This window comes from Bos grunniens, chromosome 9 (assembly GCF_055505025.1).
Source record: "Bos grunniens cultivar Pamir isolate PY7600 chromosome 9, Bosgru_T2T1.0, whole genome shotgun sequence".
NCBI lineage: Eukaryota > Metazoa > Chordata > Mammalia > Artiodactyla > Bovidae > Bos > Bos grunniens.
In genome coordinates this window covers 66,743,442-67,896,874 of record NC_141173.1, presented here as the reverse complement: position 1 = coordinate 67,896,874, position 1,153,433 = coordinate 66,743,442, and the positions used below count along the sequence as shown (strand labels likewise).

The 1,153,433-nt window shown below is 37.2% G+C and overlaps 3 protein-coding genes, 2 non-coding genes and 1 pseudogene across 18 annotated transcripts; 4 read left to right on the top strand and 2 right to left on the bottom strand.

Moving 5' to 3' along the window:
- Positions 1 to 14,092: 14,092 nt before the first annotated feature.
- On the bottom strand, positions 14,093 to 14,198 carry LOC147366085 (U6 spliceosomal RNA). Its single transcript, XR_015133524.1, has one exon. It is a non-coding gene; the product is annotated as a U6 spliceosomal RNA (small nuclear RNA).
- Positions 14,199 to 162,061: 147,863 nt separating this feature from the next.
- LOC147366083 (uncharacterized) lies at positions 162,062 to 194,265 on the top strand. 4 transcript variants are annotated; one of them, XM_086317881.1, is made up of 3 exons: positions 162,062 to 162,984; positions 169,655 to 169,801; positions 192,561 to 194,265. In XM_086317881.1, exon 1 carries the CDS (start codon positions 162,148 to 162,150, stop codon positions 162,625 to 162,627), a length of 480 nt encoding a protein of 159 aa, XP_086174007.1. In that variant the 5' UTR covers positions 162,062 to 162,147; the 3' UTR covers positions 162,628 to 162,984; positions 169,655 to 169,801; positions 192,561 to 194,265. The 4 variants fall into 4 exon arrangements, 1 of the variants encoding a protein (XP_086174007.1); XR_015133192.1 differs by having other exon boundaries at positions 162,389 to 162,901; XR_015133190.1 differs by lacking the exon at positions 192,561 to 194,265 and adding an exon at positions 182,613 to 182,747 and having other exon boundaries at positions 162,399 to 162,901.
- LOC147366084 (small nucleolar RNA U3) lies at positions 166,842 to 166,934 on the top strand (annotated as a pseudogene).
- A 57,733-nt stretch (positions 194,266 to 251,998) lies between the features above and the next one.
- On the top strand, positions 251,999 to 871,178 carry PTPRK (protein tyrosine phosphatase receptor type K). Of its 10 annotated transcripts, none has more exons than XM_086317869.1 (32): positions 251,999 to 252,317; positions 395,403 to 395,525; positions 485,161 to 485,432; positions 571,346 to 571,427; positions 573,906 to 574,021; positions 595,626 to 595,800; positions 628,726 to 629,019; positions 740,086 to 740,388; positions 748,313 to 748,422; positions 749,642 to 749,843; positions 752,562 to 752,667; positions 760,197 to 760,470; positions 763,188 to 763,224; positions 825,027 to 825,162; positions 828,215 to 828,244; positions 833,887 to 834,047; positions 835,792 to 835,827; positions 840,237 to 840,421; positions 842,119 to 842,206; positions 843,320 to 843,396; positions 846,102 to 846,138; positions 848,136 to 848,233; positions 848,666 to 848,782; positions 855,597 to 855,751; positions 857,823 to 857,958; positions 858,174 to 858,323; positions 859,204 to 859,377; positions 862,572 to 862,703; positions 862,846 to 862,971; positions 865,704 to 865,867; positions 866,388 to 866,523; positions 869,666 to 871,178. In XM_086317869.1, exons 1-32 carry the CDS (start codon positions 252,221 to 252,223, stop codon positions 869,717 to 869,719), a joined length of 4,383 nt encoding a protein of 1,460 aa, XP_086173995.1. In that variant the 5' UTR covers positions 251,999 to 252,220; the 3' UTR covers positions 869,720 to 871,178. The 10 variants fall into 10 exon arrangements, with proteins under 10 accessions (XP_086173995.1, XP_086173994.1, XP_086173997.1 ...); XM_086317868.1 differs by having other exon boundaries at positions 825,024 to 825,162; XM_086317871.1 differs by lacking the exon at positions 828,215 to 828,244.
- Positions 542,923 to 543,030, bottom strand: LOC147366082 (U6 spliceosomal RNA). The gene has a single exon (XR_015133531.1). It is a non-coding gene; the product is annotated as a U6 spliceosomal RNA (small nuclear RNA).
- An 83,057-nt stretch (positions 871,179 to 954,235) lies between the features above and the next one.
- THEMIS (thymocyte selection associated) lies at positions 954,236 to 1,152,308 on the top strand. 2 transcript variants are annotated; one of them, XM_086316435.1, is made up of 6 exons: positions 954,236 to 954,462; positions 992,537 to 992,695; positions 1,016,569 to 1,017,027; positions 1,041,358 to 1,042,406; positions 1,138,298 to 1,138,433; positions 1,150,330 to 1,152,308. In XM_086316435.1, exons 1-6 carry the CDS (start codon positions 954,372 to 954,374, stop codon positions 1,150,359 to 1,150,361), a joined length of 1,926 nt encoding a protein of 641 aa, XP_086172561.1. In that variant the 5' UTR covers positions 954,236 to 954,371; the 3' UTR covers positions 1,150,362 to 1,152,308. The 2 variants fall into 2 exon arrangements, with proteins under 2 accessions (XP_086172561.1, XP_086172560.1); XM_086316434.1 differs by lacking the exon at positions 1,150,330 to 1,152,308 and having other exon boundaries at positions 954,251 to 954,462; positions 1,138,298 to 1,139,774.
- The last annotated feature ends 1,125 nt before the right edge of the window (positions 1,152,309 to 1,153,433 follow it).

The window sequence follows — 1,153,433 nt, the reverse complement described above, 5'->3', positions numbered from 1 at the left end:
AGAAAGCAGGAATAGAAGGAACATACCTCAACATAATAAAAGCCATATATGATAAACCTGCAGCAAACATTATCTTCAATGGTGAAAAATTGAAAGCATTTCCCCTAAAGTCAGGAACAAGACAAGGGTGCTCACTCTCAACACTACTATTCAACATAGTTTTAGAAGTTTTAGTGACAGCAATCAGAGAAGAAAAAGAAATAAAAGGAATCCAGATTGCAAAAGAAGTAAAACTCTCAGTTTGCAGATGACATGATCCTCTACATAGAAAACCCTAAAGACTCTACCAGAAAATTACTAGAGCTAATCAATGAATATAGTAAAGTTGCAGGATATAAAATTAACACAGAGAAATCCCTTGCATTCCTACATACTAACAATGAAAAAACAGAAAGAAAAATTACGGAAACAATTCCATTCACCACTGCAATGAAAAGAATAAAATACTTAGGAATATATCTACCTCAAGAAACAAAAGACCTATACATAGAAAACTATAAAACATTGATGAAAGAAATAAAAAAATCACACAAAAACATGGAGAAATATACCGTGTTCATGGATCAGAAGAATCAATATAGTGAAAATGAGTATACCACCCAGAGCAATCTATAGATTCAATGCAATCCCTATCAAGCTACCAATGGTATTTTCCAGAAAACTAAAACAAATAATTTCACAACTTGTATGGAAATACAAAAAACCTCGAATAGCCAAAGCAATCTTGAGAAAGAAGAATGGAACTGAGGGAATCAACCTGCCTGACTTCAGACTATATTGCAAAGCTACAGTCATCAAGAAAGTATGGTACTGGAACAAACAGAAATATAGATCAATAGAACAAAATAGAAAGCCCAGAGATAAATCCATGAACATATGGACACCTTATTTTGACAAAGGAGGCAAGAATATACAATGGAGAAAAGACAATCTCTTTAACAAGTGGTGCAGGGAAAACTGGTCAACCAGGTGGTCATTCATTAATAAAAGAATGAAACTAGATCACTTTCTAGCACCATACACAAAAATAAACTCAAAATGGATTAAAGATCTAAATGTAAGACCAGAAACTATAAAACTCGTAGAGGAAAACATAGGCAAAACACACTCTGACATAAATCACAGCAGGTTCCTCTACGACCCACCTCCAAGAGTAGTGGAAACAAAAGCACAAATAAACAAATGGGATCTAATTAAACTTAAAAGCTTTGTACAACAAAGGAAACTATCAGATCAGATCAGATCAGTCGCTCAGTAATGTCTGACTCTTTGCAACCCCATGAATCGCAGCACGCCAGGCCTCCCAGTCCATCACCAACTCCCAGAGTTCACTCAGACTCATGTCCATCGAGTCAGTGATGCCATTCAGCCATCTCACCCTCTGTTGTCCCCTTCTCCTCCTGCCCCCAATCCCTCCCAGCATCAGAGTCTTTTCCAATGAGTCAACTCTTTGCATCAGGTGGCCAAAGTACTGGAGTTTCAGCTAGAGCATCATTCCTTCCAAAGAAATCCCAGGGCTGATCTCCTTCAGAATGGACTGGTTGGATCTCCTTGCAGTCCAAGGGACTCTCAAGAGTCTTCTCCAACACCACAGTTCAAAAGTATCAATTCTTTGGTGCTCAGCCTTCTTCACAGTCCAACTCTCACATCCATACATGACCACAGGAAAAACCATAGCCTTGACTAGACGAACCTTTGTTGGCAAAGTAATGTCTCTGCTTTTGAATATGCTATCTAGGTTGGTCATAACTTTCCTTCCAAGGAGTAAGCGTCTTTTAATTTCATGGCTGCAGTCACCATCTGTAGTGATTTTGGAGCCTAGAAAAATAAAGTCTGACACTGTTTCCACTGTTTCCCCATCTATTTCCCATGAAGTGCTGGGACCAGATGCCATGATCTTCATTTTCTGAATGTTGAGCTTTAAGCCAACTTTTTCACTCTCCACTTTCACTTTCATCAAGAGCCTTTTGAGTTCCTCTTCACTTTCTGCCATAAGGGTGGTGTCATCTCCATATCTGAGGTTATTGATATTTCTCCTGGCAATCTTGATTCCAGCTTGTGTTTCTTCCAGTCCAGCGTTTCTCATGATGTACTCTGCATTTGAGTTAAATAAACAGGGTGACAATATACAGCCTTGACATACTCCTTTTCCTATTTGGAACCAGTCTGTTGTTCCATGTCCAGTTCTAACTGTTGCTTCCTGACCTGCATACAAATTTCTCAAGAGGCAGGTCAGGTGGTCTGGTATTCCCATCTCCTTGAGAATTTTCCACAGTTTATTGTGATCCACACAGTCAAAGGCTTTGGCATAGTCAATAAGGCAGAAATAGATGTTTTTCTGGAACTCTCTTGCTTTTTCCATGAAACAGCAGATGTTGGCAATTTGATCTCTGGTTCCTCTGCCTTTTCTAAAACCAGCTTGAACATCAGGAAGTTCACGGTTTACATATTGCTGAAGCCTGGCTTGGAGAATTTTGAGCATTACTTTACTAGCGTGTGAGATGAGTGCAATTGTGCAGTATAAGCAAGGTGAAAAGACAGCCTTTAGAATGGGAGAAAATAATAGCAAATGAAGCAACAAAGAATTAATCTCAAAAATATACAAGCAACTCCTGCAGCTCAATTCCAGAAAAATAAACAACCCAATCAAAAAATGGGCCAAAGAACTAAACAGACATTTCTCCAAAGAAGACATACAGATGGCTAACAAACACATGAAAAGACATTCAACATCACTCATTATCATAGAAATACAAATCAAAACCACAATGAGGTATCATTTCATGCCAGTCAGAATGGCTGCTACCAAAAAATATACAAACAATAAATGCTGAAGAGGGTACAGAGAAAAAGAAACCTTCTTACACTGTTGGTGGGAATGCAAACTAGTACAGCCACTATGGAGAACAGTGTGGAGATTCCTTAAAACACTGGAAATAGAACTGCCATATGACCCAACAATCCCACTGCTGGTGGGCATACACACCAAGGAAACCAGAATTGAAAGAGACATGTGTACCCCAATGTTCATTGCAGCACTGTTTACAATAGCAAGAACATGTAAGCAACCTAGAGGCCATTGGCAGATGAATGGATAAGAAAGCTGTGGTACATATACACAATGGAATATTACTCAGCCATTAAAAAGAATGCATTTGAATCAGTTCTAATGAGGTGGATGAAACTGGAGCCTATTATACAGAGTGAAGTAAGTCAGAAAGAGGAACACCAGTACAGTATATTAATGCATATATATGGAATTTAGAAAGATGGTAATGACCCTATATGCAAGACAGCAAAAGAAACACAGATGTACAGAACAGTCTTTTGGACTCTGTGGGAGAAGGTGACGGTGGGATGATTTGAGAGGATAGCATTGAAACATGTATATTATCATATGTGAAACAGATCACTGGAAAGGTTCAATGCATGAAACATGGTGCTCAGGGCTGGTGCACTGGGATGACCCTGGGAGATGGGATGGGGTGGGAGGGGGGGGAGGGGGGTTCTGGATAGGGAACACATGTTCACCCGTGGCTGATTCATGTTGATGATGGCAAAAACCACTACAATATTTTAAAGCAATTAGCCTTCAATTAAAATAAATAAATAATTTTAAAAAAAGGAGGGGGGGGGATTCATTGGTTTGATCTCCTTGCAGTCCAGTGGACTCTCAAGACTATTCTCCAAAATCATAGTTCAAAAGCATGAATTCTTTTATGGTCCAATTATCACATCCATACATCACTACACAAGCTTTGACTAGATGGACCTTTGTCAGCAAAGTAATGTCTCTGCTTTTTAATATGCTCTCTAGGCTGTTCATAGTTTTTCTTCCAAAGAGCAAGTGTCTTTTAATTTCATGGCTTCAGTCACTGTCCACAGTGACTTTGGCCCAAGATTATAAAGTCTCTCACTGTTTCCATTGTTTCCCCATCTATTTGCATGAAGTGATGGGACTGGATGCCATGACCTTTGTTTTCTGAATGTTGAGATTTAAGCTAGCTTTTTCACTTTCCTCTTTCACTTTCATTAAGAGGCTCTTTAGTTCCTCTATGCTTTCTGCCATAATATTGTGTCATCTGCATATCTGAGGTTATTGATATTGCTATCAGCAATCTTGGTTCCAGCTTGCCCAGCAATCTTGATTCCAGCTTGTGCTTCATCCAGCCTGGCAATTTGCACGACATACTCTGCATATAAGTTAAATAAACAGGATGACAATATAGAGCCTGGACGTACCCCTTTCCCTATTTGGACCTAGTCCATTGTTCCATGTTCAGTTCTAACTGCTGCTTCTTGACCTGCATACAGATTTCTCAGGAGGCAGGTTTATGTGGTCTGGCATTCTCATCTCTTTCAGAATTTTCCATGGTTTGCTGTGATCCACAGAGTCAAAGGCTTTAGCATAGTCAATAAAGCAGAAATAGATGTTTTTCTGGAACTCTCTTGCTTTTTCAATGATCAATGGATGTCAGCAATTTGACTTCTGGTTCTGCCTTTTCTAAATCCCGGCTTGAACATCTGGAAGTTCTTGGTTCACATACTGTTGAAGCCTGGCTTGGAGAATTTTGAACATTACTTTGCTATCATGTGAAATGAGTGCAATTTTGCAGTAGTTTGAGCATTCTTTGGCATTGCCTTTCTTTGGGATTGGAATGAAAACTGACCTTTTCCAGTCCTGTGGCCACTGCTGAGTTTTCCAAATTTGCTGGCAGATTGAGTGCAGCACTTTCACAGTATCATTTTTCAGGATTTGAAATAGCTCAACTGGAATTCCATCACCTCCACTAGCTTTCTTCATAGTGATGCTTCCTAAGGCCACTTAACTTCGCATTCCAGGATGTCTGGCTCTAGGTGAGTGATCACACCATTGTGATTATCTGTGTTGTGAAGATCTTTTTTGTATGGTTCTTCCGTGTATTCTTGCCACCTCTTAATATCTTCTGCTTCCGTTAGGTCCATACCATTTCTGTCCTTTATTGAGCCCATCTTTGCATGAAATGTTCCCTTGGTGTCTCTAACTTTCTTGAAGAGATCTCTAGTCTTTCCCATTCTATTGTTTTCCTCTATTTCTTTGCATTGATCACTGAGGAAGGCTTTCTTATCTCTTGTTGCTATTTGGATCTTTGCATTCAGATGGGTGTGTCTTTCCTTTTTTCCTTTGTTTTTTCACTTGTCTTCTTTTCTCAGTTATTTGTAAGTCCTCCTCAGAGAAGTATTTTGCCTTTTTGCATCTCTTTTTCTAGGAGATGGTCTTGATCACTGCCTCCTTTACAATGTTACATACCTCTATCCATAGTTCTTCAGGTACTCTGCCTATCAGATCTAATCCCTTGAATTTATGTCACTTCTACTGTATAATTGTAAGGGATTTGATTTAGGTCATACCTGAATGGTCTAGTGGTTTTCCCTTCTTTCTTCAATTTAAGTCTGAATTTGGCAATAAGGAGTTCATGATCTGAGCCACAGTCAGCTCCCAATCTTGTTTTTTGCTGACTACATAGAGCTTCTTTATCTTTGGCTGCAAAGAATATAATCAATCTGATTTTGGTACTGACCATCTGATGATATCCATGTGTAGAGTTGTCTCTTATATTGTTGGAAGAGGGTGTTTGCTATGACCAGTGCATTCTCTTGGCAAAATTCTGTTAGCCTTTGCCCTGCTTCACTTTGTACTCCAAGGCCAAACTTGCCTGTTACTCGATGTATCTCTTGATTTCCTACTTTTGCACTCCAGTCCCCTATGATGAAAAGGACATCTTTTTTTTTTGGTGCTAGTTCTAGAAGGCCTTATAAGTCCCCATAGAAAGTTCAACTTCGTCTTCTTTGGCATTAGTGATTGGCGCATAGACTTAGATTACTGTGATATTGAATGGTTTGCTTGGAAATGAACAAAGATCATTCTGACATTTTTGAGATTGCACCCAAGTACTGCATTTCAGGCTTGTCTGTTGACTATGAGGGCTACTCCATTTCTTCTAAGGAGTTCTTGCCCACAGTAGTAGATATAATGGTCATTTGAATTAAATTCACCCTTTCTGGTCGATTTTAGTTCACTGATTCCTAAAATGTTGATGGTCTCTCTTGCCATCTCCTGTTTGACCACTTCTTATTTACCTTGATTCATGGACCTAACATTCCAGGTTCCTAGGCAATATTATTCTTTACAGCATTGGACTTTACTTCCATCACCAGTCACATCCACAACTGGGCAAGTTTTTTGCTTTGGCTCCATCTCTTCATTCTTCCTCAAGTTATTTCTCAACTCTTCTTCAGTAGCATAATGGGCATCTACTGACCTGGGGAGTTCATCTTTCAGTGTCATATCATTTTGTCTTTTCATACTGTTCATGGGGTTCTCATGGCAAGAAAACTGAAGTGGTTTGCCATTCCCTTCTCCAGTGCATCATATTCTATCAAGTAGAAAAACATCTACTTCTCTTTTATTCACTACACCAAAGCCTTTGTGTGAATCACAACAAACTGTGGAAAATTCTTCAAGACCACCTTACCTGCCTCCTAAGAAATCTGCATTCAGGTCAAGAAGCAACAGTTAGAAACAGACTTGGAACAATGGACTAGTTCCAAATTGGGAAATGAATACGTCAAGGCTGTATATTGTCATCCTGTTTATTTAACTTATATGCAGAGTACATCATGTGAAATGCCAGGCTGGATGAAGCATAAGCTGGAATCAAGATTGCTGGAAGAAATATCAATAACCACGGATATGCAGATGACACCACCCCTATGGCAGAAAGTAAAGAGAAACGAAAGAGTCTCTTGATGAAAATGAAAAAGGAGAGTGAAAAAGCTGGCTTAAAACTCAACATTCAGAAAACTAAGATCATGTCATCTAGTCCCATTACTTCATGGCAAATAGATAGGGAAACAATGGAAACAGTGACAGACTATTTTTTTGGGCTCCCAAATCACTGAAGATGGTGACTGCAGCCATGAAACTAAAAGACACTTGCTCCTTGGAAGAAAAGCTATGACCAACCTAGACAGCATATTAAAAAGCAGAGACATTACTTTGCCAACAACAGACTGTCTAGTCAAAGCTATGGTTTTTCCAGTAGTCATGTATGGATGTGAGAGTTGGACTATAAAGAAAGCTGAGTGCCAAAGAATTGATGCTTTTGAACTGTGGTTTTGGACAAGACTTTTGAGAGTCCCTTGGACTGCAAGGAGATCAAATCAGTCCTGAATATTCATTGGAAAGACTGATGCTGAAGCTGAAGCTCCAATACTTTGACCACCTGATGTGAAGAACTGACTCTTGGGAAAGACCCTAATGCTAGGAAAGATTGAAGGTGGGCGGGGTAGGGGATGACAGAGGATAACATCGTTGGATAGCATCACCAACTCGATGGACATGAGTTTGAGCAAGCTCCAGGAGTTGGTGATGGACAGGGAAGCCTGGAATGCTGCTGTCCATGGGGTAGCATAGAGTCAGACTAAACTTAACTGAATTGAAAATTCTTATTTTGAAACATGATTCTGAATGAGATGCTATTTGCAGATGGGGAATTTGGGAAATGATTGGTCATGAAAGTAAAGTCTTCATGAGTTAGATTTGTGCCCTTATTAAAGAGACCCAGGAGAGTTCACTTTTTCTCTTTCTGTTACATTCAGCAAGAACACAGTCACCTGTGAACCAGGAAGCAGGCTCTAACCAGACACTAAATCTTCCAGCATTTCGATCTTGGACTTCCTATCCTCTGGAGCTAGGAGAAGTACATGTTTGTTGTTTACTCATCTATAGTATTTTTGTTACAGTAGCTTGAACTAAGGCACACTATGCTCCCATTATTGTGGCTAAAATAAAAAGACTAGCAATACAAAGTGCTGTAAAAATGGGGAGCCCCTGGAACCCTGATACATTACTGGTAGGAATGTAAAATAATTTCACCACTTTGCAAAGCTTTGTGGCAACTTTTTTGTAAAGGTGTACACATTCAGTTCAGTTCAGTCACTCAGTTGTGTCCAACTCTTTGCAACCCCATGGACTGCAGCACACCAGGCCTCCCTATACACATTACATTCAACTTATTAATTCCATTCATAGCTATTTACCCAGTTGAAACTGAAATATCATATGTTCACATAAAAACTTGTATGTGAAGATTCTTAGCAACTTCATTCAAAATAGTTAAAAACAGGAAGAATACAAAAAGTCCACCAGTAGATAAACATGTAAACACATTTTGGTATATCCATATAATGCAAATACATCTCAACAAAACAATGAACCACTGACAGATACTAAAAAATATTTAGCTAGATAATTTCATACTAACAAAAGATTCAGACACAAAGAGTACCTTGTATATGATTCTATGCAGGACAAATCTTATTTATAATGACAGAAAGTATCAGTGATTGCCTCTGGCCAAGGGAGAAGAGAATTTGTGTTTAAAGGGAGGGATTGATAAGAAAAAAAACCCAAAACTTGGAAACAGGCAAATATATGATTGTCTGTCCTTTCAATGTCCTGGTAGATCCTTTTGTAACAGGTTTGTCTAATAAGGATTATCTAACCCCTAGGGGCATGTACATTTGATTATAGTATTTTGCAATTCTGTAAGGGTAGGTGTTGGTGAGTATAAAACTGACAGACAGTGAAGCAGATGATTCTGTTTCTATAGCAATGCAGATAAATTTTATCCTGTAGAGAGGCAAATTATTTTCATGCCATAGAAAACCTTACATGTCCTATAGGACACTGAAATTTTTATATGTAATTTATAAATCTTAATCTAGCATTTTTTTCCCATGGCTATAAATAATTCTATATACCTTATAGGTTTTTTTTTTTAAACCAGCTTTACCATTTTGTTGATTCCATTAATAATGAGTTAAACACATTTTCCATATATATCATTCTTTAAAAACAGCCTTCTCCAAAGATTCCTATTGGTTAAAACATTCAAATTACCACCTCATTCCTGCTGCCCATTACTGTAAATGTACTTACACCATCTCTGAACGTCTTTAAGCACTGACACTTAGCTCCTGCCATTCTGGATCCCATCACCCCTAATATATCTCACTGGCAGATCTCCTGTGGTCATCAGTAATGAGTGACTAGAAGACAGTCACTACTAGGCTTTCTAAGGACACTGGTGGTTGATGCCTTATTTAAGTCAGGATCTTTTGGGTCTCTTTAGAATATATGATGAGGTAGTGCACAGATCATACATGATAAATATTTCAACACTTATACTTCCTCAGACTTTTAGATTCCTTCCTTTACATTATGCCAGGGAAGTTCCAGATACCAACCTCTTTCAGTCTAAGTTTCAATCAACAACAAAACAAATTATTAAAGCTACTTCTAGTTGTTCAAGTTAATATATAAAATCTAGAATATCTAATAAATTTACTTATTTCAAAAATTGATTCAGTCGATAGTTGGATGGCATCACCGACTCAATGGACATGAGTTTGGGTAAACTCCAGGAGTTGGTAATGGATAGGGAGACCTGATATGCTGCAATTCATGGGGTCACAGAGTTGGACACGACTGAGAGACTGAACTGAACTGAACTGAGTGCTACATTCAGTCCTCCTTGGTCTAATACTCTTAAAAAACACTCCCATATCTGTTCCTCGGGCATCTGCAACACATATGGGGAAATTTTTGCAACTTTTTGGTAAATGAGCCACCTCTTTCCTGCTCAGACTTTGCAACTGGCACTCTGAAGGATGCTGAGTAATAACCAGTTATGAGTCCACTGGCAATAAGGGTACTTGAGGGGTGGGGTAGGCAGGTCCCACCAGTGATTATAATCCCCAGAACCTATGCATATGATACCTAAGATGGCAAAAGATTTTTCAAATATGATTAAGTTAAGGATATTGAGATGATTACCCTGAATTATTCCAGTGAGTCCAATGTAATCCCAAGGTTCCTTAAAAATGGAAGAGAGAAAGGGAAAGAGAGGTCAGCATGATGGGATATGAGAAGGACTCAGCCGTCATTGTTAGTTTTGAAGATGGAAGATGGGGTTCATGAATTCCAAGTAGGTAGAAAAGGCCAAGAAATGGAATGTCACCTAAACTCTCCAGAAGAGACTATAGCCCTGGAGAACTAAGATCCCTCAAGCCACATGATACAGCCAAAAAAGTAAATAAAAAATAAAATAAAGATTAAAAAAAACTGGAAACATTCCCACTTTTTGTAGCTTGGCAAGTTTTGTTTTTGTTCTTACTTTCTTATAGAATCCCAGAATGCAGTATATTAAAAATAATATACAAAATATGTGTCATTATCAGAGAATGTTTGCATTCTGATGCATATTTTTATTGTACTTTTAAATTGTCACCTTTTTCTTAAAAATAGTTTCCTCTAGCAATAAGTTATACTGGATTTTATGAAATGTAGACATAAATATCAAAAAGCATATATCAAGAAAAAATCGGTCCGTTATACAAATTTGAAGGATTATTTTTATATACTGCTTAAAAATGTTCTACTAAGTATCTTTTTTCTAATCATACTTTCAAAGTATCAATATACTAAATAGTCCTAGAGTTCTCCTTTCTACTCTCATGATCAAAAAAAAAGACAAATCTATTCCTGCTAATTATGAAGGAGAATGAAATCTATTTCATTTTTATCATTTAAACATTTAGTACTGATTTAAAATCCAACCATGGCAGGGAGACTCCTCTATTTCTTTCATTCTAGCAAAGAGATGGTGAAGTCAGGGACTCTATGCTAAGACTGACATTTCTTGACACTAGTGGATTTTGTAGGCCACTCCCAGTGCCTGAAGCCACTTAAGTAGTCATTGTTCCTGCCTGTCAAGCAAGATAGTTGTTAGCCTCTGTGAATATTTCCCTAATAGCTCCACCAATCATTTTTATCTCTGCTGCCAACCTGAGATTTCATTAGCAAGTGTGAAAAATGCTCACAAAGTAACATGAAGAGGTACTGGACCAAGTCAGTCTTTCTGAGGAATTTTTACTTATATCTTGTGAGAACTGTTACAGTCCTAGGAAAGACTTTGGAAATCACTATATATCTAATATTATTCTTCCCTCTCAATAAAAATAGTAATGTCTATTTTCCCCAAATCATGGAGTCATCTTAGCTTTTCTTCTTCTCACATACCACACCCAAACATCAGCAAAGTGTGATGGTTCTGCTTTTGAAATGAAGTGAGAATCTCATCCCTCTACAGATCCCGCATCTGTCCAAACGTCACCATTTCTCACCTGTTTTATTCTAATAGCTCCCACTGTATCTGCCTGTTTCTACATTAGTCCCACTACAGTCTATTTTTACACCACACACAGGCATGGTTTTAAACAAACACACACCAGATTATCCCCTTCCTCAACTCAAACCCTCTAGTGTATGTCCATTTTATAGAGAAAAAATTCCAAAGTCCTTATTAAGGCCCACGAAGCCCTTCATGACCTGTCTCCTGACAGTGTTAGAGCTGCATCATTCTATGCAATTCCACAAACATGCAAAGCAAGCTCCTCCCTTAATTGTTCTTTCCTCAGATATTGCCCTGTCTCACCCTTCCACTTAATCTGTGTCTGTAACTGAAGTGTTACTACATCAGAGGTGCATTTTCTGACTAGCTAAAACAGCACCCCTGTGAATTTCTCTGTCCCTTTCTTTATTTCTCATATTAGCATGCATCACCAAACACACATACATGCATACATATATACACATGCATATGTATGTAGACGTGTATAAGTATGTATGTAGAGACATGTACATATATATATACAAAATTTAACCAAGCAAACTATAAAACTGTAAGATCCAAGATTATAAATTCCATGAGAGCAAAGACTTTATTTTATTGATTACTCTGTGCCCATAATAAGGCACTGATCAGACCTAAAATAAGGTCTGAAACATAGTAGGCACTTAATGAACTTTTTAAATAAATGAATGAACTTTACTAAAAGAATATAATCCAGATAAGAGTTTATACACCTACGTATTTAAGAGAAAAAGAAAGCCCAAGATGCAACAGAAAATAAGAGTATCTTTCAAAGCTCAAACATTAAGTTGAAGGACATGAATGAATTTATACAGTGAGTATGTGAATAAAACACAATGAATTATTTTGATCTGACTGGTCTGTTTCTGAATTTATGCTCCTGAAGAGTCACCCAAGAAGCAGGTAACTTAAGCAGGGGCTGACAGATCCCAGCTGTGTAACGATGCCTCTTTTCATCCACTTCTCCCTAGCACCAGAAAAGGAATATTCACCATCACTGTCTGCTGTCCTCTAATTTTATTCTCCTAGTTGTAGTACTGTCGGAACTTACGAAATTAGTGAAACTACAGTATGGAAATGCAAACCAGATTGGTTTGGATGAGTTAATCAAAATTAGTCACTAGGGCAAGAGCTCTGACATTTTTTATCCTAGATTAAAGATTCTAACAGTATGTTCTAAAGCCTAAAATAATAAGACAAAATCTGCTTAAATACTGGTAAAATTGTGTTGATAGCTTTTAGTTCATCAGGAAGCATCAAATTAAGACTAACTCGAGCAATTCATATATGAATATTTCTCTGACAAAACCTCTGCTTTACAATATTTAAGGGAAATCAGTTAAAAAAAATTGTGTCAAAGAATCCATGTGCATTTGTGAATTAAATTGATAAATCATTACTGACACTAAAATGAGATTAAGAGGAATGTAGTAAAACACAAAGTATTAAAAAGAATGGGAGATATGGGTTCCAAGTCCTCACATACTCTTTCGGATGGTGTTGGACAAAACTGACTCTCAGTTGCCATGTTAAATAATGTACTAGATACAAGTTTTTAAAGGAATGGAAAGGATATCAAAATTATTTGTGGGATTTTATCAAACTATCCATGTCCTTCTGTAGCTTCTCAGTTACTCATCACGATGCTGAACTTCCACCCTTTCCAGTTGTTATGTGTAGGAGCTGGCTGTTTCCATCATGTGTCTTGAGTAGGGAGAAAAATGGTTGAGGACCACAGGGAAATAATTCTTTTCAACTCTAAAATCTCATTTGTTATACAGAAATAAACCACAGGTAAGTCTTTAGAATGTACAAAATTATCAAGATACTTATCCTAGAGGGATGATTATAAGGGTTCCTTTAAAAATTATCCAAAGTTGGTAGCTATCTTCCTGGTTTACACACTCCAAGTACAAGTATTTCCTTATATTCCATGTAACCATTGTTCTGCTATAATTTACAATCTCTATTATTCCATAGTGGAGAAGGCAATGGCACCCCACTCCAGTACTCTTGCCTGGAAAATCCCATGGACGGAGGAGCCTGGTAGGCTGCAGTCCATGGGGTCGCCAAGAGTCGGACACGACTGAGCGACTTCACTTTCACTTTTCACTTTCATGCATTGGAGAAGGCAATGGCAACCCACTCCAGTGTTCTTGTCTGGAGAATCCCAGGGACGGAGGAGCCCGGTAGGCTGCCGTCCATGGGGTCGCACAGAGTCCGACACGACTGGGGTGACTTAGCAGCAGCAGCAGCATTATTCCACAGAAACAAAATACGTACTTAAAATACTAAAAAAATTCCTCTTATTTTATTTGAAATTATTTCATAGTTCTGTTTTCCATCTTCTCTTCTAATAATAATATTCTCTGGAAGAATCAATCTTAAATCTAAATTTATAAATTTAAATAAATAAATTTAAAAGTTTCCATTAGTTCTAAATGTAAAAATTTTTCTGATTAAATGAATACCTTAGGTAGCAATTAACTCCTTTTTCATTCCAATTACATTGTATTTTATTTCCTGATTTTCTGCTTAATTTAATAATGGGAAAGTTGTGATATTCAATAGGTATATATGATCTGGAGAGGAAAAAAACTGGTGATGTGTGTAATTTTGTGCATTTAATTTTTTTTTTCCAGATTTAAGACTTTTATTTTTTCACACCCAGGCAAGCCTGGGAGGTTGGCCCTTCCTGCCCTCAAGACCCCTACCCTTCACAAGGAGAAGAAATGATTACTTTGACTCCAGGGCTCAGCGAGTGCCTAAGCTTTGGCAGTGGCCTTGTAATGGGTCAGAGTGCAGGCAGAAGGGTCTGTGGCACTGGTCCACCTAAAAATATGGAACACTTCACAAATTTGCATGTCATCCTTGCACAGGAGCCAGCTAATCTTCTCTGTATCGTTCCAATTTTAGTATATGTGATGCCGAAGCGAGCACTAATATCTGTTTTTTATATTTTTATGATGTTTCACCAATTTTTTTAGAAACCAAGTCTGTAAGTGATCATTTAAAATTTTTCAAATTCAAAAATCGTTCTTTAAAGTATTTTTAAGTTGTTGTTGTTGTTCAGTCACTAGGTTGTGTCTGACTCTGAAATCTCATGGCCTGCAGCATGCAAGGTTTCTCACTATCTCCCTGAGTTTGCTTAACTCACATCCATTGAGTCGGTGACGCCAACAACCATCTCATCCTCTGTCACCTCCTTCTCCCCTTGCCCCCAATCTTTCCCAGCATCAGGGTCTTTTCCAATGAGTCAGCTCTTCGCATTAGGCAGCAAAGTATAGGAGCTTCAGCATCACTCCTTTCAATGAATATTCAGGGTTGATCTCCTTTAGGATTGATTGGCTTGATCTCCTTGCTCTCCCAGGGACTCTCAAGAGTCTTTTCCAGCACTACAATTCAAAAGCATCAATTCTTTGGTGCTCAGCCTTCTTTATGGTCCAAGTCTCACATCCATACAAGACTACTGGAAAAACCATAGCTTTGACTATATGGACTTTTGTCAGCAAAGTGGTATCTCTGCTTCTTAACACACTGTCTAGGTCTACCATAGCTATTCTTCCAAGAGGCAAGTGTCTTTTAATTTCATGGCTGCAGTCACTGTCCGCAGTGATTTTGGAGCCCAAGAAAATAAAATCTGTCACTGTTGCCACTTTTTCCCCATCTATTTGCCATGAAGTGATGGGACTAGATGCCATGATTTTTGTTTTTTGAATGTTGAATTTAAGCCAGAGTTTTCACTCTCCTCTTTCACCCTCATCAACAGGCTCTTTAAGTAGCAACACTAAAAAAAGATTTTCAGTCATAGTTAAGACTACCAAGTATAGTTAAATAATCATGAAATCTATAAGCTGATGATCCTAACAATCTGGAAGTGTTCCTTGTAACACAGGTGGCATCAGTAGCCAAATTAATGGGCTGTTTTGAAGACAACAAACTCCTTTCTTGCTTCTTAGAAATATGTTTGTTTCTGGTTTGAAATTTCCATTAATAGAATCAGTTATCTTGGATAACTGACACTCATGTCAAAAGACCACTACTACCTTGGGCACGTTATGTGAATTGAAAACTGGAGAATTAACCCATTATTATTCACACACAACACAGCTAAGTTTTGTCAATTTGCTAACTGTCATCTTGAAAAACAGGAAGAAGAGTGCTGAGGAAATTATCCTCATGAGAGAAGTGAAATTCAGAGAGAAAGTCTTGGGTATAGGATATAGTGCAATGAAGCTGAACTTGGAAAATCTTCAACAGTGGGGATCCGGGCATTCATCCTAGTTGTAATGTGAATAGGGTTACCAGATACAATACAAAACCTCTAGGTAAATTTGAGCAAATATTACAATTTGGAATATACTTTTGCTTTAAAATAATTCCTTGTTTATTTAAAATTGAAATGTAACTGGATGATGATTATTATTATCACCATCATTATTGTCATTGCTGCTATTGTTTGGTAAGTTGGAACCCACAGTATGAAGGCGACATAACTTTGGCTAAGTAGTTTGAGTAAAGGATCACTGTCCATTGTCCTCTCACCATTGGATTTATTCTTATTTGCAGCTACAAATAAAGGGGGGAAATCTGCAAAATTTAGGTTGCTCACAGAAATGTTTTTGCTTTTGCTTTTTCAAAATTCATCCACATTATTACACTCTTCAAACATCAACTCCTCCATTGAATGTATAGATTGTACAATGAATTGCACCAAGCATGACCATGATATAAAGAATGTAAAAAAATTTCTTTCTTTAGTGAACTTATACTCTTGTAGTACAGCAAGAACAAGCACGCAAATTAGTAACAGCAGAGAACATGTTATAGATATATAAACAGAGAACTGAAAAGTACTGGAAGATTTCAGGGGAAGAAAAACGTATTTCCAGATTGTTTGAGGCCTAGGAGTGGCTTATGTTTCCTGTCATATGACACCTTAGTTATTGTCCAACCACAAGCACCTAGAAACGCTAGGTAAAATATAGAAAACAAGCTTTTATAAGCATATTTTATCTCATCTGAGGACGAGGAAATTCCCAATTGTTGCTGAAAGCATGAATGAAAGAAGAAAGAAAAGAGAAAGCAATGACAACTTGCATAGTATGCTAAAACTTCAGGATGATTCTTCATGAAACATTTATTGATTTTCATAAACTAAAGGCTTGTATTTTAAGGTCCAGATAGAAGTAAGAGACAAGATCTTGGACAGAACTATACTTTGTACCCATGCAGATAAAAAGTTTCAGATCAGATCAGATCAGTCACTCAGTCGTGTCTGACTCTTTGCGACCCCATGAATCGCAGCACGCCAGGCCTCCCTGTCCATCACCAACTCCCGGAGTTCACTCAGACTCACGTCCATCAAGTCAGTGATGCCATCCAGCCATCTCATCCTCTGTCGTCCCCTTCTCCTCCTGCCCCCAATCCCTCCCAGCATCAGAGTCTTTTCCAATGAGTCAACTCTTCGTGTGAGGTGGCCAAAGTACTGGAGTTTCAGCTTTAGCATCATTCCTTCCAAAGAAATCCCAGGGCTGATCTCCTTCAGAATGGACTGGTTGGATCTCCTTGCAGTCTAAGGGACTCTCAAGAGTCTTCTCCAACACCACAGTTCAAAAGCATCAATTCTTCGGTTCAGTAAGGGAAAAAACTGGCCTGACAGCAAACACAGACAATAGGGATAATTCTGTATATCTAAGAACAGAAGGAACAATATAAGACAGTGGAAAGAGCTTCTGCTTCTGAGTAGAATGTGGAAAAATGCAAAAATAAATATTTCTCATGGTAGCCACAAGAAACAATGACAAATAACAAATTCTATGGAAATTTTATGGGGATATCAAAGGTTGATGGATTCATGGAAACTTTAGAAGCTAAATCCAGCAAGAAATAAACCATGCACAGAAAAGTAGTGAGTCAAGACAGCCTCCATGCCTGGGGCACTTGTCTTTTCTGGGTACAAGTGGGCAGTAAATGGGCTTGGCATGCAAAGGGTTTGCAGAAATGAGGAGAAACCAGCCTAGCTTTTTAAACTTTCACACTGGCAGAGAGGATTAAATTCTGGAAGAGCCCCAGATATAAAAAACAAATCAATGTGCCTGACAATTTCTCCCCAAACTCCCTGAATTTTGGTGAACAGTGGCAACAGAACAAGAAAATGAAACAGAGTGCAATGTTATGCCTTCTGAGGGGCAAGGTTTCCAGAGTCCCTCTGGAAATAAATCCTCAGAGTCATACCTGACAAAGGCATTAAAAGAAAAAAGTTACAGAACAATATCTATCATGAATATAAGTAAACCTAATCCAAGAATATATAAAAACAATATATCTTGACTGAATGGAGTTTAACACAGAAATGCAAAGTTGGTTTAATATCAGAACATCTGTCATGCTAATCCACCATATTAACAAAATAAATTACATAATCATTTCAGAAGATACGGAAAAAAATATTTGACAAAACTTAACACTCATGATAGAAATCCATACCTACTAGAAATAGAAGATCATCAGTCAAATTAAGGATACATACAATAAATCTATAAGTACTTAAGTAAAACATCAAATGCTTTCACTTCATATATATATATAAAAAAAAAAAAAAAAGATGCCCACTGTCAACACTTTTACCCAAAATTTCACTGCAGTCTTCAGAGGGATGATAAGGGAAGAAAAAGACATTAATTTTGAAAAAAATAATAACAATATGAAAGCTAGAGGTAAAGCTGTGTTTATTCACAGATTGTATCATTGTATGTAGACTTAAATAATCTATAAAAACAAATGACTAGAATGAATAAATGAGTTTAGCAAGGTCATAGAATACAAAGTCAGTATTTTTTTAAAAATTAGCTTTCTCTGTATTAGCAAGAAACTGTGAAAGGAATCTTAAAAAAAATACCTTTTAAACTGCTATGTTTAACATGAGTAACCAACAAGGGCCTATAGTATAGCACATGGAACTTTCTTTAATGTTATGTGGCAGCCTAGAGCAGAGAGGTGTTTGGGGGAGAATGCATACACGTGTATGTATGACTGAGTCCCTCCCGCTGTTCACCTGAAACCGTCACTACATTGTTAATGGACTACACTTCAAAGTTAAAAGTTCAAAAGAAAAAAAGAAAAGAAAAATACAGTTTAAGTATTAAAAGAACACAAAATATTTGGAAAGAAATTTACAGTATAAGATATACCTGTCCCATACACTGAAAACTACAAAAGTCATTTGAGAGAACTTAAAACAAACAGAGGGATATTCTCTGTTCATGGAGGAGACTGATTCTGTGAGAGGCTGCCTGCCACAAGGCCTTTCTCGTTCATCTCTCCAGTCCTGGTGAGGAAAGGGATTCTGTTTCCCTCTCCCTGCTCCCTCCCTCACTTCCTTCAGTAGAGCTGCAGGCTATAAAACTACTTAGCTACATCTCTAAAATATAGTTGTTAGCAACCTAGATGTCCATCAGCAGATGAATGGATAAGAAAGCTGTGGTACATATACACAATGGAGTATTACTCAGCCATTAAAAAGAATACATTTGAATCAGTTCTAATGAGGTGGATGAAACTGGAGACTATTATACAGAGTGAAGTAAGCCAGAAGGAAAGACATAAATACAGTATACTAACGCATGTATATGGAATTTAGAAAGATGGTAACGATAACCCTGTGTACGAGACAGCAAAGGAGACACTGATGTATAGAACAGTCTTATGGACTCTGTGGGAGAGGGTGGGAAGATTTGGGAGAATGTCATTGAAACATGTGAAATGTCATGTATGAAACGAGATGCCAGTCCAGGTTCAGTGCATGATGCTGGATGCTTGGGGCTGGTGCGCTGGGAAGGCCCAGGGGGATGGTATGGGGAGGTTGGGAGGGAGGAGGGTTCAGGATGGGGAGCATGTGATTTTTTTAAAATTAATAAAAAAAAGAAAAAAAATAAAATTAAAAAAAAATAAATAAATAAAATATAGTTGTTGCCCTCAAGTAATTTACAATATTCACAGAAGACCAAAATTTCCCTGATTTTTAGCAATAAAACATACATATTAATTTTTCCAATATTGGCCCCAAAGGCAAAATAAATTCCCTACAGGTAGGTCTTTATCTATTTTGCCTATTTAAAAAGCTCCATTGTGGACCTAGAGATGATCATATTAAGTAAAGTAAGTCAGAAAGAAAAAAACAAATACCATATGTTGTCACTTACACAATTAACTTATATTTGAAACATAAACAGACTCACAGACAAAGAAAACAAACTTACACTTACTGAACAGGAAAAGGCGGGTGGGCAAAAGGTAAATTACAAGTTTGGGATCAGCAGATAGAAACTACTGTATATAAAACAGATAAACAACAAGGTCCTACTACGTAGCTCAAGGGATTATATTCAACATCTTAAATACACCATAATGGAAAAGAATATGAAAAAGAATATATATTACAACATTGTAAATCAAATATACTTCAATAAAAAATAAAAACTGTAAAAAAAAAAAAAAAAAAAAAAAACCCAGTGTGAAACAACAAAAAACTATATCATACAAGAAAAAAAATCAACAAGTTGGTTGCAGTCAATGATTATCATAAAGTTGAAATCAATTCATTTGCTACCAAATGAATGCTACAAACTTTAAAAAAAATGCAACTACCTTACTCAATAATAAATCAAGGGCAAAATGAACCACAATAAAAATTTAATATGTATTTGATCAGATCTAATTAGCATTTAATATGATGTCTAAAACTTTTTAATAGTGTCTTTATTGTGTCATACTGGAAGGTGCCTTTTGAACAGGAACTCAACTACAGTGAAAGAACTCAGTGCTTTATAAACACAATATTTCAGGACTAATTTATAGAGGATATTGAAAGTGAATAACCAGTGAGAGGTTTTCATTAAACCTAAATGGGTTATGAGAACTAACAGGAGGTATAAGCTCAGTATATAAGACAGAGACAGAGCAGTTTCTAAATAGCTATCTCATTTGATTCAGAGATGCAAATAAATATATCCATGGATGAAAGTAATTGTTTTAAATGTTGTTATTTGTAAACTGAAATCTAAAAAGTAGTGCTTCCATATTAAATGATTGGTAAATAAAGAGCAGAAATTTAATTTAGATTTAATATTATAAGACATATTTTTACGTACTATGTTGTTACTGAATCTCACAAAATATGTTCTTCAATTCATTGTACTTAATACTGCAGTGTGTATCAAATATATGCAAACAGCCTGTGAGTTTTAATTTATACTGTCAAAGTAAGTCATCTCTCTTCTCTGGAGGTATGGGCTGAGGTCACAAATGAGAAGACCTTAACTATCATTTATTTTTTCCACTATTAAAGTATGAGTAATTTTGATAAATCAAGCACATCAGCACAATGTCTTTAATTATGCACATTTCTATTTGTTTTATACTCTCTCATGTTTAAGAGGAGCTAGTTTTAAAAGGCTAATCTAAATCTTGAAAGCTTGTATGACTTTAGGACATTACAGCTATTGCAGGAAGAATTAAATGAAGATTTATATAAGACACACATATAAAATACTCTCATCAACACCTTCTTTTTATTTTTAGTGTCTTTAATGTAACTAAAGTTACTGTAAACAGGTTACAATTAACAAATATTACTCTCAAGTAAAATGTATTTTTTCAACATAAGTATCATATAATAGAGTGCTTGTATGATTGTTTTCAACTTTTGCATATCACTTAATGATACATACTCCTAGATAAGTGATTAATTGAAAGTTTTTACACAATGGATACCTCATCAAGTCTATTTAAATTTGAATGTGGGTATAAAGTTATTCTCCCGGTAATCTTGATTTCAACTTGTGCTTCCTCCAGCCCAGCATTTCTCATGATGAAATCTGCATATAAGTTAAATAAGCAGGGTGACAATATACAGCCTTGACGTACTCCTTTTCCTATTTGGAACCAGTCTGTTGTTCCATGTCCAGTTCTAACTGTTGCTTCCTGACCTGCATACAGGTTTCTCAAGAGGCAGGTCAGGTGGTCTGGTATTCCCATCTCTTTCAGAATTTTCCACAGTTTATTGTGATCCACACAGTCAAAGGCTTTGGCCTAGTCAATAAAGCAGTAGACATTTTTTGAAACTCTCTTGCTTTTTCCATGATCCAGCGGATGTTGGCAATTTGATCTCTGGTTCCTCTGCCTTTTCTAAAACCAGCTTGAACATCTGGAAGTTCACAGTTCACGTATTGCTGAAGCCTGGCTTGGAGAATTTTGAATATTACTTTACTAGTGTGTGAGATGAGTGGAATTGTGCATTCTTTGGCATTGCCTTTCTTTGGGATTGGAATGAAAACTGACTTCTTCCAGTCCTGTGGCCACTGCTGAGTTTTCCAAATGTGCTGGCATATTGAGTGCAGCACTTTCACAGCATCATCTTCCAGGATTTGAAATAGTTCAACTGGAATTCCATCACCTCCACTAGCTTTGCTCGCAGTGATGCTTCCTAAGGCCCACTTGACTTCACAGTCCAGGATGTCTGGCTCTAGGTGAGTGTGAGTGATCACACCATTGTGATTATATGGGTCATGAAGATCTTTTTTGTACAGCTCTTCTGTGTATTCTTGCCACCTCTTCTTAATGTCTTCTGCCTCTCTTAGGTCCATACCATTTCTGTCCTTTATCGAGCCTATCTTTCCATGAAATGTTCCCTTGGTATCTCTAATTTTCTTGAAGAGATCTCTAGACTTTTTCATTCTATTGTTTTCCTCAATTTCTTTGCATTGATCGCTGGGGAAGGCTTTCTTATTTCTCCTTGCTATTCTTTGGAACTCTACTTTCAAATGGTTATATCTTTCCTTTTTTCCTTTGCTTTTCATTTCTCTTCTTTTCACAGCTATTTGTAAAGCCTCCTCAGACAGCCATTTTGCTTTTTGCATTTCTTTTTCTTGGGAAGCACATGCTGGAATCAAGATTGCCAGGAGAAATATCAATAACCTCAGATATGCAGATAACACCACCCTTATGGCAGAAAGTGAAGAAGAACTAAGGAGCCTCTTGATGAAAGTGAAAGGGGAGAGTGAAAAAGTTGGCTTAAAGCTCAACATTCAGAAAACTAAGATCATGGCATCCAGTCCCATCACTTCATGGCAAATAGATGGGGAAACAGTGGAAACAGTAGCTGACTTTATTTCTGGGGGCTCCAAAATCACTGCTGATGGTGATTGGAGCCATGAAATTAAAAGACGCTTACTCCTTGGAAGGAAAGCTATGATCAACCTAGACAGCAGATTAAAAAGCAGAGATATTACTTTGTCAACAAAGGTCTGTCTAGTCAAGGCTATGGTTTTTCCAGTAGTCATGTATCAATGTGAGAGATGGACTATAAAGAAAGCTTAGCGCCGAAGAATTGATGCTTTTGAATTGTGGTGTTGGAGAAGACTCTTGAGAGTCCCTTGGACTGCAAGGAGATGCAACCAGTCCATCCTAAAGGAAATCAGCTCTGAACATTCTTTGGAAGGACTGATGTTGAAGCTGAAACTCCAATGCTTTGGCTACGTGATGCGAAGAGCTGACTCATTTGAAAAGACCATGATGCTGGGAAAGATTGAGGGTAGGAGGAGAAGGAGACAACAGAGGATGAGATGGTTGGATGGCATCACTGACTCAATGGCCATGGGTTTGGGTAGACTCCAGCAGTTGGTGATGGACAGTGAGGCCTAGCATGCTGCGTGTTCATGGGGTCACAAAGTGTCAAGAACAACTGAGAGACTGAACTGAACTGATAAAGTTATTCTGGTGAGACGTAAGTTTTATTTACGCATTTAAAACCATTCAGTTTATTTATGAAACTAAATTTCATTAATTAAGTTAAATAAATTAATTCACCTATTCATGAAATTTAAAGATGCTTGTTCCTTGGAAGAAAAGCTATGACAAACCTAGACAGCATATTAAAAAGCAGAGACATTACTTTGCCAACAAAGATCCATCTAGTCAAAGCTATGGCTTTTCCAGTAGTCATGTATTGATGTGAGAGTTGAACTATAAAGAAAGCTGAGTGCTGAAGAATTGATGCTTTTGAACTGTGGTTTTGGAGGAGACAAGATATTTGAGAGTCCCTTGGACTGCAAGGAGACCCAATCAATCCATCCTAAACAAAATCAGTCCTGAATATTCATTGGAAGGACTGAAACTCCAATACTTTGACCATACTTTGACTGATGCAAAGAACTGACTTCTTGGAAAAGACCTTGATGCTGGGAAAGATTGAAGGCAGGAGTAGAAGGGGACAACAGAGGATGAGATGGCTGGGTGGCATCACCCACTCAATGAACATGAGTTTGAGCAAGCTCTGGGAGTTGGTGATGGACAGGGAAGCCTGGTGTGCTGTAGTCCACGGGGTTGCAAAGAGTCAGACATAACTGAGTGAGTGAACTGAACTGAACTGAGTTTATTCATTCAGAAGGCTTCTGTGACAGTACTGATTAACAGTAGCAAAAAAAAAAAAAAAAAAATCTGACCTCTCTTCACTGATATGAGAGTTTCTATGGGAAGCCTACCTATCCAACCTCTAACTGCCACCATTAGGCAGCAACATCAATGTAATGTGAGTCAAAGTGATGTCACCTCAGACTGAGAAACAGCCCCGCTTTGTTTACACTCTCTTTTTTTTTTTTTTATTTACCAACTAAATGCAGAGGACTGTGGGGTCCTAAGGATGGTGGAAGAAGAAGACAGAAGGAATCCAAGGTCCTGAACTACTTAAAATGAGGCAAATTATCAAAAAATAATTGTATTGGGTGTTACTTGGCAAAATACAATCTTCAGTCACCTAAACCAAAATTTTGTTTTGTGCTGTTCATTAATTTTATAGCATTTGGTATTATTTTAATTAATAAAGACATAAGTAATTTGACATGGGACACTACCTTTATGAAATATCTTGCAATGTAGCATCAGCTTAGTGATTAGGCAATAGACAGTAAGGAAACTGATATTAGGAATGGAAAACACGGATAACTATACTATACATGGTAAAACATCTATAAACATCAACAGGTTGAAATTGACCCAGCTTTTAGCTCTAGGAAAAAAAGTTTAGAAAAGTCAGAATGTTAATAATTGATTATTATTGTTGTTATTCAGTCACCCAGTCATGTCTGACTCTTTGCAACCCCATGGACTGCAGCGTGTTGGCCTCCCTGGCCCTTATCATCTCCCAGAGTTTGCCCAAGTTCATGTTCATTGCATCAGTGATGCCATTCAACCATCTCATCCTCTGATGCCCTCTTCTTCTTCTGCCCTCAGCATCAGGGACTTTTCCAATGAGTCATCTGTTGGCATCAGATGACCAAAATACTGGAGCTTCAACTTCAGCATCAGTCCTTCAGTGAATATTCAGGGTTGATCTCCCTTAAGATTGGTTATCAGCCCTTAAAATTAGTTATTTCCCCCTCATATTTTGTATTTTCATGTACTTTAAATCTTCACATATCTTAAAGCACCATAAATCATTACTTATTAGTGTTGTTTTTATGAACAATCTAAGTTTGGACTTATTCACATATTCATTTGACCTCCTGAATTTCCATATTTCTATATGAAATTACTACACTTCTGCCTGAAAAAAAAGAAAGTGAAGTCATTCAGTCATGTCTGACTCTTTGCGACCCTATGCACTGTAGCCTACCAGGCTCCTCTGTCCATGGGATTTTCCAGGCATGCCATTCCCTTCTCGAGGGGATCTTCCCAACCCAGGGATCAAACCTGGATCTCCTGCTTTGTAGGCAGATGCTTTTACTGTCTGACCCACCAGGGAAGTCATCCTGCCTGAAGAATACCCTAAATATTTCTGTTCATTGAGATCTGCTGGTGCTGACTACTCACTTTTTTTGTCTGAAAATATAACTATTTTGTCATTTTTGGAGGATATTTTGTTTGGTATAAAAGTAATGTAGGCATATTTTTCCTCTAATATCTTTTAAGATATCATTCTATTGATTTCTGACTTCTATCTTTCCACTGAGTAATTAGCTGTCAGGTAATGAAGATGAAGTGTCTTTTTTTACTTTTGTTAAAGTTTTCTATTTGACTTTAGTTCTCAAAGTTTTGCTATGATAAACCCAGGTATGATTTTTTTGTATATATTCTGCTAGAAGTTTTCCAGCACAGTAGCACACACACTTCTAGTTATTCTACTGCATCTTTCATCAATTTTAGTAATTTTTGGCCATTATTTATTCAAATATTGCCTATGCCACATTTTCTTTCTCCTTCTAGAACTCTGGATAATATTCATGTTTCCATGTATCTCTGATGTTCTTTCGCTTTCACAGATTCAAATTAGATATTTTCCATTGAATCCAGTCTTCTGTTGTTTCTAATCTTTCAAAGAATTCCTACTTTTGGCCTAAAATATTTTTTTTTTTTCAATTTCTGGTTCTTTAGTAACATTCTCTAACTTTTCATCTTTTTACATATTTTCCTTGAACATATTAATTACAGTTATGTTAATATTCCTATCTGCTAACTCTGGTAACTAGATTGCCTGTGAATCTGCTTCTTTTTTTTAATTTTTTCTCTTTACTTCTGATCTTATGATTTTATCTCATAATGTGCCCAGTGTTAATGAAATGGCAAAAATTTTGTGTTAAAAAAATTTTTAATTCCAGATAATATTGACGTCCTCTAAAGAGTTTTGTTTTTTTAATTCTCTCAGCCTAGAAAATAGAGTTGAATGGAGTAGCTATCATCTTAATCAAATCAGCAACTAAGACGAGTAGAGTCTGATTACAGTTTTATTAAGACTCCTCTGATTTTTATTCATTCCTAAGGTGAGTCCCTCAATGCTTTCAACTAAGATACAGGTGTATTTACTAGTGTCTCCTTCCCTGGTGGATCTTGAACACTATTCTTGTGTAAGAGAGCTAACAGTAGGCCATATCATGTAGGAACTTACATGTCATTGTATGAACTTTGGGTTTTCCATTCATTAAAATGGGGAATCAGTGCAGCTTTTCAGCAAAGAAGTGACATGAAAATTGTGTTTTAATGGATCATGCAGTTCCTATAATGGGAATAAATTTTAAAGAAACAAGACAAGAGGTAGGAAGAAGCGTAGTGAAATTGTCTCCCTGTGGTGACAAACAGAGTAGCAGTCAGATGCTATGTATACTTTGAATTTACTGCAGACAAGATTTCTGGATGATAGAACATGGGATAGGGAAAAAAGAGAGTAGTCAAGAATGAATTCAAATTTGGGGGCCAGAACAATTGAAACAATTCGGTGATACCAATCAAGATGCAGATGTCTTTTATGAAATTTGGAAAGAACAAGGTAGTGGAGAGGGAGCCCGTTTGGAATTCAGTTTGGGATTCATTAATTTTATTTTATTTTAAGCATGTAGATATAGAGTCTGATATTCAAGGGAATGATCTGGTTGGAGAGAGAAATTTGTGAGTGGTATTTTACCACTGAAATTGATATAAATAAAACATGCTGCTGCTGCTAAGTCGCTTCAGTCGTGTCCAACTCTGTGCAACCCCATAAGAACCCCTAAATGCATGGAATCAAATTGAAAATGTAGAATATTTTTGTGATTTTTTTCATTTTCATTATTTTAAGGCCATGTTGTCCATAGAGCTGAGACAACTGCCTCAATTCCAATAAAAATAATGGTTTTGCCAGAAGAAATGACTTTATCAATACTCATAGGGAAGAAAATTTGAAACTTTCAACACGTATTTTTCAACCATCAGTAAGGCCCAGGCTCAAGCTAATGTAAAAGATGTTCAGAACATTCAAATTTCTATCCAGGAAGATGACTGGATTTTACCGCCACGGTGCATTCACCCTCTATTCTGTATTCATTTTAATCATTTCCGTCTGTCTTTTTCATTACATATCACTTCTTACAATCTAAAAATTTTCAATGTATCTTCATGTCAGTAGAAGGCAATAAACTACTTATGACATAGTTTTAAATTGTTTGGAAAGAAAATAAGCTGTTGTAATAGAGATTAGGGTAAAAGACTGAAAAAGAAAATACTAGATACCTTCTTATAATTGGGAGTCAAAGATGTAGAGAGCAGCTATATGTGAAGTTGAATGATTTTGACAACAATGTTAAATAGGTTGGTGATACTTGATTTGTTTTTCAATTTCTGACCAGAACTGGCATTTAGAGAAAAGGAATAAAATGTGAGATACATCTGCAAACATTTCAGACTGTCAGTCTCTTCATTTCAAATAAGTTGGCTATAAAAGAAAATAAAGTAATTATCAGTTGAAGAAGGCCAATTTAAAAAGACAATATATATGTGTGATGTAACATTTTTCTAAATTATGGTGCCTATTTGAAAATAAATTTTAAATTTAAAATTTAGAATAAATTGCAGTATTTCTATAATTAGTAGGTATATTTATGTTCAGGGCACTGAGAAATGACACAACATAGGCAAGCTCACTTTAAAAACTAATTGATGTACCATCTGTGAAATATATCTGCAATCATCTATCACTCCCACTAAAAACATGATGGTTTTGTGTGTGAGTACAAGAAGAAAAGCTTTCAAAATTTTTTCACGGTAAAGAAAAATAATAAAATATGTCTACAAATGTTAAAAAGCAATAATAGAATCTTTCCAATATGTATTTCCAGCCCATGAAAATAGAGTACTTTTTAAAAAAACACAGTGTGTTTAAAGCTCTGTCTTCAAAATATATCCAGAATCCTACCATGCAAATTCTAGAGTCTGGATCACCATTATTTCTTGTCTGTTTTAACAGTCTCCTAACTAGTTTCTCCACTTTGTCCTTTGGTCAAATATACTTTACTCTCAGCACAGCAACAAGAGTGAGCCTTGAGATCATGTGACTCTACGGCTCTCACTTCTCTTTCTAGTATTTACTTCAGTCATTCAGCCACTCCTGTCTCCTTCCCTTCCCCCACCCCGTCTCCACGCTCCCCCCCACCCCTCCCCACTGTCTCCATCACCACAGGCACAGTCTTTTCAGAGATTCTTGTAGTTCCTCTCTTCACCATATCAACAAAACTGACTCTCTTTCTCTTTCAGGTTTTTGGCAAGAGCACCTTCCCAATGGGGCTTACCCTGACTCCATGCATTTAACACTCCCAATCTGCCTACCCTCCTCTGCTTCCTTTTCCAGCGGGCGTTGTTCTTCCTTGCTAGAGTGTGAGCTCTGAAAGGGTAGTAACCTTGGCTGTTTTATTCACTGATACGTTTCAAATGCTTAGAATCATTCTTGCCACTTAGTGTTTATAGTAAACACATTTCATTAATGAATGAATAAAACTTTCAGCTTCAACTGGGGAACATTATCAAAACTAATTTCCAAAAAAGAAGAAAATTTAAAACAGTTCTATATTATCTATCATCCCCCACCCAAAAAATCAAAAGACATCACACAGGAGATGGATAGTTGTTTCTTTTGGATTCCAAACTTATTTCACCGCTTAATTCCCATATATACAAGTGATTCTGCTTTGTGTAGAACTGTTACATGAGAAATCACAATAGCAACAAAAAGAGAATTACAATTGAGTTTGTTTTGGAAAAGAAATAAGAAGGAGGCAAAGTTGAAAAATATAGTGTTTTGTTTATTAACACAGTTCAGTTCAGTTTAGTCACTCAGTCGTGTCCGACTCTTTGTGACCCCATGAATCACAGCACGCCAGGCATCCCTGTCCATCACCAACTCCTGGAGTTCACTCAAACTCATGTACATCCAGTCAATGATGCCATCCAGCCATCTCATCCTCTGTTGTCCCCTTCTCCTCCTGCCCTCAATCCCTCCCAGCATCAGGGTCTTTACCAATGAGTCAACTCTTTGCATCAGGTGGCCAAAGTACTGGAGTTTGAGCTTTAGCATCAGTCCTTCCAATGAACACCCAGGACTGATCTCCTTTAGAATGGACTGATTGAATCTCCTTGCAGTCCAAGGGGCTCTCAAGAGTCTTCTCCAACACCACAGTTCAAAAGCATCAATTTTTCGGTGCTCAGCTTTGTTCAGAGTCCAACTCTCACATCCATACATGACCACTGGAAAAACCATAGCCTTGACTAGACGGACCTTGGTTAGCAAAATAATGTCTCTGCTTTTGAATATGCTATCTAGATTGGTCATAACTTTCCTTCCAAGGAGTAAGAATTTTTTAATTTCATGGCTGCAATCACCATCTGCAGTGGAGCCCCCTAAAATAAAGTCAGCCACTGTTTCCACTGTTTCCCCATCTAATTCCCATGAAGTGATGGGACCAGATGCCATGATCTTAGTTTTCTGAATGTTGAGCTTTAAGCCAACATTTTTCACTCTCCTCTTTCATTTTTTTTTTTTTTTTTAGTTCCTCTTCACTTTCTGCCCTGGAGAAGGAAATGGCAACCCACTCCAGTGTTCTTGCCTGGAGAATCCCATGGACGGAGGAGCCTGGTGCGCTACAGTCCACGGGGTCGCAGAGTCGGACACAACTGACCGACTTCACTTTCACTTTCACTTCACTTTCTGCCATAAAGGTGGTGTCACCTGCCTACCTGAGGTTATTGATATTTCTCCCGGCAATCCTGATTCCAGCTTGGGCTTCTTCCAGCCCAGCGTTTCTCATGATGTACTCTGCATATAAGTTAAATAAGCAGGGTGACAATATACAGCCTTGACGTACTCCTTTTCCTATTTGGAACCAGTCTGTTGTACCATGTCCAGTTCTAACTGTTGCTTCCTGACCTGCATACAAGTTTCTCAAGAGGCAGGTCACGTGGTCTGGTATTCCCATCTCTTGAAGAATTTTCCACAGTTTATTGTGATCCACACAGTCAAAGGCTTTGGTATAGTCAATAAAGCAGAAATAGATGTTTTTCTGGAACTCTCTTGCTTTTTCCATGATCCAGCAGATGTTGCCAATTTGATCTCTGGTTCCTCTGCCTTTTCTAAAACCAGCTTGAACATCTGGAAGTTCACGGTTCATGTATTGCTGAAGCCTGGCTTGGAGAATTTTGAGCATTACTTTACTAGCGTGGGAGATAAGTGCAATTGTGTGGTAGTTTGAGCATTCTTTGGCATTGCCTTTCTTAGGGATTGGAATGAAAACTGACCTTTTCCAGTCCTGTGGCCACTGCTGAGTTTTCCAAATTTGCTGGCATATTGAGTGCAGCACTTTCACAGCATCATCTTCCAGGATTTGAAATAGCTCAATCTATGACCTATGACCAACCTAGACAGCATATTAAAAAGCAGACACATTACTTTGCCAACAAAGGTCCATCTAATCAAAGTGATAGTTTTTCCAGTAGTCATGTATGGATGTGAGAGTTGAACTATAAAGAAAGCTGAGTGCTCAAGAATTGATGCTTTTGAACTGTGATGGTGGAGAACTCTAGAGAGTCCCTTGGACTGCAAGGAGATCCAACCAGTCCATCCTAAAGGAAATCAGTCCTGAACATTCATTGGAAGGACTCATGCTGAAGCTGAAACTCCAATACTTTGGCCACCTGATATGAAGAACTAACTCATTGGAAAAGACCCTGATGCTGGGAAAGATTGAAGGCAGGAGTAAAAGGGGATGAGAGAGGATGAGATGGTTGGATGGCATTACCAACTCAATGGACGTGAGTTTGAGCAAGCTCCAGGAGTTGGTGATGCACAGGGAAGCCTGGTGCCTGGGGTGCTGTCGTCCATGGGTCCCAAAGAGTCAGACACGACTCTGAACTGACATATCAAAATACAATAATAACAGGAGCATTTGTATTTTCCAGAAGAAAACATTTTTAGCATGCTAATCAGGAAAAAAAATAATAACATATCTAACTGTATTGTTATGGTCCCAAATCATGATGTAATATATATGAATATATGTGAATATTCAGTCTACTTGACTGACTCAACAAAGAAAGCTCCACTTCTACTCTAAAGATACTGCATCCTGAATGCTGCTAACTATTATCCAAGTGCCCTTACACTTCAGCTCAAAGAGCTCATGCTAGAGAAAATCTTCAGCCAGAATGCATACCTTGCTCCATGGTGGGTGGATGAAAAGGCTGGGTGGGTGAAAATGCTGGTCACATAGATAGTAAGATCACATATCTTTTCCAACCTCTGAGAATTAACGCTAGTGAAAAATCCTCTGAATGCACTGAATGTGGGAAGGTCTGCAGTATTAGCTTCTAACTTGAATGTCAGGGACAGAGAGAGGAATGTGCTGTGAATGTGGGGAAGAGTTCAGGGAGAGAACATCCCTGATCTGTAGAGAAGCTATAGTTATTTAGTAATAAGTATTCATTTACTTATTTTCTCATCTACCTTTTTACACTGGCAGGAATTCTCATCTGTTTCATTCACTCTCACACCACCAGAACAAAGCACAGAGCCTGGTACACTAAAATACTGACGGAGTTCATACCAGCTTAACACACTGATTATTTTCAGCTGAAAGCACTTGGGAAGCAGCAGATACAAGGAAGGGGTCCCTAACCTCCACCTTTCTACAAAAGCAGGTCATAAAATTACCCATGAGGAAGATGTGTTTCCTGCACTAGGGAGAGAAGAACATTCTTATCACATCAGAGACTAGGAATCAACAGCAAAATCGATCTACACAAACAAATCTGCTAACATAACCTTTTCTTCCATTTTAATCACTGCACCACTATCCTACTTGCCCCTAGCCCTAAACCCTTTCTCTTGTCCTTTCCCCACAATTTATTCTTTATTTTAAAAGATTTTAAAAGATACATTTTTAGACCTAATGGCTTGTTTGAATCCTCATTTTTCTTTTAAAAAGTCTCATGTACATGTATGAAATGAAATATATGGTGGTTTTTTTTTCTTTCCTGCTAATCTATGTCTGTTTAATTCTCAGGCCCAGCTACAGAACTTAAGAGGATAAAAACAAGTTTTCCTCTCCGAGTCTGAATATTTTTTTAAGTGGATATGCTTCCACTAGTAGAATTGTATGCTTACCAAGATTCAGTTGAATTCCCTAACTGTTTATGCCAGTTGAACTTGTTACTACAATTATGTAATTAAATTAAATTTTATGCAAAGTGATGAAATGTGTCTGATGATGGGCTTGCTATGTAAACTAAGTTAAATGCTGTGAAAGATTTCATAATTGTGAGTCACTAACATATTCTCTGTTGTATGAAGTATAGATGAGAAAACTGTTAAAAATTGACAGGAGACAAATCTAGAAGGAATTTGCACTCAGTTTTTTTTGCAAGGGCATGGGTTCTCATTCTAAGTTTAAGGAAACCAAAATCAGAAATTAGAGTGCATTACAGATCTGTTCATATAAGAAGGAAAAAGTAAAACTTTTCTCAGCCAATCCATCAAAGTAAAAATTTTGGATCTCCATCAGCAGGTTGGCAAATAAATACAAACTGGCTTTTACAATTAAAGTGGAATGTTGAAATACATATCTATATATTTTTTCTAATTATATTCAACTTAAAACAACTATTTCAGTCAGCTTTCTACTATGAGCCTTGAATTGAAGGACACTGTTATACAACATATAGAACATGTAACCCGATACATTCTTTGAAAAGTTTTTTTTTTTAATTTTTTCATGTTGTTGATGAAAGTAATCAATTTTTGACAACCATCATGAAAGAGCATAAAAATATTGTAGTTTTAATTCATGCTTTATCTGGGAAAAACTATTAATATTCCTCTTCCTTTGGAAACATTATCTTTGATGAAAACATTGTTTATGTAAAAAACTGTTCCAGACAGGCCAAGTTTCCAAGGAAACATGCTTCAAATTCTTCAACAGAATATGCAAAAGAAAACCTCTGAGTGAGGGACATTGCCTGAAACAATAAGCCAATTCAAAATAAAAAGAAACAACTGGCAAAGTGACTCCAGTGACTTTGTTCAAAAGCCATGAAAATCATTCTCTTTTGCTTTACAGATTTTAGTACCCAGTACCAAGATTTGCCTATTGTCAACAGGGGAGAGATTAAAAATAAATTGGGTTTGAATGCTCCTGAATTTGTGTGGTGGTGTCTTTGCCCCTGAATGATATCCATTCAGCTAGCTGGTTGTTGAGATTAAATTGCCTTGTAAGGCAGTATGTGGCAGTTTTTAGCATTCTTTCTATAGCTGAAGTCAATATGACTTCCCTGATGAAGAATGGAAACAACAGAGACTATAAAAAAATAGAGGAAACAAGAAAGATCCTGCTACGTGTAACATTATAAGTTAGTTGTGCATCCAGAATACAATTACAAAGATTTATCATTTGACCCATTAAGTAATTATCTTGCTGTTTAGTCGCTAAGCTGTGTCTGACTCTTTTGAGTCCCCATGGATTGTAGCCTGCCAGGCTCCACTGTCCATGGGATTTCCCAGGCAAGAATACTGGAGTGGGTTGCCATTTCCTTCTCCAGGGGATCTTCCCAAATTAGGGATCAAATTTGCCTCTCCTACACTGCAGGTGGATTCTTTACCATCTGAGCCATCAGGGAAGTCCTTTTATCACTACACAGAAAGAGGAGGAGCAAGAGAAGCAGCAGTGCTGTAAGACACAACTACCTCTGATCTCTATAACCCAAGAGCTGAAAGTGAAAGTCACTCAGTCGTGTCCAGCTCTTTGCAATCCCATGGACTATACAGTCCATGGAATTCTCCAAGCCAGAATACTGGAGTGGGTAGCTTTTCCCTTCTCCAGGGGATATTCCCAATCCAGGGATCGAACCCAGGTCTCCCACATTGCAGGTGGATTCTTCACCAGCTGAGCCACAAGAGAATATATAATCCAAGGTCTCAACCATACTATCTACTCTTTTAAATATGTAAGTCAAGCAAATAGGTCTACAACTGAGATCAATTTGTTACTTTTTACTTTTTTAAGTTTCCAGTAAAAGTTCACATTAAATTTTATAAAACAAACTCTGGAATAAATTAGAAATTTAATAAGTGAAATTTCTAGAAATAATTATATCAGTGCCAGTTAGTAGCCTAAATGTGCATTAAAAAACCAGTAAGCAAGTTTTAATACATGGCTTCAATACAAGGACTAACCCTGCTTGAATTCAGTAAGCTTGAAGTTCACAAGCCAGGACCAGATTTCCCTGTTCTCGATGTTTAAAAGTTGCAAGATCAGAAATCATGAGTGAAAACAAATTTAAATCGAGCTTGCTATATTTTCACACTTTCAATAATGCTTATGTTTTATATTCTAGCCCTACAAGCATAACAATAGCAAAAGACCATTTAATAATTATTATTAATAATTCATACACTAAAAATTTGGTTATTATAATTACCATAACAAAATGTTCAGAATTAGTCATTTATTTCATTAAAATTAGGTGTTTTGACCTGTGGTTTACTAGATTAGTAATTATATAGGAGTATGTGGTTAACATTTTAATAAATCCACTTAACTTTGCACATTTGTACTACTGCAATGTCTGACTTGCCCAATCAATAGCTTTCACTTATGAAGAGGAGTTGCAAAAAATAAATGTAAAAAAAATCATCCTTCAAACTAAAATATTGAATCTCAATTCACTTATCCAAAAAGACAAAAAGAAAACCCAATGTCTTTAAAGATCTTTTTTATATTCCATTAAGTTCTATGAAGTAAAATATTATAAAGGAGTTGCTAGGAATCATACCACGGCATTCATTTAGAAATATTGCAATGTTGAAATAATGAAAAATTATTAACAGTTAAAGTTCAACCTTTCTCTGAATTTCCTTAGTATCAGTGTGGGTATGAAAAACTTTTATTGTGAATGTGAGCTATCTATGTCTTTTGAATTTGTTCATCTCTTCCTTAATATTAATAATAGCGAATCATCTGTTCACCATTGCTATTCACTGTGTGCCTTTGAGTACCATGTAGAGCCATCCAGAATTGCTTACTACTTTGTTTATTCAGTTGATAAATTTGAGCAAAGTTCGATAGGTCAAGAAGTAAGCTTATAAAAGAATAAAAACAACAGACCTTAGAATTTTTGCCAAATAATAGCATTATCCTTTGACTCTTGATTAAAATGAAGTCTTATGAAGAGCCAAATAGAATTCAATAGCATCATATCCATATACATTTTGGTAACAGATTTTATCTGATTGTTGAAGATTTAAGAGTTTTTCCTCAGAAAGATGGTAAATAATAACAATTGAATAGTGGACATGTTATTCATGGGTATCTAACCAACCACATGGAGGTATGCTAATTACATAAATAAAACTCTCTGCATATGCAACCAGTGCTCAATGCTGAAATCAAGGGAAGAGACAGTATATAGAACACATATTATAATATCATGCAGAATATAAAATATCATGTCTGTTATATTATTGTTTATTGCTGAAGAAGATGATAGGTAACAGAGTATTTACTATGAACCAGGTATTTTCCATGAATCAATTTCATTTATTTCTCAAAGAGTCAATGGGATAATTAGTGACAGTAGCTCTATTTACAGAGGAAGATATTTCCCAAACTACACCATATCAGCTTCCTTAGTTAAAAAAATGAGTTTTTAAATTCCTTGTGACTAAATTATGAGAACAATCTTTTTTGGAAATAATGTAAATCAGATCATTTTACTCATTTTTCTTAACCTTCTGGCCCCTTCATCTAGAGCAAAAAAAAAAAAAAAAAAGAAAGAGAAAGAAAGCCATCCAATTCAAGTGTCACCCACTTAATCCAATACCAGTCATTTTAAGAGGACAATTTTAAAGACACATATTAAGCTATCTAAAATTGCTGACTCTTAGAATTAACCCAATAAAACATTATTATGAGAACAGTGGCATAAAAGAAAGAATTTGGTACCTACAATTCAAGAGGAAATACATTCTTGAATTAAAGCAACTAGAAAAGGAAGAAATGAAGAATCCCAGGGTTAGTAGAAGGAAAGAAATCTTAAAAATTAGAGCAGAAATAAATGCAAAAGAAACAAAAGAGACCATAGCAAAAATCAACAAAACCAAAAGCTGGTTCTTTGAAAGGATAAATAAAATTGACAAATCATTAGCCAGACTCATCAAGAAACAAAGGGAGAAAAATCAAATCAATAAAATTAGAAATGAAAATGGAGAGATCACAACAGACAACACAGAAATACAAAGGATCATAAGAGACTACTATCAACAATTATATGCCAATAAAATGGACAACTTGGAAGAAATGGACAAATTCTTAGAAAAGTACAACTTCCCAAAACTGGACCAGGAAGAAATAGAAAATCTTAACAGACCCATCACAAGCACGGAAATTGAAACTGTAATCAAGAATCTTCCAGCAAACAAAAGCCCAGGTCCAGATGGCTTCACAGCTGAATTCTACCAAAAATTTAGAGAACAGCTAACACCTATCCTGCTCAAACTCTTCCAAAAAATTGCAGAGGAAGGTAAACTTCCAAACTCATTCTATGAGGCCACCATCACCCTAATACCAAAACCTGACAAAGATGCCACAAAAAAAGAAAACTACAGGCCAATATAACTGATGAACATAGATGCAAAAATCCTTAACAAAATTCTAGCAATCAGAATCCAACAACACATTAAAAAGATCATACACCATGACCAAGTGGGCTTTATCCCAAGGATGCAAGGATTCTTCAATATCCGCAAATCAATCAATGTAATACACCACATTAACAAAATGAAAAATAAAAACCATATGATTATCTCAATAGATTCAGAGAAAGCCTTTGACAAAATTCAACATCCCTTTATGATAAAAACTCTCCAGAAAGCAGGACTAGAAGGAACATACTTCAACATAATAAAAGCTATATATGACAAACCCACAGCAAACATTATCCTCAATGGGGAAAAATTGAAAGCATTTCCTCTAAAGTCAGGAACAAGACAAGGGTGCCCACTTTCACCATTACTATTCAACATAGTGTTGGAAGTTTTGGCCACAGCAATCAGAGCAGAAAAAGAAATAAAAGGAATCCAAATTGGAAAAGAAGAAGTAAAACTCTCACTATTTGCAGATGACATGATCCTCTACATAGAAAACCCTAAAGACTCCACCAGAAAATTACTAGAAATAATCAATGACTATAGTAAAGTTGCAGGATAAAAAAAAAAAAAAAGCAATAAATGCATTTCTCTTGCTCTAAAAAAAAAAAAGAAAGAAAACCTACCAAGCTCCCAACCCCAGAATATTCTCTGAGCTTCCTTTTCGTAGTGTAACACTGCATAATTAAACGAAAAAAAAAAAATTTAAAAAAAAAAAATTGCTGACTCTTAGAATTAACCCAATAAAACATTATTATGAGAACAGTGGCATAAAAGAAAGAATTTAGTACCTACAATTCAAGAGGAAATACATTCTTGAATTAAATATTTTATAGTTATAAAAATAATATTATTTTTAAATTGGAAATGTACAAAAGTATAAAAAAGAAAATATCAATCATAAAAAAATTCCACCTATCCAGGATTAACAACTGCTAATATTTTGGTATATATATCCTTTCAATCACATGAATATATACATGCTTTTTAGGTTTTTAGAAAATTGAATATGTGTTGTTTTGCACTTTTAACTTAATGAAGATATTACATTATTTACCTTGACAGGAAGTATTCTTCAAAACAATTCTTAAGGCTATTCATTGTCCAATCATATGACAAACATAATTCAGGAATCCCTTATTATTGAACAGAGATTATTTCTACTATTTGTAGTAACCACTCTTGGACATAAAATCTGTGGAGAGCCATGTAATTTTCGTTAGGATAAATCACTAGAAGTGAATTTTTTTTTTTTATTTTTAAACTTTACATAATTGTATTAGTTTTGCCAAATATCAAAATGAATCCATCACAGGTATACATGTGCTCCCCATCCTGTACCGTCCTCTCTCCTCCCTCCCCATACCATCCCTCTGGGTCGTCCCAGTGCACTAGCCCCATGCATCAAGTATCGTGTATCAAACCTGGACTGGCATCTCGTTTCATACATGATATTTTACATGTTTCAATGTCATTCTCCCAAATCTTCCCACCCTCTTCCTCTCCCACAGAGTCCATAAGACTGTTCTATACATCAGTGTCTCTTTTGCTGTCTCGTACACAGGGTTATTGTTATCATCTTTCTAAATTCCATATATATGCGTTAGTATACTGTATTGGTGTTTTTCCTTCTGGCTTACTTCACTCTGTATAATAGGCTCCAGTTTCATCTACCTCATTAGAACTGATTCAAATGAATTCTTTTTAATGGCTGAGTAATACTCCATTGTGTATATGTACCACCGCTTTCTTATCCATTCATCTGCTGATGGACATCTAGGTTGCTTCCATGTCCTGGCTATTATAAACAGTGCTGCGATGAACATTGGGGTACACGTGTTTCTTTCCCTTCTGGTTTCCTCAGTGTGTATGCCCAGCAGTGGGATTGCTGGATCATAAAGCAGTTCTATTTCCAGTTTTTTAAGGAATCTCCACACTGTTCTCCATAGTGGCTGTACTATTTTGCATTCCCACCAACAGTGTAAGAGGGTTCCCTTTTCTCCACACCCTCTCCAGCATTTATTATTTGTAGACTTTTGGATCGCAGCCATTCTGACTGTTGTGAAATGGTACCTCATAGTGGTTTTGATTTGCATTTCTCTGATAATGAGTGATGTTGAGCATCTTTTCATGTGTTTGTTAGCCATCTGTATGTCTTCTTTGGAGAAATGTCTATTTAGTTCTTTGGCCCATTTTTTGATTGGGTCATTTATTTTTCTGGAGTTGAGCTGTAGGAGTTGCTTGTATATTTTTGAGATTAGTTGTTTGTCAGTTGCTTCATTTGCTATTATTTTCTCCCATTCTGAAGGCTGTCTTTTCACCTTGCTGATAGTTTCCTTTGATGTGCAGAAGCTTTTAAGGTTAATTAGGTCCCATTTGTTTATTTTTGCTTTTATTTCCGATATTCTGGGAGGTGGGTCATAGAGGATCCTGCTGTGATGTATGTCAGAGAGTGTTTTGCCTATGTTCTCCTCTGGGAGTTTTATAGTTTCTGGTCTTACGTTTAGATCTTTAATCCATTTTGAGTTTATTTTTGTGTATAGTGTTAGAAAGTGTTCTAGTTTCATTCTTTTACAAGTGGTTGACCAGTTTCCCCAGCACCACTTGTTAAAGAGATTGTCTTTAATCCATTGTATATTCTTGCCTCCTTTGTCAAAGATAAGGTGTCCATATGTGCGTGGATTTATCTCTGGGCTTTCTTAGAAGTGAAATTTTTAGCTGAACAGATACACATTTTGGTCCTTGATACCTGGATCTTTTTTACTGGCTCCCTAAAAGTAAATACAAATATGGCTATTGCAGTGTAATAAAACAAATTATAGGCTTCCCTTGTAGATCAGTCAGTAAAGAATCTGCCTGCAGTGCAGGAGACCCGGGTTCGCTCCCTAGTTGGGAAGATCCCCTGGAGAAGGAAATGGCAACCCACTCCAGTATCCTTGCCTGGAAAATCTCACGGACAGAGGAGCCTAGTGGGCTGCAGTCCATGGGGTCGCAAAGAGTTGGACATGACTGAGCAACTAACACTTACTTACTTAAAACAAATTATGAGGGCATTTGGTGTTTTTCCACTTTACCCTCAAAATTATGCCTCCTTTAATTGATGGGGTAGAGGAGTTAGAGGGAGGTATCACAGCTCTGTAGTGCCCCTGGCTATTGTTGTTCAGTCATGTCTGACTCTTTGTAACCCCAAGGACTGCAGCATGTCAGGCTTCCTTGTCCTTCACCATCTTCTGGAGCTTGCTCAAACTCATATCCATTGAGTCAGTGATGCCATTCAACCATCTTATCTTCTGTCGCTCCATTCTTTTGCTTTCAATGTTACCCAGCATGAGTCTTTTCCAATGAGTCAGCTCTTTGCATCAGGTGGCCAAAATATTGGAGCTTCAGCTTCAGCATCAGTCCTTCCAATGAATATTCAGGACTGATTTCCTTTAGGATGGACTGATTTGATCTCCTTGCTGTCCAAGGGACTCTCGAGAGTCTTCTCCAGCACCACAGTTCAAAAGCATCAGTTTGTCAGCACTCAGCCTTCTTTATGGTCCAACTCTCATAATGGAAAAACCATAGCTTTGACCATAGAGACCTTTATCAACAAAGTGATGTCTCTGGTTTTTAATATACTGTCTAGGTTGTCATAGCTTTGCTTCCAAAAAGCAAGTGTATTTTAATTTCGTGACTGCAGTCACTATCCATAATGATTTTGGAACCCAAGAAAATAAAATCTATCACTGTTTTTACTTTTTTCCCATCTATTATCCATGAAATGATGGGACCAGATGCCATGATCTTAGTTTTTTGAATGCTGAGTTTTAAGCCAGCTTTTGCACTTTCCTCTTTCACCCTGATTAAGAGGCTCTTTAGTTCCTCTTCACTTTCTGCCCTTAGAGTGGCTATCATCTACATATCTGAGGTTGTTGATATTTCTCCTGGCAATCTTGATTCTAGCTTGTGATTCATACAGCCCAGTATTTCGTATGATGTACTCTTCATCGAAATTAAACAAGCAGGGTGACAATATACAGCCCTGTCATACTCCTTTCCCAATTTTAAACCAGTCCATTGTTCTATGCCTAGTTCTAACTGTTGCTTCTTGACTCTCAGGAGACAGGCAAGGTGATCTGGTATTTCCATCTCTTTAAGAATTTTCCACAGTTTGTTGTGATCCACACAGTCAAGTCACCCCTGGTGGTTGCCTTCTAATTCTGCAGTCTTCTTGCTCTTTTCCATAGCCAGGGTTCCGTGGTCCTTCATTTTTCTGGATTTCAGAATTCTGATGCTTCTTTTACTTATCAGCCAACAAAAAAGCTCTCCCCTATTCAAGACCTTGCTCTTTCATAAGCAATGGGACCCTGATGACACAGTTCTTTCCTTTCACATCCCTGGCCATTTTCCCAGATAACAACAGCAGGATTGGGTATGGATATCTTTCTGCTTTAGTGGATAGTCAAGCAGGCCCCATGCATGGACCCTAGTCATAGACCTGCAGCTGAGCTTCTACTTCTCAGTTCCATGGAGGCAGGAAAATTTGTAGGACCGAATAATGACAATCTCAAGGGGACAGTATTGCTTAAAATCACAAGGTTGCCTGCCTATCACAGCTGACCCGGACAAAATACTGCCCTCTGGAAAAAGTGGTGTTGCTAGAATATTTGCATATTACAGTGTCTATTTCTCCATAAGTTTGCCAACATTGTCATTTTCTTTTTTTCTTAAACTAATTTGAAAGGCAACAATGGTATCATGTTCATTTAATTAGGACTTCTTTGATTACAAGTAAGGTTTCACCTAGAGCCAGACATCTTGGAATGTGAAGTCAAGTGGGCCTTAGGAAGCATCACTATGAAGAAAGCTAGTGGAGGTGATAGAATTCCAGTTGAGCTATTTCAAATCCTAAAAGATGATGCTGTGAAAGTGCTGCACTCTATATGCCAGCAAATTTGGAAAACTTAGCAGTGGCCACAGGACTGGAAAAGGTCAGTTTTCATTCTAATCCCAAAGAAAGGCAATGCTAAAGAATGTTCAAACTACCGCACAATTGCACTCATCTCACATGCTAGTAAAGTAATGCTCAAAATTCTCCAAGCCAGGCTTCAGCAATATGTGAACTGTGAACTTCCAGATGTTCAAGCTGGTTTTCGAAAAGGCAGAGGAACCAGAGATCAAATTGCCAACATCCGTTGGATCATCAAAAAAATAAGAGAGTTCCAGAAAAACATCTACTTCAGGCTTATTGACTATACCAAACCCTTTGAATGCATGGATCACAAGAAACCGTGGAAAATTCTTCAAGAGATGGGAATACCAGACCACCTTACCTGCCTTTTGAGAAATCTGTATGCAGGTCAAGAAGCAACAGTTAGAACTGGACATGGAACAACAGAATGGTTCCAAATCGGGAAAATAAATACGTCAAGGCTGTATGTTGTCACCTTGCTTATTTAACTTATATACAGAGTACATCACAAGAAATGCCAGGCTGGAGAAAGCACAAGGTGGAATCAGATTGCTGGGAGAAATATCAATAACCTTAGATATGCAGATGATACCACCCTAAGGCAGAAAGTTAAGAACTAAAGAGCCTCTTGATGAAAGTGAAAGAGAAGAGTAAAAAAGGTGGCTTAAAACTCAACATTCAGAAAACTAAGATCATGGCATCTGGTCCTACCACTTCATGGCAAATAGATGTGGAAACAATGGAAACTGAGAGACTTTAACTTTCAGGCTCCAAACTCACTGCAGATGGTGACAGCAGCCATGAAATTAAAAGACACTTGCTCCTTGGAAGAAAAGCTATGACTAACCTAGATAGCATATTAAAAGCATAGACATTACTTTGCCAACAAAGGTCCATCTAGTCAAAGCTATGATTTTTCCAGTGGTCATGTATGGATGTGAGAGTCAGAATATAAAGAAACTGAGCACAGAAGAATTGATGCTTTTGAACTGTGGTGTCGGAGAAGACTCTTGAGAATCTCTTGGACTGAAAGGAGATCCAACCAGTCCATCCTAAAGGAAATCAGTCCTGAATATTCATTGGAAGGACTGATGCTGAAGCTGAAATTCCCAATACTTTGGCCACCTGATGCGAAGAACTGACTCACTGGAGAAGACCCTGATGCTGGGAAAGATTGAAAGTGGGAAGAGAAGGGGACGACAAAGGATGAGATGGTTGGATGGCATCACTGACTCGATGGACATGAGTTTGAGTAAGCTCTGGGAGTTGGCAATGGACAGGGAAGCCTGGCGTGCTGTGGTCCATGGGGTCACAAAGAGTTGGACATGACTGACCTACTGAACTGAACTGAAATGAAGATTACATATTTTTAAAGTTTTGATTTTTACAAACAAATGCAGCTTTAGAATGCACATTCACACTTTAAAATTCACTAAGAAAGTACAGTCTGTCACAATTTCACCTCCAGAGAAAATGAATTCTAATATATATGCTACAAGAATTTCTGCTATGTAACTAATATGTATGTGTGCATGCTCAGTCGCATACATGGTCTTTGCAACCGCATGGACTGTAGCTCGCCAGGCTCCTCTGTCCATGGGATTTTCCAGGCAAGAATACTGGAGTGGATTGCCATGCCCTCCTCCAGAGGATCTTCCCGACTCAGGGATTGAACTCCTGTCTCTCATGTCTCCTTCATTGGCAGGCAGGTTCTTTACTACTAGTGCCACCTGGGAAGTCCAAAGCCCTTAGACCACATATCAAGGTCAGGCACAAGGTCACCAATGAGATTTGCAGAAAATGGTGAGAGGAACAGTTTTGTGGGTCTTCACCTCCCACTCGCATTGAGTACATAAAAGGGCTGGGGAAATTTGGTAGAGAATTTTTGGACTGTTGGTGTGCTTAGCTTCTCCCCAAGGAAAAGGAATCAGGGGTTTATTTGTCTTCATGTCAGAACCAAAGAGAAGACCTTTGAAGAAACCATTTAGAGAGAGTGATGCATGTCTAAATATGAAGGTGAAATAGGAAACTCTTCCTCAAGGAAACTACTGGCGTGAGACTCTCTGCAGTGTGAGATGAAAGGAGAGGAGTCTGTGAGGAAACTACAGAAAAGCCTGAAGAGAAACAAGTAGTTTTAAACAACATCAAGTCCCACAGAGCTCAATGCGCTCATGAAAACATCAGTCAGAAAGAACTTTCCTGCCCATTTCGCCTTTTCTCTCCACTGGCTAGCTCCAAGACCACAGGAGAGAAGAAGGATTTACTCAGAGAAAACAGGAAAGAGGAAGTCTAAGGATACACAGAAGTCAACATAATGGTGGGCATGTGAATGTTCCCTATGGTCTCATCAGTCTTCAGGTTAGTTCAGTTCAGTCGCTCAGTCGTGTTCAACTCCTTGCGACCCCATGAATCACAGCACACCAGGCTTCCCTGTCCATCACCAACTCCCGGAGTTTACCCAAACTCATGTCCATAGAGTTGGTGATGCCATCCAACCATCTTATCCTCTGTCATCCCCTTCTCCTCCTGCCCCCAATCCCTCCCAGCATCAGGGTCTTTTCCAATGAGTCAACTCTTCGTATGAGGTGGCCAAAGTACTGGAGTTTCAGCTTTAGCATCAGTCCTTCCAATGAACACCCAGGACTGAACTCCTTTAGGATGGACTGGTTGGATCTCCTTGCAGTCCAAGGGACTCTTGAGAGTCTTCTCCAACACCACAGTTCAAAAGTATCAATTCTTCGGTGCTCTGCTTTCTTCAGAGTCCAACTCTCACATCCATACATGACCACAGGAAAAACCATAGCCTTGACTAGACGGACCTTTGTTGGCAAAGTAATGTCTCTGCTTTTGAATATGCTATCTAGGTTGGTCAAAACTTTCCTTCCAAGGAGTAAGCGTCTTTTAATTTCATGGCTGCAATCACCATCTGCAGTGATTTTGGAGCCCCCCAAAATAAAGTCTGACACTGTTTCCACTGTTTCCCCATCTATTTCCTATGAAGTGATGGGACCAGATACCATGATCTTAGTTTTCTGAATGTTGAGCTTTAAGCCAACTTTTTCACTCTCCTCTTTCACTTTCATCAAGACACTTTTCAGTTCCTCTTCACTTTCTGCCATAAGGGTGGTCATCTGCATATCTGAGGTTGTTTATATTTCTCCCGGCAATCTCGATTCCAGCTTGTGCTTCCTCCAGCCCAGCGTTTCTCATGATGTACTCTGCACAGAAGTTAAATAAGCAGGGTGACAATATACAGCCTTGACATACTCCTTTTCCTATTTGGAACCAGTCTGTTGTTCCATGTCCAGTTCTAACTATTTCTTCTTGACCTGCATATAGGTTTCTCAATAGGCAGGTCAGGTGCTCTGGTATTCCCATCTCTTTCAGAATTTTCCACAGTTTATTGTGATCTACACAGTCAAAGGCTTTGGCCTAGTCAATAAAACAGAAATAGTTGTTTTTCTGGACTAGAGTTTCTATTTTCAAAAAATACTGAGTGCGAGTGGAAATGCTGTAGCAAACATGGGAGACTGGCAGATTTCATGACCTGACTGGCATAGAGCAAATGTTAACAGCATGTGGGGATGCAGTGACAGAGATGCCTCAGTGGGCTTCTAGACTGCAAGAGAAAGTTTGCTTAGCTCCCCAAATTGAGTTTTTAGTCAACTCTGAGAATAAAGTAAGGAAAATTTAATTTCCTATATCAAACTCAATTTTGCAAAAGATTATTTTAACCTTTCAAGTATACTATACGGACTGCCATCTAGAAATTGACTCAGAACAGCTACCTTGGTCTGGCTATGGAACAAGCCTCACACTTTCCTTCCTTTTCTGGAAATACAATTTGGTCTTGTGTTCTCTCTCCCTTTCTCCCCTCTAATCACCTATATTTTTGTATAGGTGTATACCTGTGTCAGTCTAGTGAAGCATCCTCATACAGCCCAGGCCCAACCTCTATCTATCTTATATTGAGCAATATAATAGCCTCATTTTGAAAAATATGACAGAATCCTTTCAAAATTGAGAGTTCATTTCTTCACAACCTTTGTGTTTTTTTAGTTTCTAATATGGCTGACAACGTGCTACATGTTGGGCATGCTACAAAGAATAAGACACTGTCTCGGCTTCTGTGAATTTGTAGATTAGGTGTAGAAAGAGGAAACTAAAGACATAATTATGAGGAAATGAGAAAATTGTAGTAAAATATATATACAAATTGCTGTGGAGCACAGAGAAAGGAGAAATTTGTTCTTCCTCTGGACTTAGGAATACCTACGTGCAGGAAAAAGTAGCTAAAGAACAAATTAAGTGTAATTGAATAGCCATTTAACCATTCCCTGTCATCCTGTTCAGCACACAGGAACATCACTATGAACAAACAACAGGAGTACATCTCCTAGTTATTGCCATGGAAACTGCTGGCCCTGCTAATCACCTGAATGAGACTCTTCCTTCCAAGTTAAGATGGCTCCCTTTGAATGGAAAATTTAGGGTCTTGTGTGATCCTCAAATAGCTGCCCTATTAATCCCACTATCGTCCAAAATTACCACTATTAGAACCGCTCCTTTGAAACTGCAACACTCTCTTCAGATGGCTACAGATAATCATACATTTGTTACCTAATGTATAAATGTCTCTTTGGGTGTTTCTCCATGTATACTGTGTAACTGGTACATAATTGTGTAGTCAGCTGGTAAACTCAGCATAGCCTAGAGCTTAGGAGCAGGATTTCTATAGCCAGGCAGCCTCTGTTCAGAGCAGGCCTCTGGTACTCTGTATAAACCACTATGCCTCGGTTTCTTCATCTACAAAATGAGGATGTTATGAAGACTTAATGTCTCACACATAATAAGCATTTTTAACTAAAATGCGTATCCTTTATTATCTAGAAAACCATTCAAAACAAAGAAAAATGAAGAAGAGGACAAAAGTAAGAGTTTCTAAAGGCAACGAAAAAAAAAAAAAAGACTGTTGAACAGAATTTTTGGAAGAAGAGCACTCTTTGGCATTATAAGTATCTCTTTTAGTGCCATATCATCTTTGAAATATTCCAGAGAGAAACATGCTTCCTAATAAATCTGTAAACCCTATCTTCAAAGTTGAACTGTGGAATAAATCTTGAGTTAATGATTGCTACTCTGCAACTTCTTTGCATTAGGATAAACAGAAATATTATTTCAAACAGATACACACACAGACACACACTAGAGAGTGAAAAACACGGTACAGTTCAGCATACCTGTTATCTACAATTCCGTTCTTAGATAATTTTTATAAACCCATGGTTATGATATTCATAGTCATTAATTACCTAACCCCTCTCATTTCATTTTAGGAAGATATTTGTACTATTTTATTAAGCAACATTATTAGCATATCTATAAGTAAATTATTAAGTGAAAACCTCCTTTTAAAATTTAATGGTTTTAAGTAATACCCTATATATTATACCCTAAAATGCTTATTATCTTAAAAGCCCTTCTTCTAACCACCTGAGTTGATTTTTATTCTCAAAATGGTTTTTGCACAAAAAAGCTCAACAACATTCCCTCATTCATAAAACTGTTACAAATTTGATCTTTACAACAGGGTAAGGACGAGAAACGAAATTACTAGCACTTTGTGCCAAAAGTCTTTTGCTTTTCTTTACAAAATTGCTTACTTCCTTCTGAGATTAATGTTCAGTCAGTGGGATCTGGGCAATGACTAAAACTTTAAAATAAGGAAGGGCGACCCCTAGTGTTGGCCTTCAGAAACCAAACTCATGTAAAACTACATAGTTCCAAAAACACGGGAAGAATCGGTAGCATGCGTTATAAAAATAGTCAAAATACCCAATTTACTTGCCTTTTTTGGCTGTTGACACAAAAATCATTATTATTTAAGATATTACTAAAACGCTTAAAGAAAATCTTTCGAACCATAACACAATGTCTCCTACATAAACTTCCTTTCATTCACAGCAAATGTACAAATTAAAAAAGAATAAAATAAAAAGGCACAAAATTTGCCTGAATAAGCAAAGAGAAAATTAGCCAAGGAAAAAAATAAACCCTAAACATTAACTTCACATTGGACTGTAGATGACAAATTATATATAAGCCACAACATTAGACTTGTGTGACGTACTTAGTAAGAAAGTCTTGAGAGAATTACTTTCTCACTAATTTTTGCATAGAAAGACTCACCTTCAACAAACTCAAAGTTACCAGTTCTTCAGGAAAGGAAAACAGTTCAGCTTAAACACCTGTCACTTGTGATGAAATGAGAGGACAAAAGTGACTTACTGTGTCCTTTGAACTCAATGTCACTTCAACAAGAGAGGCTCTGGGAAAATGCAGACATGCTGGGACAGGAAAACTTTACATATAGAGGGGAGTTCTTCCTGAAGAAAAAAATACAGTATGTAGGAAACCCCTGCAGTTCTTTCCTATTAAGTTTTATTGCCATTATTTACAAAGATTCTTGACTGAAGCTAGCTTGACACCAGCACAGAGCTAAACAAAAATTAGACATTTAATGCATTTTTTTTTTTTTTTTTAGTTTCAGGTGCCAAAAAGACTTAAGAGTTGACTAGGCAAAGTTTGTGCTGAGAACAGCACTGCTACCTCCTTTCACTCGTATGAACTCCACAAGGAACAGTACAGAATGATGTGGGAAATGAGGAATAAGAAGGAAACAAAGTGGTGATGAAGTAACTGATTTAATATGGTAGGTAGAACTTAAAAGGATAGTAGAACTTCTGCTCTTAACAATGTGCTGACCCATCACCCATAACTTTTGTAATACATTTGGTTCTTAGATATGGACTCACTTTCTTGCTTGCTCTGAAGAGTCCCCTAAAAGAAAATCTTTGGCTTGGGGACAGCCTCACAGCTGGGACCTTGAGCTTTCCAAACGCAAGGTCCATCAGCAGTTTCTACTAGTCATTTAAAATCCAAATTCTCCTGGAGTCCCCAAATTTTGTTCAAAGTAGATTTTCCTTTTTATTTTTCTCCTGTATCCTCTGATTTTACTTGGAGATCCCCTTCACCTTTATCAAGAAAAAAATACCTTTATGTTTCACATAAATGGTTCCTAATAAACATTTATTATCTAACTTGTAACTATAAATTATTTAAATAACATGTGCTAAATTAAAAGAATGCTTTGAAAGAATATATTTGTATTAATAAAAAAAACAAGATTTTACTCCCTAAGATGATTCAGTACTAAAAGATTTGTTTTATTCCTTTAATGTTTCTGACTTCAAACATTTGGAAGAAAGTAAAATAAATTTTTTTAAATCTTCATTTTCCATATTTTGTAAAAAGAATTCAGGCAAACAGGTGGTCTCAAGTTTATGTTGTTATTCAGTTGCTAAGTAGTGTCCAACTCTTTGTGACCCTATGGACTGCAGCATGCCAGGCTTCCCTGTCCTTCATTATCTCCCGGAGTTTGCTCCAACTGATGTGAATGCCAGTTTAAAGGGAAGAGTAACAGAAAGCAAACAAGGGGCCCGTATGAAATTATGCTTACAGCACATAAAGAAAAAAAAAATTAGGAGGTGGGGCAGGGGAGATGGAAAGAGATGCAAGAGCTTTTCACCTGGCTTTTCAGAGCAGAATCTACCCTCAATAAACAACATTGAAAACTGTGCCAGAAAATAGTCTTGAGCTCTCCATTGCTGTTGTTCACTCGCTAAGTCATGCCTCTTTATGATCCGATGGACTGCAGCATGGCAGGCTTTCCTGACCTTCACTATCTCCCAGAGTTTGTCAAACTCATGTCCACTGAGACGGTGATGCCATCAAACCGTCTTGTCCTCTGTGGCCCTCTTCTCCTCCAGCCTTCAATCTTTCCCAGCATCAGGGTCTTTTCCAATGAGTCAGCTTTGGCCACCATTTCTCCTGGTGGCCAAAGTATCTTCAGCTTCAGCATCAGTCCTTCCAATTGAATATTCAGGGTTGACGTCCTTTAGGATTGACTTTTTTGATTTCCTTGCAGGACAAAGGACTCTCGAGAGTCTTCTCCAGTACCACAATTTAAAAGCATTAATTCTTTGGCACTCAGCATTCTTTATGGTACAATGTTGTCATTATATTCCCACAACCAAGGGCTTTCAGTTATAAGCAATATTTCTCACAAAAATTTCTCATTTACTTAGTAAGAGGGTAACCCTTAATAAGTGCATACATAATTTCATTTTGTATGACTGATTTACCTGCCTACTGATGCTCATTCTTGTAGAGCCTCAGCACTGTCTGGGAACTTTCATTTCTTGTAAAAGCTGCATCAATTTCTTTCAGTGACTAATTTAATAAGACACTGAAATGGTTTCTGTGAAATTCAGCTTTCAAAAATTCACAGAATCTCAGAAAAGAGCTTATGCACACATTTTGCTTTCTTTTATATATAAATCCTACCAGAAGCATAGCAGGTCCAAAGAAAGGTTGAGAAGACAATCTTTTCTTGCCAAATAAAAGTACAAAATAATGTCTTATTCAAGCACACATACACACTTCCAAACCCAAATGCATATGAAAGCTAAGTAGTAATGTTGAATTTTAAGCCTGGTTTTTCACTCTCCTCTTTCTCCTTCATCAAGAGGCTCTTTAGTTCCTCTTCACTTACATCATTAGAGTGCTATCATCTCTGAGGTTGTTGATATTTCTCCTGGAAACTTTGATTCCAGCTTGTGATTCATTCAGCTGGCATTTCTCATGCTGTACTCTGCATGTAAGTTAAATAAGCAGAGCAACAAACAGCCTTGTCACATTCCTTTCCCAGTTTGGAACCAGATAGTTGTTCCATGTCCAGTTCTAACTGTTTCTTCTTGACCTGCATACAAGTTTTTAAGGAGACAGGTAAAATACATATTCATACATTTAAATATATTTGAGTTTTCCTCTATATATTCAAATATATTTAAATGTATAAATATGGATTTTTAGTGAAATGAAATCATATTAAACATAGTTTGACAACTTTCTTTCTTCCCTTACTAACATCTTCATCAATCAATATCCACCTCATTGCTAGATCAAAAAATATGCACATTCCTCATCTAGATATGTAATGTCAGATAAGCCCCCAAAATATTGTAACAACACTCCCACCAAGCATATATGCTGCTGCTGGTGCTAAGTCGCTTCAGTCGTGTTCGACTCTGTGTGACCCCATAAGACAGCAGCCCACCAGGCTTCCCTGTCCCTGGGATTCTCCAGGCAAGAATACTGGAGTGGGTTGCCATTTCCTTCTCCAATGCATGAAAGTGAAAAGTTGCCATTGCTGTCTCCAAAGCATATATGAATATGCCCATTTCTTTTCATACACTGATTAATTTAATTCAGATAAAATTTAGAATCATGATTTTATTGAAATTTTCATTTGAATTACACTCTATTTATAGGTTAATTCAAGGACAATTGGTATTATTCCATGCTGAGTTTTCCTATCTAAGAACATCCTATAGGTTGGTTGGTATTTCTCAGGTCAGCAATTCTCAGTATAAGTATGTGGCATATTTATATATACTAACAGTATAATGCTACTATAAACATTGGGATTTTCACTTTGTCCTATTATTGGAAGCGGTATTAAACTACCAAAAAATCTTTCATAAGTTAGAAAAATTTGTCAATAAAATCATCTAATCCTACTACCTTTTTAGGTGCCAGATTTTTCTATTAACTGTTGCTCTGTTCAGGTTTCCTACTTTACATGATTCAGTTCAGTTCAGTTCAGTTCAGTCGCTCAGTCATGTCCAACTCTTTGTGACCCCATGAACCGCAGCACGCCAGGCCTCCCTGTCCATCACCAACTCCCAGAGTCCACCCAAACCCATGTGCATTGTGTCGGTGATGCCATCCAACCATCACATCCTCTGTTGTCTCCTTCTTCTCCTGCTCTCAATCTTTCCCAGCAATCAGGGTCTTTTCAAATGAGTCAGCTCTCCGCATCAGGTGGCCAAAGTATTGGAGTTTCAGCTTCAACATCAGTCCCTCCAATGAACACCCAGGACTAATTTCCTTTAGGATATACTGGTTGGATCTCCTTGCAGTCCAAGGGACTCTCAAGAGTCTTCTTCAATACCACAGCTCAAAAGCGTCAATTCTTCGGCACTCAGCTTTTTTATAATTCAACTCTCACATCCATATATAACTACTGGAATAGTTATATATAACCATCTAGTTAAATATAACCATCTAGCCTTGACTAGATGGACCTTTGTTGACAAAGTAATGTCTCTGCTTTTGAATATGCTGTCTAGGTTGGTCATAACTTTCCTTCCAAGGAGTAAGCATCTTTTAATTTCATGGCTGCAATCACCATCTGCAGTGATTTTGGAGCCCAGAAAAATAAAGTCAGCTACTGTTTCAACTGTTTCCCCATCTATTTGCCATGAAGTGATTGTATGCCATGCCGTGTGGGGCCACCCAAGATGGACAGATCATGGTGGAGAGGTCTGACAGAATGTGGTCCACTGGAGAAGGGAATGGCAAACCACTTCAGTATCTTTGCCTCGAGAACCCCATGAACTTTACATGATTAGAATTCAGCAATTTATATTTTCTTAGAGATAAATTAATCCAGTTTTTCACAGTTATTTTGTCAAATATTTGTTTAAAATATTCTCATATTCCCTCCTATATCTTTAATCAGAACCCACATCTTCATTATATCAATAATAACTAATATTCTGATTCTTAATAAATACCAATCACTGTATTAACATAATTCTTACAACTCTTGAGATAGGTACTATGTTTTTTCCTCACTTCTCAGATGAAGTAATTGAAGAATAAGTCAATGTTACTTCTCCAACATCATACAGAGAACAAGTGGCCAATCAAGGATTCAAACTCAAAACCTATGTTCTTAATGTGTATACCATAAAAATCCGGCAATTGTTAGGTTCTTTCAGTTGCAAATTGAACTTAGGTTTGTGAAATGAAGAAATTCTCACCAGATCCCTGCAGCACAAGTTTCGGGAGTGGGTCTTCTCTTTAAAACAAGTCATAAAACATTTTGCTTATGTATCTCCATAAAAATCATTTTTGTATTATAAAATTAAATTTTATATTCAACATTTATAATACAAAAATTAAAATTCTATATTATAAATTTAAGTACATACAAAAAGATAACTTTCTGTATGTTATAAATATATGACTAAAAATTAAACATTTTAATATATTCATTTAAACTCATTAAAATATATTCAGTGGACTCTAAATACCATAATGATTTGACACTCACCACAAAGTATTTTCAAACAACTTTAATAAGTAAAAATTTTCCATCATTCCTTGTTTCCTTTTTATGTTTCACTTGATCCCATAACATTTTATACCAAGGTGATACATACTTTTATCCTGAGCATCTTCTATTTATTATCTTTTAAGATTTTTCTTCAAGAAAACTATGCGTGTAAATTTAATGTTTAATTTTCTTTGATTATAAGTTTCTGAGTGTTATTTTTTTTCCTTTTGGATCAAACTATTATTATAATTACTAGTTGTCCTCTGTTGATTTAGCAAGTTCACAAATTTTAACAGTTATTAATCATAAAGTGTAAACTTTAAAAATGCATTTCATAGTGAAATGAATGGAACTAAAGATTTCCTGGTTTTACTTTTTCTTATTAATTCATATATTTACTGGCAAATGTTAATACTGTTTAAATGAGAGAAAGCTCAAAATTCATATTATTCCTGTTTTCATTTTCATAGATATAAGCACTAAGGAAATTTGTCCATCTAGATTAATAATTGGTTCTAAAAGGAGTTTTGATATAGCAATGTTTTAGATTCTTTTAACACATTATCAGTCACAGGACAAAAATTACTTAGTGGTATTTCTTTTAAAATTGTTTTTAATGATTAATCAGTGAAAATCCTTTTAAGTTCTTAAATTTATTCAGTTCTATGATAAGAAATCTCCTGACTTGTAAGAGGATTTGTTACCTTTCATTATGCCTTCACTTCTTCAATAGTGACATCAGTATTTCCAAATGTTCCTTCTTTGACATCCTGGGGTTTTTTATATACTGGTTCAATTTACCATTGCAATATTCAAGAAGTCTAAGTGAGATGTATGCCTTTTTGTTGTAAAGGAGAAAATTAAAATGAGAAAAGCAGATATATTCCTAAGTATTTTATTCTTTTCATTGCAATGGTGAATGGAATTGTTTCCTTAATTTCTCTTTCTGTTTTCTCATTATTAGTGTATAGGAATGCAAGGGATTTCTGTGTGTTGATTTTATATCCTGCAACTTTACTATAGTCATTGATTAGTTCTAGTAATTTTCTGGTGGAGTCTTTAGGGTTTTCTATGTAGAGGATCATGTCATCTGCAAATAGTGAGAGTTTTACTTCTTCTTTTCCAATTTGGATTCCTTTTATTTCTTTTTCTGCTCTGATTGCTGTGGCCAAAACTTCCAAAACTATGTTGAATAGTAATGGTGAAAGTGGGCACCCTTGTCTTGTTCCTGACTTTAGAGGAAATGCTTTCAATTTTTCACCATTGAGGATAATGTTTGCTGTGGGTTTGTCATATATAGCTTTTATTATGTTGAGGTATGTTCCTTCTATTCCTGCTTTCTGGAGAGTTTTTATCATAAATGGGTGTTGAATTTTGTCAAAGGCTTTCTCTGCATCTATTGAGATAATCATATGGTTTTTGTTTTTCAATTTGTTAATGTGGTGTATTACATTGATTGATTTGCGGATATTGAAGAATCCTTGCATCCCTGGGATAAAGCCCACTTGGTCATGGTGTATGATCTTTTTAATGTGTTGTTGGATTCTGATTGCTAGAATTTTGTTAAGGATTTTTGCATCTATGTTCATCAATGATATTGGCCTGTAGTTTTCTTTTTTTGTGGCATCTTTGTCAGGTTTTGGTATTAGGGTGATGGTGGCCTCATAGAATGAGTTTGGAAGTTTACCTTCCTCTGCAATTTTCTGGAAGAGTTTGAGCAGGATAGGTGTTAGCTCTTCTCTAAATTTTTGGTAGAATTCAGCTGTGAAGCCGTCTGGACCTGGGCTTTTGTTTGCTGGAAGATTTTTGATTACAGTTTCAATATATATAGAAAACTATAAAACACTGGTGAAAGAAATCAAAGAGGACACTAATAGATGGAGAAATATACCATGTTCATGGATTGGAAGAATCAATATAGTGAAAATGAGTATACTACCCAAAGCAATTTATAGATTCAATGCAATCCCTATCAAGTTACCAACAGTATTCTTCACAGAGCTAGAACAAATAATTTCACAATTTGTATGGAAACACAAAAAACCTCGAATAGCCAAAGCGATCTTGAGAAAGAAAAATGGAACTGGAGGAATCAACCTACCTGACTTCAGGCTCTACTACAAAGCCACAGTTATCAAGACAGTATGGTACTGGCACAAAGACAGAAATATAGATCAATGGAACAAAATAGAAAGCCCAGAGATAAATCCACGCACATATGGACAGCTTATCTTTGACAAAGGAGGCAAGAATATACAGTGGATTAAAGACAATCTCTTTAACAAGTGGTGCTGGGAAATCTGGTCAACCACCTGTAAAAGAATGAAACTAGAACACTTTCTAACACCATATACAAAAATAAACTCAAAATGGATTAAAGATCTCAACGTAAGACCAGAAACTATAAAACTCCTAGAGGAGAACATAGGCAAAACACTCTCTGACATACATCACAGCAGGATCCTCTATGACCCACCTCCCAGAATATTGGAAATAAAAGCAAAAATAAACAAATGGGACCTAATTAAACTTAAAAGCTTCTGCACATCAAAGGAAACTATTAGCAAGGTGAAAAGACAGCCTTCAGAATGGGAGAAAATAATAGCAAATGAAGCAACCGACAAACAACTAATCTCAAAAATATACAAGCAACTCCTACAGCTCAACTCCAGAAAAATAAATGACCCAATCAAAAAATGGGCCAAAGATCTAAGTAGACATTTCTCCAAAGAAGACATACAGATGGCTAACAAACACATGAAAAGATGCTCAACATCACTCCTTATCAGAGAAATGCAAATCCAAACCACTATGAGGTACCATTTCAAGCCAGTCAGAATGGCTGCGATCCAAAAGTCTACAAATAATAAATGCTGGAGAGGGTGTGGAGAAAAGGGAACCCTCTTACACTGTTGGTGGGAATGCAAACTAGTACAGCCACTATGGAGAACAGTGTGGAGATTCCTTAAAAAACTGGAAATAGAACTGCCTTATGATCCAGCAATCCCACTGCTTGGCATACACACTGAGGAAACCAGAAGGGAAAGAGACACGTGTACCCCAATGTTCATCGCAGCACTGTTTATAATAGCCAGGACATGGAAGCTACCTAGATGTCCATCAGCAGATGAATGGATAAGAAAGCTGTGGTACATATACACAATGGAGTATTACTCAGCCATTAAAAAGAATACATTTGAATCAGTTCTAATGAGATGGATGAAACTGGAGCCTATTATACAGAGTGAAGTAAGCCAGAAGGAAAAACATAAATACAGTATACTAACGCATATATATGGAATTTAGAAAGATGGTAATGATAACCCTGTATATGAGACAGCAAAAGAGACACTGATGTATGGAGCAGTCTTATGGACTCTGTGGGAGAGGGAGAGGGTGGGAAGATTTGGGAGAATGGCATTGAAACACGTGAAATGTCATGTATGAAACAAGATGCCAGTCCAGGTTCAGTGCATGATGCTGGATGCTTGGGGCTGGTGCGCTGGGACGGCCCAGGGGGATGGTATGGGGAGGGGGGAGGGAGGAGGGTTCAGGATGGGGAGCACGAGTATACCTGAAATTTTTTTAATTTAAAAAAAAAAAACTGGAAAATAAACAATTTTAAAATTAAAAAAAAAAAAAAAGTCACACCAAAAAAAAAAAAAATGAGAAAAGCATAATTAGAGTCTATATCAGAGAAGGCAATGGCACCCCACTCCAGTACTCTTGCCTGGAAAATCCCATGGACGGAGGAGCCTGGTGGGCTGCAGTCCATGGGGTCACTAAGAGTTGGACACGACTGAGTGACTTCACTTTCACTTTCCACTTTTATGCATTGGAGAAGGAAATGGCAACCCATTCCAGTGTTCTTGCCTGGAGAATCTCAGAGACGGGGGAGCCTGGTGGGCTGCTGTCTATAGGGTCGCACAGAGTCGGACACAACTGAAGCCACTTAGCAGCAGCAGCAGCAGCAGCAGCAGCAGCATAGTCTGTATGGATGATAAAGTTGTGGAAATTGCTTCCTTTCATCTATCCATGAGTCCAGGTAACTTTTGGAGAGTCTGCACATATGTGCAGAAAAACAGAGGACCTCAGATGCAGACCACTTTTCTATGCTCTAACTACTCTGGGGCTCAGTTTCTCACAATTTTTAAAGTCAAAATTTTAGGGAGAAAATCATAATTGGTCCATCTTGGGTGAATTCTTCAACTTAATGAATGATGGCTACTGGAAGGGGATCACATACTATAGATAGAGCCACTAAGAATTGATCACTGTGCCATACAGTAGGTCCTTACTGATTTCTACTCAATATTAAGTAAATTCCCACTTACAGTTTTCTTCATCCTTAAATTATTTTATATTACTTTCTTAATTCTACTTTTGTTTAGCTAAATTTTTAGTTTGTTTACTTTCAACAATTTAAATAGATTCTTTTACTGTTATGAATTTCTCCCCAGTTTTGTTCTACCTATATCCTTTAGGTATTAATATGTAGTAATGTCATTAATTTGTAAGTAATCTATAATTTCAGTTGATTTGCAATGTCAAGACACATTTAAGAAAGTGTTTCTATAGCTTCCATTTTTCTTGAGACCTCCGCATAATAATATCTTCCCTGCTGTTCTGTACTTGCCTATTGTCAGATTTCAATGTAATATCTATGATGCTCGTCTTTAAATATAAACAGTTTATGGCATGCTCTGCTCAAAATCCTATAATAGATGCCCATCAAGTTTTAAATAAATTCCAAACTTCTTACTGTGTTTAGATCACTTTATTTGGCCCTATCCTACACCACCCTCACCTGCTGTGATCGCATCCTCACTCTCCTAATATGTCTACACTGGCCAGTTTGCTTTTCCTGGAGCACAACAAGCTTGTTGCCACATGCTTCACGTGACCTTTCAATCCATGTTTACTTTGTCTGGAATTTTCTTTCCCTGGATCTTCACTAGTTATGCTCACTTCATTAAAGCTTCCTCTCGAACATGACCTCCTCAGGAACAGCTTCATCACTCCCTTCATTATTTGTAGTAAAAGGCAGGGGTAATGGATGATGGGAGGATATATACATATGTATATATTCACATATACATATATATATATATGTTTATATATGGAACGTCTGTGGGAGGAGGAAAATGGGAAGTTGCTAAGGGACAAAGACTCTGTATGCCCCATGTACCTTCTGAATCTTATACTATGTGACTCAATCATCTATTTCAAAAGACTATGTGATGACATTAAGAGAGGGGAGGATTAATGAAAATAAAAGGAAAAACTGATAGGGGAATAAAAAACATTTGTTAGGTCATAGAATTTCTGTAGATTTATGTAAGGAGATGGGAGACAAGAAGGCATTCCAGAAGACTTAAACAGCATGTGTAAAAGCATAGAAAGTGAGAAGAAAATAAGGAACATGCTACTGAATATTTTATGCAAATTTGTATCTTCAGGGCCTAGTTTACTAGAGACAAAAAATATACCTGTCTTGGTAAAGCAGTGGAAGCTTGTTAAGGAATAATGGAAAATAATATTGCCTAGGAAGAGTAGGAACAGATGGAGAATTTTAAAATTCAAGGGAGAAGGTTAGCTTTGTTGTGCTAGGAAAAAGCTAGCCATAGAATGTTCTTGAAAAAGGGAATGGTATGGTCATATGAGTGTTCAAACAGGATTATTGTACATCATTGTAATGAAAGCACTAAAACCTGGAGGCAGGGTGTCCAAGAAGATAACCCTTATAGTTAGTCACAAAGGAGACTGTGACCTAATTAGGAGAATGGCTTTGACTTACAGAAGAAATATCAAAGTAAATTCAATCCACACCACAGGCTTTTCATATATAAGAAACTGTTATTCATGTTTGTTCATATAATTCATGCTTGTTCATGCAAAGATGCACAGAATATGACTCCTTTGTTCAAGTGCTTGATTTTAATCATTATTTACATTTGATCCCAAATCTTAATAGTTTTATGAACATCTTCACAGAAAAATTTCCCATCAAATACTTATTTGAATTATAATCCATCCCATTGTACAGGGAAGATAATAAAAGTACTATGAGTTTAAATGTTATGACTAGGAAACAGCACTGCCAAGCCAAAGGGACACAAAACTGGGAACCAAATTTTTCAAATCCCAGGTTCTGCATATTTTCACAATATTATGCTTTAGGAGGTGAGTAAACCAGTAATCTTTTGAGTGTTTTTTATGTTCCAGCTATGTGCATTATTATCTCATTTCATCTTTTTAAGTATCCCACAAACCAGGCATTATTAACAGTGTTTACCACTATGGAAAAATGAAGCTTCAGAAATGTTAAGTAGCTTACAACAAGTTGTAAGTTGTAATAGGGAAGAAGCTTTTGTGTTCTATTACAAATTAATAACTAAACGGATGCTCCCTATAAGCTTAAATTATACATAACGGCCCATCTCTGGGAATCCTGCTCCCCAAGTAATGAGTATTAAGTTAAAACACCTTTGTTTAGCTCACAGGAAACATCCTGACTAGGTCCACCTATGAATGACTGCAGGGAGAAAGAAATTCACACACCCCCTTGGGAGGCTGATGGGAACCACAGAGAATTTGACTTCACTTTCTCTACTTCTAGTAAAAAACGAGTCTGAATTCTAACTCAGACAAGATGGTTCTTTGGGGCATGAGCCCATCATCTTCTTGGTTAGCTGGCTTTCGAAGTGTACTCATTATTCCTTGCCCTTAACAACTCATCTCTCAATAACTGGCCTGCTGTGAAGCAAGTAGTATGAGCTCAGCCTAGGTAACAAAGTGACAGCATGAGGATCCAAGTACAGGCTTGTCTAGCCCAAGACTCTGAGCTCTGAAAAGCACAGTATCCATCAGTATCAGGATGGCAATGAAAGAGTGCCACAGGAACAAAGAGTTGTGAGAAGGTTCCCAAGAACTTTGGAATCAAGTGAGAGGGCGTTTCTGTGGACTTTTGAAGAATGACTTGACATGTTGAAGAAGTAATGAAGTAATGACAAGTAATTAAGAAGACAACTGTGATATCATGGTACAATAAGAAACATAAATTTGGTCTTCATCCCCAATTCCTGGCACAGAGTTGCAAAAATCCTGAAACTTCCTCAGTGATAGGGATGAAGAGTGTCCTTTATTATTCAAAGGAAGTCCCTTTAGACCATATCTGAGTTTCGGTTGAGAAAGCAATTCTTTATAGGCCCTTAGATAGCTTTAGGATTGGTGGTGGTTGCCAGAGGAATAAACCATCTGATTAGAGGGTTGGGACTTTCAATCTCACACCCAGATCTCCCACTAAGGAGGGTTGGGGGACTGGAGGTCAAGATAATAACCACCAGTGGTCAATGATTTATAAATCACTCCTACAAACATAATGGAATCTTCATGAAAACCTTAAAGGAAAGTATTTGGAGAGCTTCCAGGTTGGTGAATGCATCCTTGTGTTGGAAGGGTGGGACTCACCAAACTCCACGGAGACAGATGTTCCTATGCTCAGTACCCTTCCAGACCTTTCTGCATATGCCTCATCTGTCTGTTCATTTGTATCCTTTATATTAATATTCTTTATAACAAATTGGTAATAGTAAGTGAAATGTTACCCTGAGTTCTGTGGGTCACTGTAGCAACATAAGCAGGAGGTCATGGTAACCTTGGATTTGCAGCCAAATTGGACAAGAGCACAGATAACTTGGGGGTCCTCTACATGTGACTGGTATCTGAAATGTGTGCAGTGGGTTGAGTCCTTTACCTATGGCTCCAGGTACTTTGTGTCAGAATTGAACTAAATTGTAGGCAAGCCAGTTGGTGTCCACAGAGAACTGAAGAATTTCTTAGTGTGCAAAACCCACATATTTGATATCAGAAGTGCTGTGTGAAGACATAGATCATTGTAGCTACCAAGAGATGATAATTCAGGTTAATCTGGCTAAAAGTCTCTATTGTTTAAAATTGAACTTAACTGAAGATTTTGAACTAAATGACTTGGCTGCTGCTGCTGCTAAGTCACTTCAGTTGTGTCCAACTCTGTGCGACCCCAGAGATGGCAGCCCACGAGGCTCCCTTGTCCCTGGGATTTTCCAGGCAAGAACACTGGAGTGGGTTGCCATTTCCTTCTCCAATGCATGAAAGTGAAAAGTGAAAGTGAAGTCGCTCAGTCTTGTTCGACTCTTAGCGACCCCATGGACTGCGGCCCACCAGGCTCCTTCGTCCATGGGATTTTCCAGGCAAGAGTGCTGGCGTGGGGTGCCATTGCCTTCTCCGAGTGACTTGGCTAGTAGTTGTATTAAAACCCCAATAGGAAATTTGGGAGAAGACACTGGATGGTATAGGAAAAAAGATTACAAACTTAATCCTAAATATGTTACTGTACTATACTGAATGCCTAAGTACAATGCACGTCCAGTTGACTTTTTTAAAGTGCCAGATAGTTGGAAACTGAAAAATATTAATTCAGGAGTCTATTAAATGAGTATAATAATATCTACCTCACAAATTCATATTGAAAATTAAATATAACCATACAAACAAAAAGCCTTTAAAAATGGGAAGCCATTGATTTTTTAAAATAATTTTTCAGAGAAGAGAGAGTTGTAGTCCTGGGGGAAATGAGATTTTTGAGGTGTACTGTTTAACAGAGAACACAAAAGAGAGCACAAATATTAATATAACAATATTAATGTTATTATCACAATATAGAGGAGTGAAAAGAAATATTTTTAAAAGATTGAGCATTTATGGGATAAGAAGAGAAGAACTTGAGAATTGCAGAGCAATGTAATGCACTTTCCCAGAAGTCAAGGAAGCACAGTTTTAAAGAGTGAAATGCGTTAAAGATTTAAGTAGATTGAGAGTGAATAAATGGCTATTAAAGTTGACAATGAGTCGATCTTGAGATGGTGATCCCAACAGAATGAGAGAGAAGAAAAAAACAATTACATGAATTTAAGTCATGTGAATAGACCTGAAAGGCACACTGAAGACGTTCCTGTAAGATATTCAGCAGTAAAGGAAAAGAAGGAAAGAGGACTGTAGCCAGAGAGGGATGTGGGAACAGCTATGAACGTTAGAAAGGCTGTGTGATTCTAGTCTGGAAAAGAGTATCTGTAAGAATAATACTGCTTATGAAATTGAAAGAACTGGGTCAAGGACAAAGAGATGGTTTAGTTTTATAGTATAAAACCTCTCTTTCTCTTAAATTGAAAGGAATCACAAACTGACAAACAGAGAAAGAGGGAAAGCGCCCTGAATCTTTCCAAATAAATAGGAAGAACAATAATTTGATGAAGACTAAGAATGGAACTTGAGGAAGAAGAGACTGTGAAATTGGAAAGATAAAGGGAAAGAACAAAAAACCCACAGCAGTTATTCTTTTGAATATTTTGTTAGAGAACCATTAACAGGTAAATTAAAAAAAAAAAAAAGGCAGTGGTATGGACGCAGTTAAAATTGGCATGCAATTGCAGTAAGCAAGAGCTGAAAAATTCCTTGTGTTTTTCTCTCCTATAGAGTTGTGCAATTAGGGATAAGAATCAGATTACACAGGGAAAGCAAAACCCTGGTAAATAAAAAAATCAAGAGTGCTTCAACCCATTTTTTTCCCCTGCAAACAAAACAACACATTGAAGTTGTACTATAGATTTCTACACTTCAGCTTCATTATGAGATAAATAAACCAAGTTTGGAGATTGTTCTTGGACCAAATCCTACTCCTTTAATGTTGCTGTGGTGGGAAAATTACCTCCAAAATTTGTAAACCATGATATTATACATGAAAAATTTTTAAATCTCATTCATTAGTCATTGATTGCCTGTGCTAAAGAAGTTAATTTTTGACATAGACTGTTGAATAAGCAGTTGAAGAAACTAGTCATAATGTTTTCATACTTGCAGTTCCATAGCTGGAACACTGAGGAAAGAACCATAGGAAGATCTACTTGTAGCTATATTTCAAATTAAAATAAGTGAATATTGACATTTCTAGTAAGTAAGAAATTTTAAGGAAAGACTATGCCACAGAAATTCTGAACAGTTTAGTTTATTTCTGAAACTATGTAGAATTTGTATAAAATGTTAGGCAAAAGACAATATATTCAAATTTCTGTTTTAAATTTCCTTACAATAAAAACTTCTAAAACACAGAGACACACCACACACACCTTGCACTTGTAAAACTAAATGTAAGGACACTGGCATTCTAAAGATCTGCTCAGAGTACAAACGTTTCTTGTTAGTGTAAAAAAAAAAAAAAATTGGTGGGTAAAAGGAGAGAAAAGACATAAGGTAATGATAAAGGAGAGGAGAAAAGAATAAAAGAGAAAGAAAATGAATAAAGGGAAACCAAAGATAAAAAATTATAGTTTAAAACATGTGTAACACTTGTCAAACACACACTAAGTTCAGTTTTGGCCATAATATTTATTTCATTTTTATTTTTTCCTCAAGTTTAGTTTGTTTCTAAGTAGTTCACTAACATTCCCACATTTTCCTGCCCCATACTTATTTTCCCAGGAAAGGTTGGGGGTAGGAGGGGAGGTTGGGGGGATACTTGATCACTAACATTCCCACATTTTCCTGCCCCATACTTATTTTCCCAGTAAAGGTTGGGGTAGGAGGGGAGGTTGGGGGGATACTTGAGTATAACTAGTTAGTCTATGGATATAGGCTTTTGAAAATTTAGCACATGTACTAGTATAAACCAGCAAGCTTATGCAGTACAAATATTAAGTATAAAGTTCTTTAAACCAGGCATAGTTCTAAAGTTTGAAGGTTTTTTAAAACATAAGCTCAGAACATTTTCTTAATTCAATTCTTATAATACTTATGTAACATACAACAAATAGAGAAACATTTCCTAAAGTGAAAAGAAGGAAAGAAGGGAAGGAGGCACGGGAAGAGAAGGATGGAGAGAGGGAGGAAAGAATGAAGGCAAAAGAAGGAGAAAGAAAAAACATACCCGAACCTTGGATTTTTAAAGGTTGCAGAATATAATGGAAGCCTTATGTACAAAATATTAACTATGAGTCCAATACTTCCTTTTAATCTCAGAAAAATCAAATATTTTAATTTAATAGCTTCCAGATAACTAGCTTATTAGCAAATGACATAAAAGTAAAAAGCTTCAGGCATACCCCCAAGCCTTCTCAAATGATACTTTCCTTTCAGATGGCTATTAACTCTGACCCAGATGTAGTTCTCAATTCAAATAAAGGAATCACTCTCACCATTTTCAGCTTTTTGGAAAATGATAATAAATTAATCTGGCATCCAGAAATGACAATGAAGCTTGTTTTTATTATAACAAGCTTACTCCTAGATTATGAAGTCTGATTGCCTTTAAGCTGTTGATATATGTTTTTAATCATATCAGCATTAAATTTTAAACAGGAAATTTTCTTTATTGCTTTATTTTATTTTACATCTCTTCATGCATATGTTTTAGGGGATGGATTGTTGGTAATTTAACAGCTTTAAACTCATAGTTAAGCAGCTATGATTTACCAAGACCACAAAATAAAGCACTTACTTGCAAAAACTAGCACTAAAGGAAAGCATATCTGTAAACACAAAATTCTCGCCCTTAAAGTTTTATTTCTCTTAGTGTTTCTTTCACTTTTACTTTCTTTTTCTTTTGTATGGACAATTTCTGCCTCTCCTGGATGAAAACAATCTCTTCTCTACAATCACATATTGGACTGTCCACTTATTATCCTGTCACAGGGCTTGGCTGTTAAATGGAAAAATTCCAGTGGCACATCTATGAGCTAAAATAAAGGCTAGACATAAGAACGAGAATCTCAGAAGATGATGTTGCTTACACCTGATATGAGGAGCAATTACTCAAATGAGATAGCAGTCTTATCACTGTGCCCAGGTCTTGAATTGTGACTTACATTCTGCACATTCTTGCTAGTAGTAATAAGTTGATATTTAAACTTTCATCTATTTGAGAGAACTATATGTGCTTTAAAACTTTTATATATATTTATAAATTTATATATATGTAAGCTTATATCTTAAAGTTATACCATCATTCATACACTGCTTTATTTCAAAGATCACTTAAAATAAGCATTATATTTGAAGAGCTGAACTCCCTGTACATATTTAAACATTCAAATTTATAACGAAGTTTAGTCTGTTCAGTTTTCTAGTCCATTCACTTTTATTTTATGGTGAAGGCTTACTGTCTGACCAAAATGTATTAAAGTGAAAGTGAAAGTGTTAGTCGCTCAGCCATGTCTGATCTTTGTGACCCCATGGACTGGGGCCCACCAGGCTCCTCTGTCCATGGAATTTTCCAGGCAAGAATATTGGTGCGGGTTGCCATTTCCTTCTCCAAAAGACATTCCTGACCCAGGGATTGAACCCAGGTCTCCCACATTGCAGGCAGATCCTTTAACCATTGAGCCACCAAGGAAGCTCAAGTTTCTTGAGCTTTAAGGAACTTTAAGAAAAATTCATATTGCCCAATGAGTTTGCAAACTGGAAAGATAATTTTCAGTTATATTCTCATCATTTCTGTCATTAAAAAGAAGTCATGTATGTGTTGAGCTACACATTTTTTCTATGCAGTGTACATAAGGAGACTTTCATAATACATCCCTGACCCAAAGAAAAAGACCTAAAGGAAGGATCATTAACACCTTCTTTCAAATGACAGTGAACCTGGGCCTCATCCTGAACACTCTGCTGTCTTCTCCATTTCCTTCAATTACATATACAGAAATACTTAATACTTTGACATTTTAGTACCAGCTGTTCTCCTCTTAAACCTTGATTGTTCTTAAATGTTCTTTCATGTAACCTAGGCTTATATCTCTAACCCACTATACTTGGAAAATGGGCCAGACCACCAACATCAAGGGACCAAAAATGAGGTTTTTTTTCCCCGCATTTGTTCAATTGAAGATAAGGAAGTGGGAAGTGGAGATGATTGCTTTTACTGAAATATAAAAACATTTATGTTCTTTAAGGTTTAATTTAAAATCTAAAAGTAATAATATGTATGAAGGAAGGATTATGAAAAAACCTGAAACAAGGAAAAATGACTGTTCAAATTCCAGACTTTTAAACACTTAAAAAAATAAATGCATTATAATGAAAATATTGGTTATAATGAAAAATTTTTTCTTCATATTACATCTTTCTAATAAGAGGACTCTTACTGAAATCCCACAATAAATAATTTCTCTAAACTTAACTTCCAATCAATATATCCTATTAAATTATATGATTAAATATATCCTATTAAATATATCCTGAGTGATTTCTTAACATCCACAGTTTGGTAGTCAAATGACTTCAGAAAAATTAAAAGAAAAATTAAATCAAATTAATTGCCGTATGTTCAGTCAGTTCAGTTCAGTCACTCAGTCGTGTCCGACTCTTTGTGACCTCATGAACTGCAGCACGCCAGGCCTCCCTGTATATCACCAACTCCCAGACTCTACCCAAACCCATGTCCACTGAGTTGGTGATGCCATCCAACCATCTCATCCTCTGTCGTTCCCTTCTCCTCCTGCACTCAGTCTTTCCCAGCATCAGGGTCTTTTCAAATGGTCTTTGTATCAGGTGGGCAAAGTATTAGACTTCCTGCTTCAACATCAGTCCTTCCAATGAACACCCAGAACTGATCTCCTTTAGGATGGACTGGTTGGATCTCCTTGCAGTCCAAGGGACTCTCAAGAGTCTTCTCCAACACCACAGTTCAAAAGCAACAATTTTTCGGCACTCAGCTTTCTTCACAGTCCAACTCTCACATCCATACATGACCACTGGAAAAACCATAGCCTTGACTAGACGGACCTTTGAGGACAAAGTAATGTCTCTGCTTTTCAATATGCTATTTAGGTTGGTCATAACTTTCCTCCCAAGGAGTAAGCGTCTTTTATTTTCATGGCTGCAGTCACCATCTGCAGTGATTTTGGAGCCCAGAAAAATAAAGTCTGTCACTGTCTCCACTATTTCCCCATCTATTTCCCATAGAGTGATGGGACCAGATGCCATGATCTTCGTTTTCTGAATGTTGAGCTTTAAGCCAACTTTTTCCCTCTCCTCTTTCACTTTCATCAAGAGACTCTTTAGTTCTTCTACCCTTTCTGCCATAAGGATGGTGTCATCTGCATATCTGAGGTTATTGATATTTCTCCTGGCAATCTTGATTCCAGCTTGTGCTCCCTCCAGCCCAGCGTTTCTCATGATGTACTCTGCACAGAAGTTAGATAAGCAGGGTGACAATATACAGCCTTGACGTACTCCTTTTCCTATTTGGAACCAGTCTGTTGTTCCATGTCCAGTTCTAACTGTTGCTTCCTGACCTGCATACAGGTTTCTCAAGAGGCAGGTCAGATGTTCTGGTATTCCCATCTCCTTTAGAATTTTCCACAGTTTATTGTGACCACACAGTCAAAGCATAGTCAATAAAGCAGAAACAGATGTTTTTCTGGAACTCTCTTGCTTTTTCCATGATCCAGCAGATGTTGGCAATTTGATCTCTGGTTCCTCTGCCTTTTCTAAAACCAACTTGAACATCTGGAAGTTCATGGTTCACGTATTGCTGAAGCCTGACTTAGAGAATTTTAAGCATTACTTTACTAGCATGTGAGATGAGTACACCCACTCCAGTACTCTTGCCTGGAAAATCCCACAGACAGAGGAGCCTGGTAGGCTGCAGTCCATGGGGTCGCTAAGAGTTGGACACGACTGAGTGACTTCCCTTTCACTTTTCACTTCATGCATTGGAGAAGGAAATGGCAACCCATTCCAGTGTTTTTGCCTGGAGAATCCCAGGGACAGTGGAACCTGGTGGGCTGCTGTCTATGGGGTCGCACAGAGTCGGACACGACTGAAGTGACTTAGCAGCAGTAGCAGCAGCAGAGATGAGTGCAATTGTGCAGTAGTTTGAGCATTCATTGGAATTTCCTTTCTTTGGTATTGAAATGAAAACTGACCTTTTCCAGTCCTGTGGCCACTGCTGAGTTTTCCAAATTTGCTGGCATATTGAGTGCAGCACTTTCACAGCATCATCTTTCAGGATTTGAAATAGCTCAACTGGAATTCTGTCACCTCCACTAGCTTTGTTCGTAGTGATGCTTCCTAAGGCCCACTTGACTTCACATTCCAGGATGTCTGGCTCTAGGTGAGTGATCACACCATCGTGATGATCTGGGTTGTGAAGATCTTTTTTGTACAGATTTGTGTATTCTTGCCACCTCTTCTTAATATCTTCTGCTTCTGTTATGTCCCTAACATTTCTGTTCGTCATTGAGCCTATCTTTGCATGAAATGTTTCCTTGATATCTCTAATTTTCTTGAAGAGATCTCTAGTCTTTCCCATTCTATTGTTTTCCTCTATTTCTTTGCATTGTTCCCTGAGGAAGGCTTTCTTATCTCTCCTTGGTATTCTTTGGAACTCTGCATTCAAATGGGTATATCTTTCCTTTTCTCCTTTGCTTTTCTATCCTCTTCTTTTCACAGCTATTTGTAAGGCCTACTCAGACAGCCATTTTGCTTTTTTGCATTTCTTTTTCTTGGGGATGGTCTTGATTCCTGTCCCCTGTACAATGTCACGAACCTCTGTCCGTAGTTCATCAGGCATTCTGTCTGTCAGATCTAGTTCCTTAAATCTATTTCTCACTTCCACTGTATAGTCATAAGGGACTTGATTTAGGTCATACCTGAATGGTCTAGTGGTTTTCTCCACTTTCTTCAATTTAAGTCTGAATTTGCCAATTTAAGGAGTTCATGATCTGAGCCACAGTCAGCTCCTGGTCTTGTTTTTGTTGACTGTCTAGAGCTCATCCATCTTTGGCTGCAAAGAATATAATCAATCTGATCTTGGTGTCAACCATCTGGTGATGTCCATGTGTAGAGTCTTCTCTTGTGTTGTTGGAAGAGGGTGTTTGCTATGACCAGTGTGTTCTCTTGGCAGAACTCTATTAGCCTTTGCCCTGCTTCATTCTGTACTCCAAGGCCAAATTTGCCTGTTACTCCAGGTGTTTCTTGACTTCCTTCTTTTGCATTCCAGTCCCCTATAATGAAAAGGACATCTTTTTTGGGTGTTAGTTCTAGAAGGTCTTGTAGGTCTTCATAGAACTGCTCAGCTTCTTCAGCGTTACTGGTTGGGGCATAGACTTGGATTACTGTGATATTGAATGGTTTGCCTTGGAAACGAACAGAGAACATTCTGTAGTTTTTGAGACTGCATCCAAGTACTGCATTTCGGACTCTTCTGTTGACCATGATGGCTACTCTATTTCTTCTAAGGGTTTCCTGCACACAGTAGTAGATATAATGGTCATCTGAGTTAAATTCACCCCTTCCAGTCCATCTTAGTTCTCTGATTCCTAGAATGTCGATATTCATTCTTGTCATCTCCTGTTTGACCACTTCCAATTTGCCTTGACTCATGGACCTAACATTCCAGGTTCCTATGCAATATTGCTGTTTATACCATCGAATCTTGCTTCTATCACCAGTCCCATCCCTATGTTAGATTGACCAAAAATTGTATTTGAATGATTTCATGTTTTGTTAATATCCAAATTTATTATACACACATACATTAAGGTTTTCATCTTTAGTAAACCACATAAAACAAAATTAATAATATATAAACAATTCATAATAGTAATAAAAGACAAATAACAATTGTTAAAATGAACAAGAATCTGAATACACATTTTTCTAGAAGATATACAAATGGCCAACAAGTCCCTGAAAAGACATTCAAAATTGTCAGGAAAATGTAAATCAAAATCATAATGAGATATCACTTTATTCTCAGTAGGATGACTATAATAAAAAAGACAAATAAGACAGATGCTGGCAAGGATGTATACAAATCAGAACTTCATATGCCATTGGTAGGAATGTAAAATGGCACAACATAGCAATTCCTCAAATGACTATCCATAGAATCACAATATGATCCAACAATTCCACTGCTAAGCATATACACAAGAGAAATGGAATATATACCCACTTCAAAGTTTTTACAGGAATGTTCATAGCAACATTGTAATAGCCAAAGAATAGAAACAACCCAAGTGAACTTCAGTCAATGAATAGATAAATAAAATGAGCTGCTAAGCTGCTAAGTTGCTTCAGTCGTGTCCGACTCTGTACAACCCCATAGACGGCAGCCCACCAGGCTCCCCCATCCCTGGGATTCTCTAGGCAAGAATACTGAAGTGAGTTGCCATTTCCTTCTCCAATGCATGAAAGTGAAAAGTGAAAGTGAAGTCGCTCAATCGTGTCCGACTCTTTGCAACCCCATGGGATCGCCTACCAGGCTCCTCCGTCCATGGGATTTTCCAGGCAAGAGTACTGGAGTGGGGTGCCATTGCCTTCTCAATAGAGTATTATTTGGCCTTAAAATGCTATGACATACTGATACATGCTACACACCATGGATAAACCTTGAAAACATTATGCTGAGTCAAAGACACTAGTCATGAAAAAAGACATATTTGATAATTCCAATTACATGAAATGTCCAGAAAAGGCTAATCTATATAAAGACAGAAGTTAAATTAGCTGTTGCTGAGGGTTAGAGGGGCTTTCCTGGTGGCTCATCGGTAAAGAATTTGACTGCCAACTCAGAGGCCGTGGTTCAAGCCCTGGCTCAAGAAGATCCCCTGGAGAAGGAAATGGCAACCCACTACAGTATTATTGCCTGGGAAATTCCATGTACAGAGGAGACTGGCAGGCTGCTACAGTCCATGGGGTCACAAAGAGTTGGATGTGACTTGGTGACCAAGCAACAACAACTAGGTTTAGGGTGGCAGAATGACGGTTGGGAGGAAGTGCAGAGTGATTGCAAACAGCTATGGGGTTTGTGATTGTAATTGTAAACAGCTATGGGAGGAAACGCAGTGACTGCAAACAGCTATGGGGTTTCTTTGGGGGATCATGAAAGTGTACTAAAGTTAATTCTGCTGATGGTTGCATAACTCTGTGACTAGATTAAAAGCCACTGAATTGTATACAAGTGGGTGAATTATAAGGTATGTGAATTATATATCAGTAAGACTGGAACAAAAAAATTATTAGAACGATAGTGGTTGAGAATAACACATCACTTAATATTCACAGAAAGGGATCTGGCTAGGTACAACACACTAAATAACAGTGTCATCCAGCACTCTTATTATTACCAATTTGGTGAACAATCCCTCTACTTCCAATAAGAAAACCAAAAGATAATGTTTAGAGCAACTTAAATTGAGTCCTGAAGTTGTTTACTTGCTCAGCTAGATAAACAAGAATTTTTTTTAACAAAAGCTTTAACTAGGCATCTCTTGTTTCAATAAAGTCCAACAGACAATTTAGTCTTTAACTTAGAGATTATTTGTAGTAGTAGAAATAAAATTTCTGCCCTGCATTGGTAAGTGTGACTTCAAACCAACACTCTCCAGTGTTATCTCTGATAAAGTAATTTGGGACATGGAACAAGATCAGAAACAAACATTTATTTAATAAACACATATTAAAAGGATATAAAATTTTATAATTGTTATAAAATTCCTCTAGCCTACTTTTCAGAATTCATGTGTGCACGATTAGTTTACTCCTATTACGATTAGTTCTTTATTTTAAATATTCAATATATCATTCACTTTTCTTACTAAATAGAGTGATGCTGTTTGGATTTCCTTCATCCAGCAAAAATCACAGTTTTACAATTTATGATGAAGTAAAGGAAACTTCGGAGAAGGCAATGGCACCCCACTCCAGTACTCTTGCCTGGAAAATCCCATGGATGGAGGAGCCTGGTGGGCTGCAGTCCATGGGGTCGCTAAGAGTCGGACCCTACTGAGTGACTTCCCTTTCACTTTTCACTTTCATGCATTGGAGAAGGAAATGGCAACTCACTCCAGTGTTCTTGCCTGGAGAATCCCAGGGACGGGGGAGCCTGGTGGGCTGCCGCCTATGGGGTCGCACAGAGTCGGACACGACTGAAGCGACTTAGCAGCAGCAGCAGGAAAGGAAACTTAATAAACAAAAACACAATGGACTTTTATTCTCTTTTTTCTTAAGAAATACTAACTAAGGAGACTAATGTCACAAATTTTTTTCACACTGTACGCAATTATTTTGATAGGAAGCAATTCATAGAAGACTATTAAATACATATCAATGTTTTATATTAAAACTGTGAGTTAATTTAAGTGACTAAAGTAATTTGCAAGAAAAAGTTAAAATTTTCACTCTGAGTAGTGTCAACTCTTATTAAGTTATATTAAAAATCACTTATCAACATTATCTTGGACATATCTGCCCTTTAATAACATACAGTTTATCTACCAGTAATATTTTATGCAAACTAGGCTTTGAAACAGTCTGAGAAATATTTGGCAAAAAAAAAAATCTAATTTTTAATTATTGTGATATAAGCAACTGAAACTGACTTGAAGTTATATTGTTGAGCTGTGAACTAGCAGAGATCTGTAGAGTTAAGTATAATGTGACAACTGAAAGAATATGAAAATTAAATTTTTGTAAAAAGTCACAAGGATCTATAGAAATTTTAAGTACACATTAACAAGGAACTGTAGTTTTCAGATGTCTGTGAATTTATTTAAATAACAACCTTTTCCCTTAAGAAATAATATAGCCTTTTTATTTTTATGCATTATGTACAATATAAGAAAGAAGTACTGTGCAGTGATGTGGTTGAAAGGTTATTATTACTCCAATGACAGAAACAAAAGTATATTATCACTTGGATGATGTCAATGAAAGGGTATCATTACTATTTCTGAGGAGAACATTTTGGTAAGTAAACACACAAGTACAGTATTTATTACATTTTAGTCTACATGTGTCTCCAAGGAAATAAAAAAGAAAAGCAATTAGTTTGTGTTGCTGGGGAAAAAATCTTTGGTTTCATTTGTTCAAGAAAAATCTCGGAATCAATTATACTTTTATCAACTTTTCCTTCCCATTCTAGCATTCTATTTTGCCATCCACTCTACAATTCTCACACATATCTATCTCAAAGTTAACTTATAAGGAAGAGTGAAAACAAAAATCCCAATTCTAAAAGAAAGCGTTTAAAGTTTTCAACGTTAAGTCTATTCACAGTTATGTATATTAAACAGAATCATATCTATTGCATCCTTATAAGCCTCTGAAAGTGAGGATATTTAAGATACGCAAATAAATTTTTCCAAAATTTAATTACTGTAAACTAAGATTAAGTTAATCTGTTATTTAAATGACTACTTATTAGCTCCTTAGAAATCAGTGCTCATTGTTCTTTGCATTTGTCCAAGTAAACGGTCAGGTGTAGAAACTTTTGAATACTATTAATGACATACAGATACAACAGATCACACCTAAAGCAATATATTTCAAAAGCAGAATTATCTTTGCAGAAAAAAAGATTGCAGCTGGAGTGTAACATATGCTAACACTACTGTTTCTCTCATCAAACTTTTCTCTTCAAATATAAATAATATTAACAAAGGAAAAAAACAGAAAGAAATTAGATACTCCAAAATCCACGGCCTGTTTTACCTCTATTGTCAGTCAGGTATATGGGATAAAATATGTAGTCTCTACATAAACAAAGCTTCCACCATGAAAGTAAAGGAAGATCCAGCTGGGGATGCTGGCTACGTGGCATTTTCTTGGCAAAATCACTTTATTGGCAATGATTTATATATGTTATATTACATAGCAGAGAACAAAAATTGTCAGATCATCCCATTTTACCAAATACTGAGACTGTCTACTTGGTTGGAGTGGTAACTGACAGATCTTTTCATACTAAAGGTATATTTTCCCTTTTGCAACTAGCAAGCAACCTGTGAAGTGATGACTTGTGTGTGCACACTCACTTCAGTTGTGTCCAACTCTGCGACGCCATAGACTGTAGTCCACCAGGCTCCTTTGTCCATGGAATTTCCCATGCGAGAATACTGGAGTAGGTTGTCACACCCTCCTCCACATATCTTCCTGAACCAGGGATTAAACTCGCATCTCTTGCATCCTCCTGCATTGGCAGGCAGATTCTTTAGCACTGTGCTACCTGGGAAGCCTTATCCTTTTCCACAGTGATGACTTACCACTGTGGAAAAAAATGTATGAAAGTTTAAATGGGAGTTAATAGATGAACAAGTCCAAACAACTATAATTATAGTATGTATACCAAGTATGTATACTAAGTATGTATACTCAGTTGCTCAGTCGTGTCTGACTCTTTGCAACCCCATGGACTGTAGCTTGCCAGGCTCCTTTGTCCATGGAATTCTCTAGGCAGGAATACTGGAGAGGGTTGCCATTGCCTTCTCCAGGGGTTTTTCCCAACTCAGGGACTGAACCTGTATCTCCTGCACTGCAGATAGTCTTCCACATTGCAGGTGGATTCTTTACTGCTAACCCACCAGGGAAGCCCCAGGGAAAATGCCAAAATTTGTTAGTCATCATAGAAATACACATGCTCAATTACCTTCCTCACTGGCACACATGTTTAAAGGGATATCTCTCTGACTCTTATGGATATGGAAGAAGAGATGCTCGGATCTTTGTTAGAAAAGTAAATTATCACATCTATTTCAGGAAGCAATCCAGCAACAATTATCAAAGTAAAACATAAACAAAGCCTTTGAGCCACAAATCATATTACTGTGCTTCAAGCTATAGATATAAAGGCACCATGGACTTCCTGGGTGGTACAGTGGATAAGAATCTGCCTGCCAATGCAGAGGACATAGGTTTGATCCCTGCACAGAAGATTCCACATGCCATGGAGCAACAATGCCACCACTGAGCCTGTGTACTCCAACTACTGAAGCCCGCGTGCCTAGAGTCTGTGCTCCGCAACAAAAGAAACCACCACAATAAGCCCATATTCTACAACAAAGAGCAGCCCGTGCTGGCCACAGCCAGAGACAGCCCACGTGCAGCAAAGAAAACACAGTGCAACCAAATATAAAAGAAATCAATTAATTTTAAAAAAGAAAGAGAGGCACCAGTACTTAGAATACATAGTTATGGGCATGGGTGTGGTTGTTGTTTTACTGGCTGTTATGAAGGGAAAAAAATAAACCTAGAAACAAACTGAACACTCATCAATGGGGAAATAAATGCCAAGGAATCGTAAGCAGTCATTAAAAGTAATGAATTAGAGCGAATGGAAGAAATTCCATGAGGTAACGTTGAGTGAGAAAATCAAAGTACTAAAAGTTATGCAGAGTTAGATTTATTTAATAAAACCAAAAGACCAAATAAAATCTCTACATATGCACATGTGTATGGATACATATGGTTATATATCCGTGGCTTTAGGAAAACAAAAAGACAAGAAACAGGCTGAGAGAAAACATATGCAAGTTATACCTGATAAAAGTACTGTGTCCAGAATATAAAAAGAACTCTTACAATCCAATAATGAGTCTTTATATAAAAGGATATGCAAATATCTAATTAACCTCCCCAAAAAAGATCTTCAATGTAAGTAGCCATTAGTAAAACAGATACTTAACCACAATGTGATACCACTATATATCTACTACAGTGGCTATAATTAAAACAGCTGACAATCTCAGGTATTGGTAAAATGCAGTGAAACTGACATCTTGCATTTCTGGTCATCTTGTTGTTCAGTCGTGTCCGACTCTTTGTGACCCCATGGACGGTAGCCTACCAGGCTCCTCCATCCATGGGATTTTCCAGGCAAGAGTACTGTAGTGGGTTGTCATTGCTTTCTCCAGGGGACCTTCCTGACCCAGGGATCAAACCCGTGTCTCCCTCATTGCAGGCAGACGCTTTACCCTCTAAGCCACATATAATGATACAGCTACTTTGGAAAACTGGTAGTTTTTAAGTTTGTTAAAAAGTAAAATGTATACTTACCATATAACCCAGAAATATGTATCTTATGTATCTACCCAAGAGAAATGAAAACATATTTACACAGATACTTGTAGGCAGATAAATACTATTTATATTCCTTTGCTTAGAATAATTCACAATAGCTAAAAACTAGAAACAATCCATACGTCCATAAACTGGTGAATGGAAAAATAAAATATGATATACTCAAACATGAAATATTGCTCAGCAATTAAAGGAACAAAGGTCAACATTATAGAGATAGAAAAAATATCAATGATTTTTCAGGGACTAGAGTAGGAGCAGAGGTTAACTGCAAAGAAGTACAAGGAAATTTTTTTAGTGATTAAATCTTATAAAACCAGACTGTGGTGATGACTTGCATAATTATATAAATTTACTAAGCTTCATTGAACTGTATACTTTAAATGAGTGAATTTTTATATGTAAATTATCCTTCAATGTTGCTGCTACTGCTAAGTCGCTTAAGTCTTGTCCGACTCTGTGCGACCCCATAGATGGCAGCCCACCAGGCTCCCCTGTCCCTGGGATTCTCCAGGCAAGAACACTGGAGTGGGTTGCCATTTCCTTCTCCAACGCATGAAAGTGAAAAGTGAAAGTGAAGTTGCTCAGTAGGGTCCGACTCTTAGCAACCCCATGGACTGCAGCTCGCCTGGCTCCTCCATCCATGGGATTCTCCAGGCAAGAGTACTGGAGTGGGGTGCCATTGCCTTCTCCCATCCTTCAATAAAGCCATTAAAATATTAGATACGTAAGTTACTGGGGAAAGGGAATGTGTTTGGTTATGTTATTGAATTGACGGAAAGAACGGTTGGGACAGCAATTGAAAAAGAAAAAGCTTGATGATAAAATTCATATCTTCAAAAAAGATGTTATATGATATCAATTTTTCAAATACTTATCTGAGTGCATCAGATATTAGGCAATATGAGAATTTTCTAATACTTTAAATTTTCAAAATAAAACAAAGTGAATAACAGACATTTCAAGAATCAGAAATGTATATTTTGGGCTAAAAATGTTATTTTTTTTTCAATTCTGTAACTTAAATAGACACTAGCCTGACCATAACTTTGTTATACAACCCATTATAATCCCTCAGAGGGACAATCTCAACATTAATTTAAAGGAAATGCGATTGGAAGAAATAATAAACGCCTTCCTAGTTTGGCCCATAGAAGAGAGTATCTCCTGATGGAAGGGAATCACTGGATCACTTTAACCATATTTTGTTCTGAGATTCACACTGGTTTTTTGTTTTGCTTATAGATTGTTGCTGTAATCACCATGCTAGCCAAGGAGGATCTTTTTTTTTTATATCAGGTTGGATAAATGAACATTTCTTGGTTCCCCACAGCACAGTTCAGACATAGTTAGAAAGTTCACAGAAGATTATTTTAAAAATCCTTGAAGAAAAGGGCCATATCTTATCATTTGTATATTTTTAGAACTGCTGGCAAGTATGCTGCCCAGTAAGTACAAATTAACTAAACAAAAAAAGAAAATATAAAGAGTATCATTATACAAGTTAAACTGGTTTGCATCAGATACATTTCCCCCCTCCTCTGGAGTGTAGACCTGTTTCATCCAAGTAGGACCTAGGACAAAGCTGAGATTTTACCAAAGTCTCCTTGTAGTCTCTGGTTTCTCTCCATGCGGTACACAAAATCCATCACAGATCCTTCTTAATGTAGAGATACTTTAAAGATCAAATGAAGGAGATAGACTCCCTGCTTCATTCTATTCAGGGTCTGACTTTGAAGTTCAAATTCCCTGTAAAAAGAATCACTTTTTCTCCAGTTAACTGACACAAGCAGTTACTTTTCCAATTAAACTGTCTCTGTTTATCGTCATCTCAAAAAAACTCTAATCTCAATATTCATGAGATAGACATGAGAGCTATAAAGGAATTGGGGTGTGGAGTTTTGTTTCTTTGCATCACGTTCTACATTTTCATTATCGTCTTTCTCTGAATATCTCACATTGGCCTTCTACACTATCATATCCAATAAGCTTCCAAGCATTATCATTTATACTAGCAAAATACCTTTTTCATTCTTGCATTCCCTGTCAATGCTAACTCTGAGCTATTATTTTGACCTCTTAAAGTACATCTTCATTTCTTGAGAATTAGAAAATAAAGAAAAACTTGAGGTTGTTGTTGTCGTTTACTCAGTGGTGTCCAGCTCTTTGTGAGGCCATGGACTGCAACACGCCAGGCTTCCCTGTCCTTCATCATCTCCCAGAGTTTGCTCAAACTCATGTCCATTGAGTTAGTGATGCCAACCAACCATCTCGTCCTCTGTTGTCCCTTCTCCTCCTGTCCCAGCATCAGGGTCTTTTCTAATTAGTCAGCTCTTTGCATCAGGTGACCAAAGTATTGGAGCTTCAGCTTCAGCATCAATCCTTCTAATGAATATTCAGCAATTAATTCCTTTAATATTGACTAGTTTGATCTCCTTGTAGTCCAAGGAACTCTCAAGAGTCCTCTCCTATACCACGGTTCAAAAGCATCAATTATTTGGCACTCAGTCTTCTTTATGGTCCAACTCTCATATCTGTACATGACTGCTGGAAATGCTATAGCTTTGACTATACAGACCTCTGTTGGCAAAGTAATGTCTCAGCTTTTTAGTACACTGTCTATCTAGATTGGTCATAGCTTTCCTTCTAAGGAGCAAGCATGTTTTAATTCCACGGCTGCGCTCACCATCCAGGGTCATTTTGGAGCCCAAGAAAATAAAATCTGTCACTGCTTCCACGTTTTCCCCTTCTATTTGCCATGAGATGATAGGACCAGATATCATGATCTTAGTTTTTTTATTGTTGAGCTTCAATCAGCTTTTTCACTCTCCTCTTTCACTCTCATCAAAAGGCTCTTTAGTTCACATAAAGAATATCAAAATGGTTCTGTGAAACAACTGAACCTTTGAGATATGACACACTTAAACAAACTAGTAAATAAGTTAATATGTACATTCTTCAATAGACTCTTTTGGACTCAAAAGTTTGGACTCCCAAACTTTTCTGGACTCTTTCCTTTGCAGAAGTCTTTTTGTCAGCAGCTACCAAATGACCATTACCCAAGTCATGTGTTTCATAAATAAAAATGAGGTCCTAGATGGGTAATATGAGCAAAGCTTAAAAAGGACTTTTATTAAGTGTAGATAGGCTCATAAAGAGAGACAGTGCAGAATCAAAAGGCTTGCAACAGGCTCAGGTCTGAAGGGGTTATGAAAGGGAGCAGTTATAGGAACTCAGAGAAAGTAGCTTTATGAGAAAGCCCATCTGAAAGGAGTTGGGGGCTTCAGTTGAGGGAGCAGCTAATCTGTGGTGACCGGGTTACCTCGAAAAGGAATAAACATCCTAAATACTTTCTCCTCTCACTCTCACCTTCTGAAAGTACATGTGTCCCAGATGGGCTAAATGTAACTGAAAGCAAACACAGGGGCTCTCAAGCATGGTACCCATAAACATGAGCATCCTGGACCTATGGAGCAGTGTGAGGAAGAGTGGAGAGTGAATCTGGAAGGGTCAACAAGGCATGTTTCCAACATATCACAGGTTGCTAATAATTATACAAAAGCAAAGAAAAGGTATGTTGGCAAAATAACTGCTTGCTAAAATTAAGTCAGATCCTAAGCATGGGAAGAATATAGTGTGTACTCTTTTCAAAACTTTAACTGAACAAATTTTAAAGACAATAGAATTGGTGTCTCACAGAAATCAAAATCAAAGATTCAGTAGAATCTTCATACAATCATTCATACAATGATTAGTATACCTGACTCTCTCCAGCTATCCTGTAAACTTGAGAGCAGAAACTTAATTATTTTTCTGTCCCCATTGCCTGAGATATATTTATTGAATGTATAAATGAATGAAAAGAATGAATCAACTCTATAGTCTAAACTAATACTCAAGGCTTGCCTAGTAACACTTTCCTTTTAAATTTATTTAACTCAAGTACAGTTGATATACAATATTATGTTAGTTTCAGGTATACAACATATTAATTTGATAATCAAATACATTATGAAATGATCATCACAATAAGTCTACTAACCATCACCATACAAATGATTATTGTATTAATAACTATTTAAATATTGAGACTAAAATGAAAGTTAATCGCTCAGTCGTGTCCAGCTCTTTGTGATCCCAGGGACTGTATCCTGCCCGACTCCTCTGTCTATGGAATTCTCCAAGCAAGAGTACTGGAGTGGGTTGCCATTTCCTTCTCCAGGGCATCTTCCCTACCCAGGGATTGAACCCAGGTCTCCAGCATTGCTGGCAGATTCTTTACCAACTGAGCCACTGGAGAAGCCCAATAATTTCATTATTACCTACCTCTATTTCTCTACTCTTGTCAAACTAATTCCAAGTATCCTATTTTTTTTTCCATCTGATAACTTTGATAGCCTTGTGTTCTCTTCAAGAACAGAATTTCTCAAACCTGATTCTTGACAATAAGATCTGATTGTTATTATTATTTTGGAGGGGACTGTCCTGTACATTATAGGATGTTTAGCAGCATCCCACTAGGTGTCAGTAGCACTTCCCAAGTTGTGACAACCAAAAATCAAAAATGCCTCCAGATATTACTAAATGTAACCCTGGGGTGGGAGGAGGAGGTAGGAAAGTGGGATTGTCCCTCATTGAACCACTGTTTTACAATACCATTTCTCCCTTTTTTTTCCCCAATAAAGCCACTTCTAAGATGCCACCTTTACAGAAATTTTATATTTCCTGAAACTATGTATCTCCCTTTCCTCAGCCATTATAATAATGACTTTTAATCTTATCCAGAGACCCTATCACTTTCCACCTTGAATTGGTTTGCCTGAATTCTTCTATTAAATGTAATTGCTATGAGAATGAGAACATTTCTATATTTTTCAATACAATTTATCTTTTGTAGTATAAATTCAATAAATATTTTTAAATGAATGGTTTTGTTTTTTCTATATGCAGAGTTACCATCAGATAGTCAGTTTCTCTTTGCAATTAAGTAAAGGGCTTTAGAGAAAGGTAAATCTTTGAGGCTCTAACATGGAAAATTTCTTTTCATAATAAGGAGTTAGGAGCAGTATTTACTCACTTCCTAGGGTATGAAAGAGGCTTATGACCATGAGAAAAACAAAATTTAGAAAAACTAACTATCCATGATTTCAAACATCAAAATTCAGTGCAGGATTTCAGATGCTTTTTATAAACGTTGTTTCTTTTTTAAGATTCCTAATTAACATAGGGGTCCAAATTAAGCATTTAAAAAGAAATTAAGTAGACCAAATGTGTGGTTTTCATTGGCTGATATTTACCATAAAAATTTACCTTTAATAATGAGGCCTATAAAGTTGTTTTCATCTTCAAAGTGCTTTAAGACATTAATTACTGTAAGACTCCTATGCAATGAATAATTAAGTATTATTATCTCTCTCTTTATTGATGGGAAAATGAAACAAAATTGTTTAAGAACTTTCTCCAACTTATTTAGGTCAGGTACAGTGTTAAATATGTAACTCTTTTCAGCACATCTTTTTTTACTTTAAAAATATGATTTAAGAATGATCTTTACAAAATATATTTTACAAAGTTTGGTAACAGAAAATCTCAAATAAGTTTTAATATCAGAGATATAAATAATAAACTCTCCTCTTCCACTAAATATTAAATCAAACTTCAATTTTCAGTGTTCCAGTTTGAACTATAAAACTTTAAAAAGTGGTAAGTGATTTCCAGAAATAATATTTCCATTCCTTCAGCATCACTATTAGTAATTGGATGAACATTTTCTTCAAGAAAATATGTAGTCTTTTAAAAATTCTAGCTCAAACAGATAATACAGTTCAAAACATAGTCCGATCATATTCCGGGATTTACAAACCTAGCACGTCCCTTGGGAGATAAATGACATGATATTTACTATGTTGTCGTATTTTATAATGTACTTGGAAATAAACTGTTGGAAAGTTTTGCATATTTCTGTCAATTTTGTGTTTGTGAATTTGCAGTTTCACATGAATTATAGGATATGTTCACAGATTTAGAGAAACAAACTGCTTGTCCTCTTCATTCCATAGAGTATGGATGTGTCTTTGTATGTGCACCACTTACTTATAATACAGGTATTCAAAATGACATCTATATCTGCCCAATATAAATTTATATTTCCTTGACACTGTTGACCATTTCTGTGCTTCTTTTCCAAAGTGGTCACTTAAGTAGCAACTTCTCAACAAAACACCCACTTTCTACAATCATACCTTGTTTTCTGCTGAGCAGTATTAATTTCTACACAAGAGGTCAACCTATAACTTCACTTCTTAAGAAAATACAAACATTTACCAGTTTTACAGTTGTATCCATTAGCTGCTTAATAGTTTAGGATTGCAATGCAGGAAGCATTTAAGAAAGGAAGGAAGCCAAGAGAGCTGATGGTGAGAGGAAATGTGTCAGTGTTTAACATTTCAAATAAAGGTTGTCTACTCAGTGTAAAGGAAGTGAAGGAGAAGAAGGAACATGATAGAGAAGTATTAGGAGTTTCTATAACAGCAGAAAGGAGAGATTCTAGGAGCAATCACTGTCAGTGCCATTATGCTGTCACTTTTAGCTGCCATCTCTGGGGTCGCACAGAGTTGGACACGACTGAAGCGACTTAGCAGCAGCAGCAGCAGCAGCAGAATGACTCAACTCATATCATGGAAGTCTGGAACTCCAGCAGGACAGAAATATGGTTAACCCCTGAAAAAACAGCCATTGAAAATGTTGCCCTGAAACAGCATTTTTCTTACTGTGTATACATTTTTTGGTATCTACATGCTTGTCACCATGACATTAATCAGAATGTGTGGGTGAGAGAAATCAAAAGAATAAGAAAATGCCTCTGAGAGGAAACAGAAAGCAGTCAATGCTAACATTTCTCCTAAATTCAAATGGAATATGCGAGTATAAAAATACAGTCAGACAGTGAAAGAGACACAGATGTAAAGAACAGACTTTTGGACTCTGTGGGAGAAGGCGAGGGTGGGATGATTTGAGAGAATAGCATTGAAACATGTATATTATCATATATGAAATAGATCGCCAGTCCAGGTTCAGTGCATGAGACAGGGTGCTGAGGGCTGGTGCACTGGGATGCCCCTGAGGGATGGGATGGGGAGGGAGGTGGGAGGGAGGGTCAGGATGGGGAACACATGCACACCCAGGACTGATTCATGTGCATGTATGGCAAAAACCACCACAATACTGTAAAGTAATTAGCCTCCAATTAAAATAAATAAATTCTAAAAATTACAGTCATGAATATTTCATTTGCTCCTTTGTTTTCTTGCAGAAGTTATTTGAGTCTCCAGTGATTGAATAAAAATTTGGCAAAATATGACTTAAGAGGTATATTAAGGTTAAACCTTAGATTAGGTTATGGTTGTCTTTATTAAAGTACAAACATTATTTTGAAGAGATGAAGGCAAAAAGGGAGCCATGGAAGGATGGATGAACATAAGAAAAAGGACATAAAAAATGTCTTCACTGACTACATACTACTCTGTAAGATGCACCTGTTAATCATTTTTACATGCATCATATTTAATTCTCACAGTATACCTATAACATGTGGATTTATATACTAATTTTTATAAATAAAAAAATCTATTGTTTCTATCCATTTTCTTTATCCATTCCTTTATCTCAAGGAATGGATAGAAAAGACTGGTATACATACACAATGAAATAATATTCAGCCATTAAAAATAATTAAATAATGTCATTTGCAGCAACATGGATGGGCCTAGAGAGTGTCATGCGAAGTAATTAAGTCAGACAGAGAAGAAGGAAAATATCATATTATACCCCTTATATGTGGAATCTAAAAAGAAATGATACAAATGAACTTACTTACAAAATAGAAATAAACTCACAGACTTAGAAAATAAACTTATGGTTGACAGAGGGAAAGCATAGTTAGGGATTTGGGAAGGTCATGTCACACTGCTATACTGCTATATTTAAAGTGGATAAACAACAAAGACCTCTGGTATAGCACATGGAACTCTGCTCAATTTTATGTGCCAGCCTGGATGGGAAGGGGGTTTGTGGGAGAATGGATACATGCATATGTATGGCTGAGTCCCTTCATGGCTCACCTGAAACTACCACAACATTGCTAATCTGCTACACTCCAATACAAAATATTTTTGGTTTTAAAAAATTAAAATTAAAAAAAAAAATCTTCCAACAACAAGAGCCCAGGGGCAGATAGTTTCAGAGGTGAATTCCACCAAAAGTTTAAAGAGCTAACACCTACCCTGTTTAAACTCTTCCAGAAAATTGCAGAGGAAGGAAAATTCCCAAACCCATTCTATGTGGCCAGGATCACCCTGATACTAAAGCCAGATTAAAATGCCACACACACACAAAAAAAGAAAATTATAGGCCAATATCACTGATGAATATAAATGCAAAAATCCTCAACAAAATTCTAGCAAACAGAATCCAACAACATATTAAAAAGGTTATATATTATGATCATGCCAGTTTTATCCCAGCGATGCAAGGATTCTTCAATATACACAAATCAATCGATGTGATACAGCATATTAACAAATTGAAAGATAAAAACCGTATGATCATTTTAATAGATGCAAAGAAAGCCTTTGACAAAATTCAACATTCATTTACAATAAAAACTTTCCAGAAAGTAGGCACAGAAGGAACATACTTCAGCATAATAAAGGCCATGTATAACAAAGCCACAGAAAACATTATCCTCAATGGTGAAAAACTGAAAGCATTTCCTCTGAAATCAGGAACAAGAAAGGGTGCCCACTCTCACCACTATTATGCAACATAGTTTTGGAAGTCCTGGCCACACCAATCAGAGAAGATATAGAAATCAAATGAATCCAAATTGGAAAAGAAAAAAATGCTCACTGTTTGCAGATGACATGATTCTCTACATAGAAAACCCTAAAGATGTCACCAGACAATTACTAAAGCTAATCAATGAATACAATAAAGTGGTAGGATATAAAACTGATACACAGAAATACCTTTCATTACTATATATGCCAATAATGAAAAATAAGAGAGAGAAATTAAGGAATCAATCCCATTCACCATTGCAACAAAATAAATAAAATACTTAAGAATAAATTTACCTAAAGAGACAAAAGACTTGTATGCAGAAAACTAAGATACTGATGAAAGAAATCAAAGAAAACACAAACAGATGGAGAGATATAGCATGTTCTTGGATTGGAAGAATCAATGTGGTGAAAATGGTTATACTACCTAAATCAATCTACAGATTCAATGCAATCCCTATTAACAACCAATGGTATTTTTCACAGAACTAAAACAAATAATTTTACAATGTTTGTGGAAACTCAAAAGACCCCAAAGAGCCAAAGCAATCTTGAGAAAGAAATATGGAATTGGAAGAACCATCTTTCCTGACTTCAGACTATATTACAAAGCTACAGTCATCAAGACAGTATGGCACTGGTACAAAAACAGAAATATAAACAAATGGAACAAGACAGAAAGCCCAGAGAAAAATCCACGCGACTATGGACACTTTATCTTTGACAAAGAAGACAAACATGTACAATGGAGAAAAGACAGTCTCTTCAATAAGTGGTATTGGTTGGGAAAACTGGTCAACCACATGTAAAAGAATGAAATTAGAACATTTCTTAACACTATCCACAAAAATAAACTCAAAATGGATTAAAGATCTAAACGTAGGTCTTTAAAGAAACTATGTAGGTCAGAAACTATAAAACTTAGAAAAAAACATAGGCAGAACACTTTCTGACATAAATCACAGCAAGATCTTCTATGATCCACCTCTTAGAGTAGTGCAAATAAAAACAAAAATAAACAAATGGGAACTATTTAAACTTAAAAGTTTTAGCAAAATGAAGGAAACTATAAGCAAAATGAAAAGACAACCTTCAGAATGGGGGAAAATAATAGCAAATGAAACAACTGACAAAGAATTAATCTACAAAATATACAAGCAACTTATGCAGCTCAATATCAGAAAAACAAACAACCCAATTAAAAAATGGGAAAAGACCTAAACAGACATTTATCCCAAGAATACATACAGATAGCTAATAAGTACATGAAAAGATGATCACCATGGCTCATTATTAGAACAACACAAATCAAAAGTACAATGAAGTATCACCTCATATCACACAGGTCAAAATGACCATCATTATAAAGTCTACAAACAATAAATGCTGAGAGGGTGTGGAAAAAAGAGAACCCTCTTACATTGTTGGTAGAAATGCAAACTGATACAACCACTGTAGAGAACAGTATGGAGATTCCTTAGAAAACTAGGAATAAAACTACCATACAACCCAGCAATTGCACCACTGGGCATGTACTCTGAGGAAACCAGAATTGAAAAAGATACATGTATCCCAATGTTCATTGCAGCACTATTTACAATAACTAGGACATGGAAGAAACCTAGATGTCCATCAGCAGATGAATGGATAAGGAAGTTGTGGTACATATACACAATGGAATATTACTCAACTATAAAAAGGAACACATTTGAGTCCATTAAGTGAGGTGATGAACCTAAAGCCTTTTATACAGAGTGAAGTAAGTCAGAAAGAGAAAGACAAGTATCATATATTAATGCATATACATGGAATCTAGAAAGATAATACCAACAATCCTACATGCAGGGCAGCAAAGAAGACGTAGACATAAAGAACAGACTTCTGGACACATTGGGAGAAGGAGAGGCTGAGATGATGTGAGAGAATAGCACTGAAACATATACATGACTGTATATAAAATAGACAGCCAGTGGGAGCCTGATGTATGATACAGTGAACCCAAAGCTGGTGCTCTTAGACAACCTGGAGCGATGGGGTGGGGAGAAGGGTGGGAGGGGGGTTCAGGAGGGAGGGAACACATGTATGTCTATGGCCAATTCATGTTTATATACACCAGAGGCCATCACAATATTGTAAAGTAATTATCCTCCAGTGAGAATAAATAAATAACATTTTTAAAATTCTTAGGGAGTACAACAGTCTAACATATAACATATATTTATTTATTCACTGGTTAGAATACTATATAATATGATCCTTTCAGAAGACTAATAAAAATATAGTGAGAAAGATTTGACATAGACAGAAAAGACAGAGAAAGAGAAGAAAGAAAAGGAGAACATCATAGCACAGACTTATTTCTGGATAGCTCTGCCAAAATTTAATGCAATGCCATTAATCTTACCATGTATTTATCATCAGACAGTTTTCAATTCATTCAATGCCACTCATATCTCAGCCATAATGACACAGTGCCAATTAAAATTAATTTTTCATATATTTCTTCAGATACTTTTAATGGTTTATTAAATTCCAGAAGCTACATATTACATCTACTGTCTTCTATTCTCAAAGTTTGTAATTCGACAGGAAGCTATCATTCTTAACATAATTTATCCTTTGTAAAACCATGTTACTTATTGTTCACTGATTCCAGTGCCCTCTAAAATTCCCAGATGCTATATATATATCAGTTTATAGGAAAAACTGGTTTATCAAAATCAATTAAAATTTCTTTATGATTACATACTCTTTCTACTTCACCTTCCACAGTATCTATATATTTCATATAAAGATCTAAAAGTGGAGTACTTTCTGTTTCTTTGCATGGTTATTTTCTAAAATATTGTTTCCTTAAACATTTAGAAAGTCAAAGAGGTTACTTGCTTTGCAGAAAGGAAAATAACCAAGAGCTCTAGCCTTTTTTTCTTGCTAAAATAGATTATAATTTTGAGTAGTTTGAGAATGACAAAAAGTCAGAGGTTACAAATTTTATTGATTTTTTTTTTTTTGATGCTTTTGCTATCATGAAACTCTGATGTCTATCTGGAAAGAATGAGAAATATAAAGTATCAAATCTAGATTCATTGGGCTCTGGAGTTATTTGTGCTCAATGTGGGTATCCCTTCATATACAATTTAGGATTTGAACAGCTGCATAAGACAGAAAACAAAAATTACTAATGTCTTGAACAAAACCATAGTATAATTCTCTCTCGTGTAAAATAATTTTGGGGTAAGGCAGTCAAGAGATTTCAGAGACTTGTGCTTCCCATTCTAAAGGTCAATTATGGTTTGAAAAAAAAGGAGAGGAAGACAAAGAGCATATTTCCTCTTTTTAAAGAAGACTGCATAAATCCCACAAAAATGTCCACTTATATGAATGAAAAGAAGTCAGTCACATGATCAAACCCAACAATAAGATAGGAAACACTCTTTTAGCTGGTGAGAAAATCAGAATTCTGTCATAAAAGAAGCAAATGGACATTAGGAGGCAATTAAAAATCCATGACACAGCAGTGTTCCCTCTTTGTCCCTCATTTTTAAAAGCATTCTTTAAATACTTTTAAAATCATCAGCTATATTCTTTTCTTTGAGTAACGGCTTTCATTATCTAGTACCTAACTTATCAACTCTATGTAGTTGTCATTGTTTTCAAAGTTCTATTTATTATTCAGTTCTGTCTCTAAAGTTCTTAATTTCCAAATGACTACTGTCTTTTCTGGGGGACTTCCCTGGTGGCTCAGTAGCAAAGGATCCATCTGAGAATGCAGGAGACACGGGTTTGATTCCTGGGTTGGGAAGATACCCTGGAGGAGGAAATGGCAACCCACTCCAGTATTCTTGCCTGGGAAACCACATGGACAGAGGAGCCTAGCAGGCTAATTCATGGGGTTGCAAAAGAGTTGGACACAACTTAGCGACTAAACAATAACTGTCGTTTCTACTCGACTTTTCTACAGTGTGACAGACACACTGCTTTGCACTCATCTCACCAAACCCCTATTCTATTTGTTTGCAGGGGGATGCAAGGGGTGTACAGAAGACTATATTTACCAGTCTCCTTTACTATAAATTAAAACCATATGACTAAATTAAGGCCAATGGAATACTGAAAGAAGGGATATATTCTTAAAAGATCCCCTCTGATAGTTCACTCTTTCTCCTATATCTGAGACATGTGTGATGGAATCCAAGATGGCAGAGCTAAAGGTCTGAAGACGTCTACAGGTGTAAACCATATTTTAGAGATAAACAATCCAGGAAAAATTACTACACAAACCCCTATCAGACTTCCTGTTAAAATTATGAGATTTGCCATTATTTATTCCATAAAGCATTAATTATACTGATTAACACAAACAGGTATCAATAATTTTAAGGGTTTATTATATTTTCTAGTGAATCAAATACAGTTCATACCAGATTAGCTCTGTTATGTGGACGAATTGTGTTTAAAATGGTAGGTTTTCTTGATATCAACCAGACAGATTAAAATCCAAGGTTAATCAAATTATGAAAGAGGAATTATATATAATAGCATGAAGGAGAAAAATCACAATCAATTAGGGAAAATTCTGGAAACTCTTCAAATAAGTCTAATGATTTTGACTAGCATTCTTTCAATGCTATGTATACCCATTGTCTCTATGATCACAGCTGTTGTTTAATCTCTGTTTTAGCACAAACACAGAGCATCTTACTTTGTACAGAATAAGTGTTCCATTATAATGATGATAATGTTAATGATTAAAGTCACATGGAAGATGTATGATGAGAGGAATGAAGAGAAACTTTTACAAATACAATAGGACCCCTTCTAAAGTTTTTAGAAAACTTCAGTATATTGGGCTTCCATGATAGCTCAGTTGGTAAAGAATCCACCTGCAATGCAGGAGACTCTGGTTTGATTCCTGAGTGGGGGAAGATCTGCTGGAGAAGGGATATGCTACCCACTCCAGTATTCTTGGGCTTCCCTTGCAGCTTAGCTGGTAAAGAATCCGCCTGCAATGTGGGAGACCTGGGTTGGATCCCTAGGTTGGGAAGATCCCCTAGAGAAGGGAAAGGCTACCCACTCCAGTAGTCTGGTCTGGAGAATTCCATGGACTGGAGAGTCCATGGGGTGCAAAGAGTCTGAGCGATTTTTCACTATCACCAATGTTAATGAAGCTGATAGTAATAATGACAGTATTGATAAAGTTGAAGTAAAAACTGTACATTGGTGTCATTTTATTAAGACTAGCAATATATATAATACTTACTAGCATAGAAATACTTTCAAGTAGTGAGCTTGGAGATGGAGTAGTTAAAGTGATTCTCTCTTCATTTAATATTTCCCATTCCCAGTGCAGAGTTTCCAATAGTGCTAAATTCAGCTCTCTTTATTTTTTCCCTTTAATATCTGGTTGCCTTACATCTTGTAATAGGCGCCAAGATTTATCACATGGTCACTTTCACAGAAGTTTTCATTTTTGAGCTTTCTTCTACATATGTATTTGTGAAAATGAATCAACACATTTAAATCCTAATTGGCACCCTCACTTTTCACTAAAAATAAACTGTCCTCCTCTGAAATCCAAAAGTCAACACTCATTTTGTTCTCTGATGACACGTGAATATTTAGCCTTCCAATGCCTCCACACCTGAAAGAAGTCACAAGAAAGATTCTCTACCCAAATAAGACAGAATTTGAGTAAATAAGCAACAAGGCTGAGGTAAGGCTCCATCTACAGTTACTGAACACTTAAAACATGAATTGCAATATATGTAAATGTTTTTAGATGACAAAGTACAAGGACAGAGTCTTTCTCATGCTGTGTAGTCTGTGCAGAAATAATGATGATATTAATTCTAGTTGTTTGAGCAGAGGTCACATTAAAGTCATATGGAAGATGTATGATGAGAGGAATGAAGAGAGACTTTTATAAATATAATAGGACCCCTTCGAAAGTAGTTTTAGAAAAACTTCAGTAAAACTGGTACTGTTAATGATGACAAGACAAAAGAGAAGAAAGGGGGGGAAGGTATTCAAAAGAAAAAGAAAATTATGGACTACAGTTTTTTTTTTAAGTAGTGCAGAAAAGAGAAAGAAAAAAATTATGAGATGCAACAAAGAGCACAAAATAACACAGGTTTATCCTACGCTACTTTCTTTCAATTTTCTCTGAAAAGAAAAAAATGGTCCTGACAACAGAAAAGAGACAGGGTTATCTCAGATGGGAAACCATCAGGAAACCATGTGGAGTACAATGACATCAACTATGGAAGAAGATTGTTGCAAGTACAAAGGAGAAAATAATCTGACTTATTTGATAACAGAAAACTTGCCCTCACCTCCCAAAAAGATTGAAAAATTTTTTTTCATACTTAAATAGAAATAGATTCAGATTACAAAGAATTGAAAAGGACTCAAAGTGCTTTTTTTGTGAATGTTTACATTTGTATTCATTTTCATGTCCTCATCCCCAGTCCCCAGCCTGAGCTCCCACCTTACAAAGAGTGTCTGGCACAGAATGAACTGTCATTAAATGTCTGATGAAATGTTCATGAATTCAAAGTGCTGTTCTACAGAAGGGTACAAAAGTGTTCTTTATGTCCAATGATGTTTTATATGTTAGAAACTGCACAGAACTTAATGTTACATTTATGTACTTAATTTTCACACCTTTGATGGAAACCCTTCTCTATCTTGGAAGGTATCTTTAAACTATCCAAGACTGCAGTTTGGTATTCTTATACAAAAGGAGCAGCAGAGGAGAAAGCAGATAACTAGAAAACAAATTAATTCACCAGATCTTCCTTAGTGATAAATGGACTGACAGATGTCAATGCCAAATTACCCTTATATCCATAGACTCTTAAGTGTTGCTTCTCAGGAGATGTGCTACTGCTAACAAAAAATATATACAAATATTAAGGAACCTATTTAGATGTTTATAATACAATGACTTTTGACCTGAAGTGAGTGATCTGTAGGTAGGGAATAAATACCATGGTTGGCAATTGCAGCAAAAGAACCTACCAATTCTAATATAATATGTTTCTTAAAAACCTAGAATATCAGAACACTTACTGATCAGACATGGAGGAAGATAATAGGGAGCTGTAAAAAATTTTTTTCTTCCTGAAATAGATGATAATTTTGAGAGGCTTGAGAAATGATAAAAAGTCATGAGCTACCTCTTCTCTTGATTTGTTATGCTTCTGCTGTCAGGTACCTCTTTTGACTACTTGGAAAAACTCGGAAATATGCAATATCCAGTCGTGTTTTAGTGTGCCACAGAGCTAGGTTAAAGGAAATGTGTTTGTGTGTTTGTTCAGTCATGTCCAACTCTTTGCAACCCCATGGACTGTAACCCACCAAGATCCCTTGTCCATGGGATTCTCCAGGCAAGAATACTGGAGTGGGTTGCCATTTCCTTCTCCAGAGGATCTTCTTGACCTCAGGATTGAACCTGTGTCTCTTGCATCTCCTGCATTGCAGGCAGATTCTTTACCACTGCACCATCTGGGTTTATACAAAGGAAATGTAAGAGCTATAGAATTTAATCTTTAAATTTAGAAGAACAATGCATGCAGAATATAAACAGGAAAATGTGAGGAAAAGCATGAAGGAGTAGATAACAATATAGAATCACCTATTTTAAAAAGTAAGAAGGAACAAAATCTAAATCAACAAAGATCCCAGACATAGGCCTTAGGGGCTCTTCAACCTATCTGACTTTTAGAGAAGTCATCATTACCCACTGGAGAGATGATCTTGCTGTCCAAAAGAGCAGGGGAAACCTGAGGAAGGGAGATAGGCGAAATAATTTCTCTGAAAAAACAGATTAGAACTTAAAAAGGGGATTATTTCCACTGACTTGTGCTTCTATGAAAGGAGCTGAATCAGGACTTCCACTTCTGGTCCTATGTTGTGTCTTCTTGCCTATGACTTCTTAGGAAATTCTGCAGTCTGTTTCTATATCTACTATTCTACCGACCTGTACTAAAAATAAAAAAATATCTACTATAAAATGCTTTTGTGACATACTTGCAATAATAACCAAAGTATTGACCTTATCATAATAAAATCTGTATAACAATTTTGTTCTGCAAAGGATGTTCCTGGACCTAGTACTTTTAACTATTATCCTATAACACTGTGCAACTTAAATCTATATAATGTTTTTTTATTTTTCAAGGCTCTTCCATTTATATTGATTTCTTCTGTTCAGTTCAGTCACTCAGTCGTGTCCAACTCTTTGCAACCCCATGGACTGCAGCACGCCAGGCTTCCTTGTCTATCACCAACTCTTGGAGCTTGAATCAAACTCATGTCCATCGAGTTGGTGATGCATTCCAACCATCTTATCCTCTGTTGTCCCCTTATCCGCCCACCTTCAATCTTTCCCAGCAGGAGGGTCTTTCCAATGAGTCAGTTCTTTGTATCAGGTGGCCAAAATATTGGAGCTTCAGCTTCAGCATCAGTCCTTCCAATGAACACCCAGGACTGATCTCCTTTAGGATGGACTGGTTGGATCTCCTTGCAGTCCAAGGGACTCTCAAGAGTCTTCTCCAATACCACAGTTCAAAAGCATCAATTCTTCAGTGCTCAGCTTTCTTTATAGTCCAACTCTCACATCTATACATGACTACTGGAAAAACCATAGCTTTGACTAGACAGACCTTTGTTGGCAAAGTGGGGATCTGTTCTGTGAGATAAGACATAACTTCTGGCTTTGAAGATGAAGAAAACAAAGTATCAAAAGGTCACACAGCTAAATCTAAGTGCAAAACATACTTCACAAGTCCCAGCTTATTGAGAAAAGAAGTTAAATTCTCTGTCCTATATTTACCCTACCCCATATTGAGGTGTACACATATTTCAACACCTATTTAACCTAGTTTTTCATTAAATATTAGTGAGATATTTTAATTAATATCTTATTCCAAGAATAAGCTCCATAAGTCTCTTTTTGTTCATCATAACTCACACAAATCATGGTCCCCGGCACATTTGAGATATTCAATAGATTCTTATTGCAGGAATGGATGGATGATTTTCTTTTCATTAAATGGTACCTAATCTTTGTGCCTTCATTTAATTGTACTTCAACTATATCACTTGCAGCTCTCTGTTACACTTGGTTATCTCTGCATTTCCTTCTGCTAGATTGCAGATTCTTAATTATCTATGACCATCAAGACCTAGGAGAGATCTCTGTCCTGCTGTGGTAGCCAATAAGTGGTTGAGAAAATTTAATTTTTCTCCATGCAGTCTAGGAAGTTTGCTAGTATGATTTTTTAAGTGCCATGGTCATTTATTAGAGACAAGCCACCCATGCAGTAAGCCCTTGATGAATTTCAGGACTTACAACATTTTCCAAGTGAGTAAATAATTCTTTCTTGGTCCAGAGCCATGACACATATTATAGGAACCATGAATGGCTGCCTGACAATCCATGTAATATCACCTTTTTCTTTTAAAAGACAACCTTCTTAAGCCAGTATCAGAGAACAGGTAAAAACTGAACACTCAGACTAGCCATTTGAATTCTGACATTTCTTGCTAATATGTTAATATTGCCAGTAATTGCTCTCAGTTGGGGACCAAATTCCCTAAAACAGGTGGTAATTTTTTGTGGGTTCTGTTTCTTGTTTTTACATGAGCATCAAACCCTTACCCTTGAATGTGAGGAATGCCAATGGTTAAAAAAATAATAATAATACTGACCTAACATTCTGTACAATTAGAAGCTGCACTTTGCCAAACTAGAAAACTAAACATTTCTAAAAGATTTCCTGCACATCTCACACCTAAAGGGAGAAGTGACATTTTCAGTTCTTGTGTCTCAATCAGGAATAAAGTTCTCCCAATTCAAGAAAGGAAACCAGCCATAATTCAGAGACATTTTAAAGGTCAGTAATATATGACATAGAGCTGAAGTCTGTGAAAAAAGTCACTACTTTTAAACGATGAAACTATCCACTCAACCTTCAAAAACACTAATTAAAATGATATCTTCATAAAGAAAAAATGCTAAGTCAGATATTTCACAAAATAAGAGCCCAGTTTCAATGAAATTCAACTTCATACAACCAAGAGGTTCTTATTAATAAATGTCATTCAGATCCCTACCCAAATGATATCCACAGTGACACAGAGACAATTTATTGATCATAATAATTCAAATCTCTGAATCTCCTTACTCATAACCTTTATTTAAGGATTAATTTTTGTTTCACTTATATGCCTTTGTAAGGGACAGCTAAAGGTCATCCCAGGTGGCACAGTAGTAAAGAATCAGCCTGCCAATGCAGGAGATGCAGGGGACACGGGTGTGGATGATCCCTAGGTCAGAAAGATCCCCTGGAGTAGGAAATGGCAACCTACTCCAGTATTCTTGCCTGGAAAATTCCATGGACAGAAGGAGCCTGGCAGGCTACTACCTATGGGGGTTGCAAAGAGTCAGACGTGTGTGAGCACAAGAGAGAATGGGAGAGAGGTCAACCGTTTCCTTAAGTTTCCTACAGAATTGCATTTATTTTCATACCTGAAAAATAGCTATCTGCCTGATCTATTTCTAGTTCTTAATCACTTGCTTTTGGTCTTTCTGTTTTTGCTCTTAGTTATCCCCAAAATAAGAAAAGTGTCTTAATTGTAAACTATGAAAGCCTGAGTTGAAAACCTGCCTGCAGAATTTTTGTAAATCATTTTAATTTTGTTTATTTCTCAACACATTTATTATCTCCAGTTTTGCCTTAATGATGCTTAAGATTTGGTTTTAATATAACATAAAAATTATAATTTATAAATACATCTAACATAAAAACAAACCCTTTCCAATCTGCTTTAGCCTCTAGAGAACACATCAGCTTGAACAAAAGACTCTGGGAACATAAGAATGGATGTCTGAGTTAGCTCTGGCCACTACAACAAGAGACCATAAGTTAAGTGTCTTATAAACAACAAAACTTTATTTCTTACAGTTATGGAGATGGGAAGTCCAAGATGAGGGTGCCAGCATGACTGAGTTCTGCAGAGAGGCCCCTCCTGGGTTGCACACTGTCAACTTCTTGTATCATCACACAGCAGAGAACAGAGAGAGAAAGCAAGCTCTCCTTTGACTCTTATAAGGGAACTAATCCCACTCATGATAGCTCTACCCTCATGACCTCATCAGCTCCTAAATATCTCCCAAAATCCCTACCTCCTAAAACATCATTTAGCGGGTAGGGTTTCAACACATGAATGTTGGGGGAACACAACATTCAGTCATAACATGAAATATTGCTATATCATGTAGAATGTCAAAGGGGAATAGAATATGCCACTTCAACATATGTCATTTGGCATAAGAACTATTTTGAGCTGAAGGCAATAGAGAAGCAGCAGATATAAGTAGAACTCTCTGCACTTCCCCCTTTTTCCTAAAACAAAGCATAAATTTCCATCTGTAAATGTGTTCCCCTCTCCACAAAGAGGAAAACAATTATTTGCAGAACAAACCACACTCAATAACCCTTATCTACTATACATTTTCTAGTCATCTTCCCATAATTTACTACCCCCCGTAGTCCAAACTCCCTTTTCCTTTGTTAAAATGGTATATATGCCCTGAACCTAACTTTCTCTTTATGCTTTCTTTTTTTTATCTATGTGGGCTGCATACACATAAAATATTAATATCAATAAAGAAATATATTTCTTTCTCCCATTGATTTGTTTTTTGTCAATTTAATTTGCAGACTCTCAAACTTTGATTCTAAGAGGGAAGAGAAGTTTTTCTGTCCCAGCAATGCTTTTGGCTGCAAGAAAGAGAAAAGTCACTAAAACAAAACTGGCTTCAATAAAGACATTTGTTATGTCATATAGAGAGTTAATAGATATAGCAGGGTAGGAATGGTTAGTTTGTTAATCTTGTCAGTCCATTATATCATGAACAATTCAGGTTCTTTCCATCTCTTCCCTACTGCCATCATCTGAATGTAGACATATGTCCTTAAGCTTGTCTTCTCCTGATAATGAGATGGTTGCAGTAGCTTCAAACATTGCATCCTTACACAACAATATTCCAAAGCCAGAATGAACAGAGGACATATTTTCTTCTTCACATCTCTAAATAGGAATGGCTAAAAGTGTCCCTAAAGCTGTCCAACTGATTTCCCTTTACATATCACTTGCCAAAATTCTGTCACATGCCCTGGCCAGAATGAATCACTTGGCAGGGTATGGAATTACCATAATTGGCTTGGACTAATCAAGCTTCACCCTTGGAGTTGGGGAGGAAGCCAAATTCTCTTGATACTCAACACCCCTGGGCAAAACATGAACAAAATCAGTGAATGTTTGCATGTAGGCCCCCACCTGACACTATCTGTCATGGTTTCTAACGCTATCTCTTTGTTCTGCTCATTCACTTCTTTTTCTTTTACTTTTACTGTATGCTTAAGATGCCTTACTTGTTTTATTTTTCACAACCCCAAGTTTGTAGCACCAATTTAAAGAGATTCCACTAGACAACTTTGTGGCATGTCTTATAAGTAGGCTAACATTCAGTTCACTTACAGACACATTAAGAAATGCAATTGTCCATTAACCTTCCGAATCTTTGAAGATCACCAATATAATTCACTAAAGATACCTAGGCGGCAGGAAGTAACAACATCATTCAGCAGGTTCTATTACTTTAGTTCCTCGGACTCAAAGATCATGATGTTTGTGGAAACACAAACTCCTCAAGACCAAGACTGTCATATCCCACAGTGTTATATTATGGGCAGTTAATATTTATTAGCTAAATTAATAAGTTAGAATTATTCTTTTTGTGACTCTCTTCTAAAGTCTGACTAGATGAAGATTGCCTTTTAGAAGTTCATTAAACTTACCCTATCTATTTATGGTCTGATTCTCCTTCACCCCAGAGAATTTAGGTTCACCCTGCAAAAATGACCACTTGCTATACATTAGACTACACCATCCTACTTCACTTCACATATTTGTGTTATTACTTGACATAAATGTATATTTAGGGATTATAATGACAGCATGATTTCTTCTCACATTATAGGGTTCAGAGGACTCAACAGAATGCTCGAATATGTGCTGGTGGGCAAGGCCTTTCAGCGGCTAGCCTTTGGCACAGTCCGGGGTCATGTCACGCCTTCTGACAACTCCGCCAATATTCTACCATTCAGTTTTCCATTTCTTGAGCATGCTCATCTTTATACCTCTTTAGTGCAATTGCCTGTAAAGTTTCCTATGACAGAAAAATATCCTTTCTCAATTGGTCAACCTTTGAGACATCTTGAGATTCACTCTTCGGGCATAGCTTGACAGATAACCTCAAGTAGAATTAGACATCCTTTTACTAAGCTCCTTTAATCATGTTTTGCTATAATTTTGTTATGGTTTGTTTGAACTTTTAACATGCTTGTTTCCCTATTTAGGTGGCAAATTTATTGAAGACAAATTCTCTATTTTATTCATTTTTTAAAACTCCATTACCTTTTGCAGTACCTTGAACATAGAAAGTACTTATTAAATACTCGTTAAATTAAAATTTTGAATTTCACATAAATCTAAAACAACCAAAGAAATTTTCTGCTATCATTATAATGCCGAGGTCCTGTGTGAATTGTATAACTTACTGTCAGTCTTTTCTTAGACTATAAGTAGTCAGCCTCACTGACAGAAATACTCTCGAAGGAAATACATTCTCAGGCTTAAATCTCACTATTACAAACAGGAATGTAAACTGCCATATGTTGAAGATTTTTTGTTTTATACTATGTTTAATACCCAGTCAATTCAATGCTTCTCTCCAGCTATCCAAAGTACTTCAGATTTTTCCAATTCTTTTTCCTTCTTTCTTTTTTTTTCTTTTCTTTTTCCATTTCTGTCAGCTCATTGTAGAACTTTCAGCTAAAGTATAAGATGGTTCTGAAATGTTTAATTTAAATATTCTTCAGTTACCTTATTCCTTAGTTCAAATAGAATAGTAATGACATGTAATATTGTCTCTTTCAAATTCCAAGGAGCAAATTTCTTGTGTACTATTTTAGCACAAAAACTTAGAAATACTTCCACTGATTCGTAACGTTTCCCCTTTCACAACTAGCACTTTTTGGTGCCATAACTGTCCCATTCACTTAGGATTTCTGTATCATCCCCTAAAATGTAAACATCTCAGCAGTGGTAACGATGCTTTTTTCACTGATGTGTTTCAAATTTCTGGAACAGTGCTGGTTCATACCACAGGCACTCAGTCATTTCTGCGGGGGTGAATGAATGTATTTATAGCTCCTATATCCATGCACATACGGCTTAAAAGACCTTTCCAGGTCTGTTTTTATTTTCTCTCATCCTAATTTCTTCTTGTTCTTATTCCTATTAAATTTTACATAAACTAATATATGCAAGAAAACTAAAACCAACTTCATCTGTTTTCACTTCCCAGTCTGTTTTATACACCACAATCACCTTTAACTTACAAAAGTATTTGAAGATCCCATTCTACCAATAATATCTTAGTTGGAATCAAAAGACTTCTATAATTTGGCTTAACTTAATTCAGCTCTAATTCAATGTGGCTGCTTACTCATCATTTCTGAATAAATTTACTTTACATTTTCCTGCCTTGTGTCATCTCTTGTACTGTTGATCTCTCATAGAATGCTCTCCTTTTATACATATGTGTCTCCACCCACAGACATCTTACACAACTGTTAGGTGCTAAGTTTATCTTACTTCCTCCAAAACATCACCCCTGATTATTCCAACAAGTCCCCAACAATGAAAGTAATTATGGTTTCAGAAGTTTGAGGAGAAACTAATAGAATGTACAAATACTTTCTTCAGAGAACTATGAATATATACTTCCACACATGTATATGAATATTTACATCCTCTCCTAAGGAATCAAAAATGCTTTTGGTGGTCCTGTGCCACTCACAAGCTAGCTTATATCTTTAGGTATCAATATTTTTCTCTCCAACCAAGTTATAAAACCCTGAAGAGAATGTGTGTGTGTGTGTGTGTGTTCAGTCACTCAGTCATGTCCAACTCTCCGTGACCCAATGCACTACAAACCAATAGGCTCTTCTGTTCATGGAATTTTATAGGCAAAAATTACTGGAGCCTGTTGCCATTTATTTTACTCTAGGGGATCTTCCCAACCCAGGGATCAAACCCATATCTCCAGTGTATCCTGAATTGGCAGGCAGATTCTTTACCACTGAGCTACATGGGAAGTTCCTTGAAAACTATAAACAATGTTATAAATGTGTATTTGCTGTTGTTGTTCAATCAATAAGTCGTGTGATCTCTGTGATCTCATGCACTACAGTAAGCCAGGGTACCCTGTCCTTCACTATCTCCAAGAGTTTGCTCAGATTCATGGCCATTGAGTTGGTAATGCTATCTAACCATCTCATCCTCTACCACTCCTTCTCCTTTTACCTTCAGTCATCCCAGCATCAGGATCTTTTCAGATGAGTCAGACCTTCATATCAAGTAGACAAAGTATTGGAGCATCAACTTCAGCATCAGTCCTTCCAATGAATATTCAGGATTGGATTCCTTTAGGGTTGACAGGTTTGATCTCCTTGTTGTCCAAGGGACTCTCAAGAGTCTACTCCAATACCACAATTCAAAACATCAATTTTTTGGTGCTGAGTCTTCTTTATGGTCCAACTCTCACATCCATACATGATGACTAGAAAAACCATAGCTTTGACTGAATGGACCTTTGTCAGCTAACTAATGTCTCTGCTTTTTAATCCCCTGTCTAGGTTCACCACAGCTTTCCCTCCAAGGAGCAAGCGTCTTTTAATTTCCTGACTGCAGTCACCATCCATAGTGATTTTGGAGCCCAAGAAAAGAAAATATGCCACTGCTTCCATTTTTCTCCTTCTATTTGCCATGAAATGATGGGACCGGATGTGGTGATCTTAGCTTTTTGAATGTTGAGTTTAAGCCAGCTTTTTCACTCTCTTTCTCCCTCATCAAGAGACTCTAGTTTCTCTTTAGTTTCTGTCACCAGAGTGCTGTCATCTGCACATCTGAGGTTACTGATATTTCTCCTGGAAATCTTAATTCCAACTGGTAATTCACGAAGCCTGGCATTTTGCATGATTTACTCTGCAGAAGATAAATAAGTAGAGTGACATATACAGCCTGGACGTGCTCCTTTCTCAATTCTGAACCAGTCCATTGTTACATATTCGGTTCTAACTGTTGCTTCTCAACCCACACACAGGTTTCTCAGGAGCCAGGTGAGATGGTATGGCATTCCCATCCCTTTAAAAATTTTCCACAGTTTGCTGTAATCCACACAGTCAAAGGCTTTAGCATAGTCAATGAAACAGTAGATGTTTTTCTGGAATCCCCTTGCTTTCTCTGTGATCCATGAATGTTGGCAATTTGATCTCTGCCTTTTCAAAACCCAGCTTGTACATCTACAAGTTCTCAGTTCATGTACTGTTGAAGCCTAGCTTGAAGGATTTTGAGCATAATCTTGCTAGGATGTGAAATGAGCACATTTGTATACTAGTTTGAACATTCTTCAGCATAGCCCTACTTTGGGACTGGAATAAAAACTGACCTTTTCCAGTCCTGTGGCCACTGCTGAGTTTTCCAAATTTGCTAACATATTGAGTGTAGCACTTTAACCACATCATCTTTCAGAATTTGAAATAGCTCAGCTGGAATTCCATCACCTCCACTAGCTTAGTTTGTAGTAATGCTTCCTAAGGCCCACTTGACTTCACACTCCAAGATGTCTGGCTCTAGATGAGTGATCACACCATCCTGGTTATTCGGGTCATTGAGACCATTTTTGTACAGTTCTTCTGTGTATTCTTGCCACTTAATCTAAATCTCTTCTGCTTCTGTTAGGTCCTTATCGGTTTTGTCCTTTATCATGCCCATCTTTGCATGAAACGTTCTCTTCATATCTCCAATTTTCTTGTAGAGATCTCTAGTCTTCCCCATTCTATTTTTTTCCTCTGTTTCATCACACCATTCATTAAAGAAAGCCTTCTTATCTCTCCTTGCTCTTCTCTGTAACTCTGCTTTCAGTTGGGTATGTCTTTCCCTTTCTCCTTTGCCTTTTGCTTAACTATTTGTAAAGCCTCCTCAGACAACCACTTTGCCTTCTTGCATTTCTTTTTCTTTGGGATGGTTCTGGTCACTGCCTCCTATACAATGTTATAAATCTTCATCCATTGTTCTTTAGGCACTCTATCTGCCAGATGTAATCTCCTGAATCTATTTATCACCACCACTGTATAATCATAAGGGATTTGATTTAGGTCATACCTGAATGGTCTAGTGGTTTTCCCTAGTTTCTTCAATTTAAGCCTGAATTTTGCACTAAGGGGTTCATGATTTGAGCCACAGTCAGCTCTAGGTCTTGTTTTTGCTTACTGTATAGAGCTTCTCCATATTTGGCTACAAAGAATATAATCCATCTGATTTCAGTAATGACCATCTGGTCATGTCCATGTGTAGAATCGTCTCTTGTATTGCTGGAAGAAGGTATTTGCTATGACCAATGTGTTCTCCTGACAGAACTCTGTTAGCCTTTGCCCTGCTTTGTTTTGTACTCCAAGGCTAAATTTGCCTTTTACTCTAGGTATCTCTTGACATCCTACTTTTACATTCCAATCCCTTGTGATGAAAAGGACATTTTTTTTTTTTTTTTTTTTGGTGTTAGTTCTAGGAAGTCTTATAGGTCCTCACAGAAACGGTTAACTTCAGCCTCTTCAGCATCCATGGTTGGGGCACAGACTTGGATTACTGAGATACTGAATGGTTTGCCTTGGAAACAAACCAAAATCATTCTGTCATTTTTGAGACTGCACTCAAGTACTGCATTTCAGACTCTTGTTGACTATAAGGGCTACTCCAACTCTTTTAAGGGATTTTTGATCACAGTAGTAGATATAACGGTCATCTGAATTAAATTCTCCCATTCCTGTCCACTTTAGTCCACTGATTTCTAAGATGTCGATGTTCACTCTTGCCATCTCCTGCTTGAATATGTAGTGTTTACCTTGATTCACAGATATAACACTCCAATTTCCTATACAATACTTTTACCACTTTCAAAAGACTAAGATCATGGCATCTGATCCCATCATGTCATGGCAAATAGATCGGGGAAAAATGGAAACAGTGACAGACTATTTGCTTGGGCTACAAAATCATGGCTGTGACTGTAGACATGAAATTAAAAGACGATTGCTTCTTGGAAGGAAAGCTATGACAAACCTAGACAGCATATTAAAAAGCAGAGACATCACTTTGCCAACAAAAGTCCAACTAGTCAAAGTTATGGGCTTTTCCAGTAATCATGTATAGATGTGAAAACTGTACCATAAAGAAGGCTGAGAGCTGAAAAATTGATGCTTTTGAACTGTTGTACTGGAGAAGACTCTTGAAACTCCCTTGGAGAGCAAGGAGATAAAACCAGTCAATTCTAAAGGAAATCAACCCTGAATATTCATTGGAAGGACTGATGCTGAAACTGAAGCTCCAGTACTTTGGCTCCCTGATGTGAAGAGCCAACTCACTGGAAAAGACCTTGATGCTGGGAAAGATTGAGGGCAGAAGGAGAAGGGGGCAAGATGGTTGGACAGTATCACCAACTCAACAGACATGTGTTTGAGTGAACTCTGGGAGATAGTGAAGGACCAGGAAGCATACCAGCATACCAAGAATGGTATACTGCCATTCATGGGGTTGCAAAGAGTCAGACATGACTGAATGTCTGAACAACAATGCAATATTGTTTTCTATAGCATCTGACTTTACTTTCATCACCAGACGTATCTACAACTAAGCATCATTTCCACTTTGGCCCAGTGGCTTCATTCTTTCTGGAGCTACTGAATAACTGCCCTCTGTCCCTCCCCAGTAGCATCTGGACACCTTCTGACCTGTGGGCTCATCTTCCCAGTGTCATATCTTTTTGCCTTTTCATACTGTTCATGGGGTTCTTGAGGCAAGAATACTGGATTGGTTTGCCATTCCCTCCTCCAGCAGACCATATTTTTGTCAGAACTCTTCACTATGACCCGTCTGTCTTAAGTGGCCCTGCATGGCATGGCTCATAGCTTCATTGAGTTATGTGAGCCCCTTCACCATGACAAGACTGTGGTCCATGAACGGGTAAATGCATATATATTCTTATATAAGTTCCACAGTGTCTTGCTGCTGCTGCTGCTAAGCGGCTTCAGTCATGTCTGACTCTGTGCGACCCCAGAGACGACAGCCCACCAGGCTCCCCCTTCCCTGGGATTCTCCAGGCAAGAACACTGGAGTGGTTTGCCATTTCCCTCTCCAATGCATGAAAGTGGAAAGTGAAAGTGAAGCCACTCAGCCACGCCCCACCCTCAGCGACCCCATGGACCACAGCCTTCCAGGCTCCTCTGTCCATGGGATTTTCCAGGCAAGAGTACTGGAGTGGGGTGCCATTGCCTTCTCCGTCCACAGTGTCTTAATTAGAGCTAAAATTTTTTTTAATTTAAAAATCTCTGTTTTATTGAAGTCCATTTTATAAACAATTGTAATAAAAATTAATGACAACTAAGATTGTATAAATTTTCTACTCATGTTGCCTATTGCAAAATTGTTTATGCATGTACTCATAACTAGAGTTTAAAAAAAAAATCTCCAAAATTATTTAATAACATTCCAATTTGAGAAATTCCAAAAACCTAAATATAATTTTCATCACACTTTGATAATGTAAGAAGAAAAAAAAAGCAATTTTCCAGAGAATTTTGTGCCTTTGTTGCCCCATACATTCACTTTGCCCTACACTTTCTACTCCAAAATCAACCATCATATATATATTTCATAATGTATTTTATAACTATAATATACTGTGAAAACAATTGGATACCTCCCTTAAGTCAAAATTGTATTCAAATGTTTAAGTGCCAAAGTGCAAAAATGTGATAGAGGCCAGAGAAGAGACTCAGATGGAGAGAAAGTATCTCCAGGAAGGAGAAAAATAATTACATGCCTTTAAAAGTTTCATAGAAACATGCAGAGAAAATATATTTTCAAATCTCTAAATGGAGTTATTTTATGTTATGAAATACTCTTCTCTAGAAGAAACTAAAATCCCTTCTCTATTATAACTTGTTTCTACAATCTTATCTCTATTAAAAACATGAAATACTGTAGCTTTTTAATATACAGCATTCAATTTACAGAGAATTTTTACAATCAAAGATAAAGCCAATTTCAAAGGAATAGGTAACCATGTTAGGATTCTTCTGCAAGAATGTACTTGTTTCACTCAGTTCTCCAGAGGAAATAAACACATTTCGAATATACAAAGTACCATTCATCATTTTGTTAAAAGTATAAATAATCCACCAGGGGGAAATGTGGAGGGAAAACACCCAAGAGCAATATATGACTCTGGAATGCAAAATTAGCTTGGACAAATTATTAGAAAACATACTGTAAAGAATAATCCTTTGCTCTCCACAGGCTGAACAAAGTGACACAGAGAGAAATTCACATTTTTTTTTTATCCAATAAAACACTCCCTCTAGAATAAGTGAAAATATGAGTCAACCTTTCAATAGTACAGGTAATCATGCCTAATTCTCATTGTTCTCCAGCTTCTGCAAATATCTTCACATTTTTAGGACTCTCTAAATGGGTATCACATGCATTCAAAGATGGAACAAGACTTTCAAATGTCAGAAAGTCCCAGGTGCTACCCAGAAAAACAAAAACAAAAAACATGCAAATCACAAAAACCAGCTATTCATTAATGCACAAGACTGGTATAATAAACAGCCTCTTAACCAGCTCTAAAATCCTTTCAGCCTTTGTGTTTGGCCTGTTTGTTCAGTCTGCAGACCCATGTAGACTGTGTGGTATGATATTTTTATCAGAAGCCCTGAAGTTTCTAAACCTGAAGACAAAATTAAGTCCCACGGAAAGAGAATTTTGATCCAAATTTTGCTAACTCAGGAGTGGATTTGGGAGTCTCAACAGCTCTTGTCTCTTCAAGTAAGAATTTGAAATCTTAGATTGTCTTTAATACTTACATGATTAAGCTCACAATACATCCAGGCTAACTTGGCATGTCTGGGCAAGAAATGGATTGTTCTTGTAAATAATCCAAAACAAGATTGTTCCATCTTTTAAACAATCCAAATGGATTGTTCTTGTAAACAGATAGATCACACTTCTAGTTCGAACCCTAATTACTTCGTATTTGCCTTTTTTCCCCTATAATGGTAGTACTTATAACTTGTTATGAGCTACTCATGCACACAGCCTTTATTAGATTTAATACATTTCTTTTAATTTCATAAAATAACATAATAAAATGTATTTTGACAACTACTTACTTTGGCCAGTTATTATCTTAATACAAGTATCATTTCAATTAATCCTCATTACAGTTCTATGAGGTGTGTACTACTGTTTTCATCATTTTAAAGATAAAGTACAAAGAAGTTAAATAATTTGCCCAAAGCCACATAATTTGTAAGTAATGAAGCTAAAATTTGAATCCAGGCAGCCTGACTTCAAAGTGCATGTTCTTAATCACTATGGTCTCTGAAATATTCTCCTTATACAAACATTTTTATTCTACACTTGCCATATTCCTTCCTTGAGAAAAAAGGAGAAAAAAAAAAAAAAAACAGCTAGCCAATCAGTTTAAATGAATACTCTTGACAAGGGCCCACTCTTTTCAGCCATCTCCACCATGGTACAATGCTAACCAATGAAAACAAGGGATTTGCTTTCTCTTATAGTGAATGTTTTCCTTGACAGCACAAGCCACTTACTTGTGCCATCTTCCTCCTTCAGTCCTTGCTTTTTCTGCACCATGCACCTTTCCCTCATCAGGTTCTGCTAAAAGACCATGTGAAGCTGTAATTTGTTTGCAGTTACCTTACCTGATTCTTCATCTAACAGAACCTCCCCCTGCTAGGCAGAACATGACCTCATGGCTACTAGAGGACAGTGGCTATAGGTTTCTTCTACATAACTGGACTTTGGACTTGATCCTAAAGAGCCAATTTTTCCCTGATATAGTCACTGCTCACTCATGATATCATCCCTTCAAAAAGTATGGCTCTTTTCTCCTTCAAATATTGCTTGAGACTAATCATAACAGTATTTTTAACCTAGACAGCATATTAAAAATCAGAGATATTAAATACTTTGCCAACAAAGGTCCATTTAGTCAAAGCTATGGGTTTTCCAGTAGTCATGTATGGATGTGAGAATTGGACTATAAAGAAAGCTAAGCACTGAAGACTTGATGCTTTTGAACTGTGGTGTTGGAGAAGACTCTTGAGAGTCCCTTGGACAATGAGGAGATCCAACCCGTCCATCCTAAAGGAAATCAGTCCTCAATATTCACTGGAAGGACTGATGCTGAAGCTGAAACTCTAATACTTTGACCACGTGATGCGAAGAACTGACTCATTTGAAAAGACCTTGATGCTGGGAAAGATTGAAGGTGGGAGGAGAGGGGACCACAGAGGATGAGATGGTTGGATGGCATCACCAACTCAATGGACATGAATTTGAGTAAACTCCAGGAGTTGGCAATGGACAGGAAGGCCTGGTGTGCTGCAGTCCATGGGGTCGCAAATAGTTGGACACAACTGAGCAACTGAACTGAATTGAACTTTTAATCTAAGAAATATCTGCATTTGTTTTTATGGCAACATTTTTGTCATTACACTAACACATTCTATACTCACTCAGTGAGCTCTCCATATACATTTGTGGAAGCAAAAGAAGTTAGGAGGAAGAAGTAACAATGGAAGTGGAAGTAGGCTGAGGGCAAGAAATGGCGAATAACATGAATTACTTATTTAAGGTATTGTTTCACTAAGTTGCTTCAGTAGTGTCTGACTCTCTGAAACCACATGGACTGTAGCCTACCAAGCTCCTCTGTCCGGGGGAATCTTCAGACAAGAATACTGGAGTGGGCTGCCATGCCCTCCTCTAGAGGATATTCCAAACCCAGGGCCTGAACCCACATCTCTCATGTCTCCTTCATTGGCAGGTGGGCTCTTTAACCACTAGCACCACCTGGGAAGCCCTAGGGTGGTTATTCAGTCACTCAGTCGTGTCCAGCTCTTTGCGACCCCATGGCCTGCAGCACATCAGGCTTCCCTGTCCAACACCATCTCCCAGAGCTTGCTCAAACTCATGTCCATTGAGTCGGTGATGCCATGCAAACATCTTATCCTCTGTGGTCCCCTTCTCCTCCCGCCTTCAATCTTTCCCAGCATCAGGGTCTTTTCTAGTGAATCAGCCAGCTCTTCACATCAGATAGCCAAAGTATTGGAGCTTCAGCTTCAGCATCAGTCCTTCCAATAAATATTCAGGATTGATTTCCTTCAGGATTGACTGGTCTGATCTTGCAGTCCAAAGGATTCTCAATAGTCTTCTTCAACACCACAATTCAAAAGCATCATTTCTTCGGTACTCAGCCTTATTTATGGTCCAGCTCTCATAATTTTAAAGCAAATTTCTTGTGCCTTTACATTTTGTAATCTAAACTTTAGCTTCCAAAAGACAATTATAACAATTAACTATTTAATTATATCTAGGGCATAGCAGACCAAAATAATATAAACTAGGATAATATATATACCAGCAGCCCCACCCATAAGACTTTATCTAATAACCTTGGATTTCATTTTTAAAGCCCAATCTTTTAAGTAAGGATTTATTTTTTATCATTCCTAAAAATGTTATTCCAGGGGGAAAATGAGATGCAAAAAGATAAATGTTAGCAATTAAAGTAGAATCTTCTATCTTATGCTAGATGGTACATTTATAAAGCCACAAAGAAAAATATGAATCATCTTTATGACAATTGTTAGAAGAATCATTAGTACTAGTCTTGCACTAAGTAAGGAAATAAATTGCTTTGCTCAAAATTTAATCTATTTCTTTACATATTTGCTAAAGTGAACAACACTTTATATGCTAGAAGGGCAGCTAAGGACACTAAACTTCAAGCAAACAATTAGTATGCTTTACTATTATAAAACATCTAATTGTTGATAGTATAATTAGACTAGATAAAATATAGAGGCTTGTTTTGATTGACCTGACTTGTGAAATGAAGTCAAAGCCATGAAATAATACTTGATATGGACAAATAATCACAGGCACATGAATCCCATTTCATAACCCATTACAGTAGGGATTTTGAACAGCATAAAAAAGAGAGTAGAATTTTAATATATATAGCAATAACAATAATCATTTTCACAGCAAGAGTTCCTACTTTTTAAAACCCATGACATCTTATCAACTATCAACTATACAAGAATTATATTCTGTTATGTTCCTTATTCACATACTTTCTACTTCTCTCATTAGCCAGAACCCTATTAGACATTTACCTAACAATTTACATTATATCTGCGTTTGAAGGAGAGTCAAGTAAAGGAGACAAAAGACAGATCAGTACCTTGTACTCTTGGATAACTGCAAAATATTGATAAAGGAAACAGATACTATTGTTTAAAAAAATAGTTTTGAGGGCTACCATGGAGTTAATTTGTCAGCCTGATGGACCTCTCCAGCAACATGTATCACTATCATTTCTGCATAATTGGCTCCACTGCATCTGTTCCTGTTTGGTATAATACTACCTCCACAAGTGTCACTTTTTAATTTTTTTTTTTTTTTACCAAAACCTACCCATTAATGTCAATCCTGTGCTTTAAAATGGTGCTCTCCATGCTTATAGAATAATTCTTTATCAATCCAACAATATTCTTAATAATTTGACCTTAGAGAGGTTCTAGTCCTTTATCCTTCTTCTCCATCTTGTTCTGTTACCCAACTCGATGAGCCTCAATCACTCAGCCTTCTCTTAATTCACTATAGTCTTTCATACCATTTTCATATCTCACAAAGTCTTATGCATTTGTCAGTGCCCACTATAAATGTTATCCCCTCTGTGAAATCATTACCTACTATTGAAGGAAGAGGAGGTTGCTTTCTCCTCTATTTTCCAAACAGATATTTATTCATAATTATTATATCACGTATGAAGTTAGGCCATGAATATTTGCTTACATGAGAGGTATTATGGTATACCGACAACAGTTTGGCATCTAGAGTCAGCCTGTTATCTCACTGGGTTTTTATATTAGACTACGTAGTTAAGTATTCAGTCCTTCACATGTGTTTTGTTAAATGAACAAGTAATAAAAAACTTTCACTTCTCTTTATATGAAGTGATAACCTATGGATATCCTTCAAATATATAAAATAATTTATTTTTAAATGAAGTGAAAAAAAGCACAAGAGTAATTATATGCCTTGGTTTTTTTACATGTTCAATGTTAATATCTATAAAGAAGGGCTTTCAAATTCCATATATTGACAGTAATGTCACAGAATTTAAAAGTATAACATGTCATCTCTAATGACTTTTTAAAAGTTTAAGGGTTAATAATGAGTCTTTCATTGACAATCTGAAGTCTCTTTTTAAATATACTTTTGCTTAGATTTTACATTTTGAATTTTGAATTCAGTCTTTTTTCAAAATCTATGATTTTGAATAAAAGGCAAGAAAAGCTATAAAACTAATAAAAAATGTGATTAGTATAAGAAATACTTGTTATTCCAGGGAAAAATTCCACAAGTGGCACTTTAAATTGAGTAATAAAAGGAGTACTAAGATAAGAAAAGACTAGGGTAAGCAGATGCAAAATACGCCATGTCCCTGAAAAAAGTGGACTGAAGTGTTCCAGAAAAACTACTACTAATTTAAATATTCAATATTTTTGGTTTCACAGATCCAGACGGAAATATAATCTTTACACAAATTCTTTTAATATGTATTTCCTGAACAATTTAGAAGTTTCTACTGTAGAGAACTGGGGGTGGGCAAATCTAACTTGTACGTGCAGGATAAATACATACTTTTCCCATAAATTATATTTGGATGGGGTTACATAATTAAAGCAACATCACTTGAAATAAATAGCAGAAAGCAGATTCTGTGTTTTGCAATAATTTTACAGTGACTGAAAAGCTATGAAGATTGGATCATAATCACTGAGACCTTGGGTAGAGCAGATGGATCATTATCTAAGCACACAGGCTGGAACAGTAGAGCTCAAGCATCTTTCGGTCCATGGAGCTTTACAGGCCTTGTTAAGTAGGCAAATTTTCTATATTATTCACAATAAAATGTCCTCACAAACAGCATTATAGAAAAGGACAAAATAGATGTGCACTTATATGTATATATTCTCTACATACAACATTGCAAATTTATTCCTTGCAAATCATTTAGAGAAAAACTATATTATAATTCCAGATGGCTGCTTAATTTTATCATGAAATTTATTTCAAAATATTCAAACATTTTACCACTGATATACTATATTGGCAAAGATATATGTGATTGATTAAAATTGATGTTTATAACAGGTGGTCAAATTACACAAATCTGCTTTGCTGTGAAGCTGTATTAAAAACACCACTCATAAAACTAATCTGCCATTTTAAGGAAACAGTTCAAGCCAATCCAGTAGCTGTTGCTTTTTAAAAAAAAAAAAAAAATTGACCATGCACTACCAATATGCTAATACCCATCTGGGACATAATCCATTAAAATAATCCAAAGATGCCAAATGAAATGATGACTAGACTCTCTCATGTGATGACTGAAAATAAGCTGAAAATATTCTGAAAGCTCTATTTTTCTCACTTATTTTATGTTGTTTTATATTATGTTGGAAATTTGTGAGCAAAATGTCATGCTGGGACACAGAAATATCTAAATTCTCTTGTATTAGGTTCTTGAGTAAGACAGGTGAATGTTTCCCAATACAGCATCTGCCTACTCTGTAGAACCCTACAGTATTTACAAAGATGATACCTAGGGGATAACTAAATCATGCAGATGATAATGACTGGAAAACAAATCACTCACGTTGACCATCTCATGTTTGGTAACAGTGTTGATGAGAAAAATGTAGTGGCAGGACTGGATAAGCAAGGTATGTCATCTACAGGTGGTTAGTAATATGCTGACATCAGCTGTGCCACGAGCACAACCAAGTGGATCATTTTGTTAGAAGTCATTACTAAAGATAAAATAAAAATAAATCAAAAGAAACTAAATAAAATAAATTGGTTTATATTTTAAGAATCACAGATCTGACTTCAAGGAATACTTAAAAAATCTGGATTCCTATCAGAAACTCGGATTGTTGGGGATAGAAGAAATGGGTGACCTATTTTTGAAATTAATTTTAGTTTAAATAAATTGAATTTTTAAAAAAGAAAAAAACTCTAATGACATAATTTTTAAGTTTTCAAAATTTCATCTCATGGGATTTTTAAAAATCTAGTTAATACATGTGTATGCATAGCATTTATATATATAGCTATATATATTATTTTGGTGTATACATTTGCATGTATATTCTTAGATGGAATTTTGGGTTTAATCACTCTAGCAAAAGTTAATATTGTCACAACATTTGCTGGTATAATTTGAAGTCTTTAATGTTACAGAAAAATAAAATTGCTATTAGGCTTTGGGAAAGATGGATTGGTTACAGTTCATAGGATACCGAACTACCAAGTTTATTTCCAAATACAAGATGTTTTGAAATTTCTTTATCATTTATTTGACTAACTCCTTCCACTGCCTGGGCTTCCCTGATAGCTCAGTTGGTAAAGAATCCACCTGCAATGCAGGAGACCCCTATTCAATTCCTGGGTCGAGAAGATCTGCTGGAGAAGGGATAGGCTACCCACTCCAGTATTCTTGGGCTTCCCTTGTGGCTCAGCTGGTAAAGAATCTGCCTACAGTGTGGGAGACCTGGGTTGGATCCCTGGGTTGGAAAGATCCCCTGGAGAACGGAAAGGCTACCCATTCCAATATTCTGGCCTGGAGAAGTCCATGGAGTATATAGTCCATGGGGTTGCAAAGAGTTTCACATGACTGAGCAACTTTCACTTTCACTTTTCCACTGCCTGTGGGCAACTTCACATAAACTTAAATATGTACAATATTGAGTAGGATTTTCTCTTTAAGGCTAAAAAGTTGTTTTAGTTCTCATCCAAGAACTTGCAACTTTGCTATATCAAAAGAACTCTACCATTTCTGATCACAGAGTGGGAAACAATTTACACTCATGATATCTTCTTGGGACCTACAGCATGAAGATTCAAATCTTCTATTAGGTATTCAAGATTCTTTTTCATTCAGTCATTCAACATTCATTGCACAAAACTGTGTCTGTTACTATGCAAGACTATCTACAATATATCCAATTTTAATGACTCCTACTTTATTTTACACCAGATTCATAAACACACACAAACACAGCACTCAACTGGACTGTCTTGTCTACTCCCTCAAATACACTCTGCTCCTTCCCATTGTTTGTTGTTTTCCACACAGCATTTCAGGTAAGGATGACACTAAGCTAAAACACTCAGAATTCCTATCTTCAAGAAAACCACAAGTTTCTAAGGGTAGAGACTTTCTTTGTTAAACTCTTAAAATCACTCTCTCCATAGTTCTCATTATTTCTCAATTACTACTTATTGGAAGAAGAAATACTTACAATATATAAGATGATAAGAAGCTAATTTAATATGATGCATGGATATATTTAAATGAGCTCTTCTACATTATAGACCATGGTACTACTACATAAAAATATTTTGAGGGTTTATATAGCATAATACCCCTTTTGTTAAACTGATAAGAAAAGATACTATACTTAATTTTAGCCAAAAGACCAAAAAGCAATAAATAACGCCTAAATAGCAGTTGAAGTAACTGTTCTGAAAATTGCAAAATCCATAGGTTTTCACTGTCCGTGTTCATGAGATTATTTTTCATTGAAAAGAGTAAAATAGTCTTCAATGCACATTTTAAAAATTCTAAATTTGCTTAATGCCATGAGTAACTGTATAATCCAGCATCTCTAGTTTTAGGCCAAATCATTTCTCTGTGCTTCTAAAAGTCAAATCTCTCTGCTATCCCAGCATGATGAGTAACATCTATTAGTTTGGAAAGGGCAAAACTGCATATATAATAGTAGGCTCTGTTAAACATTCAGTATTCCCTTTGGCAAATAACCAACAGATCGGTTTATCTGGCTCGGAATATCAGATTCTGAAACACAGCAGTACATTGGAATGGCCATTACTTTTCCAAAGCAAGTCACTTCTCTTCTCTTAGCCCATCTGTACAGAGCACCCACAGGCCAGTACTCCTGAACCATATCTTAATCTGCTTACTGGTGCCCATTTTTGAGCCTCAGAAGGCAAGGAGAGAGTGTCAACAGAGATCTATATCCCTTAAAGTCAAAATTAGAAGAGATTAAGCAGAGTTTAAGAATAAAACCCTTTAAAAGACATATTTCTTTACCCTTTTTCTTTTGTTAAAAGAGGAATCCATGTAAGTTATGAATGAGGCAAGAGGGAAGAGGAAAGGAAAAGGATGCCTTCACCCTAGCTGTTTCTCTCAATGGCTGCTGCAAGTGCTTACTTAACCCAGACTCCCCAATGGCAACCTTATACAATGTTGTATAGCTTTCATGACAAAGTGTCTTACACCATCCAACTGCAAGACTGAAAATTTAATATAAAAATGCTCCAGAGGGAACGCAGAGTAGGGATGGGTGAGTTCCTGTGTGGGTGACAGGAAAAACAGGTACTGTTATAAAAAAAATATATCCGTGCAGTTTTAGGTTTAAATCCATCTATGGAACTTCTCTCACATTTCAGTAGGCCATTCTGTTGTTTTAAATCTCTGCCAGCAACTAATCTATAATCAGGATGTGTAAAAGTCAGGATGGCAGTTAGCTTTGGTGAGAAAGAAGGTACATAGTGACTGAACAGAGGAGTATGGGGTACCAGGCATGTTGTGTTTCTTGATTTGGGTGGTTGTTACACCAGTATGTTCACTTCGTAGGAATTCATCAAGCTTTTTGCTTGTGATTTGTGCAGTTTATGTGATATATATTTTTTAAGCTTTCTAAAAATAAAAAAATTAAATCTGCTACCAAGTTAAAACTCAACAATTTCCCTATTGTCAAATGACTTACAGCCTTCTCACCTTGACATTTTATTTGCCAGTACAGAAAAGGCCTTCACGCTAAATCCTGAGAAGAGAAACATGATGCAACAACTTGAAAATTAATAAGGAAAATAAGATACTGTCTGTCCTAGTGTTACAAATAGTATGTATCATCTAATATAATTAATGTCTAGAGTTATGAATTTATTTCTTTAAACTACCAGAATAGTATTATAATATCCCAGGATCTCATAAAAAGATTCCCCTCCAGGGAGAGGACTCAACTTTGGATATCACAGACCATGACTTTTCAGTGGGGCTATCTTTCTCTTATTCACTTCTTAGTTTAGCAAGAACAAGTGATTAGCATCCATTAGCCCTGCAACATTAGCCCTGCTACATGGAAAGAAGAAGGTAAAAAGGCAGCAATTTCTACACTAGCATTCCAATTGGGCAGCCTAGAAAGTAGAAGTGTCATTTTGTTCCTTTCTTTTTGCAACCTTCTGGGCTCTACTAAAGGATGTTGTTAGTGATCTCTCTTAAAAAGTATCAGTTTTTCACTGCTATTCACCATAGAAGAAATTCTAGTTTAAGTCCACCTTGTTCCCTAACAAAGGAGGGAAATATTTATTATTATGCTATCAGAAAATGAGAAATGACCCATGGTAGCCATTTGTGCAGCATGCCAGGCTGACTGGCTGGCCACTCATGCCTGCCTTCACTGCCCATTCTCAGGTGGTAAAGGCAAAAGGAAGTGGATTCTGGGTAGGATACTCACCATTTGAAATACAGAAGCACCCAAGCTCCTCTACTGGTATGGAAGTAAAACACATTACCTAGGACTGTTTTAGTTATGAGTAACGGAGAAAGGCAAGTCCTGGTGGCTTGTGGGAAAGAAAGGGGGTAAGTAATCTATAGGCTTAAGAAACTGAACACTCAATAGGTGCTAGATCCAGAGGCTCAAACTATATCAATAAGTAGCTGCTCTGTTCTCTCTGGTCTGGTTTTCTTGGCATGGACTTCATTTAATCAAGCTCATCCCAGGGAGTAACAAAACAGCTTCTAGCAGCTCCAGGCTACACGTTCTACTTTCAGAAACCACAGTGGAAAGAGCTCCTTCTTTACAGTAGTTCAACTCTAGGATTGCTCTGCCAAGTATGGTTCTCACCTCACCCCTCAGAGTTTAAGCTCCATAGGCACAGGAACTAAAGTCATTGTTTAGGCCTGGATCACAGCCATGTAAGGATCTAGGTAGGTGCTTATCTCTTTCAAAATATAAGCCCTAAAACAGGAAGCAGGATAGTTGTCCAAAGGGTGAAAAAAAAAAAAAGGAGAGAGAAAGGTAATGGGTTCTAGGTAAGCAAGAGAAATAGATATTCAGTAGTAGGTACATTCAGTAATAGTATTTTAAAATAAAATGTCAATATCCTAAGGACAGTAGAAAACACATGTATACCTGTGGCAGATTCATTTTGATATATGGCAAAACCAATACAATATTGTAAAGTTAAATAAAATAAAATTTAAAAATAAATAAATAAAATAATTACAGCTTTGTTCAGTGTCTTATGCCTGTCTGAACTAGGGTTCCCAGTTCACACTGTCTTTAATGAAGACACTAGTCTGCCTCTGTAAGAAGCCTCCTCTGAAGACAAAGTTCCATTTTTCTCTTATTAAACTCCCACTTAAACCCTTTCTCACTCAGCCCACAGTTTTCATCCAACCTTTATTCTACTATCATTCAAAATATTCTCCTTCATTATTTCTTCTAAGCTTTGTCTAAAGCCAAAAGGAGTGCTATGTAGAATATATAGATCTGGGTATACAAGCGTATACTTTAGATAAAATTAAGAAAGAAAATATACACAACACTTCAAAAGAATAAACACGTTCTCTTCTTCCCAAGGTCTATTAGTTAAAATTCTAGAATGACATGATAATAACATGGGCTGTTGACATCCTATGCTAGCAATATATTAAGAGAGACTTAGAAAAAGCATAATCTTTGAAAATGTATCTAAAAATAGCCTGCCAATCAGATGCTTTCTACAGAGCTTACAAAGGAAAGGTTATCGCCTCTCCTTGACAGAAGATTTTTAAGAACCAAAAGAGAAATGTTTTAGGTTAGTTTGAATGCTATTGGGCCTGGAGTCAGGAAAACAGACTCTCTATATGGCTTCCCAGGCTATAATTCACTGACAGTCAAACTACTCAATGATGGGAACACCTACAAACCAACTGTTATATAAAACATTCAGGAACAGGCTAAGTAAAAAACTTAAAGACAAATTACAGGGTAAAATCCTGGACTGCTAGAAGATGGAGTGTTTTATCCAATTTTACCTGTTGTTCTTGCTATTTTACTAGTTGTTATACGGTAGACTCTCTTTGAGGAAAAAAAATAATGTTCACTATAAAGTATTGCAAAAATAAAATGCTCCATAAAATCTGTATGGTGGTATCCTTATTTCTTTAGGGATCTAGACATTATAAGCTTTTAAACTTTTGTATGGTTTTCTAACATAAATGGCTTTCTAACCCTTTAAAACTGTGTCATTAAGATCTAGACTTCCTTTTTCCCCTATAATCTTTATATTCATCTTTTTGCCAAATTTCTGTTAATTTTAACTTTTACTTATCAATATTAAAAAATAATTTTTAGCCTCATTCTTGACTAATTTTCTATTTCTCAGATTGCTGTTGGATTTTGATTTTCCTAGAAAACAAACCGAGATTAAGGGTTTTTCCTCTCCTTTTATTCAAAAGAACTTGGTAAAAAATTCCCAGCCCAGCAACTGTCATCAAATGATTTAAATTATTTATTTTATTTACTATTAGCTAACATTTTAATTTCCTACTCCATCTGCTTGAGCCACTTTGTAAGCTTTGTTCAAATTATATTGCCCCTTAATTTTATAATATAAAAGCTACTATATGCATCAGTGCTCCATAAGACCGTATTACTTCCTGTACATTATTTCTAATGAGCAATACTGTGATTACTATTCATTTGACTTCCCAACTGTTACATAAATACTTTGAGGGTAGACACCGTGTCCAACTTGTTCACTGTGGAATACTGAGCTTTGGACATAGTTCCCAACATATTTAGTAGTATATATGCTCAATGAATATAATTTTCCTTAAACAAATTAATAAATAAATGAATGCATTAATATATGATTTCAGTGTTTGTCATAGTGTAGTATCTCAATCATTTGTTTAGCAAATGAAAGTGTTTTCTATATATGGAAAACAATTCAATTACCAGTATGTAATATAAATATCGTGGATGATATATGGGCAAATTATGGGCCCATATGTGGGCAATGATATAGTGAGGTATCTCAGCAAGATATTAAAAATAAGAGGAAAAATGCCACCTGAGAATAACTATAAGCCAATTCATAACTGATTCAACTGACAAAGGAAACTAAAAGGAGAGTAACTCCAAAGTTGGCCAGTTTTGATAGGCATCTTGTTGAAAGTACCAATCCCCTGGTAACTCAGATGGTAAAGAATCCTCCTGCAATACAAGAGACATAAGAGACTCAGGTTTGACACCTGGGTTGAAAAGGTCCCCTGTATATTCTTGCCTCCTTTGTCAAAGATAAGGTGTCCATATGTGCGTGGATTTATCTCTGGGCTTTCTATTTTGTTCCATTGATCAATATTTCTGTCTTTGTGCCAGTACCATACTGTCTTGATAACTGGCTTTGTAATAGTAAATAGATTGTTAAAGACAATCTCTTTAACAAGTGGTGCTGGGAAAACTGGTCAACCACTTGTAAAAGAATGAAACTAGAACACTTTCTAACACCTTACACAAAAATAAACTCAAAATGGATTAAAGATCTAAACGTAAGACCAGAAACTATAAAACTCCTAGAGGAGAACATAGGTAAAACACTCTCTGACATACATCACAGCAGGATCCTCTATGACCCACCTCCCAGAATATTGGAAATAAAAGCAAAAATAAACAAATGGGACCTAATTAAACTCAAAAGCTTCTGCACAACAAAGGAAACTATTAGCAAGATGAAAAGGCAGCCTTCAGAATGGGAGAAAATAATAGCAAATGAAGCAATGGACAAACAACTAATCTCAAAAATATACAAGCAACTCCTACAGCTCAACTCCAGAAAAATAAATGACCCAATCAAAAAATGGGCCAAAGAACTAAATAGACATTTCTCCAAAGAAGACATACAGATGGCTAACAAACACATGAAAAGATGCTCAACATCACTCATTATCAGAGAAATGCAAATCAAAACCACTATGAGTTACCATTTCACGCCAGTCAGAATGGCTGCGATCCAAAAGTCTACAAGCAATAAATGCTGGAGAGGGTATGGAGAAAAGGGAACCCTCTTACACTGTTGGTGGGAATGCAAACTAGTACAGCCACTATGGAGAACAGTGTGGCGATTCCTTAAAAAACTGGAAATAGAACTGCCTTATGATCCAGCAATCCCACTGCTGGGCATACACACTGAGGAAACCAGAAGGGAAAGAGACACGTGTACCCCAATGTTCATCGCAGCACTGTTTATAATAGCCAGGACATGGAAGCAACCTAGATGCCCATCAGCAGATGAATGGATAAGAAAGCGGTGGTACATATACACAATGGAGTATTACTCAGCCATTAAAAAGAATACATTTGAATCAGTTCTAATGAGATGGATGAAACTGGAACCTATTATACAGAGTGAAGTAAGCCAGAAAGAAAAACACCAATACAGTATACTAACACATATATATGGAAATTAGAAAGATGGTAACAATAACCCTGTGTACGAGACAGCAAAAGAAAAAAAAAAAAAGAAGAAGAAGAAAAGGTCCCCTGGAGAAGGAAATGGCAACCCACTCCAGTATTCTGGCCTGGAGAATCCCATGGACAGAGGAGCCTGGCTGGCTACAGTACATGGGGTCTCAAAGCATTGGACATGACTGAACTACTAACTCTTCTTCTTCTCTTACTGAAAGTATTAATATATCAAAAGATGGGCCATCATAAGTGAGGATAATTAGGAATGTAACCCTAGAAAATGAAGTGTCTCGGAGACAAATACTGGCAGTGTTCATCTAGGTATTGTTCAGGAAGAAAATGATGGCTCAAAGATGTGACCTGCCCAATTCAAGTAGAAATATCCCTATTGTACAGATGGGTGCATCAGATTCTCCTTGTCAGATGCCGTTAAATATCATACTACATAACTCACTCTCTTGTCCAAGTCAAGTAAGTTCTTAAATTTCCCATACCACACTGGGATATGGTATCCAGAGAGTCCAAGATAGATATGGGGATTGAGCTGCAGTTTTTGAAAATAAAATAAGTCAGTTGAGAGGAAAAACTTCAGGGAAAAGGTAAAAAGAATGTCAAGTCAGACACCTGAGTAAACTGTCAATTAAAGGGGTTAAAGAAATGGGTTTGATCCCTGGATCAGGAAGATCCACTGGAGAAGGGCAAGGCAACCCACTCCAGTATTCTTGACTAGAGAATTCCCATGGACAGAGAGGCCTGATGGGCTACAGTCCGTGGGGTCACAAAGAGTTGGACACGACTGAAGTGACTTAGCACAAGCAAAAAGGAAGAATTAGAAAAGGGGCATAAAAGCAGTCTTGAGAAAGAAGAATGGAGCTGGAAGAATCAACCTTCCTGACTTCACACAATACTACAAAGCTACAGTCATCAAGACAGTATGGTACTGGCATAAAAACATAAATATAGACCTATGGAACAAAATAGAAACCCCAGAAATAAACCCACACACCTATGGGTACCTTATTTTTTGACAAAGAAGGCAAGAATATACAATAGGGCAAAGATAGCCTCTTCAGTCAGTGGTGCTGGGAAAACTGGACAGCTATGTGCAAAAGAAAGAAATTAGGGCACTTCCTAACACCATTCACAAAGATAAACTCAAAATGGATTAAAGACCTAAATGTAAGACCAGAAACTATAAAACTCTTAAAGGAAAACATAGGCAGAATACTCGATGAGTACACTTGATGAGAACAATTGTCCTGTGTACTTGAGGATGTGTGTTTGATGTGTGTTTCAGTATGGGCTCACTGCTTGACATTGATCTGTTCTTGATGTGTAATGAATCAGACATCCTTGCCTGAAATGAACAGACCTGCTGTGGTAATGACTGTATGATACAGTGCTGCCCTCTGGGTCAATAGCCAGAATATCCTTCTCTGACAGCAAGTCTCTGTGTCATCTCCTTTTTACCATAAAGGAAAATGGAGTCTAACTTTTGAAACTTTTTCACTGAACACTGATGATGCAATTAACTTTCTCCCTATTCTTTCTGAATCTTCCAACTTAAAATTTCTCAGTGACACAAAATTCACCCCAATACCTCCATGGCCTTCTCTGATGTAATGATATTAGGTGAAGGCAATCATCAGGAGAGGCTGCATGGAGAAGCATTATTAAAGGGAGTTTCTTTTAAAAGATCTAAACCCTGATTGACTTCCCTGGTGGCTTAGACGGTAAAGCGTCTGCCTACAATGCGGGAGACCCAGGTTCAGTCCCTCGGTTGGGAAGATCTCCTGGAGAAGGAAATGGCAACCCACTCCAGTGTTCTTGCCTGGAAAATCCCATGGACAGAGGAGCCTGGTAGGCTATAGTCCATGGGGTCGCAAAGAGTCGGACACGACTGAGCGACTTCACTTTCACTTTCTTTCAAACCCTGATTACATAAGAGGACTACCACAGGAGCTGGTAAATCCATTCTCTTCCAAGATGGTAACCTGCAAGACTGAACCATGGTCCAGAAGGAGCCTAACACTACAGCTATTTAATTTATCTAGACACCCAACCAGGAGAGTAATTCTGGGAGAGGGTGAGCACAGAGAAGTAGGCTCTCAGTAGGCACTCTTTTTCCTTTCTTTTTATAATTGTGGAAGGAATGCTTAATTTGGTTGAAGTTTGTAGTTGAGCTATGAAAATTTACAAATTAGTTAATGGTCAAAGAAGTCATTCTGCAAGAAAAAGTCATTTGTCACTATATTCCAGTAACCCATTCACCTCAACTTAGCAAAAGCAATGGAGAAAAATGTCAGAATGTTATTCCCTGCACTTGATATATTTATAAGAACTTTCTGATGGAAAGAAAAAACAAAAGCCCAAATCAATATACAATATTCTGTATGTAAACTCCTTGCTTTAGAATCTTGAACACTTTAACAAAATATGGTAAAAAGAAAAATAACAAAACAATGTTTCCAGTAATGAACTAGTGAAAAATAATTAGAAAATTCTTATTTGTACAGTGATACATAAAAAGAAGGCATAAAGCTAAAACATAACAGGCAGTTTATCTTTCCTCCAAAATATACCTTTCTTTATTCCCTTCTTCGGAGAAGGCGATGGCACCCCACTCCAGCACTCTTGCCTGGAAAATCCCGTGGATGGAGGAGCCTGGTAGGCTGCAGTCCATGGGGTCTCGAAGAGTCGGACATGATTGAGTGACTTCACTTTCACTTTTCACTTTCATGCATTGGAGAAGGAAATGGCAACCCACTCCAGTGTTCTTGCCTGGAGAATCCCAGGGACGGGGGAGCCTGGTGGGCTGCCATCTATGGGGTCGCACAGAGTCGGACACGACTGAAGCAACTTAGCAGCAGCAGCAGTAGCATTCCTGTCTTCTCATAAGAAAGAAGTTTTAGGGGAAACATTGTGTTCATCTAGATGAATATTGTTTAAATGTTGTTCATGCAGTACAGGTCTTTATGTAAACGTTTTTTGGAAATGTGATAAATTTTTCTTACAAGAAATTTAACTTAGTTCCAGTTCTAAATATACCACTTGAAAGTGGAATACAATCTCAAAATTCAAGAGAATAAATTGTTACTAGTTTGATACAGGAAGGAAAAAAAACCCCTCAATTTCAGTTTCAGCTCAGATAATAATATAAATGAATCTCACACTACAATCTTTTGAGATCATTTCTGCAACACAACTGCTTTAAAAAAAAATCCTATCTTTGCCATCAATCTCCTTAGCTTCTTATTTCTTCTGTCCTATTAATGCCTATTAATGGAGATAAACGTAATCAGCCCTGGGGACGTTTATCAAAACTTTTAAAATAATGGAAAGAAGTTAAAGCATATGTGCTTTTTACTTGATTATTTAAACCCATTTTATTTGTGGCTAATCTTTTCTGTTACATTTACTTTTTCATTTCAATCAGATTCAATACAAATACGGATACAGTACTGTGTTATTCACTGACTCAATGGACATGAGTCTGAGCAAACTTCAGGAGATAGTAAAGCACAGGGAAGCCTGGTGTGCTGCAGCTCATGCGGTCACAAAGAGTTGGACACAACTTAGCAACTGAACAATAACAAATTGGGTTATTTATATTATGCAAAAAATATAAAAGCTACACAAGTACTTTACTAGTTTCTTTACTAGTGGAAAAGCCATCCAATGACTGTGTGCATTAATATTTATTACCTCCATTATACAAATGACATAATGGAGACTAATAAAGAAATTATTTTGCCCAATATATATCCAAGCCTCTATGATTTCAAAGTCTTGTTACTGTGTTTGAGATTCTAAAGCAAAACAATAAAAAGTTTGAATGCTTTTAAAGTGTGAGAGGCTATTCTAATAATATTGTTAACATAACTGTTAAAATTTCACTTGTCTCAAAAACTGCATCCCCTTTTAAGCATCATCTCAGCTGCTATATTTCTTCCTTAACACTCCTCCCTTTCTTTTCATAATGATTTATACTTTGCTTCACTTTCTGTAATGCTATATTTTCAAAAACGTATCTTTATCCATTCTAATCTGTCCTTTCTACTTGAACATCCTTCATCCCCAGAAGCCGAATTTCTACCCACTATAATTTATATACCTTACCACTTGGTTAGGCTTGACCCTGTTTGTCACAATTTTTAAGAGGCCACAGATAATATTCATGTTGTGGTGCTCTGTAGCCAAGATAAAAATAGTTCAGAACTTCTTTAAGTCTGCTATGTGCAGTTTATGATGGTGTAGTACTGTATACACATAACCAAAAATCAATAGAAAGTTAATGGAAAGCAAATACCATAGGAAGAATCAGGCACTATACTTAATGTACTTACAGAGCAAGAAAGAAAACATTTCGAGCAAATGGATAAAAGCAAGTGTGGAAAGTTGAAGAAAAAACGGATCACTTGTTTTATATGATGCTTACCTTTCTTTAGGGGATCTATAACTTGGCCTTAGATTCAGTATGCTTTTACTTTCTCATCCTATAAAAAAATGTCTGTTTGGAACACCTTGAGGGAAACACCAGATTAAGATGATTCACCAGGGTATGCAAAGAGGTTCATATATCTTCTCATTTTTATAAGTCTAAGAAATGAACTCTCAAAGGCTTGAGTAGCTCTCAAAAGACAGATGTAATAAACAGCTAAAATATAAAAAGCCAAGCTCTAAGTTGCTCCAGCCACTGATACCTCTATTTAGGGAGGTAGAATAACTCCAGCCTCCTGAATATTTCTAATGACCAAAATGCTGCCCTTTAGAAAATTAAGAATTGGGTTCTAATAGAAAATGCAATTTATAATTTTAATATGAATTGTTCATAAGCATTTCCTGAGCACTTCATTTATGTTCCATGTGTACCTAGCTTAGTGTTGCATATCTCAATTATTCATTCAATGATTAATAAAAGAGGAGACTATAGTACAGTGGTTATGACTATAGGCTCTGGAGTAAGATAGAGCTTGATTCAAAACTGCCCTTGGCCTTCTGCTATAAAAGTCTAATTCATAGGTCGTGTGAGAACTAAAAAAAAAAAAAAAAATGAATATAGAGTATTTAACCAACTAGTTTGTGCACAGTATGTGAAAAATAATGTAACCCAATGTTATTATTTCTACCTGATAGTGTATATTAAGTTTACTGTTAACAATCACTGCAACAAATTACCATAAATTTAGTGACTTAAGTCATGCTGATTTATTATCTTAGAGTTCTGGAGGTCAGGAGTTTGAAATGGATCTCAGTAGCCTGAAATCTAGGTGTCAGCAAGGCTGCATTACATCTGAGGCTCTAGGGGAGAATCTGTTTTCTAGCTTTGCCAGCTTCTGGAGGCTGCCTGCATTCCTTGGCCCATGGCCCTCTTTCACGTTCAGAGCCAGGAATAGTCTGGCGAGTTTCTCACATCAAATCACTCTGACTCTAATCCTTCTGCTTACCTCTTCCATATTTAAGGGTCTTTATGGTTACTTTGTACCTATCCTGAAAATACAGGATAATTTCCTTATTCTAAACTCAGCTGATTTGCAGCCTTGATTCTATTTGCAACCTCTTTCCCCCTGGCCATGAAATAATTATGCCAACAATTTATTCATAGATTTGAGGATCAGCAGGTGACTGTCATGTGGGGGGAGGTAATTTTTCTGCTTACCGCATACTGAGTGGTATTTAAATATTATTTACTAACCATAGCATTTTTTAAACTTAGGCTTAATAGGAAAAGACTGATATTTACAAGATCTCTTTTCAAAATAACACAGTGACATTAGATAACAACAAAGTCAGTACACTGTAAATGTATTGTTCATTAAGCTAAACATATTTTATGATTCTTTTTATAAATTAAAAATTTCTGTAAGCAATAATCATATCCACTCTTAAACTATAGAAATGTAGAAGTATGTGATGATAAATGAAATCTCACTGGGAAATTTAATTTTTTATAATTTAAAGAGGCAACAATATATGTTATTCATGAACAAATTTTTTAACTAAACTTTAAGATTAAACCCTTGAGCTTGAAATGAAAAGGAGATACAAGAGGCATAAAAGAACTATGCCAGGACTTCTCTGGTGGTCCAGTAAATATGCTTGCAATGCAGGGGACGTAGGTTTGATTCCTGGTCAGGGAAGTAAGATCACACATGCCACAGGGCAACTAATGAGGCCACGGTCCAAAACAAGAGAAGCCCACATGCTGCAACTAGAGAAGCCTGGGCACCGCCATGAAGAGCTGCGTGCTGGGATGAAGACCCAGCAAAAAAAAAAAAAGAATAATGCATCCTGGAATTGTCTATCTGATCTGTAAGATAAGCCATCATTTCTCAAACCAGTAAGTAGCTTGTGAATCAGTTTATATTTAAGTACGTTAAGTTTCAAAACTACTTCCGGAGTGAGATCAATGTGGACTAGGTGTCAGGGACTAAGCAGGATTTTTGATCAGCTACTTAACAATTCTGACTCATTGTTTTCCCTTAAAGCTGGTAAATATTACAGACTCACTTCTCTTGCCCAACCCTGACTCTGAAATACAATTCTAAGCTTTCGTTGACCCTGTGAAGCCTATATACAAACACCAAATGTGTCCATAGGCTTGGTAAAAAAAGGTCTGTTCTATTAGAGAATTAGATATGATTAGACTGATCAGCAAAAAAATAGGTTTTCAAGGGCAAAGGAAACAGCCAGAAATGGCCAAGCACCTCCACAATCTGGCACAAAATTCATGCTAAATCTGGTAAATTTTCCTACCTTCTTTCTCCTCCCAGTGACTGAAGGTTTGGAGAAAGGTCTGAGCAATGTCAGTTGGGTGGAAGAAAGAAAATAAGTCTCACTGACACAGAATAAGGAAATATATATAACCAATGTAAAGTTGATTTGATAGTTAAAGCCTCACTTACAGTAGTAGATTTCTTAGGATAATTCTTTGCATTCACTGCATCCCGCTGACAAAGCCAGACAATGTGTATTATGCTCTGCATTTTAAGTCACAAGACTAACACTTATTTCAGGAAGAAAATTAATGTCAAAGGCATAAAAAAAACGCACTCGGAAATTTAAACCCATGCACTTTTACATGTATCCACTTTTTTATTACAAGTAATTATAAACTGATTTTTCTTCATTCCATGGGCCTATTGGAACAAGTCTGCCAGTTTAATATCTGGCTCATAAAATATATGCAGAAACAGTTTATTTCAGCTCCTTAAAGAATCAGTTCATGTATCCAGACTTGGTCAAGTCCCTTCTCTTAATGGTTCTCCTGAATAGCACTCATAGTAACAATGAAGTAAATGTGTAATTACGTAATGTTTTTTTCTTCCCTCCCCAAAGAATATAAGTTCCATATGGAAAGGGTGGTGTCTGCCTTGGTTTCTGCTAGGTGTCCAGTACCTTCCACTGCCATAGCTGTCCTGTGAAAAAATTAATGAATAGCTCCTTTTCCTTGAGATTCATCTTAGATTAATTCTGCATGGATTACCTCACTGTCGTAACGTTTCTGCCAGCCTTCTTCTATCACCTGCTATCCTGCATGTGTCCCATCTCCATCTCTGGATACTGGTACTTAAACTTCCCCCAAAGAATTTTTTAAATCTAGATGAAGTCTAATCTTCTTAGAAATGGAATTTGATATAAATCTGCATTACCAGCCTCTGACTTGACCTTGGCATCTTTCTTCTGCAAACTACCTTTCATCTGCTGCCCAGAAGATGGTATACAGTTTATTCAGTTTAGGGTAGATGTTGGATAACATATCTGATAGTTTGTACCAAAACATTACAAAAAAAAAAAAGTTAAATATTTTATAAGTTGAAACTGTAGCCTTACATGCATTATAAACTAAATTTAGCCTGATTAAACAAGAAAAAGAAGGAATTTATTATAAGAATATAGATATATTTCATTAGTGCCTAAGGACAGGAATGTAGGCTGATTTTAGAGAAACTCTGGGACAAGAAAAGTGGAAGACATCAAAAACCTGGAACCTTTCTCCTCCCCACTGCTTCCTGCTGAGTACTAACTTCATCTGTTCATCTCTCTCTGAAGGTTACAGAGATACAGTGAAGCAAGATGTCCATTCTACAGCATCCTGATTGCATCTTATCTATTCAAGTGGCTCCCCTACTTTTCAATTTTAACTTTGGGCCAAATCTAAAATCCCATGAATATCCATCTTGATCCAGGTGATGGGTAAACAAATTGGTTATGGGTAAACAAATTCAAAATAGATGGGGAAACAGTGGAAACAGTGTCAGACTTTATTTTGGGGGGCTCCAAAATCACTGCAGATGGTGATTGCAGCCATGAAATTAAAAGACGCTTACTCCTTGGAAGGAAAGTTATGACCAACCTAGATAGCATATTCAAAAGCAGAGAGATTACTTTGCCAACAAAGGTCTGTCTAGTCAAGGCTATGGTTTTTCCAGTGGTCATGTATGGATGTGAGAGTTGGACTGTGAAGAAAGCTGAGCACCAAAGAATTGATGCTTTTGAACTGGTGCTGGAGAAGACTCTTGAGAGTCCCTTGAACTGCAAGGAGATCCAACTAGTCCATCCTAAAGGAGACCAGTCCTGGGTATTTATTGGAAGGACTGATGCTGAGGCTGAAACTCCAATACTTTGGCCACCTCATGCGAAGAGTTGACTCACTGGAAAAGACTCTGATACTGGGAGGGATTGGGGGCAGGAGGAGAAGGGGATGACAAAGGATGAGATGGCTGGATGGCATCACCAACTCGATGTACATGAGTTTGGGTGAACTCCGGGAGTTGGTGATGGACAGGGAGGCCTGGCATGCTGCAATTCATGGGGTCGCAAAGAGTCAGACACAACTGAGCAACTGAACTGAACTGAAACAAATTCTGGTATAGTCACACAATGAATACTGTGAAACAGAATGAACCATTGAAACATGCAGCAACATTAACAGATCTCAGAAAAAATTAGAGAGTGATATATATAAATGTCAGATCACTGTGTTTTATACCTGAAACTAATATAATATTTCATGTCAACTGTATTTCAATTAAAAAAAGAAAAAATATATTAGATGGTTAAATGAAAAAGTTATATAAAAATGAAATATAAATATATATAAATATACATATAATGTATACATATATTTATATAAATATATATTATAAATAAATATAAATATAAAAGTTAAACGAAAAGTTATATAAAAGTCTATATACTGCTTGATTCTACTTATATGAAATTCTAGAAGAGCCCAAACTAATCCAAATTACAGTGTTTGTTTGGAAGGGAGGTTAAGTGGAAGTTTTGACTGCAAAGAGTCACAAGAATACTTTTGGGGTGAAGGAAATATTCTATATTTGTGGTTTTATAGAGGTTACAGTATACATAGTTTCCAAAATTCATCAAATTATGCATCAAATTATCCAGAAATGAATACATTTGTGTAAGTAAGTTAATGTATTCAATTGTTCACTTCTTCTTCAAAGAAATGGTTGGCTTAAACCATGAAAAATAAATAACAGGTTACCTGCTGCTAGGATTTTGAAAAAAATAAAGCATTTATTGTAAGACCTGAATAAGAACTGATAAGGGAATGAGTAAGAGTTTTAAATTATTTGTGCCCAAATAAATGTTCACAAACAGGCATCAACTGCAAAGAATGTCCCCAGTAATAAAGTGGAGAAAAGAACACTTTCTGTGGATATGAGCCACCCTCTCTCCCCAGCCACTCCCCGCTGGACCAATGGGCTCATGAACAAAGTACTCAAGGCATCAGTGATAGAGGCTATGCATGGGTTAAAAACCATAGTCTTCCCTTCAACAAGAATAATTCTGACTGTTATTATTGCTAAATACCTAGCATGCCATCAGCTGAATCTGATGTTAATCCTCTTTTGTGGCACTGTACCCAAGGAGATTAGCTAGCCAGGATGACCACCCCGTCATAGAGGAGGAAGCAACATGTCATGAGAATAAACACAGTAGATATGGCTGCACGTTCCCTGTCTGCACTATTTGGTAAGCACCAGGACTCACAGGTTAATGAAATTCCTGACTTTCAACCATGATAGCCACAAAACTGCTTTTAGTCAAAGAAAACATTTGCCAGCACAAAATGAGGAAAAGCTTCACACCCATGGAATTTATTGGTTTTATGATATGCCACATCACATCTCCTTGCCTGATACAAGTGGAATACCCTAGTAAGGACAAGTAATAATACCCTGTTCAGCTAGATGCTATCCTACAATATTTTGTGTGTTTTTAATCAGCAAACAACACTGTACTAGAACCAGAAGACACTGATCAAGGAACTAAAAATTGGGCGTCGGAGTGTTTCCTCTCACTGTTATTCTTAGGGACCCAATCATGAACGCTTGTCTTCCCATGTCCCATCTTTTAGCTTTATAGGTTTAGAGGACTTAATTCCTGAAGAATAAATGTTGCCCTAGTAGACCTAACCATGATTCCACTGAGCTTAAAGTTTAAACCTGAACTCTTCATGTCACAAAGCCAACAGGCAAAGAAGGGTTTACTACACTCACCAGAGTAATGGATCCTGATAGTTACTGCTACATAATTAAGGTAGAGAAGATTCAGGGGATTTTCCGGATTGTATCTTAGTTAGCACACATATGTACACATAAAAATGAAGTGTTACATCACCCCATCAGGTAAAGAACCATAACCAGCTAAGGTGCTAACTGAAGGCAAATGGAATGGATAGTAAGTGAAGGAAATTATAAACACTGACTATGCCCTCTTATTTACTTGTTAAAATGAGGCAGGTAGAATAAGCTAAGCCCATTTCCTTTTCTGATTTATGGTATACATATTTGCATATATCAGTCAGTTTGTTTACCAACCTTCCTTTTCTTCTGTTTAATATAAAGTGTATTAGTAGAGATTAACCTTACAGCTTAGTCTATAAGTTATAAGCTATCAAAAGAGAAATAAATTCAATTAGAAAAGGAATGTTTATCACCTACAGATAGATAGCGATTCATGGAATTATGTCCCCCAAAAGGAATTACCTTTTTGAGGAAAGGGTGAGCTATATAAGGCCAGATGTATATGTGGCTATATAAAGCAGAGTTCATGCTTCATGTAGAAGCATGAAGTTGAATGGTTGTTGTTTTTGAAATTAAAATATGAGTAGAAAGGCGTATGTAGACTTTGCGTTGACAAAGTGCAAACTATGCCAGACTGTGTTCAACTTGGCACCACTCCGGTTCTCACTTGCTCTGGACTGAGTACGTGCACCTGAAATTTGTGTGTTGAAGCTCTAATCAATGATGTGATGGTATTTGGATGGGTCCTTTGGGAAATAATCACAGTCGGATTAGGTCATGAGGGCCCTGCCCTGATAGGACTAAAGTCCTTATAAAAAAAAAAAGAGACATGAGATCTCTCTCATTGCCATGTGGGGACAGCATATGCAGAGGGCCATATGAAAACCAGGAAGAGCTCCCTCACCAGACACTGGATCTGCCAGCACCTTAATCCTGGACTTCCCAGCCTCCAAAACTGTGAGAAATAAATATTTTAAGTCACCAAGTCTAAGATATTTTTGCGATAGCACCCCAACTAAGACATCATTTTAACTTTTAACTGCTTAAAGGAGAAGAACTTGAAACTCCATTTCCCAGACCTCCTTTAGCTAGATGGTTCCAAGTTAGTCTGCAAAGGGCAAACAAGCATTACATGCAGAAGATAGTAAAGAAAAAAAGCGTTATTTCCTGGCAGCCCTTATAGAAATATGCATAGGTAGGCCCGGGATTCTATGATGAGAGCTTCAAAATCATCCACTTGGGGTGCCTCAAGCAACAGGAACATTAGTAGCCACTGCTTACAGGTTCTTAAGATTCACAGTGGTCAGATGAACTCTTGAAAATCCTCTCTAGGTCTACTGGCCACAGACTTGGCTTCACTACCCTCACTTACCAGCCATAACTATGGTTCTGTCCGTAACTGTTGTGTCAAACCCCTTCCTATTGAATAATCAGAGAGGTTTCTGCTTTTTAAACCTTTGAATCCAGGAAAATACCACAAGTTTGAGATGGTCAAAAAGTAATTGAGAAGTATTTTTTTAATTATGATATCAGTTCTGATGAAGTCATAGATCAGAAGATTTTGCTACACAATAGTCTAGCTTAAGGGCTACTTGTATGGGAACTAGCAGGGCTATTGTTATCTTCATTTACTACAAGAAATTTTTTATAGTAAATTTTTTTGCAGTTATGCATTTTTTGATAGGAAAAGGAGGAAACGTAGTTCACTGCATAACTGTGAACACAAAGCTTTAGTCAAAAGAATGAACCACCTTTTTGACTCTTACTCTCTAGGCAGGATAATCCTTCAAGGCAAATCTCTCACCCAGATTTAAGTTAATCTCAGTAAATTTATTAGAGGTGAGGTCATATTACTATACATATACAATATATCACATTTAACGTAACAATAGAATTGAAATATTTTGTAAATTACACAACTTTTTAGATCATTGAAAATATGGCATTTAGTACCAGAGGGCATCAAATGATGAATGAGTAAGTGCTCAAGGAAAACAAATTCCAGTTTCCTGCTCCAAGAAACATTTCATGTCAGTGACTAAAACTGGGGGTTTTGTTTCAAAATTAATCATAAAACTAATGATGATTCAGAGGAGATTCTTTTGCATGCAGCAGTTAATCTGAACAAAGGCTCACTTCTAAGTATTAAAAGTTCAAATTGAAAGCTCTCTTTGTTTGTGATTGTTACATTTAGCTTAAAAAAGATTACTCTCACTTAATAGAAAATACTTATGGTTGTCAAAAGAAACATAATGGTCGATTAATGCTGCTGGTAAAGAGCATTTAAATATTTCATTGTTACAGAGAACTCATCATTCAAATCACTGCATATTTATTCCTTTTTCATGTGTTAAAAACAAGGCTAAATTAAAGAAGTTATTCATTAAATATCTATTTAGCCTATAAGAACTAAATAAAACTTTTCCAACTAAAAATAATCCTTGCCTCTTGCTACAGTTTTAGCATGCTAGCAAATGACATACTGACATTCAAAGAGCTAGACAGCTACAGTGAACACAATGAGCTTTTGGCACAAAGTCAAACAACATTCTATCAAGCAACACTACTGTCTACTATATAATGTGACACCTAAATCTATCAGTAATATCATATCATATTACCTAGATACGTTTCACTGTTGACATGTTCCTCTTAGCATTCAGTGACAAGAGAAAGTGTCCAGTAAAAAGTTCTGAACTTCAGGCACTCTGGAAGCATGACAACCAAATCTACAGTCAACTAAGCAAAATGCTTACCAAAATGGTAAACTGATAAAAATGTAACAAGTGACAATCAATTGAGAAAGAAGTTGATTCTAAGGCAATTGCTCACAGGGCAGGATACCTGAAATGGTTCTAGAACATGTTACAATCCAATCTGAAACAATGCGTCAACAGGACAAGAGCCAGAAAGTGATAACAGCAGAGCAGCTACAGCTGTCAGAGATGGAGCAGCGGAGAAAATGTAAATTTAGGAAAGACTGAATAAAGCTACAATCTATAAATGATCTCCAAATAAGCAGCATTTTCTAAAGGACAGAAATTGGTACAGAAAAGACAAGAGTTAATTATTTTTAGGCAATACTGTTTAATCCTCTGACAATATAATGTTATTTATGAGAAAATGAAAATAGTTGCCATTTGTTGATACTTACTAGATGCCAGGCATTGTACCAGGCCCTATATTTCTTTATCTTATTTAATCCTGGTGATAACACTTTAAGATAGTCAGTATTATCTTCCTTTTATATATATAAGGAAAGCAAGGTTCAGAAGTTAAGCAACTTGCCCAAGATCACACAGCCAGCAACTAAAAAAGCCAAAATTTGATACCAAATTTATGGGGCTCAAAATCCAAGCTCTTTTCCTATTCAAAAAATTGTGAATCCTATATTTATCAATGCGATATACATATATAAACACATGTAGAGAATTTGAATATACATATTCTTGTATGATGATATACATATTATCAAGAATTCTTATACAAGAATATACATATTCTTGTATACACGTACATCATACATGTATCTTAGGACACTTTGATAAATGTACTAGGTGCGAAAAGGGAGGAAAAAAAACGTATGCTGACCATTTCTCTGTTCATCCTACTCACTATCTGAAAGACTAAAATAGCATAAAATCATGGGGGGAAATGGAGACCTTTAAAGAAGAAATGGTAGTTAGCACTGGTTAAGAATACATTAAATTATTTTGGTCAATTTACTGGGATTTTTTGAAAAGAAACTTCTTAAAGAAGGTTAAATATTAAATATGTTTTTTATAAGATACAGAAATAAAGAGGCTTTCATAATGATTCTTTTAGAGGCAAAACCTTAGCATTCAGTGAAATTTCAGATATCTCAGAGAAAATTCAAAAATTCTTTTATATTATTTGCCATAAAATAAGCAGATTTAGGGTGCTACAAAGGATAGATTAGGAGGATGTAGAAATTGGCTAAAATGATTCAGAAACTGGAGGTTGATTTCGTAGAGAAAGAGCTAAAAATATATACTCCTGTATTAAACAAAGTTCCAGAGATTATAAATACTATATTGTAATCATGTTTTTTCCTCAAGTTTAAAAACTAGAATGCAGCCCTCTTCAATTAATTGAGACTGATAATTTAGTCATATGCTACCTTCTCCATATAATTTCCTCTCTCTCACTGTCTTCAGCTATTTTTAAATTTCCTTCCTTACTTTGTTTGAATCAACCTAATAGCAAACTAAGAAGATCTAGGATGTGTTTCCCTAGTGGTTTAACAGAAAATTCAGATTAATAAAATCATCTATAGGTGATGTAAGAGCAAACCAAGACCTTTTTCTAATTATTAACAGCTGTGCAAACGTCAACTCAATAGCTTTGTTTGTGCCTCATTTCCCTCCACCCTAAAGTAAGGCAACTGAACTGAACGACATCTAACAAATTTATCAGATCTATATTCTACATTTTTGTACAAGTTAACTCTTAACTGTGGCTGAGGAAAGGACATCCATGGGAATGTCTGCCTTTATGACAACTCTTGTTTGCTTTCCTTCTTAAATAATATGTAGTACTTTTGTAAACAAACATTACTACAGATTTTTTAATCCAATATTTTGTGATAATTGACATAACAGAATTAGCTCTATTATCTTTGGCAAATATCCACTAAGTGTCTTCTAGAAATAATCCTCTGTACACACATTTTAAATACGTAGCAGAGTATCCTCCACCCTTCCTCCTTTTACACTCAGGGGAGACTGATTTCATTGGTCCTCCCAGTAACTAAATACCCATTCTTTTCAATTTTTTCCTTTCTTTCCCAACTTTATTTTACATACTCTAACAAGTGACTTGACTGGGCCTCTCACACTATCTGACCAAACTCAGTATGACCTGAACTCTGAAAAGAAAACCTTTGCATTTCCCTTTTGATCGTTTTAAGGGTATGTCAATCTCTGACTATCACTCTCTTGTTCTAGCAAGAATAAGTCTGGCTGCCACTGCCAGGTCGTTATCAAATTTCTCTTGTTTTTGTGATAAGCGTTTGGGATTTCAACTAACTGAAGGAAGGTTCCCTGAGACTGGGGCTACAGCTGGATTCCCTGAATTATCTTCATCTGTCCCACATCTCTGTGCATCAGTGGAGCTAAAGCTTGACAGCTAGATTATAATGTTGCCTTTGTGTGACATGAAAAACCTTTGTCTGTCAAATGTAAATTTACTAGGTCTGGCATCCACAAGGTCATTCTGAGGAAAGAATGCTTTGGATTGGATCTATTTGAGTTTTGAAGCAGCAGTTGTTTTTGCTTTTTTTTTTTTTTTTTGACCAGTAATTTAAGCCATTTATTCAAAAGGAACTGTTCTTCAGGTCCAGAAAAAATGACTCAGGCAATTTTCCTTCTATTGCTTTCCTTACTGAAAAACTATAGCAAAGATCCTAGTTACATCATGCAATTTTTGAAGGATAATCCAGGACTTGGATTTTTTTAAACGCAGAGTATCTGTCACCATCCAGTACTGGATGAGAATACTCATCCAGTATTGTAACTAAAACAACTTCATCCCATCTAAGTGGTTAGATTTAATACTTCTTGCACTCAGAAAAGAGACCTTTTCCCTCTTATTCTCCCCTTGTTTCACACTCCAATTCTCTTACAACAAATGTGATTGCTGCCACTGTACTGCTAGACACCTCCCACACTGTCCACCTGCTTTTCAAATTTTACCTTTCACCATATTAAAAGCACATTTAGAATCTCATTTCTTCCCAACCAATTGCAAAGAGGATGTCCTCCAAGGTATGAGTTATTTTAGTTAATGTATTCATTTCTTGGGCTTCCCTGATGGCTCAGTGGTAAAGAATCCACCTGCAACGCAGAAGACAGAGTTCAATCCCTGAGTTGAGAAGATCTCCTGGAGATGGAAATGGCAACTCACTCCAGTATTTTCTTGCCAGGAAAATCCCATGGACAGAGGAGCCTGGTGGGCTACAGTCCATGGGCTTGCAAGAGTTGGACATGACTTAGTGACTAAACCTACACCACCATTCATTTGTTGGGTTGCAGCAGTGAAATGAAGTGGAGTGAAGTGAAAGTTGCTCAGTCGTGTCTGACCCTTTGCAATCTATGGACTGTATAGCCCATGGGAATTCTCTAGGCCACAATACTGGAGTGGGTAGCCTTTCCTTTCTCCAGGGGATCTTCCCAACCCAGGGATTGAACCCAGGTCTCCCACATTGCAGGCAGATTCTTTACCAACTGAGCCACAAGGGAATCCCTTGTGCTATTAGAAATTACCACAAATTTAGTGGACTAAAACAATAGGAATTTACTCTCATCCAGGTCTGAAGGCCAGAAGTTCAAACTCAAAGTGTCAGCAGAACTTTGTTCCCTTGGAAAGTTCTAGGAGAGTATCTTTCCTTGCTTTTTCCACCTACTGTGGCTCCAAGCATTTTCTTGGCTTGTGTACACATCACTCCAATCTTTGCCTCCACAGTTACCTTACCTTCTCTTTCACTTCAAGTCGAGGTAGAGTCTCCCTCTGTCTCTGTCTTATAAGAACACTTGTGATAGTATTTAGAGCCTGGAGGACAAGCCACAGTAATCTCCTTCTCTCACTATCCTTAATTTAGTCACATCTGCAAAGACTTTTCTTTCCAAAGTAACATTTATAAGTCTGAGAGATTAGGATTTCATACATTTCAATGATATCTGCCAGAGGGCCTGGGCCATAAGTAATTTTACTTCTTTGGATCCTAGGAAGAAATGTTCATAATTTATCTTGTTGAAGAGTTAATATCAAGTATCTCAATCTTCATTTATATAATATCAACCTATATTATTCTTTTAATTTTCCTTATCAACCTTTAATATTTGTTCCAAGATGGGGCACATGTCCCTAAACTATATCAGAATGATTTCTTTACCTCCTTCAAATGTCTTCTCTATCTTTAGTCTCTGAAAAATAACGTTTATTATTTTGATTAATAAAATAGTTATTATATTAAAGGTTACCTTTAACTCTCTCTGTATTCCTTTTTGTCACTTATTTCTTTATTCCCCATCATGTTCCAAGGTCTATGACAGCCACTGACTTTTAATCCCAAAGTTCCTTAGTTTTACCCAGGAATCACAAAGACTTACCAGTAATCTTCAAACTAGGCAGGCAGGTGTGTAGAAAAGGATGGCCAAGTCTCTGAGGACTGTAAAATACTCCCCACTAACATACCAAAATTTCAAGTACTTTTTGAGACATTCGATATATGCCCTAGAAGTTCTAACAGAGTACCTTCAATAAGGCATGAAGCCTGCCAGCATGTCAGTGAACAACTAAAGGTAGAATGGTATAATTTAACATTTCAAGCTGGAGATCCTTTAAGGGAGGTGCCATAATCAACAGCCTGCTATGGGGAGTGGTTTCTTAAAACAGAGAAAAGCTAAGCACTCAAAGGTCAGAAGAAAATACCTAGAGATCCAAAAGTTAGTCCAAGGAACTGTAATCTGAGTAGGAGATCCCACTGACAAGGTAGCTGGGGAGGGAATGAGATGAAAGGAATCTTCCTGTAGAGAAACCAGGAATTATATTGTCAGAAACTTTTCTAAGCTTGTTTTTCTAATTATAAACTTAATGTAAGCACGTGGAAAATTTGAAAAGTGCAGATATGCATTTTAAAAGACATAAAAATTATTCATAATTCCCATCACCCAGATAAAACCATAATTAATTTTTTTAAATACAGCAGACTTTATTTAGATTGATGAATTAGAAAATTCATAGGGAGACAATAAACAACTAATATTGCCATTGTTTATACATTTGTAGAGCTATTTTTCTTCTTTTTAACTTTTATTTATTTTAAATTTAAATTTATTTATTTTAATTGGAGGCTAATTACTTTACAATATTGTATTGGTTTTGCCATACATCAACATGAATCCACCACGGGTGTACACATGTTCCCCATCCTGAACCCCCCTCCCACCTCCCTCCCCATACCATCCCTCTGGGTCATCCCAGTGCACCAGCCCTAAGCATCCTATATCCTGCATCAAACGTGGACTGGCGATTCGTTTCTTATATGATATCATACATGTTTCAATGCCATTCTCCCAAATCATTCCCCGCTCTCCCTCTCCCATAGAGTCCAAAAGACTGTTCTATACATCAGTGTCTCTTTTGCTGTCTCACACACAGGGTTATCGTTACCATCTTTCTAAATTCCATATATTTGCTGTAATCCCTTTTTATAAAAATACATATTTATTGTAATATTAAAGTTATTATATATATATTATTTTGCCTCTTATTTTGGTTTTTTCCTTAATATAGCATGTAGATCATTTTCCAATTTTATGCGTATTCTTTGCAAACATTATTCCAATGAGTGCATAATACCCCATCACGTAACTTCACCTAAGTATTCCTCATTGTTGGTCATTTGGTTTAGCTTCTATGCTATCATTTAAAAAATGCTTCAGAAAACATCTTACTGCATAATTCTTTACACAGATCATTGATTATTACTATTGTATAAGAACCTAGATGTAGAAATACCAGATCAAGAAAATTAACACTTTTAAGACTCCTGACACACAGTAAATAAAACCATATATATCAATGACTTAGTATAGTCCCTGACATAAAGTACTAATTAATGCTAATTTTTAATAACTTGCCATTCAAAAAATATTATATTTTATTTATATTCTTATTGTCATCCCCCTTTAACTAGAATTTTGTTAGAAAAATATCCTTACAAGAAACTCTACTCAATGTTATATGCCAGCCTGGATGGGAGAGGGGTTGAGGGGAGAATGGATCCATGCATAAGTCTGGCTGAGGCCCTTCACCATTCACCTGAAACTATCATAATGTTGTTAATCAGCCACACTCCAATATGAAATAGAAAGTTTAAAGGTTGAAAAAAATATCTCTGAATCTCCTTTGACACTTGAGGGTAGATCCCAAGTTCTGATTACCCAACACCACCAACTACGAACCTACCCAGGTTCTGTATTAGTTTCAGGTGGGGCACGTGTGATTTCTCATCTCTCTGCACTGAACATTCAGAAATGTTCCAAAGTTCAGGCAACCCCTCTCTAAACCACAGCCTTTAGTGCCATGCTGTGTGTGAAAGTGAAAGTCTTAGTCGCTCCGTCATGTCCAACTCTTCGGGATCCCGTGGACCATATAGCCCGCCAGGCTCCTCTGCCCATGGGATTCTCCAGGCAAGAATACCAGAGTGGGTTGCTGTTCCCATCTCCAGGAGATTGTCCCAATTCAGGGATAGAACAGGGGTTTCCCACACTGCAGGCAGATATTTTACCGTCTGAGCCACTGGGAAGCCCATGGCACACAGAGTGCCATGCTGCATGTAGTTTACATTTTCTGAATTTGGGGATAAGGTAAACTGACCTGATACCCAGAACTGAACAGATGGCACATATATTCACAACCAAATGAGAAACGTTCTACGTGGTTGGTATCCTTCAATGAATAAATTTCTACTTTATCCAAACCTTGCCAATAAGAAATTACCAATGTTATTTTTCTATTCCATAAGGCACTCAACATACTGTTACTGTGAGTATTTGCTTCTTTCTCCCCTATTTTGAAAGGCATTTTTGGTTTAATGCATAGAGTTGTATTATAGTTGCCTTGCACTTGAACATAGGGATGATTTATAAAGGTTTCTTACAAGTGTGTGCTATGCAATCTGAAAGGGCTGACCTTTTGTCACTCTTAAAATTGGGAAGGAATTAGCTCATTAAAAGGCAGTATCATATCCCTTATTCAGCTGTCATGAAGTTCAACTTGAAATACAATATATTTCAAGCCTAAGCATATATTCTCTCAAAGTATGAGTATAGTATCATACTTCATACTATTATAATAGTTCAATATGCTTTGTGTAATTCTATAAAATTCCACCCTAATGTTTCTTAATAATAGCAACGATTCAGCTGTACTACAAGAAAAATCATGTCCTCTCCCTTAAAGGTTCACCATGAATTCCTCTTGCTTTATTACTAAGTCTATATATGGCTATTATCCAAGTCCCTTAGCACCACTATTCCAAGCGAATTTTACTGTATAACATCATGAGCTACACACATAACATCGATTAGAATAGTCAATTCACTTCTGAGGTCAAGAGTGGGGTTTCTTCCCATTAGGACATAATTCTATACAGCTTGAGCCGTGTGTTCAGCGTCAGATTCATATTTTAGTTTGTGACAACTGAAATACTGCAAATGGTGAGTACTCAAGATAGAGTTGCTGTTGTTGTTGTTCAGTTGCTAGGTTGTGTCCAACTCTTTGAGATACCATGGATTGTATCACGCCAGGCTCCATGGGGTTCTCCAGGCAAGAGTCCTGGAGTGGGTTGTCATTTCCTTCTCCAGGGGATCTTCCCAGGCCAGGGATCAAACCCATGTCTCCTGCATTGGCAGGTGGATTCTCTACCACTGAGCCACCAGGGAAGCCCCAAGATAAATTAAGTAAAGACAAATATTAACCTATGATCCCAACACATATGGTCTGAGAACTTTCTTCAGGCAAAAAAAAAAAAAAAAACATCCTATTCATCACTATAAGTGCTTATCACAGGACACATAGTAGAGATGATTTTTGTAAAAGAAAAGGAAAGAGAGAAGAAGTTAAGGAAAAAGGAGGGAAGGAAGGGATGGAGGGAAGAAGGAAAGGGGATTGAAGTAATATACCACATGCAACAACTTGTACTTAAGTCCCCTACTCACATGTTTCTGGCCAATCGGCCCTCAAACTTTGGTGCCATCATTTATGCTGCTTATGACCACTATCATACTTGACCTTGGCGTAGTCACCTGGATTTGTTTCCTTTTATTGCTGATTTTGACTTTGTGATACAACCTTACTAGTTGTTTGTTGGACTGTGAACTCCAGGCACAATCACTACGCTAGTCTGCTGTTCAAATGGATTGCTTTATTTTGTTGTTCCAGGATCTTCTCTGGGTGTCGATGGTTTGGTTTGGAATTTTCTAAACTGGACCTTGGTTAAACCTGCTATTTAAGCAAGAAGAGCCAAATTTTCCTGTTCTTAATACTAATCTCACAAAAATTCTGACTGGTCCAGCTATCACAAGAGAATATACTCAGAACTCCATTTTCAGCAGTCCTGAAAGTAATTAGAAATATCTTTATAACTATATGGCAAGCAAACAATAGAACTCAAAAAGTATTCTTATGTACAATTTAAGAAGAACTTTAGATATGCACAAAGAATAATTAGCATGAAGATAATCTAACAGGAAGGACAACCAAATGCACAAACTCAAACTTTCTGGTTTCTCTCTTTCTGTCTCCCTATTACATATTTAACAGTTTTTAACTATCTAGTTTACCCTCTAATTTATTTTGAAATTTTTTCATTCATATTTTTTATTTCCAAAGAGCTATGACACAAATCCCAAGTTTCTCCATATCTTTAAGAGCACATAAAACCAGGGAATTTGAGGGTCAAAATACTTCAAAGGAATTCCAGAAAAACATCTACTTCTGCTTCACTGACTATGCTAAAGACTTTGACTGTGTGGATTACAACAAATCGTGAAAAATTCTTAAAGAGATGAGAATGCCAGGCCACCTTACCTATCTCCTGAGAAACCTGTAAACAAGTTAAGAAACAACAGTTAGAAGTGGACTTGGAACAATCAACTAGTTCCAAATTGGGAAAGGAGTACATCAGGCTGTATATTGTCACTCTGCTTATTTAACATCATGAGAAATGTCAGACTGGATGTATCACAAGCTGGAATTGAGATTGCCAGAAGAAATATCAACAATCTCAGATATGCAGATGATACTACTCTAATGGCAGAAAGTGAAGAGGAATAAAGAGCTTCTTCATCAGGGTGAAAGAGGAGAGTGAAAACGCTGGCTTAAAACTCAACATTCAAGAAACTAAGATGATGGCATCCAGTCCCATCACTTCATGGCAAATAGATGGGAAAAAAGTGAAAACAGAGACATTTTATTTTCTTGGGCTCCAAAATCACTTCGGATGGTGACCGCAGGCACTGCATAAATAAAGACGCTTCCTTCTTGGGAGGAAAGCTAAGATAAGCCTAGACAGCGTATTAAAAAGCAGAGGTATCATTTTGCCGACAAAGGTCAGTATAGTTAAAGCTGTGGCTTTTCCAGTAGTCATGTACAGATGTGAGAGGTGGGCCATAATAAAGAAGGCTGAGTACGGAAGAACTGATGCTTTTGAATTGTTGTGCTGGAGAAGGCTCTTGAGACTTCTTTGGACAACAAGGAGATCAAATCAGTCAATCCTAGAGGAAACCAACCCTAAATATTCATTGGAAGGACTGATGCTGAAGCTGAAGCTCTGATACTTTGGCCACATGATGCAAAGAGCCGACTCACTGAAAAAGACCCTGAGGCTGGGAAAGATTGAAGGCAAGAGGAGAAGAGGGTGGCAGAGGATGAAATGGTTAGACAGCATCACTGGCTTAATGGACATTAATTTGAGCCAACTCCAGGAGATAGTGAAGGACAGAGGAGCCTGGAGTGCTGTAGTCCAAGGGGTCAGAGTCTGACACAACTTAGTAACTGAACAACAACAACAATATGCGATTCCACCTTCAATATATTTGATTTCAGAGCAAATTTAAGATTTTGGAAAAGTGACATGGCTCAAAAAAAGGGAGCTTTATTGTGGCAGATAGATTACAAAAGAGCGAAGGAAGCAATGAGGCAAGGAGACCAACTGAGATGTGTAGTCAATTGTGTGCATGCTAAATTGCTTCAGTGGTGTCTGACTCTGTGCAGCCCTATAAACTTGTGCTGCCCACCAGGTTCCTCTGTCCATGGGATTCTCCAGGCAAGAATACTGGAGTGGGTTGCCATGCCCTTCTCCAGGGTATCTTCCCAACCCAGGGATCCAACCCACATCTCTTATGTCTCCTGCATTGGCAGGAGGGTTCTTTACCACTAGTGCCATCTGGGAAGCCTCGAGTAGGAGTAGCAGTTTAGTCCCTAAGTTGGGTCCGACTCTTTGAGACACCGTGGATGGTAGCCTGCCAGGCTCCTCTGTCCAGGATTTTCCAGGCAGGAATACTGGAGTGGGCTGCCATTTCCTTTTCCAGAGGATCTTCCCCACCCAGGGATCGAACCTGGGTCTCCTGCATTGCAGGCGGATCCTTCACCAGGAAAGTCACAAGACCAATTTATATTTTATTCTTCAAGCTTTTCTTTATTTTCTAATTCTTAAGAAATGAAGACATATTTTAAAAAGTCAAAATAATGACTCAGAGTTAGCACTGATAGAGAATGCAAGAATGAAAAAGGAATCACACTACGATGAGGACCTCTTCTCACAAACTGGATTAGAGGACATCGCAGCTCTGTGGATGTTCTGAAGGCCAAGAGTTCCAACTAGCTCTGCTAAATTCATTAAGAGAATAGAAATTCTCTTGATCAGTCTTGTCTTTGTCCCTTTCTGTGAACAACTGTGGAAGTAAGAACACAACTATATATTCACTAAGGGGACCTTGACTTAGGAAGTATTACATTTTATGGAACTTTTCTTTTAATTGCAGAGATTTTCTATTTATTGAAAAACATTTGCATTGACTTTGAATGAAATAAATAATCAATTTAATGTCTCTGAAATTCTTAACTACCTATATTGCAGGTCCTGTATATCTAGGAAAACACAATTCACACACTCCTGTTTCAGGAAGTGAATAGTCTTTTGGAAATATCCCAGCCTTGGTGGCACCGCTTTGTCCTGTGAGTGTCCACGCATGTCACCAAGTATAAAATGCATGTGGACTGCAGTGTGACCATCTCCTGAGCAGGCCTGAGGCTCTTTCCCCAACACCTGGGTACCTGAAGTTTAACTAGCCTCCTGAAAAATATTTCTTATCAGTTATCTACCTGGAAAAATTATTAACCATGTTCTTTAATATTTACTGAGATTTGTATTATAAACTGTATACCAATGTTCTTTTTGACATTGATTTCAAATGTCATGAGAGATATTTAAATGAAACATAATTAGAAGAGGCAAAATGAGGAAAAAAAAAAATTTCCAGCCTTCCCTAGGCCCAAAATGTTATTCCTACTGCCATTTTTCACCAGTTCTTTCTCATAACATTTCATCTTTGGTATCCAGTTCAGTACTTTCTCTGCTCTCCTGTACTGCTTAAGGAAGGCTATATTGAGCTTTTATCACTCTCTTTGAAATAGAAATTGACCTGCTGTTTACAACAGTACTGTTAAGTAATACAATTAAGTATTTGTATTCTCTCCTCTCTCCAGTCTTCATTGTCACCAAATAAAACTTCATACACAGTGTTTCCCATATTTAAGGGTTAAACTGGAAAACCTGAATCAGCTAGAAAGCAATCCAGCTCAGGGCATAAATTTTCCTTGGTACTTTTAGTTTATTTATTAACCTGGGAAAGTCTCTCTCTTGAGAGATTCTATGGATTAAAAAATAAAAATTAAATACTGTCTTAAATTCTTCCAATGTCAAGGTTAAATTTTACACTATATATATACAATGATCTGTTAGAACGGCTACTATTAAAAAGATAGAAGATAAATACTGGTGAGGACATAGAGAAAAGGAAATCCTTGTCCCCTTTGATGGGAATGTAAATTGGTATAGCCACTGTGGAAAATGGTATAGAGTTGCCTCAAAAAATTAAAAATAGAACTTCCATATGATCCAGCAATTTCACTTCTGGGTATATCCAAACACAATTAAATAACTATCTCCAAGAGATATATGCGTTCCTATGTTCACTGAAGCATTGTTTACAATAGTCAAGGAAACAACCTAAGTAACTATGGATGGATGAGTGGATAAAGAAAATGCAGTAATTACAGCTGACCCTTGAACAACATAGGTTTCAACTGTGCAGGTCCACGTATATGCAAATTTTTTCAATAAATACATACTACAGTACTACACAGTCTACAACTGGTTGAATTCAAAGATGCAGCACTAGGGACACGCAGTGCCAAGTGCCTGGAGAATCAGCATCCTTAACCCCTAGCTTGTTCAAGGCTCAATTTTATGTAAAATGAATATTAATCAGCCAAAGAAAAAAATCCCACCATTTGCAACAACATAGATGGAACCTATGAGCATTATGCTTCGTTCTAGAAGTCAGAGAAAGATAAATATTGTATGAGCTCACTTACATGTGGAATCTTAAAAAAAAAAAAAAATTGATGGCTGCAAGAGTTGAAATGAAGGTGAAAGTGAAGGTAGAAAAAGGAAAAAAATTTCCAGTTATCAGTGAATAAATTCTGGTGACCTAATGTACGGCATGGTGACTATAGTTAATAATGCCATATTATACACTTGAAAGTTACTCAGAGTATCTTAAAACTTCTCATCACACCCACAATAAAAGGTAACTGTGAGATGAATTATCATGCTGTACACCTTAAACTTACACAGTGTTATACGTCAATTATTTCTCAGTACAGCTAGAAAAAATGTCACATTATACCTACCTTATGAATTAGAACCATTAATGCTAGTCTAGAAAATAACACTCAGAATTACTATTTAAATTAATAAAAGAAATACAAACTAATACCATGAAAAGAAACAGAATCTGAGAGGCCAATTTTGTCATTTTTATTATATGGATTTACTAAAATCAACAATTCTCTGAACTATTAAGGATGTCGAAGCAGCAAATACAACTCACCTCCTTTTTTTCTTAAACAAAATGACCAAAGAGTCTGTAACATTTAGAAAACTAAGTAATTACTTTCATGGTATTAGAGTGGGTTTTGATTGATTTGATTTGTTTTTATCCTTCCAAGAGAAATTCTTTTGCTTAACAAAAATCCTTAAAATGTCACCTGAATTTTCACAAACAAGACAACAGCCACCTCTGACTTTTCAACTTTTAAACTAAATGAACATTTGTAGGTCTTACTTGACCTCTCAGCCACTTTTGACATGGTGACTATTTCCTCTACCTTGAAATTATTTCCTCCATCATCTTCCAAGATTCTTCTATCTTCGATTTATTCTTCTATGGTACTCTTTCCTAGCTTCCCTTAAGCTTTATCGTCCTCCTCTTCCCTGTAAATACAGTTTTTACCAAATTTCCTTCATTTATACACTTCTGATTCCTATTAACCCTTTGTCATGAAACATCTTAACCAATCTTGTGATTTCAACTACCATCTGTTCAGCAATGAGTTTCAAATCTATATTTGCCTCTCAGATCTCTATCCTAAGCTCCAACCCATATATCCATATGTTTATTATACATCGTTCATCTCTAAAGCAATAGATCCCCAACTGAACTTACCATTTTTCCCTTATATACCCATTCTGTCAAAACCCTCTAATGTGGATCATTACCTAACTATTAGGATGAGCCAGAAACTGAGCAATCAACTTTAACCATTCTATCATTTCCATCCAGTATTTAATTTTTCATCCTGTCCTAATGATCTAACCTCCTTAATAGATCTTTCACCAACCCCATTCTCTCAGTTCCTACCACTGCTACTTTAGCTCAGACACTCATCACCTCTTCCTTGCAATCAATCCCCAACAGCCTCTTAACAAGTCTCCCAAGTTTATTCTGAAACTTTTCTATCCCCATTTCATACTGATCCAAAGTTGTTATTCTTAACTGAGCAACTAAAAGCTTATATAAATGTTAGGGAAGGAGTAGGGTGAAAGAAGAGACTCTTCTTTAATTAAACAAATCATATTACTGATAAAGTAATTTGGAAATTTTACTGGAGAGTAATAAATTTTATGTTGAACTTAAGATCTTTTAAAGAAAACCACATTTCTATGTATATTGAAAAAGGGCGTGTATTTTAAAAAGAAAGAAGGGAAAAAACTATATTGCATAAGATTCTTTAGTGGGTCCATATTATCTTTAGAATAAAAAGCCATTTGTTTAGCATGTTTTATAAGGCTCTCGATGATCTGGCTCCTGTTGATCTCCCCCAGCTTCTCATCAGTGATCACTAAACATACTACTGCACAGAGCTACAGGTGATAAAAGGCTATTTTATGTCTTCATATCTTTGCACATGATATTTTCTCTATTTAAAATACTCATCCTATAGGCATGCACACACATACACACATATTTCCTTCTGGCTAGTATCTTCTTTTCTTCAAGAAACCCATCAAGTAAAACTGCCTTTAGAACATCTTTGACAACAAAATAAATTATTTCCAGTATTAAAAAAAAATGCCTCTCTCTGCTCTTATCTTTAAATATTGTGTGAATTCCTCTGTTATATTACTCATCACACTAGAATAAAATGCTTGCTTTTTTAATCTATATTGCCTTCTACACAGTGAGCTTCTTGAGAACAAAGATTACATTTTTCATCCCTATATCCCCAATAGCTAACCTACTATTTAATAAGTGTTTTCTGAAACCACTGAGACTTTTTTAATGTTCTGGTAAACAAAAAACAGTAAACAAATACCTTAACAGATTTTTTTTGAATAATTCATATTTGCAATCCTTTAGCTTATAATGTAATACTTAATATTAAGAGAATAATCACTATATGACTAATTGCATTCTACATATTATGTAACAGAGAAACTGAAGTCTAAAGTACTCAATGAAAGTCATTAAAGATAAAATAAGACATAAAATTCCATATTTTTTAATTCTGAAAAAGTAAAAGCTAGCCAGTTAGTCAAATAAATTAGGTTTAGTTCATTTGGTGATTTTCTCTTTAATTGGCTTTAAAACTCAAATTTATAAGCCTATTAACAAAAGAAGACAAATTGCTTCTAGTAGACAGAACATAAGGAAATTCGGTGACTGCAAACTAGCCTGAATAAATTGTATTGCAAATCATTTTTGGAGAAAAGTAGCCCAATTAAGGAAGATAAACTTGCTATTATTAGCTAAAATGATCCATTAATGTTTTTATTATTATGTGTATTAATTATTATGCAACCAACTAGTTAGGTCAGCTCTGATTTGTTCCAATTGAACATACAATTAACAGTTGAACATAAATTGAACAGAAAATTAACAGTTAAATTTGAGGAATCACAATAATGATGTATTCCTGACCACTGTGAAAATATGTTTAAAACATCTGACTGCCTGCCAAAGTTGTTTATCATCTTAAGCTAAAGAATTGCACAGGGAGTTGAAGAAATGAAAACAGCATTTGTTTACAGCTCACCTGGCCTGTTACACAATTACTGTATACACAGTGTGTGATCAGAATCCAGGTTAAGACAACAGCTTTACTGCCACCAACACAGTCAGAGAAAAGAGTCATCTCCAAGGTCTCACAATGCTCCCTGGCCATGGCCAACACCTGGACATTCAGGCCACTGGTACCCAATATGCTATAAATCAGGGGACAGAGCGTGGCACCTTTACTATCATTCCAGATCAACTCTGCTAACCTTCTGTGGTATCCCGGCCTTATTTCCTTCATTGTCTAACCCTCTAGTTATCCACTTGAATTATTCATTCTTCCATTCACTTATTCTTTCACAAAAAAATATATTAAGTTCTCACCTTGCACAGGCTCTGTGTATCACGCACAGTACACGGAGGATTCAAGATGAGGTTCCTGCCTTTATGTAAGATTTTATATTCCATCTGAGGAAATAAGCATTACTCACTTAAATACATATAATTCTTAACAAGCATCATAAGGAAAAAATATATAGGATAATGAAGATATGAAAAAGTGACAGAAGGATCTCTTTTAATTCCTCTTAGTCTTTCTTACTTCTCTGCTCAGTAATTGTCTAGTAGCTGTCCACTGACCAAAGCTTTCACACCTGAAACACGAAGATGTTTGAGAAATATTTTCAAGTGGCAGGGATATTCCTCAGATGTATCTAAATTTTTTTAATATTTTAAGTACATGCCTTTAAATTTCATATATATTTTCAGGTTGTGCAATTTCTTGGAGTAATATTTATCATAAGCTTATTATCTATTTTGTAAATGTAAGAAAGAGATCTTTTGGTCAGTGACTGGCCTTATAGGAGCTTTTGGGCCTAGTCCAAATGTCAAAGTTTTGATGGAGTTATCCAGAAATTAAGGTAAATGTGAAAAGTTAGCTAAGACTCCTTTTCATTAGAGTTGACAGGAGAGAAAAGAAAAAATAGTTTTTAAAAAATCTCATGGCTATCCTGTAGGATAATAATAAAGTTATCTTGTGAGAGACAGTTCATTACTATGCATTAAAAATGGCCCAACACTCACACTATCACACTTCGATGCCAAGGTAAGATTCAGCCATACCAGGACGGTATTTAAAGCATCAGAAACTGTAAATCAATATCCATGTTTAAAAACCTGAGCCTGACTGGTTTTGCATATGCAACGAATTCTGTAAAAACTATTAATTTGACAATTTTCAGTTCCACCTATTCAGAGTTAGTGTTACATAAACTGTCAACCATAGTCAGGTTGAAGAGAGGATGGATATACTCAGGGGAACCTATCTTATCAGTCTGCCCCGCATCAGCTGTTTTAAAGAAAGGAGCTGACAAAGTCAAGGACAAAGTAAGGAAAGCTGCAGAGTTTACGAATCTCTCAGGTTAGGATTTTACTGCTTAAGTACAGATGCATCCTTGGCTTTAAGATCCCCCTTTCACTAACACAAACTCCACTCCACCTTTCCTAGCACCAAGGAATGATTTTACCACTGAGGGCAAAGATCAATAACATGTTCTAATTTGGGACACAAAGAATTTTCCTGGGGGACCAAAGATTATGATATTACTTTCAGGTAACAGGACTTTTTCCAGTTTTTTGAAAAATTCAGACATGAGAATACTGCTTCATAGGAAAGTAGGAAAGGCAAAGAAAACCAGAGCAGCCCTTAGTCAAAAAGATCTTAGAGGTCAGGCATCCCCTCTCAAGTGGCACAAGTTTTTGGAGCTTTTGTCATGCCTGCCTCTGCCCAACGCTGTCTGACCTACTTGACTTTGAGCCAGTTCAAGTCTTTCAGATCGAACCACCTGCTTAGTGCCTCCCCAGGACCTTGACTAGGCTGACTGCAGCTTCCCAGTAGCCTGCAACAGGCCTGACCAGCTCGTTAGCCAGAACTGGGACGCTGCGGGCTGATCCAATGCTCCCTCCTAACTCGTGCGGCTTCTCACCTACCAGAAGATGTCACAGCCATGGGCACAAGCTACTTCTAGCTTTGAAAACCGCAAACACATACACAGTCCCTGATTTTTGCAGAGCCTTACCCTGGGCATTCATACTTTATACTCTTTTGGATCAGCTCAAAACTTCTCCTGAAAGAGCTCCCAGTTTGTGTTTTGTACTTATTCTTCTTTCTGCCAAGGATACTTTTCTGCTGCGTCTCACCACATTACATCATTTTTATTGATTTATATTTCCCAACTCGGGGTGACGGTTTTCTACCTATTTAGATATCCTAAAAATTATTAATTACCTATGTACATCCTGTTTAACACAATGGTAGGTACCACAATAGCATCACTTGTTCGCTCAAAGAGTTTTGAGACTGTTACTTTGATCACCATATGAGAGTTAATACTGTGGTTTGGAGATGACAATGATAAAAATGCTATATATTTAGCAGATACAGCTTACTAAACCACATTCAAAATTGGAGAGTACCATACTAACCAGTGTAAAGTGTTACTTCCCTGCATGAGTGGCTATTTGCAAATATAGCTGATATACAATGTGGCAAACAAGAAAATGGGATGACATACGACAGTAGAGATGCTGCAAGAATTGCCATGCAGGCACTATACTGCTGTTCTCAAGTACTACCTACCATAAATTCTCACAAGATTAAACTGTCTACCAGAGGAAGCAATGGACCATTTTCTTTATGCTTCTTCCATTCTGCCAGAACTCTAAAATTAAAATAGGGGAAGTGAAAAAGAGCCTCTACTTTGAAATCAGAGTGGAGAGCACCAAAGAGCACATCTGTGACTGGTTCAAACTTTGGATGGACTTACGTGACCTTGGACAGGCCTTCTCAGGTGGCGCGAGTGGAAAAGAAACCCCCTGCCAATGCAGGAGATGCAAGAGATGCAGGTTCAATCTCTGGGTCAGGAAGATCCCCTGGAGGAGGGCATGGCAATTCGCTCCAGTACTCTTGCTTTGAGAATCCCATGGACAGAGGAACCTGGTAGGTTACAGTACATAGGGTCGCAAAGAGTCTGACATAGCTGAAGCAACTTACCATGCATGCACACATGTGACCTTGGACAAGACTGAATCTCAAAATTCTCAGTTGCTTTCTGCTTTTATTTTTATTTTTTAAGGAATTATTATCTTATAATTATTATTATTATTAATATCTCTATTAATGTGAGGATATTATAAAACTTTCATGTGTCACTAAAAATGAAATATGTATGTGATAAAACTACATAATTTGACATGTGATATATAAAAAATTCGTTTGAAATGTCATAAAAGAAATACTGTGGATGCATATATATGGTTACTAGATACGCACAGCACAAGTGTGCCACCACTCCATTTCCTGATATTATGAGCTTCCTAATTATGCCTAAGAGAAGTTTCTTCAGTATTTACTATAAAACTGCCTTGGTGGTGCCAAATTCTCTTAGCGCTTACTTGTCTATAAAGCTTTTGATTTCTCTATCAAATCTGAATGAGAGCCTTGCTGAGTAGAGTATTCTTGGTTGTAAGCTTTTTGCTTTCGTCACCTTAATCATGCCACTCCCTTACAGCCTGCAGAGTCTCTACTGAATAATCAGCTGATAACTTAAAGGGTATTCCCTTGTATGTTATTTGTTGCTTTTAATATTCTTCTTTGTATTTAAATTTTTGTAAATTTTAAACCTCCAGTTCTTATATTCTAATTAACATGTAAGGAATGAAATAAAAATTCATATAAATTTTTAAGATATAAGAAGAAACTTCAAGAGAATTATCTTTCCAAACACTCCCCAAGTACATGCCTATGCATTCAACTTTCAAAGAGCACATAATTTAACTCTCCTCTGACTTTATTGAAACTGTAATCAAAAGTTTTGGGAACAGAACTTTGCAGTGTATATCTTAGCTTTGCAACTAAGTGGGTCTTTTTTTACCTTGAACAAATTATTTAAACTTTTTGAATCTCCATACCTCCATCTGTAAGATGGAGCTAATAATACCTCCTTGACAGATTTGCGAGCTTCCAACAGTAAAATGTTAACTCTTGTCTAAAAGAGAAGGTACTCAATAAAATTTCCCAGTTTCTCGCCTAGCATCCATGCTTCCCACTTTGTTAAAACCAAGCAAGAGAAAGGAAAACAAAAAAGTGTACTATATACATTTTTCCTTTTCACCCAAAACTACCTCATGAAAATTCTGCAAAGTATCTTGATATAGCTATAATACATTTTTATAACTGCATTATATGCAGCTAGCATAGTTCAACCATTATAATGGATATTCATTTTCCTCCCAATTTTTCTTTGCTTAATTAAACATCCTTATATATGCATACTTTAACTCTCTGGTTTAAATAACCAGAATGGGATTGATAGATCAAAGGGTATAAGGTATTTTCCTTTTTTATTATAATAACTGTCCTAACCCCCAAAAATAAGTAATTCATATATCTACTAGCAATTTTTGAAAATACAGTTTTCTTTATATCCCTGTAAGCAGTAGGAAGATTTCAGTCTCTTTTATTTTGGCTGATATAATAACGCTATAATGACATCTTATTGTTAATTTAGTTTGCATTGCCCTGACTTTTAGTGAGTCTCATCATTTCATTTTTCTTTGTTGACCTTTAAGATTTGCTGTCCTATGAATTGCCTATTCATGTCCTTTGTCCAGTTTTTCAATTAGAAACATACCCTCAATGATTTTTTTTAGAGATACTTAGTATTTCATTATTTAGAAAAGAAATAGAGTCCATCTGTGTTTTTGGTAAATGAACTTTTAAAGCTTAATGTAGTCTTTTCTGGCTTGTTTAAAAAGTTTTGTTAGAAATCCATAAATTTACTCCCTTTAAGTTTGTTTTATAATAAATCATGTATTAAATTCTGGTGGCAGATTTCCTGATATTGAATCATCATTCATTCCTAAAATAAAATCTTTATCATAGTGTATTAATTATTTGATCAATTGTAAGATTCTTTTTCTAATATTGAATCCATTTTTCAACATATATGTTAAAATTTCAAATTGATCTAGAATATTTTCTCTACCTAAGGGATACAAAAATGTAACACTTATGATCATTTACATGTATATTTGTGTGTATATGTACATATACATAGTTTTTTTCAAAACAACTTTTCCCCTATCAAATCTATTCGAAATTGAAAATGGCATACTCAAGTTTCATTGTTAATGTAAATTCTAATAGATTTTATTTTCTAATAGATTTTAGCTTATATATTGAGTTGTATGTTTGGTACACAAAAGTTTATAATCAGCATATCTCCTTCATACTAGAAATTTTGTTATTATATACTCACTCTTCATCCCGATTAGTCATTATCTTTTAATTTCAACTTCTCTAATATAATTAATGTTATTCCTGCTATATTTTATTTAGATTTACCTTGCTTCTCTCTGCTCATATATTTGCTATAATGTGTTTCCTATAATGTTAGTACATGGCTGTGCTTTTTTTACTTCAATTTGATGATCTCTTTTTTTGTAAAGGGAGATTTCAATTAACATTTAATGTAATGACAGATATAACATTTCATTCCTTATGTTACATCAGTTCTGTGACAGTACTTATTTTAAAATAGGAATTTGTTCCAACATGACTGATATATTAGGGAAAAATGTGGACATAAAATAGATTTTATGCTACTAAGCAACCTAGATAGCATATTGAAAAGCAGAGACATTACTTTGCCAACAAAGGTCCATCTAGTCAAGGCTATGGCTTTTCCAGTCATCACGTATCGATGTGAGAGTTGGACTGTGAAGAAAGCTGAGTGTCGAAGAATTGATACTTTTGAACTGTGGTGTTGGAGAAGACTCTTGAGAGTCCCTTGGACTGCAAGGAGATCCAACCAGTCCATTCTAAAGGAGATCAGCCCTAGGATTTCTTTGGAAAGAATGATGCTAAAGCTGAAACTCCAGTACTTTGGCCACCTCATGCGAAGAGTTGACTCATTGGAAAAGACTCTGATGCTGGGAGGGATTGGAGGCAGGAGGAGAAGGGGACGACAGAGGATGAGATGAATGGATGGCATCACTGACTCGATGGATGTGAGTCTGAGTGAACTCCAGGAGTTGGTGATGGACAGGGAGGCCTGGCGTGCTGCTCTTCATGGGGTTGCAAAGAGTCAGACACGACTGAGCAACTGAACTGAACTGAAGCCCTCATGTCGCAGTTACTGAGCCTGTATGCTCTAGAGCCCACACACGGCAAATAAAGAAGCCCACGTGCCGCAATGAAGAGCCCACGTGCCACAACGAACCCTGGAAGCAGCTAAATAAATAAATAAATTTTGTCTGCTTATGAATTATTCATAAATATTTTCAAAAACCCTAAGTATAGGCAGACTACTGTACTGGCTGAACGAGCCATATAACTAACACATAAACACACCATGCTAACAACTGGGACATATGTTGGCTACCTCAGTCCACAGTATGTGTTATCCTACATGGTTCTGACTTCCTATTCTTTTGAATTAAGAACTTCTCCACATTAAAAAATACTCTTTTAACATTCCAAAGATGGCTAAGCATCCACGTTCAAAAACCTGTAAGTAGAGCCTATAAAAGAAAAGGTTTAAATATTGTAGAAAATCTCAAAATCAAGTGTTCTGAAGGAAATAAGGGAAAACATGTGTCTCCCAAGCAAGAAGCATAAGGGAATCCACATTGTGGATCATCAGAGACAATTTAGCAAAAATAAAGTCTATGCTGGGAATGGCTTCAAATGCTGTGAAAATAAAATATAAACAAAGTCTAAAGAAATAGAAAAAACTGAAAGATTGTTGAGTATATGAATTAGAGACCAAATAGCATAACAATTGAGAACAACCTTTCTCACAAACAGAAAGTACAATTTATATACTAAGACTTCATTCACTAAACACTGCAGCTCGTGATGGTTTGTACCTATTGTGGTGGGGCGGTGGGGGTGGGGGGTGGTAAATTAAAGGAAGTAAAATTAAGGACTTCCCTTGTGGTACAGTGGATAAGAATCTGCCTGCCAATGCAAGGGACACAGGTTCGATCCCTGGTCTGGGAAGATCCTACATGCTGCAGGGCAGCTAAGCCCATGTGCCACAACTCCTGAAGCCTGTGCTCCTCGAGCCTGTGCTCCACAAGAAAAGCCACTGCAACGAGAAGCACACACAGTGAAACTAGAGAGTAGCCCCAACTCTCCACAACTCGAGAAAAGCCCAAGCAGCAATGAAGACCCACTGTAACCAAAAATAAATAAATAATTTTTTTAAAGAATGGAAGCACAGATGAGAAAGGAAGATTGAATAAGAGCATCTCTGTCAAGAGAAGGCTTGCCATTTAATTTTTAACAGTAGAGAGGTAAGAAAGATACGTATCTGATTAAGAGCCTCATTAACATAACTATTAAAAGTGGGAAAATACAGAATATACCAATTAATGTAAATAAATAATGAAATGAATCATAAGCCTCTAGCCAGTTGAAATAAGGAAAATGTAAAATGCAGTCAATTCTTTAACTCAACATATTAATTTCTAAAAATGACTGTCTTTTGCAAAATCATGCAATTGAAAGGCTTGTAGAAAAACTGGAGTTGGACGTATGACACTGAAAAATTTTGTCAGTGACACATTAATAAAAAGATTGTAACCTAATAAAAATGGGAGGGCAATTTTCTCTCTTTTATATGCCCCCAGATAAAACTATTTAAATGCTTTTACTTTTCTTCCTCTTATCCACTATAAACTCTCAGGTTTTGCTCAAACAGTGTACTTTAGGTTGTAGGCTAATATTCAGTCTTCATATATCCTTTTATTTTCAAGACTCCATAATTAACACTACATTAACAGTCCAAGCAGTAGGATATTATCATCCACATAGATTTAGCTCCAAATCCTTTTCTCCTCTCTGTGTCAGGGTGTCTCTTCTATTTTACTTGTGGTTTGAATATGTTGCTTTCTCAGTTCTTTTCTTCTAATGCAGCATATACTCCACCATTTGCATAATCATAAATATCTTTCCTACATTCTGAAATATGAGTATCTTTTGTGAGCACGTTAAGATTGCTGGCTTGAAGACTTTCTCCTTTCAAGACGATACTCCACTCTCTTCTATATTACCTTTTATAGATGAGAAATCCATTGACAAATTTCTCTTTCCTTTGTAAGAATATTTTTTGGATAAAAGTTTATGAGGATCTTTTAAAAAACATCCTACTATGAAATCCTTAGGTGTATGTATTTTCTCCTCAATTCTACTTGAACATCATTAAATTCTCTTAAGTCTCTCTTCATCTCTAGGAAGTTTTTTATTGTTGGTTTAATCATCTATCTGCTCTTTTTTCTCCTTCCAGAACTCCATTTCTTCACATATTAGTCATCTTCCAAAGTCCTAAAACTTCCATAAATCTATTTTTATAATGTATGCATTGAGATCTTTCTTTCCTTTGATCTTTCAAGCCACTAATTTTCAGGTCAACGTATTCATTAAGGTTATACTTAAGGCATAAGTATAAACTCAGTTGCTCAACACAATTGCAGTGTATTTCTTTTTTATTTTATTTATTTATTTATTTATCGCTATGCTGGCTCTTCGTTGCTGCGCTGGCTTTTCTCTAGTTGCAGCAAGCTGGAGCCACTCCCTAGTGGTGGTGTTCGGGCTTCTCATCGCACTGGCTTCTCTTGTGAGGCACAGGCTCTAGGGTGCTTGGGCTTCAGTAACTGCAGCTCCCAGGTTCCAGAGCACAGGTTCAGTAGTTGTGGCATTCAGGCTTAGCTGCTCCGCGGCATATGGGATCTTTCCAGATCAGGGATCGAACCTGTGTCTCCTGCATTGGCAGGCAGATTCTTTACCACTGAGCCGTGACAGAAGCACTGTAGTGTATTTCTTGATCCCATAAAGTGTAAGTGGTAAAAGTTAGGGGGAGTCTGCTGTGCTCAATCAAGCTTGTTTGGCAGAAACTTGTTATCTTCAACATAAGGTTTCCCAAATCACCTTAGATGTCTCCATTCAGCCAGCAAATGGGGAGAGATTAGACATCACCACTAGAAGTCTGTCAGTTCTGAGGCTGGTGCGCACATCACTTCTAGTCACACTCCATTAGCAAGAGCTCTAGTGAGGGTATTCATTAGGGTGAAAAGGGCTGGGGAATGTAATCCACCTACGTGGCCAGGACAAAGAAGGGCCAAGTTGTGTGGAACACATCACAGTCTCCGTTACCTTCAATTCTTCTGGTAAATTCTTCAATTAGAAAATCTTTTTTCTTTTTTAAAGGGAAACAATAGATTTTATTTTTGTTTGTTTCTTTGTTTTAGCTTCAAAAGACTTCTTGAAAAGTATCTGAATCTCCTTAGAACCCTAGATTTCAGTTCAAATTATTATCTATCTCATCCAGAAGTTCAATTCTGCCTGACTTGTGTCTTGTTTGTTCCGACCCATCTTCCTCTCTAGTTGCTGGACTCCTATACATGTTTTTGGCTTTGTTTCATTTTTCCTGCTCAGTGGCACTTAAAGCATACTACCAAAGTGGTGAAAGTGATACATATATTGGAGGCCCAACAGTATAGGAAGTCTTGCACCTGTCATTCTCTCCCAGACTTGGGTACATGAAAGACAATCTGAGGATGGTCCAATTCTCTTTTGCTTTATTATTTCTCTCTGGAAAATGTTATTTCCCCTTTGGAAACTAATGGAAACAACGCCTACAAATATGGTGATCTTCCACTAGGTTTCCACTAATTCTAAAGGGCCAAGATCTCTACAGATTACGGTGATTAACAATCTAGCCCAAGGCTCCTTTTAGTGGTGCTGGGCCACTTAGCCCATCAGAGTGGGAGAAATGAAGGCTTCATTTCCACCCAGCCATTCCATGGGTTCTAGCAGCCATTTGAGTCAGGAAAGACAGTTTGGATGGAGTAGGTAGGTAGTGAAAAGGAAGAATACCCAGTTTAGTTTACCATCTTCCTAGAATCTCATGTTTTTAATCTTTGCACATTAACTTAGAGAGACATTTTTTTACCCAACAGCAAAAATGCAGTGTCAATCTTTTAAACTCTACCTGCTTATTCCTGTGTTATTTAATGAAGAAATATATGAACAAAATGCAAAACACAAAGATTCTATGATATGTTACAAGAAATATAGTTGCATCCACCCCAAAGATATATAGTAACATAAACTCAATTACTGATGAATCAAGATCTTATTATATGCACCTTGGTAAACAGCCATGATTCCAATGTAATTATCATTAACTCTATAAACAGAATTAGGCCTTTTTTTCCTTTTTTTTAAGTAACAAAATCTTCTAAACTTTCATTTTTTACCATCAATATTTTAAAATAGACAAAGTTTAAAATAAAATGCTTAATTTATCACAAATTTTAAAAGTTTGTCAATTCAAATTAATAAGATTTTATTCTGAAGACAAAATATAAAATAAGGTTCTATATAACAATAATATTCATGTGTCCTTATATTGGAATTTAGTAATCAGTACTTCCTAGATCTATTTGTACTTATTATTTTCTAGAATAATCATGAATAATAAAGGCATTTTCTATTCTCTATGATTTTAACAATCACTCATTATAATTAAAATGGCTTGAAAATATCTTATTTGCCCTGGAATGAAGAAAAAAACTTAGAACTAAAAGAGCTATTATTTTGACTTGAACAACAATTACCCTTTTGCTCCCATCACAACTCTTTCTTACTTTCAATCTGGGGTTTGGTAATTTGAAAAAAAAGAAAAGACAGGTAATGAAAAGAATTATATGAAACTACCTCTTCTTACCACCATTTCAAAACTTCAGTTTTAGAGGCCTAGTGACTGCAGTATTTATTATTCAATAAACTTGTAATTTCCAACAATGAAGCCAAATTTTATAACAATCAGGCCATTTGTTTTTCCCAGGAAACTTGCCATAATAGAATTACCTTTCAAATTGCATACTGTTATTATGGAGTAGTATTAAAACACTCCTACTGTGAGCATTAATTTGCACAAACCACCACTGTACTTGCTACTCATGGGAATACAAATAACAAATTACACTTTTGAAAACTACATCTGAATTTGAAAATATGACCAATATCACTTGTTATCCCAAACAAAAGGAATTGGCTGTGGTAACTGGGTAAAAATATGACTGCTAACATCCAATATGTTTTCCAATTAGAGGATTTCATGTGCAAAAAAAAAAAACAACAACCTAGTTAGTTATAATTATGAGGGTGTTTTTTTGAGCCACTCTCCACATTTCTCCTTTGCGTTCGTGGGTGCTCAGTCACGTCTAACTCTCTGTGACCCCATGCATTGTAGCTTGCCAGGCTCCTCTGTCCATGGTATTTTCCAGGCAAGAATACTGGAGTGGGTTGCCATACCCTTCTCCAGGGGATCTTCTCAACCCAGGGATGGAACCTGCATCTCCTGTATCTCCTACATTGGCAGGCATATTCTTTACTACTGAGCCACCTAGGAAGCCAAGATATCTTTGAGGCGTTCTTTAAACCAGCCCCATCTGAAAATGGAAAACAGTGTGGAGGATGTCAACTGGGAGGAATTTAGAATGAAGCTTAAGAGTACACACTGTTTCCATTCTCTTTCCATAGTGAATTCAGTTTCCATTTCAAACAAGTGAGGCTGAGCAGTTTCCTCACATGTCAGAAAGAAAAAGAAATGTGGTTGTTATTCTCCAGCAAAGTCTGCACACAAGCAGGGGAGTAAAAGGAAATTTCACAGGGATGTTAATTCTGCCACTAACTGTTCTGCTATCCACTTTCCAGGTAAACAATGAATTGCTAAGAACATGTGAGGCAGAAGGTAACAGCTTACGTAAAGGCAAAGAAACATGGAATCATCTGGATAATTGATGGAAGAGTAGGCTGTACCGAGTGGGTGCCATGTAGGAGGAAAAGGTACCAGGACATGAAACTGGAAAATCAGGGGCCAAATTACTTAGTTCATCTCCACAAAACATCCTGCATATTTAACTTCATATGCTTTTAGGATGTGAAATAAGGAAAAGCCTCATGCACACACACAAAAAATGGCTTCCAGTTCAATTACTTCATATGCTTTTAGGATTTGAAATAATGAAAAGCATAGAGGAAAAGCCTCATGCACATAAAAAAAATGGCTTCCAGTTCAATGGAGATAACAAGAAACTTGATTAAGAAAAAAGACAGACTCAAGACATATTTACGGGAAGAATCAAAAGGACTTTGTGTCTGATGAAAGGGACGTGGCAGGAAAGATAAAAGGAATAGGCTAGGATAAAAAGAGAAGTATAAAATGATTTTCAGTCTTCTCATTTGGAGACTGGGTAACTAGGAGGAGGAATGCAAGAACAGAAATGTATTTGAGAATGGGTAGGATGAATTAAAGAAATTAATTTTAAACTCTTTGAGCTCTTGGATATAGGACATTCACCTCAACACTAGCAAGTCTTATAATTCACATTCTGGGGACCTCCCTGGTGGTCCAGTGGTTAAGACTGCCTTCCAATGCAGCGGATGCGGGTTTGATTCCTGGTCAGGAAGCTAAGATCCCACACGCATTGCTGCCAAAAAACCAAAACATAAAACAGATGAAAATACTGTAACAAATTCAATAAAGACTTTAAAAACGGTCTACATTAAACAAAATTTTTGTAATAAAATAAAAATTAAAAAAAATTCACATTCTGGGTGATTACAATTTGCTCAGTCATGGTGAAATACACCATGGAGGAGCAGGGATAGAACATCATTGAAAGTGGCCAGTGAGTTGCACTTGGAGATCTGCTTAAAGGACCAACAGGAGAGCCCTACTTGCCTTCCTATCAAAAAATCCCACTCAAAATGCAGATTGGTTCAATCACTACGAAATTCCTCAAAAAGTAAAGTTCCTCAAAAAAACTAAAAACAGAGTTGACATGTGATCCCACAGTCCCACTCCTGGGATATATCCAGACAAAACTATAAAACAAAAAGATACGATACATGCACCCCTATGTTCACAGCAGCGCTATTTATAATAGCCAAGACCGGGAAACAAGGTAAGTGTCTGTTGACAGATGAATGGATAAAGACGATGTGGTACATATACACAATGGAATATTACTCAACCATAAAAAGAATAATATAATGCCATTTGCAGCAACACGGATGGACGTAGAGATTATCATACTAAGTGAAATAAATCAGAAAGAGAAATACAAACGTCATATGCTATCACTTACATGTGGAATCTCAAACATAATACAAATGAACTTATCTAGCAAATAGAAACAGGCTCAGAACAGACTTGTGGTTTTCAAGGGGGAGGGGGCCTAGGGAAATGGAAGGATTGGGAGTTTGGGATTAGCAGCTGCAAACTATTATACACGAATGGATAAACAACAAGGCCCTACTATATAGCACAGGGAAGTATATGCAATATACTGTGATAAACCGTAATGAAAAAGAATATATATGTATAACTGAAACATTTTGCTGAACAACAGAAATTAACAAGATAGTTAGTATCAATTATGCAGTGTGCTTCAAGTCACTTCAGTTCTGTCCAACTCTTTGCAATTCCATGGACTGTAGCCTGCCAGGCTCCTCTCTCCATGAGATTCTCCAGGCAAGAACCCTGGAGTGGTATGGTCCCCTCCAGGGGATCTTCCCAACCCAGGGATGGAACCTGCATGTCTTAGGTCTCCCGCAATGGCAGGCAGGGTTCTCTACCACTAGCGCCACCTGGGAAGCCAGTACCAACAAAAATCCCACCAGTCAGCTAGTACCCAGGATACCATCAGTGGAGTCCCCAAACAAGCAGAACAGTCTGTACAGGAAGGCACGGTCCTTCCTTAAATACTCGGTTGAGGACACTGACAAGGGCGAGGTGTCCGCTCGCCAAGAGCTCAAGTACTGAGGCTCTAAACCCAGCTAAGAAACATGAATGGGACCTGACCAAGGCTGGAAGGATGCAGGGTTTGGGCCCACCACCACCCGCCCCGTCACCCTCCCCAACATCATCAAGGACGCGCAGTACCTCAAGGGGAACAGAGCAGCATGGCGGTTGGCCTCCAGGAGCCGCCGAGCAGAACCACTAGACAAGGAGCACATGCAGGGCTTTGCGCCTCGACCCAGGGGGTGGGGCACTGCGCGGATCCAGCCGGAGCGTCCGCACGCCCCACGCTGTCTCTACGCACGCTGGCCTCCTGCCCCGCCTGTGGAGCCCAGCTCCTTGTGGAAGTCCGTGTCTGCCCCAACCGCCACGTGGCACCTGAAGGGTCCTAAACAGGAAGCAGGGCCACGTAGTAGAAGAGGCGCGGTGGCCAGCACGCCCGTTTGTCGTGAAGGCCCCGTGGGTGAGTCCTTCTACTTCACCACCGCCCTGAGGTCCACACCTGTGGCCGGGCCGCGCGTGGGTGTCTGACCCAGAGCGACGCTGCAGGCAGATAGCTGCCCCAGGCAAGTCTCGGCGGAAACACGCAAGCACAAAGACCTGAAGGAAGGCGTCCCAGCTTCAGATAATTTCCAAAATTGGTTATAAGCAGCCTTCCAGTTCCTCTTCCCTGGCGCCCTAGTCCAGCGAGCAACCGACCGCAGCCAGGAGCTCTCGCGTCTTCCTCGCCACGCCTCGCCAGACTGTCCAGACCCATGTTGTCCCACCTGACAGATTTCAGGGCCCACTCCTGCCATCGCTCCATGTGAGTGATGCCTTTTCACTCGATGCCTTTTCTTTCCATATCTGTTTCAAGATTTCAGAGCAACACAAATGCCCTCGCAGCAGGTACTTATTTATCTGTCTGGTGGAAATGGCTTTAGCAGTGAGACCCAACACTTTTTCATTTTTTTCAGAGGGAAACTCAAATGCCCCAAATATTTTAAATTACTGCATTAAGAGGTTTACTGAGTACATTTTTTTTTATTCTCAATTTTAGCGGGCTAGAATCAGGCTCCATCCATTGTTTCTGTCCATTCTGTTTGTGGTATCTCCTACTCAAACTTCTTTCAAGTTAGTCAATAACACTTGACTTGATAATAGAAAAGCAGCCCTCCTAGAAAATACATCATCTAGCTATCACTGTCAGACAAAAGACTTAAAAAAAAAAAAGAAAACAAAGGAAAAGGCATTCCTCACTTTCTCTGTCCACTGTAGATTCCCATGCAATCTACAAGAGTGAAACTGCTTTCTTTAACGTATGCCTTGAGTGATATTCTAGTTGAGAAAACTGGTAGCTTCTTTATACCCAGCCTACCAGGAATATTTAAGAATGTGGCTTTTTCTGACTACATCCCTCCAATTAACACTATCTGCCACTTTGTGTGGCACTCTCTTGCCTTGTAAATACTAACCTCTGCTGCTATTCCAACATATGCAAAATTGTGATGATTGAAGCTGAGGTTCAGAATGTTTTGAAAAGTTTAGATAAGAAATCAGTTATAATAAACTCTCCTTTCACAATGGTTCTATGAAATCATGACCCTTTGACCAAGGCAGGCCGTTTACTCTCTGTCTGTGGAAACTTTAATACTTGTGATATGTGCAGCACCACTCTCTCCTGCAAGTCATGAAAACTCTCCTTTCCTCCTGTGGCTTGCCTGTCTCCCATTCTAGAGTTAGTGGTTGGGTACTATAGGACTAGAAATATGTTTTAGTTTGCTATGGTGGCCAAGACAAAGTACCAAAGACTAGATGGCTTAAACAGTAGAAATTTATTTTATCACAGTTTCAAAGGCTAGAAGTCCAGGATCAAAGTGTCAATAAGGTTGATTTCTTCTGAGGTCTTATTCTCTGGCTTGTAGGTGGCCATCTTCTCCCTATACCTTTATATGGTCTTCCTCTCTGTACACATCTACATCTAAATTTCCTCTTATAAAGAAACATGGCCATTTTGGATTAAGGCCCACCCTAATGACCTCATTTTAATTTTGTTGTTGTTCAGTAACTAAGTCATGTCTGAACTCTTTGTGACCCCATGGACTGCATGCAGCATGCCAGTCTCCTCTGTCCTTCACTATGTCCTGGAGTTTGTTCAGATTTATATCCATTGAGTCAGTGATGCTATCTAACCATCGGATCCTTCTCCTTTTGCCTTCAGTGTTTTCCAGCATCAGGGTCTTTTCCAATGAATTAGCTCTTTGCATCAGATGGCAAAAGAACTGGAGCTTCAATTTCAGTATCAGTCCTTCCTGTGAACATTCAGGGTTGGTTTCCTTTAGGGTTGATTGGTTTGATCTCCTTGCAGTCCAAGGAATTCTCCAGAGTCTTCTCCAGCACTGCAATTCAAAAGCATCAGTCCTTTGGTGCTTAGCCTTCTTTATGATCCAACTCTCACATGCATACATGACTACTGGAAAAACCATAGCTTTAAATATATGCACCTTTGTTGGCAAAGTGGCGTCTCTGCTTTTTAATACACTGTCTAGGTTTGTCATAGCTTTCTTTCCAAGGAGCAAGAGTCTTTTAATTCCATGACTACAGTCACGATTTGCAGTGATTTAAATACATCCTTGAAGAACAATTCCAAGAATACAGTAACATTCTGAGTTACTGGGGGTTAGCACTTCAGTATATGAGTCTGGGGAAAACACAACTTGGCCCATAACTGGATGAACCAAAGTTGGCCAATCAGTATATCACATATGCCTAAATAGAGAGGTTGGCCCCATTTGAAGATCTTTTCAAGCAAGATTAAGCAGTGTCTTTTTGAAGATTGGTAAGAATGTGGAAAAAAGATCATATTCTACTTTCTCAGATCCAGAGTTCCAAGAATGATACAGATTTGGAGTTTACCTTTAAGGTTATAAAGATTCTTTTTTTTTTTTTTTTTTTTGCTAGGTAGAGAAAACTGTTAAGCATCAACATGAGGAAAACAGACATGAGAGAGAGATGGGGAGAAAGAGAACTATCCCTTTCTGATATTATAATATGCACATACATCCAGCATGTCTAAACTAGGGAGCTTCTGTAATATTTATAAGGCCATATGTTTTTCTTTTACTACTTAGCTTGGATCTGACACTTTCAATTGAAGTGTCATTTTCACTTCATTTTCAATTGAAAAGCCTAACTAACTAACCATGGAGAAATAGATACATTTGGTAACATAGGTTAGGTAGACCAATGGTTTATACTGCTGCAAATATGAATCAATCATAGATTACCAAGCACTGTTAACAGTCACTGTGTGTACATGCGTGCTAAGTCACCTCGGTTGTTTCCAACTTTTTGCAACCCTATGGGCTGTAGCCCTCCAGGCTCCTCTGTCCATGGTATTCTCCAGGCAAGAATCTTCCTGACCCAGGGATCAAACCCCATCTCTTGTGTCTCCTAGCATTGGGAGGTGAGATCTTTACCACTAGCGCCACCTGGGAAGCCCTAACAGTGAGTGCTCCTCCACAATTACTCCTGAGTCCTGGAGAAGCATCTCACTCAGACACCTGCATGGGTTTCAAGTTTCTTCAGCAGTTGTGGCCTGAGATTTTTTTATTACTGAAATGCTTGTGGTCTCACATTCATGTCGATCAGTTCAGAAAGTTAGATGATCACACAAGATAATCAAAACATGCACCTTTTAACCATTTAATTTGTTTCATAAATTAGTCTCTTTATTTTATGTAGGTCTCTCACCATGTGTAGGCTTTTGGTGACTAATTTCCTTTTCATATTCTTGACCTCTCAGCTTCTCGCCCGTGCCTCCCTCCTCAAGTCCAGCCATTTGTTTCATTTGTTTTTCAAACTATACTCTTTATATCTCTGGGGTAACTACATGAAGTCAGTGAGTTCTTTATGTTCCAAAGGTACCTTCATCACCCTAGAGTGGATAATATCACAAAACAATAACAAACCCTGGCCTGAATTTAATCTTCTGCCTGGCTTATATTTAACATGGTTCAATTTGTCTATCTCTCCTTCAAGTCTCCATCTACTCATTTTTTAAACATGTTCTCTAAGAACATAGGACTCTTCATACTGGCTATCCACCAGTAATAGCTTTGGCATCTCTAAACCCATCTCGGAGAAGGCAATGGCACCCCACTCCAGTACTCTTGCCTAGAAAATCCCATGGATGGAGGAGCCTGGTAGGCTGCAGTCCATGGGGTCGCTGAGGGTCGGACACGACTGAGCGACTTCACTTTCACTTTTCACTTTTATGCATTGGAGAAGGAAATGGCAACCCACTCCAGTGTTCTTGCCTGGAGAATCCCAGAGACGGCAGAACCTGGTGGGCTGCCGTCTATGGTGTCGCACAGAGTTGGACACGACTGAAGTGACAGCAGCAAACCCATCTAGCAATTCTTTGAAGAGTTTACACTGCTCCTCCTTTCTCACATCTGCTCAGATTTTCTGTAACTGTTTGATATCCCTCTCATAAGTATGATTGGAGTGAAAGTAAATGGATTCCAAAACCGTTCTTGCCTAGAAGCTGGGAATTAAGATGAATGATGTTAGTCATGCAGCCCAGTCCCAAATCTGCTTAAACTTCATCCAGCATCTAATCCAAATTAGAATGGGATCTTCAATCACATATCAAAAGAAGTTAAAAGTTTCAAAATTTACAATTTGAGCCTTGAGGCATTTCATTAGATTAACAGATGGTATGCTACATATTGGGCAATACAGGAGCTAAAAATGGGATTGGCAAGACTACACTCACAGGGATCATTTCTACAGTTTGTTACTAAAGAACTTTTCTTGCACATGTAGAGCAGTGATAATCACTGATAAACCAGTGATCTAGTAAGTTAGAAAAAATGGTGAAGGGACTGGCTATTGTGGATGTTTTGTGTTTTGTTTTAGAGGAACTCTTTGTCTACAAGATCAAGAACCTTTAAAATAACATAAAAAATTCCGGAATTTACTAGAATAGTTTAAAATTTTTTCAAGTGTAAACAGTACAGTAAGCTTGCTGATTGATTGAAATCAGGTGGTAGGTATGTTGCTGCCTTTTACGACCCTATGAACTCTTTGTGACCCCATGGACTGTGGCCCCCCAGGCTTCTCTGTCCATGGGATTCTCCAGACAAGAATACTGAAGTGGGTTGCCATGCCCTCCTCCAGAGAATCCTCCTGACCCAGGGTTGGAACCCACATCGCTTATGTCTCCTATATTGGTGGGGAGTTCTTTACCACTAGCACTGCCTAGGAAGCCAAACAGTTGAGTAAACTTACTAACTGATTGCAATCAGGTGGTAGGTGTGTTATATTAGTATCTATGTTTTTTGAATGTCTGAAATACTTCATGATGAACTATAGTAAAGAACTTTTAAACATGCCAACCTTGGACCCAACCAAGTACCAAGGTGTTTCATTTTGAAAAACTCTGGTTCCCCTTTCCCTCCCTAATTTGGAAACTGAGAAATAGATACAGAAATCAGATAATAATTATAACATCATCTTTATCATTTGTGAAGCCGCTTGGGTAATGTTGCTTTAGGTCTCGAGTCAAGTGCCTTGCTGACCCTGACCTCCAAACTGAGGCACTCACCCAAGCCCTGGCATGGTGGACACCTGCAGAAGCAGAGCCCTCCCTCGTGACAGCACTGGATGGAAGTGTGTCTTCTCCGCAGGCAGGAAGATGTGAAAATATAGGAACAAGTGGCTAAAATGAGTAGAAGGAGCCTGAGAGAGCGTCTTTGAGTACTTGAAATGTTCTATTTCTTGATCTGTACTGATTTTATAAATATTTAAAAATGAGAACATCTATCAAGCTATCAAATCTATTAAGATTTAAGGAGTTCTCCATATATGTTAGTCTATTAGGACTGACACCTCAGAATACCACAGACTGGGTGGCTTCAACAACTGAATCTATTTTTTTTTTTTTTCAGTTTTGGAAGGCCAGAAGTCCAAAATCAAGGTGCCAGCAATGTTCTCCTAAGGCCTCTCTTTTTAGCTTGCAGATGGCCATCTTCCTCCTGTTTCCTTATATGTTTTCATTTTTTCTATGCATACCCATGCTGGTATCTCTTTATCTTCTTATATAAAGAAGGCAGTCATACTGGAAAAGGACGCCACCCTTAGGACTTCATTTAACTTTAATTGCCTTTTTTAAAAGCACTGTCTCCAAATACAGTCACATTGGGGATTAAGGTATGATTGTGAGGGTTGAGGGGTACCATTCAAGCCATAGCACCCTATATCTGGTATACTTCAATAAGAAAGTTAAAAAGAAAAGCTGAAGCAAATTCCATAAAAAGGGAACACTTCAATGTAAACAAAGAGGCAGAATTCACTGTATGAATTTAAGACATCTCAAACTTTTTAGGAAAAATTTTTATAATGGAAGCAGGTGTGAAGGGAGAGATGGGAGGCAGATGGGGGTGGGTAACAGGAAGGAGGTAAGAGATAAACAGATGTGGAAAGGGAAGAGAAGGGGAGAGAAAGGGAACGATGGAAAGGGGGAAGAAAGAGAAAGGAGAGGAAAAGGAGAGAGAGAGAGAGGAAAAGAAAGAATAAATATGACTCTATAAGAGTCAAATATATGGCTTGATGATTAAATAAATGAACTCTAGAAGCTGACTGCCTGGGCTTATGTCTCAATACAGTCACTGAAGAACTATGTGACCATGGGGAAATCACTACTTCGTTGCATGAAGTAAAGAATATACCTACCTCATGTGATAATGGAGAAGGCAATGGCACCCCACTCCAGTACTCTTGTCTGGAAAATCCCATGGATGGAGGAGCCTGGTAGGCTGCAGTCCATGGGGTCACTAAGAGTCGGACATGACTGGGCGACTTCACTTTCACTTTTCACTTTCATGCATTGGAGAAGGAAATGGCAACCCACTCCAGTATTCTTGCCTGGAGAATCCCAGGGATGGGGGAGCCTGGTGGGCTGCCGTTTATGGGGTTGCACAGAGTCGGACACGACTAAAGTGACTTAGCAGCAGCATGTGATAATATACAGAATTAAAAGAAGTGATCCATGTGCAGCTTGGCATATGTTTAAGCAAGTACTGTATAAACATCTACTATTATCAGTCAAGTTTAAGACTTCCATCTGGGATCCAATGTATAAACAATAAATGAGGACCTACCTCCCTCTATGAAGACCCAAGGATGGTACACAGCTTGGGAAATAGACCATTCCCTTTTTCACTCCCATGCTCGCTCCTTCTGCTTGGGCCTAGGTTTGAATAATCACAGCCAGCTCTGAACATAGAACTAGACAGATTGTTCCACTGAACTGTGCTGAGGTGGCTGGAATGTACGCTATAGTTCTCGTGTGATTTTATTTACGTCTGATCTTTCCCAGCATAAATCTGATTTCCCATCTAGGAAGTGCTGATATCCTACCTTTCTATGATAAAGCTAAATGAGAAATCTGCAGTTCTCAAATGTAATTTTTTCGACATGGGTTATCTTGCTAAGTTTTTTTTTTTTTTCTTTTTTACATTGAAGCAACCAAACAAAACAACACCTCAGCAAAGGCCTTTTTATTCCCCTCTAGTTCACTGTGATACAGGTTGACAGAGCACACCAGCCCAGAGGAGAATCCTTGCTGAAAGATGAAAATGCTAGCATTTTGTTCATTTCCTACCCTGGCACTTCCGGAGGCTACAACAGCATGCTCTAACTGGGAGCTGGAAAACTGCAGGTAATGTTTACTGTGTCTGTTTATTAAAAGGTGTTAACAAGTAATTGCATGGCATCACCCACTTAGACACATCTGCAATGGTATTTTTACCCTAAGTCTGAGGAATGTTTCCTTGGCATAGATTTTTAAGAGCTTTTAGAAAGAATATGATTCTATAGTAGATGCCAAATGTGTGGCTTCATCCAGTGCAATTCAGATGGCAGACAGGATGTGGTTGAGCAGTTATGGGGGTTGCAGTGAGTCAGCTATGGAGACAAATGTTTCCATGGTGACCTTCCCCATTCATTCAGTATGAGGCCTCCTCACACCCATGAGAATTAATGACATGGCATTAACACTGATAATCATAATGAAGAGAGCTGTCTGACAGTGGGGCAACCCAACCCTGACGTTAGTGAGGAAATAAGATAGAGGAATTTAGCCAGTGTGTAGAGGAATAAAATATTGAACTGCAGCGAAAGGAAATCCATTTCTTTTTCTTTTATAGAACAGTTTTCCTGCCAGAATGGACCCTGCTGCTGACAGGCTTCTATAGTCTCCCCTCTGAGAATTATTTTAGTACTACAACCAAGTGGGGGTGGAAATAAATAACCCAAAGAAGTGATTCACTGGAGGTCAAAAGAAACAGGATGAGAGAATATAGAAGGGGCACAGACTTAAACTCCACTCAGTCGTCCCAGTTTGTTTGTTTGTTTGCTTGTTTAAATACTTTAAAATGTTCCTTAGGAGGTCCTTTTAGGAAAAAAATCTTTCTCCTGAAAAACTTACCTTTTTCTATAGCTTTGCAAAACTTTTGTTCCTTTCAGGGAAAAAGTGCTTTTCACCTTGTGCTAATAGCAGCACTTTACTTCTGTGTGCAGAGATGTGGGGCATTGTACAAACAAAGAATGTGAAACACTGGGAGTCTACCCTCTACCTCAGATGCCAGCCTGAGTAGAATTACAGACACAAGTTTTTCAGAGCAGGATGTAGATTTTTCACAGGCTCCTAGAGGACCGGGCCTGGTGATTGACTCCGTCAGTTGCATGGTTATCTCCTTTATGAAATTTTAAAATTCCATAGAGCAAAAACTTCATCTTACTCATCTTTGGCATCATAAGCCCCACTCCCAATGCACATGCACACATGCAAATACTTGTGCACACACAAACATTAATCTAGCATCCTTCTTTATGCACCACACACCACATTACTACATATCTATTCATGAGTGGATTTGATTAGCCCATAAAACCTCCGGTGAGGCAGTTAAGCAGTTTGTATATGAAGTTTTAGAAATCCATAGAGCTAAATTATGACAGTTTTTTAAACTGTGTAGCACTGTTTTGCTTTTTGAAATGTTTAGACAAGCAGATTTGACACAAATACAGTAAAGCCTGAGAGGTAGTAAATGAAAAACATGTGTGAAAAAAATCAAGACACTCTCAAGGCAGCTGGACTATTCAGATTGTTTAAATAACGTCTACAGAATGCTGATGCTGGACCTACCGTGACATTTATTAATCCATCAAATATTTATTGAGATCCTACTTTAATAGCTGTTTGCTCTGTGCCAAGCACCATTTTAAGTCCTTTATCCTTAGTAACGTATTTAATCTTCTCTAAGACGTAAACATTATTATTAAAACCTATCTTTCAAGCAAGTAAACTAAAATACAAGTAATTTAAGTAACTCATCAAAATTGACACAGATAGTAGAGGTGGAGTCATAAATTGAGCCAAGCAGCCAGGCTCCAGATCATAAGCTCTTCACCCCTCTGTGATACTGCTAATTCTTGGGCTGGGAAGTCAGAATAAAGCCATAATCAGGAGGTACGTCCTTTTTCGTTGTTTTCATAAAGCTTAGAGTTTTGAAAGAGAGACATGCTGAAAACAACCAATTACAGTCACAAGCAGCAAGTGCTATATGAGAGCCAAGGAAGAACTATAGGGACAGAGCAACATAAATCATCCTAACCTACGGACTATGAGGCTTCTCACAAAGAGGAAAAGATCCAGAGAGTAAATGAGGTGCCATTTCCATACCAACTTTGTTTCCTGATTGTTGTTGGTGATGAGGTATGAATGGCTGAGCCAGAGGGGTTGAGTCATGTTCAGGAGGGAATCTTTCCAAGTAATTCCTAAGGTCAACTGATGAGAGACACACCTCTGGTAAGTGTGTCACAGGACAGAAAGCATCTGACTAGACAGGGACCAGCATACCAGGCGAAACGTGTCAGCCTGGTTGACTCTTGGGAGGGAGTTGGGAGAGAGACTGTTGGGAGGGAAAATGTTTCCACAAAGCTAGAAGCATAGATGTGGACATTCTAGAAAACAGGGCAGTAATAATACTGAAAAGCTCTGCTAAGGTAAGAGAGAATGCCGTAGATGTGACAGATTTTGGGGAGCCAGGCACCTGCTAGAGAAAGTCCCTCTAAAAGTCAATCTAAATCCTGGTGATCATTACACATTTATATCCATCACCGTAATAGTACATACTGAGCAGTTTCTGTTTACCAGACTTTATGCTAAGACTAAGGGGAAACAATTATTATTACTATTGTTGTTGTTGTCATCATCATTGTTGTTGTTATCCTGATCAAAGTTATGACACAGGAGAGCTGAGGGCCTGACCCATGATCATCGCTCAACCCCAGAAGTTATTTGTCATTTATGGCTGCTGATTGCCACCTTTTTGACTCTGAAAGTTGATAGTCAAATCTAAGGGAATATATTGAAAAAAAAAATGACAGTTTTTTTGCTCACTTCAAAGTCTTTATGAATTTCAAGTATTGGTTGATTAGCTTCTTTCAGGCAACACTAATTACAGCAGATTATGTAGGACAGGGCACAGTGGAGGTCAGAAGAAACCCTAAAACTGGGGAAAAGTATATTTTAAAACATTAGGGAAACAAATAAAATAAAAAGAGTCAAGAGGACAAACATAAGTATTAGCACTCAGAACAAGCCAGGAGTTTTAGAGGCCCCAACAAACAGCTTCCAGATGATCAGCAGAAAAAGAAGGGGTAAAAGTAAAATGTGTGACCAAAGAGGCAGGCTATCTGAAAATTGCCAGGCAAGCCAGAGCAATGTAGAGACAAAGCCAGACTCATAGGACATGAAGCCAGGACCCCTGAGCCCAGGCTGCCTGCTTTCTTGCCCCTGCTTGTCGGGTTCCCTCCCATCCTGCTGAGAATGAATGAGCTTGCATGGAGACCCACATATGGGGAGAGCAGAAGCAATAACCATAAGGGAATCTGTAAGTGGGGGCAGGAGCTGCTACATCAGAGTTAGTTTAAATGGTTAATGGTCTTCCAGTGTTTCCTAGGTATACCTCAAGTGACTGAAGTGTTTAGACTAAAATATTCATTTTTAAGAAGTAAATGACTGAAAAATCATTCTTAAAACCTTATGAGATACGAGGGGCCTTATTTGGGAGCCACAGAATTTTAATGCTTTCCAGTACTTTCCTTCTGCAACTTTGCAATTGCCCTGTACTTTCCTTCTGCATCCTCTTCCTACCATCATCACTTCTAGGCTCTTCAAACAGACCAAAATGTGGCAAATGTGGAACATCATTTGAAGAGTGTATTGCTCCTGACACCCATGTTTAAAGGCATGTCTTTCATGCCCTTAATTGTACCTTTACATTTAATTATAATTATGGGGTTAGCCATGGAGAAGGCAATGGCACCCCACTCCAGCACTCTTGCCTGGAAAATCCCATGGACAGAGGAGCCTGGTAGGCTGCAGTCCATGTGGTTGCTAAGAGTCGGATACAACTGAGCGGCTTCACTTTCACTTTTCACTTTCACTTTTCACTTTCATGCATTGGAGAAGGAAATGGCAACCCACTCCAGCGTTCTTGCCTGGAGAGTCCCAGGGATGGGGGAGCCTGGTGGGCTGCCGTCTATGGGGTCTCACAGAGTCGGACACAACTGAAGTGACTTAGCAGTAGCATGGGCTTAACCAAAATGTTCATTAAGGTTTATCATAATCTTAGGAAAATCCCAATGAACTTTTTGGTCAACTCAATACTTTACAGGATATTTGTTCATCTTTCATGCATCATATCTAGGACTGCTAAATATTGGGAAAAGTGATTTGAACATATCCTTTATAAAATGCCAATGCTTAGATAAATGTATTTTCACTATCTAGGCACATAGTACTTAACTCTGTTATTCCTTTTTTAAAATACAGGTTCTACATAAGGTTATTGAATTCAAATAATAAATTCTTTGAAAATCTATACCTGAATGAGTTTCAAGGAGAGTCCTCAAAACCTAACCAGTTCACTAACATTGTGAACCAGGCAGTGACTTCCTTATTTCAACAATAGGAAGTATTTTTATGACCTATAGTACCTTGGGTGGTACTTTAGGGATATATGAAGCAAGAAGTTCCTTCCCTATTTGCAAACCTCTAGCTACAAATTATGCCCTTGGCTGACTGGCTTATTAAGGATTTGATGTATTGTCTTTTGTCCTTTGGCTCCTGTCACTGTCTTCACTTTCCTGTCCTTTTCGAGGTATCTACTCGATTCTGGAATCTCTTTTTGGTTGCCTTTTCTCCCTTGTACAAAATGTTGTCTTGTCTTCTCAGCATTTCAAAAGGTTTCCCCAGTGACTTGAATTTGAAGAAAGCTGCAGGGTCGTAGTTCAGTGGCAAGCTTAGAATGACAGTGAAATCCCTAAACAGGGACTACTCTTTCTGAATAAAGAAATCTAAAAATAAAAGCTGTCTGCAGCTGGGACTGTGTGCCAAGACAACTATCACTGAAACGCAGAAGAAATTGAAAGCATAAATAAAAAAACAACCTTGCTAGAAAGGACTAAGTTGTTAAATTGGTGCCAAGATAGAAAACTAGAAAAGGCCAATTTCATAGTAGGTGGTTTATCACTCACAGATAGTTTAATGTAGTGGAAGTTTGATTCATCCAAGAAACGTCAGCCCCGAGATCGAAAGGACACAGCAAAGAGACTCTAAGTCAGCCTGACTTCCTGAAAACAACTGGAGAAACTTCACGTTCCCAGGGCACCACTTGCTGCTTTTCTTCCTTCTACACAATGAACCCTGGTTATTTTATTGATTTCTTTTCCACCAAAGAGCTTCCTTGGGATGGCAAATTTTTAAAATCATCAGAACAAATCCCAAGTCTCCCTCTCACTAAACCCATTCATGCCTGGCATATGATTTCACAACATCCTAGTTTGGGGCTCCTATAAGCTCACTCTGACTGCTATTTCAGTGCACTTGACCTCCAGTTTTTCAATCCCTCCCTCTTAATTCTGCCTATCATCCCCATATAGTTTCACTTCCTTTTCTCCTGGAAAAGTTTAGACCACCCTCTTGGTTATCATTTGGTATCCATTAGTGAAGTCTCAAATCCCTATACCCACAACTGTGATAACACTTGAGGAAAAAGAAGTATACAATTATGCAGCTAGTGCTATTGGAAATGCGTGTTTGTCTTTTCAACTGGACCATCCATTGCTGCTCAGCAATCCGATGTGTTACTCTTTAAGCTCCTTCAACTATGAGCCACAAATATGACTTCAGATCTAAACCAAGCTTCGAAATCCTCTTTATTCTATATGTCCCATTTTTTCTAAAGAGATGATCTGTAATGGGGAAAAGTGGGGCTCTCTATGGCACACAAGACTACAAATTATTTCTATCTACATGGCATATCACATACTCTGTACCAGCATAATTGAAAAAGCACTTCTTCTAGAACTTTTTATTTGATCACCCACTTTTCTGGTTTTCCTTCAGATTATAAAATCGTGCTTATTTCTCTTAATTTAGAAGGAAAAAAAATGTCTCAAACCTGTGTTCCTTCTCTAGCTGTTTCCTGCATTCTCCATCCTTTTATTGTGAAGGGTAGCCTCTACCTACTGTCTTTACTCATTCACTCACTTTCTCACATTTCACTTATTTTAATGAATATCATTCTTTTACATCATCATTAAAATAATGCATGTACCCATTTTTAAGTGAAGAATAGTAATTTCCATACCTCCTACTGTCTACCTGCTGCTTTGACTATTCTTGGCCCCCTCTTTTAACACGTTAGGCTACCTAAATGCTACCATTTTAATACATCTCTTCACCAATGGATGTATTTTTTTTTCTTCCCTTATTTAATAGAGTAGGTTCTTCAGTTCTGACAGAGCTTTCTAAGTTCTTGTGTATCTGAAAATGTTGCTCTTCTACCCTCATGCTTGATTAATAGGTGGTTTGGGTGTTGAATTCTTTGTTGAAAAACAATTTCCCTCATAATTTTGAAGCCACTACCCTTCTATCTCTAGCATCAATTGAGAACTTCAATGTTATTGCAATTATTGTTCATTTTTTATAGTCAATTTTAAACTTCAAAAAAATTCTCAAACATAAGGAGAAGTGAATAAGTAGCACAAAGGATTTCTTTCCTGTTCCATGTGAAAATATATTGCCAATCTGAAGGCTCAATGCCCTGAATACTTAATCATATATCTCCTACAAAGACATTCAACATGCTCCTACATTTAAAAAAAAAAAAAACAATACAGTCATCAAGATCAGAAAGTAAACATTGATGCAAAATTATCAGCTAACTGGTTTAACACTTTAGGCCACCACTTTGGACCCTATTCAAGTTTGCCAATTGTCCCAATAATGTTTATTAATATTTAAAGAATCCAGTTCAGAATCACCTCTCACAGGGATCTTTACTCTCCCTTCAGTTCAGTTCAGTTCAGTTCAGTCGCTCAGTCGTGTCCGACTCTTTGCAGCCCCATGAAGAGCAGCACGCCAGGCCTCCCTGTCCATCACCACTCCCGGAGTTCACTCAAACTCATGTCCATAGAGTTGGTGATGCCATCCATTCATCTCATCCTCTGTCGTCCCCTTCTCCTCCTGCCCCCAATCCCTCCAACCATCAGAGTCTTTTCCAATGAGTCAACTCTTCGCTTGAGGTGGCCAAAGTATTGGAGTTTCAGCTTTAGCATGAGTCCTTCCAATGAACACCCAGGACTGATCTCCTTTAGGATGGACTGGTTGGATCTCCTTGCAGTCCAAGGGACTCTCAAGAGTCCTCTCCAACACTACAGTTTAAAAGAATCAATTCTTCAGTGCTCAGCTTTCTTCACAGTCCAACTCTCACATCCATACATGACCACTGGAAAAACCATAGCCTTGACTAGACGAACCTTTGTTTGCAAAGTAATGTCTCTGCTTTTCAATATGCTATCTAGGTTGGTCATAACTTTCCTTCCAAGGAGTAAGCATTTTTTAATTTTATGGCTGCAATCACCATCTGCATGATTTTGGAGCCCCCAAAAATAAAGTCTGACACTGTTTCCACTGTTTCCCCATCTATCTGCCATGAAGTGATGGGACCAGATGCCATGATCTTCGTTTTCTGAATGTTGAGCTTTAAGCCAATTTTTTCAGTCTCCTCTTTCACTTTCATCAAGAGGCTTTTTAGTTCCTCTTCGCTTTCTGCCATTAGGGTAGTGTCATCTGCATATCTGAGGTTATTGATATTTCTCCCGGCAATCTTGATTCCATCTTGTTGCTTCTTCCAGCCCAGTGTTACTCTCTCTTAGTCTGGGCCAATTCTTCAGTTTTTGCTAGGCTTTTATAACTTTGACACTTTTGAAGAGGATGGGTCACCTATTTTGTGGGACAAATAAATGACCCTCTGATTGGGTTTGTCTTGTGATTAAATTCAGGGGATGCATTCTTGGCAAGACTATAACATAAGTGATGCTATATCTCTCTCAGTGAATCATAACAGCTTTATAATACATGGCTTCCCTGGTGGCTCAGAGGTTAAAGCGTCTGCCTGCAATGTGGGAGACCTGGGTTCGATCCCTGGGTCGGGAAGATCCCCTGGAGAAGGAAATGGCAACCCACTCCAGTATTCTTGCCTGGAGAATCCCATGGACAGAGGAGCCTGGTGAGCTACAGTCCACGGGGTCACAAAGAGTCGGACATGACTGAGCAACCTTTCTTTATAATGCATGATACATCTCTATCCATTCTTTAACTTTTAAACCTTTAAGCCTGTGTTATTATATTAAATATATATATCATGTAGACATGTAATTGAGGACTTCTTTATCTGTTCTGACAGTCTTTGCCTCTTAATTGGTACATTTAAATCATTTGAATTGATTTTGATAATCGATTTTGATAATTGATTTTGAATGAATTGATAATTATTGATACTGCTACTGCTAAGTCACTTCAGTTGTGTCTGACTCTGTGCGACCCCATAGACAGCAGCCCACCAGCCTCCCCCATCCCTGGGATTCTCCAGGCAAAAACACTGGAGTGGGTCGCCATTTCCTTCTCCAGTGCATGAAAGTGAAAAGTGAAAGTGAAATCGCTCAGTCCTATCCGACTCTTAGCGACCCCATGGACTGCAGCCTACCAGGCTCCTCCATCCATGGGATTTTCCAGGCAAGAGTACTGGAGTGGGGTGCCATTGCCTTCTCCAATAATAATTGATAGAGTTGCATTTAAGCCTACAAACTTACTATTGGTTTCTGTTTGTCCCATTTCTTTCTTGACTTTTTCCCTCTTTTGCTTCTTTTGGATCATATAATTGTCTTGTAGCATTCAATTTTTTTTCTCCACTGTTGGTTTATTAGCAATATCTATTTGTTATATATATATATATATATATAATTACTATTTATTTATTTATTTTTGGCCGCACTGGGCCTTCGTTGCTGCTTGAGGGCTTTCTCTAGTTGTGGGGAGGTGAGACTACTCTCTAGTTGAGGTATTCAGGTTTCTCATTGCCGTGGCTCTCCTGTTGAGGAGCACAGGCTTCTAGGCACGTGGGCTTCAGTAGTTGCAGTACTTGGCCTCAGTAGTTGTGGCTCACAGGCTCCAAAGTGCTGGCTGCGTGGTTGTGGCGCAGAGGCTTACTTGCTCCACGGCCATGGCATATGGGATCTTCCTGGACCAGGGATCAAATCCATACCCCCTGCATTGGCATGTGGATTCTTAACCACTGGACCACCAGAAAAGCCCCTGTTTTATATTTGTAGTGACTTCTCTACAAGTTACAATATGCCTGTCAACTTTTCACAATTTGCTTTTAAAATTATTAAATTATTTAAGCTATTTATTCTTGATATACCTCTTTATGTATAATGTGAGGACATTACAGTATAAACTTATATCTCTTGCACTTTGTACTCTTATCATATACTTTACTTCTATATATGTCATCAGTCACAAAATACTTTGTCATTATTTTTGCTTTAAATAGTGTAATATCATTTAAACATGTAAAAAATAAACAAAACAAAACAAAAAGAATTTTATGGAAGTTGAAAAAGTTCTGGAGATGGATGGCAATCATGTGAATGTACTTAGTATGAGTACATAGTGTGAATGTACTTAATACTACTGATCTGTACACTTAAATATTAAAATGGTAAATTTTATGTTATGTATATTTTATTATTTAAAAAGAATAAAATATTTTATATTTACTACTAATTTACCACTTCTGGCACTTTTGAGTCCTTTTTATACATATAGTTTTCCCTCAGGGAACATATACCTTCAACCTAAGAACTTTAATATTTTTTGTAGTTAATATCTGCTCACGATTCTTCCAGCTTTTGTTTCTCTAAAGAAGTCTTGCAACAAAAGCAAAAGTAAACAAGTAGGACTACAACTAACTAAAAAGCCTCTGCCACAAAACGAAAGGCAGCCTACTGAATAGGAGAAAATAATTACAGATCATACATCTGATAAGGAGGTAATAGCCAAAATATATGAAGAACTCATTCAAATCAGTATCAAAATACCATTAATTAGATTAAAAATGGGCAGACTATCGGAACATACATTTTTTCCCAAAGAACATGTACAGATAGCAAACAGGTGCATGAAAAAAAAATGCTTAAAATCACTAATCATCAGGGAAGTGAAAATCAAAACCACAGTGAGATATCTTCTCATGGCTGTTAGAATTTAAAAAATAAATAAATAAATAACAAGTGTTGCCAAGGTTGTGGAGAAAAGGGAAGCCTTGTACACTACTGGTAGAAATATAAATTGGTGCAGTCAGTATGGAAAACAGTATGGGTGTTCCTCAAAAATGTAAAAAAAGAACTACCATATCATCCAGCAATTTCATACTTGGGTATTTATCCAAAGAAAACAAAAATCTGAAAAAAAAATGTGCACTTCTATATTAATTGCAGCCAAGACATGGAAGCAAATCTAATTGTCCGTCAATGGAGGAACAGAAAAAGAAAATGTGACATATACATACCATGAAATATTATTCAGCCTTAAAAAAGAATGAAGTCTTGCCATCTGCAACAGCATGTGTGGACCTTAAGGGCATTAGGCCAAGTGAAATGTCAGACAGAGGAAGGAAAATGCTATATGGTCTCACTTATATGTGGAATTAAAAAATAAAAGACAAAACAGAGGTCATAAATACAGAGAACCGACTGGTAGATGCCAGAAACTGGAAGTGGGCAAGTAGGGAGGTGGGTAAAATGGATGAAGAGGATCAAAAGTTACAGACTTTCAGTTATAAAATAAATGAGTCCTGCGGCCATAATGTACAGCATGGTGACTATAATTAATAATACTATATTGCATATTTGAAAGTTACTAAGAGAGTAAACCAGTCAATCCTAAAGGAAATTAGTCCTGAATATTCATTGGAGAAGGAAATGGCAACCCACTCCAGTATTCTTGCCTGGAGAATCCCATGGACGGAGGAGCCTGGTGGGTCACAGTCCACGGGGTCGCAAAAAGTCGGACACAACTGAGCAATTTCACTCACTATTCATTGGAAGGACTGCTGCTGAAGCTGACTCCAAAATTTCGGCCACCTAATGCGAAGAACTGACTCATTAGAAAAGACCCTGATGCTGGGAAAGATTGAAGGCAGAAGGAGAAGGGGATGACAGAGGGTGAGATGGTTGGATGGCATCACTGACTTGATGGACATGAGTCTGAGCAAGCTCCAGGAGTTGGTGATGGACAGGGAAGCCTGGCTTGCTGCATGCAGTCCAGGGGGTCACAAAGAGTGGGACATGACTGAGCAACTGAATTGAGAGTAGATCTCAGAAGTTCTCATCACAACAAAAAAATTATAACTATGTATGGTGACAGATGTTAACTAGACTTATTGTCCTTATCATTCTGTAATATATGCAAATATTGAATCATATTGCACACAAGAAACTAATATACTGTTATATGCCAATTATATCTCAAAAATCTTTAAATTTAAAGCCTTTATTTGCCTGCTTTTTTGGAAAATATTTTGTTGGATATAAAAATTCTTTTAGCATTTTAAGAATACTGTTTCATTACTTTCTGACTTGCATGTTTCTGAAAAGCAGTCATCTTATTATGTGCTTATTTTGCCTGTGGCAGGTAGGACTTAACTCATTTGTTAAGGAACTACAGTGCTCTGCTATCTGTTGGCCAGTGTCTGAAAATAATTGTTTCATGTATTTGGTCCAGTTTTCTAATTGTTTGGAAGGTCATGTCCTATACCAGTTTCTCCCTCATGGATAAAACAGAATTTGCCATCTCAACTCACAAATTACGTTATTATGTAAATACATGTTTTCTTCCTATTAAAAGACAGATATTCTTCACCTGGATTTTAAAAAAAAATTTTTTTTAACCAAAATGAAACTATAACTTTCTATTTGTTTTCTATTTCTCTTATCTACATATTTGTTCCTGTCTTCTTTCTTGCTTTCCTTTTTCGAAATTAACCTGACTTCTTTCTTTTGAATGTGTCTGTTGGCTTTTCAAATGTACATTTTTACATTATTTTTAATGAATGTTTATGGGATTACAACATGCATTATTAATTTACCATGATCCACTTAGAGTTAATTATATAGCATTTTAAATGAAATCTAAGAAATATGCAAAATGAATTCCTTTTATCTACTTCTGTCCTTTTAGTTATTGCTGTTGTATATATTATTTCTACAAATATAGAGTTTGTAGTTTCAATCATATAATTTTTTTCTCAATCATAGGTTTATAGTTTTGCTTTTGTCATATGACTTTTATAGAAACTAACAGAATATAATTGTATATTTAGTTGTGTATTTACTGAACACTGGTGAAAGAGATGGAGTTAAGAATATACTTGGGTCCTCATATTCTGAGAATTCTGTAGTCTAGGCTTCTTGTCATTCCATAAAGGAAGGCCACTTCTCTCCATCTCTTCCATACTTCTGTTTTTATTTCACTGTAGTAAAGATTTTGTTAACCAGAAGCAAAAGCCAGACTCTGAAATGTTTCATCTCTATTTCTTCCAGTATCTGGTGTGTTCGCTGTAAAAGGAAAAAAAAAAAAAGTGTCAGTTTCTTTTGTCTTTTTCTTGCTACTTTGCTGACTCTTCCCCTGACCTTCTTTTGCTGTTTGAAGACCATATTCTGTCTTGGTATTATCCATTAAATGGGGTTTGACTTATGCCTTATGTCTCATTCTGCTTTAGCCAGGCTGAGCTCCTTGTTTCCTGAATTCACCCTGCTGTTTTCCCAGCCTGTTTTGTCTGTGGTTCTCCTTTGGAGGGACAGTACCTTCATCCATTGACCATCTGGAAAAACACCTTTGAACATTCAGGTCATGCATCTTCTGCACCCACAAGGCTTCTGTTTCATCTCCTCTCTCCCAGATGGTAAAAACCATACCTTCTTTTGGGCCTCCAGGGTGCCCTGCATATCCTCCTGCCTTTGTTCTCTTAACATTTAAATGTACTTGTTTGTTTATCTGGCCTTTACCAGTAGTTTTAGATCCTAGAACACACCTCTTTCCCTTTTGTTTCTAGCACTGTGTCAGCACTGGGAGTAGCTGAATGAAAAAATAACTAATTAACTGAACATATGAAGGAAGAAAATGGCAACCCACTCCAGTATTCTTGCCTGGAGAATCCTGTGGACAGCGGAGTCCGATGGGCTGCTGCCATGGAGTTGAACACGACTGAAGCGACTTAGCATCCATGCATGCATTGGAGAAGGAAATGGCAACCCACTCCAGTATTCCTGCCTGGAGAATCCCAGGGACAGAGGAGCCTGGTGGGCTGCCATGTATGGGGTCGCACAGAGTCGGACACAACTGAAGTGACTTAGCAGCAGCAGCAGCAGCAGCATGAAGGAAGGAATATAAGTTTGAATGTATTATGTTGTAATGGGTAATTTTAAGGTAATAAATATTTAAACAATAAAGCAGTATCATAAACTGAAGTTAAATTGAGAAGAAAATATAAAGATAATGTCACAAAGAAACAGTTAAGAATTGACCAAATCCTAGTTGAGATCTCTAAATATAACTTGGATCCCTGTGTACAAGTTTTTCCATTTTTTTCCTTGTGAAATGTAGATTGGCATGGAATCTATAGCTGATTGGCACAAGATGCTCACAGCATCTGACCAAGCATAAGAAGCCAGCATAAGAGAGTTCAAGAAAAAGAATGCCTTCCCTGGAAAGACAAAATACAAATGTGCTCAATCATTTTAGGAACTGGTAGAGGAATGGATTTAAAATTCTAAAAAAGTTAAGTCCAAGACAGAAAAAAAAAAAATTGTCTCTTAAAAATCAGTGTTTCAATGATGAACAATTTTGGCCAATTAAAGTTTAGAGTAATTGCTATGGTGATTTTGGAAAAGAATGAAGCTAATGAGTTTCTGAATGTCAACTGCAATTTTTGAGTACTTTTAATTTGCAATCTCTTTATTTAATGGAGAAAGCATTGAAGATTCAGTCTGGATGTATTCAAACTGCATTTTAGTCTTTACAGCTGTACTTTACCATAGGAATTAGGTTCTACTCTAAAATCCATTCAGTTTTTGGAAGTCAAGTCTTAGATATCCCCATTAAGAGTGTCAAATCATATACTGTGTCAGATTCCAAAAATAACTTTGCTCAGTGTTATACAGGATAAGAATCTGGCCTGATATACTAATCCTCTGATCTAGAGGAAAATAGTTGACAGATTGCTTGACCTAGCAAATCATTCAGATAACTCTGCTAGGAGCAATGGCCCTACCATTTTTTTTTAATATAAAATTTTGATTCCTATCAATTTCACTGAAGGAAACTTTAAGAAAAGGGTCCAAAGATTTTTTTTTAATTCACTGTACTTTAAATGTCTATTTCAAGTAGATAGAAAGCAATCCCCTGTCTTTCCTAGTTTTGCAGAGGCAATTGGAGGAAATAATAAGAGTGACAATTTGTCTTTTCCTTCCTTTTTTAGATATTAATTATGATAAATGTAAAAATACAGCCCAGACACCTACACATTTAAATCTACTTCAGCCTAGACATTTACCTGAAGATCAATAGCTTGAAAAGCCTCGTAAACCATGTGCATACATATAATTGGTCCTTTTCCTCTCACTTTAGAACTTTGCTTTTTATTTCCTAGTATTGATGTCTACAGAGAAAGGAATGAAATGACACTACAAAGTCTAATGTACCAATCACATGAGCCCCGTCATACAAAGAGGAGAAGTAATGAGCTGACTTTTCTCATTTTTCTACTTGCATTTTCCCCTCTTGATTTTTAGCACCAAGCTAATATTTGATATCAGAAAAAAAGCAACGAAATGAAAACACGAAAAGCCCAAAAAAGTTATCAGACCAAGGATGACTTTCTGTGCTTTTCAGATTCACACTGCCAATTATTTCAGGGATAAGAAACTCAAGAGACACAAAGATTACCTACTCCTACAAATACATTATTTTCCCCTTAGTTGTCAGGATGGCAGGCAACACAAAAACAAACATGAAAAATATCTGTTTTCAATGTTTTTATGTTCAGTTAGTGGTTTTCTAGTCCAACATTCACTAAAGCAAACTACTGTAGAAAAATGCCTGCCCTGTGGTTTCACTCTCTCTCCCTCTTGCAATTGAAGGTCTAATGAGAGATCCCCCTAGTTCTGAGGTTTTAGTTAACATGTGTAAGACTGATTTATGAGCTTTGACCTTTCCCTGATTAACTCAGGGCCATTGATCTTTGCTTTCCTTTTTTTTAAATTTCATTTTTTATTTTTTGTTAATATCATCCATTCTTTATTTTTTTAATTGAAATATAGTTGATGCTATGGTAATTTCTGCTGTATAGCAGTGATTCAGTTATAACATATATATTCTTTTTTAATGTTCATTTCCATTATTACTTATCCTGAATATTAAGTATAGTTCCCTGTGCTATATAGTAGGACCTTGCTGTTGATCCATTCTATTTATGCCTGCATTTAATAACCCCAAACTCCCTGATCTTTGAAGTAAGCTTTGATCAAGATAAACACACATACACAAATGAGGAGTTCAGTACAATTACTTAAGCCCTAGAGGACATTAAATTTTAACAAGTAATATGTAGGTAATGGTCCATGTTATCTACAGATCTATTAAGACATTATATCTAATTGTCTGTACTTTTGCAATAGACATTCTTATGCTCTTTTCTCCATCAGTATTTGATAAATTGTAAGCAAGAACTTGTACCCCTCTCCAGTAGTGGTCAATTGTCACAGCAATATTACATTTAAGTGATTTTTTTAGACTCTCTCAACATACTACTTTAGTGGGCCTTCAAAATATTTTTCTGTAAACAAATAACTTTTCAAAATCATACCATGGTATCTAAATAATTTAATAATATTTTAGAACTCTAAAGGCTTTAAAGGTTTTACAAAAAAAAAAAGATTTCACAGACAAGCATCTTCCTTTGACATAAGAGATACAAAGCCCTGAGAGAGGAAATAATCTGATCAAGGTCAAACTTTGAGTTAGTGAACAAGTCAGAACTAGGAAACAAAGACTTGTCAAGTGTGAGATATCACTGAATAATGATAAGATGTCAGAACATTTCCATTATCTTTCTTTTTTCAGCTGTTTATATGTTTAAAAGCTGTTTTTAATGGGTTATTTCCTTACCAAGCCCCTAAAATATAACCTTTTATTTTCAAACTTTAGGGTTTTTTAAATTTAAAAATGTACTTTCTATTGAAGACTTAAGGATTTTGAAAGAATAACTTGGAATTTGAAAATGGACTTTAGACCTTTAGAAATGCTTGTCGCTTTATATGTCCCCTGAAAATCTATTTGGTATTCAAGATGTTTATTCACCAAGAATTTAGGGGGGTACTTCATTATTCACATGCATGATTGATAGCTATTTCTGATTTTTTCACATTTCTTACTTTAAACCCAGCTGGTATTTGGTGGCAAATAGAAGACTGAAAACTAAGTTAAGAAAAAAATTTTATAAATAGACAAGTTGAATAACTTTCATATTTCTTCAGGGAGATTTATAGGCTGTTTAAAGGAGTCACAAATTTGTATTTCTGGAAACTGACCCATTGAACTAATCATATTCTTTTTTTCTAATGTGAACATCTTTGCAAATCCTTTACCTTTTTTTTTTTTAAGTTGCTATAAACAACTTTTATTTTTTATTTTTTAAATTTTTAAATTTTTTATTATTTTTTTTTTTTTACTTTACAATATTGTATTGGTTTTGCCATACATCAACATGCATCCGCCACGGGTGTACACGTGTTCCCCATCCTGAACCCCCCTCCCACTTCCCTCCCCATACCATCCCTCTGGGTCATCCCAGTGCATCAGCCCCAAGTTTCCCGTATCCTGCATCGAACCTGGACTGGCGATTCGTTTCTTATATGATATTATGCATGTTTTAATGCCATTCTCCCAAATCATCCCCCTCCTCCCTCTCCCACAGAGTCCATAAGACTGTTCTATACATCTGTGTCTCTTTTGCTGTCTCACATACAGGGTTGTCGTTACCATCTTTCTAAATTCCATATATATGTGTTAGTATACTGTATTGGTGTTTTTCTTTCTGGCTTACTTCACTCTGTATAATAGGCTCCAGTTTCATCCACCTCATTAGAACTGATTCAAATGTATTGTTTTTAATGGCTGAGTAATACTCCATTGTGTATATGTACCACAGCTTTCTTATCCATTCATCTGCTGATGGACATCTAGGTTGCTTCCATGTCCTGGCTACCTTTTTTTTTTAAACCCTTTAATTTTGGAGAAGAGTATATTGCTCATTTTGTAGGACCTTGTATCTAATGAAGTAGCAGACATTAAGCAAATGTTACTGAAATTTATTTGAGACTATGGCCTGGGACTTTTTCGTTGTACAAAGTATAGTCTGATATTTTAAAATTATATTTATACATGTTAGTGCCTTACCACTTACTTAGTCACTAGTGAAAGAAATAGACTACAGATTTAAGAAGTCAAACCATAGGAGATCAACAAAGCCTTTAAAGGCTCCCAGTTAACAAATTTATTAATTAGTATTTTTATAACTGCTGTGTGTATGTGTATATATACTTTTATAAATGATTTAATTTCTATTCTCTTTGTTATAGATTAAGAAGTGATTTGACACTGCCCTGATGGTACAGTAGATAAGAATCTGCCTGCCGATGCAGGGGACATGGGTTCGATCCCTGGGCTAGGAGTATTCCACATGCCATGAGGTGACTAAGCTCCTGCACCACAACTACTGAGCCCTTGCTCTAATACACACACACACACACACACACACACACACACACGCCTGGTGCTCCTTGTCAAAAGATGTGCATGAGTTCTAAAGTGAGTAATTGTCTGTCCTGCCCTTATACAGTTTGTACCCAGCTGTTGCTCTGTGACAGAAGTTACTCTCTACGGGATATAGCTTTATATGTAGATCTCTAGTCTAACAGTTAAAATGATGCTTTTTATCATAACCACAAAGCACTTAATTGCACAGAGTAATTTAGGAAAGCAACTCTGGGTCAAGACAGATCGTAATCTAAGGCAGATAACACTGATGTAGAAAACGTTCAGGGTAGGCAGACAGCAAAATAATAAGCTATGAGTAATTACAAAGATAAAAATTAGCAGCTTCACTGTACTTTTGTTCAGGATAAATGCACTTCGGACAACTCACCTTTCATTGCTAAATTCTTTAAAGGGATTTCAGCAGCTATTATTTTCTCACTGAGCTGTCACTACTCCAGAAATCAAACTTTCAGAGCACTTTATCACTGGATAAAGGGATAAGGGATGGGATGAAGAATATGGCAAAAAATAATTAAGTTCAAAGAGTCATTTCTGTGCAACATCATTTGAGCCAATTGTTTTCACCCCATATACCATGTACATAGCTAATTACTAAAGATCATCGTCCTTCATACAAGGGATGACTATAATTATCAAGCACTTTTTTGTATTCCTTGATTAAAAACAATTTTTAAATTGATTAAAAACACAAGAAGAAAATTTATCTGGGGCTCAATTGCCTGGTATACTCAAATCTCAAATTGCAATTAAATGAAAGGAAATGATCCTATCAAGTACACAGGAAAACCAGAGGATAGTGTCAGTTGAAGGAATTGTTACACCAGGTCTCAGTTCAGTTCAGGTTAGTCGCTCAGTCATGTCCAACTCTTTGCGACCCCATGGACTGCAGCATGCCAACCCTCCCTCTCCATCACCAACTCCAGGAGATTACTCAAACTCATGTTCATTGAGTCGGTGATGCCATCCAACCATCTCATCCTCTGTCGTCCCCTTCTCCTCCCGCCTTCAGTCTTTCTCAGCATCGGGGTCTTTTCAAGTGAGTCAGTTCTTTGCATCAGGTGGCCAAAGTATTGGAGCTTCAGCTTTAGCATCAGTCCTTCCAATGAACACCCAGGACTGATTTCCTTTAGGATGGACTGGTTGGAACTCCTTGCAGTCCAAGGGACTCTCAAGAGTCTTCTCCAACACCAACAGTTCAAAAGCATCAATTCTTCAGTGCTCAGCTTTCTTCACAATCCAACTCTCACATCCATACATGACCACTGGAAAAACCATAGCCTTGACTAGACAAACCTTTGTTGGCAAAGTAATGTCTCTGCTTTTGAATATGCTATCTAGGTTGGTCATAACTTTCCTTCCAAGGAGTAAGCGTCTTTTAATTTCACAGCTGCAATCACCATCTGCAGTGATTTTGGAGCCCCAAAAAATAAAGTCTGACACTGTTTCCACTGTTTCCCCATCTATTTGCCATGAAGTGATGGGACCAAATGCCATGATCTTAGTTTTCTGAATGTTGAGCTTTAAGCCAACTTTTTCACTCTTCACTTTCACTTTCATCAAGAAGCTTTTTAGTTCCTCTTCACTTTTTGCCATAAGGGTGGTGTCATCTGCATATCTGAGGTTATTGATATTTCTCCCAGCAATCTTGATTCCAGCTTGGGCTTCTTCCAGCCCAGCGTTTCTCATGATGTACTCTGCATATAAGTTAAATAAGCAGGGTGACAATATACAGCCTTGACGTACTCCTTTTCCTATTTGGAACCAGTCTGTTGTTCCATGTCCAGTTCTAACTGTTGCTTCCTGACCTGTATACAGATTTCTCAAGAGGTGGTCTGCTATTCCCATCTCTTGAAGAATTTTCCACAGTTTGTGGTGATCCACACAGTCAAAGGCTTTGGCATAGTCAATAAAGCAGAAATATAATTTTTTTCTGTAAGTGTCTTGCTTTTTTCATAATCCAACAGATGGCAATTTGATCTCTGGTTCAGCCTGGCTTGGAGAATTTTGAGCATTACTTTACTAGCGTGTGAGATGAGTGCAATTGTGTGGTAGTTTGAGCATTCTTTGGCATTGCCTTTCTTTGGGATTGGAATAAAAACTGACCTTTTCCAGTCCTGTGGCCACTGCTGAGTTTTCCAAATTTGCTGGCATATTGAGTGCAACATTTTCACAGCATCATCTTTCAGGATTTGAAATAGGTCAACTGGAATTCCATCACCTCCACTAGCTTTATTCGTAGTGATGCTTCCTAAGGCTCACTTGACTCGCATTCCAAGATGTCTGGCTCTAGGTGAGTGATCATACCATCATGATAATCTGGGTCATGAACATCTTTTTTATATAGTTCTGTGTATTCTTGCCACCTCTTCTGCTTCTGTTAGGTCCATACCATTTCTGTCCTTTATCGTGCCCATCTTTGCATGAAATGTTGCCTTGGTATCTCTAATTTTCTTGAAGAGATCTCTAGTCTTTCCCATTCTATTGTTTTCCTCTATTTCTTTGCACTTATCACTAAGGAAGGCTTTCTTATCTCTCGGTGCTATTCTTTGAAACTCTGCATTCAGATGCTTATATCTTTCCTTTTCTCCTTTGCTTTCACTTCTCTTCTTTTCACAGCTATTCGTAAGGCCTCCTCAGACAACCATTTTGCTTTTTTGCATTTCTTTTTCTTGGGGATTGTCTTGATCCCTGTCTCCTGTATAATGTCATGAACCTCCATCCATAGTTTGTCACGTACTCTGTCTATCAGATCTAATCCCTTGAATCTATTTCTCACTTCCACTGTAAAATCATAAGGGATTTGATTAGGTCATACCTGAATGGTCTAGTGGTTTTCCCTGCTTTCTTCAATTTAAGTCTGAATTTGGCAATAAGGAGTTCACAATCTGAGCAGTCAGCTCCCGGTCTTATTTTTGCTGACTGTATAGAGTTTTCCATCTTTGGCTGCAAAGAATATAATCAATCTGATTTTGGTACTGGCCATCTGGTGATGTCCATGTGTAGTGTCTTCTCTTGTATTGTTGGACAAGAGTGTTTGCTATGACCAGTGCATTCTCTTGACCAAACTCTGTTTTGCCTTTGCCCTGCTTCATTCTGTACTCCGTGGCCAAATGTGCCTGTTATTCCAGGTGTTTCTTGACTTCCCACTTTTGAATTCCAGTCCCCTATAATGAAAAGGACATCTTTTTTGGGTGTTAGTTCTAGAAGGTCTAGACCAGGACAGTGGTTCTCAAACTCTAAAATAATCTGAATCAACTGTGTTTTCTATTTTATGCAAGCACAGGAATGCTAAACTGCTTCAGTAGTGTCCGACTCTTTGCAACCTTATGGACTGTAGCCTGCCAGGCTCTTCTGTCCATGGGATTTTCCAGGCAAGAATAGTGAAGTGGGCTGCCATTTCCTCCTCCAGGTAATCTTCCCACCCAGGGATCAAACCCACGTCTCTTATGTCTGTCTCCTGCATAGACAGGTGGGTTCTTTACCAGTGGTGACACCTGGGAATCAACTACAGTGTTTGCTAAAACTCAGATTTGCCCACCCCCAGAGGTTTTGTTCCAGTATTTGCATTTCTAAAAAGTCCCAGGAGATGCTGATGCTACTGGCCTCCTCTAGGCCATGCTTTGGAAACACTTGATTAAAGCATCCTATCACTGAAAATGGTTGACAATATTGTGTCTCAGTATTTACCTAAAGGAGAAAAATCTCTTTACATCGTGGTTACCATTAAAAATGTGACTTTCTCATCAATAAGATCCCAATAACCTTCCTCTAACTTTCCTTGGCTTCCCACATAGATCAGTGGTAAAGAATCCACCTGCCAAGCAGAAGACACAGGTTCGATCCCTGGGTCAGGAAGGTCCCCTAGAGAAGGAAATCACAACCCACTCCAGTATTCTTGCCTGGGAAATCACATGGACAGGGGAACGTGGTGGGTTACAATCCATGGTGTCCCAAAGAGTCAGACACAGCTTAGCGACTAGAGAACAACAACTTTCCTTGTTCCACCATTCATGGAAAAATACAAACAAAAAGAAGAATAAAGATAAATGTAATGTTTAAGTTCATATGTTATGATGAGCATTTTGATTACAACCTACAAGTATTTGTCATTCTCCATTGTATAGAATCCATGCAGCTGGCCCCCTCCACCAATGAGCCTCGCTTAGAATAAGTCATTTAGGTTAAACTCATTCCTCCTGGGCATCCACGATTGACTCAGAGAAAAATTTAGAACTTCAATTCAGCAGTTTGGGAAGCAACGTTTGCTTTTCTCCAAATCTGAATTAAGAAACAGGTCACTCCAGAAGCTACTGGCAGCCACTTTATAACCATAAGGCAGGACAGACTGAGGGTGAAGCTGAAACTGTGGGGGCCCAGAGCCAGGAGAATTACAGAAAAATAGGGCTAGACTCCTCACTGAACAAAACCTGAAGCCCAGACTACTGCTAAAACGCTCATAATAAACTCTTCGTTTTCATAATAAAGTGAAGTAACTACTTTTAATCTTTAAGCCAGTTTAGGTTAGGTGTACTGTACTTTAACCAAAAATAACACAAATCAAAAGAAAAAAAAAAAAAGACTCCTACCTAAAGAGGTACAGACAATAGTAAGAAAAGACCAGAGTTACTGAGTAAACCAAGCAGTTAGCATATTGGAAGGATGCAAATTCTCCATAAAAATGTACTGATAAACATTCTACTTCAAGTGAACTTTGGCTATTCATACATTCAAGGATCAAGATCTTATTAGTAAGAATTCTGAGGGAAAAAAATTTCAATTGCAGGTAGTAGAGCCTGGAGAATTCCCGAAAAGGATCAAAGGAAAGAAAGCATCATCTTAGAAGAGTTAAATGTATAAGCTATTTCCATGGCCACCCTAGCTAAACTTAGATTATCTATCTAGAAAAGGAATGTAGTTTCCATTCATGAGTGCAGTTAGTCATTCTTAATAATTATTTTTGTCAACTTTACAAAGTCTGAAGTAGAGACTACTGACAATATACCAAGCTATTGTCACATATAGATATCTGGACTGAGTAGACTACCGATTATAGTGTTTTGAGCAGAGTGAGCCAATTCAAACTGTCTTACTTTCACTCAACTTACAAAATTTCACCTTAACCCAAATTTACTTCTGCCTAAATATGTTCCATTTTTACCAACAGAAAACAAAAACAGAGCCACGAAGAGTGAGCGATCCAAGGAGTCAAGAAAAATAATCTTAATTTGACAGTTTGCCAATCAGACGAGAGACCACTTTCACTTGGCCTAAGGACAGATTAAGCCCAGTAAACCCAATAGTAATTAGAAAGAAACTTTAGGGGTGAGAACATCTGTTGAAATCCTACCTCTGCTATTCAACTTTGGACAAGCTATTTAACGTTCTTGAATACTAGATTTATCATCTGTAAAATAGGGATAACATGTAATTCATAGAGGAACTTTTCTGGTGTGAAAAGTCAAATAGGACAGCATGTGAAAAGCATCTCACAGTGCCTGATAGATGTGTGTGCATGTGTGCTCAGTCACTCAGTCATGTCCGATTCTTTGCGACCCCATGAACTGTAGCCCACCAGGCTCCTCTGTCCATGAGATTTTCCAGGCAAGAATACTGGAGCGGGTTGCCATTTCCTCCTCCAGAGGATCTTCCCAACCCAAGGATCAAACTTGAGTCTCTTGCATCTCAGGCATCTTCTGCATTGGCAGGCAGATTCTTTACCACTGTGCCACCTGGGAAGCCCAAATGCCTTCTGGATATTAGGTGCCTAACATATGATGGTTTCCTATTTTTCCCTTACCCTAAATAGCTCAATAGCCTCTTAAAACAAAATATAAAACCATTATATTTCACCAAATTCTTTAAACTCTTCATAGAGGAGGGCAATCTGAGCTCTGTTGACCATAGGTGCCCTGAGGGCATGGCTATACTGGAGGAGTTTTCATTTTGAGAGTCCTCTAAACAGTATTGGGCAAGGGGTGCCTACTGGCAAAGGAAATCATAATAATATCCAGGACAATGTTCAGGCATATACAAAAAAGATAACAATTAGTTCCATAGAAACCATAGAAATACAAAGTTTCCTACTAGCAAAAAGGCAGAAGTTCTTTATGTTCCACTTGACCAGCAACGTTAGCATTTGACATGACTGAGTACACACACACACAGTGTGACATGAGACCTAAGGACTGAGTTTGTCCATGGAAAGTAAGTCATCAGACAATGAAGCTGCAGGAAGATTGTGTAGCCTTTTAGGATTCATTTATAAACACAGCCTCCTGGAACACCTCTACAAAGCTGGTGAAATTGTGGTCCATTTTACTCCTGCTCACCAAACAGTAATAATCTCAAACTGCTGAGTTTAAGAAGAAAAAGGATACCTTACCAGCTTTTACATGTACCAATCCTGCTGATTTTTATGTACTAAAACCTGCACTATTGGAAATTCTATCCATCAGATGTAATGTACATTTCTAGGTCTATATTTACAAGGTATGTATTAATGGATGGGTGGCCAGAGTTTTGCTTTGTTTTTTTCTGGTTGTTTTAACATTATTTTTGTCACCTGCAATGTACTTTTTTAAAAACCTTGTCTGAATGATAGATTCACCTGAGAAAATTGTACAATATACTCTGAAAAACAGAATGTTTAGTATAATAGTTTTGTGATTTTGCTGCCTGCCACAGTCACCTCATTATTGAAAAGGTATACCTGAGTGTTATTCAGAAGATGTAGTGTTATAAGAAAATTTAATTTCATGGGATATTAATTTATAAAGCATTCAAAAATTTCTATCATATTTATGATGAATTTGTAGGACGCTGTTTGCCTAAAAGAATATAGAGAGATTAAAGAAAATATTTGTCTGGTGTCTAGCATACAGAGATGATTTTCTTCAATGAACATGGTTGGATTCCCAGTTCTGCCATTACCAGCTAGATGACCTTGAACAGATAACCTGACAATTCCACACACTCAGGAACTAAAATTAGAGAAGGATCAGTAAGTACCACAAAGATCACTGTGAAGAACAAATTAAATAATAAATATAAAAATATTTTCTAAATTTTAGAGTACTAAAGCAGTTTTGGAATACTAATTGTCTGTATTCAAGCACCTCAGCTACTTATACCTGTGTGACCTTGAGAAGTAATTTATTCTGCCTAAGAGCCTAAGTTTTGCATCTATACATTGCAGAAAAACAGTAACAACACCTATCTTCCCATCATATCTGCAGAATTCAAATGAAATTGTACTCTCTAAAAGAGCATTGTCAACTGTAAAATATTATAAAATTTTAAATGGATAGGTATTCTTGTCCCAGTTACATTAATGTGATTTCTTAAAACAGACAGTTTAGTTTAAAATATTAGATTATAAACTCCATGAAGTTAGTGATTCTGTTTTGTTCCTTGATGTATCTTGAACTCCTAAAACACTGCCTGATAAACAGGTGCTCAGTAAATACTTATTCAATAAATATTAACATAAATATATAGAAAAATATATGGTGAAGTTTCTATGTTAATAGGGACAGGTTGAAAAAAGGAGATTATGATTATTGTGCTACTAAGAAATGAAGTGCAAGCTTCCCTGATGACTCAGCATTAAAGAATCCACATGACAAAGCAGGAAATTTGGGTTCTATTCCTGGGTTGGGGAGATCCACTAGAGAAGGAAACGGCAACCCACTTCAGTATTCTTGCCTGTAAAATCTGATGGATAGAAAGGCCTGGCAGTCTATAGTCCTTGGGATCTCAAAACGTTGGACACAAATTGCAATTAAACCACCACCACAACACAAGACACCAACTAACAATGAGAAAGAAGAATTTTTTCTGGAGGGTAAGGAAATTATTTAAGAGAGGACCATGTACTTTTATTCCATGATTTACATTGGGAAAGAATAGTCATATTACAATCTCCTGGGGGCCAATAAATATATTGGTTTTCTTCCACATTTGTGAGGAAGAAAACAGATCAATGAAAATAAACTAAAAGCAAGCATTTGGCAATCTAGACATCTTTTCAAGAAAGAAAATGTGATGTACCTCTTCAAATTGATGTCCTTTTCTCCCTACACCCTAAGCTAAATTAAGTAATTACTGCTCATAACAGTGACTCTGAATTCTCAATGGAGTGATATCACATTTAGCGTTGTCCTTTCCAGTACAGGGAAATGTATGTTTCATAAATGTATCCCACAATAACAAAGAATCACTACTTTTTAAAGTTATGGTATTTACTTTTTTCCCTCCAAACATTTTAATTAAGCATCTACTATGTGTTGTGAATTGTAGATAGTTCAAAGAAAGAATAAATATGACCCATATTATAATGAACTTTGTAGCTCAGTGAAAGAAAAGAAAAATTTAACCTCTTTTTTATTTAAATTACTTTATTCATTCAACCTATTTTCCTAGACAATTGATAAATATATATCAGGCTTATTTTCTGTAAAATTTAAAACAACTAATTCATATTAATATACACCTGGGTTGATATTCTGCATTTTCCTTTCCAGATAGCTTTGCTATTTACTATTAGTTTTTTGTTTGCTTTTGTGTATTTTTATGTGTGTGTAAGTGTACTAGTCAAGGTACAATATTGTTTTCCTGCATTACTTTCTGGCCGCTTCCAATGTATATTTCTATCCAAATATTCATCTGCAGTGTATTATAATTATTAGTTTACTTGTCTGTCTCACCAACAGCTATTGTTATTATTGTTTAGTCACTAAGTCGAGTATGACTCTTCTGTGACCCCATGGACTGTAGCCTGCCAGGCTCCTCTGTCCTTGGGATTTCCCAAAAAGAATACTGGAGTGGGTTGCCACTTCCTTTTCCGGGGGATCTTCCCCACCCAAGGATCTAACCATCATCTCCTGGGCGGCAGGCAGATTCTTTACCACTGCACCATCCAGGAAGCCCACATAGCACAGTACCCAGGATATTATATACACGGATTAAATACAGAAGGATGGGACTTCCCTGGTGGTACAGTGGATAAGAACCCATCTGCTGATGCAGGAGACATGGTGTGATCCCCGATCCAGGAAGATTCTACATGCTGTGGACCAACTAAAGTCCATGTACCACACCACTGAGCCCAGCTCTAGAGACCGTGGCCACAACTGAAGCCTGTGTGCCTAGAACAGTGTTCCACAACAAGAGAAGCACCACCATGAGAAGCCTCTGCAGCACAAGAAAGAGTAGCCCCACTCACTGCAACTAGACAAAACCTGCGCACAGCAAAGGAAGACTGAGCACAACCCCCAAGAAAAGTAAAAAAAAAAAAAGTAATTTTTTTTAAATGTAGAAAGATGAAAGAAAAAAAGAAGGGAAGGAGGAAGAAGATAAACATAAATACATGTCGTGATTTATTCTAAGTGATCACATGATTTAAATAAACATGGAGAAGGTTTAACAAGTGAATATATTGATGCCAAATTACGCTAGAGATTTAAGAGCACACAAAAGCAAAAGAAACCAAGTCATAGGTGGTAAGTTTAGAATCAGGAATTAGAACATGTCTGTCTACATGTCCTAGTTAACCTTATACATTCTTTGTTGTCGTTCAGTTGCTAAGTCATTTCCAAATCTTTGAGACCTCATGAAGTGCAGCACTCCAGGCTTCCCTGTTCTTCACTATCTCCCACAGTTTGTTTAAACCCAGGGATCAAGGCCAGGTCCCCTTCATTGAAGGCAGATTCTTTACTGTCTGAGCCACCAGGGAAGCCCTATGTATTCTTTATGCTGCACAAAGAGAAGTCACAGCCTCCTCAGCTGGATGGGGTCTACTCTTGCAACACAAGTCACCTTGAGCCACCAGAGGTTCAGGTTTCAGTAGCCAGACTAAAGCAGAGCATTGCGGTTGTTACCTCAGTGACACAGCAGGAAGTAGAGGAAGCACTTAATCATCTCTTTATTTTTACCTTTTTGTCTAAACTACCTCGATAATTGGCTTACATGGAGGGCTGCCAGAGGAAATTTGCCCAGTCTTAACCCTTGGTACCAATTTCTTCATTATTACCCACCCCCACACTCTAAGTAAACAATGAGACAACTAGAAACTCACTGAGAAAAGTTCTGCCAAAATTACATGCCTGCTGCTTCCAGACTTGAGAAGCAAACTCAAAAGTGATTTGCAGGGAAACAAAAGCACAGATAAAAATCCAGTCTGGTGCAGTCCTACAAAGCAGGTTTTACTGGTAGAGTGGCAATCTCAGGACTACACAATGGGAATGCTCCGTGCTTCCACCCTAAGGGCATGCCCCAGGAATCTGGGATGGCTTCCCACCACCATCCTGTCCTCAAAGGACATTTCTCACTGGTATCTGTTAGGACACCTGGAAAGATAGTATTTTACCAAAATAAACTTTTTTTTTTTTATTAAAAGTTATGATTGCACCTGCAATACAGCCCAGCATGTGGCATGTCAGCTCTGTTGTACATTATTTTCTTGTTACTATTCCAGGAAAGATCTCTATCGGTGACTGCCCGTGGAGTAGGGAAAAAATCCGAAATGGAGTGTTATAACTTATAGCCTAGAGGATATACAGAGAAAAAAAGACCAACAACAACCTGAGATTCCATATCCTCCTTTCCCTTACAAAAGGGAAAGATTTACCTGATTTTGTATAGCTTAGTTCATACACGCTAGGATATTTTTTTTATAAGGCTATGAGAAAAGAAAGTGCTACATTCAAGCAAATTAAAAATGTTTTAAAAATGTGGACAGATATTGCCAAATTACACACCAAAAAATGCTTTACTTGTATGACCTTTCCAATCTTACCCAAACCCCAAGCAGTTCATCCTTCATGTTGGCTTGTGTGCAGGCTTGGGAGGCTGTATTTTTCTCCCTGTCCCATCCTTTGTCTTTCTAAAGATTTAGTTTAACTGGTCCCTACTCAGAGACGCTTTTCTTCCTACTGGCTTCCTTACGGGCTTTCTCTGTCAGAATTCTTACAAATTATTAATATTTAATCTATTTTCTTATTTATATCTATTTCCTTCAGGGGAATTTATGTTCCCAAATGACAAGTACTTTCTCTGTCTTATAGATCATTGCATTATCAAAACCTAGCTCTCTGCTTGGCAGATATTAAATACTCAGATACTTTGCTGAATGAATTAATGAATTGTACAACCCGGTGTTAACCATATTTAGTTTATTGTCCTTGATATTTATTTAATGCATAATCTTAAGAGTTAATTTGTTGTTGTTGTTTAGTCACTAAGTCATGTCCGACTGTTTGCGATCCCATGGACTGTAGCCCTCCAGACTCCTCTATCGATGGGATTTCCCTGGCAAGAATACTGGAGTGGGTTGTCATTTCCTTCTCTAGGTGGGGGATCTTCCCAACCCAGGGATCAAACCGACATCTCATGCATTTTCTGCATTGGCAGGTAGATTCTTTACCACTGAGCCACCAGGAAAAAAACCCTAGGAGTTAATCAGATCAGATCAGTCACTCAGTCGTGTCCAACTCTTTGCCACCCCATGAATCGCAGCACGCCAGGCCTCCCTGTCCATCACCAACTCCCAGAGTTCACTCAGACTCATGTCCATTGAGTCAGTGATGCCATCCAGCCATCTCATCCTCTGTTGTCCCCTTCTCCTCTTGCCCCCAATCCCTCCCAGCATCAGAGTCTTTTCCAATGTGTCGACTCTTCGCATGAGGTGGCCAAAGTACTGGAGTTTCAGCTTTAGCATCATTCCTTCCAAAGAAATCCCAGGGCTGATCTCCTTCAGAATGGACTGGTTGGATCTCCTTGCAGTCCAAGGGACTCTCAAGAGTCTTCTCCAACACCACAGTTCAAAAGCATCAATTCTTCAGCGCTCAGCCTTCTTCACAGTCCAACTCTCACATCCATACATGACAACTGGAAAAACCACAGCCTTGACTAGACGAACCTTTGTTGGCAAAGTAATGTCTCTGCTTTTGAATATGCTATCTAGGTTGGTCATAACTTTCCTTTCAAGGAGTAGGCGTCTTTTAATTTCATGGCTGCAATCACCATCTGCAGTGATTTTGGAGCCCAGAAAAATAAAGTCTGCCACTGTTTCCACTGTTTCCCCGTCTATTTTCCATGAAGTGATGGGACCGGATGCCATGATCTTCATTTTCTGAATGTTGAGCTTTAAGCCAACCCTTTTACTCTCCACTTTCACCTTCATCAAGAGGTTTTTTAGTTCCTCTTTACTTTCTGCCATAAGGGTGGTGTCATCTGCATATCTGAGGTTATTGATATTTCTCCCGGCAGTCTTGATTCCAGCTTGTGTTTCTTCCAGTCCAGCATTTCTCATGATGTACTCTGCATATAAGTTAAATAAGCAGGGTGACAATATACAGCCTTGACGTACTCCTTTTCCTATTTGGAACCAGTCTGTTGTTCCATGTCCAGTTCTAACTGTTGCTTCCTGACCTGCATACAAATTTCTCAAGAGGCAGATCAGGTGGTCTGGTATTCCCATCTCTTGAAGAATTTTCCACAGTTTGTGGTGATCCACACAGTCAAAGGCTTTGGCATAGTCAATAAAGCAGAAATAGATGCTTTTCTGGAACTCTCTTGCTTTTTCCATGATCCAGCGGATGTTGGCAATTTGACCCCTGGTTCCTCTGCCTTTTCTAAAACCAGCTTGAACATCAGAAAGTTCACAGTTCACATATTGCTGAAGCCTGGCTTGGAGAATTTTAAGCATTACTTTACTAGCGTGTGAGATGAGTGCAATTCCTCCCCTGAATATCTTTCTTTTTCCTTATTTTTTAGTTATAACCACATGGATTTGTGAGCATTAAATGAAATATTATGACTAAATAGTACCATATCTAACAAAAAAGAATTCAGAAGAGTAATCTGTTGTTATTGCCTAAATTAGAAAAGGGGCAAGCAGATAGGTGAATGGGTGTACCCAATCAGGCACTTATCGGGAATTATATATTCACTCATGACAAGTGGAGGCAATTTTGAGTTGTTGATTGGCAGTTTCATGAAGGCATAAGACCACTATCTACTGACCACAGTTTGGTTAGGAGGTGCACACATGCCTCTAGGAGGAAATCATTAAGGATACTTCTCCCTTAAGACAGTCAAGGGATAGGATTTCCACAACTTATTTTATTCAACTTCTTCTGGATACAGTGATGTCTTCTTTCTCTAGCTCAGCCCTGGAAGGAATCAACTGTGAAACGGCTGTGAGATGGATAAGGTTATCTCTGCCCATCACTACACAGCTAGAGAAAAGGAAAGGTCAGGAGAAAAAAATCTAAAGCAGAATACTGAGTCATTCTACTGTCTTTGTGAAGGAAGACAAACAAATTTGCTGGAGGCTCATGTTTGACTTGAAACATCAAAGATGAGATTTATTCAATTGAAAAATATGGTCAATTTTTTTAAAAACCTAAAATGTTCTACTTTGGTATATATTTGTGTACAAACTTTCTTACTTTCCCCATAGAAGTAAGGAATCTTCTGGTAATGAATTATAAATTCATTTATAAATCATAAAAGTGATTTCTACTTTATAAATCATATAAGCTAAGCTAAGTCACTTTAGTCATGTCCGACTCTGTGTGACCCCATAGACGGCAGCCCACCAGGCTCCCCTGTCCCTGGGATTCTCCAGGCAAGAACACTGGAGTGGCTTGCCGTTTCCTTCTCCAATGCAGGAAAGTGAAAAGTGAAAGTGAAGTAGCTCAATCGTGTCTGACTCTTAGCGACCCCATGGACTGCAGCCCACCAGGCTCCTCCACCCATGGGATTCTCCAGACAAGAGTACTGGAGTGGGGTGCCATTGCCTTCTGAATTAAAAATGTCACAAAGAACAATACAATATTTATTCTAACTTTGAAAACGTGTGCACATTTACATTTGGTAGCCAACATAAAATCTATACATTTTAATTTTTACCTAAAATTTTTTTAAACTAGACCTTTTTTGGTTTGAATTATTTAATTTTTTAATCTTCTATTGCTTTGTAAAACCTTTAGCAAAGTGTATTATACAAACTCTATTTCATACTCTAGTCACAGGTCTACAAGAAGCTCTTTATATAACTAAAATAGATGACATACCAAGGTCAATATTTCCATTGACAGTGGGTCTAGATCTGCCTAAATATCCAAAGTATTTGAAGGTATGTGTTGGGAGTGGGTGGTGTTAGTATGGTTTTTTTGGATAGAGCACGTCCAAAAAAAGGTTTCAGTTTATTGTTCAAGGAGTCAACTTCCTACTTTTAACACAGTGACTCTCACTCTTGTGATATACAGCCTTCCCTTTTTATTATAATTATTTTGTTATAATCTTTTTATGATCCTGAAATAAAGTTATAGATTTTGTAACCTACTAACACACATAATTCAAAAAGGAAAGAAAGAATACTTGAACACTAAATTATAAACTCATCTAAAGAAAAGGATTTGTATTTCAAGAATTCTTTGGAAGTCCAGTGGCTAACTAAGCTTTCACTACCAAGAGCTGACTTTGACCCCTGGTCAGGGAACTAAACTCCAACAAACTTCATGGCGCAGCAAAAAAAGAAAGAAAAAAAGACTGTATTTCAACAGGTAGGGACTTAGGAACTAGCACACCAAAAGACATATTGAAATTGTTAGATGCTTGCACCTATGAAATGGCAACCCACTCCAGTGTTCTTGCCTGGAGAATCCCAGGGACGGCAGAGCCTGGTGGGCTGCCATCTATGGGATCGCAAAGAGTTGGACACGACTGAAGCGACTTAGCAACAGTAGCAGCATGTGAAATGAATTAGATATAATTTTGATAAGCAGAGTGAGATGAACTCATTTTGTGTAACTATAAGAAAATGAAAGAGGACAAATATACATAGATGTTAGAAAAAAACAAAACTGATTTTACAAAAAAAGTATGTTAAGTGGAATAATGCTCCATCCTACCCCAAGATTCCACGTCTTCCCTGAAACATGTAAATATATATATATATATATATATATATTAAGGCATATGGCAAAGAGAAACGAAGGTGGACTACAGATTTCTAATAGGCAGATTATCCTGGATTGTTTGGGTAACATGAGGGCCCTTAAAAATAGAACAGAGTCAAAGTCAGAAGAGATGTGGAGACAAAATCAAGGTCAGAGTGATATGAGACGGACAAGGCTCACCTTCACTAGCTGTGAAGACGGAGGAGTAAAGGAGTGCTGGCAACCTTCAAAAGCTGGAAAAAGCAAGGAAATGATTCACCACCGCAGCCTCCAGAAAACACCACCGTCCTGTCAAAAACCTGAATTTAGCCCAGAGAGAACTGTGTCAGATGTCTAACTTATAGAACCACAAGATAAGCAATCTTTTCTTGTTTCAAGCCACCAAGTTTGTGGTAATCTGTTACAACAGCAATAGAAAATTATATAATACAACAAGTAAACATTCCAATCTTATATAAGAAAGGGGGACATAACCTTAATTGAAATAAAGATGATAAATAATGACAAATTACAAACTTTTATAAGGGAGAAGGAAAAGGAGGATATATCATACTCTCACAAAGAAACTATGCTTTATAGCGTCAAAATATTTTTTTATTTTATAGCATGGGATGACACACAGATATCAGAAAGTACACCTCACTTCCTGGTAGCCTACTACCTGTCAAGGCATATATTAGGCTCTGGTACTTAAAATTTGAAGTATATCCCTCTAATGGTTTGGGGAAATAAAGGATGAATTGGGAAGAAGTAAACAAGAAAACTTTATAAAGCAGTCTATAGAGAAGCTGTCCATCTGTCCTCCAGGGACAGTATCGAAGTCTGAATAACAACCCAAAATTATATAAATAATTTTCTTGTGCTTTTCTACAATAAATGTCTTACTATTAGATGATAGAATAATTTAAAATATGCAGATTGTAAATGTTATGGGCTAAACTGTGTTCCGTCAAACACAATTTTTTTGACCTGTATGGTTATAATTTTCTTCAAATTTGGAAAAAAATTTAGCCATTATTTCTTTAAATATTTTTTCTGCCTCTCCCACTCTGGAGACTTCAAATATGTGTACATTAGGCCACTTGAAATTGTCCCAGAGCTAGATGATGCTCCATTTGTTTTCTTTTTAAGTCTTTTTGCTCCTTTTTTCATTTTTGATATTATATTCTTGTATCTATAGATTCAATAATCTTTTCCTCTGTAGTGCTTCAGTTCAGTTCAGTTCAGTCGCTCAGTCATGTCCTACTCTTTGCAACCCCATTAATCACAGCACGACAGGCCTCCCTGTCCATCACCAACTTCCGGAGTTCACTCAGACTCACATCCATCGAGTCAGTGATGCCATCCAGCCATCTCATCCTCTGTCGTCTCCTTCTCCTCCTGCCCCCAATCCCTCCCAGCAGCAGAGTCTTTTCCAATGAGTCAACTCTTCGCATGAGGTGGCCAAAGTACTGGAGCTTCAGCTTTAGCATCATTCCTTCCAAAGAAATCCCAGGGCTGATGTCCTCCAGAATGGACTGGTTGGATCTCCTTGCAGTCCAAGGGACTCTCAAGAGTCTTCTCCAACACCACAGTTCAAAAGCATCAATTCTTCGGCGCTTAGCCTTCTTCACAGTCCAACTCTCACATCCATAGTCTCCTATTAATACCATTTAGTAAATATATATTTTTAAATCTCTGACTTTGTAGTTTTCATTCTTAGAAATTCTATTTGGTTCTCTGTTATATCTTCCAATGTTCTTACTATTACCTTCTATTTTGGGCTTCCCAGGTGGCTCAGTGGTAAAGAATCTGCCCACAAACACAGGAGACACAAAAGACGCAGGTTCAATCCTTGGGTCAGGAAGACTCCCTGGAGTAGAAAATGGCAACCAGCTACAGTATTCTTGCCTGAAAAATTCCATGGACAGAGGAGCCTGGTGTGCTACAGTTTCCATGGGGTCACAAAGAGTTGGACATGACTGAGCCACTGAGCACACACACACATGTTCAATCTTTCTCCTAGCTACTTTAACATATAGAGTTACAAGTATTTATATAGAGTTATATTAAAGGATTTAAATATCCTTGTTTGCTATTTATCTTTTCTCACTGGCTCATTTTGATTGGCTGATTTTTCCCCTTATGATAAGTTGTGTTTCTTCCACTCTTTTTGTGTCTATAAAAATTTTATTAGACATCAGGCAATAAATATTTTACCTTGTACAGTGCTGGATATTTTGTATTATAAAAATATTTTGAGCTTTTTCTGAGATAATGTAGTCTGATCCTTTCGAGTCTAGCTTTTAAGATTCGTTTATGCAAGACTATAGTCGTGTGTATTTTAGTTAAATATTCCCAGTGCCATGACTACACCCTACTACCCAGGGCCCTGTGAATTGTGTAGTTTTCTAGCTTGGCTGATATGTACATTCATTATTTCCCATTCTAAGTGTTCTCTTTTATTATTTTGGGTATTCTTTTCCCTCAGTTACTCTTAAGGTTATTTTCTCAAACGCATGTGCTGATCAGTATTTTGCTGACTGTAAGTGGGTGATTCTCAGTAGTTGTCCAGAATTTTATTTTCATGTAGCTATCTCTTTTTTGGTACTCTACCTGCCATGTGAACTTAAATTACTTTCTTGTCAGAATGTTGGGGCTTCCCTGAGAGCCCAGTTGGTAAGGAATCCGCCTACAATGCTGGAGACCTGGGTTCTATCCCTGGGTTGGGAAGATCCCCTGAAGAAGGGAAAGGTTACCCACTCCAGTATTCTGGCCTGGAGAATTCCATGGGGTCGCAAATAGTCAGACATGACTGAGTGACTTTCACTTTCTTTTCTCGGATCCTTAGCTCACTTTCCTCAAATTAGGAAGTCCACTGATCTCCACCTAAGTTTACCCTCCATATAGTCTGGACATTCTCTCAAGGTTGGCACAATCAGAGGGCTCACCTCATTACTTTCCTGTCTGCCAGAGATCACTGTTCTTTGTATTTGAGGGTAATGTCTTGAAAACTGTCCTTTCCTAATGTGTCCAGAGTTTTAGTTGTTTCAGATTGAAGGGTAGATTTTATTTTTCTTTTTCTAACTTGGCCACAAGTAAAGTCAGTGTGTCTTTTAAACTACATCTATATCTATCTATATGGATTTTTCACATATTCAGTTTTAAAATTGGAGTTTAAATTCACAGGTCTAATCTATTTACATTCATCATTATTGCTCATATGTATGAATGTTTCACCAATCTTTATTTTTGGTTAGTTTCTTTTTAATGCTTTCTCTCTTTAACAAAAAGTTTTCCTAAAGAAGATAAGAAATTAACAAATTCTTAGAATTCTTTAATTCTCCTTCACAGCAATTCAGTTCAGTTTGGTTGCTCAGTCATGTCCAACTCTTTGTGACCTCCTGGACAGCAGCATGCCAGGACTCCCTGTCCATCACCAATTCCTGGAACTTACTCAAACTCATGTCCATTGAGTCGGTGATGCCATCCAACCATCTCATCCTCTGTTGTCCCCTTCTCCTCCTGCCTTCAATCTTTCCCAGCATCAGAGTCTTTTCAAATGAGTCAATTCTTCACATCAGGTGGCCAAAGTATTGGAGTTTCAGCTTCAGCATCAGTCCTTCCAATGAATGTTCAGGACTGATTTCCTTTAGGATGACTGGTTTGATCTCCTCCAAGGGACTCTCAAGAGTCTTCAACACCACAGTTCAAAAGCATCAATTCTTCAGCACTCAGCTTTCTTTATAGTCCAACTATCACATCCACACTGGAAAAACCATAGCTTTGACTAGACAGACTTTTGTTGACAAAGTAATGTCTCTGCTTTTTAATATGCTATGTTGGTCATAACTTTCCTTCCAAGGAGTAAGTGTCTTTTAATTTCATGGCTGCAATCACCATCTGCAGTGATTTTGGAGCCCAAAAAAATAAAGTCTGACACTGTTTCCACTGTTTCCCCATCTATTTGCCATGAAGTGATGGGACCAGATGCCATGATCTTCGTTTTCTGAATGTTGCGCTTTAAGCCAACTTTTTCCACTCTCCTATTTCACTTTCATCAAGAGGCTTTTTAGTTCCTCTTCACTTTCTGCCATAAGGGTGGTGTCATCTGCATATCTGAGGTTATTGATATTTCTCCCAGCAATCTTGATTCCAGCTTGGGCTTCATGCAGCCTGGCATTTCACATGATGTACTCTGCATATAAGTTAAATAAGCAAGGTGACGATATGTAGCCTTGATGTACTCCTTTCCTCACAACAGTTCACATCATATAATTTTTTTCAAGATTTTTTTATTCTGGATTATTGTGGATGTATTTCTTCTTTTTATTTGGTCTTAAATGGCTACAATAAGAGCCAACTTCACCAAGTCAGTCACCTTTAATTCATGTATCTTCTGCAGCAACTGTTGGATTTTTCTCTAATTTTATTTTATTTAAAACTGTAGTCTCTGTGAGTCATTGCATAGCAATTCTCTTGAGGCTTTCTGTGTCTTTGAATTTTTTTATTATTATGCTGGCATATTTGAAAACTCTTTAAATTATTTTTCTTTAGTACTTTTAAAATATCCATTTATTATCTTCTTATATATGTTTATTGACCAATCTGATATCAATCTAGTTTTAGAGTCTTTGTTAGTGTTCTGCCCTGGAAATCTTTATATACATATGTGTGTGAATTTGGCTAGCCACACTCTTGTCTACCTAATTTGGCTTTTTTTTTTTTTTAATATAGCTTCCATAATTTTAAATTCACAATCTGTTTCTACGGCTATCTGTAATCCAGAAATTCCTTTTATAATGGCTGTGCTCCTCAAGTGTCCTGCTATATAGTTCTGTGAGCTCTTTTTCACCAGAGCTAGTTCCTAAGGTTTGCTGCCCATTAAAATCACCTGTCAAGGTCCAACCTAGATAGCATATTAAAAGCAGAGACATTATTTCGCCAACAAAGGTTCGTCTAGTCAAGGCTATGGTTTTTCCAGTGGTCATGTATGGATGTGAGAGTTGGACTGTGAAGAAGGCTGAGCGCCAAAGAATTGACGCTTTTGAACTGTGGTGTTGGAGAAGAGTCTTGAGAGTCCCTTGGACTGCAAGGAGATCCAACCAGTCCATTCTAAAGGAAATCAGTCCTGGGTATTCATTGGAAGGACTGATGCTAAAGCTGAAACTCCAATACTTTGGCCACCTCATGCGAAGAGTTGACTCATTGGAAAAGACTCTGATGCTGGGAGGGATTGGGGGCAGGAGGAGAAGGGGACGACAGAGGATGAGATGGCTGGATGGCATCACTGACTCGATGGACATGAGTCTGAGTGAACTCTGGGAGTTGGTGATGGACAGGGAGGCCTGGCGTGCTGCGATTCATGGGGTCGCAGAGTTGGACACGACTGAGTGACTGAACTGAACTGAACTGACTGAAGATCACCTGTGGATTTTTAGAACTCCCAAAGTCGAGTCCCACTTCATAGCAATTAGATCAGCATTCTAGGAAAGGGAACCACATGTTAGTATTATTTAACATTTCCAGGTGATTTCAACACGCAACAAATTTGGGAAACAGTGTTCTAGAAGTATCATCCATGCTATCGAGTAGTGTTTGCCCAATGTGCCGGCTCAGTGAGTCAGGTAGTGCATGTGAGGTGGGGTTGGTGACTCCTAAGCTGAAGAGCTCCAAATACCAGAAAAGTCTCTCCTATTCCAAAAAATCTCAGATCCATGCTTCACCTTTCACCACCCTTGGCAGTATCAGCATTAGAAGGAGATATTCCTTGTATTATAATTCTTTAGTACTGAACTGTATAGAGAACCACTTAATCAACGGGCCACACCCTACACCAATAAAATCTGAAGCTGTTGGGGGTGGGACCTAGGCATTAGTATCTCTTAAAGTTCCATAGATAATTCCATTGTGCAGATAAAAACTGAGTACCACTCTCCCAAGAACTTGGAGAATGGAGTGGAGACACAATTGCCTGAAGACAGATTGTCTCCACCTATTTTTCTTAGATTCTTACAAAGAATTAGCTGTTTTGTTTTATAGCTCAAATTTGACCCTTTAGATATTCGGACAAGAGTTCTGAGCAGGGATTTGGAGCAGGTGTTAATTGCAGCAAGATAATGGGGGACAGAGAAGCAAAAATAAAACTATGCTATCCCAACAGGAATATGCATACATACCAATTGCTGAAAGAACAACAGAGAGGTGATAACCCAGATTTCTCTCACAGTGCTCTTCATTTTCCTGTTCTGGTTGCTGAAGGTTGAAAGTAAAAGAGGATTCTAGCAGTTCGGCTAATTTAGTATCTTGGCTGAAATTAGCATCAAAATCAGTATATATTAAAACCACTTCAAAAAATTAAATAAAATAAATGCTTTGTACATAATGAAAAAACAGACTCTGGGTTCAGATGACATTTTGAACATCTTGTGGGCATATGAACATCATGCCAGATTTCTTGTTATATAATTCCTTGTTATGTAGACCTGCCCTGCACATTGCAGGACATCAGTCATCTCTGGCTCCTGTTTTTCCCTCCAAATAATAATCGTATGTTGTTTTTCAGTCCCTACATTTGTGTTTGACTCTTTGCAAACCCATGGACTATAGCACAACAGGCTCCTCTGTCCTTCAGCGTCTCCTAGAGTTTGCTCAAATTCATGTCCACCAAGTCAGGGATGCTATCTAACCATCTCACCCTCTGCCACCCCCTTCTTCTTTTGCCTTCAATCTTTCCTAGCAACAAGATCTTTTCCAGTGAGTCAGCTGTTTGCACCAGGACTGGCACTTCAGCTTCAGCATCAGTCCTTCCAAAGAATATTGAGGGTTGATTTCCTTTAGGACTGACTGGTTTGATCTTGCAGTCCAAGGGACTCTAAAGAGTCTTCTCCACCACCACATTTCGAAAGCATCAATTCTTTAGCAGTCAGACTTCTTTATGCTCCAACTCTCTCATCCGTGCATGACTACTGGAAAAACCATATCTTTGACTATTATGGATCTTTGTCAGCAAACTGATGTCTCTGCTTTTTAATACACTGTCTAGGTTTGTCATAATAATATATTGTGCCAAAATGTGAAGAGTCCTACAAGCCCTGAAAAATCTGAACCTTATCCTAAAAGTCACTGGAATATGTTAAGGTTTTTTTTGTTTGTTTAAAATACAAAGTTTAACTGAACAGTAATGAAGTAGACCAGGCTATCAGTTCCTTAAAGGAAGCATCACTTTGTGCCTTGACTACACCAGGGTTTAGTCAAGAGTATGGACAGTAGATAATAAATAGATAGGTAGACAGATGGATTTAGACAGATGGATGTTTGGAAATAAAGAGAAATAGACAGGGACAGAGACAGAGAGAAGAACAAAAGAAGCAGGAAGACCAGTTAGAGGGGGCTAATATAGTTATTTATTAAAGTAGCAAATTAAAGTAATAATGAGGGAATAATAGCCAAATAGATGAGAAAATTTTGAAGAAATAGTCAATAGTTCCTGTGGAATAGTGTGATATAGTCAGAACAAGAATTCTGTAGCCCAGACATAACCACTGATTTAGGTAATAATTCCTTTTTTTAATTATTATTTTTTCTCTATGTGGTTCATTCATGTTTTGTTTTTCTGGCCATGCTGTGCGACTTTCAGGATCTCAGTTCCCTGATCAGGAATTGAACCCCAGGCTACGGCAGTGAAAGCCCAAATCCTGACCCTTCAGCCACCAGGAAACTCCCAGTAATTTTTTTAAGCACAGAGAAAGCACAGTAATATGAGAGGCCCAAAGACAGAGCTACTAAATTGTTCATTTCTGTAGAATATGCATAGTTTCTCAAACTCATCTATATTTTTTCATATCATGTCACAGCATACTCAGGTATATTGTAAAACTTCAATAAATACTTGCTGAATTTATATAAATAAGCAAGACTGTCTTATTCATGTAATCAAGCTGCTCAAATTTCCGTCACTTGCAGCTTCAACAATGGGTCTCTCTGATGTTAGCTGTGATCAAATGAGCAGGGTTTGGTGCACATGTACAACCATTTTTTAATTGTTCGTCTAATTTTATACTTTATAGTTGTGGATTTATGCCAGTTCTTTTTGGAGTGATCATATTTTAAAAATACCTACTCACATAGCATTAATTATCAAAACCAGTAATATGCATATTTAAAGGAAAGATTAGGGTGTGGCAGAGGAATTTGAAGGGTGTTGCTTCCCTGGTGGCTCAGAAGATAAACCGTCTGCCTTCAATGCAGGAGACTTGGGTTCGATCCCTGGGTTGGGAAGATCCCCTGGAGAAGGAAATGGCAACCCACTCCAGTATTCTTGCTGGAAAATTCCATGGATGGAGGAGCCTGATGGGCTATAGTCCATGGGGTTGCAAAGAGTTGGACACAACTGAGCAACTTCACTGGTTCACTGGTTCACGTGTAAGAGATATACCTCACTAATGTAGAAGTGAAGTTAACAAATGTGGCAGTTTATGAGAGAATAAAATCAATGGGAATGTGGGAGATAAATTAGGAAAAAAAAGCAAAAGGCAAGAAAATTTAGAGAGAGGAGGTCATGGATGTCAGTGCAAAGAAGAGGAAGCGTCTGACAAATAGAGTGCAAAGGGTTAACACTAAGTGCAGGATAGAGAAAAGCAGAGTAGAGTAGATTGTAGAGAGCTTAAAAAAGAGAGAAGAACATGAATGAGGAATGGCTTGGTCGTTGATTGATTGAGATAACTTGGAACACCTTACAGAAAGATATAAAGAAGAGGGGGTTAGTGAGGAGAACAAAAAAAATTAAACACAAAAAAATTTTGCAGCATTACTTACAAGGTATTATCGTAAGATATGGAAACAACCTGTGTCAATCAACAGATGAATGGATAAAGAAGTAGCAAATACATACAATGAAATATTATTCAGCCATGAGAAAGAAGGAATGCTACCATTTGATCTTGAAGGCATTATGCTAAATAAGCCAGAGAAAATATTGTATGATCAGTTACATGTAATGTGTGATCTAAAGAAGCTGAACTCATAAAAATAGATAATTTAATGGTGGTTATCAGGGATTGGGTTGGAGTAGGACAGGACTGGAGAGATGTTGGTGAAAGAGCAGGAAAAAAAAAGCTACAAAATACAGTAAGAAGAAAACAAGTAACCAAAGGCACTTTAGTAAAATTAAAGTCACCGTGTTAAAGTTATTAAGTGAAACAACAGAACTGAGGTCGTGCTGCAGAGATAATAACTGAACTCAGAAGGCTGCTGCTGCTGCTAAGTCGCTTCAGTGGTGTCCAACTCTGTGCGACCCCATAGACGGCAGCCCACCAGGCTCCCCCGTCCCTGGGATTCTCCAGGCAAGAACACTGGAGTGGGTTGCCATTTCCTTCTCCAAGGCATGAAAGTGAAAAGTGAAAGTGAAGTCACTCAGTCCTGTCTGACTCGGCGACCCCACGGTTCTGCTCTGCTGCTGCTGCTAAGTCGCTTCAGTCGTGTCTGACTCTGTGCGGCCCCATAGATGGCAGCCCACCAGGCTCTGCCGTCCCTGGGATTCTCCAGGCAAGAACACTGGAGTGGGTTGCCATTTCCTTCTCCAATGCATGAAAGTGAAAAGTGAAAGTGAAGTCGCTCAGTCGTGTCCGACTCTTTGTGACCCCATGGACTGCAGCCTACCAGGCTCTTCCGTCCATGAGATTTTCCAGGCAAGAGTACTGGAGTGGGGTGCCATCTTTTAGATAAGAGAAGTCAAACTGCAATAAAACACAAAAGGAAAACACAAGTGTTTATAAGTGTTTCATATCATGTTTCCAATTAGCAAATTTGTTTATTATATCTGACTGCAGAACAAAAAATAAGCTTTCAAGGGTGTCAGAGAAAAAGTATACCTGGGAGGATATTGAAGAGGGCAACCTACCTGTGCTCTCAAATCTAACATAGAGAAACTAAATTACAAAAACAGATGAGAACTAACTGTTGAATATTCAATAATTATGGCAAAGTCTTGGACACAGAGACAATCAGAGCACCTGTGGTTAGCAAGACCATCAAAATGACAAGGTGGTTTGTTCCCAGTTCCTCATGTGTTAATCTTCCTTTTCAGTCCATCTAATTAACCTCCCATGTTCTTTGCCTTCTGAAGGCCTTATCTCTCTTCCCCAGGGTCTGCCATTGGATAAGCATGGATAATTGCCATTAAAATGTTAGTTGATAATAGATTAAGGTGTTTTGCATTTAAACAGAAAACACTTGTACAAATCCTTTCAGACAAGTAGAAGAAGACAGGTAGCACTGTTTGTTTAAAAAATGACTGAGAGAAGTCCGAGATGTCAAGACTGCGGGTCTCCCCTAGGCCCTTAGATACACATTTTTTGGGCATGTCTATAAAGAAATATACATTTGCCATGCCGTCCCAAAGAAATATTTTATATCCCCAAAATCTAAATGAAATTAAAGAAATTTGAATTAAACTTAATATTCATCATCCTTCATGCCCATATTTGCCTTGATGGAATTATAAGTAGTGGGGAAAATTTTAACAAAATGGGCAGGATTTTACGCAACAGAAGGAAAAAATGACTTAAAAAGAGAAATGTGGTAGTACAGATTAATGTGGGTGGTGAAAATCTACATTTTCAAAGTTAATAGTGCTTTAAACGATGTTGAAGGCTAAGATAGCAGTCAGAGTGGGTAAAATGGAATATAATTGGAATAAAGGAGAAAAAAGCATAGGTAGCGGAAAGGCACATAGGATAGTATAACCTTACAATGATATATATTTCTTAATAACTTACGGCAAATCTTGATAAATTGTAAACTATTTCTCCCACTCCATTGTCTTTTTACATACTTTGTGACTCTTACCTATTCACAGCAGCAGATGAACTTCTTCTCATCATAAGAGTAACTGAATGTGAATACAGTCTGAACAGAGTAGTCTTTCTGAAGAAAGCTGTTGTATTCTTTATTGGCAGATACTGTCTCACACACACAGTGCATACACAGATCTCTGATAATATTTTACACCCCATTTTGTGAAAATAAAGTATTTTATAAACACTAATTAAATATCATAGAAGCTCCTATTAACAACATCTAAAAGAATACAGTGAACCTACCAGTTCCACAGAATGAAAACCACAATTACAGAAATTTAATCAAACTGATTACATGGATCACAGCTTTGTCTAGCTCAATGCGACTATGAGCCATGCCATGTCGGGCCACCCAAGACAGATGGGTCATGGTGGAGAGTTCTGACAAAACATGGTCCACTGGAGGAGGAATGGCAAACCACTTCAGTATTCTTGCCTTGAACACTATGGCAACAGAGAACAGAGAACCCCATGAACAGTACAAAAAAGCAAAAAGATAAGATACTGAAAGATGAACTCCCCAGGTCGCTAGGTGCCCACTATGCTACTGTAGAACAGTATAGAAATAGCCCCAGAAAGAATAAAGAGGCTGAGCCAAAGCAAAAACAATGCCCAGTTATGGATGTGACTGGTGATGAAACTCTGATGCTGTAAGAACAATATTGCATAGGAACCTGGAATGTTAGGTCCATGAATCAGGGTAAATTAAAAATGCTCAAAAAGGAGATGACAAGAGTGAACATCGACGTTTTAGGAATCAGTGAGCTAAAATGGACCAGAATGGGGGAATTTAATTCACATGACCCTTATATCAACTACTGTGGGCAAGAATCCCTTAGAAGAAATGGAGTAGCCATCATGGTCAACAAGAGTCTGAAATGCAGTACTTGGATGTGATCTCCAAAATGACAGCAGGAGGAGAAGGGGACACCAAAGGATGAGGTGGTTGCACGGCATCACCAACTCAATGTACATGAGTTTCAGCAGGCTCCGAGAGTTGGTGATGGACAGGGAGGCCTGGCGTCCTACAGTCCATGGGGTAGCAAAGAGTCAGACAGGACTGAGCAACTGAACTGAACTGAACTGAACCAGTCCTGCAATTATTGGACAAGCATGCAGAACACAAATTCAAGAAGAGTGTTGTGACCTCCAGATATCTATTCTCTTCATGGTTCTGGGAAATCTATTACAAACCTCTCTTATCATATATCCGATCAAAAATAAGCTGTATTTACATGATTATTTAGTAGTTGTTTTGAATCAAACTATCATATTGTAAAGATATTTGTCAAGTTCAGTTCAGTTGTGTTGTTCAGTCATATCCGACTCTTTGCGACCCCATGAACTGCAGCACGCCAGGCCTCCATGTCCATCACCAGCTCCCGGAGTTTACCCAAACTCATGTCAATTGAGTTAGTGATGCCATCTAACCATCTCATCCTCTGTTGTCCCCTTCTTCTCCAGCCTTCAATCTTTCCCAAATTCATGGTCTTTTCAAATGAGTCAGCTCTTCGCATCTGGTGGCCAAAATATTGGAGTTTCAGCTTCAACATCAGTCCTTCCAATGAACACCCAGGACTGATTTCCTTTAGGATGGACTGGTTGGATCTCCTTGCAGTCCAAGGGACTCACAAGAGTCTTCTCCAACACCACAGTTCAAAAGCATCAATTCTTTGGCTCTCAGATTTCTTTATGGTCCAACTCTCACATCCATGCATGACTACTGGAAAAACCACAGCCTTGACTAGATGGACTTTTGAAGGCAAAGTAATGTCTCTGTTTTTTAATATGCTGTCTAGGTTGGTCATGGTATCTGGTCCCATCACTTCATGGCAAGTAGATGGGGAAACAGTGGAAACAGTGTCAGACTTTATTTTTGGGGGGCTCTAAAATCACTGCAGATGGTGATTGCAGCCATGAAATTAAAAGACGCTTACTCCTTGGAAGGAAACTTATGACCAACCTAGATAGCATATTCAAAAGCAGAGACATTACTTTGTCAACAAAGGTCTGTCTAGTCAAGGCTATGGTTTTTCCAGTAGTCATGTATGGATGTGAGAGTTGGACTGTGAAGAAAGCTGAGCGCTGAAGAATTGATACTTTCGAATTGTGGTGTTGGAGAAGACTCTTGAGAGTCCCTTGGACTGCAAGGAGATCCAACCAGTCCATCCTAAAGGAGATCAGTCCTGGGTGTTCATTGGAAGGACTGATGCTAAAGCTGAAACTCGAATACTTTGGCCGCCTCATGCGAAGAGTAGACTCATTGGAAAAGACTCTGATGCTGGGAGGGATTGGGGGCAGAAGGAGAAGGGGATGACAGAGGATGAGATGGCTGGATGGCATCACTGACTCGATGGATGTGTCTGAGTGAACTCTGGGAGTTGGTGATGGACGGGGAGGCCTGGCGTGCTGCAATTCATGGGGTCGCAAAGAGTCAGACACGACTGAGTGACTGAACTGAACTGAGGTTGGTCATAACTTTCCTTCCAAGGAGTAAGGGTCTTTTAGTTTCATGGCTGCAATCACCATCTGCAGTGATTTTGGAGCCCAGAAAAATAAAGTCTGACACTGTTTCTACTGTTTCCCCATCTATTTGCCCTAAAGTGATGGGACTGGATGCCATGATCTTCGTTTTCTGAATGTTGAGCTTTAAGCCAACTTTTTCACTCTCCTCTTTCATTTTCATCAAGAGGCTCTTTAGTTGTTCTTTACTTTCTGCCTTAAGGGTGGTGTCATCTGCATATCTGAGGTTATTGATATTTCTCCCAGCAATCTTGATTCTAGCTTGTGCTTCATCCAGCCCAGTGTTTCTCATGATGTACTCTGCGTATAAGTTAAATAAGCAGGGTGACAATATACAGCCTTGATGTACTCCTTTTCCTATTTGGAACCAGTCTGTTGTTCCATGTACAGTTCTAACTGTTGCTTCCTGACCTGCATGTAGGTTTCTCAAGAGGCAGGTCAGGTGGTCTGGTATTCCCATCTCTTTGAGAATTTTCCACAGTTTATTGTGATCCACACAGTCAAAGGCTTTGGCATAGTCAATAAAGCAGAAATAGATGTTTTTCTGGAACTCTCTTGCTTTTTCAATGATCCAGCGAATGTTGGCAATTTGATCTCTGGTTATTTATGAAGAGGTAATCTTATATACTATTCTAAAATGTTGCCCTCAAATGCAGTTTAGGTTATTTTTTTTCTATCTCTAATATTGTTTCAAGCTTTTTTGTTTTTACAGTGCACTGTTTCTGATTCTTCCTTTCTCCTACTTCCTTTTCAGTATTTATTTCCTCTCAATATAATGTGCCATCTTTTAGTGATTTTGTGTTCAGTCCATCTGTTAAAGTTCTGTTTCTGTATTTTTCTTCCATTCTCTCAATCTAGTAATTATCTTCTCTGGATCATCTGTTTTCTCAGTATTAGGGGATTCCTCGTATTTGCAAGTCGGAGAAGGCAATAGCACCCTACTCCAGTACTCTTGCCTGGAAAATCCCATGGATGGAGGAGCCTGGTGGGCTGCAGTTCATGGGGTCGCTATGAGTTGGACATGACTGAGTGACTTCACTTTCACTTTTCCCTTTCATGCATTGGAGAAGGAAATGGCAACCCACTCCAGTGTTCTTGCCTGGAGAATCCCAGGGACGGGGGAGCCTTGTGGGCTGCTGTCTATGGGGTCGCACAAAGTCGGACATGACTGAAGTGACTTAGCAGCAGCAATATTTGCAAGTAATATTGAAAGTTGATAGTAGATCATAATAAGCCAGGCCCAAAATACAGAAAGAAAAGGACTAGAGAAAGAGGCCAACAGAAGAGTAAGTAGACTGGGTCAGTGCGAAGACTTCCAGTTTTAAAATTATTTGAAATTTTCACTTATTGGTCTGTTTTTATTTGAAAATTTTTCTCTGTGATAGTCACTCAAAAAATATGTTTAAAAGAGAAAATAAACTATGTTAAGTAGTTGATAAAGTGATGGTGCACACACTATTTTTTCCTTTTTGGAATGTCAGTATCTGAAGAACATCCGAATGTGTTCTATTAGTATAGTATAGCTTGTTGACTTCATCAGTTAGATGTAGGTATCTTCCTCTTGTAATTGTTTACAAAAGCAGTTTATGATTTGTCATCTTTCCTGCAAACTGTCCTTTGGCAATGCCTGCACTTCCAGCCAAATCATGTGGTATGATTAAGGTTTGAAGGGCCCTAATAAATAGTAGAATCTCCTTGATTAGGAGTTATCTCACTTATCTGGAGGATATTGTGTTAGTTTCCCAGGACTGCTGTAAGAAAGTGTCATAAACTCTGTGACTCAAGACAGTAAAAATGTGTTATCTCACAGTTCTGAAGCCATAATTCTGAAATCAAGATGTCAGCAAAGCCGTACTCTCTCTGAATGCTTTAGCAGAGGATCCTTCCTTGCCTGGCGGTAGCTGGCAGTCCTTGGGTTCCTTGGCTTGTGGCAGAATAGCTCTAATCTCTGCCTGTGTTCACATGGCGTTCTTTCTGTGTGTGCGTCTGTGTCTCTTTTTCTCTTCTTGTAAGGAACCCAGGCATTGGATTATGGTCCACTTAAATCCAGTATCACCTTGTCTTAGCTTGATTATTTATGCAAAGATCCTATTTCCAAGTAAGGGTTAAGACTTCCACACATGTTCTTTGTTGACACAATGCACTGCATACCAGATGCCTTTCCTTATGTTTCCCCATGTGAAATCACATTGATGAATTATCTAATATGATACTATATATAATGGAGATGTTTAATTCACTTGATTTGATTTTAATTTCTACACATAAAATGCTGTTTACCATTAGTTAAATTGGTGGTATGGGTCTTAAGAAAATTGCCAATGAAAAGGATTTTCTGTTCTCATCTGTGAAAACAGGTTGAAATGAAAGTTTGGTAATGACATGTTATTGGATATTTTATATATTGGTCAAGTAATATTTTTGCTTTCATTTTTAATACATTCTTTAGAAACACAAAATCCTTTTAAAAATAAATCAAACTGTGCTAAAATATCCAGGAGTAAACACAGAGTTTATTATTACAAAATAAACTGCTGCTGCTGCTGCTAAGTCCCTTCAGTCCTGTCCAACTCTATGCGACCCCATAGATGGCAGCCCACCAGGCTCCCCTGTCCCTGGGATTCTCCAGGCAAGAACACTGGAATGGGTTGCCATTTCCTTCTCCAATGCATGAAAGTGAAAAGTGAAAGGGAAGTCGCTCAGTTGTGTCCAACTCTTCGTGACCCCATGGGCTGCAGCCTACCAGGCTGCCCTGTCCATGGGATTTTCCAGGCAAGAGTACTGGAGTGGGATGCCATTGCCTTCTCCAAAAAAATAAACTAGGACTACTTTAAAACAAAGTAAGGTGACTCAGGCTTCACTTGAATGGAGAGCAGATGTAAGATCTGAATATTCAATAACTACTGAGCAGAAAGAGTGAACCTCTATTTTTTGTTTGTTACAGTTAATTATACTAATTAAAATTAGAACTTCCACCATTAAAATTACCCACAGCTGTATGGTTCTTGCTGCTATTGTTGGTGCACACTGAAAATATTCCAACAGAGGGCACCAGGAATTGTCTGTGATTAACATACCCACACATTCTTGTCACTTTGGAAAGATTGCAGACAGCATAACTAATAAAGTTATTGTGTTCTTGTGAAAGAATAATAGCATGTTTGAAGAGACTGTATTAACCCTGTTGTAAAGTATTGCCTGCACTCTGTATTAAAGGAAATGAAATAACAAAGATAAAGTGTTTTTAATTCTTACACTGTTTGCTCTTGCTTGTTTTATTCCATTTCAATTTACACCTATATTCAAGAACACACAAAAAATGTATCACCCACCTCAAAGGCAGTTTTATTTTTCCTACACACTTTTGTAACAATTTGATGCTTTAAAGAACAAATGTATAATTTAGCTTAAAAAGTGATGAATAAGAAACATTGTCCAATCTCAAAAACTGTGAACTCAATTTGCTATGTTTACTATTATAAAAGAAAAAAAAAAGAGGAGGGAAGATGGAAGGGAGGGGGAGGAAAGACAGGAATAAGAGAGAGAAGAGTTTTGTTATTTTGTTTTCCTTTGTTGACCTTCTGAAATTTCTATTTACTGGATAGTATTGATAACAGGTTATATCATGGCTGTAAACTCCTAGAGAATATAATAATAAGCAAACAATCAGTATTTCTAAAATCCCAAGCTCGAAATTAGAAAATTTTAATATCAGACTGATCATTATTAAGGCCATTAATGCCAACAGTATGTTCACAAACATGAATAGTCATCCAGACCAACAACCTCTATATATAATGAAGAAATTCTTTGAAAGGAGGATAGTGTGAGATACAGAAATTATGGAAATTATTTGAATATTTCGCTATTTTGTGATAGCTTAAAACAGGAAAGGGAATTACTGAAATTTTAGACTACAGAATTTATATTTACAACATTGCTGCTACTCCTTTGTCATATTACTTACCTACGATAAAGTTATGCCTGAAAATAAGTAATATTTACATATTGATTGCTTCTCTATTCATTGTGGTGTAACAAATCTTCAGAGTGTAGCTCATGAGTATTGATGTATGAAAATAAATTGGATTCCAAACAAATTTTTTAAATGTTCAAAGTTAAAAATTTGAAATTTTTTTTAATGAAAAAAAAATCAGAACAAGATGAAGCTCCAAGGTCCTGAGTGGCAGCTGATGGCCAGTTCAGGCATTATTTATTAGATATGATCCAATACTTAAAAATCAGATCAAATTCTCTTTTATTCTTAATGGATATCATTTGAAATCATCCTTGTGTGGTGATCTAGTAAATATAAAATCAGTTACCTTTTTGAACAACTTCTTTTAAGAGCAGAGTTCTATTGCATTCCCATCTCTCTCTCTTTCTTTCTAAGATGTATCTGTAAAGACATTGGCTTCTCATCAGCAAAAACAGCAGCTGGAGAAAGGCCTTCCTACGTATTCTGTCAGGGGAACTGCAAGGTTAGGTGAGGTTGTAATAGACATAAAGGATTTACTGACATAACATAGATTGCATGCTTTCATTCTCTCTGTTATTTGCGCCTTTCTCTTTTAATGGAAATGAAAACAATTATAGAGCAGAAAAGATAAAGCTCTCCTCTGAGAGTACTGTATTATGGTCCATAAAGAGGTATAAACTGACAAATACACGTATAAGGTAGGTATTTACACATCAGATGACACTAAACTTAATTGCTATTTTCAAATTTTGTAGGAAACAGCTGTGAAAATCAACCCAAGCCAACAAATCAATAATAGTCTATATAAGTTAAGGAAGGTTTTATTACTACTCTTTATTTCAATTCACATGCTTTCTGAAACTGCTATCAATTATCTGGCATTCTGATATTTCAAACGTTGTTAGTAAATTGTTTCTTTCATAAATTTACCACAATTTGGACTTTCAAAATGATATTGGGCTTCCCTGGTGGCACAGTGCATAAGAATCCACCCGCCAGTGCAGGGGACACTGGTTCGATCCGTGGTCAGGGAAGATTCCATGTGCAACTCAACAGACAACTAAAGCCCATTAGCCACAACTACTGAAGTCTGTGTGCCTAGAACCTGTGCTCCGCAACAAACAGAAGCCACCCCAATGAGAAGCCTGTGAACTGCAACTAGGGAGAAGCTCCTGCTCCCCGAAACTAGAGAAAGCCCACACACAGAAACAAAGACCTAGCACAACCAATAAATAAATAATAAAAATAAAATTAAAAAAAATTCTCATTAGACAAAATTCCCTGAATCTAGCCTTGAAGATTTCCTTTACAGTGTGCTGACAGTTCAGTATGTAAACCCCATCCTATGTCCTGTGGTACTATATCAATCAAAAATTGTTCAGCAAATTGAGTCTCAAATCTCAATCTAAAAATGAAAATAGAACTGTAAAAATATACTTGATAGGGCTGTGTTTAATATATGGGATGCAAACATTATGAAACTGACTCTGTTTGATTCATACTTAATGAAAGAATCATATAGAAGTATGGAAGTGGCCTCATCTGTCAAATTCAACATTCATTTTAAAGTAACATTTTTAACTTAAAAATTGAATCATATTTCTTGCAGTAATTTTAGGAAACAGACTTCATTAAAGCACCATAGATTGAACTCTTGTGTTTATTTCCACTCCCTCTAGAAATGAAAGAAATGGAAGTCATGGAATTGTAATGATAATAAATGAATTAACCCTCGAGGACAAAGAGAATTAGAAAGAGGACAATAGCAAGTCAAAGATGGGGACACATTTTTGAAAATAAAAAGCAGGAGAGAATAATCAAAATGGCAGAGCTAAATGAAGATGAAATCTAGGCCTGCAAAGGAGAATTTTGAAGATTAGCTAGCAGACTCACTCCCTCAGAATCCCAGAAAATCTAGGACAGAAGCTCTCAGGACTGGTTCAGGCAGAGGCGTGCCCTGGATCCATGGACCCTCAGATCAGCTTCCGACTCCAGCAGAGGGCCTGAGGTTTAATCAGGGATACTGAGGCATTGTACTCACAAAAGAAATACATTAAATGAAAGACTAAATGCTGAATATAGGCATAGCTCATTTTATTGCACTCTGCATTATTGTGCTTCATAGATAGTGAGGTGTTTTTTTCTTTTTTCTTTTTTAACAAATTGCATGTTTGTGGCAATCCAGTGTCAAAGCAAGTTCATAGGCATCATTTTCCCAACACTCATTTACTCACTTCTCGGTACACAATTCTCACAATATTTCAAATTTTTTCATTATTATTATATTTGTTATGGTAACGGGGGTCTTTGATGTTATTACTGTAATTGTTTCTGGGGTACCACCAACTGCACCCGTGTGTGCTTGTGCTAAGTCACCTTAGTCATGTCCAACTCTTAGCAACCCCATGGACTGCAGCCCGCCAGGCTCCTCTGTCCATGGGATTTTCCAGGCAAGAATACTGGAATGTGTTGCCATTTCCTTCTCCAGGGGATCTTTTCAACCCAGGGATTGAACCCATGTCTCATATGTTTCCTGCCTTAACAAGAGGGTTCTTTGCCACTAGTGAACAGCAAACAACTGATAAATGTGTCTGTCCTGACTGCTTCCAGAACCAGCTGTCCCCTCATCACTCTCTCTCTCCTTGGGTCTCCCTATTGCCTAAGACAACCAGATCAGATCAGATCAGATCAATCGCTCAGTCGTGTCCGACTCTTTGCGACCCCTTGAATCGTAGCACGCCAGGCCTCCCTGTCCATCACCAACTCCCAGAGTTCACTCAGACTCACGTCCATCGAGTCAATGATGCCATCTAGCCATCTCATCCTCTGTTGTCCCCTTCTCCTCTTGCCCCCAATCCCTCCCAGCATCAGAGTCTTTTCCAATGAGTCAACTCTTCACGTGAGGTGGCCAAAGTACTGGACTTTCAGCTTTAGCATCATTCCTTCCAAAGAAATCCCAGGGCTGATCTCCTTCAGAATGGACTGGTTGGATCTCCTTGCAGTCCAAGGGACTCTCAAGAGTCTTCTCCAACACCACAGTTCAAAAGCATCAATTCTTCGGTGCTCAGCCTTCTTCACAGTCCAACTCTCACATCGATACACGACCACAGAAAAACCATAGCCTCGACTAGACGAACCTTTGTTGGCAAAGTAATGTCTCTGCTTTTGAATATGCTATCTAGGTTGGTCATAACTTTCCTTCCAAGGAGTAAGTGTCTTTTAATTTCATGGCTGCAGTCACCATCTGCAGTGATTTTGGAGCCCAGAAAAATAAAGTCTGCCACTGTTTCCACTGTTTCCCCATCTATTTCCCATGAAGGGATGGGACCGGATGCCATGATCTTCGTTTTCTGAATGTTGAGCTTTAAGACAACAATAGTGAAATTAAATCTTTCATGACCCTAAAATGGCCTCTTAAATGTTCAAGTAAAAGGAAGAGTCATATGTCTCTCATTTTAAACCTTAAGCTAAAAATGATTAAGCTTAGTGAGGAAGGCATGTTAAAGCCAAGGTAGGCTGAACAAGGTAGGCATTTTGTGCCAAGCAATTAGCCGAGTTGTGAACGCAAAGAAAAAGGTCTTGACGTAAATGAGAAGTGCTATTCCAGTGAACACACAAATGATCAGAAAGTGAAACAGCCTTATCTCACCAGCCACAACATTACCTTAAACCAAAACGTCATCCAGAGCAAGTTCCTGACTCTTTTCAATGCTGTGAAGACTAGGTGAGGGAGGAAGCTGTGGACGAAAAGTTTGAAACTAGCATAGGTTGATTCATGAGGTTTAAGGAAAGGAGACATCTCCATAAAAGTGCCAGGTCAAGCAGCAGGTACTAATGCAGAAACCACAGCAAGTTATTCAGAGAATGTACCTAAGATAATAAAGGTGGCTATACTAAAGAACAGATTTTCAGTGTATATTAAGTAGCCTTCTATTGGAAAAAAAGATGCCAGCTAGGACTTCCATAGCTAGAGAAGAGAAGTCAGTGTCTGGCTTCAAAGCTTCAAGAGACAGGTTGATTCTCTTGTTGAAGGATTGATGTAGTTGTTAACTTTGAAGTTGAATCCAATGCTCATTTACAGTTTCAAAAATCTCGGACCCCTTAAGGATTATGTTCAATCTAATCTGCCTGTGCTTTATAAATGGAAGAGCAAAGCCTAGATGACAGTACTTCTGTTGATAACATGATTTACTGAATATCTTAAGCTCACTGTTGAAACCTACTGCTCAGAAATAAAGATTTCTTTCAAAATATTACTGCTCATTGACATTGCAGCTGGTCACCCAAGATCTCTGATGGAGTATACAAGGAGATTCATGTTGTAGTCATGCTTGCTAACACATCTATTCTGCAGCCCAGGAATCAAGGAGTAATTTCAACTTCCAAGCCTTATTATTTAAGAAATACATTTCTCAAGGTTATAACTGTCATAGATAGTGATTCCTCTGATGGATTTGGGCAAAATAAATTGAAAATTATCTGGAAAGGATTCACCATTCTAGATAGCTCTGTATTTCAAGAGAAGGGCTTTGTGCTGCATCAGATTTCTTAAAGATAATATTCATTTGGGGGAAGAAAGGGCAAATAAGAGGGAAGCAGGGAAGAAAAGGAGGAAAGGAATAAGGGACAGAGAGAAGGAAAGAAGGAAGAAAGGAAGAGAAAGACCAAACATAGGCAAAAATACCTATCTTTTGCATTAATAACTTGAGTTCAGAATTCCCATATATAGAAAACATAAAATGTTTTCTTTCATCATCAAAAAAGGAAATATAAATATTCTGGGTATATATGAGATATAGTACTAAGTGAAAGTGAAATGGACCAGTACAGTAAACAGTTACATGATTCACAGAGCAAGGTGGCAGAGCACCAAGGGCCATCTATCAAAAACTTTGAAAATAGTTGGATTATAGCAGATAATCATGGGACTCTTAACAGTTAGTATACAGTGGCAGGCATCACTTTTTGAGATGTGTTGATAAAATGAAATTTCTACATTTAAATAATTTTACCTAGAATTTAGCATTCTATCTCCCATCATGATAAGGAATCATATCTTTTTGTTTGTTGGTTTTCAAATGGATACCCCGATAACATCTAGTGTTCTCCCCTGTTTTCTAATAGGAATCATTTCAATTCCACTTTTAATAGCTCACAAAAGAGGCTCTGATTTATTAACCCCTGATCAATTTTTAAATGCAGCTGACCTTTAGTTTAATCCAAGTTTATTGAATTTTTACAAAATAAAAATAAAGGAGAAAAGTTGAGAGTCAATATAACAAGAGCAATTCTAAAGGAAATTCACATCTACAATGTCTTTCCTGAAATTCATGGAGCAAGCTATGTATCAAAGTTAAGAAGTTTCAGAATTTTAAAACAGTGAAGTCATACACACACCCTATATCACATTCTTCTATAGGTCATATGTAGAAGAACTGTAATCAAATGCTATTGTTGCAGGGAAATGTGTTAACATTGATAAGTGTGTAAAATAGAGATCATAAATTACCTCGTGTTCAGCTAGGTTCTGCCATCATGTGAGTTTCAGAGCATCTTTTGGTATTCAGATTATTTTGGATTTCAGATGTGCAGGAAAAGCATGATGGACCTGTAATTCCAATATGTTGAGAAGAAGAAAAGAAAATGGTGGCATTAAACAGGAGAAGAAAGCCTTCAATATGAAAAAAAAGCATATGCACACATTTTAACAGATTCCCATTAAACTTCAAAGCACTGATAAAATAGATATATGGTTGGTAGATTTCAATTACTGTATTTCAATTCATTTTTCTGGAATTTTAATAAAATAGCTGTGCATTTTCTGTGAAATGTAGCTATGGATCATGTAGTCAATGTTGTTTTTAGAGGAAAAAACTCAAGGATTATGAATGATGGTATGGTAGGCAGAACCATAGAAATTACAATATACATATTTAAGATAGCATACTTAAGATATATTCATATATACTTATATTAAAGATAGCAATTTATGTTCCTATTACATTGGAACATCATTATGATACTATCATTAAGTCTGTGTAGAACAACCTTATAGATAAGACTATCACAGTGACGTCTTTCACATATAAAATGTAGTACATTGAGACTGAGAGCAAACTGACTTCTGCTTTCTTTTAAATGAGAGAAAACAAGAAAGCAGGAAAGGAATAAGAGAAAAAAGGAAGAAAGGGAGGGAGGGAGAAGGTATATTTCATTCTGGTGAATAATGTATTAGATATTTCATGTATGATGGTAGAAATTGTTAGCTCAAGTTTCCTGCTTAAATTAAAATATGCAGTTAATTTCAGCATGGTTTTTGTATGCAGTTTTGCTTTTTAGAAACTTGATTTTTATTCAAATTAAATTGGACTTTGATAAGTTGAAAAGAAATTGGGTGCACAAAGTAGCCTGAGTACTTATGAAGTTGATACTATTAAATGCCATGTGCCCATTCCTGCTGCTGCTGCTAAGTTGCTTCAGTCGTGTCCGACTCTGTGCGACCCCATAGACGGCAGCCCACCAGGCTCCCCCATCCCTGGGATTCTCCAGGCAAGAACACTGGAGTGGGTTGCCATTTCCTTCTCCAATGCAGGAAAGTGAAAAGTGAAAGTGAAGTCGCTCAGTCGTGTCCGACTCTTAGCATCCCCATGGACTGCAGCCTACCAGGCTCCTCCGTCCATGGGATTTTCCAGGCAAGAGTACTGCAGTGGGGTGCCATTTCCTTCTCCAGTGCATAAAAGTGAAAAGTGAAAGTGAAGTCGCTCAGTCGTGTCCGACTCTTAGCACCCCCATGGACTGCAGCCCACCAGGCTCCTCCATCCATGGGATTTTCCAGGCAAGAGTACTGGAGTGGGGTGCCATTGCCTTCTCTGGTGCCCATTCCTACTCCTAAGCAAATATAAACTCTACTGTTACTCTGTAAATCATCTAATGAGTAAGTCTTTTCATTTCTTTAACACTGTCTCCCTTAAATTCCAGAATGTTAAGCCATATAAAAAATTATTGTAATTAATTTCAAAATATAGTAGAAATAGCTTTGTATTAGGCATGGTCATTTAAGCCTAGTTGAGACTAGATGAAAGAAGAAAAGGATAACTATTTAAACAACAAAAAACCATTCTGCTGCAGGCCCCATGAGAAGTCATGTCACAAATGTTAGTATTATTTAACCTTCATCATAACACCCTCATATGTATACTATTGTATATTTTATAGATAAAGAGATTTATCCAAGTCACAAGTGTTACCGGTTTTTCTGTCTCTGGATTGGTAGCCTTTTCTTAATATCAGACTAGCACTTCTTTTTGTCCTCAGTCTGAAAAAGGTTTAATCTACAGAGCCATGTAAATATTTTCCTGATGCTAGGAGCTTAGTAGAATTCTCAATTAAATTCTCCCACTAAAACATCAAACCATACAGGTTCTCCCCCAAAGTTTCTGGCAACAAGCCTATCGAATCACTTCGGAGCTACACAGAGTGTAAGAAATTGAATCAGGAGCTCAAGTGCTTAATTTGTGCTATTATCCCCACACATCCAGGCTACTACTTGTTTTTAGCTTCACATATTCCCTAATCTGCACTCTGGGGCTCTCAATGCCTGTCATCCTTGTATCTCTCTATTAGACTGGGGCATTTTAGATTGAAGGAAATTAGACATGCTTCAAAAACAGCATCTCTGAAATATTATTATGGCCTCTTGCAACCTACATTTCTGTCTCTTTGTCCAGAATGTTCAGGAAACTTCAAGTAGTGCCCAGATGTTTTGAGACATTTGATTAGCAGGAGTTATTTCTCTGAAAGTGTGAGGGATTTATTTTGAGATGTGTGCTGTTACTCTGACTGCTGCTATAAAGCAGTGGGTTGTTCTTTCCTTTTTGCCATAGGAGTACTTTATAATTTCAGTAAGATTCTCTCTGCATGAAATAATGTGCTTTAATGTGGATTTCCTGCAGCAATCCACAAATACTTCTCTGTGGGACTTTATGTTTCAACCAATTCAATGTACTCATATCACTTTTAAATTCATTTTTACTTACATTTTTATAATGTTCACCTTGACTAGTAATTTTAGCTTTATCATAGATATTTTTGGTCATATTCTCTCTAAATCTTAAAGCCCTAGAACTCTGAACCACGAGGCAAAAAGGTTTTGTTTTTTTTTTTTTCCTCTTGGAACTCCTTTCTCATATGGAATGACAAGTTTTAGGTCATAAAATATTAAATAAAAATGAAAAATTTCCTCAATGTTAACATGATTAGATTGGATTAAAAAAAATAAAAGAGTCTGGCTTTTGATAACTTGCATTACAGTTTGGCCAAGTTAAAACAACATTCTTATTTGGGTATATTGTACATATATATATTTTTCCAACCTCTGGACTGGTTCTTTTGGTTTAAGCTTTATAATTCCATTTCCAATTTCAATAAACTTTATTGGCATGGCAAGGAATGCAAGCATGGTTAGAATCCATAAATTATGTTTGTGACTTTAGGGCAGCAGGTTTCACAGAGGAAATGGGATTTTTTCCTTGCATCTTCATTTTCCATTAAGTAAGGGAAATGGAAGAGAATATTTCAGTCCTAGTAAGACAGAGCAGGAGAAGGAAAAAAATGAACTTCTCAGAAGGACTGCTTTTTGCAATGAGCCATGAACCAGAAGCAAACATTGTCTTTAAAGGAATAAAAGAAATACCAATTTAATATTTTATATCAAAATAAAATGTATATACAGTAAAATATGCAGATTCTGTGAGACCTGAAATTTAATACAATTTTGTGGACCCTACTTAAGAAAAAAAATTACAAGCAAAATTTAATTAGATTTAAGATGATAAAAAAAGCACAATAACAGTGTATTTTTAAAAAACTGACAAAGATCACAAAATTCAAGAATTATTAATGTTGCTAATTAATGATAATAATTAACTGCTCATCATACCTGTATAATATTTTTTTCTTTATGTGATAATTTCTAGGAGAGAAAAATATATGGTGTATTTACAATTGTATATGCTGTGTTATTTAGTATGTTTCCTCCAGAAGAGGATTTCTGTTTTTTGCAGGCAGCCTCCCATTACTTTCAAGTGTTTTATATTTGGAAAAATTCTCACTAGCTTCTGGGTTCACACATTTCAGAACTTCCTTCTCCTCCACAACCTACCTATATACTTTAGTGTCGATTACTGTCGAGCAGGTCATATACAATTTTTACTCTTCCATCTTCATGTCATGATACTGGGGAGTCAGCACAGTACATCCATGGAGGCCATTTCTACACCTGGACAACCAGGAATAACTTACCATGAATGTGATTGCAAACCACAAAAATGTATTTCACTAAACCAGGATTTCTCAGCCTGGCGCTACTGACATTTTGGGCCCAATAAATCTTTGTTGGTGGGAGGGAGGGGCATTCTTTGAATTCCAGTGTTTGGCAGCCTCCCTGGCTTCTCTATGCCAGTAACATTTCCACCTTCCAACCCAGTTGTGATGCCCAAAAATGTTTCCAGACATTGCTGAATATCTCTTGATGGGCAAAATTATCCCCAGCTGATAATCAATGCATTAGATAATCCATTGTGTTTCCAATGCATCTACTTAACTGAATACCAAAAACTTAACCACTACCTAGTATTTCTCAGTAGAACCAAACATGGAACAGGAAAAGATGAAGAGGAAAGACACAAAATCATAACCAATTGCATATATAATATCTTTTTTCCCACAAATTTTACAAAAAGCTTATGCTTATAGGAATACTTTATTAGGGGCCTCGCATGGTATTGGAAGGGTGGTCAACGCAAGGGGCATTATAAATCAGGGGTCATTCACTTTACTAAATCAGTTTCTGTTTGTACTTGAGACTGGAAAGAAAATAACTTTTGATACTTTTATATTTTATTATTCAACGTTTCCCTGAACTTAGATAAAATGTTCCTAAGAGGCAGTGGTTGTTTAAATTGTACTGAATAGGGAAAAGGCTGGGTTTCCTCATTCATTATTACTTGCCTGGGTCTCTAGGGTGATGTGGCTGAAGGTCTGTTAGTGAAAAACATGTGTAGTGTTCAAATAATAAGGAACTGAGCATTAAGTTAAATAAGTTTCTTGCCTGCAGTGTGATGTTTTTCAAGCATAGTTGGCAACAAAGCCTGTTTTCATGGAACACTCATTATCTCACCAGACACTCGTTATCATTTGGAAAAGAGTTTGATAAATGATGGTGTTGTGGTAAGAAGGGTTAGAAGATGGCATTTGGCACGAGAGAGTTTGGGGTTCAAATCTTGGCACAGCTTTTTACTGCAATATGATCATTACAAAGACAATTAACCTCCCCAAGTCTCTGAAATCTTATCGGCAAAACTGGAATCAAAAGACCTGCCCTACTGCATTTTGTGAGATTTAAAGATAGCCTATAGAAAGTACATTATACACTGCCGGACACATGGTACATGTCCCATAAATTACACCTCCTATTAATGTTTGAATGTGCTCCTTCAAAGCACTTTAAGGAAGCATTAATCTGAAATCATAGGGAAGACATTTGTATGGAGTTGTAATTCTATTAGTTTTTACTGAACGTAGATTGATTCACTTTCTAGGGAGAATGAAATCTGCGTGGATTTGTTGAACCCCATGAAATGTTCAATAGTTATTTGTGTAAAACTCTCAGCTCTAGATGAACCAAACAGCTTTTTCTAGTAGAGAATGATTCATTGTTAATTTAATACAGGCTTACATGAAATAATAGTATTCTTAGTAAGGTTATACGCCAAGTATCAAGCATGGTTGTGTCTAAGTGGGTAGGGATTGTAATGTTTAACAGTTTTCTTCTTTCTAATTTTTCTGTAATCAACGTGTATTATTTTTATAATGAGGAGATAAGTTATTTTTAAAACTTAAAATAGTAACCCCCTGAGTTTTTTGGTGCTAATATTCTGGTAATGCTTATGATCCTAGTAGGAAGAGGATATATCTATTTAGGTAGTGCTAACAGCAACAACAGATAGAAAATACAGTTCTTCCAAGACCTAAAAATAATCATAGCCTTTAAAACTAAAATTGATCTTTAGGATCATCTTTCCCTGTACTTTCCTGTGAAATATGAAAAAATGGATTCCTGGAAGCTTAGAGTACTTGCAAGCAGTTAGTTAATGACAGAACCTGGACTCGTGTGCTTTTCAACACATTTCTGTGTAAGAAAATAATGCAGATCCAAGGTGACAGGAAGAAGTGTTGATTAAAAGGAATGTTGATGATTCATGGCTGTCAGTTCCATAATTCATGTTTTAATTCAAATTGCCCTACTAGTAGAATCCCAACTGCCTTGTTTCTTTGCCTCTTAAAACGAACTCTTAACAGCAAAAGTCTAAAATAGTCACAGACTGTCTTATGATCTACCCCAATCCCCATCTCCCTTTTAGCAGTTTCTCCCTGGTTGTGAATCTACTTCTTCTCCCCTCTCCACTGTCTTACATTATTCCTGGTTGCTAGAAGTCTCTATCCTGGCCTTCACTCAAAATCTCCCCATTTCAAAATATTTAAAAGGATCCCAGTTTTTTCCCACCTTCCCTACCTCCGGTTACTTGTTAACTCCAACTTAAGCTTCAAGATTTACCTCAAATCTGTGTTCCTGTCTCTCAAGCCTACACCCAGTTCCTAAAGAAGCATTGTGTTTTTCCGTACAGTTTTCATTTATTAAAATTGTGGTGCATTTCTTTCCCCAACTGGCATATGAGTCAGACAAGTCTTCTCCATTTTTGTAACAAGTTAACCTGAAATAGGTTGCTAAATAAATAGTGCCTGAATAAGTGGATTAGTCTCGCTGAGGTAGTGTGTGACTGCTACATGTTTAGGGGACAAGGATATTATAAAAATAATTCAAAATGAAGTGTGAATGACTGATAGATCTTCCACTCTACCCTCACAGAAACATCTGAATGCTTGATAAGATACCATAAAATGATGGCATTTTAGACAAAGTGACTCTGGAGAGGTCCTGTAAATTCGTAACATATCAGCAACCAGGTTGCCTGTTTCATAGATTGTACTTGATGTACACAGTGACTAGAATAGTCTGGTACAAGAATCTACTGGAGCAAAACACTGGGAAATCCTAGCAAGGCATTGGAAAGTTGGAAGGAGAGGAAGAAATGAGAACACACTGCTCAAACAACTGGTATTGCAGGTCTTAGAGCAGAAATGGACCACAGAAACCTATGTTCCTCATAGAGGTTTGGTCACCAAACTGCTCTTTCACTATATTAAATTAAATACACCCTCTTCTATGTTGACATCGGAATAAATTTCCTCCTCCAGTTAAACATTTTAGTAGCAGAACCTGACAACCCAGATCCCAAATTGTCCCCATTAAAAGTGAGAGAACCATATGGGAGGGAAATAAGCTGAGAGAAGATATTTTGTCTGGAAAATGACAGAAATTAATTGCTTCTCTATGTTTTCACAGGGGGCTTTTTTTAAACCTCAATTGTGCCTCTCATTTTTGCCTTTACTCCTCGTTCTTTCTCACATATCATCCTTCACATGCCCACACTTATCATTAGATGATAACAAGTTCTTGGAGGTATGGGACCCTGTGCATTATCTCCTTACCCCTCAATGTCCAGTATAGAGCATTAGATATAGGAAGAAAGGGAGAGGGAAGGAGGGAGGGAAAGCTGCAGAGAGGAATTGCCCTGTTAGTAAAGTACTGATTGTGGGTATATGGGGTGAACGGGTCGCTGTTGGGGAGTGGAGGTAACTGGATGAGCTGCAGTTGGCAAAATGGAGGTTGAAGATCAAAAGGAAGAAAAAAGGAGATGGAGTTGATGGACCAATTGCAAAATTAGTTTCAAATTCAATTGTATTTTCTGTGATTACTACTAAGAGTTTTGCAGCCTGGTGTCTCAATTTGTATTGAAATGCATGTGTGCATGCTAAGTCACTCCAGTTGTGTCCGACTCTTTGCAACCCCATGGACTGTAGCCTGCCAAGCTCCTCTGTCCATGAGATTCTCCAGGCAAGAATACTGGAGTGGATTGCCATGCCCTCCTCCAGGGGATCTTCCTGATCCAGGGATCAAACCCATGTCTCTTAGCATCTCCTCCATTGTTAGGTGGGTTCTTTAACACTAGTGCCATCTGAGAAGCCCCTGTACTGAAATAGTTAAGGCCAAATTTTCAATTTATTCTACTGCTAAATAACTAATCTTCCCCTGGGCTCCTTAGTAAACTCATCAGCAGCCATATTACTACTGGACAAAATAGCTCTGTGATAGCTCTCAGTTCAGTTCAGTTCAGTTCTTTCACTCAGTTGTGTTCGACTCTTTGCAACCCCATGAATCGCAGCACACCAGGCCTCCCTGTCCATGACCAACTCCCGGAGTTCACTCAAACTCATGTCCATCGAGTCGGTGATGCCATCCAGCCATCTCATCCTCTGTCATCCCCTTCTTCTCCTGCCCCTAATCCCTCCCAGCATCAGTCTTTTCCAATGAGTCAACTCTTCGCATGAGGTGGCCAAAGTACTAGAGTTTCAGCTTTAGCATCACTCCTTCTGAAGAACACCCAGGACTGATCTCCTTTAGAATGGACTGGTTGGATCTCCATGCAGTCCAAGGGACTCTCAAGAATCTTCTCCAAGACAAAAGCATCAATTCTTTGGCGCTCAGCTTTCTTCACAGTCCAACTCTCACATCCATACATGACTACTGGAAAAACCATAGTCTTGACTAGATGGACCTTTGTTGTCAAAGAAATGTCTCTGCTTTTGAATATGCTATCTAGGTTGGTCATAAGTTTCCTTCCAAGGAGTAAGTGTCTTTTAATTTCATGGCTGCAATCACCATCTGCAGTGATTTTGGAGCCCCCAAAAATAAAGTCTGACACTGTTTCCACTGTTTCCCCATCTATTTCACTTGCCAACTCAGGTGTAATTTTTCTTCACTGAGAAATCATACCTTTTGTATCTGAATCATGCACTTTCTAAGGCAGAATAGGCTGAAATTAAAGGCATTTATAATGTCTTACCTTGTCTCCTCAAACATGTCTATTTTCTAAGATTTATAGATTCTGTACCAAGATTTATTTTCTTGATTGTTCTATCAAAAATTTGGAAGACCTGGTTGGGTCATCCTTATCGCTTTCTCTCACCATTATCCAAGGATAACTGGCAGAATGTCACGTAGAGGAGATAGAAACTTAAAAGCTACTAGAATTCTGTGATTTAGAGATGAATAAACTTAGACCAACTCTTTGCGAAGTTGCTCAGTCGTGTCCAACTCTTTGCGACCCCATGGACTGTAGCCTACCAGGCTCCGCGGTCCATGGGATTTTCCAGGCAAGAATACTGGAGTGGGCTGCCATTTTCTTATCCAGGGGATCTTCCCAACCCAGGGATCGAACCCGGGTCTTCTGTATTGCAGACAGATGCTTTACCGTCTGAGCTACTGCTGCTGCTGCTACTGCTGCTAAGTCGCTTCAGTCGTGTCCGATTCTGTGCGACCCCATAGACGGCAGCCCACGATGCTCCCCCGTCCCTGGGATACTCCAGGCAAGAACACTGGAGTGGGTTGCCATTTCCTTCTCCAATGCATGAAAGTGAAAGTGAAGTCGCAGAGTCTCGTCTGAATCTTAGCGACCCCATGGACTTCGGCCCACCAGGCTCCTCTAGGAGAAGGCAATGGCAACCCACTCCAGTACTCTTGCCTGGAAAATCCCATGGATGGAGGAGCCTGGTAGGCTGCAGTCCATGGGGTCGCTAAGGGTCGGACACGACTGAGCGACTTCACTTTCACTTTCAAACTTAGACCAGATTTTAACCAATAGCTTTTATGGTAATGCATGGTACTTTTCCGGAGAAGACAATGGCAACCCACTTCAATACTCTTGCCTGGAAAGTCCCATGGACAGACGAGCCTGGTAGGCTGCAGTCCATGGGGGCGCAAAGAGTCAGACAGGACTGAGTGACTTCACTTTCACTTTTCACTCTCATCCATTGGAGAAGGAAATGGCAATCCACTCCAGTGGTCTTGCCTGGAGAATCCTAGGGACGGCGAAGCCTGATGGGCTGCCGTCTATGGGGTTGCACAGAGTCGGACACGACTGAAACGACTTAGCAGCAGCAGCAGAAGCAGCAGCAGCAGAAGCAGCAGCAGCAGCAGCCTGGTACTTTTCAATGGTAATCCCTGGAAACACTCACCCAGACAAGTGGTTAATTAGCACATGCTTGAGTATGTACTATTAAATCTTAAGGCATTTTAGCTTTCTGCAACTTTGCATTTTTCATCTAAAAAGTTTTAAGAAGCAGGGAATGGAACCTCTTAACCTATTTTACGAATCTACAAAGCTTGAGTACCCATTCTCCTGGGACAGTTTTGTTCATTTATTGGGAGACTTAACTCTTGGTTTACAAAAATGAAACCAATACATTAAAATATAAATAAGTAAATGAATCAAGGAAAAAGGAAAACCAGGGTAGAGTAATACAATGATACCACTGGAAATTGAGTATATAACTATGAAGACCAGTAAAATGTACATAACTGTTAAATAAAGACCACAAATTTAGCAGAGTTCCCCAGCATCCAAAATAAAAAGGGAAACCCAGAGAGTTACACAATTATTTATAAAATATAAGTAGACAAGTTTCAAAGAAAACATTTTTTATCTATCAGACAATCTTTTCTTATACTGAGTCAAAATTTTAATTTCGGTAACACTATCCCCAAAATGAATTGAACACAATCTTGGTTTCAAATGCAAAATACAATAAAATTATTTATTTTGTTATATTTTTGAGAGATTACAATATAAACTATAATGATGGCAGTTATCTCTTGGCCATCTATATGTTTTGCTTGTTTATCATCCATCTCCCTCTGCTAGAATATAAACACAGAGATTTTTGCCTACTTTGCCCCATTTGCTTAAGGAGAATTGTGCCCAGCACCATGACGCACACAGTGAATATTTATTAAATAAATGAAGAAAATAATCAAGTTGTGTGGGACAGACTTGCAGGAGAGGTGTCTGAGTCACACCACCCTATTTAAGGGTGTAAGCCAGTAACTAGGTCCTATGCTGTCAACCTGACTGCAATTTATTTACTGAGGTATTTTACAATGGAAAGACAACATTCTGAATATGAGGTTATCAACTTAGCTTTCCCTTCTTGATGCTATCTAGAAAGGGAGGAAATCCTCAAACACTCAGGTCTAAGATGAAGTAACCAGCTCTAAGCTTCCCATGTGGCATTAGTGGTAAAGAATCCGCCTGACAATGCAGGAGACATAAGAGACACGAGTTCAATCCCTCAGTGGGGAAGATCCTCTGGAGGAGGGCATAGCAACCCACTCCAGTATTCTTGCCTGGAGAATTCCATGGATAGAGGAGCCTGGTGGGCTACAGTCCATAGGGTCACACAGAGTCAGACATGACTTAGTGCAACCAACTATTTTAGAGGGCAATCTCACTTTACCCAGGACACCTTGGATTTAGAATAACAGCTCTCATTGCTGCAATAGTAACTGAGCTTTGAGTATCATATGATGAGTTGTAAACCTAAAACTTCAATATCTCTGGGTGTAAGTAAGTGAGATTGATACCTATTTATTATGCACAGAAGAAAATATTTCATTAGTAGGAAGACCATAAAAAGAAGTAAACTAATTAAGTCTGCATTCTTGATCAGTATTGTAATTATAAAAAATGTATTAGAAATGAAATAAAGGCAAAAAATGGGCTTCAATATCTTGCATCAGAATAATACTTTTAAACCCCAATGTCTGTACAAGTCAAGATTTTCTTACTCTGTTTTGTTGTTCTTAAACCTTCTCTCCAGGGGTTTGTTCTCTCATTATCTCAGAATTCTACATCTTTTCCTGCCAGACTATAAAGCTATTTGACCTTGAAAGGTCTTTTCATTCATCCATTCATTCATTCCTCAACTCCATCCATCCATTCATTTTTTCCTCAACTATCATTAATTGAACAACTATGAGATTAATTATTTCATGGGTGGAGATAAAATGATAAACAACACACAGTCATTGTTGATGTGTGTATTGTTTGACTTCTGTAATATTAGAGTGACAGCCTATGCACCAATGAAGCAAAAATTTGGTTTCTAAGAAGGCAATGATCCCCAGAGTTAATGACCAACTGATTCACATAAAAAAGATTCAGATAAGTGGGTATGATGTCATTGTCTGTGGGCCTTCTGGAAAATAGAAGAAATATATTCTCAGCCATTTCAATAGTTTATAATCCATAGAAGACAGGACAGTGAAAGTTACCACAGGAAATATACCAAATGGAAATGACGGTTAATCTTCAAGATAGCTATGATAAAGGCTGTTTCCTAGTTTATGTGTTCCTCTGACTGAAGAATATAGTTATACCAAAAAAGAATGTGATTGCTAGCATTTACAGTAAATGATTTGTAACAGGTTAACAAGTGTATTCATTGTAAATACAGAAAATTACAAGTATATTTTAAAAATTTTATAAAATTTCTATCACAAGTGAATCTTTGTATGGTAATTCAATATATTTTTGTCATTCCAAATCAGAAGGTTTTTTTAATTTGGAGGAAGTTTATTTTATTTTTTCCAGTTTTATTGAATATAATTGACATATAGCACTGTATAAATTTAAGGTCCATAGTATAATGATTTGAGTTATATATGTCATAGGATTACCATAATAAATTTGGTGAACATCCATGGTGTTGGAGAAGACTCCTGAGAGTCCCTTGGACTGCAAGGAGATCCAACCAGTCCATCCTAAAGGAGATCAGTCCTGGGTGTTCATTGGAAGGACTGATGTTGAAGCTGAAACTCCAACACTTTGGCCACCTGATGGGAAGAGCTGACTCATTTGAAAAGACCCTGATGCTGGGAAAGATTGAGGGCAGGAGGAGAAGGGGACGACAGAGGATGAGATGGTTGGATGGCATCATCAACTCAATGGACATGGGTTTGGTGGACTCTGGGAGTTGGTGATGGACAGAGAGGCCTGGCGTGCTGCAGTTCACGGGGTTGCACAGAGTCAGACATGACTGAGCGACTGAACTGAATATCATCTTATATAGATACAAATAAAAAAAAGAAAAATATTTTTTCCTTGTGATGAGAACTGAGGAGTTACTCTCTCAGTTACTTTCATATGTAACTTACAGCAGTGCTCATTACATTAATCATGTTGCTTATTACATCTCTAGTATTTATTTATCTTATATCTAAAAGTTTGTACCTTTTGACCACCTTCATCCAACTCCCTGTGATCCTCCTCTTGTAATCACAAGTATGATCTCTTTTTCTATGAGTTGGTTTGTTTTAAAGTGTAATTGATCTACAACACTATGTTAGTTCCTAGTGTACAATGGAGCGTGATTTAATGTTTCTATACATTTCAAAATGATCACCGTGACGATTCTAGTTACCATCTGTCACCAAATAAAGATATTACATTATTGTTGACTATATTCCCCATGCTATACATTTCATCCCATGATTCATTTATTTTGTAACTAGAAGTTTGTACCTCTTAATTTCTCTCATTTATGTCTCTCATCCTACACTCCTGCCTCTTCTGGCAACTACCTGTTTGTTCTTTATAGCTATGAGATTGCTTCTGTTTTGTTGTTTGTTCATTTCTTTTTTTAGACTCTACACATAAAAGTCAAAGCATATAGTATTTGTCTTTCTTTGTCTGACTTAGCTCACTTAGCATAACATCATCTATGTCTGTCCATGTCATCACAGAAGGCAGGATTTCATTCTTTTTATGACTGAGTAATATTCCATTGTATTTAATATTCCACTGTGTGTGTGTGTATATATATATATTGCATCTTCTTTTTTGAATTCAACTGTTGATGCCCACTGAGGTGCTTCCATATCTTGGTTACTGTAAATAATGCTACAATGAGCATGGAGTGCAATATCTTTTTGAATTAAAGTTTTTGATTTCTTCAGAAAAATATCCAGGAGCAGATTTGCTGGATTGTATGGTAGTTCTATTTCTGATTTTTTGGAGGAACTGCCATTATTCTCTATAGTGGCTGCACCATTTACATTCCCACAAACAGTATATGAGGGTTCCCTTTTCTTAACATCCTCACTGACATTTGTTATTTCCTGTCATTTTTTACATTTGCTTTTTATTATTTATTCATTTTTGGCTGTACTGGGCCTTCGCTGCTGCTTGGACTTTTCTCTAGTTGCTCCTCTCTAGTTGCGGTGCGCAGGCTTCTCGTTGCAGTGCTTTCTCTTTGTTGTGGAACACAAGCTCTAGGGTTCACAAGATTCCGTGGTTGTGGTGCATGGGCTTAGTGGCTCTGTGGCATGTGGATTTTCCCAGACTGGCGATTGAAGCTATATTTGCTCCATTGGCAGGCGGACTTTTTACCACTGAGCCACAAGGGAAGCCCTATTTCATGTCTTTTTGATAAAAGGCATTCTGACAGGTGTGATGAGAACTCACTGTGGTCAAAACAAATGCTTTGAAATGGCGTATTTCTTTAACTCTGGAGACTGGGGCCAGAGTGCCTGGATTTGTGCTTTAACTCACCACTTACTTAAACAAATTGCTTGATATACTTGAGCATCAGTTTTCTTATTTTTTATTTGAGTTTGTACCATGGGCATAATAACTTAAAAGATCAATTGGGATAACCCATGTGTATTAAGGTTTCCATCTATGCTGAGAAATCTGTATGCAGATCAAGAAGTAATAGTTAGAACCGGATATGGAACAACAGATTGGTTTCAAATTGGGAAAAGGGTACGTCAAGGCTGTATATTGTCACCTTGCTTATTTAACTGATATGCAGGGTACATCATGTGAAAAGCTGGGCTGGATGAAGCACAAGCCGGAATCAAGATTGTCGAGAGAAATAACCTCAGATATGCAGATGATACCACCCTTATGGCAGAAAGTGAAGAGGAACTAAAAAGCTTCTTGATGAAAATGAAAGAGGAGAGTGAAGAAACTGGCTTAAAACTCAATATTCAAAAAATGAATATCATAGCATCTGGTCCCATCACTTCACAACAACTAGATGGGAAATAATGGAAATAGTGAGAGATTTTATTTTCTTGGGCTCCAAAATCACTGCAGATGATGACTGCAGCCATGAAATTAAAAGGCGCTTGCTCCTTGGAAGAAAAGCTATGAGAAACCTAGACAGCATATTAAAAAGCAAGAGACATTACTGACAAAGGTCTATCTAATCAAAGCAACAGTTTCTCCAGTGGTCATGTATGGATGTGAAAGTTGGACCATAAAGAAAGCTGAATGCCAAAGAATTGATGCTTTTGAACTGTGGTTTTGGAGAAGACTCTTGAGAGTCCCTTGGACTGCAAGGAGATCCAACCAGTCAATCCTAAAGGAAATCAGTCCTGAGTGTTCATTGGAAGGACTGATGCTGAAGCTGAAACTCCAATACTTTGGCCACCTGATGTGAAAAACTGGCTCATTGGAAAAGACCCTGATGTTGGGAAAGATTGAGGGCAGGAGGAGAAGGGGACAACAGAGGATGAGATGGTTGGATGGCATCACCGACTCGATGGACATGAGTTTGAGTAAACTCTGGGAGTTGGTTGGTGATGGACAGGAAGGCCTGGTGTGCTGCAGTCCATGGAGTCGCAAGGAGTCAGACACGACAGAGCTATTGAATTGAACTGAACTGAACCATGCTATAACAAATTATTACAAACTTAGTAGCTAAAAATTATACAAATTTGTTATCTTACAGTTCTGGAGGTCAGAGAAGTGGACTTGAGTAGACGAAAATGAAGGTATCAGTAGGGCTGCATCCCATGTGGAGGCTCTAGAGGAGAATCCATTCATTTGACTTTCCCAGCTTCTGGAAACTACTTTCATTCCTTGGTTCCTGGTCTCCTTCTCTGTCTTCAAATATAGTAGTGTAGCATTTTCTCTCCTCTCTCATTTCTGCTTCCATTTCTCCATCTTTTCTCTCTTACTTTACTGCTTCTGTTTTATAAGGATCCTGTGAATTACTTTGAGCCTATCCAGATATTCTGGGCTTCTCTGGTGGCTCAGAATCTACCCGCAATGCAGGAGACCCTGGTTCAATCCCTGGATAGAGAAGATCCCTTGGAGTAGGAATGGAAACCCACTCCAGTAGGAATAGAGAACCCCTTGAACAGAGGAGCCTGGCAGGCTACAGTCCATAGGATCACAAAGAGGTTGGCATGACTGAATGACTAACACACACAAAAAAATGTTCCAGAATAATATTGCCATCTCAAGACCCTTAACTTAATCACATCTATAACATCTCTTTGGCTATGTAGGACTTCCTAGTGGCTCAGACAGTAAAGTGTCTGCCTACAATGCACGAGACCTGGGTTCAATCCCTGGGTCAGGAAGATTCCCTGGAGAAGGAAATGGCAACCCACTCCAGTACTCTTGCCTGGAAAATCTCATGGATGGAGGAGCCTGGTAGACTACAGTCCATGGGGCTGCAAAGAGTCGGACACGACTGAGCGACTTCACTTTTGGTTATGTAAGGGAATGTCTTCATGTATTCACAGGGTCCAGGGATTTTTTGGGAGGGGAGTGAGCTTGTCATTATTCCACTTATGAACTCACACAAAGTGTTTCTTCAGTTAGCTAATATTATTATTTCTGGGGGCTTCCCTAGTAGCTCAGTTAGTAAAGAATCCACCTGCAATGCAGGAGACCTGGGTTCCATCTCTGGGTTGGGAAGATACCCTGGAGAAGGAATGGCTACCCACTCCAGTATTCTGGCCTGAAGAATTCCATGGACTGTGTAGTCCATGGAGTTACAAAGAGTCACTCACGACTGAGTGATTTTCACTTTCACTTTAATTATTTCTGGGGCTTCTCTGGCAGCTCAGATGGTAAAGAATCTGCCTGCAATGCAGGAGACTCGGGTTTCATTTTATGCACATTTCCACTGGCAACCAGCTTTCTCTAAAGTTTGTAGAAATTAGTTAAGTGACAATTTTCCATTATGCAGAAACTGAAATAAAACTAGGCTTTGATCAACTCAGCCTCTGATTCTTTTCCCAAACAATTGTAGTTTGTCATCTTTTGACTTTCTGCTGAGATGAGTGGACCATTGCTTTTTACAAACAGTATTTGTCAACAAGTAAAGAGCTAATTGACTATTTTATCATGGGCCCAAAGAAATTACATGTGATTTTAATACTCCACTGTGTTTGCATGCCTATTTTGTAATGAACTCTTCTTTACATTTATTTAATTTAGGCAGTTGTGAAGATTTAGAAGCATATAAATATTACAACATAAAGTTATTTTATATGTCCTCCAACAAGTCTTCTCAGGTGATTTGAAAACATTCAACAATGAAATGAGAACTTATTTCCATGATAAAACAGGTATTGCAGTTATTGAGAGGAACATCTTAGCAAACTACTTCACAGAAAGCCTGTTCAAGGAAGTTCAAGCACAAAATAGTAGTTTATATCTCATGCCTTTTTTCCCCATGCCAGTCACAACTATCATTTTCTTCAAATATAGGTTAAAACTAGTCATCCCTGAAAGCTTTTCTCTCCAACTGCAGTTCACCAGGACCTAATACTTTGCTTTCTGTTTCTTCACATTTTGAATATATTATGTATTACACACACACATCCACACGCATATGGCTTTTTCCCCACCTCTCTCTTTCTCTATTTTTTTGGTTTGTTAATCTCAAATGTAAATGGCTAATTCCTCTGTATCCCTGTAGAGTAACTAGCACTGTGTTGTACACTTAATCAGTTCAATTCAGTCTCTCAGTTGTGTCTGGCTCTTTGTGACCCCATGACTGCAGCACGCCAGGCTTCCCTGTCCATCGTCAGCTCACAGAGCTAGCTCAAACTCATGTCCATCGAGTCGGTGATGCCATCAAACCATCTCATCCCCTGTTGTCTCCTTCTCTTGCCTTCAGTCTGTCCCAGCATCAGGGTCTTTTCCAATGAGTCAGTTCTTCACATCAGGTGGCCAAAGTATTGGAGTTTTAGGTTCAGCATCAGTCTTTCCAATGAACACTCAGAACTGACTTCCTTTAGGATTGACTGGTTGGATCTCCTTGCAGTTCAAGGGACTCTCAAGAGTCTTCTCCAACACCACAGTTCAAAAGCATCAATTCTTCAGCATCAGCTTTCCTTATAGTCCAACTCTCACATCCATACATGACTCCTGGAAAAACCATAGCTTTGACTAGACGGACTTTTCTTGGGAAAACAATGTCTCTGCTTTTTAATATGCTGTCTAGGTTAGTCATAACTTTTCTTCCAAGGAGCAAGCATCTTTTAATTTCATGGCTGCAGTCACCATCTGCAGTGATTTTGGAGCCCCAAAACATAAAGTCTCTCACTGTTTCCATCATTTCCCCATCTATTTGCCATGAAGTGATGGGACTGGATGCCATGATCTTAGTTTTCTGAATGTTGAGTTTTAAGCCAGCTTTTGCACTCCCCTCTTTCACTTTCATCAAGAGGCTCTTTAGTTATTCTTCATTTTCTGCCATAAGGGTGGTGTCATCTGCATATCTGAGGTTATTGATATTTCTCCCAGCAATCTTGATTCTAGCTTGTGCTTCATCCAGCCCAGTGTTTCTCATGATGTACTCTGCATATAAGTTAAATAAGCAGGGTGACAATATACAGCCTTGATGTACTCCTTTCCTGATTTGGAACCAGTCTGTTGTTCCATGTCCAGTTCTAACTGTTGTTTCTTGACCTGGATACAGATTTCTCAGGAGGCAGGTCAGGTGGTCTGGTATTCCCATCTCTTTCGGAATTTCCTACAGTTTGTTGTGATCCACACAGTCAAAGGCTTTGTAGTCAATAAGGCAAAAGTAGACATTTTTCTGGAACTTTCATGCATTTTCAATGATCCAGCGGATGTTGGAAATTTGATCTCTGGTTCCTCTGCCTTTTCTAAATCCAGCTTGTACATCTGGATGTTCATGGTTCATGTTCTGTTGAAGCCTTGCTCGGAGGATTTTGACACTTTACTAGCATGTGAGATGAGTGCAATTGTGCAGTAGTTTGAACATTCTTTGGCATTGCCTTTCATTGGGATTGGAATGAAAACTGACCTTTTCCAGTCCTGTGGCCATTGCTGAGTTTTCCAAATTTGCTGGCATATTGAGTGTAGCACTTTCTCAGCATCATCTTTCAGGATTTGAAATAGCTCAACTGGAATTCCATCACCTCCACTAGCTTTGTTCCTAGTGATGCTTCCTAAGGCCCACTTGACTTCACATTCTAGGATGTCTGGCTCTAGGTGAGTGATCACACCATCATGGTTATCTGGGTCAAGATCTTTTTTGTATAGTTCTTCTGTGTATTCTTGCCACCTCTTCTTAATATCTTCTGCTTCTGTTAGGTCTATACCATTTCCATCCTTTATTGAGCCCATCTTTGCATGAAATGTTCCCTTGATATCTCTAATTTTCTTGAAGAGATCTCTAGTCTTTTCCATTCTATTGTTTTCCTCTATTTCTTTGCATTTCACACTTAATAAATGCTTGCAAATGACAAAATGAATTCTTTGCTTTGGTTAAAGAGGACTTCGGCACTAAAATGAGCCCCTATGTTTGTGTGTAGGTTTCAGTGGTTCATTTTCTTGTCAGGCTTCCCCTGGTTATGAATTTAGTGGCAGTGCCAACAGCGTAAAGGGAGGATTTTATTGGAGAACATTTGGAGGATTAGAAAAATCTCCAGAGCTTTGGAAGCACCACATTTTGTGTTCAGATTTCTATTGCATTCTGTCTCAAGACCAGAATAAGCAGAGACGAAAGATGGCAAGATCCACAGGGTTCCATATGTGAAGCCAGCCCCTCCAAAGTGAGTGGGAGGAAGGAAAGAACATGATCATTAGAGAATTTCTCATTCATCTGTATTAATTCTCCCCAGGCTGCAACTTTGCAAATAAGCTTTTAACCCTGCAAAATGTGTTATGGAATACAGGATATATTTGATTAGTTTGAAGAGTTATCATCTTTCCTGGATTTTACTAAAATAAAAAACAAGCAAACAAACAAATACCCCAGGATAATTTGTCCATTCACACCATAATCATTCAAACAGGATTCAAAGAGATTCTATACAGCTAGTGCCCTGTATGTCTTTTTTTTAATTTTTTTATAGTGAGCCATGGGGAAAATAAATACTTTTTTTGGCATGGAAATTACTTACTAGATAAAGGGTGAATAAGACACCATATAGTATCCCAGAAAAGGTAATTTATCAAACACATAGGGTATCAAGAAGACCAAACATTTTTTCCCCTCAGAGTTCCATCTTTTATTAATATCGTTTAGTTGTCTGCTGCTGCTGCTGTTGCTAAGTCGCTTCAGTCGTGTCCGACTCTGTGAGACCCCATAGGCGGCAGCCCACCAGGCTCTCCCATCCCTGGGATTCTCCAGGCAAGAACACTGGAGTGGGTTGCCATTTCCTTCTCCAATGCATGAAAGTGAAGTTGCTCAGTCGTGTCCAACTCTTCATGACCCCATGGACTGCAGCCTACCAGGCTCCTCCGCCCATGGGATTTTCCAGGCAAGAGTATTAGAGTGGGTTGCCATTGCCTTCTCTGTCATTTAGTCTAGGCTTTTTGAAAATGGGAAGAGACACTGAAGTCAGAATACACCAGCTCTGGAAGTGACTGTCACCGTACCATCCCTCTACGTGCATGCCAAGTTGCTCAGTTGTGTCTGATTTTTTTTTTTTTGCAACCCCATGGACTGTTCCCAACCTGGCTTCTCTGACCACAAGTTTCTCCAGGCAAGCATACCGGAGTGGGTTGCTGTGCCCTTCTCCAGGGATCTTCCCGACCCAGGGATGGAACTGGGAAATAGCCCCCATCCCTCCACCTCAATCCAATTCACACTTGTATGATTGGCTTCCTTTTTGACCCATGCTTGTTAATTATATCCAGCTGTAGGCAAATTGTTCTTCCAAATTGGCAACACTGAGCTCTCTGCTGCTACTGCTGCTACGTTGCTTCGTGTCTGATTCTGTGTGACCCCATAGACCGCAGCCCACCAGGCTCCCCCGTCCCTGGGATTCTCCAGGCAAGAACACTGGAATGGGTTGCCATTGCCTTCTCCAATGCAGGAAAGTGAAAAGTGAAAGTGAAGTCACCCAGTCATGTCTAACTCTTCGAGACCTCATGGACTGCAGCCTACCAGGCTCCTCCATCCATGGGATTTTCCAGGCAAGAGTACTGGAGTGGGGTGCCATTGCCTTCTCCGGAAACCTTTGGAACATGCACTATTTTGACTAGTGTTTCCTGAACTAATCCTCAGTTATGGATATTTCAAAAGGTTCAAGGGACTTTCAAAATAACTCTGGGTTTGAGTACAGTGCATTTCTTTCCATTTGATCCCAAATTACCTAAGAACATACAGAGAGGAGAATTTCCCTAGAGACAGGCACATAGCAATCACAATTCCATTTGTTTCTGGATCCTCTGGTGTCAAGATCTCAGTAGTAACTGGCTAGGTCCCAGCACTAATCCTGGGATCACAGGGCTTTGCTCTATAGTCTCCAACACTCACCCAGAACAATATCTTTCAAAGGCATAACAGACACTTTTTTTTTTTTCCTGGAAGTGTCTGTTCTCTTGAAGGGCTTTATTGTCAGAAATTCCCTTCCCCTCCCTTCCTGGAGGACTCTACTGATAGCATACATACCCATGCAAGGCTGTGACTGTAAGGAAGTGTTTCTAGTACCCACCCATCCCCCCCACCACCATTCAAAGAGGAAATAGAAGCGTATTTTCATCCAGCAGCTAAGAAGCTCTATCTGATGAGTTGGTATTGAGAATTTTGGCACCTGATTCAAATGAACATTTTTAGAGATGAGAATTAGGTACATAGCCATGGAGGAGGGTGGAGGGAAAATAAGATTCAGAATTAGAATACGCAGGTCAGTGTGACAGCTCTGCTACTGACCAGCGTCAAACTGGCCAAGTATTTTAATCCCTCTAAACTTTGGTTTTCCTTATTAGTTAAGTGAAATTAATGCTACCTGCTCTACCTGCTTCACAGGGTTGGAGTGAGGATAGGTTGAGATCATGTGAATAGGCATTACAAACAGAAAGAATCATATAAGCAATCAATTGTTATTAACAAACAGAATATTATCTAGTTGCTTATCAATGCATGCTGTGAGTATACTTGTGATCTGTCATTGGGTAAATAAAACCTTGCTTCTTCTGGGTATAGGTTTGTCCATAATCCTTAAGTGAAACAAGAGAAAGAGAAGAACATTTACTCAGCATTTAATATCATCTGGGCCCTTCATATCCATTCCTATAAATAATTTTATACCTAAACAGTTTATATATATTAAAATATACTATATTTCATTCAGTCCTCTGAAAAATCTGATTGATTAGCTGCTGCTGCTGCTGCTAAGTCGCTTCAGTCGTGTCCGACTCTGTGCGACCCCATAGACGGCAGCCTACCAGGCTCCCTGGTCCCTGGGATTCTCCAGGCAAGAACACTGGAGTGGGTTGCCATTGCCTTCTCCAATGCAGGAAAGTGAAAAGTGAAAGTGAAGTCACTCAGTCGTGTCCGACTCTTCGAGACCCCGTGGACTGCAGCCTACCAGGCTCCTCTGCCCATGGGAGTTTCCAGGCAAGAGTACTAGAGTGGGGTGCCATAGCCTCAGCCCTTAAAAGGTACTTAAAGCAGTGCTTCCCAAATTTTGTTCCTTGGAAGCGTAGTCCTGAGAAACACTTCTCTTTTAGAGTTATATAGTCCAAAACTTTGAGAAACAATGTATTCTCTTCCTCCCTCTAGCAGATGCATTTTGTCCAATAGCATCCTGGTAACTATGGAAAAGTTCTACAAGAGAAAATCTAGCTCTAGTAAAGGAATCTGTTTAACTTTGCTCAATCCAGAGTTCTCCAAGCTTATTTGATCTGGAGACCCTTATTTTCCAATTATACTTGCTAAATTTTGATAGAACTGAGATTCTACAGAAAACACTTTGGCAAGCATAGATCTAAATTCATGATTACCGTTCAGTTCTGTTCGGTTCAGTCGTTCAGTCGTGTCCGACTCTTTGCGACCCCATGAATCGCAGCACGCCAGGCCTCCCTGTCCACCACCAACTCCCGGAGTTCACTCAGACTCACGTCCATCGAGTCAGTGATGCCATCCAGCCATCTCATCCTCTGTCGTCCCCTTCTCCTCCTGCCCCCAATCCCTCCCAGCATCAGAGTCTTTTCCAATGAGTCAACTTTTTGCATGAGGTGGCCAAAGTACTGGAGTTTCAGCTTCAGCATACTATTACTCTGTGGCAAATCTGCAATCAGAATGCAAACCTGTCTTCTTTAAAAGGACACACTAAAACTATATATCAAAAAGGGTTGGAAAATAGGGAAGGACAGTCATAAAATTTCATTAGCCTACATTTACTTCTAATTATATCAGCATTATAGTTTTTGGGTTTTTTTCAGCCTCCCCCCTCCCCTTAGTTGTAATCTGTATATGTTGACTTTGTCTTCTGATTATTTACATACAGTAAAACACGTACAACATAAAAATGATCACTTTAGCCATTGTTAAGTGCACAGTTCCATGGCATTCTGTACTTTTTACACTGTTGTGCACCGATTGCCACCGTTCATCTCCAGAACATTTTCATCTCCCCAAACGGAAGATATATCTGTATTGTCTTCTGATCTTTTTTACTTAATATTTTATCAGAAACATTTTTCCACTTTGCAACTTACTCTTTTTTTTTGCAACTTACTCTTTAAAAAAAAAAAAGAAAAAAAATTTCATTTCTAAAGGCCGTGAAATATTCAATCCAGATAATACTTATCTGCCTATGGTTGGGGAAAGTGAAGGTGAAAGTCGCTCAGTTGTGGCTGACTCTTTGAGACCCATGGACGGAATTCTCCAGGCCAGAATACTGGAGTGGGTAGCCTTTCCCTTCTCTAGGGAATGTTTCCAACCCAGGGATCAAACCCAGGTCTTCTGCGTTGCAGGCGGATTCTTTACTAGCTGAGTCACAGGGAAGCTCAAGAATACTGGAGTGGGTAGCCCATCCCTTCGCCAGCAGATCTTCCCAACCCAGAAATCAAAGTGCGGTCTCCTGCATTCAGGCAGATTCTTTATTTTTATTTTTAGGGCAGATTCTTTACTAACTGAGCTATGACGGAAGCCCACCACTTTTGTATTATTTCTAGTTTTCTCTCTTGTAAATGATAAATAACTGTGTCTATAACATTTACCATATTTTGGATTATTTAGAATAGCTAGTAGATTAAAGAATATGAACATTTTCGTTTTTGGACATGTTGACCATCTTTTTTTTTCCTGTTATACCAAGTTTACACTTTTATTGTTTGATGGCCATATTCACCCATTCTTTCAAATGAACAAAGACCTAGTAAATTCCTAATATTTGCTGAGTAATGTGTGAAAGGTACACATATCTTTTACTCAAATCATTTCAATATACTGTAGACAGCATTAGGTATTGTGGCCAGCATTAGTGACAACTAAGGGCAAAAGTACTGATGATTTGCCCACAAGTCTTACTGCATTTCTTTGATTTTTAGTGAGAGGCATCCTTGTTAGTTTGCTGATTCTATTTGAGGATTTCCTTCTCTGTCTTTGTTTTCCCTTGCCCACTTCTTACTCATGTATGTACTGTTGGACAAATTACTTAATCTCTAACTTTGTTTCCTCATTTCAGTGGTGCTGCTGCTGCTGCTAAGTCGTTTCAGTTGTGTCCGACTCTGTGCGACCCCATAGACAGCAGCCCACCAGGCTCCCCCATCCCTGGGATTCTCCAGGCAAAAATCCTAGAGTGGGTTGCCATTTCCTTCTCCAATGCATGAAAGTGAAAAGTGAAAGTGAAGTAGCTCTAGTGGTAAATAATTCACCTGCCAACGCAGGAGACACAGAAGACACGGGTTCAAGACTTGGGTTGAGAAGATCCCCTGGAGTGGGAAACGGCAACCTACTCCAGTATTCTTGCTTGAAAAATTCCATGGGCAGAGGAGCCTGGCAGGATACAGTCCATGGGGCCAAAAGAGTTGGACATGAATGAGCACTGAGCATGCACGCATGCATAGGATTATTGTCTGAACTCAAGTAGACTTTGTATATCTTAATGTCTCAATGAGATATTGTATGTCTTAAACCAGTGCCTAGTACATTACAAGCACTCTGTAAACATGATCTGTTACTGTTATTACTTCTAAGATGGAGAAAGTGAGATGAATGCTCTATTAGTTGACTCAAGGAGTGGGCAAGTGCACTTTGCCCTGGCACTGTATGTCAATTTTTAAACAAGCTTTCTCTGTGTTTAAACAAACCTACTGAGTCATGAACTTCCTTCATCTTTCTTTCAGGAATAGAAGAAGAGATTAATTAGTATATGGATGGTGGTGGTGCTGGGACATTTGTTTTTCCTGAGACACATTGCTGCTAAGTTTTACAAAGTTCTGCTAAGTCCTTTAAAAGAAAAATATATGTCCTTCAGTTTTTTGTTATCTAATATTCAGGAATATTCTTCAATCAAAGTAATAGGAACATTGATGTGCTAGGAGTTATAGGTTGATGACTTAAAAGATTATACGTTGCACCCTAAAGAAGAATGAACTTAATGCTGAATTGAATTGACAAGGGTCAACGTGCCAAGAAGCTAGCTATACAATGCCCAATTATGTTTAATCAAGCATCTATCCATATCAAATTTTTAAAGAAGCTATTTTTCTTGCTGATATATTTTCCTTGCTTTATATGTATATAAAATGAGCTCTATCATAAGTTTGGTCTTTAATAGAAGAGAAGAGAGAAGCGGGCATGCTCAGTCATGTCTGACTCTGCAATCCCTGTAGCCCGCCAGGCTTCTTTGTCCATGGAATTTTCCAGGTAAGAATACTGGAACAGGTTGCCATTTCCTCCTTCCGGGACTCTTTCCAACACAGGGTTGGAAGCTGTGTCTCTTGAGTCTCTCACATTGGAAGGAGGATTCTTTACCACTGCACCACCTGGGAAGAATGGGGTCTTTAACTGCATATACTTAATCTGAATAAAGGAATATGTGTCCTGGCAAATTGTGTGAATGTTATATTAAACTGAACATCACACTGTCTTGATTTACAAAAGCTAAAGATGTCTAAGTAACTGACAGATGTCAATCAACAGATTCCATTGTTCTAGGAATGGTATATATGACATCAAAATTCTGAATAAAAATTGTTTCTTCAATTGTGACCAGATCTATTTTATTTGCTATTTTACAAAAATGAATACAGTATACTCTATACAGTCTTTTCATAGAAGTAAGTAAGTGTGGCATATGGTGAAACCACTTCAAGCTGCTGAAGAAGCAGCAAACTGTAAAATACTTTACTGTCATAATATAGCATTATTTTTCTGCGTACGAAATCTTTCGTTGCTGTTTTCATTGTCCCCATTAAGTTCTTTCGCGAAATAATTAACGTCTTAAATAGTTCTTAGATATTAAAAACAAAACAGAAACCATTTCCCACTCCAGCAGACCCTGTGAAAGGCAAGGATAATAAGCCTTGCAGTTCTTAGGTTCTTCCAGAGGGAAGAAGTGGAAAGAGGCCGAAGGTTTCAGAAGTACAAGCAAAGTCAGTGAAGCAGAGAGTAAATTATTCGGCAAATGATAAACCAGAAAAAAAGACACGCCAGCTGTTCACACTGGAAAGTTACTGAACGTTTATTTTGGTTCAAGTTTTATTTTTATATGAGGAAGGAACAATAAGTTTTCTACGGGGGTGGGGTGTCTTATTCCTTATGACATCAATAGGGAACAGGGTTTGCGATGCAGGTGGGTGTTTCCTCTGGGCGCTTTCCTCTACGAGTGTAGACTCGTCCTTCTTGCCGGCCACCGCTCCGCTGGGACCTCTGTCTTGGGGACAGAACCCCGAGACGCCTCTGCGTGGGCGACGGGGTGTCTCTGCGATCGCCCCCTGGGGCTCGGCCACGCTGCTTTCCCAACTCCCGCTTTTCAAACTGCAATTTCTGTAACAGGGCAGCCAACGGCGCGGGTCCCCTTTCCCGCCAGCTACCCGCGAGCGGCGGCGGGCGGCCGGGCTCGGGCGGCGAACAAAGGCGGCGCGGAGCGCGGGCGCGCGGCCGGGGTTGGCGCGTGTCTCTCCGGCAGGAGGCGGCGGCGGCGCCGCGCCCGAGCCTGCATTCCTCAGAAGCGCCCGGAGCCCGCGGGGCGACGTCACCCCCGGCTCCGCCCCCGTCCCTCCCCGAGCAAAGTAACTCTTGACTAACAGGAGCAGCCTCTGTCGAGCATGGAGAGCAGCCGCCGCGACCGGCCGGCGACGCGGGCGACGCTGGCGCCCCAGAGGTAGTTTGGCTCCCGCCGAGCAGGAAAAAGTGCGGGCGCGCGGCTATCCACTCCCGGCGCTTACCCCGCCAGGCCCGGCTGGCCCCTCAGCGGTGGGTTTCGCTGCGAGCCTCCCGGCAGCTCTTTGCAAAGCGGCTTGAAACTTCTCCCAAAGTCGACATGGATACGGCGGCGGCGGCGCTGCCCGCTTTTGTGGCGCTCTTGCTTCTCTCCCCCTGGCCGCTCCTGGGGTCGGCCCAAGGCCAGTTCTCCGCAGGTGAGTGGCCGAGGGGGCGTCCGGAGCCCCGATGAGTGCCCCCGACCTGAGGCTTGCCCGGGGAGGGATCGGATTCCTCTCCAGGACCGGTGGGCAGAGGTTTGGGGGGCGGGGGGAACGGGCAGACGGAGAGAGGTCCCCCGACTTTGTGCCAGGTGGGACTCGGGGTGCCCGACTGGGCGCCGTGGCGCAGGTAACTTTCCTCGTTGCGCCCCATTGTTCCCGGCGGAGGCTCGCCCCGGGCGCAGGCGGGCCGGGCGGTGCGGGAGTGCGGGCGGCAGTGCTTTTCTTGGGAAACGCGGAGCCTCGGCGTGTCGCGCTGACTGCACCGCGCCGGGGAAGAGAGAAAGAAAAAGTAGTAAACGACTCTGGGGACGGCTACTCTGTTGCTCGTGGTGCGGGCTTGTAGCTCTCCGCCGTTAGAACATTAAAAAAAAATTTTTTTTCCCCTCGGGAAGCCATTGTCAGAAAGGTGGAGACTCGAAGGGACCGACCTCGGCGCGCTTTGCCAGGTGCTTTTTGTCCTGGGAATAACCTCCCCTGACTATTGTCTAACTACTTCCCCGTCCCTCCCCCAGTCCTTTTCTCGTTCTCTAGCGCGGGGCTGCTCGTTGGGCTCGCCCCGTGGGTTAGGGCACCGCGCGCAGCAGGTTCCGTGTGTGTGTTGGCAGAGCCTGTAGGATGTTTTGAAACATGATTCTGAGGAGCCACACCGAGCGGTTCTGGGCAGCGAGGTTTGGGCGCCGGGTCGGGGAAGCCTGACCCGCGCGAGGTGGGAGCCCGTTCCTCCCGCAGAGCCACCGCGAAGCTGGCGTAGCTCCTCCCGGAGCCGGCCTGCCTGCTGGGGGTTGTGAACGACTGCCGCCCGCCGCCAAGAGAACCCCAAAGGAGGCGTGCAGTGAGGTCTCGCCAGTTAGCCCTTTTGGGTTCTAGTGGGTTCTGGTAAAACCACTTCGACAAGTCCGTGAAACCCCATTTCGCCCAGTCTCGTCCTCCGTTCCCTGCCAGTTTTGTCATCCTTCCTGTCGGTGGTTTCTTTCGTTCTCTCCTCTGGGGGCTCTGAAGTTTCACCAGGTGGACGCTGAGGAGCAGGCTCCCGGGCGATCGTCTGCCTCCCGCCGGTCTAGACAACTTTTCTGGCCTGTCCACCCTGCTCAGCTTGGCTGGCGAGCGCGTCTGCTGCCTTGGTTCTCAGTGCAGATGGAGACGCAGAGGTGGCCGAGGGAAGCTGCAGAAGACGCGGGAAGCGGCAGCCGCGCTCCTGGCTGAGGCCATGGGACGCGGAGAACGGACGAACTTTGCACTGTCGGTTTCTCTCCTTGTTGTGGCTGCCTGGTTTCCTGGAAATAAACTCAGATTGTTGGTTTCCGGAGTAATGTTTATTTCTCTTGCGTTCTCTTTCGGCCTTCCCGCCCCCTTTTAGAACTCTATAAAAGGAGTTGGACAACAGATTCAGATGGCAGCATGTGATGTGTACTCAGGCAGATTATGAAATGCAGGGAGTACAGGGAAAGTTATGTATACAGGTGATGTTTGCAGAGGACTACAGCTCTGTGCAATGAGTGAACCGATAGCTTAATTTTAATTCTTTCTGGAGTAAGCATTAGTGCAAGCGTCTCTGACAGGTAGTGCTGGTTAGTATTGGAAGCGTGCTTGATGTAAGACTTTGTATGTAGGCAAGTTGGAAGTGGGTATTGATTTCTGCACAGTGTTTGTCAGTGCACGCAGAGCTTACCCTTGAAAAGGCATGTAGTTTGTTAATTGAAAGTTGGAATTCTACCAGTTGCATGATGAAACTTACATGTATTCCAAATTTGCAACTATTAATGTTTGAATAGCTGATGGATATGTTTTTATCAGTGAAGAAACTTTCCCTTTTTCTCCTTTCATATGTTATTTACTCTTTACTGACCAAATAAATATTAGATTTCCTCCAGCAGAATGTATAGATGAGCTTTTCTGATCCTTGGAGTTCAGGTATCTCTAATGAACAGTTGTGTTCTTAGACGTCCAGTTTTAAGTAATTTAAATAAGCCTGGCTTTTCTTTATTGACAAAGCAAAACACTTGACTTTATATTTAAGTAAAAGAATGTGCAAGCCTAGTAAATGCAATTCTGGCAGGACTATATCTCAAAATTTTACTCTTCAGGATTTGTCTATATGCCCAGAAAAGAATGCCTTTTATTCCCAGAGTTCAGATTGTGGATCTGCCTTTCTCCATAAATTAAAAATTTGTTTTTTTTAAAAATTTCTATTTTCTGCCTCTCCTAAGTCATTTGTTATTCCACTGTCATCAGATTTTATGGCAATCAGATTTGTTGCAAAAACATAGAGTCAGAGATTGCAAGTGTATTCTTTGTTGCATTTTTTTCTTACTTTCTACTTTAAATGATGAACTTTTATTTCATTCCAGAAATTTAAATAAAAATGCTTTGAAAGTGTAAAACAAATACATGTTCAGAATTGTAAACTCTCCTGTTAAATATATTTTAAAAATCACACTATTTAGGCCAGTTTTCACTTTTAGATATTATCATGTGGTTCCTAATGTAGTGATAAGCTTCAAAAGCAAAATTTGAAAGACTACAGACCCTTAGATCTTTGATATATCATGTGCTCAATCTGGTCTGCTTTGTTTAGGCCACAGTTTTAGGAATGTTTTCATCATTTGTGACTTTTCCCTTAGCTGTTGGAGTTAAGGTGTAGAAATGCTACGTGGTGACCCTCTTGAAAATCTAAACTTCTAGAGCTTCCTGTAAATCTCAACTTGTGTTCTTTCAATTTGATCACTCACTTAAAACAGCACCTAAAAACGTGTCATATCTGTGTTATATCTGGGGAAATTGAGGCATGGAAGCACAAAAATGTACTGAAGTTTTTTCATTGGGTGTATAGGTGTTATCTCTTGATATCACAATGTAAGAACGTTTTCTGTATTAGGACTCAGATGGCTGACAAAACCAGTCACAGATGAGGTAACTGGAGACTCAGCTTTTTCATCTGCAAAATGGGGATAATGATACCTGTTCTGACCTTTCCACATGGTTTTTACGAGGATGGGGTGAAATAATTTATGTGAGCTGGCCCTGTACATTGTCAAGCTTCATGTAGCTATCTGGGATGTAATCATCATATATTAAGGTAGCTAACTGCCTTGACTTCAATCTTTTCTTGCTCCCACATTCTCCCCCGTAAGTTCAGGATGGTGTGTGTGTGTGTGTGTGTGTGTGTGTGTGTGTGTGTATTTGTGTGTTTCACTCGGCCAGTCATTCATTTTAATTGTTGTTGAACATAAACATCCCAGATTGGCCAGACCATAATTTTATCAGCACAGTGAGAGAAATTATCTTTTATTTATTTATTTTGAACTTACCTCCTGTAAATCCTTACTTGAGTTGAACCTGTAGAAGAGTCACTATTAACATTCGTAGTATTCCAACTATAGAAGAAATTTATTTTTAGTCAGTTTCTTTAACTGTCTGTTTACCTATTGGCTATTCAGCCTGTTCATCTCAGTGGGAGAAAAATGCAGCTTTTTAGATGCAGTCTTATCTGTGACCTAGAGAGGGACTGTTGTCTCTCTAGTGTGATGTGAGCCTGGAAATGCAACTCCAGAGCCTGCCTTGGATATAGTTCCTGGCATGTCACACTGTAAGTGTTTACTCACTTGATCCCTTAGAACCTTGCAACTCATCTAAGCAGAGCCACTTTCTCAGTGTCTCATTCCTTACTGTTCCATATGTGAGTTAAATTTCTCTTATACTTAATATCTGTACTGGCAAGATCCATTAGAGACAGCTTTTTAAAGGGTTGCCTGTCAGTTTTCTGGTTTTGATTGGCCAGAATCTCGATCCCTCAATTATTAAAACTGCAAGTTCTAAACTATTATTAATACGTAACCATACATTTCTGGGACTGGTTTTTCTTTCACTAGTCTCCATATATCTGATTCTGTTGATTTTGCCTAGATTGCAAGATGTTGTTTTGTGTCTGGCCAATCCAGACGGGAAGAGGCAGGTCTGGCTGCTGTTTGGGCTTTGGCATATGTGCTCCTGACAGCTCTTCTCTTTATATTCATAAATATGAATTTGAAAAATAAATCAACCCCTCTGCCACTCTACCCCTCTCCCACGCTTCTTCCCCCTCCCCTCTAGCAACAACAAAGCCCACATGCACATCTACAAAATCACAGCCTTTTTGTTTTCACCACATATCTTTTGGTGCTGATCGTGTTCTTAAAAACTGGAACTATGACTCAACCATTACCCGGAGCAAACACCAGTCCTCCTACCTGATCTTATATTTCAGGCAGTCATGGTTTACTACATGTTTTTATGGCCTTTAACAAACATTTGATTTATGTGGTATGGCCCTATATAGAGAAACTAGGTTGTTTCCTTCTAATGCTTCTGAAGTGCTGTGTTCTAGGTCTGCTCAAGGTGGTGATACAGACAGCGTAAGTCATGCTAAATGTGGATCTGCTTCTCTGAGGCATGGAAAATGCTGTCCTTCTCTGCCTGCGCGCTTCTTATTTCCCTTCCTTGTTCTTCACTGAGGGCAGGAAGAGGAATACTGGAAGACTGAGAGCAGGAAATCATCGAGGGAGTTTGCAGATTGTTCTTAAAGACAAAGCAAAGAACACTGGGATCTTGTGTGCGCGTGTTAATCTTTCATTTAATTTTCTAAAGGGAAAAAAAGCCCTATTTTTTAATTTGTTTATTGGAATCAGCCTTTGCCTTTGTCCAAACACATTCATTTCTTATTCTGTGGATATGAAAACTTCCCCCTGTGTATTCCTCTCAGACTTTACCCTTTGATCATGTGTCTGTTTTGTGTCCCTTTATCAAATGGTATTTCTTTTTGCCTAAAAAGGTTGTAATTGCTTGTGAATGTGTTTTCTTTTTTTTCCATCAAAACTCATGTTGTTTGTCATAGTTCTGAATAATAGTATTTTATCAATTCATGATATCTTGAGTATTTGATATCAAAGTAAGTACATCAATCAGGCTAATTTTTATTTCAGTTGAAGGTAGAAATAAGCTTGTAAATCCATGAAATAATCTTTTAATGTTGCAGAGTATTTGTGCTTGTATGTCTGTAGAAGTAAGAGAGACTTTGAGTTCCTTTTTGTAAATGGGGATAGAAAACATTTGAGTACCATACTGCCCATTATTTTGAGATAAGTGACATATATCTAGGCTTTGGAAAACTTTAAAAGTTATGTTTGGATGTGTGATATCAATGAGAACTGTAGAGGTAGATAGTTTACAAGGTTCAAATTTCATCTTAGTGGAAATGTGTTTTTATGAAAAATGCTCTTAAACAAACATAGTTTCACATGAAAAGTTTTATTAGTTCCATGAAGTTCTGTTGGGAGGGATATGTTTATTTTTCTGTAAATATTCTTATGGAGATTCTTTTGATTTGTTGTTAGTATTTTAGTAATAAAAACTTGACCTTACATAATTAAAAAAGTTTCGTGAGGTTTTGCAGATTGTTGAGCTTCTGGGAAACACTGGGCTTGGGGTGTAAGAATCACATTGATCCTATTGTGGAACATTGCCATTTCCCCACTTAACTCTAGTTGAATTTTCTGGCATTCTCTTCTGTATGTTGCTAATCCATCAAAATTACACGTGGCTTATCATGTCACTTGCAGTTGTTTAGGAGCAAATTAAGTGGTCTTGAATGAAATAATCCATGTTTCTACTTTATATGATCATAGACAGAGCTCTGTTAATAAAAATGATGAACAGAGCAGTGCTGACTAAATCCTTTTACAGGTGTCATTCTAGGAGTTATTTTCAAAAGAACCCAGATAGAAATAAATCCAAATAAAATAGTGTTTAGAATTACCGTGTGCATTTATTTTGTTGAGAAAGTTGAAAGATGTAAATATGTTCTTATGTATATATGTTCATACATACACACACATATCTTAACAATGATAGAACATCATTGTCCAAAGGTTCAAGTGAGAAGGAAACCAAGGGTATCTACAGATGGAATCAAGTTCCTATACTTATATTCTAGATAGAGTATTTTTAAAAAGAGTGATTTGTTTTTATTTATTTCATTTATGGCTCACTGGGTCTTTGTTGCTGTGCAAGGGCTTTCTCTAGTTGTGGAGAATGGAGGCTCCTCTCTAGTTGGGGTTCATGGGCTTCTCATTGCAGTGGCTTTTCTTTTTGTGGAGCACAGGAGCCCTGACTCACAAGTGGCACGTGGGCTCAGTAGTTGCTCAATAGTTGTGGTGCCCGGGCTTAGTTGCTTGTGAGATCTTTTTGGAAAGTGAAGTGAAAGTGAAAGTTGCTCAGTCGTGTCAGACTCTTTGCGACCTCATGGACTATAGAGTCCATGAAATTCTCTAGGCCAGAATACTGGAGTGGGTAGCCTTTCCCTTCTCCAGGGGATGTTCCCAACCCAGAGATTGAACCCAGGTCTCCCACATCACAGGCGGAGTCTTCACCCGCTGAACCACAAGGGAAGGCTAAGAATACTGGAGTGGGTAGCCTATCCCTTCCAGCGGATCCTCCTGACCCAGGAATCAAACCAGGGTCTCCCTGAATTGCAGGTGGATTCTTTACCAGCTAAGTTATGAGGGAAGCCCGGGTTCTTTCTGGACCAGAGATCAATCAATGTCTCCTGCATTGGTAGGTGGATTCTTTACCACTGAACCACCTGGGGAGCCCTAGATTATTGAGTGTAGAGAACTATTTTGTCTATTGCGTAGATGAAGAAACTGAAATGGAAAATATAGGAACTATGTAATATAGAATAGACTGCCCTATGCTGCTGCTGCTGCTAAGTCGCTTCAGTCGTGTCCGACTCTGTGCGACCCCATAGACGGCAGCCCACGAGGCTCCCCCGTCCCTGGGATTCTCCAGGCAAGAACACTAGAGTGGGTTGCCATTTCCTTCTCCAATGCATGAAAGTGAAAAGGGAAAGTGAAGTCGCTCAGTCGTGTCCGACTCCTAGCAACCCCATGGATTGCAGCCTACCAGGCTTCTCTGTCCATGGGATTTGCCAGGCAGGAGTACTGGAGTGGGTTGCCATTGCCTTCTCCAAGACTGCCCTATTCCATACTTTAAAGGAGAAACTAAGAAACCTAACTCCAGATTGGTGTCTATTTATATAAACTCTTGCCTATGCAGCCTGCTTCTTAACCAGATGCTTGCAGGCTGATTCTCCAAACCCAGTCCAGGGCAGCAGCTGATGAGCTGCAAAAATTCCCCTAATCCTTGTCGGGTGGTAGGGTGACATGGCAGCTGCTTAAGTGGACGGCTGGCCACAGCTTCTTGATATGACTCGACTTAGGTCATTTGACAAATTCAAGAGTAGAGAGAGGAAGACTTTCTAATGTCCTCACTGCCCATTTAAGGAATGATGGCTGATTGCTTCATGGTCATTGGATTTGTCAGTGGCAAGATGCCCTAGAATATAGCTACCTGAATTATGGTCCATGAACTGGCAGCATCAGCATCACCTGGGAACTTGCAATGATTTTGTGATCACATAACAGAGCCCACGGCAGACCTACCAATTGAGAATCTGCATTTTAACAAAATCCCCAGGTGATTTGCTTGAACAGTTAATTTTTGAGAAACCCTGCTCTAAGACAAAGAAAGCTCAGCTTGAAAAGATGTACCACATGCACCTCACTGTAGAATTGTAAGAGTACTGTGAAAGGATTAATTACAACATGAAATAAATTTCCCTGGAATTATATTTCTGATCAGTATTACTTAATTATAATTTATCACCCAGACACATCAAAACAACAAAACTATTCAGGTTTTAAGAAAGCTGTGGTACATATACACAATGGAGTATTACTCAGCCATTAAAAAGAATACATTTGAATCAGTTCTAATGAGGTGGATGAAACTGGAGCCTATTATACAGAGTGAAGTAAGCCAGAAGGAAAAACATAAATACAGTATACTAACGCATATATATGGAATTTAGAAAGATGGTAACGATAACCCTGTATACGAGACAGCAAAAGAGACACTGATGTATAGAACAGTTTTATGGACTCTGTGGGAGAGGGAGAGGGTGGGAAGATTTGGGAGAATGGCATTGAAACATGTGAAATGTCATGTATGAAACGAGATGCCAGTCCAGGTTCAGTGCATGATGCTGGATGCTTGGGGCTGGTGCGCTGGGACGGCCCAGGGGGATGGTATGGGGAGGGGGGAGGGAGGAGGGTTCAGGATGGGGAGCATGAAAAAAAAAAAAGAAAAAAAAAAAAAAAAGAATACTCAGACAATTTTGAAAGAAATATTCCATAAGAGAATAAAAATAAGACTAAATAGGTTTGATTATGAATGTATTATATAATATTCGAGGGTAAACATATTATCTGAGGAACCAAGCATGATAAATGCCAATCATTTTTACATTGCACATTGACATATTGATATAGAAGACAGTATTCCCTCTTTTTTTTTTTTTTTTTTAACCAGTGGCTGCAGTTTCTTGTTTTATATTTCTCTTTTTCTTCTAAGTGTAGTTTAAGGATCTTTGTAATAAGGAGCTCATTTATAGGATAGTCAAATTTAATGAATAGGAGTTAGGTAGAATGCATTAACTATCACTGATATTCTTTTTACTATCTTTTGTGCTCATATTTAAGAACAGAGATTCTTGTCAGTTTTCTCCAGAGAAAAATTATGATGTAATAGACAGTGTACGCTATTCATGTCAAAACACATTTTTACTTGCATTTTATAGCTTGCTTTAGCATTCTTTGAGAAAATGAATTTTCCCAGAAGACCTAATTGCCTTCTTATTAATAAGCCTGTAAGTGTGTTTTATTATCCAGTTACTATTCTAAATGTGTCTACTTTTGCTGGCTGTTTGAACAGTGAAGTCTCTGATTAAATCACAACTGCTCTATTTGTTTTTGCCATTCACAAGTGACTCAGAAAATACTGGCATAATGACCTGGTTATGGCAGAAACTAATGGAAAACAAGAGATATAAATTAATGTTAACCCATGATAGTTGGTTGTATTGTGATATCAGGAGGTGGGGTTTGGCTCAGTATACAGCAGAATTCTCTACATGTTTGATACTGTAAGTGAAAGTTTGCTTAACCTTTATTGTTTTAAATACACAAATATAGTTGCTAGATTAATGTATAAACTACAAATCAGTGATTGCCACATTTATTCGACTTAGACACTAGTGTTCTATGGAAAAGGTTTAATTCTGGACGGATCAGGGTTAGGGGAGAGCTTGATGATGGAGAGAAACTCTGACAAGTACTCGCATGCATCTTGAAGAATTTTAGTCTGAAGTCTCTGATTTGTTACCTTTTCTAGTTGTACACCAAAGTCTAGAGCTTGCTGTTCATACTCGTTCTACTTTTATTCTTGTCAGCAAAAATTAGGTCCATTTATTCCCTCATTCACTGGAGAGGAGAGAACAAAAGCAGTTGCCAAAACAAAAATAGAAAAAAAAACAACAATAGGAACTTCCATCTACTGAGTGCCTGCAGCCTGGTAGGCCTTATGGTCAGTATTTTACATAATTTAAAATCCTCACTGTAATCCTTTAAGATTGGAGTCATCTCTGTTTTGCAAACTTCAGCCTAGAGAGATTAAGTATTAACTTGCCTTGGGTAACAGTGTGAGGACTAGGAGAGCCAAGATTCATTATTGAATATATACACAGATGTAATAGTCAGTGGTAGAAAATGCAACCTAGACTGCTTGCAACAAAAGGGGAATTTATTGTCTCTCCTGACAGTTCAGGTGGAGCTTTACTTAGGAGTTCATATAATTGTTTTGGGATATGATCCTTCTCTGTCTACTCAATGTAGTTTTGGGGTGTTCTAGAACTTTGGTCTTAGGCTCCCTGTAGAGGTGAGGTGGTGGCTTTGGCAGCTCCCAGATTCTGGTCCGTTAGGATTGTGTGAACTATGTGCTGGGTCTCTGAAGGGGCTCTGAGGGTCACTGGAATGGGCTTCAGTCAATCCTGTGTCCAGCTCCTAAGGGGAAGTATGTAGATTGGCTTAGTTTACTAGGATTCTGGACTCAGCCCTAGATCCCCCAACCAGGTCATGGGAGACTGTGGATCGAACCATGAGTTGTCAACAAATCGAGGAATAGGTTCTGGAAAAGCAGCCAAACTGCAATGTGGTTGCTTGAGATAGAATTAAGTAAGCTGTGAGCAGTGAAAGTTGAGAGGGGTGCGCCTGTCCTGTGTGTGTATTTGTAGTCCTTCTGAGCGGGGTGAAAGGAGGTGCTGGAGAAAAGACAGTTGGAGCTCCCTGATCTGGACTCCTAGGTGGTAACATCAGGGAGCCATGGTGGCCTAAGCCTTAGCCTCTAAGGGGAAGGGAATAGGTCAGGAAGAGAAGATTAGAGGCAGTCTGCTTCTAGCAGATTTGTGTGTTGCAAATCAGCTAGCTGTTCATCATTTAGGGAGTGTTTCTTTGGGGTCCTTAAGCCCTACTTTAAAGCATGCATATTATTATTTTCACGATTGTATTCTCTTTGCCTTAGTATTGAATAGGTCCAATATTAAAATTTGACAGAATTTTGAGTTAAGTTTTGAGTCAAGTAAAGCTGGCCCTGAGTGAGGATCAGGGGCCCAAATGTGACTGTGCCGGTTTAGAGCAGTGTGCCCTCTCTTCTCTGGCCAGGGCAGCTGGCCTGGCACTTAGGGGTGAAGGCGGTGCTTGTGGAGGAAGTGTACTGACTGCTGTGTGTTCAGCATGCTTCCTTTTGTCACTGGAGGTCTACCTTCACACTCCTTTGTCTTATCTTAAAGAACTTAATGAATTGTTATTTTCTTCCCTGTCCATTGGCTGCTTGCTTCATGACTCGTTTTTACCCCTGAGTATATCTTCATCAGATGTGATAACTGTGACTCTTGTATGGTGAAGTAACACTTTGCCTGACAGCCTGGTTGTTTGAAGCAGATTGCTGTATAGTCTTGACCCATTTTTGCCCCTTTATCTAAACTGACATTTAAGTACTTAGGAGGTATAGGAGGTGAAAGATTTAGCAGTGATCTATTCAGAAAGAACAGGATGCTTTGGGTTCTTTGGAGGTTTCTGTACAGAAAATTTTAGTACACAGAGAACTGATTTCTGTAAGACTGTATTCCACTCTGAGCTCTGTCACTTTCTGGCTTTGAGGTTTGGAGTAATTCCTTTCAGTTTGACCTTAACTTCCTTATCACTAAAATTGGATTATTACAATAAAGTGATTTTATTAACTTCTCTGGTTACTCAATAGGACACTTTTAAAGGTAAAATGAATAATATATGTGAAAGTACTTTTCTGATTAGAAAGTACCATAAATTTTTTTGGGGGGGGAATATAAACTTGGGTAATGAAGATATTATTGTTGTTGAAGGCATAGAATACATGGTGAAAATGGAAATGAAAACAATAATGAGATGAAAACTTTGTATATTTGTATATCTAAGTTATGGGTTGCCATCTAAGTTGTTTGCATATCTAAGTTTTATCTTGGAGAAAGTGGTATGGAAAAGGAGTCTGTAAGGTTCTTGTGAACAAGAAATTTTGTTATGTATCATGAAACTTAGCCACCAAATTTATTTTCACATATATGTATTTCATATATATGTATACAAATTACTCTCTAATGCTCCAAAAGACATTTTTTCCCACTAGATATGTTAATAAAGATTGTGTGTATGTGTGCGCTCAGTCACTCAGCTGCATACTACTCTTTGTGACCCCATGGGCTGTAGTCTGCCAGGCTGCTCTGTCCATGGAATTTTCCAGGCAAGAATACTGGAGTGGGTTGCCATTTCCTCCTCCAAGGAATCTTCCCAGCCCATGGATGGAACCTGCGTGTCTTGCGTCTCCTGGGTCTCCTGCATTGCAGGCAGATTCTTCACCCTGCACTATCATCACCCTAATACAGATTGTGTGATTATAAAATATTTTTACTGGTAATTTTTGAGCGTACGTTTTAAGGACTGTTCTCTTATATGGCAAGTTTTGTGTATAGTTTTTCTTTTTGAACATTTTTTATGAAGAGAGAAAAAATATTCTTGCTCTCTGAGCTGGCCTAATTGGTGAGAGCATGATTTTAAGGTTTGCATTGATGTATTTACTTAACCACTCCACAGTTCTTTGAGCATATCTACTATGTGTTCGTGCCATGGCAGAGGCTGGGTACACTGGTGGGCACAGATATGACTATTATGACAATTAAGGAGCAGCAGTCTTTGCATAGCTCCACATTTAGCAACTTAGGGGTGAAGCCATGTCTGTTTTGTGACTGACCTTACCCCTGTGGCTTGGCAAGTCTCAAAGCCGAAGCCTGCCTCTTACAGTTTGTGGGTCCACAATGCAGTGTGTCAGCAGTCTTTCCATATCCTTGAGTGTACACACAAAAGACTAGAAAGAAGCCTACCAAAGAAGAACTATGCAGAGATATTCCACAATGATAGTAATATCCCACCAAGTGGAAATTCCCAGAAGTTGAGTAATTGGAAGTGTAAACAAGTTGGGTAGAGGAGGGAGCATGTTTATTTTTTGGAAGCTCACTTTTTTTCTTTTGGAAGCAGAGGGTTGGGAGATGTCCTCATAGAGGACAGTGTATGGAAATATGCCCACACAACCTCAGCATCGTGTGCAGAGGCTCTGGTTTTTGGCCACAGATTTGTATTGGCCGCAACCTACAGCTGCTTATCAACGGCTCTTGGTGCCGAGTCTAATCTGCCTCCTCTCTGCTGCTTCAGTGGAGCTCTTTGTCCTGAGTAGTGGGCAGCCACTAGGTAGGGGATCTGGAGAGGGAGCCAGGAATCGGGGTGGACCTTGACCATCACCCAAACTGCCCCACACCTGCATCCTGGAAGCAGAGCAAATTCTATTCCTGGCTCTTGGGTCAATCATTTTGAAGGGGAGCAACAGTTTTGTCGTTTCAATATACCTATTGCCCTACTAGAAAATGGAGATTCCAAAAATATCTGTTAAACAGGGTACACAGCACTTGTAGTGAGAGAATTAAGCAGAAAAGTAATTTTAGAGGTGTGTAAACTTTTTTGAAGCAAAGTCAAAATTGCCAAGTTACAAAGACCCAAGCTTCAAAAATAGAAATTTAGGAAACTGTTTAAGTCAAGTCACTAACATTTTATGCCCATTTCATATTTAAGCAAAGGATATTCATTGACTATATAGCATAATATTTAAGATTACCCACTTTGGAAACTGATTGCCTGAGTGTCAATACTAGTTCTAACACTTTCTTGATGGCCCAACCACATTCCTTCAGTTTCCCCATCTGGTGGGATGATTCAAATAGTGTCTGGCATACTAAAAAAAAAAAAAAAATTCACCTTAGCTTTTATTATTGTCATCATCATCATCAGTTTTTTTTTTTGGAGCAGAGAAATATTATTGCAGGGCCAAGCAAGAGGAACGGGTGGCTTATACCCCAAAACCCCAAACTCCCCGATGCTTTTTAGGGAGAAGTTTTTGTAGGTGTAATTTGGGTGTGTGACTGTCCTTTGATTGGCTTGTGATGAGGTCAGAGGGCAGTGTTCCAGGAATCTTGTGCTCAGCCTTAAGTTACCATCCTCCATCTTGGTTTGGGCCTTAGTTTCAGCTCTCAGGACTTAATGAAGCACAAGTTCTTGATGTCTTGTCACAGAATTCAGTCAGAGACAAAGTGATAGGTAAGAAGTGGTCTTATTTAGAGAGATACACACTCCATAGACAGAATATGGCCTGTCTCAGAAGGCAAAGGACCTGGGGAGGGAAGCACACTCCACAGAGAGAGTGTGTGGGCCAACTCAGAAGGCCAGAAGCCATCATCAGCATTATTACTGAACTGAATTAAACAATGTTTGCAGAATATCCTGACCCGTGCTGTTATCTTTTAAAATTTCTAACTGCATTATCTTTTACTTCAAAATAAAACAAGCAGAGAGTACATAATAGAATGCCTAAAATAGATCAGCATGTCTGCTGATTAACAAAGACCACGGCAAGCACTATAAAGAATATAATTCAGTGTTTATGAAAACAAGAGAAAAGATACATTGATTCCTAAGAATCAGAATCTTAGGATGAATGACAAAAACAAAAACCAAAACACTATGAAAGTGAGGGGGGAGGTGGGAGCTAGAGTGAATGTGTGAAAAGGATTCAGTTTTTAGTATAAAATACCTAAAACAATCTGTGGAAAATGCATTTAACATTTTTTAGGGATCTTGGAAGCAAACTGTGGAATAGTTCCTAAAGAGATGGGAATACCAGATCACCTTACCTGCCTCCTGAGAAATCTGTATGCAGGTCAAGAAGCAACAGTTAGAACTGGACTTTGAACAACAGATTGGTTCCAAATTGGGAAAGGAGTACATCAAGGCTGTATATTATCACCTTGTTTATTTAACTTATGTGCAAAGTACATCATGCAAAATGCTGAGCTGGATGAAGCACAAGCTGGAATCAAGATTGCCAGGAGAAATATCAATAACTTCAATATGCAGATGATACCACCCTTATGGCAGAAAGTGAAGAGGAACTAAAAAGCCTCTTGATGAAAGTGAAAGAGGAGAGTGAAAAGGCTGGCTTAAAACTCAACATTCAAAAAATGAAGAATATGGCATCTGGTCTCATTACTTCATGGCAAATAGATGGTGAAACAATGGAAACAGTAACAGACTTTGTTTTCCTGGGCTCTAAAATCACTGCAGATGGTGACTGCATCCATGAAATTAAAAGGCGCTTGCTCCTTGGAAGAAAAGCTATGACCAACCTAGATAGCATATTAAAAAGCAGAGACTTTATTTTGCCTTCAAAGGTCCGTCTAGTCAAAGCTATGGTTTTTCCAGTAGTCACGTATGGATGAGAGAGTTGGACTATAAAAAAAGCTGAGCGCTGAAGAATTGATGGTTTTGAACTGTGGTATTGGAGAAGACTCTTGAGAGTCCCTTGGACTGCAAGGAGATCCAACCAGTCCATCCTAAAGGAATTCAGTCCTGTATATTCATTGGAAGGACTGATGCTGAAGCTGAAGTATCTGTTCTTTGGCCACCTGATGCAAAGAACTGACTTACTGGAAAAGACCCTGATGCTGGGGAAGATTGAAGCAGGAGGAGAAGGGGACGACAGAGGACAAGATGGTTGGATGGCATCATGGACTGAATGGACATGAATTTGAGCAAGCTCCAGGAGTTGGTGATGGACAGGGAATCCTGGCATGCTGTAGTCCATGGGGTCGCAATGAGTCAGACCTGACTGAGCAACTGAACTGACTAAGGGAACTTGGAGGAGTTGGGGAATTTGGGGGCATTGGTGAAACAGCTTAACTCCTAGAGAGATTTAATCTCAATTAAAATATGAAAACTCTAATTTGAGAATGAGATTAAAGTGAGAATTGACCAGAAAGTTGGAGAATGTGATCTATACCCTCAATAAGTGTCCAATCCAGTGAGACTTGGTAATGTCTTGTCTTGGAGTAGCAGTCAGATATGGAAATGAGATCATTAGAACTAAAGACTCCTAAAGAATGTTTTCTGCCTAAAGGATATAGAAAAGGAAATCTGTACTGCTTCATCTGCATTTGATGCATGTTAAGTAAATGCATTGCTGCCACTTAGAATAGTGATTTACCTATGAATTTTAGATAACATTTTTTGTTTTCTTTTTGTTGATGTTTAGTTCTCCTCTGCCTAGGTAGTTTCAAATCTGTTTAAACCCCTAGGCTTTTTCAAGCCCTTGTCAACAGGGTTAAGGCCTTTTAGAGTCCTGTTGTACAGAGCATGGGGCTCCTTGAAATGTTCTCAACTGTTAGCTCACTTGCAGAATTGCCCTTTGGCTAGTCAGTGCAAAGGAAAGCCTTCTAAACTTGAGCAGGGATTTCACGTCCAGTTTAAGGTTTGGATCTCGTTCTCTTTCACCTTATTCTAGCTTTAATTGAAATAAACTTCCCTTTTCCATGGGTTATACCTGTGAAAATATTTGTTCTACAGATATAATTAAACATTCTTCTCAACTCTCAGAGAAGCTGTTTGTACTGCAGGGTTGAAGCTTGCAGAAATAAGTGTTCATATAACTATAATAATAATGAAGTTATTTTGTCCTGACTGGATGCTTCTACTGACATGGGTCTTTGTGATTCTAATGGCAGCAAGTGTCTTCATAAGCTCCTCTCCATTTACAAAATAAGTTTTTTGAGATGTTGTCATTTTGCTGCACTGTTTGACCAGCTTCATGTCTTAATAAAAGGGAACTTTAGAAAACAAGCTTTTATAGCACGTGCAATCTTAAATACAGATCCATTCAAAAAAGGGGATGTGTACCTTGACTGCCCTCTGCTCCAAAATCATGACCAGGTTATTTGGAAAGCAGATTGACCCTTATATATTTCACAACAAACATATAAGGGATATTCAATCAGAAAAAGATTATTAATTAAGAATGGCAGAACTATGTATAATAGACCATATACTTAAATGTATACAGGAACTATAAGTTTTAGCTAGTGTGGTTGCAACTGTGGCTTCCAGTCTTCTTGCCTGAGGGAATTGGACAAACCCATAACCAGGTGCAGATATTTCTTGAAGAACCAGGTGCTCTGACTCCTTGCTCTTAAGGCAAAGTCTCTTGGATTCTGAGTGTAGATTGTGTCCTTTCCTAGTCAATTCTTATCAGGAATGCAGATCCTAGGGTAGGCCTGCTTTTAAATATGCTGTCTAGGTTGGTCATAGCTTTTCTTCCAAGGAGCAAACGTCTTGTAATTTCATGGCTGCAGTCACCATCTGCAGTGACTTTGGAGCCCCCAAAAATAAAGTCTCTCATTGTTTCACCATTTATTTGCCATGAAGTGATGGGACCGGATGACATGATCTTAGTTTTCTGAATGTTGAGTTTTAAGCCAATTTTTCACTCTCCTCTTTCACTTTCATCAAGAAGCTTTTTAGTTCCTCTTCACTTTTTGCCATAAGGGTGGTGTCATCTGCATATCTGAGGTTATTGATATTTCTCCTAGCAGTCTTGATTCTAGCTGGTGCTTCATTCAGCCCAGCATTTCTCATGATGTACTCTGCATATAAGTTAAATAAGCAGGGTGACAATATACAGCCTTGACGTACTCCTTTCCCGATTTGGAACCAGTCTGTTTGCCGACCAAGGTCTGTCTAGTCAAAGCTTTGGTTTTTCCAGTAATCATGTATCATGTGAGAGTTGGCCTTTAAAGAAAGCTGAGTGCTGAAGAATTGATGGTGAGAGTTGGACTATAAAGAAAGCTGATGCTGAAGAATTGACACTTTTGAACTGTGGTGTTGGAGAAGACTCTTGAGAGTCCCTTTGACTGCAAGGAGATCCAACCAGTCAATCCTAAAGGAATTCAGTTCTTAATATTCATTGGAAGGACTGATGCTAAAGCTGAAACTCCAATACTTTGGCCACCTGATGCGAAGAACTCACTCACTGGAAAAGACCCTAATACTGGGAAAGATTGAAGTCAGGAGGAGAAGGGGATGACCGAGGATGAGATGGTTGGGATGGCATCACTGACTTGATGGACATGAGTTTGAGGAAGCTCTGGGAGTTGATGATGGACAGGGAAGTCTGGCGTGCTGCAGTCCACGGGGTCGCAAAATGTTGGACAGGACTGAACGACTGAACTGAACTGAGCGGAGGCCTGGGAATTGCTTGGAGGGCTGTTGTTCACTTCTTAGTGAAGAAAAGTACATAGGGCGGTGCTTTGGATTTCCCACAAGTACATGCTGTTCACTGAAGTATCTATTTAAGATCTTCCCTCTTCTCTGGGCAGTTTACTCTCAGCTTGGAGTCTGGACAGTAGTAGATAGAAGCACTCTATCCAACCCCATCACTCATTCATAATTACACCACAAGCTTCTGTGGTTGCTAGCACGTTTTAGAAAAACACGTAATTTTATTGAGTGTCTCATGTTACTTTCAAATATAGTCAAGTAAAGAGGAGGAGAGAAGCGAGTGGCAGGATGTCATATCAGTGTTTATTTTTTCAGGTGCTAATTCCTTGAAAGCAGTGAGAAGTTTCCTTTGAGGTGGAGACTTATAGTTGTTGACATCCTCATCTATTGTTGGGATTACAGGCCTACCAAGCGTTGTCTTTTATGTGAGCAGTGTCAAAAAGGATATATCTATTCTGTACATTATGGCAAGAGACTTAAACTTTAATGACAGCATGTCAAAGATAATATCCTTTTGAGGTTGTTAAAATAGGAGATACCAGTCTAAATTATTAGCCCTTTACTTTCAGCAGTACCTTGCTGGGGCAGGCAGCATTTCTGTGTGCATTCATATGCTTGATTAAGATCCCTTTTAGAGCCGGTGAGCAAGGGGCCTCTTCATTCACCAAGATGTCTATGGGCAGAACTTGTATCAGTTCTTTCCTGTTAATTTGGTTAAGTTCACCAAGCATTTAGTACCTGTCCGTTTTGTGTCAGTCAGTGTTTTTAACCCAGAAAGCAAAAAGATGAAAACGTTGACTACACAAGGATCTAGAGAAGTGAAAGTGAAAGTTACTCAGTCGTGTCCGACTCTTTTCAACCCGATGGACTATATACAGTCCATGGAATTCTCCAGGTCAGAATACTGGAGTGAGAGCCTTTCCCTTCTCCAGGAGATCTTCCCAACCCAGGGACTGAACCCAGGTCTCCCACATTGCAGGTGGATTCTTTACCAGTTGAGCCACCAGGGAAACCCAAGAATACTGGAGTGGGCAGCCTGTCCCTTCTCCAAAGGATCTTCCTGATCCAGGAATTGAACTAGGGTCTCCTGCATTGCAGGTGGATTCTTTACCAGATGAGTTACCAGGGAAGCCCTTAAGATATGATTCAGAGTAGGGGATACAGTGAGAGATGGACAAGGGGAAAGGACAGTCACTTACTCTTGGGGTAATTAGTTAGATCTTTCCGGATCAGAATGATAACCATGGCAAAATTCCCTAAAATGAGCACACAGTGCTCATGGAAAAATGAGGAAGTAGTGGTGTTGATTGTAAATGTTTAACCATGAACTCCCCCCACTCCCAAAAAGAAAAGAACCCACCAAAGTTACAATTCTAGCATTTGCCGGTTTCCACCTTGTATATAGTCCCCACTATGGCTGATTTCAAATACTAATATGATATTACAGACACAGAGTTGGGAAGAGGTGCATGGGAGCATAGCACTGAATAGTATTTGCACCATATAGATACAGGAGAAAGAAATACCCTTGAAAGATAAATATGGTATTAATAGTAAAGTATAGTAAAATAATTAGGAGGTGAAAAGTTTTAATACTTCTGTTTTAAATATAATTTATTCAAATGTAAGTTTTTATGATTTCATTTTAAATGGCTGTAAGGAACAATTGGCTTGCAAACTTGCTGAAAAATTTAACTGTTAAGTACTGGTATGGGCTTGCTCCAGCATACTACTCAGTGTGTTATAATCTTGGATATGGGTGTGAGGGACACAGTGAGTGACTCTTCTTTAATTATGGAGCCTTTATAGAACACTCTTTCCAAACAACATAATTCAATTTTTCATTTTATTTAAAAAAATTTAATTGGTGGATAATTTCTTAATGATGTTGAGTTGGTTTCTGTTGTACAATGTCATGAATCAGCCATGTGAAAGTGTTAGACACTCAGTCATGTGTGACTCTGTGACCCAACGGGCTGTAACCAGCCAGGCTCCCCTGTCCATGGAATTTTCCAGGCAAGAATACATGTATCCCCTCCTTCTTGAGCCTCCCTCCCACCCCCGATCCCACCCCTCTAGGTCATCACAGAGCACCGGGCTGAGTTCCCTGTGTTACATAGCGGCTTCCCACTAGCTGGCTGTTTAACACATGGTAATGTATATATGTCTGTGCTACTGTCCCAGTTCATCTCACACCATTCTTCCCCTGCTGTGCCCACAAGTCCGTTCTCTACCTGCATCTCTATTTCTGCCCTGCACACAGGTTCATCAGTATCATTTGTCTATATTCCATATATATGCGTTAATATGTGATATTTGTTTTTCTCTTTCCCAAACTAGAATTTAGTGTGAGAAAGACTAGTCCATCTTGAAACCCTTTTAGTGAGGATTTGGTTATCAACAAGGTTTAGGTTCCTCAATGTAAAATGCTGATGTCAGAGGCTTTGGAATGTCTACTGTGGAGCCTAATTTCAGGAAGAGTCCTGAGAAGACTGTGTTTCTGCTTAACTCAAGTTTCCTTACTGTCCAGGGTACACATCTTTAGTGGTAGGTGTTGGTGTCAGTTCAGACTCTCCTTAAGAGACTGTTGCTACTGCTGCTGCTAAGTTGCTTCAGTCATGTCCGACTCTGTGTGACCCCATAGACGGCAGCCCACCAGGCTCCCCCATCCCTGGGATTCTCCAGGCAAGAACACTGGAGTGGGTTGCCATTTCCTTCTCCAATGCATGAAGGTGAAAAGTGAAAGTGAAGAGACAGTTAGAGTCCTGCTAATCTACTTAAAGAGTGAGCTTTTCAATGCCTTTGAATTATGTACATTTTCATGCTAAGCATAATCTTTTCCAGAATATTACACAGTAGGTAGTGGGTTTCCAGCCACTATGGCTTGAAAATTATTATATAATCCTGGTAATAACACACTGCTTGTGGCCTCTCCAGCAATTGTGTTACTCAGAAATATTTGGAGAATAAATACCAGGGACAGTGAATGGATTTGTATCACATTCTGCTGTACATTGTTGTACAGTAAATTGGTAAATTTTTTTTTAATGTATATGAAATTAACATCTACAAAATCTATCTTTTTATATAAAATATATATCTGTTAATTTATTTGAGGTCTCGGTTTAATGATCTTTTGTTATTATTATTTCTTATTGAATTATATAGTTTAGCTTAAGTTACTTTTCTGGTTCTTTGGTTTAAACATTTTTTCATTAAATTAATTTCTACCAGTGTCACACAAATGAAATGTTTTAACATATGCTCTTTTATATTTATTTCTATAAGCAAGAATATTCCATGTTCTAAAAAATGTCCCATAGGTTAATCCTGCTAAATGAAAATTCCTGCGCATTCCTGTCTGCTTTTGTTAGGCTCTGCCCACAATGAATTTAGTGTTTAAAAGTAAGATATGCATACTTTAGAGTACATTGCAAGATATTTTTTATGACATTGGCAGATCGTGAATATATTGTGTATATATATATATATTTTTTTTTTTCTTTTGGTGGGACACTGTGTATGTTTGTATGTGTGTGAGTTTTGATTGAGTTTTGTAATATATAGCAAAGTACCAACAGTGCCCAAGTGACTTATTTTGGCAAAATTGATTTCTCTCTGTACATCTTATCTAAAATCTTTCATCTCATATCTGGGGAAAATCTATCTTCCCTCCTACAGGACAATTTCAAGAACTTGGAAGCATTCCAAACTTAACAATTTGAAACTAATAACAAAATTCTTCCAGTTTGTTCAGAAGAAAATACAAATTTTAATTCTTCTCAATTAGTAGTCTCTCATTCTTGAATAAACAAAGTGAGAAAAAAGAGACAAATATTATTCAGTATTATAAATGTGTACAGGTATACCTCAGATACTATCCATTTGCTTCCAAACCTCTGCAATAAACTGAACAGTGAAATAGAGAATCACATGAATTTTTTTGTTGCTCAATGCATATGAAAGTTATGTTTATACTATACTGGAGTCTATTAAGTGTGCAGTAGCAGCATGTCTAAAAAAACAGTGTACATACCTTAATTAACAAATATTTGATTGCTAAAAAATTCTGATCATCTTCTGAACCTTCAGTGAGCTTCAGTGATGTAGTAGTAACATCGAAGATCACTGATCCCAGATCATCATACGTATAATAATAATGAAAAAAAATTGGAAATATTATGAGAATTACCAAAATGTGACATAATGGCATGAAGTAAGTAAATACTGTTGGAAAATGGCGCTGAAAGATTTGCTCAATACAGCATTGTCAGAAACCTTTAGGTTGTAAAAAAAAATCTCAATATCTGACAAGTACAGTAAAGTGCAGTAAAATAAGTTATGCCTATAGTACATAATTGAAACTTTGCTTTTTGCACTTACAGGGTCATAGAAAAGAGGCATATGTTAATATAAACTCTCAGGGATTTACTTTATAAAATCAATTTATGCTATATGACCTGGGATCAGTAGACTTTAAACTCAATCTCTTATCTTTATGCCTAGAATACTCTAGCAATTAATTGTTATTCACAAAGATGACTGACTTAGCTGTACAATCAAAGATTTAATTATGCTAGATATATTGCAATTCAGAAGGTTGGAAAGCTTACCACTAGTGGTCACGGTGATTCATGGTGATTAAAATTAAAGACTCCCTCCCCTCCTAATTCTGAGTTAACCACATGATTGTATAACTTGGGACAACTCATTTCACAGCATCTGTTTTTGAGAGACAACTTCCACTTTGTTATTTTATATCTCAACAATGTTTATGCAGCAGGACCTGATAAAGATCTGTAATTCATTTCTCCCTGTATTTAGCCACTTTTTCAATGAAGCCTCATAACGTGACACAACAATTTTTATCTGAGCATCAGGAATTTACCTGATTCTGTGTCAGTAACTGAAGGCTTTGCTGTGTATTTCTCTGGGCTGTTTATGTGTCCAGTCTAGATTTTGATTTCGAGGGCAAAAAAAGAGCCGTTTTAATGTTTTAGGTCCATTATCCTAGGATGACATTTATAGGAAGTATTATTTTCAATAACTAATATTTTAGTGTTTACTGGGTCTAGCTCTGAGCTAAGAACTTTATTATAAGCCTCAGCTTAGTAGTTTCAAAATGCACGTAACCGCTCATTTTGTGAGTACCAAATTCAATGTAGTTGGTAGCAACCAGTGTTTTACAAAATAAAGTAGAAGCGAATATAACAACTATAGTAAAAATAAGCATGCATCTCATAGAGGAAGTATTGTTTCATGAAACTTTGGTTTTAATTAAATAGATTTATTTATCTTTATGTTTCTGTGTATAATACGAGAGACCAAAAAAATTGGGAAAGCCTCTACATTTTTTTCATATAATGCTCACTACAATCCTATGAAGTAATGCAAAGTCTGTGATGCGTCCCAGGTCAAGGGTTTATAAACTCCAGGGTCATTCTTTAGCTGTTATGTTCCGGCACTTCTAGTTGATTGCAAGAGCACAGGTTTTGCTTAATTTGGTAAATTACTGATTTAACTTACCTGGGCCTCTTCCCTTGTCCTCCCTTTGGGAATAATGCCACCACTTCCACCGTAATTCTTTACGGGTTGAAAGTGTCAAATAAGGTAATTTATATAAATATGCTTTTTTAACCTTAAAGGAGCTACAAAATAAGGTATTATTATTACTTCGGTAACTTGCTCTCTGGCTCTTCAAATGCTTATTTGACTGCCAGGTTTGACTAGAGATGATTGGATTTGAGTGCCTCTTAAAGTAGTCTACAATTCATTGTTTCGAGTTGAGATCATTCCTGTTGAGTACTTTTTATAGTTTTTTGACAAGATGTTGTGAATAAAGTAGCTATGATGTTTATTTACCGTTTCTTTTCCTATTTTGGCATTACTCTATATAAAACAACAGAAGGCAAATAAACTTTGGACATACCTATACAAGCTCATTATCCACATTTGTCTTCAAATAAGCCTGCATCTTGGTTTTAAAGGAAAAATAACACTGTGCAAATAAAACTTGATTTTCAACAAAAGTTTTAAATACCAATGGGTGATAGTCAATGGAAGATCTAAAAAGTTCTAAAAGAAAGATGTCTACGACCTATAGAAATACAACAGCAATGGAACAGAAAGCAAATGTAAAACCTCTAATTGATAGTAAAACTTTTGAGTGGAGGTGATTTAATAAATAAAAGTAGCCAGTAAAGTAGCTAGTTGTCTCCTGCCTGTCTCCCCTCCTTCTGTCTCCATCTCTTTCTTTTTCACTCTTTTTCTTTCTCTCACTCTCTCCTCCAAGTCTTCTGTCTTTCTATCTATGTGGCCCTCTGATCAAACTTCTTATTAAGATGTATGTTTTTGTTGTTTAGTTGCTAAGTCGCATCTGACTCTTGTGACCCCAACGACTGTAGCCCGCCAGGCTCCTCTGTCCATGGGATTCTCCAGGCAAGGATATTGGAGTGGGTTGCCATTTCCTTCTCTAGGGGACCTTCCCCTCCCAGGGATTGACCTGAGTCACCTGCATTAGCAGGAAGGTTCTTTTTCACTCTGTATTTACCTTGTGGCCTAATTTTAGAATATAATGATAAAAACTTACATATTTTACATTTTACACATCAGTATGGAATAACCTCATAACAGTATACATTCGGAGCCTTAGAGTTATGAACGTTATCGTCCTTAAACAGATTTCTCAGCATTTGGAGGAACCGGCAGATATCTGGACAGAGGAGCATTCATGCTTCTCTTCTCTGCAGTCCCTTAGTCTAGTATTAACTAAAAGAATAGGAGGATATTGGGATGCAAATTAGCCAGAGGATGGCTCTTTGCCAAGTGTTGTTTATTGAGCTGAGTAAACATCTCCCGAGTGGGTTGGAGGGAGGTGTTAGTTTAAGTGCGCAGGAGGAGCCCCCATACTCCAAGTGCTGAGCTTTCTCAAAGAAATACCCTAAATGTACATTCCTGGGCTCCTGAAGGGAGGGGCAAGCCTTCTGGAACTGTCCTTAAATTGGAAGTCGGGATCCTTCGAATGTAAGTGTGGCTATGATTTATCTTTTTACAAATTGAGAAAAAGAAAATTTTAAGGAAATAGGATAACTGCAGTTGCAGGGGATTTATTTACAGTTCCTAAGAGAACTAATTGTTTTACTTTCTCACACTTCAGCTATAAACGGTATGCTAATAGCAAAGTACCCATACCTATTCATGAGAAAAATCCTCTAGAGAACTTAGGCTAGTCAACATGTTAAAAAACACTTATAAAAAATACTTCAAAGTCTAAAGAAAAGTTTCTTTTTTCTCTTTTGGCCGTGCCATAGGTCATGTGGGATCTTAGTTCCCCAACCAGGAATTGAACCCACACCCCCTGCATTGACAGTGCAGAGCTTAACCACTGGAATGCCAGAGAAGTCACCAAATTTTTTTCTGAAGTATTCAGCAATTCATATTTTAAAATGATTATTCACAAAGTCCCCTCATACCACATCCAGTTGCTGAGATTTTACTCTTGAGTTAGTTAGATCTGAAAGAAGCTGAAGCTCCAATACTTTGGCCACCTGATACTAAGAACTGACTCACTGGAAAAGACCCTGATGCTGGGAAAGATAGAAGGCAGGAGGAGACGGGGACGACAGAGGATGAGATGATTGGATGGCATCTCTGACTCGATGAATATGAGTTTGAGCAAGCTCCGGGAGTTGGTGATAGACAGGGAAGCCTGGCATGCTGCATGCAGTCCGTGGGGCTGCAAAAAGTCGGGTGCGTCTGAACTGAACTGAACTGATAGAAAGGGAGGATTGAGTTAGTTAGATCTGATAGAAAGGGAGGGGAAAAAAGTCTTATGATAAGTGACCATCACTTAAACTTTGGGTCTAAACTAATAGAAGAGGGCTCATCAAAATATGCATGAATTCATCCTGTGAGAGAATGTGTAATAAGAGTGATGGGATAATGAGAAAGGACAGGAAATGGAAGAATTCAGTTAAAACAAGAAAGCCATAGGATTTAAGCCTATGACTCTCATTTTTTATGTTACTTGGTTAAGTGTGAAATTTTACATTTACTTGTTTCAAAGCAAGATAAAAATCTTAAGTATTTAGAGCAATTTTATTTCCGTCTACTTTATGGTAAAAGTTTTATTTTTTCAATGTATAGCCAGGGATTATTAAGTTAAAAAATATTTTAAAAAGGCATTCACTTTAACTCCTTTCCTGGCAGCTTAAAGCTATTAAGATTAATGTTCTATTATTGATTAGCACTTACATGTTTATTTGGTACCTCTGAGGTGAAAATTTACTTTACTGCTGATAGCTAGAATAGTCATCTCCAATTTTGACAATTTCTATAAGGCAATTTTATAAGTGATTAGTCCCATGCTGTTGTGTGTGTGGGAGGGATATAGCATAGAGTTATTTTGTTACCCTTTTGGGATATTATCCTTTTTAGTTTATAAGTAATCTAATATTTGTTACCTTTAATGTTTTACTGATTCAAGAGTCATGCTGGCCTTCTTTAGTTTACTGTGATGCCAAGCATTATAAACATATTCTGAGTAAAAATTTCTGAGAGGAACTATATTCTCCATTTATAAAGAATTTTTTTTTAATAATATGAGAGCAATTCCACAAGTCACAGCTGAAAATACCGTGTTACATTCATTATCATTAGCTCATTATCCTACCTTGCGTAACATTTATTTAAAAACAGAGTTAGTTTATACAGTGTTTATTTGTTTAGAAGATTTTGAATTTCATAGGATAATAATAATTTTAAAGGCTGTGTAAGTGTTACTAGTGGTCAAGCTAAAGAAAATGACATTATTTCAAATATTGCTGCTTTAGGATCTTCTGGAGAAGGCAATGGCACCCCACTCCAGTACTCTTGCCTGGAAAATCCCATGGACAGAGGAGCCTGGTAGGCTGCAGTCCATGGGGTCGCTAAGAGTCAGACACGACTGAGCGACTTCACTTTCACTTTTCACTTTCATGTATTGGAGAAGGAAATGGCAACCCAATCCAGTGTTCTTGCCTGGAGAATCCCAGGGATGGGGGAGCCTGGTGGGCTGCCGTCTATGGGGTCGCACAGAGTCGGACACGACTGAAGTGACTTAGTAGTAGCAGCAGCAGCAGCAGCAGGATCTTCTAGGACAAGGCTATGTAAGGATTAAATCTGGACTTGGTCTCAAAACCCCAAATATATTTCATTTGGCTTTGATATTTTATATTAAGAATAGTAATTTATTAAGTACTAATTATGTGTATAGCATTTAGTTAGAAACTGTCAAGCAAAGTATATGATAAATTCCTTACTAGATGAAGTATATAACAATCATAGGAAGACTTACATATTCTTTGTTTTCTACTTCACTACTGGATAGGATTTTATGACTTAGCTTCCTCTCTGTCTGACCTACTTTTCATCCTGAGGACTTAAGGAAATGTTTTTTTTTTTTTTTTTCCAGCCATCAACATTACTGGAATCTAAGATGAGACTTCCTTATTAGGCCTATTTCTCCCAAGGTTTTGGAGGACTCTCCATGAATCTTTAAATAGACATTGAACATTTTCACTGTGGCATGTTTTAGGGACTGAGGACATGGTCCTTTACATCATGGACCTTTCATCATGGTCCTTACAATCTAGGGTAGACTGATGTTAAACAGACTTATAAATCATTAAGTAACCATAAGGTTGTTAAATTCTATAAAGCAGGGGTTTCCAGCTTCCTGGATCTAATGCCTGATGATCTGAGGTGGAGCTGATGTAATAGTAACAGAAATAAAGTGAACAATAAGTTTAATGTACTTGAATCATCCTGAGACCATCTCAACCATCCCTCTTCTCCTCCCACCCCCCACCCCGCCACACCACGCCCCTCAGTCTGTGGAAAAATAAGTCCTCCATGAAACTGGTCCCTGGTACCAAAAAAACATTTGGGACCACTGCTGTAAAGAATTGTAGGGAGAAATATAAGGAGAAGTTCTGTCAGGAATACTGCCCTTGCCTTGGAGTCATTGAGAACCCAAGAGTGAACAGGAATTTTTGACTTGAAGAAAGCTGGATGAAAGATACCAAGTACAGAGCACAGTCTGCATGAAGTCATGGAGACTGGAGAGAAGATGGCATTTTGCAGCAGCTGACAGAAGCCCACTATGGTTGGAGGGGAGACTGTAAAGAGGAGCTTGGCTCTAAGAAGTTGTGATGATTTTCTTGAAAGGAAAAAGGGAAACCAAAGTGGGAGAAAGGCATGATCAGATTTTCATTTTATAAGGATCATTGTGAGCACAGGTGTGAAAAATGGTTTGGATAGGACAAATGGATTTGGGGGAGACAAGTTAGGAGGAAATTCTAGTAATCTCAGGAATGATAGTGGTCTAGTTGTAGGTAGGATGGGAGAATAGATAGGTAGGAACAGTTAACATTTACTGATAGCTTTGTGGGGACTTAGAGGGAAGGATAGAGAAGGCAATGGTACCCCACTCTAGTACTCTTGCCTGGAAAATCCCATGGACGGAGGGGCCTGGTAGGCTCTAGTCCATGGGGTCGCTAAGAGTCGGGCACCACTGAGTGACTTCACTTTCACTTTTCACTTTCATGCATTGGAGAAGGAAATGGCAACCCACTCCAGTGTTCTTGCCTGGAGAATCCCAGGGACAGAGAAGCCTAGTGAGCTGCCGTCTATGGGGTCGCACAGAGTCGGACACGACTGAAGCGACTTAGCAGCAGCAGCAGTAGAGGGAAGGATGAGAGATGGTGCCCAAGCACTTGATTTGAACTGTGACATTTACCAAGACAGGAAACTTTAAAGTTGGATATTTTGGATCTTTGCCTCCCAGAAAATTTAAAAACAAATTTGCATGTTACTTTCCCCCTGCATAATTCTGTTTTATGCATCATGACTGCATATTCTTTTCAATATTGTTTCCCTTTCTACTATGGTATGTGTGTTAGTATATGTGCATGTGTGTATGTTGAAAACTTAGTCATTAAAAATTACCCCTTTCAGTTCCAAACAGCTGGTTCCTTACCCCTGCATGGGGAGATGTTGATTCTTTCTCCTTTATACTTTAGCTTCCTTGAGAGATAACCTTGACTCTTTCTGAAGTTCTTCCTTTGTTACCTTTGTCTTTTTTAGAGCATATGCAAACACATATAGATGTCTGTGTATGCCCCAACCCATCCACACATACACAGTTTCTTTTAGATTGCATGGAGTTGATATATAATAAGATACAGAAAAGGAAGAAAACTTAAAAAAAAAAATTGTTTCCTCTAATGAGTTGTCTTAGAAAATGCACACATACTAGAAGGCTGAGAACTGAGAATTGTTTTTTTTTTTTTTGAGGGGAGGCAATAGCAAAGATTTTGTTATATAAATAAATATATAGTACCATTTGGCTGCTTACTAAAGTCAGAAAAATAGGAGTTCAACTCTTATTTTTCCCCACATACTTTCAGGGCATTATAACAGTTTTAATGTGAATTGTAAAATGTAGGAGGTAGACTCTAATTCCCTTTCACACACATAAATCAAGTTTCAGGTTCTTTCGGAAATGTTTACTAGAAAACATCATGGGCAGACTTTAAAATGCTTTTGGATTGCATGACGGCATGGTGCTGCTTCGATTGAAGGCTTGTAATATTTTATTTTCTTTCCCAAAGAGTCAAGATAAATCCTGTAAACGTTTTTTCTTGTTTTGTTGTTTCTGTGTACCATTGTATTTGGCCCTAACCTTTTACCCCCCAGGAAACAAAAGTGTTTTCTTACTCTGGGTGCCTGCTGAGTCCTCCAGCTGTTGGGCAGTGGTTTCAAAGCTGTTCCTTATTTACACACTGTAATTTTGGCTTGTCAGAAAACTTCCCGAGTCTTGTCTGCTGTTCCCAAGTCTTGTCTGCAGAGTAATACTATGAACAGTAAGGGATGTGTTTTGAAGGGGAAATCTCTGTCAAAACTTACTAGAATGCAGCTTGTTTTATTATTTAACACAAAATCTCATATAATTAAATTATTTTATTGTTGTTGTTTAGTCGCTAAGTTGTGTCCAACTCTTTGTGACCCCATGGACTATAGCTTGCCAGACTCCTTTGTCCATGGGATTTCCCAGACAAGAATACTGGAGTGGGTTTCCCTTTCTTTCTCTAGGGAATCTCCTGACCCAGAACCCGGGTCTCCTGCATTGGTAGGCAGATTCTTTACCCCAGAGACACCAGGGAAGGCACATAATTAGATTATTGTATGCTTTTAAAAAACTGGTCATGATGAAATTCAACATAAAACCTAGTCTACAAAAACTCAAGCAAATTAATGAATAGCCTGTTCCAGTATCTACTCCTTATCCCTTCACCATTAACAGGAAACATGTTAAGCCATGAGTATATGCTAGGCACTGTTTTGGGGTCTATTTAGACTCTGTCCTCCAGGAACTTCAGTCTGTTGAAGGAAATAGACATGTAGAGAAATATTCTAACCCTTTTAGGAATGAAATGCTGAGAGAGGACAGATTGGAGAGAAACTGGCTTTCCCTGGAAAAGTTGAGAAATGTGTCACAGATGAGGGAACAGTTGTGTTAAGTCTTACTCTTGGAATTTCCAGATGAAGAGCAGGGGAGTGGCTTAAATATTTACAGTATTTACCAGTTTGATAAATTTGATTATCGTGTTGGGTCTTGGCATTGTGAGAACATACTGAAGAGACAAATTACTCTATTGAGGAGTGGATGGATGGATGGAGTTTACCTAGTAAGTGATAGCAGTTTTGAGATCTAAAGATGTGCAGGAATTAGAAGGATAAGAGAGAGCCAAGTAGGATTTTCTAGGCACAGGGAGTAGCCTGTGAAGAGGCCAGAGATAAAGCAGTAAGAACTGCATCTGGTGTTTTGAAGACAGAGATGAATGTGGCAGTTTGTGGGGGCTAGAGTGAGTCAGAAAACTCTTGGGTCTTGTTCCAAGGGGTGTTGGAGACAACCTCATACATTGAAGGATTTTAGGCAGGGGAGCGATAGGATCAGACTCCTGTAATAAAAGGACCATGTTAAATTCATTTAAAAAATTGGGAACATTGTGAATCAATTCACAGGGGACGCTTTATCACCTAGAACTCTTCCTGTCTTGATGCTCAATACTTAGGCTCTTAGTCAGTTATGCTTAGGCTTTGGTTAGCTTTTGTCATCCTTTGTGTGTGATAATTTGGCTACCCTTGTCCTTTCTGCTATCAGCCATTCTCTTCCATATTCATCATGTTTGTGGTAGACAGAGCCCTGGCCAGGATGAAGGGCAATTGAGAAGATAATAAGATAACAAATTATATATTAATATAAGCCTAATGTATAAGTTGGTGGTACGTTTCGGTGTTCACATGAGTACTTGAGTCTGTCTAAATTAATCTGATGTTCTCATCCCTGTTTTCCAGCTCAAGAATCAAATGCAGGTAAAATAATTGGAAATTATTGGTATAATCCAAACTACATTACAGTTGTCAAGTGTGGTTACATGGGAGCCAGGCTGCTTTTGTGTGCTTCCTCATAAACATTCTTTCCGTATTCTTTATCAGCACATAATCCTGAGACACAAAAATCTATTGTGTCCCACTGGGAATATGAGAAAATCAAACCTATATGTTGGCTTTGCTCTCATTTTGCTCCTGGTTAGGAACTACTAACATTTCTATATTAATCACCCTGGTTTTGAACTGAGATAAATGTTTTCAGCAAGATGTGTCCTACATTTTCCTCAAATATATCACTGTACCCATACAAGATTATTTTAAATACAGATTACAAATAGATGTCTGTTTTCATGCGCCTGATGCTATGCTTTGTGGGTACTTGTTAGAAATGTTAATTTGATAGATATTAGCCTAATATTTCAGAGAAGGCAATGGCAACCCACTCTAGTACCCTTGCCTGGAAAATCCCATGGACGGAGGGGCCGGTGGGCTGCAGTCCATGGGGTCGCTAGGAGTCAGACACGACTGAGCGACTTCACTTTCACTTTTCACTTTCATGCATTGGAGAAGGAAATGGCAACCCACTCCAGTGTTCTTGCCTGGAGAATCCCAGGGACGGGGGAGCCTGGTGGGCTGCCGTCTATGGGGTTGTACAGAGTCGGACATGACTGAAGTGACTTAGCGGCAGCAGCAGCCTAATATTTAAGTATGTACATACCACTTCCCCATTTGCCAGATATTTTATATAAGTTAACACATTTTATCTTCACTGCATCATATGCTGCTAAATCACTTCAGTCGTGTCCAACTCTGTGCGACCCCACAGACGGCAGCCCACCAGACTCCCCCGTCCCTGGGATTCTCCAGGCAAGAACACTGGAGTGGGTTGCCATTTCCTTCTCCAATGCATGAAAGTGAAAAGTGAAAGCAAAGTCACTCAGTCGTATCCGACTCTTCACGACCCCATGGACTGTAGCCTACCAGGCTCCTCTGTCCATGGGATTTTCCAGGCAAGAGTACTGGAGTGGGGTGCCATTTCCTTCTCCACATCATATGAGAAAGGTATTATTGTTATACACTCTTAAGAAGTGAATCCTGGTCCCCCTCCCCCATTCATGTTGAAGTCCTAACCCTTAATTTGACCATATTTGAAGGTAGAACCTTTAATGAGCTGATTAAAGATAAAAGAGATCGTAAGGATGGGGCCCTAATCCAATAGGACTGCTGTCCTTACAAGAAGAGAAAGACACCAGGGATGCAGGTGCACACAGAAAAAGCCACTTGAGGACACAGGAGAAGGCAGCCGTCCGCCAACCAAGGGGTGATGCCTCAGGAGAACCTTGCGATCACTCTGATCTTGGACTTCCAGCTTCCAGAACTTCAAGAAAATAAATATGTTGTTTAGGTCATCTAGTATGTGGTGTATTGTAATGGTGGCCCTTACATGTTAACACACAGATTTTTGCATATGAAGAAATAGAGGCACAGAGAAATTAAACAACTGACTCAAGGTCATACAGCTAGAAAATTACCTAGTCAGGGTTCATGGAAAGTGTGATTATTTAATCAGTGTAGTTAACCACTCTGCTGTACTGGTTCTCAAGCAGACAGAGCCTCCCACTGCCTGGGCCTGGCTTGTGTGACTCCATCCTGCCTCTGGCATTTTCCCTTCCCTCCTTTCCTCTGCCCAGCTCTTTGCTTTCTGGTGCACAGTATCCATGGCATGTTTGCTTTGGGCCGTACTGTACAGGAATGATAGATCTGCAGAATCCCTTACTTTTATCATGGTTAGTAATTTGTGTGGCTCAAGCAATTTCATGGTTCAGAATGAGCAGGGTCAGCAACACTGTTGACATTTTTCTTGTCATGCATTAACTTTTCAAATGATAGCAAAGCTCACCTTCATTTTCTCCCCCAGCATTAGTCTCATTGTTTCTATTACAGGATGCCTTCATACTATATCCTTGCCATCTTTTGAAAGGAATTTCTTTCCAAGGACAAGAGGGAAAGGGAGAAATTAGAGGAGAATTTGTTTGAATTAAAGTGTCCATGTTAATACCCAAGACTGGTCTAACTGATGAATTGAGCACTTTTTAATTATTTTAAAGTATGTTTAAAATAAAAATATTTTGAAGTATTTAAAGTACTTTTGTTTAAAGTAAACAAAAGTAAACATATGTTAACATGTTGCATGTTTTAAAATGGTCTTTAAAATACGATAGTGTTTTTGGTAGATGCTAATGTCTCATTAAACATAAATAAATAGTGCCGTTATAAAAATGCAGTGACCACTGAGGGTATGTTGTGGGATCTTGTCTGAAAATACATATAGAATGAACCATATACAAAGCTACCTTGGGATTGGTCTGGGAAATAATCAGTTTATTTCTGAGATTATTAACTATTTCCTATGAATTTGCAAATGTGTAGGTTGTATAGGAAAGCAAAATTAATAAATGAATACTTGAATTCTTGTCCTGATTCTCCTTTTAAGATGTAATTAAAGGAAGACTACTTTGTGTACTTTGTCAAGGGCCTTTCATATCCATATAATTTAGACATAGATGAGAAAAATAAAATTACACCATAGTGATTAATGTTTAGATTTTATATTTTACTTACTTTTATATGATTGACTATTACATGATAAACAGAGTTTAATTTCTGAAACTATCTTCATATCACTTCACTTTTTGTTATGATAGATTAGAAGAAACAAGAAGAGGTATTGTGCTTTACTCTAAGTGTGAAATTTTAAACATAAATTGCCTTAGAATGATTTATGATGTATTTTTTTCTATCATAGAATCACTTTGTTATCTCTGTATTTCTATTTATAATTTCAATAGAAAATATATTTTATTTTTAAAATAAGACATTTGACTTTATTATACAGTTACTTTATTTAATACCTGAATGTGCCCTCAGTTTTATGTCACTGAAATTGGTTGCTGTGGAAATATTTTCAAAACACTATGCTTATGATTTGTGGAAAGTATATTAGAGAATTGTTCTTTTTTTTTAAAGTGCAGTCTTTTCTCAAGCCTACTCACAATAAAAATAAAAGGATATAATTTATGAGAAAAAGAAACAGGAGAGTTTTTTTCCTTCCCATTAGAGGTCAATGATTTTATGTCTTAGTGTAAATTTTGTTTATGTCTGTAAACTTGGGGATTTTATTTGCTAGTGACAGATAAAAGAAAGTAATTACTGCATTTTTTCATTGTAGATGAAACTCACTTTTAAGAATTTTAATCAGATTTTAAAGAATTAATTGACATTTAAGTTTATTTATTGAAAAACTTCAATACCACTATAATAATATAAATATAATGATTTTCTTCATGAACCATATTCCCACAATACTCACTCTCAGAAATGCTAAATCTGGGCTACCTACTGGCAAAACTAACTCTGTAAATAGGATATTTTTTTTCTCTGCATTCAAGCAGTTTTAACATGGACTTATCTAACATGACTCTGATATTAACACCAATTCCAATGCACATTTTTTTTTCCAACACCACCAAGGAGTTTATTCAGTTCTTACACTGTTTACCTGGGAGATGACATCAGACTCTGGCTCAGTGTGTAAAGAATCCACCTGCAATGCGGGAGACACAGAAGACAAAGGTTTGACCCCTGGGTTGGGAAGATCCCCAGGAGAAGGAAATGGCAACCCACTCCAGTATTCTTGCTTGAAAAATCCCATAGACAGAAAAGTCTGGTGGGCTGCAGTCCAGTGGGTCACAAAGTGTTGGACACAATTGAGCAACTAAGCGCCACAGTTTAAAGGCTCAGTGCTGTAAGGCTGTTCCTCTTCCTTCAGATGCCAATTGCAAGTCCAGGGTGTCACCTCTGTTTCTGATAGACTGTAGATTGCTGGTTTCTACATCCTCCTTGGTTTCAGTTAATATGCTAGAGTGGCTCACAGAACTCAGAGAAACATTTTACGTAGTAAATCACTGGTTTATTATAAAAGGATATAATTCAGAAATAGCCAAGTGGAATAGATGAACATGGGAAGGTATAGGGAAAGGGCTCAGGGCTTCCATGCCATTTCCAGGCACCCCACTCTCTCCCAATCTTCATGTGTTCACCAAACCAGAAGATCTGTGAAACCCATTCTTACTGAGTTTTATGAAAGCTTCATTAAAGGAGCGTGCATGCTCAATCGTGTCTGACTCTTTGCGACCACATGGACTGTAGCCTACCAGGCTCCTCTGTTCATGGGATTGTTCTGGTTAGAATACTGGAGTGGGTTTCCATTTCCTCCTCCAGGGGATCTTCCTACCCTGGGATCGAACCTGCATTTCCTGCATTGGCAGTCAGATTCTTTACCACTGAACTACATCACCACAGGGATAAGATTGATTAAATCATTGGCTCTTGGCAATCAAGTCAACCTCCAGCCTCTCTTCTCTCCCCAGAGGTGTGTGTGTTTTGAGGGGTAGGACTGAAAGTTCCAACCCGCTTGTCATGTGATTGGTTCCCATGGCAACCAGCCCCTCCTTCTGTGTCCCTCTCCTGCTTTTCAAAGGTCATCTTCTTTGCATAAACTCAGGTATGGTTGAAAGGTATTTGTTATGAATATCAAGACCTTTATTGCTCTGTTCACTTAGAAAATGCCAAGGGTTTTAGGAGCTTGTACTAGAAAGAAGGATGAAGACCAATATATATTTCATGTTATAAATGACAATATCACAGTGCTCAGTTTGCAAGGTGAGATGAAACCCTTGTTTCAAGGATAATTATCTGCTATTGTTTAGGTTCCAAAATGTTCTTTTGAATCCTAGAGTAGGCAACTGGTTTGTGAATGTCCTGCATCTATCTATTCCCCATTCTCACTACCAAGTATAATATTAAGCAGGCCTGACCCTGCTTAGCTTCTGAAATCAGACGCGATTAGGCATGTTCAGGATGGTATAGATGTAGACCATTCCCCGTTCTGACAGCAGCATCCAGACTTTGGATTGTGAAAGTATACCTCCATATTATGTTAATATGTAGTCTTGGAGGAACTTTTAGTTAAGGTGTCCTTTATTCAAAGATGGGTAACTAAGACACCCTAGGGAAATAAGAGTCCTACCCTAGAATTTCTTGAAGTGAGACAATAAAGCTAACAGCTGCTGAAATTTGTAAGATTTAAAGAGTGAGAACCCATGGTACCCATCTTACCTGCCTTGTGGAGAAAACAGAACTGAACTGAACAGAGAGAGCAACTGAACATTTCCCACCATGTTGAAAATCCCTGGTTCCAATTATTAAAACTAAGGCCCAACAAGCCCAGAATGGAGTTGCTTATTCTAAGCCTCAGGTCACCAAACCAAGATTTAATTACAGTTTTATCTCCCCAAAGTAGAATTAAACTAGTCTATCAGGAATCACCTGATCAGCTGTAATTAGGTAGTCTGTCTGATAGAGCCTAAGGAAAATAACAGTGCAATAACCATTCTTTCTTTTTGGCCTAGTGTTCCTTGTTTCTGCTAGGAACTATAAATGTCTTTCATTTTGTACAGTTCCTTAGAACTGTTATCTGTCTGCTAGATTGGGTACTGCTTGATTGGTGAACTATTGAATAAAGTCGATAAGATCTCCAAAATTTATTCAGTTGAATTTTGTTTTTTTAACTCAACTGTTTATGAGAACTAGCTCTTCCCTTGCATATCCTATGATATATCATTCAACATTTCCTTTGCTTCCACAAGTCAATACATTTCTCCTTTTGCTTAAGCTAATTTGGGTTCAGTTTCTATCACAACCAAACTGATAATCAAATAGTTTTCTTCTGTGTTCATATTTTATCTCTTTAATTCATAGATTATTTTCAGTAGTTATAAGCATAGCACACATAGTTTTGATTCAAGCTTTTTTCCAATTAATATGTGTAATAACACATTTTTCTTAAATATTTTCTTTGTTTTTGTCAGAAAAACATGTATGCTATATTAATTCATACTATACCTTGTCATTTAACCCAGGTTAAATATTTATTTTTTTCACACCTTAAATATTTTTTTCTTTGCAATTAAAGATTACAAGGAACTTTGTGCATTTTTACTAGTGTTCTCTGGGTTAACTTCTAAAAGCTTGATTCTTGAAAAAAAGATGAAACTATTTAAATGCTTAACTTCATTTTGGATTCCTGAATGAATATTCTACATTTGTATTGACAGCAGTAGATGTTTACATTATTTACCTACAACTGTACCAGCTTTCGGAGAAGGCAGTGGCACCCCTCTCCAGTACTCTTGCCTGGAAAATCCCATGGACAGAGGAGCCTGGTAGGTGGCAGTCCATGGGGTCGCACAGAGTCGGACACGACTGAGCAACTTCACTTTCACTTTTCCCTTTCATGCATTGGAGAAGGAAATGGCAACCCACTCCAGTGTTCTGGCCTGGAGAATCCTAGGGATGGGGAAGCCTGGTGGGCTGCTGTCTATGGGGTCGCACATAGTCAGACACAACTGAAGTGACTTAGCAGCAGCAGTACCAGCTTTATTATAATTTTAAAAAATTAACACATTTTAATAATATATTCTGTATTTAATTGCTTATTGAATCCTAAGTAGTTTTTGTTTAGACTCTATGATCTCTCTCATAATTTTTAATACTTTCACCCTATTTCAGTCCTTTATTAATTTACTCATCATTATGGGAATACATTCCTAGCTGACATTTAGTGTATTCAGTCCTCCCATTGCCACTCATATTTCATCTCCTTCACTTATTAAGTGAATCACCTTGAGCAAATATTAAATTATCAATTCATTAATCTAGATGGGGCTAACATTGTTACCTATCTTGGAATGCATAATACATGTGGAGTACTTAGCATGGTTTCTGGCACTTAGGATGTAAGATAATTATAAAAAATTTATGCTTCCCTTGAAATCAGTAGAATTTGCCTACTCTAGGGTATTTGTCTTTGTGGGCTTATAACTGGTTTCATTATTCCTGGGAGTATCTTTTCTCTTTATGAGCTATCCTTACATAGCTTCTTTCCCTTTTTTGGGTATACCTGGTTCACAGTTACTTGGAGGATAAAGATTATTGACAAAGAGAATATAGATTATGAGGCAAGTATTAAATTTTTAGATTGCTTAAAATTCTAATAGTCTGACAGAGTCCAGTTACTCACATTAGGTGTGCGTTGTCCCCAAAGAAATGTTGACTTTAGAGAGAAAAATCAAATGTGTGGTATAGCAGTGTCAGAGTTGGGATGCAGGCACTTAATGATATATATTTTTTAACCACACTGTACCATATGTGGAACTTCCGAACCACGGACTAAACCAGTGCCCCTGCACTGGAAGCACAGTCTCCACCTGGAAAGTCTGGTACTTGCTTTTTTTTTTCCTCACAGAAATCAGAATAATGAAAGAGCATGGAATTTGATGGTGGTGGTCTAGTTGCTAAGTCGTGTCCAACTCTTGGGACCGCATGGACTGTAGCCTGCCAGGCTCCTCTGTCCATTGGATTTTCCAGGCAAGAATACTGGAGTGGGTTGCCATTTCCTTCTCCAGGATATCTTCCCAACTCAGGAATCGAACCCAGGTCATCTCCTGCACTGCAGGCTGATTCTTTCCCAACTGAGCTACAAGGGAACCTTTTTGGTGCTCAAATAAAACTGAATACAGATCCTCTGCCAGTTGCTAGTTACTTTAGTCCAACCATTGTTTGACTTCTTCTTGGTTCAATATGAAGATTAAACATACCTGTTTATGCCTCTGTTATAAAGAGTAAATGAAAAACTGTTACCTAGATTTTCTTTAAAGTATATTCAACCCTTGAGGAAAACTGGTGTTAGTCTTCATTCTTAGAAAGTGTTTTCCATGACTGCTTTTCTGATTATTGTTAACTTATTCTTTAATAATATGTTTCCAGCAGGAGCACCATTCTGTTTCTTCTTGGATCCTGTCAACTTTCCTCTTCTGCTTCTACATCCTCTCTGTGGTGATTGCTTCTAACTTTGGTCCTGGTGGAAGATTGCTCCCCAACTGCTACCTGGGATCTCCCTTTGTTCACTAGCATCCCTCACTGTGAAAGCAATTGTAGCTCAAATGATTCTCTTTCCTTTTCTTGCCTTTTGCGTCTTTGTTTCACTTCTTTTTTATTATGGCCACACAAGTTATCTCTGTGTCTCTTCTCCACGAACGGGACTTTGTATTTAAGGTATACAACATGATTTGATAAGCGTATACATAGTGAAACGATCACTACAGTTCAACTAATTTTAACATGTCATTTCCTCAATAATTACATTTGTGTGTGTGTGTGTCATGAGTGCACCTGAGATCTACTTCCTTAGCGTATTTCCAGTGTTCAAGACAGTATTGTTAAGTATCTGTGTCATTTTCAATGAATAATTTGTTAGATAAAGCATTTTAATGATACAGATCTTATACGATTATGTTAGTATTGGCTGTTAAGCAAGCTTTCCCCTCTCTATTTTTCCCCCCCAATAAAGGGAATTGTTAGAAATTTGATGGCAGCCTAACTGAGTGAAGATTTAATAGCACAAGCACTAGTTACTTGCATAGAACCTGACAACAAATAGTAGTATGTGGCATTATAAACAGTTGTTCTGTATTTATTTATTTATTTATTTTTCTGTATTTAGAATGTTACTACTTAAGTTGTTTTTTAAAATGTGATCATGGGTTGATTGCAACAAAGCAATAAAAAAAAATACTAGGTACTTCTGATAATTTTCTTAATGATATAGTTGAGCTGTAATTATACAGCTTGTATATATTTGTGGATAGCATTAAAACTTCACATGATTGAGATTGTTATGTGTAGATCATTATTGTATGTAGACCATTTTATTGTAGGTTCAGAGACTTCACTCTAATGCTTTGAATCCTATGAGCATCCTGTTGAGATTGCCTGCTAGATAAAATGGAAATTTAATTTTTATAGGGTTTGTATGTGTTTTGATATTATGGCAGTTAAGGTTGTGAATTTGATTTACATCTTCTGAAAGAAAGGAACAATTGACTTTTAAAATGTGATTTTATTTGAAGAAACTCTACTTAATAAATTTATTTTTGAGGACAGTATTCAAAGACAAAATATAGATGGGGATAATTTCCTATTGCCCCTCTACATTTCTGAAGTATAACAATATTTTCTTAACATTTTGATTTTTCAATAGAGCTTTAACAAAAAAGTCATTAACAAATGCCTTATTTGCATTTTAAAACTTTACAAAGCATTACTCAGGAAACGTTTTCTTCCCTAGTTTACTTTTGACTCTGGGAACAAATAGTATTAGTATTATCATTTGATAGCTGGCTCCACAACAATGAAAATAGCATCACAGATTCAGTTTTACTCAAATTTGTTGAAGCTGGTATTAGATAGTTTAACTTGTTAAAACTTGGAGACAGATGTTGATTGATGGTTAATAATTCACTTGAAGATATAGTTAACAATATACACAGAATTTAAGATAACCTGTAAAACATTACTTTTTGAGAAGATTTAGATTTCATTTTTACTCTTAGGAGTGTCAAAATGTTTCTAAGCCTTTACTCTTAGGGCTTCTTAGGTGGCTCAGTGGGTGAAGAATCTACCTGCAATGCAGGACATGTAGGAGACGAGGGTTCAATCCCTGGGTGGGGAAGATCCCCTGGAGGAGGGCATGGCAACCCACTCCAGTGTTCCTGCCTGGAGAATCTCATGGACAGAGTAGCCTGGTGGGCTATATTCCATGGGGGTTGCAAGGAATCGGACATGACTGAAGAAGCATTTACTATTAAGGCTTCTATAAAAAGTTGTAGAAAGAAGAATTAGTGGAACTGAAACCCACTATTCTTGGGAAAATTTAGCTTTGATAAAAGATTACTGCTTATTTAACCTGTTTTATACTGTCTTGGAAATAATTTAAGACCAAGAGTTATGGATAAGCCCATGAATGCCACATAAAAAAAAAAAAAAAACGCTTTTTCTTTTTTGTATTTGTTTGATAAACATGATCATTGTAACATGTGTATCATTAATTCCAATATTTGAAGAACACTTTGGTCAGTAGTCAGGGGATGTTTCTGAGGAATCAAGGGACATTGGGGCTATATAACAAAACCATGAAGAGGAGAAAATACATTGAAAAGGAAATGACTGACTCTGGAAATTACCAGGACATCCTGCCCAGGATGTCATTACCAAAACTGTTCCATTATTTTCATAAAAAGATAAAATCTATACACACCAGAGGACAATAGCAAACTGAGACATAATTGGCCTGCGATAATCAAGGACATTTCATATTGCATTAGACTAGTACTTTTAATTAGAGTTTCAGTTTAATTAGAGTATAATTCTCAACTATTTGTAGGCACTATCTGATGATAAGAGTATAGAAGTTTTATTTAAGACTTCATAGCATGGCAACCCACTCCAGTATTCTTGCCTGGAGAATCCCATGGACAGAGGAGCCTGGCAGGCTGCAGTCCATTGGGTCGCACAGATTTGGACACGACTGAAGTGACTTAGCACACACACATCAAGTGATAGCCACAATTGCATGCAGAGTAACATTGAATGCACAGCATTGTACAATAGGGAAATGTGTGGTTTCCTTTTCCACATTAGATTTACATTTCTGTGCTGTTTTTTCTCCCCTTGTTCATCTTTATAAGTAAATAGTTACTCAAAAAGAGAGCCAGGCTCGATATTACTATACTTAAACTATTCTTATTCATAATATATGAGGAAAAGAAGATGAGAAGAAAAGGAAATAAAAAATCAGAATTGTTATTTTTGAATTATATTTCTTTCATGAAAGGCTTTTTTTTTTTTCTTTTAAACAGTCAGAGTAGCAGAAAATAGATGTAAATGAGTCAATAGGATAAAATGTGTTGGCAGAAAAAAATCCCTCTCTTCGAGGCCTTGATATTGTAATGTATTATTCAAGCATTTAAAAATGAATAAATAGAAAAATTACTGGGCCTAATGTTGGTGGTATTACTGCACTTCTCAGAGCCCATGTCTAAATACTAAATAATTAGATATTCAGATTCATAAAGTTTTATTTTATCAAGAATCCTGCATCTAAGGAAGTTCGTCCTAACTTGGCTCAGTTAGGAAAACTGGGTAGTGTCGGCGCATCAAGGGCTTTTATGAGCAGGATACCACCTGGTTCCTCCTTGCTCTGACTTCATTTGTTGTTGTCTGGGATAATGAGAACTGTTCATTGGCTTAATGCCCTAACTTGTAAGAGACAGATGCTATCAGATCCCTTCTGTCAGAAGGATTCCCAGAATAAGCCATTCAACCAAGAACAATCGGTGTCTTGTTGATTGCAAACAGTAGGGAATTCTCTGTATTTTCTTGTACCTTGCTTTTTCTATTTGTGTTTGTCCATTGGAAGCAGAAACTGTTCACTGACTGACTAAATGAAGGGGCACATCAGTGGCTTTTTCCTGACTTGGCTGTTCTTTATCACCATAATGTAACCACTCAGTATCTGAAAATGTCCACATTGCCAGTACATGTTTAGGGTTTCTGTGGAGCTTATCTTCTGGTGTGTGTTTCTATTTGTCTCTTCTGCTATATACATCTTGTTTTAAACAGATCTCTATTTATAGTCCTTTTTCTTTTTCCACCTCCTCCTGTTTCTTACTGTATGATCATGCGTCATTCACAGTCAAGATTTTCTTTTGTTCTGTTCCCATTAGAGTAGTTTAAGCCATACATTGAGGCTGAAAACAAACCCAGTGAAGTATAATGTAAATGAGGAGAGGAGATAGATAGAGCCAGACCACAAAGAATGTTTTTGACTTCACATTTTGGTGAGGATAGGCTTTATAGCTCTAGCTATTTCACTTGGTACTTCACCTCTTTGGAGGGATGGAGAATATTGTTCAGCATTGTCTAGGTCTTATTTGGACTCTTCAGTCACTCTTTCTTTCTTGAATACAGCAAGAACATGCTTACTGTCACTAGGAGTGAGGGTTAAAAACAAGCAAACAACAGCACAAAAAGAAACCCTGTAAACTGCTAATTTGTATTAAATGCGTGGGATCCGTGCAGCAGGATTTATATATTCGTTCATTTATTTATATATTTTATGTTTTGATTAGATTAGAATAAAATTATATTCTGAGAAGAAAATGCACAGCAGCCAGATGGTCCATTTTAGAACCACTCTTGAGTTAGTTAACAAGCCTTTAATGAGCATTTGTGTTCTGGGAAATAGTATGCTGTATAGTTCTGGAAGAGGTAAAAGACCTATAAGACCTTTTAGTTTTGTAAATCTTGTTGGAGACTCTTGAAATTATATTCAAAAAATTCTTGGTAGAAACTGAAGACAAGCTCACATGAAGTTAACAACGTTAGCAGTTTAAAACAAATGAGTGGAAGGGATGTAATGTGATCAAAATATGAGGAAACTGAGGAATGATATGTGAATCTGATCAAGAAAAAAGGAAATAGATTTAGAACTGGAAGAGAAAAAGGTATGAAAGTGTTTCTTAATAAAGGGAGCCTTGATACCACAATTTTTGCAGTACAATGTTGCAGATGTTGCATGGGGAAATAGGAAAATAACTCAAAAAGTGAATCACCATTCGCACACTCTCTCAAGATCTAGATTAGTTAGTCTTTTGGCAGAAAAGACTTAACATTGTTGTAGCTTCTAAGTATGTTGTTGTTCAGTCGCCTAGTCATGTCTGACTTTTGTGACCCCATGGACTGCAGCACGCCTGGCCTCCCTTCCTTCACCATCTCCCAAAGTTTGCTCAAGTTCATGTCCATTGCATTGGTGATGCAATCCAACTATCTCATCCTCTGATGCCTTCTTCTCCTTCTGTCCTCAAGCTTTCCCAGCATCAGCTTGTAAGGATTCAATACTATAAAGTGAAGTCGCTCAGTTGTGTCTGACTCTTTGCAACCCCATGGGCTGTAGCCTACAAGGCTCCTCCATCCATGGAATTTTCCAGGCAAGAGTCCTGGAGTGGGTTGCCATATCCTCCTCCAGGGGATCTTCACTACCCAGGGATTGAACCCAGATCTCCCGCATTGGAAGCAGACGCTTTTACCATCTGAGCCACCAGGGAAGCTCCAACACTATAAAGCAGTATAAATACAAAGTATTTGGTATGCAAAATTGCAAAACATTAAAAAGATAAAGGATCTCATGTTCTAAATCTTGACAAAATCATTAGTGTATGAGATGAGGTGAGTGACCAGTTAATTGAATTTTAGTAATTGGTTATATATTTAGTTTTTATGGTAGAACAAAGTTGAATACATTATATATGAGGTGATGAAAATGCATATTCAAAATTACTTCAAAAGATAAAGTGTAATTAGGAGTTTTAAATAATTTTGCTCTTTGAAATTGGAATTGGAAATGCAAGCCTGTTTGAGTCCCATGTCTATATTCAAACTGTTGTGAGGACTCAACAATGAGTAAAAAATAGAGGATTGTCTTTCCAGTGTATTGTATGTACTGACCCAGCAATGGGGGTTACACATTTCATTGATGAACATGACTAAAAGAGTGACTTAGAGAAGAGGGATATAATGGTGAGTAATGAGAAGTGAGTTTGGAGAAGTAGTGGAAATATTATTAAGGGCTAACATCAACCCCTGTAAGGTTTTAGGCCTTGTATAGTGTGATGCATTAAGACTCAGAGTTGGCCTTGGTGATTGATGTGATTTGGGGAAGCGTCCTGGTACAGAGGGTAGAACATTGGACTAGAAGTTGTGAACCCTGTGTTCTGTAGCTTCTGCTCCATCTCCCAACTAGATATGTAAACATAGGAAGTTACTTCACCAATTTGAGCCTTTGTTTTTCATCAGGAAAACATAGATCATGATACAGATCATAGATATGATCATAGATCACCTGACATAGGTCAGGTGTCCTTGGTACTTGGTAAAGGTCATTCTAACAATTCAGTTATAAGAAGAAACTGAAGGTGTATGGAGGAACTAGAGACATAATCATTAATTCACGTGTGAGGAGTAGGGGCTTGGGCTAGAATGACATTTCAGGATGAAGAAAGGAGAGATCAGGGAGATATGGTCGTGGTAGAAATGACAGAGTTTGCAGACAGCTTGAAGTTTGAGGATGAAGAAGAGGGAAAGAGACAAAAATAACTACATTTTGGAGCTAGGGGATTGGGAGGACTATGAACACTGAATGAACCCTGCTGACAGTTAAGGGAAATTTGCGAACACTTGCTTATTGTTGGGGGAAGAAGACGAGCTCAGGTTTTCACACGTCAAATTGTAGTTGACATCTGAGTGAGATGCCCTGGAGGCATTTGGAAGTATCTCAGTGAAGGAGGAATGGGAGCAGTCAGGTGTGGTGGTGGCTCCTGGGTGTCAGCCACAGACTCTTCAGAACTAAAAGTGAACGAGCTCATTGAGGAAGGAACGGGAAGGAAAAAAGAGTAGGGACCTAAGGTTGGAGGGAGAGTGATGGAAAATTCTTTGTGTAATTTACAGCCAGTGTGTGAAAGTTAAGGCGGGTAACAAATTAGAGAAATGGGGGCCAAGGAGACCCAAGAGATCGAGAAAGCCTGTGATAATAGGTGACCTGAAGTAGTCTCCTTGTACTATTTCCAGGCTATGGGGGTGGCAGAGGATGACATGGTTAGATAGCATCACTAACTCAATGAACACGAAATCTGAGCAAACGCTGGGAGATAGTGGAGGACAAGGGAGCTGGGCATGCTGCAGTCCATGGGGTCGCAGAGTTGGACATGACTTAGCAACTGAACAACAACAGCAAAGTATAAGAAAGAATTTTTTGGAAGAAGTAGAAATTACAATTATCCCCTATTTTAACCACAGGACAGAATATAGAAATTCTAAGCAGGAAAATAAACAGTATGAAGTAAAATTCAAGACACTCAATTTAGTGTGCCAAGAGAGAAGAAAAATATCCTCCCTCACCCTGAAGTCTGTCTTCAGTGAGCAATTAACAATCCCTTCTAATGCTTTTTTCAAATCTTACCTAAGCTGCACTACCCTTTACCCAAACAAAGCATATCCCTTGCAGCAAGATAGAAAACCTCTGTGTCACATCCTCACTTCCTTAACTACTGCGATTAAAAATATACCCCTTCCCAATCTGTTCACTACAAAGAGGCCGTGGACTAGCATTGTTTGATCACGCCTCATCTGTAAACACTGTGTGTAAGTTCAAATGGATTTTGTTACAGTGGAATTTGGACAGTGGGATTGAGTCAGTACAGGACTTTATGATGCTGTTTAGTTTGTAAATAAGAACTTGAAGTAGAACTTTCGGTAACATCTACCCGAGGATGGCAAAGATTACTCTCTTACTCCCGCTCCCCAGCTAATTTCCATTGTTGTGATCATATCAGAAATCAAGAGCAGATTTTTTTTTTTTTTTTTTTTAATCTGAGACATCTAGTCAGTTTCAGTAACTTGGCACTGGAACTGTATATTTTATTGAGGCTGGGGAGGTAAAGCACTGGTGAACATCTGGACTATTGAGTACACCACTAAAATTGCCGCAGGACCAGAGGTTCTCTGGATCTCAGATGGGCTAGTCCCTGAGCAGTATTTTTTTTTTTCAGCTAGAACAATACCACGTCCAGTCTGGTATAGTCAGTGTTTGCTTAGGAGTCTGTACCCCTGCCTCAGTCCCTTCCCTTCTACCCATTGAGAACTCGTGGCTTTCTCTGTAGCTCTTTTGAAAGGAATGGGAATCCTTCTATCTTGGGCGAGGAAGATAAAGCTGGCAGGATGCTGAAAATGGGGGTGACGGAGAGCTGAATACTCAACTCGCTTAGTCCAGGGAGAGGAATGTCTGCTGACTTTTGTATACTAGGAATTTTATTCTGAACAGTATATCTCATTCTACAACTGAATGCACTTCTTAATTTGCTTGCAAATTAGCAAAACTTTTGCAATATTTTTTTACTACTTTTTTTCCCTAGCTATACTTCTTTTCTTTGATGTGGCAGAACTATGAAAATGTTCTGCTAAGTAACATAAACCCAAGGCATGCTTATCTTTCCTTTGGTTGAAAAACAAAGCAGTGCCCCACATGTATTTGAGGTCATGTCTCTTCTAGAAGCGGCAAAAGCATCATAAAAACACAAAATGGCCTATATCCACATTCTTATTTTGCAGTATTATTCTGTTTGCCTTTGTCAGGATAAAGGTCATGTTAGGTTTCCCTGAAAACGTGTATTCCACTTTCCAGAGGAGATAGGTGACCAACGGCATGTGAGAGCTGTTCCAGTATTAGTAAGTAAAAGTACCAAGCAGTACTTCAGGTAGGGGGCAGTTCACAGGGAGGGAGAATAAACCACTGCAAGCATCTGCCTCTGACATGTGGATGCATCCCATTGCAGCCACCAAGGCTCAGACATAATAATGGTTCTGGACTGGATCCAGCGAGGAGGGAAAAAGTGAGGTTCTTATGTGTACGCTGATTTCACTATCAGAGAATAAAGTGTGGGGAGGAGAGATGTGGGGAAGGTGGGAAGGAATCCATGAACCACAGCAGAATTGTGCCAGTTCTTAAATTCTTTGGTCTTTGTTTTGTTCTTTTTTTCATTGAAGATTAATATCAAAACAGTCTCTCCAGAGATTTCCTATGTTCATTAATTCAAGTCGAGAAGAATGCCTTGCCTCTTCTTTCAATTACTTTATTTAAATAGCATCAACACATCCCTCTACATGTAGTGCCTCATTCTTTCTCTGATTTAACGGTAGTGACAATGGCATATGGAGAATGACGCCAGGGCGTGAAGCTGTTAATGCCTCAGAGTTGAGCTCCGCCTCTTCTCAGACCTGTGAAATGAAGGTGGTTTTTGAATAGGAACTTTATTATCATCAACTTTGCTCTATTCTTCATGGAAAAAAATGCCACTGTTAAACTGGTACATTTGAATATGTTCTGTATGTGCCAAGTTTACATCACAAATATTAGCTGCTTTTTTACACAAAAGAATTGTTCTTTTCTGGGTGTTTTAGAAAGCACTAGGTAAGTGTGTTCTTTTCTTTAGTGCTTTTAAATAAGATTAGTTGATTTATGGTAGTTACTTCTCTTGAAGTTTAGCTTTTAGACTTTAATGTATAAGTTACAAAAAAGAGATGGCAGTTTATGGTAAATGTTGACTATAACGGTGAAAGTAATGGTGCTACCTTTTTTCCCTCTCTGGTACAATATATCTGCAAGAGATTCCTAAATGTAACTGTGTGTATTTTTTTTTTTTTTAACAGAATTTTTTAGCTTCCTGAATTAAACTTGGCTTGCTTTATTTGGCAATAAGTATGTGATCTTTTCAAATATTTAATTCAAGGTAATTTCACATCAAAGTGGTTAAATATTTTTATTCTGTGTGGCATTCTTAACTGTTCTGCTTCTTAAAATCACGTTTTAACTTTTTATTGCCTCTTTATTAAATATTTGGAAAATCAAACATATGTAGGCATTCCTTTTTATGTAAGAGTGGTAACTAACAACTTATTGATAGTAAAATTTGATTGTTTTTAAAATTTCAAGGTTGATTTTTTTTGAAAAGCAGTTTAGAAATAACCTATATTTATTTACATTTATCATTATCTAGACCTTAATATCACATGGTCTAAATTCCTCAGTAATTAATTGCAGATTTCTAGGACTTAAATAAGAAATAAAATATAAACCTCAAAAATACTCAGGAATTTGTTGAATCGAATCAAAATGAAGTTATGTTTTTTTAGCCACGAGTGAAAACAATTATTTTCAGAGGTCTACCAAGTCATAGTAAAGATAGTGTTGAAATAAAATTGAATCTACATATTTTATACACTTGTGAAATGAAACCTGCTTTATTAAAATAGCTTTATGATTTTCTAGTGTGTTATTTATCTAAAGATTAACACCTACATGACAATGCTGCTTACATAGTTTGAATGAGTTGACCTCAGACAGAAAGGATGCTCTCCAATGCACAGGATGTACTGGACATATTCATAGTCAGGTACTATGTGAGATGTTTTTGAGGGTCTGTTTACATGACCCCGATACAAACAAAATTTCTTCTTACTATGAGAGGAAATGGTGCTGGTGAACACAAGGATTGTTATGGAAAGAAGTAGATCATGGGCAGCAGAATTAGGTCTGCCAATTGCCCTCTTTGGGGAACTGCAGAATAAGATAATGAATAAAATGTAACAGAAAAACCTATGTTGGGAAAACATCCTTTCTAATCTTTTGATCTGTCTGTCACAACCAGTGCTAATTTTGAATAATTGATGCAATGTTGATGAAATGGCATTAGTGTAAGTATGAAACACCTTACAGAGAAACTGAACATGGTACTAGCATGTGGCTGTAAACCCTCTCTTTTATTTGGAAGTGCCATCTGTTTCCTCCAAAAGAAATTTAAGCTGTTTTTCCCGTCAGTGAAATATGGTTGACCGTTTACTCAAAATGGTGTTCCAGCTCAGTCCTTACCTCTGTGCTTTAGATCTATTTAAGGCAGTAACCACAGGGGTGCCCAGGAGTGTATCTTAATCTCAACATTTTTATAAGCAGCTGTGTCATTTGCTCACACATGCTTCATACCAGTCCTTCAGAGTTCCAGTTACCCAGATGATTCTCTTTCCTTCCTGACACCCAAATCTCTACTGTCTCTTTAAAATTTCCCATACCTGTACCTCCTGGCTATTCCAGTTGCTTTAGCTAAAGCCCTCAGAATATCTTTTTTGGACTATTGCAATAGGCTCCTTATCTGCTCTCCTGCCTTGGCTGTATAAATGACCTGCTCTAACCAATCCATCTTTCACTGCACTCTGAAAGTGATTTGTCTGACACAAAAATCTGATCATGTGGGTTCTTTCTTAAATGTTCACTGCTTCCCTGTGGCCAAAGGAATATAGCTTTACATCTTAAATGATTTCAATGTATGAGACAAGCTTTAAATAAATTATCTTGTATAATCCTCACAGCAAGTAAATGAGGTACTTTGCTAACCCTTATTATCTCCATTTTACAAATAAGGAAACAGACACACAGAGTTAAAGTGTCTGGCCCAAGGTCACGTAGCTGATAATGACAGGGCCTGAATCTGGCCCAGGGAGCCTGTCTGTAAAACTATGCTATGATGCTTCTAACTTCTTAACTTTTCATAAAGGCAAGGTTTGAAACCCAGAGTGGATGGAGAGAGGTCGTACTCATTTTATATCTTCTATACTGTGTGTGTGTGGCCTGCCTTGCCACTCACTTCCTAAAAAAGCGATTGTTTACAATTTTTACCATATAAAATTAATGTGGAAGGGTAATAGTTCTTGGTCTGAGAACTGGTGTATCATAAATCTTAATAGTTCTTAAGATATCATGTTCATTGTATGGCTTAAATTTTAGTTGAGCTCATAGACATTTTTAAGTGTACTTACAATACTCATACATGCTCTTTATTTTTTGGGGGGGTAGTGTCTCTTTCTGTCTTTGTGTAGTTGACAGTTTGGGGTATACATTTTGCTCCAGAGAGAAATATAATGACACTGAGCCTTGGTATAAAGATTCTTCACTTCTTGCTCCAGCCTGAGGCAATCATGAGTTTTCAGTTGTTGCAGAAGTTCAGAAAACTTAAATTTTGATAGACAGAGCCATTGAAAACTTTTTGTCTTAAAGTTTGATTTGAGAAAAGGAATATACAAATACAAATAGCCTCATTTTACCAACTCCTTCTCATTCTTTCAATTTGCAGTTTATTCTAAGCATTTATTCAGTCTTCTGAGGTCATTGATTTTTCCTTCTAGTGTCAGATAAGTTAGAAAGACTATTTTTTCCATTGAAAAATGTATTATTTCTTGGTCATAGTTTAAACTTCTGTGAATGACTCCAAACAGGTCAATGTCTAGTCTATCTTCCATATGCGAATCCTTCATCTATTTGATGAGGGCCAGCCTTTCTCCCTGTGTCACCTCTCCTTTAAATAATTATTCAGCTTCCTCCCACAATACGACTTTCAGGTTTGTTTGTTTGGTTTTTTTTGCCATCATGGTCCCACTTTGAATTTGAAGACCCAAGTATATTATAAATAGATATGGTTTAGTGTCATCTAGCCCGGAGAAGGCAATGGCACCCCACTCCAGTACTCCTGCCTGGAAAATCCCAGGGATAGAGGAGCCTGGTGGGCTGCAGTCCATGGGGTCGCTAGGAGTTGGACACGACTGAGCGACTTCACTTTCACTTTTCACTTTCATGCATTGGAGAAGGAAATGGCAACCCACTCCAGTGTTCTTGCCTGGAGAATCCCAGGGATGGGGGAGCCTGGTGGGCTGCCGTCTATGGGGTCGCACAGAGTCGGACATGACTGAAGTGACTCAGCAGCAGCAGTGTCATCTAGAATATCAGATATCTTAAATAGAACCTCATTGTTGGTCCCTGTTATGGCTGAATTGTGTCCCCTCAAAATTCATGTGTTGAAGTCCTAACTCTTAGTATCTCAGAACATGACTGTATTTGGAGATACTGCCTTTAAAGAGACACTAATGTAAAATGAGATTATGAATGGGCCCTAATCCAGTGCACCTGGTGTCCTCATAAGAAGAGGTTAGGAAAGGAAAAAGAAAATGAAGAAATTAGGGCACAGTCAAGTATAGAGGGAAGTCCATGCAAGGACACGGTGAGAATCTGCCCATGTGTAAGCCAGAGAGAGAGGCCTTTTAAGAAACCAGATCTGCCAACACCTGGATCTTGGACTTCTAACCCCAGAATTGTAAGAAAAAAAAAAAAAATATATATATATATATATTTCCAGTCACCTAGTCTGTGGTATTTTGTTAGGGCAGGGTTCATAAACTAGTATAGTCCCTAAACTTTGTACCCTAATTCCTCAAGCCCAAGATGATTATTGAATCATGTGGCCCTGGTAGGTTAAGTGAAAAGGAATGATTTATGCACAAACTCACAAATGAGATTGTACAAAATGTGAGGCTTTGTTTTTGTGTTATTTTGTCTTGAATGTCTGTTTTCTACTTTGAACTGCATAGTGAGAGACAGCAGAGAATCTGCCTGCTGAGCAAGAGACGTGGGTTTGATCCCTGGGTCAGGAAGATCCCCTGGAGAAGGGAATGGCAACCCACTCCAGTATTCTTGCCTGGAGAATCCCATGGACAGAGGAGCTTGGTGAGCTACAGTCCACGGGGTCTCGAAGACTCAGACACAACTGAGTGAATAACACACACACACACTGTAAAAATAAGTGTTCATTTTTGAGTGAAAACAGTGGAAGTTAAAAAATATGGCTTTTAAACGTAACTGGTAACTTCACAGGATAGGTTTTGTATAACGTAAATGGGAGCTTCACGAGATAGCTTTTGTGTGCTGATGAGCAAGGTATTCTAATTATTTGAACCTTGAGAACATTTGCTTGAGTTGGTGTTCTGGAGCTTGAGAGATTTTAGGACCATCAAAGATTAAGAGTTTTAGAAGTTCTAAAATTCTCCAAGAGCTCCTTGAAAAATAACTAGCAACAGATGAGTCATTTAATATTTCTGAACACCTTGATTTCTGATCATAAACTGGTACCATCATGGATTCTGTGATATATAAACAGATTATGAAATTACCATTTGTATCCATCATAGTAAACATTGACTTGGGAAAGAATCATTAGTGGATGTTACATTGGGGGCCGAACCATTTTGATGGAGAGTAGAATATTTGCCTGGTCTTAAAGCATCACTCTACAGATTTTTACTAACTGTAAGGGCAAAAAAGAGTACTTGTATAGTGGAGAACAGACTTAAACATCATTAAGGTGGGGCACAAAGATACCATGTGCATCTGGGTATAATATGATAAGAGAAACAAAATTATTTTTGTTATGTTCTGATTATGAGTAAGTTACCTGAATCTGATCATGAGGAAACATCAGATAAACCCAAATAGAGGAATATTCTTAAAAAAAAGAAAAACACCTGGCTTGACTTCTTCAAAATGAAAATGTCATGAAATACAAAAAAAACTGAGAAATTGTTTTGGATTAAAGAAGTCTGAGAGATGTGAAAATTAAATGCATGATCCTGGGTTGACTCCAAGACTGGGAAATATAGGTGAAAAAATGTTATTGAGACAACTTACAATGGAACATGAACCATGAATTATATCAGGGATCAGAAAAACCTTTTATCCTGTAGTTCAGTTCAGTTCAGTTCAGTCCCTCAGTCGTGTCCGAGTCTTTGCAACCCCATGAATCGCAGCACACTGGGCCTCCCTGTCTATCACCAACTCCCGGAGTTCACTCAGACTCACGTCCATCGAGTCAGTGATGCCATCCAGCCATCTCATCCTCTGTCGTCCCCTTCTCCTCCTGCCCCCAATCCCTCCCAGCATCAGAGTCTTTTCCAGTGAGTCAACTCTTTGCATGAGGTGGCCAAAGTACTGGAGTTTCAGCTTTCGCATCATTCCTTCCAAAGAAATCCCAGGGCTGATCTCCTTCAGAATGGACTGGCTGGATCTCCTTGCAGTCCAAAGGACTCTCAAGAGTCTTCTCCAACACCACAGTTCAAAAGCATCAATTCTTCGGTGCTCAGGCTTCTTCCCAGTCCAACTCACACATCCATACATGACCACTGGAAAAACTATAACCTTGACTAGATGGACCTTTGTTGGCAAAGTAATGTCTCTGCTTTTGAATATGCTATCCAGGTTGGTCATAACTTTTCTTCCAAGGAGTAAGCGTCTTTTAATTTCATGGCTGCAGTCACCATCTGTAGTGATTTTGGAGCCCAAAAAAATAAAGTCTGACACTGTTTCCACTGTTTCCCCATCTATTTCCCATGAAGTGATGGGACTGGATGCCATGATCTTCGTTTTCTGAATGTTGAACTTTAAGCCAACTTTTTCACTCTCCACTTTCACTTAAGGGACCAAATAGTAAAATTTTTAGGCTTTGCGGGCCATAGTATCTCTTTTGAAACAACTACCTAACCCTGCCCTTGTTCGCTTTGTTGCCATGGACAAAACAGAAAATGGGCATGGCTCAGTTCCAGTAAAATTTTATTTACAAAATCACTTGTGGGTCACGTTCAGCCCAAGAATTTGCTGAACTCTGTGTTATGTAATCATATTGTATCAATTTTAAAGTTTCTGAATGTGGTAATAGTATTGTGGTTATAAGAGTATTCTTGTGGTTTGGAAACACACACCATGGAAATACTGATGGGTAAAGTGCGTGCTATGTGCAACCAACTGCTATTGTTTAGGAAATATAACTAAATTGTATAGAGTTACATAGAATAAATATTGTGGAAAGGGAAAAAAACAAATGTGACAAAAAACGTTGAAAATTCCTGTATTTGATTAATAGAGGATGTGCAGGAGTTCTTTGTATTATATTTGCAACATTTATGTAAGTTTGAAATTACTTCAAAATAAAAATATAAAAGCAAATTAACAAAGCTCCAGATACTGAAAGGAGGTAAAGAAACAAAAAACAAAAGTAACAGTCAACACACACGTGCACGTACACCCACTTCCAGTGTGTTTGGGTGTGTTGCACCATCTGTGACATGCAGAGCCATGTGAATAAACAGAAGCTACAAAACCAGGCTTCTAGGGGACTATTCAAATCAAAGGCAGAATTCATGAAGGGGGTGGGGGCGGGAAAGAATGGAATTAAGAACAAAGGCTCAGCAGAACCTCCTGATTTCACAGGGCTTTTATGTTCTCTTGAGGGACCAAGCCTTGTGGAGAAAGCAAGGGTAGCTTCTGCTTTTGTCTGCTTTCCTTCTCCTCCTCCCAGTTTCTGTGTCTCTTTCCTGTTCTCTGTACATCCCTCTTCAGCCCTTGTGTTTCAGTTATTGGTCTGTTTTTTAGTCGTATTCTTCTACTTTTCACCTCCCCTCTCATAATTTGCTTCTGATATGTTCTTATACATTAACTCTGTTACAAAAACTCTTATAAGAGAAACATCATCAATACAACTGTGTTCAGAGCCTTTGAAACCCAGCCCCCAAACTGCAGTGAAAATATCCAATATTAACCTCACATGCATTCGCAGATATCCACTGGACCTCTAGCTTGTGAATAAAAATAGGAAGGAATGCGGCTCATCTGTGAGTCCATTAGCTTGGTCCATTTCACAGTCAGGCCACTGTCTCTTTATTGATTGGCCTGCTTTTGGTGTGTGTGTTTGTATTTTGGAGGTTGTTTTATATCTATTATGTGCATTTCTGATTTCCATTTTTCACTTGTGATTGTTTCCCTTTGAAAGTGAAGTCGCTCAGTGGTGTCCGACTCTTTACAATCCCATGGATGGTAGCCCTCCAGGCTCCTCCCATGGGCTTTTCCAGGCAAGAATACTGGAGTGGGTTGCCATTTCTTTCTCCAGGGGATCTTCCCCACCCAGGAATTGAACCCAGGTCTCCTGCATGGCAGGCAGACTCTACCATGTGAGCCACCAGGGAATCCTTTAATCCTTTTGTTTCCCTTTAAGACCTCTCTTTTCCCCACTGATTTACTCTCCCTATCTAATGAAGCGACTTGCAGCAGCAGCAGCAGCAGCAGCATACTCCCTATCATGTCTCTATTGTCCCATTTGCACCTTGCCCCAAACTCTTCTTGATAGCTGTTTTTCCTTTTTTGTTGCATATAAAAAAGTATTTTATATGTTAAAGATATGTATGTGATGACTTAATATATGTACACATTGTGAAATGAGAACCATAATCAACTAATATATTCACCATCTCACATAAGTTACCATGTTTAGTGTGTGTGTGGTGATAACACTTAAGATCTTCTCCCTTGGCAAATTTCAAGTGTACAATTCAGTATTGTACAGCAACTCTACATCATCACCGTGTTGTACATTAAATCCATAAAATGTATTCATCTTATAACTGAAAGTATGTACACTTTGACCAGCACCTCCCCATTTCCACCCTCCCCACCACCCCCACCAGTTCCTGGAGACCACTCCTATTCTCTGGTTCCATGAGTTTGACTCCCCCCGCCCCACCCCAATCATATTGTTTTTCTTCTGGAACAAGATTGTTCCATCCTTTTCTACTTTTATTTCATAATATCTAAACTTCTCTGCCCAACTCATTTTCATCTATTCATTTCCTGCTCCAGTTTTTGCTTCTAAATGTATTGAAAATCAAACACTTTAATTTGTTCAGTAAAATTTTACACACACATAAAATCACATAGTTAACTAGAAAACTGAATATTCTGCAGATGCTTTTTAGGCATATTTATGATAGTGGTTGGGCTTCCCAGGTGGCTCTTGTCTTCCAAGCAGGAGACCGCAGGTTTGATCCCTGTGTTGGGAGGATCCCCTGGAGACGGAAATGGCAACCCACTCCAGTATTCTTGCCTAGAGAATCCCATGGAAAGAGGAGCCTGGTGGGCTATAGTCCATGGGGTCGCAAAAGAGTCAAACATGACTGAGTGGCTAAACAGCAGTAACAGCAGCAGTGTGATAGTGTTTGGGAAAATGTTGCATATATGTGCTCTGAATGTTTTTATCTACTGGTTTCAATTGTCAGTTACTCTCAGGCATACTAAACTCATTCAAGCTGAGAGAACACTGTTGAATAAAATTTATTTTTAAATGTGCTTCAGTGGTATTTGTTGAAGGCACTATCATGTATTCTAACAATAGGATATTTTGACTTTCCAATTAAAAGAGACATAGTGTTAGTCGCTCAGTCTTGTTTGACTCTTTGCGACCCCTTAGACAGTAGCCCACCAGGTTCCACTGTCCATGAGATTTCCCAGGCAAGACTACTGGAGTGGGTTGCCATTTCCTTCTCCAGGAGACCTTTCTGACCCAGGGATTGAACCTGTTACCTCCTACACTGGCAGGTGGAGTTTTTACCATTGAGCCACAAGGGAAGCCCTAAAAAGAAGCTCATTATAGATTAACAAAATGATTTCATAGAAAAGAAAGCAAAGCTCAAACAGCAATTCGTAATTAGCATTCATGAAACAGAGAAACAGCTTTAGAGCTCAGAGGAATCTTAGTCATTTAGTTGGGTCCTACTCTTTGCAACCCCATGGACTGCAGCCCGACAGGCTCCTTTGTCCATGGAATTATCCAGGCAAGAATACTGGAGTGGGTTGCCTTTCCTTCTCCAGGGGATCTTCCTGACCCAGGGATCAAACCCATGTCTCTTGCTTTGCAGGCAGGTTCTTTGCCATCTGAACCACCAATGAAGCCCCAAAGGAATCTTAGAACAGTTCAATGAACTCCATTATACAAAAATAAGGAAACTGAGGCCCAAGGAGAAGTAACTTAACTGTTTTAGTGAGGTCTGAAGGAGATCACTGAAGTAGATTGCCGGGAGAAATATCAATAACCTCAGATATGCAGATGACACCACCCTTATGACAGAAAGTGAAGAGGAACTAAAAAGCCTCCTGATGAAGGTGAAAGAGGAGAGTGAAAAAGTTGGCTTAAAACTCAACATTCAGAAAACGAAGATCATGGCATCTGGTCCCATCACTTCATGGGAAATAGATGGGGAAACAGTGGAAACAGTGTCAGACTTTATTTTTTTGGGCTCCAAAATCACTGCAGATGGTGATTGCAGCCATGAAATTAAAAGACGCTTACTCCTTGGAAGAAAAGTTATGATCAACCTAGATAGCATATTCAAAAGCAGAGACATTACTTTGCCAACAAAGGTCCATCTAGTCAAGGCTATGGTTTTTCCAGTCGTCATGTATAGATGTGAGAGTTGGACTGTGAAGAAAGCTGAGCACCGAAGAATTGATGCTTTTGAACTATGGTGTTGGAGAAGACTCTTGAGAGTCCCTTGGACTGCAAGGAGATCCAACCAGTCCATTCTGAAGGAGATCAGCCCTGGGATTTCTTTGGAAGGAATGATGCTAAAGCTGAAACTCCAGTACTTTGGCCACCTCATGCAAAGACTCTGATGCTCATTGGAAAAGACTCTGATGCTGGGAGGGATTGGGGGCAGGAGGAGAAGGGGACGACAGAGGATGAGATGGCTGGATGGCATCACTGACTCGATGGACATGAGTCTGAGTGAAGTCTGGGAGTTGGTGATGGACAGGGAGGCCTGGAGTGCTGCGATTCATGGGGTTGCAAAGAGTCGGACACGACTGAGTGACTGAACTGAACTGAACTGAACTGAAGTAGATCATGAGTTTTGCTTTTTTTCTTAACTGCATGGGATTGTTAGTTTACCCTTATGCTTAGGAATGAGATTTTATAAAATATTTTGTTAGTTGCAAAGTTTTTATTGTATTAGTTTTTTATGGCTGTTGCAACAAATTGCAACAAAGTCAGTGGCTTAAAGATGACAAAATTTATTAATTTGTATTTTTAGAAGTTAGAGGGATCTCACTGGGCTAAAATCAAGGCAGGTCCTGATTTCTTCTGGAAGCTTTAGAGTGGACCCATTTCCTTACCTTTTCCTGCTTCTGGAGGGCACCTATCTTCTGTGGCTCCTGGTTCCCTTTGTCTGTTTTTAAAGTCAGCATGGTCAGGCCACACCCTTGTCACAGTGCTCTCTCTCAGGTTCTCTTCTGCTTCCTCTTCCATGTTTAAAGATACTCATGATTACATTGGGTTTACCAGGTAATTCAGGATAATCTCCTCCACTCAAAGCCAGTTGATAACAGCCTTAATTCCATCTGCAACCTTAAGCCCACTTTGTCACATAATCTAACATATTCACAGTTTCCAGAGATTATATTGTCTGGCTGCTATATTAGGATATAGACACTTCTGGGCTGGGTTGCGATTATTCCATCACAAGTGCTAGTCTAAGTATTTGTGTTAAAATAAAAATGAGAATAGAAACACATTTGTTTGGAGGCACAGATATAGACTTATTTGATTGTTTAATGTTCCGATTTCTTCCATATGGAAGAAATATCCTTAACCCTTATGTTAGGGCATTTCCTTAAAGGTACTATAGGATGTTAATAAATAACAACAGTATAAGAAATGGCCAGTGTTTTGTTTCATTGGATTTGAAGTGGCTTTCTGGGTGAGGATATAAATTATTTTGGAGGTATTTTCAAGTTATTGGAAGTTGAGCAACTCAGGCATGCTCTCCTTGTGCACATTCTTAGCTTAATAATTTATAACAACAACTTCCCTTAGCATATATATCCAGCTAACCACAAAGATAACCTTTTGTTTCTTGATAGATGGCTTAATATATGCTTTCTAGCTAGATAAAATAAATGGAGGAAAGCACTCATTTATAGTGGTCAGTTCTATTTTGTTCAAGGTTAGATACTGGTCTGGTTTTGTTAATCTTGCCATGGATATTGTGATCTTATTTTTCTACAACTCTGAAAAGTACATTTATTATTGCTATCAACAAACTACCTTGTTTCGAGTTTGTGAGATTTATTTATCATAGGGAGCTTCCATGAGAAAGGAACTTGTGTTGATGAAATCAGATACATTACTCTTTTTGGGGGGGAAAAGTTGTATATGTTGAATTTCTCTAGCTTGAGGCAGTGTTTCTGTTTGGTACAGAGGTTTCAGAAAATTATTTCTGATTGAGATAGAATTGCAAATCTGTGATTAAAGGAAAGTGAAAAAACACTAATTAGGTGGGAGATAGGAGAAAATAGTACTAGTAACAGTCTGTGTCTTTGTGGGGAGTAGGAGTGGACATAAATATAAATGGATGGCCAAGGCAGAGGTTTAGATGCTGTCCATGGAAATTATGGAATTCCTGGTGGGTTTGTTAGGAAATCCTTTTCTTTAAATCTATCTCCATGATAATTTTGTAATCATAAAATTTTATGGTCAGAGATATAGATTCAACAGTATTATAAACTTGAGCACTGAAAAGAATGTCAGTCTAAATAGAGACAAAGTACATTATCTGAAAATAAACTTTATATAATAAGAAATATCCAGTGGTGCTATTGACAGGCAGTTAAATGAGGGTCCTAATAAACTCCTGCTGAAGAGTGTAGTTAACTAAAAGCTTGGAATTCAAGATATGTGTGATGTTGCCAGAATGAAATTTGTTCAAGATTGTGTGTGCTTTATGTATATATTTGTAAACAGAGAAATATCAGCTTCTTAATATTTGGAGAAACAGTGAATTCCAAATTAGTTAGTCCTGATGACTCAATCACCAATAAAAAAGACTTGTCTTCTTTGTTGTCAGGTAAGATTTCTCAGATTAGAATGGTCTTTGTTTGATGAGAACTTGAATGTCTACTAATTGCCTGGTATGCTAGATGGCATCACTGATTCAATGGAAATGAGTTTGAACATGCTCTGGGAGATGGTGGAGGACAGGGAAGCCTGGCACATTGCAATCCATGGGGTCACAAAGAGTCGGACATGACTGAGCAACTGAACAACAGCAATTCGAGGTGGTGGCATTCCCTGATGGCTCAGCAGTAAAGAATCCACCTGCGATGCAGGAGACTTGGATTTGATTCCTGGGTCAGGAAGATCCCATGGAGGAGGGCATGGCAATCCACTCCAGTATTCTTGCCTGGAGAATCCCATGGACAGAGGAGCCTGACAGACTGCAGTCCAAAGAGTCACAAAGAGTTGGACACGACTGAAGCGACTGAGCATGCACACATAGCATGCTAGGTGGTCAACAGAGGATACTGAATATAAGCAAATTTAGCCCTTGACCTCGTGGACATTATAGTCTCGTGAGGAAGATAAATATTAAGTAATTTACACGCTGCTATGAGTATATTGGAAAGCTTCTCCCAAAAAAGTAAATTTTGATTTGAGGGACAAATAACAAATAATCAAGCAATGAACTAGAGGAGGGCACAGAGTTCAATCTGAGGGAACTACATTTGCCAAGCCACCAGGGCTTCCTTGGTGGCTTAGACAATAAAGAATTCACCTGCAATGTGCGAGACCGGGATTCAATCCCTCGGTTGGGAAGATCTCCTGGAGAAGGGAATGGCCACCCACTCTGATATTCTGGCCTGGAGAATTCAATGGACAGAGGAGCCTGGTGGGCTATCATCCATGGAGTCACAAAGAGTTGGACACAACTGAGCGACTTTCATTCTCCGCTCTACAAGGACTGTGTGACTAAAGGTGCTGGAAACCATAAGAGTACAGAGTGGAAGAGTGTGTTGAGTGAGATGAAGATGGAGAGGAACGTGATGCTGAGGTTAGGGATAGACAACAGGAAGTCATTCAAGGGATGTAAGAAGGGGTAGTAATGGTGGTGATAAAATTGCATTTCTGTTTCAGAAGATCATTTTGTCTGCAGTGTAGAAACTAGAATGGAAACAAGTAGGAATGGCATCATAAAAGGAGTTGAGACCTTTGTAGTTAGACAGGTGAGAGAAGTTGATAACTTGGTTTTCTTAGAATATGGAAAGAAGTGGATGGATTTGAAAGAAAGTTAAGAAGGTAGAAATCTCAAGATTTGATGATGGATTTGATGGGAGATGAGAGAGAAGGTGGAGTTATGATTGTATCCTTTTTTTTTTTTTCTTGGTAAATCTAAATGATAGGAATATTATTTGCTGAGAGAGGGAGCCCTGGAAGTGGACCACATTTGATGGTGAGGGGGGATGTAGATCATAAGCTTAGATACAGATATGTTACAAATGCCTTTGTGACAAACAAGTTGAGAGATCAATTAGGCCGTTGGATATATAGGTCTAGAGTGCAAAGGGAATGTTTGGGTTAGAGAACTTTATGAGACATCTGCTTAGCTTGTAATTGAAGCTTTTACTGCTAAGAGATTCCAACATTTAATAGCCAATGAGAGGACAGTGAATCTGCAAAGGAAACTTAGGAGTGGCCAGAAAAGTTGGAAGAAATATTAGCTACACATCATGGAAAGCAAAAATGTGAAGAGAATGGAGAGGTCATCAGTATTAAATTCTGCTGAAACATCAAGAAGAGTGAAGGCTGAAAAATGTGCATTGCATGGGTGATGTGAAAGTTACCTGTGACTTTTAGTCAAAGTGTAATCAGTGGTATGAACTGGCAAGGTTTCTTATGGTGGGTCATAATTCTTCTTGGAATGGATACTTAAACTTTCCAGAAGTGGTCATTTGCTGTTTTATAGAGTTCTCATCTGTATGCAGGGCTTTCTTTCTTCTTCTTTCTCTCCCTTCTTCATTTACTTTACCCTCTCAGAACCAGAATAGGATTTGCCATTGTCAACAATACACTGTTTGCCCTGCTATGAACACAGCTTTTCTTTGTTCCTCTTATCTAAAATCCAAAATAAAATAGTAAAAGCTTCTTTTGTTATTTTTAGTACCTCTCAGGAATCTTAATTCATTCTCAACTTTAGTCTGCCAACATTGAGAGCATGTTTCGTTTGTGTAATTTTATTCTCTTAGTCTTACTTAAATTTTTTGTATATTAAATACTTTGGCTCAAAGAAAGTACTGTTTGTATTGCTTTAAGTATACCCTACCTTTTCTATCTCATATTCAATTGTTTGTTTGTTAGAATGATCCATATTTCCTTTACTCTGTACTTGCAAAATCATTAATAGTGTTTTCCTATCCCCAGTGAAAAACAATTTATTTTTAAAATGTCTATATACATGACTATGTAACTATTGTTCCCCTTCCTGGTTATTAGGAAGGAACCTAATTCTTTCCCATGTTTTTAGTCACTTTGCATTTCAAAGATTTTCAAAAATTTAAAAATTTCTAGTCATTTTATGCATTTCAAAGGCTTGAAATGGAGCTACTGCCAGTTGTTACCCTAGGGCCAATAGGAGTCTTGTACATTATGCATAGGAAACTTTTCAACTGTATTTGTTTTATTCTTTAGATTAAAAAAAAACCTGTTGGTATACTTGCCACTCTTGCTCATACTATTGTCTTCTTTAATGTCAAGACTAACTTGCACTGCAATTTGTATGAATTGTCTGACACATGAATTAATAGGTACGATATTGAATATCCAGTGTATTTTTCTTCTTGTGAGGTTTCTCCTGTTTGTAATTGTAGCATTGATAAAGACTTGGAAGTAGTTATTATGAGACAGATTGAATCAAGTAAAGTGGCAGTAACCTACCACAAAGACAAGCTCAGTAATTTTTTCACTTACTCTGAATCACAATTGTCAGGGCTTACTGCATGGGCAGGCAAGTTGTACAGTCACATGGAGCCTCAAATTCAGAAGGGAATACACGCTTGGGGTTTAATGGCCTGTGATTGCTGTCTTGAAATTTGTATTAATTTTATCTTTGAGTTTTGTAAATGGAACCCCATGGAAAAATGGAGCAGGAAATTAAGACTTGGGCCCTCAACTCACATGTGGTCCACCTCCCGTTGCCTCTTGCCGCTTTGAGATGGGTTCTTGGCCACCTGTTCCACTGCCACCCAGTCCAGTGGGCTTCACCCTCTGTCCCTGGAAGGGAGCTTGGGTGCTGGTGTGGGGAGAGTTAAATCTCAGTGTGTGCTTCCTGCTTATTGAGTTGCAGTAAAGGGGCCCAGACACTTTTGAGAGGTTGTAATCACCCCTTGAGTATTTATATGTCCAAGAGAGCTTAACATTAAATAGCAAATAAAATATATTATGATGAATTGAACACTGTGAAAGAAAGGTATTGACTATCTGGTGATGTCCATGTGTAGAGTCTTCTCTTGTATTGTTGGAAGAGGGTGTTTTCTATGATCAGTGCATTCTCTTGGCAGAACTCTATTAGCCTTTGCCCTGCTTCATTCTGTACTCCAAAGCCGAATTTGCCTGTTACTCCAAGTGTTTCTTGCTTTCCTACTTTTGCATTCCAGTCCCCTATAATGAAAAGGACATCTTTTTTGGGTGTTAGTTCTAGAAGGTCTTCATAGGACTTCATAGGACTGTTCAACTTCAGCTTCTTCAGCATTACTGGTTGGGGCATAGACTTGGATTACTGTGATATGGCATGGTTTGCCTTGGAAACGAACAGAGATCATTTTGTCAAATGATCAAAGATGAGCCAAAGATGGAGAAGCTCTATACAGTCAGCAAAAACAAGACTGGGAGCTGACGGTGGTTCAGATCTGCTGCTGCTAAGTCGCTCCAGTCGTGTCTGACTCTGTGCGACCCCATAGATGGCAACCCACCAGGCTTCCCCGTCCCTGGGATTCTCCAGGCAAGAACACTGGAGTGGGTTGCCATTTCCTTCTCCAATGCATGAAAGTAAAAAGTGAAAATGAAGTCGCTCAGTCATGTCCGACTCTTAGTGACTCTTAGCGACCCCATGGACTGCAGCCTATCAGGCTCCTCTGTCCATGGATTTTCCAGGCAAGAGTACTGCAGTGGGTTGCCATTGCCTTCTCTGTGGTTCAGATCATGAACTCCTTATTGCAAAATTCAGACTGAAATTTAAGAAAGTGAAGAAAACCACTAACCATTCAGATATGACCTAAATCAAATCCCTTATGATTATACAGTGGAAGTGAGAAATAGATTTAAGGGACTAGATCTGATAGACAGAGTACCTGATGAACTATGGACGGAGGTTCGTGAGGAGATAGGTTCGTACAGGAGATAGGAGTCAAGACCATCTTCAAGAAAAAGAAATGCAAAAAAGCAAAATGGCTGTCTGAGGAGGCCTTACAAATAGCTGTGAAAAGAAGAGAAGCGAAAAGCAAAGGAGTAAAGGAAAGATATACCCATTTGAATGCAGAGTTCCAAAGAATAGCAAAGAGAGATAAGAAAGCCTTCCTCAATGATCAATGCAAAGAAATAGAGGAAAACAATAGAATGGGAAAGACTAGAGATCTTTTCAAGATAATTAGAGATACCAAGCGAACATTTCATGCAAAGATGGGCTCAATAAAGGACAGAAATGGTAGGGACCTAACAGAAGCAGAAGACATTAAGAAGACGTGGCAAGAATACACAGAAGAACTGTACAAATAAGATCTTCATGACCCAGATAATGACGATGGTGATCACTCACCTTGAGCCAGACATCCTTGTATGTGAAGTCAAGTGGGCCTTAGGGAGCATCACTATGAACAAAACTAGTGGAGGTGATGGAATTCCAGTTGAGCTCTTTCAAATCCTGAAAGATGATGCTGTGAAAGTGCTGCACTCAATATGTCAGCAAATCTGGAAAACTCAGCAGTGGCCACAGGACTGGAAAAGGTCAGCTTTCATTCCAATCCCAAAGGCAATGCCAAAGAATGCTTGAACTAACGCACAATTGCACTCATCTCACATGCTAGTAAAGTAATGCTCAAGATTCTCCAAGCCAGGCTTCAGCAATACATGAACCGTGAACTTCCAGATATTCAAGGTGGTTTTAGAAAAGGCAAAGGAACCAGAGATCAAATTACCAACGTCTGCTGGATCATGGAAAAAGAAGAGAGTTCCAGAAAAACATCTATTTCTGCTTTATTGACTATGCCAAAGCCTTTAACTGTGTGGATCACAATAAACTGTGAAAATTCTGAGAGAGATGGGAATACCAGACCACCTGACCTGCCTCTTGAGAAACCTGTATGCAGGTCAGGAAGCAACAGTTAGAACTGGACATGAAACAACAGACTGGTTCCCAATAGGAAAAGGAGTACGTCAAGGCTGTATATTGTCACCCTGCTTATTCAACTTATATGCAGAGTACATCATGAGAAATGCTGGGCTGGAAGAAGCACAAGCTGGAATCAAGATTGCCGGGAGAAATATCAATAACCTCAGATATGCAGATGACACCACCCTTATGGCAGAAAGTGAAGAGGAACTAAAAAGCCTCTTGGTGAAAGTGAAAGAGGAGAGTGAAAAAGTTGGCTTAAAACTCAACATTCAGGAAACGAAGATCATGGCATCTAGTCCCATCACTTCATGGCAAATAGATGGGGAAACAGTGTCAGACTTTATTTTGGAGGGCTCCAAAATCACTGCAGATGGTGATTGCAGCCATGAAATTAAAAGACGCTTACTCTTTGGAAGGAAAGTTATGGCCAACGTAGACAGCATATTTAAAAGCAGAGACATTACTTTGCCAATAAAGGTCCGTGTAGTCAAGGCTATGGTTTTTCCAGTGGTCATATATGGATGTGAGAGTTGGACTGTGAAGAAAGCTGAGCGCTGAAGAATTGATGGTTTTGAACTGTGGTGTTGGAGAAGACTCTTGAGAGTCCCTTGGACTGCAAGGAGATCCAACCAGTTCACCCTAAAGGAGATCAGTCCTGGGTGTTCATTGGTAGGACTGATTTTGAAGCTGAAACTCCAACACTTTGGCCATCTGATGTGAAGAGCTGACTCACTTGAAAAGACCCTGATGCTGGGAAAGATTGAGGGCAGGAGGAGAAGGGGTTGACAGAGGATGAGATGGTTGGATGGCATCACTGACTCAATGGACATGGGTTTGGGTGGACTCCGGGAGTTGGTGATGGACAGGGAGGCCTGGCGTGCTTTGGTTCTTGGGGTTGCAAAGAGTCGGACATGACTGAGCAACTGAACTGAACTGAAAGAAAGGTAAAAGCAATGTTTCCTGAGTTTTGAACAAGGATCCTGCATTTTCATTTTGCTTTGATCAAATTATATAGTTGGCCCTGATAACTGTTAATAGTGAACTAAAGCCCAGAAACAAACTTCACCTTTGCAATTTACTGATAGTGTTACAAGATTAGAGATGAGATGAAACATTTTCAAAATGTTTAGTTTTTTTTGAAACATGGTATAGGAATGATTTCATTGTTCTTAGAGCCCAATTGTTTTATGATAGTAGTTGTCTTTCCACAGGGCATGCTACTAGTCTTTCAATTTATGTTTCATTTAAAAAATACTTGAAATTGAGCTATCTGTACTCTCACAATAGTAACAAAAGGAATTTGAATTTAAAATATGGATTTTCAAAATTAATTTCAAATATTGTACAATTATATTTATTCTTTTTTGAAAAATAAGCTGCTTGTTAGTAATTGTTTAATAATAAGTCTTCTTCAAGATCTTTTTTAAAATCATGATTGCATTTCATGACAGTGTTGGGTGACTTATTTTTAAGTTGAGCACAATCATTCATTACCTTTCTCTGGCTCCCACTGTGCATTTCAACCATTCTTTTATCCTCAGTTCACTTAAGTTACCATACTGCTTTTGTTGGACAATATAAGTTTTATTTGTTTTACTGATGGTCATGTTTGCTTTGGACAAGGCCTTTTGATACATAAGAGTAGTGAAGGGCTGCCCATGGCAAATTCTCAAACCTCTTTTCAACATTAAAATGAAACCCAAGAGAAAGAATAAATTTGATTTAATTTTTCCATCTATAACATGTGTGACCTCTGTTATTCCCACTCCTGTAGAACAGCAATGTGTTTGTTGTTTTATTTTTATCTTAAAAAAAACACAAAAAACCTCAGTGACTTTATTTCTAAATTAAAAAAATTGATGTTTATTGTAAATTTTCGGTATAGCTTTTACTTTTTTTGCTTTCAGAGATATGCTTTGTTGATTTTATACAAATCAACTTTTAGCTTTCTTTAATGTCTGCTAAGGCAGAGCACACAAACGGACATTTTGGGCTATTAATGCGCGCCTGTCTTAAAAGCTGGGCATGGCAACCCACTACGGTATTCTTGCCTGGAGAATGCCATGGACAAAGGAGCCTGATGGGCTATGGTCCATAGGTTCTCAAAAAGTCGAACATGAGTGAAGTGACTTAGCAGACACGCTATGCCAATATTTATCTATTTTATGACTTAGCATTTTCTTATCTAAGTGAAGTCACTCAGTTGTGCCCGACTCTTTGCGACCCCATGGATAGTAGCCTGCACCAAGCTCCTTGGTCCATGGGATTTTCAAGGCAAGAGTACTGGAGTTGCCATTTCCTCTCTAGAGGTTAAATTTACCCTTTGACTTAATATGTGATTTTTCAAATGATTTCACCATTGAAACAATTGTTTATCTAAATAAAGATGCAAAAAGCTTTTGTGTTGATTGTAATTTGGCTTTTTGCCTAAAATATTATGCAAATAGGTGCTTGCATACTAGCCAGCTATGTAGTTTTTCCTCTAAGTTTGTCATGGAATTTAAAGGTGAAATCTTTGATTTAAAAGTAAAGTTTCACTTTATTATAGAGAAGACTGAATTATCTTATGGGAATTATAATAAAATTTGAGTTAAAATGCTTCAAATTTTGCTTTTATTAGCTACCTTAATTTTATGTTGTAGTTATCTAAAAAGGGACATTATTTAACATTAATGTAAAAATTTGTTTTATATAAAACTAATTAAAAAGTGTGTGTTAGTTGCTCAGTTGTGTCCGACTCTTTGTGACCCCCTGGACTGTAGCCCGCCAGACTCCTCTGTTCATGGAATTCTCCAGGCAAGAATACTAGAGTGGATTGTCATTTCCTTCTCCAGGGAATCTTCCCAACCTAGGGATCCAACCCAGGTCTCCTGCGCTGCAGGTGGATTCTTTACCATCTGAGACACCAGGGAAGCCCAGTGATGTAGAACTATATACCAATAAGAATTCTTAGAGTGGCTGGTGGATGTTGTCTAGGTATGATGTGAAGGTATAGTTTGCAGGTAAATTGAGGCTTTCATGATTTGAAGAAGTGAATGTATATCACGGACACGAAACGTATGTAAGTAAGCAGAGCTCCAAATCTTAAACTGGTTATTAACCCTCAGAAACACAGGTTACTGGGTGGCGAGTACACTATTCGTTTTGACTGTTTTGATACCGTCAATTCAAGTGTGAAAGAGCACAGGGTGAGGCCTGGGCAAACGTGGAAGAGCACTGCTGGGGTCTCCCGGTTGTGAATCAGTTCCGTCACCTCTAAACCGTTTCCCAGGGCTTCCCTGGTGGTGCTTGTGACAAAGAACCCGCCTGCCAATGCAGGAGACATTACGAGATGGGATTCGATCCTTGGGTTGGGAAGATCCTCTGGAGAAGGAAATGACAGCCCACTCTAGTATTCTTGCCTGGAGAATCACGGACAGAGGAGCCTGGCGGACTACAGTCCATAGGGTCACAAAAAGTCGAACACGACTGAAGTGACTTGTTAGCAACATTTCCAATTACTCTATTTGCCGCATAGGGGCATCACTGTTTAGAGTTTTAAAAATGTTTCTCCCTCTTTTGTGGTGATATTTTATTGAGGACAGGTGTGTACTGTACTTTCTCCCCAGTAAGCCAGTTACTCAGTTACTCCTCCCACGTGGCATACACGGTGGTACGTGCCATAGGTGTGGGACTCAAAAAATGTTTCGTTTAGAATTAAAATATGCTGTGTTTTCCTTTGATAGTCTTCCATTCTTCCCCTGTTTTCATTTTGCATTCTTCATTTCTCATTCTAACTATTCTCTTTTGTTTCTAATGTCCCTCTCCTGTTACTCTCTAAATCTGTCCTGTCCAAATGGTAGCCAACTAGCTAAATGTTACGTTTAGCCCTTAAAATGTGGCTAGTCTAAATTGAGATCTGAGATAAATGTAAGTTGCATAATGGATATGTTATGAAGAAAAGAATGAAAAATATGCGCATTTTTATGTTGGTCACATATTGAAGTGATAATATTTTGGATATATTGCATTAAATATTATCAAAATTAATGTCATCTGATTTTTACTTTATTAAATGCAGCTAACTAGGAAATTTAGAGTTATGTTTATGGGTATAATTATATTTCTTTTGGAATGTGCTTCTCTGGATCCTTTTATTGATTTTTTTACTTGTCCTCCTTGAACAACTTCCTTCCTGTTTTATCCTCATTGCCCCTTCCCAAAATTTTTAGAGGTCAGAAATTAGAAAAAATGTTTACTCTCCTGAAACTGTCTTTAAAAATAAACATTAGATTACATATTTAGCAACAACAAGCCATGGAGTATTAACACATGCTACCACATGGATGGACCTCAAAAATATTATGCTAAAAAAAAAATATTATGCTAAGTGAAAGAAGCCAGTCACAATAGAACATGCACTAAATGAGTTCCCTTATATGCAGTGTGTAAAAGCTCTCTAGAGACAAAATACATCAGTGTTTACCTAAGGTAGGGGGGAAGGGGTTGTGAGGAATGACTACTGGTAGGTAGTAGGTTTTTAAGAGAGAAGAGCTGTAAAATAATGGTGATATTCGAGCAACAATGAATATACCAAAAACCACTTTAACAGAGTGAATTTTGTGGTATGTGAATTATATATCAGTAAAGCTGTTAAGGGCTTCCCTGGTGGCTCAGAAGATAAAGAATCTGCTTGCAGTGCAGGAAACCTGGATTCAATACCTGGGTTGGGACGATCCTCTGGAGAAGGAAATAGCAACCCACTCCAGTATTCTTGCCTGGAAAATCCCACGGACAGAGGAGTCTGGTGGGCTACCATTCATGGGATTGCAAAGAATTGGACACGACTGAGCAACTAACACTTTCATTTCAAAGCTGTTAAAATAATACTAGATCATGCTCATCACATCCAAGTGTCATTCAGTTAGTCTTTTTGGTGCTCTGCTTTCCTTTTTGTGCCTCTTAGGGCAAGTTTGCCTTATTCTTTACAAATCAGTTTAGCCTTCTTAGAAATTAAGTGTCTTTGTTAATGTTAGTAGTAGTGGTTAGGTACTTTTGTTTTAACAAAGGAAAACAGAGGTCAATATGTGTTGGAACTTTTGTAAGCATTTACAATCCCTTTTTCAGATTGATGTGTGTTCAGAACATATTTTAATGCCATTTCCCCTAAGGGGACTTGTGAGGCAAATGTATTTAAGTGTCATTTTAATGCCTTTTTATAGCTTTTATTTATTCCTTTACACCTCCATGATGTTCCAACATCTGATGAATTGTGGCTTTTCATTAGGACTTCTGGATTTCTTATGTATAAAAACAGAATAATAAAAGAGAAAAAAAATCTTTTCTTCCAAGATGGTTATACATATCTATTTATATTACAAGTGGATAAATATGTATTTTTTCTAAAAATTCTGGACAATACATGCATCTGTGTAGTGAAGAGAAACATTTCGATTAAATCAGTCCATTATTAAAAAAAAAGAAAAAGGATTAGTGTCAAAATTATTTTTAAACAATTTCTTTCAAGCTTCATTTTATTTTTTTCCAGCTTAATTTTTCTTTCACCATTTTCATTTAAAGATGGCTGCAAATTATAAAAGCTTATGAAAATATTATTTTTATATTTATATCTATAAATGTTCACTATTTTAATGTGTCCTCCATTTTGAGGTGCTTGCTTTTCTAACCTTCAAAGTAAGTACCTAAGTATGTGTGTGTGCTCAGCCATGTCCAACTCTTTGTGACCCCATGGACCGTAACCTGCCAGGCTCCTCTGTCCATGGAATTCTCCAGGCAAGAATACTGGAGGGGGCTCCCATTTCCTACTCTGGATATATGTAAATAAACATTTATAAAACTAATATAAATTTTGACAGATGCTACTTTGAGTCTCTGTGTTGATTTTGGTAATTTTTACAATATTTCTAAGTTTTTCATTGTGATTGTATCTGTTATGTGCTCCATGATCATTAATCTCTGATATTATTATGCATGCTGGAGACTTAGATATTGGTTGGGATTTTTTTAGCAGAAAAGTATTTTAAATTAAGAGATATATATATATATATGTATATATTTTAGACATATTGCATTCTTAATAATTGACTACAGTTTGGTGTAACATAACATTTATATGTACTGGGAAACCAAAAAAATTGTGACTTGCTTTATTGCAGTGTTTACTTTATCGCAGTGTTCTGGGACCGAACTTGTGGTATCTCTTGGAGGTATGCCTGTGCTAGCAGCTTCTTTTAGTCCATAGAGGGTGGACTTTGCTTTGGGGGCCATTGCTTCCTCACTGGTTCAGATGACTTTGTTGTTCCTGTGAGTTTCAGGTAGTCTTTTAATAGCAGCTCTGGGTACAAAGGTTTCAAAGTCATTTGACTTTTCAGAGAACTCACATGGGGAATGGCTTATATCATTTGGCTCCAAGGGGGAACATGGTGAGGTGGAAGGAGATGCCCTGAGGGTTGTGAGCTTCTTTTCCTTTGTTCTTTTTTCCCATTGTAACAATGGATGGTAAACTTTGACACATCATGAAAAGTGAAAGTGAAAGTCGTTCAGTCGTGTCTGACTCTTTACGACCCTATGGACTATAGTCTATGGAATTCTCCAGGCCAGAATACTGGAGTGGGTAGCCTATCCCTTCTCCAGTGGATCTTCCTAACCCAGGAATCAAACCGGGGTCTCCTGCATTGCAGGTGGATTCTTTACCCACTGAGCTATAAGGGACACTCTGCCACATCTTGGTACCTGACTTGTAGAAACTGTGAATATTACTTAGTGTGAGAATCTACTGACAAGGAGGTTTTGATTTATTGGAAATTAAAACTCTGAGGAACATATAATTAATGATTTTCCAGATGAGAAGTCTACCAAAGATCCCACCACACCTAGTATCCCCTTTCTTCCTTTCTAATATACGCTAGGTAAATTTAATGCATAGTACCCATCTTTAAAGGGGCTTCTCTGGTAGCTCAGTCAGTAAAGAATCTGCCTGCAGTGCAGGAGACCTGGGTTCAATCCCTGGGTCAGGAAGATTCCCTGGAGAAGGAAATGGCAAACCACTCTAGTATCCTTGCCTGGAAAATCCCATGGACAGAGGAGCCTGGTGGGCTGCAGTTCTTGGGGTTACACGATTGAGTGACTAACACTTTCATCCATCTTTAAAATCCTAAAAATTCCCATTCAAAACCCTAAAAGATGATGCCATCAAAGTGTTACACTCAATATGTCAGCAAATCTGGAAGACCCAGCAGTGGCCACAGGATTGGAAAAGATCAGTCTTCATTCCAGTTCCCAAGAAGGGCAGTACTAAACCATCAAACAGTTGCACTGATCTTCCATGCTAGTAAGGTCATGCTTAAAATATTGCGTGCTAGGCTTCAATTACGCAAACCAAGAACTTCCAGACATCCAAGCTGGGTTTAGAAAAGGCAGAGGAACCAGAGATCAAATTGCCAGCATTTGCTGGATCATAGAGAGAATTCCCTTGGAATTTGCAAGGGAATTCCAGAAAAACATCCACTTCTGTTTTATCCAATGTGCTAAAGCCTTTGACTGTGTGGATCATAACAAACTTTAGAAAGCTCTTAAAGAGATGGAAATATCAGACCATCTTACCTTTCTCCCGAGAAACCTGTGTGTGAGGCAACAAGCAACAGTTAGAACCCTGTATGGAACAACAGATTGGTTCTCAGGATTGAGAAAGTAGTATGACAGGGCTGTGTGTGGTCACCTTATTTATTTAACTAATACACTGAGCACGTCATGAGAAATGCTGGGTTGGATGAGTTAGAAGCTGGAATCAAGATAGGCGGGACAAACATCAACAACCTCAGGGATGCAGATGATACTATTATAATGGCAGAAAGTGAAGAGGATCTAAAGAACCTCTTGATGAGAGCAAAGGAGAGTGAAAAAGCTGGCTTAAAACTCAACATTCAGAAAAGTAAGATCATGGCCCCCAGGCCTATTACTTCATTGAAAACATAAGGGGGAAAGGTGGAAGCAGTGACAGATTTCCTCTTCTTGGGCTCTCAAATCACTGTGGATGGTTACTGGAGCCATGAAATGAGAAGACGATTACTTCTTGGCAGGAAGGCTATGACAAACCTAGACATCATGTTGAAAAGTAGAGACATCACTCACTGCTGACAAACGTCTGCATGTTGAAGGTTATGGTCTTCCCAGTGGTCACAGATGATTGTGAGAGCTGGACCGTAAAGAAGGCAGAGCACCAAAGAATTGATGCCTTTGAACTGTGGTGCTGGAGAAGACTTTTGAGAGTCCCTTGGACCGTGAGGAGATCAAACCAGTTAATTTTAAAGGAAATTGACCTTGAATACTCACTGGAAGGACTGATGCCTAAGCTGAAGCTCTGGTATTTTGGTCATCTGATGTGAACAGCTGACTCATTGGAAAAGTCCCTGATGCTGGAAAGATTGAGGGCAGAAGGAGAAGAAGGCGCCAGAGGATGAGATGGCTGGGTGGCATCACCGAGGCAATGGACATGAATTTGGGCAAACTCCGAGAGATGGTGAGGGACGGGGAGGTCTGGTGTTGCTGCAGTCCATGGGTTTGCAGAGTTGGATGATTCTGTGACTGAAGAGCAACACCCATCTTTAAGGGCTTCCCTGGGGCTCAGACTTCCCTGCAGGCTTCCCTGCAGGCTGCAGACAGACTGCAATTTGGCAGACCTGGGTTTGATCTCTGAGTTGGGAAGATTCTTTGGAGAAGGAAATGGCTACCCACTCCAGTATTCTTGCCTGGAAAATTCCATGGATAGAGAAGCCTTACAGGCTTCAGTCCATGGGGTGGCAAAAAGTTGGACACGACTGAGTGATAAACACAGACACACAGACACACACACACACACACACCCATCTTTAAATGTTCCAGTTTTCAAACTATGAGGATGAATTTTTTATCTGCATATAATTTTAAGACAAACACATGTATTTTCAAAATTCAGTTGGTTTTAGTAATCAAAGGATTTTTTTTATTATTTAATGACCATGAGAATAGTTATTGATCAATTTGTGTTTGCCTTTTTATTGGTAATAAAGATGGGTGTAGGGAACAGGAAGAAGAAGAAGAATATAATGGATTTTTTTCATATGTTTAACAAAGAATTACATTTAAAAATGGTCTTGTTCTTTCAAGTGGTATTTTTTTTTTATTGTGAACAGTTTAAATGAGATAACCATTTATTTCTAGTCACCCTTGAGATATCTAGTGTATGATCTTTTCTGAGGTATTTTACATTTCTTAGTATAGAGTTTATCTATCTTGCACGTGTTTTGCTATGTATCCTTAATCTGTGAGAAGATTTATAGCTTTTTATTAACTTTATTTTGTCTTTGTTTTATAATGAAAATGAAACACTGGTTGGCTTAATTTCAAGGATAAGCCCTGCCTGTCAGATGAGTTACTCTTCATCTCCCTTTCCTGGCTTTGTTTCCATCTGTTCCCCAAAACATTTACATCTTTTCCAATTTTTAGTTTTAGTGAGGGAAAGGGACTGATTTTGTTGTTGTCGTGTACCTTTACAACTCACACCATCAGATTCAGGTAAGATAGCTGGAAATCTGCCCGTATGGAAAGTATAGTGTTACCCCAGTAGAGAAAGTTGAGAATAGGAATCAGGTTTTTTGGCCTTATCGACTGCTTGTACATTTGACAGTACAAGGTATTTGAGGGCAGTGCATGTGGAAATGTTAAGGAGTTAACATTAATAGTCCTGTGGCTAAACAGATGGTGTAATTAGCCCACAATGGGAAGAGCAGCATTTTCATGTTTGGATAAAAAGGGCTCACTGTGGGTGGTAGAGTTAAGAGGTTCCAAATGACAATATCTTATAAAGATAAGGACAGTGACGCTTTCATACTTCATGGTTTAGGCGTTCATGTACATATATATAAACTCTCAGCCTGTTTTATTTAAGTATACTAACTCTTGTTACATTTAGGAATAATTCTCTGTAAGTGAATTCAGCTTAGTCCAGGAGATATGGCCAAGTACTGTGGAGGATTCAGAAAAGAATTTGGTCTTTGTACTCAAATAGCCAATTTTCTGGAACGTGTTCATAGGTTAGTGGCAAATAGAGGACCTGACAGATATTTTTATAGCAAAAGTATATTGTAAATGATTAGTTCTATGAGTTACTTATCCAAGTTCAATATTCCTCAGAAGGAAAATATTTTCAATAAGATAGTGGAAAGTAGTTCAAGGACTGTGTGTCTCTTCATCATCTAATAGCGTCATTGCTTTTCTATGTGAAATAGTTTGCTTTTGTCAAATGTCATCTATTCCAAACTATATATATTTTTATGTGATACAAAAATGATACAATAAGCAAGAAAATACACTCAAATGGATAAAAGGGCCATGGCAAGCCCTTCTGTCTGTATAATGTGAACATGTTTTCCTCAATAAAAATTTAGAAGTTGACACTGGTTGTATTTCGTTCCAATTGATTTTACTCAAATTTTTTAATAATGTAAATTTAAGATAATATCAGGTACTTTGGTTAATTATTAGAGAGATATTTGGAAAGACTTTTTTTTTTCCCTTGTCAGCCCATCTGCTCCTTTGGTACAATCATAATGCAGAAACATTGACATCTCAATTATTTCCATGGCAACAAATTGATGTCAGGATCTCACATTTGACTTCACTGCAGGACCAAATATAATTTGGATTACAGGGATGGATTGGGAGTTCTTATTGAAGCACAGGTCTTTAAGAAAGAAGATTAAATATCTTTGGGAAATAATTTTAAGCCTTTAAAAAATGTAAGTGTACTTTTAAAGAGAAAAGTATGAGTATACCCAAAGTATATGAATACTCTTCTATCTTTCTGTGTATACAAAGCCATGAGGAAAGGCATTTACTGTCTGACATTTGCAAGTAAGAGTTTGCATCTGATTTATTGTTTACTCAAAAACTTAGAAAAATAGAAACTTAGGCAGTTGTCTGTAGCACCCAGAATAGTAAAGGTCCAGAACCATCTTGCTTTTAGTGAAGTAGTATATATAAACTATCAGTATATGGTAGCTCTGCCTTAAATGATATACCCTGTTTTTGATTGAGGATATCATAACGATAGATGATCCTGCACACTGTATGGATGGCATAGCTTTGGAAGATTGTGTGGTACTTTGCCTTCCTTCTTGTCTCGTTTTGTGCTCCAGTGAAGAATATTTAGTATTTTACTATTTATTCCAGTTATGAGTTCTGTCCATTCTTTATTGCTAATGCTCAGGGGAAACAGTTAGATTTGATTCCTATGAAGAAACTTCTGTATTGAATCTAAGTTATTTCTGACCCTGTTCCATAGCCCTTGGTGTATAATTTTTAAGTTCGTATTCAAGCTCATGAGGGCTTCTGCCCTCTCTGACTATATATTGAAGGCAGACACCATGTCTTTATACTCTCAGTGTCTGGCACATAGTGGGTACTTTGTTGAAAAATACATGTGATCTCATGGATTGTCAGGGTATTACAAATTCTCTGAACCTTGGCAGTGTCACTCCATGCCACATATTGTGTTTTGCAGGTTTAAAATTTTGGTTTAATCTGTTTTTAGGAGACTGATTCATTATAAGTAAACTGAAAAGAAACTGACTCATAATGTATGCTTGGAGATAATTTCCTGATTCTATCTATTAATTTCTTTTAATAAAAGTCAGTGAAAGAGATAACATTATAGATTAGATGGTTTCTAGGTGAACCCACCCTACTCCAGTACTTTTGCCTAGAAAATCCCATGGACGGAGGAGCCTGGTAGGCTGCAGTCATTGGTGACGCTAGAGTCGGACACGACGGAGTGACTTCACTTTCACTTTTCACTTTCATGCATTGGAGAAGGAAATGGCAACCCACTCCAGTGTTCTTGCCTGGAGAATCCCAGGGACGGGAAGCCTGGTGGGCTGCCGTCTATGGGGTCACACAGAGTTGGACACGACTGAAGCGACGCAGCAGCAGCAGCAGCAGGTGAACCAGTCCTGCAACTTGATGACAGCTGAGGGAGCCAGGTGCCCAGGACCCAGCTGGCCCTCAGGCCCTTCATTTAACCTAGAGAGAATAATTGTATAGGATCAATAGGAAAGCATGTTCTCACAAGTACCAACCAGGTGAATTCCCAGCTCACAATAATTATCCCTCTTTGAGAACAGCCCAACCACAGAGGTGGACCTGAAAAAATGATATGCAGTGTCCTTGGCACTTATCCCTGACCTCTGGCCACCTCTTAGGGGTAGACGACTAATCTAAACTGTACAGGTTTTGAGATGGGAATGGGGAGGCTGAAGCTGGCTGAAACTCTTACCTTAATGGCAGTGTCCATATATTCCAGTTGCTGAAGTCTCTGTGGATGGTGACCCATGGAGACTGCTGCTGCTGGTAGATCTCCGAGGTGGGGATGGGGAGAAGTTCAGTGCTGTTTTGAGGCCTGGACCCACAGTGGGCAGCCATGACGAGGGCTCTGGTGCTCTGGGAACACACTTGTCCCTGGGCCCCCAGGTCACCTGCCGGCCCCAGGCTAGAGGGCTTAGAGGGCCTTGGGGAGAAGCTGAGATCTGCCTCTCATCGCTCTCTAGGCCTCGAGGACCACCTCAAGGCTCACTGTTGGTGGAGCAGGGCTTCTAACTCGCGCTGCGTCAACGGTCGCGCTATGCCAACTGAGCCAACGGTTGCGTGCTCAGTAGTTACAACCTTGGCCTCCTGATTCTCAGGCCTTTAAACTCAAACTGAATTGTACCACTGGCTTTCCTGCTTTTCCAGCTTGCAGACAGCACATCATGGGACTTCTCGGCCTCCATAATCTTGTGAGCCAATTCCTGTAATAAGTATGTATGTATATGTATATACACACACACATATATATATATGTTATTAGTTACACGTATATAATATATAAATTACAATATGTATCCCTCTTGGTTCTGTTTCTGTGGAGAAGCCTGAGTCATACGACAACCAGCAATTATGTTCTTCTCTTCCCCTAAAATGACTTGCACATTTTCGCCCTTTCTCTAATTATTGCTTCAGACAATAGAGTATGAGTAAACTTGCAATGCTTCACTTGTGTATCATGTTCTCATTTCCCGGAGAATACACTCTGGGGCTCTGTGATGATGACGGCCCTTGTATGTCAAAGGTTTACTTTGTACCTGTTGTTGTGCTGAGTTCTTTATTACACTATCACGTTCAAATTATTTTAATAACCTGGGCGATAACTACTCTTGCTTTCCTATGTGACAGAGTGGGGAAAAGAGGTAGAGAAATGTGCAGTAACTTGCCTCAAACTACATCCTGGAATAAGTGGACAAGCTGGGAGTTGAATCTGATTCTGGAATCAGGACACTTGCAATTGGGCTCATATCCAGATGGATAGATTTTTTTAAAAATGTGGATATGGGGATTTCCAGGTCACTCAAGTGGTAAAGAATCTGTCTGCTAATGCAGGAGCCACAAGAGTTGCAGGTTCAGTTCCTGGGTCGGGAAGATCCCCTGGAGCAGGAAATGGCAGTCCACTCCACAGAGGAGCCTGGCGGGCTGCAGTCCACGGGGTCAGAAAGAATAAGACACGACCGAGCACGCAAGCAAAGCACAGTGCTGCCTTCTAATTTTTATTATTTTCAGTATTGGAAGGTGAGCTTGTTTCCAAATCCTGAGAAAGTCTCACTATAGTCACAGCCTGAGTGGGAATGGTAGTTTCCTGTCTGCAGTATCCCTGCTTTCAAGGTCGCAGAAGCAGAGAATTGGCATGAGGCTGAAAAGAAAATGAGTGTACTTAATGATAAGAATTTTAATGAGATTTCAAATGAGCAAATATACCCATTTTGGGATCATTTAATTTTTTTTTTCCACGCAGCTTAATAGCATTGCAATAAAAACTTACTAATTTAAGAATTGTGGGCAACACCTGTCTGAATTAACAAAGTCTAAATTGTAAAATAATTTTGTAGAAATTAAGTTTTATTATTTTTCTGATACCTATAATTAGCTTGTCAATTAGGAGCTGAGAAAACTAAGCTTCTGAGTTACTAGTTCATTTTACATTAGTACTCTTATCTTCAATCTTCTTTATGCTATTAATTGCCTTTTAAATTACACTAATATTTTCTACAGAGAGATCAGTTCTTTGTAAAAGGCTTTCATATGTAGCATTATGTTTAATACTCACAAGAACCCCTACTTTTTAGACTAGTCAGTTTGATGTGAAAGGAGAACAGAGATGGTTTCTTCAGGACAACATGGCTGGTTAGCCAGTGCCTGGTTGGAACCTGTGTCATTTGAGGCATTTTATTAATATTACCAACACACAAATATTTACTGTTTAGACAATCATTTTTGAATTATCATCAAAGTTTGTTTAACAGCATCTGAATTTGTGTTTTTCCCTCCTCTTTCCTTACCTGCCCTTCCTTTTTTCCTTGCTTTTCTCCCCTTTCCATCTATCCGTCAATCCTGATTTATGTCTACGAAATATGCAAAGAATGTGTTTGTGTTAAGCAGATTTTTCAGCTTTTCGATTTTTTTGGTGGTCATTTAAAATTTTCACTAAATTCTTATTACAATTCAAATTTATTCTCATTGGATCAGATCATTTTAGAATGTGGTTAAGTTATTGATTGAATTTGTTTTCTAGTGTTTTGTTATTTGGAATATCTATCTAGAACTAATTTGAAATAGTCTCTGTAATTGACTATTGTAGTGTTTTAGGATAAGAATAAAGTAGATCCGTCTTCTGTCCTCTATAGTCTACTTGTATTCAGAGCTCTGAAGATTTTAAGTAATAGAATTGGCACTGTTTATTTTGAACAAAGAAACCAAAATCATTGTAAGGACAGTGCTGTGCCTAGTTGGTATGGGACAAAATCATGTCCCTTAGTAATCAACTAGAGTCAGAAGCTTATATCTGTCTTCATTCCAATGAAGATAGACATAAAATGGAGACTTCCTTACTATATTGTTCCTTTTCAATGTATAATCTAGAATTATTTTCTATAGAAAAAATGTTTTTAACCTGCTAGGGCTGTTTGGTTTTCTTGAAATACAGTTCATAATGGGAAGGTGGCACAGTTCTCTTCCTTATGCATCAGTTAGCAGCATACTAAGTTGGATTCTCAGTGTGCATTGTATTTTAAAAAAATTTCTCCCGATGATTCTTATGTGCAACCAGGGTTGAGAAGCACTAATCTAGAGCTTGGACATAGCTCAAATACCAAAGTTTTATTGCTTATTATAAAAGCAAAATTACAAGGTAACTATTGTTTTTACTACTGATATATTCTTTTGCCAAACTTTATTGCAGCATATGGATTTCATTCAAAGCAATTTATTTAGGCGTGTTCTGGGAGGTACTTGTTTATCTTTGTTAAATTAAAAACTAAAGTAAATGTATCATACAGGAAGCACTCTAAAGGCAACCTAAAAATAATACACTAACATTTCTTCAAGGCTTATTCTATGCTCAGTTTTGTGCTTAGCCCTATTATAGTCTTTAGTCCATTTAAATCCTCCTAACACCTTATAGAAAATCTAATACTTCATGCAATGGAAGAGGAACCAGAAGCTGAAATTTTATCTGCTTGTCTAAAGTCATGGAATAAGTAAAGGGTGGGGCAGGGGCTGATGGGTGCAAACAGTTGGGAGACCCAGAGACTGTGCAGTAAATCCCAGTTCTCTGCTTCTCTCAGAGTGAGACGTGTTTAATCCCATCCCATCCTTTGTGTGAAATGTTTTTCTACTTTTATTGTGCAGCAAAGAAGTGGAATGACTCTGGGTTTTTAATCTTCAGATTCTGCCATAGAATCTTTAAATAAAATGGTCAAATCTATTATTTGTGATGGTTAGAATTTTTATTAGACCATTATATAGTGACTAGCATTTTTTGAATGGTTAAAATGTGGTTACTTAACTTTATGATATCATTCAATCATGAAGTCTACAGGTTAGTTGTTTTTAGCTATTCTGTATGCTTGAGGAAATAGGCTTAAGGACCTTAAGTGTCACAGTGAACTTTGAACCAAGGCTCCTCGCAGTGTTTATTCTTAACCACCTTTTGCCTATGAGGTAGCGGAAATGTTAATAGAAATTAAAGAGTGCCTTGGAGAATAGCATATAACCTTCTCCAGAAGCTTTTTAAAGTTGTATCTCAGTCAATACAAGAGACTTAGCTAGCAACGAACACCATGAATTAACTTTCTCAATATCAGAACTTGGTCATATCTCTTTAATCTGTTTTCATTTTTTTACTTACTTCCTAGTGTTAAACAGTGAAGGAATAAGATGTTCACTAATCATGACCAGTTCACAATTTTGCTGTGGTTTTTCAGTATGTTTTGCTCATTATTTGGAAAGTGAAAGTTGCTCAGTCATGTCCGACTCTGCGACCCCATAGACTATATAGTCCATGGAATTCTACAGGCCAGAATACTGGAGTGGGTGGTCTTTCCCTTCTTCAGGGGATCTTTCCAACCCAGGGATCAAACCCAGGATTGGAAATGGGCCCTCAAAAGAAATCTTGTTGTATTTTATCCTTTTGTGGCTTGCTTCATTATAGATGTAGAATTTAAACTTAAGAAAATATGCTCGTATTATTATATTCTCCAGTGATTAAAGCTTAGGTTTTAGAAGAGGTACATAATTTTACCTTATCTAAAATTTTTAAAATATGGAAGCTCATAAAGAGAATACAGTGAATCCCTACAATACTTTGGTAGTAAAGACACAATGAATAACCAGCAACACATTAACTCGGGGGAAAATGTGATTTTAAGGTTATATCAAACATACTTGAATATACTTAAAGTGAAAAATTGGAAAACTTATATGGATGGCCTTTCTTATTTAAAAGGCAGAGGGGCTTTTATGTGAGAGTTAGAAAATCCAGAAAAAGTGATGGGAGACCCAAACAGACAAACACAGGAAATATGATAAGCCCAGACTTGATAGTGGCAGCGTGAACTGGTGACGAGCATTCTGAACTGACCGAACACTGATGCTGACTTTGAGAGTGGGTTCACGCTGCCACGCGTCCTGTCCTCAAATAGTCCTGGGATCACTAGGACATCTCCTTGTGAGACTGTAAGCAACTTGAGAACAAGAACTAAGCACTTTCTTCTTGTATCCTGAGGAATTAACATAGTGCTTGGCATTTGTAGGCTCTGTTAAGTGTGCATCAGTTCAGTCAGTTCAGTTGCTCAGTTGTGTCTGACTCTTTGCGACTCCATGAATAGCAGCATGCCAGGCCTCCCTGTCCATCACCAACTCCCGGAGTTCACTCAAACTCATGTCCATCGAGTCAGTGATGCTATCCAGCCATCTCATCCTCTGTCATCCCCTTCTCCTCCTGCCCCTGATCCCTCCCAGCATCAGGGTCTTTTCCAATGAGTCAACTCTTCGCATGAGGTGGCCAAAGTATTGGAGTTTCAGCTTTAGCATCAGTCCTTCCAGTGAACACCCAGGACTGATCTCCTTTAGAATGGACTGGTTGGATCTCCTTGCAGTCCAAGGGACTCTCAAGAGTCTTCTCCAACACCACAGTTCAAAAGCATCAAATCTTTGGCACTCAGCTTTCTTCACAGTCCAACTCTCATATCCATACATGACCACTGGAAAAACCGTAGCCTTGACTAGATGGACCTTTGTTGGCAAAGTAATGTCTCTGCTTTTTAATATGCTATCTAGGTTGGTCATAACTTTCCTTCCAAGGATTAAGCGTCTTTTAATTTCATGGCTGCAATTAGGACACATAATTAAGAATATATCTTAATTTTATTAAGAGTTTAATAAAAATCCTATTGAGAATCATGTTACAGTAGATAATGAGCCTTTAATTCAGGTCAGTGGTTCTTAAACTTTTTGGATCCATAAGGATCCCTTTATGATTTTTAAAATTATTGAGAACACAAAAGAACTTTATGTGGGTTCTATTTACTGATATATCCCATCTACCATGTAAGAAAACTGAGAAGTTTAAAAAATAATAATTAAAAAGTTCATTACTTGTTAACATAAAACATACTTTTGTGGGAAAAAAACCCTGCATTTGCAGAACAAAAAATTTAATGAGAAGACTGGCATTTATGTACATCTTTTATGATTCGCTTTGATTTTCTAGTTCATTAGAAGACAGTTAGGTTTTTATATCTGCTTCTTCATTGTCTTTTGTAATATGTTCTTTTGGTGTAATATATGAGATAAAAGGGAGGTGTATTTTAATAGAGGATGTTCTTTGATACTGCACTAATATGCTACAGATTGTAATTTCTTAAAAGTTAGTTTCATTGAAGAATTGAAACATCTACATTGAACATTTTGTACCTTGTTACAGTAAAATATGTTTTGCTGTTTGTATAGATTTTTACCTATGCATGATTTTATAGCATCATGTATTGATCAATTGGGAAATATCAGTTCTCTAAGTTAAGCAGATCTGGATGTGGACATATTTTATTAAGTGACTAGTCAAGCAATAACATTTCTTAATGTCAGAAGATGTTTTAAGTGTTGGAAAGCTCTCAGGCTCAGGCTGGTGGATTAAATTTTCAAGATACTGCTACTGCTACTGCTAAGTCATGTCAGTCATGTCCGATTCTGTGTGACCCCATAGACGGCAGCCCACCAGGCTCCTGCGTCCCTGGGATTCTCCAGGCAAGAACACTGGAGTGGGTTGCCGTTTCCTTCTCCAAAGCAGGAAATTGAAAGTGAAAGTGAAGTCACTCAGTCGTGTCCGACTCTTAGCAATCCCATGGAATGTAGCCTAGCAGGCTCCTCCGTCCATGGAAGTTTCCAGGCAAGAGTCCTGGAGTGGGTCGCCAGTGCCTTCTCCATTTCAAGATACTAATTTTCACTTAAAATTTCAATTTTTATCAATTTTTATCATTGGCAACAGACACTGTCAGTTATTTTCCTTGAAGTGACAGGTTCACTTGCTCTTTCCTCCCCAAAATGTCAGTCATACCCAATTCTGAATAGGTTGTCTTCAGTCATTCATTCAAGTAAAACACAGTGTTTTGTGGAAAGAGTGGCTAGTTCACCGCATATCTCAGTCTCATAAGTGCTTTTTGTTTGAGACGGTTATCCCATTGTATTTTGATATGCAGTGGAAATGCTTTATCCATTTTTCCTTCCTTTACTGTATAGGATATTAAAATGGCATGTACTCAAGGATTGTGATTTTAAAAATTAATTAATTTTACTGGTTTATTAAAGACCTTCTTAAGTGAAACTGCACTTTATTTATTGCGATTGCATGTCTCTGAATGTCTGCTAGTAAAATTTGGTGTCTCTGTTTTGATTTATGCTAATGACATTCACAGCTTGACTCAACATTGCTTTTGCACCATCAGTGAGAAAGATAATAGTGTCTTAGTATCATTATGAAAACAGTTTTGACGTCATGATTCCTAGAAGGGTCCTAGGGAACTCATACTTTGTGTAGCATTGGTTTAGGGGAGTGGTTGTCATGTAGATGTAAAGTAATTGTTCTTTATGTAAAAAAAAAATTATCTTGATACTATCACAAGTAGAATTTCTTCCATGTATTAGAATAAATGGTTTTGTTTAATTGGTTCAATAACAGCTTGAAAAAATTAAATTGCTATTACTGAGAAGAGGATAATTTGTTTTTAATTTTCAAGTAAATCAAGTACAATAATGCCTCACAGTGCATTTCTTAATAGTGATCTCGCTTATCATTACAACTATATATGTATCCTGAGAACCAAATGCTGTTTGAACGTGTGACATACTTCTTTACTGTCAACGTATTAATTGTTTCTCTGCTTATAGAGTTTTTGATTTGAGTTTTATTCTCCTACAGATAGATTTCACACAGTAAGTATATGGACAAAAATAAGTTAAGGGTAAATGTGTTTTTTTCTTCAGTTATTGCATTCACATAATCTACACAAAAGTATTAAATATTTATTCCTAATTTTGGTTAACAGTCAATTTAAAAAATTGTACCATGAGGGAAAAACCTATATATTTTAACCTGGGATCAGAGACCAGAGTATATAAATCTTTCTAGTATTTTCTGGTTTTTTTTTTTCCCCCCTCCTTTTCTTTCATGTTTCCCCTGTGGGGAATAAAAGCAACACTAAAGTATGAGCTCAAACAATGAGAGAAGTGTCCTTCTAACAGTGATAATGCTTAAAATGTATTTTCTTTTCAAGTTTTATGAAAACTTAAAACAGTTTCCATAGATTGATAATCAAACACCAGGAATGACCAAAATAGTAAATTCTAATGAAATAATGAAATATAGGTATAAGTCTGTGTTTTCATAATACAAAGTTATGTAGATAAAGGAATCATTTAATAAGTGTTGTATAGGAACCTGTTTTCAACTGTGTGCTGTATGAGATTTTGTGAACCCTCTCTTGATTCATGTGCATGGTTATTTTTAAAAGTTACTCAGTACATTTAAACACAATTTTTAAACCTGGAAGGCTGTCAGAAAGGAATGCACGAGAAGTTGATGTGATCTTTGCCACTTAACACATGGCTAAATATTTTGTTAGGGGCCCACTTTTGAATGTTGTCTTGGTTAATATTTTTGTGGGCTAGGTTAATGATTACAGTTTGGATTGTAAATGATATTTGTAATTTCTTGCCCCTACCCCACTCCAAACATACAGAGTGAAACACCTTTGATTCCTGATGGCAAAGAGCTAGGACCTTAAAGAGCTGCACACATAAATACTTTATTTCCAATCATTATTTAGTGCCTCAAATATGCCATGCTCTGCGCTGGGGCTAAAGATAAAAGAGTAACAGGATAAGGTCTTTATAGTCTAACAGAGGGAGACAGTAGGGAATGTAAGTAAGAAAAGTGTTATGAACTCTAGAATAGGAATAGATACAGGGGGTTCAGTAAAAGCTTAGTTTTATGGAGAAGTTCTTGTTGTTTATCACTCCATTGTGCCTAACTCTGTCCCCATGGACTGTAGCCCACCAGGCTCCTCTGTCCATGGAATTCTCCCGGCAAGAATACTGGAATGGATTGCCATTTCTTTTTCCAGGGGATTGTGTCAACCCAGGGGTCGAAGCTGGGGCTTCTGCATTGGCTGGTGGATTCTTTACCGCTGAGCTACCAGGAAAGCCTTATGGAGAAGACAGTATGTGAAATGAAAAGACCAGAAAAGTCTGTGTAGAACAAGTGACCAACTGCAATTATATGTACCCAAATGATGTAATCCTTATAAATAGCAATCATATATTGATTCTTTAGGTCTCTGGAACCAAAGTTGTTAAAAAATGAATAGTTCTTAGTTTAGTCCACAAAAATTTATGAAGCATCTATTTGGGTTTTGGTGAGCATTTAATGAAATAACCTGTATACAGTGCTTAGCATGGTGCCTGGCATATGGTAGATGCTTGTTTTATGTCAGCCATTGTTATTTTGTCTTAAACTGCTTTAACAAATCTCATGGGAGTTAAACCTCAAAATAACTCAAAAAATAAACTTTCTTATTTCCCAGTTAGGTGGAAATCTTGGCTTTCTTGCCTAGCCCTGTGCTCCTAACCAGGAGAAGCTTGCCTACTCAAGCTAGTGTTGATACTGATTTCGTAGAAAGTAATGCTGTCCAACTCTTTTCCTTTAAAGTGGGATAATAAATATTTTCTAATCCCACACTGTGTACACAGTGCTGTGCTGTGTTTTAGAGGTAAGAAACTCGAAACTGAAATTATATTTGTCCTTAAGGAGCTTACATTTTATCATCATAAGAAAGATAAATATTTAAATAACTAGGCATAGAACACACAGTTTAAAAAAAAAAGAGGATTGATTATTACTTAGCTTTGTCTCATTTAAGCTTTAGATTTTCTGAGGGGTAAAAAACCATAAGATTGTAGTTGTTAGAAAAGACCTTTGTTAAAAAGATGTTTTGAGCATTTCCCCCTACTGTTTTCCTTAGTTTTATTTGCAAGCCAGAGCAGGTATTAAAGATGAAGTGTTCTGGTGGGAGCGGTAGCCCGGAGCGCTTGAAGCATTGCTAATTTCAAACCTTGTAATTTAGTTAAATTGAAACATAACTGCATTTAGATGAATGGGCCGCTAGTTTTCCTTCCCAAAGCAAACATGCCAACCTTTCATTACTTCTTGTCTGCGCTATGGCTTCTGTGTAATTCCGATCTGCTCATTTACACATAATTGACATGTTATGGTGGTGCAAATTTTTTTATTTTGAAAAAAAAAAAAAGCTTCAAAAAAATTAGGGATGCTTTCTATAGCATACTGCATCAATCATTTTACATTTTGAAGTGAAAATGAGGGAGTGATTCCAGGTAACTTAGTGTTCCTGTGGAAGGTGGTTTGGCTCAAGCGTTTTTAAACCGGGAAATGAATAAGTGACACAGTAGGTCTGATTACAAACACAGTTTATCTTCATTTGGAATCCATGACTTCTATTAAATTTAATTACTTCCCCCGTGGCTTCTATTAAATTTAATTAATTTCCCCTGCAGCTGGCATGGTGGAGGTGCTGCTGCTAAATGAAGGTGATTGCTAATTGAGGGAGTTTTCTGTAAGAGGTTTTTTACCCATTTTCTCTTGTTTATTTGAAAATCTCTTATCCAGCCAGATAACTCAGGACATTATTCAGAAGTTACAGGTTGCAAAGTCATACATGAGTTCATCAGCATTACTTAGATCTGTGGGGCTTTTTTGTTTTGTTTTCTGTTCTGATCCTTCAGTTAACATGTCTTTTTGGTGAGAGGCCAGCCTAGGATTCTAAGTAAGGGAAATGTGCCCAGTCTTAACCTAGACAAGATGGGATCTGTTAGGCCAATCTTCACGTGGAGGTTTCTGGCAGCTATTCCAAGGTCAACTGCTGTTCAATTTCGAAACACGGAGGAAGAGAGGCAAAGCATTCTGCATTTGTGGACAGTGTATTACCTAACAATTATTATTTGGGGAACTCTCTCAAATTAGACAATCTTATTATTAATATGATTTTCTCACTAGGGAGTTGCATGATAATATAAACATCAGTATATATTCCTAAGGCAAAGCCAAAAATTTCAAAACATTTTTTAAAATCAGGATATTAAATGTTATATACCTGTTGTGTTTGGTTTCTACAAGTTGGCCACATGTTAGGGGAAAAAAATGTATAATGTAAATAGATCAATATTCATTTCATGCATTTTTATTCTTAGCCTTTCAGTTTTTATTAGAAAAGAGCTTTTATTTTTGAGCATCAGTGTGTGCCAGAAATTATATATACATTGTATATACATATATATATATACACACACATAAGTCATATATATGTATATATGTATGTGGTGGTGATGGTTTAGTCACTGTCATGTCCAACTCTTGTGTGTATACATATTTTATATATATAATATATACACATTTACACACACATGTGTATATATGGGCTTGCCTGATGGCTCAGCGGTAAAGAATCTGTCTGCAAAGCAGGAGATGCGGGTTCCATTGCTGTGTCAGGAAAATCTCCCAGAGGAGGGCATGGCCGCCCACTCTAGTATCCTTGTCTGGAGAATCCCACGGACAGGGGAGCCTGGTGGTCTACAGTCCATAGGCTTGCAAAGAGTCAGACATGATTGAAGTGACTAAGCACACACACATACACACATATATATATATATATAAATTAGCAGTCCAGCAGAATATTCTTTACACATGTAAAATTGAAGTTCAAGTTCTTGTTTTTTCTGTCAATAATTAAATGCCCATTTAAGTGGTATGTGAAAGTCCTGGCTTTGGAGGAAATTCTGTTCTTTGAGTAGACAGTACTTGGGTAATACTCCTTTATCAACAAGCTCTTTTGAAAGCTATTTTCTGAGTTTTTCATTATCTCATTCTCTTTTTATTCTCCTGCTTTCCTGGCCACATCTGCTTAACTCAAACTGGGAAGGCCATTATCTCTTCAAATTTAAATTTTAGTTTAATGTCCTTGGGCATTCATACTGTCCATGTTTAACTCAACTGTGGTGTTTATCCATGACTTAGACTGAGCTTATTAAAATACAAAGTACAAAATATAAATTATCTGTTGTTTTTTTTTTAGAATGACCAAAATGTTTTGCTCTGCCACCATTTTAAAGAAATTAATTTATTTGCTTCTTTTAAAACTGTTTACTTATTTTGCTGCACAGGTGTTGGTTGTGGCACTCAGGTTCTTTAGTTATAGTGTGCAAACTCTTAGTTGTGGCACTAATTACCTGATCAGGGATCGAGTCTTAGCCACTGGATCACCAGAGAAGTCCCTCGATTTGTTTCTTATATTTTTCCTTTGTGAGATGTAGCTTTTCTTGCTATGTTATGATGTAATTATAATTCGATTTGCCATCTTTATTTTAAAATTGTAACCGACTTCTGAAGTTTCAAGCTTTAGAATTCTGCTAAAAATATACATTTGTGTACTATTTACCAATACTATCAGAATTTGAATTGCTTTTCCAATAAATCTTGAGTTTTCTTCTCAATTAGTCATTAAGCGCCTGATCGTTACTTCTTAGACACTGTGTTAATGTACTGGCTTTACTAATTAGAGCCATGAAAATGCAAAAGTCAATCAATGAATAAATTAGTGCTCTTTGGTAACCCTTTATGTGCCTGTGACTATCTTCGGTTATTCTGTTCTGTACATAGTAAGAGATGGCCCTACCATTTTGGCACAGTTTTTGTTCAAATGCATTTTTTTGCTATGTATGAAGACACACTTTTATTGCTTGAAATCTCATCATTGCATAGGAGAAATGATATAGGTGGTTGGTAGGGTGCAAGTACCTGGGGTTAGAAACAGCTAGGTGTGTTTAATGGGCACCGTTGGCCCTGTTTCTACAAGGAAGAGACTTACGGGTGGCCATGTGGTTGTGGGCGGGAGGCCAAAGGGCTTGTTACGAAGCTGCGTTTGATAACAAGCACGTGTTTATTTACTTGAAATGTTGTTTAATTGAGGTGATTTGGGAGGCCTTAGAAAAGGAGGGAGGCAGGTTGTTAAACTTTATATTCCTTGCACACTGTGGTCTCACCAATGTTGAAGGAACGAGAGATAAACAACCGAGATAAAATAATGGAAGAGAGAGTTACAAAAGTCATATAGTACAAGAAGGGGTAGACAGTATTCAGAAAGTGAGGTGACTGTGGCAGTAAGGGTAGAAGGATTTTATCCGGCAGGAAAGAGGATTTAGTGAGGGAAATCCACCTGCTTAGCCTTTTACAAATCTGCATCTCTATTCAGAATTGTAAATAGCATGTTAGTCGCTCAGTTGTGTCGGACTATTTGTGACTCCATGGACTGTAGTTTGCCAGGCTTCTCCGTCTGTGGGATTCTCCAGGCAAGAATACTGGAGTGGTTTGCCATTTCCTTCTCCAAGGGATCTTCCTGACCCAGGGATTGAACCCAAGTCTCCTGCACTGCAGGAGGATTCTTCACCATCTGAGCTACCAGGGAAGCTTGTAAATAGCATAGTAGTATCGTCAAGTATTTTGAGGACATGTCTATTAGTATTCATCTTTGTCTTTTTTGCTATTTGTTCAAATAACTTTTTAGGACCTGAGATTTGACTTTTGATTATTCTTTGGTTGATCTGGATATGGAAATCTGAGGAATGAAGGGTTAGTTATGCTTGTTATTTGGATGTGAGTAGCTACTGAGTGTTAGTGGTGGCTGTAGTATCTTTTGAACTGAGTTACTAGATATTCTTTTCTGCTGGTTTCTCTTTAGGATGCTGATGCAGATCATTTGTGCTTTCTTAACCTGTTCTTATTACTGTGATAGTGAATAAAACTAGCTGCCTAGCTTTCATGTGTAACCACCCTATACATGTCTACTTAAATTGCTAATCTGTGGTTACCTTTTAGGAGGTCAATATTAGTGAATCTATCTTGTTAACCTTTTCTAGGGAGAAACTGATTATATTATACATTAATTATTTTGTCTTTTTTCATGGAACATAGTTCCGATTCCTAAGCTAACATAGATTAATGCTTTTCTGGGTTGTCTAGAGGAGATAGGTAAGGTCTTAACGTAGGGAGGCCAACAATGGTCTTTGGAAGGACCCTTGAGTGTGAACGCCATTCCTTCCTGGCATGAAAACAAGTTCAGTTCAGTTCACTTCAATCACTCAGTCGTGTCCAACTCTTTGTGACTCCATGAACCCCAGCATGCCAGGCTTCTCTGTCCATCACCAACTCCCGGAGTTTACCCAAACGCATGTCCATTGAGTCAGTGATGTCATCCAACCATCTCATCCTCTGTCTCCCCTTCTCCTCCTGCCCTCAATCTTTCCCAGCATCAGAATCTTTTCAAATGAGTCAGCTCTTCGCATCAGGTGGCCAAAGTATTGGCGTTTCAGCTTCTGCATCAGTCCTTCCAGTGAACACCTGGGACTGATCTCCTTTAGGATGGACTGGTTGGATGTTCTTGCAGTTCAAGGGACTCTCAAGAGTCTTCTCCAACACCACAGTTCAAAAGCATCAATTCTTCAGTGCTCAGCTTTCTTTATAGTCCAGCTCTCACATCCATACATGACCACTGGAAAAACCATACCTTGACTAGACGGACCTTTGTTGGCAAAGTAATGTCTCTGCTTTTTAATATGCTGTCTAGGTTGGTCATAACTTTCCTTCTAAGGAGTAAGCGTCTTTTAATTTCATGGCTGCAATCACCATCTGCAGTGATTTTGGAGCCCCAAAAAATAAAGTCAGCCACTGTTTCCCCATTTATTTCCCATGAAGTGATGGGACCAGATGCCATGATCTTAGTTTTCTGAATGTTGAGCTTTAAGCCAACTTTTTCACTCTCCTCTTTTACTTTCATCAAGAGGCTTTTTAGTTCCTCTTCACTTTCTGCCTTAAGGGTGGTGTCATCTGCATATCTGAGGATGCTGATATTTCTCCCGGCAATCTTGATTCCAGCTTGTGCTTCTTCCTTCCAGTCCAGCATTTCTCATGATGTACTCTGCATATAAGTTAAATAAGCAGGCTGACAATATACAGCCTTGACGAACTCTTTTTCCTATTTGAAACCAGTCTGTTGTTTCACATAGAGTTCTGTTGCTTCCTGACCTTCATACAGGTTTCTTAAGAGGCAGGTTAGGTGGTCTGGTATTCCCATCTCTTTCAGAATTTTCCACAGTTTATTGTGATCCACACAGTCAAAGGCTTTGACAAGGTCAATAAAGCAGAAATAGATGTTTTTCTGGAACTCTCTTGCTTTTTCCATGATCCAGCGAATGTTGGCAATTTGATCTCTGGTTCCTCTGCCTTTTCTAAAACCAGCTTGAACATCTGAAAGTTCATAGTTCACGTATTGCTGAAGCCTGGCTTGGAGAATTTTGTGCATTACTTTGCTAGCATGTTGGAGAAGGCAATGGCACCCCACTCCAGTATTCTTGCCTGGAAAATTCCATGGATGGAGGAGCCTGGTGGGCTGCAGTCCATGGGGTCACTAAGAGTCGGACACGACTGAGCGACTTCACTTTCACTTTTCACTTTCCTGCATTGGAGAAGGAAATGGCAACCCACTCCAGTGTTTTTGCCTGGAGAATCCCAGGGACAGCGGAGCCTGGTGGGCTGCTGTCTATGGGGTCGCACAGAGTCGGACACGACTGAAGTGGCTTAGCAGTTGCTAGCATGTGAGATGAGTGCAATTGTGTGGAAGTTTGAGCATTCTTTGGCATTGTCTTTCTTTGGGATTGGAATGAAAACTGACCTTTTCCAGTCTTGTTGCCACTGCTGAGTTTTCCAGATTTGCTGGCATATTGAGTGCAGCACTTTCACAGCATCATCTTTCAGGATTTGAAATAGCTCAACTGGAATTCCATCACCTCCACTAGCTTTGTTCGTAGTGATGCTCCCTAAGGCCCACTTGACTTCACATTCCAGGATGTCTGGCTCTAGGTGAGTGATCACACTGTTGTAATAATCTGGGTCATGAAGATCTTTTATGTACAGTTCTTTTGTGTATTCTTGCCATCTCTTCTTAATGTCTTCTGCTTCTGTTAGGTCCATACCATTTCTGTCCTTTATTGAGCCCATCTCTGCATGAAATGTTCCCTTGGTACCTCTAATTTTCTTGAAGAGATCTCTAGTCTTTCCCATTCTGTTGTTTTCCTCTATTTCTTTGCATTGATGCTAAGGAAGGCTTTCTTATCTCTCCTTGCTATTCTTTGCAACTCTGCATTCAAATAAGTATATCTTTCCTTTTCTCCTTTGTTTTTCGCTTCTCTTCTTTTCACAGCTATTTGCAAAGCTTCCTCAGATAGCCTTTTGCTTTTTTGCATTTCTTTACCATGGGGATGGTTTTGGTCCTTGTCTCTTGTACTACATCACAAACCTCATTCCATAGTTCATCAGGCACTCTGTCTATCAGATCTAGTCCCTTAAATCTATTTCTCACTTCCACTGTATAGTCATAAGGGATTTGATTTAGGTCATACCTGAATGGTATAGTGGTTTTCTCCACTTTCTTCAATTTCAGTCTGAATTGGGCAATAAGGAGTTCATGATCTGAGCCACAGTCAGCTCCCGGTCTTGTTTTTGCTGACTGTGTAGAGCTTCTCCATCTTTGGATGCAATGAATATAATCAGTCTGATTTCGGTGTTGACCATCTGGTGATATCCATATGTAGAGTCTTCTTCTCTTGTGTTGTTGGAAGAGGGTGTTTGTGATGACCAGTGCATTCTCTTGGAAAATCTCTATCAGCCTTTGCCCTGCTTCATTCTGTACTCCAAGGCCAAATTTGCCTGTTACTCCAGGTGTTTCTTGGTTTTCTACTTTTGCATTCCAGTCCCGTATAATGAAAAGGACATCTTTTTTTGGTGTTGGTTCTAAAAGGTCTTGTAGTTTTTCATAGAACCATTAGCTTCTTCAGCGTTACTGGTCGGGGCATAGACTTGGATGAACAGTATGGAACAGTATGAACAGTATGAAAATAAGTACTTTTTATCAGTTGAGTTAATTTTCTAATCTTTGGTTTTCTTATTCATGAAAGAGCACTTCAGAACATCGAGGACAGCCTGACTTAGCTCTTTGTTGATACTTCTGCCCAGTGACATGTTCTCCCTGCACTGCTGAAGTTTATTTCATTCTTTCATGTTTTCTGAAATGCACCACTTAAGGACTAATGTGGGTGATTCTCTCCTTTAAAAAACATCAAATGCTTTCAGGGATTTAAGTGGCTACCCAAAATTCCTATTGTAAGTAGGATGTGAATAAACTCTTTATTGAAAAAGAAATACAAATTTTAAATAAATGAAAAGATGCCCAGTTACCCTTATAATAAAGAAATGCAAATTAAAAGTATAGAGAGATGCTACTTTTTTCACCCATCAGATTGGCAGATGTCCTTTGCTTTGTTAGCAAAAGTTTTGGAAGCAGACGTTTCCTTACATGTGGTTGTTTGGTTTGCGAGTTGGAACATATACCATGGAGGATAATTTCACTATGCCCATCAAATACAGATGTGTCGTGTGTGTGCTTTCAGTCGCCCAGGCCTGTCCAACTCTTTGTGACCCTGTGGACTATAGCCTGCCGGGCTCCTCTGTCTATGGAATTTTCCAGGCAAAAATATTGAAGTGAGTTGCCGTTTCCTACTCATGAGGATCTTCCTGACCCAGAGACTGAACCTGAGTCTCTTGTGTCTCTTGCATTGGCGGGTGGATTCTTTACCACTGTGCCATCTGGGAAGCCCCTGATACAGATGGGTATATCCAACAACAGCTCCCCTGAGAATTTATTAAAATTATGTATGTACAAGGTGTTCATTGCAGTATGTTTTAATAATGAAAGACTGAAAAGCAGCTAAATGTCTAACAATAGTGAGCTGCTTGATTCAATTATAGTCCGTTCATACAGTGGGAATATTTCCCAATTGTTAAAAAAATGAAATAATGAGGCAGTCCATTATATACTAATATGGAAAGGTGTTCAAGACGTTTTATTAAAGATAATTTTTTTTAAAAGGTGCCTCACACCATGTATAGTTTGTTGGCTTTTCTATTAGACAGAAAACAAAGTGTATTCCCATTTGCTTTCATACACACATACATACATATAAAAATTGTTTTTTTAGGAAGAATCCATAAGTAAATGATTGCAGTTACCTGTGAAAGAGGAAATTTTCACTATATTCAAAATTTAAAGATAATTTTGGAACATGCATATGTATCCTCTATTTTATTGTTTTTTGTTCAGTTGCTAAGTCATATCCAACTGTTTGCAACCCCATGGACTGCAGAATGCCAGGCTTCCCTGACTTCCATTGTCTTCTGGAGTTTGTTCAAGTTCATGTCCATTGAGTGGGTGATGCTGTCTAACCATCTCATCCTCTGCTGCCCTTTTCTCCTTTTTGCCTGCAATCTTTCCCAGCATCAGCATCTTTTCCAGTGAGGCGGATCTTCACATCAGGTGGCCGAAGTATTGGTAGTGTCCTCTGTTTTAAGTGAATATCTTAAGAGTCCCTTGGACTGCAAGGAGATCAAACCAATCCTAAAGGATATCAACCCTGAATATTCATTGGAAGGACTGATGCTGAAGCTCCAATACTTTGGGATGAGTTAATTCTATTACAGTGTTTCCTTCTTAACACTTAGGTGAAATGAGTTGCCCTAAGGTGAGGGAGAAGTTTTGCATCAGAAGGAAGAAGGAATATGGCAGTTGCCTACCATTCAGTCCTCAGAGAAGCAGGACATTACCCATTCCCTACAGAGGGGATGTCTTGGAGCCCTTGGGATATCTGAAAATTAGGTAGTAGGAGCTTTGCAAGGAAATGGAGGTAAAAGGATGCCAAAGGCTAGTTTAAATTACTTTGAAAATTTGCCTACAGCCTAGTAACTCCAAGCAAAGCAAAAGATAGAATGGGGACATTTTTCTTATTCTTTCTTCTGCTTCTCATGTGAATCAGAATTTAAATCAGATTCAGAACCACAGTTTAAAGCAAAGCTTTGAATTAGCACATGGTTGAGGTATATTACAGGCCAAATATATTTAATTATCTACTCTGGGAACCTTAATGTTTAGAGTCTGGTTGCAATGGGTTTTTACTTTCAACAGACTAATACTCAAACATTTGTAAGACTAATTAGGAACAGCATGTAATCATTTGCACGCTCCTAGACCCTGTCATTCAGTGTGTACTTTACTCTTTGCTGTTTGGCTTTTTTTTTTTAATACTTTCTCTTTACCCTAAAGCATAGATTTTTTAAAAATCCTGAAATCATACTAGAAATCAAAAGATGTTAAAGGAGAATCTATTACTGTAAACCTATTATAATTCTTTCAAGGTTGAATTAGCCCTACGTACTAAGGCTGATGGTTTTAAATTATATCACTGTGAACAGTTTTTCATTTTTCTTAATTTTTTATTAAAAAATATGCTACTTGCCATGGGTAGAATTTATCATGGCTCTGGGAATTCACTGGTTAATCAGAGTTTTGGTGCTGTTTAATTTGTAGTTTTATAGAAAAAGATGTTTATCTACTTTGTTCCTTCATAACCGCCTCCCCATGCCCTTTGGCAATTTAATTGTAAAATATTGTGAAGTAGGAGGATAGTGGAAAGATACATAATTGCTCAACTGTTGTTTCTCTCTTAGTCAATTTATGTTTAGTAAAGAACTTTACCACCATTTATTGGAGTCTTGATCTCTTAGGAAATATTTCTTATTTTTAAAATAAGAATTAAAATTAAAAATAATTCCTTGATTGATGCTAAGAATTTTGTAAGCAAATCTCAGCGTGCCCCATGTAGTATAAACATGTCATTGTGATGCTGAAAGCTCAGCTTCTCTGTACACTGGTGCTGAATCAAAACTTGGAAACAGGGTTTTGGATGAGGTAGGAAAGGATATTTTTATTGCTTTGTCAGGCAAAGGGGGACACAGTGGGCTGATGCCCTTGAAACCAGGTGTCTCAACTTGGGGAAGATAGTGACAAGTTTTATAGTAAAAGAGGGCATGATCAGCTCACGGACATTCTTCTGATGGGTTGGTGGTGAGGTAAGTAGGAGTCAGCACTATCAACCTTCAGGTTTAACTAGTCTGGGATCTGCTAGCTTGTGGGCAGTATACCATAACTTCTTCCACCTGGAGGGGCTTACAGTATCTGCAGAACAAATCAAAGATACTGTTGTGTTCATCCATTGATGCCCCAAGGCTGCTGTTGACTCTTTCTTCCTGGTCTCACATCCTATCCCTTTCGTAATTAACACTTGCTTGAATCTGCCCATTGGAATTTAGGGAAGGTCATTGAGGTGAATGAACGCAGTTACTTATAAGTAAAGAAATGCAGGGCACAGGAAGGCCATGTGCACAGGAGCCCCACAGGGCTCTGCATGGCATCAGTTGTATACTGGAAAGAACTTAAGATTTGGAGATCTGATTGGAATACTGACCCATAGCTTCCTAATTATACAGCCATATTTAAGTTATTTTTCTTTTGAGGTGTTTATTGTATACCCAGCATAAAGTAGAAGCTCTGTAAATGCTAGCCATTATTTAATTATTAATTCAAAAGCAGCTGGTTGATCACTAAGAGCTTGAGATGGTACTTGTATTTGGTAATTTGCTCACATTTCAGTTTCAGAGCCGTAAGTTGCAGGAAAGAGAGCAGGGTGGGAGAGGATATTCATATCCCACGTATCAGGTAAGTCTCTGGGATGGCCACCAAGAGTGGGTTCTTGGTTTTTTGTGGGAAAAAATTCAAGAGCAAGCCACAGTAAAGTGAAAGTTTTATTCAGAGAGATACACACTCCGTAGACAGAGTGTGGGCCATCTTGGAAGGCAAGAGGCAGCAGGATATGGGGTTGTCAGTAAATTTTATAAGGGTGACTAATTTCAACAATACATAGAAGAACTATACAAGAAAGATCTTCATGACCCAGATAACCATGATGCTGTAATCACTCACCTAGAGCCAGACATCCTGGAATACGAAGTCAAGTGGGCCTTAGGAAGCATCACTACGAACAAAGCTAATGGAGGTGATGAAATTCCAGTTGAGCTATTTCAAATCCTAAAAGATGATACTGTTAAAGTGCTGCACTCAATATGCCAGCACATTTAGACTCAGCAGTGGTCACAGGACTGGAAAAGGTCAGTTTCATTCCAATCCCAAAGAAAGGCAATGCCAAAGAATACTCGAACTACCGCACAATTGCACTCATCTCACACACAAGCAAAATAATGCTCAAAATTCTCCAAGCCAGCCTTCAACAGTACATGAACCATGAACTTCCAGATGTTCAAGCTGGATTTAGAAAAGGCAGAGGAACCAGTGATCAAATTGCCAACATCTAGTGGTTCATGGAAAAAGCAAGAGAGTTCCAGAAAAACATCTATTTCTGCTTTATTGACTATGCCAAAGACACTGACAATGTGGATCACCACAAGCTGTGAAAAATTCTTCAAGAGATGGGAATGCCAGACCACCTGACCTGCCTCTTGAGAAATCTATATGCAGGTCAGGAAGCAACAGTTAGAACTGGACATGGAACAACAGACTGGTTCCAAATTGGGAAAGCAGTACATCAAGGCTGTATATTGTCACCCTGCTTGTTCAACTTATATGCAGAGTACATCATGAGAAATATTGGGCTGGATGAAACACAAGCTGGAATCAAGATTGCCGGGAGAAATATCAATAACCTCAGATATGCGATGACACCACCCTTATGGCAGAAAGGGAAGAACTAAAGAGCTTCTTGATGAAAGTGAAAGAGGAGAGTGAAAAAATTGGCTTAAAGCTCAACATTCAGAAAACGAAGATCATGGCACCTGGTCCCATCACTTCATGGCAAATAGATGGGGAAACAACGGAAGCAATGAGAGACTTTATTTTTTGGGGCTTCCAAATCACTGCAGATGGTGACTGCAGCCATGAAATTAAAAGATGCTTGCTCCTTGGAAAAAAAGTTATGACCAACCTAGACAGCATATTAAAAATCAGAGACATTACTTGGCCAACAAAGGTCCGTCTAGTCAAAGCTATGGTTTTTCAAGTAGTCATTTGTGGATACGAGAGATGGACTAAAGAAAGCTGAGTGCTGAGGAATTGATGCTTTTGAACTGTGGTGTTGGAGAAGACTCTTGAGAGTCTCTTGGACTGCAGTGAGATAGAACCAGTCCATCCTGAAGGAAATCAGTCATGAATATTCATTGGAAGGACTGATGCAGAAGCTGAAACTCCAATACTTTGGCCACCTGATTGGAAGAACTAACTTATTTGAAAAGACCCTGTTGCTGGGAAAGATTGAAGGCAGGAAGGGAAGGGGACAACAGAGGATGAGATGTTTGGATGGCATCACCAACTTGATGGACATGAGTTTGAGAAAGCTCCAGAGTTGGTGATGGATAGGGAAGCCTGGCATTCTGCAGTCCATGGGGTTGCAAAGAGTGGGACATTACTGAGAGACTGAACTTAAGTGAATTTCCTAGGGTAATGAGTGGGAAGGGTATTCCAGCTATTTTGGGGAAGGGGTTGACATTTTCAGGAATTTGGCCACTGTCCACTTTTTGACCTTTATGGTCGGCTTTGGAGATGTAACGGGGCCTGGAGGGGTGTCATTTAGCTCTCTGATGTGTAGCAGTGAGCTTTTACTTGGTCTCAAGGTCTAGTGGAAGTCCCCTCCTCTGCTATTTTGAACCTGTTTGGTTTAATCAGTTTATGTCATGTCTTCGGGCTATGTCATTCTTTTAAAGGTTTTGCCCTGCTCCCTTCCTGTTTCAATATGTCCTTTTTCTTCAGACTTTTCTCAGGCTAATTTGGTACCTGGGGCAGCCTTCATTCACTGTTTATATATCTTTGTAAATTGATAATGCATTGCATCTGAGGTGGGGCAACAGCTCTCTGACTTGATCCCCAAATCAAAGGAGGTAAGATAAAAGGCAGATGGAGAGAGCTAGTAGTAGTTAGCTGGATAGAGGCAGAGAGACAAATGCTGACTGGTTCTGTGTTCTCTGTTCCTGCCCGTGGCAGGCAGCCAGCTGTTTCCTTAATTCCAACTTCTCTGTGCCCTGGCAGTGATACAGCACATTCTTCTTAGAGAAATCCCTTCTGGCAATGGCATTTCAAAGAAGAAACTTAAGAGGAGAAGAATCATTTTGATTTAGACTGTTAATGTGTGTGTAAGAGTAGGTAGTGAAGAGCCAGGGATTGGCAGCCAGTTAAAAATGGCATGCTAAATCTTCGTTTATTCTTTCACTCCTATGCAGAGGTTGGAGTGTCAGTGGGGGTCACCCAGAGACAAGCCTGTCTTTCAAGTCCCGTGAGGTGACATGGTTTATACAGTAAATCAGCCCCAACATATTATTAATACATTCCTTTGAACCCCGCACTTCTAGGAATAGCGACACCTCCTGGCCAATGGTGGGATTTTTTTTTTTTTTTTACGTTCCACTCATTGGCTCTCCTTAGGGCGCTTGTTCTACAAGGATGCAGCACCACCCAATTGGGAAGAGCACTGCCTGTACTGTTGCTTTGGGTGGACCTTCGTTATTTCCCCACCTGCCTCTCATTTAATTTTACCTCATTCAGTTTCTTTCTAGCAAGGGTTTCTCTATCTCCATTCTTTTCTCACAACTTTTTGGCCAACTAAATTTTAGGAAAATCATTCACAAAAGCAACATAGCGTACCAGTTAAGGCTGTGGAGTGCCATGCCTGGATTTTTGATTCCTGTTCCTATCTGGTGGTCTTGGACAAGTTAGCTGGTACTCTGTGCCCTTGCTTTCTATAAAATGGGGAAAAATAATACCTATCTTACAGGCTTGTTTTGAGGCTAAGAAAAAAAATGATGTATGTGAAGTTCTCAGCATATCCTTTTATGCAAAAACATTATTGATTGTTTGCTTTTATTATTTAGCTGCCACTGTGCCCTTTCATTTATGTACCTTTCATTTATGTATAATTTCAGTTGATACAATTAGTGTCAGTATATTGTCTTTTTTTTTTTTTTCTGGCAAGCCAATTAGTTGGCTTATCTTCTTAAACTACATTCAGTCCTAATGCCAAAATATTTTATTTCTGGTTCGGCTTATGTGAGAGCTCAATCGGATGACTGGAAACGCAGGTTGTTTTCCCTAGTTTCTCAGTACTGACTCTTCTGGCAATACTTGGTCCAGCTTCACAAAATGGCCAAGCAATATTCCAATACGAAAGGGGTTTACTACTTCTTCTCAAAAAATCATGATTGCTGTCCTGCCCTTGGTCCATCAGCTCTTTGTGATTTGTACCTTGAGAATAATCTCTAATGATTGTTTGGGTCAGCATCTCTCTTTCAAGTAACAGACAAGGAAGTGCTTTAAAATCACCTACTAGCAAGAGAGAAAACTATCATTTTCCTTTACTTTCATCAGCTGACCCAGGCTGTTCTGTATGATTCTTGGTCTTTGCCCAGCTTCTTCCTGGGTGCTGTAATAAAATCAGACCTAAACCGCTGGCTAGTTATATTGAGATCATTCCCACACCAGGAAAATTGTTAATTATCATTATTGATGATAGATGTACATTCTACATTCAGTTGGTTTTTAGTCCCGTTGATTTTTAAGAGAAGCTATTTAAACATTTTGTGGGACTCAAAATATTAGACCCCTGTCATGATGGCTATTGCATGCTCAATTTTTGGAAGGTTTAAACTTTGGAATTGTTTTAAACAACTGAGGAACCTATTTGACAGAATTTCAGCCATAGGCATTTAAAAAATTATAAAAAAGACACATGAGGTTTACACATGAGGAATATTTAAATTCCTTTCTTGAAGTGAAGTAATTCTGTTTATTCAAGTTTTTTTTTTTTGGAATGAGCTTGCATAAGAGGGGGCTTTCGTGGTGGCTCAGATGGTGAAGAATCTGCCTGGAATATGGGAGCCCTGGGTTCGATCCCTGAGTTGGGACGATCTCTTGGAGGAGGACATGGCAACCACTCCAGTATTCTTGCCTGGACCATCTCCTTGGACAGAGGAGCCTGGCAGGCTATAGTCTATGGGTCGCAGAGTCACACGACTGAGTGCCTATGCCCGGAATGGCACAGCATAAGAGGAATTCTGGTACGTTGATTTTTTAAAAAAATAAACTAGATAACATTTCCTGAGTTTTTGAAGTGTCAATCATACTGCATGTGCACAATCTCACTTAACACAATGCTTTCATATATATATATACACACACACATATGTATATGTGTGTATATATATACCTGTTAAGTTCTATACCTGATTCATATAGCAAGTAAATAAATTGAGATTTCAGCAAGTGAAGCGGTTTGCTCAGGGTCACATAGCTATTAGTGGTAAATCTACCCTACTCTTGCTTACAAATTTGTTCTACTATATTATACGTCTGTCCAGGTTCAGAAGTATCTCCTTACACACTAGTATGAGTAGTTTTGAACTAAGTAAAACACCCTTCTTAACCTGTATGCTTTCTTGTCTATCCTGGCTGCTTTACTCAGGAGAAAAAGCCACATCTTGTAATTGTGCTCAGAGACTGGGTTTTAGTACATCTACCTGCCTTCTCAGAGATGTTGTGAACTGTCCCAGAGACAAAACAGTATTGTTGCTTCAATTCATCTGGGTTGTTTTGTAGGCTAGTTTGTCATCCTCCTGAAGGAGTGATTTTACTTGTGTGATTCCTAGACTGTTGTTTAACTGGATTAAAAAGTACACATGTCAGGTACTACTGGCTAATGATGGTTGGGATCACATTCTCCAGGACCGTCTGGGAGATCTCTTCCTTGGGACCTGGGTGGCTCTGTACAGAACTCAAAAGAAAGCTGTCCTTCTGTCTTCTCTGTTATGACTTTCTGAATTGTGTTCCTGTGACATTATCTGCTCTGCTCTAGTGCGTTCCTCCTATCTGTTCAAAAGAGGGTGGAAGTTTCTTTACAAATGTCTTAAAAAAAAAAAAAAAAGGAAAGGTTAGAAAATGCTATAGAAATTAAATAATTAAAGAATGAAAGATAAAATAGTTAAAATAGTAAACTCAGAATAAATAAAACTATAAAATCAGTTAAATGAATACATTTATTAAGGAAAGAAAATTTAAAGTAACAAGACAAATGCTAAGTAAAAATATAAAAGTTAAGGTGAGTAAAGCACATTGCTTTAAATATGTGTGTGTGTGTGTGTGTGTGTGTGTGTGTATTTTTGGACACAACATACCTGTATGCTAGAATTAACATCGGTTGAGACTAATCTCATGTTTCATGCTTTTGGTTACATGACTTAACCAAGCCCTTTGAGAGAATATTAGACTTTGGAAATCTTGATGACCACCTAAAATAGCTTCATCTTGGGAGGGAAATAGGGACGTAAGAATGTTTTTGTATGGTTCAGATGAGAGCTAATAATCTTGTGGTTTGTAATGGATCTAAATGGTTCTACAGTTTTTCTCTAGTCACTATTTTAAAAAAAATTTATTTATTTTTTAACTGAAGGATAATTGCTCTACAAAATTTTGTTGTTTTCTGTCAAACATCAACATGAATCAGCTGTAGGTTCCCTCCCTCAAAATGGTCCTACAGTTTTATATAGACCATGTTAAATTATGGCTTTTTGCTATATAACTATAGTTCTACAATAATAATAACTAGCATTAGTTTAGCCCTTTGTCTCTGAGAACTGCTCTCAATTACCTTATTGTATTTGCAAATGTATTTTGATTTTACATATTGCGGTTGTTCAGTTGCTCAGGCATGTCTGACTCTTTGCGACTCCATGGACTGCAGCACTCCAGTCTTCCCTGTCCTTCACCATCTCCTGGTTGTTACAGTAGTAATATCCTGTATATCCCGGATATTACAGTAGTAATTCCTAAAAGGTTGAGTTTATGTCAGCAGCCTTTTTTTCCCTGTAAGACTGAATCCTATTTAAGATATACCAGGGTATGCATACAATAATATTATCACAATTTACCTGCTTTGTAAATGAGGAAGCAGTGTTTCTCGTCCTTCCTTGTATCGAAGGTAAGAAAATGCATAGTACATTTTCCTACTATTTCTACAAAGATTGGTGGTATAAAACAGTAATTTTTTTCTTGAAAATGCCAGGCTACCATGGGTACCCTGTTCTTGCTTGTGCTCAGTTGCTTCAGTCGTGTCTGACTCTTTGCAACCCCAAGGACAGTAACCCAACAGGCTCCTCTAACCCAGGCAAGAATACTGGAGTGGGTTGCCCTGCCCTCCTCTAGGGATTGAACCTGTGTCTCCTGTGGCTCCTGCATTGCAGGTGGATTCTTTAGTGTTGAGCCTCCTTGGAAGCCCCTACCCTGTCCTTAGGCCAAGTCTTATTCATTTGAGTATGTCCCTTGGCTTTACAAGGAAGCAGTTTTACTGTTGAGTATCTGTGATTTAAAAGGAGAGCTCATGTTAAGTTTTACTGTGCACTTAAATGAGGTTTTATAAGAGATACTAGCTTCATTAAAAAAGAAAGAAAGAAAAACAAGCAATTACGTCCAGTAGGATGCTAGACTATTAGATGGTTTAACAAGAGCATGTCTTGAACTTTTCCAGTTCAAAGTGAGGATTGCGTTTTAGTTGATATGTTCTTGATGTTATTTGTAGCATCTGATAAATTTGAAAGCATATTTAAAAAATGATTTTATTCTGATATCATCAGACCTGACCACTAGTTGAGCAGAGAGATTAGGATCTTAGTTATTTATTAAATGAAACATTTTTCAGACTGCTTATAAGACTGCTCATAAGATACCGATAGTTTGTATTTTTTTCAAAATGTGTTTAAGATATAATAGACATTTGTGTTTTAAGACAACACAAACATATTTAAATAAACATACTTATTTAACACAACACATTTATTTAAAATTTATAAAGAACCTCTCTAAAGAGCATCTCTAACATAATACAAAATTTGAATATTTGCATAATAGTGAATAATATTTTTTAAAATTACCATGTTGATTAATATTTATTTTTGTCTGGGAGTGTGTGATAGACATTGCAGAGGGAGTGCCCAGTATGTACTTGCTCTTTCTGGAAGATGCCATGTATGTTCGTATATCCAGACCTCTGCTTAAGCATCCTTGGTGCCAGTCCAGGGCCTGGTACACTCTAGGCTGTTTAATCAATATTTACTGAATTAATATCTGCTTTTTCCCACTGTGGCCTTTCTTGTCTTTTTCCCATGGCAAATTTCTGCGTATATTTCAAGGTCAAATCTAAAAGTCGCCTCTTTGTGGTTTCCCATCCTTTTTTCAACAGAATTAATTCTGTGCCTGTTTTGTTACACTCTCATAATAGTATCTAATATGCTACATTGGCTATTGTGTTCTTTCTGTCTTTTTTACTATCATTAAAAGCGTGTAACATGTTTTAGTTAGCATTACATCACAAGGTTTTAAAATACTCCTTGATAAAATAGGCACTCAATACATGCTTGTTGATTATAATAAAATATAACAGGGTTTGAAGGAGGGTGATTTGGGAAGGAACTCACATGCATTGATTGCCTAGTGTATGGTAAGCTCTTCATTAGTTACTTGAAAATTCAATGCCCTGTAATAGTTCAGATAATCTTGGAAGAGAGGAGGTGCTGTCTTTATTTTCCATCTTTTACCTTCAGTGAGGGAACTGCATGGCTGACAAGTACGGAACTAGACTTTCTCTTCTTTCATCTCATATCAAAGCTGTATTAAACTGTCTCCTGAGATTTTTTTTTTTACAGGGTTTTTTTTTCCCTTCTTAAGTCATTGCTAAGCTTGAATGGTAGAGTCTACTATTTTCAAATCTAAGTTTCTTCACTTAAGTTGCTCATATTATAAAAACATACCCAATTTCATGCTCATTTTTCATGGAGACTCCATTCTTCCGACAAGTAACATTTTCATCATTACAATCAGATGCAAAATCTCTTACAAACTACTGTGATTTGAATTCGGATCCTTTATGACTAAAATTGGAGAAGGCAATGGCACCCCACTCCAGTACTCTTGCCTGGAAAATCCCATGGATGGAGGAGCCTAGTAGGCTGCAGTCCATGGGGTCGCTAAGAGTCGGGACACGACTGAGCAACTTCACTTTCACTTTTCACTTTCATGCATTGGAGAAGGAAATGGCAACCCACTCCAGTGTTCTTGCCTGGAGAAGCCCAGGGACCGCAGAGCCTGGTGGGCTGCCATCTCTGGGGTTGCACAGAGTCAGACACGACTGAAGTGACTTAGCAGCAGTAGCATGACTAAAATACCTTGGGAGTGAATTAAAAAATGAAAACAACACCCATAATTTAAAATGAAATGTATATAGCATTGAAAGTTATGTAGACATATCTCATGATAGTGGATATTCTCACTTGTATTCGATCTCTATTACTTTAAGTCTTTCAAAATAATTCATTCATAATAATACACAATGCATTGTGTAGAGTAAATTTATGTTCTCAATCACTAAGGCAAACCTCTGGAAGAGCCTATGCTATATATAAACATTTACATATATGCACTTATATTGACTTATTTACAGTGATGCCTATTTCTTTAAAACACTCTTCTGCCCCTGTTTCTCACCACTAGATTGCATTGAAATGCATTGTAAGGAGTATATTCTATAGCTGAATTGGATGGAGATTTGCTTTTAGTTACCAAGCATTAGTTTGATATCACTTTGGAAGTGGTACGGTTACCTTTCTTTCATTATAGTCTAACCTTTGCTGTTAAAAAGGGAAGTTTAATGCCCTATTTCCGTATTACTACTTTTTAATTAATAGGACATTATCAGGGAATATGAATATTTTTATCAGGAACCCTAGGAAGTTTTGAAGAAAGTGAAAGTCGCTCAATCGTGTACAACTCTTTGCTACCCCATGGACTGTAGCCTGCCAGGCTCCTCTGTCCATGAAGTTCTCCAGGCCAGAATACTCGAGTGGGTAGCTGTTCCCTTCTCCAAGGGATCTTCCCAACCCCAGTATTGAACCCAGGTCTCCCACATTGCAGGTGGATTCTTTACCATCTGAGCCACCAGGTAAGCCCAAGAATACTGGAGTGGGTAGCCTATCCCTTCTCCAGGGGATCTGCCCGATCTAGGAATCAAACTGGCGTCTCCGGCATTACAGGTGGATTCTTTACTAGGTGAACTACATTGGTAATTGGCTCAGGTTCTTGGAATAAAATAGTAGTTTATTTGAAGCCATAGGTTTGATACCTCGTGGACCACGTGGTGGTTCCCAAAAGGTTGCTTCTACCTCAGGCATTTTGAACTTGATATTTGCATTTGCTCTACCTGGAATGACTCTTTGCTGCAGGTCTTCACACTGGAATCCTTCATCCGGTCATTCCAGTTCCTCTGATGGGAGCATGCATACCCACTGTTCTGCCTTACATTCTCAAATTTATCTGCCATTGCTTGTAGAGTGTAGATTCTGAATATTTCATTGTGTTGTTGCATTCCAAATGCTCAAAACAGTGCCTGGCATTTAATAAATATTTACAGAACAAACTGGAAGTTTGTATAGATAATTGGGCCCACGATCTTTCTAGTAGTCTACTAATGATCTGCATCTTTTGAGTGCTAGAATGGCTTCCCCTTAGCTTAGGGGTATGATGCTCAGTGATAGGGTAGTCCTGCTGTAGAATTCCGAGCAGCTTCAGTGGATGAATAGACTCAGTATGAGCCCTGAGCAAGGGAATCCTTAGAAAGAAGATTCATCAGTTCACATTGTCTACAGATTCTTACATGATTTCTTATATCACTGTATATGGATAGGACAGTGCTAAGTGATTGTCTCTTGTCTTGCTAGCTGATAGTGGTGGTTGGTACTGGAAGTGGGGAGGTTGGTGAAGGGAGAGGTTAAGGAGAAAGGACTAATTCTGGTGTGACAGTCATCTAGGATGGAGAAGACAATGGCACCCCACTCCAGTATTCTTGCCTGGAAAATCTCATGGGCGGAGGAGCCTGGTGGGCTGCAGTCCATGGGATCACTAAAAGTCGGACACAACTGAGCGAATTCCCTTTCACTTTTCACTTTCATGCATTGGAGAAGGAAATGGCAACCCACTCCAGTGTTCTTGCCTGGAGAATCCCAGGGACAGGGGAACCTGTTGGGCTGCCGTCTATGGGGTCGCACAGAGTTGGACACGACTGAAGTGATTTAGCAGCAGCAGCAGTCATCTAGGAACTGACAGAAGTTTTAAAATTTTACTTTGAGGAACACAGAGGTAATTAATAAATTGATTAAATCAATTTAAGTAATCTCTAAGTAAATTAATTACATCATGAAAGTTTTGAAAAGCGTCTTAGTATTTTTACACTGTCTTCTTCCTGGCGAACACATTTCACTTGTCTAGGGTTGAGTACAGCGATTATTTTCCAGGATATTGATGTACCTTCCCACTGTCAGTAATGGCAGGAAGTGTGCTGGCTGAGAGGAGTGGCTCTGCGACCATGAATGTAATTGCAGAGCATTTCTTGTGTGCTTTATAGAAAGCAGTTGGGAGAGGATGGTGGCTAAGAGTTTGGGTTCTAGAGTCAGATTACCTGGATTCAAGTCCTGGAACTGTCCTTAGTATCCAAGCTGTTTAAACTTGATTGAATTATGTAAAACCTTCCTAGATTTTGTTATTTGTGAAGATAATGATAATGCTTTCTTCATAGAGCTGTGACAAGGATTAAATGAGACAATGCATGTGAAACACATAAGCATTCTCTGGCACATTGTGAGTGGCAGTAACTGTTATTATTAATACAATCAGTGCTAGTTCTATATCTTTAACGTGTGCCTGTTCAGTACTGATGCACATTACAACACATTATCAGTTCAGTGCAGTTGCTCAGTTGTGTCCAACTCTTTGTGACCCCATGGACCATAGCATGCCAGGCTTCCCTGTCCATCATCAACTCCCAGAGCTTGCTCAAACTCATGTGCATTGAGTTGGTGATGCCATCCAACCATCTCATCCTCTGTCATCCCCTTCTTCTCCTGCCTTCAATCTTTCCCAGCATCAGGGTCTTTTCCAATGAGTCAGTTCTTCGCATCAGGCAGCCAAAGGATTGGAGCTTCAGTTTCAGCATAGTCCTTCCAAGGGCCTCCCTGGTAGCTCAGTCTGTAAAGAATCTACCTGCAGTGCAGGAGACCCAGGTTCGATTCCTGGGTTGGGAAGATCCCGGAGAAGGAAATGGCAGCCCACTCCAGTATTCTTGCCTGGAGAATCCCATGGACAGAAGATCCTGGCAGGCTATAGTCCATGGGGTCACAAGAGTTGGACACAACTTAATGACTAAATCACTACCAGTGAATATTCAGGACTGATTTCCTTTAGGATTGAATACATCATGGGTAAATGCAGTAGAGGATGGTCATAGTCCTTCAATTTATTTATGTTTTATGTTTTGAAAGGAGAACTTGTGCTTCAACAGTTACAATGCTCGCTAAGTGGAAGACACCCTATGGAAGGTTGAAATTAATGAATACCTAAAAATCTCAAAGCTCTGAAGTCTTCAGAGTGTTTTCAGTTTATTAAAAAAAAGAAAAAAATTTCCTTGACAGTTCTAATTTGAAATAGGAACACTGTGTATTTAATTTCAGGTAAATCAAGAAAAAATGGCTTTAGAAGGTTATCTTATGCAGGAACAAAAGTTTTCCTTTGTTTTCACCTCCTTCCCCCGTGGGGGAAGGCCTTTTTAGTTACAGATGACAAGATGTAGTGACAAAATGTTCAGTAAAACTTTAAAACTATAGCTCTTTCTTTTGAAAGTGTTAGATTTCATTCCTATATAATTTTAAAGAAAAAGTGAGTATTGAACGTGCTGACTCTATTCATTTTCTCAAAGCAGAAAGCACTTGTAGGAGCATGGTGTGTGATAGGGGTCATAGGGAGTTATAAGAAGTTATAAGGATTAGGCTACATTTGAATTTTTCACTTAAGAAATAATTAAAACCCACTGTTGGGTGCTGAAAAGAATAAGAAGGTGAATAAGGCCCAGATGCTGCTTTCAAAGGGATTATAATGATTGAATAAAATACTAGAAAAATGGCTTTAATAGAAAGTATAAGGTGGTATAATGAAAGAAGAGTAGAATCAGCGTTTTGGGATGTATTTCTTCCAGGTAGAGACCTCAAGAAGAGCTTTAAAATAAGCTGGTGTTTGAACTGGATTTGGAACTGATAAATACCGGTATACATTGGAAGCCATGAAGGGGAAAAGCATCCTTGATAAAGGGCCTGGAATGTGCAAGGACTAGACTGAAATCAGAGGATTATATATGGGAAGTAGTGCGTTATGGTTTATTTCTCCAAGAATACTAGTCAGAAGAGATAACATGCACAAAGAGGTTTCTATGGTGAAATTGTTATTGAACTGATTTCATGTACCCAATGCACAGTGAAACCAAATAAAGCAAAATGTCAGAGTGTGGAGCACAGAAAAGTTTATTGTGGGGCCAAGCAAGGAGAACAAGTGACTCATGTTCAAAAGTTCTGAACTTCCTGAATTTTTCCCAAACTTTTTTTTTCTGAGAAGAAAAATTTTTATAGGCAAAATTTGAGGTGAAGGCTGTAGGGTGTGTGGCTTTCTTCTGGTTGGTTGGTGGTGAGGTAGCAGGGGATGCTCCTGGATCTTGCCCTCAACCTGAAGTTGCCATCATCTGAAGACCCTGATGCTGGGAAAGACTGAGGGCAAGAAGGGAAGGGGGCAACAGAGGATGAGATGATTAGATGCCGTTATCAACTCAGTAGACATATGTGTGTCAGTCGCTCAGTCACGTCCGACCCTTTGAGACCTCATGGACTGTAGCCCTCCAGGCTCCTCTGTCCATGGAATTCCCTGGCAAGAAAACCAGAGTGGGTTGCCATTTCCTTCTTCAGGGGACCTTCCTGACCCAAGAATCGAAGCCTGGTCTCCCGCATTGCAGATTCTTTACCATTTGAGCCACAGTGGACATGAGTTTGAGGAAACTCTGGGAGATAGTGAAGGACAGGGAAGCCTGGTGTGCTGTAATTCATGGGGTCAGATACAAGTTAGCAACTGAACTACAATGAACAACCTGGGTGGGAGCTTTTAGTTCTGCAGAAGAGCTAAAAAATATTGCATTTATATTACTTCAGGGTGAATCAGGACCCTGCCCCAAGGCTGCACTAGTGTTTCTTAGTTCAGTCAGTTCGGTTCAATCACTCAGTCCTGTCTGACTCTTTGCGACCCCATAGACTGCAGCATGCCAGGTGTCCTGTCCATCACTAACTCCTGGAGCTTGCTCAAACCCATGTCCATCAAGTTGGTGATGCCATCCAACCATCTCATCCTCTGTCATCCCCTTCTTCTCCTGCCTTCAGTCTTTCCCAGCATCACGGTCTTTTCCAATTAGCCAGTTCTTTGCATCAGGTAGCCAAAGAATTGGAGCTTCAGCTTCAGCATCAGTTCTTCCAATGCATATTCAGGACTGATTTCTTTTAGGATTGACTGGTTTGATCTCCTTACTGTCCAAGGGACTCTCAAGAGTCTTCTCCAACACCACAGTCAAAAGCATCAATTCTTTGGTGCTCAGCTTTCTTTATAGTCTAACTCTTACATCCATACTTGACTACTGGAAAAACCATAGCTTTTACTAGATAGGTCTTTGTTGGCAAAACAATGTCTCTGCTTTTTAATATGCTGTCTAGGTTGGTCATGGCTCAGACAGTAAAGCGTCTGCCTACAATGTGGGAGACCTGGGTTTGATCCCTGGGTCCGGAAGATCCTCTGGAGAAGGAAATGACAACCCATTCTAGTACTCTTGCCTGGAAAATCCCATGGACGGAGGAGCCTGGTAGGCTATAGTCCACGGGGTCGCAAAGAGTCGGACACGACTGAGCGACTAAACTTTCAACTTTACTTTCTAGGTTGGTCATAGCTTTTCTTCCAAGGAGCAAGTGTCTTTTAATTTTCATGGCTTCAGTCACTATCTGCAATGATATTAGAGCCCCCCAAAATAAAGTCTCTCCCTGTTTCCATTGTTTCCCCATCTATTTGCCATGAAGTGATGGGACCAGATGCCATAATCTTGATTTTTTGAATGTTGAGTTTTAAGCGAACTTTTTCACTCTCCTCTTTCACTTTCATTAAAGGGTTCTTTAGTTCCTTTTTGCTTTCTGCCATAAGGGTGGTGACAGCTGCATATCTGAGGTTGTTGATATTTCCCCTGGCAATCTTGATTCCAGCTTGTGCTTCATTCTGCCTGGCATTAAGCATGATGTACTCTGCATATAAGTTACATAAGCAAGGTGACAATATACAGCCTATCGTACTCCTTTCCCAATTTGAAACTAGTCCATTTTTCATGTCTAGTTCTAACTGATACTTCTTGACCTGCATGCAGATTTCTCAGGAGGCAGGTCAGGTGATCTGGTATTCCCGTCTCTTTAAGAATTTTCCACAGTTTGTTATGATCCACACAGTCAAAGGCTTTGGCGTAGTCAATAAAGCAGAAATAGATGTTTTTCTGGAACGCTCTTGCTTTTTCGATGATCTAGTGGATGTTGGCAATTTGATCTCTGGTTCCTCTGCCTTTTCTAAACCCAGCTTGAACATCTGGGAATTCATGGTTCATGTACTGTTGAAGGCTGGCTTGGAGAATTTTGAACATTACTTTGCTAGCATGTAGAAGTAAAGTATTTTAGAGATGAGTGCAATAGTGTGGTAGTTTGAACATTCTTTGGTATTGTCTTTCTTTGGGATTGGAATGAAAACTGACATTTTCCAGTCCCATGGCCACTGCTGAGTTTTCCAAATTTGCTGGCATATTGAGTACAGCACTTTCACAGCATCATCTTATAGGATTTGAAATATCTCAACTGGAATTCCATCACCTCCACTAGCTTTGTTCGTAGTGGAGGCCCACTTGACTTTGCGTTTCAAGATGTCTGGCTCTAGTTGTGTGATCACACCATCGTGGTTATCTGGGTCATGAAGATCTTTTTTGTATATTTCTTCTGTATATTCTTGCCACCTCTTCTTTTGTATCTTCTGCTTTTATTAGGTCCATACCATTTCTCTCCTTTATTGTGCCCGTGTTTGCATGAAATGTTCCCTTGGTATCTCTCATTTTCTTGAAGAGATCTCTAGTCTTTCCCATTCTGTTGTTTTCCTTTATTTCTTTGCATTGATCACTGAGGAAGGTTTCATCTCTCCTTGCTGTTCTTTGAAACTCTACATTCAGATGGGTATATCTTTCATTTTCTCCTTTGCTTTTAGTTTCTCTTCTTTTCTCAGCTATTTGTAAGGCCTCCTCAGACAACCATTTTGCCTTTTTGCATTTCTTTTTCTTGGGGATGGTCTTGATCACTGCCTTCTGTATAATGTCATGAATCTCTGTCCATAGTTCTTTAGGCACTCTGTCTATCAGATCTAATTCCTATTTTTCATTTCCACTGTATAATCATAAGGGATTGATTTAGGTCATAGCTGAATAGTCTGGTGGTTTTCCCTACTTTGTTCAATTTAAGCCTGAATTTGACAATAAGTAGTTCATGATCTGACCCACAGTCAGCTCCTGGTCTTGTTTTTGCTGACTCTATATGGCATCTCCATCTTTGGCTGGAAAGAATATAATCAGTCTGATTTCAGTGTTGACCATCCGGTGATGTCCATGTGTAGCATAGTCTCTTGTGTTGTTGGAAGAGGGTGTCTGCTATGAACAGCGCATTCTCTTGGCAAAACTGTGTTAGCCTTTTCTCTGGTGCAAACTTGCCTTGATTTACTCCTCCCTTGTTTCTGGATTACTCCTCCCTTGTTTCTGGATTACTCCTCCCTTGTTTCTGGATTACTCCTCCCTTGTTTTTGTTTTCCCTGCTTTCCCTCATTAGTAGCTGTTTGAATCTGCCCTTTGGAACTCAGGGAAGGTCTGGTAGGCTAAATGAAGCCTATGTCCTACAGACAAGAAATAGGGAATACAGAAAGGATTTGTATTTAGGAACCCCACAGGGTCCTGCTCAGTTTCAATGTTCTCTATTCCTTTTTGGAAGAGAGAGGACACCAGAAGAGTACTCCAGTGGTTTAGGCCTAAAGAAATGCAGATTTGATTGAGAGAGAAGAAGTGGCTGGGCATCAACCAGGATTCTTTCAGGACTTGTAAAAGAAGGAATCCTTCTGAACTGCCACAGGTATCCGTTACTTATTTACTTTCTAAGCCCTATCAACCCCGAATATTCATTGGAAGGACAACACTGAAGCCGAATCTCCAACACTTTGGCCACCTGATATGAACAGCTGACTCACTGGAAAAGACCCATGTGCTGGAAAAGATTGAGGACAGGGGGAGAAGAGGAGGAAAGAGGATGAGATGGTTGGATGGCATCAGCAACTCAATGGACTTAAGTTTGAGCAAACTCCAGGAGATTGTGAAGGGCAGGGAAGCCACGTGTGCTGCAGTCCTTTGATTCACAAAGAGTTGGAGAAGACTTAGCAACTGAACAGAGAAGGCAATGGCACCCCACTCCAGTACTCTTGCCTGGAAAATCCCATGGACGGAGGAGCCTGGTAGGCTGCAGTCCATGGGGTCGCTAGGAGTTGGACACGACTGAGCGACTTCACTTTCACTTTTCACTTTCATGTATTGGAGGAGGAAATGGCAACCCACTCCAGTGTTCTTGCCTGGAGAATCCCAGGGACGGGGAAGCCTGGTGGGCTGCCGTCTGTGGGGTCGCACAGAGTCGGACACGACTGAAGTGACTTAGAAGTAGTAGTAGTAGCAACTGAACAACAACAAGCCCTATTTTATTCAGGCATTGTGAGAAGTGTACCTTGAGGTCAAATGCTGCATTTTTGAGAGCCATAGACCTTATCTTAATTCTTATGGATATTAACTTGACAAGATAAGCAGGCTTAAACTTCCTGTCTCAAAATGATTTTTCAGTAGTCATTCTTTCCCTTCTGAAGATCTTTACTTTCTTGCTATAAAAATGAAAATTTTATCCACATTTTATTTCTGTAGTTCTCTGAAGAGTAATTTAGTGTCTTATTTTTCCTTAAGATTTAAATAAATTAAAATCTATGTTCACTGCTCTACATTCTAGTCTGAAGAACTCAAGAAATGTTTATTGAAAACACTGACCATCCCATCTCAAATAGAAATATTGATCCAGTAAATTATTATGAAAAGACATAAGGTTTGTTCAATATATAATATTTAAATTGCTCTGAAATATATCATTTGACTCTATATACTGGCATAAATGTTATGAAACTCATGGTTATATTTTTTCTTTCTCCTTCTCTGCTGTCTCTGACATCTCAATGAAACTACAACAGAAACTATTAAAGTTCCAGAAGTTGTCCATAATGATTCGTTTAGTCACTTTATAAAATGTTAAACTTTTCTTTTGCCTTTTATAATTTTTAGGTTGATGGTATTCCTAGGTCATGAGAAGAACTGAAAATAGTTTTTATTTATTGTTAGCCACACAGCTGTTATTACTAACCAGTGATCACATCCTCATTTACAAAAAAACAAAAAAGAGAAAAAACTCAGTTTTCTTTTTATAAATCAGAAGAGCTGGACTTCCCAAAGTTTTTCAGCCAGACATTTTAATTTGATCTTAGGTGCTCAGAAAAGAATACACCCAGCTTTACACATCAAAGGGTTTTTAACTGCCAGAGAAAGCTGAACTTGTTTTAAGATGACTGTTGTGAGTTTGGCCACATAGATTAGGGAACACACAAGAGTAATTTTGAGAACTTTTATTTTAGCACAGTATTTTATTTTACCACACAGTATTTATTTTACCACTGATTTCCCAGGTTATTATGTTAGTCACTTTAAGCTTTTAGCCTCTGTTTTCTAACATTTCTACAGATCAGAAATGCTCAAGTTTATTTTTTCTAAAAACATCTGTGATATGTTATAAACTATTTTGAGATCTTTGGGAAAAAAGCATTCACCCATGCTATAATGAATGGGACCAATAATTTGTTAGTTAAGAATCTTTCGCTTTTAGGCAAAGGTCTGACTGAGGAGGAAAGGAATGTGTTAGAAACTTACATGGGAATTTAATGATGTCCAAGGATAAATTGAATAATAAACAAGTCATGGGGTGGTCAAGAATGCAGTCTGACCTCTGGAACAAGTAGAACAGGGACACAGAAACCCTTAGGGTGCTATCTTCATTTCACTTCTCTATGTCACTGTGCTTTGGCTTCATTTTTCTTTCTTTGAGGAACACTTCTTTTTTCCCCCTACACAATAGTACGACTACTGAGAATTCTCAAATTTTATATCCTAATTTCCATCTGTGGAGTGAGTCTTGGTGGTGGTTTAAGTCACTAAGTCGTGTATGACTCTAGTGACTCCCTGGACTGCAGCCTGCCAGGCTCCCCTGTCCGTGGAATTCTCTAGGCAAGAATACTGGAGCGGGTTGCCATTTCCTTCTCCAAGGGATCTTCCTGATCCAGGGATCGAACCTATATTCTCATGCATTGCAGTCTCCTGCCTTGCAGATGAATTCTTTACTGACTGACCCACCAGGGAACCAGGTCCAAAATTCTAGGCAGAAAATTCTGATGTGTTGTGTTTGGTTCCACCGTGGTGCCAATTCACTATGGTAAGGGAATGGTTAGAGGAACGGACATTGCAGTTTCCTGAATAACCGTGTTGATTAGGAGTAAGGCTGCTGTAAAACCTTCAGATAGATGCTGTGCAAAAATCCTATGTGTGGCAATGCCAAAAATAATGATATGCATGTGTTACTTGATTTGAAGTTTCCTTAAAAAATTACCAGTAATTGTATCTGTATGAATTATCCTAGTGGCACATGTTTTATTTTTCAGAGTGTAAGACAGTTTTGTGGTACTTCAGATCTAGAAAGTGGAGAGGAATAAATTTTTATTTCAGAATGATTATAAGGTATTGACATCAATTTATACACACACACATGCATGGACACACACAAGAACTACAGCATTAAAGTCATACCTTAAATAGCATTAAAAATGTATGAATGGGGAAAAAGAATGCATCATGAAAAATTAAACTTTATCTTTTATCAATACACTTAGAAAGACTACAACATGAAAAAGGGGTTGCAGGCAGAGGGTTCTTGGAATAGAGTTACAAAGCAGCTCTGTTGGCTCCTAGTTTCTGGCTTGGGCTCTAAAGTGGGTGAGACTTTGTATGTTGCTTAGCAATGTGTGTTTTTTCTTTAAATGGATCTCGCCTCATGAATCATGAATTGTTAGTTTACAACAGTAAGGTGTTCTTGCAAGCCTGCCAAAACAGTAACCAAACCCAGGCCCATTTTTGTATCAGAAGGATTTTAAGAACAGAATTTTAGCTTCTCAGTTTTATTGTGGAACTTGAAATATTATCTACTGATCATTCTGTTATTATAATTATCCTCTCACTGTGCCTTTTTTTTTTTTTAACGGAGATCTTTGTGATTCCAGTTGAAAGCAAACAACAGTGCTGATTAATTCCACTATTTAGCAACTCATTTGGGGTTTATTGTGTGAAGTGGGAAGCAAAGAGGTGCTCCCTGGTTTAGTTACGGAGTCCTTCCTTCCTGAAATGGATTGTAAATCTGGAAGTGTGAGTATTCGAGAAGATAGTCTTGAGTGCTTTGTAAAAAATCTCATTCATCCTATTCAACAAGTTTTGAATCTCTCAGAAGAGTGTTCTGTTTGATTGAAAAAAAAAAGATGAAAAAACTCAATCAAACAATAAACACTCCCCCCCCCCCACTCTATTTCCACTAAAAAAGAGAGAATCTTTTTTTTTTTTAAATCCTTTCATCCAGATAGGATAAAACACTAATATCTTCTACCATAAACACCAGCGTTCTTTTTCAATACTAATGGGATGGTTTCTGACAACCAGCCCCCCTCTTTTGTTTCTATACCCTCATTTGTTCCCACCTTTACAAACTAATAAACTCAAAAATTGTATTTTCCAATTTTATTTTATGTGGTGAGATCCCCTCCAAAGGACACTTTCTTGCTTTTATCATTTTCAATACAAAGTATTTTAATAGTTTTCTTTACCAGTTAATGTACTAAACGTACAGTAAATTTTCTTTGTTTAACGATGACAAGTGGGGAAAAATAAACTTACTGGATTGCCTGAATATTGGTTTAAAATGCTCTGAGAGTGAATGCATGTGTGTATATGAGCAACTGGAAGCTGATGTCTGAGAGGCAGATGGGCCATTGATGCAGGAAGGTAGGTTTTCTCACCTGGGCACAGACAGTCTCTTTCAAATACCAACACTAGATTTTATCAGTTTCGCTAGAGTTGAACATGATTTATACTAAGAACAGCCATCTCATCTCTGTCTTCATCTGGTTCAGATACGCACACACTGTGGCTTTCTGTCCTATGCTGTTCACAGTCTGAATGTGCTACTTCAGTGCTAGTTGGCTGATCTTTTCATGGCTTAGTCTTGGTGCTGCTATTTCCGTAAAATCCTGACTGTAAGTGGCAAATATGAAAGTGTCTCTGCTTTCTTCTGAGCACTACATAATTCTGCTTGTACTTTCTGTTGTAATTACCACAGATCACTCTGTGTTGTTTTATGTTCTTGACCAGCCTTCTCCATGCAACTCTCTCTGTAGGTATGTACAAGGTCTCATTCACCAAAATAAGACTTACACAGTGTAGGGTCTTCTGTTTGCGTGTTTGCTTAGTCCCTCAGTTGTGTCCGACTGTTTTTTGTGACCCTATGGACTGTAGCCCTCCAGGTTCCTCTGTTCATGGGATTCTCCAGGTAAGAATGTGGAGTGGGTTGCCATTTCCTCCTCCAGTGGATCTTCTCAACCCAGGGATTGAAACTGAGTCTCCAGCTTCTCTTGCATTGGAAGGCAGATTCTTTACCACTGAGCCACCTGGGAAGCCCCAGGGTTTTGGATTTCTTAGGTGGTAATTAAACAGTTATTGATTTAAAACAACAATTGATTCACAGATCAAAGAAGGAAAAAAAAATAATACATTTTAGCTTTTTACTAGGAAGACTTTCAGGCAAATTTGTGCAGATTTAAGTTTTGTATTTATGTTAATGATTACTTTCACTCTGTGTAGGAAAAAAGACCATCCTCAGAATTCCAGCCTCATTGATTGAGACAGTTTATATTTTTATCTTTCAATCTGATTTCATCATTTAGGATGACTATTTTTCTCTGTAGTCTTTATAGCTAAATAAAGCCCTTTCCTTTTTCAGGGAGAATGAACAGTGATATTTTAAATAATAGGCAAAGTAGACTGAGTATGCATGAACAGTATTTGGAAATGTATTGGCATAAACTCATGACAAAATAGATCTTATACATACATGTTCAGTGTATGATCATTCCTTTGCTGTATTCATTGGGCTTCTTTACTAAGCATCTACTGAAGCCAACCTCCTGGGTTATCACAAGAGGAAGGGGGCCATTCTCTGGTGGGCTAGTGGTTAGGCTTCTGGGCTCTCAGTGCTGTTCAGTTGCTTGTGGGGGAATTGAGATCCAGCAAGCCGTGTGGTGTAGCCAAAAGCAAAAGAATTTGGAAAAGAATATATACATATATGTATATGCATAACTGAATCACTGCTGTATACCAGAAACTAACACAGCATTGTAAATCAACTATACTTGAGTTAAAAAAAATAAGGATATGAAAAGTGAATAGTGTAGGCAAAAGGGTGGTCGGATGAAAAGGTCACAGACGCTGTGCAACATTTGAAATTTGGCACAAGCTGTGATGCGTCAGGTTAGTTACCTGCTGCTGGTCTTTGGTAGGGTTCTGGTAACGAGGAGGAGACAGACTGGTTCCGAAGTGACAGGTTTGCAAGGCATGGGAGCTGCAGACCCGTGCTTGTAGTGATCCTTTAGGACTTGCAGAAAACGTCTAATAGGGACTGTGGTCTTTGGTTCAAGCCACATTTGTTCCGAATGGAAAAAACTTTGTTTGGAATGTTTGGAATTTTGAGGAGGGAGAGTTTGAAGGAACTATGTTAAGAAAGTGGCACCTAATCAGTTTTAAATGGTCGTTACTTTATAATAAATAGAATTCATTAAATGTAGTATTGGTAAAATGCATTTTAATTATTTTTTTTCTGACAAGATACAGTGTCTTCTGGAATGTTAGCATCTATCTTGTGTGTGTGTTTTTCAATAAAAACCTTAATTAAAAAGCACACTCACTTGCACCTGATCTCCTTTTACTTCCGTTTTCGTCCCCTGGATATGGGTAGAAAGTAATGCAGTACATTATCTCAGACTGAGAAGAATTGCTCAGCATGTCTCTGGGAATTAGAGATGAAAAGGCCATGTTCTTCTTGGCTTTTTCACACCTCAGATCAATGAGATTTACTGTGGAATGCAGTTTGTTCCTCAGGGAGGAAAGGTGAACTCTGACTTCATGACACTATTATTAGGAATGAGAAAATTAAGGAAGAGGGACTGGGTGACAAAAATACTACTGTGATAAAAGAAATATGCAGTGTTGTTGCCTAATTATTAAATATTTGTTTGTTAAGTGAAGAAATGAAGTTGGAGTGATTTATAATAGTGATAAGTCCAGAAACAACATCTAATGGTGCACCCACAGATTAGTTGCTTGTATTACAGTGATCTGTGCCTGTTAGCATTAGTAAATGACTCCCATGTTTTCCATTATAATATTATTGTTTTTTGAGTTTGCATTATTCACCATTATGTGTTTTCTATGTATAAACAGTGTATAAACTTCTCTTTGGAGGTGCTTTGGATATTTAATAGCCTGTCCTTGTGTGAGGTTCAGGGAGAACTGTTATCCCTAGAGCAATTTAGAAATTAGAGTTAACTCTTTATTATCCTCCTATATAAGACCTTCGAAATGGCTCATATTATCTTAAAATGTTAACTCCTAGGCTCTCTTCAGAGAAGGCAATGGCACCCCACTCCAGTACTCTTGCCTGGAAAATCCCATGGACGGAGGAGCCTGGTAGGCTGCAGTCCATGGGGTCACTAAGAGTCGGACATGACTGAGCGACTTCACTTTCACTTTTCACTTTAATGCATTGGAGAAGGAAATGGCAACCCACAGTGTTCTTGCCTCGAGAATCCCAGGGATGGAGGAGCCTGGTGGGCTGCTGTCTGTGGGGTCGCACAGAGTCGGACACCACTGAAGTGATTTCGCAGCAGCAGCAGCAGGCTCTCTTACCTCTCACAACTGCCACATCTTTAATCTTGGACCACTTCTTAAACCTAACTAGTTTGTTTTCTGGAAATATAAACATTAACCCAAGGGGGGAAAATAGAATTACTTTTCCATTGCATAATCAGAGTATATACAAAAATAAGAGGAAAATATAAAATTTAAATAAAGTTTTCTGCTTCACAGGATTTATATCCATATATGACATAAGTAAATATGTGATTTGTCCTTAGTAAATATCTGTTGAATGATGACAACATTCTCATTTGTTTTAAATTTTTTAAAATTAGCTTAGAGAGTGAAAAGAATAAATATATAAAATCTTTAAGACATAGGAGTTCATACTAAGGAATTTAAAAAATAGAAAGCTTGTAACCCCACTAGTCTGAAAGAAATATTACAATTTTGGGGGAACCTATCCTTTCCATCTTTTTTTACATGCATGTCTTTATGCATGCATAGTAGGTATGTTTTTTGTGTATCCATGCATCCTCCTTGCTTTTTCATCCTAGAGGAAAGCCAAGCTATATTGAATCTGTAAACTTGTTAATTGAAAAATCAGTTCAGTTCAGTTCAGTCGCTCAGTCGTGTCCGACTCTTTGCAACCCCATGAATCGCAGCACGCCAGGCCTCCCTGTCCATCACCAACTCCTGGAGTTTACTCAGACTCACGTCCATCGAGTCAGTGATGCCATCCAGCCATCTCATCCTCTGTCCTCCCCTTCTCCTCCCGCCCCCAAGCCCTCCCAGCATCAGAGTCTTTTCCAATGAGTCAACTCTTCGCATGAGGTGGCCAGAATTTCAGCTTTAGCATCATTCCTTCCAAAGAAATCCCAGGGCTGATCGCCTTCAGAATGGACTGGTTGGATCTCCTTGCAGTCCAAGGGACTCTCAAGAGTCTTCTCCAACCCCACAGTTCAAAAGCATCAATTCTTCGGCGCTCAGCCTTCTTCATAGTCCAACTCTCACATCCATACATGACCACAGGAAAAATCATAGCCTTGACTAGACGGACCATTTATAGTTTTATTTTCCCCAGTCACTTGGAAAAAAGAAACATCTGTATACCACTGTAGTAACAGTAGATCTGGTTTTAAACCTCGTTTGGTTCAGACCTTCACCACTGTCACCCAGGCTATTGCAATCACTTCCTCACATACTGTCTTTCTCCTTTGTGGGTGGCCCTCTACAATCTGTCCATTGCAGTTCTGCTAACCTGGTCTTTCTAAAACAAATTTCATTGGTATCCCTCACCTGTAAGGTAGGTCTTGGGATACTTGGCATGGCATACAATGCCAGTCGTTACTGAGCACTGTTGACCTCTCCAGCTATTCTCTTAGGACCCTTCTTTAAACCCGATACTCCCCGAAAACAAAGTTAATCCAATTTTAGTCATTCTTGTTTGTGTACCTGCTGTTTTCTTTGTGTGATGGTCTTCATTCTATCTTCAAAACTTAGTTCATATGTCAGATTTTCTGGGAAGTCTTTGTTAACTACCTTCCAGAGTATAGTGTTTTTTAATCACTTGTCTACTTGCTATACACAAACTGTGGTTTTCTCATACTGTAATTGCTTACTTATTTCTCCAGCTCCCTTTATGGCAGCCACTTTTTTGTTTCTGTATGTCCATTATCTAGTGCAGTACTGGTACTACTGGTACTGAAATCAGTGTTTATTGATTTTAATTATTTACTGGTGACTGGATTCATTGAGCTCTGATATCACCTAAGACATTATCAGCTCCAAATATTTAATTCCAGTCATCACAGACTTAACATAGCCAAGCTTTTTAAAAATCATACATATAATAATAAAGTTTTTCATTTTATATTTTAAATTATTTTCAATGGTTTTCATTAAAGCCTTCCTATGTTTCTTATACCTAGCTATATTCACACAGTCTACTGTGATTGAGGGAATAAAGTCGAGTTTCTTATAGGTGGAGATTTAATGTTATTGTAATTGTAACAGTTGTTGGATTTTGCTTCATTTTTGTATGATGTTATTTTCTACAAGGCTCTCTTGCTGCCTCTTGGGCTCAGGTGCAACTCCTCAGCTCAAGTCTGTTCTCTCAGAAGAGAAGGGGACTTGACAACTGGAAATTATCCTCAAGAGTCATCGCTGCCAAAGTGGTTTGTGAGAGTGATTTGTGAAAAGAATGTGTTTTTTTTTTTCCCTCCCTTCACTACTGTACATATCAAATGGAGCCTTTTTTTTTTTTTTACTACTGAAATACGAATGCAGTGTTTTGTGTTTATTAAAATAGTAAACCATTATTTATTAAAAGGAAAAACTTTTTTAAATTGTGGTAATTGTCTTATGCCCTTGGGCATTAAGCACAATTTTTTTATAGGATGCCTCATCCAGGTTTTTCTCAAGATTGAAAAGAAAAATTCTTAGAGAAAAATCTCCTTTCCTTTTATTTTTCACATAGCAGCCTTGGCATTGGAGAATTCTAAGGTTGTTGAGGAGATTTGGAAGATGACATGCAGAGAATAGCTCTTCCAGGTTATGCTGACCCTTGAATCATGTGAGCAAGTGAGCAGAAGTTAAAGAAATGTTATCAAAGAAAAAGCAAGATTACCTGCTTTAATAACACCTAAGCCCAACTGTGTGCTTATGAACAGTTCTTGCGGTTTCCTCATTCTGCTGTATGTCGTCAGGACTCCAGTTGCTTTTGTTTTTCACATGGATTGAAGGATATACAAGCTTTTGAATGAAAGAGAAACAGGTTTTAATTTACCAATTATTAGTTATATGACCTTGGCCAAATTGAATTGTTCTGTATCTAAGTTTTCTGAACTAAGAAAACTGAAAGGAAAAAAAAAAAAAGAGGGAACAAAAATGGCTAAAAGTTAATAGGCCCCTAAAGGAAGCAGAAACCACAGTAACTGAGATTCTAATGCCCTTGGGTCACTACTTGGGAAAAAAAAGAAACTGGTTCCATTCAGTTTTCTCTTCTAAAAAAGAGAGCATTTTCATTGACTCTATTTTTAAATATGAAATGACATTAAATATTCATATTAAATGAAAAAATTGGAAGTTAATGTTTGTAAATATTAAATTAAATAATATAAAATTAAAAACCTGTACATTTTAGAGTAGTGCTACTTATAGGATTTGACACATGTGAATTTACAAAAAATACTTAGGTTTCTTTCTTTTTGCAAAATGTGATCCTTTTTAGAGCAGTTTTGTTTTTCATTTTCTAAGCCACGTTTAGAAATGCTTGCAGATGACTTTATTACATTAGGTCAGCTGGACAGAGCAATGAAGAACTATTCTCTAGAAGAGGAAGTTTTGAAAATAAGTTGTAGGAAAGCAAAGCAATCCAACTTCTTTTTTGATTCATTTTTTTAAAATTAGGTGAATGATATACAATGTTGCTATCTAAAAAATCTTTTATTCTGAGGAAATTTCATTTGTGCACACTAGCTAAGAAAAAAAAATTAGAAAGTTAAATTGACTGATGAAGGCAAGCTGAATAATAAACATTGCAGGAGGATGGTATGTAATAGAGAAAAAAGAACTGCTTCACAAGGAGAAAGGGGACCTAGGATAGAGATTCTCTTTCATCATTTACTGAGTCTGGGAAAGTCAATTAACCTTAGAGAGTCCCCAGTGTAAAAGGAAGCTGAGTGACCTTTCCTACCTAGAGATAGGGGTCCGATTCAATTAAAATATTGATACTCCTTTTCTTTCTTGTATTTATATACTTGGAGAAAATGGAGTGTTTTTCTGTGAGCTTTCGTTTCATATAATATTACAAATATATTTAGTACAGATAGGCTTGTTCCTTAGAATTTGGGAAATATCAAATAGAATGTTTTTCTCCACGTGCAGTTTCTTTTAAAGGCTGAATGGATCTAGTTTCTTTTTTTTCCCAATTAACGCCCACGGGTCACCAGAATCTCAGTACTCTCTGCTTCCTTTAAGGACCTATTGACTTTTATTAGTCTTTTTATTTTTTTTTTGGATCAGGGTTTTAAGGTCAATTCAATAGGATAGAAAGAGAAAAATTAGGAAATAAACATCAGTTTGAATATGAAAAAGTCAACAGAAATGAAGCTTTGTTTTGGCAAGTTGGTTCAGTAGGGCAGTCCTCATACAGTGATCATTCAAGGCTCAGCTTCACTTGTATCCACATATAGATGTCCTACCCTCACTAAATTGTAGTCTAGGTTAAACAAAAAGTAACCTATGCTTAAATGATCCTTAAAGTCTTTTCCAATTCTGAAGTCTAACGGTTCTGTTACACACAATAGGGTGTAGTCTTTGGGAAGATGAAATTCCTCAAATGTGTCATATCATTCCATCTGAATTGTCAAGTGAGTTCAAAGCCATCTTAACGCAATACTGTTGATACCACAGAGGTCCTGTCTTGAGATGAAGGGTGTGAAAATATCCAAGCATATGCTGAGGCCAACTGTCCTGAGACTCTAGAGGACATTCCTGTACTGGGTGGAGAATTGTGCTCAATGGGCTTGAGGGTCTATTGCAACTCCATAGATGCTCAAATTTTTTCATTTTAAATAAATGAACATTTAAAGTGGATCCCTGCATTTTCCTAGAAAACTAGGGAGGACTTCATTGAGCTAAGGGGCGAATTAATGTTTTTTTTAATACACTGGTCTGAGCAGCACTCCATGCTGATAGGTACTTGGCAGGTAACTCTGATATTTAGTTTGTCTGTCTTTATGGGATTGCTTTGAGCTCTATTAGGAGTCAGGTTAGAATGTCCATGCCTTGTCCTGCTTCAGTGGTATGTAGGCGGGCTTAAATACAGTCACCATCCTCAAATAGTTGGTTCTAGTAAATTAAAAGCCCTCTACTACTGAGGAAATACATGGGTTGTAGATGCCGAAATAAACTGGGTTAAAAATAATTGTTACACAAAAGAGATGCTAACTGAAAGAGGCACGTATCCTTGCTCTCCCAGCAATTTCTCACTTGTAAATGGCATCTCTGAAGGGACTTCCAAATTCCTGGTGCGGGCATGGAAAGTAGACAGCTGAGTCACAGCTGCTAAAATCAGACGATGCCTCTGTCCCCATCTCCAAGGGAGGAAATCAAGAAAGAGATGAAAGAGAACTTGCGCCAATATCTTACTTAAAATTCAAGGGTTTCAGAAGTCTATGTGATTCTTAGGCTGAGAGGAAGCCATTACTTGAATAAATGGGAGTGTTGGAACATGAAATCTGCTTTTCCTAAGGGACCTCTTGTAATTGGTCATAGTTTGTGCAAAAATGTATCCCATTTCTCCAGAGATCTTTCCTGTGCTTGTAGGAATGCCTGTGGTAGCTGGCTCATGGCTTAGGGCTGCTTGTTTAGTTTGCATTTTCACTTGGTAATACCTTGCTTGCTTGTTGGCTTTTCTCAAGTTGAATGCCACTCTTTCCTTTGAAAAGCTTATTCCCATCCCTTTGAGGAAAGCTCAGAAGTGCCAACTTTGCTTGGATTTGGATCCTGGATTGGTGCCTTACTAGCAATGTGACCTTGAACAAATTGCTTAAGCTCAGATAAACTAAGCTTATGTTAATTTCTTCATCTTTAAAATGGAAGTAATTTTTTTTTTTTTAGTTGCTCAGTTGTGTCCAACTCTTTGCAACCCCATGGTCTGTCCAGGGAACTCTCTAGGCAAGAATAAAATGGAAGTGATGTTAGTATCCACTTTTCTTAGGTTACTAGGAGGATTAAATGATTTACTTCATGTAAAGCATTGAGAACAGTACCTCACCCACAGTAACCACTCAGCCATTGTTAGCTGCAATTACTGTATTGCTGTTGCTGCAGTTTCTTTTCTACTATAGTCACATCTCTTTCTTTTACTACTCCGGACACTTTTATACTTCTGCTGCTGCTACTTTTACCCTGTACCTAAAGAATATCCCCTTATGAAAATAGCATTGAAGATGAGTACAGGGAGATGCTAATCTACCAAAAAAGTTAACACTCTAGCTAGAGGAAGAGCAGTAACAAATCAACATTTGTTCAGCATCGCCATTATAAATATTGTTTTAGAAATTCCTGTGAGTTTAATAATTATACATACACTTACACACAAAGGAGAACAAATGTAGCATTATATAGACATTATGAATGTAGGCTTTGGCTTCCTTGGTGGATCAGTTGGTATAGAATCTGCCTGTAATGCAAGAGACCCTGATTCGATCCCTGGGTCAGTAAGATCCCCTGGAAAAGGAAATGGCAACCCACTCCAGTATTCTTGTCTGGGAAATCCCACAGACAGAGGAGCCTGGAGGGCTACAGACCATAGTCCATGGGATGAAAGACTTGGATGCAACTTAGATAGCATCACCAACACAGTGGACATGAATTTGAGTAAACTCTGAGAGATAGTGAAGAACAGGGAAGCCTGGTGTGTTGCAGTCCATGGAGTCAAAAAGAGTCAGACACAACTGAGCGACTGCTCAACAACGATACTTTGAAGCCCTGGTACCATGAATCGTAACTTTATTTTATTTACAGCATTAGCAAAATGGCTGGGTACTATAAATTTTAGGAAACTAGTAGCTATCCTAAATCTTCAGTTCAGTTCAGTCTCTCAGTCATGTCCAACTCTTTGCGACCCCATGAATTGCAGCACGCCAGGCCTCCCTGTCCATCGCCAACTCCCGGAGATCACTCAAACTCATGTCCATCGAGTCGGTGATGCCATCCAGCCATCTCATCCTCTGTCGTCCCCTTCTCCTCCTGTCCCAATCTCTCCCAGCGTCAGAGTCTTTTCCAATGAGTCAACTCTTCACAGGAGGTGGCCAAAGTACTGGAGTTTCAGCTTTAGCATCATTCCTTCCAAAGAACACCCAGTACTGATCTCCTTTAGAATGGACTGGTTGGATCTCCTTGCAGTCCAAGGGACTCTCAAGAGTCTTCTCTGACACCACAGTTCAAAAGCATCAATTCTTCAGCGCTCAGCTTTCTTCACAGTTCAACTCTCTCATCCATACGTAACCACTGGAAAAACCATAGCCTTGACTAAACGAACCTTTGTTGGCAAAGTAATGTCTCTGCTTTTGAATATGCTAATTAGATTGGTCATAACTTTCTTTCCAAGGAGTAAGAGTCTTTTAATTTCATGGCTGCAATCACCATCTGCAGTGATTTTGGAGCCCCAAATCTTAGCAATATGTAATAAGAAAATATAATGTGGGAAAGCCTAGAAAGAAATATACACCAAAATGTTTGCACTGATTCTTTCTGGTTGGTAGGAATATGTGTGAATTTTTAATTAAAAAAAAAAAAAAAACAAAAGACAAAAATCTGATGTGTATTAGTGCTTACTCTGTGTTGTGAAGGCTTCCCTGGTGGCTCAGCGGCAAAGAATCTACCTGCAATGCAGGAGACACAGGTTCTATCCCTGGTTGGGAAGAACCCCTCGAGGAGGGCATGGCAACCCACTCCAGTATTCTTGCCTGGAGAGTCCCATGGACAAAGGAGCCTGGTGGGCTACAGTCCCCTGGGTCACAAAGAGTCAGACATAACTGTAGTGACTTAACATGCCTGCACGCATGTGCTGTGAACTGTGTTAAATATTTTATTTCATGTTAACAATAACTGTTGGCTTTACACTTTGTATTCTTACCAAATATTTTCATTCATCCCTTCTGAGATCCATAAAGCCTTTCTGAGTTTGTGAATTCTAATGCATCTAAAGATTGCAATTGCAAAAATGCATATCAAATTGTGCATATAGTAATTTCCTGTTACTGATATCTGCTTGAAGCTATCAATATGTAGAGAATAGTTTTGATCATAGGACTGAAATAAAGCTGCTCTCAATTTTGGAGTGGAAACTTGAACAGTCTCCTCCTTTCTCTGTAAGAAAATACATGTTTATATATTCTGGTGTATAATGTATACAATCATGTTGACTGGTTTAGGTCTGACTTTTCTCCATGGTAACATTGAGCTTTGAGGGGAAAAAAGATATGCCTGACATCCTGGGTCCTTAGAGAGATTTACTTTGTGTCTTAAATGTTTGAGAAGAGGAGTGTGTTCATTGGTTTTCTTTGGAGGCTGTGGTTGTTATTGTGATTATAAATTTAAGTCTGGGAAGAAAGTTTTACCACTGAAGTCTCAGCCAAGTTAGTGATTGGGCAGGAAGTCAGCTCTCCTGCCTTCAATTACTTACTCTGCAGTTCCCTTCCCCTGCGACTTCTACATCAGTGTTTTATAGTACTATAAAATTTTATTCTTTGACTCACACAATTCTCACTTCACCCTTGGAGGTGTAATTAATGCCATTGGGTCAGATTCAATAGTCTTTCACTCATTGAGCTTTTGTGGTCTTTAAAGAAATCAAAGATATCCAGTTCAAGACTGCATTTTGTAGACATTGCTGCAGACTGAGGCAAGGCCACATGCCAAGTCACTAGCTTTTAATGACTTTTAATGTTTTGGTAGAAATAATTTTTCTTGAAAACATGGCTGTGTTATAGCCAATATTTCCACAGCAAAAACAAGTGTTTTGTTCTGTGTTTACAAGATGCTTCAAATACATGAAAAGCACATTGCAGTATGCAACCTAGGCAATCCCTTTTATGGACTACTGAAGGGAGGGTAAGGATGGGATGCAGAATCTTATACATGGATTATGCTCATCATGTGGGGGGATTCTTGGTTATAGATATAATCACAGCAAGGAGAAGCTTCCCTAGTCTCATACATTTCCCTTTAGATGTGGCAGTTAACAGGTTAGAGGTTAAAACTTGTTGATAAAGAATCTGAATGCTTCTTACTTGTGTTAAAACCTCCTGTGTATATATCTGGGCAATTCTTACAGTGATACAACCTCATATGATACATGGTATCATGAATGGTTGGCCACTTGATATGACTGCCACTTAAATTGAGTAGGGTACAGATTCCACTATTATATCCATGCAGGCCTCACCTTAGTGGTCTCTGCCACTGCATCCCTCAGCTCTTCCTTTGGACTTTCAAGCTCTTAGTCTTTAGTACAGCTCCCCCACTTCCACTGCTCCCCCAAGTTGCTTCTGTTTCTTCCCCAAGAGATGCTTTCATTCCTCTGAGTCTCTGTCACACGGTGTTTGCAGCCCAACAGCCCTTCTCCCTGTTATAACTCACTCTATGGAGCATTTCCTGAAAGAATTGTAGTCAAATACACCTACTTGGAGTATCAGCTGATTGCTTGCTCTAAACCATGATTGTCATGCCTCAGTTCCTCCAGCTCTACTTCCTCCATGCATCATCTTGGTTTAACTAGAATACATGTTAACATCTAACTTGTAGACTAAAATTAAACACAAAATTGAGAGATAAGATCAGGGGTTTGAAAGGTACTTGAAGTTGGAAGATATTTTCCTATTTCTTCTAATAAGGTTATCATGTGATTTCACTAGTTGATTGAATTATATTCCACTAGTTAAAAATGCTGTTTCTTGAAATAGATTTTATTTGACTAATATCAGATTATTAGAAGAATATAATATTAAAAGTAGTAGCCAGATAGTTATAATCATAATCCGAGCATTTCATATGGAAATACTTATATGTCTGCATTCTCTGACAAAGTTATCAACCCATCCTTTGAAGATAAAGTAGCATCAAAAATGCTTTTGACATGTTTAGCTCTCTATTACGTTGTAATCTGTTTTGCAAACTGGTTGTATCTTCAGGTGAGGCCTGAACTTACTAAAGTGGTAAGTGGAAAGGATCTATGTTTTATTATTAGATGTCAGGAGAATACTAGAAAGTTATACTCAAAGCTATTCTTTTAGATAATTTTATTTTGGACTGATTTACAATGCTATTGCTGCAATCAATCTTATCCTGAATGGTTTATCATAAACTGTTTCTTCTTATAAGCAGTTTTTCTTTGTTTTCCCAATCTGGATAAATAGCCAGTTGAAAGAACTGGTGGTTATGGCAGGATACTTTTATATCCTTCATTGCCTGTGACCCCAGTTCTTCTTCCCATTTGTCCACTGATTCAACATTTTTTTTTTACCTCTATCTTTGAATCTTTTTATTGTCTTAACATTTGCCAAATAATTGCTAGATTATGTATTGCCTCTTAAAATATACTCTGTCTTTATCTTCATAAGTTGATAGTATTGAACATTTATGATTTTCATGTGAATTAAGTAATAAAATACCTTACTTGTGCTCATTAGTGAAAAGTTTCTGGTTTTAGTTGTGAATAATTTTTCTGTAAATGCCCTCCAAATTTGAAGGTAATCTTTATTGTCTTTGGATGTTATTGAAAAGACCCATACATAATTTGTTTCACTCTTTTGGAAGTTGGTTGCCCTAGCTTGTTTTGATATTATAGAACTCAGGAGGACTGCACATATGTGAACATTTTTGTAGGGTAGATTTCAAGAAGTGTTATTGCTGAATTGAAAGGCAAGTGATTAAAAACCAAATTGCACCCCCCTTCCCCCACCAAAACAGTGCCATTTGCCCTCCTATTTTTAACCCATGCAATGTCAACAACAGAAGAGCCTGGTGGGGCTACAATCCATGGGGTAGCAAGAGTTGGACATGACTTAGCAACTAAACCACCACCACCAAGTATTATTAATCCTTGAAGATTTTGCAAATGATATGGAGAAAAAATTCTCAGTTTTGTTGCAATTTGCCTTTACTCAAATAGTGAGGATGGCAAACTTTTCTTAAGTTTACTGAGACATTGATTAGGGGCAATTTGTTTTTATGAATTATTTGCTAGGATAACCATGTCCTTGTTAGCTTTACATTGTAATAATGTCTTTTATTTTATCTATTTTTAGAGCTTTGACAGTTTCAAAATACAAGCTACGGCTTGAGGTGAGAAGTGAGGCAGTAAAGCTGTCCTCCTGCACAGCAGATACCAGACTTCAGATGCTATCTCCATACTGTCACTGCTTTTAATCTATTATTCAGATCTGTATGCCAGCTCTTCACCCCCTCATATTTGAAAATAAAAATTTTCCAGATTTTTTATGGTTCATTGTGAAGAAGTGTGTTTGCCTTTTATCTGTAAACTGTATAGTTCAATGGTCATTTACAGTTTAAAGTTGGTCATTACATTATAGAGCAAAAACTGGAAGGAAAATTAAATATGTTAAGTAAATGAGATATAATGCTTCAGTCAATCATGTGAATTTGATGAGACAAGGATATTTCAGGTCTGTAGGTATTTTTATACCTACTATTCTTGGAAGCCAAGAGCCCCTAATACCAATGGAGTCTGCAACAAAAGTTAACTTCCCTGTATGAAATTATTCTTCCCGGTCCTTTCTGTACTGAAGCATTTTTTTTATATTTTTGAATTTCATCTGAAATTCTAATATAGGCAGAGTCAACATCTTTAAAATATTTTTATTATATAAGAATAGTTGAATTGTGGTTGTTTACATTTTAGAAGTTCTACTAGGGAGTAGAATCAGTGGTGGTATGAATTTTTGACATATAATGGAATTTTTTTTTTTATCATATAAGCTGCTTTATCTTTTTCACAAAGGCCGAGGAATGATAGGATATTGTTGTAAGCTTGTCTGTTTTCTAATCCTTCAAATTTTGGTCATGTTACTTTAAAAGTATCCTGTAAATATAAAACAATAACAGGAATCTCAGATGTTTTCCTTACTGAAACCCTAACTTAATGATGCCTTAAATGTGTATAGCATGTGGATTTACTATTCACAGGATATTGTGGAGAGATTTTCAGAATTAATTGGCACAGTATTCCTATGTAGTAGGTGGAAGTAGAAGCCAAACTGGCTTTTTTTTTTTTTTTTTAATTGAAATGAGAGAATAAGGATATAGGCAGGCCTGAATCTCACTTGGTAAAGCCCTATGTAAAAACCTTATTCATCGTTCTCCCAATTATGACTCTCTTCATTAGGTTAGAATGACAATTGACTTACACGTCGCTTAGATGTCTGTGTTGAGCATTGGTTTTTGCTGGTTGAGAGATCTTTACTTTATGTGGTGATTTCCTCTAAATGGTTGCCGTATGCACTGTCCTGATAAAGAAAATTTGAGCAGAGAAATTCATTGTAATACAGGCCTCAACACTGACTTGGTCAGAAGTTGATATATTTAAAGGCTAGTGAAAGTCTCAGCACAACATTGGTTAAAGCCCAGATAGCTTCCTTTATGGGAAAGGGGCAGAGATCTCTGACAAGGTCTCTTAACATCACTCAGTATTAATATAAAGATTGCTTGTGTTTGGGTGAGTGGCTTGTTTGCTGGGAACCTGGTAAAAGGCCAGACTGACTGTTTATATGATGCTTAGAATGAGAGAACTGGTTAATACATTGGAAATCAGTAATTAACATACTGACTGAAATGATGATATCCAGCTTTTTAAAATTCTAAATAAAGGAAATGGCAGAAAGAACCATAAGTCTTTGCTCCTTAGAATGTTTTAAGAATGGTGGAAAATCCAACATTCACTTGTACAACTTCTCTAGTACACCAAGTCTAGAAAGATTTCAGTAGTTAAAGGGCTTCGTATTAATGAAAAAGAGAAAGTTTTCTTTTTACTTTCAGGATGCATTTTAATTACTAAATTTGTTGGTTATCTTTTCTTCAAAGTTTATTTCTGCCTTACACAACTGAATTGTTAAACTTCTTCAACTGAGAATATTTAAGATTCCTTTGCCAATATGATAAAAAAATTTAATTCAAGGCCATAAGGCAGATCTTTGCTCTTCCTCTAGAAGGTTGGGTTATGGAGTTCCGTTTTACATGGCTTCAGCATTTTGCAGAACTCCCTTCATAAATGAAAAATGATCCATCACCCATCATGCTTGAGCTGAGTCAGGAGCCACTGCTGAAATAAGCCAGAATGTGTCTGATATGGGTGAAGTGTAGCCTACCAGGAATCCCTCCCTGAGAAACAAAACAAAGAAATGTTTAAATGTGAGCTTGGATGGTTTCCAATTTTACCAAAGTGTAACTGTGGCTTCAGTTGTGAATTGTATTTTTCAGTACATTTACTCTCTATTACTTTGTTCACTGAGTTTGTCTAGATTGTGTATCTAACACTAAACAAAAAAGATGAGATTTTACTAGGAGAGAAAAATTTTTACTGGATAAAAAATAGGAGAAGAAACTTGGGTAAATACATTAATATGTTTTGCAAAAACACCTGGTTTCTTACCCTAGAATTCCTGTAAGGGCTACTGCAAAAATTGCCAGAACAAATTGCTTTTGATTTATTTTAATGTTTTTAAAGAAGAAAAGTCACTTGTTTATACATGTTTTACGGAAGATGAGGTGAAAGTGAAGGTTGCCAAGCGAGAGTGATAGGATAGTATCATATACTTTCTCAGGCGTCAGTCGCTGTATTGAAATAAAATTCTTTGCTGAAGTTACTAGTTAATCAGACTTCTCTGATAGCTCAGTTGGTAAACAATCTGCCTGCAGTGCAGGAGACCTCGGTTCAATTCCTGGGTCAGAAAGATCCACTGGGGAAGGCATAGGCTACTCACTCCTGTATTGTTGGGCTTCTCTTGTGACTCAGCTGGTAACGAATCCACCTGCAATGTGGGAGACCTGGGTTCAATCCCTGGGCTGGGAAGATCCCCTGGAGAAGGGAAAGGCTACCCACTCTACTATTCTTGCCTGGAGAATTCCATGGACAGAGGACACCACTGAGCAACTAACACTAGTAAGGAGTCTTTCCTATTGCTAGCATCAAGCCTAAGGGACTTTGATATGTAATGTGGTTCTAAGTTTACTACATTTTATCCATAAAGGTTGTAGCACCGCCACACCATTACATGGGTAGGAAGGGTAGGTGCTGCTCTCTTTGTTGAGTAATGGCTTGAGGTTGTGCTGAAAATATCTAACAACTCTTCATTTTGAGAAGCCATTTATTTTCATGGTTGAGAGTAAAGAACCTGTATTCAAACCTGGGTTCAAATCCTGACTCTGATATTTACTTGCTTTGTAACCCTGGGCAATTTTATTTTTCTCTAGTAAGAGGTACTTTTCATTAATATGTTCCTTTTACATTTTAATAAAGCTCTTTTCATCTGTGAAATCATTTCTATGGCTGTTTGGCATGTAATCATCCATTAGCTCCATAATGAGGTTGGACGAAGTCACATATGTACTGTCAGGGCTGCCCAGGTCTCCAAGGCTTATTTTTGGAACTTCAACTTGTACCTGAGACCTGAAAATTAGGAATGAAGACTTGGATTATGCAAGTCTGACTTCTGGGTACCCTTCCACAATGGACATGTGCTTGGGTATGTTTGAGACAGAGGATTGGAATCCTGTTTTCTTTTATCTACTTCCTTGATTCACACAATTACTTTTAATTTTATTTCATTTATAGAAAAAGCACCAGACCAGTGATCCATAAGAGGAGATAACAAATGATTGAGTGAATAAATGTATTTGGGTTCACACACATTATGTGTTTAAATATTTGCATGCAGGTATGCATGAATATGATGGGTCATAATGTAAAATATATTTCCTTTTGTCATCTTAAAACCTTGAAGCCCAGAAAGGACCTTGAAAGTGTTTTCAGCTCTTGAATATTCTCACTTTCTGATTTAAACCACTGTCCAGCCAGACAGTCTGATTTGCTTTTAGACATAGTACTGTCATTCAGACCCCATTTCCAGCTTCAGTTTCTTGGCTGCTGCCTACTTGGTATAAGGGAAAGAAAATCAGGTCATATGGAAGTGAGCAGGTCTTTGGAGGAGAAATCAAAGATCTTTGGTTGAAAGCTTTAAACCAGACTGTGTACTACCTGTAATTTTCAAGAATATTTAAGATCAGAGTGATCTAATCCAGGTGTTGATGAACTATGGCCTGCAGGCCAAATACAGCATGCCAACTGTTTTTATACCTTTTTTTCTTAATTGAGAAAAAAATTTTTTTTTGGCTACTTCTTGTGGCATGTATATTCTTAGTTCCCCTGCCGTGGGTTGAACCTGTGCCCCCTGCAGTGGAAGCACAGAGTCTTTACTGGACCATCAGGGAAGTCCTGCTGTCTGTTTTTGTAATAACAGTTTTGTTTGAATACAGCTGTACCTATTTGTTAGGTAGTCTCTGTGGCTACTTTTTGCTGCAGTGACAACAGTTATGTAGTTGTCACAGAAATGATATGGCCTGCATAACCTAAAATATTTATTAATTGGCTTTTGATAGACGAAGTTTGCTGTCTTAATCTAAAGGAAGGTTATTTCCTTACTGAAAACATATCTGATGAATATTCAGAGAAAACTGGTTATGGTAATATAATATTTTCTTTATGGGGACTCTCTTTAGTCTTTCTGGGTAAACTGTGTAGAAACCATAAGTTTCTTTCTTCTGCTGTTTAATATGTGCAGGATTTTGCCTCTGTATAGTGTATATACAGAATACATTGTTAAGAATGGAACATAAAAAAATAAGGGCGCTGTTAAAAAACTTGTTGAATGTTAGGGGGTTTATGTGTATTATCACTAATCCTCATACAACTGTACTGTAACTATTATTATCTTGATTTTATTGGGAAGGAAATTGAAACTCAAAAAAATCAGATAGCAAAGCTGTGTATGTGCTCAGCCGTCTCAGTATGCTTCATCTAGAAATGCTGTCTCTTCTTCTACCGCATCATGACAGTATATGCCAATTTGTTAAATTCCTCGTGTGTGCGCGCGCGCGTGTGTGTGTGTTCAGTCACTCAGTCATGTCCAGCTTTTTGCGACATCATATAGAGTGTAGACTGCCAGGGTCTTCCGACCTTGGGACTTTTTCAGGCAAGACTATTGCAGTGGGTCGCCGTTTCCTTCTCCAGGGGATCTTCCTGACCCAGGAGTGGAACCTGTGTCTCTTGTGTCTCCTGCCTTGGCAGGTAGATTCTTTACCACTGTGCCACCTGGGAAGCCTTGAAGTTGAGGAGATTTTAATATTGCTTCTCTGCAAAGATGGAGGGAAGTAAAATTGGACTTATTTTTCTATTCTGGTTAATTTAGTCTTATTAAAGGAAGATTATTTGGCTAGTAGTATAGCATTTGCTTCAAAACAGACAATTTGAATAAAAGTCTTACTAGCTAAATAATCTTGGATTATATATATTATGCATGTATTCTTGGCTTGAAGTGGTATTAGATAATTTATGGGTGTGTTTGAAATGAGCTCTTGAATCATCATTGAGTCATTTATATCTATCAATAAATGATGGGTTTGAATTTCCATAAATGTATTTCAAGTTCCTTTTCCTTTATGGAAGAGCTAGGCTGAAATAATATTTTCTTATACTAATTAACTACTAGCAGGGCAAAATACATGTTTTTCTGGATCTGAAGTTATTACCTTTAACCTTTTTTCATAAATTGTCTTTAGATCCTCTTTGTTATTGAACCAGAGCAATGTGTTAAGTATAAGTGACTCATACTTATGAGCTCGAAGATATTCATCCTTTTCATCTATTTGGATTTTTTTTCCTATTTGAATTTCTGTACATAAATTGAGAACAAGCATTGCTTACCCTTAGGTTGGAGATAAACTTCCTAAACACTGATTATGATGTGTTGATTCTTATTTTGTACCTTCAATATTCCAAAAAGTTGAACGGGAAAAACAATCTATTAAGATATCCCAGTAGGTTTCAGAGGAAATATGAACTTTATTTAAAAGCATCAATTTTTATACTTTTCCAATAATCTGTTTTTCTGGAAATAGACAATGTTGCCTCAGATTATAAGTGGAATTACATTTAAGATATTCAGTAACAAGTTACTTTTCTGTTCTTCTGAATTTTTTTTTTCTGTGAAACATATTGGCTTCTTTGTAATGCATTTTGGGGCTATACCAGTAAAAATATATTATGGTTTTGATTAGCATAGATACAGATCATCTATTCAAAGCTAGTTTGATTTAGTATTGCATGTGACCTAATGTGACACATATTACCCTTTTTTGGAGGATAGATTGTTTCTTAATGGAGGAAAGATTATTTCTTAATGGAGGGTTGATTATTTCAAAGTTGGTGGTCACTTACATGAGCAAATTTGTGTATCACAGTTTAATTCACAATTGGAAAATATTAATTTGTCCATTTTTGAGGGTCATAAACAACAGTATTTATAATATTGCATTTTGCCAACATATTTTATCTAGAACTTTTTCTCTTTTCAGAACCCTGTGTATTCCAACTTAAGAAAATAAAAATTAAAATGGCCTCTATCTTTAGCTAAATGAGGCTTTTTCTTTACAAATAGTAAAGAACCATGAAATATAATTCTATATGTTTCTTGCTATTTACTTCAGTCAGAAAATTAAGACTTCATAGATGCTTTGAAGGGGTGGATGTGGAAGGTCATAGTATAATGGCTTTTGAAAAAATGTCCTCCATAAAATGTTCAGAGTTGTCTGGGGGACTACTGACTTTTTATTTTTCTCCAACTCAACTTGGTTCTAAATTAACCTGACCCTGAGTTTTATGGAAAGTTTTGATATCAGAAAGTATTTGACTTTAATATTCCTACTCTCACGCTTCCCCGGTGGCACTAGTGGTAAATAACCTGCCCGCCAATGCAGGAAACGTAGGAGATGCGGTTCAGTCCTGGAGTCAGGAAGATCCCCTGGCGGAGGACATGGCAACCCACTCCAGTGTTCTTGCTTGGAGAATCCCATGGACAGAGAAGCTTGGCAGGCTACAGTCCATAGGGTCACACAGAGTTGGACACGACTGAAGTGACTTAGCACACACACTTTGATTCTTATACGATTTCACAGAAAGGGTCTCTGTTTCCATACTGCCTCATAGAGCCATCACCATCTGTTTAAATAAACACTCAAGAATCTCTCTAAATTCTAGATGTTTAGGCAATATAATTTTCCAGAGAGGAATATTTTAATTTTTTATATTTTTGTATTTAATGTTAGTACACATCCTTTCAGTGGGAATGGAAAGAAATTTAGGCAAGTCTAGATTAGCTTGATTTTTATTTTCAGAGGAACAGCTTGCAATGCCCCACAAATGGGTTGTGCCAGTGGAAGCAGGCCATTGTGTGACACATCTGTACACTAGCTGGCTGACTGGCATAGAGGAATTAGCAATCTGTGAAATGGCTCTTCAGAAGTAATTTTCCTCCGAGGGTTGAGGAACTTGCGGTTGTCATTTCACTGAAATGGTTTTGCTTCTACTCGCAGTCCTGTCACCAGCAGCAAACACAAAAACCGAGAATGTAAGGTGTTTCCTTGTTCATTTTTCATCCTCTCTGCCTAAGTAAATTTCTTTTTTTTTTTTTTTTCTAAGTAAATTTCTTGAACATCATTTCAGTGTTGCCTCCTTTTGTCTAGCTCAGTGGAGCTTTGAGTTTGTACGTTAGGTTTTATTTATGAATTAGAGCCTTGCTAAGATCTCTCTTTTAAATAGGTCATAATACTATATATAAAAATGTCTTAAACAGAGGGACATGTGTGTAGAAGACGATGTATTAAAGAAGACTTTGTTTTTAGTCTAGTGAGCCTTAAAGGTAAACTAAGGTTATGCAAAGTTAGCTCTAGTTACATTAAGTGCTGTCTGTTGTAAGGTTAAACCAAGTTATCTACAGACATTTTCCCCCATTACTCTTTAAACTTCACATAGCTTCTGGAGTGTTATTTTTGTTATCATTATTATTAATGTGCCTTGAACTGGATCATACTCCTGGATGAAACCCTTTAATGACTTCATACAATGATAGACTAAACCCTAAATATTTTACGGTGTCTGAAAATCTCATATTTAGTTTTTTGTCCCTGAATGCTTTTCATTCTCATTACACAGAATTGAGATTCTTCAGCATCTCCTGTTCCTTTAGATTTGTTATGCCCTTGCTTTTGCTTTTTCTCTAATTGCATTCTGGCCTGGCACATCCTTACTCATTTTTATAGGCATGAAGCCTTCCGAAACCAACTCAGGTATAGGCAGCCAATTCATTTGTCATTTGTGTTCTTTGTGGCTTTGGTCATACTGTTATGATCCCTTGTTGTTGTTCTTTAGTTGCTGTCATGGCCAACTCTTTTGCGACCCCATGGACTTTAGCCTGCTAGTCTCCTCTGTCCATGGGAATTCCCAGTCAAGAATTCTGGAGTGGGTTGCCATTGTGTTCTCCAGGGGATCTTCCCCACCCAGGAATTGAACCTGCATCTCCTGTATTGACAGATGGATTCTTTACCACCGGGCCACCAGGGAAACCCATGATCCCTTGTAACATACTGTATTTTATATATATACACTTTCCCACTCATGTCCATCCATTCCATTCATCAGGCCAGGAATAGTGTTTTTGGTATTTCTTGTTATCTAGTCCAGTATACTGTATTAGTTCTTAACCTTGAACTTCAAAATTCTTTACAAAAAGATTGATAAACATCTTTTGCTGCTGCTAAGTTGCTGCTAAGTAGCTTCAGTTGTGTCCAACTCTGTGCAACCCCAGAGACGGCAGCCCACCAGGCTCCCCCGTCCCTAGGATTCTCCAGGCAAGAACACTGGAGTGGGTTGCCATTTCCTTCTCCAATAAACATCTTTTACCAAAGATTAATTCCTATGCTACCTATGTAATGCATAGATATATTGTACTTCTTAGATTAGAACTTATTGTAAATTACAAAATAAAAAATTATCTTAAAGACAATTCTTTTATCACCCAAGTCAGATGGACCAGGAACTTTTCCTAAGATTCTTGACTTATATGGCAGTGATGTGCAACAAATAACAAGGGTTGACCCACTTATTTTGTATAGCTACACTTAGTTGTTATTGCTAATAAGAATCCTGGAGGCTAAAATTAACAATGGCCATGAAGGACAGCAATTAAGGCCATTTGTCTTCTAAATGTGCCAATGTAGGTTCCACTGGTAGTTTAAATTTATATATGGAAGTCACTCATACTATTATAATGGGCAGTGAAGGCCCTGAAGGTATGTGTTGCAAAGCAGTAAGTCATTTTAGGGTCATGATAGCAAATTATATTTGAGACAAACTTTCCCATTGCTATGGAAAGATTCATTTCCTAACAACCTCTTTTCACTGATTAATTTTAAATTAAAAAGTACATCATTTTTCATGACAGCATTTATATAAAGGCTATTTTAGGCGTATTTAAATGACAGTATTAAGACTTCAACCTGCTGAAATTTTGTTATTGTAAAGGATTGATGTGGCCATAAGAGTGATTTGGGGATACCCAAGTCATATTCCACTTTTGATAAAGATTGCTCAGGCCATAGTGTGATCTGAACATTTCTGACTGCGTTTTTTGCCTATAACACTGGCTTGTCTCTGTCATTGGTGAGAAATATAACTTTTATTCTCAAATTGATAAACTTTTGATGAGGGAAATGAATTCTTCATTTACTGAGAATTTATAGGCCTAAAGTTTAACGGCCCCCCTAGCCTGCTTTTAGTCAGAGAATTCAGAGTTTCTTCACAAGGATCCCCATGGAAACTAAACAAAAAAGCTACTTGAAAGGAGACAGGTTATTGGTTTTTCTCATTAAATCCACTGCTGGATTTTCATTAGTTCTAATCCATTTTCATTCAAGATTAGATATATAGGCCAGTTCTGATTTTCATGAATTGAATAAGTGAAATATGTTGAGTTGTGTCTGCCTGTATATGCAGTCTGAGATGCAAAAGTAATTATTCTTCTGCCATGAAATTACCCCAGAAAATAAAGCCAGGAAAAATGACTGATGTAAAGGGGAAAGGCCACCTCCATTTTTTAAAAAAGAGGTTATTAAATAAAGTGAAGGTGCTGAGAGGGATGGTAGGCTAATCTGATCCGGTTTATGCTTCATTCAGTTTTTCCCCACTTTTGTGTCATAATTGTGTATGAAAGTAATCTAAATAAAGTATGGAAGCGTGTTTCACTGACCACAAGCACTTTAGACCTTATAAAAGTTTAAGTATTTCGTTTGCTATTATGACTAGATTTCAAAGTGTTCTTTTAAAGCAAGAAATTTGGTAAAACTTAGATATTGTGGGACTTCCCAGGTAGCTCAGGTGATAAAGAATCTGCCTGCCAGTGCAGGAGCCACAGGAGACCCGGGTTCGATCCCTGGGTGGAGAAGATCCCCTGAAGAAGAAAATGTATACTGGAGGCAACTCACTCCAGTATTCTTGCCTCAAAAATTCCATAGACAGAGGAGTCTGTCAGGCTACAGTCCCTGGGGAACTTGCCTTATAAAGACAATTTTCACTCTTTTCCTTCCTTCCCTTCCCCTTGATAAAGCTGTTAAAAATTATTTAGATTCCTGGTGGTTTATATAGTTAAATGTATCTTCTATTATTCATATTTAAAAATCTGTGCCTCAGCCTTACTTCTGAGGCTCAAATCAATCTCTTATTCAAACAAGATACTGATAGAAGTTTCAATGTATGTGAACATTTAATGAAAGTAGTAATAGATAGAAATACTGTTTACTATTAAATTTATGAGTACCACAATGTACATTGCAATCTAAGGTGTTTTCTAGCACATCTACTGTTTAGAATATAACAGTAATTCTTCTTTTCTCCTTTAAGGTGGCTGTACTTTTGATGATGGTCCTGGAGCTTGTGATTACCACCAGGATTTATATGATGACTTTGAATGGGTACATGTTAGTGCTCAAGAACCTCATTATCTGCCACCAGAGATGCCTCAAGGTAAGAGTCATTCTGCTTACTGAGGTTGGAAAAGCCCTTTGGAATATGTAGCATTTTCTTATATTAGGTTATAATATAATAATTTGTTATAACAAACTACTGTGGTCAAACTACTTGACCCCATCAAAGACCCTCAATGGATTCTTTGCCTTTTCTTGAATAACTTTATCTAATCCTTTGCACCTCAAGAAAATTCACTGTAATCTTCGTTATCTCTGACCCTGAAAAAAGGTAAGTATTAGTGCTTATTTTCCTGTTTAATAAAAAAGCAAAATGGAAATACAACCAAACATAAAAAAATAAAAAGAACATCCAAAATCCTTTCAAAACTGTCTACATTGTGAGATCAGCTCACTTACTACCTCTTCTATTAAATCATGAGATTTGATGTAATCAGACCACTTTAATGGCAGAAAGCAAAGAAGAACTAAAGAACCTCTTGATGAGGGTGAAGGAGGAGAGTGGAAAAGCTGGCTTAAAAACTAAATGTTGAACAACTAAGATCATGGCATCCGGCCCCATTACTTCATGGCAAATAGAAGGGGAAAAGGTGGAAGTAGTGACAAATTTCCTCTTCCTGGGGTCTAAAATCACTGCAGATGGTGACCAGAGCCATGAAATCAGAAGACAGCTGCTTCTTGGCAGGAACCTAGATAAACGTAGACAGCGTGTTGAGAAGCAGAGACATCGCTCTACCAACAAAGGTCCATATAGTCAAGGCTTTCCCAGTGGTTGGTTGTGAGAGCTGGACCATAGAGTAGGCAGAGTACCAAAGAATTGTTGCCTTTGAACTGTGATGCTGGAGAAGACTCCTGAGAGTCCCTTGGACACCAAGGAGGTCCAACCGGTCCATCCTAAAGGAAATCAGTCCTAAATATTCATTGGAAAGACTGATGCTGAAGCTGAAACTCCAATGTTTTGGTCACCTGATGAGAACAGCTAACTCATTGGAAAAGTCCCTGATGCTGGGAAGGATTGAGAGCAGAAGGAGAAGAGGGTGTCAGAGGATGAGGTGGCTGGATGGCATCACCGAGGCAATGGCTGTTGAATGTGGGCAAACTCCGAGAGATGGTGAGGGACAGAGAGGCCTGATGTGCTGCAGTCATGGGGTCACAAAGAGTTGGACGCAACTTGGCGACTAAACAACAGCAACAACCAGACTGGAGAAACTTTCTTGTTTCATGGTAGGGAGAGAGCTTATCTCATGCCATTGGCTCTCAGGAGAGACAGGCTAGACAGAGAGAGAGATGGAGAGGACTTTTGTGAGTTGACTGTAGAAAAATAAGGCTGAATCCTGCTTTCTTTACCTTGATCCTGTTACATCCTTTGCATTTTGGTTTTGTGAAATAGTACATCTTCTTATTGTTTAAGCCAGTTCAAATTGTGTTTTCCCTTAATTATTAATAACATAGGATCTTAACATATACATACCATTTTGTACACTGCTGCTGCTGCTAAGTCACTTCAGTCGTGTCCAGCTCTGTGCGACCCCATAGACGGCAGCCCACCAGGCTCCCCCGTCCCTGGGATTCTCCAGGCAAGAACACCGGAGTGGGTTGCCATTTCCTTCTCCAATGCATGAAAGTGAAAAGTGAAAGGGAAGTCGCTCAGTCGTGTCCGACTCTTAGTGACCCCATGGGCTGCAGCCTACCAGGCTCCTCCGTCCATGGGATTTTCCAGGCAAGAGTACTGGAGTGGGGTGCCATCGCCTTCTCTGATTTTATATACCAGCAGGCTAATATTTGTGTCTTCATTTCCAGACTAGTTTGGAATTAATGTCAACCTCTGTGTGTATATTATTAAATTGAAAAATTGAAACTGCAAATAGAAATTTTAAAATACTTTACTAAAGAGAGTAAATTACTTTCCTATTACTTAGAAATAAAATATGGAATATAATTATGTATAATCACATATATAATATACAATATACTGATATTTAATAATGTAATATATTAATATACTATGCAATAATACATCATCATTGTATTATAGTATATTATATGTGTTTGATGAGATATTTGCCTCTTAGTAGTAATTTAAATTTTAAAATATAGTTTCAGTGTTTTAATCATAATATTATACACTTCAATTTTTCTTACTGTTTCACCCCATGGTGTACTCTTTGAGAGTAGTGTGAATTAAATCTGCTTTCTACTCTAAATTGTCACTTTTCATGGGTGGGTAGACAAATGGATACTTCTGTAGCTGAGCTGAGCCATAATTTCCAGAGGAATAAATTGGTACTAGGCAACTAGTACTCTTTTCTTCTCATATTTGACCCTTATGTTGTCAGCAGACTTATTTATTTATTTTTGCATTCTTTATGATTTCCTTTATTTAAATATTAAAACAAAACAGGTAAAACAATAAAATAGAAGCCATGATAATGTTTTATTTGGTGTAGTTAATGACTATAAGGAGGTTTCAAAGAGTCTTCTTAGCTTGCTGCTAATATTCTATGTATGACCTGGGTAGCATGTTCACTTCATGAAAATCCATCCAAGCTATGCTTAAAATTTACTTTTTATTTTTTTTTAATTTTAATTTTACATTGAAATATAGTTGATACACAATATTGAGTTAATTTCAGGTGTACAACAAAGTGATTTAGTTGTACATACACAAATATCTATTCTTATTTAGATTCTTTTTCCATATAAGTTATAACAGAATACTGAGTAGAGTTCCCTGTATTGAAGAGTAGGTCTTTGTTAATTATCTATTTTATATTTAGTAATATATATATGTTAATCCCAAGCTCCTAATTTACTGCCCCCCCCACCCCCACACACACTTTACCCTTTGGTAACAGCAAGTTTGTTTTCTGAGGCTGTGAGTCTGTTTTTGTTTTGTAAATAAGTTCATTTGCAACATTGTTCTTTATATTCCACATATAAGTGACATCATATGTTATTTGTCTTTCTCTGTCTTACTTCACTTAGTATGATAACCTCTAGGTCCATTTATGTTGTTGCAAATGGCATTATTTCATTTTTGTGGTTGAGTACTATTCCATTGTACATATATACCACATCTTCTTTACCTATTCATTTCTTGATGAAAATTTAGCTTGGCTATTGTAAATAATGCTGCAGTGAACATTGGGGTTGCGTGTGTCTTTTCGAATTATGGTTTTACCTGGATGTATTTCCAGGAGTGGGATTGCTGGATCAAATGGTGGTTCTGTTTTTAGTTTTTTAAAGAACCTCTGTACTGTTCTCCATAGTGGCTGTACCAGTTTGCATTAGTGTATGAGGGTTCCCTTTTCTCTAAACTCTCTCTAGTATTTGTTGTTTGTGGACTTTTTGATGATAGCCATTCTGACTGGTGTGAGGTGATACCTCACAGTAGTTTTGATTGCATTTCTATAATTAGCGATGCTGAGCATTTTTTCAGGTGCTTTTTGACAGTTTGTCTTCGTTGGGGAAATGTCTATTTAGATCTTCTGCCCATTTTTTGATTGGGTTATTTGTTCTAGACTCATTTAGTTGTGTATTGTAGGTTTGTATTTTCCCTCAAAGGTACATAACCTTATTTTCCTGGTACATTTTAGTTAAAGAAACTTCTGTAATATTTTATCTGTGCTTTCTCTGAGATATATTTAGACTGAATTTTTATATAAAAGTAGAAGGGGTGGGCTGGGATGCACATATTTTGACTGTTTATCATCAGAGAACAATCAGAAAGATGTTGATTTATGGAAATGTTACCATTGTTAATTACCATTGAAGATGGGTAATGAATAGCTGAAGAGTTACTGCTCAGATGACCTTGTTGGTTCACCTTTGATGAGCAGCTTAATCGGTGGTTACAGTACAGGATGATGTGCACAGAAAATGAAAGTGTTTGAAATTCAGCCACATCTTTCAATTAATAGGACATTAAGTAATTAATCATGCAGAGGAGGGAAAAAGGTCATGGCCATTTTATTTTTGCAAATGCAATTTGTATTTGGTTTTTGTAGATGTTGAAGGAAAGTATCTATGTATCGGTTCTTCTTTTTCTGTTCTCTTTTTATCATCTACACCACTTTTTTTTTCATTTTCCGTCTGATATTCCTTTAAAATACTCACTGAACATTATTCATAATTTGGAAAAAAGGAGATACTTAGATTTAGCCTATTAAAATTTTATAAATGATCCATTTATTTTAAAATAGACATGTTTATTTTTCTCACTTATTAAAAATGAGAAAACTCAAACATATAGCAGCCCAAAAGTAAGGCTGAGTCTCTGATGCAAACATTTTTTTTCCCCATGGAACTATTTAAAACATTAAAAAAAAAATAGAGTACAGTTGATTTCCAATGTTGAGTTAGTTTCAGGTATATAGCTAAGTGAATCAGTTATACATATTCTGGATTGGCCAAAAAATTAGTTTTTGGGTGTTTCTGTAAGATGCCTAGTTAGCGCAGTGGTGAAGAATCCACTTGCCAATGCAGGAGACATCCCTGGGTTGGCAAGATCCCCTGGAGGAGGAAATGGCAACCCACTCCAGTATTCTTGCTTGGAAAATTCCATGGAGAGGGGAGTCTGGAGGGCTGCAAAGAGTCAGACATGTCTTAGCAACTGAGTGTGCGTGCTACAGAAAAATCCAAATGAACTTTTTGTCCAACTCAGTGTATATACATTTCCATTCACATATACATATACATGTACATATGGCTTCCCAGGTGGTGCTAGTGGTAAAGAACCTGCCTGTCATTGCAGAAGATGTAAAAAGAGATGTGGGTTCGATTCCCAGGTCAAAAAGATCCCCTGGAGGAGGGCATGGTAACCCACTCCAGTATTGTCTGGAGAATCCCATGGACAGAGGAGCCTGGTGGACTACAGTCAGTAGGGCCCCAAAGAGTTGTATACCACTGAAACAATGGTATTTAGCATGCATGCACGCATACATGTACATATATTCAGTCTTTTTTAGATTCTTTTCCCACATAGACCATTACAGAGTATTGATAAAAGTTCCCTGCGCTATACAACTATTTTATAAATATAATGTGTGTATATCAACCCCAGTCTCCCAATTTATCCTTCCCTCTCTTACGCACTTTGTTTTCTACACCTGTAACTCTTTTTCTGTTTTGATACATGTTTATTTGTACCCTTTTTTAGGTTTCAGATATGAACAATATTATATTTGTCTTTGTCTGAATTCTTCACTCTGTATGATAATCCCTATCTAGGTCCATCCATTGTGCTGCAGATGACACTATTTTGTTTTTATTCACTGAAAAATATTCCACTGAATATGTGCCACATCTTCTTTATCCATTCCTCTGTTGACTGATGGGCATTTAGGTTATTTCCATGTCCTGGCTATTGTAAGTAGCACTGCAGTGAGCATTGTGGTGCGTGTATCTTTCTAAATTATTATTTTCTCAAGGTATATGCTAAAGAGTGGGATTGCTGGATCATATAGTAGCTTTATTTTCTGTTTTTTTTAAGGAACTTCCATATCGTTCTCCATAGTGACTATACCAATTTACATTCCCACCAACAGTGTAGGAGGGTTCCCTTCTTTTCACACCCTCTCCATCATTTATTGCGTGTAGATTTATTGACGATGGCCATTCTGACTGGTGTGAGGTAAATCCTTTTTGCAGTTTTGATTTTAATTTCTCCACTAATTATTGATGTTGAGAATCTTTTCATGTGCTTTTTAGTTATCTGTATGTCTTCTTTGGACAAACGTCTATTTAGAACTTCTGGCCATTTTTTTTTTTTTTATTGGATCATTTGTTTTTTAAATATTGAGCTGCATGAGTTGTTTGCATATTTTGGAAATTAATCCCTTGTCAACAATCTTGTTATTGGACTCTCTTTACAATACTTGGACATTGTTAATTGGCATCTGTTTGTTGATCTTTTTGTCATAAAAAGGTAGCAGGGAAGAGATAAGAGAGAATAAATAGATTAGATACTAAAAGAATGAAGATGAGTAGAAAAGAAAATTAGTTCTTTTTGTTTGAAGACATAATGCTGTTAATGATTGCTTAAAGTGTTCTTCAGCAAAGCTGCCTTTGTCAGCTGATAATGATGGTGATTGAAAGGCCAGTGTAGGACATTTAAAATAGCATGCAAAAAAATGAGTATATCCTAATGGCCAAAAATCATATGAAAATGAGAGTACCTGCTCAACTCTTACATCAAAGGAATACAAATTAAAGCCACAACACGAAGAAGCTACAACACATGGAGCAAGAGGATGAAAATTAAAATTTCAAGTGTTGGTGAGAGTATGGAGCAAGTGAAAGTCTTCATGTACTGAACTTTGGTCAAGTATCAATCTGTATAACCATTTTGTACAGCCTAATTTCCCGGAAGACCCATTATGGAGTATCAGCCCAGCAGGACTCAGTACACATGTTTTCTAAATAACGTGTACAAGAGCACTTACAGCATTAGTATCCAAAATAGTCCGAAACTGAAAACAATTCAAATGTCTGTCAACAGTGCAATGAATAAAATCCTGATAAATCCACATAATGTTGCAATGTAAATGAACAAACTGTTGCTATATATGATATGAATGAATTTTACACACATAATCTTGAGGGAAAGAAACTAAACACAAAAGGGTATGTACTTTTATTTATGTAAATTTCAAAAACAGGCAAAACAAATTGATGATATTAGAAGTCAGGATATTATTTACCTAACAGAAGGACCTGGAGGGGTGGGGAGTGGTTAGTGCTTGGAAGGTGACAGGAAGGGGATTTCTGGATACTGGTAACACAATCTTTCTTGATCTAGATGGTTTATTCACAGATAAGCTGAAATTGAAAAATCATTGAAGTGTATAATTATGAGTTGTGTTCTTTTCTCTATATGTCTTATATGTTAATAGAAAATGCCAAGAAGTAGAATAAATAAAATCACAGCTCACAAGGATACTTTGGGGAAACTAGACAAAGAATTAAAAGATGTTACAGATTAGAATGAAAATATATAATAGGATACCTCAAATGGGTTCAAACTCCTTTTTTTTTTCCCTCACCAACCTTTATCCCTTCTCCCACATTCAAAGATAATATGCTCTTTGACATCTCTGAGCCTTTGTATTAATATGTTTCCTTTCCTCTGTTTAGGCAATTATCTGTTTATCCATTTATCAGACTCCTACCCATTCTTACTATGTCTGCTCAAGTTCTATCTGCTTTGGGAAGATTCTCCTGGCTGGCATAGAGTTTTTATATATTTCTTCTGTCCTCACTTTTCAGATATGCTGTCCACTGTACCTGGTACATGCTTCAATTGCAGGCTGTTATAATACTTTAAAATATCTCCTTTTCTCCACCAAACTATAATGTCCTCATGAACATAAATCATATTTTTCATCTTTGGTTTTCCAAGACACTATTTCATTTTACTTAGGGAAAATGTCAACTTATATAATGTGGTTTAAAATATTTTGGTCAAGCATTAAACAAAAAACGTCTCCCTCTTGCTTTAAAATTAATTGAATTAAAAATACCTTACTTCTCAATCATTACATTCAGTTCAGATTTTAATGTAATTAGAAGATCTTCATATACTTAATAATATTTAGCTTTTGCTTTCATAAATGATTTCATCTATTTATTTTGGTTTTAATTTTAAATATTATTAATACTACCAAGAAGGAGCTCGTTTTAAGGATCTCTCTCTTTTTCTTTTGTCTTTTACTAGTCAAATTAATTCCAATCTCCTACTCCTTAAAAATCTAGGCTATAAAAATCTAATCCATAAAGAATGAGAGGTGTTGCAGGGAAGTAGAAATTGTTCTTCGATCTCAAATACATCTGTATTCTTGACCTTGTCAGATGTTCCTGTCTACTTATGACATCATGAAATGAATTCACTGGACCATTTTGCTACATGTTCTGACCTAGATCCGAGCATAGACATTGTGATTGACATCTCAATAAATTTATCTTCATCTGTAATTATGACTCCTTTTTCCTTTTAACAGGTTTTGTAAAATGACTAATTAAATTTTAGTTTAGAGTCTCTAGAGTACTCATCTGACAGTTTAAAATTATGCTATGCTGTATTCTACCTTCAGTCTAGTACTTTTCCCCGATGATAATGTAAATCACTATGCAGAGTCCCTTCTGTAAAATGCACACATTCTGTCTATCTAAGTATCTGTTTATGTCTGTCTATCACAAAAATAAAAGCCCTTTGTTAATAAATTAATCTGAAGGTTGAAGAAAGAAACCATTCCTCCTAGGTTATAAAGCTTAGTGAGGTTGTGATTCAATAGTTTAAAAGCCCAACTAAGTATCAATTCTGCCCCCTTGTCAAATCCTCAGACTGAAATTTAGAGAGCAAATGGCATTACACAGAGAAGAATGAATACTGAACAATACTAATAAATGTGCCTGTAAATTCATTTATTATTTTTGGAACAGTGTATCTTTTTTTTTATTTCTTTTATCCAAGAGTTTATAAATACAAATAATTAGCCAGGTTGTTAAAATAAGTTTTGTCTTCTTCACATATTTATTTGAAGAGACTAAATGTTTTTTGTATTCAATAGTGAGCATGCATAGGTCTCATGATTTTGTGCCTGGTTTTCTTCTGACATTGTATCATATAGGGAAAAACAAATGAAATATTATATTTAAATAATAATATTTGCTAAGTAACACAATTTCAGCTAGATTTTTCTATATAGCAATAGTCCTTTAGTTTTCTAGGTAAAGACTTACTCACAACTTACTAAATAATACTAGTTATTCAGTATATCACATTTTAATATATCTAAGAAATTTCAAGGGAGTTTTTGTGTTGTCTTACTGTTTGTAGTCGATAGTCTGTCTCATTGGGAACCTTAATCACTCATTAAAATGAGTGGGTAGCCTTGCAATCACCCTCTTATGACAGTTGATAATAAGGCATGTGTTTCTACAAGATCATAATTGCTAAATTCTCACATATCTGAGTTAACAGAATTATTTGATATCAAATCTGTCAGAGTCAAAATATGGCAGAAAGTGGTAGAATAAAGTTATGTGCATGTAATGTTGGTTAAGTGTTACAGCTAGTTTTGTTTATGTTAGAGGATAAAGCAAATCAGGCCAAAATGTTGGTTTATTCTGTTTGCCGTCTAGTTATTATTGTCTGTTAATACTAGCAAAGATACTGTGTTGTGGACCTTGCAGTTGTCTTAAGCACCACTTGAGAGATGGTTTATAGTGGAGAGAAGAAGGGTAGGGTGGCAAGGAGAGAGAAGGAAAGGATAAGAGAATAACTTAACATTAGTTCATTAAAACAGATGGAAATACTGTAAGTATTGAATACAGGCAATAGAGTCTAAGAAGGGGACAGAGCCTAAAACCCTCAGTTTAAAACTAGAAGGCTATGCATCAAAATCATTTGATTTTTAGATTTAAAAAAAAAATAGTAGAGTTCTCTTTTTGAAAGCAGTACTTCTCAGCACTCAAATATGTAAAATTGATAACTAAGAGCCACTGGTCCCAGAACTTGCTTGCTTTGTACTCCCTAACATCCCTACCCTACCCCTTTCTCCACCACCCAGTTCCATCAAAATGGCTTCTCCAAGAAATACTTACGGAAGTAACATTCCAAAGGACAGCTTTAAATAGTTAAATGCACATTCAGCACTTCAGATAAGCCTGCTCCCATTGGCTATGACTTATTGGTAGTTTACTGGGTTCCTACTATACCAGGGATATGATATATATTTTTAATCCTCATGTGGACCCTGCAAAATTAGTGACAGTTTAGAGATAAGTGGAGTGAATAACTTGCTTAAAGCTGCTTAGGGATCAAATTTGAAGTTGGGTCTATCTGTCTAATATCACAATTATTCTTGCTACAGTGCTATCCTTCTTGATAAATTGTGGTGTAGCTGATGTATTTTCTTCACTTGGTCTTGCATCTTTAAATCCCCTATAAAAGGAGCTATGTATTAGGTTTATTCCACAATGTTTTCCTACAACTTCGTCTAGGTCCTGTTTTTTCCCAAAATTTAAAAGCTTGAAATGACTGTCTCTTAATCTTCACATGAAGTGGAGTCTGAGACTTGCTGTTTGGAATTGCAGTTGAGCTTTGGGATTTCCTCATGGTATTCTCACCCACTAGTAAGAGGAGCTGACCTTTCTTTGACTTACCTGTATGTTATTTTTAGTTATTTGATGAACACTTGCTGCATGGCTGTCTAAGCAAAACCTTGGAAACATATATATTATCTGCTGTCTCATTAGAGCATTTATGGTAGAAGGAAAAATTTTGGACTAAAGAACTCAGACTAAAAATTAGGGTTTGAAAATAGTTTTAAGACATTGTTTGCAATAGGATATTTTCGGACCTGAATTATGGGCTTATTTCAACATGCTCTTCCAAACCATATTATCATGTGTCTGTTGGTGCTTTTGCCCTCAGCACAGAGAAGATAGTTTACCACATTTGAGTTGCTTATTAAAAACAGTAGGAATCGGAGGCAGTGCAGGGTCAGAGAGTGAAAGGCTGTAATGGACCCTGTGAAGGGTGAGCTACTTCATGAGGGCAGGTTTTTAATGTAAGTACTGTTACCCTTGTGCACATAAATGCAGCGTGAAGAATGTCTAAATTACAGTGGACAGAAGTGGCATGCTGAGACAGGAATATTTTCCTGTTATTTCAGGTACGTAATGTATCTGAGTTAGATATGTCTCTGTATATCTCAGGGGGAGAAAACAGGTCAGTATTTAAAAAAAAGAAAAGAAATTAATATTGGTGTCAGTGTTAGAGAACTTCCAATCTCCTAAATGAATTAGGGGTACGAATACAGAGTAATTTCAAAGACTATCCAGTCATCTTTAACATGTGCCTTAAAATCAATACATGGTCTAAGGAAACAAAATTACTTTTCCTTGGAGGGGAGAAAGACTGAAAGTACAGTTATGACCTTATCCGTCCCTCTCCAAAAATAAACTTGTCTCATGATGGCTAAAGAACTCTTTTAGACATTCTCAGCTTCAAAGCTTTGTCTTCAAACATTAGAATGCCAGGGGAAACAAATTACACACAAAAAAGCAATGAAATCTAAGTGATTAAATTAGAGGTTATTTAAAGATATGTGATGTTAATTTTCTCCTATAGTTAATGTTGTAAAAAATACAGAGCTATGTGTATATATTTATCATTACATTAAAAAGATGCTTTGAATATCTTCGAAGATTGTCAGTTTTCAACCTTGTAAATGTCGAGAGTATGTTGACAGACCTTTCCCCCTCCTTGAAAGAGGAAATTATTGATTATTTAGTTATTATAATAATTAAATTATTATTCCCTTGTTATAATAGAAGTGAGATGTTTTATACATTAAGAGCACGTGACAACTTATAAATGCCAGCAGCATCATGAAATCTTCACCTGGGGATGTAGATGAAAAAGATACACTGACTTGCTTCTTGTAGTTTATGGACTAAGGTAGGACAATTCTACAAATTTTATCAAGTAAATTATATATTTCTGTTCCTCTCTTCCTCCCCTAGTTCTGAAATAGTTGGTGGATTAAATAGAAAAGTGGAATGGCAAATATGGCTATTAAAAAAAAATTATATTTTGAGTGCATGGTTTTTATCCAAGCTAGGGTAGACTTAATGGATAATTTTAAAAAAATGCTCTTCTGACCACTTAGGCATTTTTACATGTCATTTCACTTAAATTCCATAAAAGCCTTTCTAGGTATGTATTAACACATCTTTTAGATGAGGGAACTGAGGTTCAGCGAGGCCAAGTAAATTTTCAGAGGTTTCATGTCTTGGGAAACTCAAGACTGGGAATTCAAGTATAAACAGATATAGCATAAAGATCTCACTTTTGACCTCTCTGTAAACAAACTGGAGTACAGATCCTTCCTTTAGAGACTACAGAAGAAAAAAAGCTTCAGGGCTGACTTGAAAGTATGGCAAAGCTTCTCTCTCATGTTTTCTCCAGCTCCAGATGGTAGACAGCCCAAGTCAAAATGTCTTTGAATCATAAATAAAGAAAGGTGCTTTCACACAAGAGGAAGACCAGGATTGCTAATTAAGTGATGTCCTTGAGGTTCCAGGTTCTTTTGTCTCTCAGTTCCTCTACTCTTAAGGTTATCTTTTAACCTCAGGCTTGCTCCCCTCATGGGTATAAGATCTGTAGCTATTCTAGGTATTAATTTCAGACACTGAAAAAAGAGGTTGTCTCTTCATTATGTCTGTTTTTTTGTTTTTTAATCAGCATAAAGAACTTTTCTGAGATGCCCATCAACAGATTTATCTTCTTGTCTAATTGGCCAAAATCATGTCCCATACGTATGTCTAAACCAACCAGTGGTGAGCAGAGTAAAACATGATTGAGTGATACTTTCAAGCCTGTACTCCTCTCCAAGATGGAGCAGAGGTTGAAATTAGTGCCAGCTTCTTCTGATCTTGTTGCTGCTGCTGCTGCTGCTAAGTCGCTCAGTTGTGTCCGACTCTGTGCAACCCCAGAGACGGCAGCCCACCAGGCTCCCCCGTCCCTGGGATTCTCAAGGCAAGAACACTGGAGTGGGTTGCCATTTCCTTCTCCAATGCAGGAAAGTGAAAAGTGAAAGGGAAGTCGCTCAGTCGTGTCCGACTCTTAGTGACCCCATGGACTGCAGCCCACCAGACTTCTCCATCCATGGGATTTTCCAGGCAAGAGTACTTGGAGTGGGGTGTCATTGCCTTCTCTGGATCTTGTTGCTAGACAGGTTGTAATGGAATAAAGATGGGGAGGATACTGGGTAGGTAACAACAATGCCATTACAGAACTATTTGATGCAGATATAGTAGGAAAGGAATATAGGTAGTAGAATTCAGAAGCTGTGAGATTTAGAAGAGTGGACAAATAAAGCAATTATCATAGCAACATGATATTCTCTAATGCATTGAGAGCCTAGTGTCAGTTTTTCCTTGATTTCAAAGCATTTACTGTATCTGTAACTTGAGAAGTGGAAAATCTTCCTGCCCTATTTCAGTTATCTGGGCTTTACTTGTGGCTCAGCTGGTAAAGAATTCGCCTGCAATGCGGGAGACCTGGGTTGGATCCCTGGGTTGGGAAGATCCCCTGGAGAAAGGAAAGGCTACCCACTCCAGTAGTCTGGCGTGAAGAATTCCATGGACTAGTTCATGGGGTCGCAAAGAGTCGGACTGCAATATTCTCTCTTGTTTTCTTATGACATAGAAGAAATAAATTAATATACTTTATAAAAACTCAAAAGTTATAATGTAGATGAACATATGCTAAAGATATATTTAATTGATTAATGTAGAAGCCAGGAGGATGGTAAGGCTTGTTCAAAAGATTTTAGGAACAAGGGAAGCATTTATAGGCATGAAAAGAGTGCTGTAGTAAGATTCCTAATTTTATACTAAATAAGTTAATGTCTAACAGGGTAATACATCTGAAACCTTTGAGGTTATCTTTACTACCAAACAGAAATCATATGCTACTCTACTAGACAAAATTTATTTGCTCTTTTAAATCTCATTTGTATTGCCATGAGCTTTCTGCAAGTTAACATCTTCTCTCACAGATTTATAAAATGTCTTAATCAATAATGAATAGTGAATCGGACAAAAGTACATACAGTTAAAAAATTAGCTGCTCCTTGAGTGAAGGATATGTAGTCATTCTTTTGCCTAGTTTTTTTAACTTTTTTTTTTTTTTAAACCAATTCCCCGTTATGAACATACTCTCCAAAGGTAATTCTTGTTAAAAAGAACAATAGAAAAAATAGCTAAAATGTATGGAGCATGCCAAACAATTATTTTTAGTTTCTATGGTCTCACAAATTAAGGGAACAAATCTTTGTGTTTGTGCAAAGTCCTTTTGGCAGCAGCAGTAAAGAGCCTGCCTACCAACGTGGGAGACTTCGGAGATGCAGGTTCGATCCCTGGGTTGGGAAGATCCCCTGGAAGAGGGCACGGCAACCCACTCCAGTAGCCTTGCCAGCAGAATCCCTGGGACAGAGAAGCCTGGTGGGCTATGGTTCATAGAATTGCAAAGAGTTGGACACAGCTGAAGCCATTTGGCATAGCACAAAGCCCTTTAGGAAACTTCACAGTTTATGAGCAAAGGTTTTTTGAAATTTTTATTTTTCTGAATTCAGAGTCTTAGCATGCAGGCAGAATCTAAAGAATTAATGCAGATTAGTCACTTAACTAGGGCTTCCCTAGTGGCTCAGAAGGTAAAGAATCTGCCTGCAATGCAGGAGACCTGGGTTTGATCCTTGGGTAGGGACGATCCCCTGGAGGAGGGCATGGCAACCCACTCCAGTATTCTTACCTGGAGAATCTGCATGGACAGAGGCTACAGTCCATGGGATTGCAAAGAGTTGGACACGACTGACTGACTGAGCACAGCACTTGACTAAGATAGCAGCATAGGTGACTGAGGACAAGGGATAATATCAATATTTTAATATTACATATATTAATATTTATTACCATAATATTTATATTGATTTCTATTAATATTTAGTATTTAAAAATAAAAATAGATTCTATGAAGTTGTGTTTGTTTTTAATATCAAAACCATAATAAAATCAGTTTAATGCACCAAAGAAATTACCTGAAGAGATACAAAATCTCTGCTAAATTACACAGAAAGTTAGGAATAATTTTACAACCTGTTGTTAAGAGGAGATTGAAACTGCTAAGATCAATGTGTTTTTTAATATAAGGAAAACGTACTTCCAGTCTGTCATTCATGTGATATTTGGCAGTAAAAGCGAAGGAAAAAATCACAAAAAAGCCTATCAAAATTGAGTCAAAGTTTTCAACACAGTTTATTGCTTCTTTTTGGGACTCATTATTTGCAGGTATTTAGTTCAGTTCAGTTCAGTCACTCAGTCATGTCTGACTCTTTGTGACCCCATGAATCGCAGCACGCCAGGCCTCCCTGTCCATCACCAACTCCTGGAGTTTACCCAAACTCATGTGCATCGAGTCGGTGATGTCATCCAGCCATCTCATCCTCCTTCATCTCCTTTTCCTCCTGCCCACAATCCCTCCCAGCATCAGGGTCTTTTGCAATGAGTCAACTTTTCACATGAGGGGGACAAAGTATTGGAGTTTCAGCTTCAAAATCAGTCCTTCCAAAGAACACCCAGGACTGATCTCCTTTAGGATGGACTGGTTGGATCTCCTTGCAGTCCAAGGGACTCTCAGGAGTCTTCTCCAACACCACAGTTCAAAAGCATCAATTCTTTGGCACTCAGCTTTCTTCACAGTCCAACTCTCATATCCATACATGACCACTGGAAAAACCATAGCCTTGACTAGATGGACCTTTGTTGGCAAAGTAATGTCCCTGCTTTTCAATATGCTATCTAGGTTGGTCATAACTTTCCTTCCAAGGAGTAAGCGTCTTTTAATTTCATGGCTGCAATCACCATCTGCAGTGATTTTGGAGCCCCCAAAAATGACAGTTTCCACTGTTTCCCCATCTATTTCCCATGAAGTGATGGAACCAGATGCCATGATCTTAGTTTTCTAAATGTTGAGCTTTAAGCCAACTTTTCCACTCTCCTCTTCCACTCTCATCAGGAGGCTTTTTAGTTCCTCTTCACTTCCTGCCATAAGGGTGGTGTCATCTGCATATCTGAGGTTATTGATATTTCTCCTGGCAGTCTTGATTCTAGCTTGTTCTTGTTCCAGCCCAGCGTTTCTCATGATGTACTCTGCATATAAGTTAAATAAGCAGGGTGACAATATACAGCCTTGACATACTCCTTTGCAGGTATTATACTTTAAAAATATCCAAAATAAATTTTTCTCTGCAAGCTTGTTACAGTTTCTTATGTCCACTGAAGTTTTACCTGGACTACTTTGTTTCAAAGTTCTGAAATAATCATACTTATTTTTTCCTTGAAGACAAAATTACTGTCTTTTCCCTGGTACATAATTGGTCATCCCTTGGTTCATGGGCAACTCCACTTAATGTCAAAAGTCTGTTTCAGAAAAGCAGATATTCTATGTGAGATTGCTATATAACAAGAAGTCAATTTCCTATTATTTTAAATGAGAAAAATTTTAATGTGTCACATTGCTAACCAAAATGCCTGATCTGTTAATTAAAACATAATGAAAAGACAGCAAATGTAATAAGTTATCAAAGTAGGTGGTATAATGCTTGTTGGAGATGTTTGGATGGCATTACTGACTCGACGGACTTGAGTTTGAGCAAGCTTCGGGAGTTGGTGATGGACAGGGAGGCCTGGCATGCTGCAGTCTGGGGTCGCGAAGAGTCAGACATGACCGATCGACTGAACTGAACAACTGACAATGCTTGAATTTTTTTTCCTCATCCAAACAATTAATATGATTCAAATAATTAAATATATTAGAGTTTCTTTGTATGGAATAGATTGCTTTGTATTCATTATATCTGCACACATACCACCTGTAGTCACACTGAACTTTTCAAAATAGTCACACAATTCTGATGTTTCAGTCAGTTCAGTTCAGTTCAGCCTCTCAGTTGTGTCCGACCCTTTGCGGCCCCATGGACTGCAGCATGCCAGGACTCCCTGTCCATTACCAACGTTGGTGATGCCATGATGCCATCCAACCACCTCATACTCTGTCGTCCCCTTCTCCTCCTGCCTTCAATCTTCCCCAGCATCACAGGCTTTTCCAATGCGTTGGTTCTTCGCATTAGGTGGCCAAAGTATTGGAACTTCAGCTTCAGCATCAGTCCTTCTAGTGAATATTCAGGACTGATTTCCTTTAGGATTGACTGGTTTGATCTCCTTACAGTCCAAGGGACTCTCAAGAGTCTTCTCCAACACCACAGTTCAAAAGCATCAGTTCTTTAGTGCTCTGCTTTCTTTATAGTCCAACTCTCACATTCATACCTGACTACTGGAAAAACCATAGCTTTGACTAGATGGACCTTTTTTAGCAAAGTAATGTCTCTGCTTTTTTCTTAGTTTTATTTACATGCTATATTGATTTTTTGTGTGTGTGTGTGACATAAGTAAAAATATTTTTTAAGGAAAAAATAATGGCAAAAACCTTTGTTTTGAGAGATATCTTTATTAAGTTGGATATTAAAACAAAAATTATGCTACTGAAAAAAATGTTAACAAGGGAAACCTTTTGTGGGAACACCTGTGGATGGAATGCGTCAGAAGTTCACCTGAAGCTAGTTGTCAGGACAAAGGATTTTTTTTTAATTTATTTTTTATTGAGATAAAATTAATTGATAACATTATATGTTTCGTGTTTTTATTTTTCTACTTTATATTTCTACTTCTATTTACACTAGCGTGTGCTCACCACCAAACATTTATTTTCTATCCATCTCTGTACAGTTGATCCCCTTTGTCCATTTCGTGACCCCTGACCCCCAGGCTCTTCCCATCTGGTGACCACTGTCCTGTTCTCTGTATCTGCTTCTTTGTTAAGACAAAGGTATAATTTTTTAAAAAGAAAAAATGTTAATTTGAAATTCTTGATTCAGTTGTTGGTAAAGAGTAAGCTTGTTAGGGTATGAGTATACTTTCTAAATTAGTAGCTGCTTCAACAAATATATGATTCTTCTCTGAAATGTTTAAGAAATAAATTCAGTATTAACTACATATTACATTTGGTATCCAATTTGTCTCCTGGTTCTAGTGTTTTACTCTGTTCCATACAGGGCTAAGAAGTAACAGAATTTTTAGAAAGTAAAAACCTGTTTAAACTGTAAAAGACTTGTGAATGTAACCCTATTGCTGATTTTGATTTTCAGTTTTGTAGCTTAAAACACTGATATCTAAAATGATGCTAAAGGATATGGCAGTGTTCATAAAGTGATATAGTTCTTGAAAATAAAGAGACTGATGCTTAAAGTTAAGAATAAAGTGAAAAAAATACTACCATTAACTTTCATGCACCGTGTTTGGTACATAGACCTGCAATAAGTAATTGTTGAATGAATGACTCAATATGAATGAACTTTTCTCGACTTTTTTTCTTGAAAGTGTATTATTATCTCGAAATTAAAATTATTTTTTCCTGAATAAAATGAAAGGTGATAATACTGATAAAAAAGAGAAAAGGGGGTGCTTTAATATATTCTACTGCTCAACTGGCCTCTTAAAATATTTCTATGTAGATGAATGGAGTGGGTCTGGGTCTGAGTGGTTTTCCAACCCTGTTGTGTTTCCTCCTTTTTCTATATGGAGAAATGATCTTTGGTACTTATCTAGTCATTTTTGTACCATTTTCTCATGGTTAACACTATAATAATATTTTATTGTGTTATGTGTATGCTATGTGAAAGTTTTGGAGTTTTCGATCTTTGCAGCAGTTTTGAAAGATGGTATTTCATATTGTTTTATTATTTAACTTGGCTCAGTTTAGTTCAGTTGCTCAGTCATGTTTTACTCCTTGTGACCCTATGGACTACAGTATGCCAAGCTTCCCTGTCCTTCACCATATCCTGGAGCTTGCTCAAACTCATGTGTATTGAGTTGGTGATGCCATCCAACCATCTCATCCTCTGTTTTCCCCTTCTTCTCCTGCCTTCAATCTTTCCCAGCATCAGTGTCTTTTCCAGTGATTTGGTACTTCTGTTCAGGTTGTCAAAGTATTGGAGCTTCATCTTCAGCCTCAGTCCATGTAATGAATATTCAGGGTTAATGATTTCCTTTAGGATTGACTGGTTTGATCTCCTTGCAGTCCAAGGGACTCAGTTTTAGAAGATGATGTTTCATATTATGTTTTATTGTTTAATTTGGCTACTGAGAGTATAATTGTGACAACAAAACCTTGCTTGATGTCATAGGCACTGCTTTTTAATTTTTTTTGTTTGAATTACTCAGGTAGATTCATTGCCAGTGAAATTGAGACAGGGACTCCTTAGCTTGGTAGAGGTGACTATTTCTTCTGTTCTCTTTTACTCAAAACTAAAATCAATGAAGACAATAAGCCAGTGGGAAGAGAGGACTATTGCTCTTGTATGTCACATTCCTCATCATAAAGTCCAGGTTTCTCTCTAGTCACAGTGTTTTATAGAAACCATTTGTACTGAAATCCGTTTAAAAAAATAGGACAGCTTTCATGTTTCACTCTTGTTGCAGGCTGAGCAATTTTTTTTACTGAACCAATGGCAGTGATCTAGATGTTGTTTGGAATTTCAAATGCTCGATATCTGAGTTTAGAAAGTGGATACCTACAGGCCCCAAGAAATTGTTTGAGTGGAAAAATAAAGAGAAATGAGTTGTCAACAAAATGATTTATAATTTTTATATGCTGCTTTTAAATATTCACTACCCTTTTTTTGTACACTTGACTATATGTGCTTCTACTATAATACTATACTGTAATAATATAATAATGCTAGTATACCATAAAAGGCATTTTCCCTTTGTGCTCAATTTTTCTTGTATTTTGACACTTGAAACCCCTAGATTCAGTTATTGTAAAAACTGTTTGGGTAGTAGCACCAGGCTAGTACCCTTAGTTCATCAAAACGAGTTTCCATTTAATCCAAAAGAGACTTCATAGATTATCTCTAGACCAACTTTTTATTTTACAAATAGAATACTGTAGGAATAGGTGAACTGACACAGAAATTAGAGTCACGTGAATTCAGATACAGCTTTTATTGCTTGCTATTTTGTCATGATACAGAACCTTTTTGAGCTTCCATTTTCTCATTTGGAATAATAAAACTCTCTCTCTCTCCATCCCTACTTCCCTCCCTCAGTTTTTCTGTTCCAATGAAAGGAAATGTTTCTGCAGCATTTGGTAGTATCTAGCATGTAGTTGATACTTACTAAATATTATCTCTCCTCTTCCCTCTGGCCCAAGGTGACATGGCTGGTTAGTAATCTCATTAATCTGTAAGAAATTGATTTGAATTTCTTTCACTTACCTTTTTTTTAGGAAGGAATAAATTGCCTTTCCCCATTATACTTTTTCAGCAGCTCATTAGGAATTATTTTATGTCCAGTTCAGAAAATTACCTTTCCTACATAACTGTTCACTGAATGTAGGTGCTTTGCACTATGACACATAATGATATCTGAAAATGATTTCCATAGAACAGTATTGTGGGTGAACTTGAACATCTCAAATATTATTCTTAACTAGGATAGGTTATTTAAGATATGAAAGAATTTGGGGAAAGGTTTATTTTTTCTCAGTTTATTAAGACTTTCTACATAATTATTTTTCTATTTGGCTTACTGAAGTGCTCTGTGATTATTCTTAACACTTTAAAAATGAAATACATCATGTAACTTTGAATTTTATTTAGTGTTGAAAGCAGCTGCAGCCTCTGACATCATAAAGACATAGAAAGAAGATGTATAACAGCATTTGAAATATTGAGAAACTGGAAACATTTTTTTTTAAATGCCTTATTCTACCAAAGCTGTGTCTGTTAGTATACAGATATCATCAAGCAAACACTCGTAAATATCTAGAATTGAAAAATTGCCTCTGAAACTGTCTGATATGGTTTATTGTTATTATTTTTGAAATCTGAATTTTCTATCATGCAAACTGATTTTTGGTTTTATAGCTTAAAGTAAATCTTGTGTATATACTTATGTAGCATCTACATATTTAGGACAAATTTTAATTTTTTATCAGAGACCAGAGATATGCCCAGGTTGTTAGTTGTAAGTTCTTGTTCTAATGAGTAAATAGATTTTGTTGGCTCTTTTGATATCTTGATTTCCTTTTTTGAAAAATGAGAGAAAGGTAAGTTCAACTCCTCTGCTGTTTATATATCACATCTACATATTGTGTTAATAATGAATTTTCATGGGAGATATGAACCTTTCGAAATGTCATATTGTATATGTGGTGTTTGTGTCTGTGTGTAGGTATGAATGTAAAGTTTCCAGGGAAATATTAGATGCTGAATATCAGACAAAGTCACACAGAAGAGCACAGAATTCGTTAGAGTCCAAAATTCGACGGTTCTGTAAGAGGAAATTTGAGTTTTTAATGGGGAACAGAACTCGCACTTTGCTCATCTCCTGGTCTGTTATTTTGTACTTACTCAATCAAAGATGATGTCTTTCTACAAAGTCTCCCCTATGTCCTTTTAATTTTATCTCAACAGCTTCAAAGGGAGTCATATCTAGAGTTTAAAGGATTTAAAAATTTTTTATTTTCAAAGGATTTTTCTGTGAAACTTTCTTACTGTTAAGAATGTAATGTTAATTTTGTTGCTAGATGAACCCATTTTTTGATGTTCTTCTTGCCACACAGTATTGAGACTGAAGCCGTATTTTCAGGACTTTACAACCGGATGAACATGAGTTAGAAAGTCTCTTCCTTACTTTGTCTTCCAAGTACGTGTTCATGGGACAGCTTAGATAAATTGCTTCAGTGTGTTCTCTACTTTTTGCAACTCACTGTTGATTGTTTCATTTAAAACTATAAGTAAAAGCAAGCAGAATAAATAAGAACAAAACATTATTAAACAGAAAAATAAAGACTGAGGGGATTTACTCTCCACTTTATGAAGTGAACACCGTGGATTCACTTACCTTAGACTCAAAACTTTTTCTCCTTGAGTTAGCTAACTAATGTTCAGTTCAGTTCAGTTCAGTCGCTCAGTCATGTCCAACTCTTTGCGACCCCACGAATCGCAGCATGCCAGGCCTCCCTGTTCATCACCAACTCCTGGAGTTCACCCAAACTCATGTGCATCGGAGTCAGTGATGACATCCAGCCATCTCATCCTCTGTCATCCCCTTCTCCTCCTGTTCCCAATCCCTCCCAGCATCAGGGTCTTTTCCAATAAGTCAACTCATCACATGAGGTGGCCAAAGTATTGGCGCTTCAGCCTCAGCATAGTCCTTCCAATGAACACCCAGGACTGATCTCCTTTAGGATGGACTCTTTGGATCTCCTTGCAGTCCAAGGGACTCTCAAGAGTCTTCTCCAATACCACAATTCAAAAGCATCAATTCTTCGGTGCTCAGCTTTCTTCATAGTCCAACTCTCACATCCATATATGACCACTGGAAAAACCATAGCCTTGACTAAATGGACCTTTGTTGGCAAAGTAATATCTCTGCTTTTGAATATGCTATCTAGGTTGGACATAACTTTCCTTCCAAGGAGTAAGCGTCTTTTAATTTCATGGCTGCAATCACCATCTGCAGTGATTTTGGAGCCCCCCAAAATAAAGTCTGACACTGTTTCTACTATTTCCCTATCTATTTCCCATGAAGTGACGGGACCAGAATGCCATGATCTTCGTTTTCTGAATGTTGAGCTTTAAGCCAACTTTTTCACTCTCCTCTTTCACTTTCATCAAGAGGCTTTTTAGTTCCTCTTCACTTTCTGCCATAAGGGTGGTGTCATCTGCATATCTGAGGTTATTGATATTTCTCCCGGCAATCTTGATTCCACCTTGTGCTTCTTCCAGTCCAGTGTTTCTCATGATGTACTCTGCGTACGAATTAAATCAGCAGGGTGACAATATACAGCCTTGACGGACTCCTTTTCCTATTTGGAACCAGTCTGTTGTTCCATGTCCAGTTCTAACTGTTGCTTCCTGACCTGCATATAGGTTTCTCAAAAGGTAGATCAGGTGGTCTGGAATTCCCATCTCTTTCAGAATTTTCCACAGGTTATTGTGATCCACACAGTCAAAGGCTTTGGCATAGTCAGTAAAGCAGAAACAGATGTTTAGAGAGAACCAAATGACCTTCAGTTCAGTTCAGTTCAGTCACTCAGTCGTGTTCAACTCTTTGCGACCCCATGAATTGCAGCACGCCAGGCCTCCCTGTCTATCACCAACTCCCGGAGTTCACTCAGACTCATGTCCATCGAGTCAGTGATGCCATCCAGCCATCTCATCCTCTGTCGTCCCCTTCTCCTCCTGCCCCCAATCCCTCCCAGCATCAGAATCTTTTCCAATGAGTCAGCTCTTCGCATCAGGTGGCCAAAGTACTGGAGTTTCAGCTTTAGCATCATTCCTTCCAAAGAACACCCGGGACTGATCTCCTTTAGAATGGACTGGTTGGATCTCCTTGCAGTCCAAGGGACTCTCAAGAGTCTTCTCCAACACCACATTTCAAAAGCATCAATTCTTCAGCGTTCAGTTTTCTCACAGTCCAACTCTCACATCCATACATGACCACTGGAAAAACCATAGCCTTGACTAGATGGACCTTTAGGAATCTGCAAATATCTTCAAACTGTAAAAGATTTAATGGTATGAGGAAATATAGCCAATGCCTTATGAGAGAAAGGAAATGATCAAAGCATTTCTTTACTATGAGCTTGTTGTTTTGGAAGATGGAGGCTCTAGGTTCTAACACTTATGACTTGGAAATAAATCCACTTGATTTGGACAAAAGGTCCTATCTTTAAATATAAAATCAGGACATTAATAGTTGCCCTTTATTTCCCAAATGCTAATGTAAGGAACAATATAATACATGGTTGTGAACATACTTTGGAAACAGTGAATGTAGATTTTAATAATCCCAACAAGTACCTCGGGTATCATGTTGGTAATGACATGGATTGGCCTTGTGTCTCTAGTTATTCCATGTCATTTCAGTAGCCAGTACTTCAAAAGAGAGAATTATATGTATGGTTCATAGAAGTGCATCACACATCATGTAATTGATTCATGGCATTTTATCCTATGACTGTAAGTAGCAATGGCAGAGTATAAAGAGAGAGTGGGAAGCAAGAACCTGGTACCCTGGAGTGTGTGGAAATAAACTGGCTGAAATAAGAGTTGACTGAGTTCCGAGAAGAACAGGGTAGAGCTTTAGTCAGAAACTATAGAATCTACAAGAAGAATTTCATGGAACTGAGGCAAGTGGCCAATAATTAGGTACTATATTTTACTTTCTTTTCCTAATAGTGCCTACAGTTGTACTTTACTGTGATAAATATTCAGTAATTAAAATAGATTCTTGCAGTTTAGTTTCTGAGGTCATTTTAGTTATAACAAATGGCTCATTGTTTTATTTTGTTATTTTCAATCTTATTTGAACTTTACATAATGTAACAACAGTACTGGAATGGAGGTAAAGATAGAAGATAGTTATATGTAGGTAGCTGCTGCTGCTTCTGCTGCTGCTGCTAAGTTACTTCAGTCGTGTCTGACTCTGTGCGACCCCATAGACGGCAGCCCACCAGGCTCCGCCGTCCCTGGGATTCTCCAGGCAAGAACACTGGAGTGGGTTGCCATTTCCTTCTCCAATGCATGAATGTGAAAAGTGAAAGTGAAGTCACTCAGTTGTGTCCGACTCTTCTCGACCCCATGGACTGCAGCCTACCAGGCTCCTCCATCCATGGGATTTTCTAGGCAAAAGTACCGGAGTGGGGTGCCATTGCCTTCTCCATATAGGTAGGACTAGCATTTAAAAAAAGAAAATGGAACATACCAGGAAGTGACAGTATTCTGCCCTGTAAAATTTCCCCCAGAGTGAAATACATATAATTTTTTTGTTGTATAGCACATTTCATGAGATTATTTGGACTTCTTTAAAAAAGAGAGAGATTCTATGTATGTATTAAAAGTAATTATTTTAATTAATAAGCCAACAATTGTTAATTATTTTAATAATAAAAAATTAATTACTTTAATTATTTAATTAGTGGTTGAGACTTCACTTTCCTGAGGGGGCATGGGTTCCATTTCTGGTTGGGGAACTAAGGTTACACATGCTGTGGTATGTGGACAAAGAATGAAAATAAAAATAAACTAGTAATTATTTTGGAGAATATTCTTCGTTTTCAGTTTCCTGAAAGGTGTTTTTCTCAACATTTCTTCTTTATATTTTCAGTGGAGATTTGTCATGCTTATTTTTGTTCTTCGATTTTATAACTAATATATGCATAGCGTACAAAAAGGTAAATAACACAGAAGATGGTTTAAAATCACAAATAAGTCTCATAAACAAAAGAAAATCACTATCAATATTTGATGTTATTTTTATTTTGCTCCCAGTGAGAATTTATATGTACATTATATTAGTATTGGAGAAGGAAATGGCAGCCCACTACAGTATTCTTGCCTCGGCAATCCCATGGAGAGAGGAGCGTGGAAGGCTATAGTCTGTGCTAAGTCACTTCAGTCATATCTGTCTCTTTGTGACCTCATGGACTGGTGCCTGCCAGGCTCCCCTCACCATGGGATTCTCCAGGCAAGAATACTGGAGTGAGTTGCCATTTCCTTCTCCAGGGAATCTTCCTGACCTAGGAATCTAATCCTTGTATCTTAGATCTCCTGTCCTCCATTGGCAGGCAGGTTCTTTACCACTAGCACCTGGATGGGGTTGCAAAAAATTGGACATGACTTAGTGGCTAAACAACGCTGTGTTAGTATAGTCTTTATGTGTTCATCTCTGTGTATGTATATGTATGTTTACATGATGATGTAATGACTACATAGGATAAAAGATTCTTTTTTTTTGGTTAAGTGTTAGTCACTCAGTTGTGCCTGACTCTTTGTGACCCCACGGACTACAGGCTCCTCCGTCCTCAGTCCATGGGATTTTCCAGGCAAGGATACCGGAGCGGGTTGCCATTTCCTTCTCCAGGGGATCTTCCCAACCCACGGATCAGAACCCCTGGGTTTCCTGCACTGCAGGCAGATTCTTTACTGACTGAGCTATAAGGGAAGCCCTTTTTTTTTGGTTACCTAATATATTATCTGTATGTCCTCATGTTGCAAGATATTTTGGGGATGGGTAACGTACAAAGATTCTTAATCATGTGAAAGTGATATACATTTTAAAATATTTCCACAATACTAGGCATATATATTTTTCCTTCTTTTTTATTATACTTAATGCTGCAATAAATACCCCAAATTTTATAGTTTATAATTGTTATCTCTGAGCAGGGTGGTTCAGTGGGAATTACTCAGTCTTGTCCAGAAGTGCAGCACAGCTTGTGCTTTGTTTACCTTACTTTACTATATGTATTCCCTACTATGTAAATGCAATAATTTCTATATATATAAATAAATGTAACTTATAGTTCATACTTATTGAAAATTTAACTTTCACTTCAATATGTGTAGTTAATTTGTTGTATTTCTGTAAATATTTGTGAAGCCCCAGATCCTCAAAACATATTATATCCACAGATTAAATCTAAAACATATTTCTTGACTGCATTGGAGTTAAACAGAGCAAAGAACAAGTCTTCTTTTTCACATTAAGAAAGGAAAAGTTTTAATGTATTTAAAATGCAACTTGATTTATATGCTTATAACGGTTCTGAAGTTGATTAAAGTCGGTGGAGTGAATGAAAATTTCGTGTAGTTCTCATTTTACTTGACCTTCCATGTTAATTAGGACATTTTTCCCATTTATTTTGGAGCTAAGTATATTTTCTTTGTCTAGTAAATCGCTTTGATTCTACTTTTTTGGCTTCCTCTTGCTTTATGAAGTTGATCACTTTCAGATCCCCTTTGACTTTCCTCAAGGTTTTAGGTAACACTAAAGTACCATGATGAAGATAATGCAGCCAGTTCTAGTGACCGTCTACTACTTACCAGCTTGTTCATTCATTCACTTTACAAATAGTCATTTAATGTGTGCCAGATATTCTTCCTGGCACTTGGGTTAAATTCATGAACAAAATAGATGAAGTTTCTTTACCATCAAGGAGCTTATGTTTTGATGAGATGAACGATAATAAAAAGTTAGAAGTAAAATATACAGTGCTCTTGAGTGCTATGGAGAGGACTTAAAAGACTGTGACAGAGAAAGCCATGCAGATATCCAGGGAAAAAAGCATTCCAGGCAGAGGGATCAGCCAGTGGGAAGTCTGAAGGAGGAGGGTGTCCACATATGGTCTTAAGAAAAGTGAGCGTGAAGGAGTGTAGCAGAAGATGAAGTTGCAGCAGAAATGGTGATTGTATAAGCCATTAAGAGGACTTTGCAAGGTTTTAAGTGGAATGATGTGATTTAACTTGTGTCTTGATGGAGTCAAACTGACTAAATGATGTGAAGAGTGGACACTGGGATGGAGCAAGAGTAGAAACAGAGAGACCAGTTAGGAGCCTGTTGTGATAATCTAAGTGAGAGAAGATTGTGTCTTCGGACTAGGGTATGGTCAAAGGAGGTATTTAAACATTAGGGTTAGTGGAACTGGGTGACAGATTGGATTTGTGGTGTCAAGTGTGAATAAAAAGTGTTTTGGCCTGAGTACTTTGAAGGATGAACTGAGATGATGATGAATGTGGGCAGGGCAGATACTTGGAGAAGTACACAAGTTAGGTCTAAGAGATGTTGAATTTGAAATACCTACTTGTTTTCCAACTCTGTTATTTAGGGGAGAAGAGTACATACTTCTAGAGTCTTCAGAATGTAGATGATAACTTGAAACCATGAAAAGAAGATGAGCTCACAATAGTAGGTATGATTAGGGAACAGAAGGGCTCCAAGGACTGCACCAAGGATTACTCCAGTGAGTACGCATCAAAGATGAGGAGAAATATGCAAAGGGAACTGAGCAGTAGTAGCCTGTGCCATCAGAGGAATATGCCCCTTATTGACAAATACAGCAACAATTACTGAGAATGATGCAAGTGAATTTGGAGTGGAAGAGAATTATAAAAATATGTCTGCTGTTCTATCTTTATCAATAAAAGAAGGAAAATGATATGAAGCAAGGTTTGAAATTAATATTAAAATGTACACTGGAGAGGTCTGGGAAAATTGGAAGATAGGGACATTTTTGTTTCTGTGGCTGTTTCTGTCTTTTTTATGTAGCAGGTAAAATAATGAAATACAATTAATTGAAATATGATAAAAGATAATCATACATGCAGTAGAAATATTTTTGCTACTGAAGAGATAGTTTTTGTACTGAGACCAAGGGATACCCATAAGTCTGCACAAGCATTGTCTCATAAATGAACTTGGAGTGACCACTAACACAGGAAGAACTGAATGGTGAAAACCCCACATTCTTGATCATTGTTCTTCAACATGCATTTATTATATAATTGCTTTAATAATTTGTACTGTGCTCAGTTGCTTAGTCATGTCCAACTCTTTACAACCCTGTGGACTGTAGTCTTCCATGCTCCTCTGTCCATGGGATTTCCCAGGCAAGAATACTAAAATGGGTTGCCATTTCCTCCTCCAGGGGATTTTCCCAACCCAAGGAACAACAGTGTCTCCTCTGTTGGCAAACACTTTACCACTTTACCACTCTTTGCCACTTTACCTCTTTACCACTCAGTGGCTCTTTACCACTGAGCCACCTGGGAAGCCCCAGTGCTGTATTATTATTAGCATAATGGAATAATAGGGTAGTAGATCTAGAAGAGAAGATAATTTCAAGTAACATTTAGGGAAGGCTTTAAAACAATTATTGAATTCATGTTTTTAAAACTGTCTGCATTTTAGAATAAATGGGGATTCTTTATAAAGGACCATTGCCACATCCTCAGAAGCTCTTGTTATAACTGGTTTGAGTTCAGGCCAGGGCATAGATACTTATTTCAAGTCTCCCAGGAGGTTCCAATGTATAACATCAAACAGTAAACTTTAAGTAATGAAAGAAAAGAACATGTTTACCTGTGTATGTTTTGTGTAAACCATTTCCAGCATTTTGTGTTACAGTGCTTTATCCTGTTTTGTTTATAGATGTATTAAATATGGAATCAATGCCTGACTGATATATATGTTCAGTTCAGTTCAGTTCAGTTGCTCAGTCGTGTCTGACTCTTTGCGACCCCATGAATCACAGCACGCCAGGCCTCCCTGTCCATCACCAACTCCCGGAGTTCACCCAGACCCACGTCCGTCGAGTCAGTGATGCCATCCAGCCATCTCATCCTCTGTCGTCTCCTTCTCCTGCCCGGATTCCCTCCCAGCATCAGAGTCTTTTTCAATGAGTCAACTCTTCACGTGAGGTGGCCAAAGTACTGGAGTTTCAGCTTTAGCATCATTCCTTCCAAAGAAATCCCAGGGCTGATCTCCTTCAGAATGGACTGATTGGATCTCCTTGCAGTCCAAGGGACTCTCAAGACTCTTCTCCAGAACCACAGTTCAAAAGCATCAATTCTTCGGTGCTCAGCCTTCTTCACAGTCCAACTCTCACATCCATACATGACCACAGGAAAAACCATAGCCTTGACTAGATGAACCTTTGTTGGCAAAGTAATGTTTCTGCTTTTCAATATGCTGTCTAGGTTGGTCATAACTTTCCTTCCAAGGAGTAAGCGTCTTTTAATTTCATGGCTGCAATCACCATCTGCAGTGATTTTGGAGCCCAAAAAAATAAAGTCTGACACTGTTTCTACTGTTTCCCCATCTATTTCCCATAAAGTGATGGGACCAGAATGCCATGATCTTCGTTTTCTGAATGTTGAGCTTTAAGCCAACTTTTTCACTCTCCACCGTCACTTTCATCAAGAGGCTTTTTAGTTCCTCTTCACTTTCTGCCATAAGGGTGGTGTCATCTGCATATCTGAGGTTATTGATATTTCTCCCGGCAGTCTTGATTCCAGCTTGTGTTTCTTCCAGTCCAGCGTTTCTCATGATGCATTCTGCATATAAGTTAAATAATCAGGGTGACAATATACAGCCTTGACGTACTCCTTTTCCTATTTGGAACCAGTCTGTTGTTCCATGTCCAGTTCTAACTGTTGCTTCCTGACCTGCATATAGATTTCTCAAAAGGCAGGTCAGGTGGTCTGGAATTGCCATCTCTTTCAGAATTTTCCACAGTTTATTGTGATCCACACAGTCAAAGGCTTTGGCATAGTCAATAAAGCAGAAATAGATGTTTTTCTGGAACTCTCTTGCTTTTTCCATGATCCAGCAGATGTTGGCAATTTGATCTCTGGTTCCTCTGCCTTTTCTAAATCCAGCTTGAACATCTGGATGTTCACGGTTCACATATTGCTGAAGCCTGGCTTGGAGAATTTTGAGCATTACTTTACTAGCGTGTGAGATGAGTGCAATTGTGCGGTAGTTCAAGCATTCTTTGGCATTGCCTTTCTTTGGGATTGGAATGAAAACTGACCTTTTCCAGTCCTGTGGCCACTGCTGAGTTTTCCAAATTTGCTGGCATATTGAGTGCAGCACTTTCACAGCATCATCTTTCAGGATTTGAAAGAGCTCAACTGGAATTCCATCACCTCCACTAGCTTTGTTCGTAGTGATGCTTTCTAAGGCCCACTTGACTTCACACCAGGATGTCTGGCTCTAGGTCAGTGATCACACCATTGTGATTATCTGGGTTGTGAAGATCTTTTTTGTACAGTTCTTCTGTGTATTCTTGCCATCTCTTCTTAATATCTTCTGCTTCTGTTAGGTCCATACCATTTCTGTCCTTTATCGAGCCCATCTTTGCATGAAATGTTCCCTTAGTATCTCTGATTTTCTTGAAGAGATCTCTAGTCTTTCCCATTCTGTTGTTTTCCTCTATTTCTTTGCATTGATCACTGAAGAAGGCTTTCTTATCTCTTCTTGCTATTCTTTGGAACTCTGCATTCAGATGTTTATATCTTTTCTTTTCTCCTTTGCTTTTTGCTTCTCTTCTTTTCACAGCTATTTGTAAGGCCTCCCCAGACAGCCATTTTGCTTTTTTGCATTTCTTTTCCACGGAGATGGTCTTGATCCCTGTCTCCTGTACAATGTAATGAACCTCATTCCATAGTTCATCAGGCACTCTATCTAGGCCCTTAAATCTATTTCTCACTTCCACTGTATAATCATAAGGGATTTGATTTAGGTCATACCCGTATGGTCTAGTGATTTTCCCTACTTTCTTCAATTTAAGTCTGAATTTCACAATAAGGAGTTCATGATCTGAGCCACAGTCAGCTCCTGGTCTTGTTTTTGCTGACTGTATAGAGCTCATCCATCTTTGGCTGCAAAGAATATAATCAATCTGATTTCGGTGTTGACCATGTAAATTGATGTAGACGTGTATGGCATAAAGTCAGGGAATGAAGTTTAAGGCCTAAGCCTTGAAATTGTATTTAAGTGTAACGTCATTGGATGAAATATTCTGAAAATAACATGTGAACACTAGGAACAAGTTGAGTTGGTTGACTAGCAGTTCAGTGGTAAAGAATCTGCCTGCCAATGCAGGAGACATGGGTTTGACCCATTCTAGGAAGATTCCAGGGGCCACGGAGCAACTAAACCCGTGCGCCACAGCTATTGAGCCTGTACTCTGGGGTCAGGGAGCCTCAGCTGCTGAGCCCACGCACCTCAGCTGTGAGACCTGTGTGCCCTAAGAGCCTGTGCTCCCCAACAAGAGAAGCCATGGCAATGAGAAGCCTGTGCACTGCCACTAGAGGTAGCCTCCATTCTCCACAACTAGAGCAAGGCTGTGCAGGAACAAAGACCCAGCAGAGACAAAAATAAATTAATATGTAAATTTTAGAAAAATTACAAAACAATAACAATGAAAAAACAGTTAAAAATATAGATATTGGGATATTTCCAATCTTAGATTACCATTTCCTGTCTTGAAATTGCTTGTTTTACTTTCCAATGTTTACCGTGTGTGGTGCATTCACATGGGACCATGCTACATACCCAAAGTCATATATACATATGTACCGGTCTTTTCTTTTCATTTTCCCATTCCATATTCTATTCAGAATTTTGCAAGGGGGCAATTGGAACAATTTATGACATTGACTTATTAGAAGTGTCTTTGTGAAATACCAAGAAGTTAGATACACTCCTTTGAGAGCAGGGTAAGGATGTATCTATGTCCCATGGAGTAGTTATTTGTATCCATCATGTGTGAGCACTTAAAATACAGCCTAACTAAAATGGTCTGTCCTAATTATCATTATCTATCTTCAGTAACTTAAAGTCAACTAAAAAGGACCCACTCCAGATAGCCTTTATTTGTCTTTAGGTCTCTGACTTACTCTTTAACTCTTTGGAAATTCGAGGATTAAATGAACAATGTATGCAGTGTGCTTACTGTACCTCTGTCATTTTTCTCTTGGCTTTCCTGGATATATTTAATGTGGGAATGGATTGAAACCTAATATTGCTTACTTCTCTTGTTTTTGCATGATGCTGTGGATGTGTGCATGAACCACATCCAAAGCAAAAATCTTCTTTATAGACTCTTCCTCTGTTTTACTTCTTTATTTCTAATTTGTGTTTATCACCATTCATTACCTAGTATTCTTGTACCTTGCCTCTGAAGTCCATTCCTTTATTATGATGTAAGCGCCTGGTAGCAGGGATATTCCTAGAAAACCTTATTTGGCAGTTTAAAAGTTCTGTGGTCATAGCTTGTGTATAGAATAAGAGAAATGGGGCTTAAGACTATGTAGACCAGTTAATTTGTCCTAGAGAAAGGCGTGCTAATTGGATAGTCCCAAAATAAAAGGGATAAACCTAAGATACTAGGACAGTGTTCATTCTATACAGTTGTGTGTAATCTGTAAGCATCTTTCCTCACAATAAAATTCCATTAACTCATAGCTTAAACAGTTTTATCAAAGAACTGAGAATTTGGGATGAAGAGTGAAATCTAAAATGGCCTGTCTTCTTGAGATTAAATACACATTTACTTGTTATTCAGGGAAGCAAGAATTTGATTTAGTGGTTACAGTGTTCCAGGTATCCCATTTTGACCTTTTGGATAGGAGGAGGCTGACTAAGCAAAGAGATGAGCTGGGATGGAGGTATGCTGATGGGATGTGAGAAGGACAGTGGCAGATTGTGGAGGATTTGGAAATGTTACAAGTTGTTACAGTAACTACCATTCAGATCTATAAGAGTAATAACAAAATTATAACAGTAGTAAAAATGTAAATAGATTGCATTAAAATATTTTTATGAGACTGTATAAAATTAACATGTGTTAAGAAGCTATGCAATGTGGTTTAGAAATGCTTTGCAATGAGTGCTATTTCATGTGATTGATATAGAAGTAGCCATTTATTTTACCAACTCCACATTACAGTACAGAGAGAGTCCAAACTGATTAAACAGAGGTGACTAATAGAATGAATTGGCAGGATAATAATGGAGAGGGGGAAAAATCAAAGAGAAATCAAGTGTTTCTTAAGTCTGTTGTTGGTGGGGGCAGTGGGAGCGGCAGAGTGTGGAAGAACATGGTATAATTCATAGACAAATCCCAGTATTTATGTTTATTCAGTTTCAATTCACTGAGTTGTTTGATTATAATTGAGTTGTTCATATTGTGCTCTTGAAATGTTTTGAGGCAAATGAAATCTTCTAAGAATTCAATTATATTGAAACAATAGCCATGAGACATTATAAAGTTATTGCCCATGCTAACAAAGGGCAGAATGGGAAAATATCATGTGTATTTAGTAGTGTTGCTGTGATGGCCTTGAACCAGATACTTAAAATTGTTTTCAAGGTATACAGACTTTAATAGTGATGTTTTGGTAGTAAATCATGAAGATAATCTTTTTATCCTTAAAGTAGTAAGGTAAAAGTTCACTTTAATGATGTCAGTGGATTCTTTTATTTTTTAAATATAGTAAGACACGTCTGAAACTGGTTTACACAATGATGATTTTCCGGGTGGTACTTTTTTAATAGAAATTTGAAATGTTTAGGTGAAATTTTATTTTTTTACCAGATTTTTTTAATACAGATCATTGTTTATGCTTTGGAAATGTGATAGGCAAATTAATAAACCATCTAATTGCATTTTTTATTTATTTTTCTACTGCATACTGAGTTGCTTCAGTCCTCTCTGATTCTTTGCAGCCCTGTAGACTATAGCCTGCTAGACACCCTTGTCCGTGGGAGTCTTCAGGCAAGAATATTGGGGTGGGTTGATGTGCTGTCCTCCAGGGGATCTTCCTGACCCAGGGATGGAACCCATACCTCTTATGTCTCCTGCATTGACAGGCAGATTCTTTACTACTAGCACCGCCTGGGAAGGCAGCCAACCTTTTTTCTATTGTCAATTTATTTTTATTTTTAAAATAGAGATAACACTGAGTTGTAAGATTATGTAAGCTTTGTGTGTACACAGTATTTCTACTTCTGTGAACCCAACACTGTGCTCACTACCAAAAATTTAGTTTTCGTTTGTCACCAATCAGTTGATCCCCTTTGCTGACATCACACCACCTTCTTCTCCACACCTTCCCCTCTGGTAACCACTACTCTATTCTTTGTATCTATGTGTTTGGTTTGTTCATTTATTTTGTTGTTTATTAGGTTTTTTTTTTTATATATATATTACATGAGTGAAATTGTACCGCATTTGTATTTTTTTCACCTGACTTATTTTCAGGTGATAATCTTGAATTTAAAACTTGAGTTTTCTTGAGTGGGAAATTTTCATCAGAAAAAAAAATAATGTCCATTTAAATAGGTTTTAAAGTACAAAAATGCAAACTTGATATGATTAATTATCTTAATGTTAAAAAGGCACTGCTTCATGAATAATATTACTATGAAAAAACTAAATAAGACCCCTAAGACCTATAAAAGAGAAATATTTTATTTAGAAAATGAAAAAAAAAAATATCTGGAGCAATAGCTTAGGGAACTGTGAATTCCATTCCCTACTTAACTGTTAATTCTGTAGCTGTGAGCAACTAATTTAACTTTCCAAAACCGTTTCCTCATTTGGGTAAAGGATGAATAATACTTTCCAGCCACATCAATAACAGGGATGCCCTGTTGGATGATGATGTTTATTTAGTACATTAAGCTCTGTAAGTGGGAGGGCAAGTACTGCAATATGAGCTCAAACTGTTACTATTGATGCTTGTTTTCTTTTTTTTTTTATGTTTATATAGGAAGATATTTATTTTGCATCTGCTACGTGCAAGAGGCTAAACTACATGTCCTTCCTGATAGATTCTAAGCCCCTGATGTTGTTTCCATTTTTTTACTTATTATTATAGCTTGTCTAAGATCTCGTTTCGAATCTTCTACGTGGAAGTAGTCAGCAAATATTTATTTAGGCCATAAATATGAATGATATAATTTTATAAACATACCTTAAGACATAAAGTGTGTGTATGTGTGTGTGTAGGGGGGAGACAAACTGAATTAGGAGGGATTTTTTTTTATTTGAACAAGAGCTCTAAACTTTATTTGCCTTCACTGTTAATTTCCTTCATGATTAAAGTGTGCTTTGTCTTCAGTTTTTCAGTCTCTTATGTGCTTTTGTTTTACTCTCGGTCTTTGTTGTTTCTGATTTTGAATGGTTTGTCTGTTTACCAAATTGTTGGCTTTAAAGGAAAGGGACTCATGTTCCCTACTTTTTGGTTAGTATTTATCTTCCTTCAGTGGAACAAAGTGCACAATTCTGGAGCAGATTTCAGAAACATGACACCCATATCTCTATGGCATAGGCCACACTAGGTGTGCACTGAAATGCAAGACAAGAGCTATAACTTAAAAACATTTTTAAGAATTTCTAAAGCTTTTTAAAAAATTGAATAAATTTTCACAATCTGTACAGTTCTCAAAAAATATATGTTGAGCTTGGAAGAAGGTAATTTCTATTAAATTTAATCTACTAAATGTAATTATTTGGACATGCAGTACAACTAAATTTCTTTTAAATATCTACCTCTATGTCAAGAATTTAAGGATAAAGAATAGTTTTCACCTATAGCATTTTATTTTACAAGGTGAAAGGCAAAATTAAATCTAGACTTATCAGATCAGGGCCTGATGTATTTTGAATATCTTACAGATGTTTATCCATAGTGTGCTTTCTACTGAGGTTTTACTTAGAATGTTCAATCTTTGAACCTTATTTACATACAGAACCTTTCATTTTCTCTTCAGAGCTCTTTGAAGTTAAACTGTACTTTGGAAAGATCCTACTTTATAAAATCATTATTATTGCACTTCTGAAAACTGCATCTCTTCAGGGATATATAAGTAGGAAATGATTCAGTGAAACTTCAGTTAAGAGTGGTGGGACAGTGATGAGGCAAAAATCAGTATATAAATGTAGTTTCACGACAACTTTTTTTTCCCTTGGTGAAATGCCTGCTATATCTTAAAGGCTGAAAGCTTGACTTGTGAAGTGGTGGTGGAATTTAAATTGCATGCAATGTCAAGGCTCTTTTAAAGAAAGTGAATTAAGCCAACTATGCAGTTTAGCTCTTTGGTGATTTTTGTTCTTTTGGAAAGAAGTGAAGAGTTTTATTTTTATATATTCTCTGAATAATGGAAAGATTTTCTGGTATCTGAATTTTAAATAGCATTATTGTAGTCTGTAATCTTATATAGTACTTTGGACTAGGGAGTGCTTTAGAAACCTAGCTCAACTTCCTTCCTTTACAGATATGATAATTTTAGTCCCAGAGAATTTGCCATACTTGCTTGGTGAAGAGCGTAGAGCTACTTAAAGTTAGGTTATAATAGGGATGGCTGGTACCTCACTTTGTTCCTGTGACTCTAAAGAGTTAAAGAAAAGGACTTCTGACTCAGTGCTCCTCATTCCAGTTACTAGGAATCTTGGGTCAGTAGCACGCACTTTGTGTTAAAAATAAATTGGAAGTAACTTGAAAATAAAGATAAAGCTTCATGGGGGAAAATTAGGAATACTCAAAGGAAGCTACAACTAGTCAGAGGAAGCAACTGGTACAGACAGGATCTTGCTCACTGGCCTTGTCACAGATTTGCCTGTGTTTTTGTTTTAATTTTTTTTAGCAGGAGTTAATTATTAAGGTCCCTCTCTCCCTCTATTGGAATTGCTCTAACACTAATTGATTTTGTTTTGTTTGTTTAATTAGAGTAAGTGTGGATCATGGCCCTGCCTTTTTCTTTTCATTCCAGATCCCACTTCAATGTATTTTCTTTGCTGTCACTCTAAATTCAGTAATTCTCTCCTTCAGTCTCTGCTTCCTATTTCCCTGCTTATCCCCAACACCCTTCCTTTTCCATGTCTGAATTTCAGTGAAATTGATTTTATAATTTCCTGACATTTGTAGATTTAATACCAATGACTTATAAAATAAACTCAACAATTCTAGAATGAGATGACATCTGTGCATTTTGCATTATTTTTGATTGTGGAAGTGGGGAAGGCTATAGATGTGCATTAGAGAGTAAAATCTTAAAAATTAGTTGCTGGATTCACTTTATTTTAATTGCTTTATAAAATTGAACTCACATTGTAACTCATTAAGAATCTTTTTTTCTCAAAGGTTCTCTCCAACTCTCAAGTAGGGCATTACCTTGTATTTTTTATAGTAGTTAATGGTTTCCATTTTAGTGCTGTTATTATGTTCTAAGAGACCTGTATTTGATGTAGAGCTCTAGTATTAATGAGGCCCAAGTTACGGATCTGATTTATATGTGAAACAAACTTGAAGGAGAGACACTTTTTATTGCCATACTTACTATTATCATTTGTTTTAATATGGGCCTCTGTCAATATGACTCAGAGATTCAGCAAAGGGCAGTGGTAATCAAACTTGCCTACTTAGACTCTGAGGAAGCTTAGAAAAATACCTGTGCTTGTTCCACCTGAGAAGAATTAAATTTAACTTCAGGGATATGGCAAGAGTGTTGGTTTTTTTAGAAGCATTGCAATATATCTCAGGGTGGAGAGTGTTGGATACACTAAGAGGATCTCTGAATTCACCAGGATTTGGCTTTGAGAAGTTAACTGTTTTTGGCCCAAGTGGGTATTCTCATGAGTGTGTTACAGAGCTCTAAAATTTCTAGAATCCTGTGATATCTTGGTAATCTTTCTTTAAGTTAATGTTGTCAAACTGGATAAAATCAATGATAGAAGGGCCCTGGATAATTCGGTACTGCTTATTGGCAATGCTGGAAAAACAGCAAGACTACCACCCACAGTAGAATTGCATTTAATTTAACCATACATCATATCAACAAATATTTATTTAGGGCCTGCTGTGTATCAGACATGGGATTAGAGAAGTGGACAAGAAAGCAAACTATTTTGCTCCTATGGAGTTTAGATCCTGAGGAAGATGCCACATAACAACGACCAAAGTACTCTCTCTTTTTTTGGCCACACCAGGATATGTAGGATCTTAAAGTGTGGAGTCTTCCACACTTGTTCCACAGCTGGACATCCAGAGAAGTCCTGGAAATCCCATTTAGTAGGTACCACACAGCTCCTGTCCTCCATGCATCCATACCCAGCGTGACTAGTGTCGAACAGTTGAGCATCAGATGAATAGTTGCCTTGGAGTTAGAAGTCTGCTTCTGTGAAGACAGGTATCATCTGACAGTGGAGTCATGCTCTGCATCTAAAGAAGCTGATACTGTGAGCTGGAGGAAAGAAACGACAAGATGAAGGGAGTAGCAAGTCCATGTTTATTATCTCTCATGCATGTTCACTGAGTCTAAAAGCAGGCAAACTGCTTTTAGATTATGGTGATTCTAATTCACTCTCTTATGCTTGCTTCGGCAGCACATATACTAATTCACTCTCTTTTCTGGTTCTTGAAATTGATTTGATATAATTTAAGCATGCACATGAGCTGCCTCCATATTGTCATGGTATATTATTATTGCTGTAAAGGTGCAAGGCACTGTGGACACAAAAGCTCTGGGGTTGGAAAGACTTGCTTGATTTTTCAACTTTATCTCCTATTGTTATTAAGTTACCCTATATTTCTTTTGGCCTTTATTCAGTCATCAGGTTGATAAAATAATGTCCACTTTGTAGGGACATTGTCCAGGTTTGATATATGCAAACCCCTTAGTCTGGTACTTGGTGTATATATACAGATGCTTGTTGTTGTTTTAGTTGCTAAGTCATGTCTGACTCTTTTTCGACCCACCGGGCTCCTCTGTCAATGGAATTCTCCAGGCAAGAATATGGGAATGGGTTGCCATTTCCTTCTGCAGGGGCTCTTCCTGATGCAGGGATCGAACTCATGTCTCCTGCATTGGCAGGTGGATTCTTTACCACCGAGCCATCAGGGAAGCCCATATAGATGCTTAGTGAGCAGAAATATTTGCATTATTATGGAAAGGAGCAGCAGTTTTTATTTAATACTTGAAATCAAGAAATAGAGCCATTATAAGAACTTCAATATACCACAGCAGAAGAGGTGTGTGACATAATTTGTGTAAATCCTTTGGTTTAAGGTTGGAGTGTTTTAACTAAATCTGTTGGATTTCTTAGAACTGCTTTGGATAGCTACAGTGTTTTTGCCCAAGTGATTCAAGCTTTCTTTTTTACAGACTTTTCCAAAAAAGTGCCCCAGCATCTGTAATTTACCAGCTAGAGAGGTGGTGTTAGTGGTAAATAACCTGCCTGCCAATGCAGGAAATGTAAGAGACACATGTTCAGTTGCTGGGTGGGGAAGATATCCTGAAGAGGGGCATGGAAACCCACTCCAGTATTCATGCCTAGAGAATCCCATGGAGAGAGGAGCCTGGTGGGCTATGGTCCATGGGGTCACAAAGAGTCAGACATGACTGAAGCAACTTCAGTCACACGCACAAAGAACTGGTCAGAGTCGTAAACTACACAGAAGCATCTAGGATTCATTTCCTTTCTGCGCTTATCTTAGGCTTCTTTGTTTGACCTCTTTGTGTGTTAGTTGCTCAGTCATGTCCAACTCTTTGTTATCCCATGGACTGCAGCCCGCCAGGCTCCTCTGTCCATGGGATTTTCCAGACAAGAAAACTGGAGTGGGTTGCCATTTCCTTCTCCAGGGGTTCTCCCTGACCCAGGGATCGAACCTGGGTCTCCTGCATTGCAGGCAGACTCTTTCCATCTGAGCCAGCAGGGAAGTGGGTCTTTGACCTCTATACTGACAAGTTTTTCTAATGGTAAAGGGCCAGTTCATCAGGTGTACTCTGTGGAAGGGCTTATCTGTCTACTACTCAAATAACTCCAATCTTCTGACTGATTCGATCATAGAGGAAATCTCCTGGCTTAGTTCTTCCCATAATGTTTGGCAAAAAGATTCAGAAACTTGGAAAGCACTACTTTCTGTGGCTTGAGATATGGTGACAGGTATCACAGCTGTAAAACTACTGATAGTTTCTTTTAGAGTACTTATGGATAGCTTGGAATTTGGATACCAAATCCTGATTAGGGTTTAAACCAATCTTATCAGGTTTTCCTTGTTCTTGATTTAACTTAAACATACAGAACTATTGTCTTGGAGAATACCCAACCTTGGAGCTAGGAAAGGGGCCTGTTCTCTTTGTTCTAAAAGACTGATATTGACAGGTTATGTAACAAACACATAATCACAGTCCCAGAGTGCCAAAACGCTCTTAGTAGGTGAAGTAGGCCCACCACAGTAGTGGTTATGTACCATTGAAGAGCTCGTACACATGAACGTCAATAGTCACTGACCAGAATAAAAGCCATTTCCACTTCAGGTCAGTTTAAGACTTTGGAAGAACTTTCATCATCTAAATTTTAATCCTCTGAAAATATTTTCATTTTGCCAATAAATTTGTTCTTAGATAAATAATACCTAAATTTTCCTTTCACCTCTACTTCTATTCAAGTGAAATAAAGCCTCAAATAACACATTAGACCTTTAAACTTTTAACTCAGAAATGACTTTTAAACTGAGTATCTTTGATTGTTTCAGGCTCTGGATACAATTGTTAGAAAAAATAAAATTGAGCTTGTGGATTATACCCAAATTAGAGCTTGAATTATGCCTATGATGCCTACAAGATTTTGTTCATGTCTGTGTGTACTTCCTGTAGCCTGTTTTGCTAGGTTCTACAAGACTTCCAGGACATTGGAAATTGGTTTGAATCACATTATTTATTAGACATTGTTTGTCATTTTTGAAATATATTTAATGCAGATATATGCAGATACAGTGTGTTTATAATAACCTGTTCTCAAATTGGCCACTAGCAATACAGAAATGTAGTTCATTATAATCACACGATGACTAGGAAAAGATGAAGTCATTGATTCCATCACAGCAGTACCGTTTAATAAACTCGGACTTGGATACATGAGACAACAGGAAAATGAAAGTTTTTTTAAAAAATGGATTCAGAATATTAAAGACATTAAAAAGCCTATGGGTCACCCTAAAAGGAAAGCCAGTATGTGGTAGAAATGATGTGACTATTTATTATGCATTTAAATGAAAATGTAGATGTGTAAACTGTACTTACATAGGTGAATTGAATAAGTGAGATAACTAATTCTTATCCATATACTTTACAGTAAATGATCTAGGCATTGTTGCTCAGGAAGTGTTGTTTGTTTAATTTGTTTTGAAGAAGTCAGTGATCATTATTGACTATTGAACAGCCTAATAATGCTTCCACTTTTCTTTTTCGAATGTTTTCAATAGCTTATCAAGATTTGTGAGATGTTTGTGAGAATAAATTGAACCTGTTTTCATGCAGGTGACAATCTGTTATGTGTTTCTAATGATATGTTTTTATAGTCATTCAGTATTTTACTGCACAATATTTGTTGAATCCAGTAAAAGTAACGCAGACTTCTGTAACTGTCTGGCAAGTTTATGTATGGATCATTTTTCCCCCATAATAGGACAAGAAGTAAAATGTAATTGTTTGAATGCCATTGCTTCTAAGAAATATATAAAAATATGAAACTTAGCATTGAGAATGTTTAAGAAAATTAAGCCTTGAACTCCATATCACAATCTGTTAGACTTTAATTATATAACAGTACAAAATAAGTTTCCACGTTTGAGTTACTATAACTATATAATAATGCAATGATAAAATTTGAATATGATCTGTTTATTGCATAAATTGCTAGATATCTAATTTGGAGATTACAGAAACACCAAAATGTTTACATTTTTGTTCCGTTAATTACTTGCTCAGGGCTTTGGTTTCCTTATTTTTGTAATGGAAGGGGGAATGAGTAAATAATTTCCTTCTATTTCTGAAATGCTGCAAATTTGATAAGGTAATGAACCATGAGTGTGAGTATGGGGGTATCGTTGGTAGGGTGTTGGTTTTTGAAAAGTAGCATTTACAGACTTAAATTCTGGGCCTAAAGGAAACACATAGGAAATTCTCCAGATTTACCAAAGGGGAACATCCTCCTTGATAAGTTTTCTGGAACTGTTTGAATTATATCCCCTGGAGAAGGGAAAGGCTGCCCACTCCAGTATTCTGGCCAGGAGAATTCCATGGGCTGTATAGTTCATGGGGTTGCGAAGATTCAGACACAACTGAGTGACTTTCACTTTCACTTTGAATTGTATTGTGAATATTTTTATTTCACCATGATTGACCAAGCATCAGTGGTAAAAGTAATAGAAATGAGTGGTCAGGAAACTGATCCCCATATAAAGAAGATGCAATGTTTATGCCTATTTCTAGTGAGACTGGAAGTTATGAACCCCAGTATAGGGAGGGACCTGATGGAGGCCTCCAAATGTTCAGATAGGAATGGACGCAGTTACTTATTATACCAAGCAGTTTAGAACAGTCCATTGTTGGGACTATCTTTTTGATTTTGGAGGATCTTTTTGTTGAGCTAGACTAGATTATGTTATAGTTTATTTCTTACAAATTACATGTCTATAACAGTTCGTTGGGAACTTTGTATTGATACCCAAGAGATCCATTCTGACTGAGGCTCTGCATTTTTTGTAGTTAGACCATTTGGATCACTGAACTTTCTGTATCTCAGTGATAAGAGAAGACAGTGACTAGAAAAATATCCTTTCAGCTGCTTTTTTCATTGATCAGAAAAGTCACATTACATCTTCTAGCTGCAAGTAGGGTAGGAAAATGTGGACAGCAGATGGAATGCTTGATGCTCATCACTGCTGTGACACAAAGATGCCACAGAAGCAGGTTGCCTGCGTCTTTTTAAGTCAATATAGTTGTATTAACTAAAACAAATTTGACTTTTAATAGTGGATTTGCAATGATTCTTCTCCTTTTTATCTTGGCTTCTCTTTTTGGTACCAGTTCTCTTTGATTTATGATGCCTATTTCATGATAGTTCATTTTCCAATTTACACTGTCATCTCTGTTTGAGGGGAAAGTATATGTACATTTACTGTGTACATTAAAATTATAGTCTTTACCTCTGGTATTCTTTGAATAAAAATTTGCACACATATATATGTTTATGTATATTTATACACACATATATATGTTTATATATTTATACTCTGTAATTTTTCTCTTTGCAATTCTGGCATTAAGTATGGTTTCTACCTCTATTTATAAATGTAATTTTGTTTGATACTGGCTGTTTTAAATTTTTAATTCAACATTTAAAATTCATTTCAGTAAGCTTGGTAATTCAGGGGTTCTTAATCTGTCTTTTATATATAGAAACCAAGACTGCCATTATTCTTTAGCAAAAATTGCACATTCTTTTCCTTAATTCTTCTCAGAGGTTAATGAGGAATTGGAGTTGTGTTTAATAAGTGACTGAGTATAATTTCAATGGTGTTTATAAATTCTTTTCAGAATAGTATATACTTAAAAGGACCTGATTATATCTATATTCTCAAGTTTACAAATTATGTGCACATAAGATTCTGTTCTGTGCTCTAAAATATGAGAGATGGATTTATTTTAATAAAATCTGGTTTATATCTTACTGTGTTAAAATGTCGAGATAATGTATGAGTGGGTGGGAATGAGCTGAAAACTATAAAATTTGTTATTTGCAGGGCATTTATTTGGCAAAATTTTCTTTATTTAGATGAATTAAACAATTTAATGTTATTTAAATATGAAAAATGTTCCATATTTATTGAAAATTATACTTAAAGTATAATTCACTGTGCTTAGTGGCTCTTGTAGAATAAACTCTGTGTTATGAAAAATTAAAACAAAATAGTGGATAGTAGCTAGATCCTGTTTTTGTTGTTGTTGTTGTTATTTATTTTGTTTTTAAATGGAAATAGAAGTTTAGTTTCATGGAGGAAGACTGATAACCATTCCTAGGCACAAAATGGGAGAACAGACTTTCTCATAGGTAAATATTTTTCTCTCTTGAGATAGTAATTTTATGTGTATGTTTTGTCCACAACTACCCATATGTAGAATTAAAAATTGTATTGTTGAAATAAATTCTGGAATCCTAATAAACTGTGTTAGTTATAAAACATTCTAAGTAACTGGAGAGCTAGTCCTTATAGATTTATATACTTGACATTTGGCTATGTTCATTTCAAGTAGTTAATGGTACCGAATATGCTCTGAATTCTTAAGTGTAGGAAAGAAATAATAGGGGTAGTGTATGTTCTAGTCCCATTTTCAATATTTCTAAAAAAGTTTAAAGGCTGTTATATATTTATCTTGCAAATTTGTTCATTCTAGCAAAATATTGAAAGCCTTGGATATTTATTAAAATTGTATAATTTAGAATTGTGAAATAAATTATTTCATGTTACTCAGAGCTCTCAGTAGACAACATGTTATTCAGAACTTTGAATTGTCCGTATTTATGTATCTGAAAGAGTTCCAGAAAAACATCTATTTCTGCTTTATTGACTATGCCAAAACCTTTGACTGTGTGGATCACAATAAACTGTGAAAAATTCTGAAAGAGATGGGAATGCCAGACCACCTGACCTGCCTCTTGAGAAACCTATATGCAGGTCAGGAAGCAACAGTTAGAACTGGACATGGAACAACAGACTGGTTCCAAATAGGAAAAGGAGTACGTCAAGGCTGTATATTGTCACCCTGCTTATTTAACTTCTATGCAGAGTACATCATGAGAAACGCTGGGCTGGAAGAAACACAAGGTGGAATCAAGATTGCCGGGAGAAATATCAATAACCTCAGATATGCAGATGACACCACCCTTATGGCAGAAAGTGAAGAGGAACTAAAAAGCCTCTTGATGAAAGTGAAAGAGGAGAGTGAAAAAGTTGGTTTAAAACTCAACATTCAGAAAACGAAGATCATGGCATCTGGTCCCGTCACTTCATGGGAAATAGGGAAATAGTGGAAACAGTGTCAGACTTTATTTTTCTGGGCTCCAAAATCACTGCAGATGGTGATTGCAGCCATGAAATTAAAAGACGCTTACTCCTTGGAAGAAAAGTTATGACCAACCTAGATAGCATATTGAAAAGCAGAGACATTACTTTGCCAACAAAGGTCCGTCTAGTCAAGGCTATGGTTTTTCCAGTGGTCATGTATGGATGTGAGAGTTGGACTGTGAAGAAAGCTGAGTGCCTAAGAATTGATGCTTTTGAACTGCGATGTTGGAGAATACTCTTGAGAGTCCCTTGGACTGCAAGGAGATCCAACCAGTCCATTCTGAAGGAGATCAGCCCTGGGATTTCTTTGGAAGGAATGATGCTGAAGCTGAAACTCTAGTACTTTGGCTACCTCATTTGAAGAGTTGACTCATTGGAAAAGACTGATGCTGGGAGGGATTAAGGGCAGGAGGAGAAGGGGACGACAGAGGATGAGATGGCTGGATGGCATCACTGACTCGATGGACGTGAGTCTCAGTGAACTCTGGGAGTTGGTGATGGACAGGGAGGCCTGGAGTGTTGCGATTCATGGGGTCACAAAGAGTCAGACACGACTGAGCAACTGAACTGAACTGATATATCTGAGACTAAAAAATACTGAGTACAGAAATGTTATATTAACAACAAGCTCAGGCTAATTTTGGTCATACATTGCTATCCAACCCAGCTTGGTTTCTAAGATGTTAGTTTCATCAATGTTTGTCTAAAAGCATAGACAAGCACACTGAAGTTTTATTGATGCTTAGGTCAACATTAAGAGAATCACATGGGATCCAAGAGATTATGAACATTTTGGAGAAGTAGTCTAGGATTTCTGCCAAGGAAAATAGAAGATAGAATAAATTCGGAGGTGAGTAACTGGCTTCATACTTAACATCCATATTAGGTTAATACTCGATGTGTTTCTCAAATGCTAATTAGTGATTCACATTGACATTATGTAATAGGAGCTGTCATCATGTCTTAATGTTCTCTGATTGATGAAATTTCAAGAAGATGGTGTTGAATAGGTCAAAATTTTGGAGTCTTGTCTATACCGCTTACTGGCTCTTGATTTTAAGGCATTGCTTCCTCATCTTGAATACAAAGATTAAGTGAGGGTTAAATGAAATAATATATGGCAGGGCTATGCAGATGACACTACCCTTATGGCAGAAAGTGAAGAAGAACTAAAGAGCCTCCTGATGAAAGTGAAAGAGGAGAGTGAAAAATATTGGCTTAAAGCTCAACATTCAGAAAACTAAGATTACGTCATCCAGTCGCATCACTTCATGGCAAATAGATGGGGAAACAGTGGAAACAGTGTCTGACTTTATTTTTTCGGGCTCCAAAATCACTGCACATGGTGATTGCAGCCATGAAATTAGAAGACCTTACTCCTTGGCAGGAAAGTTATGACCAGCCTAGACAGCATATTAAGAAGCAGAGACATTACTTAGTCAATAAAGTTCCGTCTGGTCAAGGCTATGGTTTTTCCAGTGGTCATGTATGGATGTGAGAGTTGGACTATAAAGAAAGCTGAACACCTAAGAATTGATGCTTTTGAACTGTGGTGTTGGAGAAGACTCTTGAGAGTTCCTTGGACAGTAAGGAGATCCAACCAGTTCATCCTAAAAGAGACCAGTCCTGAGTGTTCATTGGTAGGACTGATGTTGAAGCTGAAACTCCAATACTTTGGCCATCTGATGTGAAGAGCTGACTCATTGGAAAAGACCCTGATGCTGGGAAAGATTGAAGGCAGGAGAAGAAGGGGATGGCCGAGGATGAGATGGTTGGATGGCATCCCCTACTCAATGGACATGAGTTTGAGTAGACTCCGGGAGTTGGTGATAGACAGGGAGGCCTGGCATGCTGCAGTCCATGGGGTTGCAAAGAGTCAGACACGACTGAGTGACTGAACTGAACTGAACGGAACTGGGCTTCACAGTCTGGTCTTATACATATTAGGAGATCAATTACTGTTGCTTGTTTTTCTGATAGTAAAATGAACAAGACCTGGGAAATAAGAGGAGTTTATTTTTTTAAAACTTCATTAGATTAATGTTAAAATCATTGGAATTTTAAGAGATGTTCTTTTAAACATTTTTATTCTTAAAAGATCATGCATATCTCAAACAACTTTTCTATTATAAAAACTTTGTAGGATCTAACTTTGAGCAACAAGGTGATAAGCATGGTTATAAGCAGGAATATATGCATGACTATAAACATGCTTATATTTGAAGGGAAATAAGCCATTTCTGTTTATTTTGGATAAATGTATGTTAATGAAGAAGGCTTTCCCTTACTTTGAAGCACTCAGGAAGCAGTGGATTTAACCACAATAGAAAATGTCTGTGAAAGACACCAGCCTTCTCTTGAGTCTAGACTAAATGATAATTCTAGTTGAGCAATTTACTGAAGTATTACTGTGTAGCCTATGGCTAATGCCTCACTCATGAGTTGGGTAGTAAGCAGACAGTCACAGATCTGTTTCAGATATTTTTGTTGACTTCCAAACACACACGTTTTTGCTTTTGGATGGATAATAAATGTTATAAAAATTGTATTCTTTAGGGAAAATTGCATTACACCATTATATAGAGAATAATATTAAATTTACTCAGATAGAAAATATGCTTTTTAAATCAAATAAAATGAAAACATTAACAAATTTATAGAGTATAAGTACTATTACAAATTTAAAACAAGAATTTTTGCAGTCTATTGAAATGCATGATTCTTAAATATTTTATCTTGTGCACAAAATACAGTATAGTAATCCATGAGGCACAAAATGTAAGCATAAAATAAATGAAATAATATCATGTGGCAATCAAACTGGAAAATGGAAACAATTTCTTAAAATTAACTGTTTCCTACTTGATAAAGCACTCAGGTTCAGCAAGGCAGTGATTTTTCTAGTGTTATATAAAGCTTCCCTTAAATTATTCACCATTTGTTTTCTTGGACTGCCAGGGATGGAGCAGGTATAGAGTACTGGGAAATCATGTTGTTCTTTTTCAAAGTGTGACCCAAGGGTCCCCTACATCAGAATTTTTTTGGGTGCTTATTTTAAAAGGGAGACTTCTGGGCCCAAACTTCAGAAATTGTGCTTATTGCTGAGCACAACCATTGTGTTGGGTGGTTGCCCTCCAATTAGAATCCTAAGCCACACTTGAGTGCCGATACCATGGGAAGTCTGTACGTTAGTGAGGCAAAGGTAGATAGTGTGTGGTGTGCATCACACATCCTTCCTAACTAGCATGATTCCCACATGATGAAAATCATGGTGACTCAGATGGTAAAGAATCTGCCTGCAATGCAGGAGATCTGGGTTCGCTCCCTGGGTCAGGAAGATTGCCTGGAAAAGGAAATGGCTACCCACTCCAGTATTCTTGCCTAGAGAATTCAATGGACTGAGATTCCTGGTGGAAATCTGGTAGCCCTGGTGGGCTACAATCCATGGGGTTTGCAAAGAGTCAGACATGACTGAGCGACTAACACACAAAGACTTTTATCCATGCGTGTATCACTCTTCCCACTTTTCTCCTGCCTTCAGATCTGAGCAGTCGATTATATTTTCAGGAACTGCTCTTCCCATCAGAGATTTGTTACTGCTTTCTAGCTTCTACCTGCAGCAACTTAAAAATTGAAACAAGCAATTCACTTCGTATTATCTTTCTGCCTACCCATGTGCTGAGATGATGTGCTGGATATTTTTGTCATTCAAATGAACAAGAGTTCTATTTGCATGACTTATCAAGATTATTGTTTGCTTTGAAACAGCAGACTGAATGTCACTTCCAGATAATCTGCTACTAAGGACAGTTTAGTGCCTTTGAGTTAGTCCACTGTCCGGTGACAATCTCTGGTAGAGTAAACTTCCCAGTCTTTGGAAAATGTGCCAGAGCTGTGCTCGAGGTTACTTCTTTCATCTTTTTCTTATTCTTCTGCTGTGGCTGAAACTTAGGGATGTACAACCCCTTCTACTAATATTTCTTTGTGGTTGGAGCAGTGTTTTCATTCAACTGCTCACACCTGGGTTATTCTGAAGAGATCGCAGGTATTGAACTCTTCAGGTGCCACAGAAGCCTCGAGGTATGGTGCAGGAAGAGGAAGGAACAAGTTGCATAGAGATGTATGAGAGAAACCCTCTCCATTGATGGTGTCTGAATAGGATTGTAGGTTCTGGCCTGAATCTGCCCTTTCAGGGCTAAGGACCATTACAGTAAACCGAGATTATCATGGATCAAGTGAAATTCAGTCTCTGCTTTGTTACAGCTGCTTAGATTATCACTGGCTGCTCTTACCACTCAACTTCTGAATAAGTAAACCTCTTTTGATGTATTTGAATATTTAAGGTTATAAAAACACACTGAATTTAACTTTCAGAAAAGTTTACAATTCTGAAATAGATTCTTAATTGATGCAGGCTCTTTGAGTGGGCCGGTTCTCTATGAGTGGCTTCCAGGTGGCGCAAGTGGTAAAGAATACATCTGCCAGTGCAAGAGACTCAGGGTTTGATCCCTGGGTCGGGAAGGTCCCTGGAGAAGGAAATGGCAACCCACTCCAGTATCCTTGCCTGGAAAATTCCATGGACAGAGGAGCCTGGCAGGAGTCCATGGGCTTGTAAAGAGTTGGATGCGACCAAAAACACACACATAAGTGACATTTCCTATTATCATTCATGTATTTCACAGAAATTTCATGAGTGTAGGCATGGCAAAGAAAGATGATTGTATGGCTATATAACATCACTACTAGTTATTATTAAAACTTATAAGTACTTTCAGTTCAGTTCAGTTCAGTCGCTCAGTCGTGTCCGATTCTTTGTGACCCCATGAATCACAGCACGCCAGGCCTCCCTGTCCATCACCAACTCCTGGAGTTCACTCAAACTCATGTCCATCGAGTCAGTGATGCCATCCAGCCATCTCATCCTCTGTCGTCCCCTTCTCTTCCTGCCCCCAATCCCTCCCAGGATCAGGGTCTTTTCCAATGAGTTAACTCTTCTCATGAGGGGGACAAAGTATTGGAGTTTCAGCTTCAGCATAAGTACTTTATATATTCCTAAATGTGATGCTGCATCTTAAATTTCTAAAAAAAAATGCACTGATAATAGAGGTTTATAATCAAGTTAGGCAGACAGACATAAAGTATAATTTCAGTATAAGATGTATTACCAGTATAATATGATCAATAATAAGTTAATTATAGTAAAGTACTTGAATGGAAATATTGTATCATTTTTCTCTCATTTTGAAAAATAAAGACAGTTGCTCTTGAATATTTATAATTTGTAATTATAATTATGAATGATAATTATGAATATTTATAATTATCTAAGGATGCATATTTATCATCATTTGGGTTGTGCTGCTCTCTTTTTCTGGTTACAGAAAGCTATTCTGTAAATACAAGTAGGCTCAGGCTGGGAACAGTGTGTACTGTGACAGTGTCCAGAGATGCTGAATTCTTATCACACGTGGCGGGACTAGGTGTCTGCCTGCTGAGGCTCCCCACATAGGCTGTAAGAGATTTCCGTCTCTCCTTGCTCCTTTCCTACTCCTGCCTTCCTTGCCTTCTAGGGGAAGTGACTCCTTAGATCATGTTATACTCTTCGTAAAGGGCAGTTAGAGATCAGAGGTCCGTGATCTCTATTTTGCCTTTTTTCTACTGCTTAATATTGTGATATCAAATGAGAATATTAAAATATGAACTCTGATCCATGGCTGGTTAAATAGTTTCTAAGTAACAACTACAGAATGAACACATTTAGAGTCCAGATTTAATAGCATGAGAGATGCTGCCTTGCATTGTTTTATTCTATAATTGCAGATAAAGGAAAAGAAAATATGGAAGATGAAAAATGTCTCAGTTCTTAGTTTATGAGGGATGGATCCTTGTACCCTACCTTTCTCTCAACACTTCTGGGCTCCATCTCATTTGTAAATTGTGTCTAGAAATTTTCCAAGTCCCAGCTTCACCATAAAGTACTACTCTTATGGGAAGTACTGAAATTCACATTTCTTTTATTCTTTCTTTGAAGTTTAGCATTTCTTCCCTTTTAGATTCAGAAAAACTATGTACCATGTTAGAAAATGCATGAGGCTAAAGTGGAGTCAGGAGTCATAGTTTATAATTTCAACTCTGATCTTGGTTATTATCTTTGTGACACGGAACCAACTGAAGTATTTCTAGACTTACATTGTGCATATGACTTTGTAAAGCGATCTGAAGTAGAAATATGGATTCAGGTATCATCAGCACAAATTGATGGCTGAAGCCATGTTTGTGTGGAAGATTGACCATGAAACATTGCAATTTCTATTGTGAATAAAAGACACTCAGATGAAAATCTTTAATTGAGGGATCAGCAGAGAAAGGAGCGGCCTTAAGGAAATTGAGGAGGATCATCAGAGAGGTAACAGGAAAAATAGCAATAGTTGTGTCAGAAGTACAAGAATTTCAATAACAGAAGAAGGTAAATTCCTCCTGTTTCTATGGAAAGATGTACAAAAATGAGAAACACCCTATATGCATGCTAAATTGCTTCAGTCATGTCTGTCTCTGTGCAGTCCTATAGACTGCAGCCCGCCAGGCTCCTCTGTCCATGGGATTCTCTTGGCAAGAATACTGCAGTGGGTTGCTTTGCTCTCCTCCAGATCTTCCCCACCCAGGGATTGAACCCTCATCTCTTATGTCTCCTGCATTGGCGAGCTGGTTCTTTACCAAGAGCACCACCTGGGGAGCTCCAATAGATTCATTATTAAGGACTCAGTGATCATGGTGGCACTAGTTTCACCCAGAGAAGTGGACAAAGAAGCAAGGTTGCGGTGAAGTGTGCTCACTGTGCAAGTGAACGTGTGCCTTCAAGAAGCTTAGGTGCAAACTGGGAGAAAAACAGGAGATAGACAGGAATCTGGACTGAAATGAGGGGCTGTTGTGGAAATGGAGGAGGTTGTATGCAGGGGCTAATCGGTGGAGAAGGATAGACTAAAGATAGAAGAGAGAATGGGTAGAACTGTTGGAGGAGAGAATGGGGAAGGAAGTGAGGTCCTGCATCTGGAGAGAAGGCTTAGCCTTGAGCAGTATGAGTAACACCTGTGGGTTAGGTGTTTCTCCCTTTGGCTCAGTTAAACACATTGTATGGACTGATTCTCCTGTATTGACTTTGCCCAAGCTATGTGCCTTTTAGTTGACTCACCGATTTTTATCATCTTGAGAGCAGATGGTTTGAGAGTGACTAGGGAAAAAATAAGCAATAGTCTCACCCACAATATGAGATTACAGCAGAAAAAAATGTTTATGTCTAGAAAAATTTGGAACTTAAGTGAAAATATGTTTTTAAAATTTCCTTACATTCTTTTTCTTTCTTTTCCAGTTGTTATAATTTTACAATATGATACGTACACATACACACTCACACCTTATTACTGGTGGAGAGAGGCTGCTCTGCACACACTCAGTTCAGTTTAGTCAGTTCAGTCACTCAGTCGTGTCCGACTCTTTGTGACCCCATGAACAGCAGCACGTCAGGCCTCCCTGTCCATCACCAACTCCCGGAGTTCACTCAAACTGATGTCCATCGAGTCGGTGATGCCATCCAGCCAGCTCATCCTCTGTTGTCCCCTTCTCCTCCTGCCCCCTAGGCCCTCTATAAATATGTGTGGATTGTGCCTTATGAAAGGCATTAGAAAATCTTTCTTGGATAAAATTGGAATGAGAAAATACAAGACTGACAGTGTCCCATTTTAAGTATTTCAATTCTGCTATTTTAAATTTTAAATAATTTGGACATCATGGATATAAATGTACTTTTCTGTAGTCTTTGGTAAAATGGTTTGCTTAGCAGCTTCAGCCTATACTGTTTCACTTTTCTATACAACATAATTTACTGAACTCAATTGTTCTGAGTGTAGGTGTAGGAAAACTCTTTCATTTCACAACATAACATTTCCAGGGTAAACGCTGCTAAAGAGAGAATGTTTAAGCAGTGTACAATAATGAAGTCAATATACCTTTAAGAATTTCAGAGTTAGCTGTTACTATAAGGAAAAAGTATTTTTTTGTTCCCTCCAGTAAAGTGTTAAACTCATTAAAATGTCTGCTATGCTTAATTTCTATTAAATATTTGCCAGTGAAATAGCTATACTTGTTTTAAAACATGCTATAATTTGGACTTAATTAATTCAGACTGACCTTGACTGGGTAAGGGCTCACCATTAGAGACTGAAAGCATGTAATTAAAGGGCAGTTCAGATGAAAATAGTTTGGGCTTGAATCTGAGCTCCATCGTATACATCAGCTATGTAGTCTTTTGTTAGTTTAACTGTCTAGGATTCATGTTTCATATGAAACAGGAATTTTTACCTGCACATGGAATGAGTTAAAATTTATGAAGCGCTTAGCACATTGCCTTACTCTTTCTAATGATGGTAGTCATTCTGGTTGCTGTTTATATTGATTCCTGTGTTAGATAGTAAAAGAAAACTGAATAAAAACCATAACACATCCAAAATATATTATGTAAAGAAGTGCACTCTATAAGAATGAGTATCTTAGGAATCTCATTTTGTTCAGAGGAAAACCATTTCTATACGTAGAAAAAACAAATATGTTAAAATGTAAGTAAACAGTGATTATCTCTGGGTGGTATGGTTATAAGTGCTTTTAATTTTAAATTTTTTTGCATTTTTTCATATTTTCTGCAAGTAATGTGTATTACTTTTGTAAGATGTATGCAGCAAATTGTTATAATACAGATCATTCTAAATATGAAATATTTAGAGATTAAATGCAAAGTTTACAAGAGTATAAGATGAATCTTTTTATATTTGGGATGCAATTCCCTTCAAAAAAATGAAGTACTTTCTGGATTTAATCAATGAACATGGTAATTAACTGGGCATTTTTAGCAGATTTTACATTCTGGGATAAGATTCTTTTGCCACCCTGCAGCACACTTTTGAGATGGCTCATTGTTAGTCAGTGAGTGTTTATTCAAGTGTTTATTCATGTCTTGAAAACCAGCATTTTAGCATGGAAATTGCTGGGTAAAGAAGGGTAAAATTAAAATAAGACAAAAACCAAACCAGACTTCACCAAATCATGTACAAATTATTTCTGGAAGGTTTTTTGTCTCTTACTTTATTAACAGTAGATCATCATGAGATGATTTCAAACTCCAGCATGTGGGTAGTGTTCTTTCACTAGAGTTCAGTATAAACATGGTTATTAATATCATTATGACTGTGTTTTGTGGTTCCTTTTCATGCTTATGTTTTTTTTATCTTGAGAATTCACATTTATTGGGAACATGTGTCACAGTCTATCTCAATAACTAGTTAAGGAGGGAAAAAGGATGAAGAATTTTTTGGCAAGAATGCCTAAAGTAGAGGATCACATACTAGCTGGAATAAGTTCAGGCAGTCTTTTCTTGTACAACTGTTCAGCAGTCCACTGGCCACATGGTCAAATTTGTTACTCCGGTTTATTAATTGTAATTGCATAAAACACAAAGTTTACTTAGGTGGTCAGCCCACAAATCACTATGTAAGTAACATATGTGTATCATGATCAGTGACAATCTTTTCCCTTCTTTCAAAATCTGTTGGTGAGCCATTGCTGCTCATTTGTTTTGGTTCAAGTACACGGCAAGTAGGTAAGTTAGGTTGTCTCCTTGTCTCCCTCTGGCCAACCTACATGACATTTTATATAAGTGGGTTATTTAAGAGTAAATTGTCTGGCAAAGATGAAAGCGCAGTGAAGAAATAGAAAGTGATAGTGCTGAAAGTAAAGTTTGAATCGAAACTAAATGGAGTTAATAGAAAAAATTGCTGACCATGGAAATGTTGACCTTCCGGCTCTTTAGGAGACCAGATATGTGGCTGAAGGAGAATATTTTGTCATAAATGAGAAAAGAGATTGTGACAATAGAGGAAAAGATGTCCCAGATGTGATACCAGCAAAATACTCAGATTAAAGGAATTCTTGCAGTTATTTCACTGACATCGCAGGTAGATTCTTCACCAGCTGAGCTACCAGTTTCTGACACCAACAAATTATGATGATATCAATCATACATTGTGAAAACAAACAAAAAATGAAAAGTTATTAATATACAAATATAATCATTTTAGGGCTTCTCTTGGTAGCTCAGCTGGTAAAGAATCTGCCTGCAATGCAGGAGACCCCGGTTCGATTCCTGGGTTGGAAAGCTCTGCTGAAGAAGGGACAGGCTACCCACTCCAGTATTCTTGGGCTTCTCTAGTAGCTCAGACGATAAAGCATCTGCCTGCAGTGAAGGAGACCTGGGCTCTATCCCTGGGTCAGGAAGATCGCCTGGAAAAGGAAATGGTAACCCACTCCAGTGTTCTTGCCTGGAGAATTCCATGGACAGAGGACCCTGGTGGGCTGCAGTCCATGGGGTTGCAAAGAGTCGGGCACAACTGAGCGACTACCACACAACACATGACGCTTTATGGAGGCATAAATACTTGTTAGCTCCATCTGTTGGAGAAGGCAATGGCACCCCAATCCAGTATTCTTGCCTGGAAAATCCCATGGATATAGAGCCTGGTGGGTTACAGTCCGTGAGGTTGCTAAGAGTCGGACACGACTGAGCGACTTCACTTTCACTTTTCACTCTTATGCATTGGAGAAGGAAATGGCAACTCCAGTGTTCTTGCCTTGAGAATCCCAGGGACGGGGGAGCCTGGTGGGCTGCTGTCTATGGGGTCACACAGAGTCCGACACGACTGAAGCGACCTAGCAGCAGCAGCAGCAGCAGCAGCAGCTCCATCTGTAAGATTTATGAAGAAAACAAGCACTGTTTAAACTACTTTTAATAGTTTTACAGTTCAGTTTTAATTTTGAGATAATTGTAGATTCTCGGGAAATTTCAAGAAATAATAAAGCTCTTTTGTGTTTTTCATTCATTTCATCTTGATGATACCCTCTTACATTGTTTGTATCTATGGTATAGTAGCACAACCTGAAAAATTACATTGACACAATCTGACCTTATTCAGATTTCACCAGTGTGAAATGAACTTACATGAACTTATATATATGTGTGTGTGTGTATATGTTCATGTGTGTGTCTGTATGAACTGTGTAATTTTATCACATGTGTATATTCGTATAACCATCACCATGGTCAAGAGATATTGAACAGTTTTGTCATAACAAGGATCCTACAGGCCAACCTTTTATAGTCATATCTACTTCTCCCTGACCCTTCATCAATACCCACTGGAAACTGCTAATCATTTGGCTTCACTAATTTTGTCATTTCTAGAATGTTATTGCGTATGTATGCATGTAGTTATCGTGTGTGTGTGTGTACTCTGTATTTTTGAGGTAAACTTTATTTCACTTTGCATAATTTCCTTGAGATCCATGCATATGACTGAGTGTGTCTGTAGTTTCTTTTTATTGCTGAGTAGAATTCCATAGTATTTCTGTGCCAGTGTTTCATTAACCATTCTCTCACTGCAAGACATTGTTGTTGTTTGCTATTTGGTGTTATGAATAAAGCCACTAAAAACACTTCTCTACATGATTTTGTATAAGTGTAAATTTCTGTTTTTTTTTTTTAATATAAATACTTGAGTGCAGTTGCTGGATAGCAGGGTGGATGCATGTTTAGTTTTGTAAAAAATGGTCGATCCATTTTACAAAGTATCTGAGAAATTTTGTATTCCCACCAGTAGTACACAAGAGTTGATATTTCGTAGCATCCTCTCCAGCACTGGGTGTTAGCACTATTTTTTAATTTTAGTCATTCTGATTGTTATTTACTGATCTCATTGTGGTTTAAATTTGCATTTCTCTGATGGTTGAAAATACTATTTTTCATGTGTTTATTTGCTGTCTCTAAAATGTCTTCAGTGGGGTGTCTCTTTCCCCTTTTTAAATTGGATTCTTTTTTAAGTGTTGAGTTTTTCATGTCCTTTACAAATTTTCTCAACAAAATTTAGCATTTTATATTTGAGTGTAGTAAGTAATTATTAGTTTTACTTTTTAAATTTGGCTGTAAATTTATGACTGAAAATAAGAACAGAGTTTTGACAAAAGTTTTTAAGAACCTCTGAACAAACATAAATTTCCTTGTTGATGATAAGGATCTATTTGGACATATTTAGGTTCAGTTCACTTCAGTTCATTTGCTCAGTCATGTCTGACTCTTTCAACCCATGAACTGCAGCATGTCAGTCCTCCCTGTCCATCACCAACTCCCGGAGTCCACTCAAACCCAAGTCCATTGAGTAGGGAATGCCTTCCAACCATCTCATCCTCTGTCGTCCCCTTCTCCTCCTGCCCTGAATCTTTCCCAGCATCAGGGTCTTTTCCAGTGAGTCAGCTCTTCCCATCAGGTGGCCAAAGTATTGGAGTTTCAGCTTCAACATCAGTCCTACCAATGAACACCCAGGACTAATCTCCTTTAGAATCGACTGGTTGGATCTCCTTGCAGTCCAAGGGACTCTCAAGAGTCTTCTCCAACACCATAGTTCAAAGCATCAAATCTTCAGCACTCAGCTTTCTTTATAGTCCAACTCTCACATCCATACATGACCACTGGAAAAACCATAGCCTTGACTAGACGGACCTTTGTTGGCAAAGTAATATCTCTGCTTTTTAATATGTTATCTAGGTTGGTCATAACATTCCTTCCAAGGAGTATTTTTTAATTTCATGGCTGCAGTCACCATCTGCAGTGATTTTGGAGCCCAGTAAAATAAAGTCAGCCACTGTTTCCACTGTTTCCCCATCTATTTGCCATGAAGTGATGGGACCAGAGGCCATGATCTTAGTTTTGTGAATGTTGAGCTTTAAGCCAACTTTTCCCCTCTCCTCTTTCACTTTCATCAAATGGCTCTTAGTTCTTCTTCACTTTCTGCCATAAGGGTGGTGTCATCTACATATCTGAGGTTATTGATATTTCTCCCAGCAATCTTGATTCCAGCTTGTGCTTCCTCCAGCCCAGCGTTTCTCATGATGTACTCTGCATATAAGTTAAATAAGCAGGGTGACAATATACAGCCTTGATGTACTCCTTTTCCTATTTGGAACCAGTCTGTTGTTCCATGTCCAGTTGTACCTGTTGCTTCCTGACCTGCATACATATTTCTCAGGAGGCAGGTCAGGTGGTCTAGTGTTCCCATCTCTCTCAGAATTTTCCACAGTTTATTGTGATCCACACAGTCAAAGGTTTTGGCATAGTCAATAAAGCAGAAATAGATGTTTTTCTGGAACTCTCTTGCTTTTTGATGATCCAGTGGATGTTGGCAATTTGATCTCTGGTTCCTCTGCCTTTTCTAAAACCAGCTTGAACATCTGGAAGTTCATGTTTCATGTATTGCTGAAGCCTGGCTTGGAGAATTTTGAGCATTACTTTACTAGCGTGTGAGATGAGTGCAGTTGCGTGGTAGTTCGAGCATTCTTTGGTATTGCCTTTCTTAGGGATTGGAATGAACACTGACCTTTTCCAGTCCTGTGGCCACTGCTGAGTTTTCCAAATTTGTTGGCATATTGAATGCAGCACTTTCACAGCATCGTCTTCCAGGATTTGAAATAGCTCAACTGGAATTCCATCACTTCCACTAGCTTTGTTTGTAGTGATGCTTTCTAAGGCCCACTTGACTTTGCATTCCAGGATGTCTGGCTCTAGGTGAGTGATCACACCATCGTGATTATCTGGGTCGTGAAGAATTTTTTGTACAGTTCTTCCTTGTATTCTTGCCACCTCTTCTTAATATCTTCTGCTTCTGTTAGGTCCATACCATTTCTGTCCTTTATTGAGCCCATCTTTGCATAAAATGTTCCCTTGGTACCTCTAATTTTCTTGAAGAGATCTCTAGTCTTTCCCATTCTATTGTTTTCCCCTATTTCTTTTCACTGATCGCTGAGGAAGGCTTTCTTTTCTCTCCTTGCCATACATTGGAACTCTGCATTCAAATGGGTATATCTTTCTTTTCCCCTTTGCTTTTCGCTTCCCTTCTTTTCACAGCTATTTGTAAGACCTCCTCAGACAGCCGTTTTGCTTTAAGCATTTCTTTTTCTTGGGGACGGACTTGATTCCTGTCTTCTTTACAATGTCATGAACCTCCGTCCATAGTTCATCAGGCACTCTGTCTCTCAGATCTAGTCCCTTAAATCTATTTCTCACTTCCACTGCATAGTCATAAGGGATTTGATTTAGGTCATACCTGAATGGTCTAGTGGTTTTCTCTACTTTCTTCAATTTCAGTCTGAATTTGGCAATAAAGATTTCATGATCTGAGCCACAGTCAGCTCCCGGCCTTATTTTTGCTGACTGTATAGAGCTTCTCCATCTTTGGCTGCAATGAATATATTCAGTCTGATTTAGGTGTCGACCATCTGATGATGTTCATGTGTAGAGTTCTCTCTTGTGTTGTTGGAAGAGGGTGTTTGCAATGACCAGTGCGTTCTCTTGGCAGAACTCTATTAGCCTTTGCCCTGCTTCATTCTGTATTCCAAGGCCAAATTTGCCTGTTACTCCAGGTGTTTCTTGACTTCCTACTTTTGCATTCCCATCCCCTATAATGAAAAGGATATCTATTTTGGGTGTTAGTTCTAGAAGGTCTTATAGATCTTCATAGGACTGTTCAACTTCAGCTTCTTCAGTGTTACTGGTCAGGGCATAGACTTGGATTACTGTGATATTGAATGGTTTGCCTTGGAAATGAACAGAGATCATTCTGTCTTTTTTGAGATTGCATCCAAGTCCTGCATTTTGGACTCTTTTGTTGATTATCATGTCTACTCCATTTCTTCTAAGGGATTCCTGTCCACAGTAGTAGACATAATGGTCATCTCAGTTAAATTTACCCATTCCAGTCCATCTTAGCTCGCTGATTCCTAGAATGTCAGTGTTCATTCTTGTCAGCTCCTGTTTGACCGCTTCCAATTTGCCTTGATTCGTGGACTTAACATTCCAGGTTCCTATGCAGTATTGCTCTTTACAGCATTGAACCTTGCTTCTATCACTAGTCACATCCACAGCTGGGTATTGTTTTTGATTTGGCTCCATCCCTTCATTCTTTCTGGAGTTATTTCTCCACTGATCTCCAGTAGCATATTGCGTACCTACCAACCTGAGGAGTTCGTCTTTCTGCGTCGTGTCTTTTTGCATGCTCAGTTTTATAGCCCCACACTGCTAAGCAAAGTGAGGACTATCTTTAGCATTATGACTGATACATACTTTGTTAGGAGGGATATGCAGGATGCTGTAGAAGCTCACAGCCGTTGAGAATGTGTTGGCTCATTCAGTATCTGTATATGAATAGAAGGTAGCCAGGCAGAGATAGGTGGAAAGGCTACCTTTCAGGCAGAGAGAACTTTATATGCAAACAGTTAGAGTTATGAGACATGGCAGTTTAGAGGAAATAAAAAGTTCAGTATGGATGAAACATGATGCAAGGAGGGATGGAGAGAAGCTGCAAAGAAAGGAGGAGACAGGGCCAGAAAAATATCGTAATATGTGTTAAAACACATGGTCTTTGTACTGTGGTCATGGGAGAGACCTAGTTAAAACAGATTCACAGAGATCCCTTTGACCACAGTATGGAAAATGAATTGTAGGACAATACAGCTAGAATATTTAATACTTTAAAGAAATGTTTTACATTCAAATGTAAATGTTTTGATATGTGTGTGTTTAGTGGATGATTTTTATTTGCAGACTAATTTAAATAATTATGTACTAACTTAAAGCCCCAATATCAAAATGTATAAGTGCACATAAGTTGAGCTACTCTGTTTAAAATTGAGATGGATGGTCCAGACTCTAGAGCATCATCTGATTCTCCTTTCCTATCTCATCATATCTTGACTGCATTTTTTAAATCTCAAGTAGTGTCCCTTGTAGGCTAGAGTGCATGGCAGAGAGGCCCCTTATCATTTCAATCATGACATTTTAGCTTTTACTTGTTTTGTGTAAGTTTCACTGCATGATTTCATTTTTATAAAAAATCTCCCTGAGAACATATTCAAAAATCCTTACTCTAAGGGCTCTGGAAATTTAAATTGGTAAATTCTGATTTAGAGAAGGAAAAGTTTAAACCCTGGGATATATTTTTAGTAAGAACTAGATGAGAAAGCAAAATTTGAGAAATTTTATTTATTCAATTTGACTTGTGAAAATTATGTGAAAAGCTGATGATCTGTCCTCAGAGATATTTTTTATTTTTGAGGTTTATTTCCAACATACTTAACAGTTATCTTTCAAATTTTTCAGATCTTTAAGGGATTATACTGAGTTTTCTGTATCCTGTCTGTCTGAACATGTTGTGTTTAAATTTGCATTTCATTTTCTGTGGTATAAAACTCACCAATCCCCTCACATAAAATAGGAATACTGTTGTGTTTGGATTTGCAGATGTTTTCGTTTTATATCAAGTCACCACTCATTTTGACATAGTGGTGTTATCTTTTACTTCCTTCATGTTCTGAGATCCTTACTCTTGATCAGATTCCTCATTCTTCAGGCCACTGGACTTCTTCTAGTAGGATGTGGTAGAAGTTACTATTTTGAAATTGAATATGTCATTTTTCGAACATTTTTAGAATCCTTGCTGATTTTAGGATTTGCCTCAGTGGTGTAATTCAATACCTAGCAAAACATCACACATTCTTGTGTTTACATCAGTTCAGTTCAGTTCATTCGCTCAGTCGTGTCCAACTGTTTGCGACCCCGTGAATCGCAGCATGCCAGGCCTCCCTGTCCATCACCAACTCCCGGAGTTCACTCAGACTCATGTCCATCGAGTCAGTGATGCCATCCAGCCATCTCATCCTCTGTCGTCCCCTTCTCCTCCTGCCCCCAATCCGTCCCAGCATCAGAGTCTTTTCCAATGAGTCAACTCTTCGCATGAGGTGGCCAAAGTACTGGAGTTTCAGCTTTAGCATCATTCCTTCCAAAGAAATCCCAGGGCTGATGTCCTTCAGAATGGACTGGTTGGATCTCCTTGCAGTCCAAGGGACTCTCAAGAGTCTTCTCCAACACCACAGTTCAAAAGCATCAATTCTTCGGCGCTCAGCTTTCTTCACAGTCCAACTGTCACATCCATACATGACCACTGGAAAAACCATAGCCTTGACTAGATGGACCTTTGTTGGCAAAGTAATGTCTCTGCGCTTGAATATGCTATCTAGGTTGGTCAAAACTTTCCTCCCAAGGAGTAAGCGTCTTTTAATTTCATGGCTGCAGTCACCATCTGCAGCGATTTTGGAGCCCCCCAAAATAAAGTCTGACAGTGTTTCCACTGTTTCCCCATCTATTTCCCATGAAGTGATGGGACAAGATGCCATTATCTTCGTTTTCTGAATGTTGAGTTTTAAGGCAAGTTTTTCACTCTCCTTTTTCACCTTCGTCAAGAGGCTTTTGGTCTCTTAAAATTGAAAAAATAGAGGTGAAGCTATCTTTCTTTCTTTTTTAAAAATTTTAGGTTAGAAAATAGGAGCAAAAGAATACTGCATTAACTGGAGATAAAAACTATCTTTCTGGCTCCTAAGGAGTTAGTGTGGTTTGGAAATTCAAAGATCTATTAGGCCAATAGGTAATAAGAGTTTAGTGATAATTTTTTTTTCTATTTTAAGTTTAAATATTAAAGAAAATTTTGATCCCACAGGATTTTTTTTTTTTTTTTGCCATGCTGAAATATAGGTACAATGTTTGTATTTCTTTCAGTTATTCCAGAGAAGGTAGAAATCTCAATTTTTATATTAGCTTCTTCTTTTAAAAAAGTTGACTTAAATGTTCATAAAATACTCTACTGACTGCAGAAAACAGTTCTCTGGATACTGTGTATCCTTTGAAAACTTTGATCCAGAATATGCATTTCTGGATTTTATCAATGTTAGTTTAATGGATGAATACTTCTGGGTACTCATCCTTACCGTGTGTCGTCTTTTTATTTTAGAGCATTTTGATACTGTGGATAAATCTACCTGTCCTTAAGTTTTATCTAAGTTCTTATCCTGCCCACTGTCCCCCTTTGCAGTCCCAACACCTGTAATATCTGCTGACTCTTTTTTTTACAACAGGCTGAAGCTTTTGAAGTTTAAGAACATTTTTATATCTGACCCCTATTGGTACCTTCAGTACCTTCTTACTTGACTGTGAGCTAGCACCTTAGAATCCAGTAAAGATTTAGTGTCTTTGATCATCTAGCTGTTCATTCTGGCCTGTTATTTTTGGCTCTTCTTCTGCTGCCTGGAGTTCTTAGTTCTTACTTTCTGACATCGCTATCAATTGCATGCATGTAAGTCACTTACATGGACTTGGTACATGGTTTTCTCTCAGTACTGGCCACAAAGAAAATTCTGCTTTTTGTTCTGGAACTGGTGAGTAGATTTCCCATTTGTCCTGATTTTCCTGGGATGGTCCTGGTTTGTACTAGTTACCTGGGCACAATTATTTATAGTACACGTTTCACCCTGTGTTTTCATTTGGAGGAAGACTTAAATGGTCACCTCGGGTCTGTCGTTACTGGAGTTTTCATTGTTGGAAACCTAGCCCAAACCTCAAGTAGGTTTCAAATGTATAAAATTTTATTATTGCTCAAATAAAACAAAGCAGGCTATAACACCTATGTCTTTTCATCAAAATTCTGCATGTATTTTACAACTAAAGCCTATGATGTGCACTGACTTTTGTTGAGTAGTGTGAAACTATAGTTGTGTTACCTTTCCCTCTTAGCAGAATCAGCTTCTGAAGATATGCTTATTTGTTGTTTACTAAGGCAGTAAAACAGCAGAAGCTCTTTACCTAAATTGTCTCAGTGGGCCTCTCACCGCGTTTCATTTATTCATTTATTTATATTTGATACAATAAAACAAAGATAAGAAGGCAGAGATCATGAAAGGATAAAGCTAGAATGAATTTCTGTTTTTTCCTGTTGATAAAATCTCTCATTCGTCTTCAATCGTTCATTCAATTATAAACCACTATCCCAGGGATTTAATTCTTGGGAAACAATTCCACTGGGGAATACTCACGAGCAAATTTATTTCTAATTTTGTTTCCTGCTTACATTTGACTAAGTGAAAGAGCCTAAGAGGTATGAAGAATAGCGACATCACATGTTTTAAGTTTTGCTGGAGTACTTCCCATTGCCCTTGGTTGACTGTGAAATGTTTTTTGTTTTTTTTTTTTTTTTTGTCGTTTCTCTGGATTTTGCTCTTGAGTTCTTTGGGACTCTCACAAGAATTTTCTATTATACCATATTCATATTTCTTTTCATGATTTCTCATTTACCGTCATTTCTTTTTTTACCTGTAATTGCCTTCTTGTGTAGTATAAGGGAGGGTGGGTATGGTATGGAAATCTCTGTTTGCAAAAGCCCACAGCAATTACTAGCATTCTTAGATAGTTGGGTTTTCATTTACTTTTTTATTTAATAAGGACACAGTCATTCCTATGCTGTGGTGCCACATATTTTTATTCATTGGTAGCCAAATTAGTGATTATTTTTCTTATCAGTGCTCAACAGGATGTTTGATTTGCTCCACCTCCAATTTAGAAGTTAAACAAATTACAGACCTTCCAAGTTTTCATACATGACTTATTAAAGGCATAGCTAAAAATACTTAATAACTAACTGAAAACTAATTCTCTTCAATTTGACTGCTAGGATTATATTTTTGTAAAACTTCTCATATAATGCAAGAAGGAAAAAAATAAGAAGTGATTGTATATTTTTAAAAAATAGATTGAAGTATTTCAATTGAAAAATAGATATTTGGGTTGTAATTCTGATAGAAAATTTTTGTAAATTGTTATGGCTGGAATACTTACTATGAATAAAATACAATAAACATAAGTCTTAACTGCAAACATATGTAAAGATTTAAGGGAGGGGTTTTGGTATGTTCTTCCTCCTGGAGGAGGCAACACAGCCCACTCCATTATCCTTTTGATATGTTCTTTCTCCTGGAGAAGGAAATGACAACCCATTCCATTATTCTTACCTGGGAAATCCCATGGACAGAGGAGCCTGGCGGTCTACAGTCCATGGGGATTGCAGAGTCAGACACAACTGAGTGAATAACACTTTGATATGTTAAGAAGCATTTCAATATATTGAACAACCATTTTATTTGGAAGTGTATGGTTTTTTTTACTGGCGTACAGATGGTAGGTTTGGAATTAAAAACTCTAGAAGTCTTCATCAGTATTTGACTAAATAACTCATTTTTGGCATAGTTTATACTTAGGGTTTTCTTTAATCAGATGTATTAGTTAGTAGTGCATTCTATTTTATATGGGCTTCCCTTGTGGCTCAGCTAGTAAAGAATCCGCCTGCAGTGCGGGAGACCTGGGTTCTATCCCTGGGTTGGGAAGATCCCCTGGAGAAGGGAAAGGCTACCCACTCCAGTATTCTGGCCTGGAGAATTCCATGGACTATACAGTCCATGGGTTCGCAAAATGAGTTAATTGGATATATATTTAGAAATAATGTAGCTTAATTTGATATTTTTATCCTAATACTGCTATAGTGACTTTTGATTATTACTGTTCATCACAGCCTTTTTTTTTTTAACCAAAGCATTTATGTTCGTGTGAAATCTGTAATAGATGGCCTCTGCTGAGAGCCTTGTCTTAATGTGTGTGTGTGTGTGAGTTGCTTAGTCATGTCCAACTCTTTGCAACCCCATGGACTGTAGCCTGCTAGGCTCCTCTGCCCATGGAATTCTCCGGGCAAGAATACTGGAGTGGGTTGTCATTCTCTTTTCCAGGGGTTCTTACTCAGGGATTGAACCTGGGTCTCCCACACTGTAGGCAGATTCTTTACCATCTGAGCCACCTGGAAAGCCCATGTCTATGGGTAGGGCAAAAAGTTCATTTGGATTTTTTCATACTATCTATGGAAAAATCCGAATAAACTTTTTTGGTCAGCCTAATATTTTTTGTCATGTTTGGGTTATTGACATAATCAAATTTCTATGGGTACTGTATTTCTGACAAAGGAAGATTTCACGAATTTTGAATAAACTTTTTGAGCAAAAATGATAACAGCTATTTCATGTTTCTAAAAAGTAAAATGAAGTTGCTCAGTCATGAGCCTTGTCTTAATGTGTGTGTGTGTGTGTGTGTGTGTGTGTATGAGTTGCTCAGTCATGTCCAACTCTTTGCAACCCCATGGACTGTAGCCTATCAGGCACCTCTGTCCATGGGATTTTCCAGGCAAGAGTACTGGAGCGGGTTGCCATTTCCTTCTCCAGGGGATCTTCCCAATCCAGGGATCGAACCCAGGCCTCCCGCATTGCAGGCAGATGCTTTACCCTCTGAGCCACCAGGAAAACCACCATGTTCCTAAGTCATAGAATATTATGTTTCAATGCTCGGCTGCACTTTTAAATTTCAATGAAAATGTAGAAATTGAAGTATTGTTAATACATAAATGTAGGAAACTTTTAAATTTCTTAAAGTGTTTGTTTTCAGAAAATGGAATTTACTATCTGAATTTGTCCTGGCTAAATATAGTGTACATATACTTACATATTTTGTGCAAGAACAATAATCGAAACATGTATGAGGTGTGAGATTGCTTTACCTTTATATGCATCTGCCGCCCCTTCCATCTCACATGCTTATTCATATAGAGACTTACGGATTTAATGAAAAACCTAAAGTTCTGTGATATAGGGTGGACTTCTTGGACTTTCCAGATGACACCAGTGGTAAAGAATCCATCTGCAAATGCAGGAGATGTAAGAGACACTGCTTTAATCCCTAGGTTGGGAAGATCCCCTGGAGGAGAAATTGGCAACCCACTCCAGTATTCTTGCCTGGAAAATCCCATGTAAAGAGGAGCCTCGTGGGCTACAGTCTTTGAGGTCACAAAGAGTCCAACACTATGGAGCATGCACACACTGTATGCTTGTGCTTCTTAAAAACATATAAGCAGACAAATGAAAAATAATCTCAATGTTTTACATTGACTTTTCTTGACTATAGATTTAATTCCAGTTCTATAAATTTAGAGATACCTCAGAATGGTAGATATTGGCTTTGCAGTGAATTAGTCCATCTTTCAGTTGCCTGAATTAGCAACATTTTTAAGGTACCATTTTGACAAGGCAGAAGGTATAAACAATGTATTGATGATATTCTCATTAGCTCAAGGAGAAAATGTCAGAATTCCCCTGAGTCACCAAAGAAAGCCACTGTGATAATAAATGATCCGTCTTCTCACCTCTCCTCCCCATTATTCTCGCCGTCCCACCAAGCTTGCTGATAAGTGTGACTAAGACTTTTTTTCACAGTGACAGATCAGAGATTAAAAGAGTAATTTATATTATTGTTTCTAGTGAGATTGTAATAGTGACATTGTAATTGTCATTTGTTAGGAAGCCTCATTTACTGTTTAATGTGCTTGAGAGTCAAAGTATTATCACTTAAGGTTAGACTTTTGATGCATGCAAATTCATATTTTTTTCATTCCTTTACTATTATTAATAGGGTAGCAAGTATGTGGTTCTCATTTGTCATAGATCTGCTGTGTGCCAAGCCTCATACCGAGTGCTTTGTTGATACTTCCCCATATTCTGCATGCCAGACCTGTGAGGCTGGGTATGTTATCCCTATTGGATAGGTAAAGGACCTGTGTTTTAGAAAAGAGAAAATAATGTACTGAAGATCACATACTGACATGTATTGAAGTGAGTTGGACTGACCCCGTCCGAATTGTTGGGAATCACTTTAAGCTTTATAAGTGTTTTATCTTTCCCTAAGGTCTGTCTGCTTATTGAAAACTAGAATCTGCCCTATATTAATTTGTCAGGCAGCTAAAAAGAAAAAATTCTATTTATGTAATTTATGAAATGTTTTAGATTGGGACTTTACAGCAGACTATCTATTAATAAGATCATTATACTCAGGAAATTAATTGACGTTTTTATTATACTATAGGATGTATCAGAAAATTGGCTAAAACCTCCAATGTTTTTTTTAATAACAGGATTACTCGCTGTCAGGCAAAAAAAAAAAGACTGCTCCTCAGTGTTCATCTTTTTGTTTTCCTTTGCTTCCTTGATTATTTAAAATATTTGTCATTTAGGTACATCTTTCAAATTCAGTGTTTTTCAAACTTTTAATGTATAAAACACATGGCGAAATGAAATGATCTCTAAAGTTTTTAAAACCTCAGAACTTTGTGAGGCTGTAGCCACTCAGCAGCCTGACAGGGCAATATCAGCACTATAATACCCTTGTCTCTCCCTTTTCTTTTCTGCTTCTGGTTGTTATTCATTGGGATATTTTTGAGACAGCAGGTGTATACTAAGGTGAAAGTACGTTTTTACTGCTATTCACTAGAAAGACAAAGGTAGATAAATAAAACATTTATTGCCTGATTTATATATCCTTTTAAAGTGTAACTTTAAAAAAATAGGTAAAGTAAGATTAAAAAAAGAACACCAACCACTTTCCTTTGTAGTTAAAATTGAGTGCTTCTATTTTGAGGATTTGATATATATAATTCTAATGGAAATAAAGCTTATACATTGAGATTCATTATCTCGGAGCATTTGGTATAGCAGACAAGGTTGTATTAAACACCTTCATGGTAATAAGATGTATCAGTGAGAAGGGATACAAATGCAGATAGTGTATTCTTCCCCTGCGTGGTGATTAGCACATATATTATCTCTCCAGTCTGAGTTATGTACTGAAGAGAAATCCTAGATAGTGTTGGAGGAGAAATAAATTGGAAAACATTCTTGTTTCTCCTGAAGCTGAGCTTCACATCATAACTTAATTATTTGTGTCTCAGATGTTGGGATTTTCTCAAATGTCAGTGATTCAATTAGCCGATACTTATTGATTCCTGACCCCTTCTTTAGTACAATGCTGGATGCTGTGGTTTGAAGCAGTATAGAATATTGTCATCAGCAAGATGGCTTGTCTTCTTGAGGAGATGGCAGACACACACAGAATAATTAAAGAATAGACAACAGGATGAAAGCAGCTACCATTCACTCGATATTTCCTTTGTGCTTGTCTCAAAGTTCAGTGTTTCATGTATATAATGGGAACTAAAATGCATCTTCTTGTCCATACCTGAAGGCTCAATTCCCTTTGGTTTCACATCAAAGAGAAGCATATATTCAATATCAAAAAACATTTAAAATAGTATGCATGCATTCACTGAAGACTCCCGCAGATTTATGTGTGAGTGTATGTGTGTGTGTATGTTTCAATGTTTGTGTGTATGATGTATATCATGATAAGTGGAAAAATTGCTTTTAAAACTATCTCTTTATATGGCTCCTCAAAGGTCCCCGTCACTAATTTTGGCTCTAATTTTATCTCTGAAAAATATATTATTTATATTGGCTTTATATTTAGAAACCTACCTTTTAACCCCCATTCTTCTACATTCAGGGTCATTGTTTTCTGTTGCCCAGATAACTTTCTGTCCTTTATTAAAATAAAAAATATAGTTTCTCTGCTGCTGCTGCTGAGTCACTTCAGTCGTGTCAGACTCTGAGCGACTCCATAGACGGCAGCCCACCAGGCTCCCCCGTCCCTGGGATTCTCCAGGCAAGAACACTGGAGTGGGTTGCCATTTCCTTCTCCAACGCATGAAAGGGAAAAGTGAAATTGAAGTCACTCAGTTGTGTCTGACCCTCCGCGACCCCATGGATTGCAGCCTACCAGGCTCCTCTGTCCATGGGATTTTCCAGGCAAGAGTACTGGAGTGGGGTGCCATTGCCTTCTCCGATAGTTTCTCTAGATTAATTTAAAAAATTTCCCCTCTATTCTCCTTGTCCACAGGGGTATGACAAAAACTGAGGAATATAAACAAAAGTCCTCCTTAGAAATGAAGGATGGTTGAAGAGAGTGGAAGAAAGACTGACAATAATAGTTTTATTTTTCTGAGGCTGACTGCATATCTTCTGCACTGTGGGGTATCACCTTGTGTTTTACAATATTTTGGAAAACACAAATCTCCCGTTGGTAGAAAATTCAGGATAAGGAACCTGATGTAGGTTGAGTTTAATTTTGAGAGACGTGTGTGATTTCTTAGGCTGAGTGGTGATGTGAGGGTTTCTGAGAGAGGGAGCAGCATCAGTGGATGCAAGAAGGGTGATGACATAAGAGAAATATTCCCCCTGGTACTGTTGATCAGATATAATTGTTGACTTGTTTACAACAAAGAATCAGTGTGAGGGATTTGAGCTTTGTGGGGAGGAGTGGTAAGAAGAATGATGAAGTATTTTTGATATAAGAGGCCAAAGCATAGAAATTTGTTGGTTTTTCAGATATTTCTATGCAATCTCTGAAACATTTAAAGGGATAAATCTGTTCCATTGTATGAGTCCCCAAATTGCTATAATTCAGGTGGTGTTATCCCTGTTTTGCAGATAATAAGCCCAGTTCTCTATAAGGGGAAGCGAGTTGTGAAAATCACTTAAATTTCAAGCCATAGAGCCAGGATTTGAGCCAAGTTTGATCTCACTTCAGAATTCATTCTTTTAACTGTATGCGTAAAAATATAGACAACATTGCAGATGTTGCTTAATCTGTCCTGTTTATTTCAACTAAACTTGGGAGAAATAATAACTTTGTCCTTATGTATTTTGTTAAGCAGCTAAAAATGCAAACAACTCTTTCACATAATTTATGAAATGTTTTTGGATAAAGAAGGTAACAGCTGAATTTCTATTTAAAATTTTTATTTCAAAGGATTTGTTAATAGAAGTTTTATCATACTATAGAAGTAGCCTATATGAAATACCTTTTTGTGTAAATTAGGTCATCTTCTATTTCTTTATTGTATTGTATTATTTAAATGTTAGAAAACCTTGTATTCTTTTCATTAATGATAATATCTATTGATTTAAAAAAATGTTTTATCTAGACATACGTCATCTGTCTTACTGTATTGTTCAGATATCCAAAACAATGTTCTTTAGAAAGATAGGGGACATTTTCCTGCATTTCTGAGTTTAAAAAGAGTATTTTTGAATTTTTACCAATCAAAAAATGATGATTGATGTATGTTTTGTTAGCTGTGCTTTTGAAGATAGGAAAGATTTCTTCTAATTAAGAGACTTCTTGTTTGAAAATTTGCTAGAATGAACTTGTTAAAAAGATGATTTTTTTAAAGTTTTCTTTGAAATTATAACAACTTTTTCCTGTGGTTTTCCCATTTAAATTTTGTTCTCAATTTGAATTTTCTGCTTTAAGTGGGAATAAATTTATAGTTTATAATACATTTTAATACAATTGATAATACCCTCTTCTACAGTCAGCACGTTGCTACTCAAGGGTGCAGAGATGATGTTGGGGAAGAGATATAACTACACGATGGCTTTTTTTTTTCTTGATGTAACTGCACTAAATTTTAATATTGAGATAAGTGGCCAGTCAGTGGTTATACTTCTTAGATTAGTTTTGTAGGCAATCAGAATTGACTATCTTCTCCATTCACAATTTTATATAGATTTGGTTTTGGGGCTTCTGGCAAAGTGCTATAGGCATGAATGGAAAACTTTACCTTAGTAACAAGTCAGAACTATCTTCATTTACTCATCATTCATTATTTAATTTATACTTTCATATAACTTTCACTGTTACGTAGATAATTAGACTTACGTCTAAGATCCCTGGCTTGGAAAGATCCCCTGGAGATGAAAATGGGTACCCACTCCAGTATTCTTGCCTGGAGAATTTCATGGACAGAGGGGCCTGGTGGGCTACAGTCTAGGACATCGCCATGAGTTGGACAGGACTGAGAAACTAACACTTTTACCTTTTTCACCTCTAAGATACTCAATTGGTGAAGATAACTAAGGAGAAAAGACTCCTGCTGCCTAGGAATGCAAATATGATTATAAAATCAAGTTCACAACCAATAAACCTAGATTTCCTAGTCACTGAGGCCTATATTACCATTCTAGTTGAACTTCAAATTATATGCAAGCTTCCTGGCACCAACTTGAAAAGGAAATACATAATTAGTTGTTTAGTTTTAACTACTTCCGCAGAAAGAAAAGCCCTCCCTAGTATTAGATTCTAAGGCTGAAGGCAAAGAGGAAGCCATATAACATAAAGTGATGGTTCTCATTTTACGGACATGACTCTGAGTAAAATGTTTTTCTTTAGAAAAAGAAAGTATTTTCCTCCAAGAAAATGAATTTACGTTTGTACACAATTTTGCTCCAGTGTGCTTCTACTTGTTTTCTCACTGTGTAGCTGTCTGTATTATAAATGATAAGTCTTCTTTGAGGGTGAGTATTATTAAATGAGCTAGGCATTGCTTCTCAACCTATAGTCTATAGGTACTTTCTCTGAGTCCTATGAAAGTTTAAAATTTTCTATGTTTTTTGAGTCTAAAATTAATACTATACACATTTAAGATAATATGGGTGGTTAAGAAATAATTCAAAGGCATTATTTGCATTTGTGTTCATGTTGTAGCTTTGTTAAAGGAAAGTACAAATTGCATCTTGGTTTAGGGCACAAATGAAGGTTTTAACAGCAGTTCACATAGGGAAAAGTGATGGAAACCTTTAGCTACTGTGTGGCAGAAAATAAATGTATAAGATTGAGAAATTATAGTAAATTAGACATTTTATTAGCTTGAAAAAAGTCATTAACAGTAAATATAGTAAATAATCAGAAAAGTAATGTTTATAAACAACTTTAAGTTTTTCCTATTATTGTATTTTGGGACACACTATTAAATTATTGGTCCAACAAAAGCATGAATCAGTGGCTAAAAATCACTATCAAAGAAAAATAACAATGATGTATTAATAGTGACTCAAATGATGTTTCATTTTGATCAAAATCAAAAGAAGAATCAAATCCAAAGTGAAATATACAATACAGTATATATGTTTTCACATAGTGTTCACTATATAATATTTGCAGTGTTGATTCTACAAAACATAATTTATGACATTAAATTAGTATTAATTTAAGTTTTACTGATTTTTACATTTGTGTGGATAAGAGTATGATAAACTCTTGTTATAATAAGTTAATACTCAGAGATTATCTGTGCATAATGTAAATTAACACTGAGGTCCATGAGAAAGTTTTCCTTTTTAAAGATTAGTATTTTCTCGGGTTTAAGAAACACTGAATCAGGTTATTTCTAAACTGTTTGCTGCCCATAGGGACTTAAACCATGCTTTCTTGCACATTTAAGTTGATTAAAGTAAAAGTCATAATGCTTACTCATTGCTGGGTCTGCTAGAATGAGGGGATTCCTTTCCTTGTGTGACTGACATACTGAGACTGGTGCTTGAAACAAATGTTTATCAACAGAGTAAGTCTTGAAACCCTATCTGGTTGCCATGTTTACGTTATGAGCCATATGGGTTTACTCTGACAGTTCAGACCAATGAACTCTTAGCTATTTTTACTGGTTTGATAGAGAACCAAGAAATAGTTTATGCTTAGTTGAAATGCCATATTTTAGGAGGAAATTCTAGCCACTGGAGACTTTTTACCCTTCTTGTAGGTCATCCAAATGAATCTATTTAGTTGGTCTGAGAATTAGATTCCTCAGGCATCTGCATCTCTCCTTTGCTCACCTCCTGAACAGTCGGCATCTCTCACCATCACCCTTTTTATCTCATTTTCTATTGGATGGCAAAATTTTGGATTTTGTATTGTTGGGGTAGTAATTTTGATTTTTGGATTTCATCCTACATATGATGCTGGGCAACTGGAAAGGTAGGTGGAACCACTCTTTCCATTACTACCTTAAAGAACTTGATCATGAAGTCATTTCTATCTGTAAAAGGAGAATCAGAGACCCTGTGGTCAGACTTAGTGCCCCCTGTAGAGGGAAGTCTTGAACCTCCCCGCCAACCCAACCCAAGGCCAAGATTGATATCAGAGTGAATTTCTTCATTCAGCAAATGTCAGTGCAGCTAGTTTATCCATGAAGTTGTTTGTTTCATTTATTTATTTATTTTCATGTTTTCAGGTATACAAGGACACTTATGTGCTTTTCTGGGTTCCAGGAAGCAATTTTAGGCCAAAACTACTGTGGAGACAATAGTCACACTAGTGTTTCAATCACCATTAGTTCCAATTTTTCCTCTCTGATACATTTGTCTGTTTTCAGTATCTTCTCAGTTTTTTCTTCCCCAGAACACATTGTCTTTTAAATTGAATGCTGCTCAGGATAAATATACAGCACACTCAACCGGGAATTTTGGTTTTGTATTTGAAAAAAATAAATCAGGAGACAACTGTTCGGATTCGGAGATGTGCTTAGTGAAGATCAAGAGGTGAATATACTCGAGATACCCAAACTAGTCATGTGTGCTTGTGAGTGCAAGATTAAGTAGCTTTCATCCAGCTGTAGACAGAGTCTGTTGTGAGGTCTTGGAAATCACCCAAATTATTAATTGCTATTGAAATAATACTTCAGTAAAAGATAGTAAAAACATTTGGAGTTATCAGAGATAGCCATGTAAGTTAAAAGTTTAGAGTGAATTTCTTTGGAAGTATTTCTGTCAGTATTAGGGATAAATGGTTTGCAGTTAGATTGTTGTGTTCCATGTCCCATAATAATATATGGAGTGACATTAACTTGATTAAATCTAATCTGTAGTACCATATTTATAAAATATTTGAGATTTTGTTGAAAAGTTTATGAAAAGCAAAAAACACAGTAAGGTTGTGGAATTTGCTTCAGTTCAGTTCAGTTGCTCAGTCGTGTCTGACTCTTTGCGACCCCATGAATCGCAGCACGCCAGGCCTCCCTGTCCATCACCAACTCCTGGAGTTTACCCAGACTCATGTGCATCGAGTCAGTGATGCCATGCAGCCATCTCATCCTCTGTCGTCCCCTTCTCCTCCTGCCCCCAGTCCCTCCCAGCATCAGAGTCTTTTCCAATGAGTCAACTCTTCGCATGAGGTGGCCAAAGTACTGGAGTTTCAGCTTTAGCATCATTCCTTCCAAAGAAATCCCAGGGCTGATGTCCTTCAGAATGGACTGGTTGGATCTCCTTGCAGTCCAAGGGACTCTCAAGAGTCTTCTCCAACACCACAGTTCAAAAGCATCAATTCTTCTGCGCTCAGCCTTCTTCACAGTCCAACTCTCACATCCATACATGACCACTGGAAAAACCATAGCCTTGACTAGATGGACCTTTGTTGGCAAAGTAATGTCTCTGCTTTTCAATATTCTATCTAGGTTGGTCAAAACTTTCCTCCCAAGGAGTAAGCGTCTTTTAATTTCATGGCTGCAATCACCATCTGTAAAATGTATGTGGAGATGATTCACAAATGTGTTTATAATAAGCTAAGCTCTTTTCTCTAAGATACAGAATCATACATCCAATAGCCTACTTGACATGTTCTGTGGTATGTTTCAATAAAATTAATGCCCCTTCTTCCTTAGGTGATATTTATTATTCTTTTTGGCAGTCTTTCCTATATTTGGTGAATTTCTTACCTTACAAGTTCTCATGACTTCAGAAAGAAGTCCAACACCTTTAAGCCATCCCTGTAGCCAGGATATTAATGGGTGACCAAATCTCCACCTCAGACCACTTAAATGAAGTTTGATTAGGAAGCCATTGTCTGCAGAAAAAAGACATCATGAGGATTTCCTTCTGCAAAGAGCTGAAGCATAGACATCCACGGTCAGCAAAATATAGGACTCAGCCTGGGTTCTAGGAGGAGTGTTTGTACTCAGTGATGGGTCTCCACTAATATTTTGGTTATTGTTTGGGCTTTTTAGTTTTCTTTTTAAGTATGTTTCTTTTTTGTTGAAAATGATGTAGTAGCTTCTGTTGTTTACAATAAAAAACTTGAACTGAACTTTCCTCCCAAACTGATCTCTGTCCAGTATGCCAAGACTCAGGAAATTGTACCACTGTCTATTTGGGTATATGAGCAAGAAACATAGTGGTACATTCTGGACCCCTGTCTATTCTTCACTTCTGTTTCTCATTCACATCAGTTCTCGTTGATTTTTTTACCTCTTGTGTAGGTTTTAGATGATTGCTTCATATTATCTTTGTCATCTGCTATCATAATTAAATACAGAATTCTCTATGAGAATGCTGTTACTATTTCCTAACTGGTCTACACACGGCAGGCAAAGTGATTTTCCAAAATTTAAATCTGATTTAGGACAGCAGTTTCTGCTTCCCCCAGCTTAATGCTTTTCTGTGTCTTTCTATAAACGGTGAAGATGAAAGCAAAGGTCCTTATTTTGTTTACAAGGCCATCTTGGTCTGTTCACGTCCTTCATCTCTGCTTCATCTCCCCCATTTTCTCCAAGCAATTAAAAAATTTAAGTTATGTGTTACCTTTGTAAACTGAATTTTTTATCCACTTTGATGGCAGTATAATATACAGACTAAAGAAGATGGATTTAGTATTAGATTTGGATTGACTTCTAAGCAAGCTACTTTTTTTAAACCCCACATTCTTCCGTATCATATTAAACACTTACATATTTGATATCTTTCTCACTAGAATGTTGGATGAATTAAATAAGATATTTTAACTGTTTTACACTGTTCCGTTAGTAACTTTCCACTTAGCCTTCACCATCAGTTCCATTAAATGTGACATCTGCTCTGTGTAGATCACTATGCCTAATCTTGGCAGTAGCCCCTAAGACCTTTCCTTTTTTGAGCTTGGAAGATTCTATGCCTTATAGACTCGAAGGTAGGAAATGTAAAATTTGTAACTCACCTAAAAAGGTTCATCGGAATTTCCTAGAGAAGGTAGAAATTAGGCTTTCAGGGGAGAAAAGGAGACCACAAGTCTTTCAAGCAAAAAGGAGGGGTAAAACAAGGCAAAAAATACATGTCTATCATTATGAATTGTGAACTATGAGTTCATGCTGATGATTCATTGCAAATAACACATTGCAATGTTCATATGAACTATACTCGTGAGGATTCTGGGTACCAGGTAAAATGCATGGTATTATCTGTGTCTGTGCATACACTTGGTTGCATTTAGTGGATGTGTATGTATCACCATGATTAGAGTACTTGTAGAGTTTAGTCACTACTTGTAGGACTATTTAAAAAGCAATCCCTTTTTTAAAAAAGTTAGGTAAACAGTTCTTAAGGAGATATTTGATAATATTATAGTTAGAAGGAAAAAAAAAATGTTGGAGACATAACCCTGCTTCTGGTTATTCCCAAGGGAGAAAAACTTGATCCTATAATGGATGCTTAAGGTGTTTACACTTACGAATGTTACTGAAATCCTAAAGTACATCTCAATAGTAGAGAGAGTCAAAAATTTGAAGTTACTCAAAGTTCCCTCTTCCCTTCTCCATATTCTCCCTTTTGTGGGGAGGGGGTTGTGGGTTGGGAAACCCCTGTACTTGATTGTTGGTCAGAGTTCCCACTGCTACTTGTTTTTTGGCTGAAACTATTTTCTATTTTAGCTTGTACAGTACATCCCAGAGGGAAGCTTTACAAAGTTAGTGTGGGAACAGAAATGCAACAGTTTCTCAATGTTTGTGTTCACGCATTGAGCCTTAAGTTAGCATTCATGAAAACAAAGTTTAATCCTTAGCTGCTCTCTGGACAGCAAGAGCCCTGTTGGAATGGAGGCCATTTGCACACTTGCAGCATGCAGTTTTTGTGGATATATTTAAAAGGAATGTTTTCTTGGAGGAATAGCCTTGGGTGATTGTATTTGCTAAGAGGAAGTTGAATAAATTGTCCACAGTCAGAGGAGTATTTGCACACTCTTTCTTTCCTCACCAGTGGTCGATATGGTACTTCACAATTGACCAGGTATGTTTTAGGGGTGTCTTTTCTTTCTGCTTCTTCCTTTTTTGTTTTGTTTTTTTTCCTTCTGTTTTTGTGTTTGATTGTTTTTAAATAATAGCTGGATTGGCAGCATTGGAGAGATGGATTAGCTTATCTTAGAAAACATTATTATGCTTTATTCTAGTATTGGGAACCACTAATTCCACTACAGCTATCAAAATTAATGTAGGCTCAGAAGACTTCTAAGGGGTCTTGGATTTTTTTTTTTAAATTGTATTATGTCCTTGAATTATAGAAGATTAATCATCTTGTGGCCAAAAGCAACAATCTTAACATTTGAAGTGAAAATATCATTCTCTTTTGCTTTTATGTTTCCTAGGACTTTGGTTTCTTTTGTCATATTTGGATGGTTTATGAAGATACCTGGGGAGACAGAAAATAAACATAAATCCGATTTTATTTTCCACTATGTGTTTCCCTCTTTTCTTTTGTCTTTCCAAATTTTGCATTTAAAGTGGAGGCACTTCATTCCTCTCTTTTTTTCATCTTGCTTGGACCCTCTATTTCTCCATACTCAATTTCTCATTTTTCTCTCATGTTTTGTGTTCTCATTCTCTTTGCCCCACCCTCTCCCCTCATCAGTTTGTATTATCAGGCAGGCACTGTTTTCAAAAACAAGCAGATAGATTTTTGGTTTAAATAATATTTTGTAAGTAAAAAAGTTAAAATACATTTTTACTTAGTTCCCATTTCTGTAATCCCTATAACAATCCTCTCAAATAGTAATTTATTATATCTATGACATTTACTTTTTCTGGGACTAACTTTCATTAGTTAAGTGGTAGAGGAGAGGTGGATGGTTTGAAGTGGGTGGTATCAGCACCAGGCTGCAGAATCAGGTCTTTGACTTCAGAGTATGACTTTTTTTCTTTTTTGGCCATTTCATAGATAGGAACATGATTTCCTTGGGATGAGAGTAGAATAAATCTTATTCCTTTTTTTCAAATCTTTTATAAACTGTCTCCTATTGTGATTTCACTTTGAAAGTGAAAGTCGCTCAGTCATGTCCGACTCTTTGTGACCCTATGACTATTCAGGCCATGGAATTCTCCAGGCCGGAATACTGGAGTGGGTAGCTAGTCCCTTCGCCAGGGGATCTTCCCAACCCAGGGATCGAACCCAGGTCTCCCACACTGCAGGCAGATTCTTTACCACCTGAGCCACCATGGAAGCCCAAGAACACCGGAGTGGGTAGCCTATCCCTTCTCCAGCAGATCTTCCTAACCTAGAATCGAACTCGGAATCCTGCATTGCAGGTGGATTCTTTACCAACTGAGCTACCAGGGAAATTTAGAACTTTAGAATTTAATAAAAGAAGCAACTTGGAACTCTTGTAGACTGATTATCCTTGAACCTGAGAACTCAGCTGAGAAATCTCACTCAACCTGAGTTCTTCTCTAATTGATCATCTTTTGCCATTTGCTTATTCAGGAGTAGTTGTTGACTCATTACTAATTTTGAGTCAAAATAAAGCCTTGTTCTCCTGATATATGGCGTATTAAAATTTTTAAATAGATTTTTGGTACCCTTTAGGCACACAGTGACTACTGAGGGAAGTACTTTGTCTTTGGGAATATCCATTTATATGGAAATAAATAAATACTGCACACTCATTCTGGACTGACCTTAAGTTCTGGTCTTTTATTATTAATAGAATTAAGGTATATCCAGACAACAGGCTGAACTTGATAATATGATACTTAGGCAGTTTCCAGAGACTTCTACCTTCTCATACCTTTCAGTGTTCTTTCTAGTCTCAATTCCTTTGAGAAGGAAAGTGATGATGACAAAATTGGCTCTAGAATAAAAACTCTCTTGCCTTTTGGGGTAAATGCAACTCTGTTCATTCTCTCTGAAGTTGCTTTTCATTTTAGCAGCTACTTCTCAAAACATTTCAGTACTACATAATACAGAAGCTCCACAGCTTGGAGAGCCATGGCAGGAGTGCCAGAATTTCAGAAATTGGAGAAATCTTCCAACATGTGTGGGTGTGTGCTCAGTTGTGTTCAGCTGTTTGCAACCCCAGGAACTGCAGCCTGCCAGGCTCCTCTGTCCTTGGAATTCTCCAGGCAAGAATATTGGAGTGGGTTGCCATTCCCTTCTCCAGGGGAATCTTCCTGACCTAGTATTTGAACCTGTCTCCTGAGTCTCCTGCATTGGTGGGCAGATTCTCTACCATTGTGCTACCTGGGAAGCCCAATTTTAGTACAAGAAATCTTAAACTTATTTATCCTTTTATAACTGTTGCTAAGGTTAGGTGTGTATATGTGTTTCCAGTGTGTATTTACCAGATTTTAAAGATAATAAGAGTGAAAGGGGAGGATTAGAAAGAAATAGAAAGGTGAGAGCTGGGAAGGAGGGTTGATTCACAGGGGATAAAAAGGGTTAGGTGGAGTTGTGATGGGAAGGGTGGAGAAAGGTTTGGCTGTCTCTGTATTGGAAGTTTTTAAGTTTACTACTCGTTAGCATTATCTCATTTTTAACCTTTGAAAATGTTCTTTCATACATTTTCCAGTATGATTCTCTGAACTATTTAACAGAGAAAGGAATGAATATGACTGAAGGAACACCTATTAAGGATCTGCCTAATCAGTGTGGTTTAGTACATCATAGACACAGTCTCATTTGGTCCTGACAGCGTACCCTAAAGGCTTTAGGCATTTCAAGACAAAGAAACCGAGACAGAGAAAGGTTTAATTATTTGCCCAAGCTAGAGAGTTGAAGAGATGGGTTATGTGGGTAGGGGAAACTGGCATCCTAAAAAATCCTGATGAGAAAAGTACAGCAGGTTGTAAAATTTGCCTGCCTTTAAGGGGGGCAGGGGGGCGGGTAGGTAGTAATTAATTCACACTTTTAATAGTAGATTGCACAGATTTTCTGTATAATAGAGGTGAAAATTAAAATTCAGGTGGTCAAAGGGCTAGTTGGGTTCATGCTTTTGCTTTCTAAGATGTAGTAGGGGAAGGAGATAAAACTGTAGTACAGTGTTTGGCCCAGTTTCTAGATCTTAATGTGTAGCAGGTAAACTTCCTGAGGTGACTAGTCTCCCAAGAAGGAAATGTTGTGCTCATTTCATCTGAAATCTTCGTACAATTCTGTGTTTTATGAACATGTTAGATGCTGTTCTTGAAGATAAAATACATTTTATTTTCAAATGTAAGATAGCTACCTAGAACAAACACAAAGCCCTTACTCAGGAATTAAGAGAAATTTTATTCCTGCATAATGTGGATAAAAAAGTTCAGACAATGAAATAGACAGAGCTTCCCTGGTGGCTCAGACAGTAAAGAATCCGCCTGCAATATGGGAGACCTGGGTTTGATCACTGGGCTGGGAGGATCCCCTACAGGAGGGCATGGCAGCCCACGCCAGTATTCTTGCCTGGAGAATCCCCATGGACAGAGGAGCCTGTTGGGCACAGTCCATTGGTTTCACAAAGAGTTGGACATGACAGAGCGACTGAGCACACACACACACAAAGTTGTTGGACTAGAATCCTGTGAAGTTGCAAGTTTAGTTCTTTTGTGTTGGAGCTTGGGAGACAAATGTAATTTTTAAAAATGTGTGCCTCATTCTGTCTTTTAGAAACAAACTTAGTGGAAGGCATTATCTTAAGTAATAGAATGGGGGGAAGGAATAGTTAGGGATATTGGGATCGACATGTACACTGTACTGTATTTAAAATGGATAACCAGCAAGGTTCTACTACTGTACAGCTCATGGAACTCTGCTCAATGTTATATGGCACCATGAAAGGAAGGGGATTTTGGGGAGAATGGATACATGTATATGTATGGCTGAGTCTCTTGACTGTTCACCTGAAACTATCACAACATTGTTAATTGACTATGTATCAATACAAAGTAAAAAGTTTAAAAAAATGAAATAATAGAAGTTAGATGTTTGAAGAAAATAATAACAGACTGCAACAAAAGTGAGGGCACATCCTTCAACCTTACCAAAATCATGGGACCTCTGGAGGGAAATGTCAGTATTGAAAACATTGTTTTGTTTTTAAGAACATTGTTTAAAGTTATTTCAGATTTACTGTTTTTCTCCCTTCTTGTCTTTGGAAAAACAGTACTGCTATAACTTTTGAAATTCTTCATCTTTTTGCTTGCTTTTTTCCCCCTTCTTCTTCTTTTTTTTTTTGCTTTAGTTGAGTTCACTTAGACTTTACCTGTGCAGAATTCCTCTGTTAAGTGCTAGGAGGAAAAAGAGGTTTCTGATCTTGAAAAGACTGCATGAGAGCTGGGGGGGTGCTCTGATCGATACGGTACATTTGTTACGTATGAGAGCATTATGGAAGTGCTGCAGACATGTGAGCAGAAGGCACAAATAGGCGGTTGCAAGATGTCATAAATTTTCCGCTCTGTGCTGAAGGCTCCTGACATTATTCTAGAGTTTTGAATGAACAAGATAAAGTATGATTTTAATGTGTGTGTGTGGAGTTTTTCAATCAGATAAACAAAGTGGATTCAGTAAATGGCAAGGGCTATGAAGGCAATAACAAAGAATAGCATGTTAGAAGGAATCTTGGAAGGAACTACTTTGTTAACAGACCAGGGAATGCTTCACTGATAGGTGGTATTTGAGCTGAGACCTGAACGATAAAAATAAGCCAGCTGAGGAGAGATTATTCCAGGCAGAGGAAAACCCAGTGTAAAAACACTGATAAGAGATGTAAACTTGGATTTTTAAAAAGCAGAAGTCCACTGTAGCTGGAGCAGGCTGAGGAAGAGAAGGTAGGAGATAATGTGAGAGAGGAAGGCAGGGGCCAGGTTGTACCAAAGCTGATAGGTTAGAGTGAAGAGTTTGGGTTTAATTCTCACTACATTGTGGAGATGAGAAAAGATGAATTGTTTTGGGAAAATCTGGCTGCCTGTAGAAAACTGTTGTAGGACTGCTAATATAGAATTCATGAAGCCTGTTAGGAGTCTATTCTAGTTGTGTTCCTGAGAAATGATGGGAGCTGGGTGAACCAGCTAAGGCGAAGAAATGTTGGGTGGATTGAGGAGACACTTTGGAGGCAATACAGATTGTTAGTGACATACAAGAGGAGAGTGAGGGAAAGATCGACCTGCTTTCTAGGTTCTTAGTTTTAGTAACTTGCTATATTATGTTGCCACCTAATCAGATGAAGCAAAATGGGATGAGGAGAAGAAGCTTGATGAAAGGAAATGAGAAGCTGAAAAATATTGTGAAAAGCAAGACATTGCCTTCAGTTTAGTAATGGCAACATAAATGCTTAGGGATATTAATCTTAAACAACAAAGAAAAAAAAAAAGTCATCCCTGATGGATTGGGAGCCAAATTGTGATTTCGGTTGTCACTGTTCTCTTTCTTGTGGTCCTGATTATGGCTTCTGAAGCTGGCTGGGCACGAAACTGTATTAGTGTTCAGCGTCTTTAGTTTTTTCCCATCAACAGTTTCTGGCATGTTTTTTGTTTCTACTGAGAAAACCTCACTCACTGCCAAGAACTAACTGTTTTGCACAGTGTGTTGGTGCTTTGGTAGCTTTTGATAACTCTTCAAAATGATCTTCAGAACACACAAACATGCTTTTCTTATTAAGATAGAACATTACTTAGATTTTGGACTTGGGCTAGAACTATACAGTTGGCTCTTCCTGGGTCTGTTCTTCTCAGCCTCTGTAATCACATGAGCCAGTTCTTTCCAATAAACCTTTTTGTGTGTGTGCGTGTGTGTGTATCTATTTCTTTCTCTCATGAACCTTGATTAATACACCCTTTATACTGGTGTAAAAATATTCAACTTTTTCAATTTTTATTCTCCAGACATCCAACATCTCAGTAAAGACTTTTGTTTCGTAAAGAACGTCTATATACCATGCAGCAACTGAATGAGTAGATTCAGTATAAATATGTACACTGATAAGGTTCTCATTATAGGATGGAGTTGAAAAGAATTATGCATGTTAAAATATAGTGATTCTTCACATGTACTCCAGGGACTGCTGTGGGTCCCCAAGACCATGTCAGAGCATCTGTGAGGTCAAAACTACTGTCATAATGACACTGTTTTTCTTCTCATTTCTCATGAGTGTATGGTATAATTTCTCAGAGGCCACATGATATTTGATACTACAACAGATTGAATGAAGAAGATATCTTCTGTTAAGTCATAAATTAAAGAGATTTGCAAAAATATGCCTCCTTTTATACCATTTTTTGGGCAAAATGTAATTTTTCATAAAAATATTTTATTTGGGTTAATATATAATGGATTTATTATTGTTAATATTAACTGAATTGACAATTTTTTTTGAAATTTCTTAGTTTGAATTTCTACTATGGTCAATATTGATAGAATTCACAGGAACAAAGGCTCTTTGATATTCTCAATATTTTTAAGACTGGAAAAGTGATCCTAAGACTAACATGTTTGAGAACCATTGCTCTAATAGAAGGTTTTATATATATAGTCAAGAGTGACTCTGATCAAAATGTTAAGTGTGTACTTCCAAATATTATATACTCTTTTCATCAAATGATTCTGTTTGGAAGCAATATAAATCAGTTCCAGTTGTTTGCTTTATTTTTGTTGTTGTTCTGAGGTTTTCTGATAATTTATCTCACATATAAGTAGAGTTGGCACACTCTCAACAGTTATATTTTAAGAGCTAGTCTCTTTGTCTCCTCATTCATCCAGTCATTCAACTAACCAACCAACTAGTATTCACTGAATTTCTATATGCTAGGTCCTTGCCAGATGTTGTGTCAGTTCATTGCTGAGCAGTGCTAAACTATCCTTTATTATCTGCTCTGTAAGAGTGCAGCTTGACTCTTTAAGCATTTCTCCTTTGAAACTAGCACAGTGTTAGCTTTGTCAGTAGAGGGCCCCAAGGGGGCATTTCAGTGGAAAGGAGCTTTTAACTCTTGATTGAGCTGTATTTCTATTTTAGTTTCTTCTTGATGGTCCCACAGGGCTAAAAGTTTCCCAGTGCTTGCAGTGTCTCAGAGATCTTACAGCCCTGGTGCTGGCCTGGTGACCACCTTTCTGTGGCTCTCCCCAGCATTCACACAGCTCACCCCAAACCTGCAAGTGTTTCCTGCTTGGCGGCAGGTGTGGAACAGCTCTAGCCTGAGTGACTTAGCCAAGTCTTCACCACCCAGGGGGCTGCAACCACATCTAAGCGAGTCTGATTTTCAGCAGTCTCTCTCCCTGTTCCACATTTTTGTTCCTTGGGTATTGCGGTTATCCTTTAGGGTTCTCTTTATACCTTTAAAATCCCTATACTCTTGGATGAAATGATTGGATGGCATTGTCGACTCAATGGACATGAGTTTGAGCAAACTCCAGAAGATAGTAAAGGACAAGGACCTGGTATACTGCAATTCATGGGGTCGCAAAGAGTCGGATATGACTGAGCAACTGATCAACAACATCACCCTCTTATAGTTAATAATTCTTTATATTGTACTTTTGCTGTTTCATTTTTTTGCATGGCTTTTCTCTTTTGATTGGACTCTTGAATGAATCATGTACTTTCTAAGAGAATATTATTACTCTTTTGCAGGATATACATATTCCTATGTAAATTATTTAAGATTTGTGTAAAGGCAGTGTATAATTAAGGGATAGAACAAGAAAGGCTGAAACTGTATAGCAAAGGCAGGGAAAGGTCAAGGTGGGCTGGGGCTGAAGAAGAATAGTGTAATAATTGACTAGGGGCTAAGATGAGGGGAGGCTTTCTTATAAGAGATTGAACCCATTCTGGAGAAGGAAACTGGCGTGATATGTGGGGAGAACAGTGAGTGCTCTGTCAGGTTGGTGAAGCTGGTTTGTGAAGAGAAGTAGTGAAAGGTAAGGTAGATGTAGTACTTTGGGTAAGATCATGGAACGTGGTTAGTACTAAGCAGAGAAGTGGAAATTTCTCTCTGCTTACTTTACAGGGAAAATACAATGGATTTTGAATAAGAGCTGACAATGAAAATATTGTTAGTGTTCAGAAAGTTATATATATATATATATATATATAAATGAAGGAAGTTTAGGATGAAGTGTAGAAACCTATTTATCATTCATTATTTTCTTAGCAGTTAATCCTATTTTCTCTGTTACTATGTTTTTTTCCTAGAAGTATAGCATAAAGATAAAGTTTTCATTAATACAGAAAATTCATAGGACATTGTTTGTTTATCTAGATTTTGGACTGTGGTGTTTATTAATATGGAATTTGTTTTCTTTGGCTTTCTAAGTAAAAGCTGCTAAGTACTTGCAGCCTCTCTTTTTAATGAATTGAAGTAAATAAGAAGGTCCTAGTTTTTGTATTTTTTTTTTGAAAGCCAAGAAGCTGTTAATCTGTGGGATACAAATAGGATTAATTTTTAAAAGGCAAAAAAACAAAACAAAACAAATTCCGTGTTTATTTCCTAAGTATTTATCATTATCCTTTTGATGGTCCTCATGTAAGATGGCATTCATGTAGTCTTTCTTTCTTTAAAGTACAAATCGATTGCACACCTACTATAGAACATTCAGTGAATATGTGTGAACGAAAATAAAACAGAAGACAAAGTACAGCACCCCTCTGCCCTGATAATACAGTTGACATTTTGTATGCATTTTTGTTTCTTTCAATTGTATCTACGTGTTTATGTGTTCATATATGAATACACCCACTCACTTATACCAATGCTTTTATTTAATATAAATATATATTTTCATAAGTGAGTATAATATTTTATAACCTGTTTATTTTACCTAACATATTGTATTTTCCATTAAATGTTTTTAATAATATAATTTTTAATGACTGCATAAGTGTTCCTCAAACTTTTATCATAATTTTACAAATTGTCTATTATTGGAATTTTAAATACTTTTTTTTCTCTTATTTTAATGAGGAAAATGAGAATTTTTTTTTGCCTTTATCTTTGTACATACACGTGATTATCTAGTGTACCTTCCTAGATTTGGAATTGCCAGAGCAGAAGGCATATAACTTTTGAAAGATTTTTGATTCTCATTGGCAACTTGCTTTCCAGAAAGCTTATACTTTTTAAAAGTTTTAATTATAAGCATTTATGTTTTCTTCCTCTGTCTTAAATGATATATTTGAGAACTCTGTTGCTCAAGAGACTGTAAGGAATATTTGTAAGGCCACACTAAAGAAGTCACGTTTATTAAAATTAGTACATTATATCTACGTGCACACAGATGTTTCATTATTAAGCCTTGAGATAGCTAAATTACAGCTGAATAGAACTAAACTCATTAGAAATCTGAGGGATTAGTTAGCTGATAACTAAACAATAGTAAATATGCTTAAATTACAACGTGAAGAATGAGGAAGTGCAGACTGTAGACTTTGTTGATTCTATGTCTTGGTAGCCAGTTATTCTGGGAGACTGTGGAAGTAATTTTTAGAAGTTGATAAGAATAACATAGTGTTCTCTGTGTTTGGGATGATGGAAGGGAATCTTGGGTCGAACAGGTAGCTACCTCCATGGTGCCTACAGGGCAAATTGCCACTAATAGGAAGTCAGATGGCAGAAGGATTTAGATGGCTTTTTGATGCTACTGCTTGTTTCCTCCTTTTTGGAACTGTGAAATAAATGCATGATACTCCATAGCACTCTGAAAATGTAGCAATAGTCAGGCTACATTGAAAGAAGTTCATTTAGCAGAAACATTTTATAAAAATGAAATATCAACACTTGTAAAACTTTATTTAGCCTGCATTGAATGTCCTTGAAATGCTGAAACAATTTGGCAAGGTTTTATTTTGTGACTTCTAATGATCAAATTGGTATTCCTACAAATTAATATACTTTGCTTATCCCATTTTCTTAATAAGAAAATTATTGTAGCTTAAAAGTGCAACTGGCTGAAAATGGCTAAATGGTCTTAATGGTAAATATCATAGTATATAAATAAAATGTGAGACAAAATATTTTATTTCAAAGTTTATTTCATAATGGAAGAAAATAATTATTTGAAAGCCTATAAGTCATTTAGAGAGCACTATTTGAAAATTGACAGAAGTCATAATTGATGCAGAGTTGTAAAAATAATTTAAATCTACTAATGCCATAATGTGTCATTGAAAAAATACTGATAGCCATGGAGAAATAGGTCACAACGTTTGTGAAGAAGCTGAGGCCCAATAACACTAAGTCGCTTATCTAAGATCTCAGATCTGGTCCTTCTTAAAAGCCATAATTGATCTGTTCTGCTGCGGTGAATCTGAAAGACATCTTTGTAGTTCAGCCATGGACTGTAGAATGTGAGTATAACCAAGAACAGAAGCATCCTGCTTCTATAAATTGGTTTGGGATCCAGAATATCTTATTTGAAAGAAAAGGACAAAATTTCTTCAAAACATACAAGGATAGTTTATTCTATGAATGTGCAATCTGTGAAAATCGGGAGCGGGGGGTTACAAGAAAAGAGAACTGAGAAAAATTAAGGGAAAGTAATGTCAATGATGATCACTATAGTAAGCTTATTCTGTCCTTGGCTTAAATAACTAACAGTGTTATCACTTGAAATCTTCACAAAAGTTCTGAACCATATAATACCCATTGACCAGGAATTGGTCAGACTTGAAATCTTGAAATTCTGGTTTCGTAAATAGTTGAAGCCCTCCTATGTGCTATGATTTGAACTTGTAAATTGAGGGTTAATTGAACTGGGTTGACGGGTAGTCAATGAGTGGTTAGTGTGCCATGGAAACAGTTACTATGTTTTAAGGAGGAGACACAGAGGGTTGATTAATTCCTCAGGTTTGTCAAGAAGAGAAGTCAAAGTGTAACCCTTGTGGGTTCTGTAACACTACATGTAATACATTTTGGCGGGGAGTGTTAAAATTACACCCTAGGGAAAAATATTTTACAATAAAATTTGTGTTCTACCTTAAGTGTGATAAATGGGTATCATTACTTGAAATGTAAATATTTACATTTTTGTAATATATGACTTTGTTAACATCCACAGGGACATGAGAAAAACTGGTTGTTGTTTTTTTTTAAAGCTCCTTGGACTAATATCAGCAGTTAATGTTCAAATCCCATTTTTACACTTAGCTCTGTATGACTTTGCTTGCCACACAAAGAGTGTGTGTTTGAGGGTGGAAGTATGAGGAACTGGGAGGCTGAGATTCTTTATGTTCTTTTCCTCCTCCTGTTAGATTTCCAAATGAATATTCATTAAGCCAAAGGTAGTGGAGTAGATTAGTGATTTCAAACCAGGTATCTGGAAGCTCTATAAGACCATAGAGACTATTGCAGATTCAAGGACAATATAAGTGGTGATTAGCTGTCAACTTAGTGGCAGAGGCTCCAAGTAGGTGAATCTGCTTTGTGTCAGATTCTCAGTTCTAGAAATTTTGGCATTTTTACACTTCAGTCCTCACACTTACACTGCAAAGTATCCTTATTCCTTGAGCAAGTCCAGAATTCTTAGTACATTGCAAAAGGTCACACAACTTGCTTACATGATGATCCTGGAATCTGAGATCAGAAATTGATTCTGATCTGTACTAGTAGCCCCTCTCTGAGTTAAAATTATGAATGGGGAAAGAATAATACACTCCCTCTGTAAATCAGGCCAATAATACATTTCTTTGATTGTTTGCTAAAAGACCTTTGTTTAGCAAGAGTAGAGATAATTTAGGGTGGGAATTTGGATTGAACCCGGCTCTGCATGATCTGTTTGACTTTAAGTTACTAATTGTGCCTCAGTTTCCTAATCTGTAAAATAAGAATAACTGATTATTGTGGAGAGTAAATTAATTTGTACATGTTATGTACTTTAAACAATGTCTGTTACCCCCTATGAATTCAGTTCATCTATTCACTTGTTTGATATCTTTCTATATCTCTGTTCTGGAAGACATAGTCTTTTTAAATTAAATTTAATACTCAGAATACATTGGTATCATTTTTAGCTTTATTTCTGTTATTATATTTTCCCTTTTGCTTATATATCTATTTGGTCTTATTTTATGTGATGTCATTTCAGGTTCCTATATGATAGTGGACTCTTCAGATCATGACCCTGGAGAAAAAGCCAGACTCCAGCTGCCTACAATGAAGGAGAACGACACTCATTGTATTGACTTCAGTTACCTGTTATACAGCCAGAAAGGGCTGAATCCTGGCACTTTGAACATATTGGTTAGGGTGAATAAAGGACCTCTTGCCAATCCAATTTGGAATGTGACTGGATTCACGGGTAGAGATTGGCTTCGGGCTGAGCTAGCAGTGAGCACCTTTTGGCCCAATGAATATCAGGTAATCATCTGTTCTTTTCTAGTTCATGATTTGATGTCCTTGGATCTCACTGTGTATATAATATTTAGAGGTAAATACTAGCTTCATAGGGATGAGAGATGATTTCTTTAGTCCTCCTCCACCACTGTTCTGGAGAATATGTTTAAATACATTGGCACAAAATCTTCAAAGTACAGAAGATATTTCAACATATGGCAAAAGGTAGTTTAGGTACAAAATTTGTTGGTTGTTTGGTGAAGAGCTGCTTACTGATAGATGTATTTCTGTATCTCTGTTCTGGAAGAAATAGTCTTATTGAGTTGAGCATAATATTCAGACCAGATTGGTTCAATAACTTCCTGAAAATAATATTCAAAAAATAAACATGAAATAGGGCTTCATGAAATGTGTTATCTAAGGAGAGGCATCTTCAATAATTTTAAAGTATTTTGTCAGTTACATAAAGTTAAAAGCAAACAAAACCTCACCAAGAATTTGAGTTCTGGCTTCAAGGTAAAACTAAAGGATTTCGTTAAGAGTTTAGAGTCTTCATTCTAGTGACTAAGTGACTGCTTCATTCTATCCCATTGCCACTTGACTGTCTAATTACTCATTATGACTCGAAAGTCTCTCTGTACATGACCTATCAGGGCTTTTCCAGCCCAACCATTAAAAAAAAACAATCAACAAAAAACGTGGTCCATATGTTGGACCAACCAAACGTGGCCTTTGGATTCCACTCCCCACAAATGCTTGATGTAATTATGAGTAAACTGGACAATGAATAGTGTCAGCACCTACATTGTGAGTTGTGTGACTGTTTATATGGTTTAACCAAAAAAGTCCATTTACCAGTTTGGAAAGTTGTTAAGTAATCTTCATGTGAGGTTCAGTACCTGGTAACAGAAAGTTACCTCTCCTGAAAATTCACTTCTGTGCTAGATCTTGGAATTTAAACTTTTAAAAGGTTTGCCTATTTGTATCTTATTATAGAGCTTAACAGAGATGGGTTATGTAAAAGTGTATTTTTATTAACATCAGTGAATAATTTATAAGGTAATAACAGTTTTATTTCTGCTTTTAAAAAAAGCATATTAAGCTTTTCTTTATTCCTGGGAAGAGGCGTGAGGGAATCAATCCATTGTTTTAATCGCTTTGTTTTTGAATTGATTTTTTGTTTGTTTGTTTTATTAAAAGTCTCTTACTTCATAGTTATAGTTCTAAAGGTAAGGTTCTCCATTTAGGGTTATGTGTCTATGAAGATTTCAGTGGATTCTTATTAGGTGCTAGTTGATTCCATTATTCCTGAGCAGAAGGATGTTTCTCAGCAATCCTGGAGAGCCATTTGCTTCTTCAGGGCGCACAGCTCTGGGAGGGCTGCGTATGTGGTAGGTGAGTAGATGGAGCTGTGTAAAACTAATGCTAAGAGCACTGAAGCAAGATTAATGGGCTCATCTCTGACAACAGTGGGCTGATGGCTGTCATTGCTGGGTCAACCTCACAGCACATTGTTTTTATACTAATTTCTTTATAATCTGTTACTAGAGCTTAACACAACATTGAAAAGAAAAAGCTCTGATTCAGCAAAATATAGCTGCCAATGAATTCAGCCTCCTTAAAATAAGTTAAAGCTCAGATAACAAATCTAGCAGAAATATTAAAAATTTGGATTCTAGAGTCCAGTTGCTTATATTCAACCCTGATTTTTGTTTGCTACCTGCATAGACAGTTCAAAAGAATGAAACTGTTAGTTATATCTTTGGAAATAAAAACCCATAGAGGTAGATTTTGGTAAATTCAACAAATAATGTATCTGTGGTATCATACTGCTGATCTTTTGTAACTCAGAAATAGAATACATTATGCTTTCTCCTATTTTTTGGTAAGATCTATCTTTGAATCATTGATATAACATTTTCTTTCTCTCTCTCTCTCTCTTTTTTTTTTTTTTTACCAACTTGTAATTTCTATTTTATTTTGTTATTTTTAATTGAAATATAGTTGATTTACAATGTTATGTTAATTTCTGCTGTACAGCAAAATGATTCAGTTATACATATATATTTATCTTTTTAATATTCATTTCCATCATGGTTTGTCACACTTTACTGAACATAGTTCCACAGTAGGACCTTGTTGTTTATCCATTCTATTTGTAATAGTTTGCATTTGCTAATTCCAAACTCCCAGTCCATCCCTCCTTCCCCCAGCCCCTCCCCCCATAACATTTCCTTATGGTGCAGATTTCTGTAATGTTACTTTTAATGTTGAGTTATAATACCAAGAACTGGATAAATGTTTCTTTGTTCAGTCTCATTTTTCATGACAGAGCTGCCTAGGTTACTTCTACCTGCGGTACTTTCAATAAAACTGTGCAAAAGGAACCTGTGCAAGTTTCAACCCGGCCAGTGAGATCTTTTTGCGGATCTCTTTGAGAAAATGATTGCTAAATACATAGAACCTGTGGGTAAATGTCTCTTTGTTGCAGACTAAAATTTGAGCAATTTCTTACGTGATTACTTCCACATCCTTTTCCTTAACCTGCAAAGCTTAACAATCAATGAGAGAAAATAACAGAGTAGAATATTTTTTATTCATGTGTTTAGTGCTCAGTAAATTACTTGATTGATGTTTTCATCAATTTTTGTCATTCAGATACTAGTAGTATCTGTATATCAGTTATTAGAAACAACTATATTTATGTAGGATTTTTGCTATTAGGAAATAACATGAAAAACTTTTGACTATTGTTTAATGCAGAAACTTTATGTATTTTTAAAATTAAAATATAGCCATTGCAATGTGCCATTTTACAAATCTACTCTTTATTCTTAAAAAAATACCATTTATTTTTAATTTTTCCAGACTCTAGGTTAAGTAGAATTGTGATATTCTTAGAAATTGATCTCCTTGGTTCCACAATTTTCTCAACTTCTCTTCTCCGGAGATCTTACACTCTCTGGACTTCTTTAACCTTTTTTGTTTGTTTGTTTTAACTTTCTCATTTTTCTAACTGCCTTTTCTTTTGTTTGTCTGGTGAAGACGCCTATCTTTCTTTGCTTGAACCATTCTGTATCTGACCACCCATCTTGTACAACCCCTTTTCACCCAACTTTAATAATAACAACAGAAGCAATCAAAAATAGGCTGAGAATACTACTACTTTTAATTATTAATAGTATGGGATAACCTTTGTATAAAAATCACAATCCTGGAAGTGAAAACAAATGGTCCTTACAAGCCAGTCCTTCTCTTTTCCATTTTTCTGTTGAACTAAATATCTGAAAAAGATACAATATATCTTGGTATGGTTTTCCCTTCCCACAGATTCCATCTTATCAGATGCCTAAAGAGAAGATTGATGTGGTAATTTGATTACTAGTTTTCAACCTCAAGAAACCTCAGATTTGAAAAAAAGTACATGAAATTGTGAAATAAAGGCAAAAGTGATTCTTTGAATAATGAATTTTGGTTATCTGGAAGATTAGGATAAGGGCCCATGGACTCTGGGGCCAGCACTTCCTAGGCGAATCTTGACTCTACTATTTAGCAGATGTACAGCCTTGGGGCTGTTCTTTAATCTCTTTTACTGTAGTTTCCTCATCTGAAACATGAGGATCACAACAGTACCTGTCTCACTGGGTTTTCTAAGTATTAAATGAGTTAATACATACAGAGTGTTTAGAACACTCTATCGTAGGTGTTTATACTAGTAAACTACTCTTACAGTGAGTGTTTATCATAAATTAGGTTAACATTATGTTGAATAAGTAAAAAATAACTCTATTGGATTTAATAACTGCTCAGCATTTTTCTTTAATTGTGAAACATACTGTATATTTTTTAAATAGCAGATTTAGGTTCATAGTCAATTTGAGAGGAAGGTATAGAGACATCCTTATGTATCCCTGGTTCCCACACATGCATAGCCTCCCCCATTATCAACTCCTACAAGAGAGGTGTGATTGATGAACCTGTGTTGGTTATGATAGATGAACCTGTATTGACACATCATAGTCACTCAAGGGCCTTCCCCAGTGACGCTAGAAGGAAAGAACCTGCCTGCCAATGCAGGAAACATAAAAGACTCAGGTTCAATCCCTGGGTTCGGAAGATCTCCTGGAGGAGGGCACGGCAATCTATTCCAGTATTCTTGCCTGGAGAATCCCATGGACAGAGGAGCTACAGTCCATAGGGTCTCAAAGGGTCAGACATGACTGAAGCGACATAGCACAGCACAGCACAATCACTCGAAGTCTATAGTTAATGTTAGAATTCACTCTTGGTGTTATATATTCTAAGACTTTAGACAAATATATAATGACATGTATTCATCATTATAGAATCAGAGTATTTTCACTGCCTGAAAAGTCCTTTGTGTTACACCTCCTCTCTCCACCCCACTCTCTTTTTTTCTGGTTTTTAATTTATTAAAATGTCTAATATTTTTACACATTATTAACACATCATGCTAACTTCTGGAGATACACGGGTAAAATCCCTCTTTTCCTGAGGCTTACAGTCTAGCTTGGCCCTTTAAAAATGTAAAGATAAATAAATGTAAAGATAAAAATGTTAATCAGAGGTGGGGTCTGCCTTTAAGGAGCCTCGTCCAGATGGGCATGTGAGATATGCGTAGATAAAACTTTGAAACAATATATATTTAATAGCAATTATTAAATGACTTAAGAGGGATAGATATAAAATGAGGTGGGAAAAATGAAAACAAAAGAATTGTTTCCAAAGTAATTTGAGACAGAAATGGAACTAGAATTCTTGCCTCTTGATTTCTCTGTTCCTTGATTAGTTTGCTTTCTAGCGTATCTGTTTTGGTTAACCAGCACTGTCTATAGTGAAACAGGACGAGCAAATGTGAATTAATTTCTGACATAAGTGTTGCAGTGATACAATAATGCATAAGGAATTATTTCTCACCTGTGTCTTCAGAACAATAGATGTCTTTTTAGCTTAGTGTACTAATTACAGAAAGTAGCATATTACATGCATTTTTTTTGCCATGGTTACAAGTTGCTATTTCCTCCTATTTTTATCGACCTTAAGTAAGTACTGTAAATTTTTAAATTGCTCGCTAAACAGAAGCAAAAATAAAGAAAACAAAAAACAACCCAAATATCATGAGGTATTATCTTAGTGTTGAATCTGAACTGAAGAATAGCACACCTCTAAGAATATAATTTTCTCCACTCTGGAAATCTGACCTGTCTTGAATGTGTAAAACTAAATTCTGCTTTGGGATTAAACCCATTAGTTTCTTACTGAACAGTGAGGTTGTTACCAAATGAGGCAGACAGACATAACTTCCAAACCTATTAGTGGAAACCTAATCTGCTGTTTTCCATTAACTGGGTGCACATCATTAATCACAAAAATGATGCGTGATGAAAACTACAGGGGTTTGGCCTGAAATTGGAAAGTGATAATATAGCAGAATGTGCCTTTTTTTTCTCACCCCCGAATTCACTGAGAAATAAACACTAAACTTTTGCAAGCCATTTTCTTCTTAACATTTTCCACTGGTTTAAAAAAAAAAAAAAAAAAAAAACTGTAAGCACTGGACAAGCATGGGGTCTTTTATTTTTGTTTCCATTTTAAAGGTTTATGTTAACATGTACTGCACTGATATTTTGGCAGTGGAATGTTTGTTGCACTCCAGAGATACTGCTGCTTTGGATCCAAGAAGATTGGGACTTAAACCAAATGACTGTTTACATAAATAAAAAGTCTCTAAAAGATTACTCTTGAAGGAGAGGGGCTGAAATAAGAGCATGCTCATGAACCATCCATGCAAAGCATGAGGAAAAGAGGATAGCACTCCTGTGCCATAGCTCTTGGGATGCTTCCAATGTTTATTGGTCTTTAGCCAACCTTGTAGAGCACCACGGAAGAAAGGAGGTTAGCAGTATTTTTCTTTCCTAGATGGATTTTCTTTCCTAGTCTGCTTGAGGCACCATAACAAAATACTACAGACCAAGTGACTTAAACAACAGAAATTTATTTCTCTTACGGTGTGAAGGCCAAAGATCAAAGTGCTGGTGTATTTGTTTCCTGGGGAGAGCTCTCTTCTTGGTTTGCAGATGCCTACCTTCTCCCTGTGACCTCACATAATAAAGAGAGAGTGCTCTGGTGTCTTGTCCTCTTCTCCTACAGGCACCAGGCCAATCGGATTAGGGTCCCACTCTTTTGAGCTCGTGCTAAGTCATTTCAGTCATGTCCTACTCTTGCGACCCTATGGACTATAGCCTTCCAGGCTCCTCTGTCCATGGGATTCTCCAGGCAAGAATAGTAGAGTGGGTTGCCACGCCCTTCTCAAGGGGATCTTCCCCACCCAAGGATCGAACCTCAGATGCCTCCTGCATTGGAGGCAGGTTCTCTACCACTAGCACTACCTGGGTTCTTAATTACCCCCTAAAGGCACAGTCTCCAAATACAATCACATTGGCAGTTAGGATTTCAGCATATGAATTTGGTGAGGTGTTGTAGGGGACACAATTCAGTCCATAACACTAGGTATATCTTATAGGTGTAATGTCGTCATTTACAGCCATTATAAGTGACTCTGGCTCATTATTTTATATGACAGTATTGCAGATATTATGAATTTTTCTGTTCAGTAGTCATTCTACTCACTTTCCCCAACTTACTTTGCAGATAGGAGTGGCACAGCACGAGCCAATGAGTTATGATGGAAAGTCAGCTGGGAGACTTCTGGGAAAGATGTTATTCTCTGATTAAAAAGAGATCCATGTTGTTGCATGAAAACATGACGCTTGGCCCAACTGTAATTATTTTGTAACTCAGAGAAAGAAGATAACAAATTGAGGGTAGCAGAAGAAAGTATGGAAGGATCCAGGGTCCTACTCTCAGACAACAACAAGAGCAATAAAAATAGTATTATAGCAATTTTTAGTTGAGTATTCTCCCATGCAGTTTAAGACATCCTATTATATCATGTCATATCTTTCTTGAACTTTCAGACACTCCCACCTCTCAACACATTGTTTGTAGATAGCACAAGTCAGATATATGGCAAAATTAAAAGTATTTGTATCTATCTATGAATGAAGCAGTTAATATTTTTCAGTCCAGTTGCAGAGAGAAGACAAAGCTATATACCTGAAAATGTAAATAGGACTATGATAGAATGAATCAATGATTGAAAGGAATAGAAAGAAAGGAAGGAAGGATAATTTGTTGAGATTCTACTATGTATAAAACACTGAACTGGATACTTCCATATATGTCACCTTTACCTTATTTTAATACTTGATCAAGTGTTAAGTGAATGTTTATTATCTTCATGAGCATGGACTCAGTTGCTGATTATGAAGTGGTCAAAATTATTCCCCTTTTCTTCTTTACTAGTTCAGTTTTGTTTTAAAAAATTTAGACTTCAGCCATATCAGTGACATCTGAAGTTAATCATAACTAGGCTTGTTTAAGTTCTGGTAACAGTATTTGCCTAACATGGGCATTCTGGCTCATTTTTACAGTAGCACCATACCTTCTGTTTGATGGGCTGTTAACAAAACAGCTTTCTGCTGCTCATTTTTACTCTTAGTGACTCCCTGTTTGTTTCACTGAAAGTACTCCCAATAGATTTGACAAAACTTCCACATTATTATTGTCATTGTTTTTCTTTAAAATTATCATCCTGCCAGGGTGACTTCTCTCTGGTTGTGTCAGTGATTTGCCTTTATTATAAAACACCTGCTTTACTTTCCCTTTGGACTCTGTTTGCTTTGATTCATTGATGAAAGTTACAGTGTGTAAACAAATTAAGAAAAGAGTCCTAGTAACACAATTACTATTGCAAGTATATGACAGAAGTCTCTTGTTATTCTACTATATTATACTTGTTTTCATTTAGTATAACAGGAACTGCCAAGTATCTCTTCACTAATTTTTTGAGAAATATCTCCATGAATTAATGCACTTCCCATTTAACAGATTGGAAAAATAATGAGCAGTAAGCAGAATTAGGCAGTATTGTTCAGTTGATGACTTTTCTTAGGAGTTTATTTCATCCAAGGGGACTGAGGAAGACAGATGTTCCAAAGAGTGGAATAGATGCCCATATTTCTCTTGCTCACTCACTTGTGTTCAGCTCAGCTTGTTGATTCCAGATTAATGCAGTTCTGATTCCTTGTTTTCCATGCCTCTTTATCCATCCACTCCAATATTCTTGCCTGGAGAATCCCATGGACAGAGGAGCCTGGTGGGCTGCTGTTGATAGGGTCACAAAGAGTTGGCAACTGAGCACCCACAAATGGGCTGATCTTCATTTACCAAGATGAACAAAGTATATATCCTACTGGGGGAAATTGATTATATTCTTTGCAGCCAAAGATGGAGAAGCTCTACACAGTCAGCAAAAACAAGACCTGGAGCTGACTATGGCTCAGATCATGAACTCCTTATTGCCAAATTCAGACTTAAATTGAAGAAAGTAGGGAAAAACACTAGATCATTCAGGTATGACGTAAGTCAAATCTTTTACGATTATACAGTGGAAGTGAGAAATTGATTCAAGGGATTAGATCTGATAGAATGCCTGAAGAACTAAGGACGGAGATTCGTGACATTGTTTAGGAAGCAGTGATCAAGATCATCCCCAAGAAAAAGAAATGCAGAAAGGCAAAATGGTTGTCTGAGGAGGCCTTACAAATAGTTGAGAAAAGAAGGGAAGTGAAAGGCAAAGGAGAAAAGGAAAGATACACCCATTTGAATCCAGAGTTCCAAAGAATGGCAAGGAGAGATAAGAAAGCCTTCCTCACTGATCAATGCAAAGAAATAGAGGAAAACAGTAGAATGGGAAAGACAGAGATCTCTTCAAGAAAATTAGAGATACCAAGGGAACATTTCATGCAAAGATGGGCACAGTAAAGGACAGAAGTGGTATGGACCCAACAGAAGCAGAAGATACTAAGAAGAGGTGGCAAGAATATACAAAAGAACTGTACAAAAAAGACCTTCATGACCCAGATCACCACGATGGTGTAATCAGTCACCTATAGCCAGACATCCTGGAATGTGAAGTCAAGTGGTCTTAGGAAGCATCACTACGAACAAAGCTAGTGGAGGTGATGGAATTCCAGTTGAGCTATTTCAAATCCTAAAAGATGATGCTGTGAAAGTGCTGCACTCAATATGCCAGCAAATTTGGAAAGCTCAGCAGTGGCCACAGGACTGGAAAAGGTCAGTTTTCATTCCAGTCCCAAAGAAAGGCAATGCCAAAGAATGCCCAAACTACTGCACAATTGCACTCATCTCACAGGCAGCAGGAGCTGCATGGGCTGGTAAAGTAGTGCTCAAAATTCTCCAAGCCAGGCTTCAGCAATACGTGAACCGTGAACTTCCAGATGTTCAAGCTGGTTTTAGAAAAGGCAGAGAAGCCAGAGATCAAATTTCCAACATCCACTGGATCATCAAGAAAACAAGAGAGTTCCAGAAAAACATCTATTTCTGCTTTATTGACTATACCAAAGCCTTTGACTCTGTGGATCACATCAAACTGTGGAAAATTTTTGAAGAGATGGGAATACCAGACCACCTGACCTGCCTCTTGAGAAATCTGTATGCAGGTCAGGAAGCAACAGTTAGAGCTGGATATGGAACAACAGACTCGTTCTAAATAGGAAAAGGAGAAAGTCAAGGCTGTATATTGTCACCCTGCTTATTTAACTTATATGCAGTGTTCTCAGTATCATGAGAAACACTGGGCTGGATGAAGCACAAGCTAGAATGAAAGTTGCCAGGAGAAATATCAATAACCTCAGATATGCAGATGACACCGCCCTTATGGCAGAAAGCGAAGAAGAACTAAAGAGCCTCTTGATGAAAGTGAAAGAGGGGAGTGAAAAGAGTAGGCTTAAAACTTGACATTCAGAAAACTAAGAGCATGATATCTGGTTCCATCACTTTCTGGCAAACAGATGGGGAAACAGTGACACATTTTATTTTTGGGGGCTCCAAGATCACTGCAGATGGTGAATGCAGCCATGAAATTAAAAGATGCTTGCTCCTTGGAAGAAAAGTTATGACCAATCCAAACAGCATATTAAAAAGGAGAGATGTTACTTTGCCAACAAAGGTCTGTCTAGTCAAAGCTATGGTTTTTCCAGTAGTCATGTATGGATGTGAGAGTTGGACTATGAAGAAAACTGAGCACTCAAGATTTGATGCTTTTGAACTGTGGTGTTGGAGAAGACTCTTGAGAGTCCCTTGGACTGCAGGGAGATCCAACCAGTCCATCCTAAAGGAGATCAGTCCTGAGTATTCATTGGAAGGACTGATGCTGAAGCTGAAACTCCAGTACTTTGGCCACCTGATGCAAAGAACTGACTCATTAGAAAAGACCCTGATGCTGAGGATGATTGAAGGTGTGAGGAGAATTGGACTCCAGAGGATGAGATGGTTGGATGGCATCACCAACTCAATGGACATGAGTTTGAGTAAACTCCGGGAATTGGTGATGGACAGGGAGGCCCAGCGTGCTGCAGTGCGTGGGATGCAAAAGAGTCGGACACAACTGAGCAACTGAACTGAACTGGGACAGAATCCCTAGGCAAACACAAAAATACAAGATACAAGAATCATTTCCTTCTAATCCATTTAATCTGACAATGCTATACCATTTATAATTACAATATCATATCAGTAAGAAAATTATAGATAACAGGTTAAAATCAGTTCCTCCTCAGGTATATTGTCTGCTTACTTTGATGGTTAATTAGAATTGGTGGTTGTTTCCATAGGCTTTCGAGTTTCTGTACAACTTTAATTTCTGTGCTTCCTCTGTCCATTTTCTTGTCAAAGACTGATTTTTCTTTATTTTAGACTGCATGTGGTATGTAACAAAATATTGCCTCATCAAGGGAAAAACAAAACTAAATTGGGTGACAGTATGTTTTTATCTAAAATTTCATTTTTTTACTGTGGTGATTTCAGTTTCCATTCTTAGCACATAATGGAAAAAGGAAGGGTTGTAATTATGTCTTTTAGTATAAGCTTTTCAACTGAATGAATGTAGTTGGTAGAAAATACAAAGGAAATGTCAGACATATTTGTAGTTTCTATCTATTTTACCATTCCTTTTGATAATGTATAGAATAATTATTCTGTTGTTAGTAATACAAGTGGGAAATTAAAGGAAAATAAACTTTGGACTTTGTAAATTAAAACATCCACTTATGTAATCTCGTAGACAATTTGTGGTTTATTTTAGCTGTCTTGATTTTCAAAAGGAATTTTTAAAGCTGTCATTATAAAACTAGCTACTACATGTTATTTCTGCATTTAGTTATATAAATAACCATTGCACACACCACTGGAATTCCCTGATGAGATTTAGATTCCTAATATTCTTTGAATGATTTTTTAAAAAATCATTCTTCTCAGGTTTCTCAAAGCAGTAAATCAATTCTCATTTTATGTTTAAAAATAAGATGTATAGTCATAAATTTATACCAGGTAATGATTCAATAAAGTAATAAAGAGTTGAAAATTCTATCAAAGAGTTGAAAATTCAATCAAAGATTGGTTCAAACTTAAACATCTTTAGATCCTGGAGTTTTGCAACAACAGCACAAATATAATACTTGGAAATAGATATAGCTATTCTCTGGGTTAATATTTATTAAGACACTTTTGGTTTGGCTGTGAACTTTGACTAGTTAAACATATGAAGAGGTGAAGCCAGTTTAGGTCCATAAGTATTGGAGTGAATTTCTACCCTGTTTTGTTTTGGTTGCTGTTCATTTTATTTTATGTTTTTCTCTCTTGTTATCTACCGCCTTGTTTTGGGGAGGGGACAGGTTGTAAGCAAAACATTAAACACTTAAACAAGTAACTATTTTTTGAGTATGTCTATAATGTTAAATATTGTGACATGATGCATGAGAATTAGAAGGAGATGGGGTCTCTCTCTCTCTCTCTCTCTCTCTCTTTTTTTTTAATCTCAGTAGAGAATAAAGGTGAAGGCATTTTATATATTGGGTAAAGTTTTAAACTAGAAGTTTTTCAGTCTTTGTTCAATCCCAGGTCAATTGATCATTAGGTTCTTGTTCACTGAGTGACTACTTTGTGTGATCTTTTGAATTTTAGTTGCTAAGATATGGGGCAATAGCTAGTCTACTAATTATGCATCTGTTTTATGAGGTAATGAAAGCCTCAAAGTATTCTGTTTAAAGCTCTTATTTACAAATGAAAGACACCAACTAAAACCAGCAGAGACAAAGATGGAATTGGAAAGATTTGGGATTCTCTTACAGCATGTTAGGGAAGTGGAATATCTAACCCTGAGGAAGGTAAGTGTCTCAGAATAGCAACAACAACATTGTCTTTCTCTCTGTAGGTCACTGTGAATGACTCATTAATTTATCTCTTCCACAAGTATTTATCAAGCAATCTAGTCTCTGCCAAGCACTGTTCTGGCTGCTGGGAATATATAGTTCTGAATAAGTGTCAAGGTTCCTGTTCGCCCAGGAATTCTACTCTAGTGGTGGGAGGGAGGAAAAGAGATGAATAAGTAAATGAGCAAAATGTCAAATGGAGTAAGTGCCGAGAAGATAATATGAGAGCTGGAGTTCTAGAAAACATCTTGGAGTAGGTAGTTCAGGAAGAACCATTGGAGAAAGTGAGTTTCACCTGGAGATTTGAATGGCAGAAGGGACCCAGGCTTGCAAAGACCAGGGAAATGGTGCAAAAACAGAGCAAGCAGCAAATAAAGGCCCTAAATTTGGGGAGATTGGCATCGTCGTTGAACAGAGGACAGGTGGTTGTTACTGCACAGTCACTAAGTTGTATCCAACTCTTTGCGACCCCATGGACTGCAGCAGGCTAGGCTTCCCTGACCTTCGCTGTCTCCCAGAATTTGCTCAAGTTCATGTCCATTGAGTTGATAATGCCATCTAACTGCCTCAACTTCTGTGCAGAGGGTGACATGGATGAGGGGACAGTCGGAGCAGTGGTCAAAGGAGACCTCTTCTAGAATGAGATGCATCTAATTTTAGTTCTGTGGAGCTCTGCCATCCAAGAAACAGTTTGAACACTTTTAGAAGATTTTTGTCAAGGGATTCTGTTTACTCATTTTTGGTCTTATCTTGTACATCTACCAGATTTATATTCTTCTTTAGTCTTTTTCACTGCTTGCTCTCTAGTCACAGCCCTGCTTGCATATCATCTTGATAATGGTTCCCTGACTGTTTTCCCTTGCCTTAAATTCTGTTATAAATCAGTTACATTTGGACAGATGCTATTTCGGTGATATTGACCTCAGATTTTGTCAGTGTTTCCTTTAAAGTCAAAATGTTTAGCCTTCATTTGAGGGGCTTCATAATTTAGCCTCAGGCAATTACTTCAATCTCTCTACTAATTATTTTTTACACACACCTTCTGCTTTAGTCTGAAACGTGCTTTAGTTGTTCTTTGGTCAATTTGGGCACTTTGTGTGAATTTAAACATTATATATATATATACACACACATATATATATAATGCTTATCTATATCTTAATATGTATAATAAATACCTATATAGAATATGTCTACCTTACATATAATATTACATATATGCCTATTTATAATTATATGTTATATATATAAATATATGTGTTATATATTATCATGCTAAATAGCTTCAGTCATGTCCAACTTTCTGCAATCCTATGGACTATAGCCCTCCAGGCTCTTCTGTCCATGGGATTCTCCAGGCAAGAATACTGGAGTGGGTTGACATTTTCTTCTCTAGGGGATCTTCCCAACTCAGGGATCAAACCTGCTCTTCCTAGCGCAGGGGTCAAACTGGCGTCTCTATGTCTCCTGAATTGGCAGCCGGGTTCTTTACCACTAGTGCCGCCTGGGATGACATTGTATATTATACGTGAAAGTGAAAGTCACTCAGTTGTGTCTGACTGTTTGTGACTCCATAGACTGTACAGCCCATGGAATTCTCCAGGCCAGAATACTGGAGTGGATAGCTGTCTCCAGGCCAGAATACTGGAGTGGGTAGCCATTTCCTTCGCCAGGAGATCTTCCCAGGGATTGAACCCAGGTCTCCCACATTTCAGGCGGATTCTTTAGCAGCTGAGCTACTAGGGAAGCCCAAAATATATATCTTCTAAAATGCCTTTGATTTTTCCTTTCTCTTGTCTAAGTTCTGTTTTTGCTTTTAGACCCAACTTTATGCTCACTTCCACCATGAGGGCTGTGCTTTGCCACTTCATTTCTCCTCGTTATCTGTATTGCTTCCATTGCTATTTAGATATATAGCTTATAATGTTTCAGAGAGTCTTGTATTTTGTGCCCCTTGTGAATTATAGAACCTCTTTGAAAAGGGACTGGGTTTGCCATAAAGACAGTTTAATATTTACATCGTGCTTTGTATTTTGAAGGCAGTTTGACGACTTAAAAAAGTTATCTGCTCAGTAGCATTGAAAGGTCATTAAAAGTAGGACTACTTTTATTTTAGAGATGAAGACTGAGAAAGGATAATTGCCTATTTAAGGTCATGTTGCTAGCTAGGATTGCGTTGGATTTCCTAGAGGTAAATTCTAGTTCCTTTCTAGTGTGCCAGGGTGTGTCTTTGTTGATAATGATTTTTCAGCCTTGGTCTCAAAGGACAATTTGATTTTCTGATTGTATATTAAGTGATGGTATAAGAGTAAGGTTATAATTATTTCACTTCCATATACCACTTCAGGAAGTTTTTTCTTATTATTATTTGCTAATATTTCTTTAGAAACATTGAATGATTTTATGGTTTGTCTATTAAGAATTGATTGGCTGAAGTAAGCTGAACACTTAAGGGCCGGTCTAGAACTTTGGTGGACTGGATTTCATTTCTACAAGCAAGTGTTTATTTTGTTGTTATTGCATGCTTTGCTCTAATCTAGGCTCTGAAATCGGAGAAGGCAATGGCACCCACTCCAGTACTCTTGCCTGGAAAATCCCATGGACGGAGGAGCCTGGTAGGCTGCAGTCCATGGCGTCGCTAAGAGTTGGACACGACTGAGCGACTTCACTTTCACTTTTCACTTTCATGCGTTGGAGAAGGAAATGACAACCCACTCCAATGTTCTTGCCTGGAGAATCCCAGGGACGGGGGAGCCTGGTGAGCTGCCGTCTATGGGGTCGCACAGAGTCGGACACAACTGAAGCAACTTAGCAGCAGCAGCAGGCTCTGAAATAAAACAAGTATGGAAATAATTTCATACCTTTTTTTAGGGAATATAAAGTCCACTCAGGAAACTGGTTATGTGCTGACAAGTTTTGGTGGTAGGTGATGCTTAAATGGGGTTCTGTTGTACATTTATCTCATGATTAAATGGGGTTCTGTTATACATTTTTCTCTGATTTTGCATATATTTGCAAATGCCATAATACTGGAGTGGGTAGCAATTCCCTTCTCCAGAGGATCTTCCTGACCTAGGGATCGAACCTAGATCTCCTGCACTGCAGTCAGTTTCTTCACCATCTGAGCCACCAGGGAAGCCCAATAAAACAACAGGAAGAAACAAAAGTCTTCTGAGGGAGATAAACATCAGTATTGGCTCTCGTATGAGCTCCAATAGGGGAGCAATACACAGGCTCTGTGGTCAGAAAAAATGGAGTGGCATCTGGGTATGCATAGCAGGAGTGAAAAGGAGTTTGTTTCCCCATGATGAGGCATAGACAGTGCCCCCAGCAGTCCGAAATGGGAATGATCATATTGTGTGAGGGGACAGACACTGCTAAGTCGCTTCAGTCGTGTCCGACTCTGTGTGACCCCATAGACGGCGGCCCCCCAGGCTCCCCCGTCCCTGGGATTCTCCAGGCAAGAACACTGGAGTGGGTTGCCATTTCCTTCTCCAATGCATGAAAGGGAAAAGTGAAAGTGAAGTCGCTCAGTCGTGTCCGACTCTTCTCCACCCCATGGTCTGCAGCCTACCAGGCTCCTCCATCCATGGGATTTTCCAGGCAAGAGTACTGGAGTGGGGTGCCATTGCCTTCTCCAGGGGACAGCCACATTCATCTGCTGAAGTGGAGGGTTTTGACATGAAGAGGAATGAAAGATGACATTGAGTTGGTTAGACTTTGTTATTTAGAAGTTTCCAAATTCAGGTCATGAGATTTGTTAATCTGATTCCTAAATGTTTGTGAACCACTCAGAAGAGTTAATCAGTGGAGCAGTGTGGTAACAGTGATGATTTTTGAAAGTCATTCTTTTGAAGGCTGAACTCAGCGGATCAAAGGTAGACCTCAACTCAGCGTTTGCTGGTAATCCCCATACTGCTATTCTTCAAGCTCCATCTGTTCAAACGAGACTCTTGAAGTTGTGACATTCAACGTTTTTGGATGAAAACCTGTGGGGGGCAAGGGATATTTTTGTTATTTAGTTCCCTTTCTGCTAGGTAGAGATTTATTTATTATGAAAGGTAATCAGGTTTTGCAGACAAATTCACATTTTTTTTAAAAAAAGTCTATTCAGGGATTCTGCCTTTGTCAACAGAATTACTAAATTTTGTTCATTTAAGCTTATTCTTTCCACTGAGATCATCGGGGAACTTTCTTTTATTATAAAGGATGAAGGCTGTCCAGGTGATGCTCTTCTCCTCCATCTGCCCATTAAATCCTTAATCTCCTACACCTGGGTGGCTTCTAATCCTTTATTTGCTTTATGTACCAGTGGTTTCAAGTTGGACAAGTTCTGTGTCAAATATGCCAACAGAGTTAAGTTTCCTTGTGCCATAAAAGGGTATGCTATGCCCCAAGATCTCCTGGAAAGTAAAGTAGATTGTTGTTCACAAATGGATCTGCTGGTTTTAATGCAGCCCAGTTAGTAAATGGCATTCACTCACTATACAACCAGGAGTGCCGTATTGATTGGCAACAGGAAGCTCCTTGTTCATGTTGAGAGTTCCTTTTGCTGGGTTGCTTGCCTCTGAGAATTGTCAATGTGCTGCCTTTGTAATGCAGTAAAAGGTCCTTTCTGCCTTTTTTCTTTTTTTGCTATTTGCTTCTCTGTTTGGAGCCCACTGATGGACTTGAGTTATAAAGCCCAGAAGTTTTACATGAGTTTGTTTTTGGATGTTGTTTGGTCAGGGTTCTGTTTGGAAGAAAGTCAGGAAAATAATACAGGAGGCAAAGTTATCCACTGCTTCTTAGTTATCACTGTACTACCTTAAATTCAGTGGGCTACCTTGTCAAGAGTTCATGCCCTGAATTGAATTTCAGGCTTGAACCCCACTCTAGTTCAGAGACAGCTCACATTGCAGAAACAGTCTGCTCAGTTCAGTTACATAAACCTTCCTCACAAATCATCTCTATACCAGTGAGAGTTTGTATCCATCAGCTCACCTTGTGGGATAACTGGGAATCAGGACAGGCACAACCCATTTCCTCTGTTCTTCAAGTAAAACCCTATAAAGAATATAACTAACTTGATAAAAGACAGTGCTTCTTAAGCCAAGACAGGGTATATCTCACTTAACTTTAAAAAAAAAAAAAAAAAGGGAAGGAAAAAAAGCATTTTTCCTCGTCCAGTACTTTTGGGTCTCTGTTTAGCTGTCATATAAATGTATGGCATTGGTTTGTAGAAGCAGAGGCTGCAACATTTTATTTTTTCATTTCCATTGCTAAAAAGACAGAAGATAGGGAGATTATTTAAACCATAATTTGTGCTGGCATTGCCTGGAGGAGGTGAACTGGTATCAGCCTATTTGAAAATGGAAAAATTTTCCATAAAAATGGTGTTAGTTAACTTTGAGAAGTTTTTTAAAATTATGAATGTTTTAATTTGGAGGGAATCACATGCATTAAGAGTGACACTTGGACTTTTTAATTACAACCTGACCACATAAAATTGCTTTAATTCTTAACTGTTATCAAGGTTCTCTCCTTCAGCAATACAAAGTGGTTAGGACCCTGAGAAGTTAATTATAGCTTCTGGCAGCACTTGCAGTGCGAGAAGTTTCAAGCTGTTTTTCTGAGCAGCCCCCGCATCCTGGTTTCTTGTTGCTTTGGATAGGGTTTGAGATCCTCGCTAATGGACCTGTGCTTCCACATCTGGTCTCTGACATTTCCCTACTGTTTGGATCTTTCCCAAAGACACCTGACTCTTCCTGGACTCCGGATTTTCCCACCCTTCTCTGCCTTCAGTTTTGCTTCTAAGGCCTCTTTATGGAGACTGAAAAAAACTGGAGATCTCAGAAAAACATAGAATCTGTCATTTTCTTAAGAAATGATGCAAAAATTTTTTAAATCCAACTCCCCAAATCAAATTTTAAAAACTCACCCAACCTTAAAAAACTGGAAATAGAACTGCCATATGACCCAGCAATCCCACTGCTGGGCATACACACCGAGGAAAGCAAAACTGAAAGAGACACGTGTACCCCAGTGTTCATCACAGCACTGTTTATAATAGCCAGAACATGGAAGCAACCTAGATGTCCATCAGCAGATGAATGGATAAGAAACCTGTGGTACATATACACAATGGAGTATTACCCAGCTATTAAAAAGAATACATTTGAATCAGTTCTAATGAGGTGGATGAAACTGGAGCCTATAATACAGAGTAAAGTAAGCCAGAAAGAAAAACACCAACACAGTATCAGTTCAGTTCAGTTGAGTTGCTCAGTCGTGTCCGACTCTTCGTGACCACATGAATTGCAGCACGCCAGGCCTCCCTGTCCATCACCAACTCCCGGAGTTCACTCAGACTCACGTCCATCGAGTCAGTGATGCCATCCAGCCATCTCATCCTCTGTCATCCCCTTCTCCTCCTGCCCCCAATCCCTCCCAGCATCAGAGTCTTTTCCAATGAGTCAATTCTTCACATTAGGTGGTGAAAGTACTGGAATTTCAGCTTCAGCATCATTCCCTCCAAAGAAATCCCAGGGCTGATTTCCTTCAGAATGGACTGGTTGGATCTCCTTGCAGTCTAAGGGACTCTCAAGAGTCTTCTCCAACACCACAATTCAAAAGCATCAGTTGTTCGGCGCTCAGCCTTCTTCACAGTCCAACTCTCACATCCATACATGACCACAGGAAAAACCATAGCCTTGACTAGACGGACCTTTGTTGGCAAAGTAATGTCTCTGCTTTTGAATATGTTATCTAGGTTGGTTATAACTTTCCTTCCAAAGAGTAAGCGTCTTTTAATTTCATGGCTGTAGTCACCATCTGCAGTGATTTTGGAGCCCCCCAAAATAAAGTCTGACACTGTTTCCACTGTTTCCCCATCTATTTCCCATGAAGTGATGGGACCGGGTGCCATGATCTTTGTTTTCTGAATGTTGAGCTTTAAGCCTACTTTTTCACTCTCCTCTTTTACTTTTATCAAGAGGCTCTTTACTTGAATTATCCAGGCCACAATTATGGAGTGGGTAGCTGTTGCCTTCTCCAGGGGATCTTCCCAACCCAAGGATCGAACCCAGGTCTCTTGCATTGCAGGTAGATTCGTTACCAGCTGAGCTACCAGGGATGCGTTAAAAACAGTCTTAAGTACTAGTGAACAGGGAAGCCCTATAAACAGTCTACCTACTAGTGAAAAATGCCTAAACTAACTATTAAAGACAGATAGAGGAGAAAAGGAAACTTTAAATCCTCTAAATTACTAATAATGTAGACTAATAGTGCATCTAGTATTTTGGGTGATTCATGCAAGATAGGAAAAAAGAAAAAGGGAAGTCTGTTCAAGTCTCTCCATTAGTCAGTTTTATTTCAGCTGTTAATTGTTCTGCACCAAAATGACAGTGATAAATCAATGAAACAGTGGATCTGGGGTTCTTAAAAATGTACTGAAAGGCATATTAACCTTTCTTTTTTCAAACTTGCAAACAGTTAACTCTCCTCTAAAGCAATCAGGAAGAAAATGCTTAGAAGTCAAGGTAGAATAAAGAATTATTTTTATGTTCAGGAACATTTTCATTTAAGAGAAGAAATACAGAAATAGCAAGATAGACACAATGCTGTGATATTAAACTGCTATGAATAGAATGTTTCATTTCTTGTAAGTTTTGTTTTATAAAGCGTGTTTCTTACCTTTTTCCTTTTTAGATTGTCAACCTGTTACTATCATCTTAGAAGGACCTGGGAACACATACTGATTGTGTGTTGAAATGAATTCTCTGGGAATTTAATGTTCTTCTCAATTCTCTTGAGCAAATGAATCTTGAAATGGTTTTTTAAAATGCACTGTCACAAATAGACATAAAGATGGCTTTTAAACTTAGTAATTGGTAGATTTACACATGTTTTCAGCTGAAAGGCTTTAATGATTATTTTATCCAAGCCCCTGATTTTGGAAACTCATTGAGGCTACATGATCTCTGTGCCATAAAGAGAAAAGTGTCTGGGTGGGCCAGGACTTCCTTTCTGTTCAGTTTCAAGATAACTAATCATTTAAAGTATTTTACAATCACATACCTTCTTCCCTTTAAAATGAAAGATTGTTTTGTGTATTTTTATCATTTGTATCCCTTGAAATTACTGGTTCTATACAATATATCCAGAGAAGGCAATGGCACCCCACTCCAGTACTCTTGCCTGGAAAATCCCATGGACGGAGGAGACTGGTAGGCTGTAGTCCATGGGGTCGCTGAGGGTCGGACTCGACTGAGCGACTTCAATTTCACTTTTCACTTTCATGCATTGGAGAAGGAAATAGCAACCCACTCCAGTGTTTTTGCCTGGAGAATCCCAGGGACGGGGGAGCCTGGTGGGCTGCCGTCTATGGGGTTGCACAAGAGTCAGACACGACTGAAGCGACTTAGCAGCAGCAGCAGCAGCATACAATATATCACAGATAGTTAAACAAGTTAAAATATCTGTAATGTTTTGTTTCCCTGGTGTTGAATGGTGCTACCTTCAGCATTGACATAAATTAAAGAAAATATTACTCTGAGTGTTATCCTAATTTTTTTTTTCATGAAGAAGCGTGGTCCTTGTTCTTAGTATTATACTTTGGTTGTGCTTGGCATGATTATGTGGAAAGAGCTCTTACCTCACCCCATTTACTACTGAAGAGCAAAAAGCACCAGTGGGGCTCTCTTACTGTTTTTTAAGTAAACTACCGGCAAAATATGGAACATGCTTCACAGTAGTTTTTATGCTCTAGAATTGCATGAGTCATGGGCTGTGATAGGATCTTCCAGGATCTATTTTATTCTGACCACAGTGCAGCTTTTGTTTTTTGACTGTAAACGCCTCTATTATTTCAACAGGTATTAAGACTTCAAATAATTGTTAAGTGAGTGTTGTAATTGAGATAATCAACTCTTGGAACTGTAATAACAGTAGAAATCTTTTGCTCTTTAAATTCTGTGTAAAAGTAGTCCAAGCATTTTAAAGAAAAACTCTCTGTTTTAGAAAGAGAAATTTGGTTCAACAATTTATTTTAATGGAATAAAATTAAATAATAAGTCTTCATGCCACAACTTTAACTTAAGTCTTCCAGCTTAAAAAGAAAATCATTTTATAGGAGGGATTATGTTAACCTGTTGAAGTAGTACAGAGTCACTTTTACTTAAAGACTACATGATTTATAATAGAATAATATGAGTGAACATTGAATGGTATTCCACCCATATTTAAACACCCGGACAGTGGCATGGAAGAGAATTAATGAAAAATATAATAGGGCAATTACACTTATGGATATGATCTCCAAGTATTTATTCCTATCTCCCTCTTCAGCCATAGGCACACCTTCATCCCTATCCCCCTCCACCAACCAAGGACATCTTCCTATAGACTGACAGCTGTTTTAACTCCTTAAAGGAAGAGCAGTAATGGGGTTCATAATGAAATAATCTCATGTACACAGAGTTCAGTGGATAAAAACGGGGACTAACTTTGAAAGATCTGGTTGGAGCAGAACTGATGGGGTATTGGAATTAGCTTACTAACTTAGAAGACTCTTTCAGTAGTTTAGGTCAGAGATAGAAATGGAAATAGGATGAGACTGATAGTGCAGACTTGAGTGAAATTAATTAATTTTCCAGAAATGGTTCGGAGACGGAATTGTTTGGAGTTAAAGTTTGATTTTGCATGTTAGAGAAAGAAGGCAGAGGTGATACCATGATTTCTAATTGTGCAAGCATAGTGGAGTGTGATGCAATTTATTTTGATATTGGTTATTTAAGAGGAAGCACATCAGTGTATTTGTGTATGTGTGTGTGTGTGTCCTGTGGGTTGTGGATCTGGATGATGCTCATTTAGTTGGCTATGAGTCATCTGTGTGAGGCTGACTCATAGTTTATCCTGGGCTTCCTGGTGGCTCAGACCATAAAGAATCTGCCTGCAATGCAGGAGACCTGGATTCGTTCCCTGGGTTGGGAAAATCCTCTGGAGAAGGGAATGACTCCAGTATTCTTGCCTGGAGAATCCCCATGGACAGAGGAGCCTATTGGGCTACAGTTCAGGGGGTTGCAAAGAGTCAAACAGGACTGAGTGACTAACACTTTCACCTTTTTTAGGGATATTTTTAAAAAGTCAGGAGAAAGATTTTAACTAGAAAACAGATTTGGAAGTCATCAGCATGAAGATGCAGATAAAAATCAGAGGAAGCTAGTATTACCCAGGATGAATAAATTGAGTGTGAACAGAGTTTCATAGACATTATTAATCTGTAGAAGAGTCCAGCAAGTCAAGTCTGAAAAGGAGAAAGAAGGGAAATACAAAGAAGAGAAAACCATGAAACTGAGTGACAGGAAATTGGAGGGTAGAGAACATTCAAGGAGGGTAAAGATAATATCAAATTATGCACAAATCTCAAAGAAGATAAAAGGGGTTTATTGACTTTAATATGAAAGACTTTACTTTTCATTTCTTAATACAGGTTTTGAGTAAATAGAGTGAATAAAGCAAAAGGAGGGTAAACAGGTCTGGGGCAGAGAATATTCCTCCCCACCCCCACTCCCAGCATCTTATAAAAATGTTTTTTTTTTTTTCCTCCTTTGGTTTATTTAGTTTGCTTTTTATTTTTGCTTGTTCACAATTGTTAATTTACTGGTAGGAATTTAAATGAATGAAACGCTCCCTAAGATCTGCTGTTCTTAGTAGATGTTTCTGAATGTGTTACAAAGTAACCTACCCTATGTAAGCAAGACAATAAATGTAAATGATTTTACATTTTGTATATCTATTTTAGGTTAGCTAGATCATTGAGATCATATCCTTATCCTAAAAGAATAAAATAATAATAGTTTTCCAGCAGTAAAAACAAAGCATTCCAATTATCAAAGAATATAGCAGCAGTGATGCTTCTTTTTAAAGACTATGTATATTAAGACAGAATTCTATAAACTGTATTTATTATAGTTCGATGTGAATTGTAGAATAAAAGTTTCTTCTAAAATGAAGAAAACATAATTTTTGCCTTTACATCGCCCCCAGAGGCTCTGATTTCATCAGTATAGAGTGGGGCCTGAGACTCTGAATTCCACTCTCTAATGAACTAGATCAAGCCAGGACACAAAATGAGAACCTTTTGCAGCACTGCCCTGAAGTGGTTCTTCTTGAATTTAATGCCTATCTTACCTAAACTTCTCCTGTCCTACAACCTTTAACCAGTTTTGGTGGAAGAAGTTGGAAGGGGTTTTCTTTGGTGAGCCTTAAAGCAGCCTGTTTCTTTAAGCAGCAGACCTAATCCAAACTTACTGAATCTTAGAAATTTGTGCACACTGTGTACTGTACTCTTAGCGTTTATCTGTGTGTTTTAGTGTAGCAACACGTATCTGTGTACTTTAATATAGCTTCCATTCCTTCTTTCCTCCTCTGTCCTTCCCACATAAAATCTTCTGTATCCTCTTCATTTACCCTGACACATGAAAGGAGGTTTACAGAAACCTCCTAATTGTCTTATATAAATGAGTGTGCTAAACTGAATGGTTAATTACATTAATGGTGTTTTACATTTTATTTTTCTGAATTATCTCATATTTCTTGGATGGTCAAGGCCTCTTTTATCTTTTAATTAGTGAAAACAAATCAGTGCCATAAGTCTCTATTAAATTATTTTAAATTTGAAGGATAGTAGTTTAGAATATTCATATGGTGACACATAGTTTATTGTATATTCTATTTCTCAACTGCAAGCTAATCATGATGTGGTTAATTTGTGAAGGAAAATTCAATATTCATAACCTAAGGATTTCCATATAGTATAATAAAATCGCATATTCAGTTATATACCTGCTTATGTAGGATATTATATACTTCCTGTTCCATACTATAATTTGCCCAAATGTATTTTTTTGCATTACATTACATTAATGCTCTGGCTGTATTCTCAGAGGTATATGATTTCTTTTTGAGTTGGTCAGCCCTCTGTCATATTTTCACATTTGCAGGATTATAATAATTTCTATAGCCATGAGTTATTTAATAAAAATTAAATCTAAGATAAAGCAGAGGCAGGATATATATCATACAAATACATTTAGCATATCTTAAGCCATCACAGTGGATAAGCAAAAATTAAGCTCCTAGGCTGTGTGATTTTTAGCTAAAAGTTTTGTTGGTTACTGCAAGTTTACCTCAAGTTCAAATATACTGTCTGTTTACCAAAATGACAGAGATGAAATGTACTTAGCATTATCTCTTGTCCTAAAACTTTAATAAATTGACTTAATAGCACTCAGTGTGTCAAATGCAAGCAGAGAACTGAGTCTGTCTTCTGTTATGTCCTTTTTGCACTTAAGTTCTCTGTGCTACTCAGTCACAAAAGGATTGCTGAAATGAATCAAATTCTATAATCAGTCACTCCTCTTTCCTCAGATGGTTTAATTATTATTGTTATTTAATTTTAGCTGACCAAACAACCTGTAATTCAGATAATTTCTGGAGAAATATTATGATCTATTGTATTGCTGTGGAAGAGGTCTGAGTTTTACTTTCCCTAAATTTTATTGGCTACTTTAATTCTGTCATACACAGGCTGGTAAATGATGTTTGCTACTTCTGGTAAGGTTTTAGAAATCTCAGCCAGGTGAAACAAAGAATAGCTTAAGACAGTCTGGAAGACAGAATTATTTTTGTAACCACAAGCTACCTCTAGTTGCTTTATACTGCTGTCTTTACTTGCGTCATCTATTTTGACATTCGCAACTGGATGAAGTGAAATATCATGTCCAATTTATAAAGGAAGAAACTAAAAACTTGGTGAATTTTATTTAACCAGGGTCACAATGGTAGAAAATTTCACTTGTGTATTAAACCCCAAACTGTCTCACTCCAATTGCTATTCTTTAACCACCAAGACATTTTTTTTTTTTCTTTAATAAAGGTTTCTGGAATTCCTTCTGACAGCTAGGCATTCTTTTAGATGTTGAAATAAAAATATGAATAACTCAGTACTGTTACTTTAGTTTCCTGTCTTTTGGGGATACTGGAAACAAATGTCATATTAAAGGATTTATGTTTGAAACATATGGCATAATTCTTATGAGAAATGTATGGATTACAATCATGAAGTCAACACACAATTATATAAAAACTTATTTATATATGTGTTACTAGTATTTGTTTTATTTTTATTGTGAATATTTATTTTACTTATAAGAAAAATGAAATAAATCCTATAGTGTATATTAATGTATATCTTTATATATACTCAACTACTTCTATATATATATACTTTATTCTATATATATATACTTTATATATACTCAACTACTTCTACTTCTTGTAGATTTATAAAATATATAGTACTTATTCTTATGGGCACCAGACCAACTTTTTAATTCAGAATTTTGTAGTATCTTGTTAGTAGTCAATGCTAGCCTCTACTAAGAATGCCACATAGTTGTTTTCCTCACTAACAATGGTGTATTTTATTTCTCTCTCATGCTACATTGCAGTGGCATGAACTTCTAAAATCATAGATTTTACCTAAGTAGTGAAAGGAATTAAAAGTTCTGGTGAGAGGACCTTGCTCTTTATCTATAACAACAGAAGTAAAAACAAATGACTATCAGGGCCAAGTTGTGTGAACTGGACCAGTTGCAAGAAAATTGAAAGAACCAGAGAAACGAGGGAGAATATTCTTTTAATAAAACACTGTGTCAGTCAGTCACAACACATATGCAAGTTGATTTCAGGGAAAGGACCCCTGATGGGTGATCCCGACTGGGAAAGAGTATAGTACTCCTGAAGAGATTGATAATTGTAACCAGAGCAGCATTAGAAGTATCTGTATGATGTAGGAGCTATTGTTAATAAATGCTAGCTATCAACAGATATTGATGGTAAAATAACATGACTGTATGGAGCGTCTCTGAGTTCAAATTCCGTAGCTCAGCCTCTTCCAAGTGACGTGGCTTTGAATATGTTGTTTACTGTTTTAGTTTTCTCTTGCTGCCATAATAGATCAGCCACAAATTTAGTGACTTAAAACTCCCAAGTGCATAATCTTAGAGTTCTGTGGGTCAGAAGTCCGATGTGGTCTCAGTGGGCTAAAATCAAGATATGTGTAGCAGCGTGTTTCTTTCCAGAGTTTCTTGGAGGGAGTATTTCCTTGGCTTTTCTAGCTTCAAGAGGCTACCCACATGCATTAGCCCTTTGTCATTTACCTCTTCAGAAACTATAGCAGCAGGTTGAACCCTTCAACATGGCATCACTCAGATTTCTTCTGAAGTTACATGCCTCTCACTTTCATCTCCCTCTTCCACTTTTGAGAACTCCTTATGATTATATTGGGCCTACTTGAGTAATCCAGGGTACTTTCCCCATCTTAAGGCCAGCTGATTAGAAACCCCTTAAGTCCCTTTGCAAGCTTAATTATATCTGCAACTTTAATTCCCCTTCGCCATACAACATCATAAGCACAGTTTTTGGGGATTAGCATGTGGATATTTTCTGGGACCATTATTCTGTCTACAATACTCATCTTTTATTTTTAGTTCCTTCACTTGTAAATGAGACTGTTGTGAAGATTAACAGTGAAAACAGTAAATTGTACTAAGTGCCTTTGCTGCTGCTGCTGCTGCTGCTGCTAAGTCACTTCAGTCATGTCCGACTGAAGTGTGTGACCCCGTAGACGGCAGCCCATCAGGCTCCCCCATCCCTAGGATTCTCCAGGCAAGAATACTGGAGTGGGTTGCCATTTCCTTCTCCAATGCATGAAAGTGAAAAGTGAAAGGGAAGTCGCTCAGTCGTGTCCGACTCTTAGCAACCCCATGGACTGCAGCCCACCAGGCTCCTCCATCCATGGGATTTTCCAGGCAAGAGTACTGGAGTGGGGTGCCATTGCCTTCTCCGAAGAGCCTTATCCAATGACTGGTATATAGTGGTTAGCATTCAATAAGTGGTATCTGCTGTTACTTCTTGCTTTCTGCATTGCCTTTCCTATTATGCTCCCACTTCTTATTCTGTATTTCAGAAATCAATCTTTATAGGTTTTCTCTGGTGATCAGAAGTTTCAGATGTGTTGCCTTCATACCGATAAGCATATGAAAGTGAAAGTCTTAGTCGCTCAGTCGTGCCCAGCTCGTTGTGACCCCATGGACTGTAGCCTGCCAGGCTCCTCTGTCCTTGGGATTCTCTAGGCGAGAATATTGGAGTGGGGTGCCATTCCCTTCTCCATGGGATCTTCCCAACGGGGACTGAACTGGGGTTCCCCACACTGGGGCCAGATTCTTTACCATCTGAGCCACCAAGGAAGTCCAACTACTAAGCCTACTGAGAGGCTTAAATAAGTTAGAAATTTTGAGAGCTTAAAAAAATTAAATTGCTTATATGTAGAATCCTTTAAAGCACCCTCTAATTCTCTATCCTATATCCTAATTCTTCCATTCCATGAAACTACATCAATGTTTTCAAACTTGAGCAGGTGTCAGAATACCTGAAAGGTTTGGTAAACTTAGATTTTTGGGCCCAATCCACAGAGCAGGCTCTTTAGGACTAGAGAGATTAAATTTCCAGTGTCCCAGGGGGTATTGAATGCTGTTGGTGTGGAACCACTGTCCTTTGAGAACCACTGTTCTAGAAATAACCGTGAAGACAGTGTGGTTTATTTGGCTTTCTTCCTGTGTTCAATTAAGTGTATCTCTTTGTTTTCTCTTTTGCTTTGGTTGTTAGCTCTTTAAATACTGATAAGACTTGGGTAGTGGTAGAAAGTGTTAATTTTTAATGGAAATGTATAAGCATTTTTTAAAAATCCCAGAATGCAAATATTGTCTCTAAAACATTGTATTTGAAGTGAAGCAAATTATAACCACTGAGTAGATATAAAAAATTGGAGCTTAGATATAAAAAAATAGCCAAGGAAGTCTATCTTTCATGTGGATTTTTTTCCTTATTTCCCATCTTTTTTTCAGTCAGTTAAGCAGGCAGTTTTTCAATTGTGAAAATCATAAAACTGAATGGTTCTCCATCTAATTGTGTTACTGCTTCACAAATCAAGTGCCTTTTTAATAATACTGTCTTGAAGTTAATAAACATAGTGCTATTATTTTGCAACATGACATTTATGCATGAAAAATAAAATGTTAAATTAATAATGTTGTTTGACACATCCTTGAAATTGTCCTTGAGTTATAGTACTATAAAATACCTAACAATTTGTGGCATGTTTAATCTTAGATTTACTTTGCTGTAGAACCCTACAATAAGTTTCTGAAACTTATTTCATCTCCATAAAGTATATTGTGATGGCACAGGTCAAATTTTCTGTGTTTATCTGTGTGGTAGAGACTGATATCTTAAAGGGAGGAAAAAGACGTCAGAAACATTTCCTTAAAAACTTCAAAGTTGTTAAAAAAGTTCAGCTGTATAGAATCAAGTGTTCTTTTTAAATTAATATTCTTTTAAAGAAATTTAGGGTCATTTCATTGATTAGACAATAACAGAGAATCAAATATACTGTTGAAATACTTTGAACTTTTGAGTGACTTAAACTCCTCAAGTCAAACATTATCAATACTTTTTTAATAAACTTAAAATGGAGTTGGATTTTATAAATTCAATTTGTGGCTCGTTTCCTAGAAGACTATCCCTTAAAATAGACATTAATTCATTGCTAATGAGTTATATTTGTTGTAAAATTAATGTTGATTGATAGATCTTAGTGAGACACAGCTCCCAGAAGTCTGATATCCACAAGAATCTCTAGAATTTAGGGTCTACACTGGTAGTTTGTAAATGTTCAAGGGCCTAAGAATGATTTGATTTGCTTCTTAAAAATCCAGGCCCAAAGGATCCCACTGTGCAGAGAGTATGACTCACTAGATCTTCAGTAGAGTCTAGAAATTCTCATTTATAGCATTTATTTTGGGTGGTTCAAAACAAATTATTCAGGGATCCCACTCTGGGAAGCACTGGTGTAGGTTATAGCAATGGTGGGCATAGATTTGATGGGAGAAAGAGTGGATCATTTAAGATGGAAAATGGACAAAGGGCAATATATTGATGAAAAGGAAGAAGAAAAGTGAAGAACCTGACCTAGAAAGTGTGTGTGTGTGTGCATGTATATATACATATATATACATAGTGAAAGGTGTTAGGGAAGGCCAAGAAATGAGTCTCGAGTAACACTGATGATTATGAAATAAATAAAATGAGCCCCCAAATTAGAATGGCCAGTGAGTATACAGTGAACTCGAAACTTTCACTGAACTAGTAGAGCCAAGGCAGTTTACTGTCAAGAAGCAAGCCAGGCACCTAAAGAATGACTTTTGTGTCTAATAATTAGCCTGTTTCAATGAAAAAGGCTCTGATAGAGTTTTGAGTGAAGAAGCCATATCTCAGTGGGTTTGTAAGTTACTTAGATATTATAAAATACAGGAAGTAAGTAGACAGTAGAAATTTGGATGAGAAGAGTAGATTTGGACAGTAGCCATGGGATAATCATGATCCAGTGAAGGGTTCTTAAAAATGAGAGGAACTACTTGAGTATATTTATAAAAGGCTAAGAAATGAGCAGAAGACACAGAAGAAATTGATGACAGATGAAATGAGATTCCAGGAAGGCAAGCAGTAAAAGCAGTGAGTTGGCCATGAAAAGGTGAGGTGAACTCCTCGTTCAAGAATGATGGAAAGCAGTAGCAATATTGGTATGCACAGAAATTTATAGCTTGGCAATAAGTTAAAGGAAGTGGTGTCCGATTTCATTTTTTTATTTATTGATAAAGTTTGAGGCTTTGATAAAGTGAAGAGGTTTACTGTATATGTGAGTCTGAAGAATAGACAGTGCAAAGGAATCAAAGTTACAAGTAAGAGAGGAACTTAGATTATCCACTGTGATAAAGTGTTAGCTCAATGGAGCATTCTCTAAGGTGCAAAAGCAGAAGAGGAGAAGGAATTTGAAATTATCATCCTTGGGAGAAATTCTGCTTTTGTCCATGAAAGATTAACTGTTGTAGGAGTTGTTCTCCTGGGCAAGTTTTTAGGTGTTGGACATCAGGCAATACAGTATTGTAATCTCCGAGAGATGAGAAACAAGTGAGATGACCTTCTGATTGTCCCAGTTTATAACCTGGAAGTAGTATCCAAGCCTGGCACAGGGAGGGGACCTAACCAGAATCCAGCACTTTCACTGAGATCTTTATTCTCTTAGGAAACTGAGATCAGAGTTGAGGGGCTGAAGTGGTGAGAATTGGTAGGGCAGGGAAGTGTAGAGAAAGATGCACAAATAGAGAGCTCCAAAGATTTGCAGAAAGATCCTTGCATATACACCAGTGAAACTGCAAGAGGCAGGATAAAGAATCCCTGGAAAGCAGCAGGACAAACAATTCTCAGAATTCACCCAGAGTTGAGGCTGATTTGCATTTCCACCAGTCAGGGTGGACAGCCTTCATTATACATAGAGTATTACCTAATGCTCCACCTAGAGTTCTCAGAATGACATTGTCTTACTGAACGAGTAAACTGGCCTTATTTTAAAGGCCAAGGCTTAAAAACAACGCTTCAGAGGGTTATATTGAATCATATATAATGGTGTGCGACACCTGCCTCCTCCCCACCGCCACAAAAGCTCAAGACTCTTTAAAGAGATACAACAAAATCCAGCACCAAACAACATAAAACCTACAATGCTTCAGTTCAGTTCAGTCGCGCAGTCCTGTCTGACTCTTTGCAACCCCATGAATTGCAGCACGCTAGGCCTCCCTGTCCATCACCAACTCCTGGAGTTTACTCAAACTCATTTCCATTGAGTTGGTGATGCCATCCAGCCATCTCATCCTCTGCCGTCCCTTTCTCCTCCTGCCCCCAATCCCTCCCAGCATCAGGGTCTTTTCCAATGAATCATCTCTTCACATTAGGTGGCCAAAGTATTGGAGTTTCAGCCTCAGCATCAGTCCTTCCAATGAACATCCAGGACTGATCTCCTTTAGAATGGACTGGTTGGATCTCCTTGCAGTCCAAGGGACTCACAAGAGTCTTCTCCAACACCACAGTTCAAAAGCATCAATTCTTCAGAGCTCAGCTTTCTTTATAGTCCAACTCTCACATCCATACAGGACCACTGGAAAAACCATAGCCTTGACTAGACGGACCTTTGTTGGCAAAGTAATGTCTCTGCTTTTGAATATGCTATCTAGGTTGGTCATAACAATGTTTAGCATTCAATAAAAAAATTATCTTGCATGCAAAGAGGCAGGAAATGATGAACTATAAGTAGTAGTTGGAAAAAATAATCAAAGAAACATACCCTGGAAAGACACAGATGATGAAATTTGCAAACAAAGTTGTTAAACAACTATTATATCCTTATGTGCCATATGCTGAAGAGACAAAAGAAAATTGTGAGCATGAGAAGGAAAGAAATGGAAGATACAAAATTGATCCAAATGGAGCTTCTAGGGATATTCCTATTGCTATGAAGTCATAGCCATAGAAAGTATCAAAACTGAAACAAAAAGAGAAAAAAATGTGAAAAAAGAAGAACAGAATCTCAGTGAGCTGTGGGTCAGTATCAAAGAGTCTAATGTGTAATTGGGGTCCCACAGTACAAGAGAAGGAAACCGAAAAATATTTATAAAAATAATGGTTCAATATTTTCTAAATTTGTTGAAAACCATAAACCCACAGATCCAAGAGGACAATGAATTCCAAACAGAATGAATGGAAATTAAACCACACCAAGGTACAATCATAATGAAGTAACTGAATACCAGTGATAAAGAGAAAAACTTAAAAGCAGTAGAGGAAAAAGGCATAGCCCCACACTCTTCTGTGGAAGAGAATGTTCATAATAGAGGCTGACTAGACTCTAGTTTCACCTTGGGGTGGGTAGAGACAGCCAGCAGCATTCAGAGCTTGTTGATTGGGTCCCACTCAAAGGGGAATTTTGCAATGGCAGAGGTCTTCCAGAGGGCAGATGGAAGAGCATTTGGGGGAATTAGGGAGAGGGAAGGGAGTCATCGAGTAGAACTCTGAAACTAAGAGGGACCCTCTGGTTTCTGAGGATTACCAGGATTGTAAGGAACAGCATTAGTGTTCTTGCCTTGATTTATGACATTCTGATGTTAGAAGTAGCTGAGAATCTCAGATAGTAACCAGTGTGGCTTCAGGACAACCATATGCTTCACTGCAACATTTGCACAGGGCTGGCAGAAATCACTTTTTAGCTGTTCTTGTAAAATTTTGGTAGAAAAAAGAATTGTCTTCCTCTTCATATTGTGTATGAGTACAGAATATTGGTATGTAAACCTAGTAAAACATAAGAATATTCAACTTTATGTATTCATGGCAAAGCACAGTGCCTGGCCCATAACTTGGGATTTAATAAGATATTTAATGGACTTGTCCATGCTCTCTTAATTGGTGGCATCTATTTAACCAGAAACAAACTGAGATTTTAAAAAATCCACAACAAACTCCACATTTTACTTAACAGCCAAGCAGAATCACAGTGGCCTGAAGTTACACAATTGTATGGCAGAGCCTTATGGAAATATTAGTTGCAGTCTCTGTTCCTGAACTTTGAAGGGAAGATGATGCTTCTGACCTACTTTGTATGTTATTATGAATAATAATTATAAAACTTCATGTACTTTATAAAATGTTCTGTAAATGCATCTCTTCTATAAATATCACGCTGACTTTTAAATGTAGGGCATTCAGTTTTGGTCCTCCCAAAGTCGAATAAAATTGAGAAAAATCTTCAAGAGTCTTGTTGAAAAGTAGAAATGTCCATTGTAACATTCTATACCATTCATTGAGTGCACATTTTAAGCAGGGGCCATATGAGGCCCAGAGTTGTAGAGGATAGAGTTTCTGTCCTTTCAGAACAAATATGGGTCAGTATTGATGGTCAGTATTGATGGTCACATCAGTATATGAAAAGTAGCATGTGATTAGCATGTGTTATGTACTGTGGCTGTGAACTGAGGAGGCTGAGTATGGAGGTGGGCATCTAATCAACATGATGTAGAAAAGATTTCCCTGGTGGTTCAGTGGTAAAGAATCCACCTCCCAATGTAGGAGATGTGGGTTTGATCCCTGGGTTTGGAAGATGCTCTAGAGGAAGGAATGGCAACCCATGAGAAATCCCATGGACAGAAATGCCTGGTGGGCTACAGTGCATGGGGTTGCCAAAGAGTTAGACAGGACTTAGTGACTAAACAACGACAAGAAGAACAAATACTAAAGATTTTAAGGATTTTAAGGAGGGATTTGAATGGTTAGGATTTACTCCTGGAAACAGGGAATGGCATTTAAAACTGTTAGGGAGTTGAGAAATGGGCTTTTTCAATGAATTGGAGAAGTCCAAACCAATAGAATTTAGGATTGGTTTTGGAACAGAGAGCAAGAATGGCTTCACAATGGAACCAGACTGTGAAGACCTGTGAATGCCAGACTAACTAGTTTGAGCTGCATCCAGGAAAAAAACAGAAAACTACTCTGAAGTGATGAATTTACCTGTGATGAGTAGCTTCAGAGCCTTGCTTTAGGACAGTTTAAGTTTTTGCCATTTCAGGAAGATCCCCTGGAGAAGGAAATGGCGACCCAATCCAGTATCCTTGCCTGGAAAATCTCATGGACAGAGGAGCCTGGTGGGCTGCAGTCCACAGGGTTGCGAAGAGTCGGGCACGACTGAGCGACTAACACGCAATGCGTGTCACTGGCAGCTTTACAGAGTCAGTTATCCTTGTTAGTGGGCTATTGTAGTAGTCCAGGTATAGAGGGCTAATGGCCTACAGAGTGGAATGCAGTGTGAAAGAGAAACGAAGGGGGGATATGAGAAATATTGCTAGGAAGTGTTTATACTGTACAACACAATGAGTGAATCCTTAGATTAATGAGTTGCTGCTTTGTTGTTTCCTTCAAGAGCAGTTTAATTATTTCTATAGCTAGTTACTTTCCTAATAAATGTTATTAATTTTAATTTTAGTGTAAATGTGCATATTGTTTCCATTTCTATTGTTTTTCTGTCTATATTACTGTATCAGAAAATGATCATTTAGGAATGATAAATTTATGGAGTAGAACACTGAAAATTATTTCACCTACTCGGCAATGTTTATGAATTTATAATAATAATGATTTGCATATAAAACTTTTACATGGTTACACAGTTGTGAAACTCATCTCATAAATCAAGCAGGTACTCATTGTATTTTTCTTTCCTGAGCAAGTTTTACTTCTAGGTTACTGTTTCGGACTCCTGTTTGCTGACTAGACTGGGCTCTACTGCAGGGCTTCTCCGTTTTGGTTCCTTGTCATCCTTGTCATTTTCTAAATTGATGGGGGCTCCCCGGGAGGAAATGGTCTTTGAAGGACATCTGTGCACTCAGGACTCTGTAGCAAGGGCAGGTCAGGAGGGAGCCTAGGGGTGAATGCAAAGCTGGGTTCTGGCTGTACTTGCCTTCCGCAAAGAATGGGGCGCTTTGTCCAGGGTAAGTGTGGCTTGTTTTAACTAAGCGCTTATGGTGGGCTTGCTTACTGAAATGCCCATGTAATAAGTACCAGCCTTTGGTGTACTTACTTGTAGGACTAGTATACTCATATTTATTATGTTAATTTTGCCTCTAATCTCTTTCAGCAGTTATCTCATTCATTTTGATCCCAACTGCCATTTCTTTTTATTCTCATAGCTGTATTATTGTCTCGTTTTTCTTTTCTGGTATAGTGAATATGGCTTCCCTGGTGGCTCATTGGTAAAAAAATCCACTTGCCAATGTAAAAGACATAGGTTTGATCCCTGGATCAGGAAGATCCCCTGGAGAAGATGGCAACCCACTCCAGTATTCTTGCTTGGGAAATCCCATGAATAGAAGAACTTGGCCAGCTAGAGTCCATGGGGTTGCAAGAGTCGGACACAACTCAGCAACTAAACAACAGCAACAGTATAGTGAATACATAACGTTGTAAGATACTTTTGGAAAAGAACTCATAGTATTTTCTGGAGGTCTCTACTAATTAAACTTTACAGAATACCTGTGAGGTAGATAGGACTGGATAAGGATATTCAGCATACGATTCACTGGAACACGTTGTCTCTCTGTTATGACAGAAGATTATTATTATGTTAAAATGTTTATACACTGAGTACATAAATTTGTTGAGATTGATGTAAATCCAATCCCTTAAAAAATATGAACAATATGAAAAATGGACAATAATTAAAGAATTATTTCAGATCCACACACTGATCATCTTTTGGATAGGTTTGTTTCCTTTATCTTGCTTCTTAGGGAGCCATGTAGGGTGAGAGCAGTGAGCTACAGAACTGGGATTCCAACAACTGAAAAGCTCTGGTTCTTGATAGCATGATTCAAAAATTATAGCAAGCTCCTCGACCATGTGTGTGACTCATATGCATGTATGTAATAGCTTAATTGACTTATATAATTAGTATTTATCTGTTGATATCCTGACAATGTTTGTTGAAACTAAGGCAGGAATTTATGCTTTGGTAGAGCTTGATGTGGCTCATCTGGATTACTTTTTTTTTTTTTGAAATGTAATTATGCTAAAGAATTTCTGACTTAAGTGAAGAAGCTTCACTATGTTTCTTAGTTGAAAGCAAGATCTAGTCCTAATGTGCCTTAATATTTCCCCCACTTTATCATATGGATTCTCTGGGAGATAGTGAGTAAGTGACATAGAAAGGGAAAACTGGCAAGGGAGGTTTTCCTGTCTCTTTCTCTTTTTGCTCAATTTATGCATGCTACCTTTCTCTTCCCACTCCTCCTACTTCCTGCAACTGTTGAACAAGTAAGAAAGTTCCAGTCTTAGATTCCCATTCTATCTATACACATAACGATAGAAGATTAATTCTGGTGGAGATTCTTGAGTGTATCAGAGAAGCTTAGGAGTTGAAAGAACATTTAGTCTGTGTCAGCACATGGTGGCTACTCTGAACCTCTCTGTGTTCTATCAGGATTACAATAAAGAGGGATGTATGGTGGGCTTGGAATCCAAAGAATGACAAGTGCAGATAAAGGTTGTTTTAATGTGTAGACATATGGACTCTGGGCTTCCCAGGTGGCGCTAGTGGTAAAGAACCCACCTGCCAATACAGGAGACATAAGAGACACAGGTTCGATCCCTGGGTTGGGGAGATCCCCTGGAGGAAGGAAAGGCAAACCATTCCAGTATTCTTGCCTGGAGAATCCCATGGATAGAGGAGCCTGGTGGGCTATAATCCATAGCGTAACAAAGAGTTGGATATGACTGAAGCAGCTTAGCACACAACGTGCATGCATGCATATGGGCTCTGGGTTGATGGGAGGTGTTCTCTTATTGCTGCTATTTAAGGCAAGTACTCCTTCCTGGGAAGGACTTATGGGAAATAGAATTCTAACAATAATATTATATAAAGTCCTGATTCTGGACCTCAAGTGCCAAGCATAAGGGACTTCTTAGCGGCTGGTAAGATGGAGAGTGAGGTAGTAAAAGTGAAATTAAAGGAAAACTAACATGTCAACCATTTAGCCTCAGAGAGCCTTCCTTTGGGGCTCCAGAAATCTGATTCACATGCATTTAGAGGGAATGGTTAGGGGGTGGGTAATGGAGGTTATCTTCTTTGTATGCTTAACATACAGATTATTTCTGAACAGACAGAAGACTAAAGATTGTTTTCTTTGCCATTAGACCCAAAAGCTCAATCCTGACCTCCTGTCTTTGCCTTGTTTGGAGAACCTTAGCCTGGACAGGCCTGTTCTCAGGTCATTCCCCCAACTCCCTATGTGGCCCCAACCTCCGCGGCCGCCTTGGCTTTGGATGGCCATTTGATCCCTGACCAGCTCTGCAGGGTTCTGCAGAGTGGATCCAGTTAGTGGGGTCAGACGATGTCAAACTGTCTTTTTGTGTTGATGTAGAGAAATAATTGCTGTGTTGTGCCGTAAAATTTGGCTGAATATTTGCAAGTGTAGATTTCTCTTGCCAACTCTAATTGTGTTAAAGTTTCAAAGTATGAAATCACTATTATAAATTTTTTCTTGAAAGTTTGATTTGCTTAAGTAGCAGAGTATTTTTTTTTTGAAAAGAAGCATTCAAGTAATTTGCTATAAAAAGTATGAAAAATAGATTTTGAAATTACTGTAAAGTCCTAAACATCTAACATGACTATGATGACTATATTAGCATTTTCTAGATTTTTCTAAGTATGTTTTATAGTTGTAATCATAGTATAAATAAGCTTTCATTTCCAGTTTAAAAGTCTAGATATTTTACTATAATAAAGTTTTCCCATTTCATTTTGACTTTTTGTGTGTGTGTGATTATAATTTAAGACTAGAAATTATATTTGAGAAAATGTTATAGTTAACTTAGTAATTCAGTTGATTTTGTATTTTTTTCCTCTTAAGGTTTGTGTAAGTGAAGTGAAGTGTTAATCACTCAGTTGTGTCCGACTTTTTGTGACCTCATGGTCTGTAGCCTGTCAGGTTCCTCTGTCCATGGGATTCTCCAGGCAAGAATGGTGGAGCAGGTAGCCATTCCCTTCTCCAGAGAATCTTTCTGACCCAGAGATCAAACCCAGGTCTCCTACATTGCAGGCAGATTCTTTACCAACTGAGTCACCCAGGAAGCCCTAAATTTTGCATATATAGTTTTAATTTTATCATATTTTATTTTATGTCCTTACACCTTAATTCCCTCAAGATGACATTTGACCTCAAAAAAGATGACTCATGAGCTGCATTACTGTTAAACTGCTTTCTAAAAATATTGTCACCAAAAGTTATTTTTTAAACTTCTGTTTTATTAGGTAGTATTATTTTATTTTCTTTGGTAACATTTCCTGGTAGTCCATGCATAAAGAGGAGAAGGGTAGTGATGACCACTAAGGTTAGATATAAAAGTGCTTTAAAATGTGCTCACTGACACTGAGAAGCTGCTATTTTCTATCGCTGTGGTAGCTGCCAGACCTCTGGGGATGGATCTGCAGAGTCTTGCCCCCAGTCCTCTAAACCCAGAGGAACACTGGCCAGAGGAGACTGATTTAAGAAGTGCAGATGTGGGTGATTTTTTTTTAAACCTTGATATTTTCATAAATCCATGATTTTTAAAATGTTACTCCTGCTAATAAAGGTAAACAACAAAAGCTTTTCTTTCTTTCTGTGTCTGTTTCTCTGTTTCTGACTCTGTCTCTCTGTCTCTATGTCTCCTTGTCTGTATGTCTCTGACTCTCTCTCTGAGTCTCTTCTAGCAAGTCAGTAATTAACAGACACTTTACTGCCTCATCACTTCTTTTTCTAGTCTGCAGGTAACTATTATTTACAAGTATATTGATAGTGAGATGCTTAGAGATGACTGGTGATGGAATTTGAGAACTGGTTAATAATAAAAGCATTAGCGTTTACCATGAATTTTTTCCTCCAACCACTGAGTAAAATTTGGGAGGGAAATGTGTAGTAGAAATCATATATAACTATTCTTAAAATACAATAAATAACATTTTAGTAGTCATTTTGGTGATGCAGTTTTGCATTCCTTTTCACGCCTATCTGAAATGTTTCAGAAGAAACTTGATGAGAGTACTTTCTTCCATTGTTTTCAATTAAAGAAAGGGAAAAAACCCAAATAGCTTTCTGGTTTACTGCTAAAGTATATCTACTTGGCTTCCAACTGCATTGATCCCTATTGAAGTGGCTGTTGCTATAACAGATTTACCTGATAAGCAATTCTGTAGTCTACTAAGGAAAACCATTCTTTGGGGAATGAGTCCATTTACTTTGTGTTTTTAATTAAAGTTGTCTAGTGCTGGAGTGCCTGTTGCTTTTATATTTTTCAAACATCACAAGTCAATTCTCTTTTTTTAAAATTTTTCTTAATGTAGGGTCTGATTTACATTATTTTTTTTTGTCATTGTTAATTGGAATCAGGCTGTAACACATTCAAAGAACAGACTTAAGCACTAAGCCGTTTTTCCAGGCAGCTTTTATAAATCTGTCCTCAGTAGAAATTTGGGAGAATTGTTCCTCCAGGGACTGGTGTGATTTCCAGCTCTGAGTTCTGTTATATTCAACATATAATGGCTCACAGTGTGAGCTACTTCTAGTCTAAATAAGTGCTTAAGACATATCTCAGGGTGATTAATGACTTTGTGGGAAAGGTAAACACAGCATTTTGTAGATTGAAGACCAGGACAAACCAGTCTGATTCTGTTCCCTTCCCTGGCCTTCTGGCCCTGGTCCCCTTCCTGGATTATTCTTGTTGCTGATTAGAAGTCTCCATGCTTTTTTCTGTAGAGTATGTTGGGGTGTAACAGCAGCACTGACCTGAAATCAGGAGGTTTGTATTGGAACCAAGGATAGTACATTGTCTCTAATACGTTTTGATGTATTATTAGATGTTATTATTATTATGTTAGATGTATCTCATTATCACAGCCTGTAAAGAATTTTTTCCCCCATGTTTTTCTCAGCCAGTGTATTAGATACTGTCTGCAATCTTTTGTATGTTTGGTAAGTATTAGACAGTGATGTTCTCTTTCAGGTGTTTGATAATAATAAAGAATAGACTAAAGCTCAAGACCGAGCTCTGTGGCTTTGTGCAGGATGGCTTCTTTCTGCTTGATAGCAATGCATTTATCACCTCTTTTTCCAGTATAGAGGTTAGACTAGTCAGAAAGTGACATCATTATGTTATTTTCTATCCCTCAATTCTACACATTGCCCATAAAGGTAGTACAATAGATTTTACAAAAAATGCTTTAATGAATTATGGGCAAATTATGAACTGCATCATTTCCTTTATCTATTATTCTTGTACTTCTAGCTTTTCTTTGGAATTACTCAGAAAATATTCGTTTAAATATTAATAGAATTTCACTGAGGACTTAGAAGCATTGATTTGGAGGGCTTTTTAACTCAATTTGTTAAGTTTGTCAAGTAATGGGACTGTGTTTGTCCTTGTGTTCGTGTATTACGCTCATTTTTATTATTCTCAGTGTCAGCAAATAGCACATGGGATCATTCAGCTGTTCATTCAACAAATAGTTTTAAGTACTAGAATGGAAATCATATACTTCTCCAAGTTTTCTCCATAACTTAAGGGTATAATTTATTTGGACTAGGGGGCTGGAATTAATTCAAGATTGCTATTAATTTAAGCCTAAGCTATTGACTGAGGTCATTTCATAAATCATGGTACAGTGTTATTCTAACCACACAGAAACTAATGTCTGTTCTTTCCTCAACCTTCACTCCTTTGGCCAGGAGTCTGTTATGAGCTAGCTGCCAAAGCTCAACATCAACTTTCCACCCTAGTTATTGATCTCATTTCAGAATCAGTCTCTGTATTACTATTGCTAGTCAGGGTCAGCAGGAATATTGTTTTGAGAGAGCTGGTCACACATTTCATTAGGTAAAATACGATTGTTCTGACCACTTTTCTTTTTAAATTGATTCGCAGTGTTTTGCCAGAGCTCTTGCAAGCCTGTTCTCTAATAGAGGACAAAAGATAACCATTTTCTTAGATAGTTTTTCATCATTTTGTTATCTCAATCTGAAAGTGGCATGCATTGACAGCTGCTCCTACTGTTAATGTGTTATTTTCTTTTGTCAATGTACTGAGACTGACTTTTATTTGAAGGGCTCATGCAAGTGACCTTGGATTAGACTTCACAGGTTGTATTTCTTAAACTTAGCTCCAAGGTAAACTTCCTATGTTTCCTTTACTGAGTTACTTATTTTCCCCCTCAATCAACTGAAGCAGACGGCTGTTTTCACCTTAGTGAAACTCTTCTTTCAGGTTCACACTCTTGTGCCATACTGTAAGAAATAGACTTTCCAGGCAGCAGATTATGCACTGTCTTTCAGTTAGAGAAGATTAAAAAAAAACTTTTCTAAAGAAATCTCTATTCCTGTGGTATTATTGCCCTCTGCAACGAAGGGGTACCCAAGTGGACATGGTCAGATCTTTTTAAGGCAATAGTCCTTAATTCTTATTAAAGTATATAGGCTCCTTATACACAATTTCTTAAAATTTAGAGTTGTTGAAACATGTGTGTGTGTGCATTTAAATGGCATTGTTGAATAGTTTTATGCCATAGTCCTTTTCAGGAAGGGAACAGTCTTGAACTCATTGGAGCCCATGATTTGGAGAAATAATATTTGAGGAAGATTGCTTAAAAGGTAACTGATCCTTTTTATCTCTAGGTTCCCATATTATCTAAAATCTATCTCCAAATCAAACCAGATCTTCAGAGACTAGCACAGGAACACATCAGTTTTTCTCCCAAAGAAATTGTTTTATTGAATTAAATTACACTGGGAACTGCATGTTGCATTTATTGCTAGAAAGCTGAGAACCAATTTATGGCTCTCTAATATGAAGTATATAAATTTTATGGTAAAAATATATGAGCTTTATTTCTGGCTCTAACTGATATCTTTATTCTCATTTTTCTCTTTCCCTCTGATTTTACACTTGTGGAGTTTTCTTGTGGCTAATGTATCCTTTCAGCTACTTTTAGTCTTTTCTAGAAAAGAAAGGAGACAGATCTAAATAAATACATATAAAACATCTGTAAGTGGAAAAGAATAGTTATGAAAGAAATAAATTTGTTTTCTTTTTGAACTTCTCTTGAACTTCTGTGTTTAAATACAGTATTTTTGCTGCCTTAAATAAGATGTACTGGTAAATGCTGTTAGTAGACATAAGTAAATTTGTGTTTAAATTACTCACAGATATCATAAAACTTTACATATGTTGCCTTGAGCAGAATCTTATGCACTTGTGTATTCAATAATTTAGTACATTGGCATTTGTAATTAAGATGTAGTATCTCATAATAACAAATTATTTTAATATTTATTTAATATTTAATTGATGCTAATTGAATATTTAATATAGTTTTAAAGGTTTACGTGTATTATTACACTGGTTAAATTCTACAAAGGAGACATTGCTTATATATAATATCCCCATTTTGGAAGCTTGATTGGTTTTGGTTTGTCTGAAAGAACAAAGAAAAATATATCGTGTGCAAAGAAAAATACAATACTTAATCTGGAAAGAACCTGGAGCATTGCTTATAATATGTCAGATATAGCAAGTTGTCGTTTTAGCCCAATGAAAAATTAATACTTAAGGGTACCTTAGAAAGCATTTTGTCCAGCCAGCTTTCTCCTTTTATAGATGAAAACAATTTGGGGCCTAAATTTGCCACATTTGTGATATTGTACAATGAATTAGTAACAGTGGGATTTAAAGTCCTAACTTTCAATAATAAGTGCCCTTTGTATTGTGTCATGTCTCCCATTGTTGTGGTTTATTTTCATTCCAGAACATTCGGATATTAAGTCCCCATGTAAAGTCTACTCATTGAACCATGCTTACCTCCTGCCATAGAGTTGAGTAATCTAATCCTATTCCCTGTGATTACCATCAGAAATGTCAACTCCTGGTTTAGTATTTTTCTCCTTTCAGTCCCTCACTATTGTAACCATTCCTAAAATTAATGCACTGCCCTCACTTACAAATTTATTAGTTCTTTTCTCTTTACAAACAAATACAGATGGGGGCTATAGGTACTTGAACCCTTCTTTACCCTTTTTAGGTAACATTATGGAACTTAACCGTTGGTTATAAACAAAGACACAAAAATTCCACAGATAAATAAAAATATACAGTAAACCATCTTAGGGCTATGAACATTCTGCTTCACATTAAAAAAAGTAAACAGAAATATATATAGAAACAATTCTTGCAGTGTTGCATGCAAAGTAAGAGCACAGGCTTCAGAACCATTTGAGTTCATTTACTGAGCTCTATGATATTAGTCCTGAGTTTGATCTCTGGGTTGGGAAGATCCCCTGTGGGAGGGCACGGCAACCCACTCTAGTATTCTTGCCTAGAGAATCCCCATGGACAGAGGAGCCTGGCGGGCTACAGTCTGTGGGGTCACAAAGAGTTAGAGACGACTGAGTGACGAAGCATAGCACAGCACAGCATGTGAAATTAGTCAACATTTGTGAAGCTTAGTATCTTAACCTCCAAAATAGATTTAATACCTGCATCTTAAGTGTGTTGTTAGAAAATAAAATGAAGCAGTGTCACGTACTGCACACGCTATTGAAACACATAGTAATGTAGATGGTAAGTGTTCACACTAGAGTCTGATGTATTGCAGTCACACAGATTTACTTATTCTTCATTGGGGAAACAGGAGCATAAGAGAGCTTATGGTGTAAATGAATTGATAGTATTCCAACGTGCTTTCAAATGTGATTCTGTTGAATAATTTTAGTTTTCAGACCTCAGCATCAACAAAAGGGCCAAGTTCACTCATACTGCTTTTGTTGGTTAGCTTAAACCAGAAATTTGCCTTTTAACTTTTTTCATGATAATTGAAAATGATAAAGACAGATATTTACTTTATCTAAGTGAAATCAGGCTATTTCACTTACTACTCTTTCCATGAGCTGGCCTACAAATTTAATGGTGAGACAAGCTACTTGTGACTTTTAGAAGGTATTTCTGAATCATCTGTTTGGACCCAGAATAAAATGCTTTCAAATCTATTTCTGTGGTGACCAGTGGAACAACCTGGGCTTTTTATTTGAGTGTGAATGCCAGTGATTTCCTCTGCAGACCTATCTGCCAATGGGACAGACATAATTTTAAATTTATTTAGGGGAATTGTAAGCCCCAGTAAGAGTTCACTATGGCTGGATAGTAAATTTGAAAATGATCAAGAATTTTCAAGTTATGTTTTTAGTAATTACTGAGATGTCTTTATAGGGTCATAGTAATAATTTACTTAACGAAGTATTTGATTATAGTTGTAGTTTTCTGATTTTTGTAAAATGACAGTTTCTTTAGGCGATGAAAAATGTTTCATTTATCAGAGACAAAGTCTAGGCAGGGAGAATATACCCTCTGGTATCCTAGGAATGCACTTCTTTTAGGAAAATAAAACAGTAACAATTTGGTAATGCAATTTAAAACATCTTATTTATTTGAGATTGTAGGTCATTATTATTTGAAATAGTGGGTCTATTCTATTGGCCAACATTTTAAAAATTATAATTGTATTGTAAAGTAAAGTAAAGTGAAGTCGCTTAGTTGTGTCCTACTCTTAGCGACCCCATGGACTGTAGCCTACCAGGCTCTGAGGAGCCTCTCAGTCCATGGAATTTTCCAGGCAAGAGTACCGGAGTGGGTTGCCATTTCTTTCTCCAGGGGATCTTCCCAACCCAGGGATCGAACCTGGGTATCCCGCACTGCAGGCAGATGCTTTACCGTCTGAGCCACCAGGGAAGCCTATAATTGTATTGTAAAAGTAGAATTTAAACATCAAGCAGAGTACATCATGTGAAATTTAAACGTCATGGAGAATGCATTATGTGAAATGCTGGGATGGATGAAGTACAAGCTAGAATAAAGATTGCTGGGAGAAATATCAATAACCTCAGATATGCAGATGATACCACCCTATGGCAGTAAGTGAAGAACTAAAGAGCTTCTTGATGAAAGTAAAAGAGGAAAGTGAAAAAGCTGGCTTAAAACTCAACATTTAAAAGACTAAGATCATGGCATCCAGTCTCATCCCTTTATGGCAAATAGATTGGAAAACAGTGGAAAGTGACAGACTATTTTCTTGGGCTCCGAAATCACTGCAGATGATAACTGCAGCCATAAAATTAAAATACACTCGCTTCTTGGAAGAAAAGCTATGACCAACCTGGACAGCATATTAAAAAGCATAGACGTTACTTTGCTGACAAAGGTCCATCTAGTCAAAACTATGGTTTTTCCAGTAGTCATGTGTGGATGTGAGAGTTGGACTGTAAAGAAAGCTGAACACCGAAGAATTGATGATTTTGAATTGTGGTGTTGGAAAAGACTCTTGAGAGTCCCTTGGACTGTGAGGAGATCCAACCAGTCAATCCTAAAGGAAATCAGTCATGAATATTCATTGGAAAGACTGATGCTGATGCTGAAACTCCCAGTATTTTGGCCACCTGATGCAAAGAACTGACTGGAAAAGACCCTGATGCTGAGAAAGACTGAAGGCAGGAAGAGAAGGGGATGACAGAGGATGAGATGGTTAGATGACATCACCGACTCGATGGACATGAGTTTGAGTAAGCTCTGGGAGTTGGTGATGGACAGGGAAATCTGGCATGCTGCAGTCCATGGCTTTGCAAAGAGTCGGACACAACTGAGCGAATGACATGAGACGTTAAACATTTGCCTTTTACAAAATAGGAGCTTGATTTTTAGTGGTTTATGTTGTTTTTATTCTTACTGTAATATATTCAATAAACTATGTTCACTAATAATTTAAAAAGGAACCGTGGCTTATCTGTATATATAAGTTTATAATAATAGTTTTAAATTTTATTCACTGCATTATTGTTATTCATTTTGACAGTGAGAAGAAAGCTTGTAAAGTTCATACTATTGTGGGGCTCTTGAGACATTACAGTAGTAAATTGCTTCTTTTGCATTGATTAATATTTCATGTATCCTTACTAGAATTCTTCTTAACTGGGTATTCCATGAGTGTATTCAAGGGAGATGATTCTAGATAGTCTTGTATCCGAAATGCATGACTGTTTTTCCATTTCACACAGACATCCTTTGGTCTAGAGTTCAATATTAAAAGTGATTATAGCCGAAGACAGTGCATGTTAGATTGTAAATTTGAAGGAGTTGTGAAGACTCAGGTTTAAAATCTGGGTTCTTTGTATAACTAAGTTGTCCAATTTTGATCTTCTGCTGCTTGTAAATTTAATTTTACATACTTCATTAAGGTAGAGAATGTATGATTTTGAAACAGTGAGATTTGGGACTTCACAAAGATGAAATACTACTGCTTCCTGAAATACTTGAGATATTCTTTAATGTCATACTAAAATTCCATTGTTTATTATTTTTAACTTATATTTTCATGATTAATCCATGTGTGGTTAAATCCCTTATAATCAACATATGCAAAACTTTATGATTGATTTTAGAGTTCTTGTTTTAAAAGACTGAATTGTTAATATAATTAAGGGTGCTGTTAATATTCCAATACTTATTTCCCTAATAAACTTGCAATTAAACCTCTCAGTTTGATATTAAGTTTAAGTGCATTTGTTCCATCTTTCCATCAAATAGAATGAATAAACATGTGAAGTTTGCTAAAAGCACACAGCATTGGCCAGAGATTATATAATAATAGTCTTGGAAGAGAACCAGAGATATTATAATCACAGTTCACTGACTATGAGTAATGATTTCTTCAAAGTTGAGAACATGGTGTGCTAGTGTTTTTTGAATCCTTAGACTTTGATCGAGGAGGGGGGCTTCAGAGCTTAGGCCAAGGTGCCAATAGAGATTTGCACCTGATCAGACCTTTCTTTCTTTTTTTGTTTTGAGTAGATAATAGGTGCTTCTGCCAGAAAACCAGATGAAAGCCTAGCAGGGGAGATTACTACATTAGTTTTATCAGCTACCTTTCAGCTATGGCTATTATAAAGCTGATAACAGGGTGGGGGTGAATGAAATCATCTGTTTTCAACCTCCCTGTGGTGCTTTCATCATGATTTGTTTAAGTACCAGGAGGACCATGTCTACAGTTAGGACACCTGGTCGGGCCCCCTCTCCATTGCTGTCAAAGTTTAAAGCGCTTAACTAGTAATCACTGCTCTGAGTCTAAGGCAATAGGGTACCATGTTTCGTTTGGTTTTAACTTGGCAGCTGCTGTGGCTTCTTTGGCACCTGGTCCTCTGCCAGCCATCTCAGTTACCTTGGATTAACCTCAGATGAGTTTTTTTTTTTTTTTTTTGAAATTTGTCTTTCTCCCACTGTTATCAAGGCAAAAGGTTGCAGTTTCTGTTCTCTTCCTCCATAGACTGTAACACTAAGGCAGCCTTGTGTGTGTGTATGTGTTTTCTTTATAATTTCTTTCAAGGCTGTCCTTGATGATAAGGATTTGAATGAAGGATGTCTTCCTTGCCACAAGTTGACAAGGGCCACCTGATGCAAAGAACCAGCTTATTGGAAAAGATCCTAATGCTGGGAAAGATTGAGAACAGGAGAAGAGGGTGACAGAAAATGAAATGGCTGGATAGCATCACTGACTCAATGGACATAAGTCTGGGAGATAATGAAAGACAGGAAAGGCTGGTGTGCTGCAGTCCATGGGGTCGCAAAGAGTTGGACATGACTTAGCGCCTGAACAACAATAAAAAACAAAGCAAGAGCTGGTTTCTTTGTTGCCTGACTGGTTCAGTGATTCCTGTATGACAAGATTTGTTTTGTATGACAAATTTGTTTTATATGACAAAGCCATTTGTATAACAATGGCTACATTTAAACAGAATGCTTCCTGGGATGGTTTTACTTCTATTTTTTGAGTGCAGAAATAAATTAAAAATTTCCTTAGTAGCATTTTAAATAAATGTGTACTGTTTAAATACTCTTTAACTACTCTTCAAAAGCGCATTCTAAAAGTTAAGACTCCTGGGTGTTCATATTATACATTCCATAGAGACATGTGTATATATGATGTTTTTGAGTTTTCTGGCATCTGTACCATATGTGGAAATGCACAGAATGCCTCTCTGATGTGAAGTGCGTTTAGTTTGTAGCATGTTGGCTCTTCTATTAGTGTTTACTAATTACTTATGCTCATTGCATATAGTTTTGTAAAGTAGGGGAATGAATGTTAAGTATATTGATCTTTGAGCCAGTTGAACTCAAAGTTGTAATACTGAAATCTTTTGAATCCAGTTTAACCTATATGCTTCTCTTTATTTTTTATCTGAGAAAAATATGATGTTGCAATTTAGACATTTTCTAAGGTTTCCTCAGTACTGAAATTTTAGATGACTTGAAATATAATTTTACTATTTAAAAGGATTATGCTGTGTGCTGTGCTTAGTCGCTCAGTCATGTCTGACTCTTTGCGACTCCATGGACTGTAAGCCACCAGACTTCTCTGTCCATGGGGATTCTCCAGGCAAGACTACTAGAGTGGGTTGCCATGCCCTGTTCTAGGGCATTTTCCCAGCCCAGAGATCGAACCTAGGTCTCCTGCATTGGATTCTTTACTGTCTGATTCTCCAGGGAAGCCCAAGAATACTGGGGTGGGTAGCCTGTCCCTTCTCCAGGGGAACTTCCTAACCCAGGAATCTAACCAGGGTCTCCTGCATTGCAGGCAGATTATTTACCACTGAGCTACCCAGGTAGTCCTAAAATGATTATATTATACAGTAATAAGTTTGCATTTTTTTTCATAATGTATGATTGACATCATCATGATTTGTTGGTGTCAGAAACTACCCAACTTACAGCATCATTCCTATGGGAAAGCCTAATGCTCTTTACAGCTATCTGTAAGATGTGGTTTCTGGGAAACCCATCATGGGCCAAAAGTAAAGGCTGCCTGCTATGGGTTAAAGATAATTGACTAGAAAGTAGATTCAGTGGAAGGGAAAGTTAATTCATTTAAAGACTTTTCTTGTTGCCACCGAGAATGCTAAATTGATTTTGCCTTATTGCATAGAAAAACTGCATCACATTCATTATACCGGAGGAGTTACTTTTGGAGAATATATTGCCTTTTAGTTGCTACATCAATGATTTTAAGATACTTAAAAAACAATGATCCCAAATTTAACATCTGCCCATTCTTTTTTTTTTTTCATCTGCCCATTCTAATCCCTAGGACTTATGCAGGTGGTAAAAGAAATGTAAATAAAGAAAGATTTTGCATAACTGTAGCTGGCTACTTTATACTTTCAGTTATCAATAGTTTAGGTCTTAACTGTTTATATTTACTCTATACTCCAACTGTGTCCAATTTTTGTGTTTATATCAGTACCACATCATTCTCATAATTTCTCTAGTTGGAAATGTTGCAGTTGAAACTGACTCAACTTTATCATAACCCAAACTACTCTTCATTTTTTCATGATAGAATCAGTTTTTGAATTGCATTGTCTTTGTCATGTTTCATGTCTGGGTTACATTCTTTATTGCCACCATTACCTAGATTTCTATATGTCATTCTCTTGATTAACTGGCCTATCCGGCATCAATATCCACATTAGGGTATCCTGCAAACTGGCTTTGAAGCATCAAAACTGTATGCCTGTTTTTCTGGCCCCTCTAGTCATACCCTTTGCTTTTGAACTGTGGTGTTGGAGAAGACTCTTGAGAGTCCCTTGGACTGCAAGGAGATCCAACGAGTCCATTCTGAAGGAGATCAGCCCTGGGATTTCTTTGGAAGGAATGATGCTAAAGCTGAAACTCCAGTACTTTGGCCACCTCATGTGAAGAGTTGACTCATTGGAAAAGACTCTGATGCTGGGAGGGATGGGGGCAGGAGGAAAAGGGGACGACAGAGGATGAGATGGCTGGATGGCATCACTGACTCAATGGACGTGAGTCTGAGTGAACTCTGGGAGTTGGTGATGGACAGGGAGGCCTGGCGTGCTGTGATTCATGGAGTCACAAAGAGTTGGACACGACTGAGCGACTGAACTGAACTGAACTGAATCATACCCTTTAATTGTCACCTTCTTTTGAGCCATTCCAGCCTCACCTCTGTGTTTCAACATATCTGTGTAGCTACATCTACATAACCCACATAATGTCTTTTTGTACCTTCTCCCTGTACCTTCTTTTTGTACCTTCTCTTTGTACCTTCTTCTCTTTTTGTGTTTCACCCTGTCTCTGGCTTCTTGATTGTTGAGTGAATGAGTGATAGTGGCTCCGTAGTGTCTGTTTGCGACCCCATGCGCTGTAGCCCGCCAGGCTCCTCTGTCCATGTAATTCTCCAGGCAAGAATACTTGAGTGGTTTGTCATTTCCTTTATTGGTGGGATTGTCTGTATTTTAGGTTTGTAGCCAAATGTCCTGCTGTATTGCCTGATTTATAGATAGGTACTTTTCAAATTTATTTTTTCTTCTGTTGAGCACAGGATTCATGTTTTCTACTGTAACCTGTCTTCCCCCTATTGTCTTGCTCATTGCTGGGCACAGAATTAGTTGCTAAAATTAGGAATTGCTGCTTAAACCCTTAACTCAGTTTAAGTACTTATATATTTTTTATTTATGCTATCTAATGATATTTGTTTCACAGATATTTACCTATTCAGAACATTCTTAGTTTTAGTAGTTAAAATATCACATAATACTTTTTATACATGTAATTTAGAAATTTAGTTTTCATGTATTTTCAGTGACAGGTTTACAGCATTTACTTGTAGCTGTTGGCTTACAATTAGTCAATTTCATTCTTATTCTAATAATGAAGAAATTAATGAATTTAATGAATGGACTAGTTACAAATTTTTGCAGGACAGCAATATTCCAATTTTATTTTTTTTTGAAATAAAATTGACAGACTCCGGGATTTTAGAGTTGAATATTAGAGGGCATTTTACTAAACTTCCTTTGTTTTATCAAAAGGAATAAATCCCTGCCCTCTGGAACTTTTCTGGAACTAATTAACCCTGAGCTTGTGAGCTTAAGACACTTACCACGTTACTCCTGTCTGGTTCTAACTTGACAATGAAATTACTGATTGATGTGGTCTCTTTTTTTCTGTCTGTAACATCAGAGAGATAGCTTGTACATATGATTTTCATGAGTGTAGAAGTACAAAAAATGACTGAAGAAGATCAAAGATAAATGTCACAAGTCATCTTCAGTGACTTCATATTTATATTTTATTGGTGGAAAGAAAATGAAAATACTAATGACTGTTTCCCTCAGGAATGGTAACATACAGTTCTCTCTTTCCTGTCAAGGTAAGGAAAGAAATCTGAAAAGTATCTCTCAAGGCAGTACATTAAATCTTTTACTTTTGTTTTTCAAGTCATTAATAAACATTTGAATTATCTTATTTTGTCTTTAGAAAATACATAGGTAGCAAAAAAATGAAATAGTAAGAATAGATTGAATATACTGAAAATATTTTGCTTTAGATGACATTTATATTTAAAGAGGACTTAGGACTCCAGATAAAGGACTGATTTAGGGGTAGATGATCATATTATTGTACTACAGTAATTTAACTAGAGCCATTATGTTTTGGAGATTGTAAAACAAATGAATTGTTAAAAATAATTTTACTGTTCACTGGGGCACAGTGATTATTACAGAATAACGATAGTTTCTATCCGTAATGCAATTGGCAAACACAGTCAATTGCTTTATCCTTTGCATGTCTCTGATGCTTTGCCTTTCTGTATATGGACCCTGATTCCCAGGAAGACTGAAATCAAGTATTTCTAACAGTTCTCTGTCTTATATAAACTTTAATTAATGATTCTCTCACTTTCTTTGTGTTTTTTGCTTCCTCTTATGTAAGAAATATGTCTTTTTGTGTTCAATAATGGATGACCCTTGAAATTTAGTGACAAATGTGGGTTAATTTAAGTCATCATCATCAATTTAACGGGCACCTCTAGCAATACGTTTTTCATTTTTAAAAAATTGTAGCATGAAGCAAAACATGTTTCTCTGGGGAACAGCAATGATTATTAGATAATCACACACCTCTGGGCACAAGACTGGAAAGGTATAAACAAATGTATCCATTCCTTTGACACAGTGATTATTTCATAGCAACTGAGTACTTCATTCCAGTCTTCCCTGCCACTACTATCTCATTTTCCTGTTACTCTATTAGACTGAAAGAGGAAGAATAGAAATTTTCTAAGGTGCTAAAACATGATGCTGATAGTTTTATGATGGTTCAGTGTATATTTCAGCCGAACTGTACATTTCCTTATAATCACAAGAAAATCAGAATGGTCCATTAACCCAAGTAGTCTGAAAATAGATCTATTTAAGCTCTTTTATTTTATTTATTTATTTAAGCTCGTTTCTAGTTAGACTTACCAGATCTATTTTCATAAATCTCAATTTTTAACTTATATACTATTGCTATTGACAGCTTTGATGTGCACTCTTGCGTGTGTATATTTGCACCATCCTTAGGATATTTAAGCAAGAAATGAATATTTTACTTAATGTTTCAGAGTCTGTACATAGACATGGTTCCAAGACCACAGACAAGGGAGTTTTATATGTTTTTTCTACTAACTGTGGAGTCTTGTGGGTTGTTTGGTCAACTGTTCAGTACAAACTTTTCAGGGGAAGATGTTTTGTGACTTGTAGGTAGTAGCTATATGTTGGAGGAAGAGTTATACACTTTTAATGAGCATGGACTTTGGGATTAAATCCAGTTAGAGTAAAATCCCAGCTGAATCACTTGCTTTCTCTTTGCTTATACAACTTATTTATTGTGTCTAGACCTCAAATTTGTTCAAAAGTGCCTAAGGTACTGTCTGGCAAATAAGTGTTCAGTGAGTAGTAGTTCTTTGTTTTTCTGTCTTGTGTTTGCCATCATGTTCGTAACTTTGGTTGGACTATGTGTTTTGGATGGTTAGGTGGGTCTGATGTAGTGGTTAACAGCTTTGTATAGAGACAAAAATAAAGACACCCAGGCATTGTTCTATCCCTGTGGATAACATGAATCGATCAAGAGATTCCTGAAATCCTGAAAGGTCATTGTAAATGTTTCTTGTCAACATATTGGAGGTCTTTCCTGAGAGCTGTAGGAAGCCTCACTGAAGCTATGACCTTTCTTAACTGGACTCTAATCAGAAGTAAAGAATGTAATGAATGCCTATTCCATGTTAGAATAGTTCACATGTTATCATGAAATCCTCTTCAAATCAGCTCTGTGTTTGAGAGAATGAAGAAGGCGTATGAGAGGTTCATGAATTCTCACATAGTAAAATCATGACCCAGGACTCCAGCTTAGGTGGGTCAAGGCTGAATTATAAACCTATTCATGGCTTTCTTGGATTTGTGTGTTTTACATATATGTGGCCACATGTTTTTATTTTCTGTTTGTATTATGGATGTGAAAAACAAATATAAATAAAAGAGAGAGATCTTTGCTCCTTTGAAAGGCATAAGTTTTAAATAATACAGCAGTTAATAGGTTTTGGTGCAGTAATCAATTATAGAAGAATAAGGGAGAGAGAGAACATAAAATATTTCATACTTTATTGACTGACCTAAGTAACTTCCATTCTTATAAATTGGTTTTAGAAATGCATCACAGTTTTGCCTGTTCAAAGATGCATTTATGGCATGTAGATGAATCAGAGACTTTCTTCCTTTTACCATTTACTTTGTAAAGACTCATCACTGATATTGATTTGTTATTTTCTGGGTATGCATTAATCTGTGGATATTTTTTTTCTGCTTGTTCCTGAAAACCTGTATATCAAAAGTATCATTTAATTAGCTGTACTGTTATAATATTATTAACATAATAGCCAATCTTATAATAAATTATAAAATGTTTAATTTTGCTATTTGATAATCTCTAGAACAGAGTGAGATCTAATTTTCAGGTGAACTGCTTAGCAATTCTGCCCCCAACCTCAATTACAGTCTTCTGTATACCTTCATATGCTACTTTAATTTCATGTTTTCACTTAAATCCACAGGCAAGCCCTGTTGGTTAAACAAACTTGGAAGTTCTTGGAAGAATTGTTTGAAGGAAGCATATAAAAGCTTCTGTGTTGAGACCTGGTTTAGTACAAGATTATTTTATTTCTTGCACTCTGTATGCCTTGCCTGAATTCTTCCCTTTAGTATCATTTTGTTCTTAGTTGTGTAATCACTACCCTGGTCTTCCAGACATGTTGCCTTCCCTCCTGGTGAAACAGAATCATAATTCTAGAGAGATGTTACAGATATTACAGTTCAATGATTTAATTTTATAGGAGAAAACATTATGACCCAGAAAGAGTGACCCAATATCACCTGTCAGTGGCATAATCAGGATTAGATCCTGGCTCTGATTTCTGAAACCAGTGTTCTTTAGCTCATATATAACTGTATAGACCTTTTGAGTGTATTTAAGTTTTGACTGTTAGGCGAGCACATTATTTAATTTTTCTCAGCTTCAAGATATGACTATTAATAACTGTGCTACCTACCTTGCAGCTCTTTGTGTGGAACAAATAAAAGAAAGTGCATTGAGGTACTCTACGTTATGGTTCTTAGCAATGATGACTTGCAAATTTAGTGCACTTTATAGCCCTTCAAGTTTGCTGTTAATCTGTGGTAGAGAAAAGATGCCCTTATGGAAAGAGCAGGACAGCGTATATCACCATTTATATGATATCATTGTTTAAAATACCAGGTTGTTTTTCTATAAAGGAAAGATTATTTCTTTAATCTTGGTTTTTTAAAATTAATTTTATTTATTGTAATTGGAGGCTAATTACTTTACAATATTGTGGTAGTTTTTGCCATACATCAACATGAATCAGCCATGGGTGCGCATGTGTCTTCCCGTCCTGAAACCCCCCAGTCACGTCCACAACTGGGTGTTGCTTTGGCTCCATCTCTTCATTCTTTCTGGAGTTATTTCTCCACTGATGTCCAGTAGCATATTGGGCACCTACTGACCTGGGGAGTTCATCTTTCAGTGTCCTATCTTTTTGCCTTTTCATACTGTTCATGGGGTTCTCAACACAAGAATACTGAAGTGGTTTGCCATTCACTTCTCCAGTGGACCACATTTTGTCAGAACTCTCCACCATGATCTGAGCCACAGGGGCTGACTGTGGCTCAGATCATGAACTCCTTATTGCCAAATTCAGACTTAAATTGAAGAAACTAGGGAAAACCACTAGACCATTCAGGTATGACCTAAATCAAATCCCTTGATTATACAGTGGAAGTGAGAAATGGATTTAAGGGCCTAGATCTGATAGATAGAGTGCCTGATGAACTATGGAATGAGGTTTGTGACATTGTACAGGAGACAGGGATCAAGACCATTCCCATGGAAAAGAAATGCAAAAAAGCATAATGGCTGTCTGGGGAGGCTTTACAAATAGCTGTGAAAAGAAGAGAAGTGAAAAGCAAAGGAGAAAAGGAAAAATATAATCATCTGAAAGCAGAGTTCCAAAGAATAGCAAGAAGAGATAACAAAGCCTTCCTCAGCGATCAATGCAAAGAAATAGAGGAAATCAACAGCATTGGGAAAGACTAGAGATCTCTTTAAGAAAATTAGAGATACCAAGGGAACATTTCATGCAAAGATGGGCTCGATAAAGGACAGAAATGGTATGGACCTAACAGAAGCAGAAGATATTAAGAAGAGGTGGCAAGAATACACAGAAGAACTGTACAAGAAAGATCTTCATGACCCAGATAATCACGATAGTGTGATCACTGACCTAGAGCCAGACATCCTGGAATGTGAAGTCAAGTGGGCCTTAGAAAGCAGCACTACGAACAAAGCTAGGGGAGGTGATGGAATTCCAGTTGAGCTATTTCAAATCCTGAAAGATGATGCTGTGAAAGTGCTGCACTCAATATGTCAGCAAATTTGGAAAACTCAGCAGTGGCAACAAGACTGGAAAAAGTCAGTTTTCATTCCAATCCCAAAGAAAGACAGTGCCAAAGAATGCTCAAACTACCGCACAATTGCACTCATCTCACATGCTAGTAAAGTAATGCTCAAAATTCTCCAAGCCAGGCTTCAGCAATACGTGAACCGTGAGCTTCCAGCTATTCAACCTGGCTTTAGAAAAGGCAGAGGAACCAGAGATCAAATTGCCAACATCCGCTGGATCATCAAAAAAGCAAGAGAGTTCCAGAAAAACATCTATTTCTGCTTTATTGACTATGCCAAAGCCTTTGACTGTGTGGATCACAATAAACTGTGGAAAATTCTGAAAGAGATGCCTCTTGAGAAATCTGTATGCAGGTCAGGAAGCAACAGTTAGAACTGGACATGGAACAACAGACTGGTTCCAAATAGGAAAAGGAGTTCATCAAGGCTGTATATTATCACCCTGCTTATTTAATGTATATGCAGAGTACATCATGAGAAATGCTGTGCTGGAAGAAGCACAAGCTGAAATCAAGATTGCTGGGAGAAATATCAATAACCTCAAATATGCAGATGACATCACCTTTATGGCACAAAGCGAAGAAGAACTAAAGAGCCTCTTGATGAAAGTGAAAGAGGAGAGTGAAAAAGTTGGCTTAAAGCTCAACATTTAGAAAACAAAGATCAAGGCATCCGGTCCCATCACTTCATGGCAAATAGATGGGGAAACAGTGGACACAGTGGCAGACTTCATTTTTTTAGGCTCCAAAATCACTGCAAATGGTTACTACAGCCATGAAATTAAAAGACTCTTGCTTCTTGGAAGGATGGTTATGACCAACCTAGACAACATATTAAAAAGTGGAGACATTACTTTGCCAATAAAGGTCCCTCGGGTCAAGGCTTGGTTTTTCCAGTGGTCATGTATGGGTGTGAGAGTTGGACTATATAAACAGCTGAGCACTGAAGAATTGATGCTTTTGAACTGTGGTGTTGGAAAAGACTCTTGAGCGTCCCTTGGACGGCAAGGATAATCCAGCAAGTCCATCCTAAAAGAGATCAGTCCTGAATATTCATTGGAAGGACTGATGTTGAACCTGAAACTCCAATACTTTGGCCACATGATGCAAAGAACTGACTTATTGGAAACGACCCCGATGCTGGGAAGGATTGAAGGCAGGAGGAGAAGGGGATGACAGAGAATGAGATGGTTGGATAGCATCACCGACTCAATGGACATCAGTTTGAGTAAACTCCAGGAGCTGGTTATGAACAGGGAGGCCTGGCATGCTGCTGTCCATGGGGTTGCAGAGTCGGACATGCCTGAGCGATGGAACTGAACTGGACATCTAAGTTGCTTCCATGTCCTAGCTATTGTGAACAGTGCTGAAATGAACATTGAGGTACATAGGTCTCTTTCAGTTTTGGCTTCCTCAATGTGGACAGCAATGGGATTGCTGGGTTGTATGGCAGTTCTATTTCCAGTTTTTTAAGATATCTCCCCCTGTTCTCCAGTGACTGTACTAGTTTGCATTCCCACCAATGGTATTAGAGGTTTCTCTTTTCTTTACACTGTCTCCAGTGTTTATTGTTGTAGACTTCTTGATGGCAGTCATTCTGATCAATGAGAGATGGTACCTCATTGTGGCTTTGATTTGCATTTCTCTAATAAAGAGTGATGTTGAGCATTTTTCATGTGTTTGTTAGTCATCTGTATGTCTTTGGAGAAATGTCTGAAAAATATGGAATGCTTCATGAATTTGCATGGCAGTCATCCTTGTGCAGGGGCCATGCTAGCTTCTGTATTGTTCCAGTTTTAGTTTATGTGCTGCCCCAGTGAGCACTAAATCTTGGTTTTCTTGTTAGCAGTGGATAACTAGCTTGGTATTCCAATATTGCCACCGTAAGCATGTTTGTCCAGTTGGAAGAGAAGTTTCAGGAAACCACCAACCATTATTTTCATTTATACTTTAACTCACTCTTCCCTGATTCTTCACAACATGTTGGACAGATTTCATAATTTGTGATCATTTTCAGTTATTAAAATCCCGGTCAGTCCACTTTAAGTGTGCGTGCTCAAATTTTGCCTCCCTCCCCTCCACTCATTCTCACCTAGACTTGCAGTTGAGCTTTCAAAGGAGAGAAGTCAGTACACAGTTAACTGTTTCTTTTGTCTTCTTGCCAGTACATGGTTGGAAGTGGACACAAAGGAGGCAGAGATCTTTTTCCTTAGTTGGACCTATGTTAGCTGTCAGGAGCAACCCTTGATTTTACTCTGAGTTTGTTTCTTTTATAGCTGTGCAAAAACTGCCTTGTACTGGCTCACACAGGCTGATTGTTAAATATTCAGAAATTTTGTGATCTTGCTGTTAAAGTAACCATTACTAATTGTGTTATATAAGTGAATTATGTTAAAAAAGAAAATTATAAATACTTAAAACTGATCACTTCCTAATTAACTTGCTTCATTTTATTGTCTATACTCTTGATGTTTATCTTTTTATGGTACAAAATACCATATAGATGGTAATATGCTACTGCATGTCTCTTCCCACTCTGCATTCAGTAACTTAGCATTTGTAGCTTGAGATTGGCCATGGTGTGAGTATTTTCACCACTGAAATAATACGTGTCACAAACCAGAATCTGTCGTCTTTCCTGCTTTCCCAGTAAATTGTGGAAAATTTACCAACATACTACTGGGGTCACCAAATTATGGTTCTTTCTGGTCCCTTCTGTTACCACCACAGCGAGTGTCTCTCCACTAACAGTCTCCTCTTCATTCTTAGGTGATTTTTTCCAAATTCTTCTGACAGCTTCTTCATAAAGCATTAACCTCCCCCCAGCCGCCCTTGGAGCCATTTGCCTTCTAACAGGTACTCCCAGTACTGATGAGTGATTCCTCTAGAACCTTCTTTCTATTTGGCCTTGGAAAAGTTCCCATGGAGTAAGCCCCTGCTTCTCCTGCCTCACAGAGGTAGGAGTGCCCATTATGGACTATAGTACATTACTCTCCCTTGTGAGATCAGCTGGGGGTCAAGGTAGTAGGCCCTATAAAGCTGGACCTACCACTGCTCAGCAAACCCTGAAGGAAGATAGGCTGTAATTGTTTATGAATTATCTAGAATGCTGTGTACTTTAGGACATTTTTTGCCTTTGGCTTAGGACAGTTACAACTTCATGCAAAACAAAGAAGTACCAGTTAATCTCCTATTGTATAAAGACTAAATGAGCCAAAGTATTTTGTATTTTTTTGTTATTTCACAAAATAGACTGTTGATGTTGATGTTTCATATTGACATGCAAACTAAATGAAGTAAAACGTGGATATTCCTATCATAGGCCCTGCTCTTAAACTGATTATCTAAAGCAACTGGCAGTTTAGATGATTTGGGGTAAAGTATCTGTTTCTGTTTTCTTCTCTGGCATGCCACCCTCATAGCCAATAAGTAGGAATAGTTTTATCTTTTTTAAAGGAAAACTCAAACACTATCATTTCTTTTCCTTGGGAAGTTAGTATTCTCTTTGTACATGGATATTTAATGTTTCTCAAAGTATTCACTGCTATAAAAAAGGGTTCAAAAATTTAGGATTGTTAAGACATTGATATTGATGATTGACATCTGTATTTTAGCTTAAGACTTAGACTCTAAATCGGATTCCCTTAAGATAGAATCCCCTTTAAAGGGGATATAATTTATAATACATTTTTACTGCATGAACTTACTTGGTTTCAAAAATTTAATCTTGAGTTTGTCTCACATGAACCTGGGGGAAAGCATGGAAACTGGACATAAAATTGGTGTATCAACAATTTTGCATTGTAGTGTAACTTTCACCCTTGCTCCTTAGTTTGTCATCATAAACTTGGGATAATATCTGAACCTGGAAAGTAATATTCGACTCTGATAGCAAACCACATGGTATGGCATGATCCAGATAAAGCACCTTGACTGGCTTTGTCATTTGTACACATAGAGAGGCTTTTCTCAGGCTGAGTAACTACTGGTGTGGGAGCCTAGGTTTAATCATGTTACTCTTGATTGTTAGTGCCATGAAATAATTAGTCCACCATGTAAGGGCCCAACTCAATGCTTTCCTTAAGAGTAGAGCCTACATTCTTGATTCTTATGGAATTTGTATTGCTTTTATATGAAAATTTACTCTGACCATCCATTGGTATCTTTTTTACTTTTGATTTCACTATCATTAATATGCCTCCTAAATGCTAGTCTCCAGATTTGTTGAAATGCATATTTCAGAGCTCTGCTGTCCAATGAGATAGTGACTAGGTAGATGTTATTATTTAAATTTAATCCAAGCTAAATGGCAGCCTAAGTGCCCATTGATGGATGAATGGATAAAGAAACTATGGATAAATGGATAAAGAAACTAGATAGACAATGAACTATTACTTAGCCATAAAAAAGAAAGATAGCTTACCATTTGTGACAGCGTGGGTGGACCTAAAGAGTATTATGTTAAGTGTAATAAGTTATACATAGACAAATGCCATGTTCACTTACATATGGACTCTGAAAAGCAAAATAAATGAGCAAATACAATCAAGATATATACAGTCATAGATACAGAGAACATAAAAGTAGCTGTCAGAAGGGGTCGGAGGGATGAGAGAAATAGGAGAGGAAGACTAAGGGGTACAAATTTACAAAATAAATGAGTCGTGGGGATGAAATATACAGAGTAGGAAATATAGTTAATGAGAATGTAATATTTTTGTATGGTGACAGATGGTGACTAGATTTACCTTGGTGATGACTCTGTAATGTATAGGACTATTGAATCACTTTGTTATGCTTTGGGAACTAACTTAGTGCTGTGGGTCAATTGTACTTCAAAAAAATAAACAATCTCGTAGAAAAAGGGATCATATTTGTGATTACCAGAGGTGGGGGTGGGGTGGGGAAGGGAAATTGAATGAAGGCGGTCCAAAGGTACAGACTTCTAGTAAATAACGTAAATAAGGTACATAAGGACGAGGGATGCAATGTAAACTGTGATAAATGAGTTATCACTGTTGTAAGTAATATATAAAAGCTATTAAGAGAGTAAATCCTGAGAGTTGTCATCACAAGGAAAAATATTTTTTTTCTTTATCTATAAGGAATGATGGATGTTCAGCAGACTTACTGTGGTAATCATTTCATGATTTATTTGAGTCATGCCTTACACCTTAAACTTATACAGTACTGTATATCACTTATATCTCAGTACAACTGGAAGGTAAAAATTAAAACAAATACTTCTTTGTTTAAAAAAGAAAAATACATTTTCTCAGTCACACATTTCAAGTGCTGAATGCCCACATGTTGCTGGGCCACTATGTAGGATGAATAGATACAAGTTTCCATGTGGAACAGAGCTCTGTCGGATGGTATTGCTCTAGACTCTGAATCTCCCTTTATAGTACCCATCCTTTAATAGCTGTAGACATGTGGCTAGATCATATTGTAAACATTTTGCTAATTCAAAAATCAAGATAAAGTGTACCTTATAAAGAATCTATAATGATAAGCCTATGATAAAGGCAGGAGGAGAAGGGGGTGACAGAAGATGAGATGGTTGGATGGCATCACTGACTCAGTGAACATGAATTTTAGCAAAGCCCAGGAGATCTGAAGGACAGGGAAGCCTGGTATGCTGTAGTTCATGGGGTTGCAAAGAGTCTGACATGACTTGGCAACTCAACAACAATAACAAAAGATTGCATGGTGTTTTACCTATATAATGGAGTAAAATAATTTAAGGGCTAGCTTGTAAAATTGACTGTTACTTATTTGTAACAATACTTTTCTCCTTTAGAAACATTATCTTCAAATTTCAAATCCATACAACCCATTGAAAAGTCTTTGTGAATATTGATTTCTCTTTTTATATCTTTGATCATGTGAGCAACAGGATATAAAACAGTGCATCATCTAATATGTTGGAACAGAAATTGAGGTTTTGTTTTCAATTTCTAATTTTAAGCATTGGGTTTGATATAGAGTGAAAAGTAAAGATAAGGTAGGACTTATATTTATACAAGTGAAATAGAAAATGAAGTTCAGAGCTGGATCGAGTGACAGATCAAGTCAGGTAAAAAAGAAATTATGGCTAAACAGGTTCCGGATGAAAACTGATTAGATCCCTCAGACTGTAGCTAAAGAGAGAAGTGGAAAAGCTAAGAGAATGCAAATCAGTTTTGTAATTTCTTTGGTTAAATTTTTCCCCAGATTTTAAAGAGGAACTACACAATTAAATGTTAAGCTGTTAAAGGAATGTTTCTTAAGGGTCTTTAAAGAACTTGTTACTACATTTGATTTTTTTTTTTTTTTTGTAATATCATCTAATTTACTTGAAATTTCTGTGACAGCATACTTTATTTTTTTCAACTTTTTTATATTTGAGTATAATTGACTAACAATGTTGTGTTAGTTTCAGGTGTACAATAAAGAGATTCAGTTATACGTGTATCTATTCTTTTTCAAATTCTTTTCCCAGTTATGCTGTTACAGAGTACTGAGTTGAGTTCCTAGTGCTATATAGTAGGTTCTTGCTGGTTATCCATTTTAAATACAGCAGTGTGTACAAGCGACAGAATACTTTAATAGTGGAGTTGAAATGAGAAAGAGTTTTGTTCAGAGTATATTTTTAAAATTCAGATCAGTCATTCATTCGTGTCTGACTGTGGAACTCCACGGACTGCAGCACGCCAGGCTTCCCTGTCCATCACCAACTTCCAGAGCTTGCTCAAACTCATGTTCATCGAGTTGGTGATTTTTAAAATTGTGATTATATAAATCTTTAATTGCTTAGGATATTACTAAACTGCTTTCAGAAATGGATGTTACACAAGTATTTACAAGGAAAATATTCCTATCTCTCTAATTCAAATTAGAGAAGTGATACATTACAGCCCTATGACTGGCCGGCCTCCCTAACTCTCATTTCTATTTTTCTTACCTGAAAATCTGTGTATGGAAGGCACACTTCATGCCACTTGCTGTGCTAGGGACATTGAAGGTGCAAAGATAAGGGCCATTTTTTCCATTTCCTCAGCCATCCCCATAGTTAATACCATCGTCACCCTTTCCTTGAGTAACTGCAGTGATCCCCTTAATAATGCTTCTGCTTCTGGCTCTTTCTCTCTCACAAACCACTTCTCCTCACATTTGTCACCACCAGTTTCTTTAGATCATAATTCAGATTATGTCTTTCCTCTGCTAAGCCTGTTCTACTACATTTAGAATAAAATCCAATCTCTGTTTTAAAAAATGGATTTTAAAATATATTTTTGAGGAAGCCAATGTCATGAAAAATATAGTTCAGAGAATAATAATATAATCTTTGGCCTAAGAAAGAGTTTCTAAGTTACATCAGTAAAACCAATCCTAAAAGTTCAAATACCAAAAGTTGAAAAAGTTTTTACTTTTTTTTTTAAAAAGTTTCACTTTTTAGTGAAACTCTCCACCCAACCCCTCCCTCAAGGTAACTACCGCTGGTTGGGTCTATATACTTTAAGACTTTTTTCTATGAAGTTACAGTCCTGATTTTACCTTCTCAGAGACTTCCCCTGATCCTGTGTCTTACTCTTTTTCTTTTATTATGTGCCTCCTTAGCACGTTGTCACCATACTATATATTCATTTATTGTCTTTCTTCTGTATTAGTATTTTTTTAATGAAAGCACCAGCTTTTTTTATGTTGTTCACCTTTTGTACACTTTATGCGTTCAGTAGATAGTTACATAATGTTCAAATGTATATGCTATGCTAAAAAGGGCATAAACATGGAAATCAGTATTTTAACTCCATAGTTATCTCCTTTACTTCCTTTTTCCCATTTCCTTGGATTTCTCTGAGCAGTTAGCTCTTGTATTAGCATGGGTACTTCAAGAAGAGGTGAAAGAAAATATGAAATCAAGACCTCATTAATCTATTAACCAATTAAACCATGCATGATTAACTCTGTGGTATCATTGCATGTGTAAAATATTTTGATCTTTTAAACAGAATCATATGAAAGCTTTAATTATTACCTTGCTTAATTTAACTTTATGTAGTGGTCTTATTGTAGACATTTTAAGAGGTTTCCTTTATCTTTTTAAAGAAGAAAGTAGGTACAAATAGTATAGATATAAGTAAACTCATTTTTTAAATGAATGTATCTATAGTGTAAGTAAAAAGCAAATGATTTTATTTCCTATAAATTCCCCCCAACATATCTCTTCAAAATATCGTACTTAAGTAGTTGTTAGTGGTCCTAATTGATTTTTCAATTAAAAAAATACAGTCTGACATTTTTTCTTTCTATCAGACTTATCACAAGTAAATTTTAGGCCTATTTAAAAATCAGAGACCTCTCTGATTTTTGAGTCTGAAGTTCAAATTAGTTTAGTAAGCTGTTCGTTTTTTGATGACATATAGTATAGGAAAAATTAAAGATGAATTTTCACCCATCTCCTGTCTATGAAAACTGAATTTAATATAGATTGAAATAAATAAAAATTTTCAATTTATTACAGCAATGCAATAAATGTACTTACTATTACTAATGCAATAAATTGTACTTACAATAAATTCACTTCCAATTTTATAAGTCTCAGAGTAAAGACAGTGTTATGACATTATTTTCAGTCTCATATTAAATTTAAGTAAATTCTCTTCTCTATGATAATTTACCTTAAACACTGATGCTTTGGTAGTAAAATTTTGGATTAACCAAAAAACGGACAAACCTCCCCCCCCCACACACACACATTTTCCTGAAGATATAATAATATATACTTGCTCTCTTCATAAATATGTATATGAATGTAGGGATAAAATTTTCTCACATCATTTTACATGTGTACAATAGGTATTTCTTGATTTGCTGAGTAATATCCAAACATGTTTAAGTGTAATTTTAGATATTTTGTTCTTTCTGGTAAGATTCCAAGCCTTCATTCTGGTGGTTGTTACCAGTGTCCTTTTTTAGGTACAGATCAATCACATCATCTCATTTGTAAAACTCTTCAAAGGCATGATACTGTTAGGCTAAAGGGCAGACTCCCGCTTCTGGCATGTCTCTGCAAGGTAAGGTCATGGCCTCCTATTTCCCAGCTTCATCTCCTTGTTCTCATCTTCCTGGGTGTGTGCTCAGTCATGTCTGACTCTTTGCGACACCATGGACTGTAGCCCTCCAGGCTCCTCTGTTCATGGGATTCTCCTCTCCAGGAAATCTTCCCAACCCAGGGATTGAACTCGTGTCTCCTGCACAGGCAGGTGGATTCTTTACTTCTGAGCCACCTGGGAAACCCTTCTCTTCTTCCTGTGTGCTGTGCTGCACTTAGTCACTCAGTAATATCTGACTCTTTTTGACCCCTTGGACTGTAGCCTGCCAGGCTCCTCTGTCCATGGGAATTCTCCAGGCAAGAATACTGGAGTGTGTTGCTATGCCCTCCTGCAGGGGATCTTCCCAACTTAAGGATTGAACCCAGGTCTCCCGCATTGTAGGTAGATACTTTACCCTCTGAGCCACCAGGGAAGCCCAAGAATACTGGAGTGGGTTGCCTATCCCTTCTCCAGGGGATCTTGCCAACCCAGGGGTCGCCTGCATTCCAGGTGAATTCTACCAGCTGAGCCACTTGGGAAGCCCTTTTCTTCCTGCTGCTGCTACTGCTGCTAAGTCGCTTCAGTCGTGTCCAACTCTGTGCGACCCCATAGAATACCCTATCCCTGGGATTCTCCAGGAAAGAACACTGGAGTGGGTTGCCATTTCCTTCTCCAGTGCATGGAAGTGAAAAGTGAAAGTGAAGTCGCTTAGTCGTGTCCGACTCTTCACGACCCCATGGACTGCAGCCTACCAGGCTCCTCAGCCCACGGGATTTTCCGGGCAAGAGTACTGAAGTGGGGTGCCATTGCCTTCTCCGCCTCTGCTTAAGTATCCCTAAAAGTTCTATAGATTGCTTAGGCCAGTACATCAGGAAGTTCCTATTTTTGCAAGTGATCTTTGTTTACTCTGATACTTTGTTTGTTCTTCATTTTATGTTTTAAAACTACCCTGAAATCATTTCCTGTTTGAATCATTGCTTTCCCATATAGAAAATAATTCATCAATCTTTCTCTTGTTGTATGTCATTGCTCTGCATAAGTCATAGATCTTTTCTTCCTAGAGGTTGTGGCTCTGTCTTTTATCCATCTTTACAGCCCCAGGGGCTGGCATGCTTAGTGTGTGCTCACTAAGAGCTCAGGGATACAGATGATCCCTCTGACCAGAGAATCTCTCAGAGAGATTTTCTGAAGTCTCTTGCTCTTCCTCCAGGTGGAGGAATTCTCTCCTTCCTCTGAACTCTTAGATCTCTAACTCTGCTGTTCTTTTTGACAATGCCACATTTCTTTTTAAAATTTTTATTATTTATTTTGAGCTGTGCTGAGTTTTCGTTGCTGTGCAGGCTTTTCTCTAGTTGTGGTGAGCGGGGGCTGCTCACTCTCTAGTCGTGGTGCTCAGGGTTCTCACTGCAGTGGATTCTCTTGTCGCAGAGCACGGGCTGTAGGGCGCACAGGTTTCAGTACTTGTGGCACATGGGCTCTAGAGCACAGGCTCAATAGTTGTGGCACATGGGTTTAAGTTGCTCCGTGGCATGTGGGATCTTCCTGAATCAGGGATCTAACCCATGTCTCCTATGTTGGCAGTCAGATTCTTTACCATGTAGCCACCAGGGAAGCCCTTACATTTAGTTCTTAACATGTCCATCTCTTTCTGCCACGTTGTGACTCTTTTGAAGTCAGCGTTTAAAAATTAGGTACTTCTTTCTTTCTAGCGACTATCAAATATTATGCACTACATTTTTGGATGCATAAATGAGTAGCCAGTGGTTTAAACTTTACAAACTTAGTATTTTTCTTAATATATATATATTATTGAAGTACAGTTGACTTACAGTGTTTCAGGGGCACAGCAAGGTGATTCAGTTCACAGAGCATTCATATATTTTAAGTGTAGTGGGTTGTCTGAAAAAAAGAAAATCTATAACTCTAACCATGAATTGATTTTCCATGCAAAGAGAACGATGCTGAAGCAAGGAGACTAGTTTTTAGAATGAGCTCTTCCATTAGTAATTGTAGGACCAAGACAAAGACTTCTAGCTGTTTCTTTATCTCTAAACCAAGGTAGATCAGTTTAGATGAGTGGTTCTCAGATTTTATCCTGCATGAGTATCACCTGAAGAAACTTTGTGCCTGAGAGTTTAGCACTTCTATCAGATCTGCAGATGCTTCTGGTGCCAGAACCACATGTCAATTTTTGACTTGGTCTTTCTAAGGTATTTTTCAATCTTCAATATGATTTACTGATATATTAATGTCATTATGCACAACCAGTGCAAAGTTTCAGTAGGTTAAGTATTTTCGGATGTCTCTGGAAAAGGCCTTTGCTTTTCAGCAATTTCTAATCTACTTTAGATTCATTTGAGTGACTCAAATTTAGGTGATTCAAGTCATCTAAATCACTCTAGTTGTTTCCTATTGTTTATGCTGTTCATTAAACAGCATACTTTGCCATTATAGTGTCTGTCACATTCCCTTACCTATAACCAAATCCTTCCAATAAACTAAGCCTTTTCCTCCTTTTTCATTCTCCATTCTCAGTAAAGATAGAGCTTATCGCTCACTGTCTATCTTTGAAGACCAATTTTATTCCATTCTGTCTGCTGTAGGTAACAAAAATGGTTTATGAATCAATCACATTTTTATATAGTTTTAGGCTTTTGTAATTGTACATAGAGTTCCAAGGATTTCTTTCTCATCAGTATTGTAATTTCTAAAATTCTGTGCCTCAGATAACCCATTTTTTATTGATAGCCAGACACCCAGAGCAGTTATGAATGTTCTTCAAAAATAATATTGATTTTATTATATAGAAAAGGATGTCCATTTTCCTTCTTTTTTGACTGAGATTTCAGACTTCAGTTCTTGTTAACTTCAGACCTCTGAATAGTCTAGGTAACAGCTTTTTGTCTTACAGTTTTATCAAGAAAGATTCTTAAGCTATGACTGTGTCCTTCCCTGATGTATGACACGATTTTTATTAACTATGTCACTGAATATTTTAGTTGATATTCTGAAAATAACTAATTGAATGTGTGTGCACGCTTGTGTGTGTGCACCCATTTTTCAGGAATGCTGAGATATCTAGTGTTATTGTGGTGCTAGGATTTCTTCTAAAGTTTTCCACTAATATCTTAAATTATATAATAGGTATATCTGTACTCTTTCATCTTTGCAGTCAAAGATATCACTGTTCTTGCAAATTTAAATGTAAAATAAAATGGGAAAAAATTCATGGAGTTATTTATCCTTGCATTCAACTAAGTGCACAGATTGGTTACACTAATTGTATAAAAATCTCTCTCTACCCTGATCTGAAGCTATTTTTTCAAGAGGAAATGGTAACATATAGTACCTTTGAAATTGCTTAATTCTTAAGCCAATATGATGAAAATAAAGAGTTCTCTTTTTACATGTGGTCTTAACAAAATAATTACTTATTAATATGTTTGCATCTGTGATGTGAGGGCTCAAATTTAGCATCCAGATGAACTTTGCTTTGATGGTGACTAATCTGTTATACTACCTGTGGAATGGCATTTAATTACCTGGTTCACTTAAAGCTTGCTTTTCTCTTTGATATAAGTGCATGACATTGACAGATTTTGTATGTTAATTTTGTATATAATTTTTAATGTGATAGTGCACATACATTCTCTGCTCATTTTAATTTTCTTAATTGAGTTCCATGAGTATAGATTAGAGTTCTTGAGAGTCAGATAAGTTTGGTGAGAAACAGACTTACTGTGTTAGTTTGAGAGCACTTTATTTTCAGATATAGTTGTGCAAGTGAAGTGATCTGCTATGTGTGAGATTGGACTGTTGGTGCTAAAATTTAAAAGGTTCTGCCTGTGGATTGTAAGAAGACAAATGGCACATCTTTAGAAGCAAGGAAAAATAGTACTGTAATTCAGTGTCATGTTGATAGAAATAGCAACCTTAACCAGTCATCTTTTATTTTTGGCTCCGACAACTAACCATAAAATATAACCCAGATGGTGGAGCTATGATAGTAAAGATACAGAGATGACATTTTGCTGATGAATTTGCTACCCTTTGCTTCTCCACTTTCAGTTTTATACTAAATCTTTATGATGTAAGTTGCTTGCTTATGTATTTAAGGACAGACCCATAGGATTAAAAATGTGATGAATGGCATTTTTAGATCTTGGATTATTTCCGTTAACTTTGTTTAATTTCCCTCTTCTCATAATTTTTTTGACTTTTTCTCTCTTTTGCCAAATTCTTACTCTAACATAAATTAGGCTGTGCCATGAACAAGTGGGTCCTATTTCAATTTATTTCTGAATACATATTTAAAGACATATTATAGTATTATGCCTAGTCTGTCTGCTTATTTTAGAACTGGGGATTCTAAGGAATGAAGGGAGTTGGACACATTATACTGTGGTTTCTATTCTCAGTCAGCTTTAGCATAGAAGACCCCAAATTGAGATGAAAAGGGTTAGGTAAGGGTACCTTAGTGATGTTGGTGTAGTATTGTTCAAAACTTTTTTTTTTTTTTTTCGCGTTAGAGATTAGGAATGGGTAAGGTAGTGGGTGTGTTGCTGTGGCACTAAAGACTTTAGAGTTACCTCACGGCCGGCAGCATCCATGCCACTGAGGTTTACCTTGTCGCCTGGTTTCTCAAAGGCTGGGGTCTTAAAACAGTGCCTGTATTGAATCAGTCCCTGGAGCACGACAGGAAAGGGAGTAAAGGGTGAATATTTATGGAGAATCTTCTAAACACATATAATCTCTTTTTTAAAATATAAATTTATTTATTTTAATTGGAGGCTAATTACTTTACAATATGGTATTGGTTTCGCAGCGGAAGCATGTTGGGCCCATATAATCTCTTTGAATCCTCACAGTGACCCCTTGAGGTCAGCACAGGATTTGAGTTGAGGTCTGTGACTGTTGAGTTTGGGCTCTGCCTGACACTGCTGCTGCTGCTGCTAAGTTGCTTCAGTCGTGTCTGACTCTGCGACCCCGACCGGTAGATGGCAGCCCACCAGGCTCCCCCATCCCTGGGATCCTCCGGGCAAGAATACTGGAGTGAGCTGCCATTTCCTTCTCCAATGCATGAAAGGGAAAAGGGAAAGTGAAGTTGCTCACTAGTGTGCCCTTATCTCTGTGGTGTGAATGTTTTCATTATCATAAGAGACATATCAAAACCTTATTGAGAAAGCAATATGTGCCTTCCTCCTCCCCAAATGCATCTTAATAATATAGAGAATATGCAGATAACACAAAAATTCCCCTTGCATTTATTTTGTAAATATTATTTATTCTTGATTCAAGTTTTAAGTTTATCTATTTTCAGAGATGGAATTTTTCTGGGTGTCTCTTAACTATATTATGGAGTCATGTGTTGTTCTATGCATATGAATCTATTCTATATTATTCTGTATTCTATGCATATGAATCTATAATAGAATCAATATCTATTCTAATTAAAAAGACCAGTGACAGTTTCTTACAAGTATATGTTTAAGGAATGATAATTAATTGAAGTAACTAATGGAACTAATGGACTATTATTATGAGCTTAAACATTCTGGCTTCAGCTCTAAAAATTATTCTTATTAGGTCCTTTACTTAGATCTTTGAGATACTTTTGGTGATTATGTTAGAGATAAGCCAACTCCTTGGGCTAGTTTGAAACATAGGAATGTACTTTGCTTGCATATTCGTTTTAGTGTGGAGACTTCTCAGACAGCCTTCTTTGGCCTTTTATTTTGTAGAGTCTTCTGTGGAGTGAAATCTTTTCGGTTTTATTTTCTCTTTTTGATCTGTGGTCCTGGAGTTTTACTATTGCTTGGACACTGGCATGTGCTTTGATTGATGTCCTGTTGTTTATCAGGCAAATACAATACCACCCTGGCAAGGGTTGCATTTGGATGGATGTTGTAGTTTTTTTGATGCAAGTGCAGTCTTATTGTACCTACTGTTGTCTTCCATGTTAGATGATGTAGCAGTTCCTCTCATCACTTAGGCAATTTAAATCCCAGGGTTTTCTGGTAACATTGAGTTTTATTCAAGAATACTTGGCTACACTATACACAGAATTTGCATTCAAAAATCTACTTAAGTCACATATTATTAAAATTGTGTGTGGATAGATAGGGTTTTGCGCATGCACCTTTATGTGTGTGAGTGTGTGTGTGTGTGTCTGTGTGTGTTTCTGTTGCATGATTGACATTGTAACTATACAAAAACCCTGCATGTATTCAGGTAATAGTGTAGGTTTTAGGATCTCTGGAACTCTCATTACTCTTTTTAGAAAACGAATTCCTGTATCATGCATCGAACCTGGACTGGCGATTCGTTTCACATATGATATTATACATGTTTCAATGCCATTTTCCCAAATCATCCCACCCTCTCCCTCTCCCACAGAGTCCAAAAGACTGTTCTATACATCTGTGTCTCTTTTGCTGTCTCGCTTGATGGTACAGGTAGGGAGGGGGGTTCAGGATGGGGAACACGTGTATACCTGTGGCGGATTCATGTTGATGTGTGGCAAAACCAATACAATATTGTAAAGTAATTAACCTCCAATTAAAATAAATAAATTCATATATATATATATATATATATATATATATATAAAGAAAATGAATTCCTAATGTTCAGTCTTGACAAGACTGGTCCTCCAGAGAAACAGGCCATATTTAATCTCAGGATATCTTAAGGAAAATAACTGACTGATTTTGAGTTTTTGCATACCTTTAAGTCGTGAAGGTGCTAAGGATAGCTAAAATATGAAATGTGAAATGGTTTTAGATGAAGAATCAATTGCAAAAGAATTGAACATGACTTAGCGACTAAACAACAACGTATGTCTTAAGTGCCTTCCATATTTAGTAGGCATTATATTAGAATCCTCTAATTGCTCTCTCAAGCAGCTTTACAACCAAAGAATATACCAGTATATCTTTTGCTTAAATAGTTTATCTAGGTACCTTTTGCAATTGTAGGTATTTTTCAGGAGTTAAACAAACAAGTAAGCAACCAATGTCAAGGACTGTTAAGAATGCATTCGTTTCAGAAAGCCTCCAGGCCTTTACTAAAGACATTTTCACATGTTAGACTCTTAGAAACCAACTATTACATGACTCAATAGGCAAGCCAGCCTGGCCTGCAGGGGTCTAACAGGGTGAAGCTCCTAATTCTATACTTTCAGTGAAACTTTATTGAGAGAGCAGAACCCCAGACTGACAATAGCTCTATGAAAAGAGCTATTGTGGGTGACTGCTTTTTCACACTGGACTTCTGTTATCACCTGCCAGTTACATGCATATTAATTTTTAACTATGAACAGAAATACAATATTTTTACACTTGAAAACAAACTGGATTCTATATTTTAAAGTTGCCACATAGTTATTTGGTTTATTCAGTATAAGATCTTCTGGGGCCTGTAAGCAGAAATTTATTCCTCACAGCATTATTTAACTATTCAAGGGAAGTAATTATGTTTTCATGGTTTCTAAATTAGCTTGGGAAAATTATCTGGAACTTTCTCAAGGGAGAATCATTTTATTATGTCAACAAAATTTTGAGTTAGGTAAAACTGAATTAAATACCTTACCCCCATAATTCCCCTGAAGGCAAAACTTATTAACTAGAATAATCTAATACATGGTTGTTTTCTGTAACATGTTGGAACTCTTTCCAAGTCCCAATTGTCAACAGGATTCTTGTGTTTCACTGATGCTGTGGGGAATAACCAAGTCACTGCCCTCAATGAGCTTATATTTTAGTAGGGAAGATAAACCTTGAAAATTTATTTAGATAATTAATTATGTTATAATAATCATGGTCTGTTGTAGCTCCGCACTTAGGATGTGTGTGTGCTCAGTAGCTTCAGTCGTGTCCGTCTCTTTGGGACCCCATGGACTGTAGCCCACCAGATTCATCTGTCCATGGGATTCTCTAGGCAAGAATACTGGAGTGGGTTGCCATGCCCTCCTCCAGGGGATCTCCCAGACCCAGGGATCGAACTCACGTCTTGTGCGTCTCCCACACTGCAGATGTGTTCTTTACCCACTGAGCCACCTTGGAAGCCCACACTGCGGATATGTTTTCCCAAACAGCCTCTAAAAGGGCAGATATTAACACCCTGCAGCTTAGAATCAGGTTAGTGGGTAGGAATCACCGTTGTCCCTTTGAATTCTTTCCTTTCAACCATGACATCATCCTTCTGAGTGAAGTCACTTTCTTCTATCCATCCTGAACTTTAATACTGGTGTCAGGCTTGCTTTCTTCACTTCCAGGGCCCACCATTGTCCTGATGGCTTCAGGATCATTGAGGGAAGCCCCTTGGTAGTTCCTTCATCTCTTCATCTATAAAAATCACCTTCCATATTTTACCCATCTGTGAAAATCATTTACCTTGTTTTAATCCGCTGCTTATTAAACACATCTTGTAATATCTCACAGTGTTCTGACTTTACATGTAAGCATCTCACTTTCTGACCATAACATAAATTCATTTCTTTCTACTTGATTAATTTTACCGAAGTCATCCATCAGCCTCATGGGGAGCACTTGTCCATCAAACCATCTGTCTTTTGCTAATTCATCAACTTGCTTATTATATCAAAACTTTATTTTTTAGTAATCTTTTTGTCACATTTTCTATTTCCATAAACTCCTGGATTCCTTTTTTTTTGCTTTCTGTCTACTTTTTATGGGCTTAAGATCAAGCAAATTCTACTTTCAATAGAACCATGCTCCATGGTAGATCAGGATCAGTAGAAATTCTCAGTCACCAGCTTCAAATGGGCCCACAATACTCCTGGATATCCTATCACATTTTTCTTTTCAATTCCCTTTCTCCTCTCCTCTCCATTCTGCTCCATTTGATTCTCTCAAAACTCCAGCCATTCCTCCTACCCTCCTACTCTCCTACCCATCCCTTGTAGCTGAGAAAACCGAGACCATGCAACAGAAACTCCCCTATCTACCAATTCTACAGATTTACTTGTATTGTTTTTCCTTCTTTCCTCATGTTATAAATAGAGTGCCTCCACTGACCTGGAATTTGGATCCTGTGCTTTCCTATCTCATACTAACAGTTATCATTTCTCTCATGTATGCTCAGACTTACCCTATCAAGTTGAATTATCCTCATCAACTTCTAAATCGCTAAGTGTTTTCTGTCCTAAAAATGATAATAAAAAGTTGAACACTTCCCTTGACCCTACGTCTTCTTCCATTCTTGGTTAGATTTCTCCAGAAATTCAGGGAAACTACCTGTAAGAGAATTATAGACATCTCCACTCCCCTGCTCTGTTCATCATTGTCCAATAGGTTTCCATTGTCCCATTTCTGTTACTTCATACAGATGGTTCTTCCTTTGATCACTCTTAATCTCAACATTACCTGTAAGAAGTGATTTTGTTCCAGGTTTATTGAGATATAATTGACATGTAACATTATGTAAGTTTAAGATATATAGTGTTTTGATTTGATACAAGGATGCATTGCAGAGTGATTACCACTACAGTATTAGCTAACACCAGCATGTCACATAATTTCCATTTCTTTTTTGTGGTGGGAACGTTTAAGATATACTGTCTTAGCAACTTTCAAATATGTGGTACAGCAGCATTAAGTATAGTCACCATGCTATACCTAACCTGCTTCCTGTATGCAGGTCAAGAAGCAACAATTAGAACCAGGCATGGAACAATGGACTGGTTCAAAATTGGGAAAGGAGTACGTCAAGGCTGTACATTGTCACCCTGCTTATTTAACTTATATGAAGAGTACATCATGCGAAATGACAGGCTGGATGAAGCACAAGCTAGAATCAAGACTGCTGAGGGAAATATCAATAACCTCAGATATGCAGATGACACCACCCTTATGGCAGAAAGCAAAGAGGAACTAAAGATCCTCTTGATGAAAGTGAAAGAAGAGAGTGAAAGTTCAGTTCAGTTCAGTTCATTCGCTCAGTCGTGTCCCACTCTTTGCGACCCCATGAATCGCAGCATGCCAGGCCTCCCTGTCCATCACCAACTCCCGGAGTTCACCCAGACTCACGTCCATCGAGTCAGTGATGCCATCCAGCCATCTCATCCTCTGTCGACCCCTTCTCCTCCTGCCCCCAATCCCTCCAAGTATCAGAGTCTTTTCCAATGAGTCAACGCTTCGCATGAGGTGGCCAAAGTACTGGAGTTTCAGCTTTAGCATCATTCTTTCCAAAGAAACCCCAGGGCTGATCTCCTTCAGAATGGACTGGTTGGATCTCCTTGCAGTCCAAGGGACTCTCAAGAGTCTTCTCCAACACCACAGTTCAAAAGCATCAATTCTTCGGCGTTCAGCCTTCTTCACAGTCCAACTCTCACATCCATACATGACCACAGGAAAAACCATAGCCTTGACTAGACGGACCTTTGTTGGCAAAGTAATGTCTCTGCTTTTCAGTATGCTATCTAGGTTGGTCATAACTTTCCTTCCAAGGAGTAAGCGTCTTTTAATTTCATGGCTGCAGTCACCATCTGCAGTGATTTTTTGAGCCCCCAAAAATAAAGTCTGACACTGTTTCCACTGTTTCCCCATCTATTTCCCATGAGGTGATGGGAGCAGATGCTATGATCTTCGTTTTCTGAATGTTGAGCTTTAAGCCAACTTTTTCACTCTCCTCTTTCACTTTCATCAGGAGGCTTTTTAGTTCCTCTTCACTTTCTGCCATAAGGGTGGTGTCATCTGCATATCTGAGGTTATTGATATTTCTCCTGGCAATCTTGATTCCAGCTTGTGCTTCTTCCAGCCCAGCGTTTCTCATGATGTACTCTGCATATAAGTTAAATAAGCAGGGCAACAATATACAGCCTTGACGTACTCCTTTCCCTATTTGGAACCAGTCTGTGGTTCCATGTCCAGTTCTAACTGTTGCTTCCTGACCTGAATATAGGTTTCTCAAGAGGCAGGTCAGGTGGTCTGGTATTCCCATCTCTTTCATAATTTTCCACAGTTTATTGTGATCCACACAGTCAAAGGCTTTGGCATAGTCAATAAAGCAGAAATAGATGTTTTTCTGGAACTCTCTTGCTTTTTTGATGATCCAGCGGATGTTGGCAATTTGATCTCTGGTTCCTCTGCCTTTTCTAAAACCAGCTTGAATATCAGGAAGTTCACGGTTCACGTATTGCTGAAGCCTGGCTTGGAGAATTTTGAGCATTACTTTACTAGCATGTGAGATGAGTGCAATTGTGTGGTAGTTTGAACATTCTTTGGCATTGCCCTTCTTTGGGATTGGAATGAAAACTGACCTTTTCCAGTCCTGTGGCCACTGCTGAGTTTTCCAAATTTGCTGGCATATTGAGTGCAACACTTTCACAGCATCATCTTTCAGGATTTGAAATGAGAATGAGAAAGGAGAGTGAAAACCTGGCTTAAAACTCAACATTCAGAAAACTAAGATCATGGCATCCGGTCCTATCACTACATGGCAAATAGAATGGGAAACAGTGGCTGACTTTATTTTCTTGGGCTCCAAAATCACTGCAGATGGTGACTGCAACCATGAAATTAAAAGTTGCTTGTTCCTTGGAAGAAAAACTATGACCAACTTAAACAGCATATTAATAAGCAGTGACATTACTTTGCCAACAAATGTGCATATAGTCAAGGCTATGGTTTTTCCAGTAGTCATGTATGGATGTGAGAGTTGGACCATAAAGAAGACTGAGTGCCAAAGAATTGATGTTTTTGAACTGTGGTGTTGGAGAAGACTCTTGAGAGTCCCTTGGACTGCAAGGAGATCAAGCCAGTCAGTCCTGAATGAAATCAACCTTAAATATTCATTGGAAGGATTAATGCTTAAGCTGAAACTCCAATACTTTGGCCACCTGATGTGAAGAGCCGACTCACTAGAAAAGACCCTGATGCTGGGAACCATTGAAGGCAGTAGAAGAAGGGGATGACAGAGGATGAGATGGTCGTATGGTATGATCGACTCCATGGACAATGGTTTGAACAGGCTCTGGGAGATAGTGAAGGACAGGGAAGCCTGGTGTGCTGCAGTCCATGGGGTTGCAAAGAGTCAGACATGACTCAGCGACTGAACAACAACCATTCTACACATTAGATCCACGGAGTTTATTCATCTTGTAAGTGGATATTTGTGTTCTCTGGTAAGACATCATTTATATGTGGAATCTTGAAAAAAGAAAGAAACAGAGACTCGAATGGTGGACATCAGAGTCCTGTGTTTGGTTGAAATGGGAACATGTTCATCATAGTGTTCAAGCTTCTTGTTATAAAATATGCATGAAGGTATTTTTAATCTCTGTCTTAGTGCTTGATCAGCATTTGGTCCTGCAATCTCCCCTTCAAATATTGTCTTATTGGCTTTTGTGATACCATTTCTCTTTTATATTTTTATGCATTTTATTTTTTCCTCAATTTCCTCTTTAATTTTTATAGGCTTATCTTCCTTTGTCCTATCAGGGTGAACTGTAAGGCAAAAATGGAGAAGGTAGCCTGGAATGGATCCTTGAGAATCCAATGCTTAGGCTTCACATGAGAAAAAAAGAGAAGTCAATTATATTTAATGATGTTAACATACTTTTGTTCATGTATTTCATACATTGTGTGTACGTATATGCTGTGTTTATTGCTTAGTTGTGTCTGACTCTTTGCAACCCCAGGGACTGTAGTCTGCCAGGCCCCTCTGTCCATGGAATTCTCCTGGCAAGAGTACCGAAGTGGGTTGCCATGCCCTTCTCCAGGGGATCTTCCCAACCCAGGGATCCAACCCAGGTCTCTAGCATTGCAGGCAGATTCTTTACTGTGTGAGCCACTGTCTATATATAATTTGTTACTGTTGTTATTCAGCTAGCATTTGTGAATGTCGCTTATGTGCCAGATACTGTGAATAAGCTCTGTGGACATAAAGTTGAGTCAAGCACAGCTTCTGACTTTGAGGCCTCACATATACGTATACATATCATATACATATCACATGTACATATCAGAGATGTAGATGTATATGGTTTACTAGCACTGATACAGATAGACCTGAAGCCTTGGTCATCTTGACTAAAATGACTATTTTATTCATTATCCAAATTTGGGCAGGGATATATAGAAATCAACCTATTTTCTATTTCTTTAAGTTTTGTTTCTGGTACATTTATTCTTTGAAGGTGAGTGGGTAATTTACTTTAAACTTTAACTATAATCAATGTTTAAAAATTCAAATCACAGAAAACATATTTGAGAAGGTTTATGGGCGTGCTGCAATTCATGGGGTCGCAAAGAGTCGGACACGACTGAGCGACTGAACTGAACTGAACTGATGGGAATACAATACTAGTTTATCCTAAGGGTTTTTTTTTTTCTCCCAAATACATGACAGGGAGTTAAGTTTTTTGAAAAAAGAGGAGATAATGAGAATAAATTTCATTTTAGTACCTGTGTTCTTTACAGATGTTTTTTCCCGTCATGGCAATGGTGCTCCTTAACCTAGAACACTGACCCTGTGCCAGGAGCTGTTGTTAAATGGTTCAGGTGTGTTAGCTCATTTAATCCTCCTTTAACCCTGAGGTGGATAGTCACAGTTTTGTTTTGAAAGAAAAGAAACATGGCTTTAGATTGTATATCAGTTGAAGTTACACAGTAACTTTACATATGTTTTTCTATAAGGCAAAGTTAATACTTAAAGAATATGAACGAAATGTATCTAACTTTGGAGCCCACACTTGAAAAAAACATTGGCATATAACTGCTTTTCAGTGTTGTGTTGGTTTCTGCTGTGAAATGAACTGAATCAGCTATATGTACACATATATCCTCTCCCTCTTTCCTCCCGCACCCCAGCCTTCTAGTTCATCGCAGAGCACCACGTTGAGTGCCCTGTGCTATATAGCAGGTTTCCTCTAGCAGTCTGTTTTATACATGATAGTGTATTATGTCAAACCCAAACTCCCAGTTCATCACACCATCTCCTTGCCCCTGTGTCCACATATCTGTTCTCTACATCTGCGTTTCTATCCCTGTCACATGGAAACACCCTAAATGTCCATCAACAGATCAATGGATAAAGAAGATGTGCTTCATGTATATAACAGAATATTACTCAGCCATAAAAATAAATGAAATTGGGTCATTTATAGGGATGTGGATGTACCTGGAGTCTATCAAACAGGGTGAAGTAAGTCAGAAAGAAAATGAAAGTGTTAATCACTCAGTTGTGTCCAACTCTTGCGATCCTATGGACTGTAGCCCACCAGGCTCCTCTGACTATAGGATTTCAGAGGCAAGAATACTGGAGTGGGTTGCCATTCCCTTCTCCAGGAGATCTTCCCAACCCAGGGATCAAGCCTGGATCTCCCGCATCACAGGCAGATACTTTACCATCTGAGTCACCTGGGAAGCCCAAGTCAGAAAGAGAAGAGCAAAGATTAATGCATTAATGCATACATGTGGAATCTAGAAAAATGGTACAGTGTAACACTGTGAAATATTGAAAGAAAATTAAGTTCAATTTAGGGTTAGATTTCTCGAATCCATAATACCTTGTCTTACATGGCATTTCGTATATCATTTAATCATTATATATATATCATTTAATCATTTCACATAAACCATTCAATATTCATAAGAAACTTCAATATGGACAAGGCCAGTGTTGTCGATCTGAGGCTGTGAAGACACAGTTAAATAAATCGCATGGGTTCCATGTGATAGCAGACCAACAGCTAGAGCCCAGTCTCCTTACTTGGAGTTGAGCTTCCCCTTATATGCGGCATTTCTTCTGCATTAATTGTTTGCCAAAGGATAATGTCAGTCTTGTTCTTTCATTTTCTCCCCTCCTTCAGTTCGACTTTACTTCATTTATTTAGTTAATAATCCAAGAGTGTTGCTAGAGTAGCAAAATTTTGATTAGAATCATCCCCTTCAGTATTTCAGGTAATGGAATGGAGTGGAAATAGCACGAAAAGCGGAGCCCTTCCATTCTGTTCTCAGGTTGGCCTCTTGGGTGGGTTCAGGTTGACATAGGGTATGGCTTCCCTTGCTCTCTTCCCCTGGGAAGCCCTCGTTGACTATTTGACACCAAGCATTAGCTCTGACCTGAACATTAGCCCGAGCAAGTTTTGCGTAATTAAGCTATTGAGATTGGTTTTCCTTGAGTGGACAGGAGAGCCTTACAAGGTAAGGGCTCTGCTGAAGTGATAAAGCTGATTAGATCTTTAGCAATAAAGGAATCTGCTCTTAGAAATTTTCTCTTGGTCACGTTAATGAGGCAGAGACAACACTTAGCAGGGGAAATGAGGTCACTGAAAAGAGAAACATTTTTTTTTCTTTTTCTTTACTAAAGAACCAATTCTTTCACTCCATTTTAAATCAAGGCCTAAATTTATTGTCCAGAATAAAGGCCAATTTAAATGAACAGATAAGAAACTTTTCTTCAGGGATGTAGTAAACATGTTTAAACTTATCACCTACATGAAGCAAAGGAAGTAAAACAATTCAAGAAAGTAAAACTAAGATAAGCCTAGAATTGAAATAATTTAATTAATGCTAATTGTAACAAAACTGAAATAATGAACTGATTATTCAGCTGCATAGTCTATTCATAACAATGTATTTTTTTCCAGAAATAATTTTCTCATTTTTTCTTTCTGTGCCTTCCCTCCTTCCCTTTCCTTAAACTACCATCAACCATTCAAGCAAATAAAGCTTGTTTTCCTGGGATACACTTATATAAATGTCATTTATTAACAATGTGTATCATCTTACCTTTTCATTTATATAGTACTTTTACAGATGCTACTATTTAAGTTTCATGGAACTTTATAATGAAAGCTGCGTTATCTCCAAATGAGACTTGGCTCTAAAAGGTTATGTGATTTGCTCAGTGATTTGTATACAGGAAAAGTGGGTGTCAATAACAAATTTTCTCATCCCCGAGAATGTGACCTGTACCACAACTGCTTCAAATTATACTTTTTAAAGTTTCTGAGTCTCTCTTCTGTTTCTTGCTAAGTCTTTGTTCCAATATTTAGAAAATGACATAACAGTTGTATCAAAACCTTCACAGGAAATGCAGATTGTGTACACACACACACTCACACATGCACTCACATATATTTCTGTCTTTATAGATTAGCCCTTCTTTCATCATGAAGCAATTGTCTTCCCACAGAAATCTCTTTGACTTCACAACTTCAGCTTATTCCAGGGAAATTAATAGTCATACAGTACAGACTTAATGTAGAAGAGAATTAGCATAGGAGACAGTTTATGGTGGGAGTGATTGAAGAGGGGGTGAATCATCCATGCAGCCTGCTGTGTCACACTGTCTGGCTTTGGGGTGGATATTGGTATGGTATGAGAATGGAAAGGGTGTCATGCTCGTGATACTGCTATTTAGTCAGTATAATACCTGACTAGTTTGCTATTTAAAATGACACTTTATAAATTTAACATATTAGACTTTTAAAGGAAATTTAAAGCTTATTTAAAGGAATGTTCTACTGTGTTTGTGTCTCTGACTTGAGAGGAAATATAGTGAAGTTGATAGATTAGAACCTGGAGGTTGGCTTGGGTTCATTCTTGGCTCTAAGACTTGTTAGCTGTTAGACTTTGGTGCAGCCACTTAACTCTTCTTTAAAATGAGGATAAAAGTAATATCTACCTCGTGTGATTCTAATTAAGATAATATTTGTATGTGTGCAGGGAGGTAAAGAGAGAAGAGGGAAACAAAAGTAGATGTGAGCATGAATGAACATGCTCAATTTGAATAGTCTCGAGTATAGTTCAGTTCAATTCAGTCACTCAGTTGTGTCCGACTCTTTGCGACCCCATGAATCGCAGCATGCCAGGCCTCCCTGTCCATCACCAACTCCCGGAGTTCACTCAAACTCACGTCCATCGAGTCGGTGATGCCATCCAGCCATCTCATCCTCTGTCGTCCCCTTCTCCTCCTGTACCCAATCCCTCCCAGCATCAGAGTCTTTTCCAATGAGTCAACTCTTCCCATGAGGTGGCCAAAGTACTGGAGTTTCAGCTTTAGCATCATTCCTTCCAAAGAACACCCAGGACTGATCTCCTTTAGGATGGACTGGTTGGATCTCCTCACAGTCCAAGGGACTCTCAAGAGTCTTCTCCAACACCACAGTTCAAAAGCATCAATTCTTCGGCGCTCAGCTTTCTTCACAGTCCAACTCTCACATCCATACATGACCACGGGAAAAACCATAGCCTTGACTAGATGGACCTTTGTTAGCAAAGTAATGTCTCTGCTTTTTAATATGCTGTCTACGTTGGTCATAACTTTCCTTCCAAGGAGTAAGCGTCTTTAATTTCATGGCTGCAGTCACCATCTGCAGTGATTTTTGGAGCCCCCCAAAATAAAGTCTGACACTGTTTCCACATCTATTTCCCATGAAGTGATGGGACCAGATGCCATGATCTTCGTTTTCTGAATGTTGAGCTTTAAGCCAACTTTTTCACTCTCCTCTTTCACTTTCATCAAGAGGCTTTTTAGTTCCTCCTCATTTTCTGCCATAAGGGTGGTGTCATCTGCATATCTGAGGTTATTGATATTTCTCCCGGCAATCTTGATTCCAGCTTGTGCTTCTTCCAACCCAGCATTTCTCATGATGTACTCTGCATAGAAGTTAAATAGGTAGGGTGACAGTATACAGCCTTGACGGACTCCTTTTCCTATTTGGAACCCGTCTGTTGTTCCATGTCCAGTTCTAACTGTTGCTTCCTGACCTGCATATAGGTTTCTCAAGAGGTAGGTCAGGTGGTCTGGTATTCCCATCTCTTTCAGAATTTTCCACAGTGTATTGTGATCCACACAGTCAAAGGCTTTGGCGTAGTCAATCAAGCAGAAATCGATGTTTTTCTGGAACTCTCTTGCTCTTTCGATGATCCAGCGGATGTTGGCGATGTTCCTCTGCCTTTTCTAAAACCAGCTTGAACGTCTGGAAGTTCATGGTTCATGTATTGCTGAAGCCTGACTTGGAGAATTTTGAGCATTACTTTACTAGCTGTGAGATGAGTGCAATTGTGCGGTAGTTTGAGCATTCTTTGGCATTGCCTTTCTTTGGGATTGGAATGAACACTGACCTTTTCCAGTCCTGTGGCCACTGCTGAGTTTTCCAAATTTGCTGGCATATTGAGTGCAGCACTTTCACAGCATCATCTTTCAGGATTTGAAATAACTCAACTGAAATTCCATCACCTCCACTAACTTTGTTCGTAGTGATGCCTTCTAAGGCCCACTTGACTTCACATTCCAGGATGTCTGGCTCTAGGTCAGTGATCACACCATCATGATTATCTAAGGCTTATCTATTGAGCATAGTAAGTACTCAATAAAAATTCTCCTCCACTTCAGTAATACTATCTGTCTCAAACATTACCAGAAGACTCTTAATGGCTAACTTTAATTGATTCTTTTTTAGTTTTCCTTGAGCTCTCTCCTGTGTTTTGTGCTTTTTGCTGTGACCTGTGCTTGCATGCTAAGTCTTCAGTCTTGTCCGACTCTGTGGCACTATTGCCTGTAGCCAGCCAGCCTCCCCTGTTCATGGGGTTCTCCAGGCAAGAATACTGGGTGCGTTGCATGCCCTTCTCTTGGGAATCTTCCCTATTCAGGGATGGAACCCACATCTTTTAAGTCTCTTGCAGTGGCAGAAGGATTCTGTCCCACTAGTGCCACCTGGGAAGCCCTCATCTGTTTATTCAGACTCTCAAATTTCTAGTTTATTGTTCTCTTTTTGTGCTGTTACTGCAAGCTTCGTGTTTTCACTTTCTCGCATAGAGGTCCTAAGTCTGTCCTAGAACCACAGCCTGATTCCAGAATTGGCAAATATTCCCATGAGAAACGAGAATCCTGGGATCACATTGGAGAGATCCTGTACTTCAACATTTGTGCCCCTTTGGATGCCGTTGTCTATGCAGATATCTGATGTTTTAAAATTATAGTTATTATAATTTATTTGGCCTTTTTAAATCCTTTTGGTGGGAGTGTTGACCTGCCTGAAACCTCCTGATCCTTCTCTTCCTTCCTCAACTGTTAGGTCTGAAATGTACTTTGCTGACCTTACTTCTGCTGGCTGTCTTGCCTTCCATTTCAGTGGTTTACTCCTCTTTATCTTCCTATGCCATATTACTCACCTTTAACTTTCAAATCTATAGCTTACTCACTGCCATGATGATGACTTTCAAATCTATAACTTTATTCTAACTTTATTTCTTCACTCTGAGATATATCTGTAGTTATCGCCTAAACATTTACTCCATAGGAATTTTAGGCTTAGTGAATCTATTATGTCTGCAATGTACTTAGTTATTTTCTTCCTCAAATCTGTACCTTTTTCTGCATCACATGTTCTAGCTAGGGATCCTGATAATGTTGGGATATGGGGTAGGCTGCCCCAATTATGCCTTAATGATATACTGATTATTTTGAATTGAAGTTACTTAGCAATGGCCAATGCAGGAGGGCTACTCTGATCGTCCTTTCCATCTCCCTGAAAGCAGAGAGTGAGTCTCTCATGTGAAATCTGTACCCCCTGCCTCTGGGTGTAGAAAGACACCCTTAACACTGGAGGTAGAGAATTTGAAGCTGAAAAACCTGTGTGAAAAAACATGTTACTTCTCTGATTTACTGCCCCAGGTCCAAACTCTGTTTAGGTTCTTCACTAATTGTGCACAAAGTTTCATTGCCCTGTCACTTCCCCACAAATTTAGTGTTTCTTTGTCTAGAAAGCATAAAAGCTCCCTGCTTTGGCCATTTCTTAGGTCCCATTTCTATGAGGTCTCCCTGTACCTGATTAAAGTTTGATGTTTTTCTCTTGTTAATCGGTCTTGTGCCCATTTTATTATTAGTCCAGACACAACAGCTCAGGAAGGAGAGAAGGGAAAATTTCCTCCTTCTTGTCAATAGACAATATAGTGCAGTACAGTCCCTAGGGACCCAAGCCAGAAATCAGAATTGTCCTATTATTTCTCTACAACTAATGAATTAATATTTTCTATTTTTAAATATTTCCTTAGCATTATTTATCTTTCCTTTTTCATCTCATCTTTCTATTTTCACTGCTACTAGAATCTTTTGGTTTCTAGTCTTTCTTTGGGGCCATCCTTCAACTTTGAAGCAAATATATTTCTAGTAGACCAATTTGATTGTATTTTATTCCTGTTTTAAACATCAATTTCCAATGTGTTTCCTAAAATATTTTGCAAAATACTTCTATGATGACCCATATATCTCCATAAATAAAGGAGCGCATCATAAAATAAAATGTTGAAACATGGCATGCTAAATCTATTTTCTCTTGAAAAGTAACAGCACACGTTATTAAGGTTAAGGGAAAGTCTATTAAGTAAGTTCTATTGTTGACTATAACAACATTCTATAACACGAGCTTATATTTGAACACTGATTTTTAAAAATATATTTATTAAAATGTTTATTAATACATACATATATATATTTTAAAATTGATTAACCATTTTCAGGATATACTCCTTGTCTTCACTCCTGTGGTATTCAAAGTCTTCCATGCCTAGTTCTCTGATTTCATCTCTTCTGTCTTGAGTTTTACTAGCCATACAGATTATGTTCATTTGGTTTCTATTTTATGTGGTTGCTCTTACCTGGCATAATTTCTATCTAATGACCTCTTTCGTTGAAAATTCAGCTACTGTATTTAAAAGCTTAGATCAGTTGATATCTTAGCTGGTTTAGCATTCTGCTTCAAGTTGATGCTCAATGTATGTGAAATAAATTTAAAAAATGGAAAAAGTCAGTAAGGGAAAATTTAGGGATAATGGATTTTTTATATCTGCCTATATATTACCCATTCAGGAAATCAATGATATTTGCTTAAAAAAATTTGAGAGTTGCTGACCTCAATAATTTAATTGTTCTTCAAAAAATATTTTGTTTTCCTGTACAGACACCATTTTAATTTTTATAGGACAAAAATTAAATTTTAATTTTCTTAAGTGTGTTACAGCTATTCTTCCTTAACTGTGAAAATTCCTGAAAAACGATTGTTGTAAATGTTTTCTGTTTCTTCCTGACAGGTAATATTTGAAGCTGAAGTCTCAGGAGGGAGAAGTGGTTATATTGCCATTGATGACATTCAAGTCCTGAGTTATCCTTGTGGTAGGTTGTGATTAAGAATTATATTTTTCTACCTCCTTTCAAGACTTGTCTTATATTGGTAGTGACTGTTGATTGTTTATCTCTTGGTCATTGCTGTCTCTTTTGTTGTTGTTATTCCTAGTTTTCTGTTCAGTTTAAAAAGATCACTGAGGTATTTCTAGAGTTTTTGAACCAAATGTTTTTCAGACTTGTGCACATGTTAAAAGATTCTTTTAATTGTTCAATTAATGTTCAAAAGAAAACCACAGTCTCAAAATGGTATCATTATACCTGATCTAATTACAGTTTCAGCCTCTTCCAAAAACTTAATCCTAATTGACTTGTCTTGATTTTATGGTCAAGCAACAGTAAGAAAATTTGTCCTGTGATCCTTCTCTATGCCCCAGAGGAAGAAGAGGTGATCTGAATCATAAAACTCTTGCTGTTCCTTTTCTTCTTCAAGAAGAAAAATAAATAATAATTTCTTTTCTTTCTGTTAATAGCTCCCTTGTCCCACCCTTCTTGTAAAAACTTTCCATTTGTATAACCCCTTGAATCTGTCTTCCAGTTGATAGATAAAATGTTGCCTCATTCATGAATCTCCTAACAAAGCTGATTAGATCTTCAATTTATGTAGTTGATGTTATTTTTGACAGAAGAAAATAAAAATCAAGGGACTCATTCCATCTTTTGACTTTATTAAATTGCCTAGGAAAACAAAGAATAACAAATCAGAGTTCAGTGAAAAGATAATAAAAAAGAAGCTTTATTAACTTATGTGATCTAAGTTGAAATTCGGAATGAAATGAAGAAAATGAATTAATTCATCTTATTCTTAATTTAGGACTAATTTTTTCATGTCATAGTAAGTATCTGGCTAATTCATAATAAACAACAAGACAATAGAAAGCATACAAAACAAGAAACTGCATTTATTTACACATCATTTGATGTGTCCTTAGATGCACATTAGTTGGTCTTCAGACGGGGAAACTAAATTTGTGTTTACATCACATACCCTGAAAGACAATTATTGCACACATTCAGTAGAGCCAGACATAAAGCAGTTCATACTTCAGCTATATCTCCCAACAGCAGCATTTTTTAGGGCCCATGAATTCTAGGTGATCTGTTCAGTAATCCTCCTGATGGAAATTCTCTAATAATTTGTAAGCAGCATGCACAAAGGCTGCCATTGCCAGAGGCCAGGGCTAATACTCCTGCTAACTGGTTGTCAAACTCTGGTGTGCATCAGAATTGCCACCAGGATGTGGCAAAAATCATAGGTTGCCTGGGCCCTCCTCTGGTTTTCATTGTTCTCAGGAGATACTAATGCTGCTGGTCTTTTGTTCCCAAGTCATGAACACTGTTCTAGCTTGTGTTCTAGTGCAAGCATTGCTTTTTTGAAGCACCTACTGAGATGAGGCCCTAGGGAAAGATGAAGCAGGCAAGAGTTAAATGATTGTGGTGTATCCTAAGAAATACATGTAGTCAAATACATCTGATGTAATCTAAGAAAAAGGGGAACGAAATTATCTCACTCAAAGTTCAAGTTGGCTTACTAAACTCTTTCAGTCCATTCATATATGAGAACCATGTTTCCATCTATTGTTCATTTACATGTCTTTTGAAAGAAGATATTGAAGAACGACTTTCACGAGTTAACCAAATTTTTAAAAAATATTTAAATTGAGCACAACAGTAGTTTCATTGTGATATGGTCCTCCATGCTCTGTCTTTACTCACTGAGGATTAGCTTTTCCTGTTTATAGTTCCTTTCAGTTGAAAACGTACATAACTTCAGCTTTAAAAGGTAATTATAAGAGAATGCTTGTTTGACAGTCATATAACTCATGTATATTTTGATTGCAGTCATTAGTGTTTTGTTGGTCTAATATTTCTTTCAGGTAATTTTCTTAGGACCATAAAGCAATAGGAAGTGGATTTAACAACAGTTAAATTAATACTCTGTTTGAGAGAAGGAAGAACAGTCCCTTGTTCTTTGAAGTACCAGAGGATTATGCAGCAGTTATTGAAAGTTTTAAAAAAGGGAAAGAAAGCGTTAAGCGCTTCAAGTGTGATTTAATAGTTCAGTGGCCATGTATATGTCCAGTTTTGAGCTATCATTCTATGTTTTCACTATATCTTTCTATTATGCCATGCTTTGTGCCTGTTTGATCTCTTTTGCTTGCTTTGATACGTAACTTTTATTGTCACCTGTGTGCAACCATCTGCCGGGGTCCTCAAGCAGTAATTGTTGGGTGCTCATTCTGTATAGAATTGCTCTATCAATTATGGTGAAATACGCAATAGAGCTACTGAGCTAAAGAGAACTGACACTGAGAGATGCAGCGTTGTCTTTCAGCACTGAGAAAACTTCCATATGACATTAGTCTTGGCCAAAGCTGTAAAAGTATTAACAACATTACTCTGTTGGGAAAAAATAACAAGGCGTGTTTTCTTCATGTGAAAGAAAATAATTTTTTCTTGCCTTCACAGATAAATCCCCTCATTTCCTCCGTCTGGGGGACGTAGAGGTCAATGCAGGACAGAATGCTACTTTTCAGTGTATTGCTACAGGGAGAGATGCTGTGCATAACAAGTTATGGCTGCAGGTAAGGCCACACTGGCAGCTGAGCTAAAGAGTACACTTGATTAAAAAAAAAAAATCACAAATTATTTTTCCTTGTATGTGTGAGGTGGTCATGGGAGGATGGAGTGTAGTGAGTATATGGGTGGGACAGGTTGTCTTTTCTGTAGGTTTAATTTAATTGGCTACAGATTAATTTCCGATCCAGTTTTGGAATATGAATAACAGTGTATAATTAATAAGTGTTTGGGTTAGTTCCTTGTGAAACCTAATGATTCTCTAATGTTATGTCCAAACTGTAAAAACAGTTTTTCTAGAGTCATTCAAAAATAGGGGAAAAAAACCTAAAATTTAATATTTAATATTTTGAAAGCTCAGCTTACAAGAGCATAGTCCTTAAGTAGGAACTGTCATACTCTGATAAATTTTTTCAAAAGTGTTTTAAAAAGCCTTGGGAATGTTTCTGGAAATGTGAATTGGAAGAGAGCCAACTAAAGTATTTTCAGGATTTTTTTGTGTAGGGGTTAATCACAGACCCGAGGACAAGATGTTTGCTGTGCACATATTAAATTTGCAGTAAATGGTATATAGTGAATAGCAGTTTAGCATACCTGTTGGGGAAATGTAAATGGTGCATATAAAGAACTTTAAAAGAATCTGTGAGAAAACAGTGACTAAGGAATGTGCCATGCCTTCAGAGAGTTATCTGTCAATCCTGGGGCAGAGATTGGTGGGAGGAGCTAAGAGCAGCAGTTCTAAAGCCTTGAGGCTGGACTCAGGACTGATGATTGTTGATCTAAATATTTGAAGCTAGAATGTAAGTAATTTCCTCTGAGAACCTTTATTATTGTTATTATTATTTAATTCTAATTGCATCAGAATGAGGAAAGGGATTTAATTAGTTAGAATTTTAAATTCCTGAGAATGTCAGTAGAGACCAAAAAGGAAAATCATTAGCTTACTTTCTTGAACATAGACATCAGGCTTTATTTTATGATACCTTTAGAGAGGTAATATTAGTGTTGTGAGTCATCATTAGTGTTGAGGTAACATTAGTGTTGAGGGTTGCGGGAGGTTGGAGTAATGATTATAAGAAATAATTATTAAAATCATACCTAGTATAATGCCTGGTGTTGTACTGGGTGTTATAAATGTGTTTTTTCATTCAATTCACACATCCACTCTAATGTTAATAACAGATGTATTTCATATAAATCTAATTATCACTTTTGTCATTTATTTGATATGTGGGTATTAGGATAGCATCCTGAATATGTGTAAAGGAAATAAAGTCTCTCCTTTTTTTTAACCTTGTGATTATGCTAATTTCCCCCACAGATACTGAAGTATGAGATAATTCTTCCTGTAGAGTGTACTATATAATGTGCAACCTGTTTTATTATCTAAACATCAAATCACAATCCTTCTTACTTTCTCTCTCAGCCTAAATAGTGTTAAGAATGTGTTTAGATATATTTTCTAATTATTTTGCTATTTGTTTTTCATTTAGTTAGGAGTATTCTTGGCATTTGATTTTAATTGTGATCTGTATACTCTTGTCTTGGAGAACCAGAAACTCTGTAGTCTGCCCCTGGTTTTATGCTCCAGGATTTAATGTGACATTGAAATAAAAAGGGTTTTGTATACTTTGTACCAGTTGCCTTGTGGCAACAAAGACTTTCTGGCCCTCCTGGTCTGAGTGGGTTGCAGTAAAAATACTTCTCATTTATTATTTTTTAGATTGACTCATTTCGTTATAGTTTTAATAAATTTTCTTCTTGTCCTTTTTCAAATAAAGATGAAAGATAAAAATACTGTTTGATTTCTATTCGACTTTCTCTTTTCTCTTCTTTCTCTTTACATTTTCCAAGGTGAATTTGTGCATTTCTTGTCTATTTTGACATTGCCCAATTCTACAGTAGTTTATATACTTATTCATGAAAAAGCTTTTCTGCCTTTTTCAATAATAGACCAGTTAAATTACCTTAACTTATTCTCTCAAATCATTCTCTGTATTTAAGATATATTGAAAATTATGAATTGCCTAGTTTAGGAATGTTTTCAAATAAACAAGATTGAACTGTAGAGATAAAATTGTAGATGTATACATATAATTGATATCTGTATCTGTATAGAGTAAGTGCATCAAAAAGTGGCCAATGATTTTTTAAAAAATGATCCATCTTTTGCAAAAGTAGTAGAATCATAATAAAGGAGGAAGAAACTTGATTCCACAGTGAATCTACACCCAACACATAGAAACAGATGTCAAGTTATTTTTGCTTGATGTAGAAAAACTTTTTAAGGTCGGGAGGCCCAGTTCTTAATTCTAACTCTTTAATTCTTATAACCCAGTTAATCGTGTGTGCTTAGAGAATTCATTAAGCTTTTCCAGGCCTCAGTTATGTATAAAAGGAGATGTGGATAGAGATCAAAATCACTTTCAGCCATAAGATGAAAACCAGGTCTTTATATTATTTTTGATAGTCTGAAACATGGTCTTAATCATTTGTTTTTCTGTTGTTGTTTGAAGAAGCAATGTAAAATTTTTAAGTTATTAGTTTTGTATGGGGAAAACAGTGGAAATGAAATTGAAGTTGCTCAGTTGTGTCTGATTCTTTGCGACCGCATGGATTGTAGCCTAGGAGGCTCCTCCGTCCGTGGAATTGTACTGGAGTGGGTCGCCATTTCTCTCTCCATGGGGAAAAAACCATGCCTTAAGTTAAATATCACTGTGAGAACAATTCTGCTTAGAGTCTCTGCTGACTGCTATGAATGTCTGAAATGACTCAGAAGAAAGGCCTTTGCATTCTGTTGCAAATTAATGGAATAATGGAGTAGCTATAGTATACCTGTCATGGTCAGGGTTAAAAAAAGTCAGCCATCAACTTATTGTGTCCTCCAAATCATCTATATTATGTAACGTGTGTGCTTGCTCTGTTGCTCAGGATGTCTGACTCTTTGTGACCCCTAGACTGTAGCCTGCCAGGTTCCTCTGTCCGTGGAAATTTCCTGGCAAGAACACTGAAGTGGGTTGCCATCTCCTACTCCAAGGGATCTTCCCGACCCAGGGATGGAACCCATGTCTCTTGCATCTCTCACATTGGCAGGCAGATTCTTAGCACAGCCTCCACTGCACTGCCTAGAAAGCCCATACCATATAATATATTGAGCTGCAATTGTTAAATGTTTGAATATGGGGTAAAAGAACAAAAACTAGAAAAGCTTCCAATTTTCTACTTTTAAATGAAAAATGATACACAACAACTGCCATGAATACATGATCAATTCAGTTCAGTTCTTGCTGTTCTTTGCAACTCTGCATTCAAATGGGTATATCTTTCCTTTTCTCCTTTGCCTTTCCCTTCCCTTTTCATAGCTATTTGTAAGGCCCCCTCAGACAACCATTTTGGTTTTTTTTGCATTTGTTTTTCATGGGGATCGTCTTTATCACTGCCTCCTGTACAATGTCACGAACCTCTGTTCATATTTCTTCAGGCACTCTGTCTATCAGAGCTATTCCCTTGAATCTTATTTGTTACTTTCACTGTATAAATATAAGGGATTTGATTTAGGTCATACCTGAATGGTCTAGTGGTTATCACCACTTTCTTCAATTTAAGTCTGAATTTGGCAATAAGGAGTTCATGATCTGAGCCACAGTCAGCTCCTGGTCTTGTTTTTGCTGACTGTGTAGTGCTTCTCCATCTTTGGCTGCAAAGAATATAATCAATCTGATTTCAGTATTGACCATCTGGTGAGGTCCATGTGTAGAGTCTTCTTTTGTGTTGTTGGAAGAGGGTGTTTGCTATGGCCAGTGCATTCTCTTGGCAGAACTCTATTAGCCTTTGCCCTCCTTCATTCTGTACTCCAAGGCCAAATTTGCCTGTTACTCCAGGTGTTTCTTGACTTCCTACTTTTGCATTCCAATCCCCTATATGAAAAGGATATCTTTTTTGGATGTTAGTTCTAGAAGGTTTTGTAGGTCTTCATAGAACCATTCAACTTCAGCTTCAGCAGTATTGGTTGGGGCATAGACTTGGATTACTGTGATACTGAATGGTTTGCCCTGTAAACGAACAGCAATCATTCTATTGTTTATGAGATTGCATCCAAATACTGCATTTCGGACTCTTTTGTTGACTATGATGGCTACTCCATTTCTTCTAAGGGATTCTTGCCCACAATAATAGATATAACGACCATCTGAGTTAAGTTCACCCATTCCAGTCCATTTTAGTTTGCTGATTCCTAAAGTGTTGATTTCACTCTTGCCATCTCCTGTTTGACCTCTTCCAATTTACCTTTATTCATAGACCTAAAATTTCAGGTTCCTATACAGTATTGCTCTTTACAGCATCGAACTTTGCTCCCATCACCAGTCATATCCACAACTGGGTGTTGTTTTTGCTTTGGTTCCATCTCTTTGTTCTTTCTGGAGTTATTTCTCCACTGATATCCAGTAGCATATTCAGCACCTACTGACCTGGGGAGTTTGTCTTTCAGTGTCCTATCTTTTTGCTTTTCCATACTGTTCATGAGGTTCTTATGGCAAGAATACTGAAGTGGTTTGCCATTCCCTTCTCCAGTGGACCACGTTTTGTCAGAACTCTCCACCATGACCCGCCCATCTTGGGTGGCCCTACACGGCATGGCTCATAGTTTTGTTGAGTTAGACAAGGCTGTGGTCCATGTTACCAGATTGGTTGTGCCTTTCAAGAACTCCAAATATGATTCTGAGTGCAGAAGGCCACTGTAAGTCTATGAGGAAGTCAAGCAATGATTTACAAACACTCCTCATTTCTCTTTCCTCTTTCCATTCCAGTCAAAGAGAACTCCAACCATGGTGGCGCTGGGAGGTGATAGCACTGATACGATATTTAAGGTAGTTTTATGTATACAAGGACTTCCTTTGGTGGCTCAGACGGTAAAGCATCTGCCTACAATGCAGGAGGCCCGGATTCAATCCCTGGGTCAGGAAGATCTCCTGGAGAAGGAAATGGCAACCCACTCCAGTATTCTTACCTGGAAAATTCTATGGACGGAGGAGCCTTGTAGACTACAGTGCATGGGGTCCCAAAGAGTTGGACACGACTGAGTGACTTCACTTTCTTTACTTTCCTGGTGGCTCAGACGGTAAAGCATCTGCCTGCAATGCAGGAGACCCAGGTTCAATCCCTAGGTTGGGAAGATCTCCTGGAGAAGGAAATGGCAACCCACACCAGTATTTTTGCCTGGAAAATTCCATGGATGGTAGGATGTAACCTGGTAGGCTACATGTAATCAGCATGTAACCTGGTAGGCTACAGTCCATGGGGTTGCAAAGAGTCAGACACGACTGAGCGACTTCACTTTCACTTATGTATACAAATACATGTAGAAAATAACTTCTCTCCATTTTTTAATCCTGTAGATCTCATATTTTATTTTTATTTTTAAAATTAGCTTACAATTGCTATTTCAGTCATTTTATTGTTTAAAACGACATACCAATTAGGTAAAAAATGGAGCACAAAAAGAAGATGCAATGAGTTACCTGAGATAATCTGGGATAATCCATAAGGCATATCATAGTGGTTTTGCTGTGTCTTTAATGTGGTTCTTTCCTGCACTGTCTCAGCTATAATATTAGTCTTAGAAGTAGGTCATTCACTCCAGCAATTTGGAAAACAATGACAAGATATAGAAGCCAAATTAACCTCAGTAGTTCAGACACTACTACTGAACTACTGATGCATGAAGCAATATGGATGGATGTTTTTGAAAGTCCACTGAGTGTCAGCAAGCTATAAATCTAGTGAAATCATGGGGCTTTATAGAACATCATTTTTAAAAGTATGTTATGCAGTTCATTGACGTTGGATAAGGGAATTAGGATAAAATCTTTAGTTGCTCCTAGAGAACTTTCAAATTCCTTTTCTTTCGTAAAGCTCAGTGAAGTTGCTTTCATTCTAGATGTGAATACCACTTCCTTTACAGCTTATAACTTTCAGTTTTTCCTATATAAATAGCTTTTTTAAATGTGTGCAACAAGTTTTAGAACTATGCCTACTTTGTGTTCCTGAGAAACCCCAAGTGGTAAAGAATTTGTGGATCGTCACTAAAGGCTTATGGTAAAATCCAGATTATGAGAAACAAGATCACAAGTGAAATTTTAATGTACAATGAAATAAAATAATAAAAGTGGGTGGTTATATTCCTGAGAGGCATCAGATAATTTTTTCACAGGAAAGATACAAAAATAGGTTATATATTTTTGTGGGTTAAAAATTATAGTCATGTCCTGTTTATTTTATCCCAGTCCAATAACATGGATAATAGATAAAGTGATGGCAGGAAAACGTGAATATGTAAGGAAATAATAACATGACACAGTAGTTCCAAGTATTTACATAAGAGAAATAAAAGCACATGTTCACAAAAAGATTTGTGGAAGAACATGTATAACAGCTTTATTCATTATATAACCAGTAATGTGAAGAACCCAAATGCTCATTAAGTGGAGAATGAATTAACAATTTGTGGTTCATTCACGCTACTCATCAATGAGAAAGAATGCACCACCGATATATGCACCAGTGTATATAAAGCTGAGCAACGTTATGTTTTCAGAAAGACAAGAGACACACAAGACTGCATGTCATGTATGTCTTTATTTATATTATGTTCCAGAATGGACGATATTAATCTATCATGATAGAAGTCAGAATAGTATTTGACTATAGAGGGTGAGGATCAACTGGGAATGAGCAGGAAAACTTTTTGAGATAATGTAAACGTTATATGGCTTTGTTGGGGTTTTGTGTCTATGGGTACATATACATTTGTCAAAACTTAAGGTTTAACCAGTTCACTGTATGTAGGTTACCTTAATAAGCCATGAATGAGGAAAAAGTGAGTATATGAAACATTTTATCTAATAACCAAATCACTGGCAGTGCTAATCAAGCTGTAGATGGCAATAGCCTACAAACCTTACCTGCATTTGTGTCCATTTTATCTGTTTGAAACCATTTGATTAGGTTCAAAAGTAATTTTTAATTGTCACTGTAAACCAAAGTATAGACTAAAGCATGTTCTGAGTGTTCTGTTATCAGAACGTATTATAACATTCAAGGATGTGAAAGAGTTGAAACAGGGGTTGGACTGTAACTTATAAATGAGTATTCTTTCTTGAGAGTCCAGTGTGTAAGTGGACACCTACATGGCAAATCAAATAGAGCCCATTGCTGGAACATCTGTCAGGCCATATGCTTTGGCCTCAGGTTCAGTGTAGAAACTAAAATGCTAATGACTCCATCCATCATTACAGAGCTTGGTGGGCATGCATCGTTTGGTTGGACAGAGAAAATGCACCAGCAAAGTTACTGAAAGCAGGGAATTGTGTGGGGAGATTTGGTGGCACCATTTGTTTTGGTGAATTGAAATGGGGCTGTTTAACGTGTGACGGGTAATCCTATGCAGATTGCCATGAAAGCAGTGGCAATTGGGCCAATCTGTCAGTAATCTCCCCAGGTGCTGGCAGTGTGCCTTCTGAGTGGGGCTGCCAAAACAGGCAAGCCAGCCATCTCTTTGCCCTTGGTGAGGCTCATCACTGCTAATGTATTGTGATACAGCTAGTTTCTCAGCCAAAGGAAATGTCATTCCTTCTGCAGCAATGGATAATTTAAGCAATAGATTGAGAGTAGAATTAGTACAATGAGATGCAAATTGCTCTAAAAAACAACCAGCGAGAGGCTGACCTTTTGCGGTACCAACTGTTGTCAGCTGAGGTTCATTGAAAATGGTTGCTGTGAAACTTCTGGCCACATAGTGTTTTATCTGTCCGGGCAAATGTAGTCTTGTTCTTATGTGGCATGTGAACATCATCACATAGCACTGGAAATTAGAAGCGTGATTTTAAAAAATGAATAATTTGAAAAGTACAGAAATTTTATCTGGTGAAATATATCACCATGATGTTTCAAATGCCAACTTGATTGTTGCTTACAAAGCTCTTCTTGATGCTGCCATACTATAATATTGTCTTATAGTATAAATATATGTCTATTTATACTATGATAAAAAGTGCCTGTATCATACTTAATTTACACATGGAATTTTACTATCCCTGAAACTATTTCTTTCTGAGAAAAAAAAATCTGGTAATTTTTCATTTGTCATAATAAATGGAAAATCTTGGAAGAAATTAATCTATTCCTAGAAACATACAGTTTATAGCGGGCAATTAATTGAGAAGGAATTTGAGAGGACTATTTCAAAGCCAAACTGATTAAATATTTAACATGTGATTAATTCACATTGGGTACCATGGGGATAGGGGGAGAAAGGAATGAAATATGGTGAAATTGTACTAATGTCTGGATTTGGTGATAGTTCTGACATTATCTTGGTGAAAGTTCTAACATTTTATAGATTATTGGCCCTGTGGCTGACACATATCTGAAATATTAGAATAACAAAAAGCAGTATATAATTACCAGAACCATTAGTAAAGTCAGAGAAATTATGTCAGAATTGCTAAAGGTACATTGTTATCTTGAGACTGGGAGAATGGATACATTTCTTCAAATAGTAGAATACTAGGGACACAGAAGAGGCATTTAATTTGTTTTTTTTTTTATAGATACTAAAGTACAGTAATAACCAGTGGTTTCAAGCTATTTGGTGAAAGATATAAGCTGATTATAAGGAAGACCGTTGTAATTGCAGGGCTGTTGAAACCTAGAATGAGCTACTGTAGGAGGCAGTAAAATTAACAATTAGTGAAAGTAGCCAAGCATAATCTGGATAAGCATTTGCTAGAGATGTCGAGGACATTTAAGCATGAGCCTGAATACTTTTTAAAGCTCCTTTCGCCCTGAGAGATACTGGTATAACTGAGTAAGAGATCATATGGAATCTAAGTCCTGTGCTATTTCAGAGTTGAGAGAGCACTCCAAAGATTGGAGTAAGTTTAATGAAATCGTTAAGGAAAATTTCATTGAGTCTTTAAAGGGCAAAAACAGGAGATGCAGTTTCAATCCCTGTGTTGGGAAGATTCCCTGGAGGGGGAAATGGCAAGCCATTCGTCTTCTTGTCTGGAAAATCCCCTGGACAGAGGAGCCTGGAGGGTTACAGTCAATGGGATTGGAAACAGGACTGAGCAACTGAGCACACACACACTGAAAGACATACAGGACATGGATAAGCAAGGATTAAGTGGGCATGCTCATCACTGCAGTTTAGTGTGTGTGTGTGTGTGTGTGTATTGGGTGGAAATATCAAGAGATGAATCTTCTTACAGTGGAAGGTTCACAATGGGAAGTAGAGGTAAATACAGTTTATGGAAGAGATGGGACAAGGCCATGGTGGGGACAAAAGCAAGAAAGAAACTACTGCTGGCACTACAGATATCGCGTAGTGAGAGCCTAGGATTGGACTGTGCCATTGAATTTTGAAAAAAAATGTGAGTAGAGAAGGAGAAGGACCCATGAAAGAAGACTGTTGAGTTTGGATCAGGTTGATACCAGGTGAAAGAGTTTGGGAGGATGTGAGTGAAATAATAAAGACAGATTACTAGAATATTATAGAGTAATAAAGATTTTTAAATTGCCTTAAGCATTTATTTTTGACAGTCTGTGAATTTGTTTTCTCATTTTCTGTCTGGGAATTAATTTGCCTGTTCGACCCAATCATTTACTTGTTTCCCCTTCTACCTTGATAATTGCATGTGAGTTTTCCTAAATAGAAGTGAAAAATGGGGAAACATTTTCATTCCTTTTCACTCTTTTTAGCCTCAAAAAAGCTTACCAAGACAGTCTGAAGCTTGTGGCCAAATTAAATCTCTGGGTGTTCCTGATTTCACTTAGGAGAGTTCATCTAAGAAAAGGCTGTTGGTGCTACCCACCTTGCCTCCTGTATCCTGTGGCTCACAGAGCAGGACTAGCATTAGAGAAGAGTATCAGACATGTCTATTGTACTTTCCTGACTCCTTGTAAACTGATAGATGATCACTAGCCTGCTGCTTAATTCTAATTTTCTCTGTTTATCCTATTTAAGTATTGAAGTGAAGTGTTAGTCACTCAGTCATGTCTGACTCTTTGCGACCCCATGGACTGTACCCTGCTAGGCTCCTCTGTCCATGGAATTCTCCAGGCAAGAATACTGGAGTGGGTTGCCATTTCCTTCTCCAGTTTGATTTACAGTTAATTCTACTCCACTTAAAAGACCGTGATCTATTTGGTAGCTAATAGCTATGATTCTTGTCAGTCCTGTTTTTCCTCAGGACATTGATTTATTTGAGTTCATGGCGTTATATCTTCCCTCTTGACTTCATGTAAAGAATTATAATCATTGGTCTTGAAGTAAAATCACTGACCAAGTATCATGGATTATGTTTATCTTTTACCCTTTCCATTTTGGGTGTATATATGTATGTAACAAAGACCATCAGAAAGTGTAATCATATTTAATTTTTAGAATTGCTAAATATTCCTGAGGTCATTTTGGTTGGCTTTGTGTGGCTTTCTACCATCAAAAGTTCAATGCCTCAAAGTTATAATGCATTCTTTTCTTTCTTTGATTATTCACAAACTCTGAATTTGTTGTCTGCAGATTACACAATTGACTATAAATGAATAATGTGTGGAATATTGTTTGTCTTGTTTATCCCTTGAACATATCTGTAAAAGCCTGGCAGTGTAGAAGCTCAAGGATTTCTTCATATCAATATCGATAAATAACAATTGACTGCTCTTTCTGTACAAGAGTGATACACTCTCCTACTGCTGACAGAAGATTCCTTTCAGTGTGTTTCTCAGGTGTGTCATGTCAAGCACGTTACAACTTTTAACAGAGCTCCTGTGACCAGTGTTACAGTATGGGGCTCTGGCAGTGGGCTGGGTCTCTTCTTAATGAAAAGCAGTCTGATTTAAATATCTAATATTTATAAAATTATTTTATTTTAGAATTAAACATAGAGAAACCTCACAAGAAGTGAAAACTATGACTCAGTGAAGTTTTATAAGATACCCACCACACAGATCATGAAAAAGACTACCAGCCGTCCTAGAGGCTCTTTTCAAGTTCTCCATCTCAGACACAACTGAGTCATCTCCCTACCCCTATAAATAGTAATTATCATGACTTTTAGCCTTTGTTTTTCTTATGGTTTTTGTCATATATATACTCTCCTTAGACACTATAGATTAATCTTGTCTATTTTTAAAAATATATCTTTTAAAGTCCTGTTAATCTCTGTATTTTTCCTGTGCCCTTTTTTCCTTCCCAATTTATCTGTTGAGCAACCCAGGCCATTTGACTTGTAGTTTTCACACAGTCTGCGTTCTACTGATTGCATACAAATGTCCTCTTCAGTTCATGTTCCTTTGAATTTCCTGAAAATTGGCAGCCAGATCTAGATTCAGGTTTGATTCTCTGGCAGTACTAGAGGTGGTACATAGTGTGATTACCAGAGGCACAAAACATCTCATTTCTTTTTTTTTTTCAATCCTGATACCAATTGGTGCTTAATGCCTATATTCATTCCTGGAGGTTGTCAGTTATGATATTCTGATTTTATTATTTCTTTTGTGTTTTGCTTAATTAATGAAGACATGCTTCTCATCATCTACTATTTGACTACACAATGACACAGTTCATTTAAAGAAAGGGATGGTAGCTTCTCAACTCTTTCTTTAATTATTGGTTTTCAGTATAATTGGTTGGTTCCTATCATCATCAAAGACGACAGATTCTTCTTTTTTCTTTTTATTATCATGAACTCATGGATTTATACATATTTAATGGACTTCAATGTACTGCAATTGCTACTGTTTTTTTAAACTCAAATCATACCACTTTTTGCTGGTGGTTGGCTCCTGAATCCTTTTGATATGCCTTCAGTCGTCTTTGATAGCTTTATTGTTGCAAGGAATTGTTTTATGTGATTGTGGAACCTGGGTAGGCAAGTTAAAGTCTATAAGTCAAGCACTTGCAGAGGGCAGACTGGAATACTCAGCCACAGACTAAAGTTGCTATTCATAGGTGGAATTTCTTCTACTTCAGGGAGGCCTCTGATCTACTCTTAAGTAAGATTATCTAGGATATTCTCGCTTACCTAATGTTGGTTGGTTATGGACTTTAATCCCATCTACAAAATACCTTAGTAGAGACAAATAATTAGTTAATGTATTAATTGAATAACTTGGGACTGTAGCCTTGTCAGGTTGATACATTAAAAGAGCATCACAATTATCAAATATATTATTCACTTAGATATTGTTTTATCTTCATAATATTGCTATTATTAGAATTTGCAGTTAGAACTTTTACACAGTTATCTCACCTATTATTCTCAGTATCTCTGTTGAATAAACCTTTACAAAATTGATGTCCCCATTTTTAGATGAAAAGGCAGAGACTTGAGAAGTAATGAGAAATTGTGAAGCTAATAAGTAGTCATTTCAAGACTAGACCATAGGAGTCATCTCCTATAGTTCTGTCTATTTACTCATGACCTCTTTGTGTGGTTCCTCATATTGATCGCCTTGTCCTCACATCGCAAAGATGCCTTTGCTTCTTAGGTTAAAATTCATTTTCGTGTTTGATAACTGACTTTATTTTTTGTTAAGCTTGGCTAATGTTCCTGATTTTCCAGCACATTTCCTGCCTTATTGTCAGAATTACAATATTTGCATCCTTTTTTCCTGTGTCAAATATCATTTACCTTGTTCAGTCTTTTCATTGCCATATAGTAAATAGGTGGTGAACTTAGGATTATAATTTTAGTGTAATTTCTCCTAAAGGAACATTATTTCCTCATTGTTTAATCTACTGAAGTCAGTATGATTTATAATGGATATAAATGAGTGCTTTTCTCAAAATAGTAACAATTTTTTTCTAATTTTTTAAATTTATAAATGTCTAAATCTTTGTTTGTCGTGATACTCTTTCATGTTTCTAAAATTCTGTGATTTAATTGTTCAATAATAATGCTGCTGCTGATAGCTTTATCTCTATGATATCTATGAGAAAGAAAAAAAAAATTCATATGGCAGACAAGTCCCAGGAAGAAATCCTCAGGTCCTTGGCTGGATTGTTATATGATTCACTGATTCACAACAACCTTAATTTTAGTGGGTAAATTTAAACAGATTAGTTTTGTAAAGAGCACTGGTATTGAAAAATTATATGCAGTCCCCTAAATATTCTATAGGAATTTAAATGCAAAACATAGAAAAACAATCACTTGCCCTTTTTCCAGCTCTTAAGAGGATGGAGGAGACACATATCATTATGAAAGGTAGTGAAAAAGAAAGCAATAAATGTAATTTAATTTTTCTTCATGTCAGTAGAGTGAAATAATCTCTGCAAGTGTTCTATGTACCACATTATTTAATTTAAAATTAAATCGGATTAATTTTATTCCTCAAGTTTTGAAAAGAGAGACTGAAGTAAACTATTCCATATTTTAACCATAGCATATTAACCTTTAGGATTTCAAGCTGAAAGTAACAGAGAACCAAATGTGTTATATCATTAACAGGAAATCCAGAAATAGGGGGGCTATAAGAACTGTTGACATCATTTCATTTTAAAATTTTAAAAATTTTTCTCAAGAGAGTAAAGTGAGGATTTATTAAATGGTATTACATCCACGGGGTGAGAGTGGGCAGACTTGGGTGAGAAGCTTCGGGCACCATTTAGATACATAATCAAGAACCTGATTCTGTTTTTCTCCTTAATGTGACATCCTCATCATTTTATTCATGACATTGAGAAAAAGAAGAGGACCCACTGTGCTTTCTCTAGAAGTGAGGATATCTTTCTGGAAATAACATGGCTTATTCCTATTATTTCTCATTGGCCAGGATCACACCCATTTTTAGACCTGTCAACTGTTCATAGGAACTGGACCTCCATGATTGTTTTTGACCAATTGTCTCAAGCTGAAATATCTTGATTCATAACCTATGGATCTTGTAAAAATATAGATTTTGATTCAGTAGATCTAAAGTGATCTCTCTAAACTTTGCATTTGTAATAATCTGACAGGTGATCCTAATGCTAATGCAATAATAAATACTGGGAAATAACCAATATTACCACTCTACTTTATGCCAGGAATTGAACTTGACAAATAAATACTGCATGCAACCTGCACGATGAAGCTTACTTAGTTTAATTAGAGGACTGATAATAGTCAGCAATTCCAGTGACTTGCCTAGAGTTACTTGGTAAGCGATGAGTCTCAACAACCTATACTAGAGACTAAATAAGAAAGCATGACAAGGATCTGGGGTGGGCGGGGGAAAGAAGAGGAATGAAGACAGCAAAGTGCTAGGTTATAATCCTTGGATCATATAATTTTGTGGTTCTTAGTATTTCTCAGAGTTGGGGATTTTGCAATGGAGAAATCACATAAAAATCTCCAAGCAGAATAAAGAGCCTGGAAATGAAGATTATAAAGGCAGAAAACTATACGTGAACACTGCTGCGTAGGGATAAAATTACCATTACTTCTTTCCGTCTTTCATAGCCCTGCCTACTCTGCTAAATTGATACCTTGTAGGCAGGCAAAGATCTATTATTTTAGATTATAAAATAAAAAGTTATCATTATTTTTGAATTCTGAAATGTAAATGCCATAAACTGCTCCTTTTAACTTTAATGCATTACTTGAAGTAAATAAAATGCATTACTTGAAGCAAATAAAGTACATAAAGCAATGTCTAGTGTAGTAGACTACATTTTCTCATTGATAAAATGCATTGATCAAGACTTAACAACAAATAATCAACTCATTTGACTGGACCTGTGATACAAATGAAGTAAAAACAGCTCTGGTTTATTTTAGAGGAAATATTACTAAATTTTGCATCTTTAAACCTAGTTTTGAGTTTTAATCCTGCTACTAACAGGCTATATATGTATCACATTTCTAATCTTTCTGGATTTTGATTTTATAATCTATAAATTAAAATGACTATCACAGAAAATTTGAATTAGAGAACAGTGATAGAATCAGGATAACAGCTAATATAACATGAGGGACATGGAGGGGCTTATTAAGTGATTTTTGAAGAAAAATCTGAAATTATGACTACAATTATTTTATCGTTATTTTGAGAGATAATTAGCACCTAAGTGTACTATACTCATTAATTATATCAACAATATGTATCCTATATAAGCATATACATGTTATCGCTTTATTAGTATAATAAAAATCATGTACAAACACAGTGTAATGAACTTAGTGATCTCCGGATGGGATCACCTTAAGTAGAGCCCTCAGCAACTCTAAGTTGTGGCTTAGCTCAGAAAGAACTTTGTATAAATGATCTCTAGATGTCCTTGAGGTTCTATATGTCTGTAGCTTCCCTTTAGTATTCATTTTAATTAATGATTATTATATATTTTGCTATAATAACTTATGAAAGCCTCAGGAAGTTTTACATGACTCTTACCTTTAAAAATATCATGTGTATGAATTTAGTACATTTTAACAAAGAACTTTTTCCACAAAATAATAATATATTGCATAATATGATGCTGTGGAAGAAAAAAATGCAAGATTTGAAACCCTACCTTCAGGATGATTTCAGTACACAAAAAGGTAAAAGGGCATCCAGATATAGAATATGTTATAGAAGTGATTCAAGGTAGAAATGCGGGTTACATTTTTATGATAATCTCTGAGTTTCTGAGACCCTATTCATGACAGTTTCAGTGGGGATGGCAGGTAGAAGAGTATGTTTAAATTGATGAAATGTGAGCTCGAGGCTGAGAGGACATTGTTTGTCTTCATAGCTTATGTCATTATGGGCCTCATCTAGGAATACCTAAGAGTTGTTGGTGTCCATTGTGGGGTAATTCAGATTTTTCACAAGAGCAAATGACTGATTCCAGCAGAAGTCAGTAGTGGTCTTATAACTGTTGCAGAGAAATAGAGTAGATCCTATATTGGCAGTACAGAAACAATGGAAAGTTTTTAAAAATTTGGAATTCTTCCAGGCTAGTGAAAATGTCTGAAATCACTGCTTATAAAGTAAATTAGGGTCAGAAAGTGAGGTCTCACTAACAATGCAAAAGACTGAAGGACTAGGAGACAATGTCAGCAGCAACTGTGATTCAGATTGAGAAAGCTGTTTTAGCACAGGAACCAGGTAGTAGTGAAGGCTGTTGAGCATTGCGGAGGCCTACGTGAATTTTGGGATCATGAGAATATTCACAGAACTATGGTGGAGAGGATAATTTGACCTGGTAGATAATTGATTGGAAGTCGTTGCAGAGGCTGGGAATTCCAGAAGTTAAGAGGTTATTTGAGTGGGATTGTGAAAGAGCGATATGCAAGTGAGAAACTGGGATAGAGGATAAAGTAGAAGACACTGTGCCATCCTTTGGGAAAAGTTTGGAGGAAAGTGTTACTGTGAGATGAATGACAACGAAGATGGAAAGATGAAATAATCATTATTGAGAGTAAAACATTAAGGGTATACTTATAAACTCATCACAGAAGATCATGGATTTTGAAATCCATCTTGAAAGTGCTAAAAGATGTGAGTGTGTTTGTGCAGAGTAAGATAATTTAGAAGGCAAGTAGGAAGTGGGAGTTGATTGGTCTTGCCAAAGGAAGAACTGAGAACTATAAATGGTAGTAAGAAAGGTGGTGGAAGATGGAGAGCACCACTGGAGGTGTAAATTGGGGGAGATGAGGTGAGGGCATGTAGCTGTATGAGTGCTGAGTCATGGTCTGCCTTCTCATTGGAAAATTAATATTAAATAATGTGATAACTGAAAAAATGCAGGTTGAGATTTACATGCATAAAGTTTTTTTGTTTGTTATGTGATTATAGGGAAAGAGAATTCAGGCTGCATTTTATGAATTTATATTTTAGGGCTGGTGAGTATAAGCTGCTCTTACTCTTTGTGGGTTAGGAACAAAGAATTAACAAAACACTCAATGAATGAAAAATGCCAATGTTAAATTTTGGACTTTTTATCTGCAGGTATATATAAGTATATATACGTATATATATGTCAGGTCCATGGATCAAGGCAAATATTTATATGGAATGTCAGGTCCATGAATCAAGGCAAATTGGAAGTGGTCAAACAAGAGATGGCAAGAGTGAATGTCGACATTCTAGGAATCAGAGAACTGAAATGGACTGGAATGGGTGATTTAATACAGATGACCATTATATCTACTACTGCAGGCAGGAATCCCTCAGAAGAAATGGAGTAGCCATCATGGTCAACAAAAGAGTCCAAAATGTAGTACTTGGACGCAGTCTCAAAAATGACAAAATGATCTCTGTTTGTTTCCAAAGCGAACCATTCAATATCACAGTAATCCAAGTCTATGCTCCAACCAGTAACGCTGAAGAAGCTAAAGTTGAACGGTTCTATGAAGACCTACAAGATCTTTTAGAACTAACGCCCAAAAAAGATGTCCTTTTCATTATAGGGGACTGGAATGCAAAAGTAGGAAATCAAGAAACACCTGGAGTAACAGGCAAATTTGGCCTTGGAATACGGAATGAAGCAGGGCAAAGACTAATAGAGTTTTGCCAAGAAAATGCACCGGTCATAAAAAACACCCTCTTCCAACAACACAAGAGAAGACGCTATACATGGACATCACCAGATGGTCAACACTGAAATCAGATTGATTATATTCTTTGCAGCCAAAGATGGAGAAGCTCTATACAGTCAGCAAAAACAAGACCAGGAGCTGACTGTGGGTCAGACCATGAACTCCTTATTGCCAAATTCAGATTTAAATTGAAGAAAGTAGGGAAAACCACTAGACCATTCAGGTATGACCTAAATCAAATCCCTTATGATTATACAGTGGAAGTGAGAAATAGATTTAAGGGCCTAGATCTGATAGATAGAGTGCCTAATGAAATATGGAATGAGGTTCGTGACATTGTATAGGAGACAGGGATCAAGACCATCCCCATGGAAAAGAAATGCAAAAAAGCAAAATGGCTGTCTGGGGAGGCCTTACAAATAGCCGTGAAAAGAAGAGAAGCGAAAAGCAAAGGAGAAAAGGAAAGATATAAACATCTGAATGCAGAGTTCCAAAGAATAGCAAGAAGAGATAAGAAAGCCTTCTTCAGCAATCAATGCAAAGAAATAGGGGAAAACAACAGAATGGGAAAGACTAGAGATCTCTTCAAGAAAATCAGAGATACCAAAGGAAAATTTCATGCAAAGATGGGCTCGATAAAGGACAGAAATGGTATGGACCTAACAAAAGCAGAAAATATTAAGAATGGATGGCAAGAATACACAGAAGAACTGTACAAAAAAGATCTTCATGACCCAGATAATCATGATGGTGTGATCACTGACCTAGAGCCAGACATCCTGGAATGTGAAGTCAAGTGGGCCTTAGAAAGCATTACTAGGGACAAAGCTAGTGGAGGTGATGGAATTCCAGTTGAGCTATTCCAAATCCTGAAAGATGATGCTGTGAAAGTGCTGCACTCAATATGCCAGCAAATTTGGAAAACTCAGCAGTGGCCACAGGACTGGAAAAGGTCAGTTTTCATCCCAATCCCAAAGAAAAGCAAATGCCAAAGAATGCTCAAACGACCACACAATTGCACTCATCTCACACGCTAGTAAAGTAATGCTCAAAATTCTCCAAGCCAGGCTTCAGCAATATGTGAACTGGGAACTTCCTGATGTTCAAGCTGGTTTTAGAAAAGGCAGAGGAACCAGAGATCATTTTGCCAACATATGCTGGATCATGGAAAAAGCAAGAGAGTTCCAGAAAAACATCTATTTCTGCTTTATTGACTATGCCAAAGCCTTTGACTGTGTGGATCACAATAAACTGTGGAAAATTCTGAAAGAGATGGGAATACCAGACCACCTGACCTGCCTCTTGAGAATCTGTATGCAGGTCAGGAAGCAACAGTTAGAACTGGACATGGAACAACAGACTGGTTCCAAATAGGAAAAGGAGTACGTCAAGGCTGTATATTGTCACCCTGTTTATTTAACTTATATGCAGAGTACATCATGAGAAACACTGGACTGGAAGAAACACAAGCTGGAATCAAGATTGCTGGGAGAAATATCAATAACCTCAGATATGCAGATGACACCACCCTTATGGCAGAAAGTGAAGAGGAACTCAAAAGCCTCTTGATGAAAATGAAAGAGGAGAGTGAAAAAGTTGGCTTAAAGCTCAACATTCAGAAAATGAAGATCACGGCATCTGGTCCCATCACTTCATGGGAAATAGATGGGGAAACAGTGGAAACAGTGTCAGACTTTATTTTTCTGGGCTCCAAAATCACTGCAGATGGTGATTGCAGCCATGAAATTAAAGGACGCTTACTCCTTGGAAGGAAAGTCATGACCAACCTAGATAGCATATTCAAAAGCAGAGACATTACTTTGCCAACAAAGGTCTGTCTAGTCAAGGCTATGGTTTTTCCAGTGGTCGTGTATGGATGTGAGAGTTGGACTGTGAAGATGGCTGAAGGTGGAAGAATTGATGCTTTTGAACTGTGGTGTTGGAGAAGAGTCTTGAGAGTCCCTTGGACTGCAAGGAGATCCAACCAGTCCATTCTGAAGGAGATCAGCCCTGGGATTTCTTTGGAAGGAATGATACTAAAGCTGAAACTCCATTACTTTGGCCACCTCATGCGAAGAGTTGACTCATTGGAAAAGACTCTGATGCTTGGAGGGTTTGGGGGCAGGAGGAGAAGGGGACGACAGAGGATGAGATGGCTGGATGGCATCACTGACTTGATGGACGTGAGTCTGAGTGAACTCCGGGAGTTGGAGATGGACAGGGAGGCCTGGCGTGCTGTGATTCATGGGGTTGCAAAGAGTCGGACACAACTGAGCGACTGATCTGATCTGATATATAAGTATATAGACACATGCATATATACAAGATAATATGCATGTACATATCATTTCAGATATAGAGAAGGGTGTTAAAGATACAGTAGATTTTAACATTTTAAAACTTATTAAAGTAATTAATTCCTTTATTATTTACTAGTTTAAAAATGCAAAGTATTTCAAACATTCAAAAAAATTTATAAAAAAAGCAAAAATTAACCACTAATATGCCCAACACTCTAATTTAATAGAAACTGATACTTTGCTTTTTTGTCCTAATTTTTCTAAACAACTTTTTCCCTAAGATTTAAACATATTTCAGAGGAATATAGGAGATGTTGTGCATTTACCAGGACTGTACTGGTTTTAGTTTGCTTAGTTTAACTGCCATGTTGAATTTTACTGATTGGATAAATCTCAGTTCATTTATCCACTACTCAGGTATATTTTATGGGATCTTTCCCATACTTAACTATTAGAAATGATTCTGAGTTGAGCATTCTTGTACATATGTGTGATCACACATGAAAGGGTGATCCAAATGTAGAAATGGAACTATTGGGTTCTATGTTTTATGCATCTTCAGCTTTACTAGATAGTAGCAAATAATTGTCTAACATGACTGTAACCATTTACACTTCCATAGGTAATTTTACTAGTCTGTTTTACACTATTTGATGAGATGATACATCAAATAATGTAAAAGGATACCAGGAATACTTAGCATTTTACGTACCAGACGTGAGAATGAGGATCATGGCCATTTATCTTTCATAGTTGTGGCTTTCCTTTGCCCTTTGTGCTATCTTTGATATAAAGAATTTTTAAATTTGGGCTGAGGATCTCTTTTCATGGTTATTATACATACACACTTTCTCTCTTTATAGCCTCTCCATTTGTTGACAGGATTATTTGTCTTTTTCCTTATTGAACTGTAGAAGAATTTTATATAACCTGACTATTTATCTTTGATGGCTTTTTTCATGACAAATAATCTTATCATGGTTTGTGGCTTGCTTTTTTCACTTTATATATGATATCTTTCAATATATAGAAGTTAGCAATTTTATTGTAGTTGAATTTGTCAACCACATTCTTTATGGTCTTGTGTGAGGCATCCTGATATTATAAATACATTTTCCAATAGTTCATTTTGAAAGTTGACAGATATGCTTTTAACTTTTAGGTTCCTTTGATTACTTCTTTTAAACGGTATAAATTGGCTGTCATTAATGCCAAAGAGATAAAAGTTTGCAAAGAGTACACATTTTGGCTTGACTGTAAATTATTCATTGGTATTTTATAGTCATCCTGTCATGATCGCATGCTATGCATTTAGAATACTGAGATGCATTGACCATGGTCTCAGTCTCCTGAAAGGGACAAATCTAATAAGCACATGCAGTGCAGTATAAGGGCTAAAAGAAGACTTTACATATATAAAACCTGGGAGAAGGGAGATGGCAGTGAATTATTTGCCAAGAAGCCATTATCTGTCCTGCTAATTCATATACTCTGGGCTAATAGAAATTTTATGGAAAACTGAGATTACTATTATAGTTTAGCACTACACCCCTTAAGGGAAACCAATATTAACTTACATCCTTTTTCTGATTGAAAGACAATAGTGAAAATTTGTGGGGCTACACGAATATTTTCCTCCTAATTTTAACAAATAATAAGTTATCACAGATGTTGTTTGCCAGGATGCTTTAAATTTCTGGAAATGTTAAAACCCTGTTTTATAAAAGATTGGTTTTTGTTTACAGAGACGAAATGGTGAAGATATACCTGTGGCTCAGACTAAGAACATCAATCACAGAAGATTTGCTGCTTCCTTTAGATTGCAAGAAGTGACAAAAACTGATCAGGATTTGTATCGCTGTGTAACTCAGTCAGAACGAGGTTCTGGTGTGTCCAATTTTGCTCAACTTATTGTAAGAGGTAAAGTAAAATTGCTTTCACTTCATGAAATTGCATGGCTTCATTAGAACAAAAGCGACTTTTGTAGATATTTGGATTGATTTTTAAATCTAGTGCTGTTTATCTCAAATTACTGCAAAAACCATATCATTATAAAAGTTCTGAAAATATCTTAAGGTCAAATTAAGATTGTTGTTATATGGTGTTTCCGATAAGGGTTCAGTAAGTGATTTTTATCAAAAGGAATCTATTTAATACTCGAACAGGGCTAAACATACATAAAATACTTTATTTTGCCATCAATTTAAAGCTACCAGAGGAATTGGTGAGGGATTATGATACATCGGTACTTTTCTTTAGTGGATACTGGAAAAACAAGTACAAGTGCATGTACAAGTACAAGTATAAGTATAAGTATAGTATAAGTAAGTATAAGCATAGTACTTATACTTGTAGAAGTACAAGTACAATGTATATTACATTCACTGAAAATTGACTGAGTCCCTATATAATTCACTCTTCTAGGTTGTGGAGATACAATGGTTAGTAAAATACAAAGACCCTCCCCTGTGTATGTAGGGCTTCCCTGGTGGCTCAGATGGTAAAGAGTCTGCCTGCAGTGCAGGAGACCCAGGTTTGATCCCTGGGTCAGGTAGATCCCCTGGAGAAGGAAATGGCAACCAACTCCAGTATTCTTGCCTGGAAAAATCCCATGGATGGAGGAGCCTGGCAGGCTATATAGTCCATGAGGTCGCAAAGAGTTGGACATGACTGAGCAACTTCACTTTCTTTTCCCTATGTAGCTTAACACTGAGGTATAATAGGCGCATCATATATAAAATTGTAGTATCGCATCAAGGGATGTGTTATGAATAAAAATAAATACACAAAATGAGGGGGATTGATGGCTTAATTAAGATGATCTGGAAGGCCTCTTTGTGAACATGACAACTGAGCTGAATCCTTCAAAAATGAGGACGTCAGCCATGTGAAAATTTAGAGGAAAAGCAACTTTTGATGAATAGACTATCATGTATCAGTTGTTTATAATAACAAATGAAAATAATTATAAACCATATAAGTCTCTTCAAGAAGAAGTTTGGCAGATTTTAACAAAAACATTTCATCTGGACTGAGATTTGTCAGAGGTGTCAGGGAAGGCCTTTGTCATTGACTTTCTTTGAGATAGAATCTGAAAGTTGAGAAAAAGTTGCTCAGATGAAGGTTGTAGTTTTGAGGGGCAGGGGTAAGAAAAAGAAGGATCAGCAAGCAGAGAGCAAGGCAAGTGTCAATGCTTAGAGGCTAGAAGGAGAAAATGAGATAATCCACATTCAAGTTAATACATTTTATAATGCTTAACATCAAATGTCTTTTACATGTATTATTTCATTGTTAGATTTACTTGATTTTAATACTTTAACCTTTAGTACTTTCAGAAGAAAATTGAAATTCAGACTATTTGATAATTGCCCAAGGCCACAAAGATCTAATAACTGGCTGAGCCAGAATTTAATTCCATGTTTCTTAACTCCTGGAGCTGGGCTCATTCTTTTCCACCAAAGCTTTATCTCACATTAACATTATTAAATAATGCTATTAGCTGCTTATAATGCTTTTGTCTTGAGAGATTCTGTGGCTCATTAAAAAAGAGAAGTTTATCTTTGTAAATTGAATAGAACTCTATTATAAATAAAACTTTGCTTATAGCTCCAGAGTCACCTTATATAGCACGTGCTTTAGTTCATGAAATCACAGCCCCAGTTCATTGACTAACAAGAAAATATGGTAATATTTAACTCCAGTGTTTAGGTAAACAAGTTAACATATATTCATATATGTTTGTATATTTATCTTTGGTGAGCCCTTTGCCTACATCTTTCTCACCTGAGCCTGACGGTATCTTTGAAAAGCCTGAAGGTGTCCTTGGGTAATCTTCAGAGTAATTAATATGCTATGGATACAAGAAGGTGGGTGTGCTCTTGAGTCATCATGCTCGCTGTTTCTCCACGGGGCTGTATGTGCATTCATGATGTGCAGCCGCTGAAGGAGACAGTAGCTTTTAATAATGCAACTAGAGTGCTTTTGACTAACCTACCGTTTTATATATGTGTGTGTGTGTGTGTGTGTGTGTGCTCAGTTGCTCAGTTGTGTCTGAGTCTTTGTGGCCCCAGGGACTGTAGCCCTCCAGGATCCTCTGCCCATGAAATTTTCCAGGCAAGAATACTGGAGTTGGGTACAATTTCCTATTCCAGGGTATCATCCTGACCCATATATATAAAAGGATCATCCAGACCCATATATATATAAAGAGAGAGAGGCATAAATATAGATCTATAGATATAAAAATTTTTGAAGAAGTAGCCCCTGATGTATTCAACAGTTATAAAAGGCAGAGTTGAAGCCTTAGCTAGTTGCTCCCTTTAAATGTAAATTTCCTTCTTTCAGATAGCCATGTAGTGCCTGTTTATTTTAAAAGAGATTTATTTTGGATTATTAGATCTTCCTTGTTTATCTGAATTGAAAAGTAGATTTTATCAGAGCTTGCTTTTCTTTGCTTAGAGAATCTATATTATGGCTATTCCAGGAGTGCTACTTGAGAAGTAACTAATTATTTCAATAACATTTATAAAAGGAAACTCTGAATTTCATAGAAAATCTTAGCTATTTTTCTTTCCCCTTTTTTCCTTTTTGTTTTTTTATGATGTTCCTGCCATTTAACCTATATTTGGTTTTACATTTTATATTGTACTTGTTGGGTAAAGACATGATGGTGCTGTGAATGTACTATCCAGAATCTGTTTACATTTTAGAAATATATTTTGATAGTTTGGCACTGTTCTTTTTCTTTTTCATGTATTTTACTTTGATGTATATTTAACACTTACAGGTGATACTTTGCTTGCAGTTTGATTTGAAAACTAATATGAAACAATACATTCTCTTGTTTGTTCAGTAAGCACCAAATAAATATTGGTACCCACAAAATACACCCTTTGGGGTCAGCTCTCCTGGTGTTGAAATAGTGCTGAGAATTAACTATGGTGACAAGTCTTGTCTCTCATTGGCACTTTCAAAGCTGACATCCTGTTACATGGATACAAAAGATGGTAATTTTAAAGGAAATTTTGGGGGCAGTGATATGAATAGTTTTTAATAAGATCTGGCATAGTATTGCCTGTTGTCAAAGATGACCCAAGGGTAAGAGTTTATTAGTGCATTTTCTCCTAAACTGAAAGTGACAGGGCATGCTTAAGGCTTTTTGGGTGCTGTTTGTTACAAATGAAAATTTCCCTGCAGAATTCTCATGTTGAAGAGTATTGATCTCTGTGTTCCCACAGCCAGAGGAAGAAAAAAAATGCTGAAATAGACTTTATCATGATTTTAGCTTTGCTTCCAGATCATTTTGAGTAGTGATAACATTTTCAGTTTGTGGAAGCCAATCTTTATTGACAAAGAAGGTTTTACAGAGATGAAATGAAGAGCAGATGTTTTGCTCAGTGTTTCTACAAGATAGAAGTATAAAAAATGTGAGATACACATTGAAATGTTTATAAACTTCAGATGAAAAGCACCACCTGTAGTCTGTTATATTATAGATTCTCATTCTTTTAAAAAAAAATTTTAATTGAAAGATAATTGCTTTACAATACTGTGTTGGTTTCTGCCATGTGGTACATATACACAATGGAATGCTCAGTTCAGTTCAGTTTGGTTGCTCAGTCGTGTCCAACTCTTTGCGACCCCGTGGACTGCAGCATGCCAGTCCTCTCTGTCCATAAGCAATTCCCAGAGCTTACTCAAACTCATGTCCATTGAGTCGGTGATGCCATCAAACCATTTTATCCTCTGTCGTCCCCTTCTCCTTCTGCCTTCAATCTTTCCCAGCATAAGGGTCTTTTCTAATGAGGCGGTTCTTCACATCAGGTGGCCAAAGTATTTGAGTTTCAGCTTTAGCATCAGTCCTTCCAGTGAATATTCAGGACTGATTTAGGATGGACTGGTTGGATCTCCTTGCAGTCCAAGGGACTCTCAAGAGTCTTCTCCAACACCACAGTTCAAAAACATCAGTTCTTCCGCACTCAGCTTTCTTTATAGTCCAACTCTCACATCCCTACATGACTACTGGAAAAACCATAGCTTTGACTAGACAGACCTTTGTTGGCAAAGTAATGTCTCTGCTTTTTAATATGCTGTCTAGGTTGGTCATAGCTTTTCTTACAAGGAGCAAGCATCTTTTAATTTCATGGCTGCAGTCACCATCTGCAGTGATTTTGGAGCCCCCCAAAATAAAAGTCTCTCACTGTTTCCATTGTTTCCCCATCTATTTGCCATGAAGTGATGGGACCCGATGCCATGATCTTAGTTTTCTGAATGTTGAGTTTTAAGTCAAGTTTTTCACTCTCCTCTTTCACTTTCATTAAGAGGCTCTTTAGTTCTTCTTTGCCTTTTGCCATAAGGGTGGTGTCATCTGCATATCTGAGGTTATTGATATTTTCCCCAGCATGTTGATTCCAGTTTGTGCTGCATCCAGCCTGGCATTTCACATAATGTGTTCTGCATATAAGTTAAATATGCAGGGTGACAATGTACTGCTGCTGCTGCTGCTACTAAGTTGCTTCAGTCGTGTCCGACTCTGTGCGACCCCATAGACAGCGGCCCACCAGGCTCCCCCGTCCCTGGGATTCTCCAGGCAAGAACACTGGAGTGGGTTGCCATTTCCTTCTCCAATCCATGAAAGTGAAAATTGAAAGTGGAAAGTGAAAGTGAAATCACTCAGTCGTGTCTGACTCTTACTGACCCCATGGACTGCACCCTACTGGGCTCCTCCATCCATGGGATTTTCCAGGCAAGAGTCCTGGAGAGGGGTGCCATTGCCTTCTCCATCAAATGGGTATATCTTTCCTTTTATCATTGCCTTTAGCTTCTCTTCCTTTCTCAGCTATTTGTAAGGCCTCCTTAGACATAAAGTAGATTCTCATTCTTGATCTCCTTTCTTTTCCACCTGGCTGAATCAAAGATGCAACTAAATTTCTAGCCAACCGACCCACAATAAACTTTTATAAAATTCTGATTGCTACAACTGACACTCAATTTCTATTCCCATTTGTTAACTATGCTTTTGTATTATTCCTTCTGTGAAACTCTTAATTACATTTTTGAAGTTCTTTAATGTGAAAGGCATAGTCTTTTCTTTGTCTTTGTTGTTGCTTAGACAACATTTCAGAAGGCAATGGCACCCCACTCCATTACTCTTGCCTGGGAAATCCCATGGATGGAGGAGCCTGGTAGGCTACAGTCCATGGGGTCACGAAGAGTCGGACTCGACTGAGCGACTTCACTTTCACTTTTCACTTTCATGCATTGGAGAAGGAAATGGCAACCCACTCCAGTATTGTTGCCTGGGGAATCCCAGGGACGGGAGCCTGGTGGGCTGCCGTCTATGGGGTCGCACAGAGTCGGACACGACTGACGTGACTTAGCGGTAGTAGCAGACAACATTTCAGTGGTGTATAATAGCCATTATCAAAATTCTCTGAACATACATATTCAATTAATTTTGTTATCTATTCCTAATGACTACCACTGACCTCTAGCTGTAAAATGAAGTGAATGTCAACACATGTACCAGTGGAGGTGGCCCTGTAAAGCAAATTTCAGTGTTAGAATCATAAGGACTTTGGATTGTTGTTGGTATTTGCCTTTGCAGGACAATACAAATTAAGGGTAAGTGTATTTGCTGGCTTTTATAACTGAAAGGTGCAGAGATAGGCTTCAGGGTTGGTTCATTTAGTCATGAAAGATCCATGTTCTTTCCAGTTCTTCCTTCTAAAGTTCATAGTTTTGACTAAGTCAAGGTCCCTTAATGGTCACAGGATAGCCATATGGCTATACACTTCTTTGGTCTCATCCACATGAGGATAGAAAGGTTACCACCTCTCACATGTATCAAAAATTGCATGACTGCATATGGAGAGACAACTGGAATGGCCAGTAGAGGACTTTTGTAAGTGGGACTACAGAGCATATCATTGTTATTCAGAGGGAGTCTACTCACATAAAAGAGGAACTGAGGATGTTTTTCACAAAAGGTACAACTTTACCTTGAAGGACATGCAGAGTTTGGAACTTGGTAATGTCGGAGAAGGGCGTTATCATAATAAGTCAGGTAACAGTACAAAGTGGGACTTTGTGGGGAATGACGCACTGTTAATGGAGTTGCTTGTAGTTATTGTACAACTTACCCACTATACCTGTGAAGGAAAGCTGTCCCAACTAACACTAAGTTTGCATTTGAACCTTTCAGATTCTACCCTTATTGTAATCATATGTAGTTTATATTCCATTAGAGTCTGTCTAGTCCGTTGTTAAGAGTTGGACAAGACTGAGCGACTTCACTTTCACTTTTCACTTTCACGCATTGGAGAAGGAAATGGCAACCCACTCAAGTGTTCTTGCCTGGAGAATCCCAGGGACGGGGGAGCCTGGTGGGCTGCCGTCTATGGGGTCGCACAATGTCAGACACGACGGAAGTGACTTAGCAGCAGCAGCAGCAGTCCGTCTTTGTTTGCTACAGCATTTGGCATATTTTTTACATAAATACAACTGATACTATTCTAAAAATTCATAAATAAAATGTAGCTGAAGTCAGAGCAGTGGGGCTGACTCTTAAAGATATAAGGAATGAATGATGAACTACATCCCTCCCTTACCTGGGATTAATGGAGGGAAGATTACTGGGATAGAGGAAAAGATGATGGCTGTTTGTTTTTTGTTGTATATGAACCAGTTTTATATGAACTAGGAGGGTGACTTTTTGTTTAGAATGAATTTTTTCTCACTTGAAAAACAATCTTGATTTAACTAACTTGTTGTAGTCTTTTGTATATATCAGTTAAAAATCATATCTGACTCTCATTTTAGTGTTTTTATAATAGAAACAAGGGCACTTGAGAAGTGCAAAACACACATTCTAATACTCTTGTTAGCTGGTGGTTGAAAAGCCATGAAATTTCTAGCTTGCGTCCTTTAGCATTCTCTTTAATACCACACACTATTGATTGTTAGCTAGTTTTCATAGCACAGCTGGTTTTCATTCAAGCTGATTCTTGAATTAATGTATAGATTCTTTTTCTAACAGTGACTTAAAAATCCCTTTTCTTTGCTTCTCTTGTAAAAACTGATCATCTTGATAGCAAATTTAGAGTTATCTTGCAGAATTCAATTTAAGCATTTGTTTTACAAAATCTGAAGTATAAGAACATAAGTATAAACCACATACAAATTTCCCCCAACTACCCCTACGTTAGGAAAATGCCTGCAGTCAGTCAAGGGATACCAAATGTGTCAAATTTGGAGGAGACCACAAATGTGGCATATGTAAAAATGCTATATTGGTACCCTTGAGTATGGTAAAAGGAACATTTGGAGTCTCCTCTCATCCATAGGAGCTGCTTGTAATTCAGGTGATTCCATTCAATGTACAAGATGTCTGGTACATTTTTAAACTCTAAATGAGCAAAAAGATACTGGATGTCCTTTATTTTATTACTGAAACACTGTTCTATCCACTATTGTGCTCCATTATTCCAAATAATTTTTCCTATTAATTTTCTCCTGTTTTGTGTTCCCTTATGCTCTTTGATGAAAGTGATAGAGTACAGCACTTGTCTCACTAGAGCAGTGATTTTCATGCTATTTATTTTCTTGTTTGTTTTAAAAATGAAAATGCAGTCAGAGTTCTTTCTGGAAGAATTTCTGAGTGTATTTGCATAGGTGAATCTCATGTAATGTTTAGCAGTTGAGGCACTGATCATGGTTTTTTTGGAATGCGTCTTTGAGGACTTTGCTTTTGTTGGAGCTTTCTACTTACGAATTTAAGAAGGATCAAAGAGGACACAGAATGATCTGCATGCCAAATAATTCCTTCTGTTGAACTCAGTGTCCTTAGTTGCTCAGTCATGTCCGACTCTTTGCAGACCCATGGACTGTAGCCCACCAAGCTCCTCTGTCCATGGGGATTCTCTAGGCAAGAATACTGGAATGGGTTGCCATGCCCTTCTCCAGAGGATCTTCCCAACCCAGGGACTGAACCCAGGTCTCCTGCATTGCAGGCAGATTCTTTCCCATCTGAGTCATCAGGGAAGCCCCCTGTTGAACCCTAGGGAATTTGATTTCAGAGCACTGATGATAGGTCTACACTTTTCTTCTGAGCCTCTCAATTCTATTTTCTTGGAGTTCATGATAAATATTTCTTCTGAAGGATCTATGTCAACTTCCCAGATTTTGTAATTTATATTCCCCTCCATGCTCATTCTTTTTCTTTCTCTTAGCCCAAACCAAAAAGGAGGCAATGAAGTCAATTTGTAACTTCATTGAAAAATCAACTAACAGCCTTTATTGAGTACTTAAAATGGTAAGGGGCTTCCCTCATAGCTGAGTTGGTAAAGAATCCACCTGTAGTGTAAGAGACCCCGGTTCGACTTCTGGGCCAGGAAGATCCACAGGAGAAAGGATAGGCTACCCACTTTACTATTCTTGGGCTTCTCTTGTGGCTCAGCTGGTAAAGAATCTGCCTGCAATGCGGTAGACCTGGGTTCAAACCCTGGTAGCTCCCTGGAGCTACCCACTTCAGTATTCTGGCCTAGAGAATTCCATGGACTGTATATATAGTCCATGGGGTCACAAAGAGTCAGATATGATTGAGCGACTTTCACTGGCACTTCACTTTCACTAAATTGGTTATAATAGGCATCAGGAAATTACAAAGTAACCTCAGACATAATCTCAGCTCTCAAGCAATTTATAATTTAATTAATTGTATAGGAGATTGTTGAATTCTTGAATATTTGGGCACAGAATTTTGACTTTGATTTTGATCAGATCTTTAATTTATAGAGGGAAAAATAATATCCTCCAATAAGTAGAAAATATACCAATGGATATTTAGCAAACTTATTAAGCACTCTTTTGGTCTATAATGTGGTATATAATTTGTACTATGAGAGTCTTATCAAATGTGAAACTGAAGCTCTATAGCTGATAGACTGGAGTAAATCATCAAAGCAGAGAGAGAATTCATAGTTTTCAGCTGTATGTGTGTGCTGATGGTGGCGTAAGTGTTGTGGTTGGACTGGACTCCATTAATTGTAGATCTTGAATTTCTTCCACTTTTTCACCACTTCAATCTTCTAGAGTCGGTAATAGCAGACTTCCCAACCAGTGTATGATTGACAGGTGTTTCAGTGTTAAGCTTTTTTTCAGTTAACATAAACTATTTTCAAGTTAGATGTTGACATCTTTTTAAAAACTAGCTAATCCACATTCTGCTTACTAGTGAAATGGCATCAGGAACCTGACTTTCTAAGCACAAACTAGGAAATACACAGAAACAGAAACTACTGATGCCATGTTAAGTGGAAGTAAATATCAGGTAAATCAGTCAAAACCAACTTATTCAGCAAAGTTTATCATATTTTTACCGTAGAAAGAACTTTCCATTTGGGTTCATATAAATCATGTTATTTCCTTTTCTGAGAAACATTTGAATTAGTAAGAAATAAAAACAGTCAAAGGTCAACACAAATAAGTACAGATAAACATTTATATTCTCTTAATCCTGTGCATGGATTGTGTTTAGTTCATAGTTAACTAGTTTTTATAAAAAAGAAAAAAATTATAACATTTTCATGTTGAACATGAGGATTTGGAGGCTGAGGACTAGACAGAGATTAAATAATTGTAGCAAAGTATGAGCAGCTTTTCTCAGTGCATAAATCCATTACTACCTCTCCTTATCCAGCTTTCACTTACCTCTGATGTTCATTTTAGAGAAATTATGGCCTACAGAGGTGGTCTTATCTCTCATGGGCTGTAGGACAGGGTTGTATTTAACTTTAGGATATCATTTAGAAGGTAACTTTGTTTTGCTTTGTTTTCTGCCTTCTGAGCCCTCAACTAAGAACATACTTTGTTGTCTTTTCTGTAGTGTTGTGCAATTCAGAATTAGATTTAGTTGTGATGGCACAGAATCTGTCCTTGTGTTAAAACAACAAAGAAACAACAAATGAATAATTACCTGTACCTCTGTTAGGAAGAAATTTTACCCACATGGTTATTTACATTTTCCTAATTGCCACTTGGATTTCCTATGGTCTTCTTATGCATATGGAAGGAACCATTACTGTTCTTATTTTACCTGCTACCCCCTCCAGTGAATTTCCTTCACATTAGTGAAAAAGAAAAATCACAGTGCTTTTCTGGTCCAAAGAATTTAAATGAAATATGCTCTGAGTACCACTCACAATTTCTTTTCTATCACTCACCTCCTTAATCCACAGCAAGCATCCTCCTGCCATTATACTATTATAGTTGTTATTTCCTCCACCTGGATTTTCTTTTTTTCCCCTCAAATAAATGCATATTTTCACATTCTTATCTTATTCAGGTTTCTCTCAGTTTTTTCCCCAAATACTTAAAAGTCAAATGATAGTTATTTTCTAGTACAAAATAAAATTCATTGATTTTGTTTTATAATATTTTTTCTCCAGAGTTATTTAGCTCTAAGCTTTCAAAAGATCTTTATGTAACACCTACTATTAGTATGTGCAGAACAAATATTTGTACAAGACAGTGGTCTGAAATATACTCACATTGTTGGGTGAAATATAGCAGCTAGAAATACATATGTTAATAGGCTGTTTCTTTCATTTTCTGAATTTTATTACGTATCCTTGAGTGCTCAGAACTTTCTTTGCCTTCAGTGCCATTGCTTTCATCCCTATTACCATTGTATTTTTACTGTACTTTTTACTTTTTTTAAATTAAGAAAAAAATTTCTATGTGCTGAGACTATTTTTATTGAGGTTTAATTGATTTATAATATTATATTAGTTACAGGTGTACAACATAATGATTCAATACTTTTATAGATTATACTCCATTTAAAGTTATTACAAAATAATGGCTTTATTTACCTGTGTAGTACAATATAGCTTTGTTACTTATTTTATACATAATAGTTTGTATCTCTTAATCCCATATGCCTGTCTTGCCCTTCCCCCTCCCATCTCCAGACTGGTATTCACTGAAAGTGAAAGTTGCTCTTTGTGACCCCACTGACTATACATACAGTCCATGGAATTCTCTAGGCCTGAACACTGGAGTTGGGTAGCCTTTCCCTTCTCCAGGGGATCTTCCCAATCCAGGGATTGAACCCAGGTCTCCCTCAATGCAGGCGGATTCTTTATCAGCTGAGCCAGAAGGGAGCCCAAGAATACTGGAGTGGTAGCCTATCCCTTCTCGAGCGGATCTTCCTGACCCAGGAATTGAACTGGGGTCTCCTGCATTGCAGGCAGACTCTTTACTAACTGAGCTCTCGGGTAATCACTAGTTGCTCTCTGTATCTGTGAGCTTTTTACTATGCTTTGTAAAGAGTGCTCACTGGTCTCCCTCCATCAGTACTTGCCTCCTCTGAGTCCGTCTTCACACAATAGCTGACAGACTGACTGCTCTTCTGATTCTGATGGCTTCTTGGTTAGGCAGTATTAGTCCAGATGTCTCATCGCAGTCTCCAAGACCCATTGTCATCTGGCTCTGCCCACCTTCCCAGTCCAGATTCTCCTTTACTCACCAAACTCTAGCAGCACTGACTTGCTTTCACTAGATCATGCTCTCTTCAACCTTAGGGCCTAGGCATTTTATGTCCACAGTGCATCTTCACATTTCTTCAATATATTATTGCATTCCTAACATCTGCCTCCACCTCTCAATTAACTAAGTTAAGGACTCTTCCCATTGCTTGTTTACTATTCTATTTCTATAGCCAGGACCATGGCCAATACCCAGCTGATATAATCAAGTAATTGTTCAAGAAACAAAAACAGCATAGATTGTAAAGTGCCATATGAATGGCATGGTCTTAAGGTGTAGGACAGAAGAGGCAGCCTCATTCTTGACTTTACCAGTTGGGGAATGAGCTGTGGAAGAGGCAGACATCCATCTTACCAGTGATGGATGGATAGGATTTGGACAGTTGAAAATAAATATGGGCATTTTAAGCAGAGGGTGTGATATAGGAAAAGATATGTTCTTGAGGGCTATTGTTACATATAGACCACGGCACAGTGTTTCACAGGGAAGTCTGATGTGACCCTGAAATTGTACTTTGAGGCCTAACTGTGGAGCAATTTGAAAGCCTGACTAAGGAATATGAAAAATTATATCATTTGATCTGGGAACTTTTGGGAGTTTTACAGTAGGTTACTCATGTCTTCATATCTGATTCAGAAAACTAGGATGAGAGATGATTTGGAGAATAATGAGTTTTCAGGGAGTAAGTTTAGGGGGCCCTAAAAATCTTAAACACTTGAGATGGTAAGACATCCTTAGGGAGGGTTGTGTTGGAAAGGACAAGTCAAAGTTGAGAGATTATGGTGGAAATACTGTTAAGAATATTGTGAAATGACCAGAGATGGAATAGTCAGCCTGGGATACTAGGTGAAATATAGTATTATGGACAAAAGTTTGGAATGCTTGTAGAACTTACTTGAGAGCATAGGTGTTCATTTGAGTTGTAAATTCTTGCTTGGGTCACTGGAGAGATAGGTTTTAAATCTTTGGGCATATGGAAAAGGCTTCAGCTAGTTGAAGGTTATTAACAGAGATTCAACACAAGATAAATAGACACTAAGTGTAGAGAAATTCTAGTGTATAGACATTCTTTTGGAAGCTTCCATTTCAGAATCCTTAGCCAATGTTATTAGAATTTTTCATGTTGCTAAACTTAGGATAAAAGTAGATGTATGCAATTTGGAAAGAGAGTCCTGACATGGTTAAATATAATGTCTTTCTTTACTCTTGACATTATTCATATACGAAATAAACACATGTGAGATATAGCATGTGTAAATATTTTCTCCTTGCTGCTTTATGTAGATTGCTTTTTTGGGGTTTGAGTTAAGTGAAAATCTGTTAAGTGAAAATCTTCCTGTACTTTGTGCTTCATAGAAATAAAGCAAGCTCTCCAAAGACTTTTCCACTTTTTCTGCTCTTCAGAATTTGAGTGGCCCTGATAATAATGCTCCTAGATATGTTTTTTTCTTACATCAATTTTTTAAGGCATTGAAAGGAAGGCGGTTTTTCTTTCTAAGGCTCCTGTTCAAGAGCATTTCTCAGTCCTCAAAGAATGACACTCACTCCATCAGGTCATTTAAAAATATTTACTTAAGGATAAAGAGTTCCCACCTGCCATTAATTGTTCTATGTTAAAACCCCCACCAGGTTTGACATTTCTTTGTATTGTGCAGGGTTGTTAAAAAGTAGTTACCATGACCAGACTGGTTGATACATCACAATGATGAAAAGCGAGCTGTTTGGGATTCAACATGGATGGTGGAAATGCAAGATGTCAGAGGAGCCATATATTAAAGAGAATTTGAATTGGAAACCGAATCCCAATCTGCCACTGGGAACATTTTGATCATTTTGATTTATTAAACTTTTATAACAGCATTCAGATAGAGTGGAATTAAAACCCTTTAGTCCTGATAGTTTATTGTACACCAACCACTATGTAGCTGGTATCATTTTTGAAGGTTCTCTTAGCAATCAGTGAAGAAGGAAAAAAATGTGTTGGTGAGAGACTTAATTTAAAAGGCAGTTTTCACAGATATTCTTGCATCTAACTTTTAATCCCTTTTATTTGCATTGGGTCAAGTTTGAAAACAGATCTTGCAGTTTTAACCTACCAAGTACCTTAAAGTTCTGATTTTTACTGTAAAGTTTATTTGGAACTCTGATTACTGGTTTTCATATTAAAGTATTGTATTTATGGACATATCATAGGCTATCATTTCTTTCTGGCTCATGTACTTTGCACTCAGAGATATCTATTTTCTGTCTATATCTAAGTTTGTGTTTCTGAGTGTTATGAATAAATATTCAAGTGGAAATACTAATACAATTCTGAAGGCTAACTTGCAACAGAAAACAAAATAATGTATTTTCCTGCAATTACTGGAATTCCGTAACTTGGATCTTTTCAAAATCATCTTTCGGCATCAGCAAGCATGGGTTTTCTTTTCTGAACAGTGGCTCTGTAATAAAGGGAAATCAATTACTATTAGAGAGGCACTATAGGTTAAAGGCATTACAGGTTCACACTTGGTTTTGCAGCTGGGACAGGGTACTTAGCTGTGAATCAGGAATGATGCCAAAGATGGATGAGACAGAGTTCAAGGAGCAGTAATGTGAGGGTCCAGGACTATCGTTTCAAGCTGTCTGCACAGTAATGATTGATGGGTTGGTGGTAAGAAGTAATAATACCAGATGATGAAAGATGCATCTCAGCCTCTGGAGCCACAGCATACCAGCTACCTGTTGGAGTTCTGGGGCATAATGATTCCTGATTTGCAACCAAACGGTTTTGCTGCATTTAGCAACCTAGATTTTTGGCAGCTGTGAAGGAAGCAAGCAGCATATCAAACACTCCTGCACATTGTAAATTTAATTACCTCATATTTATGCATAGTAGTTGTTGACAGGATCTTATAAGCTATGCTAATACGGTAGGTAATTTGTTACCTCCAGAAATCACTTTCCATGTGTCTTCTGATCATTATCATGAAACATGATAAATGATCTAGCCCATGAGGTATAAATGAAAATGAAATGGATAATTGGATTCTATGTCTAAATTGTGGCTGGAATAGTCACAGCAATTATAATTGAATTTATCTCATAAAAATGTGTTTGGCCCTATGTTAGTGACCTTTCATCATCTTGAGCCTGTGATGTTATATGAAACTATTCATAAGATAATTATAAGAAGTTTATCACAATTGTATAAAAAATTCTCTAACACTTTAAATTTTCTCTGTTTTTGCTTTATTTGCCTATAACTTGAAGTATTCAGTATTATACTGTTTATCTACAATGGATTTAAGCAGCTGATACTGATAATCTTTTGATACTGAAAATGTTCTGTTGTTACCAATGCCTTGATTGAACAATTTAGGAATATTGCAAGATATAATTGACAGTATTTTTATGAATATCTTTTGTTATTAGCAGCACGTTTCTTTCTGTGGAATGTTAGAAGTGTATCTTCTTAATGAATGTGTGTAGTTTCTTTGATTCTTATGAGAGAATTTCTCTGAAATAATAAAAGAGAACTTATTTCAAGTATCATCAGACTTATATTCTTTCTCACATCTCTTCAATTCATTTTAAATAACAAATATTATTTTATTATAAACATTAAAAACTCCAATTCATTGATTTGATTGACATTTTTGAACAGTTACATAGGCTGATCATTGTAATTTTTGCTAATAAAAATAACTAAGATACATGATCTTTAGGGTCTTATAATTCTGTTTTTATAGTAGCTGCATGGATATCTAGTCTTTAAATTATAACATATTATTATACTTATTCTTTGTGCGTGATAATACTAAAATTCCTTTCTCATTTCTAGTTTCTTTCAATAATCGTCCAAGAAGCCAACATGTTCACTCAACCTAGATTCCAGCAAGTCTTGGATGGCTTTTTTAGAATCTAGGCAGAATCCTGTACATCTGTGGTCTGTGAAAAGCTAAGAAACCTAACTATCCTGATAATCCTTCTGCATTCTTCCTCCCTTCTTTCCTGAACATTCTTCTTGGATTTTAAACCAAGAATTATGAATTGACTCTGTAGCTTTATGAAGATTTTGGAAATATTTTATGACTCTGATAAGATTCTCTGGATTTCAAAAGTTCCTTGATTATCAAAAAAGTATATTATTCAGAATTCAATAGCCTGTCTTCTATTTGAGGGCATAGTGCTTGGTAATAAAACAAAGTCCATCAGCTCTTATCCTTAATTTCACTAGAATATTAAACTCTAGGCAGCTTCCTGGTGGTACTCAGCAAGGTGGATTTTTGTTTGATCTAGTCACCTTTGATAAAATCAGATGAAAATCTGAAGACTCTCTGGCTTTTTTTTTTAACTTCTTTCTTTATAGACTACCATTATTGTCTTATTTTCAGCTTCTTGAAGCAGGATTTAGAAAAGTTTTAATACATGCTCTGGAGGAAGTTTTCTCCTCCACTTACTCTATTTTTGTATTCAAGGTAGGGACATGCTCCGAGTAACTCTTCACATTGAAAGTCAAATCATGAGTCACATTCTCTTCAAATTATTCACTTGCAGGGTAGCTCTATTTCTGTGTTTGCTGAGTAGAAATCCAGAGAGATGCTATGAGATGGGCTCACAGAGTTTTTTCTGTGAACAAACAGAGGCAGTCCAATCGAAGTTCAAATAATGTTGACATTATTGAACTTAAATCGGCATGATTCCAGAATAATGTTAAATAATTATTTAACATTTCAGTAGAGACTTTCAAAAGAGAGATGTTATGGGAAATGTAAACATCTAGCTCTGCTTCATTGACTATGCTGAAACTTTGGACTGTATAGATCACAACAAACTGGAAAACTCTTAAAGACATGGAAATACCAGACCACTTTACCTGCATCCTGAGAAACCTGTATGCAGGTCAAGAAGCAACAGTTAGAACCGGACATGAAACAGTGGACTGGCTCCAAATTGGGAAAGGAGTACGTCAAAGCTGTATATTGTCTTATTTAACTTATATACAGAGTACAAAATGCAAAATGCTGGGCTGGGTGAAACTCAAGCAGGAATCAAGATTGCTGGGAGAAGTATCAAAAGCCTCAGAAATGCCGATGACACACCCTGATGGCAGAAAGTGAAGAAGAGCCTCTTGATGAAAGTAAAAGAGGAGAGTGACAAAGCTGACTTAAAACTCAACTTAAAACTAAGATCATGGCATCCAGTCCCATTATTTCCTAGCAAATAGATGGGGAAACGGTAGAAGCAGTGACAGACTTTATTTTCTTGGGCTCCAAAATCACTGCAGATGGTAACTGCAGCCATGAAATTAAAAGACACTTGCTTCTTGGAGGAAAAACTAGGATAAACCTAGACAGTGTATTAAAAAACAGCAACATCACTTTGTTGACAAAGGTCCGTATAGTCAAAGCTATGTATGATCTTCCCAGTAGTCGTGTACAGATGTGAGAGTTGGACCATAAAGATGGCTGAGCACCAAAGAATTTTTGCTTTTGAACTGTGATGTTGGAGAAGACTCTTGAGAGTCCCTTGGACTGCAAGGAGATCCAACCAGTCCATTCTGAAGGAAACCAACCCTGAATGTTATTGGAAGGACTGATGCTGAAGCTCCTGTCCTTTTGTCACCTGATGTGAAGCGCTGACTCACTGGAAAAGACCTTTATGCTGGGGAAGATTGAGGGCAGGAGAAGTGGTTAACAGATTATGAGATGGTTGGATGGGATCATCAACTCAAGGGAAATAAGTTTGAGCAAACTTCAGGAAATAGGGAAGGACAGGGAAGCCAGGCGTGCTACTGTCTGTGGGTTTGCAAAAAGGCACACACTACTGAGAGATTGCAGAACAACAAATGGGAAATATACGAACTGTGTAAGAGTAGTGTATCATATATAGATGTATTCAAGTAAGTAATTTTCAAGAACATATATTTGTGAAGCAGAAAAAAAATCACTTGATACTTGTATATGATGTAGATACTTCATAATATCAATATATTTATTATACATAGGTGACTATAGAACTCAACTGTTCCCTCTGAGATGCAGATTTACTCAAAGACAGGAAGATTTTAATGCCCAAACTTGCAGATAAACATACTTCTTGTTTCTTTTGAATTTGGAGATTTTCACATTTTGCAAGTCAAAAAAGCTGATACAATGATGTATATAAGAAAAAATATATATATGAACTCGTTGGACTTCCTGGTGGCTCAGACGGTAAAGCGTCTGTCTACAATGCGGGAGATCTGGGTTTGATCCCTGGGTTGGGAAGATCCCTTGGAGAAGGAAATGGCAATCCACTCCAGTATTATTGCCTGGAAAATCCCATGGACAGAGGAGCCTGGTAGGCTACAGTCCATGGGGTCGCAGAGTTGGACACGACTGAGTGACTTCACTTCACTTTGTGACTGATTTAACAATTTTGAAGAGAAATTTTGACCTAATTAGATTTTTGCTGTAAATACTGACTTTAAATTTCAAACTCAAGATGAGATTCTAACTGTATTGTATTGACTTTTATGTGTGTAGGGGGCATATCTGAGCAAGAGTCAGGGACTAATTAGTATAGAACCATCCTTTCCTTATTTTTAAAATTTCTTAATTAAACATAGTGTAGATATGCAGAAAAGTATGCATTAAATATATAGCTTGATAAATGTATAGCTTGATGAATTTTCAGAAACTGAAAATATATACAGTCAACAATGAAAAAATACAATATTACCAAGCACCCCAGAAGTCCCCATCACTCCCCTGCAGTCACTAACCCATTGTTCCTGGCTTCTAACAGTAATAAATAGCTTAAGTAAATGGAATTCTGTAGTTTATGCTCTTTCATCTGGCTTCTTTCTCCAACTTTGTGAAATTCATTCATATTTTTGCATGTATCTGTACATCATTTGACATCATTGTTGTAAAATATTCTAACTGATGAGATTGCCACAATTTTTCCAGTTTACTGATTGTAGGCATTTGAGTTTTGGGGGAACATCTACCTGGAAGTGGAAATGCTAGGTAATAGCATATGCTTATGTTCAGCTTAAGTAAGTATGGCAGCTTTTTGAATTTATTGCATCAATTTATATTCCACCATGCAGTTTTAAGGTTCTAGTTTTCCATATCCTCACCAATAGTATGTATTATCCTACCTTAAATTACCTTTTTATGTTCATTCTTTTCATTTGTTCATAAATGCATTCTTTAAACAATCATCATTTGATTGCCTAATGTGCTAAGTATTGAAGTCGGAAGTCACAAACTTAGAGACAAATAAAATGTGTGTCTTTTAGGAGCTCAATAACTAAAGAGACAGAGAAAAAAATATATGGGTAAATCTTCTACAGGAAAAGGTACATTTATTTTAGGTTAGAGAGGGTGTGCTTAGGAAGGCTTCTCAGAGGCAGTGATAAATGAGCTGGGATTTGAAGATGAATGGTTTTGCTAAGTCTATAAATGGTAAAAGAGCACTTCAAGCAGCCTATAAAGGATGAAGGTGGATGAAGATAAAAGAAAGAATTCCCATAGAAAATACAAATTATTATATATGAACAGGTGATTGGTATTGAAGAGTGGTAAGATGTGAGACTGAACAGGTAAGCAGGAGACCGATCATGGTAGAGCAGTATTTTTATGTGCAGAAGTTTGCAACTTTCATCAAGGTTTCATGAAGATTTTCCTTCAATCTTGTTAATAAGACATAATTTTCCATTTATTAACTGCTGCAAAATGAAATACTTCTAAACTTACAGGCATAAAACAGCAACTGACCTATAATGCTCACAACTTCTAGGAACCAATAATTCAGAAATGCATAGAGGGGGTGAGTTTTTCCTGTTCCAGGAATTTTGTATCCTCAGTCAGAAACACTCAAATTGACTCAGTCAGTTCAGTTCAGTCGCTCAGTTGTGTCCGACTCTTTGCGACCCCATGAATCGCAGCATGCCAGGCCTCCCTGTCCATCACCAACTCCCGGAGTTCACTCAGACTCACGTCCATCAAGTCAGTGATGCCATCCAGCCATCTCATCCTCTGTCGTCCCCTTTTCCTCCTGCCCCCAATCCCTCCCAGCATCAGAGACTTTTCCAAAGAGTCAACTCTTCGCATGAGGTGGCCAAAGTACTGGAGTTTCAGCTGTAGCATCAGTCCTTCCAAGAAATCCCAGGGCTGATCTCCTTCAGAATGGACTGGTTGACTAGCTGAAGTTAATTCAAACTCCTGGAGGTGAGAATCATCTGGAAACTTCTTCATGCACATGTCTGACGCCTGGACTAGGATAACTCCATCTGCTAACTGAACCGAGCCCTGGTGGCTCAGGGCTCCAAGGGCGGATGATCCAGCGTCCACTGAACAGAGGGGAAGTGCATGGTCTTCTGTGACCTAGCATCATTCCACCACTTCTCTGGGCTGTATATATTTAGGCAGGTCTAAGGTCTCCCAGATTCAAGAGGCTAGAACATGGACTCAAGCTCTCAATAGGAACACTCACAAAAAATTCATGCCCATGTTTTCAAACCACTACAGTGTCTGTATTATTTTATGCCTTTTTTCATTTTCCTGTGTGTTGTCTATAATACCATGATAGTAACAAAAGCTGTCTAGTTTCCCCTGCCCTAGCCATTCTGTCTGTAATGTGAATATCCCCCGGTTGGGTACCATGGTTTAGAGCACATAGATTTTACCTTTGACCCCTTTCTCATCATCTAATTAACATTTGATTTTATTAAGAAGAGAAAGTACATTTATCATCAATAAAGGATTCATTTAACATAGTTTGGATTTATGTATTAAAATAACTTTTGAAACAAGATAAACATATACAGGCACAAATTAGTTCCTTTACATTTTAAATGTATCTTAATGCCTTACAGGAGTAACACATCTATAGCTCTGTGATTCATGAATATCTTTCTTAACCTTTGCCCAGTGTCAAATTCTTAATTTTAAACTTGAACATGTACATAGACATACATTTAAAAATATAAGTGTATTGCAGCTTTGGGATAAGAAATGGTATACTTTGGGTGCAACAGGAAGATCTCTCAGCGGTATCAACTTTTATAAGTGTAACATTTTACAAAAATGCATGCCAAAGAAGCGTGGTAGTTTTTCCTTCTTTTTATAATACTGAAAATAGTAGGCCTCCTTACCCATTTTTAATCATATTTTCACTGATAGAGGTACTGTTTGTAAGATTCTTTGGTACCTATGAAAATGTTTGCACATTTTACTTATGTTTGTTTTCTTCCCCCTAGCAAGTTTTCAGTTGATCTGGCTAACATTGCAAAAGGGTGGGGAATTTGAAGTTCACAGAAAGACTATATGAACAGTTTGGGTCAGTAGCCATTTCATGCCCTTATTTGTAAAAGGCATGATATTTATCAAAATAGAAAAGGGAGGTTTCTTGTCAGTAGCAGTGGCCATGGAAGAAGAGCCCAACGCTACTGCATTACTTATGGACTTAACACCCTTTGTTTTACTCTTAGAAACTTTCTCTAGCTCTGCACTGATGGTTTACAACTTGGACCGCCTTCTAATACTTCATGTTGAGACGATATACTTTATTTTGGTATTCGAATGTCTACCTACCCCCATTATGGTGTGGAAATAGGGGTGGTTGAATGGAATGGAAATTAAAGGTCTCTTGCTGGCTGAGCTGTCACACTAGTCTTTAAAGTGTCATTATCTCGTTACTTTATCACATCTGTAATTATTCTTGTCTGCCCCCTATTTCCATCTGTTTATAAAAGTAGGTGTGGTAATTGTATTTTTGATGGCACTTTGACTGATGGAGATGGGGTATTGGGCCCCTTAAGGAATGTTAATAGCACTGGATGATTAAAATATTTATTTAAAAGTCCATGTGTTAATAAGGATGGTGATCACATTGATGGCTCTGTTTTTATGGCACTCCCTTCTGTTCGTCATTGTACCTATACACTCGAGTTACCTATAAAACCTACTTTTCTTAGTTCAAAGACTAGGTTCAGAAATCTGGCCTTTGGTCCCCTTTTCAAATCCCCTGACCCTTATCCTAGTTGACATCAGGGATAGTCCATCTGAAGTCACTGACCACATTATGTTAAAGCTTTGCTTTCTTCTCATTTAATCAAGGGCATCTACCTCCATAGGACACATAATTGTTTTTTGTTTTGTTTAACATAAAAATTGAAGAAATGTTCCATAATTGCTAATTTGTATCATTTGTCCTTTTAAATGAATGTATACTGGGAATCTTTACACTACAAAATTGACTGAAGTCTGTGTTAGCTAATGAATGACAGTTTCTTTGATGTGAAGACTTTGAAAGTCTCTGACAGTTTATGCTTTTTGAACTGAAAAGCATCCTAAAATTATGACTATGCTGGAGCTAGTAGTGAATTCATAAAGCCTATTATCTAGAGGAACTGTCTATAGCACTGAAGTCTTATTTAATGTTTTTACTATGTCATCACAAATTGTTTTTCATAAAGTAACTATATCACATGTACACTGGAATATGCCTGGCTGAAAAATGGCACACTGTACCTTCCAGAGTCATGTGGAAATAATGGGTAAATATTAATAAGGGTAAATAAAGTCAGATTTTACAGTCATTGAGTGAAGGGACTGAATGGTATCTCTGATTTTTTTACTTGACTAAGTCATTACATGAAAAAAGTAGACATCCGTTGCTGGCTACATATGCATAAAAACTTCATACATCATTTTGAATTGTCTTGAAATAATCACAAGGTTCATGAGAACATAAGAAGCATATACTTATTATGTGTTATATTACAGTTAGTCAACACAACAGAATATTTAAATCCAAGGATCAAGATGGCCGACTTACATTTGTTGTTTGGTTATAATTAAATATTGGAATATTCTAATTTCATAAGTTTTAAAATTTTTATTAGATTCACGAGATTAAAAAAATTTAATATTCTAGATTTGGAATATAAATGGCGTTACTCCAAATCCTTTGGCCTGTTTGAATCCTAGGCATATATAACGTGTTACTGGGACATACATGTATTATCATTGCTGAACACAGTTCCCCTCCTTTCTCCTACCATATATTTTTTTATTGTCTTATCTCGTAAAGCTGACTGATGGTGATGTGATTACCTGTTTACGACCCTAGACTTGAGGGAGCCAAAGAGTTGAAGACTCTCCCAGTTTTACTACTGACCTGATTGTTATTCTTGAAATCAGCTGGATGTTCTTTCCCTGAAACACATGAACAGTTTGAGCTCTGATCAGGCTGAAATGAGAGATTAAACGGCCATAAGAGAAATATTCTGTATTAGTTTATGACTCAATCAAATGGATCTATAATTTCCATCATAACATATGTGGCTTGCTCCCATGCCATACAGATTGTGGTACTGATGGAATCTTTTGTAAAGTTGTTGAATTATTGCAGTAATTCATAATTCTGAACCAATTCATTGCATAGATATTAATTATAGTTTGTGGACAAAAGGAAATAAAAATTATAGTTATTTCACGGTTTTAGGTTACATAGGCTAAAAAGCAAATAAACTTTACTTTTAAAAATCCTTTCACCTTTTCTTATACCCTAAATATGAACCTAACTTTCTTTTTAGTTTCTGCTGGCAGATCTCAAACAGGGTGTTGCTGCTGTGCCTTTTTAGGTCAAGCAGGTAATAAAGTTATCAGCAGTGTTTTCAAATCTAGATGAATAAAATGCCATGGTAATATACAGGATATGAAATTCAGTATGCAAAATTTGCAGTTTTGCTGCTGAAATGATTCTTCTTATTTCAGCACTTTAGGCAGCAGGAAAGAGCCATGTCATTGAGATTAAATACTGTAATTCCACAGACCTTGCAGTTAAAAAAAAATGAATGCAAAATCACATAGGGATTGAAAGACAAAATAACTTTCATGTGAGGAGTGGCATATTTAGTATCAAAATGTGTTCCTACCCTGAATTAAATTTTTGCTCAAGAAACTCAAGTTATTGGTACACATTCTGGTATTATTAGTGCAACTGTATATTTGATAAAGTATTTTATATTCAAATTTGTATATATACATATGAATTTTTTCTTCACATGGAAAATCTTTTTTTAAAAGTTTACTTGATTTGACTAAAAGACAAAAAAGAATTATTATATAGGTTTGCAGCTATGCCTTTTTTTTTTTTTTACAAGGTGGATAAATCATTTGATGCCACTTGGTCACTAAACAATTGCCTAGAAAGCCTTCTTTTGTTCCAGTCAACAAACTCCTTTAATTAAATAGTAACATTTTGTAGGTGTCATGTATCATTGTCAGAGCAATTGGTTAGCTACCTGGTTCAGAGCTCAAGGTGGTAAATCTTACGTTTTGAGGACTTCATTTCATTATCCAAAAATAAATTAAGCAAATTTATAAATAAACATACAAAGTTTTACTATTGCCAACTCCAAATTATGGTTCTGACACTGAAGTGGCAGTCTGTGTCTTTTGGTATGGAACAGACAGAATTTATGTGGATAATTTTTTCTTACAGTGACATGGATGACTTTTTTTCAAGGTGTTCTTAAGTCAACCACTCATTCTGTAGCGAATTACTGAACTTAGGCACTGCAACAGAGACTGGGAATGTAACGGTGAAAAAGTTTGATGAGCATGTTACAAAATTTATTGGAAAATAGAGGAAAAAGAAAGAGCAAGACCACTTGTGGTCTCATAGTTCCCTAATCACTGTTATTAGCTGTTTGGTGTATTTCCTTATGGTAGTAGTGGTTAGTGGTTTTCTTTTCTCTGTCTCTTTCTTTAATTAATAGGAATATAGTTTTTAACTTTTAAAATGAAAGCTTAAATAAACTAAACATTCAAATGTCACCTGACATTTGTTGTATAATCTTCACAACTTGTGTTCTTGAAGTATATGATGGAATGCTACTGAAATACCATAATTTGTGTCATCATTTACCTATTGTAGAATATTTTGATTGCTTAATTTTTTGCTCTTTAGATATAGGTTTAATTGTCTCTTTCCATTAAATTTCCAGAAGTGGGATTACTTTAGTCTGTTAACACATTGTTACTTCTTGATATACGGCTTTCCAAAAATGTCAGTTCAGTTGTTGATGAGTAAGTTGCATACTCACATGCCCATTTAACTGTGCCTCATTGACGATGGTCAAGCCTGTGTGAATAAATGATCACATGTTTAGTGTTTGCACACTCTTCAAAATACTGCTCCAGTACTCTTTTGAGAAATGTAAATGTAAAAGTGTGCTTAGTCACTCAGTCATGTCCCACCCTTTATGACCCCGTAGCCCACTAGGCTCCTCTATCTATGGTATTCTCCAGGCAAGAACACTGGAGTGGGGTTCCTTCTCCAGGGGATCTTCCCAACCTAGAGAATGAACCCGGTTCTCCTGCATTTCAGGTGGATTCTTTACCATCTGAACCACCAGAAATGAAACAATGTAAATATAAATGATGTAATTTTAGGTAAGTATAACCCCTGGATTTGTGAGGGGGAATTATTTTTCACATTGTAGTGTTTCTCTAGGGGAGTCTATAGTATTTTGGGCTGGAGGATTTTTCATTTTGTGGGACTATCCTGTGAATTTCATGATCAAGTAATCTTGCTGCTACTGCTGCTGCTAAGTCGCTTCAGTCGTGTCTGACTCTGTGTGACCCCATAGACAGCAGCCCACCAGGCTTCCCCATCCCTGGGATTCTCCAGGCAACAACACTGGAGTGGGTTGCCATTTCCTTCTCCAATGCATGAAAGTGAAAAGTGAAAGTGAAGTCGCGCAGTCGTGTACGACTCTTTGCGACCCCATGGACTGCAGCCTACCAAGATCCTCTGTCCATGGGATTTTCCAGGCAAGAGTGCTGGAGTGGGGTGCCATTGCCTTCTCCGAAGTAATCTTGGCTCTAGCCAATTCAAAGCAAGTAACACTCCTCAATCATTAGAACAATTACTATTAGTGAAAAACCGCTGGGGGAGAATGAAGAAAGTCTTGTTTAGATAGATATAAGTAATGATGATTTAAAAATACATAGTAAAAATAAATATATATATATATATCATTAAAAAAGGGCTTTTTTGTTCAATTGCATTTTTTTCATTCTAAAATATTACTGCCTACTTATAGCTGTGAAATCATGGGTGTTTATTTCACACTTCTCAGGATTTTTTGTGTATGTGAAATTTTATAAGGGTGGGCAGTGGGGCACAGCACACACTTTTTCCATAGCCTCAGTTCAGTTCGGTTCAGTTCAGTTGCTCAGTCGTGTCCGACTCTTTGCGACCCCATGGACTGCAGCACGCCAGGCCTCCCTGTCCATCACCAACTCCCGGAGTCTGCCCAAACCAATGTCCTTTGAATCAGTGATGCCATCCAATCATCTCATCCTCTGTCGTCCCCTGCTCCTCCTGCCCTCAATTTTTCCCAGCATCAGGGTCTTTTTTAATGAGTCAGCTCTTCACATCAGGTGGTCTAAGTATTGGAATTTCAGGTTCAACATCAGTCCTTCCAGTGAATATTCAGGACTGATTTCCTTTAGGATGGACTGGCTGGATCTCCTTGTGGTCCAAGGGACTCTCAAGAGTCTTCTCCAACACCACAGTTCAAAAGCATCAATTCTTCGGTGCTCAGCTTTCATTATAGTCCAACTCTCACATCCATACATGACTACTGGAAAAACCACAGCCTTGACCTGAGGGATCTTTATTGGCAAAGTAATGTCTCTGCTTTTTAATATGCTATCTAGGTTGGTCGTAACTTTCCTTCCAAGGAGTAAGCATCTTTTAATTTCATGGCTGCAATCACTATCTGCAGTGATTTTGGAGCCCAGAAAAATAAAGTCAGCCACTGTTTCCCCATCCATTTGCCATGAAGTGATGGGACTGGATGCCATGATCTTAGTTTTCTGAATGTTGAGCTTTAAGCCAACTTTTTCACTCTCCTCTTTCACTGTCATCAAGAGGCTCTTTAGTTCTTCACTCTCTGCCATAAGGGTGGTGTCATCTGTATATCTGTGGTTATTGATATTTCCCCCCACAATCTTGATTCCAGCTTGTGCTTCCTCCAGCCCAGCGTTTCTCAGGATGTACTCTGCATATAAGTTAAATAAGCATGATGACAATATACAGCCTTGATGTACTCCTTTCCTATCATACGTGTAATTTCCATGGAGATGATAATAGGTAACAACAACCTCTTTTGATTGATACGTGGTCTAGATGCTGGCATAGGAACCTCATATTTAGCAGCATCCAAACTTTGTGATGTCTGAGCATTAATTTTATTTGACCAGTTCAAGCTTATGAGCCACCTGAATGATAGGATTTGAAGAAAACATCTATCATTAGATTGTTGGATTTAAAAGGATTTTAATATATTAAATAAAATTTTTTTACTTTCTCAATGCACAAATATGTCAACATAATTAAAATGGTGCTTTATCTGAAAAATGATTCATAGAATTTACTGACTACATAATTGATATGGGCAAATATCATGAGATAGTAGTCCAAAGAGTGAATCGAGAGGTATTCAGCTACCTAAGGAATTCGTTAGGATTGGAAATCTGAGGTATCAGTGATAAGAGCAAAAATCATTAAAGAACTATTAATCTTCTCTAAATATATTTTCATTACAGTTTATAAAATGTGACTGCATGAGAAACTTTGTTACATCTTATACATCAAAACACTTTCAACTGTTTACTTCATGTTTTTATATCTTAGGAGAAAATTAGACAAATTATGTTGCCATTTATGTGATATCAAATGCCCCCTAGAAATGCTTTTATTATCTGTAACCTGCTTTCCATTTCTTATGGAAGGAAAGGCCATCTTCTGTTCATCAGTGTTATTTCAAATTTCTTGAAACAGTCAATACCATTAAATTATATTGTTATCCTTTTGAGGCATAATTTAAGATCATTTAAAACTGTCATAGGGTAACTGATAAATAAAAGCTTGAGTTATTTTGTATATTGATGTTATTCTTCCTGCATTTGTCGTTAATGTTCTTTTCCATTTACTTGAGCATTTAATAGGTGATGTGGAAGAAAATTAGACAAAATGAAGCACGAACTAGTAAAGTTTTCTTTTTAAACTATAACTGGGTCAAAATTTTAATAAGAGGAATGATAAAGGAGTAGAATAATATTGATTTGAATTGATTCATTCATTTAAGTAAACAAATGATAGCAAATAAATAACTCCAAGGCAAATATTCTAATTGTATTTTTATAGGAATTTAGACATAGAAAGGGAACATTGACTCTTGTAGCCATTTCCAGTAATAATTTTCATCCTCTATATTTTCATTTCCTTTAAAAAATAAATAGCAAGGAAAAAGCAATGTGGATAAATTATTGCCTCTTACAAATAATTTTGACTGTTCTGAACATAGCTAGGAAATATCCTAGGAGAATTATTTTGCTAGCTTCCTACCATCTAGATTAAAGGTAGAGTCGTGATGTCTCCCAGGAGTAAGAATGAGTTCATAATCCATGTCTGTGATAGGCTGAAAATGATACCAAAAATCTAAGATCCTAATCTCTGGAACCCATGACTACTTTGAGCAAACTCTGGGAGATGGTGAAGGACAGGGAAGCCTGATGTGCTGCAGTCCAAAGAGTCGGACACAACTGAGCGACTGAACAACGACGACTATTACCGTATTTGGATAAACTGTCTTTGGGGATGTGTTTAAGCCAAAAGTCTTGAGATGGAGATAGTATTTTGTATTATTCATGTGGACCCTGCATGTGGATATAATCACAAATACCTTCCCTGCAGGCTCAGACGGTAATGAATCTGCCTGCAATGCAGGAGACCTGGGTTAGATTCCTGAGTCAGGAAGATTGCCTGGAGAAGGGAATGGCAACCCAATCCATTATTCTTGCCTGGGAAATCCCTTATAAGTAGAGGATTGGAGGGATTTGGCTACAGAGAGAAGAGGAAAAGGCAGTGTGAACTGTGAAATAGAGACTGTTGTAATGTGGCCAAAAGCCACCGGATACCAGCTGCTAGGAGATACTAGAAAAGGCAAGGTACTGATTCTCCCCTAGAGCCTTTGGAGGAAGTATGTCCTGGTACCACCTTGATTCCGACCCAGTGATTCTGATTTGGAACACCTGGCCTCCAGAATCATGAGAGAATAAATTTCAGTTATTTTAAACCCACACTTTTTTGGTAATTTGTTACAACAGTCTTAAGAGACAAAGGCATTTTTATTGCCTGCTTCTATAATGAGAAGGCTTATCTCAAGATACTTTTTATCAAGCCTTCTCTGACAAGTAAACAAAACAATGTGGAAGGATATAGGATTGAGAGGTATTTAATGTATTTATTTGAAAGGACAAATGTAGAAGTGTCATTTGCTTTGATATTTACTTTGTTGAGTGACTTTTTCTGGCTTCATAGCTTCAACTTCTGATTTTGCATTTTATTAACTCAGTGTTGATAAGTGACATGTCTGTTTGTAAATAGCATTGTAATAGGAATAATTGAATGAGAATATTCTTTCATAATGAGTTACTTTGATTCCAAGACACTTTTAAAAATTATTTGAAATAAAACAAATAAAGCAATTTGAATGTATAATTGCAATTTTATAATAGGTTTAGCTCTAGAATAATGAATATAAGTCATTAATTGAAAGTTAATTGGTAACATTGGCAAAGTTTATCTTGTATTTTGGGGATTGCACGCTTCAGTTGATACCTAGTGTACAATTGGGATTTATTCACACCACACCTCTGGGTCTGATAGTGTATTAAGTTATGAAGAATATTAATATTGTTCTGCAGAACAATTACTTGTTCATTTGCTAACTGATTAAAATTCATGCATAATTTATTGAAATGAATAGAGATTTTATAAATAAGCCTCCTTGTTCTCAAGGGGCTAAAACCAAAATGCATATGCTAATATGAGGCAACTTTTTACCTCCAACATAAAATTTAATATGTATTGGTATATTAGTCTCATTAATGTTAGGTTTCACTTATAATCATGCTCTTAATCAATGTATATGTTTTTAAGCCTCTCTGAATATTGCCACAGTTCCGAATTTGAGCTAGTGCTTTGATTACTGGACTGCCCTTTTGTTGACTTGACCATAGTAAGTGAGATGTAACACTGATGAGAGTGAATTATTGGCCTCTTTGGTCCAAGAACCTGATTACAGCAAACTCAGTTCTTCATGTACACAAAACACTAGTGTTGAATACTAATTTTCAGGTTTAAAATTTATATGCTCCTTGGCAGAAACAAAAAAGCAAAACAGCATCAAATATAGGGCTTGTTGACATGCCTTAGAAATGTAAGGTCTTTTAAAATTCTTAAAATTATGCCTAGTGTGCCAATGAGGAAATTATAATAATAACATGTGCAGGTCTACTCAGCTAATAGTGTATGCATTTTAAAAACTAGATCTCTTGACTTTAAATTTCATTTTCTTGTACATGTCATTTCTTTAAAGGTAGAAATGATAGAAGAAACATTGTGCTTTACTTTTTCACTTGTTTCTAATATATGTTTTGTTGTAGCTTTCCTCTTCTGTTCTCCTCTTTTGTTTTCTCCTTTATTTCCATGACAATAATATGCAGAGTTGTGATGGTTGAGGTTTTATATTCAATGTACACTTATTAGGTCAGGTTTCACCCTACCCATAAATTTATAGATTAATCCCAATGTTTGTTATGTATGATTAATTTGGCAAATTATTCCAATGTAAAATATCAGACCTCTGCACGTTATTGTTCAGCTGTGATATGAGTGAGGCATTGCTGCTCTGGGTTAGAATCCCAGCAAGCTGTGAATTTAGTATCATTTCCTACTTAAATTAGTCAGTACATGAGCCATCTGGAATGAAAACAAACATTACAGATATGAGGCAGCTCAGTTTATTCGCAAAATACAGACTGCTTCTTAAAATATGTGCAACATTTAGATAGTCTGGGAAGATATTTGCATTTTTTCTATTACATTCATTTCTCTATTCAGTTTCATTTTAGTTTAAGATTTAGAAAATATATCAACTCTCTCTTTGTCTACCAAAACTTTTATAAACTTGAAATATAAAAGTTGTTAGACTAGTTGCTGAAATTTCATGGTATGAATTGTCCAGCTTTATTTTGTTTAGCTGATACATGAGAATTCTAAACTATTTTGGTATTATTTAGACTTTTTCTTCTGTAGCTTCTCAATGTAATTCAGCTGTGAATTTATAAATATTAGTTCACCCTATACCCAATTTTGAATATATGCTGTTGAAAAGAATTTTCAAACCATTAGAGATTTTGTACTTAAAATTTATAAATCAGGTGTTAAGCACTACCTTTCTATAAGAAATAGTGATAATTTTAAATGTAAGCAGTTTACAAAGCTCATGGTCCCAGGTGGCTCAGACCGTAAAGCATCTTCCTGCAAGGCAGGAGAGCCAGGTTCAATTCCTGGGTTGGGAAGATCCCCTAGAGAAGAGAATGGCAACCCGTTCCAGTATTCTTGCCTGGAAAATTCCATGGACAGAGGAGCCTGGCAGGCTACAGTCCATGGGGTTGCAAAGAGTCAGACATGACTAAGTGACTACACTACAATACTAGTTTATATAGAATATAGATAATCTTAATCTGAGCTTTATTTTCACTTTAAACAGGAGCAGTAGTGAAGCACAAGTTTATATGATTTTACTGATAACTAGTTTGAAAGCTGTTGTGTAATGATGATTCTTGATGTGACTGACTTTATATTCTTCAAGTCATTTGGGCAGAAAAAAAACTAGTATTACTCACTAGGTACCTCTCCCTCCAACGTCTGATATTTTTAATCTCAGTATCTATTTTCTACATAACTCTCAATTTAAAATGATGAATTTGCTGATTTATTATTTCTCCCTTGCCATGTTATATGAATACCCAATGTGTAGAATAGCTTTGCAGTTAGTAATTACTCAATAAATATTTGTCATATGAATTTTGGAGGAAGATTCTTGAAAATTAACCTGTATAGAGATTTAGTCCAGCTTGATTTATTCCTCATGTTAGGGATGTTTTTAAGACAAGGGTTCATAAGGTGGAAACTATACATTGGAGTTTAAAAGCAAATTCTGGGCTACAACTGGAAATCTGTACCAGAAGTATACGTTTTTTGTTTTTGTTTTTTCCAGTGTTGTATTATAAGCATTCATTGCCATTAAAATAGGAAATCCAGTTTAAAAAAACATCAGCTGTATTTTCTTGTTTCTATCTGCATCTTCTCCTTGAGATGAAGGTGTGGACTCCAAGAGGATTGTGTGGTTGCATTTAATAGCTTTTCTTCATATAATTTGCTTTAACTTTAAAAAAAAAAAACACCTTTGAAACAATAGATTAACACTTTCCCTTAAAGTCTTTTGGATCCCCAAGAAATGTTCTTTCTGAGACTTAAAGAAGCTTCCACCTGATCGCAATGTAATAATTAGAATTCATATGGACAGAGCTAAAGCTATGGGATCTTTCATAAAGTTCAGTATCAGATTTCACCTGTATTGTTGTTGAGGGGAAATAGTTCCCTAATTCATTATTTATCATATTCATAAGTTCAACAATTGATATATTGTTTCCCAAAGTTTCTTTCTAAGGTATTCAAGATTAAATTGCAGTGTACCTTTGACATTTGAGTTTAATCTTTGATGCATTGCTTTATCACATGCTCCTCCCAAAGGCCAGTGATATGTAATGATTTGTGATTTTGCCTCACTGTCAATTTCAGTTTATTATATTGAGAGATAGATGTATGGAAACAAGTCATCATTCGGCATCAGCTCCTGAGTTCAACGTTGCTATGCTTTCTTTTCATTTCATCTGCAAGAAGTCTGCAGAAGTTAAAGAAAAAAAAAAAACAGCAGGAACAAAAACATGACTTGGACATATTTTATGAACAAAATAATTAGTTATAGCAGTATTCATTAATTTGGAGATTTGTCAAGATCCTAGTTCCTCAAGAATGTTAATGTGTACTGTGTTTAGTAGTTAATCAGAGCTATCTATCTCTAAATATTTTCTTTTTATTTCCCTTGGTTACTGTGTCTTAACAAATTTATCTCCTGAAGAGGCATGTTTTCAATTAAAAAAAAAAAAACAAACTTGTGGTAAAAGGGTCATATCCCATCTTGAAAGTATTTGCTCTTTAAAAGTAGAGTTTCCAGACCACTCATTCCCAGTTTTCTTTTAAATATTTATTATGAACTCCTAAATAGAATAGGCCTTAAACCTTTAGAGTTCAAGAGATATAAGTATATCTATGCATTATAGTCTTTTGGGTTTTTAGCTAATGAGATTGTTCATCTGTCTCTCCTAGAACCACCGAGACCCATTGCTCCTCCCCAGCTACTAGGCGTTGGGCCTACATACTTGCTGATTCAGCTAAATGCCAACTCCATCATTGGGGATGGTCCTATTATTCTGAAAGAAGTGGAGTACCGAATGACATCAGGGTCCTGGACAGAAACCCATGCAGTCAATGCGCCAACTTATAAATTATGGCATTTGGATCCAGATACCGAATATGAGATCCGTGTTCTGCTTACAAGACCAGGTGAAGGTGGAACGGGGCTTCCAGGACCTCCACTAATCACCAGAACCAAATGTGCAGGTAAGACTGAAGAGCAGGCTACTCGGCCTAGTGAAGGAATCTAGCATAAGACATAATATTCTTCCAATATTAAAAATTCTAATTATTTGTTACATGATTAGTCATATTATTCTAAGATTTCCAGAGTATTGGTAAATTGTAGCCTTAATTATGTCATAAATTTGACTGATTTAAGGGCAGTGTGAATGTTTCTTTATTATTATTGTTATGAATCTACAGTCTTTTCTTGCATGGTAATTTTGCTCAGCTTTCTTGTATTTAGCCCAAAATCTCTGATTGATGCCAGTGAACCTATTATTGAGAAAGAAAACCTTCACAGTTTAAGCAAGTGTTGAGTACCTTTCTACTATGTGCAAATTGTCTGTCTTGATAATTTTGTTATGGTCAGTGCAGAGGCTGTATCTGATAATACACATAAGAAAAGTTACTTTGAGTCAATCCTCAATAAAGTCTATTCAGAAAATTCTGTTGGGGATTAACACAGCAGCTGGAAACCCAGCTTTAAAATACAGGGGCTTTTCTTAAGTCTTTAAAGCTTGTGTTGTCTTCCTCATGCCTAAAACAGAGTGGTGAAAATAATAGCATATGGAGAAAACAATAAGAAATGACGAAAAGTGAAATAAAAAGTACTGTATAAACATGCATCCTGTTCCTTATTGCAACGTATTATTATAATGAGAAAAATCATTAGCTATTTATTAAATCCACTGATAAGTTTTATTATCTAATTTATTGGGTGCACTTTTATTATACTATTTATTTTATTGTTTTATTGTTGAAAATAGTTTAATTTTTTAATTTAGTTGAAAGAGTTTTTTTTTAATGTAAATCATTATGTTGAAACACCTGCAGAGTTAATTCATAGGTCTGTATGTCTTGAACATTTAAAGATTTAGATTCTGAAAATTGAAAACTAAGACCATAGGGATATATGAAAATGTAAATGCCTGTAATGTGTCTTTTGTTTCTTTGACATCTGTTTAACAGTTACAATATTCTGAGGCTACCCACCAAGAGTACTGATCTAACATTAAAGTAAAATTCATGCAATTACCTAATGTATTGTCATCCCTAAAAATATTTTATTCTGACTCATTTTATATATTCATATTTACATATTTCCTATATAAATATTTAAAGATGCTCACTAGTAGGAAGCTTCACTGCTGAATTTTTAGTCTCAGATTTAGACAATAGACAGTTTTCTAATTTGCTGATTGTGTCGTATGTTTATCTTGTGGTTGGAAAATAGCTTAATCCTGAAGACATTAGGTAAGTCTCTGAGGCTCAGCCTAAATCACACAATTTGCTTTTCACATTTTCAGTACAGCTAAGTCTTTTCATTTTAAGTAATGTGACAAATTATTCTTATTGTAGTAGATGAATTTCCTGTGGGGAAAAGCAAGTTGACTCTACAACCTCAACTAGTCAGAGAAATAATTTAAAAAGGAAGCAATATGGAAACTGAGAAGTGACTCACTCTTCCAAAATTAACATCCAGTGGTAACATAAAATGAGGAGCGGTGGGGTCTGTTTTATTGGAGAAATTATCCACACATATTTTCTGATAAAATTACCTTTCTCTCCCTTTACATTTAATCCTTACAAGGTATATACAAACAAAAGTAATACATGTTAATTTACTATTCAAGTGAGCTTCCTCTTGATTTCTGGGCCCAGACTTCTTTCTTTTAAATATCTCATCTGCCTTATTTTTTACCAAAATAGATCCTTAAAAATTAGCAGTACCACACAATGATTTGTTAATATAATGTAATTTTTAAACTAGAAATTATTTGAAATTGGTCATTGGTCTAAAGGCCAATGGAAATTGAAAATAAATGAAATTGTGTTTTGGGGCTAGTTATGCTGTATTAAGTGGATGGAAACAACATTTTGAGGAACATTGATTTATCCCTGTTAAATGCTTATGTTCAGAATGCCTATTGAGCTGAAATAAGTAAAAATATGACTGTAAAGTGCTTTGAGGTATTTTACTTTGAGAATAACCTTATCTTTGTGGGAGGGGACAGAGTAAAAATAACTTATGCTCATAGGTGCTTTCAAATTTATAAATGTCTTGACATTTTTAAATTATATTGGTCTATTTTTGATATGTGAAAAACATTTAATTTGTGGGTTCTGTGGCATAAAATGGTATGAAGCTCATTCATTTGCAGTTTTACTTCCAACCATAAAACAGTTTTTGAAACTATCTTTCACATGTGGTGAGTCTTTGTCACATATCTTTATTAATTTATTAATGTTCTCATAGGTGTGTTTGATGTAGGTTTTATGGTAAAAAATGCTTATAGACTAGATTTTCAAGTACATTGTAGACTGGAGAGAAACTATGGTTACTGTTTTATAGGAATGTCTACTAATTATGCTCTCTTATTAGCAAAAGAGGGAAAACTTACGGAATTAGATGTTCTATTAGCTTTTAAATCTCTGAAAAGCAGAAGTTGGGTATAACTGATGAACATCACATATCTAAATACAGTCAGTATAGGTTAAAATTATGACGTCCGTCTACTTCCCCTCTTCAAGAGTTCTTTCCCGAGTTTAAGATCCTTCAGACCCTACCAGCGTGAGTATCATCACTGGCCTCAGTCTGGTGTTTTATAGCAACGAACAGAACACAACTTATGCTGACTATGATATTCTCTGATATTTAGTACAAAAATTCTTCATAATCTGGGAAAATAATCCCTTTGAGATGACAAAGATAACTTTTGGAGAGGTTCTCATCTAATTCTATTAAATTGTGTAAACTCTGAATATTGTTTCTGTAAACCATTCCATTTTAAGAAATACTAGTCGGATGCCATGTTGTAGGGTAATGTTTTACCATTAGTATCATCTGGTTGAATATTTTTGTTTTGAAATAGCTATTTTAATGCATTCTACGTGTTAGACCACCAAGAAGCCTTGAAGATAAGTATAATTTTTTTTAGCTCTGTGTGTGTGTCTGATATCAATTTCACATGAATTTTTTATAAGTAACAAATAGGGTGATGATGACTTCCTGCCTCTCAGAAATTCTTATTTTTTTATTTTGGTTTATCACAAAGGAAAAATCCTTGACTACTAGATACCTATCAGAGAGTAATTAGTTTATATTTACTGTCTTAAAAACTCCATTTTAATGTAGTGAAGCCTTTTAAATTTTACTTCTGGCAATAGTAATTTTTTTTTCTTGGCAGAAATCTGCCAATAAATAATTTTACAGCAAGTTAATGAGTTGGCTTTATTTATGTGTGTTAATGAGTAAGTTTTATATTTTAAATGCAAATGTACATTTTCATAATACAGTATTGATTGATGTTGCCTTATAATTACTTGGATATTATTATCCCAGTTTTGTAGCTGGTGAATGTAAGACTTAGGAAAAACAAAGTAAAAAATAATGATTTGTCTAATCTTCAGTCAACTGGGCAACCGGGGCTCATACCTATTTTCTGGTACTTGAAAAACTGAATTCTTTCCCTCTTGCTCCTACTATGGGCATTTCTTTTCCCCCCTTCAGAAGAATGTAGCATGGATATATGAAAGTATGGTATCTGGGAGGGGTGTACATTTTTATAAAATAGAATCTGCATGGCTGAATTATTCCTTGAGAAAACATAGCTTAATATTTGCAATTTCAGTTTTATTGAAAGCACAATTGATTAGTGTGCTTAACACTCAAGTATACACTCTTTGAAATATTTTAGACAGGTAAAGAAGTGTAAAATATGTTTTACTCTATCCTTTTCTGAAAATGTTCTGCCTAGTTGCCAAAGCATTTCTTTGTTTTCCTTCTGAAGTACATTAAAATCATTTGGTAAGTACGATTACCTGCTTCAGGGTCACTCAAGTTAGGAGAGGTGGTAATTACAGCCTCTGGTGGCTGTAGCCAGCTCTGCTTGCCTCTTGCTTCTCTTTGTGCCTGAGGGTATGATTCCTTCACTGTTAGCTTACAGCCTGACCCATGTTATTGTTCACATAATGCTTTTTCAAGCATTTTATACATTTTAAAAAATGTGTAAATGTGAAGTTGTCTTAAATGGGAAGTAATTCAAAAACTCCATTGAACAATCAAAGACAGCACACTTGTTTTTTCAGTGTGTCTATTTCCCCTGGGTATGCCATCTGGTATAGAAGCTGAGAAAATACAGTTTTCTCTTTCTCTTATTAAATGGAAATAAAATATGCCATCATCAGAAATTGTCTGCATTGCATGTTTTGGCAATTGCATGTTAAAATTGCTCTTTTAAATTGCCTTCTGCTTCTGGGTAACCCATTGTGGCACTGCTTTATGATTAACTGACATTTTAGAAGCATCTCCTTTATAGGGAAGGTCAAGAGTTCAGGGTGTCCATAACGTAATATATTTACACAGTTGGGAAAGCTACTCTCTACTCTTATATTGAAGTTCAGTGCTCTTGGCAGTTTTCATTGAAACATGTAGATCTATGAAGCGGTGAAAAAAGAGTGTGTCGTATTTTAAATGTAAGCATTTACTCAAACTGCTTTTTCTCTCCTAAGTCCAAAATGGAAGAAAACAAAACAATACTCAGGCATACACCAGAAACAGCAAAGTATGGAATTAAATTTTGGCCTTTTGGCTGTGGTATCATCAGCAAAATGGAACCATATGTTGATTTTTATTGTGGTCAAAGATAGTTACCAGTCACAGCTATTCATCACTGAACCTCAGCCTTGCAGTTACACAAAAACTAAATTAAATAAACAACTCTGTAAGAATTGGTATGGTTTATCAGTGTAAGGATGCCATACTATTTTATTTCAACTAAAGATTTTTATCATGGTTTGTTTTAAAATTTTTTGAAATTTATTGATTTCTTATATATGATCTTTATATGAATTCTTTATTATTTTTGAATTTTAAAAGGTTATTATTATTGAAGTCAAATAATACAAAGATAAAAAGCCATAAGAAAAGTAATAGAAAACAACATTTCTTCCATTTTCTTAAAAATCTAAAAGGGTAAAACCCTTACAAAAAATTTTTTTTCTCTTTTAGTAAGTAATAAGTGATACCATTTTTCAGATTCTATAGGGAATATTTGTTTGAAAGACATTTATCTATTCAGAGAAAATTCTGTTGGCTTTTTTGTTTGTTAACAACATTGGGTTATATACTAAGTCTTCTAAGCTATACAAGCAGTTCCTTGCACTTCAGTTCCCAGCAGTCACAAGGGACAGCCTCATAAACAAAGAGTAAAATGCAAAGTGAAAGGACTTTAGAGGAAGAATTTCTTCCTCCTTTTCAAGAAAGTGTTTTAGAGAAGCTATCACCAGGAAAGGATGGCTTTTAAGCTGGATCTTAAAAATTGACTATGAGTTTTTAAAGCAGAAACAACAGAAAATAGACAAAAAAAATGGAGGAATCACATGTTTATCCCAGTTATAAACATTGCTGAGTTTTGGGGGGTTCTGAAAATAGATGGAGCATTGGCTGACTCTGAGCTGTGGTAGAATTGAAGCTCTGGGTGGGATGTGGCCAGGGTTAACATAACCCAGACTGCTCTTCTGTTGTTTTTAAGAAGCAGACTGACACGACTGGATTTGCTTTTAGAAAGATCTTTTCATCTCTGTGGAAGAGGAGTTAGAGCTTAGGAAAGACTGGGAGTAGAAACAGCATGAACACATGCTTATAATCTTAATTATACTGACTGTAATCTGCTCTACAAGCATGTCTCTCTTATTTTAGATCAGAAATGAAAAATCTATAAACTCCTAGAAAATATTATTGTTTCTAATAATCAAGAAAGTTCTTTTCATTAAAGGGATTTTAAAAACTAGCTTACTTTAATTGTTTGATTTACTTTTCAAGTATGCGGGCCAACCACTCCAGTACTCTTGCCTGGAAAATCCCATGGGCGGAGGAGCCTGGTAGGTTACAGTCCATGGGATCACAAAGAGTCGGACACAACTGAGCGACTTCACTTTCACTTTTCACTTTCATGCACTGGAGAAGGAAATGGCAACCCACTCCAGTGTTCTTGCCTGGAGAATCCCAGGAATGGCTGCCGTCTTTGGGGTCACACAGAGTCGGACATGACTGAAGCGCTTAGCAGCAGCAGCAGTGCTTTAATACACATGCAGAATCCATGGTATAACACATTATTTTAGGGGAGAAAAATTTTGACAGATTAGAGAGAAATTCAAGACCTATTGTGTATTTGATGGCATATTTGTTCATTTCATTAATTTTTTGAGGTCAGAGTTGCATACATAGCCACACTGAAGACTGCAAAAGATACAGTATTAATAAGACAGGATTCCTACTCTTCAGGAACTGCCTGTCTAGTGTTAGGACCATAATGACAATAAAAGCATACTAAGTGATATAATAAAAATACAAAGCACTTTGGAACTCCAGAGATGCGAAGATTAATTTTTGACCCCAAAACAATTTTTCTCAAGCAATAAGTTTGAAAACACTATCACTGTTTTTTAAACACAGCTGGATTAACACTTCTCTAAGCCTTACCCCTAATTCCTTAACTGTGAAATAATGCATAAAACAATGTTAGGCCAGTAGTCACCATAAGGACAATTTGCCTTCTCTTTTTCCTGTTCTGTTAACACATAGGAACTATATGTACAGATGGAGGTATTATATTGAAAATATAATTCACGTTCCTAATTCAAGTTATCAAAGTATTTGTTGTGTTGTTGCTTTTGATTCTCTGTGTTTCATGGATTATAGAAATGTTAAATTTCCAGGGAGAGAGAGATTAACATAATATCATCAACTTCTGTTAACTCTGCTAATGGTCTATAATGCTGGGAACCCCCAGCCTAAAACTGATGAAAGTTGAACAAATATGAAATGCTCTTTTCCACTGCCCATCTTGGTTCTTCTCAGGCATGGGATCTACCATTAACTATACATACTTCATGGCACATTTTCTTCTAGCTGTGTCATTAACTAAATAGAGTTGGGTTGCTTGCAGCTTGAAATTGTCTTCTTTTGACTTATATGGCTGCTAGAAAGCATTTGGTAACCAGTAAAAATGACCACTTTTAGTTTATCTACAGTACTTTACTACATGCTGTCTGTCAACAGTGTCACTGAGTACTCTTTATTGACTTCATTTGTTTTTATTGAATTATGCAATAAAGCTGACAAGTGGAAATGATTTGAGTAACAGCATCAGTTCTATTAAATATCCTGGATATCCCCTCTGGTCCTAGGTCTTTTAGTTGATATTAGGAAGTAGAAATAGAAGTAAAAATGTATTAATAGTGTCAAATGATAATAAAGGTAAGAACGTCTGAAGAACAAACCAGTGCAGGTAGAGTTAAGAAACTGTGGATCATGTTGGTCTTCAGTGGTGCCATTGTGGTTACACTGGTGTGTAGAATTGTTCTTGGTTTTATTCCTTTTTAACTTGATTTTCTTTCTCTGTCTTCAGTTGTCACTGTCTGTTTAATTCCTTCTTTGAATTATAATTTTTTTTCCTTTGGAATAAAAAGTAAAATTTTTAAAATCAGGATTTGGCAAAAAAAATTGCAGCCACATTTTCCTTGGGGATGTTTGATGGGGAGGAGTACTGATTATTGTTTTGGGAATTCACTTATTTTGAATCATTCTAGTTTTAATTACCATTTTTGAAGAGTGTTGGTCATTCTATATAATATCACAAATGGAAAAAATTACTTTATAAAGGTGTATCTCATTATTTTCTTATTTTAACTTTACTCTTAAGAAAATCTAAAATCATCTTAGAATTTCACATTTTGATCTTAAATGTCTTCATACAAGATACGGCCTTATAGCTAATAATTACTATAAGGGTGATTTTTTCCATCCGTTTCTATTTCCACCAACCTGTGTATAAACCACAGGCTTCCCCAGTGGTCAGCAGTAAAGAATCTGCTGTAATACAGGAGACTCAGGAGAAGCAGATTCGATCCCTGGGTTGGGAAAATACCCTGGAGGTTCTTGCCTAGAGAATCCCATGGACTGAGGAGTCTGGTGGGCTACAATCCATAGGGTCACAAAGAGATGGACAGGACTGAAGTGACTGAACACACAGGCATGCACGCATACAGAGGAGAAAAAAAGCATAATCAAAGGAAAGATAATGAGTGAATTTTAATCTCAGATATTGTAAGTAACATTATACTATGTGAATCCAATAAAAAATGAACTTCAAAGGGCAGAAATTCATGCCTTTCATGTCATCCTAAGCAAGATATGTGCAAATTCAGCTGTCACTGCATATGATATGGCCTAGAAACCATTGAGTGATGTCCATTTTAATTGTCTCAGCCAAATAATATGAGCCAAGTTTGAATTTAAATAGCTTATCTTTTATTCTCTGGCTTTGTTACTCTTTCCCACCTCTATGTAGTCGTTCATGAGTAAAGAATAATAATCAAGCAAAAAAAGTTTATTTTTACCTGATACTTTATTTTTAAGAAGGTACTGTTAAAATATATGAACATCATATTTTTGTACTAATGTTACATGTGATTCTATAATACTTTTGTATTTATAATACAAAACACATACCTTTAACACATACACACACACACACACACACACACACACACACACACATATATATAATAGACTCCTCTTTTAAAAGTAAATATAGAGGAAAGTGAAATAACTAGTGTGCCAATTATTAAGGATTTCTTAATAGCACCATATGCATAGATGCTTGCTCAAAATTCAGGTCACATTTACTGGAAGTCATATCGCTTTGCTAGACATTTTTCTTCTCGAAGATATATCTTACAGGTAAACAGAGGTATGGATATCTAGTTTTGAAGTATACATGGCAGTAATCTTTGCAAAGTTTGTTTATATGCTTTTATGAATTTGCAACTCTATTTGCCATCCAGTAAATTATAACACTAAAAGAAGTTTAAGAATATATTTTAGATGTTTAATTTCTCCAATACTAACCAATATAATTCTAAAGTATTATTCATTTTATCACCTTTATATATAGCATTTTAAAGCATTTGGAAAAACTTAATGTAACTTAAAAACAAATCGGCATATTGATGAATCTGTGAACTTGGACAGATATTGGAGCTCTACCTAGTAGTTAAAGAACTACAATATGAAAATAGCAATAGCTGTTCCCTCACCACGCATTATCATGAAATCATATTGCTGTAGGCCATGATATTTTTATACACTAATTAATATACATCAGATTATTAGCATAGATTCTCTGATGGTTTGGGCCAGCAATTGTGTTTTCCTTGATTTAGTCATTAAATTTTGAGCTCCTACCAGCACTGTGAAAGCTGGGCTTAAAGTAATGAAGAGATGGCAACTTTTCTCACCTATCTTACTTTTAAAAGAAAAATTAACAGGTAATTTAGTTAACTTCTTATAACAAGTGACAATGTAGAAACTGACTCATCATTCTATGTAATTTTCTTAAATAGATTTTTTCCTGTGTATTTCTACATCACGTAAAATACATCAGTAGAATACAGAACTCTGCTTATTTTTGAAAGCAACAGGGAGAAAAGTTCTTCTCTGAATCCTTCTCTCTGGATCAGATTAATTCTTTAATTTCTGCTTCCTTTTTATTTCTGGTTTACTGTTCACCAAAGGAGAAACTCATTTTTGTAAGGCTAAGCTCCAGCAATGAACCAGTTACTTTTACAAAAGGTCAGCTCATTGAATTAAATTAATACTTGATTTTCTCAGCTTAAAGGAACCAGTTTAGGTTTTCTTTTAACATTTTTACAGTCAATTTCAACAATTTGGGTGCCATCTTTAGAAATTATATAACTAAGGGATACTAAAAAGCAGAATTATTGTTCCCGAGTTCCCTTTTGTGTTTCTCCATTCTCTCCTCTGGTGAATTCTGCATCATAGGTATGTGTGTACACTCTGCACGTGTCTGCTCTCTAATACAACCAACTTTGCTCTGCTTAGAAGCAGAAAATGTGACAAGGGAGCACTAACTATCCCTAAGCTTAAGATTTTGGGAGGTTCTTTACTACAGTCCCAGATTTTGTGAAGACTTCATTAGAATTTACCCACTAAAATAGTTTTTATAAATTATACATAAGAAAGCATCCCACTAAATTTCACAAATAGAATTTTCTTTAAAAGCACTCTTTTTCTTATTTATTGCTATTGAAGTATAGTTATTTTACAATGTTGTTAACTCTTGTGTTAAACACCGAAGTGTTTCAGTTATACATTATACATGTGTGCATTCTAAGTCGCTTCAGTAGTGTCCAGCTCTTTGCAACCCCAAGGACTGTAGCCTGCCAGGCTCCTCTGTCCATGGAATTCTTCAGGTAGGAATACTGGAGTGGTTTGCCATGCCCTCCTCCAGGGGATCTTCCTGACGCAGGGATGGAACCCACGTCTCTTGTGTGTTCTGCATTGGTAGGCGGGTTCTTTACCTCTAGCTCCACTTGGGAAGCCCACACTTTATATATACTTTCTTTTTAAAATTTTCTTTTCCATTATGGTTTATCATAGCATTTTTTAAATTGGAGGATAATTGCTTTCAATGTTGTTTTAGTTTCTGGTGTACGGCACTGTGAATCACCTATAAGTATACATATATCCCTTGTTGAGCCCAACAGTGTCTATACATTTTTGTCATTTTTGTCAATACAGTATTACTCTTCTCTACGCTCATGCTTTTTCTTTAAGATATAAACGTTAAGATATATACAATTTATTTTACATTCTATTTTATTTACCATGACATTAACTGATTTCCTTGTTTCTACAGGACATTCGAACCATCATCTTTAATGATTGCTTAATATTCTATTGAATATATGTGCTAGAATATATTTAACCATCCTATTAGTGAAAGAAAGCTTAGGCTAACACCAGTGATTGGCTATTGTGAATGTTACAATGAGGATTGTGCATTTGCTTTTTTCTACATGATTGAAAAGTTCTTGACACATACTCTTCAATTTCTCTGTAAGTACTGTATTAATGCACTTTACTGGATCAGCAAGGGCATGCATGCCATTTTAGCACAAGAAAGTACTTTATAATTAATCAAGTCCATGTCCCCCATTTATCACTGTTCTGGGCACTGGGACTCAGTGAGGTGATCTGACCAATATTTTACTATTATTAGATAAGAAAACCAAGACTGTCATTCAGATTGCATTTCTTGTCTTTTGCATGAGTGTCTCCTACAGGTCAGACAATACCTTAACTGCTGGTCATACTAAAATGAAAATTCTGCTCTGTAGCCACTCAAAATCTGGGGAATCATGTTCATAGTAATTCCCATGCATTGAGTACTTACTATGCATGATGCACTAGTGTAAAGTCTTAGATTCAGATCCCGGCTGCCTTGAATGCATTTCTTTGCTGAGCTACCTAGAGAGGTTATCAGATTGACTTATGGGTAAATAATTAGACAAATAAGTGGCATGAGAGATATGCTTTTAGTCTATGGAAGCATAAAGGAGCCTTGAATTTGAAGTAGGAGTAGAATTTCATGAGGCAGCAGATCATGAGAATTAGCAAATATCAATTGAGATTTGTGAGTCAGTAAAATCTAGATTGAATGCTGGCTCTAATATTTACTGATAGGCAAGTAATAGTCTCTCCAATATTTCATATTGTCATGTATAAAAATAATGATGTATAATTGTACCTGCCCAACTTGCCATTTGTGAGATAATCAGCCAAGTGTTAAAACTGAGAAACGATTGTTAAATTTTCAGGAATTTTGCCAGTGGTTTTAAAATTATTATTAAAAAATAAATCACACAAACTTTTACAGATATATCAATTATCCTTTAAATAAAAGTAATACGTACTCAAAGCTTCCTAATTATTTTAACATATTGAATTATTATCTGTATTCTTGAGAAATTGATGTCTATTTTATCTGTATGTTGGAGATATAATGACACACTAATGCTCATCTCTTACGGTTCTGTCTTGAGAAGCTTAAAACTATAGTTGGAGTATTTGAGCGTGGAGACTCACAAATGCTACAGATCACGGCTTTGTCCCTCACCATCTCCTCTGCTTTCTAGAGAGCCAAAATCATGTTGAAAATGTTAGACATTTTCCAGCACACTGCTAGAGATAATGTGTGTAAAGTGCTTCCTTAGCACAGATGCAGCAGCCCATAGTAAATATTAGCCTTTTTTACTTAACAAGCCATTACATTAAAATACATTTTTTCTGAGATTTAAAATGATTATAAACATGTAGACTATCTGAAAGAATTATGAACTGAATACCCATATATCCACCACTACGTTTTCTTTCATTGTATTTGCTATCTCACACATCTATTCACCTTTCCAACTTTTTCTTTGTCCATCTTAACCTTATAACATTATTTTAATATATTAGAATATTTTGCTCAAGGGAGTGATTTTAAAGATTGGTTAGTTTGAATGTTTTTATTAAAATGGAATGGTTTGGCTTTTAGAAATATTTCTCTAGTGGTAGTTTGGGAAAAGGATTGAAAGGAAATTTCAGGACATTTAGAGGTTTCAGAAGGAAATGGCAACCCACTCCAGTGTTCTTGCCTGGAGAATCCCAGGGATTGGGGAGCCTGGTGGCTGCCGTCTATGGGGTCGCACAGAGTCGGACACGACTGAAGCGACTTAGCAGCAGCAGCAGCAATATCATTCTAGGCAAAAATTGATCAGTGCTTGAACTGAAACAGTACAAACAAGGATTCCGGTACTGAGGCAGAGTTGAAAGAGATTGAGAGATGCAATCTGTAGAATTTTGAGACATTGGAAGGAATTCTGGCTTGAAAAATTAAGGTATAGTGACAAGTTTTAACTTGATGAGGTAAAACTTTGGGAAAGTGTTAGAAGGGAGGTTGCTCTGTTTAGGTATAGTCATGGGTCCACAGTTCAGTAGAGAGGAAAAAGAACAGGATTTATAGATTGGGCATCATCACCATTTCATTTTGTGATTTTGGAGTCATGGGTATGCTTTCCTTGAATTAAGCATTCAAGTAAATTTTGTTCAACCATTTTTAAAAAACCATACTCTTTTTCAGGGAGTTGAATTATACTGGATAACTTAGTATCTTTTTGGATTACTGAAGCTGTTAAATGATTTTTATGTAGAACCAATAAAAACATATAAAGTGACTATTTTTTATTTACAAATGCATTAAACTCGATCAGTATATACTTTAAAAAGACTGGTCAGTTTGTCAAATTGTGAATTCCATAGTTGCTTTTTTAAGTGTTCCCCATAATGGTTAGCTTAGAGCATTATGCTAAAGACAGAATAAAAATGTGGTTTCATGTTGGTTTTTGTCAGCTGATCCTTGGTGAACTTGCCAAGGATCTGTTCTGTGCACTTTTGTCTCCTTTCTCATCTGCTCTCTTACCTCCTTTGACACCTCATCTCAAAGATTCATGATGCTTTTATGCAGAAGGCATGCCCATTAGGTATCTCCACACCTTGACAGGAGAGGGTCATGAATATATGTGGGAGGGATTAGTCTCAGAGGGTGCATGGTCATTCTTAGGGTTTCTAGTATGGCTAAATAGTTAGGTAAACACTGATACTCTATTAGAACTTTGAGCTATAAGAACTTACTTTTTTCAATTTTGTATCAAAGTCTATGCCTGAGTGCTTTGAGAATCAACTAAAATAATTATTCTGATTCTTTAAAAACTCAGTTCAGGAACCTCTGTAGGACAGATTTAAATAACTAGACTTTTCAAGGATTTCACCAGAACAGATGAAATAAAGTACCTATTTATTTCAGCAAAGAGCAGAAAGTAAGTGTTTCTTTGTCAGATTTTAGTGGAATGTTCTTATAATCTAAAAAGTAGGTCAGCAAGACTGAGATTGTATTATAAAACAGCAGTACAAATATCTTCTTAAGGAAATGACTTTACAATTACCTATTATTAAGACAAAAATGTAGAATTTTTAGTGATTTATCCCTTAAACTGTTCCGTAGTCTTTGAATATAATGCTAATTATATGGGTTAGGTTAACTGGATTTCTACTTTTTTTTTTAAGCTGATCACTTTTTCTCTGTTACAATATTTTATAATTTTGTGAATAATCAGTAAGCCTTTCTTAAAGCTCTGTTTGCTCTAATTATTTATGTAAAAGGATTTCACATGAATTACAATTTCAGTGAAAGGATTCTCAAAATACATTCTAAAATTGATTAATAATTCTTTTATTATCTTTTAAGAAGATAAGTTGGTATCACCTCTACTATGAAATTGACTCTGAGAAAAAGTTTCAAAGTTGGAAATCTATTAAACTTCTAGAAATATATTTTGACAGAAACATATATACATATACTTGTAACAATAAAATTAGAAAGTGGGTAATATTACTACTATTTTAAATTTAGAATCAAGAATTGATCTGATGAAAATTTGGGAGTTAGAAATATTTTTTTTCTTAATACAGTATAATCACAGCCTTTTAGTATACCTGTCATCAAAAGTCTGGATAATAGAGAAATGCATACAAGCCTGCATGCAGCAGAACAGTGGAACAGACACAATGCTCCCATATTACAAACAGTACACAGTATTTTCGTTTCATGGGACGAGTAAGGCGCTTATTGTATTAAGGTTGTTAGCAATGAATAGTGCATATGTGTTCAGTTAAAAATAGATCCTCAGCTTGGACAGGTGATATTTAAGGAGTTGGAGTGAGAAATGGTTTGGCAGTGTAACAAGGCATGCACCTACCTTGAAAGGAAAGAAGGAGAGATAGACATTTCCCATTACTACCTACTGTTAAGGTGCTCACATTATCCCCTAAACAACCTCATGCTTGTGGCAATAATCATGCACTGTCATTCCCTGTACTAATATAAAAGTGCTGTTCAATCTTTTTGACAAAAACTGCATCACCTCTAGCTTGGCAAATTTTCATCACTCAGGCCCAGTTGATGTATATATAGGTTGTGACACTCTGCCTTAAGTGACTTTGGACTAACTGTATTGAGGAAAGTAAAATTTTACTTAAAGTGTTACTTTTTTGTTCTGTTTTCCTTTGCTTCTCTCCCCACTGCAGCCTACCCTCACTATTGCCCAGAGTTCAAATTCATTCTACTTCCTTGTTCCTTTGTAAGCTATATCATTATATCCAGAAAGCATCATAGTGAAACTGAAGGAAACTCTCCATGGCTATATGTTGTTGTTCAGTTCCTAAGTCCTATCCAACTCTTTTAGACCTCATGAGCTGCAGTACACCAGGCTTCCCTGTCTTTTATTATCTCCCATGTTTGCTCAGACTTACATCCACAGAGTCAGTAATGCCATCCGATCATCTTATCCTCTGTTGTTCCCTTCTTCTCCTGCCCTCAATCTTTCCCAACATCAGGGTCTTTTCCAATAAGTTGTCTCTTCATATCAGGTGGCAAAGTATTGGAGCTTCTGCTTCAGCATGAGTCCTGCCAAAGAAAATTCACGGTTGATTTCGTTTGGGATTGACTGGTTTGATCTCCTTGTTGTCAAAGGGACTCTCAAGAGTCTTCTCCAGTGCCACAGTCCAAATCATCAATTCTTCAGCACTCAGCCTTCTTTATGGTCCAACTCTCATATCCATACATGACTACTGGAAAAACCATAACTTTGACTATATGGATCTTTGTTGGCAATGTGATATTTCTGCTTTTTAATATACTGTCTAGATTTGTCATAGCTTTTCTTCCAAGGAGCAAGCATCTTTTAATATCATGGCTGCAGTCACCATCTGCAGTGATTTTGGAGGCCAAGAAAATAAAATCTGTCACAGCTTTCACTTTTTCCCCTTCTATTTGCCTTGACTTGATGGGATTGGATGTTGCTTTTTTGGTTTTGTGAATGTTGAATGAATGTGTGTAATTTGCTTCTTTGTTTATATATTTTGTCCGTTGTGTGTGTGCATCTGTGTCCACATGCAACTGTATACAATCAAAGGGATTCACAGAAGTTTTGCTTTCTTACTATGGCTCTATATCTAAAAAGACCTATTGTATAGCTTCTATAACCTTAGCCTCTTAGAGTCCTTTATGGTCAAACAAAGCCTTTTTGCTTTGATGATTTTATATTACAAGTTTTATACTCCTAAAATGTCCTTTGCAATCATGCCTGATTTAGAAATAGTTTTCTTACTTTTTCTCTTCTTTAGTTGCCTCATCTGTATCTCTCACAGAGAGAAAACGAAAGGTTTATTACATTATTACTTTAAAAAATGACACACGAATTCTCAGTGCTAACTCCCAAAATGGCACTCCTGAAAAAGAGGTCATTGCTCTGGTTACTTAATATACCAGGTAAGATATGTTTGCATTTTAAATAAAGTACTGAGTTAGGAAACTTTAAACATATTACCTTTAAAAATGTTGACTAAAATCAATAGTTTTTCTAAACTATTTTAGAAACATACAAAATTGCAAAGGAAATATCCTTGTCTTTAGTCTCCTTGTCATTCTTTCACAGTGAGGTAGCCTATGTTGACTAAATGCATAACAAGAATAACAATTAGAAAAATAATTTTATATGTGATTTTTATGTAATTTAGAAATTAATGATCACACTCTTTTTTCATAGCAAAGTGAAAGCGAAGTCACTCAGTTGTGTCCAACTCTTTGTGACCAATAATTAAGTTTTGGGGAAAAATTTTTGGTATTGTTCTTAATTTAAACTTCTGTGTTTAAGATTTATTTCATTTGATGGAGTGCTTGCTATCAAAAACTATATTAATGTAATGCAAAGTCAAGTGGGGCTTAGGAAGCTACACTACTACTACACTACTACACTACTACAAACAAAGCTAGTGGAGGTGAGGGAATTCCAGTTGAGTTACTTCAAATCCTAAAAGATGATGTTGTGAAAGTGCTGCACTCAATATGCCAGCAACTTTGGAAAATTCAGCAGTGGACACAAGACTGGAAAAGGTCAGTTTTCATTTCAAACCCAAAGAAAAGCAATGCCAAAGAATGCTCAAACTACCACTAATTGCACTCATCTCACATGCTAGCAAAGTAATGCTCATAATTCTCCAAGCCAGGCTTCAACAGTATGTGAACCATACGTGAACAGTATGTGAACTTCCAGATGTTCAAGCTGGTTTTAGAAAAGGCAGAGGAACCAAAGATGAAGTTACCAACATCTGTTGGATCATCAAAAAAGCAAGAGAGTTCCAAAAAAACATCTACTTCTACTTTATTGAAAATGCCAAAGCCTTTGACTGTGTGGACCACAACAAACTCTGGAAAATTCTTAAAGAAATGGGAATACCAGACCACCTGACCTGCCTCTTGAGAAACCTGTATGCAGGTCAGGAAGCAATCGTTAGAACTGGACACAGAACAACAGACTGGTTCCAAATCGGTAAAGAAGAACGTCAAGGCTGTATATTGTCACCCTGCTTATTTAACTTATATGCAATCATGGGAAACCCTGGGCTGGAAGAAGCACAAGCTAGAATCAAGATTGCCTGGAGAAATATCAATAACCTCAGATATGCAGATGACACCATGCTTATAGCAGAAGCAAAGAACTAAAGAGCTTCTTGATGAAAGTGAAAGAGGAGCATGAAAAAGTTGGCTTAAAACTCAACTTTCAGAAGACTAAGATCATGGCATCTGGTCCCATCACTTCATGGGAAATAGATGGGGAAACAGTGGAAACAGTGACAAATTTTATTTTGGGGGGCTTCAAAATCACCGCAAATGGTGACTGCAACCATGAAATTAAAAGACGATTACTCCTTGGAAGAACAGTTATGACCAACCTAGACAGCATATTAAAAAGCAGAGACATTACTTTGTCAGCAAAGGTCTGCCTAGTCAAGGCTATGGTTTTTCCAGTAGTCATGTATGGGTGTGAGAGTTGGACTGTAAAGAAAGCTTAGCACCGAAGAATTGATGGTTTTGAACTGTGGTGTTGGAGAAGACTCTTGAGAGTCCCTTGGACTGCAAGGAGATCCAACCAGACCATCCTAAAGGAAATCGGTCCTGAATATTCATTGGAAGGACTGATTGTTGAAGCTGAAACTCCAATACTTTGGCCACTTGATGCAAAGAACTGACTCATTAGAAGAGATCATGATACTGGGTAATATTCAGGGTGGTAGGAGAAGGGGGTGACAGAGGATGAGATGGTTGGATGACATCACTGACTCAATGGACGTGAGTTTGAGTCAACTCTGGGAATTGGTGATGGACAGGGAGGCCTGGCATGCTGCAGTCTGTGGGGTCATAGAGTCAGACATGACTGAGTGACTGAACTTAACTGAAGTATAAAAATTAAATTTTTTTTCCTTCCTATGTACCTAATTCTGTCATTTTGCTTTCTCACCAATTGTGTTGTGATGAAGTTTGAACATATATTCATTTATAAAGTTTGAACATATATTTATTAATAAATACATATATATATTACTTATATTATTATGTGTAATATTATGCTTGTAGTCTTATACACAGAGCACAGGCTATATGTCTCATGGTAAACACTAGACTGATTTTAGAGTATATAAAACATTATTGAAAGGGTCTTTATTTTATTATTTATATATTTACAAATGATTATATGTGTTATTTATATCCTTTTTATCTTCAAAAACAATATGAGATGGTTTACTGGAACATACATGATTGAATAGAACAACAAAAATTGATAAGTAACTTGGGGGTTAAAGGATACTAGGGGAAAAGAACAGATAGATTTAGGGGGGTAATAAAAGTAAATAAACATTTATGTCATAGAATCTGGTGTTATTAGGGAGGCCATATTTGGTTCTGAATTTATTAGTAGTAAAAGTAAAGTCAACTATGGTATTACTTATAATAAAAATCCCATTTATCAATCACTTATAACATTCTAAGAACTGTTCTCAATATTTGACTCATAATTGTGTTATTTAATTATTGCAGTACACTACAAAGTGGTGGTTTGTTAAGTTTTACCTTTGCCAGAAAGGAGTCTCAGAGAATTTAAGAGTTTTGTCTCAGGTCACACAGCTATTAATTTGTTGAGTTGGGATGTGAATCTGGATACTTCCGACTCCAAGATAACATAGTCTTATCCATAGAAGTCATAGGTTTCATAAGATAAAATAAGTTAGTTGCTTCAGAAAAATATACCTTGTCTTAATTTTGAAGATAAGAAAAAAAAAAATAGCTTCTCAGGAGCTCAGCCTTGATTTAAGGATAAAATGGAATCTGTCTAGAGGACTGTCTTTAATGCATATCCTGCAGGCAATCGTTTTGAGTATCTCTTTCCTCTTGTTGCTACCAAATTATTTTGTCTTGAGGCTATGAGTAAATTGATTTTCTAAAAGCTATGTCTCCTATGAGCAGTTGATATTAAAGCCACAGGAAAACTCGCCAGTCAGAATTTTAGTAACTTTCTCCTCATCACAGTATAGAAAAAATACTCATATAATGGAGAACTAACTTAGAAATTCATCTGTCACACAGAATTTTGATAAATATCCAATGCTATATTAAATAGTTTTAAACCATTTTCTCATAGGTGTTTTGCTTTTCTATCATCTGTTACCTCTTAAAGTATAATTGTTCTATTTCACAAACTTTTACAAAGATGATAAATTAGATTTTAGTTTCATTAATTTTTAATACTTGAATATTTATTCATATAGTGCCATATGAGTTTATAATAAATTTTATTGCTTATTTTATGAAACTGGAGATATTTCTGAGAGTTTGTCTTCGTGAAAGCAATGCAAAAAAATGTAAAAATCATCTAACTAGTAGTTCTGAGTCTCAGTTATTTACTTGCCTAGTCGTGTGTGCATTTTGGGTCTGCTTTGTATTACTTTATGTAGATATTTTAAAAATAAGGTTAGTATTTCCTAGTTTATTTTTCTATTGAATTTCTATCATAGTTTGAAAGGTTGAAATCAAGTGTGCAAAAAAAAAAGAAAGCAAAATCACCTAAATGTTATGTTATGCAGGAAAAAGTTATCGATTATTAACTTTTGGTGAATTTCATTTTATGCATCACTTTCTATGTGTATGTATGTATATTTGTGTAAAGAGGAAAAAGATAGGGGAAGGGTTAATGGTTGGATAAAATAATTTGTAAAGTGTGTTCCATATGTACTAGTTTTTAACAATAAATAGTTAATTATATATATTAAAATAGGAAACTAGGCAAAACTAAAATAATGACTGACAGCTAGGTAAAATTTCCCCATCACAAGTGTTTATTTCTTTCTGTTCTTTCTTTGACTTTTTTCTTCATGTAAGGTTTGTTTAATGTAATGCACCAAAAAGTCCTGGGTGATTTTATCTATAGCAGTTCTAAAAATAAGCTTGCATATATAGAATTTACACGATATCCATGAAAACATGTAGAACCACACCTGTGAGATTTGAATGAGTGTTATGTTTGTTATTATGTGGGGAAAACAAATCTAGTCAATGAGGTCAAGTATGTTTTAAAGATCCCAGAAAGTAAGAAAATGGATTACAGTAAATATTAAGTCATCAGAATCATTTTTGGAAATTCAGTATTGGATGGCAACTTGACTTTTTGCTATAAACATGAATATCCCACCTTACTGGCACTAATTAATAATTAATAACATCTTATAAACATTGTTATTTTACTTTGTGATATTATGCAACGTTTGTATTGCATTTTGTAGTTGTAATTCTTACTGCTCTTTCATACTACTTCCAAATCTAAGTGTTTAAAACCAGTCATTTTACCATGATTTATCTACTCCTTTTCCATTTGATATATCACTTTTGAGTGGAATTTTCCCAGTAGATTGTTTTGGAGAATGTGGTATTTTAAGGTTTTTTTTTTTTTTTAACATATATTAATTATACGAACAAATATATCAAATCATCTTTTGTCTTAGTTTCTCTTTTTATTATTATCCATAGAGCCCAGGTGGCAGAGTAGTAAAGAACCTGCCTACCAATACAGGAGGCACTGGAGACACAGGTTAGAACCCTGGGTTGGAAGATCCTCTGAGTAAGGAAATGGCAACCCCCGCCAGTATTCTTGCCTGGAAAATTCCATTGACAGCAGAACCTAGTGGCCTACAATCCAGGGGGTCGCAATAAGATGGACATGACTGGGTGACTGACAGGCACGTGCAGAGTCACATTAATCCAGTTTAGTAGCTCATGGCTGAAAAATTATTCCACTCTGTGATTTGTCATTTAGTATCATTCTTCCACAGATGATCATTTAAATTATTTCCGGGTTCTTTTCAATTATAAGCAATGCTGTAATGGATATTTTTTGTATATGTCATCTTTAAGAATATAGAAGTTTTCCTGTAGTATATTACTAAAATTGGAATGCTAATGTCATATGGTATGTCCATATTGGCTTTTATCAGAAATTGTGAAATTGCATTCCAAAGTATTATATTTGGTAATGCTTTCACTGTCAATTATTAAGTCCCAGCTTCTATGTATCTTCTCTAGTATTTAAATCATCAGGCTTTAATTTTTGGCAGCCTGAGTGGAAAACAGAAATTTAAGTTTTTTATTTATATTTACATATTTTGGTTAATTACCTAATTACCCCAAGCTTGAACTTCTTCTTACTTAGTCACTTGTATTTCCTTCTTGGTGAATTGTGGCAACTTAATTTTCACTTCCTTTTCTTTTATAGCCCCTTCTTTGAACTTTAAATATTTACAATTAGAACAGTTTTATTCTCCAAAGTATTTTTGAAAATATGGAAAACACTTGAATGTTTTCCTGTGTTTCATCAGCTAATTTCATTTTTATGTATATTGTCTGCCTTTTGTCAGATGTTCATTTTTTCTGGCCTTTCTCCCACCTTCAGTGATTTGCTAAATGTTGTTAGTCTTCTACCATTCCCAACTTTATCAGTATTTTATGCTTTTTTAAACTAGTATCTATTAAATGCACATCAGCAAACTAGTTCATTCCAGCTAATGATTAGAATGCAGAAATTAACTTATATCTAGTTCTGTATCTAATAACTTTGTAAGATACAGATATTAACTATATTAATGGTTGCAAGCTGACTCATATTTTTATCATAAATTAGAGGTGCTGGAGATTTGTAGTTTCACCAGAATAAACCATAATATACTAGTCAGCCAATTTCATGTAATATCATATACAAAGCTCAGTTAAACTTTAAAGCTGTTAATAATCCGTTACAACCAGTGGGTAAAGATTTTCTTTCATGGAGAAAGTAACTGAGAGATAAACATAGGGTCATAACTGGTAATGACTAAGATTATAGGATCATGCTTTATTTTAGAACAGATGCCATAGTTTGTTCATGATGAGAGCTATACCTCTGAATTTAAACAGTTGTCTCAGAGCATTACCTCTGTTTCTGATCATCATTAATGCTCCTTTTCAAATATCTGGATATCTATATATTGGGTTTCCCAGGTGGTGCTAGAGATACAGAACTCACCTGCCCAGACAGGAGACATAAGAGGCGTGAGTTCAATCGCTGGGCCGGGAACATCCCCTACAGGAGGGCAACCCAATCCAGTATTCTTAATATTCTTGCCTGGAGTGTCCCATGAACAGAGGGTCCTGGCGGGCTATAGTCCATAAAGTCACAAAGAGTTGGACGTGACTGAAGTGACTTAGCACTCATGCATGCACGTCTATATATTTAGGTATCAGATGTGCCATGTAGTAGCTTCAGTGATGGCCACTACTGGGAGGTGTATAGAGTTGGTCATGGAGTGTCCTCTAAAGATAATGGTTGAAGATATTGATGAAGGATTTGTGTGTCTGATGAGAGGGAGCTGTAAGGGAAGATGATGGAGCAGACTGGAAAGTATCCCTTTGAAACAGAGGTTCTTAACCTTATTATTTTAGATTTGAACTCACCATGGGAGAATTTATACATGAAAAAAAATTACATCTTATTTCCTCTAATTTTCAACTCTAATTGAGTATTTCCTTTACTTGTGAATAAACACTATAACCTGTGATAGTATTAGTAACATTGATGACTTTGTTTCTAACAGACTTCACAGATATTTTTATATCACTGTTACAGATGTTGTAGAAAGCTTAAAATATCACTTACTACTACTTTTAAATTACAGTATTTTATAGGCCTGTCTCCATTTAAAGCATTACTAAATAAACATATTTATTACTATATTGCGTGTTTAAAAGATAATGTGATACCTGTTCAGATCAGATCGGATCAGTCGCTCAGTCGTGTCCAACTCTTTGCGACCCCATGAATCGCAGCACGCCAGACCTCCCTGTCCATCACCATCTCCCGGAGTTCACTGAGACTCACGTCTATCGAGTCAGTGATGCCATCCAGCCATTTCACCCTCTGTCTTCCCCTTCTCCTCCTGCCCCCAATCCCTCCCAGCATCAGAGTCTTTTACAATAAGTCAACTCTTCACATCAGGTGGCCAAAGTCCTGGAGTTTCAGCTTTAGCATCATTCCTTCCAAAGAAATCCCAGGGCTGATGTCCTTCAGAATGGACTGGTTGGATCTCCTTGCAGTCCAAGGGACTCTCAAGAGTCTTCTCCAGCACCACAGTTCAAAAGCATCAATTCTTTGGCCTTCTTCACAGTCCAACTCTTACATCCATACATGACCACAGGAAAAACCATAGCCTTGACTAGACGAACCTTTGTTGGCAAGGTAATGTCTCTGCTTTTGAATATGCTATCTAAGTTAGTCATAACTTTCCTTCCAAGGAGTAAGCATCTTTTAATTTCATGGCTGCAGTCACCATCTGTAGTGATTTTGGAGCCCAGAAAAATAAAGTCTGACACTGTTTCCACTGTTTCCCCATCTATTTCCCATGAAATGATGGGGCCAGATGCCATGATCTTCATTTTCTGAATGTTGAGCTTTAAGCCAACTTTTTCACTCTCCTCTTTCACTTTCATCAAGAGGTTTTTGAGTTCCTCTTCACTTTCTGCCATAAGGGTGGTGTCATCTGCATATCTGAGGTTATTGATATTTCTCCCAGCAATCTTGATTCCAGCTTGTATTTCTTCCAGTCCAGCATTTCTCATGATGTACCCTGCATATAAGTTAAATAAACATGGTGACAATATACAGCCTTGACGAACTCCTTTTCCTATTTGGAACCATTCTGTTGTTCCATGTCCAGTTCTAACTGTTGCTTCCTGACCTGCATACAAATTTCTCAAGAGGCAGATCAGGTGGTCTGGTATTCCCATCTCTTTCAGAATTTTCCACAGTTTATTGTGATCCACACAGTCAAAGGCTTATTCATTCTAACTCATTTCCAATGCAACTCTGTATTTTATGCATTTGTGAAACAACTTCTTATAAGAAGACTGGACTTTAGTAGGCTGCCAAAGGGAGTCATGGCATAAAAATTGTGTAAGAAACCTTTGCTAAAAGTGGTTAGCTAGCTCAGTTTGCCTTTAACCTTTTTTCTTTTTTTGGACATATGACAGCATCTCTTCTTTTTCTCTTCCATCAAGCATAAAGTTCTAAGGGAAAGTGAGAAATATTTTTTTATCAAGCTGTTTGTCACATTGTTTTATATTTATGGCATAAATGCACCCCCAGTTAATAGGGAAAAGACAAATTGGTAACTTATTTATGTTTGTTCCAGCCCAAAGAAACTTAAAACATCACAGTGGAGAAAAAGCATGATGATAACTGTACTTTAAAAATTTCTTGTTAAAAGGATTTAGCTTTAACAAATGATGGCATAGAAACATCATGGGTCTGTTCCTTAATAGTCTTATATTTTATTTTGATGTTTAAAATGATTCTAAGAATTACTAATACAGTGATAAAGTAATAAGAACGTCTAAAGGTGTGCTAGTCACATAGAAAAGAAACCAGAAAGGCATGTCATTCCTGATGTCCACATAGTATTTTTTCTGAGGTCTTGATCACCATCTCTGAGGACACCGTGCAGATCTTGTTAATATTTGCAGCTTTCTGTAAGTTGTTTCAGTGCTCAAGTTTGAAAATTAATGGACCTCACCCAGATAGAGTTAACTGGCAGGAAAGACTTTCTTTGACTTATTGAACATATACTAACGTATTTGGCTTATTTTTAATTGAAATATAGCCTATACTCAGGATTTGACAATTAATTATTTCTAAATATAATTGGATCTGTTGCTTTTACCTCAGGCTCTTTATATGTAACAAGTTTAAGACAGTTTAGTGAGTGTGTTATCTGTGCCTACATTCTGGTTTTTCTACCACAGATAGACTTGGTAAAGCTTAAGTAGATCTAGACCATTATCTTTTCTCCTTTTTCTCTCTTTTACAAACTCACAAACATACTGAAGATAAAATGAGTAAAATTAGAAACAAACAAAGTTGAGATTCAGTTGATTGGTAATTGTATTATATATCATACATTTTTATTCACATGTAAAATCTGTGTTTTAAATAATATTAAATTTTAGTGAAAAGGCTTATAAAACATCAAAGTCATACAATCCTGCATAACAGATAAACATCAAACCTAATATCTCCATTATGTTGTAAAATAGAATATTTTCACTTACTGTTATTTAAATGTCATCCCCATTTCCTTTTTGTAGTGCTGATGTTAACCTTGTGAGCTCTAAATTGTCTGGAAGTTAATGGTCTGTTATATAATAGTTCTTAGTGAAAGAATATTGGATTATATGATGCAGTTTGAAATGCAACTTGATCTCTATCTTGTAATGGTAAATAATGACAGTCTTGCTTGAAATTAGCGACATTTGTTTTTTTCTGCTGATGGTGTACTTAGTATAAAAGAAGGATTTTTTTTTTTTAATCTTGATAAACATTTATTTGCCCATCATCACACCTTGGTTCAGGGCAAAAAATAAGAGAATGAAAATGAGCATACTGCTAAAGGGTAAAGATTTCTTTGTGAAAATAAAAATTTGAAGATTATTATGTTAAAGTTAGTAAATTTAGAAGCATTATGTTCTGTCAGGTCTCATATATGCCCTTGTCAAGCTTTTTGAGAGTTTTATTTTTTTAATTTTGTAAGAGTTAAATTTGAATTGAAGCTAATGTAACTGACAAGAGGGAAATAGAAGCAATTGGCTTGCACTAAACAAGTTTGAATGGTTGTTAATGTGAATGACTTTCAGGCAGTGAATGTCAGAGAACAGTAGATTACTTTCTTTACCTCAGGCATTTTAAGCTATCTCCTGTGGTAGACTGACATAATTTCTCTTCCTCTCTCTTGAATCTAGGAAGCAAAGTAATTGGACTCTGGTTAATTTTGGCCTATGGCTGATGAAGATAAATCATAACGAGCTATGGAATATACACTGACAATTCACATAGGGCTACTAGAACATGAACTTTCAGTAATGCACTAATAAAATATTGTTTTCTTCTGTTGTATACTCAAGAAATCCCTGGAATTGTTAATTATGAATGCAATCATCATTTGTTATTTTTGACAGAATTTTATAGACAAAACAAATTGTCTAAACGTAAGCTACTATGTTTTTTAGAACATGGGCTAGAGTTTCATCCTACCCATTGTATCCATTATATATAGCTTTAAAGTAGCATGTTTAACACAAACTATTTGAGGTCTGAAAATAATAGATGTGGAAGAGAATTCAAGGCCATCTGGTCTAGCCCCTTTGCTTAAGGCTCGTGAATGTATAAATCATCTTGAGCAGATGGAGGTGTAGTTACCTAAAATTTTTTAGAAATAGAACTTCTAAAGCTTCCTTCAATAACTCATTTCTGAATTTGATCACCCTGCTGAGGGACTATTTTATATTCAAACTATTTTTTTTTAAATAGTCTTCTTATGTCATTTTCTAGGCTTTTGGGGACTAATAAATCACCTCAGTGTTTCACGTGGTCAATATAAATTTGTTAAACTATGCATTTATTAATATTTAAAAGTGTTATATTGATTCTTTTCAGTGCGTTAGACACTGTACTAAGTATTCATTTACATTATTGCATTCTGTTCAACAAAGGGTAACAATGTGAGCAAGACACAACGTCTAATGAAAACTTGATCTATAACTTTAATCCAGAGTTTTCTGACTCTGGATTAAAGAAGTGTGAGAGCCCACACTTCTTCCCACTTTGAGTCAGATTTCTGTGGATTTGTGATTCCTGCACTTTATATCATGTTACTGACTCCTTTCCTTAGTTACTGGGGGAATAATCAATGTTGCCCAACAACTTTCTCATTGTGACCTACTCCACTCAGAGCCATTTTATAATTCTGCAAATACACTGTATACCTGTTTATGTGCTGTATAAATATGTATCTTATATTTATATATTTATAAATAAATATATCTCTTTTATCTGCTCCAAGAACCAGTTTTCACCCTCTTGGAGGTGCAGTTTCTGCTCTTCAAAATGAAGGCAGTGTATCTCTATTACTCTACCTTTTGGATTGTATAAGTGTACAATTCTTTTACTCAGAAGTAATGACATGTTTATTTGTTGAATAACGAGGAATAATAAATTGGCAGTAATCCTTCTGTGTGTGTTAGTTGCTGAGTCATTTCTGACTCTTTGCAACCCTACAGACTATAGCCCACCAGGCTCCTCTGTCCGTGGTATTCTCCAGGTAAGAATACTAGAGTAGGTTGCCATTCCCTTCTTCAGGGAATTTTCCCAACCCAGTGATGGCCCTGGGTCTCCTGCACAGCAGGAGGATTTTTTGCCATCTGAGCCACCAGGGAAAACCTTTAGTAATCCTTATGTTTTCAGTTTAAATGAGCTTTTCAGTGTCTTGAAGTAAGAATAATAATTTAAATAATTGTATAAACATCAGAGCATAAGTGAAAAGTGATACTTAACAATATATAATTTGTGCTACTGGGGGAAAAAAACAAACAAAAAAAACAAGATATAAGTAAATGCAATCTGGCTGGTTTTGTCTATTCTGTAGACCTTACTCCAAATTTTGTGCTTATCTACAGACATCCCATTCTTACTATAAATCTGTATTTTTCCTTGTTTTGACATCACAATCTATTCCCATAGAAATGATTAATACCTTACATTTATTTTTCTGTCTTCACAACAGGTTCATAAGGAGATTGTCGGGGGGAAAAATAGACTTTATTGGCACCAACAAACTTTTAAAGATGATGAACATCATTTTATGTTCATCTTCATTTTCCTTTAAATTCAAGAGTTATAAATTGGTGCTTTAGAAAGTGTATATGTGAACTTTGCTTTTCATTGTGATTTCTTTCAAAAACCATATTGGAGTATGATTGTTTTATAAAGAATTCAAATAATGGGTTTTACACAATTTTAGTTTTATACCTTAAATATAAAATTAGCTCACACCACTGGCTAAGGAAGTGTACTAACTGAACACAGCCAGCTTTATCATGTTCTGTAGGAATATAGCAGTTAGGAGTAAGCCTCGCTGGTAGCTTATTATACTGGGCAAGGAAGTGGAAGAGGATGGAAGTTATTTGGATTTTCCAAATGTAGTCTGTGACTTTGGTCTACCTCATTGGATCAAAAAAGTGAAAAGTTGAATCCTGAAATATTTTCATACCTTTTTGGAGGTAAAGTCTATATGCAATTATTCACATAGATGAAAATGACAATTTAGGCTTAAAAATCTCTTCCTTTTATGATAGTATCAATTTCTTTTTTTTTATGAAAGATTTTTGTTCGATACTGAATTTTACAACCCTTCAGATCTATGGGGGCCATTTCAGTAGTGTTATCTGTCACCTAAAAACTAAGTTTGACCTCGTTGATGACCTCATTGATGTTTAGAAATTAAAAAGAATGCCATATAATACACTGAGAGCCATACATTTGGCCCTGGAAATGATTTTCATGTATATTAATCCTGAGAAGTTCAAAGAAACTTCAGAAATTATCACCTGGGAGGGGAGACTTTTGCCAACCATGACATTTTCCAGCTACACATAGAAAAGAAGGATAATATATATCTAAGTGAATGAAATAGAAGAATCAAACAGGTTTCCAGTAAAGACTGAGAGAAAGGGGGAAAAAAACCTACAATTAATGACTGTTTGATAAAGGTCTTAGAAGTAGAGAGAGAAATATGAAGTGTCCACTGCAGATATGTTTTGAGTTACTTAAAAAGTCAGGTAATTGTGGCTGATTCGTGTTGATGACAGACGAGCCTGGTGAGCTACAGTCCATGGGATCGCAAGACTTGGACATAACTTAGCAACTAAACCACCACCACCACCATAGCAGAAACCAGCACAATATTGTAAAGCAATTATCTTCCAATAATTTTTTTTAAAGTCAGTTATTTGAGAGCACTAGTGCTTGATGTGGATTTAGATGAAGAATAAGAGTGAAAAATGGGAAACTGAAACTGGGAAGTTTATGTAGACGTCTGTAATTTAACTCCTGGTGATTTATGTTGAAATGTCAGTATGTTGTGGATAAAGCACTCAGGCTTCCCTCAGTAGCCTTGTCTCTCTACAGTTAAATGTGTTCACGTCCCAAGGTAAACTCAGCTCAGTCAATAAGAGCTAAAGGGAGAGGCCATTCACTGAAGTGTTTTCATTTTACCATGGATGCTTTAAAATTTATTTTCCTTGGGTATTTATATTTAATGCCTTTGGATGAGAAAATTAGGTAGTTAAGTGATTGTGGAATGTTTTTGACCATTCACGAATTGCATAACAATCTGAAATCTAGTCACTGATATTAGAAAAGTATTATGATTTGTAGTGCTTTTTCATTTAGTCAACTGTGATGTACTTTGTATGTTTATTTTATGTGTGTGCTGTGTGCTCAGTTAGTCATGTCTGACTCTGCAACCCTATGGACTGCAGACTGCCAGTCTCCCCTGTCCATGGGGTTTCCACCAATTAATATAATAAATATATATATATATCAAAAATGATAATAAAGAATATACTATAAAAAAGAACATAGTTTGTGTGTTTTAAGAAGTGAGATAATCCTGAAACATCTTGAAGTACCTTTCCCATTTAAAAAGAAAAAATGATTGATGGTGTCGAAAGGATGAGATAATGTACAAAGGGTTTAAGGAGACTGAAAATCCATAGTCTATGCTCAGACATGAAAACATAGTAACTCTCCAGTGGGCACTAGAGCAACATTCTGTGATCACACACATTAATACCACTGCAGAAAAATCAAGGGGGATGATCAAAAAACTATAAGTTGTTTCATCATAGTTCAGAGTTTGGGTAAACAATTACAGGCCTATGTTAACTCATGTAAATTCTCACAATATCAGGGTGAGGTATTATCCTCATTTTAAAGGCAAATAAACTAAAACGAAGAAGAAGTAGTTGAGTTCTTTTTAGTCACACAGTTATTAAAAGAAGGAACTAGAATTTAAACCACGGCAGCCTGGCTCCAACAGTTCTTTGTAACAATGGTGCTATAGTGCTTCTCTGATATGTGTACATGCATAGGTGCATGCGTGTGCACAGACAGGGACACTTGCCCATAAGCAAACAATTATTTAAGGACAATTTAGAGGTGGGTCCTAAAAATTCTAATCATTTGTATCCTTGAAATGATAACTATTTTTTGTTGTATTTAATTTTGTTGCTAATGGATATTAACTAAGTTTTTAATACTCTGTTTTAATAAATATTAAAACTTATTAATAAACATAACTTAGTTTACTTTTCTTGCCATTCCACATTTGGTGTTTCATTTTCCTTTAAAATTCATAATGTATGAGTTTATGCTAGGCATTGCAATTTTGTGACAGCTTACAAAAAATACTTAGATGACCAAACACTGAACAAGATTTGAATACATCAACTAATAATTATTGAAGCTAGGGACATGAGGCCTTGTTACATTATTCTACTTTGCCATATGTTTGAAATTTTTCATAATAAACAAAAATGAAATGTAACTTCTGGCATCTAATTGTATTTTCATCTTGTATCACTACCCAAGTAACAAGTTATGCAAATTTATAATGCCTGGAAATTGGGTTTTCATTTTCATTATTTTTGAAATTATCTCTAATTGCATTTTTATTTCCTCTTTGATGAAGTAATTCCTTAGGTGAATCATTTTTTCAAATATCCAGTTAGTTTTAATTAGGTGTACTGCATTGTGGTCAGACAATTAGATGGTGTAATTTATGCCTTTTCAGAATTTATTAAGCTTTTTTTCATTAACCAAGTAAATTATCACTTTTTTTGCATAGATACATGTATTGTTAAATGTAAGCATTCTTTTTAAAAATGTGTTATTTCACTATAATTTAGTCTTATTGTCATTATATTATTAAAGTCAGTTATGTCGCTTATGGTTACAGGAATCTTTTAGACATGCTAATAATAGAATGATCAATAAAATAAATTTTGATTGTTTTCTCCTTTTTATAACTAATATTTTTTCTGTTACTATTCTAATACCATAGTCTTAAATACATACATTTTTGCAATTTAACAGTCATTTATTATGAATTATCTGTGTCATTATACAGTACCTCATTTAAATTATTAGTTATTCATATATTGGTTATTTAGTAGCAAATGCTTATAAAAGATATGGCATGCAAATGGGATCACTAAATTATACAGAACAATTGTGACTCATTTGTTCAATCTAAGCAGATAATCCTGTCTTAGCTTTTTCTCTTTCCTTCTTATGGAATTTTTCTGTCATACTCGTGGCCTGTTACAGTCATAAATCACTTCTTAGCTAAAGAATACATGCTTCCAAATTCCTAATCTTCCATCATCATTATTGATGGTATTTATGGTGTTTTACTTTTTTTCTTGGGACCAGGGAAAGTGAAGCTTATTTTGATAAATTTAGGCCCTAACTACCCCTTTATATTGGTTGTCATAAACCCTTTATGGCTATTTTAATATTTAGAAGAAAAGGCCATTTTTTTCCATAGGAATATTGAATGAATACATTTCCATCAAATGAAATGATTAACAAGGTCTTGCTGAATTTTGTATTTTTCACTTAGTGGGCATGGCAGATAGAATGTTGTCATTGTCTGTCAGAAAACTGATGTAATGCCTTTACCTTAAATTCCTTCTAAACTGGCTGATTCTTAAAGGGGAGTGCAGTGTTTTTACTTACATAGTCATTGTCGCCTGAAAGATGGATTTCAATCTGTAGAACTGTGGTAAAAATGTAATGCTAATTGTAGTTTGAGTGGTTCAGTCACCTTCTGATAATACAGTTTTACACCCAAGTAATTTAAATCAAATTCTAGAAAAAAAATTTTCTTTCTTCTGATAGTAAATATATAATATGCTCTAACAAATAGGAGAACCCACATGCTAGAGAAAGATGAACATGATTAAATAGATGTAATTATTTTTCTTATACTGTGTACTAATAGCTTTCTCGACCATGTCGCAGCAGCAACAGCACATTGTGCTGTGCACCTTACTGAGAAAACTGTCCCAATTTATTGGTCTTCACCATCTTGCCTTTTTTCACCTTTGCCATTTTAACTCATTGCAATTATGTTTTCCTCATGTCGAAGATCTTCTTTTGATTTGATTTCAATTATGTTTCTCATGTCTATGATCTTCTTTTCATTTGATTTCACATATAATATGCACCAGTTATTTGTGTTCTGTTTTGTAAATCAACTAATTTCTTCATGAATTTTATTTTATTTTTCCCAAACACATTCTGTGCTCCTTGAAGGAAAAACTGTCCTATTTCTAGGCCATATTTCGTATTGTATTCAGTTTTAGAGAGGTGGAAGCCACGTGATCAATTCTAGTTTGAGTTGTTTAATTTTAACAAGAGCAGTTGGTGTTCTGAGGGTCAATATTCAGATGTGTTTGAGTCCTGGCCTGTCTCAGGTAGTTTACTAAGTTCTTCCCCTCAGACTCAGGTGATGCCTGGTAATTCTATCACCTTCTCTCTTTCATGACTTGCTCCCTCTATGTACATCACAACTTATAAATGCTACTCTCTTCTGTCACGATCCTCCAGCTCTCAGCAGGCCTTTTTGTTTTTGATCACCACTTTGCCATCTAGGTCATGCTTTCTCCACATTTCATTCTACCACCCCATAGGTACCTTAACAAGCCATAGGTAACTCATTTCTTACTTTCTTTTGAAATGAATCCATGCTTGCATTTCTCAGCTCAGTTCAGTTAACTCGCTCAGTCGTGTCCAACCCTTTGCAACCCCATGGACTGCAGCACTCCAGGCTTTCCTATCTATTACCAACTCCCGGAGCTTGCTCAAACTCATGTCCATTGAGTCGGTGATGCCATCCAACCATCTCATCCTCTGTCATCCCCTTCTCCTTCTGCTTTCAATCTTCCCCAGTATCAGGGTCTTTTCCAAGGAGTCAGTTCTTCTCATCAGGTGGCCAAAGTATTGAAGTTTCAGCTTCAGCATCATTCCTTCCAATGAATATTGAGGACTGATTTCTTTAAGGATGGATTGGTTGGATCTCCTTGCACACCAAGGGACTGTCAAGAATTTTCTCCAACCCTGCAGTTCAAAAATATCAATTCTATGGTGCTCAGCTTTCTTTATAGTCCAACTCTCACATCCATACATGAATAATGGAAAAACCATAGCTTTGACTAGATGGACCTTTGTCAGCAAAGTAATGTCTCTGCTTTTTAATATGCTGTCTAGATTGGTCATAGCTTTTCTTCCAAGGAGCAACTTTTAATTTCATAGCTGCAGTCACCATCTTGCATTTCTCAGACGCTTTGATTTCTAGCATTATACTTAAACCTATTCAACATTCCTCTGCACTGCTCTCATTCTATTTTTTTCTAGTCTCCTTATAAACTCCAATTCTTCAGTCTCTCTCAGCTCATTCACAACCTGCCCCACCTCCACCCCACACACAAACACACCCCTCAGATTCTGTTCCTTATTTATTTTACCACTTTACTCACCCTGGGCTAGGTTGAGTAACGTTCATGGCTCCCCCTTCATGATGCCAAGTGATGAGATGTCTTTTCACTGTACTGACTGGCTTTAGTACTCGCCCAGTTTACCATCAGGACTTTCATTCGTCTCTATTCAACCCATTTCTGAAAGCAGATGCTGACCCTAATAATGTCTCTTTCTTTCAAACACCTAACTACTCTTAACTCTCATTTGAAAATCTTACCTTCAATTTTAGTGAGAAAAATCAAAGCCATCAGCTCTCAACTCTACAATTTTTTTAAATTTTTTATATTTGTTTTAAAATTTTTTTTAAAGTATGATAACACATTTATGGGAGACTTGGAAAATGCAGAGTTGATTATTCTTCCTTTTCTTTTCTGAACACAACCAGTTTTCCAGAATTTGCTACTTCCTGCTTTCCTCCCAATCTGATGGCAAGTTCATCCTATGTCTTTTTCAAGTATGATAACCCTTTTCCAAGTGCACTTAATCTTAGCTTGTTTTTCTTTCCAGAAACTCTTTCCTTCAAGTACTTTGTCTTATGTCTTTCTCTTCACCCATTACTTTGATTCTTTCAAACAGCCTACAAATATTCATATTCTTAAGGGTCTTTTTTTTTCTTTTTTTTACTTTACAAATTTATATTGGTTTTGCTATACGTCAACATGCATCCGCCACGGGTTTACACGTGTTCCCCATCCTGAACCCCCCTCCCACTTCCCTCCCCATACCATCCCTCTGGGTCATCCCAGTGCACCAGCCCCAAGCTTCCTGTATCCTGCATCGAACCTGGACTGGTGATTCGTTTCTTATATGATATTATACATGTTTTAATGCCATTCTCCCAAATCATCCCACCCTCCCTCTCCCACAGAGTCCAAAAGACTGTTCTATACAGCTGTGTCTCTTTTGCTGTCTTGCATGCAGGGTTGTCGTTACCATCTTTCTAAATTCCATATATATGCGTTAGTATACTGTACTGGTGTTTTTCTTTCTGGCTTACTTCACTCTGTATAATAGGCTCCAGTTTCATCCACCTCATTAGAACTGATTCAAATGCATTCTTTTTAATGGCTGAGTAATACTCCATTGTGTATATGTACCACAGCTTTCTTATCCATTCATCTGCTGATGGACATCTAGGTTGCTTCCATGTCCTGGCTATTATATACAGTGCTGCGATGAACATTGGGGTACATGTGTCTCTTTCAGTTCTGGTTTCCTCAGTGTGTATGCCCAGCAGTGGGATTGCTGGGTCGTATGGCAGTTCTATTTCCAGTTTTTTAAGGAATCTCCACACTATTCTCCATGGTGGCTGTACTAGTTTGCATTTCCACCAACAGTGTAAGAGGGTTCCCTTTTCTCCACACCCTCTCCAGCATTTATTGCTTGTAGACTTTTGGATCGCAGCCATTCTGACTGGCGTGAAATGGTACCTCACTGTGGTTTTGATTTGCATTTCTCTGATAATGAGTGATGTTGAGCATCTTTTCATGTGTTTGTTAGCCATCTGTATGTCTTCTTTGGAGAAATGTCTGTTTAGTTCTTTGGCCCATTTTTTGATTGGGTCGTTTATTTTTCTGGAATTGAGCTGCAGGAGTTGCTTGTATATTTTTGAGATTAGTTGTTTGTCAGTTGCTTCATTTGCTATTATTTTCTCCCATTCTGAAGGCTGTCTTTTCACCTTGCTTATAGTTTCTTTTGTTGTGCAGAAGCTTTTAATTTTAATTAGATCCCACTTGTTTATTTTTGCTTTTATTTCCAATATTCTGGGAGGTGGGTCATAGAGGATCCTGCTGTGATGTATGTCGGAGAGTGTTTTGCCTATATTTTCCTCTAAGAGTTTTATAGTTTCTGGTCTTATGTTTAGATCTTTAATCCATTTTGAGTTTATTTTTGTGTATGGTGTTCAAAAGTGTTCTAGTTTCATTCTTTTACAAGTGGTTGACCAGTTTTCCCAGGACCACCTGTTAAAGAGATTGTCTTTTCTCCATTGTATATCCTTCCCTCCTTTGTCAAAGATAAGGTGTCCATATGTGCATGGGTTTATCTCTGGGCTTCTATTTTGTTCCATTGATCTATGTTTCTGTCTTTGTGCCAGTACCATACTTCTTGATGACTGTGGCTTTGTAGTAGAGCCTGAAGTCAGGCAGATTGATTCCTCCAATTCCATTCTTCTTTCTCAAGATTGCTTTGGCTATTCAATTAAGAGTCTTTATCAAAGAAAAGACACTGTTAAGATCCCCTGGAGAAGGGAAAGGCTACCCACTCCAGTATTCTGGCCTGGAGAATTCTAATGGCTCTATAGTCCGTGGGGTTGCAAAGAGTTGGACACGACTGAGTGACTTTCACTTTCACTTTTCATTTTGACCTAGTGGTCTCTTTTCCCTTCACTAATAAAGTTCTCAAAAGAATATTATACTTTCTGTCCCTATAGTATTTACTCACACATTAATCATCTGTTATTCAGTTTATTTGAATATTCTATTGAAGCTTCTCTTTTAAAAGTTTGTAATAACTTTCTAATAGCAAACAAGTCAATCCTCTTATATGCTGTGTACAGAAAAAAATTTTGTGTAAAATATAAGCATAAATTTATAGAATATGCATATCACTTGCATACATTTTTGCTACATCTGAATATATACATATTTTAAAATTTGATTTACATTTCCTCTATGAAGAACTTACTGTCTTTTCTACTACTTGTTCGAGATTAGCTTATTAGATGAGTGTTGATCTCTCTCTGGGTTCTTTAACCATTTATGCTTCCTTCTCATATCTAATATAACAAAATAACCTATTAAAGTGATGCCTATAGCTAAATATTAGAATGAAACACTTTCTTTAAAAATGCCTTAATTTGTTCTCTCATCCCTTTCCTCTGTTGCTGAGTATTTTTTTCCATAAAATGAAATAGTCGAGTAAGCATATCAGATATTCTTGAATTGTTATCATCAGAATACCAGGCAAATGTACAGAAATAAAACTGAAATTCATAAGACTGGGAAAAAATATCTTCCTCCCTATTTTAGCTTTTCAAAATTTTATCTGTCCTTTAATTCCCAGCTCAATTTGCAACAGATCATGAAATTCAAGTCAATATAACAAATATTTGACATGCTTCATATTTCTCATATCTTAATCAAAATTATTTTTACCTTGTATTACTTTAGCATTTTGTTTTTCTACTACCAAAACACTTGTCACATGATATTCTTTATTTGAGCTATTGACAATATAATAATAAGAACAGACATTTTAACGTACTTCTTTCTCCCAAATACTGTGCTAATCACATGACCTACCTTATATCTCATCTCCAGTGAAAACCTGAAAAGTTGATGTTATTGTTCTCATGTAGTAATGAATAAACAGGAAGTTTGTCTTTTCTCCCAGATCATATAGACACAGTCTGGGCTTGACATTGAATTTGCCCCCTTTTTAAAATAACCTGTATTTCCTTTCTCCCATATTTGTATGTTTATAAACTTGTGACTCCTCAGTAAAACTGTGAGATCAAGGAAGGAAGAAAGCAACAGATAAACAGATGTTTATGGTATATGATAACGGGGCACATTTTCAAAGCTTTGATAGCAGTCAACTGTTTGAAAGTTTCAGGGAAAGCTAACAGAAGGAGTGACAGTTGGGATGCCTCTGGAAAAATGAGCAAGGCAGTCAGGGGTCAGAGGGGGTGTCACATTCCCTGAGAAAGGGATTGGGGAGTGCAAAGTACAGCCCTTTCCCAGTCCAGTGAACCTAGAATATAGGGCATATACCAATTCACTTGTTTTGGGTTGTTTGCTTCATAAACACTGAATGGTTTACTAGCTCCTCGCTCACATCCAGAGACCAGAGACTGAGTGTTTTCTGTTGAACACTCAGTTTGTTTGGCCTATTGCCTGGTATGTATTTGTGTAAGTCAAAAGAATAAATTCAGAAATGATTTTACATGATATTAAAAACTTTAAAAAGCAGCGCCAGGCCTAGTACAGTAATTATAGATCTGTTACCTCATTTTCATCCCAACCCTGGGGGCTTTATTTTTTGGCTTGCTGTCACAGTGATGGTAGCAAAAATTACAGCCAAATGCAGTGAACTTTCTGGCATGTCCTGTAACCTAAATTGATACTAATGAATGTTGTAAGACTACATCTTGCTTCTACCCCAGGAGCATGCTTTCTGGCTCTTTGACCTAGTGGAATGATAAGAATCACTTAAGGTTGTGGTTACTGAGGAAGATCCTGTAATTTTTATGAAATCCTGGCATGTCATAACTCCCAGACACCATTTCATAAAACAAACATCTACAATTACCTGAAAGTGATCTGTTTTAAAAGCATTTAGCAATGAGTATTTCTTCTCTTACCTGCATTTATTTGCACACAAATCCAAAGCTGATTTAGTTTTGGCAGAATGAAGGAAAGAGAGAGGAATGATGAGCATAATAAAAATGGGCTTCAATATCACAAAATAGGAAGTTAGTTATGCTCCCAACACTGTATAATCTTCTATTTACTGAGATTTTGCCCCTCTCCTCCTTACTGAGATTTACAAAGTGCTAGAATTTTCATCAAATATCTGCATGCTCTATTTTAATTCTCACAGCTACCGAGGATGTACATATCCTTAACTCCACTTAAAATAAGTGAAGCTATAACCTTGGATTAGGCAAATGTCACACAGCGGATCCTAGATTGAGACTGAACTTCATGCTCTTAATGTTCCAAAACTATCTGCTGCATGTGTACAACACTGTATTGTTACTGTAATATAAACAGTATTAAAAATTTAAAACATTGTTCTTAAGTCAGATAAACCTTAAACATCATTATAGCACATTTCACATTTCTTATATTTATTCTATTTTCATGTTAGTATTGTCTTCAGTGTATTATTATTTTATTAGCTATGCTATGTCATAAAGATTGTGTTTGATATTCAATGACAGCCTACACCATAATATGAAACAGGCTGATTCAATTTGTGGTTCCCTTTGATTAAAATGCATCAGTCATTTATGTAAGATATGGTAGACAAATTCCTCTTGGAATCATGGAAACAGGTAATTAAATTCTGTCATTTCCCCAAACTTTGGCTTTGTTCTTTTTCTGGAAAGACATTATATAATCTTAGAGTAAACCAGGTCTCGTTCCCCTAAAGTTAATTAACATGCAAATAAATTTCTTACACACTAGTGATTGTTCTAAGTAAATCAGTGTAGCTAGAAACACTTTTAATCAAAACTTTAAAGCATTTTTTCATAACTAAAATGTTTTGGAAGTTTTGCAAAGATAGGAAATGGAAAGCTAATGCATTTTTTTCCCCATAATCAGTCAATTCTTGGTTTTTACTCTGATGGGTACACTGAAGAAGTGATAATAATATATTGAAAACCTGTTAAGGAATATCAGGTCTTCTCAGGAAATGAATAACAAAATGCTAATGGTTATCATTAAACATTTGATCCAGAATGGATCATAGAGGAATGTTTGTGTATATATATATTCTCCCTACTAAGGGAGTGTAGCCACCTTTATTCCTGTATTATTCCTGTATTATCCAACACAGGAATTACCAGTACCTTCTAGATCATTTCTGGAGTAGAAATTCTTTGAAGGAAGAATTTTTTTGTTACTGTTATTAACTTTAATTCCATATGCCTTGCATAATCTTTTGTATAGTATAGCTATACATAATAATATATGGTAATGAAATTTCTGAATGAATATTTTTAAATTATCAGGATTTTCTACCTCACAAAGCACTCTTTTATTTTTAGACAGTACCTACCTACTTAAGAAAATGTGTTCTCATTCACCCTTCTGGCACTCACAACACCCTAAATTATTCTTCCATGATGTTCTGCAGATGTTTGAACAAGTTGCTCAGAGTCCTCCTTAAAATAGACACTGGTGGGGTTGTCCCAGTGCACCAGCTTTGAGTGCCCTGTTTCATGCATCAAACTTGGACAGGTGATCTATTTCACATATGATAATATACATGTTTCAATGCTGTTCTCTCAAATTACCCCACCCTCGCCTTCTCCCACAGAGTCCAAAAGTCTGTTCTTTATATCTGTGTCTCTTTTGCTGTCTCGCATATAGGTTCATTGTTACCAATTTCTAAATTCCATTTATATGCGTTAATATACTGTATTGGTGTTTCTCTTTCTGTATATATATTGGTGTTTCTCTTACTTCACTCTGTATAATAGGCTCCGGTTTCATCCACCTCATTAGAACTGACTCAAATGTGTTCCTTTTAATAGCTGAGTAACATTGCATTGTGTATGTGTACCACAACTTTCTTATCCATTCATCTGCCGATGGACATCTAGGTTGCTTCCATGTCCTATCTATTGTAAACAGTGCTGTGATGAACATTGAAGTACACGTGTCTCTTTCAATTCTGGTTTCCTCAGTGTGTATGCCCAGCAGTGGGATTGCTGGGTCATATGGCCATTCTATTTCCAGTTTTTTAAGGAATCTCTACACTGTTCTGCATAGTGGCTGTACTAGTTTGTATTCCCCCAACAGTGTAAGAGGGTTCCCTGTTCTCCACACCCTTTCCAGCATTTATTGTTTGTAGACTTTTGGATAGCAGCCATTCTAACCGGCGTGAGATGGTACCTCATTGTGGTTTTGATTTGCATTTTTCTGATAATGAGTGATGTTGAGCATCTTTTCAAGAGTTTGTTAGCCATCTGTATGTCTTCTTTGGAGAAATGTCTGTTTAGTTCTTTGGCCCATTTTTTGATTGGGTCGTTTATTTTTTCTGGAATTGAGCTGCATGAGCTGCATGAGCTGCTTGTATATTTCTGAGATTAATTCTTTGTCAGTTGCTGCGTTTGCTATTATTTTCTCCCATTCTGAAGGTTGTCTTTTCACCTTGCTTATAATTTCCTTTGTTGTGCAAAAGCTTTTAAGTTTAATTATGTCCCATTTGTTTATTATTGCTTTTCTTTCCATTACTCTGGGAGTTGGGTCATAGAGGATCCTGCTGTGATTTGTGTCAGAGAGTATTTTGCCTATGTTTTCCTCTAGGAGTTTTATAGTTTCTGGTCTTACATTTAGATCTTTAATCTATTTTGAGTTTATTTTTGTGTATGGTGTTAGAAAGGGTTCTAGTTTCATTGTTTTACAGGTGGTTGACTGGTTTTCCCAGCACCACTTGTTATAGAGACTGTCTTTTCTCCATTGTATATTTTGACTCATTTGTCAAAGGTAAGGTGTCCATAGGTGTGTGGATTTATCTCTGGGCTTTCTGTTTTGCTTCTTTGATCTATATTTCTGTCTTTCATCAAGACAGTAGCTTTGTAGTATAGTCTGAAGTCAGGTAGGTTTATTCCTCCAGTTCCTTTCTTCTTTCTCAAGTTTGCTTTGGATATTCAAGGTTTTTTGTATTTCCATACAAATTGTGAAATTATTTGTTTTAGTTCTGTGAAAAATACCATTGGTAGCTTGATAGGGATTGCATTGAATCTCTAGATTGCTTTGGGTTGTATACTCATTTTCACTATATTTATTCTTCTGATCCATGAACATGGCATATTTCTCCATCTATTTGTGTCATCTTTGACATTTTAGTTTTCTATATATAGGTTTTTTGTTTCTTTAGGTAGATTTATTCCTAAGTATTTTATTCTTTTCTTTGCAGTGGTGAATGGGCTTGTTTCCTTAATTTCTCTCTCTGTTTTTTCATCGTTAATATATAGGAATGCAAGAGATTTCTGTGTATTAATTTTATATCCTGCAACTTTACTATATTAATTGATTAGCTATAGTAATTTTCCAGTGTTGTCTTTAGGGTTTTCTATGTAGAAGATCATGTCATTTGCACACAGTGAGAGTTTTACTTCTTTTCCAATCTGGATTCCTTTTATTTCTTTTTCTTCTCTGATTGCTGTGGCTAAAACTTCCAAAACTATCTTGAATACTTTTTGAAAGTGGGCACCATTATCTTGTTCCTGACTTTAGAGGAAAGCTCTCAATTTTCCGTCATTGAGGATAATGTTTGCTGTGGGTTTATCATATATGGCTTTTATTATGTTGAAGTATGTTCCTTCTTTGCCTGCTTTCTGGAGGGTTTTTATCATAAATGGATGTTGAATTTTGTCAAAGGCTTTCTCTGCATTTATTGAGATAATCATATGGGTTTTATCTTTCAATTTGTTAATATGGTGTATCACATTGATTGAATTGAAAATATTGAAGAATCCTTGCATCCCTGGGATAAAGGCAACTTGGTCATGATATATGATCTTTTTAATATGTTGTTGGATTCTGATTGCTAGAATTTTGTTAAGGATTTTTGCATCTATGTTCATCAGTGATATTGGCCTGTAGGTTTTTTTTTTTTGATGGCATCTTTGTCTGATTTGGTATTAGGGTGATGGTAGCCTCATAGATGAGTTTGGGAATTTACCTTCCTCTGCAATTTTCTGGAAGAGTTTGAGTAGGCAGGTGTTATCTCTTCTCTAAATTTTTGGTGGAATTCACTTGTGAAGCCATCTTGTCCAGGGTTTTTGTTTGTTGGAAGATATTTTATTACAGTTTTGATTTCCATGCTTGTGATGGCTCTGTAAAGATTTTCTGTTTCTTCCTGGTTCAGTTTTGGAAGGTTATACTTTTCTAAGAATTCATCCATTTTTTCCAAGTTGTCCATTTCATTGGCATATCATTGCTGATGATAGTCTCTTATGATCCTTTGTATTTTTGTGTTGTCTGTTGTGATCTCTCCATTTTAATTTCTAATTTTGTTGATTTGACTCTTCTCCCTTTTTTTCTTGATGAGTCTGGCTAATGGTTTGTCTATTTTATTTATCGTCTCAAAGAACCAGCTTTTAGTTTTGTTGATTTTTGTTATAGTCCCCTTGTTTCTTTTTCAATTATTTCTCCTCTGATTTTTATGATTTCTTTCCTTCTACTAACCCTGGGATTCTTCATTTCTTCTTTTTCAAGTTCTTTTAGGTGTAAAGTTAGACTATTTGATTTTTGTATTGTTTCTTGAGGTAAGTTGGTATTGCTATGAACCTTCCCCTTAGCACTGCTTTTACTGAATCCCATAGATTTTGCATTATTGTGTTTTCATTTTCATTCGTTTCTATGCATATTTTGATTTCCTTTTTTATTTCTCCCATGATTTGTTGGTTATTCAGAAGTGTGTTGTTTGGCCTCCATATGTTTGTATTTTAAATAGTTTTTTTTCCCCTGCAGTTGACATCTAATCTTACCGCATTGTGATCAGAAAAGATTTCAATTTTTTTGAATATACCAAGGCTATATTTATGGCCCAGGATGTAATCTATCTTGGAGAATGTTCCATGTGCACTTGAGAAAAAGGTGAAATTCTTTGTTTTGGGGTGAAATGTCCTATCTATGTCAATTAGGTCTAACTGGTCGATTGTATCATTTAAAGTTTGTGTTTCCTTGCTAATTTTCTGTTTGGTTGATCTATCCAAAGGTGTGAGTGAGGTATTAAAGTCTCCCACTTTATTGTGTTACTGTTAATTTCCCCATTTATACTTGTTAGCATTTGCCTTATATATTGAGGTGCTCCTATGTTGGGTGCATATATATTTATAATTTTTATATCTTCTTCTTAGATTGATCCTTTGATCATTATTTAGTGTCATTCTTTGTCTCTTTTCACAGCCTTTATTCAAAGTCTATTTTATCTGATGTGAGTATTGCTACTCCTGCTTTCTTTTGGTCTCCATTTGCATGAAATATCTTTTTGTAGTCCTTCACTTTCAGTCTGTATGTGTCCCTTGGTTTGAGGTGGGTCTCTTGTAGACAGAATGTAAGGGGTCTTGTTTTTGTATCCATTCATCCAGTCTTTGTCTTTTGGTTGGGGCATTCAACCCATTTGTATTTAAGGTAATTATTGATAAGTATGATCCTGTTGCCATTTATTTTGTTCTTTGGGGTTTGAGTTTCTAAACCTTTTCTGTGTTTCCTTTCTAGAGAAGATCCTTTGGCATGTGTTGAAGAGCTGGTTTGGTGGTACTGAATTCTCCCAGGTTTTTCTTGTCTGTAAAGCTTCTGATTTCTCCTTCATATTTGAATGAGATCCTTGCTGCTTATAGTAATCTCGGCTGTACATTTTTTCTCTTTCATCACTTTAAGTATGGCCTGCCATTCTCTTCTGGCCTGAAGAGTTTTTATTAAAAGATAAGCTGTTATCCTTATGGGGATCCCCTTATGTGGATTTGTTACTTTTCCTTGCTGCTTTTAATATTTGCTCTTTGTGTTTGATCTTTGTTAGTTTGATTAATGTGTGTCTTGAGGTGTTTCACCTTGGGTTTATCCTGTTTGGGACTCTCTGGGTTTCTTGGATGTGGGTGGCTATTTCCTTCCACATTTTAGGGAAGTTTTCAGCCATTATCTCCTCAAGTATTTTCTCATGGCCTTTCTTTTTGTCTTCTTCTTCTGGGACTCCTATGATTTGAATGTTGGGTTGTTTAACATTGTCCCAGAGGTCTCTGATGTTGTCCTCATTTCTTTTAATTCTTTTCTCTTTTTTCCTCTCTTCTTCATTTGTTTTCACCATTCTATCTTACACCTCACTTATCCTATCTTCTGCCTCAGTTCTTCTACTGTTGGTTCCCTCCAGAGTATTTTTGATCTCAGTTATTTCATTATTCATTATTGATTGACGCTTCTTGATTTCTTCCAGGTCCTTGTTAAACATTCTTGAATCTTCTGAATCCTTGTCTCTAGTCTATTTATCTGTAACTGCATTTTGTTTTCAAGATTTTGGATCATCTTTACTATCATTATTCTGAATTTTTTTCATGTAGACTCCATATCTCTTCCTCTTTTGTTTGGTTGGGTGGTCATTTATCTTGTTCCTTTACCTGCTGAATATTTCTCTGCCTTTTCATTGTGTTTAGATTGCTTTGTTTGGGGTGCCCTTTCTGTAGCCTTGAAGTTTGTGGTTCCTCTTTATTAGGGAGCCTACTCCCTGTGGGTGGGGTTGGACTAGAGGCTTGTCAAGGTTTCCTTATTAGGGGAGCTTGCGTCTATGTTGTGGTTATTGGTGCTGGATCTCTTCTCTCTGAAGTGCAATGAAATTTCCAGTAGTGAGTTGTGGGGTGTCTATGGGTTTGGGCAGTCTGTCTTTTAATGCTCAGAGCTGTGTTCCTGCTTTGCTGGAGAGTTAGCCTGGTGGTCTTGCTCTGGAACTTGTTTGCTCTTGGGTGGAGCTCAGTTTCAGTGTAGGTATGGAGGCTTTTGGATGAGCTCTTGTCTATTAATGTTCCCTGGAATCAGGAGTTCTCTGATGTTCTCAAGTTCTGGAATTAAGCCTCCTGCGTCTGGTTTTCAGTCTGATTCTTACAGTAGCCTCAAGACTTATCCATCCACACAGCATGAATGATAAAACATCTAGGTTAATGGTGAAACAATTCTCCACAGCGAGGGACATCCAGAGAGGTTCACAGAGTTACATGGAGAAGAGAAGAGGGAGGAGGGAGATTGAGATGACCAGGAGGAGAATATGGGAGTCAAAATGGGAGAGACCAATCTAGCCAGTAATCAGTTCCCTAAGTGTTTTCCACAGCCCAGAACACCCAGAGAGATTCACAAATTTAAATAGAGAAGAGAAGGGCAGAGGGAGGAGATAGAGGTGACCTGGGGGAGAGAAGGGAGAGTCAAAGAAGGAGAGAGTGATCAAGCCAGTAATCACACCCCTAAGTGAAAATGGGTACTGAAGATTAGATCCTTAAAGGTACAAAACTGATAACAAATACCAAAAAGCAAAGATTAAAAATCTAGAGTAGAGGTTAGACTTTCACAAATACAATATTAAAAATATAAAACAAAATCACAAAAATTATAAACATATATATGAAATTTGCTTTAAAAATAGGGTCTTTTTTTGCAAGGTAATAGGTTATAAAAATGAAACTTAAAGGAGTAATAACTTAAATTTTAAAATTTAAAAAGTGGTAATAGTAAAAATATATCTTGGAATGTCTCTGGAACTGTTGTGGGCAGTGTGGGGTCAGTTCAGTTTCAGGTAATTCCTTGTTCCAGCTTGTACTTGTTCTCAAGGTCTATAGGCCCCCTCCAGTGCTTAGTCAGTGTTAACTACAGAGTTTTAATCTGTTGCACCTGTCACTTCCAGAGCAGTTCCCTCTTCTTTATTTTGGCTTCCTCTGTTTGCAAGTATCTTTGGTATCTAATTTCTGCCCTGACACAAGGGGGTGAAGGTAGTCACTTATTTAGGCTCACTTGTTCAGTTGTGTTGTGGGGAGGGAGGAACACTGCAAACAAATGTCGCTGGCGTATGTGGGGAGTGCTTGCAGTGTATGGACCAAGCTGGGTTTGCTCCAGCTCGTGGTGTGTGCCTTCTGGCTCCAGGGTGCTCTGCTGGAGCACCATCCAAAGTGGGGTCTGTGTTTCGTGCACTTCCCAGGTCTAAGCCACTCAGGTTCAGCTCATGTGTTTTGTGCCCTTCCCAGGTCCAAGCAGCTCAATCGACCAGGTGCTTGGCAAGCACACTGTCCCAGGTGGGCCCTGTGTCTTAATCACCTCCCCAGTCCCAGCTGCTCAGTTTCTCAGGTGTGCCATGAGAGCACCATCTCAGCTGTCCCGTTTGTCTCCTCTGGGGAGCTGATCTCAGGCTATGATCCCCCTGGCAGATGTCAACCATCCAGGATCCCAGGAAGACGTGGTTAGCAACTGGGAGCCTGCTCACAGTTTGGTGGAGGATGCCTGTCTCTGGGGCTGAGATTGTGCCTTGCCTTCCGGCTCTGGCTGTCACATGCCTGCCTCTCTGCCTCCGGTGGGGTGGAGGGGCCTGTATGCAGCCGGCTAGCTCTCCTCTGGTATTCACTCAGTCCTTTGTTTTGTGAGTGGGCCAGGCTGCACGTTAGAGCCTTCCGCGGGAAAGTTCTCTGTTTTTTGTCTCTCTCTGACAATCCCACAGTTTGGGTTCCTACCTCCTGTTAGCTCCCTCTGACTGCCCTTAGGGCATTCAGGCCTGGTCCTTAGCCCAAGCTCCAGCAATGCAGCCCGCGCCTCCCTGTCCAGCTTCCACTCGCTGGCGGCAGCCGTGATCATCTCGGCTACTTCTCTGCTGGCAGTTGTGGTTAGGAGCATATCCTGTGGTTTTTATTTTTCTTTTTTTCTCCCTGTTATGTTGCCCTCTCAGATTCCAAAACTCCCCACAAACCTGCCTGTGAGAGGGATTCCTATTGTTCAGAAACTTCTCCTTCAGGACTCCCTCATCAGGACAGGTTTCCATCCCTAACTCTTTTGTCTCTCTTTTTGTCTTTTATGTTTTGTCCTACCTTCTTTTGAAGAGAATGGGCTGCCTTTCTGGGTGCCTGGTGTCCTCCGCCAGCATTCAGAAGTTGTTTGTAGAAGTTGCTCAGCATTCAAATGATCTTTTGATGAATAAGTGGGGGAGAAAGTGGTCTCCCAGTCCTATTCCTCTGCCATCTTTAAACATGCCTCCTGCAATGAGCTTTTCCCTTCCCTTTTTCTGGTCACAGAGATTACATTGCAATGCTTGGCAGACTGATGACCAATCAATTCAAATTCCTATGTGTTTTTTTTCTTGTTTCTCTCCATCATATAATTATTAGATCAATGACCTTTAACCTTCTCTGCCACAAGGAAAACGTCATACACTGTAGGAGCAGTGAATTGGGGGTAAATTGAGCAGGCCAGTCTTCACCTGAGTGGATGTAGGGAGGAAGGACAACTATAAACTTACATTCTTAGTTTTGGTCCATCATATATTTTCTTATGCGGAACACTGTCTCATTTCTCAGGTTTTAGTTTGTTTTTTATTTTATGTTATTTTCATATGAACTGTTGTTGAACCAGGGCATACACTCATTCATTTGTATGAGACTTTAAAACAAAGGCTTTAAAACAAAGGCTTTAAAACAAAACTGAAGTGCTCCGTGTTGAACCCTCACCGCCAATGAAGATTTCTCTGTTTGAACATCAAAAACTATTGACTTTTATTTTGTGCATCCATTTTCTTTTTAAGGTTTGGTGTTTATCTCTAATGATATTATGTTTTTGTCAAATGTACAGTCTTAAGAATCTACAAAATGTATAGGCACTTGGAAATAGCTCTCTCCTGGAAGAGAGGCACTAGTATACCTGCTTGAATGATGAACATCTGAAAGACTATCCTGAAAAAAGAATTAAGGCTTTGCTGTTTAGTGCCAGAAGGATGAGTGGTTTCTCTGAAAACAAAGCGCCCCTGGTTTCTTATAATTTTAAGTACAAAAACTATAGAAAAGTGTTAGCTGTTTTGCCTTAAGTAGATTATTACTTTACTAGAAGGTTTAAGTATTTCTAAATGTTGTCATTTGTATTAATAAATGTTTCCTATATCTATTTGCATAAATCATGTGTGAATGTTCTACACAGCATAGTTTTATATTAATAAATGTGGTGAAAACCAGTATATTTGCTACTTAAATAAATAGTTAAATGGAAGCAATAGTCTTTTTATATGAAGCAATACCTCAGAAGATAACAGGAGAGCAGACTGAGGTAGAAGAATGAGCTAATTATATTGGAATAGGAGAAATGTTCCCACTTTAGTTCTCAATTGCCTATTTTTTCAAGCTATTCATTTGTATTAAAACATGTTCCAAATTAAAGTGATTATATGATGCTTATAGATTGTGTAAATGAGGTATACAATTGTCGAGCATTATACACTGCTCCACAGAATGATATTTAAGTATTAATTTTAATACCTTGTCATGGCCTTTTATATCATTTTTGTAGGATAGGCTGCAGAAAAAATATCATTTTGCTGACTTGGTCTGTATATTAAAACCACATGGTAGAACAGACTCCAACAAACAAATTATGTAAAGCAGTACCTTGGAATTTTAAAATTTTAAATCAAGGTAATTGAGGTATAATTTAAATAGATTAAAATTTACCCTTCCAACACACAGGCATATGAGTTATCAGAAACCACATAATCAAGTTATAAAACATCTCCACTACTCCTAAAGTTTTCTTCACGTCCCCTTTGCAGTCACGTTTCAGTGTCAGTAGTTTTAGCGCCTCCATTCTCATAGACCTACAAACAGGAAGGGAGTCAGCCTCTAACCTCTGATTTAGTGGAAGTAGCTGAACTAGGGGGCCACCCTTCCATACATAACTATGTGTGGAAGGGTCAGGGTACCACACCTGACCCAGCTGCAGCCAAGGCTGGATTTATGAGAAGATGGAACACTCATCAAACCAAATCAGTGAAAGCATTTCCAGGAAAACTTGTTGTCTTCCCAAAGGCACGGGCTTCCAGTGCTAGGAACATAACATATTGAGTGTCTATTTATAATACTTATTTGGTTAAAAAATAATTAACTTGTTACCAAAGAGTTACAATTAATTATTTTAAATAGGAAAGAATTTTAATTTGCTAACTATAAGATATCTAGATTGAAAGGTAATAGAATACATTATGTATCTAATGTTAAAGGAAATTTATACATGGTGCCAGTATAATCTGAAATAATTTATATTTATTATTTTTTTAAAAAGGGTAATCTTTTGATCGTGTTCAATGCTTTGAAATAAAATAGATTTTTAACTCTTGCTTCTTTACCTCAAAAATAAGAATTGTATGACTTTTAATTTCTGAAAATATTTCAAATCTCACCTAAGTATGTTTGTTATTCAGTGTCATGTGTGCACAGTAAAATCAGCTTTGAACCAAAGTCAGAGACACAGGTTCCTTCATAAGTAAAGGAGCAATAATCTGATGAATTGACTTCTAGTTTTCTTGAAAGTCAATGTGATTTAATTGCTCATGATTTCATTTCATTAGGCGATTCTTCTGTATAAAAGCTTGTTACAGGTGATTGCATTCCAAATATCTTAAAGTAATTGTAGACACTTGTTTTTGCATAGCTTTTGTGAAATAAATTTAAACAACATGTCTAACAGTTAAAACTTCATTTCTGACACCACAGTACTGCCTTTTCTGAGAGATGGAGCTCACACCTTCTGTTTTTTCCCTAACTTCGGAACACATGGTAAAGAAGCATTAAAAGTATAATTTGAAAAGATACATGCATCCCAGTGTTCATAGCAGCAATATTTATAATAGCCAAGATATGGAAACAACCCAAGTGCCCATCAACAGAGGATAATTGGCTTAAGAAGATGTGGTCTGTGTGTGTGTGTGTGTGTGTGTGTGTGTATAATGGAATATAACTCAGACGCAAAAAGAATGAAATGTTGCCATTTACATTACTTTTATATTTACATTATTTAGTGCATAAGTCAGACAAAGTAAAATATCTTACAATGTCGCTTATATGTGGAATCTAAAAATAATACAAGCAAGTCTATTTACAAAACAGAAACAGAGTCACAGACATACAAAACAGTCTCATGGTTATCCAAAGGAGCAATGGAGGGACAATCTCAGGGTATAGCAGTAACAGGTACTAACTAAATATTATGCATAAATTAGTAGCAAGGATTTATTTTATACTATTGGGAGTTACTGGAGAAGGAAATGGCAAACCACTCTAGTATTCTTGCCTTGGAAATCCTGTGGGCAGGGGAGCCTGATGGGCTACAGTCCATGAGGTCACAAAGAGTCAGATACGACTGGGCAACTTTCACTTTCACCTACATTGGGAGTTATATTCAATATATTATAATAACTTTTAATGGAATATAATCAGTAAAGCAAATAGCTGAATCAGTGTGCTGTACATCTGAAATTAACACAATATTGTAAATCAACTATACTTTACTTTGGTTAAAATGTATAATTGTGAGAGAAACTGCACATCTCTGTTTACAAAACCACAGAAACCTTCCACCATTATCCAAATACTTGTGAGAGTTCCATGCCAGTTATCTTGGTTATATATCTGGTAAAATGCATACATTAATTCAATGCCATTGAATACCTATTATGTGCCAGGTAGAATTTAAATGCTGGGAACTCAGAAAATAAAATCATAGACTTCATGGAACTGAACTTGTATTGAGAGAAGAAACAATAAAAGAATAATCGTGTAGGAATGCTAAGTAAAATATAAAGGCTAGGGAGAAAAAATAATGCAAGGGGATGGAAAGTGTTGGCAAGGTTTTATTTTGATAGATAACATGAAATGGTTAGGAAAGTTTTCTCAGAGATGGTGACATCAGAGCTAAAGTGTAAAAGATGAAGAGCAAGCCATGTGGCTTTCTGGGGAAGAATGTTTCAGCAAGGGAAACAACCAGATCTAGGCCTCAAAAGGTTAGTGGTACTCAAAAGTGTGAACATGAGGCTGGTGCCCGAAATAAGCTATTTATCACCAACGTAAAAATAAGACAGAACTTGAGAGTGAGCTTTTTTAGCAATTTGATATGGTAATTGTGTGTGCTGAATCTAGTATTTGGTTTATGGTACATGTGTTTGCTTTTTTATTTCAGTGTTAGTCATTTATTTTATTGTATTTCATAGAAGTTTAGGTTTCCATTAGATTGGGGTATAGGGGCTGGTCCTACCTCTGAGATCATTTAAGAAGTACTGTGTTAGAGGCAAGAGAAAGGACCTTGATTTAAGGAGGGAGGACCTTGTATCACTGAACTTCTATAGGACAATGAAGAGGTTCTCCTGAGTGAAAAAACCAAGCTAGGCAGTTAAGAGTGAGAGTGGGGATAGAAAAGATGTGAGGAGTGAGATATGAAATAGTCCTCCCAGGGAGGTGAGTAAATTGGGAAATAGAATAGTTGGCTGGCTGTGCTGAGGACCCACCTCAGGTTTGTGGTCAAAAATTGAATGTGAAACCAGGCATCATGGTTATGCAGTTTGTTTGTTTGTTTGTAAATTTTATTCTTGAGCAAATTTCAGCTACTTCATTAGAAGTGCAGAATAGGCAGAGAATGGAATTTAACTGTGAGTTAGGATTTCTCCAGGAAAATATTAAGAGCAACAAAATAGTTGAGAATTTATGGAGGGATGTGATTATAATGATGTGATTGGAATCCAAGCTGGGCAAGGAGGGGCTAGAGGTCACAAGAGTATGATGATGGTTTGGACTGGAAGTCCTAGTAAGGTCAAAAAAATCCTGTTAAACAGGGTGTATTGGAGAGCATGACCTGAAAGCTGAGAATCGTTAGTCAGTGAGAGGGATGTCAAAACTGGTGTTTTGGAAATGTTGCAATTATTAGTAATAATTGAAGTGGAAAAGAGGTAACAGTGATTATGGTAATATGCTAAGATACTAATGGAGAAACTTATTTTTTCAGTCTCATGTAGGACAACATAGCATTACACTACCATGGTTTACATGAAGTTGTCACTGTGAAAAAGAATATTATTCTTGTTCCAATGACATTTGGAACAAGATTGTTCCGTGGAACACATGTGTTCCATTGGAACACATGTGTTCCAATGACATTCAGTGTTTCAAATCAAATCATTAAAAAGGTTTTCAGCAAATGCTTCTTTTAATTCGGTGTATAGTTCCCTTCCATGTCTGTGTCTTGTGAGAGGTTAACTTAATTCTTCGGTATAAGTCGATATACTGAAAGAAAGGGAGAGAGGGTGAGGAGTTGAGTTATAATCTTTGTGTCTGCTATCATATAGTTTAATACCAACCTCTTGCTTTTTCCTGTAGCTTCGCTGTGTCTGGGAGCTGGAGAGGAGGCATTTATAGTGGAGGGATCTGCATGATAGGAGAGAAAGCGGGAGGGGGTGGTTAATACATTTTAGGACCAATCAACTTTGGAAAAATAATATTGAACGTTTTGAATCATCATTAATGTGGATAGGTTTTGAAAAGCATGTAAGAATAAGTCAGTATTTTATTAGATCAGAGACTATAAATATCTTGGAGAGTTATATTACAATAATATAAAATTATATTTAAAAGCAATGTACCAAATTATATTTTGCTGTGGCTTAATATATGATAATACCAATGTCTTCGTGTGTGTGAAATGTGCATTTATATGTATAATATCAGGATACTTAGATGATGAGGTATTGCATGAACAGAAGCGTATTTGTGCTTTATTAGACCTTATTTTTTATTGAAAGTTAAGATTTACTGGTATTTTCTTCTTGAGTCCACTGCTCTAAAAAAAAAAAAAAAACACTTCAACAGTTTTCTCTATGTTTCCATCTCTATAAGAAATATAGTTTTATTTAGAAGACATATGTCTGTGAAAGCAATATATTAATATATGTGTGGTGGTATTTATATTCATAACTTCCAATGGAATGTTATATTCATAACTTTCAATGTACTCCCCATGTTTGACTTGCCTGGATGAGAGTTGTGGAGGATTTGTTCACCTTAGATGATATTTACTCCTTTTACTTCATTACACATATCCACCTGTGCAAGATCTTAAGGCCCACAGTAGACTTTATACTCTACTAGACAGCTTATCAGCTTCTCTGCAGGCTCTCAATTTGAATTTTAAAGTAAAAATGAATGAATTTATGTTGCTTGTTGAGCCTGTGTTCTGAGCTACGTCAGCTCTCTGGTTCTGGAATGATAACTAAAGAATCGAAAACAAGTTCATGATTCTCATTTACAATGATTCTATTATATCTATATGGTTATATATATATATATGCACACACATATACATTTATATATATACACACTTATATGTTTATATACACACATTAATGCATAACTATATGCACACATATATGGTAGTATTTCTTTGGGGTATTTAAGGAGAAGAGCTGGTTATTTGTTATCGGAAAGAATTTGATTCTTGGAAGAAGAAATTGACCTCAATTTGGATGTACAATACATTGTACCTTCTACTTAAAAAGTGAGCAGTCTTATAAAAGTAAAGGTAATGCTGGAAAACACTGAAATGTTTTTCTTCTGGCTTCTGTACGAATTAAGGTTTAAACAAATCCCAGTACATAAAAAAAGCCCAAAGTATCAAAAACCCAAGGCCAAGGTTAGTGGTAACCATTTTATAATCAAAGCCAATATAAAATCTTTTGCAGCCAAGGTTGAATTAATACTGTTGTTTTAGTACATAAGGAAGCTTTTTAAAAGGTAGTAATAGTTGCTCAGTCATGTCTGACTCTTTGCAACCCCATGGACTGTAGCCTACCAGGCTCCTCAGTCCATGGAATTTTCCAGGCAAGAGTACTGGAGTGGGTTGCCATTTCCTTCTCCAGGGGATCTTCCCAACCCAGGGATCGAACCCAGGTCTCCTGCACTGCAGGCAGATGCTTTACTGTCTGAGCCACCAGGGAAGCCTTTTTTTAAAAGGCTTTTTTAAAAGGTGGTCAAAGGCTTTTCCTTAGGTTTGTACTCATATAGGTATCTTTCTCATATTGCTTTTAGCTATTCCAAGAGTCCATATTCCAAAACTCCATGGGATTTTAGTAGAGGAGTTTTGTTTGTTTGTTTGTTTTAGGCATGCTTTTATTTTTCTGAAGTATATATTAAGCTCTAAAAGTATTTTAGAATCATCTCACATTTATTTTCTTTTAGGAGAGCTTATTATTTAATATGCTCTTTGGAACTTTTCTGGTAGTAGTTGAATATATAAGAATCTGTCCAATGTTTTTTCAATATATACCTTTTTATCAACATATATAGAAGAATATTATCTTTGGAGATATGGCAATATTAGTCAATAGTATACATGGGAAGTTTAAGTTTCTTTCTCAAGGTTGCTCCCTTGAACCATAAACAAATTTGTACTACTGTAACAGAGTAAAATGTTAATTATATATTTTCAAAGTTCTTTTATGGTACAATAAACTGACATGCTATTTAATAAAATATTGCATGAAATAAAATAATATAGCTCTTCCTTTGCAGTTTAATTTCATCAAGAATCAAGCATTCATGTGATTAAATTTTCTCACCAATCAAGAAGTCAAGTTATGTTTGATAGGTGATCAAAATGCATTGAGTGTGAAAATGCAAGTTAACAGGCTTACTGGAAAAAAGTGACAGACACCAAAACAGGCTTCAAGCCATGAGAACAATTCTCTTTTATGATCCTTGCTTCTGAATGCAGTCTTCTGCTATGTGGTAAAAACAAAATGCTGTGTCTTTTTTATATAACTAATCTTCATACTTAAGGAGTATAGATCGTTTCTGCAAATACAAAACTATTTTGTTTAAAATGAAAACTGAGCTTTTGGGTGAATTTTAACGTACTTTGAAATGCAGAAGCCAAGAAAAAATTAAACCTGTAAGACTAATTATATATATCTACCTACTTGATTTGTTTCTGTTTTTTCCTTTTGAAAATGTTTACCTGTAAAATGAACATCCTAAATTCTAATCATAGTACTTCTTGAGAGTATATTCAGTAGCTCAAATAATCAATTTAGTTGTTTTGGAAAAAAAATCATTTTTCCCCACAAATCACTTAAAAATTACTTGTATAAGACACAGTAGTCAGTGTATTCAAATGATGCTTATTGCAAGCATCATGAAACCAAAAGACACCATAGCCATAATTCAGGCTGGGGATGGGACTTGTAAATTAGAGATTTCATAGGCAAGCTCTTGACATTTATACTTTGAGTTATTTATTTTAAAGTTAGTATTTAAAATTAAAGGTAAATATGCTTATATTTTTTTTAATTTGCCAATTTCAGAGGCCTCTTGTACAAATTATATGTCATCCCTCTAGCATTATAATTCTCATTTTGTTTGTCTGATTCTAAATGATGTCTTATATTTAGGGTTCTTCTTCAAAGTGGTGTGAACAATATTTTAGCTGTTAGAGATGTTACTCATATACGTCCAGATTACCAGGTATGCAGTGAATTCTACGTACTGCCAGTGTTGAAGAGCCAGGAAGCAACGTGTGCATTTGGATGGAAGAAAAGGGTACAATAGCATTTTGAATATGAAATGAGAGAATGTTTTCCTTCGCTGCAGAAAAGGAGATGGTAGGATGATGGTGTCTGAGTAGTCAGGTTGTTCACAGCATTTGTTGGAGTTCTGCTTTCTCTTCTCTCAATCTTAATTTTAATTACTCAATTATTTATTGGAGCTTAAAATAAAATGTTGCTAGGGAAATAAAAGCAAAATCACTGTGTCCTTAAGTGTGGAATTAAAACTAAGGGATTGGTACTGACATCAGTTGAATTTGGAGAACTAAAGCAGTTTACTAATTCTTTAGTACTCTGTAGTTGACCCAGAGCTCCTGGATGTTGATTCTGAACTCCAGAAACTGTCAGTGAAGAATGACCTTCAAAAGCAGAGACATTACTTTGCCAACAAAGGTTCGTCTAGTCAAGGCTATGGTTTTTCCTATGGTCATGTATGGATGTGAGAGTTGGACTGTGAAGAAGGTTGAGCGCCTAAGAATTGATGCTTTTGAACTGTGGTGTTGGAGAAGACTCTTGAGCATCCCTTGGACTGCAAGGAGATCCAACCAGTCCATTCTGAAGGACATCAGCCCTGGGTGTTCTTTGGAAGGAATGATGCTAAAGCTGAAACTCCAGTACTTTGGCCACCTGATGCAAAGAGTTGACTCATTGGAAAAGACTCTGATGCTGGGAGGGATTGGGGGCAAGGGGAGAAGGGGACTTCAGAGAATGAGATGGCTGGATGGCATCACTGACTCAATGGACGTGAGTCTGAGCGAACTCCGGGAGTTGGTGATGGACAGGGAGGCCTGGCGTGCTGCGATTCATGGGGTCGCAGAGAGTCGGACACGACTGAGCGACTGATCTGATCTGATCTGATCTGATATTAGGAACAATGCTAAAACGAGAGACAGAGCAGAAATGGATAGGAGAAGAGAGAGATTTATTGACTGCATTAAGTTTGTGTTCAAAAGGAATCCTAATAATCATTCAGAAAGACTCCCCCAAAGTATTAGTGTAAAAACCCATTTTCCTAACTGCAATGCTCTCAATAGAGACCTTTGAGAGCAAAAAGAAGATAGGAGCTCTTTAAACTATAGTTTCATAAAATTCCAATTTTCACATGTTAGTGATATGTCTTTTTTGTGACATTTTATTGATAAAATATCTGTGATAACTATAAAGGTATTTGAGCTGTCATCACTTCACATAGGGATCAGGGTAGCTGCTTCCAAGATGACCTATCTTTACCCAGGCTTTCCTATTCAATCTATTCTATACACCAACAGATTTTTTTTCTTATACTTTTTTTTTTAATTGTCATACTTGATTTCCATGCTCTCAACTTGCAAAGGCTTAGGACTCTTTGCAGGAAGTCCAAATTCTTCACCCAGTATTTAAGATTCTCAATAATGTGTCTGTTCTCCATGTAATTTTACCTCCCACGGGTCCCTGACCAGAGCCTAAGTTCCCACTGGATACATTTTCTTCCTTCTGCCCTGTCCTCTGACCACAAGTTTGGTTCATGCTGTTTTCTCCAGTCTGTTCCAGCTCACGTGACTCTCCCTTTCTCGGAACTTTCACTGGTAAATATCCCTGCATGAGTTCCATTTGATTGAAGTCTCTTGGGGAGACAAAAACCCTGTCATTTCTTTTGTATTTCCCACATCGCTGCTGTGATGAGGAAGACTGTCTGCAGAGAAAGCACTCAGGTGATTATAGAATATGTCCATTAAGTCTCCCTGGTGCAAGACCCTTACTTTATCTCCCATTATGCTTCCACGCTGAAAACTAAACAGAGGATCTGAAAAGCTCAGGATTGCAGGTGCTGCAAGGACCGAGTGTCTAATTTCCTGAACTCCTGAATAATGGGTGGGGAGAATTATTGTTTCAGTATAAAAATGAAATTGATTAGCAAATAAAATGATAATAAAGAAAAATGAGGATGATTTCTCTTAATTGAAAGAGAGGTAAAAATAATCAAAACTAGTACTTTCAAATAAAAAAAGTCAAAATGGCAAAAGCATCAAGAAGAATTTAAGAAGTTTTAGATAAGTCAGTTGGGCAATTGTCTCTAAGATGTAGAGAAAACATCTAATCATTTTGAATATGAAGTGAAATTATGGAAACATCCAAGAAAATGAGGTTTCATGTGGTTTCTTCATCCTTGCTGATCACTGCTCAGGCATCTGTCTGCAGTGCAAGAGATCCAAGTTCAATCTCTCAGTTGGGAAGATCCCTTGTAGAAGGAAATGGCAACCCACTCCAGTATTCTTGCCTGGAGAACTCCAGGGACAGAGGATCTTGGTGGGCTACAGTCCATGGGGTCACAAAGAGTCGGATATGACTGAGTGACTAACACACACACACACACACACACACACACACACATACACACATGGTTTGCATACCTATTTTATATTCATCTGAATTTGGGCAAAAAACAATCTCTAGTGGGCATGATAAAATTATTCTAGCCAGTCTGGTATTTATGAGGATAGTACATACTAAACATCTCTTTCATATTTCCTAACATCTAAAAATCAAAATGTAGGTGATTTCCATTTTTAATTTGAGGACTGAGTATATATTAGCTGTTTCAAAGAAAAGTAATTTGGCCCAGATCCAGAAAGACATCTGCCCTTGATAATAATAAGCCTTTGTTTTTATAAAGCTATATATGTTGAAAATGAAATACTTGTTGCTTAATGAATTTGTAGCAGGTGTTTATGTTTCAACTGGGCAAGAAAAAGCTGAAGGGGGAGAAACCAATTCTGTGAGATGATCCTCCTTTGTTTTTCTTGATTAATACTTGATATTTTTACAAATAATTCACAAGAGATATATAATCTTTGCATTCACTGCTTGGAAAGTTTCATATGACCTACTAAATATTGCATTGTTATATTATTTCAGCTTCTGGGGACATTTAGTATAATTGCTTTGGCTGTTCTTCATTAGATTGTGAGCCTCCCTTTGCTTCAAAAAGAATATCTTGGATACTGTTTGGGTTCAGCAAATAGATATTTGTTACTCTTAAGAGATATTGAGATTTCTGTGTTAAATGGTGTTTGGCTACCAACCCTGGACATAACAACTCTAAACTTCCCACCAAGTTGACTATAAAGACCCAGAGAAAGGTGACATTTCACAATATAGAAAACAGACTGAAGGCCAACTTGCTGCTGGAATTTGGGAGGAATTCTGGATTTTTTCCCTGTATTTAGTTTCAGACAACTTCAAAAATACAGCAGCTGAAGTAATATCATAGTGAATACCTGTGTACTAACCACCTCCATTGTGTTACCACCATGTTACTCTACTTGCTTTGTCATACACGTATCCATAGCTCTGTTGTTGGAACTATATTTTTAAATGCAGCTGATGGGTTACATGTGCTATTCTTCTGAATAAAGCTAAGTAAGCAGCAGCAAGCTTCCTTGAAGCAGGAAGTAAAAACTATATTGAATCTGACTTAAAAGTTTTTCTCAATGTGAAAAGCTGGTCAACTAGTCCTATATTGTAGAAATTTTGCTTTTCAAAGTAATCCCCATCTTCAAGTACCCCCACTTATTGGTTTAAAAATCCATGCAAGAAAGTAACTGAGAGTATCAAAGAGAAATAGAGCAGAGAGAATATGTGATTACATTTTGCACCTTGCAGAGTACAGTGCCCGCAAGTTGGACACTAAAAGTGAAAGAGGACAATTGTAGGTAACAGTTTACGCTGGAGCTTCTCATTTTTGGGTTATTCAAGTTATTCTGAATGTTAGACTTCTGGGAATGGGAGAAGAATAAGATCCAGCTCAGGGATGTGGAGCTTCACCAGAGATAGTCTGCTAGATTCTAGAGCTTGAAAAGGAACCATGTACATCAATTAGCCGTGAGATCAGCTGTCACAATGCAGCAAAGAGCAAAGGATGCATTGTTTTTGTTAGTTATCATCCCAAGTTCAGTCTAGCTCCAGGCTTGTCCAAAAATACACAAACAAAAAAGTAGCATAGGAACTTCGTTTTTAATAAAAACACTACAGAATTAGGTATTTAGAAGTAAATACCTAAAGAAAATACAACCGCATTTAGTGGTTTGAGGAAAAGTAGTGAGTCAAGAATTTTATAGCAGTCTAATTAACATTCATATGAGAAGGACACAAAAAGACATTTTTTATTAAACAGAAGTTTAGATAATACACCCTCATGCAACTTGCATGAATAAAGAGCTTGAAGGGGCCATGGCATTCAATTAGTTTGACATTTCAGTTTTTGGACATTTCAAAGGAAAAATTTAGTTTTCCTTTTCACATTTGGATCCCAGATCTGAGGAACTTGGGGTGCATGTTTGATAGGTAAAGCCAAGGAAAACTTGAAGTGCTATCTGTAATGCCTTTCTCCAGTGTTCTACTATTTCCTCATTTCCTGGTGCCATATGTATGAGTCTGCCAAGGCTGCCATAACAAAATACCAGAGATTTCGTGTTTTAGACAACATAAACTTGTTGGCTAGAAGTTTGAAGATCAAGGTGCCGGTAAGTGCTTCTTCCCGAGGCCTCTCTCGTTGGCTTGCAGACGGCAGCCTTCTAGCTGTGTTCTCACATGGTCTTTCCTTTGTGATGTCTCTCTGTGTGTCAAAATTTCCTTTTCTTACTAAACCCAGGGCTCACCGTTAGGGACCCTATCTTAACATGGTCACCTTTTTAAAGGCCAAATACCATTACATTCTGAAATACTGGGGTTTAAATACAAGTTTGAGGGGAAGGAGGGGAAATTCAGCCCATAACTCCATGTTTATTCAGGTATCTGATTACCTCTCAAAACTCTACCAGATGCTATTCTTTCTTGAGCACTCAATAACGTGGCCAACTTCTTTATGTGAGAGTACCACTCAGGGGCAGACACAGAGCACATCGATAGACTTGATTTCACTACTGCAATACACAGGTGCTTGAAGATTAGCAGAACAGAAAGACACTGGAATCACAGCAATATCCCAGATGCAAAGTTCACTAAAAAGGCCTTGCTCCTAAAAGAAAGTGGCTGGTGCAGAGCCTTGTGTGATTCCACTAGTGTCCACTTTGAAAGTGTATTAGGATTGTAGCAGCCAGATGGGCATCACATCATTCAGAGTCACTTCCTAGGCAGAATCTCAACAGCACTGAAAAACAGTTCTGAGAAACCCTGGCTTCACATGACTGTGTAATACAAAGTCAACAGGGCCTTTTTGTTGTGGAGCAGCGGGTAGCTAAAAGTTAGCAATGGCTTCCACCTAGGGAAGCCTAAGCCATAGTGAAAGGTAGACCCTAGCATGTGCCTTCACGAAACCAAGAACTCCAGCTCTTCATCAATAGCCCTCCAACTTGTTAAGAAACAGAGTTCAACAGAAGTTTCCACAAACAGTGATGGTGACAAGAGGAGACTGCATGGGCTTTGTGAATACATATCAATCATGGTTAGACCTTGCTCCTCATCTTGAAGGCTAAATAAAGAAGAAAATTTTAAAATGTGGGGATGTTTTAGTCAGGGTTCCCTAGAGAAACAGAACAATCTGAGTTAGTGAAGGGGAGTGGATAAAAAGAAAAGAGATTTTTTTAAAGGAGTTGACTCATGGAGCTATTGAAGGCTTGTAAGTGCAGAATTCACAGGACAGACTTAAAGGCTAAAAGATGTGGCAGGAGACAATGTTGCCATGTTGAGTCCAGAGGCTGTCTGGGAGCAGAATTCTTTGAAAGTTATTTGTCATTTCTCTTAGGGTCTTCAGCTGATTGGATGGCACCCACCCATAAAATGAAGGTTAATCTGCTTTACCCAAAGTCTACTGATTAAATGTTAATTGCATCTAAACATCTTCCTTTACAGCAACATCAAGGGTGGTGTTTGCTACACAACATGGCACCAGGGCAGTATAGCTAGGTTGATACTTAACATTAACCAGCACAGGTGACTAGGAAAGGTTTGCAAATTTGATGAATGAAGAATACACTTATACTGGAGGAAGAGAGCATAATGTTGATAATATTGTAGAAAACAAAAAACAAAACTTCAGAACATATATATTGTATTCTTAGTACAACTTTTAAAAAATAAGACCTCTGAGATGAGAGCAACTAGAATTCAAGAATATTTTTCACGTTATTCATGCATGTTGACATCAGTCAATGTCATGTCCAACTCTGTGACCCCATGTACTGCAGCATGCCAGGCTTCTCTGCCCTTCACTGTCTCCTTTAGTTTGCTCAAACTCATATCCATTGAGTCAGTGATGCCATTCAACCATATCATCCTTTGTCACCCCCTGTCTCCTCCTACCTTAGGTCTTTCCAAGCACCAGGGTCTTTTCCATTGAGTCAGCTCTTCACATCAGGTAGCTACAATATTTTCAGTTTCAGCATCAGTTCTTCCAATGAATATTCAGGATTGATCTCCTTTAAGATTGACTGGTTGGTCTCCATGTGGTCCAAGGGACTCTCATGAGTCTTCTCAAGCACCAGTTTGAAAACATCCGTTCTTTAGTGCTCAACATTCTTTATGGCTTCCTTTTCCTTCCAACTCTCACATCTGTACATGACTACTAGAAAAACCATACCTTTGGCTATATGGACCTTAGTTGGCAAAATGATGTCTCTGCTTTTTAATATGCTGTTTGGTTTGTCATAGTTTTTCTTCTAAGGAGCAAGTGTTTTTAGTTTCATGGCTACAATCAGTGTCCACAGTAATTTTGGAGACCAAGAAAATAAAATCTGCCACTGTTTCCACTTTTACCCCTTCTACTAGTTATAAAGTGATTGAACCACATGCCATGATCTTACCATTTTGGATATTGAATTTTAAGTCAGCTTTTTCACTGTCTCTTTCAACCTCATCAAGAGGCTCTTCAGTTCCTCTTCACTTAGAGAAGCTATAAATGTGTATGTATGTTTGTTTTGGCATCTTAGAGATGCATTTGGCTGCAGGAATGGAAATATCTGCATAACCACAAATACAGTTTATTCTGCTAATCAGTAGTAAATAGATTTACTAATGAGTATTGTGATAATATTGTAATTGGAACCATTCACAGTTTAAAAAAAATTAGAACTCATGGTTTTCTAAACCTTTTTCCAATTTGGTTGCAGGGGGCAGTGTTTGAATCTTAAAATATTTGGAATTTTATACAATTCTAGTGATTTATACTTAGAAAAGCTAGAATATTTTGCATGGGGACCATTCTGGAAAATAGAGAACATAGAGTTTACTATAAGTATTTGAGATCCACAGCAGCCAATGTATTATTTTTTACTTTGAAGATTTTCCTTTAGTCATTATTCTGTACAGATGGTGATGAAAGTATTACTGTTTTATCCTTGCTTGCGGCATTGCCCTTTAACAGCATACTCACTAAGGTATCCAATTTGAGTTTTTACATTGTGATATGCATTTCCTCAAAGTATAAACTCTTATCTTTTTTATCCTCCAAAAGAAGTTTACAAATGTTATCTCAGATAAAATTTTTTCATCAATTGTGTGTGTATATATATATATATATATAATCATATATAATCCCTTCAAAAGGATATTTCAAAGTTAAAAATAAAAGTCCAAAGTCATGCCATGTTTTGTTTTTAAAATTTTGTCCAGGCAAATGAGAAATATCGAGATTCCTAATATTCTTAAGTTTAGTCATCATCTGTGTGTGTCATATACAAAAATATGTTTTGGTTCTGATATCTATGTTAGATCTCAGAATGATACAAATTTTAAAGTGGAAGAGTTCTTAGAGATTGATTGTCAGGGTCATATTTTAAAAATCACACAGTTCTATTCATATTGTCCAAAGGAAAGTTATTATATAGAGCAAGGGGTATCAAACTAGTTTGTAAATTACATGCTAATTTCTAAATGTTCATTTCAAACATTTGATATTAAGTAGTTGGCTTTAGGGTTCTCCCAGTGGCTCAGTGGTCAAGAATCCACCTGTAGTGCAGGAGATGCAGAGATCCAGGTTCAGTCCTTGGATTGGGAAGACTCCCTGGAGGAGGAAATGGCAACCCACTCCAGTAAACTTGCCCAGAAGATTCAATAGACAGAGGAGCCTGGCGGGCTGCAGTCCATGGGGTTGCAAAAGAATCAGACACAACTGAGCAACTAAACAACAAAAAGCTGTTTTTAATCTGTTCCTACATAAGTAATCTGAGCTAAAATTTTCAGCATATTCCTCTCTTCCTTAAGATTGAATTTTTGACCGTTGAAACCTTGTTAGATAGGTTTCTGTTCTACTTCATTTTGTAACCGATATGATAATGAGTCAATCTCTGACCGTTTCAGTAGCTTTTGAGTGTGTCTCTCTGTAGAGTTGCTCCCTTAACTGGAATGAAAGATGTTGACATCCAGCTGTTCAGATCTGGCTCATGGGAAAATCATTATTCTCTAGTTTATGTGTCATCAAGCTTTACAAAATGGTGTGAAAATAGCTGTAATAGTTATTAGTATTTGCTAGTTCATCAATTAGACTTGCAGCAGCATAGGGAGAACTTAGGTTGTATGTGGTGGGAAATTTTTGTGGAAGATAGAATGAATATGATAGTCATATAAAAATGAAAAGCAAATATGCTATGATCTTAACTCATGTCACTGTCCATGTAGTAATTGCATCATCTGTTGTGATTCTGGAAAAATCTATGGTAAAGATTGATACTAGTGATTTTCTCCAGAATCGGGGAAGTAACTATAACTGATGACACTGGTTCTTGTTTTAATTGTACAACCTGTAACAATTTCTATTTTTGATCTTTTATCTTTTATTTCTAGTGTGTGCTTCGTCTCATTGCTTCAGTTGTAGATATAGAACATTTTGTAGTATGTGTGTGTATGTGTGCTAAGTCGCTTCAATTGTGTTTGACCCTTTGTGACCCTAAGGATTGTAGCCCACCAGGCTCCTCTGTCCATGGAATTCTCCAGACAAGAATACTGACATGGGTAGCCATTTCCTTCTCCAGGGGATCTTCCTCACCCAGGGATTGAACACACGTCTTCTGTCTCCTGCATTGGCAGGTGGGTTCTTTACCATTAGCACCACCAGAGAAGCCCATTTTGTAGCACGATGGTTTATAGATACTTGTCTGAGAAAAGTATTTAGCCTTTGAGGGCAACTGTGGGAATAATTATTTAAATATTTTGTATGCAGATTATTAACCAGTATCATATTTTTCTTCAGTGTAGATATCAGAGCTAATTTTTTTTTAAAAGCTAATGACAATTTACAAATTTTGAATCACATTATCATAGCATTAGTTGTTTGTAACTTAACATTATTAAATAAAAATAATGAAAAAAATTCTAGAAGAGTTAGTCATGCTTTCTTGTAAACTGTGAGATGGTAGTTTAGAGACATCCCTTTTAAAACTTAGTCTCATTAAAAGACAAAAAGAAGGACCATTATAAAACTTCACTTGACCTGAAGGAGGGCATTTTATTCAGCAGATGTCCTAATTTTACTTCTGGCTCGAGGGGCACTGGAAGGTTTTCAGCCCAAATAGCAGTGAGATTGGATATCTCTTCTGTACTGAGATGCTGAGATGCCTGGGAACAGAGAAGAGCTAATTTTACTGTTGAGCAGTAGTTAATAGCCTACCCGTGTCTAAATGCACACCTGTCATCCTCTCACAAGCAGATGCAGACTAGCGTGCGCTTAGTGGTGGTCTCTCACCTGACGTGGCTCCCCATAGATTTTTATTAGGTCATGTGTCCTCTATTCAATCCCCACCTGATCACCCATGTTTTGCTACCAAGAAGCAGTTTTTCAAGCAACACACAACTGAGATTTGGAAGATAGCCAAAGTCACAATTGCTGCTCTATCTTCCAGTGACTTTGAAAGAAAACCACTGCATGAATTGAATGCTCAAAACTCTGTCCCTGCACAATCTATAGTATGTTATTTCAGTTCTACTTTTTACTGCCTCTTAGGGAATTGATTTTTCTTTTCAGTGTTATACCCTCCCCTCAATTGTCTTCTCTTAAAGAAAGAATGAAAAAAAAAAAACTTATTGCACAAGGTGTTTGGAAAGAGGAGCAGACAATAGGCATTTATAATCCCATGAGAATATGAATTGGATTGAAATTATAAACAGAAAACAATAATTGCTCTTTCATGCAACAGCAGATTACATAACTCTGGAGTGGAAGACTCACCCCAAAACCTTGTAGCTTTCAAACCAGCTTCCTTAAAATGTAATTCAATTATTCACTTGTTTGTGTTTCATATGGATTGTTTCCTTATTAGTTAGTCTGTTTCCAGAATCTTGAGTTTCTAAATTAGAGGTGAAATCTCCCCTTTTTCATGTATTTTGCATACCAATGCCATCCTTTTGTTTGTGGATATACAGTTTAGTGTTCAAACAGTCCCCAAGCATTTAATCGCCAAATGAATTTTCATAATTTTGACGTAGTAAGTTAAAATGACAGTAAACATGTTCAGTGCTCAACAAGATTTACAGTAAATAACCGATTTAATTTATTTAACCTAGCATTTCTTAAATTAGAAAACAAATTTAAAAAACTTTTATCCCATGATGCCTGTTTTTTCCTCACTATCTGGATTAACGTGTAGATAAGAGAATTGCACAGATTCAAAAGACGGAAAAGAATAGCTAGGACTTGAAGAGGCAGGGATAGACAGATAAGGTGAGCCAGATTTTTAGGTCTCCAACTGGTAACTAGTGGAGAATGGTACACCTCACTGAGATGGGACACTGGCGTATGTCACGACATTCATGTATGTCCTGGCAATAAAGTGGGCCCATTGTTTTTGTTCTATTGTCCTTGTTTTGAAAGCATGTCAGTCAGTGCATTGCAAGATTTACTGTTGAGAGCACATCCTTGGAAATAATGTAATTTTTGCAGAAAATAAATATGGTATTCTAGCTCTGTGAGGAAATAGAATTTAAATGAGTGAGTTAGAAAACTACAGAGAAAATAAACAGAACAAATTGTATTCCACATTAAGTTGCCTTAATCTTTTGATCCAAGTAGTTATTTAATTTCTGCATTATTGTCATCAAAAAATATTCCCTGATTTTGACAAAATATACCATATCATAACTCTTTCTTTATTCTCTTAAATCTTCTCACTCAACAATAGAAGCCGAGTTGTGCATTCTGAGCTGGCAAGATGATTGTCTGAATGTGACATTATCTGATGACACTCAGAAAGCCTTTAAACATAAAAGATATAGAGAAATGCTTCATTGCTTTCCTTGGATGGAATTTTTTTTTCCTTTAAGCCTAAGCAAGATTAATGTTTGCAACTGACATGATGACACATCTAGTCATGAAATGACAATAAAATGTATACAAAATGGGAGTAGGGACATGCCTAATAAAATGCACTACCTTAATTTTTTCTAAATACTATTAGTTTGAGATTGTTCTGAAGGTAATGATGTTCAACTTGTAAATGGGTTGAATATGCCATTATGTTTTTACATTTATGTGCATGCACTGATTTTGTTAGCTGTGATAGATCACCTCACTTCTGCCTTGACTCTTGTGTCTCAGAAAAGTGATGGCATTTCTTATTCCCTTCAGTTCAATTTAGCAAACATTTATTGAGTAATTTCTCTATTTAAGGTACTATGAAACTGCCTCTTGTATGAGTATCACAGAAAGGAAGAGAAGAATCTGAGAGCATCAACTTCATTTAGACAAATATTTAATTCCTGGTGATTAAAACTAATCAGTGATTGAATGAAAAAAGTAACTAGCAGTATTACATTGAAGCACTGGATTCTAGTTTGATTAGAAAAGCTTTTTTAAGTTTTTATACAAGCCAATTTATTACTGAAAACATGTATGTATAATACTGGTGAATATTATATCTTGAATATCTGTGATAAAAAGGATTACTCTGACAGGTATGGAGAAATTATTTGTGGAGACATTGAGCAAGGTGTGGAATAATCAGAATTACAAGAAATAAATAGATGTAGGAAAAGTCATAAGCCAACTTAAACAGGTAAAGGATAAATCAAGTTAAGGCAAATTGTGTATTTTCAAAGCAAGAATGAAGACCTGTATTCAGTCAATATCTCTGGCGCTACAAATCCTAAGTCTGTGCAGCTAGTGGGGGTATTTCCTGCTACAATCAGTTCACGTTTACCTCACTTTTCAAAATGGACACTAGTTACACCTTTGATAGAAAGAACTCTTGTTGCAGTACTTGGATGGAGTATTGAAGTATTAAGTTTGTGTCATTTCTGTGGCTTATTTAGTTTTCATTTGTCATGCATTCCAAGAACATCTTTTTGGTACTTTACATTAGCTTGCAAATGTACTAAAGTAATTCAGTCATCCGACTTTTCCATCGAAGAACTCTGGCATTAGAGACGGTCGGTGAACCACAACTTCTGGAAAAGCCTGACTCCTTCATCTCCAATAGGACAATTCCCTTGAAAGTTTTGACTGTCTTTTAAAAATTCATGTGAATTTTCTATTTTTCTTCTAGCATTTTAGCATAATTTCTTCCCTAAGTTTTTGGAATCCAGGGAATGTTGGCCATTGTTAACTTGTGGTTTCTCCTGTTTCTTATGTACACATACACCTTCATTTGAGATACAGTATCATACAGATGCTTTTAAGGACTTTACCATGAGGATGTGAAACATTTGTTCCAGGTACTATGAGAATTCTAGGAAAGGAAATGATGGCTGGGCCTGTGTCTGTTGAGAAGGGAACTTTTCAGCAGGGCCTTGAACGATAGGAGTGCTTTTGGTAACTTGAGAACTTGAGAAAAAGAAAAGCGGAAGACCTTCCAATTTGAAAGAAGGTGCCAGCACTTGCATAAGCCGTGTGGACAATGGAGTGAGTATCTAAAGATAAAGACAGAAGAATGAAGAGATCACCTTTTTGGCTTACTTTGAAAACTCAGGATTTTGGTCCACAGATAGTAAGTTCCTCTTTATCAGTTCAGTTCAGTTCAGTTCAGTCACTCAGTTGTGTCCAACTCTTTGTGACCCCATAGACTGCAGCACACCAGGCCTTCCTGTCCATTGCCAGCTCCTGGAGTTTACTCAAACTCATGTCCATTGAGTCAGTGATGCCATCCAACCATCTCATCCTGTCATCCCCTTCTCCTCCTGCCTTCAGTCTTGCCCAGCATCATGGTCTTTTCAGATGAGTCAGTTCTTCGCATCAGGTGGCCAAAGTATTGGAGTTTCAGCTTCAGCATCAGTCCTTCCAATGAATATTCAGGACTGATTTCCTTTCAGATGGACTGGTTGGATCTCCTTGCAGTCCAAGGGACTCTCAAGAGTCTTCTCCAACACCATAGTTCAAAAGCATCAATCCTCTTTATCATTGAAAGTCATTAAAAAAATTAAATCAGTGTAAAAGCCCAACAGATACTTGTATAAATATATATTTATTTCAAAATATATAAATTTATAAACCAAGAATATTTTGATAAAAACAAAAATTGAACTCTGTTGTTTTAAGATGAGATCTGCTGTCTTACTGGCCTCAACATCTAGTTGATTTCTGCATTTTGTTTTGGTTTCATGGTGTCAGGAAAATCTCAGTTCATGTGGATAATTCACGTAACTGAAAAAAAAGTGCATTTTAGTAGTTTGCTTTGAATCTCAGGATAATCTCTTATAAAGCTGATCCAGAGGCTTAAAAGAATAATTGGAGGTTGTTATTTTAGTTCAAAGTCACTAAGAGCATTCAACTGCTGTACACAATGTTCAGCAAAGAGTTCAGTTTGGGTGAAGCAAACTGAAATGCTGTGGAGTACTATTTAAAAACAGTCTCAGTTACATCAAGGTTCTACTGAATCAGATATTCAGTACAAGTTTGCAAAGTCATTTTTTATCTTACTTTGTATGTTGAGTCTGAACAGCAAGTTTTAGTTTCATCAAAGACATATTCCATGCAGGTAGCATTTTGACCCTGCATCAAGAAAGTGAGTTTGTTCAGCTGAATAAAATCCTAAGCCAAAACATTGCCTCTCTATCCTAGTTGAGATATTTATCTAAAAAGATCTCCTCAGCAGCAAAAATTAAAAAGTAATTATTCCTCTCATTTCCAGTTGTTGATTAACAACATGCCTCATGACCAACAGTGAGCTTTGGTTTCTTTGGTAAGAAGAAATTCTGAAAGTCCCTGCTGTAATTTATTTAAACTCCATTCATGAATATGAAATACAAGTTTTAGGCCATTATCTCACAGTGTTTGGGAAGATGCTATCCTTACTAAATAGCATGCTCTTGGCAGTACAGCACATCAGGGCTGCCGATATGTAGTTCAACCTTCACTTTTGTTCAAGCTGCTACTGCGCTTGCTCTCACCAATCCCATAGCATTTTCCAAGGTGCTGGAGAATGTGGCCCTGGACAAATGAGTAGACCTCTCTATACCTCAGTTCCTTTATTGAAAATATCATATTCCTGGTACTATTTCATAATCCTAAGACTATTTGGGGGAAGGAAATGTCAACCCACTCCAGTATTCTTGCCTGGAGAATTCCAGGGACAGAGGAACCTGGTGGGCTAAAGTCCTTGGGGTCACAAAGACTCATACACGACTGAGAGACTAATACACACACAGTGCTGTTTTATCATAATAGTCGTGAGAAAAGAATATCTGTTAAATAATTAGCCTTTTGCTTGGCAGATAGTAGGTTATAAAGGGTTCAATTGTGTTCCTTCATAAGATAGGTTGAAGTCCTAATTCCTATTACCAGTGACTGTGACCTTATTTGGAAATAGTATCTTTGAATATTAATTAAGATGAGGTCATGCTGAATTAAAGTAGAGCCTCAATCCAATCACTGATATACTTGTAGGAGGAGAGCAGAAACAGGCAAGATGGCCATGTGAAAGTAGAGACGGAGATCGGCGTTATGCTGACACAAACCGAGGTAAAATTACCAAGGATTGCTGCCAGCTGCCAGAGATTAAGAGAAAGGCACAGGAGAGTTTCATTTTCAGAGACTTTAGAAGAAACCAACTCGGACACTTTGATTTCAGATTTCTAGCCGTTACTACAAAAATGTACATTTCTGTTCTTTTAAGCTATCCATTTAGTGGTAATTTGTTATAGCAGTCCTAGAAACTAGTACAGTAAGTAATCAATGTGTCGTCACTCAGTCGTGTCCGACTCTTTGTGACCCCGTGGACTGTAGCCTACGAGGCTCCTCTATCCATGGGATTTTCCAGGCAAGAATATTGAAGTGGGTTGCCATGTCCTTCTCCAGAGGATCTTCCCGACCCAGGGATTGAACCTAGGTCTCCTGCATTGCAGGCAGACGCTTTACCCTCTAAGCCACCAGGCAAGGGGCCACTGTTTTTAAAACTAAGTACACATTTAATGTCAGACATAAATTCTCTTGTTTTTTTTGTAACATGGCATTATAGAATATATGCTAAAACAAACTCAGAGCTTTGTTTTGTGCCATGTAATGTTGTAATTTAATTTCTCCATGAAATAGTTTTGCAGATTTCACTGCATTCTACACACTGAAGTGTCATATGCTTGTTATTGCCACAGGTAGTGAAACCAGATGACAGGAAATAATCATACAATTGTCCATGTTAGATGAACTTCTGCTTCTGAGTGATAATTTTGGAAATACTGCTTTTATACTTTTGTCAATATTGTTTACAGAAGTTGAAAAATTACATTGTCCAAATATGACCTGTCACTTATTTTTGATCCTTACAATTTTGACTTTTCTAACATCAGTTTCTTCAGAAATTTTCTTAGTAGTATTAATTTCAAATGAGGTGAAATGTTTTAGTATTAAAATTTAAATAAGCAATCCCCACAACTGAGGTCAAGAAGACAAAATTCATTCTAAAGTTATTTACTGGCTCCCACCTGTGTGCCAGAAAGTCATTCAAAGTATGTGGAACATGTTAGTAGACAAAACAATGATCTCTGCCCTTTGTGGGGGAAGGGCAGTGATATAGTAAATGAGTCAATTATATAAGTTGGAAAGTAAAAATTAGGGAAAAAGTCTTCATCATGACATGAACATGAGCCAAAGATACATATTTCAGCTTGGTTTGAAATTTAACTGAATGCATTGAGCATATATAAAAGTAATATCCTTACCTTAGGATTGAAAATAAGGAAAAATGCCCTTTATCACCAATCTCATTTAACAATATACAGCTGCTGCTAAGTCGCTTAAGTCGTGTCCGACTCTCTGCGACCCCATAGACGGCAGCCCACCAGGCTCCCCCGTCCCTGGGATTCTCCAGGTAAGAACACTGGAGTGGGTTGCCATTTCCTTCTCCAATGCATGAAAGTGAAAAGTGAAAGTGAAGTCACTCAGTCTTGTCCGACTCTTAGAGCCCCATGGACTGCAGCCTCCCAGGCTCCTCCGTATTGGGATTTTCCAGGGAGGAGTACTGGAGTGGGATGCCATGGCCTTCTCCAAACAACATACAGCAGTGCTCCCTTATTCATGGGGGTATATATTCCAAAACGCCCGGTGGATACCTGACACCAAGGATAGTACAGAACTCTATATGCATTGTTGTTGTTCAGTCACTCAGTCACATCCAGTCTCTTTGCAGCTCCATGGACTGCAGCATGCCAAGTTTCTCTGTCCATCACCATCTCCCAGAGTTAGCTCAAACTCATGTCCATTGAGTAGGTGATGCCATCCAACATTCTCGTCCTCTGTCATCCCTTTCCCCTCTTGCCTTCAATCTTTCCCAGCATCAGGGTCATTTCCATTGAGTTGTCTCCTCACATCAGGTGGCCAGAGTGTTGGAGCTTCAGCATCAGTCCTTCCAATGAATATTCAGAACTGATTTCCTTTGGGATTGACTGGTTTGATCTCCTTTCAGTCCAAGGGACTCTCAAGAGTCTTCTCCAACACCACAGTTCAAAAGCATCATCTTCAGCACTCAGCCTTCTTTATGGTACAACTCTCACATCCATACATGACTACGGGAAAAACCATAACTTTGACTATATGGACCTTTGCCAGCAAAGTACTGTCTCCGATTTTTAATATACTAAGTTTGTCATAGCTTTTCTTCCAAGAAGCAAGTGTCTTTTAATTTCGTGGCTGAAGTCACTATTCCCAGTGATTTTGAAGTTCAAGAAATTAAAATCTTTCACTGTTTCCATTATTCCCCTACCTATATGGCATGAAGTGATGGGAACAGATGCCATCATCTTACTTTTTTGAATGTTGAGTTTTAAACCAGCTTTTTCACTCTCCTTTTTCACCTTCATCAAGGGGCTCTTTAGTTCCTCTTCACTTTCAGCCATAAGGGTGGTGTCATCTGCATATCAGAGGTTGTTGATATTTCTCTTCACTGCTGAGTTTCCCAAATTTACTGACATATTGAATGAAGCACTTTAAAATCATCATCTTTTACGATTTGAAATAGCTCAGCTGGAATTCCATCACCTCCCGTAGCTTTGTTTGTAGTGGTGCTTCCTAAGGCCCACTTGACTTCACACTCATCTGGCTCTAGGTGAGTGTTATTATCATCATGGTTATCCGGGTCACTAAGATCTTTTTTGTATAGGTCTTCTGTGTATTCTTGACACCTGTTCCTAATATCTTCTGATTCTGTTAGATCCATACCATTTCTGTCTTTTATTGTGCCCATATTACATGAAATGTTCCCTTGGTATCTCTAATTTTCTTGAAGAGATCTCTAGTGTTTCCCATTCTATTGTTTTCCTCTATTTCTTTGCATTGATCACTGAGGAAGGTTTTTTTTTTTTTTTATCTCTCTTTGGTATTCTTTGGAACTCTGCATTCAGATAAGTGTATCTTTTCTCCTTTGCCTTTAGCTTCTCTTCTTTTGCCAGCTATTGTAAGCCCTCATTTGCGTTTTTGCATTTCTTTTTCTTGGGGATGGTTTTGATCACCACCTCCTGTACAGTGTTGTAAACCTTTGTCCATAGTTCTTCAGGCACTCTATCAAATCTAATACCTTGAATCTGTCACTTCCACTATATAATTTTAAGGGATTTGATTTATTTCATACCTGAATGTACTAGTGGTTTCCCCTACTTTCTTCAATATAAGTCTGAATTTGGCAATAAGGAGTTTATGATCTGAGCCACAGTCAGCTCCCTGTCTTGTTTTTACTGACTTTATAGACCTTCTCCATCTTTGGCTGCAAAGAATATGATCTATATGATTTCGTTTATTGACCATCTGGTGATGTCCATGTATAGAGTTGTCTCTTGTATTGTTGGAAGAGGGTGCTTGCCATGAACAGTGCATTCTCAGCAAAACTCTGGTAGCCTTTGCCTTGCTTTGCTTTGTACCCCAAGGCCAAACTTGCCTTGAAGATACTCCAGGTATCTCATGACTTCCTACTTTTGATTCCTGTCACCTATGATGAAAAGAACATATTTGAGGGTGTTAGTTCTAGAAGGTCTTGTACGTCTTCATATAACCCTTCAACTTCAGCTTCTTCAGCATTATTGATTGGGGCATAGACTTGGATTGCTGTGATATTGAATGGATTACCTTGGAAAGAAACTGAGATCATTCTGTTGTTTTTGAGACTGCACCTAAGTACTGCATTTTGAACTCTTTTGTTGACTGTGAGGGCTACCCCATTTCTTCTAAGGGATTCCTGCCCAGTAGTAGATATAATGGTGATCTGAATTCAGTTTGCCATTCCAGTCCATTTTAATTCACTGATTTCTAAAATGTTGATGTTCACTCTTTCCATCTCCTGTTTGACCACTTCCAATTTATCTTGACTCATAGACCTAACATTTCCAGGTTCCTATTAAATATTGATCTTTACAGTATTGGACTTTACTACAGACCTGGGGAGTTCATCTGTCTGTGTCCTATGGTCTTGCCTTTTTATACTCTTCATTGGGGTTCTCAACGCAAGAATGCTGAAGTGGTTTTCCATTCTTTTCTCCAGTGGACCACATTTTGTCAGAAGTCTCCACCATGTCCTGTCTGTCTTGGGTGGCCCTACATGGCATGGCTTATAGTTTCATTGAGTTAGACAAGGCTGTGATTCATGTAATCAGTTTGGTTAGTTTTCTGTGATTGTGGATTTCATTGTCTCCCCTCTGATGGATGAGGACAAGAGGCTTGTGGAAGCATCCTGATGGGAGGGACTGGTTATGATTAATGGAGGAATGCTGTACTAGAGATCCTAGTTAGTGCAGTAAAGCAAGAAAATGTGAAAACCTATAAGTAGATTTTAAAGGAAGAAAGAACACTGTGCTTACTCAAAGATAATATAATTGTTTGTGTCTGAAAGCCCAAATAACCTACTAAAAATCTCATGAAAATAATAGCAAGCATAAAATTTCACATGATACAAAGTGAATATTGCTTTTTTCTATAGCATCTATAATTGGAATTTCAAGTTCAAAAAGCATCCTCCCCAAATTATACTCTTAGATATATAAATCTAATATAACATATACAGAATCTGCATTTGAAGAACTACAAAGCACTAATAAAAGAAGTTTTTAAGAATCTGAATAAATGTAGAGACATTCTATGTGTATGGAATAGAAGATTCAATATTGTTAAGATGTCAGTTCTTCCTAACCTGATTTATTGGTTCAGCACAATCCCAATCTAAATCTCTGCAAGTTATTTTTTAGATGCTGATAAACTGATATTAAAGTTTATATAGAAAGGCTGCTCCTACTGCTAAGTCGCTTCAGTCGTGTCCGACTCTGTGCAACCCCACAGATAGCAGCCCACCAGGCTCCTCCGTCCCTGGGAATTCTCCAGGCAAGAACACTGGAGTGGGTTGCCATTTCCTTCTCCAATTCATGAAAGGGAAAAGGGAAAGTGACACGACTCTTAGCGACCCCATGGACTGCAGCCTACTAGACTCCTCTGTCCATAGGATTTTACAGGCAAGAGTACTGGAGTGGGGTGTGCCATTGCCTTCTCCGATATAGAAAGGCAGAAGACCTCAAAAAGTCAGCATAGTTCTGAAAAAGTTAAAGAAAGTTAGAGGACTAATACTATCCAACTTCAAGAATTATTTTTAAGATATAATAGTCAAGACTATGTTGTATTAGAGGAAGAATAAATACATAGATTGGTAAAATAAAATAAGAGAATCCAGAAATAGACCCTCCCAATACCATCAACTGCTTCTTGAGACAATTCAGTAGAGAAGACATAATCCTTTTCAACAACTAATTCAACAGTGAGATACGACTACTCACCTATTAAAATGGCTAATATCCACTAAAAAATGAAAGTACCAATTGCTAGCAAGGATGTGGAACAGCAGGAAGTTTCATTCATTTCTATTGAGAATTCAAGTTGGTACACTGGTACTTTGGAAGACAGTTTGGCTTTTTTTACAAAGTTAGACACAGTCTTACCATGCTATCCAGTGTTTATACTGTTACTTATTTGATTCAAAAGCTTACACCTGCACGAAAAATTACATGCAAATGTTTATAATACCTGTATTGCTAATCACACAAAATTGGAAACAACCAAAATTCCCTTCAAAGTTTGAATAAATAAAGAGACTGTGGTACGTCCATGCAATGGAATACTGCTTGGCAATAAAAGGGACTAGCTGTCAGACCACACACAGACAGCTGGATCTTAAATTTATGTTGTTCAGTGAAAATGATCAGAACTGTTTTTAAATGATAGTTACAAAAATAGTAAGTAATCATTTTTGAGCTCTAGCTGTTTGCTAGGCACTGACTGTGATTGCTGTATACATGTATCTCTCTTAAGCTTCATACTTCACTTATTCTTGATTTATAAATGATGAAAATGGGGCACTGAGAAAAGAAGAAACTTGCCTTAAGTCCCACAGTTAATAAATTCAGCCCTGTGTTAATAACATTTATTGCAGTTAAAATACTGCAAATACAGTGTATATTAAATATTTATACAAGTTCTGAATCCCTCTGTGGAACATGAGGATTCCAGTTTGTCTTAAAGCCTGGAGGGCTTTGAATGTTTTTTCCACTGCTTGATATAAAATTTATCCATCTGTTTTTCTGGAATTTCCTCGTGACAGAGATCAAAAGTGCTTTTTGTGAATTTATATGATTTTATGTAGGATTTCATCTCAGTTGTCTAGCAATTTTCCAGTCAACTCTTCCCTACTAAATTCATATTTCCCAGTGAAAATGACTTACTCTCTTATTTGGATTTCCCTCTCACTAGTATAATTTTCTTTTTCCTTGTACATCCACACTTATATGTTTATTTATTTATTTAATTTGTGTCCTCACCCCATAACTTAAAAATTCCATCTTAATGATGTAAAGACATAAACTCTACTATAAGCCTCTTTCCAGAGGCTAGTAAAAGTAGGTACATGCCAAGTATATGTATATGAAGAAATAAGTAATTCAAATAGAACAATTAACAGATGGTAGGAACAATTATATATTCATGTTCCTGGCCAACAGCATTTGGTAGCTATAATTACCTTACAGGTGTTAACTGCCCTTCTATCATGGAATGAGACATCTTGAAACACTAGAGAGGCACAGCTAAATGACTGATGGCCACAAATTAGTAAAAATTCTTTTGGCTCATTTTTTTAGACATGTATCAGAAAGCTAAATGCAGTTCTTGCAGTCTAGTGCTAAGTTCAGGAAAAAAGTGAAACTTAAACAGGAGAGCAGGTGTGATGTAATCTTAATGTTGATTGCTGGGGTGGGAAAAAAGAAAAAACCTGAGCACTAAAAGATATTTAAAATTCACTCAACATTTGGAAGGTACAGAGTCTACATGGCAATCATTTAGGGAAAAGGAAGCAGCTGTTATGAATTATTCCTTTGAGTTTTAAAAATTTAGCTGAGTTTCATATGCAAATATACTATTTTCAGAAGAAGGTTCTGTGTAGATGTTTATATATATTTCATTATATACTTAAAAGTATTATACTAGAATGAAAATGTGATTTTTAATGCTGTTAATGTTCTAATCATTTTGACCAGATATTGTGAAAATGAAGACAAGCACATGCATACTCGTTAGGTTGATCTAGCATTGTGATTTTTATTTTATTTTTGTATTGTGAAGAATAAATATTTGATACTTCTATTCAACATTTTTATCAGTTGTAGCTCTCCACCCAAGGAGGTGTTAAATGAATCTCACTCACTACCAGGAATGATAGTGTCTGATTAAAATTTGGACACTTCCTACTTCAATTCTACAGTTTAGTCAACACTGAATCTCTGAATTTGAGCTATTTTCATCAGCAGCATTTAGTGCTTATTTATATTACTGTCATTTATTTTTTCAAGTTTTGTGTTTTTAATTGTTGGTTTTATTGTTTTACAAAGTAATAGTTTTGACCACTCTTCTGTAAAGTCCTGAACATAAATACAGCTCATCTCAGTTATCTTTTTTATTGCTGAGTGATAGTTGTTACTCAATAAATATTTTGATTGGTTGATAAAACATCCTAAATAAACTTTTTTATTGTATTTCTTCTCTTTAAATTCTGTAGAAGAAAAATAGAATGAAATTTTTTTCTGTAAAAATTAGGGGGAAATGGTCTTTTAATTAATTTATTACTGTAAAGTGTATTTTTTTGGTAACATTTTTAAAGTTAAGTTGTTCATCTAATGTACAGAGGTAGATTATTATGGGGGAAAGTATTTATTGTGCTATATTCTCACAATGAAAAGTTTGATTTTTTAGTAATATAAATGTTATTTTTTTGAAATACTTCATGATTTTCCTTTACCATTGTATTTCCTATGATAACAGTTGAAATCAAGTATTGGTTGAAATCTTTTTAAAAAAATTAAATTGAAAAGCAGATTTTGACTTCTCAACAAACCTGATACTTTAAATTTTTCCTCTTTCTTGTGCAGTTAAAGATATCATACTTTTCTGCCTTGCTTCATATTAAATAGTCAATAAGTAAACCTTTTTTTTTATTTTATTTTATTTTTAAACTTTACATAATTGTATTAGTTTTGCCAAATATCAAAATGAATCCGCCACAGGTATACATGTGTTCCCCATCCTGAACCCTCCTCCCTCCTCCCTCCCCATACCATCCCTCTGGGTCGTCCCAGTGCACTAGCCCCAAGCATCCAGTATCGTGCATCGAACCAAACCTTTTTAAAAGCAAATATATAAAATACATTCATTAGCGCACACACATAGTGTCCAGGCTATCCGTTTTGTAATACATTAGCATGAAAAGATTGTCACTCCACCTACATGGCAATGTGCAGCTAGTGTCTTTTTGACAGGTTCCAAACATAGTGGAATTACTGTATTCAAGATAAATAATCTGAAATTGAGATAAAGATTTACTTTGGTGACACTTGTTTTAGGTTGGAAACAGCTCAGAAGTTTCTGAGTTGAAAATGTCTATCAAAAATACATCAGAAGCTTTTCTAATAAACATTATAGTTACTGATTTTCCATTATACTTAAGGCCACAGCATTGCAAAATTCATATGAAAACAGGCAAAAAACATGATTGAGAAACATATAAAACTGAGGGATTTATCTTTTGGGATAAAGTCCATTTGATTTTTTTAGCAAATTCACTTTTCTAGCTATTATCTTCTCATAGACAGCTTTAGCTTATTTCTGGAAATAATTGGCAAAGTCACCAGCACTATTAGAAATAAATCCTTTGAGAAAATACTTTCAAGCCACTATTATATAGTTCTAAATTTTTAAAATATATATAGAAGTTTGTGAAATATTTTTAGCAAGAAGACTTTTATATTTTAAGAGACTGTATTCTTCATTTGGAGAATAAAGTTGATACTTAAGTAACAATTCAACTAAAATAGAATGCCATTTTGATCTTTGAAAATTGGAAGGAATAACAATCAAAAAGTATATGTTTTTAACATATCCTCAGCTTGCCATTTTTTTGTTTAGTTATGTTTTCATGATAAAATTTTTTAAAATATGTTTTTATTACTAAAGAGAATCAAGCCCAAATAAGTATGCTTTACTACATTTTAGATTTCATTTAATTAATGGATTATGTATGAGTCTAACAGATGGATGATATTTAAATTTACTCCTGTCACTTTAATTTTTTTGCCTGACTTTTTCAAAACAGCTGATATATACTGTTAGAGTATTTAAATGTTTCTAACTGTTCTGTTCAAGACTAAATAGACCCTTGAAACGTGTAACTCACTCAGTCGTTTCAGACTCTTTGCAACCCCATGTACTATACAGTCCATGGAATTCTCCAGGCCAGAATACTGGAGTAGGTAGTCGTTCCCCTCCAAGGGATCTTCCCAACCTTACCTGAGAGAAATCCAAGAAATGAAGTGCACTGACAAAATTATGTATGGGGAATGCTTTTGTGGTTCTGAACTTCTGAAAATGTTCTTTACAAGACAAAGCTAAGGAAAGCTGATGACTAAGGATTAACAAGGAAATTTCCTTCTCATATTTAAAATTGTATAGTTGATAGAAAGCAAGGCCAGAAATAAATGGCTGGGTTCTCAAGTGGAAAGAGGTTAATAGTGGGTGCCCTCAGGATCAATTTTAGTACTGATGGTATTAAATCTATTAGTGATTTGGAAGACAAGATGGAAAAGTTTTGCTAATGTCATGATTCTATTTATTTTAGTAAAAACAGGGAAAGATTAAAAACATTGCTAATAGAAAAAGTACATTTAAAACATTAATAGTTCATTATAAACATAATAGTTAAAAGAGTGATTTGGCTATCCTTATATATGCATGTTAATCACTCAAAGTAAAGTGATGGGGGTAGTTTTTTCAAGCTTTACTGTTAACCTAAGAGAAGTGATGTGTAGTTCAGTTTTCTACTTGCTTTTCTGAATTCTGTTTTCCCTATTCATCAAAAAAGGTTTCCGTATTAGAGGGAAATAAAGCAAGGAAAAATAACACATACATATATATATATATATATATATTTATAAACCAAAACTATACTTAGAGCCAACTGCTTGTTTTTACTAATTTGAGAATTGGAACTAGATAGAAGGCAATGGCACCCCACTCCAGTACTCTTTCCTGAAAAATCCCATGCATGGAGGAGCATGGTAGGCTGCAGTCCATGGGGTCTCTGGGAGTCGGACACGACTGAGCGCCTTCACTTTCATTTTTCATTTTAATGCATTGGAGGAGGAAATGGCAACCCACTGCAGTGTTCTTGCCTGGAGAATCCCAGGGACAGCGGGGCCTGGTGCTCTGCTGTCTATGGGGTCGCACAGAGTCGGACACAACTGAAGCGACTTAGCAGCAGCAGCAGCAGCAGCAGCAGCTAACACCAGTTCCATGGTATTTGCTCAACAGTCATGTCACGATGCAAGTCCCTGATAATCTAAATTTATTGCCATTGGACACAAATCACATCAGATTTTATTGTAAAATCTGATGGATGGAAGAATAAATTGAGTTATTTTAAACAATAGGTCACTATGATTTTTAGTTATTAGCACCATTTTTCTTTGCATATGAATGCTGTAATGAGAAAACCTTTGGATGGTACCTGGATCACTTTCTCCTCTGAGGCAGCCTCCTTGTGGAATTTGTCTATTTTCTGGCTCTTTGATCATATTTACTCAATCACAAATAAGTAGCTTAATTACGGAAACAGGAGAATCATTAGAACTTTAGAACAAGAATATAGATACTTATATCCCCCAAACTAGACAACTTTACAAAAGAAGCTGTGAAGATCTTAATGGATCAAAATAAATTAGATTGGAGATTTAAAATACAAAAAGCTCCAGAAGGTAAGTATAATATAAAATGTCATCTTTAGGAAATGCCAATTTCTATAGACAGTGCAGTCACACATTAATTTGAGATCCTTCCTTCTAAAGCATGAAGGTCTGCACAACTGAGAATGTTATACTCTTTTCCTAAGTATTACCTAATCAATTTGTTTTTGCTCAATTGTAATTGAATATATAGTGATCGTTATCCCAAGTTACAATCACACAAAGCTTAGTACGGAAAATTGGTTTTCAAACTGCATTTTATAGAACTGTCTTCCAGGAGGAACTTTAGTAGATCACAAATACTGTCACCCATAATTCTGGAATTCAGAATTGTTCTTCAAAACAGCTTTGCTTTCTGCCACACTTACCTGTTTCTCTTTGTTTATGCTGTATATTACCTGTTCCCAGATATAATGATTAATATAGTAACATCTTCTTGTAGCATCACCTTTACAAACCTTTACATAAATCAGTTAGCTTGATGTTTTACATAGAGATCAGATAATGTTGCTACTACATTTCTAAGATTAAGGATATAAAACATTAATTAATTATAAATTGAATAAGGGAAAACAAGACATATGTAAAACTTATAAGAGGTTATGGATTCTAAATCTATATTTAGATAGTTCTATATTCCTCTTAATCTTAATCGTCTGTCACCAGTTAACAGATACTGTAGGTAGAAGATGACAGATTAAGACATCAAGTATCAAGGATAGAATTAAAAGCATCATAGATTCCCTTAAAAACATAACAAAAATAGAAAAAATGTTATGAAAAGCAACAGATCATTGAGATAAACTGTACAGAGAGTGAGACAAGCTGTGATTTGCAAATATGTTAACAGTAGTTTTTAAGGTAAGACTTGTTCAGTATAAAAGCATGTGAGTATTCAGATTTTTAATTTTAACCTCAAATCCTTTTCCATATATATTGTTTAATGTCATAACCATGTCAGCCTTGAGAGCTCTTGCAAAATAGGTATTAATATTCTCATTTTACTAGCAGAAAAAACCTTCTATAGAATTGTAGTATGAAATTTTGCTTTCACTCTTTTAATTAATCTTAAATGGTTTTGTTATTTACCAGATACTTCCATGAGTATTTTTATAATCAATTTTTCTTGATAAATAATTTTCTTATAGCTCTATGCATACATATGTATATATGTATATGCATATATGTGTGTGCATACATATATGTGTGTATATATGCATATATATATATATATATATACAGGCATTCTGCACATTTTAACCTAAGCATATTTTGAATTGTGCCAGGGAAACACACATGGGGAAATAGAGCCATGGTGGAGAATCCTAATTTATACATGAGTCCATGGGGTCACATAGAGTTGTTCACAACTGAGGCCCTGAGCACAGGACAGAGGTTACATTGCCTGGAAAACTTACTGGGACCTTAGTTCTGATTGTCCTACATGTATGAGCCAGAGGATCTTGGGAGGCAAGTGTGTTTGACTCAGAGACAGAGAGAGGATGTGATTGTGTTCAGTCACTGAGCCATTCAGGTTGGCTGGAGTCCAGCATGACTGTGGGTTTGGTGAGAGGTGCAGGCCCAAAGTCAGAACATGCCTAGAAAGCAGAGTGTGTGTGTGCTTTCAGAGCTATTTGTCATTATCCTGAATGTGACAGGGAGTAGAAGACTGACATGGTGGCATTACATATTAGGAATATTACTCCTGAGAACAGTATTTTCATTTGTTTTTTTCAATCCCGGAGTTAGGGCACATGCACAAACAGACTGGTGATTGCAGGAAAACATAAAGACTGTATTCTTTTTATCTGGGCTACAACTTGATATGGGCACCACCTCTTTCATAAGCCTCATCACCTGTACTTTCCACTCCTGTATCTTGATTGTCACCACACCTGCCTTTATTTCCATGGCTTCTCTAGTCTGCCCTGTGCTCTGCCTCTGTGCCTTCAAGCTGAGCAGCCTGGATGGAATACCCCTCCTACAACTCTGATTAATCAATTCTCCTGCCCCTGGAGGATGTTACTGACATCTCTCTTCTTCAGGGGAGCTTTCTTGGTGCTTTATTATCAACTGAAGCTCCCTTATTGTATGCTGTCATAATTTCTTGCTGTTTTTCTTTAAAACAGCAATCACAAATTTAATTAAACAATATTTCTTACCATTAGGATATATGTGTTAGTCACTCAGTTGTGTCTGAAACTTTGTGACCCCATGGACTGTAGCCCACTGGGCTCCTCTGTCCATGGGATTCTCCAGGTAAAAATACTGGAGTGGGTTGCCCATTCTGTCTTCAGGAGATATTCCTGACCCAGGGACCAAACTCAGGTCTCCTGCATTGCAGGCATATACTATCTGAGCCACCAGGGAAGCCATTAAGATATATATATATATATATATATATATCATACAGTATGTATGTGTGTGTTTTTATATGTACATATATATGCATATCTGTTATTGTGTGTGCAGAGAGAATAGTTAATGACCCTTTGTAATTTTTTTCTATATTTCTCTTAACTCTGTGTACATAATATGTATTGTATCTGGGTGTAGTTAATCAAAGCAATGCCATAGAAACGTTTTGTATCCATCATTGTATGACTATAAACTCAAAGTATAATTGTGATTATAAACAAAAGAAGGCAGACCTGGAGGTAAGGAGATTAATTAGGAGGCTCTTTCATTGTTCTAAGTGATAGCTGGAGGTAATAACAAAGGGATGAATTTTAGAGTAACAAATAGTAAGATCTGAAACTTGATTTGATGTGAATGTATGGAAGATAGGAAAAATTAGTTTATACAGGATGACTCTTGGGTTTGAGCAAAATGGTGGGCGATATAGGAAGAAGAACCAGTTTGGAAAGAGAAATAGGGGGAAAAAATGATGAGTTCAGTTACTGACATGAGTTTAAGTTGCTTGTAAGAAATCAAACTGCATTTACTCAGTGAATTAAACTACTTTAATTCACCACTAAAGTGAAAGCTAATGAATATGGACTTTGAACTCAGTGTGCTAAACTGCAATTTAGGTACCTTGTTTTTTAAAAAAAGCTTAGTGAATTATTAAAGGAGGTTATGACTCCTCTTCCCCTGGAGGTACTTTTTAAGTACACAGAAGCATTTCTCTGCTGTGTTTTGAAAATGATCTTGCCAAGGCAAGGGAATTGCCAGTCCAGATAACCTGTCAAGAACTCTCACACCCCAGAGCTTTGAATCTGTGATATAGACAGATAGATAGATAGAGAGTCATCACTCAGTCGTGTCCAACTCTTTGCAAGCCCATGGACTATAGCCTACCAGGCTTCTCCGTCCATGAAATTTTCCAGGCAAGAGTACTGGAGTGGGTTGCAATCTGTGATATACTTATCTTTATATTTACTCTCTCACATGCTTCTAGTATACCAGTTTTCATAAACAAATGCTTTCCTTTTGTTAAGCCAATCAAAATTCATTGTAATTTACTAAAATATGTTCTTTCCATCATAAAATTAAAGTCAAGATCTCATGTTAATTTAAAAAGTACTAACTCTTCAATACCTTGGATTTCTTTTTAATGAGTCTTCATCTAGGAAAATTATATGCTTCAAATGGCACTAGTGGTAAAGAACTTGCCTGCCAATGCAAGAGACATAAGAGATGCTGGTTCCATTCCATCATCCCTCCAGGGAAGATCCCCTGGAGGAGGGCATGACAACCCACTCCAGTATTCTTGCCTGGAGAATTCCATGGACGGAGGAGCCTGGCAGGCTACAATCCATAGGGTTGCAAAGAGTCGAACATGACTGAGGCAACTTAGCATTCACGTACACAGTCTTAAATGCAATTATTTTGTATTTTTTCATGATTCTCTTCATTGAATTGAGTCCAAGCCAAGTGCAAAAAGCAAGGGCTTAGTGGCATTTAAAAAATAGAAGTTAAATTGTTGTATTAAAAAGTTTGAATATTAAGTTAAAGTCAATTTATAAAAGTACATTTTTGGTTAATCACATCTGTAACTCATTATAACCATCCATCTGGTTCACCAAGATTTTCTTCACCTTGCTCAATCACGGATAGTAGTGAATAGAGGCACACATTTATTGAAGCTATGAAAACCTTCACCATTACCCTCACCTCTATTTTACAGGTAAAACTAAGCATTCAATTGTAAGTCATTGTTTGATATACCTACTGTGTATTAGATATTCATTAGATTCTGAAAATGTAAAAATAAAGAAGAAATTAGAGTTGTATACATTTTAGTAGTAGAGATAAATATACACACTGATCATTTAAAAGTGTAAGTTTCATGATATCAGTGTCACAATGCATTATAAATGCAGCTAACTGAGGAAGAAGGGAATGTGGGATTAGGGAAAATTTTCCTAGAGAACATCTAAGCTCATATGAAAATAAGATACCTAGTATTGAGCTAGGTGATATTGAAAAATGGCGGGGAGTAGTTAGGCAGGTGGGTTTTGAATGACAGAGGGGCAGTCAGAGAGGGGAGTATACTGAGGGACACAGCAACAACAGAATTATGGAGGTAAGAAAGATGCATGTGATATGAACTGCAGATAGCTTGGTATTCCAGCAACATTCAGAGGGAGAAAGTGGTGAGAAAACAGTGAGGAGGTACATAGAGCCTGAATCTACAAGAGTATTGTATACTTTGCCAAGGAATTTCAAATTTACCTGCTAGGTCAGTGTTACTAACAACTTTGGTATCTACAGATGGCATGAGTGGGTGAGTGAAAGTCACTCAGTCATCTCCAGCTCCTTGCGACCCCATGGACTGTACAGTCCATGGAATTCTCCAGGCCAGAATACTGGAGTGGGTAGCCTTTCCCTTCCCCAGGGGATCTTCCCAACCCAGGAATCGAACCCAGGTCTCACATTGCAGGCAGATTCTTTGCCAGCTTTGCTACAATGGAAGCCCACAGATGGCATCTGGAAGTTTAATTCAATTTAGAAAATACAGGTAATTTTTTAAATACAACTTTATTATAATTTAGTGATACTGTTTCATATTAAAAAATATCATTAATTGCAACTTTGCTTGTTACTTGTATGTAGTTTTAAGATGAATATTCTGAGAAACATCTTAAGTTCTAAATCCACTCTGTATTTTCTCTCTTCTTTATTTTCTCTAAGTTAGTAAGTGCAACTCTTAATTATCAGATCAGATCAGATCAGTCGCTCAGTCATGTCCTACTCTCTGCGACCCCATGAATCGCAGCACGCCAGGCCTCCCTGTCCATCACCAACTCCCGGAGTTCGCTCAGACTCACATCCATCGAGTCAGTGATGCCATCCAGCCATCTCATCCTCTGTCGTCCCCTTCTCCTCCTGCCCCCAATCCCTCCCAGCATCAGAGTCTTTTCCAATGAGTCAACTCTTTGCATCAGGTGGCCAAAGTACTGGAGTTTCAGCTTTAGCATCATTCCTTCCAAAGAAATCCCAGGGCTGATCTCCTTCAGAATGGACTGGTTGGATCTCCTTGCAGTCCAAGGGACTCTCAAGAGTCTTCTCCAGCACCACAGTTCAAAAGCATCAATTCTTCGGCGCTCAGCCTTCTTCACAGTCCAACTCTCACATCCATACATGACCACAGGAAAAACCATAGCCTTGACTAGACGAACCTTTGTTGGCAAAGTAATGTCTCTGCTTTTGAATATACTATCTAGGTATTATAGGTCAATGGAAATGATCTCTACCGAGTCTTTAGTCTGTCAGTTCTGGATGTTTAGAGCTAGCATGGAGCCAGAGATGGTGATAGATATTTTATTGGAAAATACTTTTAACAAATTGTGTGAGTCTTAGGTTGACAGAAGCAAGACAGCTAAACAAGCAAGGGATAGGGTGAGAAGGGATGGGGGAGAGGGGTTTAGGATGTGGTGGACACATGTATACCTGTGGCTAATTCATGTTGATGTATGGCAAAAGCCATCACAATATTGTTAAGTAATAATCCTCCAATTTAATTAATAAATTTTAAAAAGTGTTTTAACGACATAATGATAAATTGGTTTTAATATACTCCTTTGTTGTATTCAGTACTAGCAATTTTTTCATGTTTTGTTTTAGCATTATATATATTTTAAAATATATATACCAAAAGAGCACCAACCTCTGTCTCCTCTGTCTCTAAAAATATTTAAAAAGAATTATGTATTGAACAAGATTAAAGTTGCAGCAGTTGTATTGTTGTTTTGCTACTCAGTCATTTTAATAAGTCTTTCTGATCCTCAGTATTAAATATGTTGATATTTTGTCTCTGATATGATAGATTTAGACTATTTAATAAATTCAATATGTTGTCAAAATTGGGCCCTTTTGGCTTGCCACTTAAAATCATTGAAATGGTCTTTAATAGCATAATCAGTGGAGGAAGAAATGTGTTTATTGCATCCTTCGTTTTGACGACCTATGTGAGCTTCTTTCCCACTGATAGGATACAACAGTATGGCAGAACAGTTTTGTATTCACTGCCCATTTCTTCATTCAGTACACAGAAAATCAAACTGAATATGTTCCCCATTTTATTATTTCCTTAAACACTGAATCAAGATCTGACAGCATTATGCTTCACTCTTGACTGTTCTCAATCAATAAAATACCTGTACTGACATATGAGTTTTATTTAATTCTCTATTCAAAGTGCTAACTTTCCCCTCTACTTACTTGGCTGTGTTCTACCAGTGTTTAATTCACTGCCTTGTTCCTGTATCTGTGTGTAGTCCTGGTTGTGGGTGGCAACTGGTACCGAAATTTATGGAACATTGTGCTCTGAAGTTTATTCCACACAGCCATCAAGGGTACATCCTCCACACATCAGTGATTTGTTCAACTGTTGAATGGAATGTCTACTACTACTTCCAAGAGACAAGCATTGCTCTTTCACATCATATAGTTCCTCCATGACATTATGCAGTGTTGTAGGCTGCAGCCCATGGGGTCGAGAAGAGTCGGACACAACTGAGCGACTTCACTTTCACTTTTCACTTTCATGCATTGGAGAAGGAAATGGCAACCCACTGCAGTGTTCTTGCCTGGAGAATCCCAGGGATGGGGGAGCCTGGTGGGCTGCCATCTATGGGGTCGCACAAAGTATGACACGACTGAAGCGACTTAGCAGCAGCAGCAGAAACAACAATATTTACTAGTGTAGACATTCTGTCAATAGTTTTTTCTGACTTTTGAGTGTATAATATATATCTTTCATTGTCTCAGTGGCTTTGTGAAACTCCCAGAAATAGTGTGACTTTAAGTCTCTTTTGGTCCCTTCTTTTCCCTGGTGGCTCAGATGGTAAAGCGCCTGCCTACAATGTGGGAGACCCAGGTTCAGTCCCTGGGTCGGGAAGATCCTCTGGAGAAGGAAATGGCAACCCATTCCAGTACTCTTGCCTGGAAAATTCCATGGGTGGAGGAACATGGTAGGCTATAGTCCATGGGGTCGCAAAGAGTCAGACACAACTGAGCGATATAAAGGGACCATGTTTGCTGACTAAGTTGTCTACTTTGTCATGGAAAGCATTATTTTGCTCTTATTCTATAAAATCTTGTTTGATTTAATGTGGAGTTTATTGATTTTGTTTTAAAAATGCTGTCCAAAGATCTATTTGACAGTATTTTATTATAGACAGTATAATGGGATCTAGAGATGAATGGATCACTAATATAAGACAATGCAAGTTTCAAGAACTTAAGTTGTCCTTCCCTTTTGGGGGGCTTTTTAACATCTGTGTCCTAGCACAAAAAGATTTACATTACATTTTGATGCTTGAATCTTGTTCATTCTTTATGTTAAGGACCTGGATATGTTGTTCATTACTGTTTTGGGGTTTTGATAAACCACTTCTGAAATATTAATACTTTTTAATTGTTGCCATTTAAAAAAAATAACAATTTAATAACAAATTTAACATGTGTGAATAATAGCACACACAGCTTGAAAATAAATTAGATGAGAGAACTGGTCCAAAAATCTTTTATGGCAGATGTGTTCCATTAATAATGTAACAATTAATAAGAATATGTGAGTTACACTAAAAATCATAATTAATCTTACATTTGAAACTTTTGACATGTGAAAAAGAGCAAGGATGGAAAGGATAATCTAATTTAGGAGGCTAGTTTTACTATTCATTTGTGTTTAGCTACTCTGATGTTATTTAAAGAGCTATGGTCACAATAGTATAAATTAAATGTAAGTACTGGGGCTTAGTAGGTATTTTACATTTTAATAATGTTGCAGTAAATTGTAATCCCTTTCTATGGAAAACTTTCTACATATTATTATTTATATTTTCTGGATTCCTTAATACAAATTCACTGTTTCTAACAGTATGTACACTGTTAGTATTGTTCTTGAGTTTGCCATAATTAGATTTGAATTCTGGCTGAACTATCAATAAGTTACTCAACTCACTTCTAGTCTCAATTTCATGTTTTATAAAATTTGAGAGGAAAATGCCTACCTTTCAGAGTTTCGTGAGCATTAAATGATTTTTTTTTAACTTAAAGCTTTTCCATGGCATGCAGCAGGTATTTAATGCTTAGATGCCTCCACTTTTTAACTTTTTCTGTGCTCTATAGCCACATCAAAAATTTTCTTTTTTTTTTGCTTCTTTTGTCACTTTAGTGGGTTTTTACTGACAGTGTTTAATTGCTTTGTTGTTCGGTCGCTAAGTCCTGTCTGACTCTTTGCAACCCCATGGACTGCAGCATGCTAGGCTTCCCTGTCCTTCACTATCTCCTGGAGTTTGTTCAAAATCATTTCCATAGATTCGGTGATGCCATCCAACTATCTCATCTTCTGTCGTCCCCTTCTCCTCCTGCCTTCAATCTTTCCCAGCCTCAGGGTCTTTTCCAATGAGTCAGTTCTTCGCATCAGGTGGCCAAAGTATTGGAGTTTCAGCTTCAGCATCAGTCCTTCCAATGAATAGTCAGGACTGATTTCCTTTAGGATGGACTTGTTGGCTGTCCTTGCATTCCAAGGGACTCTCAAGAGTCTTCTCCAACACTACAGTTCAAAAGCATCAATTCTTTGGCGCTCAAGTCCAGCTCTCACATTCATGCATGACTACTGGAAAAACCATAGCCTGACTAGACGGACCTTTGTTGGCAAATTGAAACCACTACATAAATTCAAAAGTCGGATATGTGTCATCAATATCTTGAAGCAATAAATTTCTTATACTTTTGAACAATCTATTATTGGCATTTAAACAATACTAGCTTTTAAGACGGAGAAGGCAATGGCACCCCACTCCAGTACTCTTGCCTAGAATATCCCATGGACGGAGGAGCCTGGTGCGCTGCAGTCCGTGGGGTCGCTAAGAGTTGGACACGAATGAGCGACTTCACTTTCACTTTTCACTTTCATGCATTGGAGAAGGAAATGGCAACCCACTCCAGTGTTCTTGCCTGGAGAATCCCAGGGATGGGGGAGCCTGGTGGGTTGCTGTCTATAGGGTCACACAGAGTCGGACACGACTGAAGTGACTTAGCAGCAGCAGCTTTTAAGAATGTACTCAGGAGTAACTAATTTTGACTGATGTGTGTTTTTGCTGTTTAGGGCTTTGGTATGGTTTTGACATGGCCTGGTGACATAATGAAGCAGTTGAGAGATCATTTTCAACTTCATGTAAAATTAAAAGAAAATTGCAGGGGTGAGATGGTTGATAAGTGAAAAGAAATACGATTGTGTCAAAGAGAAAGTAGAGGCCTCTTGCTGCAGGGTCTTTGGCCTGTGCCCCAGAAGGGGACTGCTGTCTCGCTCAGTAGGAAATGCCATCTCGATTATGCCTCTCAACGTGAGTCCTTACTCCATGATGCAGAGCCTCACTGAGGAAACCACACATTCTGTTGGAGAAACTTGAAAGCCTTTCTTTTTCCAGTTGTCACAAGTATTATTCTTCAATACAGATATTTTCCTCATATTTTCAAAAGAAACATGATGAAATAATATGTATGTAATATAAGGCAATTTGATATACAATTAACAGTTGTTTTCTTTTTTGCTTCAGTCTTTGATAACAAAACATGATTATTTTATTTAAAATTTTATATATATATATATATATTTTTACTTGAACATAAAGCTTAAAGGTGTTGAATAAATACCATTTATTTCCCCATCACTTTTTGCATTATACTACTGGCACCCCACTCCAGTACTCTTGCCTGGAAAATCCCATGGATGGAGAAGTCTCATGGGCTGCAGTCCATGAGATCGCTGAGGGTCGGACACAACTGAGTGACTTCACTTTCACTTTTCACTTTCATGCATTGGAGAAGGAAATGGCAACCCACTCCAGTGTTCTTGCCTGGAGAATCCCAGGGACGGGGGAGCCTGGTGGGCTGCCGTCTATGGGGTCGCACAGAGTCGGAGACGACTGAAGTGACTTAGCAGCAGCAACTGTGGGCTTCCCTGGTGGCTCAAACCACCAGTGAAGAGTCTGCCTGCAGTGTGGGACACCCAGGTTCAGTCCCCGGGTCAGGAAGATCCCCTGGAGAAGAAAATGGCAGCCTACTCTGGTATTCTTGCCTGGAAAATCCCATGGATGGAGGAGCCTGGCAGGCACAGTCCATGGGGTCGCAAAGAGTCAGATGCAACTGAGCGACTTCACTTTCACTTTCACTTTGGGCTAGAGGTTCTGTTACATGCTTTTGCTCACTCGAGGGATATCAGTCAAAAAGATGAGATGGTTGTCTTTAAATATAACAGATTTAATGTGTTAATTACTGCAAGTTTTTAATTGTTTCATTCAATGGGTTAAATTTTAAAGAAGCCTTTACTATGTGACATTGTGTTCTAATCCTTGATGGAGTCAAAGAAATATGGCATAACTCATGTCTTCACAAAATGTTCCCTTGGAAGAGAGAGGAGGACATTCTAAAAGTCCAACATATATTGAAATTAGAGAGTATTAACTTCACCAGGAGAGTAACAGCCACAATGATGAGCTTGAATAATTGTTTTAGTTAATATTTTCAATATAGAGTGTTTAGGATATCTGGAAAATATGGACGACATTTTTTGAAAAAGATTCCCTAAATGGTTATAATAATCAAACTGGGACTATTTTAAGAAAAATGTTTCAAAATGTCTTTAAAATATATATTTCTGATGTACTTCATTCCATGATGAGCCAGGGAAATGCATTATGCTTTACTTCAGAAAATGCACACAAAAATGCATTCTCAATGTATATAAAAGAAAAAAAGGAGAATGAGATGGAATTGCCAAACCTCAGTTGTTGAGTATAACATTTTAGTGGTTTTCTTAAGGCCTTTCCCTTTTGATGTAATTTTAAAAAAAGAGAGAGAGAAATCTTACATGCTAGTGAAGTTCCGTAACCTTAGTTGTTGAAATATAATTATTTGAATTTTTATATGGTTTAATCATGGGAATGTATTAGTAGAGAACTAGATATATTGTCCTGTATTCAAGGTAAGTTATTATAATTTCAGAAGAATCCAAAAATTAATCACTTGGATATTCTTTAAGTTAAATCCAGTTTTAAAGAATTCATAGTAATGTACCTTTTGTTAGTTGCTCTGATAGTTTGGGCTTGCCAAGTATTTTTTTTTTTTTTTTACTTATACAAAAAGGCATGCTAAAGTGTTCCAAGAAAGCATTACTGTTTATTAGAGTATTATAAATAGCTAAAGGTTGATCATGACATTTGCTTGATGGAGATGTCCCTACCCAACCATTCAGATAGATAAATAAACAGCAAAACCTCTTAAACAACTCTCCCTATGGCTTTGCATTCAAAACAAGAATTCTTGAAATTTTCAATTCTAATGTTTAATGATTTATTGTAAACTTCACTTATAGAGAAAAAGAGTTTGTATTTACATGTAAGAAATGAGTGAGTAGGCTCAAAGGATTCAGTTTCTGTTCAGCAGCATTATCTATCCTTTTGTAGAGGTCTCTGTTAGATTCCTGTTAGATTTTAGGACTGTTTTTATTCTCATCGATATGTTACTTAATACTTTACATGCATATTCTCCAAGAACCTGAAAATGGGCCATGTAATCCAGAAATCACTTTAAAAAGTTTATTTAGTTGACATTTTGAAAATTATAAATGAATGCTTTTACCTTCTGCTTGGAGAATGAAAGATGAATAAGTAGCCATAGATGACAGGTGATCCAGTTTGGGGTAGGGGTGGGTAGGGGTAGAGACTTCTTCCCAAACTTCTCTAGGATTTTATTCTTACAAGTGATAATGTTTTAGATAGATCATCAGTATAAAATTACAATAAAATTAATAGCCACATTTTATTTATAAAATGTGCCAGGTATTTTCTTAAGTACTTTATATATAGCATCTTATTTTATTCATACTACTTACTGTTGTCTGAGGTAGGTACTATTTTTTCCCGTTTTGTGGATTTGAGAATGATGCATATGGATGTTAAGTAAGCACTATAGTAACCAAAAGTCCGATTCCACAATCCATTCCCTTTAATCTATTTCTTACACATGTATTGTCTATCCATGAGCTGACGTCTCTGCTCTCCTAATGTGGCTACATTCAATAAATTAAGAAGTGTACCACAAGTAAAAACACATAGAGGCTAGGGAATAGGGTTGTAAAATTTGTTTTAGGTCGCTAAAATAAACAGACTAGTATAAATATAAACAGTGCCCAAAGGAACTTGGCCCCAGAAATCAGAGCACATGACTGACAGTAAACTCATGGTAAACAGTTCTGATGCAGGCTCTAATTATAGAACTAATTCTTTAGGTCCCTATGCAAATAAAAGAGATGTTTAATATGTGTTCAATGACAGCAGCTGTTCTACAGTGGAATCTAAAACAAAGGCAATTATTTATGAATTAAGCTCAATTTATAGAGAACATCTAATTTTTAAGCTGAAATATCAGATAATGTAGATACCAAAAGTTTATTCTTCTTATTCTTAGGTTTTGAAAATAATATCCATTAATTTCAAGAATTTTTTTTTCTGTCTTGATGAGGTTTATTTTGATATGTAATGTTCAAATCTCTTAGATTTCATAACATCTCCTTTTGGGTAAATTTCCTTAAAGTTAATATATTCATTGCTTTCTTATTCTATGCTTAACACTGAATAAGAAATAAGTGAAGTGGTAAATGTGTTCCTTGCCCTAGAGAAACTTGCTCCCTAGTGGAGAAAATAAGAAAAATACTTGAAAGATCAATAACAATAAAAAGCAGTTCAAAATGAATATCACTAAACCAGCCTGATAGTCATTATAAATAAAATGTTAAAGTACTTTTCAAGTTTCTGACATTAAATGAACACCTCCTTCTGTCAAAGATATTCTACCTTAGTTTATTTTTATTTAATTTTTTTAATTGAAGGGTAATGGCTTTACAGAATTGTGTTGTTTTCTGCCAAATATCATCGTGAATCAGCCATACGTATACGTATGCCCCCTCCCTCGTGAACCTCTCTCCCATCTCCCTCCCCATCCTACCCTTCTAGTTTATTACAGACCCCTGTTTGAGTTCCTGAATCATACAGCAAATTCCATTGGCTGGCTTTTACATATGGTAATATAAGTTTCCATGTTGCTCTTTTCATACATCTCACCTTCTCCTTCCTCCTCCCCCAAACCATGTCCATAAGTCTGTTCTCTATGTCTGTTTCTCTATTCCTGCCCTGGAAATAATTTCATTGGTACCATTTTCTAGATTCCATATATATGCATTAGTGTACAATATTATCTTTCTCCTTCTGACTTACTTTCAGTTCAGTTCAGTTCAGTCGCTCAGTCATGTCCGACTCTTTGAGACCCCATGAATCGCAGCACGCCAGGCCTCCTTGTCCATCACCAACTCCCGGAGTTCACTCAGACTCACATCCATTGAGTCAATGATGCCATCCAGCCATCTCATCCTCTGTCGTCCCCTTCTCCTCCTGCCCCCAATCCCTCCCAGCATCAGAGTCTTTTCCAATGAGTCAACTCTTCACATGAGGTGGCCAAAGTACTGGAGTTTCAGCTTTAGCATCATTCCTTCCAAAGAAATCCCAGGGCTGATCTTCAGAATGGACTGGTTGGATCTCCTTGCAGTCCAAGGCGCTCTCAAGAGTCTTCTCTAACACCACAGTTCAAAAGCATCAATTCTTCAGCGCTCAGCCTTCTTCACAGTCCAAACTCTCACATCCATACATGACCACAGGAAAAACCATAGCCTTGACTAGATGGACCTTTGTTAGCAAAGTAATGTCTCTGCTTTTTAATATGCTATCTAGGTTGGTCATAACTTCCTTCCAAGGAGTAAGCGTCTTTTAATTTCATGGCTGCAGTCACCGTCTGCAGTGATTTTGGGGCCCAAAAAAATAAAGTCTGACACTGTTTCCACTGTTTCCCCATCTATTTCCCATGAAGTGATGGGACTGGATGCCATGATCTTAATTTTCTGAATGTTGAGCTTTAAGCCTACTTTTTCACTCTCCACTTGCACTTTCATCAAGACGCTTTTTAGTTCTTCTTCACTTTCTGCCATAAGGGTGGTGTCATCTGCATTTCTGAGGTTATTGATGTTTCTCCCGGCAATCTTAATTCCAGCTTGTGTTTCTTCCAGTCCAGCGTTTCTCATGATGTACTTTTACTGTCTATAATAAGGCTCTAGGTCCATCCACCTCATTAGAACTGACTCAAATGTGTTCCCTTTTATGGCTGAGTAGTATTCCATTGTATATATGTACCACAGCTTCTTTATCCACTCATCTGTCAATGGACATCTAAAAATTTTTGATTTTTTTTTAAATTCTGTAAAATTTATTGTAAATAATGCTGCAAGGAAATTGAGGTACATGTGTCTTTTTCAATTTTCGTTTCCTCTGGGAATATGCCTTGGAGTTGGGATTGCTGGGTCATATGGTGGTTTTATTAAAAGAATCTCCCTACCATCTTCCAAAGTAGCCGTATCAATTTGCATTCCCACAAAGAGTGCAACAGGGATCCCTTTTCTACCAATCTTCTCCAGTATTTACTGTTTATAGACTTTTTGCTGATGGCCCTTCTGACTGGTGTGAGGTGATATCTCATTGTTGTTTTGATTTTCATTTCTTTAATAATGAGTGATGTTTAGCATCTTTTCATGTGTTTGTTAGCCATCTGTATGTCTTCTTTGGAGAAATGTCTGTTTATGTCCATTACTCTAGGAGGTGGGTCATAAAGGATCTTACTTTGATTTATATCATTGAGTGTTCCTCTATGTCTTCCTCTAAGAGTTTTATAGTTTCTGGTCTTATGTTTAGGTCTTTAATCCATTTTGATTTTATCTTTGGCGAATATAGTCTCCTCAGTAAGTGGTGCTGGTTAAACTGACAGCTACATGTAAACTAATGAAATTAGAACACTTCCTAACACCATCCACCTTAGTGTTTCAAAGGTCTACAGTAACCTTTTCCCCTCCTGTCACTTGAATTCTCCCAGGAATTTCACATTTTTATCATTCAAATTGAATCTTGTCTTTGCTTCTTAAGCATGAAAACATGTTAAGGCTATTTCTAGAGGATACATGTGGTCAGTAGTTTAAATTTCATTTTATAAATAAATTTAAAGGTAGAATTTTAATGGTGACTTTTCTGTTATTAAAAGTTACCTTCAATCAGCCAAAATTTGTAGCTCATTTATTATGTGCTAGGAACTTACTGACTGCAGAAGATAGAAAGATCCATTAGTTCATCATTCATTCACTCATTCAATCATCAAGCTAAATATTTATTGAAAAATGATTATGCACCAAGCATTGTAGTATTGAAACAGGGAATAATAAAATAAAATATAGATGATATTAGATGACAGTAAGTGTTAGGGAGAAAAATGAAGCAGTAAACAAACAATAGATTTTAAATAATGTTAATACAGAAAGTTTCAGTAACATATGACATTTGATTAAAGCCCTGTAGCAGCAGATGGCGTAAGAAAAATGGCTATCTGGGAGGATATTCTAGGCAAAAGATAGAGGAAGTGCAAAGGCCCTGCCAGAGGCAAAAGTGTGCCCTGAATACTTAAGTGGCATCTGATATGCAGATTGGGTATCCCAGGTGGCTCAGTGGTTGCAGGAAACACGGGTTCAATCCCTGGGTCAGGAAGATCTCCCAGAGGAGGAGATGGCAACCCATTCTAGTATTCTTGCCTGGAAAGTCCCATGAATTGAGGAGCCTGGTGGGATACAGTCGATGAGGTCACAAAAGAGTTAGACACTGCCTAACAGCTAAACAACAATGTGTAGATTAGACAGAGTAGAGGAAGATGAGGCCAGACAGGGAGCAAGGGTGGGGATGGGGTGGGTAGGAGAACACGCTGTACCTAGAAGCCCATTGTGATGACTGAATTTCACTCTTCCTCTGACTTAGGTGGGCATCACTGGAGGGTTTTTAGGGGTCCTTCTGACAACTAAGAGGAGCAAAAGTAGAAGCAGATGTTCATTCCAGTGTAGTCTGAGTTCAATTTCACTAATTGCAGTCCTGGGGTGATAGTGGCTAAGATCAAAGAAGTAGCAGTGCTAGAAGTAGTGATAAGTGGTCAGAAGCTAAACATACATTGTAGAGAGGATGGGTAAAATTGTTGATCAAATGCATGTATAGTGTGCATTTGTCCTGGATACCTAGAATGTGGAGTTATTCTACGGAGATGGGAAAGACTTTCAAAAGTATTTAATGATAAATAGGCTGAAGAATAGCAGTAGCTTAGTTTTGCTGATTTTGTTTGAGATGCCCTTTAGCCCACTCAGTTGAGATGACTGGAGGGCAATTGGATATATGAATCCAGAGTTCAGGGAGAGAACCAGCTGGAGATTCTATTCAGAAGTGTTTGCCTTCCCAATATATATTTTGCTCCTCCCTACATGGATGAATACACTGATAGAAAAGTACTGAAAGTGTGGCTAGAGTTCTTCCCTGTCCAAAATGGCAACCAGGATTCTCTGCAACCCTGGTATTGTTTGTTTCTGAAGGCCCTTCATATCCACTCCCTTCACTGTGAAAACATCTAATCATCCAAACGGAGCTTGATCATTACTACTATGGTGAAACAGCTTATTGTTCCTACCATTGAAGTTGTACAGTTTCATCCGCCTCTTCAGCCCAAGTGTTATTTGTATCACAGTAAGATACAGCTTACCTGTGTGTGGACTTGTACCTCTCCACACTGTGAGTTGTACAGGGAAAGGGAGTCGTGTCTTATTTATTTATTTTTTTATCCTAAAGAACTAGTCTGGCCCATTTGTATTATCTGCTAGATATTTGTTAAAATTATCCTAGTAGGAGTTAGCTCTGGAGTTTATGCTGTGTTATAAAAGTGGGCTCTATATGGCAAATGTATTAGCCAATGAATTATTCTAACATTTATATAGTTAGCATTGTTTCTTCAAGGCCTGTTTTATATGTACTATTTATTTCTATAATGGGTATATTTTCTGATTTCAAGTTTCCATATTAATATAGGAAACCTGAACACAGAGTTTCTTTTCTTTTTTTTTTTTTTTTTACAGTCACTCTGCTCTTTAATTCAATTCACAGAAGTGCTGAAAAAGTAGACATTTCTATCTAAAAGGAGAAAAAAGGGTTTGTATAGAAGGTATTTCTGTTATACAAGTATATTACACAGCCTGGGGCAGTACACACAGTTTCTTAAAAGATTTTAAGGTAGGAATATTCAGACCTTAAAACATGGACATAAAATATAGCACAGTTCCTTAAGAGTTTTTGAAACAGGAATATTCATAAAGCAGATTTGGTTATGAATTTTATATTCACTAGGTTATTTGCTAACTTTAAAATGATTGTATTTATTTTTCTAGTAATTAAGTTTGTCCTCGTTCCTTTATCTTAAAAAAGATTGTGAATCTTCCATTTTAATATAGGCTCAGATTTTCCCAAGTGTGAGTTAAGGAGTTCATTATTCTTATCTCTGTCAATTTCCTAAGTTACAAATGAGCTGAAGCAATTAATTCTTTCAGGTCTCCTGTAATTATTATAGTGTGAGGCAGGTTTCCTTGTGGTTTTGTAATTCTTTGTGTCACATTTTCACTGTGTTGACTATCTCGACTTGACGCTTGTTGACATGCTGATTCATGTTTTAGTGTACTGGATGGATTCTTTTCATCTGGAGGAATGCGCACAAAGAGGTCACATCTTATCATCACACTGGCATTTCTAGTATGTGTCAGCCATATATCTCCTTTTAATTTAATCTCTGAAAAATGTACAGGGATTTCTGCAGCTAAGCTGTACAAATCGATAAAATTTATAATCAAGGCTTCCTAATCTCTAAACCTAATATAAAACTTCACAACTATTGATTACATGTGAAGGATCTGCAAGCTGTTAATCATGCATGAAAGCATAGAATAAGTGGTGGCTTCAGAAATGGAAATGGACTAATAATTATCACCCCTACAGTCATCTGTCTTTTTGTTCCCCTGAAGCAAGCATGTTACCAGACACTTGCATTTTATTAAATTAAATGATGTGTTCCAGTATGTCAATAGCTACTATCTCTTTCAAAATTTGTATTACTAGCATTTTTTTCTCTTATCATTTAGAAATTTTCTTGTCTTTCTTCAGAAATGTGATCCAAAGCAAATTAGTCTGTTTTGTAAGTTTTCAGAAGGACTGAGAGCAGGATCTAAGTTAATGTATTAAAATTCTGATTTTTGTAAGGAGTGAAATGAGCCATACATACTTGGAATATCATTATAATGTAATCGTTGTAGTTTATTTTAGGGGGCTTAAAGGACTTCATGTCATAAGATAGCTTCACTTAAAATGAGCCCTCTTAACTTTTCATTTACTACTGTTGGAGTTATGTAGTTGAGGAAAACATGTACTATTTCTTTTTTTAATTTATTTATCTTAATTGGAGGCTAATTACTTTACAATATTGTAGTGGTTTTTGCCATACATTGACATGAATCAGCCATGGGTGTACATGTGTTCCCCATCCTGAACCCCCTCCCACCTCCCTCCCCATCCCATCCCTCTGGGTCATCCCAGTGCACCAGCCCTGAGCACCCTGTCTCGTGCATCAGACAAAGCAGTGTTAGAGGGATTTGGATAATGTGAAAGAAAGTGAAGTTGTTCAGTCGTGTCCGACTCTTCGGTACCCCATGGACTGTAGCCTACCAGGCTCCTCCATCCATGGAATTTTCCAGGCAAGAATACTGAAGTGGGTTGCCATTTCCTTCTCCAGGGGATCTTCCTGACCCCGGGAGTGAACCTGGGACTCCCGCATTGTGGGCAGATGCTTTACCAGCTGAGCCACAAGGATAAAAATATATATAAATGTGTTTTTTTCTGTTAGACCTAGCCACTCAAAAGTAAAGAAATTTAGACTATATTCCTGATTCACTTTATATCTACCTATAAACATATTGATGTAAAAGTTAAAATATTTAGATTTATGTCTCAGTGAGGGATTAGGGTGCTAGAAACTGACTCTTAATTTTATTATAGCTTAGAATAAAGTATTGCATCTCTTATGTCTCATAGAATTATTAGGCCTATGTTAAATAAATTAGTATCTGTGAGAGCATAGTGAAGAAATGAACCTACTCTCAAAGAGCATACAGGAAATAAAGACAAAAATAAATTCATTTAAAGTCTTTTTTACATCATATATCATACTGCCATGATATCTGGCACATGTCAAGCCCTTAATAAATGTTTATTTCAAAAGAAAAAGAATATAAATAAGTACATAGTGGCTCAGCACAATTCCGTTTTAGAGAAATAAAATTTGTTAAGTACTGTTCTATGCAGGGATCACTAATGTAATCTTCACACAAATGTTAAGGTAATTTACCACATGAGATTAGCTGAAGCTCCAATACTCTGGTCACCTGATGCAAAGAGACGTCTCATTGGAGACCCTGATGCTGGGAAAGATTGAAGGCAAAAGGAGAAGAGGGCAGCAGAGGACGAAATGGTTGGATAGCATCACTGACTCAATGGCCATGAATCTGAGCAAACTCCAGGAGATAGTGAAAGACAGGGAAGCCTGGCTTGCTGCAGTTCATGGTGTCTCAGAGTTCGACACAGCTTAGTGACTAAATAGCAACAGAGATTAAGGTGGAGCTTATATCAAAATGCTGAGCGATGTTTAGCCGCAAAATCTCATCATTGGCAGAAAGCCTCCAATGATCATGTCTGGCTCACAGATCTGCTGGTGGACTAGCTATTGGCTGATCTAGACAACCTTCGCTTGTACAACGAGGTGACTAACTCAGCTGTGCTCCATATGCATCTCTTAGTCCAGAAGTGATGGTGGAGCTCACAGGACTCCTTGAGATATAGGCTGAAAATCAGCACAACACCACTTTTGCCTCATTCTGTTGACCAAAGCAAGTCACGAGGCAAGTACCAAATCAAAAGTTGGCAAATAGACTCCACATCTTTGGTGCTAAGAGTTGTAAAGTCACATGGTCAACAGTATGGATACAAAGAGAGGTGAAGAATTGGAGACATCACACACAGAATTGAGTTCTTAAGTTCTATTTTCATTAGCTCTTGAACGCAAAACATATTAAAATTAGTTGCTTTATTTTTCAGGAAATAAATGTTCCAAACATGTACTATGGGACCAACCACTTTGCTTGGTATACAAAATATTTACATCTTTTAGTTCAATGGAAGAGGTCACTTATCTTCTTTTTAGGAGTGGAGAAAGCACTGAAAATTCCCTCTAAAGTTTTGTTTGTCTTTTCCTCACTTTGTTTATTTTACATTAATTTTTAACTGGGGTGGGGGTTGCTTTATAGTGTTGTGTTGGTTTCTGCTGTACAACGGCACAAATCAGCCATAATTATACATCCAACGCTTCCCACTTGGGCCTCCCTCCCCTCCCTCCATCCCACTCCTGTAGGTCATCACAGAGCGTCAGGCTGGTTCCCTGTTTTGTCATAGCTGTATGCAGTACCTCTCTAGTCATCTTGTTTTATACACTGTATGTTATGAAGTAGTGTTTTACATAATAATTTTTTAAGATAATATGCAATCACTATATTTTGTGTCTGAAAAATGTTTTTGGTAAACATTTTTATGAAAAATAAAGTTTATATTATGGTAGGAGATTGTTCTTTTTTTCTTCAATAAATATTTTAAAATGCCTTTTCTTTTTCTATTTCATGTATTATCCACGTATATGTGCTTTATGTTTTAGTCTTAAGTGTTGTTTAAAGTATAACACATAAGCAGAATATGTAATATCAGAGATGAATTAAAGTGGGTTCACTGATTGTAGTTACATGTCTCTTCCAACACAGTCTAATATTATTAGATAAAAATTTAAGTGAAAAATATTAAAGAGTCCCCAAATTTTCAAGTCCCCATATTTTGAGAATTAGATTTAATAAGACAAACATTAGGATTTAACTTTTGGAAAAAGTAGTTATTTTTGTCTTTTTCTTTGTCCCTTTATGAGTATGTATTTTTGAAAAGCAAACAACTTGCTTATCATTATTGTAGAGAGGATGCAAATGTTGCTAGAATTATCTGATGAGCTTCTGTCAGGCTCTTGAGAGCAGTGATGACATATTTTGGTTTAATTTGATGCTGTGCTTAGTATTATTCTGATGGTACTGGGTAAGTATTTCTGTGACTCTGTAGGAGAGCTGAGTGAACCATGCACCCCCTGTCATTCTATATCCCCTGAGTCCAAGCATGTCATTTCAACAACACAGCCAGAAAGCCAAAAGAGCTGACAGTTGGTTTGTGATTATTCCTGGACCTGAGGCTCCCTCATGTTACAGTACTAATCAAGTCATCTCACCAACTTATCATTAACTCAATTTGACCCGTGGGAGCAGAGATGAAATCTTTTTGGCAAGACTAATGATGCTATAAGATTGAAAAGATGTGCAGTGTAAAACCTTGATTATTCTCAGTCATTACCATGAGGAAAAGAATAAAAATACAAAGCATCAAATGGCGAAAGTAAAGACAGTGTCTTCCAGAGCACTTAAGCATTTTCCTCCCCCATGGTATGCCAATGTTTCCTTCCTTTTTTTTTTTTTTTTTTTTTAGAAAGTCACCTTTGTTCAGACACTTCATCTCAATTATTTTTTACACTAACAAATATTTTCTCTGGCAGTCAAGAAATTCACTTCTCTTTTATTTGTTTTGATAAATGGAATGGAAATTGTACTTTGCAGTCAGCTTCTAAGCTTTCTCAGGAAAAAGCAGCCAGGAACACGGAGCTCCCTGTCATGCTTCAGCGTTTTTAGTTCATGACATCTTCGACAAGATCTTCCTTTTCTTCTTGGCATGAGCTTTGGGATAGCTTCTATTTCTCTCTGACTGACAGCTGGATAATAAGTTTTATCACTAAAAGCTGATTCTAGGGAAATGTGATCCCTGCCCTCGATTCTCTTGTATTTGTTAAAGCTTTTGTTTTCACAACTCTTTCAGAATAACCAGAGATTATCACTACAGAAGCACCTGGATATTGACCTGTCCTGGCAGGTGCTATTCAGCAAATACCACAATTTGAATTTCCTTTTAAATGTTATTTAGAACCACTTATTAACTATCCCCGTCTTTTAGTTCTTGGCACTGGGTGGAAGTACTTAATGGCTCAACTTAGGGGCTGTTGGACGAATACATGTCCTCAAATGAGGGTCGTTTGTTCTGTGAAGAATAAGAGGCACTTTACAGAACCACTTGCTGTTGAGAAGTGACTCAAAGTAAGCACGCTTTGTCGACCCGTGTCTTAATTTTTCTTAATGTTTAGAGAGTTATTAAGTAGGTTTTCATTTTGTCCTATCAAATTGTATTAAATATTTGCCACAAAAACTATTACAGACATAAATCCCATACTCAATCTGTTTAGAATTTAAGTAAGGGCAGTGATGTTATACTTCCTTCTTTATCTGCTAATTGTACATTACTGGTCATAGATTTGATATGCCAATTTTCTGCTATATCTGTTTATTTTTTCTTGATTTCATGTCACCTTTCTCACTGTAGCAACTAGGAAATAGGTGAACAATACAAGGGAAGTGGAATGGGAAAAGTTGGTAACCCTAGCTGATCAACATTTGGCAGAAAAGATAAAGAAAACCATAGTCTACTGAAGTCACACTTCGTGGCCTCTTGCTCTCCACTAACACATTGCAGTGTTTGGATATCTCCACTTCCATTGACGGCACCATTGACCCAACCCCCAACTTTATTTTTCTAAAGCAACTAGTTCACTGTGTTAATTTCCTGCTCTGTTACTATTTATTAGGTATAGATGAGGTTACTTTTTGTCATGACATTCAAAATTTTTCTAATCTGTTTTCAATAAATATTTCCTATATAATCTCCTATTAGATAACTTGTATAGCAACCAAATGGGATTGCATATTTTTCCAGTTTCCTCTACATATTTATGCATCTTATTTCCTCTTCATTTGTATTATTTATCCAAACTAGTCTATAGATCTTCTTGCATTATTCATTGAGACCTAATCCAAATGTCTCTTCCATTTGACAGGTGGAAGGTTTTTCTTTCTTAAATTCCTGTAGTATCTTATTCCATTCACATACATTTCTATCATATTGTTTCAACGCTTTATCTTTTTCTTAGTTTATCACCTTTACTAAATAAGTGTTAGGCTCCTTGAAGTCTATTATTGTTTTATTCACTTCAGAATCCTCCACAGTGTCTTGTATCATATACTTACATAGTAGGCAACCCATTTTTTGTTTCATAATAAATGGATGGCTTGTTCAAAATATTTTAATATGATCCTTTGCTTCCTGAAGATCACTACCTTCCTATATTTCTTCCCAAGTTTCTGCCAAAATTTTGCTCCACAACTTTTATCAAATCCTTGTTTCTTTCCCAAATTTCATTTTGCTAGAAAAGCAAAATGAGAGAGAGAGAACATGTATGGAATACATAATAGAAATTTGAAAGTAGAAAGTTAAAAATTGGAAAGAAGAAAGAACGTTTAGTAAATTTCAAAACACTGAACAGATAATGCATTAATAAGTGGGATCCCCATTGTTTTATCATCATTGTGGTGACCAGTGATGATTGTTATAAATATTAACTACTGTGATGTCTCTACATACCATTCACCACACAAACTCATTTCTTTAAATTACTTAATCCTTTAAAAAGCACTTATGCTCAGCTTTATGCAACATAGCGCCACCGCCGCCGCCAAGTCGCTTCAGTCGTGTCCGACTCTGTGCGACCCCACGGACTGCAGCCTACCAGGCTTCTCTGTCCATGGGATTCTCCAGGCGAGAACACTGGAGTGGGTTGCCATTTCCTTCTCCAAGTAACATATTGAGTCCTGAGCAATATCCTGCTTCCATTTATTCTATAAAAATTAATTGTTTCAATTTTAAAGGTTAACATTTTTATTTATGCATTCATATCTCAGAAATAAATGCTATTATTGATAAGCCATAAGAATAATGGATCAGGGTGAGAAATTTATGTAATTTCATTGTCAAATTCTCTGATAGAATTTACTTTGAATGGATTTCATAGTAGTAGAACATTATCACGTCTCTACTGTTTATATTCTGATGTTTTTAAAAAACCTATGTACACATGGTTGTCAAACCATGTCAGAGTTAACAGACTTCAGAGTTGTTGCATGGCAGAGTGCCTGTTTTATGTGTGCATAAAACATGTATGTGCATGTGTTAATACATGTATATGTGTATGTATACATAAATGTACACACGTGAGCACATATATAACATGTATGTAAATATAGCTCAGAATGTCCAACTTCAATAAAAACTGGAAAAAATAAAGAATATGTCAATTAAGAAAAAGTTTAATTAGAGAGTGACTTCCTCTGAGTTATTGCAGATGCCTTAGAGCTCAAAGTAATTGAGTTTTGACTTTAGATGTGCTTCTGTATGTGTGTGTGTGTGTGTTTACTTTGTTGTATGTGGGTTTCTGAATATTGCCCTGGGTTAGAGTAAAATTACATTTTAAGTCACTATGTTAGTAGTAACAATTTGTTTTGCAGCATTTATTCAAGTCATTGTGAAAAATATAGATTTTAAATACCATATTGACCGTGTAGAAAGATTCTTTGCTTATTAGAAAGGTATTTCTTTTCACAAATTTTCACTTTTTATACCAGTTAATAAAGTATTCACTACTGATATTATGATTGTGGTTTTTGCACATATGTATAGGATTTGTTAACCTACCTTTTCCAGATTTTGACTTAGAGTTTTAAAATCTAATTTATATTAGTGTCAAAGTAAGCAGCATTTAAGTAGACCAAAACAAAATTCTCAAAGTGAACTCTGTATTTTTTTACATATTACATAATAAATATGTCTTTGTTCAATTCTTAAAAATGAATAATTGAGTATGTAAAGTTGTGTCTTTAAGATTGTCTGGATGTACTTTTATTTTAAAAATTAAAAAATTGAAATAGAATAAAATGTGGGGAGGAGTGAGTTATTTCTGCTTTTGACAGTGAGTCCTTCAGTGCGTACACATTTGCATCTCTTCTTGCTCTTCCATGCCTAGAGAAATGCCAGGCTCCTGCAAACTCTGACTTGCTCTAGGGCTCTTCAGAATGTGAAGCAGTTCTAATAGGCAGTCAGCTAGTTGCAGCAGCTGAGCAGACCTCGAATAGCACGTACATTTCCTATTTTCAGTACTCCATAAAGTGGTTGAATAAGGGAAGCCAGAAGGCAAAAGAAATTGGATATAATGAGATTAGTTAGGAGAAGGAAATTTCTATTTATTTTTGTAGATATTTAAGTTTATAAATAGAGAAATTAATTTTTAAAATTATTTTATGATTATCTTGGGGGAAAAATGTTAATATGTAGTCAGTAATATAACAGGAAAATTTTAGTCTATGACGTATTAAGTAGTTTTTATTTTTTACCATTTTGCATGTCTACTTTTTCATACTCATATATACGCTTTATTATTTCTTTCTTTTTTAAAAAGGATGCATATATGCATCTAAATTGGCTGTTCAGAAACATGGTCTCTCTATGATGACTACACCCTAAAGTCTTGTGTAACCTTTAAACCATTCCTATGATTATCTGCTTTTTTTGTTTTTTGTTCTTTGTTTTGGGGGGGGTGGCGTTTATTGGCCTTATAGTTTCTACTCATTGCCAAAGTTAGTTAGGTAAAAATTTCTTCCTCTCCTACCAAAGAAGTTGTGTCATACATCTGTAAAACAGATTCCTTTTAAAGTTTTATTTCATTGTATTTTTTAATATATTTATACCCCTTTAACTCATTTCTCTGACACCTCATCCACTGCTTTTGGCAAATGTCAATCTGTTCTCTGTAACTAATCTATGATCTTTTGGGGGAGTTATTTTTCATTTTTGTTTTTAAGACCGCACATGTTAGAGACATTATGTGGTATTTGTTTTTCGCTGTCTGATTTATTTCACTTAGCATAATACCCTGGAAATCTATCCATGTTGTTGCAAAAGCCAAGGTTTCGTTCTTTTTCGTGGCTTAGTAGTGTTCTATTATACACATGCATATTTGCATATATATGCATAAATATATAGGAAATATATTTTCTTTACATATTCATCCCATGATGGATACTTGAGTTGTTTCCTTGTAAGATAGCTGCACTGAACATGGGGATGCATATATCTTTTTGAGTTAATGTTTTTATTTTCTTCAGGTATATACCCAGAATTGGAATTGCTAAATCATTTGGTAGTTCTATTTTAATTGTTTGAGGAACTTTAATGCTATTTTCTATAGTGGCTGCACCAATTTACACTCCCAACAGTGCACAATGCGTCCCTGTTGTCAACATCCTCAGCAACACTTCCTATTTCTTGTCTTTTTGATAACAGCCATTCTGATACATATGAGGTGATATCTTATTGTACTTTTGGTTTGTATCTCCCTGATGATTAATGATATCGAACATGGTTTCATGTACATGTTGACCATCTGAATGTCTTCTTTGGAAAATATCTATTTGGATGTTCTGGCTATTTTTTAATCATTTTTTTTTATCTTTTGAATTATAGGAGTTATTTATGTATTTTGGATGTTAACTACTTATCAGATATATGATTTGCGAATAATTTCTCCCCTTGAGGTGGTTACTTTTTCAGTTTTTTAAGTTTGATGTAGTCTCACTTTTTTTTTTTTTTTTTTGCTTTTGTTGCCTTTGTTTTTGGTGTCAGATTCAAAAAAATCATTGCCCAGAACCTGTGTCAAAAAGCTTACTGCCTATGATTTTTTCCTAAAAGTTTTATGGTTTCAGGTCTTACTGTCATATATTTAGTTCATTTTGATTAATTTTTGAATATGGCATAAAAGAGTGGTCGTGTTTCATTCTTTTGCATATGACTAATTTTCCCAACATCATTTAATGAAGAGATAGTTCTTTCTCCACTGTATATTCTTGACTCCTTTGTCATAAGTTAGTTGACCAGATATGTATGCATATATTTCTATGCTCTCTATTGTGTTTCTTTGATTTATGTTTCTGTTTTAATACAAGTATCATACTGTTTTAATTGTTATAACTTTGTAATATAGTTTGAAATCAGGGATCATGTTGCCTCCAGCTTTGTTCTTTCTCAAGATTGCTTTGGCTATTTGGGTTTGTGTGTGTGAGTGTGGCCCCATACAAATTTTAGTATTATTTGTTTTATTTTTTTGAAAAAAAAAATGCCATTGGAATTTTGATAGAGGTGAAAATTGACTCTGTAGATCACTTTGGTAGTATGGCCATTTTAGCAATATTGATTTTTCCAATCCATGAGCATTGAATATCCTTCATTTGTATCTTCTTCAACTTCTCTTATGCTTTTCTTAGTCTTTTAAAGTTGTATTGGAATGCAGGGTAAGGGCAAATTGAATAGTGAAATAAAATGAAAAGGTGTGTGAGAGTGAGTGATCACTTGGAGAAAGAGAAATTTGTAAAGGATAAAATGTCAGATTCAAAATGAGGGGTATATGAAAAAAAAATATATAGCTACTAGACCTAAAAAATTAAAACTGAGAAATAAATACTTATTGGTATTATCTCTTATTGCTGTATGAGATATTTTCATTATATATGCCAGGTATTTTCTGGAAAAATCTTACTTTTCATTCTGTATACTTTTCAAATAAACTATGGACTAACTGCAACAGGGTCATTCAGTTTCATGTGATTGTTACAACAATATCACAATTTATCTGGGAAATTTTGGATGATCCTATGTATGAGTGCCTGGCCAGTTTGTGGACAGTGGTGCCAAAGACTGTGTTTTCAGTCTAACTAGATGGAAATGAAAGTGTCATCATCTCACTCTTGTGCCTGGCAGGAAAAACGGTAACATAGCAGTAGACATATAAAGAGACTTTTTTTTTAATGATTAAAAACCACGTCTTTGTTCTAGCCTATTTAACATGCTAAAGAGAAACACTGAAGCAAAAGTGATAAAATAGGGAGACTGGATATTGTAAACAGTCAGAAGATCAGCAGACAGAATTTAAATCCTAAACTTTGAATTCTATCAAAAGTTTATATGTATATTTGTGTGTATATATATATATGTATATATATATATAGTCTTATGGTTTTAAATTAAATGGCCACCAGAGTGTAATTTAGGCTTGCCATCTGTGCACTATGCTGATTATTTTTACACAACTAAGATTTTAATCTTAAAAAATGAAAATTTATAAAAACACTCATGTTGGACTTTTTGGATTTTTTATTATTTTTCTTTGCTTTTTTCCTACTCATTTCTATTTTGCAAGAGCACTAACTAACAATCCCTAATGAGTTAACAGAGGCACCAACAAAGCCGTGACCTTCACCTTGACTTTGATCTCTTTGTCAAATCAATGTATTAAAGTTTTGGTGTGTATTTGTTTGTTTAGTATGTAGACTTTGCCATGGCCATGACTTTCATAGAGCAATTATTTTTATTAAGTTAGACGATTAAAGTTAGTCTTGCATGAGAAAAGTATACACTTGGGAAGCAGTGATGGATGGACTCGAGTCTTCAGAGTGTTTAGCTCTGCCGGAATTTTCCAGTTGAATGGAAATTCACCTCCAAGTTTGGTTTGGGTGACACTCTATGGATTGTCAAACCTGAGTGTTTCCTAGAGAAAGACAAAAAGAGATCAAAAAGGATAGATGACAGTGTGAATATCCACATGTGTTCTTGCAATTTTTCTCAGATATTTTTCTGCTTTGATGAACAACATCATTACTGAAATAATAAATGTTAATTAATATCTGCGTCATTCTTGTAAATGGTAGTTTAGTGATACAATTAGACTAATTAGTATACAGCATAGCTTGGTGACATGATAAATCATAGAGCAGAACATGTTGACTCTTATCCATTATGATGTATTAGCTAATTCACTTGCTCAATAATGACAAAAGATGGGGAACAGGGCAGTAACAATAGAAACAACTATAAAAGTGTCATGGCCACATTTTCAGGTTTTCATTTTTCTACCATGTTCCTGAGAACTATGGACTATGGACCTTTTACATTTTTTTCCTTTTCTTTTTGCATTGGTAAATCATACCCCTGAAAGAAACCTTCAAGAACAAAATCATGAGGAACTTCCCTGGTGGTCAAAGTTAAAACTCTGCTGTTCCACTGCAGGGGTTACAGGTTCAACAGGTTCAACCCTTGGTTGGGGACCTAAGATTCCATGTGCCACAGGGCGTGGCCCCCCAAATAAAATAAGATCATGAGTAAATAAAGAAACAATAAACAATGACTTTCCAACTGTCCTAGGTTCACACATGTTGTGTTATGTGCAGTGTTATACTTTTTCAAGATGATTCATGGTAAAGCTGACAGCCATCTGCATATCTGATTAATTTTTCAGAACCTATGCGAACCCCAAAGACTTTAAAGATTGCTGAAATACAAGCAAGACGCATCGCTGTGGACTGGGAATCCTTGGGTTACAACATCACTCGGTGCCACACTTTTAATGTCACTATCTGCTACCATTACTTCCGTGGTCACAATGAGAGCAAGGCAGACTGCTTGGACATGGACCCCAAAGCCCCTCAGCATGTTGTGAACCATCTGCCACCTTATACAAATGTCAGCCTCAAGATGATCCTAACAAATCCAGAAGGCAGGAAGGAGAGTGAAGAGACGATTATTCAAACTGATGAGGATGGTATGGTCATACTTCTGTACTTTTTAAAGGGGAGATTATATCACAGGATTATGCACACTCTTACAGTTTTGCCTAGAGTTCCCAAAATTGAAGTGGATCCTAAAATCTGCTAAATACTCTTAACAGGGTTAACTTTGAAAATAGTTGGTCTTAAACAAAAACCTTAATATTCTTCACAGTAGCATCAAATACTAGATGAGCTCTTCCTTTACTGTTTTGTCTTTATACGGTGTTAGAAAATTGACAACTGTACTAAAAGTCTAAATATAGATTATATTAAATGTTCAAAAATAATTTTTATTGTTTGTGGCACCATATCGATTACCTATTGGGGAAATGCCCTTAACTAAAAATTTAGTTTTTTGCATTTTACAGACCAATAGTAATAGTTTTCATTTCCTTTAGATTTGAAAGCAATATTGTTTACCTGTTATATTCATTTTTAGATAGTTTTATTTAATTATAAATATAAAAGAAAGTCAAAGTTTATATTTTTAAGTCTGAATAAAGGTCTGTATCAGATATTGGCAAGCTATCATCTTTTATTTATTACCACCCAAGCAATTGAATTATAATTTGCCCAACTTCTGTGTGTATTACTTCTAAATTATTAAATACTAGGAAGAAACATTTATATTAATATTACGAATTATACACACTTTTACTATAGCATGTCATTAATATGAGTATGAATACAATTGTCTATTTTAAAAAATGTATCTTAGACAAAAGCAATATAATAAAAACACTATATGCTTCCAAAGTAAGACATTTCATTTTCAAACCTTCCTTTTATGAATGAAAGTATGCAAGAAGGAAAAAAAGTATGCTATATAGTGAATTGAGGCAAACCTGAATTGGGAGTCAGGAACGTGAGTTTTCAATCCTGGCTCAAATAACACATGTAACCTTAGTAAGTCCTTTCACCCCTCTAATTCTCTACTTCTCAGCTCTATATGAAAAGTTTAAATTAGATGATCTCTAAGGGTCCATCCTGTTCTAAAATGTTCCTTGAATAGCTTGTTAGGATGGCTACATTTTTATTTGGGTTTCAGAAAACAGGATGTATTTCATACCCTAGTGTTCCCAATTTCCCCAGATTCTGAACTTTAGTCTCAGATGTATATTTTGATGCCTACAAGTATGAGATTGCCATAAAATAGGTCAATAATACCAAAATTTCTAGAAATTCTCCTTATTACTTTAAACATTTTCACTCTGAAAAATGAAAATGATCTTGTATTGTTTTGCTGTTTTTGTTGAAATAAAGGGAAGCAAAAGCCTTTAAACTTCATTTAGCTCACTCAGATTTTCAAGGAAACAATCTTGTCCTAAAATTATACATATTCCTAAAATTTCAAAGACTTATTCATGATAAATGTGCTTTTGTCATTTTTGAAATAATAGAACAGATTCACCTGAAATAATTCACAGATTCATGTTTGAACTTGCACTTAATCAAAACATTAACTAGATTATAAAGAACAAACCCTATTCTAACATATAAACACATAAACATTTGTATTGCCTCCCCCACAACACACATACAACACATATGCTTATGAAAGAAAGAATGGTTGAGTGTAGCTGTTTCATAGGTAGAGAATCAAAATGGGAAGTCTAAGCATGGATTCAAAAGCTCTGAAAAAATGTCTATCTCATTTCATAAAATGCAATAATACTATGTCTGATTACACTAGAGATTAAGTAAAGTTTGTTTACCATATTTTGTTAGTTTCAGGTGTACAGCAATGTGATTCAGATTGTTTTTTAACATTATATTCCATTATATTTTATTTGGTAGCTTCCCTGATAGCTCAGATGGTAAAAAATGTGCCTGCAATGTGGGAGACCAGGGTTCATTGCCTGGCTCAGGAAGATGCCCTAGAGCATAGTTAAAGATCAGTTCGGTCGCTCAATCATGTCCAGCTCTTTGTGATCCCATGGACTGCAGCACGCCATGTTTTCCTGTCCATCACTAATTCCAGGAGCTTGCTCAAACTCATGTCCATTGAGTTGGTGATGTCATCCTACCATCTCATCCTCTGTCATCCCCTTCTCCTCCAGCCTTCAATCTTTCCCAGCATCAGGGTCTTTTCCAAAGATTCCGTTCTTCATATCATGTGGCCAAAGTATTGGAGTTTCAGCTTCAGCATCAGTCCTTCCAATGAATATCCAGGACTGATTTTGATTGACTGGTTGGATATCCTTGCTTTCCAAGGGACTCTCTAGAGTCTTCTCCGATACCACAGTTTAAAAGCATCAATTCTAACACATGTGTACCTGTGGTGGATTCATTTTGATATTTGGCAAAACTAATACAATTATGTAAAGTTTAAAAATTAAATAAAATTTTTTAAAAAAGCATCAATTCTTCAGCACTCAGCTTTCTTTATGGCCCAACTCTCACATCCATACATGACTACTGGAAAAACCATAGCTTTGACTAGACGGTCTTTTGTTGGCAAAGTAATATCTCTGCTTTTTAATATGCTGTCTAGGTTGGTTATAACTTTCCTTCCAAGGAGCAAGTGTCTTCTAATTTCATGGTTGCAGTCACCATCTGTGGTGATTTTGGAGCCCAAGAAAATAGTCTGTCATTGTTTCCATTGTTTCCCTATGTATATGCCACGAAGTGATGGGACAGATTCCATGATGTTCATTTTTTGAATGTTGAGTTTGAAGCCAAGTTTTTCACTCTCCTCTTTCACTTTCATCAAGAGGCACTTTAGTTCCTCTTTGCTTTCTGCCATAAAGGTGGTGCCATCTGCATATCTGAGGTTATTGATATTTCTCCCTGCAAACTTGATTCCAGCTTGCACTTCATCCAGCCCAGTTTTTCACATGACGCACTCTGCATATAATTTAAATAAGCAGGATGACAATATACAGCCTTAACATTTTCGTTTCCCAGTTTGGAGCCAGTTCATTGTAAAATACTGAATATAATTCCCTGTGCTATGCAGTAGATTCTTGCTGCTTATCTATTTTATGTATAGTAGTCTGTACCCATTAATCCCATACTCTTACTTTGTCTCTCCCTCCCTCCATTTCCCCGTTAATAACTAAGACTCTTTCTGTTTGTATATAGATTCATTTGTGCTGTTTTTAGATTCCACATGTAAGTGATACCATATAGTATATGTCTTTCTGTGTCTGACTTCACTAATTGAAGTATTCTATAAATCCATCCATGTTGCTGTAAATGACAATATTTCATTCTTTTTATGATTGAGTAATATTTCGTTGTACGTATATTTACGTGTGTATGTGTATGTTTATACCACACCTGCTTAAGTCAGATGAATCAGTGGTAAAGAATTCACCTGCAGATGGAAGAGCCGCAGGAGATGCGGGTTCAATCTCTGGGTCAGAAAGATCTCTTTGAGAAGGGAATGTCTACCCACTCCAGTATTCTTGCCTGGAGAATTCCATGGACAGAGGAGCCTGGTGGGCTACAGTCCCTGGGATCGCAAAGAGTCAGACACGACTGAGCACTCACTCACTTTCCTTAAGCCAGTTGTCTGTTGAAGGGTACTTGAGTTTGTTTCCATATCTTGGCTACTGTAAATAGTGCTGCTATGAACCTTGGGATCCATGCATCTCTGAATTAGAGTTTTGTCTTTTCTGGATATATAACCAGAAGTGAGATTGCTGGATCATGTGATTATTCTATTTTTAGTTTTTTAAGGAACCTCCATATTGTTCTCCATAGTGGCTACACCAGTTTACATTCCCACCAACAGTGTGTGAGGATTCCCTTTTCTTCACATCCTTGCCAAGATTTAGTATTTGTAAACTTTTGCTGATGGCCATTCTGACACATGTGAGGTGATACATCCTTTTGGGTTTGATTTGCATTTCTCTCATAATTAGGATGCTGAGCATCATGTCATGTGCCAGTTGGTCATCGGTATGTCCTCTTCAGCAGAATGTCTGTTTAGGTCTTCTGCCCATTTCCTGACTGGGTTGTTTGGTTTTTTTGACATTCAGTTGTACAGGCTGTTTGTATATTTGGACATTAACCCCTTGCCATTTGCATTGTTTGCAAATACTTTCGTCCATTCTCCAAGCTATCAATTAGTTTTGCCGATGGTTTCCTTTGCTGTACAAAAGGTTTTAAGTTTGATTAGGTCTCACCTATTCATTGTAGACTATACATTTTATAACTTCTGAGTTAAGTAAAAAGAATGTACTCACATGTTTTATTGCCTACACTTAAAAGTGAAAAAAACATATATTTTCTTAATTGATATTAAGTCTCCGTTATACAAGTTTTATGCTTCTTTAGTCAGTCATAGGGACTTCCCTGGGTGTTCAGAGAGTAAGGAATCTGCCTGCGATGTGGGAGACCTGGGTTAGATCCCTGAGTGGGGAAGATCCCCTGGAGAATGAAATAGCAGCCCACTCCAGTATTCTTGCCTGGAGAATTCCATGGACAGAGGATCCTTGCAGGCTACAGTCAGTCCATGGGGTCGCAAAGAATTGGACATGACTAAGCAACTGACACTTCACTTCACTTAGTCATTCTCTAAAAATATAATTTATTTTGATGGTATTATTTGGTTTGAGTTTTTAGTCTGCTTTTCTTTCCACAAACCAAAGAATGCTGTAAGGCTTATTAAATTCCTTTTTCATATTGCATTCAATTTTTTAATTTATTTTTTATACATATATGACTAGATTACTAGTTAAGAGAATTGCCATGGAAATTTAAGTTATGTCCTAAAGTTGATCAAACTCATGACTATTCTATTTATTTTATCTAAAAAAATTTTTGTAAAAGTAAAATGGAACTATTTAGCCTAATTTCAATATTATTTTTTACCCTCCTTTTAACCTCTTTTGAAGAATGTTTTTATTATTTGTAATGATATTGAGTTGTATATTATTATTTCATGGTAGTAGAGTTGCAAAGTAATTCCTTCTGCTATAAAGTTTTTTTTTTTTGTTTTTTTTTTAAGTTTTGCTTTATATGTAAGACTAGATGAAGTTCAAGCTTTCTATGAAGTATTTGCAAATAATTCAGTCTTCAGATCAGAGCTCCAGTTTCTACATAGGGTATTTGATGTGTTTCAATGTTCCTGAATTGGGGGCACAGAATATCTAAATCACAATCTATTGTTGGAAGATGGATGGGTTGTGATGATCTAATTAAGTCAGTCTTACTAAATTATTGCTGCCCCATATACATAGAAAAATAATAAATTTTCAGTCATCTAGTTAAAGAATATAATTTCATGAATAGAATTCTGGGGACATCCATAAATCATGAGAGCAAAGCTAGAATGATTTCCCACCAGAACCCTAAAGTAGAAGTTATATTTAATTTATTGTATGCTTCTTTTAACGCATAGGTAGAATTTTTTGTATGAGATTTTGTTTTCATTTTTTATTCTTGCATTCATAAAAATCAATATTGTTAAGTTAACCCTGCAGGAAAACCTGGTTTGGGAATATTTTTTGGCTAATATAAAGCTTTCTTTTAATGTGTATTTATTATATTTTAAAGGCTGTTATGCTTATTTAATATTAGCCTACCCCACTCACATTTCATTCTCCTCTCTTCCACTTTGAGAATTACATTTTAAAGGATTTTCTTATGTGAAAAAAATTTTTTTTAGCTGAAGCAGCTCCCAAATAAATTACAAGCAGGGGAATAAAAGTCAGCATTCTGTTTCCATTAAAAGTTGTTGATGTGGAAATGTGAGGTGACAGTTCCTGCAATATAAAGACTGCAGTGGTGATGGTCTTAGTAACTTCATGTTGTATTTGCACAGATCATGTGTACATATAGATGTTTTTTGTATGTAGAACTATCTTCCTTCAAATGTAGAAATTATTGAACGTACTCTGTGCCCACACTCCTTTCCCTACATGTTTCATGTGTGTGTTCTCCTCTGTGTAATTCTTGCTCTCATTCACCATACTGGCCCCAGTACAAGGGCAGTAATTAGAACACTCTCGGCAATCATCTTCTCACAAACTTTTCCGTAAATGTATGAAGTGAATCCCGTTGACAGAGTAGTACATGTATAAGAAGAGCAGAAAAATACACCAATTCTGGGAAGGCTACTTTCTAATTCTACTGTTCTCTGTTCAATGCAGAATTTACTAACATTTAAAATGATCCCTATTTGTGAACAATTTGACACATCCATGCCATTTCGTTTTGTTGTTGTTGTTGTTGTTGTTGTCAAATCATGTTTGGTGAATGCCTATAGTAATTATAATACCATCAAATAAACATTTACTCACGAACTGGGGCTTTCCCTCCACCTCCTCCCAATAGCCACCCTCTATGAGAGGTGGGAAAAGGTGAATAAAAGCTTTCCCTTAAGTTACAGTTGTAAGCTTATTTCATTTGGGTGAAATAGAAACAATAGATATTCTCTTGCAGAACAAACTGATGCCCTTGGTAGCCTCAGCAGATGCCACAGATTACACACAGGGGCCATCACAGCCCCTCTACCTTGATAACTGCATAGCATGTGCCAGTAGTGGCCCTGGGAGTGAACAGGAGTGGATGCCTTTGGTTAACTTTCCCCCAAGCCCTCGGTTATTAGATGCATAAACATATCTTGTAGAGTTTAGTCCCGGCATCTTTTCTGTTTACTATGGGTTTTTTCCTTCATGAATTCATTATTAATGTGCCAAATTATGATGGCTGTCCCAGAGGTCATAACATCATTCATTGTCTCCTTCTGGATTGAAATAAATCTTACTCCTTTGACATATCATTCAGAATTTCTTGATGCTGCTGGCCACATTGCAATGCATTCCCTTTGATCCAGTGATTTTTAATTTATTTCCATCCTCACAAAATTGCTGTAGACTCTGAAACTACATTTCTAGATAATGTCATGTGTGAAGTTTCATGTGTAACGTTTCACTGAAACGTTAGATTAAGGAAAAATATTAATTAAAAAACTGAGTTGATATTTTCAAGAGAAAGCATACTTTCAAGCAAAGTAGGATGGATAGGATATATTTTTAAACATTAAGGGAACAAAAATGCTGGATATTTATGTAAATAAATAGCAACTAAATCTTTAAATAAAATACATAAAAGGAAAAACACAATAGTAAAGGATTTTGTATTTTGTCAATAGAAGCTGACACATCATTCATTGTTGCCACCGGGTATTGTCAGTTATATGACATTTGCAAATAAGGCCTGGAATGGTTTCTCACGTCTTGTCATACCTGGGGACACTTCAAAACTAGTTATGCTGATTGTTGAGTTCTAAAGAAGTCTGATGTTGTAAAGTGGTTTGATTCTTTGCTTTGAAAAAGGGAATTTCATTTAAAAGACTGAAGCAACAATTTTGAACCTATTCATCTAAAAGAGGTTTTTATACATTGCAATAATGCTCTTTTTTTAAAATTATAGAAATGTAATAAATGTAGCTATGAAAGACTGACTATTAATGAGCATGTTAATTCAGTACCGTATGGTTTGGCTTTTGAGTCTAAGGAGCATTAATTATTATTATTACTTATTATTTTATGAACATTGTTTATAGAGATACTTTAGGGGCTTATAATAATCTTCAAAAAATCATTCAGGGAAATCTTTCAGGGCAAGCTCTGTTCTTGAACCAAATTACAAATGAGCCTTCACATTATTAGAGGGATACAACAGAGAGAACTAGACTACACTATTTAGCTCTCTGAGGTGATAGAAAATTCTGTTGAATAAAAATAACTTTGCAGTTGTACATAATCTGCATTAGAAGCTTAGAGATTTATTTTAAATTCATATGTATTCCCACATAGTAAAAGCTTGTCATACAGCTTCTTTTCTTAGGGACACATTTTTATTTATTTTATTTACTTTTAACCTGTTTATCCAGCTTACATGTTTACTTTTTTATGTTTCTGATATAAGGATCCTTATAACCAATAATGTATTTATATGTAGTGCCTGGCCCTGTACCAGTCAATTCTCTTCAAGGAACCTCTTTTGAAAATAAGATTTTCCTGAACTGGAAAGAACCTTTGGATCCAAATGGAATCATCACTCAATATGAGGTACTGGGAGAATAGGAAGTTTAATGAAATGTGCATTGAAGGGGAGAAAAAGAAAATGTTACAGAGAAATAATGGAAAAGAAGTAAATGAGAATTAGAGGATTAAAATCACTATTAGTTCTTCTCTGTTTTAATTTATAAATTCCTCTAAGTATCAAAATGAATATTATATGGTACCTAGACTTTTCATATTCTTAAGTAAATATTGTTTTAAAGAAGTAGGATGGAATTTGCCAACAGACTTACTGGTGGTTGTAAAAAGAATAAATTTTTACAAAATTAAGAAATTCATATTTCATACTATGAGTTAGGGAAAACCATTGAATGAAGTTGCTTTTAGGGTAGGGGAAAACACCTGAAAAGCAAAATATATCATAAACCTCTCTATTCCAGAGCTTCATCTCAACTTTGAATATAAATCATTATCTTATTTGTACATGTGAAAAGATGAAAATAAAATGTCCTTTTAATTGCACAGATATGTGATCTGTTCTTGGGTACTCAGTGTTGTTTCCAGTATAAAATACGTTTTAGTGGCCACAGAGTGCATTATGAAAATGGAGAATTTTGCTTTTTTTCACTTTTAGTGATTGGTCTATTCAAAGTATTTTTCTTGATTCAGTTTTGGTGGGAATTTCTTGTGTTTCACATGCATTACATTATATATGACCATAAGATTTTATATAAATATGTATTCATATTTATGGCTTCCCTGGTGGCTCAGTGGTAAAGAATCTGCCTGCCAATTCAGGAGACACGGGTTCAATCCCTGGGTCAGGAAGATCCCCTGGAGAAAGAAATAGCAACCCACTCTGATATTCTTGCTTGGGAAATCCTGTGGACAGAGGATCCTGATGGGCTTCAGTCCATGGGGTCACAAAAGAGTCAGACACGACTTAGTGACTAAAAGAACAACAACATTCATATTTAATTATATTGATTTATCTTTTGATGGAAGAAAATAGATGTATATTGATCCAGTCAGATAACTCTAGGTTTATCTGTAGATAAATAGATAGAGATGGACAGACAAACAGATAATAGATACAGAATAACAGTGAAATAACCATATCAAAATGAGAAAGAAAAGAAGGGGAAAAAAATGTGATTCACTCCACACAGATGCCCTTGAGTGCTATCTTATTTAAAGGGTTTTTTTTTTTAGAATGTATTATGATATGTATTGGATATGTAATAGGAAATAATATTTCTTAAAACAGGTCAGTTACAGCAGCATAAGATCATTTGATCCTGCAGTTCCTGTGGCTGGACCTCCCCAGACTGTATCAAATTTATGGAACAGTACACACCATGTCTTCATGCATCTCCATCCTGGGACCACCTACCAGTTTTTCATAAGAGCCAGCACTGTCAAAGGTTTTGGGCCAGCCACAGCCATCAATGTGACCACCAATATCTCAGGTATGAAATGAATAAAGTGCAAACAGAATTGGTTTGTAATAGCATATCCTAAAGAATCACAAATACACTGAGTGTAATTCATGTCATTTTTTGAATCTTTAATATAGTTAGTCATGATTGAAATCAAAAGTTTATAAATTCTTTTTGTTCTTCCATGTTCATTTTTATTATAATTCTACGGAGCAAAACAATTCAGTACATGGATATTTGGTTTGAACTTTAAAACTTGGTTACAATCACTATATCTTGGGAACACATAATAATCAAGCTAAGGCTAATGAAATTTATGGTTAGTGTGGTTCCCAGGTGTACTTGAACTTTTAAAGTAATTTATCCCTTGAGTCTAGTAATTCTATCCTTTAGCAATTTAAAAACAATTTAGAGTGAAATTGAGGTATTGGAGGCATGATGCTTCTCAGTATGATTTATGCATATGTGTGTGTATGTATAGTGCACATATGATATACACACATATGTAATATAATACTCATATACATTTGTACCTATTTAATCTGTTTATTCTACTTCCTAAATAACTCCCAGATGACTTGCCTCTTTCTCATGTCACCATTTCTACCTCTCCATCTGGATTGTATTTAAAGCTATCATTGACATATCTTTCTAAGTAGCACTCTTGCCTTTAGACTTATCTTGCTCCTGTGTTTTTTTTGTTTTTCTATTGATCTCTGTACAACATTTATTTCTTTCTTAATTTTTTTCAAAATCTAATATATAATATTTACTGTATTATGCCTACTATGATATTTTTACATGATTAGCATTTGTGGCACTTCATTTTATGGCCCTTTTCATCCTTTTCTCCTATCCATGGGCTTCCCTGGTGGCTCAGAGGGTAAAGCGTCTGCCTGCAATGCAGGAGACCCGGGTTCAATCCCTGGGTTGGGAAGATCCCCTGGAGAAGGCGATAGCACCCCACTCCAGTATTCTTGCCTGGAGAATCCCATGGACAGAGGAGCCTGGTGGGCTACAGTCCACGGGATCGCAGAGTCGGACATGACTGAGCGACTTCACTTTCATTCCTATCCATAAATCCAAAGTTCCAGTCACAGCAAACTATTATATTGTCCGTGTCCTTTCACATAATGGTATCTTCATATATTCTGTTTTTTTATCTCTGGTATATTTTTCCCATGTTCTCTCTTTCTGATGAGCTTTTACTCTTCTTTTAATATTCAGCTTAAGCACTGCCTAAATAGTGAAGTCCTCTCTGTTTTATCTTCCAGGTTCCCAGCACTAGTTTAGAAGAGTGTGGTCCCCCAGCATCAACTTCAAATTAAAATGTCCTAGAAATGTACATTATCAGGTCCCTCCCCAGACTTTCTGAATCAGAAACGGTAGACAAATGGGACAGCATTCTGCATTTTTATTTTAAGAGCTCTCCAGAAGTTTCTAATCTCCCTAGTCTGAGAACCACTGTCTAACTGTCTCCTATTTTGGTCACCTAAATTCTTCTATAATTTTTTGGTGTTTATGAGACTGTCACTCTTGATAAATCTGAATACCTACTTTTAACTCTATAAATGTCAAAAACCATGCTTCATTTACTTCTATATTTATAGCACTTCTTGTAAAGTTTAACACATAGTAAGTATTCAGTAAATGTTCAATGAGTGAATGCAATACTTTAAACTTTTTATTAGATACCATTTGTTCATAGTTTTTCTGGTAATGTACATATTTCACTGGTCATATCCTCCCTTAAACGTCTTTCTGCATGGAAATGATCAAAAGCCATTTAAGGTTATTCACCCAGTTCAGGATTAGGAAGCCTCCTTACCCCCCAAAATTATCAAATATTTTGAAAAAATTTAGATTTCTTCTTTTTAAGAATCTGACAACGAGGGCTCTAATTCTTGGAAATTAACAGCCAAAGTGCTCATTTCCGTTCAGCATACTTTCTAGATATGTCTCTATTGTGACCACAGTGGTGAAAGTGATCAAGATCAATGCTAGGTCATTCCACAACCTTTAGGTCGAAGCAGCACCACCTCCCCAGGCAGCCTTTTACCTAACTTCCTGCCATTTCTGTCTCCACATCTCCATGTGCAACTCCATTACCGGAACTCCCCAGAGTCTATGCTATTAACACCTTCCTCCCATCCCATCAATGCTGGTTTCAAGATCTCAGGAACCTAGAAGTTAAAACATATTCATAAAATGTTTGGAGTGTGTGTCACAAGTTGCAGATTATAATTTAAAATTTAACAAGTCTTCTTATCTTCTGCTGCTTTAGGTTCTCAGAGTTAACATTCAGTGGCATTTGTTAAGGTATAGTTTAATTTCAAGCATTAAATTGATTTTTTTCCTTCATTCAGTTCAGTCGCTCAGTCGCCTGTCCGACACTTTGTGACCCCATGGACTGCAGCACACCAGGCCTCCCTGTCCATGACTAACTCCTGGAGTTTACTCAAACTCATGCCCATCACCGATGCCATCCAACTATCTCATCCTCTGTCATCCCCTTCTCCTCCCACCTTCAGTCTTTCCCAGCCTCAGGGCCTTTTCAAATGAGTCAGCTCTTCTCATCAGGTGACCAAAGTATTGGAGCTTCAGCTTCAGCATCAGTCCTTCCAATGAAAATTCAGGACTTATTTCCTTTAGGATGGACTGGTTGGATCAGGATCATTTATTCAGTTTGAACTATGATATATTCTTGTTTATTGATTGAAACTTTCCCCCTCATTAATCATTTATCAGCTCCAACTTTACCTGACTACGAAGGAATTGATGCCTCTCTCAATGAAACTGCCACCACGATAACAGTCTTGTTGAGGCCAGCACAGGCGAAAGGTGCACCTATCAGGTAAGAGGGGAAAACCGTAGTCAGAGGGAAAACAGCCAGGAGAACAGATGTTTTCTCACAGCCATTCAGCAGCCAATATAGTGGTTCATCTTTAAGAGAAGTTCATTTGACAGCTCGTATCAGAATGGTTTTATTTTTGTTTTGTTTGTGTTTGTTTGTTTTTTTGGTCAAACCTATGAAGAGATTTTTAAGAGTAAAATTCTAAGGGGATTTTGAGATATTCATGAACTGAACCATTCACCTCTCTGTACTGTTTGATTTAAGAGCATTTAAGAAAAGAATTTTTTCTTTCTCTAGCCCCATTTCGTTTCCCTTCCTCTGTTGGTATCTGTGGTATACGAGCTTTGAAGGTATTTGTCAAGAATAGAGTGAGAAAATAACCCCTGTCCGTTGTATTAAATCTGTTATGAATAAATTCCACATGAGTGAAATTATTGATTGAATAATAATATAGATTGCTATGCTATGCTATGCTAAGTCACTTCAGTCGTGTCCGACTCTGTGTGACCCCATAGACGGCAGCCACCAGGCTCCCCCATCCCTGGGATTCTCCAGGCAAGAACACTGGAGTGGGTTGCCATTTCCTTCTCCAATGCATGAAAGTGAAAAGTGAAAGTGAAGTCGCTCAGTCGTGTCCGACTCTTCGCGACCCCATGGACTGCAGCCTACCAGGCTCCTCCATCCATGGGATTTTCCAGCAAAAGTACTGGAGTAGGGTGCCATTGCCTTCTCCGAATAATATAGATTACATAATAATAATATATTTTCATAAATATGATTGAAAAATAGGAAACTTTTAGGAAATAAAAGGAGAATAGTTAAAATGAATGTGGCTTATGTAACCTTTTAATTCCTAAATTGTTGCTTATTGGAAATTTCATAGTAAATATTAAAATTCAATTTGCCATTTAACTTAACTATCTAGTATTAAAACCTCCCACATATTATCCTCATCTTGAAGAAATTATGAGCCATGTTAGTTTCACGGATTGAGTGAAATTATTTCAATGATTTTAATTCCTGTGTATTTGTAATTAGATAAATGTACAAAACTTTAGTAGGTTTCCATTTGAAACTTGTAGATTTGTTGGGTATTTTTGTTTATATCCTTTTCTGGAGAAATAAATCAAGGCACAGAAACCATTGCAGGTATATCATAATTGAGTCATCTCAAGTTGTTTACATATTCATAAAATATTAATCTTTGTGCATTATATGACACACTTGACCTTATGGGCACATATTAACCATGTAAATAATCCTGTATCACTGGAAAGGAAGAAATATGTTTGTTAATTAAAAAAGAAAATATTGATAAAGGAACCTGAGTCCATAAAGGAAACCCTTACCTCATATCTGGCTAAAAGTCACAGTAATACCACAGCAGAGCAAAAAGAGATGATCGGATACATTTGTAATAGAGGCACTGGATACTTGAAAATGCAAAGTCTATAATATTCTTCATGAATGAGTGATCTGTGAGGAACTCTGATTTCTGATCCAAAGAAGAAAGAGAAAATGTCTGCATTCAACATCTTTTACTATTGACAAGTAATCAGAGTTATTCACATCTTCTACCTGTGATAAAATTTACTTTATACTTGTTCAGTTCTACTACTGTTGTTTAAATGAGCTGCCTTTTTAGAGTTATATTTGAGTGAACTCAGCTCTACTTAATGTAAGTTGCACACATAGTATATTATTATTATTACACAATAGTGCCACATAATGTAGCCTAAGCTCTTTATTAATTTAATGAAATTATTATACAAATATTAATTGACCATGTATTATGTGCAAGGCACTGTGCTAAGCATTGTAAACCAAATAAAACAATCGCAACAGAGCACAGACCTTTGCCCAGATTTGTCATGGACAATCTGTGTCTGCAATGAGAGGGGTCTTCATCCTTGTAAATCTTTTTGCTCATAGTTGATGTTCACGGACTTTGTTGAATTTTTGAATATATGTATCTAAGTCACAAGTCTTTCTTTGACTTTATTTGCATTTACTTACCATTATATTTGCATTATATTTGTGAACAAATAATGTATACCCCAGTGAAAAGTCTTGTCCTAAATAATGCAGAACTTAGTATCACCAACCACTTTATTCTTCAGTATTCATTAAGACTGTGTCCATACACTAAAGTAAAATTTGTATAGTGCAGTTCTAACAAGTGTGATTCTTTGACAAAATTAATTTTTGAATATATATTATTCTAATGGGCTTCCCTGGTGGCTGAGACAGTAAAGAATTTGCCTGCAATGCAGGAGACCTAGGTTCAATCACTGGGTTGGGAAAATCCCCTGGAGAAGAGAATGGCCACCCACTCCAGTATTTTTGCCTAGAGAATCCCATGGACAGAGGAGCCTGGTGGTCTACAGTCCACTGGGTCACAAAAATTCGGACACAAATGAACGACAAGCACAATCATTCTAAAGCTTGAAAGTTGCTGCTTGACTTAACTAGTCCTTTGAATCTCCTCACCAACTTTTTGAGATCTAGCCTTAAAACTGTCATTACTTGACAATCATTACTATGATTCAAAATTAATATTACCAACATTTGGAATCATTTCCCTAGAATGCATAATTTATTTTTTTCTAAAGCATTTTATATATTTCTGAAATGAATTCAGATTTTAACCTGAGTAGATATAATTATAAATTAGAATTCATAGAATGTCCCAGTTATTAAAAGACTGACCCAATGTAGCTGTGTTTTCAAATAATGAAAATAGCAGTGAAATGTTGCAAAAGCACAAGAGAAGAGTTCCTCAGTGGTGAATTCAGTTTGTTGTAAGATGTAATAAATGAATATGTGTTTTATCACACCTTTTTCCAAATATAAGCTCAGCCAGTTTTAAGCTGGCAAGAAACTATCTATTCTAAGGTATAACTAAATGTTTATTTTGTAGGCAAAACCTATTCTTGCATTTTAGAATATTAAGTACCATATATTTTAAGTTAGATAATTAGGACATAGTCATGAAATGCCATCAAAACCATCATTTTCCCCACAATTATATTAGAAAAAGAAATTATCTGATGCTCAGTGATAGCTTAATGGGCTTCCCAGGTGGTGCCAGTGGTAAAAATCCCACCTGCCAGTGCAGGAGGCATAAGACATGTGGATTTGATCCCTGGGTCAGGAAGATCCTCTGGAGGAGGGCATGGCAACCCACTGCAGTATCCTTGCCTGGAGAGTCATGGACAGAGGAGCCTGGCAGGCTACAGTCCATGGGGTCACAAAGAGTCAGACAGAACTGAAGTGGCTTAGCACTCAAGATAGCTTAACAGGAATACAGATCAAAATACAGAACTGGGTTTAGCTGGAGTTCAAACCTTGTATATTAGAGTTACTCCCTGGGTCAGCTGGTCACTTATACACAAGTTGAAACATTATGACTACCCTCTTCGTTCATCTGCAGAATATTTCATTTCATCCCAGAATTTTAAAGAGATTAAATAATTGCACCTGAATTTTCCCACCAGTGTCACACAAGAAAACTTATTTGAATTCCAGATAAAAATGCTTTGAAATTTAAGCAAAGATGGACATAGCACTTTTCCCCCATTTCATGAGTACACAGGTCTTATGGTCCAAGTAGAATCAAATAGATGTTGTCTTAACTTAATGTTTATTTTGCAAATGTTTAGGTAACAATGGTGACACAAGTTTGAATTGGATAATGTGTATTTGAAGGTAGTGAGAGCAAGATGGAGATAGAAGAATGTGGTAAGGTATTAACCCCAGTATAATGAGTACAGATTTTGACAGTGGGAGAGCATCACATAATTTTGACAAAATAGAATGTTAGAGAAATGTAGTTAATGTTCAAAGTGGTGTTTGAGCAAAATATCAGCAGTATTGAAAATAATGCTCTTTTGCCTTCTCCATGGACGCTCATGGTGTATAGAGAATATTCAAAAAATAACTGACTGAATGGGTGGCTAGATAGGTGGGTGCCTAGATTACATGATGGAGAAAGGAAGGCAAGGAAACTAGGCCGGTAACATGATCATAAAGTTATCAATACTTCCCTAAGGATGGAAGCAATTGAGATGAGAAGAAATCGTATATTGCAAGGGAGCTAGAACATGATTTAAAATAAAATTTGTTAACATTAATGCCAACATTTTGAACTTTGTTGATTCTTAAACTAGTAGTTCCTCTTACAGAAATAGGAAAGTCGTGAGAGACCTGCTTTGCACGGTTAAGAAGTGAAGAGATGGGGAGCAGGAAATGTAACGGACATCAAAATGATAATTATGTAAAGCAACTATACTCCAATAAAAATTAATTTTAAAATATGGTAATTAAGCCTTTACTCTAAAAAAAAAAAAAAAAGTCTTTACTCTGTGGATTATCAGAATGTTGGCACTGGGGCAGTCAATAGGAATGATGGTGGCTATGAGATCTGGGAGGTTTGTTGGTTAGAGGAATTGTAAAACATTGGAGCTAGGGAATTTCTCCTAAAGCTTTAAGGAGACATTTTCAATTAAAAAATGAGGAAGTATACATTGTATACTTTGTGACTTGGTATCACCTAGAAATCATATAAGCTAAAACTTAAATCAGAATCACAGAGGGTTTACTTACTAATGGGTTAAAAAAAAATCCATGGAAGGCAAAGGTGACTTTGCGTTCATATCCAACATTTTTAAGCGTTAAATCAGGAAGAATATCTACCATGTCTATCATATAATTGCTTTGAGTTAATGGCAAAAATCCTTATAAAGTCTTACAGCTGAAGGGAAGTTGTGTGAAAGAAGTCATTATGTAGCCTCCTAAAAAACTAAAAATGATGCCATACCAATGTTTAATCAAATTAAAGTATAGTATAATGAAATCATCCTTAGTTTTTTACCATAAAGAAATCATATTTTGAGTGTTGAGTAGATTCATGATGTCAGTATATTGATTTTAACCTAATTATAGAAATATTTTTAAAATGTAATTAAGAAGAATGGGGAAATATGAAATATAGGAAGAGTGAATAAAATTATTCATGTGGCTTTGGAATATTTAAAATTGCCAGAGTACTAAACTCAAGTAATATTTAGATCTAGTTAGACTTAAGTACCATTAGGTAATTAGACACCACAAGAATGAAAGAGCATAGGCCAATTTCATGTAATCAGTCAAATAACTTTTAATTTGATTTCTTATTTCTTACTTTCTGCCCTTTAATTAATTTGTAGTGATAAATAAGTATCAAGGAAAAAACAACTTTAGAAAAATGAGGAGTATATGGTTAAAGAACAGCCTACTCAGACAAATTGAACAAGGAAGATAAGAAAATTTATTTTAAAAATGAACTTTATAATTTTAGTTTGGAGCTCCATCTCAAGTTCAATGAGATCTTTCCCAAAGAGCAGACTTGTCTTCTCTTATTCCTCTCCAACATCAGCAGTTTGCTTTTGTTCTTAATAGATCTGAAGAGACAAGCTGTCGTTTGTGAAGTTCTTTAATTTGGATTGTACAACCTGTGTCAGTTTAATAGAATTAGTTAAGACTGAATGTTCACTAGATGTTCTGGATTTTTCTAGAGATGTGGGCTAATTAACAAGGAATTTATTTTTAAAGATTAAGTTAAAGATTAACAAGGTTGGGTAATTATCAATATTGTCCATTAGGATAAGAATATAAGGTTAGATTTATTCGAGTAGTATGCATATGTGAGTTTATCCATATATATGAATGTATCCATAGGATATACAGATGTATAACATATAAATATGGATTCTAAATTGAAAATAAGCAGAAAAAGAAAAGACTAGGCTTGCTTAACATAACATGTGTCAGCTATGATCTTCTCTCTCTCTCGCTCTCCAAGGGCTATGCTTATGTTTCCCCGTATTTTAAAATTGACAAGTGCCTGCTCCACATACCCCTCAGAGAGCATGTATCTTGTCAATAGCATTCCTTGGAGCTTAGAGACCCAACTTGGCAGAGGTATACGGAAATAATTTCAAATAACATAGAATTCTGCCTTAGTTAACTTTCTCAAATCTCAATTTCTGACATTAGTACAATTTCTGTCCTATTTCTAAAGGAAAGGAGATTGATACCAACCTGCCTATTTCTTAGCACAGTTTTAATGGAAAATGGGAACTTAAATAATTAGGAGGAAAAGAAAATCTTTAATATACAAATCTCCTTTCTCTTAATCTGTGCAACTTTCCTGTTTGTAAGTATGACGGAGTGTGTATTAAGTTAAACTTTTATACTCGATTCTAAACTAGCATAGAATTTAATGTTTATTGTCTTAGATGCAACTTTTATCTCTCTCTTTCTCTCTCCTTTATTTTTTGGAAGTTCATTAAAGAAAATGTTCTATTACTGCTGGCGATTCATTGAATAGCAACTATTTTCTCTATATAGAATGATCTAATTTGCCTGGAAACTCAAGATTCAAACATACAGCCCTACACACAGCCGATTTATTTTTAATTTATATGTGACCATAGTACTTTCTCTCATAATTGTCAGGAATTTAAATTACATATTTTTTACAAATTTATTATATATATATGTAATATACAATAAAACAACAATATATTAATAATGTCCATTTTCTCACATGTACATTACCTTCAAATTTTGTACATTACCTAAAAAATGTATATTTTCCTAAAGAATGTCCTACAGAGAAAATTATTAATATACCAGTTTCAGAAATAGAATTAAAATTTTAATTAGTGGTGAGATAGATATTACTTTAAAGTTCAATTATTTTCTCTCCTTTCCTCTGTAAAAGACTAGCTATTAGAGAAAAGTTTTAAGACTTTTAAGAAAGGTATTAGAAGCTTTAGGTTTGAGCTTTAATAGGCCAAATACCATCTGTTTCTACAATTTGTAACATTTTATTATTAACAACTCTAGAAGAAGGAGGCAGTCTATTTCAGTGGCGAGGACAGATTTCTGTCCATCTGTGCCCGTATTGCAGCATGTCACTTGTGCTTTAGATCTGCATAGCTCTGAGCCAGTGTTGATGCCATGGCAAGGTCAAGAGGTGGAGAAGCCTGTCAGCACATCCTGTCTCTAGCGTGATGACAACCACAAGCTGTGCTTCAAGCCCCGCCCTGAGGCAGTCACTCTGTTGAGCCTTGGAGCGAGGCCTTCCACACTATGATTTCAAAGGAAAATGTTAACTTTAAACATTTTAAAATATCAGACAAAAAACTTAATGTATGATATGTCTCTGGTTAATGTCAGGTTCCTTATTAAGGGATCTCATCTCTCAACATTTAAAAATGTGCAGAGTTCTATGGTGATTTTTCTTTTCTTTCTTTTTTTTCAGGTCCTTAGTGATTATATTGGGGTTGGGGGAAGCAGAATCCATGTGAAATGCTATTTTACTGCAAAAAAGCTTGAAAATCAGAATACAGGAGATTAAGACTGACTTTAAAGACTGAAACATTGCATGTTGATATTAAACACCCCATTCCTTTTTTTGAGAAAGCTCAGTATCTAGAATCTCTAATTGTGTGCTTCGTTTTTCCTTTTCTTTTTCCAAAAAGTGCCTATCAGATTGTTGTGGAGGAACTGCATCCCCACCGAACCAAGAGAGAAACCGGAGCCATGGAATGCTACCAGGTTCCTGTCACGTACCAGAACGCCATGAGTGGGGGTGCACCATACTACTTTGCTGCCGAACTGCCCCCAGGGAATCTTCCGGAACCTGCCCCATTCACAGTGGGCGATAACAGAACCTATCAGGGCTTTTGGAACCCCCCTTTGGCTCCACGCAAAGGATACAACATCTATTTCCAAGCCATGAGTAGTGTGGAGAAGGTGAGCGTCCTCCAAGATTTTGCTTTTTCACTGCCCTGAGGATTAGCCACAGTCAAATGTTATAAATACTCAGTAACATTTGTCAGGGGAAGAAAAAAAAAATTCAGTGTGTAGGGGGTGTTGTTTCTGTTCCTAGCAGCATGCACGGTTTGGGGCCTACTGTAGGGGTGGGGCTCCATGCCAGTTATATTGCACAGGATTCCTGTTTCCTAGTAACTGCTTCTCTTTGAGCCCTCTTCAGGAAAGCCCACAAGAGCAATTGTGAGTAAAATGATTTGAAAAGATGGGTGTACTATTGCCAGGCCTCCAGCCCCTGTAAACATAGGGCATTGTTCTGTCTTTTTTGCTCAATAGTGGCACACTTCAGGAGATTAAATTTACTACAGGATAAACAGAATGCTTGTTCCACAGCAGGCTAATAAACCCTTATAAAGTTTTCAGGGGGTACAAGCCAAATAGTAAATAACTGGTAACAATCCTCTGATTACAAAGTAATAGGGCGCCTGTGGTAGATCTGACAGAACCTAAACAGAAGGCAGCCTGGCGATGGCGGGATGCTGTGCGGTTAGAGAAGTCTGTTTTCTGTTCCCTGGCGGCCCCTCCTTTTCCCATTTTGGACACAGTTGTTTTTGAACACTGCCACGGCTCCCAAATGAATATTGAAGAGGGAAAAACAACAGAAAGTTAGAAACTACCAGCGGTTCCATATGTAGGGAAATAACCTGGGCTTTCATGTCTCATGCTGTTCTCCTGAAAGATTTTCTTTCCTAAAGCATATTTTATTTATTTATTTTTTGCAGGGAGGTATAGAAAAAAAATTGAGAATGGAAACCTTCTACAACTTAAAATTCAATAGAAGAATGACAATATTATGTACTTTGTAGCTATATAGGAAATTGTTGGGTTTGAGGAATTGAGTCCCTGAGACGGGTACCTGGGAGATGATGTGGAATATCCAATTGCAGCAGTCCTATTATATCCTGGAATCATTTCATTGCACGACATAGTAATCTATTTGCATTTCTGTAAGGGATCGTGAGAACTTAGGGTATTGACTGGGTGCTTTTGAATGAAAACTTAATCTTTGTGCTTACTTGTATGGTTGGATTACAGTATAAGGAAAGGAAAATGTCCCAGCATCTTCTAAGATGTACTTCAAAGCCAGAGGCTGCTCATGATTAAAAATGCTCTTCTCATCTTCTAGTTTATTTTTATGTAAGTAGGAGTCAGCTGCCTACTTTCTACCCACACATCATTCCGTACCGCTGCCATGATGGGGCTGCTCAAATAAGAGACAACCACAGAAGTTTTATTCCATTCTGGGTATAAAGTAGCATAGTTCTGTGTTTGGGTATTCATCTTTAGAGAGGTGAGAGATTCCAAATTAACTTTTGTAACTTGGTCTGTGGTATGAGAAAAGTGTTAATGAATGTCTGTTACTTATAAAGAATTTTCTCTGGCACTCTTTAAAAGCTTTGATATGAATTTTCTCTTCTAATTGTTAATATATCTACATGTGGTTTAACCAAAGTACAGAATAGCAATAGTATGTTTCACAATTATCTTGGAAAAAAAGTATTAAAATTGACATGGCTTCTACCAACAGAGACCGGTAATCCTGATGGAGTTAACAGCAATTGCTTTTAAGAAATCAAAATTCCTTTGAGCCTTTATGGTACTCTGAAATAGTCTCTTGGAGTGTACTGTGAAGGCTTTAGGTCAAAGTTAAATAATAAAAGTGCAGATTTTCATTTTTAATTACTAATTTTTACCTCAATGCTTTACTTTAATTTAAAAATAACAAATGCTTAGGAGGAAAGTATATAAAGTCTTGGTTTATCTGTCTATAAAACTACCCAAGATGGAGTTACATACACATCTTGAAAACAAATAGTCTCTGTTCTGTTCACCGCCTTTAACATCCCATCCAACCTCTTGGATTCAAGGATATATATTCAAAGATATAAACTGAATGAACTAAATTTTGGAGGAGCAAACTGCAGACCTCGAAGTGTGTTTCACCCTCCTACTACCAGTCCACAACATTTAAAAACAAAAGGAAGAGAAAAGATTTTTTAAATTCTGAAATGTCTTGTCCTTTCCCATTTCTCCTTCAACTTCCTGATCTCATCTGTCTAGCAAGAGGAAGAAAAATAATCCCACCAAAAAATATTTAATCCCTAACACCTAAATTAAAAAAGAAAAAAGAGCAGATGAAATATACTGCAACTGTGATGCAATTTTATGACTTTCATCATTTAGCTCCTTAGTCATGCTAGAATCAAAGCAAAACTGTCTAGTATTCAGCTTTGGTCTGAATCTACAGGTATGAAATGAACAAGAAATTTATATTTGGGTCTGATTTGTATTAGCTTTGCAAATATATTTTTCTTTATGATCATTCAAAAAGTACAATAAATTCAAATAGAATGCTGGATTGTTTGTCCTAGCAAGATATCCTGTTTCATTACAAGGTAAACAGAGATACCTAAGTCTTTAGAAAATACTAGTTTTTTAAAGTTATTTTACATTTTTTAGAAATCTCTGTGAAAACATCTAAAAAATAGTGTCTTTAATGCTGTGATTCTATTCCTTAGAAACCTAATTTATAACCCCAGATTAATCTTCATACTAGTTGTAGTTTATGAAATAGGAAACATTACCTATAACTGACTATTTTCATTTTTTTATAACTGACTTTTTTTTTATTCCGTCAGGAAACTAAAACCCAATGTGTACGAATTGCCACCAAAGGTAAGAGGTTTGCTTTTTTTTTCCCCCCAAATTCCATTTGCCAACTTTCTAAAATGAAAGAGCTTTGTTCCCTGCTTCAGGGCTAATTAAATGTGGCACTTCTATTACAGAGTATTTGTAGTTGTGCCCAGGTAAACTGCCAGCCAAGGTTTTTGACTCACTTGGGTGTCTTTAACAAGTAATGGTGTGCTACTTTTTATCCCCCGGTACTTGACTGGAGGAATCTTGTTATGACAATAAGAAGGATTTAGAAAACTTCAGAAGGGTTTGTTTCTGCCATTTTAGTGTCTGAGAGGTCTTGTGCTGCTGATTAGCTGCTAATTAAAACCTCAGCAATATCTGCTCAAAACAGCAAATGTCTTATTTAACAACCTCTGTCACTTTTGGTTGTAGACAATTAAACACAAAAGACTGAGCTAGTCTAGGCATATGTAACGGTAAGGATGGAAACAGGTCCATATCAGTAGAATAGATGGATTGAAGATTTTTTCCTTTTTTATTTAAAAAATTTTTTTAATCCAACTATTGCCAAGAAATTAGGTCTGGGAACAGCCAGGGCTATTTCTCCTGACACTGCATATTATAGTTTAGTTGTGTTGTTTCTTTAAGAGACAGCATTTTCATCTTTGAATGAGTATTTAGAGTTCAGAGTGGGAGAAAGTCTCCTGTATTCCACTATGTTTATAATCCTTCATTTAAGAGTTATGTAACTGTGCCAACAGGGAAAGAGAGCTACTTGGTGTATTCTAGCAAGAGAAATGAGAAAAAGCTGTCCGCACACAGACATAGGGCTCCGCAGAGGGTTGAGGCTCTGGGTGGTTTGCTGCCAGAATTAGTATTAGGTCCCCATTCATAGCAGTAGTTGATTCATTTAGAGGAAAAAATGAATGGCCATATTCTGTTTGTGCTGGCATCTTTCCTTTCATCATTTTTCTCCATCTAATCATCAATCTGCTCAATTAAGCGTTTGTTTTATACTCTTGATTTGTAAAGGCAATAACAAAAGACTTTTCCCTTGACTCATGAGGAGTAATAAAAAAGCTTCACAGAAGAGAAAGTAATATACACTTTTCAATTCAAATACTAGGATTCCTCATGATATTTTTAAAAATAAAGCAAACTTAAATGAAGGAAAAGAGAATGCATACATAGATGCATGAAGTGTATAGGCATTTTATTTTAAAAACTTGGTATATGTATCAAGAGTTAAAATTGAAATTTTTAGAATATAATAGCAGAAGGCATTTAACTCCTAAGTTTTTCAGATTTAAAACAAAACCAGAAATGTAAAATGGTCTCATATCAGCCTTCAGGAAGTTTTTTAAATATGCATATTAGTGTTAGTCACTCTGTCCGACTCTGCAGCCCTATGGATTGCACCCCATCAGGCTCCTCTGTCCATGGGATTTTCCAGGTAAGAATACTAGAGTGGATAGCCATTCCATTTTCCAGGGGATTTTCCTGACCCAGGGATTAAACTTGCATCTCCTGCATTGCAGGCTGATTCTTTACCATCTGAACCATAAATGATTCTAAAATTTTAAGTTTTCTTGTTCAGCTATTTGGATTTATATATGCTTAAGTGTTATTTTGTCCCTCACTCATACAAATAAAATTATGATGACCAATAGCATATGATATTTTGACTTCAGGAGAATTGAAATTTTGGAAATCAGATTTACCATGTGGCAGAATATTTGCCAGCGACTCAGAGGTAATAAGATATAGTCCATTTATGGGAATTTCTTCTTTGCCTAGAAATCCAACCCTGCTGTGCTTCTGGGTCTTAGGTTGACAGTGTTGTTTCTTGAGTGAAAGAAATCTGGCCTTTGCCCCTTCTTACTGTTCTTTTAAGTTGAACAAAATAAAATAAAATTCTCATTCTAAAAATAATAATGTTAGAGTACCTCAGTTCAGCTGAGTCGCTCAGTCATGTCCAACTCTTTCCTACCCCATGAATCACAGCACGCCAAGCCTCCCTGTCCATCACCAGGTCCCGAAGTTCACCCACACTCATGTGCATCGAGTCGGTGATGCCATTCAGCTATCTCATCCTCCGTCGTTCCCTTCTCTTCCTGCCCCGACTCCCTCCCAGCATCAGGGTCTTTTCCAATGAGTCAGCTCTTCACATGAAGTGGCCAAAGTATTGGAGTTTCAGCTTCAGCATAAGTCCTTCCAATGAACACCCAGGACTAGTCTCCTTTAGGATGGACTGGTTGGATCTCCTTGCAGTCCAAGGGACTCCGGAGAGTCTTCTCCAACACCACAGTTCAAAAGCATCAATTCTTTGGTGCTCAGCTTCCTTCACAGTCCAACTCTCACATCCATACATGACCACAGGGAAAACCATAGCCTTGACTAGACAGACCTTTGTTGGCAAAGTAATGCCTCTGCTTTTGAATATGCTATCTAGGTTGGTCATAACTTTCCTTCCAAGGAGTAAGCGTCTTTTAATTTCATGGCTGCAGTCACCATCTGCAGTGATTTCGGAGCCCAGAAAAATAAAGTCTGATACTGTTTCCACTGTTTCCCCATTTGTTTCCCATGAAGTGATGGGACCAGATGCCATGATCTTAGTTTTCTGAATGTTGAGCTTTAAGCCAACTTTTTCACTCTCCTCTTTCACTTTCATCAAGAGGCTTTTGAGTTCCTCTTCACTTTCTGTCATAAGGGTGGTGTCATCTGCATATCTGAGGTTATTGATATTTCTCCCAGCAATCTTGATTCCAGCTTGTGCTTCTTCCAGCCCAGCATTTCTCATGATGTACTCTGCATATAAGTTAAATAAGCAGGGTGACAATATGCAGCCTTGACGTACTCCTTTTCCTATTTGGAAGTCTGTAGTTCCATGTCCAGTTCTAACTGTTGCTTCCTGATCTGCATATAGGTTTCTCAAGAGGCAGGTCAGGTGGTCTGGTATTCCCATCTCTTTGAGAATTTTCCACAGTTTATTGTGATCCACACCGTCAAAGGCTTTGGCATAGTCAATAAAGCAGAAATAGATGTTTTTCTGGAACTCTCTTGCTTTTTCCATGATCCAGCAGAGGCTGGCAATTTGATCTCTGGCTCCTCTTCCTTTTCTAAATCCAGCTTAAACATCTGGAAGTTCACAGTTCACATATTACTGAAGCCTGGCTTGGAGAATTTTGAGCATTACTTTTCTAGCATGTGAGATGAGTGCAATTGTGCAGTAGTTTGAGCATTCTTTGGCCTTGCCTTTCTTTGGGATTGGAATGAAAACTGACCTTTTCCAGTCCTGTGGCCACTGCTGAGTTTTCCAAATTTGCTGGCATATTGAGTGCAGCACTTTCACAGCACCATCTTTCAGGATTTGAAAGAGCTCAACTGGAATTCCATCACCTCCACTAGCTTTGTTCATATTGATGCTTTCTAAGGCCCACTTGACTTCACATTCCAGGATGTCTACCCCTTACTATTATTGTGAAGATTAAAGTAGTGTGTATATATGAAATGCCTAAATTGCACTTAGTGTAACTATGAGTTAAGAGTTAACTGATCACCATAATTACTATATTCATTTAGCATTTTTTGCATGGAAAGAAAACACACTATTAAGGTAAAATTAACTTACCTATGTTTTTATTATTATTAGAGAATAATTGCTTTACAATGTTGTATTGGTTTCTGCCATAAAACCATGCAAATCAGCCATAAATATACCTGTGTCCCCTTCCTCTTGAATCTCCCTGTCACCCTCCAACTCATCCCAACCCTCTAGATTTTCACAGATTACCAGGTTGATCTCCCTGTGTTATCCAGCCACTTCCCACTAGCTATCTATTTTGCATGTGATAATATATATGTTTCAATGCTGCTTTCTCAGTTTGTTCCACTCTCTCCTTCCCCTGCTGTGTCCGTAAGTCCGTTCTCTATGTCTGTGTCTCTATTCCTGCCCTGCAGAGTTTCACAGCGTACAAGTATAGTCACCTATGGTATATAAAACTTTTCAGTATGAAAACTAAAACTTTTGCTGCAGGGCATTTTGAAAATACACTTACTAAATGACATAACCATATTGATTAGGGAGGGATGAAGGAACCTTCTGGGCAAGGGATGATTGGATATTTCACAGGTATCTAGTATATATATGCAAAAACCTATTAAATTATATACTTAAAATTGTGTGCACTATACTGACTTAGGGCACTGAAAATTCTTTTGCGAAATGTGAAAGAATTTAAAAGCCAAGAGCCACGCACCTATGGACACCTTATCTTTGACAAAAGAGGCAAAAATATACAATAGATTAACGACAATCTCTTTAACAAGTGGTTCTGGGAAAACTGGTCAACCACCTGTAAAAGAATGAAACTAGAACACTTTCTAACACCGTACACAAAAATAAACTCAAAATGGATTAAAGATCTAAACATAAGACCAGAAACTATAAAACTACTATAAAACTCCTAGAGGAGAACATAGGCAAAACACTCTCCAACATACATCATAGCAGGATCCTCTATGACCCACCTCCCAGAATATTGGAAATAAAAGCAAAAATAAACAAATGGGACCTAATTAAACTTAAAAGCTTCTGCACAACAAAGGAAACTAAGCAAGGTGAAAAGACAGCCTTCAGAATGGGAGAAAATAATAGCAAATGAAGCAACTGACAAACAACTAATCTCAAAAATATACAAGCAACTCCTGCAGCTCAATTCCAGAAAAATAAACGACCCAATCAAAAAATGGGCCAAAGAACAAAATAGATATTTCTCCAAAGAAGACATACAGATGGCTAACAAACACATGAAAAGATGCTCAACATCACTCATTATCAGAGAAATGCAAATCAAAACCACAATGAGGTATCATTTCACTCCAGTCAGAATGGCTGCGATCCAAAAGCCTACAAGCAATAAATGCTGGAAAGGGTGTGGAGAAAAGGGAACCCTCTTACACTGTTGGTGGGAATGCGAACTAGTACAGCCACTATGGAGAACAGTGTGGAGATTCCTTAAAAAACAAAGTAGAACTGCCTTATGACCCAGCAATCCCACTTCTGGGCGTACACACCGAGGAAACCAGAAGGGAAAGAGATACGTGTACCCCAGTGTTCATCACAGCACTGTTTATAATAGTCAGGACATGGAAGCAACCTAGATGTGCATCAACAGATGAATGGATAAGAAAGCTGTGGTATATATACACAATGGAGTATTACTCAGCCATTAAAAAGAATACATTTGAATCAGTTTTAATGAGGTGGATGAAACCTGAGCCGATTATACAGAGTGAAGAAAGCCAGAAAGAAAAACACCAGTACAGTACACTAACACATATATATGGAATTTAGAAAGATGGTAACGATAACCCTGTATGCGAGACAGCAAAAGAGACACAGATGTATAGAACAGTCTTTTGGACTCTGTGGGAGAGGAGAGGGTGGGATGATTTGGGAGAATGGCATTGAAACTTGTATAATATCATATATGAAATGAATTGCCAGTCCAGGTTCGATGCATGATATTGGATGCTTGGGGCTGGTGCACTGGGATGACCCAGAGGGATGGTACAGGGAGGGAGGTGGGAGAGGGGTTCAGGATAGGGAACACATGTATACCTGTGGCAGATTCATGTTGATGTATGGCAAAACCAATACAATATTGTAAAGTAATTAACCTCCAATTAAAATAAATAAATTTATATTTAGAGGAAAGTAGAAAAAATAAATAAATAAAAGCCAAGAGCAAATAGTCCATACACTAGAACAGCACGATCATTTTGAAAATATTTTAACCTGTGAAAATTATCTAAAAATCGTCCTGTGTTTCCTGCTTTCTCGGAAGTCACATCTGAAAGCAACACATAAAGAGAAAACAGGTGTTTATTTGACTAGTAGAGAAAACATGTATAATCAATGTCATAATTTCTAAAATAAATAGTGATATGAATATATATTATGAGACAAAAGAAGTGTTCTGGGAGTTAGGGTCATTGATGTTGGGATCATTGATCCTGCTCTCTGACTCACATTTATATTAAGAAGTCTTTGAGACATATGTGTCAGGAATGGAGTGGAAGCATTTAATATAAATTGCGCTGGAAATCATGAAAGTCATAAACTGTTTATAAAATAGCATATCCAAAGCCAAAACTATGAACATACAAAAAGGAATTTAGTCCAGTGTTATCTTTGAAAAGCAAAAAGGAGAATAAGTCTCAGGAAAGGTTCTTGTGGTACATTAAGAAAAGGAGGCAACCTTAAAAAGTCACTTGTCCAGTGAAGAGCACTGTGCAACCTGGATACTCAGCATGTATAGGCAGAAGTCTCTCGGATCACTGAAACATCACTGTTTTAGGCTACTATCAGTTTGCTTTCTGTCTTTTTACTTATAATTACCTATAATGGTCTAAATTGGTATACACCCACAAAATTATTTTTAAATTAGCAGCTAAGAATCTGGTGCCATGGTACCATAAAGAATATATACCATGATAATTTTATTTTTGTTTCTCAAGGAAATTATGCTGTGAGTGATATTCTAATAGTCAGATTTAAATGTGAAAATAATATACAAATTATAATAGAAATCACTCAATGGATTTTAAAAAGTACTTCTCTGGAAATATGTTTTATCTGTGTTTAACACTAGAATATTATATCATTTAAAATGTTCTCAATATGAAATAATCATTTATGTAACCATGTACTCATTTACATAAAATTATTCTACAGGCAAGCAAGCATTGATGAGTAATCAAGATATCAAATAATTCCCTAGAATAAAACCAAGAAATAAGACCAATAGTATATGAAATTGAAAGTATTATCATCTGTTTATATAAGTAATTTGATTTACACTTTGAACCTATATTTTGTTCAGTTTTCCCTCAGATGAATTTCTGGTTTTCTAAAAGAAAACTGGCAACTTAAATTTTTAATTTCATGGTGGTTTCTATGTTGATTAAATCTGTCCATTCCAATAAAAAGTATCAAATCTGATAAAACAGAAAAGTGTAGTATAAGTAAATTTATTGGAACAGAGCATTTAAGGTGAGAAAGGAGTTTCTTTTCTTAAGTTACTGAAATACAGCTATTTTTTTACGTTATAACAAACACAAGTTTTCCGGTCAGAAATGATTTTATTCCAGATCTCCATTTGTAAGTAGTTTGCTTTGGCAAACTGCTGTTTGTCTACCCATTAACCATTCTTTGACTTATTCCAATTTCATTTGGATGTCAATATGCCAGCCATATATCTAGCATTTATCTAATACCTGTTATACACCAAAAATTCTAGGTTCTGGGGACAGAGCAGTGAATAAATATAGACAAAGTCCTAACTTCTGTGAACTTAAATTCCAGTAGAGGGAAACACACCAGACAGAAACACATATGTGATATGGTGAGGGTAGGGGATGAGGAAACATGTGTCTAGGGCATTGCTATTTTGTGTACGTTTATCAGAGAAAGAGGGACAACAGAGGAAGAGGTGATTGGATGGTATCACCAACTCAATGGACATGAGTTTAAGCAAGCTCTGGGAGATGGTGAAGGACAGTGAAGCCTCATGCCCTGTAGTCCATGGGGTCTCAAAGAATCGGACACAACTGAGAGATTGAACAACAACAACAACATCAGAGAAAGACACTCTGTTAAGGTGAAGGAAACAAGGGAGGGACCCATGCAGGGGAGAGTCCTCACAGCAGAGGGAAGGTGGCCTCAGCCTCAGGGGATGAATCAGACTGGTCCTAATTAGTGATTGCCAACAAAGGTCCATATAATCAAAGCTATGGTTTTTCCAGTAGTCATATATGGAGGTGAGAGTTGGAACATAAAGGAGGCTGAGCACCGAAGAATTGATGCTTTTGAACTGTGGTGTTGGAGAAGACTCTTAAGAGTCCCTTGGACTGCAAGCAGATCAAACTAGCCCATCCTAAAGGAAATCAGTCCTGAATATTCATTGGAAGGACTGATTCTGAAACTCCCATACTTTGGCCACCTGATGCGAAGAACCACCTCATTAGAAAAGACCCTGTTGCTGGGAAAGATTGAAGGCAGGAGGAGAAGAGGACGACAGAGACTGTTGGATGGTATCACCGACTCAATGGACATGAGTTTGAGCAAGCTCTGGGAGGTGGTGAAGGACAGGGAAGCCTGACATGCTGCGGTCCATAGGGTCTCAAAGAGTCGGACATGAATGAGCACTGAACAACAACAACAACAACATACTTTAGCTTAGTCAGAACAACCTGGAGGGCTTCGAAAAATGGATTGTTGGGCATCAGCTCCAGAGTTTCTGAATTAGTAGGCCTGGAGAGAGGCCCAAGAATGTGCATTTCTCACAGGCTTATGCCGACACTGATTCTACTACTACTCAGATGATCATGCTTTGAGATCAATCACTGGGCTTCTAAGAAAATGTTTTCTTCCTGAATTTTAGAAGGAGAGATGGCAAAGACAACCACCAACTCATCCATCTTATCATGAGCATTATGTTGTAAGGATTTGATATTTAAAAAATGGAGAGCCAAATTGGCTAACAAGAGGAGAACAGCAAAGAAAACAAGCCAACTCGGAGACCTAACAACTCTGAGCTGAGCAAGCCATTGCTGGAACTCCTTAAACTGTATATTTAAATGTGAAACAAATAAATGTCCTTATTATCAAAACCACTAGTGGTGGGTAATCTGTTACCTGCAGCAGGTATTGTCTAAACTGATGTTTGGTTTTTATTTTCCCTTAGTAGTGAAAAATAAAATTGACATTTAAAAATATGGAATCTCTTATTAGGTATCAGTCTAGAGTATCAGTTTAGTTCAGTTCAGTCACTCAGTCATGTCCAACTCTTTGTGACCCCATGGACTGAAGCACACCAGGCCTCCCTATCCATCACCAACTCCCGGAGTTTACTCAAACTCATTTCCATTGAGTCGGTGATGCCATCCAACCATCTCATCCTCTATTGTCCCCTTCTCCTCCTGCCTTCAATCTTTCCCAGCATTGGGGTCTTTTCAAATGAGTCAGTTCTTCACATCAGGTGACTAAAGTATTGGAGTTTCAGCTTCAGCATCAGTCCTTCCAATGAATACCCAGGACTGATCTCCTTTAGGATGGACTGGTTGGATCTCCTTGCAGTCCAAGGGACTCTCAAGAGTCTTCTCCAACACCACAGTTCAAAAGCATCAAATATTTGGCACTCAGCTTTCTTTATAGAGTATCAGGAATCCATTTGCCTCTTGGATGTAGGGACTTTGATAGGATTTATCCTAAGTCCCTGAGAGCTGGGAAGGAAGAACCAACATGGTTCTCCGAGAAGCCAAGGGAAGAGAATTCCAACCACTGAATTATTCATATCTCCATTCACCCATTTATTTAGTATCAGCTTATTTATTCTTTTGATAAACCCAAGGTTGACCTGTAATTGTGAAAGGTGTTCGTTTAACTCTTGTAAGTTCCCATCCCAGGAATGGTCTAAATCAGATCATTATTAATTCAGAGTATTACTAATGTTAAACAATGATGATATAGATCTTTGCCAATCCCTCAAAATAATGTGACTTCAGTGCTAGCATACATTTTAAGTGTGCATTCCAATATTAAGAAAAATTTACTTGTCACAAAGGTGTAGGTGTGGATAGATTTTATTAATAATATATGACAAAACATATAAATTCTGGTGATATTTTATTTACTTTATTCTTTCTTCCCTCCTTTGCTATCTTTCCTCTAATTACTGGATAAGATTAGTTTTTTAAAAAAAGAATTTGCTTTATAGTTTTAATTTTGTCTTATGCTGCTTTTGTCAAATTTTTCATTGGTGCCCTTTTCTCTGAGTGTGCAGATGGGTAAAAGTTCTTTTTTAAGTGATCAGGCATTCAGAAATAACAAGCATGAGAAGAAAAAGAACTCTAAGTCTGTCAAGAAGTTACAGTAATACCATAGAAGCTCCATTTGGTTGTACCATGTGTGTGGAATCTTTCTGACTGAATTCATTCCCACCATATTTATCACAGATGAACTTGAGTGCATCTCAACAATCTTGGCTCTTAAATTGCACTCTTGTGCTGTTTTTACAACTGCAACAAAGGGGGATTTGAAAGTAGGAGTGAGGTCTGAAGAAAAAAATATATTTAATTGGGTCTCAGGCTCTAAAATCTTAACCCTAGTTTCTTAAATTGTGCAAAGATGCTTTATATTTTGCCAGGTATATGTGGAAGGAAATGGTAAAGCATCAGAAAGAAATTTTCAGATCTGCTTACACTGCTTTTTATACTGATGGAGGGGCTTCCCTGGTGGTGCTCATGTGAAGAATCTGCCTTCCAGTGCAGGAGTTGCAAGGGATGTGGGTTCAATCCCTGGGTTGGGATGACCCCTGGAGTAGGAAAGGCACTCCACTCCAGTATTCTTGCCTGGAAAATTCCATGGACAGAGGAGTCTGGCCGTCTACAGTTCAGGGGGCCATAAAGAGTCAAACATAACTGAGCAACTGAGCACATACTGGTCAGTCTAAGGTCAACTGTGATAGTTCAGTTTGGCTAGTAAGAAATTCTGGATGGGGTCGGGCTTTTATTGGTCCCTAGGATTGAATTATCTTTGAGAAAGCTGCCAGCTCTTCTGAAAATTTGTAATCAGTGAGAATAATTTTATTGTTCTTCCTCTCAATGCCTAAGTACTCCTGCTGGTACTCATACTCCTTTGTCTTGCAAGGGAGAAAAACTGTACATCATTTTTCCAGCCAATTGTATGTCTGTCCTCGTTTTCAAAAATTAGTCTAATTTGAGGTTTCATTCTTCTTCAACAGAGAAGGGAGGGAATTGCAAGAAAGTATATTGGTAATAGACTACAGCCTGAGGAAAATGAAATTATGTCTATGTGAAACCAAGCAGGGAACAAGTACACTTTTAATAAAGCTTAAATCAGTGGTTCATAGCTTGGAACTAACTTCTGTTAGGCAGCAGTATTTCCTTGTGCTCTGTCAAAGACCTTATCATTGTAAATTTTTTCTTTCAATATAGAGCAAGTTACTAAAAATTCGCAGCTAGTAGATTTTTTCAACTTATTTGCAAAACTAAAATATCCCTTTGCTTTAAAAAAAACTATAGTAGAATGAAAATGTAATATTTCTACAGTGAAGTTAAAGGCTAATGATTCTCCAAATTATATATTATCCAGAAATCTCTTAGGATAAAGACCTGTCTAGATCAACTGTAAGGTTTATGAGAGTAAGGGCGGTATCTGGTTATATTTATGAAGTCCATGCCTGATATTTAATACAAATGCAATCTTTTTGGAATGAATGTTGTTGTTTTCTAGAATTATTCCACTTTTCAGTGCCTTTAAGATGTATTGGTCATGTTTTTTTACTACGTTTTTATTAATATACTTTAGACATAATTTGAAGTATTTGATTTCTTTATGAATAAAAACTTTGTCCTCTTGGTAGTCTTGTCAGTTTTTGCTTCCCTTCCATCTAAATTATGCTACACTATTAGAATGGGAAAAAAATGTAAAAAGAAAAATTTTGCTTGAGTGACTAATATCATTATTTCAAATATTAATTTTCACCTTTATTCTTTAGGAGAAAAATAGGTTTAAAAAGTGAAGACTACAAAAAATAGAATAAAAATTGTGTATGTAGTGTAAGTATGTATGCTATATAAGTATTCTAAAGTAATGGGAAGCTTTCAAAAACTGCAAAGTTACTGATGGGAAGTTTCTGGCCAGTGATGATTTTTAATCTAAGAAGCCAATTGAACTTTATTTACTTATTATTATATTTATTTTATTATAACTTTAGCAATTGTATATTAAGAATATTAGTAGACATTATAGAAATTTGAAAAGCATTTACTCTATTTTTTAATAAACTATTTTTTTAAATTGAAAATAATGCTAGCATACACAACTTTGTTATATGTAGAATATTAACATAAGCCAAGGAATGCAGGTGGCCTCAGGAAACTAGAAAAAGCAAGAAAAACAATTTTCCCCTTTGAATCTCCAGAAGGAACACAGGCCTGCCAAATCTTAATTTCAGTATTGTATGATTCATTTATGGGCTTCCCAAGTAGCACTAGTGGTAAAGAACTCATCTGCCAATCCTGGAAACATAAGATAGGTGGGTTTGATTCCTGGGTCAGGAAGATCCCTTGGAGGAGGGCATGGCAACCCCATCCAGTATTCTTGCCTGGAGAATCCCATGGACAGATAAGCCGACAGGCTATAGTACATAGGGTCACAACGAACTGGACATGATTGAAGTGACTTAGCACACAAGATTCATTTAGGACTTCTAACTGCTAGAACCATAAATAATAAATTTGTGCTTTTTTAGCACACAAATGTATGGCAATTTGTTACAGCATAAAAAGTAACTAATACAATTTTGGTACCTGGAAGATGAGTCTTACTAAAACAATTACCGAAAAATATGGACATGAGTTTGGAATTGAGCAGAGGTTTGGAAAAATTTTGAGGAGCAAGACAGGAAAAGCTTGGATTGCCTTTAACAGACTGTCAGTAGAAATATGAATATTGGGGAAGAGTCAAGATGACAGAATAGGAAGACATGGAATTTACATCTCCTCGCAACTATATCAAGAATACATCTACGAACGAAACAGTTATCACAGAACACCTGCTAAACCCTAGCAGAAGATCAGACACCTAAAAGAACAAGAAGAATCCCCAAGCAACCAGGTAGGATGAAAGAAAGAAAAAACAAAAAGAGGAAACAGGAAGGGACCAGCACCCCTGGAGGGGAACTGAAAGTGAAGAGAGGTTCCCACACTCAGAAAAGCCCATTCACAGTGGGGAAATCAGCTAGGGCAGAAAGAGGATTGGTGAGAAATGCTGCAACTGGTCTGTGAAAGGCAGGACACAGTAAGAACTGTGCCCATGATCTGTGCTGCTGCCTGCATACCCCAGCCTGAGTCCGGTGTCTCCTGGTGCGGACAGGGGCTGAGTGATGGAAAGTGGTGTTTGAAGAATGGACCCAGGGAGGGGACAACTGCTGGCTGTGAAAAGACAGCATGAAGGGATAGGAGTAAGGAGTTCCACAACTGGGAATGTTTTCAGAAGAAGCTACACAAACATTCTGACTTTTCTAGAAGAAACTATAGAAGCACTTCTCTGGGTCACCATAGAAGCAAGGTACCATTGCTGAGTGGCATGCAAGGGGGGGGCCTCCACAGCAACCTCCTTCCCTCCCAACCAGCCTCATGGCTCCATGGGCGCTAGGAGGGGCACCCGATCTAAGCATGCTTGTCCACTTCTAAGCCAAGGAATCCTCTGTCCACACAAGCTCCAGAGACCACCAACAAATACAAAAGACCATAAGAGACTACATGCCCCCCAAAATGACCAACCTAGAATAATGGACACATTTTTAGGAAAGTGCAACCTTCCAAGACTGAACCAGGAAGAAACATGAAAATATGAACAAACCCATCATAAATAATGAAATTGAAACTGTGATTAAAAATCTTCTGGCAAACAAAAAGTCCAGGACCAGATGGCTTCACTAGTGAATTCTATCAAACATTTAGAGAAGAGCTACAACCTATCTTTCTCAAAATCTTCCCAAAAATTGCAGAGGGAGGAATACTCCCAAACTCATTCTATGAGTCCACCATGATTCTAATACCAAAACCATACGAAGATATCTCACACAGAAAAGAATATTACAGGCCATTAATCACTGATGAATATAGACACAAAAACCCTCAACAAAATACTAACAGACAGAATTCATTAAAGGAACACACACATTAAAAGGACAATACACCACAATCAAGTGGGATTTAACCCAGGGATGCAAGGATTCTTTACACAAATCAGTCAATGTGATACACCATATTAACTGAAGAATGAATATGATAATCTCAATAGACACAGAAAAAGCTTTTGACAAAATTCAGCACTCATTTATGGTAAAAACTCAGGAAGTGGGCATAGAGGGACCCTACATCAACATAATAAAACTTGCACACGACAGACCCACAGCAAACAACATTCTCAGTGGTGAAAAATTGAAAGCATTTCCTCTCAGGTCAGAAACAAGACAAGGATGTCTACTCTTACCACTTTTATTCATCATAGTTTTGGAAATTCTAGCCCTGGTAATCAGAGAAGAAAAAGAAATGAAAGGAATCCAAATTAAAGAAAAGAAGTAAAATTGAAACTGTTTGCAAATGACATTACACATAGAAAATCCTAAAAATACCATCAGAAAAACTACTACAGCTCTTCAATGAATTGGTGAAGTTTCAGGTTATAAAATTAATACACAGAAATCTGCATTTCTTTATACTCCTGAACAATGAAAAATCAGAAAAATTAAGGAAGCTATCTGATTTACCATCGCAACAAAAAGAATACCTAGGAATAAACCTACCTAGAGAGGCAAAGGATCTGTACTCAGAAAACTATAAGATACTGATGAAAGAAATCAAAGATGATGCAAACACATGGAGAGATATACCATGTCCTTGGATTGGAAAAATCAATATTGTGAAAATAATGATACTACCCAAAGCAATCTACAGATTCAAGGCAATCTTTATCACATCACCAAGAGCATTTTCACAGAATTATAACACTTAAATGTACCATTTGTATGGAAACTCAAAAGACCCCCACATAGCTAAAGCAATCTTGCAAAAGAAAAATGGAGCTGGAGGAAATCAGGCTCCTTGACTTCAGACTATATTACAAAGCTACAGTGATCGTGACAGCATAGTACTGGCACAAAAACAGAAATATAGATTGATAGAATAGGTAGACAGCCCAGAGATAAACTCGTGCAGCTGTGGTCACCTAATCTAATCCAGAGGCTAGAACATACACTGGTGAAAAAACAGTCTCTTCAGGGAGCGGTGCTGGGAAAACTTGACAGCTCCGTGTGAAAAGAATGAAATTAGGAATGAACATTCCCTAACACCATACACACATAAAAAAAAACCTCAAAATGGACTGACATGTAAGGCTGAACACTATAAACCTCTTAGAGGAAAGCATAGAACACTTTGACATTAATCACAACAAGATCTTTTTTGACCTATCTCCTCCTTTTCATAATCTTCTAGAGTAATGAAAATAAAACAAAAGTAAACAAATGGGACCTAATTAAACTTGAAAGATTTTGCACAGCAAAGGAAACCATAAACAAGACAAAAAGATAGCCCTCAGAATGGGAGAAAATATTTGCAAACAAAGCAAGGCAGTACTGATTCCCTATTTTAATCCTTTGTTGAAAAAGGCAAATGCTGAGTGATAGAAAATTAAATTATTTTTATTCTTAGCAATTAAAAACAGGTCTTTAGAGTGAATCCCTACATCAAAAGGATTGCATTATTTTTATTGCAGTGTTATGGTAACATGAACTCTGCCTCTCTTTTTTTTCGGTATTTATCCTATTGCAGGAATAAAAGATTAAAATCCAGTTTGGCCTCATTGAAACACATTTACAGAGTGTTATAGAGAATTGGTTTATGATTATTATCCCATAATAGACAAAGTATCCTTTATCCTCTATCAGTTTAGTGTCTGAAATTATGCATTCTATTCATTTTTTAATGAAATGTGGATTAAAGATTCTCTAATTTAATAAACGGCATAAGAGTCAAAAGTTAATTGGATCTTTGTTGAATGAGCAGTGACCACTGTGTGTGATTGATGGGAGGAAAAGTCAGTGAATTACATTTTTAATTTGTTTTATGTATTTAAAACTTTTAGATTAGTAAAATGTGTATTTTTTTATCAGTTTTCTCAAGTAAATTATGTAGCACTAATTATTCTTATAAAAATCATGGTAAAATCCTAATTTCTTTCAAAAATAAAAATTTCTCAGATTCTGCAAATCCGAGATATAAAAAATGCCACATGCTTGAGTACATTTGAGTATACATTGAGTACATTGAGTATAGTTTATTATGTTTTCATTTTAAAGACAGAAAATGAATGTTATTACCAAGACATATAAACAGTTCTAGATTTGTCTCCTGCTGTTTTTTATGAGTTTCAAACAAACTTTAAAGTTTGCAATCTTGTTTAATTCTTACCTTGTGGCTCAGATGGTAAAGCATCTGCCTGCAGTGCGGGAGACCTGGGTTCGATCCCTGGGTTGGGAAGATCCCCTGGAGAAGGAAATGGCAACCCACTCCAGCACTCTTGCCTGGAAAATCCCATGGATGGAGGAGCCTGGAAGGCTACAGTCCATGGGGTCACAAAGAGTCGGACACGACTGAGCGACTTCACTTTTCACTTTCTATTCTTTATTCTTAGAGCTCCTGCTGAATTTACTGGGAAAGAGGTTACCATCTCCAAGCGCTTGTTTTAGGAAATGCAGAAATTCACATTTGCAAATACCATGGTGAAGGTGACAAAGTGATTGTCACCACATTTTGCATAACCCTGGTGGTAGCAGAAGGAATTTTACAATTTAAGTATCACTGACCTTTCATGAAATATACAGATTGTCCTTTTAAACCTCTTGGTGATAGATGTTTGTGTGTGCAGACTTGCCTTCCATATTGTAAATTCAAAAGGACAGTGTATTCATTGCTGTCCATTGCTGTTACATAAGTTCCCTATATGCAAACCTTCAACTTGCAAACTTTCAAAGACCTGAACATATGTTTGCATATCCAGTCCCGTACGTGTAGTTCACATGTCTGACGTACATCATATGTGTGCATCCTCTACAAGCAGTTGTGCTTTTGTGTACTTTTTGTACAATACTGTAAAGAGTACAGTAGTACAGTATGTTTATTTCAATCCTAAGATGTCTAGATGGAGAAGACAATGGCATCCCACTCCAGTACTCTTGCCTGGAAAATCCCATGGACGGAAGAGCCTGGTAGGCTGCAGTCCATGAGGTCGCTAAGAGTCGGACACGACTGAGCGACTTCACTTTGACTTTTCACTTTCACGCATTGGAGAAGGAAATGGCAACCCACTCCAGTATTCTTGCCTGGAGAATCCCAGGGACGGGGCAGCCTGGTGGGCTGCCGTCTATGGGGTCGCACAGAGTCGGACACGACTGAAGCGACTTAGCAGCAGCAGCAGCAAGGTGTCTAGAAACAAGCATAAAAGCAGTGGTAATATTGTTGGAACTGCCAGCAGCCCCAACAGGGAGGCCTGGCGTGCTGCGATTCATGGGGTCACAAAGAGTCAGACACGACTGAGTGACTGAACTGACTGACTGTACTTTTCAAGGTACTTTTAAGATTTAGTGTTTTCTCTATTTTTTGCTATGTGTTTGTTTTTTATGTACTTTTTTTGTGTGTGAAAAGTATTGAAACCTTTACAGTACAGTACTATATAGCTGACTGTGTTGTTTGAGCACCTAGGCTGACTTTGTTGGACTTAGGAATAAATTGGACTTAGGAACATACTCTTGGAACAGAACTTGTTTATATGTAGGGGGCTTACCTGGTGGCTCAGGTGGTAAAGAATCTGCCTGTAATGCAGGAGACCCTTGTTCAATCCCTGGGTCAGGCAGATCCCCTGGAGAAGGGAATGGCTACCCACTCTGATATTCTTGCCTGGAGAATTCTATGGATAGAGGAGCCTGGCAGGCTACAGTCCATGGGGTCTTAGAGAGTTGGACACTGCTGAGCGACTAACACTTTCACACTTTCACTACCATATTTATAACACCTGTGCCTCTTAAAGTCCCAGTCTTTGCCGTTAAGGGAACCATCAGTTCTTAATACCTCCTGCTCTCTTGGTCTCTTTGCTGCTATCTTCCCAGGTGAAAATTCACCTGGGCTGTGCCTTTGAGGTAGGGTTTCACTGTATTGGTAAAGCTTTCCTCTGCTCTCCCTGTTAACCATCATCTCAGTTCTGACTTCTTTATAAAAAGTTGCTTTGTATTGGCCAGGTATTCTGCCGACATGTCCAGCCAGTAGGGAAGATAGTTTGAAGTAAATGTGGTTCATTGTTGGTGATCTGACAGTGCACTAAAGATAAGAGCAAGTAAGAAAGTTGTTGTTGTTTTTTTGTGTGTGTGAAGAAATAAAGAAGAAAGAAAACTAAAGGTCCTAAGAAATATGTAGCTAACACTTCACCTCACATAATTCAGTTTTTCTCAAGGCTGGCTACTGGGCTTCCCAGGTGATGTTAACAATAAAGAATCCACCTGCCAATGCAGGAGACCAGGAGGAGGGCATGGCAATCCACTCCAGTCTTCTTGCCTGGAGAATCCCGTGGAGAGAGGAGCCCAGCGGTCTGTGGTTCATAGTGTCACAAAGAGTAGGGCATGACTGCAGTGACTTCACACACATGCTAGGCTTCCACCATACCAATTTTTAGAAGTGATCATGGTAGCAACTACTTTGTTAACCTGTGATTTAAAAAAGAAAAATTGTTTTACATCATCATTGTGAACAGTACTCATCCCTTGATTACATCTTTGTCCATTGCTTACTTCCCTACACCTACCTGTTCCACCAGCTGTTAAACACTGACAATTTGGTCATCCATCTGCATTGTTTATTGTCTGCCTACTCTCTTGTCAGGCACTAAGCCTGATGTTGAACTTCAAGGGAGCCAGGCATGGGATGCAGGGCAGGACACCTGTATGCAGTTACTATGCAGAGCAGATTTGGGGTACAAATAGTCATTGGCCACATCTGTCTTAAATCACGAGCTATTATCTTCCTCATGGAGATTCCTCAACTCTACCAACATCTGTTCTTGGAAATAAAATCCTCCCCTTTTCATTTTGGTAGGATAGTTACAGTCTATGTTATATAGTTGCTATAATCTGGATTTAGCTCATAACTTCCATTTAAACAAATATCTTCCCATCTGAAAACTATGGACGTGTTTCTGTTCAGATTTTAGAAAACAAATCACCAATCTAATTTGTGTGTTTTAGACACAAAATTGTACATATTTACCTAATGTGGGGATTTTTTTTGAGACTTATTTATGATCATAGAGGCATACCTATATTTCTCTATATTTGACCTAGAGATAGATTTTTTTAAATGCCATCATCCTAAGATAGTGGTCTGAAGCTTACATTTTTTAACTTCAAACATTTTGGACATATTTTCCAGTTAGAAAATACAGATATTTCATTGTGTGAATGTATTTTTAATTCTTCACCTTTTGAGAGACAGGCATCACCAACATGGCATCACCAAAGCAGTGGACATGAGTTTGAGTAGACTCCAGGAGTTGGTGAGGGACAGGGAAGCCTAACATGCTGCAGTCCATGGGGTCACAGAGTCAGACACGACTGAGCAACTGAACTGAACTGAAAAGCCTTGTGTTGCATGCAATTATGAATTAAACATTGTCTGTCATAGGACAAATTCCTAAAAGTGGTATTTCTAAGTTTTATACATATATATTATATAGTATATTTATTTAATATATATTTTAATATTTTAAAATATATTTACTATATTAAATATTAATATATAACATATACATATATATTTTAAAATATTACAGCCAAATTACACTCAAAAAGAATTATACAAATTTATATTTCAAACTATACTAGAATCCTGCTTTCTCTATACCTTTATTACTACTAACTGAAATCAGTCTTTAAGATTTTGCTTATCTAATCAGTTCAGTTCAATCACTCAGTCCTGTCCAACTTTTTGCGATGCCATGCACTGCAGCATGCCAGGCCTCCCTGTCCATCACCAACTCCCAAAGTCTACTCAAACTCATGTCCATTGCGTAGGTGATGCCATCCAACCATCTCATCCTCTTTTGTCCCCTTCTCCTCCTCCCCTCAATCTTTCCCAGCATCAGGGTCTTTCCAAATGAGTCAGTTCTTCGCATCAGGTGGCCAAAGTATTGGAGTTTAAGCTTCAGCATCTGTTCTTTCAGTGAATATTCAGGACTGATTTCCTTTAGGATGGACTGGTTGGATCTCCTTGCAGTCCAAGGGACGCTCAAGAGCCTTCTCCAACACCACAGTTCAAAAGTTTCAATTCTTTGGCACTCAGCTTTGTTTATAGTCCAACTCTCACATCCATACATGACTACTGGAAAAAACCATAGCTTTGACTAGACAGACCTTTGTTGGCAAAGTAATATCTCTGCTTTTTAATATGCTGCCTAGGTTGGTCATAGCTTTTCTTCCAAGGAGCAAGCATCTTTTAATTTCATGGCTGCAGTCACTATATGCAGTGATTTTGGAGCCCCCAAAAATAAAGTCTGTCACCATTTCCATTGTTTCCCCGTCTATTTGCCACGAAGTGCTGGGACTGGATGCCATGATCTTCATTTTCTGAATGTTGAGTATTAAGCCAACTTTTTCACTCTCCTCTTTCACTTTCATCAAGAGGCTCTTTAGTTCCTCTTCGCTTTCTGCCATAAGGGTGGTGTCATCTGCGTATCTGAGGTTATCTAATGGACAATGTTTTATTGTATTATAATGAGATCCACATAATGATACCACTGATAGTTTTTTTAAAATCATCCAGTGAAGAATGAAGACATGACCACATGAACACAGTTAACTATTCAATTTATGTGATGCATTTTGTTTCAAGTTGATGAATGAAAAAAGTTAACAAATATTCCAAACTCTTATTTTGAAGTCTACTACTTTGGGAAAGCCTGGAAATACTTCAGAATATTTCAAGTGCATAGTGGTGTTGTCACGTTTCCCAAGCTACAGTAGATTTAAAATCGTCTTGAAATATGATATGCTTTTATTAATCACTGATAGTCTGATTTCCAAGTTCTTCAGACATTCTTTCATTGACTGAGGCAATATTCGTAGAAGTTGTGAAAACTACACTTTTTATTCTTTAAAAGCAAATAAGGCGTGTCAAAAAATAACCAAAGTCGAGGAAATTATGAGGAACCACAAGAATAAGTTGGGGTTCATCAAGTAAGACTGTTGGCAGAAGCAAATGTGCAGAATGTTTTTAAATTCACTGCTAAGAAATCTTTTTAAATCCAGTTTTGAGTATTTGAAAGTCACATAATACTTCGCAGAATGACAACAAGACAAATGTCACAATAATCACAAAAATACATAAAGTACATTCTTATTTTAAATTTCTCCTTTAAAAGAGTTATATAACCCAGGCAAAAAAAAAAAGTTAAAACAATATGCACATCACCAGCTAAGTTCAGTTTGACTTCTGTTTACCAGATGTTTTGATAGAAATCTTCTTCAGTGTTCAATATAATAATGTCTTTGAAACATTGCTGTGAAACTTCTAAGCCATATATCCTGTTTGTTGATAAGGAATATATGGATTGGGGAATCAGTGTTAAGACCACACGGACATTTATTGTAAAACAAAAATTAAAGTATTACTCTCAATATAATAATTGTTTTAAGAGTCTTAATAAATAAAGACAAATTTCAACATGATATATACAGTCATCTAGAGCAATATAGTATGGAGAAAATAGAAGAATATTTCCCCTTGCTGAACTGTGGATTACTTCTGCTTTAGTTTCGGAGGAATTCAGTTTTTTTTTTTTTTTTTTTTTTTTTTTTTTTTTTTTTTCATTTTTGTATTAACTTTATAGAGGTATAATTTATATAAAACAAAATACCCATTTTAATGTACAGTTCCATACATTTTGGCAGTTAGAAATAGCTATTTAACTACACTACAAAGTGTAGAACATTTTCATCCTCCAAATATAATAGAACATTTTCTTTCCTCCCTGTCATTCCCTTCCACCATCATCCCCCAACCCATGATCTTTATCTTCTCTCTGAAATTGTAAAACAGTCCTTCCTAATTTAGTTAGAATTTCATATAAATGGAAGCATATGCTATGTAGTTTTTGGTGTATGGCTGCTTTTATTTAGCCTGATGTTTTTGAGATTCATCCATATTATTCCTATATGGGTACTTTGTTCCTTGTATTACCAAATGGTAGAACATTGTAATTGTATGGATATACCACAGCTTCTTTTTTTTTTTTTTTAAATCATTCATCAGTTGAAGGTTATTTGACTTATTTCTAGTTTTTGGCTAATATTCATAACGGTGCTGTTAAATTTTTGTTCACATCTTTTTGTTGAGATACGTTTTTTCATTTTGAGGGGTAAATATCTAGGAGTGGTATTGCTGTATTGTAAACTCTGTTAATGGTTAAACTGTTTTCTAAAGTGATTATACTATTTTGCATTCTAGTTACGAGCAATTTGCAACCATATTTCATAGTCATGCCAATGTTTGGTATTGCTGGTCTTTTAAATCGTATCTGTTCTGGTGGATGTGTGTAGTGTCTCCTTGTGGTTTTGATTTGCATTCTCATGTGCATATTGGCTATTCATATATCTTTTCTTAACTGTTCAGATGTTTTGCTCAATGTTTTGATTGGATTGTTGGTCTTTTTGTTGAGTTATATGTTCTTTATATAGTCTGGAAAGAAGTTGTTTGTCATCTTGTCAATATTTTCTAATAGTATGTGGCTTTTCTTTTCTTTTTTTTTTTTTTTTTTTTTTTTTTTTATCTTTTTATGAAACGAGATGCCAGTCCAGGTTCAGTGCACGATGCTGGATGCTTGGGGCTGGTGCGCTGGGAAGGCCCAGGGGGATGGTATGGGGAGGTTGGGAGGGAGGAGGGTTCAGGATGGGGAGCATGGAATTCAGTTTTAGAACTGACCTATGAGGTGCTCATGTCCTTACTCTATTGCCATGATCACAAGATTATTTATTTACCAAAATGATGCTAAAAATCTTTGTAGATGTCTTATACATGACTGCCTTCTCTCTAATTTTCTTTACATAAAGACATCAATGAAATAAATATGTAGTGAAATCCTGATTATGCTAGACTTAAATGTGTTTTTTAAATATGCCTTCTTAAGCCTTGATAGGCCAGGGTCTAGGAGACTCCACTGGAGAACTCTCAAAGGCCTGACTTGCCCCATATTTTGTCATGCTTTTATTTGGATTCATTCACAATAACAGCTGCTCATCATGCAGGGTATTGGAGAATGACCTAAATTAACTTTTCTGCAGGAAGTAAAGGGACCTCAGGATAGGAGACTGCAGTTTCAAATTTCCCCTGAGATGTAAATTAATTCAGTCTTTATCTGGGATGACTTAAAGGACTTCGTATATAATGTCTCTTGTTTCTCTCAAAGAGGATCTATCAGCATCAGACACCTAGGTCGAGTCATCAAATACACAGGTCTACTTACTGAGAAAAATCTGATTAGTTCAGAATAAAACGGTGAGGGGAGAGGCACTGTGAACAAGACTCACTTCCAAAAAGAATGGGTTAGGAAGAAGACTAAAAGAAATCAGGTCATTTATTTAGGGGGTTAAAAAAAAAAAACATGGATGATTAGCAGTCCCTTTTAAGGAAACTTTATAATTTTATGAGGTACTTTTCTTTGCCATTTTGTTAATTCTTTATTTCCAAAATTTATTTCAATATGTTATTAAGAACTTGTCATCCTGTATATTAAGTATAAACAATCTCAGGAGAACAAGGATGAATAAAATATGTTTATTGATCAGTAGGCACTCACATGCTACTTTTCTACATTCATTTTCTTGCCGTTTTCCATTGATGAAGGCTATTTATCTTCTCTTTTTTTTTTGGCTTGTAACTATAATTTCTGCTCTTAAATTTTTTGGTTTTTTGATAATCATTTCTTAGGGCTTTCCAGGTGGCACAGCGGCAAAGGCTCCACCTGCCAGTGCAGGAGACACAGAAGACCTAGGTTCAGTCCCTGGGTCGAGAAGATGCCTGGAGTAGGAAATGGCAACCCACTCCAGTATCCTTGCCTGGAAAATTGCATGGAGCGAGGAGCCTGGTGGGCTACAGTCCGTGGGGTCGAAAAGGGTCAGACACAACTGAACAACTGAGCATAAAGTCATTTCTTAACCTATAAAGTTAGTGTTCTTTACACAGCTGTTACTGTCTTAGAGTTTGCTTATCTGAAAGATTAAATGTCTCCAAAGATCTCCTGAACAGAGCTGCTCCCAGGACTATGATGTGGCCGCTACAAAAAATAAGATCTTATAAAACTCAATGGTTTTGTTGGACTTGTTATCCTCTGGCTCTTGCATTCCCTGTGCCTTGATTGGCAGGGACTCTTTTTGTTCATATTTTGAGGAATTTTTATGGAGCAGAGATTCCTAAACATAGTTTTCAAAACAATAACTCGTCCTCAAAATAACAACTATTTTGTAAAACCTTTACTGTCATGAAATAAAATCCATTTAGTGTACCAACATACATAATTCTTTAAAGTCCCCAACCCTAATATATAAAAGAGCTAAAGGAAATAAAATAAAATGTACTTCATTACCTAAATGACTGAACTCAACCATTTAACAGACACACCGAATACTGATGCTTATTGCTATTCTTAGAATCACAGAATACAACATGTATTAAAGCAGACCACCCTGCCCTCCCCCAAATAAATTTTATAGATCCTCGGCTCTAATCATTGGGAGACTCAAATGTCTCTACACATTTCCTAGACGCTTCCAGAAGTCACTAGCTGCCTTATTGAGAACCAGTTATAGAACATAACCTTCAGTGCATATTTTTGATGTGTGTTTCTATTTGTTTGCTCCAAGGAAGGCTATGTTGTGAAGCTTCTGTGAGCATAGAATCATAGCGTATTTTCTTTTTCGAGTCACTGAAATAGAACCCAGACATGCCACACATGGGCCTGATATATTTTAGTAAATATATCTTCAAGTGGTATATCGTAAATTGAAAATCTGAATTTCCTAGTATGATCACTGTGTTGCCATCATGGGTCAAGATGAATTGGCAGAAACCACTTACTGAAGGATTTGATAATGTTTCATGAAAAGAGAATTAATATGATTGTTTTTAATAAGTAATGTCCTATGAGTGGCAAGATAGCATTTTACAGGGCAAAAAAAAAAAAAATGTGAACTCCCCAAATTTTTTAACCAACACAAACATTAACTAGTTTCAAAATCATGTCTATTTCACTTTCATCTTTCTCCTTGCTACTATTTCTTTGTCACACAGCTCATACATCCATGAAACACAACTTTTTATAGCCATAAAACAATTTCCTTCACATACGTGCTTCTTCACCAAATTTTTCACTGTATAACACTTCAAGTTCATTTTACTCAAATGAATCCACAAATATTAAGGACTTAGTTAGTACTTTACATAACTCCAGTTCATGTTTCAACATATCTTGCCCATCTACTTTTGATTTCCCCGTCCCTTTTCTTCAGATTAAAAACAAAATAAAAATAACATCTGACACAACTACTCTACTCTCCAAAGAGGAATTGTAAAGTGTAAAACTTTAACAGTTTTAAATGCTGAAACTGTTAACATTTTAAAATGTTAAAACCTTTTTTGATGGTCTGTTTTAAAATCTGTGGAGCCTATAGTTTTCACAAAACTCAGATCCTTTGTCTTCTTTGTTATCAAGCTCTGTATCACCTTATTTACTTTATAGTATCCTGAATATTTATTATTTTTGCACCAGCTCCATGAACGAATGAGTGAGTGAATGAATAGAACATGTTTGTTAAACATGCAAATATAAAATCTAAACAAGTAAATATATTTATTCAGTCAAGATTTTAATGATTCTTCTCCTTTACCAAAGGGAAGCTTGTACCAAACACCTTGGTTGAAATACTGCTGATCACAAACAGGCCCCATCATTTTGAATGTATGTCATAGCTTTGTTGTTGGATTATTTTCTGAAAACCTAAGAAGTGGATTAGCTTCCTTCCTTAGCTGCTTTTCTCTATAGTGAGGCGCATTTAGACTTTAATTGCTCTAACAACGTCTATAGTTTTTTGTTTTTTTTTTTAAATGCACTACCCTTTGTATATCGGAGAAGTCAATGACACCCCACTCCAGTACTCTTGCCTGGAAAATCCCATGGACGGAGGAGCCTGGTGGGCTGCAGTCCATGGGGTCGCTAAGAGTCAGACACGACTGAGAGACTTCACTTTCACTTTTCACTTTCATGCATTGGAAAAGGAAATGGCAACCCACTCCAGTGTTCTTGCCTGGAGAATCCCAGGGAAGGGGGAGCCTGGTGGGCTGCTGTCTCTGGGGTCGCACAGAGTCAGACACGACTGAAGCGACTTAGCAACAGCAGCAGCTTTGTATATATAAAAAAAATAGTATGCATAACATAATTTTGAAAATGGTTTACTTACCATGTCTACATTTTGACCAGGACATAGCTTGTATTGGAGAACGTACCTGGATTCAAGAAACAGGTCATATGTGTAAAAGAGTATTTCTTTTTCTGCGAAGACATGTGATACCTGAGGGGTTCAAGTTCTTGTTGGCATTTTTAGGACCCTACTCAGGTCCAATATTGTGTATAATATTATTCATGACTTGTGAAATTGACCTTTAATCACCAGTGCTACTTTACAATACAAAATCTTTCATTAAATGTATAACCACCATTTCATTTAACTTCTAACTCTGTATGTCAGTAAAATAAAACAAAAATTTAGCTTAATGCAGTAATAGCACACATATGCTGTTCTATTCTAAAATCCTCAGAAATCTGGCAAGGTGAAAATTGGGAACATAGCTATGATCTCATGAAGTTTGAATACAGTCCTAAACGTTTTGGAAAGACTTGCCAGCTGGATTTTCATGCTCTAAGTCTGACTTCAATAATTGCTATTTTCTACCACAGTTTAGCCAGTATACCTCAGTATCTCCAGACATTCCCACCAAAACCCACTTTAAAACTAAGCACAGCTCTGGCATCTATGCTTCCATCGTGTACCAAACTCAATAGTTCTTTTCTGTGCTACTAATCAAGTTATGCAAACAACTGGAAACAATTTAGAAATACTGGAAATATGTTCTGTCTTTTCGTAACTTCTTCATACCTCCTACTTCCTCTGCTTCTCAAAAGCCCCATGTTATCTCCACCCACATTCCCATCAGTTGTTCAGACAGAAAAACTCAGGTGCTTTCTTTCTGGGAAGAAACATAGCCTAGAACTGGTTCAAGGTACACCTCTGGGTTACCAAAATCAATCTTTAAAAAAATACTTATCAACCCGAATAAGACCTGTTGTCAAGTGCAGAAATTCCATCCTGGCTGTGCTTTTGCTTCTCACATGGTGAACCTCACTGCCGACAACATTCCTTCAGCAGCCAGACCTACATCTGCACCAGGAGTGATTGACTCCTTTCTCCATGGGACTGATTTAAAATTAAAAAAAAAAAAACTGTAGATCCTACATAACCTTCCAACTCTTGGAAATAAGAATTACTGCATTTATTCATCCTCTTAAAGAGGTGAATGTTTTCACCCTGATAGTTTGACTGTTTGTATTTGATGCTTGATTTTTTAAGTTTAATTATAATCAGTTTATAGGCGCGTAAGACATTATAATAATGGCCTTTATATTTCGTTGAAAATTTCATGTATTATAATCAGAGTTTAGAATTACTGTCCTAGAAGTATGACTTGATGAAGCTATTGGAGCAGTGACCTTTACAAACTTTTAACAAAATAGTGAAACTCCTGTTTGTTGTTGTTGTTCAGTTGCTAAACTGTGTCAGACTCTTTAAAATCCCGTGGACTGCAGCACACCAGGCTTCCCTGCCCTTCATTATTTTCTGGAATTTGCTCAAACTCATGTCCATTGAGTCGGTGATGCAAGTTTACATGCTGGAGGTGAGAGGCAGCAGCCAGAGGAAGCCACCAAAGTCTGTCTTCTGCAGAAACTGGTAATTAGGAACAGGTCAGAGGTCAAAAGCAGATAGGATTTTCAGATAAGAACAGGCAAAACAAGGAAGAAACACTTGAACTTCTGCTCTTGTGACTGCTGCTAGACTGCCCCCTGCTGGAGGCTGAAGCAGTGCAGCTTGCCAGCTTGTCACCTGACCCTAAAGGTCCTTGTGTGTTAGTTGCTCAGTTGTGTCCCACTCTTTGCGACCCCATGGACTTTAGACCACCAGGCCCCTCTGTCCATGAGATTCTCCAGGCAAGAATACTGGAATGGGTTGACATTTCCTTCTCCAGGGGAAAGATGCAGCCAAAGACAGGGCCTGACCTTGAGTGCTTTAATTCAAACAGGTCACTAGACCAACAGGTCAGGTGCTTTTCTTATAGAAAAAGAAAGTAAGTGGGTGACACATCTCTTAGTCACTTTGAATTTTAGTATTTCTTAAGCTATCTTAAAGAGCTTCGCATATGGCTCAGTGGTAAAGAATCCACCGGCAATGCAGGAGCCGCAGGATCAAACACAGGAGTTTGATCCCTGGATCTGGAAGATCCCCTGGAGAGGGAACTGGCAGCCCACTCCAGTATTCTTGCCTAGGAAATCCCATGGACAGAGGAGGGTGTTGGGCAATATTCTGCAGGGTCCTAAGAATTGGATGTAACTGAAGTGACTTAGCATGCACCAGCACAAGCTATCTTAGTTCAAAATCTACAAACTGAAATACAAAGGAAAAGATAAGGAAAATGAGAAAAGGAAGAAAGGCTCAATGTTTCTGATTGCAGAAACATTTAGGGGAATGGGTTATTGGAGAACAGAAGCATTGGTGATTTTTAAAAATGAAAATAAAGGTTTGATTACTTGGCTTTTTCTCATTATCTGTCTCCTCCTTGCAAAACCCCCCACAAAAAAGGTAATTACCACAGTCTAGTCTTACATAGAACATTCAGAAATTTTATACTGACACTGAAGTTACTTCATTAGTTTTTTTCTGAGAGTGACTCAGGAGAGTTCAGTTTCACATCTCTCCTCTTCTGAAGTTCCACCATTTAGTCTGCAGCATTTGTATAGTGTTATCGTCACACAACTTGTATTATCTTTTTGTGCATTTTATTTCCAGACAAGTGGCAAAGTTTCAGAAGACAAAAGCCATATCTTTAAGCTGTAATGTGGGGAAAAAAAATGCACCAGGCTTTGGAATCAGGCAATCCGAGTTTTACAAATCAAGTTGTGTGGCTCTAGCCAAATCACCAGTCAACAGCATTACCTAAACTTTAAATTCAGTTAGATAAGTGGTTTTTAAGGATGTGGGGCAAGATGAAGTTAAAGAGCATTCAAAGCTTAGCTTCCTTATCACTACTTCAGCTACTGTGTCTGCTCTCTCATTTATTTCCTTTCTTGGGTTTCTACATCAGATTTTTAATTTTTTTTATTTTTAATTTTTTTTTAAATTCCTTGCTATTAAAAGTTTTTATGATTTGGCAGTGTATAATATAAGTTCCAAATCTGGACTTTCATTTCATCTGCCAGACATATATTTAGTGTCTTTCTTTACCTAATGAGTGTCCAGTAAATATTTGTTAGGGGATAAAAATGACTGCTGAAATTCAGCTATTCAATCATGCAGTGTCCAGGTGTTTATAACAATTTCCATGCAAAAATTTTAGTACAGCCTATAACAAATGACATTTTCAGCTTTTGAAGAGAACTCCTTTCATGTCAGTTTGAAATTCTTCTTGAATTTGATCTCTGAGTTATGGAAATAAGAAGCAGACCTGATGTGCACATGCTTTGTGCAGAGAATGAGCTGCTTTTAAGTGAATACTTTTAGCCACTATCTGATCAACCATGTAGGACTGATTCTGTGGAAATGGAGAAACTTTCCTTTCTCGTCTGAGTCACACATATGAAGGCTTTGATAAGATTAAAATAATCCAAGGAAGCAATTTCAAGATGCACAGCTAGAAACAGGAGCTAAGAAACATCCATGTCTCACATGACACAATCACCTAAGGGAAGAATCAGGTTTTAAGGACCGTCTACAGATAACGTCAGGATATACAGATAAATATGAACAGCTTCTGGCTGAGCTGGAAACACTACTGGCTAACTAAGGAATCTCAAGATGTGTATCATTCAAAATATCTCTTGCTGCTTTAGAGTCTGTGTTTTAAAGAGCCGGTTATGCTGTCATTTGAAGGTTGTACTTTTTTGTGACTCTTCTCACTTTGCGTGCTTTGTCTTTCACCAAGCCTGTGGACCCATTCCCCAGTTTCTGTGAGTGTTAGCTGCCTGTGGCTCACAACTCCCCTCTGCCCTCAAAATCATTTCTGGTTCCAAAGCACTTGCATTTCCAAGGGCTTTATGTGCTCACCTCTCAACTCTGGCAGCCTATTGGCAGCAACTAACTGACATGGAGGTAGAGAAGCCAGCTCCCTCATTTCAAGGTGAAGTCAACTTTAGGGGCAGTTCACGCTCCTCACCCCTCTCCCCAGTGGGAGCAGGCTAAAGTTAGACTCCAGCTGAGACCACAGTCTTACCCAGCTTCTTTCCCTGTCTGATCCTGCTTTCCTCTCCTTTTCTCCTGAAAGCACTCATTTAAGTCATGTGTACCCAAATCCTTGTCCCAGGCTCTGCTTCTCAGGAATCTAACATAGTGCAAGTGATACACTGGAGGGCACAAATCCTGTTTTCTTTATCCCTTCTTCTCAGTATCAGCACTTCTGGAACACAATGCTCACAAGTATTTTGAAGAGTGGGCAAAGTTTAAAAAATTGACCCTCTGCTGGCCATGTTCTCATGGTGAAATATGGATAATTGAAGTCACAAGTAGTCTTACACAATTCTAACCTTATTTTAAGTTGGAAATCTTAGCTCACTAAAGATTTAGGAAGTTGGCAGAATAGGGGAGCAGAATGATAATGTCAAAATGAAATCCAGTTACCATCCTTATCTGCCATCAGAAACTATCAAGACATCATGTCAAAAGAGCAAACATTCTCACTTATGGAAGTATATAAGAATATTTAATTAACATAATTATGTTGCACACCTACTCTCTGCCACATTGAAAAATAAAATAAGATGTGGCTCATACTCTCAGTGGATTGTGAATAGGGAGAGAGCCTGACAAATGAGCCAATAATTATGACAGAATTTGCCAAGACAAAAAGCAGAGTGCTGTGCAAAATGACACTTCAGCTGGTTGAAAGACCAGAGACCTTTTCTAAAATAGGGACCAGTATAAGCAAAGTTAATGAAATGTTTAGGGAGGAATATGTAGAGAAATTAGGCTAAAAGGTATGTTGATGCAGAGTTATGAAAGGATTATACTCTTCCATAGTCCTTTAAGAGTCAGGATTAAACTTAATCTTGAGAGTGGGGGTCAGCTATCAATAATTCTTCAGGGTTTCATTTTCTCCTCTGCTTTAAAAATTATTAAAACAGCTTATTAATAAAAAGTGTCTTGAAACAATATCCTTAAACAACTATTATCATTTTTGCTTGTTTCCTTTCTCTGATCAAATGCTTACATATTTTCCAAAATTGTAGCAGTTGTGATTTCTCATTACTTTTACTTATTGTTGAATCATGAGTTTCTCCCATATGATATATTTTCCTTTTAGGTGGCTAAATACTGTTATTTACTTTAAATTACATTATCATTTTCATTTTCCCTGAAAATTTTGTAGATATTAAACAGGCCAATAGTAGGATCATATTTGGGTTTTAGAAAAGCCACACGTGAATGCTGGAGATAGATCAAGATAAGCAGAACTTGGAATCAGAAACTTCAGTAAGGGAAGCACTACCAGATAGACCAGGGAAGAGGTGATGCCATCCTCTGTGACTTATCCTTATCTGTAAATAAAGATACAAATATCTGCCTTACCAGCCTTGTAGGTTCTTGTGAAAGTTAGTTGAAATAATATATTAAAAGAACTTAGCATTTATGAAGCTCTTAAGTAATCATTCATTCAACAGAGGAAGTTGCTTAAAAAAATTGTTTTAAAGGTCTCTATGACTTTTGGGCACACAATATCCTGGAAAACACATTGAAGGCAGGTGCTTTCTTACTCATTTTCATGTGGCTAACTATGCCATTTGACCTATATTTTTACCCGGTGTACATATTTCTTCAGTGAATAAACTAATGAACAGTCAGACAATAATTACCTGTTTCTACATGGACAAACAGTTCTGTCTATGGGGAATCATGGTTTTCTTAGAATCTGCTTCTAAGAAAAATGATGTATGCATTATTCCAAGAAACCATGAATAAGTGAAAATGCTTTAGTCATCACATGGTGATAGTTCAATGTTTTCTTCTGTCTTAAGTGAAAGTGGGTATTAGCTGTGTGCATTAGTGGGACCACACAAGTGATTGGTGTAAATTGTGAAACAAGTGGTGAGAACTTTCAAGAATCCAGAGTTCTCTGGGTGCCGTGAAATATATGGCAAGGCTGGAGAAGAAGTGAATCGTTTATTCCTTTGTGGCACTGAACTCAGTTACAATTTTTTGTGTAATGTCTACCTCCTCTTCTGGACTGCAGGCTCCATGAGAGCAGAGCTTCAGTCACCCTGAGTTTGCCCTCAGCGGCTGTCACAGCAGGTACCCAAAACTATTTATTAAATGAACTAACAAATACAAACTGAATGAGTGAAATGGGGCGATGTTTAGAGTGTCGGGTAAGCCACAGTTTCACTGTGAGGATATGTTCTATTTATTGCAGTGGGAAGGGAAGCAATATAAGATGATTAATACCTTCCTCATCTACTACTGAATCCCTGCTTCATTCTAAAAATAGTTTTTAAAAGGTTTGCATGAGACATTCTATGTAAAAAAATGCTGACAATATTTTTTCAAAATTATATAGTCTTACCAAACTGTGTTATGTGTTGCAACTGCATGTCAGTATCTTTTTTACTCCATAATATTAATACTTAATGTAAGTTCCATATACATGCAAAGCACTTCCAGATATATATTCAGTGATCTAAATGTATATTCAGTGATCTTCAAAACAAACCTGGAGAAGATTTATCCCAAGTTGAGAAAACTGGGTCTCAACAAAACAGAATAACTTGCCCAGAGTACATGGCAATTTTTCCTGCTGCCTTTTTGATGTGTAAAACGATGTCATATTTGATTCTTTGGCTATTCTAATAACAGCAGAACAAGTCTGTAAAGTTATTCTAAGATATTTAGATAGAGATCTCTTAAAAATACAAACAAGACATAATATGATTTTCATCATTATAATACACAACCACATATGTAGATGAAAGTTTCATGGACCATAAACTTTCAGAGAACTATTGATAAATTATCAACTGCTTTATCAACTTTTCCCCCAAAATTCTCCTTGTCAATTTCTAGTTGCTATCTGTAAGTGGATTATAAGCTTTAGATATATCATACTTAGTAACTCTTTATTCAGTGCATGACATTTAAAATAATATATATATTATTTCTATTAACAAAGGAATTAAGTCTTTTTTACAGTCTGAAAATGTCCGAATAAGCCAAATAAACATGTCCCTTACCCTCTAGTTCTCAGACTGAAAAATAACAATTAAAAATAACCTTTGAGTAAATACTTCCCCTGTTTATCCAAACTTAGAACAGGACTAAGCCAAGAGTTTTGCTTTCCTTGGCTTCTTCCATAATAACCAACTATCGCGGTTGGTTAGGTTTTCTATTTTTTTTCATCCACAATTTCTTAGCATGTTTTGTTAGCTTTTCCTCCTTTTTTGGTGTTTCTTGGGGTTTGGATAATGGCCTGTCTTCTCTTCTTACTTGTATTCACTGTACAAGACTTTACCATAGCTGCAATCATGCTCAGTTTTAAGATGGCTTTCAGACCTGTATCTCTTAGATATCTCTTCTGAATTACAGCCCTGTAGCTGTCATATCTTTCTTGCTGGCACATAGACTCAAGGTCAAAACTAACCTGATTCCGCCCCCCCACCACTAAAATCTGCCCCTAGTCCAGTGTTCTTTATCTCAGTTTCTATCACTACTATCCACTGAGTGCCTCAGATACTTGGTTTTTTTCTCTTCCTAACATCCCCTATCCAGCCAGTTACCAAGCACAATTAGTCCACTGCCTACACTTCTGGAATCTGCCTGCTTTTCTTCCCCAGGTCCACTGCGGCTAGTTCAAAGCTACTCTCATCTCTTGCTTGAAGCACTATAGTATCACTGCAGCTGGTCCTTCCAATATGCCACTGCCTTCTTCCTACTGACTCTTCATATGATAGGCAGAGAGAGCATGGAAAAATACAGATCTGTTTATGACACTTTAAAATACTTGTTTTGGTTTCCAAATGCTGTTAAAATAAAGGTTAAAGCCTTTAATCTGCCCTACAAAGCCATGCATTATCTGGTTGTAACCTAGTGTTAAACTGTGGCCTGTGTCACTTACTACTAATTAGCCACACTAAGCTGTCTTGAATTTCTTGTTGCAAGAAGGCCTTTGAACCTGCCCGAAATGCTTACCCAACATGTTACCTTCATTTTTAATCACTACTCAGGGCTTGGACCTGGGCCGCCTTCCCCATACTCTTGCTAGAAGATTTCAGTACAGCTGCAATCATTATACTGTGCTACACTACAATTCTATACTAGGATGCCTTGAAAACCTGTTTCTTCTATGTCAGGCCCTCTTCAGAGCTGCAGCCCTATGACTGCAGTATCATCTTTATCTCACTGGCACATACCCTGAGGCCTCTGTATAATTATCCTTTCCTTATTCCCCAAACTAGATTAGAGTGTTCTTATGATATCCTGTTTTTTATGTCAGAAGATTGATCACAGTTAGTTGTGTACTCTTTTGTCCTTTAAGCTAAAAAGCTGAGTTCTAGATCTTACAGGCTGATACATCCCCAACAACTACCCAGTGCCTGGCATGTAAAACCATGTAGGTATTTGTTGAGTAAATAAAGATGCCATATTGCTTGGTTTGGATAACATAAATTTATCTATGATCTTTTATATTTTGAAACTTTTAAAATGGTGTGCTATTTTAAGAGTATGTATTATTTGAATATGCACTTTAAAAGACTGTTGTTTTCCCAGAGAAATTATATATTTGAAAGAAATTATATCATTTGAAAGACTATAATGGACTACTTTAACAGTTATTGCTCTTCTTTGAAATGATAATTTTTATTCTGGGTAGTTATTTTAAAATAACCAATTTCCAGTATAAAGCTTGCCCTCTTTAGTCATTCAAACCCTTAAGAACTATATGTAAATATTATATATATATATATATATATATATAAAATGCTAACTAACAGTATCATTGTAACTATCCTTTTTACTAAGAAGAGGTAATCTTTCTCCTTTGTAATTTGACTGGGGAAGCAAAGTCATATAGTCAGAACTACTTTACCCAAAGAGAACAAGCTTAGTCAGTTGAACAGTTATAGAACCTCAGCACTATGAAAGTCTCTCTAGCAAGATGTGGATGGGGAGAGATGGGGAACAGGTGAGAGAACATTAGTCCTGAATAAGACAGCCCTTCCTTGCCTTTACAGAGCTTATAGTGTAATGGGGAACACACACATATATTTAACTAAGTATGAATCAAATAGTAATCAAGACCGTTTAAAAAAAGACTATGAGATTCTAATTTTAAGAAGATATTTTTAAAAGATCATGAGATTTTCATACATGAAGTGTTAATTTGTTACCAGGCAAGTGGTGAAAGCGTTTATAGAAACATGGATTGGAGGTAGACATTGAAGGAACAAAGGCCTTGCAACAAAAAGACGAGGCAGGACAGCAGCTCGAAATGTGTATGTTTGGAACATATCAGAAAGCATGAGGAAGTGAGGTATTGGATTCCTTTCATTATATTAAGGACTTTGTGAAAATAAGGTTGGAGCACATGAATGATTCTCAGATTTTTTCCAAATACAGCCCTTCATCTGTTGAGAAATAGCTATTATGCCTGGATTGTGTTATCTTACCTGATTTAAAGGAAAGACGATTTTGGTTCATATACATATAGAATAATAAAGTTTTGAAGCACATTGCAGGCCCTTATCTCTTTAGGTACTATGTGTATGAATATGTTTCCAATGAGGAGAGGTTCTGTTAGCAATAGAAACAAATAACTAACAATGGGAATTAAGAGAAGCAGACCCGCGACAGGAATTGTCAAAGGTGGTAAATGATCATCTCTGTCTTCTCGGTTCCCTTCGACTCAGCATTATCACTTTGATTTCTTTCCCGTGGGATTCTCTTGTTTACTTAACACGTGTGTCTTGAAAAATGCTGTTTAAAATACATTGGAAAGCATATTGATTTTATTAGGCTGAACAATGTGTGCTCAGTAACTTCTGTTGTGTCCGACTCTTTGCAAACTTATGAACCATAGCCTGCCAGGCTCCTCTGTCCGCAGGATTCTCCAGGCAAGAATACTGGAGTGAGTTGCCATGCCCTTCTGCAGGGGATTTTCCCAACCTAGGGATCGAACTTGCATCTCTCGTGTCTCCTGCATTGCAGGTGAATTCTTCACCCACTGAGCTAAGCTGAATAGCCACCTAAAAATATCAAGTTTTTATCTCTGGAACCTGTAAATGTTACCTCATAAGCAAAAAGAATATCTGGAGATTTGAGTAAGTTAAGCCTCTGAACAGGAGGAGATTATCTATATTAACTGGGTGTCTATTATAACAAGGAGGGAAAGTAAAGACTTAACATACAGAAAAGAAGACAGTGTGACTACACAGGCTGAGATTGGAAGTGATGTGATGCTAACTGTCAGCAAAGTTGGAAGAGACAAGGAACCTCTTCTCCCCTAGAGCCTTTGAAGAGATCATAGCCAGGCCAGTACTTTGATTTTGACCCAGTTATACTGCTTTTGTACTTCCGGGCCCCAGACCTATGAGAGAATGAATGGGTGTTGTCTTAAGACACCAAGTCTGTGGTATAGCAGCAGTTGGAAACAGGTATGTAGATGGGAAATTACTCTATGAACTTTTCTCTTAGATGTGGCTGTTTGGTCAGCATTTTATCTTACCTGAGGATGTAATCAGGGATTTTCTAAACTACAAACCTTTGATTTTCATCTTTATTTAAATGTGTTTATGTTTTCTTTCTCTATAGGGTACAACAGTTTTGCAAAAGATTTATAAGAATGTCTTGTCTCCTTTGAGGTTCAGCTTAGATACCTTTGATATCGTAAAAGTTGGGGAAAACAATCTGTCTACATCAGAGACTTTGGAATATTAATTCATAGAAACTAATGAAAAAAAAACAAAACTTGGCCTCATGGGGATAGAATGTCTTATGCAAATCTTTGTTGTCAGCCAAGTTCACATATGCAGAATACAAAACTCTGTTTCACTGTTTATTGGGGATTTGGAAATAGCTTGAGATAATCTAAAGGGGCTGGTAAATTCCTCTAGCTTTGTAGAATTTATTCCACACATGTCACAGATATATGTGTACTTGGTATACTGCGAAATAAACTAGCACCTTGTACTAGTTTGAAAAGGTAAATATTGCTGTTACATTTTGTTCTCTCATATTCCTTTTATTGGTACATGTTAGTGAACTGCAAAAATGTACTGGTAATACTGCAAAGTATACTGGTAAATTCTGGGAATTATCAGAGATTAGTCCAAACAAAGCTCTACTTTTATATACTACAAAACTATTAAATTATTCATTTCTACTCCTGCTACTGAATTTATATCTTTGGTCAGTGCAAACTTATGTAATAGAAATTATTAATACTTTCTTTTCTCTTAAAAATGTTCAAGGTGGACAAGAGGGTTTGTAAAATCGTGGTTTACTGATGCCATAGCAACATGATCTTATATTGAGAACATCATCTGTTACATTGCAGGTGGCTGTGGTCATGTGCTTAGATTAGACTTTCAGTTCTAAAGTACAGGGTGATACAATAGGATAAGATTTATCCGGATGTTTATACAGCACTTACAAGGAGATATTTTCACATGTTCATATGGGTTGAAATGTCATATACTTAAAGGACTGAGTTACTGTTATGAATTGGAATATTTATGTAGCTTTGAACTTCAGGTATAGGTTAAAATGCTTATTTTGCAAAGAAAAATATGGGTAGATAGAAACCAAAATCTGTGAACAATCTGATTGCTGAAGAGATGATCTCTAATGGCAAAAATAAGAGATTAAGTGATTCTCTTTTAAAATATACTACATGAGAAGTGATTGTTTCTTTATTTTTATCATATTTTTCAAAAAGAATATTTCCCAGCAGAGTCTTAATAGGAAACCAGAGCAAAATGTAGAACATTCAAACACATTAGGGGCAAATTCAGTGCTGGATATAGTGACTGGTTGCATATTACTCAGAGTTCTCCAGAGATATGAAACCAGTAAGAAATTAGTAGGGAAGGAATTCTGAACAGATGAGTGGGTCTGAGGTTGTCTGATCCTCTCTAAAGAGTGGGTACTAGATTCACCTAAATACACGTTTAGGTCATAAAGATTCCCAAGTGAGCGGTACCCACTGATATCTCAGAAACTCCCACCTTCCTCTCAGTTCTTGGTTGCAACACCAAGGCACCAATAGCTGGGCACCCTGTCTGTTCCTCTCCATGAGTCCCTTCCCTTAGCTATGCAGTCCAATATGCTTGCTTTTACCATGATGTTCTGCATAAAATTCCCTGTAAATTCTCTGATAAATTCTAGTAGTTTTCAGAAATTAGTTAAAATGTGGTTCTAGTTTTGTGTCTTATGAAAATAACACATTTTAAAATTTGATACTAAATTTATACATTTATTGTATTGCAAACATAATAGGGAATTATTAATCTTGTCTTTTTCCTTTAAAATGTGACTGGAAAACAAGAAGATTTATAAGGTCATAGTTTGCTGACCAATTTTAAAAACCAGCTGGCTTTCCAGAGTAAGTCAGGCACATCCCTTCTCACCCATGTACCCACCCCGTTTTGTTCCACCAGATTAAATGATTCAAATAGCAGCATGGTTAGCCAAGGTCCCGTCCAGAAGGAAGATTGTAATGGTGAAGAAGGGATAGATAGAGGAATTTTATTTGACCTAAGTATACTTAGTTCCTTTACCATCAGTGAGATGCATGCTTCTAAACTTAGGCCTTCCATAAGGGATTTTCCTTAAGGACACTCCTCTTCCTTCCTTCCCTATTTCTTCCTTCTTAAAGCTATCCTGAGAGTCTGCAGACTCTCCGTCCTTCTTTCAGAAGCCATCAAATGTACTCTCAAAAGAATATGTCACACTTGGCATCCTTTCACGCTACAAACAGGAGCCCTAAGTCATCAGTCAGATATTCTGCTTCTTCAGGTGTGTGAGGTTAGACATACTGAGAGGATAAATTGAGGTGGATTATAATATCATGCAGAGAAGGCAATGGCACCCCACTCCAGTACTCTTGCCTGGAAAATCCCATGGATGGAGGAGCCTGGTAGACTGCAGTCCATGGGTTCGCAAAGACTGAGCGACTTCACTTTCACTTTCCACTTTCATGCATTGGAGAAGGAAATGGCAACCCACTCCAGTGTTCTTGCCTGGAGAATCCCAGGGACGGGGGAGCCTGGTGGGCTGCCGTCTATGGGGTCACACAGAGTCAGACACGACTGAAGCAACTTAGCAGCAGCAGCAGCATAATACCATGACTAGAAGGATTTCCTTTCCCGGGAGAGTTGTGTCATAATTGGTTCCTTTTATGAAATCCCTTGTGATGTAAGGGCACCTTGGAAAGAAAAGAATATTCTTTCTTTGAATACAGCATGGTTGAAACCCAGGACAGTTTATCTCCTATCAGCATGTTTTGGGGCTCACCATTTAGTAAAATCAGATCTACCCATTCCCACTGTCCATGGGCATCAGGTAAATATGTCTATAATTGTGCAAAAAATTTGCACTGCCTGAGAACTGCCTGTTCACAAGAGTATTTACATTCCTTGTCAAGGCTCATTCATTTTGCCACCAGAAAGGAACAGGACCAGCTTTCTTATGTGGATTTGGATTGAAATCCTTTTGACTCTGAGTTCACTTCTGATGAAAGAGTGGTGGGTGGACTTTTGCCAGCTCACCCGCTGTAAATGCGGCTTGGAAATCACTGATGCAGCATGGATGTGCAGCTGAGAGTGTAGAGCTTGTTTGAGGCACTCGCACGTATCCTGCTCTTGTTTCCTGCAGATTCAAGACTCGATTGTTGGAGACAACTCACAGGTCCAGCATGGATCTGGAAAGGAGATGGGAAGCAAGCCAAATGAACCTAATCTAGGGAAATGAAAGGAAGAAAAGTTGAAAGGAGGAAATAAAAGAATTAGAGTAGAGGCTTATCTTTATTTTTGCAAAATAGAAGGAATTATTATGTTGCAAAAACCAATAAGAAAAACAGGGTGGAGCCTGTGTTTACCTGACACTTCACTTGTAATTTCACCTTTTTTTTTTTTTTTGGTCAAAGCAATTAGAAATCAATCTTCAGTTAAGAATCTTGGGATAATTAATATGCACATGATGTTGTTAATAACTTATTGACTATTTTTGAGGATCACAGTTTCTCAAATTATACTTGATTATCCAGATTTTAGTCTTTGCTTTACCTGTGTTGGCCTTTTCCTGGCTTCTGCTGATCCCACAACTCAGTTCTCTACAGGTCAGAAAAGTTCAGTAGTCTTAAAGAAGAAAAATGTATTGAGGGTGGGATTTCATGATGTAGATTTGTAATCTCTGTGTCAGTGCATGTTGGTTTATGTAGTGATCTCCAGCAGTCAAGATTAGGCAGGATCTAGCACATAATCTGCCGTCTATGGGGTCGCACACAGTCGGACACGACTAAAGTGACTTAGCAGTAGCAGCACATGATCTACCAAGTATGTGTACACTTTGTAGAAGAGCACAGTTGTCCTTTGAAATGTTTGGTTTTCTATATCTCCAAAACATGAAAATGTGTTAGTTTGTGAGGACTGAAAAATAATATGTTTATAAAGTCTAAGGCTTAGCAAAGCCCATGGGAAAGAGTAAGTTCACCTTGAGATTAATAGAAGAAGAGTTGATCAGTGTCGTCCAAGACCAGCAGTTCTGCCAGGGAGTATTGAGGACTGGGAACGTAATGTGGGCTCTGTGATACTGGGGCACATGGCCTCAGAGATCTCTTCGGAATAAATGAATGTTTTTCTTTTTCTCCATAAGCCAGGAGTCCCTGACTGTAGCAGGACTCACTTGGAATGAGGTGCTTAGAAACCAGCTCTAAGGAATTCAAAACAGTAAGTGGAAAAAGTATGTGAGCAGTGGATTCCGTGAGCTTGGAGGTCACTGAAAAAGCAAATATACTAAAGGTCGAAGGAAAATGAGACCACTTGTTTGAGGGCTCTGAGAATTAGAATTTAAGGGAAGAAAAGTAAAGGACCAAAAGTTGGGATGTCGAAAAAGTGAAAAGATAAAACAAACAGACAAAAAACTCTCAGTGGTTTAAAAGTTAGTCACCGTGCAGGACTGGAAAAGGTCAGTTTTCATTCCAATCCCAAAGAAAGGCAATGCCAAAGAATGCTCAAACTACCACACAATTGCACTCATCTCACACACTAGTAAAGTAATGCTCAAAATTCTCCAAGCCAGGCTTCAGCAATATGTGAACCATGAACTTCCCGATGTTCAAGCTCGTTTTAGAAAAGGCAGAGGAATTAGAGATCAAATTGCCAACATCTGCTGGATCATAGAAAAAGCAAGAGAGTTCCAGAAAAACATCTATTTCTGCTTTATTGACTATGCCAAAGCCTTTGTGTGGATCACAATAAACTGTGGAAAATTCTGAAAGAGATGGGAATACCAGACCACCTGACCTGCCTCTTGAGAAATTTGTATGCAGGTCAGGAAGCAACAGTTAGAACTGGACATGAAACAACAGACTGGTCCCAAATAGGAAAAGGAGTTCGTCAAGGCTGTATATTGTCACCCTATTTATTTAACTTCTATGCAGAGTACATCATGAGAAACGCTGGGCTGGAAGAAGCACAAGCTGGAATCAAGATTGCCAGGAGAAATGTCAATAACCTCAGATATGCAGATGACACCACCCTTATGGCAGAAAGTGAAGAGGAACTCAAAAGCCTCTTGATGAAAGTGAAAGTGGAGAGTGAAAAAGTTGGCTTAAAGCTCAACATTCAGAAAACGAAGATCATGGCATCCGGTCCCACCACTTCATGGGAAATAGATGGGGAAACAGTGGAAACAGTGTCAGACTTTATTTTTCTGGGCTCCAAAATAACTGCAGATGGTGATTGCAGCCATGAAATTAAAAGACGCTTACTCCTTGGAAGGAAAGTTATGATCAGCCTAGATAGCATATTCAAAGGCAAAGACATTACTTTGCCAACAAAGGTTCGTCTAGTCAAGGCTATGGTTTTTCCAGTGGTCATGTATGGATGTGAGAGTTGGACTATGAAGAAGGCTGAGCACTGAAGAATTGATGCTTTTCAACTGTGGTGTTGGAGAAGACTCTTGAGAGTCCCTTGGACTGCAAGGAGATCCAACCAGTCCATTCTGAAGGAGATCAGCCCTGGGATTTCTTTGGAAGCAATGATGCTAAAGCTGAAACTCCAGTACTTTGGCCACCTCATGCGAAGAGTTGACTCATTGGAAAAGACTCTGATGCTGGGAGGGATTGGGGGCAGTAGGAGAAGGGGACAACAGAGGATGAGATGGCTGGATGGCATCACTGACTCGATGGACGTGAGTCTGAGTGAACTCCTGGAGTTGGTGATGGACAGGGAGGCCTGACGTGCTGCGATTCATGGGGTCACAAAGAGTCAGACACGACTGAGTGACTGATCTGATCTGATCTGAAAGGAGAAAAGGATATTTCTCAGGGTATGGGAAAGCTGAAGGCACCACCGATGGACATTCTTCTGAGAATGAATTTTTACCAAGCACATACCTTTAAAAATAGTGGGCAAAAAGTTAAGTAGGCTATTTGCATTTACACTATAAAACTCTATCTCACAAGCAATGTCCTGTAGATTGTTGGTGGTTAAATCTGTGACACATGTGAGGGATTTGGAGATCAAGCATTTCCTGATTCCCTGCAGTTTTTGAGAGAGGGAGATGCTGATGTATGCCCATAAAGAAGAAAAGATACACACACCTAGGAAACACACATAGGAAACAAACCTTAATGAGCCTTCTTTAAGGTTATCTCATTTACTCTTTCAGTTCAGTTCAGTTCAGGCCCTCAGTCGTGTCTGACTTTTTACAACCCCATGAATCGCAGCACACCAGGCCTCCCTGTCCATCACCCATTCCCGAAGTTTACTCAAACACATGTCGGTGATGCCATCCAGCCATCTCATCCTCTGTCGTCCCCTTCTCCTCCTGCCCCCAATCCCTCCCAGCATCAGAGTCTTTTCCAATGAGTCAACTCTTCGCATGAGGTGGCCAAAATATTGGAGTTTCAGCTTTAGCATCAGTCCTTCCAAAGAACATCCAGGACTGATCTCCTTTAGGATGGACTGGTTGGACCTCCTTGCAGTCCAAGAAACTCTCAAGAGTCTTCTCCAACACCACAGTTCAAAAGCATCAATTCTTTGGCGATCAGCTTTCTTCACAGTCCAACTCTCACATCCATACATGACCACATTTACTCTTTAATATGTATGAAAATAGGCTTCCCTTGTAGCCCAGCTGGTAAAGAATCTACCTGCAATGCTGGACACCCTGGTTCAATTCCTGGGTTGGGAAGTTCCCCTAGAGAAGGGATAGGCTGTGCACTCTAGTACTGGGCTTCCCTGGTGGCTCAGATGGTAAAGAATCCGCCTGCAATGCAGGAAACCTGGGTTTGATCCCTAGGTTCGGAAGATGCCCTGGAGGAGGGAATGGCAACCCACTCCAGTATTGTTGCCTGGAGATTCGCCATGGACAGAAGAGCCTAGCAGGCTACAGACCAGAGGGTCGGAAAGAGTTGGATGTGACTAAGCACAGCACAGCACATGTATAAAAATATTATTGCCCTGTTTCATAAAAGAAATTGATATTCACAGAAGATATCTAACCTCTCCAAGTTCATATAATCAGTGAATTTAACCTGTTGTTTAGCTGCTCAGTCGTGTCCAACACTTTGTGACCCCATGGACTGTAGCCCAACAGACATCTCTGTCCATGGGATTTCCCAACCAAGAATACTTGAGTGTGTTGTTATTTCCTTCTACAAATATTAATCTCAGTCCTCCTCAAACTCCACCATACTTCCATTAGGCTGTGACTTACAGTACAGGTAAGAAACAGCCTGTAAGTGTGTAGAAATTCAGAAGCAGGTGAGACTGAAGAACAGAGGAAAGCCTCACTAAAGTGACAGAAGTTTGCTATTGAAAGGGTCCTATTTAAACAAGGGAAGGGCTTTGAGTGTAAAAAAAAAAAAAAAACTTTACTATCTAGAAGTGGACCAAATGTAGTCAATTAAGTATCTTGAGTGTAAGTGTTTGCTAGATATTTTGAGATATTTCATAGAAATTGTGAAATATAGCCAGTGCTTAGGTAATTTTCAATGATCAAGAAACATTTAAAAATGTGACTCCTATCTGTTCACTCACAGCCAAAAGATATTTTAGGATTAAAACCAATCTCAAGTTCTAAAACATTTATTAATAATTTAGACTTTATACTAAATTATCTTGGAATAGCTGGAACTCAAATAAAATCACTTTTTAATCTGGCTCCTCTGTGCAATATTAAGGCAGTCTCTAATTTAGTAAATAAACACCTGAGAAAATTGCACTGCAACCTCTATTAATATGATTTAAAGCATGTTGTGTGTTCTTCTGAGATATGCCAGATTAATGAATTTTCCAAGCCTTGGTGGAAAATGACCTGCTGAAAATGAAAGTGGAATTCATAAGTAAAAGCAGCCGAAAGCAGCTAATCTTAACCCATTTTACAAATAAGGAAAGTGGAAATAGGTTAAAAGTAGGTCATATTTATTTTGGGTTATGTCACATCTTTATAATTTGAGCACTAATAAAGGTTTTGTTTGGTTTCTACTTCTTTCTCTATTATTTTAAAGTATATTACATTCATGTGTGTGTGTGTGTGCCCTGTTTGTGTTGTAACTGGCATATTTGGATGACTGGCCCAGACCTGGCATTTTGAGTTCTGTGCCAACAAAAATGTCAAGTGCATTTGCCTTTTAATTAAATGTAATGCCTGGATTTTAATATTCCATTTTTTTCCCCTGAAGAAGAGACTTTCCTGATCTTGTAGTTTATAGGAGGAAAAAAAAAAAATCACTGACATTATCATGAAGCGATTTCCCCCAACAACTCCAGATATCCACGTTATCACTTCGTAAACATTTTACATTAAGGTTCAGATTTTAGTTCTCTAGCCTACTTTGCTGTAAACACTGTGTGTGGATACATGATCCGGCATTGTCTGTTTTAATGTATTTTCCTTATTTCTCAGTAATACTTAGCTCACTCTATTTTACTCTTAATAGGGCACTACTGCTTGAATGTCCCACATGTAATAATCAGTATGCAGAAAATGTAGTTCCTTATTTTACACTTGACTTTCCACTTCCTGTACTTTTGGTATAAATGTGGTCTTTCTTATTATTCCCCAGGGCCATAGCATTATATTATTTGCCTTCTTATTTTTTTACTTCCCCAAGTAAGTCATTTTTAATTCACTCTGTTGTTATTCTCTGATCACCTTTATTACTTGAGGTTTAAAGAAAACCCTTTTTTTAAATCAAGTAGACAGCTCTAAAATCTCTGAACCCCATTCGTTACCCAGTTGATAGACAAGGCAGGGCTTCCCTGGTGGTTCAGATGGTAAAGAATCTGCCTGTTGTTCAGGAATCTGTTTGAATCATTGGGTCAGGAAGATGCCCTGGAGAAGGAAATGGCAACCTACTCCAGCATTCTTGTTTGGAGAATACCATGAACAGAGGAGCCTGGTGGGCTACAATCTATGGGATCACAGAGTCAGACATGATGCAGTGACTAACACTTTGACTTTCTAGATAAGGCATTTGATACATTTTGCTACTGATATGATACACTCGTCCTTTTCTCAGTAAAAAGCCACACTGTCTACCTCTAGGTTGTTCAGAGAAATCTTCCTTCACCTTTGAATCTAAAGAGTCACTGTGGTCTTCTGTCTCACCCCCTATTTCAATTCTCAGTGTAGAACTTCTCACTATCAGATGATGCTTATTTACTTATATCTTACATCTTCACAACATGAATGTAAATTGCATGAGCGCAGAGATATTATCTGTCTTATTCAGTGATGAATGTTTGTGTGTGTGTCCTGTCATGTCTGACTCTGTGACCCCATGGACTGTAACCCGACAGGCTTCTCTGTCCATGGGATTTTCCAGGCAAGAATACTGGAGTGGGTTGCCATTTCCTTCTCCAGGGGATCTTCTCGACCCAGGGATCAAACCCATGTCTCCTATGCATCTCCTGCATTGCAGGCAGATTATTTACTGCTGGGCCACCAAAGAAGCCAGGATGAATCTTAAGAGGCTGGAATTGTTTCAGGAACATGCCAGGAACAACAGTTAATTATTTATTAAAGGAAGGAAACACATTCCTTCTTCATGGATATAAGATTCCATTCATCCATGTATCTCCTCATGACTGCTTTTTCTAGAAAGAATTTTATCTGACTGCCATTTTATTGGTATTTTTATTTCTCCAACTTTACTCCTTTTTTTATGTTTGTGATTAGACTTCTCTTGATTTGATGCTCTTTATTTGAACACATACTAGCTGTGGTTCAAAACTCTAGATTTGTAAGAGTTATTTGAATTTAATTCTGTTTTATAGAGTTATTACACTTACTGAGGTCTTATATACCAAGATTTGTCCTGAGGACTTTATGTATTTTAGCAGATGTATCTTTCCTTCAACCTGGAACCTAGGTACCTATATCATTTCTTTTTTTACTGATAAGAAAACTGAGGAAAGCTGTGGTTAAATAACTTCCTCAAGTTTACTCAGCTAGTGAGCAGCAGAGCTGGGACTGAAACCCAGATCAATATCTTTGTTATAAAAATATGGAGCTGATCCTCTTAAGGGATGCAGAGGCAGTCCATGTCCTGTGTCACCTCATGATTACTGGCAGAAGCTGATGCAGGTTCTCTTTTTTAGGTGAAGGCATGATCAATCTAGGTCTGAAGCATTCTCACAGACTAACCTAAAGCAATTAACTCACAAGCAAAGGTCACCAATCATTCATGAAAGTAATCACTGTGAAGTATAGCAAAAAAAAAAAAAAAAAAAGCAAATCTTAATTCTCATAGGACTCCAGGGATTGGGTTGTTGGGTACAGAATACGAAAGAACTAAGAGCTCTGTACAAATTATTTAAAGAAACAAAAAATGCAAACCACAAAGATTAGCAAGATGCTATCAAGAGTAACTAAACAAAGAACCATTTGCAAAAAGATCAAATGGAATGTTTCCACAGTTTTGAAATTTAGAAATAACTCCTTGGCTGGATTACTTTGACAGCAGCATTGACAGAAGTGAGGGGATCATTTATCAGCCAAACTTTAACCTGAAGAAGTTATCCATAGCAAAATATAAAGACCAGCCAAGATACTTCAGAAGGAGAGGACTACACATGGAAACATGCCCATGATATATCATAACATATTATAGAGCTATACTAACCTAAAACAATGTTATATCAGCACACAGTATTTCCTTTTGGGAAATAATGGAAAATCTGTAAACTGAATTCCTGCATTTACGTAATTTAGATGTAAGACATAAGTGGTTTTGTAGATCATTGGATCAATTGAAAAGTTGTCCACAGAAACTGGATGTTTATTTAAGGTGGAGGGGACTGAAATACCTTCCTACTGTATATTATACTCAGGAAGCAATTCCATATAGATCCAGGGTTAAATATTAAGTGCACAGTTTTAAAACTTTTAGAGAAAAAAAGAAGACATTGTTTTTATTAATTCAAACAAGTGATTAGTATATTTGACTTCATTAAAATTAAGAACTGCTGTATCAAGATATTCTATATAGAAAGTAAAAAAAACATCACCCAATGGAAGGTATTTGCAGCACATATAACTAGCAAAGAATTAGTGTACACACATAAAATATTACTGTAAATCAATAAGAAAAAGATGAAAACCAAATGGAAAAAATAAATGGGTCAAAGTTGTACACCAAGCATTTCAGAAAAGTAATAGGTATAAATACTTCAAATAAGTATCTCAAAGATTATTTTAGTAATCAAAGGCATAATAGATATCATTTTCTAGCCCTAAATTGGCAAAAATTACAAAATTCTGATAATGCAAAATATTAAGGTGTAATTTAAACAGGGATACACTGCTGCTGCTGCTGCTAAGTCACATCAGTCGTGTCTGACTCTGTGTGACCCCACAGACAGCAGCCCACCAGGCTCCTCTGTCCCTGGGATTCTTCAGGCAAGAATACTGGAGTGGGTTGCCATTTCCTTCTCCAATACGTGCATGCTAAGTCGCTGCTGTGAGTATGTTAAATTGGTAACAATTTGGCATTATCTTATAAAGTTGAATATTTGCAATCATGTAATAGTTACAGTCAAAATCTGCTGGATGCATTCTATGGGGCTACAGTTTGCCAACCCCTGGAATAAGATCAAGGAGTATTTTGGGTATTTGAGGAATGGCTGAAGCTTTTAATTGATTCTGGTTTAAGATACCCTAAAGTGATTGTCAGCAGATGAGATCAAAAAGGTTGATTAGAGCTTCATTTTGAAAGGCCTTATATGTCATACCAAGAACTTCTGCCATTCCTCTTGAATAGAAAGCAGTTAAAGGACTCATTTAATCACCTTTGCATTTTCAAAAACTCAGTTTGGTGGCAATGTAGAGGATAAATCTGAAGAGGCCTACATGGGAAGCAGAAAGGCTTAGTGAAAAAGCAAGATGACTGAGTCTTGATCTGAGTTAGTGAGAAGATGCAATCAAGAATTAATGACAGATTTCAGAGGTAACATAGCAGACAGACTCAATTGTGTTTAAGAAGAGAACGCCTAAATCTGTATTTTACCCAATTGATTAAATTGAAATGGGAAGCTTAATGAAAAATCCATAGGTAAAATTAAATTTGCCCTTCATTGAATACTATGAAGTGAAAAATAATATTTTATGTAGTTTTTGACCCTTAAGTACTTTTCTGAAATGTATTACTTATTTCTTTTGCTTTTACAAAAAGTATTTCTATTATTTCTTCAGGATTTTATGTAACATTTTGAACTATGGGTTTAAAAACAAATTTAGAGAGTGTAAGACTTCAAAAAGATGCCTTAAGCAGTGTGAAATTAATTTAAAATATTTGTAATATTAATCTATACTTCTATATCATAGTTGTTTAAAGCCTCCATAGACTTCTTCACTGTTATTTTCCACATTAGAAATTTTGAGATAATGTCCATATCTTTATTAAGCAAAAACAAAACTATATTCTTGTTTTCATTTTTTAAAAAAGGTGTGACACATAGCCATGTTCACTTTTCACCAATATAAAACTCTGATAGACCCTGTTTTTTAATCAATAATCTAAGACTAGACAAGTTTCATAAAGTCATATGACATGATGAAGCAAGTGACTTCAAAGGATCACTGAGTTAAATAATGCATGATTCAAGATGCCCTTAAGGCTTAGCCGTCCACTGTGGCGGACTATTTAATTAATTACGTGTACTTTACAAAACTCATCATTATATATTTATACAATAGACTGCTAAGATTTTTTAAAAACTGTTTTTCAGTAATATCAGTTCCCCTATTCATAACTTTTAATTTTTTATATGATAGACCCAAAGGGCTAATATCTAGGCTGTCTCCATCCAAAGCAGCAGAATGTATTAATACTTCTACTTTCCACTACACATGCTTCAGTTTATTAAAAAAAAACTTTCCCCATCATTACGATTTGTGTGTGTGTATGCTCAGTCACATCCAACTCTGCGACACCATGAACTGTAGACCACCAGGCTTATCTGGCCATGGAATTTTCCAAGCAAGAATAATGGAGTGGGTTGCCATTTCCTACTTCAGGAGATCTTCCTAACCCGGGGATCAAACCTGCATCTCTTGTGTCTTCTGTACTGGCAAGTGAATTCCTTACCAGTAGCGCACCTGGGAAGCCACGTTATGTCACTTACTATCCCTAAAAACCATATAAGAAGTTCATCTTATGCCAATACTCAAAAACCAGCCCCCCCCCCCAAAAAAAACAACAACATATATGCCTGGTCATATATATCCTTGTGTTTTTTTAAGCCAACTGATTTTCTTTGTATCATTATAATCAACCGTAGGCAAGTTTAGTTTTATCCTTTTATTTATTCAACCAATATTTTGTACTATTACACCCTTCCAGGTCCTATTAGAAATATGGTGGTAAGCAAAATAATACATGGTCCCTGCTTTCATGGACTTAGCCACAATGGGAAGCCTTGGAGAGTTCTAGTTGACATGATCTAGTGACATGATACAGTTGAAGTCTTAGAAAGACTTTGTGCTGCAATGTAGGTTTTGATGTGGATTAGGCAGAGAATGCAGTCAGGGAGCAGACAAGGCAATGGCACCCCACTCCATTACTCTTACCTGGAAAATCCCATGGATGGAGGAGCCTAGTAGGCTGCAGTCCATGGGGTCGCAAAGAGTCAGACACAACTGAGCGACTTCACTTTCACTTTTCACTTTCATGGAAGAAAGGAAGAAGGAAATGGAGAAGGAAATGGCAACCCACTCCAGTGTTCTTGCCTGGAGAATCCCAGGGACGGGGGAGCCTGGTGGGCTGCCATCTATGGGGTCGCACAAAGTCGGACATGACTGAAGCGACTTAGCAGCAGTGGCAGCAGCAGTCAGAGAGATAAAACATGTGGCTTCTGTGTAATCGGGGTAAAGGGTGATGTTGACCAGAGTTAAGTAGTAGTCAGACATGACTGAAGTGACTTAGCAGCAGCAGCAGCAGTAGCAGTGGAGATAGAAAAACTAGAGACAGGGGATACTTTTTTTTTTTTTTTTTTTAATTGGAGGCTAATTACAATATTGTGGCGGTTTTTGCCATACATTGACATGAATCAGCTATGGGTGTACACGCGTCCCCCATCCTGAACCCCCTTCCCACCTCCCACCCCATCCCATCCCTTAGGATCATCCCAGTGCACAGGCCCTGAGCGCCCGAGACAGAAGATACTTAAGTGGTAGTACTCTGCAGTTAATTGTATGAGGGGAAAAATGTCAAGTGATCATGCATGCCAGTTTGCCCAGGACAATTCTAGTTTTTGCCTTTTGTTCTGTCATAATTATTGAGTATCCCCCTTCACTTTCCAACGCATTCCAATTGAATGATAAATTAGATGTTAATCCTAGATATAAGGAAAGAGAGGAACATTCAAAAATGATGCTCAGCTTTCTGTTTGAATGCTGTATAGAAAGTTGTGTCTTCTGAAAGTGTAGATACACTAGGGAGGAACTGATATAAGGGTAAGATTATGAGTTCAGATTTGGATATGGTGTGTTGAAAGTGACTTTCCTACATTGAATGCAGACATATAAAAGAATACAATGACTACATGGGTCAGGAACTCAGATTGGTGTCCTTGGTTAGAGATATGTGAATGTGGTATATATCTCTTTCTCAAAATATCTTATGGCATATACCCTTCTTCTTGCAATGATGTGAGGTGATAAGATGCCTGCTTGATAAGGTGAGGCAAGATAAATGACATAAACATTGTGTCTTAGCATTAGGCTACTGTTGACCTTCTAGTGATGTGTCAGAAGGAGGATCATCTGCTTAGGATGATCCTGAGTCATGCAGCCATGATGAGGCTGATGGTTGGATGTCAGGAGCTGATGATGTGATGGTTAGGGTTTCTGAGTGGGATGGATTGGGAAGGTGCAAAATTTCATCATGCTACTCAGTGTGCAAGTTAAAACTTATCAATCATTTATTTCTGGAATTTTCCATTTAATATTTTTGGATGACAGTGTGCTACAGGTAACTGAAACAGTAGAAAATGAAACTGAATTGGAAGGAGGGGGCTACTGTATATTGATCTGAGAGTGATCGGCATGGATAGCAACTGAAGTGATAGAAGCAGATGAAATCACCAAGCCAAAAGTATGGAAACCTGTGTCAGAAGGTTCAGGTCATCACTGAGGAACTCAAAGCAGCATCTATGTTCTAAAGGAAATGAGGGAGGGACTCACAATGGAGATTTGGAAAGAAAAAGCCTACGTCATAGGAAAATTGGGAGATGATCAAATAATGGAAGCCCCAGGAAGGAATGTTTCAGGAAAATAGAGTAGACAGCAGTGTCAGATGCTATCAAGAGGTTGCGTGAAATAAGTATACATTGAACTCAGTAACTAGTCTGTCATTAGAGATGTTGGTGATGGTGGATTGGTGCCACTGGGGGACATCAGCCTGGTTATAAGTAATAAGTAATAACTGGGAAGTTAAGTATGAACAATTTTCCAGAATTATAACTGAAGAGGAGAGAAAGCATTATTGAAATACCTGGAGGATTTGCAGTATGATGGTGTCTCTAAAGACACTACGAGATCACCTAATATATTGTACTTAGAGGCTTCTATCTTTAATATCCCTCATGAAAATGGATTGTACTTGTATGATTGCCGCTACTGTGTAATTTTCTTAATTAAATTTATGTATTTTTTAGGTATTTGTATGTTTTTTACCTAAGTAAAGTTACTTCAACTATTTTTGCCCCCAAAAAATGCATCTCATAAATTTGTTCCATAAACATAAAATACTGCCTTAGTTATTTTCCTGCTGTCCAGAGAATGATGCTGCTCTTGGCTTCAGAACACTGGGGACTCTTGGAATATCCTTTGGCAGATAAGAAAGGTGAAGATTTATGGCAAAGGAAAGCGTTTCTGAAAAAGGTGCTCCACATTGCCTTTGTGTATGTGCAGAAATTATAAACGGGGCTCAGGGGTGCAGTCACTGTAATAGCTTTTTGCTCTCTTTGAAGAAAATAGAAAATGCTCACTTAGGGGCTACTGCTTGTGTTTCCATTAATGAATCTTCTAAGCTTGAATGATTTTAAATAGAATATTTATGTTCCTTGGTTTAGTAGGGCAAAAACTTGGAGAAATGCATGGGATTAAGTATGTAATGTAATAAATTTATGCAGACATTTCATAAAAAATGCTGTTGGTAATAATAAGTCATAACTAAAGACTTTGAGGAGGATTCACAATCAGTGGAAAATAACCACCAAATCATATCTTCCTGAAGAATTTGATTACCTTCTCCACTCAAGATTTAAACTGGTTTGAAGCATTGAAACAGTGTCAGACTTTATTTTTGGGTGGCTCCAAAATTACTGCAGATAGTGATTGCAGCCATGAAATTAAAAGACGCTTACTCCTTGGAAGGAAAGTTATGACCAACCTAGATAGCATATTCAAAAGCAGAGACATTACTTTGCCAACAAAGGTCCATCTAGTCAAGGCTATGGTTTTTCCAGTGGTCATGTATGGATGTGAGAGTTGGACTGTGAAGAAAGCTGAGCGCTGAAGAATTGGTGCTTTTGAAGTGTGGTGTTGGAGAAGACTCTTGAGAGTCCCTTGGGCTACAAGGAGATCCAACCAGTCCATCCTAAAGGAGATCAGTCCTGGGTGTTCACTGGAAGGACTGATGCTGAAGATGAAACGCCAATACTTTGGCCACCTCATGCGAAGAGTTGACTCATTGGAAAAGACCCTGATGCTAGGAAGGATTGGGGGCAGGAGGAGAAGGGGACGACAGAGGATGAGATGGCTGGATGGCATCACCGACTCGATGGATATGAGTTTGGGTGAACTCTGGGAGTTGGTGATGGACAGGGAGGCCTGGCGTGCTGCAATTCATGGGGTTGCAGAGTCGGATATGACTGATCGACTGAACTGAACTGAACTGAAGCATTGACAAACAACTCTTTTGCACAAGACTTGTAATCATGACAAACAAGCTGTCTTACCCAACTCAGATGAAGAAGCTTTGTTTTTTGTTTTTTGTTTTTGTTTTTTTCTTAGCTGCTTGGTTAATATTAATTGAAGTCCAGTGTTTTATAAGGACATATATTCTATGACTTTAAAGTAGTAACACTGTTTTACATAATAAATTATAAATGTTTCACTACTTTGCACCCTGAATACACCTGCAGGGTTTCAGTATCTTTGGTCAGAAGTTTACTTTTAGATTTGACTATTATTTCTGGAAATATGTTTAGATTAACTCATGAGAAAATCAGTGTTATTAAATGAAACTTCTAAAACTTTTCAGTCTTCTGTATTTGAAATTATTTAGCCATCACCTGCATGTCACTTTTGTTATATAATTACTAATCGCAGTTAGTATTAAGGCTGGCTGTTCATACTGTGTATATGGTGAGAGATGTCTACCTTTGGATGATCCTAGTAGTTCTGAAGATTCTTATGAAATATAACATGTGCTACTTAAAGCATAATATCCTTGTAAGTTTATCTCATAATAGCATTTGTTTAATTGAATTAAAATGCTATATTAAAAATAGATTTACCTCATTAAACAAGAAATAATCTTCCAAAGCATTGCAAAAAGATTAATTCTGGGAGTTACGGCAGAAAATCACAAAGGAATTATGCATACCCTCTGAAAGGCATGTGTCGGAGAAGGCAATGGCACCCCACTCCAGTACTCTTGCCTGTAAAATCCCATGGACGGAGGAGCCTGGTAGGCTGCAGTCCCTGGGGTCGCTAAGAGTCGGACACGACTGAGTGACTTCACTTTCACTTCTCACTTTCATGCATTGGAGAAGGAAATGGCAACCCACTCCAGTGTTCTTGCCTGGAGAATCCCAGGGACGGGGGAGCCTGGTGGGCTACTGTCTATGGGGTCGCACAGAGTCGGACACGACTGAAGTGACTTAGCAGCAGCAGCAGCAGCAGCTGAAAGGCATGTATAACATAGAACCTTATTAGAGAAAGCTTTAAATCGTGAATCATGATGATTTGTTGCATGCCCTAAAGTTTATTCTAGAGATTTCTACATCAAACATTCTGTCTCCCTATCTCAAGCAGTAACTGTGTCAAGCCAATCCAATTTGACAAACAATTTATTGCAAACAATAAATATATTCCTTTTAGTTTTATATCCAACTTTGAAATATACTCCCCCTGCTTTTATTGAATATCTATGTATATGTAGATAAATATGTAAATATAGTTACATAAACATGCACAGTGACATACGTGTGCATTCCTGACGTGGCTGTTGGGAAAGAAGAGATCTCCAATATATTTAATGCATGTTTTGATGAATTGATGAACCTTAACATGTAGTTTGAAATGTGGTAAGAAATTCAGTCTGAGTCAGACTTGCCTGTGGATCTCCAGGAGGTGAGGGTCGACAGTTTGGCCTCAAGCCAAACAACAGGGAGGAACACAGCCCCAACCATCAACAGAAAATTAGATTAAAGATTAACTGAGCATGGCCCCACACATCAGAACAAGACCCAGTTTCCCATACAGTCAGTTTCCCATCAGGAATCTTCCATAAGCCTCTTATCCTTATCCATCAAAGGACAGACAGAATGAAAACCACAGTCAGAGAACACTAACCAAACTGATCACATGGACCACAGCCTTGTCTCACTCAATGAAACTATGAGCCATGCAATATAGGGCCAACTAAGACTGATGGGTCATGGTGGAGAGTTCTGACAAAATGTGGTCCACTGGAGAAGGGAATGGCAAACCACTTCAGTATTCTTGCCTTGAGAACCCCATGAACAGTATGAAAAGGCAAAAAGATAGGACACTGAAAGATGAACTCCCCAGATCAGTAGGTCCCCATTATGCTACTGGAGAAGAGTGGAGAAATAACTCTAGAAAGAATGAAGAGACAGAAACAAAGCAAAAACGACGCCCAGTTGTGGATATGACTGGTGATGGAAGGAAAGTCTGATGCTATAAAGAACAATATTGCATAGGAACCTGAAATGTTAGGTCCATGAATCAAGGCAAATTGGAAGTGGTCAAACAGGAGATGGCAAGAGTGAACATTGACATTTTAGGAATCAGTGAACTAAAATGGACTGGAATGGGTGAATTTATTCAGATGACCATTATATCTACTACTGAGGGCGAGAATCCCTTAGAAGAAATGGAGTAGCCCTCATAGTCAACAAAAGAGTCTGAAATGCAGTACTTGGGTGCAATCTCAAAAATGACAGAATGATCTCTGTTTATTTCCAAGGCAAACCATTCAATATCACAGTAATCCAAGTATATGCCCCAACTGCTAATGTTGAAGAAGCTGAAGTTGAACGATTCTGTGATAACCTACAAGACCTTGTAAAATTAACACCAAAAAGGATGTCCTTTTCATCATAGGGGACTGGAATGCAAAGGTAGGAAGTCAAGAGATACCTGGAGTAACAGGCAAGTTTGGCCTTGGAGTACAAAATGAAGCAAGGGCTAACAGAGTTTTGCCAAGAGAACACACTGGTCATAGCAAACACCCTCTTCCAACAACACAAGAGATGATTTTACACATGGACATCACCAAATGGCCAATACTGAAATCAGATTGATTATATTCTTTGCAGCTGAAGATGGAGAAGCTCTATAGAGTCAGCAAAAAACAAGACCTGGAGCTGACTGTGGCTCAGATCCTGAATTCCTTATTGCAAAATTCAGAGTTAAACTGAAGTAGGGAAAATCACTAGACCATTCAGGTATGACCTAAATCAAATCCCTAAACGATTATACAGTGGGAGTGACAGATAGATTCAAGGGATTAAATCTGATAGACAGAGTGCCTGAAGAACTATGGACAGAGGTTTGTGACATTGTACAGGAAACAGTGATCAAGACCATCCCCAAGAAAAAAAAATGCAGAAAGGCAAAATGGTTGTCTGAGAAGACCTTACAAATAGCTGAGAAACGAAGAGAAGTGAAAGGCAAAGGAGAAAAGGAAAGATATACCCATTTGAATGCAGAGTTACAAAGAATAGCAAGGGAGATAAGAAAGCCTTCCTCAGTGATCAATACAAAGAAGTAGAGGAAAACAGTAGAATGGGAAAGACTAGAGATCCTTCAAGAAAATTAGAGATACCAAGGAAACATTTCATGCAAAGATGAGCACAATAAGACAGAAATGGTATGGACCTAACAGAAGCAGAAGATATTAAGAAAAGGTGGCAAGAAAACACAGAAGAACTGTACAAAAAAGATCTTCACAACCCAGATAATCACGATGGTGTGATCACTCACCTAGAGCTGGACATCCTGGAATGCGAAGTCAAGTGCCCTTAGGAAGCATCACTACGAACAAAGCTAGAGGAGGTGATAGAATTCCAGTTGAGCTATTTCAAATCCTAAAAGATGATGCTGTGAAAGTGTTGCACTTTGCACATATGCCAGCACATTTGGAAAACTCAGGAGTGACCACAGGACTAGAAAAGGTCAGTTTTCATTCCAATCCCAAAGAAAGACAATGCCAAATAGTGTTCAAACTACTGCACAATTGCACTCATCGCACACGCTAGTAAAGTAATGCTTAAAATTCTCCAAGCCAGACTTAAGCAATACGTGAACCATGAACTTCCAGATGTTCAAACTGTTTTTAGAAAAGGCAGGGGAATCAGACATCAAATTACCAACATTCATTGGATCATAGAAAAAGCAAGAGTTGCAGAAAAACATCTACTTTTGCTTTATTGACTACACCAAGGCCTTTGACTGTGTGGATCACAACAAACTGTGGAAAATTCTTCAAGAGATGGGAATACCAGACCACCTTACCTGCCTCCTGAGAAATATGTATGCAGGTCAAGAAGCAACAATTAGAACCAGACATGGAACAAAGGACTGGCTCCAAATTGAGAAAGGAGTACATCAAAGCTGTATATTGTTACCTTGGTTATTTATCTTATATGCAAAGTATATCATACGAAGTGCCGGGCTTGATGAAGCACAAGCTGGAATCCAGAATGCCAGGAGAAATATCAATAACCTCAGATATGCAAATGACACCACCCTTAGGACAGAAAGCAAAAAGGAACTGAAGAGCCTCTTGATGAAAGTGGAAGAGGAGAGTGAAAAAGCAGGCTTAAAACTCAACATTCAAAAAACTAAGATCATGGCATCCATTCCCATCACTTCATAGCTAATAGGTGGGAAAACAATGGAAACAGTGACAGACTTTATTTTCTTAGGCTCCAAAATCACTGCAGATGGTGACTGCAGCCATGAAATTAAAAGATGTTTGCTCCTTGGGGAAAAAAAAAGCTATGGCCAATCTAGATAGCATATTTAAAAGCAGAGACATTACTTTGCCGACAAAAGTCCACTAGTCAAAGCTATGGTTTTTCTAACAGTCATGTACGGATGTGAGAGTTGGACTATAAAGAAAGCTGAGCACCGAAGAATTGATGCTTTTAAACTGTGGTATTGCAGAAGACTCTTTAGAGTCCCTTGGACTGCATGGAGATCAAACCAGTCAATCCTGGAAGGAAATCAGTCCTGAATATTCATTGGAAAGACTGATGCTGAAACTGAAACTGCATACTTTGGCCACCTAATGCAAAGTATTGACTCACTGGAAAAGTCCCTGATACTGTGAAAGATTGAAGGCAGGAGAAGGGGATGACAGAGGATGAGATGGTTGGATGGCATCACTGAATCAATGGGCATGAGTTTGAGCAAGCTGTGGGAGTTCATGATGGACAGGGAAGCGTGGCGTGCTGCAGTCCGAGGGGGTCTCAGAGTCAGAAGCGACTGAGCGAATGAACTGAACTGAACTTCTAGTTGAGATTGGAAATTCCCTGAAGGCTGGATACATGGCAAGTGTCGTCAGAAAGGATAACTCCCTTGCTTAATGAAGAAACAACTGAAGGCTTGCTTTTCTTTTTTGAGAATTATAATTATCAGATACTGGTCCATGGGGAATTTTATCCTATCCAATCAAAATAATATGTTAAGATGGTTATAGTGAATTACTTTGGAGAGTTAACTGTGTTATCTGTAACACTTTTCTTCAAACTATGTTTCCTACTGATTTACCTTTAAATTGCCATTTTATGAAATGATACTGATACTGGATTTATTTGTTCTTTTTCATTTACTCCTTGGATAAATTAAAAGTTAACCTGTGTCAGTCCCCTTTGGGAGGAGACTGTGTCTAGTTGAAACACTGGAGCAGATATTTAAATGTGTGAGTTTGTAGAGAAAGAAGAGGTTGGAAGTAGAAGCCAAGAGAGAAAAGCTAAAGAAGAAAGGATTGAATATAGAAAAATGGATACTTGTTAAAACGGAATTTAATTATCCACTAGAAAGGTCTGAGATCAGATATAGGGATCCCCTTGTTTGTTCATTCAGCCATCATCTCTTGACACTGCTTTAAGGCAGTTTCCTAATGTGCGTAATTCTAAGAATCACCTGTTCTCTTGTCACATCGATTCTTAGCAAGAAGGGGCCATGGACCTGAAACATTGAGAAATGCTGCTTTAGAAGATGTGTTAGATTTTGTCTCTGTTCTTGAGGAATTTACAATTTATTCCGTATCTCTAAGCCTCAGGTTTTTTTTTTTTTTTTTTAATCTGTAAAATGTAGATAATAATGTTTTCCTTGCCAGTTTTCAAGGCAAATAAAAGAAAAATGTCTTCAGAGGTCTACTGGAGCTTGTAGATTGTTTAAGATTTGTAATATTAATTGTTTTTGTATGTGAGAAACGGTGGTTGCTTTGAGAAAGAAAGAAAGTGAGGAGATACAAAGAATTAAAAAAAAACTTTAATCTTCTCAATGTTCTGTTTTTCAAGTTTATATTCTGGATTTTATTTGTTAAGAGGATGTGAAATATTCCTTGACAAATTTGTTTTCCATTGGTTATTCTTGTCTTCCTCCAAACCAGCAATTTATTTCAAATCTTTTAAATCATATCATAAACTCACACCTCCAGCACTTACACTGTAATCCCTTGTGTCCCAGATAAATGCCATTGGCACTACCTTAATGGGTCATGCATGGCACCTTGCAGCTGAGCAGAGAAGGACTTGTTGAATGAAGTGGTAAAAGAATGAATCTCTAAATCCAACCGCATCTCTTTCCACTATACTCATGGCTAAAAATCCTGTGTCCTTACTTTTAAGGACACTTGAAGAAAAATAGTTCATCATTCCTTTTATTTTTTTTATGTTAACAACATCCCTTTTCAAAAAACACTTCCCTTAACCTTAAATCGCTCATGTTGGAGTTTAGCATGCTACCATATTTATATTTTCAAGTTACTTTTTTTTTTTTTTTTTTCAAAAAGTAATATTTTAATGCAAAATTTACAAAATTTAAGTAAAAATAAATCCATCTGTGATAACAAAATATCAATCTTTCAAAGAAAGATGTGTAGTATTATTGACTTTTCCTTTTTTTTTTTTTTTTTTTTATTCTTCCAATTTTATTTTATTTTTAAACTTTACATAATTGTATTAGTTTTGCCAAATATCAAAATGAATCCGCCACAGGTATACATGTGTTCCCCATCCCGAACCCTCCTCCCTCCTCCCTCCCCATACCATCCCTCTGGGCCGTCCCAGTGCACCAGCCCCAAGCATCCAGCATCATGCATCGAACCTGGACTGGCAACTCGTTTCCTACATGATATTTTACATGTTTCATTGCCATTCTCCCAAATCTTCCCACCCTCTCCCTCTCCCACAGAGTCCATAAGACTGTTCTATACATCAGTGTCTCTTTTGCTGTCTCGTACACCGGGTTATTGTTACCATCTTTCTAAATTCCATATATGTGCGTTAGTATACTGTATTTATGTTTTTCCTTCTGGCTTACTTCACTCTGTATAATAGGCTCCAGTTTCATCCACCTCATTAGAACTGATTCAAATGTATTCTTTTTAATGGCTGAGTAATACTCCATTGTGTATATGTACCACAGCTTTCTTATCCATTCATCTGCTGATGGACATCTAGGTTGCTTCCATGTCTTGGCTATTATAAACAGTGCTGCGATGAACATTGGGGTACACGTGTCTCTTTCCCTTCTGGTTTCCTCAGTGTGTATGCCCAGCAGTGGGGTTGCTGGATCATAAGGCAGTTCTATTTCCAGTTTTTTAAGGAATCTCCACACTGTTCTCCATAGTGGCTGTACTAGTTTGCATTCCCACCAACAGTGTAAGAGAGTTCCCTTTTCTCCACACCCTCTCCAGCATTTATTATTTGTAGACTTTTGGATCGCAGCCATTCTGACTGGTGTGAAATGGTACCTCATAGTGGTTTTGATTTGCATTTCTCTGATAATGAGTGATGTTGAGCATCTTTTCATGTGTTTGTTAGCCATCTGTATGTCTTTTTTGGAGAAATGTCTATTTAGTTCTTTGGCCCATTTTTTGATTGGGTCGTTTATTTTTCTGGAGTTGAGCTGTAGGAGTTGCTTATATATTTTTGAGATTAGTTGTTTGTCGGTTGCTTCATTTGCTATTATTTTCTCCCATTCTGAAGGCTGTCTTTTCACCTTGCTAATAGTTTCCTTTGATGTGCAGAAGCTTTTAAGTTTAATTAGGTCCCATTTGTTTATTTTTGCTTTTATTTCCAATATTCTGGGAGGTGGGTCATAGAGGATCCTGCTGTGATGTATGTCGGAGAGTGTTTTGCCTATGTTCTCCTCTAGGAGTTTTATAGTTTCTGGTCTTACGTTTAGATCTTTAATCCATTTTGAGTTTATTTTTGTGTATGGTGTTAGAAAGTGTTCTAGTTTCATTCTTTTACAAGTGGTTGACCAGATTTCCCAGCACCACTTGTTAAAGAGATTGTCTTTAATCCATTGTATATTCTTGCCTCCTTTGTCGAAGATAAGGTGTCCATATGTGCGTGGATTTATCTCTGGGCTTTCTATTTTATTCCATTGATCAATAATTCTGTCTTTGTGCCAGTACCATACTGTCTTGATAACTGTGGCTTTGTAGTAGAGCCTGAAGTCAGGTAGGTTGATTCCTCCAGTTCCATTCTTCTTATTTTCAAGTTACTTTTATTCAAATAAAATAAATTGTCTTTCTGTAGTAATCTTTAGCTGGGAATAATTTTCCTTTCTGTGATAATTAGCTGCTTTCAGTAATTTATTTTTTGATTCATTTAGCAGCAGCAACAGAAGAACCAGAAGTGATTCCAGACCCAGCCAAGCAGACTGACAGAGTAGTGAAAATCGCAGGAATTAGTGCTGGGATTTTGGTGTTCATCCTCCTGCTCCTAGTAGTCATATTAATTGTAAAAAAGAGGTAAGACCTGATTTTGTTCTGTCCCACTCATTCACTGTTTATGTCATGGTTACTAGTTTTCAGACACTTCTTTGTTTCCCTGAGCTCTTTTTAAATGAGAATAAACAACAGAATTGAATTTTAGCAATATTGCCAGCATCTAAGTATATTTCTCCTGCTTGGAAAATAAATTCTAATTGGTTATTTGCAGTTTAATTTTGGATATAAAATTTGCTTTTGTCAATTTAACCTTGAAATCAATGTATGAATTAAATTCCGCAAATGCTTGAGATATTAATGTATCTTATATTTTGAAGTTTTTTTTATTACACATGGCAAAATAAGAGTTTCTTATGATATTTGGTCTATGAATTATTTTGCACTTTTACTGTTTTTCTAAATGTTGACTACAAATAAGATATGAGAAATATGAACATTATTTTATGAAGTTGTATATTAATATTCACTGACTAAATACTTTAGCACTTTAATATGAAGAACCAAATTTTTAAATTGAGCATTAGTGTGTTATACTATATCAACGAATATCGCCATCTTCTGGAATTATATGAAGATATTAAGACCTACAGGAATTTAAATTGAATTATATTTGGTACATTAAGGTATACATCTACCAGAAAGCATTTCAAAGAATACAGTTTTTATAATTTGAACTTTTTCTTATTCTATAAAATATCATTATCTGTAAGGCATTGCTTTAGAAATTAATGGAACTCTCCAATCCTTCCAATCATATGTTTTAAACAATATTACAATCTGGAAGGATTACTAAAAAACCTTTGCTAAGTATAGTTCTAAAATATTGGTGTATAGATGTATTTCTCATTCATTAATTATATTGAATATAATAAAAGATGTTGCTTACTTTATACTAAATCATATAATATACTATTTTGATTGTTATTTTGTACTCAAAATAAATCATGAATAATATAGATGACTCATACTACATGTTTAATGATTCCATAAGAGTTTATTTTAATGTATTGCCTCTTTACAATTACCCCCTGGAGATATATATGTTGGAGAAGACACATCTGCATTAGAAACATTAGGTATGCATTATAGTGTTTTGTGTTAAATTAGCTACATACGTGCTTTCCCCAATAGTGCTTTCTCTTTTTGCTGTTGTCTACCTCTGTGGTTGGAAATTATATCATATTTGAGACAGGAAGGTTTAAACATTTTACTAATAAATTTGCCAATCAAGATCAATAAAATCATTGAATACAACTTTCAGATCTTATGTTTCTACTTAGTTTAAATTTATATTTGGAGAGTTAAACTAAACTCTTTATATTTAGAGAGTTAACTGTGCTTTAGAGTTAAAAGTATTTCAGCTACTTCAGGCTGGATATGAAAACATGAAAATGGCCTCTGGTTTTGTCTTAGTTAAAATTGGGTTAATACTGGTTTTATGGGTTAATTATTTGAAAACACTTATTTGTTGTGGTAGCCTTTCTAATCTGTGGCTGTTTGTTTCAAAAATAACCAAAAACGAAACATAAATTTTCTAAAGTACATCAAAACAATCTCTAAGCATGATTTTTTGGTGTGGTTAAAATGTTCTGACAACTCTCTAAAACTGCCTAATGCATCAAATTCTTTCCTGGTTCATATTTTAAATGGTTGGATAAATGAGCCTCTCTATTAAAATGTTTAATGTTTGAGTTTTCATAATTATGCTTTAATTGATTGTCTCCTACTAGGAAGTATGCTAGGGTTTTTGTTTTTTTATTTTCTCTTCCTCATCACTACCTCTAGGACTAGAGAAGTTGCAATTTTATAGGTAGATAAAGTTACATGCTTAGGTATATTATCTTCTGTATAATATAACCAAGAATCCCTTACGTATCTAAGAAACCTCATAATAACTTTTAGTTATATGTAGTATATCACACATATACTGTGTATGATTTAATCATAAATATGTTTGTTATACATACACAAAAGTATAGGTATTATAACAATGTTAGATAGCATCAAAGTTAACAATTTTAGTATATCATGTAGTCTCCCTATATGATATGCTAATATACAAATTTATAATAAAAATAATGGAAAAGTAAATCATTTTAGCCTTGCATTATCTTTACTTTTATGGGAAATTGTTAATTTTAAGAGACTTTATCTCTTACTAGGAGTAATATATATAGGTATATTTCTCACGTTGAAAAAAATTTGTGTATTTTTGGTTGTTATATAAAGAAATGGTTTGGAATTTAGTAAAATTCTGCAGTGAAGGGTATATATAAAGTAAGTTTTTAGGCTAAGAAAAGGGATATTGCATCTTTCAAAACGCAAAGTCATTTTAATTTAATCACTGTTGAATTATTTCCAAATGTATGCCATTTTTTCATTGGTTATGTATTATTTTAAATTTGCAGCATGAATACATTAATAATTCCAAACATAAATTTGAAATTATGTTTCAGTACAGTAAATGTATATGATATCATGGTCACATACATCTGCTGTAGAAATGCCTTTGTGCATATATAGTATATGGTGCATATGTATATTCACATAATATATGTATGTACCTGTGTATTAATAAGATATAATGACTTATTTATAGAAATTAATGTGTCATTCTGCATATATTCTATATTAACCTGATAGATCTTTATGTTTTGTATTTAAAGAAAAATAGTCAATTTAGTGTAGAAGTTCTATACACAGCTATTCCATCTGTCATGACATTTAGATGGTAATGGATGATATTATGCTTAACTGCATGTTAAAAATACACAATCCATTTAATTTTTCAATTTTTTTGGCTATAGAAAAGTCAGCATGTTATTTTTTCCAAATTATGTATTTAAAATTTTATTTTCTATTGCGTATCTGTCTGTTTAATTGCATGGCGAAAGATATCTAACCAATGCATGAGCAAATTGAAATCCAAACAACAACAACAAAAAAACATGAATTTTATTTTATTTTATTTTACTTTTTAACGCACATTTTTCTGCTTTATTGAATGTGACAGAGTCACGCTTTTCATTCACCATTGCTTCTCTTTTTCCACTGTCTGTGATTTGCTTGCCAGGAGGAGCTACTATTCTTACTCCTACTACCTGTAAGTAGAAAATGGGTGATATACGACTTTACATGTGTTAAAGATGCAGTATCCCTTTTCAAAAAAAAACAACAAACCAAAAAACAGAATGTTTGCAATTTTGATGACTGCAAAAAAAGTATTTTTCTGGACTCTAAAGCTATAAAGTTTACTTATTAACCTATTTTATTAATAGGTTATTTTTAAAAAGGGATATTGTATTTCTGTATGTTCAGCTACTTTTAATTTTTATTTACGATTTTCCATAAGTAGTCATAGTCTATAGCCCAAAGCATCATTTACATACTTAAGTCAAACCTGTACATTATCAATATGATATCTCACTCATCCGGTAGAGATAGTGGTTGCAATTCACTAATACCTATTTTTACATGTGTGTGCTTTAGTTGCTCAGTCGTGTCCGACTCTTTGCAATCCCATGGACTGTAGTCCGCCAGGCTCATCTGTCCATAGGGATTCTCCAGGCAAGAATACTGGAGTGGGTTGCCTTGCCCTCTTCCAGGGGATCTTCCCAACCCAGGGCTCAAACCCAAGTCTCCCCCATTGCAGGCGGATTCTTTACCGTCCGAGCCACACTGTTATATCTGAAAAAAATGACCCAACTGATGTATTCATAGAAGAACATTCAAAATGCCTTCACAGAATGCAAATCAGGTCAGGTCTGACTGTGATAACTTCTCTCCACATTTCCAGGAATCCGGGATGGGTTGTGACTTCAGAACACCTTTGGTTTAGCTATGTAGGCAATCAGTATGCTCTGGTGAAAACGAATGGATAAAAATTATAATGTGGCAGTGATAAATAAAAAAAATATTTTTAGAGAAGAAATTTCGAGTTTATTTATTATGACTTAAATAGGACAATGATTTTGTAAAACCAAGATGAAAAAAGAAAGGCTGTCAACCTAAACAAAACATAATAGGTGTTACATATCCTTTTTTGTGCTCCAAAGTTTTAGCTCTTCCTATGCTTAAGTATGACATGCTACTCTTGATGAGGAAGGAGAGTGTTGTCCAGTCTGTTTCAATAATCATTCTCAGCTTATTACCTTAAATTCCAGCGTATACATTCAGTCCAAAGGAATGATGCAACAGAGTATTCTTGGTCATTGCTTGATCAATATTTGATCCACCAAATTTTGAGAGTCAAGGATTTTGATTAAGTATTTGGTGCACATATCCCACAGTATTTACTTCACTAAGTAAATTTAAGTTAGCTTTACAGAAAGATTTGGTGAGAGTCTCAATGACTGTAACAGAATTCTGCCAACAGTTTAAATATTATAAACATTTGGCTTTTCAAAATCTGATAAAATAAGCAGGTGTAAAGTAACAGTGCTCCTAGCTTATTGTGATGGATCATAATATCCTTGTTAAATCATGTTTGATGAAGCCAAAGGTAATTAAATGTACCGTTTCATACAATGATGGAGCACTTTTCCTCTTTATAGCCCACCCATATATCCACCTGCAGAAGTTTATGCTGTTGGCTGCTTTGATAATGAAAGTCATTTGCACATCTGTCAAACTCAAGTAGTTGCAAAATGATCTGCTTAACTGTCCTGAAGCGTACATTATATATGCTGGTTTCTCAGATGGAGACAAAATATCAAACATGCAGGAATCAATAAATATTTAATTATGAGAACATCAATAAGGTTACCATTAGTCATCCATTTATCTATAATATTAGGATTAGATTGCCTTTTTATAGACGTGTGGCATTTCTGTATTCTAGACTATGTATTAGGCTTTGATACTGTTACTGAAGTACTTAGGGTTCCTGGCATTATCAATCATAATTAGAAAAAAGTTTAACAGACTTATGTTTTTAAAAGCTGCTTAAACAGATCTAGTGAAGCAAATCTAAATTAGACAGTTTTTAAAAGAAATGTAGAAATAAATTATAGTAAAATTTAAAAGAAAACCAGATGTAATCTTTGAAGTAAAAATTCATTGGCATCATCATAGTAACTGTCAGTTCTTGATCAAAGCACTTAACTCTAGTGATAATATTTATTTCTTTTGTAATAACCTGAATTAAAGCCTACCTCACAGGGTTGTTGTGAGGATTAAGGTATAAAAAAAAGCTGACAATACATGGTTGGCAGATATCAACAAAGGTTTTATATATATTCTCTCATAATCTATCTACTAACAAAGGTTTGTGAATCTGAAAAGTAAAAGTCCTTCATTGCTATGAAATCTTTTACCTGTCATGCATTTGACAAGTTCATTACTTCTTATTTTTTCTCAATCATAAAATGTTTAAATTATATATTTTAAGGTAAAGCCTCAAAATTTAAACGTCTTTACCATTTGCTTCAATCTATCTGTCTTCAAATTTTTACATTGTTTTTAATCCAAATTTCAAGTTGTCTTATTTTTAGCCACGTCAATCTCTCAGAATTTTTGAGGAATGAATTTATTCTTTCTTCTTGTCCAAGAAACAAAGACTGAAAGTTATTTCTTCAACTCTTTTTTAAACTTTAAAATGGCAAAGCATTTGTGCTACATCCACATTCTTCTCAAATTTATAACAACTAATCTTTAACTCTTAGAGCAGTGACTGCTTCATATTATAATACACATGGTAATGTGACAATTAAAAAAAAGTAACTGGATATAGTATAAGGGCTTAGGCCTTGGAACCAGGTCATTCTTTACTGCATATTAGATTAATAACCTTGGGCAAGATATTTAACTTGTAAGCCTCAGTGAACTCATCTATACAATTAGAAATCTCATGCCTCCTTCAGTTCATTGATTTGAGAATTAATTGAGTTAACAAATGACAAGTGCCGAGCATATAAGAGACCTAATTCATCCATTCGATCAAGTATTTAGTGAGTGTCTGCTATGTGCCGGACACTGCTCGGAGTGCTAGGGCTATACAGAGGGTTCTTCCCTTCATGGAACACACAGTGGGAAAAACAAAAGGATCCTTGCAATGATAATGTGATAAGTATTATTATAGGCAGAAAACATGGTGCTTTAAAAATACCTACCAGGGAAACCTAGTCTGAGAAAGGTTGTATATGCTCAGTTAGAGAAGTCTCCCTGATGAGGCAAGACAGAATTGGAAGTTAACCAGATATTAGAGGTAAAAGAACAATGTAGGCCGAAGAACAAATAGCCTATAGGCAAGTTTGGAACTATCCTAGAGGTAAGTTTGAAAAGTGAAGGCTGTAGAATAACCTATGACCTACTGATGTATAATTTGCCCCATCAGTTCAGTTCAGTTCAGTCGCTCAATCGTGTCCGACTCTTTGCGACCCCATGAATCGCAGCACGCTAGGCCTCCCTGTCCATCACAAACTCCCGGAGTTCACTCAGACTCACGTCCATAGAGTCAGTGATGCCATCCAGCCATCTCATCCTCTGTCGTCCCCTTCTCCTCCTGCCCCCAATCCCTCCCAGCGTCAGAGTCTTTTCCAATGAGTCAACTCTTCTCATGAGGTGGCGAAAGTACTGGAGTTTCAGCTTTAGCATCATTCCTTCCAAAGAAATCCCAGGGCTGATCTCCTTCAGGATGGACTGATTGGATCTCCTTGCAGTCCAAGGGACTCTTAAGAGTCTTCTCCAACACCACAGTTGAAAAGCATCAATTCTTTGGCGCTCAGCCTTCCTCACAGTCCAACTCTCGCATCCATACATGACCACAGGAAAAACCATAGCCTTGACTAGACAGACATTTGTTGGCAAACTAATGTCTCTGCTTTTGAATATACTATCTAGGTTGGTCATAACTTTCCTTCCAAGGAGTAAGCGTCTTTTAATTTCACATACACTCTTCCAAAAAATAGGACCACTTGAAAGAATAAGAAAATATACATATTTAGATTTGTGACTTCTCTTCAAAAATAATTTTAAAATTAGAAACTACTCTGGGATCAAGTGCCAATGTTCACTTAGGTAATTTGCCCCCTAAATTACTCTCCAATTCCCCACAATCCCCACCCTTCTTTGTGCTGTCTCACTATGGGAAGCAACACTTTTATATTCCCTGTCTAAAACCTGTTAGGAGTTTTACAGAGCTTTTGCCCACTAGCCTAGAAAAAAAAGGTAAGAGATCTTTCAATGAATAGAGCAAATATTGCTGCTAAATAATGGTGGTGGTGACGTGGTTGTGACGACGTAGTGGTCGTGGTAGTGGTGGTGGTAGTTTTTGTTATACTTTTGTCATTGTTTTATTATTGATAATACTATCCTTATCATTGTTATTATTTCTAAAATGTATGCCATTTCCATCTCTAAAGCTTAGTTTATGACTATCTTAGGTGTCATATATGCTATGTCAATATATTGGATATTGTTGGGTATGTATGCTTGAGGCTAAGGACTATAATTCTCAGAGAAAAATGTCCTACACATGAGTAGCTATCAAATTAATAGATTAATTTTCTAAAGGAAAAGCTTTTGGGCATAAACACAACTACTAAATAAATAACTTTTTTTAACATATTTGTAGTATATCAGTATATTTATTCTAGTACAGATACTAATGAGAATCAGAAAAATTTACCCTAGTTAATAATCCAGCTGAGAAATGGTATTCTTAAAATAACTAAAATATATTTCCAAGGCCTCTAAACTGCTGCCATAAACTTAGAACATAATCTGGCAAACTGTAGGCATTGAGAGTCCCTTTCTTTTTATTAATATGAGATGAATTTTATATACCTTAAATAGTTTTTTAATTGCATGTTTCATGTGTAACATTCACAACGAACCAGATTGTATTTAACATCCTTGGTATGTAAGATAAAGATGTCAGTGTCTGAGGAGCTCAAAAGTCTAACTCTGCTCATTTCCAAATCTCCTGTGTCATTTATGTAGCTGCATCTGTGAGGCCATTTGTAGTTGGCACTCTGCCATGGGGTTCTGAAACATATTTTTAGGATCTGACCATGTTTATTATTCAATATTATGATCATTTGCATAATACCTCTACACAGCATTTTCCAAACTCTTCTCAAAGTACTTTTCTTATAAAGTACATAATTTCCCCATATATTCCTGAGTATTTGCCTTGTATCAAGCTGCAGTTGATTCTACAAATTTCCTGATTAGGTTTGGATTAATGTTATATAAATATATTTAAAAGTGTTAATTCTACACACTGCACTTTTACTGAACAAAAAGACAAAGAGTGAAGAATAGAGTTTGTCTATTTTAACTGGATGACTGTAATAAAATAAACTTGAAAAAGTAGTCATGTTATTTCCACAGAACATCTTCTGAAATTTTGATCAAGCGTGTTAATCACCCAGAAGGAAAACCAAAATTTAGCATTAACTTTTCTTTGAACAACACTACTAAGGAAGCATTTACTTACTGTTTTAATAAAGTATAGTTATGCTTTATGATAATTTATTGTAATGATAAAATACAAGAAGTGATGAGACATTTGGGTTGACAGCTTGAATGTTAAAATATCCATATGACAAATAAAACAGTTTTATAGCAATCAACAGATATTGTTTGGATGTCAAACTTAATTCCTGAAATTATGACATATTCTTAGAGTTTCTAAACCAAATCTATATCTTTACCCTCGGGCTTTCCTGAACTACTTACTGCTGGTGTCAGTTCTCCTTCAAGCCTCACACTAAGGTTTCCCTTTCGTATTTGTCTTGGCAGCAAGCTTGCTAAGAAACGCAAAGATGCTATGGGGAACACCCGGCAGGAAATGACACACATGGTAAATGCTATGGATCGAAGCTATGCTGATCAAAGCACTCTGCATGCAGAAGACCCTCTTTCCATCACCTTCATGGACCAACATAATTTTAGTCCAAGATGTAAGTTCTTTACCAAAATTTTGATCAATGACTTTTAAAGCTATTTAATTTCTCTCGAATTCAACACATTAGCTTTTGAATAGTGAGGGGAAATAAGACAGAGAGTGGAAGAAGAAACTGGAAATAGAAAAAGTGATATGGAATAAACGAGTTTATCAGAAGACTTCAGTCTTGATATTTGATTTAGTTTAACTTCAAACTGTATGAATTTTATTACTATAAGAGACATTCATACACCACTCAGACCAAATCTTATTGCTTTAAGTTAAAATAGATTGCCTACATAAAATTAGCTCATGTCAGAATTTATAATTGTTTTGTATTTGAATCTTCTATTGTGTAAGGGTAAGTCTTTGAGATATGAGATATCATAATTCTTTCTGGGAATTATTGGCATGGGAAGTCATTCTATTTAATTATTCTATAGATGCCTCAAGAGTTTCAGTAATAAAAAGTTAACCAGAGAAAAAAGAAATCTACATACTGTTAAGTATCTGGTGTGAAGTCCAAAAATTTACTTGAACTGAGGGATTGACAGGGAATGGTGAAATCCATCTATTCACTCATCTATGTTAAGAATTGCAAATGTTTATCTGTGGAGGCATATCTTTTAAAACAGTTCCTCTGAAGTATTGTTTAATGCCCCATGATCAGTATTACTGTTTATCGTCAAATTTTCTAGAATTTTGTTTATCCCATTCCGTAGCACTATGTTTATTTTGTTACTTAAAATTAAGTTCAATTACCTGACTGTCTCTTCAAATAAATAAGTGAAATTGGTACTTGAGGAAAGCAAATTGTGTTTATCCTTGGCCTTGTGTTCACAGAGGCATTTGCCACAGATCCCAGTTTGGGAAAAACTGTATAAGGAAAGAAGTAAACAATAGAAGTGTTATTTTTGATACAGATTATAAAAATATGTAGTGGTAAGACTGAGAAAATAAAGTATTTGTAGGTTTATGCATTTATGGCTTTTCAAAAGGGGATGTTTTTTCTGAAATGTTCAGCTTGGTGCAAACTTTTTAAAAATTATTGGCCATGATTTTCCCTGATATGTACCTATATCACATTAGTAGTTAAGGATATTATAATGAGTCATTTTGGAATTTAGTTTTCATAGTGATAAGGACTTTCTGATCTGTTCTATTTTTTTTTCACTGTAAGATAAATAATAGAGAAAAACATAAAACGTTGCTATTGAAAGTTTTGCTAAAAGTATAGATGTATCATTTCTCTAACCACTTGATTTAAAATTAATCAATTAAAGATTTGAAAGAATTTTTGTTTCCAAAGCTTTTCTATCTAATGCCTATATACCTTATTATGAAGTTTGAATTTAGAAGTATATCTATAAATATACACTTATGAACTTGGAGAAAGGATTAAATCTATTTTCCAAAGTTAGCTAAAGTGGAATGAATATAATTACCTCTCTAAGTACCTCTCACTGGATAGATCTAAATGCATTTTTCCCCCTAATTTTATAATCTTTATAAATTGAAGTTGAATCTTCTTGGTTTTTAAAATTGGACTGACTACTGAACTATAATTATAGATGTACCTTTCCTGATATTTTGAGGTAACCCAAGTTGAGAAAGAGAATGGTCCCTTTGCAGGTTATAGTAATAAAGAAAGTTTAATATTTATATTTCTTAAGAAATGATAAATCTATTTTAAAGGAAAAAAGACTATGAAATACAACTTTAGGGCAATATATTCCTTCATGAGCTTTGTTTTCCTGCAGTGCCCAATGATCCACTTGTGCCGACCGCTGTGTTAGGTGAGGCCCTAATTCTTTGTCATCTTTTTTTGCATGGATCACACCTCCTTGCATGGGTTACAGCTTTGTCTACACAGTATTTACAGGGCAGAAGCAGTTTGATTTTGAAAATGTAGTCCTGATTTTATCAAAGAGAGCAATTGTGATCAACCCAATTAGATCTAGTGCATTTCAAATTAGTTGGGTATACTTTTTAAAAACAACTTATCCTTTAATTCTTGGTTCTGTTAGATTTGGAGTGAGTACAAGGACCCTTAATATGAATATATAACTAATGTTTATATTTGCAAGTTAGTAGAATGAATCCAAATGTACACATTTCAGGGGCCAGTGCTACCAGAATCGCTAGTATATATATAAAAAATATACCTGATTTAAAGGGATTTTTCTAAATCCTCCTAATTTTATAACAACTAAAGAATGCATTTCCAAGTAAACATTTGGCATTTGTGCATTTGCTTTAGTTTTGTCTTAGTTAAGAATTTATAAATGCAGGTAAAATTGCTATAGTATTAATAATGGAGTTTTGCATTCTATATGCACTTTACATGATAAGTGTTATCTGTCAAAAAATTTACATTAAGCCAAGATTTACCACCACACTGGAGAAGGAAATGGCCCACTCCAGAATTCTTGGCTGGAGAATTTCATGAACAGAGAAGCCTGGCGGCCTACAGTCCATGGAGTCGCAAAGAGTTGGCCACGACTGAGCAATTAACACTACCAGTGCATAACATCTAAGACAGCTAGTATTGCTAGTAATAAATAAGACCTTTTCAGCTGTAAAATTAAATAAATCTTTAACAATATATTTAAGAATGCAATGGGTTTCATTTCGATTTGTGCTCTATCCCTTGACTAATTACACAGCAATGATTCATGACCAGCTGGCTTGTATGTTCACAAGTCGTCTTATCAGTTTGTCCCCCGTGCTTCTAATATTTAAGATTTAATCAGAGAAATGTAGAAATTGCCAGATAAATGTACCTTTAAAATTCCCAGTTCTCATGTTTTATATTTAAATTTCTTTGAACATAAGACATCAGTTTACACATATTTTTATTATCAACATATTTAATGTTTAATTATATTTTCAAAATATGTTAGGACAATACAACTAACTCAGTTAAGTAAAATATACCTTTTTGACTAAAATAGTTATTAAAAGCTAAAATTTTAAAATACAAGGGTATATTCTAAAAGAATCTGTAAGTCAGTGTTTTCTGTCTCTGACTGCACTCTCCCTTTGATATTCCCACCAATAAGGTCAGGGAAGTGAGCTGGGGAATTTGCCCCAAAGGATGGCCTGATCATATAGGGAGGAGCCAGGAATTATGGTCTTTGAGAGGCATCAAATTCCTCTGAAAATGTCATCTTCTGTTGAGCACTGTAGAATAAGGTCAGCATCAAGCTCATAAGTTAAATTCAATGAAGTTATTAAAAATTCAAGGAAAAAGATAGTTACCTGTTAAAATTTCATTATGGTAATATTCAAAGACATGTAAAATTGGGTCTAATAAGTCTCAGTCCGCCTGTGAACTCACAAATATGAACTCACGAAAATATTCATGAAAAATGTCTTTGCTTCCTCTTCAATAAAATGATATAATAATTCTTACCATACCTTCTCCACAGAGCTTAGTAAAGAGAAAATGAGATAATATATAAAGTTTAAAATATTATTGTAATAATTTTCCCATGAAAGAGGATATTTATTTTTAAGGAAGGCTAGAGTTAACGCAATAGAATTATAAATCTATTCATTTAAAAAATCATTGTGCATTTTATTTCATTTTGTAAGTCAAGCTGGTTGATATTTTTTATATTTCTTCTTTGAAAGCTAAATAGCTTGTTAATCATACCAAATTTAGAAATGATTTGTTGCATTCTTCATCATTCTTGGAATCACCGTGTTTATAGTTGTTTTACATCAGTTGATTTTGTATTTATAAAGCAATTTTTGAAATCACTTCAAATATTGCTTGATATTAATATCTGCTTACTGATTTAAAAAGAAGTCAGAAACTTTTGTATTGATTCATATTTTTGTTTTCTTGTGTTTTACTGCTGCATTGGGTTAAAGTCCCTATTACTGGTAAGTGTATTGCAAAGAACTATAGAGGACCTTTCCATCAAAGAAATATTTAAAGTTATTCTTAAATGTGTAGTAAGGATAATAATTAGTACATGTACTCTTGCTTCTAGTCGCATTGTTAGGTAATTCAATGAGGTGAGGTAGAAATGTATAGATATTAATAATTCATATGTAATTATTTAAAAAAAATACTGCTCATTGTACTACTGTATTAAAGCCTAATGCAAAGCAAAAGGCACTGTCTACCTCATCTTGAGACGTAATCATGTAAGATCTGGAATACGGATGAATCCTCTGTTTCTTACTGAGCCTTTTACAAATGTAAATATTCCACTGCTCCAGCAAGTACAATGTGAGCTCAGGTCTGCTTCACAGAGCACTGACTACCTTTATTCCAGCTTGGGTGATTGCATTTTGCCTTCCTGACAGTCTGTTCTCTTTACCTCTTATCCTAATCTGTATATTCTGTGATAGTGCCCCAATCAGTGGCTTCTGGATTTAATTTTACAGGGGAGATGTATATTTCTTTATGTCAGTTATTGATTGCAGTATTTTAGCAAAGGCAGACCAATTGAGTGTCATCTCATAGAAAAAATAGCAAACGCTCATGAATCATGGTTGCTAGCAAATGTTTGTGTGTAGAGGGGTGGGAAACCAGAGTAAAAAGTGTCAATTCTTTTGGGTATTTTTAGGTCACAACAGAATCCAACAGAATTTTTTTTTTTTTTAATTCAATGTGGAGTTTTAGAAGTAAATGCAAAAGAAAAAACTACGTTCAGTCTAGTAAGAGAAAATAAAGTAAATGCAATCAAGCTAAATTATAGAAGCACACAAATCTGATTGTGGGGTTCTTTTTCTTTTTTTTTTTTTTTTTCCTTCTCCAGGAAGAAAAAATGTTTATCATGGGGACAACAATTCATTTTTTGCCATATCCTATTTGTAGAGTTGGTGATAGAACAGGCAAATGTACCAGCACTTGAAATATGTTTAACTGTTAACTAAATATCGTTCTCTACAGTATGCAGTATCATTAAAACAAAAGTTCCCCTAAGAGTGTACTTTCTCTTCTGTTAATGAGTATGGCAGTATAATGTTTGCCAAAGTAACACCCCTTAAAACATTTGTTTTTTTTTAAAGATGGTAAGTTTAAATGTGATCATTATAAGCATGCTTCTTCTCGTTGTAATGATTAGCACTATGGTCATTAAAATAATATTTATTTTTCAGAGGTAAAATGTTCTTGTTCTTTTCTTCCTTCTTATGACAGAGACTTAAGAGTTTCTTTTCATTTTAAGCTAACAACACAGTTGGGATGGGGCCTGCACTTAAATGTGGGTGGTGAGGGATTTAATGGATTTGTAACTAATTGATTCATTGAAATATTGAAATATTTATTGAGTGACTGCTTTTACCAGGCATTAAGAATAAAAAGAAAAATATGACTCTTGTCTCTACATGCTAAGCATTTAGAGTTTAGTTAGAAAAAGAGATCAAGAAATAAATGATTAAAATATATTGTAAGTGAAATGAATGTAGGAGAACAGAAGGCCATGGGAATGTAAAGCAGGCGCTGTGTAACTCAGCCAAGATGGGCCATGGAGGAATTCCAGAAAAAGTATCTAAATATTTTGTCCCAGAGACAAACCAAGGTTTCTTGTACACAGTAACCAGAAGAGTCAAAATGTATCAGCAATAAAAAACAGCAATAATAGTAAACCAAGGGAGTAGAGATGAAGTGTAAATGCACATGTAACCTGGCTGGCAGACATAGTGGGCTGTGGGCAGATTCTGTAAATGTTCAAGTTTATGGGTCTGGAGTATTTCATGGTAAAAAGTCCCAGGTGGAAGGGCATAGTAGGACCACAGTGGGGATGGGTTGCCTATATAGGGAGGTTGGGATATGGGTGGGAAAGAATTTGTTCAATTTAATCAACAATGAAAACACCTGTCCAATTGACAACTTGATCTTCTGGTCTCACAATATACTACTATGACTGCAGATACAAGAAAAAAGTCAAAACAGCAAAATCTCCCACTTATACTTCTTTAAAGTGGATCAGCTGTTTCTCTACATCTCACAGCATCTGTTGTCTTGCTTGTATACACATATTAATAATATTCCCTGACCTCCTACCTGGAGCTGAAGTAAAAGGCTTTGTCTTTATAGGGATGCTGCCCGAGGTCTGTACTATATTTCTTTCTTCCTCCTATTATCAGAAAGATCATAAGATCTTAAAATCTGCTTTGCATAGATATATATTAAACAAGGTAACTTTGTCTTTTTTTTAATCTTCTGGAATCTGAAACATGGCAGATGAGAACCACAGTGCTACAGCAGAATCCAGTCGTCTTCTTGATGTACCTCGCTACCTGTGTGAGGGGACAGAATCCCCTTACCAGACGGGACAGCTGCACCCAGCCATCAGGGTAGCCGACTTACTACAGCACATTAATCTCATGAAGACATCGGACAGCTATGGGTTCAAAGAGGAATATGAGGTGAAAGTTTCAATACTATGTTGAATCTTACTTCTAACCATGATACTCAGCAGAATTTAGCAGCTTTTCCTCCCATTTACATAGCAAGCACTGGAATACTCTGTAGACCCTCTAATCCTTTGTCTATGAACAATCTAGTGGGCATTTGAGGAGAAGGATGTAGATGATTGAAAAAAGGATACTTCCTGGAGGTATAGCTGGGTCAAAATTCATTTTAATAAAAAATATTGGATTCCATAATTTATTTTACTATGCTACTTAGAGACCAGTTTGTTAGACCTTATGTTTTCCCCACTCAAAAATCCATAGCAGAATATCTTGAGTCCTAGTGTACCTTTGCAGTTTCTGCCATTTGAATGACCTAAGCAGTGGATACTTGTCTGCCTCTTTGCGTGTTGACCCTCTGTTGAAAATAAGATCAAGCTATGGGTGTTAAATGTGTTACTTGTCACTCTGAGTTTTGTTTTGAGGATTATAGGTTGAGGGTGGCTGGGAAGAAAAACAGAGTACTGCAAATTCAGACAACAAAAAGCAGCCCAAAAAAGGGTGTGGGAAGTTCTTTCATCCTTATTTCCCCTTCCTACCCAAAGTAAAACAGCAAGATTATACTACAGAGGAAGTTATTTAACTAAACATCCCAATGTACATAATATAGCAAAAAGGAAATAGTTCTTTTGCTACTTTTCACTTATGAGAAATGTCACTCGGGTGTAGATGTACCTCCACCACCAAACACACACAGTTAAAATGAAAGAAGCCAAGGGGTACCTTACTTTGAAAGACCACCTAAAATATAATACCTTTAACTTCATAAGGAATCTTCTAAACATCGCCTTTTATTCACAGATTACTTGTTATACCTTAGTTTGGGAGTGAATGAAATTATTTTTGAATTTTGAATGTTGGTTTTAGATATAGGCTGGAAACACTATGCTGTGGTGACAAAATAGCACAAGGAATTACAATATTCTGTCAGAACTATTTGTTGTTGTTGTTCATTGCATGTGTATTCCTGTGTACCTCACTTCAAAGACCATTGGCTCTTTGAAGACCCCCTTTCTTGTGTTGAGCAAAGTTTTTAAGTTTTTCTGCAAAAAGATATCTATACCCATATTTTAAATTGCTGCATATGGTAATTAAACCAATCAACAAATTCATCCGTTCCAAGATTCTTGGAGATGGTGACTCTTTTTAATTTTCATATGGTCTCTTGTTGTGGAGACTGAGTCCTTTTCATGATCTTCAAAGAAACTAAAATGTGATGTATTGCACATGATTTAATGAATAATTATGGGAGAAAACAGGTTTTCTTTGTCCTGTTAGAAATGCTAAAGGAAGCATATTTTTGAAAGATGCTCATTAAAAGTAGTTTTGAAGTCTCTGATGCTTTCTCTACTTCCGTCTCACAAAGCTGCAGTGATGTTAAATTTGAAATACTTTTAAGGCTCCCCGCCCCCCTGCTTTTTTTCCCCTAAAGTTGTTTCTTGTCCTCAATTTGAACTCAGTCCAATCCAAGATGAACAAGTATGAGTCCAACAAACAAGCTTTGAGGTCTGAAAATTGATCTTGTTCACTGCTGTAGGACTCCCTTCCTCCCTGAGAAAGTGGCTTTTACTATTTTAGTCTTTAAAACAGACAGACTTGATTCAAGGAAAGGAATTAAATTCAGTGTGCTTGTTAATTGTGCTTTTTTCTAGAGCTTCTTTGAAGGACAGTCAGCATCTTGGGATGTAGCTAAAAAAGATCAAAATAGAGCAAAAAACAGATATGGAAACATTATAGCATGTAAGTTCTCTTATGAGTCTTGATAAATGTAAAAACCAGGTGTAGAAGATAAAGGGTAAATTTTCAGTTACTCCTTCTATGGTTTTAAACTTTAAAAACAATCCCAGAGGATGGCGATCTGTATGAAGTAAGCTTTTTAATATTATAATAGCATTGGATATTGGCAGCAATTCTGAAATTGTCATCATTCTCATTAATTGACTCAGATTCTTCATCTTGTGGTGATAATGTGCTGCTGGATTTTATGTTTGCACATAAATGCCTGGAGGTGTCATTAACAACTGAAAATATTAGGATAATGAATATGAAGGATTTTTTTCATGCTAAATTACTATAACTGTTCCACCAAACACATTCAAGGTGGGAGTGTTATTCCTTCCATATACCTTGTTTCCTTTCTTGGAGCCAGTGCCTGAATCCCATTTGCTCCAAGTTATTTATCATTAGGGACTTCTCCTGATTAAGTCTTCAAGGTGTATTCATGAGATAAATAAATTGATTTTATTCATATGAAACCGTAGGAGCAGTAAGAAAAGTGACAGATAGTTTAGCTTGTAACTAGCTGCTGATTTTACTTAGACTACTTTATTCTCAATTTAAATTATTTTACACTCTCTTTTGAATACATCAGAGTTTAACCTTTGTGAGAGTAACCATAACTCTCACAAAATAAGAAGTTGAGAGTAGGGTTTCGAAATTCACTCCCTAATTCTGTGGCCCATTTGCTGTAAAGTACAGGGAGAAAAGATCCCACCCATTTAAAATCATGCCTAACAAGCAAAATTAGGAGTTAAGGCAAGTTTAGTAATTCAGAAAAATTTATGACTGAAATGATGATTTATCAGACATTACTATCATGTCTACTAAAAATTTCCTAACTATGAAGATGCTAGTCATTGAAGCTTTCTTAACAAAATATTATCATCAAAATAAGTAATGAGTTCATTAAAGTTCTTGCATTTTTTCAAATGACTGGTATCCAATGAAATTTTGAAAGTATATTATGGATAATCTGTTGTTAACCACTGAATTATGTTAAGTTTCTACTAGGGTCATTGTCTCAAAACAGGGGGGAATTTTAATAGCTTTTATTTTATCCTTTAAAAATCTCAGATGATCACTCCAGAGTAATTTTGCAACCTGTTGAGGACGATCCTTCTTCAGATTACATTAATGCCAACTATATAGATGTAAGTATTTTTATCCTGCAGTATGCCCAATTTATTGGCTTATATATATATGTATATATATAAATCTTTTCCTTGTTATTACCTATAAAGTGATTGCTAGCTTTTTAAAATAAAGAACAAACTGTACACTTTTCTTTGTTCTGCGTCCTAGTACTTACTGACGTTGTTGTGCTTTCTTTCACACCTGACTTTGGTTTGGGCTGTAGATTTGGCTGTACAGGGATGTAAGTACCACTATATGTAAATAACAGCACCCTATTATAAATACTTAATGTAACTACTCTTAACTACAGTTTTTCCTAATGCTTACTACTAGTTCTCTCTGCATGCTTCACCTAACTAGCCTCATACAGTATATCTATGTTCATTTTTCTGTAACTCCTTTACATGTGTAAAGATCTATTTTACCTCCCTCCCTTTTCTATGTTTAGAAAAACAGGATCATTTTTAGCTTTTGACAATTTATTATGTACTCGAGTTTTATTTGTTGATGGTTTCTGTTTCTGGCTTTTATCCTACCCTTCCCTAAACATATGTGAGAAGCTGGATAGTATGATGTGTATTAGTGTTTCTGAAATTTTACCTTTTTACATTTGACTTCTGATGTTAAAAATGGGTAGGGAGACTATTTTGTGGTGTGTGGTATTGGTTTGTAAAGTATTAAAATTACCCAGGCAAAATAATTATAAAATTGCATTTATAAAATACACATATCACACATATATATTGAATCATAAAAATGAAAGTTTGTTTTAATATACATTCCACTGTTCAGTGTTGGTTAAGACATATGTACATGCAAATCCTTTGTTTAATGCAAGTAATTATCAAATAAAATAAAATATTAAGGATGCAGTATACTACATCCAAGAAGGACAGGCTCTGTTCATATTTCTTGGTTCAAAATCACACTGGAAATTGCAAGAATTAATTCATCCCTCTGTCCCTCACTTTCCTCATCTTTACAATGGGGATAATAACAATACCACTAACCTCATCATTTTATTGTGAGAATTAAATGAAGTAATTCATGTTGATCATTTAGCACAATGCCTAGCACATATTAAGCACTCATTAAACTTCACTATTTAAAAAAATAGTTCAGGCATACTGAAATGAATTAATTCTAAATTTGTATTACTTGTAAGGCAAAAGATAGAAATATCAACAACTGCAGCATATATGATACATTTATAGATATGCAAAATATATGTATGATTAGGATCTAACTTTTTATAATTTCTATAAATAAGAAATAATTTTATCACATTTATTAAGTTCATGTTTTATAGTTATTTTGTGACTTGTCATTATTTATATATTTGAATTAATGAATTTTATTAACTATAGTCTTTGAGTATATTGGTTAAATTTTTGATCATTATTTTACTCTCATTCAATATGGAAAACTAAACAGTCTACTCTCTAGAATAAAAATATCAACAGTTCTCTGACAAATTCGTACTTGTTCTTACCTGTTTAGTTTAACCTTGGTTTTCTGCCAAGACCCTGGCAGGACATTTGGTCCTATCCAAAACATCCGTTAAAGACATTTGGTCCATACCAAAACATCCTTGATTTTTGCTCCTTTCCAAAATGTCCATGGAGACATTTGGTCTATGCCACAAGTCCTTGATATTTGGTGCCATCCAATACTATCTGGCATGGACCAAGTATGCTTATGGACATTTTGGATAGGAACAATTTTTAAGGACCTTTTGGCATGGACCAAATGTCTTATGGACATTTTGGGCACAACCGAGGGTCCTATAAATATCAACAATTTTTGGTATGCACCAAATGTCTTACAGATGTTTTGGATAGGACCAGATGGTCTGCTAACTCAGGCTTTTACTAAAGCCCTTTGCTGAAGACACAACAAAGACAAAGCTTAACCCTATTAACATTTTTGCTACTAATGATCTATTGAAATTTAAATCAATTGAAAGCAACTGACAACTTATCTTTTATTTGGAGTAATTTCTTTATGGAACAATATCAAGTGCTTAACTATATAAAACTCTTGGCACACTATAAAAAGAAAGAAAAAAGTACTAAACGTTTTGTTCAGGATAAGATGCATTTTTTAAAAGATTTTTTTCCCTATATATGTGTGTACCTATAATTATGTGTGTGTAAATTAATATTATCAGCACATACAAAATAGTTTTGGCAGATTCCTGAACATATTATCAAATAGAAGTATTCTCTAAAAAAAATCTCAGCAGGACTTTGACTTGATGCACACATGCATTGTCCAGCTCTAACATTGGAATGTTCTGTTATTTTTTTATGGTTCTAATATGTCGTTGTCCATCTGTAATGCAGTGTGTTGTACTTTTGGATGATAAAATAAGAATTAATATTTTTGGACACAGTTTTGCCAGGAATGAAACTAAAGATTAACATGAAGGCATAAACATTGTAGTGAAACCAAACAAAATCTATAAAGTTATTTTCCAGCAAGCAAAACTCAATTGTGCAATATTTATTCTAATCAGACCCCTTAAAATATTTAATTTTTGTTTTATTTTTACCTTTCAGATAACCTAGGTTTGAGAAGTGAACTATGAGTTCACTACTCATTTCTGGACTTTTTACTATAACTTAATCTTAACAGGTGGTTGTCTTCATCTTTTTATGCCTTCATTCATTTATTTCTGACACTGATATAAAATGATGACCACTTTGTTCTCCTATTTTAGGGCTACCAGAGACCAAGCCACTACATTGCAACTCAAGGTAAAACTTTGCCTTTTTAAATACAGTAGAATAACCAAATGATAATAGAGTAGAATAATCAAATGATAACAGAGTAATCAAACTTGCTTAATTCATCTATATGATGTTTTCTTGAAATTTGATCTGAGTTAAAAAAAAAATCAGCTCTTCCAGTTAACACTGTTCTTTATTCATCTGTATAATACAGATTGTTTTATCTCTTTAACATGTATATAAATTAAACCTTGGTTTACTTTTTTAATTAAAAGTAAAATAGAACCTGCTGGTAGTCTTTGAGATTTGGTTCTTGGTATCTGGATGTCCCAGAGCACTAGTAAACAGTGCTGGGCAGAGAAATTACTTATTTTTGATGAAAGCAACTGAGATCTCATCTTATATAAGGTGCCTGTTTCCTTGCAACAGAGTTTGTTGGCCTGGCATGTAATAGTACCCAAGGCCAACATTGCTATAATGAGATGTTGGACTGTCTTGCAACAGTTTTTTTTTTTTCAAGTCAAGACTAAGACATAGAAAAGGGCTGAAGGGAACTTATTTGAGTTCATTCTTCGTGGAAAAGTAGAAGAAAGTGAAGAAATCTTGTTAGAGTGGCACACTGGAGAATAAAAGTATCCTAACGACCATACCAAGACCACCTCTAGTTATCTCCCCAAACTGACCACTGACCATCAGATAAGAAAACTGCACATCTTCTTTTATAAAAAAGGAAAGTAAAACAAAAGTTAATTTGCTGTTTTTACAGAGGTTATTTTCTAAGTGTTTTTCACATATCTTTGGAGTTACTGAGTTTAATTAATTATAAACTCTTTAAAGTTAGAAAGATCATCCATGGTGAATGATATTCTTGTTTCATGCTATAGGGTAAAGTTTAGCCCAGTAGATGCTTTTGCAGCTCAGAGATGATACCATAAATTAGAACATGTCCTTATGTATCTGATCAGAGAAGGTGATGGCACCCCACTCCAGTACTCTTGCCTGGAAAATCCCATGGACGTAGGAGCCTGGTAGGCTGCAATCCATGGGGTCGCGAAGAGTCGGACACGACTGCGCGACTTCACTTTATATATCTGATAGTTCTTCATTAACCCCTAAACTTCACTGTTTATAAATGATGTGTGTATATTTAATTAGTAATGTGTGCTGTTTGGTTGATGGTGGCATAAGACTTCCTATTTTCCCATTTACAAGAAGATGAATTAAAGTAACTTAGAGAGAGATATGGAGAAGGCAATGGCATCCCACTCCAGTACTTTTGCCTGGAAAATCCCATGGACAGAGGAGTCTGGTGGGCTGCAGTCCATGGGGTTGCTAGAGTTTGACACGACTGAGTGACTGCACTTTCACTTTTCACTTTCATGCATTGGAGAAGGAAATGGCAACCCACTCCAGTGTTCTTGCCTGGAGAATCCCAAGGACAGGGGAGCCTGGTGGGCTGCCATCTATGGGGTCGCACAGAGTTGGACACGACTGAAGCGACTTAGCAGCAGCAGCAGAGACAGATATAGCCCCTGCTTCCCTGGTGGCTCAGTGAATAAAGAATCTGCCTGCTAATGCAAGAGACACAAGTTTGATCACTGGGTCAGGAAGATCCCCTGGAGAAGAAATGGCAACCCACTTCAGTATTCTTGCCTGGGAAATCCCATGATCAGAAGAGCCTAGTGGGCTATTGTCCATGGGGTTGCAAAGAGTTGGACATGACTGAGTGGCCTATACAACAACAACAGAGACAGATATAAGTACCCTAAAAATTAGTGGTGTCTTCTGAATTTGAAAACACAGAAGGCAAACTGAAGCAAACAAACTTGTATATATCTATTTTTTTGCCTTTAGTGTGAATTTAGATATGAATTGAATTGAAATACTTTTAATGACATTTTGTGCTAGGCCTTTATGTTTTCTACTTTGGTTCATTTAGTTTATATTGTCCTTTTTCTTATCTACACTTCTTTTTAACTACAAAATTTCTCTGATAACATACTATTCAAATTCATTTTTTATAGGCCCAGTTCATGAAACAGTGTATGATTTCTGGAGAATGATCTGGCAAGAACAGTCTGCATGCATTGTGATGGTCACAAATTTAGTTGAAGTTGGCCGGGTAAGAGGCAAAAAACACCCTGTGTATTATAAAATATGAGTATAAGTTGAACAGCAATCCATAACACACTTAGAATAGAATACCATTCAATTGTTTGAAAAACTTTCTTAGGCATAGCATTTCAACTGAGTGCTCCTAAGTGAGTCTTTGATTGCTAAGAAATTATTTGATTTCTCATTTATTAAAGTAAATAAACTTTGATTTTATGTTAGAATCTAGTTGCATTGTCAGGCTTGTATGTTTTTATGAGATTACACAAAATCTTTCTATCTGTTGTGTTACAGATTATTTTATTTATGTATTTTTTTATTATTTATGGATTTTTAAACTGTCTTTTAACTATGACCTGAAGAGTTATCACTGAAATTAAATCATCTTGGTTAATGTGTATTATATATTCAGGTTGACCTATATATACTTTTTGTCATTTAGGTTAAATGCTATAAGTATTGGCCTGATGATACCGAAGTTTATGGTGACTTCAAAGTAACTTGTGTAGAAATGGAACCACTGGCTGAATATGTAGTTAGGACATTCACCCTGGAAAGGGTAAGTACCCTAACGTTCTACAATATTAAGTATATTGAAATTGTTTCTTTTTTTTTCTTTTTTTAAAATATAAACTTATTTATTTTAATTGGAGGTTAATTACTTTACAATATTGTATTGGTTTTGCCATACATCCCTGTCAAGAGTTGTTTTAAGGATGCTATAAAATCCATCTATTTATTTATTCATTTCACAAGTATTTATTTGAGAGCATAACACGTACCAGGCATGTTTCTGAACCTTAAGACACATTAAACCCTTTCTTTTGTGGAGCTTATAATCTGTTGAGGGGAAAAAGGCAGTAAAAGTTAATAAATAAATACATCATATAGTTTGAAAAGTACCATGTATAAAAATAATGTTGGGAATGGAAACAGGGAACATTGCTGAGGTAGAGGAAGGAATAGTTTACAGTTTTAAAAGAATGATCGGGAAAGGAGTAGTTGAAAAAGTAACATGTGATAAAGGCTTGAAGGAAGTGAGGGAAAGAGTAATATATCCCATGGAAGGATTATATCCCAGGGTGAGTGTCCCTGGCAGAATATTCCTGATGGAGGGAACTGTGATTTCATAGACCTAGAGGCATGATATTCCTGTCGCAGTGAGAAATATACTGGAGTCTAGGGTATTGAGAGATAGGTAAATGAAAGGGAAAGAAATGTGATTTAAAGTCAGGGAAATTACAGAGCCAGATAAGTGAGGTCTTGTGAGCCACTATGATGATTTTAGTTTGTATGAAAGGTAAAAGTAGCCAGCCATTGGAGGGTTTGAGCCCAGGAGTAATACAATCTGACTTTTTTTTTTAAATAGGTTCAGAAAGACTAAAGCTAGTGGGCAGTGTGAGAGGACTAAAGTAAGACATAAAAGCAATAACATACATTGTTACAGAAAAGTTTAATAAATTTGACCACACAAAAGTATAAAATTATCTGTATCAAAATAATTAATTAAAAGATGCACACACAACAAAGAAATTGTGATTATTTACTATTCTTAACTCATAGCTTTAATATAAATATAAAGGAAATACTAGAATCTCTGCCCCACAAAAAAGCAACTGCTAACATGCCTATTGAAAATGTTTAACCTCATGTGCTGATATACCATTTTTTTCCTTTTTTTTTAATAAAAATTTATTTATTTTAATTGGAGGTTAATCATTTTACAATATTGTATTGGTTTTGCCATACATCAAAATGAATCCACCACAGGTATACACGTGTTCCCCATCCCGAACAGCAAGCACTTTTAGAAAAATAATAATAATTCGGATTGATTTTAAGAGTATGATGAGACATATTTTCATGTGTTGCTGATCATATTTAAATTGCCATAAACCCTGTGGCTTTCCAGGTGACACTAGTGGGAAAGAACATGCCTGCCAGTACAGGAGACATAAGGGACATGGATTCAATCCCTGGGTCGGGAAGATCCCCTAGAGAAGGGCATGGCAACCCACTCCAGTATTCCTTCCTGGAAAATCCCATGGACAGAGGAGCCTGGCAGGCTATAGTCCATAGGGTCGCACAGAGTTGGACACAACTGAAGCAACTTAGCACACATGCACACAAGCTCTCCGTAAATCAGTAAAGCAATTTATCTACAGAATTTTAAAATATTGATATCATTTGACCACTAATTTTACCTTCCATGCACCTATCCTAAGAAATTTATTTAAACTACAATTGACTTCATGGGCTTCCCTAATTGTTCGGTTGGTAAAGAACCCATCTGCAATGAGGGAGATCCGGGTTCCATTCCTGGGTTGGGAAGATCTCCTGGAGAAGGGAAAGGCTACCCACTCCAGTATTCTGGCCTGGAGAATTCCATGGACTGTAGAGCCCACAGGGTCGCAAAAGTCAGACACGGATGAGCGACTTTGACTTTCAGTTCACAATGACTTCATATATAGTCGTAGATATTTTACATAGCCGTAAATGTCCACAATAAAGTTATACATCCATGATCTAGAAATACCACTCTTTATAAATGATATTTAAAAGTAATTTTACAAACATAAAAAATAATTAGGGGAAATATTAAGTGGAAAATTACCAGTATACAGAGCAATATAATTATGATTATCACATTTATAAAGTATGTATGAGAATTTCTTAGACAAATCAAGCAAAATAAGCAAAGATGTAGGAGATTTCAAGAAAAGAACCATCAAACATGATTTAATGAATAGCTAGATTCCATTATCATCAAAAGAATTTGGAATATATATTCTTCTTATAACTTCATTTAAGCTTATGAAAAGTCAATCATGCCTTTGCTGTCCACCTGGAACTATCATAACACTGTTCATCGGCTCTGCGTGCATGCTAAGTCGCATCAGTGGTGTCCGAGTCTCTGTGGCCATATGGGCTGTAGCCTGCCAGTCTCTTCTGTTCATGGGATTCTGCAGGCAACAAAATGAAGTGGGTTGCCATGCCCTCCTCCAGGAGGTCCTCCCCACCCAGGGATTGATCCCACCTCTCTTATGTCTCCTGCATTGGCAGACAGGTTCTTTACCACTAGCGCTACCTGGGAAGCCCCTCATTGGCTATACTCCAATATAAAATAAAGAGTTAAAAAGAAATCAATCACAAACTTAGTTATAAAGGAAACTTAAATACATAATAAAAATTCAAAATGTTTCCAAAATCCAGTGGAAAACAACAACAAATCACTGACCAGCAACTCCCTAAATTAGACTCAGAAATCACCAAAGTCCTCTTGTGAATAATCTTTGAATGAACTATTGCCTTCTGATGCAAAGAGCCGACTCATTAGAAAAGACCCTGATGCTGGGAAAGATTGAAGGCAGGAGGAGAAGGTGATGACAGAGGATGAGATGGTTGGATAGCATCACTGACTCAATGGACATGAGTTTGAGCAGGCTCCGGGAGATGGTGAAGGACAGGGAAGCCTGGCATGCTTCAGTCCATGGGGTCGCAAAGAGTCAGACACGACTGAGTGACTGAACAACAATTGCCTCAGAACTAAAATTATATTATGAAGATAAATAATTTTATATCAAAATATTCTACAAGTTAGGAGAAAAATATATAATCAAAAGTGATTTCTATTTTGAAAAATAGTCTAAAATCTTTAAAAAAAAAAACAGTTAAACTAGAATATCAGGAAAAAAGTCAATAACACAAAGGGAAAAATAAATATAAAAATGCTGCTGCTGCTGCTAAGTCGCTTCAGTCATGTCCGACTCTGTGCGACCCCAGAGACGGCAGCCCACCAGGCTCCCCCGTCCCTGGGATTCTCCAGGCAAGAACACTGGAGTGGGTTGCCATTTCCTTCTCCAATGCAGGAAAGTGAAAAGTGAAAGTGAAGTCTCTCAGTTGTGTCCCACTCTTAGCGACCCCACAGACTGCAGCCTACCAGGCTCCTCCATCCATGGGATTTTCCAGGCAAGAGTACTGGAGTGGGGTGCCATTGCCTTCTCCGATATAAAAATGAGACACTGACAAAAAAGAATAAATTTAATAAAAAATCTATTTCCTTGAAAAGATCGATAAAGTAACTAAACTACTTGTCAATTCCAAATGAAGAGCAATCAAAACAAAATATGTGACAAAAGGGACAGAGCTCTAGCTATACCTGCTATTAAGAAAGTTATATTATGTGTGAACTTAGAGACAGATCTTAGTCTAGATACAATGAAATCCTAGGAAATAATAATTTCCAGTATTTAACCCAAGGAGAGATCGGTATCTGAACAGCTGGTAAAAGAAAATAAGAGTGTTGAAATTTGCCATTAAAATTGCATTATGGGTTCATAATTGAGGTGTCTTTAATCTCTAAAGAATAACTAAGGAATAGCTAATGCCTAAGTTAATCAAACTATTTAGGCCATAGAAAAACCATTAAAACCAACTAAATATATTTTAAAAGCAAGCAGAACTGTGATGACAGAACCACATAAAGATAGGACTCTCTCAAGCTCTTCTCTGTCTCTCTTTTTAGATCTCTGCCTGTTTCTCTTTCTCAAGTATGCACACATACATACATTGCAGACCAGTTTAATTCAGGATATACTGAAAATGTGAATCCAGGACTGAATTAAGATCACTACATGATTTATCATGATTATTTTTTTAAGAATTCAAGGATTTTACAACTGTGGTAGGAAATCTAGAAGAATATTTCATTATCTCAGTGCATTAAAGGAACAAAATCCTGTGATTTCATTAATAAATATTGTAATGCACTTAGTTTTATTTAAAAGTCATTTATAGTAATACTCTAATTATATTAGAAAGAATAAGGAGACTCCCTAAACATGATAAAGCTGTTTCAACAATAACCAGTAGCACACATATTACGGAGTGAAAAACTAGAGGCATTGAAGTTATTAATATAATCAGAGATGTAATGTGGATAATCATGCTCACTAGTGTCCAACATTTTTGGAAGCTCTAGGAAATTAAATAAGACAACAAAAGGAATAAATGGCAAAACTATTAAAAAGGGTGAAATTATTTTAAGGTGTAATGATTTTATACAAAAAAAAAGCTAGTTAGAAAATTTAAAAAAGAAAATCAAAATTAATTAAGTGACTAATTCAAGATATATTTCATTATATTATTAATAAAGATATAGATTTTTAAAAATCTCTTTCATAATAACAAAAATTCTTAAGTATCTGTTCTTGTTGTTGTCCAATTCTTTGTGACCTCATAGACTATAGCCCACCAGGCTCCTCTGTCCATGGAATTATCGAGGCAAGAATACTGGAGTGGGTTGCCATTTCCTTCTACAGGGGAGCATTGCAACACAGGGATTGCACCTACATCTCCTGTATTGCAGGCAGATTCTTCACCACTGAGAAACCTGAGAAGCCCTCTGAAGTATCTAGAAATATATTTAGCAAGAAAAAAAACAGGTCCTAAGTGAATAAAACCATTACAAATGTGTTGAAGGACACAAAGATATGAATAAATGGAGACATGCCCCATGTCACAAAATGGGAATACTTGGCATTAATACCTCCTTATGGAGTTGATACAATACTAATTATAACATTCAGTTCAGTTCAGTCGCTCAGTCGTGTCCGACTCTTTGCGACCCCATGAATCACAGCACGCCATGCCTCCCTGTCCATCACCAACTCCCGGAGTTCACTCAGACTCACGTCCATCTAGTCAGTGATGCCATCCAGCCATCTCATCCTCTGTCGTCCCCTTCTCCTCCTGCCCCCAATCCCTCCCAGCATCAGAGTCTTTTCCAATGAGTCAACTCTTCGCATGAGGTGGCCAAAGTACTGGAGTTTCAGCCTTAGCATCATTCCTTCCAAAGAAATCCCAGGGCTGATCTCCTTCAGAATGGACTGGTTGGATCTCCTTGCAGTCCAAGGGACTCTCAAGAGTCTTCTCCAACACCACAGTTCAAAAGCATCAATTCTTCGGCGCTCAGCCTTCTTCACAGTCCAACTCTCATATCCATACATGACCACAGGAAAAACCATAGCCTCATTACTAGGGTTTATTTTTAATTTATTTTCCTCATATAAAAAACACTGGAAAAGAGTAATTTTTTAAAAAACCATATATTTGAAAATTACTCAGGAAAGTTTAAGTAAAATGAACAATAAGAAAACATGCACTGCCAGATATTAAAATTTTCTAAAAAGAGCAATACCCTTACAGCAACTCCAGCAAAAGGATCAATGCTGAGGAGATGATCTTTGAACAATGTATGGCCTTCCTCAGTAAAGTTGACTTTAAAAGTACTTAAGAAAGTGATTTTACTTGTATGATTCCATAGTGATGTTTATCATTGTTACTGTTATACTTATTTGTTGAGCCCTGCTTTGTGTGGGGTTTTGTACTTGGAACAGAAAAGAAAAAGAATTATAAGATGTGATCTCTGGCTTCCAAGGCTTTGGTGATATTTAGGATAGAATCTAAAGATAAAATTTCTCATTTAGTTCATTTATTTCATGCAATTTTTTCTACCTTTTCTGAGGAACAAGTGAGATTGAGATTTCACAGAGTTCATAGTAGAGTTGTAAATATATAGACTATAGTGGTGCTTGAGGGGCCACAAATGTGGATTCTTAAAAATAAACTCTGCAGCATCTCATCTGAATTTTCCAAGTGCTGTTCATACAATCTATGGGCTTCTTTTAACAAAAAGGAAGGGAAAAGTTTGAAATGTGCATTTAAATGTCTCTCTAAAAATTAACCCAATAGGAGAAAGGCACAGCGATGGATGTTTGCTTCTTTCAGTTTGTGTTTTTGTTGCTATAAATAATCCTTTGTGTGCTGATTTATTTCACAGAGTTAAGAAAATAGGCTGGCCAAAGAACAGTTTAGCTGTCTGTATATTTTTACAAACCCATCTAGAGTAGCACTGTTCTGGAAAATCCCTACATGCCATGCTTCAAAACCATTTTCAACATGGATAAGCAAAGCATTAAAATCTCTTTGTGAGGTGAGAAGCAGAAAGTTGCTTTTATACACCACTTGAGAACTCAGTGCGTTGGGTCAACAGGGCAGCATTTTAACTTCCCGTTTCTTCCTTTTCCCCTAATCATTTTTTGTGTTGTCATTCCAAATAAGGAACAGACTGTCAGGGTAAATAAAATTTACCCAGACTTACAGAACTGAGCAAGACTTCTTATTTTCTTTCTTTGGCAGTTGTCTGAAAATAAAGGTAAGCTCGTAGGCCATGTCAGCATCCTTTTTCAGCAAAAGCAGTATTTTTGATAAATTTCTTATGTTTTTTCATTGTCAGTCAGGTCTCGTACCCATGGTTGTCTTTAATGGCTCTATTTTGGTCCTTGAAAACACTTCTTTATGTCTTTGCACAGAGGGGATACAATGAGATCCGTGAAGTTAAACAGTTCCATTTCACTGGCTGGCCTGACCATGGCGTGCCCTACCATGCTACTGGCCTCCTGTCCTTCATCCGGCGGGTCAAATTCTCCAACCCTCCCAGCGCTGGTCCCATCGTTGTGCATTGCAGGTGAGTGGTGGTCCAATCGACATTGACTTTGTGCAGCCAGCTTTTTTAAAGTATCCAAACAAGGCTTGTAAACACAAAAACTAATGCATGCTTACAAGGTTCCAGTTTGCAAGTATAACAGATAAGGTAAAACAGCAATAAAATAAAAGTTAGCTCCTAAGGAGGCTATAAAAGAAACTTCAGAAATAAATGCATTCATCTTAATGTGTGTAGTATTGTCCATAATTGCGAATGTAGAAACTCTGCCTTTTAGTGGCAACATCTGCATATGTGTTGTGGATTTTTTTGATCACTTTTGCAAAGCCTATATAGTGTGGAATAGTAGGTGAAGCCAGAGAGTTCTTGCCAATGTAGTAAATTCCTAATAGAATCCCAGCTTTTAGAACTATATTTGAGGCATACAAAGTTATTAATTGGCCTAAATTACAAGAATTTGTGCTGTAAAACATCTACTTCAAGAATTTTTTAAAAGCCATCCCTCAGAGGACCTTGAAAACTACATTAGTAAAATCCAGCATATATATGCCAGAAAAATGTGAATATTATCCAGACTTTCTTTTGATTAGAAACTTCTCTTAAAACAAGTACCCAGAGACACTAAAAGCAAATTACATGGCCTCATTTTAAGATATGAATAGAAAAATATATACTGAATCTGAAAAGCTTTTCCTAAATGCTGCACACCATTCTCAAATACTATCCTTTCCAAGGTACATAATAGGTTGTGCTTAAGCATTTTTCTTTCCCTGAAAGTCCAGCCTATTCAGTATTTAAATGACCACATATGAAAGGGGAAAAATAAAACAACAGAGAATGAAATAAAAGTAAGGCGTCTCATTAGGATCAGATACTGTGTACCTTGAAAAAAAAAATCTACAATTCAATCCTCCTCAACAAATCTGATGTACTCTTAAATTACTTTCCTGTCTCAAACCCTGGGAACAGTGACTGAGAAGATGGTAGGCAAGAAAAAAAAAACAGAGATAGCCACAATACCTTTGACTTAAATTTCTTAAAGAACAATTAAGTTTAAGAGAAATGACCAAATCCAGACTTCAAAGAAATAATGTTAATAGTCTATCTATGCATTTAGAAAATGAGATAAATGGGTTTTCAATTATGTAGTGTCTTGACTTATCATAGAGTTTTCCTTTCCTGTGAATTGCCTGCTTCAGTAGTGCTCCAACAGTCTCAGATATGCTCTCGAAACACAAGTGTCATTTTCTACTTCCACTTGGGCATCTGAACTTACGGAAGAGAGGGAGCTGACTACAAAGTGATTTTTCCATAAAAATCCAAACTATACCTTTTTGCTCCATTGACTTATACGTATAAAACTGGAGAAATCTTCCCAGTGGGTAAAATAATCAACAGTATATTATGATTCGACTACTGAATTAAATACAGGAAGATAGTATTATCTTTGTGACCTGTTAAGAATTATATTTCATACTTAACAATTTATTTTCATTTTTTCTTTGGATCACCATGTAAATATTCTTTCTACTGTTGGTCTCCTCCCCAGTAATAACGAACATTTTCATCCCCACCCTCACTATTAACACTTCCCCTGAAATGTGACTCCTCAGATTTTCCATTTAAAGGTTTTAGATTAATGTTCTTTTGCCTTGACCAGAAACTGTCTTCCTAAGACAGCACCGCTGCATTTTGCTAGAGTGCCCACAACGACATCAGTATGAGTCTTTCTATCTCAGATGAAATTTTAAAGCATAAATCCATTCCTTGATCAATTCTATGAGCTTGAAATTTTTGTAAAATGAAGACTGTGTATAAGAGCTATGAAACTTCAGTGCCATCTATACATGATTTTCAAAACACAATTTGATTTACAAAGTTTATATTTTTTAATTTGTTCCAGTCCTCAGTTTACACCAAAGTAGGTTCTCTACATTGAAGCTATTTGTTCATTAACAAGCATTTACACAGTACATACAAATTATGTCTTATACTTTGTTGAATCAATTTGATTCCACTTATTTGAAAATCGGATGGGTCTTTCAATTTGTATAGACATGCTTCCTGCAATTCTTTAGATCTGCTTATTTTTCAGTGCTGGTGCTGGACGAACTGGTTGTTACATTGTGATTGACATCATGCTGGACATGGCTGAAAGAGAGGGTGTTGTTGACATCTACAACTGTGTCAAAGCCTTAAGATCTCGTCGTATCAATATGGTCCAGACAGAGGTGTGTTGATTGTTGATTAACCTCAGGTGGTCTTTCTTGGTTTGCTTTCCAACATTTATCAAACTAAATAGTAGGTATTTGTCCCATAGCATCAATAGTAACTCATCAAGTCATAGAAAAAATACTGGTATTTTTATTAATATTTTTATATAGAGAAAATTCTTTGATGACAGGAAACTTGTATTAAAATATGAAAATTTTCTTTCTTTTGATAGGAACAGTACATTTTTATTCATGATGCCATTTTAGAGGCCTGCTTATGTGGAGAAACTGCCATACCTGTCTGTGAATTTAAAGCTGCATATTTTGATATGATTAGAATAGACTCCCAGACAAACTCTTCACATCTCAAAGATGAATTCCAGGTATTTATTATTTCTAGAGACTTTTTATGAGTAACTTATTACAAGTTGTCCTGTACATTCCTAATTCTTCCAAGGAATGTCTTTCAAGTCAAATTTGTAACCTTTGACCCTATTTTAAGTATAATATAATACGTGTCTCTTTCATTATACAGTTATACAAAGTTATAGAGTCAACTTTAGTATTAATGAGCTCATATCATATCTGCTGTATTTTGAAGGACGAATGAATTCAGACTCAGGGAAAAGTATGGGGAAAAGCTACCATAAAAGTCAAATTTAGTGATAATTTGTGTGTATTTACAATCTTTTTTAAAATGCAGTCTTATGGATTTTGACCTTCTGTGTCACTCAAGCACGTTAATAATAATAGCTGGAGTTTGTGTAAAACATCATCTCTAAATAATCCCAAATGTTTTCACTGCCCTTAAAACATCCCCAAAACTGTTGACTATGAAATCAAGAATAACTCTAAAAACCTAATACTTTGATTCTTTGCCCAGTGCTCTTGGCCATAGCGTGTCCTCAAATCTGGAACATTAAAATGTTATTACAAATTATAAATTTGATGATGGGCATCATCATGGGCTGCTCTGACTGCATTTTCTTTGGTTAGACAATACCTTTCGCAGGTTGCTGTGTTGTTTAGCATCCCTTTCCCTTTCAAGGAGAGGTACATTGAACAATGTGTATATTGTATCTTTGTCACTTCTCAGGCTTTAGGAGCTTTAACTATGAAGTCTATCAGCCTGTCATCATGGCAAATGTCATTGACTTGCACAAATCCTTTTCTTTCTACTTGGCCTCCTAAATGCCTGATAGATCCGTGTTATGCTATGAAATGGGTCACTGTCTTTTAACCTGGCTTCCCTTTTCTTTCCAGACCTTGAATTCAGTCACCCCTCGACTACAAGCTGAGGACTGCAGTATAGCATGCCTGCCAAGGAACCATGACAAGAACCGTTTTATGGACATGCTGCCACCTGACAGATGTCTGCCTTTTTTAATTACAATTGATGGGGAGAGTAGTAACTACATCAATGCTGCTCTTATGGATGTAAGAGACTGCTCTCTTTGTTAGTGTAAAATGTAATGAAAAGCTGCAAAATTGATGAACACTGGCTAGGTTCTCTTTTCAAGAAAATTTAAATGGCCTAAAAAGGAAAAGTAGAAACATTCATTGTAATACAAAATTTTTTGGACAATGATTTTGAATTTCCCTTACAATGGTTCTTAGGCACTATAAATTTTAGGCTTGACTATAAGTTTGACAGTTGATTTTCAATTGTTATAAAATTTTTGTACAAGAAATATCTGCAGGTGATAGTTTTCATCCTGGTTATTTTCAGGAAAGAGAGTCATGCTTATCTAGTTTGAATATAGTTAGGAATGAATTTTTTAAATCAGAGTGTCATATTCTACTGAAATTGTGTTAATTTGGAAACTTTCATCTCTGACACTAATAATTTATAGCTAACTAATAATTATTCCAATAATTTATAGCTAACTTGTTTCATTTATTATTAATTAATAAGATATAAGCGAAGGCATGGAAGATACCATGTTAACACATCAATCATCATGAAAAGAACTCTCTTGCCCTACTCCAGTCTTTGTATTGTAGATGGTACAGCATGTACTCACATGTCAGCATCCCAAAGACACACCAATATGGAAATGGAATTTTAAAGTAGTCTTTTTCCATCTTGTTTTGCTTACCTTGGGAAGAAGCAAGAAGGGTTTTAAGTTCAGCATCCTTTTGGTTTATCACCTTCCTTCATAGGCATCTCTAGTTTTTGCCCTTTAGACTATGGAGCCTTAATAAGGAGAAACCAGAGTCAGGGTTCATTCTTGGGTGATGAATAATGAAGCTTTCTAAGTTATTGCTCCTACTGAGTTCTGCAAAATTAGTTTCTGATAGTAGAGGCTTGTCAAAGCCTATGTGCCACTTCTAATTTTCACCCAGTTACTTTGCTCTTCTTTATTCTACAGAGCAGAATAGTTTAAAGGTAAGCTCAAGTGGAAAGCTACTACTCTTGCTGTGACCAGAGTCTTGCCTAGTTATTACTCTTGTCCCCTGAAGTCACACTAGATCCTCATTATACTTTTTCTTGCCTTTTAATCATCTGCAAAGTCAAACATACTAAATATAGAGAAAACACACAGACCTTTTTTTTTTTTCTGAGTCAGTCTATGTTTAGAATGAAAAAGGGTGAGAAAAAGAAAATAACATTAGGAAAGATATTTAGGCATTTTTTGTCTTTGACATCTCTTTTAAATTTTTTAATTTCCAGGTGGTTTTCTGGTCAGTATGAAGACAGAACCTTGTATTCTATGTGTTCCTATCTTCTGTTTAACTCACTGTGATTCAACACATATATTTTATAGTTGAAACTGCCCTGTGGATTTGGTAGTGTGGTTGGGACTACAGAAAAGTTAGGTTTGGTTTGGCTTATAAGAACGGGGCTCATTGTTCAACACTCTCACCTTCCCTTCCTCTCTACCCCATTGTAAGTGTCGTACACCCTTCGTCATGCCTGTGAAGATTATGAGGTATGGCCAAGAATCATGTGATATCAAACCCTTAGATGTACTCTTGCACTTAAAGAGGAAAGAAATAGGAAATCTTCAGTCTTCTCTCATATCGTCTTCTCTTCTTCTGTCTCCCCACCCCTATGACTCAAAAAAGGAATAAAAGGCTTTTCATCTCCCTTGACTTACTTTCCTATGGAGCAGACATTTAATTGGAAGGAAAGTTTATTTCTTTCTTCTGATCCTTTCTCATAAGCCTTCATATCTTCCTTAGGAGGGCACTCACCCCAGCTCCAGGTGTGACTTTTTGAGGTCTTAAGGTCAAGTAGAAGCTGTTGGTGAATTACTGTCTCCCCAGATTTATCCTGCAGTCATCCATGGAGTGAAATGCTATGGTTAGCAGCATTTCCCAAATGGTGATAGGATCTATGAAGCTCAAAGGTCAGTTTCTACACTAGTGTTGAGACACCTGAAGGACTTAAAGAGTAATATGATACAACTGAGTTAGCAGATCACTGACAATTTTTATCAGCATTAAAGAAATCTATCTCAGGCAGCTGTCTAGTTATATTTTTACAAATCCTTAGTTTATTACATAGAAATATATATTTCTGTTTCAGTGTAGATCATTAGTCTGTAGAATGACAGATTATCTGGCCAGATCAATCTATCCTCTTTCTGGGAAGAGAGAATGCATTGTGTCCCAATCAGGGGGCCTTGGGTCAATAAGGAGTCATTCCCTCTTACCTGGGGCCAGGGAATGCATTAGTTTTACTCTGTGGCACTTGAAAAATCTTTTTATTTATTTATTTATTTTAATTGGAGACTAATTACTTTACAATATTGTAGTGGTTTTGCCATACATTGACAAAAATCAACCATAGGTGTACATGTGTTCCCCATCCCCAACCCCCCTCCCACCTCCCTCCCCATCCCATCCTTTAGGGTCATCCCAGTGCACCAGCTCTGAGCACCCTGTCTCATGCATTGAACCTGGACTGGCGATCTGTTTCACATATGATAATATACATGTTTCAATGCTATTCTCTCAGATCATCCCACCCTCACTTAAATGATTGAAACTATCATTCTGATCATTGATATACATTAGAAATTCCCAGAAAACTATGGGATGTGAATTGCCTACAAGATGTGTTGATAATGTCAATATAATATAAAAGCACATGAGTTTGAGGCACATGTGGTTTTTCTTATTTGGAGTGGAGAAGAGCCAGCCAGACAGTTCTATAACAGTTGATAGCTGATAGACATATATTCATAGACAGACACACACACAGAAATTTTATGTCTTTGGAAGACTAAGAGCCTTCTAAACTTAGTCTTCTAGACTAAGACTAAAACAGCCCAACAGGTACCTCACAAAGGATCTTAGCCTCAAGAAGTTTTTGGTTGTTTTTTTTTGTTTGTTTTTTTTTTTGGTATTTGTCGTATATTTACTTTTATCAACAAAATTAATTCTTGGCTTGAATTGCTGCTGAGGCATCAAAGGCATACTATCAGACTGACTACTTACTAGTTGCAGTATGTTTCAGTGGTCCAAATCTGTTATTCCACGGCTGGAGCAGAAGGCTGACTTCATCTCCATATGAAGATGTTGAGTCTCCCCAGCCCTACCTTGAAGTGTATTGAATCTGCTTGTACAACTGATTATTCATTCTAAGTTATTATTTTTCCCTGTCTACCTTGTTTTTTTCACAGAGCTACAGGCAACCAGCTGCTTTCATCGTCACACAATACCCTCTGCCAAACACTGTGAAAGATTTCTGGAGATTAGTGTATGATTATGGCTGTACCTCCATTGTGATGTTAAATGAAGTCGACTTGTCCCAGGTTAATGGTTATGGGTTTCTTTTGTATACTTACACATGACTTAATAAAGTAGTAATAAAATGCTAACATCTGCTTTATGCTATCCTAATTAGAAAAAAAATAAGGCTCATTTTATTTTTCTTTCAAAAATATTCACATCTAGGGCTGCCCTCAGTACTGGCCAGAAGAAGGGACGCTACGATATGGTCCTATCCAAGTGGAATGTATGTCTTGTTCAATGGATTGTGATGTAATAAACCGGATTTTTAGGATATGCAATCTAACAAGAGTAAGTCATTAATGCTTTTAACTGAATTGATCGAGAACAGGTGATTACAAACATAGTGTGGTACATTTCCTTTCAGACAAAAGAGAGAGTAAAATTAATAGAAATTATATAATCAATCCCAAAGCTACTAATCATCTTATGATTTAGAACGGCAATAAAAATGCATTCTAAAGACAGGAAATCAGAAATGCTGGAAGCTAGGTTTCTGGGTCAGTTACTAACCTATTGTATTCTATGTGGAAATCAAAATGCAGATTCCCTGGTTCAGTTGAGTTTGATTGTCTGGGCCTGGCCTCTGAGTATATGTAGATTTATCTCAACGTTAACGTCAAGTCTTATTAGCATTAATATCCAGCCCAGAAGAGGTATGCAATTGAAAAACAGGAATATAATATTGATGACAGGAGAAAGTGACGTGTTGGATCAGCCATTACAGAAGGGATCTGTGTCACTATTCCAGTTCTGCTTAAATCACATATGTCCCTGACTCTCCTCCTACAACTCATCTACAATTTCATCGCTCTGAATGGCTCAGCCTCTGGCTCTGCCCAGATATGTAGCTCGATGCAGTGCTGCTAGCCCTTGCCTTTTCCCAGCAGCAAAGTAGCAACTGTCCTTCGGGAACCTTTCTTTCCTTGACATTTCCTGTGTTTTGCCATCAGTGACAAACTGCCTGGGGTCTCTCCTTCAAAAGACCAAAAAGTACTAATAAAATCTGTCTAGATTATGTAACCACATAGCAAGGAGAATTTGAAAAGAAATCAGTAGTACCTCCCATGGAATTATGGAATTTTCTCTCTTTTTAAAGACAAAGAGTACTCTTTTCTAGAGCAGCAGTTCTATGTACGTGTATTATTTTAAGTGTGTAATTAAAATTGTCATGTTACAGTGTTCCTCACATCAAAATGACTATATGTGCTTCTGATTAATGTCTATATGTGTATAAGTAGAGAATAAAATCATATCCAGTTCTATTGTTCATTTCAGTGGGGGAAGAAAAGGATAACTTCAATCATGTCATAATACTCATGCATATCTTAGATGTTAATTTAAAGAATCTCATTATGTCTGCACATCTGTTACATTATGGTTCTACTAATATTTTAGCTGAGAAACTGTAGCTACTAAACTAAGAAAGTAAAACCTACCTGTTAATCGAACTGTTTATATGAAAAATACTCTAGGAACAGGAACTGAAATTTGTTTTACTTTTTTTGGGGGGGTCAGCATATTTATTTTCATCTATATTTGGTACTCAAGCACTTATTAGTGTGTGATTTTTCTTTCTTTTCCTATTACCATTATTTAATATCATTCACCTCACCATATATTTAGTATATGCCAACTAGAGGTTGGGTGCTAAACTCGGTAGTTCCTTGTCCCACCAAAGGATGTATGAACCTTGCATGTGGAGCTTCAGGTCTGATGCCTTATGATATGGCTCACTTGTACATACAAATTCTTCCTTATATTTTCACTTGAGGGTTTAATGTCTTGATTCATTTATTCAACAATACTATTACTTGGAAAGTAGTTTTGCTAGGTTCTAGTGATAAGAGATTTTAAGGGAAAAAGAGGTTTTCTTGTCCTTAAAGAATTTATATTTTATCAGGGAAGATAAACATTAAACAACTTGTACAATCATTTATCTACAAATAAATGAAATTTTTGTAGGGAAAAAGTACAAAATACAGAGGCTTTGGGTGATCTAACAAAGCTGGATGATCAGAGAAGACTTCTTTGAGGCCATGATATTTAAGACAAAATTTGAAAAATTAGTAGGAGCTATTTGGGCATGGGATAGCCAGCTACCTTGGTTTACACAGGACAGAAAGTTTTCCTAGAATACATGAATTTAGGCACAAAGACCAGAAAAGTCCAAGGCAAACCTAAAGCAAGTTGATCACTCTGTTTGGGACTGAGAAAGGCAAAGGGTTCCGTATATGCAAAGTTCCCAAGATAAGAAATGACTTGGTAAATAGATTAAGAGAAGGCAAATGTGTCTAGACCTTGACTAGCTTATTAGAATAAAGGGAAATTGAAGGAAGAAGTGGAGCCTTATCTTACAGGTATTTTTAAATGATGGCAGCAGTTTGGGTTTTATGCTAAGATCATTTGGAAGATATTAAATCAAGAAGTGACATGATCATATTTGCATTTAAATCATGATGTCTACAATAAGAATGGTTTGAAAGGATATCAAAGTTTGTTCAAGGAGATCAACTAGGAAGTAATTATTATGATTTGTGATTTGAGAATACAATGATATCAGTGGCAATAAAGAAAAGATGAATTTGAAAGTTATTTAAGTATAATCATAGTAATTGATTATTGAATATGGAGTATCAGGGAGAATCTTATATGAAGATAATTCTCATGTAATTTAGAATCTTCCTGCCCTGGCATGTACATATTTTGGACTTTCATTAGCTAGATTCAGTCTAATGTGTCATTTATGTCATAGTGTAAATTGGTATGAAACTTGTTTGCACTCTCAGTCTCTAAGTCGTGTCTGACTCTGTGTGACCTCATAGACTATAGTCTGCCAGACTGGAGTGAATTGCCATTTCCTCCTCCAGGGATCTTCCTGACCCAGGGATCAAACCAGCATCTTCTGCATTGGAAGGTGGATTCTTTATGACTGACCCACCTGGGAAGCCATGAACCTTTTACTTTCTAGTAAAAATTCTAGCCCTAACTTATTTACATAGAAATATTTTTTCCCTCAACAGCCACAAGAAGGTTATCTGATGGTGCAGCAGTTTCAATATCTAGGCTGGGCTTCTCATCGAGAAGTGCCTGGCTCCAAACGGTCATTTTTGAAGCTGATCCTGCAGGTGGAAAAATGGCAGGAGGAATGTGAGGAAGGGGAGGGCCGGACGATCATCCACTGCCTGTGAGTATGGCGTCTTGGCTGGGCCATTCAGGGGGCCGTGGTGCTCGTTCCATCATTAGCCTTCTTTTTTTCCTCTGCTAAAGAGTAACTCCCATCTTACAGACCTCAACTAGATATTCTTCTAAAACAATCTTCCTGTTTCACAATTCTATAATTCACTACTACAACTTTTGTATTTTTCAAACTGATTTTATATAGTTATCATATAAACTCTTGAACACTACTCTAAGTAACTTTTCTGATTTACACTATGCACAAATCTATAAAAATCTCAAAGTATCTAGCTTGCAGCAATCTATGCCTATAGCGTGTCCCGGCCCTAAGCATAAGCTGTTAATACCATCCTCAAGTATCTTCCTCTCTGCCCTCCACACAAACATGTACACATGTGAAGCAAAATTAAAACACAAGGGGGAAATTAAAAACATAATATTTTCTTTTCCAAAACATATATGATTGTGTGACCTATGGTCACCAAAAACGTCCATCTAGAAAACACCTTTGTTTTCTTTGCTTTCAGAAATGGTGGCGGGCGAAGTGGCATGTTCTGTGCTATAGGCATTGTTGTTGAAATGGTGAAACGCCAAAATGTTGTTGACGTGTTCCATGCAGTCAAGACACTAAGGAACAGCAAGCCAAACATGGTGGAAGCCCCGGTGAGTCACGGTCTTGGATGCTGAAGTAGGGGGTAGAGGTTAATCAGTCATATACCTACTTGTTGATCTGACTTCATTCCCAGGGAATGAAATGTGTAAATGAGTCTTTGTGGGGACCTTCCTGCTCTAACTGATGAATTGCCAAGTAACTCCTTCTAAACCCATAAGCTTAGTCACATATTGTATAAACTGCTAATGATGAAAACTAATTTCATTTAACTTGGAAAATGTATAGGATTTTTTTTTTATTTTGAGCAATAAATATTTGTTACAGTAAACTTCGATAAATGGTTCTGTAATAAGAAAAATCCTGTCATCTCGGTTTTATTCTTGGTATTTCTTAAAGCATATTGAGTTAACTGGTAAAACATTTTGAGGGATATACTTCTAGATTGTATCTAGCGCTTTAGACACCCAGTGTTTTTAAAGGGCAAATGCAATTTATTTTAGTCATTATCTATAATTCCTCCTTTCTGGTCAAATTATAATTTTTTAAACTATTGCCATTGATAGTTTTCACCTTTTACCAATTTTAGATTGTAGTCATGTGATTTTACTTGAATTAGCCATGGCTCATAAAATCAGAATTCAGATTACAAAATAAGAGCAGGGAGGTGTTAATATGTGTATGTAGGAACTCATCTGTTTGAAGCTATGTGCAGAGGAAGAAAGCAAGTTAAACTTTTAGCATGTTCAACGTCTAAAGCGATGTCTGTGAGTTATACATATGTGAATGGTGGGAATAGGTCAGGAGCAGCTGTGTAGTTTATGCTCACAGAGAAGTAAACCAGAAAAACCAAGACATCATTGTTGCTTGCCCTACATTTATCAAGATGATCAGATAACTAAAATGAGCAGTTCAATAAACCTTTAAAGTATTTTCACCACTTCCTGCTCATGGATTGTTCACACAAGTGGTACGTTGCTTCCTGAGACAAAATCTGAAGAGTTACATTTATACGGTTTCATTTTTAAGAGCAAGTCACAGACTTCTTCCCCTTTGACAAGTCTTCAAAGCCCCTGTCTTCCAGCTCATACCTTAGGTATTGCTGGTATCCCAGTAAGATGGTAATGGCTTTGACCGGGGTGTTGGCAATGGAGATGGAGGAAGGCGGATAGATTTGAGGGATTTTTAGGTAAAACTCTGAGGTCTGTTTACAAAATGGGCTGGTAATGGTTAGGTCTTTAAACTCTCTGCCTTCTGAATATTTTTTCATATAAGTCTGCTTCTGTCTCTCAGATCAAGTCTTCCTAAAATCATCAGCAAGATCACTTCTGGCCTCAGAATTCAAATTATACTTCCAAATTTAACTGATTTCTTACTGTTCCTTAAAAAAAAAAAAAAAGCCTATGATTAAACTCTGCCATTCTAGAACCTTCTTGCTGCTAAGTCACTTCAGTCGTGTCCGACTCTGTGTGACCCCAGGGACGGCAGCCCACCAGGCTCCCCTGTCCCTGGGGTTCTCCAGGCAAGAACACTGGAGTGGGTTGCCATTTCCTTCTCCATTGCATGAAAGTGAAAAGTGATAGTGAAGTCACTCAGTCATGTCTGACTCCTAGCGACCCCATGGACTGCAGCCTACCAGGCTTCTCCATCCATGGGATTTTCCAGGCAAGAGTACTGGCGTGGGGTGCCATTTCCTTTTCCCAGAACCTTCTTAAGAGTTACTATTTACCTTTACACTCATGTCCCATGAATCTTGTCTAAACACCCAGTCCTTTGATTTGTTTTTAATCAAGGTTAATGATTAGTTCCTTGTGATGCTGAATTGAACTGACGAGTTTGGTAAGAAAATACAGAATGTAAACCAATTTGCTAGAGACTGATTAAAGAGATGTAACTATTCACAAGCACTTTTTGGTTCTTGAGGTGTACTTGCCACAGTGGTAGGCTAATTTAAATCACACCTACTTGATAATTAGGGTAGGATTGATAATAGGGTAGGATTGCTTGGGGAAATTTTTTACTTCCCTCTTTTATTGCTCAAGATACCCAAAAGTTCTCTTTTGAAATAGCATGAGTTTTAGATTGTTTTCTAATTCAGCCTAAATTTTACCCACTTGGACTGAATTGAGAAGATTTTACTACATGTTACAAGTCATAATTTGTAATGCAGTCTCCGAATTTTTCTAAATTCTTCATAACGGAGCAGCATATAGATGGACTGAGAGGAAAAGCGGTTTTAACTCAAAAACGTTTTATTGTCAGCCAAGTTATCTTAAATAAAGGCAGCAGAAATAATTTTTCTGATAAAAGTAGGCTCAGAAAAAGTTAGGAACCACTAACCATTTTTGAAACTTTTAATTAAATACTCTGATGGAACAAAAACTATGTCAAAAATTAAGAATTTAGATATTCACATATGTAAGTCAAATCATTATGCTGTACACCTTAAACATAAACAGTGCTATATATCAATTACATCTCAATAAAACTGGAAGAAGAAATTAAGAATGTGGAATTGTGGAATGGCAGTTTGAAATAACTGGCTTATTTATACCACTAAGGAAAATACATAAAGTGTGGAGAAAAATTACTTGCAAGTTCACTCTAGGATTATTTAAAATTAATAAAAAATAAATGTCATCTTATAGTCAATCCATATATTGGACTTTTATGTATATTAAAAGAGGTGTTAAATAACATGAGAAAAAATATATAACAATGCTAAACAACAGAAAATAAAATATAAAATCATATCCTCAAATATAGGTATGCAATTATATTTATTCTAAAATACTGTTTCAAGCATGCATAAAAATGGTCTGAAGCTAAGGTAGTATTTTAAAACAGTTATTTCTGATAATAGATTTATAGAAACTTTTTCTGATTCGTAATCTTTCTATACTTGGAAATTTTTCTGTACTGATCAGGTATTACTGTTATAATCAAATAAGCAATACTGATGTTTTTTTAATTTGATACAGAATATGAGGCAAAGACAATATATATTTTTACATCAACTTCCTTTTTCTTAAACAGCAATCATTAGACTCAAATGTAAAATAGTATATGCCTTGATGTTAAACTTGTCTATGGAAAAAAAAGTTCGTAATTCTTGAATAATCTAAATTGAATGTGTTCTCCATTCTTTGCCTTTTTCTTGACTTCAGTCCACCTTTCTGTTTTAACATCTTTCAGGAGCAGTACCGTTTCTGCTATGACGTGGCTTTGGAGTACCTGGAGTCGTCTTAGTTGGAGACTTCAGAGTGCATCCCAACAGAACCCATTCATCTGTTGAGCCAGCAGCTGTTGTACCTGTCACACCTGTGCAGAAAGATTTTAATGTGGGGGGGTGGGGGCGGGAGACTTTTACATTTGAGAGGTAAAAGTATTTTTCTTATGAAGTTGTGTATCTTAATAAAAAGGACTCACTCAATTAGTTTCTATTACTGTATGAGAACATCAACATTTCATGCCACATAAATTATATTTCATAAGCAGCAGATTCACATGAAAACTTATCAGTGTTTGTACAGTGAATAGGCAGCGTTTTCTCTCCTGGTTTTGGTACAGCAGCCAACACGTGTTGCATGAATTAATACTTCCTTTGTGGCATTTTTCTCCCTTTTTCAGATAAAAGATGTTAAAACTTTCAAGGAAGAAGAAAGAAAAGCTGTGCAAATTCATAGGAAAGTTCATTTTTTATATGTTTCAAGTGTAGCAGATCTCTATATAAATATATAAATATATATAACTGGCTTATTTTCTTTTAATGTGCAATGATGGATGGATCATTTAAAGTTCTTTCTTAAAAAAAACAAAAAACCATAAGCCAAAGACTCAAGTGTAAATATGTCTATATGGAGAAAGCACATTATATTTATTGGTTACTTACATTCCTTTTTTGATGGCTAAAATACTACCACCACACAATCTTTTTTTTTTTTTTTTTTTTTTTGAAGAAAGGTTTTTCTTTCACTAAAATCAATTGTAAACAATTTTTGTAGATTATTTTTTGTATGTTTAGTGTAAGTAGAGGATAAACTTTTTAATTCATAAATCAGGAAGCAATGTTCTTTAAAGTGATTCTCTTGTGTACATGCTTGTGAATTAAATTTATGTAAAACACCTTGGCATTTGGGTCTTTTAATGTAGGACCAAATTAAAACATTTTGCTGAAAATATATAATTTTTCATGATTTCCTTAGGTCAGTATGGTTTGGTAATCATTATGAGAACTGCACACATTCAAAGGCCTTGCTGATGACTTGTGTAATGTTGAACATAACCTTTAAGCATCATTTAAATTTTAAAGGGATTGGTCTTTTCAGCCTATGACCAAGCACTGGTCAAAAAATCAAAACTGCAACATTTATGCTTCTGCAGTCAAGTGTTAGCAAACTGTAAACTGTCAAGGTGATCCAGTGTTTCTTTTGATGTTTACATGCACAAGCTTTGAGTTCTGAGCAAAGTGTGAACGAATCGATGCCAGATTCCTATTTTGTGCATCATCATGGGATTCTCAAGTGAACCTTTTTAAATGTGATCTTGTACACTTGCTCCGTGTAGCTGTAATTTCACATCATCAGCTTGCAGTTTGTTATTGACTAAAGCATTCTAGTATCCTCTTTTTAGATTGCCAGTTCATGACATGGTGCTTATGAAGATTTAATTAAAGTAAGAGTGAAATAAAACTTTTATAATTACAGCAGTTATTGTTTACACATCATTTTCTCCCCTTAATTTTCATGCCTTCACTCCCAAATAAATACCCTATTCTCAGTGACAAAAGTAGACAACATGAAATCTATTAAAAATAAAACTGATGTCCAGATACAAATTTCTTTCATTTTTACTCTTTAACTTGAATTTCCAAAATTCCAAATGAGTGGAGAGAAAAAAAGGACAGGGAATTAACACCAACTTTTTTTTTTTTAAGTTACTGTATTTTTATGTCACTACCATTTTATGTAATATAAATTTCCTTATTTCTCCATATAACACAAATAGCAATTGTCATCCCAATTTTACCAGTGATAAAATTGAATCTGAGAGGGTAAATGTTTTGTCAACACATGTAAATCTGAGTCTGAGGCTTCCCTAAAGACTCAGTGGTAAGGAATCCACGTGCCAGTGCAGGAGACATGGGTTTGATCCCTGATCCAGTAAGATCCCATGTGTCACTTAGCAACTAAGCCTGTTGAGCCTGTACTCTAGAGCCTGGGAACCACAACTACTGAGCCCATGCACCATAGAGCCCGTGCTCCCAAACAAGAGAAGCCACTGCAATGAGAAGCCCACACATAGCAACTAGAGAATAGTCCCCACTCACCACAACCAGAGAAAAGCCCGTGCAGCAATGAAGACCCAGCACAGCCAAAGAAAAAAGAAAAAAATCTGAGTCTGATAAATTACTCTCTTCCACTGAACACATTGCTTCCCCGATGGCATGGCAAGGAAAATTTGGCACTTCATTCTTACTGTTCCTCATTAATTGATTTTCTCATAAAGCATTATCATTATGGCCATCTTCCATTTGCTGTGTACATTATTAAAACATTTGTGACATTCATTAGTAAGAATTTAGATAAGGGAACTCATCTTTTCCTAGGGAGACTAATTTTCATTTAAACACAATGCATTTAACAAAAAAATTACAAACTCACCCAAGATTGGGTTTCCCAGTAATGTTCAATGTTAATTGAAGGATTCTGCTTTGCTACATGACCCTGATTTCCTTTCTAGTCACAGGATTAAACTCACACCTAACCAAAGTCACCAAGAATACTACTGACCACAAAGCTCAGAGGTCTGTATGGCCTCCAAAGTTCAAGCAAAGAACAAAAGGAGTTCTTTTTGTCTCCAACAGGAAATAAAAATGTCATGCTTGCTCTGTACGGGCACCACCACAGAGGCCAGTTCATCCAGAGACACTTGGATTGGGGAGAAGGATGGGACACTAAATCTGTTTTTTATTTTAATACTCTTATTCAAAATTGATACTTTATACTATTGTGGAGTTCCCTGTGGAGTCCATGTCCATGGCCATGTCCCACTCAGCTGTGTCCTAAGCAGGAGATGTCTTGGTAGAATTCTTAAAAAGTGACCATGCTTTTCACAATTAAAGGCCTCCTATGTCCATGTCAGTAACTTCTTAAATGGCTGTCATGATATGGAATTTTATAGATCCCTTTCCCATGTATTATCATTAGGGAAATGTTGGAAGTGGGTGGGCAGAGACACACAGCAACTGAGAATTTGAGTTCTAACCTTAAAAATAAGTTTTCACCTTCTTGTCTGAGCTGCCTAGCCTTTTTTCTAATATTTAGTCTTTAAAGAAAGAAAAGGATTTTGCATGAATGTGTTGCTGTTTTGCAAACAAATGGTCTCTAACATTGGGAGATACACAAAAAGGAAGGTATTTCTACCTGGATCAGGAGAGAGAAAAGACATGTTTGCCTCTCTACTGATGAGCTCATTTACTATTCACCTGGAGATCTCTTGGGTTCCAGGTCCTTACGTAATAAGCTTAGAAGTCAGACATCAACAGTTGCTCCCTCTCAACTCTGCTCTGTTGCCAGAAAATGGTGTACCTAAAGTTCTCAGGATCTAAAAACCTTACTAGACACCTACAAATGTTAAAATGCAAGAGAGAAATATCTGCAGCCCAGCTACAGATAGGAGATAGTCTGTTAGCTTTGCAAGACAATTCTTGATATATGCCTAACTTTCATAGGGGAGTGACAATTATATATGTATATTTTATTTCTATGCACTCGAGTAAGCATTTTTTACACCAAAATAGCCAGAAATTAATATAGTGTCCCATACCTTGTGTAATATGTAGAATATTTACTCTATAAGATATTTCCATAGGCAGACATGCCACAACCTTCCTAAATTCATTTCAGTGTTTTAAGAAACACCCCTATTTAATGTAAGGGTGATAAGCTATTTTTATCAACACTGTCATAAGTGAAGATAGAAGATAGCTGACTGGGCCTCCTGTTAGGATTTCTACTTACCTATTATTTCAGAAAGTCTTCCCACAGCTTAGGGAGGCTTGGAGTGGGAGAGATATTATCTTAATTTGTTCACAACTCTGCTCTATTCAAGCGGTCTGCAGAGTATTAGATTCTCTCTCTGAAGCAAAAAAGGAAAGCTCTGTCTTGAAATCTGCTTTAAGTAAGCTGTAAGTGGCTTCTAGAATATAAATTATCCAAAAATCAATGGAAATATGGTAGATATATGACACTTCTGAACTTCCAGCTTTTTCCAAAGTGAACTAAAATGCTAACCTGGAAGATAACAAACACCATAGAGATACTGTTATCAAATTCTGAAAAAAAAAGCAATGGAACTGATTTCTAAACTGTTGAAGCAACATAAAGTCACTATGGAATATCAGCAAGCTTTCTTTAACGTTAAGATCTGCTCAGGGAGGGAGTGGTAGGGAGATTTTATGACAGGTACCATCTCTTTATCATGCACTTGCCAATTGTAGAAAGGCAGTTACAATACTTGAAATCTAACCCAGAAACTTGTGTGCTGATTTGATCTGATGTCGTGTTCATTTCAACTTAGTCTTATATGTTTTATCAATCTTAAATCAGATAGGGGATATATAGCATTTAGGACAAAAATACAAACCCTCAGTATGGATGAACCTATAAACCTATTATACAGAGTGAAGTTGGTAAGAGAAAAACAAATACTGTATATTAACGCATATATATGTTATCTAGAAAAATGGTACTGAGGAACTGATTTGCAGGGCAAGAATAGAGACACAGACATAGAGAATGGATTTGTGAACACAGTGGGTGAAGGAGACAGTGGGGCCAATTGAGAGAGTAGCACTGACACATACACATTACCTTGTGTAAATAGCTTCCTTCCCTCCCCACCCCTCCAGGTCCTCACAGAGTACCAGTCTGAGCTCCCTGTGTTATAGAGCAGCTTCCCATTAGCTATCTGTTTTACACATGGCAATGTGTATGTGTCAGCCTCATTGCTGATTAGCTCAGTTGGTTAGACCATGTGTAAAATAGATAGCTAATGGGAAGCTGCTGTATAACACAGGAAGCTCAGACTGGTACTCTGTGAGGACCTGAAAGGGGGTGGCAAGGGAAGGGAGTGGGAGGGAGAGGCTATATGGATACTTATGGCGGATTAGTTTCCTCCCTAACAACAACGGAATTTTTATAATGTCTGAAAACTGAGGGGACTTCCCTGGTGGCTCAGACAGTAAAGAATCCACCTGCAATGCAGGAAATGTGAGTTCGATCCCTGGGTCAGGAAGATCCCCTGGAGAAGGAAATGGCAGCCCTCTCCAGTACTCTTGCCTGGAGAATCGCTTGGACAGAGGAGCCTGGTGGGCTACAGTCCATGTGGTCGCAAGAGTCGGATGCGGCTGAGGGACTGACACACACATGGCTGATTAACGTACGACAAACCAACACAACATTGTAAAGCAATTATCCTCCAATTAAAAATAAATTTTAACAAAGCAGCATAAAAATATACAAACCCTCAGTACTCAGATGCAATCTAAGTAGATGCAGAATATGAAAAGCAAACATATCTAAACTGAATCACCAATGAGTTATTTTCTTAAATAGATGTTAGAATACACAGATGAACAAAGGCCATGCACTCCCACTATGTTGCATGGTCTAAGAGACAAAATCAAACTGGGAAAGTAAAGAAAACAAGATCGTTATGGCCCCCACTTGTTATTTTTGAGAAAGAGGAGATGCCTGCAGAGCCAGCAGAGTACTCTGAGTGAGATAAATAGGCCAGGTATATCATTGCGGTTGTATTATTACAGCAGACATCTTTAGCGTATGCATTTTTGTAGGGACTGTTTTCATCTCTACAAAAATATATCTGCCTCCATTTTTATATTAAAACACATATTCCTTCTGTTCATTTTGCATTTCCTTCCTTTCAGTTGAAAAATGGATAGTACATATTCTGCCATCTTCAGCTCTGCTACAAGAAGCACAATACCATGAAACTGATGATAAACTGTTGCTTGACATGGGGACCAGAGGGAACGATGTGAGGAGGCCGACTCCCACTTGGACGTGAAAGTGGACCTGGACAAATGCCCAAAGAGAAAGGCATTCATCTCCCAGCAGTTTGCTGCATGGGGATATGGGCCCTACAGTGTCTCCTCTCTCAAGAGGGTGTGGAACTCTAAACCTTTGTGTGGATGCTTAAAATTTTTGAATATTAGAGACCAATTAAATTCAAAACCAAAAATATGCCTCCAGCCCAACTCTGTAAAAAACAAAATTTGTCAGGAGGTTTCCTCTGGTTGTCTGTTGTGACCTCCACTGTAGAATAGCTATTATTTTACTTTGAATTTTTTTTAAATGTATTTTAAAGAAACATGAGTTTTGGTTGTCTTTAAGTAGCTATCAGAACTATTTTTCATACCTGTTCTTGGTTTCTATTTACCTTATTTTCTCACATATTTTTCTGTTTTAAAAATATCTGTAGTTGAGTCTTGACTCTAAAGATGAAAAAAAAAAAAAAAATGAATGTCAGTGTCTCTGGTCCCTTCTACCTGGACTAAATTCAGAAGAACATATTTCAGAGAGTAATTCACACATTTCACCTAACAAAAAGCCCCAAAATGATGACTAGAAGATAATTCTTCTGGAAATAATAATATTGAAAGCTCAAAAGGGGAGCCCTTGTTCTGTGAGCCGTGGGATGGCCTGACCTTAGTCACAAGTGCAGTAAACCATCTGTGGAAGCGCCACCCTCCAGATTGTGATGGTACACGCTGACTTCCAAGGCAGGTGCAAAACAGTGTGGGCTCCTGCCAGCCCACAGTGGGGACCTGAACTCCAGTTCCATAAATCTAATTATCTGAAGCACAGTCAACAGACTGGAATTGATTTCTCTTCACCTTCATGTTATAATCTTGGCATGATAAAGTAAGTATTTGTTAATCACTTGCTTTCCAGTGTTAAATTCTGTATTGCCAGAGTGTTCAAATGTGGTTACTGAATAACTTCACATAAGAAACCTTCATGAAATCGTGGAAGTATGAGAGAGATTACAGATGATCAAATCCAAAGTCCTTAGGATTTAGCCCTGCTAAATTTAAGAAATTAAAGCTAACAGGAGTCATGTGTATTAGTAAAGGATAAGATAAAAAATATTTTAAGTTTGCCCACCATTAGTCTTCATTACCTTTGTTATTGCTGCTCCTGCTGCTAAGTCGCTTCATTCGTGTCCGACTCTGTGCAACCCCATAGACGGCAGCCCACCAGCCTCCCCCATCCCTGGGATTCTCCAGGCAAGAACACTGGAGCGTGTTGCCATTCCCTTCTCCAATGCATGAAAGTGAAAAGTGAAAGTGAAGTCACTCAGTCGTGTCCGACTCTTCGAAACCCCATGGACTGCAGCCTACCAGGCTCCTCTGTCCGTGGGATTTTCCAGGCAAGAGTACTGGAGTGGGGTGCCATTGCCTTCTCCGACCTTGGTTATTAGACCTCCCTTAAAGAATGATTAAAGGACATTCTTCAAACAAAAAAAAGAAATAATAAAAAAGGAAATTTCCAGCATCAAAAAGGTAGAAAGGACAATGCAAGAGCAGAATTATGGGCATATACAATAGAATATTCCTTTCCTCATGCATATGTTTTATAAATTACATTTGATGATTGAAAAAAAAATTACAATGCCATCTGACATTCAAGAAAATAATATTTTGAAGTGGGAAAGAACAAGGAATATAAATAAAAGTAAGATTTCCATACTTTACTGAAAGTGGTAAAATAATGACGCCATTAGTTTATAATAAGTCACATACTGTTACACCCAGAGAAACCACTGGGAAAACTACACCAAGAGATACGCTAAAAACATTATAAATGAATGAAGATGAAATCTTAAAACCTGTTTAAACAACACAAGGAATTAAGAGAAGAAAAACTGGGGTAAGAACCAGAGAAAATAAGACTTAAGTGCTAACATGCCAAACTTGAAAAAGACAATACAAAAATGTTAAATTACAGACAATATATCTCATGAATTTTACATAAAAATATTAATAAAATATTAGCAAACTGAATCCAACATAGTATAAAGAAATTATGTACATAACCAAGTGGGATGATTTTTATGTATGTAAGGCTATGTATGATTGATTTGAAAATCAATCAATGTTATATACCATATATCAACAAACTAAAGAAAAACAAAAGCATGTGATTATACTTAGAAAAAGCATTTAATAAAATCCACCACTTATTCATGATTAAAATCTCTCTAGTGGGGAACTTCCCCAACTTGATAAAATTCTCTAAACTTGATCTAAAAAAATCTGTGGTTAACTTCATAGTAAATGGTCTAAAACTGAATGCTTTCTCCCTCATCCGAGGGACAAGCAAAGATGTCCTCTCTCACTACTTTATTCAACATGTACTGGAATTTCTAGTTTTCAATAAAGCAAGAAAAAGAAACAAAAGTTATACAAATTTTAAGTATAAAACTTTTCCTGTTTGCAGATGGCATGATTATCTATGTAGAAAATCCCAAAGAACCTATAAAAAGTCCTAACAAAAATAAGTGAATTAAATAAGTTCACATGATAAAAATCAACACAAAAATGTTGATTGCATTCCTATATGTTAAAAATAAATATGATGAACTGAAAAACACAGTGTCATTTAAAACTGGTAACAAAATGAAATACTTAGATATGTATTTATCCAAACATGTACAGGATTTACCTGCTGAAATTACAAAATTCTGATAAAAGGAATCAAATTATACCTAGACAAATGGAAATATATATAAGTTTAGGGATTAGAAGATTCAACATAGTAAAAATGCCTGTTCTTTCCAACTGATCTATAGGTTCAGTGTAATTTCTATAAAAATAACAATAAGAATTTTTTTTAGAATTTTACAAGCTTATTGTAAAATTCATATCGAAGGACGTAGGCACTAACTAAAATAATTTTAACTAAGAATAAAAAATGAAGGGAATCACTCCATCCAGTATTGAGGCTTCCATATTACTATATTAATCATAAGAGTACAATATTAGTTTTAGAAAAAAAACAGAAGGATTTCTGGATTTAGGCATAAACAGTATTCTTAGATTTAGCCACCAAAGTATGATCCCTTAAAACTAAAAATTGCTAATCTGAACCTCATCACGATTAAAGTCTTTTGCTCTGTGAAAACCCAAGTGAAGAGGATGAAAGACAAGATTACAAGAAAATATTTACAAATTATATATCCAATAAAAAGACCAGCATCTAGAATACATAAAGAACTCTCAAAACTTAGCAGCCAAAAAAAAAAAAAAAAAAATTAGAAAATGTGCCTAAGACAAAAACAGACATCTCACTGAAGAGGATATGACAAGCTTATTGAAAAACTGTTTAGCATTGGTATCTGTTAGGAAAATGAGCACTACTACACATGCATCTGAATGGCTAAGATAAAAATGACAACTGCTGCTAAGTCGCTTCAGTCGTGTCCGACTCTGTGAGACCCCATAGACGGCAGCCCACCAGGCTCCTCTGTCCGTGGGATTCTCCAGGCAAGAACACTGGAGTGGGTTGCCATTTCCTTCTCCAATGCAGGAAAGTGAAAAGTGAAAGTGAAGTTGCTCAGTCGTGTCCAACTCTTGCAGCCTACCAGGCTCCTCTGTCTGTGGGATTTTCCAGGCAAGAGTACTGGAGTGGGGTGCCATCACCTTCTCCAAAAAATGACAACACCAAACATCAAATGCTGGTGAGGATGCAGAGAAACTGGACCAGCATACATTGCTGGCAGAATAACAGGGCCATTCTGTGAGAGCATGACAGATGGCAGGGCCAGTCTATGAGAGCCTGACAGATTCTTATAAAACTTAACATGCTATAACATACAACCCAGAAATTGTGTTCTAGGCATTTATCCCTCCCCAAGTGAAAACTTAATGTTCACACAAAAATCTGCACATGCATTTTCATAGCAACCTTACTAGAAAAAACCCCAAACTGGTAAGAGCCTAAGGTCCTACACCAGGTAAATGGTTAAACAAACTGCGGTACATCAGTACTATGGAACACAACTCAGCAATTTAAAAAATAACTACTGATTTAGGCAATGACTTGATAGAATCTCCAGGGAATTATACTAAGTGAAAAAAGCCAATCCTGATAAGGCATATGCTCTTTGACCCTTTATATAACTTAAGGACAGAATTTTAGCAATGGAGAATAGTTGTTGCCAGGGATTAGGAACGTGGGTTGGTGGGTGAATGAGGGGTGAGTGTAGCTATAAAAGAGAAACATAAAGGATCCTTGTGGTGATGGAACCATTGAGTGTCTCGGCTGTAGTGGTGTATGCATGAACCTACACAATGTGACAAAACCGCAAAGAATTAAACACACACACACACAAATGAGTAAATGCAAAACTGGACAAGTCTGAATAAGATTAGTGCGTTGTATCACTGGATGTCATATTGTACTTTAGTTCGGAAAAGACTTTAAGCTTCCCTAGAAGATGAGATTCAACAAGAGAGATTACTCTTCTGACCAAAGATATGCCACAGCACACACATCACCTACCAGTGATCCAACCTACAATAATAAAATGTTTTAACCACTCCTCAGGGGCAAATAATCCAAAGCCATCTCCCTGTTTATTAAATCTAGCAGGAAATATTAGGTAGTCACTAACTCCTGAGCCCATAATCTCTTCTTCGAATGTAAAAAGTACCCATTTCTAGCCCATTTCTTTTCTTATTGTTGCATTGGTAATAGCATCAAAAAGAAAGAGAATACAAAACCGGATTTTAATCCACATCTTAAGTTTGTCCAGAATCATGTTCAAAAGAGTGAAATTAGATAGAAAAGACAAAATATAGAAAGCAAATAAACAGTAAAAAAAAATGCCTATTGATATGTGCTCTGTAGAGGATTACAATGGATGATTTTTCAACAAATTTAGCTAAAGCTGCAGATAAGAGAGAATTCTTTCAGTCCACGGCCCCAGAATAGGAAGAAGCTGAATGTGTACAAGAAAGAGAAAGTGGCCAGTGAGATTGGCGCCCCCCGGGGAAAGTAGTACAATGTGAAATTAGCAAGAGTGGTCCACGGCATGTGGGTTTAGTACACCAGAGCCAAGAGTTTGAATATGTTACTCATTTTGGCCCTTCACTCTCTCCACCCTCGCAATGTAAAATTCAGGCCTTAACACATTGTATCATACATGGTAGATTTCAATAAATGTTTATTAGATGTAATTCAAGCCAGACTTAGAATCTAAGCCTCTTTTTTCTTCTGTTTTCCTCACAACACCACACAGTGTTTTTGATTTAAAAAAAAAAAAAAACGGACAAATAAATGAAACCCACAGACATCTGCTTCTGGGAATCTTCCAGGATTTTCCTTTGAGTACACTGGTTGTTCTTTCCCCTAAGTACTTTGGCAATTCATATATAGTATTCATGAATTCAATGAGCTGTTTAGCGAGTCATTTGACTCTGGAGCACGAGAAACAAAAAATAAATCTGGGTCTAAGGAGATTATGGCAATCCATCCAGTTCACTATCACTGATGAAATATAAGCAAAATCTTTCTCCATTCTAGTCCAAACACAAAAATGACAGTAACATATAAACCTAAAAACATAGAGCCTATATAAAAACTGGAAATGAAATCTCAGCAATCAGAGTGTGGAGGCTTTCTTCAAAAGCATATGGAACCCTGAAGCAATGAGGGGGCTGAACAGTGTAACCTCGGGTGTCAGGGAAGATAGGCTAGCCCCAAACCGAAGTCACAGGACTGACTGTGGGTTCTTGGACACCACTGTGTCTACATTGTATCAGGACCCCATTGGAGCCTAAATTGTATCAGGGTAGGAGAAAAACAGACTGCCCTTGATTGAAAGATGTCATCGCCACTTGAACCTATTGGGAACTCACAGTCTAGAAGCATGGTACTTACTCTGGGTAAGAATCCTGAAATGGTACTAGATTCTTAGGGCTTCTGTAGTAAATTACTACAAACCATGTAGCTTAGAACAACAGAAATTTATTGTTTTAGTTCTGGAAGCTAGAAGTCTGAAATCTAGGTGCAGGCCCGGTCACATGCTCTTTGACATCTACAATCTATGGGGAGAATTCTCTAGGTATTCTAGCTTCTGGTGGGTTACCAGCAATCCTTAACATTCTTTGTCTTGCAGTTCCATGACTTTATAATCTCTATGTTCATCTTCATATGCTGTTTCTCCTGTGTCTCTTCTCCTCTTAGGATACCAGTCCTGTTGGATTAAGGGCCCACCCTATACATTATGGCCTCATTCTAATGTAGCTAATTGCATCTGCAATGATCCTATTTCCTAATAAGTTCATATTCTGAGATACTGGAGGGTAGGACTGCAACGTGTCTTTTGGAGGACACAGTTCAAGCCACAGCACACAGCATTAGACAAGACATCCAATCAGACTCCGCAAGTGTGAGGAGAGAATGAAGATATTTTCAGAAACAGTCATCCCCTAACAGTGATATATACAGAACTGCATCCTCCATGGTTACTGCTACAGTATCCCCTTTCTCCATATTTATGCATCCATAAAATATGGTTTTACTGGATTTTAAATGTTATATAAATGTTACAGTGTGGGTATCCTGCTGCTGCTTCCTGTTTTCACTTGTTATATTTTTGAATTTAGTTACTTTGTAAAGCAAGTCCAGTTTTTAAAATTTTATATAGTATTTAATTGTAGAGATATAACTTACTTTATCAAAATTTTCTCTCGTGGAGGACTGTATGTTATCCCCTAGTCTCCTTTCAAAAGTGCATAGTTTTCTCTACTGGTCTTTTCAGAGTCATCCCCTGCCCTTCTCTGCCTGGCTGTGTGTACTGGGAGGCTGACCTCTAGGCTTGCATCTCTGGAACTCCCTGGCTGTCTGACTTAGCGCTGGGTGTGGCCAAGGCCAGGCACCAATGGGAGGTCAGCTGGCAGGAAGACATGGTGGTGGTGCTTTCCCCCTGCTGATCCACATTTTTTATAGTGGCTGCATTCCTCACCAATCATTCAGCTCTGACTTTAGCTCCCCAAATTCCAGTAACACTGCTTCATCCTTTGAATCTCAGCTGACAATGACTGTCATCCCTTGCCACTTCCTGGGTGTTTAAGCAATCTTTATTGGTCCCTCAAACTTGCTAAATTTGTAAATAATATATTTTTCTAATCCCTCAATTTACTGGTTTGAGTACCATCATCCATTTCTTGTCAAAATCTGGACCAATACACTAACTGATTCCAGAAGTTGTCCTAACACTGGGTCCATCAAATTGGATTAAGGATTAGGTTATTTATACATCTGAGGAGTGTATGGATGATCTCTTTGCCTATGGGAAATGGGCCCTTGGTAATCTGAGGCAAGCGATAGCTGGTATCTTTACTAAAACAAATCTGCCTCTGGCAAGTGTATGTGCCTACTGCCCCAGCAAATGCTTTTCTTTTAGTTTTCATCAGTTAGTAAAACCTGAAACATCTCACCCTTGCCCAGCAGTTCAGCAGTGCACCTTTGCTGTCTTTTATCAAAGCTCTGTCTGATCTCTGTCATATTAGAGTCTAGACTAGAGCAGTGATCCTCACCCAGTGTCATTTGTGAACTGGTTTCTGGCCCCTGTTTCTTCCTTGTCCCCAGTGAATTAGGAAGCTTGTGCCAGAATGTGAACTATGGCATTAAGTACATTGTTCTGTTCAGCTGACAATGTTTTTTAGCAAGACTTTTTTTTTGTTTTCATAAGGGAGCAGCACCTTGATTTACATTCTGGTGTAAGCTCTTTTCCTCATTGTTACAGACAAGGGTTTTGAATAGCTGATATTCTGGTCTGGGTTGGCAGAGGGGGTTGATTACCTTGACATGCAACAGAATATCATGTTGGGGCACCAGGAAGAAACTAACAAACAGATGCCTTAGGAAGACAGCACAGTTGAGGGAGGGCAGAACCCACGTAAAAGGCTCCCAGACCTCTGATGTTATGAAGTTCCTAGTAGGACAATGGTACAAAAATGCCAATACACTCCCTCTTAAATGAGAGACAAGTTGCTTCACTTTGCAGAGCCCACAGCAGAAGGAGCCCGAGGACTTAGTTTACCTAAGGCTTTATATTTGGGTATACGGCTCTGATCCATCTACTCGGTAACCCATAAGGCTCCTGTTTAAAGAGATATGTGGAGCAAGAGAAGATCTGCAGTAGATCCAGGCTTTTGCACAGGTAACCTGTCACTTAGACCTGTGACCCAACAGATTGAGTGGTACTTGACAAAATATATGGAGGAACTGAATGAAGTATGTGCCAGCAATAGTAACATCACAAAGCAGATTCCTGAGGTTTTGGAAAGAAGACTATTTCCTCTTCTGTCAACCACTATTTTCCAGTGGCAGATTTGCTTTGTGTTTGCTACCAAGCTACAACAGAAAAGGAACAACCCAATATAGTATGAAATACCACATGACTCTAAGAATGGACTATAAGTGTGTCTACCATCAACTGAAGACATTAGGAAGTTGGATGCATGCAACAGCATTCATTCCCCCATGAAATATGATTGGTATGCATGTGTGTGTAAGACTGAGCCTGAGCAAGTCAAGAAACCACAAGTAAATTTCAGTAGTGATGGCCCAGCACCCCCTTACATGTGCTGCTACTGTTCACTTTCTCTTCCCTAACTTTTCTGGCCGTATTGAGATCCTAAAATCCTTGTGGTCTTATTAGGTAGTGACCAGATTGTCCGTTGGTATATCAGCACCATATGTAGCCTTCCGGCTTTGCAGGGTCTATGATAAAGGTTGGCAAACAACTACCTCTAGCCTAAATTCAGCCTGCCACCTGCTTCATACCGCTAAGAGCTGAGAATGGTTTTTACAACTGTAAATGGTTTGGGGGAAAAAAATCAAAAGAAAAACATGAGCTTATAACACGTAAACACTATCTGAGATTCAAATTTCAGTGTCTATGTATATACTTACTTCTCACACTACGATGACAAAGCCTAAAATATTCACCATCTGGTGTGTGATAGAAAAATTGTGTTGATCCTGATTTGGAAGCCTAGAAATTATATTGTCCCAAATTCCTAGTAGATTAGATTCCACTAATGGGAGGTTCTCATGGGAGATTCAGAAATAAGAAAAGAAGCGGAAGGCAGTTTTCTCCTACAAGGGGTAAGGAAACTTCACGAGCTGTGGCAAACAGCTGATAGGTGTCACCAGCAGTTTCTAGGCTTTCCCTTGTGAATTAGCCACAAAAGTAGAAGAGAGATCCCAAGTGACTCCTGTACTTTATCATGTCTTGATTTCAAATGGCATTTTCCCTAGGTTTCACTCTTCCCACTCTTCCAAAGTCTTGTGTGGGCTTTGCATTCTCCTATTGAATTCCTTATTCCTAGAAATACCTACATTTTTATTTCTGGTCTTCTGTGCAAACCTCTACGGACCCAAAAAGAAAAGCACAGAATCACTGAATGAAAGAGAGTAACTAGCACATCAGTTCAGGTCAGTTCAGTTGCTCAGTTGTGTCCAACTCATTGTGACCCCATGGACTGCAGCACATCAGGTCTCCCTGTCTATCACCAACTCCTGGAGTTTACCCAAACTCAACTACACTGAATTGGTGATGCCATCCAACCATCTCATCCTCTGTCATCCCCTTCTCCTCCCACCTTCAATCTTTCCCAGCATCTTGGTCTTTTCAAATGAGTCAGTTCTTCGCATCAGGTGGCCAAAGTATTGGAGTTTCAGCTTCAGCATCAATTCTTCCAATGAATATTTAGGACTGATTTCCTTTAGGATGGACTGGTTTGATCTCCTTGCTGTCCAAAGGACTCTCAAGAGTCTTCTTCTACACCACAGTCAAAAGCATCAATTCTTCAGCACTCAGCTTTCTTTATGGTCCAACTCTCACATCCATACATGACTACAGGAAAAACCATAGTTTTTACTAGACGGATCATTGTTAGCAAAGTAATGTCTCTGCTTTTTAATATGTTGTCTAGGTTGGTCATAGGAGCAACCTATGATCAAGTAGCAGGCGTCTTTTAATTTCATGGCTGCAGTCACCATCTGCAATGATTTTGGAGCCCAGAAAAATAAAGTCTCTCACTGTTTTCCCATCTATTTGCCATGAAATAATGGGACCAGATGCCATGATCTTAGCTTTCTGAATGTTGAGCTTTAAGCCAACTTTTCCACTCTCCTCTTTCACTTTCATCAAGAGGCTCCTTAGTCCTTCACTTTCTGCCATAAGGATGGTGTCATCTGCATGTCTGAGGTTATTCATATTTCTCCTGGCAATCTTGATTCCAGCTTGTGCTTCATCTAGCCCAGCATTTCCCATGATGTACTCTGCATATAAGTTGAATAAACAGTGTGACAATATACAGCCTATCCATATTTGGAACAGTCTGTTGTTCCATGTCCAGTTCTAACTGTTGCTTCCTGACCTGCATACAGATTTCTCAAGAGGCAGGTCAGGTGGTCTGGTATTCCTATCTCTTTAAAAATTTTCCACATTTATTGTGATCCACAGTCAAAAGCTTTGGTGTAGTCAATAAAGCTGAAGTAGATGTTTTTCTGGAACTCTCTTGCTTTTTCCATGATCCAACTGATGTTGGCAATTTGATCTCTAGTTCCTCTTCCTTTTCTAAATCCAGCTTGAACATTTGGAAGTTCACAGTTCACGTACTGTTGAAGCCTGGCTTGGAGAATTTTGAGCATTACTTTGCTAGCATGTGAGATGAGTGCAATTGTGCGGTAGTTTGAACATTGCTTGGCATTGCCTTTCTTTGGGATTGGAATGAAAATGGACCTTTTCCAGCCTTGTGCACACTGCTGAGTTTTTCCAAATTTGCTGGCATATTGAGTGCAGCACTTTCACAGCATCATCTTTTAGGATTTGAAATAGCTCAACTATAATTCCATCACCCCCACTAGCTTCCTTCATAGTGATGCTTCCTAAGGCCCACTTGACTTCACATTCCAGGATGTCTGGAATGTGAGTGATCATACCATTGTGATTATCTGGGTTGTGAAGATCTTTTCTGTATAGTTCTTCTGTGTATTCTTGCCACCTTTTCTTAATATCTTCTGCTTCTGTTAGGTCCGTACCATTTCTGTCCTTTATTGTGCCCATCTTTGCATGAAATATTCCTTTGGTATCTCTAATTTTCTTGAAAACTCTCTAGTCTTTCCCATTCTATTGTTTTCCTCTATTTCTTTGCATTGATCACTGATCACTAGCACATAGCTGCTGCCATAACTGAAACGGCATGTCTTGTGAGAAAATGAAAAAAAGGAGTTCTTACCTATTCTGAGAAATCAGGTAAAGTTGACCTGAGGAAGTGAAGACTCATCTTAGGTCTGAAAGAATAAGAATTAACCAGGCAAAGAGCTGAAATTTTCAGGCCAGAGGAAGTGTTATAGGAATGGGTAGAGGTGGAGGTTAAGTCACTAAGTCGTGTCTGACTCTTGCGACCCCATGGACTGTAGTCTGCCAGGCTCCTTTGTCCATGGGATTCTCCAGGCAAGAGTACTGGAGTGGGTTGCCATTTCTTTCTCCAGGGGATCTTCCTGACCCCGGAATCGAACCCGGGTCTTCTGCATTGCAGTCAGATTCTTTACCGACTGAGCTATAAGGACATAGCATAGAAATGGGACTGGTGTGTGAATAACCCTTAGGAAGAAGAATATGGTGCTATAAAGGGGGATATGCCCTTGGGATGAAATCTCCAGAGCAACATGCAAGATAAAGCAAGAAAGAGAGAGAAAGGCCATAGAATGCAGAAGCTTTTAGGCTGTGTTAAGGATTAGGGTCTTTCTCCCATGAGCTATGGGAAATATTTTCATGACCTCTGTAGATCATAAAAACTTTATGGAAGCAATGACATGAGAGATGTGATGGACCAGTGGGTAGAAGAGAGGAGGGCATTCAAAATAGGACAAGAAAGGTTAGTGAGTTGTGTATTAGCCAGTGTAGCTGGAATAGAGTTGAGTGGGGATTAATTTAAAGACAAAGTAAAGAACCTAACATGGCAAGAGTTTGGATTTTATTTTGTTGTCAATCAAACGTTATTCGGGCAACCATAACCACATTTCTGGAGATGGTTTTTGTAGTAAACTTAAACTGAAATATCAAATTCAAATTTAGGTTGAGAAATACTGTTGGCTTTGTTAATGACTGTTTTTGTGGTTCTTAAAATGAGACAAAGAGGCTTAAAGATACAGGAAATTGGTGGCTTTGGTAAAGACTTTACATTGTTTTATATTTTTAAAAAGATCCGCTGCAGAGAGTAGGGTGTTCCTTATGCCAGGGCTGTAGAAATAAAGGAAATAGATTACTGTACTTTTTAATAATCGATGAGTATGTGAACTCCTAGGCTGTGTTTTCAGTACCCAGCTCTGGCAATCTTATCTCACAAAGAAGGCAAGGAAAGGATGCTAACTGAAATTTGACATGCAGGTCTTTGAAAGACATGAAAGAATCACTTAAGTATATATTTAAAATTATCATTTCTTGTTTAGAAAGAATGACTTCAACAACATAATTTTGTGCACATTTACAACAGCTAGCTAAGACAAAACAATTATCATTTTAACAGAGTTAGGAAATGTTGCAGACCAGTTTCCCTGACAAGAGACCCTGAATTGGAGACTGGCTTGCAAGCAAGCAGTTTATTTGGAAGTGGTCTTGAGAACAGCACATGAGAAGGGTGAGGAACACAGGATTGGGAAGAGGGAAAAGTTTAATGATGATACAGCAGCAACAGAGCTGGGATGGATCTTCAGAGTTGCAGGTCACCCCCACTGAGGCAGAGGTCAGTTTTCCTAACTGCGTATCAACCGGTCACTGGTGGCAGTCTACCCAGAGGGAAGGCACATAACCCTGGAAGAGGAAGCTTCCACAAACCAAGTGTAGTTCTTAGAGAAGGGCTCAGCTGAGAGCCGTCAATAGTCAACACCTCTGACAGCTGGAGTATAGGCACATGGGCTCCAAGGAGGGACCTGTGAGGTACACCATAGCATTTATTACAGTTCACCCCTGGTGTCTGTTAGATCCATTGACTTCACATGATTTCTCCCATCTGAAATCAGCTCTTCCAAGATTCTGGTTGGTCTCTATTACCAGAAAAAAAAAAAAAAACATGCGTGAGGACAGTTAACAGTACAAACTGAAGAACCCACTGCTGCAGCTAATTTCAGGGATACACATGACCTTCCTCCTCTACTACTTATTCTAGATTTGCCTCATCCTTGACTAGCTCTCTGTAGGTCTTGATGGCTTGTGTGTTTGAGGGATGCAGACTCTTACCCATAAGGGATGAAAGTCCCTAGTCCTGTGCATTTCCCAAGAAATAGCTGCTGTTCTTGACTACTTACTCTCAATAATGGATATAGGAGAACCAACAGATGACCCAGTGGACCAACTGGCTGCCAAATGAACTCTTCCCTGTCCCTGTTGTATACCAGCGGCCTTGCCTCCCCAGGAATATCAAAATCAATTATACCTGCCATGAAGGTGCTAACATTGCTTACCTGCTGAATTCTGGGTACAAGAAGTTTGAAGTGTCCAGGAATCAATTTTGACTTAAAATTTGGTGGGACTCCTACTGTGTCTTCTGACAGAGGGGTTCTCTGTTTGGAAACCAGAATATCCAGAGCCATGGAGCCTAGAGTTAAAGGTGTAGGAAGCAAAACTACAAGTAGGTCACTGAGACTGATGATCACTAGAGCCACTCTTATTTGCACCCCTTAGTTCTTGTGCCCATGTGAGTATATGTTGGTGACCCAAAATAATGCAACAGATATTGATTTGGGGTGTGTTTTATATCACCAGGGATGGTGCCCCATTATCCAAGCTGGCGTCTCATCTGCACCTTCCATCACCCCACCAAGTTGGTAGTTTCTGGGTAATACAGAATGTAACAGGATCAATGGAACGCATGAGCATGTGCTCATGGCTGAATCACTTTTGCTTTAAAATAGTTTCTCTGGCTTTGTTTGTTGTTTTGAGGAATCCCATATTGGTAGATCAAAACTCTATAATTGGATAGTGGTAATAGTTGAGGTCCTGAAATCAATAAAGGTAAACCATACCCAGAATAACTGTTGGTTCCAGTCAACATAAATCACTGGTTTTTGCAGTGTATAAGGAATCCAGTGTACTCAACTTGCCACCAAATGACTGGTTCATCTCCTCAAGGGATTTTACCATATTGGAGGCTCAGCATTGGTCTCAGTTGCTGTCAGATTAGATATTTGCCAGTGTCTAAAGACACAGGCTGTGTAAGCATCAGTTAACTGTTGTATTCTGTCCACTTGGTTGCATGGATATTCTCTGATATTAGCATACAATACAAGGATCTTCATACTCCATATCCTCTCTGATACATGTTGCCAATACATCTTTTCCAAATTTCCTTGCCTGAAATCTTCCAACTTTTCTCATACCAGGACCCCAAAGAAATAGCCAAGCCATTCATCACTATCCATGAATCAGTGTATTAATATATCCATACATGACTATTTTTCTTTCCATAAAATGTCAATGACCAGGAGCACTGCTCAAAACTTGATTAAGTGCTATAGCTTTCTCTAACCACTTTCTTTCAAGGCCACCACTAAGCAGGGTTATAGTGAAATAGCAGTTTATTTCCAGCTTATACCCATATACTGAGTCAACCAATTCATGAATTTAACTTGGCCTTTTCTCTCCCAATTTTAACTGGTCACTTCTCCCTTAGCTATTACTAGTTGATGAGAGAAGAGTACTTGTGCAACAGTAATAGGTGATATGGTGGTCTGCACTGGTTCACCAATATCTCATTACACTTCAATATTGGTAAAAATTCTAAGAATTGCACAGCAAATGATGAAGTCCTTATTGCCAGATGGCCAGCTGTGGATCTGGCTCCAAAATCACATTACTGAGTTTGCTTCCTAGGCATACTTCTAGCACCAAATTTCTTAGGTCAAGTTCCCCAGTAAGCAAACTCTAAGACACCAGGATTTGCTTGCAGGTTTATCAAGGAGTGCCTTTACTGGGGAACAACAAGGGTGAGCAATGAGGAAGGCAAAATAGGGCAGAGGATGAAATTGAATTGTGATTAGTTGCAACAGAGGCCTCACCTGATCCTATGGAAATTTCTGAAACTGGGATAGTCTTTCAGAATTATCTCAACTGAGTCAAGAGGATCAAAAACTTTGTACCATAACTCTGACTACCCAGTAAGTTCCAGCTGGCCTCAAAGAAGTGTTTTAATATTAACTGAGGCTACTTCTTTCAACTGAGGATAATTTCCAGAGATGAACTCAATTAAGAGTCCCTGGCAGCAACACTCCTAGTAGCTAAGAGAATGAATGCACTAGTTTTGAGCCTTTAACATTTATTTCAGCTGAAGTTTTACTAAAGTAATAATCAAAAGTATGAAACCAATATATATTTGGGCTTTTTAAAAAGGAAAAATATGCAGAAATGTGTAATCTTGTCATATTTGTATTACAAGAAGTAAGTGGAAAGATAAAAGAACAGAGGCAGTAAGCCTTTGGGGCCCATCCACCTTTAATGATTAATATTTTCCCTCCAGCTAAATTTGACTTTAAAGAAATCCCTGCCCACTATACTGAGTTTGTAGACCAAGAAAAGACAAGCACAGAGAAATTTATAATAATGCTACAATCAACTTTGGGCAGAGGAAAATTTTTAAAACCGACACCTCTGACACTAGTAGTTCCGGTTCTTAGTGAAACACAGGGGAACTCTCTTTTAATTTCATAAGTACTTTTAAAGAATTTTGACTAGTTCTGTTTTGCCACTTGAGACATCTCTTTTACATAAAAATTAGAAGAAACATAGACAGTATCCAAAACGCTTGGTTTCAAGTCTTGTCTGCTACCTAACAGCTGGATGACAAATGAGTTTTTAAATCTCTCTATGCCTCAGTTTTCTCATATTTAAATGTATGGGGATGATAATGAACCTGTGTCATAGGTTAAGAAGTACTTTGTATAGTGACTGACATTACTCCATCAATGACTATGGTTATTATTTTGTCATCTAAGCATATGTTTTGCTATCCCTTCACACATAATCTTGATAATTTATGGTCTCTTAGCAGAAAGTCTTTGTTGTGTTGTGTTGATCTTTATTGTATATTTCAGATTCCATATATGGCTGCTGGAGCAAATGCAAACTGGTTCACTGAGATTAATTGTGGAATCTGTGTCAAAAAATAATCCATTAATGCCAAGACTAACACTACAAATCTAGACCCTTGGTGCCAAACTAGGAATGGATTCCTAGCCCAGATTTTGCCATATTTTTTAGAGATAATTAAGATTATACTATATTCCTTTTAATTATTTATTTTTGGATATATTAAGGCTAAATAAAGTATAAGTGTTATCAATATTACTTTTTTACAGAATAATCCAATCTTGATAGGGTACAAACAGGAAAGTTTAATTTTTCTTCACTACTGCTTTCAACCTGTTTGCTTTGATGTACCCTTCTTCATCCCTTGATGATATCTAAAGCAGACAGATATCATAGCTCCCGTACAACTTTCAATTGAAAGAAGTTTACGTGTTATAAATTCCATGACAGACTACAACATGACTAACATCTTAATCCAGTTTTTAAAAACAGCTTCCTTCCCTGTCCTAACTCATGCTGACCTGGAGTTTGTGGACTTGAATTAGTGGGGGATCTATTTATTTATTCCTCTACTTCCTTTTGTATGTATGTGTGTGTATGTTTGGTAGGTTTATTCCACAGTCTATCAGTTTTGAGCTTCTACTACCAGCAGTCCATCTTCATAAATGAGGAACTTCAACGTGGATTCATCCTGGCTCTGTCACACCAAACTATTGGGAGTTTTGGCTGTTTATAGCTCCCTGCCTTCAGGCCCTGCAAAAGGGGCTGCTTCAGTTAGCTTTAGCCTTATCCAGATAAGAGGTAGATATCTAATTCTATGTCCATGAATGCTCCTGAACTCCAGAGGACACAGGTGAAGCTATTGAGTGTTCTCTCTCTGCACCCCACCTTGGTTCAGTGAGCTCAAAGGTCTATAAGTTTCTGAAGCTCAGCAAGTATGGGAGTGAGATAATCATCTTTGGATTCTTTTCTTGGGGAGAATAGCTTTCGAGTGGAAGGGACATGTGAAAAGGATAAAGGCATATAGGAAAAGCCACAGTCCTTTCCTTTAATCTAATAATGACTATTGATAATGACTAATAATAAAAAAAAAAATCACAGTAAAAATCAAACACCATACCTGCCAGAGATGCTTGGAGGGATCAAACAAAACCTGTACACAATAGGAGACCCCACAGAGACTGAGTCAGACTTGCCTTTGAGTGTTTGAGTGTCTCCTGCAGAGGTATGGGTCAGCAATGGCCTGTCCATAGGGGAAGGGGTTCTGGGTGCAGCACATCTGGGTATGGCATAAGCCCTCTTGGAGGAGGTTGCCATTAACCCCACCATAGAGATGCCAGAACTTACACAGGACTGGGGAAACAGACTCTTGGAGGGCACAAACAAAACCTTGAACCAGGACCCAGGAGTAAGGAGCAGTGACCCAACAAGAGACTGACCCAGACTTGCCAGTGAGTGTCCAGGAGTCTCTGGCAGAGGCATGGGTCAGCAATGGCCTGCTGTAGGGTCAGAGGCACGGAATGTGGCAATGCCTTTTGAAGGATTATCTTCATTACCTCCAACATAGTTGGGCCTCAGGTCAAACAACGGGGAGGGAACACAGCCCCATTCATCAAAAGAAATTTGGATTAAAGATTTACTGAGCATGGCCCTGCCCATCAGAAAAAGACCTGGATTCTCCTTCAGTCAGTCTCTCCCATCAGGAAGTTTCCTTAAGCCTTTTGTCCTTGTCCATCGGAGGGAAGAGAGAATGAAAACCACAATCACAGAAAATTAATCATACTGAGCACATGGACCACAGCTTTGTCTAACTCAGTGAAACTATGAGCCATGCTGTGTAGGGCTACCCAAGATGGATGGGTCATGGTGGAGAGTTCTGACAAAACATGGTCCACTGGAGAAGTGAATGGCAAACCACTTCAGTATCCTTGCCTTGAGAACCCCAGGAACAATATGAAAAAGCAAAAAGATAGGAGACTGAAAGATGAACTCCCCAGGTCAGTAGGTCCCCAATAAACTACTGGAGAAGAGTGGAGAAATAACTCTAAAAAGAATGAAGAGACAGAAACAAAACAAAAACAACTCCCAGTTGTGGATGTGACTGGTAATGGAACCAACGTCCAATACTGTAAAAAACAATATTGCATAGGAACCTGGAATGTTAGGTTTATGAATCAAGGTGAGTTGGAAGTGGTCAAAGAGGAGATGGCAAGAGTGAACATCAACATTTTAGGAATGTTTATATCAGTGAACTAAAATGGACTGGAATGGGTGAATTTAATTCAGATGACCATTATATCTACTACTGAGGGCAAGAATCCCTTAGAAGAAATGGAGTAGCCCTCATAGTCAACAAAAGAGTCTGAAATGCAGTGCTAAGTTGCTTCAGTTGTGTCCGACTCTGTGCGACCCCATAGATGGCAGCCCACCAGGCTCCCCTGTCCCTGGGATTCTCCAGGCAAGAACACTAGAGTGGGTTGCCATTTCCTTCTCCAATGCGTGAAAGTGAAAAGTGAAAGCGAAGTCGCTCAGTCGTGTCTGACTCTTCGCGACCCCATGGACTGCAGCCCACCAGGCTCCTCCGTCCATGGGATTTTCCAGGCAAGAGTACTGGAGTGGGGTGCCATTGCCTTCTCCATGAAATGCAGTACTTGGGTGCAATCTCAAAAATGACAGAATGATCTCTGTTCATTTCCAAGGCAAACCATTCAATATCACAGTAATCCCAGTCCATGCCCTAACCAATAATGCTTAAGATGCTGAAGTTGAATGGTTCTATGAAGACCTACAAGACTGTCTAGGCTAGCAACCAAAAAAGGTGTCCTTTTCATTATAGGGGATTTGAATGCAAAAGTAGAAAGTCAAGAGATACTTGAAGAGAGAAATTTGGCCTTGGAGTACAAAATGAAGTAGGGCAAAATCTAACCCAAGAGAACACACTGGTCATAGCAAACACCCTCTTCCAACAACACAAGAGAAGACTCTTCACCTGAACATCATCAGATGGTCAATACTGAAATCAGATTGATTATATTCTTTGCAGCCAAAGATGGAGAACCTCTATAGAGTCAGCCAAAACAAGACTGGGAGCTGACTGTGGCTCAGACCATGAACTCCTTTTGCAATATTCAGACTTAGATTGAGGAAGTAGGGAAAACCATTAGACCATCGAGGTATGACCTAAATCAAATCCCTTAATGATTATACAGTGGAAGTAACAGAGAGATTCAAGGGATTATTTCTGATAGACAGAAAGTCTGAAGAACTATAGACAGAGGTTTCTGACATTGTACAGGAGGCAGTGATCAAGACCATCCCCAAGAAAAAGAAATGCAAAAGAAAGGCAAAATGGTTGTCTGAGGAGGCCTTACAAATAGCTGAGAAAAGAAGAGAAGCAAAAGGCCAAGGAGAAAAGGAAAGATACACCCATTTGCATGCAGGGTACCAACGAATAGGAAGGAGAGATAAGAAAGCCTTCCTCAATGATCAAGGCAAAGATATAGAGGAAATGGAATAGAATGGGAAAGACTAGAGAGCTCTTCAAGAAAATCAGAGATACCAAGGGAACATTTCATGCAACAATGGGCACAATAAAGGACAGAAATTTTAAGCACCTAACAGAAGAAGATGATATTAGTAAGAGGTGGCAAGAATACACAGAAGAACTATACAAAAAAGATCTTCACGACCTAGATAACCACAATGGTATCATCACTCATCTAGAGCCAGATACCCTGTAATGTGAAGTCAAGCGGGCCTTAGGAAGCATCACTGTGAACAAAGCTAGTGGAGGTGACGGAATTCCAGTTGAGCTACTTCAAATCCTAAAAGATGATGCTGTGAACGTGCTGCATTCAGTATGCCAGCAAATTTGGAAAAACTCAGCAGTGTGCACAGGACTGGAAAAGGTCAGTTTTCATTCCAATCCCAAAGAAAGGCAATGCCAAGGAATGTTCAAACTACCACACAATTGCACTCATCTCACATGCTAGCAAGGACTTCCCTGGTGGCTCAGATGGTAAAGCATCTGCCTACAATGCAGGAGACCTGGGTTCAATCCCTGGGTCGGGAAGATCCCCTGGAGAAGGAAATGGCAACCCACTCCAGTACTCTTGCCTGGAGAATCCCATGGATGGAGGAGCCTGGTGGGCTACAGTGCATGGGCTTGCAAAGAGTCGGATACAACGAGAGACTTCACTTTCACATGCTAGCAAAGTAATGCTCAAAATTCTCCAAGCCAGGCTTCAACAGTATGTGAACCGTGAACTTCCAGATATTCAAGCTAGATTTAGAAAAGGCAGAGGAACCAGAGATCAAATTGCCAACACCCGTTGGATCATCGAAAAACCAAGAGTTCCAGAAAAACATCTACTTCTGCTTGATTGACTATGCCAAAGCCTTTGACTATTCCTTGGAAGAAAAGCTATGACCAACTTGGACAGCATATTAAAAAACAGAGACATTATTTGACAATAAAGGTCTGTCTAGTCAAAGCTATGGTTTTTGCAGTAGTCGTGTATGGATGTGAGAGCTGGACTATAAAGAAAGCTTAGTACTGAAGAATTGATGGTTTTGAACTGTGGTATTGGAAAAGACTCTTGAGAGTCCCTTGGACAGCAAGGAGATCAAACCAGTCCATCCTAAATGAAATCAATCCTAAATATTCATTGGAAGGACTGATGCTGAAGCTGAAACTCCAATAGTTTGGCCACCTGATGGGAAGAACTGACTCTTTGGAAAAGACCCTGATGCTGGGAAAGATGGATGGCGGGAGGAGAAGAGAATGACAGAGGATGAGATGGTTGGATGGCATCACCCACTCGATGGACATGAGTTTGAGTAAGCTCCTGGAATTGGTGATGGACAGGGAAGCCTGGCATGCTGCAGTCCATGGGGTCATAGGGTCGGACATGACTGAACGACTGAACTGAACTGAATAATGACTCTCTGAAATGACAACTGTTTTACTTCCAGAAAACCCTTTCCAAGCTTTCAGTCTTTCTGTTATATACTCTGGACATGTGTGACAGTCTGATGATGGTAGGATTGTTTGGCATATCTTCAAAAGGTCCCTCAGATGTGTGTATTAATAATTAACTCTTCTTTAGGCTAAGTGGGTCCCTATCCTTTCTGTTTTACAAGTTTGGTGTTTAGCCAAAATTCTAGAAGACCTAAAAAAAAATGTTCAGACTCAGGGGTATGCTGGATGATTCATCTCTTTGTTCTTTAGTGTTATAATTTTCAAAAGGGATAATAGTGCCTACAAAGAGAGTTGTTGTGAAACTTAAATAGGTAATCCATGTAAAATCTACAGATATTTAGCACAGTTTTTTGTTTTTTGTTTCTTTTTCTTTTAAACAAAGCAGATGTAAAAACAAAAAGGCAAACAAATCCAGCAAACCTAGCCCCTGCCTGGGCTGCACTGTGTCGGCAGGAGCCCTTCCTGAACTCAGGGATGAGCAGTGGCCTGCACCAGTGGGTATGGCTGTGCCTGTATGATCGCTGGCAGCCTTGGCGGCCTGCTCACGTTCGGCATGACACACTTCACTGTCCACTAGATAGATGCCTTCCCTCAGCCTTTGCCCCCTGAGGGCCAAGTGGGTGGGTATCGAGCTGTCATTCTTGCAGAATTTGGAGATGCAGTCTGAATGCAGTCTAGATGTTGCAGTTAGACAAATCGATACATCCTGCCTGCTGGCCGGAATCAGGATGGGGACATCATTCAGCGCCTCACTCAAGACCATCTTCTCCAGTGCTTGGACTCGGACTGTCCCTCCTGGCTGTGTCTCTCCTCCGACAGCCTCTCTTCTCTATGGACTCCATAATGTGCAGGAGCCGTGGGCCTCGGCTTGGCCTTGCCCCACAAATGCTGCAGTTATTCCTGCCTCCTCTGGAGCACGAGGCGAGCCTTTCTCGCAGTCACATAGCCGATGTTTAGACCCACGGTTGTGGTGATTTGGGGCAGACTCATTCTTCTGGAGTTACTGGTAAACCAGGTGTTTGACCGCTCCAGGAAGACAGTCCTCTTCTGGCAACGTCTAGAAATGCAGGATCAGGATGCAGTAGTGGCCCTGAAGAAGCATGTCCTTGTACAAGTTTCCAGTCCGTGTGTACCTCTGTGCCTGCACCACCAGGGCTGCCACGTTCCTGGCCCACTGACCCCACGGTGACCTCGCACTGACCTCACGTGGGGCTGGATGGGATGCTTGCAAGGGCCTAGCACAGCTCTTAGTACAGGGTGAGAATTTAGGCAATCTTACAGTCTGGTATCTTTATTTCTCTATAAATAAATGTTTGTGACGTGTTTATTTATTCATTTACTTAACACGTATTTGTTGTCGATTTGGCGCCATTGTTGTTCAGTTGCCCAGTTGTGTGTGACTCTTGCCCACTCTATGGACTGTACCCGCCCAGTCTCCTCTGTCCGTAGGAATTCTCCAGGCAAGAATACTGGACTGAGTTGCCATTTCCTTCTCCCAGGAGGTCTTCCTGACCGAGGGATCCAACCCAAGTCTCTTATGCCTCCTGCATTGGCAGGTGGATTCTTTACCACTAGCACTGCCTGGGAAGCCCAACATATATTTAGCAAACACTTAATTGTCAGAGGCACTTTGGGCAGGGGTGGGTAATTAACAAACAAGACAGATGTCATGAATCTTACATTATCGACAGGGGAGGCAAAAAATAAACACTCGAGTAAGATTTTCTAGCAGATCACTTGCAGAAGGGAATGGCAACCCACTCCAGTGTTCTTGCCTGGAGAATCCCAAAGACAGACGAGCCTGGCCGGCTACAGTTCATGGGGCTGCAAAGACTCAGACACAACTGAGCCATTAATGCTTTCACTTTCAAGATTTATAATGTGTCAGGTGAACACATATATCCTACAAAGAAATATAAACAGGGAAAGTGGATCAGGAGTGTGGAGAAGTGCTGCTATTTTAAGTGCTGTAGGGACTCATGACTGAAGTGACTTTGCAGCAGCAGCAGCAGCAGGGACTCATTGATGAGGTGACATTTGAGCAGAGATCTGAGATAAAGAATATTATTCAGTATGTTGGCAGAAAATGTGTTAATTAAATTCAGGATAACAATCTCCAAAAGTTTGATATTATTTACAACTCAAAGGGGTAACTAAGTCTTATGCCCAATGAAGAAAAATATTACCTGGAATTGAGTAGATTAATTCAGTTCTTCAGGAGATAGTTTATATTAAAAATATTTATTGGTCCAACCTGAAAATCTTCCTTTCTCTTTCCTTTAGCTTTCCTTGTGATTTTTTTGTTTGTTTGTTTAAGATCAGGCATGAACTAATAGGAATTGTAAACAGGCTCTAGTGTGAAGTTCTGTGTTCCTCTGGCTAGAAGCTGAGCTGTGTTTAATGTTTGCTCTAGCCATAGGTGCCACTGGCTTTAGATTCCTGAAGTGTCCTAGCTTTTGTCTCCCTCTTTTTGGAAGTTTCCCTAAGAACTCCTCCTTAGATAAAGTCTGCATATTGCAGCTCTTTCATTATTACCATTGTTTTCATTGCTATTACACTGAGTCCTGTTGGTGTGATAGAAAGGTGTGGCAGAGGAAAAGTAATCTATAATTTTATGACGTAAAGTCATTTAATGTACCTATGTCCCCAATTTTTGACTTTGACTCTTCTTTGCTTTCTTCTTTCCCTCTTAGGTGAAACAGGAAGGCTAGAGGGACCTGAAGTTGGGTGAAGGCCCTTCCCTTTACATAGACTAAGGTGCTGGTAGAGTCTTTTCCCTTGGACAGTAGGCCTTTGCTAACAGAGAATGCTCTGGATGTATTTCAGAATGGTTACTTTTCCTCCCCCTGCTAGAGGCAAGATGGAATAATTCATAGCTCTTCACTAAAAGCCTGGATGGGTCCCAGAAACCCATGAAAACATAGGGGCAAGAGCTTATTAAAAAAAATTAAAAAGAATTATTGAGGTAAAGCTTATGTGGTTTCTTAGGTGGTGCAGTGGTAAACAATCTGTCTGCCAGTGCAGGAAACGTGTGTTTGATCCCTTTGTCAGGAAGATCCCCTGGAGAAGACAATGGCAACCCACTCCAGTATTCTTACCTGGAAAATCCCATGGACAGAGGAGCCTGGCAGGCTATAGTCCATGGGGTCAAAAAGAGTCAGATATGACTGATAAGCTTAGCTTATATAGAGATATGTACACATCATAATTATACAGCTCAATACATTTCCAACAAGAAAATATACCCATGTAACCAGCACCTGATCAAGAAATACAATATTGGCAGCATCCCAGAACCCCACGAATAACAACTTGCAGTCACTGTGCTCACAAAGTAATCATTATCCTAACTTCTCATAGCATAGATTAATTTTGCCCATTTTTAAACTTTATATAAATGGAATAAAAAAAGAATGGATTATTTGTGTTTGGCTTTATTTCAATCAATATAATGTTTGTAAGATTAAACTGTGCAATTGCATGAAGAAGTAGTTCATCACTCTCATTACTGCATTTATTCATTCATTCTGCCTTGTTGAACGTTTGAATTGTTTCTTGTTTTACTCTATTAAGTATATGCTGCTATGCACTAGTGTACTTGCCTTTTTTCATGAGCATATATAGTTATTTCTGCTAAATGTATACCCAAGTTTATATCTAAGAGTAGAATATATGCATTTGTTACTAGTGGATATTGAGTGCCAAATAGATGTGCAGATGGCTATAACACTTTAAACCTCTGAGCGTTTGAGTCACTCCACATGTTTACCAATACTTGTTATGATCAGTCTTTTTTAATGTAGCCATTTTTGTGGATGTGATGTGAGAAGAGCAGCTGATAAAATATAAAGCCTATCTGTTAATTTTGAAGATTGCCGTGTGGCAGTCTTGAACTCTTGAGTTTTATCTCTTCAGCACCTTGATATTTTCACAAGTTTTCTGTGGGTTCCTTGCCTTTTTGCAAGTGTCTCCTGACTAGACCCATTATCCAGAATCTTGGTCTCTCACTGTGCTCCATCAATTGGCAGATTTCCTGAAGAAAGTATGTTTTCCATCTCTCCTTTTATTGTCTTTCTTTCTGTGGCTTGAAACAACAATCTTGACTTTGTTATTGATCACACTTTCTGTGAGTAAAAAATTTGGAGAGATTCAGCTCAGGGTATTCCATGATGTTGCAGTCAGTGATGTGGAGCTGAGACAGTGGGTGCTGGAGCAGCTGGGGACAGGCTCTTCATGGAATGCTGGGGCCTCTCTTTTCAGGTAGTTTTGAGTATCTCCATCTGGATTCTACATGTGGTCTAGTTTGGGCTTCTTACAGCATGGTGTCCTCAGTGCAGTTGGACTGCTTATGTAGTGGCAGTAGAACTTGACTTCTTAAGTTCTGTGCTTCACCAGTACTCCAACACTGTCAAAATTATATCAGTTCAGTTCAGTTCAGTCACTCAGTTGTGTCCGACTCTTTGCGATCCCATGAATTGCAGCATGCCAGGCCTCCCTGTCCATCATCAACTCTTGGAGTTTACCCAAACTCATGTCCATCGAGTTGGTGATGCCATTCAGGCATCTCATCCTCTGTCATCCCCTTCTCCTCCTGCCCCCAATCCCTCCCAGCATCAGGGTCTTTTCCAATGAGTCGACTCTTCGCATGAGGTGACCAAAGTATTGGAGTTTCAGCCTCAGCATCAGTCCTGCCAATGAACACACAAGACTGGTCTCCTTTAGGATGGACTGGTTGGATCTCCTTGCAGTCCAAGGGACATGCAAGAGTCTTAGTATGAATATGTACATATATTTTTGTATGTATATATCATACATCATAAACAGAGGTAGAAATAGAAGTCGTATTTGATGAAATCTTATTTATCTGTTCTTAGAAACACTTGCAAGGGTTTCTCTGAAACAAAAAATGACTTTTACTGTTTTGTTTGTTTGCTTATTTTTTAAGGGAGAAAATTTTAGCCAGCATAGTCTCTGAACACCACGTCTCTTCCACAGGAGACTCAATATAGAATAAGCTACTCTGAAATTTGTGGATTTCTAATTCTAAATAGAGTATCATGAATTCATGCTTAAAGCTTTTGATATAACCCATTTTCAGAAGTGTTGAGGACAGCTCTTATAATCCACAGTATACATCAAATACCCTATGTTGATCTACAATTAGATAGTGGAAACGCAGATGGATAAAAACATTGACATCATTTTGCCATCCACAAACATACCACTAAATGTATTTCTGAGAGGGTTGAAATGAGTAGTTCATACTGTCATTTTATGAAATGTACTGTATTTGTGTTAAGAATTGATGGCAAAAGAAGAAAATAATCCACTGTGATTTCTGGTTATTATCAGAAATCTGGGTTTTTCTTAAAAGAGCAAGAAACAGTAAAGTAGGTGCCTCAAGGTCACAACACTCAAAGAAGTAGTGAGTCAACAAGACAAAATTAAGATAAATAATGAGGAGCAAGAAAATGTTGAAAGAAAAATATTGAATTATTTTTGTTCTTTTGGTTTTTTATTTTTCCAAATATTAATGTTATTGAACCTCAGTTTTATCATAGCCATGGTAACAGTTATGATCAAATGTTGATGAATGGCTCATTAATAATATATAAAAATGCCTAGTATGTAGTGGAGACTATATTATTTGTACTTGTCAATGGAAGTAATAACAGTAATAATCATAATAGTTCAGTTCAGTTGCTCAGTCATGTCCGACTCATTGCTACTCCATGAATTGCAGCATGCCAGGTCTCCCTGTCCATCAACAGCTTCCGGAGTTTACCCAAACTCATGTCCATCAAGTCGGTGATGGCATCCAGCCATCTCATCCTCTGTTGTCCCCTTCTCCTCCTGCCCTCAAACCCTCCCAGCATCAGGGTCTTTTCCAATGAGTCAACTCTTCGCATGAGGTGCCCAAAGTATTGGAGTTTCAGCTTCAACATCAGTCCTTCAATGAACACCAAGGACTGATCTCCTTTAGGATGGACTGGTTGAATCTCCTTGCAGTCCAAGGGACTCTCAAGAGTCTTCTCCAACACCGCAGTTCAAAAGCATCAATTCTTCGGCACTCAGCTTTCTTCACAGTCCAACTCTCACATCCATACATGACCACTGGAAAAACCATAATCTTGACTACAGTGACTTGACTGTAATCTTGACTACTTTGTAGTCAATTATGTAATCTTGACATAATCTTGACTACTTTGTTGGCAAAATAATGTCTCTGCTTTTTAATATGCTGTCCACATTGGTCATAACTTTCCTTCCAAGGAGTAAGCGTCCTTTAATTTCATGGCTGAAGTCACCATCTGCAGTGATTTTGGAGCCCAAAAAAATAAAGTCTGACACTGTTTCCACTGTTTCCCCATCTATTTCCCATGAAGTGATGGGACCAGATACCATGATCTTTGTTTTCCGAATGTTGAGCTTTAAGCCAACTATTTCACTCTCCTCTTTCACTTTCAACAAGAGGCTTTTTAGTTCCTCTTCACTTTCTGCTGTAGGGTGGTGTCATCTGCATATCTGAGGTTATTGATATTTCTCCAAGCAATCTTGATTCCAGCTTGTGCTTCTTCCAGTCCAGCGTTTCTCATGATGTACTCTGCATAGAAGTTAAATAAGCAGGGTGACGATATACAGCCTTGACGTACTCCTTTTCCTATTTGGAACCAGTCTGTTGTTCCATGTCCAGTTCTAACTGTTGCTTCCTGACCTGCATACAAATTTCTCAAGAAGCAGATCAGGTGTTCTGATATTCCCATCTCTTTCAGAATTTTCCACAGTTTATTGTGATCCACACAGTCAAAGGCTTTGGCATAGTCAATAAAGCAGAAATAGATGTTTTTCTGGAACTCTCTTGCTTTTTCCATGATCCAGCGAATGTAGACAATTTGACCTCTGGTTCCTCTGCCTTTTCTAAAACCAGCTTGAACATCTGAAACCATAATTACAGAAAACTAGCTAATCTGATCACATGGACTTGTCTAACTCAATGAAACTAAGCCATGCCATGTAGAGCCACCCAAGACGAATGGGTCATGGTGGAGAGGTCTGACAGAATGTAGTCCACTGAAGAAGGGAATGGCAAACTACTTCAGTATTCTTGCCTTGAGAACCCCATGAATAGTATGAAAAGGCACAATGATAGGATACTGAAAGAGGAACTCCCCAGGTCGGTAACTGCCCAATATGCTACTGGAGATCAGTGGAGAAAGAACTCCAGAAAGAATGAAGGGATGGAGCCAAAGCAAAAATAATACCCACTTGTGGATGTGACTGGTATTAGAAGCAAGGTCCAATGCTGTAAAGAGCAATATTGCATAGGAACCTGGAATGTTAGGTCCATGAATCAAGGCAAATTGGAAGTGCTCGAACAGGGGATGGTAAGAGTGAACGTCGATATTATAGGAATCAGCGAACTAAAATGGACTGGAATGGGTGAGTTTAATTCAGATGACCATTATATCTACTACTACGGGCAGGAATCCCTTAGAAGAAATGAAGTAGCCATCATGCTCAACAAAAGAGTCCGAAATGCAGTACTTAGATGCAATCTCAAAAACGACAGAATGATCTCTGTTCATTTCCAAGGCAAACCATTCAATGTTATGGTAATCCAAGCCTATGCCCCAATCAGTAACACTGAAGAAGATGAAGTTGAACGGTTCTATGAAGACCTACAAGACCTTTTAGAACTAACACCCAAAAAAGATGTCCTTTTCATTATAGGGGACTGGAATGCAAAAGTAGGAAGTCAAGAAACACATGGAATAACAGGCAAATTTGGCCTTGGAGTATGGAATGAAGCAGGGCAAAGGCTAACAGTTTTGCCAAGAGAATGCAGTGGTCATAGCAAACACCCTCTTCCAACAACACAACAGAAGACTCTACACATGGACATCACCATATGGTCAACACTGGAATCAGATTGATTATATGCTTTGCAGCCAAATATGGAAAAGCTCTATACAGTCAGCAAAAAAAGACTGGGAGCTGACTGTGGCTCAGATCATGAACTCCTTATTGCCAAATTCAGACTTAAATTGAATAAAGTAGGGAAAACCACTAGACCATTCAGAAATGATGTAAATCAAATAATAATAGTAACTAACATTTATTCAACACTACTGCTAAGGACTACGCATGTATTAAAACATTTCATCTTCTCTGTAAGTTCTTGAGGTAGATAAACAATTATTTTTATTTCAAAGATAAGACAAATGAAGCACAGGAAGTCATACAGCCAGTGTATGTTCAAAACAGGATTAAACATTATGCCACAGTGTCTTTCCTCTATACACCATTTAGAAAGAATAATTTTAGACCGACTAGTGTGACTTGCAGCAGTATTTGGTGGCAGTTGAAGATCAAAGATGATCAAAAGAACTTTAGTGTGATAAGCAGTAGCATAACTCTGGACTCCTTTACCATCACAGGCAAGCAGAACTAACTTGGCAGAGTTACTAGTCTTTCAGTTACATCTTGGAGAAGGCAATGGCACCCCACTCCAGTACTCTTGCCTGGAAAATCCCATGGATGGAGAAGTCTGGTGGGCTGCAGTCCATGGGGTCGCTAAGAGTCGGACAGGACTGAGAGACTTCACTTTCACTTCTTTCGTGCATTGGAGAAGGAAATGGCAACCCATTCCAGTGTTCTTGCCTGGAGAATCCCAGGGACTGCGGGGCCTGGTGGGCTGCTGTCTATGGGGTCACACAGAGTCGGACATGACTGAAGCGACTTAGCAGCAGCAGCAGTTACATCTTGAGATGCAGATGCTTACCATTACTACTGCTGCTATTGCTGATGCTGCTGATAGTAATAACAATAAAAGCTAATACTTACTGATCATTTACCATGGGCCAGACCATATTCTAAGCATTTTATATGATTAATCTATTTAATCCTGAGAAGATTGGTGATGGACAGGGATGCCTGGCGTGCTGCAGTCCATGGAGTCACAAAGAGTCAGACACGACTGAGTGACTGAACTGAACTGGACTGAACTAAAAATTTATAAATAAGGAAACTGATAATTTAAATAATTCACATAGTGCAACTCACCTGTCTTTTTTCTTCAACAACGAACGCTTAGAAAACCTGACCTGGGCTATAATTAATCGTTCATTCCACTATGTTCCTATATAATTAGTCACTTTTAAACTACTTCTCATAATGTTAATTAAAAGTGTTCTACTTTTCTCTAGAGAAAGGGATTCTTGTTTTACTTTTCCCGGTATCCTCCCAGCACTCTACATTGGATATAGTTATTCTGGCTATCTGTTGCTATGTAATATTTCATTCCAAAACTTGGTTAAAATAACAATATCTTTTATCTTGTCTGAGTTGACAGCTCAGTGGCTGATTGTTTCTTAGGGTCATTCTTGTGGTTACAATCTGATGGCTTGTGGCTGGAGTCATCAAACACATGTCTGTCACTTGGGCTGATTCGCCATCTTTCTCACATAGCTTCTGTGTGTGGTTAGCCTGGGCTTTCTCATACTGTGGTAGATTTGGGGGCATTCAACCTCTCACAAGGTAACTGATTTTTCCCCAGAACAGGGATTTCAAAAAATAAGTAGTAAAATCTCCCAGTTTTTTAAGGCCTGTCTCAAAAAGGAACAGCATTCATTCTGCCTGGCCAATTCTAATTAATTGGGGCTTTTGCAGAGCCCATCTAGATTCAAAAGGAAGAGAACTAGACCCCTCCACCCCCTATCTCAATTTGAGAAATGTCAAAGAATGTGTGACCATCTTTAATCTACCATACTGGCGTTTCTCCGTAGGTGTTGGATAGATAGATCAATGGATGGATAAATGAAAAATATCTAGGCCAAAGAAAGCACATAGATAAGAAGTGAGGGGTAAAGATTAAAAATATTTATGAAGAATACTAAAGTTTACAAGTACTTGGGAATATGTGTCATGTTCTTGATATTGCAATGGAAGTTATATTGGTAAAATATATAATACATGTATCTGTTCATCGTGTGTGTGTATTAGGCAGTCATGTCCAACTCGTTTCTACCCCATGGACTGTAGCCCACCAGGTTCCTCTATCCGTGGAATTCTCCAGACAAAAATACTGGAATGCGTACCTATTCTCTTCTCCAGTGGATCTTCCCAACCAAGCGAATGAACCCTGGTCTCCTGCATTGTAGGCAGATTCTTTACTGTCTGCTGCTACTACTGCTAAGTCACTTTAGTCGTGTCCGACTCTGTGCGATCCCATAGACGGCAGCCCACCAGGCTCCCCTGTCCCTGGGATTCTCCAGGCAAGAACACTGGAGTGGGTTGCCATTTCCTTCTCCAGTGCATGAAAGTGAAAAGTGAAAGTGAAGTCACTCAGTCTTGTCTGACTCTTAGCGACCCCATGGACTTCAGCCTACCAGGCTCCTCCGCCCATGGGATTTTCCAGGCAAGAGTACTGGAGTGGGGTGCCAGGAAAGCCCAATAAAGACAGACTGTTGTTGAGTTGCTAAGTGGTGTCCAACTCTTTTATGACCCCATGGACTATAGCCCACCAGGCTCCTCTGTCCATGGGATTTCCAGGCAAGAATATTGGAATGGGTTGCCATTTCCTCCTCTAGGGGATTTTCTGGACCCAGGGTTCAAACCTGTGTCTCCTGCATTGCAGACAGATTCTTTACCATTGAGCCACTGGGGAAGGCACATATATATGTTAACTAGATGCTTCCTAATTATTCAATATGAGCTTCCCAGATGGCTCAGTGGTAAAGAATATGCCTGCCAATGCAGGAGACGCAAGAGACATGGGTTCGATACCTGGGTTGGGAAGATTCCCTGGAGGAGGAATGACAACCCACTCCAATATTCTTGCCTGTAAAATTGCATGGACAGAGGAGCCTGGCAAGTTACAGTCCATGGGGTCGCAGAGTCGGACATGACAGTGCGTGCGCATGTGCACACACGCGCACACACACACACACACAATTGCTCAATAGTAAAGAATCCATCTTCAGGGCAGGAAACATGTTTTCGCTCCCTAGGTCGGCAAGGTCCCCTGGAGGTGGAAATGACAACCCACTCCAGTTGCCCTGAAAAAGTCCCATGGACAGAGGAGCCTGGTGGGTTATAGTCCATGGCATTGCAAAGAGTTGGACACAACTGAGTGACTAAGCACATATACACACATATGCTAATTAGATATGCCACAGGTTTTTCCTTTTCATGCTATTACAGCAGAATAGAGGTGTTTGAAAAATTTTATTAGATATAATGGCTCTTGGCATTGCCTTTTGATCAGGTTGGCTTATTCTTCTCTCCTGTTTCCATTTAAGTGTTTCTTCTCCACTTAACAGAGTTGACACTTGAAAATTCAGAGACTTGGAGTACTCTGCCTTTCCCCCTCCATGGTTTTCCTGTTCTTTTGCATAAAAAATCTCAAATAATGTAGTGGTTTTATCATTTTTTTTCCTAAATGCTGAAAGTGATTCTAGACCTTAGCTTCTATTTTATTTTGCAGTCTTCTACGCAACTCAGATAGCATATTCAAAAGCAGAGACATTTACTTTGCCAACAAAGGTCCGTCTAGTCAAGGCTATGGTTTTTTCCAGTAGTCATGTATGGATGTGAGAGTTGGACTGTGAAGAAAGCTGAGTGCCGAAGAATTGATGCTTTTGAACTGCGGTGTTGGAGAAGACCCTTGCGAGTCCCTTGGACTGCAAGGAGATCCAACCAGTCCATTCTAAAGGAGATTAGTCCTGGGTGTTCTTTGGAAGGAATGATGCTAAAGCTGAAACTCCAGTACTTTGGCCACCTCATGTGAAGAGTTGACTCATTGGAAAAGACTGATGCTGGGAGGGATTGGGGGCAGGAGGAGTAGGGGATAACAGAGGATGAGATGGCTGGATAGCATCACTGACTCAATGGATGTGGGTTTGTGTGAACTCTGGGAGTTGGTGATGGACAGGGAGGCCTGGCGTGCTGCAGTTCATGGGGTCACAAGGAGTCGAACATGACTGAGTGACTGAACTAACTGACGTAGTAGGCAGAAGAATTCAGTCATTTCATAGCCATCAAAACCAGAACAAACTTCCTTAACTCCTGATGTCTTCATCGATGCTTCTGTCTCAAACCCTCTTCTGTCCCCATCACTTAGAAATTGCTTTTTATACTCACACAAATTATTTCAGCTTCCTCACTGCTTCCTAGAAGAGTAGAGAAAAATATGGGACATGAACAGGGACATAATGAGAGAGTAAAAACCACCAGGACTTTAAAAGTTAAAATCAGCAAAATATGCAAAATGCCTTGAGGCAATGTAATATCACTGTCTCACAGAAGGCAGAAAATTACTAGGAGAAATTTAAATGATGTGCTGGAGAATGTCAACTGCATTCGGAATGGAGCTTTGGATTTTTATAGGAATTGAATACACATTTCAGTCATTAAAATGAAACACTCTGAAACTGCTTCAGATTGAACTTTACATAGGCAGAGGAGGAAATTACAATTAAATATATCATGCCACGTTTTTAATTTATGAAATGAGACATGGAGTATTCTGAAAAAGGAAATAAAATGAAAGTTTGCCTCTAGAACCCCTTCAGTTCCTCAAGTGTCAAAGTTGGGGACCAAAATTTTACCTCCATAACCACCCTGTTAAAACTCTGTGGGAAATAATGTAGATGTGACCTTCAGAGGCTTCTAGAAAGTGACTTATAACCAGAGACAAACAGATAATACATCCTTTTATCACTAATTTTTTTTGGAGAGCTTCTTCTTAATAGCCACAGAACAAAAAATCACAGTCTCCCTCTCCCACTTCACTGTACCTTCATTGCTGGGGTTGTGGGCTTTACTTGGTTACCACATTCTGCTTTTTATTTCTGATCTCATTATATTTCTATTTTGTTAATGCTGTTTCTCCTTAGATGTGAATATCTGAGTTACTAACCTAAATGCACTTCCTCACTGCCTGTTGAATTGATAATATGGATATGGCATCCTTGACCTTAGACAGTAACTACTTGAACTCCTCAGTTAACCAAAGGGGCCCAGACTCTTTCTGAGGAGTCTCCTGAGACTCACTCATGAACTGGGCCTCTGTGTCCTCTCCCTAGAAATATGCAAAATCTCAAAGGAACTACTAGATATACCACCCCCTTTGCCGCAGATGGCAGGGGCTTCCAACCAGCCAGACAAGAATAATCCTCTGAGAATCACAGGTGACACCAGGGATCTTGACTGAGGTGACACGACATTTTATATACAACTCTCCTTCTAAGACACCATGTCTTAAAAATCACTTCCTGAATACTCCTGTCAACTTTGTTATTCCCACTGGTCCCCACCAAACTTTGCTACCTTGGGTTGTTTTTAGAGTCTACTCAGCATATTGCTGTTGTTGCTTTTAAACATCCTTTTGTTTCCCGTATTACAACCCACCAACAACAATTAGAGATCTTTCTTCAATTGGGGAAGATGGATCATTTTTTCAGTTAAAAAGGTGTAGTTAATCACACAAATATGACATTAAAATCTGGGCTCTTTTAAAATAATAGCTGTGCTTCAGAAAGAACTTAATTCTTTCTGTGCATCTTCCTTTTCTCAGTTCTGTCATTCTTATCTCATACCTCAAAGATCCAGTATACTTGTTTTCATTTCCTTGTTCTGATTGGAAAGATTTGAAAACTATATCAAGAGAAATTTAGCAACATGGAAATTTTCTCTGTACAATAAAAATCTGGCAGTAGGTAATCCTGTATTGGTGTAGCAACCCTGTCATGCCCTAAGGATGATCCAGTTTCTTTAATTCGTTTTCTTTTAAATAAACCTTTTATTTTAGAATAGTTTTAGATTTACAGAAAAATTATCAAGATTGTTGTAAAGAAATTATAAGGAAAATTGTTATGTATGTTCAATTTCCTCTCTTATTAACATCTTGCATCTTACGTCCATTTGTCACAATTAACAAGTCAATACAGATACACAATTGTTAACTAAACTCGACTTTATTCAGATTTTATTAGTTTTCTAATGTTACTTTATTTAAGTTATATGCAGAGTACATCATGAGAAATGCTGGGCTGGAGGAAGCACAAGCTGTAATCAAGATTGCCAGGAGAAATATCAATAACCTCAGATATGCATATGACACCACCCTTATGGCAGAAAGTGAAGAGGAACTAAAAAGCCTCTTGATGAAAGTGAAAGAGGAGAGTGAAAAAGTTGGCCTAAAACTCAACATTCAGAAAACTAAGATCATGGCATCTGGTCCCATCACTTCATGGCAAATAGATGGGGAAACAGTGGAAACAGCGTCAGACTTTATTTTTTTGGGCTCCAAAATCACTGCAGATGGTGATTACAGCCATTAAATTAAAAGATGCTTACTCCTTGAAAGGAAAGTTATGACCAACCTAGACAGTATATTAAAAAGCAAAGATATTACTTTGTCCACAAAGGTCTGTCTAGTCAAGGCTATGGTTTTTCCAGTGGTCATGTATGGATGTGAGAGTTGGACTGTGAACAAAGCTGAGCACTGAAGAATTGATGCTTTTGAACTGTGTTGTTGGAGAAGACTCTTGAGAGTCCCATGGACTGCAAGGAGATCCAACCAGTCCATCCTAAAGGAGATCAGTCCTGGGTGTTCATTGGAAGGACTGATGTTGAAGCTGAAACTCCAATACTTTGGCCACCTGATGCGAAGAGCTGACTCATTTGAAAGGACCCTGATGCTGAGAGGGATTAAGGGCAGGAGGAGAAGGGGATGAGAGGTTGGATGCCATCACCAACTCGATGGACATGAGTTTGGGTAGACTCCGGGAGTTGGTGATAGACAGGGAGGACTGGCATGCCTTGGGTCATGGGGTTGCAAAGGGTCGGACACAACTGAGTGACTGAACTGAACTGAACTGAATGTTATTTTACTGTGCCAGAATGCCATCAAGGATACCATATTACATTTACTTGTGACATCTTCTTCAGCTTCTCTTGGCTGTGACAGTTTATTAGACTTACCCTGTTTTTAATTACCTTGACAATTTTGAGGGGTATTGGTCAGATATTTTGTAGAATGTCCTTCAATTGTGGTTTGTCTGACGTCCTTCTCGTTGTTAGACTAGAGCTATAGGTTTGGGGAAGGAAAACTCCTAAGGTGAAGTGCTATTAGTGTTGCATCATATCGAAGGTACATGTGATCAACATGACATCACTGTTGATGTTGACTTTGATTACCAAGTAAAGGCAGTGTTTGTTACGTTTCTCAACTGTACAGTTGACATTTCCATCTTTCCAAAGTATACTTTTTGGAAGGAAGTCATTATATACATGACACAAAATTTGGGGAATTATGCTTCACCTCCTGGGGTAGGAGAATGGAGAATATCTGTATAAATTTTTTTGGAATTATTCTGCATATTTGTGTTTTATTTCATTTGTTTATTTATTCAAGTGTTTGTTTTTATCAGTGAAAGTGAAAGTCGCTCAGTCATGTCTGACTCTTTGCAACCCTATGGACTGTACAGGCCTTGGAATTCTCCAGGCCAGAATGCTGGAGTGGGTAGCCTTTCCCTTCGCCAGGGGATCTTCCCAACCCAGGGATCAAACCCAGGTCTCCCACATTGCAGACGGATTCTTTACCAGCTGAGCCAAAAGGGAAGCCCGTTATATCAGTATGAACTCATGAATACTTATTTTTTACTTCGGGTTGTAATAGAATATTCTTTTTTAGTTTGCTTATAGATTTGGCCATTGAGATTCTTTCAGTTGTATCCCTTTGAAATTCCCTATCAGACTGTGTATACGTGTGTTTTGTTCCTTTCTGGCACAGTGAAATACTCCAGGTTCATCCTGTATAGTTCCTGCTTCAGCCCTAACATTAGTCATCCATTTACTTAATTATTCAATACCAGTATACTCTTGCCTGGAAAATCGCATGGACGGAGGAGCCTGGTAGGCTGCAGTCCATGGGGCTGCTAAGAGTCGGACACGACTGAGCGACTTCACTTTCACTTTCCACTTTCATGCATTGGAGAAGGAAATGGCAACCCACTCCAGTGTTCTTGCCTGGAGAATCCCAGGGATGGGGCAGCCTGGTGGGCTGCCGTCTATGGGGTCATACAGAGTCGGACACGACTGAGGTGACTTAGCAGCAGCAGCAGACATGTATAGCAATGTTAGAATTGTAACCCATACCCCCGTGGGAAAAAAACTAAATGGATGGTGGTTATAAAAACCACTCTCTCACTGTTGCTGTCAGAGTTTAGAAATAAGCAAAGGGAGGAAGCAAGAATGATCCATGTAGTAATAAATTAGCATTAAAGAGATCACTGTGAACTCATGTTTAGCTTAATGTAAATACAGATATATAGAGATAAATATTTATAAATATGCATATATATGCAAGATTCTATACACATATTTCCTTGTTCTGTTATCTGAGAAAACCTAGAAACAGTGACATCTCAGAGGCAATGAGTACACCAAGTACTCAGATCTTGGCTTCTAGTACCATCCTCCAATAAATGGAATTAAGTTTTCTTGGAGAAGTGACTGTAGGGTTGGAAATAGAATACAGGAAGTGACTGTAGGTAGGAAATATAAGATGAGTCTGTATTTGCATTTGATTAGTTTTCTTATCTTGCTTTCAGTCTTTGAAAATTGAAATGCAAAGCCCTCTTTTAATTTTTAATATTCTCAAATATATCTTTTTAAAAATATTATAGGCTTCTTGTGTATTAATCTGATTTAATTCATTAGACAAAAGCCACACCCAGAGATATCTTCAAGGTACGCCCTTTCTACTTTCACTGTACCTCTGAGGTTGCTAAGGTTCTTAAGGTTCTCAAAGTTCACAGAAACCCTTTTGTTTAACTGAAAGGCATTGCTTTAAAGTCTTTTTTGCCTTTTTATCTGTCTGAAAGGTGGCATGAAGCCCTGCCTTAGGTTTTTCTGATAATCCTTAGTCACATTTTGGATTTGATCTTTGGCTTGAGACCCTTTCTTAGTTTGGGAGGCTTTTGCTAGCTGAAAAAACTGTTTCAGGGGCCTTTGCACACTCTTCAAATCCCATTCGAAACCTGAATAATTGCATTTTAGTTCATCTCTTCTCTCATTTTACCATAGGCAGCTCAAAGAAACCAGGCAGCTCTCTCAACACTCTGCCTATAAATTTCCTTAGCTCTATCACCAAGTTCACCAGGTACATTTTCTAATTTCCATGTTACTTCAGATGACAGCTTTGTTCAATTTTCTATTACTATATAAAAGAATCTCCTTTCCTTAATCTTCTAGTATTTTCCATACTTTCCTTCAAGCTTCCATTAATCCTCTGCCAAAAGCAATGATTTCTCCTGAAGAATGTTGATTGCTATATAATATTGTGAAGATACTCAATGCACAGCATTGTGAAGTGTGCACTTAAAAATGGTTAAAAATAGTAAATGTTATGTTGTGTACATTTTACTACAGTACCTCAAGACAGTTTCCTTGAGGTCTTTCAAACTTCACTAATTTTTTCTCCATGCCTCTTAGGCTTTCCTAGATACTCTTTTCAAGGCCCTTCTAGTTTTTGCCTGGTTTTAAATCCAGCTTCACATATTTTTAGTTTTTATTATGGTACCGACTTTAAGGTATTAAATTCTGTTCTAGTTCTCTATTGCTGCATTACAATTTATGGGTCAAAGTCAACAACAATCATTTTGGTTCTGCGCCTCATGCAGTCGCAGTGAGTGACTGGGGCTGGAGAAGCTGAGGGCTGCATCTCTGTCTTCCTGTGATCGTAGGGCTTCTCTGTTGGTCTCCCTGTGTGGGTTGTTTTGGGCTTTCTTACAGCATAGTGGCCTCAGGGTAGTTGGGCTACCTTTGTGGTAGTTGAGGGAGCCAGCGTGAGAGTCTGAGCAAGCAGGAAAGAAGGTAAATTGCATTTAGCCATCTATCCTCCCAATTTTTACAGCATGGTACCTCCCATATTCAGTTTGTTTCAAGAGGGACCCTGTACATTCATAGGGAAATTACATTCTGTCTTTTGAAGGAGAAGAGAAAAGGTAAAAAGGCACAATTTTATTTTATGTACCTGTGATTACTACGAAAAGCCTCTGCCTTTGGCATGCAATGATACAGAGGTGGAGGACCTATTGGAAAAAGAAGGCCAGGGCCCTCTGCGAAGCAAGCCTCCTCTGCTGCCTAGAAATAAAAGTTATAGATAAATATTTTTTTTATTAAAACGTATACAACATAACATTTACCATTTTAAATAATTTTTAAGTGCACGTTTCACAATTATGTGCATTGAGTATCTTCACAATGTTACATAACGATCACCACTCTTCAAGAGACATCATTGCTTTTGGCAGAGGGCCAGTTCATGATGACCTGAACCAAGTTCAGTGACAAGGGAAAAAAATCACAACTTCTAAAGAGGAACCGTGCTAAAACAGAAAGATTTGGGGCTTGTTGTGGAGGGCTTAACCAGGTGCTTATGTATCACCCGGGTTTCCCAGGTGACTTAGACAGTAAAGAATCTGCGTGCAATGTTAGAGACCCAAGTTTGATCCCTGGGTCAGAAGATCCCCTGGAGAAGGGAATGGTTACCCACTCCAGTATTCTTGCCTGGAGAATTCCATGGACAGAGGAGACTGGAGGCCTACAGTCCATGGGTTCCCAGGAGTCAGACACAACTGAGGACTTTCACTATGGATCACCCAGACACCCTGCTGTTAGCAGCTATGATGGCTGATGCTGGACTTTTGAGAAGAGTAGAAAAGCAGTTAGCAAAATGAAGCAAATGTGACTATATTTTCTCTAATTTTGTATAACTCATCATACCTGTTGCTTAGAGTTAAGACTGCATATATTAATCTTCAAAAACTGGAAAAAGTTGACTTTGAATTTAACTTTCAGCTTAATATATTCTTAGCAACTGTGTTTGCTAGAGTGGGGGTTATTTCATTTCTGACTCCTAGTAACTCAGACATTAGAACAGATAAGGTAAGTGACAAATCCGTTTTCATTCTAGTATTATTATAGCTCTTTGCTGTCAGGAAAGCCAGGCTGTTTTGCTTCCTTTCTGTAGGAAATTGTCAGTTGATAGGCAAAACTTCAAGAATAATTAAAAAAATAGGCTATGTTCACTCCCTTGGGAAAATCAATCTTTTGCAAATGTATTTAAATGAATTCAGTATCCTTTCCTTTTAATAGTGCTTATCTGGGCAAAAACATTTATTTTAGATTTTATTATGGCACCCAGAAAACTATGATGCTTCTTTAAAAATAAATTATAGTGTAAAAGTAAAGAGGAAGCTGATTAAAAAAAAAAAAAGAGCCTCAGGTACATTCCCTGTGTATCTCCCACTGTGTTATGTGCACTTAAAGTATGCCAAATAAATCTCACAACACTTCCTGTGACCTGAGACTACCTTGAAGTGTCTCAGTAAATGTTTAATGCATCTGTCCCTTAGCATGCCAGGAGGAGAAAGTTTTAGGCAGAGGTAGGTTTTGACAAATATCACAGGTTAATTCAGCAGGTGCTGTTGCATCTGTGTAAATCAAGGTTTCCCAGTTGCCCAGAAATACTGGGAATTTCTCCTGGCCATTCTCTTTGGGAAACCAGACTTTGACACGTGGCTTAGGTCACACACGAGTGTCACTTCATCTGTTTATCTCACTTCTTCCTCCATAAAAACATTAAAAATTTGTTTTCATCAATACAAATACTTCTGCTTTGAGAATGCTAAAGGCCATGGTGTTTGTGTTTAGAAATGGAGATGAGATGGCAGAGCTGTCTGGGGGATTGACGTGGGAAAAGAGATACTAAAAGCTCTAGTACCATAGGAAGGTTCACTATGTGCGTGGTGCACTGTGGGAATGCGCAGTGGGTCCTTTCCCTTTTATGGTAATACACCGCGGGTGATACGGTTACATTGTTTTAAAGATGAGAAAGCCAGGAGTTGGAGAGTTTAAATGACTTGCCTAGGATCTGTCTGGTGAGGTGCAGAACAGAAACAATATGACTTCATGGTCAATGACACCACCTATCATACTGTGTTGGAAGAGAGGCAGAAAGGAGAGAGGAAGGAAATATGTGGGCTTCCATGCGGCTGTTTAACTTCATTTGATATGTATCCATTCAGTGTAGTTTACTAATTGTAAAATATGGAAGGTGTTAGATGTACATAGCTGATTATAGTTGCCTTTAAAACAGAGAGTAAAGTGAAGTAGAAAATTGCTCAAAACCAGAAATCAAAGATTTCAATTTCGGTACCACCTCTATTACAAACTAGCTGAGTGAACACGGCAGGGGCGGGGCGGGGGTGGGGTGTGGCGGCGGGTGTTACTTAGACTCTTTTTGTGACATGCAGAGAAAATAAAAATGAAAGATGGAGAGAGAACACTTTAAGTTCCAGATGGCTTTTTGATTTGTGGTTCCAGTTTTTACCTGATCCCCAGCTGTAAGCTTGCCTTTAAACAATTCTGAACGTTTATAATAATTTTACTCTTCATATTAATCTAACTGGAATTGGCCGCTGTTACTGTCAGCTAACACAGCAGGAAATACCTGAGTCTGGTCCAGTCTGAGTTTAAAAATCACATGAAGATTTAAGAGCTCTACCCTGCTTTCTAGATACACCAGGTTCACAAATCAAGCATTATGAGGACTCCAGGTTTATATTTACCTTTACAAGGTTTATGTTTATGTTGGTCTCTTTTGCTGGTGTGCGTGGGTCCCTTTATGACACCCTTCTCCTTGTAGTAAAGGAGAAGACCTAGGCTGCTCCAGTGCCTTTATATAGATAATAATGCTTAGCATCAGCCTTTTGTGATCAAGTGTACAGCTCTTTGCAGAATAATACCTTCTGCATAAGACTTTTGAGGGCTGTAGTTATCACAAGTTATAAATATATAGTCTCAGGATTTTCTTCCTTCAAGTAGCCAATTCAAGTATCCAGGCATAGTTTACATGAGAATTTCTTAAAAAAAAAAAAAATTACCATTATGGTCAGGTTAATAATCCTTCTCTTTCTTTAGCATTAAAATGCTGATTATAGAGTATGTGTTATAGGTTTATTCATTTATTTTTAATGGTGGGAGTCTGTCCTTTGGAGTGTTAATTGCCAGTTTGGAATTAATGATGAGGCACTGTCTATACTGCCATTAGGACCCGACTAGCAAAATGGCCAATGGATAATGACTTCTCAGTTTAGTCAAGTCACGCAATATTCTTAAAAAACACCACTGAACCATACAGTGAGGACTTTTAACAACATAGTAGTTTGTGTTCTCTCAGATATCAGTGAGATAAGCTGAGTCATGCTAACTTCAGCAGAAAGGAGAAATGTGTTAGAAGCATTTTATGGTACCTCATAGAATCAAAGGAAATGTTAAACCATTAGACATTTGAAATGTGGAAACCAGGAAAAGCAGATCTCAGAAGCAGGAGTTTGTGACTAGTTTTGAAAAATTTTTGTCTTTAATGACACTTAATTCACAATTTTCAAATTCTAAAATTCTGGGGAAAAGCATCTGATTGCCCTTGCTCATCTCAAGTCCCTTCTCAGTCAACTATGGTCCAGAAAGTGATCTTACAGTACAAATATGGCTAGGGCAATCTGAAACAATTGCCTGATAGTATGTTATTTAAGGTCCTTGGCTATAAGCAACAGAAATTGAATATGGTTTAAGTAGAAAGCAAATTTATTTTAAGCATAAGAGAGTTCACTGACTGCTGGGCGGTAAAATGATCAGATTTAGAATCTTAAAATGCAGCAGGAAGTAATTATCTTGTCTTAGCATTGCTAACCACTGAAACGAAAGTACTTTATTTATTTTATTTTTCTTACTTTCTTTATCATATTGTTCTCAACATTTAAGTTTCCCACAGAGAGGATATAGTTCAACTTTGGTCATCTTTCTGACTTTTCCCCTAGGTTTATTTTTTTTTTTCAATAAAACAATTTAATTGTAATGTTAAAAAAGTAGAAATTCTTTCTAACACTTTATTTAGGTTTCAAAGTATGAAATAATTTTTAAACAAATATAAAGCTAATTTTCTGACTTTTATTTCCATAAAATTAAGAACCTCTTCAATCTATTTTAAATGCTGGAAAACAGTTTTACTATTCATCTTCCTTACCTGCTCCTTCCATAGGAAAAACTCCTTTTCTGGTGAAACTGGGATAAAGGTTCTTGTATGGTTTAATCTTTCTTTCTCTCTCTCCTGCCCACAGGAGGACTACTTTATCTTTCTCTGTCCTGGTTTTTATTAGTAAGCATTAGCAAATCAGAGTCCAAGGCCTGTTTTCTAGAGATAGGCCAGAAAACATGACTTGTGAAGGAAGTTGTGAATTTTTTAAAGTGTAGAATATGGAACTCTCTCAACTGTCAGTTACAAGCTGTGAACTTGGAAGAAGGTGGTTGGAGGCTCTAATTTTAGCTGATATTCACAGATCTATTATTTACCCTAACTGTACCAAACAACAAATAGATAACATATTGAGAGAGTTAATTCTTAGGTAGGTTGATAAGGAGTCTAAGGCCCTCAAGGAGGAGAAAGGGGTACAGGGCTCTTGAGGAGAAAGGGACAAACGTTTTTACTTTCCTGCATCTCAGTCACATTAAACGGTGTTTGTTTTTTTCTTTAAGCCCAGAGCTAATGATTACACAACAAAACAACTTGTCCTGCTCAAGGGTATGTTTATCCTTAAGCTCTGTACTATTGATTCATTTCAGTTGCTGGGTCATGTCTGAATCTTCGTGACCCCAAGGACTGCTGCATGCCAGGCTTCCCTGTCCATCACCAATGCCCAGAGCTTGCTCAGACTCATGTCTATCAAGTTGGAGATGCCATCTAACCATCTGTTGTCCCTTCTCTTCCTGCCTTCAATCTTTTCAAGCATCAGAGTCTGATACAATGAGTCAGTTCTTTGCATCAGGTGGCCAAATTATTGGAGTTTCAGCTTCAACATCAGTCTCTCCAATGAATATTCAGGACTGACTTCCTTTAGGATAGACTGGTTTGATCTCCTTGCCATCCAAGGGACTCTCAGGAGTCTTCTCCAACACCACAGTTCAAAAGCATCAGTTCTTTGGCACTCAGCTTTCTTTATAGTCCAACATCCATATATGACTATTGGAAAAACCATAGTTTTGACTTGATGGACTTTTGTTGGCAAAATAATGTCTGCTTTGTAATATTGTCTGGGTTGGTCATAGCTTTTCTTTCAAGGAGCAAGTGACTTTTAATTTCATGGCTGCAGTCACCATCTGCAGTGATTTTGGAGCCCAGAAAAATAAAGTCAGCCACTGTTTCCATTGTTTCCCCATCTGTTTGCCATGAAGTGATAGGACTGGATGCCATGATCTTAGTTTTTGAATCTTGAGCTTTAAGCCAGTTTTTCCACTCTCCTCTTTCACTTTCACCAAGACTCTCTTTAGTTCTTCTTTGCTTTCTGCCATCAGATCAGATCAGATCAGATCAGTTGCTCAGTCGTGTCTGACTCTTGGTGACCCCATGAATTGCAGCACACCAGGCCTCCCTGTCCATCACCAACTCCCGGAGTTCACTCAGACTCACGTCCATCGAGTCAGTGATGCCATCCAGCCATCTCATCCTCTGTTGTCCCCTTCTCCTCTTGCCCCCAATCCCTCCCAGCATCAGAGTCTTTTCCAATGAGTCAACTCTTCGCATAAGGCGGCCAAAGTACTGGAGTTTCAGCTTTAGCATCATTGCTTCCAAAGAAATCCCAGGGCTGATCTCCTTCAGAATGGACTGGTTGGATCTCCTTGCAGTCCAAGGGACACTCAAGAGTCTTCTCCAACACCACAGTTCAAAAGCATCAATTCTTCCACGCTCAGCCTTCTTCATAGTCCAACTCTCACATCCATACATGACCACAGGAAAAACCATAGCTTTAACTAGACGAACCTTTGTTGGCAAAGTAATGTCTCTGCTTTTGAATATACTATCTGGGTTGGTCATAACTTTCCTTCCAAGGAGTAAGCGTCTTTTAATTTCATGGCTGCAGTCACCATCTGTAGTGATTTTGGAGCCCAGAAAAATAAAGTCTGATACTGTTTCCACTGTTTCCCCATCTATTTCCCATGAAGGGATGGGACCGGATGCCATGATCTTCGTTTTCTAAATGTTAATCTTTAAGCCAACTTTTTCACTCTCCACTTTCACTTTTATCAAGAGGCTTTTGAGTTCCTCTTCACTTTCTGCCATAAGGGTGGTGTCATCAGCATATCTGAGGTTATTGATATTCTCCCAGCAATCTTGATTGCAGCCTGTGCTTCACCCAGCCCAGCATTTCCAATGATGTCCTCTGCATATACATTAAATAAGCAAGGTGACAATATACAGCCTTGATGTACTCCTTCCCAATTTGGAGCCAGTCTGTTGTTCCATGTCTGGTTCTAACTGTTGTTTCTTGACCTGCCTACAGATTTCTCCAGAGGCAGGTAAGGCAGTCTGGTATTCTCATCTCTTTAGGAATTTTTCACAGTCTGTTGTGATCTACACAGTTAAAGGCTTGGCATAGTCAATAAAGCAGAAGTAGATGTTTTTCTGGAATTCTCTTTTTCTATGATCCAACAGATATTGGCAATTTGATCTCTGGTTCCTCTGCCTTTTCTAAATCCAACTTGAACATACGGAAGTTCACAGTTCACATATTGTTGAAGCCTGGCTTAGAGAATTTTGAGCATTACTTTACTAGTGTATGAGATGAATGCAGTTGTGTGGTAATTTGAACATTCTCTGGCATTGCCCTTCTTTGGGATTGGAATGAAAACTGACCTTTTCCAGTCCCATGGTCATTGCTGAGTTTTCCAAGTTCGCTGGCATATTGAGTGCAACAGTTTCACAGCATCATCTTTTAGGATTTGAAATAGCTCAGCTGGAATTCCATCACTTCTGCTAGCTTTGTTCATAGTGATTGACTTCACATTGCAGAATGTCTGGCTCTAGGTGAATGACCATACCATCGTGGTTATCTGGGTCATAAAGAGCTTTTTTGTATAGTTCTTCTGTGTATTCTTGCCACCTCTTACTAATATAATCTGCTTCTGTTAGGTCCATACCATATCTGTCCTTTATTGTGCCCATCTTTGCATGAAATGTTCTCTTGGTGTCTCTAATTTTCTTGAAGAGCTCTCTAGTCTTTCCCATTCTATTGTTTTACTCTATTTCTTTGCATTGATCACTGAGGAAGGCTTTCTTATCTCTATCTGCCGTTCTTTGGAACTCTGCATTCAAATAGATATATCCTTTCCTTTTGCTAATGATTGTATGTACTAATGATTATATAATAACAATATATCTTGCTCAAGAGCTTGTTTCTCCTTCTTAATAAGAACCTCTGACTAATCTTGTTATTAAGACATATGTTGTGGGAGTGGGTCTGGTAAGACCTTTCTATTGTTAGTTCTAATCTTGTTAATTTAAATGTATATTGTAGGAGTGGGTCTGGTCAAAGTATATAAGGCACTCTCTGTTTGCCTTCTGATGTCTATGTCAGAAGCTTTGTCTTTTTCACTGTAATAAAACTGCCACACAAAAGCTCTGAGTGATCAAGCCTGGTCCCTGATCCTGAAGCTGAGTCTTCAGAGATCCAGAATCCAATATCGTTCACCATGAGCTATCAATATTGCCATCATCGCTGTGTTTCTTATGGTTGCTTTCAGTTTTGTTTGTTCCTAAGTGGGAGGTACAGTAAACACATTCAACATCCAAACAAAAGCTTTAAAACGATTTTCTGTGATTCTTCTAAAGCTACATTTTCTAGCAACTTTCCTGGAAGTCCAGTGATTGCAACTTCACCTTCCAATGCAGGGAGTGTACATTTGGTCTCTGGTCAAGGAGCTAAGATCCCACATGCCTCTCTGCAAAAAAGAAATAAAAGAAAAGAAACCAGGACATAAACCAGAAGCAATATTGTGACAAATTCAATAAAGACTTTAAAAATGGTCCACAGGGGGAAAAAAAATCTTATAAAAATTAAAAGTACATTTTCTATAAATAGGGGAAAAGATGGATCCACCAGTAATGTAGTTATATTAGGACTTTAGTAAGTGAAAAATAATTAAAATAGTTGAGAGTAGAATGTTGAGGGAAAAAAATTAACCAAGGGATTGAAAGATTTGTACACTGAACACTATGAAATATTGATGAAAGAAACTTGAAGACACACGTAAATGGAGAGATAGCTTGTGTTCATGGATTGGAGAATTAATATTGTTAAACTGTCTTCTACCCAAAGCAGTCCGCAAATAAAATGCAATCCCCATACAACCTCTAGTGTGGCATTTTTTTACAGAACTAGTAAAAACAATCTTAAAATTTGTATGGGAATACAAAACATCCCAAATAGCAAAAGCAATCCTGAACAGGAACAAAGCTGGAAACATTACACTTCTTGATTTAAAATGATATTATAAAGATATAATAATCAAAACAGTATTGTTGGTGCTTGTATAAAATAAACAGGCCCATAACAGTGGAACAGAATAGAGAACCCAGAAATTAACCCACACATATACAGTTAGCTAATTTTTGGCAGAGGAGCCATGAATGCAAAATGGAGAAAGGACGGTCTTTTGTCAATAAGTGCTGTTGGGAAGAGTGATCGGACCCTTACCTTACCAAAAAAAAAAAAAGACCCTCAAGCACAAAATGAGTTAAAGATTTAAACATAAGGCCTAGGGCTTCCCTAATAGCTCAGTGGTAATGATTCCCCCTGCCAATGCAGGAGACATGGGCTCAATCCCTAGTCCAAGAAAATCCCACATGCCACAGAGCATGTGTACCACCACTGTTGAGCCTGGACTCTAGAGCCCAGGAACCACAACTACTGAGCCCACATGCTGCAACTGAAGCCAGTGCCCTAGAGCCCACACTCTGCAACAAGACAACCCACCACAATGAGAAGCCTGTCACTGCAATGAAGAGTAGCCTCTGCTTGCCACAACTAGAGAAAAGCCTGCACAGCAGTGAAGACCCAGCATAGCCAAAAATAAATAAATAAAATTATAAACATATAAGGCCTAAAAGAAGGAAACATCAGGAAAAGACTCCTTGATATTGGTCTTGTCAGTGATTTTTTTTTTTTTTTTTTGATCTGATCTAACATCATGGGCAACACAAGCAAAAAACAAACAAGTGGACTACATTAAACTAAAATGTTTCCTTGCTGCAAAAGAAACCATCAACAAAAATGAAAATGGAGCCTATGGAATTGGAGAAAATACTTGCAAAATGTCTATAGGAGAAGGGGTTAATATCCAAAATATATAAGACAACTCAGATAACTCATAACTAAAGCAAAACCAAATAACCCAATTTAAAAAATGGGCAAATGATCTAAATAGTCATTTTTCCCAAGAAGACATACAAATGGACAGCAAGTCTATGAAAAGATACTGAACATCACTATCACCAAAAAATGAAAATTAAGACCACGATGAGATATCACTTCAAACCTTAGAACAACTACTACTAGGCCCCGCAGCAGACTTCCCAACCTGGGGATCTGGCAAAGGGACTGGGAATCCCCAGGGAACCTGACTTGGAAGGTTAGCAGAATTTGATTACAGAACTTCCACAGGACTGGGGGAACAGAGACTTGGGGTGGCACAAACAAAACCTTGTGTGCACTGGGACCCAGGGGAAAGGAGCAGTGACCCCACAAGAGGCTGAGCCAGACCTGCCTGTGAATGTTTAAGAGTATTCTGCAGAGACATGGGTCAGCAGTGACCTGCTGCGGGGACAGGGGCACTGGTAACAGTAGTCCTGGAAGGTGTGGTGTGTCGGCATAAATCCTCTTAGAGGAGGTCACGATTTAGCCCCACCAAAAATCCTGTAGCTTACCATAGAGCTGCTGGGCAGGTGACCCACAAACTAGAGAACAGTCATACCAGAAACGTTCACACACTGTTTCAAAGGTTCTAGACTCCACATCAGACTTCTCAATATGGGGATCCAGCAAAGGAATTGGAAATCCCTGAGCCTTCCAAGTCTGTAGATTTCCAATATACTCTTGGGAAAAAGTGGAGAAATAGCTGCCAAAAAGAATGAGGAGGCTGTCAAAGAGGAAACTATGCCCAGTTGTGGATGTGTCTGGTGGTGAAAGTAAAGTCTGATGCTGTAAATAGCAATATTGCATAGGAACCTGGAATGTTAGGTCCATGAATCAAGGTAAATTGGATGTGGTCAAACAGGAGATGGCAAGAGTAAACACTGACATTTTTAGGAATCAGTGAACTAAAATGGAAGGAAATGGGCAAATTTAATTGAGATGACCATTATACTTACTATTGTGGGCAAGAATTCTTCAGAAGAAATGGAGAAGCCTTCATAGTCAACATAAGAGTTTGAAATGCAGGACTTGGATGCAGTCTCAAAAATGACAGAATGATCTCTCTTCATTTCTGAGGCAAACCATTCAATATCACAGTAATCCAAGTCTATGCCTCAACCACTAATGCCAAAGAAGCCGAAGCTGAATGGTTCTGTGAAGACCTATAAGACCACCTAGAACTAACACCCCAAAAAGTTGTCCTTTTCATCACAGGGGATTGGAATGCAAAAGTAGGAAGTCAAAAGATAACCCAGAATAACAGGCAAGTTTGGCTTTAGAGTATAAAATGAAGCAGGGCAAAGGCTAACAGTTTTGCCAAGAGAACACACTGGTTATAGCAAACACCCACTTCAAACAACAACCCAAAAGATGACTCTACACATGGACATCACCAGATGGTCAATACTGAAAACAGATTGATTATATTTTTTACAGGGAAAGATGGGAGAAGCTCTATTCAGTCAGAAAAAACAAGACCTGGAGCTGACTGTGGCTCATATCTTGAGCTCCTTATTGCAAAATGCAGACTTAAATTGAATAAAGTAGGGAAAACCACTAAGCCATTCAGATAAGACATAAATCAAATCTCTTACAATTATACAGAGGAAGTAACAAATAGAGTCAAGGGATTAGATCTGATAAGAGTGTCTGAAGAAGTATGGATGGAGGTTGTAACACTGTACAGGAGGCAGTGACCAAAACCATCCCCAAGAAAAGAAATGCAAAAAGGTAAAATGGCTGTCTGAGAAGGCCTTGCAAGTAGCTGAGAAAAGAAGAGAAGCAAAAGGCAATCAGTAGAAAGGGAAAGATATACCAAACTCAGTGCAGAGTTCCAAAGAATAGCAAGGAGAGATAAGAAAGCTTTTTTTAAGTGAGCAATGCAAAGAAATAGAGAAAAGCAATGCAGTGGGAAAGACTAGAGTCCTCTTTAAGAAAATTGAAGTTACCATGGGAACATTTCATACAAAGACAGGTACAATGAAGGACAAAAATGGCAAGGACTTAACACAAGCAGAAGATATTAAGAAGAGGGGGCAGCAAGGATACACAGAAGAACTCTACAAAAAAGCTCTTAATGACCCAGTTAACCACAGTGATGGGGTCACTCACCTAGAGCCAGACATCTTGGATTGTGAAGTCAGGTGGGCCTTAGGAAGCATTACTACAAACAAAGCTAGTGGAGGTGATGGAATTCCAGCTGAGCTGTTTCAAATCTTAGAAGATGATGCTATGAAAGTGCTGCACTCAGAATGCCAGCAAATTTGGAAAACTCAGGAGTGACCACAAGACTGGCAAAGGTCAGTTTTCATTCTAATCCCAAAGAAAAGCAATGCTAAAGAATGTTCAAAACAGTATGGTACTGGCACGAAGACAGAAATATAGATCAATGGAACAAAATAGAAAGCCTAGAGATAAATCCATGCACATATGGACACCTTATCTTTGACAAAGGAGGCAAGAATATACAATGGATTAAAGACAATCTCTTTAACAAGTGGTGCTGGGAAAACTGGTCAACCACTTGTAAAAGAATGAAACTAGAACACTTTCTAACACCATACACAAAAACAAACTCAAAATGGATTAAAGATCTAAACGTAAGACCAGAAACTATAAAACTCCTAGAGGAGAACATAGGCAAAACACTCTCTGACATACATCACAGCAGGATCCTCTATGACCCACCTCCCAGAATATTGGAAATAAAAGCAAAAATAAACAAATGGGACCTAATTAAACTTAAAAGCTTCTGCACAACAAAGGAAACTATAAGCAAGGTGAAAAGACAGCCTTCAGAATGGGAGAAAATAATAGCAAATGAAGCAACTGACAAACAACTAATCTCAAAAATATACAAGCAACTCCTACAGCTCAACTCCAGAAAAATAAATGACCCAATCAAAAAATGGGCCAAAGAACTAAATAGACATTTCTCCAAAGAAGACATACAGATGGCTAACAAACACATGAAAAGATGCTCAACATCACTCATTATCAGAGAAATGCAAATCAAAACCACTATGAGGTACCATTTCACGCCAGTCAGAATGGCTGCGATCCAAAAGTCTACAAGCAATAAATGCTGGAGAGGGTGTGGAGAAAAGGGAACTCTCTTACACTGTTGGTGGGAATGCGAACTAGTACAGCCACTATGGAGAACAGTGTGGAGATTCCTTAAAAAACTGGAAATAGAACTGCCTTATGATCCAGCAATCCCACTGCTGGGCATACACACTGAGGAAACCAGAAGAGAAAGAGACACATGTATCCCAATGTTCATCGCAGCACTGTTTATAATAGCCAGGACATGGAAGCAACCTAGATGTCCATCAGCAGATGAATGGATAAGAAAGCTGTGGTACATATACACAATGGAGTATTACTCAGCCATTAAAAAGAATACATTTGAATCAGTTCTAATGAGGTGGATGAAACTGGAGCCTATTATACAGAGTGAAGTATGCCAGAAAGAAAAACACCAATATAGGATACTAATGCATATATATGGAATTTAGAAAGATGGTAACAATAACCCTGTATACAAGACAGCAAAAGAGACACTGATGAAAAAACAGTCTTTTGGACTCTGTGGGAGAGGGAGAGGGTGGGATGATTTGGGAGAATGGCATTGAAACATGTATAATATCATATTTGAAATGAGTCACCAGTCCAGGTTTGATGCATGATATTGGATGCTTGGGGTTGGTGCACTGGGATGACCCAGAGGGGTGGTATGGGGAGGGAGGAGGGAGGAGGGTTCAGGATTGGGAACACATGTATACCTGTGGCGGATTCATTTTGATATATGGCAAAACCAATACAATATTGTAAAGTTAAAAAATAAAATTAAATTAAATTTAAAAAAAAGAACTACTGAAAAACTAAAACTAAAATAAAATAAAATAAATTCCATATCCTAAAAAAAAAGAATGTTCAAATTACTATACAATTGCACTCATTTCACATGTCAACAAAATTATGTTCAAAATTCTTAAAGCTAGGGTTCAGCAGTACATGAACTGTGAACTTCTACATGTTCAAGCTGGATTTAGAAAAGGCAGAGGAACCAGAGATTAAATTGCCAACATATGCTATATCATAGAAAAAGTAAAAGAATTCCAGAAAAGCATCTACTTCTGCTTTATTGACTATGCTGAAGCCTTTAACTGTGTGGATCACAGTTAACTGTGGAAAACTCTTAAAGAGATGGGGATACCAGACCACCTTACCTGCCTCCTGAGAAACCTATATGCAGGTCAAGAAGCAGCAGTTAGAATCAAACATGGAACAATAGTCTGATTCAAAATTGAGAAAGAACTTCATCAAGGCTGTATATTGTCACCCTGCTTATTTAAAGTATATGCGAATACATCATGCAAAGTGCTGGGATGGATTAATCACAATCTGGAATCAAGATTGTTGGGAGAAATATCAACAACCTTAGATATGCAGATGATAGCACACTAAAGGCAGAAAGTGAAGAGGAACCAAAGAGCTTCTTGATGAAGAAAAAAGAAAATGAAAAAGCTGGCTTAAAGCTCAACACTCAAAAAACGAAGATCATGGCATCTGGTCCCATCACTTCATGGCAAATAGACAGGAAAACAATGGAAACAGTGACAGAATTTAAATCACTGTGGATGGTGACTGCAGCTTAGAAGATGCTTGCTCCTTGGGAGAAAAGCAATGACAAATCCTGACAGTGTATTAACAAACAAAGAGATAACTTTGCCTGCAAAAGTTCATATAGTCAAAGCTGTGGTTTTTCCAGTAGTCATGTACAGATATGAGAGCTGGACCATGAAGTAGGCTGAACCCCAAAGAATTAATGCTTTTGAAATGTGGTTTGGAGAGAGTCCCTTGTGCAGAAAGGCGATCAAACCAGTCAATCCTAAAGGAAATCAACCCTGAATATCCACTGGGAGAACTGATGCTGAAGCTGAAGCTCCAATACTTTGGCCACCTGATGCAAAGAACTTACTCATTGGAAAAGACCCTGATGCTGGGAAAGATTGAGGGCAGTAGGAGAAGGGAGTGACAAAGAATGAGATGGTTGGATGGCAACACCAACTCAATGGATGGTGTTTGAGCAAGCTCTGGGAGATGGTGAAGGACAGGGAAATTTGGCATGCTACAGTCCATGGGGTTGCAAAGAGTCAAACAGGACTTGGTGACCGAACAACAACAAGAGTAATTATCAAAAAGTCAAAAGATAACAAGCCCTGCTGAGTATATGAGGCAGGAGATAGATGGGCTCCAGACTGAGCAGCTGGGTTTAACCCCTGTGAACAGATACTCCAGCATGAAGATAATAGCAGGAGAGAGGAGGAGCTGAGCCCTGCCAGTATAAGAAATGAGAGATAAAGAGACCATGTATTTCTCATTCTTGAGGTCAAGGAGACCTTCCCAACTATGCATGCACAGAAGCCTCCTCTAGGGTCAAAGAAGGAGGGGCCACTACCCCATAATAGGCGATGTCAGCCTACCTATAGACCTTTTCACTAGACTTCATCTTGGCTAAGAGATGTGCATGCACACAGGGAGAACCCTGAGACAAACCAAATATGGACTGAGCCAGGCAAACAAGATGACTGACCAGAGGAAACCTATAAGAAATGCCCTATGATTCAAACTCGATAAAGGACAGAAATGGTATGGACCTAACAGAAGCAGAAGATACTAAGAAGAGGTGGCAAGAATACACAGAAGAACTGTACAAAAAAGATATCCACAACCCAGATAATCATGATGGTGTGATCACTCACCTAGAGCCAGATATCCTGGAATGTGAAGTCAAGTGGGCCTTAGAAAGCATCACTACGAACAAAGCTAGTGGAGGTGATGGAATTCCAGTTGAGCTCTTTCAAATCCTGAAAGATGATGCTGTGAAAGTGCTGTACTCAATATACCAGCAAATTTGGAAAACTCAGCAGTGGCCACAGGACTGGAAAAGGTCAGTTTTCATTCCAATCCCAAAGAAAGGAAATGCCAAAGAATGTTTACTACTGCACAATTGCACTCATCTCACATGCTAGTAATGCTCAAAATTCTCCAAACCAGGTTTCAGCAGTATGTTAACTGTGATCTTCCAGATGTTCAAGCTAGTTTTACAAAAGGCAGAAGAACCAGAGATCAAATTGCCAACATCTGCTGGATCATGGAAAAAGCAAGAGAGTTCCAGAAAAACATCTATTTCTGCTTTATTAACTATGCCAAAGCCTTTGACTGTGTGGATCACAATAAACTGTGGGAAATTCTTCCACAATTGGGAGAGAAGGGAGTACCAGACCACCTGACCTGCCTCTTGAGAAATCTGTATGCAGGTTAGGAAGCAACAGTTAGAACTGGACGTGGAACAACAGACTGGTTCCAAATAGAAAAAGGAGTACGTAAAGGCTGTATATTGTCACCCTGTTTATTTAACTTATATGCAGAGTACATCATGAGAAATGCTGGGCTGGAAGAAGCACAAGCTGGAATCAAGATTGCCAGGAGAAATATCAACAACCTCAGATATGCAGATGACACCACCCTTATGGCAGAAAGTGAAGAGGAACTAAAAAGCCTCTTGTTCAAAGTGAAAGAGGAGAGTGAAATAGTTGGCTTAAAGCTCAACATTCAGAAAACAAAGATCATGGCATCCAGTCCCATCACTTCATGGGAAATAGATGGGGAAACAGTGGAAACAGTGTCAGACTTTATTTTTCTGGGCTCCAAAATCACTGCAGATGGTGATTGCAGCCATTAAATTAAAAGACGCTTACTGCTTGGAAGGAAAGTTATGACCAACCTAGATAGCATATTCAAAAGCAGAGGCATAATTTGCTAACAAAGGTCCATCTAGTCAAGGCTGTGGTTCTTCCAGTGGTCGTGTATGGATGTGTGAGTTGGACTGTGAAGAAAGCTGAGTGCCGAAGAGTTGATGCTTTTGAACTGTGGTGTTGGAGAAGACTCTTGAGAGTCCCTTGGACTGCAAGGAGATCCAACCAGTCCATTCTGAAGGAGATCAGTCCTGGGATTTCTTTGGAAGGAATGATGCTAAGGCTGAAACTCCAGTACTTTGGCCACCTCATGTGAAGACTTGACTCATTGGAAAAGACTCTGATGCTGGGAGGGATTGGGGGCAGGAGGAAGAGGGGATGACAGAGGATGAGATGGCTGGATGGCATCACTGACTCGATGGACGTGAGTTTGAGTGAACTCCAGGAGCTGGTGATGGACAGGGAGGCCTGGCGTGCTGCGATTCATGGGGTCACAAAGAGTCGGACACGACTGAGCGACTGAACTGAACTGAAAAACAATATTTTGAGGTTCCTCAAAAAACTTAAAAATAGAACTATCACATGATCCAGCAATCCCAGAGGATTGGGTATATAGCCAGAGGAAATGGAAACAGGATCTTGAAGATGTATGTGTGCTTCCAGCATTATTCACAGTAGAAAAGATATGGAATCAGCATAAGTATAGCTTAGTGGATGTGTGGATAAATAAAATGTGCTATATATAGTGGAATATGATTCAGCCTTAAAAAAGAAGGAAATCTTGCCATTAGTGATAAAATGGATGGATCTGGAGGACATTGAATAAGTCAGACACAGATATAAAAATATCATGTAATCTCATATATGGAATAAAAAAAAAAAGAAAGTCAGAATCATCATAACAGAAAATAAAATGATGGTTAGAAGTTCAAGGGTGGGGATAATGGGGGATATTAAGCAAATGGTGCAAACTTTCCCTTATAGTATGAGTAAGTTCTAGAGGTCTAATGTACAGAACAGTAATTATATTTAATAGTAATGTATACTTGAAATTTGCCAAGACAGTAGATCTCAAGTGTTCTCGCCACAAAAAAAATTTTAAAACATAACTATTTGAGGTGATAGATATGTCTGTGATTATGGTCATGACTATAGTAATCATTTCACAGTGCATATATTTATCAAAAATCCTATTGTACACTGTACTTTTTTATTTCTTGATTATACTTCAATAAAGCTGAAAAAATATAATATGGAGTTGATTCTGAAAATGTTTCAAGACTAACAATTAGCATCTCTTTGAGTTCACTGGTTAGGTAAAGTCAAGCTAAGTTTCAAGTCGGTTCTTCTGATAACCAACTGCTGCTACTGCTGCTAAGTCGCTTCAATCGTGTCCGACTCTGTGTGACCCCAGAGACGGCAGACCACCAGGCTCCCCCATCCCTGGGATTCTCCAGGCAAGAACACTGGAGTGGGTTGCCATTTCCTTCTCCAGTGCATGAAAGTGAAAAGTGAAAGTGAAGTCGCTCAGTCATGCCTGATTCTTAGAGACCCCATGGACTGCAGCCCACCAGGCTCCTCCATCCATGGGATTATCCAGGCAAGAGTACTGGAGTGGGGTGCCATTGCCTTCTCCACTGATAACCAAAGCAAGGGCATTTATAAAATATAGTACTTAGAATTTTCTTTGTAATACGGCTTATCAAACCACATAGAACTTTCTAGAGATTATGCAATTATGCCCTGACTTGGCTGTGCCAAGGATCCTTTCACTTTTAAAATTATGTCCTTATATAAAATGATATATAGCATAAGGGATTCATGCCATAGGGATTTCCAAAGTGACAAGAAAAAGGAATGTAAGTTTTTCTTAGTATCTTCACAGTTATATTCTTATAGAAATAATAGTATAAGACTTAACATCTACTGTTCAGTAAGGGATATGAGAGCAAGACTTCATCCAGATTAGGTCCTAGGAAACATGCAATCCTTGATTGCCACCACCTATTCAAAGCTGGTAGTCTTGGAATATGGTCCATGTGACCGAATTCTAGGGTATGGGCTACAAAGTCTTATTCAGAACAAACATGTTTAGCCTCTTACTGAGGTTGATATTTGCTTAAAAGGCAGATGAAATAACGCATTGGGGATTCAAAGCCTGAATTTCTAGTCCTACTTAGTTGACAATTGAGAGTCTTTTGATGATACAGATGTCCTAGCATTGGCCTGTGGCCAGGTGTGGTCATGACCTTACTCTGTCACCTTGAGGAAAAGAAGAGGAGGGTGTACTAGAACTTAATCTGCTTCAGTTTTGTTAATTCAATTAAATGCATATATGTGAAAGTTGTTCATTTGTTCTTTTAGAAAATATTTTTAAGCACACTTCTTGGAACAACGAAGCACACACAGCTGAATTAGAAGCAAATTAACAATCCAGAAACAGAAAAAAGCATGCAAAACCACTTAATAAGAGATGTTCAGCTAATGAGACTCCTATGAAAGGAGAATTCTGAAAATGATTGAATGATCAGCAAAGGCTTCATAGAGCTAAAGGAATTAGAGATAAACCTGAAAAGATGAGTGTAAGAGACATTATTGTTTTGTTTTGTTTTGTTTTTTTCACCCAGCATCTCTTTGCCTTTCTCTGAGGGAGGAATCACTTCCTACTTCACTCTCTATCGAGGTGTTTTGTGTTGTGTTAGAATAGGCCTCCAACCTAACCTAGCCAGTCAGAGCATTACAGCCACCTGGCTGTTGCGGTTGTTCAGGGATGAATGCATAATCCAGCCAGGCTGCTGAGAAAAGCACATGATAATGATCTTTTTCCTATTAGATTAACTGCATGTTCGTAGAACAGTAAGTGGTTCTGTGCATGGATTAATGTGTCTGAAGCCTCTGTACATATATACTGGGATTGAACAAGGAACTAATTGGATGGCAGGTAGTGGGAGGCAGATGTCTCCTATTAGGAGTAGAAGGTTACAAATGAGCAAGGGGAGAAGTTTAGAATAAACTAGAAATACTGGTTTAGAGTTAGAGATATCAGATTGAACTCATGTCTAGCTTAATGTAGATATATAGAAATATTTATAGATATGTATATATACAATGGTCAAAGCTGGAACAATTTGAGCTACAAAATGTAAAAACAGAGTGGTGTTAGAGCATAACCAGAAGCTTAAAATAAATATCCATAAATCCATACTGATTTAAATACATGAGTGAATCAATAAATGAGAGAGAAGACACAGATCTCTCATTCAGCAGAATTACAAAGTATTTATGTAGCTACTTCCCCCTCAAGGAGCTAGAACATAAATTCCCACCCCTTACAGGTTCAATTCACTCACTTAGTTGTGTCTGACTCTTTGCGACCCCATGGACTGCAGCATGCCAGGCTTCCCTGTCCATCATCACCAGCTCCCAGAGCTTGCTCAAACTCATGTCTATCAAGTCAGTGATGCCATCCAACCATCTCATCCTTTGTTATCCCCTTCTCCTTCTGCCTTCAATCTATCCCAGCAATAGGGTCCTATTTACCCTTAAGAATAGACTATGCTAATTACTTGCTTCCAAAGAGAATAGCTTATATGCAGAGTACATCATGAGAAACGCTGGACTGGAAGAAACACAAGCTGGAATCAAGACTGCCGGGAGAAATATCAATAACCTCAGATATGCAAATGACACCACCCTTATGGCAGAAAGTGAAGAGGAACTCAAAAGCCTCTTGATGAACGTGAAAGTGGAGAGTGAAAAAGTTGGCTTAAAGCTCAACATTCAGAAAACAAAGATCACGGCATCCGGTCCCGTCACTTCATGGGAAATAGATGGGGAAACAGTGGAAACAGTGTCAGACTTTATTTTTCTGGGCTCCAAAATCACTACAGATGGTGACTGCAGCCATGAAATTAAAAGATGCTTACTCCTTGGAGGAAAAGTTATGACCAACCTAGATAGCATATTCAAAAGCAGAAACATTACTTTGCCAACAAAGGTTCATCTAGTCAAGGCTATGGTTTTTCCTGTGGTCATGTATGGATGTGAGAGTTGGACTGTGAAGAAGGCTGAGTGCCGAAGAATTGATGCTTTTGACTTGTGGTGTTGGAGAAGACTCTTGAGAGTCCCTTGGACTGCAAGGAGATCCAACCAGTCCATTCTGAAGGAGATCAGCCCTGGGATTTCTTTGGAAGGAATGATGCTAAGGCTGAAACTCCAGTACTTTGGCCACCTCATGGGAAGAGTTGACTCATTGGAAAAGACTCTGATGCTGGGAGGGCTTGGGGGCAGGAGGAGAAGGGGATGACAGAGGATGAGATGGCTAGATGGCATCACTGACTCGATGGACGTGAGTCTGAGTGAACTCCAGGAGTTGGTGATGGACAGGGAGGCCTGGCATGCTGCGATTCATGGGGTAGCAAAAAGTCAGACACGACTGAGCGACTGATCTGATCTGAAAGAGAATAGTATGAAGGGAAAGGAAATGTAAATTGGCTTTGGAGAACACTTTGGTAAACACTCTTACCTTGAGATGATGAAAGTTATCATCATCAGTGACACGTCATGTTAACAGCATAAATCCTTGACATGATGAAATGGGAATAGTATTTCGTCTTTCTCCCCAAGCTTATAACCTCCGTCTAACAATGAGAAAAACATCAGGCAAACCCTAATGGAGGGACACTCTACGAAATACCTGACCAGTACTCCTCAAATTGCAAGGTCATTAAAAACAAGGAATGTCTGAGAAATTGTCACAGCTTAAGCAGCCTAGGGAATCATGGCAACTAAATGTGAGTAGGTATCTTGGATAGGATTCTGGAACAGGAAAAGGATGTTAGTAAAATGTAATAAAATTCTAATTAAGTACTGACTTTAGTTAATTTCAATATTGGTTTCTGACTTGTGACAAAAGGACCACAGTAGTGTAAAACGTTAGCAGTAGGGGAAATGGGTGTGGAGCGTACAGGAAACCTCTGTACTAACTTTGCAGCTTTTTGTAAATCTACAACCTATTCTAAAATTAATTATTTAAATATAAAAAGAAAAAAGATTGCCGCTCTACTTTATAAGCTCCATTTTGAATGTGAAGTCCTCTAATGATCTTCTTTGCAGCATGGTGATAGTAGGAACTGGCTCCCCACACCTCATTCTGTTCAGATGCCTTTGCTCTAGGAATAGTGTTGCAGGAAATAGATTAACAATATTACATTACTTTTGAATACATACCATCAGAAAACAAATACTTATATAATGTGGTTGTTGCTATTTATGATGTCAAGAGTTATCTTCCCTGATAAAATAAATATGTCTTCTAAAACAATAAGCTCACAAAATGATGAGGCTGGTTGCAATGCTCTCAGAGTTTAATTGGAAAACATAGTCACTGAGAAGGTAATTTGAACTATAACTATAAATCTTTGTGAAGAATCATCATCTATAACTAGCCTTTTACTTCATTTATTCTTAGCTATTCCATGTATACAAAATAAATTCTTAAAGAAATTGGATGCACTAGAAAGTAATGAAATTTAAAGTCATTCTTTTTGTAGAAAGTGAATCTGTAAACCTCTCCTGTTACTACCCTTTCAGTCTTTTTTTGAGATTTTTATTTGGTGGAGTGGGATGAAGGAATGTAGTTTCCAAACAAATTTGTTTCTTTCCATAAGGAGTTTCTGCCCTGGGTTTTCTTGTCACTAAAATTTATAACTTTTCCAACTTTGAAAATGATTCCAGTCAAATTGTGTATCATGTGCTTACTTTACAAAATAGAGGGACTTTGAGAAGCACAGAGATCTCAGTTATGTATTGCTTATCTGTCAAAGGAGAAAGTTAAGTTCTTCAGTTTTTAAAATACTTTAGAAAATAGGAATCCTGGATCATTCTTTCTTCAGCATACATATATGCAAAAAATAATATAGTTTTACTAGTGGTTGTTATTTTATGTTTGTATGTTTTTGTTATTTTTATTACATTCCCTATAATCAATCTGCTATTGATACTACAGTTGTGGTCACCGCTTACCTCCCAACATTAATCCTGTAGAGTGAGGTACAAAAAAGAAGTTGTTTATAAATAATAATTTCAGTGAAGTGAACAGTTTGTACTCAAAAAACTGACTTGGGTTAAACAAATAAATAAGTTAAATTTACCAAACTAAATAATTTACATTTAATGTGTATTTTAATATTTTATTTTGATAATTCATTTTATTTTTACCATACAATGATATTTTAGTACATTCTTTAATTTTAGGTCTGAATTTTAAAAAGTCCTGACATTTTAAAGAGGTTGGCAACCTATCAGTGTTTGTTTCAAAAATTATTTTTAAAATTTGATTTTTTTTTAAATTTTATTTTATTTTTAAACTTTACATAATTGTATTAGTTTTGCCAAATATCAAAATGAATCCACCACAGGTATACATGTGTTCCCCATCCTGAACCCTCCTCCCACCTCCCTCCCCATACCATCCCTCTGGGTGGCTTAGGACTGAATTGTTTCTCAGAGAGTGTATTACCACACTAAAATATGAATGACATCCTTGATGATCTATCAGATATAAGAAATTGGTGAAAAAGAGAGAATTACTGTTAAAAGTCTGAAAATCCTTTCTACAAGCATATTGCAGTTAAGTTTTAAAATAATGTTAGAGTTACAGCATAGAACCTTCTACCATTTGGAGAGAGGAAATGGAGTCTCTTTTATTAGTGAAAGGATTTTATTTTTTTATTAGTCATTATGGCTCTGAGGAGAGGGATTGAGGTCAATGGCAAGGCAAAATGGCAGCACAGAATTCATAGGATGATGCCAACATCCACATCATTCCTCTCCCCAAGATTAGTTTTTCACTTTGTATCTTCTCTGCACTGTCTGGCAACAGGCAGAACCCCGTGCAAAGAAATCCATCCTTGTGAATAAATCCTTCTCAAGGTGAGCAGGTTTAGCTACCTAACTGCTGCTTAAGCTCAGGAACACTCTCCCTAGAGAAACCGTCTTAAATCTTCAGGTCTCTTGGATTTGGTATCCTTCTTAGGCATTCCCATAAAGTAGTCTGCTCATCCCTATGGAGAGCTTCCAGAGCTTTTTACAACTTTATACACTGGCTTGTGATTTTTAAATTGTGTGCATGATCTGCTAAAATGTAATTTAAGGGCTTATTTATATTCTCAGTGCCTTATGTAACCACAGGCACAGAGGAAGGGTCAACAAATGTTTGCTGAAAAAACAATTAAGCATAAGGATAGAAAACAGGATGACCAGAATGATAAACCTACTTGGGAAGAACTGTCAGCTCTACCTTGAACTTCATCCAAAAAGAGGATAAAAATGCTTGGAGGCATAAGTTTCTTTGAAAGTGGGGCCACAATGAAGGCTGTGACACAGTCACTGGGGAAAGTGAAAGATTTTAATTTAGCAATCCTTTTAAAGATGTGCAGTTTTAAAGATACCCATGTGGATTTTGACAAGACAAATAGGTTGTTTCATAGCAGATTTTAATTTTCTTTCTCGATGATTAAAATAATTCATACTTATTCCTCTAAATTAAAAATGTACATAATTACATCTCCAATTGGAGATGGAAGAGCAAGGTGCTCACAATACTGCAGACAGGGATCCATTTAGCGCACTGGTAACACTTATGATAGACATCTATGATTTTGCCCATCAAATATTGATTTCTCGTATTTTTGGTAATAGCACACTGATTTTCCTTTGAGTCTTATCTCCCATCTTGGTGTTTGTGATTTACCTGGGGCAACTGCCTAATAAAATATGAAGTGAAGCACATGAGCCAGATCTGGGCAACTAGCATATTCCATTTTCTCAGTCGCAATAATTGGCTGAGAGATAGACACGCAAACCAAGTTGAATTAATCAAAACTTATCCTGGGACTTTTCCTGATATAAAGAGAAGATACATTCAGTCCTCTATATCCACAGGTCTATCATCCACAGTTGGTTGAATCTGTGAATGAGAAACCTGCAGTTATGGAGGGCCGCTTATATTCATTGTATTATGCCATTTTACATAAGAGATTTGAACATCCGATTTGGGTATGGCAGGTGGGGCTTCTGGAACCAATCCCCTGCTAATACTGAGGGATGATTATAGTTTCTTCCCCTTGCACTTGGACCTATGGACATCTTGAGATGCTAGGGGTCAACACAATCACATGATGTCCCTGAAGTGCAATCCATGCAGCAGGAAACTGAGCCTGATGCCCTGGTAATATTGTGCAGCTGTCCAGAAGCAGCTATTGGTAGGTAGAATTACTTCTTACCTCATCAGTGACTTGAACTAATAAATTCCACATTTTGAGCAAAAATCAGGGAGTGATTCCTCTTTTCTAGACAAGACCAAATTTTTTATTTTTCAAAATAAACAATGAAGAGAAAGCTTTATAAAATGAGGAGATTTAGCTACCAGTGAAAATATTCTCTAAGGTTTAGTTTTCACTCAAAGGAATATTGTCATATTCAGATATTAAAATACTGCTTTGTAGTTTATGTAGTGAGGGGATTTTGTTTGTTTTTTATTATTCAAGTAGTTCTGCTCAAATTTCAACAAAGTAGATACACAGAGATTAGCAAAGGAATGGACATTTTACACAAAGCCTATTCTTAGCATTTTTTGTTTTTTTCCATTACTTTTCTTTTCTTTTTTTTTTTTCTCTTTTATCCAACATGGCTTTCTTAGGGCAGAAATCATTGGCAGTGATTACACTAGTTATACCTGTGTGTGTTAGTTGTTCAGTGGTGTCTGACTCTTTGCGACCACATAGGTTGTAGGCCACCAGGCTCCTCTGTCCATGAAATTCTCCATGCAAGAATATTGGAGCAGGTTGCCCTTCCCTTCTCCAGAAGATCTTCCTGACTCAGGGACTGAACCCAGGTCTCCTTCATTGCAGACAGATTCTTTACCATCTGAGCTCTGAGGGGGGCTACAATTATAACTCTAGTATCAACTTTGAGGTTTATTGATGGGCAGGTCCATCTCTATTCTTTAGTAAAAGCATTGTGCAGCGAGCTCAGAGAGTTTTCTCAACAGAAACAGATTTTTTTCAAAAGGAACTTTTGAAGCATATTTGAATTATTATAGTGATGGGAAATGCATCTTTTAAAAATTTATTTCTTTTTAATTGAAGGATAATTGCTTTACAGTGTTGTGTTGGTTTCTACCAAACATGAATGTGAATCAGCCATAGGTTTACCCATGTGTCCTCCCACTTGAACATCCTTCCCACATCCCTCCCCATCCCACCCCTCTAGGTTGTTACCAAGCCCTGGTTTGAATTCCCTGAGTCATACAGAAAATTCCCTTTGGCTATCTATTTTACAACTGGTACTGTGTTTCCATATTACTCGCTCTATACATTCCACCCTCTCCTTCCTCCCCAACTCCACCAGCCATGTCTGTAAGTCTGTTCTCTGTGTCTGTGTCTCCATTGTTGCTTTGCAAATAGGTTAATCAGTACCATCGCTATAGATTACATATATATACGTTAGTACACGATATTTGTTTTTCTCTTTCTGACTTACTTCACTTTGTATAATAGGCTCAAGTTCATCCACTTCATTAGGGTTGACTCGAATGCATTCCTTTTAATGGCTGAGTAATATTCTACTCTATAAATGTTCCACATCTGTCAATAGACATCTCAGTTCAGCTCAGTTCAGTTCAGTCGCTCAGTTGTGTCTGACTCGTTGCGACCCCATGAACCGCAACACGCCAGGCCTCCCTATCCATCACCAACTCCTGGAGTCTAACCAAACCCATGTCCATTGAATCGCTGATGCCATCCAACCATCTCATCCTCTGTCATCCCCTTCTCCTCTTGCCCTCAATCTTTCCCAGCATCAGGGTCTTTTCAAATGAGTCAGCTCTTTGCATCAGATGGCCAAAGTATTGGAGTTTCAGCTTCAACATCAGTCCTTCCAATGAACACCCAGGACTGATCTCCTTTAAGATGGACTGGTTGGATCTCCTTGCAGTCCAAGGGACTCTCAAGAGTCTTCTCCAACACCACAGTTCAAAATCATCAATTCTTTGGTGCTCAGCTTTCTTTATAGTCCAACTCTCACATCCATACATGACCACTGGAAAAACCATAGCCTTGACTAGATGGACTTTTGTTGGCAAAGTAATGTCTCTGCTTTTTAATATGCTCTCTAGGTTGGTCATAACTTTCCTTCCAAGGAGTAAACATCTTTTAATTTCATGGCTGCAATCACCATCTGCAGTGATTTTGGAGCCCAGAAAAATAAAGTCAGCCACTGTTCCCACTGTTTCCCCATCTAGGTTGCTTCCATATCCTAGCTATTGTAAATAGAGCTTCAATAACATTGGGTTACATGTGTCTTTTTCAAATTTGGTTTCCTCAGGTTATATGTTTAGTAGTGGGATTGCTGGGTCATATGGTGATTTCAAAGACTACATGAACAAATGCAGAGATATTCCATCCCAGATATTCCTGGGTTGGAAGAATCAATATTGTGAAACTGACTATACTACCAAATGTAATCTACAGATTCAGTGCTGCTGCTGCTTCTGCTAAGTTGCTTCAGTTGTATCCGGCTCTATGCGACCCCATAGATGGCAGCCCACAAGGCTCTGCTGTCCCTGGGATTCTCCAGGCAAGAACACTGAAGTGGGTTGCCATTTCCTTCTCTAATGCATGAAAATGAAAAGTGAAGGTGAAGTTGCTCAGTCGTGTTCGACTCTTAGCAGCAGGACAAAAAAAAAAATCTCACAATTCATATGGAAACACAAAAGACTCTGAATAGTCAAAGAAATCTTGACAAAGAAGAATGGAGTTGGAGGAATTAAACTTCCTGACTTTAGATTATACTGCAAAGCTATAGTCATCAAGACAGTATGGTACTGGCACAAAAACAGAAATATGGCCAATGGAACAAGATACAAAGCCCAGAGATAAACCCATGCACCTAAAAGTACCTTATTTTTTACAAAGGAGGCAAGAATATATAATGGGGCAAAGATAGTCTCTTCAATTAACGCTTCAGGGAAAACTGGACAGCTACATATAAAAGAATGGAATTAGAACACTTCCTAACACCATGAAAGTGAAAGTGTTAGGCACTCAGTTGTGTCCAACTCTTTGCAGCTCCACAGAGTCTAGCCAGCCAGGCTCCTCTGTCCGTGGGATTCCCCAGGCCAGAATATTGGAGTGGGTTGCTATTTCCTTCTCCAGGAGATATTCCCAACCCAGGGATTGAATCCAGGTCTCCTGTATTGCAGGCAGATTCTTTACCATCTGAGCCACCAGGGAAGCCCCTGTGTAAAAGAATGAAATTAAAACACTTCCTAACACCATACACAAAAATAAACTCAAAATGGATTAAAGATCTAAACATAAGACCAGAAACTATAAAACTCTTAGAGGAAAACATAGGCAGAACACTTTATGACATAAATTACAGCAAGAACCTCTATGACTTAGCTCCTAGAGTAATGGAAATAAAAGCAAAAATAAACAATTAATTAAATGTAAAAGCATTTGCACAGCAAAGGAAACTATAGACAAGGTAAAAAGACAACCCTCAGAATGGGAAAAAATAATGGCAAATGAAACAACTGACAAAGGATTAATTTCAAATATATACAAGTGGCTTATACAAATCAATACCAGAAAAACAAACAAACCATTCGAAAAGTGGAATAAAGACCTAAACAGACATTTCTCCAAAGATGACATACAGATGGCTAATAAACACATGAAAAGATGCTCAACATCACTCTTTATTAGAGAAATGCAGATCAAAACTACAATGAGATATCATGTCACACCAGTCAGAAATGGCCATTATTAAAACAATCTAAAAATAATAAATGGTGGAGAGGGTTTTGAAAAAAGGGAACCCTTTTGTACTGTTGGTGAGATTGTAAATTGATACAACCACTATGGAGTTTGGAGTGGAATTCCAAAGGAAACAGTATGGAGTTTCCTTAAAAAGTAGGAATAAATGAAATGAATCTTTCTAGGAGAAATGCCATTAGACATTTCTGCTTATTGTTGTTGTTTAGTTACTAAATTATGTCCAACTCTTTTGCGATCCCATGGACCATAGCCTACCAGAGTCCTCTGTCTATGGGATTTCCCAGGCAAGAATACTGGAGTGAGTTGCCAGTTCCTTCTCCAGGGGATCTTCCTGACTAAGGGATTCTTTACCAATTAGCCACCAGAGAGGCCTTACCCAAGGACAAAAGCTTTCAGTCACAAGTATTTATTCGTTCTTTTCCTAAAAGTAAAGGACCAAATTTCAAGCACAGGATGCTTTGTCTATAAAGGGGTCAGTTTTGGCCACATGTCCTATGGAGCAGACTGTAAGAGTTCCTATAGCTTGCAATTTATTTATTGCAGGGGAGATAATAACCACTGAAGAATAAGCTTCCAAAAGAGTTGTAATAAGGAGAATGACTTAGTCAGATTCATACTTTAGAATGATTGTGTGTGTGTGTGTGTGTGTGTGTGTGTTAGTCACACACTCATGTCTGACTCTTTGCAACTCCATGGACGGTAGCCCACCAAACTCCTCTGTCCATGGAATTCTCTAGGCAAGAATGCTGGAGTTGGGTTAACATTCCCTTTTCCAGAGGATCTTCCTGACCCAGGGATTGAACCCCTGGGTCCTGCTTGGCAGGCAGATTCTTTAGTACTGTGCCACCTGGAAAGCTCATACCAGTTGAATGGAGTCGCAGTCCATGGGATCCCAAAGAGTCAGACATGACTAAGTGACTAACACTACACTAACAGTGAGGAAGGAGGTTTTAAACATTTGATAGTCTGAGAGCTTTTACCTTAATATTGGAGAGGGTTGGGTGGTGGCCTTCATCGCATAGGCTCAGTAAGCCTGGGGAGAGGTAGCAGACTTGAGAAATGTCCCCAAAGTAGACCTGGATTCCCTCAATAATCATTTGGTTGAGCGGATGGCAGAGAGGAAAGTATCATTAATAAGACCTAGGATTTTGGCTTGGAGAGTTGGATGGAGAGTGGTGTTATTTACTGAAATAGAAAATATAGAAAGAGGAGACAGATTGTGAATGGGGGTGGGGTGGAAATGGGGACAGCAAAAGGAATTAAATATTCAATTTGGGGCATGCTTAATTTAAGGTTTGAAAATTATCCAAAAGATTTTATATAGATCTGAATCTCAGAATTTGAGGACAGAGACACAAATTTAGAAGCCATCACTATACCAGTACAGATCAAAGCATCAAAGGTCATAATGGGAAACCCTTTGATCTACTTATTTTTGGCTAGCATTACCTTTTCTGAGAATATTTAGTATAGATCAAGTAATTCATAAAAATTATAATGTGGCCATCATTTTTTTAAATGAGTATTAGTTGCAGATATATAAAGGTATTTCACACAAAAAAGCATTATCTTAAATTTTTCTTGAAAATATTGAAAAACCAGTACCTTTGGGCTTACTTTCTTTCCTGACAAAAACTGGCTGGAGATGTAACACTTAAAATTTGCATTTGAATACTCAAGACAGATGTTCTGAGTGAGAGCAAAAGAACCAAGATGTGGAAGGTAGAAAAATAGGAAAATGAGGAAAGCCATAAAAGAGTATTTAGGAAAAGGGCATAACTATGAATATGAAGGTAAGATAAGGAATAAAAAAAAAATCCACTGGATATAATAAAGAGGAACAGGGCAATATGTGGCTTCGGTGAAAACTGTGCAAAGAAGGTGATAAAAACCACAGAATTAAAAAAAAAAAATCTGTCAAGAGGAAAAACATCTTTTGTCGTTCATTGACTTTGATCTTTAATTTTTTTTCTTCTAAAAACACACACTCTAAAAATTAAAATAAAAACACACATTCATACACATTAGGAATATAAACTTTGGTACCTAATCTATATTTTTTCTACGCTGCTCTCCTCTCTCCTCAATTTTTAATATAGTTAGCATTTTTCATAACAGAGTTTTCTTTGAAAAAATTTTTTGTAGTGGCATAGTGTAGTCAGTCATGTGGATAATTGATGTAAATATTTCTCCATTCTTTTTTTTTTTTTTTACTGAAGCAAGTAAAGTATTTATTAGGAGGAAAAAGAACAGTACATGTGGATAGACACACGGGGAGACTCGGAGAGACAGTCTCTGAGCACGCACTTGTGGTGGTTTGAATTGCTTTCACGGAGCATTTCTTCCAAGTTTCCTTTGGCCAATCATTTTCATTTGCCTGGTTCACAGTCCATATTTGGTACATCTCAGGATTCTCTCATGTGTGCTCACACGACTCTTAGCAAAGATGGATTCTACCCAAAAGGCTTATCGGTATAGCATTCCTTGACATCACTCCCCCTTTGAACTCCACGGAGCCTTTCTGAGCATACGTGGTCAGGGAGGTCTCTTGACTTTGAGAATGAGAAATTGTGGTCTTGGCAGGGCCCAGACTCCTGCCTTAATTATCCAGCTGTTCTTGTCTTCGAGTTTCAGTCCACATGGAATGAATCTCCAATCACTTTACCCTGGGGTGTTGGGGGCATCTACCTCCTGCCTCAAATGCCCCCTGAGAGATGTAAACTCAAAAAATCTTTATTGGGAAGATCAAGGGCTGTCTGTCTTTCATAATTTCTTCAGGCTGACAAAGGGCTCATCAGTTCAGTTCAGTTCAGTCGCTCAGTCGTGTCCTACTCTTTGCGACCCCATGAACTGCAGCACGCCAGGCCTCCCTGTCCATCACCAACTCCTGGAGTTCACTCAGACTCACATCCATCGAGTCAGTGATGCCATCCAGCCATCTCATCCTCTGTCATCCCCTTCTCCTCCTGCCCCCAAGCCCTCCCAGCATCAGAGTCTTTTCCAATGAGTCAACTCTTCACATGAGGTGGCCAAAGTACTGGAGTTTCAGCTTCAGCATCATTCCTTCCAAAGAAATCCCAGGGCTGATCTCCTTCAGAATGGACTAGTTGGATCTCCTTGCAGTCCAAGGGACTCTCAAGAGTCTTCTCCAACACCACAAGTCAAAGCATCAATTCTTCGGCGCTCAGCCTTCTTCACAGTCCAACTCTCGCATCTATACATGACCACTGGAAAAACCATAGCCTTGACTAGACTGACCTTTGTTGGCAAAGTAATGTCTCTGCTTTTCAATATGCTATCTAGGTTGGTCATAACTTTCCTTCCAAGGAGTAAGCGTCTTTTAATTTCATGGCTGCAGTCACCATCTGCAGTGATTTTGGAGCCCCCCAAAAATAAAGTCTGACACTGTTTCCACTGCTCATAGGCCCTACCTAATTGTGGTCCCAGAGCTCTTACCTGTCTCATTAAAGGGGCCCCTGGGTGACTTCTGCTATTGTTTCCACAGAATTGCTGTGGGGGATGGTTTTAGTCCCTGCATCACCATTGTCCTGTGATGCCCTAGAGAAAACAAACTAAATAATTGGAGAAAAAAGGGCTAAAAAGATTAGTATAAAATTATTCTTCTGTTGCTAGGGGGAGGATTGGGCAAGAGACATTAGAATTTTCTTCAGTAGGAAAATGAACAATTCTGACCTTGTGCATTACTGTTCTGAGGCTTGGGCTTCCGGTAGAAGACCATTTTTCCATCAGAAACTTGGCTAAAATTCCTTATGGAATGGGCAAGGGATTGCCATGGCCCATGATACACTTACCTCAGAGTAAACAAATCCAGCATTCTGTCAACAGAATACTTCTCCGTTCTTATTTTTTTTCTCCCGTTTTTGGCCATTAAAAATAGAAAGTGCTTCAGTGGATGGTATAAATAAATCTTTGGTTGTATCTGATTATACTAGATCAAACTGATTTAAATATAAAGTTAGATTTCAAGATAGATCACATCAGTTTTCAGTATATGTGAGTAAGTATCATTAGCCATGTGGATTTCATGAGTTAAGTATTTGGTGGTTCTAACAGCTGTTGAACGTATGTGTAAATGTTTCTTACTCTGAGGGTGGATTCTTTGTCTTCATTTAGTTAATTTTTCTTTAGATACTTTGAAGCTGTGTTATTGGGTTCATTACAGATTTAGGGCTGACGACTTCCTTGTGAGTTGATCACTTTTTCATTATTAAGTACTTTTATGTCTAATAATCGGAGAAGGCAATGGCACCCCACTCCAGTATTCTTGCTTGGAAAATCCCATGGACGGACGAGCCTGTTAGGCTGCAATCCATGGGGTCACTAAGAGTCGGACACGACTGAGCGACTTCACTTTGACTTTTCACTTTCATGTGTTGGAGAAGGAAATGGCAGCCCACTCCAGTGTTCTTGCCTGGAGAATCCCAGGGACGGGGGAGCCTGGTGGGCTGCCGTCTATGGGGTCGCACAGAGTCGGACACGACTGAAGTGACTTAGCATAGCATAGCATGTCTAATAATGGTTTTTGTGCTTAAATCTACATTATCTGATATAGGTGTAGTTTCCTGAGCTTTCTTTTATTTAATATTGTCTTGTAGATTTTTCTACCCCTTTGGCTTTAGATTTTCTGTGTACTTAAAGTATATTTTTTTAAGTAATATATATTTTCAGAATACATTTTGCCAATATTAGTTTATTACTCAGATTATTAGCTAATATTTATTTTTTTATTAATTCAAATTAATTCAATAAACAATATAGTTGAGTTTATGCTACCACCTTATTATTTTTCCAGCTAATTTAAGGTTCCTTTTCTTTCCTTCCTTGCCTTTTTTTCTGGGTTAATTTAAAAAAAAACTCGATTATTCCACTTATTGTGTTTTAGTGGTTTTCCTAGAAATTATAACACACATTCTTATTTCAGTCCAATGCTAACAAGTACTTTTACAACTTCTCTAGAAGGCCAGAAACTTGGAACATTTAAATTCATTTACTAGTATCTTTAGATACTTGTATTAGTATTATCATTTTTTTTGCATTATCGTTTAGCTATAAATAGTTTGCATATATTTTAAATTTTTAAATCATTAAAATTATTGTTTTGTACAGTCAACATTTATCCAGTTAACCCATGTATTTGCCCTCTTCATTACTCCTTGTATTTTTGGTTTTTGGTCTGAGATCATTTTTTTTTTGTCTGAAAAGCACCCTTTAGTATTTGTTTTAGTGCAGGCCTACTAAAGACAAACTATTTTGTTTTTTTTTTGTCTGAAAATATTTCCTTTAACTTTTGTAGATTATTTTCTCTGGAAGTAGAATTTTAAATTGGTAGTTATTTTCTCAGGATTTTAATGATTCTGTGTATTCTGGCTTTATTGGTTTTTGTTAATAAGTCAGCTTTTGTCTTACTGTTAATACTTTGAAGATGATGATTTTTTTCCCCATGTATTGCATTTAAGATATTCTCTCTGACTTTGCTTTTTAAATGTTTTAATATGTTGTTCTTTGGTATGTTTTTCTTTGTATTTATCCTCTTTGGTATCCTTGGCAATTCTTTAAGTATCAAAGTCTTTTTTTAGCTTTGGAGAATCTTCAACCACTGTTTCTTGAAATGTTGCTTTTCCCTCTATTCTCTTTCTTCTTTTATGTTATGACTCAGTTTCAGATCAGATCAGATCAGTCGCTCAGTCGTGTCCGACTCTTTGTGACCCCATGAATCGCAGCATGCCAGGCCTCCCTGTCCATCACCAACTCCCGGAGTTCACTCAGACTCGCATCCATCGAGTCAGTGATGCCATCCAGCCATCTCATCCTCTGTCGTCCCCTTCTCCTCTTGCCCCCAATCCCTCCCAGCATCAGAGTCTTTTCCAATGAGTCAACTCTTCACATGAGGTGGCCAAAGTACTGGAGTTTCAGCTTTAGCATCATTCCTTCCAAAGAAATCCCAGGGCTGATCTCCTTCAGAATGGACTAGTTGGATCTCCTTGCAGTCCAAGGGACTCTCAAGAGTCTTCTCCAACACCACAGTTCAAAAGCTTCAATTCTTTGGCGCTCAGCCTTCTTCACAGTCCAACTCTCACATCCGTACATGACCACAGGAAAAACCATAGCCTTGACTAGACGGACCTTTTTTGGCAAAGTAATGTCTCTGCTTTTGAATATGCTATCTAGGTTGGTCATAACTTTCCTTCCAAGGAGTAAGCATCTTTTAATTTCATGGCTGCAGTCACCATCTGTAGTGATTTTGGAGCCCCCAAAAATAAAGTCTGACACTGTTTCCACTGTTTCCCCATCTATTTCCCATGAAGGGATGGGACCGGATGCCATGATCTTCGTTTTCTGAATGTTGAGCTTTAAGCCAACTTTTTCACTCCCCTCTTTCACGTTCATCAAGAGGCTTTTGAGTTCCTCTTCACTTTCTGCCATAAGGGTGGTGTCATCTGCATATCTGAGGTTATTGATATTTCTCCCAGCAATCTTGATTCCAGCTTGTGTTTCTTCCAGTCCAGCGTTTCTCATGATGTACTCTGTATAGAAGTTAAATAAACAGGGTGACAATATACAGCCTTGACGAACTCCTTTTCCTATTTGGAACCAGTCTGTTGTTCCATGTTCAGTTCTAACTGTTGCTTCCTGACCTGCATACAAATTTCTCAAGAAGCAGATCAGGTGTTCTGATATTCCCATCTCTTTCAGAATTTTCCACAGTTTATTGTGATCCACACAGTCAAAGGCTTTGGCATAGTCAATAAAGCAGAAATAGATGTTTTTCTGGAACTCTCTTGCTTTTTCCATGATCCAGCAGATGTCGGCAATTTGATCTCTGGTTCCTCTGCCTTTTCTAAAACCAGCTTGAACATCGGGAAGTTCACGGTTCACATATTGATTCAGTTTACACATAAGTAAAAACCTTTTTAATATGGCTGAACTGTCCCTTATAGCCTATTCTTAATAGTTCATTTTTTTTCTTTTTTTTCTTTTATTTTATTTTTAAACTTTACATAATTGTATTAGTTTTGCCAAATATAAATAGTTCATTTTTTATATCTCTCTGAATGGCAATCCGCTCCAGTACTATTGCCTGGAAAATCCCATGGACAGAGGAGCCTGGTAGACTACAGTCCATGGGGTTGCAAAGATTCGGACACGTCTAAGCAATCTTTACCAAAGATAGTGTAGATATTTTCTACACTCCCTATTTCCAGTTCAACAGTTTTCTCTTACTATATGTCCACACTGCTGTTAAATCACTGTTGAATTCTTAATTTTAGCTGTATTGCATTTTCAACTCTAGAATGTTCATTGAATAGCTTTTATAAATGGCAATTATCTTCAGAAATTCTCCTTCTTATCTTAAAGTTTTGAACATATTAACAGAAATTATTTAAAATTGCACACCCAATAATTCCTATATCTAAGACTCCCATGGGTTTTTTTTAATGGCCTCTTCTTTTTTTTTCTTTGTCCTGTTTTCTGGCATCCTTATTTTCTCTCTCCTTCCTTCATTCACTTTCCTTCTTCCCTTCGTTCCTTCTTTCTCTCCTTCCCTAGATGTTTTCTTGAAAAAATTTTAGAAATTCTGGAGTTCTGGTTGTTTTTCTCCTAAGAAAGCTTTCGTATGGAACTAAAATGGGCAGTTTACCTTAATCCAGTCAGGAATTGAATGAAATTTAGTCTGATCTTCAATTTTTGTGAGGCCTATTTTGTTTACAGTCAACACTGTCTTTTAGGGAGCAGTCTTCAGGGGTCCTGCTGAAGGCAAGGGATATTTACTGGAGCTCCTTCCTCCTCCTTGGCAGGCCCTGTTTTCCCGTCTCTATGAGATTCTGAAAAGCACTTCTGGCTTCTGCAGCTTCTTACAGAAGAAGCTTTCTAACTACTCTCTCAGACAGTCAACCATGTTCTGCTTTTGAACAGACCATATCTTAAAGGGGAAACATGGCGCTGAACAACTCATTTCTTTGAGTTTCCCTGGATACCTTGCTGAGCTTCCCCAGTGGCTCAGTGGTAAAGAATCCGTATGCACTGCAGAACATGAAGGAGACATGGGTTAGATCCCTGAGTTGGGAAGATCCCCTGGAGGAGGGCATGGCAACCCACTCCAACATTCTTGCCTGGAGAATCCCATGGAGAGAGGAACCTGGAGGACTACAGTCCTTGAGGTCACAAAGAGTTGGATAGGACTGAAGTGGCTTAGCACGCACAGATGCCTTGCTAGCCCCAAGTCCCAATTTTTGTCTCCCTAGCTATGTGCAACTGCTAAGACTCAGCTCTGCTTCTTTCCTCTTTTACTAGCACATTTTCTTTGCTTCTCAGTCTCTCTTGGTGCCGACTATTAATCCACAAATGGCTTGAGGGGAAAAGAAGTGTAGAATACTGGATTTCCCTTACTTTGTATTTCCCTGCCTTTCAAGATCTTGACTCTTAAGTCCCAACTGCCCTGATGACTCTCCTGTTCCTTAAAACAGATTTTGAAAAACTATCCATTTCTCAAGTTGTCATAGGTAGAAGAGTTGGTCAACTCCAAACTCAGCCAGAAGCAGAAGTCCTTAAATATTCTTATTTTGTGTGAATAATAAGTGATCTTCATAGATCCAGGACATTAATTCTTTATGTAAAATATTTTTTCTATTTTTTAAAGCTCATTTTTTATTTATAGAAGTGTTTTATATGTCTGTTGTCAAATTTATTAGTCTTTTCCTTTAAGACTTCCATTGATGCTAAGAAATAATTCTCTCCTTACCTTCTTCAGACATTTTCCCTTTTGGTTTGCTACTGTTTAGTCACTAAGTTGTGTCTGATTCTTGCAACGCTATGGACTGTAGCCTGTCAAGCTCCTCTGTGCATGGGATTTCCCAGGAAAGAATTGAGTAGATTGCCATTTCCTTCTCCAGGAGATCTTTCAGACCCAGAGATTGAGCCCATGTCTCTTGCACTGGCAGAAGGATTCTTTACCACTGAGCCACCAGGGAAACACTTTCCTTGCAATTAATTTTGTTGCATGGAATTTTGGGAAATTTTTATTTAAAAATTATTTTAAATTATTTATTGAATGAATTTTCCCCTACTGCTTTAAAATTTCATCTTTTTCATATAGAATTATTATTTATACTGTTGGCTGAAATAAAAATGAAAAATGTGAGAGCTGTGGGTTTCAGTTTTATTTGAGCACTTACTGAGAACTGTAGCCCAGGAGAAGCCTTTCAGAGAACTCTGAAGAATTGATCAGAAGAGGTGTGGGGTGGAGATTTTGGAGAAGTGGTGGTGGGGGTAGATTTTGGAGAAGGGGTGTGTGCAATCAAGCACACACCTCAGTGGAGGGTTGCTGCTAGTCATGAAGAATAGCCATCTCAGTTAATGACGTTAGTGCTTTTCTATGAATGAGAACATGCAAGACAATGAGTTCTTAAAATTTTCTCCAGAGAGTATCTAATTATCTGAAGCCCTGTTCTACCAGTTTTCCCAGAGCACAGAGTGCCTTATTCCTGATCTCTGTCCTAAACTTTCAGGATATCAGCAACCAAGGTGGCTAATGACTCAATTCTTGTAGAACTGGGTAATGAAGCACCATCTTTACTTGGCAATGCTTTGATTTTTTTCTGCATTCTCATTGATCAGGCTCTTATTACACCTGTAATCTACTGTTTCAGTTATTAAACTTTAAGCATTTATTTTACTACCTGGTGGTTCAATACTCTCTTAATATTCTTATTTATAGTCAATTTTATCTCAGCTGTTTATGTCAGGATTTCTTTGCCTAAAGTGTCAGAAGTGATAATGGTCTGAACTGAAGTGGTAGTAGTGGAGAATATAGAGCAAGAAAAAGGTGAGTGATATTGATTATTGCTGCCTATAGTGCTTGAGGGATTTGGAGGCAGGACATGGCATCTCTCACGATGCAGCCTTCAGGCTTGATAAACTGAGGCAGTGGTAGTGTCATTAACTAAGACTGAGAATATAAAAGAAGGAGAATGTAACAGAAAAGGAGGTTCATCTGTTCCTAGAGCAAAAGCAGGAGAAGCAAAGACTATTGTAAAAGATTGATAATACTTTGAAATGGCTTCGTTGACTAGTAGGATAAAAAGTTGATGTGGGAAAATTTTTTAAAAAATCAAGTGAAGTCCAGTTTGAGTTAGATATCAAGCGAGATTTGCTATAGTACCACTTCTAACCGATACATGATTTTCAAGGAGCAGTCCACAGCAGCCCTTTCCAGATACTCAACCATGTGAGAAGCAAGCTGTAAACAATGTTTGCAGTCTATTTGAAGGGCCTAAGCTTGGGAAAAGGGGTGCAGAAGGCAGACTGATCAAATTTAGGAGGATCTTGAGCAAAAACAAAACAAAACAAAACAACTGCAAATGAAAAAGTACTTAGAAGCTACAGGTGAAAAAACTATTGACGTGACCTTATAAAATTTAGTTTTGTAAAGAAAGAATTGAAGCCAGGCAGACTATTGCAAATATCAAGTATGATTTTAAGAGTTAAAAGAGTTTTATAAGGCCTTGTTTTTATTTTCTTAGGTTATTTACATAATGAACGCACCCTGGCCCTCTCTGTCTGGCTATGCTCTTTGCAGCTTAAGGCTAAAACAATTTCTAGACAGGGAACATGGAGTCCAATTTATAAGTATAATACGCAGATTCTTAGTTTCTTTTGCTGTGTTTGTATCAACCAGTCTTCTTTTAGTCACCTTTATAGAGACTTGGAAAATGTCACCTTGAATTGTATACTCTAGCTCTAAAATATTGTCTCACTCAAATGCAAAGGCTAGGAAGGAAGAAGATTTTTTAGAGATTTGTTTTTAATGAGGCTTCTTTTGCTTCCTTTGACTTTGGTCATTCCCAACCCTCACCATTTCAAATTTGGACCCCACGATCAGAGTTGTAGAATTTTGGCCTTGTAAGAAATCTGTACAATTTATTAGGCTCTAACTTTTTCTCTATTAAATAAATGAGACAAATCAGGGACAGAGAACATAAGGCTGATGTCACTGGTAAGTCAAAGGCAGAGCTAACCCCAGGAAATTCAGATGTCTTAACAACAGATTTAGATACTTTCACTATAGTGTGGTGACTAGAAAATTCATATTGATTTACTGTATCACTTTGCATAGTGTACCCCTCCCCCACTCTCCTTTAATATTCAGCAAAATTTTTAATGTGGAAAAATAAAAAGGGGTTTCTGATCCTCCCCCTCCAGAGTATCAGATTTCTGAAAAGAGCTGACATAAAGCACTTTTGTAACCTAATTTTGTATAAAAGCCCTGAGAATATGCAAATAAGGCACAGAGCCAAACTTTAGAAGTGAAGTGAAGAGACAAAGAATTGATACAGTGCCCTTTTTAAGATTATACTCTAGTCCTGAATTTCTGTTCTTTCCTGGTTGACAAGCCACAAACAACTCTGACCTCAGACAGCCTGGCCCGTGCTGAAGATGCACACCTGGACCAGCAGCAGATGAACACAGCTACTTGCCAGTTCTCATTTTTTTGGCAGTGTCTGTTCAGACATTCTCACCACACCTCCATCCTGTTCTACTTCAGTGTTAGAAGGAAATGAAGCCACAATGAGAACTAAAAAGAGCTGTAACACCCTTTGTCCCCTGCCTGCCTCTTTCCTCCCTTCTCACTCCCCTCCCCACATAGAGTTACTCCACCCCAAGCAGGCTCCGGTGTGACACTCTGATAAAGGAATGATGAGCTGGGACTGTAGCTGCAGACAAGTGACATTCAGAAGCCAAAAGCTTCTGTAAGTACCAGGTCTGCACAAGATCCAAACCAAAGCAATGGCATTGTCCCTGGAAGAATTCATCCACTCCCTTGACCTCAGGACCCTCCCCAGGGTCCTAGAAATCCAGTCAGGCTTCTATTTTGAAGGTAAGCACCTTCCTATCTCTTGATTGGCTAGAAGATGCTCATAAAGAATATACTGTTAGGAATTTTAGTGCAAATTTTTAAACAGAGAATATATGAGTTCTCGTAAAGGAAAGGTCATTATCAGAGAAAGTAATTGAGAAATTGTCGAGACTTAATAGTGTTGAAGAAGGGAGAAACTGGATAAGACTCTGGTGTGGATAGGGGCTAGGAATTGAGTGAAGCTTCTTGAACTTTTTGTAGGGCTTTAAATAGTTCAACATGAATTATTCCTGTCTTTCCTTTGAAATTGGTTGTAATTCAAGTGAAAAGTTATCTGTTTCTATGTTTCTAGAACATAAAATACAGATTTTTGGAACTATTAAAAGCACAGCATTTAGGAAGAAAATTTCACCAAAATCTTAACCACTTCTAAATGTTACTTATATCAATGCTTCTCTCCCTCTTTCTAATTTCTTTAATAATGGCATTCATATTTAAAGGTATAGAAGTTCACATTTACTAAATACAGGATAATTTTTATAGAACCTATGTCAGAGTTCTAAAATCAGAGCCCAACTAAGACTCTTGAATAAGTTAGTGTGCTTTAGTGTAACTGTATTACTTCAGAAAAAGCATTAAGACTTACAACATATACAATACATACCCTTAATTTTTTTAAGCAGTGGTTTGAATATACGTGAGACAGAGTCATTTTCTGGGGAAATATATATTTCTGGTTCCAAGGGTGGTAGAATTGAGCCAGTAGTACAATTAAGTCCAGAAAAAGTACCGGGAAGATAAAAAACTGTTGGTGGGCAAATCTTCCCCATTTATAGACAAAATAATTTTTTAGATATTATGAAATAAAAAACTATTGATGAATGTCAGACCCAGTTCACACACACACAAACACACACGTGCACACCTGTGAGTCTGTGCTCGAGAGCCTGGGAGCTGCAGCTACTGACGCCAGAGTGCTCAAGAGCCCGTGCTCCACAACGAGAAGCCACCACAGTGAGAAGCTCTTGCTCCGCTTCTAGAGAGTAGCACCCACTCACCATAACTAGAGAAATCCCGCAGGCAGCAATGAAGACCCAGTGCAGCCAAAACTAAATAAATAAAACAAAATCACTTTATAGGAGAGATTAACTTAACCTCTTGAGGTAGTACAGAGTGACTTTTACTAAGGCTGTATGATTTATAACAGAATAGAATGAGTGAATGTGGGCTTCCCAGGTGGCACAGTAGTAAAGAATCCACCTGCAGTGTAGGAGATGCGGCAGACACGGGTTTGATGCCTGAGTCAGGAAGATCCCCTGGAATAGAAATGGCAGCCCCCTCCAGTATGCTTACCCGTGGACAGAGAAACCTGGTGGACTACAGTCCATGGGGTCACAAAGAGTCGGATATGACTGAACGACTGGGCACGCATGCACAGGCAATGAATTGGTGTAGGCAGCCATCAGTTTTAGTATAGACCATTTTGTTTAATTCATTTGTAAATTGATTATTTTGAAGCAGACCATATTTTTCCATATATATAATACTGTGAAATCTATCTTTGTCCCTAAGCTGTCCCCAAGTCATTTTTTTGGTCTCATGGTTTGTGCTTTTAAGATTTCACATTAGGAAGTTCTTCCTCATGTTTCATTTACAAAGATATTTTCTTATGCTATTTTAAATCAACTTTGCAGCTTTATATTTCATATTTAAATTTTAACTATGCCATGAAGTGCAGAGGAATCCAATTTTATTTTTTTTCCATATAGTAACAGCAATTTTCTAGCACCATTTACTAAGATAGCTATCATTTTCCCTCTGATTTGTGTTGTTGTCTTTAAGTTATATGCTCATAACTGGGTTGGTTTGTCTCTTAAATATCTCTTCTGTTCATTAGTCTGTGTTTTCTCAATTGTGTTCAAGCATTGTTTTGTAACTATGGCTTTGGTATAAGCATAGTTCACATATAAACCAATCTCTTTGCTCCTTTTGTAGCTATTCACAGACCTTTCAAACATGTCTTTAAATAAATCAATTGATTACTTTAAAAATCCAACTGGAATTTGTATTAGAGTATGTTGATTTTATAGATTAACTTGGGAAGAATTGAAATTTTTGCTTTAAATCTTGCAAAAGAACAGACTGTGTCCATGTGTTCAGACTATCTTCATCCTTTAATACTTTACTATTATGTTATACTTCACTTAAGAGAAAAAAGCATACATCTTGATGAATTTTCACAAATTAAGTATATTCGTGTAACCACCATCATGGTCAAGAAATGGAAAATTGCAAGTATTTTGGAAGTTACATCTTGTGCTCTTTCTCAATCATTATCTACTATTTTCCCAAGAAGTAACCCTTATCAGACTTTTGCCCACTTATGAACTTTATATTAATGAAACATTATAATAGTATCCTTTTATGTTTGGCATATATGTTCAACATTATCTTTATAAAATTAATCTATACTGTTCTATATAGGCTATTCATTCCAGTGTGTGTAATATTCCAGTAGATGAATATATTGCAATTTATTTATCCATTCCACTACTAATATGTATTTGAATTATTTCCAGTTTGAAGATGTCTGTTGACGTTGTCATAAACATTCTTATTTATGTGTGTTCACACATGTATAATATTCAATTGTGTATATAAAGGAGTGGAATTGCCACATCTCACAGGATGCATATGTTTAGTTTGGGTAGGTAACAGAAAACAAGTTTCTTAAGTAGTTATACTACTTTACCTTCCTACCAGCACAACATGAGAGTTCTAATTAATCCATATTCTTGATAACACTTGATATCAGTCTTTTTAAGATAATTGAGACTAATTTAGATATAATATCATATATTTTCAAGTGTACAAAATTATGATTCATTATTTGTACATATAGCAAAATGATCACCACTATAAATCTAGTTAACATTTATTACCACACATAATTACAGTTTTTCTTTTCTTGTGATGGGAACTTTTAAAATTTACTTTCTTAACAAGTTTCAGAATCTGGTTCTCTCCAGAAAAGACTAGGATTTAATTTGTAAGTGATAAGGCATCAGTTTTTTAAAAATCTCCCTGATGATTAAAAATGAAGCCAAATTTGAGAACTAGTATTGTGAAACTAGTTCTCCCAATTTTTTTATTAGCAGTTCATTGGTTTATAGAGAATTGACATGATTTTTAAATGAAGTCTTCTTCTGAACCATTAACCTAGTTTATCTGTCTAGTTATATGAATAGATATCTTTTCACTTCTGTCGATAACATTTAATAATTTTTATTTGTGAAGTTCTTACACTTCTATTTCAGATTTATTCTTAGTTGCCTGATTGATTTTTAAAATTCCATTATAAGTGGTATCTTTTGAAGTTTTCATTTTTTCTTTGTGTGTTTGAATTCTAAGAATATATCTTTAGATTATTTTATATTTGTTATATACATATTTACATTTTCTGTAAATGTTGATAGGTTCTTATTCTTTCCAATGATTATACTCTATTTTCCTTCAGTTAAGTATTAGCTAGTGTTTCTATCAATAGTATAATATCAAATAAGAGTAATGATTTACTCATTATTTAATCGTTTCACTCACCTCACAACCATAGAGAGAAAGTTTTAATAATTTATCATTAAATATAATGTTTGCTTTAATTTAAAGAAGTTTCTAGTTTTCTACTAGTTTTTTAAGTCATAAAGGTATGTTTACTTATCAAACTTTTAAATAACTTCTGTGATGATAATATGATTTTTTTACATTGATTTTTTTAAAAATCTTAAGTCATTTATTTGTGGAATAAGATAAGTTTGGTTATATATCATTGAATTCAGTTTATTAGTTTTAAAGAACTTTTGTATTTCTTTTAGGGTATGAAATTGGCTTATAATTTTAATCTTGTATGACATCCTACCCAGGTTTTTGTATTGAGTTATGTTGAGCTTATAGAATTTCTTGGGTAGAGTCTTTTTTTCTTCTTCTAAAGATATTATATAAATTAGATGTAATTTCTTATTTAAATATTTAGTAAAATTTCAAAAAAAGCCATTCTGAGCTGGGATTTCTAATGTAGATATGTTTTTTGGTTATGACTTCAGTTTTTAAATAGTAAGGTCTTTCCATCCATTAGCATAGGTTATCTCTCATTAAAAAACAAACAAACCAAAAATTCGTCTTTCTGATCATGTATCAGAATTAAAAAAAAATGTCTCCATAGAGATCCTGTGTATTCTAAAGCTAGTTCCTAGAATGCAGACACATGCATGTGTTATATTGCTATATTGACTGATATCATATTTCCTCTGTTCTCACCAATTACTACTGAAGTGGAAATGTAAGTACATATTACTATGATACTGATGAATTTATTAATTCTAACAATTTATTTTTTATTTCTCTGATTTTCCTAAATATTGATATCATTAGAAAACATCGAGTTGTGTCTCTTCCCTAATATGTTTTGCAACTGTTCATTTTTCCTTATCTTGATAGTATGGTCCAGAGCCTCCAGTACTGTGTTAAAAAATGAGAATTCTGAATTATAAATAAAATGTGTTTAAAATTCCTTCATTAAGTACAATATTCTAGAACTGGTGTTTCAGTTCAGTTCAGTTCAGTCTCTCAGTCGTGTCCGACTCTTTGCAACCCCATGAATCGCAGCACGCCAGGCCTCCCTGTCCATCACCAACTCCCGGAGTTCACTCAGACTCACGTCCATCGAGTCAGTGATGCCATCCAGCCATCTCATCCTCTGTCGTCCCCTTCTCCTCCTGCCCCCAATCCCTCCCAGCATCAGGGTCTTTTCCAATGAGTCAACTCTTCACATGAGATGGCCAAAGTATTTAGTCATCACTAAATTAAGGAAGTTCCTGTCTATTTCTTGCTTTCTAGGTGGTTTGGTTTCTTTGGTCTGCTAATGAAATTACCTTTAAAAGATTTTTCAAATTGAAGAATCTTTTAATGTAGTATTTATAATAATATTTACTAACATTTGAAATACAAAGTAGGAGTTTGATGTATTTAAAGATTTTTGCGTTTGATCACAACTAAAATGAGCAAATAGACTCATTTATAATTTTAGATTCAAGATAACACTAGCTTTCTAAAATTAACTACATAGATTTTGTTGTTTTCTTTTTCTTGAGGTATTTGAAAAGAGAGAAATGGGCCTTAAACTCTTTAATTTGGTAGAATTCTCTTATAAGAATAACTGGATGTGAAATTTTGGGGTGGGAATTCAGAATTTGGTTTGGTAAAATCCTCTGTTGTTTTGCTTCTCTCCTTGATTTCTGACTCTATTATTTTCTCATGTCCTTTGCTCTCTTGCTCCTTTTCTGGCTTCCTGGTATAAATCACAGTCATTTTAAAAACATTTCTTGCTTCTTGGTATGTATGCTTAAACCTATATTTTTCTCTAGATACTTCTTTCTTTCCCATACATTTTGCCTTGTAATATTTTCACTTTTACTCAGTTCTGAGTACATGTTTTTCCTTTTAAATAAAATGGCTATTTATTTTCTGATAATATAAAATTGTCTTTAGCTGTTCTTTGCTTTTAATTACTAGTTTTATTGTATGTTGTTAGAGAACAGTAGTCTATATTGTATTATATTACTGTTTCTTTGAAATCGATTCAGGCTTCCTTTATGACATGAAACATGAAACATCAAGTGAGTCTCAGCATGGACTAGCTTATATAAAATACAATAACACATTATTAGGCATTGTTCAAAAGGCTAGAATCATGGAAGAGAGTGGGGAAGCCTCTACCCTATTGGGACTTATATTCCAGTGGCTGGAACAAATGACAAACAACCGACAGATTTGATATATACACAAGTACCATGAAGAACTAAATAGGTAGAGAGCAAAGCAAGAGGGGGGGGAGATGATCTTTTGCTAGGGCAATCAGGGCAGTTAGCTTTGCGGAGATGATATTTGAGCAGAGGCCAGAATAAACTGAGGAAATGAGTCTCACATATTTCTGGAAGAACATTTCTGCTGAGGACAGAGCAAGTGTAAACCATATAACAGATCTCTTCATCTAATTAAGACGCAAAAAGGAGACGAGTGAGGATAAAGCAGAGCAACTGAGGGGAAACTTAGTGGAAATGAGGCTGAGGACATAGGGATGCACAAATTTTGTAGGCCTTAAAAGCCATATAATACATAATTTGCTACAGAGTGGGGCTGGGGAAGTGAGTGGGGACCAGTAAGATAAAATGATCAGTGAAGTTTTCTCTAAAGAGCTGGCTTAGTAGCAGAGACCTGAATGCTGAGAAGGAATCAGACAAGAAAATATCCTGGAGGTGAGTGTTCCAAACAGAGTGAATGGCTAGACCAAAAGGGGCTTAGTCTGTTTGAAGAAGAGAAAAATATCCTTGTACCTCAAACGTATAAGACAAAAAAGAGAGGAAAGTCATATGAGAAGGAGATTCAAGGAATGGGCAAGAGCATTTCAAGGAGTTTAGATTTTATAGCTGGTAATGACCAATTCGCAGCAGGAGATTGACAGGACTTGATCACCATTTTAGGCGGGGCAAAACTGGGTTGAGACACTTTAGGACTGTGTGATAATCCAGAAGAGAGTTCATGTTACCTTGATTCAGTTGGAAGAGAAATGACCAATTTAGTGCATACTTTGGAGGTAGAAATGTCAGGACTTGCTGATAGATTTGATAAGGGTGTGAGATAGAAGAAGACTAAATGATGCATGGGAGGACTTTGACCTAAACCATTAGATGTTTGCACCTTTGACAGAGTTGTGAAGACCTTGGCAGGGTAGAGGTTTGATGGAGAAAGCAAAAGCTGTTTTGGACATGTTAAATCTGTTATTCACCCAAATGGAAATTTCAAGTAGACAATTGAAAAAAATAAATTTTGACCACACATTGAAATAATGACTGGAATGCCCCATCCATGAGCTAATTGATCAGGACTTTATTCAATCAAAAACCTTGTAGGCCAAAAACAAAAAAAAATGAGCACATACGTTAAAATTCAATTTCTTTATTGTTATTTATGGTAATTCTAAAGCATATACAGAAATAAAAATTGTAAGAGGATAAAGATGAAATTAATAATGTTTTAAACAATTTAAATTTTTTATTAATAATTTAATAATTTAATTTTTATTAATAATAAACCCTTTTTCTCTCATAAAAGTTAAATTGTTATATTAACTATTATTGAACATTATTGAAAGTATTAAATATTTCCATTATTGAATACTTCAGTATTTGAAAAAATGTTGATTCAATACCATGTGATAGGGTGATTCAAAGACATAGCTGTAATGTATTTATTTAAGTACTTGTTTTAAATAATAGCCCTTAAAGATACCTTGTAAAGGTCCAGTATACATCATGTACACACCATATAAAATATACATTTAAGGAAGATTTATCTTAATGTTGGTGGCCATCAATCCATATGTGAAATAATTTTCTTCATAAATCTGATTTTGGCAGTTTCACCAATTGTACGTAGCTGATGACAAGTTCGTACTAGGAATAGAAGTGTCACTCTGTCATTCTCTTCTTGATAGGTTCTACAATTTTCAATTCTGAAATGTCTTTGTAGGCATCTTACAAAGTTATTGTCTATTTTGTGGAGAGTAGAAAATAGATTATAATAATTCTTAACTTGATCTGTATAAAATCTATTATATGGAAGTATTGCAAGAAAATAAGTGAATGAAGACAATTGTTTTAATTGATATTTTTGGAATTCTGAAACTGTCTCAATATATTGTGAACTATACATGTCATGTGACCATCTGGTATAGGAATACATTAAATTTTTTATAATTAAATACTAATAGAGTTTAAAATTAAATTTTAGAAAATCTTTAGAGTAAATATTAGTATAGTTTAATTTTATTTTTATATAAAAATTAATACAAATTGAAGCTCTACTATTTCTTCTTTTATCTCCCTTCTCATAATAATAATTATCATAGATTTTCCTCTTTGAATTTTGAGTACATCATAGAATTGGACTTCCTGACTCTTTTGTGACCATAGGACATGGGACTTGCATTAGCCAATGTAATGAGAGCAGAAGTAAGGTGCATCATTTTGAACAGATGCTTTAAGAACCAGTTCATAATTTAACATATTTTATCCCGGTGGATCATGTCAAAACGAAGCCTTCAACAGTCTGGATCTCTAAGTAACTATGATTATTAGAGACCCTGCCCTCACTCATTTGAATTGGACGCATAGTGAAATGAAAAATATACGTTTATTATTTAAATCTCTGAGAATTTGAAGTTGTTTGTTGTCTCAGCATATGTGTGTGTGTGTGTACATGTGCTCACATGCATGTGCACACACGAGCATGCTCATTCATGTCCAAATCTTTGTGACCCTACGGCCTGTAGCCCACCAATCTCCTCTGTCCATGGGATTTTCTTTGCAAGAATACTGGAGCGGGTTGCCATTTCCTCCTCCAAGGGATCTTCCTTACTCAGGTATCAAACTCACATTTCCGGTGTCTCCTGAATTGGCAGATGGATTCTTTACCACTGAGCCACCCGGGAAGCCCTATTTCAACATAATACTTTCCTTACTGATACAAGTTATATTCATTAAACTAGAACTGCATTTATTACCAACTAAAAAAAAAAAACAACTAGATATTAGACAAACTCTGGAGAGAGTTACACAATCCCAGGAAAGTTAGTTGATAATAATGTTACCACATATTTATGGAAAAGTGAGTTCACCACTCTGTATTCAGGAAATATTTGTTGCTTGACTATTCAGCATATTGCTAATATTACCATTTATCACTGATTACTTCATATATGTAGCCAGTTTGATGTTGACTTAAAATTTTGGCAAAAACAAAGTTTGTTTGTATTATGATCTTGCTCAATTAACTGGATGTTGAAAAAATGGTTTTTCTCTATAGAAATAATATGTGCACATGGCTAGAAAATTGGAAAATATAGAAGCATAAATATTCAATACTTTCATCAAATATAAAGAAATATGATTAACACTTTGATGTATTAACTTCTAATTTTTACAAAAGTATGAATTAACTTTTAAAAGGAGAAAAATTTATGCCAATTTCTCCACCATGCTTTATCCAGAATATCGCCACTCACTGTGACCTCTATCTACCCCCTTGGTGGGTTCAAATCATCATAACATACTGCCAGGATTATCAAAATAGCCACCTAAGTTGTCTCCCTACTTCTCTTTCACTCTTGAAGTTTAGTCTCATAGCATCCAGAGTCATGCTTGTAAGTGGTATGTCAGATTATGCTGCTTCTCTGTTAAAATATCTCCAATGGATTTCCAATTTTTTTCAAAATAAGGACCTTCCAATGGGTAATAGGCTTTTATTTTTCTCTTTTTACTCTCACTATTTATCTGACTTTATTGTTTACAAATCTTTTCCTTCTAACCCCATTGACCTCCTTATTGTTCCTCAAACTTGGGATATGCTCCTGCCTTAAAACTTTGCTCCCACTTTTTCCTTGAGTTGGCAAACTCTTCAACTAGATGTCAACTTGTGAGGCTCATCTGACCACCCTATTTATTACTGCAAAATTTTTGTTCCCTCTTCCCTATATTTCCTGTACTCACTATTAAATTCTTCATTGTTTTGGAATCAAAACACTATCTTCTTATATATCATGTAGGTTATTTATTGTTTATTTTTCTATCTTTTCCCATTAGATTTTTCTTACAGTTTAAATGAGGTATTAATTTTCTAAACCATAAAATTCATCCCTTACAGGTATACAATTCAATGATTTTTAGTAAATTTATAGAGTTGTGCAACCACCACCAATGTTAGACCATTTCCATCACCCCAAAGAAGTCCCTTGAGCTATTTGTCAATCATTATTGCTTACATTTCCAGCCCCAAGCAACCACTGCTCTCCTTTCTGTCTATAAATTTGCCTTTCCTATACATTTCATATGAAATAAATCATACAGTATGTACTGTTTTGAAACTAACCTTTTACTTAGCTTAATGTTTTCAAGGTTCATCTATGTTGTAGCATATATTACTATTCTGGTGTGTTTTTTGTTGCTAAATATTTTTGTGTGTATGGATATACCACATTTTGTTTATTCAACACCAAAGGCCATTTGTATCATCTCCCTTTTGGAGATAATATGAAATAATGTACCATTTTAATTTCCCATTTACAATGAATTTGGATTCCAGTTTCTACAAATTCTTGCTAAAACTTGTGTATCTTTTGTTTTATAATCAATGGTATCTCACTGTAGTTTTAATTTCATTTCCTTAATGACAAGTGATGTTGAACATTTTTGCCTGTGCTTAGTAGCAATTTATTTGCCTTTTTTTGAAATAACATCTCTTCAATTTTTTTGCCCTTTGTCCTCTTGTTATTGAGCTGTAAGACTTATCTCTGTATTTTGGATATTTGATTTGCAAATATTTTCAGATATATAATTGAAAATATTTTCTTCTGTTCTATGGCTTGTGTTCATTTCCATAATATTATCTTTTGAAACAAAAAGATTTTAAATTTATAGTCAAGATGTGTCATACATTTTTTTATCATGTTACCTAAACCAAAGTTACAAGAATTTCCTCCTATTTTGCGTTGGGGGTCCACCAGATCACTCCTGGTCTTGCTGATTTTCTAGAAATACAGAACTCAGAGAAGCTGTTAAACTGAGTTACGGTTTACCACAGGGAACAAAGAAAAATTAAAGCCAGTAAAGAAAAAGGCATATATACAACAGGGTCTATGAGAAAACAAATCGCCAGTTATCCTCTCCCAGTGAAGATACATGATATTTAATTCTCCTAGCAATGATTGTCACAATAAGGACAAATTATTTCCAATTAGGGAAGCTCATCTGTGCCTTTGTATCCAAGGTTTTTATTGGGGCAATTACACAGGCATTAAGGATTTGTGTGACTGACCTCAAATCCTGGGTCTCCAGACCCTCTAGAGATCAAGTGGTGTGGTATGGTCCAGGACCCCAAATAAACCCTAAAAGGCATTCACCATAAATTACATTGTTAGCATAAATTACTGGTGTGGCCCAAGATCCCAGACATACAAAAGCACTCTTATCTGACAGGATATTCCAAGGGCTCAGATGTTTTCTCTCCAGAACCAGTTAAGGGGTAGTCCTTTCTTTGATATGTGCAGGGTTTGAGCACCCTAAGTAATAGTTAACCCTCTACTGCACAGTTTTATTTTTTTATACACAAGTTTTACCTCTTATCTCTAGGTGTAAGATCCATTTGCACTAGCTAGAATTTTCTAAAGCCTTAATTCCAAGTAACTTAAGAATTAATCAACTATCTACACAGCTATGAAACATGCTGGGAATGACTCAGGTACAAGCAGCTCTCTCTGGCTGAGAGAGGTGAGGGAGTTAACCAAACTGATATCTGGTGAATGGCTTTCCAAGTTGCGAGAATATCTTTAGCCAAGTACTACGGTGAGAGTATGCTGGTGTATTTCAGAAAAAGTGAGAAACCACTAAGGCCAGAAGGAGGAGGAGAGTGAACAGAAATAATATCAGAGGGGAAATAGGGCAGAACCATATGCAGTCCTTTTGAATATTATAAGAGTTTTACTTTTAGAATTGGGAACTTGGAGGTACCGATCTAAATTAGCAAAAGCAACTAAAACAATGCAAGGACTTTCCTCATCACTTTGAATATAGATTCTATTAGCCATTTCTTCTGTTTACCAAAATGAATATTGATGAAAGCACACATACATTTGCAGAAGGGAGAGCATAGTTTTGCTTAAATAAGCCCATAAATATAATGTTCAAAAGTGTTTTTTATAGCAATTTTTAAATACCATGAAAATGTTTTCCCTCTTGGGGAAAGTAAGATTTAGAGGAGATAAGATTTTTAAATATTGTGTTTTGAATATATTAAGTATCATATTTCTTTTTCCTGCCAAAATATGTTAAAATTATGGAAATTAGTCCTTAAATTGTATCTGCCTCCCTGCATTTCTTCTCTCTATCCTTCTTTCTACAAAATGAATAGAGTATGATTCTTGTCCTTAAGGACTCTTTAGGCCAGTAAAAGAAGATGGATTAAAAAAAAATCAATACATGTGCTATATTGTGAAATGTATTTTAATGAACTGTTTTGAGAACACTGAGAATTTACCACACAAAAAGCTTACCAAGAGGTGATGATATTTTTCTGCAGCCTATATAGAAAATGAGCAAGCAAATAAGAAAATTTCAGAATGAGAAAAAAATCTTTAGATCATTATACAAGTTTGAAAATTCAAAATATGATCCAAGAACAGCTCAGAGAATAATAGGTGATCAGGTTATTTGTGGTCATATCTTAAGTGGCTTCTGAGCTATAATAAGGATATTGAATTTATGCTATAATCAGTAGTAACTTATAAAAGGATATTATTTTCATATCTGATTATAAAAGTAAATCATGTTGATCGTAAATTTGAAAATTATAGAAAAAGCTAAAGAATTTCTGAGATTTTAAGGCAAAAAAAAAAAAAAAAAACCAACCCTCAGATGAGTAGATTAGACATCTATTGCAGTAGAGGTTTACTAGATAAATATGAGACAAACTGCAAGGAGCTAATAGCAGCTACAGATAGAAAAGACAGGATCTGTGGTCTTTTTGGGTCAAACATTCTGAACTTCACAGTTTATGAGCTATGAGCAAGAGGGAGGAGTTGATGACAGATCAGAGGTTTCTGGACTAAGGAAACATGGTAGGTGATAATATTACTTGAAAGATTTGCCACAAGAGCAGCAGTTGTTTTGGAGATGGAGGCATGATTCAGTTACATTCCAATGAGCAAGAGCTCCTGTAGGACATTCAGATGCAGATGAACGTTAGCCCACCAAAGATGTATTCTGAAGTAAAAAGAGTAGTAGGCTTACAAGATTTAATATATCAGAATTGTAAGTGGGTGAAAGAAGCCTTATTATTTCAGGATCGCCCTGTAGTGCATGCGTCAGGTCAGAAATATGTGGATCTCAAAGAACAACGTGGAAAGTGTGGATAGAGGAGGAGTTGGTCAAGCTGACAAAGAATAAAGGGAAAAAAGTCTCTGTTGAAGGAGAAATAGGAGAAAGTGGGCTGGTTTGTCAATCAAAATAAATGAACATAAAGCATTAGAATGAAAGTGTCAGATATAACATTTGCTATTAGCACATAATTTATGATAGATTATTGACTATGATAGCTCTATATACTGAAGGATTATTATGGGTTGGGTATCTTTGTATATAGATTTGGGTGTGTAAGCATATGTAATGAGTGTATAAATGTATTTTGCATATGTATGTCTATACATAAATATATGTGACTATATCTAATACAACACATATAATTAAATAATATTTTATTCTCATCTATACACAAATTTAGTACCTGTATGCATATATATATAATCTTATTAAATTTTTTATATTTATAAGTACATTTAATCCTTGGTGTTAGCTGCTGAAATTATTATTATGATTTCCATTTTCAAGTCACCTATTTGCCTATTTGCCCCAGAGATAAAACTTGTAAAGTTTATTCTTGCTCTTCCTACATGAAGAATTTATGATATTCTGTAGTGAATCCTATCTTTATAAAATCATCAACATTTTTAGAAATTTTATAACTATTTACTGTTTGACTATACAATTGGGTAACAGACAAACACAAGAAATAGCTTGTATTGGATACACATTTGTTTTGTCTTTTAGGGCTTTCTTGGTGGCTCAGTGGTAAAGAACCTGGCTATCTGTGGGGAGACAAGAGATGTGGGTTTGATCCCTGTGTTGGAAAGATACCCTTCCAGGGCATCTCACTCCAGTATTCTTACCTGGAGAATCCCATGGTCAGAGGAGCCTAGAGGGCTACTGTTCATGGGATCACAAAGAGTCAGACATGACTGAAGTGATTTAGTATGCACAGGCATGCATATTCTACTACTGATTACAATTTCAATAAGTATGATGTTAAAAATTAACTTGAATTGGTTAAATGCATTGAATAATGATACACAGTGAATTATGAACTATATGAACATGACTTTTATTAATTTGACACATGTATGAGTTCATATGACAAAAAATTGTGCCTATTTTAATACTTACATAATTCTTTTATGGCTAATTGACTTTAACTTTTTTAAGGTTTAATTTAATCAGCTAGGGATATGATAGTAAAATCAGGGAAAATTTGAAAATTATAGCATTGTATTCAACTTGTGTTTATTCATATTTCATAAATTTTAAATATTAGGGCAAAAGAAATTTTTTTTTTCACTTTTTAATATGAGTTCACAATATTGATATTGGTTCATACAGACTCAAAAGAAATAAAATTGTGTAAAGGCTAATGAAATATGTCCTGTCACATATTTAGGAAATAATTTCTGTTAAATGAAAACAGAGCACCAGTATTTCTCTACATGAGCTTATATTCATAATAATGCATTAAAGATGAACATTACATTTCTAAAGTAGAATTTTCTAAATATTTACAACATATTCTGTTGAGCTTCATAGGTTTAAAACTGCTCTTGATTCACGAAGACCTAAGTTTGCAGACAGTGAAAGTTGAACACTTTCAATATCTAAGCTTTACAATTCAGTAAAACTTATTATATCCCAATATTTGAAATTGATCATAGGATTAATTAAACAAATATAAATTTGGTCTATTTGTGTCAGTGTCATATAGTTGGACACTAAAATAACTATCAGAATAGAATTTGGCAAACCTAAACATTCAATTTTATTTGAAAAATGTTGATTTGGTAATACACAAAATTTACATTTATTAAAGCACAATATTATTTGAAATGATGTTAAATGTTTTCCTATAAAAACCTTGGAATCATATTTTATCTAAGGCTTAACACTTCAGCTACTATATATCTTGACTCTTAGATTGGTTCTAGGCCATACACTACAGATCAATGAGTTCCCCTTTTAGTGTAATTAAACATTACATTTTAAAAAATAAAATCAAAATATTTGAAAATATAAAAGAATTTTTAAAGTGTGTGGCATTTTTGTGTTTGTACTTGAATGGAACACATTTTTTTCCTAAAACAGCTCAAGCAGAACTTATTTTAGGAAAAAGTCCTAAAATAGAAACATTAAAAACAAGCAAAAGAAACTCAGGTAAGAGTAATATCAGTTGTTTTATTTTCAAAAGCTATAGAGGAAAATAACTGCCAGGAAGATTTTTGTGTTTAACTTAAGTGGAAATGTCCCAAAATGAGGGCATTTTTATACAATGGTACACACTGTTCACATCTATTGTAGAATATTCATACTTTAAAAATTCAACTTATTTGTTAAATGTCAAGCTTGACTATGCAATATAAAGATGAAAAAAAATGGAAAGCTAGCATATGTTTTCACATATACTCATATAGAGATTATTCATATGCTTCCTTCATTTTATAAGTATAAAGAAGTGACTAAGCAATAAATTAAGTAAAAATTGTGTTTCTTATTGGCTTCTACGTTTTCAAATACTGTGAAATGGATGATTTGTTTAGGGTTATTAATTACCAAATTCCTTTGAATAAGTACAAATTATTCATCAATTATTTAACATTGAAAAACATTTTCTAAAGAAAATGAAAAAGCTTTGGCTTTATGTGTAGTAGTTTATACTTTTGTATACTATGATACCAGCAAATTTTTTAGGCCCTGCTAAATAACTGGAGAGTAAGCACTGAGAATGGGAGAAAAGGTAATTTCAAGTAAGGTGTTAAAAATTCTAAAAAATCATTTTTAAAAACGTCTATCTTTGATGCAATATTTAAGGTCCGAATTTTTTTAAATTGCACTTTAGTTGGGGCATCTACTTTGTTCTACTTCTAATAAATATTTGAAACCATTGTACCTTTTTAAAGCAGATTTTAGCAAAAGCCATAAGATGAAATTTACTTAAATGAAACAAAATTTTTCACATGAAATATTTTTAAATGGCAAGGACATTATTTGAAAATTTTGTTGTTATTTTAATGAAAAATAATTTATTAGGAAATGGGGAAGGTTTTCACTAATTTATGTAATGAAATTAAATTTCTGATTTTGCGTTTTACTCTAGGTTAGAAGGGTTGGGCTTAGTGATTCAGCACTTAATGTCAGTTAAGGAAAGAACACCTGCCCTGTAAACGATGTATAAATTCTAACCACAGACTAAAAGGCATTTTTTTTTTTACTTCTTTGTTGACATCAGGAAAAGCCTAAAACAGATTTAAAATATTTTTTCCCAGAACTTGTGAAATCAAATCTTGAGTTTTTAATTAACTATTCATTATCAGAGGCCACTCTGATTTTGAATATTACTAACATAGTTACTGATTTAAATATATTCCAATTTAAATATAGTGTATGTATTTATTCCAGTAGTTTAAGGAAAAAAAGCAATCATTTAGAATGTTCAGAGAGATTATAGAAACTTGACAGTAATGAAAATTTGAACTTGTTTTAGAACAGACACAGGCTGGACCTTCCTCCACTTTCCTTCCCTGCCTGCCTCCCTTCCATTCTCCTTTGCACTTCAGTCAGATGAGACTGGATACATTTACTGATACTCTTGGACAGCAGTATACTTGGAATAGCAGTCTTGTGCTGTAGTAAAACAGGAAGAGGGGCGGGCGTATAAAATAAAACACTGCGATCAAGATTTTCACTCAAAGAAAGGACAGATAATAAAGAGGATAATAATAGAGGTGACACCTGAAAAAATTCCAGGTCGACTGTACACGCATTGCATGCTTAAAAAAAAAATCAAGATTAGGAGGTGTCTGTGACTCTAGTGACCCGGGCTGTAAGCTGGCACTGGGGTGGGTGTAAATCAGGGCTGCCGGAGAAGGGTTAATGCACGCTCAGCTCCTGTTGATAGGAAAAAATGCCGAGGTAGAGCCGGCCTGGAAAGGGAGGGTTGTAAATCCTGAAATACAAGCTTAGCAGAGGCGTCGGATAGGAAACAGACAGGGCAGCTCCCGGTTTGAAAAGGCAGCCGCAGGCTGTGCGGTTGCGATGCTGCCAACCCACTCCAGTGGCCTCGGTCTGGTCTCTCTCAGTGCATCAGAGTCGCGACAGCAGAAGCAGCTGCTGACAGCCCCAAGGATCCATTTTTTTTTTTTTTTAAATCTCGCTTAATCCTGCCTTCTTGGAATTTGTCCATTTAAAACAAACAAAAGTTATTTTCTTCATTTCTAGTAAATCTACACTTTTTAGAATAAGACAGTATTCCAAATCAACAAAACTAACCTCCTCCTTTTAGAGGGGCAGACTTGTCCACAAAGTCTTTGTACAAGACTTCCATTCACTGATTATTAATGAAGAGAGGAAGAAAACTTTCTTTTTCCAGTAACAGGATCAACAATTATCTTTCTTAATGATATTTAACAAAGGAAAACAAATGATTAAATAAATCTCCAAGAATATCCATTTATTGAGCTAATACTCTACATGACTGGTAATACCTGGCAGTATGCTGAATTTGCAGTAACAAAGCTCATTAAATCACCATAGATCTCCCTAAGAAGACTCCTCATGAAATCAGACATAACAGCTACAGAAGTGTGTCCTGTCCATCTCTACACTAACAAATGCTTACAATTATGTGGTCACTCCTGGATTGGTATATGATGGAGTTTTGATCAACTGCTGATTAGAACATTGGCATTTTCTGATAATATACCTAAGGAAACTTTTTTGTATAGAAATAACATTATTGTGAAGATTTTTTAAAATAGTACATTGAGTAAACTACTTCTTATGGCAACACACTTTAAATGAGTGCTTTAAACCACTGAAGATAGAAGTAAGTATGGAATTTTTGATTTCTGCTGTTAAGAACATTCTCTTCTTACTTGGAACAATAAGCCTTTTGTTTATCAGTTGTCATTAAAAATTTGACAGTGATATTGTCTACTGATAGATGCCATTCACCTGACCAGTGACCTGCAACATTGTATTTTTACTGTTGGGCTCCATGCTAGTTGGTTTTCTAACTCAGATGTCTTTTGAAAAGAAAACATAATTATTCAAGGGAGTATCATGTTTTAAAAACCCACAAGCTCAATGCTCAGCAAAATTTAGCAGCTCTCATTTGTTGAAATAAGCCCATGGTGTTATTAATTTCATTCTATTTATTAAGAGTGTGTGTGCTCGGTTACTCAGTCACATCTGACTCTTTGCCACCCCATGGACTGTAGCCCGCCAGGCTCCTCTGTGCATGAGATTTCCCAGGCAAGAATGCTCGAGTGGGTTGCCATTTCCTCCTCCACGGGATTTTCCTGACCCAAGAATCGAACCTGTGTCTCCTTCATTGGCAGGTTACCAATGCACCACCTGGGAATCTCATTTATTAAGAATAACTGATAACAAAAGGCCATGCCAAACTTCCTGGAGAAAATGACTTTAGTTTCAAACTGACTAAGAATTGATGTCACCATTCACCTTTACTAGGTTATTTTTTGTATGTTGTTAGCCTTCAGTCCTTAGAAGCATATGGTCTCATAAAATGAAATTTTATCAAATGTAGAATGTTTATTTGCAAACAGACATCAAAATACTTATATGACCTGTGTGTCAGCTTGATGTAGTCTAAACTATTTGTCTTTTTAAATACTCTGACAGCACCTTCCATGAAAGGCTCGTTAGAGACTTCTGCAGCAATATTCCAGCTATCTTTCTGGTTAGATGACAAAGTTGCTTTGCCAAACCAGGATTGTGAAGCCCAGGACCTATATTGGGCTCACTTAATTCTACCCCTTTTCAAGAAGAGGAGTGTCTGTGTTACATTTGAAACTAATTTTGAATACCACTCATTTTTGGCTCAGATGATAAAGCATCTACCTGCAACGGAGGATACCTGGGTTCAATCCCTGGGTCAGGAAGATTCCCTGGAGAAGGAAATGGCTACCACTCCAGTATTCTTGCCTAGAGAATTCCATGGACAGGGGAGCCTGGTGGGCCATAGTCCATGGGGTGGCAAAGAGTCAAACACAAACTGAGTGACTAACACTTTCACTACCAATAAAGCCATCTTAATACTAATATCCATTATTCTAATTTAAAAAACTGTGTTAATAGGAGATAAATGTAGACGACACTTATGGGAGTTGTTTTGAGAATATGAGCTTCTGATTAATTTTGGAGGGGGTTAACTAGTTTATACTTGGGTTCTATATTTCTGATTAGTGTACTTCAAATACAGACATTTTTTATCCCTTACCCAGGCCTATAAGTTAAACATATTGGACACATACGTGTGTATCTCATTGTCTGTGTTGAAGTATATTCAGTTCAGTTCAGTTCAGTTCAGTTCAGTCGCTCAGTCATGTCCGACTCTTTGCGACCCCATGAATCGCAGCATGCCAGGCCTCCCTGTCCATCACCAACTCCCAGAGTTCACTCAAAGTCACGTCCATTGAGTCAGTGATGCCATCCAACCATCTCATCCTCTGTCGTCCCCTTCTCCTCCTGCCCCCAATCCCTCCCAGCATCAGAGTCTTTTCCAATGAGTCAACTCTTCGCATCAGGTGGCCAAAGTACTGGAGTTTCAGCTTTAGCATCATTCCCTCCAAAGAAATCCCAGGGCTGATCTCCTTCAGAATGGACTGGTTGGATCTCCTTGCAGTCCAAGGGACTCTCAAGAGTCTTCTCCAACACCACAGTTCAAAAGCTTCAATTCTTTGGCGCTCAGCCTTCTTCACAGTCCAACTCTCACATCCATACATGACCACAGGAAAAACCATAGCCTTGACTAGACGGACCTTTGTTGGCAAAGTAATGTCTCTGCTTTTGAATATGCTATCTAGGTTGGTCATAACTTTCCTTCCAAGGAGTTGCTGCTGCTACTGCTAAGTCGCTTCAGTCGTGTCTGACTTTGCGACCCCATAGACGGCAGCCCAGTCCCTGGGATTCTCCAGGCAAGAACACTGGAGTGGGTTGCCATTTCCTTCTCCAATGCATGAAAGTGAAAAGTGAAAATGAAGTCGCTCAGTCATGTCCGACTCTTAGCGACCTCATGGACTGCAGCCTACCAGGCTCCTCTGCCCATGGGATTTTCCAGGCAAAAGTATTGGAGTGGGGTGCCATTGCCTTCTCTGACAACTCACTACAGAGCCCCCCAAAAAGTCATGTACGGCCTTACCTACTTGTGACCTTCTCTCCTGTGAGCCCTTTTCCTGGAAGGCCAGCCCCCCTAGGAGTAAGCGTCTTTTAATTTCGTGGCTGCAGTCACCATCTGCAGTGATTTTGAAGTATATTAAGTAATAACATTAAATATTTGTCTTTGCACATGTCCTAGATACTCTATTCTTGCTCTCAGTGGAGGAGATCTATCCAGAGTTGCTTGTGTCTTGTTTTCATTCTTGTAGTTTTAACTAACTCCCAAATTTGTATCATTTCCCAGGTTGACATATGTACTGATTTTCTTTTACTTTTTTTCCATGATTTGTAACAGTATCTCTCAAACCTAAGTAAACTTTGGAATATACTAGGGAACTTTAAAAAAACAAAAACATCTTCCTGGATTCTACCCTGGAAAATCTGATTTAGAATTTTTGGAGTAAGCCCTAGAATCTTTATTTTAAAGTGTTCTCCAATTAATTCTGGTGCAGCCTGCTGCCAAGCAGTTGTTCAAGAGGAACTAGAGAGGACTATTGCTACTTAAGTATGACCATTTGATGGCAGAAAAATATATTAGGAACTGAGCATGGTGTTTCCTTTCCAGTTTTTCCACATTTTAATACACCAGCTTTCTCTTAGTGCCCCAGCATCGTGGTCTGGAAGTCACTTTGGCCACATTGTTCTGTTTTTGTTTCACCAGTTTGTGGAGGGCCATTTCAGTATTTGTGGCCACCAGTCTATTCTGGCTCTCCTCACCGAATACTTAATGGCACCTGGTAACTTCTCCTTGCCTCTCCTGTCTTGCTCTTGCTCCTAAGAGCAAGCAGCCCTTAGGAGAACTTTCTTAGAAACATAGCAATCAATATATTGCCTACAGTTCAAATCCACTCTTCATACGTTCTCTTCAACCGATTTGTATTGTAATCAGATCATCTTGAAAAGACACTGCTGCTGCTAAGTCGCTTCAGTTGTGTCCGACTCTGTGCGACCCCATAGACGGCAGCCCACCAGGCTCCCCCGTCCCTGGGATTCTCCAGGCAAGAACACTGGAGTGGGTTGCCATTTCCTTCTCCAATGCATGAAAGTGAAAAGTGAAAGTGAATGCCATATAATTGTTTAATATGTATTAATTTCTTTAAATCTGAAAAGTGCTGTTTTAACTTTCTGGAATGCCTATCCCTTAATATTAATAACTAGCCTTCCAGATTGACCCCATTTGGCCATAATCATACATCACCTACTACATGTGTAAGAGACTATACTTTAAGTTGTTTGTGGCTGATTTCATTAGCATAAGAGGACAATCAAGGTGATACAAGAACACCCAAATTACCCAAGTTCTGAAGCACTTTACCAGTAGCAGAACCTAGGCTCTCATATAAGCTTTTTTTTTTCCCTTCCAAAAGATGCTACTGTTCAATACAGTGGCCACTAGCCATTCTGTGGCAATTTAAATTGAATACGTTTTTAAATTGGGTTCCTCAGTTACATTAGTTACATTTGAAGTGCTCCTGAGCCCTTTGTGGCTGTTAGGTGCAGTACTGGGAAGCTCAAATTATATGTCCATTTTTGCAGAAAGTTTGAATGGACAAACTGCTGCTGCTCTGAGTCCCTCTGGGACCATCTGGGTGTCCCAAAGGTAGGAAGAAACTCACATTTTTTCCAGTATCAATGTAACCCACAGCCTCTATTGCTGTTATCATGACTCTCCTAAGGACTTAGTGCAGTTAGGGGTTATCCATTTTCCTCAGGCTCCTTCTACTGCTTCACTTTGTCTCCCTATGTTCATGTGCTTGACTGAGGCTTTCTTAGTCTGCCACTGATGTGAGAAGTTGCACGGCACCACAGGCATGATACACACACACACACACACACACACACATGTGCACACACACACACATATGTTTAAATTAAACCCTTTATTTGAGATGACTATGGGCCTGTGAAATTGCAGTAATAATACAGAGAAACCCCATGTAACCTTCATCTAGTTTCTAATGGTTGTCACGTGTTACAAAACTAAGGTGCATCTCAGCCAGGATATTGGCATTGATACAGTGAAGGTGCAGAGCATTTCTGTCCTCATGTCGCTCCTGTGGCCTTTTTATAGCCACACCGACTTCCTTCCCACTCCCCCCATCTCCTACTTAACCCCTTTTAACCATTATTCTGTTCAGCATTTCGATAATTTTTTCATTTCAAAAGTGTTATGTAAAGAGAAACATGCAGCATATAACCTTTTGGAATTGACCTTTTCACTCAGCATAATTCTCTGAAGATTAATACAGATTTTTGGATGAATTAATAGTTTTTTTTTCCTGCTGAGGGGTATCCATAGTACGGATGTACCACAACTTATTTAGCTATTCACATGTTAAAGGATATTTGGCATGTTTCCAGTTTGGGGCTATTCTAAAAAAGCTGCTGCAAACATTTGTAGACAGGATTTTATGTGAAAATAATTTTTTTATTTCTCTGGGATTAATGCCCAAGAGTGAAATACTGGTAGTTACATGTTTAGTTATGTTTTTAAGAAACTGCCAAACTGTGTTTTCCTGTGACTCTACCATTTTACATTCTCTTCCAACAATGTACAAGTATTTCAGCTTTTCTGCATCCTCACCAGAATTTGTTGTTGTGACTTTTTTTGTTTTAGCTATTTTGAGAAGTATGTAGTGATTCTCATTGTGCTTTTAATTTGCACTCAGTAATGGCTAACAATGTGCTCATCTGCCATCTGTGTTTCTTCCTCAATGAAATGATTGCTCATGTCTTTTGCCCATTTTCTAATGGGATTGTTTGATCTTTTACTATTTGATTTAATTCTCTGTAAATTCTATATACATGGATTGCAAATGTTTTCTTCTAATCTGTAGCTTGTCTTTTCATTTTTTTCACATTGGCTTTTACATAGAGTTCTTTTTATTAAAATTATTTTGAATGTGTGTTAAATTTTGTCAAATGCTTTTTCTATATCAATTTAGATGGTCATATGCTTTTCCTTCTCTAGCCTTTTTAATATAGAGGATTGTACTGGTTGGTTTTGAATATATGAACCAACCTTGTATCTTTGGGATTAACCACACTTAGTTAATATATAGTTTTTAAATATATTGCTGTATTCTATTAGCTAAAATTTTGTGAATGATTTTTTTGTCTATATTGGTAGAAGTATTGGTCTGCAATTTTCTTTCTTGTGATGTCTGTCTGATTTTGGTAGTATTAGAATCATAAAATAAATTGGTACATATTCTCCCTTCTCCTTTCTGAAAGAAATTGTATAGAATTGGTGAAAATACTTCCGTTTAAGTTTGATAGAATTCTGTAGTGAAACAACCAGGGGCTGGAGTTTTCTTTTATAGGACTTTGTAATTATTAATCAATTATCAGAATAAAGAACTGAAACAATTATTTATTTTGTTTTGGGTGAGTTGTGGTATATTGTGGTTTTTGAGGAACTGGTTCATTTCACCTTAGTTGTTGAATTATGTAGGTTAAGTTGTTTGTAGGATTCTCTTTTTTCCTTTTTGCCATCTGGAGGGTCTGTAGTGATTATCTTCTCATTTATTCCTCTTATTTGAAATGTATCTTCTTTCTTTTTCAGAGTTTCTAATGGTTGAAATCTTTATTGATCTTTTCAAGGAATCATCTTTCATTGATTTTTCTCTCTATATTATTTTCTTTCCAAGTTCTTAATGAAAAGGCTTAGAATATTTACTTGAGATTTTTCTCTTTTTTAATATCATCATTTAGTAATATACATTTCCCCTCTGTACTTCCTTATCCTTGTCAAAATTTGCGGTTGCAATTGTTGCAATTTTCTTTAGGCCTACAGATTATTTGGAGGTATGGCATTAGGTTTTTAAGTGTTTGGAGAATTTTTGTTATCTTTCTGTTATTTATTTTAGTTTAATTCATTGTAATCAGAGAATACTATGATTCAGTTCTTTAAATTTGTTGAGGTTTGTTTCATGGTTCAGAATATCTCAGAACGGATGGGCACTTGAAAGCAATCTTCTTCTTTTTTTTTTTTTTAATTTTATTTTATTTTTAAACTTTACATAATTGTATTAGTTTTGCCAAATATCAAAATGAATCTGCCACAGGTATGCATGTGTTCCCCATCCTGAACCCTCCTCCCTCCTCCCTCCCCATACCATCCCTCGTTAGATAGATTATCAGTAAGGATATAGAAGATTGCTTTCAATCTTCTATATCCTTACTGATAATATAATGTTTTGTCGGTTGTGGAGTGATGGATGTTGAAGTCTCCAACTATAACTGTGGATTTGTCTATTTCTCCTTTCAGTTGAATCAGTTTTTGTTGACATATTTTGTAGCTCCCTTGTTTGATATATACATATTTAAGATTGCTGTATTTTCTTGGTATATTGACCCTTTTATCATTACATAATATATATCCCTGTCCTTAGCAATTTTCTTCAATCTGAAGTTTACTGTATTTGATGTTAATATAGCTCCTCCTGCTTTCCTTTGATAGATTTTTGCGTGATATATCTTTTTCCATCCATTTTCTTTTAGCCTGTCTATATTGTTATATTTGAAGTATTTTATAGATAGCATATTTTTGGGTCATTTTTTTTTCTACTCCACTCTATCAAACTCTTTTAATTGATGTATTTAGACTGTTTACATTTAATGTAACTATTGTTATGTCAAAGCTTAAGTCTGTTATATATTTAGTTTTCTGTTTGGTTTCTGATTTTTATTTCTCCAACAGGAGATGAGATGCATTGCCTCGTTATTGCTAGGTGGGGTTAGAAGCCCAGGTTCTCCTTTCAGCCTCTTTTGACACCCAAAGGAGAAGGGCTCCTTCTTACTGCTGGTCACAGTGGGACTACTGACTCCTCGAGTTTTTCACTGATACCACTCTTGATAGGAGGGATAATAGTGCCTCATTACTCTTGTGAGTAATGGTCTCTTGTGGTGAGGGGGTGCCTAATTACATTGGGCAGTAGTGGAAATCCTGATATTTCACTGACATCCTCTGATTTCACTGCAAGGGGGAGGAGTTGGAAGTCTAGACTCCTCACTTGGTTTCCCTGAAAGAAAATGGGAATTTATTACTTAGTCTTACAAAGATATAAGTCTCATCTCTCAATTCTGCCTTTTCTGACACCACCTCAGCAAGGGGTGGGTGAACTTCTTACTACACTCACTGAGGGTGCAATTCTAATAACTCTACCCAGCCTTTTCTGGTGTAGGTGGTTGTGAAACTAACCATTTTTCTGTGGTGTTTGGCTTGAGTAGAGTGATCATTGTCAAAAAGCTTTCTATTTTACTAGGCTGTTCCTTTCCTGACTTTTTGGCTAGAAAGAACAGAATTTATTGGAGTTTTTTTTGTCTGTACACATTGGCATTTCTAGGTTGCCAGCATCTTTAGTTGCAAGTCTGGAGTATATGAGGTTAGGAAAATGTATGTCTACTTCATCTTTCCAGAAACAGAAGTCTCAGCTGAAGCACCTTTTAATAAGACTTTAAACTTGAGATAAATACTCCTAGGACTCAATAAATATTTGTTAAGTGGTCTTATAAATTTAATACAGATATCCTATTCATAGAGCCCAAACCCAGGCCCTTTCTCCTAGTACATGTTGTTTTTTTTCATAGTAATTATCTTTTTATAATCATATATTTGTATGGTTCTTTGATTAATGCCTTTTATTTCAGTATATTAAATGTTTCATGAAGGTTAAGGTCATACATCATTTATATCATTATAAATGATATTATATCGCTAGTAATATATCAGGTCACCATTATATCAGTAGTACTTATCATAGTTATTTTGCTTGGCACATAGCATGTATTCAGTTAATTTGTTGATTAGATTAATGTGGAACCACAGATACAGAGGGCTGACTGTATAGTATATGCAGATTTTCAGCCACCTGGAAGGTGGCACCCCAAACCCCTGCAATGTTCAAGAGTCAACTGTATTTGTTTGGATGGGGTAAACAGACAAGGTAATTTTCAACCAGAGCCACCAGCCGAAGCCACTAGTCGTCCCAGACCTATCTTAGTTGATCACCTCAAAGAAGACGAATTTCAATATGCTGGTATACTTGTAACCCATTTGTGGCAAACTAAGATGCTTACTCCTTGGAAGGAAAGTTATGACCAACCTAGACAGCATATTCAAAAGCAGAGACATTACTTTGCCAACAAAGGTTCGTCTAGTTAAGGCTATGGTTTTTCCTGTGGTCATGTATGGATGTGAAAGTTGGACTGTGAAGAAGGCTGAGTGCTGAAGAATTGATGCTTTTGAACTGTGGTGTTAGAGAAGACTCTTGAGAGTCCCTTGGACTGCAAGGAGATCCAACCAGTCCATTCTGAAGGAGATCAGCCCTGGGATTTCTTTGGAGGGAATGATGCTGAAGCTGAAACTCCAGTACTTTGGCCACCTCATGTGAAGAGTTGACTCATTGGAAAAGACTCTGATGCTGGGAGGAATTGGGGGCAGGAGGAGAAGGGGATGACAGAGGATGAGATGGCTGGATGGCATCACTGACTCGATGGACGTGAGTCTGGATGAACTCTGGGAGTTGGTGATGGACAGGGAGGCCTGGCGTGCTGCGATTCATGGGGTTGCAAAGAGTTGGACACGACTGAGCGACTGAACTGAACTGAACTGAAGGTTCCTTGGTACAGGGTGGAAAAAAAATTTACCTTTGATGTATGCTTCTTGATTCCCAGCCCAAGTCTGTCTTTTCAAGTTTCTGTTTTCACTTCCGTAATTTTCTCTTTTTAGAATGACAAGAAAATAACATTTTTTTATTCAGGAGAACCCCCATGCCTATCTATAGGAAGTCATTCATCTTTCATCTTAACCAAGAAAATCACACCAGTTTACAATAGTATAACATTATATTGAGTTATTTTGTCTTAAACAACATCATATGAAATAATAATAATGACACCAATGATGGCTAATGTTTCAGTTCAGTTCAGTCAGTCTGTCTATTGAGCCCTAAATAGGTGCCAGTTCTGGGTTGTACACTTAAAAATTGATTTTCTATTCAAAGCAACTATCTGAGGTAAAATTGCTATCCTCATTTTAAAGATAAATAAATTGAGGTACTAGCCCATTTTACAGAAGTTATTGCCTGAAGTCACATATTTATCAAATGTAGGTTCTATTTTGACACTGACTAGAGAAGGCACTTTTACCTGTGATTTAGAATGAGTACAGAGAGGAAATTGTGCATGTGTGTATTCCACAGTTGTATCTCTTAATAGAGATAAAGTTCAACCCTGAAATTTCATCCTTCAGTCTCAATGCCAGCAACAAACCTATCTTTTGTGTTTCAAATAAAAATGTACATTTTTTCTTCATAAGACAATGTAAATTTTATAGGCACATGAAGCCTAATTTAAATCCTGAAATATGCATAAATTTTCCTTACCATTTGAGAGACTATTAACTGTCCCGGTACCTGTATCTGTTCTCTCGGTCTTCTATGGTAACAGAGATTTCAGCTGTGAACACAGCTGCCTGGTTAAAGATACCCATCTCTTGAAGCTTAAAGTAGCCACTTGATTATGCTTTAGCTAATGGACTGAGATAGTAGGTGACATTTGAAATTTCTATTGCATGCCACTGAAACAAAAAGAATGTTTCCTTCTCTTCATCTCTCTTTCTCACCAGTTGAAATTCAAACATGGTGGTAGGTGCTGAAGCAGCCACCTTAGAACATCCCCACAGGCACTATCAAACCTTTTCTGGAACAGTCAGTGGCATGTGTGTTTTTGAGGGGCATGATGCCTTGTTGCAGAACTGCACAAATGCCATTGACATCCAAGTAAGTTGTGCTTCAGGTACTTTTATAATGGGCAACCTATGCTGTAAGCAGTGGCCCTGAACATATTTCCATCATTGGACAGATTGATTTGTTTTAAAGAACAATGGGTTATGACTATCTTCAGACATTTTAAGGCTGCTATATATGAGAATTAAATAACTGTTTTCTGTATGATTCCAAGGATAAGCATAGTTCTCAGTGTCTCTATACCCTATAGGAACACATATTACACTTAAAATGCAGAGCTTTTAACAATAAGAATTTCTCAAAAGCATGCATGCACACCAAGTGTGTCACACTAAAATAATTGGAATTCCACCATTGAAAGTATTCAAATATAGTTTAGACAACCAGTTGGTAGAGATATTGTATAAAGACTCAGTCATTTTAATATATTAGTAGGATGTGATGGTATTTAAGCTCCTGACACTAAGACTAGTGATTCAAGAGATCATTAGAAATAATGGCACTTGGCTGAGAAATAAAAATGAAACTGAAAGTCATCCTATGGCTGCCATTGGGCTATATATAGTTGTGATTATTATCAAGTTAGATGTTTTATGCCTTAATTCAGGCAGCCACCTGAAAAAAAAAAAATGATGGATGAAGAGTCTGTATTCTGCCAGATTTCTTTTAACTAAGCCTTTGAGAGTAAATTAGCCAAAACGGACAACTAAAATCTTTAAAAATAAATATCTCCCAAGGGGGCTTAAAGAAAGCAAGAAAAGTCAGAGTACAGGACTGGGCTCAGAATAATTTATACCTGGCATGCCATCTTCAATTGATGGATAGTCACTTGGAAATTTATGTTGAGGCAGATTATTAGGCTTCATCTTGATTCAGCTGGAAATGTGCCATGGATGATTATTGATGGGAAGGGAGAATGGAAGAATATAGTTTAGATATTTGCCATTTCTCTCATTGAGAATACCTGGCACACTAGCCAGATAGAACTCACAAAGTTCATCTCTTAGGGGATTTCACATGCTCCTGGCTTTGTTCCTTAGCTGTGTAGATGCAGCAGTTCAAAGTGTCCAGGTTCAGTTAGGTTCAAGCACTGTCTCATACAACTCAGAAGAGTATAATGTACAAATCAGAATGCCAGTGTGATAGTTTGCAATTAGAACTATTACTGTCAAGTTGATTAAAATTCCTGTGTCTTTCAGTCAGGGCACTCAGGCCACTGGTGATATTGAGATAGATGAGTTAATAATACTGATTTTGTATATTACATTATAACTTTCCCTTTTCTAGTATATTCAGATTTTTCTCTAACTCTAACTCCCTGAGACTACATCCTGGTTCCCTGCACAGACTGACTGTGGTCATATTTGTACTTAACAGTTTAGAGAAGTGCCTCTGAAACTACCTGTAGTGAAGGTCCAGTTTATTTTCTTTGCCCAATCCATTATAAATGGGTAATTTAATACAAATGAATTATTATAAAAATAAAAAATAAAGGCATTTAAATTCAAGTATATATATCTTTATTATTTAATTCCATGGATATAAATTAATTTCAACATTCATATTTTGTAAGCAAAATAGTTAATGAAGTATTCAGTGCTAATGAACTTAGGGTAAATTATAATATAGTGAAGTTTTATCTTGTACGCATGGAGTAAATACATTATAGTACATTGGAACCCATGTATAAACAATTCAACCAATGTACTGATATTCTTTAATCAATATGGATATGGGATATGGAGAACAAGTTTATGATTTTAAATGGCTATGGAGGACTACAGCAGCTTTATTTAACATTTAGGATATAATACATAGGCAAATGTATTGAAGTATATAAAATGTACTTGAAATCAAGTCATTCCTAAGATAATAAACCAACTCTGAATGCAACATTGTTCATATAATTATATGAACATATGATTATGACATTATTTATGATGTAATTTTGAGAATTAAAATCTGGGTAAAGCCAGGGGAATATTTGGTCAATAATAATATTGGGAGATACAAACTATTGATTTGCTCCATCATCATAGGGAAATGTTTCATAGCTATGTAGGAGGGATACTCATTTCATACACCCTGAGTTCCCTTGTTCTGATACTTGTTGCCACAAAGAGCCATGATGATGACTTCTATGGTTACACCAACTTACAAACCCTCTAAGCACGATTTTATTTAATCTGCTAAATTGATTCTACCATTAAACAAACTTTAGATTTTTAGCTGGTGCATGACACTGAATCTTTCTCCATCAACTACTAAAACCTGATTGTCTAAATGCTGCATATTTTACTCAGAGTAGTTGAAAAGTTAGATATTTTCTGGCCTCACTATGATTTTAATCTGCTTTATTGACTCTTGGATTCCATCATTTTCAACCTATTGTGGTTTTCATTGCTTCCATGTTCAGACTTTTTAAGACTCACCAACATTCACTATAGTTTCTAGTGTATTTCTATCTTTAAACTTGATTTCTCAGTTAACACTTAAACCTAAAATTCACCAGAAAAAAACCCCATATTGGTAGAAGTAAGAGAGATTATACCTTAGCTCTCTTTGGTATTGGTCATCATTTGCCTTAATACTTGGTGCCACTGTTTTGCCCTCCTCATATTGATAGTTTGGCAGAAGGAATGAGAGTCTCTATGATCTTGAAAGATCATTTCCTATTAATATTCAGATGTTACCTCTCAGTGGTACACCTCTCAGATATACCTGATATCCAGCTGGTGGAATCCATCCCTAGTAAAGCTGCAAGCTTGCTGTTTTATGCTTACTTATTTGCAAACTACATTCGTATATCATATTCATCTATTTTTAGATATATTCTTCATGTCGTGGGTGGGAATGACTTTGTCTATGCCATACGGGGGATGGAGACAGTTCTCTTTATGGAAGACTGGCTATGTAAGAATAATAACAAAGAATAACTTTGTCACAACTGTTTATGAGTAGCAATGATAAATCTCTACTAACAAGCCTAATCCATAGATAGTGTCATACGATATCAGTCTGACTTTACAGAGTAAATTAAATCAAACTTAGATCATTTTATGAACCTCATCCTCAAGTCCAGCAATATAAAAATGATAAACATAATGGAAAAACAGAAAATTTAGCCCCAGAGATTCATATTATAGAATTACTTGCTCTTAATATTCGCTGTCTAGGGAATTCACAAGGTGACCAGCTAATCTCACATATACTTGTACATTTGTTATTAGAGATATAATCCATGCCAAAGCCTTGGGTTCAGTTCAGTTCAGTTTAGTTGCTCAGTTGTGTCCGACTCTTTGCGACCCCGTGAATCACAGCACGCCAGACCTCCCTGTCCATCACCAACTCCCGGAGTTCACTCAGACTCACGTCCATCGAGTCAGTGATGCCATCCAGCCATCTCATCCTCTGTCGTCCCCTTTTCCTCCTGCCCCCAATCCCTCCCAGCATCAGAGTGTTTTCCAATGAGTCAACTCTTCGCACGAGGTGGCCAAAGTACTGGAGTTTCAGCTTCAGCATCATTCCCTCCAAAGAAATCCCAGGGCTGATCTCCTTCAGAATGGACTGGTTGGATCTCCTTGCAGTCCAAGGGACTCTCAAGAGTCTTCTCCAACACCACAGTTCAAAAGCATCAATTCTTTGGCTCTCAGCCTTCTTCACAGTCCAACTCTCACATCCACACATGACCACAGGAAAAACCATAGCCTTGACTAGACTGACCTTTGTTGGCAAAGTAATGTCTCTGCTTTTGAATATGCTATCTAGGTTGGACATAACTTTCCTTCCAAGGAATAAGCATCTTTTAATTTCATGGCTGTAGTCACCATCTGCAGTGATTTTGGAGCCCCCCAAAATAAAGTCTGCCACTGTTTCCACTGTTTCCCCATCTATTTCACATGAAGTGATGGGACCAGATGCCATGATCTTCGTTTTCTGAATGTTGAGCTTTAAGCCAACTTTTTCACTCTCCACTTTCACGTTCATCAAGAAGATTTTGAGTTCCTCTTCACTTTCTGGCATAAGGGTGGTGTCATCTGCATATCTGAGGTTATTGATATTTCTCCCGGCAGTCTTGATTCCAGCTTGTGCTTCTTCCAGTCCAGCGTTTCTCATGGTGTACTCTGCATAGAAGTTAAATAAGCAGGGTGACAATATACAGCCTTGACGTACTCCTTTTCCTATTTGGAACCAGTCTGTTGTTCCATGTCCAGTTCTAACTATTGCTTCCTGACCTGCATACAGCCTTGGGTTAACTATGTTTTAAACTGTTGATGGAGAAAGACTTCTACTCTATTCCCAGTAACTTGTTGTCGTTTTACAGTAAAGCTAAGTTATAATTTAACATTCACTAAGGATCTAAATACTAATCAACAAAAGAGGTGCAATTATCTGTGCACATGTGAGGAGGGGTATAAATATAGTTAAGATGATATTTTTCTTTAGGAAAGCATAGAAAATTCTAATGTATTTATATATATCAATGGTCAGAAAATAATACCACAACTGCAGGCTGTGATAATGATCACACAGCGGTTATAATGGAGATACATGTTATCCTGCTTATTTAACTTCTATGCAGAGTACACCATGAGAAACGCTGGGCTGGAGGAAGCACAAGCTGGGATCAAGATTACCAGGAGAAATATCAATAACCTCAGATATGCAGATGACACCACCCTTATGGCAGAAAGTGAAGAGGAACTCAAAAGCCTCTTGATGAAAGTGAAAGTGGAGAGTGAAAAAGTTGGCTTAAAGCTCAACATTCAGAAAACGAAGATCATGGCATCTGGTCCCATCACTTCATGGCAAATAGATGGGGAAACAGTGGAAACCATGGCTGACTTTATTTTTCTGGGCTCCAAAATCACTGCAGATGGTAACTGCAGCCATGAAATTAAAAAACGCTAACTCCTTGGAAGGAAAGTTATGATCAACCTAGACAGCATATTAAAAAGCAGAGACATTACTTTGTCCACAAAGGTCCATCTAGTCAAGGCTATGGTTTTTCCAGCGGTCATGTATGGATGTGAGAGTTGGACTACAAAGAAACCTGAGCACCGAACAATCAATGCTTTTGAACTGCGGTGTTGGAGAAGACTCTTGAGAGTCCCTTGGACTGCAAGGAGATCCAACAAGTCCATCCTAAAGGAGATCAGTCCTGGGTGTTCATTGGAAGGACTGATGTTGAAGCTGAAACTCCAATACTTTGGCCACCTGATGTGAAGAGCTGACTCATTTGAAAGGACCTTGACAGCTGGGAAAGATTGAGGACAGAAGGAGAAGGGGATGACAGAGGATGAGATGGTTGGATGGCATCACTAACTCAATGGACATGGGTTTGGATGGATTCCGGGATTTGGTGATGGACAGGGAGGCCTGGCATGCTGCCGTTAATGGAGTTGCAAAGAGTCGGACACGACTGAGTCACTGAACTGAACTGACATGAAAGTACTATTAGAGCACAGAGTAAAGAATTAATTCTTAGGTGGAAATAAAGGAAGGCTTTGAAGAAGACAATGAATGAGCTAAATTTTTAGGGTTGGTTGAACTTAGACAGACTGATGATGGAATGAGTGGTTGGCATGGCAGGGCTGAGAAGTGATGGCAAGGGGAATGGAGGAAAGGATTACATGCTGAGTAAAGGAAAAAAAGGCCTCTAACAAGTTTCCTCTTTCCTGACTGCCACACATTTTCAACTTTGTAAAAGAAAAGGAAGAAAAGCTTTGGAACCAATTTTTTTTTTCCCTGTGTGATCCCAGCATTGCTTATGTGGATTGTCAAATAAGGGATGGACTCATAAAAGGATATTAATGTGTCATTTTTATTGAGCAAAGTAGCATTACAGAACAGGTGATTTCAAAGGCACATGACTCTTTCATTACAGCCTTCAGGGGCAATGTTTGATCACTGAAAACAGGCTGCTTTGTTCCAGCTTTCTCTGATGTTTGGCATTATCCTGAATACATATGCTCTGACTTGGAAAGAATCAGTCTGTAAAGATTTAATAGATTTGAGATTTGCATATTGAAAATGCATGTCTTGTGGTTAAAAATGAAATGAAAACTATTTTTATATCTATATACACACAACACATTATTCAGACACACATCTCAGCAATTTTTTTAAGGCAATTAGGCACATTATAATGTGCTTGTTCTGAGATTATGAGTGTTGGCTGTTTTTTAAATTAACCATTTTATATTTTCACTGAGGAAAAATGTATTTTAAGAGACATAATAATGATAACAATGTACAAGAACTCTTCAAGTTTCAGGAGTTTGTGATTTGCTGTATTTCCTGTCACCTATCATGGACATAACTTTCTAGAGTTGGGTATCACTGACTTCTCTCTTTATTAAAAATGAGTTCATAGCTTTCTTACTTAGAGAAAATCGCAAGTCACAAAGAATTAAAGACAAGTATTAAAGATTAACATTCTCATGAGGCTCTTTTCCTTGTATGACTGAAAAAAAAGGGGGGAGGGATTTTCTTTTTCCAAAAGAAAAGGGATGATTAGAAAGAGACCTGAAGTGGCAAAAGGTTTTTGTATGGTGACAAAAACTCATAGAATTTTCTCTTAGAATTTTGACTTCTGTCCCCTATGAGTTGATGTGTAATCTCACACAAACTCATCTTTTAATTTTGAATTCCGGTGGAACCTTTGCAAAAGAGGTGACATTCCAAGTGAGTCAGTTTGCTATACATTACATCTGCAATTAGACATTCATTGCGTTGAAGTTAAGCCAGACTTCTGCTGAAATGGGAAAGATCAAATTATATTCCATTTCATGTGACAAAAATCTTACCATGTCACTTTGCTATTTTAAATCCTTCCCTTTCCATATCCCCACTGACACATCCTCTGCCTCAGTGACACTGAATGCTTCCTGTACCTGACATGTCCTTCTCTCTGCTGAGTCTTGCTACAATCTCAGAACAGAGACTATTTCAATTATACATTTGTTGTCTAGATCAGTGCTTTCCAGACCTTAATGTACTTATGAATCATCTGGGGATCTTGTTAAAAATGCAGGTTCTGATTCAGCAGGTCTGGGGTCTGGCTAAGATCCTAACAAGCTCCCAGGTGATGCAGCAGTCCACACTTTGGATAGCAAGTGCCTAGATATGTATGACCTCTCATTAAATTGGTATTAGTTCCTGAACCCTGATAACTGAAAATGTAAATTCTCTGACTCTGAGGTTGCTTCAGACTTTAACTGTTTTCTTGTTGTTGTTTATTGGTAATTTTATAAACACACTGCATGATCTGGATTCCCTCTAATTCTCCAGTCTCCTTTCTTACCAGTTACCACTTCTTACTTATATTTGAGACATAAAATATTATGTGAAGTTTCCAGAATGTATCAGACTCTTTCACACTTCACTGCCTTTTCAAATACTATATCCTCTCCTGCCCTAACATCTTGTGAGGTTTCCTTTAAAACTCAGCTAGGCTGTCGTCTCCTGCATAATTCTTTCTCTAATCTCTCTACCATGTAATTGCTTAGTTAAATTCTGCCAATTTACTCCCACAATGCCCTGTATTTTCTGTATTATAGCGTTCTTATAATCTGCTGCAATTGTTTGCTTACTTGTCTCTTCCCTTCAAAACAGTGCTTCTATGGAGAAAACATATGCATTGGACCTCTAATGCATGCGTGTGTGCTCAGTTACTTCAGCTGTGTTTGACTCTTTGTGACCCTATGGACTGTAAGCCACCAGTGTCCTCTGTCCATGGCATTATTCCAGCAAGAATACTGGAGTGGCTTGCCATTTCTTCCTCCAGCGGATCTTTCTGACTCAGGGATCAAACTCACGTCTCCTGCAGCTCCTGCATTGGCAAAGGAACTCTTTACCACTGAGCCACCTGGGAAGCCTCTATATCTCTAATTACAATATCAATTAGATTACTGCCAATTACAATGTCTGACACATAGTAAGTGTTCATTAAAGATTGCTCAATAAATGAGGAAGGGAGGTTGATGTGTTGGTAGATATACAATAATATAATGCAGCATTTTTTTCATGAAGCTTAAAATTAAATTGGGAGTAATAGAAACTAAAGTCATAAAAAGTTAAGTACAGGATGAGATAATACTGTAAAAGTAAAATGCTACTGTGAGATTAATTGCCAAATGAGAATCAGCAAATAACTATTCTGAGCTCACTGGAAGAAAATGTCACTGTGGATTTATTATTATTATTTAATATCCCAGTGTGTTCCATAAGGGATTTGAGATGGCCAACAACACAATGTATTGAAGTTAATGAAAAGTAATGAACATATGTGTTTGTAGTTAAGGGAATAATGTGAGAAAAGAAGCAAGTTTTAGAAGGATACGAGGAGTGCATACACTAGCTTGTCTGCAAAAATGACCCTCATTTTTGGACAATAAGATTGGTGTGCTAGATTTCATTTCCATTCTGCCTGGAAGGCTGACTCCTGTGGAGTCAGCAGCTCCATTGTCCTCTAGCTTCTGGCTGAACTGGGGTGCACTGGCTTATGATCCAGTGGAGGAAGAGTGAGATCAGGACATTTATGTTCTCATGTTTTTTAGAACTGGCTGTGCTTGTGTGTAAATTGCCCCTTTGTTGAAACCTCTGTGTTGTTGTTCAGTTGCCCAGTTGTGTCCTTTTCTTTCCCACCCCATGGACTGTAGCACACCAGGCCACTCCATCCCTCACCGTCTCCCAAAGTTTGCCCAAGTTCATGTCCATTGCATCAGTATCCATTGCCCAAGTTCATGCCTATTGCATCCATTGCACACATGAGTCATGCTGTGTAAGGCCATCCAAGATGGACCAGGTCATAGTAGAGAGTTCTGACAAAACGTGATCCACTGGAGGAGGGAATGGCAAACCACCCCAGAATACTTGCTCTGAGAACCTCATGAATTGTGTAAAACCTCCTTAAATCATTCTGATTTGCATATGTCCCCTGCTCCCTGTTGAGACTGATACAATCACAGAATTGTTTAAAGCTAGATTAAATGCCATTTCCTTCTGCAGAGGATCTTCCTGACCCAGGGATTGAACCTGGGTCTCTTGCATTGCAGGCAAATTCTTTACAGTTTGAGCTACAGGATAGACCTAGATTAAATGCTGGGCTTAATAGCTTTCATAATAACCATTAATGCTATAAAAATGTTTTAGATACCTGCTATATCTGTGAGAAAGGGTCTCATAAGAGAAAAATTCAGAAAACCAACCAACTAACCTAAAATCTTATGCTCTTATTGTTCATATTTTAGTGTGGTAAAGAGGATTTAAATCATATTGGAGGAAAGGAAATTGATATATTTTAAAATCCCACAGTTCTGCAATGTTTATTTATATCAACCTCTAGTTTCCTGTTTTATTGTAAAGTGACAGTATCACAGAGATGTAGTTTGGGGGTTGTTTCCTGTTCACTGAGGGTAGGTTATCCAGAACTTTTGCTTCTCCTGTTTCCTGTTGCTCATCTTTTACTTATTTCACTGTTCAATGTTTATCCATCAGGAGATATAAAAGAAAACTTAAATAGATGAAAAATTTAGGTTTGACATCTATGGTAAAAGGTTTCTTAGGAAGAAGACCGAAATCCTGAACTAAAATGAAGCTTTTCAGTTTGCCTGGATTGGTCTGCCCTCTATTGCCATCAGATATTGAGAATTGTTTCCAGCTTGTCAAAAACAAGAGAAAAAGTGGGCAAAATGTTATATTCATGATGATGAAAAGAACTAGGTATTATAAATAGATGTAATGCTCTTAATATGAAACCCAGGTATACAAACCCTCTGTCTTTGGAGATTAGATTGTATTACAACCTTGTTTGCAGTGTTTACTTAGATCATTATTGACTCATGTGGGTTTCACTCTGTGACCTAGCAAAAAAATATCATCAATTCCAGCAGGGAAGACATGGCTGAGCTTGACCTTGGAAAGTTGAGCTAGGGGTACTGAAGAAACCATAAATTCAATTTACAATAATAGCTAAAATAAGATTGTTTACACTTTGCCAGTGGATGAAGTGAAAAATCTAATCTTTTTCCTAGCACATGTTGTACATTTTGCCATGCTTGATTAAATTCCTGTTTAGCAGGTGTCTAAGAGAAGAACTGAATAAAAACGCTTCATATGAGGATTTTGATTCCTACTTTGGTCTTCATTATTGAATTCTTTTTTTCATCCTCTTTTCAGGTTCTATTTATGAAATGTTTGGAAATGAATGCTGTTTGTCAACAGGAGAAGTTATTAAAATTACTGACCTCAAAATTAAGAAAATCATGGCTGAAATTTGTGAGCACGTTGAGGGTTGTGTGTCTCCACAATCATTTGAACTGCCTATGAATTTTCCAGGTACATATTTTGCAACCATTTCTCATTTGTAAAACTGTATTGTTAAATGTTATATAATCTCTACAACTGAAAACAATGAAAAAATGGTATTTTTTGTTTTATTCTAGGGTAGTGGGTGAAAAACTCAAGTCTTATAGTTCAGTGATTTTTAAGGACTAACAGAAGGCAAATATTTTCTTGCCTTTTCAGTAAACATGTTTTACTTAGGAATTAATATTTTCTGCTAAGAGATATTTGTGAGTTCAACTATATGCACCATTAGTTGAGCTAGATACTGGGAATGAAGAAATTACAGATATATTTTCATAATTTATGTAGAACTAATTAATCTTTCTTAATCATAGTTGCACTCTTTATTCCTAGCTCCCTGGATCACTGCTAAACTTCATTTTCTGGCCTTACTGACAAGTTTGGCTTCTCTTCTTTGTCTAGATAACTCTGTCATCAAAAATTAGCTTAGATATTATGCCTCCTAGAAAATTTTTGCTGACTTTGTAATTCAATCTAGATATCACTCTTCTATGTTACCATAGTATCTTGGGCACCATACTATACACCTTCAGTTCAGTTCAGTTCAGTTCAGTCGCTCAACGTGTCCGACTCTTTGCAACCCCATGAATCGCAGCACACAAGGCCTCTCTGTCCATCACCATCTCCCAGAGTTCACTCAAACTCACATCCATCGAGTCGGTGATGTCACCCAGCCATCTCATCCTCTGTCATCCCCTTCTCCTCCTGCCCCCAATCCCTCCCAGCATCAGAGTCTTTTCCAATGAGTCAACTCTTCGCATGAGGTGGCCAAAGTACTGGAGTTTCAGCTTTAGCATCAGTCCTTCCAAAGAACACTCAGGGCTGATCTCCTTCAGAATGGACTGGTTGGATCTCCTTGCAGTCCAAGGGACTCTCAAGAGTCTTCTCCAACACCACAGTTCAAAAGCATCAATTCTTTGGCGCTCAGCTTTCTTCACAGTCCAGCTCTCCCATCCATACATGACCACTGGAAAAACCATATCCTTGCCTAGACAGATCTTTGTTGGCAAATTAATGTCTCTGCTTTTCAATATGCTATCTAGGTTGGTCATAACTTTTCTTCCAAGGAGTAAGTGTCTTTTAATTTCATGGCTTCAGTCACCATCTGCAGTGATTTTGGAGCCCCCAAAATCAAAGTCTGACACTATTTCCACTGTTTCCCCATCTATTTCCCATGAAGTGATGGGACCAGATGCCATGATCTTCGTTTTCTGAATACTGAGCTTTAAGCCAACTTTTTCACTCTCCTCTTTCACTTTCATTAAGAGGCTTTTGAGTTCCTCTTCACTTTCTGGCATAAGGGTGGTGTCATCTGCATATCTGAGGTTATTGATATTTCTCCCTGCAATCTTGATTCCAGCTTGCTTCTATCAGCCCAGTGTTTCTCATGATGTACTCTGCATATATGTTAAATAAGCAGGGTGACAATATACAGCCTTGACGTACTCCTTTTTGTCTTATTCTTTAGACCAGAATTGGCAGGCTTTTTTTGTAAAGGACCAGATGGTAAATATTTAAGACTTCACTTGCCAAATAGTCTTCATAACAACTACTCCACTCTGATGTTGTTACATGAAAGAAGCTACAGACACTACTTAAGCCAGTGGTTGTGGTTCCATATAAATTTATTTCAAAATCAGGGAGTTGGCAGATTTTGACCTGTGAACTATAGTTTGGTGAACTCTGCCTAAGAATAAAACCCATATAGGAGACATCAGAGACACAAGTTCGATCTCTGGGTTGGGAAGACCACTGGAGGAGGTCATGGCAACCCACTGCAGTATTCTTGCCTGGAGAATCCCATGGACAGAGAAGACTGGCAGACTACAGTCCATAGTGTCGCAGAGTTGGACACAACTGAAAAGACTTGTCATGCACGCATGCAATGTGGCAGTAAGGTGTGGCAGGGGTAGAAACATTCTCTAGTCCTATGATTATGTTATAATATTTTTGTGAACTTGTGCCTCTGAATTGTGAACTTCACGAGTGCTTCTTGGTCCCCTTCCCCACATCCTTAGTTGGGACAGTATGGCTAGAGTGGGTTGGAGTTGGGTATTTCCCTTCTCCCTCATGGAAAACCAGTGCAGGCTAAAGCTGGGTATTTCCCTTTCCCCAAGTGGAAAGGCGAGAGTGGGCTTTCTTGTGTATTTTCCCGAAGTTGAAAGCTAGAGTGGGTGTTAGCTGTGTATTTTCATCCCTCCAGGTCAGTGACTCTTAATAAAGCACAGATTAAGAACAGAATGCTCTGGTCTGTTTCAAAAAGGGTTTTTCTACCTTCCCTCTATGAGAAGCATGAGGGGATTTTTCTTTGATATTTACTGTGAGAGCTAGGTTGAGTTTTTGGTGGTAGAACTTAAAAAATTTGGTCCCTCCCTATGACTAGATCTCCCTGAAGGTTTTTTACTCTCATACTTGTCCACTGTAAGCCTCCAGCAATTTGTTGACTGCAGTTCAGATTTGTATACGCTGGTACTGGTTTTTGTAGCAGTTTCTTCTCTAGTAAATTGTGATTCTCTGTACTTGCCTGTAGGTCTCTCCAGTTGTGGAGGCAGTACTTTGTCCTCTGATCTCACTTCTCTAATGTACCTAAGAATAGTTATTGAATTTTTCAGTTTGTTCAGATTTCACTTTTCTTTTGGACAGAGGGATATCTGCCAAATTCCTTGTATGCCAGACTAGAAACCAGAAGTCTGGTGCTTTTTTTTAAAAAATATCTAATTATCAGATCAGATCAGATCAGTCTCTCAGTCATGTCCGACTCTTTGCGACCTCACGAATCGCAGCACGCCAGGCTTCCCTGTCCATCACCTACTCCCAGAGTTCACTCAAAGTCACGTCCATCGAGTCAGTTATGCCACCCAGCCATCTCATCCTCTGTCGTCCCCTTTTCCTCCTACCCCCAATCCCTCCCAGCATCAGAGTCTTTTCCAATGAGTCAACTCTTAGCATAAGGTGGCCAAAGTACTGGAGTTTCAGCTTTAGCATCATTCCTTCCAAAGAAATCCCAGGACTGATCTCCTTCAGGATGGACTGGTTGGATCTCCTTGCAGTCCAAGGGACTCTCAAGAGTCTTCTCCAACACCACAGTTCAAAAGCATCAATTCTTCGGCACTCAGCCTTCTTCTCAGTCCAACTCTCACATCCATACATGACCACAGGAAAAACCATAGCCTTGACTAGATGGACCTTTGTTGGCAAAGTAATGTCTCTGCTTTTGAATATGCTATCTAGGTTGGTCATAACTTTCCTTCCAAGGAGTGAGCGTCATTTAATTTCATGGCTGCAGTCACCATCTGTAGTGATTTTGGAGCCCAGAAAAATAAAGTCTGACACTGTTTCCACCATTTCCCCATCTATTTCCCATGAAGGGATGGGACCGGATGCCATGATCTTCGTTTTCTGAATGTTGAGATTTAAGCCAACTTTTTCACTCTCCACTTTCACTTTCATCAAGAGGCTTTTGAGTTCCTCTTAACTTTCTGCCATAAGGGTGGTGTCATCTGCATATCTGAGGTTATTGATATTTCTCCCTGCAATCTTGATTCCAGCTTGTGTTTCTTCCAGTCCAGCATTTCTCATGATGTACTCTGCATATAAGTTAAATAAACAGGGTGACAATATACAGCCTTGACGAACTCCTTTTCCTCTTTGGAACCAGTCTGTTGTTCCATGTTCAGTTCTAACTGTTGCTTCCTGACCTGCATACAAATTTCTCAAGAGGCAGATCAGGTGTTCTGGTATTCCCATCTCTTTCAGAATTTTCCACAGTTTATTGTGATCCACACAGTCAAAGGCTTTGGCATAGTCAATAAAGCAGAAATAGATGTTTTTCTGGAATTCTCTTGCTTTTTCCATGATCCAGCGGATGTTGGCAATTTGATCTCTGGTTCCTCTGCCTTTTCTATAACCAGCTTGAACATAAGGAAGTTCACAGTTCACATATTGCTGAAGCCTGGCTTGGAGAATTTTGAGCATTACCTTAGTAGCGTGTGAGATGAGTGCAATTGTGCGGTAGTTTGAGCATTCTTTGGCATTACCTTTCTTTGGGATTGGAATGAAAACTGACCTTTTATATGTGTGTATATTTAGTGATTTTTTCAGTATTAGTCCAGGGATTACAATTAATGTCTTAATTTTTAGCAATCTAGTTTGGATTAGCCAATCTAATTTCAATGGTATAAAAATTTGGCTCCCATATAGCTCTGTTTCTTACTCCTTGGTTCAGTTCAGTTCAGTTGCTCAGTCATGTCCAGCTTTTTGCAACCCCATGAACTGCAGCACTCCGGGCCTCCCTGTCCATCACCAACTCCTGGACTCTACCCATTGAGTCAGTGATGCCATCCAACCATCTCATCCTCTGTCGGCCCCTTCTCCTCCTACCCTCAATCTTTCCCAGCATCAGGATCTTTTCAAATGAGTCAGCTCTTTGAATCAGGTGGCCAAAGTATTGGAGTTTCAGCTTCAACATCAGTCCTTCCAATGAACACCCAGGACTGATCTCCTTTAGGATGGACTGGTTGGATCTCCTTGCAGTCCAAAGGACTCTCAGAGTCTTCTCCAACACCACAGATCAAAAGCATCAGTTCTGCGGCACTCAGCTTTCTTTTTAGTCCAATTCTCACATCCATAAATGACTACTGGAAAAACCATAGCCTTGACTAGATGGACCGTTGTTGGCAAAGTAATGTCTCTCTGCTTTTTACTATGCTGTCTAGGTTGGTCATAACTTTCCTTCCAAGGAGCAAGAGTCTTTTAATTTCATGGCTGCAATCACCATTTACAGTGATTTTGGAGCCCCTCCAAATAAAGTCAGCCATTGTTTCCACTGTTTCCCCATCTATTTGCCATGAAGTGATGGGACCGGATGCCATGATCTTAGTTTTCGAATGTTGAGCTTTAAGTCAACTTTTTCAGTCTCCTCTTTCACTTTCATCAAGAGGCTCTTTAGTTCCTCTTCACTTTCTGCCATAAGGGTGGTATCATCTGCATATCTGAGGTTATTGATATTTCTCCTGGCAATCTTGATTCCAGCTTGTACTTCTTCCAGCCCAGAGTTTCTCATGATGTACTCTGCTTATGGTGTTTTTATTATTATAAAAATCATATCTTATACATTGTGTGCCCATCAGCACAGATTGTGACTTTTTTATGCAGCTTTTTTTTTTTTTAATAAGCTAGGAGAAAAAAAAAATGAAAGCAAAGCATTCATTTAAATGTCTTTTACTTTTGTAGTTACCTTTATTGATAACTCTTATTTCTTCACATACACTAGAGTCACTGATTTGTGTCCTCTCATGTCAGCCTGAAGTACCCCCTTGAGTGTTTTCTTGTATGGAAGGTTTGGTAGTGATAAATTCTCTCAATTTTTGTTTATCTGGAAATGTCTTAATATTTTCTTTATTTTTACAGGATTTTTTTTTTTTTCTGGACAGAGAATTTTTGGTTGATAGTCCTTTTCTTTCAGCACTTTAAGTATGTCATCCCAGTGATTTCTGTCCTCCATGGTTTCTAGTAGAAATTAGCTTTTAATTTTATGAGAAACCCTTGTACATGATGAATCTTTTATTTTCTCCTCCACCCCCACCCCCCCCCCACCAAATTCTCTATTTGTTTTTACTTTTCAACAGTTTAATTATGATGTGTCTAGCCATGGATCTCTGAGTTTATTCTATGTGGAATATGTTGAGTTTCTTAAAGTGTAGATTAATGTTTTTCATCAAATTTTGGAAGTTTTTACCATCATTTCCTCAAATATTCTTTCTACACTTTTTTCTCTTTCTTCCGAGATATTCATTTTTCACATATTGATATGCTTGATGATGTATCACAGGTCTTTGAAGCTCTGTTTGTTTTCTTCATACTTTTTGTTTCTTAGAATGTATAATCTCAGTTGACCTACTTTCAAATTTGACTTATATTCTCTATTTGCTAAGACTTGATTTCATACTTCCTTTTCATCCTGTAGACACAGTTTCTTTCGTTTCTTTGAATATATTTAACATAGCTGTTTGAATTCTTTCTCCAGGAACTCTAGTGTCTGGGCTTCCTCAGAAACAGTTTCTGTTGATTGAATTTTTTCCCCTTGCTTATGAGCCAGACGTTCTTATTCTTTTGCCTGTCTTGCAATTTAATGTCGAAAATTGCATATTTTCAACAATATAATGTATCAACTCTAGAAGTTGGATTCTCTTCCCTCCTCAGGTCTTCTTATTGCTGATTGTTTAGTGATTCTTCTGAACTAAGTCTGCAAAGTTTACATTCTCTGTTACATACAGCCATTGAAGTGACTGTATAGAAGTCACTTCACTTCACTTCTGCTATAGAAGTCATTGCTTGGAGGGCAATGAAAGTATGGACAGAGATTTCCTTAAACAACTGGAACCAAGAAGTTTCCCAATCTTTGAAGAGATTCTGTGTTTACTTGGAGATGCATTCAAACACTCAACCAAGCAGTTGAAAACTCTTGCTTAACTTTTATTTCCTGCTCATATAAAGCTTCAAAGTCAACCAAAATTGAAAGTTTATGGACTTCTCAGGTCTTTCTTGAGCATGCACACAGTTTTGGGCATGTGCATGGTCATATACATTTATGTGGCCCTCTAGATTTCCAGGAATGTGTTAGAACTTCTCAGTGTCCTTATGGACACCTCATTCCTGAGCTTTTCATTTTAGGCTTTTTGGTTAACCTTCCTCCTCCCCAACTGTTACACACCACAAAAATTAAATAATTGCCTCTTATTGTTTTTGACAAATGCCATGAGGAAAAGTCTTTTCCCCCTCACTGAACTCAAAATAGACCAAATAGAGGCAGCATTACAAACAGAATCTTCCACGGAGTCACCAGACATGTCAAATAATAAGTATTTTTGAGAATGAGATTTGAAGGAACTCCAGCTTCTGCCCCATCTTATGACTGCTGGCTTTGCTATGATTGTAGGCTGTTGGTTTTCAAGCTACTATGAAGTTGAAGAGGGTAGGAAGAGTGGGAATACAAGCAAGTTAAAATGCCACAAAGTTTGCTGTTCTTAAAAAGATTCAGCTCTTAATATTTTTCCATTAATAAATTTTCTCCAGATTGCTGTAATTCTTTGATTAGTTTCCAGAGTTCTGAAAAAATTAATCCTGGTGATTTTTTTTTTTAAACCAGTTTCTCTATTGCTTTTATGGAGGAGACAATTTTCAAAGGCCCTTTTTCCACCATCCCTTTGACATCATCCACTCTTCTGTATTGAAGTAAAGTATACAAATGTAGATTCTTAATTTCTTGTTGATAATTCAAAAGTTTGGATGAAGATGACCATAACATTGACAATGGTATGCATGGTACCCTTTCTTTGCAAATAAAGACACCTACTGAAGAAAGATATATAGCTTTTAATCAGTAAATATAGCTGTATAGATGCAACTCCAGCAAATGAAAACTCAAGCAACAATTAAGAAAGAAAAGCTTTGTAGTGAGTTGGCAAGGACTCTTTAAGGGAACAAACTGAAAGCTGATTTTTTGCTAAAATGTGAGTGGGAAATTAAGCTTGCAATATACATAGCTGATTACATCACATATCAATGTTATGTTTCTAGATATATTTATTATGTTACCTAAAAAATCTTCAATATAGTAAAGGAAATAAAAAGCAATCACTTCAACTGTTTATGGAAATAAACATATTGTATTAGAAGCATAATTTGTTTTTTTATTAAGACAGCCCACTTGGTTAAGTCCTTTTATGAGCTAGAAAACATGTCATTCTTGTCAAATACAACAAAAATACATTCTGATATTTGGTAGTCGATTGCATTCTCCACATACACCAGTAAATCATGTAAAGTTTGGGTTATAGTAAAGTTCCAATCTAGATTACTTCTTGGAAATATTTGTTTCTCCTTCACAGTGTTATTAAACATGTGCAATAAATGCTTTCTCTTTAGACATAAGAAGTATCCTAAGTTTCAGTATACTTTTTTTTTCTGATGGTAAAAGTTTATTTCCAAGCAGCAAACTTACTTAATATCTCTAAACCGTATGTTCAAGAAAGGCTGTGGTTGCATCTGTAGATTCACCATTAAAATTACATGGTTAGATTGAAGACATTTTTCTGTTTGAATTTTTAGATCATATTTTATGAATTTTATTATTGTGGAAGAATACTGTTGTGTAGGTGTGTGGAAGTGTGGTAGTAGAACTTAGATATGGAACATTCTCTGCTACCCTACACTCTATCCTGCCCACATCACAGTCTCAAATGAGAATCCCAATGATGTGTCAGACACTGTTCTAAATACTTATACATGTAAAACTGTTCTAAACACTTTTATGTATATATGGGTTACTAATTGAATTCACATTTTGCATATAAGGAAACAGAGTTACAGAAAGGCTAAGTAACTTACCCAAGATCACATAGTCAAGTAAGTGGTTATGTTAAATCTACCTTGGTGGTGGTGGTTTATTGCTAAGTCGTAACTGACTCTTGTGACCCCACAGACTGTAGCCCTCCAGGCTTCTCTGATTTCCCAGGCAAGAACACTGGAGTGGGTTGCCTTTTCCTTCTCCAGGGAATCGTCCTGACCCAGCAATTGAACCTGTGTCTTCTGCATTGTAGGGGGTCTCCTGCATTGCAGGCAGATTCTTTACCGCTGAGCCGCCAGGGAAGCCCCTAACTCTACACTAGCACTGCCCAGTAGACATTTAATATGCTTTTTCATCAAACATTTATGTGGCTATCCGAGAAAGCTTCATTTCTTCTACTCTTGGGTTTCTCCTAAGTGATCTAAGCAAGCCCAAAATGGAAATCATAGTCTTCTATAACCTAATCTCAGTAGTGACATACCATCATTACTGCTATATTTTTTGATCACACAGGTGAATACTGGTGATCTGGGTGGGGACTACACAAAGATGTGACAACCAGGAGGTAGGGCAGGAATCACTGGGACCTATCTGGGAGGTTACCAAACACAAATATTTTTAAAAGTTAAAAAAAAAGTGAATTAATTTTACAAATATATTTTATTTAAAACTCTGTGTCTAAAGTATTGGGGCATCCCATCTGCCTGCAATGCAGGAGTATTGGGTTCAATCCCTGGGTCAGGAAGATCTCCCAGAGAAGGGAATGGCTATCCACTCCAGTATTCTTGCCTGGAGAATTCCATGGACAGAAGAGCCTGGAAGGCTGCCATCTATGGGGTCACAAAGAGTTGGACATGGCTGAGAGACTAATATACTTTCACTTTCACCTAAAATATTATTCTTTTTATATCTAATCAGTATAAAATTATTGAGATATTTTACATTATTTTCATGTCAAGCATGAATTTTTAATACATTAAAACCAAGCATATATTTTCCACTTATAGCACATATCAAGTCTGGTCATGCAAATTTCATGTGGCCATATTTCAAATGCTCAATGCAGTGCTCCAGCTGTGGTACTGTATTGGAGAGCTACAGTATAGATCCAAACCATTCCAGAGTCTGTGCTCTGGAGCACTTCTTTCTTAATCATAGAAAAGAGTAAAGTAGTCTTTCTGTCAACCAGCATCAGTGTTATACTGAGGATCTGCAAACAAAATAAAAAATTAAGAAAACACAAAAAAGAACAAAAATTAAACAAACAAAAAATTATGAGGATCTACAAATCCCCCAGATACATGGCATTCTTTCTAACTTTTCTGTTATATGCAGTAAGCCTTGTAATGTTTCTAAATTAATGCTACTCTTAAATAACATAAAATAGGAATTTTTAAATGAATGTTGGAAATTCATTAACTATGAAATTTCTTTCATATGTTTAATGGACTTGAGTCATGCTTTAAAGACAAACTTTAGACAGTGCTTCCTACATAAATTAATTGCTACCAGATAAGTGGATAAATGGATTTCATTTGTCAAGAGGTCAAGCCATCTTTAAGTAGCCTTGTAGCTGCCAAGCTGACTTGCCATGCTTCATAAATTAGATCAGTCATGAAACAATAAGCCCATATGAATGCAGCAGTTAATTTCTCATGGCACAGCTGACAGCGTGAGCAACATGCTTTAGTGGTTCCCCTTGAGTCCCATCTCCCACAGGTAAGATGGGACTGAGCCAGGTGGATGTCTAATCTACAGTGGAGAAATATTGAGTTCAGGAAATCTCCAAAGTGTAATGGGTGCTTCCCAACCTGCCATTCTTTGCCCTTGAAGAAAATGCTGCCTTTATTACCTGGAATGTAAGAAAATATCTTGGGAAAGAGGAGGGAGACTTTAGGATCCTAGAATGTCTCTCAGGAGGGAGATACTCTCTACTATTTCCATACTGGTCAGGAAACAAATCTTTTACCTCCAGTTTCTGAGGCATGTGAAATGCTATGGAGAATTATCCTTTAACGTATCTGTATTACTTAATAGTAAAACTCTTTCTAAAATCATTTTAATTATAAATGTGAAAATTATAGGAAAGTAGTAATAATCAGTGACAAAATTGGATGAGTAATAACAGTATTTCTTCATGAAATTGATTAAGGTTAAATGATTAAAATTTATGAAACTTGCTCCTTTATGCATGGGTACTAAAACACCTAATACATTGACATTTTTCAAAATGAATTTCTCATTGTTTTATTTGGGAAAATATATACTTAATTGATAGAAAACGTAACACTACATTCAGTGGTGATTTATTATGTTTCATGTACCATTAGAATGACTAAATCTTTTATGTTTAGCCATTTTATGATTGTAGCTATAATTTTTTACTATAATATCAGTTTATAAAGGGACCTGATAGGAAAATTGTGTGAAAATATTTAAAATATACTTAATAGCTTTATAATACATGAATAACAGCTTGTCTTCATTTTTTAAATGACTTACATTAAAAGAAGCAATCTATACACCAGAATTTGCTGTTATTTTTCCATCTGGATGTTATGATGACACGTGATTCAGAAAAGCCCTACTTAGGGCTCCCCGATTTCTGGACTATTTTCTATTTCAGGAATCATGGGCCATTCTTCCAGGTTTTGTGGGTCAACTTCTCTTAAGACATTTCTTCCCCTCTGTGCTCACTTAAGCAAAATAGATTCATCTCTGTCTCTTACACGAAATATTTTCCTAGACTGGTCATCTTATACCACACAAGAAAATGTGAAGTCATCTAAATGCTCAAAAATTAAGACTTTTACAATAATTTTTAGCTCCATTTTTTTCCCTGTGTTTTCTTCTCTGTAGTACGTGATCAGATTCCTTTTCCTAATCTTTGGTCTTTGAATAACTAAAGTATATATTATCTGAAAGACAAATAGACCAGCAGTTCTAGCTCAAAATGTTCTCTTTGCCCAGCTGTGTACCTCTTAGAATTAGACTGGAATTCTGTCAGAAAGATGATCTTAAAATAGACTCTTTTACAACTGGCACTATTCTATAAGTTCTCATAATATTAATATTGTAAGCACTTCTTCAAAAAATCTATGTCATCACTTTTTGCTCTTACCATCTCCTTCTTTTTCATGAACAATTCCTTCAAAGCTCCTTATGGTGTTGCCTCAGCAGTACCAGCATGGACTCTTATGAGAGGAACCGGACTGGACTGTCCACCCAAATTGTCTACTCAGGGCTTCATTTCTTGAAGTAGATGTTGCTAAAGAACATTGCTGTACTTATATTTAGTTATATATCAGAGATTTAGAGTTTATGTCATTGAAGAAAAGATTTTTAATATTTTGTTTTTTAGAGCAATTTTAGGTTTTCACAACACAACTTGACATGAAGTACAGAGATGTCCCACATACACCCTGCCTCTGCATAGACCTAGCCTCCTCGATCTCCTCCCAGAGTGGTACACTGGTTACAATTGGCACATCATACTTGACACATCACAATCATTGAGGTTCATGGTTTACATTGTGCTTTACTCTTTGTGCTGTGTGTCCTAAGGGCTTAAAAAAATGATATGTATTCACCATTATGTAATCATATTAGAGTATTTTCACTGCCCTAACGATCCTCTGTGTCTGGTCTCTTCATCTCTTCCCCCAAACCTCTGGCAACCATTGTTTTTTTTTTTTTTCACTGTTTCCATGTGTGCTATGCGCTCAGTCTCTCAGTCATGTCCTACTCTTTGCAACCCCATGGACTATGGCCCATCAGGATCATCTATCCATGGAGTTTTCTAGGCAAGAATACTGGGGTGGGCTGCCATTTCCTACTCCAGACAATCTTCCCAACCCAGGGATTGAATTCACATCTTTTGCATCTCCTGCATTGGCAGGTGGATTCTTTATCACTGCACAACCTGGGAAGCCCAAATGAAAGTCAAAAAAGGGAACAGTGTGTGTGTGTGTGTGTGTGTGTGTGTCTACTCAGTTGTGTCCGACTCTTTGTGACCTCATAGACTGTGACCTGCCAGGCTCTTCTCTCCATGGGATTTCCCAGGCAAGAATACTGGAGTGGGTTGCCATTTCCTACTCCAAGAGGTCTTCAGGATCCAGAGATTGAACTCACATCTCTTGTGTCTCCTGCATTGGCAGGCAGATTCTTCACCACTACACTGTATTCATACTTTTGCCTTTTCCAAAATATCATACAGTTGAAATAGTGGAGTATGTAGTCTTTTCAGATTGGTTACTTTCACTTAGTAATATACATTTGAGGTTCCTCTATGTCTTTTTGTGTCTTTATAGCTCATTTCTCTTTAGCACTGAATAATATTACATTGTCTGGTTGTACCATAGTTTATATATCCATTCACTTACTGAAGGACATCTTAGTTGCTTTTAAGTTTTGACAACTATAACTAAAGCTGCTATAAATTTCATGAGAGTATTTGTAGGAACATAAGGAATCAGTTCAGTTCAGTTCAGCCGCTCAGTCGTATCCGAATCTGTGCGACCCCATGAACCACAGCATGCCAGGCCTCCCTGTCCATCACTAACTCCCGGAGTCCACCCAAACCCATGTCCATTGTATTGGTGATGCCATCCAACCATAAGGAATACAACTTTTTAAAGTTATAAAATATACTGATTTCTTCTAACTTTGCAGATGCCACATATATCTTGTAGAAACTTAGAAAATGGAAGAAAATGCAAAGAAGTAAATGTAGAAAATGGAAGAAAATTCAGGGAGCTATAGTCTCATCATCACTAGAGCTATTTAGCATTAATATGTAGTGCATTCCCTTCCATTGTTTACAAGTGCATTGTACACCTACACACATATAGACACATGTTTTCATATGAAAAATAAACATATTTGTGAGGACTTGCCAATGTCATTAAATATTCTTCAAAACATGATTTTTATTTTCTATATAATGGTCCATCATGTGGCTATACCATAATAAATCCATTCCAAACATGATCATTTATGCAATTTCATTAGAACAGTCTTCTGGCTAAAGTTTTGTCTGCACTTGTGATTATTATGATTTCATATACATAAAATTATGACTTCAAAAGTAAAAATGTTTTTAAAGTTTTGATGCATATTGCCAAATCACATTCAATAAAACTTCTGCCAATTACATTCCACTGCACCAAAGAATTGATGCTTTTGAACTGTGGTGTTGGAGAAGACTCTTGAGAGGCCCTTGGACTGCAAGAAGATCCAACCAGTCCATTCTAAAGGAGATCAGTCCTGGGTGTTCTTTGGAAGGAATGATGCTAAAGCTGAAACTCCAGTACTTTGGCCACCTCATGCGAAGAGTTGACTCATTGGAAAAGACTCTGATGCTGGGAGGGATTGGGGGCAGGAGGAGAAGGGGATGACAGAGGATGAGATGGCTGGATGGCATCACTGACTCGATGGACATGAGTTTGTGTGAACTCTGGGAGTTGATGATGGACAGGGAGGCCTGGTGTACTGTGATTCATGGGGTCGCAAAGAGTCGGATACAACTGAGAGATTGAACTGAACTGACTGAGAAACTAATAAGCGAAGAAGGCAATGGCACCCCACTCCAGTACTCTTGCCTGGAAAATCCCATGGATGGAGGAGCCTGGCAGGCTGCAGTCCATGGGGTCACCAAGAGTCGAACATGGCTGAAGCGACTTAGCAGCAGCAGCAGCCGCAAAAACTAATAAGAGGCCCAATTTGACTGCTTTTTTTGAAGTAGGGGAGTTGGTCTGTTACACTTAGTTTTTGATGATGAGGTTAATTTTCATCTTTTTTCTAACATACTCTGTGCCTTTTTGCATTACTTTATTGGGAAGTTAGAGACGGTCATGTCTAGGCTGCTAGACAATAGACATTTAAATCCCTCTCAGTCAGATATAAAACATATGGAGCTCCAGTTTGTTTATCTGCAGTGTCTAAAGTGATCATCAACAGCAAATCCAGTCTCTCTGATCTCTTTTGCAAATTATTTTCAGGGCCAAAATCTGAATAGTCTGAACTAGTTTCAAAGGTGTTAAGCCTTGCCAGATCTCCCAGCGCTCTAACGAGGTTCATCTCAAAAACTGCTCATGAGCTCTTGCTGACCAGGTACCAGGTCAGATCTTTTGTATGAGGTTCAGGAAAAATTTTCAGAGCCAATCCAGTGGGAATTATGGTGGTATTCCCAACTGAAGAGCCATTGCCAATTTCAGGTGGGATTTTCAAATTTATGTTATTTGAGTTAGTTTTTTGGTTGCCTGCTAATATGGGATCAAGAGGATGTGCTTAGGAAGAAAATATTCCTTTATACATGCTGGTGAATTTAGAAAAAAATGTTTGGTTTTCTTTATTGTGCAAATCAAAATCTATTTAAATCATAAGCTCTGAAATCCATTTAGAACTTACGGTTACATTGGAAAACTATATCTCTTCCTAATTTGAATTTAATGTAAACTGATTTTTAATTGTTTTGTATAACCATGGATAACAGATTTTTTTGAACACTGCATGGTAAAAATCAGCAAATATGTCAGAAAAAGCACAACATTAAAGGAAACACCACAGCATATGTTGACAGTTATAGAAGAATTGCTGCTGTTTTCACCCTTCACACCAGAATAATTTTTTCAATATTTACCTCCCATGTGTAGAGAGGGAAACATATGGGGCTTTACATAATCATAAGCATAAACAGGTGGCTACTTAGGTACATTTAATTTGCAAGCAGCATCAATACTGAACAACACAATCAGCACCACATGGCTCCCAAACTCTTTCCATTAGCAAAATTAAGATCATTAAAATAGAGGGAGGGTATACTCCTCCCTCAATTGGCTTCAACTACCCTTCAGAGCCATGAATAAAACACATTTTCAAAAATGCCTTGGCATTTTGCTGCTTCTTTTCTTCAAGGGAACTTCAGCAACTGTGTATAATGTATACCTTGTGAATAGCTACAACCAGCGCAATATTTGCATTTAAAATGTGCTTACATCTCCCTATAATCAGCTTATTATGAGCATAATATTATGATGGTTAAATTCTAAGCAAATTTATCGAAGCATGGAGTCAGACAGACTCCTCAAAGCCACCTGGAAATATTTCCCCAAAGGCAGTCCAGCTAAAGAAGTCACCTGAGGCGCTTTTCCATAAATAAACACTCTGGCATAATCTACAATGGTTGCTGGGAATTAGTTTTACTCGGCCTGTGTCACTTACTACTGAATTGTGGATTCTGCATATTTTGTCTCATCTAATTTGACCCAAACTGAAATACCTAGTGTGTAGTCTTTTGCCCTATAAGTGTTAGTCTCTCTGATGTTATAACCATCCTACAATGGCTTAGAACTCCAGAGTGAAAGAAAATGAGGTGAAAGAATAGCTATTATTTTTTTGTTTTTTTCCTTTTTTGGTGCTTGCTATGTATTAAGTGCTATCTAAGTGTGTTACATGTATTGACTCATTTAATCATCAGAATGACTTTATGAGGAGGATGATACAATATTCTCCATTTTACAGAAAAGGAAATTATAACTTGAGAATCTAAGTTCTCAACTTTACACAGTGGGGAAGGACTGAGGTCAAAATTAAACTGTTTGAATCAAAAATTCCTACTCTGACTACTTTACTTTACTGTTGGAATAGTAGTATGTTGCTGGCCCTGAAAATGCTAGTGCCTGAAATCACCAAGGGCCAGAAATAGTAAATCTGTAATATTTCGACTATCCTCCTAATAAAGCCTTATGAAAGATTTGAGGGGACTAATTGTCTATGGGGGTTCTTTCCAGTCCTGAAGCCTCTTTGTGTGTGTATTCTTATAATAAAAGGGGCAGTGCTCTGCAGAACTGCAAGAGTCCAGAGAACTGTGCTCTTGTCAAAATTCATGAAAAGAAAAATTTCTCACATCTTCTCACTTCATCCTAGGTCTATTACTCATTCTCACTGCTTAGTAGAGACAAAGTTTTAACATGAACAAGGATATATGGTACTTTTATTAATAAAGTCATGATTATAACAGAGTTTTAGGCATAGACATAAAATTATATCATTTTATTTTAGAATCTAACATTATTTACATGAGTTATTTGCTAAATATCTCAAATGTGTTAGATATGCATAGTCAAACCTTTTAAGGACTTAGTGGGAAAATAAGAGTTTTTTTCATGTGGTGTTTGAACCATTAAAGTAAAAATGAATCAAAAGATTTTATGATTTATTATTTTTTACCCCCAAGTAAAAGAACTATTAAAAACCATTAATAGCTATTATAGATAATTCTGATTTCATTATACATGTAAAGACATTCAAACATAGGAATCTACATCCTCACTTAGCATTTAACATTTAACAGACTTGGTCACCATCTAGATATGTCTTCTCCCCCCCTAAATACCCCATTAAATTCCTATGCAAAATTTTCTTACGAACTTTGACTTTCCATGCGTTCCTTTTTTGCTACTCTTAGAGACTTCTGTCAAGATTGTTAGAATCACTTATCAGTTGATGATTTTCAATAATCCTATAATTGACTCTGAGAAATCTGAAAAAGTTTTTTACAGCTTGGATGTTAATATTATTACATTTCATTACTTTGCCCAAGAATTTTGTGGGGTTTTTTGCTTTGATAGGGTATTTCATGCATCTCATTAAATCTGAAATTAAGTAGAGATAATTGAACTAAAATTTCTAGTCAAAATACCAAATTTGGGGTAGTATTGAAGAAGATAGTTTTTGTAGGATATCCTGACTTAAGAATTACCTTGGAAATATAACAAATAATAGGAAAATGCAGAATAAAAAACTTACATAAGCAAGTATAAAATAACAGGGATCCTTAAGAATTTGATAAGTTCTTTTTTTATGTCTTCATACATTATATCTTCTTTTTTTTTAAATTTTATTTTATTTTTAAAGTTTACATAATTGTATTAGTTTTGCCAAATATCAAAATGAATCCTCCACAGGCATACATGTGTTCCCCATCCTGAACCCTCCTCCCTCCTCCCTCCCCACACCATCCCTCTGGGTCGTCCCAATGTTCATTGCAGCACTGTTTATAATAGCCAGAATTTGATAAGTTCTAATGAGGTGGATGAAACTGGAGCCTATTATACAGAGTGAAGTAAGCCAGAAGGAAAAACACCAATACAGTATACCAATGCATATATATGGAATTTAGAAAGATGGTAACAATAACCCGGTGTATGAGACAGCAAAAGAGACACTGATGTATAGAACAGTCTTATGGACTCTGTGGGAGAGGGAGAGGGTGGGACAATTTGGGAGAATGGCATTGAAACATGTAAAATATCATGTAAGAAACGAGTTGCCAGTCCAGGTTCGATGCACGATACTGGATGCTTGGGGCTAGTGCACTGGGACGACCCAGAGGGATGGTATGGGGAGGGAGGAGGGAGGAGGGTTCAGGATGGGGAACACATGTATACCTGTGGCGGATTCATTTTGATATTTGACAAAACTAATACAATTATGTAAAGTTTAAAAATAAAATAAAATAAAAAAAATAAAAAAGAATTTGATTGCAGGACAAAGTGCCATTTTAAGAGGCAGAGGCATATACCCTCACAAAAATAAGTGAAATACAGTTTGCTTTACTGGCAAAGAGACTGTACTGGCAGAGAGACAAGACACAAGACAAAAAGTACATCATATCTTTGTACAACAAACACTTTTGATTTGTCTCTAAATGTTCTTCTTCACATAGATCAGTCCATTGGAAAGTTTTGAGCAGTATCTCAAATATATATGTATTTATTTAAAATTATGTGCTTGCATATATATTTTATGTATTGTTAACCTATATCTCTGGAGAAGGCAATGGCACCCCACTCCAGTACTCTTGCCTGGAAAATCCCATGGACAGAGGAGCCTGGTAGGCTGCAGTCCATGGGATCGCACAGAGTTAGACACGACTGAGTGACTTCACTTTCACTTTTCACTTTCATGCATTGAAGAAGGAAATGGCAACCCACTCCAGTGTTCTGGCCTGGAGAATCCCAGGGATGGGGGAGCCTGGTGGGCTGCCGTCTATGGGGTTGCACAGAGTCGGACACGACTGAAGCGACTTAGCAGCAGCAGCAGCAGCAACCTATATCTCAAAGGCTAATTTCTCTATGATGATAATGGATATAAATCTACATTTTGACAACTTTAAAGTGCTAAAGAAATTTCAGCCACCTTTCATATTTTATTAGACTAGAGTGTCATTGTTTTATTTCATAATATGGCTAAAGAAAAACTTGAGTGAGAGTAGAAATGTCAGCTTCATCATTTTTTGCTCCTTGTTTGTGTTGTATTAGTTTTTATTTTCAATACACAATTTTTTTTGCAAGAAGTGTGTGAAGTCGTTTATCCATTTGGTGAGATTTATTTTATTTAAAAACGGTGATAGTATATTCTGGAAACCCACTTAACATATGGCCAGGTGATCTGCTGCACACTCAGAGTACATGATCTGATAGGCAGTGTTGTCAGCCCCATCAGCTTGTTCAGTTCCCTGGACTCCCACATGCCTACACCTACAGGCATGTGGCCACCTGATATATGAAGAGATGAAACTAGTGCCAATCAATGTCTTAAATATCAGTAAGTTCACTTTCTCATCTTGCTTGTTTTAAGAAGTTCTAAGAATTTCTGCACCCAAAAGGAGAGTGAAAAGCTAGACAAACAATTTATGGCTCCAAATAATAATGAAAGGTTTAAATGTGTAACCTTATGATTAAGCCCTCGAGCTTTAGAGACACAGAATCCTACTGTGTATTTTACGTGCTGTGAGATGATAGAGAATTTATGGTATCTCTTTAGACTTTCCTGTGCTGACTTGTGAAGTGTTTGTTTTTTATTTCTAGCTACTTCATATTATTATTCAGAAAATTGAATTCTATCATGAGGGAAATTTCCAGCATATTCTAAGCTGCTAATATATTAATATCCTAATTTTGAAGGTATGAGAAGAAAATGAGAATTAGTTCATAAAGTTCACTCTAGGATTCCTTTTCTCAGAGTTGGAGGGATATGTTTGGTTGGAACTGTGAAAGCAAGCTAGAGATTCAGTTCAGTTCATTTCAGTTCAGTCCCTCAGTCGTGTCTGACTCTTTGCAACCCCATGGACTGCAGCATGCCAGGCTTCCCTGTCCATCACCAATTCCTGGAGTTTACTCAAGCTCATGTCCATTGAGTTGGTGATGCCATCCAACCATCTCATCCTCTGTTACCCCTTCTCCTCCTGCCTTCAATCTTTCCCAGTATCAGGGTCTTTTCAAATGAGTCAGGTCTTCACATCAGGTGGCCAAAGTATTGGAGTTTCAGCTTCAACATTAGTCTTACCAATGAATATTCAGGACTGATTTCCTTTAGGATGGACTGGTTGGATCTCCTTGCTGTCCAAGGGACTTTCAGGAGTCTTCTCTAACACCACAGTTCAAAAGCATCAGTTCTTCAGCACTCAGCTTTCTTTATAGTCCAACTCTCACATCTGTACATGATTACTGGAAAAACCATACCTTTGACTAGATAGACCTTTGCTGGCAAAGTAATGTCTCTGCTTCTTAATATGATGTCTAGTTTGGTCATAGCCTTTCTTCAAGGAGCAAGCGTCTTGTAATTTCATGGCTGTAGTCACCATCTGCAGTGCTTTTGGAGCCCCCCAAAATAAACTCTGTCACTGTTTCCACTGTTTGCCCATCTATTTGCTATGAAGTGATGGGATCAGATGCCATGATTCTGGCTTTCTGAATGTTGAGCTCCAAGCCAACTTTTTCACTCTCCTCCTTCACTTTCATCAAGAGGCTCTTTAGTTCTTCACTTTCTGCCATAGGGATGGTGTCATCAGCTTATCTGAGCTAGAGATTAGATGAGGAAAAAAGATTGTGAACTCTTCACAGTGATCTTATGTGAATATACAATTGGAATATAAATAGTATTGTAGTATACAGTTGGAAATTTTGTGTTTTAAAAAATTTCTCCCTATTTGTATGAGAATTGATGAGGTAAAGGAAAAAGTAGGAAAAAGTCTGATAAGTGTAAATTCTGCACGGTGAACCAGGAATTTATTTTAGCTCTTTTCATATTGGAGGGTCTAGAAAGGCTGATCAGTGGAAAACAAGGGCCTACTTGTAAGATCATATACATTTTTTTGTGAACTGGAATAAATATGTTTTCATAGACAGTGTCCTTGTAAGTCATTTGTGCAAAAGGGAGGTAGCCTGGTGTGTAGGTAAGATTATGACATTTGGATTTCAAAGGTCTGAGTTGAGATTCTATAGCCATGACTGAGAAAATCATGACTTTTTATATTCCTTGGTAGTATTTATTTTACTGTTCTTAAAAGATTATAAATGATGCATATGAAAAAAATTGTTCAAATTTGTTACTTTTTAAGCAAATTTCAGTTGTTACCATTAATAATAATGATTGCAGATCATTAAGAATTAGATAAAAATATAAACTTCCCCAAAGCCTAAGATTCAGGATTAAGATCTCAAAGACTAAATTTACTTACTGACTAATTTTCAACAGACCAGCTGATTACATTTCCTTATAATTTTTGTTTCTCAAGAGACACACCATATGAGTGATTTCTCCTAAGTAAAATAAGAGTAGTATCCTTTTTGCATGTGTGCTAAATTGATTCAGTAGTGTACAACTCTTTGCAACCCTATGGACTGTAGCCTACCAGGCTCCTCTATCCATGGGAATTCTCCAGGCAAGAACACTGGAGTGGATTGCCTTCCCCTCCTCCAAAGGATCTTTCCAACCCGGGAATTGAACTCATGTCTCTTGCGTCTCCTGCACTGGCAAGTGAGTTCTTTACCAGTAGTGCCACCTGGGAAGCCCATCCATTTTAATAGGTGACAATCAAATTTGGAATAGAAATCTATTTTCTTTCTGCTTTTTAACTTAAAGTGTTAAGATTATATATTGTCTTATTTTATTATCACTGTAATTATCACCCAGCTCCTGAAATATGTTTTGTTTTGTTTTGAAAAAATAATAGATTATATTTTCTCCACTATAAAACTATATTGCTTTAGTTTATTATGAAATTATAGTTCCAGTATTATATAATTCATATATATATGTATGTGTAGGGCTTCCCTCATGACTCAGTTGGTAAAGAATCTGCCTGCAATGCAGGAGGACCCTGGTTCAATTCCTGGGCTGGGAAGATCCACTGGAGAAGAGAAAGGCTACCCACTCCAGTATTCTGGCCTGGAGAATTTCATGGCCTGTATAGTCAGTCCATGGGGTGGCAAACAGTCGGCACAACTGAGTGACTTTCACTTTCACTTTCATATGTATGTGTATAGATATATATTTCTATATACTTGAAACTAGTATATATGATATTGAATGGATGTTTATAAGGAGAGACTCTTGAACTGGCTTCAATAATATATAAAGAAACAAGTTAATAAAATATTTTAATATACTCTGCCATTTAGTATGCTAAACTGTGTCCTTAATCATCTTCTAAGGGAAAACACACAAATTTCTTAGATAGATTTTTCTTGCAATAGAAACATCCAACAAGACAGCTCTGAAATGTGTGATTAACTTGAAATAATAGTGGCCCTAGGGTTTCAGGCTTTTCTACTTCATAACATTTTGGGTCTGTTATTACCTTAGGTGAACCCAATTCCCCAGGAAAGAAGATGCTGAATTAATTCTTCTGTGACTTATGTCATCAATACAGCTAGGATAGAAATAAAACTATATTTCTCTACGCTTATGAGATTCTAGGTAGCTATTATTTAAACTTATTTCAGAAAAACTGCTAAATTTTTTATACCCTTATAATGCCTGTGGACGCTTAGAAATAAATCTTCCCATGGAGACAAATAAGACTAAACATGCACATACACTTGCACACAGATGCACACACACACACACATTCAGTTACTGCGGGGAATTCAAGAGTACTGTTTTATTGGATTTTCCCTGATACAAGACATAACAAAATAAGAAGCTCCTTCAAAGTAAATGTTTTTTCCCTTACTGTCTTCAAGCACACCATGCAGAGGATGAACACTATTTGATCTATAAAAGTTTTCAGGACAGATTGCACATGCTATCTTCCTCAGTCTTAGGATTGCATCACATACTTTTTCAGAACATTTATATTTAAAAACAATCAAAATCCTGTAGTTTTTTTCTTTGAGTAAAATAGCAACATAAATCTTTGTACCCTAACCCAAAATACATGTAAAAAACATTTTAATCTGGTTAATAATAATTGGATATAAAGATAAATTTAACTGGACTGTATTTTTGACTAAGTGACGAAATAACTTTTCTAGGCTATATCATTCTTCTAGGGTTCTTTAGATGCTGCCTTCTAAGTGGATGCTATTATGTAATATTTTCTTAATTTACTTTGGAGTTAAGCAAGCAGTTACCTAATTTTTCCTTTGTCCTTACTTTCTTTGGAATTTAATGAAATTTATTCAGTAATTAAATTTCTGGTAGTGTTACAAAACAGATGTGCCTATGAAATAAATGCAAAATAATTGAAAGAGAAGAATTAAATTTAAACTTGCAAACATAAAAAGCTGTGTTACTTGACTGTCCCAATAGTACTGGAAGAAAAAATTTGAAATAGTGAAAGTGTGAAAAAATTAGAGCAGTAACAGAAAGAATGAATGATATATAATCAAGAGATTTCAATCCAGAACAACTTCCTAACCTGGTATTTCCCAATGAGAGTTATGTGGGTAACTAATATATATGATATACTGTTTTGTAATTTATTAATGAATGTTTCTCTAAGAGTTTTATGATGAAAGAAATTTGGGAAATTCTTCATGTTATATTCCTCTCTTATGAGTCATAGTGCATCTAAAGTTTCTGAGAAATTTCAAATTACTTGGAAAAAGGTAGATACTTTTTCTTATGGTAAAATATGCATAGCATACCACTTTAAAGTGTACAATTTAGTGTCATTAAGTTCATTCATGATGTTATACAGTCATCAGCATGGTCAAGTTCCAGGTAATAGCTTTGCAATTGTTAACTTGACCATGAAACAGTTTCCTACTGGAATATCTTTTAATTTTGGTGTTTCCAGAGAATATATATGGAAATACTCATCTAATCTAGACCTTTCATTTTAAAAGTTAAAAATGTGATCTTGAGAGATTAAGTGCCTTGCTTAAGATCACACATGTAGTTAGGAGAGAGCCAGTATTTCATGCAGATTTAATTTTCAAGAAGTGCATCTTTCCTATTTCAAAATATTTTCCCCTTGTTTCCATCTATGAGACCCGTCTGGATCTGACAATCCAGCCTACAGATAATACATTAAGATATACCCTAGAAGAATTCAGGGTTAAAACAACTATCTCTAATTTTTCAAAAAAGGTACATTACTTTTAAATGCTATGTTTTACTTGCTTTATAACTCTCTCACTGTGATTTACTTATGAGAACTTTCATTGTTAAGAACTCTTTTTAATTCACAGAATTCTGTTCTCAGGTCTTTTTAAGATTGTGGCTGATACAACTCCATACCTCACTATGGAAGAGATTACAAAAGCCAACCATATTAGACCAAGTAGACTGAATCATCCTGGCTTCTATCATCAGAAGGATATAAAACTAGAGAATCTCATCATAAAGAAAGGTGAGCGAATCATGCTCAACTCAGTGGAAGAGATCAATGGAGAAATAATGGTAAACTGTAGTGTGCTAAGGAATCATCAAAATCACTCATTTACTTTGCCTTTGTCACAAGAAGGAGAGTTCTATGAGTGTGAAGATGAACATATTTATACCCTAAAGGAAATTATCCAATGGAAGATCCCCAAGAACAGAACACGAACTGTGATACTTACAGGTTTTTCAGCTAAGTGGGACTCAACAAATCCATTCCCTAGAGGCTTTTATGGCGCTGTGATTCTCAAGCCTGTTTATGAAATTCAAGCTGTGATGAAATGTAAGTATCTACTGAGAATGATGCTTTATGAGCAAGTTTGTAGGGTTTGGGAAAGAGGAAGATTTTAGTCTAAAGAATGAAACTCTGTCCCTACTTATCCATTAAGCCCATTGAGAGTTAGATTCTCATCTGTAAATAAGCAAGCCATGTATTTGTTTCAAGAATTAAATTCAATAATGCATTTAAATGAATATTTTAAATTGTGTAATGCTATCCAAATATACATCATGAGAAACACTGGGCTGGAAGAAGCACAAGCTGGAATCAAGATTGCCAGGAGAAATATCAGTAACCTCAGATATGCAGATGACACCACCCTTATGGCAGAAAGTGAAGAGGAACTCAAAAGCCTCTTGTGAAAGAGGAGAGTGAAAAAGTTGGCTTAAAGCTCAACATTCAGAAAACTAAGATCATGGCATCCGGTCCCATCACTTCATGGGAAATAGATGGGGAAACAGTGCAAACAGTGTCAGATTTTATTTTGGTGGGGCTCCAAAATCACTGCAGATGGTGATGGCAGCCATGAAATTAAAAGACGCTTACTTCTTGGAAGGAAAGTTATGACCAACCTAGACAGCATATTAAAAAGCAGAGACAACTTTGTTCACAAAGGTCTGTCTAGTCAAGGCTATGGTTTTTCCAGTGGTTATGTATGGACGTGAGAGTTGGACTGTGAAGAAAGGTGAGCGCTGAAGAACGGATGCTTTTGAACTGTGGTGTTGGAGAAGACTCTTGAGAATCCCTTGGACTGCAAGGAGATCCAACCAGTCCATCCTAAAGGAGACCAGTCCTGGGTGTTCATTGAAAGAACTGATGCTGAGGCTGAAACTCCGATACTTTGGCCACCTCATGCGAAGAGTTGACTCATTGGAAAAGACCCTGATGCTGGGAGGGATTGGGGGCAGGAGGAGAAGGGGACGACAGAGGATGAGATGGCTGGATGGCATCACTGACTCGATGGACGTGAGTCTGAGTGAACTCCAGGAGTCGGTGATGGACAGGGAGGCCTGGCGTGCTGCAATTCATGGGGTGGCAAAGAGTCGGACACGACTGAGTGACTGAACTGAACTGATCCAAATGTAAAATGCTGTAATTGTTAGGTACAGACAGATTAAAATATTGATTTATTTTTATCACTGCCAGTTAAACACGGTAAAAAAAAAAAGAGTTACGTTTTAGAACACTGCATAGTTGGTTAGAAATAAGCTTTCTTATATTGTTATTGTTGTTGTTGTTGTTCAATCACTAAGTTGTGTCTGACTGTTTGTGACCCCGTGAACTGCAGCACACCAGGCTTCCCTGTCCCTCAATATCTCCCAGAGTTTTCCCAAACTCATGTCATGGAGTCAGTGATGCCTTCCAACCATCTCATTCTCTCTTGCCCCCTTCTCCTACCCTCAGTCTTTCCCAGCATCAGGGGCTTTTCCAATGAGTCAACTCTTCATATCAGTGACTAAAATATTGGAGCTTCAGCACCAGTCCTTCTAATGAATATTTAGGGTTGATTTCCTTTAGTATTGACTGCTTTGGCCTCCTGGCTGTCCAAGGGACCCTCAAGAGTCTTCTACAACACCACAGTTCAAAAGCACTTATTCTTCGGTGCTCAGCTTTCTTTATAGTCCAACTCTCACATCCATACATGACTACTGGAAAAAGCATAGTGTTGACTATGTTGACAAAATGATGTCTCTGCTTTTTAATATGCTATCTAGGTTTGTCATAGCTTTCCTTCCAAGGAGCAAACATCTTTTAATTGCATGTCTGCAGTCACTGTGCACAGTGATTTTGGAACCCAAGAAAATAAAATCTGTCACTGTTCACACTTTTCCCCATCCGTGTGCCATGAAGTGATGGGATTGAATGCCATGATCTTAGTTTTTTGAATGTTGAGTTTTAAGCCAGCTTTTTCACTTTGCTCTTTCACCCTCATCAAGAGGTTCTTTAGTTCCTCTTCATTTTCTGCCTTTAGAGTGGTATCCTATGTATATCTGAGGTTGTTCATATTTCTCCTGGCAATCTTGATTCCAGCTTGTGATTCATCCAGCTTTGCATTTTGCATTATGTACTCTGCATATAATTTTAAAAAGCAGGGTGACAATATACAGCCTTGACGTACTCTTTTCCCAATTTTGAACTAGTCCGTTGTTCCATGAGCAGGTCTAACTGTTGCTTCTTGTCTACATATAGGTTTCACAGGAGACAGGTAAAGTGGTCTGGTATCCTCATCTCTTTAAGAATTTTCCAATTGTGATCCACACAAAGACTTTATCATGGTCAATGAAGCAGAATAGATAATTTTTTGGAATTCTGTTGTTTTTTTATATGATCCAATGGATGTTGGCAATTTGATTTCTGGTTCCTCCGCCTTTTCTAAATTCAGCTTATACATCTGGAAGTTCTCAGTTCACACACTGTTGAAGCCTAGTTTGAAGGATTTTGAGTGTTACCTTGCTAGCATGTGAAATGAGTGCAACTGTATGGTAGTTTGAACATTCTTTGGCATTGCCTCTCTTTGGGATTGAAATGAAAACTGGCCTCTTCCAGTTCTGTGGCCACTGCTGAGTTTTCCAAATTTGCTGGCATATTGAGTGCAGCACTTTAACAGCATCATCTTTTAGGATTTTATATAGCTTTCTTGTATGGAGATGGTCAAAAGTGATAAGGATGCAAAGTTACCTTAATGTGTCCCTTACCCTTATTTTATGAGAGCCTTTTTTCTTTTTTTTTTTAGCCATCCATTACTGGTCATAAATCTTCCTATCAGCTGAGAGTTCCTCTGACTTAAGGGAAAATAATGTGACAAATTAATTCACACAAAAGTGTGGGTTAAATATTGAAATATATTTGATAATGTTAGCTTTAGGTGTACAGCATAGTGATTCAGTATTTTATAGATTATACCACCTTTAGAGTTATTACAAAATTAAGGCTGTACTTCCCTGTGCTGTACAATATATTTTGTTGCTTACCTATTTTATATATAGTAGTTTGTATATCTTAATCCCATATCCTTATCCTGCCACTCTCCTTTCTGTCTTCCCATGTGAATGTATTTTTGTATGTAACCTTCATAATATTTTTAAAATCGTGTTTTTTAACTTTTTATTTTATGTTGGAGCATAGCTGATTAACAATATTGTGGTAGTTTCAGATTGACAGCAAAAGGACTCAACTATATGTGTATGTGTGTGTGCGTGTGTGTGTATATATATATTCTCCAAACTCCTCTCCCATCCAGGCTGCCACATTACATTGAGCAGAGTTCCCTGTGTTATACAGTAGGTCCTTGTTGGTTATCCATTTTAAATATAGCAGTGTGTATAGATTTAGCCCAAACTCCCTATCTATCCCTCCCCATGATCCTTTCCCCCTGGCAACTGTAAGTTCTCATTCACTAAGTCTGTGAGTCTGTTTTGTAAATAAGTTCATTTGTATAATTTCTTTTTAGATTCTGCATATAAGGGATGTCATAAATACTTTTCCTTCTCTGTCTGACCTACGTCACTCAATGTGACAATCTCCAGGTCCATTCATATTGCTGCAAATGGCATAATCTTCCTAAGATTTTTGCATTTTAAAATAGGAATAGCTGTATAGAGCCTTGTAATCCTTGACTTTTTAAGATTATGGCACATAGCAGGGCAAGTATGGAGCAAAGAGTTCTGTATTTTCAGTCAGAAGTCCTGGATTCTAACTCTTGTCAATAACTGGTCAATATGACAAAAAATTGAGATCACAGTAAACTTTAGACTTACATTAGTGTTCTGGCAGCTTTCACAAAATGTAAAATCAAAATTGGTAATTGGATTTTCCTCAATTTTCATAAATAATGGGTAGCATTTTCTCATTTTAAAATTGGTTGTTTTTCTAAAACCATTGGCAGCTCCTATAATGCAGATGCAAATGAAGGTGAACCCAGAACCTAAATATATGAACAAGATAGCTACAATATTTAATGAATTTATGTTAGGTATCACAAAAGCCTTCACTGAGGAAATGACATGTAAACTGAGATCTGAAGGCTGACTAGGAGATGGGCAGGTAGAGAAAGAGAGGACAACGTTGGAGGAAGCAGATGCGGCTTACAGGAAAGGAGATAAGCAAGAGATTGTGGTTCTAGTGCAGCTGGCATGAGAAAAGAGAAGAGAAGGTAGGTTGAGACAGTCATCAAAACATGCAATGGAGGAGTAGAATCAGGCATGGTGGGTATTGAAATATATGGGTTAAATAAGGGATTAAATAGGGATTCAGATCAGATCAGATCAGATCAGTCACTCAGTCCTGTCTGATTCTTTGCGACCCCATGAATCGCAGCACGCCAGGCCTCCCTGTCCATCACCAACACCAGGAGTTCACACAGACTCACTTCCATTGAGTCAGTGATGCCATCCAGCCATCTCATCCTCTGTCGTCCCCTTCTCCTCCTACCCCCAATCCCTCCCAGCATCAGAGTCTTTTCCAATGAGTCAACTCTTCGCATGAGGTGGCCAAAGTACTGGAGTTTCAGCTTTAGCATCATTCCTTCCAAAGAAATCCCAGGACTGATCTCCTTTAGAATGGACTGGTTGGAACTCCTTGCAGTCCAAGGGACTCTCAAGAGTCTTCTCCAACACCACAGTTCAAAAGCATCAATTCTTCGGCACTCAGCCTTCTTCACAGTCCAACTCTCACATCCATACATGACCACAGGAAAAACCATAGCCTTGACTAGATGGACCTTTGTTGGCAAAGTAATGTCTCTGCTTTTGAATATGCTATCTAGGTTGGTCATAACTTTCCTTCCAAGGAGTAAGTGTCTTTTAATTTCATGGCTGCAGTCACCATCTGCAGTGATTTTGGAGCCCAGAAAAATAAAGTCTGACACTGTTTCCACTGTTTCCCCATCTATTTCCCATGAAGTGGTGGGACCGGATGCCATGATCTTCGTTTTCTGAATGTTGAGCTTTAAGCCAACTTTTTCACTCTCCACTTTCACTTTCATCAAGGGGCTTTTGAGTTCCTCTTCACTTTCTGCCATAAGGGTGGTGTCATCTGCATATCTGAGGTTATTGATATTTCTCCCTGCAATCTTGATTCCAGTTTGTGTTTCTTCCAGTCCAGCGTTTCTCATGATGTACTCTGCATATAAGTTAAATAAGCAGGGTGACAATATACAGCCTTGACGAACTCCTTTTCCTATTTGGAACCAATCTGTTGTTCCATGTCCAGTTCTAACTGTTGCTTCCTGATCTGCATACAAATTTCTCAAGAGGCAGATCAGGTGGTCTGGTATTCCCATCTCTTTCAGAATTTCCCACAGTTTATTGTGATCCACACGGTCACAGGCTTTGGCATAGTCAATAAAGCAGAAATAGATGTTTTTCTGGAACTCTTTTGCTTTTTCTATGATCCAGCGGATGTTGGCAATTTGATCTCTGGTTCCTCTGCCTTTTCTAAAACCAGCTTGAACATCAGGCAGTTACGGTTCACATATTGCTGAAGCCTGGCTTGGAGAATTTTGAGCATTACCTTACTAGAATGTGAGATGAGTGCAATTGTGTGGTAGTTTGAGCATTCTTTGGCATTGCCTTTCTTTGGGATTGGAATGAAAACTGACCTTTTCCAGTCCTGTGGCCACTGCTGAGTTCTCCAAATTTGCTGGCATATTGAGTGCAGCACTTTCACAGCATCATCTTTCAGGATTTGGAATAGCTCAACTCGAATTCCATCACCTCCACTAGCTTTGTTCGTAGTGATGCTTTCTAAGGCCCACTTGACTTCACATTCCAGGATGTCTGGCTCTAGGTCAGTGATCACACCATCGTGATTATCTGAGTTGTGAAGATCTTTTTTGTACAGTTCTTCTGTGTATTCTTGCCATCTCTTCTTAATATCTTCTGCTTCTGTTAGGTCCATACCATTTCTGTCCTTTATTGAGCCCATCTTTGCATGAAATGTTCCTTTGGTATCTCTGATTTTCTGGAAGAGATGCCTAGCCTTGCCCATTCTGTTGTTTTCCTCTATTTCTTTGCATTGATCGCTGAGGAAGGCTTTCTTATCTCTTCTTGCTATTCTTTGGAACTCTGCATTCAGATGTTTATATCTTTCCTTTTTTCCTTTGCTTTTTGCTTCTCTTCTTTTCACAGCTATTTGTAAGGCCTCCCCAGACAGCCATTTTGCTTTTTTGCTTTTCTTTTCTATGGGAATGGTCTTGATCCCTGTCTCCTGTACAATGTCACGAACCTCATTCCATAGTTCATCAGGCACTCTATCTATCAGATCTAGGCCCTTAAATCTATTTCTCACTTCCACTGTATAATCATAAGGGATTTAGATTTAGGTCATACCTGAATGGTCTAGTGGTTTCTCCCTACTTTCTTCAATTTCAGTCTGAATTTGGCAATAAGGAGTTCATGGTCTGAGCCACAGTCAGCTTCTGGTCTTGTTTTTGCTGACTGTATAGAGCTTCTCCATCTTTGGCTGCAAAGAATATAATCAATCTGATTTCGGTGTTGACCATCTGGTGATGTTCATGTGTAGATTCTTCTCTTGTGTTGTTGGAAGAGGGTGTTTGTTATAAGCAGTGCATTTTCTTGGCAAAACTCTATTAGTCTTTGCCCTGCTTCATTCTGGATTCCAAGGCCAAATTTGCCTGTTAATCCAGGTGTTTCTTGACTTCCTACTTTTGCATTCCAGTCCCCTATAATGAAAAGGACATCTTTTTGGGTGTTAGTTCTAAAAGATCTTGTAGGTCTTCATGGAACCGTTCAACTTCAGCTTCTTCAGCATTACTGGTTGGGGCATAGACTTGGATTACTGTGATATTGAATGGTTTGCCTTGGAAACGAACAGAGATCATTCTGTCGTTTTTGAGATTGCATCCAAGTACTGCATTTTGGACTCTTTTGTTGACCATGATGGCCACTCCATTTCTTCTGAGGGATTCCTGCCCGCAGTAGTAGATATAATGGTCATATGAGTTAAATTCACCCATTCCAGTCCATTTCAGTTCACTGATTCCTAGAATGTCGACATTCACTCTTGCCATCTCTTGTTTGACCACTTCCAATTTGCCTTGATTCATGGACCTGATATTCCAGGTTCCTATGCAATATTGCTCTTTACAGCATCGGACCTTGCTTCTATCACCAGTCACATCCACAGCTAGGTATTGCTTTTGCTTTGGTTCCATCCCTTCATTCTTTCTGGAGTTCTTTCTCCACTGATCTCCAGTAGCATATTGGACACCTACTGACCCGGGGAGTTTCTCTTTCAGTATCCTATCATTTTGCCTTTTCATACTGTTCATGGGGTTCTAAAGGCAAGAATACTGAAGTGGTTTGCCATTCCCTTCTCCAGTGGACCACATTCTGTCAGATCTCTCCACCATGACCCACTCGTCTTGGGTTGCCCCACGGACATGGCTTAGTTTCATTGAGTTAGACAAGGCTGTGGTCCTAGTGTGATTAGATTGACTAGTGATCTGTGAGTATGGCTGCAGTGTGTTTGCCCTGATGCCCTCTTGCAACACCTACCATCTTACTTGGGTTTCTGTTACCTTGGGCGTGGGGTATCTCTTCACGACTGCACCAGCAAAGTGCCGTCATTGCTCCTTACGTTGGACAAGGGGTATCTCCTCACCGCCGCCCTTCCTGACCTTCAATGTGGGATAGCTCCTCTAGGCCCTCCTGTGCCCGTGCAGCCTTTTGTCCAAAGGGCAAATTAAGAGATTTTCTAGCTGGATAAACAAGATAGAAGTGTAGTGAGGCTGCTTATTCTATGGCAGAGTACTAATATAGTGGTAACCTAAGAAGGACAGCTGTTCTTAATGGGTATTTCAGAACATTCAACCAGAGCTCAAGGTCTATTGGAAGTGGAAAGAAGTTAATCTCATTTCCAAGCTTCTGGCTTGATTTGCTGGCTGAATAGTGGTGCTGTTTAGTAAATATTAACATTGACAAAGAGCAAGGGATATTAACTGAATTGTTTAGATGGACTTAAATATGATTTCATACTAATAACTAAGGTCCCAGAAGAAATTGCCTTTGGATAAACTAAAATACTTCCCACAAGGTTTTAATCCAATTTCTATTCTTTAATAATATTAAAATTGGATTTTGATTTTAATTATTCTGGATCTTTAATTTTTAGGGATTATTTTAAGCATTAGCTCTATTGTATAGAAATTTCAGGATTCTGGATTCTGTATGAGACTGTTTTATCTGTATACTGACTGCAGAGTATTGGATGCTGGGTGTTCAACACAAAAAGTCCAATTTTAAAAATTGTTATTATGGGCATTTTTCTTCTAAAGATAAAATGTAGACTTTAAATTTTATTTTCAATTTACTTTTAAAAATGTTATTGGAGTACAGTTGATTTATAATGTTATGCTAGTTTCAGGTATACAGCAAAGTGAGTCAGTTATACATATATCCACTCTTTTTCAGACCATTTTCTATTAGAGTATTGAGTAGAGGTCCTTGTACTATACAGTAGGTCCTTATTAGTTATCTATTTTATATCTAGTTGTGTGTGTATGTCAATCTTGATCTTCCAATTTATCCCTCCTCCTTCTTACCCCTTAGTAACCGTAAGTTTGTTTTCTACGTCTGTAATTCTGTTTATTTTTATACATAATTATTTAGACTGTTTTTTAATTAACTGTGGTCTTTTTTTACATCATTATTATTTTTTTTATATTTAAGAGTTAAGCTTGCCTTGAAGTCATGGGTATGTGGTCTGCTAAGTTATTTTTCAATGGCTTTGAGTGTCCAGCATAGTTCAAACTCCTCTTGAATCCTTTTCTGAAGTGACAAGAAAAAGAATAGATCTGGGTTAGGAACAGGGAACCTTAGAGAAACCTTACAGCAAAAAGCAAAATGAAAAATATTGAGAACTATAGGAAGCTATGAAATTATTGATTTGTTGAAAAGAGAACATAGCAAGTAAATAGAGAAAAGAGAAATGTAAGATATTCTACTCCAGGTGCTAGTTTTTAACATTATTAACGGGAAAATTTAGACTTCACTAAAATAGAAAAGTATCCGAAAGTGTTTAAATGAAATATTTGTTTCTGGAAATTCTTGGTTGTATTTCCATTATAGGCCAAACCTCTCTAACTCTTACCACACATTTAATGATTTTTTAAAAAACTAAATCTCTTTGGGAAAGAGATATAAATAACCACCTAAGACCTCTAACTACAGGTTTCATATAAGTCATAGCAAAATCAGTTTGTGCCTTTAACAAGAAGATAGAATTCATACTAGTATAACAGATGGAATGAATAATATTTCCAAATGAAAAATGGAAGCGGCCATTTAAAATTGCTTCAAAAAACTAGAAATCTTGATCGTTAAAACTTTTTAATGAAGTTATGTTTTGATGTATTGATTGATAGTTGTTTCTTTACTAGTGGAAATTTTACAAGTTATAAAGTTGCATTTTGCTTTAAGAGAAACCTTAGTGCCTTTCAAAATCTGGGGAAAGGTTTCCACTCAAATATATGATATATTAGTTCATTTATGAACACAGAGGGCTGAAATCATACAAGCAAAATGGTGTTATCAGAAAGACAGTATCTGAATATTGTATAATAGGTGACAGAAGAAAAAAATGAAGAAAAAAATGCCTCAACCTTTCAGTATTCTGAGACTTACTCTTTCTCTCATTTATTAAAAAAAATTCCATTTTTATCAAATCAGAAATATCACATAGTGGTAAAAAGACAAAGTTATCAGCAAACCCATATTCTTGATCATTCCCAAATTTCCCCTACATTCTGCAACTCTGAAGTAACTCCTTTAAATATTTTGCTCCTGCTTTCTTGTATTGCCATTCACATTTCCAAATGACATATGATATTGCTATTTTTCAAGCGATCAATTTTAGACATAAACTACTGACTTTCACTTGTGATCTGAAGATTTAATGGTCTTATATTCCTACTTTCTCTTCTCTTTCTCCTTTCTCTCAGTTTATGGTAAGTTATGGTTAAGTAGTTTCATTTCTGTGACAATTCATTGCTGAATCAGGTGGTAGATAATGACCATAATTCCACTTCTCTATAACTTAATTTTTTTATAATAATGACCTTACGATTTCATTGCTTAATTTTCCTCAGTCTTCTCCTAAGACTTGAAGTATGTTCCAACATCTTTGTTAAAAAAACAACAACAAACTATTCTCTACAATTTTCCAGAGCCCAAACTGTCAGGAGATCTACATCTTTTATTTTTAACCCTGCTGGAACTCTCCAACCTCACGCTCCAATCTGTATCTGTGGATCTCTAGAACTAATGCATAGGTTCTTGGCTTAGGTTGGGATGCTATAATTAAAAAATACTGTAAACTGGGGGTTTATAAGCAACAGGCATTTGTTTCTTACAGTTCTGGAGGCTGAAAGTCTGAGATTAGGTTGCCAGCACAGTCGAATTCTGAAGAGGAACTCTTGCAGGTTGCATGCTGACAATATCCTCACACAGTTCAGAGCAGAGATGGAAAGGAAACTCTGGTGACATTTCTTTTCTTTTCTTTTGGCTGCACCACATGGCATGCGGAACTTCCCCCACCAGGGATCGAATCCATGCCCCTTACAGTGGAAGCACAGAGTCTTTACCAGTGGACCCCTGTGGAAGTCTCCCTCTAGCGACTTTTGCAGCTTCGGTTGCTTGGTCATGTCTCTTTGCGACCCCATGGACTGTAGCCAGCCAGGCTCCTCTGTCCATGGTATTTTCTAGGCAAGTATACTGGAGTGGGTTACCATTTCCTCCTCCAGGGCATCTTCCCTACCCAGGGATCGAACCCATGTCTCCTGCATCTCCTGCATTGAAGGTGGGTTCTTTATCACTGCACGACCTAGGAAAACCCTCTGGTGACTTTCATAAGGGCTCTAATCTCATTTATGAGGGCTCCATGATTTTATCTATCCTTATGACTTTAATTCTAATCACCTCCCAAAGGTGCCGCCATCTGTATCCCTACATTGGGAGTCAGTTTCAACATATGAATACTGGGGGACACAAACATTTAGTCCATAACAGCATTGTACTGGAACTTCCATTTAACACCATCCTGGCGGTTATCTTCAAATTGCTTCTGTGTTTACTAGCAATTTCTTAACTCAAATAACATTCTTTTCTGGTTTTCTTTAGTTTTGTGGAGCCCATACTCTACTTGTTTCCTAAGAAATGTGCTGCTGCTAAGTCGCTTCAGTCGTGTCCGACTCTGTGCGACCCCATGATGGCAGCCCACCAGGCTCCCCGTCCCTGGGATTCTCCAGGCAAGAACATTGGAGTGGGTTGCCATTTCCTTCTCCAATGCATGAAAATGAAAAGTGAAAGGGAAGTCGCTCAGTCGTGTCCGACCCACAGCGACCCCATGGACTGCAGCCTTCCAGGCTCCTCCGTCCATGGGATTTTCCAGGCAAGAGTACTGGAGTGGAGTGCCATTGCCTTCTCCAAAGAAAGGTGCAGAGGATATTAATTAGTTGATTACAAGACCTGCTTGTTTGAAAATATCTTTATTTTACACTCAAATAAGATGGATAGTTTGATTATTTCTAGAATTCCCAGTTGAAAACTACTTCTCAGAATTTTGAAAGCTTTGCTCCCTTATCATCTACCTTCCAGTTTTGCCTTTGAGAGATTATCCATAGTATTCAGAAACTGCACAGCAATGGACTTTGTGGTAGGTCTGTTCTTTCATTGTGAGGGAAGTTTTCAAGTTGGAAATTCAAGTGCTTCATTTCTGGGATAAATTCTCTGGTAATTGCCTTTCAACTATTTTTTCTATTTTTTCATTCTGTAACTTCTAATCTCATGTTGAAGCTCCCATACCGATGTAGAACTATTTTCTTTGTGTTTTTTGTCTTTGGTTTACCTTCAGGGAACATTTCTTAACTACATTTCCAACTGTTTTAATGAATTTTTAATCTCAGCTGTCATATTTTTAATTTCTAAGAGTTATTTCTTACATCATTTTTTAACTGTTACCATATTCTTGTTTTAAGGACGCAATATCTTATCTCACTGAGAAAATACTATTTCTTAAAGTTTTCTGCATTTCCTTGCATTTTATCTGCCTCTTCCAGTCTTTTCTTAGTTTTAGTCTGTCATTCTTTTTTTTTTCCTAGTCTGTCATTCTTGTTAAATGTTCTTTCTCAAATGCTTAGTAATTATTTGCCATTTGTTCCTATTTGCATGTGAGATAAAATTTTAATTTAATTTACAAGTGAGGTACTGTTTATATACAAGCTCTTTGCTTTGAATTTAAAGTTTAAATTTTTTTGGCGTTTTCTTTGGAGAATTCCTTAAATTCAGATCCTGTGAGTCTTTCCTCCAGGACTTGTTCAGTTTCATCTGAAAAGAATGTTCTTGATACCGCGTGGGGCTTATGAAACTATTGTAATTGAGTGGGGAAGTTGCTGAGGGTTTCACTGTTCCCTCAGAGATTGAGACTTCTCTTTTTTGATTTCAGTCCCACACTTTGCTGCTCACCTATGCTCACTTTCCAGATTCTGGGACCCTGTATTGTTTGCTGCAGTGAGAGAGGTTGGAGGGGTTGTCAGCCACCTTCCCCAAATTAGAATTGAAGATCTGGATTTAATCAGGCTTCAAACCTTCACATAATCCCCTTCTTTTGTCCTCTACCTTCTCCACCTTCAGAGGGGCCTTATGCCATCAATTCCAGAGAAGGCATTGGCACCCCACTCCAGTACTCTTGCCTAGAAAATCCCATGGGCAGAGGAGCCTGGTAGGCTGCAGTCCATGGGGTCGCTAAGAGTCAGACACGACTGAGCAACTTCACTTTCACTTTTCACTTGCATGCATTGGAAAAGGAAATGGCAACCCATTCCAGTATTCTTGCCTAGAGAATCCCAGGGATGGAGGAGCCTGGTGGGCTGTTGTCTATGGGGTCGCACAGAGTCAGACACGACTGAAGCGACTTAGCAGCAGCAGTAGCAGATTGGTTATAACTTTTCTTCCAAGGAGTAAGCGTCTTTTAATTTTTAGTAATTTTTTAAACTTTCTTAGTCAATTTCTCATGTGTTTATCTTCTCAATGCTGGAGATAGTTATTTCATTGCTATATTGTATCCAACTCTTTTTCGACCCCATGGACTGTAGCTCACCAGGCTCCTCTGTCTATGAGATTTCCCAGGCAAGAATACTGGAGTGGGTTGCCATTTCCTCCTTCAGTGGATCTTCCCAACCGGGGATTGAACCCGCATCTCCTGCATCTCCTGCATGGGCAGGCAGATTCTTTACCATTGAGCTACCAGGAAAGCCCCAATAAAGTAAATGTTTATTATTCAATAAATTAAATACTTGAACGAATGAATGAAGCAACTAAAATAATTGTTTCTGTCTATGGATATTGTACAGTACAAAGATCCTGTTTAGGTAGAAGAGGATTTTCTCACGTACCATATCCAGATTTGATTTGTTGCAATGACATATTTATGAACTTAATAGCTAAGGAGAATGAATATTCACTTCATGGCACCAAAGTTAGTGTCAGTTATATATCAGTTATATAACTATAAATGATACTAACTTTGGTGCCATGAAGTGAATATTCATTCTCCTTTTATAGTCATATAACAGGCTTCCCAGGTGACCCAGCAGTAAAGAATCTGCCTGCACTTCAGGAGCTTCAAGAAGCATGGGTTCAATCCCTGGGTGAGGAAGATCCCCTGGAAGAGGGCATGGCAACCCTCTCAAGTATTCTTGCCTGGGAAATCCCATGGATAGAGTAGTCTGGTGAGCTACAGTCCATAGGGTCGCAAAGAGTTGGACATGACTGAAGCAATTTAGTATGCACACATAGTCATTTAACAAGTTCAGTTTTTATTAGTGATGTTTTTCCTGATGTGTCCATGAAAATATTGTGACATAACATGATCTCTAAAACCCATGAATACTCTAGCCAGCTTCCATTTCACTGTCTTCCTTTAGGCAGAAATCTTACTACTAATATAAACATCAAACAGCAAGCAGAGGAAAGTACAGTTTTTACTGCATTTGTGTGTGTGTGTGTGTGTGTTTATTTATTCTTAAACTACCAATAATTATGTTTATTTATTCTTAAACTACCAATAATTAACATTTTATCAGTTAGGGTTCTCCAGAGAAACAGTATACAATTTTATATAAATCAATATTATATATTATATATAATTATATGTATATGTATAGTTATATGCTATTTAAATATTTAATTCATTTTAAGGTCTTGGCTAATGTAATTATGGGGTGGAGGGCAGTGGCTAATAAGTTCTATGTCAATCAGACAGGCTGGCACCCTGGAAACATAGGCAGAAGTTTATGCTGCATTCTTGAGGCAGAGTTTTTTCTCTGGGAAACCTTTGTTTTTCAGCTGATTGGATGAGGCTCATCCACATATTGAGAGCAACATCCTTTATTTAAAGTCAAGTGATTTGGATGACAACCACATCTACAAAATACCTTCATGACAACAGCTAGATCAGTGTTTGATTAAATAACTGGCTACAACAGGCCAGGCAAGTTGACATATCAAATGAAGAAAATATGTTAATTGTATCATTAAATATAAGAAAATGGCTCTTCACTTTTCTTAGCTTTTATGAGTTAAATGAAAATGTAAAAGACAGAGTAGTGTTACAAGATAAAGCCATATCAAATGCAAGATTTCTCAAGGGCAGTCATGATGATATTTTTCCTGCTACAAATGTTGGAGAGTGATCCAAAAGGAACTATATCTGTTTGTAAATATAAACAGAAGTAGAACCAGAGGAGGACACCCAACAAAATGGAAATTCATTGTATAGCTTCTCTTAAGTTGAAATGAAACTGAATAATTGGGAAAAAATTAAGTCACAGAATATAAAGGAAATTGAGATCAAATAGATGAATGATAAATCAAATTTTAATTTAAATGTCTATAATGAGGCAAGCTCAGAAATTATTAGCGCATCTAATAATCATTGCATAATAAAGAGTAGGCTGTGATGCAAAAATGCAACCAATTCACTGAATAAATGAGAGTTGGAGACAAAATTTATGAAAGGACTTTAGAGAAATATAAGTGTAGACTTAAAGTAAATAACAACAACAAAAAAATCAAACTTAGAAAGTGAAAATTTCCCCAAAATACATGGACTATTTAACCATAATAATATAGGAGAAACTAAAAATTGAGAAAAACTGCAGGCTAAAATTTACAAAATTTAAGATAAAAATATGTCAAAACAACCATCTTGCCTTCCAGACTTGAATAAGATTGTCTCAGTAGATTTCTAACCATGTACTGCTAATTCAGGTCTAATTGCAAAGGATGGGTCCCTGAATGCTGAGTTGAGACCAAGAGTATTCTAGAATATTAGCTGTCCAAGGATTCACATATTGTCTAATATTAGTCAAGCTTAAATATATACCTGTATTTTCTCTTTAAAGATAATTTTTAGTGCAGTCCCCCAAATTCGTACTTAGGTAAAAGAGTTGTTGCAGTGGGTAATGCAGAAAAGCATCACATTATGATTAACATTAGCCCTAACTGTAAAAGGGACTTTCCCTGAAAGAATAAGCAGAAAGACAGAATTTAATGAAATGACTCAGAAGCAGAGGGAGGAAACCAATGCTACCTTTTTTAGAGAAAATGGAATGGAAGTTTTTTTCTTAATAGCTCCCTTTGGAAAACCAGAAATGTACCCAATAATTCATGTTTACCCAGGAAGAAAATTTGGAAAGTGTTAATTGAGGTTGTGTGAATATATATTGTTTTTACTTCAGATTAATTTGAAACTGGAAAATTTGTAATAAACACTTTCAGGAATGCTTCTCATGCTCTGGGTTGGTGCCTTCTTATCTCTTTATCAGTTTTTTGTGAAGATAACTTTTTTGGGAAATTTTCTAGTTTAGCTCCCTCACTGTAACCATTTTCATTTTTGGTGATGACAGAGAGTATTACATTTTTCCAGTTATAAGTTAAAAATGCTTATTTAAAGATATGTAATACACACACACACACACACACACACACACACACACTGGAATTATATATACCAAATGTAAGCAGTGGTAGTCTAAAGCTAATAAAGATTGTAATGTGATATCTCCCCTCTTATTTTTTAAAAAATATTTTGCAACAGCATAAAACCATCTATTTTGTAAGAAAAACAGCAGAAATGTTGATTTATCTTTCTCTTGACACATACTTAGATATAATAAAATTTGTCATGAAAGTATTTCAGTTTGAAAACTTAAGTATATCATATCCAAATTCTAGGAAACTTAAAACTATATGTTATTATTTTAACTTTTGGCTATGGAGAACTTTTAAAATCCTAAAAGATGATGCTGTTAAAGTGTTGCACTCAATATGTCAGCAAATTTGGAAAACTCAGCAAGAGGCACAAGATTGAAAAAGGTCAGTTTTTATTCCAATCCCAAAGAAGGACAATGCCAAAGTATGCTCAAGCTACTGTACAATTGCACTCATTTCACATGCTACCAAGATAATGCTCAAAATCCTTCGAGTTAGGCTTCAGCAATACATGAACTGAGAATTTCCAGATGTACAAGCTGGATTTAGAAAAGGCAGAGGAACCAGAGATCAAATTGCCAACATCTGTTGGATCATAGAAAAAGCAAGGGAATTCCAGAAAAACATCTACTTCTGCTTTATTGATTATGCCAAAGCCTTTGACTGTGTAGATCACAACAAACTGTGGAAAATTCTTCAAGAGATGGGAATACCAGACCACCTTACATGCCTCCTGTGAAATCTGTATGCAGGTCAAGAAGCAACAGTTAGAACTGGGCATGGAACAACAGACTTGTTCTGAATTGGAGTACGCCAAGGCTGTATATTGTCACCCTGCTTATTTAACTTATATGCAGAGTACATCATGTGAAATGCTGGGCTGAATGAAGCACAATCTAGAATCAAGATTGCCAGGAGACATATTAATAACCTCAAATACACAGAACGTGGCAGAAATGGCAGAAAGTGAAGATGATCTAAAGAGCCTCTTGAAAGTGAAAGAGGAGAGTGAAAAAGCTGGCTTAAAACTCAACATTCAAAAAATGAAGATCATGGCATCTGGTCCCATCCCTTCATGGTGAGGTGCTTGGATGGCATCGTTGACACAATGGACATGAATTTGAGCAAACTCCAGGAAATAGTAAAGGACAGAGAAGCTTGTTGTGTTGCAGTCCATGGGGTCACAAAGAGTTGGACTCAACTTAGTGACTGAACAACAGTGGAGAACTTAAAACATGCAAGAGTAAAGAGAATATTATAAACAATAACAAGGATTTTGTTTTAATGTATTATCTAACAAAATGGTAAAATATATAAAATTTGAAGTTGATGCAACAGCAATTAGATGGAGTGAGTTGTCAGTAAAGTGACTATCTGTGGGCTTCATGGCACTTAGTAGAGATAGACAAATGATCAATTTCAGCTTCTCTTCCAAACGTACTGTCAAATTAATCTGCCAGAATTCTATTTAATTTGGTCATTATTAACCTCAAATATTCCAGGGACAGATCCATCTTCAGACATAGTCTTACTTTCAACAGGTCTCTTCTCCAAACTCCCTGCTCTCATTTAAAATCCTGAGACTGGATTACATGTTGATCACTGACCATATCCTTTTAGTCTGCTTCCTTATCTATAATTGTGGTTTTCTTAGGGTGTTCCTTCTCCTATCCTCTCTTGGCTTGTAATTTCTCCCCATCCTTAAAGACTGATGTTGTGGCCACATCTTTTCTAATATCTATCTTTGGCCCCATCCAAAAAAACTAGATGTGTTATTCCACTCTTTTTCTGTCTACTGTAGTTTTAATTGAGCCTTTTACATGATTCCATGTTCTTTCTTCCTCAGCATATCAGCTTTACTTCAAAAATATTTTTAGTCATTACCTTAGAGTTTGAAATGTGCACGTATAATTTAAGTCTACTTTCAACTAACACTATACCATTTCATGACAAGTGCAGGTAACGTATAACAGAGTATGCCCACTTACTCTTTCCTGTCTCTTTATACAGTGCTGTCATTTATTTCATTATCAATGTGCTGTAATCATCCAATATGTTGTTGCAGTTTTTATTTTGAACAAACTGTTATCTGTTCTATCAATTAAAAATAAGAAAAATAAAACATTTTACTTTGCTTTCATTTATTTCTTCTCTAATATTCTTCTTTCTTCATGTAGATCTGAGTTTATGACATGTAATTTTCTTTTTTTAAATTTAAATTTATTTTATTTAATTGGAGGCTAATTACTTTACAATATTGTATTGGTTTTGCTGTACATCAACATGAATCCGCCACGGGTGTACAAGTGCTCCCCATCCTGAACCTCCCTCCCACCTCCCTCCCTGTACCATCCCTCTGGGTCATCCCATTGCACCAGCCCCAAGCATCCTGTATTCTGCATGGAACCTGGACTGGCGATTCGTTTCTTATATGATATTATACATGTTTCAATGCCATTCTCCCTAATCATCCCCACCTTTCCCTCTCCCACAGAGTCCAAAAACTGTTCTATACATCTGTGTCTCTTTTGCTGTCTCGCATACAGGGTTATCATTACCATCTTTCTAAATTACATATACATGCGTTAGTATACTGTATTGGTGTTTTTCTTTCTGGCTTACTTCGCTCTGTATAATAGGCTCCAGTTTCATCCACCTCATTAGAACTGATTCAAATGTATTCTTTTTAATGGCTGAGTAATCCTGCATTGTGTATATGTACCACAGCTTTCTTATCCATTCATCTGCTGATGGACATCTAGGTTGCTTCCATGTCCTGGATATTATAAACAGTGCTGTGATGAACATTGGGGTACACATGTCTCTTTCCCTTCTGGTTTCCTCGGTGTGTATGCCCAGCAGTGGGATTGCTGGGTCATAAGGAAGTTCTATTTTCATTTTTTTGAGGAATCTCCACACTGTTCTCCATAGTGGCTGTACTAGTTTGCATTCCCAGCAACAGTGTAAGAGGGTTCCCTTTTCTCCACACCCTCTCCAGTATTTACTGCTTGTAACAAAATAGAAAGCCCAGAGACAAATCCACACACCTATGGACACCTTATCTTTGATAAAGGAGGCAAGAATATACAATGGAAGAAAGACAATCTCTTTAACAAGTGGTGCTGGGAAAATTGGTCAACCACTTGTAAAAGAATGAAACTAGAACACTTCCTAACACCATACACCAAAATAAACTCAAAATGGATTAAAGATCTAAATGTAAGACCAGAAACTATAAAACTTCTAGAGGAGAACATAGGCAAAACACTCTCCGACATACATCACAGCAGGATCCTCTATGACCCACCTCCCAGAATATTGGAAATAAAAGCAAAAATAAACAAATGGGACCTAGTTAAAGTTAAAAGCTTCTGCACCACAAAGGAAACTATAAGCAAGGTGAAAAGACAGCCTTCAGAATGGGAGAAAATAATAGCAAATGAAGCAACTGACAAAGAACTAATCTCAAAAATATACAAGCAACTTCTGCAGCTCAATTCCAGAAAAATAAATGACCCAATCAAAAAATGGGCCAAAGAACTAAATAGACATTTCTCCAAAGAAGACATACAGATGGCTAACAAACACATGAAAAGATTCTCAACATCTCTCATTATCAGAGAAATGCAAATCAAAACCACAATGAGGTACCATTTCACGCCAGTCAGAATGGCTTCGATCCGAAAGTCTACAAGTAATTTTCTTTTCTCTGAAGAACTTCTTTTATGTTCCTTGCAAGTCAAGTCTACTGTTGACATAGTTTATCATTTTTGTTTGTCTGAGAAAGTCTTTATCTCTCCTTCACTTTTGTAGGGAAGGTAAAATTTCACCTTTACCCTCTTAGAGTTTTTTGGCTGGAGCTGAGGATTAAACTGATCTTAGATTAACAGGAGAAAAACATACAAATTTGCATAAGTTTGACATGGGAGTCCTCATAAGAAAATGAAGACCCAAAGAAATGGTGAAACCTGCAGCTTTTAAATTGGGTTGAACAACTGAGACTTCTGTGGGAAAGTATACTATAAGGAGAGGCTAAAGGAAGATAAAAATTCTTTTGACGAGGTCTGTTTATCCAGGATTATCTTGGCTTTGACTCCCTGTTAAAATGTTTTCTTTCTTCTGGTATGGAGGACAATTTTAGCATGGAGTTTTTAATCTCCTGTTTTCAGGAAGAAAGGGGAGATTAGCATGTTCTTGAATCTGCTACTTTTAAAGTACATTTAGCTCAAAATAATCCTTAAACCAAAGAGATATTTTGAGATAGCATCTTCTTCCACCTTGACTTTTGAAGGCTAATTTTTCTACATACAAAATTCTAGGTTGGTATTTTTTGCCTCTTTCAATACTTTAATATGCTGTTTACTATCTTTCTGCTTTTCTGAAGAGAAGTCCAGTGTAGTTCTTAGCTTCTTTCATCCAAAGGTCAAATGGTTTGTTTGTTTTTCCTTTTGGCTTCTTTAAGTTTTCTCTTTTCTTTGATTTTCTGTAGTTTGAATATGATATGTTTAGGTGTCAATGTTTTGTGTTTACTAACTTCATTAATTTTGGAAAATTCCCAGCCATTATAATGTCATGATTGTGCCTTTTCTCTCCTTTTTTCCTTCTGGCATTCCTCTGATGTGTGTATTACACCTTTGGAATTGTCCTACTGGTCTTTGAAATTCTCAGTTGTTTTTTTCATTCTTTTTCTTTTCAGTTTGGGAAGTTTTTATTGAGATCTTCAGACTCACTGATTCTTTCCTTAGCCATATATAGTTTATTAATGAACACATCAAAGGTATTCTTTAATTCTTTTCCCGTGTTTTTAATTTCTAGCATTTCTTTGTGGTTATTTCCAAGAGTTTCCATCTCTTTGCTTACATTAGCTGTCTTTTCTTATATTTTCTTCCATTAGAGCCCTTAGTATAGTAATTATATTTAAATTGCCCCATCTGATAATTCCAAAATCTCTTCCATATCTGAGTCTAGTACTGATGCTTCGTATTGTGTATGCAGGCTGTTGTTTGCCTTTTAACGTACCTTGGAATTTTTTGTTGAAAGCTAAGCATGATGTATAGGATAAAAGAAATTGAGGTAATAGGTCCTTAGTGTGAGCTTTTAAAATAGGAATTAGGCTGTGTTTGTTGGTTACTGTACCTGTAGGAGTCAGAAACTAACATTTTATGTAGTGTTCTAGCTTATTATTTCCCCTGTTGTCTTTCTCGAGACCCCTACTTAAATAGGGTCATAAATGCCATTCTTTCCATTGTAATCTTCTGCTGTTATATATGTCTCCTTGATATGGTTGGTCAAGTGCAGGGGAGCGGAAGCATTCTATAATCCTGTAATTAAGTCTAAGTCTTTTACTGATCTTGTTTCTCAGCTTTTTTCCTCACATCTCTTTAGTGAGATAGAATGGTCATTGGGGACTGGAGTTTGGTAATTCCCTTCTCACATCAGTTAGACTCTGTAAAACCCAAGCTGGCTGGGCTGTAGCAAAATAGATGTTCTTAGCTCAGGCTTGTTTTTTAAGAAGTGAATCATCTGGATGTATTTCAAAATGGTTACTTTTCTCCTCACCCTGCCTAAAGCATGAGAGGAGTTTTCTAAGAAGAATGAGCAACAGATAGATTAGGTTTGGGTTGGGAAGATCAGAATTTCAGTTTAAACGTGTTAATTTTGAGACATCTTTTAGACATCCAAGTGGAGAGCTTAAGTAGATATTTGGAGTGCAGGAGAATTATTTGGCTAGAGATACACATTGGAGAATCATCAGCATACAGATGAGACTTAAAGACAGATGTGAGACTGTGTAAGATCATGTGGGTGTGAGTGTGGACAAAGAAAGGAGCAGAACCAAGAAACATTAAAAGGTATGTGTGTGGGTGGGGGGGAGTGGGTGGTGTGTACCGGAGAAGGAACCAGCAAAAAAGTTGAGAAGAATTATAAGAAGGAAATAAGTGAGAAAATTATATAGCAAAGAGTCAAATCTACTCTGTCAAATGCTGCTGGTATTACAAGTAGGATCAGATAAGCTAGCATATCTTCAGTGGATTTGGTACAGAAGCATTGAATATAGGTCAGGAATTGGATACATAAAAATTGAACAGAAGTTAGGTAGCCTGGCCCATAGGCTTTCTCTGGCAATAAAATCATCCTAAAGTAAGACTCTGATGCTGGGAGGGATTGGGGGCAGGAGAAAAAGGGGAAGACAGAGGATGAGAAGGCTGGATGGCATCACCAACTTGATGGACATAAGTTTGAGTGAACTCTGGGAGTTGGTGATGGACAGGGAGGCCTGGCGTGCTGTGATTCATGGGGTCGCAAAGAGTCGGGCACAACTGAGCGACTGAACTGAAGTGAACTGAAAGTATTAAGACAGTTCTTTCCCCACCGTACTCATTGTGCCCAAATGCAGATTGTGATCTAGCTTGTATTATGGTCTTTATGTTCAATTTAGAATCCTCAGAAACTCCTTAGTGGCATCTATTCTACCAGTGTCAAGCTGTGCCCTCAACTTGAGAAATGACGTGAGTCTATGAACCCATCTAGTATAATTCTTAAACAGTGTTCATTTCGATTGAAATAAGTGTGATTTTAAAGTTTCTAAAATTACCTTGGGTTTCAGGGAAACCTATGGCAACAATTTCAAAAGTTTGAGTTTACCAAATTTTATAAAATGAACTGATAAACCTTTTCTTTTTTTTTAACATTTCTCCCCTTTTCTTTTTTAATGGAAAATCTTTGCAGTTTTTACTGACCTTAAACTTATAGACAACCATTGATTCTTTTTCTTTTTTATGTTGAAGAAAATAAAATAATACAATGTCATACTGTGTGTTTTTAGGAATTCTCTTATGCAGCGTGTACAAGTAATATGACACAAATTAGTTTTCAGATGATGTATAAACAGTAATACAAAACATATTAATATAGGTAATGTTTTATAAGAGAAAAATTCTGTCTTCCAAATATTCCAAATTATGCAATTACAAAAGCATACAGGGAAAAAGAATATTGACAGAAGGGTGGCTAGATATACTGGAAAACAATGGTAGATCATAGAAAGGCTACAAAACACTTTTGGGAAATTTTCAAGAAAATACAAACCATTATAAAATCCTTTTAATATTAATGTAAAACTTTATTTTTTTGATGCAAGACCATCCGTAAGGATACTGTGTGGAACAGTATATGGAGAGCAGATGATTTCAGGGCAATATTTTAAGTCTTTCTGTAGTCTCAAAGAAAGACTTCTGAGACAGTGGGCTCTTGGGAAAAATAAAGAGATTCATTATTCCCAGTGACACATTGGCAGAGAATACACTGGTAAGCACTCTGCCAGCAAACCTAGAATTCCTGAGTGGTCTTTTGACTGTAACTTTCTGTACTACTCCTTATCTATCTAGGTGTTAAGGTAGCAACAGCAAAGAAAGGAATAGTTTTCACGTTGGAAAAAGAGTGCCTTTTGGTATCCATTTCCACATATTAATTAATCCTGAGTACTTTATATCCCATGATTTTGCAAAACAGTTATACCCCCATAGGATAGAATTTTGTATATAGAATGTATGTCTTGAGACTTATGCAGGAAGAATCTTACGTAAAATACCCAAACTTTCCTCTAAGATGATTTTACATATGCTATCTGGACCACAAAAACATGACCTAAAATGATATAATAAATTTTCTGGAAAAACACACATACGTTTAAACACATGTACATACATTCATGTATGTTATGTATGATAAAATTACAAAAAAAAACACAAAACCCAATGGAATAGTTAACACCAAAATCAGAGGAATGACTACTCTTCGGTTAAAGTGAGGATATGATTTTGGTGACTTTTGTAGGGCTCCAAGATACTAGTTAATGTCCATTTCTAAAACTAGGCAGATTTATGGATGTTGGTTTTATTTACAGTCTATTTCATTTTTAAATATAAAAAAGGGAAAGTCATGTATAAGCAATGTTATATCATAAGCATCTGAGATTTTCTAATAAATTTATTTGTGTTACCTGGACTGAGTTTTTTAACTTTCTTTGAAGTGAAGTCACTCATTTGTATCCAACTCTTTGTGACCTTATGGACTGAAGTCTGCCAGGCTCCTCCATCCATGGGATTTTTCAGGCAAGAGTACTGGAGTGGGTTGCCATTTCCCTAGAATATTTATTTCATTAGAGTACAGTTGCTTTACAAGGGTGTGTTAATTTCTGCTGTACAGCAAAGTGAATCAGCCACATATATACATATTTCCCCTCTTCCTTGGATTTCCTGGAGTGATTTTAATACTATTCCAGAGCAACATTTTGATGCAAAAAATGTCTTTTCTTTTTCAGTCCGAAAGGATATAGTCCGTATCCTCCCCAGTTTAGATGTTGAAGTCAAAGACATTACCGACAGCTATGATGCCAACTGGTTTCTTCAGGTGTTATCTACACAAGATCTTTATGAAATGGCCAATAAACAGTTCCCCATAGTAGCTGAAGTCATAGAAGCACCCCAAGGAAACCAGCTACCCATAAGCATTTTACAGCCTGGGAAAACCATTGTGATCCACAAAAAGTGCCAGGCATCAAAGATCTTGGCTTCAGAAATTAGAAGCAATTCCTCTAAAAGACACTTCTTGATCCCCACCAGCTATAAAGGCAAATTCAAGCGGCGACCTCGAGAGTTCCCGACCGCCTATGACCTTGAGATAGCAAAGAGTGAAAAGGAGCCTCTGCACGTGGTGGCTACCAAAGCCTTTCATTCCCCCTTTGAGGAGCTGTCATCTGTCTCTGTCGGGGATGAGTTTCTAGTGCATCACTCACAGACAACTGAAGTCCTCTGTGAAGGAATTAAAAAAGTGATGGATGGTCTGGCTTGTGAGAAAATCCTCACAAATTCCCGTGAGGTAGCACTGCTCCCTTTGTGCATGGATGGAGGCTTTGTAGAGGTGATCCACGACAAGAAACTCTACCAGATTTCCGAGCTTTGCTCACAGTTTCGCCTGCCCTTCAATGTGAAGGTGTCTGTGAGAGATCTTTTTATTGAAAAAGACATTTTGGCTGCTATACCAGGACTACAGTTGGAGGAATCTATCACTAACTCTTATCTCCTCATAAGTGACTTTGCCAACCCCAAGAAATGCTGGGAAATTCCTGTTGGCCGCGTGAATATGACTGTTCAGTTAGTTAATAATTTTTCTGGGGATACAGGATCATTTCTAGTCAGTACTCTGGTCGAAGAGATCACTGAAGAACAGTATTACCTGATACGGAGATATGAAAAGTCCTTCTTGCACCCTCCACCTCGCCCTCCGAAACATCCCTCAGTGGAAAAAATAGAGTTAACTCCGCTAAGCCTAGCAAAACAAAAGACAGTGAATCTGCCCAAGTCTCCCAAGGTAAGGCTATGATTTTGCAGTTTTTCCTCTTGAGCGTTTTCCTGGAGGCAGTTTATTTCAAGTCTTTTCTGAATCTGGTTTTTGCTTACTTCTCTTCCTTTCATGCCATATTTGAAATGAGCCTTTCTGATGCACAGTAATGATTGAACATCAACAGAGCATAAGCTGTTACAGCATTTTGTATTTTGATGCTTCACCAGTAGATGTGACAAGAAGTTTAAGAATTAAAAATAGCAGGGATGGCACTTGATTATGATGACCCAAATTGCTGTTTCAATGGGTTTTGTTAATTAGGAATGGTTTATAAGGTGCTTCAGAAGCAAATCTCTTTTATTTTGGAAGAGCTGTTCATTTTTTTCTAGGTGGAGTTGTTTTAATATTACATCCAGGAAATGAGCACACAATAAACCCCCTTCTTCTGGGGTGGGGTACTAGTAGCATGCGTCTATGACACATGTCTTCATTTTGTTTTATGTGCAGAAAGATGCAAAAGTGTCTTGGCAGAACTGTGTGAGAATATGGGCATCTGCCCACATTCAGCCTGTCTGAGAATTGTCATCTTTAACAGTTCTTTTGAAAAACAAAATAAAACTGCAGACAGTATGAGATCATTATAGAATTAACAACTCCATAACCACTCTAAAGATTTGGGAGGGGAGGGGTTTCAGCTTTATTTTCTCTGAAAGTTTTTGCCTCTTGGAAACCACCTGCTGAGTGCCTGGAAATCACTTACCCCTACACCAGGGAGCTCAGGTCCTTCATCTGGCCAGCAGTAGTTAGTTCTCTGGTGTGCAGAGAGAGTGCATTCTGGCCTGGCAGATGTTGAGCTGGCAGCTTGGGGAAACAAAGCAATTAGTAAAACAAAGAGAGATGCTGTGTTTATTCTCTATACTCAGGAATGATAGCAGCCTCAGGCTTCAAGGATGTGGGTATGGAAATACTTTTACTTCTACATTTCAAAGATTGCATTCTGATTGTTTGCTGGGGAAATCCAATAAAGATCTTCAAACTCATCTTCGGGAAAAGATAAAACCAGCAGAAGTTTCCTTTCCAGAAAATCAATTTTGAAGGAGTCATTTTGAAATTAAACTGTTTCCAAATAATGTTGATTAACAGGCTGCTAAACATGGAGGGTGTCTGGCTTCTCCTGTTTAATATATTTTTATTACTGAATCAAATGTGAGAGATGGAATGCTGTTCTCATTTTTAGCGGGAAGCAGAAGAAAGTCCCATCTACCACCACCCTCTCACCCTCTATGCCTATGCCTATATCTGTGCCTAAGCCTCCAGAACTGTCGAATACACTACATTGGAAAGCAAAAGAGACTTGGCACATGTTCTTAAAATTAAGGACATTGAGATGAGATTATCCTGGATCATTCAGGTGGGTCCAAGTTAATCACAAGAGTCCTTAAAATACCTTTTTCACTTGAGGTCAGGGTCAGAGAGAGATGTGACTACAGAAGAACTTTGGAGAGGTGGAGCATTTCTGCCTTGGTAGATGGAGGCAGGAATCATTGAGGCAAGGAATGCGGATGGTCTCTAGAAGCTAGAAAGACAAGAGAGCTTTCTTCCCTAGAGCTTCCAAAAAGTTTCGTAACTGGTTAAAGTAAATAGGGGTTTCCCTGAGTTCTGTGAGCCACTCTAGCAAAGTAATAAACCCAAGGATGGGATTCTGGGGACCTCTGATTTGTAACCGTCAGACAGAAGCTATCAATAACCTGGGGACCTACTACTTGCAACTGGCATCTCAAATGGGCAGCAGTCCTATGGGACTGAGCCTTTAAACTGTGTTGTTTTGCTGGCAAAATGGTTTATCCCTTCCTTTTTCCTTTTAATGAACATATGAATTCATGTATCTTTGGAGAACTTAAGGGTACACTAGGATTCAGGGGTGATTAGAGATAGGATGTAGAACACAGCCAGAGCGGGCCTCCGTTTTCATCAAACATTGGGCATGACTTGTGACAGTTCCTGCATCTCATAGTTTCATCACTAGAGAAGAATGTAATTTCTTTGTTTGGTTCCAATTTTTAAAAGAAGGAGGAGTTTGGATCACATGCCCATCTCCTGTTTCAATCAACTCATTGGTCATCCCAACTACAGCCAGGATTGGTGGGGAAGGGAATGACAACTAGTTGTCTCAAATAATAGAAATATGGGAGCAGTATGTGAAGGTCCAGAGATATAAAAGAGTAGGTGCCTATTACAAGTAGGAGGGAAAAGACCAAAAATCCCTAAACTACTAAGAAAGCATTTGTAGAAAAAAATAAATTAAAAAAAATTTAAATGCCCTTTGAAAGAATGTCAAATGAAAATGATCTATATGCTTTATTAGGAAAGAAACATAAAGCCATAATGTTGTGTCTAGGTTACTGCTTAGAAAACCTTCCAGTCCTCCTCCTATGTTTCTTAAAGGATATGATATAGGATACTGATGAACAGTCAGATAAAGGTCTGGAAGGGTCAGGAATTTCTGGGGTGTACAGTACTATCCTTCTGGTGTGTGGATGTGTCCACTAAACTGAAAGTTCTCTGAACTCTGTACCTTTGGGAATTTTATGGACTTTTCCTCTTGTAAGCATGAACAATTACTAACTCCTCTTCCAGTCCCCCTCCTCTAGAGAATGGGGGTTAGGCCTGAAAATTCCAAGCTTCTAATTATGGCTTGGTGTTTCTGGTGACAAGCCCCCATTCAAGAGCCATCTGAGAATCTACCCAGAGTCACCTTATTAGAACAAAAGGCACCCCTATTGATAACTTATGGTGAAGGATATGAAATTCGTGACCTCCAAAGAAGAAAATTTAGCTTTGGGACCAGGGACCAAGCTTGATCATTCAGGCTCTTGTGTGGCAGAAGTTTATTACAGTGAAAAAGGACAGAGAACACTTCTGCCATAGACATCAGAAGGGGAACAGAGAGTGCCCTCTCGCTTCCCACAAGATAGATCTTAAATTAACAAGATTAGAACTAACAATAGAAAGGTCTTACCAGACCCACTCCTACAAGGTAACAAGATTAGTCAGAAGGTTCTTGTAAGGAGGAGAAACAATATACATTGTTATTATATAATCATTAGAAGTGAAGTGAAAGTCACTCAGTCATGTCCAACTCTTTGCAACTTCATGGAAGTCTCCAGGACAGAATACTACAGTGTGTAGCCATTCCCTTCTCCAGGAGATCTTCCCAACCCAGGGATCAACCCAGGTCTCCTGCATTGCAGGCAGATTCTTTACCAGCTGAGACACAAGGTAAGCTCATTAATACAGAGCATTCTGAAAGAGATGGGAATACCAGACCACCTGATCTGCCTCTTGAGAAACCTATATGCAGGTCAGGAAGCAACAGTTAGAACTGGACATGGAACAACAGACTGGTTCCAAATAGGAAAAGGAGTATGTCAAGGTTGTATATTGTTACCCTGCTTATTTAACGTCTATGCAGAGTACATCATGAGAAACGCTGGGCTGGAAGAAGCACAAGCTGGAATCAAGATTGCCAGGAGAAATATCAATAACCTCAGATATGCAGATGACACCACCCTTATGCCAGAAAGCGAAGAGGAACTAAAAAGCCTCTTGATGAAAGTGAAAGAGGAGAGTGAAAAAGTTGGCTTAAAGCTCAACATTCAGAAAATGAAGATCATGGCATCTGGTCCCATCACTTCATGGGAAATAGATGTGGAAACAGTGGAAATAGTGTCAGACTTTATTTTTTGGGGCTCCAAAATCACTGCAGATGGTGATTGCAGCCATGAAATTAAAAGATGCTTACTCCTTGGAAGGAAAGTTATGACCAACCTAGATAGCATATTCAAAAGCAGAGACATTACTTTGCCAACAAAGGTCCATCTAGTCAAGGCTATGGTTTTTCCTGTGGTCATGTATGGATGTGAGAGTTGGACTGTGAAGAAGGCTGAGCGCCAAAGAATTGATGCTTTTGAACTGTGGTGTTGGAGAAGACTCTTGAGAGTCCCTTGGACTGCAAGGAGATCCAACCAGTCCATTCTGAAGGAGATCAGCCCTGGGATTTCTTTGGAAGGACTGATGCTAAAGCTGAAACTCCAGTACTTTGGCCACCTCATGCGAAGAGTTGACTCATTGGAAAAGACTCTGATGCTGGGAGGGATTGGGGGCAGGAGGAGAAGGGGACGACAGAGGATAAGATGGCTGGATGGTATCACCAACTCGATGGACATGAGTTTGAGTAAACTCCTGGAGTTGGTGATGGACAGGGAAGCCTGGTGTGCTGTGATTCACGGGGTCGCAAAGAGTTGGACATGACTGAGCAACTGAACTGAACTGAATGGGCTTAAAGAAAATAATGTCTTATGTGACTAAGACAAACCAATGTAGAAAAAAAAAAGTTTTTTCTTTTCTCCTCCTTGAGAGACCCTCCTTTCTACTCCTCGAGGGTCTCAGACTCATTCCTCCTTGAGGGCCTGGGACTCTCTATCAACCTACCTAAAAATTAACTCTCTCACTATCACACAGAAAATTCCAGGGGATTTAGAAACCCTGTGTTAGGAGCTGGGATCAAAGACCAAATCTTAGAAAATTAGATGTTCCTAGTATCTTTTCCCCTAGGAATTTACAAGGACTTCAGGAGCTCTGTGCCAAGAACTAGGGACAGAGATCAGTGCATGTATTTTCTTTTATCACCAGCTGCTAAACTAAAACAAATGATATCTTCGATTAAATTCATACATGTAGGATTCCAGATCAAATTAATAATTCCTAACTGTTTATTTGGGGCTTCCCTGGTGGCTTAGAGGGTAAAGCGTCTGCCTGCAATGCAGGAGACCCAGGTTCAATCCCTGGGTCGGGAAGATCCCCTGGAGAAGGCAATGGCAACCCACTCCAGTACTCTTGCCTGGAAAATCCCATGGATGGAGGAGCCTCGTAGGCTACAGTCCACAGGGTCACAAAGAGTCGGACACGACTGAGGGACATTTTCAGACCCCACATCGACTCTGTGTCTAGTTCTGAGTCAACTTCTAAACAATGTTGATTAACTGAACTTTGTTAAGATGTTAAGAGTTATTTGTTAAGATGTTAAAAGGTCCACGAGTCATTTTGTTCTGTGAATGATTAGGGAAACTGAGTGATAGTCTAAACTTGAATGACTTAGTGCTAGATGATGTTAGTTATTTTATATTTGAAAGAGCTGTTTTGTAGCAACAGTGCATTCTTATTTTCCATTGTGACATTGGTTGAGAGTGAAAGGAAGGACATTTTTGGTGTAATACATTGGAACTTATTTCTTGGCCCTGAAAAGGGTTCAGCAGAAGCTAGGAAACCCTAGGTCAGTGGTGTTATCAAGAGATACCTGCTTGATGGAAAGTTTATCAGAATTGAGAGTCTATAATTCTTCATGATTAGTTTCATCATTTCTGGTGTGGTCAATAAAGAGCTATATTTTCTCTGAAATCAGTTTAAAATGCCAGAGTATGCTCTAATTTACCTGTTTTCAGATCTACTGACTGCCTCATATTCAACATTTTTTCTCACCATGAAGATAGGACTTTATTCAGTATTTTTGGAATTCAAACAGAAACTCTGTCAGTTTCTTCATAATGTACTTGAAAAATCTTGCAACCAACCATTTTTTATCACAATGTCATCCTTTCAAATATTTCTTTCATATTTCTTCTGATATCTGCATTAAAGCTCTTCTATGTATGCTTTTGAAGGGATTGAATAAGATTTAAAAAAAAAAAAATTTGTAGGCAGAAAGCAGCCATTGAAAGGAAGCCTCGAAGATTTTGGATTGTATGCGGAATAGTGTCTTAAATTCAGATAATAATTTGTAAGGGTTATTTGGAGCTTAACTACTCAAACTGACTTGACTCATGAAAATACCATATTAAGGGAAGAATATCAGATCCTTCATTGTATAGTTTACTTTTGCCTTCCCTTGGTCCTTAGCTTTACAAGATCATTTCTTGTACTGTTAATAATAGAATAGTTGTATAGGCTGTCTTGGAGAAGGCTCTGGCGACCCACTCCAGTACTCTTGCCTGGAAACTCCCATGGACGGAGGAGCCTGGTAGGCTGCAGTCCATGGGGTCGCTAAGAGTCGGACACGACTGAGCGACTTCCCTTTCACTTTTCACTTTCATGCATTGGGGAAGGAAATGGCAACCCACTCCAGTGTTCTTGCCTGGAGAATCCCAGGGATGGGAGAGCCTGGTGGGCTGCCGTCTACGGGGTCGCACAGAGTCGGACACGACTGACATGACTTAGCAACTTAGCAATAGGCTGTCTAATAGAAATTAAATATACACAGTGTTAATCAGATTCACTTGTGATAGGTATCAATTGTCAGTTATGAACTCCACACTTCACCTAAGAAGTTTAGAAATTAAGACTCTCTTAGGATAGGTTATAAGAGCTAGAATATTATAGAATTGTTTCCCAAAGTGAGATTGTCAACTGTTCTCTAATACCTAACTAAGAAAGCACTCAACTGTAGTAGAAATTTGAGAATTGTGGTTTGGGTGTAAGCTGGGCAGATGAGTTGGGGGATGGATTTCAATAGAGATGACAGCACATCTCCAGGCCCATGAAGTTACACTGGAAGATTCTGTTGTTGTTTTTTAAATGTGATAGTTCAGTGTTTGGAAGAATAAGGTTTGGAGTCTGGGAAAAAAAAAAGGGGGGGATAAGAATGCACCAAGCAACCTTTCAAATTTCCTCTTAGGTTTATACCATTTAAAAATAGTCTTTAATATTTGTGCATTCTGATACTTAATCAGATGAAAACAATGTTATAAAATGATTAAATGTTATAAAGTGATTAAATAAATTAAGCTGGGCCTAAAATTCTGTTCTAAATAAGAGTGTTGTAGAGTAAACTCTCCTTCTCTGATGGTTAGTTTCTCTGTCAGAAGTAGTTTCAGATAGTTTGAAAGAGCATATCCTCACTGGGGTTTTTGCCTGTCCTGAATATATATGGCTATGACTTCTGAGTGCCACATAGGAGAAATGTAACTTCTATATTCTGATGAAAAAGCCTATAACCAGATAGAAAAACAAACCTTTGGTTGAAAGATGAGATATTCCACTCCTTTGGAGACTACATCTGGGACCAGAAACCTTGCATTTCACTAACTCTGTTTGGCCATTTAATGCCCAAGTGTCCACTTTGCTGCCAGAATGTCTAGATTTCTGTCGGACAAGAACACCCATAGGAGACATTAAGGCAAAGAGCAGGGGAGGCAGTTATGGCAAGGTACTATGAACTGAGCAGAAAACAAACCCTGTACCAGAATTAGAGTGAGAGCTGAAAAAGGCAGAAGGAAAGCAATCGTTTCTGGGAGTTGCAGAGAGAGAACACTTCAACAGCTGCTGCTGGGTACAGAGACTCATTTCTGATCTGGAGTGACAGAGTGGCTGAAAAGTGTTAAAGAAACCCACACTCTTAGGCTAAATCTAGATCTTTAGAGACATCCACTCATTTGTCATCTGTAGGATTTAGTCACAAAGGATGTGATTTGTTTTTGTTTTTGTTAAGCTGATGTGGTGTAAAGACATTGAGTGGATTTGTAACCAACTCTGAACTTCTAAAGACTGATGCCTTAGTGTGTCCTCTTGTTCTAACATAGAAGCTTTAAGTCTATTTTGCTGTGAATAGAGAAAATTAATGTGTCAGCCATTTTCAAAGACCCAAAGCAAGTAATGTGAAATATAGACATACTTAAGAAATTGGGGATTTAAACTGAATAACAAGGAAAATAAAGGGAATCTATGGTCTTTCTTTAAAAAGACAAATTTTAACTGTGAGATACAGTTTTAGCATATGTTAGCAGATATTTGAGCTTTTATTAGGGCCAGATAACATACAGATTAGTACATGATGGTTTTTGAGTTCCCTGCAGTTTGTAGTTTAGTAAATGGGTTTAGCCTGTAAATAGCCAACTATAGTAGGAAAAAGTGAAAAAGATGGGAAAATCAGGCAAAGAATGAATAAACGAAGTGCTGGGTTGAAAATGAGCCAAACCCAATTTCCAGCTGAAACCTTGCAGGTAGAAATCTGTGCCCAATGGGTAGCACAGAATATTTATAAGTACTTTTTGTGCTGTTGGACGTGGGAGAGTAATCAGAACTTTTAAAACTTTCCTCTAGTTATGACACATGAATACTTCTAGCCAAATAGCCAAAGAATGGTTTAAATAAATTTTAAATGAAAAGTAATTGGTTAAAGTAAGACATTAGAAAACATTGTCCAATTTTAAGGGAATTGCAAGCAAAAAATGAGCAAGCTGTAAAACTAATAGTAAAATACTATTTTTTTCTAAGGAGTTTTTGTCCAGAGAACATTATTTGCATTCCAGGATGATTGAAGTACACTCCTGCTTAGAAATACCTGAACAAACCAAAAATTTGGCCATCTTTGAGCTTTCTGCCAACTGAGAATGCTCTCACTGGGTGAATGAGAAAGAGCTGATGAGAAACACTGATTAATACTGTTCCTTGCTTCTCTCTCCCATCTGTGGAGTCAAGAAGTAAAATACCACCAAATAGGTGATCATTATATTTTCAGTGTTAGTATTAAAGTTCCACAAAAATATAAATTAAAAAATATTTATTTTTCCAGTAGATTTGCAAAACGATTAAATGAAATTTGGAATAAATTGTTTCACTTTAGATTTTTGGCATTTACAAAGGCTTTTCACTTTCTTAAATGTCAATAACCTGGATATCCCTATTTAGAAATGAGCAACCTTAGGAGAAGAATCAGCAGTTTGGAATGTTCAGTGCACAGTTTGTATAAAGGGAAGGCATTTGAATTGCCAACTTCCTATAATTTCTGTAGTGAGTTTAGTGCCTGGAATCATTGAGTTATGTGTGGGCTCACTAGATAGTTAACTGTTGCTTTTTGAGTTTGCTACATTCATTTTCTTCTAAAATTTAAAAAAATCCAAAGAGCAGGTGGAGAAATCTAGAGAGGGTAAGTTCCAAATGATTTTGCAATTTCCAAAATGGATTCATATGATTTTTTTTCATTACTGTATTTATCAGTTCTGAATTTATTTTAGAATAAAAACCTTGCCTAGAAAAAATTGATAAAGCATAAGCTATATATTTGAGCAAATACATTTTTTGCAAGTCAACCATTACTTTTAATCGCTGATGTAAGACCTACATAAATAAGGACACATGCTTTGCTTTGCAAACCAAATTTCCTGCGTAAATGTTGATAGAAAATGAGCATAAGATGGTTCTGAAAGAATGCATAAAAATAGGCTTCCCAAAAATTAGTATTTTTCTAAAAATTTATAGAGAAGGAAATGATTCATACAAATGCATTTTTAAAGGACAGACTTTCAACCAGGCTTTTGCAGCATTAATTCTTTTACATTATACTTCATCCAGACTCTAGCTTCAATATGTCATAGTCATGATCATTATGATGAAAAATACTTCTAAAAACACAAGTTGCTTTTAGCTATCTTGTAGGACACACCATTAAGATGTTTACCATGACCAATTACATAACTAATTTTAAATCTGATGAGAAGAGGAAAATATTAGGGGAAATCTTATAAAATCAGAAGGCCATTGACTAAAAATTAGCCAAATGGAGTAATTTTATATATCAAAGACCACAAGAACTATATAATAAGTCTATAGCTATTTGTTGTTATTGTTTTGTAGCTAAATCATGTCTGACTCTTTGTGACCCCATGGACTATAGCCCGCCAGGCTCCTCTGTCCTTGGGATTTCTCGGGCAAGAATACTGGAGTGAGTTGCTATTTCCTTCTCCAGGGGATCTTCCTGATCCAGGGATCAAACCCATGTCTCCTGCATTGGCAGATGGATTCCTTACCACTGAGCCAGCAGGGAAGCCCACCTATAGATATTTATGCAGATACAAAATGTAAAAGGGTTGATTGTAAAATTATGGAGTTAGACAATATATTGTGTAGGAGATAAGAATGGAATTTTAACTTGTGACATTATGCTTATTTAGCTCACTGAACTTTATATACCATTTGTCCTTAAGAGAAGTTTGTTGTTGTTTTCAAATGCTTTCCAAATATTAACTAATGTTTAAAAAGTGTGCAGTCACCAGTTATGAGATAGGATAAAACACAAAGTTTTATCCTTTGAGAAGTGTGTTCCTTTAACTGTTATCCAAGGATAGGAATTGCCCTACCACACTATTTTTCTCCTCATTGTCTCTGGTTCCAGCTTCTTCTCTGAGCTATAATCATTTCTTCTTTTTCCAGTCATGCTAGACACTTCAGCCAAATTCTCTCACATGGTTGTCAAGCATACTGTATTCAGGCGGTCTATGTTATAGACAACCTCAGTCTGTATCAATAATTTAAAAAACCTCCTGCTTACACCTCTATTGCTGGCATTATGCTAGGTGTATTTTCTCATTTAGTCCGTCACACTTTTTCATGAAATGAGTCTTGATATTTTTTGCAGGGGAGGTAATTGATACTGAGAAGTATGTAATGATTGTGGTTCCAAGTGGTATTCAGGTTGCCAAATTTTATGGTCAATCTTTACTGCTCTTATTATTTAGATACTAAGCAGTAAATGTCACAGTTCAATACCCCCTACTTTTTGGAATCTTTCTTCATTTTCTGGAAAGGCATACACTACTAGTTTTCTTATGCTGCAGGGGTCGAATTTTCTTTTGAGGTCCTTGCTGGTTCTTCCTCTGGTCTTCACATCTAAGTGTTCAAGTGCCTTGGAACTCAATTCTTACTCTCTTCTCTATCCATGCTCAGTCTTTAAGTTCCTTATGATACTCACAATTTATTTTATACATATAAAATGACTCTCAGTAAAATCACTCATATATATGGATTTATTAAAGAAAGAAACTAGAAATGATCTCCTATTTTTTTTTAATTTATTTAAATGTGCTTGGATATCAGCTTTTTTTTTTTTTTAATTTTACTGTGCTTTGCTTTAGTGAACTTTATAGATACATGTTTGTTTGTTTTTTTCCTTGTTAATTTTCTGTTTAGTTGATCTATCCATAGGTGTGAGTGGGGTATTAAAGTCTCCCACTATTATTGTGTTATTGTTAATTTCTCCTTTCATACTTGTTAGCATTTGTCTTACATACGGTGGTGCTCCCATGTTGGGTGGATATATATTTATAATTGTTATATCTTCTTCTTGGATTGATCCTTTGATCATTATGTAGTGACCTTCTTTGTCTCTTTTCACAGCCTTTGTTTTAAAGTCTAATTTATCTGATACGAGTATTGTGACTCCTGCTTTCTTTTGGTCCCTATTTGCATGGAAAATCTTTTTCCAGCCCTTCACTTTCAGGATATCAGCTTTTTAAGGAAAGTTCATTCTTTGAGAGATGCCAGCTTCTACCAATGTGTCTGGTCTGTAGCAATTATACTCTTTTCATGTACCTCTAAAAGACATCAAAGGACAAGAAAGTGGTGACATGAGGAAAGACACTTCCTTCTAGCATTTTATTCTTATAAATATGGGTTTACCATGCTCAGAATTTTTCTTTACTGATCCAGTAATGAGAAAAAGCTGGAGAATACCTTAAGCTATTTGAGATAGAAATTTAGGGAAGACCTAAGGCCATTACTGGCATAATCAGAAAGTTCTTTGGTGACAATTCAGATTTAGCTGAAATAAATTTCAGGAACTAGAATGAAGACTAGGACTCGAATTAGGAATTTTGAAATTTCCCATCAAGTTGGTGATAACACAGATACAGAGAGAATAGGAAGCCTTTTATTCATTAAGAGAGCTATGGACCTATACAAAGAAGAAGACTAGTGAGGATTAATGAGTTATGGATCTCAAAAAATGAACATATTCTTCATAAGTCAAGGAAAATCAGAGCATATTACAGATGCATAGAGAAAAACTAAAACTATATAATTGCAATTAAAGATTGAGGAGAAAGATTTAAAAATCTATTGATTTGAATTTCTTTAAATATTACTTTAATTGTACATTGTGCATACAGTGTTTTAAAATTATTTATATCAATAATTATTCTAAAATATTTAAAATAATTTTTATAATTGTTTATAGTTATTTTAGTTCCATAGATATAAAACCTTAGCTATGTGCCATTTACTATGATCAGCAAATGGAGACGATCAGGTGAATGAAATATAGTATCTGTGCTCAGTGGACTTTCTGTACAATGAATTAGACATAGGAAAACAGACAATTACAGTATGGAAATTGAAAAGTCTTGTTTCCAGGTTAGTATTGGGATTTGGAAGACAACTTATTAAAATCTCTCGAAATGTGGGCTCCCCAGGTGGCTCAGTGGTAAAGAATTCCCCTGCCATTGAAGGAGACGGAGGAGACGTGAGTTCGATCCTTGTGACTGGAAGATCCCCTGGGAGGATATGGCAACCCGTTACAGTATTCTTGCCTGGAAAATCCCATGGACAGGAGCGTGGTGGGCAGTCCATGGAGTCAGAGTCGGACACAACTTAGTGACTGAGCACATACACACAATGAAATGTGGGACTGAGCTCAGAAAGGATATTTAATGACTCAGTTGAAATATGTAAGTTTGGACATGTAGAAACAGTCAGATGTCAAGTGATGTTTAGAGTGATTTAGCCAAAAAAAAAAAAATCCTGTGTTGGCTATAGTGTGGGGACGTAACCTTATCAAGATCTGTTGTTGTTCAGTCACTCAGGTGTGTCAGACTCTTTGCGACCCCATGGACTGCAGCATGCCAGGCTTCCTTGTCCTTCACTATATCCCAGATTTGCTCAAACTCATGTCCATTGAGTTGTCTCCTGGATCCTCATATCAGGATCTAGGAGAAGCTTAAAATGTCTGTAGCACAGTGTAATAATATGAGGGTAGAAGACCAAAGAGGGTTAGGATATAAAAGGTGAATCATTACCAAGTTTCTTAGGTCAGGGCTCCAAAGTTGTTCAGTTCATTTCTTTATCACTCTGCCACAGATGGGGAATGAGACTTTCTCAGAATCAGCATGTTAGATTTCCTGTCACACTGCATGTTCCCAAAGGTCAGAACTCAGTTTTCATGTTACTTGACCTACCCTTTGCCTGTTTCTGTCATCAGGTCCACATGATTGTGGACCCCTTTCTTCATACCGAATTTCCTAAGAATTGTTCCTATGTTCTTACAAACCTTGCCACCATTCCTTAACTCTCCTACCTTTAGTCTTTTTTTTTGTTTGTTTTGTTTTGTTTTTCCAAGAGGTACTTCATTTTGTTATTTTCAAGTCTCCTTTCACAATAACCTTTGGTGCCCATTAAACCCACAGCTTCAACTTTTAGCTTAGGATTCGAAACAAACTATTTCTCATTTTCTCCTTATCTTCCTAACTTTAAAAAAAAAAAAATACTATACTTCGGTGTTTTAGTACACCAAAAAAATGAAGGAAAAAAAATCAGTTGTATTCCACACTGAAAAATAAGACTTGTTCTTTCTAAACTGCTCTGTTTTTTAAGGAAAGTGGATTTTCTAAAAAGAAATAAATGGAGGCTATTGTAGCCTCCCCAGGTGGGAAATAACAATAAAATTTCTATTTTAGATACAAAACATCTAGAAAAGACAAGTTTATAGAGACAAAAAACAGAGAAATTGTCGCCTAGGGTGGTGGGTAGGAATAGAAATGAAATGCAAACAGCATAAGGTAACTTTCTGGGTGATGAAAAAGTTCTAAAACTGGATTTTGGCAATAGTTGCACAACTCTATAAATTTAGTAAACTCATTGAACTGTACACTTATAAAGTGAGGAGGGTTTTCTATTTGTTTGTTGGCTGCATGGCACGTGGGATCTTAGTTCCCTGACGAGGGATTGAACCCACATTCTCTGCCTTGGAAGCATGGAGTCTTAACCACTGAACTAAGAGTAACAACATCAACAGATATATATATATATGGCTGAATCTTTTCACTGTTCACCTGAAACTATCACAACATTGTTAATCAGCTATACCACGATACAAAATAAAAATAATTTTAAAAACTGCATCTCATAAAGTTATTCAATTGTCTAGTTTAGAAAAATACTCTAATTATAAAGCAGATAATCCATTCAAATAGAGGCAAGGATACCAATTAGAAAGCTTAAAATACTAATATGAGAGAGATAAGATAATTGCCTCTGCGACTGAAAAAGAAATATTCAGAACAATTTTAGGTGATGCTATTTGTAGGATGTGTGACTGATGAAGTGTAGGGAGTAAAAAAGCACTGTATAAAGAAGATATCCAGACTTCTGACATAAGCATCAGAATGGATGGTGATGAAACTCATTAAATCAAGAACACAGGACATGGAGGGATGGTTTTGCAAGCAAAAAGGAAGAGTCTATTTTAAAGTATGCTCAGTTTGAAATATCTGTGAGATGTCTGAGCTGAGGTGTCTGGTTAGAAGTTAACAGTCTGTAGTTTGGGAAAGAATTCCAGGATGAAGTTGATGATTCAAGTGTCAGGAAATATAAATGGTAGATGAAGTTCTGGGAGAGGATTAGATGAAACTGGAGAGTGTGTAGCTCATGAGAAAGAATGATGGAATTCTGTGAGGAAATCCAAAATATAAGGGAAAAAAGAGGTACATAAAAAGCCTAAAAATAAGCAATTGGAGAACTTTATTAACTCAATGCTTACAATGAATCAGTCAGTACTCTAAGCTTTCTTACCTGTGTAAACTCATCTAACTCTCACAAAATCCAATAAAGGTAGTCTCAAATTTATTACCTCAATTCTAAGGTGATTAAGGCTGCTCAACGTTGTATAATTTTCCAAGACCAAAAGTCTGAAAAAAAAAAAAGTCTGGATTATAGACCTTCAGATAGATATAATGAACAATATTTAAAGGGACTCAGTGCCACTCAGAATACTTGTGATTTTAGAATCAAAATTCAAGCTGTGGCTAACTGATGCTTTTATTTTTCCTCATAAAAAATGATAGAACTCATCAATGTTCTCAATGTGTGTGGGACTTAAAATTTCATGGAATTTTAAGTTGTCAAAGGAGAATTTTTTTTGAAGCATGGCATCCTGTATTAAGGACCTATATCAACGGAAACTCCCTTTTCTGGAACATGGAGGGTTGTCATTGTGTGGATAGAGAATAGTGAACTGGAAATAATGCAGTAATGATAAATCTCTAGCTCTAGCTCTATCCACTACACTTACTTAATTAGCCAAAGAAAAGTGTAGTCCCTGTATAACGGGATGAGAAAGTGTAACCTTCCTTTATGCCTGGATGTAGAAGGAAATCTGATACTAGTGAACAACACAAGGACTACTCCACTGTCTTTAAAAACTTTAATCACATTTAATCTTTCTTCTGTATTTCTTATCTTTCTAAATGCTGTATACTGAGTAACTTAAACCAGGCACCTAGGAACAATCCGTTTTTTGTGTTTTTTTTTTTTAATTTTTTTACTCTTCCCATTTGTTAATTTTTAAATTCTATAGATTCTATTTATTAACATCTCTTGAATATATACCTCCTCACTTCAGGTCGCCATTATTTCTTGGATGGATTATTGAGACCATCTTCTAAGTACAGCTGACTCTTGAACAACACAAGTTTGAATTAAGTGCATCCATTTATATGCAAACTTTTTCAATAAATGTGTAGCCTTTATTTCTGGTCATACTATATTCAAATACATTCTACACATCACTGACATATTGATCTATTGTAAAAGGAAACTCTTACTGTGTAGTCTCTTGCTAAAAATCTATGTAGTTTTCCTTTGAATTTTTTTTTTATCATCTGTCCCTTATGTATTTCTAAAGCCTTCCTTCTCTGCATATCTTTCTTCACATTTATACTTCAACTAGACTAAATGTGTAATTCGCAAAGACTTGATTCTTTCCTCAGTTCCCAATCTTTGAAAGGAATTTTGTTATTTTTATCTGTTCACTGGTGACTTACTAAATTTCAAATAACTAAATAATTCTCATTAAATCCTTTTAGTGTCCCTATGAGTGTTACTAGGCTTTCCAGGTGCCTCAGTGATAAAGAATCTGCCTGCTAATGCAGGAGTCACAGGAGACGTGCGTTTGATCCCTGGGATGGGAAAATCCCTTGGAGGAGGAATTGGCAACCCACTCCAGTGTATTGGGCGATCCATCCCAGGGGCAGAGGAGCCAGCAGGCTACAGTCCATAGGGGTTGTAAAGAGTTGGACATGACTGAGTGACTGAGCACACACAGGCATGTTACTATTATTCCCAATTTATAGGAAAGGAAACTGAAACTCAGAGAATAATTGCCCAAGGAAAGAGAGCTACCAATAAGAGTTAGAGCTAGAATTCTAAACCATCTTTTATGTTTCATGTAAGCGACTCTATGTTTTCACCTGTCCTAAGGAAATTTCCCAGCACTCCTGCACCTCCCAACCTTCAGCCCACACATATGTTTGGTACTCCTAAATGGGTTTCTGTAACAAGCCTTATGAAATTACTATTGCAGCACTTAAAGTGTTATAATGGTTTTTACCTTTCTATCATAATAATTAGACTTTATGATTCTTTAGGCTAGGGACTATGTGTATTTACTTCCTTAGTGTTATTAAAGTTCCTGGTATAGAGAAATAACTCAATAAATGTTTGTGATAGGGAGAAAGAAAGAAAGGAAACTTTACCTTATTTCATTTTGTTTTATTTTTCTCTAAATTAATTCCTTTGAAAGCCATATATTAGAAACAGTCTTCAAATTTGTCACATTTGGGGTATTTCCAGACTAGTGGTTCTTAGTATTTCTATGTGAAAGTATTAAATTCTTATACACCCAAACCGGTTCATTTCATTTGTGCCTACTTGTATTGCTTTTAAATTTATCCCCATTCCAGTGACCTAATACATGTTGATCAATCCCATTTAGTTCTAATTTTTTTTAAAAACTTGATTTCATATACACTTAAAATATATAATCACATATATGCATGCATAGAGATGTGTGCTCTGCATACATGTATGTGTGCACACATGTGTATGTGCATAGGTTATATATTATTGAACTCACCTGATATTATGAAGGTGATTTCAAAATATCTAAATACTATTCATTAAGAAATTCTTCTTAATTTTCTATAGCTTTTTTATCACATAATAAATTTCTTTAAAGTCTGCTTCTGGATTGTTCATCCTTTTTCAGTGATTATTTTATTATTGAACTATGATCCTACCTTTAAAATAAAATCCACTGTTCTATGTTTATATAAAAATATACTTTTTAAGTGATTTTAAGAATAAGGCATGACATTTTAGGAAGCAGAAGGACAAAAGAAGAAAATAAAATCACCAGTTATCACGTTAAATTTTTTTCTGGTAAATACTGTATTTCCATTATTAATACACATATAGGCTCAGGCACACATATATGTGTGGATCTGTATTTATCTGTGATAAAGTGATATAAAAATATAGGTGCATATGTATGCATAGGTACACATGTGTATAGTCTAACAGATTATTACATTTTACTCATTGCCCTGAAATTACACCAGAGCATTGCTCCAAACCTGAGACTAAATGTGGCCCAATGAACCCCACATAGTTTAAAGTGAGCTGCTAGACTGTATATGCAGGACTTGGAACATGAAGTCCTGCAAGCTCTGGCAACAGAGATAGCCAGTGCTGTATCTTGGAAGCCAAAGGAAACTTGATACTAGTGAAGTCAGAAGCAAGTGTTCTTTAAGTGCTGGAGCATTTCATCTCACTTCAGGTTGAGAAAGAGGAAGATTGAGAAGTTAGCAAGGGGAGGAGAGATTTATTTTTCTGAAAGTTGACCACATCCTCTGAGTTTTCTGCCTCCAACATTATGAGTAAAGGTAGTTGGGCTCTTCTTTCTCACCTCAGGTATTGTGATGAGATTTTCAGGTAATTCATTTGGAGATCATGGCATTGGGCTGTGGGAGTTTGAGTAAAATAGGGACTAGTATTTGACATATATCTACAAAGTCAAAAAGTAGGAGGTTATGATGGAAGAAGCTCTCCGCCTGGGGTGAGTGATACTGGGAATAAACTACATTTCCGTCAATGACTCAGCGTGTATGTGGGTTCTCTGCAGACAAGATATGAACTTGAGGGAGGAGAAGGGAACGTGACTAATCGGTGTATTTTCTGAAGCCCAAGAGCTGAAGGCAATAGTTGTAAGTGGCTAGCCTTTGGCAAGGAAACTGCAATATCATTCGTAATTAGGATGTTTCTAAGTAATATGCAGAAGTATTCCATGAATGAATGGGTCAGTGTTTAACTTTTGCCACATCTAAATTACAGAGATATCAGCAACGCAAGACAGTGTATGTACTTCTCCTTATCCCCTTTTCTTCCTGGACCCTCTGCTAAAGTGAAAAAGAAAATTTAGTGGGTAGGGGAAGGAGACACAGAGAGTTAGTAATTAAAAAGTCAACAATACTTTCTGTTTCTCTGTTATAAACTTGGAAGCCTCTTTAGGGCTTTAGCAGTTCAGTTCAGCTCTGTCCAGTTCAGTAGCTCAGTCATGTCTGACTCTTTGCGACCCCATGGACTGTAGCTCACCAGGCTTCCCTGTCCATCACCAATACATGGAGCTTGCTCAAACTCATGTCCATAGAGTCTGTGATGCCATCCAACCATCTCATCCTCTGACATCTCTTTCTCCTCCTGCCCTCAATCTTTCCCAGCATCAAGGTCTTTTCCAAGGAGTCAGTTCTTCACATCAGGTGGCCAAAGTATTGAAGCTTCAGCTTCAGAATCAGTCCTTCCAATGAATATTCAGGATTGATTTCCTTTAGGATTGACTGGTTTGATCTCCTTGCAGTCCAAAGGAATCTCAAGAGTCTCCTCCAACACCACAGATCAAAAGCATCAATTCTTTGGTGCTCAGCTACCTTTACGGTCCAACTCTAACATCCCCATACATGACTACTGGAAAAACCATAGCTTTGACTAGATGGACCTTTGTTGACAAAGTAATATCTCTGCTTTTTAATATGCTGGCTAAGTTTGTTGTAGTTTTTCTTCCAAGGAGCGAGTGTCTTTTAATTTCATGGCTGCAGTCATTATCTGCAATGATTTTTGAGCCCAGGAAAATAGTTTCTCACTGGTTCCATTGTTTCCCCATCTACTTGCCATGAAGTGATGGGAATGGATGCCAAGATCTTAGTTTTCTGAATGTTGAGTTTTAAGCCAACTTATTCACTCTCATCTTTCACTTTCATTGAGAGGCTCTTTAGTTCTTCTTCACTTCCTGCCATAAGGGTGGTGTCCTCTGCATATCTGAGGTTATTGATATTTCTCCCAGCAATCTTGATTCCAGGTTGTGCTTCATCCAGCCTGGCATTTCTCATATGTACTCTGCATATAAGTTAAATAAGCAAGGTAACAATATACAGCCTTGACGTACTCCCTTCCAGATTTGGAACCAGTCTGTTGTTCCATGTCCAATTCTAACTATTGCTTCTTGACCTGCATACATCTCAGAAGGCAGGTCATGTGGTCTGGTATTCCCATCACTTTAAGAATTTTCCACAGTTTGTTGTGATCCACACAATCAAAGTCTTTAGCATAGTAATGAAGCAGAGGTAAATGTTTTTCTGGAATTCTCTTGTTTTTCTATGATCCAGGAGATGTTGCTAGTTTGATCTCTGGTTCCTCTGCCTTTTCTCCAGCTTGAACATCTGGACATTCTTGGTTCACTAACTATTGAAGCCTTGCTTCGAGAATTTTGAGCATTACTTTGCTAGCATGTGTGATGAATGCAATTGTGCAGCAGTTTGAACATTCTTTGGCATTGCCTTTCTTTGGGATTGAAATGAAAACTGAAATTTTCCAGTCCTGTGGTCACTGCTGAGTTTTCCAAATTTGCTGGCATATTGAGTGCAGCATCTTTAACAGCATCATCTTTTAGGATTTAAAATAGTTCAGCTGGCATTCCATCACCTCCACTGGCTTTGTCATAGAGCTGCTTCCTAAGGTCCACCATTGAGCCACCAAGCAGATGACCTACAAACCGGAGAACAATTATACCAAAGAAGTTCTTGTACTGTTTCAAAAGTTCTAGGACCCACAACATATTTCCCAACCTGGTGATCCACCAAAGGTACTGAAAACCCCCAGGGAATTTTACTTTGAAGTCCAGTGTGATTTGATTACAGAATTTCCACATGACTGGGGAAACAGACTCTTGGAGGGCACAAAAAAACCTTGTGCACATCAGGACCTGGGAGTAAGACCCCACAAGAGACTGAGCCAGATTTTCCTGTGAATGTCTAGGAGTCTCCAGTGGAGGCGTGCATCAACAGTGGCCCTCCATGGGATCAGGGGCACTGAATACAACAATCCTGGGAGATCAAGCATGCTGGTATAAGTCCTTTTAAAGAGGGCCGCCATTACTGGAGGGAACACTGTCCTGCCCATCAACAGAATATTGGATTAAAGGTTTACTGAGCATGGCCCCACACAAAGAAAGACCCAGATTCCCCCACAGGAACTCTCAACCATCAGGAAGCTTCCACAAGCCTATTATTTTTATCCATCAGAAGGCAGGCAGAATGAAAACCACAATCACAGAAAATGAACCAAACTGATCATATGGATCACAGCCTTGTCTAACTCAATGAAAGTATGAGCCATGCCATGTAGGGCCACCCAAGATGGATGGGTCATGGTGGAGACTTCTGACAAAATGTGGTCCAATGGAAATGAGAATGGTAAACCACTTCAGTATTCTTGCCTTGAGACTCCCATGAATAGTATGAAAAGGCAAAAAGATATGACACTGAAAGATGAACTCCCCAGATCGGTAGGTGCCCAATATACTACTGGAGAAGAGTGGAGAAATAACTCCAGAAAGAATGAAGAGACTGAGCCAAAGTGAAAACAACACCCAGTCATGGATGTGACTGGTGATGAAAGTAAAGTCTGATGCTGTAAAGAACAATATTGCATAGGAACCTGGCATGTGAGGTCCATGAATCAAGGCAAATTGAAAGTGGTCAAAAAGGAGATGGCAAGTGTGATCATCAACATTTTAGGAATCAGTGAGCTAAAATGGACAGGAATGGGTGAATTTAATTCACATAACCATTATATCTACTACTGTGGGCAAGAGTCCCTTAGAAGAATAGAGTAGTCCTCATAGTCAACAATAGAGTCCAAAATACAGTAACTTGGGTGCAATCTCAAGAATGACAGAATGATCTCTGTTCATTTCCAAGGCAAACCATTCTATATCACAGTAATCCAAGTCTATGCCCCAACCACTAATGCCAAAGACACTGAAGTTGAATGGTTCTATGAAGACCTACAAGACCTTCTAGAACTAAGACCAAAAAAAAAAAAAAAAAAGCTATCCTTTTTATTATAGGGACTGGAATGCAAAAGTAGGTAGTCAAGAGATATCTGGAGTCATGGGCAAGTTTGACCTTGGAGTACAAAATGAAGCAGAGCAAAGGCTAACAGTTTTGCCTAGAGAATGCACTGGTCATAGCAAACACCCTCTTCCAACCACACAAGAAATGACTCCACATGGACATCACCAGATGGTCAACACTGAAATCAGATTGATTATATTCTTTGCAGCTGAAGATGGAGAAGCTCTATACAGTCAGCCAAAACAAGACCAGGAGCTGATTGTGCCTCAGATATGAACTCCTTATTGAAAAATTCACACTTAAATTGAATAAAGTAGGGAAAACCACTAGACCATTCAGGTATGACCTAAATCAAATCCCTTACAATTATTCAGTGGAAGTGACAAATAGATTCAAGGGATTAGATCTGATAGACAGAGTTACTGAAGAACTATGGGTGGAGGTTCATAACACTGTACAGGAGTTGGTGATCAAGACCATCCCCAAGAAAAAGAAATGCAAAAGGGCAAAATGGTTGTCTGGGGAGGCCTTGCAAATAGCTGAGAAAAGAAGAGAAGCAAAAGGCCAAGGAGAAAAGGAACAATACATCCATCTGAGTACAGAGTTCCAAAGAATAGCAAGGAGAGATAAGAAAGCCTTCCTAAGTGATCAGTGCAAATAAATAGAGGAAAACAATAGAATGGGAAAGACTAGAGATCTATTCAAGAGAATTGGAGAAACCAAGGGAACATCTCATGCAAAGATGGGCTCAATAAAGGACAGAAACGATATGGACGCCACAGAAGCAGAAGATATTAAGAAGAGGTGGCAAGAATATACAGAAGAACTATACAAAAAAGATTTTATTGACCCAGATAACCACGATGGTGTGATCACTCACCTAGAGCCAGACATCCTGGAGTGTGAAGTCAAGAGGGCTTCAGGCAACTACAGGACAAAACCTCAAACTAGGAAAGGACTCTGAGGTTTGGTTTTTATACTAAGTCGGCCTGGAGTTTAGTGGTTATTCTACAGATGTGGATTTTTATGAATTATTTGATTACTGAAAGCTATGGGATTTCTCCAAGATTTTATGCAGAGTTAGAACAACTAATAGTTCATAGAGATTTGAAGGGATATAAAAGAACAAGCATGAAGTTGGTTCTGGTCATATCCTATCAAATCCAACTTGCTCAATAAGTTGTTTATAACTGTATGTGTGTTTGCATACCATGTGTGCATATCTCGTGTACAAATATATATGTTTGCAAATGTGCAATGCATTTATTGCCTCCTTTTGAATATCAAGTATTTTTAATGTCCAAATATAAGCAAATATGTTATCCGTTTCATATAATTTTTGTCATACCAGTGCCCCACTCCTTTTATTTCCTAAAATTTATGTTGAGGTGTTTGTTTTCTCCTTTAAATTTTCTTTGCTTTCATGCTTGTTACTCTTTATTCCTGTATTTTACCATTTTGTTTTATATTTTTTGATATAAAAAAATTGTGCACAATGAACATATATAGTTTGCCGAGTTTGGTCATAAGTCTACACCCATGAAAGCATCAGCACAGTCTGTGTCAGAAACCTCATTCATCACCTCCAAAAGTTTTCTTCCACCCTCTTTATTATTGTTGCTCACTCTTTCTTAAATCACGTTTCGTTTTCAGTCACCCTAAGTCATTGGAGAATTCCATGGACAGAGGGGCCTGGAGGGCTACAGTCCATGGGGTTTCAAAGAGTTGAACATGACTGGGTGACCTAACACTTTCACACCCACTTTAGCTCATCTCACTTCAGTTGCATCAGATTGCTCTGATCTTTAGTGCCTCACCCCAGTGTATGAATTCAGTTTGTTCTCTCCAATTTTTCAAGGAAACACTAGCAGTGCACCCTTGGGTAAACATGAATTTGCTGAAGGTCTAGTAATAATAGCTGGGAACAGGAAGTGAAAGCTCTAAATCCTCATGTTTAATGATTAATTCTTGACCCTTAACCCTCTTCACGGAGAAGGCAATGGCACCCCACTCTAGTACTCTTGCCTGGAAAATCCCATGCACGGAGGAGCCTGGTGGGCTGCAGTCCATGGGGTCGCACAGAGTTGGACACGACTGAAGCAACTTAGCAGCAGCAGCAGCAGCAACCCTCTTCAGGTTTTATCATTACATAAAATCAATGCTTTTCTATCCAGGATTGTCTCGTATTGGTTGTTGCTTAACAACAATAAAAAGAGTGATAATAAAAACAAACTATGAATTTAAGTAATAAATAATTGAACTAAGTTATTAATTTAATGAATTCAAAATCTCATTCTCATAGTTTAGGTATGTAGTTTTAAGCTTGGAAGGCCTGACCTGCCTTGAAGTAAGATCCACTTATAATTTATTCTGTATCTTTATTTGTTTTCTTATTTAACTCTCTATTCCATGAGGAATTTATTTTGTGCATTGCATAAGATGAGGATCAAACTTTATAAAAACTGGTCCATCTATTTCTCAGTACTATATATTTGCTAGACTATTCTTTACCCATCTGTATTGGAGGCAGTTTCTCAATTTTTTATTCTATTTCTTTGGTTTACCTGAGTCGTCTTAATGCAAAATCAGTAACTCACAATGCAGTATTTTCTAATACATCTTTTTTTTTTTAATTTTTTTTTTGTTAAAGGATAATTGCTTTACAGAATTTTGTTGTTTTCTGTCAAACCTCAACGTGAATCAGCCATAGGTATACATATATCCCCTTCCTTTTGAACCTCCCTCCTGTCTGCCTCTCCATCCCACCCCTCTAGGTTGATACAGAGCCCCTGTTTGAGTTTCCTGAGCCATACAGCAAATTCCCTTTGGCTATCTATTCTACATATGGTAATGTAAATTTCCGTGTTACTCTTTCCGTACATCTCACCCTCTCCTCCCCTCTCCCCATGTCCATAAGTCTATGTCTGTTTCTCCATTGCTGCCCTGTAAATAAATTCTTCAGAACCATTTTTATAGATTCCATTCTAATACATCTTAACACTGACATATATTTTTCTTTTTATCAATAATTGTTGAAGTTCTTGTCTTATTCTTTCAAATTAATTTTTAAAACCATATTAATTTCTATATATACATCTGATGGGGCTTTTGACTGAAATTATGTTGAACTTAAATATTAATTTGGGAGAATATAAATTTTTTGATACTGAGATTTCCCAACTTGATAAATCATTTGATATTCCATTTAGTTAAATCTTCTCATTAAAATCATGTATCTTTCTAACAATTTTTCATGCAGTTGTGATGTTTCATCACATTAGAGGCCCTTCCTTGAGATTTAGAAATATTCAGCACTGTGGTACTTTCTCTGGTGTAGGATTTACGTATTTGTGTGGGGCTTCCTAGGTGGTGCAAGTGGGAAAAAATCGGTCTGCCAATGAAGGAGACAAAAGAAATATGGGTTTGATCACTAGGTCAGAAAGATCCCTTGGAAGAGGAAATGGCAACACACTCCAGTATTCTTGCCTGGAATATTTGATGGACAGAGGAGCCTGGCGGGCTATAGTCCATGGAGTCACAGAGTCGAACGTGACTGAGCACAAACACACACATTTGAGTAAACTAGAGGGTATGTCTTTTAACATGGTGATCTTCTTTTAGTCAAGTCTCTCAATCAGGAAACATTCCTTTATTGTTATGTTCTAAGTACTATTTTAAGTACTGCATATAAATCAGTAGCAAAACATCTTGGTGAATGTTTTGATACCACATTTAATATTATATTCTGGTAGGAGTAAATGATATAGAATGTTAGAGCATGGTAAGTGCTACGAAAAAAAAGAATAAAGCAAAATGTGTGTGTTTGTGTGCTCAGTCACACCCGACCCTTTGCCACCCCATAAACTGTAGCCTGCCAGGCTCCTCTGTCCATAGAATTTTTCAGGCGAGAATTCAGGAGTGGGTTGCCATTTCCTCCTCCAGGGGATCTTCCCCACCCAGGATCAAATCCACTGTCTCCTGCCCTGGCAGGGAGATCTCTTACCACTAGTGCCACCTAGGAAGCCCCATAAGAAAGATTAAGAGTATGAGAGGAATAAAATAATTTTAAATAGGGTGGTCATAGTATGCCTTACTGAAAAGACAGCACTTTTCCAAAGACTTGAGTGGGTAAGAGGAAATACGCAGAGACCAGGGACAAGTGTTCCAGGCCATGGAGAGAGATGGTACAAATCCTGAGACAGGAATGTCCCTGATGTGCTTGAGAGTCAGCTGGACAGCCAGAATAGTTAGAATATAGTGAGTGAAGGAGACAAAGGGGATGAGATCAGAGGAAATGAGGAAGCCATTTGTTAGTTCTTCGTAGGTCATTGTAGTGATTTTCACTTAACTTTTCATGAGATGTGAAACAACTGGAGGATTGAGTAGGGGAATGAGGTAAACCATCTTACATCTTAAACTCATTATGGCTTTTGTGATGCTTTAAGACAGTAAGGGAGTAAGCATGGAAAACAGGGGAACCAACTGGGGGTCTTGCCCACATAATACTGTCGTGAGCCAGGGTGGTAGCAATGGAGGTAATAAGAAATGGTAAGTTCCAAAAGTATTTTGAATGCAAAGTTTAAAATATTTCTTCTGGATTGCATTTTTTCTTCTACTTTCAATAAGGGATCTTCATTTTATAATTTCTTTACTGCTGACTTTTTAAATTTAGCTTATTTCTAGTTGGGTTCTCTTAATATAATTTTCTTCCCTTGGACTTTCAGTTCAGTTCAGTTGCTCAGTCGTGTCCGACTCTTTGCGACCCCATGGACTGCAGCACACCAGGCATCCTTGTCCATCACCAACTCTCAGAGCCTACTCAAACTCATGTCCATTGAGTCTGTGATGCCATCCAACCATCTCATCCTCTGTCATCCCCTTCTCCTCCCGCCTTCAATCTTTCCCAGCATCAGGATCTTTTCCGATGAGTCAGTTCTTCACATCAGGTGGCCGAAGTATTGGAGTTTTGGCTTCAGCATCAGTCCTTCTAGGGAACATTCAGGACTGATTTCCTTTAGGATGGACTGGTTTGATCTCTTTGCTGTCCCTTGGACTTTATATGGGTGTAGTTCTCTTTTTAAAATATTGAAATTTTAATTTTAGCTATGATTAAAAAAATGAAAAAAAATCTGTAAACTTGGAGAACATAATTCTTTTCCTGGCTCTGTTACTAGTTGGCATGTAATCTGGGATAATTTTAGCATCCTTGACTATAAAATAAAGTTGGAGTTAATAATTAGTACTATTTCTTTGAACTTAAGTATTCTACAAATCTCTGATCCCATATTTATGCAATGGTCAGTAAAGAGTTAAAAGTAACAGAAATATCTTCATTTGAGTTGCATGAAATATCAACATGTTGCTTAGCCATAGCTGAATAATTTTAAAGAGATGAAACAGAAGTATCCAAAAAATAAGCTTTTGGTACTTTGGGGCAAAGTCCTTATCTATAATATTTGATTGAATGTGGCCTGTTTTGGCTTCTTAATTCTGCACTTCATAGGATTTGGCCCATTTTCTCTTATCTCTTTTCATGCTTCTCTGGAAAGACTTTCCCAGGAACTGCCTCTTTTCAAAATCACCCTTTCCTATTTCAAGCCTGCTGTTCCAAAGCTTGTTTTATTGTGGTTGTGTCATTCCATTACATGTGCACGCAAAAATATCCCCATAACCTTTTTATCATCTTCATCTTAAAATTTCCCTGTACTTGATGCCTTTCTTGAAATTTATTTCTAGAGCTACCGATTCCTTCCCTATGTTGCCACTGAAACCCATTCGTCATGTGTAACTTTCTCTTCTCACCTAGATCATGCAATACATTTGTTTCTGTGCAGTGGTGCAGCTCAGTCCTTCCAGAAGCTAACTCAATTTGTTTTCAAAGGAATATAACAATATTGTTTTCCCCATCTAAAGGGTGTTACATTTGTGACTCTATTTGGCACTGAGAGACCAGAATTAAAATACTAAGAGGCTATGGAATGAAAGGCAGAAACAACTTGTTCTTGCAAATGGAAAGAAATTTACTCCCATTTAGCTAAAAGTACAAGACCTTTTAATCAAACATTTAACATCATGACCAAGCCAGGAAAAAAGTGTACTTGCTCAGTTATAATTGGTTCAACTCACAGAAGTGGATTTCTCATTGTCTGAGCAGCTACAGGAAATATGGCTAATAAAAGCAAATGTCAACCTGACTGAAGCTGTTCTATAAAGCCCTGCCAGACCACTCTGTACAATTGTTATTTCCTATTATGAAACTAAATCTTGAGTCATGGTTAAAAGGTAATCAGTGTTCAAGAGAGTGGTCTGTAGAGGTAAGCAGTAATTCAGATTTGATTGGCAGCATAGGCTTTTCAGGGAATAGTTCAAAATAAGGAGCACTTTGAGAAAGCCAGAAACACAATCCAAAATGAAAATTGTCAGAATTTTCCTAACATTGGGTTATCGATAAATATGCTACAAAATTTTCAAGTTGTGTCTTTCCTAGCAGCTATAATTAAAAATACAGCTATAATTTTAAAAAATGGTTTTGTGCACTCCATCTCATTTGAGCCCTATAACACAACCTTGTGTTATGGGCATGATTATCACTATTTTATACCTAAGAAGACTTGCTCAAAGTTCCCAGGTTTGCAGTAAGTATCAGGGTGAATATTCTCCATGCTCTCCTGCCAGCAGAGCCCCTGAGCTTCTTAGGATCCCAGATGCCTCCTGGAAAGGTAGTATATGAATGATTCTATCAGTTTTATGCTCTATTGTTCCTTGTAAGGAATCCATGTTTATTGTTTCCATCATTGGCCAGAGTGATTGCACCTTCATCACAGGGGGGTTATAAAGACAAAATGCCCAAATAACACATGTCTAAAAATGAACATATCACAAGGGAATTAGAAAGGCTCAATTTCTCCTGTTTTATATGCAGATTTCATGATTTGAGATAAAGTTGTTTCCTTTAGGTCAAAGATATTGTGATAAGGTACATCAGTAACGTAAATTTAGAAGCAAATGCATATTTATTTTTATATAAAAATGGTGTTGTTACATATTGTTGCAGAGACATGTTGTAAACCATTTTCCTTTTTGGATCTGTACTGTTTCTGTAGTTCTGTGTGTTAACCAGATGAACAAAGATTGTGGTAAGCTAATACACTTGGACTGTTTATTGGCATTGTTTCTAACTTTCCTTCAAACTTTATAAAATTAATGTCTCTCTGTTTCTGTTCTGTCTTCCTTCTGAGATAGAGCAGATCTGAGTTTCTGGATATTCCTCACTTTACTTAGGAGAATTTTCCAGTTTGGAATAAGTAATGAAGTTATCATGACCATAGTTCCCTTGGAATTCCTTAGAATTTTATTTTTAATTTTACCACCTTATTTGCTAAAATTAATATTGATGTACATATCCCTTTTGTTAGACTGGAATAATCTGTGCACTAAATACCATATTTCAAAGTGTCTATGACTACCCTCAAAAGATGCTAAATAAGTCTTTGTCTGGAGTTGAAAAAGAGAACAAATTTTCAAGACACTTAAAAAAAATCTTTCATAGGCAAAAAATTGAATTATACACCAAACTCCTGTAGTTTCAATGCAAAGCTAAATCACTTTAGAACTTACTTCTAAACTACATGCTAGTTCCAGTTCAGTCGCTCAGTCATGTCTGACTCTCTGCGACCCCATGAACTGCAGCATGCCAGGCCTCCCTGTCCATCACTAACTTCCAGAGTCTACCCAAACCCATGTCCATTGAGTCGGTGATGCCATCCAACCATTTCATCCTCTGTGTCCCCTTCTCCTCCTGCCCTCAATCTTTCTCAGTATCAGGGTCTTTTCAAATGAGTCAGCTCTTCGCATCAGGTGGCCAAAATATTGGAGTTTCAGCTTCAACATCAGTCCTTCCAATGAACATCCAGGACTGATCTCCTTTAGGATGGAATGGTTGGATCTCCTTGCAGTCCAAGGGACTCAGAGTCTTTTCCAAAACCACAGATCAAAAGCATCGATTCTTCAGTGCTCAGCTTTCTTTATAGTCCAACTCTCACATCCATACATGACAACTGGAAAAACCATAGCCTTGACTAGATGAACCTTTGTGACAAAGTTGTCTCTGCTTTTTAATATGCTATCTAGGTTAGTCATAACTTTCCTTCCAAGGAGTAAGCGTCTTTTAATTTCATGGCTGCAATCACCATCTGCAGTGATTTTGGAGCCCAAAAAAGAAAGTTTGCCACTGTTTACACAGTTTCCCCATCTATTTGCCATGAGGTGATGAGACCGGATGCCATGATCTAAGTTTTCTGAATGTTGAGCTTTAAGCCCACTTTTTCACTCTCCTCTGTCACTTTCATCAGAGGCTCTTCAGTTCTTCTTCACTTTCTGGCATAAGGGTGGTGTCATCTGCATATCTGAGGTTATTGATATTTTTCCTGGCAATCTTGATTCCAGCTTGTGCTTCCTCCAGCCCAGCGTTTCTCACTATGTACTCTGCATATAAGTTAAATAAGCAGGGTGACAATATACAGCCGTGACGTACTCCTTTTCCTATTTGAAACCAGTCTGTTGTTCCATGTCCAGTTCTAACTGTTGATTCCTGACCTGCATACAGGTTTCTCAAGAGGCAAGTCAGGTTGTCTGGTATGCCCATCTCTTTCAGAATTTTCCACAGTTTATTGTGATCCACACAGTCAAAGGCTTTGGCATAGTCAATAAAGCAGAAATAGATGTTTTTTCTGGATATCTCTTGCTTTTTGGTGATCCAGCAAATGTTAGCAATTTGATCTCTGGTTCCTCTGCCTTTTCTGAAACTAGCTTGAACATCTGGAATTCATGGTTCACATATTGCTAAAGCCTGGCTTGGAGAATTTTGAGCATTATTTAGCATGTAGTTGCTAATCATACTCAATTGATTATCAAACTGTGTATCAGTTGGTTGGGATATGTAGATAAGGCAAAACAAAACCAACACACGAGAAAAAAAAGCAACCATAACCTAGAATGGTCAGGCCATGTGGATTATTACAGGCTATTGAAAGGACTTTATTCTTCTGCAACTTCTATAGGGAACCACTGAAGGGTAAAGAGCAGAGATGTGTTATGATATGACTTAACACTTTAAAAGAATCACTATGGTCCTAAGTGGGTCATAAATTATTAACATTGGCAATTGTCAAGACACTGAAACTTTGTTTCTAGAATGTGACCCAGATATTGCAACCATTTTATTATACTTTTGAAATTTATTTGAAAATATTTTTACTATATCAAAATGAAGCCTATTTTATTTCTGTAATACTTTGTCATATTCAGGGCAAGGTAGAGGATAATGAGGATTAAGTGAGGTAACAGTGTGAACAGAATTTGTAAGATACAAAAAATATATTGCCTATTCAGTGACATAAAGGGTGGATCTCGGCTGGAGTTATTATTTTTGTTGTGTCTTTTCAAGAAAAGATATAGGAATAAAATGTTAAGAAAACTTATTTTCAATTAGGATACTGCAGTCTAAAATGTATTTTAGTATCATGTTACTGCCAGTAAATGATTACTTTTAAAAAAGTTCAGACAGTTCAAAGGCAATAATTATAAATATCATTGATTTCTTTAATGAACATGTCAATAATGATGAAGAACCATTTTACTTTTCCCCCTTTAGACTTCCAACCTTTCATTATTAAATAATAGAGAATTGTAGAATAAATCAGGAAAGGTCACTAGACTGCTTAGCCTCAGCACCTAAATCTGACTACTGGAAGGCAATTCTCTGTGAATGTAGTTCTGTTAACCCAGAGTCCAAACTTTATGAGGAAAGACCATTGTTCTTGGTTAAAGGATGACTAAAGAGCAACCATGTCCTGGAATATAGAAATAATATATTGCTTCAGAGGGATTTTGAGACTTATTTCTCTTGTAGATATTAACATATATCCCAGAGTAAAAGTCTCTCCTTATTCAAAGAGGAGGATGGGCCACTGTCAGCCAAAACGCTGAGTGTCATGCTTTTGTGAGTCTGTGAAACAACCCCTCTGTATGGGTAGAGTATTATCATGTTGCCATAACCTTGCCAGTAATGAGATGCTCTGTGAATGATAAACTGTGTTCTGATCTGTAGACTTTGTGTTTCTTGTTAGAATATCTATCGATTGATTGATTTATCAAACGAACAATCAATCAATCTATCTACCTACCTATCCATTTACCTACCATCTACCTGTCTACCTATCTATCACCTGGGTAGTCTGATTTCTCATCTTCTAAGTGATGTCTCAGATCCTTCACAATTTCAGTTTAAATACTGATATATTCTTTCATGAGGCTCATGCCATAGTGACGTTTGTATTGAGAAATGGGATTTGCTTTGTGATACTCAGTTCAGTCGCTCAGTCGTGTCTGACTCTTTGCAATCCCATGAATCCCAGCACTCCAGGCCTCGCTGTCTATCACCAACTCCCGGAATTCACTCAGACTCATGTCCATCGAGTCAGTGATGCCATCCAGCCATCTCATCCTCTGTCGTCCCTTTCTCCTCCTGCCCCCAATCCCTCCCAACATCAGAGTCTTTTCCAATGAGTCAACTCTTTGCATGACGTGGCCAAAGTACTGGAGTTTCAGCTTCAGCATCATTCCCTCCAAGGAATTCCCAGGACTGATCTCCTTCAGAATGGACAGGTTGGATCTCCTTGCAGTCCAAGGGACTCTCGAGAGTCTTCTCCAACACCACAGTTCAAAAGCATCAGTTCTTTGGCCCTCAGCCTTCTTCACAGTCCAACTCACTTCCATACATGACCACTGGAAAAACCATAGCCTTCACTAGATGGACCTTTGTTGGCAAAGTAATGTCTCTGCTTTTCAATATGCTATCTAGGTGGGTCATAACTTTTCTTCTAAGGAATAAGCATCTTTTAATTTCATGGCTGCAATCACCATCTGCAGTGATTTTGGAGCCCCAAAAAATAAAGTCTGACACTATTTCCCCATCTATTTCCCATGAAGTGATGGGACCAGATGCCATGATCTTTGTTTTCTGAATGTTGAGCTTTAAGCCCACTTTTTCACTCTCCTCTTTCACTTTCATCAAGAGGCTTTTGAGTTCCTCTTCACTTTCTGCCATAAAGGTGGTGTCATCTGCATATCTGAGGTTATTGATATTTCTCCTGGCAATCTTGATTCCAGCTTGTGCTTCTTCCAGCCCAGCGTTTCTCATGATGTACTCTGCATAGAAGTTAAATAAGCAGGGTAACAATATACAGCCTTGACGTACTCCTTTTCCTATTTGGAACCAGTCTGTTGTTCCATGTCCAGTTCTATCTGTTGCTTCCTGACCTGCATACAAATTTCTTAAGAGGCAGGTCAGGTGGTCTGGTATTCCCATCTCTTTCAGAATTTTCCACAGTTTATTGTGATCCACACAGTCAAAGGCTTTGGCATAGTCAATAAAGCAGAAATAGATGTTTTTCTGGAACTCTTTGCTTTTTCCATGATCCAGCGGATATTGGCAATTTGGTCTCTGGTTCATCTGCCTTTTCTAAAACCAGCTTGAACATCAGGAAGTTCATGGTTCATGTATTGCTGAAGTCTGGCTTGGAGAATTTTGATCATTACTTTACTAGCATGTGAGATGAGTGCAATTGTGCAGTAGTTTGAGAATTCTTTGGCATTGCCTTTCTTTGGGATTGGAATGAAAACTGACCTTTTCCAGTCCTGTGGCCACTGCTGAGTTTTCCAAATTTGCTGGCATATTGAGTGCAGCACTTTCACAACATCATCTTTCAGGATTTGGAATACCTCAACTGGAATTCCATCACCTCCACTAGCTTTGTTCGTAGTGATGCTTTCTAAGGCCCACTTGACTTCACATTCCAGGATGTCTGGCTCTAGGTGAGTGATCACACAGTCATGATTATCTGAGTCATGAAGATCTTTTTTGTATAGTCCTTCTGTGTATTCTTGCCACCTCTTCTTGATATCTTCTGCTTCTGTTAGGTCCATATCATTTCTGTCCTTTATCGAGCCCATCTTTGCATGAAATGTTCCCTTGGTATCTCTAATTTTCTTGAAGAGATCTCTAGTCTTTCCCATTCTGTTGTTTTCCTCTATTTCTTTGCATTGATCGCTGAGGAAGGCTTTCTTATCTCTTTTTGCTATTCTTTGGAACTCTGCATTTTGATGCTTATATCTTTCCTTTTCTCCTTTGCTTTTCGCTTCTCTTCTTTTCACAGCTATTTGTAAGGCCTCCCCAGACAGCCATTTTGCTTTTTTGCATTCCTTTCCCTATGGGATGGTCTTGATCCCTGTCTCCTGTACAATTTCACGAACCTCATTCCATAGTTCATCAGGCGCTCTATCTATCAGATCTTGTCCCTTAAATCTATTTCTCACTTCCACTATATAATCATAAGGGATTTAATTTAGGTCATACCTGAATGGTCTAGTGGTTTAAGTCTGAATTTGGCAATAAGGAGTTCATGATCTGAGCCACAGTCAGCTCCTGGTCTTGTTTTTGTTGACTGTATACAGCTTCTCCATCTTTGGCTGCAAAGAATATAATCAATCTGATTTTGGTATTGACCATCTGGTGATGTTCATGTGTAGAGTCTTCTCTTGTGTTGTTGGAAGAGGGTATTTTCTATGACCAGTGCATTTTCTTGGCAAAACTCTTTTAGTCTTTGCCCTGCTTCATTCCATATTCCAAGGCCAAATTTGCCTGTTAATCCAGGTGTTTCTTGACTTCCTACTTTTGTATTCCAGTCCCCTATAATGAAAAGGACATCTTTTTTGGGTGTTAGTTCTAAAAGGTCTTGTAGGTCTTCATAGAACCGTTCGACTTCAGCTTCTTCAGCATTACTGGTTGGGCCATAGACTTGGATTACTGTGATATTGAATGGTTTGCCTTGGAAACGAACAGAGATCATTCTGTCGTTTTTGAGATTGTATCCAAGTACTGCATTTCGAACTCTTTTGTTGACCATTATGGCTACTCCATTTCTTCTGTGGGATCCCTGCCTGCCGTAGTAGATATAATGGTCATTTGAGTTAAATTCACCCATTCCAGTCCATTTTAGTTTGCTGATTTATAGAATGTCGATGTTCACTCTTGCCATCTCTTGTTTGACCACTACCAAATTGCCTTGATTCATGGACCTGACATTCCAGGTTCTTATGCAATATTGCTCTTTATAGCATCGGACCTTGCTTCTATCACCAGTCACATCCACAGATGGGTATTGTTTTTGCTTTGGCTCCATCCCTTCATTCTTTCTGGAGTTCTTTCTCCACTGATCTCCAGTAGCATATTGGGCACCTACTGGCCTGGGGAGTTCCTCTTTCAGTATCCTATCATTTTGCCTTTTCATACTGTTCATGGGATTCTCAAGGCAAGAATACTAAAGTTGTTTGCCATTCCCTTCTCCAGTGGACCACATTCTGTCAGACCATGACCCGCCAGTCTTGGGTGGCCCCACGGGAATGGCTTAGTTTCATTGAGTTAGACAAGGCTGTGGTCCTAGTGTGATTAGATTGACTAGTTTTCTGTGAGTATGGTTTCAGTGTGTCTGCCCTCTGATGTCCTCTTGCAACACCTACCGTCTTACTTACCAAGCGCAGCCGCTGCTCCTTACCTGCTCCTTACCCCTACCTTGGAGGGGTATCTCCTCACCACCGCCCCTCCTGACCTTGAAAGTGGAAATGCTCCTCTAGGCCCTCCTGCGCCCGGGCAACCACCACTCCTTGGAGGTGGGTTTGCTCCTCCTGGCCGCCGCTCTTGGCCTCGGACTTGGGGTAGCTCCTCTCAGCCGCACTAAGTGCGCCGGTTGCAGCTGCCTGCACTAAATGATATTAGTTATTTGTGATAGTAGTTGTCAAGATATTCTGTCATTTGTTCTCTATGATACATTCAAAATAGAGATGAAATAATGTGTGTGTGAATATCTTCTTCACACACACACACACACTTTCAGGTTTGTTGATATGTATAGGTAAAGCACTTCCCTGGCTGAGATGATGACTTTGAATATCATTGAAACATAAGTTTAAATACGATGTCATATAGAGAACATGGTGACATGAGTGCTGCAGAATGTCATGCTGACATAGCAGATTGGTGATCTCTTTTTCTTCTTCGCGTAAGTAGCTATGCAGGGTTTTTGCTTTCTGGTTAAGGAACAAGAAGATGATGTGGTATACATTTGTGTATGTGTGTGTGGTGTGTGCATGCATGTACATGTGTGCCTGTGTCTCTGCATGCAAGGGTGATGGAGAAAGGCGGAGGGTAAATGAAACAAAAAAGTTAGGAGATTTAGAATATGGAAAGGATAACCTGATATTTTATATTTTGACTGCCACAGCTGGTGTCACAGCTTTAGGAAGATGTGATGAGTAATTGCTGAATGATTTTCAATAAATGGCCTAGATATAGGACTATTCCCAGAAAGTATGTGGAGTCAGGTCAAGGAATGGAAAATCCAACTAAAGGAGCTTTTCAGGGAGCTGCCAGATTGATGTAACAGTGTCAATGCTCAAAAATGAGGCTATTTCTTTTAAAAACAATTGTTTTATTGTGTAAAGAATGCTTAACAAGAAAGCTAGCCTATTAACATATTTTAAATGTATCTTTGTGTGAATCACAATAAACTGGAAAATTCTGAAAGAGAAGGGAATACCAGACCACCTGACCTGCCTCTTGAGAAATCTGTATGCAGGCCAAGAAGCAACAGTTAGAACTGGACATGGAACAACAGACTGGTTCCAAATACGAAAAGGAGTACATCAAGGCTGTGTATTGTCACTGTGCTTGTTTAACTTATATGCAGAGTACATCATGAGAAACGCTGGGCTGAATGAAACACAAGCTAGAATCAAGACTGCTGGGAGAAATATCAATAACCTCAGATATGCAGATGACACCACCCTATAGCAGAAAATGAAGAAGAACTAAGAGCCTCTTGATGAAAGTAAAAGAGGAAAGTGAAAAAGTGGGCTTAAAGCTCAACATTCAGAAAACAAAGATCATGGCATCTGGTCCCATCACTTCATGGCAAATAGATGGAGAAACTGTGGAAACAGTGGCAGACTTTATTTTTTTGGGCTCCAAATCACTGCAGATGGTGACTTCAGCCATGAAATTAAAAGACAATTACTCCTTGGAAGAAAATTATGACCAACCTAGACAGCATAGTAAAAAGCAGAGACATTACTTTGTCAACAAAGGTTCATCTAGTCAAGGCTATGGTTTTTCCAGTAGTCATGTATAGATGTGACAGTTGGACTATAAAGAAAGCTGAGCAGCGAAGAATTGATGCTTTTGAACTGTGATGTTGGAGAAAACTCCTGAGATTCCCTTGGACTGCAAGAAGATCCAACCAGTCCATCTAAAGGAAATCAGTCCTGAATGTTCATTGGAAGGACTGATGTTGAAGCTGAAACTCCAATACTTTGGCCACCTGATATGAAGAGCTGACTCACTGAAAAGACCCTGACGGTGGGAAGGATTGAAGGCGGGAGGAGAAGGGGACAACAGAGGATGAGATGGTTGGATGGCATCACTGACTCAATGGACATGAGCTTGAGTAAACTCCAGGAGCTGGTGATGGACAGGGGAGGCCTGGCCTGCTGCAGTCCATGGGGTCACAAAGAGGTGGACGTGACTGAGAGACTGAACTGAACTGAACTGAAGTGTATAATACAATATTGTTTAAAACAGGTGCTATATCATACAACAGCTCTCTAGAACTTATTAATCTTGCTTAACTGAAATTTATGTCCACTGATTAGTTATTCCCATTTTCCCATCCTTCTAGCAACCACCATTCCACTCTTTGACTCTATGAATTTGATTACTTCAGATACTTCATAAACATGGAACAATGAGGATTATGTCCTTGTGCCTGACATTTCCCTAAGCATAATGTCTTTCAGGTCTATCCATGTTGTCACATTTCATTGGATTTCCTTATTTTTAAAGGCTGAACAGTATTACACTGTATGTATATACTATATTTTCCTTATCCACTTATCTATCAATGGACATTTAGCTTGTTCTTGCCTCGACTATATGAATAGTGTTAAAATGGATATGAGAGTGCGTATGTCACTTTGAGATCTTAATTTCAATTCTTCTGGATAAATACCTAAAAGTGGCATTGATGGATCATATGTAGTTCTATTTTTAATTTTTTCAGGCACTAAAAACCCTGCATGCCTCTCTGATGGCTACAGGGTTACTGGTTTTCACAGCTACTATAATTGCAAGGCTGCTGGTTTTCAAGAGAGAGTAGGACTAAAGCAAGTAAGACCCTACAAAGCATACTGTCCTCATCAAGATTCAGTCATTTTTCTTGAATAAAAGATCTCAGATTCTTGCAAATATTTAATTAATCTCTGGAGTTTTTAGAAAGTTGATTCTGATGATTTTTCCCAGTGTTCATTGCTATTTTGGAGGTCCTTAGTCCACAATTCACAACTGTTCATCTTGGGAAAATTAATTAAAATCCTTCCTCTCAGTTTTCACATTTGTGAAACAGGGATAATAACATATCTCAGAAAAGTTGTGAGTATTAGACAATTCTATTGAGGAAAATCACTGAGAATGGTACCTGGCACATAACACCCAATAAACACTGGCCAACATGATCGTTTACATTCATTTTAAATCTGTAAGCTCAGATATTAACAAACTTATCTTTTAAAAAAATTAGTTTTATATTTACAACATAAGTCACATTTTATTTTTTCTGAATTCATTTATCTGGGTAGATGGATTTATAGATTATATTATACAAAGTTTCAGATCACAGCAGTTGGTAATGTTTTATATTCCATTACATTGAGTATTCCCTAAAGCTTTTTGAAACAATATGAGATGGCCAACCTGTTGGAGATATTATGCTTATCCTTACTGTTCAAGTATGTAGGCTGAAAAAAATCACACTAAAACAGGGTACTTTTGTTACTTCAGAAAAATAAGCCTGTTACTTTTTTTTATGTACTTTTTAAAATGCATTTACAAAATTGCACTTTTTGAAAGGACTGTCTCAGGAAGAAAATGTAAAATTTATAATATTTTATGAGGTACCTAGAGTTACAAAGTCATTAAGTTTTTATGAAATATTTTAAATTTTAATAACAAGCAAAGATGCTTCCTTAAGATATCTTCCCAAAGGTGAGTGGATGTTAGAAGATGAGGCTATTCCAGTGCCTTAAATGTCAGCAAGCTTGAGCCTGTCAGTGAATGGGATTAGTACATAATCAAAATGGATAACTTGGAATACTTAAAAATAATAATTAGGTATGAAAAATCATCATTATTTCCCCTCTCTTTTGTAAATATATTGAGCATAATATTCATGTAAATATTCACTTCAGGTTTTCTTTGGGGATTTATTTTTTTAGTTAGTGTTCTCAAGGTTCTGATTTTTGAATAAGCAAGCAAAGATGTTGGTTTACCAGCTGTTCTTCTTCTCTAAGACTCAACTGATATATTTCAATTATTATAATTTTGAATATTTTGATATATTAAAGATTACATCAAATTAGATCTAAGAGAGATAAATATACTTCACATAAAACCTTCTAATCATTCTGAAAAAAACTTATTTCTTAAGAATCAGCATTTTTACTTAACTTCATATAATCTTTTCATGTATACAATGAATATTTTATATATATGTTGACAGTGTGACTGCCTTTGCTATCTGATGTTTTGGAAAGAAAATGCTTTCATAGGTAAGCCCTATGACAATTAGACTCTTTCAGTTGTTATTACCAAAAACTCATCCCAGACTAGCTTTAGTCTCTTTCTGTCTTCTCACCTCTGTATGTGTATATGTTGGTCACTCAGTCATGTCCTATTCTTTGTGACCCCATGGACTGTAGTCTGCCTGGCTCCTCTGTCCATGAAATACTCCAGATGAGAATTCTGGAATAGGTTTCTATTCCCTTCTCCAGGGTATCTTCCCAACCAAGGGATCAAATCCTGGTCTCCCACATTGAAGGCAGATTTACCTGAATCTGAGCCACCATGGCTCAGCCACCTGAGCTTTCCCTAGTCTGAGCCACTAGGGGAGCTCCCTCACCTCTGTAGTAGACTTAAGAACTAGTAGCCTTGCAAAACACAGTATCTGTGAAAACAAGCAACCTTACAGCCATCAAAGGATCACGTTGAAAATAAAGGGATGGAAAAAGATATTCCAAGCAAACTGGAACCAAAAAGAGCAGAAGTGACTCTACCTATATCTGTGCTGTGCTTAGTCACTCAGTTGTGTCTGACTTTTTGTGACCCCATGGACTATAGTCTGCCAGGCTCCTCTGTCAATGGGGATTCTCCAGGCAAGAATACTGGAATGGGTTTCCAAGCCCTCCTCCAGGGGATCTTTCCAACCCAGGAATCAAACCCAGGTCTCCTGCATTGCAGGCAAATTCTTTACTGTTTGAGATAAATACTTATATCGCACAGATATATTTATCTGAACTTGTATATCACAAAATTAGACATTAAGTAAAAATTGCTGCAGGAGATCAAGAAGATCATTACATAATAATAAAAAGATCCATTAAACAGGAAGATAAAACAATTACAAATATACATACACTGAATAGCAAAGCATTTATATATGTAAAGCAAACACTGGCAGATCTGAGGGTAGCAATAGACAGCAATAAAATGAAAATAGGAGACTTAAATAATCCACTTTAAATAATGGATAGATTACTCAGACAGAAAGTCACTAAGGAAACAAGACCTGAACAATATTAAATACCAAACAAACCTAATAGACATATACAGAACTTTCTACCCAACAGCAAGCTGTCTGCACATTCTTTTCAAGTGCATATGGAACATCTAAGATCACACGTTAGGTTATAAAGTAAGTCTTAAGAAATTCAAGAAGAGTGAAATGATCTCAATTATATTTTCAGATCACAATGGAAATTAACTAGAAATCAATAATAAAAGAAAATTTGAAAATTGCATGAATAAATGGAAAATAAAGAATACACTTGAGCAATTATTGGGTCAAAGAATAAATAAAAAGAGAAATTAAAAAATATCTTAGACAGACAAAAATGAAAGCACACCAAAATGAGATACAGCAAAAAACAATACTAAGAAGGAGTCTAAAAACACCTATACAATGTAGATCTCAAACAAGGAAGATCTAGAATAAACCATTCAATTTTATACCTCAAGAAATATAAAAATGACCAACTAAGCCACAATTAGCACAAAGAAGGAAATAATGAAGATTAGAACAGAAATTAGTTAGATAATTGGAGAATGATACAAAAAGCAATAAAAACAAGTATTATTAAAAAGAAAACAAAACTGATGAACCCTTAGCTAGACTAGGAATAAATCAGTGATGACGCAAATAAAATCAGAATTAAAAGAGAAGATATTACAAATAATGACGCTGAAATAAAAGTCATAAGGGATAATTGTGAACAACTGTGAGCTAGCAAGGCGGACAACTTATAGGAAATGGATAAATTGCTAGAAACATACAACCTACTAACACTGATTTAAAAGAAATAGAAAGCCTGAACAGCTAAATAACAGGGAGATTGCATCAGTAATCAAAAAACTCCCTACAAAAAAAAAAGCAAGTACTAACTAAGGATAACATAGCAGGTGAATTTCAGTTCAGTTCAGTCGCTCAGTTGTGTCTGACTCTTTGTGACCCCATGGACTGTAACACGCCATGCCTCCCTGTCGATCACCAACTCCCGGAGCTTACTCAAGCTCATGTCCATTGAGTTGGTGATGCCATCCAACCATCTCATCCTCTGTCGTGCCCTTCTCCTCCCCCCTTCAATCTTTCCCAGTGTCAGGGTCTTTTCAAATGAGTCAGTTCTTCACATCAGGTGGCCAAAATATTGGAGTTTCAGCTTCAACATCAGTCCTTCCAATGAATATTCAGGACTGATCTCCTTTAGAATGGTCTGGTTGGATCTCCTTGCAGTCCAAGGGACTCTCAAGAGTCCTCTCCAACAACAGAGTTCAAATGCATCAATTCTTCGGTGCTCAGCTTTCTTCACAGTCCAACTCTCACATCCATACATGACCACTGGAAAAACCATAGCTTTGACTAGATGGACCTCTGTTGGCAAAGTAATGTCTCTGCTTCTTAATAAGCTGTCTAGGTTGATGATAACTTTTCTTCCAAGGAGAAAACATTTTTAATTTCATGGCTGCAGTCACCATCTGGAGTGATTTTGGAGCCCAAGAAAATAGAGTCAGCCACTGTTTCTGCTATTTCCCCATCCATTTGCCATGAAGTGATGGGACCAGATGCCATGATCTTAGTTTTCTGAATGTTTAATTTTAAGCCAGCTTTTTCACTCTTCTCTTTCATTTTCATCCAGAGGCTCTTTAGTTCTTCTTCACTTCCTGCCATAAGGGTGGTGTCATCTGAATATCTGAGGTTATTGATATTTCTCCCGGCAATCTTGATTCCAGCTTGTGCTTCATCCAGTCCAGCATTTCTCATGATGTACTTTACATATAAGTTAAATAAGCAGGATAACAATATACAGCCTTGACATACTCCCTTCCTGATTTGGAACCAGTCTGTTGTTCCATGTTCAGTTCTAACTGTTGCTTCTTGACCTGCATACAGAATTCTCAAGAGTCAGGTCAGGTGGTCTAGTATTCCCATTTCTTTAAGAATTTTCCACAGTTTGTGGTGATCCACACAGTCAAAGGCTTTGGCATAGTCAATAAAACAGAAGTAGATGTTTTATCAAATACTTAAAAGAAATATTCATATTAGTCTTTTTTAAAGTCCTCTAATAAATCAGAGAGGGAACACCTCCAAACTCATTTTATGAGACCAGCATTACCATGATACCAATGCCAAAGAAAGACACCACAAGAAAAGTAAACTTCAAGCAAATAGCCCTGATGAACATGGATGCCAAAAGCCTCAACAAAATATTAGCACAACAAATTCAACAGCACTTTTTAAAAAGGATCATGTGCCATGACCAAGTCGGATTTATCCCTAGAATACCAGAATGGGTCAACCCATGCCAGTCAATCAATGTGATATAGGAAAATGAAGGAGCAAAAATTATATAATAATCTCAAATATTTCAGAAAAAAGCATTGGCAATATTCAAGACACTTTTATGACAAAATTCTCAGAAAATTAAGTATAGTCAATTAACACAAAAAAGACCATATATGAAAAACCCATGGCTAACATACTCAGTGGTGAAAACGAAAAACCTTTCTCTGAGATCTGGAAAGAAGGCAAGATTGCCTACTCTTCAACACACAGTGCTGGGAAAACTGCATATCTGCATGCAAAAATTAAATAGAGTCAGATGCGTTAGCGACTAAACCACAACAAAACCTTATACCATACACAAAAATTAACTCAAACTGGATTAAAGAGTGACACATAAGATCTGAAACTCCTAAAAGAAAGCATGGAGGAAAAGTTTCTTGACATTAGTCTTGGCAATGATTTCTTGGATACGATATCAAAGGCAACAAAAGCAAAAATAGATACACAATAAAGTGAGACTACATTAAACTAAAAAGTAGCTGCACAGCAAGGAAAACTTTCTACAGAATAAAAAGGCAACTTATGGAATGGGAGAAAATATTTGCAAGCTATATATCTGATAAGAGCTTAATTTCCAAAATATATAAAGAACTACAACTCAATAGTAAAAAAAAAAAAAAAAACCTTGATTTTATTTTTATTTATTTATTTTTTAAAACCTTGATTTTAAAAATGAGTGAAGGACTTGAGTAAAGATTGTTCCATAGAAGACACACCGATGGTCAATTGATACATGAAAAGGTGCTCACATCAATAATCATCATGAAAATGCCAATCAAAATTACAGTGAGATATCATCCTCTTTTTAGGGTGACTATTTTGAAAAAGGAAAAGTATTATGTATTTGAAGTTATGGAGACGTTGGAGCCCTTGTACACCATAGTGAGAATGTAAAATATAGCTGTTATGGAAAACATTATGGAGTTTCCTCAAAAAATTTAAAACTATCATGTGATCCAGCAGTTTTACTTTTGTGTAGGTATCCAAAGAAAATGAAATCAGGATGTCACAGAGATATCTGCATTCCCATTTTTATTGCAGTATTGTTCTTAATAACCAGGATATGGAAACAATGCAAACATCCACTGACAGATGAATGGATGAAGAAGATATAAAATATCCATACAGTGAAATATTATTCAACCTTAAAATAGATGGAAAGCCTATGAATTTGTGACAATATGGATGGTCCTTGAAGACATTATAAAAAGTGAAATAAGTCAGTCAAAAAAAGACAAATACTCTTGATTCCTCTTTTGAGGCATCTAAAATAGTTAAATATATCAGATCAGATCAGATTAGATCAGTCGCTCAGTCGTGTCCGACTCTTTGTGACCCCATGAATCGCAGCATGCCAGGCCTCCCTGTCCATCACCAACTCCAGGAGTTCATGTGATGCCATCCAGCCATCTCATCCTCTGTTGTCCCCTTCTCCTCCTGCCCCCAATCTCTCCCAGCATCAGTCTTTTCCAATAAGTCAACTCTTTGGATGAAGTGGCCAAAGTACTGGAGTTTCAGCTTCAGCATCATTGCTTCCAAAGAAATCCCAGGGCTGATCTCCTTCAGAATGGACTGGTTGGATCTCCTTGCAGTCCAAGGGACTCTCAAGAGTCTTCTTCAACACCACAGTTCAAAAGCATCAATGCTTCAGTGCTCAGCCTTCTTCACAGTCCAACTCTCACATCCATACATGACCACAGGAAAAACCATAGCCTTAACTAGATGAACCTTTGTTGGCAAAGTAATGTCTCTGCTTTTTAATATACTATCTAGGTTGGTCATAACTTTCTTTCCAAGGAGTGTCTTTTAACTTCATGGCTGCAGTCACCATCTGCAGTGATTTTGGAGCCCCCCAAAATAAAGTCTGACACTGTTTCCACTGTTTCCCCATCTATTTCCCATGAAGTGATGGGACCGGATGCCATGATCTTCGTTTTCTGAATGTTGAGCTTTAAGCCCACTTTTTCACTCTCCACTTTCACTTTCATCAAGAGGCTTTTGAGTTTCTCTTCACTTTCTGCCATAAGGGTGGTGTCATCTGCATATCTGAGGTTATTGATATTTCTCCCGGCAATCTTGATTCCAGCTTGTGCTTCCTCCAGCCCAGCGTTTCTCATGATGTACTCTACATATAAGTTAAATAAACAGTGTGACAATATACAGCCTTGACAAACTCCTTTTCCTATTTGGAACCAGTCTTTGGTTCCATGGCCAGTTCTAACTGTTGCTTCCTGACCTGCATATGAATTTCTCAAGAGGCAGATCAGGTGGTCTGGTATTCCCATCTCTTTCAGAATTTTCCACAGTTTATTGTGACCCACACAGTCAAAGGCTTTGGCATACTCAATAAAGCACAAATCGATGTTTTTCTGGAACTCTCTTGCTTTTTTCATGATCCAGCAGATGTTGGAAATTTGATCTCTGGTTCCTCTGCCTTTTCTAAAACCAGCTTGAAAATCTGGAAGTTCACGGTTCACATATTGCTGAAGCCTGGCTTGGAGAATTTTGAGCATTACTTTCCTAGCGTGTGAGGTGAGTGCAATTGTGCGGTCATTTGAGCATTCTTTGGCATTGACTTTCTTTGGGATTGGAATGAAAACTGACCTTTTCCAGTCCTGTGGCCACTGCTGAGTTTTCCAAATCTGCTGGCATATTGAGTGCAGCACTTTCACAGCATCATCTTTCAGGATTTGGAATAGCTCAACTGGAATTCCATCACCTCCACTAGCTTTGTTCACAGTGATGCTTTCTAAGGCCCACTTGACTTCACATTCCAGGATGTCTGGCTCTAAGTCAGTGATCACACCATCGTGATTATCTGGGTCGTGAAGATCTTTTTTGTACAGTTCTGTGTATTCTTGCCATCTCTTCTTGATATCTTCTGCTTCTCTTAGGTCCATACCATTTCTGTCCTTTATCGAGCCCATCTTTGCATGAAATGTTCTCTTGGTATCTCTGATTTTCTTGAAGAGATCCCTAGCCTTGCCCATTCTGTTGTTTTCCTCTATTTCTTTGCATTGATCACTGAAGAAGGCTGTCTTATCTCTTCTTGCTATTTTTTGGAACTCTGCATTCAGATGTTTATATCTTTCCTTTTCTCCTTTGCTTTTCGCTTCTCTTCTTTTCACAGCTATTTGTAAGGCCTCCCCAGACAGCCATTTTGCTTTTTTGCATTTCTTTTTCTTGGGGATGGTCTTGATCCCTGTCTCCTGTATAATGTCACAAACCTCATTCCATAGTTCATCAGGCACTCTATCTATCAGATCTAGGCCCTTAAATCTATTTCTCACATCCACTGTATAATCATAAGGGATTTGATTTAGGTCATACCTGAATGGTCTAGTAATTTTTCCCTACTTTCTTCAATTTAAATCTGAATTTGGCAATAAGGAATTCATGTTCTGAGCCACAGTCAGCTCCTGGTCTTGTTTTTGCTGACTGTATAGAGCTTCTCCATCTTTGGCTGCAAAGAATATAATCAATCTGATTTCTGTGTTGGCTATCTGGTGATGTCCATGTATAGAGCTATCCCACGTTGAAGGTCAGGAAGGGCAGCAGTGAGGAGATACCCCTCGTCCAAGGTAAGGAGCAATGGCTGTGCTTTGCTGGAGCAGCCGTGAAGAGATACCCCACGCCCAAGGTAAGAGAAACCCAAGTAAGACGGTAGGCGTTGCAAGAGGGCATCAGAGGGCAGACACACTGAAACCATACTCACAGAAAACTAGTCAATCTAATCACACTAGGACCACAACCTTGTCTAACTCAATGAAACTAAGCCATGCCCGTGGGGCAAGATGGGCGGGTCATGGTGGAGAGATCTGACAGAATGTGGTCCACTGGAGAAGGGAATGGCAAACCACTTCAGTATTCTTGCCTGGAGAACCCCATGAACAGTATGAAAAGGCAAAATGATTGGATACTAAGAGACACTCTCCAGGTCAGTAGGTGCCCAATATGCTACTGGAGATCAGTGGAGAAATAACTCCAGAAAGAATGAAGGGATGGAGCTAAAGCAAAAAGAATACCCAGCTGTGGATGTGACTGGTGATAGAAGCAAGGTCCGATGCTGTAAAGAGCAATATTGCATAGGAACCTGGAATATCAGGTCCATGAATCAAGGCAAATTGGAAATGGTCAAACAAGAGATGGCAAGAGTGAATGTCGACATTCTAGGAATCAGCAAACTGAAATGGACTGGAATGGGTGAATTTAACTCAGATGACCATTATATCTACTACTGCGGGCAGGAATCCCTCAGAAGAAATGGAGTAGCCATTCTGGTCAACAAAAGAGTCCGAAATGCAGGACTTGGATGCAATCTCAAAAGCGACAGAATGATCTCTATTCATTTCCAAGGCAAACCATTCAATATCACAGTAATCCAGGTCTATGCCCCAACCAGTAACGCTGAAGAAGCTGAAGTTGAATGGTTCTATGAAGACCTACAAGACCTTTTAGAACTAACACCCCAAAAAGATGCTCTTTTCATTATAGGGGACTGGAATACAAAAGTAGGAAGTCAAGAAACACCTGGATTAACAGGCAAATTTGGCCTTGGAATACAGAATGAAGCAGGGCAAAGACTAATAGAGTTAAATATATAGATATACATAATAGAATAGTAGTTACCCAGTGATAAAGGGAGGGGAATATATGGAGTTGTTCTATGGGTAAAAATTAAACCAGATGAGTAATCTTGAAATTAATGTACAATATAATGCCTATAGTTAACAATGAAGTATTTACTTCAAAACTGTCTTAAGAGGATAGATAACATGTTAAGTGGTCTTATCACAAAACAACAACAAAAACAGAGTCCCAAGGAAATTTTTGGAGATGACAAGTATGTTTAAATAAACATTTGTTAGGTTGAGTCATAGTTTGTCAGTGAGCTGAGGTTCAGGAGAAGACTGCAAGAGAATTAAGACTGAAAATTGAGTACTCACAGGTCCTGGAGAAAGTACATGACAAGCCTGGGGGGTCCACATAGCCAAGTCAAGGATGCAACAGAGACCTGGCAGGAATAGGGGCACATGCCTTTATTGGGGTCCCGATGGGGTACTTTGGGGTTCCTGACCTAAGCCTAGATTGATCAATTCAGACCATAAAAGAGGTTTTAGTAAGCTCTGTGGAGTGTGTAAAGGGAAGACCCTGGGAGACAAAGGAGATTTTGTCACAAGGGCTTTTGGGGAAGTCATATTAGAAACTTACATTTACTTGTGACTCTGCAGGTTGTCATCTAGAACACACTCTTACATGAAGGGCTGGTATTAGTTTAAGGTCTTCAGGGTGCTTGGCTAAACCAAATAAATGCCAAGACAGCAATACTCTGGAGTTGTTTAGCTAGACAGCGCCCAATGAGCCACACCTCCTGGTCTTCCAACTAAATGTAGTATATGTGTCACTGAGCCAGTTCTTGGTCTAAATCTGAAGAAGTCTTGGTAGGTTCTACTTTGCATTCTAAGAGAGCCCTGAGCTGCCATGTACAAAAATCGACTCTTATTGAAGAGCCTGTTGGGATACTCAAATCATCACGACATCCCAGCGGAACTCAGAATTTTCCACCAAAGTGTCAGGCACATAGTACACCATCTTGGATGCTGTAGACCCAGATGACGTTAATAGAGCTGAACTCAGTTGATTCACACAGTGGTGGAGATAATAAGATGGTGTTGTTTTAAACCACTAAATTTGGGGGTGATTTGTAGTTCATTGATAGGTAACTGAGACTCTCATAAGTCACTAAAAATAGATTATATGGAATAAAAATGAATGAATTGCCTAATTATGATTTCCTCACTTTGAAATTGAGTTAAGGTTAACTCTTTTTCTCTGACATATAATTACATAGCCAGTATTATTAGAGTTTTGTATAGCTGTTGTATTAATTACTATACTTTTGGTTGCTTAAATTCTTTCTGAAGTTTGTTTTTTTTCCCCATAGTTAAATGAAAGTTAAGCCACTTATAGATTTGGCAGTAAAGAAGATACCAGATGTCACATATGTGATGAAAGTATTCTTAATTTTCCTGTTGTCATTAAAAAAAAATCTTTTAAAATCCTTTAGTGGAAGTTTGGATTTGTATCTGCTTATCAGTCATAGGAAAATATAATTTTTTTAAATACATAAAATACTTTAAAGAAATTGCCGAGTATTTTTAATAGTGTCCTCATTTTAATGATGGGAAATAGGATAAAGAGGCTCAAACGTGTTCTAAAAATATAAATTTTTCTTTTGAAAGTTTCTAGCTTAGAACTTGGCATACTAGTCATGCTGAAATATATTTGGAGTATGTGTGTTAATCAGAAATAGTGATTCTTTAATAAGCTGGTACTTCAAAAATATTTTGATAGGTCTCAATGCTTCCACATTGTTTGATTATATGAGACCATTACAAAAAGCTACATTCATTGCCTTACTCCCAAAGGAACTGCATTTCAGGCCAAAGTTTTATTCTCTTATCAGCAAAATCTTGGGATTACCTCTAGATTCTTAACCATTTTTCATCCTCAAAACCATGAAAAAAGTAACTTAGAGAATTTTTGTGTTTAGTTTGAATCAGTGTATCTTTATACACACATAGACGTTGAACTCTGGAATATATCTAGTTCTATCATCTTGACTTAGCATGACTTGATTTTTATGCTAAGAGCTCATGACAGGCAGAGCCAATAGAATTCTAATATACAAATTTTATTTTTATAAAATAAGAATTTCTTAGTTATGGAGTATTTTCCAACCTCCTCCCTTAAGTGAGCTACAACTAAATGAAAAGGTTGGACTTCTAAATTATTCAGTAGAACTTTTTACATTTTTAGACTTCTCTGAGAGTGTAAACATCATAATAACATTAGATTTAAAAGTTATTGCTCTTATTTCCAGGAAAAAACCGTAACAATTATAATCTGCTGGCAAGTTCTCTTACTAAAGAGAAGAATGGAATTATAAAAACAAGAAAATATTTGAATGATTCTGGCTTTACAGAAATGAACCATAACATCCAAGTTTTTTTTCAGAGGATAACCTCTAAAGTTTAATCTTTAGACAATTCAATTATAAAGAAACTTTTTTTAGTTCAAATATAAGGACTCTTCCTTAAAAATCCCTAGTGAACAGGTGAACACTCTCTCTGAAAAGTGAGCAGATGATATGAATAGAAAATTTATAGAAATCCAGATGACATGAAATAAGTGAAACACTGCTTAATCTCACTAAAAATCACAAATATACAAGTTTTAAAATAAGATATTTGAATTCACTAGGGGAAAAGAAAGGTAATAAGATAATCAAAAAGTTTGAGCTAACAGGTTCCCTTATACCCTGTATGAATATTTTTGACCTAGCATTTCCAGTTAACATTATGTGACCTATAAAATGCCTCCATAGGTGCATTCAAAAGCATAACCATTGTCGCATTGATTCAAATAATGAACATATGGAAGCAATATAAATATCTATTAATAGGAGAGATTCTATAATCTAAGAATATCCATAATGCATTTTATTTATTTATTTTAAAAATTTTTACATTTTTTCTTCAGTGTATAGCTGATTTGCAATGTTGTGTTACTTACAGGTGTACAACAAAGTGATTACTTTTACATATGTATGTGTCTATTCTTTCAGATTCTTTTCCCTTATAGGATATTAAAAAACTTTGAGTATAGTTCTTTGTGCTATAAATTCCTTTTTGATAATCTATTTTATATGTGGTAGTGTGTATATGTTAATCCCAAACTCTTAATTTATCCCTCTCTCCCCCTTCCCCCTATGGTAACCATAAATTTGTTTTCTATGTCTGTGGACGTACTTCTCTTTTGTATATATTAATAAGTTTGTTTCTATCATTTCAGCTTCCATGTATAAGCAATATCATATATTTGTCTTTCTCTGTCTGGCTTACTTCACTTAGTACAATAATCTCTAGGACCATCCTTGTTGCTGCAAATTGCATTTTAAGAGTGGGACAGATTTAGATGTATTATAAAATAAAAGTATTCAAGATATATTATTACATGAAAAAAGCTATGCTGAGTACAGTGACCCTGAGGAAAAAGGGGAAAATAATGAGATAAGAGATATGCATATATTAATTTTGTATTTATGTAGAAATAAAAAGAATGGGAAAAATTTAAGGTACAACTTGAAAGAATCTCATCTTTGGTTTTAAATTGTGCTTAGGTAAACCATATATAATCAAATAATTTCATAGTTCCAACTTTCAAAGTGAGGTTAGTGATTGCTATGGAATATAAAGGTAATTTTTAAGTTCCATTATCTAATGGGGTATAGATAAAATCTTTGTAATCCAGAACAATAAGAATGATTGACTGTAGACACAAAGCCTGAGTTTATGGACTGAGTGATACTGAACATGTTGCTTCACCTCTGTTCCTCTCTTTCCTTACTTGTAAAATGAATCTAGTAAGTTCCTGGGGGAGATCAAAGAAGATATTATAGGAAAATATTTCATATGCTGCCAAGCACATAAGTCTTCAGAAATGAATATTTTAATGTATTCATAATAAAATAAACTAAAAAATTTAAAACAGCATCTTAAATCACTGATTAGAACAAAGTAAAGACAGTTAACTTAAATGATTAACCCAATTTAATGGAATCCTTAAAAGCATTAGTTTTATTCAAGTTTATTTCTTTCCTCATTAAATTTATCATTTGAAATGTAGCTTTAGAAATTCAAATAATTCTTCTTAATATAAGTAATGTTTCCATGTCCCTATAGAGTCATAAACTGACCAGAATTTAGAATGTCACCTGGTAAAGAAAGGTCTGCAAAGTAAATTAGAAATGAATGTTGTCTTGGATGTGTTTGAAACACTGTAATACTTGGATTTTAGATTGAGCTCAACTTTGTGTTGTTTAAGGTTAAAAGATTCTTTCAGATTAGCCATATGATAAGCAAGAAAGTCTGATCCTATGCTAAGGGATAGGATTAAAAAATTTTTTTAAAGAAAAGTCTTTATGAATCACAGCATTTCATTCTGAGTTAAATTGCTGAAAACTGATGACCATGTCACTTTGGTATTTTATAGAGTAATGTTCTTTATGGAGATTTACTGACACTGAAATATCTCAAAGTGTATTTATTTATGAAGGTTAATTCACAATAGTCTTACTAAGGTAAACTATTTTAAAACAAATTAAATCACTACTAAGTGATTTAATCACTAAGACCAGGTCTGCAAAAACTATTAGAACCTGATAGCAGACAGCAAAGCCAATATAATAAACCCAAAGTGGTACTTCTACATTCAACAATGAGCTTTACCTAGGTAACTGTGTAGAAATGATGAGTAACCTGGGAACTTTTGTTTAGAAACATATTATTGAGACTGTTAAAATTCTAATCTGAATAATTGTCTGAATGCATAAATAATTCAGCTTATAATTGTATTGTGTAATTATAATATTCTGAATTTTTAAAATGTAATTAATACTGTTTGAAGCTCTTTTTCACATTTAGCCTTTATTCTTTCAAGAAAAGTAAGTCCCCTGTCTTTCTTCTTTTTGAAGAAGAGGCATGCATATTTTAAAATAAAGTGGTGATAAGTATCCCTATTCTCTTGTCTTTATTGGAAAGTATGGTTCCTTTTTAGGTAAGCCAAGTCTCACTACAAATGACAAATTTGATGATGAAGCAAAAACATTCACACTTTGAAGTTAGAAGAAACAGCTTGCTGGGTTGACAGAGGCAAATGGAGGGAAATGTGCCTAGAGTTGTTAACGAACCCAGAAGCACAGCGTGGCATTTAAGTTAGTTAGAAGGGATGGAAGATGAATCCCTGGAATACAAATAATGTTAGTTAATATTTATTTAGCTTTGAAAGTACATTTCTTTAATTAAATAAAAGAAGCATCATATTCCTCTACCAACTTATAATCTGTATGAATGGAGAAATCATTAAGTAGCTAAGCTCAGAACTAGATAAACTATTGTGTATCTGCACGGCTCAGAGAAAGAGATTGTAAGAGGAAAGAAAATGCATTTATGGACATTTTATCATAAATCATTGATAAATAACTCATGAATGTATTGGACCTATTGAATAAATTTTACATTTTTATTTAGCTGAGGAAGGGAATTCTCTGATTTCTGGAAGTAGAATAGAAAAGAGGCTAACTATGTATTAAGAGCTACTATTTTTTACTTATAAATTAAGCATTCCTTCTGTGAAAATAAACATTCAAACTGTGGAAAATTCTTAAAAAGAAGGGACTACCAGACCACCTTACATTCTTCCTGAGAAATCTGTATGCAGGTCAAGAAGCAGCAGTTAGAACAGGACATGGAACAACAAACTGGTTCAAAATCAGGAAAGGAGTATGTCAAGGCTGTATATTATCACCCTGCTTATTTAGCTAATGTGCAGGGTACATCATGAGAAATGCCAGGCTGGATGAAACACAAGCTGGAATCAAGATTGCTGGGAGAAATATCAACAACCTCAGATATGCAGATGACACCACCCTTATAGCAGAAAGTGAAGAGAAACTAAAAAGCCTTTTGATGAACTGAATGAAGAGAGTGAAAAAGCTGGCTTAAAACTCAGCATTCAGAAAACTAAGATCATATCATCTGGTCCCATCACTTCATGGCAAATAGATGGGGAAAAAATGACAACAGTGACAGACTTTGTTTTCTTGAGCTCCAAGATCACGGTGACTGCAGCCATGAAACAAAAGACGCTTGCTCCTTGGAAGAAAAGCTATGACAAATCTAGACAGCATATTAAAAAGCAGAGACATTGCCAACAAAGGTCTGTCTAGTCGAAGCTGTGGTTTTTCTAGTAGTCATGTATGGGGATGTGAAAATTGGACAATTAAGAAAGGCGAGTACCGAAGAATTGATGCTTTTGAACTGTGGTGTTGGAGGAGACTCTTGAGAGTTCCTTGGACTGCAAGGAGATCCAACCAGTCCATTCTAAAAGAAATCAGTCCTGAATATTCATTAGAAGGACTGTTGCTGAAGCTGAAGTTCCAATACTTTGACCACCTGATGCAAAGAACTGATTCATTTGAAAAGACCCTGATGCTGGGAATGATTGAAAGCAAAAGGAGAAGGGGACAACAGAGGATGAGATGGTTGGAAGGCATCACCGACTCAATGGGACATGAGTTTGAGCAAACTCTAGGAGATAGTGAAGGACCAGGGAGCCTGGCATGCTGCAGTCCATGGGGTCTCAGAGTTGGACACGACTTGGCAACTGAACAGCAGCAACAATAAATGACTGTTTTAAGCTGCAGAGTCAGAACTCAGATGATTGCTTGTACTCTACTACTTCTTGGCTTGTAACTCCTTCCCATCCCAGTAAGTCTTACATCTACACAATATTTAGACACAATAGTATGTGATAATTTGCAGTTTACAAATGAAATTGAGTCTCTTATGCTTTGAAGCTAATGTGCTGGAGTTAGATTCACCATACATCTCAACTTGGGCTTTTATTTTTCTCTCTTCATCATCTTCTATACAGCTACACTCATGACATGGTGAAAATTTTGTTGCTTTGTGATAAATTTCCAGAATATAGCCAACTGATGATGTTGGTGAGTAGTAAAGAGACCTAAGAGAGTAGCAATTCTTATTCCTCAAATAGCTTTATATATGATTTTGGCCTTGTGTTTGTAAGACCATTAAGAGTTAGACGAAACTACTTACCTTCTTTTTCACTCTGTATTTCTGAATTTTTAAGGAAGAAATTATGAACTATAATAGTATTTTTGACTTTGAAAATTCTTGAAAGTCTCAGGGAGTATCTCTTGAGAATGCTAGGGTCTCCAGTAGCAGGATTTATAGGACACTTGTAGTTTACAAGAAGCTTTGAAATTCAAAGTTAATGAGGTTTCCCCCATGGTGGCCTATACAAATGGAGATGTCAGAACAAAATGAAGCATAAACTCCTACTGGAGTTGAGGGTGGTCTAATTTTATTATAATGTGGAAGGAAAGAGAGAGGGCAGAACAAATAATAACATTTATATTCATCTCTTCAGGTAAAGCAGAGTTGGAACAACTTCTGGAAGCATTAAGTAAGAAGTAAGGAAATATAGCTATCAGAAATTAAATTAGGGAATGTGCAAAGTGAGAAAATACACAAGCTGCTGCTGAGTTACAGTGTGATTATCAGTGTTCTCATTGCCTTTGAGTAAAGCCACCATGTAATATGTCTCCTGAATCCTTACCAAGGGCATTATTTTATTTTATTTTTAGAATTAATTTTTTATTGGAGTATAGTTGCTTTACAGTGTTGTGTTACTTGCTGCTGCTGCTGCTGCTGCTGCTGCTAAGTCACTTCAGTCGTGTCCGACTCTGTGCAGCCCAACAGGCCCCACCGTCCCTGGGATTCTCCAGGCAAGAACACTGGAGTGGGTTGCCATTTCCTTCTCCAGTGCATGAAAGTGAAAAGTGAAAAGTAAAGTCGCTCAGTTGTATCTGACTCTTAGCGACTCCATGAACTGCAGCCTACCAGGCTCCTCCATCCATGGGATTTTCCAGGCAAGAGTACTGGAGTGGAGTGTTACTTGCTACCATATAGCAAAGTGAATCAGTTGCACATATACATAATTCATTGATAGATATATGAGACAGAGTTCCAAAGAATAGCAAGGAGAGATAAGAAAGACTTCCTCAGTGATCAGTGCAAAGAAATAGAGGAAAACAATAGAATGGGAAAGACTAGAGAGCTCTTCAAGAAAATTAGAGATACCAAGGGAACATTTCATGCACAGATGGGCACAATAAAGGACAGAAACAGGATAGAACTAACAGAAGCAGAAGGTATTAAGAAGAGGTGGCAAGAATACACAGAAGAACTGTACAAAAAAGATCTTCATGACCCAGATAACCATGATGGTGTGATCACTCACCTAGAGCCAGACATCCTGGAATGTGAAGTCAAGTGGGCCTTAGGAAGCATCACTACAAACAAAGCTAGTAGAGGTGATGGAATTCCAGTGGAGCTATTTCAAATCCTGAAAGATGATGCTGTGAAAGTGTCAAACTCAGTATGCCAGCAAATTTGGAAAACTCAGCAGTGGCCACAGGACTGGAAAAGGTCAGTTTTCATTCCAATCCCAAAGAAGGGCAATGCCAAATAATGTTCAAATTACTGCACAATTGTACTCATCTCACTCGCTAGCAAAGTAATGCTCAAAATTCTCCAAGCCAGGCTTCAGCAGTACATGATCCATGAACTTTCAGATGTTCAAGCTGGTTTTAGAAAAGGCAGAGGAACCAGAGATCAAATTGCCAACATCTGCTAGATCATCTAAAAAGGAAGAGAGTTCCAGAAAAACATCTGCTTCTGCTTTATTGACTATGCCAAAGCCTTTGACTGTGTGGATCACAACAGACTGTGGAAAATTCTTCAAGAGATGGGAACACCAGACCAATTACCTGCCTCCTGAGAAATCTGTATGCAGGTCAAGAAGCAACAGTTAGAACTGGACATGGAACAACAGACTGATTCCAAATCGGGGAAGGAGTACATCAAGGCTGTATATTGTCATGCTGCTTATTTGACTTCTATGCAGAGTACATTATGACAAACGCCAGGCTGGATGAAGCACAAGCTGGAATCAAGATTGCCAGGAGAAATATCAATAACCTCAGATATGCAGACGGCACCACTCTTATGGCAGAGAGTGAAGAACTAAAGAGCCTCTTGATGAAAGTGAAAGAGGAGAGTGAAAAAGCTGGTTTAAAATTCAACATTCAGAAAACTAAGATCTTGGCATCTGGTCCCATCACGTCATGGCAAATAGATAGGGAAACAATGGAAACAGTGAGAGACTATTTTTGGGGGCTCCAAAATCACTGCAGATGGTGACTGTAGCCATGAAATTAAGACACTTGCTCCTTGGAAGAAAAGCTATGACCAACCTAGACAGCATATTAAAAAGCAGAGACATTACTCTGCCAACAAAGATCTGTATAGTCAAGCGATGGTTTTTCCAAAAGTCATTTATGGATGTGGGAGTGGGACTATAAAAAAAAGCTGTGCACTGAGGAATTGATGCTTTTGAACTGTGGTGTTGGAGAAGACTCTTGAGAGTCCCTTGGACTGCAAGGAGATCCAACCAGTCCATCCTAAAGGAGATCAGTCCTGGGTGTTCATTGGAAACACTGATGCTGAAGCTGAAGCTCCAATACTTTGGCCACCTGATGCGAAGAACTGACTCATTTGAAAAGACCCTGGTGCTGGGAAAGATTGAGGGCAGGAGGAGAAGGGGATGACAGAGGATGAGCTGGTTGGATGGCATCACCAATTCAATGGACATGAGTTTGAGCAAGTTACAGGAGTCGTTGATAGACAGAGAAGCCTGGAGTGCTGCAGTCCATGGGATCACAAAGAGTTGGACACGAATGAGAGACTGAACTGAATTTAGCTGACACAGAGTCAAGGAGGACACCAAGGTTGTTAATTTGAGAAGTTGGAAGAAATAACTTGCCATTTACTGAGATAGAGACGATTGGTAAGGAATCATGATTGAGAATAAATGAATGTGCCCATCACTCAGTCATGTCTGACTCTTTGTGACCCTGTAGACTGTAGCCTGCCATATTCCTCTCTCCATGGAATTTTCTCAGCAAGAATATTGGAATGGATTGCCATTTCTTCATCTGTAGGATCTTTCTGTCCCAGCAATCAACCCCATGTCTCCTGTGTCTCCTGAATTGCAGTCAGATTCTTTTCCTCTGAGCCACCTCTTTCCTCTGAAGCCCAACATGATTGAGAGAAGGGGAGTAATTAAGTTTTAGATATAAGTTTAAAATGCCTTGCACATACAACTATACCCATTGGAGGATAGTTGAATATATATTATATATTTAAGTTCAGTGATGAGGGAAGAGATTATAGGTGGAGATGTAATTTTGATTATCTTCAGTCTATGATAACTGAGCAAATCTCAAAGGTTATTTATAAATATTACTCATTGAATAATTCAATTAAAATTTATGAGAGTACTATGCCATGTTCTATTTAATAATGATAAACAGAAATTTATTTGTAATCAAACTCCCTTATTTTAAAGTACTGTAATTAATTTAATCATCCTATGTCCAGTAATACTTATATATTAAGCACCTTTTTTTTAGCATTTTTTAATGTGGACCATTTTTAATGTCTTTGTTGAATTTGTTATAGTATTACTTCTGTTTTATGTTTTGTTTTTTGGCCAAGAGGCATGTGGGATTGAACCTGCACCCTCTGCATCAGAAGGTGAACTCAACCAATGGACCACCAGTGAATGCCCTTAAACTCCTTTTTTTAACTAATTAAAATAAGGACACTCTTCCTAAATTCTGAAAATATAACCATTTTCTGTACATAACACTATGACTTCAGTCTTTTAGTATCTTTTTCAATATTCTTTGAATCTCTAGAATTGAGTTCTTTTGTTAAGCATTATAAGTCCTTCAATTGTGCATAGAATTGCACCAACTACCTACGTACCTGCTTAAAAATATTAAACAGATTGAAAAGTCTCATAATCCTTTATTATAATTTTGATCATTACCCAATAAAGAGCCAGTTTCATTTTTCATGGAAATGGTCCAAGAATACTTTCTTTCAAGAATGCTTACCTAAATAATCTGTAGTCCATTCATTCTTCAATATACTCCAAATTTTTTGTGTGTATCAAATTACACAATTATCCATATACTTCCCTTCTTGTAAAAGATATTCTCTGTTATTGAGCTCTTTCTTCTAAGTGACTTTTTGAGTTTCTGCTATAGGAAACTCGACATTCCTGTTATTTTTAAAATTCAACAAACATCTATTGAAAGCCTGATAGGCATTGAGTTCTTTATTTAGTATAGTGATATATATTATAATATGTATTTATTTCAAGGTAATTAAGAAATAAGTTTTTTTCATTATCATACAGAATTTTCATAAATTCTATTAATAAAAGCCATATTTCTCTAAGAAATGGATTTATTTTCCTCTTAAGATTAATATAAGTGTTAGAATTGATAATGTAGCCATCATTTGGCATACTAGGAAGTCTGCAATTCAGCTCTCTCAACTGTAAAGGACCTATGGTTTGATTTTTGTATACTCTCCGTTTTGATTCTAATTTTGTTGTGTTCTCAATTCTTTATTTTTTGTAATCTGTTGGTTTTATATATAATTATAATTGATGCATATCTTTTTTGTAATGAGGCTGAGTATATATATATGTATACATACACATAAATGCATAGATTGTGGCTATATCTCTCTATATTTGTATATGTATATATATGTGCGATATGTGGCTATATATATATCTATGGAGAATAAGTTGTATTATTGTAAAAATATTTGCTGCCCTTATCTATCTGATTTTTCTTTACTAGGTTATTCTTGAAGATAGATAATATTTTTGTTACCATTGATATCAAACTGGTCCATGTGTCTTGACTTAGCTGATGAAATGTGACTCATACGACACATGCCACTTCCAAGAAGAAGCTTTAGATCCTGTGCTTGGTTCCACCATTGTTCTCAAGAATTAAGTTCTAGATAGTAGCCACTTCTTCAATTTGGTCTCAGATCTTAGCTACAGCTGAACTATGACAAGCATATAACAGGAATAACAAATAAACCTATATTATAACCCATTAAGAGTTGGTGATTGTTGATACTAAACTAATTAATTATAAGCTATTACAGTTTATTCATATATATTATTCTGTATTACCTACCTATGTAGCTATGTAAGTGAATTAATTTCTCTTTACATACAAACCACCTAAACATATTAGTCCCTTTAGAGACTCTTACATTTTAAGTACATTTTTGTCTATTCAAGAATCTATATATTTCCCTAAGGTTTAAATACATCATCAGTAACTCAAATTATAATTGTAGAAACAAGTAACATATTACTTCATGACTAATATGGTCACTAGCCATGGGGGCTACTTAAAATTAAATTAACTAAAGTAAAAATAGAGTTTCTTAGTTCAACTAGTCACATTTCAGGAGAAGAAAATGGCAACCCACTTCGGTATTCTTGCCTGGAGAATCCCAGGGACAGAGGAGCCTGGTGGGCTGCCATCTATGGGGTCACACAGAGTCAGACACGACTGATGCGACTTAGCAGCAGCAGCAGCAGTCACATTTTAAGTGTTCAAATAACTGCATGTGGCCACTGACTAGTGTAATGGATAACACAGATATAGAATATTTCTCTCATTCCAGAAGGTTCTACTGGAAAGTTCTATTACCGTATAAAAGAATGTTCTTTTGACTTTGCTGTACAGATATTTTTTATTTCCTACTTTTCTTTCTAAATAAAGTAGTGGCCATTTTTTGATCATGACACTATTTTGTTATGATTTTTTGCCACAAAAAAAAATCACAAATTGGTAGGAACATTCTAATGAGGAAAAATCTCAATTGAAAAGTCATTATATGCTGTTCACTTAATAGGAGAAAAACCCAGTGTTATGGCATTTTCTATTAGGATATAAATAATTAGACTGCAGAGAAGGCACATTTCAAAGTTCAAAGTGACATTACCACTCCCTCATAAAAGCTAAGCAGTGAGTCACTCTGATGAAACTCACTTTTGGAATTAATTTGACTAGCATATCAAAATACTACAAAATACACTATCACTCTAAACTTTATTTCTTCAGCTAAATAAAGTAGCTATCATTTTAGTAAATAGTTAATAATTAGGGAAAATTCTAGATGATGCAGTTGAGTGACAATGAAAGGACTCAGAGGAAAAAGCCAAAAGCCTCATTTAAAAGTTCCAGAATGCTTTCTGAAATGTTTTGTATACTGATCATTCTGATCCGATTGTTTTTATTATCATTTTGTCAAAAGTAGCCATTAGAGGCAATGGGCATTCATGTTGAATAAAATTGAATTTGTTCATGGAGATATTCTGTTAGAGAATGTCACACAATAGTTTCCATCTTTTGTGCTTCTTTCTTTATGCTTCTACAAATGTGAAATTGATTCATAATAATCTTAGATATGGTAAAATGTGTCCAAGATTTCATAGTTGCATTTGAGGCATTGATCTACCTCAGTTAGTGAAAAGTTAGTGAGATTTTTGTTGCTATCTTTTTAACCATACAGCAACTCTGTACAGTTGTTCTTATAAAGTCATACAAATTAGTAGCTGCTTGGTACCTACTACATATTGGTAGTTTTACATATAGATTTTTAGGAAGTTACACTGAACAGTGTTGAAATGAAATTTCTAGTTTTTTAAAGATAATGATGATAAAGTCTTTCTTTTTCAAAAAGGAATATTATTTAATGACATTTCCTAGTTACATACCATGTATCTTTTTCCATACTTGGATGAATTAATGTTGACTACTGCTGCTGCTGCTAAGTCGCTTCAGTCGTGTCCGACTCTGTGCAACCCCATAGACTGCAGCACACCAGGCTCCCCTGTCCCTGGGATTCTCCAGGCAAGAACACTGGAGTGGGTTGCCATTTCCTTCTCCAATGCATGAAAGTGAAAAGTGAAAAATGAAAGGGAAGTCACTCAGTCGTGTCCGACTCTTCACGACCCCATGGACTGCAGCCTGCCAGGCTCCTCCATCCATGGGATTTTCCAGGCAAGAGTACTGGAGTGGGGTGCCATTGCCTTCTCCATAATGTTGACTATTGATTACTAAATCATGACATGTGATTACTAAATCATGATATGTAGGATGAGAATATTGCAAATTTTATGATACTGCTTTGATTGTGGAGGATGTTTATACAAATACATATTTAAAAGTTATGGTAAGTTGATATTAAAGTAAAAAAAAACATATATAATGTTATCTTGATATGCCAGATGGTTTCTTCCAGCATTCTCTAAGGTGTTGGAAAAAAATGTTTATTTTGGATAAAAATATGAAGTGTTAAACATTTTATTGAAAACCTCACAATTCTTGTTCATTGACATCTCAGTATAAATCCAAAATGTGCTTAGACTAGGAAGTTGAACTAACCAGTCTTTTACAACATTTCCTTTGAAAAGGATAGCCTGGTGACTCTGATGGTAAAGAATTTGCTTCTAATGTGGAAGAGCAGGTTCAATCCCTGGGTCAGGAAGATCCCCTGGAGAAGGGAATGGCAACCCCTTTCAGTATTCCTGCCTTGAGAATTCCATGGACAAAGGTACTGTTCATGGGGTCACAAAGAGTCGGACATGACTGAGCAACTAACACTTTGAAAAGTATTTGTAGTTCTTTACACTCTGTTGTGTCTGACTCTTTGTGACCACATGGACTGCAGCACACCAGACTTCCCTTGTCCTTCACTATCTCTGGGAGTTTGCTCAAACTCATGCCCATTGAGTCAATGATGCCATCCAATCATCTCATCCTCTGTCACCCTCTTCTCCTACTGCCCTCAATCTTTCTCAACATCAGGGTCTTTTCCAATGACTAGGCTCTTTGCATCAGGTGGCCAAAGTATTGGAGCTTTAGCTTCAGTGTCAGTCCTTCCAGTGAATATTCAGGGTTCATTTCCTTTAGGATTGAGTGGTTTGATCTCCTTGCAGTTCAAGAGATTCTCAAGAGTCCTCTCCAGCACCAGAGTTCAAACACATCAATTCTTCGGTGCTTAGCCTTCTTTATGGTTCACTCTCATATCCATACATGACTACTGGAAAAACCATAGCCTTGACTAGATGGACTTTTGTTGACAATGTAATGTCTCTGCTTTTTAATATGCTGTCTAGGTTGGTCATCACTTTCCTTCCAAGGAATAAGTGTCTTTTATTTTCAGGCTGCAGTCACCATCTGCATTTATATTGGAGCCCAAGAAAATAATGTCTTTCAATGTTTCAATTTTTTTCCTCATCTATTTGCCATGAAGTGAAGGGACTGGGTGCCATGATCTTTGTTTTTTGAATGTTCAGTTTTAAGCCAGCTTTTTCACTCTCCTCTTTCACTTTCATCAAGAGGCTCTTTAGTTCCTCTTCACTTTCTGCCATAAGGGTGGTATCATTTGCATATCTGAGGTTGTTGATATTTCTCAGGGCAAAGTTGATTCCAGCTTGAGCTTCATCCAGCCCAGCATTTCTCATAGTGTACTATCCATATAAGTTAAATAAGCAGGGTGACAATATACAGCCTTGACGTACTCCTTTTCCTATTTGGAATCAGTCTGTTGTTCCATGTCCAGTTCTAACTGTTGTTTCCTGACCTGCATACAGGTTTCTCAAGAAGCAGATCAGGTGGTCTGGTACTCCCATCTCTTTCAGAATTTCCCCATTTATTGTGATCCACACAGTCAAAGGCTATGGTATAGCCAATAAAGCAGAAATAGATGTTTTTCTGGAACTCTCTTGCGTTTTCAATGATCCAGCGGATGTTGGCAATTTAATCTCTGGTTCATCTGCCTTTTCTAAAACCAGCTTGAACATCAGGAAGTTCACGGTTCACATATTGCTGAAGCCTGGCTTGGAGAATTTTGATCATTACTTTACTAGCATGTGAGATGAGTGCAATTGTGCAGTAGTTTGAGCATTCTTTGGCATTACCTTTCTTTGGGATTGGAATGAAAAGTGACCTTTTCCAGTCCTGTGGACACTCTTGAGTTTTCCAAATTTGCTGGCATATTGAATGCAGCACTTTCACAGCGTCCTCTCTCAGGATTTGAAATAGCTCAACTGGTATTCCATTACCTCCACTAGCTTTGTTCATAGTGATGCTTCCTAAGGCCCACTTGACTTCACATTCCAGGATGTCTGGCTCTAGGTGAGTGATCACACCATTGTGATTATCTGGGTCGTGAAGATCTTTTTTGTACAGTTTTTCTGTGTATTCTTGCCATCTCTTCTTAATATCTTCTGCTTCTGTTAGGTCCATACCATTTCTGTCCTTTATTGAGCCTATCTTTCATGAAATGTTCCCTTGATATCTCTAATTTTCCTGCAGAGATCTCTAGTCTTTCCCATTCTGTTGTCTTCCTCTATTTCTTTGCATTGATCGCTGAGGAAGGCTTTTTTATCTCTCCTTGTTAGTCTGCATTCAGACGCTTATATCTTTTCTTTTCTCCTTTGCTTTTGCTTCCCCTCTTTTCACAGCTGTTTGTAAGGCCACCTCAGACATCATTTTGCCTTTTTGCATTTCTCTTTCTTGAGGATGGTCTTGATCCCTGTCTCCTGTTCAATGTCACCAACCTCCGTTCATAGTTCATCAGGGACTCTGTCTATCAGTCTACTCCCTTAAATCTATTTCTCACTTCCACTGTATAATCTTAAGGGATTTGGTTTAGGTCATAGCTGAATGGTCTAGTGGTTTTTCCCACTTTACTCAATTTAAGTCTGAATTTGGCAATAAGGAGTTCATGATCTGAGCCACAGTGAGCTCCTTGTCTTGTTTTTGCTGACTATATACAGCTTTTCTATCTTTGGCTGCAAAGAATATAATAAATCTGATTTTAGTGTTGGCCATCTGGTGATATCCATGTGTAGAGTCTCCTCTTGTGTTGTTGGAAGGGGTGTTTGCTATGACCAGTGCATTCCCTTGGCAAAACTCTATTAGCCTTTGCCCTGCTTCATTCCGTACTCCAAGGCCAAATTTACCTGTTACTCCAGGTGTTTCTTGACTTTCTACTTTTGTATTCCGATCCCCTATAATGAAAAGTACATCTTTTTTGGTGTTAGTTCTAAAAGGTCTTGTAGGTCTTCATAGAACCGTTCAACTTCAGACCATTCAGGTATGACCTAAATCAAATCCCTTATGATTATACAGTGGAAATTAGAAATAGATTTAGGGTCTAGATCTGATAGACAGAGTGCCTGATGAACTATGGATGGAGGTTTGTGACATTGTACAGGAGATAGGGATAAACCATCCCTAAGTAAAAGAAATGCAAGAAAGCAAATGGCTGTCTGAGGAGGCCTTATAAATAGCTGTGAAAAGAAAAGAAATGAAAAGCAAAGGAGAAAAGGAAAGATATACCCATTTCAATGCAGATATCCAAAGAATAACAAGGAGAGATAAGAAAGCCATCCTCAGTGATCAGTGCAAAGAAATAGAGGAAGACAACAGAATGGGAAAGACTAGAGATCTCTGCAGGAAAATTAGAGATATCAAGGGAACATTTCATGAAAGATAGGCTCGATAAAGGACAGAAATGGCATGGACCTAACAGGAGCAGAAGATATTAAGAAGAGGTGGCAAGAATACACAGAAGAACTATACAAAAAAGATCTTCATGACCCAGATAATCATGATGGTGTGATCACTCATCTAGAGCCAGACATCCTGGAATGTGAAGTCAAGTGGGCCTTAGGAAGCATCACTATGAACAAAGCTAGTGGAGGTGATGGAATTCCAGTTGACCTCTTTCAAATCCTAAAAGATGATGCTGCATTCAATATGCCAGCAAATTTGGAACACTCAGCAGTGGCCACAGGACCAGAAAATATCAGTTCTCATTCCAATCCCAAAGACAGGCAATGCCAAAGAATGCTCAAACTACTGCACAATTGCACTCATCACATGCTAGTATAGTAATGCTCAAAATTCTCCAAGCCAGGCTTCAGCAACACGTGAACTGTGAACTTCCAGATGTTGAAGCTGGTTTTAGAAAAGGCAAAGGAACCAGAGATCAAATTGCCAACATCTGCTGGATCATCAAAAAAACTAGAAAGTTCCAAAAAAAACATTTATTTCTGCTTTATTGGCTATACCATAGCCTTTGACCATGTGGATCACAGTAAAGTGTGGAAAATTTTTCAAGAGATGGAAATACCAGACCACCTGACCTGCATCTTGAGAAATCTGTATGCCGGTCAGGAAGCAACAGTTAGAACTGGACATGGAACAACAGACTGGTTCCAAATAGGAAAAAGAGTACCTCAAGGCTGTATATTGTCACCCTGCTTATTTAACTTATATGCAGAGTACATCATGAGAATCACTGGGCTGGAAGAAGCACAAGCTGGAATCAAGATTGCCGGGAGAAATATCAATAACCTCAGATATGCAGATGACACCACCCTTATAGCAGAAAGTGAAGAAGAACTAAAGAGCCTCTTGATAAAAGTGAAAGAGGAGAGTGAAAAAGTTGGCTTAAAGCTCAACATTCAGAAAACGAAGATTATGGCATCTGGTCCCATCACTTCATGGGAAATAGATGGGGAAACAGTGGAAATGGTGGCAAACTTTATTTTTTGGGGCTCCAAAATCACTGCAGATGCTGATTGCAGCCATGAAATTAAAAGAGCTAACTCCTTGGAAGGAAAGTTATGATCAACCTAGACAGCATATTAAAAAGCAGAGACATTACTTTGCCAACAAAGGTCCGTCTAGTCAAGGCTATGGTTTTTCCAGTGGTCATGTGTGGACGTGAGAGTTAGACTATAGAGAAAGCTGAGCGCAGAAGAATTGATGCTTTTGAACTGTGGTGTTGGAGAAGACTCTTGAGAGTACCTTGGACTGTAAGGAGATCCAACCAGTCCATCCTAAAGGAGATCAGTCCTGGGTGTTTACTGGAAGGAATGATGTTGAAGCTGAAGCTCCAATCGTTTGGCTACCTGATGTGAAAACTTGACTCATCTGAAAAGACCCTGAGGCTGGGAAAGATTGAAGGCAGGAGGAGAAGGGGATGACAGAGGATGAGATGATTGGATGGCATGTTCGACTCAATGGACTTAAGTTTGGGTAAACTCAGGGAGTTGATGATTGACAGGGAGGCCTGGCATGCTGCAGACCATGGAATCACAAAGAGTCAGACATGACTGTGCAACTGAACTGAACTGAACATAGCCAAGGGCTTTAGCATAATCAATGAAGCAGAAGTAGATGTTTTTCTGGAATTCCCTTGGTTTTTCTATGATCCAAGAATATGGGCAATTTGACCTCTGGTTCCTCTGCTTTTCCTAAATCTAACTTGTACATTGAAGTTCTCAGTTCACGTACTGTTGAAGCCTAGTTTGAAGAATTTTGAGTGTTACTTTGTTAGCATGTGAAATGAGTGCGATTGTTCCATAGTTTGAACATTCTTTGGCATTGTCCTTCTTTGAGATTGGAATGAAAACTGGCCTTTTCCAGCCCTGTGGCCACTGCTGAGTTTTCCAAATTTGCTGGCATATTGAGTGTAGCACTTTAACAGCATCATCTCTTAGGATTTGAAATAGTATTTAGGTCCTTTTCATTTAGAGAGTCAATGCCTCTCATGTGCTTTATCCTTGGATTCTTTTGCCTGTGTCTAATTAGTGATGATGATGCTAATGCCAGGTATAGTTTTGGAGCATTATGTGTTTTTGGAAGAAATGTGTTCTGTAGATACTTGCAGTTTTAGAAGATAAAGGCCTCACCCATCAGCAGAGTGAGACTTTTGCTTAAAGAATCTATTACCAAAATAACAAGGTGTCACATAATTTTTTAAGGAGGAGGTCTTTTGAAAATAATGAATGTGATAAAGTTTTAAGATAACTTGATTTCTTGGGAGATTTTTCCAATTAGCTACAATATTTTCTAGAAGCATAGTCCTACATGCATGTTTCATTATGGACATTATAAAAATTTCCCAGGTTATCAGTAGGTAATTTATAAACAATTCACTAATTTGAACAGTTGCCACAAATCACCACTCTCTCTTCATCCAATTTTATTGCCCCAAATCTGTCTTTCCCAGATTGTAAAGCAGCATTCAAAATGCCCAGAATGCACTGCTGTCCTCCTTCTTCCTAATATAACCCTTTTTCAAAAACCTCTGTTCCAGTCTTCAAGGTTATTTTATGATTCACTTGATGCAGTTTTCCTATCAACCATGATTGGTTTGGAGACGGTCACAGGATCCAAGATTGCCTAGTTGAGACCAAAGAGAGCAAGTATATTCTTAGTTGAGTAGAGATGTTTCTGTCTTACAGTGGATGTGAACAAAGAAACATTTTTTGGAGTTGCTGCTAGCAGTCATCTTGTGGCTATGACCAGAGTTGAAAAGTTGACAGAATTGACATGCTAAGAATGACAAAGTGGAGTGAAGCAAGAATCTAGGTCCATAATAACATCATTGGGCCACGGCATCATAAGTTGCAGCTTCATACACATTTCACTATAAAAATTATATATTAAATCAGCTTGAAAATATTATTTGTATTAAAGTTAAGCTACATTGAAACAACTGTTATGAGAAAGTCCAGAAGCTTAGACATATGGTTGAGAAAATTTATAGAAAATTCTCTCAATAACTTTATCCAAGTGTAGGAATATGGTCCCTTGTAAATTGAGGACTGCTTGTATAATCTATGCCTTGTAAAGCATTTAAATAATATGAAATGAATATTAAGTTGCTTTTTTATATCATGTTTTAACTTTCCCATAAATCTCAACCATTAACTTTAAATTGTGTAAGTAATTATCCAGTCTGGGAACAAACAGATTTTTCCTGCCTTAAATCAGATAAAAAGATTGAGTTTTACCATATTTTTTTTTCTATTGTTTGAGTATCTAAATCCAAATATTTACTAAGAGGATAGCTCTTATATTAATGATGCATTAACATTCTAATTTAGAATTTGTGATTAGGCATAAAGAAGCTGTTGCCCATAGTTAGCGAGTTGTTTTGTGTTTTCTTTTTTGGGTTGACCATACAAAATACTATATGAGGTATATATAAAATCAAATAAACAAATTCAATACTGAAATATATATGAAGTGATAACTTTCCATGCTGGTCAAGGCTATGAGGAGAAACTATAATTGACCCATAAAGATAATATATAAATGATGAGATGTCCTTATTTAATTTTCACTTAAGAGATAGTTATTTTTCAACTGCAGTTGATCAGCATATGCTTCACTTGGAACAGGATACCAATAATTCCTTCTCTGCCCTGCAAGGACAGCTTTCTCATTACAGCTCAGGTCCCACAAAGTTAGTTGACTGAGACCTGGACAGAAGTGTGATAATATTCCCATAATAAACAATGATTGTAATGAGACCAATGACATTTTATTTGTATAGAACATTTTTTACAAGCATTTCCAAGTGCTCTGGGAGATAGTGCTCCCATTTTATAAAGAAGTGAGCAGAGGTTAGGAATGGCTTTTATTAGTATCCCAGAAAAGATCAACAAAATGCCTTTTTAATTAATATTTTGATCCACTCAAAATTCTGAATCTATCCCTATATTCTGCAGTACTCGAGACATGGGGTTATTATGGTCATTGGAGCCGGCTACAATTCTCTATGATGTATTATGCTCCAATAAACTTCCAGTTCAAAGTCCAGAGAATAAGGCCTATTTTACAGCTTAAACCTCACCTTCAATCTAGTAAGGTCCAGGAACTTTTAACCTTATGGCCGGGTAATGCTTTGTCGGGATCTTATACAATAAGATTACTTAATTGGAGTCTTAACCTCCTTTCAAAAAGTCTCTAAAAAAAATCTCTGGTCCTAAGGTATCTACTTCAGACTCACCTGTGGGTTTACTGCTACATTTGAGATGCCACTTCCTGTAAAAGCATATTGGACATGCAACAAAAATCCAAAGAATTGAAAATGTGATACAGCCTTTTTATGAATATAAATCATTCTTCTCTGTTTCAAATATTCTTTCAAAATAAGCTGCTGATGTGCAATGCTTCATATGTAGTTTCATGAAGACTTTTCCTCCCCATTAACTTGACATAGAGAGCATCAATCCTGGAGTTTGAATAAATATTGAGTTCACTTGCTTGCTTACAGTCAGTTTATAATCACTACTTATCTTTATGCTCTTGTCATATTTGAACAATGGAAACTAAAGAATTTGCTCACACTGTGAGGGGCATAGACTGAATAATTACGTGCTTTTCCAGATAAAGGAAAATAGCTTTTACCATGCAGTGAGCTCTAGACTCAACGAGGCATAATATCCTCAGGGCTAGATCAGGTTTTACATATGAGGAAATTTTTTGCCAATAGCAATATTCTGACATATGAAATTGTTATAGGGGCCATATTGAAAGAATCATGGAATGTTAAATGGAGTGAGACCTTAAAGTTCATCTTATGCTACTATTTCACGTGTAGGTATGCTATTCCTAATACATTGCCTAGCCTAGAATCAATTAAAAAGTTAGGAGTCAAACTGGGAATGACATTTAATCTCCTGACTTTCAATTTAGGCTGTTTTCACTATGAAATAATTTGAAGTATGAATATGGCTCAGACAATAAAGAATCCACCTGCAATGCAAGAGACTGGGATTTGATCCCTAGGTTCAGAAGATGCCCTGAAGAAGGAAATGGCTACCCACTCTAGTATTCTTGCCTGGAGAATTTCATGGACAAAGGACACTGGAAGGCTAGAGTCCATGCATTTACAAAGAATTGGACACAACTGAGCTACTGACACTTTCATTTTCACAAAGCATTTCATAATTATATTATTATAGGTTAACATGGAGTTTCTGAGAAAGTGTGACTTTCTCAATGTTATGTAGTAGTAACAGAACTATGATTAACATCCTTGTTTCTTTTTTTTAAATAATAAATGTATAATTGACATATAACGTATTATTTCATAATAATTTTGTATTTCTGTATTTGTATACTTTGTGAAATGATCAACACAGTAAGTCTAGTTAAAATCTGTTATAGTACATAGTCAAAAATTTTTTTTCTTGTGATGAGAATTTTTAAGATTTACCCCCTTAGCAACTTTCAAACATGAAACAGCATTATTAACAATAGTCACCATGCTGTTTATTACATAACTATGTCATATTTATATTTTACTTATAAATGTATACCTTTTGACTCCTTCACTCATTTTGCCCTCTTGTAACCCCCAGCTTCTGGCAACCACAATTTGTTCTCTGTGTCTCTGAGCTTTTTGTTTGTTTTTAAGAACTGAGATCATATAATATTTGTATTTTCCTATCCTATTATTTCACATAACATAATATCCCTAACTACTTACAGTTTGACACGGTAGTACAGGTACATTGTATAACACACCTGTATCTTTTTGTTATTTTCCGTATAAAATTATAGCATAAAGATATTGTAGGTTGTCTTTTTAAATGACTTTAAATATCTACTTTATATGAATTCACCACAGTTTCCCTACTGTTATCCTGTATTTTTTGGAATTTTAATTGTCATTTTAATGACCATTTTCAATATTTCTCTATAAAATTGTTTATATTTAAAATTAGTTACTTAGGCTTTTTTCTCACAAGTAGAATTACTGGTCAAGGGTATAATAATGTTTAAAAAGTCTTGATATATATTTCCAAGTGACTTTCTGTAAGATCTGGGGAATAATTTATGCTCTCTCAATTTAGATACATCTAAGAGTGCTGTTTTTCGTCACCTTGCTTTGATTGCTTTATGAAGTTAAAGAGAGGATTTTGTTTAAACATCTCTGAAGCTCAGGAGCCATTTTAGCATAAGTTCCACTGTGTTTTCTTTCTTTATATTAGTCTTTTCTCTCATACTTTTCCATTGTACATTTAAAACAGTATGAAGGATCTGGGGTAATATAAGGATATTAAAGGGAGATGGGAAATGGAAGGTGGGATAATGAGGAAAAAGAGACTACCAAAGACAAATTTTGTTTCTGCTGAAAATTTCCAAAGGATAAACCACACTTTAACTTCCTGAGCTAAGTCAGCAGATGATTCTGGCAAACTCAATAAGGACATTTTCAGCTTCTGTAACTTATTGAAGAATAATTGCCGAGAGCGGGCAGTAAAAAGTCTGTTCTAGGGGCAACTCTGATTATTGCATATGATATAAAATTTTGGTAAGTTGGTCAATTTCAGTGATTTAATAAAAGTTTTATGTACAGATCTCAGTTATTTATCTTTACTATCTAGTCTTTTTTTCATGGCCAAAAGCAATTTTCCAAAGGTAACATTAAATTGTTGAAAGTAAAACCTAGTGAGCTGTTGTACTTTTACCTAAGGAAACACCTATAGGCATAATACAGAAATGACTATAATAATATTGAGAAACATAGACTAGCTTTTCAATACTTATTCATGTTTTCAACATAACTTATTCTAAATACAAGATTTGCTTTTGTGATACATTATGTACCTGAGAAATTTGGGTTAAGGTTTATGAAAGGAATTGAGTTCATCACCATCTTCTTCATCCTTGCATACATGTCAGGCAGCCTGGGGCACAATAAGATGTCCAGAATTGTTTGAATTTAGCTTCTGCCCACAAAGCTAATAACATAGCAACTAAAAAATACTTGTAGACATTTTTCTTAATAGAGTCTAATTTAAGAAACCTTTATACTTTATCCGCATTACATTTAAAGACTAGAAAACTTATCCTCTGAGCATTACCGTTTTGTCCTGCTCTTTTCCCAGATATCTCATTCTTTAATTCCTCTTAAACACCAAGCATATTTCTAATATGAACTTCTTTTCTTCGTTCCATACATATCCATTAATTTCTAAATGTCAACCTGACTTTTGCATTGAATTTACCTTTGGGTAAGATAAAACTTGAAGCTTAGGCTTCATATCTGGAGTGTTTGATACCCAGATTAGCACACAAGTGACAAATTTGAAATTAAGAGACTCTATGCAAAAGCTATCAGGACTTCCCTGATAGCCCAGTTGGTAAAGAATCTGCCTGCAATGCAGGAGACCCCAGTTTGATTCCTGGATCGGGAAGATCTGCTGAAGAAGGGATAGGCTACCCACTATTCTTGGGCTTTCCTTGTGACTCAGGTGGTAAAGAATCCACCTGCAATGCAGGACACCTGGGTTCTATCCCTGGGTTGGGAAGATCCCCTGGAGAAGGGAAAGGCTACGCACTCCAGTATTCTGGCCTGGAGAATTTCATGGACTGTATAGTCCATGGGGTTGCAAAAAGTCAAATATGACTGAACAACTTGCAAAAAAAAAAAAAGCAAAACTAGCCAAGAGAAGACAGTCACCTAAGTGGTGCTTCTTGCCCTTCAGTCTCCTGTGGACCACTTATTTGGATGCTTACCTTCCTCAAGAGAATAGCCACTTTTTCGTTTATGAATCATCTTTTAGCATGCTATATATCATTATAAGAATAATTTGATCTTTTATTTGTTAGCCTTTTCAACAAATTATTTTTAAGCAGGAAGAAATACTCTTAATAACATTTTTATTGTGATGAAAAATACATGATGTAAATTTACCATTTCAATTGATTTTTAGGAATACAATTCAGTGAGATTAAGTATATTCATATTGTTATACAACTGTCACCACAATCCATTTCAGGAACGTTTTCATATGCCCAAATTGAAACTTTATACCCATTAAACAGTAAGATCCATTACCCCCACTGACTGGCAACCAGCATTCCGCTTTTCATCGCTATGATTTTGACTACTCTAGGTAACTCATATAAGTGAAACCATACTATATTTGTTCTTTGGAGTCTGGCTTATTTCACTTAGCATAATAACTTTAAAATTTCTTCATGTTGTAGCATGTGTCACAATTCCTTTTCTAAGGCTGAATAATATTCTACATTTTGTTTATCCATGCTTCTGTCAGTAGACATGTGGTTTGTTTTCATCTTTGCCTATTGTGAATATTGATATACAACCATCTGAGTCCCTGTTTTCTATGCTTTTGGATGTATATCCAGAAGTTACATTGCCAGGTCATATAGTAATTCTGTGTTTAATTGCTTTAGGAACCACAATATTGTTCCCCACAATGATCCATATCCTTTTCTCCCCTGAATTTCATGTAATTCTATTGACTGCTCTGCAAAGATCTGGTTTAAATTGTTTTCATTTACTCATTCTACAGTAACCACTTCTTTTGTCATTTTTCACTGGTGTTAATTATTTGCATGGGGATCAACTGTCACCTGATGGGAAGGTACCTGTGTTCCAATGATTTCTTCTGTGTTCTGTCAAGCCTGAACACCTCGTGTAACCTTGACCATTATCTTGGTCAACCAGTAACTATAATTCCCATTTTGTGGATTGAGATATTGATTAGATGAGCATGTCTGTTATGAGAATGAGTTGGCATAGCAAAGGATTAACTGAAAAGCAGAGTAACCACAAACAACTTCCACAGGTTACTTAGGGATTTGAAGAAGCTGGTGGTAAAATCAATTTCTAAATTCCTAGCTGAATACTTTCTGCTGTGTCTCTAGACTTTTGTTTGCTTTAAGGCTTAAAATTTTATTCTAGAAATGTTGCAAATCTTTAATTGGCTTATCTTCCTCAATGCTCCATTTGGCATTTTTATTTTATTATGGAAAAGAGAGCATAATATATCTGGCAGATTCTTCCAACTTTAGTAATTCTAATTCTATAATATTGCAAATGAAGTTTGATAAACAACAGCAAACAGTGGTATTTTAGGAGTTATTTTCAAAATCAGAAGAAATTCCAAAAGAAATAAAAAAACATAATTTTATATAAATTAAGGTATAGGTTCAGTTCAGTTCAGTTCAGTCACTCAGTCATGTCCGACTTTTTGCAACCCTATGAACTGCAGCATGCCAGGCCTCCCTGTCCATCACCAACTGCCAGAGTCTATGTAAACCCATGTCCATTGAGTTGGTGATGCCATCCAACCATCTCATCCTCTGTTGTTCCCTTCTCCTCCTGCCCTCAATCTTTCCCAGCATCAGGGTCTTTTGAAATGAGTCAGCTCTTCGCACTGGGTGGCCAAAGTATTGGAGTTTCAGCTTCAACATCAGTCTTTCCAATGAACACCCAGGACTGATCTCCTTTAGGATGGACTGGTTGGATCTCCTTGCAGTCCAAGGGACTCTCAAGTCTTCTCCAACACCACAGTTCAAAAGCATCAATTCTTCGGCACTCAGCTTTCTTTATAGTCTAACTCTCACATCTATACATGACCACTGGAAAAACCATAGCCTTGACTAGACAGACCTTTGTTGGCAAAGTAATGTCTCTGCTTTTGAATATGCTATCTAGGCTGGTCATAACTTTCCTTCCAAGGAGTAAGCATCTTTTAATTTCATGGCTGCAGTCACCATTTGCAGTGATTTTGGAGCCCCCAAAAATAAAGTCTGACACTGTTTCCACTGTTTCCCCATCTATTTCCCATGAAATGGTGGGACCAGATGCCATGATCTTCGTTTTCTGAATGTTGAGCTTTAAGCCAACTTTTTCACTCTCCACTTTCACTTTCATCAAGAGGCTCTTTAGTTCTTCTTCAATTTCTGCCATAACGATGGTGTCATCTTCATATCTGAGGTTATTGATATTTCTCCCGGCAATTTTGATTTCAGCGTGTGTTTCCTCCAGCCCAGTATTTCTCATGATGTACTCTGCATAGAAGTTAAATAAGCAGGGTGACAATATGCAGCCTTGACGTACTCCTTTTCCTATTTGGAACCAGTCTGTTGTTCCATGTCCAGTTCTAACTGTTGCTTCTTGACCTACATACAGATTTCTCAAGAGGCAGGTCAGGTGGTCTGGTAGTCCCATCTCTTAAAGAATTTCCCACAGTTTATTGTGATCCACACAGTCAAAGACTTTGGCATAATCAATAAAGCAGAAACAGATGTTTTTTTGAAGCTCTCTTGCTTGCATAGGTTACTGACCCTTAATACTGAAAACACACTAGAAAACTTAATAGACAAGTTTAAAGAAATTGGTAAGCTTATTCATATTTTTATAATTCATGTATTTTGGACTGTTATCTTTCACTGTTCTGTGTCTATTAACCACACGCTTACTGAGAAGTGGTGAGGTTAGATAGTATATTTACAAATTTAAAGCTGATTTTTCTATAGAACTGCAGTATTTGTAGAGTTTTATTGGTTCGCATAGATGGTATCTATAAAATTTAAGAACTTTTAAGATGTGGGCAAGAAAACATGTCATATGTATATATATATATATATATATACACATATATATACACAATGAGGGGAAAAAGAAAGTAAAAATATTTTCAAACATGATTACAAAGGCAAAATTTTTTAAAAGCTTTTGATTTTTAGTTAGAACACTTGCTGATAATATAAAAAATATATATGTATACACAGATACATATATATATCATAAAATGCCTACTAAATTCTTATTTCTTTTTTCATAAAAATTATTGCAGGAAATAGTTTATAGTTTGTATTTTGGAATCCTAGTAACTCATAAATGCTCTCTGGAGGTCTGATGCTATGTCCATCACAGATGCTTCAGTAAATAATTTCTCCCTTTTCCACAGCCATTTGTAACCATATACTATCTCTTTTTTTAAGTAGTAAAAGAAAAAAAAAAAAACTGGTCAGGTTGTTTATGCCTTCATGTCTTTATATAGCAATAGCAGAATGAAGCTGACCTTGCATATAGTCATCAATTTCACATTCCACTCAGAAGTTTTAGGCCAATTAAGAGGCACTTTGTGGAAAATCAGTTGGATTGGCCATGCAATTGAGTTTTTTAAAAATCACCTTTTAATCTTTTGTTCAACTTTTTTTAAACTACTGGGCTATGACTATGAACAGTTTGAAATTTATATCCATTAAAAAGTTTTAGCAATGTTCGAATACTCTAGAGGGCTCCAAACTTCTGTAGTATTTGTCTGACAAGATACTGTCATTAAACAGGGTCAAAAACTGGTAACTGCACTCTCCCCTCCACCTCCCAAAGTCAGTCACAATTATGCTCCTTATTGTTTTTTCTGTTTTCCATTTTCAGCCCTACTTCATGGGCTTTGAAGGTGTTTGAGTTACCAGCACCTAATTTCATGGATATTTTAAATGATTTTAGGTGTTCTTTGTGATAAGATATTCCCAGCTTCCCAGAAAAGACCCATAAAATAGGGGGGGAAACCCAATTAGGTTCCTACTGCCAAAGTTCTAATCATTTTTCTATCTCTTTCCCTGGAGGAATTGGGGTAGAATCTCTATCCTGAGGTCCAAGTGTCCCTTCTCCAGTGGTTCTTTTTCCAACTCTGTCTTGACATGACCATGCATATGATTAGATGATACTGAAGAAAATGGACGCGGGCACTGACCTAGAACCATGCCTTATTTGAGAAGAGATGCTGGTCTGCTTGGTACCAGTGCATATCAACTGAATGTGAGCCCTTTAATCAATGATATTAAAGCTACCGTAAGCTTTTAATAATTAGTATAACAGAGTCATAGCATACAAGAATAATGGCAAAGTGGTTGAGTGCAGATTTACATAAAGTCTCATTTTAGTTCCGAAGAGCTTGTTAGGTTTACAGCATTAAGTAGGCTGCCCAGGCCCTCTGTATTTCACATACCACCGTCTTCTCACACTGGTGCTTCTTTTTTTTTTTTTTTTTCTTTATTCTTAACCCTTGGAAGTAATTGGAAGTAGTGAAGTGAATATCTCAGTCATGTCTGACTCTTTGTGACCCCATGGACTGTAGTCTACCAGGCTCCTCCATCCATGGGATTTTCCAGGCAAGAGTACTGGAGTGGGTTGTCATTTCCTTCTCCAGGAGATCTTCCCAACCCAGGGATTGAATCTGGGTCTCCCACATTGTAGGCAGATGCTTTACCATCTGAGCCACCAGGGAAGTAGTAACTGTCATTTATTTTTACCCCACAGTTTGCTCACTCTTGCTCTCTCAACTCTTTTGTTCTTTGGAAATGAAAATTTGTTTTTCGACTTGGGCTTCTTATCCATCTTTTGGAAAGTGAAAAAGTGAAATTGAAATTGCTCAATCATGTCTGATTCTTTGTGACCCCGTGGACTTTAGCCTACCAGGCTCCTCTGTCCATGGGATTTTCCAGGCAAAAGTACTGGAATGGGTTGCCATTTCCTTCTCCAGAGGCTCTTCCTGACCCAGGGATCGAACCCAGATCTCCCACATTGTAGGCAGATGTTTACTGTCGGAGCTACCGGGGAACTATCTAGCTCCCAAATACTTCTCTTTGGATGGCGTGTATTTGAGGTCTCCATCCCCAGATATTCACAGTACTGGCCTGTCCAATAGACAGGACTAAAAGGCATTGATCAGGTCTGTCTCCTGAGGTACTCTTTTATCACCAGGGTCTTCTTCAGTTTAGTCACTGCATCCTCATGTTCTTTGGGAGGTGTCGGTTCATTTACAGCTCACTTAGCAATAGCAGTTCATCTGGGTGCTATATCTAAGAGTTCCTCTTCAGAGCTATAGAAACATCTAGGGTTAGGTCTATCCAAGAAAACACTGCATTTGTGATAGATACTCTGAATTCAGTTTGGACTTTGTATCCTCATGTGGTTAATTATTTACTCTCAGGTTGTGGTGGGCTAGATAGAGTACCTTAAAGTGTCTACATCTTGGTCACATGAAAATCTAACTCTTATCTTGTATGACGAAAGAACGAGTATGTCCTTATATGGCAAGGATGTGATTAAGTTAAAGATTTTGAAAGGAAAAGATTATCATGGATTAACAGGTAAACCATAAATGACATCATATACATCTTATAGGACAAAAAGTGAGAAATTTTAGGCACACAAAACCACAGTGGAAAAGGCAATGAGGCCAATACTGAAATGAAGCAGCCATGAGCCATGGAACACCAAGAAATGTCAACAGCCACCAGAAGATGTCAAAAATGCTTCTTCTCCAGAGCCTCCAAAGAGAACAGAGCCATGCTTACACCTTGATTTCAAACTTCTGACCTCCAGAACTTTTAGAGAATAGATTTCTGCTGTTTAAGCCAACCAGTTTAAAGAAGTTTGCTACAACAGGAATAAATATCAGACCGAGGTATCTCAAGTCTTCCCAGAGAACCATGGATAGGCATTTATTTCCCAGGCATTTTAAAATTTTACAGAAATAGCCTAGTCAGAAGGCCAACCATGAGTTAATAATTGATTAACTAATCCACCATGCAGGTATTAAGAACCCACTGGAAATTTCAAAGGTGAACAAGCAGAGAGACTGCCAGGAGCACACTGTGTGGTGGGGTGGACGCGAAAGAAAGCAAAGTCAGGGCCTGCTCATGTAATTGCAAAGTATAGAAGAGGAGGCATTAAATGGGGCTAAGAAATAATCCTAAGGGTCACAGAAGGTGGTCTAGAGTTTGTCCTTTGGGCTATAGCATAGCATTTAAATTTTAAATACCAGAGAAATTAAATCGAAAACTCTAATTTTATATGATAAACCTAAAACTCTTTGCTGTTGAAATAAAATAGAAATGTCTCTGTTTTCAACTCTCATGAACAATACCAGAGCCTCCACTAGTTGCCTTGTTTCCCTATGTGATTCAGTCCCCAATGCTCCATCCATAGAAAATTTTCCTTTCCCATGCATGATTGTATCCACATATGCTACATTGTTAGGCAACTGGATTATAGCCCCATTCTCTGTGAATGACTGTGAATTTAGTTCTGGATAATGAGGTGTTTTTTTTTAACTTAAATTTATACTGAATTCTAACACTTGCTTTATATTATGCATATGAAAAATAGTTTGTATTCTCTAGATGTGCAGCAGACTGTTGTGTGAAGTAGGGTGACAGGGAGAGAATGAGAATCTGGGGGCAGGGTGGGACTTCCATAGCTTTGTTCCATAGCTGAGCTTTTCTCTGGTAGATGTGAATAGTGTGAGTGAAGTGAGTGAAGTTGCTCAGTCATGTCCAGCTCTTTGTGACCCCATGGACTATAGCCCACCAGGCTCCTCCATCCATGGGATTATCCAGGCAAGAATACTGGAGTAGGTTGCCATTTCCTTCTCCAGGGGATCTTCCCGACCCAGGGATTGAACCCAGGTATCCCGCATTGCAGGCAGATGCTTTAACCTCTGAGCCACCAGGGAAGTTATTTTTCCTTCTACCCTTCTGGGTTCTTGGTTGAGACCCTTGTAATAAAAGACAGATTACCAAAAGGAAAGCAGAGGTTTATTAACATGTAGACCTCATGTATTGGGGAAGGAAATGGCAACCCACTCCAGTGTTCTTGCCTAGAGAATCCCAGGGACGGGGGAGCCTGGTGGGTTGCTGTCTATGGGGTCGCACAGAGTCGGACACAACTGAAGCGACTTAGCAGCAGCAACAGCAGCAGACCTCATGTATAAATGAGAGTAACCCTGGTAACACCTAGGGTAACTGAGTATCCCAAAGAGATAGCTTTAGAATTTAAGTTTAAATACCATCTTAATCAGGAAAGGGTAGGGGAACATAGGCCCTTTAGAGGGGAATCAATGATTTTTAGGAAACATGTTGTTGTTCCATCACTAAGTCATGTTCAACTCTTTTATGACCCCATGAACTGCAGCACACCAGGCTTCCCTATCCTTCACTATCTCCTGGAGTTTGCTCAAACTCATGTCCATTGAGTCAGTGATGCCATCCATTCATCTCATCCTCTATCGCCTCCTTCTCCTGTCCTCAGTCTTTCCCAGCATCAGGATCTTTTCCAATGAGTCAGCTCTTTGCATCAGGTGGCCAAAGTATTGGAGCTTCAACTTCAGCATCAGTCCTTCCAATGAATATTTAGGATTGATTTCCTTTAGGATTGCCTGGTTTGTTCTTTTTGTGTCCAAGGGACTCTCACGAGTCTTCTCCATCGCCACAGTTTGAAAGCATCAATTCTTAAGTGCTCAGCCTTCTTTATGGCTCAACTCTCTCATCCATACATAACTACTGGAAAAACCATAGCTTTGATTAGATGGACCTTTGTTGGCAAAGTGATGTCTCTGCTTTTTAATATGCTGTCTAGGTTTGTCATAGCTTTTCTTCCAAGGAGCAAGCATTTTTTAATTTCATGGCTGCAGTCACCATCCTAGTGATTTTGTAGCTCAAGAAAATAAAGTTTGTCATTATTTCCACTGTTTCCCCTTCTATTTGCCATGAAGTGATGGGACCAGATGCCATGATTTTATTTTCTCTTTGAATGTTCAATGTTAAGCCAGTTTTTTCACTCTCCTCTTTCATCCTCATCGAAATCTTTCATCCTTATCGAGAAAGAAGAAGAGATCCTTAGAAAAAAGATAAGAGCTATGATAGTTTGTGACAAAGTCTGTCTGAATGTGGTGTTGACTTCTGGTCTTTTCTGTGATAAGAGCCAACCAATCTCAACCTGAAACCACCAGGGAGGAGATCTATGACAACTGAGTTTTGGAAGATCTATCTTTTAATCAGATAAGGGGAGTCCAGAGGCAGACTCTCCCTGCATTTGCTATTTTCCAAGTACCTACAGCTCAAAATAATCAATATACTAAGGCAACATATTTTGAGGTGGCATGCCCTAAACTCCTGTAGTCATATTTTGAAATTATATGTTCTGCTATCTGTCAGTACTCCCTCAGTCACCATCACACCCTTGACTAAGAAGATTCTTTTCACAAGGCCCCTGTGAGAATATTCCTAATTTATCCCCCCTATATAAAATAGAGGGGTTTGTGAATTTCCCTATTGAATAAATAGTTACTAGTACTGATCCCTGTCAGGGATATGAATTTGTTATAGGTAAAAATAAAAAATAATTAAATTTGAAAATGCAGTGACATTCTCTCCAACATTGCAAAGATAGATAAATTCTCAATTGGAAATGTCACTGATCATTGAGACAAGCCTTTTCTTCTAGAATTAGTTTATGATCTATTCATGCACATGTAGTTGGAGAGTAAAATTCTCAAACCTAACACATTAGTCAAAATATCTCAAGGACATATGTATAAAAGAGGTAAAATTGAATGTATTTACGTAGCTCTTTGCCAAGAAAATGAAAATGTTTTAAGTAAACACTCTAGGAGCTGAGATTAGATGAGAATACTTGAGATACGGGTGGCATTTGAATTCTTCTTACTTGGCTCTGCTTGGAGAAATACAATACTCTGAAACCTTCTCTGGTGCATTTACCAGCCTGTTGGCATCCTGATCATCAAGAAAAGGTGCCAAATGTGATCCTGAGAAACTCAGTGTAAGCCTAGAGTTTATGTAAATAGCCGTTGTCCCAGAGATATACATATCATTTGAAAAACTAAAAACCTCTGCCGTGGAAGTCTCTTTTCAAAGAGATATTTAATCCTGGAGCCATGGAGTTCTGGCAGGTTTCCAATATTCTATCCGAGTACACGGATGTAATCTCACTGCTTTGCAAGCAATGAACAGCTAGATTCTGCAAGGTACCTGCGAAGAGTCAGGGAAGACTGCCATCTGGTGGGAATGTAAAATTACTACTGAAATACAGTCACAACCTCACTGTTGCTATTTGCTTACAACCTAACTTTTAAAGCAAAAATGAAACGACGTTTTACTTTATTTTCTTAAGAGCTAAAATTTTAAGGCTTTTTTTTTTCAAATTTTTATTGGAGTATAGTTGATTTGCAACGTTATGTTAGTTTCAGGTATACATCAAAGTGAATCAGTTATACATAACACATATATCCACACTTTTATTTTTTACAGTTTTTTTTTTATGTGAACCTTTTTTAAAGTATTTATTTAATTGGTTACAATACTGTTTCTGTTTCCTATTTTGGTTTTTTGGCCACAAGGCACGTGGGATCTTAGCTTCCTGATTAGGGATTGAATCCACTCCTCATGCATTAGAAGGCCAAGTCTTAACCACTGAACTGCCAGGGAAAGGCCCTATAGATACTCTTTTAGATTTTCCCACATAGGCCATTATGCACCAAATATTTCAGTGGGTATCTCTAAAAGATATAGATTCTTAAACAATATTGTTATATTCTTGACAACATTAGAAATAAGGCCTAAATGTTATTATCAAGTTAGAATTCAAATTTGCCTGGCTGTCTATTAAATGTTTTTTCTAAATAAGATGTAAAGATTACAATTGAATGACATGTTTTAAAGTCTCTTTTAATCTATAGATTTCTTTCTGTTTTTTCTCAGTTTGTTTGAGAAACTGGATTAATTCTATAGTTTTCTACAGCAAAAATTTTACCACCGTATCCCTGTGGTTTCAGGAGTGGAAATGCTCTTCTTTTGCCAGTTAAATAGATCAGTTGTGTAGAAACTGAAATTAACTGTGATATTTTAGTTGTTTACCAAACACCTTCTCTTTTTAGATTTCTTGTACTTCACATAGGATTTCTGTGTATCAGTTTTTTCCTTGGTCTACCACATGCCATATACTCTTGTTGTTGCTGTTCAGTGTGACTCTGCGACCCCATGGACTACAGCATGCCAGGCTTCCCTACCTTCATTATCTCCCAGAGTTTGCTCAAACACATGTGCATTGAGTCAATGATGCCATCCAACTATCTCATCCTCTGCCACCCTCTTCTCCTCCTGCCCTCAGTCTTTTCCAGCATCAGGCTCTATTCCAATGAATCGGCTCTTCACGTCAGGAGGCCAAAGTATTGGAGTTTCAACTTCAGCAATCAGTCCTTCTAATATTCAAGGATATTTTCCTTTAGGATTGACTGGTTTGATCTCCTTGCTGTCCAAGGGACTCTCAAGAGTCTTCTCCAGCACCACAGTTCAAACCCATCAATTCTTCAGTGCTCAGCCTTCTTTATGGTCTGTCTCTCACATCCATATATGACTACTGGAAAAACCATAGCTTTGTGTATATGGAACATTGTCTGCAAAGTGATGTCTCTGCTTTTCAATAAACTGTCCAGGTTTTTAATACACTGTCATAGCTTTTCTTCCAAGGAGCAAGCATCTTTAAGTTTCATGGCTGCAATGATTTTGGAGCCCAAGAAAATAAAATCTGTCACTGTTTCCACTTTTTCTCCATCCATTTGCCATGAAGTGATGGGACCAGATGTCATGATTTTAGTTTTTTGTATGTTGAATGTTAAGCCAGCTTTTTCACTCTGCTCTTTCACTTTCACCAAGAGACTCTTTCATTCTTCTTTGCTTTCTGCCATATAATCTAGATGAAATATATTGTAGATGTCATGCATTCTAAGATTGCTTTGCCTGTGAGTTCACTTCCTTTGAAGATGTTCTTCTGACATGTTTTCTTATCTCCCAGAGTTTGCTCAAATACATGTCCATTGAGTCAATTGACTCTTGAAGCTTGGAAGATTCAGATTTGATTTTTTGGAAGGACTATTCCATAAAGAGTGCTGTGTATTTCTATCAGGAGGTACATAACATCTGGTTGTCTTTTGTTTTTATTTATTAAAAAAATTTTTATTAGAGTATATCTGCTTTACAATGTTGTTATTAGTTTATACTGTTTAGCAAAACAAATCAGATATATGTTTAAATAGCCTTTCTTTTTTGGATTTCTTCCCATTTAGGTCACCACAGAGCATTGAGTAGAATTCCCTCTGCTGTATAGTAGGTTTTGGTTTGTTTTTATAAAGTTGGCAGCTGTTGATGATCATTGTCAACTCAAATTATAGAGCAGTTCTGGGTCACTGGGTCCTGCTTCTGATTTAAGAGATTGGATATCCTAAGATGGGACTCTGCCCAGGTACATGGTGGCACCCTGGATTTCAGGGAATTGCACTGCACTGCAGACTTGATAAACCCAATCAAGGTGTTTGAAAACTTTGTTTTCTAGTTTAAATAAAATCAGACCTCACAAAATGGACAATCTTTTTTAATTACAGAAAAAAACTGTCGATTTAAGAATCCATCTGCCAATGCAGGAAATGCAAGTGCTGCAGGGTCAATCCCTAAGCTAGGAAAATCCCCTGGAATAGGGGATGGCAACCTGCTCCAGTATATTGCCTGGAAAGTTCCATGGAGAGAGGAGCCCGTTGGGCTGCAGTCCATGTGGTTGCAAAGAGTCAGATGTGACTGAGAACACACATAATACAAAATAAAGATTATATTACAAAGGACACTGTTAAGAGAGTGAAAAGATAAGGTACAGAGAAGGGAAGACTATTTATAAAATAAATAAGGAATATTAAAAAAAAACTTGTATTCAGAGTATATAAAACTTACCAGTCAATGACAAAATTACAGACAGCACAATACAGAAAATGGGCAGAACAATTGAATGGTTGTTACTCGCAAAGTACTAACAGTTGCTTCACAGTGACCAGTATAACACTGAAGAGAGAGTTAATTTCACTAGTCACCTGGGAAATGTAAATTAAAACCACAGTGAGGTAACACTATAGATTCATAGAGTGGTTAAATAAAAAGACAGACAGTATCAAATCTTAGCAAGAATATGAAAAAACTGAATCTCACATACTCTGTGAGACTATAGTCTGGAAAATTGTTTTGCAGGATCTACTAAAGCTAGGCGTATACATCCCCTATGACCTAACAATTTTGAGCCTACAGAAATGTATGCATATGTGCACCAGAAATAAATGTATATACATGTGTACAAAAAGACATGCATTAGAATATTTATAGCAGTGTCATTTGTAATAGCTAAAACCTGGAAACAACTCCGGTCTTCTTCAGTAGTAGAGTATATTAATAAATTTTGGTATATTTGTACAATGGAATTCTTTCTGAACTTTTGGATAAGAAGAAAGAATCCAGACACAAAAGAGAATATGCTCTGTTATCCAAAATATGAAAAGTTTCCAAACAAAAAATAAAACTGAACTATGCTATCAGAAGTCAAGGTAGTGGTTAGCTTTGGGGAAGAGGAATTGAAAATGTGAGTGGGTTGAGGCATGAGAGAGTTACTAAGCTGCTATTAATACTCTATTATACTTCTAGTATTTCTCCATCAGCCACATTAAAAGGAAAAAAAATTAACTAGTCAAACCCATCAAGATGTCAGACAAAAAGCTGAAATTATCAAAAAGGTTGAAATAAGGGTTTACAAACACTCTGACAGCAAATTTCACCGTATTTTATACTGTGCTATATGACATTAGCAACTGAGAAAATGAAACCTTAGTGATTAACAATATATTTTAAAACTAAGCAATAAGAATATGAAGACATAGTTTTTCAGTGCTGTTTATAATTATGTTATTCTAAATCTAGTACTTCACTGTACTTAAAAGTCACTGTCATTAATGTTAACTTGAGTTTTTCTAATAGTAGTAAGGAAAAAAATTACATATTATTGTGTAAACTAGTTCTTCCTAAAAATGGCTAATGTAACACAAAGAAGCAATATGGTGACAAATTAAAACCATTTCTTTTTATGAAAATAACCTTATAAGATGTATAGAAAAAAGCTTAAGATTTTAACATGCTAGTATATGTAAAAGGCATAAAATATGGTGCCTGACACTTGGCAAGCACTACATAAATGTTAGCTATTATTATTATTTATCCAAACAAATGACTCAGTGAGGGAGATTTTCTATAAAGCTGTGCGAGAGTTCAATTTTTCCTGACAACATGTATGTTCATTTGTTTTGCTAGATTGTGCCTCAATAATGGAACCCATGAAATATTGTTTAATGCACTGGAGAAGCCATGATTCTCTCCCTTAATGATTTCTTTAGTAAAAGTATTGCTTTATGGGTGAATGAAGTTCAGCTAGTTGATAGAGGAGCTCCCTTATCTAGAATTTTTAAAGTGATCCTACAGGAGGCTTAGAGTGGTGAATCCACATATGAAATGTACTCCCAGTGTCATTATATGCAAGTTACTATAGCAAAGAAATTGTAGCCAGGAGTTTACAAAGTTCTACAGGATGTTTTGGATATGGTTAATTTATACAAACAAAAGTAAAGTATGTAGTTGGATCCTCAACTCACTACACTTTGTGAGGCGGGAATGATTATGGCATTCTTTTGTGCGATATAAAGATTTATTTATAAATTATCTGACAGCAAGTTATTTTTTCCCAAACTGAAGATTTATTATTAAGATTTATTTTACAATAAGTCAAGTGTTCAAATTTGCCTACCTAATTCATGATTCCAATTGCTTGTTGGTTGTCTATAGCTTAGAGCTATACATACATACACATTTGAGCTAGCCTTTCAATAAAAAGGACAAAAGATAACTAAAAAATCACTTATAAGGAATATTTTTTAAAGGGTGGTTTAAAAATATTTCCGATACTATGAGCTTTAATTCCTGAAAACAGCATACAACATATAAAACCTCTCATCTTACAAACTTTAAAAACTTAGAAACAAAAATTTTAATCATTTACAAACGCTTCCAAAGAATTTCAGTGGGTTTTGAACACAGTATTTAAAATCTTAATTAATTGACAACTCAAATCTGTTTGGGTTTTAAAAAACAGTTGTATGTTAGGAAAGATAAGGTATTACTAGCTGTACTACATTACTTTGTACTACATTATCTTTGCAAAATCAGTAGACTTTGTTGAAATATAAGCATCATGATTTAGTGAGAGCAATTAACAATGTACTTTTTCCATTTAGATCAATGTATTTTTGTGAAGCGCTACTTTTCATTGGTGACACCCACTTAAACTCAGTCTATAAATCAACTTAATTATGAAGGAAACAATTGAATTGCTGTATCACAAAGTGTTAAATCAAGATTTAAAAAATAATGACAACTATTCCATTTTTCTCTGTATTATTAATAAATGAAATAAAATTTTGCTTAAAATATTTTTACTTCCACTTTATTAAATTTCCTACTTTGTTTTATAATCGTATGTTGTATAGTAAATATACACACATTCATATATATTAGTAGAGTACATATGTAAAATTTTGTGTATTTGTGCATGCATCCCCTGGAGAAGGAAATGGCAACCCACTCTAGTATTTTTGCCTGGAGAATCCCAGGAACAGAGGAGCCTGGCAGACGGCAGTCCACAGGGCCACATAGAGTCAGGCATGACTTAGCAACTGAATGACAACAACAAAACACATGCATCACATTTATGTTTTATGCTTAAATTTTTTATTATTAAAAACATGCAGTCAGAAAGGTTTAGAGATCACTGATTTAGAGGTTGGCAGGAAAGAGAAAAGATGATGAAAGAGATGAGTGAATGAGGATCCAAGAGAGAAGAGAGTACAGTGTTTCTGGAGACTGAGGGGAAAACATTTTTTAAAAAATGATGAGGTTGGTAACAGAGTTATGTGCAGCAGAAAGCTCGGGAACCATGAGGTCTGAGGAAAGGCCATGGGATTTATGACTGATGATTAGAAAGTTATTGGTGAAAATATTTTTAGTCAAGTGGCAGGCACAGAAACCAGATTCTATGCAGTAAATATCAGTTAATACATGAGTAGGAGAAAAGGAAAAGGAGCAATAAGAATAGTCCACTCTCGCTAAAGTTTGGCAGAAAATGAACAAAGCAGTGGAGAGGCAGAGTCAGAGAATAGTGTGGAAGTGGGCATAGTAATTGAGACAAGGGAAAGGTGGGAAAGAAAGGGTCACAGAGAAACAGGGTCAAAGCGAAAGAGGCACATACTTTAGAAAGTAGACAGGACATTTTGCAAGTCAATGTGAAAGAAGAGAGATTAACTGACTTTCTGAAAAAAGACAAGGAAAGCTGTGGAAATTGATTTCAAATAGCCATGATCTCATTGAATTAACTGATTAAATATGATTGAGGAAACCAGGTTGCAACTTCAGCTTGATAAAGGAGGGGAAGATTTTGAAACATCATCTATGCATGCCTCACAAGGAACTGAAGTGGCGATCCTCAGATTGCTGAGCAATACTGAGGACCCGATGTCACCAGGCAACGTGAACTTATGTCAGAGACAAATGGGAAAGTTACAAGACTTTAAAAACAACAACAACAACAACTAACAGCAATGAGCCACCTTTCAGGAAGTGAGAGAACAGAAAGTGACTTCTAGGAATTAGCAAAACGAGTGGAATAGAAAATGAAAATCTTAACAACCACAATGCGAAAACTGTTAACGTGGGTTCCAAGGATCCCTTGGGTGGGAAAACAAGTGAGATAAGGAGGAAGCTAGAAGGAAAAAGTGAACTGAAGACTGAGAGGGCAGAACAGGGCTAAGTAAGAGTGTGTGCAGAGGAGAATGCTGGACCCAAGACCTGGATGATGGAGAAACTCTGAGGGACAGTGAGATCCAATTCTAACTGTACTTTGCACTTACAAGAGACTTAAAAATGAGCAGAAAATAAAGTGCTACAGAGGCATGAAATGTTAAATCCTTTGATGTCATTTTGGTACAGGAATGGCAAAGAGCTGGACAGAAGCTAAAAAAACCATTGTGAGCAAAGTGGGAGAGGATCCTAGAGATGATGGAGGGATCATGCCAAGATTGTGTAAGGAATTTAGAGACGTTGTTGGATGGTGGTATGAGAGCATGCTTTATAAAGGGCATGGAGAATGGGGTGTATGAGCAGAAAGAGGTCAGAAAGCAGCCTTATGGGGAACGGGTTTCACAGAAGTGTGGCCAGGCTTGAGGTGAGGAGGTGGGAAGCAGCCTTTGAGGATGACATCCTGTGTTGGGCACTCCTTCACAAGAACAGGAGAGTTTTGCATTTTAGCAGCACTTTAGTGGCAAGAGTGCCATTTAGCATTTCATAGAATGCAAATACCTGAAGAAATAGATGAATCATACTCATCAAAGTTGTTGATGACTCAATTCATAGTATAGCAATGTTTTAAATCAGGTTGCCAGGATGGATGTCTTTCAAAGACCCATGTGAAAGCCTGCATTTTAATACCCAGAAGGTTAAAATGGTTTCAAATGTAATTTTTAAGAAATGAATTTTAAATTCTTTTTCTAGATACAGAACTATTATATGGTAGACTGCAGTTCCCATCTGCCATCTGCAGCAAGCGTTGCTCTGCTGGACATTTTTCAAATGCTATTCGTATGTCCACTGATTCAAAACTAATTTCACCAAAACTAATCTAAACAAAAAATGTGTCACATAATTTATATTGCTAGAATTTCTGTTTCTCTAATTCAAATTAAGATTAATTTTCCTGCCCTTTGGCCACAGGTTGCCCTTACAAAGTCTAAGAGTTAGGATTTTCCAATTAAAATAGGAGCCATGAAAGTTATAATAACCATATGAATTAATGATCTTAAAACTTTCAGGAAGGCCAAATAATGAAAAAGAAGAAAATATATTTCTACACAAAGAGCTATTCCTGTGTTCATAATAGTAACACTGTAAGTAAGCCAACTGCTGTATTTTATAGGGAATGCAGTTGTCACAGCCCCTCTAAAACAGCAAACACTTTTACATGCCTGTCCATGATCTAATAAGTCTAACATCTTTTGAGGGCAGCCAGACTTCTCATTTATTTCCTTAAGAATAACAAATGTACAGAGTAGCTGTCTCTTCTGACCTTATTTTAAAATAAAGGTATGTTGGTCAAGCATTACCTCAAGTTTCCATTTCATCTTCGGCTTAATTCATAGAAAATTAGAGTGGCAAGAAGTAGATTGAATTGAGCTTGACAGAACAGTGTGAAGAGGTTCTCTGCCCTGAGAATCTGGAGGAAAATTCTTAAATTTCTTTCAATCAAAGTGTATTATTATTTTGAGTTCTTCTTATACCTATAAACTAGGATTTGATTTTTTTTTTTTGCCAAGACAGTGGTCAAATAAACATCAAATTAAGATGGTGGGATTTGTAGATGTCAAATTGTCTAGTTGCCAGTTTTCAGCAGAGGAAAGAGAGAACGATGCAATGCAATATATGAGTACTTGTTAACTTTCTTTGGTACATAATATGTTCTGGAAACAGGTCTTTGAAAGTAGGCTTAAAGGTTTAAAGTAGGCTTAGTAATAACTGAAGGGTTTCTTTCCCAGAAAGCATGGTGTGATTTGTGATATATGATGCATGATAAAATCTCTAATCATAGTTGCAAGAGGGATAGTCTCCTTTGGATCTGGCCCCAGCAAGTCCAGCTGGAAGTGGAGGGCCCTGAAGGGCAGAGATGGAAGACTCTCATCTCTTATCAGGGCAGCTAGGGAAGCAGATACAGGCATCTTTATTTCCCATGGGCCAGTTGTCTCTTTTCTGACCCAAGGGAAAGGACAAGGCAAATAGAAAATCCCAGCTCTTGCAAATGTCTAAGCTTCTGGGCAGTTGGGCAGTCCTTGGAGCAGGCTGGGATAAGAGGGCTTGGTCCCACCTGTTAACCACAATTAGGCCCAATAGCATCTAAGTGTCAAGCCACATGTGTGCATACACCTGGGATTGTTGCTGAGGCCCCCAGTCAGCTGCCAGCTCAGAGTCTGGCCAGTGTTATCCCAGGGCGCAAAGAAGGTGTGTAATGGTAGAGGAGGGAAGAGCCCTGGCTGAGGAGGGTGAGCGATGCCAGCAAAGGCTCTCAGAAAGGCCAGAGAGGCCATAGCCTGAAGCTCTGGGAATGGAAAGGAAGGTGGGCTTCCAATGGGCTTCCAATGGGCATGCATATCACAGGTCTGGGCAACCTGCTTGCAAACAACCTAAGGCTGGAAGGGACTGAAAATGTTTCAGAGATGGTTTGTCTTTGGAATCGGACAGAGCAAGCTCAAAAGCATTCTCTTTCAATTGGTACAGAGAATGTTTTCTTTGCAGAAAAGACAGTTAATTTGTGTAAATGGATGATTGTATGAAACCTCAAATTATTGTATGAAACAGAGGACTGTTTATATGGATGATCAACTTTAGATTGCTTTTCAGTTGATATTCTTGCTTATTTAAATATTTTCCTCAGGAAAAAAACCAAACATTTGTCTCCATTTAATTAAATCTTTATAGTGCACAATGAGAAATTTATTACTTTTTCCAAACCACTTGATAACCTTCTACATTATTTATGGTGATTCAACCATAAATGAACCAAAGAGAACACACACATACTAGAACACAGACTACATAGAGAATCACATGTTCTCCTGGAGTGATAATTTGAATGTGCAGAGCAAACCTATATTTCTTGTGATTAGATTTTGGTCTTTGCTTGTTTATTTTAATGTATAAGCTCGAATTATTGTTGCCTTTTTGTTTTAAGTAGAATTTAATTCCAAAGAATAAAGTTCATGAGAAATTTTTCCCTGAATATTTCACATTTGAAATTTCTTCTCAAGTATCCCTTGAATTCAGTACCTGAAATGAAAAAGTACAGGCAGTATAAAAGAGAAGTTATTTATATAAGCAGAGAAGGAGGTCACTTTTGTAAGTCTGTTAAGAGAGTGATTGATTTTTTGCAAAATAAAAAGTAAAGTACATTAACTGGAATATTTCACATTATTTTAAAAGTGGATGATGTTTAGTTCCTGGACCAAGAAGTCCCTATGTGGCTTTCTAAGGAAAAGCAAGCGTTATTTGTCCTTGGGGAGAAAAGATACAAGTGAATATAATCACAAAATGGGAATCTCAATGAATTGTTTGGAAAAGGGTAATTTTTACCCAACAACATGGCCTAAGGTATGAGACGAAAGATAGATTTGAAAAAGTCTTTCAATTTTTTTTCCATGGCTATCTGAGTTAACTTTTTTGGGACAATGTTTATTTGCTCCTTTCTTTGTGCATGAGAAAAATATCCAATATCTTGTAATTGGATCATTGCTTTCAGCAGGAACACTAAAAGCAGTATTTAAACTGCAAGCCAAGAATAACATGACAAATAATTTAATAGTCATTTTATATTAGCAGACAGGATGCTAATGACTCATTTCTAATGACAAGTTAAATGGAAGTTACACAAAATGAACAGGATCTGTTTTTGAAGTACTATAGAGTGGTCACAAAGGCCCAATGACTGCCAGTTCAGGTTTATCTGCGTTCCTCTCTATTCTTTGCACACATCTTATTTTTCTCATTTTTCTCGGACTTGATCTTCAGGTTAAAAGCTTGATATCACTGCAGCAGTGCCAAACAGAGGGTTTTATTTCTTCTATTATTGTTAGGCCACAATTTCATGCCTTGGGAATATGGGGCCACTGTTTATACATACTCAGTTCTCAGGTTCTCACTTTCCCTGACATCACCATTATTTGATTTATAATTTCCATAGGTAGTGACTATCTAACGTGAATCAGAGAAATATGTGAGATGTTACATGACATAGTGTTTGCAATGATTGCAACAGTAATTTAAAAGCACGGGATTTGTGATGTGTTTTTTTGATGGATAAAAGAAGTTAAAATATGTGTGCCTTTCAACTATATAAGTTTTACTATTAAGAGCGAGTGGCTATCACTCTTAACATGTGAACATGTGACTGTGTCTTGGCCATTGATAAGCTGGCCTCTTTTTTTTAAAGTCATAAAAATTGTCTGTATTTTATTCATGCATTTCTTTGTTTAATTTACAGTTATTCAATACTATATTTAAACGCCAAAATAAGGTCTAAAACTATTATAGACATCATCTTTATTTTCAGTGGATTTCTGTTTTAATCAGAAGATAGATATTAATTAAACACGAAGCTAACTAACTATTGTTTAATTGTATTTGTGAAAATTGCATTTCAGTAGAAGTACAAGTTTCTCAAAGACTTGGAAAAAATGTTGCTAGCTAAAGACTACATGGTGTTGAAAACTGTGTAGGAACTCCAGACTTAGTAAAATTAATGAGGAAGCATTTGTGAAGAACATTCTAGATGAATGAAATAGCAGAGTCACATGGAGCAAAGTTCTGAAGGCACAGTGGAAGAACTTGAGAGATAGGAAAGAAGGAGAGAAAGCCACGGGGCAGAGCAAGAGGTAGAGGGTGGGGGGTGGGGTGGGGAACTGGTGCTCAATGAAGAGAAATTGGCACTGAAAAATGGAGCATTATGGGAATTTTACTGTAGCACAAAATCAATACCTGGGGATGGTTTGAAGACTCAGGGACCTGGAGGGAAGGGCTAAGTGAACAGGGTTTAGAGGACGTCATGGCAGGGTTAGTAGCTTAAGAGATGAGTACCTCCCTTTTCATTGGCTGTAGTAACTAAAGCAAAGAAGAGCTTGGAAAGCTTCACTGAGCTTCACTAGAAGAGATCAAAATGTGGGTACTGTCTCTAGCAAAGTGGGGTTCTTAATTGTTGAAATGCTGATATATAAAATGTTCAACCTGCCCAGAGGTTTACACCAAGAAGCTCCAGGCTTTTGTAATAATTGAACCATTCTGATCAAGAGCTCATTTTCTTTCCTCAGCCTTTCATGTTAAGCTTTCAGGTTTAAGAATTTTATTTAAATTCTTCATTCTTCTCTGAAGTCTGGGATATACATTAGTTACATAATTTGCATGAACTTTTATAACATTTTCTCCTCAGTGTTTTAATGTCATCAATTGAATTTGGTATGAAAAAGCAGGAAACTGCATTCCTTTTGAACTTAATTTACTTCTTAGTACTTCTAAGTACTAAGTACCATGATTTAATACTCATCTAATAACTTGAGATAATAATATATTTTCCTAAGTATCTAATTCAAAATCAGGAAAATATTTTTTTTCAAAGCTATGAGGTACTACACACTTGAAAATAATTTTAAAAATTCATATCAAATGATGGACTTAGCTTTTATGGGCTGTGGATGAGTCAAATATAAACAAGTACAGTGGCTTAATAAATATCAACAAGTACAGTTCTAGGTAATAAATATCGATATTCAAGCTTTGATCTTTTGAGTTGTCCCCATAGTACCATCAGGATTCCATCTTTTGTCATTACATTGGCCAGGCTTTTTGGCAAAGGCTTTGGCCAGTGTCAGCGTCAGGAACCTCATCTACAACGTAGGACCTGGTGGACCAGACCCAGAAGGAGGTCCAGCCCCATCCACCACTGCTGCCCCTACTGAGGGAAAGAAGTAGAAGCAAAGATAGAAGAATCTGAAGAGTCTGATGATGACAAGAGCTTTGGTCTTTTTGACTAAACCTCTTTAGTAACACATTCAATACAAAGCAGAGCTCTTAAAAAAAAGAAGGAATTTAAGAATTATCAACAAATGGCTTCTGTACTCTTCTACTGTACTCTTCTAATTCTCTGCCTAAATAGTTGGCAGAGATCTAAACATGGATCCCCAACTTCCGGGATCTAATGTCTGATGATCTGAGGTGGAGCTGATGTAATAATAATAGGAATAAAGTACACAATAAATGTAATGCCCTTTCATCATCCTGAAACCACTCCCCCTCACCCTGGTCCATGGAAAAATTGTCTCCCATGAAACCAGCCCCTGGTGACAAAAAAGTTGGGGATCACTGGTTTAAGAAATTATAATTGAACAACTTAGAGTCTGAGGCTATTTATATTTATGTTTATATTCTCCCAATGTTCCCAGTATCTGGGATACTAAATATAAATGGTTGTTGGATGTACCAGTTATCTATTGTCACACAATGCTGTTCATTCATCAGAAAAACTTAGTGGCATCCAGATAAAAACGTATTTTTCATGAGGCTCTGAAGTGCAGCTGACCTAAGTTAGTTTCAGCTGATCTGGTTGGGTTTGACCAAGTATTTAGGACTCTTCTAGCCATTAGTTGTCTCAACCAGGATGACTGGGGTAGCCTGACTCTAATTTCTGTCCTGTTCAACCTGCAGAAGTCTAGTCTGGGCATGTTCTCACGATGTAGGGGAAGGACACCAATGAGTAAAACCAACTGTGCAAGCATTTTCAACTGTGTGTCACATGTGTCAATTTCCTGTTGGTCTAGCAAAAGTCACATGGACAAATCAAAAGTCAGAGTAAGAAGGCAGTGCAAAATCATACAGGAAGGACATGGATACAGAGAGGAGCAAGAACTGGGGCCATTGGTACAACTGGTCCATTGAGTGAATACATAGATCAATAAGTGATGGAAGAGCACTGGACTAAGGGTTGGGAGACATATCCCTGAGGCTTGGCACTGTTCATTCTGTTAATCTGGGTATATTGTTTAATTATGATGGACCCTAATTTCCTTATTGGCTCTTCCCAAACTTTAAAAGCCTTTGATTCAAGCTTTTAATGACGTTTTAATGAATTTAATGCTGTATAGAGTCTATAAGAGAAACCTAAGGAAAGTTGTTCATTATCCTACTCTTTAGTGAACCAAAATGGCTAGTGTGGATGGCCAAAATTGATTGGCTACTTTTGACTCCATGAATCTCTGAATATTTTGTAATCATATCCAAACTGAAAAACTTCTAATCTGAATTTCAGTAAGGAGCAATGTGCTGAAAATTCAATTTCTTATTTAAATTGAAAATTCAATTTAGTGCTTGCTCCTCTCTGATGATTCTTTTGAAGCATACAGTATGTCAGGGCAACATCAGACACTATGACATTTCTTATACGTGAGATGTGTTTTAGAGTCCATTGATGTTTTACTTTAATAATTCATTGTTATGATGAATTACCATTCTAAAATTGACTACAGGAGCTTTGTCATACTTGGATAATGTTGATAAAAATGTGGGTTATTTTAAAGTAAATATTGTGATTAGTTTTATAATATAAAAGGTGTAGATAATAACAGAAGTGAAACCTGTTCTTTATTATACAATAAATAATTATGTAACATATAATGAAAGTCTGTATTACTAAATTATTAAGAATAAAAATGAAGCAAACAATATTTTATAAGCTTCATAAGAAAGTAATGTACACAAATGGGTTTTGAAGATAATATTCTGTGTCTGAGAGGACTTGTTACTTGAATCACTTAGATTGCCTCAAAAATTCAACACCTAGATTACCAAAGTATATTGTTGAAGATATAATCTGTAACCCACTTTGACATATGGACTGTTTGATTTCAGATATACAGAAATAACTCGCCATATGATAAGTATCCTTGTCATACACTGGGTAGCATTTATTTTGGACTGATAATTTACTCATAAAATCAATCACTCTGGTTTGTGTCATTTCAGAGTGTCCACGTAGACAGATCCAAGAAACTGTACTCAAATCAAGCTGGTCTGGACTCAAAAGTACCAGCTGGTTGTCAAAATGATTTGGCTGATCTGGAGAAAGAGAAGAGAAAGACTGAGGCAACTGCAGTAACAGGTACCAATGCAACCACCGGTTGGTTAAGCCTGTGATACTGGTTTTAACTGCCTTTATGACAAAGGCAAAATGTACAGATTCTTATTACCATTTTGTTTGGAATATATGACTCGATCAAAGCAACAGCCCAGACCTGTGAATCTCACTGAAATTTAGTTTTAAGTGAAGCATAATATTAAACACTCACATTGACAAAAGATCTGTTCATTGTTTGCTGTTGTTAGATTTTTCTTCTCATTTATGATTTTCATGCCCAAGGAAGTGTTTTTATTCTAATACTGCTTGTATTATCATGACAATAATATTGCTATATGTTTGCTAGATTTAACAAGAAGGATTAATAGCTTGAGAAGAGGTCAAGATAATTGAGATGCTTTTAATTTTAGAAAGTGTCAGATGGGTAGCCTAATGCAGACTTGAATTATAATAGTTTAGTTTATAGAGACAGTGTTCTGATATTTTTCATCTCTACTAAAAGCAAAACAAGAGCAAATGGACTTGTCAAGAAGTTGATAACATTCAATTAAGTTACCCAGACTAACTTCCATATTGTGGAAATCTGGGATAAGTTAGCAAGGGAAATGAGAATTTTCTTTCTTGGCAATATTTTTAAACACACCAAAGAAGCTCAATTTCTATTACACTTTATCTTTGAAACTTCACATTTCGTTTGTAGAAAAATTGAAACTGTAATTATGCTTAAGCATATGGTTTGTTCTTTTTCCCTCCTTATTTGATTTTGTAGCCAGCACTCTTTTTTCCTCCAAGGGCATGTAAAAGTCAAAATACTAGATATAAAGTCTCTGAAGTGTTTCTGCTCAAACTCTGACTGTGCAATCTGGGTTCTTTCATGTAGTTAACTTACTGGCTTCTGACACTCCTATAAAAATATCCCATAGAGCTTTTCTTATTACCTTTTCATTGACTCTTTCTGAATGATAAAAATGAAATTCTGTAAAGGGCTTTGAAAACCATGCATATTGCAATTCCTCCAAATTTCAAATACTAACCAAGTGTGACTATAAAAGAAACAACTACTGCAGTGAAAATTGGCTGCAGTGTGCTGAGTCTCAGGCTATTATTAATTCATCGGAAACTATTTTTTTCCTTAAGATTATGGATCCTAAAAAGTACAAGATAACACAATTGCTGAGATCAAAGTTTTTGTTTCAATCATTGGAAAACTTATTATCTGATCTTCCCCTGTATGTGAATCTTCCTGGGATGCTATATGAGAGTTCCAGGTTTGTGCTGTGAATGAATCAGTGCAGAGTATGATACAGACCAGGGTAGGAACTGCTTTGAACCTATTGCCTGTTAGTGATGGTTTAAGAAAAAAGAGGACCTGGAATTAAAGTGATGGTCCTAGGCAAGTGAGACTTACTAACTTTACTCAAGAGAGTAAAATGAAATCTGCTTTATTACATTAATTTCAACAAGAATTTATTTAAAAACTACACAGTATGTGTCTGGGCAATATTTGCAATTGCTTTCCCATTTGAAATTACAATAAATTGTAGAGTCTATCTTCATTGTGAATTATAATTGTATGACAGTTCCATAATAAGAATACAAAAGTAAAGCAGAAATATAATTCTTCAAAATTCACTTTTGTGAAACTTCATATATTTTCTTCATTAAAAAGAGGCTCTTTAATCTATGTGTGTGTTGATAGCTCAGACGTATCCAACTCTTGCTACCCCGTGGACTATAGTCCACCAGGCTTCTCTGTCCATGGGATTCTCCAGGCAAGAATACTGGAGTGGGTTGCCATCTCCTTCTCCAGGGGATCTTCCCAATGCAGGTATCAAACCCAGGTGTCCTGTATTGCAAGGAGATTCTTTACCATCTAAGCCACCAGGGAAGCCCCTTTGGATCTATACTTAACATTTACTGTACTTTGAATGAGTAGCTCATCTGTGAATATTCATTAACTACCTGATAGTTCAGGATGGACAAATCATACTCCTTCTGAGTTTTCTCCTCTTTTTAAATTTTAGACACAAGTCAGTCATTTCCTAAATTCTCTTCGGGTGAGAATGGCAGTTTTAGAGTCTCTGCAGCGTATCGCAGAGAAAACAAAGCAAAACCAAACAAAACCTTATTAAGACAGGGGAGCTGCTTCTCCAGTTTTGCTCCTTCTGGACACCCAGACCTTCTTCTTTCAGTTAGAAGAAGTGGAACCATTTCAGATCTGTATCTAATAATTATACTGAAGGGAATTATTTATTTTGAAATTCACTACAGACGACTAGAAGATTCGCTCTAAATGGCTGAACACATAGTGTAATGAGAGTTTGCTCTGTTGTGGCCGGGAGCACAGGAAATTCTGCCACAGGATCGGTGCTGTCAGTCCCAGCTCCTCTTCACTTAAGAAGCTGATGAAAATACCACACCAGATCTCAAGGGTGACCTTCCTCTCTGGATCCTCGATTCGCTCTGGCTGTTCGACAAGGCCCATATCTTATTTAGGGAACATCATTATTAAGTCTGCACATTGTTTTGTCCATAAATTACCAAAAGAACAGTTCTCTGAAAGTAGGATGATTACGTAGTTAACTTTTGGATTCTGAACCTAAGACTAAACGTTAAACGTTGGCTACTGCATTTACCAGCTGTGTACCACAGACAATTTGCTAACATCTCTATCTCTTTATTTGTAAAGTTGGGTTAATAATAGTGCTATACTACAGGCTATTTCAATGACTACATTAGATAAAATAGGTTAAAATTAGTATGTCTGCATGCTAAGCCGCTTCAGTTGTATCTGACTATTTGCAATGCTATGGACAGTAGCTGGCCAGGCTCCTCTGTCCGTGGGATTTTCCAGGCAAGAATACTGGAGTGGATTGCCATGCTCTCCTCCAGGGGATCTTCCAAATCCAGGGACTGAACCCGCATCTCTTAAGTCTCTTGCATTGGCAGGCAGGTTCTTTACCACTAGCACCACCTGAGAAGCCCAAAGTTAGTATAGTACATAATACACTCCAGTTGAATTATGGCTATTATAATTAGTGTCTGCATATTTATGAGTTGATAGCTAAGGAAAATTTTGCCTCCTGACTGTATATTTTGCAAAGTCCTGGCTCTGACCGCTTGATATGTCTCTTATAGTCTCTGAGTTTCTGTCCATAGTATTTCCCTTTGAGAATTCTATCCTCTTGGGAATTTCATGGCCTCTATGAATCTTATGTACATGAAAAGTGATTAGAAATCTTTTGGAGATGTGTCACTGAATCCTCTGAATCTTTGAAGCAATGCGATCCTACAGAGACATGGAAGCCTTGAGCCTCCCTTAAGGACCCCTCCGCCTCCTTACCTCAGCTGCAGTAGCTCAAGAAGAGCACAGTTTCCATGGTTAATCAGTGACAGCACTATTTTTGAAGAGATGACATGTGTTAAGTGCAAGTGTTTGTTTTGAGCTACTTGTTTCACATCCAGTTTCCAGGGTAGACTTGCATATGGAAAGTTTATTGAGAAGTGTTTTGTGGAACAGCACATAGGTTGAGGAATGAAAGCAGGTCTGGACAGACAGAGAAGTGAAATCATAATGGAGTCACAAGAAAGACCTCAGCTGATGGCACAGGGCACTGTGGAACTGGTGTGGCTCTTCTGAGTTGTCCTGCGTTAGGACCAGGGGGCCAGGTTTTCATGGCCCCCACTTCAGTCCATCATTGGGTTCGGCTGCCTTTGGAAAGGGGACATGACCGTGGGCAAGTGGCTTCCTTCATCCCAGGGCAAAGTTGTTTGGTACCAGAGGATTATCATATAGTTGTGAGAAGGATCTGGTTATTGTGTAGGTCACACATTAATTGCAGAGATTTCTTCTGGTGATCTGACTGGCTAAACAGAAGAACGGTTTTCTTTTTTCCTCTTTATATATTTGGTTTTACCCTACGTAAATGTTCTCTATTGAGTAAATTTTATACTCTTCTGATCAACATTCTCTAATGAAATTTCCTTGCTTTTGAAGCTCCAACTATATTCTAATTATCCTATATCTTTATATTAAACCCAAGCCACGACTCACCCTCCATTAGTTAGACTTGTTGAGTAGTGAGAAGATCCCTGGGCCAGAAAACAAAATGCAGGGACAGTAAGGTCTAGGTCCAGTGCTGTACATGCTAGCTGCACAGCCTTTCACAGGGCATTCCATTTTTCTGAATTATATTTTCCTCATCAAAATATGAGATGCCCCAGGTAATTTTGATGTCCTTTCAGTTCTAAAAGCATGTGATTAGATGGCCTTTTTTGATATCATAGAGTCATGACACTATGATAAGTTAAGACTTTCATCTCTAAGTTAAGATTCACTTAGAAACAATTCACCACATCTAGAAACATACTTACGGTAAATTAAACAGATAAGAGGAAACAAGTTTCATGGAAAAGGTTTTCATTAAGGTCATGGCAGAAGGTAGAAAGAAAGAATGGATTTATAAGAAGATAAAGAATTCTTTATACTGAGCTTTAATTCAATGTTAATGTTTACTCTAAACTTCAGATTTTACTTATATGTTGGGAATCAAAGCATAGGAACTTCTCTATAAAACTGTTTGAGAATTAAATAAGGTGAGGGTTCCATTTTAAAGACCTTGACTTAATGACTGAATATATGTTATTTAAAGGTAGGCACTTTAGAAATAATAAAATATATCCTTGTTTTTCAGTTTTATTAAATGCAGACTTCAATAATTCATTGTTATTCTAGATAATATGTAATTTTAAGCTCAATAATTACTTTTACTCCTAATGACAAGAAAATCATTGTTTAAGATAGCGAATAATTTCAAACTGATAATCCAAAAATCTGGTATATCTTTTGTCCTTCTACTTAACATCAGTGCAGATTTTTCATAATATAAACAAAATAATGACACCAGTAGAAAATCTCACATTTCCAGGGAATACTGTTTTCAGTTTAGAAATACTGACAGCCTAAAGTAAAACATTATAAGTCTGCTCTTCCTTTTATAGCAACCTATTAATATTTCCCTCTTTTTGGAAGGTTTAAATGTTGAAGAATATCCTGGAAGGAGAACCCACAGTCATTTCTTTCTTTGAACAATTCTGAAACATCATTTCCTATTAGGCAGTTGTGTGAGTACTGACAGCCTTGCCCCTCTTCTTCCCTAGAGATTAATTTATTTCCTGCAGTGCTTGCTCTTCATGGAAAATCTGACTTGTCAGCCTTCACCAATGGGAGATCTCATCAGCAGAATGTTAATTATAAAAGCAAAACTATATACCATATTGAAAGGGAAAAACAGTTCTCCAGGCAATTCAACCTTTTTGTTTTCTTTTCTCTCCACTTCATCCTCTCCTCAGACTGTGCCTCAGTAGGAACATTATCTACTGGGGAAACATTCTGCGAGATGGTGGGGTATAGAGGAAATGTGTAGGCTTTGCCACCAGACAGACTCAAGACTGAATTCTAATTCAAAGAATGTTGAATTTCTTTGGGATTTGGTTTCTTTATCTGAAAAATAAACATAAAAACGCCTGCCTCATATGAAATTATATAATGAGACTGGCAGAGAGTAGACGCTAGAAAATTATTCGTATTACCATAGTCTTTGTTTAGCATCTACTGCATATTGACTGGTGTGGCATAATAGTAACCATGTCACATGTTAATCTATTAGAGATTTGAAGAAATATATCTTTCAGCTTTAGGTGTTAGGCATATGAGATGAAGACACCTTATTGAGATGGCCTGTTTGAAACTTTACTCTTCATTTCCTTTCTCTTCTCATCACCACTCACACTTTTCATAATGCTCACTAGATACTTATAAACTTTTTTTTTTTTCAAAAGTCAGTTCTTAAAAAATTAAAAGGTGTTTGCTAATAGTTTTAGACCTATCTATTCAGGTTGGAAACTGTGTTTGAGTTTACTAAAAGTTATTTCTCTAAAATTGTCAGTTTCTGCTTGCTTACATCTCAGAAACAAAGTTGGTGAATTAAGTCTTGAGACAAAGAAGATTGTCAGCAAAGGCAGTGGCAGCAAAGTAGAGATAAAGTTGAGAGATACAAAATGAAGAAACAAAATAAATTACTTTAAGTCCAGGATGATCACTCTTTCAGTAGTATGATTACAATTAACAAATCTGTTTAAGTATATTCACTTTTTTATTGTTGCCCCCACATGGTTTTATAATTTGTGTATAACACTAGAAAGAAAACCAATTAAAGCAAGTGTATCATTTTCTGTGATAAAATAGGAAAAAGATGTCACAATGTAAACTCATAATAAGTGAGACCTGCTACAGGGCTCCTACAGCAGACAGGAGTTCTGTGCACAGAGCAAAGAAAAGTGCTATTCTTTCACATGGCAAAGTAATATTTTTCTTAATGACCAGTGACAGTATTTTAACTTGGGTAGAACAAGGGATTGGATCTGTATGTTGATCTTTGCCTTTGACCTTTATAGAGTCATATGCACATCATTAATTGATCCTTTTTAATGGTAAATGCATTTTTTGAAACTATAGAGTTTTCTTAAAAATGATGAGCTTTTGAGCCTCTCCCCAATTTCCTAATTTTCCTTATTAATAACTTCTAATCTTATCATTTTAAATTTCCTTTCCCTTTTTTTCCTAACTTTTTTTTTCTTATTGGCAAAGGACTTTCTTTTACCTATTATTTCAATCAATTCTGTTTTTTATTTTATTCACAAGGCCCATCTTTAATTTGGCCAATAAATTAAGCAAAGCAAAAAGGAACAGATAACTTTGAAAATTTGTCTGTGAGTCTCTAAGTTCTTGTACATAAAATGGTCATTTAATGAGCATGTTAAAAATACATATTCTTGGGATTTTTTCTCTCTAGTAGTGTTGACAACCTCTGGTGGGTTATATGCATCCCATTGCCTGTTATTGTACTGCCCTCAAGCTAAGAATATTTGTCTTTTTTATTTTTCAACCACTTAAAAATATTTTAAGATATTTAAGATAAAATACATATTTAAAATAAAATATTTATCAGATATTTTCTGACACATGAAAATTTACCTGAAATTCAAATTTAAATTTTTATATAAAGTATTACTGCAACAGAGCCACACTTATTCATGTGCACATTGTCTGTAGCTGCTTTTGTGCTTTATCAGCAGAATTGAGTAGTTTTGACCAAGACCATATGTAAAGCCTAAAATTTTTACGATTTGGCCCTCTAGAAGGAAACTTTGCTAACCCCTGCTCTAGAGAGTCTGATTCAGAAGTTCTCAAGAAAGAACAGTAATTGAATTGATTTCAACATGTGTTTAGGTGATTGTAATACTGAGGTCTGACGACACTTTGAAAGGTAATACAGTAGGAAAATTATGAACAACCTGTCTCTTCTTCTCCCCTTCTCATCACCTACTCCATCAGCAATTCCTATTGGCTTTATCCTCAAATAGTATCTAGAATTTATCTTTTTTGTTTTTTCACCTAGTTCACTGCCATCAACTTTGTCCAAGCCATCATCATCTTTCATCTGGATTCTTGTATTAGCTTCCTAACTAGTCAATCTGCTTCTGCCCTTGCCTCAGTATCCTCCATTCTCAACAGGCCAGCCAGAGTGAATGTGTTAAAACCTAAATCTGATCATGTAACTCTTTTCTTCAGAATCCTCCAGGGATCTCTCCACTTCTGTCTACCTTGGCCTCCCAGCTGCGTCTCAGAAACCCTAGGGGCACTCCATCCTCAACACACCACAGGCTATTTTCTCTAAGTGGCATAGTCTTTCCCCTAGAAATTTGCATGTTTTTTGAGATTTTTTTTTAACTTTACATAATTGTATTAGTTTTGCCAAATATCAAAATGAATCCACCACAGGTATACATGTGTTCCCCATCCTGAACCCTCCTTCTTCCTCCCTCCCCATACCATCCCTCTGGGTGGTCCCAGTGCACTAGCCCCAAGCATCCAGTACCGTGCATTGAGCCTGGACTGGCATCTCGTTTCATACATGATATTTTACATGTTTCAATGCCATTCTCCCAAATCTTCCCACCCTCTCCCTCTCCCACAGAGTCCATAAGACTGTTCTATACATCAGTGTCTCTTTTGCTGTCTCGTACACAGGGTTATTGTTACCATCTTTCTAAATTCCATATATATGAGTTAGTATACTGTATTGGTGTTTTTCCTTCTGCATGTCTTTTATCTTTGTCTCATTTAGGTCTTTCCTTAGCCCTTACCTTCTTGGCAATTCCTTTCATGAACACCTTATTTGAAATTGTAATCTCTTCATAGGGGTCTACTGATCTCCTTTATGCCATCTCACATGCTGCACACCTTGCTTCGTTATTTTGATTATGGGCCATCTTCCCCACATGTGGGCTCCATGAGGATAGGAATTTTTATCCATTTGCTCTGTCCTTAGATTTAAAAGAGTTCCTGGCTTACTGCCAGTTCTCAATAAATATTTCTTGAATAGAGAAATGAAGCCCAGACTCCCATTCTGTTTGACAGATTATGTGTGACAACTATCAAAACGCAAAAACAATTGCCAGGAGTATAAGTCTCGTCTTTGAAAACTGACATAATATCTTGTAACCACCACAGATGAGAAGAAGAATAAATTTGTATCATTTGCTTTTTTCCCTCTCAACCAGTAACTTAGACAAAAGATGCTAAAGGAAAGTAAGTAGAGGAAGGGTACATGGGTGAAAATTCAGTTGAAGATGTTTGAAAGAGATTCTACAAAGTTTCACAAAAAAGTGCTTCTTAGAGCAGGTAGATGTGGTTACTGCAAGTTTTACTTTTCAACATAAGGTTGAGCAGTTTGAGGAAAAGGACACTCAAAGTTCTCAAAAGGGAAAATTCAGGGCATGACTAGCCTTGGTTCAGTTAACTGTTTGGGAAAAATCAGCTTTATAAGAGAATGTAAAGTTGGTGATGGACGGGGAGGCCTGGCGTGCTGCAGTTCATGGTGTCACAAAGAGTTGGACACTACTGAGTGACTGAACTGAACTGAACTGAAAGCATTTTTAGATATACCTGAACTGGATTCCTCAAAAATCAGATGAAATGGAGATTTTCTTTGACTTTAATACTCTCATTCAAAAAATATCTCATCTAATCTTACATATTTTTAAACCTTCATTTTGTGGATTAAACAGTCATCTGTTCTCACATAGATGTTGACTATTGAAGAACTATTCTGACTATTGAAGAACACATTTTTGAGAGGAAAACAAAACAAAACTTCATTCTGTTTCTGTTCTTCTGTGGATGAAGTATTTGGCTTGAACTCTCAGGAACTGAGTGTACATGATTCCACAGCCTTCAGTTAACATCATCATCTAAGTAATTGTGAATTTTCAAAAATAGTATTCAATTCAAGGTAAGAAACATCACCTCCAAATTAATTTGGTGACATTTTCCAAAGGAGTGGTCGATGAATGCCAAAAGGTTTGATAGCTTTAAATCAATTTGAATTTTAAAACCTAAATAATTGTCAGAAAAATCAGTTCCTTCACATTTTGAGAATTCTTGCAACTTAATTCAATAAAGAATAAAGTTTCTATTCAACATGAAATCAGCTGTGTCTTAACTTCAGCTGGCCATTAAAGCACAGGCATCATTGAGGGGATCCCCGCCCTGGGTGGAAGAAGGGGCTAATTCAGGCAGAGAGAGGCAACTTATAAGGTCCCTTCCAAAACTAAGATTGTTGAAATCCTAATATTTTACATTGAGATAATTTAATTATTTTAATTCCTCCCCTCCCATGTTTCTGCTTAACTCTGTACTATCTTAAATCAATTTATTGACAAGGGAAAGTAAGACTAATAACTGTCAAGATGACAGATTGAACTTTCAAGCTACAGGTTTGTGTGACTATGAGATAGTAATAGCAAGTAATATTTCTGTTGCACTTTACATTTTACAAAGCACTTGCAGGTCCGTTATTGCATTTGATGTTTCCTCAATGCTATGATTCTGTTATTGCTACCAAAACTTACTCACTTGTAAGAAAATGGAATTCAGAGATTTCTCAAGACACACAGCCAGTAAATCTTAGAATCAGGATTCAGATCGAGTTCTTCAGATTGTTTCTCTGTACTGCAGTGTATCTGTTTCATTTGCCCTCCCCAGCCTCTCCCCTTAGGAAAAGCTATGCTGTCAGGGAGAAATTTGGTTGTTATCCCTTTTTGCAGATAAAATCACAAAGATAGTCTGTGGTGGAAGTGGGGATTATATCTGGGCATACTGCCTAAGAATCCTGTGTTCTTTTATCTATAATGTATATTCCACAGTATGTAGTTTTATTGCTGTTTGTGATAAAAGGAAGACATGAAAATCTAAAGGCAGCAGTTGGGGATGGTGGATGATGAGGAGAGTGAAATCAAAGAGAGCATGGGGTCTAGACGATCTTTCTCTCATCCGACCCCACCTTCCAGCCCCCAGCCTCACTTAGCACTGAGGGGGAGTTGATGGGAGAAAATAAATTTAGGCCGTTAGGGGAATTAGCATGATGTGTGGAGAAATTCCACTTTTTTCTGCTTTGACATCCCCTTTCTTTTTTCCCAGTAAGTCTGTGAACTCCTCAGAGATCACAGACTGTATGTTTTGTCCTTATATTTTACACAGATAGTAAAACTAGGTAACAGTCGATGAAACAGTAAAACTCTTTATTGCAAAATATAAAACTTTTACATTTATTGACTCATTTGATCTTTGTCATAACCCTGTAAGATAGGCATTATTGTCCCTTCCCCTGACCTTGTTTTCAAAGATGAGGAAATAAGGTACACAAAGGTTAAGTAACTTCCTTAAGGTTATAGAGCCAGTGTGTAGTAGAAAAGGAAGGAAGAAAGAAGGAATGAAGGGAAGAAGAGGAAGAGGGAGGAGAGGAGAGAGGAAGGCAAGAAGGAAGGGAGGAAGAAAGGAAGGAAGCAGAGGAGAAGGGAGGCAGGAAGGGAGGTAGGGAGGAAGTCATAGGCTAATGAACGCTCAGGGGCAACAACCTCAGAGAGTTCCTCTCCAGGTCCACGAGGCTAAGCACTTACTAGTAGATCATTAGTGCAATGAGGAGTGCACAAGTGAAAGAAATGATCAGTTTTCTGTCCTGTTTGACCATTATAGTTCACGCCATTAGAATTTTTTTTTTACGCCCCATGCTCCACAAAGCCATAATGCAAAGAAGCGTCCATCTTCCCTGAACACAGAGTGCAGGGTAGCTTTCTTTCCTTGAGAATGTGACATGATGTCTTTTTTAAAAAAATTAATTAATTTATTTTAATTGGAGGCTAGTTACTTTACAATATTGTAGTGGTTTTTGCCATACATTGACATGAATCAGCCATGGGTGTATATGATGTCTTAACGTCAAGTCTGTGCACATGTTTATTAGAAACTCGAGATTGTACAGCTTTTGCTTGAGACCTGTTGGCTTTTTTCATTTAACATTATAGGTACCCTTTTCTCCTCCACTAGATTTGAACTCCAGTGCATAGCCATTGTGTCACAGCTGAGGTGATAGGTCTGCAATTGGACATTTTTTAGAGCACAATCAAGCTCTAGCCTCTTACTAGCTGTGTGATTGCTAGGCAAGTCTCTTAACTTCACCTTGGAGTCAGGTTTTTGCTTTACATTACCAGATAAAAGAGTTTTTATAAGCATAAACTAAAACACAAAGAAAAGCACATTGTAAACTGAAAGACACTTAACAAATTTAATGTATTATCTCACAGAAATATCTACTTTGTTTTTGAAGGGTTAACGTTAGTTCCTGGAGTTTGGGGTTTTTTGTTTGTTTTGTTTTGGTTCTTATTTTGTTCTCAGTTCTCAAAAAATTTACAGGCAGGTGAGTGTCCTACAAACAGTACTTGAAAGCAAGTAGTTTCTTTCTTGACTATTTCTAATACATGTTTCTGATGGACCCCTCTTAATCTTTTTTTCTTACAGAAATCTTCAAAACTGAAGAACATAAAAAATAACAAGATGTGACAGAAGCCACTTGGGCAGTGAACATAAATGTTGCAATGTAAAAGCAAACCTAGCCTTCTAGCTGAAAAAATAGCCCCGAAAGAAGTCTGGGCCATTGCAAAGGCAAAGACAACATTAAAAGTTTTAACAGATAAAACTTAAAGAGCAACATAGGATATAAAATTCACAGTCTATTCTGCTGTGCTAAAATCTACATGTATTTTTTTTATTGTTTCTTGGGACATGTTTATTTAATGTGCACATTTTTTGTGGTTTCTATTCCCACTACTGACAATTAAGCAATTGAAAATTACTTTTATACTTTAGTTTCTTAGTGAAAAATTTTAAAATAGGATAAAAGCTCACCAAATATCTTCACTTTCCTTAGAATTTGTTTTGCCATTTTTTAGTGTTATCATTATTGTTAAAAATAACAAAAAATAATTATATGAGAGTGATCTAAAATAACTAGGTTTCAAGTCAATATATGGCAAAACCAATACAATATTGTAAAGTAAAATAAATAAATTAATTAAAAATAAATAAATTTTTTAAATTTTTAATAAATAAATAAAATAACCAGGTTTCTTATGTGATTCCCTTGGAGCTGTGGAAATAAGTTTAACTTCACATTTTCATTTAGTTTTAGAAACATATAGTGAAAAATGTGTTTGACACTTGACAGTCAAAACACTGTGAGTTACAGGAAGTTCCCATAACTTTTTCGCCTGTGCCTTAATAACCAGAGTTCATTACTGCAATATCACCAAAGACCTGATAATATGCTTTATTAATTTAGGTACTGTACACTAGATAACCCTTTAGATACATGTTTATTAGGATTGTATGGAAGCCAATTCATTTATATATCATTTATGTAGTAAGTATACAGGGACAACATTGTTTTGCCTCTAACAAAATGACATGACAGAGAATTGTACAGGAATTATGCATGTGTGCTGTTTTGTTCAATTCTTGTGACCCCATGGACTATAGCCTGCCAGGCTCCTCTGCCATGGAATTTTCCAAGCAAGAATTTTCCTGGGGTGGTTTGCCATTTACTCCTTCAGTGGATCTTCCCGATCCAGGGATCAAACCCGTGTCTCCTGCATCTCCTGCATTGGCAGACAGATTCTTGAGCACTGAGCTACCTGGGAAGCCATACAGGTATTATACAGGAATTTAATTGCCAACTTTGGACTTGGTGCATAGATCGTGCTGTAGACAAAAATATAGGTAATCTCATATCTCCTAATTATTTTATATTATGTATAGAAATTATTCACTCTTTTAGTACTAGTTTATGAAGACAAATCATGAAACAACTTTTCAACAGAAAAAAAATTACAATGAGAAATTTTTCATAAATGCTTATATTCTGACTTAACTTGCTTCTCTGTACCTTTTTTTCCTTCCTTTTTAAGTGGAAATGGATCCTGATTTCCAGTACCCTAAGGATTATTGGGTATGATTTGATATGGTAATATTTGTTATTTATGATTTCTGAATTTTTCTGATGCTTCACTTTTAAGTATTTTCATTGTTTGTGCACATAAAAACAAAAACTTTTAAAAAGATTATGTCCCCACATTTGATTATTGAAGTCCACTGAGAATCCTTTCTCAACAACTTTGGCAAATTCTTGAAACTCACAAACCAGTTTGTTAATTTTCAAATAATAATGGTTAGTATTTTTATATGTTATATGAGAACAGTTAAGTCTGTACTTTTAGTAAGTATAATTCTTTGATTAGAAATTCAAGAGAATGAATGTCTTAGTTCAGTTGTAAATCATCAAGAGCTATCTAGTGGAAATCATATATAACATTTCTAATAATGCAAGTCCTTTTATGTACTGTGTTTCTGGCTTTCTTGAATTTGAAAGATGTAATATACTTCATGATCACCTATGGAAGATTTTGGGAGACTGAAAATAAAGTTTGTTTTGCATGTGTGTATGTTCTCTGTCATGTTTAACAACTATCATCTTGTAAAAAATAAAATATTCTTTAACTAGGATTGAAATCAGTTCTTCAAGGAAAAGTTTACCTGGGTTGACATCCCAGGTGGCACTGCGGTAAAGACCACCGGCCAACACAGGAGATGCAAGAGATACAGGTTCCATCCCTGGGTCAGGGAGATCCTCTGGAGTAGGAAATAGCAACCCACTTCAGTATTCATGGCCAGGAAAATTCCCTGGACAAAGGAGCCTGGCAGGCTACAGTCCATGGGGTCACAAAGAGTCAGACACGAGTACACAAACATGCTTGAAACATGTTTACCTGTGTTAAAGAAGCCAGGAGAAGTGAGGTAATTACTCCTCACTCTGCCACCCACAACCAAGGACCTATAGGCCTGAGCTCAGCCATGTCTAACTCTTGGAGACCCCATAGACTGTTGCCCAACAGGTTTCTGTGTCCATAGGATTAACCCAGCAAGAATACTGGACTGGGTTGCCATTTCCTAATCCGAGGGATCTTCGCCCAGAGATAGAACCCACATTTCCTGCAGCTCTTGCATTGCAGGCCATTTCTTTATCACTGAGCCATCTGGGAAGCCCATAGTGCTGAGCACAATGATCAAATTTCACAGTATGATGGGGCTGCATAGATAGATGCCAAGACCTCCAATAATCAATGCTGCCTTCTTGCTAACTGAATTAAACAATCTGGGGAAGGGAATGGAAAGGGGGTGAGAAATGAAGAAAGAAAGGTGTTCTTTGAGACATGTTTGGTTTTTATAACCAAGACTTTAATATAAAAAGTATTTGTTTTAAGATCAAAGTCAGTATTAATGAGACTTTTGAATGTTTATCCAAAGGCCTAAGTTACAACCTTCTTCTAAAAGGAAAAGGGTATGTAAAACCCCTGGGAAGAAAGAGTCAGAATCCAAATATATCCCCAAAGTCTGGAATACTAGAAACTCAAGCCCTAGAGAATGAAAACTGTTTTATGATCAAAAATTTGCAGTTTGACTCTTTACTGCTTCTACTGCTACCACTGAGACCCACTTTCCATCATCTTTTCTTGGTTTTCTGCAGTAACCTTGTAACCGTTCTCACCTTTCCTGTTTCAGTTCAGTTC

What these genes read in the sequence shown, in the direction of transcription:
- PTPRK (XM_086317868.1), top strand. Translation starts at nt 252,221, where the DNA reads ATGGATACGGCGGCGGCGGCGCTGCCCGCTTTTGTGGCGCTCTTGCTT. An exon ending in TGTACGAATTGCCACCAAAG is followed by an intron (nt 763,225 to 825,023) that starts GTAAGAGGTTTG and finishes TGATTCATTTAG; the next exon opens with CAGCAGCAACAGAAGAACCA. An exon ending in ATATGGAAACATTATAGCAT is followed by an intron (nt 842,207 to 843,319) that starts GTAAGTTCTCTT and finishes TAAAAATCTCAG; the next exon opens with ATGATCACTCCAGAGTAATT.
- THEMIS (XM_086316434.1), top strand. Translation starts at nt 954,372, where the DNA reads ATGGCATTGTCCCTGGAAGAATTCATCCACTCCCTTGACCTCAGGACC. An exon ending in GTCAGGCTTCTATTTTGAAG is followed by an intron (nt 954,463 to 992,536) that starts GTAAGCACCTTC and finishes TCCTCTTTTCAG; the next exon opens with GTTCTATTTATGAAATGTTT. An exon ending in ACTGCCTATGAATTTTCCAG is followed by an intron (nt 992,696 to 1,016,568) that starts GTACATATTTTG and finishes TTCTGTTCTCAG; the next exon opens with GTCTTTTTAAGATTGTGGCT.
- LOC147366083 (XM_086317881.1), top strand. Translation starts at nt 162,148, where the DNA reads ATGGGACCTGACCAAGGCTGGAAGGATGCAGGGTTTGGGCCCACCACC.